This window comes from Carcharodon carcharias, chromosome 13 (assembly GCF_017639515.1).
Source record: "Carcharodon carcharias isolate sCarCar2 chromosome 13, sCarCar2.pri, whole genome shotgun sequence".
In the NCBI taxonomy this organism is placed as follows: domain Eukaryota; kingdom Metazoa; phylum Chordata; class Chondrichthyes; order Lamniformes; family Lamnidae; genus Carcharodon; species Carcharodon carcharias.
Genome location: NC_054479.1, coordinates 134,240,634 through 135,394,066, shown reverse-complemented (window position 1 = coordinate 135,394,066; position 1,153,433 = coordinate 134,240,634). Strand labels below are relative to the sequence as shown.

The window sequence follows — 1,153,433 nt, the reverse complement described above, 5'->3', positions numbered from 1 at the left end:
CACATGGACTGCAGCGGCTCAAGAAGGCAGCTCACCCCCACCTTCTCAAGAGCAACTAGGGATGGGCAATAAATGCTGCCCCAGCCAGTGACACCCACATCCCATGAATGAATAGAAAAATAAAAAAATAAGAGAAGCCACAACACTATTTTGAAGAATAGGAAGGGGGTTCTCCCAGTGACCGGAAAACATTAATCTCATAGCAAACATGTGTTAGGTCACTATTACAGTGCTGCTTTTGGATCTTGCAGTGCAGAAATTGGCTGCCATGTATCCTACATTAATTACAATCCAAAAATACTTCATTGGTTCAAAACGCTTCAGAATATCCTGAGGTATGAAAGGTGCTTTCTGCAACTCTTTCATTTTTGCTTCAGCACTATGAGAAATGTGGTACTCCATTCTGTTCTCTCATCTCATGCAAACGAAATTAGCAACCCCCAGCCCCACCCCAGGGTGAAGCTCTGCAAACACCGAGGAATATACATGTGCCAAGGGCTACGGGCATTGAGATCTGCCACAGAAAAACTCTAGTTTGCCGGCTGAGTGTTACACTGGACAGGTACTGGTTTGAGACCATTAGATGAACCACATACGCAATCTAATTCACCCAAAGCAGCTCTAATCTGGTAGCGGGGGAGAAATATACTCCAGGAGTAAACTGGTTTTAGAAAAGTGGTACAGGTCAGATATTAATGCTAATTTTCTTTTTACAACCCATCCTCTGGATATGGACTTCACCAGCAAGGTTGGTGTTTGTTGTCCATTCTTAGCTGCCCTTGAGAATGATCTTCCTGACTTAAGGACCTTAGAAATAGGAGCAAGAAGAGGCCACTGGTCAAGGACAAGAGACATGAAAGTGGAGTTGAGGTCACTAACAGATCAGCATGATCTTATTGAATGGTGGAGCAGGTTCAAGGCTAAATGGTCCACTCCTGCTCCTAATTCTTATGTTCAGATGGCCCCATGAGCCTCAACTGCTATTTTCCGTGTGGTGAAGGAACTTCCACAATACTGGAAATTAGGAACTTCCAGGATCTCGCCCCAGAGACGGTGAAGGAACAGCGATATGCATTCAAGTCAGAATGGTGTGTGACAGAACTTGGAGTTGATGGTTCTCCCGTGTGAAGTAAGCATGCGTCTCTTTTTCTTTCCGAGCAACATAATGAGCACAACAAGAACTGACGGAATAGTTTGGTTTGAACTGCATCTTTCATTCTTCTTACAGCTGAAATGTGTCAGTGGTGGTTTAAGACATTAAAGAGCTGTGTATTGGAAGAAATTGATTAAATCTATGAGGAATTATTCTGTGTTGGAGAGCAGCTGCCGCACCGCGATTCTTTGTTTTTCTAAGGTAGAACTACATAGCTTTGGATTCTGTAATTGAAAGTTGCGCTGCTGGTGCCTTGATGGTCACAAGCTGATGCAATTAGATGCCCACAGCTTGTCATCTTGATGTTCACAGGCCGTTGGCTATGCCTACACATTCTCTGACTTACATGCACAAGGCTCTAATTCAGTTGACATCTTAAGGTTATTTATAGAATATATTGGCTCTTGGATCCTGCGTTCTGGCCGCTGGAAATTAAACAGCTTTTTTTTTTCTCTTTCTGTCTCTCCCTTCCTGCATTTGTCGTGTGCATTCCTTATACTTCAACCCTTTCCTATCTATCACTGCCTCTCCCTGCCCCCACCATCATCCCTTATCCTATCACTCATGAATTTAGTGAAGCCGTGTTTGACTTGTTTCAATGTTTTCCTCCTTTTTCTCTGCTCAGAGGTAACATTGAATGCCTTGGTGTCTGCTTTGTAAAACCCACACAGATATTAGTGGAGCCTTAACTTTGACACGGTGCATATAAAGTAGAAAATGCTGCAATTGCATGGCAAGTCTGTCAGAGCAGCATGAATGGCTTACCCCTCTTCTGATACTTCAGTATCTACAAAGCCAAAATACAGGTTTTTTGACAAAGGACCCACACCTGAAATGTTAACTTGTCTTATCTCTTTTCAAATACTGACGGCCCTGCAGTGTATTCCCAGCATTTGCATTGGTTTCCATTTTTAAAGCTTCACATTTATGGTTTTAAATTGAAATTCTGATTTCTTTGAGTTGCTTCCAAATGTCACAAGTTTATTGTAAAACGAAGACAACTAAACAGTTGGAAGCTTCTTCAGTGTAAAATGTCTCACCACGACAGCATCTGTAATCAAATTTGACATTTCCATCACTTGTTCCTTTTTAAACCAACTGCTTCTCTTTCAGAAAACCTTCTCCAAAGTGGACACTGCTTTTAATCTTAATTCTTTATTTCCCTCCCATCGAATCATATAGGATAAAGGAATATAGGACAGATGAAGAGAGTCAATACTTAATGTTGTCTTGGACTCAATAGCCTATTCCTTTAAATGTAAATTTATAATTGGCCTAAACTAGAAAATAAAAGTTCATTTCTGCCCTTCCTACCTCTACTTTGGTGACTTATGATGTGGAAGGATTAATTATTAAAATGTATTGATTTTATGTATTTGATTAATGTATTAATTATGTTTTTCAAATTATTTTTTCATTTTTATGGTTTCAGTGAACTTATTAATGATTATGGGTTTTGATTATTTCATTAATTATTATGGTTTTCGATGAATTTCCCTAGCAGGACAATTCTACCCCGTGCTCCCATTGCCTGTTCTTCCCTTATTCCAACCTGCCACCATGCAATTTTGGCAGAAACAGGAGGTTGCCCCCACAATCTGGAACACTCATCCCCCACCAACCACCTCGACCTCTCCTTTAACATCCTGCTTAAAACTTATCTCTTTAATAACGCCATTCTCCCAATCACCGCTGAAGCATCCATGTTTGTTTCCATAAAGCAATCGGCCATGTTGTCACACATGAAGAGCACTCTATAAATGCGAGCTGTTCGAAGACACCTTGCTGAGGGGTAGTAAATTTTCCAAACTTTGCAGCTAAGTGATGCCATGACTTTTAAATTCAATTAAGTGCGTATCGCGGATTGATACCTAGGTTCTGACTCTTTTAGATCTGAATTACCTGTTAGGTGTACCAGAGGCTTTTTTCTGTCTATGCAGATTGACACAAATGGACTTCTATGTGACCTTCAGCTAATGGCAGGAAGCCTTTTATCCCCATTATTTTCAGTATTTTACTTGTGCTGTATATATGTTCAGCAAGTAGACAGGAATTGGAGCCATTTCTTTCAGGTAGGCCAGAATGGTGTACAGAGCAATCCATCTCCACTCATGTGCACAGTCCTTAACGTTCTACTGAGCAGATTACATCCTAATATCATCTTAGGTTGTCAACTAGTTGTCAGCCCAGCCTTTGGTTACTTTTCCATGCTTGCCATCATTTGCCAGTTCTCCTTTATGGAGTGACACTTACCTTGATGCCACATTTCAGCACTGCAATTCTGGCAATGTAAGTGTACCTCTCAACTTCTGTCCCAGTAGAAATGTGGATGAACTTATTAATCCCGACAGTTGAGAAAAAACTGATAAATAGAACATGGCAAAGCATGTGCTTTCAAGGGAAGAAGGAGGCACAGCAGTGTGGATGTTTTCTGTTATAACACAGATGTAGGGTGGATCTTCCCTTATAAACCAGTCCATACAAATCCAAACACAACGGGCAAAAGCAGTACCGAACTTATCCCCATCTTCTATCATCTTCATTCCCCATCCAAATATGCGTATGTGGTGGGCATCTGTGGGAGTGGGGAAGGTCATTTTGAAAATGGTAGAGGTCGGAGGTAGGATTTGTCCCGATCTACATGTGGGAGGCTGAGCTGTGAGCTCCTCCCAGTAGCCAGGCCCTGTTGTGACCACAACCTAGTTTCCACCCTGAGGCCTGACTAGTTAAGAAGGGTGGGATCCCTGTTGCCGAAGGGGGAGTCTGTCATTGCAATGATGAAAATGTCATCACTGCTGGCCAGAAGAGATGGGAGTCAATTGTAAAAAGCTCAGAAGTGCCCCGAAGATTCATTCTGAAAAGAGATGAGAGCTTGAAAGCGGAAGGAGCTTGCTACTAGGCCCTCTCCCTTCAATTCTTTCCTCAGCAGGACTGGCACCACTGCCGCTGGCTCACCACCAGCCTTGCCCGCACCCTCTCCCTCCCAGTGTTCTGGGGTGGACAGTGGGGAACAGCAGGAGTGACAAAAGCAGAAGGTATAGAAATCAGGTGGGCTTCTAGGCACTGCCTCCCTAGTATTTATATATGATGCGGTGGTGAGGGGCTTCCCTGCTTGATTGAAGGGAGGAAGATTTAGAGGTTAGAGGGCTACAGCTCTGGACTACCCCATCCCCGTTAAATTTGCCTGCTGTTTCCACCAGTACACTGTCTCACATGTGGTAGTACAGCAGAGGAAAAGCCAGGGCAAGGGCTTCAAGTTAAAGAAAAAAAAATCTGTCATTTTGAACTTCTGCAGTTTAACAAAAATGATTCTTCCACCTTATAAGCAGATCTCCTGTACCTTTTAAATAACTAAGAAGTATTGTCACATCAGACCCCAAAGTGAAAAATTTGTGTTCTGCCTGAAAAGATTTTCTCATTATCCTTGACAAAAACAGCAAAAGCAATTGTAATTGGATGGGAGAACTACCAATCAACAGGTAGTATCCTTCTTCTAAAAAAAAAGGCAATTTGTCTCTAACTGACCTCAGGATTTACTTCGTACCAGTAGCTGGAGTTTGTAGGCCTCAAAGAAACTGAACACTTAAATGCATCAATGCATTAGAAGCTAAAGAATACATGCTGTGTTGCATGTTTCAACATTCCTATCAAACTGATTGTCCTCCGCATTACAGTGAGCAATGCCAGTGAAGATCTTCAAGTTATTTTTTTTAATTTTCACAACTCAATACAACTACCTGACACCAAGCATAATTCACCTAATCTCTTTTAAAAGACATGGAATCTGCTGTTAGCTCCCAGTCTCCCATCACCTCTTGTTAAAGTTCTCATCCTTGTGTTTAAATATTGCCCTCACCCCTCCATATCTCTGTGGCCTTCCAGCCCAACTCCCGGTTCCTCTGTTTTTTTGCCTCTCATGAGTCCCTCCCACCTTTTGTCCCATCATTGGTGCCCATGCCATCAGCTGCCCATGACCCCACATTCTAGAATCACTTGCCTCGTCTCCGCCTTTCAGACCATCTTCAGATCCACCCTCATTGAGGAAGACTTCAGGCACTCTCTGATATCACCTTTCTTGGCTCAGCATCCATTTTCCGACTGCCCCTCTTGTGATGATCTTTTGGGCGGTTTGCTAAAGGCACTTCATAAACAAAGGCCGTTGTTAACATTAGGAGCCAAGCCTGGATCTTGTGGATGGCCGGATGCTTACCTTAACGTGATTGTTTCAAATATCTTTGCTGAAATCGGAGACAGAAGAATTTAACCCAAGAGGGAAGTCTAGATCATGAGCTGCCATTAAGCTGCTGTTTATTGTAATGTCTTCCCTTGTCTCTTTTATGGAGCCATTGAAATAAATGACACAAAACCTGCAAGTTGTAGAAGGTGCACATTTTACTTTATGTTTTCTGTACTCTGAGCAGGACCATTACCTCCACGTAAAATCCAGCTCAAATCTTCAGGTTAGTTTTATCGGAACTGGAAGGGCTGAAATATTGGACAGAATTTTACGGCCCTGTTTCATCGGGGGGGGGTGGGTCTGTAAAATGTGGTGGGGCCGCTATAAATCCAACTGATGACAGCGGGAGCGTAAAATCCCGCTGTTATAAAACTCTGCCCATTGCTTGCCTCTCCACCAATGCTGTATGACTTGTCAAGTATCTTCAGCACATTTTGTTTATATATCAGATTTCCAGCGTCCGTAACATTTCGCTGTTGTACCAAGCCGGCCCCTTCTGTGTTTTTAACATAACAAGGTGGGGGGCACTCTGCACCTGAAATCTTCTTTCTTGGAGGCGAATTTATATTCTGTATTCAGTTACATGCTCCATGCCAACCATTCATAACTGATTTTCAGAGGGTATCTTATAGTCACAAATTAGTAGAGGAGCCAGTACTAATGTCCCAGCCTGAGAGATGGGCATAGAATCTTTGAACATGCAGCTAAGCCAGAACATTTTGAATGCAGATGGTAATTTAATTAAACTGTATTATCGAGTTTTTCTCAGGGTATTATTGACATTAATTATTAATTGTAATCTGTTGTATTTGATTAAAGAATGCCACATAAATGTGCGTAATTTTTTATAACATTTCATTTTTCATGTGATGCACTTCATTAATTGAGTTCTCAGTTTAATGCGGTCATTCCTACTGTTTCTGACCACCCATCACTTCTGTGTACACTGACCGACAATGACATCCGGCTGAGCAGCATCTCAATTTGAAAATCCTAATCCTCATTTTCAAATCCCTCCATGGCATCGCCCCTCCCTATCTCTAATCTCCTCCAGACCTGCGCTTCTCCAAGGTCACTGTGCTCCTCTACGTATGGCTTCTGGATCATCCCCAATTTTAATCGCTCCACCATTGATGGCTGTATCTTCAGCTATCAAAGCCATAAGCTTTAGAATTCCCTCCCTATATCTCTGCCTCACTTTTTTTCCATAAGGCCCTTATTAAAACCTATTAAATCTTATTTGACCAGGCTTTTGATCATCTGACTGCCTATCCACTTTATGAGGCTCAGTGCCAAATTCATTCCCTCCACCACCGGCGCACATTAACAGCAGTGTGTACCATCTACAAGATGGGTAGTAGCAATTCACCAATCCTCCTTTGATAACACCTTCCAAACCCGCAAGCTCTATCACCTAGAAGGACAAGGGCAGCAGATGCATGGGAACACAGCAACCTGCAAATTCCCTTCCAAGCCTCACACCATCCTGACTTGGAACCATATCATCATTCCTTCACTGTTGCTGGGTCAAAATCCTGGAACTCACTTCCTAACAGCACTGAGGGTGGTACCTACACCACATGGGCTGCAGTGGTTCAAGAAAGCATCTCACCACCACCTTCTCAAGGGCAATTAGGGATGGACAATAAATGCTGGCCCAGCCAGCAATGCTCACAGATGATGAATGAATAAAAAAGGGAGGCTAAATTGTAAATCAGAGTACACTGTTCTAAAGTGGCATTAATAAACTACCTGTCGAATGTTTCTGAATCTCTTCCTGTCAGCTTCATGCCACATTAATTTGTTGCCCGTAAATGGCAGGAGTTGGTGGGGGCTCAGTTGGAAATTACAACAGGTGAGATTGGAAATGGCAGCAGGAGCAGGTTGAGAATTGCAGGGAGAGCAAGATTGGGATTGGGATTGGGATTGGGATTGGGAGGATTCTGGTTCTTGCAAATAATTGGTCATGTTTAGAAAACCCTCCATTTTTGCATTGTCCACAGATGAATTTCCCATCTTAGTTTCTGCAATCATTGGCAAATTTCGGACTTGCCCTCGCTGAGTGCAGGCATTTGGGCTGGAACACTAATTACAGAGCAATACTTGATGTCAGGTCAGTCACGCCTGGTCAGTAATGCCCAGTTCACACTTCCACAGCATCTAATGAGCTGTTAGCAAAATCAACCAGCATCCAAATGTGCAAAGTTCAAAACTGGCAGTTTTCTAATAGACTGGCTGAAATGTTAGCAAATCTCGACTGAGGTCATTCCTTATGCAGAACTGTCCTGACCCTGACCCAACAATTACTGAATCTAAAGTGTACATTACTATGAGTTTTTTTTTTCTGTCCCAAATGAATAGAGGGTTGATGGATTTAAAATATAAATCTGCCATCATCTTTGTGAATGGCAGCGGAACAGGCTGAGGTAGGGGTTTGGTGGTGGTGGCGGAGGGGGGTGGCGGTGGGGGGATTGGTTTTGAACAGTCTGTTCCTATCTTCCTAAAGGAAAGTATATAAAAGCCAGAATTTTACTTTCAGGCATTTCGGACACGCATCCCAACGTCACCCCGCTCTCGCGCGATATTTCGTCCAGCGGGCACACTCCAGAGTCGGCTGTGCGTCCACCAATAATTGCGAGGCCTATTAAGGCCATTAAGGACCTAATCAACTTGAAATTTACGCTGCCTGTCTGATTTTAACGGTTGGCGGGCAGGCAAAAAGGCCTTTACGTGTTTTAGGAAACCTCATCCACAAGCGCGATGGGGATTTCCTAAAGCTACTACTAATTAAACGAAATATTTATTTTGAAAATAAAAACATGTCCCATCTCAGCTGAGCCCGGCCAGTGTGGGAAAAATTCAGGTCAGAGGTATAAAACTATTTTTTTTTTAGTTTATCTTTCATGGGGTGTGGGCTTCTCTGGCTAAACTATATAACAAATCAAACTTTTTCCTTTTGCTGTGTGTACATGTTCTGAAAATAAACTAGTTGAACCCATGTGTTCCATAACAAACAGTAAAAAGCCAATGATGCACAAGAGCATTGTGTCTTTGTGGTGATTCATTTTGTTCAATATTCCATCTTTACACACCTGTGCTCTGGCCTCGTTTTTCTTTCAACTCACAAGAGCCATTTCATCATTTTACCAAATTTTTCCATTTGCCATATTTGTCTTTGCTGAAAAATGATGAGCAGCTGTCCAGAAGGCATAAGTGCCACTTTGTTAAAATTAGGAATGAAATGCTCACAAACCCCACGTTCCTTCATTCTGTGTGTAAAGGCCATGATTTTTCCAGCAGAAGAGTGAGCATTTGGACTGGAGCAAATGCTCAGAATCACATGGGGCTGGGTTACATGCGGAGGGCAGGTTCCTGGCTCCCCAGCTTAAATGTCGGGAGTGTGACTCCTTCCAATTGGCCAGTTCACCCGCTTTAATTTATCGGGTGACGGCCCTTTAATGAGCATGAGGTGGGACTTCCGTCAATCTCCAGGGGGACGCCCTGCCTCATAGAGCTACTGGCCAATCAGAGGTCAGCAGCTTTGCACCACACCAGGATTGGCGGCCACTACCGAGATTGCAGGAGACCCAGGGAGGAAGGGGAACCATGGATGTCCCAAAACCCAGGATCTAAGTCCAGGTTCTCAACAGAGCCAGGTTGGCAGGCCCTGGCGAGGTGGGGGGCAGTGGTTAGGCAGGGAGCTGTGGTGTGGCACCTTACACAGGGCAGGACAGAATGTGGATGCGGGGAGTCAAGGCTGCAGGGAGTGTGTAGGTGGGCATCCGATTAACACAAGGGACTCGGAAAGGAGGCACCCACTACCCCCCCACCTTTTCACTGTCCAGTAGCCAACAGGGTTAAGTCAGCTGGACTACACATTGGGCACAGGCCTCTCCCACAGTGGGACAAGGCCCTTAATTGGGCATTAATTTCCCATTCAAGGGCCTCATGTATCCCACGCCTCCCCAGCCACCTGTAAAATTGTTGGGACAGTGTCATAATTTACAGGGCCGGCCCCTTGTATTCCGCCCACTGTGGCCTGCAAAATTCAGCCTATAGACGGGCAGCTTCATCTTGAGCAGAAGCTGGACAAGGTCAAGATGGGAGCCGCAGTAGGGGAGGGGCGGGGTCAGGCTGGGATCATCCTCTGCATTTCCCGCTCTCCCCCATCCGCATGCATGTCTGCCACCCACTTCTGACATTCTCAATGGTAACTGGAGGCTTTACCTTGTTCACAAGCAGCTTCCAGATCTTCCGCTCTCAAAACACCATTGACTCACTGTCAATGCACCGAAATTGCGGAGGAGATTCGCTCTCGACAAATTTAACAAAAAAACAAAATCAAAAAGTGATTTCAGAATCATTCTGGAGGCTAAGGTTTTGCTCCCCGTTTGAAAGATCCTTCTTCACTCCCAACTCTCAAAACCTACCTCTTTGTTAACTTTAGCGGGTTTACAAACAACGCATTGAGGGGATCTCATGGAGCCCGCAAGGATGAGAAAAGTGGCAGGTGGGCTGAATTAATTAGGCGGGATGTGAAATCTTGATTTCCTGACGGCGGCTTGAGCTGCAGAGGTTAAGTCAGCGGCATGTCGAGCATTACGCTGACCTGTGGCATGTTCGTACTTGGAATGCATTTGCATGCTGTGAATATTCATTAGCGTGAAACAAGTGTTAATAAAATCCTACCCTCAGGTTAAAGTCGGTGGTGCATGAGAATCTCATGGCCAGTTCACCATCAATAAAGGGGGGCGGCACCAGCCAGCTTTGTGCCATTGTGTGTGAGGTCAGCAGTTTTTTCTATTTAACTCTATGGGGAGAATTTTCTCCCCATCGGGGGGGATTGTGCAGGGCCGGGCATGTAGCCCATCGGCTGGGCGCCGCCAATTTACTTGGGGGGGCCAATTAAGTCCCACCCAGCGTGACGTGTGCCCAGAAGCGCTGTGCGCTCCCGGTGCGGGTGGATGCGGGGTTGGGGTTGCCTGAGTCGGGAGTGCGCTGTTTCGCAGATGCACGCGTGCGAAAGAGCGCAGAAATCTCCCTTAGGCACAGAGGTGCCTCACGGAAATTAGTTTTCAGTTTAAACAGTTTCATAAAGCGTTGAAAATTTTTTTTATGACAAGTCCCCTCATGCGAAACTGTCACGTGAACGTGTGCAACAATTTTAATAAAAAAAATTTCTGAAAATTTTAAATCATTCATGAAAGCTCATCCCGCCCATGGAAGAGGTTCCATGAAAAATGTAAAGGCCGCCTGGGCTCTTTGCCTGTCCCACCCCCTCGCCAACCTTAACGCTGGACAGGCAGCTCAGCTGATTGCCTTAATTGCTTTCTAACAGGCCTTAACAGGCCTTTGACAGTTTGGTGGGCGCTCAGCCAACTCAGCTGCGCACCCACCGAACTGAAAATCTAAATGACGCACGTCACCCTGCGTCATTTTACGCCTCGGTGAGCAAGATTTGCCCCCCCACCATGCCGCTCGCCGAACCGAACATCCTGCCCTATAGCATAAAGGGAGGGAATAGGAGAATGGCAGCTTACATGGAGGCTCCGGACCGGCGAGAGTGAGTCAGTGGTGAAGGGGGTGTGGTCAGGGGATTGGAGGAGTGGAAGACGGATCCAGTGGAGGACAGAGGATGGGGTCGGGGTCATGGGTGAGTGGGAAAGGGGTCAAAGGGAGGACAGAGGGTGGATCCTGGGGCATGGACGAGTGAAGTGGGAAGGGCCTGGTGTCCAGGGTGTGGTGGGGGTTATGTGAAGGGAACAGTCAGCCAAGGTGAGAAAATGAGGGGCCTAAAGTTCAGTGTCAGTGCTGTTCAAATGTTAGGACATTGGCTGACAGAGTTCTTACAAAGTTTTGGGTTCACCTACAAATTTTCAATTATCCTTGCTAAGAGTGATCTCAGACAATGTGCCTCACAATACATAGAAGGAAGGGCCAGCTGAGTCTGCAGGTTCAGCTACGTCCCACAGAGTGGTGAGTTCAACACTGGACACTAACATGAACATTCAATAAAGAGTGAACAAAAAAAGCACAATATTGTTTCTTCTACAATAAAGGAAATATCCCTACCTCCTCTCTAACCATCAATACGTGCCAACCATGAGGTGTGCCAGCACATTTACCTCTCTGACCGAGCTAGTCTCAACAATTAATGATGATGCAGACACGAATGAAGTGAAGCCAATGTATGGTGAAATATTTACAAGTGAAATTTAATTTTGAAAAGCAGCTTTGCTATATTTGTGCCCTCAAGTCTTATGTTAAAGGCAATCAAGTCGGGTGTGAAAGCTGTGACCGTGATGCAGAGTCTCCCTGGGTGACAAGGAGGCCCTTTTATAGCCTGCCCATCCCTGCTGAGTTGTCAACTGATGGCAGGTTTCACCAGTGAGAAGTTTTCTCCCGCTGCATGCTGCCAACACTTAGAATTTTAATTGTAATTGCACGGGATATGGGAGAAAGAGAGAGAGAGCGTCAGCGGCGCACAGCTCCAGTTAAAACGTCAGAAGTGGCGCATTGTGGGCAAAATCCCAGCCATTATTTAGCGGCTGTGTTTATTTGTGCTGGAGCGCAAAGGGGGAGCAATTCTGGCACATGCGCAGATGAGGAACTCTTTAATGAATTGCTGGGAATAGGAATTTACCTTCCGTGGAAGAACTTGAATCATTGAATGTGCTTCCTCAGTAACTTTTAATAAAGCAGGAAAGTTGACACTGGATCTGAAGACAGCTCCGCAGTGGCCCCTCTTAAATATTTCAAAATCACTGTAACTCCTGCCATCCACCAACCAGAGAGGTGTCAGGAACAATTATGTATGCACCAGTGGCCGCAGTGCGGGCAGTGAGAGTTGTAATGTTATTTATCAGCACAAGTAATTAAATATCCTGTTAATGCTTCAGCAAATCTTATTTTAATATATTTAAGACAAGAAAAGGTTCAGTAGACCCCTTTTATTCAAGAAACCTTTGCCAATTGATCAGATGTTTCCTGTCTTGTAAACTTGACAAATGGAAATTATTGCTTAATTGTTGTTTGATTTTTAATATTGAGCCTCACCACTGTTTAAAATTTTTCCACAAGATCAATTCTGTCTTTTTTCAAGAAACAATTGAGAAATGTAATGCAAGTGTTATTTGTTTTGAACTTGTCTAACGGCTGGAAGGTTTCATTTAATTTAAAGTAAATTTTACCAGTCCAAATTAACTCCCTCCACCTTGTTAAAATTTCTTTCAGTAACGTTATTTGGAAAGTTGTTTTTTTTTAAACGAAGAAGCATTTGGATAAACATGTACGTACAGAATTACTCCACAAGCATTATTAATGGAACCGGATGCAGAAGGGCAGTGGTTGCCTAGGTTACCTCACCGATTGTGTTGATCCAGGCATCTCAATGCATCAGAAATGTATTTTTGCACTTGCTGATGTCATACCTGTTTGATATATACTGATGTCATGATTTTATACGAACTGCTTCCCCCTTATGAGGTTACATTGTTTAGCTGATCCCCACCCCCGACACCCCAGCCCCCTGCGATCATTGACAAACATAGAAAAATAGCACATACACACCTCAGAACTTGGAAAGGCCATTCTGTTAAACTACCAGTCAGCACCTCAGCCATGTGTCAGCTTGTTACTGTCTCACAGAAAATGTCAACGTTTTTCATTGGAATTGGAGGCTGTGGGCATCAAATTAAATGGACAAATTAGTAGGACTGGAGTCTATCAACAACAACAACTTGCATTTCTGTACACTGCCATTTCCCAAGGTGTTACATAAGAGTGTTAGAACAAAATTTGACACCGAGCCTCTCCAGAAGATGTTAGGACAGGTGACCTATAGTTTGGTCAAAGAGGGAAGTTTTAAGGAATGCTGTAAAGATAGAAAAAGAGGTAGAGAAGTTTAGGGAGGTTTTATGTCTTCGGTAAATGAGTTTGTTGGCCAACCGAACTCTAACTGCATGACTTCCTATGTTCTCCTCAATTGCTGCTTGCAATCAGTAACAGGGAGAGACTGATGTAAGAATAAACAGTGATGGTTTATTGAGACATATTGCAAAGCACCAGATCCTAAGTGCTCACTCAGAAACGCCCAGAACTAGACTTACAGTTCCCAGTTGCCTGGGCTTTACCATGATTCGTCAGTGCTGTCACATGATTAGTACACTTGTATTCTCTTAAAGGGACAGAGTACCTCACTTTACCACACCCCTCCCTCTTTACTTAAAAGTACCGCTAACAAGCTTAAAACACATGAACTACATACACAATAACTATTTACGGGTCAAGTCTCTCAGGGGGCTTTCTTGGACACGTTGAGCTTTGCAGTTCAATAACCTCGGCTGGTTTTTCTGAGGCCTCCTTTTCAGGGACAGTTGTCCACTCGGTCCCTTGGTGGAAATTGGCAGGTTTGTCTCCCCGACCCCCTCGGGTCCCACAGGCCACACCGGAGCTTCCCAATCATGTGACCTGTCCTCTACCTGCAGAACAGACTCAAGCGTAGATGAAGACTGCATCTCTTCTTGTGGGACTGGTGTTCTTTCGCAGAAGATGATCCACGTGTCATCTAATTATTCGGCTGTTTGCCGATACCTTATAGGAGAGGGGTCCAGTTACTGCACTCACCTCGCCGAACAGCTTGGGGTTTCGGCAGCTGTAGGCATGGCACCAATGGTGGAGCAACCATAGGAGTAGGCAAGGGGTATTTGAGCAGCAACAAGGATTGTAAGCTGGAGGTGTTTACAGGGATAGACTGAGGCAGGCCAATGGAAAGAGTTGAAAACCAAAGGTTTAGAGGAGGGAATTAGGGGAGGGAACTTGAATTTGTCAGAACTATTCAATCTAATCTGACTTTCTCCACTCTTGCTTTTGCAGAGTGAAGCAGAAAAATTTTTAAATAAGCTAATGGTCTGTGACCAACTGTAGCTGTTTTGGGACAGTTCCCTCCTCTGAAGGCACTATTATAAATTCAAGTTGTTGTTAGAGGTATGATTTTTAGTGTCCATTTTCTCCAGGACTGGTTGCAACTGTCTTTTGAGTTAAGGAGGATGTCACTCAGCCTGAACACATTAATGAGCTAAAACAGAAAATGCTGGAAAACAGCATTTTCTGTTTTTGGTTCAGATTTCCAGCATCTGCAGTATTTTGCTTTTACATTAATGAGCTAGTCTGAGCATTCCCAATGTAATACTGATCTTTATTTGGGAGCAAAACCTGGTGAGATTGGAGTAGTGATTCGTGTTGCTAGGTTTAAAAATGGCATGGGAATGGCCATATTTAGAAGTGTGCAACCTGCCATGTGTGGTGTGAACCACAGGCCTATTTGTGGGTGTTTTAGAGAATCCAGTTATATTGTGTAACTTTGAAACTTATTTTAAGTTTGTTCATGGCTCCATGTCGGAGATTATAATTTCTGGGCAGTGACTGGCGTGTGAGTCTGGAACATCTGTATTTGGACAATATAATTGTGGAGTTCACATCAGAGTTCAAAGCCCCGGACCAAAAGCTGTCAGTCAGGTTTACTTAGGCAGCAAGAGGATCATCTTCCTTTGACTATCCCAGCAGACCACATTAAGTGCCCTTCTAACCATTCTAATAACGATTTTTATTTCTGCTGCAAGTAAGTAAGTTGCCAAGAATTTAGGCACAGGAACAGGCAATTCAACCCATGGACTGATGCCCGTGTCATGTTCCACAAGAGCTTCCTCCTGCTTCTCTGCATCTCACCCTTTCAGCATAATCTCCAAACCCTTTCTCTTAATGTACTTATGTAGCTCCCCATAAAATGCATCAATGCTATTCGCCTCCATGTGCAAGTGAGTTCCACATCTTAGCTGTCATTAAGCAAAAAGATTCTCCTGAATTCCTTAGAGTTGTGTTCCCTATATTCATGGTCCCATCCCTGCCAGAAGCTGAAACATTTTCCCTACATCTACCCTACCAAATCCCTTCATAATTTTAAAGGCTTTTAAAATATAAATTTTAAACATCAGATAGAAAACAAACATATAATATTTCTTTTGTCACTAGTTAATTGTTTTATTATGGAATGCAGTGCCATTGTTTATTTAGTGAATAGGGGAACATTGTAAGAACATCCAGTACCATCACGATCTGTAACCTTTAGTCTCCTGTGGTTAAAGTTTTAAAAACAGAAGAAGTTTGAATTATATGTTTCGGTTAATGCCTGATAGTGGAAAGCATGTGTTAAAGTTTAATCGTGACTTTTCAACAGTTTGAAGGTTTTCTTCCCACATGGATTGATTCCAGTCCTACTTTAAATATTGTAATTATGTATGTAAATTAGGTGAAACATCCTATCCAAGAAAACCCCTGCGCATTCATGGAATCTGAGACAGTAACAGATGTGATGGTGAGCTTTTGTCTTGTGCATGTGGAACATAGGACCAGTTGGGACCATTGTAGGTGCATGTTCTAAACCATTTCAGTTCACAAATTAACATGAGATACCTGGGGTTAGATTCCCAATAGGAAAAACTGTTGGAAGTGCTGTTCATCAATGTCTCACCTAACTGTTCCGGTGGTTTAATTGAAATTTAATGATCCTATGGCTCTAAGTGAAGCAGAACAGAATTCTCCAAATGCTTTGTCCTTCCCCAACAGAACACCGCTAAAAGCCAACTGGCTTTTCCTCTCAATGATGGTCAATCACATATTCTTAAGCAGAGCCCTAGATATTTGGATCACATAAGGAGGTCATTTGCTCATTGTGTCTGTGATAACTCTGTGCTAGAGCTATCCGAAACCAATACCACTCCCAGTTGGTCTCACCATAACATTGAATATGGCGGTAAAAACAAAAAAACTGCGGATGCTGGAAATCCAAAACAAAAACAAAAACAGAATTACCTGGAAAAACTCAGCAGGTCTGGCAGCATCGGCGGAGAAGAAAAGAGTTGACGTTTCCAGTCCTCATGACCCTTGAATATGGCGGGGCAGCTATATGAGGAGATGAAGCTACCTGAGGCATCCCTGAGACATAATAGAGTGTTGTATAAGAGGGTGACCCTTTTTACACTAAACCATAGTTGAGTAGTCTCACATGGTGCATCTGCAACACAGAACTGTGCCAAAATGGGACCAATTGGCAACTGCATTCCAATTGTCAGGAAAGCTAATGTGCAAAATGCAGTTGTTTCAGCAATTGATAAATTCATCACATTTAATGGGTGTTCAGGCAATCACACGACCTCCATTTTGGATTTTTCTTAAATCAGGAAAGATGACCCACTCATAAAATGTATTATTATGAAAAGGCAAGATACAATCATAAGGAAATAGTTATAATTTGTTGTACATGTTCGCTTAATGAAATAAAACAGTTAATAGGCTGACATTCTAGTCTATGTTATGCTTTCTTGGTCTTCTTTTGGGAAATTGAAGACACACTTTGCAAAATGCATGAGGACCTAGTTCAGAGTATGTGTTATGCTATATAGTTAGATGCTGAGGCCATCCTTCAGTATAAGAAAGTTGGACCACTTACAGGAGTTACTGTCACTATTTCATCTGACAGAACATCTCAGGAAGGATTCCTAAATTTAGAAGAGTTATCATTAGCCATGGAGACCTGACAAGCTATCTTTCAAAAGTTCTTAAGTTAAACCTTTCATTTCTTCAATAGAGCACATTCTGTGCTGAATGTTAGAAGTCAACAAAAAGCCAAAAGCCTTTGATGAAATTTCTCAACTATCTCACCTTCCCTTTAATTATGAGCACAGCCGCAACAAAGATAAAGGCAGCATTATGTTTTTTTGAGCAGTGATAGATGATGCACTGGAGTCCTTGAATCTCCCCTATCAGGATTCAAACATCAGTGATCGCCATGATATTGATCAGTCAGTCATGTTGAGTTAGTATTGTTGATCTGTCTGTAGTCACATTCCACGTGTTGCTGTTGTACCTTTCAGGCTGTCCTGCCGAGTGATACACAACCTTGGTTAATCCTGTTTAACTGGACTTGTCAGTCCTGGTTTATCAGGTAGTGCAGCTTCACAAATCAATATGTAATAGTCAACTCAATCTCTTGGGGAAAGTGGCTGCTTAATTTTTGCATCGTTACAATGTATTTGCTTCTTCCGCGCCATCACAAACACACTCACTTCAATATGAAAAATAAATATTGCCTTCTGTTGCAACACTTAATTCAAACTAAGTTCCGGATTTTCTCCTATTAAAAGATAAACAGCCAAGTTGCAGTTGATATTATGACAGGATTGTTTTAATTTGCATTGTCGTCATGACACTGTTCTCCTCGTTAGCAGCATAATCTGGCTTCTCTTTTGCACTTCCACAGTTGGCTTTCAAATTTCTGATGACAGCACTGGCTGCAAAAGAAAAGCTGCAAGGTTTTTAACACAAAATTTTAATCATGGGTTTTATTTCCATGGATCACAGTAATTGACACAGTCTACTGGTTAGCATAATGAAGAAAGAAAATTTATTAGAGCTATTCACCGGATCTAGAATAAGTTCAGTTAAAGAAGGCATTTTAGCCTATTTGATCTCATGCTTCTAGTATCCTTTCCTACATTTGAACAATGATGCTCTAAGAAAAATCTCATGTAACATTAGGTGACACGGCTTCCAAGTCCTATTATATTTTAAAAGGAGGATGTGTGCTGAGAGAGAGGACTGGAGTATAGCGTGCGTACACAGAAATGAGGTGAGTACTCAGAGTGTACCCAGTGCTTTCTATACTCAGACAGGGAAAAACAGAAAAATGGACTGACTAGGTGATCTTTTCTGCCCCTGTGCATTCCTGTATTTATGTGTAAAGATTGGGTTGTATCTGCACTTAATTCATCGACTCCTAAATCCATTAAATAACTGGATCTGAACGTCCTGCTATACCCAATTTCTTTAACCCAAAATTACAGATTGCAAATTTATGCAACAAAGTTGGGTTGAACACTATTGTCAAATAATCAACTGATCTACTAACTTCATTGCAATCAATAGAAAGCAAATAAGCATTGTAGAAATATACTATAATTACATCCACCAGCCTCTGTTGATGTCAACACATCCCTAATGTCATGCTTTTTTTAAAAGAAAATATAATTCATTGTTGTTAAAAATGATTTTTTTTTCTCATTAACTTGTCAGATTCATCGCTCTCTGTGCAATTACTGTCACAAAAAGTTATATAAGCTTTGGTTCAAATCTTTCAATATGGGGAGAGGCTTCTGACTCGACTTACATCGCTGATGCATCTTGGGACCCTCCCTGATTTATGCACACCCTGTGATACTTACATGGGAAGCTGTTCTAGGGTGGCCGAGATGTGCTATTAATGATTGAGTTGATCTGCAGACACTTCTTGGGTGGAAATATTAACTTCAGCAGCAACTACACATGCGCTTTCAACTCCAACTCTATCTCTACACTGACTCCTAAGGTAGCCCGAGCTACTCTCCTATTGGTTACTAAAGATCATGTGATCTTCCTTAACAATATTATTCTTAAAGGTACATTGCATACGAAATAAAACCATAATTACTACATTCCACCCCCTTTAACTCAGCTATACATATTATATTTACATGTGCATATTTTTCAAGACAACGTAATATTTACACTGGGTAAGGAATTTACAAGTTCAGTTTTTCAGGTGGTTTCCTGGTACGTGTGGAATGTCGCAGCTCCACAACTTCAGATTCTTTGCCAGGAACCTCCTTTTCTGAAGTAGCCTGAACATCGGGTGCTTCGGTGGCCACTTGCAGTTCTGCATCATCAACTCTTACAGGAACATCAGACATGTCAGTCCTGGGTTGAATATCCTCAGTAGGGAACACAGATCCGGTCATGGTCACTGGTGGAACCAAATCTTGGTGATTTGTCTCTCTCTTCCTTAAATGGCCCACATGTTTACGAATGGTCCGGCCTTCCACTCCCATGTGGTAAGATAGAGGCCGAGTCACTGCACTTATTTCACCCGGTAACCACTTTGGTCCTTCCCTGAAATTTTTCACGTATACCGTCTCTCCCATGGTAAATGTCGTCTCACGGCTATGCCAGTCATGTCTGGTTTTCTTGCTTCCATGACTCCTTTCCACCTTCTGCTCTAAATTCGGCATTATTAAGCTCAATCTCGTCCTGAGCTGGCATTTCAACAATAACTCCACAGGTATAACACCTGTTGTTGTGTGAGGGGTAGTCCTGTAATGAATAAGAAAGCGTGCTAGCTTGGTTGCTAAGGAATCACCAGTTGGCTTTTTCATGCCTGCCTTGAATGTCTGAACTGCCCTTTTGGCTTGTGAATTTGAGGAAAGGTGGTACCGTGCAGTTTTCACATAAATGATACATTGGGACTGATAAACCATTGAACCTCAGCACTCATAAATGCTGTGCCGTTATCAGAAACGGCTACTTCTGGTAGACCGTAAGTGGTAAAACTCTGACGTAGTTTCTCAATTGCCAACGTTGGTGACTTCACCTCATAAACGTCCAACCATTTTGAATGGGCATCGACAATGAACAGAAATATTGTTCCCAAGAAAGGTCCGACGTAGTCAATGTGCAACCACACCCAGGGTCTACCTGGCCACTCCCATGGGTGTAATGGAGCTGTCGCTGGCAACTTTTGCAGTTGCTGACATTGCCCACAGTGCTTTATGAAGCTCTCTATTTCGCCATCCATCCTAGGCCACCATTGATAACTGGGTGCTACGGTCTTCATTCGGGAAATTCCTGGATGACACTGTGTGACTCAATTAAAAGTGGCTCCCTTCTCTTTGGAGGAACTATCGCTCGTGCTCCCCGCAATAAGATGCCATCCTGGCTGGTTATTACGTGTTTTCTGTTGAAGTACGGTTTCATTTAGTCAGACACAGGCTCCTGTGATCAACCATGTAGCACTTGTTCTCGTATTTGAGATAGGGTTGGGTCCCGACTTGTCCAGTCTCTGATCCACCGAGCACATACCGGGGAGGAAGCTAAAATTTAACAGCAAAGCAAGTTTCTGTGGAACTGGGACATGCTCATCATTTTCTTGTAAATGCAAACAACTAAGGGCATCGGCATTTGCAATTTGATTGCCAGGCCCATGTACAAAAATATATTTGTATGCTGCCAGAATTAAAGCCCATCATTGTATTCTTGTTGACGCTACAGATTGTATAGCCTTGTCCTCACTGAACAATCCAAGCAATGGTTTGAGGTCTGAAACGATTGTAATATGTTGTCCGTGTATGTGCTGGTGAAATTTCTTGACACCAGAGATGATGGACAGGCCTTCATTTTCCATCTGCGAGTGTCCCTTTTCTGCTGTGGTGCGTGTTCTTGATACGTAACCTATAGGCCGTTCTGTGCCATTGTCCATCTGATGAGAGAGCATTGCTCCCACTCCATAGGGAGGTGCATCACATGTCAGCACCAATTCTGTTGTCTGGTCGTAATGCACTAGATTGGACAAGTGCAACAATTGTTTCACCTTTATGAAAGCTTCTTTCTGGGGCGCCTCCCAAGACCAATGTTGGTTCTTTTTGAGTAGCGAATGCAGGGGGGCCAGCACTGTAGACAAATTAGAACATAAGGACATAAGAAGTAGGAGCAGGAGTAGTCCATTCGGCCCCTCAAGCCTGCCAACCAAGATCATGGTTGATCTGCCCCAGGCCTCAACTTATCTTTCATGCCAGCTCCTCACAGCCCTCAACTCCCTGAAATTTCAAAAATCCATCTACCTCTTTAAATACTTTCAGTGATCTGGCCTCCACAACTCTTTGCGGTAGAGACTCCAGACATTCATAACCCTCTGAGAGAAGAAATTCCTTCGCATCTCAGTTTTAAATGAGTGTCCCCTTATTCTGTAACTATGTCCCCGAGTTCGAGATTCCCCCACTGGTGGAAACATCTCAACAACTATCCTGTCAAGCCCCCTCAGAATCTTGTACATTTCAATAAGATCACCCCTCATTCTTCTAAACTCTAATGAATGAAGGCCAAACCTGTTCAGCCATTCATGATCAGTCAACCCATTCATCCCAGTAATCGGCCTAGTAAATCTCTTTTGAGCTGCCTCCAATGCCAGTATATCCTTTCTTAAATACGGGGACCAAAACTGTACACAGTACTCCAGGTGCAGCCTCACCAACACCCTTCCAGTTGTAACAAGATTTCCCTATGTTTAAACTCCAATCCCCCAGCAATACAGGCCAAAATTCCATTTGCCTTCTTAATTACTTGCTGCACCTTCATGCTAACTTTTTGTGTTTCATGAGCCGTCCATAATAATTGAATATTCCTAGGAATGATTTGACCTCTGAGATGTTCTTTGGTTCAGATGCCTCGCTAATGGCTCTCACTTCCTCCTCAACCAGGTGGAGGCCCTATGAATCTATCCAGTGACCCAAATAGATTACCTCCCTCGCTTGGAATGTGCAATTTTCTTTCTAGTGCAGACTTTAATCCTGGCCTTCTTTTTGACTTCGCTGTTGGCCAGGCTTCTCTCAGACGCAAGCTCAACTTGTCTGAACTCAGGGCTGAGTCTCCAAAAATTTCATTATCTGTCTGCTTCTTGGAAAATTCTGCAACTTTTGCTTCCAAAGCCTCTTTGGCTTCAATTAGCTGATTCTTCAGCTCTTCTGTCTCTTTTTTGTATTTGTTTGCTGCCTTCTGGGAAATGGAACATTGTTGTGTCTTCTCTGCCAACTCATTTTGTTCAGAGAAGTGCTGAATTCTTTCTGTTTCTATTCAGATTTTTCCAGAGGTACAAACTTTGACCTGAGGGAATCTTGTAGTGTGAAGGTCTTTCAACAGGTTTTCTTTTTCCCTGCAAAGGTTGCTCACCTTGTCTCGAACTCTGTCATCAAGCAAAGTCTCTTTGAGTTTCTTCTGCTATTCTTCCAGGCTTTGGTTTAAGACAGCCTACATTTCTTCAGGTTGTTGAGTCCTTACACTCTCCTTTTTCAAAACAGGAATGCTTCCAGCTTCCTTTTGGAATCCCAGTGGCCAATCAATGTTGATTTCCCATAGCCAATTTTGCCCTAGAGGTTTTGGTCCTCTGCCTCTCGATACTAACACTGGTAGCTTTGCGAATTGCTTTCCATAATGGGCAGTTACTCTGCTTATGCCTTTTACTTGAATGTCTTCACTTTTTAGCTTTCCATCTGTTTCTTCTAAACTTAATTGTTGTTCATCATTATTCAAATTTCTGAAGGTATGCTTTTTTTTTGTTCATGGGATGTGGGCATCGCTGGCTCAACCAGTATTGCCATTCCCCAACTGCCCTTGTTCAGAGGGCATTTAAGAGTCAACCACTGGGGGTCTGGTCTGGAGTTGCATGTAGGCCAGGCCAGGTTAGGATAACAGATTTTCTTCCCTAATGGGCATTAGTGAACAAGATGGGTTTTATGACAATCGACAATGGTTTCATAGTCATCATTAGACTTCTTTAATTCCAGATTTTCGTTGGATTCAAATTCCACCATCTGGCATAGGAACTCGGGTCCCCCTCGGTTTCTGGATTACCAGTTCAGCGACAAGTCTACTACACCACTGTCTCCCCCAATTACTGTAGTGGAAGCTCCCATGTCCACTTCCATTCTAACAGGTTTGCCATTTATTTTCACCGTGACAAATATTGGTTCTGTCTCTCCATCTTTCAGAGTAAACAATGGGTAAATATCTGAATTTGTTGTTTCAGGCTCTTCTACATTGTAGATTTCTTTGGGCTTCTGCTTTTGTTTACAAGCCTGCTTGAATCTTTCCTAGCATTGCCTCTTCATTAAGTTTATTTACAATATATTCAGCAGCAACAGCACCTGTGCTTTCAACTCCAGCTCTATCTCTACACGGACTCCTGAGGTAGTCCACGCAACTCTCCTATTGGTTAGTACAGATCATGTGATCTTCCTTAACAAGTATTATTCTTATCTTCAGACAGCGGGAAGAGAAAACCCACCATCCTAAATATTCAGGCCCAATTTTCTGGCTAGTTTACTCTCATATTCTACTTTTTCCCTTCTAAATAAACGTTTTGGTGGTCTTATACTGGTTTCTAAAACACTCCTAATCTCCAAACTTCTTATAATCTAATACTATCCTTACCTTCCTCAGTGAGACACAGATGGGTCTTTCTTGCTGAGTTTTTGTTTTTTAATGAATTTATTTTTATTGATCATTTTGAAGTGCTTCTTTAAATGATTCCCACTGTTCATTTGCTCCATATCTTTTGATCTACTTACCCAATTAACCTTTGCCAGTTCTCCCCCCATGCCTACATAATTAGCTTTGTTTAAGTTTAAGATTTTTGATTGCAATTGGAGTATATCACTTTCAAACTTAACATGGAATTCAATGGTATTATGATCAGTATTTCCCAGTGGATCTTTTGCTATGACATTACTAATTAACCCTGCTTAGTTACAAAATACTAGATCCAAGATGGATTTATCCCACTTGGTTCCACAATGAATTACTCCAAGAAACTGTCACAATAACATTCTACAAATTCATCTTCTCAGAAATAGTGCCATGTAACCTTTTACTCCCACCCAAGCAGACAGATGGGGCCTTAGTTTTAATGAAAGACAGCATCTCCAACAGTGCATCCCTTCCTCAGTACTGTACCGGAGTGTAAGCCTTAATTTTAGTGCTCAAGTCCTGTAGGGGGACTTGAACTTACAACCTTGTGATTTGGAGGTATAAATGCTATCAACTGAGCCACAACTGACACTAAATGTGGGCAATGATTGCTGGCTGTTCAACCTCTCCACCTCATGGTTCGCCACAGCTGCTCAGTGCATCTATGGCCATGGTACTAGGGAGGCAACACACCATGTTCTCACTTCTATATGTCATTGCTATCCTGCATTGATCACCAGAGATGAATCTTGGTATTTACCCATTCCCTTGAAGATTTCGTGATTGTAATGTTGGTTGTAACACAAGATATACAGCAGAACCTATTGCCTTTTGTGCTAGTGCATATGTTCAACTAGGGTAAACCAAGGACATGGATGTGGTAAACATGTATGCATTGTGTTGTGAAGGGTTCTCAAAATTCCCACATTTTTCATATCATCAACAAGGATATGACTTTTGGACTTTTATGGCAGAGGACCCAACTGCTGAGTTAAGATATCAAGAAACGGCTGAAGGCACTGGGTAATGCAAAGGCTATGGGCCCTGACAATATTCTGGCAATAGTACTGAAGACTTGTGCTCCAGAACTTGCAGCGCCCCTAGCCAAGTTATTCCAGTACAGCTACAACACTGGCATCTACCCGGCTATGTTGAAAATTTTCAGGTATGTCCTGTACACAAAAAGCAGGACAAATCGCCTCATCAGTCTATTCTTGATCATCAGTAAATAATGGAAGTGGTCATCAGCAATGCTATCAAGCAGCACTTGCTTAGCAATAACCTGCCCACTGACTCCCAGTTTGGGTTCTACCAGGGCCACTCAGCCCCTGACCTCATTACAGCTTTGGTTTAAATGTGGACAAAAGAGCTGAACTCCTGAGGTCAGGTGAGAGTGACTGCCCTTGACATCAAGGCTGCATTTGACTAAGTGTGGCATCAAGGAATCCTAGCAACTCAAGGGTCAATGGAAATCAGGGGGAAACCCTCCGTTGGTTGGAGTCATACCTAGCACAAAGGAAGGTGGTTGTGGCTGTTTTGAGGTCAATCATCTCAGTTCCGGGATATCACTGCAGGAGTTCCTCAGGGTAAAGTCCTCAGCCCAACCATTTTCAGCTGCTTCATCAATGACCTTCCTCTCATCATAAAGTCAGAAGTCAGGATGTTCACTGATGATTGTATAATGTTCAGCACCATTCTGTCGCCCTTACCTGGTCTGGCCTATACTTGACTGCAGACCTACAATAATGTGCTTGACTCTTACATGGGCTCTGAAATGGTCTAGCAAGCCACTCAGTTGTAACAAACCACTACAAAGTCACAAGAAAAGAATGAAAAAATTCGCAACCCCTCAGATACTGAAGCAGTCCATGTCCTAATGCAGCAAGACCTGGACAATACCCAGGCTTGGGCTGACAAATGGCAAGTAACATTCATGCCACACAAGTGCCAGGCAATGACCATCTCCAACATTAGAGAATCTAACCATCACCTTTGATGTTCAATGGCATTACCATCACTGAATCCCCCACTATCAACATCCTGGTGGTTACCATTGACCAGGAACTGAACTGGACTAGCCATATAAATACTGTGGCTACAAGAGCAGGTCAGAGGCTAGGAATCCTGCATCGAGTAGCTCACTCCCTGACTACCCAAAGCCTGTCCACCATCTACAAGGCACAAGTCACGAATACTCCCCACTTGCCTGGATAAGTGCAGCTCCCACAACACTCAAGAACCTTGACACGATCCAGAACAAAGCTGCCCACTTGATTGGCACCCCATTCACAAACATTCACTCCCTCAACCATCAACTCACAGTGACAGCACTTCTACATGATGCACTGCAGGAATTCACCTTAGGCAGCACTTTCCAAACCCACGACCGCTACCATCTAGAAGGGCAAGGGAAGCAGGTACGTGGGAACACCACCACGCAGAAGTTCCCCTCCAAGTCACTCACCATCTGACTTGGAAATATATCGCAGTTCCTTCATTGTCGCTGGGTCAAAATCCTGGAACTCCCTTCTAAGCAGCACTGTGGATATACCTACACCACATATACTGCAGTGATTCCAGAAGGCAGTTCACCGCCACCTTCTCAAGAGCAATTAGGGATGGGCAATAAATGCTGGCCCAGCTAGCGAAGCCCACATCCCCTGATTGAATGAAAGTTGTGTTGCACCTATTGCGTTTGCATGGGAAGGTGCCATGGGAAGGGGAAGAGGAGTTGGGGGTGATAGAGGAGTGGACCAGGGGTGCCATGGAGGGAGCAGTCCCTACAGAATGCTAACCGGGTGGGGGGGAGGAGAAGATATGTTTGGTGGCGGCCTCACAGTGGAGTTGGTGGAAATGGCAGAGGACGATCATTTGAATGCGGAGATTGGGGGGGGGGTGTGAAAGTGAGGTCTAGGGCGACTTTATCATGGTTTTGGGAGGGAGGGGAAGGCATAAATGCAGAGGTGTGGGAAATGGTCGGACGCAATTGAACACCTTGTCAACCAGAGTTGAGTGAAATCCCTCAGTTAAGAAAAAAGAAAGACATGTCAGAGGCACTATTTTGGAAAGTGAATAGATGTGATGGAGGCGGAGAAACTGAGAGAATGGGATGGAGTCCTTACAGGAAGCGGGGTGTGAGGAGTTATAGTTAAGATAGCTGTGGGAGTCGGTGGGCTTGTAATGAATATTGGTGTAAAGTCTATCACCAGAAATGGAGACAGATAAGTCAAGGAATGGAAAGGAAGTGTTAGAAATGGACCATGTGAAGGTGAGAGAGGGGTGGAAATTGGAAGCAAAATCAATAAACCTTTCCCTGTCCAGACGAGAGCATGAAGCAGCACCGATAGTCATCGATGTAACAAAAGAAGAGTTGTGGGAGGCGGCCTGAGTAGGACTGGAACAAGGAATGTTCCACATACCCCACAAAAAGACAGGTATGACTGGGGGCCCCATGCAGGTACCCGTAGCCACACTTTTTATTTGGAGCAAGTGAGACTAGTTAAAGGAGAAATTGTTCAGTGAGAGAACAAGTTCAGCCAGACAGAGGAGAGTGGTGGTGGATGGAGATTGTTCATACCTCTGTTCAAGGAAGAAGCAGAGAGCCTTCAAACAATCCTGGTGGGAGGTGCAGGTGTAGAGGGATCGGACATCCATGGTGAAGATGAGGCGATTAGGACTCGGGAGCTGGAAATTGTTTATATGATATAAGCCATCTGTTTCTCTGTTTCCTTTCATTCAGCCAATTTCATATCCATGTTGCTACCGTCCCTTTTATTCCATGAGCTATAACTTTGCTTACAACTCTGTTGTGCGGCATGGCATGAAATGCCTTCTGGAAGACCATGTACATCACATCAACAGCATTGCCCTCATCAACCCTCTCTGTTACGTCTTCAAAAAATTCCAATAAGTTAGTTAAACATGATGTTCACTTAGTAAATCTATGCTGGCTTTTTCAGTTTGACCTGCATTTATCTGTGTGACTATCAATTTTGTTCTGGGGTAGAGGATTCCAAAGATTCACAACACTTTGAATGAAGTAATTTTTCTTCATCTCAGTCTTAAATGACTGACCTTTTATCCTGAGACTGTGCCTCTGCATTTTAGACTCCCCGACCAGCGGAAACAATCCCTCAGTATACGCCCTATCAAGCCCCTTCAGAATTTTGTAGGTTTCAATGAGATCACCATTGTAGTATGTGCCTACATACTATTGTAATGTAAAGGTGCTTGGAAGAGCAAAGGTTAATGTGGGACTGGAAAATATCACTGCCCACAATATGATGTATCGAGTCACATGGTAATAGACTGAAAGAATAGTCGAGAGAGAAAACTTTGAAACCAGCCTGCATAGATAAAACAGCTCCATGCATGACCATCTCTTGAATCTGTAGATAATTAAAGACTATCAATAAAAGGTTCATGCTTAAATATGCAAGTCTCAAGACCTCATCATGAATACAGCTAAAGAACCCACATTACAGCATAGCTGGCAGCAGTGGGATCCCCTAAAAGATTTCGCATCAGCGAGGATACGAAAGGTACCTGGAGGAAATTACAATCCTCAATTCCGCAGTTGACAAATCAAAGCAAGAGTTGGGAAAATTCAACCAGATGTATAACCAGGCAAAACAGCAGGCAGAAAAGGCAGGCAAAGAAGTTGTGACTTCGAAAGAGTCCTTGAGGAATCAACATGTAGCCATGGAAAAACATGAGGAGCTAAAAAGGACGTTGAATATTACTTCAGAAAAAGCTGTGTTGGAACTATCAGTGTGAGTTGACAAAAGGTCAACAAAAAAATAAATAGTTGCAAGAACAACTGATTGTCCTTCAAGATCAAATGCAAAAGGAATGGGTAACCATTCAGCAACACAAAGAAATAAAGACTGCCTTAAACACCAGAATGGAAGTACAGCAGAAGACACTTGAGGAGACTCTACTGAATTACAGGAAAGCTCAAGGTGAAGCAAGTAAGCATCATCAAGAAAAGAAAAACCTTATTGAAAGACCTTCACAGGCTACAAGGGCCCCTCAGGCCAAGATTTATTTTTCTGGAACATTCCGAAGAGAAGCAAAATGAATTTAACATCACTTTGAACAAAGCAATGAACCAGTTGGCAGAGATAACTCAGCATTGTTCAATATACCAGGAGGAAGCCAAGGCTACAAGAAACAGACTGAAGAACTGAAAAAGCAGTTGAATGAAAAAGAGGAGACAATGAAAGGAAAAGCCATAGAGGTTTCCAAACTGCAAGCGGACACTGAAGCCATGAGTAGCATAATTACAGAACTGAAAAATGTTAAGACTTCATCATAGACAGACCTGGCCAACAGTGAAACCAAAATGAAGGACAAGGACAATGTTCTGTTGCAGAAAGAACAAGAAAAGACAGAATGAGATCAGAAAATGTAAATCCGACACTGAAGTGCAAGGTGCTAGAAGAAGGAAAAGCTGAGTTGAATGAAAAGATTCATAAGCTTGCAAAAGGATTTGAAAATAAAACAGCAAATAAGTGTTTGGCTGAAATTGCGAAACAAGTGGAAATAAAGGTTCCATTTGTGAAACATACAGATCCAGCAAGATCATGGCGGACGCCACGGAAAAAGAAAATTTAAGTCTACTCTGGGAATGAGCGGAGTGCACATGCCCCTCGGAGGGAATGGGACAAACCCACAGTGTCTGGAAAAAGCGGCAAGTTGTTATTAAAGAGAAATCCAGCTCGGAGAAGCACACGAAAATCATATCAAATGGAGATAGCCAAGTACCAGAAACATTGAGTACTACTATCATTCCTCCACACATGGCAGATCAAGATGTAGAAGAACTCAAGACTGTTTGAATTTATAAATTCAGAGGCTTGAAATGGGGGAACAGGGGTAGCAAGTAAAGGTTGTATTGTAATACTCCATTGGAAGGGAGGAAAGTTTTCTTTGGCGAAGAAAGGGGGATGTTGTAGTATGTGCCTGCATGCCATTGTAATGTAAAGGTGCTTGGTAGGGCAAGGGTTAATGTGGGACTGGAGAATAGTACCACCCATAGTATGATGTATAGAGTCAAATGGTAATAGACTGAAATAACAGTCTGGAGAGAACATTTTGGCACCAGCATACACGAAGACAACAGCTCCATGCATGACCATACCTTGGGCCTATAAATAGTTAAAGACTGCCAATAAAGGGTTCATGCTTAAATATACAAGGCTCAAGATGTCATCACTGAGACATCTAAAGAACGCGTATTACAAAATAGTTGGCAGCGATGAGATATCACCACTTTCAGCATAGTACAACAGTCACCTCTCATTCTTCTAAACTTAAGAGAATATAAGCCCAATTTACTCAGCCCCTCAACATAGGACAACCCCTTCAGCCCAGGGACCAATTTAGTGAACTCTACCTCCTCCAATGCGAGCATATCCTTTCTTAAATCTGGAGACCAAAACTGCCCACAGTATTCCAGATGTGGTGCCACCAAAACCCTGTATGATTGTAGAAATACTTCTCTATTCTAGTACTCCAATCCCCTTGCAATAGAGGCCAACATGCCATTTGCCTTCCTAATTGCTTGCTGTACCTGCATGTTAACTTTCTGTATTACTTGCATGAGCACATTCAAGTCTCCTTAAACATCAACACTTACAAGGTACACGTCTTTTAGAAAATTTTCTGCTTTTCTATTCTTTTGACTAAAGTGAATAACTTCACGCTTCTGTTATATGTTATGCTTCACCTGCTATCTTGTTGCCCACCCAATTAACCAGTCTATCGACGGGATTTTCCACACCCGCTCACTGCCATGATCTTTCCGTCCTGCCACAAGTCAATGGGCTTCTGGCTGGGGCGCCGCCTCAACTGTGGCAGATCCCACCCGCTGGAAAATCCCAGCCGATATCTCTTTATAGCCGCTCTGTGTCCTCCCCACTGCTAACCTTCCCACCAAGCTTGGAATCATCAGCAAACTTTGATATATTACTCTGTCTCTTCTTCTAAGTCATTAATATAGATTGTAAATAGCTGAGGCCCCGACACTGACCCCTGCAGTACTTCGCTATTCACTGCCTGCCAACTTGAAAAAGCCCCATTTATGCTCCCTCTCTGCTTTCTATCATTAACCAATCCTCCATCCATGCTAAAATATTACCACCAGCTCCATGAGCCCTTAATTTGCCTATTAATCTTTTGTGTGGCACCTTATCAAATGCCTTTTGGAAACCCAGGTAGACTACATCTACTGTTTCCCCTTTATCTACCCTCCAAGTTACATCCTCAAAAAACTCTAATCAATTTGTCAAGCAGGATTTCCCTTTAGTAAAACCATGTTGACTTGTTCTAATAGTACTATGCTTTTCTGAATGCATCGTTATGATTTCCTTAGTAATAGATTCCAGTATTTTCCCAACACCTGATGTTAGGCCAACTGGCCTGTAGTTCACTGTTTACTCTCTTCCTTCTTTCTTGAAAAGCGGTGAAACATTTGCCAACTTTCAATCTGAAGGGGCTGTTACCGAATTAAAGGAAGTTTGGAATATCATAGCCAGCACATCCACTACCTCTGCAGCTACTTCTTTTAGAATTCAAGGTTGCAGGCCATCAGATCCTGGGGATTTGTCCAGTTTTAGTCCCTTAAGTTTTTCCAATATCTTCTCTCTGCTGATATTGATTTCCTTAATTCCATCATTGTTTTTAGCCCCAAAGTTACCGTCCATTTCTGATATGAAACTTGTGTCTTCTACTGTGAAGGGAGACACAAAATATTTGTTCAATGCCTTTGCCATTTCTTCATTTCCTATGATAATCTCTCCAGTCTCTGCTTCTAAGGGATGGATATTTACTTTAGCTACTCCTTCCCTTTCTATATACTTATTAAAAATAGCTCTTACAATCTGTTTTTATGGCCTGAATTTCACACTCCCCTCCGCCATGTTTTTAGGCATAGGGGGCACAAAATTGAACAAATGGAATTCCCTCTGGATTCTCGCCCGCCCTATCCTCAAAGCAATTTTACATTGGGGTATGCCAGGCCTCAGGTATGCCCACCCTTGCCCCAATTGAGGCCCTTAAGTGGCCAATTTTTTTTTAATCCATCCATGGGGTGTGAGTGTCATTGGCTAGGCCAGCATTTATTGCCCATCCCTAATTGCCCTTGTTCAGAGGGCATTTTAGGAGCAACCACATTTCTGTGGTTCTGGAGTCACATGTAAGCCAGACCAGTAAAGATGACATATTTCTTTCCTTAAAGGACATTAGTGAACCAGATGGGTTTTTATGACAATCAGCAATGGGTTTGTGGGCATCATTAGACTTTTAATTCCAGATTTGTTATTGAATTCAAATTCTACCATCTGCCTTAACGGGATAAGAACCCAGGTCCCTGGAGCATTACCCTGGATCTCTGGATTTACCAGTCCAGTGACGATACCACTACACCACTTAAGGGCCATTTCCCACCCAGCCTCAATCTTTAGGCTGGCAGCAGGATTTACCTGGTGTGTGGAAGCCCAAAAATGAATGGTCTTAGGCCTTGGGCAGGATAAGGGGGTTACCGCAGCAGAATCTCCTTCTACTTCAGGCACCCTCCCCTTAAACTCTGGTGGCCACTGGACCTCCACACATCCCTCCACCCAAACACCCGGCCACTCCATCAATGCCCCAAACTCACCCACATTCCACCACCTGGAGGGCAGACAGGGTCAGCAGGGATGTGTTCCTATCTTCAGTTGGGGGAAGAGAAAACCCACCATCCCAAATATTCAGGCCCAATGTTCTGGCTAGTTTACTCTCATATTCTACTTTTTTCCCTTTTTAATCACTATTTTGGTGGCCTTATGCTGGTTTCTAAAACACTCCCAATCTCCAAACTTCTTATAATCTAATACTATCCTTACCTCCCTAAGTGAGACACAGATGGGTCTTTCTTGCTGAGTTTTTGTTTTTTAATGAATTTATTTTTATTGATCATTTTGAAGTGCTTCTTTAAATGTTTCCCACTGTTCATTTGCTCCATATCTTTTGATCTACTTACCCAATTAACCTTTGCCAGTTCTCCCCCCATGCCTACATAATTAGCTTTGTTTAAGTTTAAGATTCTTGATTGCAATTGGAGTATATCACTTTCAAACTTAACATGGAATTCAATGGTATTATGATCAGTATTTCCCAGTGGATCTTTTGCTATGACATTACTAATTAACCCTGCTTAGTTACAAAATACTAGATCCAAGATGGATTTATCCCACTTGGTTCCACAATGAATTACTCCAAGAAACTGTCATAATAACATTCTACAAATTCATTTTCTCAGAAATAGTGCCATGTAACCTTTTACTCCCACCCAAGCAGACAGATGGGGCCTTAGTTTTAATGAAAGACAGCATCTCCAACAGTGCATCCCTTCCTCAGTACTGTACTGGAGTGTAAGCCTTAATTTTAGTGCTCAAGTCCTGTAGGGGGACTTGAACTTACAACCTTGTGATTTGGAGGTATAAATGCTATCAACTGAGCCACAACTGACACTAAATGTGGGCAATGATTGCTGGCTGTTCAACCTCTCCACCTCATGGTTCGCCACAGCTGCTCAGTGCATCTATGGCCATGGTACTAGGGAGGCAACACACCATGTTCTCACTTCTATATGTCATTGCTATCCTGCATTGATCACTAGAGATGAATCTTGGTATTTACCCATTCCCTTGAAGATTTCGTGATTGCAATATTGGTTGTAACACAAGATCTACAGCAGGACCTATTGCCTTTTGTGCTAGTGCATATGTTCAACTAGGGTAAACCAAGGACATGGATGTGGTAAACATGTATGCATTGTGTTGTGAAGGGTTTTCAAAATTCCTACATTTTTCATATCATCAACAAGGATATGACTTTTGGACTTTTATGGCAGAGGACGCAACTGCTGAGTTAAGTGTAGAACCCTGCAGACAGGAGGCTAGGCCCATGAAGGCCTGGGACTGGACATGCCCTGGTTTGTTGAGTGCAGTGTGGATTGTTGCCTGTAACCAGACAACGAGAGGAGACAGAATACGCATTCTTCCCTTTGAAACAATCAACTCAGAGAAAGACTTCATCTTACACGAAACTAAAGCCCATCAAAATCTTGCATAAATAACCGTTACTAACTACTAAGGCAGGAAGGCAGCAATCAATGCAATTATGCAAACCTATCAATACTCCACATATACAATGGCTTGCAGTTCAAGACTAGTTACGGGGGCTAGAAGACAAAGATAAACATCATGCGAGCCCGTTAAAAACAACGAGACAGCAATCACCTGAAGAAGCCCACCAAATTCAGACAAAGAACTAACCTTGATTTGGATTCAAATAAGTAATTCGAAAAAACAGTATAACTGGGCCACCAGTGATGAAGGGGAGGAGGGGTGAGCAGTTTTGGAGCAGTTGAAGCAGAGTTTAAGCAGGGAGAGGTAGCTGAGCCAAGCAGAGGGAGGAGATGTGGAGGTTTGCAGGCCTGCAGGCAACATCACGGCGAGGACCATGGGGTGGCAGGCTCAACCGAAGACAACAAGGCTGCAACCGCAGCCTCCACGAAGATCGCCCATCCACAACTGCGTCCTCCACCCAACTGAAGAACCTTCGCAGATTCCACAGACCAGGACCACGTGGGGACAGCAGGTCCCAGAGGATACAAAGAGCGTACCCCAAAACTGCGACCTGCTTACCTGGCTGGATTTCGAACTGTCAAAGAACCCTGGGTTGGTGAGCCTGATCTCTGACCTCTCCTAGTTCAATTTAGTTAGGTTTTGGGGGTGGGACAAGGGTAAGGGGATTAGTAGCGTGATTTTCCCTCGTTAGCCCTGTGTTCCCCATTCTTAACTAAGTATACTTTGTAGGTCTGTATAATCTCAGTGTAATCCTAATGTTATAAATTCATTAGTGACTTCAATAAACCTAGTTTTTTTCTTGCACTAAAACCAGTTGTCTGTTGCACTTTGTCACAACCCCCAATAAGTCCAAGGTCTAGAACCCAGGGAGTGGGAGAGATTCGAACCGCTCAGAAGTCAGAGGTGAAGCTGACACACACCACCACCCGCTACAGTTGTTTGCCATTTCAGTGTTACCTATATTATCTTTTCAACGGTTTACAAAACTTTAGTGAGTGCCCACACTGAATTGCTTTGGCTGCCAGCTTAATGAACCACCTATTCTGTTTGGCGACATAGTTTGGTTTATTGTAAGGCTGTGATTCCTTTTTAAGTGACAGCTCTTCCAGTCTAATGAACGTAAACTTTGACACTCTACTGCACTTGGGGGCTTAATGCAGACCGAAGCTCAGGTCTAGTTCAATCATTCATTTTTTTCCTTGAAGCTATGCTTGCTTGTGGCATTCAGATTAGTAAAATAGGAGCCTTGGCACAGCCCAGGACCTTGGGGAGGATTGTTTAAAACCCAGAAAGTCCTGAATTGGTGTCCCAAAGCTCCTGTTTAGTTGCAGTCAATCATTTGGGTGAACTTTGTCTTCTCCCAGCTCAGCTGCTGGATTGAGTTCAATGTGAATGGAAGAAAATGATGAAGTGCAGCCTGCTGTGGATTGGGTCCAATGATAACCAGTGAAGCAACACTGGCTGCTAAAGATTATTCAAACTAAATAAAGAAACATGTACATTTATAAAGCACCCTTCGCAGCTTCAGGATTTCGAAAAGCCCATCAGAACTGATTAAATACTTCTGAAGCGTAGTCTCTGTTGTAAATGTAGGAAACGTGGTAGTCGATTTGGACCAACAGCAATAAGATAATGGCCAGACAATCTGTTTTTAGTGATGTTGATTGATGGATAAATATTGCCTGGATGACGCAGTTCCAACAACACTCAAGAAGCTTGACACCATCCAGGACAAAGCAGTCCGCTTGATTGGCACCCCTTCCACAAACGTTCACTCCCTCCACCACTGATGCACAGTAGCAGCAGCACGTACCATCTACAAGATGCACTGCAGGAATCCACCAAGGCTCCTTCGACAGCACCTTCCAAACCCATGACCATTACCAGCTAGAAGGACAAGGATAGCAGGTACATGGGAACACCGCCACCTGGAAGTTCCCCTCCAAGTCACTCACCATCCTGACTTGAAAGTATATCGCCGTTCCTTCACTGTCGCTGGGTCAAAATCCTGGAACTACCTCCCTAACAGCACTGTGGGTGTACCTACAACCCATGGGGTTGAATTTTGCCGTCAGTGAGCAGGAACCCCCAGCGTCACTGCGCCCTATTTAAATTTTCAGGAAGGTAGGGGCACAGCAAAGTCAGCTGCAGGCCCGCCAACCTGTCAATGGCCCATTGAGGCCATTGATAGGATCATTAAAACAATTAAAGGACCTGCCCGTCCAACCTTAATGTTGGCAGGCAGGCCAGGAGCCCCAGTGGGTAATAAAAAAAGCATGCAGCCTCATCGACCGGAGGGATGAGGTTTCATGTCAGGATTTAAAGAGTTTAATAAAATTTTAGCGTAAATTATGAACATGTCCCATCTCATGTGACATTATCACATGAGGGGAACATGTTAAGGATTTGTTTTTCTCTATTTTTAATGTTTTCAAAAGTGTCAGCGATCTCCCTGAGGCAGCACTTAGCCTCAGGGAGATGTGCGCACTCTCGCTTTTGGGGAAATCCCCTCCCTGCCTGCACAGGGAGCGCCATAGCGCTTCCCGCCGGACGTCACACTGGGCCGGCCTTAATTGGCCCGCACACTTAAAATGGGGGCGGGGCCCACTTCCCCAGTGGGGATCAGCTCCTCGCCCACCAGAGATTAGGTTGGGCCCGCTCGCCCGACAGGCAGAAAATTCTGCCCATGGACTGCAGCAGTTCAAGAAGGCGGCTCACCACCATCTTCTCAAGGGCAATTAGGGATGGGCAATAAATGCTGGCCTAGCCAGTGATGCCCAATTCACATGAATGAATAAAAAAAAAATTGACCTGATTGCTGGGGAAACTGTTCTTCTTGAAAATAGTGCCATGGGATCTTTTGCAACCATCTGAAAGGTAGACAGGGCCTCAAATTAATGCTTCTTCCAACAAGCTGCTGACAGTGTCTGCCTGGATCTTTGTGCTCAAATCTCTGGACTGGTCTTGAGCCCACAACCTGTTGACTCACAGGTGAAAGTGCTACCCACTGAAAGGAAGGTGTTCAGAGCAGTGGTGTCATTAGGAAAACAGAGAAGTGAGAAAGGTTGTGATAGAGAGAGGTGCTGGAGAAGAGATGGTCTGGGAAGGAGTTGGCAACCCAATTCAATCCATCCTGTCCTCTCAGTACGTAACACCGTCATTAGCTTTCAGTAACACTCTTTCAGCAAATGCAATATTTGCTGACGGTAGATTGAGTTGAGGACTGTTAAAATATTTAAGTTTCAATTTTAAACCTTATGATAACTTCAAGGGATTGGTAAACTGAAAGTTAGAACAGAATCCTTAGGCGTTGTGGCATTCAACATATCATAGCAGACATACCCTCCCCCTCCCCACTCACCCCGCACCCACCCGCCCCCCCCGGACCCCTCCCCCCTCCTCACCACCTTCCCCACTGCACGGCACCTACAGTCCTCTGTAAAACCATTCAACCCCCCCAGCAAGTTGGCCTAAGACGGATCGCATTTTCAGATAAAACAGAGTCAGTGGTGTAGCATTAAAATATTACTAACTAGTCAAAACACTAACTAGTTCCATTGTAGAAAAAGCAACTACTTCGCAACATGAGTCACCCATGGTCAAGAGGGAAAAAAGAGGAGTAACTGCTTTGCTGGAAATTACATGGGAAAAAGTAGTTAATAGAAACACTGACAAGTACTTTCCAGGAGAAAGTTCAGTAGTCCATTAAGGCTTTGGATTAAAAAGAAGGGTGCGTGAAGAAGATTGTGCCTGCGATGCTGTTTTTTGTGAGTACAGACTTCTGACACACTCATTCTTTTTGTTCTGCATTCTAAAGCTGATGCCTATTCATTTGACAGCCCTACCACAGAATTTTTAGAATTTGAAATCGGTTTAAAAAACCAGCGCCAGTGACTATGAAATTCTCAGATCATTGCAATAACCCAACAGATTCAGAAACATACTTTTTGAAAATAAAACCTGCTATCCTTACCAGGTTTGGCCTATATGTGACTCCAGATCACCGCCCCCCCACCCCCCCACCACCACCCCCCAACCTCTCCCCGCACCCCCCCCCACCCCGCCACCACCGCACCAACAAGCTTAGGGGCAAAACCTTAAATTTGGAGATAAGCCATTCTAGGAGTGACATCAGGAAGCATTTATTCACACAGAGTTTATTGGAAATCTGGAGCTCTCTCACTGAAAAAGCTGTAAGGCTGGTGGTCAATGGAAGAGTTCAAAACTGAGGCTGATAGATTTTAGTTCATCCAGGGATAGGTGGAGTTAAGTTATAGAGCAGCCATGACCTAGTGGAATTGCAGAGGGGTCATGGGCCTGAATGGCCTAATCCTGAGTCTATGAGCCTGATTTTAAGTTACTGTAAACCCTTTCGCTTATGCAGATTATGTTCCTATTATGTTCCTAGTACTAATGAATCGCAATCGCCCTCGGAAGTGGTCTATAAGCCACTCAGCTGCATCTATTCACTGCCGGAGTTCAAAAATAACTGCCCACCAGCAGCTAGCTTGTCAGAGCCACTAGGGATGGACAATCAATGCTGCCCTTGCCAAACAACACCCACGTTCCGAGAATGAATTAACAGTTAAAAAGTGAAAATGTGCTTCTGTTTTATGGTGCTTGTCACCAGATACGCAGAATCTGGTTGTCCTGGTAACCATTACACAAGCTGATTTATTTTATGTCTGAATTTTCTTTTAATGCTGTTGCTGAAAAAGCCAAATGTAAATCAAAGTTGCAGCAAACTCCTCCCTGAGATTCTGTTCTTATTCTCCATGAAAATTCAATTCTACCTTCAGTGACTCTTTCGTAATTGTACCAACGCTGATTTCACAGCTTCCTGTTTCACTGATGTAGCAGTTTTCCCGGAAAATGATTACATTTGAGACCAAATATTAAAAGCATCATTGCTGGGAGGTGTGGTATCAAATCCTACCTCCCTGATGCACTCTATATGAAAGCATTTTGTAACTTTATTCTGTGATTGAAGCTGTGGCTGTTCTCCTTACAGCACAGCAGGTTAAGGGCAGGCCTATCTAGAGGGATTTAAACTTCTGGGCCAGGATTTTACAGCACTGCCATTGTGTATCCACCCACCTCCCCCCCCACCCCCACCCCCCACACCACCCCCAGTGGGCGCGGTGAGCCCTTTAAATCTCCACTCAGTTCAGCAGGATTGTAATACCCTGCCGGGTGGGAGGGGTCGTAAAATCCTGGACATAGGAGGCTTTTTGATAAAGTATGTAGGGAGGAACCTTTTCCAGTGGCAGAAGGGTCAGGAATCAGAGGATACCATTTTAAGGTAATTGACAAAAGAACCTGGGCCAAGGCGAGGAGAATATTTTACACAGTGAGATCTGGAATGCACAGGCCAAGGAGGTGGTGAAAGCAGATTCAATAATTACTTTCAAAAGGGAATTGGATATATCGATTTGAAGAGGGAATATATATGCCTTTGGGAAAAGGGCAGGTGAATTGAATTTTCACAGAATAGTCTGGTCAGAAAGGGGTTATCTAGGTTGCTTCTGCTCTCCCTCTTCCTCCACTCCTCTGCTCCTCCACCTCCACCTCATGCTCCTGCTCTTCTGCTGTTTGACATATAGCCGGTAGCAAGGGTTCCTCCCTCGAGATGGTGAGGTTGTGCAGCATGCGGCTGACCACCACGGCTCTTCTTGACATTGCTTCCTGCCGAGTTTTGCCGAGCTCCCCCAAAGTGGCCCAGGGAGCGGAAGTCTTGTTTCACTGCAGCAATGGTCTGCTCCATCACGTTTTGTGTAATAGCACGGCTTCCATTTGGCAGGATATTCCCGGTGGGGCTTTAGGACCCCAGTGGCAGAGCCACCTGGGTGTCAGAGGCTGTGATTTTCCCCGAATTGACCAATTGGTGGCCAGGGGATGGGCTCAATGGCCAGTTAAGCATGGCGAGTGGAGTCTCAAGCAGGCAGGCCAATTAGAGGCCTTCCAGCACAGAAGACACTGCAGACTTCTCAACCCCTCTCAACCGTTTTAAAATGTTAAATAAAAAAGTGCCCTTAACAGCAGGATCACCATTGTGGAGGGGGGAACCTGCCAGAGGGCCACTTCCAGGCAGCTACACTCTTCCCCAACGCCTTCAGGTGCTTCAAGCCTGACTGGAAAATTCTGACTAGAGGCCTTCATAGGCCATTCAACAGGCTTACTTGGCTATCCAACACTTGGAGGCTGGTCGCCCTGCCACACTCTGCCTACCCAATTCCACCCCCCAAGAAGCAGCTCAGTGGCAGAATGGTCCCAGGGAACTGGCACAGTGGTCAGTTGTCAGCGGTGCAAAAGGCCCACCTCCTTGCCCACCCCCATCACCCCATTTCAGTCCATTGTATATGTGCCCCGGGTAAGTGTGAATGGATCACGGACATGAGTCATCAGCCATGTCATCAGCAAATGGCCCTTGTTGCCCGGTAGCCACCCTTTGGTTTATCGCGGTGGCTCAATTGTAGCTGGAACAGCTGGCTGCTGCAGAGTCAAGGTACTTTGACTGCTGCCAGGATACTGAATGTCGACACACGTGATTCACTACTTACGTTCGTGCACCAGGTCTACGCTGAGGAAATGGAATCCCTTTCTTTTCCAGGTTAGAGTTAACATGTGCCATCCAAAACGATCTGCCTGCAGTCAATGGCACCCTGCACTACAGGGAAGCCACATACTCACTCCACTTGTCTCTAGCGACAATGAATTATAGTTAACTGTGTTTGAATAGAGAGCCTCGGTGACCTCTCTACAACAGTGGATGGCAAGCTGAAGGATGCATGAGCCATAAAAGGAGTCAACTGCATAAAAGTTCATGACCATGTTCACTTTCACAGCAGCTGGCAATGACATCCTTGCTCTGCTCTGAGGCTAGAGTTGTGGTTGGAACAAGCACAACCACTTTGCACACTGTTCCTCACTAAGATAAAAACAAAAAAACTGCGGATGCTGGAAATCCAAAACAAAAACAAAAACAGAATTACCTGGAAAAACTCAGCAGGTCTGGCAGCATCGGCGGAGAAGAAAAGAGTTGACGTTTCGAGTCCTCATGACCCTTCGACAGATCTTGAGTTCAAGTCCAAGAAAGAGTTGAAAGAGTTTCAACTCTTTCTTGGACTCGAACTCAAGTTCTGTCGAAGGGTCATGAGGACTCGAAACGTCAACTCTTTTCTTCTCCGCCGATGCTGCCAGACCTGCTGAGTTTTTCCAGGTAATTCTGTTTTTGTTCCTCACTAAGATTCAACTGGAGAACCGTTCCTTAAACACGCTGGGCGGATATGGCTGGCTACTAAGACCCCTTCTCCCCTTCCTCCTCCTCCCTCTTCTAGCTGCTTGTGACCTCTTTTTGTGCTTCAAGCTGTGCTCTATTCCAAGGGGATGCCTATTGGTGCAACCATGTCTGGGAGCAACTAGGTTGTGTGGAAGCTTTGAGTCAGAAAAAGTCCTTCAGCGCCTGCCACACCACTCTCTGTAGACTTTGCAACTTGCAACAACTATAAAAGCACCAAATGCCTTTAGAATCACAACAATCCCCTGAAGAAATCAACCAGGGAGCTGATGATCCCTTTAAATAGCATTGATGTGTGGTCCTTCATGCTACTGATAATGTGTTTAGTTGCACAAGGTTAAGGGAGAGTGTTAGCTGGAGCACCGAGGTCCAAAATTCTGATGCTGGCACCAAATCAGCATTGCACACTGCCTGATGTCATGATCTGTCTACTTTGCTAATGCAGACACTAACATGGTGTCTGATGTGATCCACCCCACCTGTGCCCACTGTGGACACCAGTTTGAAGCTCTACAGGCAACTCATAGCATCCAAAAAAACAAGCACTAAAGAGTCCATTTTCCCGCCCAAAACGTTTTGCCAAATTTATTGTGTTACAAACCTTTAGTATCCAACTGCAGATAGAAATTTCGCATGTTCAGCCATAACTCTTTACTCAGAGGAGAAAGAGCTTAAATTCTGAATGCAGTGGATAATCTTTGCTCCGCTGTAAAAATTCTCAGCTGTCACATTGCATTGCACACCCACAAATCATTTGAGAAATCGCTTGTATCAAGCTTCAAAAGTATAGAAAATGCAGCATTACAGATTCTAGGGCTGTGCAGACAATTGGATAATCTAATTCTTCTCCCTGTGTTTTGTTCCTACCTGCTGACTACACTTTCTGTCCCCCAGTTTAACCCCGTGAGTAGCTGCTCAGCTTTACTAGTTGTGGGAGGTGGGTGAGGGGAACGGAATGATTTAGCCCATGAATAGTTTCACAGATGCTTTCGGTGCTCCTGCTCAGCTATTCTACCAGGAGGCAAGGGTGAGCAGCGCAGGAGTGGGGTCCTCTATCCTATCTGAAACAAATGAGCTCACTCCTGAATGGAGATCACACATGTTAGCAAGGCAGTTTGAACTCAGACCTACCAGTCGAGGGGCTGCATTCAACTGCTGGAGTGGCTGAGGCACTGGACAGCTACCCTATTATTCATTTTGATTTTGTCAACTTCAATTCCTCGAGGAGGTCTCTTGTTGTCAGGCAATGTGGTTCAGCAGCGAGAATTCTCCATGGTTCGAAGGGAGCGAGTTCACTTTTCTCCCTCAGCGTGTGGAATGAAATTGCTCCTCCATTTTAGCACTAAGTCAGAGTCATTACTAAACCAAATGGCATAAACCATCAGCATCATCATTCATTGAAGCAAAGGTATTGTTTAATTAGTAAGGCTGGATTGTCCTCGTTATTAGCCTGGTTCTGATTTCCTACCTTCCTCCCTTTTCCCTCAAGGGGATGGATTGCACCGTTTTAGGGGAGGAATGGAAAAAAAAACTGGGGAAATAAACATTTGCCTGCCTCTCTCTCACCTTTTGGACAGTCAGCAAGACATGACTGGGAGTGCCTTGAGGCCCATGAGGCTGTCTAGGCTACAGAACAAACTGTGCATTTGGAAGAGGAAGGGGAACAGGGAGCTGCTGTTGCTTTAAAATCAAACATTAGTGTCATCAATATGGTCTTGGTATTCTCACATTGTTGCTGTAATTAAGTTTGGAAACAACATTGATGACATCTACACATTGTTTATAGTCTTAACTACAAGAGGATATTGCTGCTACCGATAGTGCTGGCTTTCACCTGTGGCTCAGTTCGTCGACTGTAAGGCCCATGTTGTTAAGGGACATTTTTATGGTGTCATCCCATCCTGGTCCTGCCCCATGACCTCTTCCACAATGGTAGTGGTTTGGTGGTGAATGTTTGTCCAGAGGCAGACTGATGGTGAGGCACAAGGTGTCCGCACGAGAAGAATTAATAATCAACCAACTGTGATGGCGATTATTGACTAATTAGGTTGTAATGAGTCTCATTTAAGATTTTACCTTTAAGCTTTAACCTTTAGTGTCCTGCAAAGCAATCTAGAATCAAGTCCACCAATTTGCCTATTCATTACTCTCCTATCTTTGAACCATCTTTAAATCTAGATGTTATTGGTGCATTGGAGAGTCAGTGGGCCCAATTTTAACTCTGTTTTAGTGAAAGGATTTCGAGTGAGTTAAAATCTAGTCCATAGATTGTGATTACGACTTGAGCTTGATCTCCACATATGAGAGAGGGAGTTGATGTAAAGCTTGCAAGTACAATGCCCCTATGGCAGTCAGAACAGTCCCCATTGGAGGTAATTGTGCTGCCTAAATTAGTGAATGACGTCACAGATTCTGCTGTCTTGAATGAATCATCATCTATTCTGTAGGTAGCTGGAATAATATCATGTCTTAGTTTGTTTCACCTGACCTGAAGATCAAGATTGGATGCCTTCACCAAAGGTTTCGAGGGCTTCAGTGAATGTGCCCACTGTTTCATTAAAGGCCATTATGTTATTGGCACAAATTGAACAACAGAATCAATTAATCACCAATGGCATTGACAATGGTTGCGGACTCTTGTGTGAAGCCTCAATTCTCTTGCCATTCCAGTTAGAGAGAAGACAAGTTAGACAATCAGAGAATCTCCCCTACCCATTCCTTATCAAGATGTACACATGGGAAATGTACACTTTACCATTCCTGGTTATGGTTTTATATATAGGGCAGGATTTTCCCCTTGTCAGGCAGGCGCGGTGGGTGGGCTCGGGTACGGCCATGAAACTGACCGCCGTCCGCAATCGGGCCCCAATCGCGATCTCACACTGGCGGGACAATTAATGCTCGCCCAGCATGAAAGGCAGCGCTGCACTGGCTGGGAAGGTCTGTGAGGCACCAGGTCCAATGGTGACCCGGCAACCGGTTTAAAAGCAGCCCAAGCAGCCCCTGCAAGGCTGCCAAGGAGGACGTTTCCTGAGCCAGCACGATGGACCCGAGTAAAGTTGGACACGGCAGATGGGAGGGCAGGTCAGGTGGGCACCCGGGCCCCTGCTTCTCTGATAAGAGCCTCGCTGTCCTTCTGGAGGAGGTGGCTGTCAGGAGGGAGACCTTTGACCCCAGGGATGGGATGAAGGCAACGCACCTCACCTTGAGGGCATGGGAGGACTGGTCAGCAGCCGTGATGTGATGCAGCTTTCCTAGGTGCAGTACTGGAAGCGCTTCAATGACCTGCTGCGCAGAGGAAGGGTGAGTACCGTGTTGGCGTGGGTCAGGGGTGCTAAAGTCTGAGCGCCAACTGTCAGTCATGCTGGAGCTGGCCAAGGGGCTGAGCCCCGGCTGCTTGGACTGAGTGCCTTGCATGACTCAGAAGTGCCCTGCGAGGTGCTCCTCAGCTGGGGTTGGCCAGGCTACAATGATGCTGCAGGTACAGAGTGGACTCATCAATGCTCCTCTGTTGTTTCAGGAGAAGACATCCCATAACAATATAGAAAGGTCACAGACCAGCAGAGGCCCCGCTAGCCTCCCAATCCTTTCGAGGTATCAGCAAGATGCCCTGGAGCTTGAGAGCCGGCACACCCTACGTGCAACCGGGTGTGGAGAGGCAGAGGGAACCAGGTGAAGGTAAGGGTGCAGTGCACAAATGTGCAACCATTCTAGCCTAGTCTTTTCATTGATGTGGGCCTCGAACCTGGAGTTCCCATTGATCATTGGAAGATGATGGCACCATGATGCAGGTCTCAATTGTCTCACCAGGGTGCCTGGCATGCACAGTGACACTGTGATGACTTTAACTAATGACATGTCCTTGTTCTCCTTTTTAGGTTCGCCAGCAAGCGTACACATTGCAGGACCCCGAAGGGCCACCCTGACACTGGGTGCCATCTGCACCTGCATCACACCTGCTCTCTGAAGCAGGCATCAGCATAGATACCAGCACCTCAGTGGGCATTAGAGCAGTGGCTAAAAATTGGTGCACATTGGTGAGGGCACTACACAAACACTTGAGGTGCAGGCGGAGGCAGAGAGTGCTCAGGGTGCCGGTAGTCGGAGGGCTGTTGAAGACCAGGACGATGCTCAGTCGAAGGCTGATGATGAGCCTCTGGAGTCGTCCATTAGGCGACAGATGCTGGATGTCCAGCAGGATATGCGGGAGGATCTGGCAGAGATACATAATGGTCTGCATGCCAGGGTCTCCATTATGGAGGAGTCCATGCAGAACATGAGCATTGCCTTAGCTGTCATGGCCAATCGCACTGCCTCCTTCATTGAGAGAGTGGCGACTCTCATAGAGAGGCAGCTCCAGGGACAGAATCAGGGGTTCCTGGGGTTGCGTAGGACCTGCAAGACCTCACACAGGCAATGAGCTCAGGTGGTCAGTGTCAGTGTGGGGTATGGATGAGAGACCCAGTATCCCAGCTAGGTGCCCGTCCATCAATGGTGAGCAGGGAGGTTCACAGCGACTTCAACTTCATACACGGGCTGCCTGTCATCTCTGCAGGCTCCTCTCAGGCCGCTCTGGATGACAGCAGTAGCTCCTCCGTCCCTCCGCCAGTTATTGTGGCATCTGGTGAGGCTGCGATGTCTGGGGAGATGCCAGCCGTGGAACTGGCCGCTCCCTCCCAGGCAGGACCAGTACAGGCTCCACTGGCCAGAGGACGGCTACCAAGGTTATCAAGGCCAACAGGACAGCAGAGTCAGCAGCTGTCTCCAATGATGGTGCCAGTGAGGGGCGAGCACCAAAACGGAGCACTCGCAAGCATAAGTTAAAGGTACCATGAGCACAAGGACAAGTCACAAGTGATTCTAGGTTCACTTATGTTAGCTTTATCTATACTGGTTTTGGAATGAAGACCAGAGAAGTTTATGTAAATAGTTTGGAATTGTCAAAATGGGATAAATTTTGTTTTTATTGTTATGGCCTGAGTATGCTTCACCTTTTGTTTTATTGGTGCAGGGTACGCCGATATGTAACGCTGGACGTAAGTGGCTGTGAGATTTATTGTACAGGCGCCAAGTGTTCTTTGTGTTCAAATAAAAGGGTCCTTTCAGACACCTGGGATGGAGGTGGCAGCCCTGGTATGTGGTGAAGTTGATCTTTGGCAGCCTAACTGAAGGAACATAATTGAATCAAGGCATCCCTGGTGTCCCTGCCTCCCTGGAGGTTACCAAGGTCAGCCTCCATGCCTTAGCATTCTCCTCACTACCGGCCCTGCGCCCCTTGTGTCTGCGCCTCTCCTCCCACAGGTCCCTCCCCTGGAAGCTGCATAGGGACACATGGCCTCCTCTCCCTCCTGCCCCTCTCTTCCTCCTCAGAGGAGGTGCCTCCAGCGGAGACCACAATCCCCATTCCCAGGGTAAGGGAAGGCTGTCTGATATCTGGAAGGGTCCACACGGTCTGAATCCTCCAGGGGCCTGGCAGACAGCAATGAGCCTGACATGAAGCCTGGAAATGCTAAGAATGAAGCCCCGAACAGAGATGAAGCTGCCAAGTACCAATAAGCAACCAGCAGCAAACTATCTCTGAAACTCCTCACTACTCGCACTGGCAATGCTGCTGACCCTTTTTATCCCGCCTTGGGTGAGGTTTGTGAAAATGTCAGTTGGCCGCCCGCCCGTTCTGCCTGTGTGACAAGCAGAAAATCGCATGGGCCAAGTAAAAATCACAGTCAACCGGACCGTTAATGGCCTTAAGTGGCCGCTTAGTTAATGGCGGGCACCACTCCAGCACCCGCGGGTGCCCACCAAGCGAAATATCAAGTGCACGATGATGTCGAGACGCTTACCCAACATCATCGCGCACTGCTTTACTCCCATTCAGGTCAGGCAGACGCCTGCTCGTGGGACAAATAATCCTGTGCATGTAAATTAACTCCCTTCACACAATCGCACAGGAGCCAGTTAGAAAGTTATTGATTGTTAAGCAAGTCAAGAGCCCAGTGCAACACTGAGTAAAATGCAACTGCACTTTTACTTGGCCAGGGACATTGAAGACTTAGTCGAGCTCAGCAATGTGCTAGCTAACACTGTTATTTAACTCCAGCTGCATTAAACTCATTAGAACCGTGACAAGGTTGAATGTTGGCAATTACATCAAAACCAAATCATCAGAAGTAAGTGTATAAAGTGTACCACAGCATCTCTACTTTCATAATTGGGTTCATTTAGTAACAGCCAAACAAAGTTACACGGGATAATGTTCAAGATCACAGCACAGAAACAGGAAGGTTTCTTCTGAAGTTTATGGTCAATATAGGACATGCAGATTTCCAGTGTTAATACTATCCCTTAATAAGTGTTAAATCTCTCTCACTGAGTAACAGGCTATTGTGGTATCAGACAATTCTACCTGATATCAAAGTCACAAATGATCCTGTGGGATTGTAACAAAGGTAACCTTTCCGTCCTCTCAACCTGGCTACAGCCTTTGATACAGATGACCACCATCCTCCTTCAACTCCTTTCTACTGTCACCCAGATGGATGGAAGTGCCCTCATCTGGTTCCATGTTCATCTTAACAAGAGAATCACTTGCAATGGCTTCTCTTCCTGCTCCCTCACTATTACCTCCGGCACCCCCCAAGGGTCTATCCTAGGCCACCTCCTATTTCACATCTATATGCAACCACTCAGCAACCTGAAGGCACAGGGTTAGTTTTCACATGTACGCTAATGACACCTCACCACCACCTCTCTCAACATTTCCACTGTTGCCAAATTATCAGATTACTTATCTGACATCCAGTACAGTATGACCAGAAATTTCCTCCAATCTAATATTGGGAAGACTGAAGCCATTGTTTTCCATCCCCTCACTCCATTTTCTAGCTATCAACTCCATCCCTGTCCCTGGCAGCAATCTGAAATGAGGTCATCCAAAACCCTGCTGTCCCCATCTTAACTTGGAACAAGTCCTGTTCCCCTATCATCCCTGTCTTTGCTGACCTCTTCTGGCACCCAGTCAAGCAGCATCTTGATTTTAAAATTCTCATCTTTGTTTTCAAATCCCTCCATGGCCTTGTCCCACCCTATCTCTGTAATCTCCTCCGGCCCCTCAACCCTCTGAGGTATCTGCATTCCTCTAATTCTGGCCCCTTGTGTATCCCCAATTTTAAATGCTCCATCATTGGTGGCGGTGCCTTCAGATGCTTAGGACCCAAGCTCTGGAATACCTTCGATCAACCTCTCCCTCTCTAGCTCACTTTCCTCCTTCAGGACACTACTCCAAACCGTCCTCTTTCACCAAGCTTTTGGTCACCTGACCTAAGAGGCGGGATTTTCCGCACCCGCTTGCCGCCAGAATCTTCCGGTCCCACCGCAAGTCAATGGGGGGGGCGGGGGGGGAGGGGGGGTGGGGGGCAGCCTCACCCGCGCCTGGAAAATCCCGGCCAAGATCTCCAAATGCGGCAGGGCTTCATAACTTGTTTTATAACGTTCCTCTTGGGAAGCATCTTGGGATGTTTCATTGCATTCAAGGTGTTATATAAATGTGTTATTGTGTTTGTAAAACTATTTGACTTCATATCTTGGGATGCCTGAATTGAGTCATCATCAATTGTTGTCGTCCTTATTCAGTTATCTTCATCCCTTTCTAGTGTCAACTAACCGAGCGTGTGCATCTTTTCTATTGACTGTGATGTTGTGTTCTGTCTGTGTCTAAAGCTCGAGCTATCAAATTAACTGTTGTGGTATTTTGTCTCCACTTCTATCTTGATCTACCACCTCATTTAAACCTTCCAATTTAAACTCTTTCAACTTCTGAAGATTGCTTGCAGTCTTTTAAACTCCTTCAAACTCTTTCAAGGCTTTTAGAAAAACTTTTTGGGGTGGAATTTGATGGCCCTGCCTTGGTGGGGGGTGGGGTTGTAAAAATGCAGCGAGCCGTTCAAAAGCCCATTGACTTCGGCAGGATCGTCAAACCCTGCCGGCATGAACATTCCGCCCCTGAGTTTTGTGATTTAAATCTGACTGCAACTATTTTAAAGTCACACAATGGGAACCTTGACCAGGATTTTATAGCTCCTCCCGCCCGACGGGATATTACGGGTCCCGCCAGACTGAATGGAGATTTAATCGGCTCTCCGCAACCTCCGGGGCAAGACATGCCATGGCAGGGCCGTGAAATCCTGGCCCTAATCCTGCCCTTGAGAAGGTGGTGGTGAGCTGCCTTCTTGAACCGTTGCAGTCCATGTGGTGTAGGTACACCCACTGTGCTGCTAGGGAGGGTGCTCCAGGATTTTGACCCAACGACGGTGAAAGAACGGCAACATGTTTCCAAACCAGGATGGTGAGTAACTTGGAGGGGAATTTCCAGGTGGTGGTGTTCCCATCTATCTGCTGCCCTTGTCCTTCTAGATGGTAGCAGCCGTGGATTTGGAAGATGCTGTCTAAGGTGCCTTTGTGAGTTGCTGCAGTGCATCTTGTAGATGGCACACACTGCTGCTACTGTGCCTTGGTGGCAGAGGGAGCGAATGTTTGTGGATGGGGTGCCAAACAAGCGGGATGCTTTGCCCTGGATGGTGTCAATATTCTTAAGTGCTGTTGAAGCTGCTCTCATCCAGGCAAGTGAAGAGCATGCAAGTGGAGACTTTGGGGAGTCAGGAGTTGAGTTACTCGCCACAGAATTCCTAGCCCGTGACCTGCTCTTGTAGCCACAGCATTTATATGGCCGGTCCAGTTCAGCTTCTGGTCAATGGTATCCCCAGAATGTTGATAGTGGAGAGTTCCACGATGGTAATGCCATTGAATATCAAGGGGCGATGGTTAGATTCTCTTTTGTTGGAGATGGTCATTGCCTGGCACTTGTTTGGTGCGAATGTTACTTGCCACTTGTCAGCCCAAGGCCGGATATTGTCTGGGCTTTGTGGCATTTGGACATGGACTGCTTCAGGCCTATGGGCAGGTCTATGGCGTGAGTGCTATTAGACATCTCCTTCAATGCCAGGGATAGAATTATCCATCAAAAACCATAAACACTTGGCTGTAGCAGAATATGTGTATGCCAAGTGCCTGTCGGGGCTTTCATTCACTAAGATTAACTTTGATATCTTGGTACGTGCAGATGTGTTTGAGTGTTTGATTGAAAAATAATATATAGAATATTACTTCTTTCACAAAGAAATGGCTAGATCTTGGTGTTCATAAACGCCACTGTCCCACCGAAGGTTTGGAAAAGTACTTTCTTCTCCCTGAATTCTGAAATGACGAAGGGGAGCATCATAAGACTTAGGATTTTGAAACTAATAGCCCACATAGCTACCTGTGGCCAGGTGTTGAGGCAGAAATATTGAAAATAATAAGAGAGAAGATTACATAAATCAAAAAGTAGTAGTTAGGTCACCCCAAGTTTGGATGTTAATAGTCTGTAATTTGTATAAGAAAGAAAAACCAAGAGTGCTGAGAACTGTGACAGTTTTCAAGTCTTGGGAAAGGATGAGTTAAAGTAGGACTGGTGTAATGACCATAAGCCTCTAGATGTCTCTAGCATGTGTTTCTACGTATAGTATGATATAATTTAAAATGTGCGACTCGCAGAACATCAATACTGAGTGATTTTTTTTATTGTATTAGACAGTTGGGATCCTTTCTCTGATGTCTTATTGGACTGTCAACTGTCTCCTTGGAGAAATGAGCATACAGCCAATTCTTAGGTTGTTAGAACCCAATTTGAATGCAGGCTTCAGTTATGACTGAATTGAAAGCTGTTCTGAATTTTTATCAGTTCTTGGTTGATCGGATAACTGAAGCAGCTCACAGAAGTAGAGCATTATTTCAAGGAATGAAAAAACCTGACAGGTAGCCCTCACATTCACTCCATCCATGCTTTTATTAAGTACATAACAATATTGTAGATTAGCTATAATGTCTCTTTCCGTGAACGGTAAGTGGTGTTGAAATAACACCCACTGAATCAAATTTTAATTTAATTTTGAGCTTCGCATGAATGTCCCAGAATTTACTGAATATGGTCAAATTGGTGCTATTGGTACCAAAGCCTCATGCCTCATTTTCAAAAATCACTCCCAAAACTTCTCTTCAACCAATTCATTCCCAGTTAATGCAAATATAAAAGCAAAATACTGCGGATGCTGGAAACCCGAAACAAAAGCAAAAATTGCTGGAAAAACTCAGCAGGTCTGACAGCATCTGCGGAGAGGAACACAGTTAACGTTTCGTGTCCGTATGACTCTTCATCAGTTCTGATCACCAGTCCTGATGAAGAATCCTACGGACTCGACACATTAACTCTGTTTTCCACTCCACAGATGCTGTCAGATCTGCTGAGTTTTTCCAGCAATTTTTGCTTTTGTCCCAGTTAATGCAAGTTCCTTTCTGATGGCCACCGACATCCAAGCTCCAGAGGTACCTTAGTGGGTGTAGACCCATATAATAAAACTGTCCAGAAATTGGCACTAAGATGCATTGTGGAGGGAGCTTTACTCTACATTTAATCTATCTAGGCGAGGTGTTGAACAGCTACCAGGGTCAATTTAACTGCATGCTGCCGTGAATCAGTACTTTCACAGATGTTTGGGAGGGCAAAGGGGGGTGGTAGAGAATATGAGGAAAAGTAAATTTATTCATAGCCACAGTCCAAAAAGCAAAACTAATATTTTTTTAAAACATATTTTTAAGCTTGCAAATAACTTTGAGTAGCATTTTGTTACAATAATTTTTAAAAAGTCCCAAGTGTTGAATAAACGTTATAAATCTGATGTACTGAATAGCTTTATTAAACTCTTTACACTAAGGCTTCAGTGTTTCAGGATGATGGGCTAGTAACGTGCTTTTATCGGGGTAGAAGTAGATGTTTCTTTTCTTCCTTTGATGAAATTTCAATACAAATATTACCTTTGGAATATTCCAGAATCCCAGTAGGAAACATAAAATTACACATGACTTAAGAGTTCAATCTTTCAAATGAAAATGTGAAGAATCTGTTTATCCTGCCCGTAATTTAGCAAAGGTCTGAGCCTTCAATATAAGATAGCAAATATTGACTCCTCGATCACATAATATGACATTTTCTGTAGACCTTTGAAAATATTACTCGAGTAAAGACTTATTCAAGAGGCTAAATGTCATATTCAAATGTCCTTGTCTCTATTCGCTCTAGTATTATCTTCTTCCGGCAGAACTGTTGAAGGAATGAAAATTGCTGTTAAGTGTTGCGAGTGTTGAATTTCTTAAATTCATTTGAATATTGCCACTCTCCCGTACTAGCTGAGCAGTCTGGCCCACACTCTGTTGCCAATTCCTGCCAATAATTGCTTGGAGGTCCATGATAGATCAGCTAAGAGGAAGCAAAGAAATGAACAGAGCATTGCTACCGATTGTGAGGTGCATTGTGAATTCTGCAATTTGCTAACTTTCTTATATGACTGAGGAAAGCTCACCAGAGCTTGTTAAAGCTACTCAAAGTCCCAGTTAATGGCGTCACTGCAAGGAGAGTCCATCGTATCAGTGCAAATTCTACACGAAATATCTGTTCCTAAGCTGGCTTTAGTAAGTCATTTCAAAGCAGAGAATGGGGGGAAATCAGAGAGTTCATTGACTGTTCAAGTGTTTGCTTTGACAAGAAAGGGCAGGGAAATGATATTTGAGTAGATAGCTCTGCCTCTAGCAGAAATGTGCTGAAAATTTCAATAAATCTATAATGTTTGGGATTATGTGACAGATAAGATAAATACAATTGGTCATAAAAGGAAAACATAATCCCACTATTTCACATGGCTTCTTTTCAGCACCAAGATATCAAGGACAACTGTTTATTTCTCAGAAAAGAATCATTCGTTGCCAAATCTGATACTTAAACTTAACAGTTTCAAGAACAATAATGATAAAATGCTATCGTAAAGCCTTATATATATGGTATATATATTATGGAGTATATATATATATATAGTATATGAACTATGAGCTGAATTTTACAGGCCACCCGTGGGCAGAAAAACATCTGGATGAGCCCATAGGATGCCGTGACATTGGTGGCATGTCCACCACTGGCCTGCCCCAGCCACAATTTTATGGGCAGCGGGGGAGCATTGAGTGGGCCACCCACTCCCTTAAGTGGGCAAGTAAGGGCCTCATTACCGCCAGTCCAACTTATGTGGTGGCAAGAAAGGCCTGTGCCAATGTGTTGGCTGCTTAGTTTAACCCGCAGGCTGCTTGGTCGATGAAAGGGGTAGTGCCTCCTTCCTGCAGATGTGACTCCAGTCTGACTTATGGCAGCACCATTGCCCCCCACCGAGCGAAATATTGCGCAAGCGCTGGATAACATCAAGAAGTAAAATTCATCCCTGGCTGTCTGATCAAATTATGTTTAGCTTTCCATTTGTTAATTTAAACAAAAACTATATTTAGATAGGGTCTCGTATCTCTTACATGTCTTAAAACCCCTTGCATGCAAAGTATTTTTGAATTTCTTTTTAAGATGGTCAGAAATTGGAAAAGGTTGGTAGTGAGTGTCCTTGTGCATGAATCACAGAAAGCTATCGTGCACTCTCCCCCCCCCTCCCCCCCCCCAACCCCGGCCACCACCAAGTGACTAGGCACAGCAAGCAACTAGGAAAGCAAATGGTACGTTAGCCTTTATTTTCAGAGTGAAGAAGTTTTATTGCAATTGTGTAGTGCCTTGTTGAGGGCATATCTGTAGTATTTTGTAAGGAAGGAGATACTAGCCCTGGAGGGAGTGCAGTGAAAGTTCACTAGACTGATTCCTGAGATTAGGGAATTGTTCTATGAGGAGAGATTCAGTAGATTGGAATTGCATTCCCTGAAATTTAGAAGAGTCAGAGGTGATCTAATCGAAACTTCTAAAATTCTTAAAGGGCTTGAAGAATGTTTTCCCTGGCTCTGGAGTCTAGAACCAGGGTTCACAGTTTCAGAATAAGGTATCAGCTGTTTAGATCTGAAATGAGAAATATCTTTACTGAGTAGGTTGCTGTACTTTAAAATTTTCTTTGTGGATGCTCAGTTGTTGAGCATATTCAAGACAGAGATCAATGGAAATTAAGACATGGAGGATAGCACCATTCAATTTTATATTAAAATGACTCCAAAGATTTTGCCTTCACTATTCTTCCTGGAAGTCTATTCCATCAGTTGAATAATTTCTTGATATCAGTCCTAAATTTGAACACTTTGCATTTGGAATTCAAGTCATTTATGTAAAGTAGAAATAACAGTGGTCCCAACATCAAGCTCTGGGGAACTCCACTAAGTACATGCCCCCGACATGCCTCCTCTAGTGAGTATTCCTTGTTTCTTCCTTTCAGCCATATCCAAAATTTATCCTGAATCTTTACAATTTAGGGTTAGCAAGAGCCTTCCATGTGGCATTTTATTCAATGCTTTTTGGATGTGTGCATTTCACTCAACACTCCCACAAAGAAGCCAAAGAGGTTGGAAAAGAGCACAATAAAGCTGCATATCCATTTATGGAAAAATCCATTCATGTAGAAGCTAATCGTTCATGAAAATCCCTGAATGGCTTAATAGGTAAATAAGGATATCCTATGTGTAGGAAAATGGGAAATGCCTTGATGATTTTGCTGCATGGGGCATACGATATGAGACATAAAGAGTAAGAAGATTCAAAAGTTTGATGAGCAAAGATATAACAATTGACCACATTGATCATAAGTTAGTAAAGGCTCACTAGGCTGATTCCTGGGGCATGGGGATTTTCCTATGAGGGGTATTGGGTAGATTATAGGCCTCATTTAGAAGAATGAGGGGTAATCTCATTGAAAAAAATAAAATTCATAAGGGGGTGTAGTGACCTGAGATGTAATATGACTTTAAGATGAGTATTGTAATGTAAGGTCACATGATCTTATTGTCCAATAGCAGAGTAGACCAGACTACCTCTATGTGAGAGAGTCTTGAGTTAGTCACTGACGAGTGAAGACAGAGTTTTATGTTATGAGCACACAAGTATAGTTGAAGAGTTAGTTTGTAAATAAGCAGCATGTGTTTATCCTAACAATCACCTCTGGATGTTCTCTGTCTCTGTATCGACTTGGTCACCCCGAACAATGTGTGCAACCAGGATCCTTTAGCTCCAGCAAACAAAGGGCACTGGATCTGACAAACTAGCGACAAGTGTAAAAGCACGAAAAATCACAGAAAAAGTGAGGTAAAAAGTGAGAGATGGAAACAAAAGAAACCAGAACCACCAAAATCGGGCTGTACCTTGCATGGTACTTCTAAGTTAAAAAAAAATTCCTCCTGTGCATCGAATTAATTCCCCAAGAGATGCCGCAATTTGGAAGACTACAGCCATTCAATCCAACCCCGGGTGACTGGTCTCATTATGTCGAATGTCTCTCATTCTTCTTCCAGTCAAATGACTTTGCCGGGGAGGAGAAAAGGTGCACGGCCCCTCTGTCCACATGTGGGAGTAACACATACAGATTAATTCGAAATCTGTGGGCGCCAGTGCCCCAGGCTCCAAACGTTTTGAAGACTCAGTGAACCTTGTAAGAAATCATTACCAGCCCAGGCCGTCAGTGACCATACAACTCAAGAATCAGAGCTACGGGGGAAACAGTTGCTTCTTACGTAGCACGTCTGAAGCAATTAACTGAATACTGCGAGTTCAGTACTTCAATCGGTGATATGCTTAGAGATCGGTTGCTATCCAGAGGAGATTGTTGGCTGAAACAAATCTAGATTTTCCAAAGGCCTTGGAAATCGCTCCTGCAATGGGAGGTGCAGTGCGAGATTCAGAAGCCATTCGAGGGGCGCAAAATGGCACCGTCCACCATGTGGCGTGGGGAGCTTCAACCAAAAAGAGCGCAAAAGTGCAGAGCTTTGTTCTGAAGTGGGATGCAGCCACCGCGAGCAGACAAATTAAAAAGGAAAACTTAGCAGCAAAAGCATGGCAGCAGACTAACAGAGATGGAAGTAGACAACCCTGTAATGAAACACAATTTAAAAAAATTGAATGTTTCTTCTGCTATCAATATGGACACCTCATGAGAAATTGTAAAGATAGAATCAGGCAGACTGTCAGACAAAGGCAAAAGTCCACTGAGATAAACAGCATTTAAAAGCCTGAAGTAATAAGTGCTGATATCTATTCGCTATATAATTTAAAGGTAGGAAGAACAGAGCCTATCTATGTAACCATGAGAGTGAATGAGAAACCTATCAGACTGGAGGTGGACACTGGTGCAGCCACTACAGTGATTGGTGAGCATAATTTTCAATATTTGAATCATGGAGAATGTAAGCTGAATTTAGAAGATCCTGTTGAAAAATTAAAGACGTACACAGGTGAAAGCATACAAGTCAAGGGCGTATGTAAAGTCTCAGCAAACTATGAAGGTCAAACAGTGAGATTACCCTTGATGGTAGTAGCAGGCATGGGACCTAGTCTCCTCGGATTAAACTGGCTGAAAGAAATTAAATTGGAATGGACAGAAATCTTCCAACTGAGAACTAATGGACTTCCACAGCTACTGCAGAAATATGTCTCAGTTTTCAAGGAAAAACTTGGAAAAATTGAAAGGTTACAAGCAAAAATTCATGCAGATCCCAAAGCACACCAAGATTCAGGAAGACAAGACCAGTACCTGATGCAAAGTGGGATAAGGTAGAAGCAGAACTGGACAGATTAGAAAAACGGGGAGTGATATGAGAGAGATTGTACGGGGAGTACAATTTTCAGAGTGGGCAGCTCCAGTTGCGCCTGTTCTCAGTCCTGACCAAAGTATTAGAATAGGCGGAAACTATAAATTAACAAGTGGCAAAATTGGATAGACCTAAAATTGAAGATTTATACACTAAATTGACATTTGGAAAAGCTTACACAAATTTAGTTATTAGTCATGCCTAAAGCAATTGGAAACAGAGCAGGCATCCTGGAACCTTGTCACCATAAATACAAATAAGGAATTGTGTCAATACATTCATTTACCACTAGGCGTATCTTCTGCTTGTGCAATATTTCAGAGAACCATGGAAAATCTGTTACAGGGATTGCCCCATGTTTTAGTTTATTTTGATGATGTTCTCAGGACTGGACTTACAGAGAAAGAACTTTTGATGAACCTGGAGGAGGTTTTGTAACTTTTTTTTTGCAGGCTGGAGTGAGATTGAGAAAGGCATATTCTTGAGAGCAGCGTATTGACATACTTTCATTCATAGACGTGGAAGTCAAATTGCAAATACAGATGCACGCAGTCATTTACCCTTACAGGTAAAAGGTGAGGATATTCCAATTCCTCAAGAATACGTCTTGTTATTAAACTTCCTGGACTCGTCACCGATATGTGCCAAACAATTTAAAGACTGGACAACTCAAGACCCAGTCTTCTCCAAAGTGAGAGATCAAGCTCTTCCTGGTTGGTCAAAAACACAAGAATCCGATGAAATGAAACCGTATTTCCAGAGAAGATACGAGATAGCCAACCAAGAAGGTATATTATTGTGGGGAGCTTGTGTAAATGTTCCTCTGAAAAGACAAAAACCATTGTTATCTGAACTTCATAGTGTACATCCCAGAATTTCTAAAATGAAGACAATAGCACATAGCTATATGTGGTGGCTGGGAATGGGTGGAGAAATAGAAAACTTGGTGAGAAGCTGTATGCGGTGTCAACAAGTACAAAAGTTACCTGCAACAGCCCCACCACACCCCTGGGAATGGCCAGGAAGACTATGGGTATGTGTACACATCGATTATGTGAGACCTTTTATGAGAACAATGTTTCTCCTTATAATAGATGCGCATTCAAAATGGCTGGGTATGTGTGAAGTAAGATCACCCACATCGTCAGTGACAATAGGCAAGCTACGACAAAGCTTTGCTATAAATGGATTACCTGAAGTGCTAGCATCAGATAATGGAACAGTATTCACAAGTGCTGAATTTGACCGACTTGCAAGCCTCAATGGTATTGTGCATGTGAAAACATCTCCATATTATCCTTCTTCCAATGGACTTGCCAAGAGAACGGTTCAGACGTTCAAATCTGGCATAAAGAAATTGTCTGGAGATTCAGTAGTGACCAAATTAGCACAATTTCTATTCCACCATCGAACCACACCTCATCAGACAACAGGTGTCACGCCTGCTGAATTGTTAATGAAACGCCGTCTCTGACTGAGAGTGAGCTTAATTATGTCAAAGTAGAAAGAAGGCAGGAAAATCAGAAAGTGGGACATGATTGTCACAGTCAGGACAGAACATTTAATATAGGAGAGAAGGTATTTGTGAAAAATTTTAGAGAAGGACCACAGCATGGTTGTTCGATGAAATAAGTGCCGTAACGGGACCTTTTTCCTACCATGTGAAAGTTAAAGATCGCATAATAAGAAGACATGTGGGTCACTTACTAAGTGGAGAAGCCAAATATCCAGAAGTGATTCCACCAGTGCTCAAGACTGAATGAACATTTCCTGTTGAAAGAACTCATCCAAGTACAAATGTATTTGAAGGGCCGGCTGTACCTGAAAGAGTCGAAGAAACAAATTTCCAGGTACCCTGCTGTAGAAACTGAAGCTCAGACAACTTCAGTAAGGGAGGCAAACCTCAGAAGCTGTAGAGTTGAGATGCTCTACATGCATAAGGAAACCCCCAGAGAGACTAACTTTATAAATAATTGAACTGTGTAAATAACTTGATATATTGAAAAATTGTAAATTGTATTTTTCATTAAAGGGGGAGGGATGTAGCAACCTGAGATGTATTATACCTTTAACACAAGTATTGTAATGTAAGGTCTTATTGTCCAATAGCAGGGTATCACGGAGAGCCTCTATGAGTTATTCGCTGATGAGTGAAGACAGAGTTTTGTGTTGTGAGCACACAAGTATAGTTGGAAAGTTAGTTTGTAAATAAACAGCATGTGTTTATTCTAACAACTATCTCCAGATGTTCTCTGTCTCTGTACCGACTCGGTCACCCTAAACAAAGCGAGCAACCCGGGTCCTTTAGCCCCAGTGAACCAAAGTCACTGGATTCAACAGGGGGCCTGACAGGGTAGATGCTGGACGTTTCCCATGGTTTGTGAGCCTAGAACTAGAGGCTCAGACTCAGAATAAGGGGTTGGCCATTTAGGGCTGAGCTAAGGAGAAATTTCTTCACTCAAAAAGCGGTGAACCTTTGGAATTCTCTACCCCAGAGAGCTGGGGGTGCTCAGTCCTTGAGTTTATTCAAGACAGAGATCGACACATACTTTGATGCCAAAGGAACCAGGGGATAATGGGGATAGCTCAAGAAGGTGTAGATGAGGTAGCAGATTAGCCATGATCTTACTGAATGAGTGAGCAAGGTGATGAGCCAAATGGCCTACTCCTGCTGCTACTTCTTATGTTCTTAAGTGACAAAAGCCAGGCAGGGTTCCCACTCCTGATCACTATCCATCGATTCCTTCTGGAAAATACATGCATGTGGACATCAAGTGAGGATAGCAATATGGCACACTGTGCAGTTGAATACTGTACAGACACTCTCTACTGAGGGAAAGGGTGCCACTAAAGTCTGAAAACTTAAAACTACTTCACACTAGAAGGTAACCACCTTGAGAGTCAATCCAAATTGAACTGGCCAACAATAATTACATGCTGCATAAAGGTTTCTTTGTGCACTGCGATTTCAATACAAGTGTAATTATGAGGCAAAGCAGTACCTGCCAAAAACAGGCTTTCATTTCATTCCTACAAGCCAAGAAAAAGTACTCTGAGGTAGTTCAGCTAGATCTGTTCAGTGTATAAGAACATTCTGGAGTGAATGGAAAACGTGATTGATCATTGACACGATAAGATCCAGCATAAAGCCCGAGCAGGTCGACCAAATGGGGAGAGAAAGAATCCAAAATGCATGCTAATGAAAACCATGTGAACAAGGGACTTGAAACATTGCAACTAAACACAAAGACAGTTATTTATGACCAACCAGAACCTGCCTGTTGAAGCAAATGGCTGGGCTTCATTCGATATAACTTGTGAATAGAATTGGTTCCAGCACTGATCCCTGTGGAACACCACTTTCCACCTTCTGCCAATCTGAACAATTCTCCTTTACCCCTCGACAGACAGAAAGACTAATTACCCAGAAGGAAAAAAACAGTAAAAATTGGGAAATACAAATACTGGTCTGAACTGTTTTTTCCTTCTCGGTAGGAAGTCCTGGAAATGGCTGGAGAAAAGAGGAAATTGGTGTGTAACGTCAAAGGGAGGGAGATTCTATATTTTGGGCACATCATTAGAGCAGGCGATAGACAAAGTCAATTAATGGAAGGAAAGATCAACGGAAAATGTAAGAGTGGGAAGCAGAGGAGAAAATGGATGATCGATACAATGGACTGGATGCAGTGACAAGTGTGTAATGTATAAGGGCAGCACAGGACAGACAGAGCTGGAGGTCCATCGTAGTTAACCTTCTGTGAAGAAGATGACACCAATGAACAAACAAACCTCTGTTCTCTGCTTTCTGTCTTGAAGCCAGCTAGCGAACCATTCTGTCACTTGACCCCTCACTCTGCATCCTCTGACCTTACTCATTAGCCCATTATGTGGGGCCTTATCAAAGGAATTTAGACAATTACATCTATTACATTACCCTTTTCTACTCTCCTCTGTTACCTTTTCAAAGAATTCCATGAGGTTTGTGAAGCAAAATTTTCCCTTTTGAAATCCATGCTGATGATTCATTATTATGTTATCGATTTCTAGACTTTTTTTTCTATTTTCTTATGTAGGGATTCCATTATTTTCCTACCATCGATGTTAAGCTGACTGGTATATTGGTCTCTTACCGTTAACAGACTATTGGGATAATTCTATCACTGCCAAAATGTTCATGGCTGTATGAGTAAGATGTGTCCATGCCCATTCGAGGCTTAATTGAGAATTTCTAAATGTATTTAATATGTGACCCTTACAGCTCGCTGATGGGGTGGCTGGATTCAAACTCAGGACACTGTGCTAACAGAATCCTTCATATACGTAAGTATTATTGCTCTTTCACCTTCCATTTAAAGCACTTTGTTACATGCAACAAGATAAATTCTGAGGTACTTTATTATAGATTGGCTACCATCACCGATGTAGCAATCCAATCATGAAATAAAGTGTGTGTGTGCGTCTGAGTGGATTTAGAAGTAGAAGGCAAAAAACATCTCAAGAATAGTAGAAAACCAAGAGGCAAAAGGGAGGGAGAAACTTAAAACAATCACAATCATTACAGAAAATGTAATGGGAAAACTAATGGGACTAAAGGCTGACAAGTTCCTGGACCTGATGGCCTGCACCCTAGTGTCTTAGAAGAAGTGGCTACAGAGATAGTGGATGCTTCAGTTGTAATTTTCCAAAATTCCCTAGATTCTGGAAAGGTCCCAAAAGATTGGATAACTGCAAATGTTTACCTCTGTTCAAGAAAGGATGGAGACAAAAAGCAGGAAACTATAGGCAAGTTAGCCTAATGTATGACCTTTGAAAAATGCTGCAGTCCATTATGAAAGAGGTAGTAGCAAGACATTTAGAAAATCATGATGCCATCAGGCACATATGGTTTTGTGCAAGGGAAATTGTGATGGATAAATTTATTAGAGTTTTTAATTGAGGATATAACAAGCAGGATGGAGATAGGAGAACCAGTAGACACGGTGTATTTGGATTACCGAAAGGCATTCAATAAAGTGCCGCAGGCTACTCAAGATAAGAGCTTATATTGGGGGTGATATATTAGTATGGACAGAGGACCTGCCAACTAATAGGAAACAGACAGTTGGGATAAATGGGTCATTTTCACAATGGAAACCCGTAACTAGTGGAGTGGCGCAGGGGTCAGTGCTGGGGCTTCATTGTTTACAATTTACGTTAATGACTTGGACGAACGGACAGATTGTATTGTAGCCAAATTTGCTGTCAATACAAAAGTAGATAGGAAAACGAGTTGTGAGAAGGATACAAAGAGTTTGCAAAGGAATATAGATAAAGTGAATGGGCAAAAATTCGGCTGATGGGGTATAATGTGGAAAATGTGAGCTTGTCCACTTTAGCAACAATAATTGGAAAGCAGAACATTAATTAAACGGAGAGAGGCTACATAATGCTGCACAGAGGGATCTGGGTATGCTTGTACATGAATCACAAAGAGTCAGTATGCAGGTACAGCAATTAATGAGGAAGGCAAGTGGAATGTTGGCCTTTATTGCAAGGGAGTGGGGTATAAAAGTGGGGAAATTTTGCTACAGCTGCACAGGGCAATGGTGAGGCCACACCTGGAGTACTGTGTACAGTTTTGATCATCTTACTTAAGGAGGACCAAACTTGCATTGGAAACAGTTGAAGGAGGGTCACTCGGCTGATTCCGGTGATGAGGCATTTGTCTTGTAAGGAAAGGTTGAGCGGGTTGAGTCTATATTCAGTGGAGTTTAGAAGAATGAGAAGTAATCTTATTGAGACATACATGATCCTAAGGGGGCTTGACAGGGTAGATGCTGTGTTTCCTCTTGTGGTGAAATCTAGGACCAGGGGCACAGTTTCAAAATAATGGGCAGAATTTTATGGCCCAGTTGCAGGGTGGGGATGGCACCATAAAATGCAGCGAGCCATTCAAACATCCATTGACTTCGGCAGGACTGGAAAATCCCACCAGCGGGAGGAGCCATAAAATTCTGCCCATGAGTCTCCCATTTGAGACAGAGAGGAGAAGGAATTTCTTCTCTCCGTGGGTCATTTCTCTTTGCAATTCTCTTCTACTGAGAGCAGTGGAGGATCAGTCATTGAATTTATTCAAGGCTGAGTTGGCCAGATTTTTGACTGACAAGGGAGTCAAGAGTTACAGAGGACAGGCAGGAAAGTGGAATAGAGGTCACAACTGGATCAGCTGTGATCTTATTGAATGGTGGAGCAGGCTTTTGGGGGGGGCTGAATGGCCTATACCTGCTCCTATTTCTTATGTTCTCATAATTTTAAGATTGACTTTGTTGATGTTAAAATTCTCAATGTTTTTTTCAAATTGTTCATGGCCTTGCTCCTACCATATCTCAATCATCAGCCTCCACCCCCAAAACCCTCCGAGATCTCTATGTCCCTTCAATTCTGGCCTCTTGCACATCCCTGATTTTCATCACTCTACCAATTGCAGCTGCGCCTTCAGTTACCTCAGCCCTAAGCCCTGGAATTCTCTCCCTAATCCTCTCTGCCTCACTATCGATCTCTTCTCTTTTAAGATGCCCCTTTAAGCTATCTTTTTGACCAAGCTTTTGGTCATCTGCCCAAATAATTTCATATGTCAACATTTGTTGGCATATGTCATTTGTCCATTCAAGAGAAAAAAAAATCACATTTTGTTTAGTTATCATCCTGTGAAGCACCTTAGGATGTTAAACTCGATTAAATATGCAAATTGATGATTGTGTTGTCAAAAGAATTTATTTCATTCTATCCATTCTTATTTCAACGAAAATGTTACCTCAGGGTTATTATGGGGCAAATCTGTATGCTTATGAAGAAAGAAAGGTTTGCATTTATATAGTGCCTTTCACAACCTCAGGATGGTCCAAGCGTTACAGCCAATGAAGTACTTTTGAAGTAAAATCACTGCTTTAATCAAATGGGAGAACAGACTCGCAAAGCCAAATGGCATACTCCTGCTCCTAATTCTTGAGTTCTTGTGCATTTTTGTGTTCATTTTTGTAATTGTAGGAATGCTGTTCTCAGTCCCTCAGTGGTTAAGTCAGGCAAGATTCTGGACCAGGCTGCACATGACAAAAGATGTCATTTTCTTTCAAGGTCTAACCATCGGACAATCTAAATCTAAATCGGTGATAATGAATAGATCAACAAGCATCTTCTACAGATCTGTAAGATCAAAACAAACCCATTAGATTGCGCCGCAGGAGGATCAACAAAAGATGTATCTCTCCACTGGAAGAGGGTTTAGGGGGAGAATTCCAGATTGCAGGGCCATTAGCAGCTGAAGGTATGGTTGCTAGAGGTGGGCCGTAAAGAGGAGGGGCGGAATATTCCAGGCCCGGCAGCAGCGGGAAGCTTGTCGGCGGGGGGGGATCTTAATTTGGCCTGAGGCCAAAAACCAGTCTCCCGAGAGTGGGATGAACCTTTGCAATGACGTTTGTGGGACTTCACAAGGTGAGGTGATCTTCCTGATGAACAATGTCGGGGAGCCCTCTTGCAGACCTGAGCACCAGCTCACTAGATTGAAGTTCCCCCTTCAAATTAAGTTCCCTACCAGTCAGTAATTAGAACATTCACATTTACACCTGTACGTAAGTGGCGTGCGCCTGGCGAGCTTGACTTCTTCCACGACTTTGAAGTGAACAGACATTGCTTGGGCCTCCCTGGGCACCGCTCACAAATAGCAGCCTCATGATTGAGATCGGGTGCTGGCAGCACAAGCGGTGTGAAGGCTGGGCACGAGAAGAAAGGCCAGTGGGGACGGATGGAGCAGAGACTGGACACAGGAGCCAGGCTTAGCCGGGGAAGGTAGGAGGCTGTCCGGAGAAGGAAGACAGATTGATTGGGGCAGGGAGGGAGGCAATGAGGAAATGCGAGGTGTCGGGACTTGGGATGGAGGGAAGGCTCTTGCTTATTGGGTCTGGGGGTACTGTGGTTGGGTGGGGGAGGGGGTTTCCGGGCAGGAGTGTTGGGAGAGAGATGGTCCTAGAAGGCAAGGTCAGTTCTGTTCATGGTGGGGCCCTGGGGGTTGAACAGAGGATACTGGTCAGCGGAGGGAACAGTCACAGTGAGACGGGGAAGTCAGATGCAGTAATATGGCAGGTTCCGGTTAATAGTTGGGTAGCTAAAGGTTTCATGTGGGGGGAGTCACAGAAAGGGACAAAACAGGTGGCTCAGGTAATAGGAGGGGTCAGGGTGAGCATGGGGGCGGTAATGGGTGCCAGCTCAGAAGGAGAGAAGGCATGTGGAAGATGACATTTATACATTCAAAGCTAATGGGGGGAAGTTCAAAGATGACAGAGAGGAGAGGGATGGTTATATTGGGTGGGTCAAGGGTGAGTAACAGGGGGAGGGTAGAAGGTGGTGGAACATGTTTGATATGTGACAGGCTCAACTTTTTAAATGTCTCTTTGAAAATACAATCGCTCTGTACATGCAAACCCTCAAAGTGGGAGGAGGGTCTTTCGGGGTGGGTGCAGTTCAAGGTCAGCACAATTGGCCGACCAAAGGGACTCCATAATGATCATGAGGCAACTGGACAATAACCATGGTTTGTTGTGTCCTCCTCTCTATGGTGAAGCCCACACGCAGCAGGTTTGTTCCTGACTCATGGGTCTCCTAACATCGAGATCCCAGCAAGGTGTGGAGCTGCCGTTCATTCTGTGCGATTGGCCACCTGCTGCTGTCAGAGGCAGGGGTGAGGGGAGGGAGGTGGATTCCTCCAAGGGGCACAGTTGGTGGACGGCAGCAAACTCCCCGACTCCAACTTCCATCCCCCCGGGTGAATGGTCATGGCTGACAAGGGCTCATGTGGTTAGTCTTTCTATGCTGCCATGGCAATGGTCTCTCTAGAGTCTCGAGGGTAGTGGAGGCAAGTGGGATAGTGTCTGAGGGCAGCTTCTCACACATGGATGTCACCACCCTGGCCAAAGAGCAATGGCCGGAATTATCTGACCCTGCAGTGGTGGGATCTACCGTGTGGGGATATGGGTGACCAGCCATAAGTCCATTGGCTTTTGGCGGGACCGGAAGGTGGCAGCGGTGGGGGGTCCAGAAAATCCCAGCCAATGTCTCCCTGTTCTCCCAGGGTGTCCTTCACCTGGAAGGGCTGGAATAGGGATACCATTCCTCGACTGGATCCTGAAGGCCAGGTTGCCAGAGCTTTGAGATTTGCAGCAATCACAGGTTCCCTGCGTGCATGTGATGTTGAGAACTGCCTGGCAACAGCGAGTCATATTCATCATTAGGAAAGGTTTCCACTCATTGAACATGCAGCTGATATGTGATCACCCCAGACAAATCCTGCATGTTTGTGCTCAATTCCAAGGGAGATCTCATGACACCTACACTCTGACCCGCTCCCAGGTGCCACAGGCTTTTGAAGGAACTCAGCGATTGCAGGGCTGGCTCCTTGGGGACAAGGGATACTCCTAGAAGACCTGGCTGATGATGCCAGTTTGCCATCCACAGAGTACTGCTGAAGAGAGCTACAGTGTTGCACATGTCTCCACCAGGTCTATGACTGAGCAGACCACAAGCCTCCTAAAGATGAGGATCAGATGTTTGGACCGCTCGGGCTGGTTACATCACAGGAAAGCTGTGACCTGATTGGTTGGTAGGAAATCTGCACCAAATTTGAAAAAAAACTACAAAGTTAATTAATAAATTAATTATCTAAGTTGAGATGGCTGGGCAGGTGATGTGCTGTAGCTGTATGATGTGGGAGCTGGCAGATCCCATTGCAAGCCGCAGTGACCACATCTGCAGCAAGTGTTGGTTGCTGGAGGAACTCCGGCTCAGAATTGATGAGCTGGAGTCCGAGCTCCGGACGCTGCGGCACATCCGGGTGGGGGAGAGTTACCTGGACGCTTTGTTTTGGGAGGCGGTCACACCCGGTAGATTAAGTACCTCAAATTGGGTCAGTGGTCAGGGTCAGCAGGGTGTGACTGCAAGTAAGGCAGGTAGAGGGATCCTGTGTTCAGGAACAGAGGAGCCTCAGCTCTTGACCGTGTCCAACAGGTACGAGATACTTGCTCCCTATGTGGATGAGGCACAGGGCTGTGGGGAGGATGAGCCAGCTGACCACGGCACCATGGCACAGGAGGCCATTCAAAAGGGGGGAAGCAAAAAGACAAGTGGTAGTTGTAGGGGATTCTATAATTAGGGGAATTGATAGCATCCTTTGTAAGCAGGATCGAGAGTCCCGCATGGTATGTTGCCTGCCCGGTGCCAGGGTGAGGGACATCTCTGACCGGCTTGAAAGGATATCAGAGAGGGAGGGGGAGGATCCAGTTGTTGTGGTCCACATCGGGACAAATAACACAGGTAAGACTAGGAAAGAGGACCTGTTTGGGGATTAACAGGAACTAGGAACTAAATTAAAGAACAGGTCCTCAAGGGTTATAATCTCCGGATTACTACCCGAGCCTCGTGCAAATTGGCAAAGGGACGCGAGAATAAGGGAAGTAAACAAGTGGCTAAAGGAGTGGTGCGGGTTCCATTTCGTGGGGCACTGGCATCAGTATTGGAACAGGAGGGATCTGTACAGTTGGGACGGTCTCCACCTGAACCGATCTGGGACCAATGTTCTAGCAAAAAGGGTAAATAGATGTCAACAAGACTTTAAACTAGAAAGTTGGCGGGGGGGGGGGGTGGAGGGAAGGGTAAACTCCAAGAAGTATGACTAATGGGAAACAAAGCAGCAGGTTAGTGTGTGGGGGAATGGATTCAACTTCATGGAAAATTATGAAAAAACTGAAAAGAAAGGAGAGCCCAGGAGAGGCTATTAAAGTCTCCAGAACACAAAATAGGACAGAGTGTTTGGAAAGGGCTAGGAATCTAACTTCAAGCACATCAGATAAAGGGACGGCAATGAGAAAGGGGATGGGAAATACAGGACTGAAGGTGCTGTATCTAAATGCACACAGTATAAGAAATAAGGTAAATGAGCTTGTGGCGCAGATTGAAATTGGCAGGTATGATGTGGTGGGCATCACGGAGACATGGCTGCAAGGGGAACAGGACTGGGAGCTAAATATCCAAGGATATACATCCTATCGAAAAGATAGGCAGGTTGGCAGAGGGGGTGGGGTTGCTTTGTTAGTAAGAAATGAAATTAAATTGATAGCAAGAAACGACATAGGGTCAGATGATGTAGAATCTGTGTGGGTAGAGTTGGGGAATCGCAAAGGTAAAAAAAAACCATAATGGGAGTTATGTACAGGCCTCCGAACAGTAGTCAGCATGTGGGGCACAAGATACAGCAGGAGATAGAAAAGGTGGGTAAGAAAGGAAAGGTTACAGTGATCATGGGGGATTTTAACTTGCAGGTAGACTGGGATAATCAGGTTGGTAGTGGATCCCAAGAAAAGGAATTTGTGGAATGTCTACGAGATAGCTGTTTGGAGCAGCTTGTGGTGGAACCCACTAGGCAACAGGCAATTCTAGATTTAGTGATGTGTAATGAGGCAGATTTGCTAAGGGAGCTTAAGGTGAAGGAACCCTTAGGAGGAAGTGACCATAATATGATAGAATTTACCCTGTAATTTGAGAGGAAAAAGCTGGAATCAGATGTAACGGTATTACAGTTGAATAAAGGCAACTACAGAGGCATGAGGGAGGAGCTGGCCAGAATTGACTGGGAGATGAGCCTTGCAGGAAAGACAGTGGAACAGAAATGGCAGGAGTTTCTGGGAGTAATTTGGGAGACACACAAAAATTCATCCCTAGGAAGAAGAAGCATACTAAAGGGAGGACGAGGCAACCATGGCTGACAAGGGAAGTCAGGGACAGCATAAAAGCTAAAGAGAAAGCATACAATGTGGCGAAGAGCAGTGGGAAACCAGGGGATTGGGAAGCCTACAAAGACCAACAGAGGACAACTAAAAAAGAATTGAGGGAAAAGATTAAACATGAGGGAAAACTAGCCAGTAATATAAAAGAAGATTGCAAGAGATTTTTATATATATAAAGGGTAAGAGAGAGGCAAAAGTGGACATTGGGCCGCTGGAAAATGACGCTGGAGAAGTAGTAGTGGGGAACAAAGAAATGGTGGAGGAACTGAATGGGTACTCTGCATCAGTCTTCATGGTGGAAGAAACGAGTAACATCCCCAAAGTTCAAGAGAGTCGGGGGGCAGAGTTGAGTATGGTGGCCATTACCAAGGAGAAGGTGCTAGGAAAACTGAAAGGTCTGAAGGTGGATAAATCACCTGGACCAGATGGATTACACCCCAGGGTGCTAAAGGAGATAGCTGAAGAGATAGTGGAGGCTTTAGTGGTGATCTTTCAGGAATCACTGGAGTCAGGGAGGGTCCCAGAGGACTGGAAAATCGCTAATGTAACCCCCCTGTTTGAGAAGGGAGTGAGGCAAAAGATGGGAAATTACAGGTTGATTAGCCTGACCTCGGTCGTTGGTAAGATTTTAGAGTCCATTATTAAGGATGAGATTTCAGAATACTTGGAAGTGCATGGTAAAATAGGGCAAAGTCAGCATGGTTTCATCAAGGGAGGGCCATGCCTGACAAATCTGTTAGAATTCTTTGAGGAGGTAACGAGTAGGTTAGACAAAGGAGAGCCAATGGATGTTATCTACTTGGACTTCCAGAAGGCCTTTGACAAGGTGCCGCACAGGAGGCTGCTCAGTAAGATAAGAGCCCATGGTGTTAGAGGCAAGGTACTAGCATGGATAGAAGATTGGCTGTCTGGCAGGAGGCAGAGAGTGAGGATAAGGGGGTCCTTCTCAGGATGGCGGCCGGTGACTAGTGGAGTTCCGCATGGAGTTGGGACCACAACTTTTCACTTTATACATTAGTGATCTAGATGAAGGAACTAAGGGCATCGTGGCTAAGTTTGCAGATGGTACGAAGATAGGTAGAGGGACAGGTAGTATTGAGGAGGCGGGGAGGCTGCAGAAGGATTTGGACAGGTTAGGAGAATTGGCAAAGAAGTGGCAGATGGAATACAATGTGGGGAAGTGTGAGGTCATGCACTTTGGTAGGAAGAATAAAGGCATAGAATATTTTCTAAATGGGGAGAGAATTCAGAAATCTGGAGTGCAAAGGGACTTGGGAGTCCTCATCCAGGATTCTCTTAAGGTTAACTTGCAGGTTGAGTTGGTATTTAGGAAGGCAAATGCAATGTTGGCATTTATTTCGAGAGGAGTAGAATATCTAAGCAGGGGTGTGCTGCTGAGGCTTTATAAGGCTCTGGTCAAACCACATTTAGAACATTGTGAGCAATTTTGGGCCCCGTATCTCAGGAAGGATGTTCTGGCCCTGGAGAGGGTCCAGAGGAGGTTCATGAGAACGATCCCAGGAATGAAAGGCTTAACATATGAGGAACGTTTGAAGACTCTGGGTCTATACTCAATGGAGTTTAGAAGGATGAGGAGGGATCTGATTGAAACTTACAGAATACTGAAAGGCCTGGATAGAGTGGACGTGGGGAAGATGTTTCCATTAGTAGGAGAGACTAGGACCTGAGGGCACAGCCTCAGAGTAAAGGGAAGGCCTTTTAGAACAGAGATGAGAAGTAACTTCTTTAGCCAGAGAGTGGTGAATCTATGGAATTCATTGCCACAGAAGGCTGTGGAGGCCAGGTCATTGAGTATATTTAAGATGGAGATAGATAGGTTCTTGATTGGTAAGGGGATCAAAGGTTACGGGGAGAAGGTGGGAGAATGGGGTTGAGAAACTTATCAGCCATGATTGAATGGCGGAGCAGACTCGATGGGCCGAAGGGCCTAATTTCTGCTCCTATGTCTTACGGTCTTATGGGCTCTCCAAAACTCACCACAGAGAGTTTCCTGGATCATCGTTGTCTGCTGCGCCCTGCACAACCTCGCGCTACAAAGGCGGGGATGTCTTGGCTGAGGGAGACATGGAGAACTGAGATGTCTCCTTTGATGATGAGGATGGTGAAAGGGCTGGTGATGCTGAGGGCCTGGGTGTCACTGAGCTATAGTTGAAGGCCATTGCAAGGGCATGGCGTGGCAGAGAAGCCCGTGAGATTCTGATACCTAACAGATTCCAGGCAGAGTAAGCTGCCGAGTCATTTACTTTACTATTTAAGTTCTCTGTCCTCTGCTGGCTGACAGGCCCCAGCTACTTTTTGGTAACAAATATTACACTTTGCTCTAATGTACCTTGATGTATGATAGCTGAATTAAACTGCCCTACTTAATGTCTGCCCTGCTGATGGTTTGATCCTTTTCAAGTGCCAAACTGTGCTGACACTTTAAGGGTGGAATTTTACAGTCCCGACGAAGTCAATGGACTTTTGAACGGCTAGCCACATTTTATGGCCCCACCTCCGTCCCAGCAGGACAGGAAAATTCCGCCCTAAGACCTCACTTAAAATTGTGGTTACATTCCTGAAAATCGCAACTTTAAGTGAAACAACTTTAAGTGACTCATGGGTTCCCAAGGGAATCAATGTTAAAGCCAGAGTTAAGTTTATTTGGATATTTCTTTCCTGGGAAAACCAATATGCAAGTTGAAATACTGTACATGTGCAGCACTGTGCATTCCCAGCTGGAATAACTTGCAAAACAAAATAAATCACTGAATATGACAGAAATACTACATACATTGAAATTAGATAACACTAAATCGCCCACACAAGCCTTGATTAGCACTGCTTCCGAGTCTCACCCACTGTACTTCTGAAACTCAGCTCAACCTCTTGCTCGCTTTCCTTTCCCACTCTGTCTCTGTCTCTCCTTTCCTAATTTCTCTGTCTGTCTCTCTCCTTCCCCACTCTGTCTCTCTCTCTCTCTCTCCAGAACCTGGACTCCTTCCTGATAGTCTGCAGGAGTTGAGCCCCTGTACCGGGGAGGGGCCGCTGATGGGAGCCGGGAGGTCCCGCTTCCTCCCCACCGAGGGTTGCTTAGTGTGATTGGTGGCCGGCAGTTTCCTGTCCATGCTCTCTGTTCCTGATCCCGAATTTTGGGTCTTGCTCCCTCCCCCACAGCCTGAGCCTCTGGTGACTGCAGTGGTGGCTCTGGCATCAGAACATGGCAGTAGCTGGTTCAGAGTGCAATGCGGGGAGACAGTGCAGATGACATAAAACCAAAAAATGGCATTGCAAATTGAAAAAAAGAGACCATTGAGAATAAACAGCGTTAAAGCAAAATGACGTTAGCAGGGCGACTTAAAACGAGACTTACTCTATACAGAGGACTAGTGCTAAATGCACCCATACGAACCTGCACAGCACTCCATTCTCTCGTGAGCTCCGGTACCAGTAAGTAGAAATTCAATTTTTTTCCCATGTGCTCAGAAAGTCCTTGTGGACGGCAACTTGGAAGCAACATCAAATCTAACCTCAGCTGGGATGCACTTGTGTCACCCTCACACCTGCTCCCAATGGGTGCCAGAAGTATATACAATGGTTGTACGCTTGTGCCACCTGTGTGCCTTCAAACCTTCTCGCAGAGAGCTCCTTCAGGCAGAAGCAGATATATGGGTGCACAGAGAGCTGCAGCATGAGAACACTATTTGGCCCCTCTTGCTGATTGATCAGGGAAGGTCATGCACTGCCTCCTGATCACCACCCACTCATAGTAAAGCCTTGATATCTTTATCGTGCTGAAATGTTTCGAGGTAACTCTGGAGTCCAATCGCTGAGATTGCCTCACCTGCAGTGTGGGTTGTTGAGCGGCAACCACTCGGGAACCTCCAATTGCAGAGACTCCTACGAGTCTCAGTCCTGGGTGGTCTTAGGATTAGTGCGAGACTGTGATCTGTCATTGTGAGCAGCCCAGCCAAGGTAAACATCTTTCCTTCATGGACCCTGCAGAGCCCTGTTAGAGCTGCTGATTCTTCACATGGATACTCTCACAGACCTCGGCACAGTCCAGCACACAGGCTCATTCTACTCTCTCCCACCTCATGGCCTAAGAATCCTGTCCTTTCATGAAGTCCGATGCACTTTGGTTGCAAATCCTTTAATTGAGGTCTACTGCCACGCTTGATGAGGAGATGAGCGGTCTGACAAAGGCTTCAGTCAGCTGCACACACACACACACCTCTTTAATCCTACACTCAGTCCCTCTTGCAGTCAAGGCTAACTTTCTTGTTGCCTCCTTACTTACAGCCTTCGCCTGTATGTTAGCTCAAAATGACAAATCACTAAGGACGGCCAGACATGTAGGGGAGCCTTTGGTTTGCTATTGTTAAGAAGACAGTGTAGGACTTCACTCTTTCAACACTGAAACTGCAGCTACAGTGTCCCTTACCACTCACATAGCATGTTTAACTCCCCTTGTGTACTCATGGCATCCACCCACACTTCACATCAGGGCAACAGCAGCAGGAGATGAACACGCTGAACACTCTGCGCAGGCATCACTTACAGAGGTCAGAGCTTGGTAAACTGTTAGTAATGACTTACATAATGCGTGCCCAGGCCGCACACTCACAAATGATGGCCAGTGCTTAATCATGCACAGGTAGGATTACTGAGCATTCACTATATAGATCATGTGAGAGAAATGAATCTTTAGGAATTCACTATCGGACTCTGATGTGGTTGCAAATTCCGTACCTTAAATACCTGCAAACAGCAACAAGATAGAATCCAGGACTCTTCCAAACTGTGCAAGTGAACAGATATTTACAAATGCCAGAAGCACATACATTGGTTGTTCACCCATGTCACTTGTGGGGCTTCAAAACTTCATTATCTCTCTTTTCCTGTTGCTATGTATAGGTACAGCCCCAACATCCACAGCTGAGGTGGAGGCAGCCTGCTGGCCATTCTGCCCTGTTAACTTTGATGAACTTAGCAGGTTTCCTCTGGTGGCCCGGGACCTAGGGGCCCCAGCCTGCTAAGGGTCCCCTCCTCAGGTGCACCGCCCTCAGCCTGACCTGCTGGAGGCGATGGGGGTCACTGACAGAGAGGAGGTGGAGCAGCAGGAGTATCCTGGGCTGAAGATCCTTGGGTGATTGGCTGGCATGCCTCCTCCCTCTGGGTGTCTGAGGGCACCTCTCTGACTTTTGAGGAGAAGGGACACCTGGAGGGAGGTCAAGGTGCTCTGTCCCCCTCTTTCCTAGCCACTGCTGCACTGCACCCTTGGCTGGAGCAATGGAGTGCAGGTCCAAGCACATATCCAGCAATACCATGTGTTCTGCTGTACCCGGGTCTGCAATGTGGTTGCCACCTATAGGCAGCCAAGTGCTTGCATGCCGGAGCCAAGACAGCGGACAGAATGTGGACAGAGTCCTCCAGCCTTCAGTGCAGTCTGTCCATGGCCTCTGGCACCTCTGCCGGATGTTCCCCTGCCTTTCTCTGCATCTCCAACAGGTCCCCTGTGGCTGTGTCCAGAGGCTCATCATCTAAATGGGGCTGAACCTGGTCTCCAAGTGTCCTCCAGTTGTCAGAGCCCTCGGCTGCCACTTCCTCTATCAGCTGTGGACCCATGTCAGTCATGTGCTCACCAGATTGAGAGCCCGTGCCCCCACTAAAATATGCACCCACCAAGGTGAATGTACCTGTGCTGGGTGAAGGGTGCAGGTGAACGCCATGACGGTGCACCCTCTGAGGGTCCAGAGGCATCATCCTCAGAGGCGGGGGTTGGCGTTGGTTCTGTGGCTGGTCTTCTTTGTGGTCCACCCCTTTATCTTGTTGGTGCCTGGAACACAGAAAAGAAAGATTTAGTGGATGCCTAAGCAGGCTCCCTTATTAAAGCAATGTCTCACTCAGTCATCACTGGTTTGCTGGAGAAGTTCTACCTTATCTTCAATGCAGGCACAGTCCTGTTCCTTTCCAACTAGTTCGGCAGCCCCCTCCTCGAAAGAGGTGAGGACTCTGATGTCGAGCAGGCCACCCCCCTGGTCTTGGCCTGTTCCCTGCTGTTGTCCTGCAGACAGGAGGATTGAGTGTCATCCCAATGGCTGCATGAGCAGTTTACGAGCATGCCTGCCTCTGCCAGCTCCAGAGCCCTCCCCAGTAAATGATTAACAAGCAGAATGCGCTGTAACTGATAGAAGATTGAGAGCACAAAATATTGAGCACAACTTCAGTGCATAAGTCCCATTTGCTGTGGAGTCCTGCAACCCAAACTCCTGTCTGATGTCCCTGTGCACTCGCACAGTTCCACTGCCTGATAGGAAGATAGGAACAGGGGAGCAGGAGTAGGCCACTCGGATGCCCTTACCAGTGTCACATTGCAGCGAGTAGACGATGCCACTTACACTGGCAGAGTACAGCAGATCATTCATCCATTTCCCGCGCTGCTGGAACGTTCTCCTGTGGGCCGTGGGAGTACGAGAGGGTCTCCTGCTGCCATCCCAGGGAAACAGCGCCTCCCGCCTTTCCTGGACAGACTGGAGGAGAATCGGCAGGGAAGGCTTCGCTGAATCATGAGGCCACATGTTGTCTTCTCTGTGATATCCTGGCCTCAGCAGAACCATGAATGACAGCCAGACTGACGCTCCCGGCCTGCAGTGAGCGACTGGCTGACCCGATGCCCTTTAATTGCGGCTCCCAGACCTTCAAACCCATGAGGTAAGGGCGGGAAGGGTGACTTCTTGCCCACCCCCCACCCCCACCCCCATCATAAGAATTGGCGAGCTCCTCGCGGATGCATAGATGTTGCGCTGAACAGCGCAAGATCGCACATGGTCAACCATCCCACACATCCCCCACCACACCCCTCACCACCACCACCCCCCACAACTGAAATCACTCTCACTTCCACACCCACCACCAAACCTGGACTCCAGAATGGAAGATGCTGCCTGACGTGGGGGTGGAATACACAAAAGACTAAGTTAGAGAAACAGCCAGCCCAGGGAGTAGGGGGTTTGTAGGGCTGGAAGATGTTAGAGATAGGGGTTGTGGGGTGGTGAACCCTGCTGAGAGCAGTGATTGTGCTGTGATGGCACCATGGGTAGGACGCCTCATTGGCACTCCAGGTTTAGACTGATCAGTAAAAAAACGCATGGCTACCAGGAGGGAAGAACATTTGCGTGAACCTTCTGGTGTTACTCACCTCTGTTTAGCCCTGTTTTACGGAGGTCAGTTCACCATCATCCTGAAGTCTTATGCAAAACCTGAACAAATATAAGTTGAGCTCCTGTGAAGGGTCACCTGAGGTGGCAGAACCAGACAGCATGGACGTCAACTTAGAAAAGGAGAGAAAACTGGTCAATTGCTTACTCACTGTGCAGCTGGCAGAAGTGAACGCTCTGAAAAGAATTTCTCAGCAGTGCTCAGAACAGGGCATTTAAATCCTGCACTGATTCTTGTCAGTAAATGCTCACAATGACTGAGAAACATGCAAACGTCAGTCTTGGACTGATCTGATGTCAGTCTGGGCTGGCAGACAGTGTGCCACTCAATATCTGCAAGGTTTTCTTCCAAATTAAGTGTTTCTAGTGCTGAGGAGTTCCCAATCAGCAACTTTACATGAACGAGGTGTCAAACAAGGAATAAAGCAAACTTGAGGCAGACTTGGATGGGAATGGTCTACTTCTAAGATCTAATGGTTTGTTTACGATCAGCAGTATATTTTTCCTAGACGTTATTTTGGGGCTAAAATAACAATACCGAAATAATTGTTTTCCATCTGGCTGGTCTTGTTCCTTTGAATCCTTACACGGGATTATATTGGACAGTGAGACATTACCTCAGGGGCTGGTAAAATCTTTGAGATTAATTTGTTGCAGAATAATAAAAAAAAAGGCACTTAAATTGAAGGCTGCCCTGAAAGATACGGAACAGTAAACATGAGATCAATACCTGGGAAATTAACTTGACTCCACCCCCACCCCCACACCCCCCACCACCCCCCAGAGTGAGAGTGTTACATTTTAGATTTACTTTCAATGCTTTCATGAAAGATCACAGCACAGAGCTGATGGGGCAGAGAGGTTGGCCGGCCAGTTCGACAACACTGAAGCGCTGTGGCCTCACCCAAAAAAAATACAAGAGAATTGCATCTTTCAGAACCGCGAGGAAAGCAGGACCTTCAGGGAACAAATATTGCCTTTGACGGGAACCTATTGCATTATAGATACAGTTTTAATAAGGTCACTGGTCTTCATTAGTTCAAATCATTATTGATCCTGTTTTAAATCGCAATCAATGTGAGTGTGCACAGGGAGCAGCTAATCTTCCCAGTTTCCACTCAGACAGAAAGAGCTGTGCATCCATGCGACATCCTTTGTGACAAAGTTGTGACTGGTTTGCTTTCATTTCAGCTTTGGCTGGAGCCGCGAGCTAAAATCCAGGTAAAAATTCTTGTGTCTCCATGAATTACGTGTTGAAATGACGTCCGGATTTATTGCGCTGGGTCCCAACTAGGAGAAAGTGGGCTGGTAACAATAAGCTCGGTCCAGAAATGCAACAACAAAAAAAGAATACATCACAATCAAAATTGTATAATTTCAGAATAGTTGCACTGCTTTGTACATTCAGGGCAGGTATACTCCCTGGCCAGAGGGGACGATGTCACCCACAAGCCTGGCACTATTCAGGATACTTTCGGAGTGGAGAGATTGCAGAGCAGAGGGAGGTCAGTTTGAATGTTGCTGGTGTCCGTCTGGAACCTAAGTGGAGCCAAGAGAAGCATATGGGGGAGAAGGGAAAAGAGGGTGAGGCTGATGGGGTCAGGTGTGGACATATAAGGCTTGATTGAAGTATTAACGCAGGCATGGAGTGGTTGGGCCAAGTGGCCTGTTCCTGTGCCCTCTCTCCTGAGTAATCTGCCCCAATAGCTGATGCCCTTAGAGTGGCCAACTCTGCTTGGATGTATTCCTGGAGGTTTTATCACATGACCTCCCATCCCTGACCTGGTCAAGCAGCCTTATTCTCCCCCATCTCTACTATATTTTTAAATAATACATGAAAGTTCACAAATGAAACAAAAACAAAAAGACAATTTTCTTCAATGCTCCAATAATTTTTTTTTCCCCCTGGGGTGCCTGCAACAGTGATATGGGGATTCATCTTTAACCCTGGTCCCTCCACGTGATCCTGGGAGGTTGGCACCCTCTGTGTGTATTGCAGTAGTGACTTCCATTGAACCACAGCTGGGCCAGTGTTTGACGGGTGTCGTGTTATGAAAGAAAGCAGCTGCCACACTATCCCTCGTTTTATTTATTCATTCATGGTACGTGTGTGTATTGCTGGTAAGACTGGCATTTCATGCCCAATCCTAATTTTCCCTTGAGAAGGTAATGGTGAGCTGCCTTCTTGTACTGTTGCAGTCCATGTGGTGTAGGTACACCCACAGTGCAGTTAGGGAGGGCGTTCCAAGATTTTGACACAGCGTCAGTGAAGGAACGGCGATACATTTCCAAGTCAGCATGTGGCTTGGAAGGGAACTCGCAGATGGTGATGCTGCTCTTGTCCTTCTAGGTGGTAAAGGTTACAGGTTTGGAAGGTGCTGTCTAAGGAGCCTTGATGAGCTGCTGCAGGATGTCTTGTAGATGGTACACACTGCTGCCACTGTGCATCGGTGGTGGAGGAAATGAATGTTTAAGGTGGTGGATGGGGTGTCAATCAAGTGGGCTGTTTTGTCTTGGATGATGTGGAGCTTCTTGACTGTTGTTGGAGCTGCATTCATCCAGGCAAGTGGAGAGTATCCCTTCATACTCCTGACTTGTACTTTGCAGATGGTAGACAGTCTTTGGTGCGTTGTTCTCCATAGATTTCCCAGTCTCTGACCTGCTTTTGCAGCCACAGTATTTTTATGGCTGGTCTAGTTCAGTTTCTTGTCAATGGTAACCCCCCAGGATATTGATAGTGGGGGATACAGCTGTGGTAATGCCATTGAATGTCAAGGGAAGATGGTTATATTCTCTCTTATTGGAGTTGGTCATTGCCTGGCACTTGTGTGGCATGAATATTACTTGCTACTTATCAGCCCAAGCCTGGATATTATCCAGGTCTTAGTGCATGGAGGTACAGATTGCTCCAGTGTCTGAAGAGTTGCGAATGGAACTGAGGATTATACCATCATCAGCGAACATTCCCATTTCTAACCTTGTGAAGGAGGGAAGGTCATTGATGAAGCAGCTGAAGATAGTTGGGCCTGGGGCAGTACCCTGAGGAACGCCTGCATTGAAGTTCGAGGCGGAGATGATTCATCTGGATTGACAAATTGATGATTGGCTACAGTGGAACTTCCCTAGTTGTTGGAATGATGTTTGTAGAGTTCAAAAGGACACACCAGGGCATAATGGTTCCTTATGAAAGGAAAAGGCAGCACAGTGAAGGAAGTGAATACAGAAACCTGACCTCTTGTTTAAGCCTCCAAACAAAACCAGCTCATCTCACATGGTTGATTACAGCCCCTTGAATAATAACATTGACTACTTACCTTGACTCAGCCAGAATTTGTCCAGCGCTTTCTGACTCCCCAGTGGATTGTTGTGTTTGTTGGCGAAGAAACAAAGATTCCCTTTCACATGTCATCATATAAAACAAACGCAAGGAGGCCTTTTATTTGTGATGACGGTTCTTTCTTTGGTCTATTCTTCATTGCCAATTTTACATTGTCGGTATAGGTAAAAGGTCACATGGGCCTACAAAGTACCACAGTGAGTCTGTCAACCAATTCTTCATTGGATTTCTTCATGCACAACTAATTCCATATCGTGGACCGTGTTCTCTTAATTGTGTTGTGAGTGATTTGAATGACTCAATATGCAGGTAATAAAACTGGCAAAGGTTTCATCTATCCTTGAAGCTTGTATGTGACAGGGTATTGTCGCTTTGCTGTACTGTCTTACATTCCCCAAGATAATATCGCCCAGGTGTTGGGACATTATTTCAAGGAATAGTGACATCTGCTGGCACAGTGTTCATAACAAGTGCCCAGGGTTCAAGTTAGGGTTAGTTTGTTACAAAATCATCCTCATAAAACATAATGGAATATTCGCCTTTATAACTACAGGGCTATGGTGTAAAGGGGAGGATTTTTTTTTTACATCTATACAATGGCCTGATTAGGCCACATCTGGAATACTCTGTACAGTTCTGGGCAACCGCATAGAGGATGGATTGGTCTCAGCAGGAGTGCAACACAGATTCACAGGAAAGTTACCTGGCTCTGTGGATTAGATTCTGAGAAGAGATTACTATAAACCACTCTTGTATTCTCCGGAATAGGGAAGGTTAAGGGGTGATTTGGGTGAGGTTTTTTGAACTTTGGAAGGAATTGCTAAGGCTGAGAGAAAGAAATGTTTTCCCCCCTTAGGACAAGGGAACAAATCACAGCCAGGTCATTCAGCGGAGAAGTTCAGAAGCAATTCTTCACACATGTTTTGGTAGAAGTATGGAACTTCCTCCCACGATAAAACATTAGATGCTAGCTAGAACGATCATTTTAAATCTGAGATCAATAGATTTTTTGCTAGCCAAGGGAATTAAAGGATTGTGGTGCCAAGATAGGTGGAAGGGGCTGTGTGACCTACTCCTATTCCTATATTTCTTTTCTATTCACTCATGGGATGTGAGCATTACTGGCCAATCAGCATTTGTTGTTTGTTCTTAATTGGGCTTAAGAAGGTGGTGGTGAGCCACCTTCTTGAACTGCTGTAGTCTGTGGTAGGGGGGAAGTTCCAGTATTTTGCACCCGGTGCCAGTGAAGGAACACCAATATAATTGTAAGTCAGGGTGGTGTGTGAGTTGAGAGGCACAAATGATTAGAAGAGTCATAACTTGTTCAATTCATTTTTTAAAAATCATCGGAGATTTTCATCCATTTGCGGTGCAGTTTATGATTTTTAATAATCTGTGATGTAAAAGGCAACCACAGTGGAATAGCTTGATAATGCTCGGCCTCTAAGTGCACAAGTGAAGATTGAGCATTTGGACCAGATACCGAAGTGTTACCTGCCCCGTAACAGTATCTCAGCACTAATTCCTAACTTCAGAAGAGACAGGAGAGAATTTAAGGGATTTTTTTAGGAAATGTATGCCTCTTTTTAGCTGTCACTTTCCTATTCAGCCATTCAGGGAAGCTGCAGAAGTGAATTCTGCTTAAAACTTTAAATCCAGGGAGCTCATTGTTGCAGACCCTACAATAAGACAATCATTATCTAGTGTGAAGCCATTACATGTTAGCTTTAATTACTAGTATTCATAACCAAGATCCTTCATTTCTCTCTCAGAAAATCCGATTCTGATAAGAGAAGCTGAAAGAATGATCCCATTTAATCTTTTTCATTCATCCAAACATTCTTGGGTGAAGGATAATTCTGCTAAGATTATGTTTAAACAACGTGCAAGACCTGGTTTTTCTTTTAAACCCTGAATGGATTAATTAGGGGTGGGGGTGGGGGTTGGGGGGTGGAAGAGAAAAAAAATCAATTTCTGTATTTTTGCCACATTTCTGTACTTTTGCCACATGGCTTTATTGCAAAATTTCTGCCTTTCTATTCTTCTTTTCTGTTAGTGGTGCATGATCTTGACACTGTATTTTTTTAATATGCAGACCTCCTGACAGATAGTCAGCTCTCCTTGGAAAACAAGCAAAACTGACTGTAAGTATCAGCCCTTTCAACTGCTGTCACATTACTAATTATCTATAATAAGCAGACGAAAAATAAACGTGATAAATAAATATGTTTATTTATTCCCCCGATCCCACTCTGTTGCTAGGGTTTTGGATATTGTAAGCCTGAGAAAATTTGAAGAGACAGGTGTGCTATAAATGTGGAGGAGGGATAGATGGGTTAAGCAATAAACTGAAGCTTTGAACTGGTGAACACTAGAACACTCCCACAGAAATATCAGTGTCTCTCAGCAAAACTGAATTCTCTTTCAGGAGTCGATTCCAGTATTTAGTATAGGTGAATAATTGTATGGAAATTAATCATTAGTTTGAAAATTACGAGTGGCACAGGTAAATAATAAAATGGTCACCTTGCAGCAGAGGAAGGTGAGGAAAAGATTGTGCAGACAACACCAAGCACAGTCTGTCTGAACAGCATAATTAATGTAAAACAAACACTGGATGTGTTTTACCCTGGGTTTCATTAGCAACAAAAACACAAGGTGGAAATCTTCAGGTATTAAAGAAATACTTACATTTATATAGCACCTTTCATGATGTCTCAAAGTGCTCTACAGCCAATGAATTATATATTGAAGTGTAGTCATTCTAGTAATGTAGGAAATCTGACAGCCAATTTGCACACAGCAAGCTCCCATAAGCAACAATGTCTAAATAATCTGTTTTTCTTAGCACCATTAATTGAGGGATAAATATTTGCCAGGACCACAAAGAAAAACACACCTGCTCTTGTTCAAAATAGGGTAATGGGATTTTTTATATCCACCTGAAAGGTCAGATGGGGCCTCAGTTTGACGTCTCATCTGAAAGACAGCACCTCCAACAGTGTAGCACTCCCTCAATGGAATGTCAGCCTAGATTTTTATGCTCAAATTGTGGAGTGGGATTCAAACGCAGAACCTTCTGCTTCAGAGGTGAAAGTGCTACCCACTGAGCCAGGACATACTTAAAATATAATAAGCATGTAAATAATAATAAATTCATTGTGCATAATAAATAAATACAATAAATAGATTAAATATCATATATAACATGTACCATGCCCCTTCACTTCGGATTACAATTTTTTAAAGATTTTTTTGTATTTAAGATATATTTTAGTATACATCCATGCATAATGCTCAACCTGCTGCCCAACCACACACCAACCCTCCCCCCAGTACCCCCTCACCCCGCTTGTAGAATTATAGATGAATTGAATTTATAGTACGCTAAAAGGCTTTGATAAATGGATAGATATATTCCAAACATGTCCGGGTCTGCAACAGTTCTGTGTTTAATCCAGTGACCTGTTGATCTGTGTTAAATGAGCTCTATTTTGCTCTAACTATTCAGTTCATCATCTCCATAATAACATTTTCGGTAGCTAGCACAATCAAGCTCTATTGATAAGATTTAGATTGTATCATGCTGTATATACATCCCAAGGATATTGTGCATCAAGTTTTGGTTCATTATCTGTTGCAAAACACTTCTGATTAGAAATTAGAAATTTTGTGGAGGGCCAGAAATCCGGCCACCAGGGCTGAAAGTGGCAGTGGTGATGGAGGGGCAATCCTGCTTTGGTGGAGGGTGGAACACGGGGCTGCATTTTGGCAGTGGCAGCCAATTGTGTGCATATTACCAGGGCTGCCATCCTATAAGGATGGTGGCCTGCCCCAAAGATCTGCTCACATAGGCCACTGATGGGGCTGAACCTGCAAGATGAGGGTGCACCAGTGGCTGGTGCCCTCAAAGAGAAATAAGTGGGGTCTGGGGACACCGGAGTCAGGCAGGCAGGTAGGCCGCAGGGAGGGCGAGGTCACTGGGGACAGGCAGGGCTGTTATCATGGGGACAGGGAGAGGTGGTCCTCTCCGTGGGCCAAAGAGTGCCCAAACAGGAGGCCTCCCCTGTCCTGAGCCAGCTTACAGACTGCCAGAGTTTACCTGGCAGACTCTCAATGTGGCAGGAGGCACACCCAATGAGGCAAAATGTCCACAGGGGCAAGAAGTTGCCCTTAGTTGGCCACTTAAGTGGCTTAGTTTGGCTCTGGTAGTCAGCTTTCCCACTGCTGACAAAATGGCATGCCAGCCAATGACTACCCGCCTCATAGATGATCCCTGAAGGGCTTTTAAAATACAAGTCAGTAAACCTTTCAAATATGCAAAGCTGTAATAGAATAAGCACTGTTAATGTCTTGCCAAGGTACATTGATAAGGTTTGTTATTTATATTGTTAAGGTTAAGAGAAACTGGTGATCAGTGTTAATTGCCTTTGAGGACATATAAATAGGGGATAGCTGGGACACTGGGTGTGTAGCAGGACAGCTGTGAGACTGAGCAAGTCAATAAACTCTCTCAATAAAGAAAAGCTCTATGTCTTGGTTTCTGCTTCACCAACCGGCTTGGATCCTATTAACAAGCACTTCCGGTGCTTTGCAGCATCTGGTGACATGGAGTAAATCACTTACGATGCTTTTTGCAAGATGGACACTGCAATTAAAGTCCAGCCACACACACACATCTCAGTGCTTCCAGCCCATGACTACTGCAGGGAAGATGTCCACGAAAGACAAAAGGACTGCAGCCCCCAGATTTTATCACACGTCACTTGGGTACCATGTAGGCTCGCCATGATGTCCTCTACCATACTCTGGGTGCAGGATGGGCATTGGCATCACCAATCCAGCATGGCCAGCAGTAGCAGTAGTGGTCAGTGCCAATGCTGCACAGAAGAGGTTGGCCATCCGTGAGTCCCCCTAAAAGTGATGTGTTGCTGTCTGTGAAGCCTGGCGCTGATGACTGCGAGTGCTGCCCGAAGCAAGGTAGGCAAACAAACCTCGAAGTCCCGAGCAAAGTGCAGCCCACCAGGTGCATGTTGCTTATGTGCTGTTGTGAAACACGTTGGCATGGGCGGACAATCCAGCAGGGGGTGATTGTCCAGCGGGCTGGCCTTATAATGATATGCGATATATTACAATGAGATTCCCAACGTGCGATGGTGGGAAATGTGGCCTGCCATTGGCAGGTGGAGAGGACGATTGCAAACAGGTTCCACAACGTCGTGGAACTGATTTTTGGCCTTCTCTCCATATTGTCTGCTTGTGCCACTGGACATGCCCAATGCCAGTGGGCACAGAAAATCCCAGCCACAGTGTATGGGTACTTAGCATAATTGGGACAAACAGGCGACTTTGGATCAAAGCTCTCCAAAGGGACTTCTTTGTGTCATTTCTGGGTTTGTGGTAGACTCATTGGTAAATTGATTTTATAATTAGCTAACAACACTATTATTGTTCTATATGACAACCAGGATGATAATGGATGAACTAAATGGATGTTGTTTCTTTCTCAACTATCAATCCCTATATTCTTACATATAATTTCCCTATGTAGGTTCCACTGTAATCCTACACAGCGTTGGGTCATAATATATTCAATAGGCCTACATTTGGCACCAATGATCCTCCCATGTAAAAAAAAATGATTTGGCCAATTCACTCACCATTATCTAATGGCCCTGACTATAACCCAGATGAAGTTGTGGAAAATGATCTCAAATTACTGCCAAAGATCCCAAAACTTCACATAGTTAAAATCAGAATCCAGTTGCTTTCAGTCCAGCGTTGCCCATGATCAGCCAACAGAAAGCAGGAGTTGTGTGGAGTTTTAGTTGAATTTGTAGCCTTGAGGGACCACTGTTCTATTGTAGCAGGAACTGTCTAAGTCTGAATGAAGGCTGTTGTAAATTGATATGTCAATTTTGTTAAGGTACCAGGACTTCTGGTTTGATATTTTCATGGTTAAGAATCTGAACAAGACTATTGATCATCAACAATATAAGAATTCAACTCCAAAAAAGAAAATGGCATTAACAGTCCTGCAATTATACTTTTAAATTTCTTCTTGGGTGAAGATATTCTTCCTCCTGTGAAGGCCTCAGGTATTTGACACCTTCAGATATTTTGGTTTATTTACAACACACCTTTGCTGCTCAATTGGTAGCCAATAGGCCTGAACCAAAATAACCCCCCGTTCATCTCTTTAACTAATGATGTGGCAGCAGCCTGTTTCCCCAAAGTGGAGACAACACATCTAGTCTCAGCACATCTCAATCCAGGACCGCAATTTGCAGGGAGCTGGCTCTTGAGCTTTGCATTCTATAGCAATGCTCAGTGCTCCAATATGCAGTGCCATGCACTTCACTATGTTATAATTGGAAAGACAAAATGTGAGTTGATGGCTGTGAATATTTTCCTTTAATTAGCAAGTTGAACTAAGTCGACTGGAGAATCTACTTACAGAAACAGTCGAGTTGCAGATCTGAATAACATGTCGCTAAGATTATTTAACAGTGTTCTAATTCCAAGGCAGCCATTGAATGTGTCACCAACTGGGTCAGTTGCTGGTCTGCTTTTTATAGAAATCATTTGAGTCTTCACTGTAACTGGAGTCCAAAGCTGCATATTTTTGTGTGCCTGGGTTTAACGTAGTACAGGAAAAGTGGATGAGAGAAGAAGAGGGGGTTTACTTTACCTGTTTCTGGACAAGGGTTGGTGTGATGGGTGCCACTGACCGAATCAGCTCTGCTTTGTGACATTACCTGAATCGAACAGACTATTGCGGTAACCCTGGTAAAAATGGTCCCAGGGTCACATGCGTTCCCCACTCTCCTTGTCTAATTAGAAGAGTGAGGAATCAACCTGGCCAGCTTCAGATCTTTAAGCTCCTTTGCACTTTAATCTCTGAGAACAATGGGTAGCTTTAAATTGACTACAGGTTCGTGAAGTTCACGGTTTTGCGGAGCAGATGGGCAAGTGATTGGCCTCCCTGTCGATAGCTGTACTCCAGCACTATACAAATCGACACTGCTGTGCACCTAACTGTATCTGTTCCACCTGTCACTGCACCGCACAATGTCTGATGCAAGGAGGTGACAGTTAGAGGAACATCTTGTTTGACCTGCCCACGAAACCAAATTGCTAACAAATCAAAACATTAGGCCTGCTCACTTGCTGGGATTTCTTTTTTAAAAAAAAAAACAAAATTTCTTATCTGCAGATCTTTAAATGGAATCAGCCTCCCTCTGGCAGCCAGGGGTTGGGGGAGGTTCTGCCCTCGGGGCTATAGGGCGCATGGACCAAAAAGGGAGCCACGGGAGAGGGAAGCCCCAGGGGACCATCTGAAGGGACCTGCCTACTTGGCCCCTTGGGATTTAATTTTACCGTTCCCTTACCGCCACAACCTACCCACCGCCCCCCCCCCCCCCACCCTGTCTCCGAGCTGGCTCAGCAATGCTCACCTCTAGAGCTTGTAGAGCCAGCCACCATCTTTACTGGTGAGCCTTGAGGCAGCCAATTAGGAGGCTGCCAGCCTGAAGATGGCTAACACAGTCCTGTTGCTGGAAGTGAGGGCCAGCGACCCCTATTGGTTGGTTGAAATGGTCTGTTCTAACTGTGCAATTATTGCACTGGTTAGAAACATTACAATTAGCATCTGCAGTGCTGAAATGGGTACACAAATGAGACTGGGTTTGGCTGCAATGTTTCTCTCTGGTTTATAGGCTGCTGATTCTTGCTGCCATAGTTCACATTTGCAGAATGGATACTTGAACAAGATAACAGTAGACTCAGTGGCTTCAGGAAAAATGGAGAAGAACAACATTGAAGAAGATCAACACCGTCCAGGGCAAAGCAACCCACTTGATTGATCCCCCATCCACCACCTTAAACAGCCACTCCCTCCACCATCGATGCACAGTAACAGCAGTGTGTACCATCTGCAAGATGCACTGCAGCAACTCATCAAGGATCCTTTGATGTGATCTCTACCATCTAGAAGGACAAGGGCGGCAGATACCTGGGAACATCACCACCTAGAAGTTCCCCTCCAAGCCACTCACCATCCTGACTTGGAAATGTATCGCCGCTCCTTCACTGTCGCTGGGTCAAAATCCTGGAACTCCCTCCCTAATAGCACTGCAGCTGTACCAACACCTCGTGGACTGCAGTGATTCAAGAAGGCAGCTCACCACCACCTTCTCAAGGGCAATTAGGGATGAGCAATAAACGTTGACCCATCCAGCAAAGCCCACACCCTGTGAAACAATTTTTAAAAATTGCACGAGGTCTCCAGTTACAGCACGAGAAAGACTTTAACATTTTCCTGCAGCATTTTTTGTTTCCAGCAAGGTTCACATCTCTCCTTAAACACTGTCTTTCCTTCAGTGAGGACATGTTGCTTTCAAAACATTTTCAGATCAAATTTATGTTAAAAGCAGAGATTGCACAATGGAGTCTTGTCATGCCAGCTCCCACTGCGCCCTAGAGTCTCCTTAGACTGGACGGAGGAGGCCTGCTTTTCTTGTCTGTTGGTTTGAGACTAAACTCTGTGCTAACCCCACTGATAAAATGTTAATCAGCTTGACAGGGGGAGAAAGTAATTACTGCTCTGATTTGTAATCTGCTGAGCGTCTCTGTCTTTGGTTATGCATGATAGATACAACAAAGATGGAAAGAAAGATGTGGTGCTGAGTCCCTGAGGATAAGGCTGAGCATGAAAGCTGAAAGTGTTATTTATTGTGCCTAAAAACTGCAGCCTGAGCACCAATTAGCTGCCTCATTTCTGGTTAGGAATGTGGCCTTAGGGACGGGAAGTGGCATCAACCTGTGGCCTCGTTGTTAAATAGACAGTGGCTGGTAGGGACTAGATTTGACATCATGAAGTTTTAATCCTGTGGCTTGCAGAACTAAACCCCATGTTTCATTACCACAGGAGAGAAGGTAATGAAAGCAATTTAAAGATGGGAGGGTGGGGCTGGTGGAGGCAGGGGACACATCAAGATGTTTAGCCACTGAGAAAACAGAAAAGCAGTCCATTGCAACGAGTAAAACTTTGCTGATTTGAAATAAACGAATGTCTTGCATAATTTGATAAGAGTACAGCTCAGGCTGGTGGCTGCAACTAATGGATCCACCCTTTGTCATTGCCCTGGCTACTGATTCATTCCTAATGTATTTGACTCTGCTCATGGGTTATACTGGCAATCTGACAATTTGCAACAATTTAGATCCCAACACGATGGACAGAATTTAATGTAGGTGATAGGGGTCTCAGCCACCAGCTGGAGAGCCAGCAAGAGCCCCTGCACTGCCTACTTTTGGGAAGACATGCCGAATTAAATGCCAGTCAGGCACTTAACTGGACAGCAGTGGGCCTTCCCTAGGATGAAGGACCATGGGCCCCAACCCCCGAGAGCTGCCAGCCAATCAGAGGTTGCCAGCTGTGCCTTGGTCGGCAGCACTAGTGGGGAGGCAGTGGCTGCTGCCAGTAATGCACCCAACTTGCAGCCCAGGATCACCAAAAGTGATTCAGGCCACAGGTGAATGATGGCAGGTGGGGTTCATAGGGGAGAGGGTTGACAGCAGGGACAATGGGGGTGACCCTGACCCCAAGCTACGTAAGAAGTTATTAGGTCAGATGACCAAAAGCTTGGTCAAAGAGATAGGTTTTAAGGGTGTCTTGAAGGAGAAAAGCAAGGTAGAGGGGCAGAGAGGTGTAGGGAGGGAATTCCAGTGTTTGGGACCTAAGCAACTGAAAGCACTGTCACCAAGGGTGGGGCAAGTGAAATTGGAAATGCTCAAGTGGCCAGAATTAGAGGAGTGCAGATATCTCAGAGGGTTGTTGGGTTGGAGGAGATTACAAAGATAAGGAGGGACAATTAGGCCATGGAGGGATTTGAAAACAAGGATGAGGATTTTAAAATCATGATGTTGCTTGACCAGAAGCCAATGTATGCCAATGAGCACAAGGGTAATGGGGAACCAGACTCACTGCAAAGTAAGAGAGGGGCAGTAGAGATTTGGATGACCTCAAGTTTACGGAGGGTAGAATGTGGGGCACCAGCCAGGAGAGCATTCAAATGGTTGAGCCCAGGGATAACAAAGGCATGACTGAGGGTTTCAGCAATAGATGAGCTGATGCAGGGGTAAAGTCAAGCGATGTTATGGAGGTGGGATTACACAGTGTTAAATTTGGCATGAATATAACATCAGAAGCTGATCTCAGGATCAAATGCAACAACAAGGTTGTGAATAGACTGGCCTGTTCTCAGACTTTTGCCAGGGAAAAGGATGGAGTCAGTAACTAGAGAACAGAGTTTGGAGAAGGGACTGAAAATAATGGCTGCAGTCTTCCCAATATTTAATTCGAAGAAATTTCTGCTCATCCAATACTGAATGTCGAATAAGCAGTCTCATGCATTACAACAGTCGAGGAGTCGAGAGAGGTGGTGGTGAGGTGGAGCTGGGTGTCATTAGCATATTAGTGAAAAGTAATGCTCAGCCTTCAGATGATGTTACCAAGGAGCAGCTTGTAGATGAGAAATAGGAGGGGGCCAAGGATCAATCCTTGGGGGACACTAGAGATAATGGTATGGGAGCAGCAAGAGAAGCCAATGAAAGTAATTCTCTGGCTATAATTAGATAGATAAGAAAGAAGCCAGGTGAGAGCAGTCCCACCGAGCTGGATAACAGTGAAGAGGTGATGGAGGAGGATGGAGTGCTCAACCATGTCAAAGGCTGTAGACAGGTTGAGAAGGATGAGAAGGGAAAGTTTACTTTGGTCACAGTCTTGATGGATGTCATTTGTAACTTTCTCAAGAGTTGTTTCGATACTGTGCAGGGCTAGAAACCTGATTGGAGGGATCAAACATAACAGATATAGAGAAGTAAATTGGCATTTTCCTCATTTTTTTTCTCAAGCAAGTCATGAAGCAGGTACATGAAGGATTGGTTTGTTCATAAGTTGAGAAAGCAAAAAGAAGGGACTAGGCCCATAGTAGTACAGGGTTGAAAGGAACAAAGAGAACATAAGCTTTAATCAGAAAGTAGTTAAGTGGGTAATGCCAGGCTTGGATTTGTGAGAAGAATGTTAAAGGGGGTGAAATTGGTCTTCAGTGGAAAAGAAAATTGGGCTGGGTATAAAAGGAGGCTAACACTCAATTCAAATTAACACCCAAGACCAATTTCACCCTCAAGGAATTCCAGCAGAGAATAGGTTTGTCAGTGCTCAGTGTGAGAATCTTGATTTCAACACAGTGATGGCACACCTCATGGAGCAGCCATGAATCTCCACTCTGCAGTGCAATGGCTGTCTCTGTGTCTCTGGTTTAAAAATAAAATGTTAAACCTTTGTAACATTAATAGGAAAGTACTAGGAATTTGGCATTCTACTTTCATAGAAAAACAGAGCCAAATTAGGTTAAAGGAGCAAAGATGTCATATGCTATACAAGAAGGGCTTTCATTTATATAGCACCTCTAATGTAGTACAACACCCCAAAGTGCTTCACAGGAGCATTATCAGGCAAAAGTTGATCTTGAGCCACATAAAGCGATATTAAGTCAGTTGACTAAAAGCATAGTCAAAGAGGTTTTAAGGAACAACTTAAGGTGGGGCAGAAAGGCAATGAGATTTAAAGAGGGAATTCCAGAGTGCAGACCCTAGGTAACTGAAGACAAGGCCAACAACAGTCATAAATACGGGGTACTTAAGAGACCAGAAGTACGTAGGCCCAGATTTTTGCTAGACAGAGAGCCTCTCCATCATGAGATTTGTCCAAACATCACAAGTTTCAGTGTCATGACCCTGAACTTGGCACTTCACATTTTCGTGGGGGTGGGAATGGAGGCAGAGTGCACTTCGCACATCTGTGTATTAAGGAGGAAGCTGGCCATTTAAGTTATCTGCAGCCTCTGCTGAAGTAGGATTTTGGTAGCCTGGGAATGTGAAACATGAATTGTGCAAATTAAACCTAGTAACAGCAGGTTTGAACTTCGTGGATTTGTTTGGATAGCCAGGATAACCCTTTGGAGAGTAAGGTACACCTTTGGATCTGACTCTGGAACACCTTTGGGGGAGCTAAGTTGTAGAGTAAAGGGTTAAAATTGAAAGCATACATGATGCTGATGTAATACTGTTGTCAGATCTCATGACTGAGAAGTAAGAGAGGTCTGGGAGATGGAGAAGCTTCAACCCCATATAGAGGCCCAAGTACTTGCTGTAAATAAAGAGTAACGGTTCTGAGAAATTACTGACCTGAGCAGCATACTTTGGGAAAATAGACAATCCCCAAAACCCTGTATAAACCCTGACCACACAACGAAACATGGTGGCAGTGGGTAAAATACTCAGCAGACTTTGAAAAGAAGATACAGGCTGGCAAGAAAGGAGATCCTCAAAGAAGTACAACAGGGAAAAAATAACTTAAGACATCACAGGAGCAGCAGATGCAAGCTGAAACAAAGACCGGGAGACCAGACAGAAGTGAACACAGGCCCAAAGCAGCAAGCAGCAGCACAAAAGCAAGAGCAATTCCAGGGCTTAAAGCATGGAATCCACATTACCAAACCCATAGCCATTTCAGAGTGCAGAAGACTCGCAACAAGCCCAAAACTGGGACACCTAGAAAAAAAGCTTCACAAGGTACAGAAATGCTTCAGTATTACACAAAAATGATCAAAAAGATTAGGTCAGTACACCACTTTAGTAGGATCTATTTATGATGACATGATAGCAAGGCAGAGAGTTGATGATGCTTCAACTTCTTATGAAGACCTCCTGCAAGCTTATGACCCTTATTTCAGAATTTAATAGTAGAGAGGGCTAAATTAAATAAAAGAAAGCAAATACCAGGGAAAAGCATGGATTAATTCATCCACAATCTCAGTAGGCTGGCAGGGAACTGCGATTACGGAATCTTAAAGGATGAGCTGATTCACAACAGAATCGTAGTCGGGGTCCTAGGTGAAGCATTATCAGACCTCTCACAGACAAGAGGGAATTTAACATTAATTAAAGCAGTGCAGCTTGTAAGGCAAACAGAACTCAGGAAATGGGAATTGGGCATTTGTTCACAGGGAAGGAGAGGTCCAGTGGAGAAGATCGAGTGAGACGGCTTTAAAAGAGAAAGCGCATTAAAGCCTAAGCCTGGCAAAACAGGGAAAAGCACGTCAACTGCCATTTTGAAACATGTGGCGATAACAAACTGCACAAGCAAGAAAAATGTCCAGCGGGGGTGCAGAAGTGCCACAACCGTTGAAGAGTAGGCCATTTCAAAACTGTTCACTACTCAAAAATGCTGACAATCTGTAAAAAGAGGGAGAAAATTTTAAAACAGAGCCACATACAAGAAATGGAAGAACCACAAGCAAAGCAACTAACCTTCTTCAGGGAGGCAAATGACACTGAAAACAAGTATTGGAGTATTAAACTGGAAGTGGATGGACACCCCGCTGAGTTTAAAACTAGGCACAGGGGCAGGGGTTTCTGTCTTATCATATGAAGTCATATGACTCACACAGATTACATTGCAACCCTCATCTATTAAATTATAAGGTCCTGGTGGGACAACTTCAAAAGCGAAAAGCTAACTTGTGGCAAAGCTGAAACATAAAGACTGAAAATGCCTCAAACCTCTCTAGGTCATTCAAAATCCGTAAGGAGTGCACATGGAAACAGGAGGCTATGCCTGATTGAGATGCAGATGGAGTGTGGAGTTGAGAATTTAGTTCACATGGGAATTTGGTGCACAGGACGAAAGAGGTGCCCCATCTAATATCGTTTTTTATCGGTCTCCAGTAATTGCAACAAGTGAAGGTGCTGATTGGTGAGTAAGTCTACTTTACCTTCTGGTCTTCAGTTTACAGTAAATAGTCATAAAATAAGCTTAAGGTATGGCAGGGCAGTTTGGCAGTGCTACGGCATATGTCATGGACACTATGTGGCCTAGACAAGCACATGCGCAGGAGGCACAGAAACTTGAGTTCCGGATTTCAGAGCCTCAGGTGGTGGCTGGAGTCACTGCAGTGCATTCATGATGCTGAGCTCTACATGGATAACATGTTTAGGGAGGTGTCCACACCACGGGTTAAGAGCGTGCAGACAGAGAGGGAATGGGTGCCCACCAGAAAGTCTAGGAGGACCAGGCAGGTGGTGCAGGAGTCCTCTGAGCCTATCTCACTCACGAACTGGTTTTCCATTTTGGATGCCGGTGAGGGCGATGGTTCCTTGGAGGGATGCAGCAAGAGCCAAATTCGGAGCACCACTGCAGCTCAGCTGCATTGACGAGAATGAAGAAGAGTGGAAGAGGAATAGTTGAAGGGGATTCGATAGTTAAGAGAACAGACAGGTGTTTCTGTGGCTGTAGGCATGACTCCAGGGACGGTATGTTGCCATCCTGGTGCCTGGGTCAAGCATATCACAGAGCAGCTGAAAGACATTCTTAAGTGGGTGGGGAGGTGAACACCCCAAGGTCGTGGTTCACATTGGTACCAACGACATAGGTAGAAAGATGGATAAGGTCCTGAAAGCAGATTTTATGGAGCCAGGTAAGCCATTAAAAAGCAGGACTTCTGGGGTAGTAAGCTCAGGATTACTACCAGTGCCATGTGCTTCTGAGAATAGAAATAGGAAGTTAGAGCTGATGAATGTACGGCTGGAAAGATGGTGTAGGAGGGAGGAATTCAGATCCCTGGGGTATTGGGACCGGTTCTGGGCGAAGTGGAACCTGTACAAGGGTTGCACCTCAATGGGGTGGGGACCAATATCCGTGCCGGGAGGTACGCTAGTGCTGTCGGGGATGGTTTGCAACTAGTCTGGCAGGGTGGGTGGTGGGAACCTGGGGATGGTCAAGGTCAGGAATGATAATGGAAGGCAGAAAATCAGTGAGTGAATCTGGAAGACAGAGGGAACAAAAGATAGAAAATAAAAAATAGATTTTGGCAGTGCTCTCAAGGATATACACTTTAAGGCAGGGAGTGTAGCAAATAAAGCAGACGAGCTGAGAGCACAGATAGGAACATGGCAGCATGATATCATTGCTATTACAGAAACGTGGCTTAAAGAGAGACAGGAATGGCTGCTCAGCATTCCTGGTTACAGGGTTTACAGATGAGACAGAGGGTAGAATTTTGACCTCGGTGTGCGGGGGTGGGCCTGACACACTGACACGTAAAACGACGCTCAATGACATCAGGCCTGTGCAATTTTCAGGGTGTCACACAGGCACAATGGGCAGGCGGGTAGGCCACGTTTTTAAAAACCTCATCCACGGGTGGGATAAGAGGTCTGAGTGGGCTCGCGAAAGCAAGTTGTTGGTTATTTACTGTAGAAACTTACTGCTACTTGCTTGTGTGAACAGGAGAACTTCAAATCTCTTCAGAGCTGCTTTTACAGGAATAGCAGGCTTCAGGTCAGGACTCTGGACGAAACATAGCTCTTGGGGCCTTGCAGGTATCAGACAGCCTTCCCTTGCCCTGGGAATGGAGGTTGTGCTCTCCACAGGAGGCACCTCCTCTGAGGGGGAAGAGAGAGCCAGAAGGGGGAGGAGGCCGGGAGTCCATATTCAGCCTCCAGGGGGGCCACCTTTGGGAGGACAGGCGCAGGCACAAGGGGCGCAGGGCCAACAGGAAGTCCAAGGCAGAAGGGGCTGCAGAAGTTGCCACTCTCCTGCTGCCAGGGTTTACAGGCAGCAATGCAGCTATCTCAATATGACTGAGGTGCAATGCCGAAGGAGGCTCCATCTCTCAAGAGAGACAGTGACCTCCCTCTGTCAGATGATAGGCCCTGAGATCAGCTCCAACTGTGTGGGTGGACACCCTATGCCAGTGGCGTTGAACGTCATGGCTGCCCTCAACTTATATGCCTCCGGCAATTTCCAGGGGTCGGTGGGTGATCTTTGCAGAGTTTCCCAATCAGCTGTACACAGCTATGTCAAGCCGGTGACAGACAATCTGTTCAGGTGTGCATTGGCTTTCATTCACTACCGCTCTGATGAGGCCAGCCAGGCAAAGCGAGCCAGAGGCTTCGCGGCCATTGCTGGCTTCCCCCGTGTCCAGGGTGCTATAGACTGTACACATGTGGTCATCAAGGCGCCAGTGGGTGAGCCCGGTGCCTTCGTCAACAGGAAGGGCTTCCACTCCATGAACGTGCAGATAGTGTGTGATCACAGGATGCAGATTCTGCAAGTCTGTGCAAGGTACCCAGGCAACCCCCATGAAGCCTACATCCTCAGACACTCCCAGGTGCCAAGGTTCCTCAGTGCTCCAGCTCAGATGGATAAATGGCTGCTGGGTGACAAGGGCTATCCCCTCAGAAGGTGACTTATGACGCCTCTCCGCCATCCAAGAACAGAGGTTAAGCAGCGGTACAATAGGAGCCACAGCACCACAAGGGCTGTGGTAGAGAGAACCATCGGTCTTCTCAAGATGTGCTTCTGAAGCCTGGACTATTCGGGGGCACACTCCAATACCCCCCAGATCATGTGTCACTGATAGTGGTTGCATGCTGTGCTCTCCACAATCTGGCGCTGGAAAGGGGGGACGCTGTGAAGGAAGAAGATGTAGACACAGATGCTCTGGCTGCAGAGGATGTCCAGTAGTGAGTCCGAGGAAGAGCACCGTCAGGAGAACACTGAGGGGTTAGACGTTGACCCGGGCAACCCCCAGGGAAGCAGGGGCACCCGGGAGGCTTTGACCCAACGCTTCTTCATCTAGCCCACCAAAGATGAACCACCAACACATGCGAGGGTTGCAGGCTCCATACTCGATACCTGAGAGCAACATTTGCCAGGTCAGCAACATTAACTATTTGCCTTTTCAATAAAGCTCAATGACAAACAAGTCACTCATAACATCGTGAAGCACCCAGAGGCTTGTTGAGAGTTAAAACATTTAAAGACTGCATACTACAAAACAGAACTGGAAGTGCATCAAAAGGTGTTGAGCTGCACACCGAATGAGAAGCAACTAATATGGGGGCAACAGAAAAACACCAGTGATAAGCCCATGTTGTGTCTAAGGTGATTTATGTTTACGTTTGCTGGTACTACATCTAGGTATTCCCCCTCTCGCTGGCGCTGGTATTGGAGCCAGCCTGCTGACTTTGCTGTCCTGTTGGCCTCGATGACCTTGGCAGGCGTCCTCTGGCCCGTGGAGCCTGTGCTGGCCCCACCTGGGAGGGAGCTGCCAGTTCCACAGCTGGCATCTCCCCAGTCATCGCAGCCTCATCAGATACCACGGTCACTGGCAGAGGGGCGGGGGAGCTGCTGCCCTTACCCGGAGCGCCCTGGGAGGAGCCCGTAGAGACAACAAGCAGCTGTGCACCAACATTATGTTGCTTTGGACCTCCCTGCTCACCATTGATAGGCGGACACCTACCTTGGTTACTGGGTGCCCAATCCATCTCCCACACCGATAGCCACCACCTGAGGTCAATGCCGGTGTGAGGGCTTGCAGGTCCGAGTGCATCCCCAGGAGCCCTGATTGTTCCCTTGGAGGATCCTCTCCATGACAGTCACCACTCTCTCCATGGAGGAGGCATTGAACACAGCCATGAGGGTCAATGCATTGCTCATGTTCTGCATGGACTCCTCCATCATGCATTCCCACATGTATCTCCGCCAGATCCTCCCGCACACCCTGCTGGACTTTCAGCATCTGCTGCCTCAGGGACAACTCCAGAGGCACATCATCAGCCAATGACTGAGCGTGTTCTTGGTCCCCAGCATCCACTGACTGCTGGCACCATGGGAACTCTCTGTCTCTGCCTGCACCTCAAGCGACTGTGAAGTGCCCTCACCACTGTGCCCTGGGACACTAGCCGACGATCTTATCCCCACCGAGGTGCTGGTATCTGTGCTGATGCCTGCCAGGCGGAGAGGGTGTGACGCTGGTGCATTTATATCTTCAGGACCCTCAGGAGTCAGTGGCGGTCTCTCTGCCTCCTGAGTCCGGGCGTGCTCCGGCGAGGCTGAAGGGAAGAACCAGAACATAGGATTAGTTGAAGTCATAACAGTGTTAATGTGCATACCTGGCACCCGGATCAGGATGCGCTCCTCTTTCCATTATCAATGTTGGAGGCTGAAATCAATATACAGTCAACAGTGGAATGTTCGCACTGACTGACATTGTGACCTCAGTGCACGATGCTCTTACCCCCCAGTGGCACCCCAACCTCAGACCTGGGTACATGGCGCCTCTCCAGCTCGAGAGCTTCCCGTTCATATCTGCGGAGTATGAGTAGGTGGGCCTGCCCTCCGCCAGCCCACATCCATTCAGCATTATTGTGGGCTGTCTTCTCTTGAAAGGAGAGAGGAGCATTGATTAGTCCACCCTGTACCTGGATTGCCACTGCAGCCTGGCCGCCCCCACCTGAGTGAAACTTTGCAGGGCTCAGCTGATCCGTGACCCTGGAGCCACCGTACACTCACCCCAAGCAGCCTGGGCTGACCCCACTCCCCCCTTACCCAGATGCTACCTCCATCGCATTTGCCACTCAGACTGTAAGACCTTCCAAACCAAGGAGCACTCCCACCCTGAAGGACAAGGGCAGCAGATGGATGGCTACCCCACCAGCTGGAAGTCCCCCTCCAAATCACTCAGCATCCTGACTTTGAAATGTTTCGGCGTTCCAGCACCTAGGTCCAGATCCTGGAGCTTGCCCCCCCAAACAGCACTGTGGGTGTACATGCACCACGTGCAGCGGATATGGAGGGCAGATTGCCACCACCCTCTCAGGGGCAAACAGGCCTAGGCAAAAAAATGCTGGCCCAGCCAGCAAAGGCCACATCCCGTGAATGAATGAACGCAATAACAAAATTCCAAGTTAGGTGGTGGGGGGGGGGGGTGGGGGGGGGAGCAAGGGCGGGGGGTGGTGGGGGGTGTGGGGGGGAGCAAGGGCGGGGGGTGTGGGCGTTGTGGGGACGGGGTGGGGGCCAACCTAACGGCTGTGCTAAGTGACCCACGCCAACAGGGTTCTCACCCATCCCGATCGCAAGAGGTCATTGAACCGCTTGCGGCACTGCGCCCCGGTGCGTCTCACCACATCGTGGTAGCTGACCCGTTCTGCCAGTCCCAACCCAGGCACGTTTCGTCATGTGCTGGTGGTGGGGGGGGGAGGGGGGCGGTGGGGGGGGCCTCCTCCTCCTGTCCCTTGGCACCATGACGTCGCGGTTTGCTGCCAGCTCCTCGAGGATGGCAGCGAGGCACTCAGCTGAAAATCTCAGCGCACACTGCCCCACCGAGCTGCCCTCCTGCCTGGCCTGCTCTCCAAGAGCACTCTGAGACATCCTTCCGTGCGCCATCGTCGGCAACCTTTGGAAGGCCGCCTCCGCCGTTTTTAACCAGGCCGCCGGGTCGCCATTGGACCTGGTGGTCATTGGCCATTAGCAAAAAATGGACTGGAAATCGCGACTTGAAGGTAAAATCGGTGTCGGAGCAATGGGAAGCAATCAGAGGGGAGCTTCAAGGGGCTCACAGTAAACATGTTCCCACAAAGTAAAAGGGTGGGCTAGCCCAATCTAGAGCCCGCTGGTTGTCAAGGAGTTTATAGGGTAAGATAAAGCAGGAAAGGAAAGCTAATGTCAGATGCTGAGAACTCAACACTACAGAAAGTAAGAGGAGTATAGAAAGAGGAGGGGTGAAATCAATAAGGAAATTAGCAAAGCAAAGAGAGGGCATGAAAGGATATTGGCAAGCAAAATCAAGGAGTATCCAAAGGTGTCTTTTCAATACATCAAGAGTAAGAGGATAAAGGGAAGAGCACAGCCCATAAAAGACCAAAAGGTAACCTACGTGTGGGGGTGGAGGGTGTGGGTGTGGTCCTTAATGAATACTTTGCGTCTGACTTCACAAAAGAGGGGGAGAATGCAGACATTGTAGTTAAGGAGGAGGAGTGTGAAGTATTAGATGTGATATATATAGAGAGAGGGAGGAAGTGTTAATCGGATTTACATCCTTGAAAGCGGATAAATCACTCGTTGAAATGTACCCCAAGCTGTTAAAATAAGGCAGGGAGGAAATTGCAAAGCAAAAATAGAAATACCTGGAAAATTGCAGAGGGTCTGACCATCACTTTCCAATCCTCACTGAATACAGGTGAGGTGCTGGAGGACTGGGGGACGGTTAAAGTTGTACCTTTTTTTAAAAGAAGGATACAAAGGGCAGACCGAATAATTACAGACCAGTCAGTCTGACCTCGGTAGTGGGTAAATTATTGGAATCAATTCTGAGGGGCAGGGTCATCTGTCACTTAGAAAACATGGATTAATCAAAGTCTGAGGGAGTGCAGCGAAGATTCACCAGACTGATTTCTGAGATGGCAGGATTGTCATATGAGGAGTTTAGAAGAATGAGAGGAAATCTCATTGAAACGTATAAAATTCTGACATGGATGGACAGACTGGATACAGGGATGGTGTTTCCTCTGGCTGGGGGTAGGGGTCTAGAACAAGGGGTCACAGTCTCAGGATCTGGAGTAGACCATTTAAGACTGAGATGAGGAGAAACTTCTTCATTCAGAGGGTGGTGAACCTGTGGAATTATCTGCCACAGAGGACTGTGGAGGCCAAACTACTGAATATACTTAAGAAGGAAATAGATAGATTTCCGGACTCTAAAGGTGTCAGAATATGGGGAGGGCACAGGGGTGTGGCGTTGAGATAGGGGATCAGCCATGATCATATTGAATGGTGGAGTAGGTTTGAAGGGCCAAATAATCTACTCCTGCTACTATTTTCTATGTTTCTATGTTTAAGAAAGCATGTGGAATCCTTTCATTTATTAGCTGATGCATAGAATATAAGAGCAGGGAGGTTATGCTGGAACTATATAAAACATTAGTTAGGCCACAATTTGAGTACTGTGTGCCTTTCTGGTCACTTCCTTACAGAAAGGATGTAAGTGCATTAGAGAGAGGGTACAGAGGAGATTTAGGAGAATGTTGCCAGGACTGGAAAATTGCAGCTATGAAGAAAGTTTGGATAGGCTGGGGTTGTTCTCCTTGGAACAGAGGAGGCTGAGGGGAGCTTTGACTTGATACGTACAAAATTGTGAGGAAAGATTGGACGAGAAGGGCCTATTTACATCAGCAAAGCAATCAGTGACCAGGGGGCATAGATTTAAAGTGATTGGTAGAAAGATTAGAGGGGAGCTGAGGAAAAGAAAAATTCACCCAGAGGTTGGTGGGGGGTCTGGAACTCACTGACTGAAAGGGTAGGAGAGGCAGAAACCCTCAAATCATTTAAAAGGTGTCTGGATATGCACTTCAAGTGCCATAACCTGCAGAGTTAAGGACCAAATGTTGGAAAGTGGGATTAGGCTGGATGGCTAGTTTTTTGGCCATCGTAGACATGATGGGCCAAGTGGCCTCCTTCTGTGCCATAAACTTACTATGATTCTTTGATTCTAAAATCTAGAGTGCTCTCTGTTAAGCAGAAAGGCATGCCTGAAACTGAAATTAATCAATAAGTGGATGAAGTTGCTGATGAGAACTATGTGAGTACAGTGCTTAGTGAATTTCCAAAATTGTTTGCAGGCCAAGGGGAGTTAAAGACTGAGTACCACATCACCCTGCAAGCTGATCCTAAACCAATTTGCCTCTTTACACCAAGGAGAGTCCCTCACCCACTCTAGGGCAAAGTCAAGAGTGAAATTGAAAAGATTCAGCAGCAAGGAGCTATCTTAATAGTCACCATGCCAACAAAATGGTGTTCAGGAGTGGTTACGGTCTGAAAGCCAAATGGCTCTATAAGAATCTGCATGGATTCAACTCAATTAAATAAATCAGTGGAACGTGAGATCCACCCAATGACCTCAGTGGATGAGAGCCTTGCCAAACTAGCCAAGAGCACTTTATTTTGTAAATTGGAAGCAAACAGTGGATTTTGGCAGTTGCCTCTGGACAAAGAATTCAGATTGCTGACCACATTTATAACACCATTCAGTTGTTATTATTTCAAAAGATTGCCCTCCAGAAATTTTCCAGAGGACAATTTATCAGGCTCTAGAAGGCATGGAAGGAGTAATATTCCATATGGATGACATACTTATACATGGTTCCATGTGAGAAGAGCCTGATCGCAGAGTCAGTGCAGCCCTGAGAGTCTTACAGGATGCAGGCCTAAAGTTGAATGAAAAACGTGAGTTCGCCAAACCTATGATCAAGTTTCTAGGTCACGTGGTACAAGCCTCTGGAATCACAGCTGATCCACAAAAAATGAAGGTAATCAGAGAACTTCCACAACTCAGGAAGGTAACTGAGCTTCAAAGATTCCTCGGGATGATCGACCAAGTAGGCAAGTACCTACCAAATTTAACAGAGGTCGACGAGCCCTTGAGACAGTTATTGCGAGAGGGTCAACAGTGGTGCTGGAATGTGGACCAACAAAATGCTTTCGAAAGAGTTAAACAACTTTTAAACTTCTCTAACATCTTGACACACCACGACCCAGACTTACCAACTATGGTAGCAGCAGATGCCTCATCTGCAGGTCTGGGGGCAGTTTTATTTAAAGTGCAGGGAGACAGCAAGCAAAGACCAGTCTACCATGCCTCTAGGTCTTTAACAGAAACAGGAAAATGATACTCCACAATAGAAGAAGCATAGGCAGCAGCATGGGTCTGCAAAAAAATTTTCCCTCTATGCTATGGGATTGCGTTTCAAAATCGAAACAGGCCATAGGCCTCAAGCCACCCTTCTGAATGTGAAAGAAATAGCGCAAATGCTGCCCAGAATCCAGTGGATCAGACTGGATCCCAGAAGGAATCCGAAAGAACCGACATGGCCACCCAATCTCTGCTTGGCAGATTTTGATTTTTTTTTTCCCTTGCGTTTGTTGAATTATTTATCTTGCCTTCTGCAATCATAGCACAGTTTTGTTTGCACAGCTTTGTACTTAGAGCAGGATTCCATCAATGCTTTCCGTGGGTCCATCGCGCAGAGAAATTCAAAAGGCAAAAGACAATTTGGAGACGCTTTCCCTTGACAGCTGAGGCCAGGAATTTCCTCAAATCTGTCCCACTCGGCCTTCATAACTTGACCAGAATATGCGAACATCCGAAATAGGAGCAGAAGTAGGCCGCTCGACCCCTCGAGCCTGCTCCAGCTTTCAGTAAGATCGTGGCTGATGTGTTTGTGTTTCGAGCTCCACATTCCCATCTACCCCCCCACCCCCCATAACCTAGAAGTGCAGCAGATCCCCTGTTTAGAGTAACGGAGCCTCCATCGTACTTCCAGCAATGTTATGGCAACAGAGCCAGGGGTTGGGTCGGGGGGTGGTGGGGGATGAGGGGAGGTCCAAAGGAATCCTGGTCGGAATGAAAATGGTAGGGAGCGTAGCTGAACTGTGGCAGCTGGCCAGATCCTGACCTCTTAGTTGGAGCGTTATGAAGTTAGATGTTGAATAGAAGAGATTTTTCTTTAAATTGAAAGACCTTGAAAAAGGAATATGGCCCACGTTGAGTGTTGAAGGTTTTTTTTTTAAAAAAACGAAGAGCTAGATGAAGCGACGTTCAGGCACTGGAACGCTGTAGGGCGTAGAAGAATAATATGATTGAGGGGGGTAAGGAGTTTGAAGGTCCCATGGGAAAGTGAGTAAGGAATGGTGAGCCATCATTTCAATGCAGCTGGAGAGCATGTGTGTGGAGTGACATAGTTGGAGCGTAGGAGGCAAAAGGTAGCGAAAATAGAAAAAGATTTAAAACATTTTAACCCACTGCTGTGTTCATTTGTTAATTGAAAGCCTGTAGTTTATATGTAACAAAGTAAAACATGGAGCACGTTAAGCAATGCAAATTCTGAAGAGAAACAGATTATCCAAAAAAAGAGTTCTGCAGTGAAAACTGTATGATGTGGCCTTTAAGCTGCCAACATTTGACCTTATTAACACTGAATTATACTTGCATATCTACTGAAAGATGCCAAGAATTTATACACAATGAAATACCTACAGGGCTCCTCACTCCAACAGCACAACTGTCACCTGCTCGCCTGACAAACGCCACATGAATATCAACAGGTGCACAATTAGGAAGTCAAAAACAGCTTAACTCTATAAGTGACAGTGTCACCCGCATCCAGATGCTTCTATTAAGGAGCCTCAGATTTATATGACTATAGCTTATAACTATGTTATCTGTCTGTCCGCCTGTCTGCCTGTCTATCTGTCCGTCTGTCTATCTATCTACCTATCCATCTATCTAACTGTCTGTCTGTCTATCTGTCTGTCTGTCTGTCTGTCTATCTATCCATCTATCTGTCCGCCTATTTCTCTCCCTTTCTCTCTCGCCTTCTGTCTGTTCTCTTTTCTCCCCCTATCTCCCTTTCTCTCCCTCTCCTTCTCCCCCTCTCTCTCTGTCTTCTTCTCTCTTTCTCTCCCGCTCCTTCTTTCTTTTTGTCTCCCTCTTCTTTTCTCTCTTCCTCTCCCTTTCCTTAACTGCCTCTTCCTCTCTCGTTCTCTCTTTTTCTCTATTTCTCTCTCTTTTTCTCTCCCTCTCTTCCTCTCCCTCTCCCTCTCTTTCTTTCGTGCTCTCTCTATAATAGCTGTAGGTAGATATCAATCTCCATCTCTATTCCTATCTCTTTCTATCTATCTCTACCCGGGTGTGTTGATCTCTTCCTTCATATCTTTCTCATGTTTCCTTAATAAGTCATCAACATATCTCCTAATCATAAGAGACAGGAATATTCAAAAGATACTGTTCTCAGTTTGAGGGAATTTTGACTGCAAGCCAAACTCTTGGGCTTCATGCAGATTCTATTTACACTGAAGGTTATTATGAGCGTCATTTACTCCTACCTCTGTCTGTTGTTTTTAACTGACAATGTCTGAAGAAGCTTTGTTATTAAAATGTTGCACAGATAGGCATTAGCATAGATTTTTTAAAGATATTTCCCATGCTCCCCTGTAGGATATGTTTTCTTTCCTTTGATTTTCTTTGTGTTTTTTTTTCCGTATGTTGTACTTGTTTTGCTGATCAGCGCAATGGGGGATATTATGGTCTAACAATTGAAGGGCAGATGTTGTGCAGCTCCCTCCTACTCTGTCACAAAACGGGGGGAGAAGGCGGGAGGGGAAGATGTTTTCAGTTTGCCGTTTGTAGCAAAACTGTAAACGCATTCAAAAAGGTTCACACTGCCTCCAACGTGTAGTGAAATCATGCTTGTCATTCCATTTACAAATTTGCTACAAATATTTTAAACCGGAAATTCAGCCCACACGCTTACTGTAACCCTCAATATCAGAGTCCCCTTGCTGCAGCTGTGTGACATTCACATACCTTGCCATATTGACCCATTCTCAACCACAGAGGCATCACTGGGGCAGCCTAAAAATTTGCTCCCAAATTTATAAGGACTCAACCTGAAAAATGGAAGGCAATTTTTTTTAGCTCTGCCCTTTTTTTTAATTAATTTACTGGATGTGGGCTTCGCTGGCTGGGGCCAACATTTATTCCCTACCCCTGAGAAGGTGGTGGTGAGCTGTCTCCTTGAACCTCTGCAGTCCCTGTGGTACAGGTACACCCACAGTGCTGTTAGGGAGGGAGTTCTAGGATTTTGTCCCAGTGACAGCGAAGGAACGGTGATATATTTCCAAGTGAGGATGGTGAGAGGTTTTATGAGGAACTTCCAGACGACAGTGTTTCCATATATCTGCTGCCCTTATCCTTGTAGGTGGTAGTGGTTGTGGGCTTGGAAGGTGCTGTCTAAGGAGCCTTGCTGAGTTTCTGCAGTGCATCTTGTAGATGGTACACACTGCTGTCACTCTTTGTCAGTGGGGAGAGAATAAATGTTTCTGGATGGGGCACCAATCAAGCAGACTGCTTTGTTCTGGATGGTGTCAAGTTTCTTGAGTGTTGCTGGAGTTGCACTCATTGAGGCAAGTGGAGAGTATTCCATCACACTCCTGACTTGTGCCTTGTAGATGGCGGACAGGCTTTGGGGAGTCAGGAGGTGAGTTACTTGCCATAGGATTCCTGGTTTCTGACCAGTATTTATATGGCTGGTCCAGTTCAGTTTGCCATTTTAAAGCCTTATTTTCATTCAGTCAAGCTCAGCTGCCACATGTAATGGTACCGGCTGTGGACCCATCGTTGCAGTTTTCTCGCAGCTGTGCTCTGGAATACCAGTGCTGATCCTGATTGCTGCCTATTTTAAAAGGTCTGTCTTTTACTGTATTTTGCTCACCCTTCTTGTGATTTTACTAGGTGTCTTGACTCTGCATTCACTCAGGTCCTCTTTGCATCCACCCAGAGGGTTCTTCTTCTTTTCAGTCATTTTTCCTTTTGAATTTTTTGTGATCTTGCTGGGCCCTATGACTCTTCCCCTGCGTTCGATCAGGTTTGGCTTTTCATCTGCACAGTGGATTCTTCTGCTGTCTCTCAGCAACTTTTTCCTTTTCTTGAATTTTGCTCAGCCTTTTGTAATCCAGCTCGGTCCCTTGACTCTGTGTTCAATCAGGTCTGGCAATGGACCTCCAGGTGTCATGGTGGAATCCTTCAGCCTCCACATCAGAAAAGGCAATCTCCAACTGTGTTTTCTATTTAGGCACATTCCTTGCAGGTCAGACTGCAGTTTCTTTACTTCTTCATGCTTTGAGATTCTGAGTTCCTTCTGCAGATTCTCTGAGATTTCAGGGTCCATCCCACTGCTGCCACCATGTTGTAATGTTGTTTGCTGTCTCACTCACAGATCTGGAAGCTTGCACGGTTAAACATAAACTATTTATTGGTAACCATAAATATATTCATATCTGAGGGACAGTCCTGCATGGGTGCTGTCTCCATGCTGGCTCCTCCCAGACTCCTCTACTCACAGTCTACCATTATGTGACTCTCTACATCATACGGTGGGCAGTATTGTTCTCCAGTCCCACATTAAACCTTGCTACAAGCAGAATAACACCCAGTTGATTGTGGAACATTATGGGCAGGAATTTTATGGTCCTGTTGTAGCAGGGACAGAGCCGTAAAATGCAGCGAGTCATTCTAAGCCCTGTTGTCTTTGGCGGGAATGTAAAATGCTGCCATCATAAAATTCCACCCATGGTTTCCATACTGCTGCGTCAGGGGAAATGGCAGAAGAGGAGTGAGTGAATAGCGGAGATGTGCCCACCAATGAATATTCCAGAGTGTTGCCTGATAACCCTGAACTACACTATAAGAATATTCACCTGTACAAACCAGACAGGCTGCACCCAGGCAGAGCTGGGACCAGTGCCCTTACGGGGGCTTTTGCTAGTTCTGTTGGGGAGTTTTTAAACTAGTGTGGCAGTGGGAATGGGATCCCAGGAGTAGGATCAGATAGGTCAGAAAAATGGAGGTAGAACATTAGCTAGGGATAAAAACAAAAAAAAACTGCGGATGCTGGAAATCCAAAACAAAAACAAAAACAGAATTACCTGGAAAAACTCAGCAGGTCTGGCAGCATCGGCGGAGAAGAAAAGAGTTGACGTTTCGAGTCCTCATGACCCTTCGACAGAACTTGAGTTCGAGTCCAAGAAAGAGTTGAAATATAAGCTGTTTAAGGTGTGTGTGTGGGGGGCGGAGAGAGAGAGAGAGAGAGGTTGGGGGGGGTGGGGTGTTGTTGTAGGGACAAACAAGCAGTGATAGAAGCAGATCATCAAAAGATGTCAACGACAATAGTACAAAAGAACACATAGGTGTTAAAGTTAAAGTTGGTGATATTATCTAAACGAATGTGCTAATTAAGAATTGATGGTAGGGCACTCAAGGTATAGCTCTAGTGGGGGTGTTTTTTTTTATTTTTTTTAATTTTTTTTTTAATAATGGAAATAGGTGGGAAAAGGAAAATCTTTATAATTTATTGGAAAAAAAAGGAAGGGGGAAACAGAAAGGGGGTGGGGATGGGGGAGGGAGCTCACGACCTAAAGTTGTTGAATTCAATATTCAGTCCGGAAGGCTGTAAAGTGCCTAGTCGGAAGATGAGGTGTTGTTCCTCCAGTTTGCGTTCGGCTTCACTGGACCAATGCAGCAAGCCAAGGACAGACATGTGGGCAAGAGAGCAGGGTGGAGTGTTAAAATGGCAAGCGACAGGGAGGTTTGGGTCATTCTTGCGGAGAGACCAAACGTAAACTGGGCGACCGCTTTGCAGAACACCTGCGGTCTGTCCGCAAGAATGACCCAAACCTCCCTGTCGCTTGCCATTTTAACACTCCACCCTGCTCTCTTGTCCACATGTCTGTCCTTGGCTTGCTGCATTGTTCCAGTGAAGCCCAACGCAAACTGGAGGAACAACACCTCATCTTCCGATTAGGCACTTTACAGCCTTCCGGACTGAATATTGAATTCAACAACTTTAGGTCGTGAGCTCCCTCCCCCATCCCCACCCCCTTTCTGTTTCCCCCTTCCTTTTTTTTCTAATAAATTATAAAGATTTTCCTTTTCCCACCTATTTCCATTATTTAAAAAAAAATATAAAAAAACACCCCCACTAGAGCTATACCTTGAGTGCCCTACCATCAATTCTTAATTAGCACATTCGTTTAGATAATATCACCAACTTTAACTTTAACACCTATGTGTTCTTTTGTACTGTTGTTGTTGACATCTTTTGATGATCTGCTTCTATCACTGCTTGTTTGTCCCTACAACCACACCATCCCCCCACCTCTCTCTCTCCCTCTCTCTCCGCCCCCCACACACACACCTTAAACCAGCTTATATTTCAACTCTTTCTTGGACTCGAACTCAAGTTCTGTCGAAGGGTCATGAGGACTCAAAACGTCAACTCTTTTCTTCTCCGCCAATGCTGCCAGACCTGCTGAGTTTTTCCAGGTAATTCTGTATTAGCTAGGGATGTCCTGATAGACATGAAGTTACAGGAGAAGCAAAGTTTAAAAAGTGTCCAGCAAGGGAAATTGATGGGGTTAAACTGTTCGTACTTCAATGCAAGGAGTATTACAAACAAGGTAGGTGAGCTAAAGGAGGGACAAAACTGGCAGCTTGATATCCCTGGTTATAGAGTCTTCAGACATGATAGAGTAGAAGATAAAAAAGGAGGGGGGTGGGGTAGCACTATTGGTTAAAGAATCAATTCCAGTTGTGGGAAGAGATGATATACTAAAGGGGTCAGCAAACGAGGCTTTATGGATTGAGTTTAGAAATAAAAAAGGGGCAGTCACACTACTGGGAGTATACTTCAGACCCCCAAATGGTGAAAGGGAGATAGAAGAACAAATATGTAGGCAAATTTCTGCTTATTAAAACAAGATGGCAATAATAGTAGGAGACTTCAACTATCCTAACATCAACTGGGATTCAAACAATATAAGCGGCACTGAGGGAGAAAAATTCATACAGTGTGTCCAGGAAAATTTTTCAACTAATTAGTGACAAACCCAATGAGAGGAGATGCAATTCTAGACCTAGTCTTGGGGAACGTAGAAGGGCAAGTGGGTGAAGTGACAATTGGCGATCATATTGGGAACAGTGATCACAATTCAGTTAGATTTAGCATTAACATGGAAAAGGACAGAGATAAGGCAGGAGTAAAAGTCTTGAACTGGGGGAAGGCAAATTTTACAGAAGTGAGAAGAGACTTGGCTGACATGGACTGGACAGCACTGCTGGAGGATAAAACAGTGGAAAACCAGTGGGAAGCACTAAAAAGCGAGATCTTAATTGTACAAAGCAGACATGTCCCCAACAAAAATAAGAGTGGTACTGCCAAATCTAGACAACCCTGGTTGTCTAGACGAATACAGGGGAAGATCAAACAGAAAAAGAAAGCATACGATAGGCACAAAGATCTAAGCACTGCAGATGGCCTAGACAAATATAGGAAGTGCAGGGACGAAGTAAAAAAGGAAATAAGGAAATTAAAGAGAGGGCATGAAAAAAGATTAGCAAGTATAGTTAAAGATAACCCAAAGATGTTTTACCAATACATTAATGCTAAAAGGTTAGTTAAGGAAAAAGTGGGACCTATCAGAGATGAAGATGGAAACTTGTGTGTAGATGCAGAGGCTGTGAGAAGGGTTTTGAATGAATATTTTGTCTCCGTGTTTACAAAGAAAAGGGAGGATATGGATATAGTAGTTCAGGAGGAACGCTGCGAGATATGGGACGGGATAGTCATAAAGAGAGAGGAAGTACTGGAAGGGTTGAAATCCCTGAAAGTTGATAAGTCACCAGGGCCAGATGGATTGTTTGCGAGGCTGCTGAAGAAAGTCAGGGAGGAGATAGCAGATGCTCTGAGGATGATTTTCCAATCTTCACTAGATACAGGGGAGGTACCGGAGGACTGGAGAAATGCAAACGTTGTTCCATTGTTTAAAAAGGGATCAAAGGAAATGCCAAACAATTATAGGCCAATTAGTCTTACATCGATGGTGAGCAAATTAGTAGAATCAATCCTGGATGATAGGATTAACTGTCATGTGGAAAGGCATGAACTAGTCAGGGATGGTCAGCATTGATTTGTTAAAGGAAGGTTTTGCCTCACAAATTTGATTGAATTCTTTGAGGAAGTGGCAAGAAGGGTTGATGAAGGTAGTGCAGTGGATGTTGTGTACATGGATTTTAGCAAGGCATTTGACAAGGTCCCACATGGAAGATTGGTCAGGAAAGTAAAAGCCTGTGGGATTCAGGGCAATGTGGCAAACTGGATAAAAGGTTGGATTTGTAACTGGAAACAAAGGATAATGGTCAATGGATGCCCTTGCAAATGGGAAGTTGTCTCAAGTGGTGTTCCACAGGGCTCGGTGCTAGGACCTTTGCTGTTTGTGTTATATATTAATGATTTGGACATGAACATGGGGGGCACGATTGAGAAATTTGCAGATGACACAAAGATTTGGCTGAGTAGTGGATAGTGTAAAGTTTAGCCATAATCTCCAAAACGATATGGATGGGTTGGTGGAGTGGGCGGTAAAGTGGCAGATGGATTTTAACATAGAGAAGTGTGAGGTCATACATTTAGGGAGGTCAAAGAGTTACAGGAATTACACAATAAATGGGAATATACTATGAGGGGTAGATGAAGCGAGAGATCTTGGTATATAAGTACACAGGTCCCTGAAGGCAGCAGTTCAAGTAGACAAGGTTGTAAAGAAGGCATATGGAATGCTCTCCTTCATTGGGAGAGGTATAGAATATAAAAGTAAGGATATAATGTTGGAATTGTATAAAACACTGGTGAGGCCACAACTGGAGTATTGTGTGCAGTTCTGGTCACCACATTACAGGAAGGACGTAATAGCTCTGGAGAGATTGCAGAGGAGGTTTACAAGAATGTTGCCAGGGTTAGAAAAGTGTAGCTACGAGGAGAGATTGGATAGGTTGGGGTTATTTTCCTCAGAACAAAGAAGGCTGAGAGATGACTTGATTGAGGTGTACAAAATTATGAGGGGAATAGATAGAGTGGACAGGATAAAATTGTTTCCCTTGGTGGAGAATTCGAGAACCAGGGGACATAGATTCAAGATAAGTGGCAGAAGGTGTAGGGGGAGACATGAGGAAGAACTTTTTTTACACAGAGGGCAGTGGGTGTCTGGAATTCGCTGCCCAAGTTGGTGGTAGAGGGAGAAACTCTAAACTCTTTTAAAAAGTACCTGGATCTGCATCTAAAGTGCTGTAAGCTGCAGGGCTATGGGCCGGGTGCAGGAAGGTGGGATTAGAAAGGGCACCTGGGTGTCCTCAGGCTGGCATGGACAAGACGGGCTGAATGGCCTCCTTCTGTGCTGTAACTTTTCTATGGTTTTAAGAGTTCTGCAGGTAGATTTGTGTATTAATTCATGGGATGTGGGTGTCTCTGGCAAGGGAGCATTTATTGTCCATCCCTAATTGCGCTTGAGCAAGTCATGCTGAGCCACCTTCTTGACAACTGAGTAGATTAGCTTGCTAGACCATTTCAGAGGGCAGTCAACCACATTGCTGTGGTCCTGGAGCCACATATAGGCCAGAGTGGGGTAAGGACAGCAGACTTCCTTCCCTAAAGGTGCCAGATGGATCGTTACAGCAACCCGATAGTCACAAAGCCACTATTACTGTTCAGCCACTTGCTGTTCATTCCAGGTTTATTTAACTAAATGAATTTAAATTCCATAGCTGCTGTGGTGAGATTTGAACTCACAACTTTACACCATTGGTCCAGACCTCTGTACTACAAGGCCAGTAACATAACCACTATGCTACTGTCTCCAGAAAAACTGACACAGAGAATATAATACTGATGTGCCTTAGGAAATTTTACACAGTGTGCTACACAGGATTTGGCATTCTAGGAGCTATTGTCAACAGGTAACTCCCCATGATTAAACACAGCAATCGCTTCAGGGACGGGGAATATCAACTCAAAGCCAAGGATTTTAGGAGAAATACATGGATATAAATTATATCATGGAAACAGGCTTTTTAATCCAACTAGATAGTGTTAGCCTTCACTCTGTACACAAACAACGAGTTAGCAAAAGTTGTTCCCATATCCTTTCTCCCCTCGTCCTTCATCCACACATCTCATCCAATTTTGAATGTTGGCATAGTTCCTATCCCAATCTTCAGGTCAGGAAGTGAGTTCCCCAGTCTCACACCTCTTTGTGTAAGGAAGCTTCTCCTGCACATCCCCCCACCTTCTAAATCTCTCTTTAGTCTTGAATTTATAGCCCTTGTTCAAGAACTACTAGAAAGAGCCTGCTTCAATCTACCCTTTCCCAAGTGGAGTCTGCAAGCACCAATTTTAATGAAGATACAACGGGAGACACAACAATTTTGGATCGTTAGTAATCTTATTTTAAACTCAGGAGATTTTCATAGAATTGCACAGAATTTCCCCTAAAATGGGCCATTCAGCTCAACTGACCAGAGGGAGAGATGGCATAAGAACATAAGAACATTGGAACATAAGGACTAGGAGCAGGAGTAGTCAATTCAGCCCCTTGAGCCTGCCCCACCATTCATTACAATCATGGCTGATCTCATTTCGGCCTCAACTCCAATTTCCCGCCCTCTCCCCATAACCTTTCAACCCGTTGCTAATTAAAAATCTGTCTATCTCCTCCCTAAATTTATTCAGCGTCCCAGCATCCACTGCACTCTGAGGCAGTGAATTCCACAGATTCACGACCCTTTGAGAAAAGTAATTCCTCCTCATCTCTGATTTAAATCTAATACCCCTTAGCTAAAACTATGGCCTCTCGTTCTAGAATGCCCGACAAGGAGAAACATCTGCTCCACGTCTACTTTGTCTATCCCCTTTAGCATCTTATATACCTCAATTAGATCTCCTCTCATCCTTCTAAACTCTAGTGAGCATAGGCCTAAACTGCTCAATCTCTCCTCGTAAGACAAGCCCCGCATCTCTGGAATCAATCTAGTGATCCTCCTCTGAACCGCCTCCAATGCAACTACATCCTTCCTCAAGTAAGGGGACCAAAACTGTGCACAGTACTCCAGGTGCAGTCTCACCAATGCCTGGTACAGTTGCAACAACACTTCCCTATTTTTATACTCTATTCCTTTACCAATAAATGCCAAAATTCCATTTGCCTTCCTTATTACCTGCTGTACCTGCATACTAGCTTTCAGTGATTCATGCACAAGGACACCCAGATCCCTCTGCACTGAAGCATTCTGAAGTTTCTCTCCATTTAAATAATAAGTCACCTTTTTATTCTTCCAACCAAAATGGATAACCTCACACTTATCCACGTTAAACTCCATCTGCCAAATTTTAGCCCATTCACCTAACCGGTCCATATCCATTTGTAAATACCTTATTTCTTCATTGCAACTTACTTTCCCACCTATTTTGGTGTCATCTGCAAATTTAGCTATAGTACCTTCTATCCCTAAATCTAAGTCGTTAATATAGATTGTAAATAGTTGGGGCCCAAGGACTGAACCCTGTGGCACCCCACTAGTTACAGCTTGCCATCCAGAATAAGACCCATTTATCCCAACTCTCTGCTCTCTGTTGGTTAGCCAATCCTCTAACCAAGCTAACATATTACCCCTAATTCCGTGTGACCTTATCTTGTGTATTAATCTTTTGTGTGGCACCTTATCAAAGGCCTTCTGGAAGTCCAGATATACTACATCTACAGGATCCCCATTATCCACTTTGCTTGTCACATCTTCCAAGAACTCTAGTAAATTAGTCAAACACCATTTACTCTTCATAAGACCATGCTGACTCTGATGGATTGCATTTTGACTTTCCAAATGCCCCATTACTACTTCCTTAATAACGGATTCCAACAATTTCCCAACAACAGACGTTAAACTAACTGGCCTACAGTTTCCTACTTTCTGCCTCTCCCCCCTTTTTTCAATCCACTGGAACTTTTCCAGAATCCAGGGAATTTTGGGATATTATAGCCAATGCATCCACTATCCTTTAAGACCCTGGGATGTAGGCCATCAGGTTCTGGGGACTTGTCACCCTTTAATCCCAATAGTTTGCTCAATACTTTTTCTCTAGTGATGGTAGACAGGTACTGCTGCTGAGGACTCTGATGAAGACCTGGATGGGGTGGCATGAAGAAGAGCGCTGAAGGGACATGTAAACCATTCTGTACACCATGTAAACCATGGCCTGCTGAGTTTTTCCGGCATTTTCTCTTTTTATTTCAGATTTCCAACTCGGGATGGGTTATAAATGCTGGCCCAGCCAGCGAAGCCCACATCCCATGAATGAATTTTTTTTTAAAAAGCATCCGCGATATTTTGCTTTTATCTTATGTAAGCCATAACGCGGTGTGGATTGCCTCACCCATAAGGCAACTTCAGCCACTGACAGGAGCATGGAGGAGTCCAGCTCCAACTAGGCAGAGTGCATAGCAAGGAGCTTGCCCTTTCTGCAGCCTCTATGCCATCTCCATCTTGCTTCAGGCCAATAGGCACAGTCACAGTCACTGCTGTCCCTGTTTCAGTCATAGGGCGGAATTTTCCATGCCCGCTGGCAACGGGCGTGATAGGTGGTGTGCGCGGACAATATGGCGCAACCTGTTTCACAACGCTGGGAAGGCAGGTCGCGATTGTCCGCTCAGCCTGCCGATGTCGGGTCATGTTTCCCCACCCATAGTCATCGGAGAACTCATTGTAATAAACAGAATATCGTTAAAAAGCCATCCCGCCAGGCTCTTGGACCCCCTGCAGGATCACCCACCCACATCGGCGGGAAAGCACATCGACATGTTTCACCACAGCACACAGGCAACGTGCACTTGGTGGTCTCCACTTTGGGGGAACTGGAGGAGAGTGAACAGCATCGTTCTGCAGGGTCGCCTGTTGCTTTGCCAGCTTCAGGGGCGTTGGGGAGCTGGGGTGAAGGGCCGCCCTGTCACAGGGGCAACTCTTGGCGTGGGGGGGTTGGACTGCACACGATGTACAATCTCCTCACTAACACTGGCCATGTAGCTGTTACTGCTGGTGGCGCTCACAGCCCCTTGCAATCTCAGCATCCCGGTTAGGAGCTGGACCCCCATGTTACAGGTTGACAGGGCAGCCATGGGGCGCACTCACCTCTGGCCATCCAAGGGGTGACCAGCACTCTCCAGGAAGCAATAAGGGGCCATCACACAGGGCCAGGAAAGGTGCTAAGTACACCCATGCTAACCATATCTCTCCCTCCTTCATGCTGCAGGAGGACCACATCAATAGCATGGAACCTGGTGAGCTAGCTGTGTGCCTGATGGCCTACAGAGAGCGGGAAGACAGAGGAGAGAGCGACTGAGGCTCGTGGCTGTGAAAAGGCAGAAGCAGCAATCTCAGGAAGAAGGCACTGCTGGGGCTCCTGCACACACTGCCCAGGAGCAACAGGGAGCCTTGGCTGGTTGGCACCTAGTGACACCCAGGGTCTATAGATGCCACCTGTCATTCCTGCAGATGACTGAGAACCAGTGTCGCCAATGAATGCACATGTCTAGGGACCTGGTCCCTCACATCTGCCACTTACTGCAGAACTTGGGGACATGGAGGGCATCCACTGCCAGTGGCAGTAAAAGTGACCATGGTGCTCAATTTCTACGCCGGTGGCTCCTTTCAGGGCTCCACAGGTGACCTCCATGGGATTTCACAAGCCTCCACACACAAATGCATCCATGAGGTCATGGATGTCATCTTCTCGAGGGCACACAACTTTGTGCATTTCGCCCAAGACTGTGACAATCAGGATGCAAGGGCCATTGGATTCTCCTGGATCTCAGGATTCCCACAGGTACAGGGTGCAATTGACCGCACCCATGTGGTGCTCAGGTCTCCATCGCTACACACGGTGGACTACATCAACTGCAAGGGATTCCACTCACTGAAAGTGCAGCTGGTATGCGACCACCAGTAACACATCCTGCAGGTGTGTGCGCACAGTTTCCAGGGAATGTGCACGACACCTGCATCCTCAGTTGGTCATAGATCCCTGGAGTCTTCCAGGATCCACAGAGGCTGCAGGGATGGCTCCTTGGGAACAATGGCTACCTGCAGAGGTCGTGGTTGATGACACCCATGCAGGGGCCTCAGACTGCAGCAGAGAGACAGTATAATGAGGCTCATGCTGCAGCTCACAGCTTGGTGGAGCAGACCATTGGGACGCTGAAGACGCAGTTCTGGTGCCTGGATCAGTCAGATGGAGGCCTGCAATACAGTATGCAGAGGTTGTCATGCATCGTTGTCGTCTGCTGTGCCCTTTACAATCTAGTGCTGCAACGGGGAGATGAACTGCCTGAAGAGGAGGTAGAACAGCTGCATGTCTCCTCCGATGGGGAGGATGCCAATGGGGATGAGGGTGAGGAGGTCCTCGGAGGTCATGATGACAGGGATGCGGCTCTCGCACTGCCCGGACAAGGCAGGCACGCTCAGGAGGCCCCCATAGCTTTAGATTTGTGGAAGATGATGACGACATGCAGTGAGGTGCCCCCATAGATCCTCACCTTGCATTTGTGAACGTTTGACTCCAGTCTGGATTATGGCCCTGAATACCTTCTGAGAGTGCTCCTGTCATGGAGAGGTGGTGGACGCTCTAATAGTCGACTGCAGGAGGATGATGAACATGCAGTGAGGACACTCCATAAGTCTTCACATAACCTCTGAGAATGTCTGACTCCTGTCTGGTCAAGGGCAGATCGCTTGCTCTCTGCGATCAGGGTCATATCATAGAAATGCAGCCATGAGACTTGAGAAGCATCTGATGCTACGTCCGCCTTCGGCAACTGAGCCCTTCAGGAGCTGGAGCACAGCATCATTGGTCACAGATGCTGAAGACATAGGCGTCAGTCCTTTCTTAAAGGTGCTGAGATCACACCAAGAGAATGAGAGAAGTCTGCGGTGCCTGCCCACTACATTCTGGCAGCAATGACAAGCACCTCCGAGGTGCAGGCATCAGGAACGTTTCCAGTGAGTGTGAAGCCAGACCATCACTTTGGTCTGAAGGCTGCATAAAGCACAGGGAAGAGGACCTGGACTGAGACACCTGCCTTTATCTTGTGCAGAAAGGTTTCACATCTGAGTGACAAGAACACTGCTCATCAGAACAAGGAGCCATAGGCAGGGAGACATTGACAATAGTGAACAGTATGTAGAAGTGATTAACACCTATGCCCAGGATGTGCAACTATTTCTCATTAGCTTTCCTAACCCTGCCATTACGTCTTGGTGCTCCCTGGACATCCACAGCGGAGATGGGGGCAGCCTGCTGACTGTGATGCCCAGTCTGTGATGATTTTGTCGGGTGTCCTCTAGAGAGCCGAGACTTGGAGAGCCCCGACCTGCTTTCAGGGTCCTGCTGTGTGGCAGTGGCATCCACCTCGGCCTGTGGAGCTGGAGCTTCTGAGGTCACAGGAAGAGGGGAGTCGGATTGGCCGGACACTCTCAGAGTCATCTGGTTGGGTGGGCTCTGAGAGTGCACCGGTTGATCCTCCTCCCTCTGGGTGCCTGGGGGCCCCAGGCTGACTCCTTGAGAGGCAGAGATAGCTGGAGTGAGATCGAGCTGCCCAGCACCCCTCTCACATGCACACTGTTGGAGGCCAACTATGGCATCAGCAATGGAGTTGAGCCCGCGCAGCAGTGCAGGACTGACATCCTGGACCAAGGTCTCCATGGCGGCCGCCATTCTGCCAGTGTTGACCTCAGTGGTTGCAAAGCCAGCGCTATCACCTCAGCCTGAAGGCAGACAGACTCCTCCATTGTGCCTTGCAATCTGAGGAATGCAGAGACATCCTTTCTTGATGTTCCCAAGCTTGCCTTTGCGGTTCCAGCAACTGTGACATGACCGAGTCCAGAGGCTCATCACCTGACTCGGACTTGGCAATGTTCTGGCCTCCAGCATTTCCTGCTGCCACCTGCTGTGAATCAGACAGTGCGAAATGCCCACCAGATTGTGATCCCGGGGCTATTCTAAAGCTAGGTCCCACCGAAGTGTGTGTCTCTGTGCTGGTGGAGGGTATGGGTGACGCTGTGACGGAACTTCAGGGAGGGTGCCTTCAGATTCCTTTCCAGAGGCTTCTTTGGGGCTTGATTGGAGACACTGGGTCATGGACTCTGTCGGTTGTTTAGCAGATGTGCCTGTAAAAGCGAGGGGAGATCATTAGTGCGTGGCAGTGGCCTGTAAAACAGGACACATCACTCACAGCATGGTTGTCTGATGGATGTTGCACTGCTGGATCCTCACTTGATAGAGCAGCGTTGACCTCACTGTCAGCACAGGATCAGTCCCGGTCATCGCCGGCCAGCTGAATGGCTCCGTTTTCAAAGTCCGTGAGGACCTTGATTTCGGGCGTTCCACCACCGCTCTGCGACCTCTCTCTCCTTTGTGTGCCAACTTGTCCTCCATGAATAGAGACGGAGAAAGAGTGAGCAGGATGCCTGCCAGACCAGATGATAAGTATGCCTGGCCTGTGTGGGTGGTGAGGGTCCCATGGATGGGATGACGACAATGACAGTGAGTGTGTGGGAGAGTGAATGGTGATGTCCCTTGAAATGGCAGTGAGTGAGGGCCCTGTGGATGTATATTGGGTTTGTGAGTGTGTGAGTTGAGAGTGATGAGAAGAGTGACTTACCCTTGCAGAAAGGGGGAGATCATTCATCCTCTTGCAGCACTGGGTGGCTGTCCTCTTCTGGAAGACGTTGGTGCTGACCGCCTCCCCAGCTGGACTGGTCACGTTGCTGCCCATCCTCCGGCCTGAGTTGGGGTACAGGATATCCCAGTGGGTCTCCATGGCATCCAGCAGTCGCTCAAGGGGCCCGCTGTTGAAGCAGAGGGATCTGGTCTTTTTTCCCTTTGCTGGCCATGTCTTCCATGCAGCAGCGGTGAGCTGGAAGCAATGAGCTCTGTGCTTGCAGCTGGACGTTAAACATGGTGCCCGGTGTGATGTGGCAGCGGGGTGATGGCTGGTGGGCAAATGTGAGCCCGCCCACCATGGAAAAGGTTTGTTTCCTGGGAATGCATAAATAATGAGGCAGCTTTGGGACGACACAGCATGAAAACCCACCTTCGCCGCGCTCAGTGCAGATCTGGGAAAATTCTGCCCTCATTGTGGACAGGTCACCTAGTCCCCTGCCATCCCTGTGAATGCATCAGAAGTCTCTAGTAAAAGCGCCAAAGCACCTTCAAAAACACTCCAAAGTACGGTTCAGACACGTTCCAAGACAATAAAAGTGCAAAAAGATTAACTTATCTGCACTCAGGGTTCCTGGCCCTTTAACTAAGGCCTGCCTTGCTGCTTCATTTTCAGGAGCGGACAATGTAAACAATACCAGGCCTTGGGTTGTCCATATTTTGGGATCATCATGTCAGGGGGTTGGGCTATGGGGTGTCAGGATGTCACCGATTCAACGAGTTCAGGCCAGTACAGGGGAGGCAGCTGGGTGTGCCCTTGACATTGAAGAACACCACATGGGTCAGACCCAGTGAACCTGTCCCCCAGGGAAGCAAAGCGTGCCTGCACAACGCAATTCAGTTTCATGCCCTAAGTTCCTTTACTGGATTTTATAACATTATGGATTTTGAAAGATATTAAAGTCAGCAAACATGAGGCAAGCACTGTTAATAGGCACTATTTAGAAAAGATGAGCAACTTATTCTAAGAAAAATAACCCGCAATTTTTGCTTAACATTCAGAGCATGATGGAAAAGGATTATGTGAATGAAGATAAGAGCAGCTATATAGTTATATGCAAGATAGTAAAAATTACTCTCTTGATCTTGCTGCTTCAGTGAGTTGAAGCACTGTCATTTTTTTTCTTTATTGATTTGAAGTTATCTCTGATAGGAATATTAAATAAAGCTATCATAAGTGTCCCCTATGAAGAATAGCGTGGCAGTGTAGGGGAGATCGTTTTCCAAGCTATATGTCTGAGTGCCAAGCCGCATATAACTACTCAGAATTTATTTTTAAATGCTGCTTTGGTTCTTGGCGTGGGGAGGAGTATGGGCTCGGGGCTCACTTCCAAATCTGAGCTCATGATCTAAACTGGAACTCGCTGCCTAGAAGAGGTGGAAGCGGAGATGATCAATGATTTCAAAGGGAACTTGGATAATAAACTTGCAGGGCTTTGGGGATAGAGCGGGATGGGCATGGGGGGGTGGTGTTGGGGATGGGAATGACTGAATTACTCTACAGAGAGCCGGCATGAGCTCGATGGGCCGAATGTGTCATAATGACTCTATCAACCTAAGACTGACACTGCAATTTTTTTTTATTCGTTCATGGGATGTGGGCGTCGCTGGCTAGGCCAGCATTTATTGCCCATCATTACTTGCCTTTGTTCAGAGGGCAGTTAAGAGTCAACCACATTGCCGTGGGTCTGAGATGTCACGTAGGCCAGACCAGGTAAGGATGACAGATTTCCTTCCTGAAAGGACATCAGTGAACCTGATGGGTTCTTGTGACAATCAGCAATGGTTTCATAGTCCTCATCAGGCTTTTAATTCCAGATTTGTATTGAATTCAAATTTCACCATCTGCCGTGGTGGGATTCAAACCCAGATCCGGTGTGTTACTCTTGGGTCTCTGAAATACTAGTCCAGTGACAACACCACAATGCCTGGTCAACTCGCTACCCAATGTTGCCATTCTTGAGCCATCCAGCTAGCAGCATGCAGAGATTGCCAGCTAACTGCTTGTCCTTTCTTTCTGACTTTCTCTCCCTCGCTCTCTGCTCCTGTTGGGCCCTGATTAACCCCTTCCCCGTTCCCTCCCTCTCCTCAGCAGTATGGTTGAAATCAGGAGCAGAGCTTGAATGGAGAAACTTTGTGAAAGTTGTCAGTTGTTCCTTCACTCGCCCTGTCCCTTTGTCAAATTCGTCAACTTTCAGTCGATCACAAACCATTTTATTCTGCAACACGTCAACCAATGAAACAGGAGGTTGCGTTTCGAACATTGAGAAAAATAACAAGAGCAACTTATATTTCTGCGGCACCTTTAATGCATTAAAATGTCTCAAAGTACTTCACAAGTGTGCAATCAGACAGAAATTTGGCACTGAATCCAAGGAGAAGACTTTAGGACAAGTGTCCAAACCACTCAGCAAAGATGCAGGTTTCAAACAGTGTCTTAGAGGAGGAAAGAAAGAGGGTGAGGTGGAGAGGTCTGGAGAGGGAATTCCAGAACTTAAGGCCCAGCTGTAAGCGTTGAATAATCCAATAATAACTCCAAATCTATCACTCTGTAGTGCTGAAGACTCATGACTAAGCTGCTGCTGCCTATGACCTGTATCATTTATTGTTTCACATAGCTTGTCCATTAACAACTGGCTTGAAAGCATCCCTCTGTGCAGGTAATGCAAAAAACAATTTTGGTATTGATTTCAATCATTTTTAACGTGGCTTTAAGTGGAATGGAACATTTGAGGGAATGTAAAACCTGCCTGACTGTCAATTTTAGTTGAGATTTTCTGACAGGTCCTTGTTTGTTTTAAACAAGAGTTGATGCTTTACAATGTAGCTTACAGGCAATAGGCGCACTATCAGGGCTTAGTGTGAAGAGTCAAGTTTAAAATAAATGCAAACTAGCACTATAATTAATTGTGAAAGTGGCAATAGCTGTTACAATATCCAAGTATCATCTGTAGCATGTGTGCATCTGTGCTGATGGACTAATCACAGGCCTGTCAATCACGACAAAAGACAATATACTCCAGCCCCACAACCCTCCATGTTACCTGATCTCCTCCAATTCTGGCCTCTTGTGCATACTCAATTTTAATCACTCAGCCATTGGCGACTATGCCTTCAGCTGCCAAGGCCCTAAGCCCTGCAATTCCATCCCTAAACCTCTCTGCCTCTCTTTCCTCCTTTAAGACAATCCTTAAATCCTATTTCTTTGACCAAGTTTTCATTCGATTTGCCCCGAAATCTCCTTATGTGACTCAGTGTCAAAATTTGGTTTGATAATGCTCCTGTAGAGCACCTTGGGACTTTTTTCTATATTAAGGCCGCCATATAGAAGCAAGCTGTTGTTGTAAGATGGAAACACTGATGATGGGAAGATGAACAAAGAGAGGGAGAATTTAAGAGAAATGATTCTAACCAGGGCAGGAAATGGGGTGCAACAAATTCACCTTGGTACCCGAGGGCTAGAGAGAGTTAAAACATTGCCAAGCGAGCTTCTGGCTGACAGTGACAACTGAAGGAAAGTCCAATGTGTGGATAGGGTTAGGCCCAGCCATTGGGCCTCCATGATCAAATAGCCTGCTAGCATCCCATAGTTCGTTCACTGTCGCTAGGTCAAAATCCTGGAGCTCCCTCCCTAACAGCACTGTGGGTGTATCTACAACAGATGGACTGCAGCAGTTCAAAAAGGCAGCTCACCATCGCCTTCTCAAGAGCAATTAGGAGTGGGCAATAAATGCTCGCCTAGACAGCGATGCCCACATCCCATAAATGATTAATTTTTTAAAAACATTCACTTTGCCAGCATCAACAGAATCAGACTTCAATAAGAGTTAGTGCATTTGTAGAGGTAGCAAATGAGGGAGAATGAGGGACAGGCTGCTGATAAGTAACGAGCCAAAATGAAAGATTCAGAAACTGTCATAACTAGTAGGCAATGGGGGTGAGGGTTACTGATAACACGGAATGGGATGTGGACAAATGAAGATGAGCTATGCAATAGTACAAGCCAGTTAAAAGTGAGTATAGCAAAAGAGGTTACGTACTCTGGAAAAGGAAAAGACATACAAAAGATGAAGTGGTGTTCCTTACAAAAGATAGCCATGATTTGCATACGAACATAAGAAATTGATGGCTAGGAAAAAGACCAGCTGGTCCCACAAACCTGCTCCACATTCATGATGGGTGGAGCATTATGGCCAGACATGTAATCTAGGCTGATATTCCAGTGTAGTACTGAGCCAGCGGGCGAATGTTGGAGGTGCTGCCTTTCAGACGAGATATTACACCATGACCCCATCTACCCTCCTAGGTAGATGTAAAGGAACCATAGTGTTGTAATATGCCTTTAAAGGATAGCAACATGCCATCACTAGAGGGGATGTGTGTCATGTGACCCAACCTCAATTTCACTTTGGCCTGTGAGCAGAGCACAGCATGCACAGCTCCACTGCTGATGTCTTCAAGCTTTCTATCCTATATATGTTCTCATGTACCTAGTTTAAAGCAATCCATATCCAAATGCAGCAAGACCTAGACAATGTCCAGGCTTGGGCTGACAAGTGGCAAGTAACATTTGTGTCACACAAGGGCCAAGCAGTGACCATCTCCAACAAGAGACAATCTAACCATCACCCCTTGACATTCAATGGCATTATCATCACTGAATCCCCCATTATCAACATCCTGTGGGGTTACCATTGACAAGAAGCTGAACTGGACTACTCATATATTTATTGTGGCTACAAGGGCAGGTCAGAGATTAGGAATCCTGCGAAGAGTAACTCACCTCTTGACTCCTCAAATCCTGTCCATCATCTACAAGGCACAAGTCAGGAGTGTGATGGAGTACTCTCCACTTGCCTGGGTGGGTGCAGCTCCAACAACACTCAAGAAGCTTGACACTGTCCAGGACAAAGCAGCCAGCTTGATTGGCACCACATCCGCAAACATTCACTCCCTCCACCACTGACGCACAATAGCAGCAGTGTGTACCATCTACAAGATGCACTGCAGGACTTCACCATGGCTCCTTAAACAGCACTTTCCAAACCCACGACTACTACCATCTAGGAGGACAAGGCAGCAAATAGATGGGAGCACCAACACCTGGAAGCTCCCGTCCAAGTCACTCACCATCCTGACCTGGAAATATAGCACCGTTCCTTCACTGTCACTGAGTCAAAATCCTGGAATTCCCTCTCCAACAGTACTGTGGGTGTACCTACACCAGGTGGACTGCAGCAGTTCAAGAAGACAGCTCACTCCCACCTTCTCAAGGGCAATTAGAGATGGACAATAAATGCTGGCCCAGCCAGCAAAGCCCACATCCCGTGATTGAATTTTAAAAATGAGCCCACAAAGCCCACCTAATTGTTTATGAGTGATCAGTGCCTTTAATTCATTATAAAAACACAACACATGGTACCAAACGAAGAAGAATTCTATCCGTGTCTAACCAATGTTTATCTCTCAACCAGCACCAAAAAAAATAATGATTTAGTTATTTATTTAAGTGCTGTTTGTGGAATCTCACTGTGCAGCTGCATTTCCTACATTACAACAGTACCCACACTTTGAAAAGTGCCCCATTGGCTGTAAAGCACATTGGGATGCCCTGAGATCATGAAAGGTACTGTATAAATGCAAGTTCTTACATTACTGAGAGTAATGAATGTGTTCAGGAGCTAGCACCTCAGAATGAATATATCTGCAGTACGAATAATATGAATTGAATTGGAAAATGCTGGAAATACTCATCAGGTCTGGCAACATCTGTGGAGAGAAATAGAGTTCGCGCTTCAGGTCAATGCTGACCTTTCATCCAATCTTTAACCTGACACATTACATCTACCCCTCACTCCACAGATGCTGCCAGATCTGCTGAGTATTTCCAGCATTTTCTGTCTTTACTTCAGATTTCCTGCATCCACAGTATTTTGCATTTGTGTGCATTGAATTGGATTTTTCTTGGACTGTGGGGTTGATTCAAGTTACCCGACTCCAGTGAGATGATATCTCATGCAATGCATTGTCCTGAAATAATTCTGGTAGTTAGTCAGGGAGGCAGATAATTGGAACATAAATGATAGACGTTTCAGCGTGCTTATTAATTTCAGTGTTGTACTGTACCAAAAAATAGCAGCTCAGCACAGAAACCAATGTCGAGTCCAATTAAATGGTTGTTCAACACTCTGGAGATACAGCCAGTTAAGTTAACCAATTGATTTGAATGAATGATATTTGGATAATTAGCTTCCAATTGTATAAAGAGAAATGATCAAACACTCAATAGTTCCTAAGCTGCTGGGGTCATAAAAATGTCATGATATGGAAAACAACCAATCAGGGCTGAATAATGTACGGTAGATATTCTGGAAATTTTGGTCGAATGTCTTTCCTTCAAGTGATTAGTTATTAAGGGCCATGCTAAAGAAAAATAGTACAATCTGGTAAGGAGATAGGCACGGCCTTTTCTGGATCCCATATTGCAGAGTCCCCAAACAGCTACCTTTTTTCCAGCTATGGTTCAACGTTAGCACTTTTACCTCTGAGTCATAGGTTGTCGGTTCAAGCCCCACTTCTGAAACTTCAGCATAAAATCGAGGCTGACAATCCCAGCGGAGTATTGAGGGAGTCCTGCAGTCAGTAGTGCTGCCTTTCAGATGGGATGCTAAACTGAGATCGTGTGCCCACTCAGATGAACGTAACAGATCCCATGGCACTATTTCAAAGAAGAGCAGAGATGTTCTCGCTGGCCAATATTTATCCCTCAACCATGTCACTAAAATAGATTACCTGGTCATTATCACATTACTGTGTGCAAATTGGTTGCTGCACTTCCTACATTAATTACAACAATGGCTACACTTCAAAAAGGACTTTATTGGCTGTAAAAGTTAGTCCTTATCCTTTTTCACAGAATCACACAGTGCAGAAGAGGCCTTCGGCCCATCGGGTCTGCACCGACACGTGAGAAACACCTGATTTACCTACCTAATCCCACTTACCAGCACTTGGCCCATAGCCTTGAATGTTATGACGTGCCAAGCGCTCATCCAAGTACTTTTTAAAGGATGTGAGGCAACCCACCTCCACCACCCTCCCAGGCAGCGCATTCCAGACCGTCACCACCCTCTGGATAAAAGTTTTTCCTCACGTTCCCCCAAAACCTCCTGCCCCTCACCTTGAACTTATGACCCCTTGTGACTGACCCTTTAATGAAGGGGAACAGCTGCTCTCCATCCACCCTATCCATGCCCCTCATAATCTTGTACACCTCAATCAGGTCGCCCCTCAGTCTTCTCTGCTCCAACGAAAACAACCCAACTCTATCCAACCTCTCTTCATAACTTAAATGTTTCATCCCAGGCAACATCCTGGTGAATCTCCTCTGCACCCCCTCCAGTGCAATCACATCCTTCCTATAATGTGGTGACCAGAACTGCACACAGTACTCCAGCTGTGGCCTCACCAAGGTTTTATACAACTCCAACATGACCTCCCTACTTTTGTTATCTATGCCTCGATTGATAAAGGCAAGTGTCCCATATGCCTTTTTCACCACCCCACTAACATGCCCCTCTGCCTTCAGAGATCTATGGACACACGTGCCAAGGTCCCTTTGTTCCTCAGAACTTCCTAGTGTCATGCCATTCATTGAATACTTCCTTGTCAACTTACTCCTTCCAAAGTGTATCACCTCACACTTTTCAGGGTTAAATTCCATCTGCCACTTATCTGCCCATTTGACCATACCAACTATATCTTCCTGTAGCCCAAGACACTCAACCTCACTGTTAACCACCCGGCCAATCTTTGTGTCATCTGCAAACTTACTAATCCTACCCCCCACATAGTTATCTATGTCGTTGATATAAATGACAAATAATAGGGGACCAACCACAGATCCCTGTGGTACGCCACTGGACACTGGCTTCCAGTCACTAAAGCATTCTCTGTCATCGCCCTCTGCCTCCTACAACTAAGCCAATTTTGAGTCCACCTTATCAAATTACCCTGTATCCTATGTGCCTTTGCCTTCTTTATAAGTCTCCCATGTGGGACCTTGTCAAAGGCTTTGCTGAAATCCATATAAACTACATCAACCACACTACCCTCATCTACACACCTGGTCACCTCCTCAAAACATTCAATCAAATTTGTTAGGCATGACCTCCCTCTGACAAAACCATGCTGACTATCCCTGATCAAACCTTGCCTCTCCAAGTGGAGATAGATACTCTCCTTCAGAAATTTCTTCAGTAGTTTCCCTACCGCTTTTTCTTGATCTTTTCTTGTCCCCTCACTTTCAAGAGACTGATGGATACTCAGGTTCCAAGGCTCTTATGACATTCTCAGTTCCGCGCAACATAGGGGCATGACTCAGTGACACAAACGTCCCTTTCGGCTGGTCTCAAATTGAAAAGCCACCTTTCAATACTCGATGAGGGTCAATTTGTGGAGTTTGGACTATATGAGTGATAGGCAGGATGTCAGCTCTGCACATTTGATGATATTAGTGGGGGAGCTGACCTATTTTGTTGGCTGGGCTTCAATTAAATAGCACAGGTGAGTTGTTAGTGCTACTTACACTGCTTGCAGGCTCCATTGCACCCCTGGCTGACCTCCCCATTTTCCAACCTCCATAAGCTTGAGCTCATCAAAATCTTTGCTGCAGGTACCCTACCTTGTACTAAATGCCATTCACCCATCATCCCAGTGCTCGCTGACCTGCATTGGCTTCCTGTTTGGCAGTGCCCCACTTTTAGAATTCTCATCCTTTGTTTCAAATCCATCCATGGCCTCACCCCTTCCTAAATCAGTAACCTTCTCCAGCCCTGTAATCCTCTGAGACGTCTGCATTACTCCAATTCTGGCCTCCTGAGCATCCCCCGTATTAATCGTGCCATCATTGGCTGCCGTGGCTTCAGATGCCTAGGCCTTAATCTCTGGAAGCCCCTCCCAAAACCTCGTTACCTCTTTCCTCCTTTAAGAATTACATCTACCTCTTCAACTAAGCTTTTGGCCTTTTGTAGTACTATCCCCTTATGTGGCTGAATGCCAAATTTTGTTAGGTAGCGATGCGCCCTGGGCTTTTTGCTACATTGAAGGGGCTATATAAATGTGAGTTGTTGTTGTTGTTGTTGTTGTAAGCGGAACAGCAGATTTCAGGGCCGGAGAAATTTCAGAGGCATGTGCAGCAGAAAGGGACATAGAAAATTCTCTGAGAAGGTAAGAAAAATTGAGTGTCGGACCTGCTTCCAGTTTCCCCTGACTGCAGGGGAAAGGTCCCTTTAATTGGCTGCCTCCCAAACTGCATTTCCCATTGTTAAGAGGCAATTGAGGAAGCGGTGATGTCAGGAGTTAACTGACACAAAAAAAATGCCATTGAGGCTCCTCACAACCTCAGCTCACCTGATTGAACACTTTAATTCTGGCAGAGGCACTGGCCACTTAAATCGGGATCAACCTGAGCAGGCTAATTTCCAGTGCGCAATCGGTCATTTTTCCCTCGATTTTCATCCCCCACCACCTCGTTTAACAGATGTAAACAGGATTCTTGAAAGATCAATCGACACCCCCTCTGTCTGCCACCATACACCACCAACCCCCCCCAGCCAACCACCACCACTCTCTTGAATTCAGCCCCTTAGTTCCCCTTCCCCGCCTGTCTCGACTTCATCGTGAAGTCTGTTTTTTTTAACCAGCCTCTGCATGTAGCGGTTGAATCTAAGCTTGCTACTCATTTCTGGGCTGAAGTTCATGCTCTTTTGTGGTAGAGTTGCGAGTTTATCACAGTGAGAATATGAGGGGAGTTGGGGGTGCAGGAAAATAGAAAGTGAGGGAACAAAATGAGAGAAGATAAGGGAAATAGCAAATTAGAGAGAGAGCCAGGGAAACTGGGTGACCAACACTGTTCATGTACTTGAGCACCTAGATTCCAGTCCAGCACAAGCTAATAACCTGGAGGTTGCTTTCCCAGCAGGCGTGCTAGGGGAAGTAAGTGAATTGGAAAAGAAAGGCTATTTCTACAGACAGGAAGCAAAAAAAAATTGGTAAAATAATAAAGTACGTGGGATGCGGAGGTTGCATTAACATTTTGAAATCATTAAGAAGAGAAAGTAAGACTAAATTGGAATGTGTAGAGGTGTCAGCACAGACTGGCACAAGTCCAGTGTATCTAATTACACTTGAGAACAGGCATCATTTATTTTGATTACTGTATTAATTCACCCAATGTACTCTACTGCTAATTAAAAAATGGGGTAGGAAAAGCTGCTATTGAAATTGGATAGTATATAAAAAAGTTACAGGATTAAAGAGGGCTTTTCATCATTAATATTGCACACCCTAAAGAAGGATTGTGATTAACATCCTTTTGTCTCTCTTCCTGTCTTCCTAATGTTGAAATTGCTGAAGCGGGAGATGTACCTGACTGAATGGATTCCCTCTGCCTGAAGTTGCGAGAGCTGAATGAACAGACAATCACAAACCAAGTTTATCACTTATTAATGCTCGGCATCAATAAGGACACAGTAAAGGCCAAGGATGAGACCTATGCAAGCTCAACCCTCTAGCATTCTAACTGTCCAGCTTAGGATCCCACTGCTGCTTGAAAGTCCTGTCCTGCTACACTAGCTGTCAGATTTATCCCAGACGTTCATCGCCCTTGGCAAAATGTACTGTTTTCCAAGAACCACCCTCATCCCCCCCACCCCCACCAACCCACCCCCACCCCGGCCACCCCCAGCCCCCACCTCACACCCCACCACCCCCACCCCCAAGCCCCCATCACACACCCCACCCCCCCCCCCCCCCCCCCAGCTGAAGATGCAAAAATGAACCTGCTCCACTGCCTTACCCATACTTTGGGCCACTGGCCAGTGCTTTAATCAGGACACTGCATCTGGACTCCTTCATTGGGAATTGAGAGTGATAACGGTATGAAAGAGCTGAAATCGCATAAACAATAATATTCAGAGTGGCAGAATGTGGGAAGTGGTATTCCAAACAGATGACTGCTGGGACCCATTACTGTTCACAATTTACGTTAATGATTTGGACTATGGGACCAAAAGCACACTTTCTAAATTTGCGAATTTTTAGCAGGATCCAAGCTGGTTGGTGAAGCCGACACCAAGAGACAAGAGTTCTTCTTTATTGAGAGAGTTTATTGAGCTGTTGAGGCTCACAGCTCTCCTCCCACATACCCAGCATCCCAGCTAAGCCCTGTTTTAATGTGCTGAAAGACAATTAATACCCATCACCCGGTTCTCTTAAACTTGACAATATAGTTAACATAAACAAACCTTGACAACGTAATTTTCAGGACATTGACAAGGGTTACTTTAAATTCTGGCCTGGGGTGGGGTGGGGGTTGGGCGAATAGTCAGTACTGAGGAAGACTGCGCCAAACTACAGGATGACAATAAACTTGCAGAATGGACAAATCGTTGGCAAATGAAGTTCAACATATATAAATGTGAGGTAGCACATCTTGGTAGGAAGAAGAGAAAGGTCACTTATTATTTCGAAGGTGCGAGTCTCGGCAGGGTAGAGGAACAAAGGAACCTCGGGCACAAATGCATCAGTTATTAAAAGTTGCACCACAGGTTAGCGAGTCGTTAAAACAGCAAACTGAGCATTAGGCTTTATTTCTAGAGGGAAGAGAATTGAAAAGTAGAGAAGTTATGCTAAACCTATATCGAACCTTGGTGCAACCACACTTGGAGTTCTGGTTGCCACATTACAAAAAGGATATAGAGGCAATGGAAAGGGTACACAGGAGATTTACAAGATGACACCAGAAAGGTGTGGGTATACATATCAGGAAAGGATTGACAGCCTGGGTCTCGTTTCTCTTGAAAAAAGATGATCAAGGGGTGATGTAGGGTGGCCGAGTTGAACTACTAATGATAAAGTTGATCTGTAGACACTTCTTGGGTGGAAACATTGGGGAGAATTTTCTCCCCATCGGAGGGGCTGAGTGGGACCAGGCGCGCAGCTGATTGCCGCCCGCGATAGGTTGCTCACCGCCATTTTACGTGGGCCGGCCAATTAAGGCCCACCCAACGTGACACACACCCAGAAGCGCTGAGCATTCCCTGCGCGGGCAGGGGAGGGTAGGCTGAGTCGGGCCCTGCGCTCTTTCACACACGCACGCAAAAGAGCGGGGAAATCTCTCTGAGGCACAGAGCTGCCTCAGGGAGTTTAATCTCATTTTCCAAAAGCTAAATAAAGAAAAAAAGATTCTCAGACATGTCCCCTCATGTGACAGTGTCACTCGAGCTGGGACATGTCAATGAATTTTAATCCTTCCTGAAACCTCATCCGGCCCGTGGATGAGGTTTCATGATAAATGCGAAGGCCGCCTGGGCTCTTCGCCAGCTCAACAACCTTAAGGTTGGACGGGCAGCTCCACTGATTGTTTTAATTAACTTTTAAATGGGCTTAACTGGCCTTTGACAGTTCGACGTGTGCCCAACCAACTCCGGTGCGCGCCCGTCGAACTGAAAATCGGAATGACGCGCGGTGATGTCGGGACACACGCCTCACCGCACATCATTTTATGCATCAGCGAGTGGGGCCCAGCCCTGCATGGCAACCTGAATATTCTGGCCATTAAGTTTATTTACAATATACTCAGCAGCAACTACACGTGTGCTTTCAACTCCAACTCTACCTCTACACTGAGGTAGCCCGTGCTAGTCTCCTATTGGTTACTACAGATCATGTGATCATGCCTAACATGTATTATTCTTAAAGGTACATTACACACTTAATAAAACTATAATTACTCCAGGTGACCTCATATAAGTCTTAAAAATTATGGAAGGTTTTGATAGAGGGGACACAGAGAGTATGTCTCCTCTTGTGGAAAAGAGAATAACTAGAGGCCATCAATATAAGGTAGTCACCAAGAAATCCAATAAGGAATTCAGAAGAAACTTCTTTACTCAGAGAGTAGTGGGAATGTGGAACTCGTTACCACAAGGAATGATTGAAGTGAATAGAGTAGATGCATTTAAGGAGAAGCTATACAAGCATATGAGGAAGAAGGGAATAGATAGTTACGAAAGTAGACTTAGATGAGGAAAGCTGGGGGAGTGGAGCATAAAAACCAGCATGGACTATTTGGGCTGAATGGCCTGTTTCTTTGTCGTATGTCCTATGTAATCCCAAGTACAACTACCCAACACATTAGCATTTGGTGAATCTAGACCACACTTGGCTTCTTGATCTCTTTTATTAACCAAACACCAGCAACAAATTCTTAAAAGAGAGAGTACATTTGATTAGCTCCTATCACCACGGTCCAGTGATTTTATTTGAGTTAACCAAAGTCATGAGCCAGCAGGGGGAAAAGTCAGTCATGTTCCTTTTTCTGCTCACTATCCAACAATTCATGCTAGGACGTTCATGTGCGTGGATGTTGAATGCTGACAGGACCTGGCTTAGTTGTGCAGCCCCTTTTCATTGAGTACCTCACCTACAATCACTGCCAAAACTCACATGTGAATAATGTGCCAAATGGTCAAGGAACTGATTGGTGACCTACTTCTGCTTTAGTTGTGTCAGCATCACAGACTAATATCCATATTCCGCCAACATTTATATGGATAGTGTTAGTTAAATCAGGTATGGCCTGCTGGGACCGGTTTCCATGCAATATGGTCAAATATTAGACCCTTTCCGATTTTTCCTTCCAATAAAGTCAATCAAAAATTAAATCAATAATGGTGCCACCTGCCACCTGTTTTACAACCCCAACCGATTTTCAATTTCACCTATTGTTCTAGAGAAGGTATCGCGGTTGACATTAAATTAAAGCATAGAGATTAAAAACAAAAAAACTACAGATGCTGGAAATCCAAAACAAAAACAGAATTACCTGGAAAAACTCAGCAGGTCTGGCAGCATCGGCGGAGAAGAAAAGAGTTGACGTTTCGAGTCCTCATGAGGACTCGAAACGTCAACTGTTTTCTTCTCCGCCGATGCTGCCAGACCTGCTGAGTTTTTCCAGGTAATTCTGTTTTTATGTCAAATGAAAGCATTCCCGCTATCAGTGACAGCCTCCGCACGGGACAATTGATACAGCTTTCTCATCCTTAGCCTGGCGCAGATCTTCCCCAGGCAGGAGGAAGCATCAATCCACCAGAAATTAAGCTGCAGATCACAATTTTGAAGCAACTGCATGTCCATATCACTTGCTGCCAGCCCAGTGGAGCCTCTCCCACAATGTAAAATTCCCAGGCAATGAAAGGTGATGAGCATAAGACAGCTGCTTCTTCAAGCCTCTAGCCAGCAGCTTCAGCCAGCCTTGCATTTTAGTCTTTAATATTTATTGTTATCTGTTGTTACCTCTTTTCATTCCAACAAAAAATTTTTCACTTGAAGGACTTCAAATATAGAAAAGCATAAAGTGCATCGATGTCTATTACACAAAAGCAAAATGCTGTGGCCGCCGGAAACCTGAAATAAAACCAGGGGTAGAATTTTTACCACGGTGGGCAGGTAGTCGGGCGCCTGCCTGAGCCTCTCTGAGCGTAAAATGACGCACCTTGACATCAGGCGAGGGTCCCGAACATCGATGCGCAGTCGCGCGAGATTTCAGTTGGCGCATGCAGGTGGGAATCGGCAGTGTGCCCACCGACACTTAAAAGGCCTGTTAAGGCCATTAACAAGGTCAGTGAAAGAAATTTTTCACTGCCCCCATCCAACCTTACAGTTGGCGGGGCAGGAAGAAAGGCCAAGCGGCCTTTGCACTTTTTTGGAAACCTCATCCACGGGTGGGATGAGGTTTCCGACATCAAATAAAAATGAAATTTAATTTTTTTAATTTAATTTATAATATGTCCCAACTCATGTGAGGGATATGTTTTGTAACATTTTTAAAAGATTTATTATTTTCTTTGAAAACCCTTCACCTCCCTGAGGCAGCTCTGTGCCTCAGGGAGATTCTCAAGCACGCACTTGCCCCGTTCGCCCTCCTCCTCCCCCCCCCCCTTGCACAGGCAGCCCCGATCGTGGGCGGCAGTCAGCTTCCCGAATGCCCCCACCTGCCCCCGACAAGGGCAAAATTCTGTCCCAGGTGGTGCTGGAAAAAGCCAGCAGGTTAGGTGATGCCGGTGGAGAGGGAGGGAAACAGAGTTAACACTTGAGGCCGATGACCTCCCATCAGAGCTGGCAGATGTTACAGGTTTAACGCAAGTGCAGAGCCAGGATAATGGAGACGCTGGCGGGAGGGTAAGTTAAAGACAGGCTTGAATGAGCTAAGGGATTGATGGTGTGAAGCAAAAGGGGGTGATTACCAGCAGGGATCATACCCCCACCCCCCACCCCCACCAGAAATACCCATGTAAGGATCCCACGGGAATCACAGTCGGATTGTCACTCTGCTCCATTTTACTTCCCACAGTTGGGAACTGCACATTTCCTGCTCGACCTTCCAATCAGGCCCCCTCAGTGCAGCGGGTTCCTGAGGTCTCCAGCGCAGGGCAGCAGCGTTGAAGGAAAGGAAGCCACACCCTCTCTTTACAACACTAGTTGCTGTAAAGCAGCTAAGTTTAAAGGTCCAAGTTACACTGAGAAGCCAGGGAGAAGGTAAGTGTGTAAAAGGTAGGTGAGCGAGGGTTAGGCTGGTCGGGGGTGAGTGGGTAGAATGGTTTGTGGAGGGTCGGGTGGTCAGTCAGGGTGGGATGGGGGTGCTCAGGGCATTTGGGAAGTTTAAACTTCCAATAGGCAATTACCTTGCACTGGGAACCATCCAAGACTCTGATTTAAATTGGATACTTCGGATAGTTCTGGCTCTCTTAGCAGAATAATTACCCAGGAAACGTTAGAAGAATTAAAACCACTTTTACCTCCTGTGTAACTATACTACTAACCCCCTGACTACTCCTCCAATGCCCCACTGCCCCCCACCCCCCCACAGCCGACTACCCTCCCGACACCCCGACTATCCCCCAACTCTCCAATTACCCCCACTACCCCGACTACCCCCCAACCCTCCCGACTACCTTCCTGACCTCCCATCCCCCCAACTACCCTCCCGTCCCATCCTAACGCCCAACTGACCAGCCGATCCCCCCAAATGACCAGCCAACCCCCTCCCCAACCCATGCTACCTCACCTTCAGCCACCTGTTCCTCCCCACTGACTAACCTTCAGTTTCCATCCAACGGTGAGTGCCACTCCTCAGACCTTCTGGCCCATTTTGTTGGGTCAGTTTTTCTATCCCACACCAGCCATTCACAATTTCAAAATTTGCAGACGACACACAGCTTATAGATATTTTGAACTGTGAGGAGGATAGTGTTAAACTTCAAAAGGACACAGGCAGATTGGTTGAATGGATGGGTAGGTGGGGGGGGGGGTGAAATTTAATGCAGAGTAGTGTGCAGTGTTTCATCTTGCCAGGGAGAACAGGGAGGGGCAAGATAAAATAAGGCTACAATTCTAAAGGGGTTGCAGGAGCACAGAGTGTATCTGTGCACAAGTCATTGAAGGTGGCAGGACAGGCTCAGAAAGCAGTTAAAAAAAAGCATACTGGATGCTGGGCTTTACAAAGAGGGGCATAAAGTACAAAGGCAAGGACATTACGATAAGCCTGTATAAAACATTGGTTCAGCCTCAACTGTGTCCAATTCTGGACACAACCTTTTAGAAGGATATGAAGGCATTGGAGAGAGTGCAGAAAAGATTCACAAGAATGATTTCAAGTGTCACGCACTGTAAAGACATGTCATATTCATAACTTTAAAACATAAACTTTTCTCACTGTGGAATCTTCTGGAATGAATTTTCTTTTCTTTTCAAAATGGACACTGAAGGGCTGCACAAGGTGGCCACCAAGGGTCACTTGACTCTTGGTCTGTGGATTCAAAACCTGCCAGACTGTCTCGAAAGGACAAAAGGACACATTCCAGACTGAGAAGCATCAGCACAAATGTCCTGAGACCATCCAAACTACATTCCTGGCTTCTGAAACCAAGACAGTAATTGTCTCAAACCCACAGGATGAACGTCTGTAAACCAAAGCCCAGGTTGTGGCTAACCAACTGAACCCCAGCACCATGTTTGGAAAAGGGGACTGTGAGAATGCACACGGTGAGGCAGCCATGTTGGTGTCCCTTTTTTAATCTTTAAGTGCTGTCTGCACAACAACGCAACGGCTACAGAAACAGCAGCAACAACATCTATGGCTTAATAGCTAGAGACGATAACAACGTAAGGTCTCCATGCCTGCTCCTTTCAAGTCCATCAACACAGCAACTGGCCTCCGGGTAACAAACCTGCAAGTAACTAACTCTGTGACCCGCAGAAAGCCCATCACTTTGAGAGAATCCTGCAACAACTCATGGATTCTACTCCGTCTATCAAATTCACCTAACTACACTTCAGAACTGGAAAACCTATTCTTCATCAAGCCTGCATCATGAGTTTTCCAAGATGAGTCAATCGCATGAATTGAAAACTATTCTTTTGTTTGTTGTAAAAGTGTACTACTCTCTTTAACTGGGTTTTCCTTGAGCGTGTGTATATAAGTGGTGAGCGACTAACATGGGATTAGATTTTTGGGGTGAACACTTGAATAAATAATTCTCTTTATTTAAACCTATGTAAAACATGCTGCTGGTTATTCAAGATGTCCACACACTAACGGGTTAAGAAACACACACCTCTTCCTTGTCAAAGACACACTGATTACAGACAGTAAGGAAAGAGAACAAGGGTTTTGTTTCTCTCTCATCCCTCTCCGTTACACCAGGGATGAGGAACTTCAGTTCTGTACATCGATTGGAGAAGCTGGCATTTTTCTCCTGAGGCTGGGGAATCTAGAACCAGGGTGGGGTTCGGGGGGGGTGTGGGGGTCACAGTCTCAGGATAAGGAACCGAACATTGAGTGTTGAGATGAGGAGAAATCTCTCCACTCAAAAGGCTGTGAATCTTTGGAATGCTCTATCCCAGTGGCTTGTGGATGCTTTATTGTTAAATGCATTTAAGATTGAGATAGACAGACTTTGGTCTCTCAGGGAATCATGGGATATGGGGAGTGGGCAGGAAAGTGGAATTAAAGCCCAAGATCAGGCATGATTGTATTGAATGGTGGAGCAGGCTTGATGGGTGTTATAGTCTACACCTGCTCCTATTTCTTATGTTCTTATTGGGTATGTGAGTCAGCTCCAAAAAAGGATCATGTGTGGGAACCACCTACAAAAGAAAGAACTCCCCTGCCCTTCTTCAAAATTCTGGCATGGTATATTTTATATCCATCTGAGAGGGCAGGTGAGGCCTCAGTTCAACACTTCATCCAACAGATGGTACCTCCAGTGCAGCACCCCCTCAGCACTGCATTGGAATGTCAGCCGAGATATTGTTTTCAAGCCCCTGCGGTGAGATATGAGTCCACAACCTTCTGACTTGAGGGATGAGTGAGCAAAGATGCTACCACTGAACCTGAGAGGAACAGAACAGAAATTTTTGCAATTGGCCAACATTAATCTACCACATAAGCGTTATAACAACTTGGTTCGAATGTGTGATTTCCTATTTTCAGTTAAAAGAAAGGCTTCTGTTATGTAATCACTTTACCAATTATTTCAGAAATCATATTTGGAGTATTTTATATACAATGAATTGCGTGGAAATGTGTGAAGTTATGCAAGCAAATGTACCAGTCATTTTGTGCACAGAAATGTTTTATAAACACTAAAGTGATGAATGACTTTCTAATTTTTATTTTTGACAGTGAGGAAGAGAGTTCGCAGGAAACCAGTAGAGCATCTTGTTCCTTTATGAATAATGTCAGAGCATATTTAATATCCACGGCTTTGGGCTTAGCTCTGCTGTGATTGGGCAGTCTTAAATAGCTGTAGTGTGATTGGGCAGATTTGGGTTCAGCTCCAATATGGTTAGATCGATTTGGGATCAGCTGCAGTGTGATTGTATCAATTTGGGATCCATTGACATGTGATTGGGTGGATCTGGGATCAGTTGTAATGTGATTGGGTGAGTTTTAGTTTGGCTGTTGAGAGATTGGATGTGGCTATGATCAGCTGCCGTGTGATTGGGTGGATTTAGAATCAGCTGAAGCGCAATTTGATTGGTTTGGTATCAGCCATTTTGTGACAGGGCAGATATGTGATCAGCTGTCATGAACTAATACTGATCTGCCTCACTTTATTTCACTGTTATCCCGAATCCTGATTCCCTTAACTCACTCAGCTGCTCCACCATGGTACAAATCCCAAACCAAGTCAACTATTCAGAACAGAGACTAGTTTTCCAATGACCATCCTTTGTATGCCATCAGCTCACTATTGATACCTGCAAGTTTGGTTTGGGATTTGCGGACTTGACCAATGTAAGAAGCTGTCCACTAAATCCAATGTACAGGGGAAAAAAATCAAGGACTTGGAATTAGAGTGGATAGCTCTGATGTGGACTTGGCACCAACACGTACATGATGGGCCAAATGGCCTCCTCTTGGGTTGAAATATGCAGAATTTTATGATAAGTAGATTGTAGTAGGTTTGACTAAATCAGATTTTTATATGACTAAAGATGTATATTGAACATAAAAATTAACTAATGCATTCTCCTACGCAAGATACCTCCACATAAATAATGAAGCATTTCTTCTCAGAAAGCGTAGCAAAAAAAAAAATGTTCATCTGATTACCCAGGCCTTAATCTGGACAGATTTTGTTTCATCAGATTCTTTTCCCTCTAATGGAAAATTTACCAGCTGAATAGCTTTAACATCTTCAACATTTCAAAAGGAATAGAAAGCCAGCACCATATGTGTAATTAGGATTTTGCCTGAGGCGCTTATCAGCAGACTGCCATCTTGATAACAAAAACAGAATTACCTGGAAAAACTCAGCAGGTCTGGCAGCATCGGCGGAGAAGAAAAGAGTTGACGTTTCGAGTCCTCATGACCCAAAGGGTCATGGCAAGTGAATATGTGCAGACTGCTGTCAGCCACACATGTATTTCTCTTAATGAAACCCCATGTACAGCAACTGGTCAAAAGACTGTTCACTTCACATGCATTTCTGCAGTGACCACACTCTTTTATTTTCCATAGCCTGAAGGGATGCTTCATTTACACAACAGGCAGTTGTAAATTATGTTTGATATTTCTTTTATCTCTGTGAGTTTTTCTCAACTGCGTTCACTGAGCAGAAATATTTTGCCATCCTGGATCCAAACGAGCCCCATCTCTTTCTCATTGACTGGCATCGCATCATGACCCTTTATCATTTCACTTCCCAAAAACTCATCCACTTGTCTCTTGAGCCCATTTATGAGCTGATTTACTGTTCTTCGCTGCTAACTTACTTCACGTATGCCTAGCCTCCCTTCCATGTGATACTTCACATATGCCTTCCATGTGAACAACTAGAATCTACATTGTATGCTTAATGATATAGTGTTACAGCACAAAAACAGGCCATTCAGCCCAATTGGTCCGTGCTGGTCTTTATGCCCCACATGTGTTTTCTCCCACTTGATTTCAACGAACCCCATCAACATATCCTTCTATTCCTTTCTCCCTAATGTGCTTATCCAGCTTCCCCTTAAATGCATCTATGTTATTCACCTCAACTACCACATGTGGTAGTGAGTTCCACATTCTGACCACTCTTAATGTAGTCAGTGAACTTAAGTGCTTCAAAGATGGGGAAACAAAATTAATAAACTAGTTATGGGAGCTGTGTGAGGTTGTGGTTTTGAGAAGGTTTTGAAAGATAGAGAGACCGGGTGTTCCTCCTGGGTTCTGTGGCATGCCTCTGCCAACTCATTCCCGGCCTCCCTCTCATTTGCTTCCATACCACCTCCCCCTACCCCCACCAAGGGCTTAACCTGAGCTGCTGCCGGCAAGGCAGACGGCTCTAGATTGAACCTCCAACCTCGGGTGAGCTGCCCGATAGCTGGCTGATATGCAGGCTACCACTCTAGCTTTGGTAGCTGAGACTCTTTTATCATTTTGGTGGAACAGAAAGAGGAGTGACCTTCACTTTGGAGTTAATATAAATGAAGACTTTTAATATATAGCTGCACGGATTCAGTAACATGAGTACAGTATAACAGATTAATTTTCAGCTTGACTGTGTTTACCTTCAATAAATTTATATTTTGGAAACCAATTTTAAATGTGCAGCAGGTTATGTACGATTGTTAAGCGAAATTAATATATAAATTACATTTCTTCATTTGTAGCTGTTCATCAGATGATCCTTGAGTAGCTGTGCTGGCAGTGACCACTTCCTATTGGCCTTGCCGCCCAATTACTGATAGGTTATCTGCCCTGTATAGCCCAGTACGTCCTTGGCAATCACCTTGTTTATGACTGCATATTGTGGTGTTCTATAATTAAGCTGTGAAATGGGGGAAAAAATTCTTATTGAAGAAACACTGTCAGTGTCTGCCCATCACCATGGATCCAAAATATAGGCTTAACAAAATTCCATCTTTCAGATAAGACATTAAACCAAGGCCTCATCTCAATCTGCCTGCTGGGGTGGATGTAAAAGATCCCGTGGCACAATTTCAAAGAAGATCAGGGCACTTCTCCCTAGGGTCTTGACCAATCCCATGATCAACATCACAAAAGCAGTTTATCTGGTCATTATCAGATTGACATTTATGGGATTTTGTTGTTTGCAAATTAGCTGTTGAGTTTCTTACATTACAACAGTGACGACACTTCAAAAAGTACCTCAATGGTTGTAAAGCACTTTGAGACATCTGGTGGTCATGGAAAGTGTGATATAAATGCAAGTCCTCCTTTTTTTAAAAAAAGAATTGTTCTTGGGATAAAGAAACGTATTTTCATGTTGCTATATTATTGTGAATGGTACAAAGGGTTGAGTGCCCATTCCTCAATGTTGTATTTGTTTTCAAACCAATGGTGAAAGCCAGGCTGGAAGCAGCCATTTCATGTGGTGTCTCTTCTTTAATGACATCATCAAACATTACCTACAGCCCATTGTCTCTACTTGTGATGTCAGTGGAGAGCAGGTTTATGATGATGCAAAAGAGGGGATCGTGTGCAAAATGGACAACAGCAATAAAGCAGAGGCCTCACAAAGAGAAAGAGAGAAGCAAGAAAAAGCTTGCATTTATATAGTGCCTTAAATATCCTAAAGTCCTGCTGCCATACAGGCAACTAAATTAACTTTGAATTATATTCAATGTTGTCTTGTGGGAAACTGTGGCAGCCAATTTTCATACTCACTGGAGCAACTAAAGGCAAAATAATTACCCTTTAATCTGTTTTTTTTTCATGTTCTTGGTTGGGGGACAAACATTTGAGTAAGGCATTGGGAGAATGCCTTTGCTCTTCCTCAAATAGTGCTAGAAGATCTTTAATGTCCACCCCAACAGGCAGATGGAACCCCAGGTTAATATCTCACCCAAAGAATGGCAACTCTGGCAATGCATCAACCCATCAATACCAAGTTGACAAACAGGTGTGTTGTGATAATGTGATAGATTAAAAATAGATGTTGTAATGGATTAAAATGGCAAAAGATATTGGTGAAAATACCACATGGTGATATAAGAGAGCACACAGTTACAATGTGAAAAAAATCACGCAGATGTCTGGTGTCTAAAATGGGAAAATTCACACTGATGAACGATGGATGTTAGAGTCAAGGTATATTGTTGGAGCTGTTTCGCTAATGCTATTTTAATGCCAGTTTTATATTAGTCAAGGCATTAGTCCAGCACCAAGTTGCGATTGTGACACTGGGATGTGCCAGTCGCTCTAGACCATCCTTTGGCATGAGCATTGCTGGCATTGCTAGAACAGGATCACCTGGTCCTTCTACTGTTCCAGTCTTATGCAAAAATGCTAATGGCCCTCATCTTGATCAACACAAATATCAAAATCACCAAGGAATCAATTGAAGATTTTACTGCCTCTTCCTACAGTCCATGAAAATATTAATATTGTTTGCCGAAGATTACGAGTGACAGGCTGCAGTTCTGCTTTACTTACTTCTCCGTTTCTTTAGTTTCATTTCTACTCCAGAAAGAAAGAAAGAAGAACTTGCATTTATTTCCCTCAAGTTTCCTTTCGAGATCACTGATTGTCTCTGTTTCCACCATCCTTGTAGGCAGCAAGTTCCAGATCATTACCACTTGCTGCTTATAACGTTGTTCCTCACATTCCCCTCTCCCACCCACGCATCTCCTGCCTAAAACTTCAAAACTGTGTTCCCCCTAGTCCTTGTACCATCAGCTAATGGGAACAGCTTCTCTTTGTCTCCCTCATCCAAACCTGTCATAATCTTGTACACCGCTATCAAATCTCTCCCCACCCCCACCCCCCCGCCCCCAATACCCCCCCAGCAATCTCCTCTGGTCCAAGGAGGACAACCCCAGCTTCTCCAACCTAGCTTGCAGCTAAAATCCCTCATCCCTGGTACCACCTTCTCAAGGACCCTCACATCCTTCACTATGGTGAAAATACCATATAAAAAAATTGAAGCTCAAGGAATAGTGTCAGCTTGGATTTTAAAAAAAAGGCTTTAGGTCAGAAAACAGTAAGTTGAGGTAATGGGTGTTTTTCGGACTGGTGGATGGCAGGCACTGTGGTTTCCCAAGGATCAGTTCCGGGCCCGCTGCTTTTTTTTGTCATATGTAGATTTGGATTTTGCAATACGGAGGAAAATTCCAAAATTTGCCAATGATTTTAAACTTGGAGGCGTGGCTGGCAATGTGGATGATACCAATCGACAGCAGCAGGACATAGGTAGGTACAATGGGCAGACATGAGGTAGAAGGAATCTATTACAGAGAAACGTGAGTGGGTGCATTTTGACAGAAGGGATAAGAAGAGGCAATAAGGGCTTAATGACTTAGTTCTAAAGAGTGTTCAGGGGCAGAGGGACCTGGGGTTCATGTGCATGGGCCTTTGGAGTTGGGCTTCATAAGTAGAGGTATTGAGTACATTTTGAAGTTATTCTGAACCATATTCCGGCCCATCTCCCGCGCATCCGCCCTCACGCCTTCTCCTCCCACCCAGAAACATGATAGGGTCCCCCTTGTCCTCACTTATCACCCCACCAGCCTCTGCATTCAAAGGATCATCCTCCGCCATTTCCGCCAACTCCAGCATGATGCCACCACCAAACACATCTTCCCTTCACCCCCCCTATCGGCATTCCGTAGGGATCACTCCCTCCGGGGACACCCTGGTCCACTCCTCCATCACCCCCTACTCCTCAACCCCCTCCTATGGCACCACCCCATGCCCACGCAAAAGATGCAACACCTGCCCCTTCACTTCCTCTCTCCTCACTGTCCAAGGGCCCAAACACTCCTTTCAAGTGAAGCAGCATTTCACTTGCATTTCCCCCAACTTAGTCCACTGCATTCATTGCTCCCAATGCGGTCTCCTCTACATTGGAGAGACCAAATGTAAACTGGGCGACCGCTTTGCAGAACACCTGCGGTCTGTCCGCAAGAATGACCCAAACCTCCCTGTCGCTTGCCATTTTAACACTCCACCCTGCTCTCTTGCCCACATGTCTGTCCTTAGCTTGCTGCATTGTTCCAGTGAAGCCCAACGCAAACTGGAGGAACAACACCTCATCTTCCAACTAGGCACTTTACAGCCTTCCGGACTGAATATTGAATTCAACAACTTTAGGTCTTGAACTCCCTCCTCCATCCCCACCCCCTTTCTGTTTCCCCCTTCCTTTTGTTTTTTTCCAATGAATTATACAGATTTTTCTTTTCCCATCTATTTCCATTATTTTTAAATATTTTTAAATCTTTTATACTCTCCCCACCCCCACTAGAGCTATACCTTGAGTGCCCTGCCATCCATTCTTAATTAGCACATTCGTTTAGATAATATCACCAACTTTAACACCTATGTGTTCTTTTGTCCTGTTGTTTGTGACATCTTTTGATGATCTGCTTCTATCACTGCTTTTACCTACAACCACACCACCCCCCTCCACTTCTCTCTCTCTCTCTCTCTCTCTCTCCACCCCCCCCCCCCCACCCACCCCCCCCCCCCCCCTCCCCACCCCCACACCTTATTTCAACTTTTTCTTGGACTCGAACTCAAGTTCTGTCGAAGGATCATGAGGATTCAAAACGTCAACTCTTTTCTTCTCCGCCGATGCTGCCAGACCTGCTGAGTTTTTCCAGGTAATTCTGTTTTTGTTTTGCCCTACAGGGAGCTGTCTTGGACTTGATGGACCAAATGGGCTCCTTCTGTGCCATTATGACTCTATATAGCACTTTTCAGGACCTTAGGATGTCTCAAAGCTCTTTAAGCCAACAAAATATTTTCAAAGTGTAATCACTGCTGTAACGTAGGAAATGCAGCAGCCAATTTGCACACGGCAAGCTCCCACAAATAACACTGTGATAATAATTTGGTAATTGTTTTTTAGTGATGTTAGTTGAGGGTTAACTATTGGCCAGGACACCGGGGAGAATTCCTCTGCTCTTTCCTCTTTGCCACAGGGAGTGCAACATCTACCCCCCGTGCTTCCCCCCACCAATGCCCACCACAACCACCCCTGCCCAACCCACTGCCACTGCTCACATTTGAACCCAGCCTCCATGGTAGCTGTGGCCTTGGCATGGTGAACCACCTGCAATCCCATCCAGTGGTCACCACTCCCAGTGGCTCCTGGGTCTACAGAGCTGTTGGCCAGCCAATTGGCTAGCAGCTCTCAGAGGTGGGACACCCCCCCCCCCCCACCTCACAACTTGGGGCCGAAGTCCCACCACAAGTCAATTAATAGCTGTGAAATCAACTCGGGGTGACCTAGCAAAGCCTTCTCTGAACCCACGTCTATTTCTTTACTCTTACTCTTCTCACTCTTCTCCTAAAGTTCACCAAATCTTCTTTTCTTCTCTCTCAGATGCCTTGAAAGTGTCACATGCCTATCAGAGCTGAGAGATTCCACTAATCAAGAAAAAATGAACAGGTTGGAAAAACTCAGCAGCTCTGGCAGCATCCAGCACTTCCTGTTTTTATTTCAGATCCCCAGCATCCTCAGTATTTTGCTTTTATTTTATGAACTGGCTGGGGCTCTTTTCCTTCGAAAAGACAGGGCTGAGGGATGACCTAACATAAGTCTTGAAGATTATGAAGGGATTTGATAGAGTAGAGGGAGAGGGGTCAGCGGCAAAGGCTTCATAGTGGTATTGTCATGAGGTTAGTAATCCAGAGACCAAGGGTAAAGCTCTGGGGACCCGAGTCTGAAATACGGCAGATGGTGAAATGTATTAAACAATAAAAAACCTGGAATTAAAGTCTCATAATGACCATGAAAGCATTGTCCATTGTCATTAAAACCCATCTGGTTCACTAATGCCCTTTAGGGAAGGAAATCTGCCTTCCTTACCTGGTCTGGCCTACATGTGACTCCAGACCCACAGCAATGTGGTTGGCTCTTAAATGCCCTCTGAAATGGCCCAGCAAGCCACTCAGCTGTATCAAATCGCTAGAAAGTCTGAACGGAATGGAACCGGAGGGTCCACCTGGCATCGACCTAGACACCAGAAGCGACAATGGCAAACTCGGCCCAGTTGACCCTGCAAAGTCCTCCATCTGGGGGCCTATGCCAAAATTGGGAAAGTGCCTCACAAACTGATCAAGTCACACTCACAGAACCCTGTCTTACAGACAATGTTCCAGGCATCACCATCACCATCCCTGGGTATGTCCTGTCCCACCTGCAGGACAGAGCCAGCAGAGGTGGGGGCACAGTGGTATACAGTGAAGAGGAAATTTCCCTGGGAGCCCTCAACATTGACGTCAAATCTCTGAAGTATCATGGCATCAAGTCAAACATGGACAAGGAAACCTGCTGATTGCCACATATGCATACCGCCCCCCACCTCACCCCCTCAACTGATGAACCAGTACTCGTCCATGTTGAACACCATTTGGAGGAAGCACTGAGGGTGGCAAGGGCACAGAATATACTCTGGGTGGGGGACTTCAATGTTCATCACCAAGAGCGGTTCAGTGGCCCCACTGCTGACTGAGCTGGCCAAGTCCTAGAGGACATAGTTGCTAGACTGGGATTGCAGCAGGTGGTGAGGGAACCAACAAGAGGGAGAAACATACTTGACCTCATTCTCACCAACCTGCCTGCCACAGATGCATCTGTCCATGACAGTATCAATAGGAGTGACCACCGTACAGTCCTTGTGGAGACAAAGTCCCTTCTTCACATTGAGGATTCCTTTCATCATATTGTGTGGCACTACCACCATGCTAAATGGGACAGGTTTCGAACAGATCTAGCAGCTCAAGACTGGGCAACCCTGAGACGCTGTGGGCCATCAGCAGCAGCAGAATTGTACTCGAACACAATCTGTAATCTCATGGCCCGGCATAGCCCCAACTCCACCATTATCACCATTCCAGGGATCAATCCCAGTTCACTGAAGAGTGCAGAAGAGCATGCTAAGGCATGCCTAAAAATGAGGTGTGAACCTGCAGTGCAGGACTACCTGCATGCCAAAGAGCATTAGCAGTGAGTGATAGATAGAGCTAAGCAATCCCACATCCAACAGACCAGATCTAAGCTCTGCAGTCCTGCTACATCTAGTTGTGAATGGTGGTGGACAATTGAACAACTCACTGGAGGAGAAGGCTCCACAAATATCCTCATCCTCAAAGATTTGGGAGCCCAGTACATCAGTGCAACAGATAAAGCTGAAGCATTTGCAACAATCTTCAGCCAGAAATGCCAAGTGGATGATTCATCTCGGAGCAGTACGTGGTAATCAGCAGGAGGTTTCCTTACCCTTGTTTGACCTGATGCCAGGAGACTTCATGGGGGCCGAAGTCAATGTTGAGGACTCCCTGGGCAACTCCCTCCTGACTGTATACCACTGTGCCGCCACCTCTGCTGGGTCTGTCCTGCTGGTGGGACAGGACATACCCAGGGATGGTGATGGTGGTGTCTGGGACATGATCTGTAAGGTATGATCCCATGAGTAGATTGTTGCCTGATGAGTCTGTGAGACAGCTCTCCCAATTTTGGCACAAGCCCCCATACGTTAGGGCTGGGTTTGCCGTTCTCGTTTCCAGTGCTTAGGTCGGAAACAGTGGTTTCATTCCTTTTTATTGGCTTTTTAGCAGTTTGCTACAACCGAGTGGCCTGCTAGGCCATTTCAGAGGGCGGTTAAAAGCCAACCACATTACTGCAGATCTGTACATGTAGGCCAGGTGAGGACAACAGATTTCCTTCCCTAAAGGGCATCCGTGAACCAGGTGGGTTTTTATGACAATCGACAATGGTCCAATTAGGCTTTTAATTCCAGATGAATATTTATTTAATTCAAATTCCACCGTCTGCCATTCAAACCCGGGAGCCCAGAGCATTATCCCGGATCTCCGGATCACTGGATCACCAATCCAGTGAATATGTCACTACGCCACCACCTCCCCAAATGAAAACTGTTGTTAAAATGATAGGTTTGTGTAAAAGTGCCTGGGGTGTATAATGCAACTCAAAGACAGAATTACCTGGAAAAACTCAGCAGGTCTGGCAGCATCGGCGGAGAAGAAAAGAGTTGACGTTTCGAGTCCTCTTGGCCCTTCGACAGATGCTGCCAGACCTGCTGAGTTTTTCCAGGTAATTCTGTTTTTGGATTTCCAGCATCCGCAGTTTTTTTGTTTTTATCTCTGTGTATAATGCAACTGTTTGTCTGGGACAATGAGAGAATGCCAGCAGTTGACTAAACAATCGAGTTTGATGGTGGACAGCCATTGGGGATAGTAGATGAAGCTCCAGTCATTCATATTAGAACAATTCATCAAGTTATGGCAGAATGGGGAGATGGTGGAATTTGTTTTATAAAATTTATGCACCTCATAGCCAAGAAGTAATCCCCTAAAGCTCCATTATTGTTGAAGATTATCAAATATCTACAAGTTGCAGATCTTGGTACGATTGACACTGAATGGACTGCCTGTGTTTGAGCAGGACAAACACTGTGGGCGCCTTGAATTAGTGCTGTGTTTACCTAACTCAATTACTCCTCTAAGTAATGTAATTACATTTGGAAGATTTGAATACTGTTGGATTATATTCTTTATTAGTGCAGCAATGTTAGGTAGGACTTTCAAATTAGCTAGCAATGAGAGTATTCTTTTATACTTCCATCACTTAAATCCTGCTTCTTCTTGTGCATTTTAATTATGATCCGTTATTAGATTGCAGACTTCATACCTGCTCTGTTCCATTGTGGCTATGTAATTATTTTAAACCATATTACAGATAGGAGACAAAGATGCTTACCTGTTTAAAGGGCCTCTTTCCAACTTCAGCTACTTTGATATTTATTCATGAGTTTTCAAAGTAATTTTTAGTAGCACTGGTTTCTCTCCTCCACCCTTCCCATCACTGATCCAGCAAAGCAAACCCTCACATCCAATGCCACCGAAACCAATCACCACTCTAAAGCTTCTTTATCTAAATTTTTGTTCCTGTCTCTTGAGGAAATTGTCAGTGAATGCTGAGGTAAGGTTCTCCAAGTGCACTTAGGGACTGCTGCACTGTCAGAAATGCTGGGTTTCCAATGAGACATTAAACCGCGGCCCCATCTGCTTCTCAAGTGGATGTAAGGGGTCCCATCAAAGAAGAACAGGGAAGTTCTCCTTGTTGTCCTGACCGATATCTATCCCGCAACTAATATCACTGAAAGAGATTATCTGGTCATTATCACATCACTGCATATGGGTGTTTATAGTGCACATTGGCTGCTATGTTTCCTACATTACAATAATAAATTGTTACATCCAGACTGCAGGCTCAGCTCCCCAGTTTGTTAACTTCCCATAAGGGCCTCCAATTTAGTTACACTCCCTGGTGAGGAGGAATGAGCTGGCTCCACTTCTTTATTCAACCCCTTCGGTTGGCCACAACAAGGCTAATTTAAAGGGGATTCCTTTCCCCATGGGTACCTTTTCCCAGTCCGAATGTATTTATTTATTGGAAGGAACCAATTTAACCAGGCTTTCTTGAGTCAAAGAAAGAGCATGTTTATTAGTTACTCAGAGCTCGAGAAAAATAATAAAAACACAATACACGTGCAGACAGATCAGAAATGAGAAGTTAAGGGTCCAGATAAAAGTTTTTTAAAATATATGAATCAGTCTATGGCTTGTCCATAAGGCGTAGATGGCGAAACGTTGCGGCTGTCAAAGTGGGTGATTCCAGTAAAGCTGACTTTGGAAGTTTCACAGTTGGTTTGAAGACACTTGCTTCTGCAGGTTAGCTGAAGAAGCTGTCCTATTTCCTTTTTGATTGTGACTTCTGCTTTAAGTGCCTGCACCTCCAGCAGCAGAGAGAGAGAGAGACACTTTGCCTGCAACTGCCGGGATGACCAGGTGGTCTGCTTCTTGCTGTCGCACACACAGCACACCAGCACACACTGATCCAATGTCCAATTGGACCCATCCAGAACAGGTTGCCTGTTGCAAATTTGAAGCAGGAGCTTCAGGTGATTTCCCCTCCCTGCTTCAGAGATACTGAAAGATTAGCACGCCCAGGGTGAGGTCAGCTACATGAGTGCACACAGTCTGTGTGATTTACTATCCACATTGTGCAGTGAATTTACCAAAAGAACCATGAGGAAAAGCTTTGAAAAGAGATTTGGAGAATTTTTTTCAAATGCCACAAGCTCTTACCATTTGGAATACAATACCGCAGCAGGTGGTAAAGAAGGCAAATAGTATGCTGGCCTTCATAGTCAGAGGATTCAATTACAGGAACAGGGATGTCTTGCTGCAATTGTACAGGGCCTTGGTGAGACTACACCTGGAATATTGTGTGCAGTTTTGGTCTCCTTATCTGAGGAAGGATGTTCTTGCTATAGAGGGAGTGCAGCGAAGGTTTACCCGACTGATTCCTGGGATGGTGGGACTGACATATGAGGAGAGATTGAGTCAATTAGGATTATATTTGCTGGAGTTCAGAAGAAGGAGGGGAGATCTCATAGAAACCCATAAAATTCTAACAGGACTAGACAGGCTGGATGCAGGAAGGATGTTCCTGATGGTGGGGGGAGTCCAGATCCAGAGGTCACAGTCTGAGGATATGGAGTAGACAATTTAGGCCTGAGATGAGGAGAAATTTCTTCACCCAGAGAGAGGTGAGCCTGTGGAATTTGTTACCACAGAAAGTAGTTGAGACCAAAACATTGTACGTTTTCAAGAAGGAGTTAGATATAGCTCTTGGGGCGAAAGGGATCAAAGGGTATGGGGAGAAAGCGGGAGCAGGCTATTGAGATGGATGATCAGCCATGATCATAATGAATGGCGGAGCAGGCTCGAAGGGCCGAATGGCCTACTCCTGCTCCTTGTTTCTATGTTTCTACCAGGGATACAATACCTGGTGGTGGAAGCAGATTCAACAGTAACTTTCAAAACTTGAACTGGATAAATACTTAAAGGGAAAAAAATGCAGGGCTGTGGGGGAAAAGCAGTAGAAGGGGACTAATTGGATAAGTCTTTAAAGAAGCAGCACAGGCATGATGGGCCAAATGGCCTCCTGCTGTGCTATGACCAAGTGTTGTGTTCTTCTGTGAGGTGACGGTCACTTTCTTCAAGAATGGCACAGGTTTCTCTGATCATTCTGATGTTCACAGTCAGTCTTTTCTTTTGTCTCTGCACCATCCCCAAGGCTTGAGAAGCCTCGATGAATGAAAGCTTTCTCGTTCTTTTCTTTGTGCTTCATTGACCTAAGCTGGACAATGCCTTACTGCAGCATCCCGGCTGTTTAAAAAAAGGACATGTTTCCTGGTTCTCATCATTATAATTAAAATTCCTCCAAAGTACAAGCGTACAAATGTGTGCAACGCCTAATTTCAATGTTACTCTGACATGTACATAATTTTGTGCCACCCGTAATTTTTAATTACCAATCAGCAGTTGACAAGTTTTATTCAGGAATCACGCAGATGAATCTGCCGTTCTTTTAAGATCCATGATGCTAATGACCAGGCTGATGATGTTCTGCTCACACTCTGTGTTTTGGTTTAATTTTAGCTTGTCATCTTTTCTCATTAGTTCTTAAGGTGCTCTTCCTACCCTCTCAGCTGTTTCCCCATAAGTTTGTAATTATTACTTGCAGCGCTTTATTTCTGGAGTGAAATGAGTCCGCCCAGCGTGGAGCAGGTTGTGCAGACAGGGATGGATGTTGCTCCTTGCAGTTTGCCAGTCCTGATCCATATTAATTCTTGTGCTCATTAAGGTGAGGGATGACAGTGCTGCAGAGCACAGGCATCTTTTGCCTTTTCTTCAGTGCCCGCCTTGCAGTGACAGCCTCAAACAGTTTCGGAGCAGGAAAAGTGGGCATCAGTGGAAATGCAGAGTGCTATTTCCAGCAATAATATGTAACCCACATTGTGACAAGCTTCTCTGGCATCCCTGTTTTTAGAAGTCCTGTTTTACTGGTGGAAAGCCCTTGCAGATAAGACTATCAATTCAAGGCTCAGATTTGGGTTAGCTTTTTTCTTTAGTCTATACCTGCTGAAATTTGTGAATGTTAACCTTTCCTGCGCCACTGACGAGTCTATTTGTCCAGACGCCCCTAATTTTCTATTGCGAGGAGACTCATCTAAAGGGTTGAAGCATGACAATGCATCAGTGGTTGACATGGGTGTAAGTGTGATGTGCCTGTGTCGATCTTTACATTGTGGACTTCCCAGGAGCTGCGAGAATGGGGTTTAGAGCTGATTCTTAACCATTGAAAATCCAGTATTTTGAAACTTGCTCCCACTTCCAAAAGGGGACAGAAGACACATAAGAACTTTTAAAGTTAAAAAGGTTTGTATAAATAGATTAGATTAAATAGAAGAAAGTCAAACTAAAGTTTAAAAACAGAAATTAAGCTAGAACAATGGAGAAGAAGTGATTTAGAGGATCAGCTGTACTAATGGTGTAACTCCTCCACTATTGCTAAGTTATCAGACTGCTTATCCGACATCAATACTGGATGAGCAGAAATTTCCTACTAATAAATATTGGGAAGACTAGAGCCATTGTTTTTAGTCTGTGCTCCTGTGGTAATCTGAGGTGTAAATACACCTTTAAAGGAATGTGAGCAGATTGACCATGTGGCTGTAAGACTCAGTAGCAGTGTGTCATGGGCTACCATGTTCATGTTAGTCTAGCGTAGGGTCTGGTAGGAGAAGCACGCGCCATGTTGGTGCTCTGTTGTCCATGTAAATAAATAGCATTTGCTTCATTTCTTATTGGTCTCTGCATCTGAAGTATATTGTAATCGACTCACCCGCCGACAGATAAGCAATCGGTTTGCAAGTGAAGCGACCCCATAGTCGAACATAACAACTGACAATGAGGCAAAACACAACAAGTCAACGACACCAATGAAAGCTGCGAAAGCTCAACTGAAGTGAACCAGCCGGGTCTTGCAGGCCGATTGTAAGTACAGCCCTCACCATAGTCGCCGAAGTTATCTCCCCCGAGTATACCACAATTTGGCCACATCGAACCGTTTAATCAGACCACCGATGACTGGTCACATTATATTTTCTTTTTGGCCAACAACATATCAGGGGAGGAGAAGAGACAGGATGTCCTCTTATTGACATGTGGCAGTAAAACATACGGCCTAATTCGTAGTCTAATGGCACCCAACACCCCAGACTCCAAGAGCTTTGATGGGTTGATGAATCTTGCAAAAAGCCACTTTCAGCCGAAACCCTCGGTAGCAACGCAATGTTTTAAATTCAATTCGGGGTGTCGCACCCCTGGAGAGACAGTCGCTTGCTATGTAGCAGCCTTAAAACAACTGATAGAGCGCTGTGGGTCCGGGATGGCTCAGGATGTCGATTAGCAACATGTTAAGAGACCAATTAGTGTGTGGTATTTATGAAGGTGCCATTCAAGAAAGTTTGCTGTCAGAAATGAATTTAGACTTCAGCAAGGCACTGGAGTTGGCGCTCGCAATGGAAAGCGCAGTCAGGGACTCAGAAGCAATCAAGGGAGCACAAAATGGCGCTGTCGAACATGTCAGGAGAGAAGCACCGGTTAGAAATGGTGCAGAAGTGCAGGGCTCTGTGGAAAGGCGGGAAACAGTCACCATTAACAGACCAGCAAAAACCAATGATTTAACAGATAAAACCCTCATTAGTAATGGCAGAAATGGAACCAGACAGCCTGCACATGAATAACAATTTAAAAGAACCGAGTGTTTCTACTGCCATCGCAATGGGCACATTATGAGATATTGTAAAGACAGATTGAGGCAACATTTCAAACAAAAATGCAGAAGTTGTGAAATTTATATATGGCGGAACCAGAAGATAAAGAGTAAATATTTACTCACTACACAACTTAAAAATGGGTAAAACAGAGCCAATCTATGTGACTGTAGAGGTCAACAGAAAACCCATTTGAATGGAGGTGGATACAGACACATCCACGACAGTCATAGGGGTTCACGCGTGTAAGTATCTGAATAGAGGAGGCCACTCACTAAAGCTGGAAAACTCAGATGCCAGACTAAAGACATATACTAGCAAAGACATACAAGTAAAGGGTATATGCAAGATTCCAGTACAATATGGAAGGCAGTCTGCTAGCCTACCCCTTATAGTGGTAGCAGGGAAGGGTCCAACTCTACTTGGTTGGAATTGGCTTAAGGAAATAAGGTTGGAGTGGACTGAGATTTTTCAACTCAGAATGAAAGATCTGCAACAATTATGAGAGAAATATGCCCTGTGTCCAGGGAAGAGCTCGGGAAGATTCAGGGGCTGCAAGATAAAATCCACGTGGATCCTGTAGCAACCCCCAGATACTTGAAGGCGAGGGCGATCCTCCATGCATCACAAGAAAAAGTGGTTATTGAATTGGACAGGTTGGGAGTCTTACACTCTGTACAATTTTCCGAATGGGCAGCGTCCACTGTTCCCGCACTAAAGCCTGACCAGAATGTGCAAACATGCAGTGACTACAAGTTGACCGTTAACAAAGTGGCCAGACTTGATAGGCATTGATGAATTGTACTCCAAGCTGGCAGGGGGAACCCATATATGAAACTCAACATGAGCCACACTTACCAGCAAGTCGAACTAGAAAAGGCCTCTTGTGATTTTGTGACTAGCAACACACATAGGGGGTTTTTCCAGTATACCAGGTTACCCTTCGGAGTCTTGTCGGCTTGTGCCATTTTCCAATGGACTATGGAAAATTTACTCCAATATCTACCCCTCGATGATGTCCTAGTAACAGGACTAACTGATGAAGAACCACCTGGCTAACCTGGAAGAGGGTATTGGAGCAGTTCTCACAAGCCGGAGTACACTTGAAAAGGGAAAAATATATCTTCCAAGCAAAAGAAGTGATTCACCTGAGTCATAGGGTGGACTCGCAGGGCCTTCAGCCAGTAGAAGGCAAGACAAGAGCTATTCGTGAGGCGCCAGCCCCAAAGAATGCCACAGAACTCAAGTCCTTCTTGGGAATGGTTAACTATTACAGTTGTTTTCTCCCAAATTTGTCAACAGTGCTGGCTCCATTATACAGGTTACTCAAGAGAAACCACAGGTGCTCTCGGCAAGCGCCACAACAACAGGCTTTTATGGCAGTAAAGCAGTTACTACATTCATCGGTCCTGTCGGTACATTTCACAAGAATTGATTTTAACCTGTGAAGTATTCCCTTATGGAGTAGGGGCAGTACTCTCCCATTGGATGGTGGATGGCTCCAGATGGCTCATCTCAAGAACACTCAGTGAGGCAGAACGAAGATAATCACAAATAGAGGAAGAAGGCTTATCCAATGTATTTGGCCGCCACTTCACTATCATATCCTAGCAAAGCCACTACTAGGCTTGTTTGGGGAAGATAAGACAATAGCCACAATTGCCCCAGCATGCTCCCAGGGTGGGCACTGATTCTAGCTGCTTATGAATATACTTTTATCCACCGGCCGGGAAGCCAGATTGCCAATGCCGACACGCTGAGCCGATTACCTCTGAAGGATAGCAATGTGAGCGCTGCCATCCCTCAAGAGCTTGTCTTGTTATTAAACTTTCCGGATTCCTCACCAGTGAATGCCTACCAGATCAGAGAATGGACAGACCACGATCCAGTTTTGTCTCACGTCAGGGAACGAGTCTTGCAGGGATGGTCTAACGAGCCAAAGTCAGACGAAATGAAGCCCTATTTTAACAAGAGATATGAGCTCGCCTGCCAGAATGGCATCTTACTGTGGGGAACGAGAGTCATTGTGCCTCCCAGATTTAGACATCTATCATTGATAGAATTGCATAGCGCTCACCCCAGCATTTCCAGAATGAAAATGTTGGTGCACAGCTACTTATGGTGGCCAAGGAGGGACACTGAAATTGAAAACATGGTCAAGAGCTGCATGCAGTGCCAACAGGTGCAGACATTGCCTCCTTCTGCCCCACTGCATCCTTGGGAATGGCCAGGAAGGCCAAGAGTCCACCTCCACGTTGACTACATGGGCCTTTTTGGACACAATGTTCCTCTTACTTATCGACGCTCACTCCAGATGGATGGGTGTATACAAGGTGAGATCACCCACATCTGCTGCCACCACAGACAGATTGTGTCAGAGTTTCGCAATACACGGTTTACCAGAGATAATGGTGCCTGATAACGGAATGGCATTCACTAGCGAGGAATCCCAAAGATTTACAAGTCTCAGTGGCATAACACATGTCAAGACCTCGCCACACCACCGTAGGGTTGGCTGAGAGGGCAGTCCAGACCTTCAAGGCCAGAATGTAAAAACCAGATGGGGACTCTATAGTGACAAAGTTATCACGTTTCCTACTCAGCTATAGGGCTACACCACATACGACCACCAGTATCGTCCCCGCAGAGTTATTAATGAAGAGAGGCCTCATTTGAGCATTTGAGCCTCACAAGGCCAAATTTAGGGGGAAGGTAGAGAGAGGTCAGGAGGCCCAGAAAATGAACACAATTATCACAGTAGGAGAAGCAGTTTTTGCAAAGAACTTTGGACATGGACCCAAATGGCTATCAAGTGAAGTCAGTGCAGTGACAGGATATGTCCTACCACATATATCAGTTAAAGGTCGGTTGATCAGGAGTGATCCGCGAGAAAAGGTGCGCCAAACATTCCCATTGGAGTCGACACCACGGGTAGAAGGAACTCCTCTTGCTTTGGAAGTACCTGTAGAACCCATTAAGCCTGAGGGAGTTGAAGAAGCAACCCTACAGGTTCCTATTGGGGAGCCTAATGGACAGATAACCCCTGAGAGGGAGGCCTCAGATAAACCACCCAAAGTCGTAGAACTACAATGGTCGACATGTTTGAAAAAGCCTCCAGAGGGACTGAATTTGTAAATAGTTTGTTTATGTGAATAGTTAATATATTGTAAAGATTGTAAAATGTACTTTCAGGTAAAGGGGGTGGGATGTGGTAATCTGAGGTGTAATACACCTTTAAGAGACTGTGAGCAGATTGACCATGTGACTGTGCGACCCAACAGCTGTGTAGCACAGGCTACCATGTTCTGTTGAAGGGTCATTTGGACTCGAAACATTAACTGTGTTCCTCTCTGCAGATGCTGCCAGACCTGCTGTGTTTCTCCAGGTACTTTTGTTTTTGTTTTGGATTTCCAGCATCCGCAGTTTTTTGCTTTTATCTACCATGTTAATGTTGGTCTAGAGTAGGGTTTGGTTGGAGAAGCACATATCATGTCAGTGCTCTGTTGTCTGTGTAAATAAATAGCATGTGCTTCATTTTATATTGGTCTCTGCATCTGCTGTATATTGTAATCGACTCGCCTGCCAACAGATAAACGTGCAATCGGTTCACAAGCAAAATGACCACATAGTAAAACATAACATCCCCAAACTTCGTTCCTTAGCTATCGATTCCATCCCACTCCCTGACAACGGTTTGAGACTAAAGCGATCTGTTTGCACCTTGGGTATATTTGACCCCAAGATGATGAGCTGACCTCATAATCATCACTAGAACTGCCTATTTCCTCCTCTGTAAGGTCACTGAACGTCCCCCCCTCCCCCTTTCTTCTCACTGCTGCTGAAACCCTCTTTCATGCCTTTGTTACCTCTAGACTTGACTATTCCGATGCATCCTGGTCTCCCACATTCTACCCTCTGTAAACTTGAGGTCATCCAAAATTATGTGCCTGTATCTTAACTCGCACCAAGTCCCGACCACCTATCTCTCCTGGGCTCACTGACCTACATTGGCTCCTGGTCAAGCAACATCTTGATTTTAAAATCCCCATTCTTGTTTTCAGATTCCTCCATGACCTCCCCTGTCTCTATCGCTGTCAACTCCTCCAGCCCTGTAACCCTCTGAGATAGTCATAGAGCTGGATTTAATCAGCTGGGACAGGAGTGCGCACCTCCCCCTATTAGAACAGTCGGTCGCTATAAAAAAAGGTTGTCCCACAATGATAACTTGCTGTGGACAACCTAAACAAGCAGAGAGTGAGACTCCTACCCCCTCAATGGGAGGAAGTCCTGCCCTCGAGTGCTGCTGGCCAGTCAGGCTGGCCAACAGAGCTAGCAATCCCAGCGATGCCGGAGGTCAGTCGTGGGCAATGCCAGGACTGCAAGCAGGCCCACGGAGAAGAGAAATGGATACCGGACTCAGCTAAGCCTGGGGTTTTTGGGTGGGGAGGGGTTAGGCAAGCTCGTGAAGCAGGGGGTGAGGGGGTGGGAGGACAGGTTTTGGAGGGCAAGCTGGGATGCACGGGGGTGGGGGGGGGGCTATCATCTTGGAGGGATTGCCCCGAATATGCGCAGGCCACACCCCAAAGGATGCCCCCCGCCCCCCCCTTTCTTTCCCCCTTATTCACATCTGATGGTGAAAAAACAGACTCCCCACTCTCGCCTGCCTGCCCATGCCAACTGCATTATGGCGTGGGCAGTGTAATATTTAGGTCAATTGGCTTGATAACAACAACAATTGCCCCATTAATGATTTTTTTTTTAAATGGTGGACAGGCTACCAATTTCGGTGCCCGCCCACCTACCGTATTATGGGAAACCAGTGTGTTGACGTCAGGCTCGCGATCCAACATCATCACGCCAGATTTCACCCATGTGCCGGACGACCGCAGACCCAACTTGCAAACGTAAAATCCAGGCCATAGAGCCACACACGGCACAAAAGGAGACCAATCGAGTCCATGCCGGCTCCCTGCAGAGCAACCCATTCAGTCCCACTCCCCCTGTTCAATCCCCCCAGCCCTGCAAGTTTATTTCCTTCAAGTGCCCATCCAATTTCCAGATATCAGCATTTATCTAATTCTAGTCCCTTGAGCATCCCTGATTTTAATTGCTCCGCTATCGCTGTTGGGCACCTTCGGTTGCCTAGCAACAACAAGGTTGACCTAGGAGCTAAGCTCTGGAATTTCCTCCCTACACGTCTCTGCCTCTCTACCTCCTCCTGTAAGACACTCCTTAAAATCTAATTCTTTGACCAAGCCTTTGGTCATCTGATCTAATACCTCCTTGTGTGGCACAGTGTCATACTTTGTTTACAATGCTCCTGTCAATGACCTGGGACATGTTATTAAGCTAAAGGCACTACATGAATAGAAGTTGTGGTAGACCATTCAGCTTCCCATGCCTGCTCTGCCATTCAATTAGACCAAGCCTGATCTCCATTTGAACTCCATTTACATTACAACATATCAATACGAATTAAGCATTTATGTTCGGTTAGCATAATATCACAGTTCTAAAGTGACATTTTGTTAGCTTTAAGACTATGTTAGTGTTTGTTTGAGCATCACGGTTTGCGAGCTGACAAATAACAAATCAACTTACCCTCGCCGAACAAAAAATGACCAATCCTGTTTCTGAAATTTTCATTGCACCCGCACCCCTCCCACCTCCCCAGTCTCAACAGCTGTTTGGGGAAGAGAGTTCCTGATTCCCACTATCCTTTGCATGACAGAGTGCTTCCTGATTCGCCCCTGAAGGGCTTAGCTCTAATTTAAAGATTATGCCCCTGCCCAACCCCCTGCCCACCCATCCCCACCTCCCCACCCCCCCACCCCCACCAACTTGTCCTGGGATCTCCTATCCTATTAGGTGCTGAATGACCTGCTGTAAATTTCCAGCTTTTCCTGTTTTTGCTTTGGTGTTCCATTATTTCCCCATGTGTTTTTTATTTCTTTTATTTTTTTTATCTGTAGCACTTGCAAGTATGTTGTTTAGTGATGAGCGATTTGAGCATCGCATAATTCCTAGCTCTACAACCTCTGTAACAAAAGCAGGGAGGAAAGAATGATAGCAGAAGCTAATTTGTTTTGTTGCAGTTCTGTTGTTTTGTTCCAGCAATGTACATGAGGCTGACACTTCTTGAGACACGGTCTGCAGCATTCATGCATACCGCTGTCTACTTGACATGAGTGTGAGCTGATCCAAAAGGCATCTCATCTTGATTCTTTGCAAGCGAGATGCTTAATATGTGTTTTACCTCGTCTGCCAGAGCCACTCTCTTCACATCCCATGATTGCAATGGTGCCAGTAAAAGCTGAGATTTTACTAATAGGTTTGCCATGTAAGAAAAAAATACTTCTCGATTTATTAATCTTCAAGTCTGGTTTAATTAGCAGGGTTTCAGCTTGAGTTTCGCAACTTGATTCTGCCTAGATATGAAAGGTCTTCGATGTAATGCAGCCTCTCTCTGCTACTTTAATAGGAGTCTGTAGCCAGCAGAGTCAAGTGGATAAGTGTAGAGTTACGTTTTCATCCTTCTGAATAAAAAAAAGATCTTGAAAATTTTTCAAATATGATATTACGATACATTGAATGGTTTATTAACTAGATGTCACATCTTATAGTGAAGCCATGTCCATCACACAGTACCTGATAACTGCAATGAATATCAGTTAGTTCTGTGACCCTTTGTAATTACCTCCATGTTGTTACAGCACTCTACCAACCCATAATTATCCAAAGTGATAACAACAATATCAGCTTGTATTTATATAGTGCCTTTAATATATAGAATGTCCCTAGACGCTTCAAATGAGCTTTACCGAACAAAATTTAACTCCAAGCCACAAAAGGAGATATTAGAGTAGGTGACCAAAGCTTGGCCAAAGAGGTAGGTTTTAAGGAGCATCTGAAATGAGGTGAGAGAGGTGGAGAGGCAGAGAGGATTAGGGAAGGAATTCCAGAGTTCAGGGCTCAGGTGGCTATAGGCCTGGCCACCAATGGTGGAATGATTAAAATAAAGAATGCTCTGCAAGAGGCCAGAATTGGAGATGTGCAGATATCTCAGGGTGTTATTAGACTAGTTGAGCTTACAGAAACGGATCAGGGCAAGTTTAAGGAGGAATTTAAAATTTCAGGGTATAAATTTTAAAATCATGACATTGCTTAACCAGGAGTCGCTAAGTTAGCGAGCATAAGGGTGACGGGTGAATGTTACTTAATGAGAGTTAGGACACAGGCAGCAGAAAGTAAGAGTGTGCAGCAGCAGTGAGTAATGGAAATTCCTCTGGAATAGCATGGATGGAATTTTAGACAGACAGCTCAGAGCAAAAAGCAAGAAACCCAGAGAGGAGATGTGCATCTCCATCTGAATATGACTTCAGTAGGTGTTAATGTTTCATATCTGGTTGAATAAGCAGATTAACAATTTGCATTTGGCAATACATCAATTAAGAAACCAGTTTGATCCAGGCCCCACTAGAGTGAACAAGATGGAGTTTAAAAGCTGCTGTATGCACAGTCATTAAAAACCTTCACAAAGTTATTCTCTTCTCATTCAATCCATGATTACAATTAATCCTAAAACAAGCTCTTTTATGAGCTTCACAACTGCTTCTCAGTTTTGTTTTTGTTGATTTAAATCCCCTGTTCTCTCCTAGACTTGATGCCTTTTGTGACATTAAGCAAGTTGAAAAGTTTCTTTAAAACATGTGGCATTTGCCACTTGAGCCTTCTTAAACTAGATAAAATGATTTGGTCGGCCAGGGTGAGAGGCAGAGGGCAGAGAGAAAGTAAAAGAGAGGACAAGTTATCTAGTACAATAGCAACAACTATTGTAAGTCTATAATCTAATATGATGCTATGCCTTTGTTCTTGGATAATTAACATTTTTTTTTGGCTTTAATGTTAGTGAACCATGCTGTGATTGTATCCTGAAGGTTAAGAGATGCCTCACACTGTTCATTTGCAAGGATGAGTCCAAGCACAGCTAATGCACATAGGAAAAGACATCTTAATGAGTAGTGCTGTCACCCCAGCAATTTGAAGGCTTAGTTATCACAGTGTTGTGAGTCAGTGGTTCAAATCTTGGTTACGGTACATGACTAGGCCTACTGTTTGGGGAATGAGGAATAAACGAAAACACAGCCATGCATCATGCTGGTCAAGTGTTGAGTGTGACCTCCAACATGCCACACCTAAATATTAAGAGGTTTCTGGCACGGTTGGGAATGGGGCAAGAAGAAAGTTGCATGGATAAATTTAGGAAGGTGGGATAACCTTTGCAGGTCCGTGGCCAATATTTTTCCCTCAGCCAACACCATCAAATACAAATTATCAAGTCATTGACCTCATTGCTGATTATGGAAGGTTACTGTGCACAAATTGGCCGCTGCACTTTCCTACATTGCAACAGTAACTACTCTTCAAAATGCTTCATTGGTTGCGAAGAACTTGAGGTCATGAAAGATGCGATATAATTGCAAATTTGGCTTTCTTTGCCGCGCCAACTTATAATGTAACTTGCATGGGTTTTTGTGGGCAACCTTTCACTAGGCAATAAAACATACTGCACAACCAAAAATATTACATTCTTCAACCTTTATATTCTTTAATTATTGGGATGTGGCTCAACAAAATGAAGATGTTGCGGTTGGTGCCTTACCATCCTATAATAGAATTGCAGGATTCAGAGCAGCATATAAGTAACATGTAACTCAAACCCCTGCGAGGTAGAGTTTCTATCTTGTTAACCTAACCGTGTCAGGGAATTGGTGAGTCCTGAAGCTGCCTGGATGTACTCCTGTCAAAAGAACAAATCTACCAATTGAGTTACTGCCAACTGAAAGCCCAGCTTATAGAGACGCTCTCAGTTAAGAGAACACAAGGCTCTAGTGAAGACAAAATGAAAAATGAAAGGGAAAGGCTGATGGAATCCTCGAGAAATAGGGTACATTATCAGACAGGAATGTGGGAACATCTATTGTAAAACTAGACCGCCTGCGCATTCACTTATATACAAGCTTGCATTTCTTGCCTCTCATCCTGGGTGGTGTTACCGGCATTTATTGCCTGTCCCTGCTTGCCCTTGAGAAACTGGTGATAAACCATCTTCTGGAACCACAGCAGTTTATGAGTTTTTTTTTGCCCCAGTTTGTTACAACTGAATGGCTTTTTAGGCCATTTCAGAGAGCAGCTAAGAGAGAACTACATTACTGTGGATCCAGAGTCATGTTGGCCAGGCCAGATAAAGATGACAGATTTCTCTCCCTAAAGGACATCGGTGAACCTGATGGGTTTTTACAACAATCCCAGTAGTTTTATGGTAATTTTACTGATACTGGTTTTGTTATTCCAGATTCACTTCAATAACAGAATTTAAATTCCTTAGCTACCATGGTGGGATTTAAGCTCACGTTTTTGGATTGTTAGTCCAGGCTTATGGATTACTAGTCCAGCAACATAACCACGATGTGACTGTAACCCGATTGCTGACTGAATGCTCCAATTTACAGAGATAGTAGAAGTCCAAGCTCCTGAACAATAACTCAACCCAATTGCCATAGTCACATTGCACTAACGAATCAGTAATGCTCTTTTCTCCCTCTGTCACCCCAAAGAAGGTATATTGGAAAAAAGGCTATGTGTTTTTAAAATTTCCAGTAGCAGACATTTTATGGTGCTGAGGAGCAGGCGCTCTGGTTAATTCTCCCCTCCTTGACTCAAGGGCACTGAAGCCGTTTTTAACTCCGTTGTTACTCGCCTCACAATGCCCCCACCTCCCCCAACCCAGCTGAGACCAACTAACTCTTTGCAATGTATATGTGTGCGTGCATGCGTGTGTGCATGTGTGTGTGTGTGTGTGTGTGTAAGTGTGTTTGTGTTTACACGCCAGGTGAGAGCCAGACTGAAATCGGTTGTGGTGGATAGATATGATGCCCCGTCAACACTCTCTGACCAAGTTCCCAGCATGTGAATAATGACCACTTGTGTAAGGTACTCTTGGGTGCCAATGGGAGCAGACTCCAGGAAGGGAGTCAGTGCTGTCAGAAGGGGGGAAAAAATAAATTAGGGGTCGAGATACAGGAAAGTCAGTAAATCAGAGTGAGAACCAATGCCAACAAAGGGGCTTAGTATATTTTTTTCCTTTAGTAGACTTTTAGATCATCTGCACTGTGCTGTAAATTCCTCTATATAAGTCATACTTTATCACACATCCATTTACAGCTGCTGTTTCCTTAAGACTTGATGCATTCAACCAAATGCAACATTTGCTTCTTGCTTTGTTACTTTTAAGGAGCTGGGGGATCTCATATTCAGGGATTTCCTTTTCTCACATCTTGTGCAAAGGTCTCAAATACATGGAAAGTGAGATGCATACAAACCACTGGATGTCACTCAAAATGCAAACCACTTCTTCATGTGCAGCAGGCAAAACGTTCAGGCAAGGCATGCTGGCAACACACAGCAGGTCGATTAACATCTGAAAGAGGATAGACTAACCCATCAAGTGGGAACCCTTTGTCAGTGCCCTCTATAAGTGTCAGCCAAATAGCTCAGCAGGAAGCCTTCTTGCCTTTAAATCAGAAGGTGGCGATTTCAAGCCAGGAATGTTGGGCACAAAATCTATGCTGATACTTCAGTGCATTAGCTGAGGGAGTGCTGTTCTGTTGGAGGTGCAATCTTTTGGATGTGACGTTGAACTGAATCCCCACCTGACCAATGTAAAAGATTTAATTATTTCGAAGAAGAATAGGAGAGCTTGCCCCAGTCCTGGCCAATATTTATCCCTCAGCCAGTATCATGAAAAGAGATGACCCGGTCGCTATCACATTTTTGGGATATTGCTGAGCGCAAATTTGCAGGGCCATGGGGAAAGGGAATAAAAGCAGAAAATGCTGAAAAAACTCAGCCGGTCTGATATTGTCTGTGGAGAGAGAAACAGAGTTAACATTCTGAGTGCGTATGACTCTTCTTCAGAGTTCCAAGGGAAGAGTATGCAAGTGGGACTTGCCATGTTGTTCTTGCCGAGAGCCAGCTTGGACAGGACAAGCTGAATGGCCTCCTTCTGTGCTGTAACCATCCTATGATTCTATACAATTGGCTGCTGCGTTGACTATATTACAACAGTCACTACAATTCAAATATGCTTCATTGCCTGTAAAGTGCCTTGGGATGTCCTAAGGTCATTAAAGGTGCTATATAAATGCATGACTTATTTTTGAGAAAGAAACACCAACAAACAGAAGGCATTGCTTCCATTTGGCTTGCTAGCAAAGTTAAGTGGATCAGTTCCTACTTTTATGTCTCCTGTAGTTCTTGGATGATCCTTTGCATAGCAAAGCTTCCCAAGCATCACCGTAAATAATAGACTTCTTTTTTTCAGTTTCCTCTTCCATAAAGTTTGAGTACCTTTTCCTTGTCTGCTCTACATATTTATGTCTCTTTTTCCTTTAAATGATTTGGTAACTGAATTCCTGTTGTATTTCTTTTTATTTTCTGTTGGTCACAAATGCTTTAGATGCGTAGCTTTCAAAGTTGTCTGTGGAAGGGGCTGATGTCTTTTCCCAATACTAATACACTCCTGAGTATCTCCTTATCCAATAGCTGTCAATTTCCCAAAGGAAAATGTATTTTTGATTATTATGTTAATTTACAATAACTGAAATAACTCCATATATTGTGAGAAATAGATTTATGATTTAATTAAGCTGGGCAAAGATTAATAGGAGACAAGTTGTCTGTGGAGGTTGAAGCATGAAAAGGATAGAGATGTTAGGTTTGGTGTACAAGTAAATAGGTTAAATATAATATTTGCATTTTTTAGATAAGTTGAGAGTTTGTTTGAGTATCAAAGGGGAGTCAGGGGTGGAAAGAAACATGATTGCATCTTGCAGGAGTTCCATAGGTAAATAGAAAGGGGGATCTTATATTTTATTGACCCAAAAGCAAAGACAAAATAAAGACATGAATGATTTTACATTTGGAAAGACTTGCATTTCAAAGAGGTGTGAGAACAATGGAACCTGAGATGAAAGGAGAAAAAAAAGTATTTTAGAGTTGCTGTTTGAGCTGTTGAGGTAGCAGATGGAGCTGCCTGAGCTGTTGAGTTCGGAACAGCTGGGAGGAGGAGCCATTTGAACCAGCCCTTCTGTCAAGCCAGAAAAACCTTGGAATACAAAAATCAGTTTTATTCTGAAGTTGGGTTATCCACAGCAGAGTGGAAGCAAGTTACAGGTCATGTGGTATGCCTTTATTAAAGCTACAGCAGATTGCCTTGGGTAATGTGAACTGGATTTCTTGGAGTTAAACATCAATAAGGGAGTGTTGCCTTAAAATGTTTACTTATGGGTCTGACCGAGTGGAGTCTTTTTGGGGGGAATGTTTGTAAGGCTAACCTTAATTATGCAACTGTAGTCTTGTGTGCTTACGTTTTATTTTATTCTTGTTAATAAAACTTTTACTTTTAATTTTTCAAATCCCAAAAGTGTTATTGGACCTCTTACTGCTGAGATCGGTACATCTTCTTTTCAGAATACAAAGAAAGAGATTATGGCCCAGAAAACAATTTCCCCTCTGGGATTTGGTGTGTGCAGCGATTAACACTGGCTGTGGTCATAACAATATACAGTGAGCTGGGATCAGACGGACAAATATATCAGAGCTCATTTTTCATTTTGTTGACTGGTCAGTGGCCTAAGCATATCTGCCTTTTGTAGAACCTGTCCGATTTCCTGTCCATTGATTTCAATGTGTTGTAAACCAGGCAGGATCTACAATGGGCAGGCAATCCATTCTGTTGGGTATTTCCCAGTGAAGGAGAGGGATGCCAGCTTAGTGGTAGTGTTACTACACGAAAACCTCAAAGTGTGGACCAACATTCTAGAGACATGAGTTCAAATTCCACCATGGCATCTGGATTTAACTTCAGTTAAGGAATAAATCTGGAATAAAATGCCAGTATCATTAACAATGATCATGAAACTATTGCATTGTTGCACAAATCCATCAGGCTCACCAATGTCCTTCAGGGGAGGAAGTCTGCCATCCTTACTGACATGCAACTCCAGACCCACAGCAATGTGGTTGACTCTTAACTGCTCTCTGAAATGGCCTAGCAGGCCACTAAGTTAGATAAAACAGTTACAGGGGGAAAAAAAGGGCCTGTGGGTGTAATTACACCTGCTGGGTTCAAGAAGGTTGCTCACCACCACCTTCTCAAGGGAAATTAGGAATGGGCAATAAATGCTTGTCTTACTATTGATGCTCGCATTCAGAAAAATATTGAAAATGAGTTCACCATTAGAGTTTCAGGGATTCTCTGCTCCCTTCCCCTTCAGCCAGCCTTTTGTAGCCACTGTGGAGGGTGTAGCACATCGCCGCAGTGGTAGTTTTACTTCTGCATGGTTTTCCCCTCCAAGCTCTCATTATTTTTTTCATCTTTCCTTCAGCCTGTGAGTTTGATGAGCAGCAGTGGGCCACCTACTCTAATTAGTGCAATGGTTGGGTACCAATTAGAGACAGGGAGGTACAGAAGAGGCGGCAACTTAACTGACGTCTATAACTAGCGCCTCAGAAAAAATTTCGGTCATGACAAAAGTTCAGAAATGTATTCTCTTAATCTGTAGTGCGTGATGCTTAATTAGGTGCTCAAGTCTGAGCTTCCGCCAAATATTTGAGCGCTTGGGTATTTGTGCAGTGCTGATTCTGTGTTCATTGAAGATTTAAACTGACAATTAAATTACAGTTTTTTTCTCCCCCTTCAAGAAATTGCCAATAATTATAACCTAAAGAATCGGAACTTCACAGAGGATTGTCAGAGCTGAATGATTTCAAAATGTATTTGCGCAAGTAATTTTAAAATTGTAGATGTATGCCCGGGATATAATGAGGTAGCTAATCTTTGCTAACCTTTTAAAAAAAAGGAAATGCATTGTTAGTTTGATGCACTTACTGTGGTTCTCAACATATGCTTTCCTCTTTGTTTTAAAAAATAATCGAGTTTTTTTAAAATTAAGAAGGGGTTTGATAGAGATGACAGCAGGTGGTCTTGTGGAAGTGGGTAGCTTCCCTACCTCTAAGCCTGAAGCCCTAGGCTCAAGACACAGTTGATGACCATGGAAAGTGTGTTTGTGGTGTGGCCAAGCAGGTTGACTATCAACCTGTAAATCCTTCCGATGTATTCGTGGCGGCTGGGAGGAGTGGGAGAGTCTCCTGGTCAGCCTGCACTGTGTGGTAGCTGCAGCACAGCAGCCTCCCTGTGTTCAAGGGTGCTTCATTTGGAGGGACAGAGGGAGACAAGGGAGTCCAAACCTAGGGGTCATAAAATTGAAGATAGTCAGTAATAAATCCAATAGGGAATTCAGGGGAAACTTCCTCACCCAGTTAGAGTGTGGAGCACACTGCCGCAAGGAGGAGGTGAATACTGTAGATGCATTTAAAGGGAACTTAAATAAGCACATGAAGGAGAGAGGAATAGAATGATATGCTGATGGATGGGGTTTAGTGAAATAGATTGGGAGAAGGCTCACATAGACCACAAACACCAGCATAGAACTGTTGAGGTTGGCTAAATCCCCTGATCTTGTGCTGTAAATTCTTTTAATTCTAAGGAGAACTATTAGCCTGTAGCCTCTTCTAACATTTGTAGAATTTTCAAATACTGAAGAACCTGGTAGTGTGGAATCCACCTCATCAATGTGCAAAGCAAAGTTTTGAGCACTGAGAACATTAGTGCCGAAGCACAATTGTTTTAAAGTCATGGTTTGTGCCTTTGTTTTGCATTGGCCAAGGTCATGCCAGCATCAGACAGTGAGAGGAAACCCGTAGTGTAGCTAAGTAAACTGCTCAGCATCTGGCAGTCAGAAAAACAGATGGTGGGATGCTGGTGACTTTATTCCCATTGCCACCTTCAGTGTGCAGCCTTGGGTGTTTCACTTGTGTCATGTTGATGCCAAACTGCAGGCCTGAGGATACCAATATTCTACCAGAATCCTGCCCCATCCCCAAACCATCCAAATAAAAAAAAAATCACCATCTGCTCATGACAAAGCCTTGAATGAGCAAAGGCCATTCAGCCCATCGTACCTGTTCCTTTTGCAGTCCATGTGTACCACCAGATCTTTGTCCTTTTCCTATGTCACAAATGCAAAAGCAGATATATTAATAACTCTGAAGCCCTTACTCTCTTTTTATGTTGGCTGGTAGTGATCCACCTCCCTTTTGAAATATGAAGATCCAAGGTCAGCGAGTTCTTTAATAAATTGGTCCAAGGCCTCAACAGACAACATAAAGTCAATTCAAACTGCTTGTACATTTCTACGAACTGTTTAGTCCTTTTTTTGGTTTGAATCCCCTTTTGTTTGCATTCCTGCATTCTGCAATCTTTCCATTTTCCACTTGGGTCTGTGATCTGGTTTTAACCAGACACACCACGTTCACAGTTCCCATTCTACAAGTTGCATTCTTACACTTAGGGCCATAAAAGAGATAGACCAGTAAAAGGAACTGTGTTAGGCAGTGGATTTGTTAGAAGACGGTGTAGTGGTAATGTCACTAGACTAGGATTCCACAGGCCCAGGCTAATGCCGTCAGGACATGGGTTGTAACGGCTATGACAGCTATTATCAATTGTTATAAAAACCAATCTGGTTCACTAATGTCCTTTAGGGAAGGAAATCTGCTGTCCTTATCCAGTCTGCCCTACATGGGACTCTAGACCTACAGCAATATAGTTGGCTCATAACTGCGCTCTGAAAGGGTCAACCAAGCCATTCAGTTCAAGGGCAATTAGGGATGGGCAACAAGATGTCAGCCTTGCCAGCAAATGCCCACATCCATGAAAGAAATTTTAAAAATGGTCTAGCCTTTATATAATCCCATTCACAAATTTTGGATGTCCCAGAACACTTTTGAAGTGAAAACACTGTTGCAATACAGGAAACACAATTTAAAACATCTCCCCTTTCATCTGAGGCCTTTCATTCCAGCCCATGCTCTCTGCCAGCATCCGTTGATGAGCTAACCTTGGACAGTCTCAGCACAATTTTACAATTGTCAATTGCACAAAAGTCACAGCACTTTTTTTTTTAAAGAAGAGACCTTGGCATGTAATTGGCACCCTCGCATTAAGATATGACAGGAAGAATGGCTATTGTGGAAAATGGAAAAGTTCACACTGGTGGAGAAAGATTTGTAGCAGATGAATGATACTTGACAGTGGGTAGAAAGCAGCGCAGTGGGATAAGTTTTGATTGCTCTAACAAACAGCCGGCACATGGCATTGGGCTAGGTAGCTGCCTTCTGTGCTGCAAATAGGGGGTGCAATCGCAAGGTTGAAGTTCGGGCAAGCTACTGCTATATAGGAAGCTTTCTGCTGTATAGGCTTTGGGAGTTACTCCTACGGACATGGGGCTTAAGAGCAGGAGACAGGAATATGAAACAAACCATGCCCTGTTTCCCAGTGCAGGCAACCCACAGGCTGATCAGCACAAAGATTCCTTCGAAAATGCCAGTTCTAAGGAAATTCTGCAACCTCTGAAACTGATTTTACAATGCACAACGTTAACTGTTGACACCAGGAGTTTAATGGTAATCAAACTTTAATTGATGCTGCATGAACTCTTGAGTGTCATATTTAAGGAGTCTAATCAGATTAATTATGGAATGCATTAGTAAATTGAAATATTTTCGAACAGGTCTGTTGTGGGTTATTGCGGTATGAGTAAGTGTTAAGTTAATTAAATTTAAATAGCTATTCAATTAAAATTAAGTGACATAGTAATCCTTTGCATTGACAAAACAATCAATAATTCTTTCTTTAAAAATAATATTATGCCCAACAAGCATTTAGAATGGGACGTTTTCAATCTTAGGCATCCAGCATCAGCTTCAATCATTCCATTTGGGCCTAGTGTAATTAAAGAGAAATAAAAAGGCGTGATTTCAAACAGTGTCTTATCACATCTAAGAAGTACCTCAAAACACTTCACATGCATTGGGTTACTTTGAAGTGTGGTGACTGTAGTTACAATGGTAGCTTTACTCTGCAGTTGCACGCAGAATAAAGCTCCCTCCACTCTGCCCCGAGCCTAGTATCTTAGCCTTAGCTTCTGAAGAGGACGCCCATTAAGCCGGCAATCCTGTGGCCTCTCAGTGTGAGGTTGCCAATTAGTGCTGCATTTGAGAATCTTTGTGCTGAGGGGATAGCTTCATTAGGAACTACACTAAGATGGCCCAGGCTTATTTCACAGCAGACCCTTGGATACAGATAAGAGTCAATTATTCCCATTTGTCTCTGTGAATTTGAGCCTGTGCCCCATAAAGAAAGAACTTGCCTGCTCCACTGTTCCTGTCCTCCAACTTAATCGATCAACTAGAACTGCTTTGATTTCTGTTGATGCTCCTGGTGGCTGGATTGCATTCGACAAAGTCACTGCCCAGATATTTTAACCAAGATAAATAGATTTTTTGGTATATTTTTCTTTTTATGTTATAATTTTCTTCACGCACTCCTGTGAAATCAGACATTACTTAACACTGGATGTCAATAAACTGAGGTATGATAATCTCTACACGGAAGGAATAAGAATGAAAGATTCTGAGACACATCAGCTGCTAACAGGGTCTAGCTGGAACTGGACGAATCATCAGACAATCTGAGATACTGTACTGCCCATTTCCCAACTATTCCAGGGATTTGAGCACAAAATCTAAGGATCCTCCTGAGCAGAGTTGATGGACTGGTGCACTGTCAGAGGTGCCATCTTTCAACAACAACAACTTATATTTACACAGCACGTCTATCCTAATAAAATGCCCCAAGGCACATCACAGGAGCATTATTAAGCAAATTTTGACACAAGGTGAGATTAGGCCAGATGGCTAAAAACTTGGTCAAAAAGTAGATTTTAAGGATCAGTTTAAAAGGTGAAACAGAGGCAGATAAGTTCAGGGAGGAAATTCTAGACCTTAGAGCCTTGGCAGCTGAAGGCACGGTTGGTAATTGCAGAGAAATTAAACCCTAGAAGCTCAAGAGCCAGAATTAGATGAGCACAGTTATATCACAGGGTGGAGCTAAAGGAGGATACAGAGATAAGGAGGGGGCAAGGAATTCAAAAACTATGGTGAGAATTTTAAAATTGAAATGCTGCTTAACTGGGAGTCACTGTACATCATCGAGCAAAGGGTGATGGGAGAATAGGACTTGGTATGACCAAGGCAGCAGAGTTGTGGGTGAGCTCTAGTTTATGGAGCAAGTAATGTGGAAGGCCTGTCAGAAGTGCATTGGAATATTCACATCTGGAAGTAACAAAGGCATGGATGAGGGTTTCAACAGCAGTTGAGCTGAGGCAGGGGCAGAGTCAAGTAATGTTAGAGAAGCGGAAATAGATGGTCTCAATGATGGTCGTTGGGGTTAAATATGACACCAAGTTTGCAAACAGCCTGGTTCAACCTTAGACAGTTGCCAGGGGGAGAGGTGGACTTGGTGGCTAGGAAAAGGAGTTTGTGGCAAGGGCCTTGGACACTGGTTTTGGTCTTCTAAATATTTAATTGGAGCAAATTTCTGCTCAACCAATACTGGATGTCAAGGTAGCAATCTGATAATTTAGAGATTGTAGAGGGGGGGGGGGGCGAGAGAAATAGGAGGGAGCCAAGGATAGACCCTTGGGGCATCGGAGGTCATGGGCAGTGGGAAGAGAAGCCATTGCAGATGATATTCTGGCTACAATTCAATAGATAAGAATAAAACCAGGTGAGTGCAGCCCCACTCAGCTGGATGATGCTGGAGAGGCATTGGAGGAGGATGGTGCGGTTAACCATGTCAAAAGTTACAGATAGTTCAAGAAGGATAAGGAGAGATATTTTACTTTTGTCACAGTCAGATAGGATGTCACTTGTGACTTTGATAAGTGCAGTTTTGTTACTGTGGTAGGGGCGATTGGAGAAATTCACATATGGAGTTCCAGGAAAAACAAGAACGGATTTAGGAGGTGACAACGCAATGAAGGAATTTGGGGAGGAAAGAGAGGTTAGAGATGGGTTGGTAGCTTGCAAGGATGGTGAGGTCAATGGTTGGTTTTTGAGGATGAGACATTAAACTGACTCCCCATCTGCTTTCTCAGGTGGACATAAAAAATGTGATGATACCACTTCGAAGAGCAAGGGAGCTTTACTTAGTGTCTTTGCTGCTTTGTACAGCCACCATGATCCGTGGGCTCTTAGCATGGTTCTTGGTTACTGGTATGTGTGACCTACCTTTCCTTAGACAGACTGCAGTCTTACTGTGGTATTTGTTTTAAACTGGTTTATTAACACTACATGTAAACAAGTTACAGAGTAGGTTCTATCGAAGGGTCATGAGGACTCGAAACATCAACTCTTTTCTTCTCCGCCGATGCTGCCAGACCTGCTGGTAATTTCCAGGTAATTCTGTTTTTGTTTTGGATTTCCAGCATCCGCAGTTTTTTTGTTTTTATACAGAGTAGGTATGTTGCTCCTGAGTACAGTGTGTTCCATCCTCTCTCTTGCGACACACTTTTCTCTGTGTGAGGCTGCTCCACCGGTAGCAATGGGAAGAATTTTTGAGGATATAAAGATAATACAGCATCGTTTTCTACAATGGGATGAATTTTTAAGATGATAAGAAGACGGATTTCCTGTAGACAAGTGTCTTGTGGACAACTATCCTGGAAACAAGTTTCCTGTGGATGCGTTTGATGTACAGGATTCTGCAACTTTAGAAGCTCTGAAGGTTCTTTCTCAGCTTCTGTAATGAAGAACAGCTCTAGAGAGAAGAAGACTTTTAGCTGGGACTGACTTATGGGCATCAATTGACTTTCACCCTTAGAAATAGAGATGGTGCTATCATCTATTTGGCAATGTGATCCCCTATAGACTCTGACATGGAATAATGGAATGTTGTTCTCCCCAAAAGACACTTCATGGTGAACCAGCGATGCACTAGGCATTGCTTTGGTAGGTTCAGTGGAATAAAAATCTGAAAGCTACTCAGCTGCAAGAAACACAGCTGACTCTTCAAGTAAACCGACAGAGACGTCATACAGTGCACCTGTCGGTTGCAGCGATGGACCAACCTCTAGGACCTCATCCTACAACAGAGCACGCAGTGATGCCATGGCCTCTTCCTCATTACCTTCTTCAGGAAAGAGCCAACTTAGGTCCAAAAGTTCTTCATGCGGATGGTCACTGTCTGCTGCAGTGCTTTCTGTATCTGCCACTTCCAGCTTAGTTTCATAAAGAACTGAGAGGTTCATAGCCTCAGTATCTGCCCAGGGTCTTGCGGATGGCACCTCTGTGATAGAAAGGAGCTCTCTGCTGATTGAGTACACCTCCTCCGCTGCTGCAGGCTGAAGCTCCACTCGTTCTAAATAAAACTTCTAAGAAAATACTCCATGAAAGGCATCAAGTTGTTCAAATGCTGGTCATCCTCTGTTTTTTCCAGAATTCCCGGAAATATGCCAACATCTCTACTCATGGAAAGAATCAATGATCTGTCACCCCCTTGTAATGAAGAGGAGCAATTATCCTGCCCTTGATTGGAAGGTTTGTGCCACCCAGACCTTGCAGTCTGATGGATGAAGGGGTATTGGCTGAAACCAGTCTAGACCATCTGCTAGTATGTTAATGCTCAAGTTTAAATGTGGTATTGGGGCTTCTAACTTGCACTGCAACTGACCAGTGGTCTTGATTAAGACTATTAACTTCCCCATTGAAACTCAAATTTTATCTTTGTCTTGATTTCTAATTTATTTGATGGACTGTGTTTCATAAATATTTTCCTGTCTTCTACCTTGATCAAAGTTTTTGGATTTGCAAAAATGCTTGACATGTCCAGTCTTCCCACAGTGGAAGAATTCTTTGCCCCCTGCTGGGCAGTCTTGGCGTCTGTGTTGTTTCTTTGCACTGCAACGGAAGCATCTCAAAATGGCTGCCGTGGGGTTTCCCGCCATTGCCTGTTTTGGCAGGCTTTTGTGTTGGTGGAGCCGCTGCCCGTGGGCCCACCCAGTTCACAGAGTCATCTGGAGCATCAGAGCCTCAACGAATTATCGCCCAGTTTATTTCTCTGATTTTGACCGGCCGCACGTATTGAACCATTTGATCTAAAGTGAGATTGTCCTTGGTCTGCAGGGAGATTTTCATCTCGGATGCCCACGACCATGCGGTTGTTGAAGAGCTCTTCCTTCAGTGTCCCGTGTCCACGAGAGCTAGCTAGGTGATGTTGGTCAATGAGAAATATTTCAACTGATTCCCCTGGTTGTTGGGACTTTTGGTTAAAACATGCTCGCTCTATCATCAAGTTTCACTTCTGGCTATAATACATGTCAAAAGCCTTGAGAATGTTGTCAAAGTCCACAGTGGACTCCTTCTTTTTCCCCTGCCTCAGGAGATCGTTGTCTGCTCCTGGACCCACAGCGTAAAGAAACAAACTGACTTGGTTCTGCTCTTTTGCGTGAAGCCCGATGCTGCTTGATATTGGAAAAAGTGCCACTTCCATAACTCCAGCCTTTGGCTTTTCTGTGGGCCCTCGAGACATTCAAATGGGCGGGGTCGGGGCAGGTGCTGCTCACTGGGTACAGACATCATTACCTTTCTCCAGTTCACTGCCTCCTTCTGTAGAATTGTAAGTACAAGCTGCTACCAAACATTTCTTCACTCTCTTGGTATGGTACATCGATAGCACCAGTCACTAGCTAGATTGGTGCCACCACTGCTGCTACCATGCTTAGCAGTGCCACCATGATCTGTAGACGCTTGGTCTGGTTCTTGGTTACTGGTATGTGTGACCTATCCTCCCTTGGAGAGATTATAGTCTTACTCTGATACTTGTTTTAAACTGGTTTATAACACTATATGTAAATAGGTTACAGAGCAGGCATGTAGTACGGTGTAGTCATTTGATTGCAGAACTTGAGTATTGCTGAAAAAAGACACCTGTTGTTGAAGCTTTTCATCTTGCATTCATCAAGACAATTCATAAAAGTACCAAATGTAAAGGGAACAACAATTTATGTTTTGCCAACGAATCAGCACTCTCCTCTCATAAAGTATAAATTGTTGTTCTCTTTACATTTGGTATTCTTATGAATTGTCCCGATGAGTGCAAGATGAAAAATTTCGACCTGTCTTTTTTCAGCATTACTTGATTACAATGTGTTCCATCTTCTCGAAAGAGAGAGATTCCAACACTTGACTGCCTGATGTAATTGATACATCATCATCGACATCACTCATTAGTATATCTATTCTATTAACCCATTACACTACACTGGTCAATATCTATCTTATACCCAAAATCACTATAGAAACTGATTTGTCATTACCACATTGTTGTTTGTAGGACGTTGGTGTATTACAGCACTGATTATATTACAAAAAGTACTTCATCGGCTACAAAGCGCATCGGTACATCCTGATGAAAGGCGCTTTTATAAAAACAGATCTTTCTTCCTTCATTTCTTTCTTTGACACCCACAATTTTCCAGTAAGTTACTCCTTATGCACAAGGCTTTCCCATTGTCTCAAAGTTCCACCCTCTGAATCATTAAATGTCTTGTGTGCATGTTAACTTTGTCTCTTTGATAGTCATATTAAAAAAGCTGTCCTGAAAAGAAGAAGGACTGGATTGAGGCGTTGGTCCTGTTTCTGAAGACTCTTATTCCATTCCGGCAGACATTGAGTTTTGAAAAACTGGCTTCTCAAAATCCCAATGTTCTCCTGAGCAGCATTGTAAAAACAGCACACGGGAGTGATTCCAATGCTGCAAGCAATGCACAAATTTAAATCCTGCACATAAATCAGTTGTACTTTCTCATCAAGTCACACAATTAGATTACAACAACAAATTGCATTCATGTAGCACCTTTGGTGAAATGTCCCAAGTTGCTTCACAGAAGCCAAAAATTGAAATTGAGCTAAAGAAGGATGACTGAATGCTTGGTCAAAGATGTTAAGGATTCTAAAGGAAGAGAGGGAGGCAGAGAGGTTTGGAGAGGAGACTCCAAAACTTAGGGCCTAAACATTCGAAGACACAATCACCAAGGATGGGTCAAAGGATGAGGCAGCCATGTTACCACTCCCTGCTAATTATTTTATGTACATTTTGTATGAGGCTTTTACAAAATGGCTTGCTGTTCAGTTTCTGTCATTGAAAGGTCTGCAGTGGGGCAATTCATGGGCTGGAGTGGCATAAAATTTCAGCAGAATAAATGAATTTCAATTCTAATCTTGCCAATGTTGAAAAATCACAGAGAGGGAGCATGAATTAGACTTGCCTAATGTTCCGCTAGCTCCCATTCAAGTTGGTTGATTATTTGATCTGTTATTCAGTCCTCATCACTTACACCGTCCACTTGTATCACGGGCAGCTCCCTATATCAGGTAAACGACACTAACCATTTGCTATTATCATTGAATTCAACTACATAGGCAGTGACATAAAACATTCAGTAGGCTGGCTATTTCCAGCAGTACTGGTCTAACAGTAGTTACCACTGGTACTAGTTGAAGTGAATAACATAGATATATTTAAAGGGAAGCTAGAAAAACATATCATGGAGAAATGAATAGAAAATTAGATTGATAGGATTAAATGAGGAGAGGTGGAACGTTCTTGTGGATGACAACAGCAGCACCAACTATTTATATTTGTATAGCACCATTTATATAATAAACTATTCCGAGGTGCTTCAAATTCACAATTTGACACCAAGCCACATAAAACATATTAGGGCAGATGAGGGCTTCATCAAAGAGGTAGATTTTAAGGACGGTCTTAATGGAAAATAGAGAGTTAGAATGACTGAGGGCTTTAGGGAGGGAATTGCAAAGCATAGGGGCCTCGACAGCTGAAGGCACGGCAACCAATGGTGGAACAATTAAAATCGGAATGCTCTGGAGGTCAGATTTGGAGGAGGCATATATTTCAGGGGGTTATAGGGATGGAAGAGATTACAAAGATAGGGTGGGGTGAGGCAATGGAGGAAGCCACTCAGTTCAAGGGCAATTAGGGAATGGCAACAAATGCCAGCGAGGCCCACATCCCAGGAAAGAATTTTTAAAAATTGAAAACCAGAGCGAGAACTTTAAAACCAAGTCATTGCCTAACTTGGAGTCACTGTAGGTCAGTGACCACAGGGGTGATGGGTGAACAGGACTTTGTGTGAGTTAGGATACAGGCAACAGACCTTTGGATAACCTCAAAGTTTATGGAGGGTAGAACATAGGAGGTTGACAGGATTGCATTGATTTGGTCAAGTCTAGAGGCAACAGAAGCATGGATGACAATTTCAGCAACAAATGAATTGAGGCAGGGACAGAGTCAGACAATGTTACGGAGATGGAAAAGCCAGTTTCAATGATGGCATGAATTTATGGTCGTAAGCTCATTTCTGGGTCAAATGTGACACCAGGGCTCTGAACTGTCTGGTTCAGCCTCAGACAGTTGCCAGGGAGTTTGTTATAGGCACCAAAGACAATGGCTTTGCCTTCTCACAATTTAGTTGTAGGAAATTTCTGCTTATTCAGTTCTGGTGTTGGACAAGCAGTCTGTCCATTTAAAGAGAGTGAAGGGTTTGAAAGAGGTGGTGGTGAGGTAGAGATGGTTATTGAAAGTGTGCATGTGGAAAGTGATGCCATGTTTTCAGATGATTTTGCCAGACTTTCATCAGACTAAAGGATGTCTGGGCACTGAATCAAGAATGCACAATGAGGCTTGGCTGAGACCTCAGACATCCATTAGTCTGTTGAAACAGCTGCGTCCAAAGGAAACATTGCTTGACTGACAGCTCTTTCTCTGTGATCTATTCTGTCAATTGTGCAACGCTTACTTGCACAAGGTAAAGAGGTGTTAAGTGCTTGTAGTTTCTGCTATTGAGGCTTTAAAGACCTGGATCATTGACACTTTTACAGGGCTGTAGTGGAAGCAGTTTTTTTAAAGAAAGTAGAAAGTCGTGAATGAATGATTGCTTACTTAAAACTTTACCACCCATACTATTGTCACTATATGGTTCATTGGTTCTGTACACTGGCTGAATGGGCATGAAAGTGCCGTAGCTTGGCATGGAGGGCATGAAGGGCCATGGGGGTGTGCGGAGGGGCAGAGCTTAGCATGGGAGGTATGGTTAAGACCTTTTGAACTTACTTACAAAAGGTTCCCTCATCCAGACTATAGTTCACCACACACCTCTGAACAGCCATGAACAATGACTCTTTGAAAAGCTGGCCTGACTCCATGAAAATTGTGTGGAACTCGGAGATGCCTGTCTCCAGAATGGAGCAGGCCAGGTCACGGGTGCAAAAATTGGAGCCAGGCCTGTCAGATCTGAAATTAGGAAATATTCATTCTCACAAAGGAATAGAAGTCTCTTCCTCACATGGCAACCAATGTTCGACCAACTGTAAATTTTAAAACTGAGACCGATAGATTCTTGTTTATGGAATTGGGTCACAGGTCAGCCATGACCTCACTGAGTGGCTGAACAGACTCAGGGAGCTAAATGGCCTCCCCCTGGTCCTTTAAAAGCTAGATATTCATTTTTATTTTTAATGATTGTTTCTGTCCCCTTTAGCTGTGCTATTTGCATTGATGTTCTGGGATTCAAAGCAGCCATGAGTAAGGTTTCAATCCCTAATGGATTGGGACATCATTTTTGACATAAAACTCGCCTCACAATCAAAGTAAAATATATGACTCTTCAGTAATCTGCTACCATGAAAGCAAGTTACTCAAAAGAAAGTTCAATGTATTTGTGACAAATGGGAATTGAACTGGTGCTCTGTGTTTTCCTTTCATGAACAGGTGCGGCTTTACGTTTGACAAGATTATTTCATTTCTCCGGAGTATCTGCTGAGATATTGTTATAGAATTGATTTTCCAGGAAACTTTTCTTGGCGGAAACATTGAACTTTATTTACAAGACATCAGCTGCAGCTACATGTGTGCATCTAACTCTATAATTAAAGAAGAAATCTCTCCTAGAGGTTCCCCATGCTGCTAACACATTTGTTTACATGGACCATGTGATCTTAAAGTCCTACGTTTATCAGAACTATAATTATTAGATTCCTTCCCCTTTAACTTTTCTGTACATGTCGTATTTACAAGGATATTTATCTCACGACAATACAATATTTATACAGGTCATGAAATTACAAGTTCAGTCTTTCAGGTGGTTTGGATCCGTGTAGAATGTCGTAGCTCCACGGCCTATGATTCTTTGGCAGGAACCACATTCTCTGGAACCACATTAACATCAGGTACCTCATCAGGCACAGGCAGTTCAGTGTTTTCCACTCCGACAGTTCAGTAGTTGAGCTACCCATGACTTTATTATCTACTCGCATCTTGGAAATTCAGTTTGTTCAGAGAGAGACGTTAAATTCTTCCTGTTTCACTTTGTAATTTTCCAGAGGTACAAACTGTGACCTGAGGAATCCTTGTAGTGTGTGAAGGTCTTTCAATAGCTTTTCCTTTTCTTTGCGAAACTCACTTGCACTTGAGTTCTGTCATTCAGCAGAGTCTCCTTGAGTTTCTTCTGCTGTTCTTCCATGTCATTGTTTAAGACAGTCTTCATTTCTTCAGGTTGCTGAATGTTTACACATTCCTTTATCATCCAGTTGCGATCCTCAGACTCTCCAGGCTCTTTCTGAAGTATTTTGCCTTGTTCCTTATCCAACTTAGGAACCCTTCCAGTTTCCTTTTGAAATCTCACTGACCAATCAAGGTTAATTTCCTTCAACCAATTTCAACCAGGAGGGCTCAGGCGTCTGCCTTCTAATACCATCACTGGTGGCTGTGCTGTTTGGTGTCTATAATGAACGGTTACTCTGGTGATAACTCTTATTTGGATTTCTTCGCCTGTGTATGTTCTCAACTTGGCAGAAGTTGGTTCCAACTTTAATTGTTGAGAACCTTTATTTAAATATCTGAAAGTGTGTTCTCCTATTACAGTGGTAGAAGCACCCGTGTCCACTTCCATTTTTAAGGGTTTACCATTCACTTGCAATGTGACAGTAATTGGTTCTGTCTTCCCAACTTTCATGTTGAATAAGGAATAAATGTCAGAATTGGTTGTTTCAGGTTCTTCCACACTATATATTCCATTGGACTTCATTTGTTGCCTGGAAGCCTGTTTACATCTCACTTTGCAATGTTTCAATATGCGTCCACTTTTGTGACAAAAATAACACTCCACCTTTTTAAATTGACAATCATTAGGAGTATGATTGTTCCCATGTCGATAAAAATTAGTTTTTGGCTTTGCTGCTAAGCTGTTACCTCTAAATTTTCGGTTAGCAGGGTTGTGTCCTGTTTCGTGGCGGAGTCCCAGCTTTTCGCACCACTTTCAGTTGACCATTCCCATCAAACTAGGAAAACGGCACCTTTTCACACACCTTGAATCACTTGTGAATCCCTTACAGCGCTTTCCATCGCAAGCGCTATTTCTAATGCCTTCTTAAAATCAGGATCCAGTTTAGCCAACGATCTTCGCTGAATAGCATCCTCTTGCACACCACAGCCCAAACGATCCCTGAGCATTTCATTCAGGGTTTCACTGAAATCACAATATTCTATTTGTTGTTTTAATTTCACCAGGTAGGTAGCAATGGTCTCCCCTGGGGCTCTATTCCGTGAATTGAACCTGAACCTCTGCACTGTGACTGAGAGCTTGGGTTGGAAATGTCCTTTAACGAGGTCTACTAATTCACTGAAGGTCTTCAAATCAGGGGCACTGAGGGCTGTCAAGCTTCAAATTAAACTGTAGGTTTTGAATCCACAAATACTATGGAGAATCACTCTCCTCTTTTCCTCCCTTGTGATTTTGTTGGCTTGAAAGTAGAACACAAGACATTCTATATATTGAGACCAGTCATTTATGGCTAGTTCAAAGGGATCCATTCTGTCAAACTGTGGCATCTCGCATGAGTATATCCTTCTTTCTTTCTTTTTTGTTTATTTTTAAATACTCACAATTGCTGAGCGAGGTACAGTACGGGATCTGATTTATCCTCATCGCCAGTGTGTTATAGAGTTGATTTTCCAAGCAACTTTTCTTGGTGGAAACATTGAACTTTATTTACAAGAGAGCAGCAGCAACTACATGTGTGCATCTAACTCTATAACTAAAGGAGAACTCTCTCCTAGAGGTTCCCCATGCTGCTAACTCATTGGTTTACACAGATCATGTTATCTTACAACACAGGATTATTCTTAAAGCTATGGTCCTACATTTATCATATAATTACTACAGGTATGGTGGGAGGTCAGGTGATCCCTGTTACATATTTTATATCTCAGAGTTATGCAGAGATGACACTAGTTTCTATGTGTGTAAAGTTTTATTTACAGTGCTTTAAAATGTCAACTCCATATTTCAACTCTAGCTTCCAGCTCTTTCTACAGCTTCTTTACTTTTCCCTGAGTCCACACTCAGGCTTAACTGATCAAGCACATTGAGCATCAATAGTAAATAGACTTACATAATCGAACACAGAACAATTAAACAACTGAACACCACAACCCCTGCAGAAACTTTACCCCATCATACGCTAGGCTGTGTATGTATGAGTAAACTGCTTCCTCATTTGAAATGTAAAGGCTCTGTGCAATAAAAGGAAAGTGATCACAAATCGCCCAAAACAATCTTGTAAAAGGAATAGTTAGTGCATAAAATTTTTCAGCGAGTAATATAACCTCTTCAAAAACATGAATTTCATGTTATCTCCAAGAGACAATGAGATGTTTGTTGCTGACAAGCTGTGTAGAGTTCGGTTTTGGCTCAGTTTGAAGCTCTCAAATTTCTGAGGTTGAAGATATCGGCTCAAGTTGCAGTCAGAGACTTGAACATCTAATGTGGGCTGTCACTTCAGTGCAGTATTGAGGTAGTGTTGCATTGTCAGGTGTGCCATCCTTCAGATCAAACTAAGGAAAAAGCTGCCAGAGGCGTGTAATCAATTGTATCCTTCTTGATACGATGTCCCGTGTGCGGGGGGGCCTGCCTTTGAAAAACGCACAGTTTAAATTTTATCTGAATGGAGATTTTGCAATGTGATCTTGGGCTTGGAAAGAGAACCAAAGACATAAAAAAGAGACATTCCTGCAACTGAACTGACAAAGCTATTGTTATGTCTTGTGAAAGTGTAAATACATTCAAACTGTGGAATCTGCATAGGTCTGAGCAAAAGTAATGGCAAGTGATTTTTATTTCCCAGAAAATATTTTAAATAATGTACTGTTTTCACCTTTGTGTTGACGTTTCGAGTCCTCATGACCCTTCGACAGAACTTGCGTTCGAGTCCAAGGACTCGAACGCAAGTTCTGTCGAAGGGTCATGAGGACTCGAAACGTCAACTCTTCCTCATGACCCTTCGACAGAACTTGCGTTCGAGTCCAAGGACTCGAACGCAAGTTCTGTCGAAGGGTCATGAGGACTCGAAACGTCAACTCTTTTCTTCTCCGCCGATGCTGCCAGACCTGCTGAGTTTTTCCAGGTAATTCTGTTTTTGTTTTTGTTTTGGATTTCCAGCATCCGCAGTTTTTTTGTTTTTATCTCTGTTTTCACCTTTGGTTTATTTGTCCAATGTTCTGACTGGTCATCGAAGACTAATTGTTTGCCAAGTCCTTCATAGTGTCTCATTTGTGGCTTTTTAGCAACATTCTTGGCTTCATAATTGCACATACCCTGGATTTTCAGTCCTAATTTGTTGCAGTTTCATTCTGAATCAATAAACTAAATGTGACATGAAGCAGTAAATGAATCGGAAATGTATTGTCACGTCAATAAGACATGAAAATAAATCAAAATTGTGCATATCAAGCTTTATTCTCTTTTGCTATTTTAAAATTGACTTATGCTGAACCAGAAGATGGCTATTACAGGTCACATGACTCACCAGATTGACCATCTGTTCTGGAAGCTTCCAACAGAGGTTGCAAGAGCAAAAGAGTCTTTTAGCCTTCTGGAATCTCAAACCCCATTGTAAGGTAACATTATAATCACAAAACTAGAAGGTTAACAGATGAGTTGGCTCCCTAGTTGGGGCAATAACAAAGACAGTGACATCGAAACTCGGTTTACCTGAAGAGATGTTAACAGCCACCATTTCTCTCTTACAGGAAACAATGCATTTTGGCCAGAAGCACAGTAACTGCTTGTGGGGCTGCAATTAACTCATTATTGGGCCACATCACATGATCCCCATGCTTCTAACTATTTGGACTGTTTTTGTTCACATTTCTAGCCTCACAGCTCAGTCTGCTGATTATTTCCAACCAGAAAAGAACAACAGCAGGGCTGACGGCCAACAAAGCAACTGGCTACCATCTCTCAAATCCTCAAAGCCTGTTTGATTTTAAAAGTCTCTGATCACCACCAAGTGGTCTAAGTACTGGAACCCCATCGTGCTACAGCATCATACATTTCAAGGACCTCCATGGTGCTGCCTCCAACTGAGGGACTCACCTGAACTGAACTCTGCCATGAAGGAAACTCCCTCTGCACTTTAACTTCCTGGACTCTGGAAATCACGTGACCTAATATTCATTTCTGTGGTTCTTTGCTGTTGTAACCCATAGTTGTAAAAACTCCCTCTTTTCTATCCCTTTTACTTTATATGTGTGTGTAGAATGTGTGTGTATGTGAGGTTGTGAATTTCCTCCCCTCAATCACTGTGTTTGAGTTAACCATAAAGAGACTTTTCTGTGCGTTGCCTATAAAATTGCACCACACAAACTGAGAGTTTGCAAAACACACCACAGACTACTTTAAAAATAATTCAGTAACAGCTCTGCTTACGAACAGAGGGTGAGAGGATAAAGAAGTTCAGTTTGCCTCTGTCCTATATATACTATAAACACACGCACAATTTTCAGAAATACCTTAATTTACCATGGTGATTGCTGAACAGAATAATAATTCGCCACATTAATGATCACTCTGGGTGAAATGACTTGCAAAAGTTTTTACAATGACATGTGCTTAAAATTTTCCTCACTTTCATAACAAAACAAACCTTTGTGTTGTCAGATCTGAGTATGGCACACTGTGTAGGCAGATTATGGTAATGTTATCACAAAACATCCTGAAAGAATTAGGTGTATTGAACCCAATTATGTGTAAGGCTTGGTGCAACATGCAAACTACACTTTAACACTTCGGTCACTAAATTAATTTTGCTATTGCGTTGAAGAATGCAGGCAAGCAGAATCAGAAATTCTGGGAGAATTTCTTTTATTCATTCATGAGATGTGGCCACCGATGGCTAAGCCAGCATTTATCGCCCATCCCTAATTGCCCTTGAGAAGGTGGTGGTGAGAAGGTGCCTTCTTGAGCCACTGCAGTCCATGCGGTGTAGGTACACCCACAGTGCTGTTAAGGAGGGAGTTCCTGGATTTTGACCCAGCAACAGTGAAGGAACAGTGATATATTTCCAAGTCAGGATGGTGAGTGACTTGGAGGGGAATTTCCAGATGGCGGTGTTCCCATGTGTCTGCTGCCCTTGTCCTTCTGGTGGTAGCAGTCATGGGTTTGAAAGGTGTTGTCTAAGAAACCTTGGTGAGTTGCTGCAGTGCATCTTGTAGATCGTACACACTGCTGCCACTGTGTATTGGTGATGGAGGGAGTGAATGTTAATGGATGGGGTGCCCATCAAGTGGGCTGCTTTGTCCTGGATGGTGTCAAGCATCTTGAGTATTGTTGGAGCTGCACTCATCCAGGCAAGTGGGCAGTATTCCATCACACTCCTGACTTGTGCCTTGTAGATGGTGGACAGGATTTGAGGAGTCAAGAGGTGAGTTACTCTTCACAGGATTCCTAGTCTCTGACCTGCTCTTGTAGCCACAATAAATATATGGCTAGTCCATTCAACTTCTGGTCAATTGTAACCCCACAGGATGTTGATAGTGGGGGATTCAGCGATGGCAATTGTAGATGGTAGACAGGCTTTAGGGAGTCAGGAGGTGAATTACTCACCACAGGAGTCCTAGACACTGAGGTGCTCAGTTCAGTTTCTGGTCAATAGATATTGATACTGGGGGATTCAGTGATGATAATGCCATTGAATGTCAAGGGGCAATGGTTAGATTCTCTCCTGTTAGAGCTGGCCATTGCCTAGCACTTGTATGGCATGAATTTATTGGCACTTGTCAGCTCATGCCTGGATATTGCCCAGGTCTTGCTGCATTTGGACATGGACTGTTTCAGTAACTGAGGAGGTACAAATGATGCTGACCATTGTGCAATCATCAGCGAACATCCCCACTTCTGACCTTATGATAGAAGGAAGGTAATTGATGAAGCAGCTGAAGCTGGTTGGGCCTAGGACACTACCCTGAGGAACCTCTGCAGTGATGTCCTGAAACTGAGATGATTGACCTCCAACAACCACAACCTTAGTGCTAGGTCTGACTCCAACCAGTGGATAGTTTTCCCCCTAATTCCCATTGACTCCAGTTTTTCTGGGGTTCCTTGATGGCACACTCAGCCAACTGCTTCCTTGATGTCAAGGGCAGTCACTCTCACCTCACCTCAGGAATCCAGCTCTTTTGTCCATGTTTGAACCAAGGCTGTAATGAGGTCAGGAGCTGAGTTTCTTTTCATTCCTTCACGGGATTTGGGCTTCACTGGCTGGGCCAACATTTATTGCCCATCCCTAGTTGCCCTTGAGAAGGTGGTGGTGAGCTGCCTTCTTGATCTGCTGCAATCCATGTGGTGCATGTACACCCACTGTGCTGTTAGAAAGGGAGTTCCAGGATTTTCACCCAATGACAATGAAGGAACAGTGATATATCACCAAGTCAAGATGGTGAGTGACTTGGAAGGTAACTTCCAGGTGGTGATGTTCCCATTGACTCCAGTTTTGCTAGGGCTCCTTCATGTCACACTAGGTCAAATGCTGCCTTGATGTCAAGGGTAGTCACTATCACCTCACCTCTGCAGTTCAGCTCTTATGTCAATGTTTGAACCAAAGCTGTGAGTGACTCTGGCAGAACCCAAATTGAGCATCAGTGAGCAGGTTGTTGCTAAGCAAGTGCCGCTTGATAGCACTGTTGATGACCCTTTGCATCACTTTATTGATGATCAAGAGTAGACTGATGGGGTGGTAATTGGCCAAGTTGAATTTGTCCCATTGTTTGTGTGCAGGATATAGATGGGCAATTTTCCACATTGCCAGGTAGATGTCAGTGTTGTAGTTGTACTGGAACAGCTTGGCTAGGGGTGCAGCAAGTTCTGGAGCACAGGTCTTCAGTAGTATTGCCAGAATGTTGTCAGGGCCCTAGCCTTTGAAGTATCCAGTGCCTTCAATTATTTCTTGATTTCACATGGACTGAATCAAATTAGCTGAAGATTGGCATCTATGATGCTGGGGACCTCCGCAGGAGGCCGATGTGGATCATCCACTTGGCATTTCTGGCTGAGGATTATAGCAAATGCTTCAGCCTCAATTAGGTCACCCCTTAGCCTCCTCTGATCTAAAGAAAACAACCCTAGCCTATCCAATCTTTCTTCATAGCTGCAATTTTCAAGCCCTGGCAACATTCTTGTTAATCTTCTCTGTACTCTCACTAGAGCAATTATGTGCTTCCTGTGGTGATCAGAACTGAACACAAAATTCCAGCTGTGGCCTAATTGGCGTTTTATACAGTCCCAGCATTACATCCTGCTTTTGTCTTCAAGACCTTGTCCAATAATGGAAAACATTCAATATGCTTTCTTTATCACCTTATCCACCTGTCCTGTCACCTTCAGGGAGCTGTGGACATGCACTCCAAGGTCTCTCACTTTGTCAACCCCTCTCAATATCCCCCCATTTATTGAGTATTCCCCTGCTTTTTTGCCCTCCCCAACTGCAATACTTCACACAGATTGAATTCCATTTGCCACTTCCCCGCCCATTCAATCAAGCCATTGATATCATTCTGGAGACAACAGCTATCCTCTTTACTATCAACCACACAGCCAATTTTTGTATCATCTGCAAATTTTCCAATCATACTTCCCACATTTATGTCCAAATCATTAATGTGTACAACAAACAGCAATGGCCCCAACATTGAGCCCTGTGGAACACCACTGGGAACCACTCTCTATTCGCAAAAACATCCATTGAACATTACCCTTTGTTTCCTGTCACTGAGTCAATTTTTGATCCAACTCACCACCTTCCCCTGTATCCCATGGAATCTCACTTGTTGACCATGTGGGACTTTGTCAAGTGCCTGTTTGAAACATCTGTTCAAAACCTATCCCAGTTAGCACGATGTTAGTGCCACACAACTCGAGGGAGGGTATCCTCACTGTGAAGATGGGTCTTCATCTCCACAAGGATTGTGTGGTGGTCACTCCTACCATTACTGTCATGGACAGATGCATCTACGGCAGGCAGATTGGTGGGGATGAAGTCAAGTATGTTTTTCCCTCTTGTTGGTTCCCTCGCCAGCTACCACAGACCCGGTCTAGCAGCTATGTCCCTTAGGACTCAGCCAATTCAGTCTGTACTGGTGCTACCGATGCACCCTTGGTGATGGACATTGAAGTCCCCCACCCAAGGGCCAAACTGTGTCTTTGCCACCCTCAGCACTTCCTCCAAATGGTGTTCAACCTGGAGGAGCGGGGTGGGGGCCCCCTGCAGGTACATGGTAATCAGCAGGAGATTTCCTTGCCTATGCTCGACCTGTGCCATGGGGTCTGAAATGGGTGTTGAGGACTCCCATGGCAAATCCCTCCTGACTGTATACCATTATCTGTAAGGTATGATATCCTGAGTACGACTGTGTCAGACTAGCCTTTGAGGTCACTCTGACACAAGTCCCCAGATGTCAGTAAGGAGGACTTTGCAGGGCTGAGTTTGCCATTGTCATTTCCAGTGCCTAGGTCGATGCCAGGTGGTCCATCCGGTTTCACTCCTTTTAGGCTTTTTTAGCCGTTTGATGCAACTGAGTGGCTTGCTGGGCCATTTTTACAGAGTCAACCACATTGCTGTGGCCCCAGCCCTAGATTGGGTAAGCAGGTTCCCTTCCCTAAAGGGACACTACTGAGCCAGATGTTTTTTTACAACAATCGACAATGATCATCATAAGCCCATTAATTCAAATTGGTGGGATTCAAACCCGGGTCCCCAGAGCATTACCCTGGGCCTCTGGATACTAGTCCAGTAACAAGACCACTATGCAACCATAATGGCACAGCAAGTTAAAACTCAAGCCATCGACTCTCACACTTTCCCGCCTCCAGAGCTCAGTCTAAAACCTGGTAATTCCTGCTGTTTCCCCTTTTTGCTCTTCCTATCTATTGAGAGCAACCAAAAGTATACCTGGGAAATGAGGCTTTCCTCCTGTGCTTAGAACTACTTCAAGCCTTTTATCGTAATTCTCATGATGATGGGACGCCCTTACCTCCATAAACATCTGCAGTGAGAAAAAAAAAATACAAATTCCACAAGCGCTCCATGTGAAGGGTGAGAGAAAGAAATATTTATTTATGTATCCATTATCATGTTCTCAGAGGGCAGAATTTTTCGTCCAGATGCCTGATCCAATCGGGAGTAAAATAATGCGCGATGATACCGGGCAAGCGACCCAACAACATCGCACACCCACAGGCGACCAACCGACATTTTCACTAACCTCATCCAAGGGCGGGATAAGAAGGGTCGGCAGCATTGCCAGTGTGAGTAGCGAGGAGTTTCGGAGATAGTTTGTTGCTGGTTGCTTATTTGAACTTGGCAGCTAAGTTTCTGTTCGAGGCTTCATTCTTAGCATTTCCAGGCTTCATTTCAGGCTCATTGCTGTCTGCCAGGCCCCTGGAGGATTCAGACCGTGTGGACCCTTCCAGGTATCAGGCAGCCTTCCCTTACCCTGGGAATGGGGATTGTGGTCTCCGCTGGAGGCACCTCCTCTGAGGAGGGAGAGGGGGCAGAAGGGAGGGAAGGCCATGTGTCCCTATGCAGCTTCCAGGGGAGGGACCTGTGGGAGAAGAGGCGCAGGCACAAGGGGCGCAGGTGGAAAGGGACAAACAAGACGCCACTGTCCTGCTGCCAGGGTTTACAGGTGGCGATGCAGCTACTTCAGTATGTCCAAGGTGCAATGCCAAAGGAGGCTCTGCCTTTCAAGGGTGAGCATGGCCTCCATTTGCCAGATGATTGGGCTTAAGATCAGCTCCGACTCTGTGGGTGGACACCCCAAGACAGTGGCTCTGAAGGTTATAGTGGCCCTCAACTTCTATGTCTCCAGTTCTTTCCAGGGGTCAGTGGGGGATCTGTGTGGAGTTTCCAAATCAACTGTCCACAGTTGCATCAAGCTGGTGACAGAAGCTCTGTTCAAGCAAGTACTGACCTTTACTCTTTACCGTACGCATGAGGCCAGCCAGACTGAGTAAGCCAGAAGCTTTGCAGCAATTGCTGGGTTCCCCCCCCGTCCAGGGTGCAATAGGCTGTACACATGTGACCATCAAGGCACCAGCGGGTCAGCTGGGTGTCTTCGTCAACAGGAAGGGCTTCCACTCCATGAACATGCAGATAGTGTGTGATCACAGGATGCAGATTCTACAAGTCTGTGCAAGGTACCCTGGCAGTTCCCATGACGCCTACATCCTGAGACACTCCCAGGTGCCGAGGCTCTTCAGTGCTCCAACCCAACTGGATGGATGGTTGCTGGGTGACAAGGGCTACCCATTGAAAAGGTGGCTCATGACGCCTCTCCACCACCCAAAAACAGAGGCAGAGAAGCATTTCATTACGAGCCTGCCTCCACAAGGGCAGTGGTAGAGAGGATCATAGGTCTTCTCAAAATGCACTTCTGATGCCTGGATCATTCAGGAGGTGCACTACAATACCTGCCAGAGTGTCACTGATAGTGGTTGCATGCTGTGCTCTCCACAATCTGGCACTGGCAAGGGGGGACCCACTGGAGGAAGAGGATCTTGACACAGCTCCACAGGCCACAGATGATGAGTCCAGTAGAGAGTCAGAGGAGGAGCACCGCAAGGAGAATGCTGAGGGCATGGAGGCAGACCTTGGTAACCTTCAGGGAGGCAGAGACACCAGGGTCACCTTGATCCAACGCTCCTTCCGCGAGGCTACCAAAAATCAGTTTCACCTCATGCCAGGGCTGCCGCCTTCATCCTGGATGTCTGAAAGGACCCTTTTATTTGAACACGATGATCACTCAGCGCCTGTAAATTAAGTTCAGAGCCACTTACGTCCAACATTACATACTGGTGTACCCTGCACCGATAAAATAAAAAGGTGAAGCATAGTCAGGCCATGACAACAAAAACAAAATTTGTTTCATTTTGACAATTCCAAACTATTTACGTAAATTTCCCTGGTCTTCATTTCCAGACCAGTATATAAAGTAAACATAAATTAACATAAAATCACCCATGACCAGTCAATCTTGTGCTCAACGTGTCTTTAACTTATTCTTGCGAGTACTACATCTAGGTGTTCCCCTCCTTGGCACCAGCATTGGAGACAGCCCGCTGACTCTGCTGTCTTGTTGGCCTTGATGACCTTGGCAGTTGTCCTCTGGCCAGTGGAGCCTGTGTTGGCCCCGCCTGGGAGGGAGCAGCCAGTGCCACAGCTGGCATCTCCCCAGCCACCGGAGCCTCATCAGATGCGAAGGTCACTGGCAGAGGGGTGGAGGAGCTGCTGCCGTCATCCAGGGTGCCCTGAGAGAAGCCCGCAGAGACGACAAGCAGTTTGTGCGCCAACATGATGTCACCCTGCTCACTATTGACAGACAGGCACGTAACTAGAATACTGGGTGCCTCATCCATCTCCCCACACTGACACCTGAGGTCATTGCCAGTCAGTGCAGGTCCGAGCGCAACCCCAGGAACCCCTCATTCTGTTCCTGCAGCTGCCTCTCCATGTGAGTCACGGCTCTCTAAATGAAGGAGGCAGTGCGCTCAGCCATTAGCGTTAACGCAGTGCTGATGTTCCGCATGGATTCCTCCATAACGGAGACCATGGCACGCATACCCTCATGATTCTCCATCAGATCCTCCCGCACATCTCATCATCAGCCTTCAACTGAGCATCTTCCTAATTCTGAGCAGTTCTCTGACTGCCGGTGCCCTGGGCGCTCTCTGCCTCCATCTGCACCTCAAGTGAGTGTGAAATGCCCTCACCAATCTGCACTGAGATACTAACCGCCGCTCTAATGCCCATTGAGGTGCTGGTATCTGCGCTGGTGCCTGCTTCAGGGAGCGGGTGTGACGCAGATGCAACAGAAGCTCGGTAGTCCTCCTGCATCAGGGGTGGCCCTTCAGGGTCCTGCAATATGCACGCTTGCTGGCGAACTAACAGGGAAAACAAGGACATGTCATTTGTTAAAGTCATCACACTGTCACTGCACATGCCAGGCACCCTGATGAGACATTGGAGACCTGCATCACGGTACCATCATTTTTCAATGAGCAACGGGGACTCCAGGTTCAAGGCTCACACTAGAAAGGTTGCACAAGCTGAAAGTCTCAGCTCTGTGCACCGCACTCTTACCTTCGTCTGACACCCAACCCGCCTCTCTAGGCCCGGTTGCAGAGGGAGCTCTCCAGCTCTCCAGCTCCAGGGCATCTTGCTCGAACCTGCTGAGCAGCAGGAGATTGGGCTGCCCTCCATCTGTTCATGCCCTCTCTGCCTGGTTATGGCTTGTCTTCTCTTGAAACAACGGAGGAGCATTGACTAGTCCACTCTCTACCTGCAGCGCCATTGCAGCCTGGCCAACCCCACCTGAGGTGCACCTTGCAGGACACACGCAAGTCAGGGCCCTCGAGCCGCAAGGCACTCAGTCCAAGCAGTCATCCCCTTGGCCAGCTCCAAGGTGACGGTTGGCACTCAGACTCTAGCATCCCTGACCTCAAAATACTGCCCAGAATGTCTTAACATGATTCATACGGTGCATTTCTTTTGAAATGCAGTGACTGGTATTATGTAACTCTACTGAGTCTAAACCAAATAAACTAAATTAACGAATCAGGGGACAAATTAAAAAGCAGCCCCTTAAAGGGAAAGTGCAAAAACAGAAGACAAAACTTAAAGGAAACTTACAAACATTAAACCAAAATGTGATCAAAGGGGTCAATAAAACACTCCAGTACCCACAGTGCCCACCGAGCACAGAAGGCCTCAATGGTGCCAGTGGGCACCGTGTGCTCCCTCTCCAGGGACACACGGCCACGAATGTAGCCGTGGAAGAGGGGCAGACAGTCGGGTCGGACAACACCCTCAGTCACCTGCTGCCTGGACCTGATAACGGCTGACTTGGCCAGGCCCAGGAGCAGGTTCACGAGGAGGTCCTCCTCCTTCCCGGCCTCCCTCCACACCGGCCGCCCACAAATCAGGAGCGTGGGGCTGAAGTGCAAACAAAACAGAAGCAAAAGGTTTTTCAAGTAACTAAAAAGGGGGTGCAGCCTACAACAACCTATATAAGCATGGTCCATGGATTCCACAAGGCCACAAAAGACACAGGCATCATGGGAGTCTGTGAACCGACACATCCTACGGTTGTATGGGACTGCTGCGTGCAACACCATCTACCCTGAGTCCCCAGTGGAAAGGGTGAGGGATCCCGTGTGAAGAGCCCTCCTTCCCCAACTACCCCCACCCCACCGCCCCCCCCCACCCCCACCCCCCTCCAACCACACAACCTCCCCCGCCGGACAGCAACAAGGCACGCCAGAGCATGCCCGGGCAGTGGGCGAGGGGCAAGGAAGTGAAGGGTGTGCAGCAGCAGCAACCCATACAGGAAATCCCTCCGTGCCATGCTAAAGGGCACAGAGGGCATTTCCACGAGATGACTCAAGTTGCCGGGCTCCAGCTCCCAAGGGAGGGTTCGGGGCTTGGGGCCAATGTGGAATTCCGTTCAAACAGGGATACGCTCAGATGGAAGACCACCGCGCACCTGCGTCACCTCGAGTCCCAGTATGACGTTGGGGCCGAGCACAACCATCCTAAGGTCTTGAATGGCAGCAGACATGTTAACTCATATGTGCCGGTAACATTCCATAAAAATCAGTTAGATAAATATCCATTAAATCTGTCTTTGGTGCTGTTGGCTGAGGGAGAAACATTATCCAGGGCAATCAATTATTCATTTCAACCTGAATGGGAAGCTCAATGTTCCAGCTGATCTGAAGGACAATACCTCCAACAATGGCACGTGCTCTCAGTATTGGGCAGAATCATCCCAAATTTACACTAGGTGCGGTAGTGGGCGGGCGAAAGAACATTTTACCCACTGGCTGTAATGGCAGCTTTTCACGTCGTATCGTCCCAATTCCACCTCTTTAATCGTGCATTCCTGGGAAACATGCCAGGTCGCTGGTAGGGTGGCCTCATCTTCGCTCAGCCCCGACAACACATCAGGCCTTCATTAAACCGGGCGCCATATTTAAAGGCCACCCCTGCAAAGAGCTAACACTCTTAAGGGATAGAAAGCTGCTGCAAACTGATGGCTGCCAAAGAGGGGAGTCATGCTGCTGCTCCTGGATTTAGCAACACTCCGTTGAGCGCCTACTGGACACGCTGGAGACCCACAGTGAATTCTTCCACCCCCGTTCTTGGCGAAGACCAGCAAGCAAAGTCACCAAAGACGATGGCAGCAGTGGTCAGTGCCAACGCCCTGCAAAAGAGGACAGCCACCCAGTGCCGAAAGAGGATGAATGGTCTCATCCATTCCGCCAGGGTAAGTCACCCTTCTCATCACTCTCAACTCACACGCTCACAAACCCATCACACATCCACAGGGATCTCACACCTCAAGGAGCCACACCACTAACTCTCACACACACCCTCACATCTCCATCAAGCTCATATCCTCTGGAGCTCACGTCCTCATCCTGCCCATGTCTCCACTCACAGCACAAACATTCCACACAGTGCTGCGTGTCCTGCTCACACTCTCTCCATCTGTTTTCATGCAGGAGAAGATGGTTCCCAGCAACAGGGTGAGGTCCCACACTGGAGTTGGTGTGGCCCAGATTAGGCCCCTCACCCATGTTGAGGAGCGTGCCATTTCACTGACTGGTGAGGATGTGGAACCTGCCTGCAGCAATGTGAGGTTGGCAGCAAACACCTACCTGAGGATCCTGCAACGCACCTTCCCTCTCTCCTGATTTTGACTGCTGCCATGCATTAATCATCTCTACTTTGGTTCACAGGGAGCTCTGCCAAGTGACCGACACCCTCAGCCAGCTAGTCCCTCAGCTCCATCCACGTCCTCACCTCCAGCCAAGAGGATACCTCCTCTATTGAAGAGCTGGAAATAAGCAGCCTGGAAGACCCATCACAGCGCTTACCCACACCCTCCACTAGCGCAGAGACACTCACCTCAGTGGGACCTAGATCTAGAGCAGGCTCGGGTTCACAATCTGGTCGTCACCGCAAGGACACGTGTCCGCAGCAGGAGGAGGCAGGTTCAGCCGAGCTCCCCGGCACTCAGAGGACTCCTGGGGAAGAGGCATCTGTGAGGTCCGAGTCAGATGATGAGCCTCTGGATTCAGCCTTCCAGCTCATCCTGGAGAGTCAGCAGAAGACAGAGGGAGTATCACACAGAGCTGTTGGAAGCCCTCAACAGAGTTGCATGCGAGTTGGAGGAGTGCACCGCCTGCTCTCTGATGAAGTGGTGCCCACATGTGCATGTTTTGTGGTCTCCATGGGAAGGATCTCCCATCCTTTCCCCTCCACTAGTCACCCATGACCTTTCCCCCTTACTGTCAGCTCCCCAGGATCACCTTCCACCTCCCCATTGTCACCTACCAGGCAGAACATTTTTCTTTCCAGGATGCCCAGGTGAACATGCACATTCCCTACCTCCCTGAGAATCCCACCCCCATCCACATTGACCTCCCCGACCTCCTCTTTCCCACCCTCAGGGTCTGTGTCTGCTTCCGAGTCCCCACCAATCGCCCTCGCCGTCCCTCTACTGCTACTGTCGCACCCTCACCCTCCCATCCTTCCGGCTCACTCTGCCCCCTCTCATCCTCACCATTCCCTCCTATGACACCCACCCTCATTTCACTCCCCAGGAGGCAGTCATCAACTCCACAGACCCTTCCCTTTCATATTCACCTGGACATACCTCCTCCTTACTCCTTCCTCCACCTTTACTTCTTCCTTCTTCCTTACTCCTTCTTCCCCCGGACTCCTTCCCCCCTCCAAACTCCTTCCTCTCCACAAAGTCCTGCCCGCCTGAACTCCTTCCACCACCCCAACTCCTTTCTTTACACCTTCCTCCCTCCTTACACCTACCTCCCCAGTTGCCGCATTCTCTCCCATTACACCCTCCTCACCCGTACTCCCTCCCCACTCCCAACCTCATCCAGCCTCGACACCATAATTCCCCATCTCCCAGCCTCACCCCCTGACACCATTGTTCCCCCCCACTCCAAACATCATCACCACCACTCCAACCCCCCAACCCCGGTACCCCTTCCTCTCCCAGTCAAACCTACACCTTTCTCTCCATCCCCTCGACGATCGTCCATAGCAGACCATGGCCAAGATACTGATGTCCTGTAGCATTCCCTCAATGGTGACCTTCCACCTTCCGTGAGCTGCTTTGCAGTGGAGCCATGTCCATGACAATCCAGCTATAATGTATGTGTTCCTGCAGGATCTGGTTGCTGGGCTCCAGCATCTTCTGCTCCTTGGATGTCTGCGATGTAAGCAAGGCCCTGACGGTAAGTCCCAACTTCTGTACATCACACTAGTCAAGGCGTGTTCTGCACGGGCGTGTTTTCCTGCCAATGTGGGTGGTACGTTTGATGTGGGGGGATGATTCTGGCGAGCAGGGCTTATAATGATACGCAGATGTATGAAAATGAAGCTCCCGAGATGCAGCGGCAGGAAATGCGGCCCACCATTGACGGGTGGAGCGGACGATGGCGTGAAGTCAACTTTTGGCCTTCTCGCCAAATTGTCTGCTCACATCTGCCATGACACCCGACCTTAACGGGCACGGAAAATCCCGCCCAATCCCTGGTGAGGGTTTACATCGTCTACAGGAAATAAAGCTTAAACAAACATAAGATAGTGAAAAAAGAGAAAGGGAGAATGAGAGGGAAGATAACAGCAATCTTAGCTGTCCCTGTGGCCTGTAGTTTGCCAATTTAATAACGTTTTTTTTGTCTTTTGCTCTGAGTAAGGACAATGGCTCTATGGCTGTAACTGAAAATGTCACATTTGTGATTTGTCCAGTGCACTTGAAACTGTGAACTTTGGAAATTTCAGTTACTGAAAAAAGAAATTGCAGTTCATTTTCTTTTCAGGACATATTTCAAATCATGGATTGGTTCATCCTCTTGGTTTCAGTGGCTGCTTCTTCTGACTGATCATCTAATGCAGCTTTGATACAACCAAAAGCCTTTTCTCCTTTTAATAGTCAGATGAACTGAGTTTGGAAAGACTCAACCCAGTTTCTGTGGGCCCACAGCCCAAAATGATCTATTAAGACCATAAGATATAGGAACAGGAACAAGCCATTCAGCCCATCTAGCCTGCTCTGCCATTCGCTAAGATTATAGCTAATCTAATTGTGGCCTTAACTCCATTTTCCTGCCTGTCCTCCATAACTCTTAACTCCCTTGGCAATCAAAAACCTGCCTAACTCAGCTTTGAATATATTCAATGACCCAGCCACCACTGCTGACTCTGGAAGAGAATTTCAAAGTTTAATGACTCTCTGAGATAAAAAAATTCTTCTTTATCCCTGTCTTAAATGGGAGGACCCTTATTTTTAAACTACGCCCTCTGATTCCAGATGCCCCCTTGAGAGGAAACATCTTGTCAGCATCTACCCTGTCAAGTCCTCAGAATCTTATATTTTTCAAAAATATCACCATTTTTTTCTAAACTCCAATGAGTATAGGCCCAACCTGCTCAACCTTTCCTCATAAGACAACACCTTCATCCCAGGAATCAGTCTAGTAACCTTCTCTGAACTGCTTCCAATGCAAGTATATCCTTCCCTAAATGAGGAGACCAAAACTGTACACTGTACTCCAGCTGCAGTCTCACCAATGACCTGTACAGCTGTAGCAAGACTTCCCTACTTTTATATTTTATCCCTCTTGCAATATAAAGTCCAAAATTCCATTTGCCTTCCTAATTACTTGCTGTGCCTGCATTCTAACTTTTTGTGACTCATATTCACGGACACCCAGATCCCTCTGTATCACAGCATTCTGCAGTCTCTCTCCATTTAAATAATATTCTGGTTTTCTCTTCTTCCTGCCAAAGTGGACAACTTTGAATTTTCCCACATTATATTCTATCTGCCAAATGTTTTGCCCACTGATTTAACCTTTCTATATCCCTTTGCAGACTCATTGTATCCGCCTTAGAACTTGCTTCACTACCTATATTTGTATCATCAGCAAATTCGGCTACAATACAGTCTGCCCTTTCATCCAAGTCATTAATGTACATCGTAAATAGTTGAGGCCCTCAGCACTGATCCCTGTGGCCCACCACTAGGAACAGTTTGCCCTGAAATTGACCCATTTATCCTGACTCCAATCCTCTACTTATGCTGATATATCATCCCTAACATCATGAGCTCTTACATTGTGCAGTAACCTTCAATGTGGCATCTTATCAAATGCCTTTTGGAAATCCAAATACACTACATCTACTTGTTTCCCTTTATCCACTATGCTTGATACATCCTCAAAGAACTCCAATAATTTCTTCAAACAGAATTTCCCTTTCACAAAGCCATGTTGACTCTACCTGATTTATTATGATTTTCTGAGTGTCCTGCTATTACTTCCTTAATGATGGATTCTCACTTTCTCTCAATGACTGGCCTATAGTTTCCTGCTTTCTGTCTCTCTTCTCTCTTGAATAAATGTGTTACATTAGCAGTTTTCCAATCCCTGAGACCTTTCAGGAATGTAGGGAATTTGGAAGATTACAACCAATGCATCCACTATCTCTACAGCCACTTCCTTTAAGATCCTAAGATGCAGGCTATCACATCCAGAGGACTTGTCAGCCTTTAGTCCCATTACTGTTCCTAGTACTTTTTCTCTAGTGATCGTGATTGTTTTACGCTCCTCCCTCCCTTTTGCTTCTTGATTTTCTACCATTCTTGAGATTGCATTTTGTGTCTTCTACTGTGAAGACAGGTACAAAATACTTGTTCAAAGCTTCTGCCATTTCTTTGCTTCCCAACATTATTCAACAACAAGTTGGCAATCTGACCTTCAGAGTGGTTGGTTGTGAGAGATGGCAATACTGGCACTATCAAGTGGTCCTTCCTCTGCATTTCAAGTTAAGATGCATTATTGGTGCAGAGTGCAAGGAGCTTTGCCCTACACTAGCCATACCCTATCCTAACAATCACATCACTGGCCCTGAGCACAAAATATCACAAACATATGTTGGATAGAGTCATTCCTACATGTGGGAAAATATTTTCTTTCTATAAGTGTGAAGAGTGACAGCATGTTGCATTTGAAAGGCTTCGGTTTCTTGGCAAAGTCATCCCTCTCTTTTACATGAGGGCTCTTGAAATGTCTCCAAGACCAATATAATCATATAAGCTGTTTCAAGAGCTTCGATCCCATTCTGTCATTTGAGACCACTGGATGTATTCTTCACTTAGACTTCCCACAATAAGAACTGATGAAATTACGCAACAAATGTGATCATATTGGTTAACAGCTGTGTCTGACATCTGTGGCTCTTGGCACAGTGAACGAAAAGGTTTTTTTTCCCCTCCTTGTCTGTGATTAGATTGAAAGGGAGGACATGGTAAATGTAGCAAGGCTGATAACCAGCCTTGCAATTAAGCAAACTATGGGAGAGTAAATGGTGTGCATAACGTTGTGCAGTTTTATAGAAACCCTGCTCGAGTCTTTGCAAGGCAATTATAACAGGCAGTATTAAACACATTCAAAGACCAAATTAGCCAAGTTTTCTTTCTATAATAAAGTTCTGGGGCTCCAATAAAAGAGTAGATTCTAATGTGACCCCCCCCCCCACCCCCCCGCCCCCAACCCCCATATGCTGCAGGGATGAATTTGGAGGCCTAGCACATTGAAACTTTGGGTAGATTATCATCTTGCCACTTGGGTATAAAACTGGCAAGGCAGCTCAGCAACCCATATAGAAACTGCCCAATTTTCATTTTCACTGATTTCAGCAGAAACATGTAATAAGTGACTGATCTGCTGTGCCAGATATACACCAAGGTGACAAGCGACCTTAGTGGATTCATAGCCAAGCAGAAACCCAAAGCGTTCTGCATGATGCAACAAACAGGTCACGCACAACCTAGAGCCCTTTAAAACATCCCTCGTGCACACCCACACAACAGTCTGATTGTAGAGTGCAACAAACAAATAACAATTAGAGGGAACTTTGGCGACAAGCTGGAAATTTACTCCTTTGTTTCTCAGCAATGTTCTTTCTTCCGTGATAAGAACATAAAGATGCATACTTCATGTTACAGTGTGGTGTGGGTGGGAGGTGGAAATCCAAACTAGGACAAGTGTTGAAATGCAGTGCTCTTCAATAGTTGCATTCCCAAATAGCGAGCTGTGCTGCCCTTTATCTCCATGTCGAACCCAGGTAATCTAGTGCTGTTTACCAGAAATACATCCCTTAGCAGAGAATCATGGAGTGCTGTTAGCCCTGCACAAGAGTGAATCTATAACCTGAACTTGAATCATGGAATCATACAGCAAACAAGGAGGCCATTTGAGCCATCATATTTATGCCAGACATTCAGCTATCCAATTCATCCCGCTGCCGTCCCCTTTCCCCATAACCTGTAACTTCCCACCCTTCAAGTATTTATCCAATTCCATTTTGAACGTTGCTATTGAATCTGTTTCCACCACCCTTTCAGGGAGTTCATTCCAGGCCATAACAACCTAGTGCATAAAATAAATTCTCCTGATCTCCCCTCGGGTTATTTTGCCAATTACCTTGAATCTGTGTTCTCTGGTTACTGACCCACTGCCACTACAAAGTGGAAAATTTCTCACTAGCTACTCTATGAAAACCCCTCATGACTTTTAACATCTCTTTCAAATCTCCCCTTAATCCTTTTTCTCATTATTTGTTCAGAGGATGTGGACATCACTGGCAAGGGCAGCATTTATTGTTCAATCCCTAACAGTCCTTGGGAGGATGGTGACTAAGGAGAACAACCCTGTCTTCTCCAGTCCCTCCATGTAACTAAAGTCTTCCATTCTAGTAAATCTCCTCTGCAACATTTCCAAGGTTCTGGCATCCTTTCTGAAGTGATGTGAGCAGAATTGGGCACAATACTCGAGCTGAGGCCCAACCAATGATTTATAAGGATTTAGCAAAGAAGTTACAAAGCACAGCCATTTGGCGCATTAACCCTGTGCTGGAGTTATCTAATCTCACATCATTGAGAAATATACAGTAACATATGTCAACCAGTGAAAGAGCTCAAATGTTCTTGCCTAAGGTAAAACAGTGAAGATATTCTGCTATTGTCAACTGTAGAAAAAGTATCGTCACATAGAATAGCAGTGATTGCCAAGGTGAACGAAATTTTAATGTAAGTAAATAATGAATAGTTTGAAAATCTATGTACATCAAACTTTGTATTAATAAGTCAAGACACCAATGTTGTATCCAGTTTATGTCACTGCAATCAAGTAAATACAGGGATATTGGAAAGCGTTCAGAGAAAAGCAATAAGGATAGTGTTAAAAGTTCAAATCAATCAGCAAAGAGATTAAAGAAATAACATTCATCCTTCTTGGAAAAAACATTTGACAAAGAGAGTGTAAATGTAGTGATGGGAACCACTGTGCTAGATATGGGGAAACTATTTTTGTGAAAGAGCAATCTGGGAATTGTTGAGACCGCACCTCGAATACTGTGTGGAGTTTTGATCTCCTTATTTAAGGAAGGATGTAAATGCGTTGGAGGATTCAACGATTCAAAGGAGGTTTACTGGATTGATACCTGAAATGAATGGGTCATCTTATGAGGAAAGGTTGGACCAGACTGGGCTTGTTTCCACTGGAGTTTAGCAGAGTGAGGGGTAATTTGATTGAAGTATACAAGATCCTGAATGGCCTTGACAAGGTGAACATGGAAAGGATGTTTCCCCTTGTGGGTGCGTCCAGACCCAGGGGGCACTGTTTTAAAATTAGGGGTCGCCCTTTTAGGACAGAGATGAGGAGAATTTTTTTTTCTCTCAGAGGGTTTTGCGACTTTGGAACTCTGCCTCAGAAGGTGGAAGGCAGAGGACATAGATTCTTGTTAGGCAAGGAATAAAAAGTTATCAGGGTTAGATGGGAATGTGGAATTCGAAACACAAGATAATCAGCCATGATCTTATTGAATGGCGGAGCAAACTCAAGGGACCGAATCGTCTACTCCTGCTCCTATTTCTTATGTTCTCATGAAGGTCAAGCAAAGCTTCAGCTAAATGTAATTTTAGTGGTTAGTAACTTTACACTGGGAATTGTTAATTTATAGATTGGATTATTGTTTAAATCAGGAATTGTTGATTCGATTGCGCTATAGAAAAATTGGGAGATCCATTCTTTGTAAAACAAATACTAGAGGGATATGTGCTTGGTACCAACACAAGGAAGAAGATGAAACTGAACTGTAAGGTCCTCATCATAAATTTATATACTGTGTTGGGTTATATGGGATGAATAACCCAACCATGACACTATTAGGAACTTACTGTGTATAAATAATTCCATGCTAAAATGTAGATTTTGAAACCTTTGTGCCCAGGGTGAAAGATTGAAAATTAAGGGCCTGTCAGCACATGCCTGCAATTAATTCCAAGCAAGTGGTTACAGAGACACATAAATGGTGAGGCATTGAGGGAAACATCACCTTGCTTGCCTTCTTGGTTCACAGCCGAGAATGAAGAAACAGTTGAAGAAATCTCGTTTTCACTTATTGTAAACGTTTCTTCCTCCAATGAACAATGAAGAAATTCCTCAGGAACTAGTCATTCAGATTGTAAGGTTATAACACCCAAGCCTTTAATTAATGTATTTCTTCAAAATTATTTTATACCAACTTGATAGTTCCGACCTAAGATTTAAAAGAAAAAGATATTCGTGCTCTAAGTCCATTAACCTAACCTAACCACCCTGATACAGCCTTTGTGCTCAGACCTGAATGGAGGAGAAACCCAACAGAAGAGAGGAAAGCATTCTTAATTCTTCACAACTGCACTTCAACACCTCCTCCTAGACAGAGCAGCATTAATGGTGTCCTTGGTATCTATGGAGACTCCTGCGCTTGGCGACACATCTTTTTCATCTGGAGACCAAGGAGAGAGAACAGAGGAAAAAAAAAAACAGAAAAGAAAGCTATTGAAAATGTGAAACTGGAATCTCTGCACCGGTTGTTGTAAATTCTCCTCTCTCTGCAATACAGGGAATTACATGGTACAGTAAATGCAAATAAGATCAACTGATTAAGGGTACATTTAAAATTTGCTGTTAGGAATGAAAGTGATAATAAAGGGTGCTGACCTTTTAGAGATCTTTAAAATTATGAAAGGTTTTGACAGAGTAAATGTAGAGAAGTTTCCACTTGCGGTGAGTCCAAATCAAGGCAGTCACTATAAAATCCAATAAAGAATTCAGGAGAAACTTATACAGAGACTGGCTAGAATATAGGATTGGTTGCCACATGCAGTAGTTGAGGTGAACAGCGTAGGTGCCTTTCAGGGGATGCTAGATAAATACATGAAGGAAAAAGGAATAGGAGGATATGCTGATAAGTTGAGATGGTGGTAGGATGGAGGAATGACCTGTTTCTGGTACTATGCTGTAAATTCTATGCAGTTGGGTATTGTGCCTTTAAAAAGGCACAACTCCATCCTGGTCGAATAATACATTGTAAATCACATGCACTCTGTTCTTTGAAAACATTGCAGTATCCAACTGAATGAACAATCCTGCAGCAGATTGACCAATAACATATTTAAAAGTTATTGTTTCTGTCGCTGTATTAGGAGTCTAGCATCTGGCACACACGTGCTGCTTGTCACGTTGACCTCCTGGGCCGCTACCTACCATTCAGGAGGATAAGCTCAGGGCCGATAGCGGAAATGAGAGTGAGTTCTGCTCAGGGGAGGGGACAGCTGGCAATGTGTGATCTTGCACTGTTCAACTCATTACATTTGCATGTGCAAATCTGGCAGCAGGGATAGGCAGGAAGTCCCTGCCCTTACCTCATGGGGGCGATGGTCCGGGCTTCATATTTAAAGTGCACCAGGTAAGCCATTCACACCCTGCAAGTCAGAAGCTCTAGGTTATTCATCCAGAATGTCCCAGAGCAGACAACATGTGGCCCCATGGTTCAGCAATGTCTCCATGCAAGTTCTCCACCAGGAGAGGTGGGAGGTCCTGTTTCCCAGAGGGGGTAGTGAGTGGCCCTCCCGTCTACCAGTGCCTGTTTGTACAGATTAACATCCCTCTCTTGGCCGCAGGCAGCCTGCACTATCTCCTCCTGGACACACCGCAACCTCCCTCCCCAGACACCCCACACTCTCCCTCCCCGGGACAGCCCTCACTCTCCCTCCCCAGACACCCTAACCCTCCCTCCCCAGACACCCCGCACCCTCCCTCCCCAGACACCCCACACTCTCCCTCCCCAGACACCCCGCACCCTCCCTCCCCAGACACCCCGCACTCTCCCTCCCCAGACACCCCACACTCTCCCTCCCCAGACACCCCACACTCTCCCTCCCCAGACACCCCGCACCCTCCCTCCCCAGACACCCCGCACTCTCCCTCCCCAGACACCCCACACTCTCCCTCCCCAGACACCCTGCACCCTCCCTCCCCAGACACCCCACACTCTCCCTCCCCCAGACACCCCACACTCTCCCTCCCCAGACACCCTAACCCTCCCTCCCCAGACACCCCGCACCCTCCCTCCCCAGACACCCCACACTCTCCCTCCCCAGACACCCCGCACCCTCCCTCCCCAGACACCCCGCACTCTCCCTCCCCAGACACCCCACACTCTCCCTCCCCAGACACCCCGCACCCTCCCTCCCCAGACACCCCACACTCTCCCTCCCCAGACACCCCGCACCCTCCCTCCCCAGACACCCCGCACTCTCCCTCCCCAGACACCCCACACTCTCCCTCCCCAGACACCCCACACTCTCCCTCCCCAGACACCCCGCACCCTCCCTCCCCAGACACCCCTCACTCTCCCTCCCCAGACACCCCACACTCTCCCTCCCCAGACACCCCGCACCCTCCCTCCCCAGACACCCCGCACTCTCCCTCCCCGGACACCCCGCACCCTCCCTCCCCAGACACCCCGCACTCTCCCTCCCCGGACACCCCGCACTCTCCCTCCCCAGACACCCCACACTCTCCCTCCCCGGACACCCCACACTCTCCCTCCCCAGACACCCCGCACCCTCCCTCCCCAGACACCCCGCACTCTCCCTCCCCAGACACCCCACACTCTCCCTCCCCAGACACCCCACACTCTCCCTCCCCAGACACCCCGCACCCTCCCTCCCCAGACACCCCGCACTCTCCCTCCCCAGACACCCCACACTCTCCCTCCCCAGACACCCTGCACCCTCCCTCCCCAGACACCCCACACTCTCCCTCCCCAGACACCCCACACTCTCCCTCCCCAGACACCCTAACCCTCCCTCCCCAGACACCCCGCACCCTCCCTCCCCAGACACCCCACACTCTCCCTCCCCAGACACCCCGCACCCTCCCTCCCCAGACACCCCGCACTCTCCCTCCCCAGACACCCCACACTCTCCCTCCCCAGACACCCCACACTCTCCCTCCCCAGACACCCCGCACCCTCCCTCCCCAGACACCCCGCACTCTCCCTCCCCAGACACCCCACACTCTCCCTCCCCAGACACCCCGCACCCTCCCTCCCCGGACACCCCGCACCCTCCCTCCCCAGACACCCCGCACTCTCCCTCCCCGGACACCCCGCACTCTCCCTCCCCAGACACCCCACACTCTCCCTCCCCGGACACCCCACACTCTCCCTCCCCGGACACCCCACACTCTCCCTCCCCGGACACCCCACACTCTCCCTCCCCAGACACCCCACACTCTCCCTCCCCGGGACAGCCCTCACTCTCCCTCCCCGGACACCCCACACCCTCCCTCCCCGGACACCCCGCACCCTCCCTCCCCAGACACCCCACATTCTCCCTCCCCAGACACCCCACAGTCCCCCTTCCCCGGACACCCCACAGTCCCCCCTCCCCAAACACCCCACACCCTCCCTCCCCAGACACCCCACAGTCCCCCTTCCCCGGACACCCCACAGTCCCCCTCCCCAAACACCCCACACCCTCCCTCCCCAGACACCCTAACCCTCCCTCCCCAGACACCCCACACTCTCCCTCCCCGGACTCCCCGCACCCTCCCTCCCCAGACACCCCGCACCCTCCCTCCCCAGACACCCCGCACCCTCCCTCCCCAGACACCCCGCACCCTCCCTCCCCGGACACCCCGCACTCTCCCTCCCCAGACACCCCGCACCCTCCCTCCCCAGACACCCCACACCGTCCCTCCCCGGACACCCCACACCCTCCCTCCCCGGACACCCCGCACTCTCCCTCCCCGGACACACCGCACTCTCCCTCCCCAGACACCCCACACCCTCCCTCCCCAGACACCCCACAGTCCCCCCTCCCCGGACACCCCACACCGTCCCTCCCTGGACACCCCACACTCTCCCTCCCCAGACACCCCGCACCCTCCCTCCCCGGGACAGCCCTCACTCTCCCTCCCCGGACACCCTAACCCTCCCTCCCCAGACACCCCACAGTCCCCCCTCCCCGGACACCCCACAGTCCCCCCTCCCCGGACACCCCACACCCTCCCTCCCCGGACACCCTGCACTCTCCCTACCCAGACACCCCGCACCCTCCCTCCCCAGACACCCCACACTCTCCCTCCCCAGACACCCTAACCCTCCCTCCCCAGACACCCCACACCCTCCGTCCCGAGCTTCCTCTCTCCCTCCCGGGACAGCCCACACTGACCCTGCCTCCTTTGCCCATCCACTGCTCCCTCCCTCCCCATTAAACCTGCCTCCTTTTCACCCCTCCTTGGTCATCCTCCACGCAACTTGCTCTGCCACCACCCGGTCTCTAGCACAGGCCGGTATTCACAGACCCTCCCCAAAGAGGACAATGCAGCAGCAACTCACTGTTAACCATGGGAGAAGTCAACCACACCAGGTGCACCCCAGTTATACACAGCCGGATATGCGAATGCAAAAATATCTCGATGGCAGAGAACTTAATTTGGTGGGGGGGCACTTAATTCTGGCGAGTTGGCCTTTCAATGGGCAGGCATAACATGCAACCACAGGCACAAATGGTTTCCCGATGGGTTTGTCAGGAAGCTCGACCCGCCTTTAAAGTTCTGAGAGCTTAGTTGTAAAAGTTCACCCCCCCCCCCATTGGGAAACTGATTTTTACTCTCCTGCCAAATGAAGTTCCCCTGCCCCTCAAGATTCCTGCTCGAGACAGGCCCGGAAGGTTCCGCTCTCTGCTGCCGCACTTTTGCCATCACAGGTTGCTGTTTGGCTCAAAGTGGAAATGGCAGCAAGTCAGAACTGAAGAGCTGGTCTGCAGGAGTGAATAATGAGGAAAGTGGATGGAAAACCACAATCAAGGAACTACAGAGGGCCTACAGGCATAACTAATCTAACATGACCAGTCAGGAAAACTTACAAATTAAATAAAGGAGGTAACAACAGTGACAACGGGGCCTAGTGGCAAAGTGCAGGAGTGTCGAAGTGAAAGTGGCCATGCTCCTTTTTACAGCACTATCTCCTCTGAACCGAGTAAGTTTACAGGTCCATTGAAACTTAAAGGTCCTTGACAGGCCAGCGAGAAGGTAAGTGTCTCAGGTAAGTGGAGAGGATTTGGGGGGGTGGTGGGGGAATTATAGGACAGTGAAAGATTGGAGGTCAGCAGGGGGGTGGTATCAGAGGTTGGGGGTGGTGGGGGGGGGTGGGGATCGGATGTCAGGGGTTTGGTTGTTGGGGGGAGTTGGGTCTTGGTGGCAGAGAGGATGAGGCCACGGGGTGGGGGAGTGATGGAGTGATCAGGCCTCAGAGGGGAGGTCAGGCCCAGGGGGGGGCAGGGTGTCGGGCCTTGGAGAGGTAAGGCCGGCCTCGGTGGACTGGGCCTCGGGAAGGAGGATCGTGCCTAGGGGGGGAGAGGTTGTCGGGCCTCAGCGAGGTGGTGGTTGGGCCTCAGTGGGGGAAGTTGAGTGTCAGGTCTTGGGGATAGCAGGTCGGGTGTCAGGGAGAGGATGGAGGGTCAAGGGTCAGGTCTGGTCAGGCCTGGGGAGTGGGCTCTTGTAGGTGAGAGCTGGGCCCACTGCTGGTGGGGGGAGGAGTCCTGTGCGGGCGAGGGGAATCCCATGGGGTTAGTCAGGGGGTGGGGGTCAGACCTCTGGGGGTTGTGTGAGTCCCATAAGGGGTAGTCGGGGGGTGGGAGTGTCCTGTAGAGGGGAGTTGGGGGGGTTGGTCTGGGTCTGTACAATAATTACCCAGAAGTTAGAAATGGTTTTAATCCTTCTAACCTTTTAGAGTAGGGTAGCTATTGATGTAATCCAGTCTTAACCACCTGAAGTTTACACTTCTGGGAAACTGCCATGCAAATCTTACCTGGGAACTTCCATAGGGGATTCCCCAGCACATCACAACCGCACCCCCCCCCCCTTCCAATCTGACACTGGGGAGCTTGGACGTTAAGGCCCATTAGGTCAAATTACCAAAATCTTGGTCAAAGAGGTGGACTTTAAGGAGTGTCTTAAAGGAGGAAAGTGAAATAGAGAGGCAAAGAGGTTTAGAGACGGAATTTCAGTGGTTGGGATTTAGGCAACTGAAGGCACAGCCATCAATCATGGAGCAATTAAAATCGGGAATACACAAGAGGCCAGGATTAGCAGAGCACAGTATTCTCAAAATATACTTTATGAAAAGAAGATTGCCTGCTATTTTTTCCCTCAGTGATTAGTTCAAAATAGGATTGTAAATAAAACAAAATTGTCAAACATTACAAATGTCCCTGTACTACACACCTCCAAGTGCTACATTCTTCAATTTTGCTTTTGTATTAGTGCTCCAATGTTCTACTGGGGAAATTGGTTCACCTGCTGAGTTAGAATTAATTCACTCGTGGGGAAAGGAAATTTATTCAACGCGGTCTCTTTAGGGCTGCAATTGTTAACAGCCAATACAAAATTCTGCATGTTTACCAGCATTTGATAATTGGCAATACCTTTAATAGGTGAAACTGTTCAATTAAGTACCTTCACACATTGCTGTATGATTACCTGAAATATTGTTAGTATTACAAGTTTTGCTAAATAAATTTAGGAATGCAATTGGAGCAAAATATTGACTGATTTATTTTCTCTGTAACTTACGCATTTCCTTATAAAGTGCCTCTCTCTATCTCTCTCTCTCACACACACACAAACAAACACACACACAAAGTCAAAGTCTACAGTCTACAGTCAGTGTTAATTCACAAAAAAACACATCTTTTCTCACCAGGCGAGTGACAGCTGCCATGTCCTATGGTGTCATTCTTTTTCTAGGCTATCTAAGCTACATTAGCTTCCAGTCAAGTGTTTTGCCTTCCTCTTAACTGTCACATTATGGAACAGTGACCCTGGGTAGCGTGTGGCATAATGTCACTTATCTGTCTCTCCAAACGTCTTGACAAGTGACAACCCACAATTGCACCTTTCGGTGAATCAGATAGCCCTACTGTCAGGACCGTTTGGAGGCTGGAACAATAGGATCTGACCCTGTCTTATTTACGCTACTGCTGCCCACCCACCAACTTATCCAAGAAGCTTTCACCTCTACATCGAATTGATGGAATTTATTCTATATGCATGTTTGCAGCATCTTCCCATGGGCATTGGATCCTTTCTCTAAAAGGAACAAAGGGTTTACAATTTGTGAAGGGGAAAGACATTAGGTAAATAACCAGTGCAGTCTTCTTTTGCAATATTGTTGAATTCAGTAAGAGTACAGTGAACAAGCACAGGTGATTGATTCTTATATCTTGCAGGTTTAGTCATAACTAGGTGCAAATTCCATAATGTGGTAGAGACAGAGTGTGATATCTGCATGTGCACATCACTGCTCCCTTGTTACATCCACAATCAGTTCAGCAACAGTATGAAGAAATCTCTAGCTACGTGTGGGCTGTTGCATAACACATGAGCACAACAATTAATAGCTTGTTAGTAGAGGATGACACTCATGCTGAAACTGAATTTAGGCTGACAGACAAATGGATTGCATATGCACATAGTTATTAAATTACAAAAAAAAACCAAAAAGGTTCCAGTGGAAGTTATGTGGTCAGTCTCCATCCCAGCTTCCATCCCCTCAACTACTTGAATAAAATGCCATTGCATTCTTCTCAAATACTGGAAGTCTTCTTGGTGACTCAAGCTAAACTCCAAAGATGGGTTCACAGTGTTTTGTATCTGGGAGGCAACCTGTGGTTTTAGATGACTGCTCTGTCAGTTGTGGAGCTCTCTACATTAATTTGTTTGCTTCACTGCATAGTTACAATTACTCAGCACTCATTCTGTTAGCCCCAGCTGTTCATTATGATGGCTCTCCTTGTTTTTTTTGTTCGGAAAAAAAAAAGCTCATACACGTAGATGTATTCTAGGTTATTATGTAAATGTCATGATATCCTGAAAAATATACACATCCAAAATTGGAGGCCTTATACTTGCATTAAGCGTGTTCTTTCTAAATCTTCTTTTGTGTCCATTGGCTGCTAAGTCTACCACACAGAGCAGATATGGAGGCTTGTTACTGGTGCTTAGATAAGCAGACCGCATGTATAGGTGTTAATGCCTTATCAATTACATTGTAATCAATTAACCTCAATTACATTGTTACGGTTAAGAGAAACGGGTGATGGGTATACGAGCACATATAAATAGGGGATACCTGGGGCACTGGGGTGTGTGCGAGGAGAGCTGTGAGACTGAACAAGTCAATAAATTCTCTCGGTAAAGAAAAACTCTGTGTCTTGGTTTCGGCTACACCGACCAGCTTAGGCCCTGTTAACAATAGGAACAAATGGATCATTTATGCACACAGTACGTAAGTTATCAGCTTGGCTCAGTTGGGAGCCTTCTTGCCTTTCAATCAGTGGATCGTAGTTTATAGTTCCATTCCAGGACTTAAGGGAACACTGTGGGCTAACACTTTGATGGAGTTACTTTTGGAGGTGTCTGCTTTCGGGTGCAACCAATCCCTGCCTGATCATTCAGATGGACGTGTGTGATCCCTGAATTGAAAGGGTAGCTGTGCCACCATCAAAATATCAAGTGGTCACTTAGCTCATTTCCTATTTGTGGGAGCTTACTGTGCGCAAATTGGCTTTCGCAGTTACTTAACAGCGACTGCAGTTTAGAAGTAATTTATAAGCTGTGTGCCACAAGGTGAATGTAACTATGAGTTATTTCTTCTGCAGCTGTTCCCTTGTAAGAAGCCACATCAGCAAACTAGTGTGGAAAGTTGACTAAAAGAACTGGGAGTGTTTGGGGATTGATGTACCAGTTCTCCTCATAGCTTCTGTTTATGGGTGTATATTTTCGAATGTGATGTGACCATGAGAGTGGGATGGGGTCACATTTCCTCCAGGTACAAGTTTCACTGAAAAAGTCAAAATTCTGTTTCTGTACTTACACTGACTTGTTGGTAACATGAATGGGGAATTCCTTCACTCAGTAGCAGCCACTTTATATTTCAAGGTAGAGCTACCAGTGTGGTTTTAACAACAAGCAGGTAGAGTTAGAAACAACAAGATCAGCAATGAAAACTTTTCATTGGTCATATTAAGTGAGAGGTCATGGTGGTTAGTGTCCCATTTCTCAAGCACGAATGCAGCAAAATCACCTGTTGGTGTTGCTGTTGGCCTTTCTTTCCTCTCTCTCTCTCTCTCTCTTGACTCACAGTTGACCCAGGGAGAATCCTTCCATTTTCTAGCTTGAGCTGTTGACACTGCAAATCACAACTGCTCATCTCAGGAAAATGGGAGGATTGACATTCATAGGAACAGGAGAAGGCCATTCAGCCCATCGAGCCTGCTCTGCCATTCAATACGATTATGGCTGATCAAACACTTCAATGCCTTTTACCCACACTATCCCCATAACCCTTTATGTTATTGTTAATCAGAAATCTGTCAATCTCCACCTTAAAATACTCAATGACTGAGCTTCCACTGCCCTCTGGATAGAGAATTCCGAAGATACCCAACCCTCTGAGTAAAGAAATTTCTCCTCATCTCGGTCCTAAGTGGTTTCCCCCTTATTTTGAAATTGTGTCCCCTGGTTCTAGACTCCCCAACCAAGGGAGACATCTTACCTGCATCTAGCCTGTCTATTTCTTTAAGTGTTTTGTAGGTTTCAATGAGATCACCTCTCATTCTCCAAAACTCTAGAGAATACAGGCCGAGTTTCCCCAATCTCTCTTCATTAGACAGTCCTGCCAACCCCGATGATGGAAAAGAGTGACATGGACATTTAAATACGCGGACTGGATTTTGCTTTCCAGAGTGAGATGCATTTAATTCGTTTATTTTTCATATAAATGAGCAAATCTGACTCCAAAGGGTAGGCATTGGCAGACTTGTGTTCAGCATCGATAGTCAAAAATGGAGCAGCGTTCTCACAAAAACACCCTCTGTGACAAGGGTTCACGTCAATTGACACAGATCTGGGTCATTTGGAACTGGCCACTTGTATCTTTATTTATATTGACACTTCCAAGAGCAAGTTTTAAGACCATATCTGACTTTATTGTTTGTCTAAAATTGTGTTAGTACTTAGATAAAAGCAAAATATTGCAGATGCTGTTAATCTGAAATAAAAACAACAAAAATGCTGTAAAACTCAGCAAAACTCTGAAGATGAGTCATCCAAGATTTGGAACGTTAACTCTGTTTTTCTCTCTCCACAGATACTGCCAGACCTGCTGAATTTTTCCAGCATTTTCTGTTTTTATTTTACATGATAGGTTGTATGTGTTAGTACTTAGCTTGTCAAGAGTGCCCAAAATTTTACCTCCACAATATTTAACTGAGGCAAAACAACAATGTCACAGCATGGATATTTTTCAGCCTTTGGTATATTTCCAGATCAAAGCAAGACACGTCCAGATAATTATCTTTTTATTTTGTAAATTAAACCTGTTATCTTTCTAACTGTGTTAAAAATAGGATTTGTTGCAATCTTTCCTACTCTCACTTATTCATTCCTAAAATTGTGGTACTGCTTTCTTTGTGGCATTCCCAAAACAGTTTTACTCTGTGTTCAAGGCGGAAAGGCTGTTCCTTCAGTGGATCGTGGACATTACGATCCAAAATTTGTGCCCTTGTATGTGGAATAGCATCGCCATGGCCACCAATCACCCCTAATTATGGTGTACCATACATTGGCGAATGCACATCCCAATCATCTTATCCAGTCTTCTTCAAGAAGGTACCAGACCAATGTGTACAGGCTATAACTCAAAAGTATCATTTACAGATTGGATAATACAAAGATACAGTGGAGCACAACAAGATACTGAGAGCGCAAATAAAGATAGCATCAGCCCATAAGAGGTTTAAATATCCTTCTTCGAAAGTACTCCTTACACAGCTTGATGAGCGACAGGATTATTGGATGAAATGTGAGATCTTCGTAATGTAATGTGCGTGGGTGATGCAAATTCTCAGCACACCCACAGAGTTCAGATCTCCAGTCAGAACTAAGAACCTGAGCAATCTGTACAGTGATTGATGTTATGAGGATTATTCAATTCTATAATCAGTCCTTTGAAGTCTGCTGTCACATTTTGCAAGGTGGAGAGTTAACGGCTGTGTATTAGGCTTCCTGCTCATATTTTCCCTTTTAATGGTTCAGCAATCAGAAAAGTTAAATTCATTTATTTTACTGTTTGCATTCTGTATTTTTCTACCTCCCTCCACCACCGACGAACAGTAGCAGCAGTATGTACCATCTACAAGATGCACTGCAGGAACTCACCAAATCTCCTTAGACAGTACCTTTCAAACCCACAACCACTACCATCTAGAAGGATAAGGGTAGCAGATACATGCTGTAACACCACCACCTGGAAGTTCCCCTCCAAGTCACTCAACATCCTGACTTGGAAATATATTGTTGTTCCTTCACTGTCACTGGGTCAAAATCCTGGAACTCCCTCCCTAGCAGCACTGTGGGTGTAGCTACACCACATGGACTCAGCAATTCGAGAAGGCAGCTCAACACCACCTTCTCAAGGGCAGTTAGGAATGGGCAATAAATGATGATCTAGCCAGCAATGCCCACACCCTGTGAATGAATAAATAACAAGTTGTGACTATTCCAATGCTCTCCTGGACTGCTTCCCATCTTTCATCCTCCAAAAATTTCAGCTGATGCAAAATTCTACTGCCTATATCCTAACTTGCACCAAGTCCTGTTCACTCACTTACCCACATCCTCACTGATTTACAATGGCTATTGGTCCAGCAACGCCTAGGTTTTAAACTTCTCGTCCTCATGTTCAAATCCCTACATATGTCTTCACCCTATTTCACTGCTGTAACCTCCTTCAGTGTTACCAGCCTCTGAGAACTCTACATTCCTCCAGCTCTGGCCTTGTGACAATCACCCACTTCCTTCACCCCCTGGCTTGCACCTGAGCTCTGGAATCCCCCACCACCCCACCCCCAAAAACCTCTCCACTGATCTCTCATCTTTTAAACCCCTCCTTGATACCTATACCTTTGACCAAGTTTCTGGTCATGTCTCCCAGCACCACTTCATGTGACATAAAATTTTTGCCTGATTGCGCCCTTGTGAAAGTCCTTGGGATGTTTAAAGCTGCTACATAAACGCAAGTTGTTGTTATTTAGCTTCAAAGCCAATAACGTTTGTTATCTGCAGAGACGTTCTTACTATTCACCCTAATGGTGAAAGATATGACTCAATTGTGCTGGGCCCTCCAACACCCTCAGGAGTTTGGACATGGCTGCTCCCCACATTAACATTCCAGATAAATTGTTTTTGTAACTGAAGCCACAATGTGGCTCAATAGTTCAACTGTAAAATAGCACATGAGCTATCCCTGGTCTTTCAACGGATTTGTCAACAAAACCTGAAAATTCTGGAAACGCTCAGGCTTCTGTTGGCTCAATGCTGTTGTCAACGTAGATGCCAAGGAAATCTTGAATTTTAGGTTTAACCTTTAAAACCTCCATTATACCTATCGTGGGTCTGCTCCTTGGCCTGACTAAAACTGCCATTCACTTTTCAAGGATACAGAGGATCTAAGATAAAAGCCAAATACTCCGGATGCTGGAAATCTGAAATAAAAAGAGAAACTGCTAGAAAAACTCAGCAGGTCTGGCAGCATCCATGGAGAGAGAGAGACAGAGTTAACCTTTTGAGCCTGTATGATTCTGAAGAAGATTCAAAGATTGACGAGGATTATTACAGGCCTCAGAAGACTAAAGTTATGCAGAAGTACTCAAGAGAGCAAAATGATTTTCACTAAAGTAACAAAAACTTGGGGAGGCACGAGACAGGTTTTTAGAAGAATGTATGTTAGAAAGAGGCTTGGCTTGAAAAGTGAGCATTGAACTTAAGGATTCAGCAATGGTCTGTATTGATGTGTTGATTGGACACAGGCCACCCACCACTGAATCTGTCATTGATGGGCTCATTTTTCAGAGGTAGAACAAGCACAATGCATCCTAATTTCTATCCCATGGGGTAAAGTTCCACACATTAACTATTGAGACCTAGATCCACCTCTCTCCTGCCCTCTCCACTGTCTCTGTACTGCCTGGCTGCTTGTCTGGCATCTACTTTTGGATAAGCTGTAATTTCTTCCAGTTAAACAATCTGAAGACCAAAGCCATTGGGTTTGGCATCGCAAAATCCATACCTTTGCCACCAATTCCATCCCCCTCCCCAGCCACTCTTTAAGGGTGAAACCTTGGTGTCTTATTCAATCCTAAGCTAATCTTCCAACCCCATGTTCTCTTCGTCATAAAGACCACCTACTTTCACCTCTGGAACATTACCCACCTCCATCTGCTACTGAAACACAATTATACGCTTTTGTCATCTCCAGCTTGGGCTGTTCCAATGCCTTCCTGACCAGCCTCCAATCCCTCCCTTCTCTGTTCTCCATAAAGTCCATCTGGGCAGAACCTCTGGTGCCTGTTTGCGATCGCACTTGTCAATCACTTTAGGCCTTATTGATCTACATTGGCTCCTTATCCCACAGCCTACAAATTTAAATTCCTTCATTACCTTGCGTGTCCCTATCTCCATAAAATCCTCCAGCCCAACAACCACCGCATACCTCCTCCCCTCACCCTACCCCATTCTGTTCCTCCAACTCTGATCACCTGTGCATCCTCCCCCTTTGTTTTCTCTCCACCATTAAATGTGGTACTTCCAGCTACCTAAGCCGACTAGAATTCCCTCCCTAAACCCGTCTGCCCTGCCACCACCCTATTTCCTTGAAGACCACTTTAAAGTCAACATCTTTCCTTCCTCGACATCCTTTCCTGTCCAATTATGTCTTTGTGAGGCACAATTTTCGGCGTCAAGGCTGAAATACAAATACAAGTTGTTGTTGGTGTGTCCACCTAAACACTTTCTAATCGCCGTGTTTGTCATTCAAGTATCTAATATTAATTCTAAGGCCCGAATTTCCGGTCACGAGTCAGGTGTGCAGAGTTGGGAAATTTCCCCGACTCCCCAAATCCAACTCGGGAGAAACTTCACTCAACGGCCAGGTTTTCGTTTTGGGTGGGCAAGTGCTGACTGAGGTCAGGCCCACCGCCCCCGGGAACAGTGCCGAGGCAGCCAGAGAGGCTGCTGAGTGCTGAGGTGGGCTGGTTAAAAAGCCCACCTTAGTGCTCTGGGACTTGGTCCCTGTTTCAATAAAAACAGTAAGGCCCTCTAGCCCTCACCCCTCATTGCCCCTCAGCCCTCCCTGCCACATTCCGTATGCCAATTCATTGCCAACCTCTGCCCACTCATCTCCATGGTCTTTTATAGCCCTTATGCTAATTTAGTGCCAATTTATGCCAACCCATGAGCTCCAGCCACCATGCTTGCACTTACACCCTCCATGGTAACTCATCCAGTATTCACAATGGACAGACCTCGGGAGCCACGCTGAGACAAATTAAAATAAAGTTCTAAGTATCTATTGCAGACTTCACAATATATTAAAAGAATTCTTATTGATAAAAAGCCCATTAATACATTTAAAGCCCTTCAAGTACTTAATCGCATTAAAAACAAACATTCGAAATCATAGCCCTACATCAAAGACAACTGATCCCTTTATAAACATTGGAGCTGTCAATCAAACTGTGAATTTAAAGGTTTCCCCATTGTGATAAAGACAGATTATAGAAGCAGTCAAGCAGTGATGATACTATGATGATAACCCTTAGGTTTATGTGAACAAACATCTATTAAAATTGCAAGCACCAATTTTTTCTTCAACTGGGTAACGCTGATCTTCTTTTCAAAATTTAAAGAGCAAGGGATTTAAATGACTTGATCACATGACAGTTCCACAGACCTTATTTACCCTTTACACACATGAACATCTACTTTTAACAATCCCAAAAGGGTACCTGGCCACTCCGAAAGAACACCTGTAGCATTAGACATTTTCCTTAAATTAATAAAGTCCATAAGTCACGTTTCAGAAACCTGGGTTATGAAATTTGCTTCTGAGTGAAGTTCAGCTGTAATTTTAATTGTGTCATTGCCTCTTTGAAACATGGATGTGTGAAATACGTCTTGCCCCAGTTCCACCACCAGCACCCCACCCGCCCTTCTTCCTGGCAAAAATGGTGGGTGCTGGATAAGGGGGTGGGACATCCATCTCCACGAGAAATTGGACCTCAAAATATGGTGATTGTTAAAAAGTTAGAAAAGTAGTCTTTGCTTCTGGAAGTCATCTGTACTTTGCACTCATATTCTTTTAAATGTACATACATCATCCTATTCATGTCTTGGGCATTACAATAACAAAGTTGGGTTTGGGTAAGATCAAATTGTGTAGATCTTAAGACCACACCCAACTCTGGAATGTGGAAAATGCCTTTGTGTTAGAACCATTCAGTTCATTTGATTCAACAGATATATCTACAGCCATATAAACATTAAGGCTACAAGAGCAGATCAAAGGCTGTGAATTTTGCAGCAAGTAACTCACCTCCTGACTCCCAAAGTCTATCAACCATCTACAAGGCACAAGGCACACCAAGATAAACATCAACCGTGGCTGGAGGGCCATCAGCTCGGTGAAAGGGGCTCTTTGGTCTGCCCGAAAGCGGTCTATTGGTCTTCCTGTGCAAAGAGTTGTCGCTGACTGAGTGTTGCAGACTGGCACATTCCAAGGTCTATGGCTACGTGTTGAGTGATGCGCTAAACTTGGGGCAGCCACCACAGATGCAGTTGGGAGGGAGTAACCAGGATGGTCACAAGCGGGGAGTAACAAAGCGATGTGGAAGGATGTAAGATGGCAGAGCTGCAAATGTTACCAGAGAAGGAAATCCCTGCCGGCAAGAGGGCCCTGATGGAGAGTTACCAGAGCCTGAGCTGCATGGCTGATTGCCATGAGAACAACTAAGTCAAGGCCCAAGACAAAAGAAATGCCCTTGGGGAAATAAAAGCATGGGGAAAGTGGCTCTTTGAGGTCCCTCAGCCACAGTGCAGCAAGGGGCTAGAAACTGTGTAAAACCCCTTGGGCTGTATGTCTGATGAGGAATGTACAATATATAAATATCAAGAGTATTGAAATTGTATTGAGGCACCGCAGAGTGGAACATGCTGCATGGAGAAAAGTTGAATCCTACTGCACTTTCTATAATATTCAATTTAATGTGTTTCGTTTTCAGGCTGTATTCCTGACATGGAACGTACATTGTAAATATCAAGAGTATTACAATTATATTGAGGCACCTCAGAAGGGAATATGCTGTATGGAGAAAAGGTGATTTTTATTGCATTTTCTGTCATTTTCAAGTCAAAGTGTTTCATAATGTACTTATACAAATTTTTTGAATGAAGTATATTTTTGAAAAAAAGAACAAGGAGTGTGATGGAAAACTCTCTACTTACCTGGATGAGTGCAGCTCCAACAACACTGAAGAAGCTCAACACCATCCAGGACAAAGCAGCCTACCTCATTGTCACCCCATCCTCCACTTTAAACATCCAGTTCCTCCACCACTGGCACACAGTAACAGCAGTTTATCTGTTTTGTATGCATACTTTTCCCAATGGGGATTATTGGGGAAGTGTTGGAAGGATTAGCAAGCTGATTATCACGCTGCTGAACCAGATCATGAATGCTCCTTCCATCACCAAAAAGGCTTGGAATGGGACTGAAACACAGAACTTCCAGCTCAGAGGTCAGGGCATTACCTACAGTGTGCACCATCTGTAAAAGGGAGTGCAGCAACTCACCAAAGCCTCCTTTGACAGCATCTTCCAAACCCACGACCTCTACCACCAAGAAGGACAAGGGCAGCAAATACACGGGAACACCACCACCTGCAAGTTCCCCGCCAAGTTGCACACCATCCTGACTTGAAACTATATCGCCGTCTCTTCATTGTCGCTGGATCGAAAACCTGGAGCTTCCTTCCTAACAGCACTGTGGATGTACTTACACCGGGTGGATTGCAGCGATTTAAGAAGGCAGCTCACCACCATCTTGTCAAGGGCAATTAAAGACGGAAAATAAATGGTGACCTTGCCAGTGAGACCATCCATGAAAGAATAAAAAAAAGTGGTATCAGATCTGAGCATCAGATATGAATCTTGGCGCAGCATTAGAACCCTTAACTGAGTCAGAGGCCAGGATTTTCCCCTCGGCGATATGGGGGGGGGGGCCCGCTCGCTGAGGGGAAATTGACGTGGGATGATGTTGGGAGGAATCCCTGATGTCATCCCGGTCCATTTAAATATTGAGGAAGGCGGGAGGACAGCGAAATCAGCTGTCCGCCCGCCGACCTGTCAATGGCCAATTGAGGCCATTGACAGGCAAGTTAAAGTAATTAAAGGCCCTGCCTGTCCGGCCTTAAGGCTGGTGGCGGGGGGGGGGGTGCAGGACCCCCAGAGGGCTCCAGATTATTGATGAAACTTCATCCACTGGCGGGATGCAGTTTCATGTCCGTTTTGTTAAAATTTAATAAAGTTTATATGGCCTTTATTAACATGTCCCATCTCGTGTGGCATTGTTCCATGAGGGGGACATGTTAATAATTTTTTAATGTTTCTATTTTTAAAGTTTTTTCCACTGTCATTATTCTCCCTGAGACAGGACTTTGCCTCAGGGAGAAGTGCGCTCTTTGACAAATGGGGAATCCCTCTCCCCCCACCCGGCACAGGAAACACATAGCGCTTCCCATCGGGGATGCCGCTGGGCGGGGCCTTAGTTGGCCCGCCCACTTAAAATGGCGGCGGGCCCCGTTTCATTGGCGGGGGTCAGCTGGCCGCCCGCCGCCAAGCCCGTGGGGCCCACACGCCATCCGAGGGCAAGATTCTGCCCAGAATGTCACGGGGCAAGTACCACTCCAGGATAGGAGCACTTAACCTCGGCTGACACTTCAGCGCTGTACTGAGGAAGTACTGCACTGTCAGAGGGGTCTTCGTTTAGACATGTGGTTGAACCGAAAAGCCATCCACTCTCCCATGGCATGATTGAAAAGAAGAGCACAGGTGTCCTCCCAGTGACTTGGCGAACATTTATTCTTTGATCGTTATTCGTCTTGTTGCTGTTTGCGAGTTTTTGCTGTGGGCTAATTGGTTGCCACTTTTCCCTACAGCACAACAGTGACTACACTTCAAGTGTACTTCATTGACTATGAAGCACATTGGGATGTCATAAGTGGCGCTATATAAATGCAATTCTTCCTTTATCAATGTACAGTTGACTTTGCCCTGAAACTATAAGCACTTCTGTTCTTGCCTTGCCCTTAATCTTAGCTTTATTCTGTTCTATTTGTCTGCAATGGTTTCCTTTCAGAAAATCTCTGTACACCAGGTGTTTGCTCGATGGAGTTTGGGGTTTTTTGATGAATTAATAAATCTAGATGAAGAAATTCCTCCTCAGTGCTCGTTTGCCTTGTGGTTTCTTTATTTGCAAAGAACATCCTATTCTGATTAATTTGAGAGCATTAATTCTCTTCTGCTTGATGGCACCACTCATTATTTGAAGCTATATGAATTAATTTCTTGCACTTTCTCAATCTTCATTTTAATTGAAGAGGAAAAGCTCATTATAGGCTGTGTTAAGTTCTTCTCTTCTCCTCTGCATCTTCTCCACCCAACAGGGAACGTGTTCGCTTGTCAAAGTAGTTTCAAATAACTCGGGTTGCAAGTTAAAAATTCGAGACTTAGGAGGACGTAAGGAAGATGGAGACAGTGGCGTAGTGCCAATGTCACTAGACTAGTAATCCAAAGCCCAGGCTAACACACTGGGCACATGGGGTTCAAATCCCACCATGGTAGCTGGTGGAATTTGAATCCAATTAATAAATCTTCAATATAAAGCTAGTCTTAGTGATAGTGACCATGACAACTATCATTGATTGTCATAAAAGCCCATCTGGTTCACTAATCCCCTTTAGGGAAGGAAATCTGCTGGCCTGCATGTCACTCCAGACCCACAGCAATATGGTTGACTCTTAGCTGCCCTCTGAAATGGCCTAACAAGCCATTCAAGTTGAAGGGCAATTAGGGATGGGTGGCAAATGTTGGCCTTGCTAGTGATGCCTACATCCCAGGAAACAATAAAGATAAAAAAAAGTGTAGCCCTTTATTGTTTAAAGATTATTGAAACAAACATGGGTTCAAGAAAGATTAGGCTACATTTCTGAAGAATTAAAAAATCCAAGTGTTTGATTATGAACAAAATAAATAAACATTAACTGCAACTGCGAAATGTGATTAAAAAGGTTAATCAATAAAAACAGAAAATGCTGGAAAAACTCAACTGGCCTGGCAGCATCGGCGGAGAAGAAAAGACTTGACGTTTCGAGTCTTCATGACCCTTCAACAGAACTGATTGAATATTAGAAGAGGGGTGAAATATAAGCTGGTTTAAGGTGGGGGGGTCTCTTTTTGTTTTGTATTCTTTTGCTTCTCTGTAAACAATATTTAGGCAACTGTAAGCACAGAATTTTTACAGGGAATTGTGTAGAATGTATAGCACCGAAACAGCCTTTCAGCCTATGCTGTGCTTATGCTCCACACAAACATCTTTCCACTCTATTTATTTCATCTGGCCTGCTCAACATATCCTTCTGTTCATTTTAACTTCATATACTTTAGGCCTAGATTTTCCCTCCTGGGTCAGGTGTGCAAAGAGAGGGGAATTCCCATCTCTGTGAACCCAACCTTTAGACAAGAACTCCCCACCCCCCCACCACCCCCATTGGGGGGGAAGTTCAAGAACAGGAGTTCCACCCGACATCGTCCCGCATCATTTTACATGTCGGTAAACCCACCCCCACCCCCCCCGCCCCGGCACTGCTCGTCGAACTCAATATCCTGCCCGTGGCTTCCCACAATTCTGATTTTTGTTCTGGGGGTTGGGTGGGCGGGCTGGATTAGAAACCTGGCCCACTACCCCCGGAGCAAGCGCTGAGGCTGCCACATGTGGATTCAGGCTGGACGGAAGGCCTGCCTCTATGCTCCGGCACTTTATTGAATTAAATTAAAAAAAGATTGAAACAAAATAACATCCCTCCAGCCTTCACCTCCCTCACGCTCTCTATGCCCCATCCGTGCCAACCTATGGCACTTCATGCTACTGACCCCCATGGACACTGATATCCCCATGCAACCCATGCCCATTTACCCAACCCCCACAGCCGCTCATACCCCCATGTCCGATTTCCCCATACCCTATACCAATTTAGTGCCAACTCATGCCAGCCCATGCCCTCACCCACCACTCTTCCCCCTTACCCTCTCCATGCCAACTCACCTCGTAACCTTTGACAATCCTTTGACAGCTTTGACAGTTCCTTGACAGTTCCAATGAGTTTATGCACATTTTACACACCATCCTGCTTACTCTTAACAATGCCAAAGGGTGCCTTACCTAGCCCAAAGGTGTCCCAGGACCAGATCCAAAGAGGTACTTTACCTCTTCAAAGGGGCTATCAAAATGAATTCACAAGTTCAGACCAGTTCTTATCTGGTCTGATCTGCACACTTCGAGTTTCAGACTCCTGGCCTATCAGAATCCCACTTCGGTGGAGGCAGCTGGTGACTTCAATGGCCAGCTGTCTCCGTAAACTTTGCATGTGTGAAGCCCAGTCTGAGTCCAGTCCCACCCCCACGAAAATCATGTTCGGGGAGGAAATTAGGATTCCTGGGCTCGTCCCCATTTTCACCACAACTCCCAGCCTTAGTTAGCTTCCAGTGGAATGCCTTCTACCCCAAATCTCCAAAATAATGTCAATGTTCCACAACTCCTTTCCCCTATCAATGTAGGCTCAATCTCTTACTCTTTCTTCATATTAAGATTGTTCTCCTGAAAGCAAGTGTTCTTTGGTAAATTAGCATTAACACACATTCAACTTTTATGATCACATGTACTTAAATATTCCCTCGCCTCCAAGCTGCCGATCATTTACAACATCTTATTCACTGTCTAACCTGCTGCGCTGATTCACATGTTGTGTCAAAATCCTCTATTCCCACTTCGTTCTGAGTTATTGTTGCAACATTTAATCACAAACTCTGCATCAACCTCAGGGATCCAGAGCGGTTACCTGCAAAATATATTTTCCTTTTACCTTTGCCGGTTCAGCCCTGTACAAAATTGATGCTGACCCTCTTCTCTCCCAGCGGTGAGACCCTCACACATTAATTTTTCCTTGATCCGGAAAGGCTTCCCTTTCCATTTTCGTTTCTGCACGTGAACATCTGCTGAATAGCTCCAAGCCCTAATCGAACTGAGAGCGGGGTTTTCCAGCCCCGGCTGACGCTGGAGTCATGCGGTCCCGCCAACAGCCAATGGGCTTTTGGCTGGGGCACCACAACTCCCCCCCACAGCAGGTCCCACCAACCCACGGTCCCGCAAAATCCCAGCCCAAGTCACACTCTGTTCAATAAGCCTCCAGTTCCAGCGCTCGTACGCAGACTCATCCTTCCCAACAGCAACAAAAGTGCTGGAAGCGTTCAACAGATCAGTCAGCGTCCGTAAATAGAGAAACAGAGTTAATACTTCAGCTCAAAAACCTTTTATCGGAAATACTCTTCGACTTTAAAAAGTTAACTTCTGTTTCCTTCTCCACCAACGCTGTTGGGCCTGCCAAGCATTTCCAACATTTTCAGGTTTCCAGTATCCTCGGTAATATGCTGTGTAACAACAACAGCTATTGGTATTTATATAACTCCTTTAACATAGGCAAATGTCCCAAGGTGTTTAGCAGGAGCATTGTCAGGCAGAATTTGATCACAGAGTCATGCAAAGAGATACTGAAGGAAGACTTGCATTTATATAGCGTCTTTCATGACTATCGGACTTCACAAAGCGCTTTACAGCCAATTAAATACTTTTGAAGTGTAGTTACTGCTGTAGGAAATCAGGCAGTTTGCACACAGCAAGCTCCCACAAACAGCAACGTGATAATCACCAGATAACCTGTTTTTCCAATGTTGATTGAGGAATAACCATTGGCCAGGTCACCTCTGTCCATTACATACCTATCCAATCTGCACCCGCACATTACACGCCAGTCTATTCCCCACATGCATATTACATACCTGTCCACTATATACCTGTCCAATCCAGACCTGCATATTACAAACCTGTCCCACTACATATCTGTCAAATCCACACCCGGGCATTACACCCACGTCCATTACATACCTGTACATTTCACACCCACGCATTACCTATCTGCTCATTACATTCCTGTCCATTACATACCTGTCCAAACCACACGTGCACATGACACACCTATACATTACATACTAGTCCATTCCACACCCGCACATTACACACATGTCCATTACACAGGGGCTAACCCCCTGCTCTTCTTCAAAATAGTGCCATGGGACCTTTTACATCCACCTAAGAGGGTAGACAGTGCCTTGATTTAACATCTCTCCTGCAAAGTGGCGTCTCCGATAGTCCAGCACTGCCTCTGTACTGCACTGGAGTGTCAGCCTTGAATTATTACTTGGACAAGTGACTAAAATAATGGAGGAAGAGGTAGGTTTTAAGGGGTGACTTAACGAAGGAGGGTGAGACAGAAGGTGGCAAGGTTTTGGGAGGGTACTTTTTTGTGTGCCTTACCCAAATGATCAGTCCATGCGCGTGCATTGGCAGCAGGAAGACTCGCACTTACACAAAGCTTCTTTGTATCCTATGAAAAATGTTCTTCTTTATCGCTGAATGCTGGCTTTTATCAAAATGTCATCTACTCAAGCCATTATACTGATAACCCTGGGTTTAGACAGCTTTATTTTCTTTCTTTTGACACAGCTCCCAATCAGATAATTGTATCTTTGCAGCGGCATCTGTTCAGCCTGAGCCTGACTCTCTCCAATTTTCAAATCCGCCACCTCCAGATTGGCTCCATTTAGCCGTCTGCTGATGGTGCTACCAGCTGCTTCACTCAGGGTTTTCCAACACTCCAAACTGGTTTTCCATCTCTTTTCCAGGTCCCACTAAATAATTTAATTCAGGATGTAACCAGGCTTTGTAATGCACAGCTGACATGTAATAAATGTACTCGGTTCACTGATTTTCAGGTGATTTAGATGGTGGGGTCTCACAATAGGCAGATACAAGCAGTGAGCAGCAGATGTATGGGAGATTTAAATGAATGAGAGCACACATCTGGCAGAGCACACAGCAGGTTTACCCTGAACACATTGTGAAGGCAATAGGGAAAAACCTGACAGTGGTGACTTGTCCACCTGTTTCGTATACTCACCCAACCATCCATTCCACACCCACACATTACACCCCCACCTATTACACACCTACCCATTCCACACCTGCGTATTACTCCTCTGTCCATTACTCACCTGTCCATTCCACACCCACACATGATATACCTGTCCATTCCACATCCACGCATTTCACACCTGTCCATTACACACCTGTCAATTCCATAACCACACATTGCACACCTGACCATTACACACCTGTCCATTCCACCCCTGCATATTACATACCCATCCATTACACACCTGTCCATTACACACACCTGTCCTTTACACACCTGTCTGTTGCACACCTGTCTGCTACACACCCATCCATTATACGCCTGTCCATTGCACAACCAACTGTCAAATATCTTGCCCGTTACAAACCTCACCTGTTACACATGCATGCTCATTACACCACTGCCCATTACAACCCTCTTGTTATAGACCCCACTCAAATTTCCTTCCAACAGTGCTTAACATTTAAAATTAGCCAGTATATGTTTCTGATCAGGGTTTGGTTGAGACAAGTACTATTAACAACTAGTTTATTTGATTTGATATGTGTGTTTGCTGGAGAAAAATATTTATTTTTAAAATTTGGAGTTATAAAGTGCCAGCTGATTAGAAAGCGTGTTTTCTTTATTTACATAAGCACAACAAAATTTAACGAGACCTTGCGGTACGCTAAATGTTGAAAATGTGCAAATGTAACATTGTGAGCTGCTTGGAATCGCCTTACAGACATTTTTTTTTTTACACAATTTCAGCTTCTTTCCCGCCCTTCACATTTAGAGCCCCACTGACAAAGCAAAAACTAAATAAAAAGCAGCAGCAGTGGGGCGGCCTGGTGTAAGAATGCTGAGAGGCAGGCTTCCAGTGCCCTTTTTTTGGTCAAATTTCCTTCATCTCTTGAAAACCAAGCTCAGTGCCTCATCCAAGTGGCATTTCTTTGTGTGTCAACCAACTACTTAACCACAAAGGCAGCACAGCTAGGCCTCAGGCCTCTATCGCTCCAGCAGGGGTCACTAAATAGCAACGGGGAACAAGAGCACTGACTAATTGGCTTAGATCCAGGCCTGGGAACATAGAACCCAACCAGGTGCTCCAGCTACCAGCCGCAGGAGAGTTCAGCTAATTCAGCCAAGATCAGGAATTGAACCCGAGACATTCCTGATAAGTAGGGCTCAAAAGCTGAACAGCCTTTTACTGCTTGTGAGTTGCTATAGCAACAGAAGAACTGGTATGTTAGACTCTTAGGGCCTAATTTCTACCTCCTTGGATTTAGGTGTGTGGACATAGTGGTGTGGTTGAATGAAGATCTGTGACTGACTGCTGAGACAGGAGGCTGAAAGGGCACAGAATCGCAGAATGGCTACAGCACAGAAGGAAGCTATTTGGCCCTGTCGTGTTTGTGCTGACCCTCTGAAGGATCGAAAAAATTGGGAGCGCTAAGAAGGGTGGTCGGCAGGAAGGTGGCCCTGGCATTGAGTTCAGACTGTGTTTTGCAAGTGTGTTTTAGATCCTTCCTCCACATTGTCTTCCTTCAAACAAAGCTGAACATTATCACGCTTGCCCTAACATAAGAATTTTGGGGGGACGTGAGAAAGCCTTTTCACCCCCCAGGAGTCTGTGCCTTTCAAATAAACCAATCCTACCAACCTTTCTCCTCATCACATCCATCAATGCCATTTCTCTCCGGAATTGAATCCAATTGTCTCTTTATCGGCTGGACGGCACTGGAAAATGAGTTGAAATGCCACCTCTACCACCCCTGGAAGCCATGAATGTATTTTATGTGCAGCTTCCACCTGTTATGATCCCCATAGAGACCGCCAACTTTTAAAAGGTACTTTCCAGTCCAGTGACTGGCTGGAAGGATCACATGACAAGAATTCAAGTTTTAAGACTTTTACTGTAACAAACAAATTAAAAGCAACATTGACTAGCCACTATTTAGTAGGCAACTTATACTTTAAACCACGGGAAATATTCCCCATGTGACTTTCAACGTGACTGACAATCCGAACCACGGTTATGCTTTACTATATCCCTTAGGTGGACACTTTATTCTCCCAGAACCAGTCCATGCTTTTCCCCATCTCTCGAGGGATGGCTTCCTTTTTCCTATCCTAACCAGGAATTTCTAAACTCAGGACTGACTTTCACTGTGAGGGTTACCCTGGAGATTCCTCCCTCTAGCCAGAGCTAGGCGAATCTTCCAGCTTCATTTAAATCCTCGAGAACTTTGTCCCTTCAATGTGAACATGAGCTCCCATCTGCATTCTATGTGGAGGAAACAACAGAGACAGCATTTTCTTTGCTTCAGGTGCAGGATAAGCCTCTATCTCTCTGCTTTCGCTCTCTCTCTGTCTCTCTCTCCCAGATTCTTGCAGCCTTGTGTTTGTGAGGTTCAGGAATACCTTAGGGAAATCTGCCACCTGATATCACAACGGCTTTCAATGGACATTTCCTTCTTAAATTCCATCCCTATGGCAATGTGTATCGCATGGGTCTTGTATCCAGGTAGAAATGCTAATTAAATATCCCCTAGGCCCCCAACACAATTCTATTTTAGGATTAAATGGACAGGTTAAAGTATTACCGTTTATAAAACCTGACATTTCTAACACTTACATGTGACTTGGAGACTAACAGCCTACCAGTACAGATACGCTCTTGCCATTGCCCACATGTGTGAACGTTTTGCAGCTGCTCGGCAAGTCTCTTGATTTGGGCCACTCTTGTCCCCTTAGCAACCATGCTACCCAAACTTGTTGGCAGGCAGAATTCAAAGTGGGTCACATGACCCCATTCATTCCTCCATTTTACCTTAAATTAAAGAGACAGTCCCTAAACATACCAATTTTATAATTTTGTAGTTGTAACATACCCCTCTAAGGCAGGATGTAATGGCAGAGTTCTGGCAACTCTTCAGTCCTAGCAATGCCACCAGGAGTGCTAGTCTCCATTGGGACTGCAGGAGGTCCCAGAGCAATTATTGATGAGGGCTGGGGTGAAGGTAAGTAGGATTAGAGCTTGATGGGGCCCATCAGGCAGGCTCCGTTGGCCGCAAAGGCCGGGTTGGGGCCTTCCCACAGTGGCAGCCCTTTCCGCTGGGGGCCCTCCGTGGGCCACAGCATGGCCAATCAGGAGGGACAACCCCCTGAACCCGCCAGGAGGCTGACAGGTTTTGCTGGGCAGTCTCCCTATACGGCAAGGCGTTTGCCCCCCCCCCACCATCCGACCACCACCACCACCACCACCACCGCCGGTAAAATACTAGCAGCGGTGGAAGGGGCTGGTAAGTGCCCATTAATTACCCACTTAATAGCCTCGATTAGACTAAGGGCAGGAAGGCCACCCACATCCTACCCCCCGCCACTGGTAATATCCCAGCAGTGACAGGAAGGTGGGACCTTGCCCCACCTGGATAGTTTTTGCTGGTAACTTATTCCATTGCCCCTTTAGGTGGGCAGGTTCTGTCAATTTTCCCAGAATGCAGATCCAGTTAAGCCTCAGGAAACCAGATAAAGTTCCAAACTTAATTTACGTCGCTAGAACAGCATCCAGTCAATTGTAATGGTGATACAAGTCGGTGACTGCATGCGGAACAATGTCTTCTTTTTGCCTCTCTTTATTCCCCGAGAACCATCTTGGTTTTGTCTTCCAGGCCCAACTTCTGCCTTCTTTTCCAGTGGTGGGAGAAGCTCTAACTCCGCCTGCCCACATCCCACCTCCTCAGGATCGCTGCGCCCGCTCATTGCTAATGTTGCCATTTTCCAACCGGTGTCCACTGAGAATCGAACTTCGCACCAGGATGGAAGTTTTGAACCAAGTTCAGCCTCTGTGACAGGCCTGTTAGTCCAACACCTCAACGAAGCAGCTCCACAGCTCCCTCAGGGTGCTGACTAGCTTAGCTTACCGGAATTTGAAGAAATAGACCAAGGAGGGTGGCTACTTGTCCATTTTTAACTGGTCTGCCCGCAATCAGGTACCGGATGCCTTTATGTCCAGTGTTGTTTTTGTGGGTTCACTCGCTGCAGGATCATCACTGTCCTTCACACTGACCGCTCTGCCACAATGTAGTACCAGCAAGGGCCTGTGCTCATTCCCTACCTCGCAGTTTTCTTTGGTCGTTATTACTTAGTTCAGCACTACACAAAGACTTGCGAATGGGAGGCCCTTGATGAGACGTCTCCGTACACAGTTGTGCAACAGTGAGGTTTTTCTCCACACGCTGCAGTGCTGCTGGTGTGGTGTCCGATACTCTTAGCCTCGGGCAGTGGCTACCCTTCCCATGACTGGGAACTGGCGTTCTTCACACTCAGCTCCAGCGTTCTCAGTAAACCAAAGCCCTGACAAGGATGGTCATCGCAAGACAAGCAGCTACAAACTCACCGTTGCCTTGAGTTGCTGCCAAAGTCAACCTCAAACTTACCGCCCTGCTTGTACCTTCATTATAGCCGCCATTTTGAAAGCGACGTACCTTTGGGCGCCGTTATTGCCCCCGCCTGGTCCAGGGCCAGTAGGCCCTTAGGTAAATTGGGATCCTATGACATACATAGGCCGAGAGCCATTTTAGGAGGTAACGCATTGGGACGGCGTCATGTCAGCCACGAACAATTCCGCAGGCAATAGTGGAGAAGAGGCCCAGCGAAGTAAGCTGGGGGGGTATTTTCCTGGCCCCACAAAATTAACCTGGGTAGCTGCGACCTGGGGCACCGGCCCCAGGCCCCCCAGGCTCAATCCCAATCACAATCGCACTTACCTTGCTGCCAGTCAGGATAACCTGCTAAGGGACAATTTAAACCTGGTGCACTGATGTCAAGGAGGTCAAGGCTCCAAAATCACAGCCACCTCTACGCTACCAGGATGGGCAGCCACCCATGAATCACAGAAAATTGAGACGCAGGTACGGAAAATAATTGGAAAAGCAAATGGTATGTTACAGAGGCCAGCTGTGCGGAGGAGGGCGCGAACCCGATCAGCGCCCCTCATCGGGGACGCGCCGCCATTTTAGGTGGGCGGGGCCAATTAAGGCCCGCCCGGCGTGACTCTCGCCCGGAAGTGCTCCCTGCGCGGGCAGAGGGCGGGTGGGGTGGGGGGGGGGGGGGGGGGTGGTTTCCCAGAGAGGTTCCTTGCACTCTTTCGCACACGCGCACAGAGCTCAGGGAGATTTGCTCCAGCGCTGAAGTTTTAAATAAAGGTTCTTAACGCTTTTAAAACATGTCCCCTCATGTGACACTATCACATGAGCTGGGACACGTCAAAGAATAAATGTATAAGTTTTTATTAGATTTTAAAACATTTCATGAAACCTCGTCCCGCCCGTGGAAGAGGTTTGATCAAAAATATGAAGGCCGCCTGGGCTCGGCGCCTGCCCATCAACCTTAAGGTTGGACGGGCAGCTCATTAAATTGAATTAATTAGGTTTTAAATGGCCCTAACAGGCCTTTGACAGTTCGGCGGGCGCGCAGCTGAGTCGACTGCACGCCCGCTGAGCTGAAAATCTAAATGACGCGCGGTGATATCGGGATACCGGCCTCGCATCACCGCGCGTCATTTTACGCATCGGCAAGTGGGCCCCGCCCCCACCCACCGACCGGATAATTCTGCCCAAAAGGATCGGAGTATCGGAGTAAGGAGATCTGACGTCACATCTGGAGTACTGTGTGGAGTTTCGGTCTCCTTATCTGAGGAGGGACATACTTGCCCTAGAGGGACTGCAATGAAGGTTCACTAGGCTGGTTCTTAGGATGAGAGGATGAGGCCTATATTCCCTGGAGTTTAGACGAATGAGAGGTTTCCTCATCGAAGCAAATAGTCTTCCTAAAGGGCTGGACGGGCCAGATGTTGAGAAAATGTTTTTTTTTTGCCGAACGGGGAATCTAGAACACATGGTCATGGTCTCAGAATAACAGGTCAGCCGATTAAGCCTGAGATGAGGAGGAATTTCTTCACTCAAAGGGTGGTGAATCTTTGAAATTCTCTACCCAAGAGGGACGTGGATGCTCTGTTGTTGAGTACATTCACGGCACAGTTCGATAGAATTTTGGGTACTAAAAGAATTGAGGGATATGGGGATAGGGCAGGAAAGTGAAGTTGGGGCAGAAGGTCAACAATGATTCTGTGTAGCAGAGCAGGTTCAGAGGGCCGAATGGCCTTCTGCTGTTCCTATTTCATCTGTTCTTAAAATAGATCCCATGCTTTTGAATTTCCTATTTAGCTTCTCAAACCCTTCCCTAACTTCGAATCACACAGCACCAGAAGGAGGCCATTCTGCCCATTTTGCCTGTGCCAACCCTTTGAAAAGGTTATTCAATTAATCCCTTCCCCTAACGCCCTGCAAATTTTCTCCTTTTTAAACATCAGCTCTAATTAGAGAATTGCATTTATTTTCTATTAAAGCATTATTTAAATACACAAAATGCTGGAAATGCTCCGCAGGTCCACTCGTAACTGTGGAGAAAGAAAGAGTTAATGTTTCAGGTCAAGGACTTTTTGTCAGAACCTTACTTGCCTTAAAAAAATATAGCTAAGCACAGTTTTGGCCATTCGGATAAATGATCAATTTTAACCCTTTTAGCGAACAATTGATCCTCTGGCTGCTGACTCCCTGTCTAATTATTTGATGTTCATCCCCATTGTACTTCATTGGCCCACCCAGTGATCTAAACACAGCTAAATTCTCCCGAAATGACTCGGTTTTTCTCTGAACAGATGCTGCCAGACCTGCTGAGTACTTCCAGCATTTCCTGTTTTTATTTCAGATTTCCAGCATCCGCGGTATTTTGTTTTTGCATTTGCGTTAAATTCCCCTGAGATGGTTATGTTATCTTTCACTATTTGCCTCGAGTATCTGATCATTTTATATCAATATCTTTTGTTATCTGCAAGGCGTACTACTCTGCAAATCAACTTAGGCATCTTTCACGAGTAAAGACAGGCTTGAAATCAATATCTAATAACTTTGTATGATTCCAGTTCCCCACCATTGTTTTGAGTGGACCTGTACTATCCTTTATCAGTTTTTATTTACCATGTGTGTATATGTATTAATGATATTGTCAATGGTTGTCAACACTACATGAAATAAACCCAGAGAGGTGTGTGTGCTGTTCTGCCTTCTGTTAGCAAACCCATTAAACCGTGTCACAAAGCAATGGTTCACAGGTCAGTGTGAGGATAGTTTCACAGATAGATCTTAAGCTGTAACAGGAGCGGCAAAGACCTGTAGAATTCATCACACACTGAGGTATAATAGATTACTACCTGAACAAATGCTGGTGCCGTAACAGGAGTTGACAGCAAATTACTTCCAGTGGACTAGATTTGTTATGGTGATCAATGCAGGACTGCAATATTCTATTCCTCACTTCAATTTGTTTTTTTTTTTATTTCTGTCCTGCTTTTGTCTTTCAGCTTTCCACTAAGAGAATTGAGTAGCTGCACCGAAGGAGGGATCACACTAAACACTGAAATTAAAATTAAGGCAGCCTGTTGGTGATGCCTTTCCCCGATTAGGCCCCAGTAATCACTGAAAGCAATGGCTAGGTGAAAGGCTGCTCCAAGTCTCTTTATAAAGGTATTTGCGGCACAGAATTAGGCCATTCGGCCCAAGCAGCCTACGCCGATGTTACTCTCCTTACGAGCCTCCTCCCACCCTTCTTCATCTCGCCCCCCCCCCCCCACCTCCCCACATATCTATTCCTTTCCACCTCATGTGTTCATTCAGCTTCCTCTTAAATGTATCTACACCAATCACCTCAACCATTCCCTGAGAGACCCAGTTCCACATTCTACGCGCTCTCTGGTAAAGAAGCTTCTTCTGAATTTTTTTTTATTCTTAACCTACGAACATACGAACAAGGAGCAGGAATAGGCCAATTAGCCTCTCAAGCCTGCTCCACCGTTTAATAAGATCATGGCTGATCTGATAGTAACCTGAAATCTGCATCCCGCCGACCCCTGATAACCCATCAACCCCTTGCTGACCAAGAATCTATTCACCTCTGCCTTAAAAATATTCAAAGATTCTGCTTCCACCGCCTTTTCAGGAAGAGAGTCCCAAAGACTCACAACCCTCTGCACAAAAAAAATTTCACCTCATCTCTGTTTTAAATGGGTGACCCCTCATTTTTAAACAGTGACCCCCTAGTTCTAGATTCTCCCACAAGAGGAAACATCCACTCCACATTCACCCTGTCAAGACCCCTCAGGATCTTATATGTTTCAGTCAAGATGTGATGGAGTGTGGGCATTGCTGGCAAATTAGTGCTCTAATTGCCCTTGAACTGACCTTGCTAGGCCTTTTCAGAGGGCAGATTGCTGGGGGTCACATGTAGGCCAGACCAGGTAAGGATGGCAGATTCCCTTCCCTAAAGGGGCATTAGTGAACCAGATAGGTTTTTACGACAATCGATGATAGTGTCATGGTCACCGTTACTGAGACTAGCATTTGTTTTAAACATTCTAGGTTTTTTTTTATTAACTGCGTTCAAATTCCACCAGCTGCCATGATGGGATTTAAACCCATGACCTGGATTTTCAGTGCCAACCATCGTCAGGCGTGTTTGGTGGTGTGAGTGGACAATATGGTGTGATTGGTTTCATGACAGGGGAAAACAGTTTACGATTGTCTATTCAGCCCACCAATGGCCGGCCACATTTCCCACCATCAGGCGTACGGAACCTCATTGTAATACCTCAGCGTATCATTATTAGGACAGCCCACCGGAATCGTCCCGTCTCCAACCCCCACCACCCCGCTGCATCGTCCATCCATGTTGACGGGAAAGCATACAGACGCGTTTCACAATGGCACATAAAAGGCGTCCACTTGGCAGGCTTGCACTTTGAGGGGAACTCATAGGTAAGTACACAGTAATATTGTGCTCACCAGGGTCATCGGTTGGACTTCAAGCTTGAGGAGCGTTGGGGAGGTCAAGGGCAGCCCTGCTGTTGTGGTGGGGAGAAAGGGCTGCCTTGCAGTTGAGTTGAATTGGGGGAGGGGAAGGCAAGGACAGCCAGCCATTTAATATGGTGCACAAGCATTTGGGGTGGGGGTGGGGGGGTAGGGTGGATGAGGGAAGCAGCCACGCATGAGGGAAACCTGTATAAAGTGACCACTCCTCTGCAGCTGAGATGGTTCAGGTGCCGCCACATTGATATGATTGGAGTTGGGCCTTTAGCTTATCTGCCCACCCAAGCAATGCAGAGGCATCAAAGTGCCTCTAAGTGCTCCAAAGCCTTTCTCCCCCATGGCACAGACTGCAAACTAATGAACGCTTTTGTGGACTGCAGAACAGTTGGATGACAGGGGCACATTGTACAATCTCCTCGCTAAAGCTAGCCATGGAGCAGTCACTGGTGGAGGTTCTCACAGCCCCTTGCAATGTCATCATCCCAGTTCGGACCAGTCTCCCCCATGGTTCAAGCTAACAGTGCAGCCTTGCAGTGCGGGTTAGGAGAATGCCTGTGCCTGAGCTAAGAGCACAGCATGCAGGCCAATGGGCAAAGCTGTCGCCAATCGGTCAGGTGGAGTACAACGGAGGAGGGTGGGGTTTTGGGCAGCCATGCAGCGCACTAATCTCTGGCCATCCAAGTGGTGGCCCACAGTCTCTGGAAAGCATTTACGGGCCTTCACACTTAACCAGGACAGGTTCTTAGTGCACCCATGCTAATCACATGTCTCTCTCTTTCATCCTACAAGAGAAGTGCATCAGGATCATGGAGATGGTGACCTAGCTGTCCTCCAGAGGCCTACAGAGAGCAAAGACAATGGAGGAGAGAGCGACTGAGGCTCCTGGCTGCATGGAGTCAGGGGCAGCAACCTCAGGAAGAAGGGGCGGCTGGGGCTCCAGCACATGCTGCTGAAGAGGCACAATGAGCTGTCGCTGGTCGGTGCCCAGCTAGACTCAGGGCCTATAGACACTGCCTTTCATTCCTGCAGATGACCAAGAACGAGCGTCGCTGAAGACTGTGCATGTCTCAGGAACTGGTCAGCCACATCTGCCGGCTACTGCAGCATTTGGCGCCACGGAGACATGGAGGACATCCACTGCCAGTGGCCATGAAACTGACCATGACACTCAATTTCTATTCCAGTGGCTCCTTTCAGGGCTCCACAGGTGAGTTCTGTTGGATATCACAAGCCTCCACTCACAAATGCATCCATGAGGTCACGGATGCCATCTTTGCGAGGGCCACACAACTTTATGCATTTCGCCCAGGACCTGGAAAGCCAGGATGCAAAAGTGACTGGATTCACCCAAATCTCAAGTTTTCCACAGATGCAGGGTGCAATCAACTGCGCTCATCTGGCACTCAGATCTCCATCACAACACATAGTGGACTACATCAACCACAAGGGCTTCCACTAGCTCAATGTGCTGTTGGTATGCGACTGCCAGAAACACATCCTGCAGGTGTGTGCACGGTTTCCAGGGAGTGTGCATGACTCCTACGTGCTCAATCGGTCACAGATCCCTGAAGTTTTCCAGGGCCCACAAAACCTACAGGGATGACTCCATGGGGAGGCCGAGGTTGATGACACCTATGCAGGGGCCTCAGACTGCAGCAGAGAGACGGATATAATGAGGCTCATGCTGCAGGTCGCAACTTGGTGGAGCAGACCATTGGGTTCCAGTGCCCGGACCAGTCTGGTGGAGCCTTGCAATACAGTCCACAGAGGGTGTCATGCATCCTCGTCGTCTGCTGCACCCTTTACAACCTGGTGCTGCAATAGGGTGATGGGCTGGCTGAGGAGGGGATGGAAGAGCTGGAGGTCTCCTCCAATGAGGAGGACGCCGACTGGCATGAGGGTGAAGAGGTCCTCAAAGGAGACGATGGGGCAGTTTTGAGGCCCTCATGCTGGCTAAATGAGGCAGGCAACCTCGAGAGGCCCTCAAAGCTGCTAAAACAGCAGGGTCATTTACAGTGAGAGAGTGTGAGAGAAACAGCGGGGTCATTTACAGTGAGAGAGTGTGAGAGAAACAGCGGGGTCATTTACAGTGAGAGAGTGTGAGAGAAACAGCGGGGTCATTTACAGTGAGAGAGTGTGAGAGAAACAGCGGGGTCATTTACAGTGAGAGAGTGTGAGAGAAACAGCGGGGTCATTTACAGTGAGAGAGTGTGAGAGAAACAGCGGGGCCAACTACCATGACAGAATGTGAGAAAAAGAGCGTGGTAATTTACAGGGAGAGAGTGTGAGACAAGTGGGGCCTTTAACAGTGAGCGGGTGAGAGAAGAGTGTGAGACCATTCAAGAGCACTAGAGGGAAAAGTGCACGGAGAGCAGCTGATTGCAGAGTAGGATTGGTGAGTATTCAAGTGTTTTAAGTAAAAGTAAAGTCTTTAGTTTGTGTTTAGATCTCTGGTCTTTTTTTCTCTTTTTCTCAAAAATAGCTTGTTAAGTATAAGATCAATACTGATGTGCGTAAAAAAATTATTACAATAAAGTTTAAAGAGTGAGGATGCTGGAGTAATTAATTAACCAATTGAATAAAATACGATAGCGATGGCAGGATGGGTGATGTGTTGCTGCTGCAGCATGTGGGAGCTGCTGGACACCAAGGTGATCCAAAGCAAACACATCTGTAGTAAATATTTGCAGCTCGAGGAACTTCGGATCCGAATTAAGGAGCTGGAGTCCAAGCTGCAGACATTGCACCACATCAGGGAGAGGGAAAGTTACCTGGACACTTTGCTCCAGGAGGGAGTCACACCCCTCAGATTAGGTCATTCAAATTTGGTCTGTGATCAGGGACAGGAGGGTATGACTGCAGGTGAAGCAGGTTTGGGGACCTAGGGAGTAGCATTCGTGGAGTCTTGGCCCCTGCAACTATCCAGCAGTTACAAGGTTCTTGCAAGCTGTGTGGACGAGAGCAGGGACTGCAGGGAGGATGAGCAAATTGACCATGGCACCGTGGTACAGGGAGCCATTCAAACTGGGGGAGGAAATAGGAACATAATAGTGGTAGGGGACCGTATAATTAGGGGGATAGATACTCTTCTCTGCAACTGTGAGCATTAGACCCAAAGGATGTGTTGCCTGCCCGGTGCCAGGGTTAAGGGCATCTCTGCAGGGCTAGGGAGGAACCTGGAGTGGGAGGGGAGGGATCCAGTTGTCGTCGTCCACATTGGTACCAATGACACTGATAGGACTAGAAAGGAGGTTCTGCTGAAAAAATCTGAACAGTTAGGAGCTAAGTTAAAAAGCAGAATTTCTAAGATAATAATCTCAGGATTGCTACCTGAGTCACGGGCAAACTGGCATCGGGTAAATAAAATCAAGGAGTAGAATGCGTGGTTTAGAGATTGGTGTGGGAGGAATGGGTTTCAGTTCATGGGGCACTGGCACCAGTACTGGGGTAGAAGGGAGCTGTTCCGGTGGGATGGGCTTCACTTGAACCGTGCTGGTACCAGTGTCCTGGTGAATCGAATAACTAGGGCTGTAGGGCTTTAAACTAAATTGAGAGGGGCATGAATTCTGGAAAGGAGATACATGGGTTTACAAAGCAAAAGGATATGACAGCCTTGCAGGGCAGCTATTTGGTAAATGATACCCAGAGTGTGACAGGAAGGGACAAAGTGTACAAACATTTAAAAAAAGCAGCAAAAAGGGTCCAAGGGGGAAAAAATAGTAAAAAGGCAAAAGTTATGGCCCTTTACATAAATGCGTTTAGTATTCAGAACAAAATAAATGAATTAACAGCAAAAATAGAAGTTAATGGGAATGATCATATAGCCATTATGGAGACATGGTTACAAAGAGATCAAAGCTGGGAACTAAATATTCAGGGCTATGTGACTTTTCAAAAGGACAGTCAGGAAGGAAAGGATGGTGGGGTAGCTTTGTTAGTATGTGGTGGAATAAGTATGATTGCAAGAAAGGATCTTGAATCGGAAGATGTAGAATCCATATGAGTGCCGGTAAGAAATAACAAGGGGAAGAAGACACTGGTGGGAGTAGTCTATAGGCCTCCTGAAAGTAGCTAAACTGTAGGACAGAGAATAAATCAGGAGACAGTGAGGGCATGTAAAAAGGAAAGTACATTAATCATGGATGACTTTAATCTTCATGCAGATTGGGAAAATCAAATTGGCAGAGGTAGACATGAACAAGAATTTGGGACAGTTTCCTAGAACCTTATGTTGTGAATCCAACCAGGAATCAGGCTATTTTGGATCTGATAATGTGTAATGAGGCAGGTTTAATAAATGACCTCAGAGTAAAGGATCCCCTAGGAAACAGGGACCATAATATGGTAGAATTTAGCATTCCGTTTGAGAGTCGGAAACAACTGTGTTAAACTTAAATAAGGGGAATTACAAAGGAATGAGGGCAGAGTTAGCTGGTGTGGACTGGGAAAGGAGGTTAGCAAAAAAGACAGTTGATGAACAATGGCAGGCGTTTAAGAAAATAGTTCATGACTCTTAACAAAGATACATCCCAGTGAGGAAGAACGATTCAAGGAAGGGGATAAACCAACCATGGTTAACCAAGGAAGTTAAGGACAGTTTCAAATTGAAAGTAAAAACATACAATGTGGCGAAGAAAAGATGACCAAAAAAATAATGAGAGAGAAAATAAACTTTGAGGGTAAACTAGCAAGTAATATAAAAATGGACAGTAAGAGCTTCTTTAAATATATAAAAAGGAAGAGAGAGGCCACAGTGAACAAAGGCCCCTTACAGAATGAGGCTGGGGAAATAATAATGGGAAACCAGGAAATGGCAGAGGAGTTGAATAAATACTTTGCTTCAGTCTTCATGGTAGAAGATACTAATAGCATTCCAAAAGTACTAAATAATCAAGGGGCAAAAGGGGATAGGAAATAAATACAATAACTTTCAGTAGAGAAAAAGCACTAGGGAAACTAATGGGGCTAAAGGCTGATAAGTCCCCTGGACCTGATGGGCTACATCCTAGAATATTGAAGGAATTAGCTGCAGAGATAGTGGATGCACTGGTAAGATCCTTAGATTCTGTAAAAGTCCCAGAGAATTAGAGAACAGCCAATGTAACAACCTTATTCAAAAAGTGAGGGAGACAAAATAAAGCTAACTATAGGCCAGTTAGCTTAACATCTGTCATTGGGAAAATGTTGGAGTCTATTATAAAGGATGTAATAGCAAAGCATTTAGAAATACATAATCTAATCAAGCAGAGCCAGTGTGACTTCATGAAGGGGAAATCATTCCTGACAAATTTATTAGAATTCTTTGAGGAGGTAACAAACTGGATAGATAAAGGGGAACCAATAGCTGTAATATACTTGGATTTCCAAAAGGTGTTCACTAAGGTACCACACATATGGCTTCTTAATAAGATAAGAGCCCATGGTGCTGGGTGTAGTATATTAGCATGGATAGAGGATTAGCCAGCTAATAGATGACAGAGAGTTGGGACGAGGGGAGCATTTTCAGGATGGCAACCTGTAACTAGTGGAGTGCCACAGGGATCAGTGCTGGGCCACAATCATTTACAATATATATTAATGACTTAGATGTGGGAATTGAATGTACTATTGCCAAGTTTGCTGATGACACAAACATAGGTGGGAAGGGAAGTGGTGAGGGTGACACAAGGAGTCTACAGGGGGTTATAGTCAGGTTAAGTGAGTGGGCAAAAACTTGGCAGATGGAACATAATGTGGGAAAATATGATGTTATACACTTTGGCAGGAAGAATAGAGGAGCTGAATATTATTTAAATGGAGAAGGAATACAGAAGGCTGCAGCACAGAGGGATTTGGGAGTCCTTGTGCATGAATCCCAAAAAGCTAACATACAAGTTCGACAGGTAATACGGAAGCCAAATGGAATGTTGGCCTTTATTTTAAAGGGAATGGAGTGTAAACATAGGGAAGTCTTGCTAAATCTATACAAAGCACTAATTAGACCACACTTAGAATACTGTGAACAATTTTGGTCCCCTTATCTAAGGGGAGATATACCGGCATTGGAAGGAGGTCCAGAGAAGGTTCATTAGGTTGATTCCGGGTATGGAGGGATTTTCTTATGAGGAGAGGTTGAATAGGTTGGGCCTGTACTTATTGGAGTTTAGAAGAAACATATAAGATTCTTTATTGAAACCTGTTGAAACATATAAGATTCTTAGGGGGCTTGACAGGGTAGATGCTGAGAGGTTGTTTCCCTTGTGTGAGAGTCTAGGCCCAGAGGGTATAATCTCAGAGTAAGGGGGCATCCATTTAAAACAGAGATGAAGAGGAATTTCTTCTCTCAGAGGGTAGTCAATCTGTGGAATTCTTTACTGCAGAGGCCTGTAGAAGCTGAGTCATTAAGCATATTCAAGGCTGAGATAAACAGATTTTTAATCCATAAGGGAATCAAGGGTTATGAGGACAAGACAGGAAAGTAGAGTTGGGGATTATCAGATCAGCCGCGATCTCATTGAATGGTGGAGCAGACTCAATGGGCCGAATGGCCTGTGCCTTATGGTCATAAGGTCGTAAATTTATGGAGGATGAAGAAGACATGCAGTGGTGACCCCATAGATCCTCACATCGCATTTGTTAACGCTTGACTCCTGTCTGACTTATGGAAACATGAATACCGTCTGTGAGAATGTTCCTGTCATGGAAACGCAACGGAGGCCCTAATAGTCGCTCAACTGCAGGAGGATGATGACAACATGCAGTGAGGACAATCCGTGGATCTTCACGTGGCCTCTGAGAATGTCTGACTCCTGTCTGGACAAGGGCAGCTCGCCTGCGCTCCTTGATCAGGGTCATATCATAGGGACGCAGCCATGAAACTTTAGAAGCATCTGAACCTTTGTCCACCTTCAGCACCCGACCCCTTCAGGAGCCCAGCATCAATGGTCACAGATGCTGAAGAGATGGGGGGCCAGCCCCACCTTAAAGGAGCTGAGAGCACTCAGTGAGAATGGCAAAGCTCTGTGGCGCCTGCCCACTACATTCTGGCAGCAATGACCAGCCCTGCCGAGGTGCAGACATTAGTAATATGTCCAGGGAGTGTGAGGCCAGACAATCACTTTGGTCTGAAGGCCGCACAGGGTAGGGGCCCTAGACTGAAACGCCTGCCTTTATCTTGTGCAGAAAGGTTTCACATCTGAGTGACAAGAACACTGCTCATCAGAACAAGGAGTCATAGGCAGGGAGACATTCTTGGGAGTTTATTGTCAACAGTGAACATTATGTACACGTGATTAACACCAGTGCTCAGGCTGTGGAACTAATTCTTCTTAACTTTCCTAACCCTGCCGCTCCATCTTGATGCTCCCTGGACATCCACAGCAGAGGGGGAGGCAGACTGCTGACTGTGAAGCCCCCTCTGTGATGATCTTGGCGGGCATCCCCTGGAGGGCCGAGACTTGGAAAGCCCTGGCCTGCTCTCGGGGCACTGCTGTGTGTCAGTAGCACCTTCCTTGGCCTGTGGAGCTGGAGATGCTGAGGCCACAGGAAGAGGGGAGTTGGATGGGCCAGACACTCTCAGAGTCACCCGTGTGGATGGCCCCAGGGTTTGCACCTGCTGATCCTCCTCCCTATGGATGTCCGAGGGCCCCAGGCTGACTCCTTGAGGAGAACAGGTAGCTGGAGTGAGATCGAGCTGCCCAGCACCCCTCTAGCGTATATACTTTTGGAGGCCAACTATGGCATTAGCGATGGAGTTGAGCCCGCACAGCAGTGCAGGAGCGACATCCTGGACCAAGGTCTCCATGGCAGCTGCCATCCTACCACTGTTGACCTTGGTGCATTGGTATGCCAACGCTACCACTCCAGAGGGAAGACAAATGGACTCCTCCATTGTGCTTTGCAATCTAAGGATTGCAGCAGACATCCCTTCCCGATGTTCCGAAGCTTGCCTTTGCAGCTCAAGCAGCTGTGACATGACCAAGTCAAGAGGCTCATCATCTAACTCGGACCCAGCAAATTTCTGGCCTCCAGCAGTCCTCCGAGTGCCAGACACCAGGAAAGTCTCTGCAGCCACCTGCTGTGAATCAGACAGTGTGATGTGCTCACCAGATTGTGACCCCGAGCCTATTCTAAAGCACTGGTAGAGGGTGTGGGTGAGCACAGTGACTGGACTTCAAGGAGGGTGCCTCCAGATTCTCCTTCAGAGGTTTCTTCGGGGCTTAATTGGAGACTCTGCTGGCTGTTTCCCAGATATGCCTGTGGAAGCAAGGAGAGATAATTAGTGAATGGCAGTGGCCTGTGAAACAGGACAGATCAGCACAGCATGGTTGTCTGATGGACGTTGCACTGCTGGGCCCTCACTTGGTAAAGCAGCACCGACCTCACCGTCAGCTCAGGAACGGCCCAGATCCTCATCAGCCAGCTGGATGGCTCTGTTTTCAAAGTCCATGAGGGCTTTGCTTTCAGGCATTCCTCCACCGGTCTCCCTCTTGTTGTGTGCCAGCTTGTCCTGCATGAATAGAGATGGAGAAAGTGTAAATAGGATGTCTGTCAGGCCAGATGATAAGTATGCCTGGCCTGTGTGGGTGGTGAGTGGTCCCATGGACGGGATGAGGACAATGAAGGTGAGTGTGAGAGAGTGAATGGTGATGTCCCTTGAACTGCCAGTGAGTGAGGGCCCTGTGGATGTGTGATGGGTTTGTGAGTGTGTGAGTTGAGAGTGATGAGAAGGATAGACCATTCATCCTCTTGCAGCACTGGGTGGCTGTCCTCTTTTGAAGGGCGTTGGGACTGACCACCACTACCACCACCTCCCAAGCCTGGTTGGTCACACTGTTGCCCATCCTGCGGCCAGAGCTGGGGTAGAGTACATCATGACGAGCTTCCACAGCGTCCAAATGACACTTCAGTGACGTGTCGCTAAACCTGTGGTCTGCAGTCTTTTTGCCTTTTCTGGACATCTTCCCTGCAGCAGTCGTGGGCTGGAAGCACTGAGATGTGTGTGCACGGCTGGAATTTAAATATGGCACCCGGTGTAATGAAGCGACAAGGTAATGGCCGATGGGCGAAAGCCCTCCATAGAAACAGCGTGTTTCCCGAGAATGCATAAATTATGTGGCGGGTTTGGGGCGCTACAGCATGGGAACCCGCCATCATGGCCAACAGGTAAAACATCGTTTTAGTGCGAATCTGGGGCGATTCCGCCCCACGTCCCCAGAGAATTAACCTCGGTCTCTGGATTACTAGTCCAGCGACATTCCCACTACGCCAGCATCTCCCACTATCTCTAATAGATTTATTAGTGACCATCTTATATTTATGGCCCCTAGTTCTGGTCTCCACAATTGGAAATATCTCTCCTACATCTTGCATTTAAATTGTGCCTTTCATGACATCCAAAGAGAACTTCACAGCCACTAAACCATGACCCTCGCTGTAATGCAGGGAAACACAATTGCCAATTTGCGCATAGCAAGCCCCCACACACAGTGATAATAAAAGAACCAGATGACCAGTTTTTGTGATGTTGATTACCGGATGATTATGGGCCAGGAGAACTCCCCTTTTGCTCTCAGGGTAGCACCGTGGGATCTTTTATGTCCACTTGAGAGTGTGGGTGGGGCCTTGTCTAAAATACAGCAACTCCAGCAGCCTCAGCCTAGATTTTTGTGCTGATGTCTCCAGAGCGGGACTTGAACCCCAACTTTCTAACTGAGAGGTGTGACTGCTATTCACTGAGCTCATACTGGTAATCCAAACACTGTGTGCTGTCGTTTTTATTTATAAACGTTTAAGAGTACATCCCACTGTAAGGCTTTCAGACACTTAAATTTTGCCTGCAAAAGCATATAGATCACAACTGGCCTTTTATGAAACACATTTATTTAGGCCTCTCTTCACTGAGCACCTTCGGGGCCAGGAGCTTTCATTTAGTAAGAATCATCCATCTTCAGTCATAGCTTGTTTTGTTTTTTTGTGTGAGCAATTGGAAATAAAACAGCAAGTTGTGCTCCTTGGCCCTTTTAGTTCTGTCCCTGTCATGTGATTTTCACTGAACTTCCCTATAACTCCTGCTAGAGAGGTTTTAAATCGATTTGAAGAAGTCTGTGGACAGAAATAAATGCAAACTGTAGAAATGGGCACTAGCGTCAGGAAGTGGAGGGAAGTACAAATGGGCAGATACAACTCAGGAAATTAGTAGCCTCTCCAAGTCAATCTGGCTGCATGGTGCCCTCGGCGATCTTCACTTTTTTTTTACTCATTCACGGGATGTGGGCTTCGCTGGCTGGGCCAGCATTTATTGCCCATCCCTAATTGCCCTTGAGAAGGTGGTGGTGAGCTGCCTTCTTGAACCGCTGCAGTCCACGTGGTGGAGGTACACCCACAGTGCTATCAGGACAGGAGTTCCAGGATTTTGACCCAGCAACAGTGAAGGAACGGTGATATATTTCCAAGTCAGGATGGTGAGTGACATGGAGGGGAACTTCCAGGTGACGGTGTTCCCATCTATCTGCTGCCCTTGTCCTTCTAGACGTTAGTGGTCGTGGGTTTGGAAGGTGCTGTCAAAGGAGCCTTGGTGAATTCCTGCAATGCACCTTGTAGATGGTACACACTGCTGCTGCTGTACATCGGTGGTGGAGGGAGCTAATGTTTGTGGATGTGGAGCCAATCAAACGGGCTGCATTGTTCTGGATGGTGTCAAGCTTCTTGAGTGTTGTGGGAGCTGCACTCATCCAGGCAAGTGAATGTCATGTATTTTAACATCTCACACACTCACACACACACACACACACACACACACACACACACACATATACACACACACGCACATACACACAGAAATGAAGTCGAAGGCTGCTGAAATTGTTAAATGTCGCTGTATTTTTCTCTCCTCTTTCACAAGAGCCACTGAGGGTGGCAGGAGTTCCTTTAACATTTTTTTTATATACTTTTGACCTTGATCAATGAGACCATTTGCAGAAAGTGTTTCAAACAGAGCTTCCAACCCTGGTTAAAACAGCATCAATAAGCGATGTACTTGTCTGGCACTGTGCTTAATCAATGCTCAGGGGATCCTTTCTTTTTTGGGCTCTGTTGAACTTCTTTGAAAAGCTTAGTGTCACACTGGGCACTAAATGCATTGCCCAGTATGGAACCTGCCTGAAATACACTAGCCATTGTCAAACTGAGCTACCAAAGCAGAAAAGGCACAGGTTCCATTTTGGAGCACAGGGGAGACATTGCTTTTTAGATTTCATTTTACTTCACATCCTGCATAAATCTACAAAGCTGCAACTTCTTTCCTTGTTCAAACTTTCTTTCCATCCTTTTGTTTTTGAACTTCCATTGATGCTTAGCAAGATGCCAAGGAACGGAACTGCTTCCTGCTTTTGGCTCGCTCAGTATCAGCATCAAGCACTCTCAGGGCAAAATAGGGTCCAACCTGCTCTGCCCCAACAATGCACCTCAGCTCCAACAGAAGAATGGCATCCCTCCTGTACTGTTGTGGCACTCCTGGCAGCCTGTCAGAACGAGACTGCTGGTGTCTTGTCATGCTCTATGGGGCTGTTTTCAATGTTGATTCACATGATTCTCATTCTTGTTTCCAAATCTCTCTAGGGCCCCGCCCTTCCCTATATCTAAAACCTCCCCTACCCCGACAAATCTCCGAGATCTCTGTGCTCCTCCAATTCTTGCATCTGCCATGTCTTCAATTTCCATTGCTTCACCATTGGCAGCTGTGCTTTCAGCCATCTGGGCCCTTAACTCTGGAATTCCCTCCCTAAATTTCTCCATATTTCAACTTCTCTTTCCTCCTTTATGACATTCCTTAAATCTACCTCTTTGACCATATTTTTGCTCATGCCTCCTGACATTTTCTGATGTAATTTTTTTTCTTCCACTGACCGTTATCCAGATCTGATTCCAGGGTTTAACCCTTAACTTCATGTCATGAATTGAAGTCACCCACTTGTGTTGTATGCTTTGTCCCTCTCTCAGAGGGATTTTCAGGTATTTTCACTTAGCTTTGAGGCTTGCTAGAAACACTGTAGCCTTATTTTTAACTGTTCCAGATGTTTCACAGTAATTTGTTAATTGGTGTGGGATCAGCTGAGTAACCTCAATGAAAAGCAAAATGTTGTCCACAATCAAAAGGCAACCATTCGCTTAATCTCCATCCTCAAGTCACATTGATGTAGAAATCCCTTGAGGACAGCAATTGCCTGATAAATTCAGGACATAACAATGTAAGAAATAGGAGCTGGAGTAGGCTATTTGCCTCTTCAAGCCTGCTCCGCCACCTCAAATCCACCTTTCCACATTATTCCCATATCTTCTAATTCTCTTAGTATCCTAAAATCTATTGACCTCTTCTTGAATCAACCACTGAGCATTCAAAGCTCTTGGGAGTCGAGAATTCCAAAGATTCACAACCTTTTGAGTGAAGAAGTTTCTCCTTAGCGCAGGCCTAAATGGCCAACACTTCATTCTGTGATTGTTATCCCATGTTCTAGATTCCCAACTAGGACAATGGGATTTACAGAAGCATTTCCATCCTCTTGAAATGTCAGTCCCCCCTGATGCTGGAGCATAAGATGGAGTGTCTGCCATTTTTACTATTCAAATCATATTTTCCAGCACTAGGCCCATTGCCTTGTATGCCATGGCATCGCAGGTGCACATCCAAATACTTCTTAAATGTTATGAGGGTTTCTGCCTCTACCACCCTTTCAGGCAGTACGTTCCAGATTCCCACCACCCTCTGGGTGAAAACTTTCTTCCTTACATCCCCTCTAAACCTCCTGCCCTTGCTTTAAATCAATGCCCCCTGGTTATTGATCCATCCACCAAGGAGAAAAGTTCCTTCCTGTCTACCCTATCTATGCCCCTCATAATTTTATACACTTCAATCATCTCCCCCCTCAATCTCCTCTGCTCCAGGGAAAATATCCCCAGCCCATCCAATCTCTCTTCATAACTAAAACTCGTTATTAGTCTCCCATATGGGACCTTATCAAAAGCATTGTCTCCTCTGATGTAAGGTCAGAGCTGGGCTGAAGCACTTCCAATAATCATTTGTGTGCTAGCCAACTATGATTCTGTCCTAAATAATTTTGTTAGACCACACTTAAGCTACCATGTGCAGTTCTGGTTGCCATATTATGAAAAGGATATAGAGGCACTGGAAAGGGTGCCAAAGATTTACAAGGACAATACCAGAAATGCTAGGGTATACATATCGGGACAGGATGAACAGGTTGAGTCTCTTTTCTCTTGAAAAAAGACTTGAGGGATCTTTAAAATTATGAAAGGTTTTAATGGAGAGGATATGGACAGAATGAACGGAACTTAATGCCTTTCCCCAAGGGGTTTGGTGGTGGGGGGCATTGAATTGGGCAGGAGGGGGCAGCTGGGGACCCCTACCACCTTCCTACCTCTGCCTCAGTTAAGTCTGAGCAGGAAGGCCCATGTCCCACTGCAAATTAAGGCCCTTAAGTGGGCAATTAATGCCAACTTAAGGGACTCACCACGCTACCATTGGCATTCACCCAGCGGTGGGCAGGGCAACTGCCATGTGGGGATCCCAAAGAGCAAACCCTCATTCAAAAGCACTCTGTGCCTGATTGAGGGACCTGGCATCAGGAAAGGTTGGGCAGCCCACTGAGAGCCAATGCCCTGCCCTTATCGGTGAACTCCTCACCCCCTAGCGAACCCTCCCCTGTGACTGTTCCTCCATGCCATCACACACCTGTGGCCTGAGTCCTTCGGCGACCCTGGGCCTTGGGCGCGTGCATTACCAGCAGCAGCCTTTGCGTCCCCAGTGGCGCTGCTGAGCAATGCACACCTGCTGGTCTCTGATTGGCTGGCAGTTCAAACCCTGGAGTCCTTAATCCTGGGGAAGGCCCACCACGGCCCAATTAAAGTGCCTGATTGACACTTAATTCAGCCGGCCTTCCCCAAAGGAGGTGGCACGATGTTCTCGTTGGCTCCCCAGCCGGCAGGCAAGAACCTCTTCACTTCTAATAAATACCGCCAATTGTTTCCACTTGTGGGGAAAAGCAAAACCAGAGGCCATCATTATAAGATAGTCACCGAGAAATGCAAAAGGGAATTCAGGAGAAACTTCTTTACCCAAAGTGAGAACTTGGAACTCACCATTCCAAGGAGTGGTTGAAGCAAGTAGTATAGGTGAGCTTAAGTGGGGAATTGACAAGTATGTGAGGCAGAAGTGAATTGAGGGTTACACTGATAGATTTAGATGGGAAAGGACAGCAGGAGGTTCGAATGGAGCATAAATACCAACAGGGTCTGGTTGGGCCCCTGAGCTGATTTTTGTGCCGTGTTTCACATTCAATCCTGTCTTTCATCATATCACACTCTATAACCTACAAGCAGAATGGGACTGTAAAAAAAAACTGCCAACAAATTACCTCTCTTTTTGTCTTTGCTTAAATTTCAGTTTCTCCCAAGTTACAGTGTAAATTTTGCAAGACCCATTGAATCATTCAATGTTTGGAACTCCCATTCAATCATTTCTCCACACCAACTGATGCCTCTCAAATAAGACCATAAGACACAGGAGCAGAAGTAGGCCATTCGGCCCATCGCGTCTGCTCCGCCATTCACTGAGATCATGGCTGATCTGATAATCCTCAACTCCGCTTTCCTGCCTTTTCCCCAAAACCCTTGATTCCCTTCTTTCCATAACTGTCATAGGCTTATTTTCACAAATTTTGTTGAGGACATGCTCGTGCACAGCTAGGGAAATGACACACATGTCCCAAAATGCCACACATCACAAGTGAAAAACAATGGTATATCAGAAGGCATTGCCATAGTCTCCAGGGCTATGGGCCAAGCAGTGGAAAATAGGATTAGCGTAGTCAGATCTTTGTTGACCGGCGGAGACATGATGGGCCGAATGCCCTCCTTCTGTGCTGTAAGCGTCTATGAGTCTAAATATTTAATGAGTAGCGGATTGGCTAAATCGTCTTAATCCTTTCAGGGCTGCAGAGAAATGTCACTGTCCAGACACTGTCCAAGCCTTTGGGTCATTGACTCCTGAATTGACTTTTCCTGTTTTAAAAAACCCACCAAACATTAACCTGATACCATCTTAATTCTGTTTTGTGACAAAATTTTGTATTTTCTATATTTGAGAAAAAAAAATCACTTAATTTGTATAGACTAATCCGTGTGAGGGACAATGAAGTTACAAGACATACTGTTTGGCAGGGATTTCGATGTTTCCCAGCATGTGTTTCTTAATGTTGATGGGCAGCATATTATTTCATCCCAAATTATATGCTTCCAAGATTGTCAGTCAGTCAGAACAGATGGTATATTGTTGACAGGGCTAAATTATCTTTGTCTTGCCATCCATCGAGCTTGAACAGGAAGAATCAGACATGTAACTTTCAAGCTTTAGAATGCCATTGTCATACTATCCTCAGAGATGAGCAGCCCATAACAGCACTCCTCACACAGTACACAATTATTGTATTGGCTGTTGGGTATTGGATAAAAAGAGTGAGCACTGATCAGAGGGAGAGAAGGGGTTCAGGGAGGGAATGGGAAAGGAGGTTTTGGAGTAAGGGAGTGTGCTTGTAGGGAGGGATTCACTGAGGCAGGATGTGGGAACCTTATGAATTCCTTATGAGGAGTATGCCAATCCAATTAAGGGCGTGGGGGCAATCAAGAGAGGAGGAATGGGCAAGTCATAGGTTTCTCTCAAGCTCATGCCTGTGTCCTGTGTCTCGGTTGGTAGCACTCTCACCTCTGACTCACAAGGTTCCAGCTTCAGTTTCAAGCATCAACTCCAAGTCCCACTCCAAGACTTGAGCACAAAAATCAAGGCTGGCACCCCAGTGCTGTACTGAGGGAGTGCTGCATTGTTGGAGGTGCCGTCTTTCACAGATGAGATGTTAAGCCTCAACTGCCTGCATGGGTGGACATAAAAGATCCCATAATACTATCTCGAGGAAGACCAGGAGAAGTTATCCTCATTGCCCTAACCAATATCAATCAACATCAGACTCATTGCCCTAACCAATATTTATCCCTCAATCAACATCAGAGAAGCAACAGATTACTTGGTCATTATCACATTACTATTTGTAGGAGCTTGCTGTGTGCAAACTGACTGCCATGATTCCTACATTACAACAGTGGCTGCACTTCAAAAGCACTTCATTGGCAGTAAAGCACTTTGAGACATTTGGTGGTAATAAAAAATATTAAATCACTGCAAGTCTTCTCTATCCTGTGCTTTTCAGCATTCTCCACTTCCTCATTCACTGGCCTTTTTTCCCTTGCGCACAGCCCCACAGTGCACTCTTTCAGTGTAACACATTGCAGTCTCTTCCTCTGTTTCAAGGGGTGTCTAGCATCGTAATGTTTGCTCTCTCCTGTTCCTCCAAGTGTCCAAGAGGAAGCCAACTATTCAGCCTCACACTTCACAGCATCCCAGTTCACCCACTCCTACAGAGGGCAACACATGATTGAAGCATGAGTGAGGGAGAGTGAATTGCAAGAGGCACAGTCTTTTGACCAGAGGATCAGCTGGAGGCATCCATCAGCCACAAAGTGCCTGTCAAGAAACATTCTTTGGCAACTGAACTTCATGGAATCATTTCAGAACCTGTCAATGACTTTATACAGTTCCGAGGGGTCACTGCATGGGTCCATGACATGATGTATTTGTGCAGTGGTAGGCAAGTGCCTGACCAACCTGCAGACCATCATGGAGAATATGGGCACACCAAGGCCCTCTGCAGTGAAGCCCCTTCCCCTCCCACTCCTTGTGAAAATCCGAAACTTAGGTCTAGTATCCCTCAAGAAAACTTTGACTGGTGCAAATTCCACTGCAGTCCATCACATTGGTGAATCCAATAGAGACCACAAACCACCTCATAGCTGGCCAGAGGTTCGCCCCCATAAGAATCTCTTGACTATTTTCTCTGGAATGCCTGGCAGCAGGGCAATGGGAGGAGTTGGCATGGATGATGAGTTGACAGGCCCAGGGTATCTACTTCATCAGTGGCTGTGACGCTTTCCCACGTAGGGTTGTCTTCTGTCCCAGCACTTCCACTGAAACCTAGCAACCATCCATCTCACTTCATCCTCACTTCATCCTCTGATTGGGGGAGTACGTAGAGGAATGCAATTAGTTTAGGAACTAGTAGGCACTTTCCTGAGTAGATTATTAGGCTGTCTCTCCTAGACCTGTCAACAACAGCAACAATAACTTGCATTTATATAGCGCCTTTAGCATAGTAAAACTTGCCAAGGCATTTCACCGGAGCATTATCAAACAAAATTCAACACCAAGCCACATAAGGAGGTACATACAAACATACATGGCTGATCTGATTTTAATCTCATATTCCCGTCTACCCGGTAACCTTTCATCCCCTTGCTTATCAAGAATCTATTTACCTCTGCCTTAAAGATATTCAAGGACTCTGCTTCAATCACCTTTTGAGGAAGAGAATACCAAAGTCTCAAAACCCTCTGAGAGAAAAATTTCCTCACCTCTATCCTAAATGGGCCATCCTTTATTTTGAAACAGTGACCCAGAGTTCTATATTCTCCCACAAGAGGGAATATCCTTTCTACTTTCACCCCAAGTCCTCTTAGGATTGTATATGTTTTAATCAAGTAGCCTTTTACTCTTCCAAACTCCAGCAGATACAAGCCTAGCCCATTCCAAGTATTAATCTAGTAAATCTTTTCTGAACTGCTTCTAACGCATTTGTATCTTTTCTTAAATAAGGAGGCTAATACTGTGCACAGTACTCCAGATGTGGTCTAACCAATACCCTGCATAACTGAAGCATAGTCTCCCTACTCTTGTTTTAATTCCCCTTACAATAAATGATAACATTCTATTAGCTTTGCTAATTACTTGTTGCACCTGCATACTAACCTTTTGTGATCCATGCACTAGGACACCCAGATCCCTCTGCAACTCAGAGCTCAGCAACCCCCCCACCATTTGGATAATATGACTCCTTTTTATTCACGCTGCCAAAATGGACAACCTCGCATTATACTCCATTTGCCAGATCTTGGCCCACTCACCTAACCTGTCTATATCCTTTCGTAGCTCCTTAAGTCCTCTTCACAATTTACTTTCCTACTTACCTTTGCATCTTCAGCAAATTTAGCAACCATACCATCGGCTCCTTCATCCAAATCATTTATATAAATTGCAAAGAGTTGAGGCCCCAGCATTGATCCCTGTGGCGCACCTTTCGCCACATCCTGCCAACCAGAAAATGAGCCATTTATAGCACAGGTGCCAAAAAGTTTGATCAAAAAGGTAGGTTTTAGGGGGTTGACCGAAAGGAGGAGAGAGGTAGGGAGGCAGAGGCTTAGGGAGGAAATTCCAGAGCCTCAGGCCCAGCCAGCTGAATACAATAGGGAAACCCCAACGTTACAGCATATGCTGATCTTTTCACTGCCCAATGCAACCTCAGTAAACATCACTGTGAAACAGAAATGAGAAGACACATGTGCAGATTTGGCAGCTGTGTGCACTGTTCTGAAATTAATTTAATTCTTTTGAGAATTGAAAGACACTTTAACTGAAAAAGAAGCAGACCTTTCCTTTTCACAGCTGCAGAAGTGAATTTGCAATGATTATGATAAAGCAGAATTAGCGAAATGTGCAGAGCCATAAAATCTCACTTAATTCTTGGAATGAACTGTAACATTATTATTTATCGGTATTTTAATTTGTTACACCAATGAAGACTTTTTAATCCTGAAGAACTGTTCGGTCCCCTAAGACCTGCTGAGTGACAGAATTCCAGACTCTCTTTATTTGTTCCCTACTTTCTACAGTGCTTGTAGGTTTGTTTCAGCCATTATTTTAAGTTACCCTAACCAAAAGGACAAAGGTATAACCTGTAACAAGCAGATGTGTAATGGGTGAATGCAGAATGGGTGATTGTGTAACAAGTTGGGGGGGTGGGGGGTGCGGTTTGTAAGGACTGAGGGTAAAATATGTGAGTGTATGCAGGCGCGTATATAATGGGCGAATGTGTAACAGTTGTATAACGTGCAAGTGTATAATGGGCAGCATTTATCATTGGCAAGTGCACAGCGGGCAAGGTATGTAATTAGTCGGGGGTAAAACTGGTATAATGAGCAACTGGCAGCTACTACCCATGTGTCACCACTGCCGAAAGTTAAATTCAGTCTCAGTCTCAACCCAATCCTCAATGGAATTGATTCGTCAGCATAAAACTGCATAAACCAAAACTATACTGCCACAATGATTGACCAGGGTCATGAGGCTGAGGCTGATGAGTAGGGTGGGAGACGAGGAGCAACAGAAGAAAGGGAATTGAATTGGCACAGGAGAGGATTCTCTCCTGAGATTGAGACTGGTGCACTCTGTTAGTTGAGAATAAATGAAGTTTTACCGTGCCCACTTCCACGTTCAGCTGATCTAAGAGTGCTTGACATTGGCAAAGGCACTGTGTTACCAATGCTAATCATTCGCTCTATTTGCTGTAGAAAATGAAAACGGAGAAAAGATTGTTAAGGCTTAGGATTGCCCTTGCCTCTTTGAAGTTTGTTTTCTGCATCAGTTTGCCTCTCGTTTGACACTTCTGGCATTGTCTTGTCACCACATTATGGATTGTCTCCTTCAATTTCCCAGTCTGAACCAGTCTTCCAAAAGGAACAGAAGTTGATGAAAGCTTTAAACTGAAACTCTAACTTGTCCGTTCATTCAACGGATACTGACTGACTTCTGCATCCTTCCAGCATTTTTCTATTTTTGGTTTCAGATTCCAGACTTTGTAAGGAATTGCTTTATATCTGTGCGTGTTCAATGTTTTTTTTTTATAAGAGTCATTTATTTACTACTTAATTCTATTCAGGTAGTTTAGAATGGAAATCAGTTCATTAAAAAGGATCAGGAATCAAAGGGCGCCAGTGAGATGACCTTACCAGCTCATGGTTAATTCTGCGTTAACAGCAACAACCAGACTAGACCAATAGTCATGAACTTAGATTGTGTACATACCAGGCACTACTGAAGCAATTAATTAAGTGTCATGTCTCTTATAGTTAAAAGCTGGTAGGTGTGTATTCCATGGTACACCACATCAACAGAATTGAAAACACTCTTAACTAAATTAATGAGATTAGTCCTTCTAACCCTGTCTCTGCCTGGTAGGCTGGCGCCCTCAACTCACCACTACTGCTAAGGACAGGAAGCTAGGAAAAGGTGGAGGGGTAGCTCTGTGAATTAAGGTTGACTTTGGTACAATAGAGAGAGAGAGATGTCCTTAGTTATGGAGATCAAGCTGTAGAATCAGGAGAGATAAGAAATAGTAAAGGTAAGAAGGGAGTGGTTAATGGGTCCCTAACAGTAGCCACATTGTAGCTCAGGATATCCAGGAAGAAATAATGGAGGCTTGTGGGAAAGATACGGCAATAATCATACATGATTTCAGACTACATATAGATTGGCTGAATCAGGTTGGCAAAGGTTGCCTGGATGATGAGTTCATAGAGTGTTTTTGGGACAGTTTCTTAGAGTAGCACATTCTAGAGCCAACCAGAGAGTAGGCTATACTAGACCTCATAATGTAAAATGAGACAGGATTAATTAATGACCACATAGTGAAGGCACCCATTAGGTAGCAGTAATCATAAAATGATTGAATTCCACATTCAGTTTGAGAGAGGGAAGAGTGAATCTAAAGACGGAACTTTTTGTGGCCATTGGTTTCGGGCATGTTCGGTGGCATGGGCAGACAATATGGAGAGAAGGCCAAAAATCGGTTTCATGGCATTGTGAAATCAAAGTTTGCAATCGTCTGCTCTGCCCGTCAATGGCAGGCCGGGTTTCCCACCGTCAGACATCGGGAACCTCATTGTAATACATCTGCATATCGTTATAAGCCCATCCCACTGGAATCATTCCCCCACGCTGGATCATCCGCCCACATCGGCTGGAAAATATGCCAGTGCAGAACACATCTTGACAACTGTGATGTGCTGAAATCGGGACTTTCCATCAAGGCCTTACTCACATCATGGGTATCCAAGGAGCAGAGGATGCTGGACACCGACAGCAACAGGGCCCTGGAGGAACATCCATCGCATGCCAGGTGGATTCTCACAGACGTGGCTCCGCCACAAAGCAGCTCACGGAAGGTGCAAAGTCACCACTGAGGGTCTGCTCACAACGGAGGATGGTCGAGGGGGGTGGAGAGGAAGATCCAACTGTGTTTGGGAGAGGAAGGCCTAGGCTCGACTGGGAGAGGAAGATGTGTCAGAGGGGGTGAGGCTGGGAGAGAAGGAAACAAAGATGTCGGGGGGGGGTGCGCTGAGATTGGGGGGGGCAGTGAAGGTGTGGGGGTGTGAGGTTTGGAGGCAGGGAGGGAGTACGGAGGGAGGAGGGGGTAACGGAGGAGAAGACGGCAACTGAGGAGGTTGTAAGGGGGGTGAGGAAGGTGTAAGGGAAGGAGTTCGGAGTTGGGGGGGGCGGAAGGAGTCCCAAGAAGGCAAGGATACCAGGGGAGGAAGGAGTCTGGAGAGGGAAATGAGTCCACGCGGAGAGAGAGGTCCATGGGGGAGGAAGGAGTCCGGAGAGGGAAAGGAGTAAGGGTGGCGGAAGGAGTAAGGGTGGAGGAAGGAGTCAGGAAGGGGGAAGGACTAAGGGAATGGGCGTGCGTGGAATCCGGGGGCCAGGGGTGTGGGAGTCTGGTGAAGGGGGCAGGAATTCCAAGGGAGCGGGGTGGGGGGGGGTGGTGGGGGGGGGAGTCCGGTGGGCGAGGGATTCCAAGAGGGGAAGGAGTTCCAAGGGGTGAAGGAGTCCGGAGTGGGGGGATGTCCAGTTGTATGTGCAAGGGAGGGTTCTGTTGAGTCCATGACTGCCCCCTGGGGAGTAAACTGAGGGTGGGCGTGGTAGAGAATGGTGAGAATGACCAAGGGCGGAATGAGGCGGTAGGGCGGAAGGGGAAGGTGCAACGGTATTGGTAGACATGGACCTTGGGGGTGGGAAGCAGGAGGCCGGGGAGGTGAATGTGGATGGGGTTTGGATTTTTGGGAAGGAAGGGAATGTGCGTGTTCACCTGGACATCCCCGAAAGAAAAGGGTTGTGGCTGGTAGGTCACACTGTGGAGATGGAAGGTGATGCCGGGGGATCAACAGTGATGGGGGAAAGGAAATGGGTGACTGGGGGAGGGGAAAGAATGGGGGAGCGAAAGATAAACTGTAACACTACCATGCTGGCTAAATCGAAAATGAAACGAGAGTCGTTGTGGACGAGAATAGAGTGCTGCATGGGAGCGTGACCAGTCGGGGAGCGGAGATGCAGGTCAGCTCAGACGGTCAACTGAAAGCAAACCCCAGCAGGCAGCATTGAAAATGCTCAGGACCTTGAGATGAGTGTGATGTGGGAAGGATCCACCTGTGTGAGAGAACGTTTACACGAGGCTCCGAAAGGCCCTGCCACACACACACCTCTCCCTCCAGAATCACTCGTGGGCCGGTTGCTTGGAGCTGAACTGCTGATGGGGTGGAGGGAAGCAGTCAGAGGACTCACAAAGCCTGTCAATGAAGCTGAAAGACACCATCACATATTATTCAGTGAAAGTGAATATATTTCCAGATTATAAAGTGACAAAATGTGCTCACCCGTGCAACCAACTGTGATCAGAATTTCATAACTTTTCAATGCCTTAGCCTTCTAGGTGCTGCCCTGACATCCACAGCAGGGGTGGAGACAGCCTATGCAATGGTTGGCCTTGTTGCTTCTGATGACTTTGGCGTGGGTCCTTTGGAGAACTGACGCCTCAGGGGCCCCAGCTTGCTTTGGCTGTCCTCCTGCAGGCCAGCTGCTCCCTCTGCATTGGCAGAGGACAAGGTTGAGGGGCTCACGGGCACAGGGGATGCCGAGGGAGTGGGAAGCCTCTGAGTGGATGACCCAGGGGTGTCCAGCTGCCGCTCCTCCTCCCTTCAGGTGGCTGAGGGCCCTGGCATGATTCCTTGAGGGGCAGGAGCACCTGAGGGGATGTCGAGGTGCCCCTTTCCCCTCCTCACATTGCCACTGCAGGAACTAACCCTTGGCTACCTCGGAGTGCAGGCCTGAACACACCTCCACATGCTGCTGGACCAGGGTCTCCATGGCATCCATCATCCTCCCCATGGAGATCTCTATACATGCACATGTGAGCACCACTTCATCAGCGAGCTGGTGGACACTCTCCTCCAACTCGCGTGCCACTCTGTTGAGGTCTTCCAACAGCTCTGTGTGATGTTCCCCCACCTTCTGCTGACTCTCCAGGATGAGTGAGAAGGCCAAATCCAGAGGCTCCTCATCTGACTCGGGCCTCTTCCCCAGCAGTCCTCTGAGTGCCGGGGAGCTCGGCTGAACCCGTCTCCTCCTGCTGCGGACACGTGTCCGTGCAGTGACCACCAGATTGTGAACCCAGGCCAGCTCTAGATCTAGGTCCCACCGAGGTGCGTGTCTCTGTGCTGGTGGAGGGTGTGGGTAAGCGCTGTGACGGGTCTCCCAAGCTGCTTATTTCCTGCTCTTCAATGGGGGAGGTGACCTCTTGGCTGGAGGTGAGGGCGTGGATGGAGCTGAGGGACTGATTGGCTGAGGGTGTCAGTTGCTTAGCAGAGCTCCCTGTGAACCGAAGTAAAGATACTTAGTGCGTGGCAGCAGAGTCAAAAGCAGGAGAGAGAACACTCAAAGTTGTGTTGAGAGAGGGACGTGTGGCGCAGGATCCTGACATGAGTGTTCGCCACTGACCTCACCATCGCCGCAGGCATGGTCTACATCCTCACCAGTTAATGCGATGGCACACTCCTCAAAGTGAGTGAGAGGGCTAATGTGGGCCATTCCAACCCCAGTCTGGGACCTCCCCTTGCTGTTGTGAGCCAGCTTCTCCAGTGTGGAAACAGATGGAGAGATTGTGAGCAGGACACATGGCGCTGCGTGGAATGTTTGTGTGCTGAGTGGATCCATGGGCAGGATGAGGATATGAGCTCCAGAGGATATGAGCCTGATGGAGATGTGAGGGTGTGTGCGAGAGTTAGTGGTGTTGCCCCTTGAGGTGTGAGATCCCTAGCGATGTGCGATGGGTTTGTGAATCTGTGAGTCAAGAGTGATGAGAGGAGTAAGTTACCTTGGCGGAACAGATGTGACCATTCATCCTGTTGTGGTGCTGGGCAGCTGTCCGCTTTTGCAGGGCGTTGGCGCTGACCACCGCTGCCACTTGCTTGCTGGTCTTCCCCCAGAGCTGGGGTAGAGGACATCACAACAGGCCTCCACTGTGCCCAAAAGGCACTCGAGGGATGCATCATTAAACCGGGAGGCTTCAGTCTTCTTCCTTTTCGGGGCCATGTCTTCTGTGCAGCAGTCCTGGGCTGGAAGCATTGAGAGGTGTGCACACAATTGCACTATACATATGGTGCCCGGCGTGATGAGGAGGTGATGGTGTGGCGGGCGAATGAGAGCCCGACTGCCATCGAAATGGCGTATTTCCTGGGAATGCATAATTAATAAGGCAGGATTGGGACAATAAGGTGCGAAAAGCCGCCATTGTGGCCGGCAGGTAAAACGTCCTTTCTCCCGCCCACTAGCCAATTTAGTGCAAATCTGGGATGATTTCGCCCTTAAGACTAATGCTATGAACTGAAGTAAGGGCAGTTATCAGGGCACGAGTACAGAGCAGGCTAATGTGAACTGGGAAATTAGGTTAAGGGATAGGTCAGTAGAGATGCAGTGGCAAACATTTAAGGAGATATTTCAGAATACTCAGAAAAGACACATTCCAGTGAGAAAGAAAGACTCTAATGAAAAGATGAACCATCCATGGCTAACTAAGGAAGTTAAAGATAGTATCATATGAAAGAAAAAGCATGTAAGTCCACAAAGGTGAGTGGCAGGTCAGAAGATTGGATAGAACATAAAGAACAGCAAAGAATGACTGCCTTCACTGTAAAGGATACAAATAACATCCCAGAAATGCGTGTGAATCAGGAGGTGAAAGGGAGGGAGGAACTTTAAGCAATTACAATTACCAGGAAAGGGTACTGAGAAAATTATTACAACTAAAAGCTTACAAGTCACCGGGTCCTGATGGACTTCAATCTAGGATCTTAAAAAGTGGCTACTGAAATAGGAGATGCATTGGTTTCAATTTTCCAAAAGTCCCTAGCTTCTGGAAAGGTCCCATCATTTTGTAAAATAGTAAATATGATTCCTCTCCTCAAGAAAGGAGTGAGACAGAAAGCAGGAAACTACAGGCCAGTTAGCTTAACATCTGTCAAAGGGAAAAAGTTAGAATCTATTATTAACAAGATAATAGCAGGGCATTCAGAACATTCCATGACAGAGTCAACATCATTTTATGACAGGGGAATTATGTTGTGACTAATGTATTGGAATTCTTTGAGGAAGTAACAAGCAACATGGATAAAGGGGAATGTGTGGATGTGCTGTACTTAGATTCCCAGAAGGCATTTGACAAGGTTCCACATCAAAGGTCACAATGCAAAACAAGAACTCATGGTATAAGGAGTAACATATCAGCATGGATACAGGATTAGTTAGCTAACAGGAAACAGAGAGTCGGCATAAATGGGTCTTTTTGGGTTGGCAAGATGTGACACGTAGAGTGCCACAAGGATCAGTGCTGGGGCCTCAACTATTTACAATTTATATCAATGACTTGGATAACGGGACCAAACGTATGGTCTTCAAATTTACTGATGACACAAAGATAGGTAGGAAAGTAAGTCCTGAAGAGGACATAAGCAGTCCGTAAAGGGATATGGACACGTAAAGTGAGTGGACAAAAATTTGGCAGATGGAGTATAATGTGGGAAAATGTGAACTTGTCCAGTTCGGCAGGAAGAATAGAAAAGCTGCTTGTTATTTAAATGGAGAGCGACTACAGAATCTGAGGTACAGAGGGATCTGGGTGTCAGGGTACATAAATCACAAAAAGTTAATATGCAGGTACAGCAAGTGATTAGGAAGGCAAATGGAATGTTGTCATTTATTGCAAAGGGAATGGAATTTAAAAGTAGGCATGTTTTGCTATAATTATACAGGGCATTGGTGAGACTTCATATCGAGTACTGTGTACAGTTTTGGTCTCCTTATTTAAGAAAGGATATAAATGCGTGAGGAGCAATTCAGAGAAGGTTCACTCGGCATACCTGGGCTGGGGAGGGGGTTACCTTATGGAGAAATGTTGGACAGACTGGGCCTGCATCCACTGGAGTTCAGAAGAATGAGAGTTGATCTTATTGAAACATGTAAGATCCCGAGGGGGCTTAACAGTTCGGCTGCTGAAAGGATGTTTCCCCTTGTGGGAGGGACTAGAACCAGGGGGTACACTTTAAAAATAAAGTGTCTTCCATTTAAGTTGGAGATGAGGAGAATTTTTTCTCTCTTAGAAGGTCATGAGTCTTTGGAACTCTCTTCCCCAGAGAGCAATGGAGACAGGGTCATTGAATATCTTTTTAAAGCAGAGGTAGATAGGATGTTGACTAACAAGGGAGTCAATGGTTATTGGGGATAGGTGGGAACGTGAAGTTGAAATTGCAATCAGATCGGCCATGATTTTATTGAATGGTGAAGCAGGCACAATGGGCCAAATGGCCTACTCCTGTTCTTAAATCGTATGTTCGTACACTTGCTTTCTTGAGGGAAAAAAAGCCTAATCTGGTTTAAAAAGGTCAGCCATGATTTCTAAGTGGCCTTTAGGTCATCGCACTGCTTTTGGGGAGGGGGCTGAAATACCCCTTCCAGCACCCCCAACCACCGAAACACTGTCAAGTCAGGTGGTCTTCATTGTGTGGGCAGGAGCTGCGAATGAAAATTTGACAGGTTCCATCACGGGCGGACAATCCCTGCTGCCAGGTTACTACCCCATGTGGTGGAGGAAGAAGACGAGGATTTGCTTCTGGGTCTCCAGCTGAGTCTGTAACTGGGGAGCACGTGGCAGTCCACAAAGGAGAAACAGGAACATTGTCTAACGATCCGCTGGTGAGAGAACCAACAATTTGCCATCGGCTGCAATCTTACCAATCATGTGACGAGATGCACTGCAGGTCAGTCAGGCTCTGACAGGACGATGCAAAAGGACTGATGAGTGCTGATGAATCCTTCCACTCAAAACATGAACCTGTCACCGCCTCCCCCACCCCCCTTTCAGATGTGAATTGGTGGCATTCCCAACATTTCTATTTTTTTATATTTCACCGTCATTCTTTTCATTTCGACTCTTCATTAAGTTGTGTAGCACTCAGCAGGCCGCAGAGCTGTGAGACAATACTGCAAGATGTTCAGTCTTGTTGGATTCTGACACCTAAAGGACATTTTCCATGTGCCAGTGCTGTTCTCTGTTAACATCACAGACTGATAAGTGTCAGTGTAATTTTCTTCAGTCACCAGTTGGGACTTCAGCAAATGACTTGTCACCTGAGGGAACAATAACAAAATATTAATTTCAGGATATATAAAAGAGTCTAGTTCCACACTTCCATCATTCCCTCCAGGAGGTTAATTTTATAAAGTGGGTTGGATCTGTTTCTATTGGTCGAATCCTAATGGAATTCATAAGTTGTAGAAAGAATTCATGATAGATCCAACGTCCTTTAGTAAAGTAAGGCAATTTGTTTTTTCCACTTTGAATAGTGAGAACAAGCTGGGCCAATCTCTCAAGCTTGTAGAATAATCATTAGAAATAATATTACATGTCTGGAAATTTATCTTGATGTTATTAGGATGTATCCCATAAAAGATCCAAACGGCATTTCTCTGCACTTTTCATGCATCTGTTAGCCATTTATTTAAAATAGATTATCACCGCCATTAAAATAGCAGATAAAGAGATATCAGAGCAACATTCTATATGTTGGCAATCCCTGGTGTCAAGGATGATTCTTTCTTGTGGATATTTGGGTTTGAGTGAAAGGTCAATGTTGGCTGCAGATGGTTTCTGAGTCCTAGCTTAACCTTACAGGCTCTCCCACAGTGAGGATATCAATTGTCAGCTGGTAGAGGCAGTAACAGATTGTTGGCTCGAGCAACTGCCCTATCTCACCATCTCTCTCGCTGTTCCCTTTCAATTGTTGCTCTTGTTGACTGGAGGGTTTTGACACCATTTTGGATGCTGAATCACTGTTTTGGTCCTGATTGGACATCTGCTTCCCATTTGTTGATCTTAATTGAGCAGAACCTTCATGGAGGCTTTGAGATTGTCATTGAAACATTCCCTTTGGCCCCCTGTGTGAATAGGGTCCCCTGCAAACCTCTGAATAGTGCATCTGTTTGGGCAGGCTGGTTGGTTGGACATTCTGACCACACACCCTGTCCATCTCAACAGTGAGACTATCCTGGTTCTATAACTGGCACATGTACGGCTTGGAGGATGCTCATATTTGTTCTTTTTTCCTCCCACTTGGTTTGCAGGATCCTTCTAAGACAGCATTGATGATGTTGTAGGGTCTTGATACGTGTCTATGAGTTGTCCAAGCATCAGCACCACAGAGAAGTGTGGAGAGAACCACTGATTGACTTTGAGTTTAGTGTTGGGTCTGATATCATGATTCTCGAAAACTCAAGTATATAACTTACCATAGGCTACGCTAACTCATTGGCTTGGGTGATGGCTTGGGTCACCATGAATCTCAATTGAAGGCTTTATATTTGATACACACATTTGGTGTGTGGTTGGGAGTGGTCTTTCTGGTGTGCCATTGAAGCAATGCTATTGTTAAACTTTCATAAAGCAAGACTACAACTTACTACTGACAGGCCTGCACCCCCTGCCACTTCCCCCTCCCCCCATCCGCAAGGTGTGGTAATAGCTTATCACACTGATGGTAGATTCTTTAACTTCAACCGGCTGAAGGCCACAACTAAGGCAACAGCCACTCCTGCATTAAAACTGCTGTATGCAGTCGACGCACAAGTTAGTGCTCAATTGGAAGAGAAACTACAACAGATGTATTCGCCGAATTCTACAAGAGCCTGGGATTGGCCTGAACATTAGGAAGACCAAAGTCCTCTGCCAACCCAAACCAAATGTTAAGCATTCACCCATTACTAGTACTGTATAAACTGGTCTCACACACATATTTCTTATAACAGGCTCACACACTAATGCCTTCATCTCTTATCCCTCCTTGATCATTCCCACTCTTGTGTAACCACCAGTTCCCTTCCTCTGTCTACTGCTCCTTCATCATTCAGGTCACCAATCATCCAGGGTTGCCTCGGAGTCTCCCAGAATAGAAGATTAACCCCCAGGACACTGCTGTGAACAGAACTCAGGAGAAAAATCATAGGGGCATTTTTAAAAATGTTTTTTTTTTTCATTTTCTTTATTAATTACAAAACTCTTGGAGTAGTGCATAAAAAAAGGCTGCATGACAGTCAATTATCATCTCATTGAATCATGAAGAGTCTATTTTCTAATTGGGAGATTAATGGTGGCAGGTGAGTGGGAGGATGGGTGTTATGTAATGAAGCCTCCGGGAATGCATCCAACAGAATTGGCAACATTATCAGTAATATTATCTTGAAACATGAGATCAGCTTCCATATGCATACCTGTAACAAGCAACTATACCTCTCCACATCACCCTTTATTCCACAATTGTCCTTGCACTGTCTGACTGCCCTTATTAATCATCAAATCCTGGACATGGCAGAATTTTCTTCAGCCCAATACTGAAGCCATCTTAGTTACCCTTACCTGGTCTGACCTACATGTGACTCCAGATCCACAGCAATGTGGTTGACTCTTAACTGTCCTCTGGAATGGTGTAACAAGCCATGCAGTTTAAGGGCAATTAGGGATGGGCAACTAATGTGCTGGCCTTGCCAGCGACACCCACACCCCATGAAAGAATAAAGAAAATAAAATATTTTTTGGCTTCCTTCAGGAACATGCCTTGTAGGCACTGATCCCATTGCTATTCCTAGATGTTCTCCAACATAGAACAAGATGTTGCATAACCCTCACCGTGCTACTGTCCTGGGAGTGAGATTCAACCTTTATATGGATTTGGGTTTAATAGAGATTTAACAGTTGTAGCTGGGGTTGAGGATAGTTATGTATGGGCTGATGGGGATGAAGTTAGTATGTATGGGCTGATGGGGGTGAGGGTGGTATGTATGGGCTGATGGGGATGAAGTTAGTATGTATGGGCTGATGGGGGTGAGGGTGGTATGTATGGGCTGATGGGGGTGAGGGTAGTTATGTATGAGCTGATGGGGGTGAGGGTGGTATGTATGGGCTGATGGGGGTGAGGACAGTATGTATTGGCTGATGGGGGGTGAGGATGGTTTGTATGGGCTGATGGGGGGTGAGGGTGGTTTGTATGGGCTGATGGTGGGGGGGCTGAGGTTGGTATGTATGGGCTGATGGGGGGGTGAGGATGGTTTGTATGGGCTGATGGGGGGTGAGGATCATTTGTATGGGCTGATGGGGGTGAGGTTGGTATGTATGGGCTGATGGGGGTGAGTTTGGTGTGTATGGGCTGATGGGGGGTGAGGGTGGTATATATAGGCTGATGGGGGATGAGATTGGTATGTATGGGCTGATGGGGGGTGAGGGTGGTATATATAGGCTGATGGGGGGTAAGGTTGGTATGTATGGGCTGATGGGGGGGTGAGATTGGTATGTATGGGCTGATGGGGGGTGAGGGTGGTATATATAGGCTGATGGGGGGGTGAGATTGGTATGTATGGGCTGATGGGGGGTGAGGTTGGTATGTATGGACTGATGGGGGGGGTGAGATTGGTATGTATGGGCTGATGGGGGGGTGAGATTGGTATGTATGGGCTGATGGGGGGTGAGGGTGGTATATATAGGCTGATGGGGGGGGTGAGGTTGATTTGTATGGGCTGTTGGGGGGATGAGGGTGAGGTTGGTATGTATGGGCTGATAGGGGGGTGAGGTTGGTATGTATGGGCTGATGGGGCTGAGGTTGGTATGTATGGGCTGATGGGGGGTGAGGGTGGTATATATAGGCTGATGGGGGGGTGAGGTTGGTTTGTATGGGCTGTTGGGGGGATGGGGGTGAGGTTGGTATGTATGGACTGATAGGGGAGTGAGGTTGGTATGTATGGGCTGATGGGGGTGAGGTTGGTATGTATGGGCTGATGGGGGTGAGGGTGGTATGTATGGGCTGATGGAGGTGAGGGTGGTATGTATGGGCTGATGGGGGCGTGAGGGTGGTATGTATGGGCTGATGGGGGGGTGAGGTGGTATATATGGGCTGATGGGGGTGTGAGGTTGGAGGTACTTGGATAAAAAGGAAAATAAAGCTTCTTGGAGACATCTCGACCATAGGGGTTTCATCTGAGATCAGAGGATGCCAAGAATCCCAATACTGGAGCTAAGTGTGGAACCATCAAAGGTAAAATGTTAAAACATAAATACACTTGTACAATTAGGCCTTGCAGGAGAATGAAGCCCCTTTAAAAATGATGTTCATCATTCAATTCAGAAATCTTTACATGTATCGCTCCAAATTAGATCCATTTCAAATGTATAGAATAATGTGAAGGAGCAGTAATAGAATGCACCATAAATACAGCATCCCACCAAGCAACCTGTTTCTGTTGAATTGAAAGAACTGAAACCAGTCCTGGGAGTCCTGGGAGTATCCAGATAAAGTCAGCAATATAAAAATTACATGACATATTTTGTCACAGTTTGCTTCTATGTTAATAGAATTAAAATCTTGCCCATTGTGTTATGCAGTCTGCAAGGAGTTCAATTAATTGTCCCCAGAACTCTTGCTAAAGTAATAATATTCATAACAAAAACCTTTCCTTGAGTACTTTGGTATGGGGATATGGTTGGAAGGATGTGTCTTGTTCGTGTAAATGCCCCAGATGATGAGTTTTAGACCTAAACCTTGAAGTTTGAGTGCTTTAATTGGAGCATTACACTTCAATTAAGTTCATCAGGTGGGAGTGATGTACTTCTCAGAGTGAACATCCGTGTTGTTTTTTATTCATTCATGGTATGTGGGCTTTGCTGGCTGGGCCAGCATTTATTACCCATCCCTAGCTGCCCTTGAGAAGGTGGTGGTGGTGAGCTGCCTTTTTGAACAGCTGCAGTCCATGTGGTTTAGGTACACCCACAGCGCTGTTAGGAGTGGAATTCTAGGATTTTGACCCAGCGACAGTGAAGGAATGGCGATATATTTCCAAGTCAGGACGGTGAATGACTTGGAGAGGAACTTGCAGGTGGTGGTGTTCCCATCTATCTGCTGCCCTTGTCCCTCTAGGAGGTAATGGTCGTGGGTTTTGAAGATGTTGTCGAAGGAGCCTTGATGAATTCCTGCAGTGCATCTCGTAAATGGTGCACACTGCTGCTAATGTGCATCGGTGGTGGAGGGAGTGAATGTTTGTGGATGTGGTGCCAATCAAGCAGGCTGATTGTCCTGGATGATGTCAAGCTTCTTGAGTGTTGTGGGAGCTGCACTCATCCAGGCAAGAGGGGAGTATTCCATCACACTCCTGACTTGTGCCTTGTAGATGGTGGACAAGCTTTGGGGAGTCAGGAGGTGATTACTCATCACACAATTCCTAGCCTCTGGCTGCTCTTGTAGCCACAGTATTTATATGGCTGGTCCAGTTCAGTTTCTGTTCAATGGCAAGCCCTGGGATTTTGAGAGTGGGGGATTCAGTGATGGTAAAGCCATTGAACATCAAGGGGCGATGGTTGGATTCTCTCTTGTTGGTCATTGCCTGACACTTGTGTGTCGCAAATGTTACTTACCGTTTGTCAGCCCAAGCCTGGATATTGTCCAGGTCTTGATGTATTTGGACATGGAGTGCGTCAGTATCTGAGGAGTTGCGAGTTGTGCTGAATATTGTGCAATCAGCAGTGAACATTCCCACTTCTGACTTTATGATGGAAGGAAATTCATTGATGAAGCAGCTGAAGATAGTTGGGCCGAGGACACTACCCTGAGGAACTCCTGCAGTGATGTCCTGGAGCTGAGATGGTTGATCTCCAACAACCACAACCATCTTCCTTTGTGCTAGATATTTCTCCAACCAAAGGAGAGTTTCTCCCTGATTCCCATTGACTCCAGTTTTGTCAGTCACTCAGTCAAATGCGGCCATGGTGTCAAGCACAGTCACTCTCAACTCACCTCGGGAGTTCAGCTCTTTTGCCCATGTTTGAACCAAGGCTGTAATGAGGTCAGGAGTTGGGTCGCCCTGGTGCAACCCAAACTGGATGACAGTGAGCAGATTACTGCTAGGCAAGTGCCGCTTGATAGCACTGTTGACCCCTTCCATTACTTTACTGATGATCAAGAGTAGGCTGATGGGGTGGTAATTGGCCGGGTTGGATTTGTTCTGCTTTTTGTGTACAAGACATACCTGGGAAATTTTCCACATAGCCGAATAGATGCCAGTGTTGTAGCTGTACTGGAACAGCTTGGCTAGGGGTGCGGCAAGTTCTGGAGCACAAGTCTTCAGTACTATTGCCGGAATATTGTCAGGGCCCATAGCTTTCCCAGTATCCAGTGCCTTCAGCCATTTCTTGATATCACATGGAGTGAATCAAATAGGCTGAAGACTGGCATCTGAGATGCTGGGGACCTCTGGAGGAGACTGAGTTGGATCATCCACTTGGCACTTCTGGCTGAAGATTGTAACAAATGCTTCAGCCTTCTCTTTTGCTCTAATGTGCTGGGCTCCTCCATCATTGTGGGTGGGGATATTTATGGACCCTCCTCCTCTAGTGAGTTGTTTAAATGTCCACCACCATTCACGACTGGATGTGGCAGGACTGCAGAGCTTAGATCTGATCCGTTGGATCGCTTAGCTCTGTCTATCATTTGCTGCTTATGCTGTTTGGCACGCAAGTAGTCCTGTCTTATAGCTTCAGCTGGTTGACACCTCATTTTTAGGTATGCCTGGTGCTGCTCCTGGCACACCCTCCTGCACTCTTCGTTGAACCAGGGTTGATCCCCTGGCTTGATGGTAATGGTAGAGTGGGGGATATGCGGGGCTATAAGGTTACAGATTGTGTTCAAGTACAAGTCTGCTGCTGCTGATGGCCCACAGTGCCTCATTGATGCCCAGTCTTGTCTTGCTAGATCTGTTCGAAATCTATCCCATTTAGCATGGTGGCAGTGCCACACAACACGATGGAGGGTATCCTCAATTTGAAGGCGGGATTTCGTCTCCACAATAACTGGGTGGTGGTCACTCCTAATGACATTGCCTTGGACAGATGCATCTGCGGCCGGCAGTTTGGTGAGGGTGAGGTCGAGTATGTTTTTCCCTTTTGTAGGTTTCCTCACCACCTGCTGCAAGCCCAGTCTAACAGCTATGCCATTTAGGGCTCGGCCAGCTTGGTCTGTGGTGGTGCTACCGAGCCACTCTTGAAGATGAACATAGAAGTTCCCCACCCAGAGTACATTCTGCGCCCTTGCCACCCCTCAGTGCTTCCTCCAAGTGATGTTCAACATGGACGAGCACTGATTCATCAGCTAAGGGAGGATGGTGCATGGTAATCCGCAGGAGGTTTCCTTGCCCATGTTTGACATGATACCAGGAGACTTCATGGGTTCCAGAGTCGATGTTGAGGACTCCCAGGGCAACTCCCTCCTGACTGTATACCACTGTATCACCACCTCTGCTGCGTTTGTCCTGCCAAAGGGACAGGACACACCCAGGGATGGTGATGGTAGTGGGACATTATTTGTAGGGTATGATTCCGTGAGGATGACTATTTTGGCACTAGCCCCCAGATGGTCATATGGAGGACTTTGCAGGGTTGACAGGGCTGTGATTGCCATTGTCATTTCGGGTGCCTAGGTTGATGCCAGGGGGTCCGCCTGGTTTCATTCCTTTTTTGTGACTTTGTAGCAGTTTGTTACAACTGAGTGGCTTGTTAGGCCATTCCAGGGGGCATTTAAGAGTCAACCACATTGCTGTAGACCAGGTAAGGATGACAGATTTCCTTCCCTAAAGGGAGTGAACCAGATGGGTTTTTACAACATGGTCATCATTAGACTTTCAATTTTATTGAATTCAAATTCCACCATCTGTCATGGCAGGATTTGAACCCAGGTCCGCAATGCATTACCCTGGATGTCTGGATTACTAGCCCAGCAAAATACTGCTACGCCATCACCTCAAATACCCTCATGAACTCACCCCTTCCTATCTCTTCCAGCCCCACAACTCTCCAATATCTGTGCTCCTCCAGTTCTGACCCACTGCACATCCCCAATTTCATCGTTCCACCTTTGGCAGCTGTGCTTTCAGCTGCTTAGGCCCTAAGTTCCAGAATTCTCTCCCTAAACTTGTCTACCTCACTTTTTCTTTCTTTAAGAGAGTTTTGAAAACCTACTTCTTTGAGCACCCGGCCTAATATCTCTTTATGTGGCTCCATGTCGAAGGTTGTCTGAAAACGCGCCTGTGAAGTGCCTCCGGATGCTTTACTATGTAAAAGGTACTATATAAGTGCAAGTTGTTGTTGGACAATCAGAAGGTTTCAATGTCTCTTTGTAGTCTACCTGTCACAGACGGCGTTAAAAAGCAGAAAGTGGGTTATGTCTACTCCACTCATTTAGGGCATTATTCCAGCTTGGAAATTTTAAATTGAGAGAAAGTAATATAATAAATGAAGATAATAAAACAAACCAGGAAACCAGAGATACCTTGATCTACTTCCTCTACTTCATATTCTGCTACTATTGTTTCCTTTTCAATTCCATATTTTATTTCTTAAGATTAAATATTACAAACAAACAGGTTGAAGAAGGAAGAATCAGTAAACTTCTCAGAGGAGGGAGACATGTTGCCAAAGCTTTTAGTTTTGCACTGCTCAGGACAAATGCAAAACTGAACTCAGCCGACCCGTGCTTGCAAAATCCAAAGTGTTAGATGTGATTCTGAAATTGGGCAGCACTTTCTGAACAATCCTGAGTGCGCTAATTGTTACAGTAATAACCAATGTAAGATAATTAATCGAGCTCACAATGTGACTCATTCACACTTGCAAGAATCAACATACATTCAGACGCAGGGACCCATGCCAACACCTCAGCCAATCAGAGTTGACTTGCCAACCAATCAGCACCCCTTTTCTCATGTGGTATGAAGTGTTCTGATCATTTGAAATTTGGCATTCTTGCATTTGTCCTGATGAGTGCAAGGTGAAAAGCTTCAGCAACATGTCTCTCTTTTGAATCATATTCAAGTTCTTTATTACCAAGCAATTATTGGTAAACATCTAACAGTAATGGAGTAAAAACAGAAAATGCTGGAAACACTCAGCAGATCAGGCAATAACTGGAGAATTAACATTTCAGTTCAATGACTTTTCATCAGAACACATTCCTACATTGACTACACTTCAGAAATGCTTAATTGCCTGTAAAGAGCTTTGTGAGATACTAACATCATGAAACACACTATATAAATGCAAGTCTTTCTTCAAGTTATATGTACCAATTTTTTTTAATTTAACATTTTTTTAAACATTCTTCACAAAATTAAAGAACATTGCACAATGGATTTCATATTAATATGGCTATGATGTATATCCTTAAACTGGTATTTGCGGAAAGCAACTGGCATATTTCTGCATATTTGTCCAGTAACTTAACAGGCTTCATTGTGGTGGGGGAACTGCACAGCCAGATACCGGTTATCCCATCCATGGCTTCCAGAGTCACTGTTGGGGGTGAGTCATTGTTGGGGTGAGTCACTTTTTCTGCATAGCTTGGGAGTGGTGATGGTGAAAAATGTACTTCCACTTTGACTGGCAAAGTTGACCCTGGCACCGACTGAGATACGGTTCCCGACTCATGCTTTATGTGAAATTTTGTGTATCTGAAAACTTTTCTATCCATACCTTCCAGAGGACTACACTAGGCTGCAGTGATGGTTCAACAAGGATGCTTACTAACCACCTTTTACAAGATGTGTCCCTTAACTATTAAAAACTCTGATATGTGAATCTTTGCTGTTGTGTTTGATTGGAAGCAGACTAGTGCTTAATCAAGTGTGGACAATAGAAAGGTGAACACATTGTGCTTATCTCTAATGCTGCGAGTTGAACTAGCCACTGCCTTTAACGTTGCACGGTACTATACACTGAACGTAGTAAATGTTAACATGCTGGATGTTTCTTGAACATTTTGTTGTTGAAATCCTGTATAACACATTGTAGGTATGAACTTGCGGCTCGCTATGCCACCCTTACGCTAACACACCAGCTTGAGTGTAAGGCTTTTGGGACATTTTGACACTGGCAAGTGCTCTAATTGATGTTGCAAATCAGCAACTGTTTAGATTCAGACTGGTGGAGTGCAACCGCCTGCGAAATGGATCTGTTGAATGCGAAGTAGTTTGAACAATAAATTTGTTGTTGTTATCCCTGAGCTATTCAACACGCTGGACTCGGAACGCTCCAAGCCATTTAAGGTTAGAGCCACAAAATTATCAGTGACAACTCCTTTGTGAATTACAAGTAAAAACAACGGTTAATCACTGGCATTGTGCTGCCATGCACCCCATTACTGTGTGGGAGGGAGATAAGAAAAAGTATCGACAGACATCGTAACCAAGCAAATGAATGGTAGATCTTAACACAAGTTTGAAACACGGTTCACCACATTTATTTGCATATCTCCATCGAGCAGTTTTTGTTCTGTATCTTGGTGAATCTATTTCCAACAGTCACTCGCACTAATGAGACTGGACCTTAATCACCAGTATATCTATCTACCTGTCCCGTCTTCCTACAGATTTCAGTTTGTTTTTTGCTATCTGGCATTATCCATATATGTGATTTTGTCGGTCTGCCTCAAGCGCTTACCGCGGTGCACATTCGATTACTGTCTGCTTGGTTTTGCTTGTAACACTTTCCTCCTACATCCACACCGCACCCCCCCCCCCCCCCCCCCCCCCCAGGATTATTTACAACAAAGGGAAAACCGCCTGAGCTTCGAGATGGACCAAAGGCCCCTTTGATGAGTCAGTTAAGTTGAACTCGTTTGCATGCTAATCAGTATTCAAAACGCTCCACGTACCTCATGGTGCATGTGTCCCTTTTTTTTAAAAAAACCTCATTCTGAACATGCCCGCTTGCTTCCTGATGTGCACCTGACGTGCGCAAACCGTTTGCAAACCCACATAAACCTTCATTAAAACGGAGCAGTTTGAGGTTGTACTGAATAAAGACTATCACTTGGGTTTGTCACAGTTAGAGAGCACAAGAGTGCAGGGAGTTACGCTTCCAGCTTCTCGCTGCTGTTCGGAAAGTCAACTCCCCAAGAAAGAGGTAGGTTATTGTTGGAATTTTTCTTTTTTTTTATATATATATAATAAATATATATATATATATAAAAAAACTTCATTCTAGTTTTTGACTTGATTCTCCGTCCTTGCAAAAATCAAGTTGTCATCTGCGGATTTAGGCATCAACATATGCTTTGAAATCGTTGTGGAGTTTTAAACTGTCTTTCAACGGGTTTACTTTTTTTTAACTTTTGAATTTGCTTATAAAATGTGTGTTTTTTTGGCTTGTTGGGGAATGAATCAACCTTCCATCTGTGTGATCTCGAGTTTACATTTTTATTGGACACTAATCTCTCCGGCACTTGATGGCTGCCTGGTAGTAGTGTGTGAAAAATATACATATTCTTTAAAGAAAAGCTGAGAGTTTTGGGGGGGTTTTCCTTCCCCCGACCCCATGCGCTGTCCCACATGACTCAGAGTTCCCAGATGTTGTCAGGATGACACTAAGTAGGTAAGCGCCCTGGGTTAATTGCTCGCTGGGAAGGATGCTTCTGCGCGATAGAGCATGAAACTGTTACCTTGTCACCGGAACCAGTGTGTGGCGACTCTCGAACTGTAATTAAAAGCCGCGATACCTGCTGGCAAATTCGGGAAGATTGCAAAGTGTCCCTGACAAGGGGAGAGCATTTTTTGGTTCTTTCCCCTCCTCCCCATGTTTTGCAACTCTCAACCAGCCTGTGCAATTATTTGCATAGAGGTTTCCTGGTTTGAAGTCTGTAGGGACCCTGCTATCCTCAAGTGGTGTTGTGTTAACCTTTTTTCTCTCTCTCTGTTATTATTAGACTTTCCTGGTCAACAGCTTGTTCCCAATTGCTTCACTAACTAGTGGAACGATGGGGCTGGATCCGGTTCAAGAGCTGAAAGGTGGATCGCACAGAATTCTTTAGAATTCAGTGCCCCTGCCCACAGAGAAGGAGGGTACATAGGCTGTGCATTGAAATATCATTGATCCCACTCAATAGCCCACCGTGATTTCTTTTTAGAGAAGTTGCTCTTGTGGGCTCATATCACTCAATGAAAACTTGAAGTTTCACATTTTCGAATCAATTAACCCCCTTTTAAAGCCTTAGTCACAGTGACACGGAAGAGTAATAGCTAATTTGACAGGGTTATAATTTATCAGATTGGCATGTAGTTTCAAGATATGTAGGGCATGAAAAGCTGTATTTAGTCTTTTGAGTAAGTTTTTTACAAATAAAACAAGCTTAATAATTCCACTGACTGAAATTTGAGTCTATAAATTCTAGAATACACTGTGAAGTAGCTGATCTCTTATCATGGCACACAGGGAGTCATCAGCTGGGAAGGGGGAATTAGACAGTGGGGGAGAAGTGGGACATGCAAACATGGTTTCTTTAATAAGATATAGTTGATATACCTGCACTTTGAAATCTTTCTTTCTCAATCTATTTGTTTTTTTTTACTACTGTGCGTTTTGCTATCTGGTTTCTCTCTTTTTAAATCAATTTGGCCAACTGTATTTCATTGCAGTGAGACACAGGATTGTTCCTGCAGATCCCAACATGGTGAGTTCCTGGTCTCAGTCAGACCTTTGTAGGAAGTGCTAAGCAGTGACATAGAGGTTTGGAGGTTTGGAAATTTTGGATGACCAATCAACTTGTGTTGCTCTTTTGCACCTCCTCATGGCTGGTACGGATATAGCTGGTATAGGAAGAAATGATCAAACTCATGTGACCAGTAACCGGTTCTTATGGACGTAGTGCAGATACTATCTTGTTGAAGGGCTGGGTGGGGGGGGGGGGTGGGGGTGGTGGCGAAGGGGCAACATTGCTTGTTAATCAGACTACAAAATGTCATTGTGAAAATCCAGGGAATGTCATTTCCATCTGTTTTCAGTAAACGGCTGATGTGTGAGATCCTAAGAAGAATTCAATATTTTTTTTTAAATGGCAAATAAGAGGAGTTATATTGGTAACCAATCACCTTGAGCAACAATTAAATGAATTCACTTACCCAAACTTGGAGAAAGTGCTGCTATGGCACCTTACAGTATGCAACTGGCACGGTAAAGAGCTTGGCATACAAGCCCGTAGCTACATTGTTTGAGGAGAATTTTAGGTTATTTAAGTTGTAATGTTTGTTTTGCTGTTGAGGTTATTCACTGTACTACGCCTCCTGTTTTGATGTATTTCTGCCTGTTGATGTACTTAAGCCAAATGGTGCTGCTTAGCATATTTATCCCTCATGGTCATGACCCTGTTACTGAGCTCTGCGTCCACTGTGCTGCGACTTGGCACCATGCTGCAATTGGTAGCACTGATGCTAATGGTGTGGAGAGTGAGGGGAAAGTGCCTCAGTGATTTTTTTTTTCAGGCAGAATTCCGCTACTGCCCCCCTCTGTATTATGGACAACAGCATAGCAAGGTACTACTGAATGGGCAGCGTCTACCGGCAATGGAGCACACTCAGGTGTTCAGAATTGCTGAAATGGGGGAGTGATAGACCTCAACGCATCACTGAAGGTCATGGCAGGCCCTTATAGACATGTTCAGGGTGAAGCTGAGTTCTTTGCAAGATGTTGGAGCATCATGAGAGAGGTTTGTTTTGAGGCTATGGGGCAAAGAAAGTTAGGGTGGTAGGGAAAACATTCAGGCAATATTTTGCATACTCTACATTATTTCGTAGAAGTAGGAAAAGCTTGTATTTTATTTTCCCTACACCACCCCACTGATGCCAGTGACACCTTGGGGTATTTTGCCATTTAACAGACTGCCTAATCCTGGAAGCATAATGGGCTGAAGGGTCTTTCTTTGTGCTCATTGATTCTTTGCTCATTATATAATATTGCTCAACTTTCATAATAAATAGTATTAGATATGCTTTCTCAAGACCCAGTAGATATCAGGTCTGCAGAATAAGATTGCTGGGCCTGGAGAACTGAACAGTTAGCTCATTTTACAACAGATTTCTTAAGATCCTTTTAAGAAATATAATTAGGTTATTAGAATGTAAGGCCCTATCTTGGATTATTGGAAATTCACCAGCAAATCTGTGACATTGTCCTTAATAAACTACCCAGCAAAACAGTATTAATAACCCTAAGTCCAACATGAAGGAATCTTAAAACAATCGGTAATGCAAGTTAATTACTTTGTACCTGGATTATAGAATTACAGAAATTTAATCATAGAAGTTACTCCAATTTCATTTCCCTGCTCTTTCCTTATGTCATTAAATCATTTTCAAATGTTTGTACAAATTGACTATTTAATATCATTTCAATTTCAATAGCCATTTGAGGATAATGAAATCTATACCCAGCTGTTTTTTTTAGAAAGTTCTTCTAAAGAATGTAGAAAGAAACTTTTGTTTATTAAAGGCAAAAAACAGCACTCGTGCTTTTTTTTAGTAAATTTTTGTACTTATCAAAGTGAAGAATGTCCCCCATCCATCTCTTTGTTGCTTAAAACCTACTCCTTTGACTAAGTGTCTCCTTTTTTTGGTTTATGTGTGGCAATTTGTGTTTTGTTCCAGTCCTGTGAAGCGCCTTGGGGTATTTGACCAGTGTAAAAGTGCTATATAAATGCAGGTGGTTGTTGTGAAGATGGATATCCATTTGGTGCACCTGGTGTTTGTTAGATTCAGAACAAGACATCTTCTATTCCGCCCCAGCAATGTGCTGTCACATTAGCATCTCCTGCACAATTAAAATGTTTTCTTTCTTGCGCCTTGTCAAATTAGAAAGAACAAAAGAATGAATGCCTTTGGTTTATATCACGCCTTTCACAACCTCTGGTTATCCCAAAGTGCTTTACAGCGAATGAAGTATGTTTGAAGTGTAGCCATTATATTCTGAGGTTCATTGAAGGGTTTTTCCTGAAATGTTAACCATTTCTTTCCTTGGGTGTTTTTTGACCAGCTGAGTATTTGTGGCATTTTCTGTTTATATTGCACTTTGGTTTCCTTATCAATGGGGCACTTTTCTGCTATGAGCAGTTTATCCTTTAAGGATCAAGTTTGAGACAGCTCAAACTGATTCTATGTGGGACCCTTGCATCCAATTGAGAGGAGAGACTTTAATCTCATCAGTCTGGGCTCAGGCCCATAAGTAACACACTGTCCCTGGGTTAGTTGGGAGGTGAGACTATTATCATTTTTGCTCCAGTCCTGAATCTGGGTGTGTGCCCACCCAGTGAGCTGCAGAAGACCAACTTCCAAGGGAATTATACAAAGGCCATTTACATTTCTTAAGCCAGGCCTGGCCAACTAAGAAACTGCCAGTCTGCTGAGACTTAGACCCTGAAACCTTTTTATAATTCTTCAATAGTTAAAACATTAACAATCTCAAGAATCAGAATAAAGGATACACATCCATTGTCAAAGCCCAAAGTTGAGAGGTAGGAGTCAGATGACCCCCCACCCCCAGCAAAAAAAAAAGCCTTGAGGAACTTGTAAATCAGTCTGCCATCTTCCATATAGCAAGCAGCAGCTCAGAACAAGGTCTCATTCCAGGTGAATGCCTGGCCCCATCTATACTTTCTACCAAGTCAATGAATGGAGTGGATGGAGCAAGCCCTTATTCCATCTTCCTACTCCAAAAATTAATTTAATATATGGCCCCCAGATAAGGGACGTATCAGACATTAAACTGATAAAAATAGATACTACACTTGATCTTAGCCAACTAGAACTTCTATACCAGCACTGACAAGAATAATTTGTTCTAATTGCCTATCCCATTATGGAAATTATCTCTACTGAAAAAGTGAATTATCCAGCATCAGTTTTCAGTCTGCCGAAACCTGTGAAAGGATACATCATTGGACTTTGATTCTTGACTCGCACATGAAACAAGTCTTTGCCCTGTGGTCTTTTGCCTTTTACCTTTCTTTCTCTATCCCTCTTTTATTGTATGAAATCACCCCCCACCTCCCAGCCCCGCATTTTGAGTGTGCGCGAATAAACTAACCCCCTATGTCACATTTGCTGTGAGGTTATTAATAGAAATTGGATCACACCTAAATTGAGGGGCTGAGAAATAAGCCGCCGCTTATAACAGAGGAAATCAAGAATCAAAAACGCCTTGCTGTTTAAGGACGGGCGGTGAGAGGAGAAACCAGGGCTGTTTAAATTAAACCCCTCCTGTTTGTAGTGCTATTCTACTATGAAACGCACAATCACCAAGCTGGATCTTGTTCCCACCAATCAACTATTCTTTGCAGCAGAGGTTACCGAATAGTGATCATGGCGTTAACCTTGGATACTTCCCACCTGCCCTAGCTCACCCCAAGCCCATGGAGATTAATTGCAGCAACCTCGCTGTGGCCCAGGTGAAGCTCCATTAACCTGGTGCAGAACAAAGGTGGACCACGCAAGCTTGCAGTACTTGATGGCTGCGTATATTTGTGGGATCTTGCTGTGTATAAATTTGCTGCTCTGCTCCCCCTCAGTTAGCAGTAACTACACTTTAAAAGCATGTCATTGGCTGCGAAACACTTTTGGATGTCTGAATGATGTGATGAGGTGTTATTTTATATCCCGTGGGCTCGATTTAAAATATACCCAGGAAGGATAGTACTCTATTCCAGTCTCTCTCAACCTGCCTTTTCTAATAACTGTGGAATGCAATGCTTGAAAAGGTGGTGGAAGGACTTTGAAAAGTAGAATATACTTTTCAGAATAGGATATATACTTCAAAAGATGGGCGGGGGGGGGCAACCTGCCGGACTATGGTGAAAGGGCAGAGTTGTAGCACTAATTGGATAAGCCTCTCAAAAGAGCTGGCACTGGCACAGTGGGCCGAATAGCCTCCTATGCTGCAAGATTATATACCACACCACATGGTGTATTTAACCTTTTTGAGTCGTTGTCAGGCTTGTGAGCAAAACGGCACTTGCTTCCCACAAATGTTTAATGAATGATGCTGAATGGATTCTCAGGGACCCCAGCGATAAACATGACCCTTTCCTTTCCCTTTGCAGATACTGAAGGACCCTGCACATTTGCACTTCCATCAATTTTTTTTTTTACTATTTTTTTTGTTTCAAATTGCCAGCTTCCTTCCTTGACTGCAAAGCCTTTTCACAAGGATGTTAAATATATTTGAGCATAAATCTCACCATCCGTACTGTCTTCATTTGGTATTATATTTTTTCCAAAATAGTGTGTGGGGGAGCGGGGGCTCAAGAAGATCAAGATTCACACTTCAGTCCCAATGCAGGGTAGCCGGAGCAGATGAAATTTATTTTTCGGTATGGCTCCAGTGAATTGGTTAACTCGCGCTGTTCATTAAGGCCCAACATTTGTTTTTAAATGTGCATTTAAATGGCTTTATTAGTAGCACGGTGCCCATTTATTCCTCCCAGCATTGGCAGTGCACCGGGTTCATAGCAATTACACGACACCCAGTGGTCTGTTGCTTTTTATTAACAGTTCATTCAACAGCAGCTAAAGACAGCCTGCCGACTAATTACATGCTTTCAGATTTGTGCTGCAATTTGGGGGTCAAATGTCAGGAGTGGCTGCAAGCTCTCTCGGAATTGTGTGTCTGTGTGTCTGTGTGTCTGTGTGTCTGTGTGTGTGTGTGTGTGTGTGTGTGTGTGTGTGTTGTTGGTCAGCATTGGCAGTGCCCGCTCAAGGTTTCTTTTTTTAAGCTTAACCCACGGACGTCATTGTTGGAGTGCAAGTCAAATTCAACTGGTATTTTAACCCTGTATACAGCATGGGCCAGAGGGGTGGGGAAGGATCTTTTGCGTCTGCTGTGGGTGCAGTGTGCAGCATTTATATCTAAATTGGTAGATCATTAGGAGTAAAGGCCCACACAATATCCACTTTAGCACATACTCTTGAGAACTGTTCGTTATTGACATGTGAAGTAATTGTGGAGCAAGTGAAATAATGATGAGCAACATCTCATTTGCTGGAGAGTCTTTGACGGTCCCAGTTGAAGGAAAATGAGGTTTCCGACACCTTCCTTGAGGGTGTTTTTAGGAAATGAATAACTTTTTAGACCAAAATTTGATTTTGAATTCCCCAAAGCACTCCCTTGTTAACATGATCATAGATTGTGATTGTTCATGCATCTTCTTGGGCAGTAACACGTTTTTAATTGCTGCTGCATATAATGCATATTAATACTGTTTTCGGGTAGAACGCTTTGCATACTCCAGCAGTGAAGATTTCTAATGGATAACTAGTCATTCAATCAGTCACTGGGGCTGAGTTCAGATTGCACCAGCAGATCTCTTTGGTTAATGGGATGAAGTCCTGCTGTGTGGTAACCGTATGCGAATTTATTCGTATTCTTTGGTCCACTTTTCTTTTGCAGCCTTAAGCCATTTAAAATAAACCAGCTTTCAATGATGCTAAAATCGCAATGGAGTTTTATTTGAACACGTTAATACGGCCATAAGTGAATAGTGCCCCATCGGTGAAGAGGGATTTGGAGCCGGTTGTGGTGCAGTAGGTAGCATTCTTGCCTTCGAGTCGGCAGATTGTAGTTTCTATTACAGCTACAGAGACTTGAGCATAAGTTCCAGGCTGACGCCACAGTGGAGTGCTGCTCATCTTTCAGATGAGACATTAAACTAAGACTCTGCCCCCTCGGATGGGTGTCAAAGATCCCAGGGCACTATTTTGAAGAAGAGCAGAGGGCGTTCTGGCCAATATTTATCCCTCAACCAACACCTTTTTTTAAAAAAAAAACCCAATCATTATTGCATTTCTGTTTGGCTCTTGGCTGTGCACAAATTGCCTTGTCTCCTACACGACAATATTGACTACACTTCAAAATAACCACTTTTTAATGGCTTTGGAATGTCTTGAAGTTATGGAAGATGTGATTATAAATGTAAGCTTGGTCTTCCACTGAATTGAGTTTGTGATAGAATCCACTGCCCACAGGATACTGGAGCATTAAAACCTCCAGGCCTTGATACAAGCCCTCTTTAATTTTGCTGTCTCGCATTTCTCTCTTCGCTAACTGTCACTCTTCAGCCAGCTGTTATAAAGAACCGCCCAGGCTGACTTTCTCCAAATTGTTTTGAGGCATAACTGCAAAATAGATTTTCCTTGATCTTTTTTTTTAAATCTGCATGAGTGGCCCTGGTAATGGTGCCAAAGTAGGGCTGGTAAGCTTTACAGTCCCATTAATGTTGGCGCTCTGTTTGTTGCCACTTGCACAAGGACCTGCCTGCTTTAGGCAGTAGGCCCCTTTTGCAATGCAGACGGAGGTTATCTGATGAATGTTGGACTCCCGTTGCTGTTTAGAACATTCTAGACCTAATTCGAACAGGCTGCAAGCTGGCAGCATCCCCTGTGCCACAGATAACTGTTACTGATGTTGGTTGAGGGGTAAATACTGGCCAGGTCACCAGGGAGACTGCCTCTGCTCTTCTTTGAATATTGCCAATAGGATCTTTTACATCCACCATCTCGTCCAAAAAGCAGCACCTCCAACAGTGCAGCGCTCCCTCGAGACTGCACCGGAGTGTCAACCTCAAGCTCAAGGCTCTGGAGTGGGGCTTGAACCCAGAACCTTTTGTGACCCAAAGGCAGGAGTGCTGTCCTCTAAGGCTTGGCTGATACCTTTTTTGGGTACGCTCTGACAGTGATTTCTCATTTTCTTCCTTGAGGGGTTGATTTCACAATTACTGAGGCAGATTTACCTCTTTAATGAGTGGTCATCAGGTAATCATCCATGTGAATCTCAGAGGGAGGACTGCAGGTTTGTGATAGAAGTCTTCTGGTTTTCCTTTACTGGACATGCTCCCCAGGCTGGAGATGAAGTTCCTGCAGTTGATAAAACTGTCTGCCTTCTGATACTTCTCCCCTCCCACTCCAGCTTTCTACCATGTGTCTAATAGTACTGGAATGAAAGGCCACTTCAAAGGACCTCCAAATATTCGTTCTGTGTCCATTATCCTCCATTTGATGATGCCGTGAATGTTAGCACTCCCGACAGGGTTTAGTGGTTGCACATGTAATAAAAAGGAAGGGATCGTGCCCATTGTCAAGGCAACGCAGAGTGGAGCTCTGTATTATGTCTGACCTGGGGCACACCTGATAGCTTGATCATCTCGGTGGATTCAGAGCGGTAGAGTGCTCCATCACTCCTCCACCTTAAGTGAGCCCAGTCGAAGTTGGAAGTTTACTTTATTTTTTTCTGGCAGGCACCTTTTGGCTCATGGGGTCAAGCCAAGGGCAGGATTTATGGATCTGTGACATGGCTTTTTATTAATCTGTCAAGCACCTGAGTTGGGCATGATTTACTATTTTTTTTTAAAATAGCGGAAGAATATATGATAAAGCTGACACTGCTGAAGTCTGTAGAAGCAATATAAGCAGAGCTGAGAATGTCACAGAATCCTGAATGAGGTTGCCTTCCCAACAAAAATAAACAGAATAAAAATAACCGGAAAGGAGAATCACATAAGTTTTGACATGTTGGTAGCCCAGTGTTGTCTCTGACATTTCTCCATGCAAGGTGTTAGGCAGTGAACTCACGCTGCTTTTGCAAGCAAGGGGGCTTTTATTGATTGATTTTTTTTTTTGGAAAAGGATGTCCGTCATCTTCAGCTAAATTTTAAGTTTTTTAAAAAGAGGTTTAGTCTTTCCAAGTGCCTAATGATCAACGTCATAATGTTGTTTGCACAATAACCTGGATTTGAAGAACGCACAAAACACTTGGATCGAATATGCATGCTTAAGCAGTAGGCTTAGAGTATCTGTAGCCAAGCAGCTAAGAAGAGGAGTATAACTGTCCATCAAACCACTGCAAGAGTATTTGGAATCCGCTTAGTGCTGTTTTATCATTCTTATTACAGGACAGCAGATGTTCTGAAATCCTCATCTGGTGTAAACTTATTGATTATTTCATGACTGACAGATACTATTGGTCAGTTGCACGTTTCACTGATTACATGGTTTCATAAATGACTCCAGGCAGGGATGTTTTCATGATTTAGCTGCTTGGAATTGTCCCTTTCTTTTCTTTTTTCCTTCTGCACTAAACTGATAATTGTTTAGAATGGCATTATACATTCAATTCCCAGTAGAGGTAGGTCCGTGGGACACATTAAAATGGGCTCCAGTTTCACCCAACTTTAACCAACTAACTAAAGCAGGTCAGTCATGGCTTTAGTGAGTAGCATTTTCCTGCCTCTAAGTCAGAAGGTTACGGGTTAGACTGGGACTCACACTCCAGAGACTTGAGCATGGAATCCAGGCTGGCACTCGAATGCTGTACTGAGGTAGTGCCGCACCGTCTTAGGTGAGATCTTTGAGATGAGATATTAAGCAGAGTTCAAGACTCCCCTTTCAGATGGATGTTAAAGATCCCATGACAGTATTTTGAAGAAGAGCAGGAGAGGGCAGTGCCTCTGCCCAGTATTTATCCCTCAACCAAGATCACTAAAAACAGGTTTTCATTGTGGGACCTTGCTGTGAGTGATTCCTACATCACAACACTGAAAACACTTCAAAAGTACTTCACCGGTTGTCAATTGCTTTTGCTGGCCTGAAGTTGTGAATGGTGCTGCATAAACACAAGTTCGTTCTTTGACCAACAGACAAAATGGGTGGGTGTGTGAATCACTTTGTGTGCTGAATGATTTTTATTCTCTCTTTTTTTCTCCCTTCTGGATTGAAATCAATTAAAAAAAAGATAAACAGAAGCAATCACAAATGTTGAAATCCTGCACTAAGATAAAATGGACAAAGCACAATAGACCTATCGGAACCTGAAGGGCGGGAGGTCACTTCATGTGTAGACCCCTCATCAGAATACTGAGGACAAATATTCATCAGGCCTCCAACAGGGATGAGAAGAATTGTGCCAACCACTAAGTATTGATTCACAACAAAAACAGAATTACTTGGAAAAACTCAGCAGGTCTGGCAGCATCGGCGGACATGTCTCTACATTGGAGAGACCAAACGTAAACTGGGCGACCGCTTTGCAGAACACCTGCGGTCTGTTCGCAAGAATGACCCAAACCTCCCTGTCGCTTGCCATTTTAACACTCCACCCTGCTCTCTTGCCCACATGTCTGTCCTTGGCTTGCTGCATTGTTCCAGTGAAGCCCAACGCAGACTGGAGGAACAACACCTCATCTTCCGACTAGGGACTTTACAGCCTTCCGGACTGAATATTGAATTCAACAACTTTAGGTCGTGAGCTCCCTCCCCCATCCCCACCCCCTTTCTGTTTCCCCCTTCCCTTTTTTTTTCCAATAAATTATAAAGATTTTCCTTTTCCCACCTATTTCCATTATAAAAAAAAAACCCCACTAGAGCTATACCTTGAGTGCCCTACCATCCATTCTTAATTAGCACATTCGTTTAGATAATATCACCAACTTTAACTTTAACACCTATGTGTTCTATTGTACTATTGTCGTTGACATCTTTTGATGATCTGCTTCTATCACTGCTTGTTTGTCCCTACAACCACACCCCCCCTCCACCTCTCTGTCTCTCTATCTCTCCGCCCCCCACACACACACCCTAAACCAGCTTATATTTCAGCTCTTTCTTGGACTCGAACTCAAGTTCTGTCGAAGGGTCATGAGGACTCGAAACATCAACTCTTTTCTTCTCCGCCGATGCTGCCAGACCTGCTGAGTTTTTCCAGGTAATTCTGTTTTTGTTTTGGATTTCCAGCATCCGCAGTTTTTTTGTTTTTATATAAGTATTGATTCACCTTGTCTTAAGATAAATCGACTCATGACTTGGTTGGCATATCAATACAATGGGCAGGAAAAGACCTGTCAGCTTGTCTATGATGGCTGGGTATCATAGTTAGACACACACACACACACCTTACCTTCAGGGAGGGGCACAAAAATCCCAAAATCCTGGTCAATAAAGGAAGTAAATATGGTGGGGAATTCCTCTTCATTCTTTCCTCCTCCTCCTCTCCCCAACACCCCACCCAAAGCAATCGAAACCAGTCAACGAGATCACCTTAACTAGAAAAGACACTACTAATTCCATTTGGCTGATTATTAAAAACTGATTTATATAGCACCTTTGACATAATGAGATGCGCCAAGGCACTTCCCGAGAGCATTACAAAGCAAAGTATGACGCCAAGTCACATAAGGAGATATTATTCCCTCCCTAACAGCACTGTGGGTGTACCTACACCATATGGATGCAGCGGTGCAAGAAGGCCATTCACCACCACCTTTTCATGGGCAATTAGGGATGGGCAATAAATGCCGGTCTAGCCAACGGCACCCACATCCCATGAGCCAATAAGAAGGAACGACCAAAAGCTTTGGTCAAGGAGTTAGGTTTCATGAAGTAGGTTTTAAGGGGTATCTTCCCACAAGGAAAAAGAAACAATAAAAATTGGGAAATAAGAATACTGATTCAAACAGGTCTTATATAGCTTAAAATGGAACACCGGTAAAAACTGGGAAATAAGAGTACTAGTTCAAACTGTTCTTTCCATCTGGGTTAAGTGTGGGGTTAAGTGTGGGGAGGGTATCCCAGAGCTTGGGGCCTAGGCAACTAAAGGCACAGCCACCAATGGTGGAGCACTTAAAATTATGGATGCACAAGAGACCATATTGGAGGAGAATGGGCATCTTGGAGGGTTATGAGGCTGGAAGAGATTATGGAAATGGGGAGGGGTGAGACCACTAAGGGCTTCAAAACAGGATGAAAATTTTACAATCGAGACATTGCTCGACCAGGTGCTGACGCAGGTCATCAAGCACAAAGGTGATAGGCGAATGGGACTTGCTGCAAATTAAGACACGGGCAGCAGAGTTTTGGATAACGTCAAGTTTATGGATATTAATGTTTAATAATATTTTATGGCTGAAGCATGCCCATCTTTCACCTTGTGCATTTCTACTCGCTTTGAGTTCTGTGCCTTTCTCCTCTTTCTTAAATGCTTCAGCCATGTTCTGTCGACAGTGATGCTCCCCACCCTTTAGCTACATAAGGTGAGCCTTGTATTCATTCATTACATTGGTAAAATGTTAAATGAGGTCAATGTGGCACCACTATTGTGCGAAATCTCCATAATATATGCAATCAGTCTTAAAAGTGTTGGTCTCTGGAGTAGTTGAAATGAGTCAGGTTACTCAGATCAGGCCCAATTAAGACAGAGCTATTTAGAAGATCAAAAATAGGCTGCGTACTTTTATGTTTCAATGTTGCACTGAGAATGGATTTTCCTTGGACAAGAACATCTCATTGCTTTGAGTTATCTACCAAAGCTTTACTTAAAAGTATCAAACTGAAAATCAGCCTTAATCTACGTGGGCCTATCCAATATTTACATCATGTTAAACTGATATTTCCTTCTGCGCCTCACATAGAATTAGAATTACATAGAATCTAAAGCTATTTGGTCCACCTAGTCGACATGAGCATTCTCCCATCCCTTTTAATCTAACCTATTTTATTATCTAGCTTCTGCTTAAATGTATCTATGCTTTTCACCTCAACTACTCCCTGTGATAGTTAGTTCCACGTTATGATCACTCTCCGGGGTGAAGAAGTTTCTCCTGAGATTCTTGATTCGTGACAGTCTTGTATTTATGATCTCAAGTTTTGGACTCTTCCCACAAGCAGAAACATCTTTTCTAAAGGTTACCGTAATAAAACCCCATCACGATCACAAAGACATTCATCGCTCCACCCCTCAGTCTTTCCTTCCAGAGAAAAGAGCCCCAGATTGTTCAGTCCTTCCAGATAGGATACTTTCGGAAAGCACAAAGTTCCTCCCCATCAGTCAGGGGTAAAAAAACCCAAAGTGTGAAATGGTATTGAGCAAGTCTACTCTTCCACCCAATCCCTGAAGAGATGGTGATTATATATTTCAATTTTAAAATTAACTTAGTTCTCAGGTGTAGTAGGTTTTACCTCAGAACCTGGGGACATATAAAGTTAGGAATGAATGTGAGCAATGATAAGTGATGTAGGTTACAATGTCCATGATGCTTCCCTTTCTCTACTATTCTATTGGGGTGTGAACTCATTTAATTAAGCAATGAATGCCTCTGCTAACACAAGAATGACATAAGAACGTGCAAAATTGATGGGCATTAAATGTGCCCTTTGGCCACAATAGCTGGTGAATCATGACAAGACACTTCTGCCCCCTCACACCCTTCCCCACCTCCCCTTCCACCACCACAGGCCCCCTCTCTTTCTGCCCCCACCCCCAGCAAAAAACAAACTGAATTCATCCTTTCAATTCAAGGTGCAGGGAATGAGAGTATAAACCAAATTTAAAAATCATGGGCCACCTCAATTTCTGCATGTGTACTTGTTCGATGATCTTGAATACCACACTTGTCTATGGAGCTGCTAGGTCAGTCAATGGGGTCCCAGAGTTCTCTGGATTCCTAGAGGCTCAGGGCTCCCTCCTCCAAAAAGCATCAGATACTGGGACAGTTTGACCTTTGGAGACTTGAATAGATTTTTTGTTGGACAAGGGTATCGAAGGATCTGGAGCAAAGACAGGTCAGCCACGATTTAATTGACTGCCAGAGCAGGTTCGAGTGGCTGAATGTCTTATTTCCATTCCTGACCCTATGTCCAGTTGCCCTAGTTTGCACATGCACACACAGGCACACCACCCATACACCCATATACAGGGTGCAGGAATAAATCCACCTTGAGCATTTCTCCATTACTGTATGATTCGATTGTTCACAGGTACTTTATTTCCAAAAACAATGAATTATGTACTGTGCACAAGGTCAGATGCATAATGTCACACAACACATGTACTGAAGGCACTTATTTAATTTAAAACAAAAATCAGGCCTGAAATTTCCACAGGCTTTTCCCAATATCCCACTTTAATTTCAGAATCCCGGAGTGCTGGCATAAACAGCCATTTGTACTATTCCCATTGAGATTCTGCCAAATTCTCTGCAAAAATCCTCCCTCTAAGTTTGGTGCCAGAGTTGAGTTTCCTATCCCCTCCCACTTGAGCTCCTGCCAGACCCAAGGGTGGCAACATTGATTCCTCCCATGTAGGGTAAAGCTTGTGGTAACAAATCAGCAAGTTGTGTTACATCTCTCCTGATTGCCCCCTCGATTCCATTGAAGACAATTAAAGTAAAAACTGGGAGAAATGCAAAATGGTCGGCTGATTCGCTATCACAAGCTCTTATTCGACTGCGCAAATTCTCAATTATTACCCCTTCCCCACCCCCAACCAAGGAGACCACACGTTATAGGTTCAGTTGGCAATATAGGTTTCTAGAATTTAACAACTTTCTTTTATATTCGTTTCAAGGGATATGGGCATCGCTAGCTAGGCCAGCATTTATTGGTGTGGGTACGTCCACAGTGCTGTTAGAGAGGGAGTTCCAGGATTTTGACCCAGCAACAGTGAAGGAACAGCAATATATTTCCAAGTCAGGATGGTGTGTGGCTTGCAGGGGAATTTGCAGGTGGTGGTGTTCCCATGTGTCTGCTGCCCTTGTCCTTTTAGATGGCAGCAGTCGTGGGTTCGGAAGGTGCTGTTTAAGGTGGCTTGGTAAGTTCTTGCAGTACATCTTGCAGATGGTGTACACTGCAGTCACTTTGAGGGAGTGAATGTTTGTGGATGGGGTACCTATCAAGCTGGCTGCTTTCTCCTGAGTGCTGTCGAGCTTCTTGTGTGCTGTGGGAGCTGCGCTCGTATAGGCAAGTGGGGAGTATTCCATCACACTCCTGACCTGTGCCTTGTAGATGGTGGGCGGGCTTTGGGGATTCAGGAGGTAAGTTACTCACCACAGGATTCCTAACCTCTTACCTGCTCTTGTAGCCACAGTATTTATATGGCTGGTCCAGTTCAGTTACTGGTCAATGGTAGCTCTCAGGAAGTTGATGGTGGGGCCTTCAGTGATGGTAATGCATTTGAATGTCGTGGGGCGATGGTTAGATCCTCTCCTGTTGGAGATGGTCATTGCCTGACACATGTGTGGCGCGAATGTTACTTGCCATTTGTCAGCCCAAGCCTGGATATTGTCCAGGTCTTGCTGCATTTGGACATGGACTGCTGCAGTATCTGAGGAGTCGCGAATGGTGCTGATCATTGTGCAATCATCAGCGAACATCCCCACTTCTGACCTTATGATGGAAGGAAGATCGTTGATGAAGCAGCTGGAGATGGTTGGGCTGAGGACACTACCCTGAGGAACTCCTGCAGGGCATCCTGGGACTGAGATGACTGACCTCCAACAACCACAACCACCTTCCTTTCTGCTAGATATGCCTCCAACCAGAAGAGTGGTTTCCCCCTGTATCCCATTGGATCCAGTTTTGCTAGGGCTCCTTGATGCCACACTCGGTCAAATGCTGCCTTGATGTCAAGGGCAGTCACTCTCGCCTCACCTCAAGCTCAGCTCTTTTATCCATGTTTGAACCAAGGCTGTAATGAGGTCAGGAGCTAAGTGTCCCTGGCAGAACCCAAATTGAGCATCAGTGAGCAGGTTAATGCTGAGCAAGTGCCACTTGATAGCACTGTTGATGACCCTTTCTGTCACTTTTCTGATGATCAGGAGTAGATTGATGAGGCAGTAATTGACCTGGTTGGAGTTGTTTTGCTTTTTGTGTACAGGACACACCTGGGCAATTTTCCACATTGTCAGGTAGGTGCCAGTGCTGTAGCTGTACTGGAACAGCTTGGCTAGGGGTCACCTCATCATCCCTTTTTCTATATTAAGTGTTGGCTTGGCTTAGTGGGAGTCTGGAGGCCTGTGTCAAGCAGCCCCTGGGCTTTAAGCACACCAATCCACAACTTTTGTTTCCTGGGGCTTTTACCTGGAGTACTCCAGAAAATGCCCTGGTAGCCCCCTGACCATCGGAAGTCCCCATGCAAGCACTGCACAGCAATTGCCCTGGAAGTTCAAGCTTCTGATGGGCAATTACGCTGCACTGGGAACCACCCGATTATCCAAATTAAATCGGAGACTTTGGATGGTTCCTAGTTCCTCGGGAAAAGTTAGAGTTAACACCCGTCCTAACTCCTGGGTAACTATAGAACTGACCCCCACTGGAGTCCCGACCACCCCTCCCCAACTAAATAAGCCTTTTGGACAAGCCGTTGAGCAGGTCAACGTGAAACTCCATAGTGCTATTTGGAAAAACAGCAAGCGGAGTTCTCCTGGTATCCTGGCTGGCATTCATCTCTCAACCAACACTATCGAAAAATTGCAGAACCTTGCTGTGTATGAATTGGCTACATATGAATGACTGTATTTTGAAAGTAATTGTCTGTGAAACGCATCAGTGCAGGATGAGTACTTGAAAGGCTCAATATAAATGCAAGTTTTTTTTCTTTATACTGGAATCTTACTATGTGCAGACTTCTGGGGCAGGCTGAGATTTCTTTTCTTCTTCACTTGTTTATTGCTCATCATCACTGTGTACTCCTTAGCAGCATTGCCAAACAGTAATTCATCTGCTTAAAAATGTTCAGTGGTTATTACTACCGATGCATCATATTTGCCTGATTTGTTACTTTTTGCTAATGAAATGTTTATTACTAGAGTTGCAAAAATGAGTGTACCCATTTTCTTTAGATTTTTGAGGAGGGAAATTTTATTTAACTTTTGGAGAAAAAGCAAAATATGGTCTAAAATATTTGGCCTTTTGAGGCTTGTGGAATCCTGTTACCGTGAAGTGTTTGAAAGCTAAGCTAACACAGGCAGAGTTTCATCTGTTTAGTTTAGAGGGCAATTTAACAGACCCAGATAACCTAAATCTGTTTGGAGTAGAGACCAGGACTGGCAAGAACCAAGGCTGGAACCCCCGAGTGTGCTGACAGTTAGTTAATTGTTAAAACACAAACCGATAAATGTTCCAGGTCATCCTGTAAGTAGCAAAGAGTATGGAAAGTCCAAATCTGAGTGACACCTCTATATCCTCCAGGTCTCACGGAATCTCTCAGAATTGTTACAGCACAAAAAGAGGCCATTTGGCTGGTCGTGTCTGTGCTGACTCTCCTTAGGAGCAGATTACCTAGTACCCTGCCACCACCATAACACTGCACATTCTTCTGTTTCAGAAAGCAGTCCAATTCCCTTTTTGAATGCCCCAATTGAACCTGCCTCCACCACACACTCGGGCACTGCATTCCAGATCTCAGTCACTCGCTGTGTGAAAAGGTTTCTCCTCATGTCGCCGTTGCTTCCTTTGCCAATTACCTTAAATCTGTGCCCTCTGGTTCTCGATCTTTCCACAAGGGAAAAATGTCCTCATATCTATTCTGCCCAGACTATCATGATTTTGAATACCTCCATCAAATCTCCTTTCAAACTTCTCTTCTCCAAGGAAAGCAGTCCCAACTTCTCCATTCTATGTTCATAACTGGAGTTCCTCATCCCTGGGACCATTCTCAAGAATCTTTCCCTTTTAAGATGGAGGTGAGGAGAATTTATTTTTTTCTCTTGGGGTGGTCAGTCTGTGGAATTGACTTCCCCAGAAAGCACTAGGGGCTGGGTCATTGAATTTATTCAAGGCCGAGTTGGATTACAGGGTAGGCCATTTAGGACTGAGATGGGGAGAAATCTCTTCACTCAGAGGGTGGTGAACCTGTGGAATTCTCTACCACTGAGGGCTGTGGAGGCCAAATCACTGAATATATTTTATAGTTAACAAAATAGATTTCTAGACTCTAAAAGTTGTCAAGCGGTATAGGGAGAAAGCAGGAGTATGGCTTTGAGTCGGAGGATTAACCATGATCATCTTGAATGATGGAGCAGGCTTGAAGGGCTGAATGGCCTACTCCTGCTCCTGAGTCCTATGTTTCTGTATAAGTTCCTAAGCTGGGCTTATCTTTACATCCTTTTTTTAGTAACAAGGGTGTAACATCTGCATTTCTCCAGTCCTCTGGCACCACCCCTGAGTCTAAGGAAGACTGGAAAACTATGATCGGTGCCCCTGCAATTTCCACTCACTCTTCCTCAGTATCCTTAGATGCATCTCATCCAGTCCTGGTGCTTTGCCAACTTTAAATAGCGACAGCCTATTCAATATCACCTCCTTACCAACTTTAAACTGGTCAAGGGTCTGAAGTACCTCCTCTTTCACCATGACCTTCTGGGCATCTTCTTCCTTGGTAAAGATAAATGCCTAGTATTCATTTAATACTTCAATCATACCCTCCGCCTCCATGCGTAAATCCCCATCTTGGTCCTTAATCGACCCCATTCCTCCTTTTACAGTTTTGTGTTTAGAAGATTTTGGGATTCCCTTTTATGTTAGCTGCCAATTTCTTGTCATACTGTTTCTTTGCTTTTTTACTTCCCCTCTGAATCTTCTATGCTCAGCCTGATTCTCCATTGTGCTTATGACAGATGTTAGGTGAATGATACACCTTTTCTTCTTCCTCTTAATCTCTATCTCTTTTTTGCCATCCAGAGTGTTCTGGATTTGTTTGCCCTACCTTTGCCCATACCTTGACTTTGCCCAAACTATCTCTTCTTTACAGGCAGCCCATTGTTCAGTTACAATTTTGCCTGCCAATCTTCTGGTTCCAATTTATCTGGGTCAGATCCATTCTCATCCCATTGAAGTTGGCTTCAATAATATAAATTGGCAACAATGTTATGGTAACATGTGGTGCCCCCGCACTAGGGAGCCTCGAGCAGAAGTAGTTTGGACTGGCAAGAGATCTCAATGGAAAAATGTTGGCCAGAATAAAATTGGGTGGTGAGGAGGGGGGGCACCATTGGTGATGACACCGGGGCCACTAGTGGGAACTGGCATTCACCTGCAATTCGAAAAACCTGGCAGGATCGAGAGGGAATCGGGTGAAACTTAAAAGTCAGCAGGAGGGAGCAAAGTCCGGAACATGGAGCATATGCTCCTGAGGACTGGATTAAAAGAACATGCCAGAGGAGGAGAAGGCTGGTTGATAAGCGGCTTCTGCCAAGGATAAGGCCAAGTTGATGAAAAGAATGAGACAATCTGACTGGAGTTATGAAAACCACATCCAGAAGAAGGAGCAACACAGGATCCAGGAAGAGGATAAACTTTGAGCAAGGCTGCAAGCTGACCTCATACTTAAACTTTGTTGTTTTTGCACTTTTTCATCAAGCAGGACACTGAGGCCATGTGGACCTGAGGAATAAATCCTGCATGTTCAAATTTCAATGTATCCTTGTATCAATTCAGTACTCCAGTCATCAGTCTGCTGTTTCTTTGTCCAACCAGATTCAGAATAATGGGTAATCATAACAAGAAATGAAAAAGTATAACTTTTAGTAAGGGGGGAAACACTTCATGAAATGGTCTCCTTGAACTGATCTGCAACACCGCACAGCATTCCTCTGCGCTCAGCAGATATCATTTCTCCCAGTTGCACACAGCACACAGCAGTTTCCTGTTGCCCACAGGCAGCCATCTTTCTTGGCTTCTCTCTGTCTGCAAACCCTGCCAAACCAATGAGGAATCGCTATTTTGGGGGCTGGGGGGCGTACGTTGAAGGTTGTCTTCACTCATTGCAAAGGACGTTGAAAGAAAAGGCCACTTTGCAATTCATTTAAAGTCGAGACTCAAAAGGTAGAGCAGCAAGAGTTGTGATCTATTTGCAAGAGCTCCATCACGTCTATTGGCAGAATGTGTGTGAACACAGCCTTTGTCAGGAAGTGCTGTGTTACTTGGACTCAAAGGTGCGAAGATCTGATCTGTGAATCTTATTCAAATGTACTTTCTCTTCATCTTGTGCTCCATGCAGTGTGTTCTGAAAGCCATCTGTTCACACCTTTGTTTTCAACCGAGGTTTATGTTTCTCTGGATTTTTTTTTTCTCTCGTTGTATAAGAGAGCTTTGTGCAGAATATAACACCGCAGGTGCTGATGACAGGAGCTCCATGGTTCCAGCCCCATGGAGGTTTGTGTACGTAGGCTGAGCTCCAGCAGCACAGTGAAGCTTCCAGTTGGCTATCCTGACTCTCCCTGAACTCTCAATAAGAATTTCTTCCCTAACCCACCCGAAGCATGTTGGGAAAAGTGAAGAATATAGAGAGAACGCATGAAGAAGAAACAAGGAAGGTAGGGGTTGGTAGAATGTGGGGTAGAAAAGGCGAGGCAAAATGAAACCTTCAGCTCTGTTGCTGGCCCTGTTTTACCAGCTGTGCTACAGCTATCCACTAGAAAGTCCAGCAATAACAGAGTGGGAGGCCCATGGACTACGGACATTGATTGGCACTGCTCTATGGCAGGTTTCTTCCTGGCAGTGGGGATATATGTGCCATGGAATCATTTGCTTTGTACTTGGTATCTCTTTGCAATGGCAGTATAAAATAATCCCAGCAGTATTCTAACTTAATGTGATGGGGCTTGAAACCTCTGTTGTCTCCCACCTCAGTATTGCAAGTGGATATCCAGGAAGTGAAGAGTTGCTTGAAATAATTGTCAGGTTCACCTCGGCAAAGGAAGCAGAGGGTGGTAATTCATCTTGAGTTGCTTGTTTTATGTAGAGAAAAAGGACTATGAAAAGGCTGTTTTGCTGGGAGTCCTTGATACTACAATCGGTCAAATGCTGCCTTGATGTTAAGGGCAGACACTTTCACCTCCCCTCTTAAGTTTAGCTGTTTATTTTTTTTGTCCACATTTGGACCAAGGCTGTAATAAGATCAGGAGCTGAGTGACCCTGGCAGAACCCATACTGAATGTCAGTGAGCAGGTTATTGCTGAGTAATTGTCGCTTTTTAGCACTGTTAAGGACCCATCCCATCCCTTTGCTGATGATGGAGAGTAGACTGATGGGGCAGTAATTGACTGGGTTGGATTTGTCCTGCTTTTTGTGGGCTGGACATGCCTGGGCAATTTTCCAAGTGGCTGTGTGGATGGTAGTATTGTATCTGTACTGAAACAGCTTGGTTAGGGGTGTGTTAAGCTCTGGAGCACAAGTCTCCAATACTATTGCCAGAATGTTGTAATGGCCCAAAGCCTTTGCAGTATCCAGTGTCTTCACCCATTTCTTGATATCATGTGGAGTGAATCAAATTGGCTGGAAAAAGGCATCTGTGATGCTGGGACCTCTGGAGGAGGCTGAGATGGATCATCCATCCAGCACTCCTGGCTGAAGGTGGTTGCAAATACTTCAGCCTTGTCTGTTGCACTGATGTGCTGGGCTCCCCAATCGTTGATGATGGGATATTCATGGATCCTCATCCTCCAGTTAGTTGCTTAATTATCCACCACCATTTGCAACTGAATGTAATGGTACTGCAGAGCTTGGATCAGATCCGTTGGTTGTGGGATCGTTTAGCTCTGTCTATTGCATTTTGCTACCGATGCTTGGCATGCCAGTAGCCCTGTTTTGTAGCTTCAGATTGACACCTTTTTAAGTATGCCTGGTGCTGCTCCTGGCATGCTCTCCCGCACTCTTTTCTTTGAACCAGGTTTGATGGCAATGGTAGAATAGGGGATATACCGGGCCATGACGTTACATATTGTGTTTGTATACAATTCTGCTGCTGGTCCACAGCGCCTCATGGATGCCCAATTTTGAGGTGCTAGATTTTTGGCAATCTATCCCATTAGTGTAGTGGTAGTGGCACACAACACAATGGAGGGTATCCTCAATGTGAAGATGGGACTTTGTCTTCAAAAGGATTGTGCAGTGTGCACTCCTCCTACCAATACTGTCATGGACAGATGCAACTGTGACCGGTAGATTGGTGAGGATGAGGTCATCCTCTTGGTTCTCTCACCAGCTACCGATAAACCAGTCTAGCAGTTGTGTCCTTTAGGACTTGGCCAGCTCGGTCAGTAGTGGTGCTATTGATTCACTCTTAGTGATGAACAAGATTATAAGATTAAATATTAACCTTCAATAATTGTACCCACCTACCTTGTTACAACTACCCCCTGGATGTTAAATTGGAAATTGAGAGGTTGTCTAGAACATTTCCCACCCCTGCACCCCACCCCCCCCACCCCAACCCTCCCCTGGCCAATTTGTGTTCAAAGTGGGGTAAAGTGCTTGTTGTGACTTTGGAGGATACCAGCTTTATGTTGTGTGTATATATCAGTGCTGTACCCAGTATTAACTAGTTGGGGGTATACTTGACATAGGCAGACTGTTTGGCTGCAGTAGGTGATATATGGAGGGAGGAATGCATGGAGCAGCACACAAGTAATTTTGGTTGAAGTCCAATGGAAGTTATGTTGGAATGCAACTATCAGTAAATCCAACACCAAAGATGCTTCCTATTCACACTGATTCAGTCCCTGGGGATTTTGGTTTGAGCTGAATACCGGAGCTCAAATTGGTACAGTGACACTGCTTCACTCTATCTTCTCTCACCAACTTTTATTTAAAAACCTAAAAATACTATATAACTTTTCAACCAAGCACCTAATCTCTCTCTCTCTCTCTCTCTCTCTCAATGGCTGAGCGTCCATTCCTCGATGTCGATTTGAGAAGGGCCTAGGGCCATTTTTACATTAAGGGCACTGTATTATCTGCAAGGTGTTCATTTAACGTGTGAGTGACCTTATTGGCCAAAGGGGTGAGTCTTTTCATTGACATTTGCTTTCAATTCATCATACATCAGAGCATCAAAAGCATCAGCAGTGAGAGTTTAAATGGAAAGAGGGAAAAAATTGCCAGGGTGCTGAAACAAAGGATTGTTTACCATAACTAGAAGATTCTCTCAGTAAAGTGTTCACCTGCCTTGAAGCAAATGGCTTCAAATCAGACTTCAACTGTCCCCCTACAAGCAAACAATACAGATCAGAATCATTTCGGCTACAACTGAGCAAGCTGCAATTGTGAAGAAAAACTTGGATAAGTATCGATTTAAAACAGTTGGAGTTTTGTGGAGTTATTTTCATAGTGTAACACGAGCACTGAGGCCCAATTGGAGGACAGTCAAATAAAAATACATAATAAAATAAGTTACTTGTGAAAGAAATGCTGAGATTGGGGGTCTGAAGAAGAGCCCTAGTTGATTCGAAATGTTAACCTATTTTTTTGTCTCCCCAGATGCTGCCAGACCTGCTGAGTATTTCCAGGGCTTTCTGGGTTTTCTTTTTATTGTTGAGGTTGGGGGTCTGGGTTAGCATCCTGTCCTCTCCCCAGTGACCAGGATTGCCCTGAAGTCTCCATGAATTAAGATTGACCTCCAGGACTCTGCTGCAAGCAACTTGGATGAAAAATCAGTGGGACAATGGGGGGAAAAACACCATTTCTTTCAATCTTCTATGAACACTTTTTTGCTTATTCTTCATAAAGTATTGAAGATGAGTGGGGGGTGGAACGGTTGTTGGATGATTCTTGACCATCAAATCAGTCAATAAAGACTCGTTCGTTTCCCAACGCGTGGTAAGGTAATGTGCTGTGAGGACGGGCATGTCGAGTGACACATAAGCAGAGCAGGGCGATTAAAGGTGGGAGGTCATGAGATGAAACCTGACTAAATTGCGATCCTAAATTAAATTTCCTATGTTGCTTGTGAAGGTGTTCTTTTACATTGTAGTGTGCCATTGACTTCCAAAACATAGGTTGCAAACTACCAAACCTCCCACGCTGCCTTGTTCTACTGCAAACTGTGACCCCATTTTAGCCCGGGTTTCTCGGCCTTCACAGCTTTCAGGTGTGACTCAGTGCGTGCATCACTGAGAGAGTGCGTGCGTCACTGAGAGAGTGCATGGAGAGAGTGCAGCACTTTTTTTGGAGGATTTGACACTTGACAAAGACAATATAAAGTAACTTTTGGGTCCAGTACCTATTTTTTTTTTTTGGTTGCCTCCACAATAGCATACACCTACATAATGCTCTTGTAATTAAAGCATCGACAGTGTTGACAGTTTCCTTTTTTTTTTGGAGGAAAGGAGCAAGACAAAGTTAAGGCCATAAGACATAGCAGCAGAAGTAGGCCCATTGGGTTTGCTCTGCCATTCAATGAGATCACGGCTGATCTGATTGTGGTCTGAACTCCTCTTTCCTGCCTTTTCCCCATAACCCTTGATTCCCTTACTGATTAAAAATCTGTCTATCTCAGCCTTGAATGACCCAGCCTCTGCAGCCCTCTGCAGTAAAGCATTCCACAGATTAACTACCCTTGAGAGAAAAAATTCCTCCTCATCCCTGTCTTAAATGGGTGCCCCCTTACTCTGAGATAATGCCCTCTGGTCCTAGCATCTCCCACAAGGGGAAGCAACCTCTCACCATCTACCCTGTTAAGCCCCCTAAGAAACTTATGTTTCAATAAGGTCGCCCCTCATTCTTCTAAACTCCAATGAGTACAGGCCCAACCAACTCAACCCCTCATAAGAAATTCTCTCCATACCTGGGATCAACCTAGTGAACCTTCTCTGGACTGCCTCCAATGCCAGTATATCTTTCCTTAGATAAGGTGACCAAAATTGTTCACAGTATTCTAGGTGTGGTCTAATTAGTGCCTTGTATTGTTTTAGCGAGACTTCCCTATTTTTATATTCCACTCCCTTTTGAAATGAAGGCCAGCATTCCATTTGCTTTCCCTATTACCTGCTGAACTTATATGTTAGCTTTTTGTGATTCATGCACAAGGACTCCCAAATCCCTCTGTGCTGCAGCCTTCTGCATTCCTTCTCCATTTAAATAATATTCAGCTCCTCTATTCCTGCCAAAGTGCATAACCTCATATTTTCCCACATTATATTCCATCTGCCAAGTTTTTGCCCACTCACCTAGCCTGTCTATATCCCTCTGTACACCCTCTTGTGTCATCCTCACCACTTGCCTTCTATATATATATATTTTTTTTTAATATAAATTGAGGCCCCAGCACTGATCCCTGTGGCACTCCACTAATTACAGGTTGCCATCCTGAAAATGCCTCCTATTCTTCTATTAGTTAGCCAATCCTCTATCCATGCTAATATACTACCCCCAACACCATGGGCTCTTATCTTAAGTTGCCTTACGTGCAGCACCTTACTTGAACGTCTTTTGGAAATCCAAATATATTACATCTACTTGTTCCCCTTTATCCATCCTGCTATTTACCACCTCAAAGAATTCTAGTAAATTTTTCAGGCATGATTTGCCCTTCATGAAGCCATGCTGACTTTGCTTGATTATATTATGTATTTCTAAACACTCTGCTTTTACATCCATTATAATAGGCTCTAACATTTTCCCAATAACAGATGTTAAGCTAACTGGCCTATAGTTACCTGCTTTTTATGTCTCTTTTTGAATCAGTGTGTTACATTGGCCATTCTCCAATCCTCTGGAACTTCTCCAGAACCTAAAGATTCTTGGAAGATTACTACCAGTGCATCCACTATCTTTGTAGCTGCTTCCTTTAATATCCTAGGATGCAACCCATCAGGTCCAGGGGACTTATCGGCCTTTAGCCCCATTAGTTTCCCTAGTACATTTTCTCTAGTGATAGTTATTTCCTCCCCCTCTTTTGTCCCTTGATTATTTACTATTGGAATGCTCTTACTGTTTTCTACAGTGACGACTGAAGCAAAGTATTTATTCAACTCCCCTGCTATTTCCTGGTTCCCCATTCTTATATCCCCAGCCTCATTCTGTAAGGGGCCTATGTTCATTTAGGCCTCTCTCTTCCTTATTATATATTTAAAGAACCTCTTACTGTCTGTTTTTATATTACTTGCTAGCTTACCCTCGAAGTTTATTTTCTCCCTCTTTATTATTATTTTGGGTCATGTTTTGGTTTTTAAAACTTCCCCAAACTCTGGCTTATCACTCATCTTTGCCACATTGTATGTCTTTTCTTTTAATTTGATACTAACCTTAAGTTCCTTGGTTAACCATGGTTGGTTTATCCCCTTCCTTGAATCCTTGTTCCTCACTGGGATATATCTTTGTTGTGAGTCATGAACTATTTCCTTAAACATCTGCCATTGTTCATCAACCACTTTTTCTGCTAAAATCCAATTCCAGCCAACTCTACCCTTATTTAAGTTTAGCACAGTTGTTTCCAACCCAAATTTCTCACACTCAAACTGAATGCTAAATTCTACCATATTATGGTCACTGTTTCCTAGGGTATCTTTTACTCTAAGATCGTTTCTTAAACCTTTTATGTAAACGTTTATTACACACTACCAGATCCAAAATAGCCTGATCCCTGGTCAGATCCACAACATATTGTTCTAGGAAACTGTCTCGAATACACTCTATGAATTTTTGCTCACGTCTACCTCTGCCAGTCTGATTTTCCCAATCTGCATGAAGGTTAAAGTCACCCATGATTAATCTACTGCCTTTTTTACATGCCCTCACTGTCTCCTGATTTCTTCCTTCATACAGTTTAGCTACTGTTCGGGGCCGATAGGCTATTCCCACCAGTGTCGTCGTCTTCCCCTTGTTGTTTCTTACCTCCACCCAAATGGATTCTGCATCTTCCAATCCAAGATCCTTTCTTGCAATCATACTTATTCCACCACGTGCTAACAAAGCTACCCCACCATCCTTTCCTTCCTGACTGTCCTTTTGAAAAGACACACACCCCTGAATATTTAGTTCCCAGCTTTGATCTCCTTGTAACCACACCTCTGTAATGGCTGTGTGATCATACCCATTAACTTCTATTTCTACCTTTAATTCGTTTATTTTGTTCTGAATACGATGTGCATTTAAAGAAAGAGCCATTCATTTAGCCTTTTTACCATTTTTTTCCCGCTTTGACCCTATTTGCTGCTGTTTTTTATGTTTATACACTCTGTCCCATCCTGCCGCATTCTGGGCATCATTATCTAAATAGCTGCCCTGCAAGGCTGCCATATCCTTTTGCCTTGTAAGCCCATGTACCCCCTTTCCAGAACCCATCCCCCCCGGCTCTATTTAGTTTTAACTCCCTCTCTATAGCCCTAGCTATTCGGTTCGGCAGGACACTGCTCCCAGCACGGTTCAAATGAAGCCTGTCCTACCGGACCATCTCTCTTCTACCCCAGGACTGATGACAATGCCCCCTGAATTGAAACCCATTCCTCCCACCCCAATCTTTAAGCTAAGTGCCTGAGGGAATGGCTGTTTTTCAGGAGGCTTTTGAAAGAGAGGGAAGTAGTGAGGGCAAGAGTTTTAGGGGGAAAGTTCCAAAGTGCAATGATTTGATAACTGAAAGCACTGTCCTCAATGGTGAAGGGAAGGAGGTTGGGAGGTGCACAGACTTTGAGAAGGATGCATGCTGAGTCTTTGGGGCTCGAGGAGATTGTAGACATAAGGCAGAACAAAGCCTTGGATATATTTGAAAACGAGTATCAAGATTTTAAAGTTGACAGAAAGCTAGCGGAGGTTGTCAGTAAGAAAGACTGTACATCTATATATTGCCCACATGTCACCATGAAGCATGCTTTTTGAATCCTAGGTAAACACAGAAGTCAATTTCTGCACAACAATTCTCCACCAATAGCAAACTAAATATTTGGCTTATCTGATTTTGATAATTGAAGGAGCTGGGCTATTTGGGACTTCGGGATATCTGTCCCTGCCCTTTTGAAAGTCACCTCAGGCCCAGGTGAGGGTCCCACACTCAGGGTTATGACAGCCATGGCCAGCGGTCAAACCAGTGAATTTTCGTGGTGACAGAATAGCGAAACCTTGAGGGATAACAGCTGCTTCCAGGCCACATGGTTGTTGGGGGGTGGGGGGGGTGGGTGTGTTCCTTCGAAATCCTTCATGTTTCCTTGAAGCACCCCTGAGGAAGGCAGTGGGAAATCACCTTGTTCTTTTTTCCCTAGTCATATTGTCCATTACTCATTGAAATTGGAAATGGGAGACTCTTTGGAGCAACTGAAGAGGAGATTGTAGGGCCATGAGGCATGGAGAAACATGTAGAGGACCTGACCCTTGGCAGGTCACTAGTGCAATTGAAAGAGAAATGTTTACCAGCACATGGGAGAATATCTTGCTCTCCACAAAGGGCCATGGGATCTTTTATGCCCACCTGAGCAAGCAGATGGGGCTTTGCTTTAATATCTCATCCAGAAGACAGTGCAGTTACTCCCTCATTCCAATGTTGAAATGTTGGCTTTGATTTTAAGAATTCAAACCCATAACCTCTGATTTGGCAATGAGAAAGGTACCGACTGAGCCATACCGTTTCTTGGAGACTGATGGCAAGCGGGACTCTCAGAGAAATTTGAATCAGCTGGCATTGAGTGTGGCAAAAATAACTGCAGAGGAATTGAGCTTTTGAGGTCAGCTTATGGCTGAAGATTTTGGCTGTGCTGGCAGTCAGATGTGAAAGCTGTCTTAGCAATGGACTGGAGATGGATTGAAAGCCCAGCTCGAGGTGGAGAATGACACTGAGCTGGTAAGTGGTTTGCTTCAGTCTAAGTGCGCAGCTAATGAGAGAGATTGAATCATCACCTAACATGCAAAGTGCCGGCTAGAACCCAAGAGGATAACCCTGGCTGCGTCAAACGGCCAATGAGATACTGCGGCTGTGGTGCTGGTGAGGTAGCTTGGCATGCCTTCTGCAGTCTGGGGATAGCTGACCTCTGTTTGCAGGTGCTGTTACCAGGACAAAGCATATAGAAAAGGAATATGATGGAACGTTACACCACATCACAGATGGCCATACTTTATGGCAGGAAAAGCCACTGGAGGAGCTGAATTAACTGCAATAGGAGAGGTAGGGCTGGAACCAGTCCACTTTTACCTCTCCTGAGAAGCAGCGCATGCACCAATAGGATTCCTGTTGGTGTGTGGTGTTAAAGGAGTGTACAACAACAACTTAGATTTATATCTCGCCTTTAACCTAGTAAAGTATGTCAGAGTGCTTCATGGGAGCAGCATTGCACTAAATTAGACAACCAGTCACAGACAAAAGCTTGGTCAAAGATAAAGTTTTTAAGGAACTACTTAAGGAACAGCGAGATATAGAGAAGCAAAGGGTGTGGAGAAGGAATTTAGCACCTGGGGCCCAGGCAGCTAAAGGCACGGCCACCAATGGTGGAGTGAAGGAAATTGGGGATGCAGAAGAGAGCAGAATTGGAGGAGGTTAGAGAGATGGGGAGCGGCAAGGCCGTGAAGAGGTTTGTAAACAAGATTGAGAATTTTGAAATCACCGGTGCATTTTTTTTTTTTGCTTTTAAACAAGATACTTTTGTGGAGCCTCTTGTTTAGTATCCCAGTGCCATGGACCATCTGCAGCTAAGAGGGTGAGCAAATAGCCTGTTCCCCTAGCCTTAACCAAAGGCAGAGCAAATAAAGCCTGTTGCTATGGGGTGCACAGAAATTGCCTGAGGGCAAATTCTTCCCCACAGCAGTAGCAAGCCTCAGATTAGTTTGTATGGGTTACCAGAGGAAGGGTGCATCGAGACTGTTTTGGATAGTGCAAGCACGGCTCACAAATACTGAGCTACTGTTCCCAGGGGCGTTAAGACAGCAGCATGTAACATCGGCTGCTGAAATATACCTAACCACAGTATGAAATCCGAATCTCCGCTCACCTCTGTAAATCATAATTATAAATTGTCAATTGGAAAGCAAATGCACCTGATAAAGCCTGTTCCTTATCAGTATTGTTTTTAGATAATTTCAACACAGCTCCTTTAAGTGTATCTCCAGCAGTATCACTGCTGTCTACTGCCAGTGTGTAATATCAAATTTAACAGACAATAGTTCCTTCCTGCATCATACGCGATCGTTTGACCGATTTTTGTGCAAAACCCATCAGTCTTCTGGCTTATCAGCACTTTGCCTTGCTGTCCACAAATCTTCGACAGAATGCCACACACATTCATTTACAGCAAGAGTAACTGATTATCTAAGCCAAGTTTCTAGCAGTATTTTATAAATTCAATACAGCTGTTGAAAGGGAAAACGTCCACAGGTGCTGAAGAAAAGAGATTTACAAAGTATTTTAGTGATTATCTAAGATTGTTGGTTTTAGAAATTTATGTGCCAGCTTTTGAAGCATCCTTTTTGTAGGATGCGATTAAACATTCAACTCTCTCCTTGATGGGTTACTAGTAAATACTCTGCTAGGACCGAGCTTAGGGAGGATGCAGGTTCAATCCCTGATCTGTGCTGAATGTTCTGAGCTCTGCTGGGTAGAAGCTGTTGAGTGGCCCGCACTGCAGTTAACTTCAAGGCCCCGGAGCAGGGAGAGGGGAAAGAACTGGTGTGTATTTGTGCACGTGGGCTTCGAGTATGATCAGGATCAACTTGATGGTGGTGCCTCTGTTGTACAATATTCCTTGGCACCCCAGAGGCAACTTTGTGTCTGAATTCCAGATATGTACTGCAGGTGGGAAAGGCTCCCGACAGAGTGAAAACTTGAATTTTCGAAAGCTGCTGCACGTGTCTTAGATCTCAATAATCCCACACGGACTCGGAAAGGATGGGTAGAGTATCAGGGTTAATGGGACCTGTGAAATCAATAGTCAGTACATGTCAGTGTTTTCAAGGTGGCAATGATGGGAGGGAAAATAATTTAATGGATTTTATTCTAAATTCAAAATCTAGTTTGCCATGCCAATCTTCTTCAATCTACCTGAACTTCCAAGTAGGCAGTGTATAAACTTGCGGATTTCAAAAATCTTTTGATATTTCCCTTGTTATAAAGTCAGTATTGATGTAGTGAAATTCTATAAATACTCCCAGTGCCATCATTCAATATTGACGTCACTCACACAGCAGAACAGGTTTGGCAAGTGATGTCGATACAATTTCTTTTTTCCTCCCTCACCTTCCTGGGTTGGGGCCCATAAATTTCAAAGTACACCCTCCCTGAAACTTGAAGGTTAATGCTGTTGAGGCCATTGCAAATACTTGTGTGAATGAATTATTCTAATTGTTTTATTCTGCTTATGAGTATTAGATTAATAGGAAGTAAACCTTGTGCTTAAAACATAAATGCCGTACTTTTACTAAACTGAGGAGAATAGTAATTGTTAATTCAACCCAAGTTGAATTGTTACTTTAAAGATTGTTGTCCCCATTAACCAAGGGGCAGGTCCACTTTTTTTTATTCATCAACGTTTGTCACCATTTTCACCCCCTCCCATCCTCTCCTTAATTTATTGGCTCTTTACTGGAGTGGGTTTCAATGGTACCCTCTGTTCTCTGGCACCTTGTACTGGTGACAGCTAATGTGTGAGCCTCAGTATTGAGTGATGTCACTGGGATGCACAGTTAGATCACATCTGCATGCAGCAGGATTAGCTGGATAGTAATCAAGACAGTAAGCCTCAGTTCTTTTGTCTCTGTCTAATGCAGGGGTGCTGAGGCTAATTGGTTACCCTGCATATCGCAGCCCATCAATGAACAAACAAAGGATTAAACTGGGCCCCACAGTGGCTTGCGTAACTTGTCTGGCTCAGTGGGCACTGGGAGAAAAGCAAGGGTGGGCTGTATAGAACTCAAAGTATGAGGTGGCACAGCACAGCGTTGTACTGACGGTTTCTGAGTGTTGGGATTCGGGTTTCTGCAAATGGACATCCTCTGAGAGATGTGCAAAAGTGGTGTCATGTCAGTACTTTCTGAAGAAGGGAAGGGGCCTGTGGATCAAGGTAACTGTTAGTGCAACTTGCAAAGGGCCCTGGTGGAAAGTTGAAGGGCAGCATCAGATCTATTTGGCATATCTTCATACACTTTTTTCCCTTGGAGAATGGTGTGGCATGCTAAGGAAGGATTTTGCAGGCTGATTAGCAATTGGCTTTGAGCCCTGCAAATGCTCTCTCAACGGCCAACAAATTCTGGAGCGGAGCTTGAACCTGGGGCCCTCTGGCTCAGAGGTAGGAGTGCGACCAACTGTGCCACTCTGGCTCCATCAGATCTATTGGTCAAGTCACGTTCTTACCATGCTGGGGGAAATGTGAAAAAAAACTAGTGAAGACTTTTTTTTAATATCACAAGAATTATCATCAATTCATTATTTAAGCATATACATTCATTTCAAATAACTTTCAGTTCACCCTGCTTTAATGAAGCTTGGAGATGTATAGGCAAGGCCACCAGTGAACTTGCTTAACAGAACAGATACTTTAATACATTGTGACAAATAGGTTTCCACTCCTGCATAAACTCGAGCTTATTATATGAAATGTGCGTTTTGCACGTCATTCTGTCAAAGAAGAAGCACACTGTTTAAAAGCCTGTTACACAGACAAAGCATCAGTCTTATCAGTGTGTGCTCTTACTGGAGCTATTTAAGTGTTATTATTGTAAGCTTTTTACTGAAGGTTATGGGTGGAAATCTCGTGAAGCAGTTTGCCCATCCATTTTTAAAGCTCACTTAACTTGTACAGTGCTCCATTGCTTTCAACCGCATGTAAATTGGTGCAGCTTCAACTAATGGGCAAAGATCTACTTGACCTGATCTCAGGCACTCCTCCATGTCACTGCCCAGGTGGTAAAGATGGGAACATAAGGACCAGGGGGAGCCCATTTATCCCCTTGAGCCTACTCCATCATCCTCTGAGATCACAGCCAATCTGTGACCTAACTCCATATACCTGCCTTTGCCCCATAATCCTTGATGCCTTTGATTGACAAAAATCTATCAATCTCCAATTTAAAATTTATAGTTGACTAAGTATCAACAGTCATTCATGGAAGATAGTTGCAAACTTCTACCACCCTTTTGTGGTAGAGGTGTTTCCTAACTTCACTCCTGAAATTTTTAGGCTGTGTCCCCTGGCCCTAGACTCATCAGCCAGCGGAAATAGTTTCTCTCACTATCTATTCTATCAATTCCCCTTCGATCAAGTCACCCTTAGCCTTCTAAATTGACTCTGCCGGTTGCTATGGTAAATTAGATCAATTTTCCTTCACGTCAAGAGCCAGTGATGCAAAATAAGGCAGGTAGAAGTTTAAAAATATATATTGGTGTTTGTTAGAGGTTCCCGACAAAATTAACTTTGGAATCTCAGTCCAGTTCCAGGTGGCCTTTGGATTCCGGCAAGGCGTATGCAAAGGCTGTTTAATTCTCCCACTTGCTAACCTGGAACAGACGCTGCTTTAGCCAGGCAATGGGTCTAAAATCCATTGTATGCCAACACTTCCCCTTCAGACCCGACCACCCGATGTCCTGTTCTGCATCACGTTGCCACAATGGTTGAAGCACTTCCAGGTTTGAGGTTCCCCTCTAACTGGATTGGCTGATGAGGGTTGGTCTCCCCATCTAAAATTTGGATTTGCTTTGGCCTAGTTCTGAACCCCCCAACAACAATAAAAGCGCTCTTGTTTGGTGTGTTGATCGGAGCCGGCAAAAATAACCATGGGGTGTTATGAGGCAGCATTTCAGTAAAGCTGAGTTATTTAAAAATCCCAGAGGGAAACTTTTTTTTAAAAAAAAAACTGTCATAACAACCTATATTTTTAAGTGGTATGTTTGAAATGCAACTCTAGATTCAGGAATCAGACCATCAGTTCTTGAGAGGTTTTGTATTAAACTGAATGAAACATTTTATTTAGTTACAACACGTTAAACACAAACACATGGCTACAAATTACTGCTATCATAATTTCTAACAAATTCTTAGACTAATCTCCATTAAGGCAACAGCAACCCACAGACTTAACCAGACAACAGACAAAACATTTTCACCTTATGAATTCAAAATGAGGTTCCTTTCACTTTGGTTCCTGCGGAGATAGTTGTAGGCTTACAGCTACTTTGACCTTACATTGCCTCTGCCCTGAACACATGAAAACTACTCAAGTTTTATACCTAGCACAGCTCATTAAATGTAAATTCTCATTGTATCACCAGCCTCTTTGAACCCACCTCTTCTAACAATAAAACCCCTTTCATAGTACCAGTTTTATTAACAATATAAACATATTGCTTGGTCTCTGCTCGCTAGGTGCCAGATTTCACCCCACTTCTTGAATTCTCTATTCAAAAAATGCAAATGCACTCTACCTCTCCTATATCTCAAAACTAGTACACATCAAAGCACCCAGACTAGCTGGCTTTAATCCAATTAAGACACATCCACAGACTAATCCTCTATTTTAAAAGAATATTTTCCAATAATATTAATTATTAATAGCTCCATGACAGGGGCAAGAACAGCATTTTGGATTGCATGAGTAATCAAACAAAATTGGTCTCCGAATTTGGTTTGGCAGCAGGAAAAAGATAATTGAGCTTCAATCCGGACTGATACTGAGAACAGGCTAACCTACACAGTGCCAAAACCAACCAGAGTGTGACTGGTGCCTTAGTGACTGTTTATAAAGAGGAAGTCCCTTCCATTTCCCAAATGGGCAAACTTTCACCAAATTATCCCTTTTAAAATGGTACAGGGACATAGGATATATTCAGATGCTGAAAGGGTGCTACAAGGCAATTTCAAAATCCTAAACATTCTTCATCTTTACACACTGTTTTGATATGAGTACATTGCCTGTGGCTATCAAACAGCAAGTTTAGGGTTGATTTCAGGAAGTTCATGCAAAGATTGACTAGCATATGGAGTAAGCTTTCAACTTCTTAAATCTTCAGAGCGTGGGTCTTGCCCTGCTGCAGCAGTAGAGACTACAAGGGAAAGGAATCTCTGATAAGTAGTGGGTAAGGTTTTTACTACTTTTAATCGCTTATAGTTTAAGGTCTTTTTGTGGTTTACAGTTTGTATATTCTACAATAATGAGGATCAGGAAAGAAGGGCGCTGGAGTAATTGACTTGAGGTTTAATTTAAAGAGATAAGTCATGGCAGGAGAGCTCAAAGCCGTGGTGTGCTCCTCATGCTCCATGTGGGAAACCAGGGACATTTCCAGTGCCCGGGACCAGCATGTGGGAAGGAAGTGTGTCCAGCTACAGCTCCTGGTAGCTCGGGTTTCAGAGTTGGAACGGCAGCTGGGGACACTGTGGAGCATCCATGAGTCTGAGAGGATCGTGGATAGCACGTTTAGAGAGTTGGTCACACCGAAGATGAAGGGACTTGAGGAAGGAAGGGAATAGGTGACCACCAGGCAGTCCAAGAGAAACAGGCAGGTAGTTCAAGAGCCCCCTGGGGTCCCGCTTACAAATCGGTATTCCATTTTGGAGGCTGATGAGGGCACTGGTTCCTCAAGGGAGTGCAGACAGAGCCAAACTTCTAGCGCCACAAGTACCCTGTCTGTACAGGAGGGGAGGAAGAGAGGAAGAGCAATAGCAATGGAATTCTATAGTCAGGGGAACAGATAGGTGCTACTGTGGCTGTCAACGTGACTCCAGGATGGTGTGTTGCCTCCCTGGTGCCAGGGTCCAGGATGTCACTGAACAGCTGCAGGGCATCCTGAAGGGGGAGGGTGATAAGGCAAAGGTCATGGTACATGTTGGTACCAATGACATAGGTAGAAAGAGGGATGAGGTCTTGCATCAAGAATTCAGGGAGTTAGACAGTAGACTAAAAAGCAGGACCTCTCGGTTTGTAATCTCTGGATTACTCCCAGTGCCACATGCTAGCGAGGTCAGAAATAGGACAATAGCGCAGATGAATACGTGGCTTAAGAGTTGGTACAGGATGGAAGGTTTTAGATTCCTGGATCACTGGGACCGTTTCTGGAGAAGGTGGGACCTGTGCAAGTGGAACGGTCTACATCTGAACCAGAGTAGGACTAATATCCTAGCAGGCCGGTTTGCTAGTGCTTTTGGGAGGAGTTTAAACTAATTTGGCAGGGGGAGGGGACACAGAACGTTAGCAGAATAGGGACACATCATAATACAGTAAAACAATCAAGTCAGAGGGAGTACAGCTGCATTAAGTTTCAAAGGAGTAAGGCAAGGCTGGATGGCCTCTACTTTAATGCCAGGAGTATTACAGGTAAAACGGTTGAGTTAAGGGTGAGGATTGACATGTGGAATTGTGATATAGTAGCCATCACTGAGACGTGGTTGAGGGAAGGGCAGGATTGGCAACTTAACATTCCAGGATATAGAATCGTCAGGCGAGGGGGAAAAAGAGGAGGAGGGGTTGTATTATTAGTTAAGGAGTCAGTTACTGCAGAAAGGAGAGATGATATCTTGGCGGGGGCATCGAATGAAGTTTTGTAGGTAGAGCTTAGGAATAAAAAAGGGGCAGCGACATTGTTAGGTGTTTATTAGAGACCCCCAGATAGTCAGCAGGAAATTACAACTTTCCCAACATTAATTGGGATAGACATAGTGTTAAAGGCTTGGATGGAGTGGATTTCTTGAAATGTGTACAGGAGAACTTTTTAGGTCGATATGTTGAGGGTCCAACAAGGGATGTCACATTGCTGGACCTAATTCTGGGGAATGAAGCCGGACAGGTGGCTGAGGTGATGGTGGGGGAGCATTTTAGTGATAGCGACCACAACATGGTACAGTTTAAGTTTGTTTGGACAAAGAAATAGATAAGTTGCAAAAAAATGCTTTGGATTGGGGGAGAGTGGATTTTAATAAAATAAGGCAGGATCTGGCCAAGGTAGACTGGGAACAGCTACTTGTGGGGAAATCTACAGAGGAACAGTGGGGGGCATTCAAAAAGGAAATGGGGAGGGTACAGGCTCAACACGTTCCCTCTAGGGTGATAGGAAGGAGTAACAAGCCCAAAGAACCATGGATGACCAAAGATATTCAGGTTATGATGAGAAGGAAAAGAGAGGTTTTAAGCAGGTACATGGGAAGCAAATCAGCAGAGGCATTAGTAGAGTACAGAAAATGCAGGGTGGAGCTTAAAAAAGCAATTAGTACAGCGAAGAGGGGATATGAGAAAGCTCTAGCTGGTAAAAGTAGGAAAAATCCCAAGATATTCTATAAGTATATCAATGGGAAGGGGATAACCAGGGATAGAGGAGGGCCCATAAGGGACCAAGGGGGCAATCTATGGGTGGAGCCAAAGGACATTGCTAGAGTGTTGAATGAATATTTCACATCCGTCTTCACCCAAGAGAATGAGGATGAAGGTATCGAACTCGGGGAAAGAGTCTGCGTGGTTCTTAAGCAAATTGATATAGGGAGTGACAAGGTATTTAAGCCTGTTGGCAGGCTTAAAAGTGGACAAATCTTCAGATCCAGATGATTTTTGTCCCAGACTGCTGAGGGAGATAAGGGAGGAGATTGCAGGGGCTCTGACCCAAATTTTTAATTCCTCTCTGGCCACGGGGGAAGTGCCAAAAGACTGGAGAACAGCTAATGTGGTTCCGCTATTTAAGAAGGGTTTTAGAGACAAGCCGGGGAACTACAGGCCAGTGAGTCTCACATCAGTGGTAGGGAAACTATTGGAGAAAATTCTGAAGCAGAGTATTTATCTCCACTTGGAGAGGAAAGTTTGACCAGGGATAGTCAGCATGGCTTTGTCAGAGGGAGGTCATGACTAACAAATTTGATTGAATTTTTTGCGGTGACCAGGTGTGTAGATGAGGGTAGTGCAGTTGTAGTTTATATGGATTGCCTGGGATGAAATATTTAAGTTATGAAGAGAGTTTAGACAGACTTGGGTTGCTTTCGTTGGAGCTGTGAGGACTGGTGCTGTGACCTGATCGAGCTGTACAAGATTATGAGGCACATGGACAGTGTGGATAGGGAGCAGCTGTTCCCCTTAGTTGAAGGGTCAGTCTCAAGGGGGCATAAGTTCAAGGTGAGGGGCAGGAGGTTAAGGGGAGATGTGAGGAAAAACTTTTTTACCCAGAGGGTGGTGAAGGTCTGGAATGCACTGCCTGGGAGGGTGGTGGAGACGGGTTGCCTCACATCCTTTTAAAAAGTACCTGGATGAGCACTTGGCAGGTCATAACATTCAAGGCTATGGGCCAAGTGCTGGTAAATGGGATTAGGTAGGTAGTTAGTTCAGGTGTTTCTCACGTGTTGGTGCAGACTCGATGGACCGAAGGGCCTCTTCTGTTCTGTGATATGCTAGGCATGGACACTGGTATTTTCTTTTGAAAAATCTTTGTTCCATACTGGAAGGATTCTAGGTTCTTTCTGGATGGGCCAAATGGCCACCATCATGTCTGCCTATCTTGTGATTGTGATTAATTGCCATTTTCAGACATAGGCAAGCAAGTCTTTTGCCTCCAGGTTGAAGTCACCCTGCATTCTCTCATTTTTCTCTCTCATTTTCACACGCCCCCTCATCTCCGTGTCTCCTAGTAACTTGGTGTTTGGCATTGTCAGGTGAATGATGTGCGTTGTGGGAGGGATGTTAAAGAGGTCAGAAAATCGTTATTTAAAAGTGTTGGCAAAAAAACTGAAATACATTGAAATGAAATAAAAGCTGAACCAACATCTTCCTTCCTATTATTCATTTTCAGAGTTTTGAAAAAAAAAATCTTTCAAGTTTCCAGGGTTCCATGAAGCTTGTGAGCTGAATCAGGATATTGCATCATTTGAAAATTCAGGGCAGCAGTAGGTCTCATTAGTGTCTTCTCGTTATATTTCTGTCTGTTTTGCTTTGAGCTCTGCACCAATACAAATGCTGCACATTCAAAAGCCGAGGGTGGTTGGCGGGGGGAGTTGGGGGGACGTGACTTGGGAATTTAATCAGGAAGTGCCATAAATACTGTGGATTTCGAATATTATCCGAGATAGAAATTGTAACTTGTTTTACCATTTTCTCTGTGACTTTTGTCTTAAATTTCATATTCATCAACATGCTCATCACCACCACTTTGAGGGAAATTGGGGATGGTGAACAAATGCTGGCCTTGCCAGGGACATTAGCCCTCCTAAAGGTCAGAGGTAAAATCTTTTAATGTCCACACTCCTGAGTCATATAGCCCAGAAGGATCTTGGGTTCAACCCAGCTGAATTAGCTGGACTCAAATGGGGCTGTGGTAGGAATACTACAATTGTCTTCAATGGGTTTGGGAAAGGAAAACTAATTGGTGTTTCTGCAACTATGTTTCTGAGACTGCAACACCCCAGGACACTGCAAATTCGTTCTGGGATTTAGCAATGTCCCTGAGGCCAGCAGTGTTAATACTCCAGATGGTGCAAGACCTCTCGGTCTATTTTTCTAGCAGATCTATCTATCTTCGCCGAACAGAGATGGTCCAAACTGTAAGGTGGCCAAATGAGCGACGCCCAATGCAATGTGGGAATTGCAATGGGGAAGATTTGGCACAGTGCTGATGGTTTAAATAGAGTGAGGGTTGTTCTGATCACCTTTGCTTATTGAGCATCACAACCAATTATCTCTTTGTTCTGCGAGGCCTTATTTCATTGCACGGCACCTTTTGAATTTTTTCAGCTATGCATTCCTGGTTTCTTGAGGGCAACAACTCATGAGTGACCTGTGTGGCTCCTTCATGATTGCTGCAAGGCTGTGCATGTAAGGAGTTTTGAAGGAACATTGGGCTGCTCTGAAAACTGATTTTGTCATGTCTGAGCTAAGAACAAAAGAAATAGGAACAGGAATAGGCCATACATCTCCTTGAGCCTGCTGTACCGTTCAGTAAGAGCATGGCTGATTCTCACCTCAGCTCCACCTTTCCTGTCTATTCTTTTTGATTTCCTTGTACCTCCCTGTCTACCTTGGCCTTGAATATGTTCAATTACTTAGCCTCTGCAGTTCTCTAAGGTCAAGGATTCCAAAGATTCATGACCCTCCAGACACACAATTCCTTCTCAACTCTGTCTTAAATAAGAGTCCCTTATTCTGAAACAATGCCTCCTAGATCTAGATTTCCCCCATGCAGAGAAACCGCACTCTCAAAATTCACCCTTTCAAGGCCCCTCAAATCATTTTTTTTTTTTGTTTCAATAACCTCTCATTCTTCTGAACTCCAATGAGCATTGGCCCAACCTGCTCACCTTCCCTCATATGGTAACCCCTTCATCCCTGGAATCAACCTAGTGAACATTCTCTGCACTGCTTCCGATGTAAGTATATCACTCCTTTTAAATAAGGAGACCAAAACTGCATGCTGTATTCTTGGTGTGGTCTGGTACAGGTCGCTGATTTACTTTTCCTGGATTTCTGGGAATGCTGTCATTTTGAGTAACTGATGAATTTAAAGTAGATTTGACCCTCCTCCTTTGTAGAGATATATACAAAGAGACTCACCACCTCCTCCCTTCCCCCCCCCCCCCGCCCCCCAAAACCCCCACCACTCTCTCAATAAATCACCACAACACAAGGAGGGGCAAGGGAAAACAGAAATACAACTACCTGCTTTCCCCCCCCCCATTCCAAGATCAGCAGCCCAAGCCATTTCCACCCCAAGCCAGGGTACAGCATCTTATCCACTGCCAGAAGGAACCAGTTTTTTTTTTTTTTGCATCAATCAAATTAGTGTGAAGCAGAATGCATAAATGTACCAACGGTAAACAAAGCTAAGAGCGCCTGAGAGAATATGACACATCTCTCGTAAACTCATGCTTATTCATTTCTCCAAGAACGGTGTTGTTTCTCATACGCTGGAATCATCATCCCACCAGTGAACAATCTGACATCATTACAACATCCAGCACTTCAGTATATGATCAGGCCATCAACATCGTGGGGTCCTATGGAAAACTGACTCGGTTAATACAATAGTTTGTCAGAGTAAAGGACGTGTCGCGAGTTCCTTGTACTTTAGTTGTCTTCTAAATTCAACCTAATCTTTTTGTCAGTGTCAAAAATTCAGTATCACCTGTTAAGTTATTTTTTTCTAACAGACCCTTCAACCATATGCTGCCTCACTCCTTGATTTTTAATTATGTTCGAGTAATAACTGTCTTTGTAAAATATGTGCATGTGGTTATATGTTGCTTCATTTAACGCCAACATGAATTTCTGGAGCATTTTAATGCATTTTGTTATGAAATGATATTTGATCAAAAAAGCTATTTTGCTTAAATATCTCCATCCATTAAGATACTCTATCCAATTGTCCAGTACTCCTCCATCTCTATTTCACTGCCACCTACTACAACATCCCACCATCTCTTTGTGACTCCCAAATCTGTCTGAAAATTCTGTCTTGTGATGTACCAGCACCTTTTGTATTGATTTAATTTTTAAAAAAACTTCCATTTCCTCCTAGCTCAGTCAACTATTTCCCGCCCCCTCCCCCAACTCTCTGCTCACCTTTTCAAGGGCAATTGGGGATAGGCAACAAGTACTGGGCCAGCCAGCGACACCCACAACCTGCGAAAGAGTAAAAGAAAAATGATCTGTCCTATCCTCTCAGACAGCAAAGAATGACAACAGAAGACATTGTATTGTGATCTCTCATACTGTGGCGCTCACTGCTGTAAATGGCAGTGTGTAAGTTGTCCTTTTGAAGCCTTCAAAAATTGTTCCGAACATAGGATCAACTTGTACATCGAGTATAAAATGAAAACCACTGGTCTGGGTGGTCGCCATTTTGAAATGTGGAAAATAAACATAAGGCCAGTAATTCACATTAATTGGCACTGTTTATTGAATAAATTAATTATATAGAGGTACCTTTAACTACACAAAGTATTTTAAAAGTCATCAAATTCATCGTCTTTGGCATCTGACGCAAAGACTTCATCAAATTCATTGAGTCACTTTGGCTATGGAACCATCGTAAGGATCCCACGCTGGATTAGATTTGACATTTTCAGTTTGGAATCGTCCCTATACAACAAATCGTCTTCCCCTCCATCCATTGAACTGAATATTCCACGTTTTTTCTGAACAATCTGTTGACACTTTGTGCACTAATAGCATCCTAGGATTTGATGACAACTACACAAAACATCAAGCGTGACAGCACGCATGTATCCACTCTTTGTGAAGATTTTTTTCACTGTCAACCAGACACCTATTCCATTCAGCGCAAACATGTTCCTTGAATGCCTGCCTTGTTGAGGCCCACATCCAAAGGCTGAAATACAGACTTTAGTCCCCTGGTATAACTGCAATTTGGGTGGTATTTCTTCGCAGGCACCTCTGGATCTCATTGGTTATATGGGGTCCGAACACATCCCATATTAATAAGTGACAATTTTTACATAGGCCACAGGAACACCTATTCTGCACATTGTTAATCTATAATTCACTCCATTCTCATCCATCCACTGTTTTCATGGACGTGCACAAAAACTCCCGCAGGCAGTTTCCGGCATGGTTTGACGTTTGAAAGTTGAAGGGGCTTTAATTTTGTTCGATCATCCATGGAAGCTAATACCACAGTAAATTTTGCCTTATGTCCTGTCATTTTCACTACAACTGTTTTCAGACCTTTCCATTCAGCAGTTCGGTTGCTGGGTGTATCAAAACTCACGCATGTTTCATCCATGTTGCCAACGTGGCATGATGGGTATTTGTGTTGCCCACTCCCATGATGAATTGTGGGAAATTGGAAATTTTGGCTTTGAGGTCTCTTGGTTGTCTCTCAACACTAGGTATTTTTGTTCCATAAAGCTGCTACACCAATTAGTTGTTACCCTGAGATCTTTGCTCGACTCGGTTTGATTTGGCCCACTTAAGCGCATATATACATTTTTTGCATTCCTGGTGACAATGAGACTATTCTGACTATTTTTCAGGATCCATTTCGATTACATGCTTCTCAAGATCAGACTGGTCCCTGTTCTCAATGCGCATTTGGTCTTGGGCCTCTTCGGGGCAAATTCCTCCTCTTTCCATTCTCACACCAGTTTTCTCCAACTCCCTCATCTTAGCTACATGACAAGTTAGCAAATATTACAACTTTTAACTTGAAACCATGAAGCTTCATATTTCATTCAGTTTGTTGGAAGGCCCATTTGTCTTTTCATTCACCATGCCGGGTCTGCTCTGTGTGGGCATGTCTTAAACTTCTACTTAATAGAGCCCATGTTGTCTGCACAATTCCTTGCGCCCAGTTATAAGGTAAGTAAGGAAGTAAAGTGTGCATTCCTGGGCCGAAAAATTGAGGCTGATTGAGACTAATGCAAGCATAGCATGTCACGGCTAAACAAAGTGGGGTGTGGTTGACGTACCTGCTAGGTATAAGCAAAAACATGATTTTTGCGGCCAAAAAAATGAACATATGGACAGATAAGATAGAAGCAAAAATAGGCCATTCAGCCCCTCAAGCCTGCTCCTCCATTCAATAAGATCATGGCTGATTTGTTTGTGTTTAGAGTTCCCATCTACCCCCTTAGATTCTTTTAAAGCAAGGGAATCAATGTACCTCTGCCTTTAAAAATATTCAGTGACCCCACTTCCACTGCCTTCTAAGGCAGAGTGTTCCAGAGTCTCTCAACCCTTGGAGAGGAAAAAAATTCTCCACTTCTCTGATCCATAAGGGTGGCCCCTAATTTTGAAACACTGCCCCCTAGTTCTGGACTCACCCACAAGAGGAAACAACCTTTCCACGTCCATTGAGACCATTGAGGATCTTTTAGCCTTCACTTCAATCAGCCACCCCTCAATCTTCTAAATTCCAGTGGAAACAAGCCCAGCCTGTCCATCTATTCTCATAAGACAACCTACTCATTCCAAGTATCAATCTAATAAACCTCCTCTGAACTGCCTCCAACGCATTTACATCCTTCCTTAAATAAGGAGACCAAAACTGCACGCACTATTCGCGATGTGGTCTCACCAATACCCTGTATAACTGAAGCATAACATCCTTACATTTATGTTCAATTTCTCTCATCATAAAGGATAGCGTTCCATTAGCCTCCTTGATTACATACTGTACCTGCTTACTAACGTTTTGTGACTCATGCAAGAGAACACATAGATTCTTCTGCACCTCGGAATTCTGCAGTCATTCTCCATTTAAGTAATACTCTTTTTTTTATTCTTCCTGCCAAAGTGAACAACTTCTCATTTTCCTACATTATACTCCATCGGCCAGATTTTTGCCCACTCACTCAACTTGCCTATATCCATCTGCAAACTCCTTATGTCTTCCTCGCCACATACTTCCCTACCTAAATTAAAGGCAAAATAGTGCGGATGCTGGAAATCTAAAACAAAAACAAAAAAGTGCTCAAAAAACTCAGGTCTGACAGCATCTGTGGAGAGAAAGACAGAGTTAATGTTTCGAGTCCATATGACTCTTCAGAGCTGTATTTCTTACCTTTCCTACCTATCTTTGTGTCATCTGCAAATTTAGCTACCATGCCTTTGCTCCCCTTACCTAAATCATCAATACAAATTTTAAAAGTTGAGGCCCCACCACAGACCCCTGTAGGACCCCACTAGTCACATCCTGCCAATCGGACAAAGACCCATTTATGTATACTGTTTCCTGTCAGCCAGCCAATCCTCTATCCAGGCTAATATGTTACCCCCTACACCATGAGCATTTATTTTCCGCAATAACCTTCCATGTGGCACTTCTGGAAATCCAAGTACAGTACGTCTACAGGCTCCCCTTTATCCACAGCGCATGTTACTTCTTCAAAGAACTCTAATAAATTGATTAAACGTGATTTCCCTTTCACAAAACAATGCTGACTCTTCCTGATTTCCTTGTGTTGCTCCAAGTACCCAGCTATAATCTCTTTAATCATCAATTCTAAAACCTTCCCCATGACAGATGTCAAGCCTATAGTTTCCTGTTTTCTGCCTCCCTCCCATCTTGAATAGAGGGGTTATATTTGCTACTTTCCAGTCTGATGGAACCTTTCCAGAATCTGGGTAATTTTGGAAAATTAACACCATCGCATCTATTACCTCATTAGCCATCTCTTTAAAGATGCCAGGATGAAGTCCATCTGGACCGGGAGACTTATAAACCTGCAGCTCCATCAGTACCATTTCCCTAGAGATTGTAATTTCACCAAGTTCCTCTCTCCCCTCCACCTCCTGATTTATAGCTATTACTGGAATTTTTTAATATCCTCTACAGTGAAGACAGAAGCAAAATATTTGCCCATTTCATCTGCCATTTCCTTATCATCTACTATTAACCCCCTATTCTCTCAGTCCAAAGGACCAACAATCACTTTAGCTACTGTTTTCCTGTTTAAATACCTGTAGACATTACAAGTACCTGAAGGTAGTCATATACGCCAGGTCGATTTAATACACCGATCTTCTTTATTTCAACCACCTTGCCGAGACTTTCTATATGAATCCATGTTATAAGCTACACTGCCCAGACTTTGCTTTAAGGCACTGGTTATCCTTCTGTACGTTGCTCAACTTGCCATTCTTCATGTTTAACCCTCTACAATAGGGTTGCCAGCCCTCCTTGACAGCCCTAGAGTTTCTGGGAATTAAAAGATTGACCCTCTGGACACTGCAGTAAGAACTTGATGGAGGGGAGAGGGGGTGGAAATCATTAGACATTTTACAAACATCAGTAGATGGGAATAAAACCTTTTTTGATTGATGGTCCGAATTATCCAATTGTGTTTCCCAGTCGCTTTCCTTTCCCAATTGGTCTGAGAAGGTGATGTGCTACAAGGATGGACATGTCAAATGACCAGTGACTAGGGTGTGGGACAGGATGTGATGGTTGGAGATGGCAGGGCATGGGACATAAACATCTGGAATACATTGTCAGGGTTAGGACCCCTACTCTCCAGACAGTGTCAGGAATTGCTTAACCACTCAGCACCACAACCACCCCAATCCTGCTCTCAGCTGGCATTCACCTAACAATTTCCAGCAGAGGCAACTGGATGATAATTAGGGACAGTTTCTCCCTCCCTCAAGCCCTGGGATAGCAATGCCAGTTGTAGCCTCCTTACCACTGCCCTGTGGGAAAGCTAACGTGGTACTGAGCTGTGATCAAAATTGAGCCTTTGTTAGTCTGCATGACAAATCCACTCGCTGCCTTCGTCAGCTGAGTCATTGCACAGCCAAGTGTCATTGTTCCACCTTCACGAAAATGTGTTGGCAAGTTTGTTTTTCTTGCCTTGCGTAGAAGGAGGAACCAGGTTTCATAACGACATCACGCTATTAACGTCATCACGCATAAGAGATACACCTTGTTTCAACGTGGCTTTTGTGCCATCCCTTCTGTGTTCGCAAACAAAAGAAAAAAGATTTGCCATGCTTCCTCACGGTGTCCGTGGTTCTTTCAAAAAGAATGACCTCCTTTCAATTAGTTTCTCTAGGCATGCATTGTATTTGTTGTGGAAGGGCAGGCAGCAAAGATACTTCACATTAAAGAAAGAATGTTTCATTGCGGAGAGGGATAATGAACAGGACTCGGCGAACCAGGTGTCACTGTGAAATGCTACCGTATAGTCTCAATCTTTACTGTGGGAGCTGAGGCAAATCTCTCAAAGGATTACACATATGAAATTGTCAAGTCTGTCATTTGAGAACAGAAAGTCCTGCTGCAGTTTGATTATTAAATTTTCTAAGAAATGAAATTATATGTTCAGCCGCAAATTTTGAATAAAGTGTCTGCAGAGTTTGATTGCAGCATTTGAATGTCCTAATAGAAAAGGAAGGGGTATGATTGACATTGACTTTTATTGCTCTACCCCTTTTTATTATGCCTCTGCATTCTTACCTTCTGCTTAAAAGTAACAATGGAACAGGGGAACAGGCTAGTGAGAGCAGTTTTCGTAAATTAATTCTTTTTCTTTTCAGATTTTCTCCCTTCTTTCTTCCCCCCCCCCCCTCCCCCCCCCCCCCCCCCCCCCAACCTTTTGCTGAAGATGCTGAGTCATGCTCGAGTTCTGCCCTATTGATTGATAGTTAGCTGATAGGCCTGGGAACAGATGTCTAAGTGGCCATTCTTCAGGTACAAGTTACAATGGTTAATGGGTTATTCTGTAAATGTGGAATGTGCCTCAGCTGAACTAGATTTTATTTGCACTATTCATCCAATCAAGGGCTCATACCTTATTCAATAAGGAGCAGCAGGATCACAAACCTTCCCACGTCCCCAATTCCACATACAAGCAGGAATAGAGGTCCAGAGCTGTCGCCCTCCATGACCTTGGTTGAGATCAGCTAACACAGGACAAAGCAGGGGCCACGTTAAACTATATGCAATACAAAGCAGTACCACAACAGTGAGATTCCCAAGCAGCTGCTGTCTTTGTCCTCTTCAGTGGCAGATATTGTGGGTTTGCGAGGCACTGTCAAATGTATCAGAACTATGATCAAAACCAAAATACAGCAGAGGCCGGCTCTGGAAATCTGAAACAAGAATTGAAAATACTGGAAAGTGTCAGCAGGTCAGGCAGCGTCTATGGAGAGAGAAGCAAAGTTAACGATTTGGGGACATGCCCTTTGATCAGAACCAGAATTTTGAAGACTGGCATAGTCAAGGCTAAATGCAACCAGGTGATTCTCTTCATCCACATGTTATCTTGTAGTACTGGCACTGCAGCTTTACCTAGGCAAACCACCTCATCCTCATTTTTTATTTTGAAATGTTAATTTTTTTTTTAGTGTTAGCATCATTGTATGTTTTCCTACATCTTTTCCTGCTAAAGGACAATTATCAAGGCAGACCTCCACAGCCATGCACTGGATGCAGGGTGACAGACATCTCCATTCAGAGTTGAAGTCTGTTGGTATAATTGTTGGCCTTGGTCAGCTTGCTTCAGTCGGTTACAAGCATGCTCTCTTTTTGGGTCAAAAGGTTGTAGATTTGAAACCCGCTCTGCATATTAAGCATGTAATTCAGGTTAGCTCTTCCTACCTGCACTCTTGGGGGAGTGCTGCATGACCAGAGATGCCATCCTTCTGATGAGATGTTGAACTGAGGACCCATCTTCCTGCTTCAGTGAGCCGAATGCTCTCCTTGAAGAACAAGGAATTCTCCTCATGCCCTAAACTTGACCATCACCAGTTTTTTTTAAAAATAAAAATAATAGGCATTCATCTCACTTCTTGTTTGCAGGACTTTGCAAAGTGTAAATTTGCTTCTGCATTTTTCTACCAGAGAACAGTAACTGTTAGTCAAGAACCAACTCATTGGGTGTGGGACGTTTTGGGGGATGCGATGGTGTAGTGGTTTTGTCACTGGACTAGTAATCCGGAAACCCAGGGGTGTAATGCTCCAGAGAACTGGGTTTGAATCCCACCACAGCAGACGATGGAATTTGAATCCAATAAAAATCTGGAATTATAAAGTCGAATGGTGCCTGTGAAACCATTGCTGATTGTCATCAAAACCCATCTGGTTCACTAATGTCCATTAGAGAAGGACATTACCTGCTGTCCTTACCTGGTCTGGCCTACATATGACTCCAGACCCACAGCACTATGGTTGATTCTTAAATGCCCTGAACAAGGGCAATTGGGGATGGGCAATAAATGCTGGCCCAGCCAGCGCCGCCCACATCCCATGAATGAATTTTTTTTAAAAATCCTTACAGATTTGACAAGGTGTTGGATAATTGCAGCTTCCTTCTTTTACTACTTCCTTAGGAAATAATCTGGAAAATAACAGCATTGTATATGAATTCTTTCAATGTCGGAAGAAAATTGTAAGTCAGTAATTCAGAGTTAATTTTATATTTTGTTCATTTTTAGATTGGCAGTGCATTACAGACAGCGATTCAATCATCCTGTGTTTCCTTCTCGATGAAATTTTAGCCTCTCCCCTTGGTTCCCCTTACATAGTGATACAGAACCCAAGGGACTTTGCAATGGTGAATGTCACCAGGTGCCTTACTTGGTGCAAGGTTTGAAGTGCGACCACCACCTTCCACCGAACTGTGGTACCGCACCAGGAAGGTGTCATTCAGCACAGACGAGGGCACAAAAGAGGTTGATTTTTGACCCAGCCGAATCACAGCTATTTCTGTTGAGCACAGCAGACGAAAGAGTGCAAGGCCCGTTAACACCAGGTCCTTGATGTGTAAAAACAAAAAAACTGCGGATGCTGGAAATCCAAAACAAAAACAGAATTACCTGGAAAAACTCAGCAGGTCTGGCAGCATCGGCGGAGAAGAAAAGAGTTGACGTTTCGAGTCCTCATGACCCTTCGACAGAACGCAAGTCAACTCTTTTCTTCTCCGCCGATGCTGCCAGACCTGCTGAGGTTTTCCTTGATGTGTAGCCTGGGGCCTGAAGAGGAAGAGTACATTTGACAAAGAAACAAGCAATAGGTTTCAAGTAGTATGCCACTTAAGCGGAAGTCTGATAAGTATAAGGTGGCTCCTTATATCGATTTTTTTTCAACAGTAAATTCCTCTTCAAAACAAGTTGTTTCTCTGAACAACATGTTGTTTAGCCTGTGTGCTCCCTATTGATCTAACATGCTGTTGTCTGTAGTGGTCCTTTATTTCAATGTGTTCCTCAGCTTGTCTAATGAAAACTTGTTTTTATTTTCAAAACATGCTGCAGCTCTGTGCTCCCTAACTTGCTCTTTTTAAAAATCAAATAACTCGAGAGCAACTTACTGCTCTAATGAGTTGGATCATTGGTGTGCTGCATAGATAGAGGTGGGATTAGATGATGCGCTACCTAATGGGATAATATAAAACTAATATCTAGGAGAAAAATATTAAAGGAGTGATGAGATTCAGACAGGTGGTATCTTAAAATGCAGAATCTGACATTTAATTTGATGATCAGCCACTGAATGTTTGACCCCTGGGGCTGATAAAGTAGAGTGCTTTTTTTAATCACAAATTCAATTAAATGTTTCTTATTTGAAGAGCAGTGGTGAAAGGGCAAAGGCTTCATTAGAAAAAGTGACAGTCCTTTATCCATTTGTTTCTGTGATGACCCTGTCTGTGTCGGACAACTGTTAAAGTATCGTCATGTGACTTGGGCCTATTGTAACTGAAGAGCATAATTCAGTGCTCTCCTTTCCCATGGCTGAAGTAGTGTCCCTTTAAGAAAAGAAACTGGCGTTGGTGTGGCACTATCACTGTGCCGAATGTGATTAGATTCAGAACGGGTATCACAGCTCAAACTGGTCATCGGTAACAGGAGGATTCTGTTCCAGCACAAACTATAACCTCGACACCTGGCAAATCCCTCACTCTACCATCACCATCAAACCAAAGGGCCAACCCTAATTCAATGAGGAGTGTAGAAAAGCATGCCAGAAGCAGTGCTTAAAAATGAGATGTTCACCTGTAAGTCAAACACAGGACTACATGGCTGCTCTATTAATAGAGCCAAATGATCCCACAGCCAAACAAATCCAATCAAACCTCTGCAGTCCTGCCACATCCAGTCATGAATAGTGACAGACAATTAAATAACTGATGGGAGGAGACTCCATGGACATCCCCAATCTCCATGATGGCATTGACCAGCACATCAGTGTCAAAGGCAAGGCTGAAGCATTTACATCCATCTTCTGCTCGAAGTGTCAAATGGATGATCAATCTTGACCTCCCACTGAGGTTCCTACCATTGCAGATGCCATGTTCAGTCGAATTCACAATGCTACATCTGTGCCCATGTGCAGCAAGATTTGTATTGATGTGGCAAATAACCCTCATATCCCTCAAGTGTCAGCCAATGACCATCTCCTACTAAACATCTTCCCTTGACATGCAACCTTTACTGAATCCCCCACCATCAACATCCTGGGGTTACCATTGACCAGAAACTACCAGCCAGGTAAATACTGTGGCTATAAGAGCAGCTCAGAGGCTGGTAAGTGACTCACCTCCTGGCTCCCCAAAGCCTGCCCACCATCTACAAGGCACAAGTCAGCAGTGTGATGGAATACTCTCCACTTGCCCGGATGAGTGCAGCTCGACACCTTCCAGGACAAGGCAGTCCATTTAATCGGCAGCCCATCCACCACCTTAAACATTCACACCCTCCACCACCGCATAGTGCATAGTGACAGCAGTGTGTACTATCTACAAGATGAATTGCAGCAACTGGCTTAAGGCTCCTTTGACAACACTTTCCAACCTCTCAAGCTCTACCACTTAGAAGGATGAAGACAGCAGATGCATGTTCAAACACCACCCTGACTTGGAACCATATCACCATTTCTCATTGCCACTGGATCAAAATCCTGGAGCTCCCTCCCTAACAGCAAGATGAATGCACCTACAGCACACAGATTGCAGTGGTTCAAGAAGGTGGCTCACCACCACATTGTCGAAGGCAATTAGGGATGGGTAACAATGCTAGCCTTGCTAGCAAAGCCCATCCCATATGAATGAACACATGAAATAAGCTCTTCCAGTTGGAAAATCCCACAAGAAGGCTAACTAACTATAGCAACCATGGGATTTGAGTAGGCAAACAATGCCATAATATCTAAGTTGTGAAATCAAAAATCAGTCAGAGCTATTTCTTTAAGGAGTGGGGGGTTGGGGAAGAAACTTGAGACTCATTTCTAAGTATTAGTTGATCTGTGGAGTTATTTTCCCTATACTTCAGTCATGTGATTAGCTGGCAATATACAAAAATTAGTGGCTTAAGAGTCCGCAGGAGCCTGTCGCAGGAACCTTCCTGCCTTGCTGTCGTCAAATGCTGCTGGCTTCGAAATATCGGTGAGCCCCAAGTGAGATTGCAGCGGGTGATCCAAAAAGCAGAATGTTATGGCGTGTGCCAGTCTCCATAAGTCAACAGAAGAATTTAATAATCTTCTTAGGAAGAAGCTGTGCTGCGATGAGAAATGGGCTAAAGGCCTTCCAGTTAAGAGAGGCTTCTCTGTGGACTTTATAGGCTGGTGGCTTACTCTTCCTGGTCTGTGTTGCCTTGGTGACTGTCAGTTATCTGCTATATGCTGGGAAATTTGGGGTATTGAGTTTATTTGGCGCTCTCAGCTTGGTGATGCTTAAATGCAATTCATTGGCGGAGTTAACAGGTGCCCTGCTCACTTACTCATCTTGTAGAGACAATTTTTGTAATCGAGTACTTTTTAAAAAATTTTCTGTAGAGATGTTGTGCTGTAATACTCAGGAAAGGTGACTGGCCCACTCTGTGTACGTGATGACTATTTTAATTATTAATTAAGGGAGTCACTTCTCACAGCAGCGACTTGCTTCATTAGGGACCTTTTTCCAGCCCAGTGTTGCCTGAAGGGTTTAGCCTGAGGTGGGGCAGGAGGAGGAGTTTCTATTTAATGGATGCAAAAGGGAAATTATTCAGGCAGGCACTGTCTCGCACCACTGCCTACCCCTGCCAGAGACAGGAATGCACAAACTGGAATGGGCCACTTGGCTCCTCAAAGCTGTTCTGCCATTTTATGGCTGAGCTGTCGCACATGCTGGGTTCACTGCTTGGTTTGCGATTGACTCGCACACGTTAGGAAACTTGCTGTGTGCTACATCAGCTCAGCTAGTCTGGCAAGTGCATGGTGAGCACTTCACCTGAGCAGCATTGTTGTCCTATTTCTTGCCCCTGATCACTCTCTTTGTTGCCTATCTAACAGTTTGCTATATGTGTAATATATCTCAGAGCTACACAGCCAATGAAACTAAAGAGCAACAGGTTTATTTACAAGAGTTTTACAATATCGCTGCCATCACAAAATGTCTGCAATCCTGCTTATACCAGCTTTGCTTCTAGTAACTTCTATAGTGGCTGCTTACTTTGTTCTGAGTCATCAACTAGGCTTGACCCTTCAAGCACAGTGAGCATAGATCAGTTACTAGACTCTCATAATCAAGCATTGAGCAGTTGAACGCTACAATTTTCTGCACCAAAACAGGGCTGTTGAATGAGGACAGATTTGAGCAGGGCTGAGATGCCCTCAGCGATGAACTCAGTTGCTGATCGTCTGTCTTCACGCTGAGAAATGGTCACTTGTGTGAGACATCAGAGTCGACGTAACCAACCCCAGCAAGAGCCAGTGCTACTTGGGGGTGGTGGGGGGAGGGAGCTGAAATTATTAAAACAATCAAAGGGAAAAGGTACAGGAGGTTTATCTGCATCTGGAAAAAAAGGTGCCATGTGAAACGTTAATCTGACTTTCTCATGTGTTGATTGATCTACTAAGCATTTCTGGCATTTTCCATTTTTCATTTGCATTTGTGGGTAGCTGCCAATCCAGAGAGACCTTAATTGAGATGCAATTTCCAGATCATTGAGGAACTTTGTTGCTCCTGGCCTTTCACCTGGCATAACGTCCTAGGCCCAACCACCTTCAGCTATTTCGTCAATGACCTTCCTTCCATTATAAAGTCAGAAGTCACAGGGGTGCTCACTGCACAATGTTCGGTATCATTCGCAAATCCTCAGATACGGAAGCAGTCCATGTCCAAATGCAGCAAGACCTGGACAATATCCAGGCTTGGGCTGATGAGTGGCAAGTAACATTCACGCCACACAAGTGCCAGGCAATGACCATCTCCAACAAGAGAGAATCTGACCTCGCTCCTTGATAGTCAATGGTATCATCATTGCTGAATCCTCCATGTCAATATCCTGGTGGTTACCATTGACCATAAACTGAACTGGACTAGCCATATAAATACTGTGGTTACAAGAGCAGGTCAGAGGCTAGGAATCCTGTGGTGAATAACTCATCACCTGACTCCCCAAAGCCTGCCCACCATCTGCAAGGCCCAAGTCAGGAGTGTGATGGAATACTCTTCACTTGCCTGGATGAGTGCAGCTCCAACAACACTCAAGAAGCTTGACACCATCCAGGACAAAGCAGCCTGCTTGATCAGCACCCCATCAATAAACATTCGCTCCCTCCACCATCGACACACACTAGCAGCAGTGTATACCATCTACAAAATGCACTGCAGGAACTCACCAAGGCTCCGACGAAAGCATCTTCCAAACCCACAGACCCTATCATCTAGAAGGTCAAGAGCAGCAGACACATGGGAACACCATCACTTACAAATTCCCCTCCAAGCCACTCACCATCCTGACCTAGGAAAATCACCTTCACTGTCACTGGGTCAAAATCCTGAAACTCCCTCACATCACTGTGGGTGTACTTGCGGTGGTTCAAGAAGGCAGCTCACTACCACTTTCTCCAGGGCATTTCGGGATGGGTGATAAATGTTGGCCAAGCCAGCAACACCCACATTCCACAATGATTTTTTAAAAATACAGGATTTGGTAGCCGGGTTCCATGTAATTCTCGGGTCCTGACTTATAAGCGTGCCACTAGGTTTGAGGGGTCAATGCTAACCTACCAAATATTGTGCTTTTTGCACCTTGTGGCTCCATGGCCTGATCTTTCTCTGTGGCTCTGTAATCATTAATTGAAGAAATTGGTGGGGAATGTGCCCTTGCACACAGCACCTACAGTAAATACCCCAAGTACAGGCAGCTGAGCAAAAGGTGGGATGAATACTCACGAGAATGCTAATGGATGTGCTATTTCATGGGTGCTTTGACTTGGCCTCTGGGTTTTTTCAATATAGGGGTGAGAGGGCCAGGGATTGCGTTCAGCACAGTCAGTATGGGCTGGCTCTGCCTCAAACTGAGTAGGAAAATGAGGCGGAGGCCTGCTGCCCTTCACACCCTGGCCTAGAGTTACCTCCCCTGCTCCTTATTCTCCTGCTAAGTGTAAATGTCAGCAGGAAGGAGAGACCCAGCATTATGGTCCATTATTTTCCTGTCTCCCTTCTTTGCCAACACACTGGTTGGAACGTGACAGTAAAGGCCTAATAGTTGCCTCCATTCCTTCCATTATGGCTCTAGAGCCTTCCCTTCTTGGGTTTGTGCGAAGGCCTACAAACAATTTGCCTTCTTTGTTTCAGGCTTCTAACCCTTTCTAAGTTCCTGGTTGTCCTCTCTGCTGCTACAATACCAATGCGATTTTGCTGACTGGTAGCGGGCAGCTGCTTGGTGGCAGGTATCCCACGTCATATTATGCAGGAGATTAAGTTTTTTTTTGTGTCATGGTACAAAGATAGGCTGGAAATCTTGCTGCCCCTGTCCCCACAGTGTTTCTTAATTATTTTGCATTTTAGACATAGGGGGCATTGGGGATTCATATTGTTATAATATACCTTTACAGGATAGCAGCATGCCATCATTTTAAGGCAAGTGTGTCATGTAATCCAGCCTCAGTTTCTCTTCATCCTGGAGCAGGACACAGCATACAGCCCTCTTCCTGATGTCCCCAAGCTTTCTGTCCACGTGTATATGTCCACACGTGCCTACAATTAATAAAAGTACCCACAAGGTGTTTGCACAATCCCTGATGAATGGTGTCTTTATATCATTAACACACATGTCACATATCAGTCCCTAGCCCCTATTTTAAGGCTCTTTTCATAACCTCAGAACATCCCAAAGCACTTTACAGTCAGTTAAGTACTAGTTGTGCTATCATGGTAATTGTATGAAACATGGCAGCCAGTTTGTTCACACCAAGGTGGCGCTACCAACGGCGAGATAATGACCAAATAATCTGTCCTCCAGTGATGTCAGCTAGCCAGAGAAACTCCTCTGCTCTTCAAAATAGCGCCATGGGATTTTTTTACACCAGCTTTGGGAGGGCAAAGTGAACCTTGGTTTAATGACTCATCCAAAAAGAAGATATCTCCAACAGTGTAGCACTCCCTCCCCTAGTGCATTGATTGTCAGCCTGGATTATGCACACAAGTGGCTAGAGTGGGACCTGAACCCAGAAGCCTCTAATTCCGAGGTGAGAATGCTACCCACTGAATAAGGACTGACGATACATGTTGCCCTGGAAACGATGAAGCCCATTGTCATTTTCCAGTGAGCAATTATATTGATATAAAATGGCTGCATGCTGGCACCATTCCATGTTTATTTAATTTGTTATTGAACACAAACATAATAATAGCATTTCGTAATTTTTTTTTGTAACATCACTGCGGATTCATTATCGGACTCTGCACGACCCCAATGAGTTCACAGATGCGTGTGACAGAGAATGATTCCAATTCTTGTACCCATTAAGCTGCGATTTTCTCTGGCATACGTACCTCACAAGTGAACTTGATTTTTTTCATACCGATTAAAGTTCAATGGTATTTTTCATGAAGAATAGATGAAAAGAGCCGAAGTGGCAGGACAGCTGTGGAGATAGGACTTTCTGTAGATTGCTGAAGAGCTAATGACCACATCATGGGATCCATACAGGCAACCCCTATAAATATAGGGAGTCGGAAAAATTTGGGGGCAGGTTTTGTATTTATCGAGATTAAAGAGCCTCAGTGCTGGAATCCGTGATTCTTTCATCTCAATAATTCTATTTATTCTTGCTATTCTTGGCAAGGAAAAAAATTAGACACTAGTAGGAAGTGGTGAAATATAGAAAATAAAAACTTGCAATTATATAGTGCCTTTCATGACCTTAGGACATCCCAAAGTGCTTTAGAGCCAATGAAGTACTTTTGCGGGGTCGTCACTATTGTAATGTAGGAAATGGCATAAGTTTAAACACACAACATTGGCTGGTCCATCAAGACCAACCCAATCCATGATGGCTGGATATCATAGCTAAACATTTGCTATCTAACACCACCCCCCACCCATCCCCCACAACCACCCCCCACAACCACCCCCACCCCCACCCCCACCCCACTCCTCCATTTCACCTCTCACCCTCTCCTACAACTGAGTACATTCAAGGAAGAGGCTAAAAACCAGAGGGATCACTCCAGGCTAAGAAGGGGAGAAAGAGTCTGAAAAATTGTTCTCCAACCCATCAGGTATCAGCCCAGGAGGTCACGTGGGCCTAGTGTTATCTATAGAGATACTCCTACATGACGTGATCTCTAACCCAGTCAGGAACTGGTCCAAATCCCTCTTGAAGGCACTGTCAGCACCCACGATGCCCTGGGGTGAAAGAAAAAAAGAACCGGCCAACATTCAGTCGATTCCCACTCTCCCACAGTTTAATGAGGAAAGAATCAAATGTTTAGAGGGTTTCTGCCCCTCCACAAACAGATCCATGAACTTAATTTGTGCATACATGGTTTCAGACTTTTTATCACTATGTAATCAAAATCCTAGAACTGCCTACCGCGTAGCACTATGGAAACACCTTCACTACATGGACTGTGGCTGCTCACACCCAACTTCTCAAGGGCAACGAGGGGATGAGCAATAAATTCCTCCAATGCCCAAGAATGAATAATAAAATAAGATAAAGAGGACTGGATGGTGAATGATGCCGTGTGCTCTGCATATGCTCTTAAAGGTCCTAATGGTTAGGGTATATTTCTGCGTGTTTTACATTTTGCTTTATGCTAAGGAGATCCATAAGATTCCTGCAAGGTAGTGATAGTAAAATCGCTGTAAATTTCATATATTTCAATGCGACATTGGCATGAGTGTCTGTCTGCTGTGGCTTAGTTGGTAGCTCCTCCTGCCTCTGAGTCAGAAAGTTGTGGATTCATGTCTCACTTAAGAACTTAAGCAGAAAGATCTAAGCTGACACTACAGTGTAGTACAGAAAATGTTCCACTGGATAGAGGAGGTGCTAAACCATGGTCCCATTTGCCCCCTCGGTTCGGCATAGAAGACCCCATGGCTCTGTTTGAAGAAGAACTGTGGAGTTATCCCTGGTATAATAATAATGAAAGTGAAATACTGAAGATGCTAGAGACCTGAAATAAAAACAAAGTGATGCAAAAACTCAGTAGGTCTGGCAACATATGTGCAGAGAGAAACAATTAACCCTTTAAGCAAAATTTGACTCCTCTTCGGAATTGAGTTATCCCCAGTGTCCTGATCAATATTTATCCCTTAATCAACATCACAGAAACAAGATGCCTGATCATTACCACTGCTGTTTGTGAGAACTTACTGTGTACACATTAGCGCCCCATTTTTTACATTGCTGGAATAACTACATTTCAATATAATTTCATTCACTGTAAAGCACTTGGAAAGATCCTGTGGTAATGTAAGGTGCAGCATATATAAGCTGGGTTGAAAAAATTCCAGGCCTTTGTTCATATAATAAGATCTTTCAAAAACTGTCTCCGAGTTTCATTTATATGCATTATGCTATGTATAGTTCAGGAAGTGGCGACATAATAACTCATATATCAAGCATAACCTTTCATTACAAAGGAATACTGGAAGCAGCTGTATATATGGGACGCTGGGTGCATGCACCTTATGTACTCATTATGTGTCTTTAATGCTTCAACAATGCTTTCACTTTGCTAATTTCCTTAAATGTAACATTTTCTGAAAGCTCAATTTCCTACCGACACGAAATTATTTTTCCCACTACGGCTGCATTCACACTCTGACGGCAGCCTCAGTGTGAAGTGGTTTTTGTTTTGCCGTAGTTCTGCAGTTATAGTGTAGCAGCCTGAACCCAAAGTCACTCCCCAGCCGGGCAGTGGGACAAATCAGAGTGAGCCTAACCGGACGAGGTATCCTCGCTCAGCTTGGTGACGGAGTCATCTTGGGTCACTACACACAAATTTAGTACAGGTGTGAGATTGAGACTGCTTTGCCTCATCGCTGAAAATGCATATTGAATGCACCAATACATGGATTGGCGTGCAATACTGTTCCAGGTGGTGGCATTTGCAGTCACGTGAAAGGCTGGGTGAGGTCATAGAGTTATACAGCACAGAAACAGATCCTTCAGCCCGTCATGTCTATGCCAGCCATCAAGCGCCCATCTATTCTAATCCCATTTTCCAGCACTTGGCCCATAGCCCTGTGAGCTATGGCAGGGGCAATGTCTTATTGTCTTGTGCGATAACTGTTGACAGGGGTAAACTGGATTGCAAGACCAGTAGAAAACGGTGTTGACCTTTTTGACCATTCCCATGAATCTGGGCTCTGTAACCATCCTGAAATGGGTTCTTAGAGATTAGCATAAAAGAACATCTTTTTGCCTGTTAAGGTTTGTTCACAGCCGATTCATGAGAAACTCCTGGATGGATTTGTTTAAAAAGTGATCCAGCTTGACAGCTGAAGGGACACGAAGACCTCCACAGCTTTCAGAGAATCAGGCTCGGATTTTAGCTCCCCAGGCGGAGTGTACAGAAGCGGGAGAACTTCTGGCTGCGCAAACTTGACCTCTGAAAGAGCTGCCCAGATGTTGGGATTTTCGGTCCAGTGAGGGGCAGGCTGGATTTGAAGGCAAGGTGGGGTAGGCAGTCCCAGAGGAATGCAGGAGGGTGCTGGGCATAGAGGCAGGCGGGGCAGAGGGCCTGCCTTGGGCTCTAGTGCTTTGTCCATAATAATAGGAGCCATCCCTCCAGCCCTCAGCCCCACCACCCTCCCCCCCTCCCACCGCCACACACACACACACACACTCACTCCCCATGCCCCGTCCATGCCAACACATGCCATCTCATGCTCCGCAAAAAAAAACCCCATGGCCCCTTATGCCCCTCCACCCACCCCCATGGCCCTTTATAGTCTTGGTGCCAAATCATGCCAGATCATCCCCACCCACCACCCTTTGCCCTTACACGTACCATGCCAACTCGCTTAGTGTCCACCATGGGCAGGCCTCAGAACCCAGGCAGACATGAGAGAAAATAAAGTTCTATTGAAATTATAACTACCTATTGCAGACTTCACTATTTTGAAAAAAACATTCATTCATAAAAATCATTTGCTACATTCACATTCCTTCAACTAAATAAAACCTTATAACAAAAAACATTTCATTCAAGTGCATAAACCCTTATAACAACAAGTATTGGAATTCATAGTCCCACACCAAAATGCCTATAACCACTTGTAGCTGTCAATCAAACTGTGAAATGGAAAGCACCCTGCTGTGAAATGGATAGTTGTGGAATCAATCATGCAGCACTAGTCCAGTAATGGAATCCCTCATGCTTATGTCAACAGAGAGTGAAACAGCAAGCAATGCTTTAACATTCTGGATGTTTTTTTCCAAAGGTTTAAAGGGCAGAACTTTCAAGTGCTTTGACAGCTTGATAGTTCCCTTTGACAGGTGCTTCTGACAATTCCAATGAGCTTGGCAGTAATGAGTTTATGCACTCTTCCATGACTGTTAATGCCTACTTTTTAACAATTCCATAGGCTACCTCATCTTCCCCAATGGTTTCCTGAGACCATATCAAAAGAGTACCTTTACGTGTCCAAAGGGGTGTCCTGGCTGTCTGAATAAATCCACAAAGTTCAGACCTGCTCTTGCCAGGTCTAATCTGCACACTTCAGGTTGCACACTGCAAGGCAGCTGATGATTTCAATGGCCAGCTGTCTCTGTCAAACGCGCATGTGTGAAATGTGTCCTGGCCCCAATCCCACCCCCATGAAAATGGGAACTGTTGTGTTCAAGGGCGGGACATGTGATTTTTGGGCAGTTCCGCTATTTTTGCCATGACATCTGGAATGTTAAAGCATTGCTTGCTGTTTCACTCTCTGTTGACATAAGCATGAGGGATTCCATTACTGGACTAGTGCTGCATGATTGATTCCACAATTATCCATTTCACAGCAGGGTGCTTTCCATTTCACAATTTGATTGACAGCTACAAGTGGTTATAGGCATTTTGGTGTGGGATTATGAATTCCAATACTTGTTGTTATAAGGGTTTATGCACTTGAATGAAATGTTTTTTGTTATAAGGTTTTATTTAGTTGAAGGAATGTGAATGTAGCAAATGATTTTTATGAATGAATGTTTTTTTCAAAATAGTGAAGTCTGTCCTGTAGGCTCCGATTGTTACTTTGCAGAATTGCACTGTCACCACTAGCTTATGAACAAAATAAAAGGCTTTATACTGTGCACAAGATCTTAAATTTATAATGCACAGCTCATGCTGAAACCAAGTACAGGACTGCAATGTTTAAACTGTGCTCCAGCGTTTACTGGCAATGACTAGCCCTGATACAGTTTTGATGCTATGTGGTTGTGTGTAGAGGGTGATAGCCAATTGATGGCCATTTTACACATCTCATCTGAAGTCGATGGAAATTCAAAAGGGAAAATCAGGAATGATCTAAAACGGGCTAAGGAATGAGTTCTTAATTAAATAATGTAAATAGGGAAGAGAAAACGCAATTGGAGTATCCACACACACACAACAGTATTTAGAATTTTGTAGATTGTGTGATCCATGCTATGGAGCAAAAGGAAGTCCAGCAGCACAGCTTTTGTTCCAGCTCCTGGGTATGGACTCCAATCTGGGCATCTTGAGGGAATAATAAAGATTTGTTTCACAAATGTTATCTTTTGTGAAATTGTTATACTCCAAACTGTTGATTTTAACTTAATTCAATTCCCTGGATGCTGTGTATGGATTAGATCATGTAGCTATTTGTCACAGCATGAGGTGTGAAGGATAAAAGTTCATGTGGCTTTCAATTGCAAAAAAAAATTCCATTATGCATAATGTTGAGCAGCACCTTTTTTAGTAATTTAGTTAATTCTTAGATGAAATTTCTGTAACCAGACATAACTACTCAGTCACTCCGCTTCTGACTCGTGAACAATCTTTCCATCATATTATTGAACAGAGTTAAATATCCCTGAAGGATGGACCGCACCTGCAGTGACAAAGTTATATCGTAATGACCTTTTCCAATGTGCATTGCAGTGTGAAAGGATCTCATGACAGTGCTCCTTCATAGACAAGTGACCCATGCAACACTTCAGGATGTCCAAGAACCTTTGAGATAGATTTTGACCTGACGCAATAGTGTTAGATGAAGTAAGACAGGCAGCCCATTCTGTATCTCCCTCACCTGATCATCTGAAGTCAGTGGGAATAATAAAAAGGTGAGGAGAGATGTAAAATGGGTGGCTGACTTCACAACTGCCTATTTTGTACAAAGGTGAAAATCTACCATGCCTTTTTTTTTGAAGGTTAATGTCCAAAGAACTATGTTTTTTGTTGCAACATTTAGAAATGGTGACACAAATAAAATTTAAAGTGTAGGTCGTGTTGTTAGTTTCCTCCCTTAAATTCAATGTTTTAAATAATTACCCTTCGCTTTAATTAAAACAGAAAATGCTGGAAAAGCTCAGCAGGTCTGGCAACATCTATGGAGAGAGAAACAGAGTTAACGTTTCGAGCCCATATGACAATTCAGAGCTAATGAGAAGTAGAAATGTGATGGAGGGGGTGGAGCAGGTGAAGCGAGACAGAAGCTCAGGGATAGTTGGGAGCTAAGGAAAGATTGACAAAGGTGTCAGGGACACAAGACAAAGGTCCCTTGTTCTGCTATTAATACATTCTGCCACCATCAGCACCTTCTTTAGTCCTTACCACTACCATTAACACTTCCTTTTGTCTTGTGTCCATGACACCTTTTGTCAATCTCTGCTTAGCTCCCCGGGCTTATGCCAAAAGACAAAGTGAAATAGGCAGCATTGACATTTTTTGTTAAACTCCATTTTTTAAAAAAATTTAAATCCCAGCAGAATTAAATCCCTTCACAACTTGACAGCTCTTTGACAGCTTTGACAGTTCCAGTGAGCTTGTACACTCTTTATGCACATTCATGTCTATTTTTAACAATCTTAAAGGGCACCTGATAGCTCCAAAAGGGGTACCTTACCTCTCCAAAAGGCTATCCAAAACAAATCCACAAGGCTCAGACCTGTTCCAACCAGATCTAATCTGCACCCCGTGTTTCAGGCACCTAGCCCTCCAAAATCTCCACGAGTGGAAGCAGCTACTGATTATGGTGGACACCTGCCACCAGTAACCACGGATGTGTAATCTAGAACTCACCTCATTGCCCCCTTGTCCCTGCAAAAATGGCAGAGTTAACCCTACTATCTGCATGAAAATTCCGGCCATAGTGTCACCTGGCAACACCAACCCCAAACAGCCTGTCTAACTGTTCCTCAAAACCACTGTGCAGGGGGAGGCCATAGGCTGAGCTCAATATGACCCTGCTCAGGAGCAGCTGGGGGGACTGAAGTTGTGAACCCATGGCATCACATGATCGTGCTTTGGTATACAGCTCTTCAACATGGTCTTTTCAGCTTGTTTAAAGTCTAAATTGGTATCCATGGCCTTTTTCTTGTGCTAACTATGGCAAGTTGTTCTTTATTAAGATAAGGAGTTGCACTGGGGGAATGATTCAATTTGTCTCCCTTTATTTCCTCTTCCACATTTTTTTTCATACTATCATGGATAACTTTGAGTGTTCAGCTCCAAGTTTTGAACTGAATGTCTCAACCATTGTCCTCCTTGAGTACCTGACTCACCTGACTTATTCCTTTTTTCTTTCCATTAAATGCTATTGATTTTTGAAAATATCACACCCAAGTTAAGATTATTAAGAAGACTGGAGCCTGGGCTGTGATTGATAGCACTGATGTTCAATGATGATGGATGGCTTTACTTACCTTGGCTCAGACATGCCAGCAGATTGAAGAGAGCGGGCAAATCCCATTGCTGAAGGAAGAGTAAAGTTTGCTGAATTTGAGAAAGTGTTTTAAATATTGGATCACGCGCAAATCTGTGCATCTTGCATTTTTTACGCCCCATTACATGGAGTAGATAGATATCTGATTACAGGGCTATTACAATTCAAGCTTAATATTTAGACTAGGCCTTAATGGAGGTTTCCACAAGGCATGGAACAAAGTTTCCTCGACTGTAAGGTAGGACAGCCGGGGTTGCTTCACAAAATGATGACGGGTCAGTTATTTCAACACACAAGGATAGCAGAATCCAATAATTCCAGTAAACAAGTGAGAGAGCTTCTATTCTGGAATGGGAAAGGCTGAGATTTGCGTGCGCGTGCACACACACACACACACACACACACACACACACACACACACACACAGAGCGATGGATCAGGGCTCAGGGTCTTGTGCTCTGCACAGGGAGGGATTTGAGAGTCCCACAATGTCAATGGGAGGGTTCTCTTCTCCCCCAACCCCAGGATTAGAAGACCAGAGGTGGCCCACACTAACTGTACGGGGAGAAAATTGTAATGCTTTTACTCAGCCCTCACTATCTTTCTAGAACTGTAACCATTCACATGCTCTTTAACATGTCACTGACATAAAATGCCTTTTCCCAGTGATTTTGTCCTGAATATGTTTAATGAGATGCTGGAATTACAGTCATGGGACTGGACTGACCGATGTTAATGTTTTTTTAAGCGGCAGAATAAAAATTTGAGTTTATCATTCTCTTATGAACAACCCAGTCCAACATCTCCAATGAGAGGAAATGTCATGCAGATCAGATATCTTTGATAAGAGACAGCACATTAAGTGATGCATTAGAACATAAGAACATTTTTAAAAAATAGGAACACGAGTGGACCATTCGGCCCCTTGAGCCTGCTCTGCCATTCAATAAGATCATGGCTGATCATCCTATGTTTCGATTTCCACGTTCCCATCTAACCCCGATAACCTTTGATTCCCTTGCCTAACAAGAATCGATCTACCTCTGCCTTAAAAATACTCAATGACCCCGCCTCCACCACCTTCTGAGGCAGAGTTCCAAAGGGTCTCAACCCTCTGAGAAAACAATTTCTCCTCATCTCTGTCCTAAAAGGGTGACCCCTAATTTTAAACAGTGCCCCCTAGTTCTGGACTCACCCACAAGAGGAAACATCCTTTCTATGTCCACCTTGTCAAGGCTGTTCAGGATCTTGTATACTTCAATCAAATAACCTCTCACTCTTCTAAACTCCAGTGGAAACAAGCCCAGTCTGTCCAACCTTTCCTTGTAAGACAACCCACTCATTCCAGGTATCAATCTAGTAAACCTCCTCTGAATCCAGGGAATTTGCATCCTTCCTTAAATAAGGAGACCAAAACTGTCGTTAGTGGTGCCTTGAAAAACATTGCAACAAATGAACAGGGTCACACACATCTATTATGTATTTTTCAGAATTTGATTAAAAACTAACCATCCAAAGCTTCTGTTCAATACTTAACTCATGCCTAAAATAATGACTGTTGCTGGGCTATATTTTACATGGGCACAGGCCAAGTCTAAGCTAGGCAATCTGTGTCAGTGGGCTTTTCAACTCCTGTTTGGCCTTGCTTGATCCTGTCCTCACCATAATCCCCACACACTTTCTAGCAAGGGTCACTAATTAGCAATTAGAAGTGAGAATGCTGGATGATCCTTTCTCCTTCAGCTAGGGTACTGAGGCTAATTGCAACGCTCCAAATGCTGCAAGGCTTAGATCAGACTCTTTGAAGAATGGTTCTTGATGATGTTCACTTGAACTTTTCATAACCAAAGTATGAAAATTGTGCAGAAACTTGAGACAAATGGTGAAATGTAACCATGTAAAAGATTACCAGTTCTGAGGCAATCAGTAAGTATTGAAATATTCTAAATGAGAAATGTGGGAATATATATTGATGCTTGACGGTTGGCACGGAGTAATATGACAATAATTCATTCTGGTATCTCTGGAGACCATAACCCATGAGTGATGCTCAGTTATGCTTTATAAAAATCAGCAGATCTGAGATTCAGTTACCGTGCTGAGCTCACTAACTGGTGCTTATATTTCCTGAGGGAAGGCCACTGATACAAGCCAGTATTAATGGGTTCAAGAGACAACTTGGTGTGTTTCTGCTCAGAGAAGGCATTGAGGGATATGTTGAGCAGGGTGGGGTTGATCCACCAAAGAAGATTGGGCTCGTTGGGCCTGACTCTGTTTTCCTGCTCCTCTTTAAATAAATAACCCGATCTGACATATTCTCCAGTTTCTTTTCCTACTACCTGACCATTATCATTCTGAACCAGTTCACGAGGGGTATGCCAAAAATGGTTGGGGATCCACCTCCTTCAGCAGAGCTCCGCACAACAGTTTTGAATCGGAGACTAGAAGTGAAAGGAGAAGATTGTACCTGTGTCTCAACCTTTCTGCCCATGGCTTTTGCAACCTTGCTGTGCCTCTGGTACATTAAATACATTTGTAAAAAGGTCCGTCACAGGATATCTTGCTTTGTCTTTTTGCCACCATGTAGCAGGTGGATATAACCTGATAAAAAAGCTGCTTGGCACAGGATAATAAAGATAATAGTGGCTGACAACTTGGAGGCCAATGGCATCAAGTGTCTGCTGTTGCAATTCCTGCTCTCTTCTCACCAGCGAATGTTAGACAAATATGATATGTAATACCTGAAGAATTTTAAGCTCCAAAGCTAATAAAGGCTTTGTGGTTGCTCTTTCAGGCTGTGTGCTAATGCCACATCATAACAGTTTAAACACTGTGCAACTGGGGAAGTGGATTCCGTTCCCCATATTTGTGAATGTGACGATGGGATCGGGACCAGCTCAGAAGCAGTTGAAGAGCCTGCCAACATCCCATGATGAAGGACAACCACTTAACCGAGATGGTGGAAAGTGACCACCGCTCATGAACTTCAGTCAATGCTGCCCACCACCACCACCACCACCACCACCACCCACTCCACTCCCACCCCACCCAAGCACAAGTCAGCCAGTGCCTTCAAATGAGCAGAGGGTGGGGAAGTTCTTTAAGACCAATGAGCGTTCAGTTACCGTAAATGTTGAAGTATAAGTCGGACCTTTGAAGCGTCAGAATCCCTCCAAAAACAGGAATCGGTTTATACGCTGAGTGTAAAAGTGAACCTCAGATGTGGGTGGGTACCATTTAGAAATGTCAGCAGCATCTGATGCAGAGCGGGTGTGTCTTAAACTCTCTCACATCTTTGCAACGTAGCCTGTATTTCCTGCTTGAATCCTTGCACCCAGTTATAAGGCACCAATAAGTAAAAACGTCCATTTGGTGGGTGAAGGATTGAGGCTGACTACTAATACGAGTGCTGCATGTTGTGGCAGAAAAAGGCAGTCAACTTATACACCGAGTATATGCAAAAAATATGGCATTTGGTGCTGGGAAAATGGGGTTGGCTTACATGGCAGGTCGATTTTATGGTAACTGAAAGAGAGGGGAACAAAACTGAAAATAACCTGAAACATAAAGTAAGCATGAGCACAAACATTGGAGAGCCATGGTGAAAACTGGGAATTCAACAGAAGCTGAGTCAGGATCTGGAGAGAGAAAAGAGACTTCAGTGAACTTGGATGAAAAGTTAACGTGTTTCTCATTTTTAGATGCTGGTAGTTCTGCTCTCAGCTTCTAGCGTTTTTTGCCTTTTTAATAAAAAGCTTGTGGAATCCTTTTGTTAAGGCAAAGCTATCATGTTCTGCTCATTAATGGTCAGTAATTTCCTCATCAAGCGGAGTCCAAGAAATACTATTGCAGCCAAATGTATCCACACATTGACCAAGTTGCTCCACCTGATTGCTCAGGCAAATTGCACCAGAATGAAGGATTAGTACATTTTCATCACTAGAAATGTGAAAGTAGATTTTCCTGATTCTTCCTCATGGGGAACATCCATACCTCTGGCCACAAGGATCCAGGGAAATAAGGACTTTCCCCATGGGGGAAGCTGGATCTGTCCTTGCAGCTGGCACAAGGCCCATTGTGTCATTGCTAATGAGGCACTAAAGTTTGCTTCCTGGCCTTCTGCCTCCATCTTTCTGCAGGGCCTCCTACACCAGGAGCCTGGAGAAACGTAACGCAATGGCGTGCTCCAACTCAGCACCAGCTGGACGGTCAGCAGGGTTCTCGAAGTATCTGCAGCTAAGTTGATCTTTCCAAGTTGACACCCAACTTCCAAGGAGCTTTTCATCTGCCAGCAGCCAGAAGCTCCTGATCTCGGGGGCACTTTCAATTTCTGCCCTTTTCAGAAGCAGATTTGGCCCAGGGGAGAAAATCCCTGTGCCCCTGGCTTTGGACAAGAGCAATGCTCTGAAGGTGTATCTCTCACTTGGACAAGAGTGAGAGGGGTGAAAAACTTTAATTGGCAGAAGGTATGAGGTAGGTAAGTTAAATGAGTATAATGGACAATCGACCATCCTGAGTGAGTTTACAGTGTGGAATATTTTGTATTTCTTACTATTAGAAATAAACATGTGATTTATTTAATCTCTGTGTCTTTCAGGCAATCCCCCCTCCCCCACCCCTCACCCTGCACAATTCAATGCAGCCAACCACGCCAAGGCCCCTCCTGTTGATTTCCAAGAGAAAATGGAATGTAAAAGTAGGGAAGTTTTACTGCAGCTGTTCAGGGCCTTGGCAAGACCACATCTAGAGTACTGTGTACAGTTTTGGTCTCATTTTGAAAAAGGATATAATTGCATTGGGACAAGGGAATTATCTTATGAAGAAAGCTTGAACAGGTTGGGCCTACACCCATTAGAGTTTAGAAGAATGAGAGGCGATCTTATTGAAACATGTAAGATCCTGAGGGGAATTGATAGAGTAGATACTGGGAGGGTATTTCCACATGTTGGGGAGACTAGCTCTAAGGGACGCAGGTTAAGAATAAGAGGTTAAGACTGAGATGAGGAGAACTTTTCTCTGAGGGGTTGTTAATTTGTGGAATTCTCTTCCCCAGAAAATAGTGGAGGCTGGATCAGTGAATTTATTCAAGGCAGAGTTAGATTTTTGATAGATGAGGGAATCGATGGTTATGGAGGGCAGACAGGAAAGTGGAATTGGGACCACAACCAGAGCAGCCATGATCTTATTGGATGGTGAAGAAGGTTCAAGGGGCTGAATGGCCTACTCCTGCCTTTAGGTCCGAGGTTCATTTATTTATTGAGGAACTTAATTTAAGACACAAACAACACATCTAGTTGTCACCAAGGTTGAAGAAAGTAAGAAAGTAGACACAAACTTGAATTTATATATTTCACCTTTCATGACTTGAGGACCTCCCACAGTGCTTAAGAGTCAGATGTAGTCACTGATGCAGTGTAGGTTAATATGCCAATTAATCTTGTGCACAGCAAGGTCCCACAAACCGTATCGAGACAAGTGACCAGTTGAGCTGTTTTTGTTGCTGTTGAATGAAAGTTAAGTGTTGGTTAATCAGGCAGTGCCTTGGATTACCATCCAAAACATAGCTTCTCTGCCATGAGAAATGTCCTCAGTACTGCATCAGTGATTATGTGCTCGAGTGGAATTAGCCTTGAACTTTGACCTTCAGACTTTGGACAAAATTCCTTTTACTGAACCACAGCTGAAAACAATGTAAAAAAGTGCTTTCATGCATAGGTGACTCCAAGCTGGGTGTTAAAAATCAGTAGATTGTAGAAGGAAGGAAAGAATTTGGCAAATGAAAAGCTCCAGGACGCTGAGGAATTTGGCTGAGAAAGAGTTTGAGCAGCAGATGGTGTGACAACTCTTCACTTCAACACAAGTGAAGATGCATGGAGGAGGGAGAAGGTGTAAAATGGCATATTTTGAGCCTGGCTGAGACTCTGTAGAACACCTTGCCTGGTTTCTCTCAGCAACTCCTGTATTGCTCAGCTCAGCTCAGAAAGTTACATGTTACTAACTGAAATTCAGACTACCATTCAGGCAGGCATTTTAGGGATCTGTCATGGAATATACCGATGGTGCAGCAAGACACAGGTGGGGCGCGGGGCAGGGTCGGGGTGGGGGGGTGGAACGTTTCAGGCCCTCAATTTCCAAATTGCAAAGGGCCTAAGGTTTGTTTCGTGCCCTGGATGCCAATTCTCCAACATTTACCGGAATAAGTGGGTGGCGTGCTTTTGACATGGAACATGCGAGCAAACATCACCCACAATATTTGATGCAAGGAGCCCATTTACCACTGTAAAACAGGTGTGGCACCAATGAATTTCTAGGCCACTAACTCAAGAGTTGACTAACTACTATTTGTGGCAATTAAGCTGAAGGTCTAAACAGGCACCTTGACTCCATTTTTAACAACTAATTAGGATCAACAGCAGACACTTGCATGGCAACTATTAATGTTCAAGTCCACCAAAACCCAAGTCTCATTAATCATTAAATAAAATTAAATTTGTCATCCTCATTGAAGAATAATATCAAGAATCCAATACATCTTTATCTCAATATTAAATAAATTAACACCAACGGAATTCAGAAATGTATTTAAGGTGGAATTGTGTGTTTCTGGACAGTGTTCTTAGTGTCACCCTGTGGCTATTAGTTACAACTGAGGCAAGCTCCATTTTTAATGATCGTGACAGAAATCTAGCTTCCAATAGTTTTTGCAAGGAATATTCAGGTGTCAGACTGTTATGTGCATACCCTTATCTTCGAATCTGGAATCTGCTATTCTGTTCAAAGCCATTAATAGATAAGCCCTTGGCCCATTCCCTGGGTGGGTCATACCCAGGAGGTATCCCAGAAGATGTGCTGGGAGAGACTAAGGAAGTCCCCACACAAGGACTGCGCAGGAATTGCCTGGGGAATTTAAACTTCCTAAGGGCAAGTACCCTGCACCAGGAACCATCCGATACTCCAATTTAAATCGGAGACTTTGGTTCCTGTAATAACTCGATGGAGCAGCAGGTTTAGTGAAGAAAAGGCTAAACTTTATTTAGGAGACATGTACAGGTGCTTGCACACTAGACGCGATCTCTCCATCAGAAGCCTCGCCCACAGGATTACCTGCGCAATAAGCTTATTGGTTGAAGCTGTTGTAATTGCATCACATGAGTGATTGACGGGGGGAGGGACAATACATCTAGTTACTACAACTCCGACTCTCTTAGCAGAATCATTACCCAGGAAAAGTTGGAAGGATTAAAAGCAGTTCTAACTCCTGGGTAACTATAGTACCAACTCTCTAACTACTTCCCCCCACCCCTTGACTGACCACCTGACCCATCCTACCCACTTGCCTTACACAGTTACCTTCTCCCTGGCTTTTCAAAGTGGCTGAGACCTTACCTGGTTTATGGCAGCTACTGCTCCCTTTCCCCCAAAACTGCTGACCTGCACTGTTGATGAGCACTGGAAGGTCTCCAAAACTAGGTACACTGCACATTTTTCAAGACACCTGGGTCGGAAGAGTGGATGAGAAATAAGCAGCCCGTGACCTAGGAAAGTAATGAGGGGCAGAGTGGGAATTCAATGGGTGATTGCTGCCCCTCCCCCCCCCCCTGAAATTCTGGCCCCTTGTCGCATTGTGAGTGGAGGGAAATATAGATGGCTGAACTGGTAAGAATGAGGGTATTTGTATCATGCCTTGCACAACCTCCGGACAACTCTTTACAGAGCTGAAGTACTTTGGATGTGCAGAAATGGAGAGGCATTTAGAGAAGGAGAGGGAACGAGAGATGTACAGAGGTGGAGAGAAAACTGGGAGGTCCTGTGTATGGGGCTAACAAGGCCAAGGGAATGACAGACTTGCACAAAGAGGTAGACTAAGAAGGACGAACAGATATAATTTGTTTTTTAAATCCAAAACCAACAACAAAATTGAATGAGGGAGGTGAATGGGGATACGGGTAGACTGAAAGATAAGCAGAGAAGAAAAGAAACGGCATGGAGAATCAGAGGGTGTGGGATGGCGATACAGTGATAGGGACAGAGACACGGTGTGGGGAGGAGCTGGAGAGCATGCCGCTGTATAAGTCCTTTTGCATCCCCATGACAACCCAAAACACACCGCCGTCAATGAATTACTTTTGAAGTATTGGACGCTTCTGTAGGCAAAATGACATGTGTGTGCTGAGCATAGTAAATTAAGAACATGGGAAGAACAAAGGAAGGAAGTTCAGAGCAGCAAAGGCTCTCCTGAACCGCACATGATGTATCTTGTCTCCAGATTTAAGAGGCATTTCTCTTTTGAAAAAAAATGTAAAAAGGAAGCTTTTTTTTCCCCCCAACTTTGTCTGTACTAGAGATCAATTAATTTATCTTTAATTCTAAAATATTTTACTGGGGGGCGGGGGGGGTGGTAGTTAAGGAATTACAGGTTGAATGTGCTTTTGGCTGAGTTTTGTTTTAAGTAGGCTGCGGTTATGAATAATTCGGCAGAGAAGCCCAGGCGAAAAGGAAAAGTGGGCTCGAAAGCTGAATATGCAAAAGCTGGATTAATTTTATCAAAGGTCCAAAGCCTGTTGAGACACTGGCACAATCCTTTTGATTGTATCAGGACGATGGGAGATGGACCCCCAGGGGCGGCTGTGCGCATGAAAAATGTAAAGGACTACGAGCAACACACGGCACAAGTACAAAGATGTGTAGCTGTCAGCCGCTGGGGTACTGGGATTTTTGTCACTCCACGGAAGGAAGAACTGAAGAGAGAAATCAGGTCAGGGACGGTCCAGCGTTCGCTGCAGTTTCTGACTCTGCGACTGTCAGCTTTGCTTTTCTGTTCGAGACACACACACACACACACTCACTCTGTCTCTCTCTCGTGCTGTCCTTCTATGTGCGGTGTTAATTATATCAAGTGTCACTGGTGCAATGTTACCCGGACTCAATGTGTCAGTTGAACCTTTAACGTCGAAGTAGAACGGGTAGACTGAAAGATAAGCAGAGAAAAAAGAAACAGCAGTTCACCCATTCTTTATGGAGAGAATATCAAACTTTGCATGAGCTTTAAAAACAAACAAAAGAAAAACCTCTCTGAATAAAAGGAGAGGAAGCACAAGAATATTTTTTGATATTTTCCTGTGGTGCATAACTAAAGTGAACTGGGCAGTTTTTCTCTTTTTTCTATTTTTAGTTGGACCTCGTTTTCCCTTTATTTTTCCTTCCCATCATATTTGAGGGCTGGAGTCCAAGGAGCCCCTACCCAACAGAGTCCTGATGGGGCTATTAGCCTCATTGACCTTAGCTCCTGCTAAGAGATGTATTTGATACCTGCCCCAGTGCTTAGCAAGCATCAAGTATTTGTTATCCAGGGATTCATGTGTGTCACCATTTCTGTGTGTGTCTCACATGGGACCTGATGAGACCAAATTTTGACATTTTTTGGAACACTGAATCACTGAAGGGATGTTGTGACAGCGTTAATCATCAAAGTTAAAATGACTCATGTTGGCTTTCACCTTGTCTTTTGCCCAATTCCTGAATGAGTGCCTAAATCCATGATTTTCTCTGCTGCATATTATTCCAAGGAGAGTAAGCAATCCTCACTGTGTTCTACGTTCACTCTCCCCCACCTTCACTAAAAATGACCATTGTTATTTGTGGGATCCTACTGTGCGCAAAATTCCTACTACCTGCATAACAACGTGTTGCCTTGTCTTTCATCCGCCCTTGTCCTGAGGGTTGGCCGCACAATGAACAATCTTTCTCCACTGCCCTCACTGTCTATGCCGTAGAGAGACTGGTCACGTTCTGATATTATCCATCCATGCTATCTTGGGTCAGTCTTGTGTGTGTTTTCCAGGTGTTTTGCCTCGTATTACCTGTTTTTCCAAACACTCTGCTCCTGTTTGTATCACAGATCCAAGATATGTGAGCTTACTTGATATCACTGCCCCAAACAAGTTCGTCTTAACACCAGCTTTTTCGAGCACCCACGTGTTTAGCAGCTTGACTGTCCATGGCACATGTCATATCTGTCTGAGTCCTTTCGTTCCAAATGTTCATTGCCACAATTCAAAGTAATTAATTGTATCAGAGGTGCCTTGCAACTTTTATGTAGGCAGAGAAGGAAGCTAGTCAGCCCATCATGTTTATGTTTTGGCTCTTTGAAAGAGCTGTCCAATTATTTCTGCTGCCCTGCCCATTGCATGTAGCCCTCTGGCTTTTTTTCTCCCCTTTTCAAGTATTTATCCGATACCCATTTGAAAGTTACTGTGGTATCTGCTTTCCCCCACCCTTTTCAGGCAACGCATTCCAGATTGTAACTCATTCAGAGACCCATGATAAGATGCCATGAAAATCCAAGTTCTTTTTGTTTGCTTTTAAGAAGATGAACTTCGAGTATATAAAAATCACGTGGCATTAACAGGAATGAAATTTGCCACCTGAAGCAACAATCAGCTGTAACTGGGAGTACTAGACTGTTAACCTCCAAAGATATTTTTTTTTATGGTTAACTTGGGGAAGGTCAATGAGTACAAGCTTGTCATGTTGTAATATAATACTTTTTGTCTTGTACGGTAAATAAGCCCAAGGCACCAATCACTCATAAGGGATTGGATGAACACATTGTGGGTTCATTTATTAAAATGAGAATGGCTATACATGGATATAAGGCTTGAAGGCATCAGAGCTGAGAGTGTGTTCTGCTCAGAGCAAAAGTGAAACTAAGGCTGGATCACATGAGACGTTACACATACCCCTCTTGTGATAACATGCTGCTATCTCTTAAAGGCATATTACGACACCCCCCATTTTAAAGATACTAGCCCCTCCCCCTCCGCCAGCCTCCCGAAGAAGTATAATTATTTGCAATACATGGTCACGTTTAGTTACCATTACATGAGTGTCTGCTCATAATGTCTGCCAAACATGAACACTGCCAGTGATGGAATAGTTGCACTTAAAGGTGTCGCTCTCAGATGTAACATTGCAATGTGTAGATCTTGCTTGGTCTGTCAACATTTGAGAATTAGGGACTTCACCATGTGAATAATTCATTCAGGTAGGCTTTTAGATCTAAGGTAATGAGGAGAAGAAGTAATGCGAGCGATATTCCACTTCTCACACCTATCCTGAAATGGGTCATCAAAAAATTGTGGTCCGTTATCCATAATGATCTTTCTCGGCGCGCCAAATAAACTGGAAAGTGTATGCAATAGGTGTGCTTGACGTATTGTGTAATTGTCGAATAATAGGGTACTTGGTAAAGTAGTCGACGATGAAGTCGAACACGAAAGATGGACACGAAAGAGGTCGGATGCAATTTTGGACCAAGGATGCATCGGGACTTCATGTGGAATCGATGATTCTTTGTGCTGACTTGGCATATGCTCTTAACATGCCTCTCACTTCTGGATGATGGCTTCAATGTCACCATTCATACTTGGCCAATAGACTGGATGAGAAGACTTGCAAGAGAGACAGTCTATGTCCACGTGTGAGTGATGAATTTGCTGAAGAGTATCAGGTCGTAAAGATTCTGCTATGCACAACCTGCCTGCATTTACAAATGACTCCCTAGGAGATGCCTAGCTCATCCTATTAAGGCCAAAAAAGTCTCATGTTCATGGACATGCTGAAATGAATCAGGCCATCCTTTGATGATGATTTTCCACAGTTTCTGTAGTGTGGAATCTTTTGCCATTTCTTCTTACAGCTGCTGACATTTGTGTTTCACAAAATGTAAAAGATCAATTGATGGACTAGCAATGTTGCAGCTCCCTTGAAACTGCCAATTTTGTTGAAACGTCTTGGATATTTCGATGTTGGGTCATGAACTGAGGTGATTGGAGTAGTTTCTGAAGTTGATTTGCCTTGTGATGTTTGACTGATTCCATGGATTGTGACTAGTGAGGTCACAATGTGCCATCAGGTCTTTAGTTTTCAGCTGTAAAACATCTGTGACACTTAAGCAGATTGATTGTACTTGCATTCGAGGACTACGGGTTGTGCACCTGGAATTAGTGAGCCATTGTATGGTTTTGTTTCGTCATGGCCTTCCTTGTCTATGGATACATATCTTTTAGAATTCGCCGAGATAGTATGTTGGCACTTGTCCTGTGTCAATGATGAATATTTACCAACTTTCTTAGGATAGATATTATGAATCTCGGCAAACACCTCAGATGGTGTGAAAGTATTTATGTTTTCCACAAGTTTGATGGTGTGAAACCTGTGTTCATCACTCTTCGTCTTGTGCACATCATTATCATTTTCTGATTTGTCAACAAACTCATGTATATGTGTGTGACTGGATACCAGATGGTTATTCTCATTGCTTGAAGTTATAAGGTCTGTTTGGATCAGTGCATGGCTCTTTATGGCTGCATCAGCCTTTGCTCTAGTGCACTGCCACTGCCAATGACCCTCTTTGCCACACTCCTTGCAGTATTGATGAAAAGCCAGGCACTTCCTTGGTGCATGCAGAAGGTCATACCTTCCACATGTCTTGCTAGGTTTGGGTATGCTAGCGAGTGTGTCAACAATTGTACTTGGGGCCTGCAAGCTTCATCGACCTGCAAGGATTGCTTCATAATTACATCCACCCTTGAGTAGCTCATTGGATTTGTCTAGCAGGTCTTTCTGGGTTGCTTTTATGGGAGTGGATGTGATCACAAATTCTGTCTGCTAGCTCTATTTGAGTAATCACAAGATGTACCTTTTTCTCTGCATCTGGTGACGTGGTGGTCTATGGGCTCTGCAGCCTGTTGTTGAAATGACCTGAAATCCAGTCAATGAATATGGAAGTTTAACCTGATTCTGAACCAGTCTTCCAAGGTTGTTCAAGGGGATCCTTTAGCTCTTCTTCTGATCCTGATGTGTTCAAACTGTGTAGACCATCATTCTCAGTTGCTAAGTGAATTTTTATGGCTTGCTTGTTTGTTTCAGACACACCTGAATCGGGAAGTTTAGTTCTGTACGCCGTTTAAACATTTTGAATTGGGAAAGTAGGTCAGCTGCATCCCAACTCAAAGTGGGAATTTTGTCAACATCCTGTCAATATCCCTTTGACCTTCCTTCTCCTGAAGTATCTGGGATGAGTGTCGCTGTAGCTGCTTTTGCGCGCTTTTCCGAAGCTGCGCCCGTGAAAACTAATTGTGGCAGAATCGCACCACGGAGTAATGACATTTTTGTTTTTTCTTCAATTCATTGATCAGCAACTCCTGAAACCACCCGTTATAATCACAACCTCTGAACTGATTTTAAAAAAAAAAATATATATATATATATATATGACTTTGTTTGTTTGACTCTCTCTTACCCACTATGGATCCTGGCCCACATCCTGGTCACTTGCCTTTCCTGACCGAGCTAACCCAGTGCTGGGGTCTCAACGTGCTGTCCCACTGACAGGCCCTGCAATCTCACCACGTGGGATCTGTCTGCTTACTCTTAACTTGCGCAAGAGCTTAGCGCTGTGTCTTCAAAGCTTTCCTTTGCAGTCACCACGCTGCATGTCCCTTTGCACTCCAGATTTCTGAATTCTCTCCCCATTTAGAAAATATTCTATGCCTCTATTCTTCCTACCAAAGTGCATGACCTCACACTTCCCCACGTTGTATTCCATCTGCCACTTCTTTGCCAATTCTCCTAACCTGTCCAAATCCTTCTGCAGCCTCCCCGCCTCCTCAATATTACCTGTCCCTCCACTTATCTTTGTACCATCTGCAAACTTAGCCACGATGCCCTTAGTTCCTTCATCTAGATCATTAATGTATCAAGTGAAAAGTTGTGGTCCCAACACTGACCCATGCGGAACTCCACTAGTCACCGGCCGCCATCCTGAGAAGACCCCCTTATCCCCATTCTCTGCTTCCTGCCAGACAGCCAGTCTTCTATCCATGCAAGTACCTTGCCTCTAACACCATGGGCTCTTATCTTACTGAGCAGCCTCCTGTGCGGCACCTTGTCAAAGGCCTTCTGGAAATCCACGTAGATAACATCCATTGGCTCTCCTTTGTCTAACCTACTCGTTACCTCCTCAAAGAATTCTAACAGATTTGTCAGGCATGACCTCCCCTTGATGAAACCATGCTGACTTTGCCCGATTTTTACCATGCACTTCCAAGTATTCTGAAATCTCATCCTTAATAATGGACTCTAAAATCTTACCAACGACCGAGGTCAGGCTAATCGGCCTGTAATTTCCTATCTTTTGCCACACTCCCTTAAACTGGGGGTTCATTAGTGATTTTCCAGTCCTCTGGGACCCTCCCTGACTCCAGTGATTCCTGAAAGATCACCACTAACGCCTTCAGCTATCTCCTTCAGAACTCTGGGGTGTAATCCATCTGGCCCAGGTGATTTATCCACCTTCAGACCTTTCAGTTTTCTTAGCACCTTCTCCTTGGTAATGGCCACCATACTCAGCTCTGTCCCCCGACTCTCTTGAACTTTGGGGATGTTACTCGTGTCTTCCACCATGAAGCCTGACGCAAAGTACCTATTCAGTTCCTCTGCCATTTCTTTGTTCCCCACTACTACTTCTCCAGCATCATTTTCCAGCAGCCCAATGTCCACTTTTGCCTCTCTCTTACCCTTTACATATCTAAAAAAAAACTCTTGCAACCTTCTTTTATATTACTGGCTAGTTTACCCTCATATTTAATCTTCTCCCTCCTTATTTCTTATTTAGTTGTCCTCTGTTGGTCTTTGTAGGCTTCCCAATCCCCTGGTTTCCCACTGCTCTTCACCGCATTGTATGCTTTCTCTTTAGCTTTTATGCTGTTCCTGACTTCCCTGGTCAGCTATGGTTGCCTCGTCCTCCCTTTAGTATGATTCTTCTTCCTAGAGATGAATTTTTGCAGTGTCTCCCAAATTACTCCCAGAAACTCCTGCCATTGCTGTTCCACTGTCTTTCCTGCTAGGTTCATCTCTCAGTCAATTCTGGCCAGCTCCTTCCTCATGCCTCTGTAGTTGCCTTTATTCAACTGTGATACCGTTACATCTGATTCCAGCTTTTTCCTCTCAAATTACAGGGTAAATTCTATCATATTATGGTCACTTCCTCTTAAGGGTTCCTTCACCTTAAGCTCCCTTATCAAATCTGCCTCATTACACATCACTAAATCTAGAATTGCCTGTTCCCTAGTGGGCTCCACCACAAGCTGCTCCAAAAAGCCATCTCGTAGACATTCCACAAATTCCTTTTCTTGGGATCCACGACCAACCTGATTTTCCCAGTCTACCTGCATATTGAAATCCCCCATGATCACTGTAATCTTGCCTTTCTTACACACCTTTACTATCTCCTGGTGTATCTTGTGCCCCACATCCTGACTACTGTTCAGAGGCCTGTACATAACTCCCATTATGGTTTTTTCACCTTTGCGGTTCCTCAACTCTACCCACACAGATTCTACATCACCTGACCCTACGTCATTTCTTGCTATCGATTTCATTTCATTTCTTACTAACAACGCATCCCCACCCCCTCTGTCAACCTGCCTATCTTTTCAATAGGATGTATATCCTTGGATATTTAGCTCCCAGTCCTGATCCCCTTGCAGCCATGTCTCCGTGATGCCCACCACATCATACCTGCCAATTTCAATCTGCACCACAAGCTCATTTACCTTATTTCGTATACTGTGTGCATTTAGATACAGCACCTTCAGTCCTGTATTTCCTGTCCCATTTCTCATTGTCGTCCCTTTATCTGATGTGCTTGAAGTTAGATTCCTAGCCCTTTCCAAACACTCTGTCCTATTTTGTGTTCTGGGGACTTTAATAGCCTCTCCTGGGCTCTCCATTCTTTTCAATTTTCTCATAACATTCCATGAAGTTGAATCCACCGCCAAACCACACCACCCCCCCCACCCCCCCCTACATGTTAACCTACTGCTTTGTTTCCCATTAGTCATACTTCTTGGAGTTTACCCTTCCCTCCCCCCCACCCAACTTTCTAGTTTAAAGTCCTGTTGACCACCCTATTTACCCTTTTCACTAGAACATTGGTCCCAGATCGGATCAGGTGGAGACCATCCCAACGGTACAGATCCCTCCTGTTCCAATACTGATGCCAGTGCCCCACGAAATGGAACCCCTCTTTCTTGCACCACTCCTTCAGCCACGTGTTTACTTCCCTTATTCTCCCGTCCCTATGCCAATTTGCACGTGGCTCAGGTAGTAATCCGGAGACTATAACCATTGAGGATCTGTTCTTTAATTTAGTTCCTAGTTCCTGATAATCTCCAAACAGGTCCTCTTTCCTCGTCTTACCTATGTTATTTGTCCCAACGTGGACCACAACAACTGGATCATCCCCCTCCCTCTCCAATATCCTTTCAAGCCGGTCAGAGATGTCCCTCACCCTGGCACTGGGCAGGCAACACACCATGCGGGACTCTCGATCCTGCTTACAAAGGAAGCTATCAATTCCCCTAATTATAGAATCCCCTACAACTACCACTTGTCTTTTTGCTTCCCCCCTTTTGAATGGCCTCCTGTGCCACGGTGCCGTGGTCAGCTGGCTCATCCTCCCCACAGCCCTGTTCCTCATCCACACAGGGAGCAAGTACCTCGTACCTGTTGGACACGGTCAAGAGCTGAGTCTCCTCTGTTCCTGAACACAGGATCCCTCTACCTGCCTCACTTGCAGTCACACCCTGCTGACCCTGACCACTGACCGAACTTGAGGTACTTTATCTACCGGGTGTGACCGCCTCCTGAAACAAAGCGTCCAGGTAACTCTCCCCCACCCGGATGTGCCGCAGTGTCCGAGCTCTGACTCCAGCTCATCAATTCTGAGCCAGAGTTCCTCCAGCAACCAACACTTGCTGCAGATGTGGTCACTGCAGCTTGCAATGGAATCTGCCAGCTCCCACATCATACAGCTACAGCACATCACCTGCCCAGCCATCTCGACTTAGATAATTAATTTATTAATTAGCTTTGCAGTGGTTTTTTTTCCAAATTCGGTGCATATTTCCTACCAACCAATCAGGTCACAGCTTTCCTGTGACGTCACTTATTCAGTTTTGGCTTCAGTTACTCTGTGTCCCGAGGACACCGCTCCGGTGCTCCTCCCTCCGAGTCTGCTCCCTGGAGACAAGGCCGCGAATCCCTGAGGTAAGCTAGATTTATACTCACCGCTCCCGTGCTCCTCCCTCCGAGTCTGCTCCCAGGATTTACTCACCAATCAGCTGCTTTTTCTTTAAAATCCACTTTCAGAAGAGTGTCCCTCACAGGTCTGGTGCACTCCTGAGGGCACTGCCTCTTCCTCTCTTCTTTTTTAGGTTTGAGGAGGAGGGAGGGATAGAAACACTACAGCAATGTAATGTTTGGGGCTATTCCGTTCTTCGACTGAGGGTGGTCCTCAATTTCCTCCTGAGTCGCGGGGGGCTATGGTGACTTCTCCCAGAATGCTTCAGTCATTTCTCACCACCGCCCTCTGTTATATTCCTTAAAGGCAGATTACAGCACAGGTCACTGGTACCAGTTGAATCATGCTGAAGTGTGAATCATGTAGGATTTAGGATCTGATGGATGAAGCAAGAGAAAATCGGAGGGATAAAGAAAATGAAGTTAGCTTTGTGGACAGGATTACTTCAGGTGGAGCTATCCTTTTGGAAAATGAAGATAGAATTGGAGTAACTCCATGAACATATTGGGTGGAGGACCAGTTTAACAGGCAAATGGTCTGTTGGCTTTCATCGCAAGAGGATTTGAGAACAGGAGCAGGGATGTCTTGCTACAATTATACAGGGTCTGGGTGAGACCAAACTTGGAATATTTTGTGCAGTTTTGGTTTCCTTATCTGAGGAAGGATGTTCTTGCTATACAGGGAGTGCAGCAAAGGTTTACCCGACTGATTCCTGGGATGACGGGACTGACATATGAGGAGAGATTGAGTCCGTTAGGATTATATTCGCAGGAGTTCAGAAGAATGAGGGGGGATCTCATAGCCTATAAAATTCTAACAGGACTAGACAGGGTAGATGCAGGAAGGATGTTCCCGATGGTGGGAGAGTCCAGAACCACAGGCAGGCTATGCCCTGCAATCTCACCATGTGGGATCTGTCTGCTTACTCTTAACTTGCGCAAGAGCTTCACGCTGTGTCTTCAAAGCTTTCCTTTGCACCCATCATGCTGCATGTTCAACACTCTCAACGTTCACAGTCTGAGGATATGGGGTAGACCATTTAGGACTGAGATGAGGAGAAATTTCTTCACCCAGAGAGTGGTGAACCTGTGGAATTAGCTACCACAGAAAGTAGTTGAGGCCAAAACATTGTATGTTTTCAAGAAGGAGTTAGATATGGCTCTTGGGTCGACAGGAATCAAAGGATATGGGGAGAAAGCGGGAGCAGGCTATTGAGTTGGATGATCAGCCATGATCATAATGAATGGCGGAGCAGGCTCGAAGGGCCGAAGGGCCGACTCCTGCTCCTAGTTTCTATGTTTCTATATAACAGTAAAAGACAGGCCTATGAGAAAATCAGAACGGTGGCTTCTGAGGAGATCTGGAAGACCTCCAGTGTGAGAACAAGCTTTTGTTCTATTGGGGAACTGTCAGAAATGCAAGGTAAAATGCAGAAATTAGGACAAATGTAAAGATCTCCCTAATGCTCTTAAATCCCATTGACTTTTTATTTTTACATATAGGCTGTAATGGTGAGCTTTTTCGTTTTCAAGTGGTTGAGGTTTCTTGTAGTTGAATAGCTAGGATGTTGGTTCTCATACAAACTTTAAGCTGGAACTAGCTAATGTATCCTGACTGCCTGTTATCTCGCAACTCATTTCTGAATCTGGTTCATAGACTGGCTGAACCAACGCTCCTTAAGGCTTTGGTCGAGCTGCCTCCACACAGCTCCTAGCTGATCTTCTAAACAGACGAAGAAAACATGGCTGACTCCATGCAGCTCTGCACAAGTTCAGGGCCTCTTCCGAGTAAGCTGTGGTGTCCGTGTTGATTCCACATCCTGTATTTTGGGTTAACATCCCTGAGGGTTTGAAACAGCCACTGCTTTAGGGCGATCCATTCAAATCAGATAATGCCCCTTTGATTGTTTTCAGGGAAGGGCATCGACGCATATCAGCCTGGGATGTTGTTTGGCTCCCTCCTTGAGACAGGGGAGTGCTTCTAATTTGCACAAGAAGTCAGGTGACCTTGGGCGGCTATCTTTTCCAGCCTTTTTTGTCCGGTTTTTAAAAAATATGAAATTACTTTGACGTCCAGAATATGACGTGCTGGGCGTGACCATGGCAACATAGGCCCTAAATTCCAATCTTTGGATCCTAAGATCTGCTGATCTAACTTCTGCCACTGTTATTTAGGGGCACAGCCTTTCACAATTGCGGTTCCAAGTAATTCCTGGAATCGTAGAGGTGAATTCCGATGCTTCGTTGCACTTTTAGACTAAAGCACATAACTTAGGGCATGTTAAATTTTTTTTGCTTTGGCGTTCCGACCTTAATATGAGAGTTTCCTATTTGGGGAATTTCCTTCAAATGACTCAACTCATGGGGATTCCTCTCTCTAATGTATTGGTTGAAGGAGGAAGAACATCAGTCAGCCCTAGGTTCACAAGGCAGCATGACAAGACGTCATGCAGATACCCAGTCACCATGGTGTAACGCCCTAGAAGAGTTTTCCTCATGGAGTTATTTGCCGGGAAGCTTCTGTGAGGTGTGCGCAGTATTCCTGGAGCTTCCACTCAGTCCAGAATGTGTTGCATTGTAGGGAAACCTCACATGGCCACAGAGGATGTCATTGGACAATGTCAATGTCCCTACTTTCTGCCTCACAAATATGGCACTGCATGGGAGCCCATTATGACATATTGAGTCTTTAACTTAATGGCGATGATGCTGCCACTAGTTGCTGTTCTTCCAGTCTTTATCTGGCCTTCATATGTTTCAGATGCTGTTCCGGAATTTTCCAGGCCTCCCGGGTGTGGGTAATGCTTGACCCACCCAGCAAATATTGAGATGTGCTGAACCCAGACTTTGAGATGAGAGCAGCATCAGGCCTATTGGTGGGTGGGCATCCCACTCTGCCAGGTTTATGGTGGCTGATAACAGGTCATGGAACTTTGAGGCCACTATCTTGAAAAAGAAGAGACAAAGGGGGAGAAATAACTTGAGCTAGTGTAGCTACTGTGTGTTGACTCATTTCAGACTAGTGTCAATCGTTGTCAATGGGGAAACATCCAACTTGGGCTGCTCCCCCTTCCTAATAAAGTGGTCCTAGTGCAGTAAGACAGTGGAACAGTGGGACTGATACTCTTTGGATCCTGCCCATGTCTGCATTGATACCTGGCACCAGTAGCTCTCAAAGGGTTGTTGGCCATCCTTAAAGGCTTGAAATTCTAAAAATATTCAAAAGTAAAAATTAGATAAATGGGTTTCAGCTTAAGTAAACGCCCAAGAAGCACAGCAGCTGGTGTCAGTGTCACCACCGTTAAGTTGAAGACTCCGTATATCTATGATGACTCTCTGGAGTAGACTGGTTTCATTATGAAACAGTTGAACTTTATTAGTGCGTGCACGCTGGACCTGATCTCTCATCAGAAGAGCCCACTTCCCAAGGGTTGCCCGCCTAAGAGCTCACCAGTCAGAGACCGCACACTACATCATATGACCTGTGATTGGCCAGGAGGGAGTGACTATACATCTAGTTACCACAATATCAGAATGGGTTTCCCATGCAGTGCCACTTCCATACATCCAGTGAGTGTTTGGGGTGCGGATCAGGCTGATTCGGCACTCCAGGTGCATTCCATTTATTTGTATACCTTTTGGACCCTTTATGAGCCCAAGGCATGGTGAGTATAAAGACCGAGTGGCACAGATGCTTCAGGACCGCATTACTCTGTGCGCTGAGTGCTTGGCAAGCCCCCATATCCCACGGTGCCAGAGCTTGATGCCTGATATGTTGCAAAAACTACATGTGCCTACCAGTTGCAGTATCCTTTGTATAGATGTGTGGTGACATTTTATTATGTGACGCTACTCTGGATGTTTCTTTAGTTTTAAGTATTTTACGTCCAAACTATATCTCACAAACTGCATTAAGCACTGTGATATTACAGGCCAGACATAAGTAATTTTGCAGGTTGGTGGGGAGAAGAAGGTTTGTTTTCATTTCTTTGACTTGCAGCTTCTAAAATGCTACAGTCAATAATTTGATGCTTTAATGTGAATCAAGAATGATAAACATCAACTAGATCTTTGTGAAGAATGTACTTGAACTGTTAATTAAGTTATTGTGTTTTGACTGTATAACTGTTGGCAATTACAGTCACTTCAGTCATTTGTTCTTTTCTCTGATTCTCGTTATAAAATGTTCAACTTTAATGTTTAATTATAGACAGTAAGAAACATTTTGCCAGGCCTCCATCATCTTAACAATTGCCACATGTAGGATTTGATGGTATAGTTCATAAGAACATTGGGCCTGGCTTTAAAACCATCCCAGACCACCGAGATCAAGGTTATTTAATTCCTCTCTCAACAAAATTGTTTCTTAAAAATACTGCAAACACTGGGAATCCAAAATAAAAGCAGAAAATGCTGGAAATACTCAGCAAGTCGAGCAGCAACTGTGGAGAGAGAAATGGAGTTAATGTTTTATGTTGATGACCTTGTATCAAAATAAAAATTCATTCATGTTGCCTCAATCTAGTCTTTAATAGAAATCCGATGAACCATTCATCGTCTCCCTTTCCTCCGCCCTTGTAAACAGCAAATTCCAGATCATTACCACTTGCTGCATAAAAGATATGGTGACACTGATCTTGGATTTTAAATAAATGAAATTAACGATGACCTTTACTGATCAATTTATCAGCTTTGTGTCGTCAATGAACTGTAAGTTTGAAGGAATCAAATTGGTACGCTCACCCCTTTGGCTCTAAATTTATGTAATATTATCCTGATATTGTGTTTGCTTTGAAAGGACATTTATAGAGCTTTGTGCACATTTGCAATAGCTCCAGAATGGTGTTTTGAAGTCGAGAGTGAGACCTCTCGGGCGCCATGTTCCTGACTTGGTGGTCCTTGGCTCAGTGGTAACTTACTCAACCAGAAGGTAGAAAACCACAAATACAAAGCTATGAGTTTAAAGTCCCATTCCAGAAATGTCAACACACACAATAAAGGCTGAATTCAGCACAGTGCTGAGGCAATGCTACACTGTCAGAGATGCTGGAAGGGATTTTTAGGTTAGCAGGAGGGACGATTGGCTGGGGAATAGACCCAGATCGGCCCCCGACCACAATTTCACGCTAGCTGGCCAATTAATGGCCGGCCGGTGTGAAGCGTGCGCTGAAAAGCTCAGCGCTGCCAGGGTGGGGGTGGGAGGAGGGTGGGCGCTGACATAAGCACGGGGTGTGCGGAATGAAAGCTCCCTGAAGGCAGAGAGCTGCCTCGTGGAGCTGAAGACTGGAAAACAGTTTGAATAAAGTTTGTAAAATCAGGAAAAAAAAATGTCCAAGCATCGCAATCAGTCACCCGAACATATACATGATAAAAATGCTGTCCATAGATCTTTATTTACTTTTTATTTAATAATGGAAACCTTATCCTGCCCTTGGATGAGGTTTCATGAAAAATGCACAGTCTGCCTGGCCGATTTGCCCATCCACCAACTGTGAGGTTGGACAGAACCACAAAGAATCAGAAGCAATTGCAACTTTAATTACCTTCATAGGCCTCTTAATTGTTGGCAAGCAGGCTTCTGACTCCTGCATGCACCCGCCAACTGAAATGTTGCGCGAGCACGGGATGACATTGGGACGCTTGTCCGACGCCACCCTGTGCGATGTCGCATCCAATTGGGCCAGTCGCACGCCGACCTAAATATTCTGCACGCTGCCTTTTTGGATGATGGGTTAAACCAAGGGCCAATCTGCCCTCTCTAGTGAATGTAAAAGACCCCATGGCATCAATTGCAGAAGCACATTGGGATTCTCCTGGTGTCTTGGCCAATATTCCATCACGAAATCAATTTTACCTGGTCAATTCTGTTTGCGCGACTTTGCTGTGTGCAAAATAGTTGCCATTATTCCGACATTACAATAGTGACTTCACTTCAAAAGTAATTTAATTAGCTGCAAAGAGCTTTGCAACATCCTGAGATCATGAAAGATGTCATATAAATGCAAATTCATTCTTCCTTTATTTAACTTAACTGTGTTAATTTAGAAGTTCTCTCCAAGGAAATATCAAATTCATTCAGCAGATGTTTTCTGGTTTCCTCAAAGGGAAACTTCCTTTTACCCCCTCCCTCTGAAGCAATCTTATTTAGTTGCCTCTTTATAACGAGGTACCCAAGCGTCAAACTCCAAACAGTAGGAGGTGAAGAGACAATTCCATGTATTCACCACCCTCTGTGTAAAGTCTGAAAAGTCTGGAGAGGCACTGGAAGTAAATAATTTCAGCCATTTCAAGAGGGAACTGGATGGATATTTGGCAGAGGGATTGATGGATGGAAGGCAATGAGAGAGGATGGTGTAGGCCCAGGAAGATTGGCCACAATAGACTCCTCTGGTCCTGTCCATTTTCCATTCTCCCATGGGAATATTCAGCTCATTAAAGAGCATACTGAGAATTGCCAGCCTTGCACATTCTGAAGCTGTGTGCATGCAAACAGCCTTGAATTTGCTCCATTGTTACTGAATCAGAATAGGACAGGTTGGTGAGTAGAAAAGTATTAAACTGTCACTCTCCGCTTCATAAATTAAGTCATTGTCTCCGGCACGTTGGCTTGGTCTCGTTTCAGTGTGGAGTGTACAGTGTAACCATTTAGCTGAAGGCCTATAAAATCCAACTGCTCATTTGAGGCTTTCTTGCCTGTAACGACACTGCCATGCTGTAAGACAAGAGCTCTGTGATAAGCTGGGAAAAGCCCAGCTGATCCTTTTCGAGCTAACATCTTCCAAGGTGCATCGTGATGTCACAATTTCATCAGTAGAGGGCAATAACATTCAATCCTCATTCAAGGTAAGAGTATCACCCACTCTACAAAAGAACGAGTATCAGCAACTTTTGTATGGTTGCTGACACATTTGCAATATGTGCTGAGACTGAAACCATTGCCAAATAGTGTGACACCACCCCCCCCCCACCCCCCCGCCAAACATCACCCTCCCCCCCCACCACCCAACCTAGCAAATTCCTTGCTTTTCTGCTCTTGTAATTTGTGTGCTGTGTCTGTTGGCACTCTCACTGTAAGGTTCAGGTTTTTGATAGCTGGATTGTTCTGTTTTGAGCACGGAAAGTTAGAGAAATTCACCCGGGCGTTCAAAATGTTGAAGAATTTTAATAGAGAAAGTAAACAGAAACTGTTTCTGTCGGCAGGAGGGTCAGAAACCGGAGGACACGGATTCGGGACGATTAGCTAAACACCCAAAGGTGAATGAGGCTGTATAAAGCATGTTGCTATGGACTACAGTTAAGCATGGTGACATATTGAATAGTAACCTTGGGAAGAGAATTAGATGTATATTTGAAAGGAGAAGAATTACAGGACTAAGGGAAAAGAGCAGGGGAAGAGTGATTAATTCGATTAGTTCTTTCACAGACCTAATGGACAGATTGGTTCCTTCGGTGCTGCATAGTGGCCCTGCAAAACACCCCTTATGTCCAGGGTGCAGTTAGATTTTTGAAGTTGGTACAAATCCGCACCCACCCACCCACCCCATACCCACTGGCCAAGCTCCTCCGTCTTTACTTCTCTTTAGCCCTGAAGAAGAGTCATACGGACTCGAAACGTTAACTCTTGTCTTTCTCTCCACAGATGCTGTCAGACCTGCTGAGATTATCCAGCAATTTTCTGTTCTTGTTCCCTCCATTCACCAGCCCTGGTATCCCTAGAAATTGAACACAAGCACTCAGTTCACAGAGGTCACTGGGCTTTGCTGACTTAACCACCACCCCCCCCCACCCCAACTCCCCCAACTCTGGACAAGATGGCAGTAAAGAAGGAGCTTTCTGAAAACCGTCCCCCTGCTACAGTACAGCTTGGCATGTTTTGTGGTGGGTGTGCAGGTTCATTCCTTTACCACCATCATTCCCTCCCAGTCATTCTGTGTGGCTTGGGGTACCCTTCACAGAGAGAGGAGACATGGTGGCTCTGTGCAACCTTTCATGTCTGCGGTGGTCAGCATCTGTTGTGGCACCCTCCTCGTTCCAAAACTCCCTCCTTATGATCCTTGCTGTTCCTTTATTTCACAAAGTAATTTGCTTCATTTGTTAAAAATGAATCGCTGGGTTTTCAATTTGAAAGAGAGAATGCCAGTAGAACATCATTCATTCTTCTCAAGACCTTTTAACAGTGCTCTCCTACACGCTGAAACACAGTGTCTGTCAGCGTGTGGTCATCGCTGCTGACTATCCGGTCACATCTGGGTGGAGCGTTACGCAGAATGGCTCATCTGCTGAGTTGATCTTTTGTTCAACTTCATCCTTCGGATATTGGACTGCCTCTGACAGAAGGTGAAGCAGTTTCACAAGCCTCACAGTCATGTGGGCTAGACAGTTCCAAGTTTGACCCCTGGTCTGTGCTGAAACAGCTAAACTCTGCTGCAGCAGCAGAGGTTGGCTTGTGATGATTGACGCCTGGGGTGTATAAGGAGGGAAAAGTTTCAGCTCGGATTCCCACACATAGATATTCCAGATTTCCTTTGGCAGCTGTTCCTTCAGTTGAATAGACTTTAACTCTGCAATTCTTTCCCTAAACCTCCTCACCTTTTCATCCTCCTTTTTAAGGCACTGCTTCAAACCTACCTCACCCATCTGCACGCTCCCTTATGCAGCTCAGTCATATTTTCTCTGCTTGCGTTTCTGTCAGGTAGCTTGGGATGTTTTACTACGTTAAAGGCGCTACGTAAATGCAAGTTGCTATTTTTGTTCCACACCTCTGTGTAAACATGCATGTGTATAGACATCGGGTGCAACGAAGATGATGTTTGGCTGTGTTGTTAAAGAGCCTACTGCCATGCTCTCTGAGCTCAAACTTGTACAAGTTGGTCCAGATATTGCAGGACTACTGACACCTGAGCTCTTATACCCACAACAGAGAGTCAATGCCTTCAGGGCACAGGAAGAGGTGTCTGGGGAGGGTTTGGGGGGTGGGTGGGGGGGGGGGGAACGAAGCAGTTAAAAAAATCTTTTCCTTTTCTTCCTCTTCTCCAGCAATAATTACTGCTCATAACTGTGAAAGAAGCCGGAAAAGTTGAAAATGGCATTTGCAGAAATTGCAGCCTTAAATACCAGCTACCATCTGGTGTCTAATCTCACCCAGTCACAAGCAGATTGTCTTTTTTTCCCTTTGCTCGATGCTGGGAACTTTGTCACACACTCAAATCTGCAAATATCTTGGTTCCCAAAATATTGCGGTTTGACTGTACGGCTTCCAATGTGTGCAAGTGCAAAGGTCACCTGTCAGGGCAAGTTTGCTTTGCAGGTGGGCTGTAAAGCTCATCAGCATAACCCCTCACCAGCCCCACCCCTCACCCCCTATAGCTACAATTGCCGCAGTCAGAGAAAATGAGCACTTTTTCGGCCAGATACTGGAGCACTGTGAGAATGCAGTTATTAGCACCACTGAGCAGACAGCAGCCATAGATGCATATCAATGCCTTCAGCATGCCAGACAATGATGCATATGAACACAGCTTGCAGTAACAGCTAGCCAATTTGATGAACATTTAGACAAACACAATTGAAACTTTCACTGTTAATCAGCACAAAATGGATACAAATGAGGAAGGCTATCTTAACCCATCCATCCGGAGCAAACCTTTTCAAGCGTTTCGTCTATTAAAGATCATTTCTTGGATTATTTTTTTACCTTGTCACAGTAACAAGAGGGTTAAACCTGAAGCAGAAACGTAAAGGGGCCAGAAATACTCAGCTCAGGCATCTGCTGTTGAGAAACCGAGTTAAAGTTTCAGGTTGACAGCGTTTCACCAGAACTGAAAAAAAGTTAGAAATGTAGCAACGGCAAAATGCTGCGAATGCTGGAAATCTGAAATAAAAACAAAACACAAAGTATTTCACACAGCGAGTGGTTGGACTCTGGAATGCACAGCTTGAGTGTGGTGGAGACTGGTTCAATCAAGGCATTTAAGAGGGAATTGGATTATTATTTGGAAAGGAAGAATGTACACGGCTATAGGGAGAAGGCAGGGGCAACACTAGGTAATTGGCTCCTGTGGAGAATCAGCAGACATGATGGGCTGAATGGCCACTTCCTGTGCTGTAACTATTCTGTAAAACACTCAGCTGGTCAGGCAGTGTCGGTGGAGAGAGAAACAGAGCAGACTTTTCATTCGAAGCAGAATATTTAAAAATACTTTCAAGGGATAGTTTGTTAACCAGTAGAGAGCCAGGGAAAAGGTGGGGGTGGGGTGCTGGGTGGGGAGGGAAAGGATGAGAGGAAAGGTCTGTGATTGAATGGGTTAAATAACAAAAGGCATGATGCTGTACGACAAAAGATGGATACTAAAGAGACAATAAAGAAACAAATGATGGGTCCAGAGGAGTTGTAAATAGTTAACGCAGAACCATCTCAGCACCTGCTGGTTAAGACCTGAAGCTGTTGAACTCGATGTTGAGTTTGGAAGGCTAAACAATGCCTCGTTGAAGGGGTTGCTGTTCCCTGAGCTTGCGTGGAGTTCCACTGGAACAGTGTAGGAGGCTGAGGGCAGAAAGGTCCGAGTGGGAGTGGGTTTGAGAATTAAGAGTATTTTCCTGAAAGGTTAACTGTTTTTCTTTCTCTTTTTCCACAGATATTGAGTGTTTCCAGCATTTCCTGTTTTTATTTCAGATTTCCAGCATCAACAGTACTTGCTTTGGTTTGAGGGTTTGATTTGGCTGCTGGGAGCTGTTTTTGCAAGCGGCAGATAATAAACATTATAATCTGATACAGCAAAGTTATTAATATGCATCTGTAACTTATTCCTGTGAGGGACAGTAAGCGCTATTATTTGTTTAGTAGAGTTATTAGTGTCATTCTGTTCAGCAATGCTGCAGATAGTTGACTGGAAAAGTGTTCATTTCCTACAATCCTGGTTAATTAGGGTGGTTTGGAAGGGATCAAGAAATCAAGCCGTTCCATTTAATTACAAGAATATGGCATGCCTGACCCCAACGTGTAGTTAGGGCAAACAAGGTTTAGTATCCTTCAAAGGACACCTGGGCAGCATCCTGCTGGTAGTGCAGTCGTTCTGGAGTCCGAGGACATTTAGTAGAAGTCAGCGAACTCGTGATAACACAGAGCCCCATAAGAAATAAAGAAACCAGGCTTGCAAAAGGGAATGTTCAAGGCTGGGGCAGGAGAAACATCTTGATTGTTTCAACATCTTGAGAAGAAGAAATTTGTAACCACTGTAAATATACTGTGCGTGCTGTGCAATGTTCATTTACCTGTTTAATGTTCAATAAAATTGACTGACCTGAAACATGGCCTGCTATACTCCACTTGTCCACATCATAAAGATGGCAACACATGATCTGTTACAGTAAGCTACAGCACAATAATAAGGGTGCTCTGTTTGACTCTTGTAACTGCAGTTACCTGGATATTGGGCAAGTAAAGGTTTGTACAGAATACAAGGTTGTATTTCAGGACTGATCAATGATAGAGAACCCCAAGGAGACAATCTAGTGTAAAAATGAAATGTAACATTGCCACCTCTCCCCTCCCATGGCCATCACAGTTTCTAGCAGATTTCTAAATGATTTCAAGCGTTTTTTTTCTCCCTCCACTATGCTTCCCAAACACCTCCTCCATGCTTTGGTCACTGTTTCTGTGAAAGATTTCCTGATGCGTGGCCTACATTTGCCTTTCACAGGTTTGAACTATGTGTTATTCTTGAATGGTTGAGGCTGAAATGTGGATTAACCATTTGGGTTTTCTAGAATACAATTACGTAGAATTTACAGCGCAGAAACTGACCGTTCTGAAACAGATATGTGTCGACAATATTTGGGCATGTCCCCATTCAGTCACCTTTTTCACACTTTGATTTCTGTGTTGACTGGATCTGGCACAGGCATCTCAAATCCAACGATAAACCAGAAATGCCAAGGCTGACTGCCAGGAAGAAATGGTTCTTCCCCAACTGGATTAGATCCAGCAATGGGAAACTGGCATTGCCAGCACAGGCAGCAGATTCCCTAAAAGCAGTTCATTATTGTGACTCTACCTCTGGAATGTAATGCATGCTGCCCCATTTATAGCACACATTGCCTGGCTTGACCTTGCATGCGTAATAGTGGTGCAGCACCAGCAAGTGATGTCACACCACACACACTGTGCAGGAATGTCTTTTACATCCCATGTACTATTATGTAACGGCAACAGGACTTGGATATGGGATCATGTGGGATCAATATTAAATCAATCCCAAATCAGCTGAAGTATGAAACTAGACACTAATACTTTTCTTGATGATAGGTTTATTTATAGAATGAAGTATGACACATGTCTGTTTCATACCTACTACTCTTGTGCCTCAGCAATCTCTCTTTATACTCTCTTGAGTGTACCTGTAACTAATTTGGTCAAGTAACAGATCAAATTAAAAGTCTCTCTTTATAAGTGCTTGAGGTACTTAATTAAACAACGTGCATCACCTGTGTATCTTTTCAATATAACTAACATATCATTATCAATCAGCACTGTTACAGTAACAGCAAAGAGCAACAAGAAGGGATATGACCCAGTAAAGAATAAAAGCCTTGGAAATCCTATGCATTTATTTTGAGATTTTATAATTCTGGCAAAAGTCCTTCATTGAACTCGTAGTATCAGAGATTATAGCCCTGCCTTCAGAGACACTGTTTCATCTGATGGGTTATAAATGGGCTTCAAGCAAGAGTCAATGGTACAGCATGGTGGATCACCAAAATATAATTTAAAGTACAAAATCTAGACTGAAACTTCAGTGCAATACTGAGATAATGCTACACTGTTGGATGTGCTGTCTACTGAACCCCATGTGCTCCCCAACATCACAGATGCCAGTCTTCAGCCAATTCAGTTCACTCTATGTGATGTTAAGTGGCTGAAGGCACTGGATACCGCAAAGGCTATGGTCCCTGATGATATTCCAGCAATAGTACTGAGGACGTATGCTCCAGAACTTGCCGCCCCCATAGCCAGGCTGTTCCAGTACAGCTACAACACTGGCATCTACCCGGCAATGTGGAAAATTGCTCAGGTATGTTCTGTACTCAAAAAGCAGGACTGATCCAACCAAGCCAATCACCACACCATCAGTCCTCTCAATCATCAGTAAACTCCTAGAAGGAGCTATCAAGCGGCACTTGCTTTGCAATAACCTGCTTACTGCCCATTTTGGGTTCACCAATGCCACTTGTCTCCTGACCTCATTACAGCCTTGGTTCACACATGGACAGAAGAGCTGAACTCCAGAAGTGAGGTGAGAGTAACTGCCCTTGACATCAAGGCAACATTTAATTGAGTGTGGCATCAAGGACCCCCAGAACAATGAGTCAATGGAAATCAGTGGGGGGGCTGGGGAGTACTTTCCACTGGTTGGTGTCATACCTAGCACAAAGGAAGATGGTTGTGGTTGTTCGGGGTCAAACATCTCAGTTCCAGGGCATCACTGCAGAAGTTCCTCAGGGTAGTGTCCTAGACTCAAACATCTTTATCTGCTTCATCAATGACCTTCCTTCCATCACAAGGTCAGAAGTGGGGATGTTCGCTGATGATTGCACAATGTTCAACACCATTTGCAACTTCTCAGATACTGAAGCAGTCCATGTCCAAATGCAGCAAGACCTGAACAATATCCAGGCTTGGGCTGACAAGTGGCAAGTAACATTCGTGCCACACAAGTGCCAGGAAATGACCATCTCCAACAAGAGAGAATCCAACCATCACCCTTTGACATTCAATGGCATTACCATCACTGAATCCCCCACTATCAACATCCTGAGGCGGGGGGTTACCATTCACCAGAAACTGAACTGGACGAGCCATATAAACACTGTGGCTACAAGAGCAGGTCAGAGGCTAGGAATCTTGCAATGAGAACTCACCTCCTGACTCCCTGTAGCCTGTCCACCATCTACAAGGCACAAGTCAGAAGTGTGATGGAATACTTTCCGCTTGCCTGGATGAGTGCAGCTCCCACAACACTCAAGAAGCTTGAGACCATCCAGAACAAAGCAGCCCGCTTGATTGGAACCCCATCCACAAACATCATTCCCTCCTTAACCGAACAGTGGCAGCAGTGTGTACCATCTACAACATGCACTGCAGTAACTCAACAAGGCTCCTTACACTGCACCTTCCAAACCCATGACTACCACCATTTAGAAGGGCAAGGGCAGCAGACACATGGGAACACCACCACCTGGAAGTTCCCCTCCAAGCCACTCCCATCGTGACTTGAAAATATATTGTCGTTCCTTCACTGTCGCTGGGTCAAAATCCTGGAACTCCCTTACTCACAGCACTGTGGGTGTATCTACACCACAGGGGCTGCAGCAGTTCAAGAAAGCGGTTCACCACCAGCTCAAAGGCAACCGGGGATGGGCAACAAATGCTGGCCCAGCCAGCGAAGCCCACGTGCTGTAAGTGAATAATAAAAAAAGCTGGCACTATTTTGAAGGAGAACCTGGGAATGCTCCCCACAGTCCTAGCCAATATTTTCCCTTCAACCAACATCAGTGAAAAAACACATTATCTGGTCTTCATCTCAACAATCATAACTTGCATTATCTAGTACCTTTTAATGTAGCAAAATATCCCAAGGTGCTTAACTAGAGCATTCTCAGCAAAACATTTGACAATGTGTCCACAGAAATAGATATTAGGACAGAGGATGAAAAGTTTGACCAATGAGATTGGTTTAGAGGAGGAGAGAGGGAGGTAGGGAGGCAGAGGTGTTTGGGGCAAGAATTCTAGAGCGTGTAGGCCAAAACAATGGAAAGCATAACCGCCAATGGTGGAGGGATTAATACCCGGCCTGTGCGAGAGCACTGGAGAAGCACAGTGATCTTGAAGGCTTGTAAAACCGGAGAAGGTTACAGAGGCAATCTCGTCGCTGTTTTTGTGACCTTGCACTTTGCCGTGTTTCCTATATTACAGCCCGGACTGCACCTCAAAAAACGTACTTCACATCTGGGGTGTCCTGAGATCGTGAAAGGTGCTATATAAGTGCAGGTTTGGCCGTTCTTTTGTGTGGTAATTTGGAGGGGTGCTGCGTGCGTTTGTGCACACAATTCCCTGGCTCCATACTCCCAACCTCAGCTGCGTGGTACGAGGAGTTGGAGAGTCATGGGCCTCTTGGGGAGAGTGAGAAAGTGATTTCAGAGGCAGAATGATCAAGCTTTGGGGATTGCTTTGAGAGTAAGTAGTATGGTCAGGCGCACGGCTTGTCCACGTTCTCAGCCACTGTTAATAAATGGCTTCCGAGAAAAGGGTGAAGATTATTCAATACTAATATGAAACAGCATGATGTTAAAGATGCTGCTGCTTTTTAAATGTTTACTTTTAAAGGGGAAATTGCTGCTGACACTGGGCTAAGCTTAAGTTTGTATACTGAAGGTGCCCTTCCACCCCCTCGAAACTTTGACTACTGCCTCGAGAGGTGGATTCCCCTTCACATTGCTGGAGGGGCCGGTTTTGCCATTAACAACCCCAATAGTTTTGTATGTGTTTTTCATTTTTTTAACACTTTTTTTTCTAATACTCTCATGACTGTAAAACAAAAACCGGGGTGAGGGGATGGCTTGTTTGACGGAGCTGGGTATTCGGGGGCAGGGAGCCATGTGATGTAACCTTCAGGAATGCAACCAATCAGAGGTGACGACATCGGTTACGGCACCTATTCCATTGGCAGGCTCGTGTCGTACTCCGGTACTCGGATGGTGGAAGGTCACTCTGGTCGAGTAGATTGTGACCAGGACTTGTAACGAGGTGGCTCTGTTTAAAACAACAACAATTTATACTTTTAAGGTAATAAAGCTTCCCAAGGTGCTTCGCAGGAATATTATAAAACACAATGTGACATCAAGCCACATCTGGAGATATTAGGTCAAATGGTCAAACAGGTGGCTTTTGAGGTGTCCGAAAGGAGGAAAGCCATGAAGAAAGACCAGTTTAGGGAAGGTACTTAAGAACTTAAGGCCCAGACAGCTGGAGGCAGGGCCACCAGTGGTAGAGCGATTTAAAATCAGTGATACTCAAGAGGCCAGAATTAGTGAAACACTAGCTGGCTCAAAGGGTGTCAGGGCTGGAGGAGATTACAGAGATAGGGAGGGGTGAGGCCATGGAGGGAACTGAAAACAAGGATGAGGATTTTTAAATCAATGTGTTGCTTGTCTGGAAGCCAATTCAGGTCAGTGAGCACGAGGGTGAAGGGGAGTGGAACTTGGTGCAAGTTAAGGCAGGGACAGCGGAGATTTGGATGTCCTCTGGTTTACTGAGAGCAGAATATCATTTTGGTGTTTCCATTGGTGAAAACTGGCTGACACGGAACCACCAGCAGCCCTCAATGTACTGGAGTGTTATAGAAATGTGACAACAGTTATAAAAAAAAAATCTCATTACTTTAGCAATCATCCAAATCAAACTTGCAGATCTATCACTTGTAACAATGTTCTCCCACTCTTTATTACATCACATTTGTTAACAGTTGGTGCAGATTAAAAGAGGACATCTTTATGATGCAATTATCTGAGGGGAAAGTGAATGAATGGCCTATTAAGACATCATTGGATTAGCAACAGGGAGTGCATGTCATGACAACTTAGCAACTAACTAGATTGGCAGGGGACCAGCTTGCTGTTCCTTGCTCTATAACTTTATAATGCTAATAAAATGGCACCATATGTGCACAAAACATGGTTACATTAGGGAATTGGGTTAATATACTGGGTTATCACCTCTAACGTTCCAAGTCAGGCTAGTAGGATGAAAGATTCCTGTCTTTGACGAGACCTTTTCTTCCTGTATGGCAAAGCGCTTTCTCCATAAGATGAGCACTCCAGAAATTTAACTTTCTTGTGTGGAGCTTAAACATGAACATTGAACAGTTCGGATGAATGGCCTATTTTTATGGAGACTCCAAGTTGTTGCTGTTGTACGTGAATTGTAAATTTGGGCAGGATTTGGTGCTAAAATGGAAATTGCCTCCCCCTCCGAATGGCTATTGGAACAGCTGATGTCGGGAAAGTGGAAAGATAGATATTGTTGCAACAACAAAAGCAACAGCTGGTCTCTATATAACATCTTTCATGTAGTAGAACAGGGCGGTCTTGTTCCGCATCGGGTAGTGTCCCTGCCTCTGAGCTAGAAGCCCTGGTCCGAGTCCCACTGCAGTTCTCGATGGCCACGAAAGGTGTGTTCATAATGTGGCCAAAAAGGTTGCATATCAACCTGTAAATCCTTCCAATATGCCTATGGTGGGTGGTCAGAGCAGGCAAATCTCCTGGTCAGCCATACTTTGTGCAGGAGCGGTGCCCCCTCAAGCTATAGCCTCTGATGACAGGTTGGCAACCTGTTTCAGGAAAAACTAGTGATGGGAATAGACATAAGCACGTGCTTTCCCTGCCTTGTGTGTAACTAGGTGTGAGAAGAGAGGAGACAAAGAAGAAAAATCTAGTGAAACCTCCGAAGGTGCTTTGTAAGGATGTAATTGGACAAAATTTGACATCACCTGTAAAAGGAGACACTTGGACAAAGTGGTGGGTTTGAGAGAGTAACTTAAAGGAGGAGGTTCAGTTGCATTGTCACAGCAAAGTAGAGGGAGGCATCGAGCCTTGCTGGATCTGGACTGGAAATGTAAGATTCCGATGCTCAGTAGTAAGTTTGCTTTCCCTCACACTAACCTTGAGCACAGAAGCAAAATGGCTTTTGCCAGTTGGCCCAACATCTTGAAACAGCACCCACTAGTTCTGTGTGGCGTGGGGGCACAGTATGCTTCTTTGCAAAGGGGACGAACGTAACACAATCCAGGTGAAGATCTCAAAACAGAGGAGTTGTATGCTTCGAGAGTGCCACTCACTGGTTTTAGGAGCAAGATGCATGCAGATCCATGCTACTGGAGGCTGATAGAGGCATGGTGGAGTAAGAGAGAAAAGAAATGCCCAAAAATAAAGTTGCAATGCAGAACAAAGGAATGAGAAAAGCCACCACAGTCCTTGGAGAAGTTTTTGCAGGCAGTACAGGGCAAGCAGCTATATGTAAGTCCCCTAGCAGTGGAGAATTTTGCCACGTCTTGGAAGGGCCATGTACATTGAAGTGTACATTGCCACGTATATTTTATGAATCAGCTTTGCATTTTGCTTGTGTAGTGGTTGCAGAGGGGAGAGCATCAGCACGTCCAGGTTTCCTGTGAAGACTGTTTGTACTGGGAACAGTGCAGCTCAGCAAGTTGAGATCGCTTGTTCATAGAATCGTAGACATTTATGGCACAGAAGGAAGCCATTCAGCCCATCGTGTCTGTGGCAACCAACGAATAGCTATCCAACTTAATCCCCGTTTCCAGATCTTGGTCCGGAGCCTTAGAGGTTACAGCACTTAATGAGATGAGGGTCTCTGCCCCCTTTGAGACAGTGAGTTCCAAACACCAAGCAGCCACCAAGTGAAAAACTTTCTCCTCTAATCCATTAAATCTGCGCCCCATGATTATTTGGCTGTCTGCAAAGAGAAATAGGTCCTTCCTATACATGTTATCTAGGCCCCTCATAATTTATACACCTGAATGAATCTTCTCTCAGCCTCCTCTGTTCCAAACAATTCCAGTCTATATAACCCTTCCTCCTAGCTAAAATGTTCCTTCTTGGCAATGTCCCATCCAGGAGATGGGAAGAAAAATATACATAATTATATCTCTCTACGTCAACCTGGCTACTTTACAACATTTTTTTTCTCTCTTTTTCAAAATGGGCAATTGCTGGGCTGATAAAATGGCTGCAGCTGACCGACCACATGCTCATAGTTCTGGAAGATTCTAAGCTGTCCCAATGGACAAAGGCTACCTCCTCATCCTCCTGGAATGTGACTTGTATAGTATAAACATTCCAGCCAAGCAAGCACAAAGGAGTGGTGGACGATACCTCTGCACCAGCCAGCTCTGTGCAAAGGCAGAGCTGTTTGGGACTCGTCATCTCCAACACTGTACTCATGATTCTTCAGTTACCTCTCAAAACACACTAGCTCATCCCAAAACCACCCTGTCACATGACCAAGACTTGAGCCGTTTGAATTCCTTTAATTATACAGGCTTTGAATTTTATCTTCAGTTGTGGTTTAACCTCCGAAGAGAGCTGGACTCCGGGCGAGCAGCCTGCCTTTGAACTCCATCTCTCTCCAAGTCTGGTTTCCAGAAGGAACCCTGTATTTTGCTACAGAGTGAACTAATACCCAGGATACGAGAATACTTTGCTGCATCTTCAGTGGACTCAACCTGCAACCGAGTTCCTAGGACCAAGACCAGGAATTCTGCCAGACAAAGCCATCTAAAAGAACCTTCCTTGGATGTTGATTCTGGATTCGCGTGAAACCATAATTCTTATTTTTATCATGGCCTTTGCCCTGAACCTCTTTCTTTCCCTTATCCCTCTTTTATTATAAAATAATGCAAAAGGGGCAGGCATCGTGAAACCCCTTCCCGCATTTTGTGCGTGTGTGTAAAATAAACTACCCTTCTTATTTTACCTTATCTCAAGTTTGCTGTGGGGTTATTAATAGAGGATTGGATCACTCCAGGAATGGAAGTGTTGGGGTAAACAGGCCACCGCTTATAAAGGGGGAAATCAGAAATCAAAAACACCAAATTATTTACGGGCAGGTAATGAGTGGAGTAATCAGAGCTGTATAAATTAATCTCCCTCATGACCCTAACAGCAATATCCTCATGTGTCTCTGCGTCCTCTTTAGTGTGAACACATGCAGTGACCAGGACTTCACGCATTATTCTAGTTGGGGCTCAACTAGTGTTTTATACAGTTCTAGCATATCCTCCCTGCTCTTAAACCTAGGCCTCGGCTAATTAAAACAAAGTTTCCTGTTTGACACATTAACCACCTTTACCTACCTGTCAGGGATGTGTGGGCATGCCCTCCAATGTCCACTGCTTCTCGATGCCCTACCAATTATTGTGTATTCTCTTACATTTGAGGAGCGCAAACAAGGCATTACCTCTCACGTCTCCAGATTGAATTCTATTTGCCACTTTTCTGCCCACCTGACCAATTCGCTGATATCTTCCTGCAGTCTACAGCTTCCTCCTTCATTATCAATCACACAGCCATTTTTTTTAATCATCTGCCAACTGTTTATTTGTTCATGGAATGTGGACGTCTTTGGCTAGACCAGCATTTATTGCCCATCCCTAATTGCCCTTGTTCAGAGGGCATTTTTAAGAGCCAACCACATTGCTGTGGGCCTGGAGTCACAAGTAGGCCAGAGCAGGTAAGGGCAGCAGATTTCCTTCCCTAAAGGGCATTAATGAACCAGGTGGGTTTCTACAACAATCGGCAATGGTTCCATGGTCGTCATTTAATTCCAGATTTTTATTGAATTAAAATTTCACCATCTGCTCCGTCCCAGAGCATTTTCTGAGTCTCTGGAATATTAGTCCAGTGACAATACCACTATGCCACTGCCTCCCCAACTGCTTTATCATGTCCTCTATATTTGAGTCTTCGGTCTTGGCTTCTGAAGGTTAGTTACATTTGGGGATAAGTTGAGGAAGGCTCGGCATGGCGTAAATGCCTTCAACGGAAAATGGGAATATAAACTGAGAGGCCAGGTGCCTTGCATTTCAGTCCATTATATGTCCTAGCCTGTTGGCATTCCTTTGTGTGGTGTAGAACAAGGGTTTTCCATAAGAAGTCCATGGACCCTAGGAGAAGGGAAAATTGTTGGGAAACTATAGATGATCATAAACATCTTGTGCACAACCTGATACTCTTCAACCTGACAACAAATTGGATTTTTGGTTTTAACAATTTGATAGTGACTTCATCTTCAACGATGACTGGAATCTTCACATAAACACTGCCAACTGGAATTACTCCAACTGAAGTACCTTCATCTTCTCGAGAGCAATTCAGAATGACAATAAATGCTGGCTGGCTGCTCCTGTGAATGAACTAACACACCATTGGTGCACGGCACAGGAACAATGTCACTGTTAAACTATTCTCCGGTTTGAAACCCTTGCTGAACATTTCAACCCAGTCTTATAGAACGTTCACACCCAAGAGTTTGGAAACCATTTTACACCAGTGTTAAACTTGGAGTCTGACTCTGGTGTGAAGGCCTGAATTGAGAGAGGGACTCTCTCCTCAAGGGAATCTGGCTCCAAATCCAACCTGTGCTTCCATTGTAGCAACAGCATCAGTGCAAATGAAAACCACTTCACACCCATGCCACAGTTTATGTAAATGCACCCTGAGACTTTAAAGAGAGTGAAAACCCCGTAAGGGGGCCTTAGTAAATAATTCTTTAGGATAGGTTGATTCATTTGCACTTGATGGCTCTGCATAATTATTTCAATTTATGCTTAAAAAAATCTCTCTTGTTAGTCACCTCTGATACACTTCAGTGTAAAGCAATCATAGCAGAGCTTGATAAAGAGAAACTATAGAGATTCTTCCTCTCCAGTAGGACATTTTTAAATAGCCTCTGTAATAATGGATGTGCCTGAGGGACTAGTTCAGTCAGTGAGACAAAAAAATAACTAACATGGAAGAAAAATGAAAAGTTTTATATTTTTTTCAATGGAAAACAAAGGGGCTTCTATAGATTTCGAGGGGATGATGGCAGGTCTGTCCTATTTCCAATGATAATACATCAATCCTGTAAAGCATTTTGAAATCTTCTAACAGAATGAAGCAATTGTACCAAAAACTAATTGAAAGGAGCTTCAGTAATGGATTGGAAAGAGAAGAGAGAGTGTGAAACAGCATGAAGGGAAAAGCATTAGGGATGTTTAAATTCTCTCTGAAGGGGAGACTTAGCCAACTTTGGTGGGGGCTAGAGTGTGAATTTTGATGGGCCAAATGACTTGTATGGCCTTGTTTTTTTTCCTTTCTGGCGTTCTTGTGGCATTTGAAGCCCATTATCCGTTAAATGCTGTCTCTTTACACACATGCTGTACATGTACTGACAGAGCTCTACAAGCTCACCACTGTACTGGCCAATGTCTGACCTGATGACACAGATACCGGAAGTTTGCGGTTTAACAATCCATTCAGTAGCGAAGTTAATTAATGCCTGAAGTGGGCAATTTCCCCTCATTCTCCACTTTCCCCTTTTCATGCAGTCCTTTAGTTTCAAAAGGACTCATTAATATCACCATTATTTGCCCCCTCTAGGACAGGATCTCAGTCAGTTAACAAACATGAAGGTGGCTTGCTGTAAATCTTTTCTTAAAACATACACGTATTGAAATGTGGAACCAGTGAGGAAATAGTTAAAACATGCTTCTGACCCTACACTTCTTGTAAGTTATTTTTCCCTCACTCTATTGAATAGAACATGCAGTGTTGAGTCCCATTCCGATGACATTAACAAAAAGTGATGGTTTATATATATATATATATATATATATATATGTATACACACACACTGCACAGGCTGAATTGACAGCAGGGCTGGTTGCTGGGGGTGGGGTTACAAAAGAAAACAGAAGCTTCAGCAGGACCCAGATACCAGACAGCAATGTTCCAGCATGCTTCCTCCCTTCTCTTTTGCCGTTTCTCACAGAAGCTCTTCAAGGAAAGCCGGCAGGTAGTCAAAAAACCCAGTGGGAAGGGAGGGGCGGGACAGAATGATGCAGCATTGACAGGAAAAGCAAATTACTGAAGAAGCCCTATTTATGTTTTGTGTGTGTCCGTCTGTCTGCATGTGCGTGTGTCTGTGTGTGTATGTGTGTGTGTGTTTGTATGTGTGTGTGTGTGTGTGTGTTTGTGCAGGACAGCTGAAAGATTCCAGAGGGAAAATTTTTAACCGTCTCCATTTATTTTCACTCTCTAGGATATAAACAAAAAAAAAAGGGAAGAGATATCTTTTAGAGTAACATTTATTTGAACCCGAGTCGTCAAGAGCCTGGTAAGACCGATTTTATTTCCTCTTTTTAAAATTTTAATTGCATTTCCATTGTCAAGATATTTTGAATCATATGAGCTTTGTGTTTCTCATAGAAGCTCAATGGTCTTCCTGCTGTGATATTTCTGAGCGCAAGAAGACAATGCGGGTTGTGGGGGGTGTTTATAGTGGGGTGTCATTGCCATTTATCTGACCTTTGCTTCTCACTCATAATAGGTGATAACTGCATTCGTGTCATTACTGATGATGCATCCTTCAGCACTGACTTGTCTGTTGGGTGAAAAACAAGGAGCAGACTTACAATCCCTGTGAATAGGCAAGCATTTGATGCTGTCTAGTCCTAGTTTCGTCCAGCATTTGTTTCATGTTTTTTTTTGACGAGCCTTTACTTCACTTTCCATTAAGCAGTTAGCAAGATTGATCTAATATTAAAGTCACTTTGTTCTCTGCGTCTGGATGTGTGTGCGTTGTGGTTTTAAGTCATTTTGTTGCGTGTGTGTGTGCGTATGTGTGTGTGTGTGTGTGTGTGTGTGTATGTGTGTTATATGTATTATATACATGCTTTTCTCCTCATGTGAGACCAGACGTCAACAGCTGGCAGTGGAGAGACCGGTGAAGAAAAAGTGATCTAATGACTTTGTAAACCAATACACTGCCATTTGCTACATGTCGGCAACTTTGCACATTGTCTTCCTGAAATAGAAAAAGCACTCGGCAGTATTTGTCTCGTTTCAGTTTTCTTGTGACGGTTCATAAAAATGGTTTATACTTTTTAAAGAAAGCTTCAAGACGTTTAGACGTACTCTGGGTGTCCAGCCATAAAAGGCCGGTAGTTAAGTGACAGGTTTCAGAACTGTGCTCTATTTCTTCAGAGTTTCAGTAACCTTAATCCAGGGGGAACCAAAATCATCGCATAAAGCAGCGACCAGATTATCCTCAGTTACCCCAGCTTGCTGAGTCTATAACAGCGGATGAATCTTGGTCTACTGCTCATTCAAGAAGAGCAATTTCTAAAACATTGCACAAGACAACACTGAAAAGACAAAATACCTTCCTGTCGCTGCCTGAAACAGCCCTCCTTCATTTTTTTTTAATGAAAAGCTCTGTGGAGAAATGTTAAGCGGGTTCAAAATAATATCATAAAACAAAAAGAAAAGCAGTCACATTTTCTTACATTATTCACAAAAAATCTAACTAACGTATTTGGCATAAGGTAGTCATCCTGCTGTGGAGCAAGCACAATGTAATGTGTGCTTATTTTAACAAACCACGCTCTGTAAGTAAGGGCTATGCCTTTAAATATCAACAGCAAGGCTAACCCTTAACCCTTAAGCACAATGGCAAAAGCAGGGACAGTGTAAGGTCAACACAAGCTATGTGGTGTCTTAGCACTTTTGACAAGGGCTAAATATTTTGCTTTGCTGCAGATCTGTGGGTGTTTATTTTGTGTTTCAGTGCATGTGGAAGGTGTGTTGTGAATGTGCTGCAGAGCATTGGTGACTCTAAAGCACGCATTGTCCAATTCACTGTATTCAACTATCTGTGTAACTACTGTTAAGGGTATATTGGAATAATTACTTCAGAAATCGGCTGAGATAGTGGCATCAGCGCAGCAGGTTTGCTGGGCAGAGCACTGTACCTTCATCCTTTCCTGTTGTCAGTGTATGTATTAATAGTCACTAATTGCACCTGTGTTTCGTCCAATGACTGTTAACTCATTTCTTTACACCAAAACAAATTGTGGACCTACCTTTAAATTTCTCACACAGATTTAATTATCCTTGTGTACGACAGAAGTGGGATAGATAAAGGCACACTGTATCTTGTCAGTAATTTTTTTTAAAAATCACAAAGCATTATGTCCCCCAAGATGATCCAAATATAGGTCATGCTATCTGAATCCATGTTTCTGGGGACTAAAAAGTGTATTGTGATATAGGATTACGGGCTGCCAGACTCAACATCTCTTCTTGTCTTAGGGCATAAACACAAGTATTAAAAACACACGTTCTCTCAGAATTCAAATCAAAAGGAAGTGATATTGTGGCTGATTCCATCCTCTTCAATATTGCATCCAATATTGGTCATCACATCTATGATGGGATATTATTTCCCGAGAGAGAGAGAGAGAGAAAGAGAGAGAGAGTGCAGTATAAAGCCATTAAAACGATGTCCAATCCTGGAAAAATAAATCATGAGGGAATGTTAAAGAAGTTAGGCTTGTGTTTATTGGAAAAGAGAAGACTTTAATGTGACCTAATAAACATTTTTAAAAAATGAAGGGGATTGATGACATGACCCTGACACATTGTTTGGACTGACGGGAACAATGGGAATGTAATATAAAATTCAGAACTTGGGCGTCAATCGGGGGATTCAGGCAGATGTATTTCACACAAAGGTTATTGGTAATATTGACTAAACAAGCAGCTTAGTTGTTGCAGAAAATAGCACTCGTTTAGGTTTTGGAGACACTGAGGGACCAAAAGTTCCCTGGCAATAATGTCTGCTGAGAGGTTAACGTGAGGGCACAAGCTGATGGTCAGTAAAATTACCAGCAGCAGGAATGTCAGATCTGATGCATGTTCCTGGAGATAAAGGAGACTGGGGGGGCGTGCAAGAAGATTGGCAGGTGGACTTGTTTCCTGGATAAAGAGATCCAGAATTCTGGGTTTAAAGTCTTTTCCAGTAATCACAGTTTCCTATGTTTCTTCTGTGTATGCATTGACACTAACAATCTTCAGCTGTGATATAAGACTGCTATAATATCAGAGCTCAGAATTCAACAGTCCTACACTCTTTCTTACTCACCTAACTGCCCCTGCTCTCCCTCATGTTTGGATTTAAAGCTGACTCACCCCATGAGACAGATTCACAAATTTCAATCGTATTTCAGTTAGTGGTTTCAAGGTCCCGGATTCCTCATTTGCTGAGCAAGAAAGTAATTGGCCTAAGGTTGGCAATAATAACAACCTCAAATCAAGATGTGCAGGAGCTTGTAATTTTGCTGCTGAGGTTTCCGTGCAATCCAGAGGATTAGCATGGATCAGATCACTGTGCACCTCGGATGCTGCCCGTTACACACTTCTCAAGCAGCTAAATAGCCTCGGAACTGATGGCACATTCTCTAATCTAAACTGAGGAGCATGCAATACATGTGTGGTGTAGCTCGAGGCTCCTGGAGACAACATGGTGTTGCCTACAAATCTTAGCCATTGCGAACAGGTAGTCCAGTTCACAAACAGACTAATGTCCTCCCAGTTTAAAGGACAATGTGAAAGTCTTGCTCTCGGTGCAGTTTCGTGAAACTTTACAGTAGAACTTGCGATCTTTCTTGTCGACAAAATCACTTTGCACATTTCCGAAATTTAATTGCATTTTTTTTTATAGAACCACAGCAGTTGAATACTTTATAAGCATACAGGTCTGATAATGTTCCTACAAAGCACCTTGGGATGAAATTACTATAGTAAAGCACAGAATTACATGGAATGTATAGCACAGCAACAGGTCAGTCAGCCCAACTGATTTATGCATGTGTTTATGCTGCACGTAATCTTCTTCCCACCTCAGTTCATCTGATCTTACCAGTATGTCCTGCTATTCCCTTCCCCTTCATGTGTTTTATCCAGCTTTGTTAGTGTATGGGTCTATCACAAAACTCTGATAGCAAAGAAATGGCCATGTTTCTTTTGATTCATTCATGGGATGTGGGCTTCGCTGGCTGGGCCAGAATTTATTGCCCATCCCTAGTTGCCCTTGAGAAGGTGGCGGTGAGCTGCCTTCTTGAACCGCTGCAGTCCTTGTGGTGTAGGTACACCCACAGTGCTGTTAGGGAGGGAGTTCCAGGATTTTAACCCAGCAGACAGTGAATGAATGGTGATGTATTTCCAAGTAAGGACGATGAGTGACTTGGAGAGGAACTTGCAGGTGGTGGTGTTCCCATCTATCTGCTGCCCTTGTCCTTCTAGATGGTAGTGGTCATGGATTTAGAAGGTGTTGTCTAAGGAGCCCTGAGGGTGATTTCCTGCAGTGCATCTTGTAGGTGTTACACGCTGCTGCTAGAGGAGGTGGAGGGAGTGAATGTTTGTGGATGGGTTGCCATTCAAGCAGGCTACTTTGTCCTGGATGGTGTTGAGTTTCTTGAGTATTGTGGGATCTGCACTCATCTAGGCAAGTGGGGAGTATTCCATCACACTCCTGACTTGTGCTTTGTAGATGGTAGACAGGCTTTGAGGAGTCAGGAAATGGGCTACTCATTGCAGGATTCCTAGCTTCTGATGGCTCTTGTAGCCATAGTATTTTTATGGCTAGTCCAGTTCAGTCTCTGGTCAATGGCAACCCCCCAGGATATTGATAGTGGGGGATTCAATGATGGTAATGCTATTGAACATCAAGGGGCGATGGTTGGATTCTCTCTTGTTGAAGGTGGTCATTGCTTGGCACTTGTGTGGCACGAATGTTACTTGCCACTTGTCTGCCCAAGCCTGGATATTGTCCAGGCCTTGCTGCATTTGGACATGGACTGCATCGGTATCTGAGTAGTCACGAATGGTGTTGAACATTGTGCAGTCATCAGTGAACATATCCCCACTGCTGACCTTATGATGGAAGGAAGGTCATTGAAGCAGCTGAAGATGTTTGGGCCAAGGACAATACCCTGAGGAACTCCTGCGGTGATGTCCTGGAGCTGAGATGACTGACCTCCAACAGCCGCAATCATCTTCCTTTGTGCTAGGTATGACTCCAACCACTGGTTAGTTTTCCCCTGGATCCCCATTGACTTCAGTTTTCCTAGGGCTTCTTGTTGCCACACTCGGTCATATGCGGCCTTGACCCCATGGGCAATCACTCTCACCTTACCTCTGGAGTTCAGCTCGTTTATTCATGTGTGAACCAAGGCTGTAAAGATGTCAGGAGCTGAGTGGCCCTGGCGGAACCCAAACTGGGCATCAGTGAGTAGGTTATTGCTAAGCAAGTGGCACTTAATAGCACTGTTGATGACCCCTTCCATTATTTTACTGATGATGGAGAGTAGACTGATGAGGCAGTAATTGGCTGGGTTGAGATTTGTCCTGCTTTTTGTGTACAGGACATATCAGGACAATTTTCCACATAGCCAGGTAGAGGCTAGTGTTGTAGCTGTACTGAAGCAGCTTGGCTAGGGGTGTGGCAAGCTCTGGAGAACAAAGTCTTCAGTACTATTGCCAGAATATTGTCAGGGCCCCTAACCTTTGCAGTAACCAGCAATACTGATATCTTGATATCACGTGGAGTGAATTGAATTGGCTGAAGACTGGCATATGTGATGCTGGGGACCTCCAGAGGAGGCTGAGGTGGATCATCCACTCGGCACTTCTGGCTGAAGATTATTGCAAATGCTTCAGCCTTATCTTTTGCACTGATGTGCTGGGCTCCTCCATCACTGAGGGTGGGGATATTTGTGGAGCCTCCTCCTCCAGTGAGTTGTTTAATCGTCCACCACCATTCACGACTGGATGTGGCAGGACTGCAGAGCTTAGATCTGATCTGTTGGTTGTGGGATCGCTTAGCTCCGTCTATCACTTGCAGCTTATGCTGTTTGGCACGCAAGTAGTCCTGTGTTATAGCTTCACCAGGTTGATACCTCATTTTTAGGTATGCCTGGTGCTGCTCCTGTCATGCCCTCCTGCTCTCTTCATTGAACCAAGGTTGATCCCCTGGCTCAAGGGTAATGGTAGAGTGGGGGATATGCTGGGGCATGAGGTTACAGATTGTGTTCGAGTACAATTCTGCTGCTGCTGATGGCCCACAGCGCCTCATTGATGCTCAGCCTTGAGTTGCTAGATCTGATTAAAATCTATTCCATTTAGCACCGTGGCAGTGCCACACAACACGATGGGGGAGTATCCTCAATGTGAAGGCGGGACTTCGTCTCCACAATGACTGTGCGGCAGTCACTCCAACCGATACCGTCATGGACAGATGCATCTGTGGCAGGCAGGTTGGTGAGGATGAGGTCAAGTATGTTTCTCCCTCTTGTTGGTTCCCTCACCCCCTGACGCAGACCCAGTCAAGCAGTTATGTCCTTTATGACTCGGCCAGCTCGGTCAGTAGTGGTGCTGCCGAGCCACTCTTGGTGATGGACATTGAAATTCCCCACCCAGAGTACATTCTGTGCCTTTGCCACCCTCAATGCTTTCTCCAAGTGGTGTTCGACAAGGAGGTGCACTGATTCATCAGCTGAGGAAGGGCAATACATAGTAATCATCACAAGGTTTCCTTGCCCATATTTGACCTGATGCCTTAAGACTTCTTGGGGGTCTGGAATCGATGTTGAGGACTCCCAGGGCAACTCCCGCCTGACTGTATATCCCTGTGTCGCCACCTCCGCTGGGACTGCCCTGCCAGTGAGACAGAATGTACCCAGGGATGGTGATGGTGGTAGCTGGGACATTATTTGTAAGATATGATTCCGTGAGTATGCCTATGTCAGACTGTTGCTTGACTAGTCTGTGAGGCAGCTCTCCCAATTTTGGCACAAGTACTCAGATGTTAGTAAGGAAGACTTTGCAGGGTCGACAGGGCTGAGTTTGCCATTGTCGCTTCTGGTGCCGGGTGGTCCAACCGGTTTCATTCTTTTTTTGAGACTTTGTAGCGGTTTGATATAACTGAGTGGCTTGTTAAGCCATGTCGGAGGGCATTTAAGAGTTACATATAGGCCAGACAAGGTAGGGATGGCAAATTTCCTAAAGGACATTAATTTTACAACAATCAACAATGGTTCATGGTCATTTTTATTGAATTCAAATTCCACCATCTGATGGTGAGATTTGAACCCGGACCCCCAGAGTATCCCCCTGAGTGGTCTTGCCCTGCGGCAGCAGTAGAGGCTACAAGGGAGAGAAATGATTGGTAAGTAGTGGGTAAGGCCGGGTAAGTATTTACTACTTTTATCGCTTTTGTTTAAGGTCTTTTTGTGGTTTATAGTTTGTATATAAGATCAGGAAAGAAGGGCCCTAGAGTAATTAACTTAAAAGGTTTAATTTAAAGGGATGAGTCATGTCAGGAGAGCTCAAAGCCATGGTGTGCTCCTTGAGCTCCATGTGGGAAACCAGCGACATTTCCAGTGCCCGGGACCAGCATCTATGCAGGAAGTGTGTCCAGCTGCAGCTCCTGGAAGCTTGGGTTTCAGAGCTGGAACAGCGGCTGTGGACACTGTGGAGCGTCCGCGAATCTGAGAGCATCGTGGACAGCACGTTTAGAGAGGTGGTCACATCGAAGATGAAGGGACTTGAGGAAGGAAGGGAATGGGTGACCACCAGGCAGTCCAAGAGAAACAGGCAGGTAGTTCAGGAGTCCCCTGCGGTCCTGTTCGCAAATCGATTTTCCATTTTGGAGGACACTGGTTCCTCCAGGGAGTGCAGATGGAGCCAAGCTTCTGGCATCACAAGCAGCCTGTCTGTACAGGAGGGGAGGAAGAGAGGAAGAGCAATAGTAATAGGGGATTCTATAGTCAGGGGAACAGATGACTCCAGGGTCAACGTGACTCCAGGGTGGTGTGTTGCCTCCCTGGTGCCAGGGTCTGGGATGTCACTGAACAGCTGCAGGGCATCCTGAAGGGGGAGGGTGATAAGGCAGAGGTCATGGTACATGTTGGTACCAATGACATAGGTAGAAAGAGGGATGAGGTCTTGCATTAAGAATTCAGGGAGTTAGGCAGTAGACTAAAAAGCAGGACCTCTCGGGTTGTAATCTTTGGATTACTCCCAGTAACACGTGCTAGCGAGCACAGAAATACGAGAAAATCACAGATGAATGCGTGGCTTAAAAGTTGGTGCAGGAGGGAGGGTTTTAGATTCCTGGGTCACTGGGACCGTTTCTGGGGAAGGTGGGATCTGTACAAACGGGACGGTCTACATCTGAACCTGAGTGGGACTAACATCCTTGCAGGTGGTAAAAACTAAAAAACCGTGGATGCTGGAAATCCAAAACAAAAACAGAATTACCTGGAAAAACTCAGCAGGTCTGGCAGCATCGGCGGAGAAGAAAAGAGTAGACGTTTCGAGCCCTCATGACCCTTCGACAGAACTGTCGAAGGGTCATGAGGACTCGAAACGTCAACTCTTCTTCTCTGCCGATGCTACCAGACCTGCTGAGTTTTTCCAGGTAATTCTGTTTTTGTTTTTTTTATCCTTGCAGGTGGGTTTGCTAGTGCTGTTGGGAGGAGTTTAAACTAATTCAGCAGGGGGAGGGGACACAGGGCGATAGCAGAATAGGGACACATCATAATACCGTAAAACAATCAAGTCAGAGGGAGTACAGCTGCATTAAGCTTCAAGGGAGTAAGGCAAGGCTGGATGGGCTCTACTTTAATGCTAGGAGTATCACTGGTAAAACGGATGAGTTAAGAGTGAGGATTGACACGTAGAATTGTAATATAGTAGCCATCACACAGACATGGTTGAGGGAAGGACAGGATTGGCAGCTCAATATTCCGGGATATAGAATCTTCAGGCGAGATGTCGGGGAGGGGGGGGGGGTGTAAAAGAGGAGGAGGCATTGCATTATCGTTAAGGTGTCAGTTAGTGCAGTAAGGAGAGATGATATCTTGGAGGGGGCTTCGAATGAAGCTTTGTGGTTAGAGTTTAGGAATAAAAAAGGGGCAGCCACATTGTTAGGTGTTTATTATAGACCCCCAGATAGTCAGCGGGAAATTGAGGAGCAAATATGTGCACAATTCTCAGAGGTGTGTAAAGACAATAACAACAGGGTAATTATATTCGGTGATTTCAACTTTCCCACCATTAATTGGGATAGCCATAGCGTAAAGGGCTTGAATGGAGTGAATTTCTTGAAATGTGTGCCAGAGAACTTTTTAGGCCAATATGTAGAGGGTCCAATAAGGGACAGTGCAGTGCTGGACCTAATTCTGGGGAATGAAGCCAGACAGGTGGCTGAGGTGGTGGTGGGGGAGCATTTTAGTGATAGCGACCACAACATGGTACAGTTTAAGTTTGTTATAGACAAAGAAATAGACAAGTTGCAAAAAAATGTTTTGGATTGGGGAGAGCAGATTTTAGTAAAATAAGGCAGGATCTGGCCAACGTAGACTGGGAACAGCTACTTGTGGGGAAATCTACAGAAGAGCAGTGGGGTGCTTTCAAAAAGGAAATGGGGAAGATACAGGCTCAACATGTTCCCTCTAAGGTGATAGGAAGGACTAACAAGCCCAAAGAACCATGGATGACCAGAGATATTTAGGATGCGATGAGAAGGAAAAGAGAGGCTTTTAGCAGGTACAAGGGGAGCAAATCAGCAGAGGCATTAGTGGAGTACAGAAAGTGCAGGGTAGAACTTAAGAAAGCAATTAGGAGAGCAAAGAGGGGATATGAGAAAGTTCTGGCTGGTAAAAGTAAGAAAAATCCCAAGATATTCTATAAGTATATCAATGGAAAAAGGATAACCAGGGAAAGAGTAGGGACCAAGGGGGCAATCTTGGGTGGAGCTAGAGGACATCGGTAGAGTGTTGAGTGAATACTTCACATTCGTCTTCACCCAAGAGAATGAGGATGAAGGTATGCAACTCGGGGAGAGGGACTTCGAGGTTCTTGAGCAAATTGATATAGGGAGTGACATGGTATTGGAGCTGTTGGCAGGCTTAAAAGTGGACAGATCTCCAGGTCCAAATGATTTGTGTCCCAGACTGCTGAGGGAGGCAAGGGAGGAGATTTCAGGGGCTCTGACCCAATTTTTAATTCCTCTCTGGCCATGGGAAAGGTACCAGAGGACTGGAGAACAGCTGATGTGCTTCCACTGATTAAGAAGGGTTGTAGAGATAAGCCAAGGAATCACAGACCAGTGAGTCTCATGTCAGTGGTAGGGAAACTATTGGAGAAAATTCTGAAGGAGAGAACAAGGTTTGATCAGGGATAGTCAGCATGGCTTTGTCAGAGGGGGGTCATGCCTAACAAATTTGATTGAATTTTTTGAGGTGTGTGGATGAGGGTAGTGCAGTGATGTAGTTTAAATGGATTTCAGCAAAGCCTTTGACAAGGTCCCACACGGGAGACTCATGAAGAAGGCAAATGCACACGGGATACAGGGTAATTTGATAAGGTGGATTCAAAATTGGCTTAGTTGTAGGAGACAGAGGGTGATGACAGAAGGATGCTTTAGTGACTGGAAGCCAGTGTCCAGAGGCATACTGCAGGGACCTGTACTGGGTCCCCTATTATTTGTCATTTATATAAATGACATCAGTGACTATGTGGGGGGTACGATTAGTAAGCTTGTGGATGTCACAAAGATTGGCTGGGTGGTTAACAGTGAGGTTAAGTGTCTTGGGCTACAGGAAGAGATAGACAGGATGGTCAAATGGTCACATAAGTGGCAGATGGAATTTAACCCTGAAAGAGTGAGGTGATACACTTTGGAAGGAGTTATTTGACAAGGAAGTACTCAATAAACGGCATGACACTAGGAAGTTCTGACGAACAAAGGGACCTTGGCATGTATGTCCATAGATCTCTGAATCCGGAGGGCCATGTTAGTGGGGTGGTAAAAAAGGCGTATGGGACACTTGCCTTTATCAATCGAGACATAGTTTACAAAAGTAGGGAGGTCATGTTGGAGTTGTATAAAACCTTGGTGAGGCCACAGCTGGAGTACTGTGTGCAGTTCTGGTCGCCACATGATAGGAAGGATGTGATTGCACTGGAGGGGGTGCAGAGGAGATTCGCCAGGATGTTGCCTGGGATGAAACATTTAAGTTATGAGGAGAGGTTGGATAGACTTGGGTTGATTCCACTGGAGCAGAGAAGACTGAGGGACGACCTGATCGAGGTGCACAAGATTATGAGGGGTATGGACAGGGTGGAAAGGGAGCAGCTGTTCCCCTTAGTTGAAGGGTCAGTCACGAGTGGACACAAGTTCAAGATGAGGAGCAGGAGGTTTAGGGGGGATGTGAGAGAAAACTTTTTTACCCAGAGGGTGGTGACGGTCTGGAATGCGCTGCCTGGGAGGGTGGTGGAGGCGGGTTGCCTCACATCCTTCAAAAAGTACCTGGATGAGCACTTGACACGTCATAAAATTCAAGGCTATGGGCCAAGTGCTGGTAGATAGGATTAGGTAGGTTAGGTCAGGTGTTTTTGTCACGTGTCGGTGCAGACTCGATGGGCCGAAGGGCCCCTTCTGCACTGTGTAATTCTGTGATTAACTGTGGATTCTAACTTTAAGCAGGATCCCTTTGGGCATCCTTAAGACCAAATGCAGGTTTGTTGAACACTTGCGAATCTCCGGAAAAGGCATTGACATTTCTTTAAGACAAGTGGATTATGGAAACTGATAAAATAATGTGTCATATTACTTGAAACAAGATGGGGCAGGTGGACCAATAATGTAGACCCATAAAACAGACAGTTTAACTATTAACATTTCCAATGTAAGAGTCTAGATTCATTTCAGTCAGTTTCAGTGATGCAGGTACATCAACAATTAGTCACCTTTCGACAAGATTACAAGCCCCAAACTCTTGCAGTAGGGTTCAATATTGAACAAATTGCTTGTAATGGACATTAATGCTGCTTTAAGCAGACCTTACAAGCTATTGATTTACTGGAGGACTTGGCTTTGGAATTCACAATTTTATCTTGAATACACTTGTGTGTCTTAACTCTTCTAAGAACGTACAAGAAAATCATTTTTGGATGTCATGGTCAGTCAGTTGTAACTGACCAAGCCAAGTTATAGGAATCTTGTACCAGTATCAGGAAGAAGTCCTGGGATATTGTCAGCACGTCTTTAAATTACCATTAACGTGCTGTAGACAGCTAATATATGCACTTGCACTCCTGCGCACACACCAATATATATGCACATATTATATTCCCCTGCCAACTATCTGAAGATGAAGCATACTGTTTGCAACCTTGACCCCACCATGAGCCTCCAACCAAATGCCCACAGCATTACTAAGACTGCCTATCTCCACCTCCTTACCATCACCAAACTCTATCTTTGCCTCAGTTCATCTGCTGTGAAACACCCATCCATGCCTTTATCACTTCTAGGCGGAACTCTCCCTTCCTCAGTACTCCTGTGATCACTGATCTATATTGTATCTCAGTTAAGCAACACCTCAATTTTCCAGTTCTCATGTTTGTTCTCGAATCCATCTGTGGTCTTGTCCCCCCCTATCTCTGTAACCTTCACTCCACAGCCCTCAGACACTTGTACTCCTCCAATTTTTCCACCTTAAGGATCCCTGATTGAAGTCAGTCCACCAATGTTGGCTGTGTCTTCAGCTGCAAAAGTCTTAAGATCTGGAATTCCTTCCCTAACCCTCTCCAAATGTCTGTCCTCCTTTAAACCACTCCGTAGAACCTACCTCTTTAACCAAGCTTTTAGTCACCTGCCGGAATATTAGCTCTTTATGGCTCAATGTCAAATTTTATTTGATAATGCTCCTGTGAAGTGCTTTGGGGCATTTTGTTTCTCATGAAACCTATTTAACAAGTCTTGCCACCACCCTGAAGAAGATTCATACAGACTCGAAACGTTAACTCTGTTTCTACCTCCACAGATTCTGCCAGACCTGCTTTTTCCAGAATTTTCTGCTTTTACTCACCACCACCCTCCCTGATTTCAACAACCTTTGAAGAGTCATGTGCTTTGATGATAATCTATTGAACCACAACACCATCCATCTAGCAATTTTTTTTCTGTTTTACCATCCCAGTCTTTCCCTCTGCTCTGTAAAGTGCTTTCGACAGTTTCCATTTTGCTTTTTAAATGGACTACTTTCAGAAACGTGCGTTTGTGTAGGAGTAAGGTTGGTTGGCTGTTTAAAAAACAGAAGAATTGTTTTCTCACTCTTATGGTTCTTCCTCTGGTGATTACTTGCATCTCTTTTTTTACCAATTGTCATAGAGGAAGGCACGTCTGGTTTGTCAAAATTCACAACTGTTGCTATGATGCTGCCTTTGGAGTCTTTCTAGCATTTTTAATTTTTTGACTAAAACCAGAAATAGGAGTGTAGCAGGCCATTCAGCCCCTTGAGCCTGTTCTCTTTCAATTCACTGATGTGTGCCTCCACTCCATTTACCTGCCTTAGCTCCATATTCTTTGATAGTCTTACCTGACAAGAATCTGTAGGTATCTCTTATTATGATCCCCATAGAGACCAATAACTTTTAAAAAGAGGTATGAATTCCCCAGTGATTGACACAAAGGAATCACATGACAAGATTTTATGTTTCAAGAATTTTACTGTAACTAACAAACCAAAATCAATATTGACTAAAACCAACGTAGGAGGTAACTAATACACTAAACTTAAAAGATATTTCCTGTTACCTACCAAATACAACCGAAAACTCCATGCCACATTACACAGCACTCAGCAGAAATTTGGGGCTGGGTTTGCTGCCCTCCTGCCGGTGGGATCTACCGGTCCCACCAAAGTCAACGGAGATTTGAATGGCTTGCTGCATCCACAGCGTGGGAACCTGTTGTGGCAGGGCAAAAAGATCCTGGCCATCGTCTTGTGTTTAAAGTCCCAAGATCCTCCCAGCTTTAACAGGGTCTCCTCTCCCTACCCCACCATGGTGAATCTTCCACTGTCCCCCGCTCAATCTTCTGAGTGCAACTGAATAGACTTACAATAGCAAAGCAACTAACTGGGTCTTTTACTCTCCTCCAGCTTCATTTCTTTGAACAGGGGTTCCACCCTCACCAGCACTCTGCTTGATGGTTAACCCAAAAACAGTCCTTTTCCTTTGCTGGGCACAACATTACCTGTTGTGGGTCATCTTCCCCAAATCTCTGTGTCTGACAGATCCTGAAAGTTTGGACACAGCAAAACCAGTTGCCTCCTCTTTTGTGGTCCAGCTGTTAAAGCTTGCATCTTACTTCCATAAGCTTTAACCTGGGCCCCTGTCCCCATGGTCACATGGGCTTATCTCCAGGCAGATCTCATAGGAGGTCACTTCCCCGTCTCCAAACTATTACTTTGAATTAAAGAAAACTGTTTAAAACATAAACATCCTATAAAGTGGTCATAACACTGTGGTGTGGGTCCACACAATCTACAGTAATAGATTTGTTTTCAATACCAGTGAGACTGAAAATAGCTGGAATGTGAGGCCTAATTACCAATGTTAGTCTTGTTGGAAGCTACAATTCAGAATCCTCCGGGAGAGGAGATTGTAGATGGGCCCTATGGGGATGGCGGGAGGAGAAAGTTAGTAGAATTTTTATGTCACTGCTTAAATATATTACCAGGGACATCATTCAAGGAATTATGCAACAGCATATAGCGCCTTTAATGTAATAAACAGCCCCAAGGTACTTCACAGGAGCGTTATGAAGCAAAATTGGACACTCAAACCACGTAGGAAGATGCTAGGCTGATGGTCAAAAGCTTGGTAAAAGAAATAGGTTTTAAGGGGCATCTTAAAGGAAGAGAGCTAAAATGATTTGGGGAGGGAATTCCAGAGTTTAGGGTCTAGACAGCTGAAGGCACAGCCGTTAATGATGGTATGATTAAAATTGGGGATGTGCAAGAGAACAGAATTGGATGAGCAGAGTTATCTCAGGAATGTAGGGCTGGAGGAGATTACAGATATGGGGACACACAAAGTCATTGGATGGACTTAAAGGATGAGAAATTTTAAACCAAGGTGTTGCTTGAATGAGAGTCAATTAGATCAGCTTGAGCCTTCATTGATGATACCTTTCTATCTTAACTGAATAAAATATTCTTACCAAGACCCATAGTGCAGTATCCTACCGTAACATTGATAAGAGTATTTTTTGGTTCTCTGCCCAAAGGCAGGTTCAGTCCATAGGCCATGGCCCGAATCCACCCCAGCCAGAACAGATATTGAACCCCATGCTGTTGGTACCAACCATCCTGCCAAATGACCCTACAAGGAACCCAGGTTGCTGTATCAATGTGTACATTGTAGTCCTGGAGCTATGCGAAGTGATGGTCAAGGCTTCAAACACACAGCTGACCAGTAATCTCTTCAGCTTTTACTGCCTGCCATTGGCATGCATTGGGAGGATTTACAAGTTGATACTCAACCTGTTTGGCCACGTTATGAATGCATCTTCCTTGGTCATCAAGTCCTGGAGTGGGATCTGAACCAGGAGCTTCTGGCTCCGAAGCAGGGCTGCTACCCGCTGTGCCACAGGACCTCCTTTGGGGAGAATAAGAAAGAAAGTTAAAGAAATCAAACTATGGTGGTTAGGTGGTTGTCAGCTTGGCTTATTTATTTGCCTTCCAGCTTTCAATTCAGAACATTGTGGGTTCAAGTCTGGGGGTGTTGAGTTCACAATCTAAGTTTGTCCTGTTAGTGCAGCTCTCCGGGAGTGTTACATTATCTGATGTGCCCACTCTTCAGATGAGATGTTAAATGAACCCACGTTCATAATCTGCATTTTCCAGTGGTATTGGTAGTCAACAACATTTAAGTGCCGTGATTTGAAGGAGAGAAGGAAGTACCTCAGGTGTCCTGGCTAGCCAATGTCCCTCAGAATAAAGTAAAGCAGTTCAAGCAGCAACTAATGTTATTGCTGTGCACAAAATGGCTGCTCCTTTTGCCTGCGTAACAACAGTCGCTACCCTGCAAAATAATGCATTACAAGTAAAACATTGCGAGATGCTTCTGAGAGATGTCATAAGGTGCCATATCAATGCAAATCTTTCTCTTTTCTTTCTTAGGTGACACCAAGCTTGGGGTTTATAGATTGTAGGAGGAAGGGAAAATTGAGGGAGGTAAGGATTTTCTTGGTTTAAGGTCCTGGAAAGTGAATGAGTGAAAGTATAGGAGATGGTCCGATGTTGCCTTGATTTTCTTTAAAACTGCAAGTGAAACCACGGGGGGGTGACTTTGTGATGGAAAAAATGGGTAAAAGGCAGTTTAGAATTTTAAAATGAAATACTTTTTAAATGTTAAGAAATATTCACTAATGTATGTAATTTTTTAAACTAGAAAATAAACTCTCTTAATTGTTTGACAAACTCTAACTTATTTTGAATGTATACATGGCTAGAAAGTGCTTCAAGATGTTTGGTGATCAAAAAATAGTGCTATATAAATGCAGATCTTTCCTTAAGCATCCTTCAAATACTCAGTAAGGTGTATCAGCATTAGAGATGAGCTAGCTTCAAACTATTTTCTGCTTCATATGTTCATCCCACTTTTACTGAGCTTTACTCATTATTTTCTGATTGATCTAGAAAATTCTTAACCAAATTTAATCCATTTTATCTCTGAATAAGGCCATTATTTACCCACGTCCTCCTTCAACCATCGTTTTTGAAGCTAGCAATCATTAAATTGATGTAGGATGAATATTAGTACCCCCCTCCCCAACCCCCACCAAAAAAAAACTGGTTTAATTTTGCCATCTGTTGAATACCAAAAATGTAAAGAATTGCCTGAGCCCATTATAGATGTACAAAAACCAGGAAGGGTTGTCACTGAATGAATTATCGCTTCAGCATGCTCCCAGGAGCCCATTTGTGCTTAGATTAGATCAGTTGTCTCTCACAAGGAAAGGGTTGAATGTCTCCAGTTTATTCATAAGTCTGCACGGAACAGATTTCTGGGCTGCGAAAGAATCGTCTTGTTAATCAGTCTGATGAGTCATCCAGATCATCAAACTGAGGAGGGAGGGGACAGCGTTAACTTAACCAGATTATTTGTTTCATTTGAACTGTGAGCCCAGAAGTTAGACAAGCAAGAACAAACTAAGCTCAAATAAGGCTGAAGTTTGGAAGTTCTGCCCTGACACACACACAGAGTGGTGGATATTAAGGATAGGTTCACGACAGAAGTAGTCTAAATGCAGTACTGAGGGAGTGCTGCACTGTCGGTGGTGCCATCTTTTGAATGAGTCATCAAACTGAGGCCCCGTCTGCCCTCTTGAGTGGACATAAGAGATTCCATGGTACTATTTCAAAACAGAGCAGGGGAATTATCCTCAGACAAATGCCATGAAAGGAGGAGGAAGTAACCTGGTTTGTCCCTCAACCAACGTCACTGGAGCAGAATAACTGGTCATTATCACTTTGCTGTTTGCGGGAGCTTGCTGTGTTCAAATTGGCTGCTGCATTTCCCACAATACAACAGTAACTACACTTCAAAAGAATGCCATTGGCTGTGAAAAGTTTTGGGACATTCTGTGTTTGTGAAAGGCACTATATAAGTACAGCTCCTTCTGTGAACTATCTCTGTTAATAAACTCAGCGTTTAAATAGTGGATGGAGAATGGGATTGATAGTTCAAAGAATATGATAGCCAAAAGTGATAACATCACGCTGAGATGATAACTGGAACAATTCCAAGTTGTCCACTGCAGGATCCACAAGACCCTGGCAACACTGTTTCCATTGGTTCCTTCAATTCTAACTGGAAGTGTCAGTTAAGGATACAATAACAATATAATGGAATGAGGAAAGGACGTTCAACCATTCTGGTGTGCCCCTTCCCAATGCACTCAGCCCAGTCAGTGATATCACAAACTCAACCTTTTCTGTATAACCCTTGAAGGGAAAACAGTGAGAGCATTTTTACCAATTTCTGCTAACAACTTTAATGACACAATTTTATTCAGACGATGTAAAAGATTGAGCAAAGTTTACTTATTAACAAAAATTTCCACCAGGTTACTTTTCTTTCAAGTTTTATAACATATCTTTCTTTTCTAAGTAAATGTACAGACACAAATTTTGTGAAGAGATTGGTCAATTTGTCACAGTACTTTGTCACAGTACTTAAAGGTATACATTAGTAAACAAGTGCTTGTTATGCTGTGCACACATTGGGAACAGGCACTTGTTTGGAGGGATGTCAGGGTGCTTTAACAATGGTCCTTTGGCTTTCACTGGTTAAGGATATCAGCAGTCTCGTAAATATTATGTTGAACCTATGCATTGTACCACAGTTGCGTGCATACTGAAACACTGATGTTTCACCCACTTTAATCATGGGAAGGGAGGTGCTGTGTTAACGGAGGCAGAGGCAGCATCTTTCATTCACCTTTGTGCTACAAGGAGGCTGCACTCCTTGGTGGAGATACCTGGTGGACATAGGTTCAAAGCATTGCCATTTACCTCATTGGTGCCATGCTGCAGGACTGAAGACAGTGTTTGAGAAAAGTGATAACAGTAATATATTCTGTCCTATCGAGGGATTTTCTTTGCCAGCGGTGTAGCACACAACTAAACATTGGTAACGTGTTGAAATGCCATGAAAGGAGGAGGAAGTAACCTGGTTGGAATTTAACTGCCATGCCTGGGGAGTACATGCCTGCTGGCTTGCATCAACATGAATAGAGCTTTGTATCTGAGTAATCATGAAGCAAATTAGAGATGGATCAAAGAGAAGGGAGTGCTTGGCCCCTTGGCTCTCTACAAATCACTTAAAAGGTTTGTGCTTTAAGGAACTTGCTCACTTCCTTTTTAACCTACAGAAAAGAAGCTGACTTTGCCTAGTTACATGTGCTCAGAATACTGCAATGGAAAAAGTCCAAAACTCATGCAAAGAATTACTCTAAGCTGTAGCTTGACTTCATGCACTTCAGCACAACTGCTCAAGGGTGACATTGAAGACTAATAGATGCCTGATTTTGATGAAAGACTCTTTTCATATTTGAGTATTCTGGGTAAAACTAAGCAATTAACAAAAAATTTCAAGCATTGCTGGCAATGAAGTTGAATATATTGAAGAGATGCACTTCTGAATCAAGTTTCTTCCAAGTCTTCAGTAAATGCGTGTAAAAGTCATTTGAAAATAACAACTCCACTGGGGAACACATTTGCTTTCTGTCATGAGCAAAATATTTGCATTCCTACTATTCTTACATAAAATGGTGTCATCGTGGTCTATGTTCCACTGTGATGCCGTCGGGTCATGTCAATGATTTAATTTACAATCTCCTCAGAGGAAGACAGCTAACTTAGCTAAGGTGTTTCCCTAGATAAGGTGTGAGGTCATCTGCACTACTCAAATGCCCCTTTCTGGCAGTTGCCCAAGAATAGCAATGGCAGATGGCTGTCCACCAATTCAGCTGGATGGTGAAGTATAATACGGGGAAAATTCTTATACAAGTAATGCTCAACAATTGTGTCAGACAGGGAATTATTCTCCTTATGGTTGTGTTCCATAGCAAATGATCACAACTAGGTGATAATTTTGCTGGGTCACTGCAGAATGTAATAAAAGTGAGCCACCCTTTAGGGTGCTTGAGCTCCTCATAGGCCAGACCATGCAGAGGCACCAGATTCCTTCCCTGGAGGATATTGGTGGACCTGTTGACTTTCTGGGACAATCTGGTAAATTTTCCTCGTGCCAGAACACAAGTTATCAGATTACCGAATCCACTTTCACAATTTACCATATCGGGATTTGAACTCTCAATCCCTGTCCAGTACCATAACCAGCATTAGCACCTACTCTCAGAATTGAGAAAAAAAATGGAATTGTGCACTGCCATCCAATCCACCCATTATAAAGTTTGTCACTACACAGGTGTATCAGACAACCTCAGCACATTATAGCGGAGAGGTTACCTTTAGCCAGAAAAGACCCACTTGGAAACCATACAATATCTATTAAACCAAGGTAGGAATATAGTCTTTAAAACCATAAGGCCTCAGCAACATAGAATGTCAAACCTGGCACAAAGCACAGCTGATAATGGAAGAAGAACCCAAAAAAGCAAATCAAACCATATATCTAGCAGGTATTGGAGTGGGCTGAACAAACATTTTCAAGAGATCAACAAGTAGCCAGAAGGTTTCATTTTGCCAGCATGAAACAGGAAACCTCCTCCAAAAGAGGTTGGGCTAGTGAACCCCCTCCATTCTCAAAGCGAATTTCAATGTTGATAGTTTCACACCATTTCCTTCCTTCACCTTTAAAAATTAATTCCAACCCTGGCGTTTTATACCATCTTTTATACCTTCATGATAACGCCAGCATGGTGTCCCAGATTGCCTTCCCCCCACCTCCTCCCGCCCCTCTTTACTGAACCAAACAACTGAAGTTGGATTAGTTGGGTCCTCAATTATCTAGTTATGGTGGCAATATTTAAATTTTGGTGAGACACTACCAGGAAAATTCCACTTGGCAACTCACCTGGCACCAGTTACTTCCCAGCTTGAAGTTAACCAGAACTACTTGCGAGTTTTCCCAAACTACCACCAATTTGTTGTTCTTCCAGCTGCTTATTCTTTTCCTGCTGCCTGTGGTCACCAGCAGGCTTTTGGATTTGGTCCCTCTTTCTTGCTTACCAATTCCAAATAAAGCTTTGTCCTTTTCAAAGGTTTTCTTTTCTCACTGGTTAAAGTTCAAGGGACCATATATGGCAAGTTTGAAGAGAAAGTCACATTCACTAAGTAATGAGTCACCCTAATTTCCTGCAGCTCTGTTGTTCACCCAGCTAAAAGACTTGCAAATCAGGATGTCTTCTAGCATTTTTATGGTTAACAACGTATTTTTGAAGTGAAGTTACTGTTGTAATGCAGCAACACAGCAGGCAATTTGTGCACAGCAAGCTCCCACAAACAGCAATGTGATGATGACCAGATAACCTGTTTTTCTGATGTTGATTGAGAGATAAATATTGGCCAGGTCATTGGGGATAACTCACATGCTCTTCTTCAAAATAGTGCCATGACTGGGCCTCGGTTAAAGTGGAGCATTGTCAAAGGCAACCCAAATGTTACGGGGTGTGATCTTGACGTTTATGTTTGGATCAAACCCACCAGTGCCCTCCAACACTGTCAGAGTTTGCAAAGCCAGTGCAGAGGCAACTAAATGGTATGGGTTGGCACAGTGGAATTGCTGGCAATTCTCCAGCACCAGCCTGCCACATGCAACTGGCAAATCCTGTCCCTTCTCGTTGTTGGGATCCACTACAATCTATCTGGAGGCCAGAAAACTCATCTCAGTGGGTGTACTACTCAGTACTACTCCAGAGTGAGCTGGGAAAATAAGAACTTCAAGTTCCTTGCCCCAACTCCATCCATCCCTCCTGATGACACTTATTTTATGAAAGTTCCTCCCTTTACATGTCACACTTGAAGATCCCTGAAACAATGGAGACCTGGCATGGCTGGCTCCCTGCCATTTTTCACTGGGTTCAACCTCCCTCACTTTGGAGTTTTGGCAGAAGATGCTGAGCCCAATCATGATCCAGTTTAAGTTTTTCCTTGGTATGACTTCCGCCAAACAAAGTGATAGAATGTATCTAAATCTAGAGATATGGTGCCATTCCTTCATATTTGAAGATGGTGGTCCTTGCTGGAGAGAAACCAAGTCTTGATGACTGCTACCAGCTGTAATAGTCTTCTCCCAACTATCCAGATCACCCTTCTCTTACATGGCTTGAAACAATGTATGGGTTTTCTCAGTTGCCTCAACAATTCTCCTGTAACCCAACTGTAGAAGATTGCAGCCCCTTCTTCCCTATTGCCGCTAGTAATCACCCCGCACTATGCTTTGGCTTTCATTAGTCCAGCACAGTTGAGTAAACACAAATTGCAGTTATCACCTGGGATGGACACATTGTCATTGTCTGAAATTGTTAAACCCAGTTCTGCTGTGGTGAAGCAGGTATCGACAAATCCGCTGACTCACGTTACAACATTAAATAGTTCAAGGGAAAAGCTACCTGCCAGTGCTGGTGCTAGAAACATGTTTTAAAGACTTAATGCATGTTGACGTGCACCCTTTCCAAATTTATAGCTTGTTACTATTGATGCAGAATTGATGATCAAGTTCTAGGGATCACTGGCACATTCTAAAATTGCTACATTACTTTGTCACAGTGACATATTTGCCTCCATTTGGCTAAGCTGAATTAATACTTGGTTTTAAAAAAAAGCTGGACCTCAGAAAAGAAAGCAGCTTCTACTTCCTGGTTCCTTCTCAAACGGCGCTAGACTGGGTTGAAATCATGATGTGCGTTATTAATATCAAAGCCATTGGCACCCATTTTAAAGTCAAATTCTTCATACGTGCGTTGGGGTAACTTTACCAAAAAAAAGACAAATAAATGAAAGTTGAATGTTATGTGAAGAGGAAGAATGTGCAGAATTATGGGGAGAAGGTGGTGGAATAGCACCAGGTGCATTGCTCATTCAGCGAGCCGGTACAGACATGATGGGCCAAATGGCCTCTTTCTATGCTGTAACTATTCTGTGATTCTGTGAACTTATTAAATCAAACGCCACTTTGTGTGGAGAGTAACACGGCCAGAGCTTGAAACACAGAACAGCAAGGTGAGTGAAATTAAGAGGGGAAAGTTCCAGCTTAGGAAAGCAAGCAGCAATAATTTGACAATTCGCAGCATTTTTTGTGCTCTACATTTTCTGGTATTTAAACATTTTCCTACGCTAACTCAAATTAATGGGATAGGATGAGGGGTGGGGGGTTGTTGGTGAATGGAGGGAAATGAAATGCTCTGCTCTCTCGGTACAGTGTCAAAGGTCTGTGTGTGGTAGCCATGGTTACTTTGCTGTGACAACGCACTCCAGTGCTCCGCATGTCATCGCTCCATAATGTTTTCAGCTTTCCATTATTTCATTTACTTTGTCATCGGGAATGTAAAATAATAACAAAATTAGAAGTGGCAACTCCAGTGCTATCACGTTGCAGCATGTAGACACAACACCAGTGTTTAGCTTGGCATATCCTTGCTACACTTGCCCAAGGGGCAGCTATCATTATTATAACCCAGAAGATAATTGAATGAAGAATTGATTTTATTGACTCTAATAAAAAGCCATTCTTATTACTTTTACAAATTACTTGTAATTACGATTGTCTAAAGAGTGGCTTATCAATCCAGCAGGGACGAATTAAACAGGAATACACAAGACCACTTTCCTCCTGTGAATTAATTCCTTTCAGTTCATAGCTCTAGAGGTGTAGTACTAAGATATTAAAACGTATTAGACAGGCAAGCAGGGAGCTTTGCCGTTTGGTCATTGGGGTGCCCTCCTTGAGTGGAAACTTGGCATGCTTTGCTGTCTGCAAGCCAAATCCATACGGCTGAAGTTTTGACTTGCCCAATACCAAATGCCCACCCTTCCCCAGTAGGGTTGCAGTCTGCTTACCCAGTGCCAGAGAACAAAGGCTGCCAAAGCCAAAGTTCAGGTCACTGCTGAGACCCAATCGACTAAAACCATGCATCGTACTAGTACAGGTAAGCTTCCCAATTGGTTGGTCAATCAGGCCTACCCTACCTATTGGGGCAAGTAAAAGCAGAAAATGTTGGAAAAACTCAGCAGGTCTGACGGCATCTGACAGGATAGAGGAAACAGAGTTAATGTTTCGAGTCCATTATGACTCATGCTTATTAAAAGACTCCACCTCGTCGAATTTAAGTTTCCCCCCCCTCCAAATTAAGTTCTCCACCAGCAAGAACTAAGAACATTCACATTTACAACTGCACATAAGTGGCTTGCACCTGGCAGGGTTGACTTTTTGCATGATTAACAGTGAGTTGCCACTGCATTATCCTCCTTGAGGAGTGTCTATAAATGCCAGCCTATGCTTGAGATCAGGTGACGGCAGTGCAAGTTGTGTGGAGGACGTGAGGGGAGGGAGGGAGGAAAGGTTAGCGGAAAAGGGTGGAGCAGTGGCTGGGCGAAGGTGGAAGGGATTACGCAAGCTGCCCTTCTAATAAGGTGACTTGTTGCCTGCCCCTGCCATGTGATTTACCATGCTCTGCATGGGTGCGTAAGTAATGAGCTGACCAGCACAAGGTCGCATGTGGTCAACTGCCCCACCCCCCTATGGAAATCACTCCAAACTTGGCTCCTGCCACTGAACTTAGGCTTCAGAACAGAAGGTTTTGCCGATATATTGCCAGAGAGTGATCTAAATTGAGCTGCAATCTACTCTCAAGAATCTTCTAATGGTTATAAACCACTCAGCCTTCACTCAGCCATTGACAATGTCATCTTCAACCCTTGGTTGGATTATTGCTTTGTAATTGTTCCTAGGAATTCATTACTTTGTCAGATATGCCATCAGTAAGTTGCTTGTTTTAACAATCAAATGCAATGTAAGAAGGAAAGTTTTATAAACAGAACTTTCCATATTTCCATAGACTGGGTTTTGAGAACTCACTAAATAATATAAATCAATGATCTTTTCAAGAACTGATCCAGTGGCTCATTGAGTAAATGCACTGCCAGCTGTCACATGAACTAATTCAGCCACTGTCCCTCACTTGTCATTGGGTGGGCACAATGGGCTGCAATATACTGAGAAAGGTGATGGAAATGAGGCTACACTTAACCTGTCACTTACGTGATCTTGCACAGTTGTTTTGCATACACAAAACGTAAAAGTGTAATTCACTCAAAAAATCAGCCTTTAGAGAGGGCTAAAGCTCTGAATCCGATAAAACCTGCTATAATGTGCGGGTTGCTTGGAATACTGAATGAAGACAGGACTTGAATCCGTTGAGCTGCATCCGTGGCCAAATACTGAAAATCACAGAGGGTGGTTGGTTGGTTTTTTTGCAAACAGATGGAAGGGGCTCCTAATGAATTGGTGGTCTATTAGGTGTCAGTCGTCGTTCAGGGAATAGGACTGTCACCTCTGAGTCAGAAGGTTGTGTGTTCAGGATCAGCTCCAGAGGGCATCTAATCTATTAGGCCAACACTCCAGTGAAGTTCAGGGGTGCATTTAAACCAAGACTCCATCTGACTGCTCAAGTAGCCGTAAAAGATCCCATGAGAGTATTCAAAGAGCAGGGGAGATCTCTACATTGTATTGGCTAATCTTTGTCCTTCAATCACCATTTGTGATCTGCTCAAATTGGCTACTATGTTTCCCACATGAAAAGAGTGACCACACTCGAAAATTGACTGTGAAACACTTTGGGATGCCCTGAGGTTGTGAAATCACTATCTAAATCCAAGTATGTCTTTCTATTTGAAAACAAAATGGGGCACAGTGCAAAACAGGCTGCTGATTCACTATGATCCTGTTTGTGGCCCTGTCACAGACCAATTTCACTCCCACTGTTAAAGCTCAGTCATGAATTATGGTCGCTTCAGCAAGGCAACAGAAGGATGACACTATTTGGAGAACAATGAGGCTCAAGAGATGATGTAATCAGGACTGAGGGGAAGAAAAGCCTTTTCAAATATAAAATTAGGATCTGGCCTTCATTCAACAAGATTGTCTGAATTCAAACTGTAGAATATTCAAAAGGTGACGACAAATACTTTGAAGTGTATCAGGCTTCAATGGAATTTCAAGACAGATTGTAGAAATAAAGGCAGTTGTACAGTTAGATGACAGAGATGTGGGAACCACATTATAAACCTTGTCAATGGTTGTAGCTCGCAATTATCCATATCAGCAGGGAAGCTCCTATTCTGCAACTAGAAGTGCAAATTAAAGATTCTATCCATCCGTCATCTATATTGGGGGATGTGCAGTGACTGGAATAAAATGACTGCTTTACATGTTTCTTTCCCACAGAAATGACATTTTCCATGGCACTAGGACACTGCGAGGTGGCGTGACTGCATAGCTATAGTGTAAGGTTGTGGATGAACCGGAGAGTTCCTTGTGCATTGGGATGACACCAAGCTGCATGCCCAGTTCTGAACTGACACTTGGTCGAACGCATATGCTCAATGGCCTTCCTTTCATTCCTTAAATGTGGGAAAAGACAGGCTGAATGGTCACACCTTATAATCCAGAACACCACATACACATTTCAAACAATGTAATTTGAGGACTAATGTTAGCTGATGCCGAGCTTTTATTGCTTTTTAAAACCCTGTAGATTGTAGGAGGAGAGGAAATCAGAGCGTGACAGAGTTCTACAGCTTGGAGACCATGGAAAAGAATGAGGTAGGGCAGGACAGAGAGCAATGAGTTTTGATTCCAGATGATGATAACCTGCTCTGTATTTCCAGCAATTTCTGAATCCAGACTGCATAAACCAAGGAGTCTGTAAAATGGAGCTTATTAGCATTAGCTAAACTGCTATATATGAACTTGCTTTACAGCTTTATAAAGTTAGATCTTCTTCATTGGATTTCGAATTACGAAGAATTCAAAATGAGTTCAACAAACGACAGGAGTGAAATTCCAACTTCAATTTCACCAATATTCTCAATATAGCTCAGGTAGCAACAATAACCTGCATATTCTACCTACTCATGAAATTTAACATGGATTACTGCTCCCCTGAGTCTCAACCATGTATTGCTTTCTAAATAGGCAGCTTGGGAAAATAAAGAAACATAGCATCTATCTAATAATGAAAGTAGATAGAGGAAATTTTCCTCTTCAGCACTCCTGTGTGCCAAGCTCTACAATGGGAATGCTAAAGACTGAATTTTATCATTGCCCTGTGTGTCCCTCTATCCATTGGCCAAACATTAGATATGTAGACTGAACATTGTCAGGTAGACATAACAACTTATTATGGCTAGAAAAACTCAGCAGGTCCGGCAGCATCTGCGAAGAGGAACGCAGCCAATGCCTCGAGTCCGAATGACTCCCCATCAGAATTCTGGACTTGAGGCGTTGGCTGTGTTCCTCTCCGCAGATGCTGTCAGACCTGCTGAGTTTTTCCAGGTTTTTGTTCTAGATTTCCAGCATCCGCAGTACTTTGCTTTTAACTTATTATGGCTCTTGTGCCGACAGGACAGGAGTGGCCTAACACAGATCTTGTTATTGTTTGTGGTTATAATATTGAATGACATTTGCTACAGACATCAGACATTTGGGTGACTCCTGTCAGTGGGAGCCACATCGTTCTCAATTGGGGAATGCGCAGCTGCCAAAGTGCATCACAGAAACTCAACTCGCTTTAGTTGGTGATACAAAGCATTCAAGATCCTCTTTCCCACAATATGCCTGATTATATTCACTATCTCAGCTGTTGTTAAAATATATGACAGTAAAAACTACAGATGTTTATTGCGCTTGTGCCAAATTCCTCTCTGTGCTGGCTTAACAAAGGAGTTAACCAAGTAAAATAACACAGAGAGGAATCCGGTAGGAGTGTGCTAAGCAATTGTCCAAGAATTGAGCCCCCCCCACATCACAATTTCTGCCCTAATAGAAGAAGCAACTCAGTGAGGAGCAATTTTTAATTGTTTTGTTTAAAGAAAACATCTGGAAAGAAACAAATATGACTCAGCTCTGCCATTCATCTCTGGGAATTGGTTTCACATCCAGCATCAAAGTGACGGGATTAAAGTTCATCCTGTCTTCAGGTTGTCGGAGCACAATGAGAAGTAAACTTGAGCAGCCTGTACCTCTAACTTCTAGACTGCCGAGGCCTACTGTGTAAGACCAGTCCCCACTCAGCATGAAATTGGTAATGCCATTCAGTGAGACTACAGGATAGACACCTTGGGAAGTGGAAAATTGTTGCAATCAGTGATGTTTTTCTCTTTGTGGGATGAAGGCATATACTCTGCTGGGGCAGAGTACAAGGTTCATTTATTTTGCATTTAACTGCACTATGCCTATAAGACCATAAGACATAGGAGCAGAAATTAGGCCATTCGGCCCATCGAGTCTGCTCCGCCATTCAATCATGGCTGATAAGTTTCTCAACCCCATTCTCCCGCCTTCTCCCTGTTAACCTTTGATCCCCTTACCAATCAAGAACCTATCTATCTCGGTCTTAAATACACTCAATGACCTGGCCTCCACAGCCTTCTGTGGCAATGAATTCCATAGATTCACCACTCTCAGGCTAAAGAAGTTTCTCCTCCTCTCTCTTCTAAAAGGTCTTCCCTTTACTCTGAGGCTGGGCCCTCGGGTCCTAGTCTCTCCTACTAATGGAAACATCTTCCCCACATCCACTCTATCCAGGCCTTTCAGTATTCTGTAAGTTTCAATCAGATCCCCCCCTCTCCTTCTAAACTCCATCAAGTATAGACCCAGAGTCCTCAAATGTTCCTCATACGTTAAGCCTTTCATTCCTGGGATCATTCTCATGAACCTCCTCTGGACCCTCTCCAGAGCCAGAACATCCTTCCTGAGATACGGGGCCCAAAATTGCTCACAATATTCTAAATGTGGTCTGACCAGAGCCTTATAAAGCCTCAGCAGTACATCCCTGCTTTTATATTCTAGTCCTCTCGAAATAAATGCCAATATTGCATTTGCCTTCCTAACTACCGACTCAACCTGCAAGTTAACCTTAAGAGAATCCTGGACTAGGACTCCCAAGTCCCTTTGCACTCCAGATTTCTGAATTCTCTCCCCATTTAGAAAATAGTCTATGCCTATATTCTTCCTACCAAAGTGCATGACCTCACACTTTCCCACGTTGTATTCCATCTGCCACTTCTTTGCCCATTCTCCTAACCTGTCCAAATCCTTCTGTACTCTCCCCACCTCCTCAATACTACCTGTCCCTCCACCTATCTTTGTATGATCTGCAAACTTAGCCAAAATGCCCGACATAGAAGTGTTTGACACATACAATGGATGGACAAAGGGAGTATCATTCCACTCGCCATTCCTAACATCATTCATATTGGTATTCAGAATATTGACACCATCATAGAAATATCATGGCAAACAGCACTAAGTATCTGTCCCGTGTACTGTAAGCGAGAGACTGTGAGGCATGCAACCCTCTGAGTGCGACCAAGTTGAAAACAAATTGATCTGTGAAAGATTCCTGTTAAAGGATGCAAATTCTCTCAAAATTGTGTGTTCTCTGCTGTACCAGTAACAAGGTGACAAGATTGGATACAGTTCAAAGGCATCTGTGGTTCAGCTACGCAAAAGTCTTAAATACATTTGTAGTGAAGGGAGGAGCACTTGCTTACAGATTAATTGGAATGGAGCTAGATATGTAACTCAATTACTGTAATTTATGCCCGTGCAATATTGTGCTCAAATTGAGGTGAGGGATAATTGAGTGCTGTGAGGAGAGTATTGTTTATAACATGACATACAGCTACAAAAATCAGAATCTGTTCCGATTTGTAAAGAAACAGAAACAACCTTTTCTCTGGGCACAGTTGGTAAAGAATACGTGAATGTATCAGTTTTATAATGTCATGCTATTTAATAGAGGACCTGAATGCAATTCATGAAAAATCCAATATCAAGCAAACCAATATAGAAAAATGGGTGATTTTTTTCAAGCAACAAAGGCCAGATAAGCACAATTAAGGAAAGATTGGACAAGCTGGCCTCTTTTCTCTAGACAAGAGAAGGCTGAGGGGTACCTTGGTAGAAGCCTTTAAGATTGTGAAAGGATTTGATAAGGTAGCATAGAGATGTCCCCATTTGTGGGGGAACCCAGAATTAGGGGCCATAAATATGAGGTGTCACTAATAAACCCAATAAGGAATACAACAACAACAACTTGTATTTATATGTTGTCCTTGAATTCCTTATCTGATTCAGGCAAAACGTCTTTACCCAGGAAATTATTAGCATGTGGAACTCGCTACCATAAGAAATCGATGAAATAACTAATATTGAAATACAGAAGGAGAAGCGGGATAAGCAATGAGAGAGAAAGCAAAAGGTTACATTGATAGGGTTGGATGAAGAGGCTCGTTTTGGAGCATAAACATCACCATGGGCCGGCCAATGAAAACTGCGAAACTCTGATGATTTCCAAAGAGCACATCAGTGGTGGACCTTCAGTTCAAGAGAAGGTACAATGTATACCTATTTCTGCCTCCTTGGATAGAATAGTCGAAGTGAAAGCCTTTGCATCATTTAAGAAGCAATCAGATTCTATGGCTGATAGAATATATGATTGTTTTCAGATGGCTGAGTTAACACAGGCCAAAAGACCATCGACATATTTATCTTATCTTATGAAGTGTGAATGGATTCTTCATCTTAATCTTGTGTAAATGGTTTCACAATCCAGAATTATGCAGCAAACATTAAATGAAAAGGACCCACAGGAAAGTAATTTCAGAGTATTCTTGTTGGGTTAATCTTCTTTGTCATGTTAGTCATGTGTGCTATAAGACACATCTCAATAATTTTGTGCCTACTTATGATGTTTGGACATTAGGCAACCCACTGGTACGGGCGATGGGGGGGTGGTGGGGGGGGGGGGGTGGTTGCTGTGGGGGTGGGAGCGGGGGGAGGGCAGATTTTGGGCAATCTTCCAGAAAATTGACACCAAAGGATTATTCTGGTACAAACTCTAATATTAATCCATTTGTCACTGGTATCCTGACAGGCATGCTGTGTATACAAACTTGATTGTTCTCTTGCTAACACTTTGTTGGCATATTGATCTTTGTAGAAACAAGTAGGTACACCCAACAATGACAAGATTTTGATATTGCTGAAAAAAAAAGACATCAAGGCTTTTTGTCTTGCACTCATCAGGACACCAAGAATACCAATATAAAGGGGAAAACAACAATTTATAAGAACATGTCCATATTTTGCACCTGTTTCTCCAAATATGGCAGCCGTTCGCTGACTTATTCCTCAGGGCAATGCCTTGACCAATCAGGATCAAGCTTCCGGGTTTAAAATTCAAACAATGCTTGGTAGTTAACTGTCAGTCACCATCAGTGGTGCATTCTCCGTGGTAATGCCACTTACCAGCCAATCAGCACTCTCTTCACATACACTATGAGTTGATGTTGTCCCCCTTATATCGGAAGACCGAGTGTCCTGATGAGTGCAAGACAAAAAGCTTTGACATGTCTCTTTTTCCAGGAACACTCAAGTTCTGTACTACCAGAACAATGAATGACAAGATTCAGGCAAAACTTCTATACTCAAAAAATGATTAGAAAGTGGAACTCGCTACCACAAGGAATAGTTGAAATAAATAACATTGAAATATTTAAGGAGAAGCGAGGTAAACACATGAGGGAGAAAGGAAAAGAAACCTTGTCTCATCACCATTTCCTGCTCATCATCCTCCTATCTTTTGTAACTTCTCCAATCTGGAAATTTGTTGTTCAGAAACACCAGTTGTCTGGAAATCTTTTGAGCAGACCTGAGCAAGTCACAGCATCATTTTATCACAGTGCTTTGGAAGCAAGAAGATGGAAGATACAGTAATTGGATAAGTAAAACAACTGTTTACTACTGCTTTATAATTGATCACGGGTTTTACATTTCAGATAAATATTTAAATCTACAATAGAATAAAAGCAAAATACTGCGGATGCTGGAAATCTAAAACAAAAACAAAAATTGCTGGAAAAAACTCAGCAGGTCTGACAGCATCTGTGGAGAGAAAGACAGAGTTAACGTTTCGAGTCTATATGACTCTTCGGACTCTTCTTCAGAGCTGAAGAAGAGTCTTACGGACTCGAAACATTAACTCTGTCTTTCTCTCCACAGATGCTGTCAGACCTGTTGGGTTTTTCCAGCAATTTTTGCTTTTGATTTAAATCTACAATGTTTTTCGGTTGATGCACTTGTGGTCAGATGTGCTAATGTCATTCTGTAATCCAAAAAATTCCAAACCCCGAAATGATTTGGACCCAGGTGTTCTGGGCTGAAGAGGTTACAGTGTATTCACAGCACAGAAACACAGTATTCAGCCCAACAGGTTCATGTTCGTTGTTATGCTCCACACAAACCTTCTCCCGCCTTTCTTAAACCTCACCCTATTGAGATAAACTTGGCCCAGCACTTCTGTGGACTAGCAATTGCTATCAAATTGTGACTCCGCTCCTTATCTCTTACCCACGTCGGGAGCTGTGTACTCCTCACCCGATTGTCCATTCTGGGTCTGGTGGCAAATGTTCAGCGTTCCTGGTTCCAGACTCCTTTCAGTGCAGAGCAGCAGTGTCTGGGGGAGTGAAGCCCCCCCCCCCCCCCCCCCCCCCCCCCCCCCCCCCTTTTACGGCACTAGCTGCTGTAAACCAGGTAAGCTTAAAGGTCCCAGCCACTTTTGAGAAGCCAGGGAGAAGTGGGTGAGAGGTTACGGTGGTCAGGTTGGGTGGTCAGGGGGACTGGGGGTGGGGGAGTTCAGATGGTGTTGGGTGGTCGGGGGTGGAAGGGTTGTTGGGTAGTCAGGGGGTGGGGTAGTAGTTGTGGTGTCCAGTGGGAGGGTAGGAGGGGTGGGTGGCCGGGGGGAGTGGGTATTTTGTGGGGGGGAGGGTGGTGGGGTGGGGAGTTCAGTACCATAGTTACCCAGGAGTTAGAGATGGTTTTAATCCTTCTAACTTATCCTGCTCAGGGAGTAGGAACCACCTGAAGTCTCTGATTTAAATTGGATTTTCGGATGGCTCCAGGTGCGGGGCATTTGCCCATCGTAAGTTTAAACTTCCCAGGAATTCCCATGCACCCCTTTTGTCTGGGCTTCTGAGGAGTCCCCCAGCACAACTCCTGGTATACCGCCTGTGTATGACCCGCAACCCCCCCCCCCCCACCCCCCCTCCCCCCAAGAAATGACAGTTATAGACTCTTCAATTAGTTTCTCTCTTATGTGTTTATCAGATTTTCCCTGAAACGCATCTGTCATCCACTGTTCCATGTGGCAGTAAATTCCACATTCCACCAAAAAGTTTCTCCTGAATTCCTTATTGACTTTATCAATGTCTATCTTGATGACTTCTGGATTTGGATTCCAATTTGGCGTTCACCTCACTTTTTTCAATAAGGTAAAAGAGCTGACAGGACATCCATGTACGTCGTACTCTGCCAGCTCCTATTCCCTGGTCTGCATGAAATATATTTACCATAAAGAATTGCTCACTTAATAGACTCGGTTAGGAACTATCCACACTTGTACCCAACAATGGAAGCTGGGGTCAGGGAGTGGGGGAGGGGGGACACTGAGAAGTCCTAGAATCTGCAACCAAGCTGTTAGTTGGCAAGCAGTTTAGGCATTTGGTATTGGTTCACCCACTGGACCATAGGAAGAGGGGGAGGTTATTCACCCCTCCAAGCCTGTTCTGTCAATAAATTAGATCATGGCTGATCTGCAGTATAACTCCATCTACCTGCCTTGGTTCTGTGACTTAATAGGATAAGCACTTGAATGGAAAAATAAGCATGACTGCAGGGCAAGGACAGAAGTGGGACTATCTCAGTTGCTCTTGCAGAGAGCTGACAAGGGCTCAATGGGCCCAATCCTCCTCCTGTGTGGTAACCAATCTATGATTTTAATATCCTTGTCTAACGTACCACTCAAACCAAAACAACAAGTGCTGGAAACTCTCAGCTGGAGAGAGCAAATAGAGTTAATATTTCAGGTTGGTGACCTTTCGTCAGAACTGGAAAAAGTTGGAGGTGTACAGGTTTTGAGCAAGTATAGAGGCAGGGAAAGAGGGTGGGGAGGAAAGAGCAAAAGCGACGGTCTGTCAAAAATGTATCAATCACAGTCTTGAAATTGTCCCTACTTCCAGTTTCTTTGTTTAAAAGTCTGGTTTTGACCCAGTTGGGATTAATTTGGAATAATCCGTCCATGAACTGATGCCAACAAGCTGTGGCTGGAGTTTATTTTTGTATTTAATTGGGAATCCCCCTCCAACCCTCGTACTTGCAGATTTTCTAGTTCTTTAGTACCCGAGTTAAATACTGCAATAAAACTCCCATTTGCAGCAAGAGTTTTCCACTTAGCCTTTAACTGTCCTATCCTTCGGGTAACTTTGTAATGAAGGCTCTTGACTTGAAGCTAAAGAACCTTTCATGTGTTACTCTATCGCTCTGCTTCATAACACAAGCATGGCTGGTACCAATTCTCAAATTGTTTTTCACAGAGAAAAAAAAATCATTTGCCATTATTTTCTTATTTGTAATTTATGGACGACACTTAAGAGTCTTGGAGACAAAATAATAGAAGAATGGATTCAGAAGAAGCCACAATTGGTGTTAATGGTTCTGAGTTTGCTTCAGGAGCTTTACTCACCAGTTATAAAGCACCATTTAATGTGTTGAGGCAAAAGACATTTTAAAGGACTCGTATTCCTGTTCAATTTTAACAGCACCCAAGGATATCAATGAGCAGCTAGGGCTCCTGTTTTTGTGTGTTTATATGTTGAACAGTGGGATTGATCAGAAGGCAATGATTTCTGCAAGGGATCAGATGGCATTGTAATGTGAAAGCCCTTTGATGCGACTAGTGTTTGGGATTACTCCCATCAATCCATTAATTGTTTTGAAACAGACTGCGGATTTTTGCAGAAAGCAATTGACTTGATTTACAATTTGCCAGCGACATGGTCCTATACCCAGGTGTTGGACGGCAGTGCAATGTACATGATCATGATGATATCGACAGGGAATAGCAAATGATTCCAATCTGATGGCCACAAGTTTATGGAATGAATGTTAGGCTAATTCCTGAGTGATTTTGGCAATCAATCTCGTTAGAAAAAGGAAGAGAACAATTTATATTTATGTAACACCTCAAGTGTCCAATAGGCAGGAACGTTGGCATAGCGTTAATGTCACTGGAGTAGTAATCCAGAGGCCAGGCTAATTCTCTGGTGGACATCTGTTTGAATCCCACCAAGGCAGCTAATGGAATTTAAATTCAATAAATAAATCTGGAATTGAAAGCTAGTCTCAGTAATGATGACTATGAAACTGTTATCAATTCTTGTTAAAATCCCATCTGGCTCCATCACAGAAGGAATTCTGACAGCCTTACCCAGCCACCACATGATTCCAGGCCCACAGCAATGTGGTTGACTCTGAAATGGCCTAGCCAGCCACTCAGTTCAAAGGCCATTAGGGGTGTGCAGCAGAAGCTGGCCTCAAAGCCCACATCCCACGAAACGATAAAGAAAAAAATATATACAATGAACCGCAATGAAAGACGGAGACTTGTTGTGATATTATACACAGCAAGATCCCTCAGACAGAGAAGGTTAATCTAATTTTTGAAGTGCTGGTCTAGGGAGAGGTGTTGGCCAGGAGGCAAATACGACAACCCATTCTTATAAAAGATGTTGTGGTAAGAAGGCTGTGGCATAGTAGTATTTTCACTGGACTGGTATTCCAGAGATCCAGTGTAACGCTCTGGGGACCTGGGTTCAAATCCCACCACAGCAGTTGCTGAAATTTGAATTCAATAAAAATTTGGAATTAAAAGGCTCGTAATGACCATGAAGCCATTGGTGTGAAAACCCATCTGATTCACTAATGTCCTTTAGGGAAGGAAATCTGGTCTGGCCTATATGTGACTCCAGACCTACAGCAATGTGGTTGATTCTTAAATGCTCTCTTTTTTTTTAAAAAAAAAGGGCAACTTAGGGATGGGCAACAAATGCTGACCTAGCCAGCGATGCCCACTTCCCTGGAATGAATTTTTTTTTTTAAATTTAAACCAGGACCAGCCAAAAGATGGCACCTCAGAAAATGTTCACTAACCCTAGAGGATAAACCTAGACAATGTACTCTTCGCAAGTGGGCTTGAACCCATAATCTTATGCAGGGGCAAATGTTCCATCAACTGAGTCACTGTTGTTGACCATTGTCAGTTGCCTACAGTACTATGAGCCTGCCCAGCTAAAGTGTCAGATTGCTGAACGTGTTGATTTGGGATAGCCTAAGGAAGGAGAACAGGAGAAAACTCCACTCTCAAAGTTGTTAATTTGTCCACATTACAAAGCTTTGCAGTGTAAACAAATTTGGATATTGCATTGTTTGTTGAATTACAAAATTGCAGTATAAATGCTGCACTATTCAACCATTTGCACGTACCACACAGTTATCAGGGGGAGGGGGAAAAGTTGTTGGAACAGAGAGGTAAAATTATAGAGTACAGGGTTAGTATTGCACCTTTAGTACATACACCCTTTTTGGCAGTTGCCACTAAGGCAATGCTGTTATGGAGAGATGGGAACATAGGATAAAGAGGAGGCACTTTAGCCCCTCAAGTCGGTTCCACCCTTAAATGACACAACTCCGTATAGCCATCATTGCCCTATACCTTTAGATAACAAAAATAGATCAATATCAGATTTAAATATTAACAAGTGATCTGTCATAACTGCTCTTTATGGAAGAGAGTTCCAAATAACTGCCACCCTTTGTGTATAGAAGTGTTTCTTAATTTCGCTCCTAAAAGGACTGCTGTAATTTTTGGACTATGCCCCATGTCTTTGACTCCCCAAACAGCAGAAATAGTTTCTCCACATCTATCCTGCCCGTACCCCATGATATCTTGAAAATTTCAATCAAACCTCCCCTTAATCTTCTAAATTTCAGGGAACACAGCCATAGTTTGTGTAATCTCACCTTGTAACTTATCCTTTGGAGTTGAGATATCGCACCGGTAAATCCACATTGCAATCTCTCCAAGGCCAATATATCCTTTCTCGGGTGTGGTGCCCAGAACTGCTCACAGTACTCCAGGTGCAGTCTAACCAGGGCTTTGTATAGCTGAAGCAAAACGTGCAGCCCCCTTGTACTCTAGTTCTCAACCAACATTCCATTCTCACGTTTGGTTATTTTCTGTACGTGTTCATGACATTTTAATGACCTGTGCAGCTGGACCCCCAATACTTATTGGACCTTCACTGTTTCTAGATTTTCATTATTTAGGATGTATTCAGGTTTTATCCTATTTAGGTCAAAAATGGATGACCTTGCAATTGCCAACATTGAAACCCATTCACTTAATACATTAATATTTCTTTGTAATTGCATGCTCTAGGCACACTACTTACAATGCCTCCTATCTTTGCGATGTAATAGCAAGTATTGGAGAAAATTACTGTCATCAGTTGTCTTTGGCACTCAAACAGTGTTTAATTTTCCAATTCACTGTCACATTTCCCTGGAAGATGTGCACAGCTGAGTGAGACATGGTGACTCTCCAATGCCTTGTCCGTTGGACCCATTCTTCATGAGTGAGTGAATGCTGGAAGGTGCTTTGGACTGAACTTAACCAGCCCTCTGGGGGCTGGCTCGGAGGTGGGGAGGCTGGCAAAATAGCGTGGAAGGCAGTGAATGGCGTGCCTATCACCTTGCAACTGCCAGGCCAAATTGCCAGCAGCAAGAAAAGAGATAGACTGCCCTCCCACGTGGACCCCAATTAAGGGCCAGTTCTCGCCTCTGCTGGAATTTTACTGGCACTTGGAGAGGCCCACTCCTCTGTGGGAAGACCTCCAGGCAAACTCTGGCAGCCTCCCAACGGGTTCTGGGGGCTGGGGGGTTGGGGGAGTGGAGGGAACCCTTGTTTTTGAGTGCTTTGACCAGTAGTGGTCATACCCCCCACCCTCATGGCAACAATGCCAGCTGTCCTCAGTGATCACCCCTTCACCACAGCCTGCCTGACTGACCCTGCCACCTCAGACCCCACTTACCTGACTTTGAGGGCATACAGTGTGCCCTCATCCTGCAGATGCAGCCCCATCAGTGGCCACCGCTCTCATTGGCGCTGCTGAGCTGCCAGCCTGCTGATTGGGCCAGCAGGCCTTTTGGGGAGGGCCACTGTACTTAAATCAGGATAGCAGCACTTAATTGGCTGCCACCGACACAATGAGGCCCTTGGGTCCCACCACCCACGAAGCAGGCTTGCCCCTTGCTTTCAGCCATGGCAGTGGGACCCCTGCCACCTACATTAAACCCAGGAGTCTGGTCGTGTTCTCACTTGGTAAGCACGCTTCTCAGCAAGTGTCACTTGATCGTGGCCAAGGTGAAATGTTCTTAAGGCTTCTTGAGGCCAATTAAGATCAAGCTGTGTGAGAAATAAGGTTGCTTTTAATGCTTTATTAGCGATGGAGCCACAAACTGTCTCAAATTTCCACAAGCCAAATCTCTGTCACAGAAGATTGGTGGCAGATGAAGTTCAATGTGGAGAAGTGTGAGGTGATGCATTTTGGTAGAAGGAACATGGACAGACAATATAAAATAAGGAATGAAGGATGTGCAGGAGCAGAAAGACCTGTGCATAGATCATTGCAGGTGGAAAGAGCAGTTAATAAAGCATACCGTATCCTGGGCTTTATTAATAGGGGCATAGAGTACCAGAGCAGGGAGGTTATGCTGAATTTATATAAGCCACTTGTTAGACCTCAGTTGGAGTATTGTGCACAGTTCTGGTTGCCACACTATACAAAGGATGTGAACAGATTGGAGAGAGTGCAGAAGAGGTTTACAAGAATGGTTCCAGTGATGAGAAACTTCAGCTATGAGGATAGATTGGAGAGGTTGGGACTGTTCTCCTTGGAGAGAAGAAGGCTGAGAGGAGATTTGATAGAGATTTTTAAAATCATGAGAAGGCTGGACAGAGTAGATAGGGAGCAGCTGTTCCCACTCGTAAAAGGATCAAGAACGAGAGGGCACAGATTTAAAGTGATTTGCAAAAAATGCAAATGTGATGTGAGAAAAATTTTTTCACACACAACGAGTGGTTCGGGTCTGGAGTGCACTGCCTGGAAGTTTGGTGGAGGCAGGTTCAATAAAGGCATTCAAGAGAACATTAGATGACTATTTGAATAGAAACAAGGTGCAGGGGTACGGGGAAAAGGCAGGGCAATGGCACTAGGTCATAATGCTCATTTGGAGAGCCGGTGCAGACATGATAGGCTGAATGGCCTACTTCTGTGCCGTTAAGATTCTGTGATTCCAAGCATCATATGAGCAATTGAGGCATATGAGAATGTAATAAAGTGAGGAGCTACAGTAAATGAGTCAACTGGGACAGTGGATGTCCATAAAAATGTGAACTGTTCAAGAAGAACTTAAGCGTGAAGAAATTGGTATCGGAGTAAAAGTTTGTTACAAAAAGTGTCTGTGTCATTTTATTACAATTACACAATTAACTCCAGTTTCTGTTTGTGGCAGTGTACTGTAAAGAAATGGAATAGTTTACTGAATATTGCCTCATAAAATATTGCTGTCTCTGGTGAGTTATTGCTTCTTGCTCTGTGAACAAATCAGAGTTATGAGTTAAATAATTGATTTTTAATCCAATACTTAAGTAACTATGCGACAAGACTATGCACACACAATGCTTCAATTTTTAATATATCTGGACTATAAATAGTACATTGCACTTTGCTACCCAGTTTTAAAAAGAAAACAATGTGTAAGAGTCCCATGAATGTGCTAAGTAAAATTTAATTTGTAGGACCTGTTTGCCACCATTTCTTTTTGCCCGAGGGGAGAATTAAATAAAGGGAAAAATATAAATACCATATATATATCACTATTTTAAATTAGTGAAAGCCTGAGTTAAAGGCCAAAGGCTATAGCATTGGATGCCTCAAAGATTGTACAGAGAAGGCAAAATGAATCAAGAGTCTGAAAGACCACATTTGGATTTTAAAAGCCAGTAATTTCCCAGAGAAAGGAATGGGCGAAGGAGGTAAGGAGTTCTGTAAGTTTTAGACCCCAGTAACAAATAAGTTGAAGGGGTTAGAGAAAGAGGGTGAATTGTTTGTTTGGACAGTAGATTTAGAGCTTTTTTGGAGAATGGTTCACAGTAATATTGACCATAGTAACGGGTGTCATTCATTCAGCTCTCCCTTCCCTACTCCTTCCCCTAGCATTCGATTAGACCATGGCTGATCTGTGCCTCCCTCTCCATTTACCTGTCTTTGCTCCCTTGTCCAACAAAAATCTACTGATCTCAGTCATGAAAGCTTCAATTGTACCAGCATCAACAACCTTTAGAGGGAGAGAATCCCTGGCTGCCATTACCCTTTGTGTTAAAAGGTGCTTTTTGATTTCCCTCCTGAATGGCTTGTTAATAGGATCCAAACCAGTTGGTGAAGTCAAAACCAAGACACAGAGCTTTTCTTTATTTGGAAAGTTTATTGACTTGTTCAGTCTCACAGCTCTCCTCCCACATACCCAGTGTCCCAGCTATCCCCTATGTGCTGTTAGAATCACCCCATTAAACTGGATTTTTCTTTTTAAAAATATGGAAGGACATTGCTGTATTTGGACATTGGAAGCTGCCCAAGAGTTTTTTTTAAAGGGTCATAAGTTCACCTTGGAACTGATAACAAGGAGGCCTCTCCCAAGAAATCGCCTGAGCTGTGTGATACTTGAGAAGGAGTTGTTTGTTTGTTTTGAACTGCAAAGAAAATTAATTAATGGAAAGCTGGAAAACAAAAAGACATTCACATGGCAGAGGCAAACCTTAAGCTTAAACTGTGGTTTTGCTTTGTCTTGTTGGAGAAAGGCTGAGAACAGTAGACTCCCCTGACTAGCTTTCTTTCTCGCTCTCTCTCTGCTTTGTGAAACCATGTGTGGTTCAGACCTATAGCCAGATAATCTGCACCTGAGTGTCGTTTATCTGCATAATTTTGGACTTGCTAGCTGAGATAGGAAGAATTGGTCCAGCTATACTCTCCTCCGTGCTGAAGCATCATTGGTGAGCTTCCCGACATCTACTGGGCCCAGCGGCACGTCTTCACCTTAGGGAACTTCAGACCAACAGCAACGAACCACCATGACCTTTCATTTCTTTTCTTTCTAAGAAAGTTTTCTTTTTCCATCCGCCCAACTCTGCAGAGGTTACCTGTATGTCTTTTGTTTGTCTGTGTATGTGTGTCTGTGTGTGTGCTGGGGAGGTTTAAAAGGGTTGGTTAGTTACACTTCTGGATTACAGTCGTGCATCAACCAGTTCCTGAAACTTGTTTAAAAGGAGCTTTGTTTTATAATAATTTAATCATTGAGTTTTTGAAAGAAGCCTGATCAGAGTCTCTTTTCTTCTGAGTGCTAGAAGTATAGGTAAACAATTGGCCATTTTGGTGAGAAAATTAAACATTTAAATTAATGGTATGGCCTGCAGAGTAGTGGGGCTTGATAATTCGCACACTTCTCCCATCTCAGTTGTAACAGTGCTCAAAGACCCATCACCTATTTCTCTTAACCCTAACAATGTAATTGACATGACATTAACATATCCTAGCTCTAATCTTAAGTTTATGTCCCCCCCTATCCTTGATTTCACCCCATTGGAGAAAATAGTTTCTCTCCAATAACTCTATTGCATCGTTTTAATATTTTAAAACCTTGGTCAGATCACTCCTCAATCCTCTGTTCTCCAGGAAGTACAAGCCATGTTTATCCAACCTGCCCTCATGATTTAACCCTCTCAGCCCCATCTAAGTAGCATCAATAAAACAGGGAAAGAGAATTGGAGATGAGGTAATAGGACAGAAGTGAGGAATGATCTATCAGGTGATCTGCCTTTTCTCATCTCTATAGTTCAGTAAAATGGAAAATTAATGAGGTTTTTACTTACAAAAGGATTTCACGAGTTACAGAATTGGTCAAATGCAGAAGGAGGCCATTTGGCCCATCATGTCTGCATTGACTCTCTGAGCATTTCACCTTGTGCCATTCCCCCATCTTCTCCCCATAACCCTGCACATTCTTCCTTTTCAGATAACAGTCTAATTCTCTTTTGAATGCTTCATTTGAACCTGCCAGCCCCAAACTCTCAGACAGTGCATTCCAGACCTTAATCACTCTCTGCATGAAAAGGTTTTTTTCTGATATTGCTGTTGTTTTTTTTTCCCAAGTACTTTAAATCTGTGCCCTTTTGTTCCTTTTTATGAGTGGGAACAGTTGCACCCCATGTACTCTGTCCAGGCCCCTCATGATTTGAATACCTCTAGCAAATCTCACCTGGCCACCTTTTCTCCAGGGTAAACAGACCTAACTCCTCCAATCTATCTTCATAACTGAAGTTCCTCATCGCTGGAACCATTCTTGTGAATCTTTTTCTGCACTCTCTCCAGTGCCTTCACATCCTTAATGACGACTTTATGCTCATCCTATGCTGGTGCAAACAGCTTTCTCCTACACTGATGTTATTCACTATCAGACAGTTTCACTTTTTCTCTGCTGTCTCTGGAGAGCCTGTCATACACCATCAGCTTGACCGGTGATAGAATGTGGAGATAATCAATATGAAAACATTGGAGCTGACAGAATGAGAGCACATTGTATGTAGTAAAGATGTTAATCAGAATAGTTTCCGTCAATATACTGGTGCTGTGTCGTCCACAGTAATGAAGGGTGAGTGGTTGGGAGCTTTTGCCTTTGAGGTTTCCTGGTGAAGAGTTGCCCTTGGGGCATCAGTTCAACCAGTAGCTGTGCTTTGGAGATTGGACAAAGGACGAGGGTGGGCGGAAATCTCATCTCTGCACCATGTATAACACAATTGTAAACCAGTTCTTTATAAACAGGATTAAGATTTCATTACAGATACAGCACCGGAGAAATCTTGTCTAACAATGAGGAATTTCTGACATGCTTGAAAATAGTTCTGGTGAGGAAAACTTTGGAGTAGCAATGTGACAATCAACTATATACAAAATTTGATACATAGGGTGCAAATTTCGTTGACAACTCCTTTGAAACATGTTACTCCTGTAGGTGGCAGTGCTGTGGGTCTATTTAATGTTGAAAGTGTGGCATTGTGTAACAAAGTAAAACAATCTTTCTGCTATGGTTTTGCTTTGTCTTGTTGGGATCTCCCAAAGTTCAGTCCAAAATGCGTTCTGAAAAATTTTTTGAGTTGCCATTTTTACACAGTCACTGACTTTTGCAAGTTATGGTTCCAAAAAGATAAATAGTTGCATATTTCATATTAACATGATACATTTATCCTTTGAACTGTCTTTTATTGCTTATGTCTTCATTAAAGTTTTTACTTGAAAGTTGCCTTCACTCCCAAATGCCTGGGCTCTGAAGTGATATTTTGCCCTGAACTGTAATCGAGTGATCAGAATTTGGTTTGTATCATCAGAGCAGTAACTTCCTATCTAATTTCTTAGGATGCATCAGTATTGCTCAGTCAACTGTGCTAAGGTGGTAGTTTTCTTTACCTCTTTACACTTTCTGTTCAATAACTTACTTTCAACTGAATTTGAAAGATACGAAGACAAATTTAAGAAGCTTTGGTAAAGTAGCATTTACTTTGAATATGCTGTTTTTATTTTAAAGATAAAGTGGCTGTGTGTGCTTGTGAACAAGAAATCAAATGATAATGTTTCAAATAATAACCTGTTGAGACATTTGTTTTTTATTCCATAACTCTTTTTTTAAAAGTGCCTTCAGCTTAGGGAGAGGGGGTGATGAAAGAAAGACTGGGGTCAGTGAGAAAGAAAGTGAGAGAGATGATGTGACTTACTTCATTTAAAAAAACTTCAATTTTCAAACAAAAATACACGCTGAAGTAGAACAGTGAAGTTAAGTGACGATCTCCACATGATAGAAAAGATTAACACCAGTTGCATACATCTGTGAGCTAGAGATTCTAAAATCTAACACCAATGAGATCTAAAGAGAGGGAGAGTGAGAGAGACAGAGAAATACAAAAATAGAGAGCTGGACAAGCCATTTTGTTTCCTCATTCTAATTTGACTTCTCTTTAAAATAAATTGAATTTTCAAAGTAAACAAAGTTTCTTTCAAAGAAACACCTAAGAAGGGAGGGGGAAAACTGAATGCGAGGGACTCTCTGGCCTCTTGCCATTTATTTCTCAATGAGCAAATGGGAGTGAGGGAGAGTAGATGGTGGGTTGAGGAGAGTAATAAGGGAGAATACAGGAGTTGATTGAGATTTTCAAAACGGAAGAGGTACGGGTAGAGATGAGAGAATGGGAATCGTCGGGAGCTTGAAAGTGAGAGTGTTGAGAATGCAATGAAAGTGAGGGTATGGGGGAAGTACAACTAATTGAGATGACGGGGAGGATGACTGAGAGTTACATACATCCTGCACACCACTCCCCCTCCCCCCCACCCCACAACTCTAAACTTCAGCCATCGATAGTTCTTTTCTCCAACACCTCATGTCACATGACCCATTCTGCCCACCCAAAAAGAGGGAAGAAAATGACAATGGGAAAGGCAGAAGAGGGTAGAGAAAGAGGAGTAAAAATTAGGAATCGGAGAGAGGGGCATTGGAGAAAAGAGAGTGAAACACAAGCAAAAGAAAAGACAGAGAGAAGACAAAGACAGGCAAGAGAGTGTCCACATCTCTGACCTGCCAGGTGCAGGGAGATTAACATCAGAAAAATAGCTGAAAAAACTCTTCTATCCTTTGTCACATCTCATAATATTCCATTGCCATTCTTTTCCACTGTTGATGTATTCGTTTATTTATTTGACTGTCTTTCCTTTGGAATGTTTGGAGTTCATCCTTTAGCACATCTGTCATAAGCACTAATTGTTTTCTTGTTCCCCGGCTCCAGCATGTACTAGTTTAAAAACGTGACATAGCTAAAAATCAGACCATTATAAGCTGATATCTCAAGGTTATCTATCCTTTGCTGCTGTAGAGTGTTCATAGTTTATGTATTTATGCAGCCTGTATATTCTGCACCATAGGATGTTCTTGTTTGAGAGCTCAGTAACACACCAATGTTCAGACTTCATTGCAACGTTGATGTAGTCCTGTTGCTCTGTGATCTGATTTATAATGACTTACCGTGGACAGGTTTCCTGTTGACTCGTTGTGACAACTAGTTCACCAGAATAGATGAGGCAGTGCTGGAAATCTGTGGCTTTACTACTTAATTTTTGTTAAAAATGGATATCCTTTGACAAGTGTGCAAACCTACTGATGAACTGGTCATTTATAAAAGCCAGTGGAAAATGGTAATTAAGCTTCGTGTGGAATAACAAATACGGAAACTGGTCCCTGAAGGAGTGTGGAGGTTTTGCTTCGGTCAAACTGGAGCTGCTGGTTGTTGGAGCTTCAAGAATGCACCAGGGCTGTAATGTTTCCACGTTGGTCTGTTGGTGAGGAATTTTAGCCACAATCAGCACACCAGGGTTATGGCATTGGGTTTTACGGCTAGGAGTATAGGATATGAAAGTCAAGATGTAATAGTGGATCTATATAAAATCTTAGTAAAGGCCACAGTTGGAGATTTTACAGTTTTAGGCTCCATACTGTAGAAAGGATGTTGGGACAATACAAAGTGCAAAGCACTAATATGCTTCCTTTTATGAGGAAATGCAAATAGGAAAAAGGACTTTGCATCCTGTATTCTCCCATTGTAATCTTAAACAAGCCATCAAGAAACTCTTGATGTCCTCTGTTCACAAAAAAAACCCTCAACTCCAACATTGCTTCCAACTGCACACATTCCTGTCTTGTGAAAACCATGCTTAATCTCATGGGTTGGCCTCTCAGCCTCAGCCACTTGCTTCTACCTCCCATGGCCCACTTTCTCTGCTCCAACCTTTGTGCCAGGAGCGGATGAGATCAATTTCATGGATCTTGGAGGATTGAAATCCCGAGTCAGGTCTAGGTTGCCGCTGGAAGTGAGAGGAGCAGGAGAGTGAAAGCGAGAAAAGGAGAGATATGACGATGAAGCCGGGCAGTGGCATTCAGAGTGGGAGATATATAGGAGGGTGAGAAAAAGGTTTAGGAAGAGAGTGGCAGATAGAGGGAAGCAGCAGCTTCCAAGAAGAGGACGAAAGGTTAGGGAAAGATATAGAGATGATGAAGGGAGAAAGTCTAAGACAGCCATACAAGAGTAAGGAGGAATTGAAACAATAGAAGATAAACAGCAAGAGAGATGGAGAGAAAAAGTATCAGTGAGAAAACAAGCAAAGTTAGAAATTCAATGACACACATTCTTTTAAAGAAAAAGTCTTTATTTTGCTCAGGATGTGCACCATGAGAACATTCTTTCAGCTTAGACGTGTGTTTTAGTGTGACCTACCCTTTTACACCTGTGTTTTAGTGCGATTTACCCTTTTACATGTGTGATTTAGTGTGACCTACCCTTTTACACATGTGTTTTAGTGTGACCTACCCTTTTACACATGTGTTTTAGTGCGATTTACCCTTTTACATGTGTGTTTTAGTGTGACCTACCCTTTTACACATGTGTTTTAGTGTGAAATACCCTTTTACTCTACGCTTTTCTTCACCTGGTGAGAGGCAGACATTTTGTGTAGAAGTTCTCCCAGACGTCATCACTGAAACTCCAATGACAACTATTGAGCAGAGCAAAGGTTACAAGAGAGAGTCTTCATTCTGTCAGGGGGCTCTAACCAAAATGTATGCTCAGAGGCTGCCTATCAACTACAGTTTGAGTGCATGAATGCCAGGGACCATGGAGAAGCAGGGGACACGCGCAGGTACCTAACAATCTTTGTTCTATTTCAGAATTTTCAAGCAATCCATAAATATTTAGGTATTAATGATATCATCCTGTCTGGAAGAGTATGATTCCTCCATCAATAAAGATGAACTCTCTAACCCCTGCAGGCATGAATGCACATCCAGATCATCCAACAGAACCATATTGGGTTGATGCATGTCAAAAGGCATAACGAGGGTAGGTGAAGTGTAAGTGAATGTTCGGAACACATCCCCCAGCAGTAGTGATATCCTGTAGCAATGATGTATGTGTGCTTGTGCTGCCTTGCTGAAGGAAATAGGGAATGAACCTTAGATTTGTCAGCATTGTGGTCTCGCCCTGCAAACTTTCACTGGCATTGCTGTGTTTCCCAACTATCTCCAGGCGCTTGCCTCCTGCAGCATATCAGTTCATCCAGAGGAGGAGTACGACCACATCTGTGACAGCTGTTTTATAAGAATTGACTCGGTGATTAAATGCTGAAAAGCTGTTTCCAGTGGAATGAGGGCGGTAACCAGAGGGCACAGATTTAAAGGTCCTTGACAAAGAACCAGACGTGACGTGAGGACAGTTTCTTTTTCACACAGGGAATTGCTAATGTCTAGAAGGCACTGCTGAAAGGAGGGTGCAAGCAGTTGCAGTAATAACTTTCAAAAAGTAAATGGAGAAATACTTGAGAGAAGTATCTGCAGGGCTGTGAGGAAAGGACAAGGGGGAGTGGGATTAATTGGATAATCCTATCAAAGAGGCACAATGGGCCGATTGTTCAACTTTGGTGCTGCATCATTGGTTGAATTCATAGAAGTTGACAGCACAGGAGGAGGCTATTCAGCCCATTGTGTCTGCACCAGCTGACAAGTAGCCATTTATGATCCTATGATTAGTGTTATGCAATACTACTTGGGTGTCTGATATCTCTCTTATATTCCAATGCAAATCGGTTCTCCAATGTTTGGGTGCTCCTGGTGTCAGATGACTTATTCTGAAAAAGCGGGTTTCAGAGAAACAACGTATTATGCGCACGTTTATCTCAGGCCAATATTCGTCGTATTAGGGGTGGTAAATATATCACTAATGAATCCAGTATGGAGTTCAAGAGAAACTTATTTACTCAGAAAGAGGTGAGAATGTAGAACTTGCTAGTACAAGGAGTAGTTGGGGTGAACCATGTAGATGCAGTTAGGGGGAAGTTGGGTAAATGTTTAGTAGATTAGGCTGATGGAGTGAGATGGAGAGACGGGGAAGAAGCTTGGGCCGAGGTATGCACTGGCACAGGCCAGATGAGCCAAATGGCCGATACCTTTGCTGTAAAATTGACTATTGACGTCCTGCTGTTGGGAAAGCTCCATACGAGCTGGCAAGGCAAAAAAATGAAAGCTCAGCTTATCATAGCTGGAAAAGATGTCTGCCAGGCCCAGTGCTGGTTGTCACTCACATTTGGAACTGGCACACACAGCTGCCCCTTGAGGTATTTCCCCAGCCTTTTGGGAACGACAGCACAGCCTTGCTTACGCTGCGCTGATATTGAGGTCAGGCTGACTTTGGCAACAGCCCTGGGGTTTGAAGGAGATGGACGACTGACCCGATGTGCATTTCCCTCATCTGTTTCTATTTTAAGTTGGGGCGGGGGGATACTTTGAATACAGTGGACCTTTTGGAATAAATGACCCCTTTCCATGTTGTGAAGGAACTTTGTTATGAAATTCACATTGGTTGCCAACGCTGCACAGTGGGTTTGCAGTGGAGTTGGCTTAGCAACTGCAGGCAGAGAGAAGGCAGACGTCGATACAACATCTGGCTTTTCTCCATAGCCAAAGTCACTTGTTGGGAATATCATGGGTAAGGATGTGGCGGGAATGCCAGCAGCCTGCTCCTGTGATTAATGGCCATCTTTTATTCTCCCGGGCTCCATTTATCGGGCATTTTCTAGAAGTGTGTGACGCTGTTCAGAAGAAGGCCAGATTGTTTTGACAACCTTTTCAAAGGATTCCATTTGGTTTTCTTTAAAACTAAAGCAAAAGGTACAGCAAGCAGTGATTTAACTGCTCTGGCCAATAAATATTTAGTTGTACAAGGTCATTATACTTCGGCGTCCAATGGTAATTTTGGTGCTGTGAATTATTGTTTAGGCTTTAGCTAAGCACTTACCAGTGTTGCTAAAACATAAGCCACTCTGCAAGTTAATGTATGTCAGGTATGCTTTCTATAAAAATAAGTCACCATTCTATTTATTTTAAGCTCTTATCCCCTGTCACCTTCTCGCTGTTTCCATTCTTCTCCCAGTTTCTTGTTTAAAGTTGAGAAGTCTCGCTGAAGGGCCAAGGCTGATGGTGTCGGACACCAACGAAGTTGGAATAAGGACCCCCCTATTTAGGATTGAGATGAGAAATTTGTTCACTCGGAGGGTTGTGAATCTTTTGGAATTCTTTACCCCAGAGAGCTGTGGATGCTCACTCACTGAGCATACTCAAGATGGAACTGCTAGATTTTTGGATACAAATGGAACTGGGGGATATGGGGATAGTGCAGGAGGATGTAGCTAAGGTCATGATCTTGCTGAATGGCTGAACAGACTGGAGGAGCTGAATGGTCTACTCATGTTCCTATTTTTTATGCTGTTATGTAAAAGAGAATGTAATTTAAAAAGTAAACACCGATCCGTTTTAAAATATCCCGCAGATTGTATGAAGGGAAAAAGTCAGAGAGGTTGGGGGCTGAAGTCTTGGGACATAATGAGGTTATAGTGAGGGGCTCTACACTGAGTCCATATTTTAGGATGGGGAAAGAAGAACTGCTTGCATTTATAGCACACCTTTTATTCGTGCTTTACAATAGGAATATGTGGAGGAGACCAAAACTAAGGGGCCATATATATATCAGTTTATCATTAATAAATCCAATTTTAGAGATTTCAGGAGAAACCTTTTCACCCAAAGAGCAGTAAGAATGTGGAGGCCCATACCACAAAGAGTAGTTGAAACAAAATGCATTTACTAGGAAGCTAGATAAACACGAGGGAAAAAGGAATAGAAGTTTATGGCTGATCACGTAAGGTGAACATCGGTGGGAGGGAGATTGCGTCCAGCCAGTTGGGCCACATGGCCTGTTTCTCCCCTGTATGTACAATGTAAAAACAGGCACCAACCTTGGTGGGAGTTAAGCGCGAAGGCTGAAAACTTGATCAGAAAGATAGCTTATAAAGGCAGAGAGAGGTGGAGGGGTTTAAAGGAGGGAGTTTCGGGGAATAGGGCTGAGGAGACAAAGGGCTTTGCCACCAATAGCGAAACAAAAAAAACACCAGAGATGTAAGACCAAAGGGTATGGGGAGACGATGCATCAAATGGTGATTTCAAAAGCAGAGTGTGGTGAAACCATTGGAGAGACTTCAAGATAAGACTGAAGAATATAAATTCCATACATCAGGGACAGGGAACCAGTGTAGATCAATGAGAGAGCATTGAATAGTGGTGTTTAGTGCAAGACAGAATACAAAATAGCTGAATTTTGAATGAGATGAAGTGTATGTAGGGAGGAGGGTGGGAGGCTAAATAGAAGATTGGAGAACTAAAATCTAGAGGAGGAGGGTGCATGGATATGAGTTTTAACAGCAGTGGGGATGAGATAGGGATGGAGATTGCTAATTTGAACTTCACAAGAAACAAGACAAGAGTGTTCCCAACCTCTTGGCAGTTAGTTGTGTGGCGCACAGTGACATCAGCTCACTGTGAACCTGCCTGGCCTCTCGACTAGAAAATCCACCGAACAACAATCTCTTTGCAAAATTTGAGTTCAAAGTGTGACTTGCCTGTAGAAAGGCGACTGGAGGGAGCCAAGATGAGTCTTCTGAGGGGAGGGGGAGAAAAATAATCAGAGAAATTATTGTGCCATTTGAGATTAGTCCCCATCCTTCCCCCAGGCTACTTAACTTGGGGCAAGGGATGACAAACAGAAGGTGGGGTGGGTGGGGAGGGAGATGGGGAGAATATTTCGAAGTGTTCTTGTCATACCTCTGACAAAATGTTGATATAAATGGCCTTTTCCACTTTATTTCAGACCTTTCTGCTGCTCTTCTGCTGATGTTAGCAGAGGAGAAACCTATGTGGAAAGTTCAAATGAAGGACTTCACATTAGGAAGACCACATATAAAAATGAGACAGTCAATGAAAAAGATTACAGCATTAAAATTTAAATTCAGCAACAGAAATACTATTGTAAAAGTAGAATGATTTATTTGTTTATTCAGCAATCAATAAAGGTTTTATTTTGTTAAAGATTTCCTTATAGGCCTATAAAAGCCCAGGAAACTAGATATTGCAATTTTAATGTTACTATTCTCCTTACAAATTGTAATTGCATAGTATTCTGTCATTAGGATGAAAAATTTGAGATAGATTACTATTGATTCACAACTGAACAGCAATAATTTTTGTGACAGCGCAGAAATAATATTACAGTCTTATCACAATGCCCATAAAACAACACACTGTGGAAGGGTTCAATAAATCTCCACATAGACTGGGTCTAAAACCACCTGCATTACTCATCCATATGACTGCTGTTGAAAGGCTGCCAGGCAGAAATCACTTTCAAAGATTTCAGCCACTGAAAAATTAGCGTAGGAAACAATCTTACAAAATATTGAGCAGTTTCTGAGAGGAACGGGGTAGATTTTTGCTGAGAAAAGTAATGTGAATGACACAAGCCTTTATTAACACACAGGTTGACCAGCAACCTGTGGCCAGGCAGAGGGTCAGCACACCTGTAAATCGGGGGTCAGCACACCTGCTGGCCGATTTCCACCACTTGGCTCAAGCGACATGTCACGCTTAACATTGCATCCATTTGATCACTTGTGAGATCATGGACGTTTTTTGTGGCACTGCAAACGAGTGCTCGAGGCAGACTCCTGGATCTGATTCCATGGCTACCTGCTCCAACTCCCTTTACAGATTATGCCTTGAGGACCTCGCGGTCAACTGCAGGAAGATAACCTATTTCGTCCTTTCAGCTCCCTAGAATAAGGGCAGAATCATCCCAGATTTGTACTAAGTGCAGTAGCTGGTGGGAAAAATGACTCCAATTCACCTGCCACACTGTCACCTCACCACTTCATCACGCCAGGCACCACGTTTAAAGTACTGCCGCACTCAGGGCTTCCAACCCAAGACTACTGCAAAGACTATATGGCCCTGAAAGGCAAGAAGACTGCAGCCCTCAAGCGCCTTATGGACGCCATGGAGGCTGTAATGTCCTCCAACCCTGCCCTGGCTGCAGGAGGGGCAGCAACATCACCACTCCAGCTTGGTAGGCGATGGTAGTGGTGACCAGTGCCTAAACTGCACAGAAGAGGTTGGAGCCACCCAATGCAGATAGAGGATGAATGATCTCATCTGTGCAGCCAGGGTATGGCAACCATCTCATCACTCTAAACTCACACACTCAAGCCCATCACACATTCACTGGCCCCTGGCAGCTCAAGGGACATCACCACTCACGCTCTCACACACATACCCTCACATCTCCATCTGGCCTCACCTCCTCTGGAGACTGCCTCCTCAGCCCTCACCACCTTGAGACCTCTTGCGCAGATCAACATGTGCCTCCTCACACACCCTGGGAGGCCCTCCTACCCCAGTACAGCCTTCGCCCTGCAGCCTCTTCTCTTACCTGATGTCACTCCTCCCCCTCCCCCAAGCAAGCCCTGGCCCTGCAGCCATTGAAAAGCCACCCACATATGGCTGATCTGGTAGGTACACGTCTGCTGTGAGCCCCCCGAAAAGTGATGTGTTGCTGTCTGCGAAACCTGGCGCTGATGACTGCGATTGCTGCCCGAAGCAAGGTAGGCAAACAAACCTCGAAGTCCTGAGCAAAATGCAGCCCACCAGGTGCACGTTGCTTATGTGCTGCTGTGAAACACATCGGTGTGTTTTCCCGCTGACATGGGTGGACGATCCAGCGGGGGAGGGAGCGGTTCCAGCAGGCTAGCCTAATAATGGTATGCAGATGTGTTACAACGAGGTTCCCGGCATCCAATGGTGGGAAACGCGGCCTGCCATTGGCTGGCTGAACAGGCGATCGCAAACTGGTCTCACGCCGTCGTGAAACCGTTCGCTCAATATTGTCCACTCATGCCACCAGATGCTCCCAACGTCAGCGGGCACAGAAAATCCCAGCCTAAGGCTCCAACTCGGCATCAGAGATTCTGGGAGGCCTCTCTTTAGGTCTGTTGCTCCATTGATAGTGAAAGGCTTTGAGGGAGGGAATAACACTAACAGTTCCATCAGCTGCTGCAGCCGGAATGCACCTCCCCTTTAAGAGGGCTAGTCTGCCTATAAGTAGTGCAGACGAGCTGTAGGTCCTGCTCGGCTTGCACCTGGACCCCCTGCTGAGCATGCAGCCAGTCACCAGCCTGTGTCATGCTGGGCTGCACACCACAATCATTGAGATGAGGAGGTAGCATAAAGTTTGTGTGACCAGGCACAGAGCAATGGTGATCCCTACACACGTTAACAGGCCTAACAGAACTTTCATCGCTTCTCTCTTGTACAGTGCATTTGCTTTTATGCTGCATCCTGGGTGCTGACGTGAGGTATCATTAAGAGCAAGCTGAAAACAAGAAAAAAATGGCACATTCTGGACATGTCAACACACAGATAATAAGTAGCTAACGCACAGTTTTTCCTGTAGGAATGATGCGCATCAGCTCATGCCAAGCTGACACAAAACCAGGTGGCAATATAAGTTGAGAGGAGGATGGAAGGAGGCTTCAAGCGGACTTGGACGAGCTAAATAAATGAGCAGGAGCTTGGCAGATGGAATATCATGTGAATAAGTGTGAAGTGATCCAATTTGGTAGAAAAAACAGAAAGACAGAATATTTTTTAAACGGTGGGAGGCCTGCAAGTCCTGGTGTCCAAAGGGACCTGTGCATCCTTGTTCATGAGCCACTAAAAGTTAACATTCAGGTGCAGCAAGAAATAAGGAAGGCAAATAGTATGTTGGCCTTCATCATGAGGGGATTTGAGTACAGAAGTAAAAGTGTCTTGCTGCAATTTTATACAGCCTTTGTGAGACTGCATCTGGAATGCTGTGTACGGTTTTGGTCCCCTTATCTAAGGAATGATAAACTTGCCATAGAGGGAGTGCAATGGAGGTTGACCAGACTAATCCCTTGGATTGTCTTGTAAGGAGAGATTGAGGAAACTGGGCCTGTAATCCCTCTAATTCCAAAGAATGAGAGGTGATCTCATTGAGACTTACAAAATTCTAACAGGGTGTGACAGGGCCAATGTGGATAAGATGTTTCCCCAGCTGGTGAGTCCAGAACCAGGCAGAGGCAGTGGTGTAGTGGTTTCGTCACTGGACTAGTAATCCAGGGATGGAAACAGAAAATGATGGAAAATCTCAGCAGGTCTGGCAGCATCTGGGGAGAGAGAAACAGGGTTAACGTTTCCAGTCCATATGACTTCTTCAGAGCTGCATATTGACCTGCTGAGTTTTTACAGCATTTTCAGTCTCTATTTCAGATTTCCAGCATCTGCAGTATTTTGCTTTTATCTTAGTAACCCAGAGACCCAGGGTAATGCTCTGGGAACCTGGTTTCACATCCCACCATGCAGATGGTGGAATTTGAATTAGAAGTCTAATGATTATCTCGAAACCATTGTCGATTGTTGTAAAAACACATCTGGTTCACTAATGTCCTTTAGGGAAAGAAATCTGCTGTCCTTACCTGGTCTGGCCTACATGTGACTCCAGACCCACAGTAACGTGGTTGACTTTTAAATGCCCTCTAAAATTACCTTCTCAAGGGCAATAAGGGATAGGCAAAAAATGCTGGCCTAGTCAGTGATGCCTACATCCCATGAATGAATTTAAAAAAAAGCTCTCCGCATATGTATTTTCCAGTGGTAGGAAGGAGGGTGACAAGATAATGGGTCATTTCCGCTCCCCCATTCCTCATCCCCAATGTCCAAGGCCAGAAAAGCTGATGCTAATTGTGGAGCCATGGTCACTACCTCACTGACGATTTGCGAACTCAGCATGAGATTTTAAAGTTGGAAAGAAACTCTGACAGCTCGTCGAAACACTATTCACAGTTTAATAATTGAAAGGAACAGACTGTCACGTCAGCTTTTATCTTTTCAATCATTTAAACTCTCTCTGGCAGTCGAAACCTCATTGAGCAGTGTTTCAATATGCAGGTATGGAACTCTGCTCTCCCAGCCTTCACCGAGATGTCAGCAAGCAATGAGAACCATGTCTTCTCTGATCATACCAATATGAAAGTAGAACTGATATTGCACCTTCCACTTCGTCTGCTGTATTTCTTTCTCTCTCTCTTTTGTCACATGAGACAAGAAGCAGCAATTTCCCACCCCTCAAACTTGATGGCATGGATGAAGGTGCCGACTGTATTGTAGCCAAATTTGCTGACGATACGAAGATAGGTTGGAAAGCAAGTTGTGAGGAGGATACCAAGGGCTGGATTTTCGCCCTCAAGGCAGGTAGTGAGAGTTGGGAAATTTCCTGCTCGGCTTGCCTTCTCCAGGAGAAAGGGCCTGCAGAGCTGGAATTCTCTCTCCTCCCCATCCTACCCTGCTACCTTCCTCCCCACCCCCCCCTCCGCACTCCAACAAGCAGTGGAGGCTGGGACATTGAATATATTCAAGGCTGATTGGTAAAGGATTCAAGGGATATGGAGGACAGGCAGTAAAATGGAGTTAAGGCCACATTAGATCAGCCACGACCTTACTTACACGTGGAGCAGGCCCAAAGGGGCTGAATGGCCTACACCTACTCCTACTACTTGCATTCTTGTGCGTTCAAACTCCTCCCTCTGACAGACCATGGGAAATCCACTCAACCATGAAACCTCATTTGCCCTCTCCTTCCCATTCCGTTTCCCGAGAGAAGGACATATGACGTTTCCCTTGGGGGCAAATCATGAAAGAACTGGAAATCCAAAATAAAGATAGAAAATTTTGGGACTACGTCCACCAGAACTAAAAAGTCACTGGGAGGAATTTTTATGTCCCGCGGGCGGGCGGGCGCCTGACCCCATTCGCGAGAAGATGTTGGGCAAACACCCTGACGCCATCCCGCGCTCGCACGATATTTCGCTCGGCGGGCGCACGCAAAAGTCAGAAGCCCGCCCGCCGACAATTAAGAGGGAAATTAAACCCATTAACGGCTCAACTGTCTCCGACTTTTCATGGTCCGTCCAACCTTATCGTTGGCGGATGGACGAATCGGCCAGGCGTACTTTGCGTTTTTCATGAAACCTCACCCAAGGGCCGGATGAGGTTTCCATTATTAAATAACATAATGGACAGCACTTCTATCGTGTACATGTCCAGGCGCCTGATTGATGCTTGGACATTTTATGTCTGATTTTCAAAACTTTATTTCATGGTTTTCGGCTCCCCGAGTCGGCTCCCTGCCTTCGGGGAGCTTTCCCTCGGTGCTCGGACCGCTCGCCCGCGCCCACGGAAACATCATCGCCCGAGTCCTCCCCCCCCCCCCCCAACCCGTCAGCGCTGAGCCCTTAAGCGCGCGTTTCACGTCAACGTGAAATCGCGGTCGGCGGTCCGTATCCCAGTCCCTCCCGGGCCCACCTACCCGCTGCGCTGATGGTTCAGCCCCCTGTTTTGGGAGTGGACTCTTCCAATGAAGGGTGCCCACCCATAAAGTGTGGTAATGAATCTGTGGGATCATCACGCAAACGAAAGCAACTGGTCAACAATAAAAGTAAGATGCAAAATTAGGCACGCAGCAGATTTACTTGTTCCGGAACTTGAGGCTTTTGGATTGGGCGCAGTAAACACAGGAAAATCAGAGGTTTGAGGGGTGGGGGAGAGACTTGCCCTTACTGAATCCTCACCAATTCATTAATTTGTATAGTTGAGATCCTTCATGGGCATGCTTCATAACAGCTTCCTTATTATCTGCTCTCATCTTGAAAAGCCTGCTCTTAAATCAGCTCTCTATCCATCTGTTTTTAAAGGTGATAATATGGTGCGGCCTGCTTTATACAGGACTGTTCCACACACTCGGCAATCTCTGGTAAAGGAATCAAAGCCTGTTGCTTGAGGCTTGTTAAGTTAGTACTCATGTTCCCTTCGCTCTGTGATCACTGTCCCACTTACATTATTCATGCCTCTCAGCATTTTAATAACCTTCATCATGCCTCCTCTTAATCTTCTTTTCGCTAATGAAAATCGGTTCAATTCTGTAAGTCTCTGTTTTTACTCTTTATCGCATTGAGTCGCAATACTCAATCATTCTTTACTGAACATTGTTCAACCCACCAACACCAATGGCAGCTTGCTCAGAAAATGCCCCATGGCATTCCAAACGGAGAACAAAAGCAAAATACTGCAGCTGCTAGAAACCTGAGATAAAAACAAAAAATGATGGAAATATTCAGCAGGCCAGGCAGCAGCTGCTGAGCAGAAAATGGAGTTAACATTTCAGGTTAATGGCCCTTCATCAGGATTGCAAGGTGTTGAGAGATTAAGGGCGAGAAATTTGTGTTGTGATCCACGCGGGCTTTGAAGAGTGCCACATGGATCGCTGACAGCAGTGCTGGGAATCAATGTTAGTTTATGCAGGAGAGAAGGTCTGGGATTCTAGGAATGGGGGTGAGAAGGGGGCAGGGAAAGTGGGTAGAATGGGGCAATGCAAACTAAGTGGTAGAGTTTTAAAAGGAGTGCAGAAGCAGAGAGGCTCGCAATTGTTCGTAGCCCAGTCTCTTAAGGTGACCGTTAAAAAATGTTTCCAGGATCCTTGGCTTTATTAGTGGAAGCATTTTCCCCAAAATGCTGCAACTTTCCTAGTGCCATACAGTTCCCCATTGCCCCTATTCCTCAGCTGTGTCAAGAGGCCAGCAACGCTGCAGAAACCACCTCTCACAGGGAGGCCAACAGGACATGTGTGGGTGAATTAATTGGCAGCATCAGGGGCCTCAGTTCTCACGGAGGGGTTGACCCTCCATCCTGAGACCCCTCATCATAGTTTCCCATCTTTTTCAACACTGAAGAGGGAGGCATTTGTGAGCACCTCCATTTTAGCACCTGCATGTGGCCCCAACATTGGGATCCCAACTGTCGGTGGACAGTGGGGGAGGAGGAATGGGAAAATTCAGCCCATTGAGCAGAAAAGCAAGGATGTTATGGTAAACCTTTATTCAGACTGGCCAGGTTTCAGCTGGAGTACTGTGGCCAATTCTGGATGCATGTCAATGCCTTAGCGAGGGTGCAGAGGAAATTTACTGGAATGGTTCCAAGGGTGAAAGACATCAATTGTTTTCAGAAACAAGACAAATCGGGTTGCTCTCCTTAAAAGATGAAGCCACATTCTGTGTTCCTACCAACACACATTTCATTCCATTTATGTGATATTCACCAGACTCAACTATTCTAATATTCTCCTGGTTCCACCTCTTCCACCCTGAATGCACTTGAGCTCATCCAAAACTCTTTTGCATAGTATCCATAGCCGCAACAAATCCCAGTCATCCTGCACCCCTGTGCTCAAATTCCTACATTGGCTCCAAGCCCAGCACTGACTCAATGTTAAAGTCCTCCTCATGTCGAATTCCCTGCATCCCTCATCCCTTCTTACCTGAACCTAGCAGTATGAACACTGCACGCTCTCTGAAATCCTTAGTGTGGGCATTATGCACTTCCTAAAATGAATAGCTTGAGCACCATGCCTCCTCTGACTTAAACTTTGTCCCGCATGGAACTTGAGGAACTACAGGCAGCAAGATCCTGCCACCAGCCCCGCTCCATCACAATTTCTTTCACTGTAGTCCAGGTGATGTCCTGCTCTTCAAGGTCTTCCTTAAATGTACTTTGCCAGGTGTTCTTTTCCCGGCCCCGTCTTCTTTTTGCACCTGGCGGTGTCCATTCTACTGCCATTCTGCCGACGTATGTTCAGGAGGTGAAATTTGTGTCCGGCCAGTCTTTCGCCATCTCAATCATTGTCTCCTGGAGGTGCCTCTGACCAGTTCTCCGCAGCACTTCTTCACTGGTGATACTGTCTCTCCGTGTGATGCCCAGAATCTTAGGTAGGCAGTGCCGCTAAAAGATGTCCGACTTACGTGTCACCTTTACTGTTCTCTCCCATGTAGATTGTGGTTGTTACTACTCTGAACATGTAGCTTCATGGCAATGTTGCCGGTATTGGATGCCCAGACCGTGTGCAGTGGCTGGAATACCGATGCAGCTTTGCCGATTCTTATGTGGACGTCAATCTCTACGTCATCCTCCCTGGAGATGTCGCTTCCTAATTAAGGGAAGTGGTTGATATCCTTGATGTTCTGTTTCACGATGGTGATGGGAGGGCCTCGTTGCTGTCCAGTGGTCACTGCCTCGGTCTTCTCACAACTGATCTATAGATCAACCTTGGCGCTGCTGCTGTAAAGACTGGTGGTCATGTCTTGCAGCACACGCAATTCTTCAGCCAGCAAGCCGATGTCATCTGTGAAGTCTGGGTCTGTCAACTGGTGTTATTGCCCACAGGATGCCAAAGTTTGTACCCACCATTGCTTCCTCATGATGAAATCAATAACCAGGAGGAAAAGGAATAAGGAAAGTATACAGCCTTGCCGTGTATACAGCCATACTCCTGTGATGACGTTGACAGAGTCCATGGTGCCCATGCTGGTCTCAAGTCAACAGCTGGAGTCACAGTAAAAGGCTTTGAAGATATTAACATACTGCGACAGGATGCCATGGTGCTTGCGATGTATCAGAGTGACTGCCAATGGATGCTGTTGAAAACCTTCTTGAAATCAATGTTGATAACAAGTGACTTCTAACATAGGCTCTGCCCTATGATGTTCCTGAGCGTAAATATCTGCTTGTCGTACAATCTGCCATGCTGGAAACCTGCCTGTTCTTCACAAAGCGTACCATCTACTTCTGCTTTCAATCTGTTGAGGGGCACTGTGCTGAAGACATTGCCAGGTACTGACAGTAGTGTTCTGTCCTTCCAGTTGTACAGTCGCTGAGGTTCCTTTTCTTTGGCAGCTTGATGATTACTGCTCGCCTCTAGTCATCTGGGATGTCCTCCGCATTCCCGATCTTGTTGAACAGCTCCATGAGATCAGTTTTGACAGTGTTCCTGACAGGTTTTAATAGCTCTGCTGATAGCTCGTCGATCCCAGGTGCCTTGTTGTTCTTCTGGCTCTTGAAGGCTCTTTGGGCCTCTGATCTGGCAATTTCTGTCAGGTTGACTTGCAGCTGTTGAGGTATGGTGCTGTCGTTGAACCTGGAACTGGGGTTGTGCAGGTTGAGGATCTCCCGAAAGTGGTCATCCACCTTGCCTCCTGCACCTCATTTGTCAATAGTGTCCTACCATCCTTGCCCTTGTTTGGTACAGTGGTGTTGCTGCTTATACTAGTCAGTTTCCATAAGGTCTTGTAGAAGGTCTTGAGTCGTTCTAATTTGCTGCTGCTTGTGCCTCCCTGCCTTTTAATTATATCCATCCTCTATTGTCGCTCCTATAGCTCTTCTTCATGGCTTTATCCAGTCTTCTATACTTCTCATCATCTTATCTTTGTTCAATGTTCTTTCTCTGGCCCTTGTTGCTCTTCGCCAGCTTTCTTTCATCAATCTACTTCCACGTTGGGTCAGTAATCCATTGCTCTTTGTTGGTTTCTCTCCCCCGCCCCATGGTGACTTCTGCACCCTCCTTAGTCCTCTTTCGAAGATTTCCCACTGCACCTCAATGTTGCCCGATTTCATTCGTACTTTGAACCTGTAGGAGAGGACCAGCTGGAAACTGTCCGACATATCCTTGTCCTTCAGCTTCTCCATTTTGCAAATGGCCGTTGTGGCCTCGTGGTTGTTGGCCTTCTTCAGCTTCAGGTGGATCTTGCCTAACATGAGGAGGTGTCAAATCCAAAGCAGCACCTTGACATGCCCAGAAATCTTGAAGGGATGTCCTCTATCTGCTGCTGATAATAGTCAATCTTGTTCAGAATGTTATCATCTGAAGACCTCCAAGTCTTTTTTTTGGATATCCTTGTGTTTGAACTCAGTTTTTAAAAAAAAGACTTACATTTATATAACGCCTTTCATGACCTTAGGCCATCTCATAGTGCTTTACAGCCAGAAACATACTTCTGAAATGTAGTCACTGTTGTAGTGTAGGAGATGCAGCAGATGATTTGCAGACAGCAAGCTCCCACAAACAGCGTTGTGATAATGGCCAGATAATCTGCATTTTTCAAATTAATTGAAGGATAATTATCGGTCAGGACACCCTGAATAACTCCCCTGCTCTTATTTGAAAAAGTACCGTGGGATCTTTTGCATCCACCTGAGAGCCCTGTCTGTTTCAGTTTAACACCCCAACTGAAAGACAGCACCTCTGACAGTGCAGCACCCCCTCATTGAAGGGCTATCTGGGATTTTTATCCTGGAATGAATACATTTGGTTAAATGTGTTAACAGTACCTATTATGCCATGTAGGAATGAGGAAGCCGATGCAGGGCAGACACACTCCAGGTTTAGTCTCTGGCTATGGTCGGGAAATGACAGCTCAGCAGGATGCCAACTGAAGCACCACAGTGGAAGAGCCTGCGAGAGGGACGAGGAATATTAGCCAGGATTGTCACCCCTGGCTCTCCAGCTCAGAGTTGTGGGTGTGGGGGTCAGGTTTAGACCTGATCAGACTCAAATATGGTATCCCCTCCCTCCCGCACAGAGCAAAGCAAGAGCCTCCAATATGAAGCACATCCTTTGAGAGAAAGGAGCAGCAAGTGTTGTTTTTAAAGAAAACCTTAATCTAAAAGAAAAATGTAAAGCAACGAAAAGTTAGGAACATAGGAATAGGAAGCAGTCACTCAGTTCCTTGAGTCTATTTGACCATTCAATTAGGTCACTGCTAATCTCCACGTCAGCTCCATCTACCTACCTTCGTTCCATATCCCTATTGTTAAAAGTTGGTCATTAATGGATAACGATTGCTCCAGCCAATATTTAGCTATTATTGCTAATCGCGGTGTTATATCCATTATTTAAAAAAAAATAGTAGCTTGGTGTACGAAACCAGGGTATCGCTAAAAAAGACATTTTGTCGAAGCTTTTTGCCTTGCACTCATCAGGACAATTCACAAGAATACCAATGTCCGGGGAAGCAACAATTTTATGTTGTATGAGAAGCGAGTGCTGATTGGTTGGCAAGTGGACTCTGTTAGAGGCATTGCCATGGAGAATGCACCAGTTAATGGTGACTGACAGTTAACTGCCAGGCATTGTTTGAAATTTAAACCAGGCAGCTTGACTCTGATTGGTCAAGGCATTACTGCTGTTATCTTTTTTCAGCAAAAAGATAAAACATCAAACCACTTGCACAATCATTATTGTGTACTTTGTCTCCTCTTGCTGAATTTCTAACTAACCGACACGTTCCCTTTCCCCCAACCGCCACCCCCCCTCTCCTTTGCTCATTTTCTTCCCCTATATATAAGCATGAATTGATTAGGTTGCAGTACAGAAAGACAAATAGTGCATCTGGAAACACTTGACAGCCCAGACACAGCCCAGCCTTATCTCAGTGCTGCTGTAATGCCAGCCACTATCTGTGCCAGAGAGATAAGACAAGTTACCTTGGCGTGTAAACTCCTGATTGAGATCTGATAGAGGTTCCTGAATATCAAAAGAGCTTTTGTGTTGGTCGTACTTAATCGCGGACCCTTTGATAGACTGTTGACGATAATATGCTGCTCTCTGACAAAATTTCATGGGATGTTTACGTGTCCTCCAATAATTTTTCATAGTGGGAACAGCATATCATGAGGAGATCATGTAGTGCTTGGTACTGATGTGCACATGCCCAGCTAAGCAGTCTTATTGGATGGTGGGGCCCCTTGCCCACTGTGCCTCATATTGGAGAAATTAGGCTCAATAAAGCCCCCCAAAGAGATATTAATCAGAAAACAGACTCATAGTTCCCTAACAATATTGCAATCCCCCAGTGCCTGTATCAAGGGCAGTCAGGGTGATTTCCTTTTGTTAAAGGGCGAGGTGGAGTTGGGGGTTGGGGACATTGGTGGGGGGGGAGTTGGAGCTGGATGTTTTACCTTTATCTGCTTTATTTTTGCTTTCATGAATGAATCCAGAAGCTGCACCCCTATCTCCTATCAGACAACTGAGGAACGGCAGAGGTGTTCAGCCTACCTGGCATCTATGGGTGTCCCCGCTGGGTAATTCCTTTCTGTTTGGAACCACGGTAGCACATTGGTTATGTTACTGGACTAGTAGTTCAGAGGCCTGGACTAATCTTAGTAGAGAATCTTAGAATCTTTCTCTTTAATTAGCAGAGATGTAAATAACCTGGGGGCAGATTTAAAGTAATTGGCAGAAGGATGAGATGCGAGTTGCGTTTTTACCCAAACAGCGATGAGGACCTGGAACCCACTGCCTTAAGGGATGGTAGAGATATAAACCCTCACTGCATTTAAAAAAGCACTTGGATATGCACTTGTAACCTGCGGGACTATGGCCCATGAACTAGAAAGGGAGGTTAGGCTGTGGATAGCTTTTTCGCGCCAGACACAGACACGATGAGCTGCATGGCCTCCAGTACTGTAAATTTTCTACGTTTATGATCTGGAGACATGAGTTCAATTCCGACTAAGTTATGGCAGCTGGAAAATTTAAATTCAGTTGCATAAATCTGAAATAAAAAGTCAGTCTCTGTAATGGTGACCCATGAAACTACCAGGTAAAAACCCATCTAGTTCACTGCTCTTTAGGGAAAGAAATCTGCCCTTACCTGGTCTGGCCTACATGTGACTCCAGGTCCACAGCAATGTAGTTGGCTCTTCACTGCCCTCTGAAATGGCCTAGCAAGCCGCCCAGTTGTATTCAAGAAGGGCTATTAGGGATGGGTAATAAACCCTGGTCTTGCCAGCAATGCCCACATCTCTTGGGAAAAAAAAGTTCAGCATCTTCTGACGGAAGATGAGAAATTACACAGGTGCTAAGGAGAGAGCCATCAAAATACTACCTTCTTATGGAGGCAGTCCTACCAGGACATATCTAAGTCAGTGATTTACCAGGGACGTCCAGCAGGTTGAGACCCAATGGCCAGTTCACCATACAGAAGGCCTTTGACTAGGCTAAGTTCCTTGGATGGATGGCAGACGTATTGTATACTCAAGGACCTTCTCCGTCTCACTACTGCAATAATATAACCATATTAGAATGAGGAATATGAGGCAGTATGTGTATTACCTAAGTGCCCAGCTTAGCCCATCATGAGTTTGTTAAACATACAGCATGTTATATGATATGAGCAGTATGCTTCCCACAATTTGTGACCTTTAGGCAAATACATGGGTATGGCATTAGTACAGAAATCTCTAATACTTGACTGCACCCTGGAAAGTCAGTGAACAGTTACGAATATGCACTCTCTTAAGTCTGAATTGAAAGGCTGTGGGTTCAAGACCTGCTTGAGCACAAAATCTAAGCCGAAACTCCAGTGCAGTATTGGAGGGAGTGCCGAACGGTCATGTCTTCCAGACACTGTGTTACATAGAGGCCCCATCTGACCTTTCAGGTGGATATAACATAGCCTATGGCACTATTCAAAGAAGAACAGGGGTGTTCTCCCCATTGTCCTGGCCAATATTTATCCCTCTGCAACGGGGCCTCTGCCAGCAGGTGGCGATTGTGGGGGAGACCATAGAGCAGGGGAACTGGTCGGCCCCTGTGGGCCCCTCCTTGCAGGGGGCAGTGTCTTTGGCAGGCTGAGGCATGGAGCCAGATCCCATGAGGAGAGTGTGAGGGCTGGAGCAGGAGCAGAAACCCAGGATGGGAGAGTTGCAGATGATAAGAGCCACGGCCACAAATAGGGCAGCCCAAAGCCTCCGATGTTGACTAGAGAACCAGGAGTGGAAGTGGAGCAGGCATTTAGCTGCTGGAGATCTAGTCGGACTGACTGCTCTGCACCCTTCCGAGTCCAAGAAGCCCAAGGAGAGTAAGGTCCTCCTCATGTCTGGGAGACAAAGTAATCTGGGTCACATGGTCACGAGAAATTACCAACGGGAGCTCCAGTAACTGAATCCTGCCAACCGACTGATTAGAGGTCAAGAGTTGAGCTCTCGACAGTATCCTGGTGGATCTGGAGCATTGACCGTGAATATCCATTGCAAGTAGTTTGTTTCTCGGAATCAAGCATTTCCATTAATGTTTATACAGATTTGATGCCAGTGGAATAAACGATCCCTGATTTGTAACCTTTGTGCAGTCTGTGTGCTGGATTTTCACATTACACCTCGCACAGCATCACTTCAAAAAAGAAACAACCCAATTACCTGGCCGTTATCACATCTCAGTTTGTGAGAGCTTGCTGTGTGCAAATTGACTGCTGCTTTTTCTACTTCAAAAGTGTTTGATATGTTGCAAAGCATTTTTGGGACATCGCGAGCTTGTGAAAGGGGCTATGTGAATGCAAAGTCTTTATTTCGTCTCTAAAATTACACCAAGCCTGCAATGTTAAGGCCCATTGTAAGGCCAGATGGAGGGGTTGGTTAACTCGTCCTTCTACAAGTGCTTAGTAATTGATGCCTGTGCAAATTCATCAGATTCCTTTCCAGAATTCCTTTATGGATCTTACGGACCAACAAAATTATTCCGGTAATATGGTTGATTATTTAATGCTGATTGTAAAATAAAAAGAAAATATGGTATTCACTCTTGAAAGTAAAGCTTGGCCCACACAGCTAAAGAATACAAGGCACATCTATCAGGATAATTACTCAGACCACTAGTCCAGAACAGCCATCTATTATGAAAGGTGTTTAACATTTTGACCCCAGTGGTGATAATTTTCCTCTTGTGCTGTTGTGAGGCAGTTCGATCAGTTTTTTAAAAAATCCAAGTGTATCAAAAACACCCACAGTGATTTTAACTCGAAATTTATTCAGGTTTGGGAAGATTAAATGATCCCATTTAAACAAAATGCTACATAACTAGAATTAATCTACCATTTTCTGCCCCACACACGTGTGCAAACAGAGACACAGAAGACACACGCAATAATGTGCATTTACATAACACCTTTAATGTAGAAAAATAAAATATCACAAGGGTTCTTAATAGACATATCCAGAAATAAATGGGATGCAGGAGGTGGCCCAACATCTTGATTAGAGAGTTGAATTTTAACAAGCATACTATCAGAGGAGAGGGTGCTGGACTGTTGGAAGTTAGACAGGGAATTCCAGAGCACTGGGCTTTGGCAACTGAGGGCAGTGTCACCAATAATGGGATGAAGAGAGGTAGAGGGATGCACAAAAGTCCCGGGTTGGAGGAACATAGGAACCTAGGACCTAGCAGGAGTAGGCCATTCAGCCCTTCGAGCCTGCTCCTCCATTCAGTATGATCATGGCTGACCTGGTTGTGGTCTCAACTCCACCTTCCTGTTGGCCCCCCAACTCTTGGCTCCCTTGTATATCAAAAATCTATCTAACTCGGCCTTGAATAAATTTGAAGACTTGGCCTCCCCTACTTTTTGGGGAAGAGAATTCCACAGACTAACTGCCTCCTGCGAGAGAAAAATCCTCCTCCTCTGTCTAAAAGGGAGACCTCTTATCCTTAAACTATGTCCCTGAGTTTTAGTCTTCCCCATAAGAGGAAACATCCTCTGGCTATTCACCCTATCAAGTCCCTTCAAGATCTTATATGTTTCAATGAAGATTGGCGAGCTCAGAGGGGAATGTACAGCTGGATGAGGTTACAGGTATGGGAATGGAACGAGACCACAGAAGCATTTAAACAGGCGTTATAATCCCAGCTGATATTACTACTGGGAAAGTCAGATCCCAGGGTGGTACCCGGGTTGATAGATCCTAACTTTTATTTTTTGTTCAGATACATGGAGGGCGGCTACTGAACAGAGTCACAGGGGTCAACTGATGAACTTTTAAAAAAAGAATAAAACATTTATTAAACAAGAAAAGATGAACTATATTACAATACTCCTTCACCCACCTTTATACCATTGCAGGTATATTTGGATTCGTAAGGATAACACAAGTTACAAAAGCTATCTTATATTCTCATGATCACAGTAAGTACATAGTCCATGTAAACCAATTGGCAACCTGTGGTCAAGCACACCACACTCTTGAAAAGTGTCAGATGCCATCCCAAATAGATGTTATGGATCTCTCATCAACTCCCCCAAGACATTTATCACACCGTGAGCCAACTAGTCTCACTGAACTCCGTCTTTCACACAAGGGTTTCCAGTCTCCAATCTCAAAGAGTTTGCTTTGGAATCTTCTCCCAGGTGACACTTTCTCTCAGACGCCTTCCACAAGGGTCCACCTCCAGCGTTTCAAGCTCTCCATCTGATGTCCCCCTCCCCTGGATGACATGTGCATTCAAGCTTTCTTCCTCTCACTCTCTCCCATTAACTTAGTTGTACTAACAAAACACCACTGCTTCAACGCCCATAGAAAAGAGTTGCAGACCTTCGGCTGTCTCCTTGGATCTTCTGGCTTCTCACAATCCTATATAGCCTTAAATCTGCATCCTGCAGCTTCTCCCTTTAAGCCTGGAGCATTTCTCTGCTCCTCACTTTTAACTTCACTTAACAGGACTTTTTCCAGATTCCTGTTCATTCCTTTTGACTAGAAGGTCTTCTTGGGACCTTTTCTTCTGTTCTTTGGGGAAACCTGCTTCCTGCAGTTCCCTCCTATCCAACTTCTCCTGACAGCTGGTTTCAGCTTTCATTTGGAACTTGCTATCTGTCCCTCTCCATTACTGCTACTGCTGGCAGCTCCTTTCAACTTTAGAGTACACTGACCAACTGAACTCACACTGCTTTTGGTTTCTCTGTCTGCCTGTGTTTGTGTGGGGCCTCCCTCTCTGGACCCCTGTTGCTAGGCGACAGCACTGTTTCTTCCTACTTTGTTTTAACTTCTGTAAATCACTACCCATCACCCCCCCCCCCACCTACTTTTATGTTTTTGTTTATCAGATTCGCTTTGTCTGGCGAACGCTAGCTCCGCCCTTGAGATTAACACATTAGTTAATGCTTGAAACAATATCGGCAGAGAGACCAATTAACTGAACAGACACTGACGGTTTATTGAAACTAAGAACAGAGCACTAACACCACGTGTGCTTCTTCAATTATCTCCAGCTTTAGACTTACAGTTACTCCAGAAGCTCGCACTGTGTTGTGATTGGTCAGTGCAGTCACATGGTCAACTAACTACATTCTCTTAAAGTACCTAGCACTCCGCTTTACCACAGCAACCCCCCCCCCCCCCTTTACTTGAAAGCCCAATCGACAAGCATCACAACATCCCAATTATTTACATGAATAACTATTTACAAGTCAAGCCTCTCAAGAGGCTTCCTTGGACGTGTTGCGCGTTGTAGCTCAACGGTCTTGGCTGTTTTTTACCGAGACCCCTTTCTCAGAGGTCAACTGTCCACCAGGCTCTTCGCTGGAAGTGGGCAAATTTGTTTCTTCGACCGTCTCAGGTCTAACAGGCCCCACCGGTACTTCCAAATCGTGCGACATTTCTTCCACATGCGATGCAGACTCGAACACAAATGGTACCGGCATTCCTCCTTGTGGAACCATCTGTCTTCTTTGGGGGTGATCCACATGTCATCTAATTATTTGGCCTTTTGCCAACACGTTATAGGAGAGGGGTTCTGTCACGGCACTCACTTCACATAATAGCCAATTGGGCCCCTCTCCAAAGTTCTTCACGAGAACGATGTCCCCCACTGTGAAATTTCTTTGACTATGGCCATCATGTCTAGCCTTCTGGGCCTCTTGGCTTCTCTAAATTCAGCCTGCTAGACGGGTGTGAAGACATCTCTTCATTTGTAATTCAGCGGGGGCAATACCGGTGGTCGTGTGTGGCGTCACACGGTATACAAACAGGAACCATGACAATCTCACGCTGATGGAATCCCGTCCATCTTTTTCACCCCGGGCTTAAAAGTTTGGAGTTCCCGCTCAGCCAAACCATTAGAGCCGGAGTGGGTAAGGCGAGGATTTGATGAGTTATTCCGTTGAGGGTTGTAAACCTGTGGAACTCCCTGGTAATGCTGGGGATGCAGTCCCGTTGTCTGACACGAGCACCTCTGGTAACGTAGTTTTTATTATATGAATGTTTGTGGATGTGGTGCCAATCATGCAGACTGCTTTGTCCTGGATGGTGTTAAGTCTTTGCAGTAACCAGTGCCTTCAGCCATTTCTTGATATCACTTGGAGTGAATCGAATTGGCTGAAGACTGGCATCTGTAGTGGGCCCAACCATCTTCAGCTGCTTCATCAATGACTTTCCAGACAGCTCACCACCACCTTCTCAAGGGTAACTAGGGATGGGCAATAAATGCTGGCCCAGCCAGTGAAGCCCACATCCCATAAATGAATTTTAAAAAAATTAGGGACGGACAATAAATGCTGGCATTGCCAGCAATGCTCGCATCCCATGAATGAATAAAAAAAAACTACAAGCTAAGGCCTTCCCGTTGAGCTGGATAACAGAGAAGAGACATTGTAAGGAGATGGATGATGTAATCAACTATTTCAAAGGCTGGAATTGGTATTGGGTGGGGGAAGTCAGTCAGAATTGCAGCTCTTGATCACTCCGCAGTGGCTACAGTTGAAAAGTATGTGGATGCACAGATATCCAGTGAGAACAGAATCCAGCTTCACTGCTATTGCATCCCACCCACCCACCCCCCCCACCATAGTGTCTAAATTCACACATGAAGAGTGGCCATCTCTATAAGGCACTGAGGAACTGTCAACAATCAAGGAACTGTACTCTGAGAGAAGGTGCACCTTCAGAAGAAGAGCAGTAGAAAAGCCCTAAAAAAAAGTTACTCTCTAGATTTTGAAGAAACTTTACAGCTTATCGCTTGATTTTTTTTTCCCTATAAAATCACACTTGTCATGAAACTGGAGCAAATTTATATCTCAATGGCATGCTGAGGCCAATTTCTTTCTATAGATCAAACTGAAGATAGTCATTTCTACCCTGGGGTCCAATGGAATTTAGTAGTAATACATCGTAAAGATCACAGCTTTACCAAAGGGGTTTATATTGAAATCTTCTGCACCTTGCTATCTCTTTTTATAGATCAGTAGGGATTTTCTGAGACAGATTGACAATGTATTGTGCATGATCCTACAAGATTTGCTCCAGGTTCTGACATTAATGCTCCTGTCTCCACTATTTTGTGTCAAAACTGAATGGCTATTTTTTCCGGTTTGATTACACCCTGCTTTTTCTTATGAAACCTGCCTGCTTGAAAGCAAATGGGTGTTTTTCTTGGGAGTGGCGAAACCAAGTTTGTACATTGTATAACGCCAGGGTAACTAGCAGAAGATAACCTGTATGTGTATTCTAGCAGTGCGGCATTCATCTCCCTTTGGTGCTGGAATCACAGGTAAGGGAAATTCAACTGGTTTGTGCTTGAGACCGTGCCAGGTGTTTCCATGACGTTGCTTCTCTTTGACGGAATTAAGTCGGAGAACCCCACTTGCGTGTTGTAACCAGGATTTCCACTGCACTTCCAGCATCACTACAGCATCACAGCAGGATTTCTTTAAGGAAATTAAGTCCAATTATTGTAACGAGTGAACGATAAGAAAGACTTAGCTTTATATGGCACATTTCACAGCTTCAGGAGCCAATGAAGTACTTTTGAAGTATGGTGACTATTGTAATATAGGGAAGGTGGCAGCTAATTGCCACACTGCAAACTCTCACAAACAGCAATGTGATAATAACCCAGATAACCCCTTTTAAGATGGTGGTTGAGGGATAAGTATTGGCTTCTACTCTGAAGACTCGCACACGATATTTAATGTCCTTGCCATTTCCCTATTCCCCATTATAATTTCTCCTGTCCCAGGCATAAGGGATCCAAATTTACTTTTGCTACTCTCTTCCTTTTTACGCACAGTAGAAGCTCTTACAACCTTTTTTTAAATGTAATTTTGGCTACTTTACTCACATTCTGTTTCTCTGGCTTTATCAATTTTTTTGCTCATCCTTTGATGGTATCTAATACTCTCCCAATTCTCAGGCTTACTTCTACTCTTGGCAATAGTATAAGCCTCTTTTTCTAATCTAATGCTATCCCTAACCTCTAACCACAGTGGATCTCTTTCTAACAGAATTGTTATTTCTCAAAGGAATGTAGATTCATTGAGAATTATGAATTATTTCCTATCAACCAACCTAACTTTTAATCTAATTTCACAAACTACCTCAGCAAACTCACCCTATATAATATGCTTTATTTAAGTTCAGTGCTCTAGTTTCGGACTTAGGCTAATTCATTCTCAAACTCCATGTGGAATTCCATCATACTTTGATCACACTGCCTCATAGGATCCCTTGCTATGAGATTACTAATTAGCCCCATCTCATCCACAAACCAAAATCTAAAGTAGCCCCCTCCCTGATTTGTTCTATGGCATTCTAGGGAACTGTCTCAAATGCATTCCATTAACTCATCCTCCAAACTACTTTTGCTGGTTTGATTTGTCCAGTCTAAATGAAGATTTAAGCCCCCACAATTGTTGTACTGCCTTTGCTATGTGCTCATCTTATTTCTCAATTAATACTTTGTCCATCAGTATAACCACAATTAAGAGGCTTATAAAAATATTCCCACCCTTGTTATTTCTTGACATCACCCATGTTGATTATACTTCCTGCTCTTCTGAGCCAAGATCCTTTCTCACCACTGTCCTTCTGTTATCTTTTATTATCAGGGCTGCCCCACTCCTCCACCCTTTTCAATTTTGTCCATCTCTTTGAAACATCTCAATGGCCCTGAAATTCATGCACAATGTTGCTCAATTGTGTGGTAGTTAGAATGTCTTTCTGGATTGTTGTGGTGCCAATGTGATGCCAGATACATAGGCTGTACTTCCTGGTGATTGGCTGATTGAATCAAACAGCTTGTTCCTTTGGCTGTTCGCAATAGACAGAGTACAGACTGTACTCAACCAGCCCATGCTTGCAAAACCCAGAACAAAACATCTACTGTTAGATGTGATTCTGTGATTGGCAGCACTTGCTGAACAATCCAGAGTGCACACTCCCCCTACCCCCCTCACGTCTTTGCCAGCAACCCCACAGTCCCCCATGTCAAAGTGTCCCTTAATTATTTCCCCAAGATTTGGTGACCCTACCCACAGAAGAGGGGCCAGCATTTAACTTTGCATCTGATAAATGGCACCTCCTACAATGCAGCACACCCTCCGTACTGCGCTGAAGTATCGGCCTAAGTTTTGTGCTCAAGTCTCTGAATTTGAATCCACAGGCCTTGAGTCTCAGAGGGGAGAATGGTACTTACTATGCCAAGGCTGACACATGGTATAATGTGAGGATCTATCTCGTCGTAAGTGAATTGCTAAAATGTTGATTCACTCAAGCAAAATGACACCCAACTGTTATCACTTCCACATAGTGTTTCATCCAAAAATGGGCAATAGTATTGCATAGCTACAGAATAAACAGAGTTTGCAGACAGGAGTCGGGACCCTTTAGGAGGGCATTCCATTCAAAGCGACAGTTCATTGAGTTCCTCTCACAACTTTGACACTTGTGAACCACAGGGACTTTAGCAGTCGTTTTGAAACAATATCGTCGAACCTTCACATCAGCAGCCAGTATTCTACTAATAATTTATTTTAAAATAGTTACAGAAAATGTTTTCACTGGTGTTAGAAAAGAATTTAAAATGAGCTTTCTGAAAGAACTACAAAAGATATCTCCCAATCGAGTGGATTTTGAAGCAAATTCAATTTATTGATGGACATTTCAAGGCATTGCTCACTGAGTGGAGCTGTGAATTATTAATTATCCCTTTTATGATTTCAAATTTGCTTTATCCTTTGTCAAGTTCTAAGGCACAAGATATTTTTAAACTGATGAGCAGACACAAGACAATGAAAAGCATTGCCAAGTCTTCGCAATAATTCCAAATGTAAGGCCTCAGTGCAAGAACATTCATCCCATGTTCTTGCCCCCACCATCTTAACTTACTTGAATTTGGACAGAGGAAGGTTACCTGACCCACCTGGGGACCTAATTTAAATGGCAAAGTCACATCCCAGTGACGCTCTCAAGAAGCATCCATTGTAACTGCAGATCGACTGAGGGCAGCATAGTCTTAGTCCCGCCTGTGAAAGCTGGTAGCCTCATGGACACCAATGGACTCAGTAAGAGTTTTTTTTTAACTATTTAGAAGTTACCTATGGCCCCACCTCCTCCAGACTTCTCTATGTTCCCCATAGAGTCGCCATATTATAAAAAGGATATAGAAGCACTGGAGAAGATGCAGAGAGGGTTTACAAGGATCACACCAGAAATGCATCTGTACACACATCAGAAAAGCATCTACAGGCTGGATCTCTTTTTCCCTTGAAAAAAGAAGGCTGAGGGGTGACCTCGTAGTGGTCTTTAAAATTGTGGAAGGTTTTGATAGAGTGGATACAGAGAGAATGTTTCCTCGTGTGGGGAAGAGCATACCTAGAGACCTTCAATATAAGATGGTCAGCAAGAAATCCAATAGGAAATTCAGAAGGAACTTCTTTACCCAGAGCGCGGTGAGAATGTGAAACTCATGACCACATGGAGTGGTTGAAACAAATAGTATAGGTACATTTAAGGGGAAGCTAGACAAGCATTTGGGGAAGAAGGGAACTGATGGTTATGATGGTAGATTCAGGTGAGGTAAAATGAGAGGAGGCTTGAGTGGAGCGTTAGCACCGACATGGAATTGTTAGGCTGAATGGCCTGTTCCTGTGCCATATATCCTTTGTAATCCTATATTATCCCGAAAATTCACCCCTGCCTTTACAGGATGGCAAACTTGACCAAAATCCTCTGTGCAAATATCACCTGCCCACTGACATTGACGTCATTCCTCGGTATCTCTGAGAGTCAGTGTCAGAGCATTCAAGAGAGGCTGGGAGATTTTAACTTCAGCCCCGCAACCCTTGTTTCCTGCTGGAAGTTAAAATTGGGGCTACAGCCTTTTTGTTCCTGCTCTGTTTCTTCCACATTCGGATTGGTGAGAGACCCACAAGGTGAGCCACTGGCAGCCCACATTTATATAGCTATCATTCTTCATCCTAAAAAAGTCCACCCTCAGCCATTTTATGCTCACAAGCTCTTGCCCTATTTCCAATAACCCATCCTCTTCCTGCTTCATTTTTTTTATTAATGCCAACCAAATCCTCTGGGTGGTTTCCACCTCATTCATACCATTAAAACTATCCTGATTGCAGTCACCAATAAAGTTCAGACTGACTGTGACCATGCCACATTATCCTTCCTCACTCCCCCTGATTTGTCTTTTTGGCTTTCAATTAAACATGCAACTCCAATCTTTCCATTGTCCCTCATGTGTGGTCCACCTCTCTGGCAGCATTCGTTCATGGTTTCAGTCCTACCTAGCCCTGTGCAGACAGCCCAACTCCTGCCCTGCCTTCTCTTTGTGCTCTTTCCTCCTCCCTGTGCAAGAGACCACCAAGCCTGCTTAAGATTTCATTGATGCCCCCCTTCCTGTTCCACCTTGACCATTAGGCTTCTTAGTCAAATTATCAAGAAGCTTTGAGCCAATGGCACCCAGTTTTACTTTTGCACATGTCTGACATCAAGTAATGGGTGAGTTAGAATATTCCCCCCAGTTAAATATTGGCCATATTGACCATCCAGTGCAAAGCCATATTTGATCCCACCCCTCCCCACCCCCTGAGTTATTTGCTCATATATAATCCAACTGTGTTATCAATCTTTCATCCTACCGTTCTATAGAGCCAATCCGTGTTAACTAACATGTGTGCCATCCAGTATCTTTGCCATTAAGTAAACAAACACACTAGAAATGTATCTGCACCAAATAACGTAGGTCAAATTGCAATGCACCAATTGATTCCCAAGAACCAAGTCAATGCAGACATCCAGATTGACTGAATTAGCCTGGCACTAAGTATGTAGATTCACACCAGGATTTGAGTGTTTGATCTAAGCTGGCTTTCCAGTGCAATCCTGAGGAAATGATGCATTCATTGTCAGATGTCCAGATCTTTCAGTGAGAGGTTAATCCACACTCATTCGCCTTTTCTAATCACTCACAATCCAGTGGCAATGTTCCAGGGAGAGTCGGCTCCTTGTTTCAAAACACCTCCCTTCACCAAAACCACCAAAATCAAATTAATTGGTCGCTCATTTTGCTGCTGCTTGTCAGATCTTACTGCATGCAAAACGGTCACCGTATTTGTCTCTGTAGCAGACACTCTGCCACAGGAGTTTGCTGTGTGTAAAGTATTTTAAATATTTCTGAGAGAAATGACAAGGTGATGTTTTGTTTGTGTTTTTAATTTAGAATTGGAGAGCTGTTTTATAGTTTTTTGTGATTGAATATCAGTGCAACCAATTGAATATCAGTACAACCAAATGTACTTATATAGACTAATAGAATGTATCTCTTCGTTCATCAAATGAACAATACAAATGATTCTAGCCCATTTAGGGAAGAGAGTTGGTTGGAAGCCAAGTTAGAGGTAAAATGCTCTTTATTTTGACATTGATTAAATGTTGCTCTTCCAGATGTAGCCTTTAGGACAAGAGATACCTTGCCAGGTGTTACAAACTCTAATTTGTAGAACTACATGAACTGTGATCATTAATGAGAGTCTGGCAAGTATTGACACAGCATACTTCCCTCCACACAGCCACCACTATTTTACCCAAAACAAATGTTTTTTTTTTTTGGTTTGACATAGATCGGAGGAAGAAGCTCACAAATGGACTTCTGCTGGCCACCAGCTCCCATCCCTCAGAGGAAGTACTCAATATTTGATTGAGTAGGTATGTGGTCTGTATGCTTGCCTGCCCTCGTCAGGTCATTGAACTTTTTCTGGCATTGATTCTCAATTCCCCAAGTGAAGAGAGTTGGCACTCCGTGCCACTGCCAGCTTGTACCTTATAGCGAAATATCTCTTCTTGCTGTATGACATCGGCAGGATTTGTGTGTCTGTCTGATGAAAATTTTCTGGGCTTCTTATTCTTCTCCTTGCACTGCCCTGCTCCCTTTTTTTTGGTTGTCTGTGCCAAGTCCTCAATTTCATTGACTAAAAATGTTATTTTTTCTTCTTCAAAGAAATACTTAACTGCAATTGTTTTTCTCCTTCCCCGCTCCATCTACCTGACTGTTTCTGTTAAATCTCAAAGTGCAGAGGGATGGGATGGGAACTGGGTTGGGAGCAGTATCATTACTGCAATTCTGTACATTATTTTGCTGTGGATGTAAAGCTCTGTAATTCTACATCATGAGAGACGGAAGTGCGTAGAAAATTAGCCTTCATAATAAAGCTTTGGTGTGCCTTTTCAGAAACTTTCAGCTGTTTGCCTTGGAAATTTCAAAAAACTTACTCATAATGCAAACCAAAACTGGACAGTCCTACCCCATCCCTTTAAGCCATGGATATATTATAAGACACAATTTTTACTCTTGACAGGTTATTCTATGATTCAATAAGCAGCCATCCTCCCCGCCAATTGTACCCTTCAATAGCTGATCAAGTCACTCCACTTAGGCATCAAATCACTTTATGCAATTATCTATATATCTTTCTTTCTAGGGTGGGCAGGATGTTTCATTTACAAAGTCGTACGGTCCTATCAAAAGTACAATTGTCCTAAGAGGTGTCTTTTTTAAAATGATGACATTAGAGCCTTCATTGACAATGTACATCTGTTTCAACTCCTTCAATAACTTTCCACTCCTCGTGTTAGATATGGCTTCAAGATCTTCAGTGGTCAATATAATAGCAGCTTTCTTTCCTGTTCGCACTTTATAACACATGGCAATTAAATAATCAAAGTCTCTTAAAATTACTGACTTTTTAAAAACTTACTTGGAGAATTAAAGATAGAGCTTAACTGATAAAAGATTTGTTTTAAAAATATGCTTTCAAACTCTCAGCAAACTCTCTTAGGATTAAATGGGAAGTTTATTCACACATTCAAACCTGGGGGAGGATTGCAACTTCACACACGCGTACAGTAAGGGGATAGAAAGTGGAGTGTTACAGATGCGAATAACTTAACAATAAAAAGAACCACAGAAATGGATATGCGTTCACGTGATTTCCAGAGTTCAGAAAGTCCAGATCCAGTGTGGGTGGGGCACACTGGAGATGCTCCAGTTTAGGCAGGTTCCTGGCTTTTTCATGTTTGCTGGTTGGAGTTAAATGAGCAGACTGCCTTATAAGGCTAAACATGTAATACTAAAAGCTGCCCAAAGCTTGGGTCATATGATGTTGGCACTAATAAGTTAATTACAGATTAACAAGCGGTTTCTGTGCTTCTGGCCAAAATCCATTTTTCACCTTAGGGGTGAGATGGTAGCTGTTAGCACCTCTGCAGCTATGATGAGTTTCAATGTTTCTTCCAATAGTCCAGGCTTGGGGAGCCTTGTCATCTGCTAGTCCTCTGGTTTAGTGGATTATAACGTGTTCTTACAATGAGGTGTGAGATTCCACAAGGATGATGGTGGAACTTTTTTGTTCTTGTAACTGCTGTTGGAGATTTCAAGAAACTGTGGCCAATCTGGTGAAGCATGTAGCCTATAGCAGCCACATTTTGGTTCAGCCAAGTCAAGTTTTAAATAAGCAAATGAAACTAAAGTTTGATTTACATAGTGTATGATTCCTTTCATGTCTTAGGGACATGTCACTCTGCATTTCAAAGGAAGGCAAACTCTGATGTCACCCATAAATTTCAGTTTGTGTCACTTTCTCATAGCTTTCAAAATACTTCAGACCATTTAGGCCAACTGAATTAACATTTTAAAACATGTTCAATCATATCGATTACTTATCTTCACTTTCCTAGACATCATGGCTTCATATTTTTGTGTGCATAAAACTTCTCCAAAGTTCTAATATGGCATCAAAGCAAAACATAACTTTGAAGTATGTCTTTTTATTGGTTTTGCCTACTTTAACCTCTTTTGTGCTTTTTGCTAAACACCCTATAGCCTGAAAGTGTTACAGACCAATTCCTCTGTTCTCTGTCATGAAAAAAATGCTGTTACACCTTCACACAGCGTAACTTTCTGTGTTTCATTTAAACTATCGATACCATTGGATGGATAGCCTCATAAGTCTCAACTTCAAATTTCAATTAATGTAATATTACCACCTCTTACAACATATTTCTCCTGTTAAGTCACTCTGTAGCAACATCGCAGGTAGATATTTTCCCATTACACTTTCCAGTGAAATTGTAGTCCTCCAATGTCCTTCGACAGCACCTTCCAAACCTGCAACCTCCACCACCTAGAAGGACAAAGGCAGCGGACACGTGGGAACACCACTACCTGCTAGTTTCCCTCCAAGCCACTCGACATCCTGACTTAGAACTATATCGCCTCTCCCTAAGTGTGGCTGAGTCAAAATCCTGAAGCTCCCTTCCTAACAGCACTGTGGGTGTACCTACATCACGTGGACTGCAACAGTTCAAGAAGGCAGCTCACCACCACCTTCTCAAGGGCAATTAGGGATGGGCAAAAAATGCTGGCTTAGCCAGTGACGCCCATATCCTTTGGGGGTGGGGGGAAAATGTGTGCTTTCAAAATGATAATTTCACCAGAAAAGTGGAACTGGGGAAATCTTCCAACATTGATACACCAGATGTTGCCAACTTTCAAGGATTGTCCTGAAGTCCCCAAGGATTAAAGGTTCACCTCATGGCCACTGCTGCAAGCAACTCAGGAGAAAAATCATTCCGAAATTGTGCGCTGCTTTTTGACATTTTCCTTCAAAAAAACATTGTTGATTAATTGTAAATGTAGTGCATATAGTGGGAGGTGAAGAGAGGCTGACTGGATGGGGAAGTTGAAGGTGAGTGGTCACGTGATTAAAGTTGCAAGAACATATGCCAAGCAGAATTGGTAATATGCGCGTGTGTGCACACACACACATGCACACGCGCACACCAACCGGGATCACGTCAAGGGAAACTCTTTTGTGGCAAAATTTGCCCAGATTTGGCGTGACAGCTTGAATGATCACCAGATGTTGAGCACAAATTTGTTCAAAGCAGCTGGGTCATGAGGACTCGAAACTCTTTTCTTCTCCGCCGATGCTGCCAGACCTGCTGAGTTTTTCCAGGTAATTCTGCTTTTGTTTTGGATTTCCAGCATCCGCAGTTTTTTGTTTTTATAGCAGCTGGGTCTTTCCCCTGGTTAAAAAACATTATGCTAAAAGGGAGCCATGCCACAAAACTAACCATGCTCCCCCACCAGGTGACTTAATCACCATTGGGCATTTGCACTAACTATGTTCCTTTGCATGCCTTTTAAAAGGTTGTAAAGGTTAAACTGATTCTTTTGGGCACAAGGACATGAGTAGCATGTTTTAAAAGCTTTTGAATATTATTTGTTTCAACTTACTACGAAACCGATGAATACACCACAATATAACTTGGAAATTGTTCTGCTGTGTATCTTAAAAGTCATTTTAAGTAGCTTCAAAGGAAGATGGTTTTGGTTGTTGAAGGTCAGTCACTTCAGCTCCAGGTCATCACTACAGGAGCTCCTCAGGATAGTGTGCTAAGCCCAACCATCTTCAGCTGCCTCATCAATAACCTTCCTTCCAACATAAGGTCAGAAGTGGGGATGTTCGCTGATGATTGCATAATGTTCAGCACCATTCACGACTCCTCAGATACTGTCCAAATGCAGCAAGACCTGGACGATATCGAGGCTTGGGCTGACAAGGGGCAAGTAATATTGGCACCACACAAGTGCCAGGCAATGACCATCTCCAACATGAGAGAATCCAACGATCGCCCCTTGATGTTCAATGGCATTACCATCACTGAATTCCCCCACTATCAACATCCTGGGGGTTACCATTGACCAGAAACTGAACTGGACTAGCCATATAAATACTATGGCTACAAGAGCAGATCAGAGGCTACAAATAGTGTGATTAATCCATCTCCTGACTCCCCAAAGCCTGTCCACCATCTACAAAACACAAGTCAGGAGTGTGATGGAATACTCTCCATTTACCTGGATGAGTGCAGCTCCCACAACACTCAAGAATCTTGACAACATCCAGGACAAAGTGGCCCACTTGATTGGCACCACATCCACAAACGTTCACTCCCTCCACGCACAGAAGCAGCAGTGTGTACCATCTACAAGATGCACTGCAGGAATTCACCAAGGCACCTTCAACAGCACCTTCCAAACCCATGAGCACTACCATCTAGAAGGACAAGGGCAGCCGATAGATTGGAACACCACCAACTGGGAGTTCCCCTCCAAGCTACCCACAGTCCTGACTTGGAAATATATCGCCATTCCTTCACTGTCGCTGGGTCAAAATCCTGGAACTCCCTTCCTAACAGCATTGTGCATGTACCCACACCACATGGACTGCAGCGGTTCAAGAAGGCAGCTCACCACCACCTTCTCAAGAGCAACTAGGGATGGGCAATAAATGCTGGCCCAGCCAGCGAAGCCCACATCCCATGAATGATTTTTTTAAAAATCAGGTTACTAACGTTTGGTGTGTTGATAGAATTGTGAAAAATTTTATATTTTACGATAACTCCATTTTCTGCTGTATTAATTAAACTACGCCAGGTTAAATATATCAAGGAATTATTTTAAATCAAAGTTTTTTTAAAAAAGATTGCTTTTTAAAATACTGTCTCGATTGGGCCAGTTCTTGGCTGAATTTTCATTCGTTAACTGGAAACGTACATGAGCCAAAACACGAGAAAGAAGATTACTTTCCAAAGGGTGCAATTTTGGGTGCAATTCACACCCATTTCGTCAATTGCACCCAGAGCTGAAAATCTACCCTGTTGAGTGGATAAGGTGGTGAAGAAAGCACGTGGAATGCTTTCCTTTATTGGACCAGGTTTTGAATACAAAAGCAGAGGTGTAATGCTGTATAAAATGCTGGTTAGGCCACAGCTGGAATTTTGTGTACAGTTCTGGGCGCCACTTTATAGGAAGGACATGATGCCCTGGAGAGAGTATAGAGAAGATTTACAAGAATGCTGACAGGGCTTGAACATTGCAGCTATGAGGAAAGATTCCATAGGCTAGGGTTGTTTTCCTTATAACAGAGGAGGCTGAGGGGTGACTTAATTGAGGTGTACAAAATTGAGGTGCCTAGATAGAATGGACAGGAAAAACCTGTTTCCCCTAGTGGAGAAGTCAAGTACCAGCGGGCACAGATTTAAGGTAGGACGATTAGAGGGGACATGAAGAAAAATTTCTTCACCCTTCAGTTCCTTCACCTTGCTGGGGGTCGGAGCGGAGTGGGCCTGCGGGAGACAGTCGGGAGCTGATTCACTCTTTCAGCTGCTGCGAAGCTGCAGTCGGGAAAAAGAGAAAAAAGCAACTGTGACACAACAGGAAGCTAATAAGTCGATTGGCTTGAGTTAAGTGCTCAGTCTAAGGGGAAGTGTGTGAGAAACCAGCTTAAGACAGGAGACTTTGGGTAGATCTATAAATAAGAAGAACTAAAACTTTAAAATAATAAGCCAAAATTTTAAAACTTTAACATTAAAATAAAACAAAAATAAAAAAGCAATAAAAATAAAGTAATTTAAACAAACATCTAAAAGACTTACCTTTGTAGTTAAGAAGCGTATAACCTTTAGTTGTCAGTGGTACTAGCATTCAATAAACACAGTAAATTGTAGCATACATAGGAAGAAAGTAATTAAAGTAAATTAACTAAATAAAATAATTTAGAAAGGCGGGACTGGTGTTATGTTGCAGCTGTGGGATGTGGGAGCTTTTGGACACCAAGGAGATCCATGACAAACACGTCCGCAGAAAGTGTAAGCAACTTGAGGAACTCTGGATCAGGATTATTGATCTAGAAGCCAAAATGCAGACTCTGTGCAACATAAGGGAGAGGGAGAAATACCAAATACTTTGTTCTGGAAGACAGTCACAGCTCTTAGAAGAGAGTCATCTGTTTTGGTCAGCAGTGAGGGACAGGAGGATGTGACTGTCAGTGAGGCAGGTAAATGGGACCGAGCAGACAGTAGGGGAGGAGCCTCAGGCTTTGCAATTGTCAAACAGGTTTGAGGTGCTCACAACCTGTGTGGATGAAAGCGAGGTCTGCAAGGTGGAGGAGCTGGCCGACCATGGCACTGTGGTACAGGAAGCCGTTCAAGCAGGTGGGGAGAGCAAAAAGGAACAAAGTGGTAGTAGGGGATAGTATCATGAGAGGGATTGACACTGTTCTCAGCAGCAAAGAGCGAGACTCCAGACGGTCATGTTGCCTGCCCGGTGCCAGGCTTCGGGGCACCTGCTCAGGGCTGGAGAGGAACTTGCAGTGGGACTGGGAGGATCCAGTTGTCGTGGTCAATGTAGGTACCAATGACATAGGTAGGAATAGAAAAGAGGTTCTGCAAAGCCAGTATGAGGAGCTGGGTATCAAATTAAGAAGCAGAACCTCAAAGATAATAATCTCTCGATTATTACCTGAGCCATTGGCAAAGGGCAAATAAGATTAGAGAGACGAATGCGTGATTCATAGATTGGTGTGGGAGAAGTGGGTCCTAGTTTGTGGGGCACAGGCATCAGTACTGGGGAAAGTGGGGGCTGTACCTTTGGGACGGTTTATGCCTGAACCATGCTGGGATGAGTATCCTTGCAAATCGCATTACTAGGGAAGTAGAGAGGGCTTAAAACTAACCAAGAGGGGTGTAGGGTCAATTTGGGTAGAGGTAGCAATTCAAGGTGTAGAATCAAGACTGGAGAGCAAAATAGTAATATGAGAAATGAGGGTCAGAGAATAGCAGGAAGGGACAGAGAGAAAAACCTAAGACTACATCAACAGTCAAGACTAGAGGTTACAAAGGCTAAAAATAAGATAAAACTGAAGGCTCGCTATCTGTGCATAGCATTCATAACAAAGTAAATGAATTGATGGCCCACATTGAAGCAAATAAATAATGATCTGATAGCAATTACAGAGTCTTGGCTGCAGGACGACAAAGATTGGGTCCTTAATATTGAGGGATACATGACATTCAAGAAGAATAGGAAGCTAGGTAAAGGTGGAGGGTTAGCACTGTTAATCAAAGAGGGCATTGGTGCAATAGTTAGAGGTGACCTTGGTTCAGGAGATCAGGATGTAAAATCAGTTTGGGTGAAGATGGGGAATGGTAGGGGGGAAAAGTCATTAGTGGAAGTGGTCTGTAGGCCCCCTGACAGTAGCCACAGTGTAGGACAAAGTATGTAAGAGAAAATATTGTGTGCTTGTAATAAAGGGATGGCAATAGTCATGGGCGATTTTAATTTACATATAAACTGGAAAAAACAGATTGGCAGTAGTAGCCTGGATGAGGAGTTCTTAGAATGCTTTTGAGATAGTTTCTTAGAGCAGCATGTTCTGGAACCAACCAGAGAGCAGGTTGTATTAGATTTGGTATTGTGTAATGTGACAAGATTAATTAATGACCTCGGAGTAAAGGCATCCCTAGGTAGCAGCGATCACAATATAATTGAATTTTACATCCAGTTTGAAAGGGAGAAGATTGAGTCTAAGATTAGTCTCTTAAACTTAAAGGCAACTATGTGGGAATGAAAGCTGAGCTAGCTGAAGTGAACTAGGAAACTAGCCTACAGGATAGATCAATAGAGAAGCAGTGGCAGATATTTAAGGGGATATTTCAAAGTATTCAGAATAAGTAGATTTCTATTATAAAGAAAAATTCTAAGGGGAGGACCCACCATCCATGGTTAACTAAAGAAGTTCTAAAAAGCATCAAACTTAAGGAAAAAGCATACAACTCTGCAAAGATGAGTGGCAGGACAGATGATTGGTCAGAATATAAAGAACGGCAGAGAATGACAAAATGTAAAAATGGTTAGCAAGAGTTTCTACAGGTATTTAAAGAGAAAAAGAGCAAGTAAAGTGAGCATTAGTCCTCTAGAGAGTAACAGTGGGGTGTTAATAGTAGAAATGGTGGAACAAATGAACAAATACTTTCCTTCTGTGTTCATTGTAATGGACACAAAAAACATTCCAGTAACAGCTGTAAATCAGGAAGTGAAAGGGAGAGAGGAACGTGATGAAATTGAAATCGCTAGAGAAACGGTACTGAGAAAATTGATTGGGCTGCGGGCTGGCAAGTCTCTGGGTCCCAATGGACTACATCCTCGGGTCTTAAAAGAGGTGGCTAATGAGATAGTCAATGCGCTGGTGTTCATTTTCCAAAATTCACTAGATTCTGGAAAGGTTCCATCCGACTGGAAAGTAGCAAATAAAACCCTTCTGTTCAAGAAGGGAGGGAGGCAGAAATCAGCAAACTGTAGGCCAGTTAGCTTGACACCTGTCGTGGGGAAGTAATTAGAATTGATCATTAAGGAGGTTATAACGGGGCACTTAGAAGAGCTCAAGGCAATCAAAAAGAGTCAGCATGGTTTTGTGAAAGGAAAATTATGTTTAACCAATTTATTGGAGTCTTTTTGAAGGAGTAACATGCGTGGTGGACAAAGAGGAGCCTGTAGACGTGCTATACTTGGATTTCCAGAAGGCATTTGATAAGGTGCCAAATCAAAGGTTATTATGGAAAATAAAAGCACAAGGTGTAGGGGGTAACATATTAGCATGGATAGAAAGTTGGCTGGCTGGCAGGAAGCAGAGAGTATGCATAAATGGGTCTTTTTCAGATTGGCAGGATGTGGTGAGTGGAGTCCCACAGGCGTCTATGCTGGGGCCTCAACTTTTTATGATTTACGTCAATGACGTAGATGAGGGGAACAAAGACGTGGTAGCTAAATTTGCAGCTGACACAAGGATAGGTAGGAAAGTATGTTATGAAGAGGACATAAGGAGGTTGCAGATGAATATAGATAGGTTGTGAGTGGGAAAAGATCTGGCAAATGGAGTTTAATGAGGGAAAATATGGAATTGTTCACTTTGGCAGGAAGAACGAAAAAGCATGGAGAACGGCTCCATACCCCTGAGACACAGAGGGATCTAGATGTTCTAGTACATGAGTCACAAAAAATTAGTATGTGGATACAGAAAGTAATTCAGAAGGCTAATGGAATGCTTTCCTTTATTACAATAGGGATTGAACATAAAAGTAAGGATGTTATACTTCAGTTATACAGGACATTGGTGAGACCGTACCTCGAATACTGTCTGCAGTTTTGGTCTCTTTATTTGAGGAAGAATGTAAATGCTTTGGAGGCAGTTCAAAGGAGGTTCACTAAATCGATACCTGGAACGAATGGGTTGTCTTATGAGAAATGATTGGACAGACTCGGCTTGTTTTCACTGGAGTTTAGAAGAGTGAAGGGTGATTTGACTGAAGTATACAAGATCCTGAACGACCTTGACAAGGTGGATGCTGAAAGGATGTTTCCTGTTGTGGGTGAGTCCAGACTAGGGAGCACTGTTTTAAAATTAGGGGTCGCCCTTTTAGTACAGAGGTGAGGAGAAATTTTTTTCTCTGAGGTTTGTGCAACTTTGGAACTCTCTGCCTTAGAAGGTGGTGGAGATGGGGTTATTGAATATTTTTAAGGCAGAGGTAGATAGATTCTTGTTAGGCAAGAGAATCAAAGGTTATCAGGGGTAGATGGGAATGTGGAAATCGAAACACGAGAAGATCAGCCATGATCTTATTGACTGGCGGAGCAGGCTTATGAAGCCATATGGTCTACTCCTGTTCCTATTTCTTATGTTCAGAGGGTGGTGGGTGTCTGGAATTTGCTGCTTGGTTTGGTGGTGGGGGCAGAAAACCTCAACTCTTTTCAAAGGTACCTGGATCAGCACCTGTAACCTGCAAGGCTGCAGACCAGATGCTAGAAAGTGGGGATAGAATTGGGCGGCTATTTTTCTATTTTGGCTGGCACTGACACGATGGGCTGAATGGCCTCTTTCTGTGCCGTAACTTTTCTATGGTTCTAAAGTGGCGATTTTGTTAATCAGACGTGAATTAAGAGGAGCGGGTTCCTTTTTTTAAACAAATGTTCTTATGCTCAAGATAGGATGGGTCCTGGCAGCACAGTGCTCTGCATCAGAAACTTGTGATTCTAACTGCTTAGTCCAGCAGTCCCTCTGTGTCTTACCTTTCTGGACTTGGTAAGTGATTCTACCCCTGCAGGGCGCAGGGTGTACACTTCCATATCGGGCCAACAGAACCTTGGCTTGGAAACTCTTAAATCTGATAATGTATCCAAAAGAAAACACTCAGCTGCAACTGGGCAGGTTGACTGGATAGTTCTATGTGTCAGAAGTTTGAGAGTTCAAGTACCCCCTCCAGACACTTGAGCGGAAATTCCAGACTGACACTCCAACTAAGGGACTGCTGCACTGTCGGAGGTGCCATCCATTGAACGACACATTGAGCCAGGACCCCTCCTGCCCTTGTGGACTGATGTAAAATGCTCCAGTGGCACTATTCAAAGGGGAGTTCTCTCAGTGTGACGTCCAATGTTTATCCCTCAACCAACACCACTAAAATACAGATTACACAGTCGTTTTGACCATTGCTGTTTCTGGGACTTGTAATGCACAAATTGGCAGCCATCTCCCCACATTACAGTTGTGATTACACTTCAATAAGTACCTTATTGGCTGGAAGCACTTTGGGACATTCTGAGGTTGTGAAAAAAGCACTAGATAAATACAAGTCTTTCTTTTTTCATTCATCCTGTGGTGATTAGGTTTCGTCTGTTGAACAAAGCTGCCAAACTCGATTGACTAAGCACAAATCAGGGTGCCTGAGTGAAAGCTTGCAATCGATTTGTGCAGGTATTGCAGGAAGTCATTTGTTCCAGTGGCGATTTGGGAATCGAAGGGTTAAATGGAAAGAAATCAGTCTCAGGGATTCAACAGACAGCTAGCATTAATGAATTCAAAGGACAGGCTTTCTTTTGCAAAAAAATCTGCTGTTCAACTGACGTGGCTCCACACTCAGAGTTCACCTTTGTGTAATTATGTTGTCGCTTGTTTTTTTTAAAAAAGAAAATCCATTGTACGCTGTTTGCTCTGCACCTTATAGCACCCCCACAGATTAAAAGTGTGTGATAATTAGCGGCCTGATTCCTGTGAAAATCTACATCAATTGGCACCAAAATCCCGGGAGATTCTGGGTCTGTTTCCAAGCTTCTTCTCTGCTCTCGTTAATGCTCCATTTTGTTTCACAGCCACTGGCAGCTCTGACCTGCAGTAACAGCACCTCGAAGTAAACATCTCTGACAGTACAGGGGGAAGTAACACCGAAGGAAGGCAGCAAGGTCCAGTGGTGAATACGAGTGCTCCACCCACAGGATGAGGAGCAGGCTGTTGGACCACTTTTTGGCAGCTGCCAGACTGAAGCCTTTCCCAAGTGTTATATATTATTGCATTATCTATAAATATCTTGAAAGAGCTAGGAACTAATTAGCTAGGAACTCATTGTTATGTGTAAGTGTTCCAGGGGAGCACATTTCATGGCTACACTAGAGACTCATGCGACATGGAACGAAGCCAGTTCAATCCAGTTTTCCTTGTACAAGGCAGCATGGCAATATTAAACACAGAGTTCTGATATTTCCAAATTTAAAGTGATTATTACAAACATCTGGGTACCAAAAGACAACAAGGACATGCAGCACCGTAACAGCCCACAGTACAGGTTCCTGATTGCTGGCCTACGTAGGCACCTCAACGCACCAGCTCTGCTAGTGTTTTCTGGAGTTTAGAAGAGTGAGGGGTGACTTGATTATAGTATATAAGATCCTGAATGGTCTTGACAAAGTGGAGGTGGAAAAGATGTTTCTTCTTGTGGATGAGTCCAGAACTAGAGGGCAGTGTTTCTAAATTAGGGGGTCACCCATCTTAGAGATGAGGAGATTTTTTTTTTTTTTCTCTGAGGGTTGAGCAACTTTGGAGCTGTCTGCCTCAGGAGCCGGGGTCATTGAATATTTTTAAGGCGAGGGTAGATTGATTCTGGTCAGGCAAGGGAATCGAAGGTTGTCGGGTAGAGATGGGAATGTGGAATTCAAAACACAAACAGATCAATCGTGATCTTATTGAATGGCGGAGCAGGCTCGAGGGGCTGAATGGCCTACTTCTGCTCCTATTTCCTGTGTTCATATGCCATCCCATCCCCACAAAAGCCCTGCCATCCATTGGGAAAGAGTCAAAAAAAGATCTTCTTCGTATGGAGAGGGATTAGCGCCAGAAATGGATGCTAGGCCAGAGCGGAGGAAGAAATGGCTGGTGGTGGCGAAAGGGATGGGTGGTGTTTCTGGATAGATCAATTAATAAATAAAGTACTGGCATTTATAAAGCACTTTTCCCAACCTTGTTGAATTGCAGGCACTGTGTTCAGCATTACACTGACAACTGATCCCTACCCTCAACACAATATTTAGTTTAAGGATGGAGAAGTCACTTAAATGCAAGTCCCATTATTGATCGAGAGACATCACAATCCTCTGCTGTTTTAGCAACCAGTCCCTTTGTGCTGATGTAGTGCCTTTGGCTTTCATACAAAACATAATACAATTGTGACAAGGGCCCACTAGGTCTACTTATGACGGAGACACAGGCAATATTAAATTGAAAGCTTAACTGCACATAATCCCTATGAGGCCTACCACCCCTGCACCGTGAATCCAAACTCGTTTGTCCCTGACCCCTGCCAGATCATTTCAACCCTCAATTCTCACTGCAAGCGAATTCCAATCATCTTCTCAGAATATCCCGACTGGTTTGCTTCCTATGCACTGGTGCAGTTACACCTCCTGAACGCAATAGCTCTCAGGCTTGCTAAGCTGAATAACCTCCTTCTGGACTAAAATTTATAGACCACGCTGTCCTGAAAGTGGAAGTATCCAAACGTTTTTAACCCTTTCAATGCTGACAGCTGGGTGCCATTAATAGTAGAATTATTGTTTGTCAGTTTGGCTCATCTTATTGCACCATGTGCCTCTGCGTCAGACGTTTGTGGGTTCAAGCCCCAGTGCAGGACTTGAGCACATAATACAGGGGGACACTCCAATGCTGCCCGAAGGATGCTTTGTATTGTTGGCGTTAGGGATAAGTGAGGGGTAATATCAGAGCTCCGTCCACCTATTCAGGTAGATGTTGATGTTTCTGTAGCTTTTGGAGAGGGAGGAGTTACCCTGGTGATCTGGTCAACTTTCAATGATCGCTCATTTCAATGCTGCTGTGGGGTCACAAGGTTTTACAAAGTTGCTGTCTGCTCAGGTAAAAGTGAACCTTTCTTCCATTCACAAACGTCACATGGCCAGTTTGAGCCTTGGTGAGTGGAGCTGCACACATACGGAGTTAGCGGTATAACTCAGGTCCGCTGGCCCCCCATCGCACCAGTCATGACAGTATAGCTGGGCTCCAAGCAGGTTGATGATGTGCAGGAGCTGACCTGATATTTTTATTTTTGAGTTTGGGGGTGTGGTGGGTGGTGGGGTGGGAAGGGGGGTGGGGTGGTGGTGGGGGTGTGTGTGTGTGTGGGGGGGTGTGGGGGGCAGTACAGTTGTTGGAGAGGGGGAGGTGGTAGAAGGGGAAGCAAAAAGTGAAGGGACTCAGTAAGGTTATTGTCAACAACAAGGTGAACTGCATGCAAAATGGCCACCACATGGCACAGGGCAAAGGATTGCTGGACTTATCCTTCAAAATCCCTTTCCCTGATTATAAAGACCACACAGAAGACAATTGGTTAATGTGACAGCTCAGGCCAACTCGGAGTGGGTGGAACGACTGAGAGAGTAGGCGCAACATTGACTAGAATCCAACCACCGGCGAGGACCAAGGTGGGGATTTTAATAAAACAACCTCCTCCTTTCTACATGTGAACATATTTGGTCCTATTCCGTCTGTGTTATTTTTAACACGCTAGCTAATTTGTTCCCATTAAATGTCAATCTCAGCTATTTTAATGCAACAAATACCCCATTTCACTGAAGCAGGTTAACAATTCTGTGATGTTGGCATGATGTTAGCACAAACAGGAATTTACAGTGAATGGCACCTTTAATGTGGTAAAGCATTCTAATGCGCTTCGTCGGGGTGTGATCAAACAAAATTTGACATTGAGCCACACAAGACAACATTAGGTAGTGACTAAAAGCTTGGGTTTTAAGGTGTGCCTTAAAGGAGGAGAGATAGAGAGGCCGAGAGGCATGGGGAGGGTAGAGTAGAACTTAGGGCAGAGGCAGCAGAAGGCATGGCCACCAAAAAGAGTGATTAAAATCAGGGCTGTGCAAGAGCGCAGAATTGGAGGGGCACAGAGATCTCGGAGGGATGTAGGGTTGCAGGAAGCTACAGAGGTAGGGAGGGGTGAAGGCACAGAGGGATTTGAAACTCCCTGAACTCAAACTGGATAATCAATTCCCAATCACATTGATCCTCCCTGATCGACTGTAATCCATGTCATTTTTCTAAGGCTTTAGCTGCTTTTATATTGCTTAAAACTGTGTTGCAATAGAGCTGGCTGCTAACACAAGGGTGTTGCACAGTTGTCACAACCCGAAAGCAAACATGCAGGTATCTGCTCACGCTTGGTCAAAAGGACCAATTAGGCATTTCTGGAGCTGGTGCTGCCAGCATGGGTCACAGTCTTATATAAATATCATATTCATTAGCACTCCCAACCCAGCATTCGCTTTCTGACCCTTACATAAGATATTTTGATGGACCCTCCTTGTGCATATTTTAGTTCCAGAGATGGGGAGCAATGGGAGGAAATTCTTCTGATGCCCTGGTGAACATTCCTCCCCCCGGTCAACATCACCACAACCAAATTAACATTGTCGTTGTTCTCACACTGATTGATATGGTTGGATCGAAAATGGAGAACATAGGTACACCTAAAAATAATTTACAGAGTGAAGTACTGTGCGTTCACTTGATTGTGATAAGTTGTTTAAATGCATGTTATTTATTTATTTTTATTTCTTCTTAGAATGTGGGAGTCACTGGCTAGGCCAGCATTTATTGCCCATCCTTAACTGCCCTTGTTGAGAGGGTATTTAAGAGTCAACCACATTGCTGTGGGTCTGGAGTCGCATGTAGACTAGACCAGGTAAGGATGACAGATTTCCTGTCCTAAAGGGCATTAGTGAACCAGATGGGTTTTTACAACAATCAACAGTGGTTTCATGGTTATCATTAGACTTATAAATCCAGATTTTTATTGAATTCAAATTCCACCACCTGCCATGGTGGGATTTGAACCCAGGTCCCCAAAACATTATCCTGGGTCTCTGATTACCAGTCTAGTGAAAATACCACCACACTACTACCTCCCTGCAATTATTATTTACCATTTTAGATACTTGACACCAGTTTTGAGTTGATATCACTGGACTAATCCATGAGAAAGCAGTCTGCTCTGTTCGGTCATTTTTTGCCTTGAGCTGCTCTGGGCATTTTTCTAATCGTTCAGCCTCCAGAGTGAGCAAAACTCACACAAGGATCTGTAATGTCCCATCACTGTTCCCCCCTTGCCCTCCCCGGGTGCCTCCACACTCACCACTTCAAGGGCTGAAAGAAGAGACACCTCTCGTCTGAAGGCCCCAGCCCCATTCTCAGGACCCCTGAGTAATTGTGCCCCTGGTGCCAATGGGATCACGGTCGTCTATTCTGCAACAGGCCCATGGTCACTCATGATACAAGCAGATTTCTGACAATAATGCACTTTTTGTATTTTACGGAGCTCTCACTTTAAGATATGAAGATAGACAATGGGGTCCTTGTCTGTCACTCCAGACAGTGAAGAAGTCTGAGCCAAGTCGTCTGAGGGTGGGGAGTGAAAACTACCTTGGATGATCGAGGAAGTCCCTCTGTTGTACAGCTTAAGTGCATGATGTCCAGAAGAGTATAAGACCCCACCACGCTCCATCCCCGCCAAACCCCAACACCCCCCCCATCACCTCTCACTGTTTAGGTACTGCTTTTGGTGCTTGAGAACCAGGGTAGAATGGGGAGTAGGGTCTTTTCATTACTAGCCATTGATGGGTCCTTTTGAAAGTTTGACATCAATGACTTCATTGAAATTGATCCATGAGATCTGGGTGGCAAGGTCAGCATTTATTACCCATCTCTAATTGCCCTTGAGAAGGAGGTGGAGGTGAGCTGCCTTTTTGAAACCACTGTAGTCCATGAGGTGGAGGTACTTCCACAGTGCTGTTAGGCAGGGAATTCCAGGTGACAATGAAGGCTCAGAGCTATGTTTCCAAGTCAGGGTGTTGTGTGGCTGGCAGGGGTGATGTTCCCATGTGCCTCCTGCATTTGTTCATCTGGGTGGTAAGGCGATTAAAGAGAAAAGGTGAAACACATGAAGGAGGGTAAACTATAATAATAATCGACCTACCGCCCAATCAAAACCTCACATGGCGTGAAGACAATTTCAAAAATGATTTCACACCATGTGATATTGAGAGTATCACACAGAAACATGTTTTCAGCAAGGCTGCAGCACTTCACTCAAGAAATTACTTTTAATCTCAGGGGTGTGGGACTAATTGGTTTGCCCTTTCAAACAGCCAGCACAGGAACATTGGGTTGATTGGCCTTCTTCAGTGCCATGTGATTCTATGATTCAAGGGCTGTTATTATATGACCAAGTAAGATTCTGTTTTGGGCACAGTGATGAAAAAGGTGATGTACGTTCTGTGTTCTTTGTAGATGAGATGGTGAAGGATTTTGGCTTCATTTGTGGAGATATTGTTGATTACACAAATGTTCCCCAACATTTAAGTATTTAGATAAGCACTTGAAACACCACAGCACACAGAGCTACAGGCCAAGTGCTGGAAAATGGGATTAGAATAGATGGGTGCTCAGTGGCCGGCACGGACACAATGGGCCGAAGGGCCTGTTTCTGTGCTGTATAACTCAATGGCTGGTGAGGAGAAAGCAGGAGTAATGTTGCTTTTTCATACATTCATGCAAAAAGATTCTGGAATACACTGGATTCTTTGTGGATACTGCCAATATTGGTGCACTCAAAAGCTTCCAGAGACCCAATGCTGCACACTGTTACATATGTTTTTTGTTTCTGTAAGATCCTCTCAATGTCACATGGTATGAAATTATTTTTGATATTGTCTTCACCCCATGTTTTCAGCAAGGCTGCCGATGTTATTGGTGTCAGAGGTGACACATGAGTTCAGCTGTGTCATGCTGGCATTGAAAAGAAATCTATTATCCCAGTTTCCTCCCCTGAGCCTACCCACTGCTAAAAGCTTTTATGGTGTAATGTTTATAGCAACTACATTCCAATGAACCAGTGCATTCAAGAAGCACCTGAACACAAGGCTCTGCAAGGGCTTGCTGCAATGATTCACTCTACTACCGGTTGTCTAACTTGGTACTAGTAATTAGATCTGACAGGGAGCCATCACATCTCAGTTGCTGCGCATGGATCCATTGCTAGGAACGGACAGGTAAATATAAATAAATAGGTGAGCTAAACGTCAGAGGGCTCTTGTCAATTGGGGAACCACTCAGATAAACTTAGAAGATAAATAGGGACCTTTTATGGCCTCACAAGCAGAACACCACCATGAAGACCTGGCGTTCTTATAACTTATATCCTTCTGGTAAGTTCAGATCCAGATATGGTGCAGGTTGCCAACAAGGCTTAGCTGGTAGCGTTCTCACCTCCTGCCATAAAGGTGGGGGCTTGAATGCCACATCCAAGGGTTGAGCACTTAAGCTAAGATGTAATGGTGAAAGAGTCCTGCATTATTAGAGGTGCCATCCTTTCAAGCAGCTGCTGTAGTGGTCATTGCTGAGCATCTTGTTAAAGATCCCACGGCACTGATCAAAGGAGGTGACTGAGAGAGGACTTGCAGAGACCTATAAGGCACTAAGTAGAATGGAAAGAATTGACTCTGAGCACTGCTTCAAGTTAAACTCACACAAGTCTGGGAAGTATAAGGTACCAACTCATAAAAGGCAAGTTGAAGGTTGATCGTAGGGAGTGCTTCGTTAAATAAAGCACCTGAAATTTTGGGGTAGGGCAGATCCTGGGTTGGTGAGACCATTCGGGTCCATGGAAGATGAGCTAACTGGCCTCCCTCATCTGTATTTCATTTTGTGATCGCCAGGGAGTTCGTCCACAATTCAGAGTACAACCAGATAAAAAGATAGGTGAGCTGGTTATTAACCTCAGCACTATTTACAGGATATTTCTGCAGCAAAATGGCAGCTGTTTGTCCACAAGACAACAGCCACTGCCTTCCACTGTGTGAAGCACCTTGAGACATTTGAACAACATGGCAAGCAAGTATTTCTTCTACTTATAGATATTAGGAGTGTTGATTGTTGTATAATTATTATTTATACTTGTGGTGCCAGGAATGATATTTTGACTGGACCTTTTGATGTTATTTGCAAGACAGTTCTGCTGATCAGGGGCTTTGTTAACAGTAAGTGCAGGTCACGCGAGTGGGGCTATGTGGCCTTTTAGCCCCATCTTCTTCCCAGTGCTCACAATTAATGAGCTCTACCATACACAGGCCTCTGAGAATCACAAGGCTATTGTACCCTATTTTGTTTTTGGCTTATTTATTTTGGGAAAGTTACTCAGGTCCCTGTTAGTGTGGAATGTTGTGTGAAGCAGTGTGGAAAGCTTAACAGAATGAGCTAGTTTGGGGTGTTTGACTGACCTGGGTGGGGGCTTGCTAGGCCTTCATTGAACCAGTTTGACTTCCAAGTTTGTGTTTGTGCCTCCACCTCACCAACTCTTGAACCTTCTGTGGGATTGCATGGAGCACTTCTGTACGGTGCTAATGCAGCAAGTGTAACCCCAAATTATCGGACTGCAAATGAGAAAAAAACACTCTGCAAATTGCAGTGAGTTCATGCAATCAGAAACTAAGCTAGGTTCCATCTGTTGCCCTAGTCACTTGGCCTCAAGCAAAGCATTGGTAAGGGTGTGACTTTTGGTTTGAACAGCCTGACCATGTAAAAACTGTGATGACATGAGCAGGTCAGAGGCAGGGAATTCTGCATTGAGTAACTCACCTCCTGACTCCTCAAAGCCTGTCCACCATCTACAAGGCACAAGTCAGGAGTGTGATGGAATACTCTCCATTTGCCTGGATGAGTGCAGCTCCAACAACACTCAGGAAGCTCGACACCACCCAGGGCAGGCATCCCAGTTGATTGACGCCTCATCCACCACCTTAAACATTCACTCCCTGCACAACCAGTGCATAGTGACAGCAGTGTGTGTCATCTACAAGATGCACTGCAGCAACTCACTAAGGCCCCTTTGACAGCAGCTTCCAAGCCCATGACCTCTTTCGCCTAGAAGGGCAAAGGCAGAAGATACATGGAAATGCCACCACCTGCAAGCTCCCCTCCAAGTCACGCACCATTCTGATTGGAACTACATCGCTGTTCCTTCACTGTCGCTGGGTTAAAATCCTGGCACTCCCTTCCTGACAGCACATGGACCACAGCAGTTCAAGAAGGTTGCTCACCACCACCTTCTCAATGGTAGTTAGGGATAGGCAACAAATGTTGGCCTTCCCAGTGATGCCCTCAACCCATGAAATAATAGATATTAAATAAAAATATAAAATAAATATATAAAACCACCCTTAGGTTAGGGAGAAAAAACATTGGAGAGAATTCCTCCTCCATTAACTATCTAAAGGACTCTCTGTGAAAGGTGGGAACAGTTGTCAAGGGCAAAATCTATGTGTGCACTTTTACTCCCTATGATCAATATGTTTTTATGTGAGGGATGTGTGTTTTCTTACTCTCAGGGTTATTGTCCCAGCTAAATAAATCCAGCAGCAAGCTTTCAGTGAGTTTTAAAATAGTCATTTATTATTACGCACTTACTCCGGATGTTTAAAATGTGACATTTCACACACACTATTGCTTACATGAAGGTAAAACAATATGCTTACAACTTGTAATTATTTAAGTCTCTTTCATAGCAGGCCTGTAGTTTCTCAGAGGGGTTGTTGCTTTAGTTGAAGTGAAAGTCTTGTAAAGGAGAGGATTCTCAGTAAGCTTGCAAGGCTTCTTGTAGTCGAATTTCCAGGAAATTGGTTCTCAGGTGAACTTGTAGTTGGAACAGGTTGGAGAGAGTCCCTCTCCCACTTTCAAGATATTCAAGATATTGTTGTTTCTCACTTTGGCTGCTTGGATGACTTGTAGCTTGTGTGATGGCTTTCTAATGGAACACTCTGCAGAAGCGCTTCTTGCTGTTATTTTAAAAGCAGACAACAAAATGGCTTCCTCATCATGCGACTTCCACAAGTTCCAAGTCCTTTTCCAAATAAGGTGGGTAGTTAGGTCAATTATATATCCTGTGTTGTGGATTTCACACCAAGAGAGTTTGAAACAGCCAGTGTCTTTGTATCTGACTAATAACTTCATGAATTAGTTTCAGGAAGGGGCATTGAGTCACCATCATTCTGGAATGTTTCTTTATTCTTTCTTGAGACAGGGGAATGGTTGCAATCGACAAGAGAAATCAGGTGACCCTCAGGCAGCCATCTTTTTGCAGCCTTTTTATGGTAAATTTTTAAATATAAAAATTACCTTGAAGTTCAGAATTGCTGGGAAATGACACAACGTTGGACTTAGCTGTGACCCCCCTATTCAGTTGATTGAACTTTGATCCCAGTTGAACCAGTGTGAATATCTCCAACAACCAGCAGCCCTCTAGCTCAGCATTGGAGGCAATCGTGGCGGGTTCCGGGAAGCCGGGAATCAGCCCAACAGAAGTTTAAACTTCCCGGGGAATTCCCACACAGTTCTGTGTGCCAGGACGTCCACAGGGTCCTGACGTGCATCTTCCGTCGTACGTCCGGCTTTCATCAACCTGTGGACTAGAGGATTTGGACCATTGTCTTTAAGGCCTTTTCGAAGTCAGCTTGACAGCTCAGTGCCAATTAGTGTTGCAGCCCATTCCGTTCAGAAGCGGAGTGTGACAGCTCAACTCATTCCCCGTTGGACCCTTGAAGCCATTAGAAACCCCTCAGGCCAAATTGGTATAAATACATGCCCCAGAAATGAATGTGTACCGACCAATCCAGGGGTACTCATATTTACTCGGTGCAATAAATTCCCAGACTTCATTAAAGCGGAGTCCGCAACTTGAGCTCCTAATTCCTTCTCCAACTGTGCTCGAATCTTTTTAGGGAAAAATCATCTTGGTGCCACTCTGCTCCCAGGTTATTTCAAATGCAAATGTCTGAGAGGAAGTGGGAACAATTAATGTCAGCTCACACCGCTGATTGTGATACAGGGTTGTCATTTTATTTCTTCTCTCCTGCATCCACAAGAAACTTTCACTCCCAGCAAACTTCCTGATGGCTGGATAATTAACACCTGAGAGAGTTTGTAGTCTGTGCGTTTTAGGATTTTTATTTAAATTACCTTGCGCTGCATAGATTAACATTTTCAAACGCTGTTTTTTTTAAAAAAAGCACAAGCATCAAACCTATTAAGGAGGCTAATACACAGTTTGTTATGTTAACAGCCTGGTGCTGTGCTACATCACACCGCTTGCAGATTTCACAAGGGTGTGCAGGATACTACTTTCACAAGTCAGGCCATTGTGTGTCATCAATTTTATTTTCTCTCCTGCTGTTTCTAAAGTTGCTGACTTGGGCAGGGGTGCAATTCCACAGGCACCAGTACCTCGATCAATTGCTTGTGAGTGTCAGCAGAGTGTTGAACCGTGAGCGGTACCAGAGCTCAGCAGACCCTGATATCCACGCACAAACCATTTTTCCAGTGCTGGGGGTTGGGAGCGGGCCAACTGCTTTATTTTGCAGCTATATTTTTTTTCTGTGCGTTTGCAATTTCTTGGGTTATATCATGCTGGCATTGCCGTATTTCTGGCTTCTCGGAGAGAAAGTCTTGCATTTATATAGCACTGCTCGCTACCTCAGGATCTCCCGGAGCATTTTTACAGCCAATAAAATACTTTTAAAACATAAAAACACTGTTGTAATGTGGGAAACGCAGAAGCCAAATTGCACACAGCAAACCTCCACAGATGAGGCAGCTACTTTGCATCAGCCATGGCTCAATTAGTGACCAAATAATCTGTTTTGAGGTGATGTTGGTTGGGAGAGGAATATTGGCCAGGACCCCAGGGAGAATGCCCTTGCTCTTCGAAGTAGAGGCTTGGGATCTTTAACGTCCACCTGAGAGGGAAGACAGGGCCATTGTTTAATGTCTTACCTCCAACAGTGCAGCACTCCCTCAGTCACTGCACTGCAATGTCTGCTTGGATTTTGTGCTCAATTCTCTGGAGTGGTGGACTTCAACCCACAACCTTGTGGCTCAGCAGTGAGAGTGCTCCCCATTAAACCATAGCTGGCACGCTCAGTGATTCAGGGAAAGAGAAAATACGAAAAGAGAAATGATGCAGAGAAAAGCATCTTAAAAATGAAGCACAAAATCGCAGCTCCATAAAGGAGCTTGTGTTGAAAGATAACAGGCCAGCAGACAAGCCTGTCAGGGAGAGACACAGTTGTGCATTTCATGCATCTCGGGCAAAGCTTATAGACAGAGGTTGGCTTTTCATGGATCATTGTCGTTATGAACAGAATGAGCAATCTGACTCCGGATGTGCAGGTGATGACAGGGTCTCAGCATTACACTGGCTGGAGCTGTCAGTGATTGACATGTCTGTTTCTCAGCTTGCACTTAATTAGATCCAGTGCATCAGCTGCTTCTGTGTCTGTTCATCTTTCTTCCTTCAAGAAAAGCCACAGCCTGAGAGCAACACAAAGCAGCTCCGCACTTGTGTCATGCTAACAAGCCATTAAATGCCTACGACAGCAAACTCACTGCCAGGGAGAGTTGTTGGAAAGGACATGAGGGAAGGGGTGAAGTGTAATTTTAACCTAACCCGCCCAGTGGGAAACTGATGGAGAGCGAGAGCAGGTTGGATGTAAAGCGTGTGGTCGATCAAATGCTGTTAGCTTCCTGCCAGCTTGATCAGGTTAGAATGACCCCTGCAGTGAGTGGTCTCCCTCCCCACCTCATTAGAAAGCATCAAAAGAGCAGACTCCCCAGCTGGGGCTCTTGTGACACAGAGTGACAGGGACCGCTGGTCGTGCAGGGAACCGAGAAACCCACAGCCCACCATTTGCCAACCATCTAAGCCAACGGGAGGAAAATCGGGGGGGGGCTACGAGCCCACAATGTGCCAACCAGTGCTCCCCGAGAGTCCAGGAGAGTCAGAACTCAAATCCTAAGTCAACCTGCATAGATCTTGTGCACTCGCTTGCAGCTAATCTGTTGCTTTATTTATATGTCGGTGCTCCTGCCAGTGCTAGTCCCAGGATCGCAGGCAACACAGTATTATAAACAGAATGAAGGTACCATTACTAGCATCCTACCACAGCACCCTCAGTACCAAACTGGCTAAGCTGGTACCCAAATGGTCCAGAGCTGCTGGAATCTTGCATAGCCCAAAACGAAACAGCTGCCCCCCAACCCCCAACCCAACTTTTTCACCCTCAAGAGAGGTTTGAGGCTGCTACTTTGCATCAGCCATGGCTCAATTGGTGGCACTCTCAGCTCTGACTCTCAAGGTTTTGGTTTCAAGTCTCACTCCAGGGCTTGAGTATAAAAATCTGTATTGACATTCCAGTGCAGTGCTGAGGAAGTGCTGCAATGTCAGAGGTGCTGTCTTTTGGATGGGATGTTAAATCAAGGCCCCATCTGTCTGTTGAGTGGATGTTAAAAGAAAACATCCCATGGCAATTTTTTTGAAGAAGACCACAAGAGTTCTCCCCAGTGGCCTGGCCAATATGTATCCCTCAATCAACACCAGATTTTCTGGTCATTATTACATTGCTGCTTGTGGGAGTTTGCTGTGTGCAAATTGGCTGTCACATTTCCTTTGAGACATCCAGCGGTTGTGAAAAACACTCTACAAATGCAGGTCTTTGTTTCTGCTTTACTGCAAGTTAATGTTATCACAATTTCTCTCCCCTCATTGCCCAGTCACTGCCTGGTTAGATCTCTAATTTAATGCTGTCTTGCACAATGAAGGTTTCATATTGCAATATTGCAAACGGTGACCACTGAACTGCTGGTTAATACTGTCCTCCAGCAACTTAAATCAGACACGAAGCGAGCATTTGAGGGAGAATAGATGGTTACAATGGTAGATTTAGATGAGAAAAGATGGGGCAGCAGGGAGGAGGGGGAGGGGGAGAGGAAGGGGGTGGGGGGGGAAAGGCTCGTGTGGAGCATAAGCACTGGCATGGACTAGCTGGGCTGAATGGCCTGTTTGTGTGCTGTATGTGCCATGTAATCACCCTGGTGACCACTGTTAGCCCCACTGTACTGCAAATCACACCTAAATTGTCTCCACTCGACATCCACGTCCAACCACACTCAACAGAGGTTACTCTACAGTGATCAGGAGCGGGAGCCCCTGATTTTCCCCACCACCACCACCACCCTACCCCAATCCATATAGCCCAGGATCAGCCAACTGAATCCTGCCCAATACCAGCACCCAGCATTATTGAACCAGCTGGGGGAGGTTACGTACCTGGACTTTTACGTTTGAATAATGGAGATGAAGTATTTAATTCTTCCTTAATTCAGTTGGTACAGAACCGAACTGCACTCCAGAACAAAGGCTGAAAGGGATAATAAAGAAACAAGTTAACCTGTCCTCTGCCTTTATTCTGCGAAAGGAGTGCTTTTCATCCAGAGTTATTATATGATCAATTCCATGAGGTCTCGCAAATTAGTCTCCACATCAAGATAGAAAAGTGGATGGAAAGATGATGCCACTTTGATTCCGTGAAAATATTGCTTTGTCCTGTACAAGTTGAGTGGCAGCCTCTACACTGAGAGATTGGCTTCTTTTTATATATATACCTCTGTGCTTTCGCTTTTGTGTGACTTAAGGACTTCCAATTATTTTGCTGTCAATTGACTTCTGTTCGGTCAACAGCAGCCCAGTGAGTCAGTGTGCAGATGTTTTAAATACGCCACAGAACAATGAGTGATGAACCAAAAGGAAACCAGCAAACTAAGGCGTTGCATGGTCAAGTCTGTGTTGGATTTGGATATAGGGATGCTGCATGTGCGTCTGTTCCACGCATGGTTTGTGTGTTTATTATTGTCCATGATCAAAAATGTTTTTATGTGTGTGAGGTTAGTGTGTGTTCTTACCCTCAAAGTGGGTTGTCCCAATTAAAATAATTTCCAGCAGCTGGCTCTTGTGAATTTAAAAATAGAGGATTATTTATTATCTCACACTAGCCCCAGAGCATCTCACATATGCTATGACGCACACACACACAGTAGATTCAGAGGAGGAAAAGAACAATACAGTTAAAAGCTGAAATGATTTCCGCCTCTTTCATAACAGGCCTGTGTTTTCTTAGCTGAACTGATGCTGTAGCTGGAGTGGAGGTCATGTAAAAGCAGAGGGTTCTTAGTAAGCTGAGAGATTTCTTGTAGTTGCATTGCCAGGTGGTCGGCTCTCAGGTTAACTTGTAGGTGGAACAGGATGGGGGGGATTCCTTCTCTCGCTTTCAAGGTATAGCTGTTTTACCTTGGCTGCGTTATCTTGCAGCTGGTTTGATGGCTTTTCAGATGGTCTTTTGGATAGAATCTCTCATGCTGTTTTTCTGGTCTGGACAGCTTCTGCTGTAACATTTAAAAGCAGGCCCAAACATGGCTGCCTTAACCATGTGACCTATACAAGTCCAAAGACCTCTTCCCAAATAAGGTAGTGGGTTGGGCCAATATGCATCTTGTGTTATGGCTTTTCACACTTTGTGTGTTTTGAGATGAGGGACCAACCATCGCCATACAATGAAAAGTCAGGGAGACTTATTTCATATTCGTCTAACCCCTCACTGAGTTTCAACTGCTTTTTTTGTCCATGGTGAGGCAGGAAGACGCATTGGCAGGTATAGTCCTGGTTGTTAACATTAAGTTGTTAAGTTCATTGTTAACAAAAGGACTTATGAGTTTCGCAAGTGGCTGGGATTACTCATATTTTAATGAGGTATTTGCTTAAGTTTCAGGTCTAACTGGAGCCAATATTGCCAAAGTCACATGATGTGTTGTCAGCCATCTTAAAACTGCTGTGTCCATTTTAAAAAATACAGCTTTACAATTTGTAACATCTTCATTCCTGTACTGGGCATGATGGTCTGACTGAACTTTGAAACACAAAGGAGCACTCTGATGTAATTAAAGTCATCCAACGACTTGATGCCTAAATTCTGCCAGAGCAATCTGAGAATGTTTTTTAATCCATTTTATCACCTTGATATTACCAAGATTACCATTTGGAGCATTTGTATTCATACAGCACTGGGTTACATAGTTGGAGCAATTCAAGGCCCTTGACAACCTGTATCACATTTTTCTCTTGTAGAACAGTGGATTGTAATGTGGGATCCATTGCACCAAAAGCAATGACCTCTGAAAACAAACAAACAGAGTAACTGGTTCTGGGATCTTGCTGTGTGCAAAATGGCTGTCATATTTGCTTACATAAAAGCAACAGTTTCAGGTTAATTAACAGCGGCCTTGAAGTTCCATGAAGGGTTCCTACACTTCATCTTCTTACCTTCAGTGGAAAACTGGCTGACCTCCCAATAAAACGGCATAAGTAGCTGAAAGCAGTCATTGCCTCTGATTTCCCATCTGAGTTACTGTGAGAGATCAGTGGTTCCCTTCATTTCCCCCAACTCCCCCCCACCCCACCCCCACTCCCCCCACCCCACCCCCAGTGGCATTTCAAGAGCTGTATGTGAAAGATTTTGAGGTAATCATGCAAGATCTGTTAAGGTGCTGCATTTGGTCTTTCTCTTGAATGGTGTTGGTTGAGGGACAAATATTGACCACAACCCTGGGAGTACCCCAAAGCCCCGCTTCCCTGTTCCTCTTCAAATAGCATCAAGAACCTTCAGCATCCACCTCAGCCACTTGGGTAGGAAGGTGTCTCATCCCCAGGATAGCTCTTCCTACACTATCACAGTTAGTAAAGACTATGAACTGAAGTCCAGATGCAGGGCTTGAAGGGACAACAAGCTGCAAGGCTGTTTCAGGAAAGGAGTAACTTGGTTTCACCCTAAAGATTGATTTGTAGGATTGTGTCGTAAATAGACTGACTGGTGCAAAATGTCAAACCCCGTCTCTACTGCGGCACGGCTTTCAAATAATCAAATCTCATTTGCATTTTACTTTATCCTTTCATGGGCCTTGTTGGCAAGGGCAGCATTTGCTGCTCATTGCTGATTGCCCTTGGAACTGAGTGGCTTGCTGGGTCATTTCAGAGGCCAGTTAAGAGTCAACCACATTGCTGTGGGTCTGGATTCGCAGGTTGGCCAGACTGAGTAAGGATGGCAGATTTCCTTCCCTAAAGGACATTAGCCGAGCACATGCAGAATGAGAGAGGAAATTCACACTGCCCACTTGAATTAATAGTTTGTAAAATGGGTTGCCCAGAAGTGTGCTGGAGGGCAGACTGACATTCAAGAAAAGGCGCTTGCAATGGGGAGGGCCAGTATTCCAGACGGAAGAGATCAAGTGGACTGATAGGACTTAGAACATGCATTTATGTAGCGTCTTGGCCCTAAGAATATTCCAAAGCTGCACAAACAATGAATTACTATCGAACTGCAGTCGCTGTTGCTACCATCAGTTCAAACTGAAATTGCTGGTATGGTGCAGTCAATTTGCACTCACAAAGATTCCAGAAATAAGCAATGATGTTAACCAGATGGGCTTATACAAAAATTGATGATAGTTTCATGGTCACCATCACTGAGAGTAGCATTTATATTGCAGATTTATTAATCGAATTTAAATTCCACCAGCTGGGCTGAGCTTCTGAATTACCAGTCCAGTGATATTACCACTGTGCCACCATCTTCCCCAGAGAAGAGATGGTTCGTTTACTTTTTACTGGAAGAGATTGTTCATTTACTTGTCAATCTGGTGGATAGGCCTTTAAGGTACAAGCTCGGAGGGTGATGGAAGACTGTTCTGAGAGTTCTGACGTCAGTGCTGTTCTGGCTATGGTCAACAGGGGGCACACCTGCATGTTGGCAATGTACAGTATCTTTTTATCACCACTGTATTGTGCCACATGACAGCGGAAAAAATTATTGGAGCTTAAAAAATGCCTTGACATCTGTTCCATTGTTACCCATTCCACTGTCCCCTCCCCTCCCCTCCCCAGTGTTCTTCGTGACCTTCATCTTTTGTTCCATTGCACAATTATTCCCTAGAGTTAGGCAAGACCTCGTCCCTCCTGGTGTTTGTCTTCCATTAATGTAGTTCTACCGCTAACATCTGGAGGATATGTGTGAGCAGTCCAGGGTGAGTTGCCCCTTCAATCCATCCATCCTTCCCTCTTGCCGCTCTGTTCACCTGATGCATGAGTTCCCACCTTAAGCCAAAGCACATCATTGCAATTTCTGGGACCTTACTGTGTGCAAGTTAGCTGCACAGTACCAGCAATTGTAATTTGAACTGATAGCAGCAACAGCGACTGCAGTTCAATAGCAATTCATCGTTTGTGCAGCTATGAAGACATTCTTAGGATGTCAAAGGCGTTATATAAATGCATGTTCTGAATCCGATTAGTCCACTTGAACTCTTCCTTCCAGAACATCAGCCCTCCCTTTGCAAGAACCACCTTTTCTTAAGTGTCAGCGTCTGCCCTCAACCATCTTCTGGGCAACCCATTCTACAAACTATTCATTCAAGTGGGCTATGTGACTTTTATCTCTCTTTCTGCATGTACCTGACTGCCTATTGCTTGTTACACAATTAATTAGTAAATGCCAGATAAGAAATTGTGATTATTTCATTTAAACTCACTCAGGCTACAGTGCAGCAGCTGCAGTATCAGAAGGAACAACTGTATTGCATTTTTAATTGTATACTGAATAAGGGTCCGGGAATTACAATTTCAGTGCCATACAATTGATTGTTTCAGTCACTGCAGTTCTAAAAGGTCCAATTAGGCTAATAATTACCTTTTTGTAATGTAATTTAATAGTGTCAACTTGGCTTAGTTGGTGCTCTCACTTCTGCATCAAACAGTTGGCCAAGTCCCTTTCTTTTCGTTCGTTCATGGGAGGCGATCATCACTGGCAAGGCCAGCATTAATTGCCCATCCCTAATTACCCTTGAAAAGGTCATGGCAAGCCACATTTTGAACCACTGTAGCCATTGTGGTTCTCACAGAGCTGTTAGAAAGGGTTTTGACCCAGCAACAGTGAAGGAACGTCAGTATAATTCCAAGTCAGGATGGTGTGGGGCTTCCATAGGTTCACTGCCCTCTGAATGAAGGAATTTCTCCTCATCTCAGGCCTAAATGGTCTATCTTGTATCCTCAGACTGTGACCTCTTGTCCTAGACACCACCCCCGCACCCCCCACCACTCCCCCCAGCCAAAGGAAATGTCATCTGTATCCAGTCTGTCCAGCCCTTTCAGAATTTTATATGTTTCAATGAGATCCCCTCTCATTCTTCTAAGCTTCAGTGAGGACAGGCCTAGTTGGCCCAAAGTCACATTGCGGGCATTACTATAAGACCATAAGACATAGGAGCAGAAATTAGGCCAGTCAGCCCATCGAGTCTGCTCCGCCATTCAATCATGGCTGATAAGTTTCTCAACCCCATTCTCCCGCCTTCTCCCCATAACCTTTGTTACTGTTTCCTAGCCCCACATTAACCCTTGCTATGCCAGATGCTACCCTTACACTACAACTTAACAAATATAATTAATTTAACAGCTTATATTTGGTCTATGGACATAGATACCGAAAGGTATGTTACTAACCCCTTTAAATTAAATTAAATTTAAATTAGTGCTGTAACAAAAGCCTTTGAAAATAAAAAGCTAACGCCTGAATGAACAGCTATGATTACTTTGATTTTCTAATCATTCGTTCAATGGTGTAGTTAGTTAAAGTGCTGACTACTGCTGTACAGAGCCACACAGAGTTGGACTGACCTCAGCCAGTGCAGCAGTTGAGGTGCTACCCTCGAAAAACTGTGATAAGGGAAGTGGTGGCAGGGGCTTGTTGGTTTGGTCACTATCCAGTGAATCCTACTGGAAAGATCATAGGTATGGACATTAGGGTTCTTCTCACCAATGACTTCCACTTCCGAGTAACTCACCAATACTCACCATGCAAGGACACACAAGGGATGGGCAATAAATGCTGGCCCAGCCAGCGAAGCCCACATCCCATGAATTAATTTAAGAAAAAAACACATGAAGAATGACCCCTGGAGTGATATTCCTGAGAGTTGTCAGCTCCAACAGGGGGCAGCACCTTCAGGAGAGGAGGACAAGAAAGAAGAGAGTGGCCCAGTGCTAACCTCACAGTCATCTGATCAGCAAAGTGATTTTGTTCCAACTCTCCTCAAAATGGCTGGCCTGCAAATTAGGACCATCATCCTGTCAGTATATTCCACTGCTTGGGGCTGTGAGAACTTGAGGGCAAATGTTTAAAACTTTCAGAGGAACATAAGAACTTTTTAAGACCGGAAGGTCAGTAATGCTGAGTGAAGCAGGGATCAAGAATACATTGTATATTATGGTACTTAGTCACTTGGATCAAGAAAATCTCAGGTCTGTGTTGAGTTCATTGAGTATAGCCTGGGAGTGAGAGGGAATGCACAGCTGACTTCAGGATCCATGGACTAATGAGAGGGCAGAAGAATCTACTGGGATTACCATTCCTGATTATTCTGACTCCTGCTGGAAATGGACACTGGATGAAAACAGAATCAGGCAGTCAAATAACCCAGAGACCTTCACTGGTTGCCTACAGAGATGGTGGTGTAGTGGTAATGTCCCTGGACTAGTAATCAGTTTAGAGACTCAGACTAATGCTCTGGGGACATGGGTTCAGATCCCATTGGTGGAATTTAAATTCAATTTTAAAAAATAATTCTGGAATTGAAAGTCGGTGATGGTGACCATGAAACTGTCATTGTTTCTTATGATGGTTGTGGTTCATTAATGCCCACCTGGGAAGGAAATCTGCTGTCCTTACCTGGTCTGGCCTACAGGTGACTTCAGATCCACAGAAATTTGGTTGACACCTAACTGCCCTCTGAAATGGCCCAGCAAGCCACTCAGTTCAGAGGCAATTAGGGATGGGCAGCGAATGCTGGTCTGGCTGCTAACGCCCACATCCCATCATAGAATTTTTAAGATGGCCTCCTTGAGGTTGCCTCATAGCCTTGAGAGAGAGGGGAAATGCAGATACAACATCGATGTTGGAGGGATGGATGGAGGCAAAGGACTTTGTGCTGCGCTCACTTGGCCTGAAGGCACTTGACGCTGTTTTCCTCAACTGTCAACATTGCTTGATAACAGAAACTTCTCTATTCGGGTCTGTTAAAGGTTGTTTTTTTCCCATTGGTCGGGATCTAGTTGCAAGCTCTGAGACTGACTTTCAGCTTGTCTTTCTATCTAAGTGTGGGACATCCTGTGGTGCGGGTTTCTGTGCTAAGCTGGCTGCAGAGGACTGCCTTTGGTACGTGGGAATTCCCAGCGTGAACCACATGACCGACCCAGTGAAGCGGACCTCGGATGAGCATGCTCTGCCAGGTGTGCAGCACTTTGCAAGAACCTTGCTGTTGGGGGTCTTGGCCTGCCTCCTGATGTTGCAGATCAATCTCAGACAGTGAAGGTGGAGTGTTTCTAGTTGCTTTATGTGATGCTGGTAGGTTATCCAAGTCATGCACCCATAAAGCAATGGTGTAAGAATCACTGCCTGGTAGCCTTTGAAATACAAGTAAAGACATTCTGCACTTCAGAGCTCCTGAACAAAGAAGTCTTCAAAGGTGAGGTGAATTGTGACAAATAACTGAACTTGATAGCTGCATTAAATTGCTTCCATTTTGCCCCTCTAGCTAATTTATTGTGTAGAGAGGAACGTTGTATAATTTCTGATGATCCAATTCACCGAATTAGAGTTTTATCCTATTGTGTGGAGAGTCGTGTACAATCCACTGCTCAAGGTTTTCTGGTTTCAGGCTTGTTTGTTAGACTCTTGCCAGGAAAAAAAGGAACTGGCAAAAGTTGTTTCACAACACCATGCGAATTGTTACCTATTGTTGATTTTTCAGATGCCACGAAATGCATGTTAGAGAGAAAAAAAAAATCAAAGGAAGTTAGGTGTGAGGAGGGAAGTTGGGTAGAAGCTACAATAGCTCCTAGCTGTCTGGTGAAAGCATCAAGGATATTCAAAACTAAGCCTGTGCAGTATTAAGAGAGTTAGGGAATTCAAGCTCAATGGGCGATGTTTCCTTGAAATCATCTTTTCTTATAGTCTACCCTATTTCTACCAAGTTGGGAAGCAGTTTGTAGTGTCAGGCACTGAATCCTCCATGTTGCCCAGGGCTTGACCTAGAAAAGCTCTCCTTGTTCTATTCAGTTTTAACCCTAAAGTGGGTCGCTCCTTTCCACTCCCCCACCAATACTACTCTCGTTACAGACTCTTGGAGGTTTCCAAAACCAGCCACTATCATGACAGCTTCTTTCAATTTCTCACTCATGTCAAAGCCTCTGCCTTGATGGTTTTGCAGTGTGGTTGAGAGGAGGGATTGGGGTGATCAAACATGATGCCGTTTCCCAGCATGTTATGGCATTGATATTGCATTAGTTTAGCACCCTAACAAATCATGTACTCAGAGGAGCAGCTCATCAAAATCTTCTTTTTGACAGGCCTTAATCCATTACATGAAGTCAAAAAATGTTTCTTGCGCTAGTTCAACTATGTTGATTTTATGCTGCACTTTTGGTGGTGGGGTGGTGCTTTTGTTTGTGGATGTGGCACCAAATGCACAGCAAAACTGGTGGAGCTGCAGCCTCTTTAACAATAGAATTTGGGATAGCCCAAAGGATCTGGGACAACTGTTACAACCATAAGTGTTCCAAAGTGACCACAGGACATCAAACACTGTCATTTCATCATTCCTGCCCTTAGAAGCTTGACAGTTACATGAAGGTACAAGGTGCGCAGAATTGATTTCTATTTGATGTCATTCATACTGGCATGGCAATGTAGACATTAGAGGCTGCTACCTTGTCAGATGGATTAATTGACATTGTGTGGAGCTGTCAGCCTTGACTGGTGAGACCATTACTCGATACAATTTGGTGCATGAAAAATGGTTAAAAGAAGCAGTCTTCAGTGGCCAAAAAAAAAGTTTGTTGCCATGGTTATTCACTGAATGGTTTGAAGAACTGTGTTATACCCCCTCTGTTTATCTATTTATGCTGTACTAACCTGATCTGTAAACCTAGAATCACTTCACAATCACAATCGATAGTACTCTGTGTCCAGCCACGTCGATCATCTCATTGACGGAAAGGCCACAGCTTTATTTGTCATACGCCCCTCAGCACCTCAGAGCTCACCGAGCCTTTTAACTCTTGCCATTCCACAGAGACTCATCAGGTTTGAGGGGAACGTGCCTCAAATGGGCTGACAATGGATTTGAAATGATGTGGAAATGGAACTGCCCTGACAAATTGGCCAAATGAATGGGATTTGTGATATGTCATCAATGTGAATGTTAAAAATTGATTTAAAAAGCTTCGAAACAAGTTTTATATATTTCCAGCCATTTCATGTGGTCAAAATGTTGTTGTACTGCCATGAACATTATTCAGCATATAACCTAATTAGTAATTAAACTGCCCAGATTTGAATTTGAAAAGAAGGCAAAACGCTGTAGATGCTGAAATTCTAAAACAAAAATTGAAAATGCTTGGAAGCTCGCAACAGGTCAGGCAACACCACAACTTGTAATGAGAGGGCGTTGACCTGCAACGTTAACTGTTTCTCTCTCCACAGATGCTGCCCTGACCTGCTGAGAGTTTTGCAGCACTTTTGATTTACTTATTTAGCTAGATTTACACAGCTCCATTTTGCATTTGTCAGAAACTTTTCAACACACTTCACATAAGTCAACTGCTTTGAAATGGAGTGCCAATTGTTCTGCAGGCAAAGGCATTGGCCACTTTGTCTGCATAGTATGATCCAACTTGCAGCCACAAGGTCAACGACCAGCTAATTGGTTTTAGGCAGTGTTGCTTGACTCAGGACCATTATCCAGAAATCCCCTCTCCTTGAATCGTCCCTTAGGATCTCTAATATCCACTTGAACCAGGGAGACTAACCTCAGCTGAACATCTCACTCAGAACCTCTAACTATACAGCGTTCTCTGAATGCAGACAAGCCTTTGCCATTTTCCAGTGGGTTCTACAAGTCTCCCTGGATGCTGGTGGAACCACTGTGAATTTTTGTGGCCATATGCTTAGAATTTGGCTGCTGGAAAGTTAATTATGGAGAAAAACAGACCCTCTCATTAAAAGAAAAATCTCTCTCCCCGCACCCCTCCTCCCAATATCAACAGCGAGCGCTACCAGGTCAGATGTTACTTAGTGAGATCCAAAGTAAGGTTCCTTTTACTCTGTTCAAATAATTTTCCTCAAGCTTTCTCTGGAAATCATTACATATGCTGCATTCATTACAGCCAGCAGTCAAAGTCGCAGTCTTTCTGATGTGGATTCACATTTAATGCAGGTTACAGTAGTGCTTGAGTGCCCAATACAAGCTGCATTGAACCTGCCAAGTCTCATTTCATTGAAGGGGTTAATTTTGACTTTGGTTGATAGTATGAAGCGGCGATATCAATTCAGTCACCCATTATACGTTTCTCCCACTCTTCATTCTCACTGACATCAATGCCATAAAAAATTGGAGAGATGAATAATGAATGGCTGAATTCATATTGGTTATTTTTCACGAGTCAAGATGATCCCCAAGGGTCTTTACAACCAATGGAAAAGATTATCACCCCATCTGTCAGGTCCATATTTGAACCTAGGTCATTTTTTCTCCAGTTTCTGGTCTTGGCCTGTATTTAATTCCTTATGGCTATAAAAGTGGGTGAGGGACCTGCTCCTTGGCTTCCACCACTGGCGCCCTTGAGTTTCCCACTGAATGTTTAACCTGTAATGACTTTAAGACTGACTTTTGCCCCTTTCCCTACTGGAAGGCACCGACCTCAACTCCCCAGACTCCACAGCTAATGTCAGGATTCCCCAAATCTGTTCCATCCAACACCCATACTTATTCCTTTACATAATCATGGACTTTGCTGCTGCCTACCTTGATCAGTGACTTCTGAAGGGTCAGCTTAAATGTTTTGACACACTTAAGGTCACAATCTTGGGAGAAATGTGATCTCCATTGCCACCTTCCTTGACCAGACAAGGCCGACCATGTACACCACTCCCTTCCTTAAATAGGGAGGGCAGTGCGCTGAACTCAGCAATTCAATAATAATTTGGCTTGCTGTTATATTTACTTCCAACACTTAGAAAATCAGGAGCATTGCAGCCCTCAAATATTCTCTCATTTCCTCAACACAAAAGCTAAAATTAAGTGCTTTAAGTCACTGGCAGCTTCTTTGCAACGGACAATGACCCAATCAAAAGCTGTTGATTGTTTCTTCATTGCAGCACGCTGTTGTCATCTTCAAATCCATTAGAATTGAAATTGTGTACCATGAAGCACAATATCTTGCTCTAACTGCATTAGGCTGAGCTGAATTGTTTATAAAAGTACAGTTCATCCATGCTAACAGGACCATTCGAAGGAGAGCCATATTTACTCACATGAGAAAAATGAGCATTTAAGCTTTTTATGAAAGTCACCTGCTGGCAGCTCTCCTGTGCTAATCTGCTCCTGCTCCAAGGTGCTGTACACCTAGGAATGAATTGGACTGCATGGTGACATGAGCATGAATTAGTGAATGCGGTTTCTAAACAGCTTGTAAGCAGAAAAGGAGAATATCTTGAGTCCTGTTCTGTAAGGATGCCAGCTGTGGGTCAATGCCAGGGGTTGTAGGTTTGTGCAGAAACATATGCAAGGAAGTGTGGAGGAGCAGAGAGATTTAGGAGTCCATAGACAGGTACAAAAATAATTAAAATGACTAATGGAATGTCAGCCTTTACCTCAAAGGGACTGAAATAAAAAGGGGTGGAAGTTATGTTCCAATCATGTATAGCTCTGGTTAGACTGCATATGAGTGTTACATTTAGCTCTGAGCACAGCACATCAGGAAGATAATACAGGCCCTTGGAGGATGTGCAATGCAAATTCACCAGAATGATATTGAGACTAAAAGGGTTAAGTTATGAGAACAGGTTGCATAGACTAGACTTGTATTTCTCGGATATAAAAGATCTAATTGAGGTGTTTAAGATAATGAAAGGATTTGATAGGATAGATAATAGAAAAACTATCTTCTCTGATGGGGGAGTCCAGGGTAAGGAAGCATATCCTTAAAATTAGAGCTGGACCATTGAGGGCTGATGTCAGGAAGCACTTCTTCATCTCAAGTGTTGTGAAAATCTGGAACTTACTTCATCAAAATACTGTTGATGCAAGGCCAGTTGAAATATTCAAAACTGGGGTTGATCGATTTTTATTAGATAAGGATGTTAAGGGATATGGAACAAAGGCAGGTAAATGGAGCTGAGATATGCATCAGCCATGATCTTTTTGAAAGGCAGAACAGGCTTGAGGGTCTCAGTGTAATCTGATTACTGTGTTAGTAGAGTATTCAGCTGTGAGTGTGACAGGTGTGGGGTGTGTTACATCCACTCCTGAACCAAATGTACACATGAAGGAGAGGCAAGGTACTAAAGAGAAGCAGAAAATCCAAACCTAAATCTCAAAGATTCTTCAATTGTGATTTGTTAATGCTTTATGAGGATGATATCTGAGTCGTAAGGCAGAGACTGTGACATACATTGAGTGTATGTATGGCTCATTCAAGTGGGATGGACATGCTAGATGCAAGATGTTATGTTTTACCAGGTCTCCTATAACACTATTCACTGCGAGCTGGAGGATACGTTGTTTTACAGCAGTAGGTTTTGCAAAATGTATGTGAGCGTGCTGGAGTTTGAAAACAGAGGTGAGGTAGGTGGTTTGATGGCATTTGTGGGCCCTGTGATCTGGCAGCACTGTAAATAGAGAACTCAAATTAGAATGAGGAAAGACTTTGGGAAAAGTTTTGTCTTTACCAAAAATCTACCCCCATGTCTCTGCCTCCTTGCCTTTCTTTCTCTGTTTATTTGTTTCTCTGTCTCCCTCCATTTAAAAGCCTAGTTGAAAATCTATTCAAGTTCATTATCTAGACAATATTCAAATCATTTTGTAGAGGAGTCCAATACTAGGAGCTATAAATACAATACCGACATTAATAAATCCAATAGGAAATTCAGGAGAAACTTGTTTACCAAGAGAACAGTTCGAATGTGGTAATTGCTGTCATAAGTGGTCATTTGAGGTGAATAGATGCATTTAATAGAAAGTTTGATAAACACATGAGAGAGAAAGGATTAGAAGGTTATTTTGATAGGGTTGGGTGAAGATGGGCAGGAGGAGGTTCATGTGCTGCATAAACACCAGGATAGTCCAGTGGGCTCTATGTTCTGTGTAGCTCTGTGGAAAAGCACATGAACTCAAAAATTATTCTGCATAGAGAGAAGATGTAGGTTTTCCACTGAGAAAAATAAATGATGGTTTATTGACAACTCAAACACAAATAAAAGCTGCAGTAGGTACAGTACAGCCCATCATATTTTAGGTGGATCTCTGTATTTTTTTCTGTCTCTGTCTTTGTCTCTCTCCCCTGTCTCTCTCCCACACACTCTCTGTTTTCAAAGAATTGTTCCAACAATACATATTTGGATAAAGTCTTGAAATTTCACCTTGAGCTTCATATCATTCTGAGAAAGATTCCAAAGAGCTACTATTAGAGGCTGAAGTGTATTTGGGACATTTCTTAGAGCAGTACATTCCAGTGCAAACCAGGGAGCACGCTATTCTAGACCTGGTAATGTGCAAGGAAATAGGATTAATCAATAACCTTATAGTTAAGTAGCAGCAGTGTGTACCATCTCCAAGACGCACTGCAGAATCTCACCAAGGCTCCTTAGACAGCACCTTCCAAACCCATCTAGAAGGACAAGAGCAGCAGATAGATGGGAACACCATCACCGGGAAGTACCCCTCCAAGACACACACCATTTTAAATTGGAAATATATCACCGTTCCTTCACTGTCGCTGGGTCAAAATCCTGGAACTTCCTTCCTAACAGCACTGTGGGTGTACCTACACCGCATGGACTGCAGCAGTTCAAGAAGGCAGCTCACCACCACCTTCTCAAAGGCAATTAGGGATGGGCAATAAATGCTGGACTAGCCACATCCCATGAATGAATTAAATAAAGGTACAGTAAGTGATTAAGAGGGCAAATGTTGGTGATTATTGCAAAGGGAATGGATTATAAAAGTAGGGTAGTTTTGCTGTACTGGGCCTGGGTGAGAACACAGCTGGTGCACTGTGTACAGTTTTGGTCTCCTCATTTGATAAAAGGATATAATTGAACAGGTTGTGCCTATACACATTGGGGTTTAGAAGAGTGAGAGATTATCTTATTGAAACATATAAAATCCTGAGGAGACTTGATAGGGTAGGTACTGGGAGGATGTTTCCTCTTATGGGAGAGAAGAAACAAGAGTCTTCTCTCAGAGGGTCATTTGAATGTGGAATTGTTTTCCCCAAAAAGCAGTGGAGGCTGGGTTATTAAACTTATTCAAGGCAGAGTTAGATTGTTAATGGACAAGGGAGTCAAGGGTTATGATTGGGGCAGGGAGGCAAGTGGAGTTGAGACCATAACTAAATCAACTGTGATCTTGTTGAATGGTGGAGCAGGCTCAAAGGGCAGGCTGGCCTACTCCTGCTCCTAAGTTCTTTGTTCCTATTTCAGCAGCTGGGCTGATGCATCTTGGGGTATTTTGTACAGTGCTCACATTGCTGGGTCAGAGCTCTGGACATAAGTTTTCAAGGCCAGTATTTTTGGGTGTATCTGCAGGACCTGTAGTAAAAAACCTTAATGAAGACATTATAAGATGCAAAAAAAAATGGGGGGCAACTGGGCGAATTTTAAAAATGTAATCACAAAATATGTAATAACAGTCAAGACTCGGAGCGGACTGAAATATCACTTCATAGAGAATCGCAACAAAGCTAGTCAGTTGTGACTTTTGCCAGCTAACATGTAACCTGTATCTCAGGTCTAACCAGTGTTCTTTTAGATATCCTGATTAAACTGTTTCTACTATACCATTGCCATTATTCTTCTACTGAACTTTCCCCTCATTCTTTGTAAACTCTAAATATGCTATTCACCCCTCCCTCCTGAATGCATCCACACACAATATTTGTACTATTTCCTCACGTAGTTCATTCCTATATGTCCTTCAACAGTCTGCAAGCTTTCAAAACCCCAACTCTTTTCCAAACTTGGTGGTTGGCCAGCGCTATGGGACAGTCACCTGGATCTCTCACCTCTCACAGGGAAGGACTGAGAAAGGATGTTAAACGTTGATGATCTTGCACGGTTGTTTTGTACTTGGAAAAGGGGGTCTTGATGGATGCAGGTTTCTCTAAACATTGCGAATTCGTGCATTACCTTTTAAGAGTATGGGGATCTTGGATTTCAAGAATGTGCATCGTGAAGCGGGATCAAAGGAACAGAATGAAAAGAAAAGTGAGCCAACAAAACCAGACAGACAGCCGCAGCATGAAAGAGCTTGAGAAACAGCCTATAGGGAAATGTCATGTACAATATGGTTCTACTCTGCATGCCATGATACTACTAAATTAAGACAAACTGTATTGCAATATGAACAAGTTGCTACACACAGCAATTGTCCCAAAGCCCATTCTATCTACTGAGCCCATTGAGGTGAAAATACTAATCTTATATTAGATAAATCCAATGCAGGCTAGCTACACAGCCTCCTGTTCAATCTGCGCAGTTTCTTGGGGAATTATCTTAAATTAGAGTAGATCGTTCTGGCCGCAATCTTGTTTCCACGTCAAATAGCTTGGAGACAGCAGTGACTATTGGTGCCTGTGTGGAGGTTTTTGAGTAGTTCCTGCTGTTTTCTTAATTTTGAACCTTCCTTAATTGAGCAGGTTGCCTTGGCTAGCAGACTGGACAATATCATGCAGAGTCAGCATGATGGGAGCAGAGCTTGGAGTTTTTAGACTGGGTGACGTCACAGATAACATTGTGACACAGAGTAGCCAGTACAAGGAGTGTCACTGTGATTGACAGCACGGTCATTACTGTGAAAACAAAGTCCAATGACAGGACTTGTGATGGGCTTCCCGAGTGATTACTTTGGTGGGGCTATGACATTACTTGATTGAAACATATAAGATCCTGACGGGTCCTGACAGGGTGGATTTGGAGAGGCTGTTTCCTCCTGTGGGAGAATCTAGAACTAGGGGTCATTGTTTAAAACTAAGGGGTCACCCAGTTAAAACAGAGATTAGGCAAAATTTTTTCAGAGGGTCATGAGTCTTTGGAACTCCCTTCCTGAAAAGGTGGTGGAAGCAGTCTTTGAATATTTTTAAAACAGAGGTGGATGGATTCTTGGTAACCAAGGGGGTGATAGGTCATTGGGGTTAGGTGGGATGCAGATTTCAGGTTACTATCAAATCAGCCATGACCTCATTAAATGGCGGAGCAGGCTCGAGGGGCTGAATGGCCTACTCCTGCTCCTTGTTCGTAGGTTTGCATAACATTGACAGAATGGCTATTACTGCATTCGAAAGGATCTTGGAACATTAATAAAATGGGCTAAAACCTGACAGGTAGATTTTAATTCGGGTAGCTGTTGGGCTATTCAATCTGAAAGTTATGCATGATTTAGGAATGCTGATTAACAAAGACAGAATTAGTAAATAAGATTTGGGTTCAATTATTGGCTATTCACTGGAAGTATTTGATCGATAGGAAGTTGCTACCAAGTACTGAGATGCATTTAAAGTAAATTTATTGAAACAAATTACTTAATCCTGTTAAAGTCTTGGATACTGTAAAACGTTGTATTGACAAAACTACGTTGATGCCTTGGCAGACGTTCAGTGGAAAGCATTAAGGAAAATCCTGGCGCAAACTCTGAGTTATGAGATGCAGAGAACTGAGGTTGTCCCACTTGAGAAAAGTGTTTCTAAACCAAGTCTTCAAAGTGCTGACAGGCATGGATAATTTAGAGGTAACATTATCAAAATCGAGCTACACTTGCAAACTAGAACATGGGTTCAAACCAGCACAGGATTCAAACACATAATCGAGGCTGGCAGTCTAGTGTAGTGCTGAGGAAATGCTGAAGTGGTAATGGTGCCACTGTTTGATTAAATATTGGTTCAGATGGGCATTAAAGGCTCTATGAGAGTATTTGGAGAGGATTAAAGAAGAATTTCAGTATCAGCACTGGCGCCCAACACACACGGCCAAGAGCACACACATTGGTCATTAATTTCATTGTTGCTTGGGTGCAGGATCTTGCTGTGCAATGTTATCATGTTTGCCAATATAACAACAATCACTGCACCTTAAAAAATGTAAAGTGCTTTACCATATTTATCAGTTGATAAAGAAAGAACTTTGATATATGGAAACCCTTTCATGCCCTCAGGATGCCTCAAAGTATTTCATGTTCACTTCGTAAACCAAAGAGGCAGTAGCTAATTTTGTGCAAATCAAGCAGCCGTGGGATAGGTGGCCAGTTAATCAGTTTTAATGAAGCTGATTGATTGAAAAGCTATTGCTAGAAGACTCAGTTTGGGTTCCACCAGGGCCACTCAGCTTCTGACCTCATTACAGTCTTTGTTCAAATATGAATAAATGAGTTGAACTCAAAAGGTGAGGTGAGAGTGACTGACATCAAGGCAGCATTTGTCTGAGTGTGGTATCAAGGAACCCTAACAAAACTGGAGTCAATTGGAATTGGGGGGAAAGCTCTCCATTGATTGGAGTCATATCTAGCACAAAGAAAGATGTTTGTGGTTGTTGGAGGTCAATCATCTCAGTCACACGACATCACTGCAGGAGTTCCTCAGGGTAGTGTCCTTGGCCCAACCATCTTCAGCTGCTTCATCAATGACCTTCCTTCCATCAAAGGTCAGAAGTGGGGATGTTTGCTGATGATTGCATGATGTTCAGCACCATTTGCAACCCCTCAGATACTGACGCAGTCCATGTCCAAATGCAGCAAGACCTGGACAACGTTCGGGCTTGGGCTGATACGTAACATTTGTGCCATACACATGCCAGGTAATGACCATCTCCAACAAGAGAGAATCCAACCATCTCCCCTTGACATTCGATGCCATTACCATCACTGAATTCCCCCACTATCAACATCCTGGGGGTTACCATTGATCAGAAACTGAACTGGACCATACATTATAAATACTGTGAATACAAGAACAGGTCAGAGGCCAGGAATTCTGAAGAGAGTAACTCACCACCTGCCTTTCCAACCCCTCTCCACCATCTACAAGGCACAAGTCAGGAGTGTGATGAAATACTCTCCACTTGTCTGGATGAGTGCTGCTCCCACAATACTCAATAAACTCCACACAATCTAGAACAAAGCGGCCCGCTTGATTGGCACCACACACACAAACATTCACCACCTTCAACATTCACTCCCTCCAACAACAATGCACATTGGCAGCAGTGTGTAACATCAATAAGATGCACTGCAGCAACTGACCAGTCTCCTTCAAACCTAAGACCCCTACCACCTGGAAGGACAAGGGCAGCAATGCATGGGAGCACCATCACATGCAAGTTCCCCTCCAAGCCACTCACCATCCTGACTTGGAAGTATATCGCCGTTTTGTTCACTGTGGCTTGGTCAAAATCCTGAAACTCCCACCCAAACAGCACTGTGGGTGTACCTATACCACAAGAACTGCAGCGGTTCAAGAAGGCAGCACACCACCACCTTCTCAAGGGTAATTAGGGATGGGCTAGCCAGCGATGCCCACATCCTATGAAAGAATTTTTTAAAAACTAGGGTGATGTCTCTGCTCTTTCCGTAGTGCCATGGAATCTTTTGCTTCTGCCTGAGAGGACAGATGAGGCCCTGGTTTATCGTCTCATCCAAAAAGAAAGCATCTCTGACAGTGCAGCACTCCCTCACTATGGTGTCACAGAATCATTGAATGGTTACAGCACAGAAGGAAGCCACTCAGCGCATCTCTGAAGGAGCAATTCACTCCCCTTCTCCCTGTAACATTGCACATTCTTCCATTTTAGATAGTGACCCAATTCCCTTTTGAAAGCCTCAGTTGCTCCTGCCTCCACTACAGGCATTGAACTCCAGATCCTACCCACTCACTGCATGAAAAATTTTTCCCACATGTCACCATTGCTGCTTTTGCCAATTATCTTAAATCTGTGCTCTCTGGTGCTCGATCTTTTCATCATTGGGAACAGTTTCTCTCTATCTACTCCATCCAGACTCCTCATGATTTTGAATAGCTCTATCGAATCCCCTCTCAGCCTTCTCTCCTCCAAGGAAAACAGTCACAACTTCTCCAATCTATCTTCACAACTGATGTTCCCCATCCCTGGAACCATTCTCATGAATCTTTTCTGCACTCTCCAATTTCTTCGCATACTTCCTATGCACCCTGAACTGGACAGAACCAGTGTTTTATAGAAGTTTAACATGACTTTCTTGCTTTTGTACACTATTCCCCTATTAATAAAGCTTAGGATGCTGTAAGCTTTATAACCACTGTCTCAAGCTGTCCAGCCACTTTCAATTACTTTTGCACATATGCACCTCTGTCCCTCTGCTCCTGCACCCTCTATAGAATTGTAGTCTTTATTTTATGTTGTCTCTCCATGTTCTTTCTACTAAAATTAAGCACTTCACACTGCACTGCATTAAATTTCATCTGCCATTGGTCCACCTATTCCACCAACCTATGTCATTTTGAAGTTCGACACTATTCTCATCACAGTTCATGATACTTTCCAAATTCTGTATTGTCCGCAAATTTTGAAATTGTGTCCTGTGCTCCAAGTTTTATGCCATTAATATCAGGAAGACCAGGGTCCTAACATCAATCCCTCTGGAACTCCACCATAAACCTTCCTCCAGAATGAAAACCTGCTCTATTTCCTGTATCTCAGCTAATTTTGTGTTGTGACTACCCCTTTTATTCCATGAGCTCTAACTTTGCTCGCAAGTCTGTTATGTGTCATTTTCTCAAATGCTTTTTGGAAGTCATGTACACCACATCAACAACTTTACCCTCATCTACCCTCTCTGTAACCTCATCAAAAAAAAACTCAAGCTGGTTAGTTAAACACAATTTGCCCTTAACAAATCCATGCTGGCTTCCCTTAATTTACCCACATTTGAGCAAGTAACTTAATTTTGTCCCAAATTATCATTTCTAGAAGCTTCCCACGCCACTGAGGTTAAACTGACAGGCCTGTGACGTGTGACAATAAAACTGAACTCAGCAAGAGTCCTCATCCTCTCAGGAAGAGTAGGTAACATTAACAATGGAAAACATTTAATGAAGTAACTCAACTATTACGGAACTCAATGGCTGAAAGCTTGACAGGCAAGTGACTATAGCAACCATCTCACCCCCTCCAGGCTCACACTTGCGTGTATGACATTTCTGGTGGCAGTGAGCAACCCTTGGCTTGAACCTACCATTTTTGTCCATCCAAACATTCCAGAGAAGAGACAACATGAGCGATGCTATTCATTGTTTTGTAATAAAGAGACAAATGTGCACGATGGTTGGTGGAGTGGGGGGAGGTACGTGTACAGTGATATGATGTATAATCACAGTTCTATGAATTGCAGTTGATGAATCTCAAATCCCTGACTTGAATGTGTACCTTGTGTAGCCGGCATTTCTTGATAATGAACCTAAAAATGTTTCATATTAGGTTTCTTTTTTGAAAAAGAATGCCTTTCTATTTCATGCTTGACCTATTTTGAATTACAATGGCAAACATGCATTGTGTATTAATGACCGATGCAAGGGAACAGGCGGGAATGTGTGGGCAGGGGACACAGTTTCCAGTTGGAGTTGGAAAATAGCTCGACCCCTCAGCTGCTTTGCAGAAATGGCCTTTGATCTCCTTGATCTGTGGGAGTGAACACAAAATGGCTTTCCTCCTCCAAGCTAGCTTTGTCCCCTTCTCTCCTGAAGCTTTTACCTCAAACTGTATTCCATGGGTGATGACTGCCATTTGCTGCCTCAGCCTGGACATTGAATGCTGGTAAACAATTCTCTAGCTTGTGTTGTCGCCCTTATCCTGATTCTGTTGCTCCCTCAAACATGCAGGAATCCTGACTGACCTTTTTTCTTGCAGCCAAAGAGCACAATGTTGTGAAGTGAATTGATTAAGCAAGGCTGTGCTTGTCTCAATGGACCTGCGCCACAATTGGCAAGGTTGGCTCCATGGTGTCAAATGATCAAGATGTAACCTGTGTTCCCATCCAGTGAGCATGCTTGATCAAGCCTGCAGTCTATCATGCTCTTCATTATTATAAAGTGGTCATTTGTAAGTCTGAACCCAGATCCTTCAGCGTTTTTAGACGTTAATGGTTCATTAGAAGATTGAACAACAGGCTTTAGCCAAAGTCAATTGACCAATGTTACTTCAGCAGCACTTCCCTCCCTGCCACGTCCATCACTGAGAAAGACAAGAGCAGCAATATTGTGGGAACACCATCACTGCCAAGTTCCTTCCAAGTCATGCACCATCCTGACTTGGATGTATACAACCCTTCTTCCGTCATTTGGAATTCCCTACCTAACACTTTCCAGGAAACACTGTCAACACATGGACCACAGATGTTAAAGAAAAATCTTTTTACCCAGAGGGTGGTTGGAACCTGGAACGCACTGCCTGATGGGGGTGGTAGAGGTGGGAACACTCACAACATTTAAAAAGTATTTAGATGAGCACTTGAAACACCGTAGCACTCAGGGCTACGGGCCAAGTGCTGGAAAATGGGATTAGAATAGATATGTGCCTGATGGCCGGCAGGGACACGATGGGCCGAGGGGCCTTTTTCTGTGCTGTATAACTCTACGACTCTAAGGCAGCCCACCAGCCTCATAGCCTTGCCAGCATTAGCAACATATTGAGAGCAACTTTTTAAACAGGTGGAGAAATGCCACATGTCTCATATAGTTTATATCAGTAGTGGCTCGGAATAAAGAGGTCTCAGAAGTAGGCATAAAGAAATATTTAAGTTGCATCTACCGGTGGCTTGGTGAATTAATGTGCTGCCCATGTGAGAACATAGGAAGATTCCAACTTCACTTCATTGACTCTGCTGAGTTAGGTGCTCAGTCAGCTCAGGGCAGCACTAGCAGGGCTATAATTGACCTCAGCACCCTAGTCAAGGGAAGAAGAAAAAGAATCAGCTGTGGATGAGACTACCGGTTACCAGCAGATGTTGGGATGTATGAATGATCAACATTGAGTTGTAATATTGAGGCAAATCTGCTAATTTATAAAGCACTGATGCGACTGCACTCAGAACACTGTGTCATGTTCAGGTTGTCACATTGCAAGGAGGATATTGCAGTGCTCGAGAGGATGTAGATGAGGGAAATCCGGAATGATTAAGGGAGTTGAGGAATTGGATTTTGAGGAATGATTGCATGAGTAAGGCATGGTCACACTGAAGAAGAGAAGGTTGAGAGATGATGTGATTGCTGTAAAGGGACCAGATATTGTAGATCATGACAGTAGAGCCGGAGGACATGGCCTTCACAGGGAGAGATTGTGGCATAGTGGTAATGTCCCTGGGCCAGGCTAATGCTCATGGTGTCGTGAGTTCAAATCCTGCCTTGGTAGCTGGTGGAATTTGAATTCAATTCATTAATAAAATCTGGAATATAAAGCTAGCCTCAGTAATGATGACCATAAAACTATCATTGATTATTGTAAAAACCCATCTGGTTCACTAATGTCGCTTAGGGAAGGAAAACTGCTGTCCGTAACTGATCTGGCCTACACGTGACTCTAGATCCACAGCAATGTGGTTGACTCTTAACTGCCCTCTGAAATGGCCTAGCAAGCCACTCAGTTCAAGGGCAACTTGGGCAACAAATGTGGGCCTTGCCAGTGACAGTGACATCAACATCTCATGAAAGAATTTAAAAAAAGACTTGAAGAGAGGTAAACTCAAGACTAATGTGCAGAAATATTATTCCAGTGGGCGAGTGCTTAATCAATGGAACAGACTCCCTGGATAGGTGATGGAAGCAAGAAGTATTGATTCTTTCAAATGCAAAATAGAATTCTTTCAGAAAATAACATTTTGGATACAGTATATGAATAATCTGAGGCATGACACCCAGTCCTCGTTGGCTGCCCCTCACTCAATTTAAGGATGACTCAGAGTCGCGAGTTTCTACCATAGGTCTTCATGTGACTGAACAGACCCGGAGATCTTTGGGCATGTGGGACAGGACATTCCAGGAAGTAGTGGGATCTGGTGTGCAGGATTTGCTTCATTTTCTCTACTTCCCTACCTCATCATTGAGGCGTTGCAACTCAGTGATGTAGCTGATGGACAAGTTGTCGGCATTCTGAACAATTGGTAGCAAGCTCCTCCCAGTCATTCATGTCAGTGATGCTGCACTTCAAGAAGAGATTCAGAGGGTCTTTGAAGAGGTTTCCTTACTCTACCCTGGAGCATTGGCCAATCTAAGAGTTAAGGGAACAGGACCTGGCAAGGGAGACGCTTTTTGCCATCCAGAATCAAGATCCTGTGTTGTTGTTTGACCCAGTAATCCCTGTTGGGAAAGGGTACATGCATTCCCACAACCAGCCTGTGGTGCCTCTTCATGCTCATGCAGTTGGCTGGCACATAATCTCTATGCATGCTTCTGGAGTGCAGCAGCTTAAATTAATTTATGGATTTGTGCCAAAGCGCATACCTCAGCTCTAGTCATTGCCTTCGGGAGAGAATGGGAGGAAATCAGAGGAAGAGGAAAGAACTCTTAAAAGGTCCTCTACCAATAACCATGCTTATGAGGTTTAACTGAATCACTGTCAAAACATATGTTTTTACAAAGCACCGTATAATGGGCATGAGCATCGAACATATGTCTGCATTTTGGGGCCAGGCTTCAATGTTGAACAGTGCATACAAATGTGAAAAATTACACTGCCCCTCTTTACAGCTTTTATATTTCCTTTCATTGAAGGCGGATGGCTGGCATCTCCAGGGAAAGAGGGTTGTGTGCCATTTATTTTTTAAAAAGGGTTTACTTTAATTCAATCCTAGCACTCAATGGACAAAAAAAAAAACCCATGACGCTTGCTTCTCATGAACAATACCAAATGGACATGTAAACTTGTCTGCATTGGATCAGCTCTAGTGCCTTGCATCTTTCAGAAGTGTTGAGGCAAATTTCCCAAAGGGTTCACATTACATTGTAAACCATTAATTCCATTCGTACTGGGCTTTCATGATTGCTTGAAGGGAGATGGGTGGGAGGGATGAAATATTGGATTTCATTGTATGATTTGCTTTCATTGAAGCCAAGTGTTTCAGCACCTGGCCTGGCAACTTGCCAACATTTTCTGCCTGTTCTTAATCACTGTTATCCAGTGCTGCGAGATTATCCCACAGTCACCCCTCCCCCAACCTTGGTGTTCCAAAAGATCACGAGAACAGAAGACATCCTCTATGTACAATGCACGGTGGAACTGCCAGCGCGTTCTTTGTAGATAGGCATGCATAATTACATCAGACATAGCACAGAAACATCTTCCTTTCCTTCTATTCATTCATGGGCTGTGGACGTTGCTGACTGGGCCAGGATTTATTGCCCACCCCTAATAGTCCTTGAGAAGGTGGCAGTGAACTTGAACTGCTGCAGCCCATGTGGTGTAGGTACACCCACAGCGCTGTTAGGGAGGGAGTGGCACGATTTTGACCCAGCGACAGTGAAGGAACGGCAAGAAGCCCAAATGAACAACATAGGAAGAAAGGTAGGAACAGGAGGAGGCCATTCAGCCCATCGAGCCATTCAATAATTGTTCATTGTTGATCTGCATATTCATTTCATCTCCCTGCCTTGATTCTGAAACTGTACCACCCGCCAAATCCTAGAATGATGCTTGATATAAAGGTCAATCATCCAGCATCATGACAACGCTTTGGTAACATGGGAAAAGCCGAAAGAGGAACCAACATTGGGGACAACTGCCCTGTTCGTCTTCAAAATAGTGGAATAGGATTTTTTTTATTCATTTATGGGATGTGGGCGTTGCTGGCTAGGTACATCCACAGTGATGTTAGGGAGGGAGTTCCAGGATTTTGACCCAGTGACAGTGAAGGAATAGCGATATATTTCCAAGTCAGGATGGCGAGTGGCTTGGAGGGGAACTTCCAAGTGGTGGTGTTCCCATGTGTCTGCTGCCCTAGGCCTTCTAGATGTTAGCGGTCGTGGGTTTGGAAGGTGCTGTCTAAGGAGGTTTGGTGAGTTCCTGCAGCGCATCTTGTAAATGGTACACACTGCTGCCACTGTGTGTCATTGGAGGGGGTAAATATTTATGGATGTGCTGCCAGTCGAGAGGGCTGCTTTGTCCTGGATAGTGTCAAGCTTCTTGTGTGTTGTTGGAGCTGCACTCATTCAGGCATGTCTTCCATCATAATTCTGACTTGTGCCATGTAGATGGTGGACTGGCTTTGGGGAGTCAGGAGGTGAGTTACTCTCCACATGATTCCTAGCCTCGGACCTGCTCTTAAAGCCACAGTATTTATATGGCTGGTCCAGTTCAGTTTCTGGTCACTGGTAACCCCCAAGATGTTGATAGTGGTGGATTCAGTGATGGTAATGCCATTGAATGTCAAAGGGTAATGGTTAGATTCTCTCTTGTTGGAGATAGCCATAGCCTGACGCATGTTTGGTGCGAATGTTACTTGCCACTTGTCAGCCCAAGGCTGGATATTGTCCATGTCTTTCTGCATTTGGAGGACTACTTCAGTATCTGAGGATTTGTGAATGGTTCTGAACATTGTGCAATCATCAGTGAACATCCTCAGTTCTGACCTTATGATGGAAGGAAGGTGATTGATGAAGCAGATGGAGATGGTTGGGTCTCGGACACTACCCTGAGGAACTCCTGCAGTGATGTCCTGGAGCTGAGATGACTGATCTCCAACAACCACAACCATCTTCCTTTGTTCTAGTTATGAGTACAACCGATGGAGAGTTTCCCCCCTGATTCCCATTGACTCCAGTTTTGCTCGGGCTCCTTGATGCTACCCTCGGTCAAATGCTGCCTTGATGTCAAGGGCAGTCACTCTCACCTCACCTCAGGAGCTCAGCTCTTTTGTCCATGTTTGAGCCAAGGCTGTAATGAGCTCAGGAGCCAAGTGATCCTGGTGGAACCAAACTGAACATCAGTGAGCAGGCTATTGCTAAATCAGTGCCCTTGATAGCACTGTTGATGACTCTTCTGTCACTTTATTGAGGATGGAGAGCAGATTGATGGGGTGGTAATTGGCTGGATTGGATTTGTCCTGCTTTTTGTGTACAGGGACGTGCTGGGGCAATTATCCACATTGCCAGGTAGATACCAGATTTGTAGATGTACTGGAAAAGCTTGGCTGGACGCAGCAACTTCTAGAGTACAAATCTTCAGTACTATGGCCTGAATATTGTCAGGGTCCATAGCCTATGCAGTAGCCAGTGCTTTCAGCTGTTTGCTGATGGTATGTGGAGTAAATTGCATTGGCTGCAGACTGGTATCTGTAATGCTGAGGACTCCAGAGGAGGAGGAGATGGATCAGCCCACTTGATACTTCTGGTTTAAGATTGTTGCAAATGCATCAGCCTTATCTTTTGCACTGCTGTGCTGGGCTCCCCCCATTATTGGGGATGGGGTTATTTGTGGAGACGACTCCTCCAGTGAGTTGTTTAATGGTCCACCACCATTCACGACTGGATGTGGCAGGACTGCAGAGCTCAGATCTGATCTGTTGGTTGTGAGATCACTTAGCTCTACCGCTTGCTGCTTATGCTGTTTGGCACACAAATAGTCCTGTGTTGCAGCTTCTCCAGGTTGACACCTCATTTTTAAGTATGCCTGGTGCTGTTCCTGGCGTACCTTCCTGCACTCTTCAGTGAACCAGGGTTGATCTACTGGCTTGGTGTTAATGGTAGGGTGAGGGATATGCCGGGCCGTGAGGTTACAGATTGTGATTGAGTATATTTCTGCTGCTGCTGATGGCCCACAGCACCTCATGATCACCAAGTCTTGAGTTACTAGATCTGTTCGAAATCTATCCCATTTAGTACAGTGGTAGTGCCACACCACACGATGGATGGTATCCTCAACGTGTTGACAGGACTGAGTCTCCACAAGGATTATGCGGCAACCACTCCTACCGATGCCATCATGGACAGATGCATCTGCAACAGGCAGGTTGGTGAGGAAGAGGTCAAGTATGTTTTTCCCTCTTGTTGGTTCCCTCACCCTGCCGCAGACCCAGTCTAGCAGCTATGTCCTTCAGGACTCGGCCAGCTCGGTCAGTAGTGGTGCTACCGAGCCACTGTTAGTGATGGACATTCAAGTTCCCCACCCAGAGTACATTCTGTGCCCTTTGCCACCCTCAGTGCTTCCTCCATGTGGTATTCATCGTGGAGTACTGGTTCAACAGCTGAGGGAGGGCGGTACGTGGCGTTCAGCAGGAGGCTTCCTTGTTCATGTATGACCTGATACCACGAGACTTCATGGGGTCCGGAGTCATGTTGAGGACTCCCAGGGGCAGCTCCTTCCCATCCCACTGTGCCACCGGCAGGCCGGTGATGGTGGTGCCCAGGACATTATCTGTAAGGTATGATTCCTTGAGTATGACTATGTCAGGCAGTTGCTGGACTGGTCTGTGAAACAACTCTCCCAATTTTGTCACTAGCCCCAGGAAGACTTTGAGAAACTCAGCCCAGTTCGATCCTGCATTGTTGTTTCTGGTGGCTAGGTTGATGCTGGGTGGTCCGTTCGGTTTCATTCCTTTGAGTCTTTTTAGCCGTTTGAAACAAGTGAGTGGCTTGCTGGGCCATTTCAGAGGGCATTTAACAGTCGGGTGGTAGGCCAGACCAGGTGAGGACGGCAGATTTCCTTCCCTAAAGGGCACTATTGAACTTGATAGGTTTTTGTGACCATGGACATCACCAGACTTCTACTTCCCGATTTTTACTGAATTCAAGTTCCACTATCTGCCATGGCGGGATTCGAACCTGGGTCCCCAGAGCATTACCCCTGGGTCTCTGGATTATTAATCCAGTGATCCCACCTCCCCATAGATCTGTTAGAGCAGGCAGATGAGGCCTCAGTTTAACATCTCATCTGAAGGATTGCACCTCTGACAGTGCAGCACTCACTCGGTACTGCACTTGAATGACAGCCTTGATTTTTGCTTTTGTGCTCAAATCCTGGAGTGGCACATGAACCCAGAACTTGGTGATCCAGAGGCAAGAAAGTAAAAAAGAAAGGGGGGAAATGGGGAGTAAGGGGGGAAAAATTGAAAGGAAAAGTGGGGATATTACGAAAGAAAGAGAGGAATGAACCGGGAATAAGTTTTTAAAAAGTTGTGTTTCAGACCTCATCCCATGATTCTCAACAGGGATGAACCAAACAGAATGTGTGCTATACCCTTTTTGGTAATGACGATCAACAATAATCAGCGTGAAACTGCACGCAGAGCTATAATTGCAGGCAGTTAAGCTCCCAGTGGTACTCTCCAGGAAATCAGTCACCTTGCTGCATGCCCATTTCACATTTTCTCTTCACTCCAGTGAGACAGAACAGCAAATAATTTTAGCAAACTCAAAACAGGCATGGGATAAACAGGTTGAGGAAATCAAAAGCTTTGAAATGACACCAGACGATCTCACAAGAGGCTCCACACGCTTCACGGCTCGGATCAGCTTCATCATCTATTTCAACGGAGGTGGCGGCCCAGTTTTTGGAAACGTTTTAATTCGTGGACACGTTGACTGTTATTGCACAAAATATTCGCACAAAGCAACTTCAAAGCGGGTTTGTCTTTCCCAGGAACTTGTGTGTCTTGGGGAAGCGGTACGGGCGAGAGAAAGCTTTCTCCATGTCCGGGATGGCGCTGGCTTGATGGGCAAGTTGGTCCTCTCCTGTTTTCTCTTCGCATGTTCCTAAAAATTTTAGCTCCATTAATTTTTTTTTTAGATCTGTGCAGCCGAAAGAAAAGAAATGGCAGAGGATCAACATCGTCCTTATTTTTTATCTATCCATTTTCTTTTTTTAAAAAAAACTTTATTTGTGAAAATTTTGAAAGTTTTATCAGCCTGACATTAAAATGAGCTCTTTTTTTTTCTCTCAAACCTCTTCTGTGAAATAAAATTCAAAAAAAATGACAAACCTGGGACTGGGTAACCAAATTGCTCCTGACCCCTATCCAGTGATCCCTAGTAAGCAGAGATGGGAACTAAATGAAGATAGTGCCAGGCCCAGCTGAGATTCTTGCTAAGACAGTAGCAAGGAAATGAAGCTGCCTTTTGAGGCATTTTGCTTGGCTAAGTTAGAGTGGATGAGCTGTTAATGTGCACAATTCTGCTGGGAAATCCTTTTTTTCGTTGTTCCAAAATGGTAGTGCGATCACACACGGTGGAGAATGCTTTGAGTTTTTAATTCCCTCTCCGTACCGTTACAAGAGCTGTCGCCAGCTTCTGCCTATTGCAGATTGTTGCCATGTGCCAACGCATGACACACACAAGTTGCTGTTTATCCGTCATTACTGGCCGTCCATCAAATTTCCTTCTGTGTATCAGCACTGGGGGCTAGTAGTGTAAACAGATTGTCAGAGCAGAAAGCTGCAATTAAGATCAAAGCAAATTAAATTGAGTTTGATGCTCCATGTAAACAGGTTTATTAAATATTGCTACAGACCAGGAAGTGGTGCACTGGGAGAGGGTCCCATTCTCCACAGCTTTTAAGCTGCAATTATCCTGCAGGTGTTCAGTTACTGTATCCAACTTGTGGTTTTTGTTCTCACAATGATAGGTGCAGATGAGGAAGGCCTTTCAGCCCATCTTTCTATAGAAGCCCACGATTTGCACAGTTCTGACTCCTGATTGAACCCGCAGTTTATTTTGCCCTTTTCTATCCAACTTTTAAGTCCATCCCGGGCATTGATCACTCTGCAAGAGTGTACAAATATGTGTGTGAATTATGAGCAGGAGTAGGCCATTCGGCCCTGCAAACCTGCTCCACCATTCAATAAGATCATGGCTAATCTGATTGTTGCCTTGACACCACTATCCTGCCTACCCCCCAATACCCTTAGATTCTTGACTAATAGGGGAAACCCATCTACCTCTGCTTTGAAAATATTCGGGAGTGTGACAACTGATGTGCTTCCCCACATCAGTCCTGAACATAGCTGTTACTTGTTTATGCCCTTTTGTTCATTTGTTCTTGGGATCTGAGCTTCATTGGCAAGGCCAACGTTCAATGCTCATTAATTGCCCATGAGCAGGTAGTGGTGAGCCACCAGCAACTGAGTGCCTTGCTAAGTCATTTCAAACACATCACTGTGGGTCTAGAGTCACATGTAGGCCAGACCAGATAGAGAGAGCAGGTTCGCCCCTGAAGGACATTAGTGAACCAGATGGGTTTTTACCACTATCTGGTAGTTTCATGATCATTATTAATGGGAGTAGCATTTTATTCCAGATATATTAATTAATTGAATTTAATTTCCCCCAACTGCCATAGTGGGTTTTGAACTCATCTCCAGAGCATTAGTTTAGACCTCTGGATTATTAATCCAGTAACATTACTGCTATGGTGCTATCCTTTTCTTTAACCTCTTTCTATTCAAGCAAGGCCACCACTCATTTTTTTTCAAAGTCATGGGGCTGGATTGTCATCAAGCCACAATGACTCGGGAGCCCTTTAAAAATGGCAGGTGGGTCCCGATTCCAGGATTCCCAACACCATTCCTTGGGCTGTGATTTCCTGGGAGTGCCTTTAAAGGGTACAGACTGGTTCCTGTCCAAAGCCCACATCCAGCACTCCCAATCTGGCTGGCTCCATTGTGGGGATAGGCATGTCCTACTCCTCCGCTATTTTCATGGAGTCGGATCAGGATTTTTAAAGAGTCGTGATTCATGGCCCCTCAGAGAAGTTGGGAATCCTAGTCTGCATGCAAGGACCTTTTAAAAGGTGAGTTCACAAGGTCCTCCTCATGCCCCTGCTGCCAAGGTATGCCCCTCCACCCACCCCCCATGGCCCCTCATGCCCCCTATGCCAAGCTATGCTCCTCTACCAATCCCCATAGCCCACCATGTCCTCTATGTCAAGCCAAGCTCCTCCACCTACCCCCCATAGTCCCTCATGCCCCTATGCCAATCTATGGCACTTCTGTGCCCATTGATCCACTATCCTTTACACTATATAGAACTAATGAACCCTACAGTGATAATCGTATGTGCAAAAAAGCTTTTAAAAAGAGTCATTCATCAAGTACTTTCCACTATATTTAAAACAAATGTAATTCCACTACAGCTCAATAAAAGTGTCAATCAACCAGACCCTTTAAAGTATCAGCTCTCAGCGAGCTCAGATATCCATGACTCTGATGAAACACCTGAGCCCCAGAGAAAACATTGCTTGATTGACAGCTCTGGCTCTGTGATTACTGTGATCAATTTCACAATGTTTATTTACACAAGGTTAGAAGTTTCAAGGGCTTGTAGTTTCTGCTATTGATACTTTAAAGGGTCTGGATGATTGACAGTTCTATTGGACAGCAGTGAAATTATGCTTTTTAAACATAGTGGAAAGTAATAAGACTCTTTTAAGTTTATCTTTTTTACAGAGACTACTGACGCAATAGGCTTTTATACTGTGCATAGTGGGGCAGTTGACATGGAAGTGCCATAGCTTGGCATAGGGGGCATCAAAGACCATGGGGGCTGGGTGGAGGGGCAAAGCTTGGCATAGTGGGCATGAGGGGCCATGGTGGGTGGGGGAGCATGAGGTGGCATGAATGGGGCATGAAGAGTGTGAGGGGGTGTGAGGAGTGATGGCTAGGAGACCTTTCTCTTTTTATTTTAACCGGGACGAAGTCCCACAGCATCTAGGCGGGCCTCTTAAACAGCTCGCCAGGGCACCCAGTTACCCCTGTGGTTGCTTCTGACCTCATCCCTGGGTCAGCTGGCCCAACTCTAGCCCGCACCCACCCCCACCCCCACCCCCAGCAATGAAGATCCTGCCTTTCTGGGCACTTTCTCCAGAGGCAGGCTGAGTCAGGAATTTTCCCAACACCCATTACCTGTGTTGGTGATGAAAATCCACAGCAAGGAGTCTGAATTTTGTGATTAAAGTGTTAAAAGAAATCAGTGGGGGTAGATGAGGAGAAAGCATTTGCTCTTGTGGGAGATATCCAGGACAAGGGGATATAACATTGAGTTATGCCTTTCAGAAGCAAAATCAAGAAGCACATTTCTACCCAAAGGGTAGTAAAAATCTGGAACTCTGCCTCAGAAGGCTGTGGGAAATTGAAACTTTCAAGACTGTGAGTGATGGATTTTTGTTTTGTAAGGAAATCAAAGGATATGGCACAAAGGCACCCAAATAGAGTTAAAATGCAGAGCAGCCATGATTTAATAGAATAGCAGGGCAGGCCCAAGGGGCTGAAAGGCCTACTCCTGTTGCAGTGTTTCCAACCGTACCACTATCTCCTCACCACAACCACACAGAAGTAAATGGGCGATGGAATTAAGGAAAAAAGACGCCATTCCACAAATAAGGCATAGAACAAATAGACTATTTTGTAACACTCATAAATAGTATGTAAATGATTGAGAATTTACATGAGCTCAACCTGACAACATATGATCCATGGGCTTTAATACAAACTGCACAGTGCAGTGGACTTTTCATTTTTATTCTGTAAGTTAAGGGGACATGCACTTTGCAATGTACTATAATTATTTGTACACTGAAATGTTATAATTGTGTAATCCTTTTATTAATTTATAGTTTATTTTTAGTTTAATGCTGGTCTATAACTGTTATGAATTATGATTACATATTTTATTTTTATCGCCATCACAATTCGACACGTGCCACCACGATTTTTCAATAAAAGCAATCACATATCTCTCTCTCTCTCTCTACTCTCTCTCTCTACTCTCTCTATCTCTCACTCTCTGCTCTCCTCCTGGGTGTTGCCCCATGTCCTTTCTCTACTGCTTCACTAACATCTCAGTTGCCAGAACTAAATGCAGTTCTCAAGGGCAGTCCTGACCAGAGGTGGCTGCACAGCTCCAGACTCCGATGGCCTCACCTGTATAAACTATCAGCTCTTCCCGGCTACCAGTCTTGCCATGCCCTGATCGCTGTCAAGTCACGTTGTACCCAATTATCTGAAGTCTATGACTCTTGGAACTGGCAGCATTTGAAGGTTGCCAACTCTCCAGTATTGCCCTGGAGTGTCTCAGAATTGTAGACTAATCTTTTAGACATGGCTGTGTGGCGGCCTTCTCATCAAATCCCTGCGACACACCCAGGAGAGAAATCAGAGGGGTGTTTTGAAAAAAAAAAATTGAAGTTTATTCAATTTCTTTGAGCAATTTCATTTACTCGTTATAAAAATATTGGGGATGAGGAAAAAGAATGTTGGCGTTTGGAGAAGATGATCATGTGGTAAAACCAGGATTACATCCAACAGGAGTTGCTAACCTGAATCAGCCTGGATCTTGCACAGTGTAAGAGCAGCTAGATTTGAGGTTGTAGTTCGATGGTCTGGTGCTTTGTTTCAGTGGTGGACTCGGTTGGTAAGCCCTCTGAGGCCGAGGGCTCTGTCTGGGGTTCAAGTCCCACCCTGGACTCGAGCATAAATCTCAAAGCTGATATTCCAGTGCAGCACTGTCCTTAAGATCAGGCCCCGTTTGCTCGCTGAGGTACATGGAAAAGATCCCATGGCCACCATTTTGAAGAAGGACAGGGTTGTTCTTCCCAGTGTTCCGGCCAACATTTGTCCTGGTTATTATCACATTGCTGTTTTGTGGGAGTTAGCTGTGTGTACATTAGCTGCTGCGTTTCCTACATTACAACAGTGACTGCACTGCAAGTAGCTCGTTGGCTGTAGAATGTTTTGAAACTGCCTGAGATCACGAAAGGTGCTATGTAAATGCAAATCTTTCTTTCTTTCATCTTGAGGCAGCATCTCAATATTGTATGAGTGTCCCTCTTGTTAAATCAAAAGCTTAGTTTCAGGGAATGCGCCCCACCGGATACAAAGATAAAAGCGGAAATGCGAAAGTTCACATCCCTGTGTAGCACACAAGCGATCCAAGCGGCAGTGAACTTGACAATGTTCTGTTTTTAACAGGCAAATTGATTCAGAAATCCATTCCTGCACTTGGGCCCACCTCTATCTCCTTGTACTGCATGTCCTTCCCCAGGCAGCTGACCAGATCTTTCACCTCATCTGATCCTGCTCCACAGCCAGAGAGAGGACTCATAATGATCTGTGGTATCTCAGCTGCCAGGTTTATCTCCCTCCCCAGCTCCATTGATCTGGATGAGATTAGGAAATCAAGAGAGCTCTTGGCCACGTTTCAGACTCTGTTAGCGAAACAAACCTGGACAGCTGCCCAGAGTTTACAGCAGAAATACTGCAGGGAGCCTTTGTGGTCATCTTGCATTTTAAATCGGGTTCCAACATTCTCGATCGAGCAGGTTTCTATATCACACAGTAGAGGGATACAATTTAAAATGAGCTGTTACTGTACAGCACTGTCAGAATCTAAACCATGATTAAAGCGTAGGAACTTTCCATCTTAGAAGCACGCACTCCATTTTTGTGCAGCGTGTATCTGTATTGACTTTCATCCACTTGAAGAGATCTTTGCACTGGCAAATTGTGCTTACGTACTTTTTAAATCCTCAGCTATTTCATTATACCGACTCTCCTGAGTGCCCTCAGGTTAATCTGTGAATTTGAACATATATTGTGTGCCTGAATCAAATCATACAGATTTCCTGTGAAAAGTTTCTCGGGTTGTTGGTAACTTCTGACTGCAATAATTGATCACTGCCAGATGGACAAGGGTGATTGTCATCAAGATAAAGACTACTTGTTCAGCTGCTTCTGTTGCTTTGGCGCTTCTCATTGCCCAGGAAATCAAGCCTCCGCCCCCGCAGCAGCATCCCCAGCCAACAAGTCCTGAACCTCTCTTGTCTCTCTATCTCTGTCCCTTTGTCTTTCTCTCTCTCTCTCTTTGGAGCCAAACTTTTGCACAGAGGCGGTGACTGCGCCCACCAGCTGGAAAATCAAAGGTCAGCCTGCCTCAGCCAGCTCAGGAAGCCTGGACTGGATTTTCCGATTGTCAGGCAGTTAATTATCTGAGGTTGTGTCCCCCCCCACCGCCACGTGAGAGGATGTCCTCCCTCAAAGAGCTGCCAACCAATAAATGGCCGGCAGCTTGTCAGCCCCAGCAGTGCCAGTAGAAGCTGTCAATCCCCGGCAGGGAGGCCGAAAGTATAAGCTAACTGGGGCATCTTCCGCCAAGCCTGGTCAGGCCGGCCTTAACATGGCAGCAGGGTGGTGCCCATCAGGAGGCCATTTGGTGGGGGGGTGTACAAGCAAAGGCAGCCTTAGCCTCTCCGGCCCTCCATTGGGTACATTGGCCACTGAAGGACCTCAATTAGCCCAAGGGCTTCAAAGGTCATTGTCCAGGGGACTCGATGGTTAAGTCTGTGTGTGTGAAGGATCAGGCCAGGATGTGGTGGTCCCAAAAGTGCAATTACAATTATATCATAGAACGATGCACCCTGGAAAGAGTCTATTCAGCCCATTATGACTGTGCTGTCTCTTTGATAGTTATCCAATTAATCCCACTCACCCGCTCTTTTTCCAGAGCCCCCTATATTTGTTTCCCTTCAAGCACTTATCCAATTCTCTTTTGAATGTTGCTAGTGAATCTGCTTCAACCATCCTTTCAGGCCATAAAGTGCCTTCAACGCAATAAAACATCCTAAGGTGCTTCACCAGAACATTATTAATCAAAACGTGACACCCTTCTATCAGAACAAATGACCAATAGCTTTGTCAAAATGGTAAGTTTTAAGGAGTGTCCTAAAGGAGGGAAGTGAGTTAGAGAGGTGAATAGGTTTAGGGAGGGAATTCAAGAGTTTACTCAAGGCATGGCTGCCAACGGTGGATCAATTAAAATAGGGGACGCACGAGGACATAATTGGAGGAACGGAGCAATCTCAACAGAGTCATAGGGCTGAAGGAGGGATTTTGAAAACAGGTTGAGAATTGTAAAATGGGTTCCTGGTTCAGCAATGTCTCAGCGAGCGTAAGGGTGATGAGTGGGTCTTTGTACAAGTTAGGATACTGGCATCAGAGGACTGAATGAATGGAAGGGATTTGTGTGGATTGCTGCGTAGTAATTTCCATGAGGTACCAACTTTAGCAGAATTTTTGTTCCCACCTATCGATAATTCATTTTAAAAGACCTGACACTGAAAATGTTATAAATGTAGAACTATGTCAAAAGCCATGCCTTTGACACAAGAGCATTAACTCTGGGATATTTGCCATGAGCGCAATGCAGAACAGCTGACATGCCTACCAGGACACACAAGACCTGTTAATTACCTGGCTCAACAGATAGCCTTGAAACCATATTCTGTAACAGGCCACATCTAATCTCTTTCCAACAGCATAATACATGTATGCATTTTCCATTCACGAGGGTCTGGCCGTTACTCATTTTTCAATTTATGGGGGCTTTAGTTTGACATTTTCCTGAGACAGTCTGTCTACTGCCAGTACGTTCAGACAAATAAATTCCATGTACCCAGGCCTGGTTGAACAGACACAAATGAGCTATGTTTCCATAGAGTATTTTGTCCAGCACTGGTCACCACACTTTAGGAAGGAGGTGAGGATTCTAGAGAGGGCGTAGAGGTTTTACCAGAGTGGTTCCACAGATGAAGAATTTTAGCTATATGGTTAGGTAGATGGAGCTGGGATTGTGCTCCTTGGAGCAAGGAGATTGAGACAAGATTTGGTAGAGGTGTGCAAGTAATATGACAGGTTTGGATAAGGTAGACCAGGAAAAGCTGATCCCATTGGTTGACGGTACAAGGACTAAGAATACAGATTTTGGCTTTTGGACAAGAGTTGCAAGGGGGATGTGAGGAATAAATTGTTTGGCACAGCAAGTGGCAACGACCTGGAACTTGCTGGTCAATGGTGGTTGGAAGCAGAAACAAAGAATGCTTTCAAAAGGAAATTGGGTGGGCATTTGAGTGAAATAAACCTGCAGGGCTATGGGAAGAGTGTGGAGGAATGGAACTGATTGGATTTTGCTCAACAGAGAACCAGCATGAGTCACTGGGCTGAATGGCCTCATGTGCTGTAATGACACTGTGATATAAGTAAGACATGATCCCACACTCTGCATGTCCATTTTTAAAAATTCTTTCACAAGATGTGGGTGTCACTGGCTGGGCCAACATTTATTGCCCATCTCTAACTGCCCTTGAGAAGGTGGTGGTGAGATGCCTTCTTGAACCGCTGCAGTCCATGTGGTGTAGGCACACCCACAGTGCTGTTAGGGAGGGAGTCCCAGGATTTTGACCCAGAAACAATGAAGGAACAGCGATATAGTTCCAATTCATGTTGATGTGTGGCTGGGAGTGGAACTTGCTGCCCTTGTCCTTTAAGTGGTAGAGATCACGTGTTTGGAAGATGCTGTTGGAGGAGGCTTGGTGAGTTGCTGCAGTGTATCTTGTAGTTAATACACCCTTCTGCCACTGTGCATCGGCGGTGGAGGGAATGAATGTTTAAGATCATGGATGGGGTGCCAATAAGTGGATTGCTTTGTCCTGGATGGTGTCAAGCTTGAGTGTTTTTGGAGATCCACTCATCCAGGCAAATGGAGAATACTCTATCACACCCCTGACTTGTGCCTTGTGGATGGTGGACAGGCTTTGGGAGCCAGGAGGTGAGTTACTCTCCACAGAATTCCCAGCCTATGTCTATTTCCATACAAATGCAAGACATGTTCCCAGTACTGGAGCATATTCCCTTGTATATCGAACATGTTCACGGAAACATGTAAGGCATGTTCCCAAGTTTGATTGCTCACAATGTGTCTTAGACACATTGGGTTTGGGATCCCAACATCAGGGTCAAATGGGAGTCAGAGGCTTGCATTGTGGGGGAAACAGTCAGCCGGCAGTGATTTCTCCTAAGTTGGGGGCCAGAGGGTGGGTTCACCATCCAGTTAAAGATAACAAGTGGACCCTGACAGCTGGAGGGTCAATCTGAAGCAGCAGTAAGGAAGATGGAGGCATTTTAAGCTTTAAAGTAAAAACATGTCCTTAAGCAGCCGGGCAACCATGGAGAGGGAGCCCATGTACAGGGTGGCCTGCAGCTGAAGCCAGACAGGCAGGGCCTGATAACCTGCTGCAGTGCTGACCATCCCTCCCCACCCCACCACCCCTCCCCCACCCTGCCCCTGGCCTGGTGTCAGGAGATCACTTCCACGCATCAGGCCTGTTCCCCAACGCCCCTGACAATATGCCTTAATAGGTCATTAACTATTGTTATGTCTACATGTGAGTAGCTCTGCTGTCTCTGATCCTACCTCCCTGAAAATGGTCCAGAGGCAGAATAGAACTGGCAAACCAGCACGCCAATTGGTGGCATGAATTTCTGGCGGCCGCTTACTTCTGTTCTCACCCCTATCTGGGCCCAAGAATCCAGTCCACTGATACTGCAGCCACACTTTTCACCATCAGCTGTTCCTTCACCTCCCTCAAGGTCCATGTTTTCCTTGTGGCAGCCTGTTCCTCAAGTTCCTCAAGGCTTAATTCCCTACATCCAACCCAAAGATCATCCAGCTATGATCTAATCACCCTCAGTTGCCCTTCTCTGCCCAGCGTCCAGTGTTAATGCTGAATGGCCCTTCCTGCTCTCATCCACCCCTCCTTCTCTCATCCCACACAGTTAAGCTCCTGGCCCAACATCAGTTATCAGTGGCTGTGGCACAGGAGTTGTCTGATCTGATTTTAAGACTGCAGACCTTGACTGAAGAGGGTTAGTATGCGATTTAGATTTTCATTTTAAAATGAGGGAATAACGCAACAAGTGAAGCATGATAAATCCATATTCCATTAAAATGTAGATGGTCAAAAAAAGTACACTCAATCTCTTTTAAGCCATCCTATCATTACTGTTTTTCACGCCAAAGTTTATGGATTAACATTGCCCAGAGCCTTGAGCAACTGAATAAACAAGGCTCTTTTGTACTTTGCTAGTAGATCAGTTAAGTTTTCCCACTGAGAACAACATGGCTTTTCTGGGCTCAGTGGGATCTAAATGCGTTCTTTGAATGTGCAGCAAAGGTAATAATAGTTGCATTCATCTTAAAAGATGTTTTGTAGTGTGAAATAACTGGTGCCTCATGAAACAAGATATTTCCAGATATATTGAGGGCACAGCAGGGAGAGTTAGAAAAACAAATGCCTCTTCTCCCCTGACCAGTGTCGGTGTGACCCAATGTTAATAAAAATGTGTGTACAAGTATAATACAGCTTGAGAAGGATTAGCCGTGTCTCTGTCTGTCCCTGTGGTTACTGTAACAGTGACCCGGCTTCTCTCTCCGCTGGATTTGCCGTTCTACAATTCTTCCATGACAAGGATCTTCCATCTTGATTTCCACTTACAAATTGGAAGATTGTGCCATGTTGTAGATGGTTAGGTTGCCAACTCTGGTTGACTGTATTGCTGAAGGGTTTATCACATGACCTCGACTGCATCCTGAACTCTCATCTCAGAGGCAGGCATTAGCCTCATCTGCTCTCCAAGGCTTCGTGGTTTGCTTGGACCATGAGGGTGACTTTTCAATGTCAACTTAAACATAATGCAAGGGGCTAGGAGCACCCACCACCACCACCACCACCACCACCACCAACACCCCCCCCCCCCCGTCAGCATTCAAAGGCCACTTTTACCAAGAGGATCCTCCAGCGTGTCCAGTTGCCCATTGCAACACTATAGCACTCATTCAAGTTTGAAGTGTGCGTCCGAGGGATTAAAAGTGGAGGAGCAATCATCGGCACTGTCAGGACTACATGCTGCTTGAGTGGGCACAATTGCTTGACTACCCAGACTCCAAGCATGTCAATTGAGCTCAAGCTAAACCCTCTCAGCATCTCTGACACATTTTGGCATTTGCCCAGCCGTTTTCTCCTGTCCACCACCGGCATGTGTTTGTGTTCAAACTTTAGTCTGTGTACTGCCATGAACACCACCCCCCCCACCCCGACCACGCCTTGCACTGAAGCCCTTTCCCCGAGATTCCCTTTCCCCCGGCACAGTCACCCCTGCCCTGGGGTTCCCTCCTCCCCCTTCACCCCTTACCCCGAGGTTCCCTTCCCCCTGGCACTGCCGCCCTTGACCTGGCACCACGAGCCAGCCGCAAAGAAGCCGCTGTGGAGGCTTGACCCTCCTGCCCCGAATCCGCGGAGCCGCTTCCTTGCATTGGGATCGTCCTGAGCGCTGTGCAAAGTTATGTGCGCTCACCTCCGAGTTCCCCTCAAAGTTCAGGTCGCGGAGGTGCACGTCTTGTAAAGGCAGTTGTAAATCGCACTGTCATAAAATCACGCCAACGAGGGCTTTAAATTTGACGTGGTGGGGCGATTCTGGCATGTGGCCCCAATAATGAGATGCAAATGCATTCAAGTTAAGTTCCCACATTTAACGGCAGGCAACGCGGCCCAACCATTGACAGGGAGAAGGGACAATCGCTTCCTGGATTCATGTCGCTGGGAAACGGCCAGGGTAATCGTGCAAGATTGGGTCTGGAAAATCCCACTCCTGGTATTTGTAAGCAGCGAGCTATTAGAATTTCAAATGCACTGCCTGAGAGGGCAGTGGAAGCAGATTCAATAATAACTTTCAAAAGAGAATTGGATAAATATTTGAAGGGGGAGAATTTGCAGGGTTCTGAGGAAAATGTAGGGCAGTGGGAATAATTGGATTGTTATTTTAAGAGTCAGCACAGGTCTGATGGACTGATTTCCCCCTTCTGAACTGTAAGATTCTATGACTCCACTTTGTGCACAGTAAGCTTATCTCAGGGGTTTTGCTAAATGGGGTAAAATTGCCCTGTGTCCCCCTGGAGTTGGAGAGGAGAATATAAGTCAGTCAGGTTTTGCATTCCTGTTTATTTATTAGTTTTGCCATGTTGGAAAGTGTGGGTGTGTGAGCAATCAATAAGACTCGGCTTGGTTGTGTTACCCCTGTGGCTGAATAGGTAATGAGCGCTCATTTTCTAGGCTAATATATAACAAATTGCCACAAGCCAGATACCAGAAGCTTGGTACCTTAGATTTTAATATAGGAGGAGTAAATAATTTAAAATAAAAATCTTAAAGTACAACTGCGTAAGTGCATTAGAAATATTGTTGCTGGACTTTATAAATATACCTTCTAGTCAAATTGGCAATATTTCACAGGGTCGGACTAACCTTCAGGTAAATGGGTATAGTTATATTGAGACAGAGCTGATAACTCAGGTAATTGCTCCATTCATCTTTCCTTCCCCCGGCTGTCCATTAATTACAGGTAATAAGGTCAGATTTACAGTGTCAATTAATTCCCATTTCACTCCTTAGATAGTCTAGTTGGGAATGCACCATCAGAGCTGACAACATTGGGGAAATGTTAGCGAGATTTACGATCAAAGGGAGTGAGGCAGATCAAAAATCCATTTAAGCAGGTGGAGCTTGGGTTTATTTTTAAGAGTGAGAAAGTGGGGGGAAAAAAAAAGGTCGCATTTTAAAAGCAAATGGGAGCCTTTCACTCTGACTGAGAAGTCTACAGGTTGGCCCTAGCAAAGGAGATTTTCCACTGCATTTGGAGGAATGTGCAGTTTCCTGGTGCAGCAAATAGGAAAAGGATCGGAGAGCTGTTGTTTCAACCCATGCCGAATTTTCTCAGCTTCCCCAGATGTGCAGAACTGGGCATGATCCTGGAGTGAACACTGGTCCAGCATAAATTTCCACTGAGGCAGGAGAGGGCTCCCATCTCAGTTTGTTGCCTGTCCAACCACTGGCCGCCTCAGCAATGGAAATGCCAAAAAGGAAAGCCAAAATAGAACTTGCATGTGTTTAAAATAAAAACAGAAAATGCTGAAAATACTGTAGTCAGCAGTCAGGCAGGATCTGTGGAGAGAGGTACAGAGTTAACGTTTCAGGTCTGTGACCTTTGTCATTTGTTTAGTGCCTTTCACTCAATATCCCAATGCTTCAAATTGAAGTATCTTGAAGTGTAATGACTGTCATAATGCAGGAAGGGTGGTGGTGTAACACTTGAACCGTTACGAGGGTTCAGACTTGAATAGAATAAATAATGATGCCGGCAAAGGTATAGAAATTTGAAATTATCAAACGAACTTTATTGAAACCGATAACAGGTGAATAGCATCATGTAGCACCCATCAATGAAAAACAAAACCTACAAATTGATTTCTTTCAATTCAGTTGTGTCCGCTTTTTATAAATACCTCACAGAAGCGGAATCTTCCTTCGTGTTTCACCTTATTAAACTACAGGACAACTGACCTCTTTCATCTTGGTCCCCGTCTTTCTTTAAACTATGAGATGTAAGGTGTACACATCCAGTTGTCTGGATGATATTCACCAAGCTGAATCTTCCATACAGTCACCAGTTTTTCCCTCTTCACTTTAACCCCCTGAAATAACCGGCACTTCCCCTCCAGCTCTCGGTTTTAACTCAACCAAGAGCTAAGAGTTTACACATTCCTGGAATGATACTTACAATGCCCTGGTCCCTGTTCACACCTGAAGCACTGATCAGATGCCTAGAGGAAAGAAACATAGCTTCCGACACACTGGCCTGCATCCAGCTGTACAGCATGGAACAAAGGACAGGTACGCCTTTCTTATACCCCTTTGTACATATGTTCAAAGCCTGTAGTGATCAGGAGTTAGTTACCCCCTGCATGTCAGCTCTGCATGTGATCAGAGGCAATGTCTCATGGAGAGAGTCCCTATGAACTGTTTCAAAATGCCCTTTTGACTGTTACAAGACCCCAAACATTCCACATGGCTGATAAGAATCACACGGGTACATCTTCACACTGTTTCAAGTCTTCTCACTGTTGCGACTGTAGTGGATGTTATTCACTGTACAAGCCAAATCCCAGATGGAAACTTGTCTTGCTGATCACAGCTTTTTTTTTGGAAAATGAGGGGAAAGCTACTGATCCCAGAAGCATAGAATCCCAGTAATGCTTTTAGGATTTTAAAATTATAAGATTTATTAACAAGAAGAAAAAAAACTTAAATACGCAAGATTAAAATTACACAGTTAAAACAGCCTTACAAAACATTCCCCCCAAAAAACCCACTCGGTCAGAACACACAAGTAAACTACTTGGCAACAGCTCCCTTATAGATTTTAACCATAAAAATCCAGCAATATTACCCAAGGCTAAAACTGCTAATTTAATAGGACTTTTCACTTTCTTCCATTCCACTGTGGAAATCTGAAGAAAGCTCAGAAACAGACAACTTTCTGAAGACAAAGACTTTTTTTTAGCTTGAAACTGGATGGCTGCTTCAAATTCATAACTTTCCTCAGCACAGAGCTGGTCCCAGGACATCTCCCCACACAGCAAACGCAACTCAACTATACATCTCCCTTAACTATGTTTCTTTCCCATTTCATCATAGACTCCATTGCCTTAAGCACCTCTTTGAACTCAACTTCTCCGACATATGAAAATCTTTCATGTCTTCATATTGCCACCACTTTTGGGTCAAATAAAATGTAATAACCTTCCCTTGTTTACTTATGAAACCTTTGTCGGTTGTAAAAGTCCCTTAAACTGCCATTGAAATTTAGAAGCTGTAAAGTCTAATGCAAATTTTAAAACCCAACTTATTTACTTGTAATGAGAGGCTACGGTGAAGTTGGAATTACAAATGCATGCATCCAGCACCTTTACCTATCATCTCTCAGTTCCCATAGACAAGCTGTGTTTATTAACCTTGCCCCAGTTTAATTGCCCATAGACACACACTACACAGCCTTCTTTACAGAATACCACCGTATTCCCAAAAATATTTTTTAAAACGATCACATCCATCTTCACGTTCACTCCCCTAACTACAATGAGGACCCCATGAAATCCCAAGAAAAAGTTTCAAAATTTCCTTAATGAGTCTCATCCTGTTGGTGCCCTGGTATTCCTAGGTGTGGTACCATTGGACTGTTTCCTGACCCCTTATAATCCTGTTTTATGACGTTCCATATTGAAGAGAATTGATCAGCTTTTCCTTGCTACCTTTCCATTCCATAATCCTTGTGTACCCAAAAAGATCAAGCTAGCAAATGCAATAGTGGCCAATTTGACTTAACCACATCATGTCTTATGTGCAATCTCACAGCATAACAGACATAACTGTAGTCATAATATGCAACCAAAATTAATCAATTACATCATAATTTCAATTTATCAGTCCACATTACAGCAGTCAACTTGTGTGCATCCGGGTCCCACAAAACAGCAATGAGATAAAGACCAGATATTGGAGTGATGTTGAGGGATGAATGTTGGCCTAGACACCAAGAAAGCATTGGCTGTAGAACACTTTGAGACATCCTGAGGTCATGAAAGGTGCCATTTAATGCAAGTCCTTTTTTTCCCCCTTTCCCATCTGTCGATCCTTCCTTCCTTTTCTTCCTCATTTTTGTTTCTTCCCTGATGTCAACATGAACAAAGTTGAGGCTCTCACAGTTGCCTCAGTCACCTTACTGCAATGATCAGTTACAGCAATGGTTGGCGGGATTCTAGTGGGAATGGCTCCATCTTAAAGATCCCTGCTCCATTGCCACCAGGCATGGATGGGTTAAAATTCCTCCTTAATGTTTAAGCATAGTGTGCAAGCAGGCAAGGTTATTTTTAGCTATAATAAATCTGACTCATTTTTCCGTTAGCATTCAGGACTGAACTATTCGGAACACTAACAACATAATATAACATAAGCACAGCATAGAATCCAACTCCACTGATATTACACCCCTAAAATGACAGAAGCTTTCTGTCTACACTGAACTCCTTTCCTTGTATGTCATTATGTAAGGCTTTGTTTGTTGGAATCATATGCACAAAAACTAGGAGAAAAGGCTGTGCTCTTACATTAAATCAGCTCCTGTCTACGTGTTTCCACTAGGTGGGACTCTCTTAATGAAGAATTTCTCTACAAATTACAATTAAATTAACTCAGCACAATTATGATAGGGATTAGAGAGATCATTAAACTGCATGTATTAAATATGAGATTTCTTCAGTCTGTGTGTCGCACATGAAAATCTACATTGACTGCAAGCTAAGATTAAATCTGTAGTAAGTGCAATGTTTTTGTGAATTTCTCCACCTCTTACATTAGTAACCAGCTGAAATTCCTAAAATGCAGGTTGATTTTCAGGTATTATAATGGATTTATAATCGCTCTCTTATATTTTAAGGCTGCTAAACAATAAGTTCAAACTGGGGTTAATGCCAATCCTTATTGATGTCGAACTCCACCATTCCAGTTCTTTTTATCTCATTCTCATTTGTGCAATAGGTGACGATCTATCCACAGTGTTTTTTTTTAAAACAATGTTTCTGTCTCATCTTTGTTTGTCTCCTTTTCTGCCTTCCATTTACTCTGTAGTTTTTTTTTTATGCATTGCCACATGGTCCTTTGCCACCACATAGTCCTGTTCCCTAATTCTTCCAGTACTGGTCTTCTCAGTTTGCCAGCTATTACCCTATTATCCCCTCTCTCCGCCCCCCCCCCACCCCCCCCCCCTCACAAACCAACATCATCCCGCCAACCCCCACTCCCGGCCCACTACCCGCTTCAAACTGGCTGTGCCTGTTGCCTTCTTCAATCTCTCAGCACTATCCCATTGATCCTGAAGCATTATCTTACTCTATCTCCTCAATCTGACTCTTCAATTTCATAGTCTTCTTTGATCCCAAAACTTTGGCCTTCTCAGTCTTTCATCAGTGTCATCTGCCAGCTGTATCTCCTGTCTATGTCCCTTTGAGTTTGCAGCTCTCTGTCCCATCGATCCCCGAGCTCTATCATCCTCTGGCAGCTTTATCTCTTGTCTCGTCTTCTCAATCTCCTGACTGTGCCCTCTTCCATCTCCTTGTGGGATTTGACTTGCATAACAAAATGCACTTTACTGTTGCTATAATGAAAAATTACACTGGCTGTTAACCTTGCCTTGTGTTGCACCAAAAATGGGATCCTTCCTGTATTGTTCCATTTCTTGTGTCCATATCAAAATTGTCACTGCTCTTCTAAGAGTAACTCAGTAATGTGAAGCACTTTGGTGCATCCTGAGGTTGTGATAAAGTCATTGCAAGTTTCTCTTGTTTTGCATTTTTGTTTGTTGTTAAAATCTATAAGTTGGTAGGTTATTTCCAAGGAGTTCAATATTAATGTGTGCTGAGACTAATCATTATAACTGTACAAACCTAGTATGTGCAATGTCTCTGAGTTATGCTTTCAAAAGCCCAATCATTTCATAATTGAAGAGTTAAAGTAAACTTTTATCCTGGCCTTGGGAGTATGAAAGGTTAATTCTGACTGTATGATATGCTACCAAGACACAGTACACATCATCACAGGAAGTGATGCAACGTTTCATGATCCTGCTTTCTCTCGTAGACATCATGGCAAGGAAGCCACAGTAACAGATATTCCAATAAAAGTTAGTATTTTCTTTACCTCAGCAGACTCTGTAAATACTCTGTGCTAGCCCAACAAGACCGAGAATATTATATGGTGGCAGCGAGTGAAAGAAGAAATATGAAAAAGTCTCTGTCATCACCAGAAAGCTTTGAGTAGGTTGCAGGTCTCAACCAAACAGTAACGTGGCTGAACTGGCATTGAAAATTTGCTGGATATGGCATTGCATCAGGCCTCACAGTGAAGCTGAGAGGCCAGCCAGCCAGTACACTATTATATGTGATGAATGGCTGTGCAGACGATATCTTGGTCAGGCAAGGGACCAACAAAGAGAAAGCTATGTATGATGAAGTCAGAAAAGCATTCAATGCCTAGTTCAATCTGCAAAAGAATACCATTTCCAAATTTAACAAGGGTACCCAAAAACATTTATCAACGATCTGTATAGACATGCAGTTAACTGTGAATATGACAGCTTAAAAGATGAACTAATCAGGGACAGGATTGTTGTCGGAGTCTTGGATGAAGCATTGTCTGACTACCAGCAGTCGAGAGATGATTTAACCTGAACAAAGGCGATTCAACTGATCAGACAAGCTGAGATCAGGAAACAAAATCAGATTCGGGGTGACTGGGAGAACCATATCCCAAAAATGACTAATTCCATGGATTTAAAATTTAAAAGCAGAGAGGTGTCCATACAAAGGTAGGGGAGGCAGGAAGAGCTCCATCAACTACCTAAGCTAACTGTAATCGGTGTGGTTGGAAAAAACACAGGCGTGAAAATTATTCCACCAATGAGGATGAATGCTTTTTTTTGCAGAAAGAGGGGACACTTTCAGCCTGTGTGTCACAACAAGAAGCTTGTACAGAATCAGCAAAAAGAGGAGCCTTCAATAGGTGGCAAAGTCCTTGAAGTAGAAGATATCAATGATAATGAGATGCCTTTCCTTAGGGAGATCCAGGAACCAAGCAGAAGCTACTGGAGTTCTGATATCCCAGTAGAGGGACATGGGACACACTTTAAGTTGAACCCAGGTGCAGCAGTTTCGATTCTTCATGATGCTGAACCCTGGTTGGAGAAATGTTCTCTTCAGCCATCATGCAAAAAGCTACGTGGGCCAGGAGGTGTAGAACTCAAGATCATAGGAAAATGGAATGCAACCCTTCAAATTAGAGAGAGAAAAATCACTGAAACCCTATATGTGACCCTGAGCCACAGTTGTTCATCCTTAAGCAGGAAAGCATGTACTGACTTGCTTCTGATTTGCAGAGTAGAGGAACTGGAAAGCTGAGTGGATCAGCCTAAAAACTTCAGAGCTGAATTTCCAAAGCTGCCCACAGGATGAGGAAAGCTGCATTCAGCTTACGACAACACTCTACGTCCCAAAATGAAGCCATTAAGTCTGTTTACACCCATAAACATTCCTCATCCACTCTGAGCAAAGGTAAAGAAGGAAATTGACTCTATGTTGAAGCAAGGGGTTATTTCATCTGTGACAGAATAGACAAGCTGGTGCTTGGGGATGGTCCCAGTGCCAAAACCCAATAGATCTGTCAGAATTTGCACAGATCTTACCCGTTTGAACATAAAGTTCATCCTATGTAATCTGTAGACAAGAGCCTTGCAAAATTGGGAAAGAGTTCAATCTTCATGAAGCAAATAGTAGTTTTTGGCAACTACCTCCCGATGGAGAGTCTAAGTTGTTCACAATCTTCATTATGCTGTTTGGGAGGTTTTGTTACAACAGATTACCCTTCAGCATCACATCAGCAGCAGAAATCTTCCAGAGGACAACGTCAGGAATCCAAGAAGGACTGAATGGAGCCGTATGTCACATGGATGATGTCCTGATCCGTGGATCCATTCAGACAGAACATGACACTAGAGTGTGAGCTGTGCTGCAACGCTTACAGGGAAGCAAGATTTACACTCAACAGTGAATATGAGCTCTTACAGCCGACTGTTAAGTTCCTTGGGCATGTTGTGGATATATCTGGTGTCAGAGTTGATCCACAGAAGACAAGAACAATCGAGGAGCTTCCAGTTCCTCGCAATGCGACTGAGCCCCAGAGATTCATGGGTATGGTAAACCAAGTCAGAAAGGTCCTGCCCAGCCTGGCTGACATCAGTGAGCCACCACGTTGGCTGTTACAAAAGGACAATATATGGTGCTAGGAGGAAGCACAACAGAGGTTTTTTTTTTCAGAAAGTCAGAGGGACACTGATAGCACCTGATATTTTAGCTCACTATTGCCCAGATCTACCCACCATCGTTGCTGCAGGTGCATCTTCTTTAGGATTGGAATCTTTACTCTTTCAGATACAGGCAGATGGCAAGCATAGACCAGTTTACTATAAATCCTGTTCACTGGCAGAAATTGAACAGAGGTATGGGGTGATAGAAAAGGAAGCATTAGCTGGAAGTGTGCCATTGAGAGTTGGGGGCTGTCATCAGTTTGCAGGGTGGGTTTGTATCAATAAGGGCAACAGGATTTCTGATGCCTGCCCAGGGTTTTTTGGGGTCCATTGTCAATGGGAGTGCTTTGTTAGCTGTCAGCCGGTGGTGTTCTTTGTGGAGAACGGTTCCTCAGTGGCTATCTGGAGGTTCAGTATGTGCTAGCACAGGAAGCCACTCGAGCTGTGTCGGGTCTCAAAAGGCCGGAGATAATGCAGATGGATTCCCAATGTGGATGTCCATCATGTTTGTGTGACAGCTCCCAAGGTGTTATATCGTGGGCCCATCTGTCCTCACACGCGGTTGTAAAAGATTGCCCAGTGAAGAAGAGCACAGGGGATTTCCCTGGTGGCCTGGCCAATAGTTATTCCTCAATCAACCTAAAAACCGCCTGGTCAATACCACATTGTTGTTTGTGGGAGCTTGTTGTGCACAAATTTGCTGTTGTGACTCCTGCATTGCAAAAATCACTACACCCACTTCAAAAAGTACCTCATTGGCTGTGAAGTACTTTGACCCATCCTGAATTCATGAAAGGCACCATGGAAATGCAAATTTTTTTTTTAAAAATGTAAATGTTCTGACCTTAACAATCCTTCCTGGCAAACCCTACAAGTTTTTGTAAAGAAACTCTTCCAGCTGCCTATCCTAAGCTTTTCCTTGTTGAGGGCGGCTTTGTGAACGAATGACCAGACCATTTATGACTGTTGAAATGTTCACATTTTATCCCAGGCTTAGTTGTAGGAATCACCAATCCCAATAAAATGAAAATGTTTGAACTGCTGGCAGTTGGACAGCAGCTGAAGTACTTCACAGGAAATGGCAAATTAAATAAAACCAGAAGCAACATTGCTTTGTTGTTCCGTCCTTCCTGTTCTTAAGGATGAGACAGACTGCCCCCTTTTTTTAAAGATTATTTCCTCCTCACCGTTTGGTCTTCATCGCTGAGAAGGAGATGTGGAACCCACAGTTTGATGCTTGAACCTCTCACTCTCACCAGTTCTGCCATTCCTGCATTTTAGGTGCTGATATTGCAGGATATGCCAGTCCTCCTAAGGTAAAAATTGTTTTGAATCCCTCGCTGCCACTGGCAAGAATGTTGTCAACTAAATTTGTGGAATAAGTGACCAGGGAAGGCATGGAACTACAAATGAGTGGAAATGCTATGAGTGCAGTCTCCCCACTGCCCCCCCCCCACCCCCCCAACTCACCCCCCAACTCAAAAAGGGAGCTCATTCAAAATTTTTGCCAATGTTCTTTTAAAAACAACAGCTCGGAAGCATCTGAAGCTTGCCAAGGTTGAAGCAACTTTTTCTCTGTCTCCCTTTGGTAACACAGTTAACTTCAACGAGCTTTCTCCACACAGTGCCAAGGCCAAGATGGCTGCCAGCTGACACGATGGGGATGGGTGCAATTCTAGGTGTTGTCATTTGGTGGACAGGTTTGGATGCTTCCGGCACAGGATCAGTCGGGCACTTCACTTAAGGATCAAGCTTTTTGATCAGGGAAAAGCAATGAAGCTTATTGTTTTTCATGGATCTGAAACCCATCTACCCACATTCTCTCAATTTCATTCTCTCTCCAACTTACAACTCATTGTCACTTGAACTCAGTTACACTATCTGCTTCCAGTTATTCCACAAGGCTGTTACCCTTTAGATGAAAGGCGTACACCTGTTTTATCATCTTACTTCTGATTTCCTAATATTTAATTAATCACCTAACCTGGTGTTTGAAGCCTTCACCAGAGTGAACAGTTTGGCCCAAATTCTGTTCAGTCGTATATATTAACTTCTCAAAGGAGTGACTCAGATACAAGTAACCCTTTGACACTATTAAATTCTGAACACAGGCGACATACACGAGGTGACTCATCTTCCTTAGGCACTCATGGCTATAGTCAACAATGTTTATTGCCCATCACTTGTGACAGAAGCAAAAGCATTATTTTACAGATACAACTGCCTGGAGATACTTTAAAGTTATGTTTACCCTGTCTATCTAAAGTCATGTATCAAAATCTCACATTCTGAAAGCTAGTATGCAGGTACAGTAGGTAATAAGGAAGGCAAATGGAATTTTGGCATTGCTAAAGAGTATAAAAATAGGGAAGTGTTGTTGCAACTGTACAAGACATTGGTGAGACTGCACCTGGAGTACTGTGCACAGTTTTGGTCCCCTTACTTGAGGAAGGATGTAGTTGCATTGGAGGCGGTTCAGAGGAGGTTCACTAGATTGATTCCAGAGATGCCGGGCTTGTCTTATGAGGAGAGATTGAGCAGTTTAGGCCTATACTCGCTAGAGTTTAGAAGGATGAGAGGAGATCTAATTGAGGTATATAAGATGCTAAAGGGGATAGACAAAGTAGACGTGGAGTGGTTGTTTCCCCTTGTGGGGCAGTCTAGAACGAGATGCCATAGTTTTAGGCTAAGGGGTGGTAGATCTAAATCAGAGATGAGGAGGAATTACTTTTCTCAAAGGGTCGTGAATCTGTGGAATTCACTACCTCAGAGTGCAGTGGATGCCGGGACGCTGAATAAATTTAAGGAGAAGATAGACAGACTTTTAATTAGTGATGGGTTGAAAGGTTATGGGGAGAGGGCAGGAAATTGGAGTTGAGGCCAAAATGAGATCAGTCATGATTGTAATGAATGGCGGGGCAGGCTCGAGGGGCTGAATTGTCTACTCCTTCTCCTAGTTCTTATGTTCTTATTTTACTCATTCTGTCTCTTGTCCTTGTCACTAGTTTTTCTCTCCTCTTGCTGGCGAACTCATAACCTCAACCCAGTGACCATAATTCTCATGTCTGAGCTTTGGCAATTAACATGAGCAGAATGCAGTGTTACCACAGCTCTTGTCTCCATGTGCGCTTGCACTAGAATGCAACATCAATCAGGAGTGTGCCGATCTTTTCCACTCCCTACACTAGGGGCTACTATGGAACTCCTGCTGCTGCCACATCCAAGACCGGTTCACTCAGTGCCAATCAGGGATCAGTCTTTGAGGCCTTCTGGTCTTACTGGCTCAGTTCTTCACTAATAAGACTCACCGAAACATTGAGAGAACCCACCTTGACCTTTACGCAAAAAAAACTTATAATTTAATCCCCTAGCCTGTGTTTTAATGTTTTCCTTTATTTTTCTTCACCTTTCTCTTCATTCCTTGCTTTATTCACTTAATTAGTTAGAAAGTCTGTAGAGCAGTAGCTGGAACTGGAATGACTGAGAGAGAAGGTATGGGTTCACTTAGGAGAGGGCAGGATTACACTGAATGCAGTGAGTTTTCATTTTTGTTATCGTATCTGTCACCTGATCAGCAACTCCCAATTTATCTTGTCTTCTCTTCCCCATTTTGTACCCTTGGTGGCATCCTGCACTGTGGGCCTCAGTCCTTTGACTTAGCTTAGCGATCAAAAAGTAAAAGCTGTTGCTTAAAGAAAAACTGCATGTGGCATTTGTCATGATGACAAAGGGCTTCAGGTTAGACATCACAATCAGCTTTGTTCACTGCAATCAGCCTCAGCCTGCCGTCCAGACAAAGAAAGATAAGGGAAGCGTGAAGTGCGGATACGGACTGAGCTAGGATGAGAAAGACCAGCGCCATTGCAGTGGGGATCTGCGGAGCCCTCTTTGTTGGATATTGCATCTACTTCAACAGGAAGCGACGGAACGATCCCAACTTTAAGAAGAGGCTGCAGGAGAGAAGGAGGAAGCAGCAATTGGCCACAAATGGTAATGGGCTCATCCGCGTTCGGAAGCAGAAAGATGCCGAGGCCATGCAGGCAATTTTCCTGGAAGAGATCCAGCTTGGGGAGGAGTTTCTGGCACAAGGAGACTATGAGATTGGCATTGATCACCTGTCGAATGCGTTTGCGATTTGCGGCCAACCTCGGCAACTCCTTCAGGTTCTCCAACAGACCATCCCCCCGCCAATTTTCCATGTGCTCCTGAGGAAACTCTCCGCCATCAGGTTATGAATAGAGAGGCAGCAGATGGTATTGAGTGAGGAGCTTTGTCCATGGACGTCATCTCTTTATATTTCAGATAAAGTGACACCTAACACAGAACTCTTTGCCTAAAATGGGAAGTGTGTTTAATTTAGACTTACCCCATCCGCGAAGAGGTCTCACTCTATTCTGTGTACCAGTTTTCCTACCGCGTGCTCAACCACCCCCACCACCCCTCAACAACTTCACATTGTACATGGCACTGTTGTGGGGGAGGGTGGGGTGGGGTTGATCCGCTTGGAAGGTCAAGAGGAGATTTTCAGATTTTGGTGAGGAGGAGAAGTAGAGATGGTTGTAGGTTTTGTCACCAATGGTGGCACGTAATGAGGGAAGGAAGATCTTGGCCCGTAGACCAGAATGAGATGGAGGGAGAGCTCATGGTGGGACATAGGAATAGAAAAGATTACAGAGACTGGGAGGAAAGAGGTGTGTAAAGATTTAAAGATGAACAGTTCAGAGCTAGTAATAAATATCCTGTGTGGGACATATCCCATGTTCCTGCTAACTGGCTTTTTCTTTCCTGTTTTCCCCCAGGCATGAACTGAAATATAGACAAATTCTACACCCCACCTCCCCTAAATGCGCAGTGAGACTTTTCTTCCACGTATTACTGGGAGCTTGCAGTTTAATCATCTAAAAGGCCAGCACCTTCGTTGAGCTTTCTCATAACTAAAATTTTTTAAATGTGGAAAAAGACAAGCTCTCCGATCCTAAAAAAATAACCAACACCAGGCAGAGGATTTAAGCCTATATTTAGCCTTTAGATTCCACTGATATTGATAAACTGCATGGGCTTCGTGTTTGAAATGTAATGACATTGTCAGAATAACTTCATTAATTACAGATTTTTCCTTACAGAAGGACTTGCAACTTCTGGCTGAATTATAGCTTGACACTTCAGTGACAGTTGTGCAACTCAGTATTAAATTACAAACTTTTAATGCATTACTAGCCATTAAACCACAACTCAGTTACAATCTGGTAACTCACTGCCAGCTATGGTTAAAAAACAGTCTTGTATTTGTATAGCAACTTTAGGATGTCCCAAAGTGCTTTACATCCATTGAAGTTTGCAATGTAGGAAATGCAGCAGTCAGTTGGTGCACAGCAAGCTCCCACAAACAGCAATGTGATAACCTGTTATTTTGATGTCATTGAGAGAGAACTTTTTGCCATTACACTGAGGATAACTTCCCTGCTCTTTTTCAAAATAGTGTCGTGAGATCTTTTACATTCATCTGAAGATGGGGCCTCAATTCAACATCTCATCCACAAGACGGATGTAGCTGATGTTAATTACAACTTGTAAATCAATGCCTGTTTATGTACCTCAATGCTAAATTACAACTTTCGCACTCACTCTCAGAGGTGTGAATCATTGTCACTCTTGAAAATCATTGGCAATCTCGCAGTTTGTTGATGGATTGCAGTTGTATGACTGACTGGCAGCTTTGCACAACTCACTGAGAACCGTGTAGTATTATATGTAGAGTATGCTGCACTTAATGAATGTCATGTTATGGTGGGTTTTATTTGTCTATATGGAACATGATTGGATCTTTCCTTTTATTATCTACGCCAATACGAAGGACCAAGACTCATAGCCCATGACACCACCAAGTTTACAAGGGGAGAGAAGAAGAGAAGCTTGAACAGGAGGCAATGATTGAATGCTGCTGAGCCTGGGTTTTAAAAGCCTGAAGATTATATGAGGAGGAAAAAGACTGAGAGGTCAAGAGATCCTGTTTGGAACTGGATCTAAATGGTCTAAACTACCTTCTCGAGCAATTAGGGATGGACAACAGAGGCCAGCCTTGCTCGCAACAGCCATATCATATGAGTAAGCAAGCAACCATCTCTGGAAAGAAAGACCTGGGAAAAGAGACTGTGCAGTGAATCTTGATATTATGAAGAAGATTTGGAGAGAAGAATGAGTGAGATAGGTAGTGTGTTTGAAGAGATGAAAATTCAGAACATTACCTCAGGAGTATAGATAAAATAGGGAAAGATGAAGGATGGTTGCAATTGTACAAGAGACCGAATATGAGATAGGCTTCCTGCTCTAAGAAATCTTGGCTACAAGTGTGAAACCAAGTACTAGATAAGACTCCCCGTCAGTGGGGCAGTTGGAGTGCATTGGGGTGGTATTTAAGTTATGCGCAAACCTCTGCTTTGTAAGGAAAAGTTCTTGAGGAGGAAAGAAGTGATCGGCACAAAATAGAAAACCAAGCATCTGGGAGGCAGCTTTAGCCCCATTGAGATAGAGGAGTTCCATTTGAGGCCGGAAGTGATAATAAGGCCAATAACATTGGTAACATTTTTTTAATTCATTCACAGGATGTGGGCTTTGCTGTCTGGTTTATTGCCCATCCCTAGTTGCCCTTGAGAAAGTGGTGGTGAGCTGCCTTCTTGAACTGCTGCGGTCCATGTGGTATAGGTACACCCACAGTGCTGTTAGGGAGGGAGCGCCAGGGTTTTGACCCAGTGACAGTGAAGAAACGGCGATATATTTCCAAGTCAGGATGGTGAGTGACTTCAAAGGGAACTTCCAGGTGGTGGTGTTCCCATCTATCTACTGCCCTTGTCCTTCTAGATGGGGTAGCCATGGGTTTGGAAGATGGTGCCAAAGAAGCCTTGGTGAATTCCTGCAGTGCATCTTATAGATGGTACACACTGCTGCTACTGTGCATTGGTGGTGGAGGGAGTCAATATTTGTGGATGCGGTGCCAATCAAGCGGGCTGCTTCGTCCTGGACAATGTCAAGCTTCTTGGGTGTTGGGGGAGCTGCACTCATCCAGGCAAATGGAGAGTGTTCCATCACACTCCTGACTTTGCCTTGTAGATGGTGGACATGCTTTGGGGAGTCAGGAGGTGAGTTACTTGCCACAGGATTCCAAGCTTCTGACCTACTCTTGTAGCCACAGTATTCATATGGCTAGTCCAGTTCAGTTTCTGGTCAATGGTAACCCCCAGGATGTTGATAGTGGTGGATTTAGTGATGGTAATGCCATTGAACATGAGGGGGTGATGGTTGGATTCTCTCTTGTTGGAGATGGTCACCTGTGTGGCGTGGATGTTACTTGTCACTTGTCAGTCCAAGCCTGGATATTGCCCAGGCCTTGCTGCATTAGGACATGGACTACTTCAGTATCTGAGTCATCGCGAATGCTGCTGAACATTGTGCAATCATCAACAAACATCCCCATTTCTGAACTAATAATGGAAGGAAGGTCATTGATGAAGCAGCTGAAGATGGAAAAACCCAGCAGGTCTGGCAGCATCTGTGGCGAGAGAAACAGAGTTTGTGTTTCGAATCCAATATGACTCCTCTTCAGAAATGGGGATTTCTCCATTGCTTTTCCTATAATTTCCAATTACTGCAAACTTATGGGATATTTCCTATAAAAATGACTCCAGCTTGGGGAAGGCATGAGTCATTTGTAGAACTCATAGCAGCACCAGAAGGAGAAGGACAGGTTACAACCGACCAAAATCTTTCTAAAGTTGTACATTTGGAATTGCAAAGGACCAAACTCTCTGGCAGGTCTTACTGCCTAGTTTTTGGGTCCTTCTGGATTTGTAATTAATGAGCAAGTGGGCAAGTGGAGCAAAGTGTAATGAGCTCCCAGATTGAGGGTTTAAGTGAATGTTAGTGTGATTGAACAGATTCTAGCCATTGTGTGTCAAGGTATGTTGATCAGGCAGAATGTGCATGACCTTCTGGCTGGAGTTTTAACCTCTGTAAATCTCTAGCATTGAAAAGATAGTACAAACCTATATTTAGAAACGCACTGACTGCTAGGAGAATATTCATGCCTCACGCTGTCTGTGTTTGCATATAACCATATGCCTTTTGGGAATGTTGGGAAAATCATGTAGTGGAGGGATTTACCTTGTCCATGTGTGTATGTGATGGGTAACAGATTAACCAATGGATTACTAACATTATTTGTTCTCTGTATATCTTTGTTCCCTTAAATGCTCTTTAACGTGAATATTAAACATGCTTTGTGATCTTAAATATATTTGTAACAGCTACCAGTAAAAATGATATTTTGAAAAATAAAACAGGCAATGAATTCAGGTCAGTGATAGTCATTTTATTAGTTTATAATTACAGGACCAAATATATTCACTGTGGTGTATCAAATTAAAGCAAATTGTATAATGGAGGAAATTTTGAGTTTACATGAATAAAACAAAGTGGGTAAATTTTTGCTTTCATGGCCTGCCTGATTATTTGCAAAAGCAAATTTCCCAGTCATTGCAGAAACTACCCAATTTTTCATTCACTTGGTCTCTAGCTAAAGTAAGGACAGCCAAAGCCACACCTTTCTATCTCTCCCCATCTCCTTGCTATATCCTCCCTATCTCCCAAACAGTTTCTGTTATAAATCCACTGTGAATTTGTCTTTAGTGCTCATTGCTGTGGGTCTGGAGTCACATGTAGGCGAGACTGGATGAAGATGGTAGATTTCCTTCCCTAAAGGACAGTAGTGAACCAGATGGGTTTTATGGCAATTCAGTATATCCTTTGTTGCTTTTGTTGATAGTAGCTTTATCATTCCATATTTATTTTATTAATTGAATTTAAATTTCCCAGATGAAATTTAGCACAAGGCAAGGGTTAAACCTGAAAACTTCAAGGTCTGAATGGTTCTGTGTTTTCACACACTGATGGAGCAGAACACATATCACTTAACAGGCAGGTGGCTAGCTCACCAAATTGAAATCCGATCAGTCTTGAGAAGAGGGACTCTGATGTAAATGTGCATAAGTCATTGAAGGTGACAGGACAGATTGAGAGAGCGGTTAATAAAGCATACAGTCTCCTAGGCTTTATTAATAAGGGCACAGAGTACAAGAGCAAGGAGGTTATGCTAAACTTGTATAAAACACTGGTTCAGCCTGAATTGGAGTATTGCACCCAGTTCTGGGCACCACAGCTTAGTAAACATGTGAAGACTTTAAGAGTGCAGAAAAGATTCATGAGAATGGTTCCAGGGATGAGGAGCTTCAGTTTCTCAGAGATAGATTAGATTAGAGAAAGATTAGAGAAGTCGGGACTGTTTTCCTTGAGGAGAAGGAAATTTGAATGAGGCATTCAAAATCACGAGGGGTTTGGACAAAGCAGCTATGGAGAAACTGGTTCGCACTGGTGGAGGGTTCGAGAATGAGGGGGCACAGAATTAAGGTAATTGGCAATAGAAACTTCTCACGCAGCAGGTGGAATAGACTGCCTGAGAACATTTTTTGTTACTGCGCTTGTTGAGAGAGAATTTAAGATTCAACCACATTGCTGGTGGGTCTGAAGTCACACGTAGGCCAGCCCAGGTAAGGACATTGGTGAACCAGGTCTGCAATAGTTTTTTGGTCATCATCAGACTTTAATTCCTCATTTTTCCTTGAATTTAATTTTCATTAACTGCTATGGTGGGATTTGAACCTAGGTCCCCAAAGCATGACCCTTGGTCTTTGGGACATTAGTCCAGTGACATTACCACAATGGCACCACTTCCCCTCAGGTTCAATCAAGGCACTCAAGAGGGAATTGGATTATTATCTGAAAAGGAAGAATGTGCAGGGTTACAGGGAGAAGGCAAGTAATGGCACGAGGTGAATTGCTCATTCAGAGGGCTAGCGCAGATAGGACTGGCCGAATGCCCCCTGTGCTGTAACAATTCTGTTCCTTTGATTCTGTGAAAAGGGATAATTTTGGAGCAGATTTCATAAAAATAAAATAATGGTACGCACCTCCTGTCCCTTCATCGCCTGATCTGTGCACGTCACTGATGTAGAACCTGTGAACTGTTGGGTACAGCACATGCTATTTACCATGCCACCTTTTAAATCAGACAAGCCAGTATTGCAAAGCCTGCCAAGAAATTAGACACACAAAGTACAGCCTGCATGCGCAAGAGGTATAATTTATTCCTCAGAAGGAAATTTTCAAAACTTGGGTTTCAAATGACAGAAGTGCTGTTGCTGTGGGCTTTTGAATTTGGAATATTAATCTTATTCCTTCAGCTTTCTCAGTTCCTCCTCCTCTTCTCAAAGGCACTGACCTTTGCTGGTGCATTGTTCCAGATGTAATGAGTTTCATCTGTAAGCACCAGACTGAATGCATTCTTTACTGTTTTGGCATCTTTTTTATTTCCGATGCTAGCTTTCGATATTCTTCTGCTTATAATATGCAGAGTTCAACATTGTATTTACACTGAAATTGAAAGAGCTTGTCCATGATGCTTGTATCTTGCTGTTATCAATTACTATAAATTGATAATCTGCTTAGGAGAGTTGAGAAAGGACAATATCGGGAATCAGTACATCAGGGGGTCAGTGACGATTTTGGGAGCTACAACGAAAGTAACCGAGAAAAGATTGAAGTGGTATGTTCATCAGTTTTGGAGAGAGAGGTAATGTGGTGAGGCAAGTGATGAAGATGGGACTGCCAGGAAGTAGGAGAGGAGGAAGGCCTAAGATGAGATGGCAGAATGCAGACTTAAACGCAATAGGATTGGAAGAGGTGACTAACAGGAGGAGATGAAGAAAGTGGATCCACCAGCATTGTGACAACCCCAAGCAAAATAGGAAAAGCCGAAAGAAGAATTGGGGGGTTTGGTAAAGTGAGGTACCCTGTCCCTTTAAGAGAATGCAGGCGTACTGGTCATGTGACAGCACTGACGAATCACTGTTCAGCGTGGGCAACTGGGAACTGTAAGTCTAGTTCTGGAGGTTTCTGAGTGAGCACTTATGATCTGGTGCTCTGTCCTGTGTCTCGATAAACCATAACTGTTTATTCTTACATCAGTCTCTCCCCACTAAGCAGCAATTGAGGAGAACACCAGAAGGCATGCAGTTAGAATTCAGTTGGCCAACAAACTCATTTACCCAAGATATAAAAGGCATTCACTCCAGTGTCCTGCCCAACTTTATCTGATCTTCATCACATTGCTGTTGCAGAACCTTGCTGTGCACAAATTGCCTGCCACATTTCCAACATTACAATAGATAATAACTACACTAATAGTGTCTCATTGTCTCAAAGCACTTTGGGACATTCCGAGCTCATGAAAGGCACTATATCAATGCAAATATTTCTGTACAACTGTTTCTCAGGCTCCGTGGGAGTTTTCAGGATAGAAAGGCACAGTGAACAAATAGGCAACATATATAAAACATTTATTTGAAACAACATATGAAATTAGGAGTGACACAGGAAAGAGAGCGGTTTCTTGGTGTCTTATTCTCAGCTCATTAATAGTTTTAGTGATATAAGAATGGATGTGTTGTATAGAAAAGGGCTGCCTCTACTGCCATCTTGTTTGCCTCTGTGAGGAGCCTTAGAACACTTTTCTGCATTAAAGGGTGGTTATAAACTTAAGTTACCCTTGTTAGTGCTTGTTTAAGTGCAGACTCCAGGAGACCACCAGCTTCCAAATGCTCAGCAGTGAGAGCATAAAACCTTCAAAATAAACAACCTCTGAGTGTACCGCCAGAACAATGGAGCTGGATTGAATACGGCGAACTGGAGAGTTGGATAAAAACGTAACCCCCCAGAATCCAAATGAAGTAAACACCTGTATAAAAAAGCAGCTGACGGGGATTTAGCTAGTCACCAGCAGAGCAGCGACACTTCAGTACGAAGGAACCCAATATCTCCAGTCTTCACCCGGCAGAATTGAACTGCTGTAGACCACGGTTTTGGCTGGTGTTTTGGCAGCCTCTGAGCCATTGTTAGCATTTGTGTCAATAAGCCGTTTTCCATAACTCAAAGATAGTGTTTAAAAAAAGAAAGAAAACGTTGCATTTATGTCACGCTTTTCATGACATCATGACATCCCAAAGGGACTCTCGGCCAATGAAGTACTTTTTGAAGTGTAGTGATTGTTGTGATGTAGCTCCCACAAACAACAATGTGATCATGACCTGATGGCCTGTTTTAGTGACATTGGTCAAGGGATAAATATTGGCCAGGACACCGGGGAGAACTCTCCCCTACTCTTGGAAATAGTGTTTAGGGACTTTTTTTCTAAGTCCGCCGGAATGAGGTTGACGAGGCAGTTTGCTGCCTCCTCCGACCATTGGCAGCTCTGACTGTGCAGAACTCCCTCTGCAACGCCAGCCTAGATTGTGTACCCAACTGTAGTTAACTGAAGCAGTTTTTGGTATCTTCCTTCATTATCAGCACAGATCCGGATGGTTTTGCAGTCTTTGATACACTTTCATTTCTGTGTGGAAAAACATACAGGAAAGCCATCAAGAAAATATAGGAAAAAGCTTGACTGTGATCTGGGAACACTGCCATGAACATGTGTGCTTCCAAAGAAAATGGTAAACTCTTCTTTTTTTTGAGCAGTATTGACTGTTGAAGTCACTGCAGTCTGGGGTCAGAAGTTCAACTTGGTCATTGGTAGATTAGAGCAGTAATGGTCCGTGTTTTAAGTAATATCCCCATTTGGAAGAGAGCAGTATTTTTCACTGTGGGAGCCAACTGTTTGTCAGGACTAAATTTGTGGACCAAAAGTAAGTTAGACAAAAAGACCTGAATGAACATCAGCAGTTTTGACAAACAACAGCCTGGTGCTTTTAGCGTAGTAAAATGTAATATGTCAATGAGTGAGAGGGAGTCTACAGGGAAAAAAAAACTGTTTACAATAGAGAAATGAAGAGTGAAAGGAGATTTTATTGTGATAGGATTTTAAAAGACACAGAGTAGCTAAATCCTAAGGATGTTTGATACGATCACAAGGCACCCAACGTGGGCTTGATGGACCAAATGGCCTCCTCCTGTGTTGTAATGACTCTCACTCTTAAAGGACAGAGACTCGAATTCAGAAGAGGGAATATGAAGGGACCTTTTACATTTTACTGCTTTACACTGAAGATGGGCAAGTGAAACCAACTGTCTACAGGAGGCAGATAGTGCCAGCAAATTAAAGAGGGAACAACTAGACATAGGTAACGGCGAAAGACAGCATCTCTGTGCAGAGAGAGATTCAGAGTTAACATTTCAGTTCTGTGACCTTCCACCAGAACTGGGAAAAGTTAGAAATGTAATGGGTTTCGAGCAAAGGGTGGGTGGGATTAGGGCAGCCATGACCAGGCTCCCCTTGTCCTCAACTTTCACCCCCCAGCTTCCCTATTTAATGGATCATTTTCCACCATCTCCACCACGTTCAACATGATGCCACCACCAAACACATCTTCTCTTCCACCTTCAGCATTCTGAAGGGACTGTTCCTTCCGTGATACCCTGGTCCAACTCTCAGTCACCCACAAGACCCCATCCCTTTCCCACAGCAAGTGCAGGGGATGTAACACCTGCCCCTTTTAACTCCCCTCTCCTCACCGTCCAAGGCCCCAAACACTCCTCCTAGTTGAAGCAGTGATTTGCGTGTATTTCTTTCAATCTAATCTACTGTATTCACTGCACACAATCTAGTCTCCTCTACATTGTTGGGGGGGGGGGGGGGTGCAGATACAGATTGGATGACTGCTTTGTGCAACACCTCCTCTCTGACCTCAAGCATGACCCTGAACTTGGTGGCCTGCCATTTTAATCCTGCACTTTGCCATCATATCTGTCTTGGCCCTGCTGCCCTGTTCTAGTGAAACTCAGCGGAGGTTTCGGGAACAGCACCTCATATTTCGGTTAGGCAATTTACAGCCTTCTGGACTCAATACTGAGTTCAACAATTTCAGGTCATAAACTCTGTCCCCCATTTTGTTTTCTTTTTTGCAGATTTTTTTTTCCCATCCAGCAGCACATCTGCTGTAGGCACATCTTTTGTTTATTTGTTCCTTTTCTTGCCGCAACTCCATTCTCTTTGGCCCTGGAGGACTAACTTTCCTGTCAGTCAATCTCTCCTGTCTTCCACCCTGACACAGATTGTCCTTTTGTCCTTGTTTCACCCAAGCCTTGCTCAAAATCTATTACGCCCCTAACATTTTTCCAGTTCTGATAAAAGGTCACAGGCCCGAAACACTAATTCCGATTCTCTCTCTCTCTCTCTCTCTCTCTCTCTACACCCAGTTGCTGCCTAAGCTGCTGAGTTTTTTTTTCCCCCTGTATTTTCTGTTTTTATTTCGGATATCCGGCATCCGCAACATTCTGCTACCGGGGCAAGGCTTTTTCAGACCTCGAACCAGGCTAGAAGGGCAGTGAGGCCTGGAATTTCCACAGGGACTCGCCAGACCTCTCACTGCAAATTCATGCTTGTGGGTTTATCATTCTGGACACTGACTATCGCCGAATGCTAGGGGAGTATTTTATAAAGCAGTCAAGGCCTGCGTGCATGGGCGACCGAGAGCTGAGCTCATCCAAATGTAGACTCGAAAGGGAGGAAATGTCACGCTCGGAGCTGAGGAACCGTGCTGCCAGTGGCCCTTTGTCTTTAGTGGCCCAGGGTTAAATTAAATTATCTCTTGAAGGAAACTCTGCTGCTTCCAATGTCACCTCTGGGCATCACGTGTGGAAGAGTCTGCTACGGTGCATTTGCCTTTAGGAGCAACCCTGCGCGATGAATGAAGCAGCCTGGCTCTTAAGCCTCTGATGCATTCCGCACCGTATCACTCATGCATTTTAAGCCAACTACTTAGGTGATCGTATCTGTTTATTGGGTTATAAACTTCACAGAAACTGAAACATTCAGATCCCTCAGTATCAGATTAAATGCAGTAACATTGGAGAAAGAAGATGCCCTGGCAGTGATTTATCTGAGCTGACATTATCTTAATGGGCACAGCAGTCAGGCCAGAGTCATAGCTTGGGAGTATTTATTTATTTATCCTGGCGCGTGTTCCAGCAGCTCTGATACTTGGGACTTTGTGGTGCCTTGTCTATGTGCTTCTAATCAGTCAAACACACTGAGTCAAATTTACTGTAAACACCCAACAGGATGGATTCGTTTTTTTTAATCGTCAAAACTCAAAGATGCCTGTCATTCCCAAACAATAGATAACTCAGCCATCTCAAGTTCCTTGAAATAACACAGTTGCATAATATGGGCCCCACTGACATGTAACTGTAATTACTTCATCGTAAGGTGAGGAAAGCTATTTGATCCATCCAAGCTGGGAAAAATCTTGCATTCCCTCATTGTGTTTCTGAACTGTAACTCGAATGAGTCCTAACATTCCACCTCTGTGACCCCATCCAGAGGACCATTGCAAGTGTTAATGTGTGAAGGGCTGCTGCATGACATCAGTCCTAAGTAGTCCACTCATCAGTTTTAGCCTATGGAGGCCATTGTTCAGGCAACTTAGGACAGACAGTGCGACATTTAATTAACCATTGTTTGGTTGTTTTTCGGCTTCTTCACTTTAAGGGGTAACTCTCACTAGGGCTGGCTCAGTGGATACCATTAGTGACCATCCTTCACTGAAAGGCTGAACTGAGTATTGATCGGTTATTCTTGGTGTTAGGATGGGAGGGGGTGTCGGGTGCTGATCTCGATCCACTCCTCAACCGATGACCATGGGTCCATTGTCCAACAAGGCACAGCTACCTGCTCGGGAATCCTTGCTGAACCTCATAAGGAATAGCAGCTGGAGCAGACCATTCAGCCTTTCGAGTCTATACTGTTATTCAGTAAGATCATGGCTAATCTTCTGCCTCACCTCCACTTTCCTGCACTATCCCCATATCCTTCACTTTCTTTACTATCCAAAAATCTTTGATCTCAAGCTTGATCAATCACTGAGTATCTATAGCTCTGGGGTAGTGAATTCCAAAGATTCTAGTACATGAGTCACAAAAACTTAGTATGCAGGTACAGAAGGTAATTAACAAGGCTAATGGAATGCTATCTGTTATTACAAGAGGAATTGAACATAAAAGTAAGGATGTTATGCTTCAGTTATACAGGGCATTGGTGAGACCACATCTCAAATATTATGTGCAGTTTTGGTCTCCTTATTTAAGGAAGGATGTAAACACATTGGAGGAGGTTCAAAGGAGGTTTACTAGATTGATACCTGGAATGAGTGGGTTGTCTTATGAGGAAAGGTTGGACAGACTGGGCTTGTTTCTGCTGGAGTTTAGAAGAGTGAGGGGTGATTTGATTGAAGTATACAAGATCCTGAAGGGTCTTGACAAGGTGGACGTGGAAAGGATGTTTCCTCTTGTGGGTGAGTCCAGAACTAGGGGCACTGTTTTAAAATTAGGGGTCGCCCTTTTAGGACAGAGATGAGGAGAAATATTTTCTCTCAGAGGGTTGTGTGACTTTGGAACTCTCTGCCTGAGAAGGTGGTGGAAACAGGGTCATTGAATATTTTTAAGGCAGAGGTGGATAGGTTCTTGTTAGTCAAGGGAATCAAAGGGCTATTGGAGTAGATGAGAATGTGGAATTCGAAACACAGACAGATCAGCCATGATCTTATTGAATGGCAGAGCAGGCTCAAGGGGCCGAATGGTCTACTTCTGCTCCTATGTCATATGTTCCTATTTATGTTCGTATTCATAATACCTTGTGAAGAAATTGCCCCTCATCTGAGGCCTAAATGGCCGAATCCTTGTTCTGAGACTGTGACCCCTTGTTCTAGGCTTTCCAATCAGTGGAACCATCTTCCCAGCATCTACCCTGTCAAGCCCCTTAACAATTTTATATTTTTTCTGCCACCACTGGTGGAATGATTAAAATTCAGGACGTGCGAGGGGCCAGATTGGAGGAACACAGATATCTCAGAAGGTTATAGCTTTCGGGGAGGTTACAGAGAAAGGGAGGATTGAGATCAAGGAGGGATTTGAAAATGAGGATGATGGTGTTAAAATTGAGGTGTTGCCAGACTGGAAGCCAATGTAGATTGGCTAGTACAGGGCGAGGGGTGAATGGGACTTGATGCAAGTTATGACATGAGGAGCATTTTGGATGAGCTCAAATTTATGGAAGGTGGAAGATGGGAGGCCGGTCAGAAGGCTGTTGAAATTGTCAAGCCTCGAGGTAACAATGGTATGGATGAGGAATGCAGCAGCAGATAAGCTGAGACAGGGGCGGAGTGGACGTTGCTATGGAGGTGGAAAGAGGCAGTCATGGTGATGGAGCCAGTGTGCAGTCCGAAGCGCGTCTCGTGGTCAATTCGGATGGCAAGGCTGCCAATGGTCTGCTTCACCCTCAGATAGCTGCCAGGGAGGGGTGTGGATCAGATGACCAGGGGACAGAATTTGCGGCGATCAGGGCCTAATCTTCAACACTCACCTCATCGCAACTCTGTCCGAATTCTGCAGAGTCAGAATTTCTCGGCTTCAACCTTTTGTCACGTTGCCCGGCGATGCATCACTCCTTTAGTAAGGAAGCAGTTAGGTCACTCTGCGGCAAGGGAACACCTTTCATATGCCAACTCTTATCAATATAATGCCCTTGCTCTATTTTATGTATGCTTCAACTGAAATGTAAGAGTAAAATTGGTGTCTGTAGTGACTCCATGCATAGCTGCATCGTCTTTTTGTAGATCTCTTCAGCCCAGGGGTATATTGCAAAGCCTTCTAGAAAACACACGGCTCGATTGTAGCCAGTTATTCTGAATGAACTTTGTCCTCTTTCTCCCTGTGAAGCCCCTTCTCCTCCTATCACCTGATGCTCCATTCTCTGGCAGTATAAGGTCATGCTGAGACATCGATGGCAGACGTACAGCAGCATAACCTCTCCAAATAAAGAAAAGCTGCAGGGCCCTCAGCGGGAGAAAATACAGCGGCTGCCTCTTCATCTATTTTTAAACTTTGGGCCTCTCGTTTGTAATATGAGATTTTTTTTTTTTAATTTTGAGTGTGTGGTGGAGCTGTGATTAATTATTAGCAGCAGCTGTTTGGTTTTCACCTGATGAGACGGGAGTGAAAAAGGTGACAGGAACTGGAAGGCCCAGAGCACGAGGTGTGGAAACAGGGAGCTCCGGCATTGCCAGGTTGTCAGCACTGACCTTCCAGTCTATTGATTCCCATGATGGAGCACTGTGTTGGAGTCCTAATAGGAGACTTCACCCCGCAGAAGGATTTCTTTCAACAGGGGTGCTGTGAAACAGCTTTGGGTTTTGTACCACCTGAAAGAAAGAGTATTTAGAATGGGAAAGATGGAATGACTGTGGCACAGGAAAAGGACAGGGAGGGGAATCAGTGTGGCACATTGTGGGGACAGGAATGATGGTGACACAAGATAAGGGGAGGGATGATTGAAGGACAGGCCGGGGGCAGAGATGTTTGTCATAAGGAATATTAGAGGAGCGAAGTTGGTGAGGGAAATGATTTTACTGAGGGGGAATCGATAGAGAATGGAAATGGAAAAAATGCCTGTTATATGCAAAAACCTCAATACGCAAAACTTTCTACAAAACCATTTGGTCAAAATGGTGATAAATGTCTCTTGGAGCCATTTCCTCCAACACATCAGCAATTGTTTCGTCATTTATCTATATTTATTTTATATTCCATCAAGGGGTCACTGGCCTTATCTTTGTCTACCTTTCTGGGTCTTAATCGTGTAAAGATTTTTTTAACTGGAGACAATGCAGTTGTGCAGCTGAAGTGAGTGCCAAGGTGAAGCTAGGAATGGTTCCCTTACCATTGGCATCAAAGAACAGAAGACTGGATGACAAGCTGTAGCCAAGCTCCTCTTAGCTGTTGCCTAATTGTGTAGGTATGTTTGGTATTAGCAAGTGGTCCTGCCTTTGACACAGAGTTGAGGAAATACATTAAGACCTTGTGTCTCAAGGATACTGGCATATGAATAGTATCTGTGTTGCTGCATATCGATGTCCTGTTGGGAATTGGGTGTATTTGGACTTTGGGTAAGACTTGACTCAGACCCTTCCCATGGCTCGTTATCCTGCGAATACTCAGTATGAAGACAGGCACATCACTTGGGCCATGTATTGAAGGGCCAACAGTGACTTTCAGCTCAGCTATCACAATTTGCCATCAGTTTGGTCATGAGTAATTGAAATAAAGCTGATTTGTGCCAAGACTCTCACCACTGAGAACACTTCATCAAAATATAAACATATAATTGCCTCAAAGTTTCTCCCAGGAGCTGGAATTCACCCACAGAAGGCGAGATTGAGCTCAGTCATATATCGTACAGTTTTATTTTGACATTGCTTGCCTTTATATTCTAGTCATTATCCAATATATTGTTAATTAATGATTTACTACAGAAATTATCTGCAGCAAAAATAGAGGAAAGTGTTAATTTTAATGTAACTGGCTGTTCTTTCCTCTTAGCATTGACTCATACAGGAATCACAGACACTGGCAACCCTCCTGTACCTTACCCAAGTGGCCAGCCTTCATCTGAGAGTCCTGATGGTGATGATTGTTGAGGGGGCTAATCTACCATGAGACCCTGAATGTTCCAATTCTCAGGTTGTGAGCAAGAGCATCAACCCCTGGCTGTTCCTCCCCCTCCCTCTGTACCAGTCCAGAAGTACTGAGGCCAATTGTGACAGCCCAACCATTGCCCCCAGCTGAACTCCACTAACTCAAGCACAGACTCAGAATTGAAGGTGGTGCTTTCCTAGTCTGTGCGGCATTGCCATAGATTCGGATAGCTTATAAAGAGCAATGACATTTACTAAGTAACTACTGACTAACGTCAGTGACTTAACTGAATTTATTTCTTGTCAACTGGACTTTTTACAAAGACTTGGAAAAATAAAAATTGAGTTGCATAATTCATCGCTGAATAGCCCAAACTAAAGGGCTTAAAATTTTCAGAATTCTTCAAATCTATTGTCAGATTGAAATAAAAGAAAAACTGAGAGAACAAAATTAAACAGCAGCTTTAATCATAACTAGACTAATTGGAAAAATCCCATTTAATCTTGCTGTGTTCAGTGACCCTATTTCATATCACTGCACCATGGTTGAAGAACATAAAAGGGGTAAAAAAAAAAAGAACAATTTAGACTCATTTCCTCAGTGTAGGTCATGTATTGTTATGGGATTACTGGTTTTAGATTTTGGGCCTAATGAATCTAAACTGGGGCAGTGCCTGTGCACAGCAAGGTTCAGTAACGGCTATATTAGGAAGGAAGATAGATGGGGGGATTGGCTATTGTCTGTCACAGTGACTACAAGTTCAGGCAAATAGAAAAAACAATTCCACCTGAGAATTCCAACGGCAGCGGAAGTAATATATGATCATGGTGTAGCCCTGTCTACAAGGTCAGTGATGTTATTAATGTACGCAGTGATGGAAAGCTTTGATTGAGATTGAGGGGAGTTTAAAGTGTTTGATTGCAGGAAATACCATGAGAGAAGCATTTTTCTTCTGTAACCCATTTTTAGTTGCAAAGCAGATGCTCTATTTTTATCGGGAGTAGGTTGGTTAGGTCTTATTTTCACACTCTCACTATGGATGGGTCTTTGCAACAAAGTGATTCTGCGTTGCTCTCCTTTTTCCTGAATTTGGAATGATTGAAGATATATTCAGAAGCCCCACAAGCTCCAGCTCATACTTGTCTCTTCTTCCATTGCATCCCCCACCCCCCCAACCCCGCCTGCCCTCCACCCTGCCCCCAGCCCCACAACCACCCTGCAAAGAAGAGGCGACACTTGTCAAAAAAAAAAATAGGCAAGGTGCTGAGCCACATTGACCAGGAAGGCAAAAACCAAAAACTGCGGATGCTGGAAATCCAAAACAAAAACAGAATTACCTGGAAAAACTCAGCAGGTCTGGCAGCATCGGCGGTGAAGAAAAGAGTTGACGTTTCGAGTCCTCATGACCCTTCAACAGAAGGGTCATGAGGACTCGAAACATCAACTCTTTTCTTCACCGCCGATGCTGCCAGACCTGCTGAGTTTTTCCAAGTAATTCGGTTTTTGTTTTTGACCAGGAAGGCCTTGGGTTTGAACCTGACCTGCCCTCTTTTGAGTTAGATGATATCAGCTGAGATGGCAGTGGCCCTGCTGTTTCTAGCCAATGTACCCCAGGCTTGGAAGACAAAAGCAGGCAGTGTTCTTCTTCCTGATTGCTATCCAGTGACTCCTGTTGGTCAGTGCATGTAGTACACACCTGCTAAGAAAAGGATTCGGCATATTTGTGAAGCTTTCCATTATTAAATAGCCAGCCAACACTGTTTGGTTATAATACTAGATAGCCCAGGGAACCAGATTCTACCATGAGTCACTCTTCAGTGGTCGCACTTTCAAGCAAGTGTGAAGTTTATGGGTTCAAGTTGATGACACTCCAGTGCAATATGAGGGAGAACTGCACTGTTAGATGTGCTACTCTTCAGATGAGAATCTGAAGTTTACTCTCTCAAGTCAACATAAAAGATCCCATAGCACTATTTTGAAGAGTCGTGGTGTGCTCCCCAGTGTCCTTCCCAATGTTTACCCCTCAACCAATATCTGAAAACACAGATTACCTGGTCATTATCGCATTTCTGTCTGTTGGGGCTTGCCATGCACCACCATCATGCCATGTTCACCACTGCCTTCCCGAGGGCATTTAAGGACAACAAATGCTGGCCAAGCTAGTGATGCCCACATCCTCTGAAATAATTTTTTAAAAAGCCGCCACGTTCCGCATATTCCAACAGTGACTACATTTCAAAAGTGCTGCGCTGGCTATTATAAAGTGCTCTGGGATGGCAAAACATTGTGAAAGACATTATAAAAATGCAAATACTTCTTCCTCTTTTCAGGAGAGGGGAGTAAAGAGAGTGCAGTTAGGTTTTCAAGCAAGGCTGATATTGCTTTAATTGGGATGTCTTAGTTTACTCATTACGACTGTGGTACTAAAAACGTTGTAACTTCATAATGCTGGTTTCACTGGGATGTAAACATTGATTAAATCATCCCAGAGTGATAAAGATGTCAATAGCATGCTGTCAGTTAAGTGACCATTTCCACTCTTTTGTTTGCAGAATGTTTCCGTTCACCTTCTCCAAATCGCCAAAGACTTCATTACAGTGTTGGGGGGGCAGTGGCAGGTTAACAGAATTAAGTGCTGTTAAGACTTGCTTAAGATATAAGTGTGCACTGAGGAGTTGTAAACTCATTAAGGCAGTATTCTCTCCTGATGTTGTGAAATCGTTAAAGCCTGTGATCAGATTAATCCCATTCGGTTTTCATGCTGTAGTCTCTGCATTATTTGAATCCACAGTTGCTGAAGGTAGCCATAGTCTACAATAAACTTTGTAAAATCCCAGAAACTGTGACCCCTTTTACGTTGTTCCTAAACTCAAAATGGCACTGGCCAGCATGCTACTCAGATCACTAAGCTGCTGGGTTCAATCTCTAACACTATGACAGCACTCAGCATTTCTGGGTTGGGCAGTGTTACAAGTAGGGTGGGAGAGAACTATTGAACTCCCTGTTCCCTTCCCCGCTGTCCATAATCAGTAAGCTTTTGAAAGGAAGATGTGTGTGTCTGTTTTTTTAAACCTCTGAGTCTGTGGACAATTTGAATAACCAACAACAAGCTTTTTGTGGGTTTAAATAAAGAGGATTGTTTATTTACGTTCACCCTGGAAATCTAACGTTACAGCACTTACTCTTGCAGTCACGCATAACAAACACACACAACGGAAGTACAAATAAAGAGAACAGAGCTCTTTTACAATTATAAACAGAAGGAATAGTTCATAATTCGTGTGATTGGCTTGTTCTGGGAATCGCAAGTTTCAGACCTAATGAAGACGTCTTCACACTTGAAGTTAATTTTTCGTGAATTCAACAGTTAAAGTGGTACACCAACGTCGTTGCAGGATTCCCGCAAAGAGATGGACTTTCCGCAGGTCATGAAGTTAGTTACTTGTCTTGTTAACAGGATTCAGTTTATTGTATTGGTGGACTCGAAAAGGAACAGGTTTGGAGACCTTATGATGTTACAGTCTCCAGTTCTTAAGGCTTAGGTGTTACTGCTGCGTCTTTCTGCACACAGCACTGAAACGTTAAGGGAAGACCAACACGGCTGCCCTACCGTGTGGCTTCTCACAGTTCCCTTTTCTAAATATGGTGTTGGTCTTAGGTTGATTAGGCGCAACCTGGGTTATTGTTTGAACACATTCGCCCTGCAGTGGGGGGAGTGCGGGGGAGTGGTGGTGGTGTTGAGACAATCACCATCTTTGGTTCAGAAAGACCCATTTAAGTCAGGAAATGTCTTTTGGATGGTTTCAGGAGATGGGTAGTTGACACCTCTTAGCCTGGAATGTATCCTTTTATCCTTGCGAGACAGGATGGCAGTTTGGAATTCACAGACCAGGTCACATGATCCTCGGCAGCCATCTTTTGCAGCACATTTTGTCCATTTTAAAAGAAAAGTTAATTCCAAAAAAACCCACATGACATGCCTTTACTAGGCATGACAGCAGCTTGAAAAAGCTAGCCAGAGCTCCCATTCTTTTTCCCATGAATGGTGTATGTGATTCCTGTATGTTTTGGGAAGAAAAATTAAGGAATAGTTCACTGGACAATCTATTGATGATTTAACCAAACATATTATAAGACATCTCAAAGTGCTCCACAGCCAATGATGTACCTCTGTAGTAGTTGTTGTAATGTAGGAATAATTATCCTCAAGTTATCCATTTCACATTATCTATTTTTGAGTCCGGTCATAATTCTTTTATTCTTTGACACTTCAATATATATGATATAATTAAAGAAATTAGCATAGAAAGGGAGGAGGGTCTAAGTGGTCTGGCAGGCTTAAAAATAGATAAATCTCGAGGCCCGGATGAAATGCATCCCAGGCTGTTGAGTGAGGCAAGGGAGGAGATAGCATGGGCGCTGGCAATAATTTTCAATATCTCTCCTGCCACAGGAGAGGTGCCAGAGGAGTGGAGAACAGCCAATGTGGTACCGTTATTCAAGAAGGGAGGAAGGGATAAACCAGAACTACAGACCAGTCAGTCTAACCTCAGTGGTGGGGAAACTATTGGAAGCAATTCTGAGAGACAGAATTAATCTACACCTGGAGAGGCAGAGATTAGTCAAGGACAGTCAGCATGGTTTTGTTAAAGGGAGGTCATGACCAATTTGATTGAATTTTTCGAAGAGGTGACCAGATGTGTAGATGAGGGCAATGCATTTGATATAGTCTACTTGGACTTCAGCAAGGCTTTTGATAAGGTCTCACATGGGAGACTGATAATGAAGGTAAGAGCCCATGTGATCCAAGGCAATTTGGCAAATTGGATCCAGAATTGGCTGAGTGGCAGGAAGCAGAGGCTGATGGTCGAGGGGTGTTTTTGTGACTGGATGCCTGTATCCAGTGGGGTTCCACAGGGATCAGTGTTGGGTCCCTTGCTGTTTGTGGTATAAATAAACAATTTAGACTTGAATGTAGGATGGTTGATCAGTAGGCTCGCGGATGATATGAAAATTGGTGGGGTGGTAAATAGTGAGGAGGATAGCCTTAGATTACAGGAGGATATAGACGGGCTAGTCAGATGGGCTGATCAGTGGCAAATGGAATTTAATCCAGATAAGTGTGAGGTGATGCACTTGGGCAGGACAAACAAGGCACGGGAATACACGATGAATGGTAGGTCCCTGGGAAGTACCAAGCATCAGGGGGACCTTGGTGTGCATGTCCACCGGTCCCTTAAGGTAACGGGACAGGTAGATAAGTTGGTTAAGAAGGCATATGGGATCCTTGCCTTTATTAGCTGAGGCATAGAATACAAGAGCAGGGAGGTTATGCTGGAACTGTATAAAATGCTGGTTAGGCCACAGCTAGAGTATTGTATGCAGTTCTGGAATCTGCATTACAGGAAGGATGTGATTGCATTAGAGAGAGTGCAGAGGAGATTTACCAGGATGTTGCCTGGGCTGGAGAGTTTTAGTTATGAGGAGAGATTGGATAGACTGGGGTTATCTTCCCTGGACCAGAGGAGATTGAGGGGGGACATGATTGAGGTGTATAAAATTATGAGGGGCATAGATAGGGTAGACAGGAAGGAACTTTTCCCCTTGGTGGAGGGATCAATAACCGGGGGGCATAGATATAAGGTAAGGGGTAGGAGGTTTAGAGGGGATGTGAGGAAGAATTTTTTCACCGAGAGGGTGGTGGGAATCTGGAACTCACTGCCTGAAAGGGTGGTAGAGGCAGAAACCCTCATAACATTTAAGAAGTGTTTGGTTGTGCACTTGTGATGCCATGGCATACAAGGTTATGGGCCTAGTGCTGGAAAATGGGATTAGAATAGTTAGGTACTTGTTTGACCGGCGCAGACTTGATGGGCCGAAGGGCCTTTTTCTGTGCTGTAGGTCCCTATGACTCTATGACACGTGCTGACGTGTAATTTGTGTAAAGAGACAGTATGATTGAAGTTTTGGAGTAACTTTTGATGATACAATTACTCCCACTTTTCAGACCTTTCCTGTTTGTTTCCTTTTCAGCAGTTCGATCTCTACAATTTTTGCTGTAGAATTTTCCCACACAAGAACCAAGCATCTTCTTTTTGTCTATATCCATGCTAAACTTTGCAGTCGGAATTTTCACATTCTCAATTCCCTTCGGTCGACTGCCTCCAATGTTTTTATCCGATAGAAAACTGTCAGCCAGGTAGATAGAAAGAAAGGAAGACTTCTATTTACCCAGTGCCTTTCACAACCAGTGGGCACCCAAAGTACTTTATAATCGCTAGATAATCTGATTTTTCTGTGATGTTAATGGGGGGATAAATATTGGTCAGGACACCAGGGAAAACTCCTTGCTCTTGCTCTTTTTGAAAGAGTGCCCTGGGATCTCTTACATCCACCTGAAAGGGAAGACAGCCTTGGTTTAATGGCTCATCCATATGGTGATACCACTGACAGCGCAGCACTCCCTCAGTACTGCACTTGAATGTCAGCCTAGATTATTGTGCTCAGGTCCTGGGGTTTGATTTTATGGCACCTTGATGGGCTTATTTTCAGCGGGGTGGGGGGGATGGGGCTGCATGTAAAAGACGAGGGGTACCACCACCAAGCCCACCACTTACCCACCCCCGAGCTGTCCCTCATAATATGTTGGGTGGGTGGGTGTTGAAATTGGTAGTCTACCTGCCATAGTTAAATAAAGAATTAAAGGTCACTGGAGCTTGTTAACAAGCCAATTTACCGAGATATTATACTGCCCGCAGCACAATATGGTTGCCGTGGGCAAACAGGTAGGAGTCGGCAAGTCGCTTTTTTGAGCCCGTTGGGAAAAGGTGGGATGGGAGGGGAGAGGGCACGTCATTCAGGGGGTTCCCCTTAGTGCATCGGGGAGCAGCACCCCAAGGTGTCAACCCCATTTCGTTCCTCACCACCTGCCCTCCAAAACCCGACCCCCGGCCCCCACCTCCCTGGGCCATCTGCTCCCTCCCTGTCATGAAAGTAGGGAAGCCATTGCTCTTTCGCGTGTTCCTCCTTGCTGTCCCGGCAGTGCTGCCGGTACCGCTGGAGCTGCCAGCCACTCTGATTGGCTGGCAGCTCTTGAAGGCGGGGCTTCCTCCCACTGAGGGGCCGATGTCACACTCTCACCTACTTTAGCTCGTGTTATGGCTGCCGGGGGTGGAGTTTCTTCCAGGTGCATCAGCTGCTGGCTGACATTCCTTCCGGGGCGGTGGGAGGGAGCATGAGGATTCTGTGCCCCCTCCCCACCCTGTCCCCAGTAAAAATCTAGCCCTTGGAGTGGCTCTTGAACCCACACCCATCAGGCTCAGAAGTAAGAGCGCTACCAACTGAACCATGGCTGATTCACACAAGAGTCAATTAAGCTTACAAATTTCAAAATTAATGTCTAGCTAGGCCCCAAATGTTGACTATTAATGATCCACTTTAAAAGGCGTAAGTACTTGTATCTTTATGACCTGCCGCTGATATGTCACATGCACAATTATTGCCAACACTGTTATACCCAGTACTGTGTCCTAGACAGAATTTGTGTGTTTTCTTACTGTCCATGATCAGTGTGTTTTGTTTGTGAGAGGTGTATGTCTTCTTACCCTCGGAGTGAATGTTCCAATTTAAGTAATTGCAGCATCAAGCATCTTGTGAATTAATAAATAGCCTTCCTAATTTTTAATGATACACTTGGCCTGGAGGTTTAAAGTGCAATGTCTCACTCACTCAGCTCTCCCCCACTATCATTCACACAAAGATTAAGAGGGCAAAAAAAAAACCAATTACAATTTCGGATTGTTTCGGTCTCATTCATAGCAGGCCTGTAGTTTCTTAGATGAGTTGATGTTTCCATTGAAGTGAAAGTCTTGTAAAGCAGAAGATTTTCAGGAAGCTGTGAAGCCTCTTGCAGTCAACTTTCCAGGAGGTTGGTTCTCAGGTGGACTGGAAGTTGGAGCAGTTGTGGGAATCCTTCTCCTACTTTCAAGGTGTGCTTGTTTGTTACCTTGGCTGCTTAGTTGAGGTGCAGCTGATTCGATGAGCGTCTGATGGATTCCTTGCTGAGCAGCTTCCTGCTGGATTTTTAAAGTAGACCACAAAACGGCTTCCACACTTTTTTTTTGTCATGTGACTTGTACAGGTTCACAGTCCTTTTTCTTCAAAAAGGGGGCAGGGTTTTGATTACACATTTCTGTGTTGTCATTTGACACTGACATTTTGCCCTGTCGAGGTTTGTTTCAGACACCATTATAATACAGTGGAAGCTCGATGGGATCCATCCACATTCATCTGACACACATCGAGTTCCAATGTTTATTTTGTCTGTGACAGAACAGAAAGATAAGCCAGCTGGAACACCATAATCCTGTTTGTTGACAGTCCACCCTTAAAAAAAGGGATGTGTGAATTCTGGCTGTGAATGTCCGTATTTAATTAGGTATTTGCTTGAGCCTAGAGACTGTCCAGAGCTCAGAAGCCAAAAGATCATATGATCTGCAGTGGCCATTTTAATAGACTATTCGAAATTTTGATTGAACCAGTATTGGTTGAAATACTGGATTGAATATAGTGGAGCATGACAGCTGCAATACTAGTGGTGCTAAAGCAGACTGGTCACTTTGATTATTCTTGATTCTTATCTTTCTTGAAATCAGTAGGCTCACCTCATCACCTGAATTGCTAACTATTTCCATTGCCTCCTGATGAGTCCTGTTGCAGAGCTGCCACCCATTGAATGCTAAGATTTGGTCTTGTTCCTTTAAAATTCCATCAAGAGCGGCAGGTCAATTTTGCTTACACGGATTGCAGTCATTGCTGCACAGTGTACCTACCTGGACACTGAGCAAAGACGTAGCTTGGAATGTCTGCCTGTGGTACAGGAGCTGGACCAATGCACACAGCAGAAGTAACTGGCTTTGGGAGTGCAAAATTGAAAATAAAGACATTTTAAGTACAAAGGAAGATGTAAAGCGTTGCAGCTTTGTAGCGCTTGCTTGATTTTCATGAGAGCAGAAGTTTCAGGGATTTAATCAGTGCTAATTAAAGTGATTTATAAGATGAGTCAGGTATGTTCTGTTCTCAGAAGTATGCTTCATTTCTCACTGCTACCTAACGGGTCACTGCCTGCTTATTGTTTATTGTGTGGCACTTGGCGCGTGAATATGGTAGTACCAATGCAATAGACTTTTTTGGGCAAAGCATTTCAGCCCGATTTCCTACCACCCAAGTTGCTCTGAGGAAGGGTTATATGGACTCAACACGTTAACTTTGTTTTTCTCTTTCCACAGAAGCTGTCAGACCTGCTGAGTTTTTCCAGCATTTTCTGTTTTGGTTCAGATTTCCAGCATCCGTAGCATTTTGCTTTTATTTTGCTGAGAGAGGTTGGTTTGAGTCACTTGGCAGAACTTCCTCATCGACGTATCAGAAGGTTCTGTTTTTAAACCTTTTTCAGGCCTGACCTCGTAAACTAGATTGGCAGTCTAGTCCAGCATTGTTGGAGTGCAACTTTGTCAGAGGTGATGTCTTTCAGGTCAGGTGTTAAACCAGGACCATGTCTACCTGCTTGCGTCGATGTGAACGATCTTTCAGCACTATTCGAAGAAGAGCATGAGGACATCCTGGCCAATTAATTACCACAGCCAGAATATTTGGTCATTCGTTTAATTATTGTTTGTGGGAGCTTGCTGGTGCAACTTGGCTGCCATATTTCCCTGCATAACAGCGATGACCGGACCTCAAAAGTAACCTGTATAGTACTGGGAGATGTCCTGATGACCTATCTTTCTGAACTAAATGGAGGTCACTATGAGAAGATGAAGAGTGGACAGAGAATAATCTCCCCACCCTCCAGGTCATACACATAACCAATCTTCAAGTCACAGATAGATGTCTAGCATAACAGGACCAAGAAAGGGACACAAATACCACAAAACGATAGGTATTCTGGGCTCTTCCAATGGCTCAGATGATAAGAGCTTTGAGGAGTCAAGCCAAGTGAAGCAGGAAGGTCCCACTTCGATCCTCATCCGTGCTGATATAGTTGCCCATGAGCTGAGAGTCGAGATGCCATATTGACGTCAAGAGTAGCATAATGGTAATGTTACTAGTAACTAGTTACAGTATATAAGGGTATTTAGCATAGCAAGTGTTAATGTGGGACTGGGAAACAGTACCGCCCACAATGTGATGTAAAGAGACAGATGACCTGAGACTAGAGCCAGTTGTGGACTGGACAGAGACTTGCGTAGAAGCAAGCATGGAGTTAGCTCATAGCTTGGGCTATACCCTGTTATGTGTTAGCAATAAACATTTAAGGTTTAACCATGCAAGACTCAGAATCTTTTTGTGAGACCTACTGAACACGCGCCACAACATGGTGGCAACTAATGGAAAAACCCAGAACCTCAGAGAAGCTGGAGTAGAAATTCGAAAGCTGAAAAATTAAAGGAACAGCATTCTGACCTGACTGAAAGTGCCTGAAGGGAAGACATAGAGGGAGGTCATCTGAAAGAAACGCCTGTGCAGGTTTGGGAATGGAAAGGCAGAAGAAAAGCCTCCACTGTACAGCCGGGGGACTCCACAAGATCTCGTGGAGGTTCGTCGTGAATACCCACAGACCTAGCAGGGGTGAGCAAAAAACTCAGTTCTAAGCCAGGACTAGTTTAAAAGCTATAGCTGTCTAAAAATAAAAGTCACAGCAGCCTGTTTCCAAAAGCATCACGGCCAGGCTGGTTCAGAATCGGCACTATACTACATGGCGGCCAAGTCCTTCATAAAGAAAAAACGGTGGAAGGTTTAAAAACCTCAGCCAAAGCCGGGAATTGATAATAAAACACCCGAAAATCCTCCAATATCACAGGGAAGGCCCCAAATCGTTGATTTAACAAATCACTGCAAAAAAATTCAGCTCCTTCCCGGATGCTTTCCCCCCACTTCGGGAGGTCTTGGGCCAGGGATTCCCAGATGTCGGTGGGGATGTTGCACTTTTTCAAGGAGGCTTTGAGGATGTCCTTGAAGCGTCTCCTCTGCCCTCCTGGGGTTCGCTGGCCGTGTCGAAGCTGTGAGTAGGGCGTTTGTTTCGGGAGTCTCATGTCAGGCATGAGAACAATGTGGCCCACCCAGGGGAGCTGATCGAGCGTGGTCAATATTTCAATGCTGGGGGTTGTTGGCCTGAGTGAGAACACTGATGTTGGTGCACCTGTCCTACCAATGGATTTGCAGGATCTTGCAGAGGCGGCGCTGGTGGTACTTCTCCAGAGTTTTGAGGTGCCTGTTGTACATAGTGCATGTCTCTGAGGCATACAGGAGAGCGGGTATCCCTGCTGCTCTGTGGACCATGATGAGCTTGCTGCCAGGTTTGAGGTCCTGATCTTCAAACACTCTCTTCCTCGGGTGGCTGAAGGCTAATCTGGCACACTGAAGGCAGTGTTGAACCTCGTCGTCAATCTCTGCCCTTGTTGACAGGAGGCTGCCAAGGTGTGGAAAGTGGTCCACCTTGTCCAAGGCCTCGTCATGGATTTTAATAACCTGGGGGCAGTGCGGTGTGGAGGGGGCAGGTTGGTAGAGGACCTTTGTCTTACGGATGTTTAGTGTAAGGCCCGTGCTCTCGTACCCCATCGATGAAGGTGTTGACGATGGCCTGGAACTCTGCCTCCGAGTGTGCACAGACGCAAGCAGTGTCTGCGTACTTTAGTTCAAAGACAGAGATTGGGACGGCCTTGGATCTGGCCTGCAGGCAGATTCCCGTTTGTTCTGTAGTTTAGCTCTACTCCAGCGGGGAGCTTGCTGAGGGTGGGATGGAACATTGTGGCAAGGAAGATTGAGAAGAGTGTCAGTGTGGTGACACAGCCTTGCTTGACCCCGGTCCGAATGTGGATTGAGTCTGTGTGGTGGACCTGTTGGCCAGGATCATGGCTTGCATGTCATCATGAAGCAGGCAGAGGATTATGACATACTTTTAAGGGCAGCTGAAATGGAGGATTCTCCATAATCCTTCATGGTTGGCAATGTCGAAGGCTTTTGTGAGGTCAAAGGAGGCCATGTACAAGGATTGGTGCTGTTTCCTGCATTTCTCTTGCAGTTGCCATGTGGTGAACGTCATGTATGTTGTGCCCCTTAGTGGGCAGAATCTGCATTGTGTCCCTGGGAGGAGCACTTCAGCCACAGGGAGAAGGCAATTGAGGATAATTCTTGCGATGACCTTCCCTGTGGCCGATAGCAGGGATCTTCCTCTGTAGTTACCGCAGTCAGACATGTCACTTTTCTTGAAGATGGTCACGATTACGGCATCTCTGAGATCTCCTGGCATGCCCTCCTCCATCCCGATAGTGAAGATGAGGCCATGTATTTGTGCCAATAGCGCTTTCCTGCCATACTTTGGTGCTTCGGCAGGGAATCCATCTACTCCTGATGCCTTGTTGCTCTTTTGCTGTCGAATGGCCTTTTCTATCTCATGCTGGGTTGAGGTTGTGCTGAGATAGTAGTGGGTAGCGTGCTGCGAGCTAGAGTCAAGGATACTCACGTTGAAGACAGAGTCTATGTTAAGAAGATTTTCGAAGTGCTCCTTCCTGTGGGCGCTGACTGCCTCTCTATCCTTGTGAGCACCTCTCCTTTCTTGGCTAGAAGTGGAGTGGGGCCTTTGGTACTTGGGCTGTAGGTGGTCTTGACTGCGCTAAAGAAACTTCGCAGGTCAAGGGCCCTGATAAAAGAGCCCTATTCAGCCAGTGCCTCATTGCCAACCTGGTGACTCCCAGTGACACAGAGTGTCCACAGCGCCTGGTCTGCCCTCAAGGCCTCCACAATCAGCACCTGTGAACAGACGCTTGGTCATTCGATCAGTAAACACCAAGACCAGTTCGATGAGAACGACCGAGAGATCCAGGAGCTGATAAGCCACAAGCACAAGGCGTTTCCGAACCCGAAACAGCAGCCCAAATACGTGTTGGGTATCGGGCGTGAACAGGATCAGCTGTGATTTCTGTCGTCCCCTCCCCACCGCTGTCCACGGTCAAATATTCATGGCATGGGTTCACAAAGAAAGAAGGGCAACTTAAGCTGGGTGTCAGAAGGCAGCTATCTCCTGTGGAAGTGTACCTCTGGCTCCACCTCAGCACCGGAGAGGATGGGAAATAAAAGATTTATAAAGAAAGAAATTGAACTTTCATCGAAGGTTTCATTCAGTCAGAGCAAGGTTACTAAGGGCACATAAGTATTGCCAAGAATGACCATTGGAGTAAATTAGATTCACAGATTCCTCATCTGTAAGTTATTTCACATATTGCATTTCAGACATGCCTATAGCTGATGATCATGCCCCCTAAATAGGCAGGGAACACGTGCTCATTGAGAGTGTAATAGACAAACCTTCGTGCACAGCTTCTGAGTTAGTTAAGATTCCTTGAGTGGATTTGCAGACCAGCTTCCACTCTGTCTCAAATCTTTTCATACCAATCAGGGTGCAAAAGATAATGCCTCCAACGGTACAGTGCTCCTTCAGTACTGCAACTGAGCCACGGGCCACAGTCCTGACCAGCAGTCCAAAATCAACGAAAGTCATTTGTCTTACTGCTGTTTGTGGTTTCTGGTTGTCTGCAAAATGGCTGTCTCATTTACTTGCACAACAATTTCCAAATAATTCATCAGGCATGGAGTTCTGGTAAGGTACTAAATAAATACAAGTCTTTTCTCTTTCGGGTGTAAAAATTGATCTTTTAAGCCTTCCCTTAAAGCACGAAGAGACTTTACGCAGCGTTGCATTCACCGTGCTTTGGAGCTCAAGTTTGATCAGAATGCACAACAAGGGGAGAAGATTAGAGGAGGGGGTAATTGCAAATTGGAAAAGTCCAGAAAAATGGTAAAACCATTATTTTATTTAAACAGCCATTGATAACTTGTATTTATGTTGCACCTTTAACATAAAGAAATACCTGAGGGTGCTCCTCAAAAGTTGACATAGAGCCAAAGGAGGAGATAATAGATGAGGTAACTAAAAAGGTAGATTTTAAGGAAATTCTTAAGGAGAGACAGTTGGGAGATTTAAGAAGGGAATTCCAGAGTTAGGCCCTGCCTAGATCACTTAAAGCATAGCCATCAATCAACGTCAAAGAGAATGCTAATTAAAAACCTCTATCTCCCAATAGTGTCAAGGACATCTTCAAACTGAATTGGCACAAGAGGCCAGCTGAAGGAACGCAGAATTCTCAAAGGCCTGTAGGAGATGACAACAATAGCAAAACTCCTCCACCCTTCGTTGAGATGGGATCTTTTTATATCCATCTGAGAAAGCGGGCAAGACCTTGGTTTACATCTCAGCTGAAAGTTGAGACCAATGACAGTGTAGCACTCCCCAGTGACAGTGTAGCACTCCCTCAGTGCAGCACTGAAGTCAACCTAGAGTTTTGTGCTCAAGTCTCTGGAGTGGAATTTGAACCCACAACCTTCAGATTTAGCAGTCAGAGTGCTACCAACTGAGCCACTGCAGACAATAACTTGATTGCTAGTTGTTTAAAGAAACATTTTACTCTTCAGGGAAATATTACCTGATGAACAAACACACAAGACATTTGAAATGTGATACAAAGCCTTTTATACGTCAGCAGATAATGGGCCTGAGAGAGTTAGTGCAGATAAAGTGTAATTAAATGCAGATAAAACCCATTACTACTGGAAGTGTTTGTAAAGAATGTAGTGTTTATTTTATCAGAGGATAATAGCAATCTAGATTCTAGATGACTGTGCTGCTATTTTAAAACCCAGTTTCAGGATAAGTGTTCTGCCTGATATGTTGCTGGGCACAAGGATAGTTCTGTGTTATCTTGCTTACTGTGGTATGTGATAAAGTAATGTCCCCTCCATGACTTGAAGTATTTGTGAAATGTAATGGGATTCGCAGTGTGGTGGAACGAGCCCCTTAGAAAATTCAGGGCTGATTTCAAATTGTACTCACAATGGAACTTGTAACGCAAAAGGTTTTCGCCAATGATTGATGAGGTCTGTACAGGCCAGTATTGGAAAAATGGCAAGCTTCACCTGCCCAGCTAAATACAGAGCGAATTCGGAAAAATAACTTGTCTAACAAGATCCCCCATCCCTTATAAATTCCCATGTCCCTCAGAAATACCCTAAGCAATTCAATGGAATCTATTACTTTGATCAGTTATAGTTATGTGGATACATATTGATGAATGACAGATTCTGTCCAATTGCAAACAATTATTTGTGCTGCTGATAATACCATGCCTTTGAAGAAGCCTTCAAAGGCAACCCATAAGATGGTTCTCCACTGCTTGTGTGGGAGCAGTGCTGTTACATTAGGGTATATACAGAGAAACCGGTTCCCTTGTGAAGGGTTTGAGAACAAAGGGACATAGGCCCAAATCTTCCCGCCTCAAGATCATTGGAGGTTAGGCACATGACTGAGATGTGAGTTGGGACCTTGTGGAAGTTCTGGTGTGGCCCTACATGGGAATTGCCTGGGACCCTCCACGCATATCTCCAACTGAGCTAGAGTTGGAGATTTCGGACACTTCTGATGTACTTATCTGACTAGATGCCCAGGAAATGTGAGGCAGATTAAAACCTAGTTTACCTCCTGGGTAACTACACAACAGGCCCCGCCAATCATCCCTCTGAACCCCACCACCCCCCCCAGACTATCTCCCCGATCCGATCCTGCTGACCCGACCAGACTACACCTACCGCTAACCCAATCCTCCTGACCTGACCTGATTACCCCCCTGACATGACCTGACTATCCCTCAGAACCCCGACCCCGCCTACCCTCCCAACCTGACCCGACTACCTCCCCCTGACCACTAACTATCCTTCCGACCACCCAACTAACCCCCGACCTGACTACCCACTCTCCCACCTACACCCTACCCGTCACCCACCTACCCACTTTCCCCCTTATCCACATACCTCACCACCCATCTACCCACATCCACCAACCCCTTACCCGCTTACCAATTTACCCAGCTTCCCCTACCCATTTACCCATCTACCCACTTTGCCCACCTCACCCACCTACTGCCTACCCACATACCCACCTACCCACTTTGCCCACCTCACCCACCTACTGCCTACCCACTTACCCGCCTACTCACTCAGCAACTCACTTATCCATTCACTAACATTTGAAATGGACCTTTAAACTTAGCACATGGCAGCTAGTGCCATAAAAAGGGCATGTGCCCTGTCTTCCCCCGACTCTGCTGAGATCAGATGGAGTTCTCCGAGGGACGCTGCGCCTGCACTGAGCATTTCTGTCAACCTCGGTCTCAGAAGACGCAGCAAGAAATGCACAGTGGCATCCAGTCAGGAGAATTTAGGGATGCAGCAGCAATCCAAGGATCAATGCCCCTGCTCGGAATATCTGGGCTGTAATTTTTGAAAGCAGGACAAGGCCATGAAGGTGGGGCAAAATTAGGAAGCATTCTTTCACACAAAGTGGGTCTGAGAAATTTGGAACTCTCTCCCTCAACAGCTCGTGAATGCTGGAGGAACAGCTGGAGCTTTCAAAACTGAGGGATGGATTTTTGCTCTTCCTCTGTGTCACCTGAAGACCCTGTCGCTTACTGAGGCACAATTCCACCAGCACTCGCGTCTTGCTGAAGTCCTGCATCCCTGAGCCTGAACATGAGCGTCTTCCAGCTAAAGTTATGCGGCAGCAATCAGGACAGACATCCCAGGTTGATTTTCTATCTCCAGCCCAAAAACGCTGAAACTAATTGTAGCCATCAAACCGTGAGATGCTTAAACCCACAGCAGGTCCAGATCGTTGTCCCTGGGGTTCCGCTTTCTCTGCTGTTTTTTCACATTTTTGTTCCTCTATTGTCTGCAGACTGCATGCTCAGTAACAGTGCAAGGCTGCAAGCATTGAAGTCTTTCAGTTGCAACTAATGCTTAATTTAAGAGCGCCCGAAAGATTTGTTCCCAAAGTAAGAGCAAACTTTATTGGCTGCAAAGCACTTTGGGATTCCCTGAGGTTCTGTACGTACGAGCACGCAAATTAGGAGCAGGAGGAGGCCATTCAGCCCCTCGAACCTTCTGCGACATTCAATAAGATCGTGGCTGATCTGATTGTGGCCTCAACTCAACTCCGCAATCCCTATCCCTGATAACCTTTGACTCCCTCGTTAGTCAAGCATCTATACCTCTACTTTAAAATGATTCAATGACCCTGCCTCCACTGCTGTCCGGGGAAGAGAGTTCCAAAGACTTGAGATCATCTGAGAGAAAAAAACTCCTTCTCATCTCTGTCTTAAATGGGAGACCCTTTATTTTTAAACTGTGTTCCCTAGTTCTAGTCTCTCCCACAAAGGGAAACATCCTTTCAGCATCCACCCTGCCAAGAATCCTCAGGAGCTTATATGTTTCAATAAGGTCATGAAAGGCAACTGTATAAATGCAAGGCTTTCTTTAATTACTTTAATATTCCGGCCTCAGATTCAAACAGTTGTCCCACTCCAGAGAATTAAGCACATCATTTTTGCTGGCATTCCAGGTTAGTACTGAGGGAGTGCTGCCCTGTCAGACGTATCCCCTTTCAGAGGAGGTAACCGAAGGTCAGTGTGACTGCTGTTGCGGTTCAAGAGCATGCTGAAGATTTCGTAGCGCTGTTGGGAATGAACAATGGCTTTTTTCCAGTATGGTGATCATTCTCCCCACTCCTCCAACCCCCCCATCCCCAGAAGCAAGATCAACCAATTAATGTTAACTGGTTATTCATTTGTGAGATCGTGCAGAAAATAAGCAGCCACATTGGACCACGAAGCTATCATTACAATCCAAATTTGTTCATCGAATGTGAAACAGCACCTGCTCCCATCTTAAACTACGTGGCTGCAAGTCTTAGAGGCATTTAGTCTTGCATTTTGGGCCTGAGATAGAAGACACTCTAGGGACATGCAGCAGAAACCACAGGCCTGAGGCCCATCTCAAACTTGACCTTGGGCTGTTTATCCATGAAAACATCTGGACTGTCTCCTCCCTGTTCTTCATGCCCATAATCCAACCTCGAATTCAGATTCTGCTTTCAAGCAGTTATCTGTGATTATCATCCCTTTGCCAAATGGTTGCTGAGTAACCCTGGCACCAAGGGGACAGTTTAGGTCCACGGGTAAAATGAAAACTGGGATATTTGAAAAGTAAACAAACCTAGGAGAAGGTACCAAGCTGGTACATATCATTGGATGCAAAGTCAGAGAAAAGAGAAATGATTCAGACATCAAGCAATTTAGAACTATTTATCGCTGTTTGGATCTCCTCAACATGAACATGTTCCGCATCATTACTAACACTTGTCATCAGAATCTCCATGTAATACATCAATGCAGCCGTGATAATGTACTATTTATTATTCTGCACAGTGTGCTTTATATCCTATTCATCCTTCCTTCTCTAAGATCTAATCAAAACTTAAAATAAACATAAAGAATTAACCCTCCCACAACTAAGGAGAGAGTCTTGTATTTTAAACTTTGCACAACTGCAGGGTTGTTTGAGGTATGCTGGGGACCCTTTGGTGCTATTTTCATCCCTGCCTTTCATTTAAAGAATGTCTTTAGCACAATAAAATGGCCCAAGGGGCAGGATGTTCCCCCACCCCGTCCCCCAACCCCGTCAGGGGGGGATGTGCGGGAGTGGGCATGGGTTCCCAATCGGTGCCCCTGGTTGGGGGCGCGCTGCCGTTTTACGTGGGCGGGCCAATTAAGGCCCACCCAGCGTGACGTGCGCCAGGAAGCGCTATACGCTCCCTGAGCGGGCAGGGGGTGGATTCCCTGAGTCGGGAGTGCACTCTTTCACGCATGCGTGCGAACGAGCACATAGATCTCCCTGAGGCAAAGTGCCGCCTCAGGGAGATTGGCTCAAGATTCAAACATTGAATAAAGATGATCTTAAAAAAAATTATTGACATGTCCCCCCTCATGTGACACTGTCACATGAGCTGGGACATGCAAATTTCTTTTATTTAGACATTTCATACAAATTTTAATAACCTCATGGAATCTCATCCCACCCTCGGACGAGGCTTCATGTTTTTTCTGAAGGCCGCCTAGGCTCTTCGCCTGCCCCCCCGCCAACCTTAAGGTTGGACGGGCGGGTCCATCGATCCGTTTAATTACTTTTTAATGGCCTTAATAGGCCTTTGACAGTTTGGTGGGCGTGCAGCCAAATCAGCTGTGCGGCCGCCAAACTGACAATCTGAATGACGTGGGGTGACGCCGGGATGCACGTGTTATTGTCACCCCTGCTTGCCCGACCCACGGAAGATGCAGCCCACGGTGTATCACGGGACCTTTATCAAATAAAACTGGACACTTGAGTCACACGATAGGGCAGGGAGGGCAGGGTGTTAAAGGAGGAAAAAGAGGTGGAGGGATTTAGGGAGGGCATTCCAGAGCTTCGGACCTTGGCAGCTGAGGGCCCAGCCACCAATGATGGAGCGGCTAAAATCTGGGAGGTTCAAGAGGCCAAAAGTGGAGCTTGCAGGTTATCTGGAGGGTTGTAGGGCCGGAGGGGATTACAGCGATAGGGAGGGGCAGTGCCGTGGAGGGATTTGTGAACAAGGACGTGAGACTTTTAAAATTGAAGTGTTTCCTAACCAGGTGACAATGTAGGTCAGCAAGCACAGGGTGATGGGTGTACAGCATTTGATGCCAGTTTGAACATTAGGTGTTGCGGTTCAGAGTTTCGGATTACCTCAAGTTCAGGAAACGCAGGAAATGGGAGGCCAGCCGGGTATACTTCGGAATTATCAAGTCCAGAAACAAAAACTTGGATGAAGGTTTCAGATCAGCCGAAGCGGGGTCAGATGACGTTCCAGAGATGGAAGCAGGCAGTCTTGATGGCAGTGAAATGTGGTCAGAAGTTCATCTCAGAGTCATATATGGTACCAATGTTGCGAAGAGTCTGGCTCAGCCTCAGACAGTTGCCAGGGAGAGGGATGGAGAGATTGGCTAGGCAATGTAGTGGGCACCAAAAATGATGGCTTTGGCCTTCCGATACTGAGTTGGAGGAAATTTCTGCTCATCCAGTACTGGGGATGTTGGACACGTTGAATGACAACTTAGAGACAGTGAGGGGGTTGAGGGACGCGGCAGTAAGGTAATGCTGATTTTTTTTAAAACTATCAATTCCCGGGGTGTGGGCTTCGCTGGCTGGGCCAGCATTTATTGCTCATCCCTAATTGCCCTCGAGAAGGTGGTGGTGAGCTGCCTTCTTGAACTGCTGCAGTCCGTGTGGTGTAGGTACGCCCACAGTGCTGTTAGGAAGGGAATTCCAGGATTTTGACCCAGCAAAGAATGCCGATATATCATCAGTGTACTTGTGGAGTTTATCAGGATTTGCTACCCCTCCCTGCTCTCTCATACATTTTGTCTCTTTCTGAGAGCTCTCTAAGGTTCTTGTTCTGATTCTAATGCCCTGGGGGGCAGACTGACATGAAAGCACCTTCCTTAGTCATCCTCAGAACTCCCATTTCGTTACTTGAGAATTTGAATCTGTCCCGGAAGGTGCTGCATGATTGACAAACTCAATTTACCACCCCCAAAAAAATGGAATATTTTTATCCTGCTTGTCTTACGTGTGACTTTGGAGCAAGCTCTGTTCTCTCTGGGGACTGTCGTTTGCCTTGAGAGGCAGATTTTTCACTTTTGGGCTCCAACTATTTCTTTCCGTTCCACCTCCTCCTCCCATACCCACCCCACCCACCCCCCCTTCCCACAACACCTAAGGCTAAATGGTGATTGAGTTTGTAGCAGACTACGTTACCTGATCTCATTTGGTCAAAGCATCCTGTTGTGGAGACAGGTGAGTTCTGCCGGAAGGTGTGCTTCAAGTGGGAACAGAATGCCCAGCCTTCATTGTTAAGCTGTAGCGCCGTATCCCAGCTACAACAACAAATTACAGTAAAGGCACCATATAAATATAAAAAGTTCCAGGGTGCTTCACAGGAGCATTATCAAAAAAATGATTGACGCCATAAGCAAATGTTAGGTCAAATGGTCAAAACCCTGGTCAAAAAGGTAGGTTTTAAGGAATGTCTTAAAAGAAAAGTGTGAAGCAGAAAGGTGTGGGAAGGGCATTCCAGAGCTTAAGGCCCAGGCAGCAGAAGATAACATCTCCAGCGGTGGAGTGATTAAAATCGGGGATGCTCAGGAGGCTGGAATTAGAGGAGCACAGATGCCTCACAGAGTTGTGGGGGCTGAAGCAGATTATAGAGATAGGGAGGGGGTGGGGGGGTGGTGGTAGGGGGTGCGAGGCGATGGAGGGATTTGAAAACAAGAATTAGAATTTTAAAATCAAGGATTTTAAAATCCCAGCAGGAATTAGCACTTCAGGAGAGGAGCAGAAAGAGGGGAGAGAAAAGGGATCAACTCCCTGTCAGGAATGAGTGGCAGAAAGCCTTAGCAGTCAACCTAAATTCCTTTGCTTGTGAAGCAGACCTGTGATTTAACCTTCAAAGATATTTTGTTAATCCTGGCTTTCCTTCACATTGGTTCCCTCTAGGAGGCTCCTATCCATTGAGAATATTCTTTCATCTGAGACGGCCTGAACTACAAATGTTTCCATGGGCACCATCAGTACTGTCAATAGCTAGGCTTGTGTGGGGCATAAATACCAGCACAATCCCATTGGGCCAAATGACCTGTTGATGTGCTATAAATTCTACATGCGTTGCTATTTGCAAATTTATGTTCCTTTACACTACAGGTAATGAAAAGAGAGAGGACTTGCATTGACACAGCACCTTATCACAACCACCGGGCCTGTCCCGGAGCACTTCAGATACAAGGAATTCATTTGAAGTGCTCTCATTGTCATCAGTATTCACGGCAGCCACTTTGCACACAACCAGGAGACCTGCAGGAGAGGAGTGCACAAATGACAAATTAATCTTGGCTTTAGGACCAGGCATTCTCGACGCTGGAGGCAGTGAAACTCTCCCTGGGCTGTGTTTTAACGGGGCAGAAATGGAAGAAAAGGCCACTGGCAACAGCACTTGCCACATCTTATGTTCAGCCGCAGCATCGGTGCATCCATACGAGCCAGTGCTGTGGGCAGCTCCACAAGATGATGGGTGCCCTGTGCAGGAGACATGGATCATTATAAGTCAGGCAACTCCACACTGGCGGGAGTTGGTTGTAGAACTACTTTGCAATTCCAATGGAGCAGCTCTGAAAGGGCCACAGGATCTCCTCAAACCGGTTTTCCCATTCTCCCCCTACCCACTCCACACTCAGGTTGGAATCTCCTGCTGTGCATGAGAGTCCTGGCAGGGGAACAGATAAAACTGGCAGCAGCTGGGTCGGAGCGACAGGTATTCCTGCGGCTCCAACTCGTTGCCATCTGTTAAGCAAGTAGCTGCAACTGTCCTCGGACCTAACTGCACCAAGCTGTGCACATTGGTCAAAATATGGGCCCCCTGCAGTTCCAGGACCTGTTAATTCGGAGCACTGGAGTTCAGAGATGACCTCCTGGTGTAACTCTGCCAATTTAGATTGGAGCAGCCATTTGAAAGAAAAAAAGAGAGATTACATTTTGAAAGCGCCAGTGATGACCTCAGGACTACCAAAGCACTTCACAGCCAATGAAGTACTTTTGAAGCATAGTCACTGATGTAACATAGGAAACACAGCAGCCAGTTTGTGCACAGCAAGCTCCCACAAACAGAGATGTGATAATGACGAGGTAATCCGGTTTAAGTGATGTTGATTGAGGGGTAAATATTGGCCCAGGGCATCAGGAAGAAGTCCTCTGCTCATCTTTGAGCAGGGCTGTAGTATTCAGGGTGACCAACTCTGGGGGAAGAATATAAGGGACACGTGGCCACAGAGCATTGTGGGTGGTTGCTGATGAGACCGAATGAGCACAGTCTGGGGTGGAGACTAGAGAACCAGGAGCAGGAGCTTCAGGGGAAGATGTACGTGGCATCAACAGGGTCAAGGAGGCTCAAATGAGTTGCTCAAATAAAAGACTTTGCCCATCACAATATAATACCTATAAAATTCTTGAGTTACAGTCTGCCTCCTTGGCCCTGTTGACGCTCTATGTGCTGTTCCCTCAAAGGGCCGTGCTGCTCCTAGACGCTCCATGTTGCTCCTCAACATCACAGATGCCAGTCTTAAGCCAATTCGATTCACTCCATGTGATATCAAGAAATGGCTGAAGGCACTGGATACTGAAAAGGCTATGGGCCCTGACAATGTACCAACAATAGTGCTGAAGACTTCTGTTCCAGAACTCGCTGCACCCCTAGCCAAGCTGTTCCAGTGCAGCTGCAACACTGGCATCTACCCGGCAATGTGGAAAATTGCCCAGGTATATCCTGTACACAAAAAGCAGGACAAATCCAACCCAGCCAATTACTGCCCCATCAGTCTACTCTCCATCATCAGTAAAACGATGGAAGGGGTCATCAACAGTGCTATCAAGGGGCACTTGCTTAACAATAACCTGCTCACTGACGCTCAGTTTAGGTTCTGCCAGGGTCACTCAGCTTTTGACCTCATTACAGCCTTGGTTCACACATGGACAAAAGAACTGAACTCCTGAGGTGAGATGAGAGTGACTGCCTTTGACATCAAGGCAGCAGTTGACCAAGTGTGGCATCAAGGAGCCCTAGCAAAACTGGAGTTAATGGGGATCAGGAGGAAAACTCTCCACTGGTTGGAGCTGTACCTAACACAGGAAAATAGTTGTAGTTGTTGGGGGTCAATCACCTCAGTTTCAGAGTATTACTGCAGGAGTTCCTCAGGGTACTGTCCTAGGCCCAACCATCTTCAGCTGCTTCATCAATGACCTTCCTTCCATCATAAGGTCAGAAGTGGGGATGTTCGTTGATGATTGCACAATGTTCAGCACCATTCGCGGCTCCTCAGATACTGAAGCAGTCCATGTCCAAATGCAGCAAGACCTGGACAATATCCAGGCTTGGGCTGACAAGTGGCAAGTAACATTCATGCCACACAAGTGCCAGGCAATGACCATCTCTAACAAAAGAGAATCTAACCATCATCTCTTGACACTCAATGGCATTATCATCACTGAATCCCCCGCTATCAACATCCTAGGGGGTCACCGTTGACCAGAAGCTAAACTGGACTAGCCATTCAAATACTGTGGCTACAAGAGAAGGTCAGAGGCTAGGAATCTTTCAGTGAGTAACTCACCTCATGACTCACCAAAGTCTGTCCACTATCTACAAGACACAAGTCAGGAGTGTGATGGGATACTCTCCACTTGCCTGGATGAGTGCAGCTCCCACAACACTCAAGAAGCTTGACGACGTCCAGGACAAAGCAGCCCCGCTTGATTTGCACCACACCCACAAACACTCACTCCCTCCACCACTGACACACAGTAGCAGTAGTGTGTAGCATCTACAAGATGCACTGCAGAAACTCACCAAGGTTCCTTAAGCAGCACCTTTCAAGCCCACAACTACTACCATCTAGAACGGCAAGGGGCAGCAGATACATGGGAACACCACCACCTGGAAGTTCCCTCCGAGCCATTCACCATCCTGACTTGGAAATATATCGGCCGTTCCTTCGCTGCCGCTGGGTCAAAATCCTGGCACTTCCCTCCCTAACAGCACCGTGGGTGTATCTACACCACATGGACTGCAGCGGTTCAAGAAGGCAGCTCACCCACCACCTTCTCAAGGGCAATAAATACTGGCCCTAATCAGCAATGCCCACACCCCATGAATGAATTAAAAAACATACACATACACACCTCTGTCCAACTTCCCTCCCTGGACAGACAGATTCAGGATTTCTTCTCCCCAAACTCCCCCTTTCCCCCACTCACTCAGAAGCCCCTCTGCCGAACCCCCCCTTTCTGCACTCACTCAGCAACCTCTCTCCCCAACCTCTCCCTTGAGCCTGCTGCAGCACTCACCTCGAGCCTGCCTGGACCTTCACCCCTCCCACCGCCTCCAACTCAGGCCTGCCCGGATCCCAGTCCCCACTCTGGAGCTTTTATTTCCACCTGAGAGAGCCTTGGTTTAGTGTCTTGTCTTAAAAGACAGGCATTTCCCACAGTGCAGCACTCCCTCAGGACTGCAGTGGAGTGTCAGGCTACCTTTTGTGCTCAAGTCTCTGGAGTGGGACTCTGAACTCATCCAACTCAGAGGTGAGAGTGCTACTCACTGAGGTAAAGCTGACACAATTTACCTGAGTGTCTTTCTGTTCCTGTGCATGTCGGAAACTGGCAGCCCCTTTCACTGCTTATGCATTTAACCAGCACAGTTGATGACACAACACACGGGGCAGATAATTAACAAGCAATTTATGGGGTCCATCAGACCTCCAGCGATCACATTGTTTACATTGAACGTGCCCCCATTGGTGGGAGAGCTTTGTGTCTGAGGTTGCCACTCTTGTTTCTATTTGTGTGAAGTAATGCTTCCTGACATCACCCTTCTACAACTTCGCTCTAATCTTTAATACCACCTTGCTTTGGCATTGCACACACACACACGAGCAGTTTGCACCTGTCTAGCCCAGCTTCTGGCTGGTTCATATAGCCAATGGGTCCATTGTCTTATATTTGGCCAGCAGACTCTATTCTATTATAGATCATAGCTCCCATGTCTGCCAGAGTTAAAAGAAAGAGCTGCTTTCATTTGACTCCAAGTTCCTTTCCTTCGGTTCCAAAAAGGTTGGCAGGTGCTGAGGTTTTGTTTCATGGCCGATCTCCCCATCCTTGCCTGAATGGCTGCTCTCCAATCTTGAATCTATGCAGTGAGGATCAACAGGCTATTCAACCATGGAAGGAATCGCAAGCAAAGAGATCCAATTCTCATACGAACTTACAAATTAGGAGCAGGAGTAGGAGTAGGCCATTCAGCCCTTCGTGCCTGCTCGTGGCTGATCTGATTGTGGCCTCAATTCCTCTTTCCTTCCTACCCCCTATACCCTTTGACCCCCTTGGCAATCAAAAACCTATCTAATTCAGCCTTAAAAGATATTCCATGATCCTGCCTCCATTGCTCTCTGGGGAAGTGTTCCACAAATTCACAAATCAGGGAAAATTTTTCTCCTCATCTCCGTCTAAAATGGGAGACCCCTTATTTTTAAACTGTGTCCCCTAGTTCTGGTCTCTCCTACAGGGGAAACATTCTTTCAGCATCCACTCTGTCCAGGCTCCACAGGATCTTATATGCTTCAATAAAATTACCTCTCGTGCTTCTAAACTCCAATGGATACAGGCCCCAAGCAGATATCCTGAACCCTGGCACCAACACAGCAGTCTGGACCCCTGCTCTCGGCTAAAGAGAATTCTTTCTATTCCCCCTAACTATACTGTCCCCTGCCACCATTACATTCCTATTTAGTTCCCCTGCTTGAATCACCTCCTGTATCATGGTGCCATGGTCAGTTTGCACATCCACCCTGCAGCCCCCACTTTTTTCCCATGCATGTTGCAAGCACCTCGAACCTTTTGGACAAATGTGGGGGCTGAGACTCCTCCACTTCTACCTTATGGGCCCTCATACCTGCCTCACTCCCAGTCGCACACTCCTGCCCCTGACTGCTGATCAAATCAGAAGACCCTACCCTAAGAATGCCTCCTGGTACAAAGTGTCCTGGTATGTGTTGCAGTGTCTGCAACTCAGACTCCAGCTCAGTGACTTTGACTCTGATCTGAAGCTCCTCAAGCCACAGGCACTTACTACAGATGTGCTTTCCCCTGGATCACACTGGTGACCGGGAGCTTCCACATTCTGCAGTCGCAACACATCACTTGCCCTGCCATCTTTATTATGTGTTAATTTTTTCTTGATTAATTTATAATTACTAAACACTGCTACTCCCAGTAAACTTTGCTACTGCTAGTAAGTCTTTCTACAACTAATAAAACCTTACAATTACTAATACAGTAGATGAGTTTTGAAGGTAAACAAACAAAATATTCACCAACCAATCACATCTATTTTCCTGTAATGTCACACTTTGATTTCCCTCAGAACATGCCCTCTCCACTCTGGAGCCAAGATTTGACTGGCTTAGATAATTCTTCAAGGTGCTGCTGACTGTCTCCGAGTCCTCCTCTCGCCTGCTCTTCTAAGTGCTGCTGACTGCCTCTGGGGCCTCTTTTCACCTGCCTGATTTCTGTCTGCTTGCATGCAAATACAACTCTGTCACCTTGAGAGATAAAAAGAGCAAGAGGAAATGGGAAAAAAACCTCACAGCCAAATTGGCAGAGCAAGAGAGAGAGAGCGACAGGGAGAAATCAAGGATGGAAGAATACATTAATGTCACTGGGGCCTCTCCTATGGTGTGTGTGCCAGATGCAGCTTGCTCTGTTACCAGCCATCTCTATGCAAGTGGAGGCCCTCAGATATGCAGCTCACAACTGAAAATCCTGCACCTGGGATTTGTCCAAGGTTGACATCTTTGACAACCAACTTCAGCTCAGCCGTTGTCAGGTCAAGCCACAAACACTGAGATATGATCTGTCATCCATTTTTGTCTGACTAAGTGTTCTGCGACGTGCTGTTGAATGTTTCTCGCCGTTAAAGACCCTCTATAAACATATGCCATTGTCACTTGCTGCCCCGCACACAATTTACTCCTAGACGTAGAATCCTTTCACTTTAGTAATGTCCTGCTGGAAATTAATGAGCATGGCCACATCACCATAATGTTTCTTCTCCATGAAGAACAGGGTAAAGAGTTTTTGTAGCTATTTCCTTTGCTGTTTGATAGCTTTAGCAACTATTTTATCAGAACCTGAATCCAAGGCCTATGAGCAGAGAATTTTAAATGTTTTGCTTTTCCCTTTGAACTAATTGGCCTCAGCCTAGTTCGGAGCAGAGATTGCCCGTGTCTGAATAATTGAATAAATCATTCAGTGAATGATGCCTGGTGACTCTTCTGCTTGAGAAACGGGTTGCCAACCCTCCAGGACTGTCCTGGAGTATTCAGGGGCTAAGCAATGGTTCACTGTGGCTCAGTTAATAGCACTCTTGCAATTGAGTCATAAGGTTCCAGGCTCAAGTCCCCTCCAGGGGCTTGAGCACAAAACTCAATGCTGACACTCCAGTGCAGTACTGAGGGGTGAGATGTTAAATGGAGGCCCCCATCTAACTGCTCGGGGGGTGTAAAAGAACACATGGCACTACTTTAAAGAAGAAAAGGGACATTGTCCCTGGTGTCCTGGGCCAATATCTTTCCCTCAATTAACATCACAGAATTTTCATGCTACACATCATAAGCATTTAATTGGCTATAAGGCATTTTGAGATGCCCGGTAGTCATGAAAAATGCTACGTAAATGCAAGTCTTTTCTTGGACAGTGTGGCGAGTGACACTGAGGCTTGAGAAAAATTGCAGCTTGTTTTCATCCTCTTCGAACACTTTGTGTTTATTAGTTATAAGAAATATCCTGAGATCCGGGGAGGGGAGGGGGAGAAACACAGCGGGAAGGCTGATTGACACGTGAGGATGGGATTGGAGGCGAATGGCCATGCAATGAAACGTCCAGGAATGCATCCAACCACCAGTTGGCCCTCACCATTAGGTGATGATGCATTCAGGGCCTTCCCGTAACTTATTCGGCTACCCCCTCGTGTTAACCTGTGCTCTTCTCAAGCAGTGAACTCAGCACGGATCGATTCTGCTGGTTATAGTTTCCCCCTTCATGTAGAACGAGCTATTTGGCTGCCTTCCCACAATCCCAAGCTTGGCCTTTGCTTTGCCAGTGAGAAAGTTTTCTTGGCTAGGAGCTTTTGAGACAGTGGCAGGAAGCAAAAAAAAAGCTTTATTACTGGCTGGATTCCTCCCTGCTTGATGGACACTGGGTGGTTGGCGGGGGTGAGTGGGTGGGAGAAGGTGGGGGGAGGTAGCAGGTGTGGGATGAGGTGCTAAGAGTCGTTGCGATAGGAAGTTGGGAGCAAGGGAGGGGTTGGCTTTTATTAGCCTCTAACGTTGGAGGCCTGGGGTGAGGGGGCCACCCAGTGAGAGAGAACAGGAGAGGACAATGACTTGCTTGGTCTTATCAGTAATACACGCAGGCTGCTTTCAGATGTGAGAGGAGGATAAAAGAGTTTGTGTGTCTTAAGTTTTGGCACATTTCCTCTGTGTTGTGAAGTGCCTTGGGTCTTGCGGCTGACCTGAGAAGATTCATCACACTACACCGTCTGCCCAGAGCCAGCAGCTGCTTTAACCCATGCGAGGAAAGGACAAAAACGACTTGAATTCCCCACAGGCTTGAAGCTTTTTTTTTCATGAAGGACCCGGGATCTCTAACTGTATTTGTTCCCAGCGCAAGTCAGAACACCACAGGCATGAGCCATTGTGCAGGTGTCTTAAATTCTGCGGACAGGTAAGCAATCTTGAGGAAATTTACCGCCTCAAAATCTCAGGGAGGGGTAAGTTTGCCTATTTCTTGGTGTAGAGGGTGACAGTGTTTGTGGGGTGGGGTGGGGTGGGGGGTCAGTATATTTTCCTGACCTGTAGGCAGCAGCTGTTCATTGCTAACAAACAAAAAAAAAAATCTGCAAAGAGCTGGAGTCACGGATCTAAATTTTATATCAGCAGAAATCAGGGAGAGTGGCATTAATAAAGAGAGACTCCAAGTCAGGTTTCATCGAACATAAAGTGTCTGCTGAACAGGATTGGATCTGATCTTTTGCAGCAGATTACCAGGGGTTTTCAAAAAGAGAATGGGGGGGGGGGGTTGTAAAGGGGAGGGGGGGTAAAAGAGGAGGGGGGGTTAAAGAGGAGGTGGAGGAACGAGGAGGCACGAGGAGGGTGGGGGAATAAAACAATAAAAGTGGCAGGATTGATTTAGGGGCGGAGGGATGGATATGACAAGTGCTTATCAGCCGCGGGAGTGGGACGAGCTTTTTGCTGGGAAAGGCTTGAGGCTTCTAGCAGAGGCAGAAGCAGAAGAGAAGTCACTGCTCCCTCTCCTCCTCTCTCTCTCTCTCTCTGTGCATTTTGCTGTTCCGCCTGGCTTGTTTACAATGGTTTCCGTCATCTCCGAGTTGGATTCGCTGGAGAGCTGGAAAGTTCTGAGGTAAGCTCAGGAGTTTGTGTTTGCAGCCGATGGTTATTGTCCAGAATCTTTCTGCGGTGCCCCCTGTAAAAACTAGTTCAGTTTAGGCCGTTTCAGATCAACCAGAAGCTGCTGCAGCTGAAGACTCTCTCTCTCTCTCTCTCTCCCTCACTTTCTTTTTCTCTCTCTCTATCTCCTTCCCTCCTCTCCCTACCCCCTCTCCCTCCTCTCTCTCTCTTTCCCTCTCCTCTTTTCCCCCCTTTCCCCTCTTTTTACCCCCAACCCCCCCCCCCCCATCTCATGTAGCGACAGGCTTTTTTCTTGTAATAAGATCCTCCTGCAGACTTGGAAAGCTGAGAGCTTGGCTGACGTTCAGAAAAGCTGGAGGGAATGTTGTTAAAAATGAATTGCTCCAGGTTATTATTTTGAGCCCGATTTGAAACCAGCATGTTGTGTTATGTTGTGTTGTGTTGTTTTAAACAAAAAAAAAAATCAGTTTGGCTGGGAGTTGAAAAAAGGGGACAGTTGCAAGTGGACAGGGTGGCGGCGTGTGGGTAACTTTCGTCGGTCTGACTGGCCGATTTGGGTTTGGATTTGGATGAGGATGCATTTTCAGTTTGTTAAATGGTGGGAGGAGGAGGAGGAGGAGGAGGAGGGGGGGGGTGGTGGTGGGTGGAAGCAGGGTCATTCTCTCCGTGATGAATGAGGATATTCAGTCGCATTTCCCCTCCACTGCTCTGAGGCTTTATCTGAACGTTCTTTAGCTGTACAGCAGCTCAGGTCAGAATTAACATGGGGAGGCAGATAGAAATGGTGTTTTTTTGGGGGTGGGGGTGGGGGTGGTGGTGTGTGTGTGTGTGTGTGATCTTGAAACAAAGAGCAGGCTTCTGCCTAAAGTTTAAAAAAAAATGGCCTTTTTTTTTACGTTGAGCACTTGTGTTCCTTTACCACAGGAGGCTTTTCCTGCTGTTGAAAGCAATCCTTGAATGCGCTGGTATGGTTTTAGGATTTTTTTTTTTAAATACAAAGGCAATGGTAATTCTTGCACGCTCCCGTCGTGGGAATATGAGATTTTGGCACAGCTGTTAAGATCAGAGAAATCCAAGGTGTGAGCTTTTCAGGCACATCATGTGCCAGAGACAGGGGATTGAGGCTGTCAGTGAATGTGGGACGATTGGTAGACCAGGCTTTTACCTCTCTCTTATTTCTCCCCCTTCCTCAACTTTCTCTCCTCCCCCACGTCACTCATTTGGGTATGGTTCCATAGCTGACCTTTGATGACTTGTCCGAGCACCATTAATTTGGGGGACCCTGACTCATCTTTCCCGAACCTACATAGGCCAAGGCGACAAGCCGATTGCCGCGCGACAAAGACACATGAACAGCCATTGAAATAAACGGCCAGTTAAACTCTTCTTCCAAGTGACGGTTGAGGGATGTCGACCCTCAAGGGTATGGGGAGAGCGATGCTGCAGAGACGTTACTCATCAGCTGAACACTCCGTTCAGTTTAACAGCTGATCCAAAGGGTGGCACCTCTGGCAATGCCGCACTCCCTCAGTGCTGCATTGAAGCATCAGTCCAGGCTGTGAGCTCCAGTCTTGGAGTGGGATTGAGACAAGGGCACTGCCACATTCCTAATGAATCTGATTCCAAGGAATTCTAATAGATTGCCAGCATAACCCATTGTAATGTCATTCACAACACAAACACGTAGTTTTTGCATCAATTATAAGAAGAATATAGTTGCCCTAAAGCGCTTTACAGCCAATAAAGCATTTTTGAAGTGCAGTCACTGTTGAAGCGTAGGAAACACTGCAACCAATTTGCACATTACAAGATTCCAGAAACAGCAATGAGAAAATCTGGTGTCTGTTAATGCTGAAAGAGGTATAATATTGGCCAGGACACCCAAGGAGAACTCTCCTCTTCAAAATAGTATCTTGGGATCTTTTGCACCTGAGAGGGAGGACAGGTCCACGGTTTAAAGTCTCATCCAAAAGACGGCACCTGCAACAGCCCAGCACACGGTTTCAATAACAACATTGAGAAAATTTCCAAACATTGAGTCAAAGCTGCTTTAATCATTGTGGAACTAAAAATAAACAAGTAGTACTGGTGTTTTTTTAAACCCTCCTTGAATTTTCTCCACTCTTGACATCATTGCTCTAGGTTGTCCGCTCGTGATGCCAGTAGTAATCTACTCACGTTAACTGGAAGCTAGGTTGTTGATTTTTGTGGGGCTTTGGAGTGAATTGACCAATCCCATTCTCCAAGCAGGGAGCCTCGCACACACAATGGGTTGAAGAATCTACACAATGGTTCTTGCAGCCTCTTTATTTGTAGCCCATCGGTGCAGACAGCAGGATTGGTGGATTTGCCCAGTGCTTTCATCTTGATGCTCCCTTCAAATTCAGGAGAATTGGTGGGCCTAGCTTTTGCCCAATGTGTCCCTGCTTTCCCCTCCTCTGTCTTCTCCCATTCCCTCTTCACTTACTGAGATATATACAGTTTCTTGCTGCATTTGCCTTGAGCCTACTGAAGAGTTCCGGGCTCACTTTTAACAATGGAGATGGAAAAAAGCGACAGGATGTTCTAAGCACCCTAAGCAACTAATGATAGTAAGCAGCTATTTTGTTTCATGCTTAAATAATATTTTTCCATTTTTTTTATAACTTATTCATGGGATGTGGGAATAACTGGTAAGACCAGTGAAACTGGTAAGGCCAGCATTTATTGTCCATCCCTAACTGCTCTTGAGAAGGTGAGATCTTCTAGAATCGCTGCAGTCAATGCAGTATAGGTACACCCGCAGTGCTTTTAGGGAGGGAATTCCAGGATTTTTGACCCAGTAATAATAAAGGAAGAATAATATAGTTCGCAGTCAGGATGATGTGTGATTGTAAGGGGAACTTGCTTGTGGTTCTGTATAGGACGTGGTTCCTATGCATCTGCTGCCCTTGTCCTTCTAGGTGATAAAGGTTGTGGGTTTGGACCAAGCTGTCGAAGGAGCCTAGGTTGCTGCAGTGCATCTTATATGGATGTTGCCACTGTGCCGGTGGTGGCAGGAGTAAATGTTTAAGGCAGTGGATGGAATGCTGATCAAGCAAGTTACTTTGTCCTCTATGGTATTGAGCTTCTTGAGTGTTGTAACAGCTGTATTCATCCAGGCTAGTGGAGAGATTCTATCACACTCCTGACTTATGTCATGTCAATAGGGAATGGTTTGGGGAGTCAGGTGGTTCCATTACATTATAATGCAGAGGAACTGAGAAACACACCATGACCAGCAAATCACTCCTATTTTCTTTAGTCTTCATCAGCATTGTGGAATTTCCTCACAGCAACTTGCATTTATATAGTACCTTTAACATAGTAAAATGTCAGTGTTATCAAGCAAAATTTGGCAGTGAACCACTTAAGGAGACCAAAAGCTTGGTCCAGAGGGAGGATGTCTTGAAGGAGGAGAATGATGTAGAGATTCAAAGGGTTTTAGGGAGGGAATACCAGAGCTTAGGGGTTGAACAATTAAAATTAGGGATGCTCAGAGGTTAAAATTGGAAATGTGCAAAATATGGAATTGCAGATATCTTAGAGGGTTTTAGGGCTGGAGATTGCTGCAGTAGGGAGGGGGCACAGTCATGGTTGGATTTGAACCTAAGAATGAAACTTTAAAAATCAATGGCTCTCAGATAAGCAACAAGCTAGGTCAGTAAGCACAGGGGTGATGAGTGAATGGAACTTGGTATGAATTCAGAACTGAGCAGCAGAATTTTGGATGACCTTTAAGTTTTATAGATGATGGAAGATGAGTCAGTGCTTAGTGAAGTCAAAGTTACACCTTGCACATTCTACCCCTCTCTTGTTCTTTCAGACATTTCTTAAGACCTACCCCATTTGCCAAGCTTATGGTCACCTGTTCAAATGTGTTCCATGTGGGTTGGTGTCAAATTTTGTTTGATAAAGTTCCCACTTTTCTCCATCCATGTTCGCTACCCTTGAAGCTATTGGCTGTTTGGGGTTTAGTTCCGCAGACCCTCACCCCCAGTATCTCGCTCAAGTGTCCCTCATTCATGTGCAAGTGTCGGCAGTGGACTGGGGGGTATCATTGTCAAAGCCGATCTTGCCCTCAATGACGCCCTTTATTTTTTGGCAGGAGTCACCAAATAGCAGTGATGAGCAATAAGGAACCCTAGCTGATTTCCACCCACTCAAAACTCAATGGCACAGAGACCAATGGTAGCTCCCCTACAGAGGCTGCTTCATATGGCTCACTCAGCGCATTGACTGAACTGTTCAGACACCCCCTCGGGCACTGTTACAGCTAAAGGAGGCCCAAAGTTCACCAGATTTATCAAACCCGTGACTTGTAACATGGTGTGTGACCAATGGAAGGTGACCTGTGCATTCCCTGCTCACTACACTGCTGCAAAATGAGAAGAACCTTCAAAGTGGCTTTTGTGCCATGCGGCCATCAAAGGAAACATCTTGTTTTCAGCAACTCCAACTTCAGTGTTGTGTTTATTATTAAAATGAAAATTAATTATATTAGCATAACCAATGTTAAGTGTGAATGGCAGCTAGGTTTCAACCCTCGGAGGTTTTTTTTAAAAAAAATCACAATATTAAACCTTCCTCACCCGGTTTCTTAGTCACTGATTAAAATCCCTTGGAGGGAATCACATTACAGGCAGCCGCTGATTTTAAATAGAAGTTGAAATTTAAATTATGTAAATCAAACATATTAACAACCTGAATGTATTCAAAGGAAAACCTGTAATGTGATATCTTAGTTTATGCAGAAGAATATTTTATTCTTCACGGCAACATCATGAATTTCAATTAATCTGCACATGAGTTTGCATGATTCTTTTAAATTAATATAATTCACTTATGGTGATGGTCATTTTGTTCATGGACCCAAGGCTGCCAGTGCTAAACCAGCTATCAGTCCCTTCATTAACTGATGTTACTTCATTTTCTAGGCATTATTGTTGAAGTTGTGTGGCCCCTTCAGTTGCTTTCCCCTTGTTATGCTTCCTATCTCTCACCAGTCTCAGCCACATGCAAGGGGCCCATCAGAAGGTCTGCCCTACTGTGCCCAATGGCAGAGTAGGTAAATACACTGTGTGGTATCTGCGCAGCCACACGATCCAGAAAGATCCCAAACTTGAGATCTGGTGTTTGCCGTGGAACGCAACAATTAGACTTGGTAACATTCAGCAACTCCTACTATAATGTCATGGGTAAGATCCTTGTCGGGCAGCTAACCATATTGCTAACTGAAAGTCCAGTCTAATTTGAGGGCTGGGGCACATTGTCCCATACCCAGCAAAATGCAGAAAGAGGGGGTAATCTGGAGATTCTACGTTCAAAGTACAAGTCAAATTTTTGTTACCTGTCATCCATAATTTAACCCTGTTACCATTCTAGTGAATCTGTGCTAACCCTGCCAAGGTCAGTATAGCTTTCCTGAGGCTCTGTCCAGATGTGAATGGAGTTACTCCAAATGGGGTCTGGTCAAGACTCTGTACAGCAGAAGTATCGGCTTCACTTTTGAATTCCAATCCTTTTGAGATAAAGACCAACGTTCCATTATCATTTCTCGATTCCTTTTTATCTCTACGCTAATTTTAAATTTGTGTACTTGGACACTGTTCCTCCCACAGTTTCTGGTTTCTCAGCATTGTTTTTTTTTTAAAAAAAAAAATCCAATTTGTCTGTCTCAGAACTGACCCACGTGTTTCAGGAAGATCCCAAACCTGAGCTCTGGTGTTTTCAGTGAAATGATTAGTCTCAGTGACCTCAAACTTCCTCCATATTGAGCTCCATCCCCCCCAGTCACTTAATCTGCTTTACAACAACCATTCCCAGCAAACAGTATGTAAAATTTAAGCATTCATGCTCTTCCTGGAATGGAGCCTGCCTCAGAGTCCACAAATCAGTGATGACGCCCTTTCAGTTAGCTTTAGTTCTTGATTTCTTATTTCATGTTCCATTCTACAGCGTGTTTGGCTCAGCAGCAGTACTCTGGTCTCTGAATCATAAGGTTGTGGTTTCAAGAAAATGGAGTTCCATGGTCCAGCCTTGCACAAAAGCAGAGTACTGCAGCTACTGGAAATCTGAGATTAGAACAAAAATTGCTGGAAGCATCTAGCAGGTCTGGCAGCATCTGTGGAGAGAGAAGCAGGGTTAATGTTTTCGGTCCATTCCAATGAAAGGTTACAGACCTAAATCACTTGCTCTGTTTCTCTCTCGGCAGATGCTGCTAGACCTGCAGAGTGTTCCCAGCATTTTCTGTTTTCGATCCAGAGTAACACTCCAGTGCAGTGCTGCACATGTTGGAGGTGTTGTTAATTGGATGAAATGTTGAACTGAGGCCTGACTGCCACCTCAGTTAAGTGTAAAAGATCGCAGGAATTACTTAAAAGAAGCACGAGGTGAGAGGACTCTCCAGTGTCCTTGCCTGTACTTACTCCTCAATCAACAGCACCTTTTTGAACAAAAAAGGCAGATGATCTGGTCGTTATCTCATGCTGTTTATGGGATCTTGCTGTGTGCAATTTTGCTGCTGAATTTCCTGCGTTCCAGCAATGACTATGCTTCAAAAGTAATTGATTGGCTGAATAACATTTTGGAGTGTCTTGCAGGGGTTGTGAAAGGCTCAAGTTCCTTCAATTAACTTGGAATTTTCAAATAGCATCAGGCAAAAACAATTTTAATTTAAAGGTACAAGCCACAACTTTAACTTGGAGTTTGTTGAGACCGGGTGGGTGGAAGGGAACCCCATCCCCCCACTACAAACTCATCGGCATGAGGCCAACGTTAATTTAATTCGGGGGCCTCATTTAATTAATTCAGTTCTGTTTCCGACCCAGAACTGACAGTTGCTGGATAGGAGTATGGCCAATGTTTCCTTTCTAGGCCAGGAACAGCATTCCTGCTCCACCTGAATTACGAGGAGCCCAGCCATGGTCACTTTAAGGGAGATGGTGGCGTAGTTATACTGTCACTGGACTAGTAATCCAGAGATAAAAACAAAAAACTGCGGATGCTGGAAATCCAAAACAAAAACAGAATTACCTGGAAAAACTCAGCAGGTCTGGCAGCATCGGCGGAGAAGAAAAGAGTTGACGTTTCGAGTCCTCATGACCCTTCGACAGAACTCAAGAGTTCTGTCGAAGGGTCATGAGGACTCGAAACGTCAACTCTTTTCTTCTCCGCCGATGCTGCCAGACCTGCTGAGTTTTTCCAGGTAATTCTGTTTTTGTTTAGTAATCCAGAGGCCCAGGCTCATGCTCTGGGGACATGGGTTTGTGTCTGTCCCGTGGCATTATTCAAAGGAAAGATTGGCTAACACTTCCGTTCTCTGTCAGGTACCACCAAAAACAAAGATTTATTCTGTTTTTGAAATCACTGTTTTGTGGGGATTGATAGAAACCTTGTTTGTCTGCATAACAATGTTCATCACACTTCAAAAAGGGGGAAAAGTAAGGTGGAAGTCAACTCATTTTGCCACAGAAAGGCAAGCTGTGAATGTAGCCACCAGTTCACTGCACAAAGAATTCCTGAGCTGACCTCTGCTGTCAGGATGGGGACCATTAGGGAGAGTGTCAGCTGATGTTGGTGAACATTCAGCAAGAATAGCGGAGCCGGCCAACATTTCATTCAAGGAATGGTAACTGGAGAATGCAAGGATGTGGCTTTGGGGTTGGGGATGAGGGATTAAAGAGCGAGAGAAAACAAATTTGAAAATGTAACACTGGGAATGCATATGCAAAGTCCTGCATCATTCAGTTGTGCTTAGAAATCAGAGACTTGACTGCTGTTGCTGTGCAGTCCAGAAACTATCTTTCTAATAACCAACCTTTAGAAGTACATTCTTTGGGGATTAATCATTGCCCTATTTGCTATGATCTGTTTACTGTATGTAATGTAAACTAATGCTGTGCTGCCCAACTTACTAGAGAATGGTGTATATTAAATACAGACCAGTTTTTTTTACAGATTACAGCACTAAATTATTTCCAGTCGGTGATATGAAGCACAACATTTCCATATGTATAAAAGTACAGTACAAAACACACACAGGAGAAAAATCTGTAATGGGTCAATTACTCTTCATAATAACTTCTTTGGCTGGAATATAAAGAGGCTCTTTAGTTTTGAAAGACATAGTGCATTTGGTTCCATCTTAAAATTATAAATTTTCTTGTAACAGCTTATTATAACCTTCAAGTAGGGAATTCAAAGTGAGTGCTCATCTAAATCAATCACCAGAAACTGAGGCTCGGGTTTCAAACTCTATCTTTTAACTTTCAATCCTTCTAAATCATTTTCTGAACACAGAGTTATTATATTCCAACATACAACTGAGCATGTACAAATGCCTGGGTGACTATACAATGCAAGTATGAAACTCAGAGAAGCCAGCGGCATTGTGGATATGATCTACAAGTTAGCAATAGGATGAGCTGCTTTGACTTTTTGAGCAACAGGTAGTTTGCCGTTTAATTAACGATAAAACAAGACACTTGTGACTGTAAATTGCATTCTCACTTCAACAAAGATGTCACAGACAAAAGGACAAAGAGGTGTTGAAGGTGGTGATATTATCTAAGGAATGTGCTAATTAAGGGTAGAAAGCAGGACGAGCAAGTTACAGATAGCCCTAGTGGGGGTGGATTGGGGTGAAGGAATCGAAAAAGGCTAAAAGTTAGAGATAAAACAATGGATGGAAATACATTTAAAAATAATGGAAATAGGTGGGAAAAGAAAAATCTATATAAATTGTTGGAAAAAACAAAAAGGAATGGGAAAATCGGAAAGGGGATGGGGATGGAGGAGAGAGTTCATGATCTAAAATTGTTGAACTCGATATTCAGTCCGGAAGGCTGTAAGGTGCCTAGTCAGAAGATGAGGTGCTGTTCCTCCAGTTTGTGTTGAGCTTCACTGGAACAATGCAGCAGGCCAAGGATGGACATGTGGGCATGAGAGCAGGGTGGAGTGTTGAAATGGCAAGCGACAAGGAGGTCTGGGTAATACTTGCGGACAGACCGAAGATGTTCTGCAAAGCGGTCACCCAGTCTGCGTTTGGTCTCTCCAATGTAGAGGAAACCGCATTGGGAGCAACGAATGCAGTAGACTAAATTGAGGGAAGTACAAGTGAAATGCTGCTTCACTTGAAAGAAGTGTTTGGGCCCTTGGACGGTGAGGAGAGGGGAAGTAAAGGGACAGGTGTTGCATCTTCTGCAGTTGCATGGGAAGGAGTTGAGGTGTAGGGGGTGATGGAGGAGTGGGCCAGGGTGTCACGGAGGGAACGATCCTATGGACCGCCGGGGTGGGGTGGGAGGGGGGTGGGTGGGGGGGGTGAAGGGAAGATGTGTTTGGTGGTGGCATCATGCTGGAGTTGGCGGAAATGGCGGAGGATGATCCTTTGAATGCGGAGGCTGGTGGGGTGATAAGTGAGGACAAGGGAGACCCTATCATGGTTCTGGGAGGGAAAGGAAGATGTGAGGGCAGATGCGTGGGAGATGGGCCGGACACGGTTGAGGGCCCTGTCAACCACCGTGGGTGGAAAACCTCGGTTAAGGAAGAAGGAAGACATGTCAGAGGAGCTGTTTTTGAAAGTCGCATCATCAGAACAGATGCGACGGAGGCGAAGGAACTGAGAGAATGGGATGGAGTCCTTACAGGAAGCGGGGTGTGAGGAGCTGTAGTCGAGGTAGCTGTGGGAGTCGGTAGGCTTGTAATGGATATTGGTGGACAGTCTATCACCAGAAATTGAGACAGAGAGGTCAAGGAAGGGAAGGGAAGTGTCAGAGATGGACCATGTGAAAATGATGGAGGGGTGGAAATTGGAAGCAAAATTAATAAATTTTTCCAGGTCCAGACGAGAGCATGAAGCAGCATCGAAGTAATCATCAATGTACCGTAGAAAGAGTTGTAGGAGGGGGCTGGAGTAGGACTGGAACAAGGAATGTTCCACATTTCCCATAAAGAGACAGGCATAACTGGGCCCATGTGGGTACCCATAGCCACACCTTTTATTTGGAGGAAGTGAGAGGAGTTTAAGGAGAAATTGTTCAGTGTGAGAACAAGTTCAGCCAGACGGAGGAGAGTAGTGGTGGATGGGGATTGTTCGGGCCTCTGTTCGAGGAAGAAGTGGAGAGCCCTCAGACCATCCCGGTGGGGGATGGAGGTGTAGAGGGATTGGACGTCCATGGTGAAGAGGAGGCGGTTGGGGCCAGGGAACTGGAAATTATTGATATGATGTAGGGTGTTAGAGGAATCACGGATATAGGTGGGAAGGGACTGGACAAGGGGAGAGAGCATGGAGTCAAGATAGCAAGAAATGAGTTCCGTGGGGCAGGAATAGGCTGACACGATCGGTCTGCTGAGACAGTCCTGTTTGTGGATTTTGGGTAGGAGGTAGAAGCGGGCCGTCCAAGATTAGGAGGCTATCAGGTTGGAAGCTGTGGAAGGAAGATCTCCAGAGGAGATAAGGTCAGTAACAGTCCTGGAAACAATGAGATAAAAACAAAAAACTGCGGATGCTGGAAATCCAAAACAAAAACAGAATTACCTGGAAAAACTCAGCAGGTCTGGCAGCATCGGCGGAGAAGAAAAGAGTTGACGTTTCGAGTGCTCATACGGCTTTTTCCTTGGGTTAATGTAAATAAATAATAAAGTAACACACATTCAGATGATGTAATTCAGGGTAGGTCTTCGGACCACTAACCATGTGACCGGCTACCTAGTTTCATCATGAGGACTCGAAACGTCGACTCTTTTCTTCTCCGCCGATGCTGCCAGACCTGGAAGCGATGGCTTGATGTTCAGTGGTGGGGTCATGGTCCAGGGAGAGGTAGGAGGAAGTGTCTGTGAGTTGACGCTCAGCCTCTGCGAGGTAGGGGTCAGTGCGCCAGACAACAACAGCACCACCCTTGTCAGCAGGTTTGATGACAATGTCAGGGTTGGACCTGAGAGAACGGAGTGCAGCAAGTTCAGAGAGAGACAGGTTAGAATCGGTGAGAAGAGCAGAGAAATTGAGACGACTAACATCACACCGACAGTTCTCAAAGAAAAGATCAAGAGAAGGTAAGAATCCAGAGGGAGGGGTCCAGGTGGAGGGAGAATATTGGAGATGGGTAAAAGGATCCGTTGAACGGGGAGAGGATTCCTGCCCAAAGAAGTGAGCATGGAGACGATGACGGCTGAAGAAGAGTTCAGCATCATGCCGAGCCCGAAATTCATTGAGATGAGGGCGGAAGGGTATGAAACTAAGTCCTTTGCTGAGCACTGAACGTTCAGCGTCGGAGAGGGGAAGGTCAGGGGATATGATGAATACGCGTCTGGGGCTGGGATTGGAAGATGGGGTGGGGACAGAGGGACAGGCAGGGGTGGAGGGTCCTGGATGGGTGTTGGTGTCGATGAGTTGTTGGATCTTGTGTTCCTTTGCACCTGAAATAGAGACAAAGTTTCTTGTTGCGGCATTGGATGAGACGGAAAATAAAATGAAACTGGGGGCACACGCAGCTTTGAAAAAGGGTGCAGCGGTGCTGCTGGAGGGAGAGGTCGAGTGTGTTCATATAGCGGCACGTGGCACTGAGTGTGGATCTCAGAATGCAACGAGAACAGCAGTCCGAGGAGCGTTCTATGTCCCGGAGATACCTGTAATCCTGGGTGGGTTCGAAACATGAGGGATGGAACTTCAGTTGAAATCCACGTTGGGTAAGTCGGAGACGGAGACAGTCATTGAGGAAGGAAATATGGCTGTGAAAGCGGGTTTTAGTAAACACCTTGTCAAACACCAGGAGAGAAATGGAAAGCAATAAAGGTGAACAAGGCAAAAGAGAGGTACGAAAATCCTGACGGAGAGAAGAGCAAAACTTCTTCAAGGTAGGCATTCCTTGAAGAGAAGTGGCAGTCAATTAAACACAGAGCTATGATATGAGACATGGTACTGCAATGCTTGGGAAGGCAATTGTTCTTGGAGCACATCGGTCTTAATGAAACAATGAAAGGCAACAATAAAAATGGATTTGTTTCATTAAGAAGAATTGCTTTCAGCAGCCATGAAGTACAGAGAGCATTGAAAGCAGCCAGTATTAGGAGGAGGTGCAGCTGAAGGAGGTATCTGGAACGGGTTTGAAGCATGGATAGCCATCAACATCTCAGCATGTAGATAACATTCCATTATGGAAAGGAATGATCTCATCTGTAGCACAGTTTAAGTGCTTTATAATGACATTTCAAAACATCCTACTCATACACTTATACTTTAAGGCAAGAGCACTGGGAACTACTGTGAGGTTTTTGCCACTATAAATTTGTTTTGTGTTTCCTTCTCATTGAAGTAAAACATCCAGAGAATTCCAGCAGAAACTTCTGTTGCCAAAAGTGAAATCTCCTCCATTCCCCCGACACCCCTCTTTCCATGTGTGTTAGTAAAGTCAAGTCTTTGTAGCTCCAGAATCTGGAGCTCTTGTTCCCATTGTAGCTTTCTTTTCACTGCATGTGTGCCACAGACGGGATGTCAACGATCAGGAGCCTGAACTTGCTCGATGGCTCACTAGGCTACTGTACACTCTAGTGATGGGCTGGTCCACATAGAGCAGAGCAAGTGCTATCCTGGCCTGGACCAAGTTGGTTCATCCGAGCTGGGATGATGCTAAGGACACCAGTGGTTAGAAAGTCAACTTGGGCGTGAGCACTAATCGGCCAATATCCCACCGGCTTGGGGACATGGGCTGGTTTGATACTCTGTTCTGTTAAAGGCAATGGAATTAAATTTTTGCCCAAACTGAATTGGTATGCCTTTCACCAGCTTGAGTGGCCCCAGGCTTTGGGTTGGGGGAGAAGCATCTCCAGTTACATGTCAAGTAAACCCAACTGGGAAATGCACCAAAGCTACTTAGAAAAATACGCAACATTGTTACTATTGAGCTCTGGTTGGCAATTTGCCGTAGATAATTCCATGGCAACAGCAGCATGGGATGTATGATTGTTCCATAAGAGTACTTAATCATCTTTGTCCATTTTATCCACAAACTTTTAAAATATATTTTTTGAACAATAACTTTGGAAAAACATTGTGTTCTCAACCACCTCACACTTTGTATTCCTCCCCTGCCACACTCGTTCGGGTGAAGGAGTCCACCCAAGAGACGTTGTCAATGGCTTCGTTGACTTGTCAAGAAGCATCTTTGAAAGGTTCAACCATTGACCCCTAAACCCTTTTTTACCCCCCCCCCCGCCCCCCCCACCTGCCCAGCTTTGTAAATGTAATTGGGGTTCTAGAGGCATTAAACATAAGTTTCTTTTTATTTTTATTCTATCTTTTTCTTTATCATATGAAGACACTATTAGTTATTGCAGTCACTAAAGTTTTGGCTTGCTGATAATGATGTCAGTACTTAGGCCATGATCCCATCTCTGACCTGGGGAAAGATGGCAACTGGTAATGGGTAATGATATGAGATCTAGCAGAAGGAGCTCGCATTGAAGGTGATGCTGCCATTTGTACGTTGAGCACCTGGCTGTGTAGCAAGTTAGAACACACATGCTGCTGAGCGGGCTGAAGACGGTGATCGTATGAAGAGAACTGTCTCTCTCTTTAGTTTTGCTCTGGGCCCTGTTCTACATGTGCAGCAGCTACCCAGCTGAGACCAGGGGGACTTGATTGGGAACCTGTGCAGCTCAGGGGGGAGGGGAGCCATCGCACTCTGGTCCTGCAGCATTCACTCTGTTTAAACTACCAAGCATGCTAATGATAACATTCTTTGCAGTGCCAGTGGGTGAGAAACCAGGGTTAGGATGGGGTTACAGATTTTTGCAAGTGGTTGGCTTTAGGGAACAAATCAGTGTTGAAGAGTGAATGGAAAAGTTGATCCTAGTGGCAAAATAGGAAGAAGACAATCATCGGACTTAGATCACTGTTTTATAAAGCACTGACACTCCCTCTGCATGTACTTTGCCCATACATGTAACATTTCCCTCTATCTCTCTTTGGTCAGGCCACTGGTCTCCTCCTCCTAATCTCCAGCCACAGCTTGATGTCCATTTCTCAGTTTGAATGTCAACCACGGCTCAGTGGATAGCACTCTTGCCTCTGAGTCAGGTGGTTGTAAGTTCAAGACCCGCTTCAGAAACCCAAGCACAAAAACCTGAGCTGGCACTCCAGTGCAGTACTGAGGGAGTGCTGTACTGTTTTTTTTTCAGTTGAGACGTTAAACCGAGGCCCTGCCCACCCCCCTCGGGCAGAAGGAAAAGATCCCGTGGCACTGTTTTGAAGCAGTTTAACCCCTGTGCCCTGGCCAATATTTATCCCTCGATCAAAATCCCAAAAACACCAATTACCTGGTCATTATCACATTGCTGTTTGTGGGAGCTTGCTGTGCACAAATTGGCTGCCATGTTTCACACATTTGAAGTGTAGTCACTGCTATAATGTACTTCATTGGCTGTAAAGTGCTTGGGGACTTTCAAAGGTTGTGAAAGGTGCTAAATCAATGCAAGTCTTTTATCTCCTCTGTGAAGCTCTTTGGGACGTTTATTATGGTAATGACGCTGTACAAATGCAACTTGTTCCTGATGGAGCAGGTGCAAGGCCGATTGCCGACACTCTATACAGCTTACAGAGCATCTGCAGGAATTATCTGCAAGTGTTTTAATTGAGGATGCAATCAGTACAGCTCTGATTTTTTGAAAAAGGAACTATAAACAAATCGATTCCCGGTAGAGCCACATGAAAGGTTCTACATTAAACACTTGTAATTATACTGAAAAACCATAGGAATGCAGAGTAGCAAACGGGCCTGGAAAATAAGGTATTTAAAAATTGGAAATCATGGAAGCATAGAGGAAGGCCATTTGTCCCATTGCTGCAGTGCTAGCTCTTTGCCAGAGCAATCTAAAACTAATCCCACTGCTGACCACCTGTCACCTTTTGCTGTCCTCTGCTTCAAATGTTTCTTTCATCATTTCCTAAAAGATATCATGGTCTTTGAGGAAAAAAAAACATTTCATGTTCTAGATTCCCTGTGGAAAGATAACTTCTGTGAACCCGTCTCATTCTCTAAGCAACAATTTTAAATTGTTTCAGACAAATTAGCTCTTCCTCCTTCATCTCGAACAGAGGAGGAGGGGCAAGGGTTCAGTTGCAGAGAGATTGAGAAATCCAAAATGAGAGGTTGAGGCATTGGAACAGTATAGCGACGTGAGTAAAGACAAGCAGAGCGACGACAGGAATGGAGTTTAACAAACGTTGTGCATCAGCGAGTAACGTCATTGCAGGGAGATAGAAGTTTAAAAAATGAAACTAAAGGTTCTTTATCTGAATGCATGAAACATCTGCAGTAAGATAGAAGAACTAGAGGCACAAATAAAGGTAAATGATTTAGATCTAATCGCCATGCCAGAGACGTGGTGTGGTAATTATGATTTTATGTAAGGTGTAGTATATCTTTAAGAAGGATGTTATAAAGAAAGATCACATGATTTCCTGTAATCAATAAGAGGAGCAGCGCAGGCTACCTCAGTAGCCAGTAGTCCGTTGTTAGAAGGAGAAGTATGGAGATAGGGTTTGATGTAGAAGCATGCACATGTAGCTGCTGAGTACCTTGTAAATAAACAGAATGTGTTCCACCTAAAGTGTCTGCTGAACAACTCTACCAACCTGGTCAGCTCACAACAAGCGTGCAATTAGGAATCACAAGTCCCAACAAACTGACGATAAGGATAAAGCGAAGACCCAACAAACTTGCAATGAGAACGCAACAAACTGGAGACGAGGAAAAAGCGAGGATAGAAGTAAGATGCCATGAACTAGCATCGAGAGTAAAATCACTCAATGGAAGAAATTGAGAGAAACAAAATTGGGCTGTACCTTGCGCAGTAATTGTAAGCAGAATTTCCAAACTGTCAAAGTAATCCCCTCAAAGAACGCTGCAATTCGGAAGAATTGATCCTTTCAATCCAGCAACGGATGATTAGTCTCATTATATCGAGCGCCTCATGTTCTATTTCCAAGCAAACGACATTACCGGGGAAGAGAAGAGGCGGGCAGTCCTCTTATCTACATGTTGGAAAAAGCTTATGGCTTAACTCGAAGTTTGATTGCACTCAGTGCCCCAGATTTGAAAAATTTTGATGAATTGGTGGACCTCATGAAGGATCATTTACCAGCCAAAGCCCTCGGTGACCACGCAACATTTCAAGTTTAATTCGAGGAATAGAGCCCCGGAGGGAGACAGTTGCTTGTTATGTGGTAAGCTTGAAACAGTTAACAGAAGAGTGCGAGTTTGGTACAACTTTAAACATTATGCTCTGAGATCGTTTAATGTGCAGTGTGAGTTAGGACACGATTTAGAAGAGGTTACTGTTGGAAACAAATTTGGGTTTTAAGAAGGGGCTAGAGATAGCACTGGCCATGGAAAGCACAGTAAGGGATTCGTACAGGGAATGCAACATGGCACTGTCTTCCAAATCGGGCAGAAAGACCCATCCAAAAACGGCGCAAAAATGCAAGACTGCCGAGAAATGGGAAACAGCCACCGCTAGCAGGAAAATAAAAATAATGATTAGCATTGAAAACAAGGATTAATTGCAGCAGAGATGAAGACAAGCAGCCTCATAACGACTGGCAGGTTAAAAAAAAATGAGTGTTTTTATTGTCATCGAAGTGGACACATAATGAGACGGTGCAAAGCAAGAATCAGGCAGATTTTCAAACAAAAGAGAAAACCCCGTGAGATCTACAATGTAGAAGAGGCTGAAGCAGCGAATTCAGATATTTATTTGTTATTTAATTTGTAGTTTGGAGAGACGGAACCAATATATGTAACAGCGAAAGTGAATGGCAGACCTATTAGAATGGAAGTGGACACAGGAGCTTCTACTACAGTAATTGATGAACACACCTTCAAATATCTGAATTATGGTGAACATAAATTTAATTTTGAAGGAACTGAAGCCAAATTAAAACATACATCAGTGAAGATATCCAAGTCAAAGGCATAAGCAGAGTTACTGTACATTACGGAAGCCAATTGGTAAAATTATCAGTGCTGGTATTGAGAGGCAGAGGGTCAAGCCTCCTTGAGGGAAATCAGCCTTGATTGGCCACTCAGATTCCTTAAGGAAACTGAAAACATTCCTGTTTCGGAAAAGGGATGTGCAAGGACTCAACAACCTGAAGAGAAGCAGGCTATCTTAAGTCAAAGCATTGTAGAACAGCAAAAAGAATTTGAAGAGACCGTGCTTAAGGACAGAGTTCGAGACGAGGTGAGCAACCTCCAAAAGGAAAAAGAAAACCTGCTGAAAGACCTTCAGAACAAGATTCCCTCGGGTCTAAGTTTGTACCTCTGGAAAGGAAACAGAATTCAGCATTTCTCTGAATAAACTGAAGGATGAGTTGGCAGAGAAGACACAACAATGCTTAATTTTCCAGGAGGCAGCAAGCAAATACAAGAAAGAGACGGAAGAGCTGAAGAATCAGCAACATGAAGTCAAGACTTTGGAAGCAAAAGTTGCAGAATTTTCTAAGAAGCAGATGGATGATGAAATTCAGCAAGACCCAGCCACTGAGTTTCACTCAAGTCGAGCTTGCATCTGAGAGTAGTCTGGCCAATATAGAAGTCGAAATGAAAGCCAAGATTAAAGTCAATGTTAAAAAGAAGAAAGCCCATCGAAAGAAGACACAAATGCAAATAAGGCCCTGATCCTGGCAGCAGGTGGGAGAGTGGGGTTGAGAAACTTATCAGCCACGAGCAGACTCGATGGGTCGAATGGCCTAATTTCTGCTCCTTTGTCTTATGGCCTTATGGTCATACGACTATGCTTTTGTACGTAGGCTTGGAAATCAAATTGCAAACGCCGTTGTTCTTTGTCATTTGCCTTTACAAGAAAATGATGAGCAAGTTCTTGTGGAAGAACTTGTGTTATTGTTAAATTTTTTTTTTAGCTTCATCGCCGGTATGTGCTAGACAGATCAAAGACTGGACAAGTTGGGACCCAGTCCTATTTTCAGAATGCGAACAAGTGCTTCATGGTTGGTCACAAGAGCCCGTTCCTGATGAAATGAAACCGTGCTTTAACAGAAGGAATGAAATAACCAGCTAGGATGGTATCTTATTGTGGGGAGCACGAGTGATAGTTCCTCCAAAGGGAAGAGAGCCATTGTTAATTGAAGTACGCAGTGCACATCCAGGAATTACCCGAATGAAGACCATAGCACACAGCTGTCTATGGTGGCCTGGGATGGATGGAAAAAGAGAGAGTTTGGTGAAGAATTGTGTGCAATGAAAGCAACTACAAAAGTTGCCTTCAACAGCTCCATTACACCCTTGGGAGTGGCCAGGAAGACCATGGGTACGATTACACATTGATGTGGCACTTTTCGTGGGAACAATGTTTCTGCTCATTGTCGATGCCCACTCAAAATGGATGGACATATATGAGGTGAAGTCGCCAACATCTTATGCTACAACTGAGAAACTACATCAAAGTTTTGCAATTAATGGACTACCAGAAGTAGTCATTTCTGATAACAGCATGGCATTGACGAGTGCTGAGTTTCAACGATTTATCAGCCTTAATGATATCACTCATGTAAAAATTTCATGCCTTCCTTAAATGGACTGGCTAACAGGGCGGTTCATACTTTCAAGACAGGCATGGAAAAGTTAACTGGAGATTCCCTAGCAACCAAACTAGCATGCTTTCTTTTTCGTTATAGGATCACCCCTCTCACAACAACAGGTATCACACCTGCGGAGTTAGTGATGAAACGAGGTCTCAGGACAAGATTGAGCTTAATAAAGTCAAATTTAGGGGGAAAGGAGTCAGGGAAGTCAGAAAACTAGGTATGACTGGCATAGCCGTGAGAGGAAATTTACCATGGGAGTGACGGTGCACATGAAGAATTTTGGACAAGGGCCAAAGTGGTTACTGGGTGAAATAAATGCAGTGACTGGACCGCTACCTTAGCATGTGAAGGTGGAAGGCTGTGTCATATGGAGACGTGTGGACCATCTAAGGAGGAGAGAAACAAATCACCAAGAAGTGATTCCAACAGTGTTCACGACTGAGAGAACTCACACCCGACACTTCTGTACTAGGTTATCTACAAGAGTTGAGGAAACAGAGTTGCAGGTGCCTGCCGAAGAACCTGATGTTCAGGCAACTCCAGAAAATGAAGTTCCCAACAAAGCATCTGAAGTGGTAGAGCTGAGATGTTCTACGTGCCAAAAGAAACCTCCAGAAAGACTGAATTTGTAAATTTGTTATTTTGAGAAAATTGAAAATGTAAATGTAAAATGTGTTTCCGAGTAAAGGAGGGGGGTTATGGTGGGGGTGATGGGGGGAGGATGTGGTAATTATGGTTTTATGTAATGTGCAGCATACCTTTAAGAAGGATGTTATAAAGAAAGATCACATGTTCTCCTGCAACCAATGGAGGAGCAGCACAGGCTACCTCCGTGGTCGATAGTCTGCAGTTAGAAGGAGAAGTACGGAGATAGGGTTTGATGTAGAAGCACACGTGTAGCTGCTGAGTACCTTGTAAATGTGTTCCAGCTACGAAGTGCCTGCTGATCTGCTCTATCTAAAGTACCAACTCAGTCACCCCGCAGCAAGCCTGCAATTGGGATTCACAAGTCCCAACACATGGTTAGAAGGTGATCAAGGTTGGGAAGTCAATATTCCAGGCTACACAATATTTTGGAAAGGCAGACAGAACAGCTAAGGAGGAGGGGTAGCCCTGATAGTAAAGGATGACATAAGGACATCAGCGAGACATGATCTGGCCTCAGAAAATCATGAAGTACAATCAGAATTGGGGGAAATTAGGAATAGCAAGAATCAGAAAACACTAGTAGGGATAGTTTATGGGCCTCCTAACAGTGGTTATACAATTGGACAGAGCATTAAACAAGAAATTAGTGGAGTTTGTAACAAAGGCAATGTAATATTTGTGAGGTACTTTAATCTTCATAGAAGCTGGGGTATCAAATTGGCTAGAGTGGTCAAGAAGATGAGTTTGTAGAATGTTTTCATTGTGGCATTTCTTGGAGCAATACAGTGTGGAACTGACCAGGGATAGAGCTATCTTGGATCTAGTATTGTGTAATGAAGCAGGGTTAATTAGAAATGTTGTTTTTTATTCATTCTTGGGATGTGGGTGTCACTGGCTAGGCCAGCAATTATTGCCCATCCCTAATTGCCCTTGAGAAGGTGTTGGTGAGTTGCCTTCTTGAACCACTGCAGCCCATGTGGTGTCGGTACAACCACAGTGCTGTTAGGGAGGGAGTTCAGGATTTTGACCCAGTGACGTTGAAGGAACGATGAAATAGTTCCATGTCAGGATGGTGAGTGGCTTGGAGGAGGACTTCCAAGTGGTGGTATTCCCATATGCCTGCTGCCCTTGTCCTCCTAGATGGTAGCGGTTGTGGGTTTGGAAGGTGCTGTCAAAGAAGCCTTGGTGGGTTCCTGTAGTGCATCTTGTAGATGGTGCACACTGCTGCCTCTGTGTTGGTGGTGGAGGGAGTGGATGTTTGTGAATTGGGTGCCAATCAAACGGGCTGCTTTGCCCTGGATGGTGTCAAGCTTCTTGAGTGTTGCTGGAACTGTACTCATCCAGGCAAGAAGGGAGTATTCCATCACACTCCTGAATTGTGCCTTGCAGATGGTGGACAGGCTTTGGGGAGTCAGGAAGTGAGTTACTCGCTGCAGAATTACTAGACCTTGACGTGCTCTTGTAGCTTAAGTATTTATATTGCTAGGAAGGGAGAGAATTACAATCACCAGGGAAATGGTATTGAGCAAATTGTTGGAGCTGTGGGCTGACAAATCCCCAGGTCAGGATGGACTTCATCCTTGGGTCTTGAAAGAAGTGGCTAGTGAGATAGTTGATGCACTGGTTTTAGTTTTCCAAAATTCCCTAGATTCAGGGAGGTTACCATTAGATTGGAAAATAGTAAATGGCAACCCCTTTATTCAAAAAGGGAGGGAAACAGAAAGCAGGAAACTATAAGCCAGTTAGCCTACATCTGTCATAGGGAAAATGTTAGAAGCTATTATTAAAGATGTTAAAGCAAGGCACTTGGAAAAATTCAAGGCAATCAGGCAGAATCAACATGGTTTTGTACAAAGAAATTGTACTTAACCAATTTATTGGAGATCTTTGAAGAAGTCCCATATGCTGTGGATAAAGGAGAACCAGTGGATGTGCTGTACTTAGATTTCCAGAAGGCATTTGATAAAGTGCCACATCAAAGGTTATTGCAGAAAATAAAAGCTCATAGTGTAGGGGGGTAACATATTGGCATAGATAGAAGATTGACTAGCTAACAGGAAGCAGAGAGTTGGCATAAATGGGCATTTTTCTGGTTGCCAGGATGTGAGAAGTGGTGTGCCACAGATATCAGTGCTGGGGCCCCAACTTTTTACAATTTATAAAAATGAAGGGACTGAAGGAATGGTGGCTAAATTTGCTGATGACACAAAGATAGGTAGAAATGTAAACTGTGAAGAGGACATGAGGAGGCTACAAAGTGCCATGGGTTAAGTGAGTGGGCAAAGACCTGGCAAATGGAGTATAATGTGGGCAAATGTGAAATCATTCATTTCGGCAGGAAGAATAAAAAAGCTTATTATCTAAATAGTGAGAGATTGCAGAGCTCTGAGATTGAAGGATCTGGATATCTTTGTGCACGAATCACAAAAGGTTAGCATGCAGGTACAGCAGGTGATTAGGAAAGCTAATAGAATGTTATTGTTTATTGTGAGGGGAATTGATTACAAAAGTATGGAGGTTCTGCTTCAGTTGGACAGGGCACTGGTGAGACCACATCTGGAGTATTGTGTACAGTACTGGTCTCCTTATTTAAAGAAAGATGTAAATGCATTAGAAGCAGTTCAGAGAAGATTTACTCGACCAATACCAGGTTGTCTTATGAGGAAAGGCTGGACAGGTTAGGCTTGTATCCGCTGGAATTTAGAAGAATAAGAGGCGACTTAATTGAAACTTTTAAGACCTTGAGGGGCCTTGACAGGGTGGATGTGGTGAAGGTGTTTCCTCTTGTGGGAGTATCTAGAACTCAGGGTCACTGTTCAAAAACAAGTGGTTGCTCATTTAAGACAGAGATGAGACATTTTATTGAGGGTCGAGAGTCTTTGCAAATCTCTCCAAAGAGAAGCAGAGTCTTTGAATATTTTTAAGGCAGATCTAGATAGATTCTTGATTAACAAGGGGTTAAAGGTGCTCGGGTTAGGCAGGAATGTGGGATTGAGGTTACATTCTATCAGCCATGATCTTATTGAATAGGCGGAGCAGGCTTGAGGGGCTGTGTGACCTACTCCTCTGAATTTGTATGGTCAATGGTAGTCTCCAGGATATTGATAATGAGGGATTCAGTGATGATAATGCAATTGAATGCCAAGAGGCGATGGTTATTTTTCTCTCTTGTTGGGTATGGTCATTGCCTAGCACTTGTGTGGTGCCAATTTTACTTGCCACTTGCCAGCCCAAGCTGGGATATTGTCCAGGCCTTGCTGCATTTGGACATGGACTGCTTCTGTATCTGAGCAGTCGCAAATGGCGCTGAACGTTGTGCAATCATCAGCGAGCATCCCTACTTCTGACCTCATGTTGGAAGGAAGGTCATTGATGAAGCAGCTGAAGATGGTTGGGCCGAGGACACTACCCTGAGGAACTCCTGCAGTGATGTCCTGGAGCTGAGATGACTGACCTCCAACAACCACAACCATCTTCCTTTTGTGCTAGGTGTGACTCCAACCAGCGGAGCGCTTTTCCCCCAGGTTCCCATTGGCTCCAGTTTTGAGAGTGTGACATGAAAGAGCCCTGTAAAATGCTGCCTTGATGTCAAAGGCAGTCACTCTTGCCTCACCTCGGGAGTTCGGCTCTTTTGTCCAAGTTTGAACCTTGAACCAAGGCTGTAATGAGGTCAGAAGCTGAGTAATCCTGGCGGAACCCAAACTGAGCATCAGTGAGCAGATTATTGCTAAGCAAGTTGATAACTTCCTTCCATCACTTTACTAATGATCAAGAAAAGACTGATGGGGCAGTAATTGGCTGGGTTGGACTCGTTTGCTTTTTGTGTGCGGGGGCATACCAGGACAATTGCTGGTATTGTCACTGGACTGGTATTGCACAGACTCTGGGTAATGCTCTGGGGACCTGGGTTCAAATCCCGCCATGGCAGATGATGAAATTTGATTTGATAAAATCTGGAAGTGAAAGTCTGATGATGACCATGAAACCATTACCAATTATCGTATTTAGTGAGCCATCTGGCTCACTAAAGGGAGGGAAATCTGCCACCCTTACCTGGTCTGGCCTACACATGACTCCAGACCCACAACAATGTGATTGGCTCTTAAATGCTTTCTAAACAAGGGCGATTAGGATAAGGTTTGATGTCATGCCTCCTAATCCGGGAATAAAAGTTCTAAACTGGGAAAGGTTAACTTTACTAAGATGAAATACGATTTGGCCCAAGTGGACTGGGAGCAGCTACTTGCAGATAAAACTGTGTCAGAACAGTGGGAGGCATTCAGGGAGGAAATAGTGAGAGTACAGGGCAAATATGTTCTCATAAAGACAAAGGGGGGAGACCAAGTCTGGAGCACTCTGGATGTCAAGAGATATAAAGATTAGGATTAAGAAAAAAAGAAATGGTAGATTCTGAAGGTTCAATATGGCAGAGTCCCTAGAGGAGTATAAGGAGTGGGGAGGGGGGGACTTAAAAAGGAAATGAGGAAAGCTAAGAGAGTGTATGAGAAAGCATTGGTGGGTAGAATAAAGGGATCCCCAGAGGGGTTTTTTAAGTATATAAAAAGCAAGAGAATAGTCAGGGTAAGAGTAGGGCCAATTAGGGACCATAGAGGTAATGTGTGTGTGGACCCGGAAGACATGGGTCCAGTCCTTAATGAATACTTTGCATCAGTCTTCACAATAGAAAAGGATGACGCAAGTATAGACCTCAGGGTAGAGGAGGAAATTAACATGGGGGGAGAGAAGAGCAGGTACTAGTGAGTTTAGCGGCCTTAAAAGTGGATAAATCTGCAGGTCTGGATGAGAGATATCCCAGGCTGTTGAGGGAAGCAAGGGAAGAGATATCAGGGGCCCTGGCAGTAATTTTCAAATCCTCCCTGTCCACAGGTGAGGTGCCAGAGGACTGGAGGACTGCTAACATTGTCTTATTATTAAAAAAGAGAGAAGGGGATAGACCAGGAAATTACAGGCCAGTCAGTCTAACTCCATTGGTGGGGAAGCTACTAGAAATATTCTGTCCCTCAGAATTCTATCTGCACTTGGAGAGACACTTGGAGAGATTAATCAGGGATAGTCAGCGTGGATTTGTTAAGGGAAGTTCGTCTTTGACAAATTTGATCGAATTTTTTGAGGAGGTGATCAGGAGTGTTGATGAAAGTAATGCATTTGTTGTGGTCTACATGGACTTCGGCAAGGCTTTTGATAAGGTCCATCATGGCAGACTGGTCAAGAAAGTAAGGGCCCATGGGATCCAAGGCAAAGTGGCTCATTGGATCCAAACGGCTTGAGAGACAGGAAGCAGAGGGTGATCGTAGAGGGATGTTTCTGTGACTAGAAGTCTGTTTCCAGTGAAGTAAGGGTATGATCAAGAAGTTCGCGGGCAACACGAAAATTGGTAGGTTGGTAAATAGTGAGGAGGATAACTGTAAACTGCCGGAGGATATCAATGGACCAGTCAGGTGGGCAGAGCAGTGGCAAATGGAATTCAACCTGGAAAAGTGTGAGGTAATGCACTTGGGGAGGGCTAACAAGGCAAGGGATTACACTATGAATGGTAGGACCCTGGACGTTACTGAAGATCAAGGGGACCTTGGTGTGCATATCCACAAATCCCTGAAGGTAGCAGGGCAGGTAGATAAGTGGTTAAGAAGGCATATGGAATACTTACCTTTATTAGCTGAGGCATATAATATAAGAATGAGGAGATTATGCTGGAACTGTCTATAACGCTGGGTAGGCCACAACCAGAGTACTGTGTGCAGCTCTGTTCACCATGTTATAGGAAGGATGTGATTGCATTGGAGAGGGTGTGGTGGAGATTTACCAGGATGCTGCCTGGGCTGGAGGGTTTGAGCTACGAGGAAAGATTGGATAGGCTGGGGTTGTTTTCCTTGGAGCAGCGAAGGTTGAGAGGGGACCTGATAGAGGTGTATAAGATTATGAAGGGCATAGAATGGGTGGATAAGAAGGCATTTTTTCAATTGGTAGAGGGGTCAATAACCAGGGGGCATAGATTTAAGGTAAGAAGTAGAAGGCTAAGAGGGAAGTTGAGGAGAATTATTTTCACCCAGAGGGTGGTGGAAGTCTGGAACTCACTGCCTGAAAGGATGGTTGAGTCAGAAACTCTTTTAACATTAAAGAAATATTTAGATGTTCACTTGCGTTGCCATAGCCTCCAGGACTATGGGCCAAGCGCTGGAAAATGGGACAAGTGTAGTCAGATATTTGACAGTGTGGACACGATGGGCCGAATGGCCTCTTTCTGTGCTGTAAACGTCTGAGTCTATAATTAGGGATGGGCAATAAATGCTGGCTTAGCCAGCGAAGCCCACACCCCATGAACGAATAAAAGAATTTTTTTCCCACATTGCTGGGTAGATGCCAGTGTTGTAGCTGTTCTGGAACAGCTTGGCTAGGGGAATGGCAAGTTCTGGAGCACAAGTCTTCAGTGGTGTTGCCAGAATCTTGTTAGGGCCCATAACTTTTGCAGCACCCAGTGCCTTCACCCGTTTCTTAATATCACATGGAGTGAATCAAATTGGCTGAAGACTGGCATCAGTGATGCTGGGGACCTCTGGAGAAGGCCGAGATTGATCATCCACATGGCACATCTGGATGAAGATTGTTGCAAATGCTTCAGCCTTATCTTTTGCACTGATGTGCTAGGATCTCCCATCATTGATGTTGGGGATATTTGTGGAGCCTTCTCCTGCAGCGAGTTGTTTAACTGTCCTCCACTATTCACGGCTGGATGTGGCAGGACTGCAGAGCTTAGATCTGATCCATTGGTTGTGGGATTGCTTAGCTCTATCTATCACTTGCAGCTTATGCTGTTTAACACACAAGTAGTCCTGTGTTATAGCTTCACCAGGCTGACACCTCATTTTTAGGTATGCCTGGTGCTGCTCCTGGCATACCCTCCTGCACTCTTCATTGAACCAGGGTTGATCCCCTGGCTTTGCGGTAATGGTAGAGTGGGGGATATGCCGGTCCATGACACTACAGATTGTGGTTGAGTACAATTCTGCTATTGCTGACCCGTGCCATCAAAATGTGATCAAATTGGTTGCTCATCTCATTGCTGTTAGGATTCTAGCTGCAAAGCTTCTATTGCATCTATCCACAAGTCTTTCAAGGCAAGAAAAACAGTTGGAACTGAATGAAACCAGCTTCTAAAGTTGTTAGGTAAAAGTATAAAAGGAAATGATGATTGATCAGGGTAAATAATTTACCTGGCAATTATGATATCTGCTGGGATATACAGTAGGTCAAGCATTAAGCTCATAAATCATTGATTTGACTTCATTGTGCTACAAGAACAGATGAGTTAGGAACTGATGAGTAGAGGTCATGTACTCTTTGTGGAGGCACACTGTTCCAGCTGTTATGTTAAAGATTCAGTACCCTACAGAAGCATTAGTTGTAGCCATTTCAGGGCCTATTAATAAAGTTTTTTTGATAACTTTTGTTCTCTTGATTGTAAATAGCAGGACTGCAACATGTTCTGCTTTGACATTAAGTATTCCAGGAATTATTCCCCCCCACCACCTTCCCTCGTCACTTAGTTCATCATTTTCTTTCTCTTTAAATACTTGACACCTTGCTGGGATATAGTTCTGCAGTTACTGTGTAGCCTCTTGGGGCCATTATTCACATAAAGCCTAAGCAGACAGTTTTTAAGTATTGGGTCTGGGGGCATGACTTCAAACCTAATCCAATTCTCAAGTGATATTCATGCATGCGCATTATCCAACCAGAGTCAGTGGTGCATGGGGTTGACCCTTTCACACACAAAGGGTTTAAATCTTTGCCTGTGAAGATTTTTTTCAAGAGACTAGAGGCCTTTTCTGGAGTATTCTGGCATTAAGATTCCAGTAAAATTGCATGTGAGACTAATACTTTATCCACTTGAACTTGAAATATCCAGCATTACAAATGTAAAACCGAATGAAAGACTTCATTTATATAGCACCTTTCATGACCAAAGGAAGTCCCAAAGTGCACTACAGCCAATGAAGCACTTTTGAAATGTTGTCCTGGTGACGTAGGAGGCACATCAGCCAATTAGCATGTAGCAAGCGCCTCCAAACAGTCATGTGATAATCTTCAGTTAATCTCTCTTTTTTCTGATGTTGATTGAGGGCTGTTTGCCAGGACACTGGGGATAACTGCCCTGCTCTTTGAAATGGTGCCATGGGATCATTTACATTCACCAAAGAGAGGTTTAACATCTCATCCAAAAGGTGGCACCTCTGACATTACACTCCCTCAGTACGGCAGTGGAGTGGCTGCCTAGGTTTTTGTGCTCCAGTTTCTGGAGTGGGTCTTGAACCCCCCCCCCCCACCTTGTGACTCAGAGGCAAACGTGCTACTAACTGAACCATAACTAATTTATTGAAATCGAGACATATGGGCCTTGTCCCTTCAAACCTGGGTTCTACCTGGACAGAGCGTGTTGAATGTGTGACACTCGAATGATGGTGGTGGGGGGGCAGCGAATGAAGGGCATCCCAGGAGCAGCACATTGGGCAAGAGTAACAAAAAAAGTTAGGAACCTCTTTCTTTCTCTGCGTATTTCAATGATTGGCAAGGCCCTACCCATTGCTAAGAGTCATCAATATTTGCTCACACCCTTGGCACAATTTAAGCATGTTATTTGAAGATCGAGCTGCTTATGTAAGCATTACCACTCCCACTATTGCCAAGGGTTCAGGACGTGAAGCACAGACTGTCAATAACACCGTGTGAAATAAATGAAGTGCATTCTCTATGTGACTGGCAGCCCTGGAGCAGAGACAGCTGAATGCCAGGAATCTCTCCGAGCTTGTTTGAAATGTAAAATCTTTTTTGTTTTGTTGTGCTAATGTAGGTACAAAGGAAACGGCACATATTGATAGGCCATGTGCCTGACACCTTTTTAAATGATTTAGCGCAATGAAAATGTCAGGCTGAATCAGCCCCTTGGGTAGAAGGCGGTGTGGGTGCCACATAGCACAGGTGGAACAAAGTCCAGAAACCAATCCTTGGCAAACAATGAAAACCCCACAGAAGATTCTTGTTTCCTGTAACCACGGTGTTTCTGAACCATACGTGTGTGTGGAGGAGGAGTTGGGGGGGTTATTTTTCCCATATCCTAAATAGGATGGGCAGAATAAATGGGACAACGGACAACTTGCAAAGTACACTTGGAAGATGGAGGCCTTTCAGACATTATTCAATACCAACTCCATTTACCGGTTCGTTTAGACAATGACATTACAACTTGGATTTTTGTAGCAGCTTCACATAGTGAAATGTCCCAAGGCCCTTCACCAAACAAATTTGACACCAAACCATGAGATATTAGGGCAGATGACTCGAAGCTTGTTCAAAGAGGTCATCTTCTCCTTCGGCAGTCCCTTGGGATCGAGGGTGACTTGCTCCCACTCTGGTTCAATGGGTTCTGAGATAGCTGATAAGTCCAAAGTGTGATCTCTGGATTCGGCCTCGTGGGGCAGGTGGCACTGCAAGGGTGGGGCAGACGACGTCTCTCTGACACCTTGACTTTGCCTTTGCATGTTCCCGACAAAGTCTTCAGATATGTTTGGTGCCTTCGCGAATAGACTTTCTCTATTTTGGTAGGCCACAATTCCAGGACACCCAAGGGTCAGCAGCAGGCATGTTTGACCTCTTCAGGGATGCTTTGAGGACATCTCTGAAGCATTTTAATTGTCCTCCTGAGCGTCTCCTGCCTTGACCAAATTCCAAGTGGAGCAGTTGCTTCAGGAGTCTGCTGTCTGGCATGTGACCGATGTGCTGCCCAGTTGAGCTAGTTTTGAGTGATTAGCACCTCGATGCTGGGCAAGTTGGCTTGGGAGAGGAAGCTGCTGTTGGCCCACATTTCTTGCCGCCAGATTTGGAGGATCTTGCGAAGACAGAACTGGTGGGACTTCTCCACTGCTTTGAGATGCCTGTTGTAGGTTGTCCAGGTTTCCGAAGCATATGCCAGAGTGCAGGACCCAGGGAGCTGCAGGCACAGCCACCAGTGATGAAGCAATTAACTGGGATGTGCAAGATGCCAGAATTGGAGGAGCATATAGATCTCCTAGGTTATGGTGGGATTTGAAAGCAAGGATGAGCATTTTTAAATCACAGTATTGCTTGACCGGGAGCCAATCTAGGCCATTAGCATGGGTGAAGGGTCAATGGGAGTTGGGACAGAAGCAACAGAGTTTTGGATGACCCCAAGTTTGGAGGATAGTTTGGGCAGCAGAGAAGTTGAGCTGAGATGAGGCAGGGCAAAGTCGGGTGATGTTACGGAATAAGTAATCGGTGATCTTAATGATGATATGACGTGGTCAGAAGCTCATTTCAGTGTCCAATATGACATCAAGATTGAGAACAGGCTGGTTCCACTTCAGACAGTTGCCAGGGAGAGGGATGGAGCTAGTAGATGGGAAAGAAATTTGTGACAGTGAGTGAAGACAATGGCTTTGGTTTCCTCAATACTTAGTCAGAGAAGATTTCTGCTCATCCAGTACTGGATGTCAGATCAACAATGTGACAATTTAGGGATTGGGGGAAGGATCGAGAGAGGTGATGGTGAGCAGAACTGTGAAATGATTGTAAAATTATGTATTTTTTGCTGATGTGAGCAAGGGGCAGCAATATAGATAAGGGAATAAAGGGGGGAGGGGGCAAGATCTCAACTCTCCCCTGCTTCGTGACAACGCGATCCAGCCGTTGTGTCACACTCCGTATTCCATTTCAGCTGTTGATGATTCATTTTCCTGACCCCCATTCCCTATTGTGAGAGCAAGTGGGAAAATCATCATCTCACCCACAGCCAGTGTCTTGCTTTTTCTGTGGTGGAGAATCTCAACCTTGCCTGTAGAAAATTGACACTTCACATCAATTCAGTCTGGGGAAACGCTGGCACAGCAGCAATGTCACTGGACCTGTCCTTACCTGGACTGGCCTATATGTGACTCCAGACTGACAGCAATGCAGTTGACTCTTAACTGCCCTCTGTAGTGGCCTGGCAAGCCACTCCATTCAAGGACAGTTAGGGATGGGAACAAATGCTGGACTTTCCAGCGACACCCAGATCCCATGAAAGAATAAAATATAGGAAGGGCTGCATTGTTAGAGTTGACATCTATTAGGGATTATAAATCAAGGCTGTGCCTACTGTTCCATTGAACGATCCCATTCCACTATTTAAAGGGCAGAGAGTTCACCTGACATCCTGGCCAACATTCACTCTTCAACCAACACCACCGGAACACTTAATTGAGTTGCTGTTTGTGGGGCCTTATCCTTACAAATCAGCTGCTGCATTTGCCGGCAAGACAACAGCTCAAAATTATTTGGCTGTTAAGCACTGTGGAGTGTCCCGAGGGCACAAAAGGTACTATATCAATGCAGGTTTGTTCTTTTTGTGTGATGTTTTGAGTAGGGTGGAAACATAGAGGTGAATTTTTCCGGGTGGGGGTGGTGGTGGCGTGGGTGTGTGTTGCTGTTTTGCACCCCTCCACCACCCTGCTCATTGGAAAAGTCAGTTGACAGCAGGGTAACCAACTTTGTGTGGGAGTCGCTGGTGACACTTTTGGAGTGACGGGGGAGCGGGAGTGGGTAGCTGGATAACCCCGAGCACACACCACCAGCCTGCTGAGAGAAAGCATGCAGAAATGGAAGAAAGCCGGGAGACAACTGGGTGGGGTGGGGTGGTGGAGGGGGGCAGTGCAGTGAGAAGGTGAAAGGCTGGCCAGCCATTTTATTTTACGTGCCCTCCGCTTTAACATACACCGGTAGGGGGGGCCATAAAATTCTGCCATAATTTTTTTTTTAGTAACTCCCACCACCCCCCACCCCCTCTCTTTCTCCCACCCCCACCTCTTGGGGTAGATTTTAACTTTGTGCAATATTGACAGACAGGTTGTGGTGAATTGGCTGCCCATTCTACATCTCTCTGATTTCCAATTGCATTGACTTCAATGGAAATGGAAACCTAAGATGGGCTTTTGATTCATCATCAACCATTTTGCGTTACTGCACAGAGTTAAAAGCTCGTATACGTGTCAGGGAAGGATTGACCGGCTGGGTCTCTTTCCTCTTGGAAAAAAGAAGGCTGAGGGGGTGACCTTTATCGGGGTCTTTAAAATTATGAAAGGTTTTGATAGAGTGGACACGGAGAGAATGTTTCCACTTGTCGGGAAGAGCACAACTACAGGCCATCGATACAAGATTGTGACCAAAAAACGCAATAAGGAATTTCTTTACCCAAAGGGTGATGAGAATGTAGAGCTCTATCCCTCTCTCGGGGGGTGGTTGAAGTGAATCGTATAGATGCAGTTAAGGGGAAACTAGACAAACATATGAGGGAGAAGCGGCTAGAGGGTTATGATAGATTTAGATGAGGAGAGATGGGAGGAAGCTTGAGTGGAGCAGAAATGCTGGCTTGGGCTGAATGACCTGTTTGTGCCGTACAAGCATTGTAGCCTGATGGCTTATTGTGAGTTTGTTCAAGAAATTGGGGGGGATCGTACAAAACAGCAAAGGCCCAAGGTTTGATTCCCAGCCCCCGCTTGGTTAATTCTTACCTCGGGCAGCTGAAATGTTGCACCTGAGCTCTGATTCCTAGCTAGGCAGAGGAAAGTCATCCAAGATTTCCACTTTGAAAAACTGCCTCGGGACCTTTACTGGAATTACAAATGCCTGGATGTCAGCTCGGGACAAGATGAAGCTCAGTTAGAATATTCATCATCGAGCTGCCAACGCAGCCAAAAAGGCAGAAAAGTTGTCAATGGTATTGGGGGGAAGGAAAATTTTGGCAGGGTAAAATGATTTTCTTTTTGAAATTTTGCACTATCCCAGGGGGGTTATTGCAGCATATACTTAGAAAAACAAGGAAGAAGTGAGTCATACAGAACGTCTGTATATACAAAGGGTGATGGATTGTAGAAGCAAATGACCAGAAAAAGACACTGAAGCGATGAAATACCACTTGCAATAATGGCGCTTTAAAAATGTAAGGAAAATAGGTACCGAGCTAATTGGGAAGGGTGAAAGAAAGCTGAGTCTAAAAGATGGGAGTCTTGGGGAGCTTTTAAGGGTGAAGAGACATCGAACAGCCTTAGCCAGGTCAGGGATTCCAAAGAGAGGGGACTGAGGTGGCTGAACTGTCTGCCACGAGGTGAGGTTGCTAACCCTCCAGAAGTGCCATGAATTGAAGATCAATCTCCTGGACAGACCTGTGAGAAAACAGAGGAGCAAGGAATCATAGACAGGTTCAAAGTATTTTGTTTCATTTCCTTTTGTACATTGGTTATAAAAACTTTGGAGATGTGTGGGGAGCAGTGGGGGGAAGTGGCTGTTTGTCTGAGTGAAGCAGTTGGAGGTGACAGGTTAGGTATTGAAGCCTCCTGGAATACCTCCAACCAAAGTTGGCAACATTACCCAGCAGCAGTGGGCTGACCAGATGGGGATTACACAGATCGTTGGCACCATAGAAACACGGCATCCGGGAGGGGATATTGGGCTGGAGGGCTGTGTAAGAGGATGTTTTTGGGGGAGAGGGATTAGGTAGACCTGGGGGTGGTGGGTGTGGTTGAGATGATGGTCCACTTGTTGTTTCCAATTCCAAACAACTCGTGTTCCAAGTTACTTTCTTTTATTGTTATTAATGAAAGATAAGATGGTGAACTAGAGGCAGCCTTGGTTGATTAATTCATGGAAAGAACGTCTTTTGAAGTACAGTATTTATTTTTGTTTCTTTTCTATATCGAGCTGAATATAATTACAATAATTTCCAGTTCACCATGATAGCCATGGTTGATTTAACATTTACAGAACACTGATGTGGAAATATATCGATTACACAGCTATTGGAAAATAAACCTGCAAAACATAAATATAGGCTAATGCTATCCTAATGTATCTCATCCAAGCATTTATTAGTGTTGGAATGGGATCACCCAGCTCTCCAGCTGCTCAGTAATTTAGCAAGTAAATGTGTCCCTGTTGTTAATTGTTGAGCCATAGGCAAGGAGCCTCCTGTGTTTGATTTCAACTTGGCTCACTTATCTGCCTACAAAGTAACTGACTGCAACAGTGTCCCAAAGTGCTTTACAACCAATGAAGTACCTTTCAGGTACAGTGATAAAAACAAAAAACTGCGGATGCTGGAAATCCAAAACAAAAACAGAATTACCTGGAAAAACTCAGCAGGTCTGGCAGCATCGGCGGAGAAGAAAAGAGTTGACGTTTTGAGTCCTCATGACCCTTCGACAGAACTGTCGAAGGGTCATGAGGACTCGAAACGTCAACTCTTTTCTTCTCCGCCGATGCTGCCAGACCTGCTGAGTTTTTCCAGGTAATTCTGTTTTTGTTTCAGGTACAGACATTGTTGAAACGTAGGAAACACAGCAGCAAGCCCGTTTGCACTCAGCAAGCTCCCACAAACAGCATTGTGATGATGACCAGATAATGATAATTGAGAGACTAATATTAGCCAGGACACTGTGGAGAGCACCTCTGCTCTTCTTCAAAATGGCGCCCTTGAATCTTTTATGAGCACCTGAGAGGGCAGATAAGGTCTCATTTAATGTCTTGCCCTAAAGTCAGTACCTTTTTGTGTTTTATCATTCCCTCAGTATGATACTGGAGTGAACTTAGATTGTGCACTCAAGTCTCTGGAGTGGGACTTAAACCCACCTTATATCGAGGTGAGAGGGCTACCAACTGAGCCAGACTCTACGCTCACTTCGCTTAGTGTCCACTGTATCCTTTTTCTTGTGAGGAGTATTCTCTAATCGTTTTTTCCCTTTCCCTCCCTAACTCTTACTTATATACGCACACACACACACACACACGCATACACGCATACACGCATACACGCATACACACATGCATACAGACTGAGACTGTTGGAGTCGGTGTGTGTGCCATTCAGGTGGAAAGTTTGGAATGGTAGAAGTGTGGAGTTCTCCTCCACAAAAAGCAGTACATGCTAGCTCAGTTAATTTTAAATTGGTGCTTGATGGATTTTCACTCGACAAGTGTATTAGGGGGGGGCATGGAGCCAAAGTAGATGGCTAGGGTTAGGATATAGATCAGCCATGGTCTCATTGAATGGTGGCACAGGCTCAAGGGATTGAATGGCTTCCTTCTGTTTCTGATTCATCACCAGTTTGTGGCTAGTTCATGGATCTCAGATAATGCAGCATTTGGGATGCTGTTATTTGCTTCAGCTTTTCTGGAGCTTTAAAAAAAAACTCGGGCACCTACCTAATTGGTTAGCCAGTGATCCCAGGACTGGATCAGGCTGCAGTGTGATGTGCTTTGTGGTTGACAGCTGCTGACAGTTAATGTCTGAGCTTAGCCCTTAACAATGGCCGCTAGGCTTAAGTACTGATTTTATAGAATGTGACAGCATCGAAACAGGTCATTTGGCCTATCAAATATAGACTGATGTTTATCTCGATGAGGCGCTCCTTTCACTCCCCACGCTTATTAATATTCGATATTTTAAGCAGCTCGTTTCCTACTAAATAAATTTATTACATTGCTTCAATAAAAGCTTGTGTCACAGAATTCCACATTATAAGCGCCCTTTGTGTAAGACATTTGTTCCACAACAACAACTTACATTTAAACAGCGCCTTTAACATAACAAAATGCCTCAAGATGCTTCACAGGAGCATTATAAAACAAAGGATGACACTGAGTCACATGAGCAACCATCAGGCCAGATGATCAAAAGTTCAAGCAAAGGGGTAGATTTTAGAAAGCGTCTTAAAGAGGAAAGCGAGCTAGAGGATGAGGAGCGATGTAGGGAGAGAATTCCAGACTTTGGGCACAGACAATTGAAGGCATGTACACACTGGTGGAGCAGATATAATTGGGAATGCACAACAATGGGGAATACGACCTTGAATTCCTTTTGTCATTATTTTAAACATGTGTTCTCTTGTTATCATGTCACTAACCAGAGAAAGCAATTGACAGCTAGTTACCTTTATTATAACCTGTCATAGTCATTAAAAGACGTCTATCAGTGCCTTCTGAAGAGAAGGGGGTGGAGTAGAAAAATCATGATGTCCATAGAACAGCCCATTTTAGCAGCGTCTACTGCAATAACTGATCATTTCCACTACATTGAGTCTGCTGTCAACAGTTTCATTTTTTTACAACGAAGCAAGAGATTATTTTCATTCCCTGCCCAATTATGGGATGCTTTAAAAGACAATGCCACACATGAGAACACTGCAAAATATCATCATTGCTGACTGTAGCAAGGAACTTTACAATATGGCCTCTCCCTCACTCTCGGTGGGAAGTGGGCAAATTAACAGTCCCTTCAAGAATGCCCATGACCATCAGAAGTCCTTTCAGCAATGTAGCCTCCATGTCACAGGTTTGAAACCATCTGTCTTTTAACTCCGTTGGTGATCATTCCCACTGACATGTGACCAAGTAAATAGTATTGTAGAATTAAGGTTTTTTTTCTACTCTTCATTCGTATCCTGGGAACCTGGCTTTTATTGGGTCTTTTAGATGCTGTACTCTGAACAATCCAAACAAAATTAGGGGAGCCGGTGGCATAGTGGTATTGTCACCAGACTGGTAATCCAGAAGCCCAGGCTTTTGGGACATGGGTTTGAATCCCACCATAGCAGCTGGTGGAATTTAAATTTGGTTAATTTAATCTGGAAAGATTTCAGATTTCAAAATGCTATTCTCGGTAATAGTGACCATGAAACCATTGGCGATGGTCATAAATACCCTTTGGGGAAGGAAATCTGTTGTCCTTACCTGGTCTGGCCTGTGTGTGTCCCAAGACCCACAGCAATGTGGTTGACTCTTAAATGCTCTCTGAAATGGCCAAGCAAGCCACTGAATTGTATCAAACCACTACAAAGTCTACAGAAAGGAATGAAACCAGATGGACCACCTGGTATTGACCGAGGCACTGGGAACAATAACAGCAGACCCAGCCCTGTCAGCCCTGCAAAATCCTCCTAGGGGCTTGTGCTAAAATTGAGAGAGCTGACTCACAAATAGTCAAGCAACAACCTGACAGTCATTCTTACATTGTCACACCTTACAGACAATGTACCAGACACCTCCATCGCCATCCCTGGGATGTCCTATTCCACTAACAGGGCAAACCCACCAGAGGTGGCAGTCCAGTTGTATGCAGTCAGGAGGGAGGTGCTCTTGGAGTTCTCAACGTCTACTCTGGACCACACGATGCCTCATGACATCAGGTCAAACATGGGCAAGGAAACCTCCTGCTGATTGGCACCTACAGTCCCCCCTCAGCTGATGAATCAGTACTCCTCCATGTTCAACAGCACATGGAGGAAGCACTGAGGGTGGCAAGGGCACAGAATATACTCTGGGTTGGGGACTTCAGTGTCCATCATCAAGAGAGGCTCTGTAGCACCACTGCTCACTGAGTCCTAAATGCCATAGCTGCTAGACTGGATCTGCAGCAGATGGTGAGGGGACCAATGAGGAAAGAACCTATTTGACCTTGTCCTCACCAATCTACCTGTCATAGATGCACCTGTCCATGACAGTATTGTAGGAGTGACCATTGTGTAATGCTTGTGGAGATGAAGTCCTGTCTTCATATTGAGGATACACTCCATCGTGTTGTTTGGCACTCCTACCGTGCTAAATGGGATAGATTTCGAACAGATCTAACAACTCAGCTGGGCATCCATGAGGTGCTGTGGGCCATCAACAGCAGAATTGTCTGCAACCACAATCAATAACTTCATGGCCTGGCATATCCCGCAATTCTACCATTAGCAACAAGCTGGGGTATCAGCCCTGGTTCAATGAAGAGTGCAGGAGGGTGTTCCGGGAGTAGTACCATGCCTAGAAATGAGGTGTCACCTGGTGAAGCTGTAATACAGGACTACATACATGCCAAACAGTGGAAGCAGCAAGTGATAGATAGAGCTAAGTGATCCCACAATCTAAGGATCAGATCTAACCCCTGCAGCCCTGCCACATTTGTCCAGAATGGTAGTAGACAATTCAACAACTCGGTGGAGGTGGAGGATCCACAAATATCCCCATCCTCAATGATGAGGGAGCCCAGCACATAAGTACAAAAGATAAGGCTGAAGCATTTGCTACAACCTTCAGCCAGAAGTGTTTGCCGAGTGCATGATCCATCTCAGCTTCCTCACAGATGTCACTCTTGCCAATTAGATTCACTCCACATGACATCAAGAAACGGCTGAAGGCAACTGGATACTGCAAAGGCTATGGGCACTGACAATATTCCATCAATGGTACTGATGACTTGTGCTTGTGCTGTAGAATTAGCTGTGCCCTTAGCCACGCTGTTCCAGTACAGCTACAACACTGACCTCTACCCAGCAATGTGGAAAACTGCCCGGGTATGTCCTGTCCACATAAAACAGGGCAAATCTAAACTAGCCAATTACCACCCCATCAGTCCACTTGATCATGAGCAAAATGATGGAAGGGGCCATCGACAGTGCTATACTTGCTGACGCTCTGTTTGGGTTCTGCCAGGGCCACCCAGCTCCTAACCTCATTACAGCCTTGGTTCAAACATGGACATAAGAGCTGAACTCCTGAGGTGAGGTGAGAGTGTCTGCCCTTGACATCAAGGCAGCATTTGACCGAGTGTTGCATCAAGGAGCCCTAGCAAAACTAGAGTCAATGGGAATCAATTGGAAAACTGTCCATTGGTTGCAGTCATATCTAGCACAAAGGAAGATGGTTGTGGTTATTGGAGGTCAATCATCTCAGTCCCAGGATATCACTCAGGGTAGTGTCCTAGGCCCAACCATCTTCAACTGCTTAATCAATGACCGTCCCTCCATCATAAGGTCAAAAATGAGTAATGTTCAGCACCATTTGCGGCTCAGATACTGAGGCAGTCCATGTCCAAATGCAGCAAGACCTGGACAACATTCAGCTTGGGCTGATGAGCGGCAAGTAACATTCGTGCCCCACAAGTGCCAGGCAATGACCATTTCTAACAAGAGAGAATCCTACCATCGCCCCTTAACATTCAGTGGCATTACCATAATTGAATCCTCGACTATCAACATCCTGGGGGTTGCCATTGACCTGAAACTGAACTGGACCAGTCATATAAATACTATGGCTACAAGAGCAAGTCAGAGGCTGGTTATTCTGTGGCAAGTATCTCACCTCCTGACTCCCAAAAGCCTGTCCACTATCTCCAAGGCACAAGTCAGGGGTGTGATGCGATAATCTCCAGTTGGTTGAATGAGTGCAGCTCCAACAGCACTCAAGAGACTCGACACCATCCAGGACCAAGCAGCCCATCCAGCACCTTCAACATTTACTTCCTCCACCACATGCAAAACAGTGGCAGCAGTGTGTACCATCTACAAGATGCACTGTGGCAACTCACCAAGGCTCCTTTGGCAGCACCTTCCAAACTGCAACCTAGAAGGACAAGGGCAACAGATGCATGGGACCCGCATCATGACCCGCAAGTTCCCCTCCAAGCCATCCTGACTTAGAAATATATTGCTGTTCCTTCATTGTCACTGGATCAAAATCCTGGAATTCCCTTCCTAACAGCACTGTGGGTGTACCTACACCAAGTAGACGACAGCAGTTCAAGAAGGCAGTTCCCCACCACCTTGAGGGCAATTAGGGATGGGCAATGAGAATGCTGGCCCAGCCAGCGACCTCCACATTGTATCAATAAAAAAAAACAATTTAACAGGTTTGTGGCATCTATAAGCCTTTTCCTGTTCTTGAAAATTTTTATGTTCCAGGATTGAATCCATATAATGTAGGCCAATTTTGTTTGTGTGCCTTTTAATCTGGAATTATTCCATGAGCCCAGAGGGTAAAGGTCACCCTCGTCCCATTCTTAGCCATATAGACCAGATGATTTCATTCCTAGTTAGTACTGGGCTAGATAGGTAAGGGTCACAGGTGGCCTTAGTGCTTAGAGAGGGAAATGAACCACACTGGAGTTTTTAATTATTTCACAGGATGTGGGCATCGCTGGCTAGGTCAGCATTTATTGCCCATCCCTAATTGCCCTTGAGAATGTGGTGGTGAACTACCTTCTTGAACTGCTGCAATTTGCACTCCCTCTACCACCGTGGTAGCAGTGTGTACCATCACTCTGCTCTCAGGAAGGGATTTTGACCCAGCGACAGTGAAGGAATGGCGATATGGTTCCAAGTCAGGATGATGTGTGGCTTGGAGGGAAACTTGCAGGTGGTGATCCCATCTAACAGTTGCCCTTGTCCTTGGTGTAGAAGTCGCAGGTTTGGAAGGTGCTGTCGAAAGAGCCTTGGTGATTTGCTGCAGTGTATCTTGTAGATGGTACACACTGCTGCCATTGTGCATCAATGGTGGAGGGAGTGGATGTTGAAGGTGATGGAGGGAGCGCCAATCAAACAGGCTGCTTTGTCCAGAATGGTGACGAGCTTCTTGAGTGTTTTGGGAGCTGTACTCATCCAGGCAAGTGGGGAGTATTCCATCACACTCCTGACTTGTGCTTTGTAGATGGTGGACAGGCTTTGGGGAGTCAGGAGGTGAGTTACTCACTGCAGGATTCCTAGCCTCTGACCTCCTCTTGTAGCCACTGTATTTATGGCTGGTTCAGTTCAGTTCGGTTTCTGGTCAATAGTAGCCCCCAGGATGTTGATCATGGGAGATTCCATGATGGTAATGCCATTGAATGTCAAGGGGAGATGGTTAGGTTCACTCTTGATGGTCATTGTCCAGAACCTTTGTGATGCTGATGTAACTTACCACTTGTCAGCCCAAGCCTGAGTGTCTTGCTGCAGTCTTGTTCCTCATTGCTACCCAATGCCTTGTTTAAAAATTATGCATGTCAACTCCCAACTAGACAAAACTAGACTCTTCATAGTTAAATAGCTTGTATTCACTTATGGCCATTAGACAATCCTTATCCTTTTAATAACAAAGAATATAGATATGTTCCTACAGTCCTCAGAGAAAGAATGGACGTGATAGGGTTTCACAGGTTTACAATATTTATCTAAATAAGATCCAAGCAAGGAGAGGAAAGGATCAGGCATGGCATCTTAAAAACACAATCTAAACCAATTTCATCACAAATCAGGTTGACCTGCTTGCATCTCAAAGTAGACCAGGTAATGCATTGTGTAATCAATGGAGTGGGAAAATACAATCACCTGATCAACGAGGTAGATAGCAAATAAATAATTATATAACGCTGGTTTAGGAAACGAGGCAGATTAGTTGGCCAATCACATGGGAAATTATCTATTTTTTAAACAAACTAAATAAACTTTACTATACAAAGTCAGAAAAGTAAAACAATTTACAATACCCACCCTGTACACTTAACATCCAGAATAAACTTGAGATAAATTTGAATTAACAGGCAAATTTTGGTCAAACACACCACATGGCTAGGTACAGATCAACGGGTAAGTCGTGGCACTACATGGCAAAGCCACAGGCTTCTGTGTGTTTTTGGGTTTTAGTGAGAAGGAGGATGAAATGCAGAGAAGATTCTGCCTAGTGGAAGAGAGATTTACTGTTCATCTCATGGTTTTTGTTGGCATGTTTGAGATAGGTTCAGTATAATGCGCTCCAGGCTGTAATGACAGGAAGTTTTTTTTAACTGAAGCAATAATGTAGGATATGTTTTATGGTATTAAATGTGTTTTACAATATATCTGTTGTTCTCCAATTCTTGCCTCTTGAGGACCCCTGATTTTGTTCCCTCCACAATTGGCAGCCATGCATTCAGCTGCCTAGGCCCTAAGCTTTAGAATTCTCTCCCTAAACCCCTCTTTCCTCTTTTAAGACTCTCCTTAAAAATCTGCCTCTTTCACCAAGCTTTTGGTTGTCTACCCTGATATTTCCTTATTTGGCTTGGTGTCACATTTCACTTGATAACACTTCTGTGAAGCACCTTAATGCATTGAAAACACTGTACAAATGCAAATAGTTGTTTATCATGTGACTGTTCTGATATCTAAAGGAAATAATGAAACCTGTTTATAGCAAGTAGCTCATTTATGGTATGTTAGCTGCTTACTTTTGTAGTGTATAGTATTTATTTACAGTAATATGCCACTATCCACATATAACAATAAAAGCTGATTATAATTCTCAGCGGCTGGTGGAAGGATAGGGGTCCCCAAGTCAGCAGAGACTTGGACTTCCCTCGAGGCGCCCTGACCTGCCTAGTTCCTCAAATGATGGTAATTTTTTCTTTAAAAGGTGTCTTGGAGGATCTTACTTTCTTTCCCCACAGCTTCACCTAGGGCGAGGGTGCTTGAACTGGGTTCAAATGTCATGAGACCTTGTGTTCATCATGGAGTTTCAATTTGCATTTACTAACAAAGCTCCTGCCAGAATCTGGCAGCACCTGATTCACCGCAAAAAACTGTGACTTTAGCATTGGCTATTGACCCAAATGGAACATAATGGAGCAGTAAATTGAGCGCTCCATTTTAACAGTTCCCATACTCACACACTAGTACATCAGTGCAATAATAATGCCTGTTGGCATGTTGCAGCTAGAACCTTGGTCTATTTGAAGTATTTTATTGGAGTGCACTCGCTTTGATATCAAGGCAGTGATGGAGATGAAGAACAAACTGATCTGTTTCTGGTGATAGTGGTTCAGGGAGGAATGTTGACCAGGTCATGGAGCTGCTTTGAATGGGTTAATAAATACCTGATTTGAAGGTTGGCACCTCCACAGTTGTTGAACTTACAGTTTTCTGACCTGGAGGTAGAATGTGACCAAATAGAGCTCGGGTGACATTGTGTGTATTTGCAATGTGTGTGATTAAAGGTCATTATGTTAATGAGTAGGATTGAGGTAGCCTGTGTTGAAAAACTATATAATCAGCTCGTGTGAATTCTAGTCAAAGAATGGAATCAAAGGAGAAAGTAATTCTCTTTTTGGTCTCAGCAATGGCTAATAATCCATAGTCCTGCCTATGTTCCTTTTAGTTTGAGTTGAAAACATGCTTCTCTCAGGAGCATCGATGGGTTACCTGACCTCTGATTGCAGCCTTGGCCACTACCTGTCAATTACGAACAGAAATTAAAACTTTACCACTCTGGTCAAATATTTAAGATTTTGTACTTAACTGTGTATTTATCTTTTACCTTGAGCTTCTGGTTTAAAGTTGGCCAAATGTATTTAAGCTTCTCTTCAATTAAAATGAAAACTGTTGGCAGATACACCTACACAAGAACAGTTCCAATATGTCAAAGTGATTAATTGTATTTTGAAATGCTTTAAGATGTAACAGTGTACTATGTAAATATGCATTTTCTTTCAAATCGGTCTCAGTAACCCACAAGACTCCTTGTTTGCAATGGAGAGCTTTAACAGGACAGTATCACCATGAAAATTTATCTCTCAGTGCTTTAATTTTTGTTCAGCAACCCCGTCAACAACAGTGTTAACTTGCATTATATGGCACCATTAACATCCCAAGGTGCTTTATTATATCCGATTGGACACCAGTTTTGAAGTGATGTGTTGTGTGTTTCCCATTATGGCACTGAAGGACGATGCCTTTTTAAATCCCTGCTGCAGGTGTTCTCCCTGGGCCCAGACATGATATCTTTGGAAAGTGTTTCCATCTGATCTAGCAACCAGAAAAAAGTGCAAACGCTTTCAAAACCCTGTGAGATAAGGAGAAGGAATAAAGTCGACAAAATGGATCCACCCCATTTTCTGTGATTTTTTTTTTCCCCCCCTTTTACACTTAAGATCTACTTTTATAACTTTAAAAAAGTAAGAGTGTTGTGGCACTTCAATGTGAGAAAATGTAGTCTTAAGAAAAAAATTATAGTGTGTTGTGGTTTCCACGGTTATACAGCAGGGTTTCAGCAATGTAAAGTAAATCAGAACCAGCTGTTGGAAAATAACATTACACTACAGCAGCTGGGTCAGGAATGGTACCACTTGAGCTTTTTAGTTCAATTCAGAATCTCTCGCCAAAATCCACAGAAGAATGTTTCAGATTCATTGCACATCAGAGAAAATTGAGAGAAAATCCAGAGAAGGTGGTTGATTCTTAATCATTTGACACAGTTGCAGGGAAGCTGGGTAGTTCGTTTTTAAGGTGGGTGATCTGGAAACTGTGGTGACGTTGCCTGAATTTCCTGGCTGTGTGTTTGCCAGTCTGCAAATTTTCACCTAGTTAACGAGCAGGAAAATCACAATTTGACAAGCCACAGAAGTGGAATGTTCCCATCTATTAACAGTGCAGAGAGAGGCTTTTTGGGGGTCAGAGGAAGTTGTACAATGCCGTCCTGAGGGAGTGCTGCACTGTCAGTGGTGTCATGTTACAGATGAGACATTAAACTGAGGCCCTACGTGCCCCCTCGGATGGATACAAACTGATTCCATGACACTATTTTGAAGGTGAGCAGGGAAGTTCTCCCCGGTATCCTGGCCAATACTGATTCCTCAGTCAACATCACTAAAACAAATTACCTGTTGTTTATCATGTTGCTGTTTGAGAGCTTGCTGTGCACTAATTGGATGCCAGATCTCCAACATTACAACAGTGACTGCACACCAGAAAGTACTTAATTGGCTGTTAAGTGCTTTGAGATGTCCTGAAATAATGAAAGGTGCTATGTAAATGTCAGTCCCTTTAATAGAAATTCCCATTCAGAATGCTGGCAACTTAATGTGTTTTCATGACTTTTCTCTCACTCTCATTAGAATAGCTACCAAATCAATGTCATGGAAAGCATTAAACCGACACGTGCTAAATTCATAAAAGATTGTTTCTGCGCTCTGAAATAAAATTAAAATGTTGGATAAAATTAAAATTCTCATCCCTGTTTTCAAAGCGCCCTATGTCCTCGTCCCTTCCCTGCTCCAGCCCTACAGTCTTCCCAGATTCTCCGTGTATATTTATTCTGGCCTCTTGAATATCCCCAATTTGAATTGCTCCATCGTTGGTGGTTGTGTCTTCAATTGCCTAGGCCCTAAGCTCTGGAATTTGCTGCTAAACCTCTCCAACTTTCTACCCCCTCCTTTTTTATCCTTTTAAGATGCTTCTCAAACCCTACCCCCTTGATCAAGCTTTTGACCATCTACCCTAATGTTGCCTTATGTGGCTTGGTGTCCAATTTAGCATTGTAATGCTCCTGTGAAGCACCTTGAGGTGTTTATTACATTAAAGGCACTTGCCTAAGTTGATGATCTGTCGAGCAGGCATCAGTCCCCCTGCATAGATCGAGTGATACAGACATCACTTAGATCTTTGACCTGAAAAATGACATTACCTGGGAGATGTCAACACTTTGATCTAGGAAGCCCCCTTGTGGTTTTGTATTTGTCTTTCTGGCAGAAGAGGGTGTTTGTTGTAATGAAGTCATGCCGAGCAGACTTTGTCGGCAGGAGGACACCATTTGCTTTGGCTTTTCACACCCCGTTTTCCCAGTGATTCTGCTCCAGATGTCAGGGCCATGACCAACCCTGCCATTCAAGTCCCCCCAGTGAAGGATGATCTCCTCTTCTTTTGGGATGGCAGTGAGGACTTCATCAAGGTCAGAATATAACTTTTCCTTAACATCCCTCAGCGGAGTCCAGGGTCAGGCCACAACCACCCTTGACAGTGGCTATTGCCGAGCTGCTAGTGAAGTGTCAAGAGTATTTCATTCATACAATCGAGGAGTTCTGGCAGCGCAAGCAAGATCCTGTTCTGGAAAGCAAAACCGATTCCATGGACACGATGATCGCTGTCAGCTTTTCCTTTCCAGTTGGACGTTTATCCCCCCCCCCTGCCTGTTCCTTCAGCTGCCCCTCGCCAGGAAGGGCATTGATGTCAATTTGGAGCCTTGGTAGCTAACATGATAGGATCACAGTTCTTCTTTCTGGACGGTCGCTCTTGAGATTATCCATGAGTGTTCCTAATGTTCCAAGTTGCAAAACCTTTTTCTTTTTTTCTTCTTTCTTTGACCACGAAGATGGTGACCCCTCAGGGCGTGGTTGCCCAGCCAGGAGAAAGTGGGGCAGCCTATTTTTAGGGCACCTTATCTAGGTCCTTCCCCATTTGGGGTGAGCAGAGGGTATCCTGAAGAGGACTGCTCAGTCAGAGATGCTGCTGCCCAAAGACACCTCTGTCCCAACGTAGATGCCCAACAACCTTCATGCATCTCTCGCCTGTGTGCATATCCTTCACTAGGGGCTCCCAGGTTCACAGCCCTGCCCCTGTTGCCAATTCTCTATCGCCACAGGACTTGGCAAGTTCGTGACCGGACGGTGGTCAGATTTCAGTGACGTGCCAAACCACGCTGACTACCTTACCGCTACACCCTTCTTCCACCCTCTCAGCCAGTGAAATGCACAATCTTTCTTCACTACATCTGCCGTTGAAGGTTTTCTCGACCGCACTTATTCTGGCACCTAGCCCTGACCTCACTGCCGTGATTGGCCCTACCAGGAGCAAAGGACTCCCAACGGCATCGCTCAAGGGGATGGTTGAAGTGCGCAAGCCTCTGTACCGTATCAAGGTGGTGATGCACAGAGGTTAATTTAAGGTCACAAATGCTGTATTAAAACAACACTCCCAAAGTACTGCACTGAATGTCAATCTTGACAACTTGGACTGTGTATGTGCGCTACTGGAACTATGTATGTCTAAATCCCTGGAAACCTAGTCTGGAGAAGTTTACAAATCTCTGGGTAAAGATGCCTAGATCTGCTTAAGGACGACAGCGGGCTTTGAAATCCTGACCACCTAACTCCAAGACAAGAGTACTACCTCCGAATCACCACTGACACTTAGCAAAACACTTCAACTGTGCAGGAGTGAACAATGCCATTTTGATTGGTCTTTTACAGGGCTGCTGCGGCTCTCGAAGCTCTTTCTTTGCTCTCAACTCTCCATATGTTGAAATTAATCAGTGGCCCGATACACAAAACTCCATTACAGCTTTTCTCAACAGCTAACTCACATCCATTTTTTGTTCATCGAACCCAGAGAAAAATTTCTTCCCGAGTCCTTGGCCTGATTACACGGCAGAGCTGATTTTTGCTTTTCTAGCAGGGCGTCACTCGTTAAGCAACCAGGAGTGGGAACCCCTGGCTGATTTTTGTTTTCCTTTGAGCTCAGGGGTGCTGATGTCACTTGCTGTGCCGTCAGCACTGCCTCAGCTGACAAGCACAGTTGGCTCTAAAACAAACCGAGAAACCTAGTCTATAGGGTTTTGCTCTTCACAGGATGATCGTGCTGAGTTGCTTTGGGGAGCTGGTTAAGATCTTGCTGAAGAAAGGTGGCCCATAATTGTCTTAATTGATTGGTTCTATCTCATAGAGCAGGAGAGTCCCAACCCCCCATCCCCTTCGGTCCCATGTCCTAGCCAATATTGATCGCTCAGCCAACATCATTAAAACAGATTATCTGGCCATTATCACACTGCTAGCTTCCTGTGCACAATTTGATCGCCACTATTCCGTGCCTTATATCTGCTTTTAAAGAGATGTGAGTCAACAGCTCTGCATGATCCTGCCCCCTTCACACCACTCTGTAGTAAATGGATGATAAGAGTTAGCTGCACGAGTGCTTAAAGGTAGGAGCAATGCTGTGCTCACAGGCTCATGAATGCCAATGACATTTTTAACATTGATAAAGAGCAGCCTTTCCTGTCAGCTCCTTACTAATATTGATCCTTTTCATTTTTATCCTGGCCATTGGAATTTATGGTTTCCATTACCACTGCTGAATTGTTTACATGCATGTAGTGCCAAACAAGATCTAGAATGTCAGCGGACAGGAAGACTGAGTGGGTGCTATTGGATCGGAACTCATTTTTTTAAACCCCCTTCTCTCTGTATTGCCCTTTGTGTCAGAAAGTCATGTGTTCAGTACCACTCCAGCACACGAGTTCAAACTCTAGGGTAAAATTTTAGTGCTGCGTTGAGGGGGTGCTGCACTGTTGGGAGGTGCCATCTTTCATTCTGAGGTAATAAAACAAGGGCTCACCTTGGAGCTTTAGTGCACATTCTTCCATCAGGCAATCTCACCATAAATTGGATGCACTGCAGGAACTCACCAAGGCTCCTTCGACAGCACCTTCCAAATCCACGACCACTACCATCTAGAAGGACAAGGGCAACAGGCACATGGGAACACCAGCACCTGGAAGTTCCCCTCGCCACTCTGTCTTGGAAATATATTGCTGTTCCTTCACAGTTGCTGGGCTAAAATCCTGGAACTCCCTCCCTAACAACACTGTGAGTGTACCTACACCACATGGGCTGCAGCAGTTCAAGAAGCCAGCTCCCCATCCCCTTCTCAAGGGCATCTAGAGATGGACAATAAATGCTGGCCCAGCCAGTGACGTTGACATCCCATGAATGAATTAAAATAAAACAAACACCTCAATTGTCTGTGAAATTTTAATGGCGGCCATGACTGCCTGGTTAGCAAAAGAACTACACTTTGAGCGCAGCTCCAACAATACCCAAAAAACTCATCACCATCCAGGGCAAAGCAGCCACCTTGATTGCCAAGTGGTCTTCAACATTCATTTCCTCCACCAATGTTTCACAGTGGCAGCAATGTGTACCATTTATTAAGATGCACTGCGACAACTCGCCATGGCTCCTTCAATAGCACCTCCCAAACCTGCAACCTCTACCATCTAGAAGGGCCAAGGGCAGCAGATGCATGGGAACACCACCACCTGCAAGTTCCCCTCCAAGCCACACACCATCCTGACATGGAAATATATCGCCGTTCCTTCACTGTCGCTGGGTCAAAATCCTGGAACTACCTCCCTAACAGCACTGTGGGTGTACCTACACCACATGGACAGCAGCGGTTCAAGAAGGCAGCTCAACATAGCCTCCTTAAGGACAATTGGGGATGGGTAATAAATGCTGGCCCAGCTAGTGACACCCACATCCCGTGAAAGAATAGAGACAGGAACTAATTCTATGTGATGCACTTTGAGATGTCACTGAGATAAGGTGCCATGTAAAGGTGGATTTTTTTTTTAAAGATTGAATGAAAGCCTGCAAATTGCTGTTTGTGTTAGGGAACGGAACATAACAGGAATAGGCCATTCAGCCCTTGGGCCTGCTATACCAATAAATTAACGCTCAAAAATAGATCGATGACATTCTGCTACTCTAATGGAGATGCTAACCTGCTTAAAATAAACAGGTTGAAATGGCGCGCACACGCAAAGCCATAAGCACTTGTTCATGTATGCCTGGTAATGTCGCCAACAGGAATTTCTAGGGTAACTGGCTTGAAATGGTCCTGTGGTTTAAGTAGTGAATGTATTATCACACAAATTCAACTGAATTGCACTTTGTGTAATGTCACATTTGACCTGTTGCATAATGCATTTGTGCAAATTTTATACTTGAAGCATATTTGGGAAGAATAGTTAACACATTCGGGCAAAGTTTCTTGTACCTGTGGATTTAACAAGTGTGTTAGCCATTTATTTTAAATGTATTTGCACATTTACTGAAAAGCAGGCACAGGAGCTTCACCAGTTTTCACAAATTGTGGTTTCAGCCCCACATTATGAACTAGCAGATTGCCTGGAAACCTGTTAAAGAAGCTGGGGAGGGATGTCTTGGAACCAGTAGCAAATCCTGACTTTGGGCAACCATATTGCACACTGTCTTGCCACGCTGAAGTTGCTACACAGCGCTGTAAACACAAACAGTGCAGATCTCCCATTGAAACTGGAGGTCCTTATCGCGAGCTTGCACCCGCACTTGAAATGAAAGGACTGTTGAAACTTAATGAATCTGTTTCCATTGATGTAAATTCTACTCCCTACCAATATCGGGCTGTGCCTCCCCTCGGCGAGCTCCGTATTAGCATAAAGCCCTCGCTTCAATTAAAAAAAATAAACTTTCAAACATTCAACAGAGGCAGAGAAACAAAAGGAGGTTTTGAATCAATCGTTTCTCTTTTTGGCGTTTAATCTGTGAGAGCAGTACCGACAGTGGGTCTCATGGAGTTTCAAATACGGCAATGTACTGATATGCTGTCGTGCTTTTACACGGACATGCTTTTTATACAGTCGGTAGTGGAGTTCTAGGACTGCCGTGGTGAAAGCTTGCAGCAGATTTACTTGCTTTGCTATTGCCTCTGGTGGTGAGAGTCCTGCACATTCAACGCTGTAGCTGAAGTACTCCACACTGTGTGAAAGCAGCTTTCGAGTTCCAGAGCCATAGTGTAACAGATGTGTTCTGCGCCATAAACAAGGGTCCTTGAAATCTTCAAATTTGCATTGACTCTAACATTGCAGGTGTTATCGGGTGAATTTGTACGGGTCAGGCACAACCCAAGGAAACGCCTGAATTATTGTGGTTCAGTACTTGACTGACAGCTTGTTCTGTTCAGACAAGTCAATGAACAGAGGGTTCATTACATGTTCCTGGATTGCAAAACAATAAAAGCATCCCATCTGTAAGATCAAATGCTTTACTTATACTCCCTGAATGGCTTAAATGTTCAAAAATTGCTCCTTGTTTCAAGTATTATGACAACAAATGGCAGCATGATTAATAGTGGCATCTGTAGCAGAACAGACTAAATTTATAACTATAGCCATGACTAGAGGAGTCAGGACCCTTTGCAAACTCCAGAATAAACAGGCAAAGTGATTCAGTAAGATGTAATGTTGCCGTTTTTAATGTGAACCTGTTAATCATTGGACGAGGGCACCATAGGTTGGTTAAGATGTAGTCACATGAAACTAAACAATGTCTGCTTCTTCTGGGTGGGGATGAAATAGAACAAGAATCACTGCTCTCTGAGAAATGTGGATAACTGTTGAATTTTAAGCTTAGAGAAGCCTCTTGCCCTGCACTCGGGAGCTGACGATATGCACCTGACAGTGCCACACTAACGGGGATGAATGAATGGTGCCATCCCAGCCAATGTGGGTAAATAATTGATGCCAATTCAGCCAGCGTTGTACTGAGCCACAAGATAAGGAATGCCCCAGGCTTGATCTCTGATACGTGTCAAGTGCTGTATGTTTATCTTGGTAATTGTGAGAAAAAAGCAGTTAAGATTCCTGCTCCCAATTGACTGACACACACAATCAGCTCGTGTGTTCTGAAATGTAGTGGAATGCAAATAGCCTCAATGCCTCCTATCCACAAACCTGACCAATAGAGCAAGCTCACTTTCCTAATGAGCCTTTTGGATTTTTGCGGTTTTATGTTTCATGTCCTTGCTTTAGTTTTCCGAAGGGTAATTCAATGAATATTTCACCATCGCAGCTGCTTCAGGTACGATGCACTGAACTATTTGTATAAGGCCGGGAATAGCCCCTTAATGCTTCAAGATTTCAGCCACACTTGTAAATATAAACAAAATATTTCCAACTTTGCCTTAAGCATTTCTTTCAGAAGTGCAGAGCACCGTGCATGATCTTAAAAAGTAATGCTGTCTACCAGCTGCTTAGAATTAAAGGTGGGATTTTTTTATTGGGGACAACGTTCTAGGTAATTTCTGCCAGACAATTTGGTAAAAATCAATGAATTGCATTAATGATTGTAATTTATATTTTGGAGGAACAGATACTGGGGCGACATAAGGCATTGTGGAAGGAGAGTCTCTCGGGTCTTGCTGCACAACACAGTCGGCTCAGTGGGTACTGGGAGGACTGTTACAGAGCAGCTGTGCTTGCAAGAGATCATCTTGCCCCACGTCACTCCCCAGGCCTCCTGTAACCAGAGATTATTGAACCAACTAATTGATTTTAAAAACAAAACAAATTAGCTGGCAATTAACTGAGGTAAGTGCTTGCTGTATATCACACTTAACCCCTGACTGTACAGCTTTTTAATGGTGTGTTTATTTTAGACTGTTGGTGTGTGCTGCTTAGACTCGCGCACGAAGTAGATTGGTCACTTGCTAGCACAAGAACGATGGGCTAACTGGCTGCCTCCTGTTTTATATGATTCTATGACTTGGGCAGGACCACTGAGTGCTATCTTGCGGGACAGAAAAGAGACAGTATGCAGCACATGGAGTTCAAAGTGCCCAACTAAAAACTAGTTTATTCTGGTTTGATTATATGTACATACGCAAATGGCCTCAAGAGGGTGCTATTACACACTGACTGCAGCTCTCTGAAGAGCTCTGCCCCAATATGTATCACTGCCTCTGAAAGGAGGAGGGGTAAGACCTGAAGCTTTAGTTTGATTTATTTACACCTGGGGGTCACATGTGGGATATTATTCAAAAGAAGCACTTGGACCAAATCCCTTGCTGGAGCTGTTTTAATGGATGGGAATATAGGCTGCATTTATTGCCAATTCATAGTTGCCCTGAGAAGTGGTAACAAGATTGTGGTGTTCTTTATCAACTGGTCATCTGGCTTTTTTTACTTCAGAGGGTGTTAAGAGCCAACCACGTAGCGTGGAATTGCGATCACGTCGAGGCCAGTGGGATATTAGTAAGCTTGTTAGGTTTCTCTGGCATTCTGGAAGCTTTCTCTCTGGCGCTAGCCCACCATTTACCAGATTTATTGACTCTAATTTGCCATAGTTGAATTTGAAATCGGAAACTCTAGGATTACTTAGCCCAGTACCATAACCCAAATGTGACAACCCCATTGTCTCAAACTCTTTAAAACAAGAAATTTGGTTTCAAAATTGAATTGTTTTTTTCAAAGATATAAATATGACAGCTGATTTATAAACCCAGTGACAAAGACATTGTTCATAGCTCATTCTCTACGCTGCTTCAATTTGGTCTCTTGCACACCCCTGAGTTTCATGGTTCCACCATTGGCGGTTGTGTTTTCAGCTACCCAGGCCCCAAGCTCTGAAATTCCCGTCTAAACCTCTCTGCCAACCCCACCCCACCCCACCCAGCCTCCTTTTAAGCCGCACCATAAAACTTGGCTCTTTGACCAAGCTTTCGGTCGTTTGTCTAATTATCCCCATATGTAGCATTTTACCAAACTTTGTTTCAGTGTTGCTATGAAGGCCGGGATATTCCAGATCCACCCCGGGCGAGGCAGTGCCCCAGCCAGAAATCCATTGACTTGCGGTGGAACCGGAAGATCCCGGTGGCGAGCAGGTGGTGAAAACCCCGCCCATCGTGTCTTGGGACATTTTACTGTGTTAAAGGTGCTACGTTGATGCAAACTGTTGGTTTTGGAACCTAACCCTAACCTTTGACCATAACCCCCATCCTAGATCATGCCGTTCCCGATAACTAAAGGAATCTAATTTCTATTGCAAGCCCAAGCTGGATTTTTTTATTTTGTTTAACAGAAATCCATATAATTGTGTTAGCAGCAGTTCAGAGAAGGCTCACTCAACTGATTGCTGGGACGAAGGGATTATCTTATGAGGAAAGGTTGGCCCTGTATTCAGTGGCGTTCAGAAAACGAGAGGTGATCTTATTGAAATATATATGATCCTGAGGGGACTTGATAGGGTGGATGATGAGAGGATATTTTTCCTTATGGGAGAGGCTAGAACTAGGGGACACAGTTTAAAAATAAGGGGTCTCCCATTTAAGACAGAGGTGAGGAGATATTATTTTCTCTGAAGGTTGTTAGCCTGTGGAATTCTGTTCCCCAGAGAGCAGTGGAGTTTGGGTCATTGAACATTGTTAAGAGTGAGTTAGTTAGATACTTGATTGACAAGGGAGCCAAAGGGATATATAAGAGGTAGACAGGAATGTAGAGTTGCGGCTACAATCAGATCAGTCACGATCTTATTAAAACGATGAAGCAGGCTCAAGAGGCCAAATGGCCTACTCCTGCTCCCAATTCATATGTTTGTCACCACCTGAGCAAAAGGCTGATGACCAATGCATAACTGCAATCTATCTCTAATAATAGGAAATTTATTTCCTAGCATCTTAAATCACAACATTAATTGAAAAAGGTCATTATGGCAAAGGTCAAGTTCTACACTGCTGAGTTGATCCAAATTGAGAACCATGGCTCAGTTGGTAGCACTCCCTCCTCTGGTTCAGTTGGTGGTGGGTTCAGGTTCCATTGCAGGTGTTGAGCTCAGGTTTTGAGGCTGTTCTCTCAAGTGGCCGTAGAAAATCCCACAATTATATTTTAAAGAGGAGCAAGGGAGTTCTCCCTGGGGTCCTGGTCAATATCTATCCCTCAATCAACATCACAGAAACAGATGATCTGGTCAATATTAAATTGCGGTTTGTAGGAGTTTGCTGAGCTCCGATTGGCTACCATGTTTTCTATATTGTGACCAATGAATGCGGTTCAAAAATTCTTCATCAACTCGAAAGCACTTTGGGATATCTGAAGGCACTTACTTTCAAAATGACCCAATCTGAGGTGCATTTAAAAGATGCAAACAAAGACCAAGGGTAGTTAGACTATATATTTAAAAATTGTAATTTCCTCTGGGGTATTTTGACTAGTTCAGCATAGATATGAATTAAGAGGATTAAAGGTCATAACCACTACCCTACCCTAGAGAATTATTAAATTATGCGAGGTTAACTGAAACAAAATAAAACTCTTGCTCTTTTTTGTGGGATGTTCCATTAGCTCAGTGTAGGCCCAGTCACTGACTCTATCATTTTTTTGTTTCCTTGCTGCATTTCTCCCTCTGATGCAAGTCAACCATCACCTCAAGCGACGTAGGCCCGGCCTACATGTGCTTTTCAAAGCTTGAAGGGCAGTCCGATCTGAGAGCTTGCCTTAGTTACTGCTACCTCAGCATAGCAACCATGAAGAGAAAGGGAAGGGGAGAAGGGGGATGGAAGGCTGAAAGGGAAAGAAGCCACCTTGTCGAGAGGATGTCACTGATGTGTCAGACCAATGATCAACTGGGTGAGCAGCAGGGCATGGGACCCTACGAAAGTTTTGACTGTCTGAAATTTTACGAGATTACAGAGCTTGATCGTGAGTGAGCTTTAAGATTACTTAAGAATTGCATCCCTCTTGACACCTTTGAGAAGGTTGTGTGGGTATAACCATTACACTTGAGTGCCACACTCCACATTAACAGGCAATGGAATTTGGTGCAGCTCCATTCACTGTTCTTGGACTTAATCTGCACACCACCATTTCCAGCCTCAGCATTCATTAATTTCTAAACCCCGTGAGCTGTTGTGCTTTTTAACAAATAGGAATTGGATTGAGGCTATTTGCAGAATAAGTCCAGCTTGCACTTGTCATTATAAACGTGATATTTCACACCTGCAAGTGACACAACATAAACACTTTCAAAAGCTCTGCTGTGTCGATAAAGGTTTTACTTGTGTCTTATAGTTTTTTGCTTGCTTAGAGATTACTGGAGCAGCCGATTTTGTCAATCAAGCTGTGAACTGACAATATCCACAGGTGGCCATTTGCCAGGCCATCAACTGGGGGGAGGGGGGGGAAATATCAGCTCAACACTGTGCAGCAAGGCCTATCTCCATAGTGAAGTGTGTAATCAGACATTTTAGTGATTTTTTTCAAATAGTGCAATGAGCAAGCGACTGCAGACATTATTAAATAATGCTTGCATGGATTGTCAAACCTGTTTGTGTTAACCCAAAGGCTATAGTCAGTAAATAGTGTGTAATACTGGCAAATAGGCAAAATCACACTATCAGTCCTGATACGTTGAATTTACTGCATTGTACCTTGAGGTAGTGGCAGATTTGCTCATGACTAGTTTGCTTGCATTGACAACTGGCAGACCACCAGGATTTTTCTTTTTGGCTGACACCTGCCCCATATCTTCAGCATAATGAGAATTCTGGCTACACTAATGACATAAGTTGCCAACACTGGTTTGGTGTGTCCAAAACCACAGTATCAGCTTCCACATGTACACTGATGGCCGTAAAACACTGCCAATGCTGGAAGTCTGAAATAAAAACAACAAAAAAATGCTGGAAAATTCAGCAGCACCTGTGGAGAGAGAAACAGAGTTAATGTTTAGAGTCCGTGTGACTCTTCTTCAAAGTTCTCGAGGAGTCATATGGATTTTAAACGTTAGCTTTGTTTCTCTCTCCACAGATGCTGCTAGACCTGCTGAGTTTTTTCAGCATTTTTTGTTTTTTGATTTCATTACACTGACACCCTGCTCTCTGTCACTGCCACTTCTCATGATCTCACCACTGTCTCTAAGTTGTCATGCTGTTTGTCTGACATCTAGTATTGGATGAGCAGAAACTTCCTCCAACTAAATATTGGGACAATTGAAGCCAGTGTCTGCAGTCCTGGCCATAAACTCCATTCTCTGACCACCGACTCCATCCCTCTCCTTGACAAATGCCTGAGGCTGAACCTGGCAACTTTGGTGTCATATTTAACCCCAAGATGAGCTTCCAACCATGTCCATGCAATCACCTAGGACTGCCTATTTCCACATCTGTGCTCTTTCAATTCTGGCCTCTTGAACATCTGCAATTTTAACTGTTCTGCCATTGGCGGCCATGCCTTCAGCAACCAAGGCCCTGTGTTCTGGAATTCCCTCTCCGACTCTCTCTCCAACTATCGCTCAATTTTCCAGAGTCAATATAATTATTTTGGTAAAGCTTCTGGTGGGACTTCTGACTCTTGCATACCCACCTTTTTCAAGTTGTGGGGGAGCAATACACCTGTGAGAGGCTTCAGGTACTTGTTGCCACAATATAGCATGGCCAGGCTTCCCCCAAAATGTTTTATTTCCAATTCTAATTTTGATTGCTACATCTTGTACTTTCTGTTTAATTACCTTGGTGGCAGCACTTTGACTCCTGACTCAGTAGTTCGTCACTTCAAGTCTCATCCCAGGAACTTGAGTATATAAAGCAGTGCTCCAGAGGAGTACTGGAAGAGTCCTGGACTATCAGTTGTGCCATCTTTGAAAGAAGGTGTTAAACGGTGGCCATAGCCTTTTAAAAATATACTTTAAATCCTCACGATGTTTGTATTTTTTTAATGCATTTTGAAAGCGAGTGCCTTTTCTGGCCATCAGATGGGCCAAAATGCTTTCCAGCCAATGACAGACTTTTGAAGCAAAGACATTGTTGCAGTGTAGGAATTGCAGCAGCCAATTTTTAAAAACTTGAGCTCATCCAAAACTCTGCTGTCTGACCCCTTACTTGCACGAAATCGGGTTCACCCATTACCCATGTATTCGTTGACCTGCATTAGCTCCAGGTCAAGCACCATCTTGATGTTCAAAACCTCATCCTCATTTTCATATTTCTTTGTGACCTCACCCCTGCCTATCGCTATAATCTCCTCCAGCCTCATAACTCTCCGAGATATCTGCACTCCTCTAATTCTGGCCTCTTGAGCATCCCTGATTTTGTTGGCTCCATCGTTGATGGCTAAGTGTTCAGTTGCCTCGTTGGTAAGCCCTGGACTTCCCTCACTACACATCTTTGCCTCTCTATCTGACTTTCCTCTTTTTTAACAAACTCCTTAAAATCTACCTTTTTGACCAAGCTTTTGGTTACCTGACCTAATATCTCCATACGTGCCTCAGTGTCATAATTAGCATTATGTTGCCCATGAAGCGATTGGGATGTTTTATTGCATTAAAGGGCTATATAAATCTAAGTTGGTTTTCAATTTGTGCACAGCAGGCTCCCACAAACAGTTATGTGACAATGACAAGGTAATTTTTTTTATATGGTATCGATTGAGGGATAAATATTGGCCAGGTCATTGGCGTTAACACTGCTCTCCCTTTAAAAAAATAATTGCCACAAAATCTTTTATGTCTGCCTGAGAGAACGAGGGGTCACTGTTCAAAAATAAGGAGTTGCTCATTTAAGACTGAGATGAGGAGAAATATTTTCTGAGGGTTGAGAGTCTTTGGAATTCTCTTCCTCAAAAGGCGGTGGAAGCAGAGTCTTTGAATATTTTTAAGGCAGAGCTAGATAGATTCTTGATTAACGAAGGGGTGGACAGGAATGTGGGGTTGAGGTTACGTTCAGGTCAGTCACAATCTTATTGAATGGTGGAGCAGGCTCGAGGAGTTGAATGGCCTGCTCCTAATTCGTATGTTCATATGCGAGAGTAGTTCGGGACCTGAGGTTGACGCCTTATCTGAAAGACACCACCTCCCAAGAGAGTAGCATTCCCTTAGCACTGCACTGGAGCGTCAGTCTAGATTTTTAGGCTTAACTCTCTGGCAAGGGGCTTTCTGAGTTGGAGGCGAGTGTGCTACCAACTGAGTCACAGTGACACTCCTGAATGGCTAGCAAATTAGAGGGAAATAAGATTCTCAGAAGGTTTCATCTCTCCGCTGAAGTCTTTCTTCAGAGTTATTGAAGGGGACAGAACTTTTTATTTCAAAAAATAAAAACTCTGTTAGGTGATGCACTCTAACTTATATAATCTTCTGACTTATTCTTTTACACTTTGTCTTCTGAATAAACCTTTAGTCTATTAGTCTGGTGTTTTCAATCAGTTGCAGGAATCAGGGATATATCTACTATTTACAGTATATACAGCCACGGTAAAAGCATTTTGTTGTTCAACTGGATGTTACCCTGAATCCCCTTACACACAAGGACAGGTTTTAATTCATCAGAAGCATGAGCTTTCCCTTGGAAGCTGACCATTGCATTGAGCATGTGAGCAAAGTTAGGGGAAGAATTGGAGTTGTTACAACTCATGTTATACCTGGGCTGGAAATGCTCGATACTCCCCCTGGTTGGGAAACTGTTGTATTCTTGTAGTAAAGAGCATGCAAGTTACTTAAACAGCAATCTGTCATATAAATGATCATAAACCCCCCTCTCTCTTCCCCACCCCCGCCCCCCCCCGCCACCCAAAGCTAATGCCTCTATGGATTCATAGCTCAACATGTGCCAGAAGCCTTCAACATAAAATAGCAAGGGTGAAGTTATATTCTTGTTTTCTAGTTAATTAGCAACAAGGTGTTGGAGTAATGCTCATTAAGAATTCTTATTGTCAGCTCTTGATCTTATCAGGTAATACTTAATGTGCCTCTTGATGTATTTTGGGAAAGTGGCTGATACGAAGGTGTCCGTGGTAAGTTACAAAAGAGCCAACAGCATGTTGACTGTTGTGAGATTTCACACACCGTGGCTGAGTATCCTTGTTGAAGCCGTTTAGGTTGAAATCCACACTTTAAAAGGTGAACCCTTTCATGTCCCTCCCTTATGGATCTTTCAGCTCCTTTCTCCTTTGATATTGCAAGTGGCTGCTGCCACTGAAACAGCAGCATATCTTTGTCAGATTTCTCTTTCCTTTGTACCAGGGTAAATGGTCCCACAGGTAAATGGCTGGGCATGAACCAAGCACTGAGATTTTTCAAGAATATGTGCTGGGGTTAATACTCTTGTAGTCTGCAGGAGCTTTCAAAGCCTCTGAGGCCTTCTGTTAAGATGATAAAGCAGATATCCTTATCATTGGGTGCTCGCTCACTTGCTCAAGAGGAAGGAGCACAGAGGCTTCGAAAGCTCCAGCCTGCAACATGCAGGAGGAGCCTTTCCTTCAGGCAACAAGGACAGTGTGCAGCACTTCTTTCACACTGAAAGGATTGTGAGTAGAGATTGACAGTGGTAGTACACAGACAGATTGTCTGGCTAGTGATGCTGCTGCTGAGTGATGTATTGTGCAAGTACCAGATTATTCTGAACTTCCTTCACATCCCATTGTGTTACATTCATGTTGTGATTTGTTCTGTCTCACGCCTATCCAAAACTAGATGCTATTCCAATTCTCGCAGAAAATAGTACTGGGGTCTTGGAATTATTTTGACATAAACAGCGATGGATACCAGTCTTTGGCTTCCCCATCCCAATTATATAATATTGGAAAGCATAGACTGAGAGAAGTCCTTTCGAATCATTGAGTTTAGTCGTTCTTCAGACCTAGTCCATTCCATTTGATAGTGGACTGTGCCCAACTCATAGCACCTCCTGACCACTCTACCCTGCCAGCGAGACAAATTTGAGAGATCCATTCACGGGCCCACATCTTAGCTGATCAGCTGGCCTTGCCAAGTTTGTTCTCCTCCAAAGACCTTTTCCAATTGTCCATCACCAACAGAGCCCAACACTGGCGAATGCGTGGACAGCTGGCACACTCGCAGTGTGCAAACTGACCGTGGCCTTTCCCTACCTTACAACAGCGACTGCACCTCAACAAATGCTTCACTGAACACAGATCACTTCTTGAAATGTCCTGAAATTGTGAAAGTTTCTTTCTTTCTTTTCCACCTAGGTGGTGAACTCACGTCTCCCAAACCTATTTTTTTTGGGTTCTTGGGTAAGAGTGCTACCATTCAGCCAGCACAGAAGTACTTTAGCTATTTGGAATTCAGTGCAGCTCTGCCTCCTTAGGTGGATGCCCCAAACTGCAAGCTGCTCTTTCCAAAAGCCCATCTGTCTGCAATAGTTGGGTGAAAGCTGTTGGCACAATGCGTCACCTTCAATTTTGGGACATTACCAAGAATGACAATGGAAATGTTAACATATTCATCCTTCCCTGCTTGCAACTGTCAATGCCCCTGAAACAAGGAGTAAAAAAAAAAAATCTGCTGTCATTGCAATCAATTTGTTTTGCTCCAACACACAGCTGGTTATATGGGGGAAAAGGTCTAAAACATAGAACTCGGCTTGCTGTGTACCATACTGCAGCATCTTCATACAAATAAAATCAGCATGTTGACTATCAAAATAAAATATTCATGTATCTGCTTACTCTGCGAAGCCAGGAGCTGAGTTAAAACCTGAGGGACTTGCAGTCCCAAATTGGACGGTTTTATTTATCTTTCCTTTTGCGCCTTTTCCTTATGGTAGTGTTTGTGGCGCATTTCTTTTGTTGTTGAATGTGTTCATTAGTAAATAGGCACCCATCCACGCACCATTTAGCATGAAACACTGCTTGTTAAATGAAATTGTTGTTTTAAATATGACTGAGATTCACCTTAAATAGAATGAGTGGCTGCAAGGAATCGCTGCAAGTCTGTGAAGATTGTGGCTACAGGAAACATTATCAGGGTCTTTCTGGTTTGGCTTAGCTGGGGCCAAATATATGGGTCATAATGGTCTTTCCTGATCTTATGTTCCTTATGTTCCTGAATGCTCTACTACACTGCTGTAGTATTCGGTACTGAACACAAACAGATTCAAACATATGATTTCTGACGCATGTTGGGGCTCTGATCTTGTTCCAGCTGCTTACTCTATGTTGCCAAGTCAAGGTGTTTTCAGATGGTAAAGACCTCTCTGGTTGCAATGCATAGTGATGATATTAATGCGAGAATCTCACTCTGTTCCTGGAAGGTTCAATTAGAAATAGCAAAATCTTGTTGTCTTTCCAAAGCTGCTTCACTCATTATAACCCAAGGGAAATCTTCATTCAGGGAGGGAGCGAGTGTCAACCTCTACCCTTCTTTCTTTGTAGCTGGTTTAAGAGCAGTAATGAGCAAGAGCCAGCAGAACTGAATCCATCTACTCTCCTATATAATATAAAAGCAAAATACTGCGGATGCTGGAAATCTGAAACAAAAAACAAAACTACCTGGAAAAACTCAGCAGCTCTGACAGCATCTGTGGAGAGGAACACAGTTAACATTTCGATTTTGAATGACTCTTCATCAGAACTAAGGAAATAGAGAAATGAGGTGAAATATAAGCTGGTAGAAGGGGGTGGGACAGGTGGGGCTGGATAGGGGGCCAGTGGTAGGTGGAGACAGAGGTTGCCAAAGATTTTATAGACAAAAGGACAAAGGGTTCTTGACGGTGGTGATATTATCTAAGGAATGTGCTAATGGGGACATTAAGGGTAGCAAGCAGGACAAGCTAGTGGCAGATGACCCTAGTGTGGGTGGGGTGGGGGGAAGGGATCGAAATGGGCTAAAAGGTGGAGATAAAACAATAGATTGAAATAAATTTAAAAATAGGTGGGAAACGAAAGATATATTTTTTAAAATTATAATTATAAATTATAAAAAAATACGAATAATAAAAAATAAATAATAATTAAACATCTCTTCTGTTATGTAAAGGTACATAACATTAGAGGGGCGATTATGGTGGTGGAGGGGGCAGGGTGTAAATACAGATGCATAAATCATTTTTACTAATCTGACCTCGAGCAACAAAATAGAGCATAAAAGTGAGACAATTTCACCAATTTGGCTGGCTGGTTGGTTTTGACAGAAGAGGATGGCATCCAGCACAAATTTGATGTAAAATGGCATGTAAAATTTTAGAGCAAATTCTGAGGCCTCCAGTTTCCTTTAAACTATTGATTTCAAAGGTTCACTCTGTTTCTGAAGAGATTTTTGTGTAAACACAAGACCAATTAAAAGTGTGAAGGAGAGAACATTCAAAATAAGGTCACCATTCATTTGAACACAGTCAAATAAGGTATGAGCCAGAAAAGGCCACTTGGCTCGTCCCATTGACTCTGTAACATCAGTGCAAGATCAGGAAAAAGATGGACTTCATGAAAAAGCATATGAAGCCATGGACTCTAACCAGTCTGCTCCTAAATCTGAGGGAAGATTCCTGATGACCCCGAAGGTAAATCAAACAAAACTCCAGAACAGCTTTATAACCGATGATTATTCGTTCTTGACCTGTTGCATTTGTTGACGTGTCATGTCCAAATACCAAGCAGCTCAAGAACCACCTTGTCCCCCACAACATTTAATCATAACATGTCTGTATTCATACTTCTGATTCTGATCTGAAACACATTGTTCTATTGAAATGCATTACCACTTGAAGTTGCTTCCTACATTGGCTGTTTCCATACCATTTAAAGCATGTTTTTAAACATTTTGCTCCCAGTCGCTTACTTTCAAATTTGCCTTCCAGTTTCCCCTTAACTTATTCCCCTCGCTGGGGATAAACCTTGTGGCTCTTCTCTGTACCAGCTCTGTGTCTTGAATCATTCATTCCTTGTCATCTTGACTACCAAATCTGGATGCAGTATTCTAGATGCTGTTGAATTGCTGCACTGTCATTTCATTTTGACATTCTATCACTTATACTCGTTTTGCAATATAATTCAGTATTCCCACTTCGTTGGTCCACAATCAGTTGACATGTTGAATGCCAAGTCTATAACCAAATAGTAGAAACTGGATTGAACAGAACCTTGGAGGGTTCTGGCTTGGGATTCTCAGATGTTTGTCCCTTTCACCAATATTTTGTTGCATCTGTTTAAATGGATTGATTACATGTTGCTTCCAAGTCAAAGATTTCCTTCTGATGGAGCTTGCAACTGTTTTGATGTTCTGGCCCTTGGCATGAGGACAATCGAAACACTGGTTCATTCCAAAGCAGTGTATTGATATTTATCAGCCCATTGGCGCTCTATAGCGACTGATAGCTGTCAGTTTAATTGCAGTTTTCCCAGACTGGTAATTGTAAAATGCCAGTATTGATTGGCTTGTTTTCTATGGCAATATTGAGTAGTAGCTAGATCTGCCCCAGTTTTATTCTGCCATCATCACAACCTGGTGCTTAATCCATCCCAGGAGACACAACTCACTAATTAATGATGTGTCCCAATGTGGCAGAATACATTTTGTGAGCATTGGTCTACAGAAATGTGTGTTTGGCGGTACGGATCCGGTGATAACAGGGCTAGCATCGGGTCCAAGGGCGATGCCTCTGCTAAACAAGAACAGATCCTGATGGCTTTCAGGGTGAATACACTGGCTGTTGTGACCCAGAGCAGAAATATCCCCACATTCTATCCCAAGCCTCTGCTGTGTTTACTGATCTCAGTCACAGCCCAACCTCCTTCGATAGCTCTTTTCAAACCCAAGACTTCTACATTTAGAAGTACAAGGGCAGCAGATGCATGGGAACACCATGACCTTCAGATAACCCTCCAAGTTGCACACAATCCTGATATAGAATTGTATCGCCATTCCTTTATAGCCGATGGATCAAAATCCTGGAAATCCCTTCCTATTAGCACTGTGGGTGTACCTATGCCGCATGGACTGTGGTAGTTCAAGAAGGCAGCATATCAATGCCACCTCAAGGACAATCGGAGATGGGCAATAAATGCTGGCCCAGCCAGTGACGCCTACATGTTGGGAAACATCCATTCTTCCAGATATCCCTGCACATATTGATACCACTGAACATCAAGATTGAGATTGACTTTACTGCCCCTCATGGTTAAAGAAACCTCCTGCCACTTACTGTCAAGGCTCACGCCTTACGATTTCAGGGACGCTCTACCCCAAAACCAACATAGCAACAGCAAGAGAGGAAAATTAGAGGAAGAAAAGTGTTTAAATCCCAGCCCTAATTAATATTCACTTTGTAGTTTTACAACTCTGAATGGAGAACTATGGGTTGCATTATAAAATCTACTCTTGCAGCAAAAAAGCACTATAATAGCAGTAATTTATCCTAATTATGCACAAGTATAATTACATGCAATTATGGAGCCTATCTGTAATGTTTAACAGGACAGCACAACGTCTCGCATTCTGCTTATTTGTGTGCTGAGGTGTGAGGTGACTGTTCCTTACAGACCTACGTAAACATTATTTTAATGACATTTTCAATTGACAGAACAGTTGTGTTTTCCAATCCTTATTTTTTTAAAGCTGCAATGATACAAGTAGAATAAAAAGCTGTACAACAGAAATAGGAGTTAGGAAGTAATCATTCAAATGGTCAAACTGGGTATGAAGATGGCAAGTTCAGTGTCCCACTAGAGTGCATAGTCGAGGTTGATTTCCCCATTGCGGTACAGAGGGGGTTCTGCATTGTTAGAGGAGCCATCAGTTCAGTTGAGACATGAAATCAAGGATGTCTGCCTGTTCCAGTGGTTCAGATAGTAATTAAAGATTGCAAGGAGCAGAATTTTATGGGATCCCTGGTGGGATTTGCAGGTTGGGTTGGGGGGGTGGGGGGAGGCACTCGTAACTGCCACCGACCTGCTCACAATTTTACAGAGGACAAGCAAGGTCTAGGACTGCTGGCCCACCCTTGCCTTAATTGAGGCCCTTAAGTCTCTTCTCTTTGTTTTTGTTTTCTCTCCTTTTCTGTCTGCCCACGTCATACAGAATAGCTTTGCAGGGTTGCCAACCCTCCAGGCTTGCCCTGAAGTTTCCAGGAATGGAAGGATGACTGCAAGCCAGGAGAAAAAGTCACTTGGGGCTATTTTTAAAAAAGATTTTTTTTTTTTTAAATTTTGCTTTGAACATGTCTGAGAGTTGTTTATAAAACTACTGGAGATGGGATTAAAGGCTGTTTTATTGGGCAGGTTGGAGTGAGGCGGGAGGGAGGTCATGTGGTGAAACCTCCAGGAATATGCCCAGCCACAGTTGGCAACCCTAGAGCATGGGATGGATGACCTGTGACACTGCTGAACCGTGAAGTGGCTGGTGTGCCAGAAAGTACCCCCCAAGTAACACCCCCATTTCCCCCCCCCACCATGATGTAGCAGACTCAGATCCCACCGCTCCCTCAAACAGGTATGGCCAAGGCTGCTCCGTGGTTATCCCTGGGAAAACTGTAAGCAGTCAGTGGTCCTGTCGCAGCACCATCTCTGCATCCAGAAATCCCTCGTTACCGTGGAAATGCAAAGTTAAGACAAATTCAGATTTCGAGCAAGCCATTCTTCGTTGCAGAGACATCTAGGCTCGCAGTGATTTGCTGATTGTTCTACTGAAGAATCTCATTAGTTCATGCATCACGAATGACCCCTTCATGGACCTGTACTTTAAAAGAATTCAATAACAGCGATTGCTAGCTGCAAGCGATGGCTGCTTTGATCGGGAGGGGCTAATTACAGGATGCGAGCAAACATTGAGAGCAAAAATAATATATAAAAAGACTTTGAATCCACATACACAATAAATATATACATACAGAGAGAGTCACTCTTGTAATGTAGGAAATGCAGCAACCAGTTCTGTCTCAGCAATCACCCACAAACAACTGTGTGTTAATGACCAGATCACCTACTATTTGCAATGTTGAATCAAGGGATAAATATTGGCCAGGATAATGGATCTAACTCCCCTACTTTGTCTTCGAAATAATAGAAGGCATAATAGGAGGGAAATGAATGAGGGACAGAGGATAGGAGGAGGTGTGGAAGAGATGAGGCTAGAGGGAAGGGAAATGGTTAACAGATAGCAAAGGTGATGTAAATTTTCTGTTCAAGTATGTCCTTAAACATCAAAGTTTTCTTATGTGTAATTTCATGATTCATAAGCTTTAGGAAAATAACACTTAGTTGAGAATTGAATTTTTAAATAAGTGGGGGAGAGGCTGGTAAACAAAGCTTGAAGTATTTGCAATTCAAAGGTTAGCTTGTGTTTACTTAAGGTCAGAGTTAGAAGAATAAAACACTGAGCAATGGATACCCCCTTTGAGTCTTGATAGAAACAAGATGCCTCCAGTTGATTTCATATGAAATATAAATTATTCATATGGGTCCCAGATCAAAGGTTTAAAAGCAAGGTAGGATATTAAAGTATCCATATACTTCTCAGATCAAAGGGCAGGTTTAAAATAGGAGCTAAGTAGTTTGAATCTCTATCCAGGATACCCTAGGTGTGCTGTTGCTGTTGCTGTGGGGGTAGACCAGGGAGGCAGTATTTTGTTTTGGGTTCATCTGTGTTCCCTCAGAAAAACAGTCAGCTCAGAAGGCTGTGAGAAAGCAGCTGTGTATCTACTGGCAGCTAGAACAAGGAGCATAGAGGCTGTTAGGAATGAGGGGTGTTTTTGATTTGGAGCCACTAAGCAAGAATTGCAAGTGGGGCCCATGCTCCAAATGAAATGTCCAAATTCATAAGGAATTAAAATTGTCAGATTTGCCTGGTAATGCTAATGGAACAGATTGGTAGTAGAATTCTCAGAGAGAGAGAGAGAGAGTTCTATAAGTCTAAGTGCCAGACTGAGAAGTTGAGCAGAGTCAAAGTGAATTCCTAAGATCTGTGGCACACCCTGGTTTGGTCCCAGGAGGAATCCTCAAGATCATGTAACATATAGGGAAACTCTTGGGTGGGATTAAAATCAGAATGGAAAGTAGTCTGTTAAGATTATGCGGGTTCAAATATTAAATGTTTACAAAATGCTGTGTTAAATCAGTAGTACTTTGTTTAATTCTTATACTGTAAAAGCTTTTGTTTAAAGCATGAATGCTTGTAGCGTAGTACTTTAATAACTGCGAGTTTGAATTTATTTTTATAAGTCAGTGGTCTCCCTCTAGATCATAACAGTATAAAGTTAGTGGTATGATTTAAATGCTACATTCATGGGGCCCTGTCAGTGGGGTCAATCCTGAGCTCTGCTTCATGTACACAAACTTGACATATTTGCCTTGATGAGTTTTTACTGTTTTCAGATGTGCAGCAAGGTCAAAGATTTTGCCATCTGAATGGTAAATTTTCCCCAGTAGCTGTTGAAGTCAAAAGAAGGTGACGATTTATCTTTTTTTCCCAGCTATTGGTAGAATTTCTGAATATAGAGCGACAATGGAGGAGATTTATTCTTTGGAAGAAAACAAAAAGCTGAGAAACAAACTAAAAACAATGCAGATTGTCAATTATTTTTCCTTTAGAATTCTGTGCATTGTGTAGCCGTCAAAAAATATAGTTTGATGAATCATCGCCAGAGTCTTAAATGAAAAGATATTTCCATTTAGACAATGGTAGGATTCCTTCGCGATTTCAAAATTTCATGGGTAATGTCATTGACTGCTGCTCCCGTGCAATAACACTCTCACTATTCCCATTTGTAATCTTTTGAGATTTGGACCTTAGTACAAAGAGAGGTGAATGGCCTTGTCTGCATGGTGTCACTGAGGATGTATTGTTCCTGGAATTTGTCACCTTTCCAAATGTACCCTGGATCTGCACAGGCGTTACTGCCTAACTACAGTGATTTATCCCCCTATGAATACAGCTGGATACATTTTCTTTATGTGCCATTCCCAAACAGTAGTTCCCTAGGGGAGGATTTGTTTTTGGAAGCTGGGATAATTGTGTTTTGACAAGTGAGATCTTTTCTGTATCCTTAGGGGAAGTCCTAGGCACTTATTCTTTCATGGGATGTGGGTGTCGCCGACAAGGCCATCGTTTGTTGTCCATCCTAATTGCCTTTGAGTGAAGGTGGTGGTGAGCTGCCACCTTGCACTGTTGCTGTCCATCTGATGCAGGTTACCCCCATAGTGAAGGAACAGCAGTATAATTCCAAGTCAGGGTGGTTTGTGGCTTGGAGGAGAGCTTGCAGGTGGTGGTGCTCCAATGCGTCTGCTGCCGTTGGCCTTCTAGGCAGTAGAGGCTGTGGATTTTGAAGGTGCTGTTTCATGAGCATTGGCGAGTTCTTGCAGTGCATCTTGTAGATGGTATGCATTGCTGCCACTGTGCACCTGAGGTGGAGGGAGTGGATGGTTAAATCGGTGGAAGGGTTACCGATCAAGCAGACTGCTTTGTCTTGTGGGCAGGCTTTGGGGAGTCAAGAGGTGAGTTACTCGCCACAGAATTCCCAGCTTCTGATCTGCTCTTGCAGCCTTATTTATATGGTTGGTCCAGTTCAGTTTCTGGTCAATGGTGATCCCCAAGATGTTGACAGTGGAGGATTCAGTGTTGGCAATGCCGTTGAATCTGAAGGGGAGATGGTTAGATTCTTTCTTGTTGGAGATGGTCATTGCCTTGCCCTTGTGTGGCACGTATGTTACTTGCCACTCATCAGTCTAGGCCTGATGTTGTCATGGTCTTGCTACATTTTGCACATGAGTCATTGTCAATGGTGCTGAACATTGTGCAATCATCAGTGAACATCCCCACTTCTGACCTTATGATGGAAGAAAGGTCATTGATGAAGCATCTGAAGATGGTTGGGCCTAGAGCACTACCCTGAGGAACTCCTGCAGCGATGTCCTGGAAATACCACAACCATCTGCCTTTGTGCTACATATGACACTAACCAGTGGAGAGGTTTCCCCTGATTCCTGTTAATCTAAATGTTGCCAGGGCTCCTTAATGCCAGAGAGAGTCACTGAGTTCAACTCTTTTGTGATAGACTCTGTGCAATATGTGCCCCATTGCCTCCTCAAAGTACTTTTGAGAGAAGCTTTTTACCACCGAGGGGTTTTTTGCTTCTATGCAAGTGAAAGGACATAGAGGTTGGGAAATGGAAATGATTCCAGTATTAAGTGATTAATTAAAATTCTAGCACTGATTGTTGCGTGGTTTCATTGGTCTGTATATATGTATTATAGTAACATTCAGCAGGATAATTTAGTGCATTAAACCTGCTGAGATCTGATGTGTGTAAAGCCATGATTGATATTCTTTCACAAGTGAATATCTCTCCTCACCACACTACAACCCAACCTGGACACCCCTGCCTGTATTGAAGCCTGTTAGGGTGGATATGTGACCACATGTGGCCAGGCAGCCAAAGCCAGGGAAATGGGGGGTGGGGGTAGGAAACGGGGGAGGCAGTGGCGTAGTGGAATTGTCACCAGGCTCCATCACCAGATGATGGAATTTTGAGTTCAATAAAAATCCGGAATTAATGATGACCACGGAACCATTGCCGATTGTTGTTAAATCCCATCTGGTCCACTAATGTCCTTTAGGGAAGGAAATCTGCTGTCCTTACCCGGTCTGGCCTACATGTGACACCAGACCCACAGCAATGTGGGTGACTCTTAAATGCCCACGGTCAATTAGGGATGGGCAATAAATGCTCAGCGATGTCAACATCCCATGAATTAATAATTTTTAAAAAAAGGAGTGAGATTTATGGTTGAGACACAGTGCAAGGGTATTTAAATGTGCACGATGTCATCATGTTTAACAAGGACCTTTTTAAAAAACTAACGTTTTTGGAACACGATGAGTGAGCTCACAACAACAGCTTGCATTTAAGGTAACAAAATGTCTCCAGGTGTTTGACAAGAGGGTTACCAATAAAAGCATAGTATCACAGAATGGTTACAGCTCGAAAGGAGTCCATTCAGCCCATTCTGTCCATGCCAGCTGTCTGCAGTCAAACCACAGATGGGGGGACCAGGACACATGACCAAAAGTTAGGCTAAAGCGGGAGGTTTTAAAGACCACCTTGCATTGAGGAGTGAGAAACGAGAGAGTTTTAAGGTGGGAATTCCAGAGCAGCCATTGGTGGAGCAGTTAAAATCGGGATGTGCAGAAGGTCAGAATAGGAGGACTGTAGAGGTCTTGAAGGCTCGTAGGGCTGGAGGAGATGACATAGACAGGGAAGGGTGGGGCTTTGGAGTGATTTTAAAAACAAGGCTGAAGATTTTAAAATTGAGGCATTGTCATACTGGGAGCCAGCAGTTTTTTACGCACGTGGGTGATGGACAAATTAGACTTGGAATGAGTTAAGATATGGGCGGAAGGGCTTTGGATGACCACAAGTTTATGGCGGGTGGAAGGTGGAAATCGGCCAGGAGTGTATTGGAATAGTTCAATCTAAAGGTAACAAAGGCATGGATCAGGATTTCAGTAGCAGCTGAGCCAAGTCAGAGTCTAGTGTTTTCATGGAGGTGAAAGTGGGTTGTCTTAGTGATGCAGCCTAGTCAGAAGGTCAACTTGGGATCAGACACAACACCAAGGCTCTAAATGGCCTGGCTCAGCTACAGTGACACTTGAACTCAGTGGCATTTTGGTGCAGAGTCAGATGGCTTTCTATTATTAGATGATGGCAATTAAGATCTATGCATAAAATATATTTATATTTATCTAAGCACCTGGCTGCACATCCTGTTCTCTCTGTTTGAAGATGCTCAGAAGGCGCAGTTCCCTGAGTGACTTAAAGTGTTGGAGAGAAATTTCCTGAAATTGTCAATGGGTATCTTTGCCTCTGAAGAGTTGGTGACTGAGGAGCTGCGCCCTCTAATAAGGCCACCAAGGAGCTTGATGGTGTTTCTTCATTCTTTTCATTTTGTAGAGGTGGTTTGAATGTTTTAAAGGAGCGTCATCATCCAGTAAGAAGCAGAATAATTCATAGTGGATAGAACAGGGACACAGTCAGATCAGTCAACCTCATGTCAAGTCTGCTCTGCACTGCTGATTGGTCCACCAGCAGACCTGAAGGTATCTGTGGGACTTGGGAGACATAATCATGTACCTCCCCGATTCCACAGAAATCGCTGGCAAAAAGTTTTTGGGGCTGTCTTCCCTGCAATCCCCAGGGATTCCCTTTAAGGACTACTGTTTAGACCACTCAATGCCTGTGATTCCAATGGGGCAAGCTTACCCAAGTGCCCTTTTAGTATTTGAAAATTGCAGTTTAAGTGTTTTAGTAACTCTTCTGCCTGGCTCCTCGTTTTGAAACCTGTTGCAAAACTGAGTTGGGTCGCCAATGGGTTATTTTTTTTCAACATTTAAACTCCTTCCCTTGCTGCTACCCAGCATGACTGGAGCAAGAATGGATGTTGAAGGTCAGCACAGATGTCACTTTATAGTGTTAACATGTCCTGTGTCTAATTTTAAACTGGCCCTCGTGTCACATGAAAAGACAGCGCTTGCCAAAGGTAGACCATCTCATGTAGCCGAGCTCATCCTGCTCACGTTAACGTTTGTGAGGAGACATGATCCGGGTTATTAGAGTGCTCCTTGGGAATGGAAACAGGACTGTAAGCACAGAGTGAGAGGATGCGAGACTCTGAAGTTAATTCCTTTGTGGAACGGCAATTACTCAGAACTGACTCCCTGTAAAAGCAGTAAACAAAGGAATTGCTCACCAAGAAGAGACCTAGATATCTTCTGAAACAATATCTTTATATAAAATGCAACTGCTTGATTATTTGATTAGAAACAAGGCTGAGTTATAACAAGTCTAGAGAGATGATTGAAGGATGCTTAGAAAATGGTGGTGTTGCATCTGGTGGAACCATAAAAATGAAGACTTATTTGTTTCCTGAAGACATACAAAGCTAAGCAGATATTTGCCTGACCTGCCTCTGGGGCAGACAAGATTGGGGGTTCTACTTGTGGCTAATTCCACCCCCCTTTCCCCAATAGCTCAAAGGAAAACCTTGGAGAACTTGACCCCAGGAGACTCAACGGGTTGGATAGAGTTCAGAACTACAAAATGGCAAATCACACACAGTTGGCTGGGTGTCATGGTCAGACAATGTAGGGGATTCAGGCCCACTTCCTTGGCGTATCACAAATGGCTCAGGTTTTTTCTCCTGAGCTCTGTCAATAGTGACAGGGCTGGAAGAGCACATGGGTGGAATATAAGGCGTGGATAAGATTAGTCTCCGTTGTGATATCTGATAGAGCCTAATACCTTGCTGGTACTTTGCTTCAGAGCTCACTTGAATGAGGCTTCGGGAAGTGATCGCCTCTTGTGGAGCTGTAGCCTTGTGAGTGAGTCAGTGCCTAGGGGAGAACAAAGTAGATCATGAAAAAGACAAACCAATATTCTACTGCTGGGGCTGTCAGAAACTTCAAAACCTTTTAATCTTTCTGACAGACTTTATTAGAAAATGAAACATAAGGAAAGACAGGAAACTGAATGGTGAGCCGACCATACAGTGACTTTGTTACAACCACATATTCATCACTTCCTGTTGCAACAAAACAAGGAGGAGGAATAGATTAGGACTATTGCACCCTTCGAGGATCTTAATGGCAGGAACATTTTCAGTGAGTACTTGGTACATGAAAATTCAGGACATATTGAATTCGCTTCTAAAATTACTCTCAAGGAACCACTTAAGCCTTGATTTGAGTCCTCCAGCATCACTATTTTACTGCACTGGAAATGCAGTTAAATTAATCTTGGCTCCACAGTGAAAGCACTGAAAGGCCAGAACATTATGGTGAGATCCTATTGGCAACTCACATAGTTCTGGAGTTGCAGGGTAGTTAGCAATTTGTGTTCCATTTACTGTGAGTGCTGTATGGAATGTTTTCCTGTGAGCTCTTCGATTACTGTGTTGAAACAAAAAGATGGCACCTTGTCTTTCTCGTGACTCGCACCTTTTGAGATCCTGATAGAAGTGTGGTTTGTATTAGTGACAGGCTGTCGTACCCCCTCCTTTAATTTCAAAGGGGGAAAGATGTGTGGAGCTGAGCAGGGCAAAGCTTCCCCTTTGGTGATTTGTTCCACCTTTAAGCATTTTCCTGCGTTCAGACCCCGCTGTCAGGGTTGATTAACACCTTCAGCCAAAAAAAAAGAGTTGGATGAATAGTCGCTTATTTGAGAGGTTTATTTCTAGCAAATTATGTTTTGTTTTCTTCTCCGGTAATTTCCCCCCACCCTTTTGAAGGGTGTCACCTCTTGTTGAGTGAGAATCTACAAACATTGGTCACCCTCTCCACCTTCAAAGGTCCATTATTTTCGCGTGAGCCGCGTGAGCCAGAAAGTTATTTGGCTGCTTGGGCTATTACAGTCAAGCCTGATGGGGCCCAACAGATGCGCACTTCCAAGAGGATTCACTGGGTATCGATCAAGGGAGGAAGTCCTCACTGATTTTTTTCCCTTCCTAACCAAAGACACATTGAAGCCAACTTGCAGCGTCCCTTCTAATCCCCTCACCTGAGCAGAAACTGGAATCAAACCAGAAACATTTCTGAAGATGTTAAAGTCAACGACAACTGGGCCGTGATGGTTCACGAGATGACACGCGTAGGAAGGTTGAAGATGAATAATGCCAAATTTGTAGTTAGACAAGAATACTGGGGTTTAACTTGTAGTATAAGGGGTTAATTCTAACTGTGTGGAATGCTAATGAGACACAGTTTACATTACAGGAAGTGATGTAATGTCTCATGATCTTGCTTTCTAGGCCTCATAGCAAGTTGAAGCCGCTGCAACATGTTGCTTAGTAAAGTTAATGCTTTCCTTACCTCAGCAGACTCTATAAATATAAAGCACAACGAGACCAAGAATACTGTATGGTGACAGTGAATGAAAGAACATGTGTGGAAAAGTCTCTGCCATTACCAGAAAGCTTTGAGCAGGTTTGTAGGTCTAAGCCAAGTAGAGGTGAGGCTGAGCTAGCACCGAAGATTTTCCAGGTACCATACCACATCAGGCCTTGTGGTGAAGCCAAGCGGCGAGCAGGTCACTGCAATATTGTATGCGATGGGTGGCTGTGAAAACTATATCCCAGAGAGGCAGCAGGTCGACAAAGAAGAAGCCACATATTACTTCATCATAAGTGCTCTTGATGCTTGCCTTCGATCTGTGAAAGAAAACTATTGTCGAGCAGCTAAACTTAAGCGGCATACCCAAAGGCACGGGGACAGGGGAAAGTGTTATACGTTTATCAACGATCTGTATGGACTTGCAGAGAACTGTGAATATGGCAGTTTAAAAGGTGAGCTAATCACAATTGTTGCTGGAGTCTTGGATGAAGCATTATTTGACCACCTGCAGTCAGTGGATGATTTAACCTTAACGAAGGCAGTTCAACTGATCAGGCAAGTTAAGGTCGGAAACAAAACCAATCGGGGCAATTCGAGGTGACGGAGAACCATATCCCAAAAATGACTCGCTCAGTGGAATATGTTAAATTTAAAAGCAAGAGAGGTGGCCTTACAAAAGCAGGTAGAGTGTCCAACACCCATCCCAGCTAACTGCGATCGGTGTGTTGGGAAAAGAAACACAAGTGCGAAAATTATCCCGCCAAAGAGGCTGAATGCTATCAATGCGGAAAGAAGAGCCACTTTCAGGCTGTGTGCTGCAACGAGGAGCCTGTACAGAATCAGTAAAGAGAAGCCTTCGATAGGTGGCGAGGTCCGTGAAGTAGGAGGTATCAGCAATATGGAGACAGACACCTTTCCTTGGAGGGATCCAGGAACCAAGCGGAAACTTCTGGAGCACTGATATCCCAGTAGAAGGAAATGAGACAAGTGCAGCGGTTAGGATTATTTCTGATGTTGAACTGAAGTTGGAAAGCAGTTCTCTTCAGCCATTTGGCAAAAAAACTGTACAGGCCCGGAGGTGGAGGACAACTGAATGCACCCCTTCAATATAGAGTGAAAAATCGTTGAAAACTTATTTAAGTGTACCAGAGTTGTTTGTTCTTAAGCAGGAAATCCTGTACCAGTTCTCTGCAAGTCTGTATAGATCATTGATAAATGTATCCATACTTTCCCTTGTCATTGGGTGCACTTGTTTAACTTAGCCCACTCAACAATGTGTATTCTCACAGATTGAAGTAGGCATAAAGTAATTCATTGTAAGTGGCTTTATCTTCGTCGATCCCTTGCCTAACTAGGATATCTTCTACTCAGCCAAGTGATTTGCAGAGTAGAGGAACTGGAAAGCTGAGAAGATCAGCCGAGAAACTTCAGAGCAGAATTTCTGTAGTCTTTCACAGAACTTGAACAGCTGACGACAGCATAGCGCATCACTCTAGCCTACCTGCTGAAACAAAGCCAGTGTGTCTGTTTACACTTAGAAAAATCCCTCATCCACTCTTACTAAACGTAAAGAAGGAAATTGACTCTATGCTGAAGCAGGAGGTTACTTCACATGGTGATCGGGGATAGTCCCACTGCCAAAACCCAACAGATCTATCATAATTTGCACAGAACTTACACAGCTAAACAAAGCAGTTGAATGCAAAGTTCATCCTATGTTGTCTGTGGACGAGAGCTTAGCAAAATTGGGAAAGAGTTCAATCTTCACAAAGCTAGATACAAATAGTGTTTTTTTGGCAACTACCCCTCGATGAAGTGTCTAAGTTGTTTGCAGCCTTCATTATGCTATTTTGGAGGTTTTGTTACAACAGATTACCCTTTGGCATCACATCAGTGTCAGAAAGCTTCGAGAGGACAACGTCAGGTATCCTAGAAGGACTGGATGAAGCCGTATGACACATGGATGATGCCCTGATCCATGGATCCACTCAGACTGAACATGACACTAGAGTGTGAGCAGCGCTCCAACGCTTACTGGGAAGCAGAATTTACTCTCAACAACAAATTTGAGTTCTTGCAGCCATCTGTCAAGCTCCTCGGGCGTATTGTGGATGCACCTGATGTCAGAGTTCATCGACAGAAGATGAGAACGATTTGAGGAGTCTCCAGTTCCTCGCAATGCGACTGAGCCCCAGAGATTCATGGGTATGGTAAACCAAGTCAGAAAGGTCCTGCCCAGCTTGGCTGACATCAGTGAGCCACCACGTTGGCTGTTACAAAAGGACAATATATGGTGCCAGGAGGAAGCATCTCACAGGCACAGGTCTTCGAGAAAATCAGAGATGCTGATATCACCTGATATTTTAGCTCACTATGGCCTAGATGTATCTATTATCATTGTTGTTGATTCATCTTTTGCAGGATTGGGAGCTGTACTCTTTCAGATATAGACAGATAGAAAGCGTAGACCAGTTTACTATGTATCCCGTTCATAGACAGAAACTGAACAGAGATATGCAGTGATAGAAAAGGAAGCATTAGCTGCTACATGGGCTTGTGAAAAGTTTGCAGATTATGTCTTTGATCTCCACTTCACGATAGAGACAGACTGCAAACCATTAAATTCTAAGGATTTAGCAAAAAATCCCTCCACGAGTCTGATTCAGACGGAGTATAGTTTTGTTAGGGGAAGGTTTTGTCTTCCTCAAAAAATTTGATTAAGTTAGTAACAAGGAGGATGGATGAGGGGAGTGCAGTGGATGTTGTCTACATGGATTTTTAGTAAGGCATTTGACAAGGTCCCTCATGGCAGACTGGTCAGAAAAATCAAATCCCATGGGATAAAAGGGGAATGTGGTGAGTTGGATCCAAGATTGGCTCAGTGATAGGAAACAAAAGGTAATAGTTGGTACATGGTTCTGTGAATGGAAAGCGGTTTCCAGTGGTGTTCCACAGGGCTCAGTGTTGAGGCCCTTGCTGTTTTTTGTATATATTTAAATGTGGGAGGCATAATTGGGAAATTTGCAGATGACACAAAATCTGGCCGTGTAGTTGATTATGAAGAGGATAGCTGTTGACTCCAGAACGATATCTGTGGTTTGGTTGAGTGGGTGGAAAAGTGGAAAATGAAATTGCCAAGGAAGTATGAGGTAATACATTTGAGTAGGGCAAACAAGGCAAGGGAATACACTATGAACGGGAGGGTATTGAGAGGGGTACAGGAAGTGAGAGACCTTGGAGTGCATGTCCACAGGTCCCTGAAGGTGGCAGAACTGGTGGATAAGGTGGTAGAGAAAGCATATGGAATGCTTCCCATTATCGGACGAGGTATAAGATAGAAAAGCAGGGATGAAATGATGGAACTGTAAAATGCTGGTTAGGCAACAGCTGGAATTTTGTGTGCCGTTCTGGTCGCCACATTACGGAAAGGACATAATTGCTCTGGAGAGAGTCCAAAGGAGATCTAGAAGAGTGTTGCCAGGGCTTGAAAAATGCTGCTATGTTGAATGATTGGCTAGGCTAGAGTTCTTTTCCTTAGAACAGAGGAGGCTGAGGGATGACTTAATTGAGGCGTGCAAGATTGTGAAGCCTAGATGGAATAGACTGGAAAAAGCTGTTTCCCTTGGCGGAGAGGACAATTACCAGGAGGCACAGTTTAAGGTGATTGGTAGAAGGATTAGAGGGATTATAACTTCTTCATTCAGAGGGTGGTGGGTGACTGGAATTCACTTCCTGATTTGGTGGTGGAGGCAGAAACCTTCCACTCGATTAAAAGGTACCTGGATCTGCACCTGAAGTGCTGTAACCTGCAAGGCTACGGACCAGGTGCTGGAAGGTGGGATTTGAATGGGTGGCTAATTTTTAATTTTTTTACATTTTCTTTTTCAGTCAGCACAGGCATAATGGGCTGAATGGCCTCTTTGTGCCAAAACCTTTCTATGGTTCTAAGAGTATGTTCCGGGAAAACGGTGGACTTCAGCAGATGCTTTGTCCCACTTCCCAGTGGCAAGGCCTGAACAAGCTGATGTCGTCCTTGTTGAAGAGGTAGAAACCGAAGGCAAGCAAAAATCTACCAGCAACAACTCAGCGACTGAATAAAATCAGAGATGCACAGAAATCGGATGAAGAATGTGCTCTTGGTCAGAGAGTACTGTGTCAAAGGATGGCCAGCATAAATGCCATGCAATACCATTCTCAGGTAGCACTATGAACAGAGAGGACACCTCCGTGTAGTTGATAATTTACTGAGCTATGACAAGAAAGTGGTCATTTTGAGAGTTCTGAGACTCCATATACTGCAATGATTGCACCAAGATCATTTAAGCATCAAAATCTCAAACCTGAGCTAGATATTCTGTATAGCAAAGTCTCTCCAAGTTGCAGGAAGGGATGATATCACACTGTATTACTTGTGCTATTCATCGACAGGAGATAAGAGAACCGTTGATGTCATCTTCCTTTCCATCAAGACTGTGGGAACATCTTGGGATACACCTCTTCGAATGAAGAGGTAAGATGTTCTTGATCATAGTAGACTACTACTCAGGATAGATAGAAGTCAAGCAACTGCAGGGTCACACTTCTGAAGCTGTGATTACATCACTGAAGAAGATATTTGCAGCGCATGGAATCCCCGACCTTGTAATCTCGGACGATGCACCACAGTTTGCCAATGAATACTTTGGAGAGTTCACAGCATCATTTGGATTTGTCCATACTACCAGCTCACCAAGATACCCTCAAGCCTAAGGTGAGGCTGAAAGAGGTGTGCATACTTTGAAAGTATTGCTGAAGAAGAGCAATGACATCCAACTTGCACATTGGAGCTATCGTCCAACTCCACTCCAAAATGGTTTAGCACCATGTGAACTCCTAATGAGAAGACGACTGAAAACTCAACTCCCTATTCTCCCACACACACTCTCATGCTGAAAGTACAAGCTGATGACTTGGACAAAGTGAGGGAGGAAGAGGATGTGTATTGTTCCAGCCAGGTGTGGAACTATGACAAATATCACAAGGCATGCAACCTATCAGACCTCCAACCAGAAGAGCCAGTTTGTATCTGTGATCAAACTCGCTATGGACAAGCGGTTGAACAGCCACAACATCCATGGTCCTACCTCATCCAAACTGAAAATGGCATCGTGAGGTGGAACAGACATCAACTGGTTTCCACACAGAGGCAACCATCTACCCAGTCAAAACAATCATCTACCAAATCAAACAGGGCAGAGATGCTGCATTCATCCACCAATCCAGATGGCTACCAGACCAGTGAACCTGATTCGTTTATTAATTCTTCTGCTCAGCAGTGTGTGAAAGATTACCTGTAGGACTTCAATCCCCAATCTCCAAAGGAGCTGAGGACCTGCTCAGGTAGACTAGTGAAGTTGCTACAGCGATTATCCCTACAAATAGAAATTGATGTCAGAGGCTTGCGGGGAGACGTAGTATAATGGGGAGAATCAAAGAGTTGGTGGGAGATGTGGAAAAAGGGGTAATTCTAACTGTGTGAAATGCTAATAAGACACAGGATACATCATCAGAGGAAGTGATGCAATGTCTCATCATCTTGCTATCTCTTGTCGACCTTATAGTAAGATGAAACCACTAAGATGGTTCTCAATAAAGCCTGAAGTTTTCCTTATCTCAACAGACTCTGTAAATATACAGCACAACGAGACCAAGAATATTATTTAATTTGGAGGGAGCAAGCAGAAATTCAACAGCATCTGTCCCTGTGATGAAATGGATCAGGTAGAGTCCTTGATGGAGTAAGCTGAACATGAGTGGTGTTATGACAGAGTAGGTTAGATGGACCCCATACCCTTTTCCCAGTCCAAGCTTTTAATATAGAAAATATGGATCTGAAATGTCAGGGTCCAAGAAGGGTAGAAATGCAGCATAATCCTGCCAGGAAGAGGGGAGGGGTGCAGGGAAAGTGTAATTTGGTGCTGAACACAGATCCTGCTGGGTTTCCACTCTAAGGAAGAAGCACCACAAATTCCTGTCTAACTAGAGCTTTGTGCTTCATGAACCTCCCCCACCAACTTTCTGGGTTGAGTCTGGGGATTATTCTTGGGGTACCCCAGGAACTCCACTGAGCTCATCCCATTTTGGGCCTTACAATGTTGCCTAGAGTTTGGAAAGAAAGCTATCTCTATTTTGCTTCCTTGGGAGCATTCCAAAACATTCCATGACTTTTTTCCTTCCTTCGAGCCTTTCCTGGGCCTCAGTTGTCACTCAGACTTCTGACAACTCCTTGAGTCAAATTGCACAGCTGAGCTATGTAACTAATCTCATCTGAGAGTCAAAAAGGGAGGCAGAAATCCCGCCTCGCCATGCTTCAGTCTCCATACGAGAGTCTGCGGAATCATTAAGCCTTTTAGCGTTGCATTATCTTGTACTATTACACGTTGTCAAGAACTATGCTGCATCCATTTATTATCCTAACTCAGTTCAGTCAGAAGAACTGCAATTAAAAATTAAACACAAGAAGATACAAAGTAAGTTAAATGGTTCCACGAGGTCTCGGAGGTGCAAACCTTTCTTTTCCTTTGCTGAAATTGACTTTTGTGAGCACCACTTGTACGCTGTGCCCCAATGATTACAGGGCTTTGATATGTCTGGTGCAAATTGCCACCTTCAAAATGGCTGCTGGATGACATCCCAGTGTCTTACAATAGAAAAAAGACAAAAAAAACATCTAGGCCAACGTGACCTACTCATTTCAATAACTCATGAGTGCTGATTATTTAATTTTTAATATCCAGCCTCAAGTACATTCCTTTAACAGTGTATTGAATGTTTTATTTACAAAGCAGTCATCAAAGTTAGTTCAACAGAACATTTAGTGTTGATGCGCCGTCTTTTTCAGTAGCTGGCTGTTAAAATTAAGTGATCATTGGGCTAAGTTAGCAACAGAGTCTGTTGTGAGACAGGAGGTCTATGCTAGCGCTAGCATGAGACAGGATGTCAGTATTATTGTGAGACATGGTCCAAAATGGTACAGCCATTCCCTCTGACTCTCGTGACATCAGACACTAAAGTTGCTAGCCTGCATGAGATGGTAGGTTCCAAAGCTAGCTCCTAGTGCAACAGGCATCCACCATGGCTATTCAAAGTACTTGTAGTAGTACTGTTGCGAGTCAATGTCTGTATTAACACCGCAATGAGTTAGTGTCGCATTACTATCATTGTGATTTGGTGTTTGTACTGTGTGATTGACTTACAAAGCCAGCAAATTGGATGATTCTACAATTAGCCTTCCCAGATGGTTATGGCATATACGGAGTGCCCTGTAAGCTCATAGTCTCTGGTTTATCATCCATAACAAGTACGTGACCAGAAAATTGATTTTTCGAGGCGGGGCTCGTGTGAGTGTTGTTCCCTGCTGGAAGCACCATTCCAATCTGGAACTGCAACTTGCCGCTGGAAGTCCCACTCCCAACAGGAAGAAATGTACTCTTCCCCCCCATAAAGCTATGCTTCCCGCTGAAATCGCTGCTCCCTGGAGGTAGCGCCAATTTTAGAATGATTATTCCAGTTCGTTGAAGAAAAGTAGAATTTCTGCAAGAAACTTCACTCACCATCTGATCAGAGGGAATAGCTTCTCGGCAGCAAGTGCTCAAAAGTCACATAGCAGCTATGGTATTTATAGCTGCTTGCTAGGATCATCAAGCTTGTCACTAATGTGGAGACGCTGGTGCAAAAGGAAGGATTCTGTGGACGGAAGGGAGTGATGTGGTGGCTCTGCCCTGTCTGTTACCACCCCCCCCCCCCCCCCAAAAAAAAAAACAAAACAGCAGGAACAGTTATACGCTGCACAAATTCATCCTGGTCAACGCAGCCCCCACTGAACAGCTTCTGCACACAGCTGTCAAGTAACTTCATAAAAAAAAAATGTAAGCACCTTAACAAAGAGACACACAATTATTCATTTATGATGGCTGTTATCACATTCTGCACTACCCACCTGCTGTTAACAGAAACAATTACCAGCAATTAGCTCTCCGCTTTCACAGTCCCGAGTACAAGGCATTGAGAAGGGAATAATTGGGGGCACAGTTGATAATCAAATGTAGTTAGTTGAAAGGCCTTTGGGTAAGTTGAGTACCCACAATGGTGGAGTTTGCAGATGCCCACGGTGTTGTAGTTCGCCTGAGCGTTCCTGAGCTGGCAATCAGTTGCCGATTGCTATCTGCTGTCTCCTGTCTGGAGGCAGCTGGGGTCAGGCTGCTTTTAATGCCTCTGACAGCTGCATGATGTACCAGTTTTGCTGTCCAGCTGCACACACGTGACAAATGGCTGCCTGACCAACTTTTTTTTTTGGAGGGGCAAGCAGCAAGAAACATTACACCTCATTACTTGTGCCACAGTTTGAATATTGTGTTCCACTTTAGAAAGGATGCCAAGCCCAGGGAGAAGATGATGCCAGAATGGGAGAATATAGTTATGAAGAAAAGCTGAAAACTCGGCCCTTTCCGTTAGAACAAGTAAGGTTAAGGGCAGACTTGGAGGAATTAAGCAAACCGAGTAAAATCAGTTTCCAGTAGTTGGTGAGTCAGTAACCAGAGGACACAAATTTAAGAGTATCATCCCAAAAAAATCAAAGGGAAAGATTTAGGGTAATTTTTCTGTGCGGTTGGGTTATTAATACCGTAATGACCCCCAGCTGAGGTTAGCATTGGGCAGGCATGCCTGATCCCAGAGTGGAACACAGCTTGGGAGATGCTAACTTTTATTTGTTTGTTTAGCTTCATGGAGAGCAGCTACTGAACAGAGTCACAGGAGTCAGCTGATGAACTTTTAACAAAAGAATAAAACATTGATTCAATAAGGAGGTGAACTGTATTATAGTGCCCCTTCACCCACAACTATGCCTTACAGATATATACAGATTTGTAAGGATAACACAAATCACTAGAACTATCTCTACTCTAATGTTCACAGTAAGTACATCATCCACCTAAACCAAGAGGCACCCTATGGTCAGACACACCACACTGTGCAACCAAGTGACAGATGCCACCTCAACCTTTTGCTATGGATCTCTCCCCAACTCCCCCTACCCCCCAGATGCTTGTCACACCATAAACAAACAGTCTCACTGAATTCCGTCTTTCGCACGAGGGTTTCCAATCTGCATTCTCCAAGAACTCGCTTTGGAATCTTCTCCCAAACCAGTGCTTTCTCAGAGACGCCTTCCACAAGGGTTCACCTCCAGGGTTTTGAACTCTCCTTCCGATGTTCCACTCCCCTGGGTCACCACATACAGTCAAGCTTTCTTCCACTCACTCTCTCTTTCTGACTCAGCCATCAACAGTACACCACTGCTTCACAAAGAGTTAAAGACATTTAGCCATCATTTTGGACTTTCTGGCCTCTCGCTTTAAATCTGCTTTCTTTAAACTTGAAGCTTAGAGCCTTCTTCTGCCCCTCACTCTTCACTTCACTTAACAGGACCTTTTCCAGGTTCCTGGCCTTCCCTTTGACTAGAAGGTCTTCTTGGGACTTTTTCCTGTTCCATTCCCCTGGATTTTGGGGTATTTTCTTTAGCTTGGGATTAACTATCTTTCCTCTTTGCTCCACTCTCTCCTGGCAGCTGTCTTCAAAAACAATTAAACTCAAACAGCTTCCAAATCAAACTCAGCAGGTCTGACAGCATCTGTGGAGAGGAAGACAGAGTTAATGTTTCGAGTCCGTATGACTCTTCATCGGAACTGAGTTCAGTTCAGAAGAGTCATACGGACTCGAAATGTTAACTCTCTTCCTCTCCACAGATGCTGTCAGACCTGCTGAGTTTTTCCAGCAATTTTTGTTTTTGTTTCAAATTTCCAGCATCCATAGTATTTTGCTTTTATCCAAATCAAACTGCTGTTTCTAGTTTCTTCTGTGTGTCTGTGGAAAGGACCTGTCTCTCTGGACTCCTGTTGCTAGGCAACTGCCCAGTTTCTCTAATCTTGTTTGTATAACTTAGCTGCAATGCTTTTAAAGCTCTCATTAGAAATGCAGGCACCTTTTAAAGTGAAACTAAAACTCAACTTGACCTCCTCTTAACACACAGATACAGAAACACAAATAAAACTTAAACATTAAGGCTAAAACTCATTTCTAGCACCCACAAATACAAATATAACTTACTTAAACTATCTCTCTTTCCTAACAATACCCCATCATCGAGTAGTGGAAGTAGATTCCATAATAATATTTAAAAGAGAAATGAGAAGCATATGAAAAATAAATAGCTAAAAGAGTATGAGGGAAAGACAGGGGAATCGGACTAGTTAAGTAACTTGTACAGGTATGTTGGGCTCAATAGCCTCTTGTGTGTGGTAAGTGATTGAGAATTTAATGAACTCAACCTGACAACATATCATGGAGTTTAATAAAAAATGTGGTGTGAAGAAGACCTTTCATTTTTATTCTGTAAGTTAAGATGATCTGCATTTTGCAGCATATTGTAATTATTTGTATACCGAAATGTTCATCATGTTGTTAGGTCAAAATCCTGGAACTCCCTCCCTAACAGCACTGTGGGTGTACCTACACCACATGGACCCCAGTGATTTGAGAAGGCAGCTCACCACCACCTCCTCAAGGGCACCTAGGGATGGGCGATAAATTCTGGTCTTGGCAGCAAAGCCCAATCCCTTGAATGAATAAAAAAAAAAAGAAATCCTTTTATTATTTTATACCTTTTTTTAATTGTCTATAACTATGTTTTGAGTTGTGACCATTTGTTTTATTCGTATCTTCATCACAATTCGGCACTATGAGGATTTTTCGAGAAATGAATTTGACTATCTGTTGTTTGTTTTTATTTATTAGTGATCGCAAGGTGTTCAGAACCATTCACAACTCCTCAGTTACTGAAGCAGCCTGTGCCTGCGTTCAGCAAAACCTGGATAACATTCTGGTTTGGCCTGACAAATGGCAAGTAATATTCATGCCACTCAAGTGCCAGGCAATGCTGATCCCCAATTCTGGTGTCTAACCACCTCAACGACATTACCATCATAGAATTTTCTACCATCAACATCCAGGAGCTTACCATTGACCAGGAACTTAACTGGATCAGAAACATAAATACTGTGGCTACAAGAGCGGGTCAGAGGCCAGGACTTTTGGGGCGTGTAACTCGCCTCCTGATTCCCCAAAGCCTGTCCACCTACATGTCAGGAGTGTGATGCAATACTCTCCATTTGCCTGGATGAGTGTGCCTCCAACAACATTCAGGAAGCTCAAACATCATCCTGGACAAAGCAGTCCACTTGATCAGTACCCAATGCACCACCTCAAACATGAATTCCCTCGACCACCAGTGCACAGTGGCAACATTCTATACCTTGAAACAAGATGCACTGCAGCAACTAGCCAGGGTTTCTTCAGCAGCATCTTCCACACTAGCAACCTCTACCACCTAGAAGGACAAGGGCAGCAGGCACATGGGAATATCACTACCGGCAAGTTCCCCTCCACGTCACAACACCATCTTGACATGGAACTATATCACCATTCCTTCACTGCCGCTGGGTCAAATCCTTTCCTAGCAATACTTTGGGTGCCTATACTGCATGTATTGCAGCTGTTCAAGAAGGCAGCTCACCTTCTTGAGGGTAATTAGAGATGGACAATAAATGCTGGCCTTGCCAGCAACACTCACGTCCTATGAACAAAAAGAAATGCTGTGCTAGGTTGAGATAAGATTGGGGGATTGTGCTTGCTGTTTCCCCAGGCCCCTTTTGTGGAAGAAGAAAACTAAAGATCCAAGGGGAGTTTAGCTTTGATCCCCTTTTTTGTTTCCTGGAGACCAGAGGCCACAGAGCAGCTCTCGTGCCTGCCCTCTCAACATGTACATACTATGTGGTGCAAAGGGAGATCATGCTTTATATTAAATAGGATTCAGTGCCTGGGGGTCATATTGTTTGAATCAAGCAGAGTTGTTCTCAACCATCAAATTTGACCTGTTCTGTAAAATCATTGTTCATGTGGCAAACTGGAATAAATATAAAGCTTCACCTTTTATTCAGTTTGAGGAAAGAGTCCTGGAAGCGTTTACCTGTAAGAGAAACTAAGAGAATAGAACACATTGATGACTAGGACCTCCAGTAACCGCAGTATATATAAAATGGAGACACCCACGGCAATATTTGATCATCATTTTATCACAAGAGTAACCTTCGAGGCCACTTGTTCAGGTGTTGAGCTTCTTGCTTCATAGAAAGCACAGTAGCTATCGTCAGAATGTTAGTCATAAATGAAATACAGATGGAACAAAGGATACACAAGCATTCCAAACCTCAAATATCACTGCTTCAGGGCTTGGGAGTCGAAACTTACCGAAGATTAATGGTCGACTTTCTGACCCTAATGGATATCTGTTTTTCCCCTCTGGGAAATCCCTAGTAGCTTTAAGCCTTGGTAAATGCAAGTCTTGAAATTAGGGTCATGCAGTGAACCACATTGGTAACCCTGAAGTGTTGTTATGTTCATCAGTGTCTCAAGGTAAGATCCCAGTTAAAAAAAACAAACTCCCGTGGGGCTGGAATTGCATCAACCATAAAATACAGCTGAGGTTGCTGATTTAGGACATTAATTGGATGTGATGCTGGTTCAGCCACAATTCAATTTGTTCCTGTGTTTTGTGGATCGTTACTGTTGGATACTGAATGTGAAGTGTAATAAGTACTGCAACTGTATCCACAGTGTCACAAGGACACTTAGGTGTGTGAGGGATTGGAAATGTTTCTACAACTCACACAGCCAGGGATCATATTTCCCTCTCCTTGCTAATTTTAAGGAGAAATAAACATGTAAACCATGACACGATGTCAATCAGAACAGCAAATGGCTGCTTCCTCCCTCATATCAAAAATGAGTTGATGCAGATCAATAAAGTGAAAGAAAGAAGAGCATATGTTTACTTATTGGGCCTTTGTTCAAAAGGTCAGTAATGAAATATTTCTGTAGGGTTGTATGTGGCTGGCAGTGGGGAGTGATAATTGAAAAAGCATTTAAATCCAGCTGGGAATCGGTGTGAAAGGAAATAATAAGGCAGTATCATTCAGTTACTTGACAGTATTACTTATCCATGTTCAGGTGTTGTTCTCAACTATCCAATTTGTCCCGTTCTGTTAAATATTTATTCCAATTTGCCACAAGAATTATGAAGCCCTTTCACTTTTTATTCATTTCATTCATATTCATTCATTTAACAAATGAGGCCTGGAAGAGTTTACCTGTAAGAAGCTAAAAGAATGTAACGCATTAGTGACTAGGATCTCAAGTAATTGAAGTATATACAAAATGGTGACACTACAATGTTTGATCATCATTTTATAGTAACCTTCAAGGCTTCTCGTCAGCTGTTGAATTTCTTGTTGCCTGGAAAGCACAGTAGCTGTAATCCAAATTTTTGTCGTAAATAAGATACAGAAGGAACAAAGGATACACAAGCATCCAAACCTCAAATATCACTGCTTCGGGGCTTGGGGGTGATTTTAAACTTAGAAACCTAGATGAGAGAAAGAATAAGGGAAGAAAGAACTTCCATTTATATAGCACTTCTCGCGTCCTCCTGTGAAACTGGAACAGGAGTAGGCCATATGGCCCATCGAGCCTGCTCCACTATTCAATGGAATCATGGCTGATCTTTGACCTCGATGTCACGTTCCCGCCAGATCCCCATATCCCCCGATTCCTCAGTAATCCCAAAGCATTCTACAGCCAATCAAGTACTAGTGACATGTGGTCACTGTTGCAGTGCAGGCAAACACAGCAGCCAATTTGCACACAGTTAAGTTCCCAATTAATGAGACTCTGACATGGATTTTGTGGTCAGTGTTGAATCTTGACACTGCCCTTCCAAGAAAGCTGCCCACTAAGATCTAGTGATCTCTATGGTGATCATTTCCCCTTTCTCGCTGGCAGTTTAAAATCTGGTGTCAAGCCAAGGGGGCATCTTGGCACACAGCAGCAGTGATGTCAGCATGCGTGGAGGCAACCAATCACATTGAAGTATTCGCGCGCCACAAAGAAGAAAGTTAAAAGCACTTAAAATCCTTCACTGGTGAATTAAATTTCCAAACAGCAAAATAAATGCATGACTGCTCTGAAGAATGATCATATGAACTCGAAACATTCGCTCTGTTTCTCTCTCCGCAGATGCTGCCAGACCTGCTGAGTTTTTCCAGCATTTTCTGTTTCTATTTCAGATTTCCAGCATCCGGAGTATTTTATTTTCATCCAAATGTATGACTGTATTAAGATAGAAACTAAGACAAAGATGAGCAGATTTTTTTTTTTAAAAAGAGGGACATATTTAGAAATGTGGATTTTAAAAATTGTGGAGAAATTTGATATTCCACATTTTTAAAATTAGCTTCCTCAGGGCCAGTGAGGATGTTTATTTACGAAGTTACAATGCTATTAAAAAAAAAAATCCCATTTAACATGGTGTAGCCTATTCCCGAGTTTTACAGCGGGATTAACAGTATTAGAATTTCCATCGATCCGTGATTGCAAGAGAGAGAGAGCATACTGTGGGAATCTCAACAGTGCACTCTATGGAACCGTATACTCACTAACGGCAATGTCCAGATTTCTGCATTATTCTGTATGTCTGAAATCCTGAAGTTGCTGTTGGAGTAAGTGGAATAAGAATGGTGAATGCTGACTGTTCTGATGGCATGATCACAGCAACTTCCAGGGCAAATAATCTGCTGTGGTGGTGTTAGCTGAGGGATAAATATTAGCCAGAACTCAGTGTAGGGTGGCGTTGAGGTTGTAAAGACAAGTAAGTAGATTTTACAAGTGTGCAGGTTACCAGAAGGAGAAGATTGAAGGGCATTAGGAGTTTCACAGTTCCGAGTTCCTCAATAAAGACTCATTTGGTGTAGGTGATTTTGCAAAGAATCTGGATTTCAACTTAATGGAGATATGAGTTAAGAGCAAAAGCACATATACTCCAGGTCTCTTCAATTTAAAAGGAACAAGAGAGGAAAGTTCAGAGGGACACTAACCAAGCAGAATTAAAAACAAGGTCATAGTAACAACTAATTCACTTCAACATACATAGATGTGTGTAAAGGGTAAATTCTTGAGGGAAAAATGATATGCTGATATAAGCTTAGATAATGTAGGGTGGGAGGAGGCTCATGTGTAGCAAATACTGGCATGGACAAGTTGGAACAAAATGCCTATTTCTGCGCTATATATTCTATATTATTCTATACTCCCTCATTCTATATTATTCTATAGTGCTTACTCCCTCAACTTGTTTATTAATCTGGTTTACTGTTATTCCCCATCTGCATCAAAAGCATCTGTCTTGCACTAATAGGCCCTAAATGTAAACAATATCATTTACTCTTTACCACTCGTGCAAAGCCATGTCTCTGAGCACTTCACCAAAAGGTGACTCCGAACAGCTGACTAAAAGAGTCTTGAAGGGGAAAAAAAGGCATTTATAGCAGAATACCACCCTGTGATCTTACCCAGAATCGTTTTAGATTGGGATAGAGGCAAGGAAGATGCAGATAGTGAGGCCTATCTCTGCTTCTCTCTCTGCCATGATCAGGAATTCCCTCCTTCCACCTGCGTCACTGGTCATTTTTTTTCCCCACTCACTGCTCACAGAGGACAAAAGAAGAGCAGAGCCCAGGTCCCAGATGGAATTTCCTCCCAACTCTTTCACCACCACCCCCTCCACACCACGATTTGCTGCCTCTTCCAGAAGCCACAATAATGGAAGTCCTGTGAGTAGGCCCCAGGAAGCAGCTGTCAAATGCCTTGAGGAATCCCATGTGAAGGGAGAGGGCCTTATCGTGAACAGTCTGGCTCCAAACAGGCTTCAGTGGGACTGTGACTCTAATCTACAAATGCGTTACCATTTATGTTCCCTTTTCCCTTCAAAAGCATGCGGTGCACAGTGGATGATCCCACCATCCCACCCCCAACAATGAGAATGGGCCAGAGTTTGGGGGCAGATACAACTTCGCATCCTAATAGGCGCCTCCCAGTCACAAACACTTAGCAACAAAAGAGCAGGAGTAAACTATTCAGCCTCCTCGGGCTTCCTCTGTCATTCAATCAGCTCATATAAATTTTACCTATGAGACTACCTGTTTTTGCTCTATATCCCTTGATATTCTTACCTAAGAAAGATGGATCTTTGCCAAGTCTTGAAAGCTCAAGAGGGAAAAGACGGCTCAATAAATGTCAAATTTTGTCCGTCTCTAGTGAAAGAATGCAGTTCAAATGAGTCTGTATGCCAGCCAAAAAATTGCTTTCTTTCTGCTCCTTAAATTTTTTCAGTGCCCTGTGAGCTGAGTAACTAGGTAAGTACCATGACTCTAAGCCTCTCTCGCCCTCTCTCTTGCGTTCTCTCTTGCGCTCTCCCTTTCTCTCTTGTGCGCTCTCTTTCTCTCGCACACGTTCTCTCTCTCTTGTGCACGCCCTCTCTCTCTCGCGCGCTCTCTCAGCTCCAAGATACCTTGCCTGCTGATCTTGCCAGTGGGAAATCACATTTTCATCACGCTATACTGCCTGCCTTTTCTTCCCTATTGGCATTAGTCACAAATTGATAACCTCAAATCCAACTCCAATCACTGAGTGAGTTTGGCCCAGTTGATGGCTCACTTGACTCAGAAGGTTGTGGGTTCAAATCCCACTGCAGGACCGGAGCACATAACTTGGGCAGACACTGATGCTTCATTAGCAGAGGTGCCAGCCTGTGGATAAGATGTTTAACTGGGATCCTGTTTGCAAGCTTCAGTTATAAGCAATGGTCCTCATACTGAACCTTTTAAGAGCACTGCTGTATACGTCCCTCCATTACTGTTTCTGCTGTACATGAATGACTTTGAGTTGAGGATGCAGGGCACGATTTTGAAATATGCCGATGACACAAAGCTTAATTTTAGTGAACAGTGAGGAAAATAGTTAAAAACTTCAACGGGACACAGGCTGGTGGAGTGGGTGGATAAAATGCAAAGCAGAAAGTGTGAGGTGATGCATTTTGGTAGGAAGAGTGAGAGACAATACAACTAAATAGTATAATTTTTAAGTGGGTGTAGGATGAGAGAGACCTGGGAATGTTTGTGTACAAATGTATGAATGTGGCAGGACAGTTAATAAAATGAATGGGATCCTGAGCTTTATAACTTGGAGGCATTGAGTACAAAAGCCAGGAAGTTATTTACCACAACTCTGTTGTCTGTTGTCTATCCCTTAACCAATTTTGTATCCATGCTGCAACTGTGTCTTTTATTCCATTGGCTTTCAATATTGCTAACAAGTCTAAAATGTGGTACTTTATCAAAATGCATTACTGCCTAGACACACTGCTAGAATTACCACTTGGGTAAGGTACCAGGCAATATCAATGCCCGTGGAACTAAATCCTAGCGTGAACCAACAGCTTCAAGAGACGCTTCAACTTTATCTTTACTTAAAACGTTATTTATTGTAAGCGGCCCAAGCCAGAAGATTGGATTCTGTTGCTAGCTTAACAAGATTTCATTGAACTATTTGTTACAGAAGTGGAGAACAGGTATGAGATGCATGTCTCAACACGATGACCCATGTTGAAAGGTCAGAGCAAGAACAGATGATAATTGTAGCACGCAGGTGGTGGGAATAGAGGCTGTATATGACATTGCACTCTAGGTCACCCCATTACTGATGTACGCATTGCTGTACATTAACTTTCATTGTTCCTAAATGGATGGAAAAGCACTCCAGATGATTTCAAAGGCGCCACTCTGTGATACTAAAATATTGATAGAGCAGCCACAGGGCCTAGACCTTTTCCAGTGGTGTGTAGTGTATGAAGGTTGAAGCTGTGATGTCCATTGAGCTCATTGATCAAGGCTGTGGAACCAAAAAAGGCCACAGCAGAGCTGGATTAGAAAGGGAGAGAAAGTTGGGAAGGATTCCAATCCCGGTTAGTGGCTTCTGGCTGAAAAAGGCTTATTTGCATTTGAACATTGGGGAAGAATGGGATTGGGCTCAACAGTTCATGATCAAAAGCCTGCCAACATTCATTGACCTGCAGTCACACATTGAGAATGACATCAATGGGCAAGGCGATGATGGAAGCTGGCACTAATGGAACTAGACACAGCATGAGTCCGCTTCATCGGGAGAGAGAAATGAAAACTACCCTTGAGCCATTTTTCCTTCAATTCGTGTCTTGTTTCTGTTTTGCAGGCAGAGCAGCCCAGAAGTAACTGGATCATTACAAAGGTAGGGCCTTGGTTTCTCTTCAGTGAAAATAAGTCAACTGATTTCTATGTTTCTCAAGTTGATGGACCAATTGTTTTTAGTTTGAACTGGGAATGGGAAACAAGGTTACATTTGAGGCATTTACTCTGAATCTGTATTATATTAAAAGAATGGAATTTTGGTTGATGTGCAGGTGGGGAGGGAGGGCATGCATTTGTAAAATCAGCAAAGCAGTTCATTTTTCCAGCTCAGAGGCCTTGTACACCCCTGCTGATTTCCTCAGTGATGCTTCTGAAGGTCGCAAGATAAATACAGATGAGAAAAGTTATTCACTGCAACTTAGCTCATTCATGTAGAAAACGTGGTCACAGCCAGTCACATCCAACTGTCACTCAAATGATTTCCAATTTTTTTTTTTCATCTGTCACCCTGGCTGTATGTATTAATTACTCATTGTTTGTAGAAGAATTTGCTGAGATTAGTCCTAAATTTGTTTTGTTTTTTTCAATTTGAATCCATACATCTTGTTCTTATTCCTTGGCTTATTTTGAAGTAACACTCCAGTCGGAGCAGCAGTTCGAATTGATATGGTGCCATTAACATGGGAAAGCCATCCCAGGCTACTTAATTGAGCAACAATTAACAGTGAGACAAAGAAGGAGATGCTCAGGGGCATAATTAAAAGTGTATTTGAAAGGTGGATTTTAAGGAGTATCTTAAAGCAGGAGAGAGGGGTAGAGGGGCAGAAAGGATCAAGAAGAATATTCCAGAGTTGGGGGCCTATACAGCTGAAGGCATGGTAATGGAAGAAAATAGAGGAGAGTTCTTGGAGGGTTGTGGGGCTGGAGAAGGTTACAGAGTGTGGATATGTGAGACCATGGAGGGATTTGTACATGATAAGTTTAAGCCAGAAGCTCCAGGGACTGAGAACCAATGTAGGTCCCCAAGGACAGGAGTGATGCATAAGCGGAACTTGGTACAAGATAGGAGATGGGCAACAGTCTCACTTACTCACTTTCAAGGTTTATTATTCACAGGGCGTTCCCTCATCTAATTAAATGTGGGTTTTTTCAGGTACAAATTGTGGAGTTATTACATCTTATCAAATCATATAGAAACCCAATTTGTGTCTTGTGTTATGGACATGGGAGAGAGGCAAAACTGAACTCCTTTATTTCCCTCACCATCTATCCATAAGTAGAGGTGTTTTAATTTTTGAAATAGGCTGTGGCATGTTTCCTCAACCCTCTGTTTGTGAGGTCAAGTTTTAAATTGACTTGCAGCAACTCTCTTTCGGGTTAAAGGAGAAGCATAGTTTATTCACGTGCTCAAACCTGGGAATGGTCACAACGTCATAAACACACACACACACGCACACGCACACGCACACGCACACGCACACACACGCGCGCGCGCGCGCACACAATAAGAAGATAGGAAAGAAGAGATTTGGCAGCCATGAATAACTTAAAAGAAAAAGCACAACAGATATGGATATCAGTTCACATGATTGCCAGAGTCCATAATGTCAGAGTTGAGTGAGCGTTCTTTCCTGGAGAAGCTACAGTTCAGGCAGGTTCAGCTAGATCAAGCAGAATTCCTTTGAAGTTGATGGTGACTCAGCAAGACGAGGTTGGTATACAGAAACTTGGCCTGCTCAGCATGGCAGAAATCTTCCAGAGAAACAGGCTGAGACTTGATGCAGGCTGTTGGTCAGCCTTGAGTCCTGCTTTGATATTTGCAGGCTGGAGTTTAAATAGCAGACTGAGTTATGAGTCTAGAAATGTAAAAAAATTTTCAAAAGGCCAGAAGCTTAGATACTGTGATATTGCCCATTAATGAGTCAGTTGGAGGCTAACCAGCAGTTTCTGTGTCCCTGGTCAAAATCCATTGTTCACCTTAGGAGATGGAATGGTGGCTTTTAGCGCCTCTCCAGGCATAACAAATTTTAGTGGCTCTCCTTTTTTTATAGGACCAGGCTAGAAAGACAAGTTGTCTGCTGGTCCCTGGTTTTGTTGATTGTACTGGGTCCTCGCAATGAGAAGTGAGAGATGCCACAAGGATGTAGGTTGAGCTTTTGTCCTGTAGCTGCTATTGGAAATTTCCAGAAACGGTAGCCAACTTGTATATCATGTGACCTGCAGCAGCCATCCTTTGGATCAGCAAGGTCCACTTTTTTAATAAGCAAAAAAGTAAGGTTTGATTTAAACCTTTTATGATATCTTTCATGTCTTAGGGACATAACATCTGTAATCAGTGTGTTATCAATATTTACCTCATACATTGAAACACCAAAGGAAAAGTGACAGGGACAACTGAGTTATCGACATGATCATTGCTCTTTGCAAAAAATCTTCATGTTTGCTTCCATGTAACAGATGTCACCAAATTGAAAAGCAACTCCCAGAAGCCCAATCCTGCATATAAAAATTATTTTTATAAATCTGTGATTATGTTCAGGAAAAGACTTGACAATAAGGTGTTGTTTATGTGAAAATATGGTGTTTTCTCACTTGGTCCTTTCCTTTTCAATTAGCGTTATGTTCCAATTTGCTCCCATCAAATGAGAAATACTTATGTCAAAGTTGCATTATTTTTAAAAATTCAGTTTCAGGACATGGGCGTCATTGGCAAGGGCGTCATTTACTGTCCAACCCTAGTTTCCCTTGAGAAGGGTCAGTCACCAGGAATGGCCATTTTATGTCCAACTCAGGGTTCAGTGTGACTTGGAGGGGAACATGGAAGTGGTGAATTTTCCACGCGCCTTGCTATGCTTGTCCTCCTAGGTAGTGGAGAGGTTTGAGAGATGTCCTTAAAGAGGAAAAAATGATATCTGAGGGACTGAACTCTAACAAATTCCCCCTCCCAACTCCCTGCTGCTTGACCTTGCAAACCAATGACTCGCACTGCTTCAAGGAAAGGAGTCCTGGTCCCCATGGGTTTGGTTTAACTGATTGCTAGCTGGGAGTTCACAACTTGCATGAAACTGATGGTTTAGCTGCTTTGAGTGTAGAGTGTCATGCAACGTGATGAGGTACCAAGTAGTTGGGCTTGGGGGACAGCCCACACGATCAAAGACAAAATTAACGAATGGAAAATCCTATGGACCTGTAATTGGGCCTGAATTTCCATCAGGCGCAAAGCTCGGTAATGGGAGTGCTGAATCTGAAATGTACACCTTACGTGCAAATCATTCCAAGGGGCTTTGCAGGGGAATTGTCCATCTCACACATGACTGTTGAACTTCCAGCTGAACCGAAAGCCGAGGTGCAGAATTCCTTCTTTTTAGCTGGGGGATTTGTAGATCTTGGACTAGATTTCGAGCAGCAGCAAGAAGGCAAGTCAACCAGGAGGAGGAGTACGGAGATGGCAGGATTCCAGGGGTAGTGCAGTTTATATTAAAGAGTGCCGTTAATGAAGGGAGCTCTGTGCACAGCAGCAGGACCCCATCAGCGAGGAAGCTGTAGCCTCACGCCAGATTCTCATACGCCAGGTATGAGAAAAAGTTTAATAAACAATCCTGTTGGTTACATCTCTTTAACGAAGGATGAGAGCCCTCGTCTGTAAAATCATTTGAAAATTCTTCATGAACATGTTCCCGGGAAAATCCCACTCCATGGTTTGAGGTTTGGCTGGGAGTCCTAGCAGGAGCTCATGAGCTCAGCACCTTCCTGTAAAGCCCCACAGGTAGCTACATTACATGAAGGCACTCTGGGGTACATTTTCTAGTTTAGGCTTTTGATTTTGCAATTGGGACAAATCTTCCCTCATCATGAACTTGCTGCAGGGATGTTATTACCAAGGGTCACAGTTAGAAGAGCAATGGTTTGATGGCACTGACCTAGAATTAGAAAATCCGCACAGGCATGAAAACAGGACAAGGCCATTCAGCCCCCACTGATTTATACCTCAACTCCATTTGCCTGACTTTACTCTCTATCCTTAGATTTTTTTTGTAAATTAAGAGCATCAATTGTGTCACGCAAGCAGCAGTGTCTGTACTGTAAAAGTACATGGAGGAATGCAAACCCAAGGTAATAAAAACAGGAAATTCTGGAAATACTCAGCAGGCCAGGCAATACCTGTGGAGAGGGAAATAGAATTAACATCTTGGGTCAATGACCTTTTCTTCAGAACTGACACTGCCTAACCTGGGTATTTCCAGCAGTTTCTGTTTTTATTTTGGATTTCTGGCATCTGTAGCGCTTTGTTTCTGTATTAATGCAAATTCTAGCTCAGGATCCGCAGCTTTTATTTACTGATGACCAGACGTATAATAGAAATTAAAGATGAAAGATTGCGAAGGCTGGAAATTTGAACTGAGAGCAGGAAATGCTGGAGTTGCGCCACAGGTCAGTTAGTATCCGAAAGTGCAAAGAGAGGTTAATGACTCGTTTGGGATCCTTTCTGCTGACAGATTTATCATTTTCATCTCTCAACCCACCCTGACGTATCTCCTGGCTTTAAAGGAAGGTGTGGAGTACGACCAAACATAATGTACAATTGGTGCTCAGGATTGCTGTTCAAAGACTACTTGTGCCTGTGTGGACATTTGTGTGACTAATGTCAGATAACGCAGATATTCAGAGTGGCAACTAGGATCGTGAGTTCCAAGGATTGCCAAGGGAGCAAAGGACTGTCAAAACCGAGGAATAGAATACAAGCTGGTAGAAGTCATGCTTCAGCTATACAAAGCCCAGGGCCTGATTTTCACACGTGGCGTGTGCGCGATGTCGACAGGCTGGAAGCAGATGTAGAATCCGCTCCTGTTCTCGACGCAATTTCACACTGGGTGCCCAGTTAAGTCCTGGCCAGCCTGAAACACGTCCCTCAATTGGCCTGACGGTGGGGTGGGAACGAGCTGGGCTCTGGGTCCAGTAGTATCTCCCAGGACTTTGGTAACTTTGACTGAACTTACAGTGGAAAAGCAGATAGGTCCTACAATGTGGAAACGAATTTGGCGTTAATGTAGTGGCTTTTCGGCTATGAACTGATCCCAACTAAAACCTTCCCTGGTTCGATGTTTTTGTATATACTAGCTCTGCAATACGCCTTGAAAATCTACAGATCCTGCCCAGCATCCACCACTGATCCAACTACACTTTGTGGCCGCAGTGAGGAAGATGTGGGTGGGGGGGAGGGGGGGAAAGTAGTTGGGGAGGGGGGGGGTTCCCTTCATTTACTCACATCAGTGAAGAAAGAAAGAAAAAATAACGAATAAGCGTTTCTCCAGCACCTTTCATGATTTCAGGACACCCCAGAGTGCCTCACCGCCTTTTGAAGTGCGGTCACTGGTATAATGTGGAGAATGTGCCGGCCAGTCAATTTGCACACAGCAAGCTCCCATAGACAGCAATGTTGGGTCTTTTACATTCATCTGAGAGGGTAGACCATGGTCTCAGATTAACATCTCACCTGAACACTGGCACCACAGACAGTGTAGCACTCTCTCAGGACTGCTCTGGGACTGCAAGCCCACGTGCTCAACTCTCTGGCGTGGGACTTGAATGCATGACCTACTGAACTCCAGGCAGCAGAATGCTCCGACACGATGGACGCTCATGCCATCAAGGGTGCATCTGGTCTACCTGCTATTGCGGCTCTGGACTGCTCGGCTGAGGTGGCGCAGCGAGGGCTAGTGACTGTGGTGGGGGTGGGGGGGCGAAGTGAGGGAGGTGGCACTGGGGGCTGCAAATGAAATGTTGTTCTTCCCTTTTAAAAGGGAATCCTTTTAAAAAAAAACTTTTTAATTATGCAGGGGTCTGGTCATATTCTACATCTGCTGGGTCAGTTGGGACACCTCCGATGACAAATCTGCAGTATCTGTGTGCGGGGTCATAATGAGGACCTGGGTCATGGGGAGTCTGATGTTCAGAGAGCCCCTACCCTATGCTCAGCCACCTCACCCTCCCCATGTAATTATGGTGGCAATATGCCAAATGGCCATGGATTTTCGAGGCCAATATCTTTTGTAAACAACAATGTTCCCCATGGTCTGTACAGACCGATTTGTTAGAACCTTGGCACAGATTCGTAGATGAACCAGCTTAGAAAGCTAGTACAATCAAAAGAAAACCTGGCAAAACTCGGAAATACGACAGCAGCAAAATCACAAATAAAATGAAAGTGTGCTCCAAGGGCCTTTTATCCCAATCCTTGGATGACAAATCGATAGGAACATAATACCCGCCTGCCCTTTTTGCCCATGTGACGGGCGCAAAATCGCACGGTCAACCTAAAACCTGCGATAATAGGCTTTCTAATGGCCTTAATTGGCCCTTTCATTGTCAGTGGGCACAGCTCCAACTCCTGCACCCACCCGCTGACCTCAATATAGCACGAGTGCGCGGTGATGTCAGGACGCACGCCCGGTGTTATCTCGCGCAATTTTACGCGTGTTCGGGTTGGGCGTGCACCCGGCGGAGTGTCGTAAAGTTCCGGCCCTGGTTACACCACAGCTGGAGTGCTTTAGGTTCACCGCATCTTGGGAAGGATAACATTACCCCGTGAGGCAGAACAAGGTAGATTTACTCGAATGATCCTGGACTCCAAGGGTTGAGCTGCGAGGAGGGATTTTTAAAAAAAGACTAGAGTTGTATTCCCTGGAATTTAGAATACTAAAGAGTGATTTGACCAAAGTTTTCAAGATATTCAGTGGAGCTAAGAGAGTAGATTTGGAGAAACTATTTCCATCAGTTGGGGAATCTAAGACCAGAGGGCATAGGTCTGGCTGTAATTTTTAGGCTTTCAAGAGTGAAATTAGGAAACCCTCCGACGCACAGAGGGATTGATTAGGTTTTGTTGGCCATTAAAGGGTATCGGTGAAAGTGGGTATATGAAGTTAGGTCGCAGATCAACCATGAGCTCATTGAATGGCGCAACATGCTCGAGAGGCTGTCCTTCCTGTTACTGTAACCTTATGACCTGGACCTCAGCAGGACCCACCCTCCTGAGCTTGGGAGTAGGGGTGGGGGCAGGTGCGGAGCATGGAATAAACTGCAGCAAATGACATTGTCAATGAGTAAAGGGTACATTCAGTAAGCTCTGCTTGGGAGGTGAGTAAACATCTCACTTCCGTACGGCACTTGCACATTCTGCCCAAATCGTCAGTCGTAAGCAAAGCTAACGAGGATCCTCGTGATGTTTTTTTAACTAGATCAGCAGGTCTCTGAGTAATTCAGGGCTGATTAACAGCTGATGGATTTTAATCTGCAATTTTATTTTTCTTGTTTTTAGTAACGTGGCTTTGGCAGATGTTACAGATCTCACTGCGTGGCTGCTATTTGGAAACCTTAGGAATGATTGCAGAATGCAGCCATTTTGTGAAGCAGTTGTTTTTTTTTTATTTGTTGATGGGATGTGGGCGTCTGTGTCCATTATAACAGTGGTAGCTAGTTAAAGCTTTGGGCAAAGATTTTGGGTTTAACAATATTGTCAGAAGCTCGAGACACAAATGTTCAATGCCCTGACATAAGATCATGCACAATCACCAAAGGTTTTCACTCACCAGTTCCCACTGTGCATCCCTATGAGTCCGAGAATAAAGATAGAAGAGAGCCATGGCATGTTTGTTTGCGTAAGTGCTCCTCATCTGTGGATTTAATTAACTGAAATAAATAAATAGACTCCAGTGCAGTGCTGGGAAAATACATCAGACTATTTTTGGACTCTGGATTTTTTTTTTCCCCCCTTGGCAATTTTTACTTTTACTAAATGGGGAAAGTAAGTGAAGGGTCATTACTGGAAACCAGCAGATGTTTTTATGTGACAGGGAGGAAGTCACCAGGAGCCCTGATGTTGTCAGCAGCACCTTGAGTTTACATAGCATTTTTAATGTCTCAGGAAACTTCACAGTATAAACAAAATTTGACATCAAGCCACATAAGGTGTTGGTAGGACAGGCAGCAGAAAACTTGGTCATTGGACAAAGAAGTAGGCTTAAGGAGCGCATTAAAGGAGGAGAGAAAGCCAGAGACGTTTAGGGAGGGAATTCCAGGACTTAAGTCTTGGATAACTGAAAGCGTAGCCGCCAATGGTGGACGGAAATTGAGGATGTGGAAAAGGTCAGAATTGGAAAGGTGCAGATACCTCAGAGGGCTGCCGGGCTAGAGGAGGTCACAAAGATTGGGAGGGGTGAAGCTACAGCAAATAAGGGTGAGAATTTAAAAATCAAGGCACTGCCAGACTGGGAACCAACATAGGTCAGCGAGCACAGGGGTGGAGTGTTCAGGACGTGATGTGAGTTAGGATATGGGCAGCAGATTTTTGGATGAGCTTCTGCAAGGTGGGAGGCCAGTCAACAGAGATTGGAATAGTCAAGGTGCTATGTAGACTCAAGCCCTTTTTTTTCATGTTTGCTGTCTCTCCTGTTGGCTGCACTCATTAGTGTATGAGAGTGAATAGTCAGAGATCTGGCAATATCATAGGCCCATGGAGGCACTGGGCCTGTGAATTATTCTCATGTTGAAGCTGCCCATTCCTGCAAAGCCAGAAGCAATCGAACCTCTCTCTTGTACAATAGAATCTGCAAGAAGATAAGTAACTTGCATTTATATAGTACCTTCCATGGCCTCAGGACATCCCAAAGCATTTTACAACCAATGAAGTACATTTGATATGCCACTACTATTGCAATGCAGGAAACATGGCTGCCAGTTTGCTTTGAGTGGGATTTTTCTGTGCACAATGAAATCTATAACTGGACGATTTTTAGATACTAGTTGAGTGATGATTTTTGGCCAGAGCACCCCTCTGCATGTCATTGAATAGTGACATGGAATTTTTTTACATCCGCCTGAGAAGATGGTGTCCAGGTTTCATGTCCTGTCCAAAAGATGGCACCTCTGACAGTGTTGGGCTCCCACAGTACTGCACTGGAATGTCAGCCTGCTGGAAAAAATCTGCTGAAATTTTAATTGGCAAATTGAACCCATGATGCTCTAACAGAGGCAAGAGTACTATCAGCTGAACTGCACCTAACAGTGTGTCACAGAAATGTTTGTGAAGGGAGCAACTGTTTATGATGTTTACAAGAGTGTAACAGAAGGAGACCATTTGGCCCATCATTCCTTTGACTCTTTGAGAGAGCTATCTATTAGTTCTGTCCCCTGCTCTTTCCCCCATAGACCTGCAAATGTTTCCCTTTCAAGTATACGTCCACTGCTCGTTCGAAATTTACTATCGAATCTGCTTCATACGAAGGTGGCAGCTGGAGACTGAGTGCAGCGGGGCCGAGTGCTGAAACCTGGGAATTTCCAGATGGATCAGTGCTGGGGCCTCAACTTTTAGGACCTACATTAATGACTTGGAAGAAGGGACCAACCAGATTGTAGCCATGTTTACCGATGGTGCAACGTTAGGTAGGAAAGCAAGTAGTGAGTCTGCAAAGGGATATAGAGAGGTTAAGTGAGTGGGCAAAAATTTGGCAGATGAAATATAATGTGGGGAAATGTGAGGATGCCCATTTTGCTAAGAAGAATAGAAAAGCAGAATATTATTTAAATGCAAAGATGCTTCTGAATGTTGCAGTACAGCAGTCTCCGGGTGTTCCTGTAGACGTATCACAAAAAGTTAGCGTACAAGTACAGCAAGTAATTTGGAAGGGAAATGGAGCGTTGGCCTTTATTGGAAGGGGTATGGGGCACAAAAGTAGGGCAATCTTGCTACAACTATACAAGGCATTGGTAGGACCGCACCTAGAGTACTGTGTACAGTTTTGGTCTCCTTAAGGAGAGATATTCTTGCATTGGAAGCAGATCAGAGAAGGTTCACAAGGCTGATTCCTCGGGTGAAGGGTTTGTCTTGTAAGGAAAGGCTGAGCAGGCTAGGCCTATGTTCATTGACGTTTAGAAGAATACAAGGTGATCTTATTAAAACATATAAGACACTGAGAGGACTTGACAGAATGGGTGCTGAGAAGATGTTTCCTCCTATGGGGGAATCTGGAACCAGGAGGCACAGTTTCAAAATAAGGGGCCTCCTATTTAAGACAGATATGAGGAGCATTTCATTTCTCAGAGGGTCATTCATATGTGGAATACTCTTTCCCAGAGAGCCGCGGAGGATGGGGCATTGAATATACACAAGGCTGTGTTAGACAAGTATTTGATCTACAAGGGAGTCAAAGGTTATGAGAAACGGGATGAAAGTAGAATTATGGCCACAGTCAGATCAGCCATGATGTTATTGAATGTCAGAGCAGGCTCGAGGGGCTGAATGGCCTAACCTGCTCATGTTCCTTATGATCATATTCCACCACTGTTTGAGGCAGCATATTCCAAATTATCCCAGATGTGTGCCAGCTGCTAATTTCTGTTGTATGCCCCTTTAATTTGTTCCTAGGCTGTGGAGCTCTCCATTCAGTTATTGCCAGATAGCGAGTTGGAGTGGGGGGGGTGCGGGTGGTGGGGGTTTGCTGTCTCTTACAGCCTCTCCGCTGTTTGCTGCTGATGGGATTGGGTTTCATAGTGCAGGCTGCAGGCCACCTCAGCTGTGTTTATTTATTCAATTGTGAAGCAGCAAAGAAAGTAAGAAAGTAATTAAAGAGAGATCAGCACATTGATGTAATCTGAAAGCTGGCAAATTTATTCTGTCTAAAACATCAGCCAAAGGGTAGTTTGCCCCAGGCATAAGGTGAGTGACATTTTCCAGCCGTGTTTCTAACATGCAACCTATGAAGCAGAAAGGAATGATGTGTCTATATAGCACCTTTCATGGTTCTTCACATTCTCATTTGACTCCGAGATTGTACAGAGTTTGTAGATTGTCGGAGTTTAAATTTGTCATGTTTGGATACAGGGTCACACAGTTGTTTGAAAAAAAATTCTTAATAATGTTCATGTTAATTCATGGGACTTGGGCATTGCTGGCAAGTATGCTCTAAAGTACTTTATAGCCGCTGAAGCAGTATTTTATATTTTTAAGTGTAGTCACTCCAACAGTGACTACAGGCGCCTCCAATATTGCAGCATTCCCTCAGTACTGCACAGAAGTGTCAACCTGAATTAGGCACTCCCATCCCTGGAGTGAGAATTAGAACCGAGACATTTGGGAAGGAAATCGGTAAGCACTTTTTCCACATGGGTGGTGGAAATGTGGAATTCTCTTTTCCTAAAAGGCTGCAGACAGTTGACACACGAGGAAGAAAGGGATAGAAATGTATATTTTTTTAATATGTATATTCATTCATGGGATGTGGGCCAGCATTTATTGCCCATCCCTAATTGCCCTTTAGAAGATGGTGGTGAGTTGCTTTCTTGAACCGCTGCAGTCCATGTGGTGTAGATACACGCACAGTGCTGTTAGGGAGGGACTTTAAGGATGACCCAGTGATAGTGAAGGAGTGATCTTATTCCTATGTATCTGTGGCCCTTGTCCTTCTAACTGATAGAGGTCACAGGTTTGGAAGGTGCTGTTGAAGAAGCCTTGGTGAGTTGTTGCAGTGCGTCTTGTGGAAGGTACACACTGTTGCCACTGTGCATCAGTGGTGGACGGAATGAATGTTTGTGCATGTGGGCTGCGTTGTCCTGAATGGCATCAAGCTTCTTGAGTGTTGTTGGAGCTGTGCTCATTCAGGGAAATGGGGAGTATTCAGTCACACTCCTGGCCTTTGCCTTGTAGATGGTGGACAGGCTTTAGGGAGTCAGGAGTTGAGTTATTCTCCATGGAATTTCCAGCCTCTGAGCCGCTGTTGTAGCCACAGTATTTATATGGCGAGTCCAGTTCAGTTTCAGGTCAATGGTAACCCTCAGAATGTTGATAGTGGAGGATTGTGATGGTAATGCCATTGAATGTCAAGGGGAGATGGTTAGATTCTCTCGTGGTGAAAATGGTCATTGCCTGGCACTTGTGTGGCAATGTTACTTGCTGCTTATCAGCCCAAGCCTGAATATTGCCCAGGTCTTGCTGCATATGGGTACGGACTGCTTCGATATCTGACGAGTCATGAATGGTGCTAAACATTGTGCAATCACCTATGAGCATCCCAACTTCTGAACTTATGAAGCAGCTAAAAATAGTCAGACCTAGGAACACGGCTCTGAGGAACTCCTGCAGCGACGTCCCAGAGCTGAGATGACTGACTTCCAACAACCACAACCGTCTTTCTTTGTGGTAGGTATAACTCCAACCAATGGAGAGTTTCCCCCATGATTCCCATTGGTTCAGTTTTACTGGGGCTCCTTGATGCCACACTCGGTCAAATCCTGCTTGATGTCAAGGACAATCACTCTCGCCTCACCTCAGGAGTTCAGCTCTTTTGTCCATGTTTGAACCAAGGTTGTAATGAGGTCAGGAGCTGAGTGACCCTGGTGGATATGTATTGGAGTAAGATGAAGAAGGGTGGGAGAAGGCTTGGGTTGAGCATAAACACCGACTTGATATTCTGTGTTTTAAATCTGGTGGAGTACTATGTAACTGGAGGTTCCAAGGCTGAAGTGATGAATTTTTGTTGGATTAGGATAGGAATCTGGTTAAGCTGGCACTCAGTTGAAAAAGGAGGCCAACTAGAAGATCAATGCCCCATTTGTATCATGATGATGATCTTAAATCCCGTTCACCTCACTTCACAGCACGCTAATGTGGAAGGGTTGGCCAAACAGTGGTGAGGCCATTTCTGATGTCAGTGTGGCTGAGCTGATGGGTAGCTGCTGCAGTGAAGGATCTTCAAAGGGGAGTTTCTATGGCAGGGTGAACCTCTTAATCTTGACATCTTAGTACTTTGCATTGAGTTACAAATGACAGCCCCATTTCCCAACTATGGGCAGAAGTGATTCATTTTAAATATAAGCCAGACTACTTTCTATTGAGCAGTGACTAACTCAAGGGTACTTCACAGATCTAGTATTATGCAAAACCAAGTACTTTTTCTAATACTTTATTTTTGCTTATTTTTGTCTCTCCTTTCGCTCTCTCTCTTCCCCTCTGCACCCCCCCTCCCATACACCCAGGCAAACTCCTCTATCTTCCAACTGCAGCAATAGCCCAGAGCTGCCAGCCTATCAACTCAGATCTATAGGTTGTTGGGCTGCATTACAAGTTCCTGGGACAACAGCTCATCGTCCAACTCAGTTACCATACAGGGACTGTCCATTAGGAATTGTCCTACACTCTGCTTGTTTCATGTCTGAGAGTCAGTGATCGATGTGAGAGTTACCCAGGCTCTGACCCTTAAAGAGTTCAGTCGAGATGTAATCAAATCAAGGGATCGGTGTGTTCCATTCTGCGGTTGTGAATAAGTCATAGTCATTTTATTTATTTAAAATATTAATCACTGGTGTTTCGACCTCATGCAGTATTTATGGTGGAGTGCTCTAGAGAGTGAGTGGTTTCACAGACTGATACATGAACACATATCAAGGGGTTTGATTTTTATTGGCTGTGTCTTCCTCTTTGGGAATTTGAGCTCCTTTCAGCTGATCCTTCAGGGAATGATTTCCTTGGGATAATTTTATATTCAAGTTTTTCTTTTCAATCTTAATTAAGCACCAATTAGTTCTTCCTGCAATCGAACCAACGGAAGGCGTATTGATACCTACCAAAGCATCAGCTTCAAGATACGTTGGGTTGTCTATCATCTGCCTTCCTGATTATCAACCTGATTCTATGAATCATATGACACAGAAAAAGGCCCTTCAGCCCATTGCCCCTGTCTCTGCTCCTTGAAAGAGCTATTCAATTCAACCCATTCTCCCGGCTCTTTCTCCAAAGCCCTGCAAACTTTCCCTTTCAAATATTTATCTATTTCCCTTTGAAGGTTACTATCAAATTTTGTTTCCACCACTGTTTCTGACAGTGCTTTCCAGGTCATCACGAAACCACATGTAAAGAATTGTTTCCTTTGCCAATTACTTTAAATTTGTGTTCTCTGGTTGCTGACCTTCCTGTCTGTGGAAACCGTTTCTCCTTATTTTCTCTATCAAAACCCCTCATGATTTTGAATGCCTCTATTAATTCTCATTTCCATCTTCTCTGGCTTAAGAAGAACATTCCTAACTTCTCCAATCTCTCCACATAACTGAGAAGTACCTTACCCCAACACCATTCGAATAACTCTCCTTGATGGGCCCTGTGAGACCTTGACATCTTTCCAAAACTGTGGTGCCCTGAATTGGACACAGTACCCCAGCTGAAGCCTAACCAGCTATTTTTAAAAAAAGATTAGTATAACTTCCTTCTGTGGAACAATGATCTGTTCATGCATCTGACTGATACCACCTACTCCGGGTCTGACATGGATCAAGCACATAGTCCAAGATGGTTATTCACATTGTACCTGCCTTCACTCCTCTATCTAGAGCATTGACACAGCATACACGAAGGAGCAAAATTAAGAAAGTCTATATTTTATATAGCACCTTGTCACATCTCTAAGAAATGTCCCGTAGGGTCTCTCATGCAGTAAATAGTTTTGGCTGCTCACTGTTGTTAATAGCCAATTTGTACACAGCAAGCTTCCATAAACCTACAATTAAACGACTGACTAGTTACTCTGTGCGTGTAATGATCAGAAGCAAAAACTCCAGCTAATTTTTTCACCCCTTCCCTTTCCATTTGTGTGCTGAGACTAATTGTAGCATACCTACTGCAACCCAACTGAGATCAGCTAATGGAAGCAGGGATCAAAGCATTGTGGACTGTATAAACCAGCTGTGTGCCAGACAGCGAACTTATCAACTGACATTGTGGGAGCTCTTAAAAAAAAATCTATTTTTAAAATTGTCTGCAAAAAATTCCACCCATATTATTTAGCAGGTGTTCCTGTGCTGCAAGTGGTAGAGAAATAAAGAAGGCACTGAGAGGTGAGATGTGTTTCAGATTCCCATTACACTGCCATTAAAATGGGATCTTCAAATTGATTTAAGTATTTAGGAGAGTTGAAATTTTTTTACTTCAGATGATGACCCGTTAAGTTCCAACAGTGTGAGCACTAATAAGTAGACTAAAATATATTTACAGACGTGGGGGCAAGAATTCCTTTGTTCAGTATGTGTAGCAACATCATTCCTCTCATTTTGAAAGACATTCTCTGTTCTTTTGGAATGAGTTTACTATTGAGGTTGAAGAGCAAACAGAGGAAATATCATAATTGAATCTCCAATATCCCTACACATTAAGGCTGTTAACTCCAATAATCGAAATATGTATCTTCTTCTCCAGAACCTCAAAACTTTTGGTGGGTTTGGGAATATTGGATAAGCCTGCTAATTATATCCATACTTGTGTATGCACACGTGTAGGGATGTACTGCTGAGAAGCTCCTTTAGCTGAACAACAAACTTTATTTACAGAGCTGATAGATTAGCTACAGGCCTCTAGCATGAATACAATACACACTCTAGACTAGGAACTCTCCGCCCCTTATCAGCTTCCCCATGCCCGGTGCTGATTGGCCGATCTGACCACGTGACCCTTAGTAACGCTGGCTTTAAAGCAACAATCACCACAACATGCATGTTCACTCTCACACAATGCACATGCACATGTACCTCATTATTTAAGAAGGGAGGGAGAGAGAAAACTATCGACTACAGACCTGTTAGTTTGATGTCACTGGTAGACAGATTGTTAGAATCCATTACAAAGGATGTGATAAAGGACTCTTAGAAAATAATGAATGGATTGGCCAGACTTGACGTGGATTTATGAAAGGGAACAAACCTGTTGGAGTTTTTTGAGGATTTTACTTGTAGCCCAGATAAAGGATAACCAGTGGATGCAGTGTATTTGGTTTTTCAGAAGGCTTTTGATAAGGTCCCATACAGGAGGTTAGTAAACAAAATTAGAGTACATGGGATTGGGGTAATATACTGCGTTGGATTGACAAGTGGTTAACAGACAGAAAACAGAGTAAGAATAAATATGTCATTGTCAGGATGTTACTGGTGGGGTATCTCAAGGGTCAGTGCTTGGGCCACAGCCATTCATAACCTTTATCAATGATTTGGATGTGGGAACCAAAATATTTCCAGTTGTCTGATGACACAAAACTAGATAGGAATGTGATTTGTGAGGAGGATGCAAGGAGACTTCAAGGGGATTTGGATAGGCTAAGTGAGTGGGCAAGAACATGGCAGATGGAATACGAACATATGAATTAGGAGCAGGAGTAGGCCACTTGACCCTCACCCCTTCAGACTGCTTCGCCATTAAATAAGATCATAGCTGATCTGATTGTAACCTCGACTCAACATTCCTGCCTACCCACGATAACCTTATTTATCAAGAAACTATCTAGCTCTGCCTTAAAAATATTCAAAGACTCTGCTTCCACTACCTTTTAAGGAAAAGAGTTCCAAAGCTCTCAGCCCTCTGAGAGAAAAAAATTCTCCTCATTTCTATCTTAAATGAGCGACCCCTTATTTTTAAACCATGATCCCTGGTTCTAGATTCTCCCACAAGAGAAAACAGCCTCTCCACATTCACCCTGTCAAGACCCCTCAGGATCTTAAAAGTTTCAATCAAGTCGCTTCTTACTTTTCTAAACTCCAGTAGTTACAAGCCTAATCTGTTCAACCTTTCCTTATAAGCTAACCCACCCATTCTAGGTATTAGTCTGGTAAACCATCTCTGAACTGCTAATGCATTTGCATCCTTCCTTAAATAAGGAAACCAATACTGTGCATAGTACTCCAGATGTGGTCTCACCAGTGTCCTATACTACTCAAATATAACCTCCCTACTTTTGTAATCAATTCCCGTCACAAAAAACGCTAACATTCTATTAGCTTTCTTAATTACTTTCTGTATCTGCATACTTGCCTTTTGTGATTCATGCACTAGGACATCAAGATCCCTGTGAATCAGAGCTCTGCCATCTCTCACCATTTAGATAATAAGCTTCTTTTTAATTTTCCTGCCAAAATGGACCATTTCACTTTGCCCACATTATACTCCATTTGCCAGATTTTTGCCCACTCGTATAACCTGTCTATGTCATTTCATAGCTTCCTGATGTTCTCTTCACAATTTACCTTCCTACCTATCTTTGTCTTGTCAGCAAATTTAGCAACCATATCTTCGGTGCCTTCATCCAAGTCATTTATATAAAGTTGAGGCCCGAGCACTGATCCCTGTGGTGCACCAGTCATGACATCCTCAATATAATGTGAATGTGTAAAGTTACCCACTTTGATGGAAAAAACAGAAAGGCAGAGTATTTCTTAAATGGTGAGTGGTTGGGAAGTGTTGATGGCCAAAGGGACCTGGGTGTCTTGCTCATGAATCATTAAAAGCTTGCAATGCAGGTGCAGCAAACAATAACGAAGGCAAATGGTATGTTGGCCTTCATCACAAGGAGATTTGAATACAGGAGTAAAGATGTCTTGCTGCAATTGTATGGTGCCTTAGTGAGGTTGCAATTGGAGGATTGTGTACAGTTTTGGTCTCTTTATCTAAGGAAGTATTTGCCATAGAGGGAGAGCAACTGAGGTTCACCAGACTAATCCCTGGGACGGCAGGATTGTCTTATGAGGAGAGGCGAAGAAAACGGCCTGCATTCTGTAGAGTTTCGAGGGATAAGAGGTGATCTCATTGAAACTTACAAAATCCTTACAGGACGTGACAGGGTAGATGTGGATTGAATGTTTCTCCTGGCTGGTGACAGAGTCTCAGAATAAGAGGCAGGCTATTTGAGACTGAGATGAAGAGGAATTTCTTCACTCAATCTTTGGAATTCTCTACCACAAAGGGTTGTGGAAGTTCTATCGTTGAGCATGTTCGAGACAGGAATCAATAGATTTCTGGAGACCAAAGACATCAAGATATGAAGATAGTGGGGAAAATGACATGGAGGTAGATGATCAACCATGATCTGTTTGAATGGCGGAGCAGGCTTAATGGGCTGAATGAGCTACTCCTGCTTCTGTTTCCTATGTTCCTAAGTACACCTGCATATTCACACACAACACACACGTGTACACAGACACATTTGTATGCAGATGTACATTCACACACATTCTTTCACACAAACACATCAGCATCAAGCCCTATGCGTGCACATGCACTCTCACGCAGACAATTCCCCCCACACTCCTCCACCACACCCAATTTCATATACACAATCTCAGACACAGCACGTCCTCCTGCACCCTTGCATGCATGTACTGTGTTACAAAACTCTGTTTTGATTCTGCAATTGCAGTGTCCATTATAGATCTGGATTTAGTAATTGTTTTCATGGTTATTTTTAAATACTAGCACCATTTACATTAGACAATCAGAAATGGCAAGCCTGATACTAACCGTTTGCTGATTGCAAATCTTGATTGTCTTCATTCAGTGAGTCAGCTAATTAGGGCTATTTATGGTCATTAGAACCATGCATACAAATAACCCATAATTAGCTGACCTGTCACCATTAAACCCAACAAATACTAGTCATTATCTTTTAAGATTCCTGATTATCTCCATTCAGAAAATTAAATATGTGACTGTGATGAAAATATTGTCTTTGTCGCTTAAAGTGAATTCGTTTCCATTCTGTTTAGACCAGAAATTCAAGTGATAGTTCGAAATTCATTTCTAGAAGGATCCTGTTTAGCCACATGAAAATATCGCGCCAGTGCTTCACTTGTAACGGATTTTATCTTTCCCAATTTTCTGTCCCCTGCTCCTGAAACAGCTGCTTCACGGGGAAATGAGACCCTCCCCCCCGGCCCCCCGAAGCGGGCCTGGTCCATCATTCAATTTGATCTATAATTTAATTCCATCTCTGCAGTTCTGTAACCCTGGACTAACAAAAACCTAATTTTGACTGAGCCTCAACAACTTTTCGGGGATAGGGCATGATTTTTGCCACTCTGTGTGAAGTCGTGTGGTGGCAAGAGAGGCCATGGAGTCCCACTAATTTGTAGGACAGAACTTGTCATGACACACCTTAGTAGTAATAGAGTATTGAAGTATTATGGAATCGACTAGAAATCAAAGTTATACATTTATCACAGGAACTGTCTGTAAACCAAAACATGATAAAGGTATGGTTGAGGAGCTCAACAAAACATTGAAAAGGATCCAAAGTCAGACTCCGTATGCTGACGTAATAGGAGGAGATTTTAATCACCCAATGTTAACTGGAGTGGAGGAGACACTAACCCAGATCACTTACACTTGTGCAAAGACTGCAGAACATCTCTCATGATTGTTGATCGTGGAATAGAACAGCTGTTTGAAAAACCAACTAGAGGGAATACTCTCATGGACCTCGTACTCACCAACAATACAAGTTTGTTCACAAGGATATCTGTAGAACCAGAGGTTAGTAGTCACTCAGTCATCGTATCTGACCTGCATCTCTCAGGTAAATACAAGAAAAAGGCCAAGAGGAATATCTTCATTGGGGGAAAAATGTGGGCAAGGAAAGAATGAGAAAATACCTTCAGAATTTCAGTAATTGTTACTTTATTAATTTAATCTCAACACAAGAAAAATGGGACAAACTGCAAAACACCTTAACAGAAGCATTGGGTAAATATGTACCATCCAAGGTTTCACCCAACAGAGAAACCTCCCATGGTTCCATAGAGATCACCATGGCCAATGGAGAAAGAAATGGCGTCTTTACAACAAGGTTAAGAAGTCCGAGATGAGGAGAACTGAAAGGAATTCAAAACCTGATGGAGGAAAGCAAAAAAAAAACGCTTTCAACAAAGCAAGGGAAGATTATGTTTCTAGGTATCTTAGGATTCTCCTTTAAAAGAGATTGTAAGATCCCCTGGTCCTTCATTTAAAAAATCAGAAAGGAAGAAGTGGGCATTTCAGATACCAAAATGGTCAGTAGAGTTATATGTGATCCTAAAGTTAAGCAGAAATACTAAGAGTGGAATTTTACGCAGCGGCATTTTATGTTCCTGCCGAAGTCAGTGGAGTTTAGAATGGCTTGCAGCATTTTATGACCCTGTCCCTCCTGCAACAGGGCTGTAAAATTCGGCCTGAGTGATCAATTTTCTAGTGTATATACCTTCACCATCATCATCGCCACAATGCTTTTCACATGATAGAGGCCTGCGCGTGGTGTAGTTTAGTGTGGGGACTCCGGTGCGCAGTCGGGTTCCACACAGTCTTGGCAGTTGGTGCTCGGGTTCAGTAGCATGGCAGACCACGACGACTGGGACCACTTCCCCGTTGCAGTCGTCTCCCGCCTTCGGAGCTGTTGGGGCCACAGCACTCCTCCGCCTGCTATGCTGTTGAGGACTCCTTGGATTGTCCTTTGTCTGGAACCTCCCCATTAACCTTACCGCCAAAGGGAGACCCTACCAGGAATGTGAGCCCTGGAGAAAATTTAACACACATACCCAGCCAAGACAGTGACCACTTGCCAGACACACTAAACATCATCATAAGAGAGTGTTTTGACATTATTGCAAGAAATAAATACAAATAAATCTTCGGGTCCAGATGAAACCGTTCCCTGGATTTTAAAACAAAAACAGAATTACCTGGAAAAACTCAGCAGGTCTGGCAGCATTGGTGGAGAAGAAAAGAGTTGACGTTTCGAGTCCTCATGACCCTTCGACAGAACTTGAGTTCGAGTCCAAGAAAGAGTTGAAATATAAGCTTGTTTAAGGTGTGTGTGTGGGGGGCGGATAGATAGAGAGAGAGAGAGGTGGAGGGGGGTGGTGTGGTTGTAGGGACAAACAAGCAGTGATAGAAGCAGATCATCAAAAGTTAGTTTGATGAACTGGCTCCAGTATTGACCAACCTCTTTCGAGAGTCAATAAATATCAGCTACTTACCAGATCAATGAAGACAAACTAGCATCTGTGGCACATTTAAAAGAGAGGTTGAAAATCAGTCAGAAAATTACAGACCGGTATTTTCCACCATCATTTGCAAATTGTTTGAACATATTGCTCCCTCTTGTGTCATGAAGCACCTTGTAGCTCACAGTATCCTGATAGTCAGCATGGTTTTCAGTTGGAAACATCTACCAAAACACAGCTTTCACAGACTGTCGATGACCTAGCTTCAAGTCTCAAAAGAGACAAAACTACCCACGTGGCAATAATAGATTTCTGAAAAGCCTTTGACAAAGCTCCCCATGAAATACTCTTGTCCAAACTTCACTACAATGGAATTGGGGGACTTCATTAAATTGGACCTGGTACTTCCATACCAACAGAAGACAGAGTAGTCTATGAGGAATCATCCTCTCCTGGAGATGTCCTCTCCAGAGTGCCATTGGGAAGAGTGTTGGAACTTTTACTCTTCTTGACATACATAAATGACCTTCCCAACAAGTTTAAAAAAAAACAATTTGCAGATGACTGTGTGGTTTACGCATCAGAGAAAACTCGAGAATCATATTAATTCACTGCAAGATGACCTTCTGGGATTGCAAAAATGGCAGGACCAATGGAAGGTGCAATCAATACCAAAAAATGTTATTTCATGTACATGGCCAACAAAAAGGATCCACCAACAGATGGCTTTACATTCTGTAATCAAATTCTCCAATGCAGCGAATATGCAACCGTACCTGTGGTTCATCTTAAAAAATTATCTTCAATGGGGATTCCACATTCACCGGTAATACCCAAACCAAACAGGGTTCTTGGATTTCTGAGGAGGAGACCTTGGTATTGCAACAAAAATATCAAAGTCATAGCTTGCCAAGCATGTGTTCATCCAAAGCTAGAGCCTACAAGTTGTGTGTGGGATCCTTCTATGGCAAGAGATATAAATAAGATTGAAGCAATCCAAAAACATGCTGCATGAATCAGCATAGGAAAGACACCAGTGTTACATCCTTCATCAAAGATTTGGAATGGGAATCACTACAGCAAGGAGGGAAAAGAATAGACCGACCATGTTCTGTAAAATATGGAATGCACTGGGGAGAATTGACAGAAACAAGTACCCAGTGCCCTCCAGCAATGAGAAAACACGAGGTAACCATCCACACAAACTACAAAGACCATTTGTTTCCAAGACAGTGTATCAACAATATTTCTTCCCAAAGACAATCCCACAATGGAACAAGCTACCAAAGGAAATAATCACAGCCCCATCACTGGAAATCTTCATGACCCATCTTTAAATTATTTCCATTTAAGAGTTTGCATTATCAGGACTATCAACTCAGCGGGTTATACCTGGTTTAGCTAGCACTATCCATATAAATGTTGGCGGAATATGGATATAAGTCTGTGATGCTAAGCTAATTAAAGCAGAAATGGTTTCCTTCCTTAGCTCTCAGAATCATACATGAGTCATATTTGTCCTCTGTAAACTCAAATGGAAACTTCTTCACCCAGAGAGTGGTGAGCCTGTGGAATTTGCTATCACAGAAGGCATTTGAGGCCAAAACATTGTATGTTTTCAAGAAGGTATTAGATATAGCTCTTGGGGAGAAAGCAGGAGCAAGCTATTGAGTTGGATGGTCATAATAAATGGTGGAGCAGGCTCCTCCTATTTTCTATTTTCAGGCAGTTGAGCCTGAAGATGTCCGTACATCAACTTCCTTACACGTGCACCTTTCCAGGAACATACCCTGGATGGTGCGTAAGAGAGAATGCCAGCTGGTTTTATTTTCTGCTCACCCTCCTGGCCCAGGTGCAATGGGACAAACATTAGCACCCCTAGTTCAGCACAGAGTGTCTGACAGCCTGGCACATCTAACAGAGATGGAGCTAGTCCCCTGGCCCCCGGTTATGGCCCTTGCCTTTCAAACCTAACAATGGTTTAACTTTTCCCTCCACTACTGCAAGTTTTTTTTCCTTGGGTTCCTTTAATTCACTCCCCTCCATTCTGCCCACTATCCCACCCCACTGCCACCACAAATTACTCATGATTTCCTAAATGTGAGGAGAAGATGATGATGATCTGATGACCTGTTCCCGGGTGCAATTTTGCACTTCATCCAACCACACGAACAGCCTGAGTGACTTGCCCACCTCCCATCGTCCCTATCAACCAATGGCTTTGTTGAAGTCAGACTCCTATCTTAGACTTAAAAGTCTCCTGCGCCTAGTGACATGAGGTAGCCGAAGCACATGCATATGTCTGTTTTCTATGGCTGGCTGGTTTTTCCTGGGATAGGTTTCTAGCCTGTCACCAGATGCTATGGCTTGAGGGATCTCACTCTGCATCAAACACGGCTAACCAGGAGATTCTCCCACTATTACCGTTTGCCAGAGGCGTATTGAAAGCATTCACAGGTTGATACACAGCTTGCTTGGCCACGTCATGAGCACACCTTTCGTGGCCATCAAGTCCTGTAGTGGGACTCAAACCTGGAGCTTCTGGCTCAGAGACAGGGACACCAACCACTGCGCCACAAGACCTCCCCTCAGACTCCGCTCATTGCGTCAAAAACCAAGACCATGTTACTGCTCTGACAGACAGCATTTACCACAGCACCAAGCTGGAACTCCAGTAATAGCGTTCCATTGATCAGCTGTCTATTGTTTCTTCAGACAATGTAATGAAGACAGGGAAACCCACAAAAGAGTTCCCGCTGTTTGGGACATGACTGCTGTTAATGGGTAAATTTTCCTGCAAGCCAAATTGGGGGGAGATTTTCACCTTCACTGCCAAGGATTGATGAAATGAGAACCAGGCAGTTCCACAAGATTATTGCAGGCATCGAGATGAAACTGGGCCTCCATTAAATATTCCCGTCTCCTTTTCCCCATTCATCTTTATGAGCCAATTAAAGAGCAGAGCATAGCCCTCTTTTGGGACACCTCAATGGCTGCTTTTTATCAAGCTGTGCTCCCAGCGCAGGGCTTTGCTTGACAGGAGCATTCGCTGGGTAGTTGGGAGTGGAGGTCAACAGGTCTGAATCAGCAGTAAATCTACCCAGAACCTTTATCGCCCACTCCCATCAACCAAAGCTCGATGTCAGGAACATGGCTTTGGAGGAATGCTCCCATTGATTGATATCCCAATCTGCTGATGCCAACAGATTTTGGTGTTCTGATTTGGAATTCATTCCCAAATGAAACTTCTTTACACAAAGAATTGTGATAATTCCACCACAGGGAGTGGTGGAAATGAATAATATAGATGCATTTAAGGGGAAACTAGACAAACATTTGAAGGGGAAAAGAATAGATGGTTACAACGGTAAAGAAAAGATGGGAGGAGGCTCAAGTTGAGCATGAACACTGGCATAGTCTGGTTGGACCAAATGGCTTAGTATTGTGCAGTATAGCTTCTGTAACCCTATGTAATGAGGCAACTTAAGCACCAAGAATAGCCCTCTCCAAATCTCCTCGCCCACAATAATCAAATAAGACAAAGCCTCAGTTTAAGAAATATAAGCTGGAGTAGACATGAGCTGCCTCGGCTTTCATGGGTCACATTACCAGGCTGGATCCTACCCACAAGACACAATTTCAACACCCCAGGGTTAAACTGGATGCCTTACGAAACAAACATACAAAGTAATCTGATCTCTCAACAGAGATACACTGAATGGCTCAATCTCAATTCAGACATTGCTTTACAAACTCGTAGCTCAAGTATCCATCTTGTCTTTGTCAGTTCTTTGTCTTGCCTCCAGCTTCTATTAGAAAGTAAAGACTGCTCCATGTATCAGAAACCAGTAACAGTTGTAAAAGGGGAAGGTTTTTTTTAGAACTACGCAGCAAAATCAATCAATGTTCTTAAAAAAAAATGTATGCTAGATCGAGCGATTACCTCAAATCTACTATTAAAACATAGGGTGCGCACTCTGCAGTCAAAGATAATGTGTGTTCTAACCCTCTAATTATTTTAGACTTTCAAACACATTAGGCACAGGCCATTACTTCTAGTGTACCTGCAAACTCACTGACTGGGTCTTAATGCCTGGGAGCATATCCTCTGTCCTCCCAGTTACTAAATTCCTTCTCAAATCTTGCCCCCTTGAGTGTTTGAGGGGCTCCTTCAGTTGCTGCAGACTGTGCATGCTGTGTGTATTATTTTGCTTTCCGGTTGGCATTTAGACCTCAGTTGTTGAGAAGCCTGCTGCATTATTAATACATCAGCTTCACCAAAGCACAAGTCTCACTGTAAAATTCATTTCTCGAGTGCACTACACACTCTCCATAAAAATAATTACAGTGGATGGTTTCCATTTGCTATTTCTATTTCATAATGCCCCTGTGGCCCCAAAACTGAAGAAATAAAAGTGGGTTTTCCAGGCAAGTAATATCACCTTGCCCTTGTTTCCCAGTCAAACGCCGCATTAGAAAATAAAAATGCATTTTTTTTCCACCCTGTTGACCAAACTACATTGCAAACTCGCGCCTGACTTGTTTCCTGGTATCTGTCGGTGTGGACTTTCTTTTGTTTCTTTTTCAGATCTGCTCTATTTTGTTTTCTCAAGAAGATATTAGGAACTAGAGCAGGCCATTCAGCCCCTCAAGCCATTCAAGCAGGTCACGGCTGATCTGTACCCCAACACCGTTTGTGTTGGCTTAAGGTTCCACAGTCGCCGGCAACTTTGTTACCTCACCCGAGTGGCCATTCTTCATTGGAGAGAAGTACTTACGGCCATTAGTGCTTGTCTGTGCAACATGGCCACGTTCTCTGCTCACCCCTGAGCAGCACAAAATGGCCACGTTGAGGACCGAGCTTTTCTCCTTCGAGCAGAGAGGATGAAGAGGAGATTTGATAAAGATGTTTAAGATCAGGAAGGGTTTAGATAGAGTACAAAAAAGACAAACTGTTTCCAAAGTCTGAAACAGAGGGCACAGATATGAGGTGATTGCCAAAAGAACCAGAGACATGAGGAGAAACCTCTTTTTACCTTTTTTGGAATCCCTTGCCTGAAAGGGTGGCTGAAATAGATTCAATGGTGACCTTCAAAAGAGGATTAGATGAGTACTTGAAGGATAAAATATTGCAGGGACTTGGGGGTTAAAAGGACAGGGCCCAACTTGATTGCTCTTCGAAAGAGCTGGTGTAGGCTTGCTGGGGGAAATGGCCGCCTTCTGTACTTTGCAATTCTTGGCTCAATGAAATGTGCAATTAAATGGCAAAGCGTCTCCTGGTCTTGTACTAGCACTGAACAGATAAACCCTTGAATAGAGTTTGAAAGGAATGTCACAGAGGTCCAGTGATTCATAAGTTGACAGCCATAAACCAGATCTAGGGGCAAGCACAGACTGCTCACTCTACACTAAAGATCAAAGGAGAAAAAGAACACTGGGTGTCAACATGGAATTTCTTCATACTCTGCTGAAGGTGAATGCTCTGCTGCTATTTACCTGTCAGAGCTTTCTGACAGACGGAATGGGGGGATTCACAGCCATGTCTGCATAACCCAAGGCACAAATGTTGAAACATAATAACAGGAATGACAGGGGAATTAAGCCGAGAGCTGAATACATCAGGTGCTGAAATATGGACCTGACCAGCGGATGCATGCTCAAAGGGATTAGATGATCACTGCCAAACCTATTTCACAAGTAGCACTGATGGTTCCACCTAAGCAGTCAAGAGGGCAAGCATTGACCTTAAAAGATAGATTTTTCAAGACCCACCTGGGTCCTCTTGTGCATAATGATAATGTTTAAAACAAACTCATCGAAGTGATTTCCTGTCCCGTTCCATGATATACTTATAAATATCATTAATCCTATGAGAGCTACATGGCTTTTACATTGCAGTCATATTTATAACAAGATTCCACTTCAGTTTCCCCTAAAAGCTCTCCCCATCTCTCCTGAAGACACTGAACCCACGCTTGGGTTATTCATTTCACATGTGCTAAGCACTTCACAGGACCCTTCAGGAATGCCCGCTTGTAATGCCTGAGATTAGATAATAGGGCTCGTTCTTTGAGCTCATGCTGTTGGAGAGAAGCCCCACCCATTGGCCACCAAGGAATTGCAAGCGGCTTCCTACAGTTTTCTGCCCTTCAGAATCAATCGGCACTAAGTCCTAGGCGTTGTGCCAGTGATTTCCCTGATGGTTTGCAACAGGTAAGGTGATCTTCCTGTTAGAGGTGCCTGCCATACACCAAAAATGGGGCCCAGTCAGCATCAGTAGCTTAGTGAATGGACCAACACCTTATCCCTCTCCTCACCCAATACCGCATGTGCTATCTTTCTGGAAGGATATCCCTGGATATTAATCTCTGGGCCAGTTCTAACTATCGTGTGTCTGATCTCAGCTCAAAACTGAAAAAATTCTTGTTCTAAGAACAATGTATGGTGGCATTGGAAATGTACGCATGAAGGGTTATTGTGATTGGAAATGGTTTGCCTGAAGTCGGTAGCAGCAGTTTCAATAGTAACTTTGAAAAGGGAATGGGTAAGTCTGCAAGGCTAATGAAAGTGGAGACAATGAATGATTTCAAAAAGAAATTGGACAGACACTTGAAGAAAATGAACTGGCAGGACTGTGGAGACAGCAGGGAAATGGGTCTGACTGGATTGCTCTACAGCAAGCTGACATGGACTCGATGGGCCAAATGACCACCACCTGTGCTGTTATGGTTCTCTGTAAATATTTCCCTTTTTAAGTACAGGGCTATGGGGAAAGAGAAGGTAAATTGGTCTAATTATATAGCTCTTACACAGAGCTCCCAGCTACCAAGTCACCGCACTCGTGTGCTGTATCAATCTAGGGATTCTTCTGATCAGTAAGCATAAACATTATAATTATAAAATAGCACCCAAAATAATTCTTTCAAATTCCATAGTATTAAACATCGTTGAGGTTGGACATGATGTTAATTGTGTGATGGGGACAGACTGTTTTGAAATTGAGATTTAAAGATCAGTAATTCTGTAAACTGGAGCAAGTACCAAAAATGAACTGGTGTTTGCAGTCTTTCTAAATTCTGCAACAACTTCCTGATCCGCCCACCTCCCAATACATAGCCATTTATCTTCAAGTAGCTACTTTCAAGACTTCATGGCAGCCCTTTAAGAGCTTTTCGAGAAAGGTGAATAAGGAGCTGGGAGCTCATCATGAGTAACTCCATCGTTTTTGGAATTTTGCTGAGCGCTTCGTTTACCATATTGTGGAAATTTATCCTCTGAACCTTTGAGTTGGAGCAGAAGCTGATTTCCAATCAGTCAGAGGCTGGGTGCGAGGGACAAGCAGTGCAGCAAACAATAAATGGAGAGGATCGATCAAAAGGGGACAGGTCTGTGAGACCTAAAGGCTCGGTTGGTGTCCTTAAACATAGCCAGTGTTTTTCTGTGATTTCAGTTGCTGAAGGGCAGGCTGTAGTAGCTTGTTGGCCAACAAATGTTACGCTTCAGTGAACAATTCTGTAAACCACAGATAAAAAATTCGAATCTTTATAAATCAATGCAAATCTTTGAATATGAGAAAAGAAAGTGTGCATTTAGCAGTTACTCCACGTAACAACAATCGATCTGCTGCAATGAGAATTTGGCTTCTCACAGAAAAGAAAGAAATACTTGCATTGATATAGTGCCTTTCACAACCTCAGGATGTCCTGAAACACTTCTCAGCCAATTAAGTACTTTTGAAATGTAGTCACTGTTGTAATGTAGGAAACTGGGTAGCCATTGGGTGCACAGCAAGCTCCCACAAACAGCAATGTGATAACAACCGTTTAATCTGTTTTATTGATGTTGGTTGAGGGATAAATATTAACCAGGAGACCGGGAGAACTCCCCTGCTCTTCTTTTGAAATAGAGCCCACCTGAGAGGGCAGATGAGATTCAAGACGACACCTCCAACAGTGCAGCACTCCAGTGGTGTGTATGGAGTGTATGGAGAGGAACTTGAACCCAAACTGTCCTAGTTTAGAGACGAGAATGCTGCATGTTGAGCCATAACTGACAGCATATGACAACATGGAAAGTGAGTATAAACTAACCCCAAGATCATAAGTGAATGCTTAATTATTGATGTTGTGGAGGCACAGCAGTTGCGAAGAAAAGCAGGTGCCTTATCATGTCAACAGCACGTTGCATTTGTATAGCACCTTTAATGTGAAAGAGAACGCCCAAGGTACTTCCTAGAAGCATAATCAGATGAAAAGAAGTGGTTAGAATGTGGTATTTGCTACCACAAAGAGTACTTGAGGCAGATAGCTTGAATACACTGAAGGGAAAACCAGCCAAGTACATGAGGGAGAAAGGGGTGGGATATCTATAGGGCTAGATTGAGAGGTGGAAGGAGGCTCATATGAAGTATAAACATCAGCATACACCTGTTGACCCAAATAGACTGCTTCTCTGCTGTTAATTCAGTATAATTCTATGCCATGTAGTACTTTGCATGAAATTAACTGGGCGTTTTTTTTTTGTGGCTTACTGTTATGTTGAAGAAATAGAGGGAGTTCTAACATTCTGTGCGGCTTAGCTGCTGAATATTGATTGGAGTTTCTGATTTCGCATCCATTATATGAGGAGACTCTTCCCCATATAAACCTTTCTCACTAGGCTCACTAGTATTGTGTCACAGTGCATCTTTGGCAGAGAGCTGGGAACAGGCCACAGCCAAAAGCTTTCAGTTAAATGTCATGTTTGGCCTTGGAGACATTTAGAGGGAAAAAAGAAAGAAAAATAAATAACTTGATGTTAAAAAAATTGGGTTACTGCGATAACATCTGAGAATGTGCAGATCTGATAGGTCAGGTAGGTCCCAGGTTCAGTCTTTGTCCTTTACAGAGCTGCTTAATGTCAGCTGGGGTGTTCTTGGGAATGTTATCAGTTTCCTTACACCGGGCTACCGAGAGGAAATAGCCAATGTTCCTGTTCCTGGTCATTTTCCAGAGACTTTTATTGTAAAGTGCATGTACATGTGACCATGTGGAGAGGGTGGGGCTCAGCTGTGATGCCTCCATGGTCAAGCATAACTCACCCACACTTGGGATTTGTTCAAGCCCAATTGTCTTTTTAATTTACTCATGGAACACGGGCATCCCTGGAAAGGCCAGCATTTGCATTTACTGCCCATCCCTAATTGCCCTTAAGATGGTCATGAGCCATCTTCTTGAACTTCTGGTGTAGGCATATCCACAGGGACGGAGTTCCAGGATTTTGACCCAGCAACAGTGAAGGAACAGTGATATAATTCCAAGTCAGGATGGTGTGTGAGTTGGGGGGCAACTTGCAGGTGGTGATGTTCCCAAGTGCTGGCTACTCTTGTCCTTGTAGTGGTAGAAGTCGTGGGTTTGGAAGGCGCTGTCGAAGGAACCTTGGTGAGTTCCTGCAGTGCATCTTGTAGATGGTACACACTGCTGCCACTGTGCACCAGTGGTGGAGAGAGTGAATGTTTAAGGTGTTGGATGGGGTGCCAATCAAGTGGGCTGCTTTGTCCTGGATGGTGTCAAGCTTCTTGAGTGGTGTTGGAGCTGTGTCATCCAGACAAGTGGGGAGTATTCCATCACACTCCTGACTTATGCCTTGTAGATGGTGGACAGACTCTGGAGAGTCAGGAGGTGAGTGAATTCCCAAACTCTGACCTGTTCTTGTAGCCGGAGCATTTATCTGGCTGGTCCATTAAGTTTCTGTCTAAGTTGTATAACTGATCTAATACTATTAGCTAAGAGCAGGAGTAGGCCATATGATCCCTGAGCCTGCTCCACCATTCTTAAATCGTGACTGATCTTCTACCTCAACTCCATTTGCCTGCCCCAACCCCATATCCCTTGTGCTGAAAAATCTATTCATCTCAGTCTTAAATATACCATGCTCTGGGGTAAAGAATTCCAAAAATCCACAACCCTCTGGGTGAAGAAATTTCTCCCCATCTCAGTTCTAAATCGCTGAACTTTATTCTGAGACCATGACCCAGATTTTCTCTCCCGGGTCAGGTGCGCAGAGATGAGTAAATTCCCAGCTCAGCAAACCTGACTGTTAAAAATGGTTGCCAGGACGTTGCATTTTTGGTGGGGACGGGCTAGAATAAGTGTCGGGGTGGGTGAATAACTGAAGGGAGTGTTGGGTGTGGAGGTGGACTATGTGGATGGCACCCTCCCCATCCCCAACCCATGACAACCCATTCAACCTCATGCCCTATACCAAACCCCCATGGCCCCTTATAGCCCCTATGCCCCTGTACCCACCCCCATGGCACTTTATAGTCCCTATGCCAACTTAGTGACATCTCATGCCAACCCATGTCCCCCACCCACCACCCTTTGTCTTTACACCTATCATGTCACTTCACTGAGAATCCACCATGGGTACACCTCAGGACCCATGCAGTGATGATATAAAATAAAGTTCTATAAAATAAAGGAACAAGTGTCTAAAGCAGACTTCACTACATTGAAGAAAATTATTTACTACATTTTCATTCCTCCAACTAAATAAAGCCTTATAACAACACGCAGTTCATTCAAGAGCACAATCCCTTATACCAACAAGCATTGGAACTCCTAGCCCCACATCAAAGAGTCTATAACTGCTTGTAGCTGTCAATCAAACTATGAAATGGCAGGTACCCTACTGTGATAATGGGTGGTTGTGAAATTAGTCATGCAGCAGTGACCCAGTAATGGAAGCCTTCAGGCCTATGTCAACAGAGTGAAACAGGAAACAATTTTTTATAACACTCCAGGCATTTTGTCAAAAATTTAAAGGGCTGGACTTTTAAATGCCTTGACAGCTTGATAGATCCCTTTGATCAGCTGTCTCTGACAGTCTTGACAGGTCTGTTGACCGTTCTAATGAGCTTGACTGTAATGAGTTGATGCATACTTTTAACACTTGCAAAGGATTTTTGACCGCCACCAAGTGCACCTTACCTCCCCCAAAGGGTGTCCCAGGACTGGATCTAAAGGGGCACCCTAACTATCCAAATGAATCCACCAATTTCAGACCAACTCTTACCTGGCCTAACCTACACATGTTGAGTGTCACACACCTGACTTACCAAAATCCCACTTCAGTAGAGGCAGCTGATGATTTGAATGGCGAGCTGCCTCGTAAAATGCAGATGTGCGACCCCCAGTCCAACACCCGTCCTGCCCCAGTGAAAATGGGAAGCACCATGTTCGGTAATTGTGGCAAAAAATCTGGGCCTATGCCCTCTAGTTCTAAACTCTCCATCCGGAGGGGAAACAGCCTCTCAGCATCTGCTCTGTCAAACCCTCTCAGAATTTTATTTGTTTCAATGAGGTCATCTCTGATTCTTCTGCACCCTTTGTCTTTGCAGATCCCACTATTTCACTTTCACTGGCAACATTGGCCACCTCACTGTTGGTTTCAGTATCTAAATCAGTTATGTAGATTAGAAGCTACCCAAGCACTGACCCATGCAGAGCCCTACTTGTTAGCTATGGCATGGCCCTATCTGTACTGCAAACTGAGGGTGTTTGTGAGTCTGCGAAACTTCGTGTCAAAATTCATCCTGAGGGCTTAGTTTTTGATGCAGTCTATCCTAACTGGAATGGAACAACTGATCTTGGTCACTCCAACCTGTTGCATCTTCCTGAACCTGTAGAATGTTCTCCAGAATTGATCAGCCTTGAGTGAGTAGATTCAATTTTCAAATGGACATTGTGATTAAGAAAACAAACAAACAACTTTTTATGCCTCGCAGGTACATTTACACAGGAAGTGGCTCCGACTCTTTTACATGAGGTCTTTATATTCCTTCCACCTCATCATTTACTCTGAACAAATGAGCTAAATTCTAGAAACTCGTGGGACAATTTATTATTGCATTCATTTAATATTCTGCTGTACTCCACATTCATGGGGCTGTTAACCAGTTTCAAATTGACAGATAATTCCTTTACACTGAAGGACATTAAGGGACAGATGTTACGGAATCATGCTCCTACCCAGAGCTTTCATTCACCATGAGCAATATCTCAGGAATTCAGAAATGGAGGTCAAAGTTAACGGACAGGAAATCCTACAAGGCATGTTGAGTCATGCAACTAAATTCCTGATACACATTCCAGGTGTGTAAAGCTCCATGCCAGCTGCAAAAGGTTGAAATCTGCCTTCGGGTGCTCAGGTGGATAATATATCGGCAATGGTGGTTTCGAGCTCATAATTCTTCAACAGCATCTAATCATCCAGACGTGCCACTCAACAATATGCCAAGAGATTCTACAGCGCAGAGAAGAAAAGACTTGCCTTCACCTGCTGTCTTTCACAACCTCAGGATACCCCAAAGCGCTTTACAGTTGACAGAGGTACTTTTCACCTGTTCTAATGGTCAAATATGGTCTTGCAGGCAACCAATTTACACATAGCAAGGTTCCATAAATAGCGCTGTGATGATAATCTATTTTAGCCTAAGAGACTGTTTGCCAAAATGAGCTCACTCCCTCGATCAGCAAGCTGGGATTTATGAATCCCATCACTTATGAAGGATTTGGCACTGCAGATGGAAAATCATGGAATTTGCAGCCGTTTTCTCCCTATCTAATATTCTCCCTTTGCTTCCCTAGAAGTGGTGGCATAGGCTGCACCATGGTTTCCTGAGCAACAGAGTCATCCAGGAATTCACCACGTGGCTATTAGGCAGGAGTGGACCTAGATAATGAGCAATAGCAATGCATTTGACATTGAAGGGCTTCAAAGGCTTGCAGGATCCAATCCTTACTTGACACCTATGCATAGCCTTTGCATGAATATAGATTGAGAATCCCGGTATATTTTTCTCTCCTTCCTAGTCCTGGTGCATTTACAGTCAACCTGGTTCATACCCATGCTGAGAACATTTAACTCTGCCAAGACCCTAGGAGTCAAAGTTGCTGCCTTGTCTCAGTTTTAGTACTGTTGCCACTGAATCGGAAGATTATTGGTTCATGCCCCACTCTGATGATGAGACACATAAGCTAAGTTGATGCTTCAGTGCTGTACTTGGGGAAAAGCTACATTGTTGAGGTACTGGCTTTCATAGGGAATGTTAATTGAGGCCCATCTGCCCTTTTAGTTGGGTGTAAAAGATTACAAGTTATTTACAAGAAGAGCAGGGGATTTCTCCCCAGTGCCCTGGCCAATACTTACCTCTCAACCATCATCCAAGACAAATTATCTGTTAGATGCTTTGTAGTGCAGAATTTGAGTATTGCTGAAAAAAGAAACATGTTGAAGCTTTTCATCTTGCACTCATCAGGACAGGATCGCAAAAATACCAAATTTCAAAGGGAACAACAATTTATACTGCATGAGAAAAGGGTGCTGATTGGTTAGTAAGTGGACTCTGATTGTAGAGATTGTTGCCATGAAGAATGCATCAGAGAGCAGTTATCCTCCCCAAGCTTTTGCTTAAATTCAAACTGGGCAAATTGACACTGGTTGAGGCATTGCCAGTTATGTTGCTAAGTTAATAGTGTTCATTTTGTTTAAGTCTTTTATATGCAAGAAAGTTTGTTTTCATTTAAAAATGTGAAATCTTGTAGTGTAGTTCTGTTGGTTAAAATGAGGAGCTCAGAAGTCTCTTTAATTGTTAGCGGTCCCTAACAGGATTGTAACAGTTATTCTTCATGCCAGAGGATAGAGGATTTGTGCATCTCATCTTCTAGGTATAATACTGGGTTCCAGATTGTGGGAAGGTGATCAATTAAATGATCATATTACCTTTTATTAAGTGTAGTAAATTGAATGATCTTCTGTTGGCTGAGGTGGTAAGTACTAGTGTGTAACTGAACTGTTCTGACCTGGATGATTTGTGCTGAGTTCGGACATTTTAGAGGTGACAGTTGATAAGGATGCTAATCTGGCCTCGGCATCCTTTGGTTAAAAGACAGGACAAGACAACTAGTGTCTTGTCTCCTGGTTCCTTTTTGCTGGAAAATGTACATGTGGAACTTTCCATTGAGACAGGATCAGAACCTATGACTGGATACCTTACTGACTCTCTCTGTCGCTGCATGGAAGTAGTTGACTTGCGCAGAGTACCAGAAAATGCGTTGGGATACTCGACAAAGGAGTCAGCACATTCAGGAGAAGAGGCATCAAAACTGGAGGGGGTTAGAAAAAAATATAAATGAAACAGTACTATGAAGATTATATCCTGTCACCAAGTGGTTGTGCCTCACTCTCCCCATGTTAAAGATGAATGTCAGGAAGGGAAGCACAATGACTCTTTTCAGTGCAATGAAAACTGATTCACAGTGACATGTGTAGGAGTCTGACGTTCAGTAAAAGCTCCATTAAAGAGGTCTGTGGCAAATTCAACAGACCCTGGGGAGGTTTAGCTTGTACTATTGTGTATGAGGTCACAATGACTTTAAGCTGTACAAAGTGTTACATTCATGGCAATTGCCAATTAAATAGAATGTAAGAATTTCAATTTAAAATTTTGGTACTTGTTGGAACATGGGCATGTATTGAGGTATTTTAATTATTCCATTACTAAAACCCTTCTACCATTTTTGTGTATCTGCTGGCGTGGTAAATTTAAGCTCTAGCATTCAGCTGAAAGATAATCGATTACAAATCAAAATCACTTTTGTCTCACCCTGTATAATTCATTGGTGCCACTACATTGGAGTATTTCTGCCAGCTCTAACAGCCTCATCTCTGGAAGCAGATTGACACATTGGAAAAGCTTTTACAGATTGGGCCAGGGCTCCAGAGCAAATTTGGAGAACAGGGTCACCAGAAAAGCACCTTGTTTTTCTCAAAGGGAAAAGATAGAGAAGGGGGCATGATCCAGGTCTATAAATCATTTGTGGGAAGGTTTTTTTTAAGATGTGAACTTCAATCCGCGATTAACAGATACGAAATTAATCAGGGTTCTGCAAAACTACCGATTCCAATAATTGTTTCTCCTGACCTCAAAGTATTCTGAAACGTTTTAAAGATGTGACTATGGTCTCCTCACAAATACTTGTTTTGAAAAAAAAAGCTCAGGTCCATGACTACCTTCGTCATTTACAGTTAGAGAGCCTTGAACAACGTGAACCAGCCTGCTTCTGCTAGGCGAGGGCTGGTTAACCTGCTCTTAACATTGCCATGTATTTTGAGTGGCCTCCCAGTATCTGCAGGGTGTTTCTGGAAAATTCTGAAAGGTGAAACTAAGCATGAATATCTGGCTCTTAGGATGAAATTCATTTCTCTGCATTATTCTGTAGCTGATGATTAGGAGGCGAAGCTATTGCGGTGTATGCTGAATTTTTCATTGGTAGCAAAGGGAACATCAAAAGTCAAGGTATAATTGCAGCCACTCACTGCTGTCCTCGAATTTTGTCCACGTTTTGTTTTGGACTTACCCCACCTTTGCCCCTGCCATACTCGGTCATCAAACTGTACAATTCTCTGGTCAGGTTGCACTTTGAGCATTGTGTCCAGTCCTGTTCTCCAAGATACAGGGAAGACCGTCCGAGCCCTGGTAACAGTGCAGAGAAGAGATGGATCCTGAGTGCTAGAGGTTTGAGTCATGGTGAAAACTGGACTTTTCAGCTTGATAAGGAGGGACCTGAGAGGTGTATATGAGATAGATATGGGCATGGAAAAGGTCAATGTAAAATAATACTTTAATTTGCGAGAGTATGACAAATGGGCAGACCTTGAGGCTAGTCAAAGTTAAGTTTAGGATTGGCATCAGGAAGTTCTTTAAACAAAGCATGATTAACGAAGAAGCAAATAGCTGGATGGAGTAATGGAGGCAACCACCATGGAATCATTGAAGAGGTAATTGGTTGCATTATGAGGTGGGGTGGGGTAGTGCTGTAAGGTCTCTTTGGATGGCAGAATTTAAAGATGAGCCAAATCCTGTGACTCTGTAAGAGAATGTTTTGACTTCCCCCAATAATTTTCTGTGAAAAGGTATTCTGGGTGGGTTTTTCTTTGCATCGTGCCAGCCAGGAAGATCCCAGGGTCATCTCCAGTCTGATCTCAGACTTTGCTGTATGGGTGCTCAAATCCGCTTCAATGTTGCTAGATTAGGGAGAGAAGAAATCAGAAGAGTGTTGAAAGGTTGACACGTATCAAGGCTGGATATGGACAAGAAGAACATTGAATAGTTATACACTTGAAAAGGAAACATTTGTATGGCTATGGGGAAAGAGCAGGGGGAGTGGATCTAATTGGATTGTCCTTTCAAGGGGCCAGCACAGGCAGGATGGGCTGAATGACCTCCTTCAGTGCTGTAGAATTCTACAATTCTAGGTTTGAGTTGCGACTCATCCTACGTTAAATAGCCTGCTGCCTTTCACTGTCGCTAGGTCAAGACCCTGGAACTCCCTCCCTAACAACACTCTGGGTGTACCTACGCCACGTAGACTGCAGTAGTTCAAGAAGGTGGCTCACCAGGGTAACTAGGGATGGGCAATAAATGCCAGCCTTGCCAGTGACGCTCACATCCCATGAATGGATAAAAAAAGTGGCACTGTACACACGGTGAATGGGTGAAGTGTGGGAAAGCTGCCTGTACCCATACACTGGAATAAATCAGTACTTGCGAGACTGTGGTGGGATTAGGATCATTTGTTAATCATTTGTGTATTCGACACAATGTCTGCAACAAGAAAAAACAGCAAAGATCCACCTCCCATCTGTGGAAAAATATGTAAAACACAGCCTCGGATTTGCCAAAGAATGCCATTGTGGTTTTCATTAGCTGGAACCTCTGAGCTAGTGAATCTCCCAAAGATCACTTTAGAAAGGGCATACTTTGGAGTATTTGCCTGGCTGCCGTTGGATCTATTATTGTATATACTATTGCTTCTCACTCTCCTCGAGGAGAGTATGTTACAGTGAAAATATGCCTCCAATCTCAACCGCATCCCCCCCAACCCTCTGCCATTGATGTTCCCTCTCTTACCTTTCTCTTATATTTACATTCTAAGTTTATCTTTTTTTTAAATTCAGTTTAAACACACTGCAGAAACTGTAATTCTGCAGGATTGCTGAGCAATCCGGGCAAGATCCTCCTCTAGACCCGACAAAAATCACTTAGAATGATTTATGGGATTGTCCGATGGGACTACTAAACTGAGATATTTCTCAAAAAGTACAATCTGTTGGATTTTTTTTTTTTGGGGGGCGGGGTGGGGGTTGGGTTGGAGGCAATGTGTTAGAGCAAGAATGAGAAACATGAAAGTCTGTTTCTGTATAGGGGAGCTGAAGAAACGTTGCTTACTTTCCTCATTCCCATTCAAGTTTTGATTGGAATGTGACTGTGTGGCCAAACATTCGAGCACCTGACCCTGAAGTAAAAGCATCTTGGAAAGAATAAGTCTCAAAGTGGCACATCTGCGGAGGGTCATCCTCAATCTCCAGTCATAGACGGCCACTGGCCGTGTTTCTTAGGAGCTTCCACCAGACTTACGCTGGCAAATCCAGAGCATCCCCATGGAAATTCCAGCCACCTGTGCTTCTAAACGCAATGTATGAATGAGCGAGAGTGTCTCAACACTGCTGGACTGGAACCTGTTGTGTCTCCGTGTTCAGTCAATTAGAAATTATCCCATTTTGTTAGACAGCTTTTGGGAGCATCCTGGCTTTTATCTCCAGTGTCTGAAGTAGTGACTATGTTATTATAGCTTCAGGCTTCCCTGTCTGGTGTGGATCTCCTTTATCATCACTAAGTATAATTGAATGCTATTATCTTATGGCATGTGTATTCCATTTATAATCACATACACATATTTTAAAATTTGCTACCTATGTCACGCACTACTGATTTAGACACCATCATTCTCTTATATGCCTCAGTGGCATTGTGACTGGATTTTCCTTATTATAAAGCTACCTATCTCAATCACGCCTGCAACTATGCATTGCGCCAATAGATAGAGCATCAGACACTCCAGAAGCTGAAGAAGACCCACATAGCTATGCCGACAGCATCACTTATGCTCTGAGCTTTTTCAAGATCGTAGTAGTAGTTCCTGAAGAAGCTGAGGGATGTATCCAGGTAGAGATATGTGGGGAAAGCATTCAAAAATGTGCAGATAAGATAACTTAGAGCACTACCTTTGCAGGCCAAGCAAAGAGGATATGCAAAGGGTGGCAGAGCCAAAATATCAATGGGTGCTGGCACTTAAAGTTGAAGGAGGTGGAAGGGAGAATGGAATAAAAATGTGCAAGAGGCTCACTTGTTCCTTTGGGACCAGAAGATGCCAAGGGAAACACTTCTGTTAGCTGTTTCTGAGGCATCTACCTTACGTTGATTTGTTGGGTCCTTACAAGCATGGGCCACCCACTGTTGAGCATGCAGATTACCCTGCCCCTGCAATTTGGGAGGGGATCTGAACCTCTCTGATTGGAGAGACTTGGTGCCTGTTCCATCACTCTTTCAGTGGCAGAACAGCCCTAACAAAAATATAGATGGCAGCTTGGCACAATGGGTAACAAAGGCAAGCCTGGATCAGGAGGCTGTAGGGTCAAGGTGCAAGTAATCTAGTCTGAGAGTTTATTTAATACTGAGTGTGCTGCATTCTCAAAGTCAGTGTCTTTCAGCTGAGATGTTTAAACCAAGGTCCCATCTGCCTGCACGGGTGGCTGAAACAAAATCTCATGGCACTAATTGAAGAAAAATTAGGCTGTCCTCCTTGGCCAACATTCCCCTCAATCATCATAATCAAAAACACATTAACTGGTCATTCACCTTACTTGCTGTTTGTGAGGTCTTGGCTAATGTATTTGCTACATAGCAACAATGGTTACACTTCATAAGTTATTAATTGAATATGAAGTTCTGCAGGCTGGGACTCTTTTCTCTATAAAAGAGAAGGTTGTGGGGGTGACCTACTGGAGGTCTTTAAAATTATGCAAGGGTTTGATATTGAGAAAATGTTTCCACTAGTGGGGAACTCCAAAACTGGTGACCATAAATATATGATAGTCACTAAAAAATACAATTTAAAAAAAAATCATTAACTTGTTTACCCAGAGAGTGGTGAGAATGTGGAACTTGCTACCACGGGGAATAGTTGAGACAAATAATATATCACAGAATCATAGAATAGTATAGCACAGAAGAAGGCTATTCAGCCCTTTGAGTCTGTGCTATTCCTTTTGAAGAATAATCCAGTTAGTTGTAGCACCCCACTCTTTTCCCATACCCCTACAATTTTTTCTCCATCAAATATTTATACGATTTTGTTTTGAAGGCTACTATTGAATCTCTATCCATCACTGTCGGGCAATGCGTTCCAAATGCTAGCCACATTTCACCTCTGGTTATTTTGCCAATTAACTTAAATCTTTGCCCCATTCACTTCTTTTTGTTTACTCTATCTAAGCCATTCATGATTATAAACATCTCTATGAAATCTCCTCAGAGCTTTCTCTATTCTACTGTGAATAACCCCAGTTTCTCCAGTCTATCCATATAACTCTAATCTGGATCCATTCTGGTAAATCTCTCTCAAGCCTTCATGTCCTTCCTAAAGTGTGCTACCCTGAATACTCAAACTAGAGCTGAGCTAATGTTTTGTGTAGGTTTGGCATAACTGTCTAGCTTTTGTGCTTTAAAACTCTACTTAAAAAGGCCAGCATTCCATATGTTTTATTAATTGCATTGCAAACCAGCTGTACCATCTCCAAACACCTCAAATCTCTGTGTTCCTGCACCCCCTTTAAAATTGTACCATTTAGCTTATTATCTGTCCTCATTCTTCATACTAAAAAAGTATCGCCTCATACTTTTTTCTGTGTCGAATTTCATCTGCCATGTGTCTGCCCACTTCACTAGCCTGTCTATGACATCCTTAATTTATTACTAGTTTCTCCACCGTTGACAGCTCTTCCAAATTTGCAGGTGATATGAAATTTTTGAAATTGTGCCCCGTACACCCAATCCAAGTCATTAATGTATATCAAACCCAGCAGTGATTGTAATACTGAACCTTGGGGAACACCACTGTATGCCATCCCCCAATCTGAAAAACAGTCATTTAGCACAACTCTCTGGTGTCTTTCCATTAGCCACTTTTGTATCCCTACTATCCCTTTATCCCATGGGTTTCAATTTTGCTAACAAGCCTAATATACTGCACTTTATAAAATGGCTTTATACACAACGTAACTGCACTGGTTTCATCCTTTTTGTTAACTTCCTCTAAAAACTCAATCAAGTTGGTAAATGTATGCATTTAAGGGGAAACTAGCAAAACACATCACGGTGAAAGGACATGCTAAAAGGGTAAGATGAAGGAAAGTGGAAGGCACTCCCCTGGAATAGAGACCCTGACACAGGCCAATGGGGCAAAATGAGAAATTGGCCCAGTATTAACAACAGCTGGTATTATTTAGCATCTTCATGGCAGTAAAATGACCCAAGGTGCTTCACAGGAGTGTTATCAAAGCTCAACACTGGTCCACTTAAGCAAATATTAGAGCAGGTGACCAAACTCTTAGTCAAAGAGGTAGGTTCTAAGAAGTATATCAAAGGAGGAAAGTGAGGTACAGTGTCAGAGATTTAGGAAGAGAATTCCAGAGCTTAGGGCCTTGGCAACTGAAGGCACGGTGGCTAGTGGTGGGATGAATACAATTGGAGATGAAGAGGCCAGAATTGGAGGAGCGCAGATATCGCCAGGGTTTTTGTTGTAGGGCTGTAAGAGATTAAAGAGATAGGAAAAGGACCAGGCCATGGAGGGATTTGAAAACAATGAGAATTTTAAAATCAAGGCATTGCTTACCAGTGAGCAATGTAGGTCAGCAAGCACAAGGATGAAGGGGACTTTGTCCAAGTTGAGACATAGGCAGCAGAAATTTGGATAACCTCAGGTTTATGGTGGGTAGAACATAGGAGGCCAGGGGCAATGCATTGGAATAGTCAAATCTAGAGGTAACAAAGGCATGAATGAGGGTTGCAGGAGCTGAGGCAAGGATGTAGTTGAGCGATGATATGGAGGTGGAAATAGGCGATCTTAATAATGCAGATATGTGATAGGAAGCTCATCTCAGGGGTCCAAATATGACACCAAGAAGGTGAACAATTTTGTTCAACCTTAGACAGTTTAGGGAGAGGGATGGAGTTGTTGGCCAAGGATCAGAGTTTGTGGCAGCCACTGAAAACAATGACTTCAGTCTTCCCAATGTATAGCTGGAGGAAATTTCTGCTCATCCAGTATTGGATGGTGGTCAAACAGAGTGACAATTTGGAGGCAAGGGAGGGGTCGAGAGAACTGGTGATGGTGAGATAGAGCTGGTTGACATTCAGTTGCCTCGGTGACCATCCCGGTAATGATGATATTTGTTAACTTAATGCTGCTGCTATTGTTCATGGTTCCATAAAATCATCTGCTTTACATCTGGTGATCTTACCAGGGGCAAGCTTTAAATTCCCCTTCCTGCCCCTTGCTCCATTATCTCCCAAAGGCCCGGCATACTTTTGTCAATATGAATTAAAACTGCCTTGTGCATTGTTACATCAGGACTGTCTTTAGAGTGGATGCCAGAAGTTGTTTGCATTCTCTGCGAAAGTTCTTTTTTAATAAAATGAGAATACGATGGCTCATAGTAGATGGTAATTGGATTGAAGCCCCAGCTGTTCACAGCCTCTTTCAATGGCCTTGGACAATGAAAGCTTGGACAGAGTATGACAGTTAGAATTGATTTCTTTAGGTAAGAGATGTTTGTGGTTTTACTGATGATTACTGAAGATTGACATCATAGTCCCTGACTGCTGTTAAGATGCTATTCATCAGTCGCCAGAATGAATAAATATTGTAAAAAGTGACATTAGGTTTGGTGGTGAACCAGATTAACTCAGAATTTGCGGTGAAGGTGTATCTAATTCTGAGTGACAGAAATAAGATAACTTCTACTAAACTTTTTTTTAATCTATAGTTTTGAAATATATTTGATTGGTTCAGATTGTTACCTGGTTGTGACTTTGAACCAGAAGTTGGAAAACTATCAGACTGTCATATATAATATATACAATATGTGCGTATGAAATAAATGTAGTCATATGAAACAGGATTTAAGCCAATAGTGTGATTAAGAGCTCTTGTTTGTAATCAAATATACTATTGTTATTAAATTTATATTGGCAGTCACATTACCAACTGGCATCTTGCTCCAGGATTGCTTATAGGCAATGCTTCAACATCCTCCACTGGTGGGCCCTGGGCCTAACATTGCAGTCTGCCAACCTGTGTAAATGTGCAATTGTGAGTACAAGTGGAAGCCAGTAGATTCTCACAGAGTGGGCCAAATTACAGAATTGATGCCTTTAATAGAACTATTAGTTATGCTGTTTTAACAGAGCTCTTCTGCTCACACTTCCAGTAAGCAGTGAAAGCCCTACTGAGTTTGCCCTTCTCTAGTCCTAAGATACAGAACATTAATTGTACAGGATTTCTACTTTTACGTGGTTCAGAACTGCTAGCTTTACAGCAACCATAGATTAAAACTTGATTTCCTTACATTGTAACAGTGACTACATTTCAGAATACTTCAATGACAGTGGAGCGCCTTTGGTACATCCTGAGGTCATGAAAGGTGCATCAAAAATACAAGCGGTTTCAATCTTACCTGCTAAGTAGTGGATACACCCACTGTGCCATCTAAATCTCAGGACAGGGCTCAAGGTGCAGATAAATGAGGGAGGAGGGCATCTTTCTCTGAGGTTTGCATTTTGCCAGTAGCATGCTGAACTGCAGTTGATTAAGCTAAAGATTCTTTGAAATAATTCATGCTTTTAGATGTAATGGTTCTTTAGGACCAAGCTAATTTTATTGCCTGCTATAAAATTCACAGCTCATCCAAGGTGATAGAAGTCATTAATATAGTCTGTCAATCACTTGTACTTACAGTCATTTGCAGTTGGAATTGTCCCGAGAGAAGCGCTATCTCTGCTCAGTGACTGCCCATTTGCTTGGAAATGCACAGGTGGATATCTAGCATGGCCGTTTCCACCAGGCAGTTCTGTGACTTGAACAGTTTTGCTTTGCATTGTACTGGAGGCAAATGCCTCCTGTCAGGAATCCTGGAAACTACCCACACTCCCTTCTTGGAGTTTATCTTGATTGACAGTTTTGTAACAAGAGACTGTCTGATAACTGGGTAAATATATAATAAGCTTGTCCCAGCTCTTTACCTCAGCTCACACCTGTACAAGTAGCGGTGGTGGGGGAGAGCTCCATGAGTGCAATTTATTAAAAAGTACCTCAGAAGATCTTTGGTTTGAGAAGAAGTAATGATGATGATTTAAAATGAATTGTGGCTTCTTTTGATCTGTTAATTTATTCTTTTTTTTCTGCATAATTGTGCTTTTCAATAAGAATGAATTCATAGTTTTTTTGCTTGAGCTACCCAGGCTGCCAGTGTGTTGTTCTTACAGGCTTGGAGAGATGTGGAATATAGTTTAGACTGCAGTATTTTTGCTTGGACTCAGACAGTTAAGTGTCCATTATTTGTTCCATGAGAATACTATTCCAGATGTATTGTGTTTAAGATTAAGCTTCAGTTCCTAGTGCTGCTTTGCTTATAGATATTGGCTTTCATGTTGATCACAATGAGAAATTAATACGTACTAGGGAAAATTGTTAAAAAAAAACACTTTGGGATAAAAACTCCTGTTTGCCTAAGTAACCTTCAGTTTCCACCTACATTTCATTTGGTGCCATAATATTTTGATCATATTTGCAGATCTCCATCCAATTGGGTTCCAGGGTTGGGGATAATTTCACGCTCCGTATGATCAGTGATTCAGTTGAAGAAACCCTATAACCCTATGTGTGTTTGTCCACCCTGAATACCTCTACCTCCCCACTGCTGCTTTTCACCAACCAGAGGAGTTGCCATAGGCACAGTCAGCCCCTTGAACCTGTCCTGCCACCCAATTAGATCATGGCTGATTTGTATCTTGGCTTCATCACCTGCCTTGGTTCTATATCCTTTAATACAATTGCCTAACAAAAATCAATTGAAGCTAGTCAAAGAGGATGTGGGTTCAAATCCTCATCTGAAGGCGATCAGTCCCTCACTCCTGCACTGGAGTGTTGGTCTGGAACTATGTGCTCAAATCCACAGCTTTTTGATGAGGGTGAGAATGCTAACAACCAAGATTCTGTTCCTTGTCACATTTTTTTCTACCAATGGTGAATATTTTCCATTGAACTCTTTCTGTTTTCTGTGTTGTGATTTTGGACAATATGGTGAATATTGGAAGGGTGGGTTTTCCTGGGAAAAAACGGCCAAAATCTGCCCCCATGTTATGGACAGTGAGATATGTTGGGACAACTGTTCCCCTTCCTTCTCTTCTGCTTAGAGGCAGTGTTTTACCATTTTGAGTGTTGTGATTACGGGGAGGCAGTGGCATAGTGGTGTTGTAACTGGACTGTTAATCCAGAGACCCAGGGTAATGCTCTGGAGACACCGGTTCAAATATCACTAGGGTAGATGGTAAAATTTGAATTCAGTAAAAATCTGGCATTAAAAGTCTGATGATGAACACAAAACCATTGCCGATTGTTGTACAAAAATCCACCTGGTTCACTAATGCCCTTTAGGGAAGGAAATCTGCCGTCCTTACGTGGTCTGGCCTACATGTGACTCCAGACCCACAGCAATGTGGTTGACTGTAGGCCAACATTTATTGCAATAATAATCATCCCAGGAACGAATTTGTAAAAAAAAAATTAGTAAAAGGGACAAAGCAGGCTTTCAGGAAAGTTTAGATCAAGAAGAAAAGATACATACAACACCCCGAAATGTAAATGCAATCGGAAACGTTCGCTCCCTCGCACACAAATTCATAAGCAAAGCTGGATTCTCGAGAATGAAGCTTGCAGCTAGAATATTAACAGAATACAAGAAGCAAATCACATTCAGATTGAGTCTTTTAAGGTGCACGTGGTACAGGCCTGGATAGGTTCTCTTTTGTGGTTCTTTGAAGATGAATGGACGTAGGAAGTCTCTGGATTTCCAAGCGGGGCTACGGCTGAGTTTCTGTGGAGGTGAATCTTTGCAGGTAAAAATGAATTAGTCTCCTTCATGCTGCCCCATCAGGGTTGACTGGTTGTTAGGCAGGATTCTGGTCCCCTGGCTGGAGGAATGATGGTTCTTCTTTCCCTGATGGTTTCCAGACTGACTGGTTCACTCCCTGGTTCTTTGGGTTGTAATATTCGTTATCTATTGGCAGTTTTGGTCACATGATCAACACTTCTGTTGTCCACCCAGGATGATTTGGAAGTTCAAAGCCATTGCTACACAATGATGAAATTGATGGGTTATTCACCCTTACTTATGATGAACTGGTTTCTGCACAGCTCACTCTGTTAAGCTTCGAACTTGGAGACTGGACTTGAGCTTTGAATAAATACCCAGCCAACAGGAGGGATAAATTCACAAGTAATTGTGCATTGTGAATATCTATTCAGGAGAGAGCATTCCACCCAAGGTCACTTACTTTTTTGGAACTTTCCAGGAGCATGTTCAGACATGAGCTAACCCTTTGCCTAGCTGGGAACCACAAAAGGTCACCTGACCCTCGAATGTTTTGGGCAGCATTTTGACCTCTTTCTAAAGTTGATTTCAAAAAGTCCAAATTGACTGAAGTCCATACCCTGAAAATTAGGAATATGATATCCTTACCGGGAATAGGACTGCAACAGTTTAGCACCCATGATATCTGATAATCTGGTCAAAAAACTGGGAATGGGCTGTGGGATGAATAAAAATAATTCGGTGTGAGACTGAATAACGTTAAACTAATTGCAACACTCACCAGGGAACTAGTGGTTCAGAAATACAAGCCTTACCTCAGCGGGTATTTTTCTGGTGCTCTTGTCCTTTGAATTCTGTTATAATTATGACATTTATAAGATTGATATATTTTGGTACTGTGCCTTAAAATTTAAGGTAAAATGAGGGGGCTCACATGATCTTTTTTGAAGTCTGCCTGACAGTGAGTCTTTGGGGTTTGATTGTTCGAGATCAAAGGAAGGCTTGGATTATTCTACTGGGAAGAAGGTGCCAGGTATTTATGTGTGGAGCCATTGGCAGCAACCTGTGTATTAATAGTGGAAACTAGAGTCTCCAAGATCCCAGAAGAGTGATAAGCATGTTGGTTGTGAACAATTGTGCTTTAAACTGTCCATTTAGTTCTAAGATGAAGGAGAGTTGGGTTCTCAAGGATAGCTAATTGGCATTTCTATCTAGATACAAGGCTCATGTGATTTGTGCTGCTATGGGGAAGGATGCAGAGGAAGCCATTATAAAGAACAGGTTTTCCTCAAATATACTGAATATCACAGACAATGTTTTGAGCTTGCTTAAATCCAGGAGAGAGCTAGCAGCTAGAGGTTAAATAAAGTTTCTATGGCTCGCCGCGCAGGAAGGCAGGTTGATGCTAGAGCTCGGATTGAAGACTAAATTTGTGGGAAGTTAAAATGAAGCTGGAAGCATCACCTAGCTTGGGCTAGAGGGCGAGCCTACAGGAAAAGAAAATCTCACTGTGAAAGACCGTTCTGAGATTGTATGTTAACAGGGAGTTGAAAAGTAAAAAAGAATAAACCCTCAGGAGCTAAGAATCAGTTTGATTCTGGGAAAATTAAATGTTTACATGAAAGACAGTGTAAAGTATGCCTGTTAAGTGTTTTTTTTTCAGTTGGACTAAGAATAAGATATTTGGTCTGATAAACCAGTACAAACACAAGTCACCTACAAAGATGGTGTTTAGATTTGGTGTTTTCAGACATTTGTTACAGTAACGGTCTTTGCATGTAACGTGCCATTCTTTCAGCTATTAACTAGCAGTTCCAATTTCTTTTTAGAAGTTATTGATCTCTGTGGGGGTTGTAACAATTCTCACTATAATAAGACGTAAAATTCAAAAAATTGACTGCTGTGATTTATTAAGTGCCAGGTTTTAAAAGCTGCGGCAGTGTTCAAAGTGCAGCGATGATTATGATTAATGTGATATAATGACTTGCATTCTTTACAGAATAAAGCAAAATTGTGGTGCTGTACATCTTCTGACAGCTACTTCCAGCTGAATCTATTGTACAGGATTTGTGTGAGCAAGATGAAGTTGGGTCTTATCTGAGTCTTTATTTTCACCTTTGTATCTTTCTCCATGCTACATTCAACTGGCAATGTAGTGTTATGCTCACCATTGCTGCTATATGCTTAGGATGATCACGGGTTTCATCACTGTAAAAATGCCACTCTCTTTGCATCCCGCCTGACTGAGATCGGAAACTCATCATGGGGACAGGAATGGAACCGACCATTGTGCACCTTCTGTCATTTTTGTTGTGGCCAGTGGAGCTCTCTTTAAACCCAATTCCCCGCCTTTTCTCCTTTTTGATAGAGGGATATCAGGCATAAACCCTAATGATCCCACTCAGCACATTGCAAATTGTGTGACAAAATGTGAGGGTTATTTATAGTGCACCAAAAGCTCTGTGGCGGATTAAATTGTTCTAATGTACCAGACTGTTTTTGAGAGGAATGCATCTGTGCTGAAAATAGAACCCAACTAGATTGACCATAATATTACTAAGCATTGAAGCGAGGATACAGATAAAATCCCTCCATCTCTGTGAATATTTTTGACCTCTCTTCACTCCTGCCCCATTATTTTTGTTTTCCTAAGTGTTATTTTAACCTTCCTAGTGGAAAGATGTCATTTTCTTATGGGTGGAGTTGGAAGTTGAGCAGTCTGAACAGTGTATTCTACTGTCTAAACTGGGCGTCCATCTCATCTTCTGTCTGTGGGAGCCTGATGTGTGGCAGTTGTCTGCTGGGCTGCAGTCAATGTACTTCACAGCTATGCACTGCGCGTGTTTGAGGCGGTTCTGAGAGATGTCACAAGACTGTTATAAAACTGAAACCAAAACGAAAGCTGCTGGTAAAACTCAGCAGGTCCGACAGCATCTGTGGAGAGGAAGACAGAGTTAACGTTTTGAGTCCACGTGACTCTTCCTCAGTCAGATCAGACCCTTCATCCATTATAAAACTTCCTGTCTTACTCGTTCTGTCACTCTCAGGTGTGTGCCTACCTCCATAACTGCAGCAACTAGTCTCAAATTCTAAGTGTGCATGAGTGAAGGATCACACTGTGAGCTTTACACTCTGCTTCCGTTACTGGCTAAGTGAGCAAAATAAACTGGGGCGGAAAGTATGCAACTCACCTTAGTTTCGAGGCCTTTTGTTTCCCACTCTCCACCCAAAACAATGTTGTTTTAATTTCCCCGGACTACACAGCCTAATGTAGCTAAAGTTATCTTGTCAGTTGGTTACCAGCAACTCCTTCCAGAAGTCTGCAATATGGAAATTGTAAGAGGGAAATCCAAGCCACAATTTTTTAAAAAAATTCATTCGTGGGATGTGGGGGTCGCTAGCTGGGCCAGCATTTTATTGCCCATCCCTAATTACCCCTGAGGAGGTGGTGGTGAGCTGCCTTCCTGAACCGCTGCGGTCCACGTGGTGTAGGTACACCCACAGTGATGTTAAGGAGGGAGTTCCAGGACTTTGAGCAAGAGTGAAGGAACGGCGATATATTTCCAAGCCAGGACGGTGAGTGGCCCTTTACGCTGATTTATTATATCTGTGAGCTGCATAATCAAGCTGCAGGAGCCCCTCTCCCAGTTCTAACTAGTTCTCTGACCTCTGATATTCTGTACTGTGGGAATCGTGGATTATTATAGATTGAAATTGGATGGTGGGTGGTACCTGTGGGATAAATTCCTCCAGATATCTACAGTATGCATAGCATGTCTAGAGCATAGGTTTGCAAAGTGGGGTTCCCAAGGGGTCTCCAGCAGCACCAATTTTCTAGCTGTCTTTCAGACTTTGTATTTTTCACAGTTGGAAACAGCAGAGGCTATGGGCCTTGACAACACCCTGGCAATAGTACTGAAGGTGAAAGCAAAATACTGCAGATGCTGGAAGTCTGAAATAAAAGCATAAAATGCTGGAAAAACTCAGCAGGTCTGGCAACATCTGTTTGGTCAATCATCTGCAAAATGATGGCAAGTGTCGATGACAACGTTAACGTTTCGAGTTTGTATGACTCTTCAGAACTGTGAAGAAGAGTTAAACGGATTTGAAACATTAATTCTGTTACTGTCTCCAATAGTATTGAAGACTTGCGCTCCAGAATTAGCTGCATCCCTAGCCAAACTATTCCAGTATAGCTACAACATTGATATCTACCTGGCAATGAGTATGTCCTGCCCACAAAAATCAGGACAAATTCCAACCTGGCCAATCAGTCTGTTCTCAATCATCAGCAAAATGATGGCAAGTGTGGTTGACAATGTTATCAAGCAGCACTTAGTCAGCAATAACCCGCTCGTGGACACTCAGTTTGCATTTCACCAGGGTTGCTCAGTTCCTGACCTCATTAAAGCCTTGATCCAAACATGGACAAAAGAGCTGAACTCCCAAGGTGAGGTGAGAGTGACTGCCCTTGACATCAAGTCCGCATTTGAACGAGTGTGGCATCAAGGAGCCCTGGCAAAACTGGAGTCAATGGGAGTTGTGGGGAGGCGGGGGGAGAGAATCTCCATTGGTTGCAGTCATACCTAGCACAAAGGAAGATGGTTCTGGTTGTTGGAGGCCAATCATCTCCATTCCAGGATATCACTGCAGGAGTTCCTCAGGATTGAGTCCTCGGCCCAATTATCTTCAGCTGCTTCATCAATGACCTTCCTTCCATCATAAGGTCAAGTTCCCCTCCAAGCCATACACCATCCTACATCCTGACTTAGGATTGTATTGCTGTTCCTTCACTGTCTCTGGATCAAAATTCTGGAACTCCCTTCCTAAAAGCCCTGTGGTTGTACATACACCACATGAACTGCAGCAGTTCAAGAAGGTGGCTCACCATCGCCTTCTCGAAGGCAATATGGGATTGGCAACAAATGCTGGCCTAGTCACTGACACTCACATCCTCACTAGAGCTTTGTCCTGTTGCTGTGCACACAAGAAACAAATATCTTGGCAATAATAGCAGCTTATCTTTTGGGTAGCTGCAGTTACCTTGTTTTGGAAATAATGCCATCCGGAATCTGGCAATATTTGTAGAAGATCCACATGCCAAAAACTTTGCTGGTATAGAGTACAAGGTCACCTGCTCTTCCATGGGCTTGGACCTTAATGGCTGCCTTGTCTTAATTCCTGCCGCTGCGGGTATGGTAGGAGCCATCTCCTTGTCAGAGAACAACTAAGGTTTTGTTTTAAATTGGGAGGCCTAGGTGAAACCCATAGTGCAGGACACCACCAAGGTTCAGGAGAGTGGGAAAGTAGATGTAAGTAAATCAAGAAGCGCAAATACCTAAGACATCCAAACAGGGGAGCAGAGGTGAGGAGAAAAGTGAAATCAACTGGGAAAAATAGTCACCTATCCACTTCAGGACAGGATCTTTATGATTTAGTAGACTTTGTGAGGGATTTTATGAGCTTTCTTTTCGGCAAGCCAGGGTCAGTGTTCTACTTTCTTTTAAAGTTATCGATATCATACCCCTAACAGGTATACCCTGGCAAACTCATGAAAAACATAAACACAGCAGCCCCTCAGAGGCAGAGCTCCCAGGTTTGTTAGCATTCATCAAACAGAGGCAGCTTCATTGGCTCAGGCATGTCCACGGGGTGGAAAACAGTCGCAAACCCAAGAACGTCCTGTATGGAGAGGTAGCTGGAGCTGGTTGACCAGTGGGGCACCCAAAGCTCTACTTTAACGATGCTTGCGAGTGTGACACGAAGGCCCTAAACATTGATTATCACACCTTGGAGACACTAGCTGACAACAGAAGGAAATGATGACACCTCCAGTGGGCTGGCGTGCATCACCATGGTGACCAGTGACTAAAGCAACTTGGCAGCAGAAGCCAACACGGAGGAAAAAAAGCCCCACACCAACACCTGGTAGCTTCATGTGTGGCCCTTGTGGCAGAACCTGCCTCTCGAGGATTGACCTCCTCAGCCATCAGTAAAGGTGTGCCATATGAATACACCCCATCTGAAATGCATTTGTTTGCTGCGTGTCCAACATCTTTTGTAGATGGAAGGATGCCGGCTGACCTCTAACAGGTCAGTGAGTTCAAGCAGTGAGTGGTTGAGTCACGCCGGTCAAGGTCTCCTGTGCACTCGCCTGCCTGTGCTGATTTAACCGATTCCATTTGGTGCCCCCATGCTGGATGTGCTGCATTTATCCTCGGCACCCTCTGAGTGAGTGAGGGCAGAATCTACCGGGATTCCCGTTCTGTTATCAGTCTCCCCACTGAAAGTGGATTTGGGGTGAGAAAACTTGCCTTTTAAGAGCCAACTGTGAATTATGGACTTTTCTGCAAGGTGGGGAGACAGACTAGTCACTGGACTAGTAATCTAGAGGCCCTCTGGGGGGCATGGGTTCAAATCCCACCACTGCAGCTGGTGGAACTTCAATCCAATTAACAAAATGTGGAATTGTAAGCTACATCAGTGATGGACATCGATTGTTTTAAAAACCCGTCTGGCTCACTAATGTCCTTTTAGAGAAGGAAATCTGCTGTCCTTACCTGGCCCAGCGCACATGATTCCAGGCCCTCAGCAATGTGGGTTGACTCTTAAATGCCCTCCGAAGTAGCCAAGCAAGCCACTCAGTTCGAGGGCAATTAGGGATGGGCAACAAATGCTGGCCTTGCCAGCGATGCCCACATCCAATGAAATTTTTTTTTTTTTAAAGTGCCAAAGACTGGAATGTTAACAGTTGTACATTAAATAATGAAAAGGTGGTAAATTCCAGGTGGGCCCAATAGCTGGCATGCAAAGTCTTGCATTCTGAATTAGAGGCATGTCAGCTAAAACCAAATCTCTAATGATTTGTCCTTTTCACACTTTGCTCGTTTCAGCAGGAGGGCCAAGTGTGCAGGACAAAATGGAGTTCAACAACTTACAAAAGGAGTGATTTCGCAAGGGGAGAATAAAACAGGAAAAGTTTCTGCAGAAGACTACATAAATAAATCTTCATTGATAGCCTAACGGTGCTAATACAATTATAACCAGGTTTCCTGTTCATCACAGGAAGTGCTTTCAGCAGAGACTCCCTGTGCTGTTGCTCCGAAGGTACTTGAAAAGAACAGTGCAACAGCAAGCGTCTGTAATTCTGGAGTCTGGCTGAACTGAGTGCTTGTCTCTATCAGCCACAGCTCCCCATGGCTGGGTCAGCAAGAGTGACTCACCACAACAATAACTGTCCTTTCAGCTCACCCACAGTTTTAATTTACATTTAATTGTCCTTTAGAAAGGAATTTGAAATGTACTTCATTGACGTCACATAACCAAAGTTTAGAGAATGCTTAGAAACGTTTTGCAGCTCAGTTAATTGGAGCTTCGATTTATTCAGTTTCGACCATTGCAAATTCACAAATCATGAATTAGTTTACACCTCATTAAGGTTGTAGAATTTAAACTAAAAGAGTGCATTTTCCTTTTGGGTCCTTCACTGTTTTTGATAATTGTCCACATGTGGATTTTATCCTCGTTGCTTTTTCACCCTGGTGCTTGTTTTTTTCTTATCTAAAATTATTTTCTTCCACCACCTTTAGAATGTGTTACGTGTTCATGTGAAGCAGTGATACCACCCAGAGCTTCATTACTCCATTGAAGCTACTGCATTTCACCACTGGAAACAATCCCTATTCCAACAGCACCACTGAAATAACACCATCATCTCCTAACCTCCATCAGATGGTGTTGCTTAAAAGTACTAATAAACATACTGGAATAAGAATTCCTCTTGTGCAGAAGCTATTAACGTGTTCATAAAGAAGGAATTTACCATTTCACTGCACTGAAAGCACAGTCAATGTTGCCCTTATACTCTGTTTTCTGTTATATCAAATGCAGTGTCAGTGTAAATCCCATAATTAAAATGAGGTTGCATACATTTTTTTTCAGTTAGACTAATCTATTTTACATAATAAGTTGGTGTATATTGTTTAAATAAACCAGTTTATTGCCATCCTGTTTGTGTTCCTGACTTGTGACATTTTCAGGTTTAACAGTTCTACATTTACAGGTGGAGGCTCACTTTCACATTCATCACATGGGTGATAAACTGGCCAAATGGATCGTTCACCCAACGTGGGAAAAGGAAGTCACACAGGCTCGATAATGGGCGATGAATGTTTGTTTATTGTCCAAGGTAAAGATTAGGCCCTTTGAGAGAAGTAATTCACAGGACGCGCTGCTCTGGCGTCAGTTTAGAGCTGGTGATGTCGGGGAAGGTCATGGTCAGCAGACTAAGCCCAATTTATCAGCGTGCAGTCTGGTATAAATATTCTGGGCTTGCAGAGTTTTTCTGCAAAACATTGCTCCAGGCATTAAGTGGGTTCGGTAGAATCTGTGGTAAATTGGATTGGACAAGCTGTTTGGAATGAGCAGGTGTGATGGCTTGAATGGCCTTCTTGAGTTCAAGGCTTTCTTATAACTTTAATTGCATAGCTTTTCCCAACGTTTCTCTCATCAGGAGAGAAGATTTTCCTCACAACTGTTCACATTTTGAGTTTTTTAATACCTTTTTGCCCAAATAAAACTAATTGAAATCAGTTTTCATTAGAATGGCATTGAATGTTTTTATTCAGTCACAGGATGTGGGCTTCGCTGGCTGGGCCAGCATTTATTGCCCATCCCTAATTGCCCCTTGAGAAGGTGGTGGTGAGCTGCCTTCTTGAACCGCTGCAGCCCTTGTGGTGTAGGTACAGCCACAGTGCTGTTAGGGAGAGAGTTCTGGGATTTTAACCCAGCGACAGTGAAGGAACGGCGATATATTTCCAAGTCAGGATGGTGAATGACTTGGAGGGGATCATCGAGGTATTCCCATCTATCTGCTGCCTTTGTCCTTCCAGGTGGTACTGGTCGTGGGTTTGGAAGGTGCCATCTAAGGATCTTTGGTGAATTCCTGTAGTGCATCTTGTAGATGGTACACGCTGCTGCTACCAAACGCCGGCAGTGGAGGGAGTGAATGTTTGTGGGTGTGGTGCCAATGAAGCAGGCTGCTTTGTCCTGGATAGTGTCCAACTTCTTGAATGTTGTGGGAGATGCACTCACCCAGGCAAGTGGGTGAATATTCTATCACACTCCTGACTTGTGCCTGTAGATGGTGGACAGGCTTTGGGGAGTCAGGAGGTGAGTTACTCATCGCAGGATTCTGACCTGCTTTTGTTGCTACAGTATTTATATGTCTAGTCCAGTTTCTGGTCAGTGGTAGCCCCCAGGATGTTGATAGTGGGTGATTCAGTGATGGTAATGCAATTGAACATCAAGGGGTGATGGTTAGATTCTCTCTTGTTGGAGATGGTCATTGCCTGGCACTTGTGTGACGCAAATGTTACTTGCCACTTGTCAACCCTAGCCTGGATATTGTCCAGGTCTTGCTGCATTTGGACATGGACTGCTTCAGCATCTGAGGAGTTGCGAATGGTGCGGAACATTGTGCAATCAGCAGTGAACATCCCCACTTCTGACCTTATAATGGAGGGAAGGTCATTGATGAAGCAGCTGAAGATGGTTAGGCTGAGGACAGTACCCTGAGGAACTCCTGCAGTGATGTCCTGGAGCTGAGTTGACTGACCTCCAACAACCACAGCCATCTTCCTTTGTGCTTGGTATGACTCCAGCCAGTGGAGAGTTTTCCCCCTGATTCCCATTGACTCCAGTTTTGCCAGGGCTCCTTGATGCCACACTCGGTCAAATGCTGCCTGGATGTCAAGGGCAGTCACTCTCGTCTCACCTCGGGAGTTCACCTCTTTTGTCCATGTTTGAACCAAGGCTGTAATGAGGTCAGGAGCTGAGTGATCCTGGCAGAACCCAAAGTGAGCAGGTTATTGCTAAGTAAATGCCATTTGATAGCACTATTGATGACCCCTTCTAACACTTTACTGATGATTGAGCAGTAATGGGGCAGTAATTGACTGGGTTGGATTTGCCATGCTTTTTGTGTATAGGACTTACCTGGGCAATTTTCCACATAGCCGGGTAGATGCCAGTGTTGTAGCTGTACTGGAACAGCTTGGCTAGAGGCGTGGCAAGTTCTGGAGCACAAGTCTTCAGTACTATTGCCGGAATGTTGTCAGGGCCCAGTGCCATCAGCCGTTTCTTGATATCACGTGCAGTGAATTGAATTGGATGAAGACTGGCATCTGTGATGCTGGGGACCTCCGGAGGAGGCCAAGCTGGATCCCCTGCTTAGCACTTCTGGCTAAAGATTGCTGCATTCGCAACAATCAGCCTTAACTTTTGCACTGATGTGCTGTGCTCCCCCAATCATTGAGGATAAGGATATTTGTGGAGCCTCCTCCTCCTGCAGTGCATTGTTTAATTGTCCACCATCATTCACGACTGGATGTGGCAGGACTGCAGAGCTTAGATCTGATCCATTGGCTGTGGGATCACTTAGCTCTGTCTATCACTTGCTGCTTATGCTGCTTGACACGCAAGTAATCCTGTGTTATAGCTTCACCAGGTTGACACCTCATTTTTAGGTATGCCTGGTGCTGCTCCTGGCATGCTTTTGCACTCTTCATTGCACCAGGGTTGATCCCCTGGCTTGATGGTAATGGTAGAGTGGAGAATCTGCCGGGTCATGAGGTTACAGATTGTGTTGGAGTATAATTCTGCTGCTGCTGATGGTGCACATGGGTGCCCTGTCTTGAGTTGCTAGATCTGTTTGAAATCTATCCCATTTAGCACGTTTTGAGTGTCATACAAAATGATGGAGGGTATCCTAAAGGTGAAGATGGGGCTTTGTCTCCTACCGATAGTGGGTAGGTGGTGGGGTGGGGGGGGGGGGGGCTTCCTTGCTCATGTTGGAATTCCAGGTTTTTATTGAATCTGCCATGGTGGGATTTGAACCCTGGTCCCCAGAGCAATACCCTGGGTTTCTGGATTATTAGTCCAGTGACAGTACCACTATGCCACTGCCTCCACCTCCCCAAACCTTGGAATTTGGTCATTGCTGGCAAGGCTGGCATTTATTGATGATCCCTTGCCTTTAAAGATGGTGATGGTTGCTGACCACCTTGAACCATTGCATTCTTTCTCAACTGAGTGACTTGTTGGGTCATTTCAGAGTGGCAGTTAAATCAACCACTGGCCCATTAGCTAGTACAAGGACTAGAGGACACATTTTTAAGGTTTTGAACAAGAGATACAGTGGGATTTGAGGAAGAACTTTTATTTACGCAGTGAGTGGTAGTGATCTGGAACTCGCTGCCCACGAGGGTGGTTGAAGCGAAGACTTTGGAATGGAAATTGGCTGGGCATTTGAGACAAATCAACTTGCAGGGCTCTGGGGATAGATTGGTGGGGAGTAGAACTAATTGGATTGCTGTACAGAGAGCCAGCATAGACTCAAAGGGCTGAATGACATCCTCCTGTGTTGTAATGACTCTATTGCCCGATAACACTGATATAGGACTGGACCCAAAGGGGAGTTCTAGTAGAACTGAAATCAGTTCTGAACCCCAGCAGGATGTGACAGGTGAACTGGTGATATGACCAGTTGAGCTGGTGAGAAGCACCTGATGAACCCAGCCTCATGGGATGTGGGCATTGCTGGCGAAGCCAGCATTTATTGCCTATCCCTAATTTCCCTTAAACTGAGTCATTTGCCAGGCCATTTCTGTGAATCTGCAGTCACATATAAGCCAGGCCAGACCAGACAAAGATGGCAAATTTCCAGATGACAATCAACCAATGGTTTCATGGTTGTTATTACTGAGACTAGTTTTTTAATTCCAGATTTCTTAACTGAATTTAATTTCCATCAGTTGTAGCGGTGGGATTCAAACCCACATCCTGAGAGCATTAGCCTGGGTCTCTGGATTACTAGTGACATCGCCATTACATCAGCACCTCCTCCGTTAAAGGCAGATTCATTTGTTTTCCTGGAGCAGTGCAGCATTCCCATAAGAAAACTCACTCTGATTCACTTAGGTGTGCCTTAGCTAAAGCTGCCATTTCATTCTAATTTTCAACTGTTTCTGGGTTTGCAGTCTGTCTCTCTGTATTTTCTGTTAAAAGGTGCCTTCGAAATCAGGCAATTAGCAGAGTTTTTCCTCCCACAGTTGTACATATTTCACTGACTGCTCGGTTAGGTTGTAGCTGAGTCTTGCAGAGGAGGAATGCCCCAGTCTGTGTCACCCTTTTGTATTGTGGCACTCCTAACTGCCCACCTTGCGATTCCTGCTGGTAGGTGTTTGTGCAGTGATATTGGGTGAGTAGAGGATGAGGCTCGGGTGCAATGCCTGTCACGGTGGAACATGTGCAAAATGACTCTGCGTCCAATTTGCTTTGGAGAGCGGTCAACTCAATGGAATTGGACCTAGCACAAGTCAACCCCTTGGGGGGAGGATAGGGGGAAATTGGAGAGGAGAAAATGGCACAAAAAGAATAAGTCCCACCTTCAGTCTGTGGATTCAATGGTGGTTTTGTGCACACAAAAATTTCCAGTCTGACATTTTTTAGGTGTCGACCATGGCTCAGTGGTAGCACTCTCGCCATTGTGTCAGAAGTTTATGGGTGCTGGCTCCACCCCAGACACTTGCGCGCACAATCCTGCCGATGCTCCAGTGCAGTACTGAGGAAGTGCTGTGGTGCCAGTGGTGTCTTTTTCAGGATAAGAAGTTGAACCAGGCCCTGCCTGTTATCCCACGGAGATCTTTCAAAGAAGAGCTCTCCCTGGTGTCATAGCCAATATTTCTCCCTCGCCATCACTTTTTAAAAAAAAACAATGATGATCTGGTCGTTAGCCCATTGCAGTTTGTGGGAGCTTGCTGTGCCAATTTAGCTGCCGCATTTCCTATATTGCAACAAGTGACTACACTTCAAAAAGAAGCTCTTTGGTAGTGAAGTGCAATGTCCTGAGAATGTGGAAGCCACGGTAAAATGACATTTATTATTCTTCCATGCATTGTGAGTGTCACAGACAAGGCCAGCTCCTAATTGCCCTTGAGAAGGTGGTGGTGAGCCACCTTCTTGAATCGCTGCAGTCCATGTGGTGTAGGTACACAGTGCTCTTAGGAAAGAAGTTCCAAGATTTTGATGCAGCAACAGTAAAGGAACGGCGATATAGTTCCAAGTCAGGATGATGTGTTGCATGCAGGGGAACTTCCAGATGGTGGTGTTCCCATGCTCCTGCTGCCCTTGTCCTTCAAGGTGGTAGAGGTTGCTGCTTTTGAAGGTGCTGTCAAAGTAGCTTAGCGAGTTGCTGTAGCGAATCTTGTAGATGGTACACACTGCTGCCACTGCAGTGAGTGGAGAGAGAAGGTGGTGACTAGGATGCCAATCAAGCGGGCTGCTTTGTCCTGATTGATATTGAGCTTCTTGAGTGTTGTGGGAGCTGCACTCATTCAGGCAAGTGGAGGGTAGTCCATCACACTCCTGACTCGTGGCTTGTAATTTCCAGCCTCGGATCTGCTCTTGTAGCCACAGTATTTATGTGGCTGGTTCGGTTAAGTTTCTGGTTAAGTTTCCTTTATTATTTTAAACTTGGGAAATATGAGTAATGCTGAGATATTGGTCTGTAATGGGCCCTGGAACAGATCCTTGGATGAGCTTTTGCTTATAGCGCAGGGAATCGAACTTAATGTATGTCTGGAGGGAAAAGAAAACCCCATGTTGCTATTGACGCTCGTGGTTGCCGTTATGCAATTATTAAACGATGTCGCTGCACACTGATTAAAAGCACATGGAAGGGAACTCGCGTTGAGCATGTGGGCTGCTGCTGCTGAGTGAATCTATCAAGTGACAGGTAACTGGGTCCTGATTCTGTCTGCATTGCTTCAAAACCTTCTGCAAGGCAGACTATTGGGCTCTCATGGGCTGTGCACTGTGTTTCCTGGCCCTCCTCCAGCTGTAATCAATTGTGTGTCATTAGGACCAACAGAAAATCTTTAGTAATTGGCCTGTGTACACATTGCATTGTCACTTTCTAATTGTTCTGTACAGTGTGACAAAAACAAGCATCTGGCGGCGCTGGGAGTGAAAGGCGAGTTCGGGATGGAGTGGAAGAAAAGTCAAATCAATTTAATTAAAAGCACGTTTTAGGTGAAAAATATGACTTGAGTTTTTCTTTAGCTTATGTTATTCCCTTAACCCTTCCCCCATCCAATTTGTAAGTTCTGATCTATCCCTTGTAATTGTACATCAAACTCACAGTGAACGAATGCTTTAGATTAAAATTGATTTCCTAAGCTGTTCCCACCCCATCCAAATTCTCTCTTTTTTTTCTGTGTTGCTTTTTCATCAGCTGCCAAATGGTCACTTCTCACACTTCAGCCTTGCCATGTGGCAATTCAACTGTGCAGGGCATCACAGTCCAACTTGATTCCGGCTTCATTTGTTGCCGATATTCCGCAATCAGCAATCATGGTGTCATAGAATTTACAGTACATGAAGCCATTCGTCCCATCGTTCATGTGCTGACTCTTTGAAAAAGCAGTCCACGTTAGCCCATTTCCCCATCCCTTCTCCATGTCCTTTCAAATGTTTCTTTTCCAAATGCGTATCTAACTCTCTTTTAAAAGCTAGCATAGATTCTGGGATGTTCAATATCCTAACAACCTGTTATGCAGAATTAAATTCCTCTAACCTCGCTCTCTGTTATTTTGGTGATCTTTAAATTTATGCTCTCTATACGCTGACTTGCCCAGTGAAAAGTTTTCCTTTATTCGCCTTATCAAACCCTCTCAGGATTATGAACACCTGTAACAGATTCCCAGACAATCTAAAGGAAGAAGTTGGGGGTTGAGTTGGGCAAAGTTCTGGTGCAGTAGTTCAGTGGCTATGTCACTAAACTCGTAATGCAGAGCTCTGGATTAATGATCAAACACAAAATTAAAACCCCCACCATGGCAGCTGGGAAACTTAAATTCAGCTAATTAAATAAATCTCGAATAAAAGGTCTGTCTCAAATTGGCGGCCATGAAACCGCCGGATTATAATAGAGGCTCATTGGGTTCATTAATGCCCTTCATGGGAGGGAATCTGCTATCCTTGCCTGGTCTGGCCTACATGTGATTCTCGACCCACGACCACGTGATTGACTCTGATTCTCCAACCCCTCCCCCCTCCCACTCTGAAATGACCGAGAGAGCCGCTCGGTTGCATTCAAGAAGGCGTTTCGTCACCAGCTTTTCAAGGTCATTTAGGGATGGGCAATAAACACTGGGGCAGACCTGGCCTGCAGCACATGAATGGGTTTTTAAAAAAGGAGCGTGAGTTCCCACTCCTGACCACTATCCAGTGACTCCTGTTGAATTGTGATTGCATGTGGTCACCGGGGGAGAATGTGATCATGTCTGAGGTTGGCATTCCATTGCCCCCCCCCCCCACGCCCAGCTCAAGTAACCTGCTGAAAGTCTGCGAAGAGCCAGAATGGGCAACCCGTGAAACTGTAGCCCGTTGGAAATTCTTGGACAACATTTTCTTTGGGAAGCTATTTGTAGGGGACCTGTACCAACAGCTCTGATGAATACTTTTGTTTCCTCGGGGAAGGGACCATCCTCTTGTGTGCCACTTTTTAATCTGACAAGGTTGTCTCGTACGGTCCACGTTCTCCTGTTTTTGCCTTTTTTTTTTAAAACCAGAGAACGACTGGAGGTGTGGAGTCCACAGCATGCACCTCACTCCAACTCGATGGTTGTTGTGTATTCCTGGCAGAGGAATACCCACAGAAACAGTGTAGACTAGTGGGGTAAAAGCAAAGTATTGCGGATGCTGGAAATCTGAAGTAAAAACAGAAAGTGCTGGAAAAACTCAGCAGGTTTGGCAGCATCTGTGGGGAGAGAAACAGAGTTAACGTATCGAGTCCATATGACTTCTTCAGAGCTAAGGTGTAGTGGGGTGTTAGGAAGAAATGATGTTTTTACTAGTAGATGATTTACTCTGAAGAGATGAAAGCCTCTGACAGCTGACTCTGCTATTGAAGAAGTGTTGTCAGGTGTAGAAATGGGGCCTAGTCTGCTGTTGCCTGTGCATAATTGAACATAAAGCATTCCTCTGACAGGTCCAATAGGTTAATTCCCTCTACATACTCAGCTTCCATATGTCAGAAGACTGATTGTTGTTCTTTCCTTAAAGATAACAGTTGATCTCAAGTCAACTTGACCAAATAAATAATCGTTCTTGCTGTTTGCTGAAATGCTGATCCCTGAGAATGAGTTTGGAAGGAATTGTCAAACATATTCACACAAATGATAAAATGCTGGTCAAGACATTGCAATCTGACAGATGCTTGAAAGGCCACTCATTTCAAATATTCTTCCTTGAAAGTGGTTGACTCAGATCGGGATCAAGTTTCACAGGAGCTGGTTACGCTCCACTACCTCACTTAAGCTGTCATTGTTTATTTGTGATGCTAGACAGTGTCAGGAGACACAGACGACCTCAGCAGACACAGACGACCTGAGCAGTCTAATCCTGTCTTTGCCAACATCCAGAAACTTTCCAGAAGGATCACTTCATCCTCAGCTCATCTGGTGCTGAAACTCTCATCCATGGCTTTGTCACCTCTAGGCTGACTGTTCCAATACTCTCCTGGCCAGCCTCCCACCTTCTGTAAACATTGGAGCTCATCCAGAGCTCTGCTGCCCGTATCCTAACTTGCGTCAAGGTCCATTCACCCAGCACTCCTGCTGTCGCTGCCTTGCATTAACTCATAATCAAGCAGTGCCTCAATTTTAAAATTCTCATTCTCGTTTTCAAATGCTTCCATGTCTGCACCCCTCTCTACCTCTGTAACCCCCTTCAGCCCCACAGTGGACCTGAGGTCTCTGTGCTCCCAACCTCTCGCTTCCTCGGTTTTCATCACTCAGTTGCCATTGGTTGCTGGGCTGTAAGGTCTGGAAATCCCTCCCTAAGCCCCTCTCTGCTTTTAAGGCACTCATTAAAACCTACCTCTTTGACCAAGCTTTTGGTCATCTATCCTGATCTTTCCTTATGTGACTCGAGGTAAATTTTTTTGTTTGATAATGCTCCTGAGAAGGGTCTTGGAATGTTTCGTGATGTTAAATGCTCCATATAAAGGCAAATTGTTGAGGGAAAAATATTGAGCAGTAAGGCTGCCTGCCTTTTTATAAATAGTGTCATTGATACATTATCTGGGAACAAAACCTGGAACTCCTGTATCATCGCCACATGGACTGTAGCAGTTCAGAAAGCCAGCTCACTTCCATTTTTTCAAGGCCAATTAGAGATGGCCAAGAAATGCTGGTCTTGCCAGTGTTGCCCACATCCTATGAAGGAACAATTACTGACATGCAACTGAACAGTTGGAACAGACCCAGTGGGCACCAATTTATCTCATTAGAAGGTTTGACTCTCTGAAAGGGCTGCATTCCCTCAATGCTACACTGACGTGTTAGCCTAGATGATGTGCTGAAGTCCTAGAATGATGTTTGAACCCACAACATTGCGAGTCAGTTTTTCTATTATTGTTGGATTGTCTCTGAAGACGTTGGGTTCCTACTCTAGTAAGAGATCTGGCTGGAGGCAAAGATTTTTCCTTAAGAGTACTTTTATTCACATAACTAACTATATATGTACACGATTACAGAACATCAGGACAGAGCTACGGCACCCCTCTTAGATAGAGATGAATGAGAAGAACCTGAGTGGCAATGTTATGATGTAGCTCCTTATGTACATGCCCAGTATCTATTATTAGAGTAGTGTTAAAAGTTAACCCTTTACTCTACAGATGTGAGTGGCACCAATGAAGCCAAGTTGACATTTAATTGCTGCATTATGGAAAAGCACTATTGAGTTTTTGTTCTAGTTCTTTATGAAAGCCTAAGAATTGAAAGACTAGATCACATATCAAAGTCAAGCAAATGTGAACAACTAATGCTACAAGTCACAATTAAAGTGCAATAATCTAGGGTGTTTTGTATACTCCCCCACCCCATCTCAATTGATTTTAGAAACTAAAATTTGGACCTTAAGAATGATCAAACAAGTCCTGCTTAGAAGTACAAATTTTTAATTATTTGTATCTTGGCTTGGTAAATGAAAAACTGAGGTAATGTCTGGGTGTTCGAGTTTTCTAATCTACCATCTGGTAGGGATTGAGGCCTAAGATCTCCAAGCACTCAGATAAGCTGTTTCCTTTCTTGTCACATGACTTCCAAAGCGAGTAGGGAAATGTCAAGGATGAGAACAGGCAGCGTGGCTGGGTGAATCTTGTCTTCAGTGCTCCAATTACACCAGCTACATTTTTGGTCGCCTGTTCCAGATTTTTATCATTCTTGAAGTTAAGAACGTAGGAAAAATTGAATATGAACTATTGTAATTAGATCGTGGCTAATCTGTATCCATTTTCATTTGTCTGACTTTGCACCATATCACTTGATATGCTAACAAAAATGCATCATTCTCTGTTTTGAAAGCTCCAATGACTTCTATTTTTCTGCATTGTTTCCACAGACTTCTGGGGAACTGAGTTACACATTTCCATGACCCTTTGTGTGAAAAGTACTTCGTGATTTCACTACTATATCATCTAGCTTTATTTTGAGATTATGTGCCCTTGATTCCCCCCACTACAGGAAATAGTTCCTTTGGTAGCTACCCTGTCAAATATCTTCATCATTTCAAACACATTGATTTGATGTCCCTTCAACCTTTTGAACTCTAGAGAACAAAAAGCATGGTTATCCAACCTGTTGTCATAACTTACCTCTTGATCATTATGGTGAACCTGCACTGTTCCCCTTCCAAGGCCAGGGGAGCTTTCATGAGGTTTTGTGCCTAATACTGAACACAGCAATCCAGATGGGGTCTGACGAAGACTCTGAAGCAACACTTCCTCACTTTTACGTTCCAACCTTGGGTCGATTGAAGTCAGTCAAAAAGAAAATGGGATGACTGTCCAAAACAGATGTGGAGTTACTCTCCTCCATTTTCACAACCACTGAGGACAAATATATAACCCATATTGTCCTCTTCAATGATATTCACTCACATTGTATTCCAGAGATTGGGTGAAAAGATTTCAACTGACCTTCCCCCTCATTCCTTCTGTATAACTTGTGTCCCAAATTTACTATGGATATTAGGAGAATGACGCACACATAATTGGTACTAGCATATTTTGTTCTTCAAACCTTTAAAAACTCCGTTAATACCTTTTCCTAGATTAACTTGTCCAATATTGTGACATGCCGTCCAATAGTTTTTGGGCATGAACCAAAATATGCGGACAAATGGGGATCTCTTTGTGTGGCTGAGTATAGGAGATTCCCATCATTAGCCACTCATTTATTGTGTGTTAACAATGGTTAGTGCATTACTCTCTGCACCTCACAGGCTCTTACTGAGTAATTGATGTGCCAGCTATATTTCATTTGGTACCCTTTAACACTTGGAGCTCCCCTTTCCCCGTGTAGTTAATGAACTCGTCCCTGTCCTTTGCCAGAAGCAGTTTGAAGCGAAAGCGTTGTGTTCACTATTTAGCTTCTTCAGTGATCTGTACGGACTGGCAAACGCTACATTAATGTTTTGTCACATGCCCATTCCCATCATGGCCTGGTAATCACTAACAGCAGAACTGGCTTTTAAACTTCAACTGTCAATCAAAAAATTTCCTCTGTCCAGCTTTCCTTTTTTTAATCACAGTGTACCAGGGATTTCCTTTTTCAGTTATTATGAAGAAAATAAATGGTAAAATAGCAAGCAAGGGCATTTCATTCATTTAAGTCACTGTGTTCCAATAGCAACTTGTTTATAACCTTGTGCATTCATACAAAAGCAGCACCTACCCATGAAATAGCCTTTAGTCACTTCTGCTGCTGGTTCATTGATTCATTTTCTCCAGTGTGGCACTTAATATGTGGGGCTACCATGAGGAGCAGGAAGGTCGGCGTACTGAAACTGAGGGTATTGCGATGCTGATATTTCTTGCCCTCCACTGGAGAGAAAAATATCACCAGGTCTCCCAGTGACCCTGTGGGAAAGTCCCACGTATCTGGTAGAGATGGGTGAAGAAACAGGCTTGGTTGTAACATGAATTCTGCTGAGGCCCACATATTTTTAAAAAGAGGAGTGTTTGGTGAGTACCAGGCGGGTGCCTACAGGTTTACTGTCAGTCAGGAGAGAGGGGAAAGTCATGTGATACCAGTTTCCCTGCTGTAATTCCTTGCAATTACTCTTCATAATGTTGCTACGGAGGCGGCAGTGGTGTAGTGGTATTGTCGCTGGACTAGTAACCCTGAGACCACAGCTGATGCTCTGGGCACATGGGTTCAAAGCCCACCACAGCAATTGGTGGAATTTAAATTCAATTGATAAACCTGGAATTAAAAAGCTAGTCTCACTGTTAGTGATAGTGACCATGAAACCATCGTTGTAAAAACTCATCTGGTTCACTAATGTCTTTTAGGGAAGGAAATCTGCCATCCTTACCTGGTCTGGCCAACATGTAACTCCAGACTCTCAGCAATGTGGTAGACTCTTAACTGCCCTCTGAAATGGTCTAGCATACAATTCAAATCAAGGACAGTGAGGGATGGGCAACAAATGCTGGCCTTGCCAGCGACACCCAGATCCCATGAAATATAAATTTTTTAAAAGTTAATATTTCCATCACTTTGCAGCATGCACTATTCCAAAGCCAGAAGGGCAGGTTGCCTGCTTCCAGACTACCTAACAAGGCTGCTATACAATCAACCATTCTAGAAGGTAGATGAGAATAGCTTAAAATGACACTCATCTAATTTCCCTTCCATGCTCTGTGAAAGCATCAACAGGACTATTTCTGAAGAGCACAGCTCCCACACATACACACCCACTCACGCAAAGGCTCTTTTTCTCTTTCTTGCTCTTCTTTGCACTCTTTTTCTCTCCCTAACACATTGTATCCTTCTTTCCTTGTCTCCCTTGCCCCCTCTTACTCTTGCTTCACGCATCTTCTTCACTCAACTTTGGTGGACGATGTACTCGAGCATTTCCATTCGCTACAGTAATGTTACCCCTGCCTATTCCATCACATCATTTTTGCCTGCCTCTTGATCTGTAATGTTTCCCGACAGCAACAACCCCAAGCACTTACCATGTAATTCCTACTGTACATGGGGACCCCTCCCAATGGCACAGCTCATACTGCAAACGTTAAATGCCATGTGTCCGGCTTCCCACTCATCTGGTTTATGAGTTGCTATCAAAGAATCAGTTATGTTTTGTGATCTGATGGAGCTGCAGGAATGATTGTTGGTTTGTTTGCCAGTTTGGTTTGTTTTATTTCTCAAATAAAGTTGCTTTTATCCACCAGGTTATCTCCCCTCCAGTCCATGAATGTGTTGAATCCTCGATGAGGTCCCTCTCCCTGGCTTGGACCTCAGACCCTTCATCTGTGGCGTTAGAAGTTGAGTGGCAGTCAGTTAGTAACTAGAGGAAGTCAGCAGAGCCAAAGGCTCTGTCCCTTCCAATGACTCACCTATTGTAAGTTCCCACAAGTGGGAACGCTGGCTGATTTTTCCCACCAGCCGAGGGACACTGAAGCCGTTGGCAATAACCTCACTGCCACTGATGCAAGTTAGCTCATCAAGGTCCAGGAATGGAACTAGGGCTCATCCTAGCCTATACAGCAGGGCTACTCTGTTCCCCAACTAGTGAAATATACTTATTTCAAGACAAAAAATATATAGTTGAATTTGTATGTGCTTACAGTTATGGAAGGATGGAAGAGAGTAGATGGAAGCAGATTGGGGAGGTGATGGCGTAAGTGATATTGTCGCTGGAATAATAATCCAGAGACCCAGGATAATGCTGTGAGGACCCGGGTTCAAATCCAGCCACAGCAGATGGTGGAATTTGAATTCAGTAAAAATCTGGAATTTTAAAAGTCTAATGATGACCATGAATGTGGTGTTTACTGATGTGGAGGATAAACGATGACAGACCAGTTGTGCTAAACGTGCCACACTATAACTTCTACACTTTCCATGTATTCCAGTTATTTTTCTGCTAACATATACAGCCCCTTAAATTTGCAACAAACACCTGGTTAGCAACCATCTGTGATTATCATCTTTGGTCATGAGAGTATTATTTTCCTTAGCTTATCCCCCTCAGAAGTGTGCAGTAAAAATGATTGATTATCACTTGCATATAAAACTGTACATGGGGCTGAAGTAAAGGCCCTCAAGCGCTCTGTGTGGGAATGATGTGTTTAACATCCTTAATCATCCTGCAGAAGGAAAATTGCTACTCCAATGCAATATTCATCTAAATAAGGGCAAAATGCACTCAAGAGTGTAGACCTGATTACTGTTGTGACCAGTAATAATGGCTTTGGCCACAGTGAGCATGGTGACCATTCCCATTTGAAATCAGGCCAGCTTCATGCTTTGTTGTTCAACTAGTGGTGCCCCTGTGGGCGAGGTTGGGGAGGAGTGATGAAACCTTTTCAGGATTTATCCAGCACACTTCTTGATCACCAGTCAGTTATCGAATGAGATTGGAATGTTGCTTTGGGGCAGGGGGAGGAGGAGGCAGGAAACAGCAGAAAAGTGTACATTTGTTAACATGGCTTCAGCAACAATCTCTCGAGTGTAAGGTTTTATCAAAGCCCTTTGTATGCTTACACAGCACTCAGTGCAGCCCACAGCCCTGGTTAAAGCTGGTATATATACGTACATATTTAAATAGAATTGTATTGAATGTTTTTGATTTTAGCTGTGGGGTTTTGAGTTGACAGTCAAAGTCCACAGTCTGGTGATTTCTTTGTAGGTGCGTGTGCTTTTCAGTTATGCGCAGCACTAAAGTCTCCCTTTCATTGCCCATCCTCTCACCAATAAGCCTTTTACCTCTCTGAAGTTACACTGCTCAATAAAGCATCGCATTCATGACTGGACAGCTTTATGTTATGGGTTGCTGTTTTGTGCTCCAGGCTAAGCTTAAAGTCGTCTTCTGTAAAATATAATGCAGTATTGTGGAGGAGGCACATCAGAGAGATGCATAGGCCCATGAAGGGTCAGTCAGTCTGTAACTGCTTCCCAGCTTTGCTGATTAACTACAGTTGTCAATTTATTGAGTCTTTGAAGTCTTGTATTTGTCAGCAGCAGCATAACTCCAAATCAATAGTCTCAATACTAAAGTGCAATGAACAAGACAAAATCTCCAAACAAGCTTATGTGTTTTTCTCTTTATTTTTCTCCTTCCCTCCTTTCTCCTCACTTTCCTTTTCCAATCCACTCCCCTCCCCTCTCACCCCCCTCATTTCCCCTCCTTCCCCTGCTCTATCCAGCTCCTCTCCTCCTCTTCCCTTCTCTTCCTCAGCCCACTCCCCCTCCCCACTCCCACTCCCCTACCCCAATCTCCCTTCCCCAGCTATTCCCCCCCATCTCTTCTGCCCCCCCATCTCTTCTGCCCCCCCATCTCTTCTGCCCCCCCATCTCTTCTGCCCCCCCATCTCTTCTGCCCCCCCATCTCTTCTGCCCCCCCATCTCTTCTGCCCCCCCAACTCTTCTGCCCCCCCAACTCTTCTGCCCCCCCAACTCTTCTGCCCCCCCAACTCTTCTGCCCCCCCAACTCTTCTGCCCCCCCAACTCTTCTGCCCCCCCAACTCTTCTGCCCCCCAACTCTTCTGCCCCCCAACTCTTCTGCCCCCCAACTCTTCTGCCCCCCAACTCTTCTGCCCCCCAACTCTTCTGCCCCCCAACTCTTCTGCCCCCCAACTCTTCTGCCCCCCAACTCTTCTGCCCCCCAACTCTTCTGCCCCCCAACTCTTCTGCCCCCCAACTCTTCTGCCCCCCAACTCTTCTGCCCCCCCAACTCTTCTGCCCCCCCAACTCTTCTGCCCCCCCAACTCTTCTGCCCCCCAACTCTTCTGCCCCCCAACTCTTCTGCCCCCCAACTCCTCTGCCCCCCATTTCCTCTGCCCCCATCTCCTCTGCCCCCCATCTCCTCTTCCCCCTTTCTCTCCTCTCCTCTCTCCATCTCTCCCTCTCCTCCTCTTCCCTCCCTCTCCTCCTCTTTCCTTCCTTCCCTTCCTTTCCTCTTCTTTCTTTCCTTCCCTTGCCTCCCTCCCTTCCCCCCATCTTTCCCCCCCTCTTTCCCTCCCTCTCCTTCCCTCCCTCTCCCCCTCTCTTTTCTCTTGTCCCTTCCAGTCTTCTCTCCTCTGATTGGGACCACTCTGTGGGAAGAAACTACACAGTCTCTTTACCGACTGAGTAAAGGAAACGCTTACATTTATATAGTACCTTTCACAACCTGAGCACAGCACAAAGTGCTTTACAGCCAATGAAGAAGTCATTGTCATTATTGCAATGTAGGAAACACAGCAGCCAATGTTTACACAGAGCAAGTCCCACAAACAGCAATGTGATAATGACTAGATAACCTGTTTTAGTGATGTTGATTGAGGGATAAATATTGGCCAGGACACTGGGGAGAACTCCCCCACTCTTTTTCAGAATAGCACCACAGAATCTTATTTGCTCAACAAAGGCCTCGGTTTAACATCTCATCTGAAAACTGGTACCTCCAACAGTGCAGCACTCCTTCAGTACTTGGAGTGTCACCCTTGATTATGTAGTCAAGTGAATGGGTGAACATTGTGGAATGGTGGAACAAGCTCAGCTGTCCATGTGCGTCATGATCGGATAACCTACCAGCATACTCACCACCACCACCTTCTCAAGGGCAACTAGGGAAGGGGCAATAAATGCTGGCCCAGCCAGCAAAGCCCACATCCCATGAATGAATTTAAGAAAATACTCGAATACGAGGGCAAAGTACAGCTTACGAAAATCTGAAATGATAAAAGAAAATGCTGGAAATACTCAGCCAATTTGGCAGCATCGGTGGATGGAGAGAGAAACAGAGTGAATGTTAACATGCACTGTCTCGAACCACACACAAAAAGCTGCCACTTTGGTGTGGAACTGGAGAGTGCTGCTGGTGCCTGTGGATAAGCACCCCAGCACGAGTCAGCACTTTCAGGAAAGGAGGCGGACAGTCAGAGAACAGTTTTCCAAATGTGGGATTAAACGCCAGGAGCCAGCACACAGGTGCCAGTGTCCCAGAGACTGGATTAAAACCAGATCAATATTTTTTTTTAAAAAAGCCCGTGTGAGCACAGAGGCAGAAATTAAAAGGTTTCAGATCACAAAACCCTACCGTCTCCATATCATTTATTTAATGGTTTATTATAAATTGTAGCTCATGAGAAATGTTACGACGGGATCAGAATAAAACAGAACTATCTTGGCAGACATTTGCTGCAGGTGTTTCTTTTTGATGCTTAAACTTACAGCGCACACTTGAGAAACACTTCATCGGCTGTGCTTCACTTTGGGACTTCCTGCAGTGGTGAAAGGCGCTATGCAAATACAAGTAATTCCTTTCTTCTTTACAAGGAAGGTTGTCAAGATTACGTCACAAAGGGCCAAAATTCTGGTTAGATCCTGACTTTTTTTTTAAGTTTAAAGACAATCGATGGGACACTTCACTTGTTTGCAATGCACGAGAGGAGAGTTCCAGGCAGCACGCCTGAAATCAATGACGGGCAACGGAGGCTAGTGAGTGAGCCGCGTGAGTGGCTCTCCTTCGTCTCAGTGGGCCGCAAGATTGAAATCGGGCATCTGCACTAACCACAGCCCCCTGGATAAGATTAAATATGTTTAATACGTGCCGAATGCAATGCCATAGTGATATTGCCGCTGGACTAGTAATCCAGACACCCGGGTAATTCTCCGGGGACTGTGGTTCAAATCCCGCCACAGCAGATGGTGGAATTTGAATTCAGTGGAAGTCTGGAATTAAAAGCCTGGTGGTGACATTGTCGACCGTTGTAAAAACCCATCTGGTTCACTAATGCCCTTTAAGGAAGGAAACCTGCCATCCTCACCTGGTCTGTGGTCGACTCTTAAATGCCCTCTGAACTAGGGAAACGAGGGATGGGTAATAAATGCTGGCCTGGCCAGCGACACCCACATCCCATGGATGAATTTAAAGCAAAATTTCATAACACATGAAAGTACTTCATCGTTCATGTACGAATAGAACTGTCATTGACTTCAAACGGTAAAGACAAAAGAAACATGGTGCTCAGTGAGACCTCTGGTTGGATCGGTTCTCCACAAAGCTGCTGGGATTAGGACTCAGGAATATGCAGGCGCTGAGGTTTCTATCCGTTAGCCTCGTGCACTTCTTCCTGCGTTTGATACGTCCCATAGCAGAAAAAGTCTGTTCGCGTGCAGTTTTTTTGATTGGACACAATAGGGAGCGCTCGGCTCTCTCAGTCACTACTGTGTGCAATCAGCACGCACCTCGCTTCACAGTGCCATTGCTTTGCGTGCGTATCGCTATAGTAATACTGGGAGGGAGAAAACCACGCAGGTTGCCCACCGCTGGTCTAAATGGGACAGTTTGTTACATTTACCTGACAAAGGTTGACCCGTGAGATTGTCCAGAGTTAATTCTGCCACACAAGCGATCGTTATTGATTGGGCGAAAAGAAGATTTTGGTTTGATTCCCTCCCCTTTTAAAGCACAATTCTTGGTTTGATTCCCTCCAATTTTAAAGCTTGCAGGAGTCCAGCTGCCCTGCGATACATGGCCGCCCTTTGTGTGTACCCAGACTGTCGAGTGGCCAGCAAGATGTTCCACCATGAAGAGATCACACCGAGGCGGATCCTGAATTTCCTCAGCATTAGCTTCGGCTCAGTGGGTAGGATTTTGCCTCCGAATCGGAAGGGCATGGGTTCAGAAACACCGGAAACTTGAGTACAAAAATCTAGGCTGACGCTCCAGTGCAGTACCGAGGGGGTGCTGGACTGTCAGTAGGCGCTGTCTTTTGGATGAGATGTTAAACCAGGGCCCCCTCTATCAAATGAAAGATCCCATGAACAAAAAAGAACAGGGAAGTTACCCCCAGCGCTCAACCCAATATTTATTCCTTTATCCACGTCACTAAAACAGATTATCCCGTCGTTATCATACTTCTGTTTGCTATGTGCAGGTTGGCTGCCACATTTCCTACATTCCAACAGTATATACCAACCAATACTTCAGAAAGTGTTTCACTGGCTGTGAAGTGCTTTGAGGGCCACCCTGAGGTTCTGGAAGGTGCTATATAAATGTATGTCTGTCTTTATTTCTTTCCCATGATGTACATGCACATGTGCTTTCCAACAAATGTCACTGGATACTGGTCAGGACTGGGAATTTTTTTAGCCCAAGGAAGTGGACCTCCAAATGTGGTGCTGACATTGCCTGTGCCTGAGGTCAGGAAATCCAACAAGATCTTTATAATTTAGCAGTACGCTAAGCAATGCCTGGCCCACAAGGCCAGGAACTTCAGTCACAATTGTTAATATAATGGGAGTTCCCTGTTAGCTCCAGTGACGATGTAGCCATTAGTCACAACTAATGCTGCAACCTGATGCTGTCCTGAGCGCAAATTTCGAGAACTTATTAATGAGTGTTGGACTCTGCTTGGAATATAATTATTTGAGAGGACTGCAGCGTTCTTTGAATGAGATTAACACAGGGCTGCTTGCTTGTGATTGAAAAGAAGACCCCATGTAATGACTGTTGACAATGTGCTATGTTTGTATGACTGCACCGGTACAATATTGAAAAGATCATCTCCAGCGCAGTGTGTGATTTTTCATTATCTGTTTAGATTAGAGATGAGCCGTAGGTTAGTAAAGCTACTGTCCCTGCAAAGATTAACACAGTGCTATCTGTCTGACGAGTGCTAGATTTAAATTTCAAAAATGCTGTACTTCAGCAAGCATTTCTCTGGTATTTTGTGAGACAAACAAGACTTGGCAAGGTATGTTTAACATGCACTGAGTGAGAAGATCACAGGGGTAGCCTGAGCTCATGAGTTAGGAGGAGATAAAGCCACTCAGGGTTCTTGTTCCTAGTCTGGTTCACCCAATAATTCCAATTGTGTGTGTGTCGATGCGTCTGTGTGTGTGTGTGTGTGTGTGTTGGTGCGTCTGTGTGTGTGTGTGTGTGTGTGTGTGTGTGTGTGTGTGTGTGTTGGTGCGTCTGTGTGTGTGTGTGTGTGTGTGTGTGTTGGTGCGTCTGTGTGTGTGTGTGTGTTGGTGCGTCTGTGTGTGTGTGTGTGTTGGTGCGTCTGGTGTGTGTGTGTGTGTTGGTGCGTCTGTGTGTGTGTGTGTGTCGGTGCGTCTGTGTGTGTGTGTGTGTCAGTGCGTCTGTGTGTGTGTGTGTCGGTGCGTGTGTGTGTGTGTCGGTGCGTCTGTGTCTGTGTGTGTGTGTGTGTGTGTCAGTGCGTCTGTGTGTGTGTGTCGGTGCGTGTGTGTGTGTGTCGGTGCGTGTGTGTGTGTGTCGGTGCGTGTGTGTGTGTGTCAGTGCGTCTGCGTGTGTGTGTGTCAGTGCGTCCGTGTGTGTGTGTCGGTGCGTCTGTGTGTGTGTGTGTTTGTCTGTGTGTGTGTGTGTGTGTTTGTCGGTGCGTGTGTGTGTGTGTGTGTTTGTCGGTGCGTCTGTGTGTGTGTTTGTCGGTGCGTCTGTGTGTGTGTGTGTCGGTGCGTCTGTGTGTGTGTGTGCCGGTGCGTCTGTGTGTGTGTGTGCCGGTGCGTCTGTGTGTGTGTGTGTCGGTGCGTCTGTGTGTGTGTGTGTCGGTGCGTCTGTGTGTGTGTGTGTGTGTGTCGGTGCGTCTGTGTGTGTGTGTGTGTGTCGGTGCGTCTGTGTGTGTGTGTGTGTGTGTCGGTGCGTCTGTGTGTGTGTGTGTGTGTGTGTGTGTCGGTGCGTCTGTGTGTGTGTGTGTGTGTGTGTGTGTGTCGGTGCGTCTGTGTGTGTGTGTGTGTGTGTCGGTGCGTCTGTGTGTGTGTGTGTGTGTGTCGGTGCGTCCGTGTGTGTGTGTGTGTGTGTCGGTGCGTCTGTGTGTGTGTGTGTGTGTGCGTGTCTCGGTGCGTCTGTGAGTGTGTGTGTGTGTGTGTTTGTCGGTGCGTGTGTGTGTGTGTTTGTCGGTGCGTGTGTGTGTGTGTTTGTCGGTGCGTCTGTGTGTGTGTGTGTGTGTCGGTACGTCTGTGTGTGTGTGTGTCGGTGCGTCTGTGTGTGTGTGTCGGTGCGTCTGTGTGTGTGTGTCGGTGCGTCTGTGTGTGTGTGTGTGTGTCGGTGCGTCTGTGTGTGTGTGTGTGTGTGTGTGTGTGTGTGTCGGTGCGTCTGTGTGTGTGTGTGTGTCGGTGCGTCTGTGTGTGTGTGTGTGTGTCGGTGCGTCTGTGTGTGTGTGTGTGTGTCGGTGCGTCTGTGTGTGTGTGTGTGTCGGTGCATCTGTGTGTGTGTGTGTGTGCGTGTCTCGGTGCGTCTGTGAGTGTGTGTGTGTGTGTGTGTGTGTGTCGGTGCGTCTGTGAGTGTGTGTGTGTGTCGGTGCGTCTGTGAGTGTGTGTGTGTCGGTGCGTCTGTGAGTGTGTGTGTGTGTGTGTGTGGGTGTCGGTGCATCTTTGTGTGGGTGTCGGTGCGTCTGTGTGTGGGTGTCGGTGCGTGTCTGTGTGTGGGTGTCGGTGCGTGTCTGTGTGTGTGTGTCGGTGCGTGTCTGTGTGTGTGTGTCGGTGCGTCTGTGTGTGTGTGTGTCGGTGCATCTGTGTGTGTGTGTGTTGGTGCGTCTGTGTGTGTGTGTGTGTTGGTGCGTCTGTGTGTGTGTGTGTGTTGGTGCGTCTGTGTGTGTGTGTGTGTTGGTGCGTCTGTGTGTGTGTGTGTGTTGGTGCGTCTGTGTGTGTGTGTGTGTTGGTGCGTCTGTGTGTGTGTGTGTGTGTGTGTCGGTGCGTCTGTGTGTGTGTGTGTGTCAGTGCGTCTGTGTGTGTGTGTCGGTGCGTGTGTGTGTGTGTCGGTGCGTCTGTGTGTGTGTGTCGGTGCGTGTGTGTGTGTGTCGGTGCGTGTGTGTGTGTGTCGGTGCGTGTGTGTTTGTGTCAGTGCGTCTGCGTGTGTGTGTGTCAGTGCGTCCGTGTGTGTGTGTCGGTGCGTCTGTGTGTGTGTGTGTTTGTCTGTGTGTGTGTGTGTGTTTGTCGGTGCGTGTGTGTGTGTGTGTGTGTTTGTCGGTGCGTCTGTGTGTGTGTGTGTCGGTGCGTCTGTGTGTGTGTGTGTCGGTGCGTCTGTGTGTGTGTGTGCCGGTGCGTCTGTGTGTGTGTGTGTCGGTGCGTCTGTGTGTGTGTGTGTCGGTGCGTCTGTGTGTGTGTGTGTCGGTGCGTCTGTGTGTGTGTGTGTGTCGGTGCGTCTGTGTGTGTGTGTGTCGGTGCGTCTGTGTGTGTGTGTGTGTGTGTGTGTCGGTGCGTCTGTGTGTGAGTGTGTGTGTGTGTGTCGGTGCGTCTGTGTGTGTGTGTGTGTGTGTGTGTCGGTGCGTCTGTGTGTGTGTGTGTGTGTGTGTCGGTGCGTCCGTGTGTGTGTGTGTGTGTGTCGGTGCGTCTGTGTGTGTGTGTGTGTGCGTGTCTCGGTGCGTCTGTGAGTGTGTGTGTGTGTGTGTTTGTCGGTGCGTGTGTGTGTGTGTTTGTCGGTGCGTCTGTGTGTGTGTGTGTGTCGGTACGTCTGTGTGTGTGTGTGTCGGTGCGTCTGTGTGTGTGTCGGTGCGTCTGTGTGTGTGTGTCGGTGCGTCTGTGTGTGTGTGTGTGTGTGTGTCGGTGCGTCTGTGTGTGTGTGTGTGTGTGTGTGTGTCGGTGCGTCTGTGTGTGTGTGTGTGTGTGTGTGTGTGTCGGTGCGTCTGTGTGTGTGTGTGTGTGTGTGTGTCGGTGCGTCTGTGTGTGTGTGTGTGTGTGTGTCGGTGCGTCTGTGTGTGTGTGTGTGTGTCGGTGCATCTGTGTGTGTGTGTGTGTGCGTGTCTCGGTGCGTCTGTGTGTGTGTGTGTGTGTGTCGGTGCGTCTGTGAGTGTGTGTGTGTGTCGGTGTGTCTGTGAGTGTGTGTGTGTCGGTGCGACTGTGAGTGTGTGTGTGTGTGTGTGTGGGTGTCGGTGCGTCTTTGTGTGGGTGTCGGTGCGTCTGTGTGTGGGTGTCGGTGCGTGTCTGTGTGTGGGTGTCGGTGCGTGTCTGTGTGTGTGTGTCGGTGCGTCTGTATGTGTGTGTGTCGGTGCATCTGTGTGTGTGTGTGTGTCGGTGCGTCTGTATGTGTGTGTGTGTCGGTGCGTCTGTATGTGTGTGTGTGTCGGTGCGTCTGTATGTGTGTGTGTGTCGGTGCGTCTGTATGTGTGTGTGTGTGTCGGTGCGTCTGTGTGTGTGTCGGTGCGTCTGTGTGTGTGTGTCGGTGCGTCTGTGTGTGTGTGTCGGTGCGTCTGTGTGTGTGTGTCGGTGCGTCTGTGTGTCGGTGCGTCTGTGTGTCGGTGCGTCTGTGTGTCGGTGCGTCTGTGTGTGTGTGTCGGTGCGTGTGTGTGTGTGTGTGTGTCGGTGCGTCTGTGTGTGTGTCGGTGCGTCTGTGTGTGTGTGTGTCGGTGCGTCTGTGTGTGTGTGTGTCGGTGCGTCTGTGTGTGTGTGTGTCGGTGCGTCTGTGTGTGTGTGTGTCGGTGCGTCTGTGTGTGTGTGTGTGTCGGTGCGTCTGTGTGTGTGTGTGTCGGTGCGTCTGTGTGTGTGTGTGTGTCGGTGCGTCTGTGTGTGTGTGTGTGTCGGTGCACCTGTGTGTCTGAGTGCGTGTGTGTCGGTGCACCTGTGTGTCTGAGTGCGTGTGTGTCGGTGCGTCTGTGTGTGTGCACCGACGCACCGACACACACACAGACGCACCGACACACACACACACACACGCACCGACACACACACACACGCACCGACACACACACACACGCACCGACACACACACACATGCACCGACACACACACACACACAGACGCAACGACACACAGACGCACCGACACACACACACACAGACGCACCGACACATGCACAGACGCACCAACACACACACACACATACTGATGCACCGACACACACACACATACAGACGCACCGACACACACACACATACAGACGCACCGACACACACACACATACAGACGCACCGACACACACACACACGCAGACACACCGACACACACACACACGCAGATGCACCGACACACACACACACACGCAGACGCACCGACACACACACACAGACCGACACACACACACAGACGCACCGACACTCACACACACACATGCACCGACACACACACAGACGCACCGACACACACACACACAGACGCACCGACACACACACACACAGACACGCACCGACACCCACACACAGACGCAGACGCACCGACACACACACACACACACACACCCAGACGCACCGACACACACACAGACTCAAAGACGCACCGACACACACACACACTCAGACGCACCGACACACACACACACTCACAGACGCACCGACACACACACACACAGACGCACCGACACACACACACACACACACACACACACACACACAGACGCACCGACACACACACACACACACACACAGACGCACCGACACACACACACACATTCGCACCGACACACACACACAGACGCACCGACACACACACACACACACACACTCACAGACGTACCCACACACAGACGCACCGACACACACACACACAGACGCACCGACACACACACACACACACAGATGCACCGACACACACACACACACAGACGCACCGACACACACACACACAGACGCACCGACACATTGGTGCGTCGGTTCCATTGGTAGCATTCTCAGCTCTTGAGTCACAAGGTTCCAGGTTCAAATCCTTCTCCAGGGCTTGAACACAAAAATCTGACACTCCAGTGCAGTACTGAGTAAGTGCTGCCTTGTTGGAGGTGCCGTCTTTTGGATGAAATGTTAAAAAGAGACCCCATCTGCCCGCTCAGGTAGATGTAAAAGATTCCATTTTCAAAGAAAAGCAAGAAAGTAATCTCTGGTGCTTTGACCAATATTTATCTCTCAATCAACATTATCTACATCTTATCAATTACATTGTTATGGGAAACAGGTGCCTGGGTATCTGAACACCCATAAATAGGGGCTAGCTGGGACACTGGGGGGATGTGAGGAGTGTTGACACTGAAGAAAGTCAAGAAACACTCCAGCAAGGAAAGGGTCTGTAAAACAAAAACAGAATTACCTGGAAAAACTCAGCAGGTCTGGCAGCATCGGCGGAGAAGAAAAGAGTTGACGTTTCGAGTCCTCATGACCCTTCGACAGAACTTGAGTTCGAGTCCAAGAAAGAGTTGAAATATAAGCTGGTTTAAGGTGTGTGTGTGGGGGGGCGGAGAGATAGAGAGAGAGAGGTGGAGGGGGGGGTGTGGTTGTAGGGACAAACAAGCAGTGATAGAAGCAGATCATCAAAAGATGTCAACAACAACAGTACAAAAGAACACATAGGTGTTAAAGTTAAAGTTGGTGATATTATCTAAACGAATGTGCTAATTAAGAATGGATGGTAGGGCACTCAAGGTATAGCTCTAGTGGGGTTTTTTTTTATAATGGAAATAGGTGGGAAAAGGAAAATCTTTATAATTTATTGGAAAAAAAAGGAAGGGGGAAACAGAAAGGGGTTGGGGATGGGGGAGGGAGCTCACGACCTAAAGTTGTTGAATTCAATATTCAGTCCGGAAGGCTGTAAAGTCCCTAGTTGGAAGATGAGGTGTTGTTCCTCCAGTTTGCGTTGGGCTTCACTGGAACAATGCAGCATATCTCAACTTTTTCTTGGACTCGAACTCAAGTTCTGTCGAAGGGTCATGAGGACTCGAAACGTCAACTCTTTTCTTCTCCGCCGATGCTGCCAGACCTGCTGAGTTTTTCCAGGTAATTCTGTTTTTGTTTTGGATTTCCAGGATCCGCAGTTTTTTTGTTTTTATATAAGGGTCTGTACCTTAGTTTTGACTCCACCAACAGGCATGGATCCTGTTAACAAACATCACAATAAAATGAACCAATTATCCAGTCATTTTCACATCACTGTTTGTGGAAGTTTGCTGTGTGCATATTGGCTGCCATGTTTCCTGCTGATTCCTCAGTACATCAGCAACTGCATATCAAAAGTATGTAATTGGCTGTGAAACGCTTTGAGGTGCCCAGTGGTCATGAAAGCGTTAGATCAATGTAAGTCTGTCTTTCTTTTTATATAGCATCTTTCATGTCCTCAGGATGTCCCAAAGTGCTTCGCTTTTGAAGTGTAGTCACTGTTGTAAAATAGGAAATGTAACTGCCCACTTGGGTACAGTGAGCTGCTACAAACAGCAATGTGATTATGACCAGATCATTTTTTTAATTGATGTCACTTGAGTGAAATATATTGGGAAGGACACTGGGGAGATCTCCCCTCCTCTTGTTCGAAATACTGTCATGGGATCTAGAACTCCATCTGAGAACGGAAACAGGTTTCGGTTGCAGGGCAAGCACCTCCGACACCGCAGCACTCGCTCAGCACGTCGCTGTCAGCTTAAATTTTATGCTCAAGTCTCTAGAGCGAGATTTGAATGCGTAACCTTCTGACTCAGGAGAGTTTTGCATGAATACAGGATTAGGTTCAGATAAGACACACCCGGGGCCAAGAGTCTACCAACCAAGAACAAGTCTGCTACTCAGGGTGCACCCAGTTGTACCCACGCCAGCTTGTGGAGCTGAAACCTGACAGCTGTCCGTGGTTTCAGGAGAAGAGAGTGGAAAAGGAAAAAAGGAGTAAAAAATATAATCTGGAGGGGTAAAAAAAGGCAACACTATTGTCCTTTAATGGAGTCAGGCAGCCAACAGTTCCAATTACTACCAAAGGCTCCCTCAAGCAAGGACTAAATAATTTAACAGCGTAAGTAGTGGCTGCATTTTTCTGCTTCACGTCTTGTTGAGTTATTTCATATAATATGATTTTTCTTTCGCTCTAATTAATGCATTAAATGTTTCCTAGGCAAGGAAAATGCCATATATGGGAAAACACCATTGATCCAACATTGGGAATGATGCTTATTTTTCTTGGCCTACCTTTTGCTTAAGTTAACCAACATCAATAACATGCTCATAAGCTTTGATTTTTTTTTTGTCCAAAAGCTTTGTGTTTCTTTGTGTTAGCTAATCTTAGTTTGATGAACTGCAGGGTTTTTGGAAGGATGAAAGAAAATCAACCATCACCATCCAGTGACTTCCCTTTGGATGTCAAGAGAAGAAAAGGTGAAGCTCTGCTGTGATGCCCCTGTGGTAGAATAGACTGCCACCGTTCAGCCTGAAAGCTGACATGTGATGAGCGGGTGACCAGAGTACCAGCCACTGCACCCCAGGAGAGGGGGCACAACCTTCACAAGAGCAAAATAAAATAGCTCTCGCTTTTACCATTGAGAATAATTGTAGTTCCCGCACTCATTCTGCATTAGGATTGTCAACTCTGGTTGTATGTATTCTTGGAGGTATTATCACATAGCCTCCTGCCTCCAGCTGCCTCTCCATGCCCACTTGCCCCTTGTCGGTTGCCCAACACTTCCATCCTCATGGTGCGATGCCATCTACCACTGATGGGAAAGCAAGCAGGCTCTTAATTACCCAATTGGACGACTCTTAGAAAAACAGCCTTTACTCCCCATCACCAGTAATAATATCTTACCAGTTTATACATATCCCGGTAATTTTTCTTCCGCATTTTGCTTGCAGCAATATCCTGGAGATTAATGCTCAATTCTTGGACACTCCAGGACAATCCTAGAGGGTTGACAACCCTACCCTGCTTTAAATCCAGGAATCCCCTCTATTTTCTCCCATCTGCACCATAGCACTATCCCGGTGTGAGAATCAAGACTGTTTCAATGTCATCTTCCACCGTTAATACCATAGTGTTGGACACAGTGGTGAAAGCATTGGGGTCTCTGTTCCAATATCCTGCTGACCTTCCTCATGGTTCCACCACTATGAAAATTTTATTAATCATCAGTCTACAGCTAATCCCGAATCCATTTCCTGCTAAATCTCTTTTGAGTGTCTGTCACTCATCTTTTAATCAAATGTTATTCATATGTGTTTGTATTTGCATTTATCCACATTAAGTGTTTTATTTGACAGAACTGCTGAGCCTCCCCAGTACCCATTGTAAATTAGCCGCCTCTATTATCCGCCACTGGATTAGATTTTAATTAAAAGTGAGTTAACTTTGGAGGGAGCAGTGCTTTCCGTGTGAAATACCACTTCCCCCATGTAAATGAAGAGGCCTCGGAGAGAATGCTGAGGAGTTTTACCAGAACGATGTCAGGGTTGAGGGACTTCAGTCATGGGGAGAAACGTGAGAAGGTGAGATTGTTCTCACAGAGCAGAGCAGGTTAAGGGGAGATTTGATAAGGGGTTGCCAAATTATTGAGGAGTTTGGATAGAGTAAGTAAGGAGAAACTATTTCCATGGGTTGGTGGGATGGTTACCAGAGGGCACAGGTTTAAGACAGTTGGCAAAAAACCAGAGGAAGCTGAGGAAAGATATTTTTACATAGTTAAGTTGTTGTGATCCAGATTTCGACACCCGAAAGGGATAGTGAAACAGATTTAATAATTTTCAAAAGGGAATTGAATAAATAAAAGGAATTTTTTGCAGGGCTGTGGGGAAAGCTGAGGGGGAAGTGGGACGAATTGGATATCTCTTTTCAAAGAGCTGGCACAGACACGATGGCCCCACAGCCAAATAGCCTTTCTGACGCTAATTATTTAGGCTCATATTGAGGAGTGACCGCTTTTGTGGGATATACGGCATCTGTCAGTGTTAATGGAGCTGTGCCTGATGAGAGATCACTGTTGGAGAAAAGGAGAGGGATTGGATGAGGAACTGGACTGGTCAATGACTAGTTTCTCCTTAATGACAAATCCTCCCTTGAACTCTACTATTTTTTCCACTATTAGAAGTATTTGTTGGCACTTCTGCATTATACAGATATAACTACCTCGTGATCAGATTGCAGGAATGCCCAAATAGCTCATTCAAGTCCTTCAGAGAATGAAACCTGTTGTCTTTACCTGGTCTGGCATGCATGTGACTCCAGTCCTGCACCAATGGGTTGCTCATAACTACCCACTGGACTGGTCTAACAAACACACGCACTTGTATCAAAACTCTACAGCAGTTCAAGAAAATGGCCCACCCTCATCAGGGATGAATAATAAATGCCAGCTTTGCTAAAATCACCCACAATCCCTAGAATATATATATATATTTTTGTAAGCGAGATTCTTGCAGATATGTAACACCTTGCCGTGCCTTTGATGAAGAGTGGAAGGATCTGCTTCCTTGTAAAAGGATGATTGATGCCCTTGACATTAAGTGAGATTGTATTAATTGTTACTCATGCGGTTCGAAAGCTGAGCAGCGATAGTGACTTACCATAATAGCCTGAAAGGCAAAACAGCAGTAATTTTGTGAGGGACCAGAATCCATTGGATTTGAGCATTCAGTGTAACAGTGTTAAACATCATTATCCATAACAACAGCACTATAATGAAATCAGAAACATTTGTAATCTGTTGTTCAGTCCCCAGTTGATTTAATAACTAAAGAATCATTGTAATGCTCTCTGGTGCAGTTTCTGTACAGACAAGTGTGGACACTGTTAGCCACTTAGGAACATGCCATTTGGCCCTGTTCTGGTAGTAATAGTGTAGATCATTCCCAGTTACTGCTTGAAGTAATAGACAGACGGAAATTTACATTTTTTTCTGCAAGATTTAAATCATACATTTGTGATATGATGGCAGCACCGTTACACTGGAGTGATGCCACATGGGATGGGACATTTTGTGTGCTTTTTGATTGGCTGCATTCACTCATGACAAGTCCCTCCCCTTAGCATGGCCATATATTTTTGATTTGTTTCCTCTGGGTGCTGTGCCATTTCAAACCTTGCACAGTGCAGCCTGTGTGGCATTCCTGCTCCATATTCTGCTGCCAGGATTCCAGTTGTTTCCTGTCTCTCCGCAACCTGCTTTAATGACCTTGTCCACTCCTTCCCATTCTCCAGCCTGCTTTAGTAGCCGCTCCCTTTCTCGTCTGCCGTTTGAACTCACTCTGGGCAAATGCTTTGTTTCTTTACAGTTCCCTTTGCCTTTTTTCCATGACATTATTGTCATTTAATCTCCCCATACCCAACCTTCCCTTTTGTTCTCCCCACCCCCTTTCAACGGCATATAACCCATCACATTTTTTACAACCCTTCAGTTCTGAAAAAGAGTTAACATTAACTGTTTCCTCTCCATAAATACGGCCAGATCTGCTGAGTATTTCCAGAACTTTCTGGGTTTTTTTTGCTGTTATGGTACCTAGCTCAGACCAAAGCAACTGGCAGACTTGCCTATATAACAATTATTAACTACAATTCAAATTAATTCATTACGATGCCCTTTAGTATGTCTTGATGCTATAGAAATAGCTTTTAGTCAGAAAGGCATGGGGAAACTGCAAGTTGTTTTCATGCTGCGGAACCAGTTTTTGTAATGTTTAGGGGCGTGGAGAACTAGATTTTTAAAAATTTATGGTTAAGATCTAGGATGACATGTTACATGAATGAGACAAAATAAAATAAGGGAAATAAAAATTTTAAAAGGCGAAATATCATTTTGCTCCAGAGCTTCAGGATTTCTGCTCCAAGAAGCTAGTATGTCCATATCTGTGACAGGACTGTCTGCCAGAGTCAAAATAATCTATTCCCTCTAATTTTCTGTTAACTTTGAGTGTTAAATTGATCCATGGCAGAAGTGTGAAATAGGCTGATAGCAAATCAACAACCCAGTGTGTATATTATGTCTGATTTTCTGTTTCACTGACTTCAGTAGGAATTGTCCGTGGTATAAAATGAGTGGCCAGTTCATTATCAGCCATTTTGTGTTACAAAGCATAGACTAATTTCACTCATCGGTATCATTAGTGTCTTTATCATGGCAAAAGATTGACATCAATGATCCTCTTTTTTCACTTTTCTGTAAGAATAAGAGCAATGGAAATAATACTTAATTTGGCACCTCCTTTTGCATCAAAATGTCTCAGAGCGCTTTCCATAGTGTGTTGTTTTTGAAGTACAGTGACTGGTATGGAGGCAAACACACCAGCCATTCTGTGTCGACAGCACCGATTGGTCGAATGATTGGTTTTCCGTGGTCTTCTTAAGCAGTCCCTCGGGATCGAGGATGACTTGATTCCATTCTGGTTCGATGCAACCCAATGTGTGATCTGCAGACTCTGCTATGTGGAGCAGGCGGTGTAGGTGGAGAAGATTGGTTGTTTGGAGGTTTGTGCCTTCAATGCCTCGACTTCACCTCTGCACATTCCCAATGAAGCCCTTTAATGCGTTTTGTGCCTTCCTAAATGAGGCTTCTCCGTTTTGGTTCGTCACAAGCCAAGGTCTCCCATGAGTCAACCGGTAAGTTTGACTTCTTCAGGATGCTTTGAGGAGACCCCTAAAGCGTTTCCACTCTCCTGATGGGATTCGTTAACCATTCATTGGTGGCTTTAATTTTGAGGGAGGATTGTTGGCCGTGAAGAAATTGGCCAGCAGATCTTCCTGTTCTTTCATCGTGCCACGTGACCTGCACAAGTGCAGTTGGAGAATATAAAGCTAAGCTTGTTTCTTCCAATAAATGATATACAGTTTGCACTTGTCAGCACGAATTTGGAATAAGATGAAACCCTGTGCAGTTCCTCCTAAACCTTGAGGTAATTACCATTTATTCTTTGTTTCACTTTCCTTTCCCTTTCTCCTTGCATGTCTTTTGTCTCTTAAAATTCTTTCAGCACTGATATGTAAAGATGCTTCTCAACTGGAAGCAAGATAGCTGTGGAGCAGAATGCAATGTACCTTTTATCGAACAATTGTCAAATTCATTACTATGCCAACCCATTGTTTTCTTTCATTGTTATTCTTTACTATTCATCCAAATTCTAAAGACCTTGAAGTAGGCGAATTAACATCCAGTTACTGTACCCAGTAAGGATAAGGAAATTTTCTTTCTTTTTGAAGCAAGTCTTACAAGCATATCTTACAAGCATATCCATTAAGAGCAATAGTGAATACTGCACAAAACCCAATTTAAATACTGCTCACAAGCAACGATTTCAAGAAGGTTTATTGTTTCATGAAATTAGTCGGAAATTTCTTTTCAAACGATGATTTAAAAAGGCGCCTTCTCGTTCAAAACATTCACTTCCTGTCATTGTGTCTTTTTAAGAAAAGAGAATTGTCGTCTGTCCCACAAAATTGTGATTGGATATCAGAGTCGAGTTCATCTGTTGCTCCTTTGAGCGGCCCAGTTAGAAAGAGTCAACTGGTGTCAAGTCTGGAGAGAAAAGTCAGACTGGCTGCTTCTTATCAAATGGTGAAGCAAGCTCGAGGGGCTGAATGGTCTACTCCTGCCCCTAACTCGTACGTTCGTACTCGAAAATCTAGGTAAAGCTGAGCACTGGTTATATTTTGGATAAAAGCAAAATACTGTGGATGCTGGAAATCTAGAAAAAAAAAAGCAAAAATACCTGGAAAAACTCAGCAGGCTGACATCTGCGGAGAGGGATACCGTTGATGTTTCGAGTCCGTATGACCCTTCATATTTTGGAGTTTGCTTGATCATCTTTGGAGGGCAAGGGGAGTAAGAAAAATTTTTGTTGGTTCCTCAGGAGAAGCATAAATTGAGGTAAAGTCTCTGATGTATGTGGTCCGTAGCAGGAATGGGTTTGATCTTTTTTTGGTTCCGTGTTTTCTGATCCATTTTTTTTAAATCAACAACCTCTTTGTCATCACCACCTTCAGTTATTCAGATTAGTTGTCTAATCATAGAGCCTTAGAATTGTACAGCACAGATGAAGGCCATTTGGCTCACTGAGTCTGTGCTGGGTCTTTGGAAGCGCTATCCAATTGGTCCCACTGCTTAGCTTTCTCCCCACATCCCTGCTACGTTTTCTCCTTAAAATACTTACCCAATTCCCTTTTGAAAACTAAGACTGAATCTGTTTCAACCATCACATCAGGCAGGGGATTCATGTTTTGAAGAAAATTTCAGGTTCTGGTGAGATTTAGGATAAAAACTGCTTGCTCACCTGAAACAAAGCCGCTTACTTGGATGAATTCACTCAAGTCTTGGGTGACAAGATCGCCACAATGGGTAGGTCACAACTTATAATAAACGGCTGAGAATTCAAACTACTTCCAGCTGATCAAGAGGTCAAACTGGAATCCAAGATTCAGGCCACTTAGTCCCTCAGTCAATCAATTTAAGCAGTGGATGCTACAGTTGGGTCCAATCACAATACAAAGTGATCTAAGAAAATGGGCTCTTCCCTGAACACTGGTGTCAAACCCTGTCCCAAGTCTGTTGACTTTGCCAAACCCATCTGTGATGCCTTCCTGTGTTAAATATCCTGCCAGCGCTTAATGCCAAAGCTTATTGAAGAAAGGATATGTGGCTGAGCTACTGGAGGGCAGCTGCACCTGGATTCTGCTATGCAGCAGACGATCAATACCTGCATAAGAAGGAAAAGAGAGAAAATGCAAAGAGAAATCATTGTTTCATTATTTTGATATTTCGTTGAATTATTTTTGACACTTCAGGTTTTTACTTTTTAGTTCCATTTTAATTCCGTTAATCGGATCCCCTTTCTTCAATCCCTCCTTTCTTCTTCCTGATTATTTTCCTTTGACAAACCTTTTTAGTTTAACTGAAGGAAAATCAGAAAACGCTGGAAACACTCAGCCGATCCGGCAGTGTCTGTGGCGAGAAGCACAGAGCTAATGTTACAAGGTCGATGGCCTTTTATCGGAACCGGAAAAGGTTAGGGATGTAATAAGTTTTAAGCAAGTACAGAGACAGGGCAAGAGGGAGAGAGAGAGAGGGGAGGAGAAAAGAAGGAAGAGGAAAGGTATGTAGTAGGGTGGAAGGCAGGAGAGATTAAATGACAAAAGGGATGTTAGTTCAAGGCAAAAGGGAGACGGTAATGAGCCAAGTAATGAAACAAAGCTCGATCCAAAGAGCAGCAACTGGCAGCAGCAACACCATTATCTGCATCAGTTGCCGCCTGAAACAAACGGGAGCAGTGGTTATCATCTGAAATTGTTGAACTCGATGTTGAGTCCGGAAGGCTGTAAGGCGAACCCTTGATTATCTTTGTGTTCAAATCTGTTCGACAGCACAGCTTCTGGAGAGTTATCAAATTGCAGTGGTGATTTTTGAAACTTTATTTTTCCCCTACTGAAATTCCCTGAGTCCCCACCAGTAGCAGTGCAGAGCAGATTTAATCCCAAAATAGACAGTATCTAACCACTCTCACATGGAGCAATCTCGTGGAAGAAAAGTTGATGTCGCTGGTCCAGTGGCCGCCATCCCGTAGGTGGTCATGATCTCTGTTTGTGTATCTGAATATTTTCAAAGCGCTCTAAAAGCTCCCACCTTGGCTGTGTGTGTCCCGTGGCAGTTAAGTCAAAGCTACCAGAGTCTCCGGGGTTCAGTTCTTGGACAGTACTGAGTTAGTTAGTCTCGGGAGTGTTCCAATTGCGCTCCTCCAGTCCAGGAAAAGGAAACATCCAGCTTTCCTGCTCCTGATTATTACCCAGCTACCCCCTGCTGCAAAGTGCATGCAGCTGAAAGCTGGTTAATGAGAAAACTGAATTTGGCTGTAAAGTTGAGAAAAAGCTTGAATTTCTGAAGCATTTTTTGTGTCCTCATGACATCTCATAAAGTGCTTTACAGCCAATGAATTGCTCGTTTTTATTGGTGTACTTACTTTCTTGTTTTATAGGCAAATGTAGCAGGAAATTTGCACACAGCAAGATCCCACAAACCCCAATAAGATAAATGACCAGATCATCAAATTTGATGTGTTCTTTCTTTGAAGAGTGTCTGGGTACTTTTGCACCTCCTCAACAAGCAGGTGGGATGTCGGTTTAATGTACGTCTGAAAGACAAGGGACTTGAAATCCTTGCAGTTGAATAGCCCATCAAAACGTGACTGTGCAGGCTCACACGCAACCAATGCCCACGGGAAGAGTGAGCACCTGAGGAGAAAACTGGAGTTTAGTCATCAAAACAATTGTCAAGTGGTGCGATCAACTGGTCCAGGTTTCTGGCTCCCTCTGGTTTAAGCCAGGAGCAAAGGAGCTACTGCATTACCATTCCAAAATTCTCTGCTCTTCAGCGAATACTTACAGGTGAGGGAAGTCTAGAGTTTATAGAACGTAGAAGTTCAATTTTCTTGGAACAAGTGAGATATGAAGACTTCCTACTGGAACTCATTGATGAAGCTTCTCCTGATTTTGAACTCTCAGACTCAATTGCTGCTTCAAATTTCATCCTTTGCGTTCAAAATTCAGAGTGTCTGTTGACACCCGTGTTAGCAGATGAGCTGGAGGTGGGGCAAGATTTACTGCAGAGCTCGGAGGAAGCTTTGCATTTCAGAGCAAATAAAGTATATTTACAGAGTTCCTTTAAAAAGAGTCAGCAGCAAATTGAACTCGGGAGCGAAACTTATAACCTCCCCTTGATAAAAGCAAGGAGGTGTTCCAGCAAAATGCAGTAAATGGAGGATAGTTTACATAATACAGATTGATTAAGTCTCCAGAGCAATATCCTGAATTTAGGATAGTTACACGGTACAAATGACGTGCGTAAAATCAATCCCAGTCACCCATAGCAGCTTGGCCTCCCCAGAAATGACTGATGGGAAAATTACCCAATCACCTCCGCCCTGGCCCCGGAAATAGCTACGTCACTTATGCAGCCTGTGAAAGGTGACTCTTGCATCTTGGACTCGTTATTACAGCAGGTCTTAGGTGATGGTAAAACAGTGTGTCTGCCTGTCCTGAGTACAAACTCTGCTAGTCCTTTTGCTCCCTGGAGCTGCCTAAGCCCATGAATAATAAACATACCTCACGGTTATGGTCCCCCATTCAATTTTACAACAGCTCCATTGGAACTAAAAGCAGTAAAGAGATTGAACACTTGGCCCACAGTTGCATATACTGTTAGGTAGCTTTGTAGGGAAAAAAAATAAAAGCACCAAAAAAATGATGGATTCAACTGGCCAACATTTTCTCTCCAATGAATGTGAAACGTGCAAGAACTAACTCCAAACGCTACACACACATAACTAGCACATCACCTAACTAGCATTGCAGTATTGTCACTAATATGCTGGGGCTCAGTGAACTAATGATGTAAAGTACAGGTGCTGAAAGGCAGATTAACTCATGCAATATTAAATAAGCATCTATTGTCGAGATGATAGATGGTATGAAATATTGAAAAGTAAATGGTCAAACAAAGTGCACTCTAATTTAATTGTTAATCCAATAATTACTCTTTATTTGTTATATAGTATCTCCCTGTGTTATTTTAGTTCAATGACAGCATTGAAGATTGGGCGAAGGTAGCAAGTCGATCATTTCATGACCTTGATGGTTGCTAGGAGCACAGAGAGTCTGAGCTTCTCACTTGGAGTACCAGCTTCACACTGTTTCCCACCAGATGGCAGGATAGATATGGGATGGAAGAAGCAATTCAGTCAATCTGATCTCATCCATCCAGAAAGAACGTGCAGTGGCCCCATCGCAGTGTCCAGCTGTTCCTTCTCCTGCCTGTGGAGCTCTCTTCTAGACACTAGCGCTGCTTGGAACACTGCCCCTTCATACAGAGGAGTTGTCAGTGATTATTCTTGAGTTCCTTTGATTCTAAGTGCTTTCCTGGAATAATAGCACATCTGACTTGTATTACACACAGTACAATTGTCCATTCCAGACCAAGCCTCAGAAAGATGCACGCAGCATAGACTGAAGGTTGAGCAACGAGTTGCTAGCTCTGGTGTCAATAGCACATGGAGGGTAAGTGCATTTATAATGGGCAAGGAGCGGATGGGGGATGGTGAGGAGGGGGTATTCCTTTTTCCCTGTAGTACAATGCCTCGCATGCTCTGCCTAGTGAATCAGGCATTGCAGAAATCTGCTCCAGTGGTTTTGGACATCATTTGAAGGAAGTTATGGCTTGAATATGAGGTCTGCAACCAGGATTGTACTGAGAATCCATAAGGCTGCTGATCTAATTGGGTATAACAATTTTGTTATTCTTTTCATCGTCTTTATTCAGCTTACTTTAATTATATCATAGTCTTGGAGAGGCTGCAGAGGGGCTTTATTAGATGGGATGAGAGTATGTGGAGAAGCTGGGACTGTTCTCATTCAAGCCGGTAAGGTTAAGGGGAGATTTAATAGAGGTGTTTAAAATTCTTAGGATTTGATAGAGAAGAAGAACCAGAGACATGGTTTTATGATGGTTGGCTGAAGAACTGGGGAGAGATAAGAATTTTTTTGTTCTACTAGTTCTTATGATCTGGAATGTCTTGCCCAAAAGGATACAGGAAGCAATTATAACAGTAACTTTGCAAAATGAATTGGAAATACATCTTTTAAAAAAAAACTGTACGGAGAAAGAGCAGGGAGGGGATAGCTCTCAATGAGCCAGTGCAGGCATAATGGGCTGAATGTCCTCTTTCTGTTGTGTCATATTCTATGGGCAGAATCTTTTGCCCTCTTTAGGGCCTGGATGCTGGAGGGGGGCATTTAATTAGGCAGTAGGGTGCCAGATGAGCGTCCTCCACCTCCTTCCTGTCTCCACACCGACTCAGTCCATGGCGGGAAGGCCCATGGTCAGACTTCCAGCCGAGGCCCATAAGTGGACAATTAATGATCGCTTGAGGGCCTCATCATGCTGCCACTGGCATTAACCCAGATGTGGGTAGCCTTGTCACTAACCAGGGAGCATGGGAAGTGGTGGTGTTTGGGGGTGGGGCTTCTTCAAAGGCATTCAGTGCCTGACTGAGGGACTTGGCATGGGGAAGGGCCCCCAAGATCCAGCTCTCCCTGCAATTAGCCCTTGACCTCCCTACACAACCCTTCCCGCAACCCCCACCCCTCCCACGAAATCCCTGCAACCATTACTTGCCTCTGGCATGGGTCGCTCGCAATTCTGGGCCTTCGGTGCATGTCTCTCCAGCAGCAGCCCCTGCCTCCCCACTGATGCTGCTGAGCAAAGGAGCTGCTGGCCTCTGATTGACCGATGGCTCTTGGCTGGTGGGACTTCCAGCCCTGCCTGATTGGCTCGCGATTTGGCAGGCCTTCACCAAAGGAGGTGACGGCTCTCTCACTGCCTCTCCAGCTGGCAGGCAAGACCCCTGATGCCTCTGCAAGATTCTGCCCTATGATTCAATCGGATCTAAAATTACAGTCATGCACTAGTGTCTGGTTAGATTAGTAGTTTTGGTCATTGTCTCAGATCCACTGACACCAGCAATTTCTCATTTCTTTTTATAAAGCAGACAAAGCATCTAACAGCTGTTTTCAAGCAATACAGGGGCCAAAAGATTCTGTGGTTTTTCTCTCAAAGATAGTTCCCCTCTTGAGCATGCAGGAGTGTATCACTTCTTCACTGAACTGCTCTACAATTTCAAGTTGATCTTGCACCCTGATCTCTTAATCTTGGGGCGATTGAAAAGTCAGATAGTCAGGAAAAAAATGAATTGCCTATTTTCACAAGAGTTTAGCCTCACAGGATGGATAAGGAAACCAACCGAGTGTTCAGCAACTGATTCAGTGATCCTGTCTGAAAAGGTTTGGGTACTGATTTCTCGTTTCCCCTTGCTCCCATCCCCTCTCAGTGGCGCTAATGCATGTTGCTGGGCCAATGTGACACAAAATAGATTGTGTGTTTGTATAGTTAACAAAATTAAAAGTCACATTTTCCACGGGCCCTCCTATGCAAAGCAAGCTGGGCCAGAGCACAAACCGAGCGTGTGCAATCGCAACACCTGTCATTGCACAGTTTACACAAGGGGATGATTGAATACAGGGTTCATGCTTCAGGCAACAAAAACCCAGTGCTCTCAAAAGTTTTTTTTTCACTCTGTCTTACCAATGGCTCCTTTTCATTCTTTGGATGTTGCAAACCTTCCCTGACCCTGTCACAGTAGGAGAGATGGTGCAGCTGTATTTGGCAGCCTCGCTAGTGTGTCAAAAGAGAAATTGAGGCCCTCCTAGCCTGTAATAACTGCGTATGGTCAGGGTTTAGTGCACTTATTATACAGACTGTACAGAAACACATTCTTTGCATTAAGTTAGATCCCAAGTTTTCCTCCAGTTTTTATTTAATCTTCCCATGAAGGCTCTTATTAGAGTAAAGGTTACTGAGCGCTGGTTAACACACCAGTACCTCGATTAAGATGCTGCTCTTCTGACTGGTTCAATATGTCCCTCCCTCCACTCTAGAGGCAGAGGCTTCAGCCATTTTGATCCGAGGCTCTGAAATTTTCCTCCCAAAAGGGCTTCAGTTTAATATCGTAACCTTCAAACGCCGTCTTAAATCTAAACTACAGTTCACCCCTGCGGGGCATTCAGCTTTCTTAAAAGATGCTATTTTGATGTTATTGTAAGAGCCTGGTCATTGGAGTGTTGGTAGAGGACAACAAAACTGAGCCATATCCTGCTCATAACTAACACCTAAAAATACATGTTTGGCGATGAGGTTCACTTGAAGGAGACGAGAAGCAGAATCAGCAACTGAATTTGTTCCACTCTCGAGCACGTGAAGTCACTTCACTCCCCTTCTCCACCTCCCCACCCCCCCCCCCGACAACTGTGACCATCTAACCAACAGACACCTGAGACACTCTCATACTTTGAAACCTGGCATAATCCCCGTCTGTAAGACTCGATTCCCTCCTCCTGCCCCGCAGTGGTGCATTTATTTACTATGATTCTAATGGAGCACAATCTCAAATTTTTAGCTGCTGCTGCTTGTAGCTACTCTTACCAGGAGATCTACTGTCATGGTATGTCACACTTGTCTGTCTTGCACCATCCTCATACATTCACTGTAGCTTGTCTGCAACTGCTCTGTGACGTCCATCATCCAACTATACCTAGGTCTTTCTGCATCCCACCACCTTTCCCTCTCGAAGAGATCTCTGATCAAATAGGCATAATGCTGACATTTTCTATTATGGATATCACTCTTTAGAGTTCTTTTTGTCCCTGCGGTTTCAAGCACCTCTTCATTGCTCTTATCGTCTTGTATATGGAATTTTTAGCTTACATCGTAGCATCCACATTTCGAAGGCCTCAATTTTCTTCCATTGATCTTCATTTATCGTCCAGGTTTTTGAGAAGTGGATCGAATGCAGCATCCTATGGAGTTTTCTTCCTTGCTGCCAGATTTTTCTTCTTGTTGTTAACACCTCACTTCGGCCAGGATTTTCCAGCCCCGCCCTCCACTGGGATCATCCGGTCCCACTGGAGGTCAGTGGACTTTTGGCTGGGCTGCCGAATCTCCCACGGCAACCCCCCCAGCCCCATTGGGGCTGGAAAAATCCCGGCTACCTTCTCATTCTTCTAATTTTGGCATTACAGCCATCATCTTCTGTTATTGTTTGTCCTATATAGACAAACTCATCCACTTGTTCCAGTATGACACCATCCACTTCAGATTTCACTCCCGTTTCTTCTAATGTATTCCTTCTAACGACCATTGTTTTTGTCTTTTTGGTATTCGTGCTCAATCCACATTCTAAACTCATTGATTTTACTTGATCTGTGATCTATTTTGTATGGCCTTCTCAGTATCGTAGAGATTTTTAGAAACTCGGACATTCCTTCTCTCAGTGAGCCCTGGACATCTCTTTGGCATTTCCCGTTATCTGACACTGAAGTGTAATAGTTTAGGGCACAACTGGCTCCAAACTACTAAAATATTTTAGCTGGAGTTTCAGGTCTAAGATCCTTGTAGGTTCTTTGATCTGAAGCATCAGCTGATTGACTCCTATTTCTTCCCAGGCATTGCCCAACCGGCTGAACATTTCTCAAGAATGCCATGGGTGGGGCACCATTGCTTCCCTATCACTACTTGGGCTTGTACCCTACTTGGTTACCACGTTTTGTCGGGCCTAACAACTACCATTTCTGGAATGCTTTTGGAATCAAGAACCATCCTAAGATATTTCACAAAAAAGGTGTAAGGAAAACTGATGCTGGACCTGAGCGGCAGATATTAAACGAGGTGACCAAAAGCCAGATGGAGAGGTAGGGAAGGTTTTTGTAAAGCGAAGACAGCTGGAGAAGTTCAGGGAGGGAATTCCAGATGATAGAGCCAAGGCGGATATTGGAATATTAAGAGTAGGATCATAACTTGAGTTTGCCTTGTTGCTGATCAATTGAAACCTGCAACATCATCTATGGATGGCTCCATAACATAAATAAATTGAAAAAAAAGTTTGGTTCTAAAAACCAGAAGTTTCATTTTGGTTTACATTTTAGACTTTTCTGGGCAGTCTACCCCTGAAACTAACTGCCCAGTCTGAAATCCAGCCTCGGAATTACTCACACGTCTTCAAACGCCATTTCCAATTGTCCACTCTTAACATAGCTTTAAATTGTAGGTCAACCATCACACCCAGAACTATTTATATTTTATTTTATTGAACAATAAACCTTTTGCATTGTCTCTGATTTTAGCATTGATATCTGTTATGTTCCATTGTTCAGTGTTCAATATAAGGCCAAATGATGCAAAGCTATCTGAACCTTAATAGCAGATAAAGTCAGACATACTTGCATTTCTGTTGGGCCTTTCATTACTTCAGCACACTCCCAAGCACTCTACAGCCAATCAGTACTTTCTGAAGTGTAGTTACTATTGCAATGTAGAAAAAAAGGGAAAAAGCGCAGCAGCCAAACACCGCACAGCAAGCACCCACAAACAGCAATGAGATAATGACCATGATGCAGTCCACATCTTCTGTGCATCTGAAAATTAAGCCAAAACAAAGTTCCCAAGTCCTTGAGGTGAGCAACAGTTGCAGTGGCATCACATGACAAGAGGAGGTGGTTTCACAGGGTTATGATGCTGCAACACGGTTGTAATTCTACAATGGGTGAAGCCATTTTCTTGCCTTCTCTCCAAGGGATGTTGATTTGTTGAGGGTGGAATATTCTGCTCTGGAGGAGCCTCACCAACATTGACAAGATGAAGCTTCCATCCCACCACACAGTAACCCGCTCAGGCCAACCAATTCCTCAACTCCATTCCTGGGGCTCAGCCTAACGTTAACAATTGATTCAACCCCTGGCACAATTCCCATTTGCAGGGAAGGTGGAGAATCCCAGTGGCATATCTTCTGTGGCAACAGCTTGTTCACCTGTTGGGTGACATCGTATCCTCAACTATCCTCACTTGGCAACCAGCAAGGGTCCCAATCAGGAACAAAAACCCAAGCTGTTTTCTGCACTTGCTCCTGTTGATGCTCTGGCCTGAGATTGAATAACTCAGCACGAACCAGGATCCATCCCCGCACTTTTGTGTTCTGTATGGCTCACTATGTTGATTGGATGAACATACTAAGTCATTCAGGGAACTGTTTTGCTGTTCTATAAACTCACATGTCTTTGTAAGACCTAGGCTCCCCCACCATAGCTCATTTGGTACAGTAGTAACCAGTGTAGCAGCGAACTACACCGACAGCAAAAGGCCTCAAGTTGGATCAATAGTCTCTCCTATGTTATCCTGGCTGGAATGATGGTAGGATCAGTGCTGTTGGCTTGAGTTAAGGGGGATGTGGGGTGAACATGATTGAACACTAAACTCCTCCTCTTGACTGTTACTCATTGATCCTAACTGAATAGCATATCCAAGTGGCCTCTGATTGAAGACAAGATTGAGTTTGGCTGTGATGCTCTCCTTGGCCAAATAGCATGCTGACACATGATAAATGTCCACTTGAATAAGTTACCATCCCCAATTTTAATCCTTCCACCACTGGCAACCGTGCCTTCAGCTGACGAAGCCCTAAGTTCTAGAATTCCCTCCCTAAACCTCTCTGTCTCTTGACCTCTCTCTGCTTCTTTAAGATGCTCATTAAAACCTGCATTTTTTTGATCAAGCTTTCAGTCACCTGTCCTAATATTTCCTTGCATGTCTTACTGTCAAATTTTGTTTGATAAAACTCCTGTGAAGTGGCTTGGGAAGTTTTACTACATTAAAGATGCTATATAAATGCAAACTGATATTTTTGATAGGTTGTTTTTGAAGTGCCAGCGATTAGGGAAAGGCGTCCCAGCTGGGAATCAAGGCCTTCTTAAAGAGGGGGAGAGAAAGACGCAATGGCTTGTTAGCAAAGAGCATCACTTCAAACAGTGCTGTGTTAATCTGACACAGCAGTCACTTAACAATGACCAGTGAGTGCACCCTAGTGCAATGCTTTAAGCGTCACCATGGCAATAACTGGAGAGCTGACATTCCCTTTCTGTGTGCACCCATTGGTCCTCGACCTTTTCCTATGTTAAAAGACAATTGAGGCTGGATTGAGTGTTTTAGGAATGAGCCAATCAATCCAAGCTATTTCATTAAACAGGAGAAAAGTGATAATTGCAAACTTGCTGTGTGTTTTAGAAAGGTCAGCTGGTCCAGGGTAGTGTTTTTAAGTGTAAGAATGTTCAGTGTAATGGTGAAATGCACGACTTCAGGAACGCAGATTTTCTTCAGAGATTTGAAGAGTTGTTGCTTTGTCTTTCACGAACTACCGCTTCAGATTGTGCGTTGAACAAAAACAAAGGGGCCAGAAAGGGTTGACTGCTTTTATCTAACTATCTTTTCTGCCATTCTAATTGCTGTTTTATCAGTCTCTTTTTTCTTTGTTTCTTCGCTTTCGCTTGTCTTTCTCCATTTTCTCTCTTCTGTTCACCACCCCACCCCCCTACCAATCCGCGCAACCCTCCCCCCGCCCCGACCGCCTTTCTGCTCCCAGTTTTGTAGGGACTGCCACACTTTTGTTTGACCATCTCTACAGATTTCACAAACGCTGCTTCTTGGCAACGGGTTTGTAGGTTAGGGAGCAACCTTCCCCCATCACGTCCCAATCTGCTGCAGCAGCTCCTCCCAGTGATGGAAGCAGCAGTTTTTGTTTAAGCGACTACATTTCCTTCTCATTCCCAACATTACGACACAATTAGGCAGCAAAAGCGCTGTCAGGGCTTGATGGGTAAAAACAGTGACCCTTAAAAGCTACCTCTTTGACCAAGCATTTGACCACCTGCCCCAGTATCTCCTTATGTGGCTCGGTGTCTGTTGTGTTTGCTACCACTCCGGTGAAATGCCTCAGGACGTTTTGCCACTTTAAAGGCACTATGTAAGTAGTTGTTGTTGACAGGACTCAAGTTTACACACTGTGGACTTCAGTATAGTTCAGGATGAGGTTCAACTAAGGTGACCTCCACGCTATCAAACGACTTGTGGAAAATTGCTGTCTGGATTTGCAGCAGAAGGACAGTCCATGCGAATGAAGTGCCAGCACCAGATCTGCTGGTGCATATGGAATTGTTATTCCCCTCCATCCCAATGTGGCTTGAGGAGATGGGGGCGAGGGGGTAGAATGTTGTCTGGTCAGGAAAAAAAAAGCAAGACAAAAGCACTTGAAGGGAGCCCTAAAGCCATAATTCTGTGTAACTGCTTGACACTAAAAGTGGATTGTGAGGTGGTGGGGGGGGGTGGGGGGGGGTGGGGGAGACCTCCCATTTTCACCCAGCCCTCTTGAAATTAACATTACAACGGAAATCAATAAGGCATAATGTTCTGTATTTAAGAAACATCACCTTGTTCTAACCCAGGCATTCTGAAGTAAGTCGGCCTATTATTTAAATACTTCATGTAGATAAAAATTATGCAAAAAATGAGTAAGGGGTCACTGAGGTCCCATTAACTTGATAACATCACATAAACTAATCTCTAATCGTCAAGAGTACTTTATTGTGTAACCATGGCAACCGCTCTTGCTTTCATTATTATGCCTCTTGCTTTATTTTTAGATGGGGAGCACTTCTCTTTCCTCCTATTGCTTTGATTGGACATGGTCGTTCTGAATGATAAATATTTCAAAGAAATTATTTTACAAACCCCATCACCTTCTGTGATTCAGGTCTTTTTTTTTAAAAACGATATTAACTTTACTGGAAAATAAGAGGTTAAACAAATTTGGATGCGATGCCATCTCTATGACCTATAATTATGGAATAACGCTGGGTATAAACTTTAGAATGTACCATAAAGTGAGGCTATTCTTTGGACTATTTGTTTTTTTCTCCCTTGTTTTTTTCCCTGAAAGCCATTGGCTCAGGCTGAAGTGTGTTTCTATGAGCATCAGGAGCTCTGACCCAAGTGGCAAATTTTCATGTACAGTTCTAACCAAGTGTATGTCATTACACTGTTCTATCATGGAGCATATCACAGCTGAGCCTGTCTTCATGTTCCCAATGCCCACCACCAATTTGAGCACATAATCCAGGCTGATGCTTCATTGCAGTACTGAGGGAGGGCTGCACTGTTGGAGGTGTTGTCTTTTCGATGAGACGTTAAACCAAGGCCCTGACTGCTCTCTCAGTTGGGCATAAGCTAGCATGGCACTATGGGGAAGGAGAGTCTTCCAGATAATATTTACCCAGGAGAACATTGGGACGGTCGAGCCTAGAAATAACAAAGACCTGGCTAAGGCCTTCAGCCCAAGATGAGCGGAGACAGAGAAATGGTCCTCCTGGTGCTTTGTCTCAAGTTACAGAAAGGTCACAGGGTGCAGCCCTTATCATCTGCACTCACTTTATTTTACACTCAAAGAATTGAATTTTTTTTTTTACTCTCCCCACCCCACTCTTTAACATTAATCACCAACAATTATAAGTTTTTCCCAGTTTTCTGTCTGTTTCCCCAAGGTGCATTGCAGCCTGACTCCAAGGTTTACGGGGTAATGTCATGAGAAAAGAGAGATGCTTCCATTTCCATAGCGCTCTTCACAACCTCAGGACATTCCAACTGGCTTTACAGCCAGTGAAGCGCTTGAAGTGTAGTGACATATATCTGTGATGATGGAGAAAACGCAGCAGCCAATTTGTACACAGCAAGCTCCCACAAATAGCAATATGATAACCAGATGGTCTCTCTGATTGAGGGATAGTATGGTCAGGGCATGAGGAAGAACTCCCCCGCTCCTCTTGAACTTTGAGACCTGAGACAGCAGACAGGACCCTCTATTTAATGTTTCATCGAAAGGCAACATCTCCAACAGTGCAGCACTCCCTCAGTACTGTGCTGTACAGAAGTGTTATCCTAGATTTTTGTGCTGAACTCTCTGAAGTGAGACTTGAATCTACAAACTTCTAATTCATAGGCAACAGAGCTACCAACTGAGCCACAGCTGGCGCGTGAATACAAGATTGGCTTCTATTCCCTTGAGTATGGGAGTTTGAGGGATGTTCTGATCGAGTGGTTAAAAATGTTAAGAGGATTTGGTGGGGTAAATATGTGAGAAGCTTTTTCCACAGTTGGGGGAATAAAGGGAATACGAATAAGTCTTAAAATTAGAGACGGGTCATTCAAGATTGAAACGCGGAAGGTTTTTTTTTGCATAAAGGGTGTAGAAATTTGGATCTCTCCCCCCCACCCCCTAAAACTGGGGGACAATTGGAGCATTCAAGACTGAGATAGATGGATCCATCGAGAGGAATGGAGCAAAGGCGATAAAATGGAGTTGAGCTATGATCTAATTGAATGGCAGAACAGGCTCAAGAGGCAAAATGGCTGTCTCCTGTTCCAGAGATGGTGATGGTGGTGTCTAGGACGTAGTCATACTCTCAGTATCATACCTTACAAACAATATCAAACTGTTTTTTGACTAGTCTGTGGGAAAACTGTCCCAATTTTGGCACAAGCCCCCAGATATTAATGAGGAGGACTTTGAAGGGTCGACAGGACTGGGTTTGCTATTGTTGCTTCTGGAGCCTAGGTCGATTCCAGGTGGTCTGTTGAGTTTCCTCCCTTATCGACCTTTCTGTTTAATACAACTGAGTGACTTGCTAGGCCATTTCAGGGGACATTTAAGAGTCACTCACATGGCTGTGGATCTGGAGTCACATGTAGGCCAGAACTGGTAAGAACAGCAGATTTCCTCCCTTAAAGGACATGAGTGAATCGATGGGCTTTTACGACAATCAACAATGGTTTCATGGTCACCATTACTGAGTTTTTAACTCCAATTTAAATTCTACTAGCTGCCATGGTTTGACTTGAACCTGTGTCTGCAGAATAGTAGCCTGAATTTGTAGCCCTGTGACATTGCCACTACGCTACTGCCCCCTCTTTCTCCCCACCACCCTGCAATAAATGCAGCTGTACGGAGCCTTGTTGAGACCACATCTGGAACACTGTGTACAGTTTTGGTTTCCTTATTTGAGAAAGGACGGAATTGTATTAGAAGCTTTTCAGAGAAAGTTCACTCAACTCATTCCTGGGATGCAGGGCTTATCTTATGAAGAAAGGTTGAACAGTTTGGGACTGTACTCACTGGAGTTTAGAAGAATGAGAGGTGATTTTATTGAAACTTATAAGATCCTGAAGGGACCTTGACAGGGTGGATACCAGGAGGATATTTCCTCTTGTAGGGGACACAGTTTAAGCATAAGAGGTCTCCCTTTTCAGACAGAGTGGAGGAGAATTTTTTTCTCTGAAGGAGTAGAATTGTGTGGAATTCTCTTCCCCAGAGAGCAGTGAAGGCTGGGTCTTTGAATTTATTCAAGGCAGAGTAAAGACAGATTTTTGACAGACAAGTGAGTCGAGGTTTATGGGGGCAGGCAGGTAAGTGAAGTTGAGATCACAACCAGATCAGCCTATGATCTCTTTGAATAGCAGAGCAGGCTCGAAGGGTCAAATGGCCAATTCCTACTCCTAAGTCCTATGTTCTTTTGTTTCTCTGAACTGCTGGTGTGGGTGGTTGCTATTCTTGTTCTGCAAGGGGGTCTGCTCCATATGGACATGTCTTAAACACCTGTGTATCTTTGCAACACAGCCCGACCTGTCAAATTGATCCCTTGCGTCAGTTACAGGTGCCAATAAGTAATACATTCATTTGTGGTGAAAAGTTAAGACTAATAAATCCATAGACAGCACGTCGCAGCTGAAGAGGGGGTTGACTTATACACCGAGCATATGCGAAAACATGATCTTTGGGGATGAAAATATTGGGTCAGCCTTTAGGCTGCAATCTACAGCATCGATAGAATTGTGCATCAGAGACTGTAAGGTGCTAATAGTTATTTTACATGCTTTACCTTGCTTGTAGACAATACTCTGCTCTTTCCTCCTTGATGCTCTTAAGGTATAATTTCTCATCTTAACCATGGCAGGTCATTAATGTACAGCAGGCCCATTCAGCTGCTGTAGAACAATTATGCCTCTTTAATGCCAACAGGAGCAAATATTTATCTTAAAAGTGGGATAAACGGGCAAAGCTGAAACAAAATCCTGCACGGCAACAGGAATGGCTGAGGCTCATACAGCTTACGAGAAAGGGGAATGCGTTTGAGGCTGCAGATCTGCTGCATTCTATATCTAAATATGTGTGTGTGTGTGTGTGTGTGTGTGTGTGTGTGTGTGTGTGTGTTGTGGGCTTGAAGATGTCAGTGGAGGACATTATGTTTTGTTTCCTCTGGGTCAAAAAGTTTCAAAGGCCCCACTCCAGGATTTGAACACAGTCTAGACTGGCACTTCAGTACTTCAAGTGAAACAGGCAGGATTATGGGAATGGAGACATTTGTCCTGACATAAGGTCTGGGGGCTTCAGAGTAACTAGGAGGAAGAGATGTTAATGGGAGTAATTTTCCAGGCATTAGTTTTAAGGGATGGAAAATTGCAGCCCCCATGATTTCATAATGTGGACTGCCCTGCCCCCACCCTCGGTGAATTCTGCTCCTGGAATCACCCCTGTTGTCCTTAATTCTCCTACACTACAAAAGGGAACGCACTTCAAAAAGTGCTTCGTTGGGTGTAAAGCGCTTTGGCATGTTCCAAGGATGTGAAAGGAGCTGTATAAATGCAAATCTATCTATCTTTTAAAATCTGATTTGAGCTTGGTTAGAGGAGTGATGGAGGTCAGCAAAGGAAAGGTCAGAGCAGGAAATCTTCCCAATGCAGCTCCCATTGAGTGTGTGTGACACAAATAGTGTTTCTGTTAATGAGATGAAGCCCTTTACTGCTGTCGCATTAATAACATTTGAAATGTAAGAGTAGCTTCATTAAAATTAATGGAGCACCAACTCGGAGCTAATAAAGGCAATGTTAACGAACTAAGGCCTTGTTTTGTGGTTATCTGAATATTTATTTTACACAATGAAGCAGTAATCGATGTGGATTCTGTTTCTCTCTGTCCAGGCAACCTAAGCAATAGGTCAATCCCATTCATAGCTAATGTTCCCTTGTTCTGAATTTCCCCCATTTGGCACCATGGATGTTGGGCCTGCTTTTTATCCCACCCTTCCCCCAATTGTCTCCCATTTACTCCTTTACCGGAGTTAGTGGTTTCCAGTGGTGTATGAGTGCAGGGCAGTTTGACTGCGATGGTAATTTAAATTAAATAGGTCAGCCATGGCTCAGTGGTGGCACTCTTGTCTCTGCAGTACTGAAGGAGTGCTGCACTGGTGGAGGGGGAGGAGGAGGGGGTGTACCGTCCTTTGGAAGCAAGTTTAAGCCGAGGCTCCGCTTGACCCCTCAGGTAGGTGTGAAAGGATCGACAGCACTTTTTGAAGAAGAGCAGGGGAATTCTGCCCAGTGTCCCGGTCAGTACTTATCCTTCAATCAGCGGCATCATCTGACATCTATAATCTAATGTTCGTAGTTTCAGTATCCAGCAAGGCTCTCTGGATAGCAACTGAGACCAGGAACTCTGGCTGATTTCTCCACCTCCATTCCAACCCCTCCTTAGCCTATGAAATACACTGTGAGCTCAGCCACCCCATCACCATTTGTTCAGTCAGTGCTGCACATGATGTGAACACCCCAAATAGCACCAGACAGCTGTGTCAAACCTATCAAAATAAAATGCTTCAAAAGAAAATATATTCACCAGGATTAGGAGAAAATATCATTCCATCTAGATTACAAGATAAATAAAAGCAGAGGAAAAGTTTTTGTTAAATAAACAGTAAGGTTTTGCTTAATAACATTAATCTCTAACCCATTCTCCCATCCCCCGCCCTTACCAAATTGGGCCATAAATCTTCTCCAACGTTCAGTTATCATTTAAGGAAAACCAAATTCCTTTGAACACTGAGGAACTTGATTTATAAGGAAAAGCAGAATTTTTTTTTATATTTCTCCCCGACACATTGTCGAGAATTGCTGAGAAATGTAGTTTAATGGGCCCCTGTGGAATATCCAAGTGCGGTGGTTTAAAAATAGGTACTTGCAAGTAGAGAAAGACTGAAAGGTTCTGCATGCCAGGAGTCGATACCTTTTGTAGTTTGTGTTATCAGAGGCAAGTATTTAATGTGATTCTGCTCTAGCACGACAATGTATGAATGAACTCTCTTCTGATGTTTCCTTGTGGAGCATTCGACAGTTTGTGGCAAGAGGGTTTTTATTTTTCCTCAGTTAAAACCTGTGTGTGTCCTCTAATGTTTTATTAAAACATATTCCACATTCAGAAATTATTTATTTATTGGCTCTTCCCCCTTCTGCTAATGGCACTGTCTCTCACTCAGGTAGAATTCCTCTGATGCCAGATGCTCAACATGATGTGACAATTCTGAAGCAAAAACTGAAGAAGCTGGAAGCACGCTTCAGATCTGTCGGTGTCGGTGGAGAGAACCCGTAGCCTGTATTCCGGGTGTCAGAAGCCGAGGCACTGAGGGTTGGTGCAAGGTGGCTGTTGGGTTAACGAAGCCCAGCTTGTTTAGGAACATGAGGAGGAGGGAGGAAAAACATGCAAACACATAGAAAGGCACGCATATGCGGAGACAAATGTACACGCTCACACCTACACACAAAAACACACACAAGAAGTCGAAAATATGTAAATGGAAATACGGAGATGGCTTAAAAAGCTGGTGACATGGACAGGAGACACGCTGGCCTGGATTTTCACTCGAGACGGATATCGTGAGTCAGGAACATTCCCGGCTCCACCCGCCCGCCTTAGCAGAAAGTGCCCGCAAAGGTGGGATCTTCGTTGGGTTGGGGGTGGGGGGGGAAGCGGGCTGTTCAAAAGGCCTGCTTCAGTGCTGTGAGACTTCACTCCAGTTACAAACTAAAAGTCCCTCCAGCCCTCACCCCACACCACCAAACCCCCCCGCCCCCCAATGCCACCTCATGTCCCATGGTTGCACATGCTTTCGGAGATAAAGGACGATGGAGATTTGAGGACCAAGATAGCAATGATATAGAGTAAGCAAATGCTGCTTAACCCAACATTGGTACTTTTGCAGTTCAGGAGTCTGCTATTCACTCTCCTACAATACAGCATTTAGAATCTTTTAGCCCAGTTCATGATTGCCAACAAGTCATTGTTCACACCATAGTCATTGCATTTTGCATTTGCCAACTTGTTGCCAATGTTATATGACAATAGAACCTGCCTTTCACCATATTAGTCAGTGAGTCGTCTACATCTCCCAAAAAGTATTTTGATAAAGTCTTCCACTGTGCTCTTGCTAAACAAGTTACCACTAGTTAACCTTCCCAACAAACCTATCTCTAATGCTATCTGATTTTCGAGAGTGCCGTTAGAGGGTGCGGGCTGGTTCCTGTCAAAAGCTGGCATCCAGCGCTCCTGACCTGGCCAGCTGCATCGCAGAGAGAAGCGTGTCCTTCTCCTTTGCAATTTTCATGGAGTCGGGCCAGGTTTTTAAAGAGTCCCTAAAGAGGAGTCGTGAGCTCTAGTCTGCATGAGGAGGACCTTTTAAAAGGTAAATTCAAAAGGTCCTCCTCATGCCCCCCCACCAGTGCCAAGCTATGCCCCCCCCCACCCACCCCTCAGGCCCCCATATCAAGCTCTGCCCTTCCACCCAGACCCTATGACACCTCATGCCGCGCCCGCCCCCCTACCATGCCAAGCTCTGTTGTCACTATTGAATCCATAGCAGCCTTTTCTTTGCTTTTGCTGAACAAAAAAGCAATAGGATGGTGATTTAGATTGTAAGAGGGATTGACTCCCTTAGAGTGACCGCAAACAAATTTCCAAGAAGGAAATGGGAATGCAGAGTTCCTCCAGCTGGTTAAAGAACAGCGAGAAGTTGCGCTACTGGGATCATTGAGGTTAGAGTTGGGGGACTTCAGTCTTCCTTGTCTTCCTCTTGCATGGTGCTGGTAGAAAAGGAATAGAAAGAAGGATTCACTGATGGTTACACAAAAGAAGCAGATGGGCCGGGTGCTAGAGGGACTGGAGAGCAGCTGTTGATGTTTCACTTACAATAAAGCAGCTTGAATAATGTACTTACAGAGGTTACAAATGAAGATAAAATTATTGCTATTGGATTTTACGAAATAAGCATTTTGGTGAGGATTGAAGGGGGTGGGGGAAAATCGAAACCAGAGTTAGTTCTGTAAAAGTGTCCTGCTTAACTAGTAGCTAAGAGTAGCTGTTCCTTTGGTCCTTATTGGACTGTTCATCTCACCTCACCCCCATACCTCAAGCCCTCAACGTTTTTTTTTGTATAACGACATACTTATTGATTATTTCTGATACAGATTCAGCTTTGCAAAAGACAAAGACTTGCATTTATATAGTGCCTTTCACAACCTCAGGACATCCCAAACCACTTTACAGCCAATCAAGTATAACCACTGTTGTAATATAGGAAACGAGCCAGTTTGCACACAGCAAGCTCCCACAAACAGCGAAGTGATAATGACCAGATAATCTGATGTCAACGTGAGAGGGGGTCCCCATTTAATGCCTTATCTGAAAGAATGATGTGTTTTCAGAGGTGCTGAAAGACAGCACCTCCAACAGTGGCGCACTCCCTCAGAAGTACACTTTAGTGTCGGCCTGGATTTTGTGCTCAAGTCTTGGTGGGGTGGGGAGGGGGAGAGGGGACCGTAATCCATGACTTTCTGACCCAGAGGCAAGAGTGTTACCCACTGAGTCACAGTTGACTCACAGTTTCATTCAGCTATTAGCTCTGTTAAGAACTCTGGCTCTTTGTTTGGTATAATTACTTAGCATTCAGCTTGTAGAACATTGCCTACACGCTTTTTTCTTTAACGGTTGTTTACTTGAGTTAAAATAAAGACTCGAAAATAGTCTCTATCTGACCTGGGTCAGTTTTCAAATGGTTTCTTGGCTTTTTCATGTTCTTGCAAGTCCAGGATGAAACATTGAATTCATTTGAAGTATCCCAGACAGAAACAGTGGGAAAAATTGAGTCAGAAGTATTGAACGAGAGTGACAAAGTTATTTGATTTTTTTTTTACGCCTGGTAGATTCTGAATGCAACTCTTGGTTTGGCACTTGCATGTCGAAACTGGAACAGTAACCATGAGAGTGGGCTTTTATTTGGTCCTGTCACCTATTGGTACTTATAATTAACAGAAACTGGAGCTAGCTATACAACGGCTGAATGCAAACAAGGCCCTCGAGCCTGCATGCTGCATTAATGTAAGATATGCTCAGACAACATAACTTGTCAGGGAGGATTATTTCTGTTCAGTGATTCTGCAAGGGCCCCTTTTCTCCTCTGCGGTATTGATGAGAGAGTGGCCACTGAGAGTGGAGATACTGTGCCATTGATGTTTTGCACGCTTGTGGGCTGCCTTTTGTCGAGAATATCTGTGCACAAAGCATGCGCTGTCCCAAATCTGCTGCTACTGTGAGAAACGATGAGCTGCCTTTGAGGTACGGTAGCGTGTGTGTGTGTGTGTCTGTGCACAATGTTGCGTTCCAACCCGGTTTAAATGCTGTGCTACGAGGCTTGTTTCTGTATATGCTGTGTGCTTTATGTTTCTGGCTTGTGCCTGGGAAGAATAGTCGGAAATAATTGTGTGTTTTGCTGTCCGCTCCTCTGAAGTGGAAATTGCTGAGCACCGTGTGGACTGAAAGAGTGCCTGTGGGCTGAGTTGGGCTTTTGAGTTTTCCCCAACCGTCAAGGTTCGATTGGAACCCGCCACTTCACTATCTGCGCTGGACTGTATGGCCGAGGACACTGGATACGGGAAGTGGAGGAAGTGTTAGGGGAACTGGTGGAGCCGGGTTTGAAAAAAAAATGCGGCCCTTTTGTTTAATGTCCTGACAGGCAGTGGAAAGCCCGAATACATCTTCCTCTCTCTGCCGACGGGACATCAGAACAATGGAGCTGTTGGTACACTTTGTGTCTAACGCTGCCTCTTCCACCCACTTTTTCTGCCCATTTCCACCCCTCCCCCAACCCACCCCAACCCTGATCCCCTTCCCAATCCCTCTATTTTCTTTGAAATACCTTTGTTAAAAAGAAACTCGCGTAGCATTCACTAAAGAGACTCTTCATTATGTCAGTTTGTGTCCTGCCTTCCCCTGCTTGATATTGTGTTGATAATTGCTGAAGTATTCCTGAGAACAAAATGTGCTGGTGGCATTAGGTGGGAGATTTATTTGCGCTTTCCCCATTAAGCACAGAACGTCAGGTTAAAGAATCAATTTAGGTTGACAATAATGTCCCTATCAATCTGCTCTATTGCTTGTTACCAGATGGCTGCCGTTATCATTTTACCCAGCACTGTGGTGTCAAGTTTGGCTGCTGTTTAGCTCTGTTGCATCTCTCTCTCTTATTTTTGCCTGGCTTATAGCAAATATATTGCAGATAAAAGTGATAAAAGTCAAAAGACATTGCACATTTGAGCTTGCTTCACTTTCAGCAGATAACATGAAATATCTTGTTCCCTTGTGCTTTATTTTTGAGATGTTATTCGAAATGCCCTACATCTAGCTTCCTCCACCGCCCCCCCACCCCCCCCACCACCTTGTTCTTTCCCATCCTCCACACAGCAACCCCCCCCCCCCCCCCCCCCCCCCCCCCCCAAATGATTTTCACCATTGCGCTGCATGGTCTGCGGCTGCGAGACACCCCTCCCACTCTGGTGCTGTTCTTCCCTGAAACAGCAGGAGGCGTTGTTTGGGGAGGGATGGAGAGGGGGGGGGGGGTGAAGGGATGGCTGAGGTGGCTCAGACATTGTCATTTCACCCGTCTCTCTGCCGAGATTAAATAAACCTCGCTTCCGCCCAGTGCTCCATCTGCCAGTCTGGCTGAGCTCACCCAACTGAAGCGAGTCATCGTGAGTGACAGGCGGCCTAGGGACTCAGGCTCACAGCTTGCTAGCTGGAGATCCAACACTCTTTTATCTTCCTCTTAAAACATTCAGCGCTAAATAATCTTATCATTTTCACAAAGCTCTCCCGGAGAGCATGGATCGGATTGTTAAAGATAAGTCAGACCTGTCTCATCACAGTTCATAAATCCCTCCTCCTAACTATGCAATTCTTGTCCAATAAACTTGAATACAAGTAACTATCGCTGTGCTTTCCAAATTAAAAACAAAATTGTTTTGTATTTTAATTTTATCATAAGTGCACGACGAAGCTGTGAAATAATTCATTGATTATTTCTTTAACCTCCCCACTGTTATATCACCAACTTGGGGTCAATTTTCAACTTGCCCACTGGGTATAAACCTGTGAGCAGCTCATTATAGAATCAGCCCAATTTTCATTATTGTTTTTTAGATCCATTCTCAGTGCAATGGCAAACCTGGCTGACTTTTCTTGACCGTCTTTATGATCCAACTGAGTGGCTTGTAAGTCAACCATCTTAGTGTCGCAATAAAGCCAAACTGGGCAATGACAGCAAGCTTCCTTCCCCAGAGTGAACCAGCCGGATTTATACCTTTTTGTTGATTCCAGTTTTTTTTATCTGCAGATTTTTTTTTAAATGTAATTCAGATTGGGAAACTGCCTTGGTGAGAGATCAACTCAGGATTGTCAGGAGGCAGATGACAACCTTACCCATTGTTGGCACGTATCCATTTTCCAGCAGATGTCATTGGGTAGCAATGATTAGCAGGAACACTGGTTTCATCCTCCTTTCCCAGCCTCCGGGGACACTGAATCCCCACTCCCAACCCCCTGTCTGCTCTATTTCCCTTCTCCTCTCCATCTCTCTGGTCACTTTCCCTGCCCATTCTCCCATCCTCCTCGCTTGCTCCTCTCCTCTCTCCTTAACCTTCCTCCTGCTCTAACCCACTTCTCATCCCTACATTCTCACCCCCTCCCCCTCCCTGCTTGCATCTCTCCCTGCTGCCCCTCCCCACTCCTGCTCCCTTCCACCACCCCCACACCCAGCTGAGATCAACTAGTTTAGCACAAACCAGGTGAAATTAATCTTTGAAAGCTGATTTGAAATAGAGTCCCCATCGCCTACACCATTCACGCTTATCACAGGCACTCACCTATATCGGACAAATGCTGCTGAATTTTTCCCATCACCATTAGAATCAATTATGGGGGCGCCACTTATAATGTATTAAATGTGCCAGCCATTTCTGGCAGAGACTGTACTTCAAAGTGTTCCTTTTTGGAAAGGATTGGCGCTGTCAACATCTGTCCACTTGTAAAGGAGCTGCTAGCTCCAAAGTACAGTTTCAAGCACATATATTTTTAAAAGCTCTCTCAGTCACAAGGTCTGAGTGAAGCAGAAGGGAAGTATTGTTATTAGACATGAAGGAATTGTTCAGTTTTAAAACACATGATTTTCTCCAGACTCTACTGGAAAACTAATATTTGTGCCGCAATATGTGTGGTTTGCTCACAGTCTACTTGTTGTGTTGTGTTGTGCCACATGTTCGTACATGAGTCCCCAATATAACTAAGAAAAGAGGCACTGTGCTGCCATAATACTCAATAAATTGCGTATTAGGAAATGTATGCAAAGTCGGGATGGTGAGAGAACAGGGCAAGAGTCTGAACCATCATATTGTTAGAGTTATGATCATTATCAGACAGTTGAATTTAGCAATGCATTACGGTGCTACAGAGGATAAGATACAGAGATGCCTGGCGTGTGATCATTAATATTTATACCTAGAACTTTAGAGGAGAGCATGGTGCATGTTGCTGAGGTAGTCATTCGTGAGCAAGCCAGCGCTAATTACTTTAATCAGGAAGGTTAATTAGGAGCTGAAACAGCCTGGGATAGGAAGTTCATTGCATTCAGAAGCCAGTGCCTCTGGGGCCGTGGAAGATGACAGACACAAACTTTACTCCATGCCCTCCTGAGGGACGGATGACGGAAAGGTTTCAGCAGGCCAAGGGGTTGGAAATAATTGAAGGCCCCTTCCAGTATTGCCCAAAGGAAGAACTCCTTGTCCTGACAATATCTGACACACCACAGCTTCCAATTTAAGTCATTTTTTTGCGTTTCTCCATGTAAGATTTTCAAATTTGTTGTTAATTGTTATGCCCAGACTCTGTAAGCTTAAAAAAAAAAGCTGGAAGTGCGCAAAGTGCTTCATGTTTGTCCTTCCCCATTGCTAATGTTTTTATTCATATGCAAATTAATCATGCCATCTGCCCTTGTCCAGCAAGCTGTAGCAAATCCAAGAACCATTGTGGGAGTCAGAAGGATGATACCCCAGAAATAGGAATCACATCCCTGTTGAAGATATTTACTCTCCAAAATGCCTCAAATGAGGGAATATTGAGTTGGTTGAAACATAGTTCTTTGGGTATCGCTTGACTTACGTGATTCAATGACTACGTGCAGAAGCAAGGCAGTTACTGAACAAGAGGTATTGGTGGAGAAGGAGAATTGCAATCTTAACAGAAGCCATTCTCTGAGAATGTAATACAATGTACTTCCAGTAGAAGAAGACTTTTTACCTTTCCGAATAGAATTGTGGCGGCTTTGTATTTTCTTATTTTACTTGTAATAAGCTGCTTGCTCAGACCAGATGACATGACTGATAGACACTTGAATAAAAAATTGCAACAACAGCACATAATACCCTGGTGAAGCAAAATAATGTCATTGCAGTATGTATTTTTAGGGTAATCTTATTTTAGCGAGTGTGATAAGCGCTAAATCCCAAACTATAAACGCAAGCTTTTGAATGAAAAATATTATGAGACACTATTCCAGACACATCACTCTAACCATAACATATATTCTGTTATCACAAATTTTCTAGGTTATTAACTGTTTGTTAATAGAATAATTAGTGCAGCACATAAACTTTACAAGTGTGTGACCTCTCGAGCATCCCTGATTTTAATCATTTTACCATTGGTGGCTGTGCCTTCTGTTCTCAAGGCACTGAACCCTGGGATACCCTCCTTAAACCTCTGCTTCTCTACCTCCTCTTTCTCTTTTAAAGTGCTCCTTAAGATTTATCTCTTTGGCCAAATGTTTTTCCATCTAATTACACTCAGTGCATTATGGGCTATGGGGCAATGTCAGAAATACGCACATACGAACATACAAGTTTGGAGCAGGAGTAGGCTACTCAGCCCCTCGAGCCTGCTCTGCCATTCAATTAGGTCATAGCTGATCTGAATGTAACCTCAACTCCACATTCCCACCTACCCGCCCCCCCAAAAAAACCTTTCACCCCCTTGCTTATCAAGAATTTATCTACCTCTGCCTTAAAAATATTCAGAGGCTAAGAAGATGGAGTTGAAGTAGAAAATCAGCCACGATCTTATTGAATGGTGGAGTTGGGGGCCAAATGGACACAATTCTAATTTCTTATGTTCCAATATCTCCTTATGTGGCTGGATGTCAAATTCTGCTTTCTAACACCACTGAAGAAGCCTTGAGGCATTTTATTGCATTTAAGGCACTTTATAACTACAAGTTGTTGTTGTGTGCTTTCCCAAGCTGTAATCTCTGTGACTGCTGATTCTAGGATGGGGAGACAGCTCACTGGAGTGCATATCTCCCTGAAATATACCAAAACAAAATTGACATTTGCAGACTGGTCCTTTTTTGTACAGCTATGAGCCTAACATTCCTAAAACTTGGAAGGACCCATACATTCACTTATCAATCCCTGTCATACCAAACAGTTTGAGGAAGATTCTAGTCAACTGGCAGACGTTGCATGGCCTCATTTCATTGCCATTCAGACACGGACTGTATATCTAAATATGGTCAAATAGCCAAAGTGGCTTGGCCTGGATTTACAGAAGCAAAATACTGCAGATGCTGGAAATCTAAAATAAAAAGAGAAAATGCTGAAAAACCCTCAACATCTGTGGAGAGAGAAACTGTGTTAACATTTCAGGTCGATAACCTTTTTATCACATTTATATTGGCATCCGGACATAAATGTACTATAGATATCAGCAAGCAAACCCAGGTGCTTTGCTCTAAGTGGTCTTTTATAATACAGGTTGATATTTGCTGGTGGGGGTTTGGGGGTACAATTAGTACATTACTATTCATGTTTTGCATTGGCCAGAGTGTCCCTATTTCTTAAGCAATGCCTTAAGACCATATCTGACACCTGTCAGTCAGGCTGGAGAAGGCAGTCATTCCACAGGAAGGGGTTTGCTATATATTTCTAATTAGGCATTTGAATTCAATGTCCTTCATTTTTCTCACATTTCTCTGCTCCAAGTGCATATATATTAATAAAAAGGTTATAACTCGGGAGAAAAAAAGTGATTCCTTTACCGTTGAACACTGGATTACAAATAAGCTTAATGCAAAAGCCTAGGCACTTGGAGGCCTTGTTTATTTCTAGATCTCAAATTGAGTTTATTAAAAGGGAGTTGCTCTCATAGTTATGGCCTTATCTATGCCAGAGAGCCAACACATAATTAGACTTTATTACCACATAATTGTGACTTGAGCACTGCGCTTAGGTTGCTTTTGGATATGAGTGTGTTCTCCTTTGATTTAATTTTTAATTGTTATTTTGTGGTGTCTTAAATTTTCCTCCCGAACAACAGCCACTGCAATTCAAAAGTGATGTATTGGTTGTGAAGCGTTTTATGATGCCCTGAGGATGTGATATCTTACTGTGTGAGCATTGAATGTTCACGTCCCTTTCACTTGTTTTTCCAATCAGAAGTTCTTAATTTCACAAAATCACAGAATTGTTACGGAACAGGAGGCCATTCAGCCCATTGTGTCTGGACTGGCTCTCTGAATGACCAATTCACCTAGTGCCATTCCCCCGTCTTCTCTCCGTAACCTTGCATATTCTTCCATTTCAAATAATAATCCAATTCTCTCTTGAGTGCCTTAATTGAATCTGCCCCCGCTCCACTCTTAGGCAGCGCATTCCAGAACTTAACCATTCGATGCATGAAGCGGTTTCTCCGTATGTTCCCATTGCTTCTTTTGTCGATTACTTTTAAATCTGTGCCCTCTTGGCCCTTCCTCCAGTGGGAGCAGTTTCTCCCCATCTACTCTGTCCAGACCTCTCATGATTTTGAACACCTTTTGACCTTTTTCCAAAGAAGTATAACTGCTTACCAGGTGAGGCTTGTGTCTTGACAGCAGTGTCTGTATTTTGCTTTCCTGCTTTTCTTTTGCCTGTCAGCCATGGTTCAGTTGGTAGCACACTCTATTCTGTCACATGGTTCTGGGTTCAAGTCCCACTCCAGGGCTTGAACACAGAAATCAAGACTGATGCTCCAGTGCAGTACTGAGGGAGTCCTGCATTGTTGGAGGTGCCATCTTTTGGATAAGACATTAAAAGGATGCCCCACTTACGCCTTGGTTGATAAAAGATGCCATGGCACGATTTCAAAGAAGAATTTGGGGGGGGCGGGGGGTGGTGCAGTGGGGAGGTGGTGGTGGCAGGAGGGTATCCCTGGTCCCTTGTCCAATAAATCCCTCAATCAACATCCCAAAAAAACATTATCTGGTCAAGTATCGCATTGTTGTTTGTGGGAGTTTGCTGTGCACAAATTGGCTGCTGCATTTCCTACATTACAATAGTGACTACCCTTTAAAAGCACTTTATTGACTCAAAAGTGCTTTGAGACTTCTGGTTAAGAAAAGCACAATAGAAATGCAAGTTTCTCTTTCATGGCTAAAAATTTCTGGTAATATGTTAACTGTGAAAGTTGTGCTGTGTCACCTAGGCATATCAGTCCTAAAATGTTTCGGATTGTGATCTAGTCACCCATTGGAATTACAGTTTTCAAGCTATAGAGTAAAAATATAACTGTATTGTCGGAGTACACGCACCAGCTTTTACATTTTCTTAAAAGAAATGCCGTAGATGTCAAGCCATGTGAAAATTATTGATGGAATTCAGTTTAATTACAGTCTCTGATTTTTAGCAGAGTTTTTAGAGTCGGTTTGCACTGTACTAATGCCAAGTGGGTAAGTTTCTGAGAGGGGAATTTTAAAACAGTGCCCCCTAGTTCTGGACTCACCCAGAAGAGGAAACATCCTTTCCACGTCCACCTTGTCAAGGCCAATCAGGACCTTGTATACTTCAATCAAATCACCCCTCACTCTTATAACCTCCAGCGGAAACAAGCCCAGTCTGTCCAACCTTTCCTTATAAGACAACCCACTCATTCCAGGTATCAATCTAGTAAACCTCTGAACCGTCTCCAATGCTTCCTTCCTTAAATAAAGAGACCAAAACTATACACAGTATTCAAGGTGCGGTCTCACCAATGCCCTGTATAACTGAAGCATAACATTACTTTTATACAAAAACAAAAATACCTGGAAAAACTCAGCAGGTCTGGCAGCATCGGTGGAGAGGAATACAGTTGACGTTTCGAGTCCTCATGACTCTTCAACAGAACTAGTTAAAAATAGAGAAGGGGTGAAATATAAGCTGGCCAGCTTATATTTCACCCCTTCTCTATTTTTAACTAGTTCTGTTGAAGGGTCATGAGGACTCGAAACGTTAACTGTATTCCTCTCCACCGATGCTGCCAGACCTGCTGAGTTTTTCCAGGTATTTTTGTTTCTGTTTTTGTTTTGGATTTCCAGCATCCGCAGTTCTTTGCTTTTATCCTTACTTTTATGTTCGGTCCCTCTCATAATAAAGGATAGCATTCCATTAGCCGCCTTAATTACTTGCTGTACCTGCATACTAACTTTTTGTGACTCATGTACTAGAACACCTAGATCCCTCTGCAGCTCAGAATTGTGCAGCCATTCTCCGTTTAAGTAATGCTCTGCTTTTTTGTTCTTCCTGCCAAAGTGAATTTCACATTTTCCCACATTAAACTCCATTTGCCAGGTCTTTTCCCACTCACTCAACCTATCTATAACCATCTGCAACCTCCTCATGTCCTCTTCACAACATCCTTTCCTACCTTTCTTTGTGTTACCTGCAAATTTATCTACCATGTCTTCACTCCCCTCATTTAAGTCATTGATGTAAATCATAAAAAATTAAGGCCCCAGCACAAACCCTTGTGGGACATTTCTGTTAAGGCAACAATAAAACACACAGATTTTGAAAACCCAGGTAAAGTAGCCTGGTTCCCTGACAGTTGAATTCAAAGTGAGTTTTCTTAACTTCAGTTTCTTTATACAGCAGCTTGAGTCTTAGATGCTGGAGGCTTTTCACACTTGTTAGATCTTAGGATGCCTTCTTTCCTACACACAGCCTCATTTCCTTTATACAGATTTCCTCTTTGAAAGCAAATTCCCATTGTTTCACTATATCTTTGGACTTTACCTCTCTAATAATAAAAATCTATCATAGGACCAATTTTACCAGTAACCTTTGGGAAAAATAAACACTGTTTCTTAACTTCTCCTGGCTAGGTGGAACATTTCACCCCCTCCTTTGAATTCAAGCTGGTCTGGTTTATTTAAAAATGCAAACATTCCCTTTACACCTCACATTCTAAAACTTGCCCCATGTTTACCTATTTAGCATTTCAAATCTAGCTTATCTTTTGATACATCAATTAAGTCTCACAGACACACACACACCATGCGCACATGCGCACACACACACACACACACACACACACACACACACCGCTATTACTCTACAATAAATTCCAATAACATTATGAAAATTATTATATATTTCTGACAAGCTGATACATATTGGCATCTTTAGGAGAGGAGAGCTGGAGAATTAGGCAAAGCACTCAGCTGGCAATGACATTTTATGAATGGCTAAAGTGACGGTAATGCAGATAGAAGGCAGAGAGTTTTGTTACTTGTTTTCGAAGACTAATGTTACAGTGACCATCCTGCTTGGATATACTTAGCAGTTTAAAGCTCCACTGTCCTCTTTTGTGAGCCTCAGCTGAATTTAAGAGCTATCATCCATCTGATATACAATAACCCTTGGCCTGAAGCTCCCAGTACAGTCAAATCCATTGGCACCACATGCAGATCTGATGCAGCACTTCACTGCTGAGAAAATTCCCTGATAGTTCAATGGCTAAGTGAGTCCCTGACGTGATTGATGATCCACTCTCACCAAAGGACCACAAGGCTGGCCTTCTGATTTGTTAAGTATCAGCTGATCTCAGTTGGAGCAGCATTTGGAATGCAACAGTACTCTACAATATCCTTGTTACCTGGTCAAGGGATGTTCCTGCTTTTAATAAATGGCATCCAAGCCTTGTAGTAAGTTAGGAAAGAAAGAACTTGCATTTACATGACACCTTTCACAACCTTAGGATGTCCTAGAGCACCTGGCAGCCAATAAAATACTTAAGTGTAGTCACTGTTGTAATGTAGGAAATGTCACAGGTGGTACAGAGGGAAGGAAGAGTGTGGCTGTGAAGTGTGAGCAAGATGACCTGTGAGGCATTGCTGGATTAACTTGGATCCTTCAACCTCCAAGGACAGAGAGCAGGGAGCACCTTATTGAGATGGGCATTTAATGGGACAGAGACTGTAATTCCTGAGCGTTGCATAGTCATCAATTTCCAGTGCATGAGCGTCATCCAGCACTGTTTAACATGGAACTATTTTTGCTGGCATCCATTAAGACCAGTGAGCAGTAAGATCTTTGAACTAGTTCTTCCAAGCATCCAAAACACACAACATTTAAGAAATAGGACCGTGATGGGAAATTAATATTTGAAAGGTAGAGGCATTTAAGGGTGGGAGAAGAGGAAGTAAGCAGGTGCTGAAGCAAGGCAGGGTAAAGAATATTAGCTTGACCTCCCTTGTCTGACCACTTATTACCTCTGCTGCATTTTGGCATCAGGTGAGAACAAGATGAATCTCAGCTATTATGACCCCCAATCCGCCACAGTTAAAAATATTGACCTATTATTCTGCAATGCAACATAACCATGGCACAGCAGGCTTTCCACCCCCCCAACTTCACACCCCACTCCCACACTGGGCCTGATCCTGCCAGAAATTCCAGGGGTTAGGCAATTAAAATAAGTGGGTAGGTGCTTAAGTTAATACTGATGTAGCTGCACGCTGCATGTGGAAAGGTGGGTGGGCTAGGAAATTGCTGCATTCAAATCCCCATGTGCCATTAGTCTGGTTGAAGAACTCCAGAGCAGAGAAGAGGTGGGCCCATCCTCGGAGGAACATTCTCCTTAGGGCCAACATGATCAGCCCCCATTAGGATTTTAGTCTTTTCGAAGTTGGTGGGCTCTGTTGCTGCCACCCGACACTCTAATGTACATCTTCATGCAGATGTTTAATATGCTGGAGATTTTAAGATATTAGAAGCAGAACTTTTTAGGAGTTCCAGTAGGTGTTGGCGTCCTACCAGGCCCCTCTCTTTTCTTGATGTCAGAGTTAAAGAGGGCGAAATCCCAATCCCCCACGCCCCCACCTCCCACCGACAAACCTAGCACAGTCCAAACTGGGTGGGAGACCTAGCATAACCATAATCCACCCTCCCACACCACCAGTTGTGCTCCAAACCTGCCTTAAACTTGGCGACTTTCCTGCAGCTCACCGTGTAGGCTCATCCGTGACGCTACACTTTCAAATGCAGCCATGAGGGTAGACGGCAGTACGTACAACTCCAGCAAGAGTTAATCCAAAATGTCTGCCGTCTAAGTGATTGCAGTCACCAGAGCAGAAATGAGTTGCGTTTCAAGAGGTGGCAGGAGCTGTCAGTGCTGTGACCCACTTCTATCTGAGCTATCGAGTCGTTGACTGCCTCAAGTCATGAGGAATTGCCAATTCCTCGGAGAAGAGGCTTTTGAATTCAGCTGGAAGCAAAGACTGCAATTTGTCTCCTGGCTATTCCCTTTCCTGACAGGGAGAGAGGAGTTTATTTGTGAGATGAAGCAACATCCACTACAGTCATTGATCCTTTAAATCAGCATCACGAAGTAGGGCCCAGTGATTCATTCCTCTAGTAACTGCATTGCCTGCAGAGTCTGTGGTCATACACTGATTGAAGGTGCACTCTCCTGTTTAGTTATAGACTAATTGCACTGCAATGCTTAGTTCCCTTGCTGAGCATCCAGAAAAGAGCACACCGCTGTTTGGCTTACCAGAGTGCCAGACAAGACATGATGATGATTGCTTTACTGCTTCGGCCCAGAGGAGGTTGGAGTTATCTATAGAATGAGGGGGACTTGGGGAAGGGAGGGTAGATAAATATTCTGAAGTCTTTGTTTGATAATCTTTGGGGATTAGGAAATATTAAAAACAGAGAACTTTCATTTATATTGCACCTTTGACTGCACTTCAAAAGCTCTGAGGTAATCACTGTTGTAATGTAGAAAACGTGACAGCCAATTTGCGCACAGCAAACTCCCACAGACAATAATGGGATAATGGCCAGACAATCCATTTTGGTGAAGTTGGTTGAAGGATTAAATATTGGCCAAGATAACAGGAGAGCTCCCCTACTCTCATCCAAAATTGTACAGTAGGACCTTTCATGTCCATTTATGCAGAACTTACCCGAAGAAGATTCAAAGTGTGGGAATGTAAAGATTTACAGTTCTCTGAACGTTATAGTACATTGTCTGTGTAAGGAGTAAGGGCTGAATAGTTATTCCCCACTCCATGCATCTTTGTCGTCTTACTGTATCACCTTTTTCTTCAGCCTTTGTGGCTCATGTTTAAATATCTGGTAATTAACAGTGCATTGTCCTCCAGGTTTCTCTTTTGTTTGATGATGATTGTTGGTTATTTAGCAAGGGAGTCTTTAGGCAGCAGAGGGGAAGTCTCAGCTTATATTGCAGTGATAGTTTTCTTACTAATTGACCACAGAGGATGTTTCTCCTCTGTTTGTAGCACATTGTGTTCTCTTACATCGGACACCTTCTAAATATTCTATACAAATAATGTAATCCTTTGCCCAAACATTGACAACAGTTTAATTTGTAAATAGTGCCACATGGAGAGCTTTTAACTAACTATACAGCAACACCAAACATCCATAATGGAGGACATTTCCGTGGTGACACCTTACTTGGGGGTGTTAATGATTTTGTTCTAGGTGCTTAAAAGAGGAGATTGTGGCCCTTGTATTCTCTATCAGATGCACTTTTCCTAGCACAACTTGACTAAAGTAACTAGCTGGCTGATTCTGAAGCACCAAAACTGGACTCAAATGTACATGCATTGGAAGTGGATTGCCACTGCTGTTTGAAGCAGCAGCACAGTGATGTGTCTGGGCTTCATTGGGAGTACACATTGTGAAGGATTAATCGTCACAAGCTTTCATTCCCAACACACACTCGCACAAGGATTAGCATTTTGTCACATTGATGTGAATATCATTTATTTTGAAGAACAATCACTGTTTGATCTTGTAAATGCAGCAGCCAACCCACACAGAGTAAAGTCCCACAAACAGCTGAACAGTAAATGACCAGCTAATCTGCTTCGTAGTGATAAAAACAAAAAACTGCGAATGCTGGAAATCCAAAACAAAAACAGAATTACCTGGAAAAACTCAGCAGGTCTGGCAGCATCGGCAGAGAAGAAAAGAGTTGACGTTTCGAGTCCTCATGACCCTTCGACAGAACTGTGTTGGTTGAAGGAGGAATATTAGCCAGGAAGCTGGGGGACAATTCCCCTGCTCCTCTTTCACTCATGCCATAGGATATTTCACATCTGCCCAAAATGACAGATGGGGCCTCGGTTTATTGTCATGTCCAAGAGACAGTGCCTCTGACAGTGCAGCATTCCCTCAGTACTGCATTGGAGTGTCAGGCTGGATTTTGCATTTGGGTATCTGGAGTGTGATTTGAACCCATAATCTTCAGACTCAGAGGCAAGAGTGCTACTCACTGAGCCAAAGCTGACACCTTGAAATAAATCAACTTAGGCCAATTTAGGAGATGGAACCTTTATAATTGATGTGGCTCAGTTACACAGTGGATTCAGTGCTGGGGGGGTGGGGGTACTTAGTGCGAGCGTTGATAAAGCCCTCCTGAATCCTGAGAACATATTACATCCTGGAACACAAACAAACATTGACACTCCCACCTCTGCTGCAGCTGAGGTCAGCTGACTCAGCACAGGCCAGGGATCGGTTTGAAAAGGGTTTTCATACAGCTTAATTGTGTTCTGGCGAAAGGCACCAAGTAATTGGGGGAGTTTTTGACTCACGCTAGAATGACTGGCGTCTTTACGATGATTATAAGTTGCAGCGCTTCACTCTGAATTTGTCAGTGAGGTGAATAACTTTTAAGCCCCCTTCCCCGCCCCTCCCCCCAGCGCCACATCTCTGCCACAGTGAGATGTAAGGAGTAGCTTAGGTTCTGCTCAAGGCACAGGGCCTCTGGATATGAGAATCGGGGAACCAATTCTCTGATCCTCGCTTCTGCCTAGCGTGACTATGCCAAAAGCGAAGAGCTTTGCAAAATTATCTGAACAGAATAAGCGCACAATGATTAAAAATGACATGTTCATTTGGAGATCAGTGAAGTGCAGAATTCATGGTGCAAGTTTAATATCACTGCTATTCTGGTAACATCCTGTTATGTTGTTATATTATTCATAAACAGTTAGGAACTAATTGTTATGAGAGTGTACCATTCGGTGTCACATTTATGGCTGCACTGCAGTCAGGTGCCCAACAACGATGTTTCAGTCCACCAGCCACATGGAGGGCTGAAAGAAATGCACTCGATAAACCTCCGATATTTTGAGTCTAAAAGTGTGATTAGTTCAAGCTTCTGGGAGCTAGAAGACATAACACAACCTGAGTGCTTTATAGCCTCCCTACTCTATTTAATACAGATGGAAGGATGGTTTCAACAAGACACCCCCACATGTTGCCAATATTGTGGCGCCTTATGTCTAAAAGCAATGATGTTTCATTTAGAATTTAAGATTTTACTTCCTGAATTATTGCTTTAATTAAACTCAGGATCATTTTTACATCGGGTGTGGGATGTGAGATTTTCCTGAGCTGCTTTTATGTCTGCACTGTTTTAATTCAGAGGACTGGAGATGGGTGATACTTGCACCCTAAGTCCATATCATTTATTCAGAAGCAGATCCGACAGTGTTTTTCTGGGGTCTGTAAAGCACTTTGGGGTATCCTGAGGTTAAGTAAGGAACTATATTAACGCAACTTTTTTCTTTCAACTCAAAATCGTGAAGGTTTTGATAGGATAAAAAAGGAGAAACTGTTTCCAGTAACAAAAATGTCAGTAACAAGAGGACAAAGATGTTAAATAATTGGCAAAAGAATCAAAGGCAAGATGAAATTTTTGTTATGCAGTGCGTTGTAATCTGGAATGTGATGCCTGAAAGGGTGTTGGGAGCAAATTCAACAGTCACTTTCAAAAGAGAATTGGGTAAGTGCTTGCAAGAGGAAGATTTAAAGGGCTGTAGGAAAAAAGCCGAGAAATGAGATTAATTGAATCACGCTCTCGAAGCACAATGAGCTAAATGGCCTCCTCTGCTTTAACATTAGATAGCACCTTCCAAACCCACAATTCCTACCATCTGGAAGGACAAGGGCAGCAGACACATGGGAATACCACCACATGGAAACCACCACCACTCCCCTCGAAGCCAATCACCGTCCTGACTTGGAAATATATGGCCGTTCCGTCACTGTTGCTGGGTCAAAATCCTGCAGCTCCCTCCTTAACAGCACTGTGGTTGCACCTACACCACATGGGCTGCAGCGGTTCAAGAAAGCAGCTCACCACCACCTTCCCAAGAGCAATTAGGGATGGGCAATAAATACTGGCATAGCCAGCGAAGCCCACATCACGTGAATTAATTTTAAAAAAGGAAAAAAATCATTCTCTGATGTTTTGGCTTATGATTCTGTCACTCTGCTATGTGAGTCAGACTCTGTAAATATGAAAATTTGGCTGGAGACTGAAACTCAGAAGTAGCTTCAAATCTGTTTCCAGGCTCCTTCAAAGGCAGATTCAGCAAAGTGCACAGTGATTATTGACATCGTAGACTGTTTGCAGAGTCCTGGTATATGTCACAGGGCGTAACGTATGCCAGGACTTGCCACAAACAAGTCTATTTTACAAAAAAACAAACATTTTTATTCAGCAAATTGCAAAGCAAATAAAGTCTATTTACTCAGCATGGTGAGTCCAAACAATGCACCACAACAGTCTACAGAGTCTATTTAAAGATTCTCTTTGATTGAGAGGAAACAGAACTCATGACCTAAACTGCAACGACTTCTCCCAATAAAAATATGGTGAATTGCAGCGAGTGAGGATAGTTGCATAATACAAATTGATTTTTTTTCTCCAGAAAAAAAGAGATTGGAGGATAGTCACACAACACAAATTATGGGCGTAAAAATCATTGCCAGTCACTTAGAGATGTGCTGTCTCCGGGCAGGGGAATTACCATTATTAATGTTGTCACTCTATGCAGTCTCTAATGCACCCAGTGCAGTTCTGAACTATACAAACCAGGGCAGTCGCAGCTTTGACCACTGGTCTGTTCAGGGTCTAGTTATTTCAACTAGGCCAATGAGGAGGATCACGACAATGGCCTCAGTGTCTCTAGGCTGGGAAGGAGAAATTCCTACGAGCCAGTGACTCCAGCTTCTGTGAGCACAGCGTAATGACAGGGTTGGAATGTCACTCTTGTGATAGTCACACATATATCAGGAGAATGTATGATGAATGGCCACTCAAGTGATCTACTTGAAGATTTAACAATGTCAGTGGAACTGTCCCCGAGGTTCTTCAGGAAGAAAATTAGCAAGATGTGAGCCATCTTTTTTTGGTTTTGCAGGTGCATTTATGACTGGTCTTTGCTGGAAAAAGTTGGGGCATTGGTTGCACTGTGGCTATTGTTTTGTTTCACTTTTGTCTCTTGAGTTTCTCGGGTGCCAATTCAGCGGTGATTTAGAGGGACAGCTTTTTCTTGGGTTTGGCATTTCCAAATTCTGTACCTGTGGACTCCAAAGTCTGGCTGCTACTTTTGAAGTTTGCAGGTCCATTTTTGCACTAGACAATAGCCAAGAAATTAGATTAAGCAAAATAAATGCAAAGTAATGTGTGGAAGCTCATGGGAAATGGAAAGATGAGTCTACAGGACTTTGGAATGAATCATTTCCGTGCCAATTGATAGTGTGTGTTAGGGAACGGTACTCTGTAAGATCATAGCCAGAGAATCACATGCAGTGGTTCCTCTTCCCACTCTCGCACCATTACCTCAGATATGCTCCAAGGGTCTACCCTTGGCCACCTCCATTTTCTCATCACGTGCTGTCTTTTGGCGACTTCATCTGGAGACATAGGGCAGAATTTCGCCAATCAGGTGGGTGGTCCGACAATGGCCAGAAAAGCAGGTTGACGGTGCACAAGGGCCGGGCTGTCCCCCCTCAATTTTATTTATGGGTAGCAACCAATTAAGTGGCCGCTCCTCCCTGATTGCCCTTGAGAAGGTGGTGGTGGTGAGCTGCCTTCCTAACTCGCTGCAGTCCATGTGGCGTGGGTACACCCGCAGTGCTGTTTTGGGGGTGGGGGGGGGGTGGATTTCCAGGATTTTGACCCTGCTAGGGCAGTCTGGAAACCTGTTGCATTCCACAGGTAGGCTGAAGAAAAATAAAGTTTGTGGATGATGGGGTGGGAGTGTGTGTGGGGGGGTGGGGGGGGGGGGGGTGGTGGGACACGACCCCTGTGAGGAAATCGTTAGTCATGGGGTTGTCTTCCCTGCCCAGGCTCCTTCCTTCCCCCCACCCCAGGCTGTTGCTGGGGTGCTGCCTTCATTTAGCTGGCAGCCTCCTCATGTGCTGGGGTTGCTTCGCCATCGGCAAAATGCTGACAGCCTTGTAAAATGGCCCTTAACGGGGCCTTTGCCTACTTAAATTGTCTGCCTGCTGTCTTTCTTCAGTTGGCAGCTCAGGTTAGTGAGACCTATTTCATATTGTTACAGTGAAATAGCATATAGTGCCAATATAATGGAACAATAAAGAAAGATGTATGAAATGATAAAGATGCACGTCAATAGGAAACAGTAGACATAAAAGTCTGCCTAAATAATAAATCAAGTGAATTGCAAGTTGTTGGCATGGCTACACAGTTAAAATCATTGGATTGTCTAATAGAAAATCAGTCAGAGATAAATTTTAATTGAGCAAGCATTTAACTTTAAACTGTTAGAGACTATAATGTTTATTCATTGTTTATGGAGCAAAATTATATAAAAGGGCTTGGAAACAGACTGCACACATCAGAAGACAGCCAGGAATCTGCTACTATTGGGAGTGCGTATTCACTGTACACGTGGATCGACAGTCAGTGCAGGAAGGGGGGTCACTGAATGACAATGCATTGGATCAGACTTATGTCTGTGTCTAATTTTGCTATGGGTTAACAGGCAATGATGGAAGCTTTCAGACCAGTCTTCTGCTGCTTTCTTGTTTTGAACAGGGATCTATCCTGTTGCCAAGGCCACACAATGTGGCCATTCCAGGAGGCTATGAGAGGAAGACTGTGAAAGTCTGACTCACTTTTCTTTTTGGAATAACGGGCCAGTTTCTGCTCAGTTTGTGGGAATTGAGAGCTGGTATTAGCACAGCAAGGGCAGTGGACATCTGGGATCTCGGTGAATGCTGGGACCAAAAGTGTACCACCTTAACCAATGAGATCTAGGGATTAAGAAAGAAACCAACAACCGGTGAAAGAGAAAAGTAGATTAGAGTCAAATCAGCATACAGAAAGAGAGGGAATAAAGTGTGAGAGAGAGTGTGTGAAAGACAAAAGGAAAATGAAAGAAAAAAAGCTTAATTTTGTTTTTAATTTCTAAATATTGAATAGATGCAAGAATGAGATTGAACACTTAGAATCTTGAAAGAAGTGGCTGCAGAACTAGTAGAGGCATTTATAATCTTTCAAAATTCCTTAAATTCTGGAAAGGCCCCAGTAGATTGGAAAATAGCGAATGTAACACCATCTGTCATGGGAAAATAGCTGGAATCCATTATTAAGGAGGGTAAAACAAGGTACATAGAAAATCATAATGGATCAGGCAAAGTCAACATGGTTTTGTGAAAGGGAAATAGCGTTTCACTAATTTATTAGAGTTTTATGAGAAGTAACAAGCAAGGTGGATAAAGTGGAACCGGTAAATGTGGTGTACTTGGACTTCCCAAAGATGTGATAAGGTGCTACATCGAAGGTTACTACACAGGTTAAGAGCTCGTGATGTAAGGGGTAACATATCAGCACGGATAAAGGATTGTTTAGCTAACGGGAAGCAGAAAGTAGGGATAAACGAGTCTTTTTCATGTTGGCCTGCTGCGGAGTACCACAGGGATCAGTGCTGGGGGCCTCAATTATTTACCACAATGTATATCAATGACTTGGATGAAAGGACCAAATATATGACAGCTAAATTTGATGACAACACCAAGGTAGGTAGGAAAGTTGTCAAAAGGAACTAAAGAGTCAACAAAGGGATATAAATAGGTTAAGTGAGTGGGGGAAAAAATTGGCAAATGGAGTATAATGTGGGAAAATGTTCACTTTGGCAGGAAGAATAGAAAAGCAGTATACTGTTTAAATGGAGAGAGATTGAAGACCCGGTGGTACAGAGGGATCTGGGTGTCCTGATTCATGAATCACAACAAGTTAGTATGCAGGACAGTAAATGATTAGGAAGGCAAATGGAATGTTTGCATTTATTGCAAATGGAATGGGACATAAAAGTAGGAAAAGTTTTACCTCAGCTGTACAGGGCCTTTATGAGACCACTTTGGAGTATAGTGTACAGTTTTGGCCTCTTTATTTGAAAAAGGATATAATTGAAAGCAGTCCGGAGAAGGTTTATGTGATTTGTTCCTGCGATGAAGGGCTTATCCTATGAGGAAAGGTTGAACCCGTTAGTTTAAAAAAATGAGAGGTGATCTCATTGAAACATATAAGATTCTGAGGGGACTTGATTAGGTGAATAACGGGAGGACGTTTCCTCTTGTGGGGAAGATGGGAACTGGGGGGACACATCTTAAGAATAAGATGGAGATGAGGAGAAATTTTTTTCTGAGCGTCGTAAAGTCTGTAGAATTCTCTTTCCCAGAAAGCAGCAGAAGCTGGGTCATTAAATTTATTTAAGGTTGAGTTAGATAGATTTTTGATAGACAAGGAAGTCAAGTGTTATTGGGGGGGGCGGGGGGTGGGGGAGTGCAGACAGGAAAGTGGAATTGTGACCACAACCAGATCAGCCATGACCTCACTGAACGGCAGAGCAGGCTCAAAGGCCCGAATGATCTACTCCTGTTCCTAAATCCTATGTTGCTATGTTCCTATGTAACATATAAAATTGTTCACATTCTGGGCAAAAAAGTTTAATTGGTGTTTTATGTTACAACTATCATGCTGATTTAACACTGTCTGTGCTCTTAATTTTGAGTTTAATGGGTAATCCATGTGCAAATCTAGCGAGTTCTTAAAGATTAATGGGGAAGCTAAGGGCAAGATGTCATTTGTGAAAAGCCAATTGCGGGGCAGTGTAAATCGACCATGACATTATGGAGATTCACAACCTATGTAAAGGGGGAAACTAGCCATTGGGGTGGGGGGTGGGAGATTAAATAGCCATTGGCAGAAGTGTGGATTGGGCTCGAAGCAAATTGCCACTCATTTTATTCACCGTACCTGATTTCCTTTTCCAATAACTTCAATAGAAAATAAAACCGGGCGCACTATAAAATAAGGTGCTGATCTGCTGCAAGTCCTTTCCTGCTCTCAGGCATAGGCCAATTGCACTCCTAATTTGTATGTTCATATAGGGTAATCAGGGGTAGACAGGAAAGTAGAGGTCACAATCAGGACAATCATGATCTTGTCAAATGACGGAGCAGGCTTGAGGGACTGAATGGCTAGGCCAGCATTTATTGCCCATCCCTAATTACCCTTGAGAAGGTGGTGGTGAGCTGCCTTCTTGAACCTCTGTAGTCTGCACTGTTGTTAAGGAGGGAGCTCTGGAATTTTGACCTAGGGACAGTGAAGGAATGGCAATATATTTTCAAATTAGGATGGTGTTTGATTTGGAGGAGAACTTGCAGATAGTGGTGTTTTCTTGCACCAGCTGCTCTTGTCCTTCTAGGTGGTAGAGGCCATGGGTTTGGAAGGTGCTGTGGAAGAAGCTTTGGTGAGTTGCCATGATGCATTTTGTAGATGGTACACACTTCTGCCATTGTGTGCTACACTATTCTTTCACTGATTAGCTCTGCAAGTCTTTCTCATTACTCTATCCCTGCTCCCATTAAGTGTAAAACGTCATTAAGTGTTTATTATTATTTTGTTATTCTGAATCTAATCCATCGTATTTTGTTGCTCTCTTATACAGTGAAGATATTAGGTATAAGTTGACATCAAGACGGAGAAGGTAAACCAATCCCTGATGTATTATTGCCCATCCCTAATTACCCTTGAGAAGGTGGTGGTGAGCTGCCTTCTTGAACCTCTGTAGTCTGCACTGTTGTTAAGGAGGGAGCTCTGGAATTTTGACCTAGGGACAGTGAAGGAATGGCAATATATTTTCAAATTAGGATGGTGTTTGATTTGGAGGAGAACTTGCAGATAGTGGTGTTTTCTGCACCTAATGAGTCCTTTATTGTGGTCAGGATCCTTGACCCATGCTCCTTCCTGGCAGCATTATCCAGGCTTGATGTCCTGAACCAATTGGTTTCCATCCACAGCTGGCTTTGATTCCTCTGATAAAAGAGGTCTTCAGTCTCTGCCGAGGACTATTGGATCCAATGACTATAGCCACTTAAACGTTATTAAGTGAAGCAATGATGAATTGAGTTTGTCTTGAGGAACTTTCTTTGAAGTGGGGGATGGAACATATAGTTCTGCCTTTGAAAAGGAGGCAAATCAGAACCAAAGAAGGCTACGTAACTCCTCCTCTGACTTTCAGCAGAGCCATTGCTTGTCTTAATGACATCTTTCCATTGAGCTGTTGAAAACCAAGTAAGATCCTTCTGTTGGCCTCCCTTAATTCCAACAAAGCAAGCACTGATTTGTGTGGCACATGGCAAGCCAAAGTTCACTTTGTAATAAACATAATAATATACGTTTGTTTAAGTGCTCTCTTTATGTAAAAGGAACAAAGGACTAGATTTTCAGCTTGTCTCTTAGGCCTAAAACTGGCAGTGTTGATTAGTTGCTCAATATAGAAATTGTTGGATTTTCATGACCACAGCGGAAGCAGTGGTTTTATAATCAGTTGAAAATCTATTCCAGAGTGTTTAGTACATCTGAAAAGTACGAGCATTGAACAAAAAGATAGGAAGGAAAATTTGAGGAGCTGGATGATTTTTAGAAAAGAAAGATCTGCGTTTATATAGCACCTTTCATGTCCATCAGACGCTTCAAAGCACTTCACAGCCAGTGAAGTACTTTTTGAAGTGTAGTCACTGTTGTAATGTAAATAATGCAGCAGCCAATTTGTGCACATCAAACTCTCTCAAATAGCAATATAAGAATAACCAGGATCGTCAGTTTGTATGACATTGAATGAGCGATAAACATTGGCCAGGCCACTGGGGAGAACGTCCATGCCCCTTTTCGGTAGCTTTTACATTCACCTATGCAAGCAGATGGGGCCTTACTTGTCTTAGGTGTCTTACCTGAAAGACAGCACCCCCTCAGTACTGTACTGGAGTGTCAGCATCGAGTCTTGTGCTCAGGTCCTGGAGTGAGACATGAACTCAGAACCTTGTGACTCAGAGGCAAGAATGCTAACTGAACCATAGCTGACACGGCAAAGATAATTTCTGGGAGGCAATTGAAGGCTCAGTGGTTTAGGGAGAGTACTTTAGGGCATAGAGACTGAAAGAATGGACGGTGATAATGCATCAGAGAGGGGCATGGAACAAGCAATAATCTAGGCAAAGGTGTAGTGTGGCCTGGTAGGGACCACTGAAAATAATCATTGAGATCATTGGAGGGATTTAAAACGAGGCCAAGGATCTTGAAATAAACGTTTAGAGGACTATTGCGGACCTAATGTTATTTATTATTTAGCAAAATAAAAAGATCCAAGTCTATAACTCCCCATTGCTTTCTCCACGGCAATGCCTTGCCTGATCATAACTGATTTTCCAACCAATCCTTCTTTTCCTTGCTCAGATTATTTGAAATTTGGCATTCTTGCATTTGTTCTGATGAGGGCAAGACAAAAAGCTTCAGCAACATGTCTCCTTTTTTTGCAATAATAGAAAGATAAGCTAACTGAGCGCAAATCAGGAATCGAGCTTCTTTCTGTGATTTAGACCTACACCACTTGGAGCTTTTACACACTGAGTCACTGAAGGTGACCTGACCTGTTTTATCGACACTCTCAGGCTATTGTCAGGACTGCAAATTCAAACTTGAATCTCACCTCTCTTGCTCATTTGTTTATTTGTATTAAATGCACTTATTTTCTTATCCTTTTTTGCAACTTGCCTTTGGCAAACTCGTAAGTTCAGTTCAGATGAAAGAAGGTGTTTGTCTCACTTGATGTCGTCCCTGTAGAATATCAACTCTACTCTCATCTGATCACAGCATCTAGTTGATTCTTTAAAAAGTCTGATACCCTGGCCTTAACTACCCTGTCCTTCAACCTGTTAATCCCCTTCATTCTAAAAGGAATACTGCAAGATGCTTGTCCTGAATCTGCCATTTAGAGTCTCTTGTGCTGCTGCTCTGGCACAGGTACTGTTTCATGTTGACTTTGGTTACCCTATTGAGTAGTTCCATAAATCTCTCTCTATATATAGCTGAAGTGTCCTATCTTATAAGGTCATCCCCATTGGCCTCCACTGCACTCCCTGAAGGGTTTGGATTCTCTTCTGAACGCTGATGATGACCAGCACAGCGCTGCTGTGCTCCATGTGCTGTCTAGTTTGGGCACTCTACAGCTTCTACTTCAGCTTGATCTCTGCGCATTTGAACTGCACGTAATGTAGCATGGGTGTTTGTTGCCCCACATAACATAACATATAAAATGGGAGCAGGAGCAGACCACACGGCCGTCCAAACCTGCTCGGCCATTCAATACGATCATGGCTGATCTTGGGCTTCAAGTCCATTTTCCTGCCTGCTCCCCATATCCCTTAATTTCCTGAGAGACCAAAATTCTGTCTATCTCAGCCTTAACTGTATTCAACGATGGAACATCTACAATCCTTTGGGGCAGAGAACTCCAAAGATTCCCAACCCTTTGAGTGAAGTAATTTCTCCTCATTTCGGTCCTAAATGATCGGCCCCTTATCCTGAGGCTGTGCCCCCGTGTTTTTGATTCCCCAACCAATGAAAACAATATCTTAGCATCAACCCTATCAAGCCCCTTCGGAAGTTTGTAAGTTTTAATGAGATCGCCTCTCATTCTTCCAAACACCAGAGAATATAAGCCCAATTTACTCAGCCTCTCATCACAGGACAACCCCCTTATCTCAGGGACCAATTTAGTGAACCGTCTCTGTACCACCTTCAATGCAAGTATATCCTTTCTTAAATGTGGAGACCAAAACCACACACAGTACTCCAGATGCAATCTCACCAAAACTCTCTACAAACTGTAGCAAGACTTCTCTATTCTTGTACTCCAAACCCCTTGCAATAAAGAGCAACATGCCATTTGCCTTCCAATTTGCTTGTTGCACCTGCATGTTAACTTTGTGTTCTGTGTGCAAGCATATCCAAGTCTCTTTGAACATCAACACTCACAAGTTTTTCACCTTTTGAAAAATATTCAGCTTTTTTCATTCTTGCGACCAAAGTGAAAAAGTTAACAGTTCCCTACATTATACTCCACCTGTCATCTTGTTGCCCACTCGCCTAACTGTGTGTATCTTTTTGCAACCTCACTGTGGCCTCCCCACAGCTTACCTTTCCACTTAGTTTGATATCATCAGCAAACTTAGATGAAGAAACAGAGTAATATATCTAAGTCATTAATATAGATTATAAATAGCTCAGGTCCCAGCACTGGACCTAGCAGCACCCAACCATTCACTGCCTGCCAACTTGGAATAAAAACTTGTTTATGCCCACTCTGTTTTCTATCCATTAACCAATCCTCTCTCCCTGCTAATATATTACCCCCAACTCCATGAGCCTTTATTGTGCTTAGTAACATTTTGTGTGGTACCGTATCGAATGCCTTTTGGAAATCAAGGCAAAACTACATCTACTGGTTCCCCTTTATCTACTCAACTAGTTACATCCTCAAAACTCTCCAATAAATTTGTCAAACAGGATTCCCCTTTAGTAAAACCATGTTGACTTGTTCTAATCATACAATGATTTTCTAAGTGCATTGCTAAGACTTCCTTAATAACAGATTTCAGCGTTTTCCCAACAACTGACATTAGGCTAACTGGACTGTAACTCACTGCTTTCTCCCTTGCTCCTTTCTTGAAAATTGGTGTAGCATTTGCCAACTTCCAATCTAGTGGGACCATTCCTGAATCTAAAGAATTTTGGAAATCACAGCTAGCACATCCACTATCTCTGCAGCTATCTCTTTTAGAACCCGAGGGTTGCCCCCTGACCCACCCATGCATAATATTCTGGTCTTGAAGACTTCTTGTTCTTTGCCTCTCTTGTCCACTTCCTCTCAAGCTACCAGCCCTACTACAAATTATGTGACCTAAGTAACTTCTACTTGGAGAAGAAAACAGAAATGTTTTCATTTATATAGCACATCGCCCCATCATTGAAACATCTGGGTGATCCTGGTGGACCAGTTTCGTCTTTCTCTCCCCCTCAGTTTCCAATACATTTCGAAAGATGCCGCCCAGTCAATTGCTTTTTAGTGCAGTGACTGTTAAGTAGGCAAATACAGTCTGTACCTGCAATATCTCAAACAAAAGGCCAATTCACCTGTGTTGGGGATGTTAGGAGAGGGTCAAATGATGGCCTGGACAATTGCTTTCTCTTCAAGGCAGCTGGGCAGGACCTCACTTGACTATCTCTCAAAACACAAGAAATAGGAGCAGTAGAAGACCATACAGTCTGTCGAGCCTGCTCCACCATTCAGTATGATCATGGCTGATCTTGGATTTCAGCTCCACTTTTTTGCCTGCTTCCCACATCCTTTTATCCCCTGAGAGATGAAAAAGCTGCTTATCTCAACCTTAAACATTTTCACAACCCTGTGAGTGACGAAATTTCTCCTAATCTCAGCCCTGTATGATCAGCCTCTTATCCTGAAACTGTGCCCCCTTCTTCAAGACTCCCCAGCCAGGGGAAGCAAACTGTCAGTATCTACTCTGTCAAGCCCCTTCAGAATATTGGATGTGTCAGTAAGACCAGCTCTCATTCATCTAAACTGCAGAGAATATAGACCCAATTTACTCAGCCTCTCATAAGACAACCTTCTTATCGCAGGGACCAGCCTAGTGAATCTTCACTGTACTACATCCAATGCAAGTATATCCTTCCATAAAATGGAGAACAAAACTGCACACAGTATTCTTGGTGTGGTCTCACCAAAGCCCTGAACAATTGTAGCAAGAGTCCCCTTACAATAAAGGTGAACGTCCTATTTGCTTTCCTAATTGTTTGCTGTACCTGCATGCTAACTTTTTTGTGTTTCCTGTATGAGTGCCCCCAAGTCTTTCTGGACATCAGCATTTACAAGTTTCATGTGTTTAAAAAAAAACCTGCTTTTTTATTGCAACCAAAGTGAATAACCTCACACTTTCCCACTTTATATTCCATCTGCCATCTTGTTGCCCGCTCACTTAACCTGTCTATAACTCTTTGCAGCCTCTTTCTGTCCTCCTCACAGCTTTCATTCCCACCTATCTTTTTACTGTCGGTAAGCTTAGATACATGGCTCTCGTCTCTTCGTCTGAGTCATTAATATAGATTGTAAATAGTTGAGGTCCCAAAGCTGATCCTTGTGGTACTCCACTAGTCACAGCTTGCCAATTTAAAATGCCCCATTTATGTCAGTTCTCTGCTTCCTGTCCATTAATCAATTTATCATGTAACACTCCCAATCCTCAGACTTACTATTCTTTGCAACATTAAAAGTTTCTCCTTTTAATCTAATACCACCTTTAACCTTCTTAGTAAGCCACCCCGCTGAGTTTTTGTCTTTCAGTGGAATGTATTTTTGTTGCACATTTTGAATTGTTTCTTTAAATGTTTCCCATTGTTTATTTATGCCCACATATTTTAGTCTATTAACCCAATCAACTTTAGTCAGCTTTCCCCTCAAACCTATGTAATTGGCTTTGTTTAAGTTTGAGATTCTTGTTTGTGATTGGAGTATATCATTTTCAAACTTAACATGGAATTCAATTGCATTATGATCACTATTTCCCAGTAGATCTTTTACTGTGACATTACTAATTAACCCTGCCTCATGGCACAATACTATATCTAAAATAGCATCACCCTTAGTTGATTCCACAACATTTTGCTCCAGGAAACTCAAGCCTTCTAGAAACTCATCCTCTCTGCCACCTTTGCCAGTTTGCTTGGTCCAGCCTTTTTGAAGGTTAAGGTCCCCACAACTATTACATTGCCTTTGTTACAAACTCCAATAATTTCATGTTTAATGCTCTCATATGAAAGATGCTTAGCAAAAGAAAATTAATCTAACGATATTATATACAAAAATAAAGGATGTTCGGAGATGAAATATTAAACTCTGTCCGATCCCTGAATCTTGAGGGTTTCTTTAGCAGCACATAAGCCCCAAACCAGCCAGCAGCTGTCCCATCATTCACTGTATAAACAATTTACTGCCACTGCCTTGTGGCTGTGTTCAAGTACTCTCATGTTTCTTTCAAAATAAATCTTGTGCAAATCCAATTTAATAACCACACATTCTCCAGGTGTGTTTGGTTAAGAGGTGCCTTGGAGAAAATCGCCAAATGTTGGGCCGGACTGTCTGAGCAAGATTCATTTTTAGAGAAATGAGAACTTGTTTTAAAGTGTGGCCCAGTTTATTCACTGGAGAGGTCTCCTGTTGCATACAATGATATGATGTAAGCCAATCAATGTAGAGACAGGACTGTGCAAATGGAACAAAGTGATTCATGTGCGTCGAGAGTTTTATGTGGATTGGACCATTAACAGGAAATTAATTTATAATTTGCTTGCCTTAGGCCAAGAGTGTACAGTACAAGCATATGGGATTCCTACATGGGTACAATGGAACCTTTTTGGTCACATATTAAGTTTAAATTAGCATTCTCATTAATTTGAGGATCTTGGTGTTCTAATTCAGGGTTGATCCACCAATAAGACAATAGAATTTAGAGCATCAATTTCCAAGTCTTCAGGTTTGTAACATTTAAACAGGACAAGGCCATTGAGAAATACCAAATAGGACATAATTAAGGAATCAAGGGGACAATATCAATAGTGCTATCAGCAAATTAAATTTGACTATGGCAAATTGTGAAAGACTGTGGGAGGATGTAGAATGAGCAGATAATTGGCGGATGCAATTCATAAGAACATAATCGGGAGCAGGGATAGGCCATACAGCCCCTTGAAACTGCCCTGCCATTCAATACGATCATGCTGGATTATCTAACTCAACTCCACTTTCCTGCCTGATGCCTATATCCCTTGATACCCTTAAGAGTTTAAAAGTCTATTGACCTCTTTCTTGAATAGACTCAGTGACTGAGCATCCACAGCTCTCTGGGGTAGAGAATTTCAAAGGTGCACAACCCTATGAGTGAATAAATTTCTCCTCATCTGAGTCTGAAATGGGTCAACCTGTTATGAGACTGTGCCCCTATTCCTATACTCTCCAGCTAGTGGAAACAGCTCTTCACTATCTATGGAGTATATCTATGTGATAATACATTTTGAAAATACAAACAGGGAAAATAAATATTAAGTGGGCCAATGGGGTAAGGGAGGAGAGGGATCTTGGCTTGCAGATAATTGAAGTCATTACAGGTCATTGAAGTTGACCATGCAAGTAGGTAAGGTTAAAAAAAAATTGTAATAAAAGACAAAATGATCCTTTCTTTTCTATCTGGAGGCATGGAATAGAAAATCAAAGAATTATTGTTGAACTTTTCCAGTTCTTAGTTAGGCCGTAGCTGGGTACTGACTTCATTTATCTGCCACCTAATCAGGGAAGGGTATATAAGCAATTGAAAAGATGCAGTTTACATTCATTAAGATATTAGGGCTGAGGAGTAAAAGAGATTTGAGTATTCAGGCTTTTCCCCAAGAAATGAGGTTAGGAGTAACATTAGAGTTGGCGTCAAGCTTATGATGAGGTAACTAGTGATGAATTATCGCCACTGGTTGAGAAAAAAAATGGACAATTTGAGGTAGTCAAAAAATAATTAAAGGAGTGATTAGAAAAGCATTATCTGGAAAGTGGTTCGCATGTGAAATTCTCTCCACAAACCAATTCATAAATGTTATAAGGAAATCAGAAAGTTGCTTGAAAAGATGACTAGTAATAGGGAATAATCAGGAGAATGGGAATTGATTGGGTGATTCTGCACAGACTTAATGGGCTGAATTGCCTGTTTCTGTGCTGTTAACATGTTTCAATGATCTCAGTTGTCCAGGCTTTAAGGGATATATTGCTAAGGCCCATGAGCTAGAGTTAGACACCTTCCCCTGCTCCATGCTTTCACATTAAAAACAAGGCTATTATATTTCATAAATTAAAATCCTACTAAGGGTGTGAGTTTTTTAAATCACGTGGAGACTGCTGCTTTTTTATAACATGCATTTGAATGGATTTTCCACCTAACATGAAACTGGTGTTGCAGTTATGACAAGAGAAATGATTACCAGGTAGTTCCTATGGAGGCCAACTGACCCACAACAATATTCAAGCTTAAAACTTTATGCCATTCTCTCTGGGTTTGCTTGTGAGATGGGTTTTATCTTGCGGTGGCCTTGAGCTATCACAAGAAACATGATCTTACAATCTTGCAAACAGGGCTACAATTGATTTATATAGGGCCCACAAAATTTGAGTTAAAATCTCACTGTGCAAGGTTAGCATCAAGCGTAGCAACACAACTGAGCTCCCTATGTTCTTCTCGCTGTTTGACCTTGTTAAAATTGTGCACATGGGGATTTTGCTCAGCACAATTTCAACCCAGTGATGCGGGTATAGTCCTGGAGTGTGAACTTCTGCCAGCATCCTCCTACTCATTTGTCATAACTTTGGTGGTTGAACCAGGGAAAGCTTAGAATTGTGCAATAAAGCAGCGTTTCATTTTTCCGGGGTTTCTGGGACTATTCCATCAACGGTATGGAGGATGAGTAGGAGAATCCCCCTCGAACATTTCTACACCCTGGTACTCACTACATGACACCCATATCAGAATCGTTGTAAAAAGCATTGCTGATGCCACACGGGGTGACTACACCATTGGATGTGGTCCTGAACCGTACAGATCAGGTTCTTTCTCTTGCTCGTTTACCTGATCTCAGCCATGGAGTTACATGATGGCACTGCAGTGTGACTTCAGTAGGTCAGACTACAGGAAGAATTTGCCCAAGGTTGTGCCTAATGACATTAGCTGGAACTTGTGGATGTACATGGAGATTGCTTAGGTTTGGCTTTGGCTGTGATGCAACATTTCAATAAATGGACCATAACCACTCTGTAGATCCTTACATGGAGTGTCCAATTAGGTGAGAAATTAGACTGACTGCAGTCACTGTAGGACCTCACACCTGTGAGAGTCAGTGTGCAATGGAAGAAGGGCCAAAGCCGGGGCAAAATACAACTATCATGTTTGGTTTATTGCGAACTGGGCGACTTCCATAGTCCATTGACTCTGTGGTCACCACAAGAGCTTTCATTCATTCCTCCGGACAGTATCTGTTCTCCCACTTACTAAAGGTTTGATATTGTTATGATACAGCAGTTTTTAAGGGCTGAGTTATTTAAAATCCCCGAGGGAAACTTTAAACAACTGTCATAACCTGTATTTTCAATTGAGTTGAATGTTTTGAGTTGCAGCTCTAAATTCAGGAATAAGGCCACCAGTTCTCAAGAGTTTTTTTATATCAAACTGCATGAGACATTTATTAATTTACAACAAATTAAACACATACACATAGCTACAAATAATTATCATAACTTTTAACAAATTCCCAAATTAATCTCCACCAAGGCAACAATAATCAGACACCAGACAAAGCATTTTCACCTTACAAATTCAAAATGAGGTTCCTTTCAATTTGGTTCCTTTGCAGACAGTTGTAGTCTTACAGGCTTTGATCTTACATGCCTCTGCCTTTCGCACACACACTCCTCTCAGGTTATACCCAGCACTGCCCTTTGAATGTAAATTCTCATTGTGTCTCCAGGCCCTTTGAACTGCTTTCAGAGTACCAATTTTATTAGTAATATAAACTTTGCTTCACTCCCACTCTTGAATGCTCTATTCAACAAAATGCAAATGAACCTCCGCCTCTGTTTGCATCTCAAAACTACTATACATCAAAGCACCCAGACGAGCTGGCTTTAATCCAATTAACACACATTCAGACACGCCCACAGACTAAACCTCTATTTAAGAAAACAATAATTTCCAATAACATTATATACATTGATAGCCTCATGACAGATATCCAGTAATCTCACTTTAGAAATGTAGCGACAAGCAGAGGACAAACCCTGAAATACAAGGAGGCCATTTTAGTTTTGTTTTGGAGAGTTGCATGCTCTTGACTCTCTCACCCTCCCCCGCCCGCTCCTGTCATTCAGTCAGCAGACGGGAGATATTTATAATCTGTTCACTCTCAGAATCTGAAGTTTATCACTAACACATGTAACCTGAATTGCTTTACCCTTTTATATACAGCTGTGCTAATGGTGAATGTGGCCAGAAACTCATTAATATTGTACATTATAGACCATCCAGGTTATTAACCAACCATTTAAAACTGTTGCTGAGACTCACTAACTCATATGAGAACGATTAATAAATTATTGCATTGTGACCAAGAGGCCACCCAGATCAAATATGTGCTATTAAATCAGCATGTATGACTTCAGGTTTGAATATTGGAGATGTGAAGAAGGGAAAATATTCTTTATTCTGAGGTTTTGCTCGGTCATCAGTGGTAATCGGGGATTATTTCAACACAACTTTTTGTCTAGAAATATTTGATCTATGGGAGAAAACTTCTACTTGACTGCTTCTGATTTCTAGAGGCGATTATCACTACACAACAGAATAGATCTGCCCTGTTACTCTGCACCAGAATAGATTACATGATCTATTGTCATTCTGCGATAAGAGTAACCTGTACATGGTCTACTCTGACACTGCACAGTAGAGCAGGCTTGCACATCGCTCACACCATGATGCAGGAGACTGTCGATGGCTTGTGGAAGGAACAGGTTTTAAACGGCATAATGTGTTGCACTTCCACAGTAAATGCCATCACTTAGCCATAATTATAAGTCACTAAAACGTCTCTGTTGCTGGATGGCCTTGGACTGAAAATGAAACCAGGTCATTTTTTTTGGATAATGAACTCTGCCCTAGGTGCATTGACGTAGCAAGCAATTAGCACTGGGAACAACAAACTAAATCTAGATGTAATACTACACAGGAACTGATGAATACATCCTCCTTTACAATTTATTGTCCAGTTCCTGTTGATTTCCCCTCCCAGTAGATCTTTCACTCATGTTATCATCCACAAAGAGGTCCGTGAAGAATTTCAATTCAAACACATGGCATCATTAAGTGAAACATTTCATTTCACAGAAGAGGGGCGAGTGGGGGAAAGTTTGGAGTGTGGACAGGGAAAACAGAATATGTGAACCTTAGAAATCATTGAAGACTTGGCTTAAAAGAGTGAGGCCCCCAGATTCCTTGAAGGTTTAACTCTCGGTAAGTTTCAGGATGGGTGCAAGTGGAAAATATGCCATGAAGCTGACTCTTGGTCACATGGCCTCTGTCGCCATTTCCACAATTTCTTACTGGGAATTTCTTACCTAGAAACGACATCAAGGAAACACACAGCCCAACTAGCATGTTCATCCTCCACATGAGCAGTGTCCCTAATTCCATGTACCTTGTCCGGTTTCCAAATTTCTTCGATTCCCCTTTTCCTTCAGCCGCTGTCTAGCCTATTCTTGAATGTTGACGTGACCTCTCCTTGAAATGCTAGCTCCTGTAGCACGTTCTACAGCTGTACAGCCTTTACATAAAAGTCAAAGTTTCTCACGCTCTCAGTCCAAAAATCTCTCGGGGAGGCGGTAGCATAGTAGTATTGTCACTGGACTAGTATTCCAGAGACCCAGGGTAAAGCTCTGGGGACCCCAGTTCAAACCCCACCATGGCAGATGGTGAAATTTGAATTCAGTAAAAATCTGGAATTAAAAGTCTGATGATGACCACGAAACCATTGCTGATTGTTGTAAAAACCCATCTGGTTCGCTCATGTCCTTTAGGGAAGGAAATCTGCTGTCCTCACCTGGTCTGGCCTACAGGTGACTCCAGACCCACAGCAATGTGGTTGACTCTTAAATCTCCTCTGAACAAGGGCAATTAGGGATGGGCAATTAATGCTGGCCTAGCCAGTGAAGTTCACAACCCATGAACGAATAAAAAAACGTAACCTTATATATTTAATCTAATATATTTAATCTTATATATACTTTATTATAGACCATTCAAACACTGGAAATGTCTTGTTTCTATTTATTACATCCCTTCATAATTTTAGACACTTAACAAATGTTCTAACAAATGCAGCTCAATTTTTTGAGTTTTTGTTTTGTATTTGCATTTTCTCAGACCAGGCAGCATCCCAGTGAATCTGCACTGTATGCTCTCCTCTGCTTCAACAACTTTCCTATAGCATGCATACCATATTCCAATTGTGTGTAGATTCACCATTACACTGGGACTTCTATATACCATTCCTCTTGCTGTAGAACCCAGTTTACCATTAGTTTGTTTGTCCACCTGATAAGCTGCTTTTAATGTCTTGTGAATCTGAACCCCCAAATACATCAGCCCATCTGACAGATCTCCCATCATTTACAGACATATGGAGAGGCAAGTCCATGAAAACATTTGAACACAAGCATAAGAATTTTAAAATCGGGGTGTTGGTGAACCAGAAGCCAACGTAGGTCCTTCAGCACAGGGGTCTCCTTTACTTTTTTTACTTTTCACTTACATTTTTGTGTATTTCAGCTTTTTTTCATTCATTCAAGGGACTGGAACATTTCTGGTAAGATCAGCATTTATTGCCCATCCCTCATTGCCCTCGAGATGGTTGTGTTGAGTCGCCTTCTTGACTACAACAACAGATTGTATCATCAGAGGAAATGGGAAGTACAGACTTTGGTAGCATCACTGGGCCTGGCAGTATGAAGAAGTTGATCAGCAGGTATTTTTACAATGGACCAGATTATTGTTCCTGTTTGGGGTCAGCAACTTAGGTGCAGCAGTCACCCTGTCCTTTATATTCAGCATTGAAAGCTGCTTCCCATAGCTGCGTCAAACGAGCACCCCTCACCCTGTACAATACAAAAAAGGTCCAGATGCATACGAATTTACATATTTGTTCCCTTCAAACAAGTTGCCTCAACCCAGCAGCAGAGCCATAGGCTATGAATTCTCTCAGAGTTATTCCTGATCCAGCACTATCACCTCGCCGGATGAGTGGTGAAATCCCCCATTTGGCAGGATTTCCGCCACACTTCTGGCAAAGTTACAGCGATGGAGAAGGAGCAGCTCCAAGGGAATTCCCAGCTTTGGATTAGCATCTGCAACATCCTTAACGATTAGATCTTTTAATGGATGGAATTCCACCAGCAGAGAGAGGCAACAGCATTCCTGCCATTTACTACACTTCCGTATATCTGTGTATAGTGTAGAATAGCACCTGAATCATCCTTACGTTTAAAAACTATGTCACAACTGCTATTTCTACCTCTTTCTTTTTCACACTTGTCGAGATCCTATCTTCTAGTTCTTATGTCCACTCGTTTAAACAGGTTAATGTTTGTGAAAATGGACAGTGAACAGAAGGAAAGTAAAGAGAGTCTGTATTCAGTCTCAGCAGTATTGCTACACTAAAGGAGGCCATTCAGCAAACCCTGCCTTTGCCAACTGTCTGGAAGAGCTATACACCTCAGAGCCAAAATTCTGATGGGACTGCTCCTGGCACGTTTTAGTGAGTGCACATCCCAAAATTGTGCACTGTCGGCCTGTGATGTTCTGTTGATGGACAGTTGAGTGCAGACCAGGAGAGCATGTCCAAAAGGAAAAAAAGATCAAACTAGCATTTATACAGAGCTGTTCGCAGCTTTAAGATGTCCCAAACTGCTTTACAGCCAACATTGTTGTATAGTCACTGTTGAAATGTAAGAAGCGCTGCGGCCAATTTGTGCACAGCAAGCTCCGACAGAGTGCCGTGATATGTTGAGGAAGGGCAGAGGATGTCTCCCCAGTGCCTTAGACAGTATTTATCCCACAAATCAGCATCACTGAAAAACGGATTATCTGGGCTTTTTATTTAATTATTGTTTGTGGGATCTTGCTGTGTATGAATTACCTGCCATGTTTCCTACTTCATTGGCTGTAAAACACTTGGGATGCCCTGAGGTAGTGAAAGACACTAAATAAGTGCAAGTTCCTGCATTGTAATTTATTCAGATGTCCATGTTGTACAAGAGGGCAAGAGGAAATTAAAAAGGTCTAACATAGCTTTTTTTTCTCTCTCTGTCTGGAAGTAATGAGAGCTGATTATGGCCAAAGCAGGCTGGCCTGATTATTATTTTACAGTTTTATTTTCCATTGCATTTTTAAAACACAAGTCTACCAGTAAATGAGTTGGGATAAACTTTAATTGTGCACTGCTGACTCTGAAATCCTGTGAAGGTTTTAGCAGGACACTGGTCTCTCTTGGCATGTTATTAATAGTCACAGCGGGAACACTTAATTTCAATTCACTTCCAGTTATTCATTTTGATTGTAGATAAGAAAAAAAACATATACTAATTGGAGTAGGTCCTGAATAATTTTTAAATTACTAATATGCACACAGTACCTCAGCCATTTGACAAGGCTGCCTTGTGCCTTAAAACCATCAACCGAACTACAGAGCAGCAGCTACAAATTATGGGCTGTGCAGCAGGGCCAGACTCAACACGATAATGTCCCTTCCCCCACCCCCCACCCCCCACGAAGCTTTGCTTTGTCTTTAAAATGACATTTTTGACTTTGTAACCAGCGGTGTCAGAATGTGTTTTTTCATTTGTTCACAGGATGTGGGCATCACTGGCTAGACCAGCATTTATTGCCCACCCCCTAATTGTCCTTGTTTAGAGGGCATTTTAAGAGTTAGCCACATTGCTGTGGGTCTGGAGTCACGTGTAGGCCAGACCAGGTAAGGACAGCAGATTTCCTTCCCTAAAGGACATTAGTGAACCAGATGAGTTTTTATGACAATCGGCAATGGTCATCATTAGACTTAATTAATTCCAGATTTTTTTTTATTGAATTCAAATTCTACCATGGTGGGATTTGAACCGGGGTCCCCAGAGCATTACCCTGGGTCTCCGGATTACCATTCCAGTGACGATACCTCTGTGCCACTGCCATTGCTTCCCCCTGCCGTGTTGTCATGGGTAGAATTCTTGTGACTGGGTTGGGGATTCCATGATTTCCTGGCACGAGTTTAACAGAAAACCTCAAAAGCATGAGGTAAGAAAGAACTTGCATTTCCATAGCACCTTTCATGACCTCAGGATGTTTCAAAATAATTGACAGTCAGTTATGTACTTTTATAATGTCACAACCTGTTATTATGTAACGCAGGAAATGCAGCAGCAAACTGACGCACAGCGCGGTGCCACAAAGAGCAATGTGATGATGACCAGATAATCTCTCCTCTTCTTGTTGGTTGAGGGATAACTGTTGGCCAGGACATCAGGGAGAACTCCCTGCTCATCTTCAAATAGTGCCACGGGATCTTCTCCATCCATCTAAGTACTTTGATGTCGCTTCTGAAATGCAGCACCTCCAATAGTATCGAACTGCCCCAGTGTTACACCAGAGCCCTGCTATAATGCGGATCTTAGTATACTGGGGGTCCAAGACCCCAAAATTTTTATTTAGATTTATCCTTGCATTCATCATTGCCACATATCATTTATTTAAGTACTTTTGTAGTAGATACATTAAATGTTTTGCAATACGTTTAAGAGTCCCCTGGTTCGAAGAGTATATAAGTCAATCCTAAAATAATTGCCATTTTGCAGGTTTCTGCAGCATTTTTATTTAGGAATTGTCACAAATACTCACAGCTGCATCAGCTTTGAAGACAAAAGTTAGTTCTTTTTGAAAATTCTGTCTCCTTTTGGTGTTTGTCAGATGGTCTCTTTCCCTGTGTCCTTTCTGTAAAGACTGAGTTAAAATGATTGCAAGGGTAAAAGGCAGTACAATGATGGCAACCTGTTCAATACACTCATATATCTACAGAGATGTTTGCATCTTATAGGGGGAAAACACCAACTGGGCAAAGAAACAAGCATTACAAAGCTGCTGAATCCAGAGTTTGGGATTCCAATGCTCCCTCCATCTTGGCCCAAAGTAACTAGCTGTGTCTTCAAAATGTTGCATAGGATAAACGCAACTATATAACGTTATAACACAGTCTTGAGATCTGGTCCCTGTGGACGAGTTACAGCAGAACCTCTGTTTCAGCCTGCATTATGTGCGCAAGGCTTTGGAGAGGGCCATGAACCCACAGCCTTCAGACTCAAAGGTGAGAGTGCTACCACTGAGCCACCGTTGTTATATTTACCCTGGTACACCCACCTCTCCTTCACCAAAGCAAGTTTGAAGGAACTCCCACAGAGATTCCACTCACTGATCTCTTCATTGCCACCTTATCTTGTTGTTTTTTTCAGCGGCCTGTACAATGGACACCATATGTACAAGTGATGATGGCAGAGCCAAGGAGTCTGGGGATTGGAGATCGACAAAGTACAAGTATGGGGAATTGGTCTAATTAGCACTTAGGTTTTTGAAACATAGGAGCAGGAGTAGATCATTCAGCTCTTTGAGCCTGGTCTGCCATTTAATCAGATCATGGCTCATCTGTACCTCAACTTCAATGACTTGCCTCAGATTGTCTGATGACATCATTGTGTGAGCCAATAGATTGGAGGCAGGACTGAACTTATGATCAATAGGACCTACAGCAATGCAGTGCATTTTATAGCAAGCAAAACAAACAGCAAAGCAAAACTTAAGAGTTTATTTACAAAGAATCTCTAGGAACTATAACGAAGACAGCTCATGCATTAAATCAATCTCAGTCGCTTGCAGCAGTTCAAACTCCGAGTGTGATTGATGGGGGAATTAACCAATCATCTCCATTCTGGCCCAGAATTGTGATGTCACTTTTACCCAGTAAACGTCTTATCAATCTTGGCCTTGAGAATTTCAGTTGTGGACTAGAGTTCCAGATTTCCACTGTCCTTTGTGTGAAGAAATGTTTTCTCAATTCATTCTTGAACGGCCTGACTTTAATTATAGATTATGCCCTCTCAGTCAAGGCCTCAATCATTTTGTTTTATTCATTCACAGAGCGCAGGCATCACTGGCAAAGCCAGCATTTGTTGCCCATCCTTATTTAACTGAGTGGCTTGCTAGGCCATTTCAGAGAGGGCAGTTGTGTCAACCACATTGCTGTGGGTCTGGAGCCACGTATAGTCCAGACTGGGCAAGGACAGCAGATTTCCTTCATGGAAGGACATTAGTGGGTTTTTATGACAGACCAGTAGTTTCATGCACCACCCTTGGCCTGGTGGAATGGGGAGATGGGTGGCAGACGAGGTGCAATGTAGAGAAATATGAAGTGATTTGTTTTGGTAGGAAGAACATGGAGAGACAATACAAAATAAAGGACACAATTTTAAAGGGGATGCAGGAGCAGTGGAACCTGGGTGTGTAGGTGAATAGCCATTGAGACAGATTGAGAGAGAAGTTAATAAAGCATACAGTATCCTAGGCTTTTTTAATAGCACAAGAGTAGCAGAGCAAGGAGATTGTGTTGAATGAGGGCACTAGTTCAGCCTCAGTTGGAGAATTATGTACAGTTCTGCAAACTGCACTTTATGAAAAATGTGAAGGCATCGGAGAGAGTGCAGGAAAGATTCACGAGAATGGTCCAAGGATGAGGGACTTCAGTTATGAAGATAGATTGCAGGTTAAGCCTGTTTTCCTTGGAGAACAGAAGGCTGAGGGGAGATTTGATAGAGGTATTCAAAATCATGAGGGATCTGGACAGAGTAGATAGGAAGGAACTGTTCCCACCCGTGAAAGAATCGAGAACGAAAGGGCAAAGATTTAAAATAATTGGTAAAAGAAGCAAGAGTGACATGAGGAAAAACTTTTTTTCACGCAGAGAGTGGTTAAGGAGCGGAATGCACTGCCTGAGCGTGTGCTGGGAGACAGGTTCAATTGGAGCATTCTAAAGGGGATTAGACTGGTATCTAAAAGGAAAAATGTGCAGGGTTACAGGGTAAAGGTGGAAGGATGGCGCAAAGTAAGTTGTTCATTCAGTGAGCCAGACGACCTCCTAAATTGTTAACATTTCTGTGTTCGGTATGTTCACACTGGGACTGGCCTGCAGGGCCTGTTGGCTGGGTTCAAGCAAGCATATCACACACTTCCCCGCTTAAATATAACAAATGATAGCAAAGTAAGGCACATGGAACTCTGTGCAGATCTGCGAGGGAAGGAAACACAGCATTGTACATTGAAGCGATTTTTTGGAATCAGTGGCAGTGTCTCAGAGTAAAATCACCAGGATCTGAGCTGAGTTCTCTTTTTAATTTTTGCCAAACAATCACAGAATTGGAACACCTCTGGTCCAACACTTCAGTAACTATCAGCCTTTGTTGTAAGAGAACCAAACTACAGCACGGTGCTTTCAGCCGAGGGATGCACATTGCAAACCACACAACAGATTCGCTGGCTTTAGAGCACAGCTCGGTTCCAATCATCTATTCGCTGGGACGGAAACCAAATTTCTCGGAGGCTCTTGGGAATTTGGTAACCAAATAAACGTACCATTCTTAGCCCATTTTGCACTAATCAGAGGCTGCGGTAGATGCTGAGCAAATGGTTTTGTGTCAAGGTGGTGGTGTTGGTCCTGCAACAGATCCTCAGGTCTGTGCTGTTAATTGAAGGCCCATTGTCACAATAGTTTAGGGTTGAAGGTTTTCACAATTTTAGAAGATTTGGAACTGCATGACCTGATTTGATATTTGGCAATCTTTCCACCCTTCCTCCACAGTGGGTTGGCATTATTTGTATGTAGCAGATGCTGCGGGTGTGCATGCCAAGTTGTCAGCACTATTTGACGGGAGATATAAATCATTCCCACCTTAGTTTGGGTCACAATGCAGGCAAGGCCTGCAAGTTTGGAAGCCGGGAATGAATTCTTGGATCACTAACTGGAAAAGTATTTGTTTTTGGTCGGTGTCTCTTTTTAAAGGCACAGTACAGTCCACCTTGCCTGTGCGAAATAAGTCAAATTCATCAACCTAGGCCCCCTCCAAATGTCCACCTGCCATGGTGAATTAGGGCCTGGTGTTGTGAAGTGGGCATATTGCCCTAAAACTAGGAAATGCAGCTTCCTGACAAAGCTTTCCAAGTTTACAAGGCCTCAGTGAGGCCACACTTGGAGCCAGGACTCCTTTAAGGGTCATTTGCCATTCTGTGAGCTGAACTGTGTTTTTCCAACCAGACTAAATTGTTGGTTTCTTTCACGCTCTTAAATAACTTGTTATTTGGAATTTAACAAGAGGAAGCAAATCAAAGGAATAAAGCATGCATTTATTGCAGATAAAGAGCCAGTCATGTAGAGTAAAGAAAAGCCACAGCAGGCCAAAAAAGAATCAGCTGCAAGGAAATAAAAGCAAATAATGGTGGAAGATGGAAGGATAAGCAAACTCAGTGTTGTTCAAAAATTAGCATGTGTTACGATTTCAGTAGAGACCAGTCACTTCAAAAAAGAAATTTGAACTCCCAGTTATTAACAAAGAATTACAGCACAAGGTTTCACATTTTGAACAAAAAAAATTACTGTACAAGAGTTAAACAAACCAAGCAGTACTAACTTAACACCTATATTTTGTAAACACTTATACTTTAACCACAAAAATCTTAGCAGAACACTTTCTGTTCTACTTTTATTTCCATCCATTCCCTTATACTTTACAGGGTCTTGAGCATTCTTTCACTTCACCTGGGACCAAACCAAGGTGTTCCAGAGCTCTCAGAAATTCACTTTGATTCTCCTCAGTGTTCCCAGTGTTCTTCGAGATATGAGATTTATTGGAGTCCTTCCACTAGAACCTGGCTAGACAATCCTCCAGCTCTCTCTCTCCTTCAACGTCTCATCTGTGCCTTTCTCAAAGCTGCTCCCAGACTGATTTTAACTGAGAAGTAACACAGATAAAACCCAGAATCAAAATAAAACTCCCTGAAATCCATCCCCATGGCAACCTGGCACGCCTGGGATGTCCCAGGTAGAGATTTTCAGAACTTTACCTTCAAAATATCCTATTGATTCTGGGACAGATGAATAATTTATATCTCTAATGGGAACGACTGTAATCTTACCAGATTCACTGGCTCCATGTCAAAGCTAAGAGAAGATCACCTGTTGTTTATTGTTTCACACCTTTTAATTCCGACCCCTTTAAGTAAACCATGAACCATCCTTTGAATTGTAAATGTCTTAGGGGTGTTTACCAGATTCTCAAACCCACGTTTTTCCATTCACCTTGCATTCAAAAATTTAAATCCCCAAAGCCATGGGCGGAACCTTCCAGTCTCATTGATGGCGGGCGGACAGAGGGGCATTTCGGTGTGAGGGGCAGCAATTGATTTCACGTCGGTGTAAAATCACAGCGGGATCATCCTGGCGCAACACGAATCCCGCTGGAGGCCAGTGTGAGCCCAATTTGCATCCTGCTAATGGGAAGCAAAATAAGGCCCAACCGGAATCATCCCCATCCCCCCCCCCAATGCCTGATTTAATGTTACGCCGGAGACAAAACCTGCTGGCCCAGACACGTCTGGACAAGTGTGACCTGCAGACATTGGGACTTACCAGTCGGGCCTTGCTCAGAGTTCCAATCAGAGGAAGATGCTGAAGCCCTACAGCCGCTGGACCCTGGAGGAACACGTGCATTGCATACCGGGTGGATCCTCATGCACGTGGCTCCACCATGAAGCAGCTCTCGGAAGGTGGGGAGGTCTCTGCTGATGCTTCAGAATATCACAGTCTTGGCCACGGGCTGCAGAAGATTGCCGAGGCATTGGGGAGGAAGGTCAAGCTGTGAGTGGGAGGGGGCGGAACGAAGGTGTGGGTCGGTGGGGGGGGGGGGGGGTGATGGTGAGGTTGGTACAGGGAACGAAGGTGTCAGAGGTGTGAGGTTGGTGGGGTTGGGGAGAAGGTGTCCGGGGGGAAAGAAGGGGGGCGGGGGAGCGGGGTAGGTTCGGAAGGGGGGGGTGGTGAAGGTATTGGGGGGGTGAGGTTGGGAAGGGAGAACAAAGATATCGGGGCAGGGGGATGCTTGGGAGGGGGAACGAAGGTGTCAGTGGGGGAGAGGTTGAGAAGGGGGGAAACGAAGGTGTCGGGGGAAAGGGATTGGGAGGGGGGAAACAAAGGTGTCGGGGGAAAGAGATTGGGAGGGGGGAAACGAATGTGTTGGAGGGGGGGTTGGGAGGTGGGAACGAAGGTGTCGGGGGAGGAGGGTGCAACGGGGGAGAATGCTGTGCAATGGGGAACCGAAGGTGTCGAGGGGGGGGGGAAGAGATTGGGAGGGGGGAATTATGGTGTCACTAGGGGAGAGGTTGAGAAAGGGGGTTGAAGATGTCGGGGGAGAGATTGGGAGCGGGAAACGAAGGTGTCTGGTGTGGGGTCGGGAGGGGGGAACGAAGGCGTCGGGGATGAGGTTGGGGGGGGGAACGAAGGTGTCGGGGGGGAGGAGGGTGCAACAGGGGAAAATGCTGCAATGGGGAGGTAGGTCTAAGGTGGGGGAAGGCATAGGGAGGGAGTTCAGAGAGTGCAGGGTATCTGGGAAGAAGACAGTGGGGAGGGATGCAAGTTGTCCAGGGGTAGGAGGGATGCAGGTGACAGGAGAAGGAACGGAGAGGGTGGTTGGTGTGGACTGAGAGGCAGAAATTGACCCGGGGGGTGGGATGCAGGAGTTCAAGAAGGTCAATATGCATGGGAATGGGATTCTCAGGAAGGTGGGGAATGTACACTTTCACCTGGACACCCTGGAATGACAAGGGTTTGGGTTGGAAGGTGCTGGTGGGGAGGTGGAAGGTGATGCCAGGGGGGTCCACAGCAAGCAGAGCCTCGTGTTAGACGGGCACAGGAGCTGTATGGGAGGGCAGTCAGTGGCTGGGCGGAGATGCAGGTAAGCTCAGATAGACAACTGAAAGGGAACTCCAGCAGGCAGCATTGAAAATGTCCGGGACAGTGAGATGAGCGTGATTGAGAGAATGTGTGGGAGAATGTTTACATGAGTCTCCGAAAGGCCCTGCCACACACACGCTTCTCTCTCCAGAATCACTCGTCGTCCGGCTCCATGCAGCTGAACCGCTCGTGGGGGTGGGGGAAGCAGGGGGAGGACTCACGAAGCCTGTCAATGAAGCTGAAAGACACCATTACACATTATTCAGTGAAAGTGAATAATATATTTTCAGGTTATAAAGTGACAAGATGCATTCACCCGTGCAATCACTTGTGATCAGAATTTCTTAACTTTTCTAGGCCTACCACTTCTTCTAGGTGCTGCCCTGACATCCGCAGCAGGGGTGGAGACAGCCTATGCAATGGTTGGCCCTGTTGCCCTTGATGACTTTGGCGTACATCCTCTGTAGAGTAGAAGCTTTGAGGGTCCCAGCTGGCTTTGGCTGTCCTCCTGTGGGCCAGCTGCTCCCTCTGCGGGTGACAGAGGACGAGATTGAGGGCGTCACAGGCAAAGGGGGGAGAGGGCAGCCTCTGAGATTCCTGAGTGAATGACCCAAGGGTGTCCAGCTGCCACTCCTCCTCCCTTTGGGTGCCTGAGGGCCCCAGCCTGACTCCTTGAGGGGAAGGAGCACCTGGAGGGACTTCGAGGTGCCCCATTTTCTTCTTGTGTTGCCACTGCAGGAACTCGCCCACGGCTACCGCGATGGAGTGCAAATCTGTGCATATCTCTGCGTTCTACTGGACCAGGGTCTCCATGGCATCCACCATCCTTCCCATGGAGACCTCCATGCACGCACGTGGACACCACTTCATCAGGGAGCAGGCAGATGCACTCCTCCGACTCACGTGCCACTCTGCTGAGTGCTCTGCGTGATGTTTCCCCACCTTCTGCTGACACTCTAGGATGATTTGGGATGCTGAATCCAGAAGGTCACCGTGACTCGGATGTCACGGATGCCTCTTCCCCAGCAGTTCTCAGAGTGCCAGGGAGATCAGCTGAACCTGCCTCCTCCTGCTGCAGACGTGTGTCTGTGCAGTGACCAACCCATTATGAACCCAAGCCTGCTTTAGATCTAGGTCCCACCAAGGCGTAGGTAAGCGCTGCAACAGGTCATACAGGCTAATTATTTCCAGCTCTTCAATGGAGGAGGTGTCCTCTTGGCTGGAGGTGAGGACCTGGATGGAGCTGAGGGACTGGCTGGCTGAGGGTGTCGGTTGCTTAGCAGAGCTCCCTGTGAACCAAAGTAGAGATGATTAGTGCGTAGTAGCAGAGTCAAAAGCAGGAGAGAGACCACTCACAGTTGTGTTGCAAGAGGGATGATGTGGTGCAGGATCCTCATGAGGGTGTTCACCGCCGACCTCACTGTCACCGCAGGCAGGATCCACGTCTTCATCAGTCAGTGCAATGGCACACGCTGCAAAGTGAGTGAGGGCCCTAATGTGGGCCACTTCACCCCTTGATCTGGGACCTCTCTTTGCTGTTGTCAGTCAGCATCTCCTGCATGAGAACAGATGGAGCGTGTGAGCAGGACACGTGGCGCTGTGTGGAATGATGTGTGGTGAGCGGAGCCAAGGACATGACGAGGACACGAGCTTCAGGGGATATGAGTCTGATGCAGATGTGAGGGTGTGCGTGAGAGTTAGTGCTGCCGTCTCTTGAGATCTGAGATCCCTGTTGACGTGCGAAGGGTTTGCGTGGGTGATGAGGTGGTTGATTTGCCCTGGCAGAACAGACGAGAGCATTCATCCTCCTCCTGCACCGGATGGCTGACCATCTCTGTGCTCCAGTGGCACTGACCGCCGCTGCCACTGCCTCCCAGGCCAGATTGGTGACTCTGGTGGACCTCCTGCGGCCAGAGCGTGGGTAGAGGACATCGCGGCGGCCTTCCACTGTGTCCAGCAGGCGCCCCAGAGGGGGTGTCACTAAGTTTGGGGGCTGCCATCTTCTTGGATTTCGGGGCCATCTGTTGCCTGGAGCAGTCCTGGTTCATAGACATGAGGTAGAGGCTACACTCTGGTGTGCTTTAAATATGATACCCAGAGCAAGGAAACATTGAAGCCACGGCGTGGCTGGCAAATCCGAGCCGGGATGTTTCCCGTGAATGCGTTAGTCATGAGGCGGGACACGCTGGAAAGGGGACAATTCAACCTGTAAACCCGTCATTGTGACTGACGGGGTGAACCGTCCTTTCTCACGCCCACCACACTTAGGGCGGAATTGTCCTAGATTTGTGCTAAAAGTTATATTCCAAAAACACACAAAATCATAAAATTAAATACCCGTAACGCACGTCTCTTTCGGTTTTCTTCTGACCAAGACTGGGAGGTAACTGGACCGGAGAAGCTGACAAACTGGGATTCCCTAGCCCTGAGAAGAATGATCAGAGGAGGGTGGACATTAGGGTGGCGACAGTTGATGCCAGTACAGGACACTGCTTTCCGTTCCTTGTGATGGGAAATTTGGAAGAGGATCTTTGCGGCATGTTTGATTTCCTTTGAGTTCAACAGGGCGAAGCTGAAAATGCACTGGTGGCTTATATTGGCACGCGCTGGTTTAATTTGATAGGCAGTGGCTTGGTTTTCACTTTCTCCTGGCACGAGCAGGAAGTGTAACTTCTATATCGCAAGTACCGGTGAGTTGATGACGTCAACCGTAGGACTTTGCAGCTGTGTGGCCGAGAGCTGAGGAACAGACTACTCTTCAGTTTCCGAAGGCTGCGAACACCCGAAACTCGAGCGTGTCCCTAACCTGCCGGTGGCCAGGGAACTCGATCGAATTGCTAGTTGCAGCAAAAGAGCAGGCAGCCCGTCTGAAGTCACAACGTGCATTATAGGTAAATGTGTCTTCTACTTTATCTGCCGCTGTGTCAGTCAGGGAGTTGCTGAACGGCAGCCTGTGTGTAGTTAGTGCAGGAAACCATTCTTCGTGGTTTGAAAGATCAGTGTGGTTTTATCCTGGATTCCTGTACTTTTGGAATTGCTCACCACTTGCCTTTCTCTTGAAATGTATTTCCTGTGCTCTGAGTTACATTTGGTTCCTGCATCAACTGCCCTTCCAGGGCTGCGAGGCCTAACTTCTAGGCCTCTTCATCCTGTCTGTACCACAACACGGGCTTGTGTAGAATTGATATGAGTTGACTTCCTTTTAACTTAGTGCTGTCAGATGCAACTGCTTGTTGGCTGTTATTTCCTGAATACCAAAAAAAAAAATTGCTTTTTCTGTTAGTTCGCTGGGCAAATCACCACGTGCTATGGTGGTGGGGCTCTGCAGGCCCGAAAGTTTCCGGATTAGGGTTTCTGGCCTGTGCTAAATTAGCTTATCTCAGTTGCTGTGATGATACAATTTGATGTGGGGGTTTGTAGAATTTTAAGTGAACGGGCAGGTCAACTCAGGCAATCATTCTAGAGCAAGTGTGACACCCCCGCCCGTGAGGAAGTGCACGGCTATAGATGTCGCATGACGGGAGAATCAGCCAATGGATGGGTTACACCACCACCTTTCCGATCATGCATGTGAAGGGGCTGCTTGGGTGAGATTCTGGAGGACAGCTGCCCCGGTGGCAATCTGCACAGGCAATAAACCGTCCCCAGTGTTCAGGAAGGGAGTTGGGCGAGGAGCGCTGATGAATCAACCTCTTCCAGCAATCGAGTTGACCGAGATTATTGTGTGCGCGAAAAGGGAAAACAATGCGGCGATACTTACCTTGGTTATTCGGCAGGAAGAACAGGAAATACAGCTGAGAAAAATTCTGTCAGAGCCCCAAGTGATATTTGAGCGTTGTTAAAACAAATCATGTAGAATCACAGAGGGCAAATGGTCAGGTTTTACCTTGCTCCATCGGGAGTCATTCAAACCACCCGATGAATCAAACCGTTGTTGAGTCAGAACAAATGTTGGAGAGTTCAGTCTGAGTGCTTGTTTTTCTAAGAGGCTGCAGAAGGACAGGTGTTGGATCATTAATTCCCTTCCTGTCTGCTCTCCCCACCCCCCCCCCCACCCCCCCCCACCCCCCACCCCCCACCCCCACCCCCACCCCCACCCCCCAACCAGAAGTCCCAGGATCATCTTGTTATGTAGTTCTCTCCATATTTCTATTCATTACCTTTCCTTGTTTGATTGTTGGTTGACTGACAACATGTAAGCGAGGCCCAGTGCAGATGGAAGGAGCAGAAATTGATTTTGTCTTTCCCAGGTGTGGCAGCCTGGGCTGGGAGGGCAATGGCTAGGGTTATAATTAGTGCTTGTGGAGAAACCTGGAGCCTGCACTTCCCTCGTGCACTAATCTACCTGCCTCTTAAATGCATCCATATCCAGGGGCTGGCACTAGGAATCATAGATTGTGAAAGCCACAGGTATGAGCCCACGCTCTGCTGAGTTCCTCAGCTGATGTGGAAAGGTGTCAGGCAGAGAGTCTACCATCTCCATTTGGGAAGGGGGAGAACCAGGGAACAGTCCTGCTGTATTGAATAGCTCTTGCCCACCTCCCTGGGGGGGACATTGGCAGAAGCCTGGAAATCAGGCTGCCCCATCCTGCTGTGCCACCAATGAATCCAGCGTGATCTAAGGTTTAAAAAAAGACACCAGGAAACCGAACAAGAAAATAGGTGTTTCAACCAATCCGGGTGGTGGAGGGGCAGAATGACCACTTGTAATACAAACAGAAGGCCTAGGTTTGATTCTAGGCCTGTACTACGTTAGCTAACCTCAGCCTGAGTAGCACCAGGGGATCCACAATTAGTTTTGGTGCCTCTTGGTTAAAAGGGGATGAAGATAACGGCTAACGTTCTCAATCTGGATCACTGTCCTATGATCCTGCCTTGAAAGGGGAAAAGTTAACAGGGTCGTGGGGAATGGGATCGGACTCTTTTAAAAAGCCCGTGTAGGCATAGTGGGCTGAATGGCCTCCTCCTATGCTGTACCACTCTCTGATTATAAGCAAAGTATATGTGTAGGTTTTGTGACTACATTCACCATCACAAGTTTTAATTACGCACAGGTAGGCCAGCAAAGAAGTGAGTCAGTAATGGCGCACTGCAGCATCATATGTCTTGGCATCAATTTAAGCCCTTCTCTTCCATTGAAATTTCCAGTGATTTCTTTCTGTTTATTTAACTGACCTTTTGCTCCTGCCTTCAAATGATGGTGAAGGGGAAAGTATTTAAATTTGTGGTGTGGTGCAGATGTTAACTATAACAGTATCCTGTGCAGCTTCATGTAGCCTGTGACCTACTTACATACTGCTTTACCCCTGATGCCATGATTAAAAGCTGCTTTGAAACCAGTTTTCCCTCCAGGGACTTTGGTCTGTAAGAATTTTACACAGTGCACAGAAGGCTTTGGTAAAGGGTGAGACAGACACATGTGTGCACACGCATATACGTAGACACACACGTGCATGGACACACAAGCCCAAATGCTTGTGCATACATGCATTTATTCACAAATGGGCAGGCATACGCACAGATATGCACAGTACCATACATTGACATTTTCACCGAGGCAAATGGACATATGGACACACACATACACACATACACACACACACACACACACACACACACACACACACACAAGAACATGTACATACACGCAGAGTGCAACGTCACAAATATCTCAATGGGAATGTAAGTGTTAATGGAATCAACCCCTTAACGTGGAAATAATTACAATTATAAACTGAATTAGAAAAACAGATTAGATTTCTAGTAGTTTCTCCATATTCCAGTGTGGAATTTACATAAATTTAATAAGGTTTTCTTTTAAAATAATCTCCATGTCTCTTCCACTCATCTCAGATTGAACTTCTCAATCTCGGCTTCGATAGCTTTCAGTAATGTTTTAATGATTGGCTCCAAAGAATGTTCTGGTAAATTTGTTAGAAGCTCCTTAATAAAACAGAAATGGAGAAGCAGAGTTTTAATTTGTTTATATCAGTACTTTCAGATTAAATGCTCATTTCTTTTAGTGGGGACTTGCTGTGCACAAAATGTCTGCCGCATTTCTCCATGCAGCACTGCGTAATTTAATTTGAAGTACACTGAGGGACTTTGGAGAGACATGGCAACTATATGTAAATCTATTTGCCTTTTTATCTATCTATCAGGGACAGTTGTCTTCTACCTATCATGGTGCAGGTTTATGAATATAACTCTTTGGAGCAGTCAGATGTATTTATGCTGTACTATGCCATGATTTGCAATGTCTAATATGAGTAACATTGCTGGGTGAAGTCAGGTCACAGAAGCTGTGAACTCCAGGAACCACTGTCAGGAGTTTCCTTGCCTTGGCTGGTACTGTGTCTTTCTTTTTATCCTTTCATGGGATGTTGGCATTGCTGGCCAGACTAGCATTTATTGCCCATCCCCAATTGCCCTTCCAAGTGGCTTGCTAGGCCAGTTATGAGCCTACCATATTATTGTGGATCTGGGGTCACATGTAGACCAGATGGCAGATTTCCTTCCCGAAAGGGATTAGAGAACCAGATGGGTTTTTATAACAATCGAGAAAAGTTTCGTGGCCCATCGTTATTGAGAATAGCTTTCAATTCCAGATTTAAATGCTGCCATGGTGGGATTTGAACCCATGTTCCCAGAGCATTAGCCTGGGCCTCTGGATTACTAATCCAGTAGACATTACCACCATGCCACCGTCCACTGTGATATTGCCATGCAATCTCTTTGGCATCTTCAGTGGTGCTTTCCTTTTAGCACTGCAGAGGGAGTTCAGTTGATTAATGTGACTATCCAGACCCACTTAGCACGAAATACAATTATGAATGGCGTTCTAGAACATTCCATCATTTGCAGTATTCTTCAAAAGATGTGGATAATGTTGTGGAATAGACACAGACCTTTCGGCCCATCGAATCTGCACCAGTATTTTTCTTTTGTCCAGTCCGACTCTCAGGCCCCTTCAATATTCTTCTTGTAAGTCCCTCTTAAAACTATTCATGAACTCTGCTTCAACAGTAGATTGTGGGAGAGAATTCCACATTCTGTTGAAGGAATGTTTTCTAACTACCCCTTCAATTCTTTTCTTTTGCAGTTATCTTGCATTTGTCCCTCCTTGGTAACATACTCCTGACCGGTGGATATGATCTGTCACCTTCCTAACCTTGAAGGTCTAATCCTGCACCAACAGGAACATTTCCCTTCTAGGTGTTGTCCAATACGAGACAGAGCAGGCTCAGCTGCTGAAAGTCAACACCGCCAGTGGCAACACAAATGCAAAATTGCTGGAATTCACTCAGGCTGGTGGATCAGAAGATCCCAAACAAGAGGAGAGAGGGGGAGGGGGGGGGGTGGTGGTGAAACCTAGTTGTCCTTGGCAACTGGTCTTGCCTCGCATGACCCAGCGAGCTTAACCACCGCCATTCGGCCAACTGCACTTCAGACACCAGGTGGCACTGGCAATAAGAGCAACCAGGTTTATAAAATGCCTTCAAATTTGTGAAACATCCCAATGCCCTTCAAGAGCATTTTTAACTGTCTTGAAGCCGCTTGTGGCTTTGTGAGGAAAAACACATCCTGCCGTGTCTTCCTGACCTATAGGCGACTAATGGCTGGGGGGGGGGGGGGGGGGGAATGGGTAGTGATTGGGTGCTACATAAATGTAAGTCTTGTGACCTTTCCCTGCAGTGCCATCTCGGTGCTCAAAGTGTTAATAAATGTTCTGCAGTGGGCTGCATCGGAAAAGATGCCACATAGGTTCATTCAGTGGAAGGTTCTCTCCCACCACCAACCCCCCCCCCCAAAAAAAAAATCCACTTAATAATAAAAAAAGGCTTCTGCATTTTCGCTGTTAATCCAGGCTCCAGTTTTGATCAGAATCGTACCTCCCACTTTCAGCACCTGGTGCTGTGTAGACAGTTGCCTCTGTGAGAGCCCCTATTTTTTATACATATATATATTTATATATATATATATATATAATATTTTTCTTTGCTGCTGCTGAAGATTGGAGGAAAGGAGAAAGAGAGAGAGAGAGGGAAATGTGACAACTGTAAGACAGGCTGCCCCAAAGAGGCCTCTCACACCTGCCCCTGTCTGTCTGTGGGCAACAGTTGTTGAATCAGACACGCGTCGAGCGAATTATTTGCTACAGCGAACGGCGTGTGGAGTTGTGTGTGTGTGTGTGTGTTGGGGAGGGGAGGGGAGGGGAGGGTGGGTGTGGGGGTTGGTTGGGGGTGGGGAACATGACTTCTTTCCAACTGGACTTTCTGCCGAAGATAATGGTTGACAGTTGCGGGCTGGTGTCGGACAGAATGTAAGTGGACCCGAATGCAGCCAGCGAGCGAGCGATCGTGTTTGTACCGATCCAGGAAGGTGTAGTAATTGTGAACGTGCGGCCGCCTTAGCAGGAGCTGAGTTTATGTCAGGGTCTGAAATTACGAAGCACAGCATCTGGGAGGAGAGGTGGGGCGGGTGGGGTACTGAATGGGCAGCGTTTTTGTTTTGAGATTAAGCTCCGGCGATGGGGTTTTTTTTTTTCATTTGAAACTGACCTGCTTTGCCACATTGTCTTGTGTTAAAAGGGCATCTTCTATCTATCTCGGCACTTTGATGGACGATTAATTGTGTGTAAATGCAAGATGGAGATTATATATTCTGCTTGTTTTTATTTGTTAAAAGGGGACAATGCATCTTTTTTTTTGAACGGGGGTGGGGGGGAAGCAGATAAGATAGACTTTCATTGTCTAATTTGTCGGAGGCTTCCAACTGTCTAGTGAAAAGATGCAATTCACCGTCTCAGTGGCATGTTTGTAACACGGAGTGAAATTGCTTTGCTCCTCGCTCTGCCTGTGTGGAGAGGGGGAAATGAAAGTGTGTGTGGGTGTAGGAGCTTCTTTTTTATTAATGGGCGAGATATGAGGGAAATAATCCCCCCCACCCCCATAGAAATACAAATGTGGAGTGAAGCGACAGCTACTGCATTCGCCAGCAACCCAGCTCACTGCCACAGTGAGCACTGGTCATTATAATAACTCGAGATGTGTCCACTGCAAGGACAGCTGCTTGATTTAACCTTTGGGGTTAAGGGATTAGGTCATTTGCTGAAGGGGAGAAGGTTGTTCATTTAATACTTTACAGCTGCTCTGCAATGTCCCTAAAGTTATCTCTAAAAGCAGTTCCTCTTTCCTGCTCTGTACCATCTCAGTTCTGGTCTGTGTTAAGCACCCTGTCTCATCTCTCTTTCTCTCTCTCTCTCTCTCTCTGACACACACACACACACACAGACCTACCTGAATAATCTTCCCATTCCCCTCCCCCACCTTCCTCCTGCTCACTGAGATAACAAGACATCTTTGCTGATCAGGTGAATATTTCTGGGAAGGAGATGAGATTTATGAGTGCGAAAAAGAAAATTTAACTGCAGCATTTTGCTTGCCATGTGACAGAAGCATAGCTGGGAGAGAGGGGGGAAGGATATGGGGGTAGGAGGGACGGAGCAGGGAAAGGAGGGGGTAGGAGAGGAGGTTAAGATGGGGTGGGGTGGGGAGGGGAGGTGCTAGGAATGGGGGGTGGTAGGGAGGAGGGAGAAGTGGCGTGGTGGGGTGTGCACAAGTTCAGGTTGGGGAGGGTAGGGATGGGGAAGGGCAGCCAAATGCTGTCACTCCACCTGATTTAAAGTTGGACTCGCAAGAAAAATAAATTATCCCATACGTTAATTGTAAAATCTCACAGCAGACAGTCTCTCAGAGGTAGTTTCCACGCATCAAATTAAATTTTTTGCAAGCAAAAGGGTTTTTTTTTTACATGCAAGCAAGAAATTGGAGAGCAGCATTGGAATGCCAGTTGAAGAGGTGTGTAAGACAGCAGCTGCGTGAAGAAACAACAGGGCCAGAAATTTACACATCTGTGCATTGTAACAAAGCCCATACTGTCAGAGACAGAGGTGCAATGTCCTTTCCTTTGCACCAACCCCATCGCAGCGGCAGAATGTAACCTGTGTTGTGTTTGACTCAGTGGGAACAGTTAGTCTCAGCTCTTATTTTTAACCACAATTTCTGAAGTAAAGCTGGCGGTCAACTGTAAGCACTAAATTTCGACACATTTTGCCTTTTTTTTGGTTGAGGGCTGTAGGTATTTCTTTGAACAAATTGGCATTTAACCCTCTCCTAGGCTGTTGGAGATGTTAGTTGGTAATTAAAATGGAAAGCTTGAGGGACCGGGCTGAGAGTGAGTTTAATTTTGGTTGTTTGTAACATCTAGAAGAAGGACAAATAGTTTTTTAGTTAGTTTACACAGTTGGCTGATTTTACCAGGAATGGTTAGGCTGCTCCAACTGCCTTCAGCTTCCCCAGATGTGGGGCTGCTAACTCTCCAGGAATGTTTTGGAGTTTCCAGGAGTTACAGACTAATTCCAAGACACTGCTGTGAGCAGTATCCAGGAGAAAAATTATGCTACTTTTCTTGCCTGTTCTATCAACACTTTTGCCATATTAGATATAAAAAATTTGGGAATGGGTTAAAGAAAAAGGCTAAAAGCAAAAAACTGTGGATACTGGAAATCGAAAACAAAAACAAAAATACCTGGAAAAACTCAGCAGGTCTGGCAGCATCTGTGGAAGGGAGCACAGTTAACGTTTTGAGTCCACTTGACTCTTCAACAGAAAAAGGCTGTTTGACCTTTAAGAATCGAGCATTAATGTTAGCTCGTTTTCCAGCTGGTGCAGAGATTTAGTGCCCTGTTGAGGATGAATAAGTGGAAGGAACATGGCAGGGGTACCTGTCAGAGCAATTGGAAGTGGGAGGTTATGCAGTCTCCAGGAATTGGCAGCTCTACCTAGGCAAAGTTGGGGGACATCTGTTGGGTGTTCCGACCCCTGTTTACAAACCTGAGACCTTGCCTGGCAAGTGCCATGTGTGTGAATGACAGATGAGAGCAGGCTGGGGCCCTTGGCTGCGATGAAGCTCAGTTGCCTGCCAACATTCACTGTCAAAGTAGACACCAAGAATAGTCACATAGGTGACATTCCAGCAGAGTAGCTGACCATTAAATTGTACTCCAGCTTGATTTAGCACCTTCAGAAGAGGGAGGGAGGGAGAATATGGTGGGGGAGAGAGGGTGGTAATCCAGTGCTGTTTAAACAACCACGAAATAGATTTTGAAATTGCAAGTAACCACAAAATGGCCCTTTGTTTACTGGCTCTGACAAGCTTATTGAGGTCACTCTGTACAAAAAAAAATCTTAACTAAGCTCCGTGGTAAGATAATTAGGAAAGATAGTAGTGGAATGGAAAGGGAGAACTGTTGTCATTTGAGATTTTAAATCCTTGAGACCAAATGAAAGAGAGTGATTTCTTCAGCTCTGTACTTCATACAGGAGGCAGTATTCCAAACCACACCAACTAACATTGTCCCAATGCGGCCTTTTGGAAAGCTAGAGGAATGTTATTGCATATTATCCAGTTATGTTTCCAATCTTTTGATTTTAATTCCATTACGGAAGCAGTGACTTCCCCCATAGATAATGATCTTCTTGCAATCAGACATAGGGGAGGAGAGGAGAGACAACAAACAAATCAATTGGTGTCTCAGCCTATGTGTCCCTGAGGCATCCTTCCAGTGACTGAATATTGGAAGCTCTTTGTCTTTTCTAGTCATTGTGGTGAGTTGCAGGGAGGCAGTGACCCAGGAGAGGGTCCTTGGCATTAGGAAAGGGGGGTGCAGAGTGGGTGTAAATAGATTTTTTTCTGTTTTTCAAATGATTGAGACACCTCATTTCTTTAAGATTGCTTTCACCCTCGCATCTTGATAGGGTGATGTGCCTGTATCTCTGTACAAGATGGTAGGGTAAAATTCAACAGCTGTTCCAGGGCTGGGGGGGAGGCATCATGGATCGACTTGCCTTTATTCACCCCAACTAATTTTCCTATCCGTTCAAGTCGATGTATAACAGAGGGCAATCTGCCACCACCCATTTTTCTCTTACTCATCGCAGCAAATGGTTTAATTAGCCTTTTGTCAATTTGCCCTAGGAAGTGTTTAACTTACAGCACAGGAGAGGTCTGTTTTGGCTCCTCTTTTATTCTCTTCCTGGTGTTGTCGTGTCAGGTACTTTTCAGTCCTGTGGCTACTAACTGGAAGTGAAAAGTTCAGCAGATAGAAGGAGTCAGGTGCATTGGAGTAAATTGCACCCCTTGCTCCCTACATTTTCTGTTTGAAAACAAATCCTGAGTTCGGCAGTGGCCTCGACAAGCTGAGCACAAATCCTACCCAGACTGAAGAGGTGAAAGTGCCCTCTGGCTCCTGACCACTGAGAATACAATGCCAAATGAGTCACAGGCTACTTCCAGCACAAAACTGCCTATAATTTGCCACTAAGTGGCACTAAATTGACAGTCTTGCTCAGAGAGGCCACAGACAGTTAAAGGAAATAGGAAATGTCACACTGATGCAGTAGCTCTTCTGAGGTCAGGGCTTGAAGAATATTGCAGAAGAGTAGGAGAAGCTCAATTCTGCATTTAAGTGTGCTGCAAATGACCCTGGAGTGCTTGATGTTTGCAATGGACAATGCTCTATTCATCACTGCAAGCATCAATAAACTTAATGAGCAAGAAAGTTCACCAAAAGACGTTTAAAACCTTGTCTGTTTACAGGACACTGTTCTTTGTTTAACAGTAAGTATGTTTCTGTTGTCCTTTATCAAATGAATATTGGATTATGGCTATTAACAAGCTGGATAGACTAATGCAGGCTGTTCTAGGAAAGAACACTGCAAGGAATAGACACTTCCTCCTCTCTGCTACTACTTTTGAACCCATTATTGGTGTATTTTTCGATCTACTTTCGAATTCCTTATTGAGGTGAAGTCTCCCAGGAGCTGTCACCAATCCATCTGCGAGTGTAGCTTTCCCCGTCGGCACTCAGTGCAGAGAAAGGTAATAATGGATAACTTTAAGTGGAATTCATGCATGGATTGACATAGCGCGGCAGTGCTTTTTAGAATGAATATTTAGCTTGCTGAAATGACTTCTTGCCTGGCAAGATGCGGGCTCAGTACCTCAAGCAAATGTGATTGTTGGGGAATATTTTATGCCCCGTGCACACATCATCTGCCGGTCACTGGTGCAGACATAAACTCTAATTACACCTTTGAGTGACTGCGGATTTCATTAACTGTTGTTGCAAACAAAAGTATTTCTTGAAGAGGATATTTGAACACACCGACTAAAGATTAAAAAGCGTGATTGAGCTCTCCGCTCACTAGAGATGATCCTTTGACTGTAAGGATTAGTTAGTGAAGACTGAGTGTTTTGCCTAATAATTTATCTTCATTCTCTATGTTGTCTTACCTTTGGCATCCTTACCGATAGTGATGGTATTGCTCCATCGCTTTAAAAGAATGCAAACAACCTTTAAGAAAAGGCTGTGGTTTGCCTTGTTCCATGGCCCAGTCAGTGTTAGAAACTGGCTACCCCTCTTTGGAACACAGGTTTGCCTTAATAGCCAGCTCATATTCCATCCTGGACAATGGCCACTTGGCTGGGCTACCAAAGGGGAGATAGTGTCCATGGGACTCCATCCTGGCACACTAATAAGAGGCAAGAAAATTAGAGCATGGTTCAGAGGGGGCAGGGAAAGAGACAGAAACAAAGGAACAAGTTGAACTACTTTTGAGTGAGTGTTGCAGGTTAATATTGTTGCACTGCCTTCCTAAGTACTGGGTGCTTGTAATTATATAAAGCAGTCTTCACGTAGGAGGTAATGTGCTCATATTTTGACTTCAGAGAGAGGTTGCTGTTATACAGCACAGTCGAAGCGGCTGTTATGAATTATACCGAGGGAAAGTGGTTGTTTGAAATTAAACTCCATTAAATGTAAGCACCAGCCATTACATGCTAACAATTCACAAAGTGGTCATGCCCATCGCCCTTTTTGCAAACATTATGTTTTGCTTAATTAGTTGATGAGGAATTTTACAGTCAGCAAATGCCAGGCTTGCTGTTTTAGTATAGATGAATTTGATACTGTTTCCTCTAACCTTCTCACTAACGTGCCTTGCAAGTGGTTTAAGCCTGGCTAAGAGAGTGAGCTTAATTACAATAATTTTTCAAGAGTACAAAGTGCAATTTTTACTCCCTCCTTAATAAAAGCTTACAGTTATGAGAATTGGACCTCTGCAATTCTAATTTTAATATGCCGTGTATGTTTGTATATATAAATGTACAAAAATTACATGCAAACTATTAATCTATCCCCCTACCCGACCCTGGCCCATTGCTCTTTTTGCATACTTATAAAGATGCGGCTAATTATGAATCAACCCTAAGGAATCATTGACTTTATATTTATACTGGAACTGCAGATAAATGAGCCGTATGTTAATGAGATTGGGAACTCATTCACCCCCCCATGCAATCTGCAGTGTTTACCTAATGGAAGTTTTAATGGGAACAATTGGATAAGACGAATTATGTCCCTGTCTGGAGGAATGCGGTTCCCATTAAGTGACTTCTGCGGAATGACTTGATTGGAGAATTATTACTGCGGTTAGCTCTCCTCTGGTGTCTGTAGGTACATTTTTAATTTGGTAATGTTGTCCCAGCTACTGGGAAACATGGGGTTTGGGACATTTTCAGCTTGCTGCCCGGGCATAAAACACAACGTTGTGGACTACCTGGTCATTTTAGAGAGTGCTTGAATGAAATTGGGATGGTTTCTGAAGCAAGTGGTTAATCTGCCAGGGAGACAAGTTGAAAATGGACTCTTGTTTCCATCACCAGCTAGAAAAGGTACAGTTTTCTTCTCAGTTGCCACATGGATCCATTTGGCCTAAACAAGTCATCCATCTTGTAGGCAACATCTGTCACCACTGTTAGAATCATGAATATTACACGAACATCAGTACCAATGACACCTAACCCCTTAATTGTGGTCTGAAGCTGCTATGGGTTCTTTGTTGCACAGTCTCTCCTTGTCTTCAACCCTCCTTTTTTATCCTTAAAGGTAGTGACTGATGCTGGGGCAACATGTCTCTCTTTTCAGCAATATTCAAGTTCTATACTCCCAAGCGATTTTGAATTGTAATTTAGAATAGAATAGTACATATGTGCAAAAGAGAGAGCTAGCAGGCTTCCACTGCCTTTTGCAAGAGTCACCCTTCCTGTGTGAGGCTAGACAAATCTTGGCATGTTATTTGAACATAGGTGCAGCTAGGAGCTCTACTATCCTCACTCCACATCTACATTCCTAAGCCCAAACACTTTACAACAATGTTCACTGGGTCATAATCAGGTGCTGGAACACATCCTGATTTCTCACACCAATCTCGTCCCTAAACAAGGACAGAGACCAATTGAATGCCCTCTGTTTAACTAATGGCCTTTTTATTCCCATACGTTCTTTGCTACTGTCATATTTTAGGTATCGTGCTGTGTTCTCTGAATGAGAATCCTGTATGTTTTCAGTGCTTTGACTGTGCCACTGCTGAATCCACCCACTAAGAGTGAGAAAGAGGACTTCTTTCACCCCATCCCTTTTGAATGATCCACCCTTGTAAAGGGTGCCTCTCAGTGCGGGGAGAACTAAATGTATGACAAAAATCTATCGCCATGCTTTAGAGTTTCCAAATAAAGCTACTGAGAAATCGAAACCCACCTGGAGGGTTTCTGTTTCTTCAATATGGAGTTTACTCCATTTGTTAGACATTCTGCTCTCTTTAGTGCAGAAAGATAAGGCATGTTGGCAGAGCTAAGGCCCCATACCACCCACCCAATTACCCCCTCCCCAACACCACCCCAGCTCTTCTAGGTTTAACCAATTAAAACCACACAGCCTTATCAGTGAGGTCACTGGTAAGTTTCCCACTGCTTCCCCAGATAAGCCCTCCCTCCTAACTGAGGTCAAGTGAGTGCTTTACACATCCAGATTCCATTCGTGAGACAAGTTGACTGGACAATCATTAACAATACGCTGGTATCTGCAGACATGTTTGGCTCAGGTGTCGCACTTCTGAGGTCACCAGGGGCCATTGACCAAGTTCCAAGCTCCTAACCACAGGCTGGTTGTCTTGAAACCATCAATATCCCAAAGGGAATTGAAGGGAAGTTCCACATTCCACCTACACCATGATGCAAAAAGTCAGTGTGCCCATGTATTGTGGCAATGGGTCAGACTTTGCCTCATTCTACAGGTTTTCCAAAAATGTTTCCCAAGAGAATAGACTATTTCTGCTCTGTTTGTTATCCTGAGCTTGTTTGAATCTTTTGTTCTATGTGGGTCTCCTTTGGGGGCGGTGTGGGGTGAAGGGGTGGTGTGCTGGAGTGGGGGGTGGTATTGGGAGGGGGGGGTGTGATTCTAATGTTGAGCATTGGGAAAAGCCTCATTGTTTAGCTATTCAGTTATTTATGGCCAGTTTAGCAAGGTTCAAATGGACATGTCAATTGGCTTAATGTGCCTGGGTTGAACAGTTCAGCAAATACCTAGACAAATACCCCTGGCTCTCTGCTTCCATTTATTATTGCAGCGATATCAGCCAGACTGCAAGTTGCTCATCAATGGTCATAAATTCTTTGCTTTTACACCAAGTCAGAGTCGCACTGGTGGTTCCCAATAATTGTCTCTGCAAGTAAAACTGCTGGGATGGACTCAGGCTGACTACCGAGAAGGAAAAACAAAATTTAGCGAATCCTAACTGATTTACCTTTTGGGCTGTGGCCAGCTACAGGCGACCATGCATTGGGAATCAGTTCTCATATAGTATAAAACCAGATCATAAATAACCCAAGTAGATTGGGATGCTTTATGCCAGTTAATTTAACAATGGAAGATCACACCGAATAATATATCTGTCCTCGCATAGAACACCAACAGCAATTTTCAAAGCAGTAGCACGGAGTCACAATGGGGTATGTTTCTGGGATAGCCATCCAGGAAACAAGAGTACAAATCCCATTGCGGCAGTTTGAGAGTTTTAATATAGTTTAATAAAAGCCTGGAAAAAACAAGCTTAGTCAGAGAGCCATAATGTCACAGAGGGAGGCCTTTCAGCCCATTGTGTCCATACCAGCTGTCTGTAGCGTAATTTATCAGCTCTGTTCCCCTGTTTTAACCCTGTAGTCCTGCAAGTTTATTCCCTCAAGTGCCCATCAGTTTCCTTTCAAAATCATTGATTGTCTTCACTTCAAGCACCCTCGTAGGCAGTGTGTCCCAGGTCATTACAACTCACTGTGTAAGGAAGAGTTCTTCCTCACATTCCCCTGTGTCGTGGGGCCACAAGTTTAAACCTGTGTCCTCTAGTCTTCGTGTCATCAGCTAATGGGAACAGCTTTTGTTTTGTCTCCCTTATCTAGACCTGTCATAATCTTGTACACCTCTATCAAATCTCTCCTCAACTTCCTTTGCTCTGAAGAACAACTCCAGCTTCTCCAGCCTAACCTTGTAGCTCAAATCCCTCATCCCTGGGGCCATTCCAGTACATCTCCTCTCAAGGACCGTCACGCCCTTCCGAAAATGTGGTGACCAGCGCTGGATGCTTGTATCAGTAAATGTAACAATGAAGTTGTGGGATTGTTACTAAAACCCAACTGCTTTGCGAATGCCCTTCTCCAGGAAGGAAACATGTTGTCCTTCCAATCCTATATGTGACTCCAGTCCCACATCAACATGGTTGACCCTTGACTGCCCTCTGAAGTGGCCTATCCAGCCACTCAGTTGAGGATAACCGGGGGGGGGGGGGAGGGGCAACAAATGCCAGTTTTGCCAGCAGTGCAGTGCCCGTATCCTAAGGCACTTTTAAAAGTTGTGGAATTGGACTTTTATTTGACATTTAAACAAAGACTTTATCTTTACGCCACAGGCAAGGGGAACCATGCAGTTCCCTTGTACTGTCGATGGTCTCAGCTTTTGATGTAGCACTGGCACATCGACAGAATGTGATTTGCAAATGGTGGCCCACTGTGCAATTTTTTTTGTCAGACTTCACAGCCTTTTTTTGTTGGGAGGGAGTGGATGAGGAACAGCAGCTGGGAGATGATATCACCATCCGGTTTGATGATGCATTTTGAACTGATTTGATTTCATCTTCGCCTGTCTCTTTATTGCCATTTTCTCCATCCTTCCCCATCCCTCCCTTCCCTGAGGGCACTGACCTTTGCTGGAAAGCAGTTTCAAGGGGGCCAGCAACCATCTTGCCCACTAGCTCATGTGTGGCTGTTCAACCATAATGGGCGTCACAGTCGATCCAGTTCTCTTCTCAACCATTGCTTGGATACACTTGCTCAACCCGTCCCTGAAGAATAGTTAAGAGCTCTCTCCACCCCAACTAATCAGTGCTCTGCCAACCTAACTGAGAGCAGCAAACCCAGCACAGAGGTGATCTGTGTGGTTCAGTGACACTTGCCTCACTGGGACAAATCGCTTTTAATTGGTACTTAAAAAATGTCAGATTGGCCTGTTCCTGATGAGGGGGGAAAGCGCCCAGCCTTTGTGCTTGTGCCATTGGTAGTATCTGCAGTAAACCTAAGGCACTATCATGTCTGAGGGGGCCCGGGAACAGAATGAGCCTCAAGGTATGATTATCAGAGTGTGCTAAACACAATGGAGCAAATATTTGCAACAATTTGACAGTCCGCTTAGACTGAAGAACTGAGAAGAATCTGAAGCACACTCTTTGCTACAATTGTTTAAAACTGTGTTGCAGTGCGAGGAATTCTGTTTCACAAATTGCTGACTGATCACCGATCCCTGTTTTCCCTGAAATTTATCTTTTGAAAGAGAAGATCCTGTTTTCTTAAAAAAAAAGTTCTTTTGTTTCGTGGGATATTAACCTGAACGAACCCCGTGTGATAGAGCCAGCAGTGTGAGAACATACAATCGTGACTTGTCTGCACCTCCCAAACAGGAAGTGCCTCCAGTTTAAAGATCTGCCCATATCTTAGACATCCACGGGTGCATTTTCTGATTAGGTCCCTGTCCTACATAAGTACCATCTCCATGCAGGGGGTGAGGGGGTGGGTGGAATGGAGCAGAGGGGAGTTGCTTCGCTGTGATGTGCAACAATGTGGAACAATATCTGGCCTAAAAGGATTAAATTGAGGTCAGGCTGCATAAACTGGGCTTGTATTCACTCGATTGCAGAAGTTTAGGGGTGACCCAATTGAGGTGTTAAAAGCGACTAAGAGAGTTGGCTGGGTAGATGCAGAGAGCGACTATTTCCTCTGGCGGGTCAGTTCAGTAAAGGGGGCATAACCTTAAAAATAGAGAATGTTTTTGTTCCTTAAAATTGAGTTTAGCTGTTCACTGGTGATGTCAGGAGGTACTTCTTCACACATTGAAATCTGGAACTCCCTCCTTCGAAAAGTTGTTGAGGCTGGCGGGATGTCACTTGAATTGTTTAGACAACGTTATTAATGATTGTAGAACCAAGTGGATGGAGTTCAAATACAGAAAAACTGTGGCCTCTTTGAATGGTGCAACAGGCTGAAGGGGCAGAATGGCATATTCTTGTGTCTATATTCCTAATTATGTATGAAGGGATATGTTCAAGGATCCTCACAAAGTCTTACCATCTGGAGTGATCACCCAAGTAATGATTCAAACTGGAAGAGGGAAGTTGACAAGTCAAAGCACAGTGAAAAACTAATCTATAGCACCAAAGGTGGTTGGATAGCTTCAGTCTTTTGAGCCTGTGCTGTGCAAACTCAGCAAGGCATTTGCTACCATGTTGATGATGGTCGACTCTTGGCATGACTTAGCATGGTGTAGTACTGTGGCCCACAAATCAGGAAGGGTCTCAGCTGAGTTAGCTTATAATAAGTGGCATTGAGGTGGGATTGCTGGTCTCGATGTCCCCGTGTTAGGGAGGGTACAATTGGACAAGATTTCCATTCTTACTTCGCAGAAAGTTTCCTTGTCACATTAGGTGAGGGACACACAGAATGGTGCTTCTGATGTTCCACGAAGGCTACATTGTCCATGGCTGTAAACAGCAGAGAGTGGCTAGTGTTTTCTTTCCTGACCCCTGCAAAGGTTATATACCTTGGGTGGACATTAGGCAAGGACAGGATGCTGCAAATAGGCCACTGCTATTCAGGTGCCCTCATGAAGAGTGGCCAGTTGATTGGCTTCACTGCAGTCTGCCACCATAACCTGGGCAACTGGTCTCCCAATGCCATTTTGGAGAGATGGGGAGAAAATTGGAGGAGGAAAAGAAAGATGAGGCATCTTGGCTTTTCACCAGAGTGTGATGGAATCGTCACTTGGGCTCCATTTGGGTCTGTTTATATTGGGTGGCAGTAATGTAAGCTTTAAACCTGGGCCAAGAATGTGGAGTGGGTTGTAATTGCAGCAATATGCTAAAAGATCCTTTATTTCTTTTTCCTCTTTATTGTGTCACCAAGAGCTGTCTCTGTGGAATGAAACATGATGTGAAGTCTGTCAGACTCCTAGCAGATTGCCATCATTTAGCTGCCATAGACATTGTAGAGTGAATTCGGGCTAGTTTTAGTTTCAGTGCCTCAGACTGCAAAAAAAAATACACATAGATATGTTTGAATCACACTTTGTCACATAATGGATCACTTTTTCTTTTAGACGCAGTTTTGGCATTGTTGAAGGAACCTGTGACCAGTGTGCATTGTACCATTGTTACTGAGCTATCATTAGTCGTATGCAACATCAAAGGAAAAATTGACCAGTTTTTTAAAATGGAAGGTTATTTAGCTGCTGTGGTGTAGGTTTGTACTAAAGGGATATTGGGATAGAAATTTGATTTGCAATTTTTTTAAATCCCAAAATGGGCACTGCAAAGTGGGACTTTACAGCATGACACTACTCATCAGAACTATGCCTGACGCCATATTGCCCTATTGATTTGAGTGCTCAGTATGTGTCCCTGATGGTTGCCTGAAACAAGCGCAGGCATCATTTAAATATGTTAATAAGTGTCCTGTGCTCATGTGGTGCGACTGTTGTCCATGCACACCTAAACCATCACAACTCACCCTTGTGCAAATATCTAGTGTCTTTCACCTGTTCAACTGCTCTCACCCAATGGTTACAGCTCACAAGGTGGAGGGCTGCTGAACTTACACTGAGGGTTTTCATGATGGCCATAGCAGGTGACCTCTCTCCCACCTCCTCTGGCTGTCTGCTCTTTACTGAAGGTTGTATTTCAGTGAGCACATGCATGCCAGGGTAGGTTGTGTTGCTGATATGTGCAAGATTGGTAGAAGGTATGGGGGGGGGTGCGGAGGGGGTGGGGACGAAGGAAGTAATAATGAGGAGAGTAGCAGGTATAGCAGGAGCAGAAGGAGGCAGAGTGAAGTGTGGTGCAGCAATTTTAAAAGAATGTTTGTGACCAAGGGAAGGATTGTGAATGCTGGGGCTACAGATAGTACATGACTAAGATGAGGTGAGTTAGGAGGCTTACCTTACCTAGCCTTGTGAGGTCACTAAACATATTCCTGCTAGGCACCCATGTCCTGGTGGCGAGGGTGGGGGACAATGCTTCTGGCACCTCTGCTACCTCTGCCCACTAGTGCAGAATAGCTTGCCTTAATATCATCCTAATGGATATAAGATGTCCAGTCTCCTGCTGACCTCCTCTACAAAACCTCCGGCCCCTTGCAGGCGCTACAGTTCTTGCCACTTGACAATCTTCAGTAACAATTGCCTGAATGCAAAATGCACCTCACCTTTAAGAGCGCAGGCTGATATTAAATGGGGTCAGCAATGCACGACATTGAACAGCACAGGTTGTGCTGGCAGCCCACTTATTTAACTGAACTAAGAGCATCAGTTTGAGGCCTCATTCGCGTCCATGCAATCTGAAGCACACATCAAGCTCGACTTCCATCCTGTCCCCGAGCACAGGCTTAAACTAATTTCTCCCTCACTGCAAGGTGAAAATTGGGCTGGAGTATAAAATGAACTGCCTTTGTGCTACCGGCTGAGACAAATTACACTGCCACTGCCTTCTTAAAATAATGCAATAATGATCAGCTTAATTTCCAGTCATCTCTGGGACACGGTTGTATAACTATATGTTAAATAATGATCCCAGTCACCAGACAGAGTTTCTAGTGTGAAAGTGGAGGCAGTCAACGTGAGGATCCAAACACTCAGGACAATCTGCGATGCTATCTGTGGTATTTTAATGAGGTCTGTAAAAACTCTGTGCAGTGGATCTGTCTGCCTGTAGCTGCTGGATTATCACCGCTGTGTCAGTGACATTTATGGTTCAGTGTCGCATTTGGGGGTCATGTGGTCATTGACTCACCCTCCAGCTCTGTGAATCGATCTGCTCCAAAGCTACTCGAAGACACAGCAACTTTTGCATGCCCTAAAGTGTCCTTTTTATTTGGCCCTTTTTTATGACGAGATTGGGCAGAGGCTCTTGAGTTCTCCATCCATTCTAAGTTCTTGTTGGACTGAAAATAAAGATCGTCCAATTGGTCGGCTTTTTGAGCGTGGCTCCCCAATTTTCTACCCTGCAATGCAGAATAGACTGCCATTGCCTGGGATGTAGATCCCAGCAGACCTCACTGACCGTGCCCCCAGGCTATTTGGCCGTGAAAGAGGAAGGGTTGGCAATCACAGCTGAACTCACTCACACATCTATTCTCTTGTAATGGTCGGGTTTTTAGGAGAATGGAAATCAGCCAACACCCCTGCCTTCCCATTCTCTAACCCAGGGAATCGATTTGGTTATAACACCTCCACGGCTTTCATACCCGAGACCAGTTAATCCGAGCAGACACTGGAACAGAACCCTTCTTGGGTTTGTGTGAGTCAGTTCCACACTGGACAGCCCTCACCACAGCTGAGCCAACTAGGAGTTCTCAAGTTCTGTCGAAGGGTCATGAGGACTCGAAACGTCAACTCTTTTCTTCTCCGCCGATGCTGCCAGACCTGCTGAGTTTTTCCAGGTAATTCTGTTTTTGTTTAGGAGTTCTCGTGTTGTGTTTTCTAACGAGCTCTCTGTCTTCCCATGTCAGCCATGAGCATTAAACCTGCTGGACCATTCACTTCCAACCTTATTACCCTTGTGTGTAATACAATCAGCACAACAATTATTATCATAAAAGTAATAATCTGTACAGCACTCATATCGGGATCATAAAAGCCAATCTCTGTCGTGGCTACGAAAGATTCCCTGCATTTTTCATTTCAACGCAGAACTCAAGGGGGAGAAATAAATAGTAAGTTGAATCAATGGAGTGATTCTTGATTGTTTCACTCACTGGTAATTTTGGTGAAATGATATTAGCCACATTTATACAGCCCCTTTATGAAGTTCAAACATCAGAGTGCTTCATCCACAGTGAATACATTTTTTTTAAAGTGAATGAACTGTTGTTAAGGAAGTCGGCACAGTGCCCATTTTGTACACAGTGACGTTCCACGAATGGCAGGGTTGTTTGTTGGTGTTGGTTGCGAAAGGAGCAGGCAGGACATGGGAAAATTCCCTCCTCCTCTTCAAATAGCACCACGAGGTTTTCTTCCATCCACCTGAAGCACCGGGATTGACGGACAGCACTGCGATTTAAAAGCTTACCTGAAGTGAAAATCGCTTGGGTGGGCAGGGATAAATAGTTGAACCCCGTGAAAGGTTCATTATTATCTGGAAATAAATATTGGGCGTCCGAAAGAGGAGAATATGCGATAGACAGAGCAAAGCGATCCCACAGCCAATGGATCACATCTAAGCTCTGCAGTCCTGCCACATCTAGTTGTGAATGGTTGTGGGCAATTACACAACTAACTGGAGGAGGTGGCTCCATAAATATCCCTATCCTAAATGATGAGGGAGCTAAGCACATCTGTGCAACCATCTTCAGCCAGAAGACCCATCTCAGCCTCCTAACCAGCATCACAGATCCCAGTCTTCAGCCAATTTGATTCACTCTACTGTTCATGGAATGTGAGAAAGGCCATTTGTTGCCCATTCCTCATTACCCTTGAACTGAGTGGCTTTGTTAGCCATTTCAGAGGTCAGTTAATGATGTGGATCTGTAGTCACATGTAGGCCTGACCAGGTAAGGATGGCAGATTTCCTTCCCTAAAGGACATTAGTGAACCATTTGTGTTGTTAGGGCGATCGATGATAATTGTCATGGTCACGATTGCTGGTTCCTGTGGTGGGATTTGAACCCATGTCCCCAGAGCACTGGCCTGGACTTCTGGATTAGCCAGTGTCATTACCATTATACCACCATCTCCCCATGTCAAGAAACAGTGGTAGGCACTGGACACTGCAAAGGCTCTGGGCCCTGACAACATCCAGCAATAGTACTGAAGACTTGTGCTGCAGAACTAGCTGCGCCCCTAGCCAAGCTGTTCCACTGATATCTACTTGGCTATGGGGAAAATTGCCCAGGAATGTCCAGTCCACAAAAAACAGGGCAAATCTAACTCAGCCAATTATTGCCCCATCAGTCTATTCTTATTCTTCAGTAAACTGATGGAAGGTGTCTGCTATCAAGCAGCAGTTACTTAGTAATAACCTGCTCAATGACACTCAGTTTGGATTCCGCCAACTCCTGACCTCATTACAGCCTTGGTTCAAACATGGACAAAACAGCTGAACTCCAGAAGTGAGGAGAGAGTAATTGCCCTTGAATTCAAGGCAGCGTTTGACTGAGTGTGGCATCAAGGAGCCCTAGCAAAACTGGAGTCATTGGGAATCGGGGAAAACTCTGCGTTGGTTGGAGTCATACCCAGCACAAAGGAAGATGGTTGTGGTTGTTGGAGGCCTATCGTCTCGGTCCTGGAACATCACTGCAGGAGTTCCTCAGGCCCTAGGCCCAACCATCTTCAGCTACTTCATCAATGACCATCCCTCCATCAAAGGTCAGAGGTGGTGATGTTTGCTGCTGCTTGATTGCACAATGTTCAGCACCATTCACGACTCCTCAGATACTAAAGTAGCCCATGTCCATAGTCAACAAGACCTGGACAACATTCAGGCTTGGGCTGATAAGTGGCAAGTAACACTTGCACTGCACAAGTGTCAGGCAATGACCATCCCCAACAAGACCTAAACTAACCATCGCCCCTTGACGTTCAATGGCATTACCACCACTGAATCCTCCACTATCTACATCCGGGGGGTTACCATTGACCAGAAACTGAACTGGACCAGCCTTATAAATACTGTGGCTACAAGAGCAGGTCAGAGGCTAGGAATCCTTCAGTGAGTAACTCATCTCCTGGCTCCCCAAAGCTTGTCAGCCATCTATAAGATACAAGTCAGGAGTGTGATGGAATACTCTCCGCTTGCCTGGATGAGTGCAGCTCCCACAACAGTCAAGAAGTTTGACATCATCCAGGACAAAGCAGCCCCACTTGGTTGGCACCCCATCCACAGACATTCACTCCCTCCAACCTCCAGCACAGTGGCAGCAGTGTGTACCATCTACAAGATGCACTGCAGCAACTCACCAAGGCTCCTTAGACAGCACCTTCCAAACCCATGACCGCTACCATCTAGAAGAACAAGGGTAGCAGACACATGGGAACACCATCACCTGGAATTTCCCCTCCAAGCCACACACCATCGTATCAATGTAACTTGGTCAGAATCCAGAAACTCCCATCCTAACAGCACTGTGGGTGTACCTACACCACATGGACTGCAGTGGTTCAAGAAGGCAGCTCACCACCACCTTCTCCATGGCAATTAGCGATGGGCAATAAATGCTGGCCCAGCCAGCGACGCCCACATCCACTGAAAGAACAAATAAAAATAAATGCTGAAACCACACAATGAGTCAGTCATGAGAGATGTTTATTATGTGATCATTTATTTTATTGCTGCTTGTTAGACCTTATAGTTTGCAAATTGGCTACTGCATTTTCTGCTTGGCCTAAATAGCCAAGTGGTTATGGTACTGGGCTTGTAACCCCAAGATCAAGAGTTCAAATCTCACAATGACAAACTATGAAACAATGTAACTTCATCTGAAACAGATGGAAACAGGTTTACTTAAAAGAGTATCAAGAGTTCAAATCTCACAATGGCAAACTATGAAACAATGTAACTTTATCTGAAACAGATGGAAACAGGTTTACTCAAAAGAGTATCAAGAGTTCAAATCTCACAATGGCAAACTATGAAACAATGTAACTTCATCTGAAACAGATGGAAACAGGTTTACTCAAAAGAGTATCAAGAGTTCAAATCTCACAATGGCAAACTATGTAACTTCATCTGAAACAGATGGAAACGGGTTTGTACTCGAAAGAGTTACTGCATTTTCTGCCATAAAGAGGGACCACACAAAGTACTTCATTGTCTGTAAGGTGCATTTTATGTCCTGAAATAGTTAAAGGCGCTATAGGAATGCAAGTTCTTTATTTGATAGTTTCTGGTAATTTCTGGGAAATCACATTTAACAGAAATGAATATATCCATCACTCCAGTTTCTGTGCCTGTACTTTGAGTAGTTTGGTATCTGTGTATGCCAGTTATATGCTGCTCACTACAGTCACGTTGCATTTATTAAACTCTGCCTCTTCCTTCCTGCCAACACACTTCATCTACTCAGGCCTGACAATTCCATTCCATGCCATCTGGGGGTTTGTTTTTATTAACCGAGTCAATCTCCTACAACTTCTGCCTCAAGCACCACCCTATGTGGATGACGAACAGACACAGAGGTTTTGAATCAGTTACAGACACACCATCACTAATACCGCCTATTCCCATCTCGGTACCACTGCCTGGCTTTGCACCTGTCTCAGTTCATCTGCTGAAACCCTCATTCATTCCTTTGTTACCTCTAGACTTGACGATCCCAGCACATTCCTGGCTGGTCTCCCACATTCTACCCTCCATAAACCTGAGGCCATCCAAAGCTTTGCTGCCCATGTCATAACTCACAGCAAGTCCTGTTCCCTTTTCATCCCTGTGTTCACTGACTTATATTGGCTCCCAGACAGGCGACATCTTCATTTTAAAATTCTCATCCTTGTTTTTAATCCCCTCCATGGTCTCATCCCTCCCTATCTCTGTAATCTCCTCCAGCCCCACAGCCCTCTGAGATATCTGTGCTCATCTACTTCTGGCTTCTTGAGCACGCCTGATTTTAATCACTCCAGCATTCATGATCGCACCTTCAGTTGCCTAAATCCCAAGCTCTGGAATTCCCTCTCTACAAGCCTTTATGATCTTATATGGTTCGCTGTCCTACTTTGTTTTATTACATTCCTATGAAGCACCTTGGGACAGTTTATTACATTAATGGTGTTATACAAATATAAGTTGTTGTTGTAAATAGAGTTTGGCTCTCTCTTCATTAGCCATTCTTTTGCTGTGTAGCCGTGGTAAAGCTGGTCAATTATCTTTAGATCAGCACTCGTTTTAATGAATCATTTCCTTCAAGTAATGTATTTTTTTGCCTTATTTCAAAGTGTAGCATAAATATGACACTATTTTAAGGTTGGTTTTATTCTGTCAACAGACAAGTTTCTTCCAGCACCAACACCCCACCCTGACATCCACTCCCTGTGCCCCCCACCCCACCCACCTCACCCTGACACCCTGGCAATTTACCCTGGTTGCAGGGGGGCAATGATGATGTGTAAAGTTTCAGGAGAACTTTGGGGTGAAGCATACAAGCCCAGTTGGAGTGGAATTGAGCAAGGGAGGTTGTACATAGGAAGACACCACAGAGAAGATAATGCAGGAGGATGAAATAGCTTTTGTCAAATACCCCTTGAGAGGGCATGGAGCTGGAAGGATCTGAGAGAGGAAATAAAATCAGAAAGTACTGGAAAAGCTCGGCAGGTCTGGTAGCATCAGTGGAGAGACAAACAGTTGACGTTTTGAGCCCAATATGACTCTTCTGCTCTGAAGAAGAGTCAATTTGGACTCAAAACGAAAACTTTGTTTCTCTCTCCACTGATGCTGCCAGACCTGCTGAGTTTTTCCAGAATCCTGTGTTTTTATTTCAGATCTCCAGCATCCACAGTATTTTCCTTTTGCTTCTGTGAGAGGAAAGCTACCTTAGGGTGAGAGTTGGAAGAGGACAAAAGGGTTGAGTGTGGGCTTTTTGAAGAAGACTAATTAAGACAATTTTGAAACATGGATAATGAAGTTTGAGGAAAGGGGAGGCTTAACAATATCAAGTGCTGGACCAGGAGCAAGTAGCAGCAAGGAGTTAGTCAGGAGGAATTTGAGGGTACAGGAAGTGAATCTCATGGTAACCATAAACTTGATGAAGGGGGAATGGAGGAGCAGCTAGTGCATTTGGCACTGCATAAGTTGAGATATTGTCCATTGCAGCTCTCCTTTGGGAGGCATTAAAGTGGTGATGAGAACTCTGCCTCATCCAGTCCTCGTACATCTGATGTCAGAATGTGGTGCAAGCAGGGGCAACTCTACCAAATACAAATATCCTTAGACCACAAGCATTGCTGAGGGTGGATTATGGAACTTGGTGAAATTGCACTGGGGCAGGAGTAGCCATGTTGTGGATTTCCTGTAGCCTACTCCATGCTCTTGTTAAGTAGTTGTACTTGCACACAGGTGACAACACTGAAGAGTTCCACAGTAAAGTGACATGGTGGTGAAGCTGACTTTTGTCATTGTTGAGACTCAGCTGCAGAAGCTCTTGCACTGCTCGATGAAATCAGAGAAATCTGACTTAAGCACTAAGAACTCCTTTAGTGCTGATCTGGTCACAGGCTTGTCACAACCCTCCAGTACTCTGTGGATCTTGGCTTAGGTGGATTGCTCTCCTTCATTCTGAATGGACTCCAGGAGCTGGAGTACTGCCTGCCAAAACCACACCACAAAATTCCACCACAGGCCTCATAAAATGTTGAAGTGCCTATCATTGACAAGTGTGGTGAACTTTACTGCAACTTGGCTTTTGTCTGCATGCCCACAATGATGATGGAAGGTTGTTTTAGCCACATTAGAGAGCTGTTAATTGTTAAAGAGGATTTCCAGGTTAGGCTATTTCCCAACTGGAATTGGCAGGTTTCAGCCTCAGCCTTGTCTGGCATTCCCAGTTTTTGTCCTCTGTTGAATGTTTAAGCAGAGGACTGGGATTTAGGCAGCAGCTTATCATATCTCTCCGGATGTTTCAGAGCACTCGCATTCGATGCATTACGTCCTGAAGTGTAGCCATTGTTACGTGGGTAAATGTGGCAGCCAATTTGTGCACAATGCATTCTGCAAGCAGCAAATGAGTTGGATAACTAATTAAACTAAGACAAAATACTGCGGATGCTGCAAATCTGAAATAAAAACAGAAACATTGGAGGTACTTTGCAGGTCTGGCAGCATCTGGTGGAGAGAGAAACTGAGTTAAGGTTTCAAGTCAATGACCTTTCACCAGAACTGGTAGATGTTCGAGGTGAACCACTTTTTAAACAACTGCAGAGGCAGGAAAAAAGGGGCAGGGAAGCAACAACTTACAATGATATAGTGACTTTAATGTAGTAAAACATCCCAAAGTGCTTCACAGGAGCATTGGCAAACAAACATTTGATGCTGAACCACATCAAATGATATTAGGACAGACGATCAAAAGCTCGTTCAAAGAGTTAGGTTCTCGGGAGCCCCTGAAAGGTGGACAGGCTTAAAGAGGAATTTCCAGAGCTTGGGGCCTAGGTAGCTAAAGGCATGGTGGAGCCATTGAAATTGGAGATGCACAAAAGGTCAGAATTGAAGGAGTGCCGAGATCTCGGAGGGTTGTAGGGCTGGAGGAAGGTTACTAGAGGTGGGGAAGGATAAGGCCTTAGAGGAATTGGAACCAAGGATGAGAATTTTAAAATTAGCTCCTTGTCCAGTAATGCTTCAATGTAGGTCAGTGAGCACAGGAGTGATGGGTGATTAGGACTCGGTGTGAGTTAGGATATGGGCAGCAGAGCTTTAGTGAAGCTCCAGTTAATGAAGCCAGCTAAGAGAACATGGAACAGTCAACTTTAGGAAAGAGCAAAAGGCGTCTGTGATGGGGTAAATGCCAGGAATGATTAAATGGCTAAAGGGATGATGACATAAGCCACAAGACAAGTGGAGCAACAAAATATGAGTTCAGAGGAGATATAAATGGTTTAGCCTTACAGCCTTCTGGACTCGGTGTTGAGTTCAACAATTTCATCACAGCTGCTCCCATGGTTTACAGACAGCCGTTGCTGATAATGATTCTGCTTTTGTCATCAGCTCCTCTTGACTCATCTTTTGTTTGTTTTATTGTCCCATTATCATCCCCTTTTACCTTACACCAACATTCCTTTTGTTGTTTAATCTCTCCTGTCTTCTTGCCACTGACCTTCCCCATTTATGCTTCCCCTCCCCATCCCCCCCATGTTCTTGCCTCTGGTACTTGCTTAAAAATCTCTCTCAACTCGTTCTAATTCGGATGAAAGGTCATTGACCTGAAACATTTACTCTATTTCTGTCTCCACAGATGCTGCCAGACCTGCTGAGTATTGCCAGCTTTTCTGTTTTTATTTCAGATTTCCAGCATCTGCAGTATTTTACTTTTCTTGATCTGTTAGGCAAGGCCATTAGAGGAAGATCTGTTGGCCTCTAGGGCAAAATAAATCTTCCTGCTTCTGTCTAAATAATTTTTTTTACATCTCCCTGAACCACCTGAACAAGCAGATAGGGCCCCTGCAACATTTAAACTGGCTGATAACGCCATAGACAATGCAGCACTCTCGCAGTATTGCATTGAAGCGTGAGCCTGGATCATAGGCATTTATTTTTGTACACCGTCCTGACAGGGTGTCTAACCCAACATGAAATCTTATCCAACAAGTCCGAATGTTCAGATAAAAGCAAAATACTGCGGATGCTGGAAATATGAAATAAAAGCAGAAAATGCTGGAAAAACTCAGCAGGTCTGGCAGCGCCTGTCCAGAGAGAAACAGAGTTAAGGGCTCGGAAGAAGTCAAACGACCTTGAAAAGTTAACTCTGTTTCTCTCTCCGCAGGTGCTGCCAGACCTGCTGAGTTTTTTTCAGCATTTTCCGTTCTTAAATCTGAATGTTCATGTTGCTCCAACCCTAATACCAGGATCGTTGTAGAGGGCAGAAAGGCCCCCAGGCTTTGTCAGCATCACTGTCTAATCTGCCGCTGGAAGATACACAGCAGTGATCTTGGGTGTCCAAATTCCAAGCTTGGCCAAGAATAGTACCTTCAAGTGTGGACCTTACTGATTGCCTTAGTGTGCTGGTTGGAAGTCTCTGTGCATCCGTATAGTTAATAGAGGTTAGTGTTATGCATTTACAGTGTTACAGGCAGTAATCTATAAACAGTTGGAGTGAGTAGAGCTGAGATATGCACCAGTAACTTATCACCAATGCTGAGTGAGATATTGTTATTTCTTCAGGACATTCTGTACTGATTACTTTTGTCAATTCATGGCACTCACAGCGATTAACTTTTGTCCCTAGTATTCTCACTTTCAACTTCCCTTCTGAAGTCACTCACTGGAATAAAGTCCCATGGTTAACAGCCGTCTCCTGGAGCTTCACCAAACTGGCCGTTCTTCACTGACTAGCGAGGGCTGTTGAGATATTGCACTGTGAATAGCATCACAAACTAACCCCTTCCTCCCCTCACCTAGTGTACCCGTGCGTGCACACGCACTGTAGAATAGTGGATGATGATCAGGAGCTGTAACTTAAGCCTCCTTTCTCATTCCTAGGCCAGGGATGCTCTGGTCCATTCTCATGCTCCTACTTCTGATCAAATCAACTGATTCAACACCTCCAAGATTGAATTTGGGGTATTACTGATACATGAATGTAAGTGTAAAATGCAAGTTGCTGTTGTATGACTTAAGGTTTCCTGAAGAACAGAGAAGGGAAGATGAAATCTAATCTAATGAGACAGGAGATAGATTGAGAGAGAGAGAGAGAGACGAAGACAATAAGCTCTGAACACAGGACATCCTTTGGGCAAAAGTGCTTTTTACAAGTTCCAAATTTCGCCATGAATTTTTGTTTTATGAATAATTAGCAGTACAAATTCTGCTAAGCAGAATGGTTATGGCCTCAGTGCTGCCACAGCCATTAAAATCAATTGTCTTGTTCTAATGAAACAGTCATTAACAACAGCTAATAACTTCAAGAAAGTATGTTGATGATTTAAAACAAAGTACATTGCAGGTCACGATCTGGTAATGTGGCTGCTTAAGTGCTTTCTTTTTAAATATATCCCAGCCAAGCCAGGAATAATATAATTCTTACTGTTGAGTACAAGAACGTTTTTAAATTCATCAAGTTGCACTGTTGGCTCAAAATGACCTTTTGAAGGTTTCATGGACTCTAAACGGAGAAAATTAAATTGGAAAAGCAGACAGAGATAACAAACTCTTGCCACAAAACCCTCTCATCTTCTTCACTTCAGCTTTGATGTCATTTTTCAATGTTACTACTTTCGACCAGTCTGGGCTAGGTTATAGTGAGCTGCTGGGACCTGGGATGTATCGCACAATGTACACAAAGTGTTCTCCGACTGTAAGTATGTCGGAGCTGCCTGTGATACACCAACACTCACCCGCCCCCAGCCGAAGTTTGTGTAACTTGCATAAGTCGAATGTCAAGGTTCACACATAAGTAGCAACCACTTCGGACTAGTTACAGGAGGACAACTGGGCCTTGTGGAACTCTACCTAGCCAAATTGATGGCCACAATCTTCAGCAGTGGAGCTGACCTGGGGAAGATCTGTGGGCAGTTAGGAACTCAATTTGTTTCCATTTCCTTTTTGTTGAAAACCTGAGCTGTGTAAACAGGAACACCCTGGTAGTGAATGATGAACAAGCCACGGTGGCATGAATAGGTTTATGCAATGAGTCATTGAGCCATACTGAGCGGGTTTTGTTTGTTCATTTGAGTTCTCTGCCTGTTGGCGTATTATAATTGGTTTATTAGTAACTTGGCCCAGATGAGGAAAAATTGGCCCAGGCTGTTTCTCGGGAACCAAGTGAGGACGGGATCAAACTGTATTACCAAAAGCCCCATGGGGTAACACTAAACTGGATAAGATACATGCACATGTGGAAAAGCCCAGCAGTAGAGAGGACTGCCAGCACCTGTGGAGCCAAACTCAGCAATAGTCGACAGGGGTCAGTTTGATTTTGGATGGTTTTGTAAAATGTGCAATATCAGTAACCTGGTGAAACACCTCTCCTGATGGAAATGAAAATTAGAAGAGGAATATAACAAGTTGCCAAGCCGATGTTGCATGATTTACACTATCCTCAAGTCAAAATGAAGAGTGGAAAGCTGGTTGGGAGGGAGAATGTTGCGGAGCGAATGTAATCTTTGCCGCTTTGCTTTGCTTTCTTATTAATGCCACTATCAGCACCTTTTTTTAGCCCTTACCACCACCCCTAACATTCCCCTTGTCCTTTTGTTCATGACGTTTTTGTCAATCTCTCCTTTGCCCCCACCTATCGCTGGCCTTCTATCCAGCTTCACCTGCTCCAACCACCCCCCCTTAAACAGTATAAATTTCATCACATTTCTACTTCTCTTTAGCTCTGAAGAAGAGTCATACGGACTCAAAACGTTAACTCTGTTTCTCTCTCCACAGATGCGGTATTTTCTGGTTTTTTTGTGTAACCTTTGTCTCACTTGACACACATCCTGGCTCTACTTATTCCACAGAACTTGAAACCTGTCTAACCAAGTTGCTCAGAAGATTTGTAATTTATTTTTTTCCTGTCCCTTGTAACTATCGCTTACTGTTGACATTACTCATGTCAATTAAAGTCCATTCTTCATACAATTTGTAAAGGCAGGACAGAAAACTAAAGGTGATTCTAAACCAGTATTAATTTTTTTTTTTTCAAAAAAGAAAACCTGGCCTATTAATTCAGGCTTCCACAACTGAGAATTTCTACAGTTGAATCTTGATTCTATTGACTGGCAGCAGAGCTATGAGTCCAGACATCTCAAAGTCTGCTGCTAGTCTAAGGAAACCCAAATGAACACCGTGCACAATTGAATCCAATTTAAAAGACCAATGTATCTTTTGGACACTGCAAAACGAGTAAAAGGTTGTGGGACAATTTTTAGGACCAACGTCGTGGCTGATTCTCACCTCTCACTAGTCCAGGGATATGAAGGCAAACTGTAGCAGCCAGCTTAGTTCATCATAGACCATGGAGAAGTTTTGGTCTGTGGCATTTCATCTGACCATTGGCTAAGACCAGGGATCCTTGGGGTTTTTTTTTTAGATCTGTCAGGGTAGAGATGTGATGCTTAAAAAAAAACATTTTGGTAAAATTTTGCCATTTGAGCAAATTGAAATGGAGCTTGGTAGCCTAGTCATATGAATACTGTGGCTACAAGAGGAGATCAGAGGCTGGGAATTCTGCAGAGAATAATTCACCTCCTGACTCCCCAAACCCTCGTCCACCATCTACAAGGCACAAGTCAGGAACGTAATGAAATACTCTCCACTTGTCTGTATGAGTGCAGTTCCAATAACACTCAAGAAGCTTGACACTATCAAGGATAAAGCAGCCCGCTTGACTGCCACCACATCCACAAACACTTACTCCCTCCACCACCGACACACAGTAGCAGCAGTGTGTACCATCTATATGATGCACTGCAGGAACTCACCAAGGCTCCTCAGCACCTTCCAAACCCACGACCGCTACCATCTAGAAGGACTAGTGCAGCAGACATGTGGGAGCACCACCACCTGGAAGTTCCCCTCCAAGTCACTCACCGTCCTGACTTGGAAATATATCGCCATTCCTTCACTGTCGCTATGTCAAAATCCCTCCATAATGGCACTGTGGGTGTACCTACACCACAGAGACTGCAGCGGTTCAAGAAGGCAGCTCACCGCCACCTTCCCATGGGCAATTAGGGATGGGCAATAAATGCTGGCCTAGCCAGCGATGCCCATATCCCGTGAATGAATGAAAAAAAGTATAGTGATGTCCTGGATGTCATCACAGGTTGTCATGGGAACATTTGCATCTCATTCTGTTTTGCAGTGTATGATGTGCTCTTGTGATTTAAAGTTGCCAATACATTTTAGTATGCCCACATAAGGAAGGAAAATTGTGCCCTTGAAATGGTGTATCATTAGTGCTCCTAAAACAGCTGCATCTAAATAATTTTTAATGAGAATCTTGGAGAGAGGACCAGGCTCCATATGTAGAGAAAGATCATCACAGAGGGTAGAATGAGTAGAGAGCAGAGAGGATCACAGAAAATCATGGTGAAATAACATCAAGCTTATGCTTTCAGAAGCTTGCAGATTGTAGGAAGAATACAAACCTCTGCTTGGGTAATGCAAATTGGCAAATAATTGATATCCCCTAAATGTGCAGCAAAACCCTAGAACCCTGGGAATAAAGACAAGTACAATACAAATATCAGAAGTATTATGTGGTTACAATGTCCCATGCACAACCAGGTATTGTGAAATTTCTGGCAGATAATTGGAAGGTCAGATAACTGAATTGCAGATGATCAGCGTTCCACTGTCTTCCACTTAGCCTGATTTTTATAAAAATCAGCTATTACAGGCAAACAGTCCTCACTCCGATTGACTAACATGCAAATATTTAGATCCAGTAATTTTAAAAACCAAGGCCTGCCCCTATCATGTTTAGAAGGAATAGTCTCTGCGCCTATTCTGTATAATTGGAAAAGGCTTTTCGTAAATTAAGCAGTCCAAAGGAATCTAACTTGCCCTTAAATAATTAATAAGTCAGTTAAGTGTCTGATTTTCATCAGTCCCCATCCAGTGACCTTTAAGCCCAATTGGCTGTGGGCTGGGCTGAGTTGTTTATACCATCCGAAGAATTGTTTACAGTATCGAAGCCTTCCTGACACTGATCCAGTTTGCCTTACCCCGGGCCTGATGTTGTGTGAATAAAACAGCTCTCCTGTCACGCACAGTATATAGACCGATACACTTGCTTAGTTTGACTCTCAGCTCTAAGCGCTTTGCACAATTTGTCGTGTGCATGCTCATTTTCCACTTAGACCATTTCACAGGTTATTCTTTTGATTCATAAATTATTCGTACTTGTAAATGTAAAATTCAGCATTTTCAATCCAGGTTATCGTCTACAGCAAGGCACTTAAACACAGGAGTGTGTATGTGCGTATGCGTGTCCCTTATTCTTGGTCCAATTCATGTCTGGAGCCCATATGTGATATTACAGTTGGGGGGAAGGAGGAAAGGAAACTTCTCCAATTGACTCAAACAAGCCAAATTGGCCGAATAAGATGCCAAGATTTTGTAAATGGCAAAGGTATGATTGAAACACAGCCAACTTAAAACTGAAGTGAAACCTCATGCTTCTTAACGTGTGGTAATATGATGAACCATGTCTTATAAACCCAGCTGGATGAAGAAACGACTGTCGGTTGTGAGGATCGAGTCTCGGTCTCAGCGACCAACAGGTTTGCATTTATAACTTGTAGTGGGAGATGAATGCCAGTGCAAGTTAGTCCATCAGCTGTGTGATGTGATTGCACCAGGTTCAAGGATGTTGTCTGCTCGGTGACCTTGCTAAGACTATACAAGTGTGGGAATGGCCGATGAGGCAAGAATTTATTGCCCACCCTAAGTTGCCCTTGAGAATGTGGTAGGGGAGTGTCAGTATTCAGAGCGAAACCGCCAACCCTGTCTTGTTCCATTTGTCCATTTATCTGAGAATTGCTTGAGACAGTTCCCCCAATAACTGGGATGACCCAGTGTCAACAAGACAGACGAGTGCTTCACATGCTGCTGCACCCATAGACAGGTCTGTGATTCTGCTGGGTGGGATATTGGAATTTGATTCAGTGGCGTAAATAGCTGGACCTGGCTCTCAGACGCTGGTCACTGGAGTTTGATCTAAACAAGTTGTGAAAGTTGTCAATAAAGCAGAGCCCAGGTTCAGTACCAGGCTTGTGCTCAGTGAGCTGATTCTCTGACGAAGCAGCAGTTGGCTCACCAAGACTGGGCTTGGTACAGCATGGACTGGAGAAGGAGAGTGAGGATCCCTGTTCCTGATGGTCTGTGATTTTGGGAAGTGTACACATGTGGACATTAACTAATAAAATCAGATTGTAAGATAATCATCCATTAAAGCTAATTTTTTTGTTGGCTATTGGGATGTGGGCATGGCTGGCGATGCCAAAATTTATTGCCCATCCGAAGTGGCCCTTGAGAAGGTGGTAGTGGACTGCTGTCTTCATCTGTTGTAGTCGGTATGGTTATGGTACACCCACAGTGCTATTGAGTAGGGGGTTTCAGGATTTTGGCCCAGCGATGACGAAGGAACAATGATCTCTTACCAAGACAGGATTTCATGCAAATTGGAGGTGCTAATGTTCCCATACACCTGCTCTTGTCCTTCTAGGTGGTGTAAGTGGCGGGTTTGGAAGTGCTTTGTCACATTGCTGCCGCTAGCTGTCTAGGCACCTGCGCCAATAATAGTCAATTGGGTGAGGTTCAGGAGGACTGAAAATGCCTGTCAAAATATACCCCGGGAGAGGAGAAATTCAGGCGGGAGAGAGACTGAGTCCTAAATCATTGTTACAACATGCCCCTGGAAGCAGTGACCAAAACATACTCATTCTTTTGTTTATGTTTCACTTACAAGTGGCCCTGCAGAATTACAAATCATCCTCCTTATTACCAATAAAGTAGAGAGACTATTATCCACGATTCAGAGTATCTAGAGCATGAAAGCCAAAGGGGAGAAACAACACTCATTAAGAGATGTGTCTGACCTAGATACCATGTTATTCAGGAGCTAATGTGGCCTGCAGATGGGATGAAAGTATAATTTCATTGACTGCACTGCACATTTGACAATGTTAATGGACCTATACAAGCTGATGTTAGATTGCTGAAATTTTGAGTCAAGTTTTATTTGAGAATTATGGTCTTTCCTGAAAATCCTACAGGATTTTCAATTGCCCCTCTGGGACAGTTTTCAAAGAACATTATCGCTGTGCAATTTTTGCAGATGAATTTGGATATACTATCAATGTTCAGAACGGAAATTCCTGTCTTAAGAGACACAGTTTTTGCTGTGTTAATTTATTACTTGTTACAATGCCCATAGAGATCACTAACTTTTTTTAAAAGAGAGATGAACTTCCCAGCAACCAACAGAAATTACCAAAGGACAAGATTTCACATTTTAAGACATTTACTGTGGCAAATAAATTAAAATCAATATAGATCAACCTTCCTTAACAGCAACTAATACACCAAACTAAAGGAAAGATACACTCACAGCAACTAATTAGTACAATCGAATTACGACAAATGAAAGTTTTTATTTATGCCACACTTCTGGCAGATGTGTAGGAAGACAGGATTAAGTCACAAATTAATCCCAGTTTTCCAGCAAGCCCACATCTTTCTGCCTCGCCAGGTAGAATCTTCCAGTGTCTTTCGAAAATTGTTCTATTCAGTCTGACTATTCCAGAACTGACTACTACCAGCAAGGCTCACCTTGGAGACTCCTTGTTCCTTAAATCTCAAAAGGTTCGGTCAGTCCTGTCATGTTCCTTTCAAACAGGAAACCAACTTTTATAAGCATTTTGCTCAATTGTTAATACAAAAACAATTCACCATGCTTGCCACAGCAGCAGCTGTCGCTTCTCAATACAGCAGTAATTCCTTTGTCTCTCTCTGTCTCTCTGTGTCTCTCTCTCTGTCTGTTTCTTTCCCTGTGTCTCTGTGTGTGTGTGTGTCTCTCTCTCTCTGCATCTCTCTCTCTCTGCATCTGTCTCTTTCTGCGTCTCTCTCTCTGTTTCATTCTCCGTCTGTGTCTCTGCCTCAGTTGTCTGTCTCTCTCTGTATCTATCTCTGTCTCACTCTATGTTTCTCTGCCTCAGTTGTCTCTCTCTCTCTGTTGTCTGTTTCTCTGTTGTCTCTCTCTCTCGCTGTCTGTCTCTCTCTCTCTCTCGCTGTCTGTCTATCTGTCTCTCTCTCTCTATACCCCTCACTCTGGGAGTCTCTCTCTCTCTCGCTCTCTACTCGGGTCCCTTTCTCTCTCTCTCTCTGCAGGTCCCTTTATCTGTGTGGGTCTCTGTCTCTCCCTCGGTCTCGCGCTCACTTCCTTTTGAATGCAGGCAACTTCCTGTTGTCTGCTAAGGCACTTTCATTTGTAGTAACCAGTGAGAAAGCTCTTGGACTATGAGAAGGAGGGGCTCCAACCACCAAGCTATTTAGACACAAAGCTTTGAGGTAATGCCTACACATTGATGTGTGAATAGGAAGCTTCCATCCATCTACCTTAACTAACTAAGCTCCTGGCTGTGTGAATGGAACAGAACAATGCCCAGCCCCTGAAATATTACAAGAATGTGGCATTAAATATAAGCTGAAGGTTTGGAAGTTATGCCTAAGAATTACCCTTTTGAATAGCTGATTAATGCTTCTAATTGCCATAGTAACCTGTCTGGTTTCAGACTTATTGAGAAAATATTACGGAAAAATTATAATTTAGAAAACTGAGCTCGAGTAACACAGGCAAATTCCAAATCACTGCACTATCCCATCTAAATGTGCTTGTGTTCCAGATAAAGCACACGTGTGTGTGTTTGAAAGCACACGTGTGTGTGTGTGTTTGAAAGCACACGTGTGTGTGTGTTTGAAAGCACACGTGTGTGTGTGTGTTTGAAAGCACACGTGTGTGTGTGTGTTTGAAAGCACACGTGTGTGTGTGTGTTTGAAAGCACACGTGTGTGTGTGTGTTTGAAAGCACACGTGTGTGTGTGTTTGAAAGCACATGTGTGTGTGTTTGAAAACACACGTGTGTGGACTCGGGATGAGAGCAGAGTGGGTTCCTCAGTTGCAGTACGAAGGCTGATATATGAAGAGAGGCAGTTGGTGAGGTGATGAAGGGAAATAGAATTCAACCCCAGAAAAGAATTTGGGAGGAAAAAAGCTTCGAAATTGTGGAGTCAACAAACAGGAGCAGTAAAAGCTCCTCTTTGCAACCATGGGCAGAACTTTGAGGTTGTCGGGCAGGCCTGGGTGCAGCTGGGATACAGGCCGCCGCCCACGATCAATCGGCCCCCTCCCCCGACCGCAATTTCACACTGGCTGGCCAGTTAACGGCTAGGCCAGCACAAAAGGCTCAGCGCCTGCCAGGGTAACGACAGGAGGAGGGCGAGTCCTGAAATCAGGGCGGGGGGAAGCTCGGAACGAAAGCTCCCTGAAGGCTGAAAGCTGCCTCAGGGAGCTGAGGCACTTAAAACCCGTCAAATAAAGATTCTAAAATGCAGAAAAAAGTGTCCACACGTTGGGCTCGCTCACCTAAACATATCGACTATAAAAATTCTGCCCAGGCGTTTTTATATATTTTATTTAAAATTAATGTCACCTCGTCGTTGCATGAGGTTTCCGAAATAAAAGTCCAAAAGCCGCCTGGCCGATTTGTCTGCCCGCCCCACCAGCTGTAACGTTGGGAGGGGGCAGCGAAAAATCCAGGATAATTCATTAATGGCCTTAATAGGTTTTCTAATTGTCGGCGGGCGCGCTGCCAACTCTCGCGTGTCGGTGAGCCGACCGAGACATCACGCGAGTCAGGACGCTCGCCCAACATCGTCACGCGCTATTTCACTCGTGTTCCCCCCCCCCCCCCCACCCCAACCACATGCCAAGCGAAAAATCCTGCCCCATATTTTTCTAATTTCCTCCAAGCTTTACTTCTCTTATTTTTAATCTGTGGAGAATGCAGGGTGCCTGGTTTGACCTGTGTGAAATGACTTTAATTCAGTGCAGAAAATGGGCTGTAATTTGCCTGTTTTAAAAAAAAAAATCACTTGAACATTTTAATTAGAGGTACTGAAGGTTTTTCTATCGACCCTGTTGTAAAGCACCCAATTTTTAAAGGTTGTTTTTGATTTGTTATTTGCAAAAATCCCTTCAAGTTTTTTTTTAATGCAGTGCATTAGCCTTTCAGGCTTTTGTGCTTCATGCAATCCTTTTAACTACTTGATTGAGAACGCCACAAAAGGATAAATAAAGGAAGCTGCATCAGCTTCAGAAGTCACTTTCGTACACATGGTTTAGACATCGTTTCAACACTGATAATTTGCTGAGAGAGATGTAATTGCCTGTTTGGCGATGCCTACTCAAAGGTTTGAGTACACTGGATGAGCGAGAGCAGAAACTGGTCACTGACAGTCCACGGAACCAGCATCTACCATCACTCGACTGCTCGGTGAGGTTGAAAGTAGTCGATGACGTTAGCTCGGAAGAGGCCCTCAGTTGTTATTTCATACTCCGTCCAATTTTATTTTCCATTCAACTTCCTGCTGTTGTTTGGAATAATGCAGGGGATTCTTGACGTCCATCCACTCAGGCCAACAAAACCCTTAGTTTAGCATCTGGTCCTGAAAAAGTGTTAGGAACTGTCACACCAACTGGAAGGGATCACAGCCAGGGCCCACCCTGTCCTTCAGGAGGGTGGCATTAACCCGTGCTGTCTAGCTGGAGTAGTTGGAGAGGGATCGGGAGTTTAGGACACTTGCTGCTTTGTCCTTTCCTAGCTCGAGGCTAACTTGGGCCAATTGTTGTATCCCAATTATTCCTCAGGCTGAGATTAGCCAAACAAGCACTGATCGGGGGTAGTCAAATCTAAACAGCTCGCAATCATGCTGGGCAGTGCGTTTACCCATAGGGCTACTGGAGGGGCCAACACTTACACGTTCATTCCACATTCAGAGATGGATTCAGAGCCGATTTCAAATGTCCTGACTGATGACTTGTCTGAATGTTACTCAAGTCTTTGATCATGGTTCGGAAATACCAACAGAAGTGGGTGACGTTAAAGCCCCCCCAAAACCCTCCACCTCTTGCCATTTTGAAATAGTTATTTGATTATTTAGTTTCTTCTTCAGCCAACCAAACATCTGTCATTCTTTACTGCCCTGTTTAGAACCCACATACGATGTTTTGGTAATGATACTTAACTAACAAGAGTTGACAGATGCTGCAAATAGGCTTTCATCTGCTGTTTGAGTACCTGGTTCACTCAGCATACATTACTGTGTAGTTATGTAGATGTAACTCTCGTATATTTGTTTGAATAAAATCCCTGATGGATCCGCTGTAGCAGTTTTAAGGTTTATCTGTCTCTGTAAAGCAAGATAATGTCAGCAATATTCTCCAGTGTACTCCTGTAGTCTGGCCTTTACTCGATATCTATGAGGGAAAATTCATCCTGCCTGCAGATAAATCCTTTCAAGGATCTCTGCCTCAGTCTGCTGGCCTGATGACCTGCTTGGGAGGAAGGGAAGCTGGGGTTTTGAAGCACATGTTGCATGTCCCTTCATGGAGCAGAGCATGGCTCCCGGCTTGAGGGGTAGGCGATGTGTCTCCTCACTGTGAACTGCTCTGATTCACCCACCATTTTGCTGCGGACATGCCTTCATCTGGAGCTTCCTTGGGAAGTGGGAACTGGGAACAGCCAAGCTTAAAAAAAAATTTACTGTCCTCCAATTACTGCACCTCGCCTGAAGAACCAGGTGCCATTTCTCTTAAAATGGATCCTATGTTCCACCTCCATTCCCTGTGCTGTCCTCTCAAGTCACTTAGAACCACAAACCTCCTTCTCTTCTCCACCAAGCGCTGCCTTGCATGGGTCTCCTGTTCACCATCCCAATTACACCACGTTAGACTGGGGCTCAACGACACAGTTGTTGAGGCAGGTTGGGGGCTGTGTCCGATTCACAGCCGACACACACAAGCATTTTTCAGTGAGAGCCACTGATCAGGCATGGAAATCCTGGCTAATTTTCTTTTCCTCTCTGACTAAGGCCAAGTATATTGTCTCTACTGCCGTTCCAGTTGAACTCAGTGAACCCAGTACAGATTAGGAATTGAATGAAGGTGGGGCTTTCTACTCTTCATAGTTGGTTTCCACATTTGAGTGAGGCGTTTGCTGACCAAGCTACCAGGGGGTGATGACCTGCTTGGGAGGAAGGGAAGCTGGGGTTTTGAAGCACATGTTGCCAGCCAGGTCAGATTAAGAGAGTAAAAACCAAAAATGTTGAAAATACTCAGCAGGTCAGACAGTATCTGTGGAGAGAGAAGCAGAGTTAACGTTTCAGCCCCGTGATCTATAATCAGAACAGAGTTCTGAAATGTCATCAGCGTGAAAGGTTAACCCTGTTTCTCTTTCCACAGATGCTACCCAACCTGCTATTTCCAGCATTTCCTGTTTCTGTTTCAGATTCCTAGAACCCACAGTATTCTGCTTTTATATTAAGATTAGGGAAGCTCTGTTAGAGCACTGGATTCTCTGGTAGCAAAACTCAGCTTGAATCCCACTGTGGCTTTGGAGATGTTTTTGACTACCTTGGCTGGCTGTCTGAAAGATTGGGGAGATAAATGATCTAGGGACAGCAAAATCCTTTGGCACTTTGACTGCAGCTTGTTGGGCTAAGTGAGGAGCAGGATAGTTGGCATCAGTGGGGGCAGTATATGGGATAAACTGTGTTGATCACCTACCAATGTGATGGCACAGTGATTATGATTAGAGCTGCCTTTTACTTTTCCCGCCATGGCTTGATTTCAGGGTGAGCTGTTTTTAGCCATGTTTATGATCAAGCAGAGATCAGCATTTCTTAGGAAGGAATGAAAAGTTAGGGATAAGTTACCCACTGCAGTAACCAGCAGAGACACTGCATCATTTCAAGAGCTGGAAGTTGATAGCTTGATTGCTGCACAGACAATGGTGCAGAGTTGGGAAGATGTAAGAAAAGGGAGTAAATAAAAAGCCTCACGAATAAGTTTGTTTCGGGTTCGTCAACTCCACTCCCCAGTCTATGTTAAGGAAAGAATAGTGAAGAATAGGAGTGGCGTGAACACGAGAGAAGGGTAGTGTGAAGGGAGTTTGAGGATGTAAGTCTGCCTTGATCATCTGGTAGCAGTGCTGCCTCTGAGTCAGAGACTCCTAGGTCTAAACGTTACTGTCGGACCTGAGTACACAGTCTAGGCTGATATTCCAGGACAGCACTGAGGGAATGCTGCACTGATCATGATCCTGTCCCTCACAGGAGGATTTAGATGCACTTAAAAGATCACTATGAATAAATCACTCTTGGTGCCCTCCATGACTACTTTAACCGTTTTCTTTGATACTGTTAGTTAACTGTGGGACCTTGCTTCATACAAAATGGAAGCCTACATAACAGCAGGTTACTTCAAGGTAACTCATAATATGTGATGCATTTTGAGAAGCTCCACAGTCCTTTCTAAATTTGAAGAAATGGTATGGTGATAAATCATTTGATCACTCCCAACCATCAACCTGAATTACTAGAAATGTGTCGAATGGCCCCCTCCTGTGCTGTAAAGTTCTGCGGGAGTCATCTTAACATCCATGATGGTCTCTTACAGATACCTATTATAAAACCCATCCGATTTTACTTTCCAGAACAATGTAGAGTGGGTCATTCACCGATTATTACAAGTCTGACACAATCAGCGAGAATTAAAATGAACTCTGGTTCTGTGTGACACTTCATTGTTGACGCACCACATTGAGGGCTCTGTCTTGCCCAAACGGCTGTTCACACAGGGCTTTTGAATCTGAGCCAGGAATTGTTGAGATTCTTCAGTAGGTGCAATGAGTAATTTGATTACACGGCATCATTCAGGCCTCCATTTAGATAACCAACAGAAATGAGTTTGATTCACAGGGCCACACTTATCCCAGGCACCTGTGAGTTCATTTCATTTCATCATCTCTTTTTTGCTCCTTCCTATCTCTGTAACTTCTTCCAGCCCTACAAACCCCCTCCTGACCTCTTGTACAATTCCAATTTCCTTCACTCCATCATTGGCAGCTGTGCCATCAGCTGTCTCGGCCCTGAGCTCTAGAATCCCCGCCATAGGCCTCACCACTTCTCTCTCGTCCTTTTAAAATGCTCTTTAAAGCCTACCTGTTTGACCAAGCTTTTGGCCACCTGCCCTCATCTCGCCTTCTGTGGCTCGGTGTCAAATGCTGTCTGGTAGCGCACCTGTAAACAAACACCTTGGGACGTTTTGGTGCATTTAAAGGCACCATATAAATGCAAGTTGTTCTTGTTGTCTGCAAGCGCTGCTGAAAGCTAGGATCTGGATGATGTGCTTGTGTGAAAAAACAGAGCCATTATTGTATCTCGTAAAGTTTTACTCTTGTGTAAATATTTCCTGTGTTAAGAACTTAAAGACTCATTTAAGAGCCAGGACATTTTTGAAACTGTTCTGCAGCTTTAAAATAGGCCAATTGTGCAACAATATAAAGAAACAATAAAAATCTAACTGAGTTTTAGTAGGAGGCAGATGAATGTTTAATTTCAGAGGTGACTGACTGCCCCCCTATGCAGGCCCCAAATAAGTCAGTGCCATTGATGTTAAACAACAGAGCCTCATGTTTTGGAAGTGTTTTTAAGTACACTGTTACATGCAAAATTTCCACCCTTCTTCGAACATGTTCTTGCCATAATGTCAGCAAGAGTTCACCAAAAGGGCTGGAATCTAGCCTGGAGCTTGGATACAGTGGATGCCAGGTCTTTTGTGTGAAGTTCCACTTAGACCTGCAAGGGGCAGAGCCTCCATCCACCCTGTCCCTCACCAGGCCAGCGGAGGGTGGAGGCAGGAGGTAGGGGCCGGGACCGGGGACTTCCGACATTGGCGTGTTCTCATCCCCAGCCTCTCCCGTGAGACCAATCCCAAGTGGTGGATGTACGACCCAGGCAGTTGGCCGGGCTGGGATTGTGGCCTGGGGCCATGAGGAGTACTTGCAATAATTTTGAAACGTTTTGACCTTGTGGCTTCCGTACAAAGGTTACCTCCACAGGTAGCGTACAGATGTGTCTAGGGAGGGGCCTCGCATGGTCCTCTCTGCCCTGCCCAACATTCCACGTCCGCTGGGTGTTCCTGGCCTGCTGAGTGGACCCTGGGTGCTCCCTCCCCTATTGACATGGGTGTCCATCATTGTCATGCAAAATAGGGGACCTGACCCCACGACCTTTGGCTAATCAGCATCATAGATCCCAAGCAGGTGCGGCACTGCATTTCGGCTCAGGTGGGCCCCCCATTAGGTTTGCAAAGTCAGTGTTGCCAGGACCCAATCCCAAGGGTCTCCGCAGATCCCTGGTATCTCCTCAGAATGGCCACTCTTCGTTCACGGACACCAATGGCAAATGTCATTGAATTATTTCACGGTGAAACTGATTCTCTCCTCAGGCAAAGTCCACACGTTCCAGCGGGGGCCATTGTATAACGTTCAGGAGCAGGACTCCGTGGGAGGGACTAGGGAAGTTTAACCCTCCCTGCTTGGAGGCAACCGTGCAGAGTGGGAGTTGAAAACGCATTTTTGGGCAGATAGTTGGCCAGCAGGTTGCTGTAGGAGGTCCCCATGTTAAAATCACTGAGGTGGGATGTCTGGGACCTGCTCTGGGTGTAACGTCCCCACCTCTGTTTTATTTCCCCTCGGATCTGATCCAGGAATGCTGCCACTGTACCAAGCTGCGAATAAAAGGAAAAGCTCTACTTCAGTTTTCAATTAAGAACAACAGCTTTCATTTGTTATGGTGCCTTTAATGCATTAAATCATCCCCAAGATTTCACAGGAGTATTATCAAACAACATGACACCAGCATTAGGAGCAATTGGCACAGGTGACAAAAAATTAGGTTTTAAGATGTTGCCTTAAAGGAGGAGCGAGAGGCAGAGAGGTTTGAGGGGGAATTCCAGAGCTTGGGGCCTAGACAGCTGAAGACGTGGCCACTGATGGTGGAACAAGGAAATTGGAGAGGTACAAGAAGTCAGAATAGAGAGAAAGAATTGCGTTTATATAGCGTCTTTCGTGACCATCGGAGGTCTCCAAGTGCTTTGCAGCCAATGGAGTACTTTGTCCTGTAGCCATTTATCATGTGAGGAGTGTTGGAGGCCTTGCTGTGCCGTTGAACTGTAGGAAATTACAGAGATGGGAGCGAGTGGGCCATGAAGGGATCGAAACACAAGGATGAGAATCTTAAAATTTAAGGTGTTGCTGAAGTGACATCTTTTGTTTGGTGTAAAGTGCTGCTAGTTTACCTTCTGATTGTTGCTGTTCTTTGAACAGCCTGATTTGTTAAATCACTGAAGGTGGAAACTAGAGAATTTCCTCTCAATGTTCCAGTGAAGTGGAGAGGATAAAGACAGATTTGTCGTTTGATAGCTTTCTATTATGTGCAGTCTTTACTGAAGATGCTAGTTTCTTTTCTGCAGTGTTATCTTTAAACTTAAATGGGGATTTTTTTTTAAATTCATTTATGGGAGGTGGGCATCACTGGCTAGGCCAGCATTTATTGCCCATCCCTAACTGCCCTTGAGAAGGTGGTGGTGAGCCACCTTCTAGCACAGCTGTAGTCCATGTGGTGTAGGTACACCTATAGTGCTGTGAGGGAGGGAGTTCCAGGATTTTGACCCAACAACAGTGAAGGAACAATGATATGTTTCCAAGTCAGGATGGTACACGGCTTGGAGGGGAACTTCCAGGCTGTGGTGTTCCCATGTGCCTGCTGTCCTTGTCCTTCAGAGAGCCAGCAAGGAAGAAATGGGCTGAATGGCCTCCTGTGACTATTATAAGTTTGGAGACTGGAAGCAATGGTCAGACAACTGCCAGCTCACTGGCTTTTCACAGCCGCCATTACTCTATCTCAACCTCTGGCTGCACAATTGCTCCCACAGTCAGAGAGTCCATAAGGCTGGCAATGTCAAAGACCCATCACAGGCCTGTCCAACCTGACTGGAAACACAGACAAGTACATATGGGCTCTGAGCTCTGTACTGGTGAGCTGCTATCTTTGCTTGTACTTTTACACTCGGGACTCTGCCTGTACTGGTGGGCTCAGGGCTGTATCTGTATTTTTGAGCTGAGAACTATGCTTGTACAGGTTGACAGATTGTGATGACCGCCCTGATTTCAATCATCACATTTGTAATAGAGGGCGGGGGTCCAAGTGCATAGGGCTGCCGTGAAATTGGAATCTAAAAGTCGTAGGGGAGCCATAGTTATAAACACAGTGAACATCAATTCCTACTCTTCCCCATTTGTAGTGAAATGTGATCAGCAGTTCACCTCGAATTGCAAACGAAGGAAATTCTCGTTCCTCTTGCCATCCTGTGATAAAGCAGAACTTCACATCACAATGGCGATAAGCCCAACTCCAACCAACAGTTAACTTGCCCAATTTGGCAAAGGAAGATGTAAGAGAGAAAAAAAAAACTTGCATTTATATAGCGCCTTTCACGATCTCCGGACGTCTCAAAGATCTTCACAGCCAATGAAGTGCTTTTGAAGGGTAGTCACTGTTGTCGTGTAGGAAACACGGCAACCAATTTGCGCACAGCAAGCTCCCACAGACAGCAAAGTGATAATGACTAAAAAAATGTGCATTTGTGCTGTTGATTGAGGGATACATATTGCTTAGGACACCAGGGATAACCCTGCTCTCCTTCAAATAGAGCCAGGCAATCGTCTATATCCACCCGAGATGGATTACAAGCCTCGTCTTCATGTCTCGTCTGACTTTGCTACGCATGCTGCACTGAAATGTCAGCCTACTTTTCTGTGCTCAAGTCTCTTGAGTTGGGGTTTGAACCCGCAACCTTCTGATTCAGGAAGAGTACTACCCACTGAATCATAGCTAGTGCGACACAGACAGAATCTGAGGCGATAAATTTCCAGTTCTTCACAATGCATCTTCCAGCAGTTAAGTGAATAATGAAGTTACAGCTGAGAAATCACCCAGCGTAATTTTGAATTGGAGTTAAATATACAAAAGCCCAAACCTAAGCTGTGTTGAACGTAATCAATAATACATTGTTTTAGAAGTCTTCAAGGCTAGCCACTACTGATTTAAGTACTACATATATATATTGTGTTGTTATGGTTTTCAGAACCATGATAATAAATAACAGGGATCTTTAATGCCAAGGAAGCAAGTGAACTGGAAAGCCCTGTAGCTACTGAAATGGGTAGCTGGGCCGTGGAAGACGAATACCTTGAATCAGCAGAGAAATACATTGAGTTGAAGGATTTGAAATGTGAAGCAGCAGGGCCACAAGCACTAAAGTGATATCTTAATAACAGTTGGTGAATCTTTAAACTCCTGAAAGCCCCCGGGATTGACATTAGCACAGGGCATGAATCATCACGATGGGATGTGGGTGCCCCTCCTTGGGAAGGGTTGTCGCTGCTTATTTCTAATCTGAGGAAATGGATGTCTTGTTTTCAATGGGTTTGCCCCCCTGGGTTCCAAGAACAGGCAGAGCTGGCAATCGGCCCAGAAAGTAAAGGTCCCCCCCGCCCCCTCCGCCACTGCTTTGATCACAACTATGCACTATACCCTAACAGTAGAGGATGTACACACAACCCCATGTGTGTAACCCTTCAGTTATACACCAGCCTGAGTGTTCCTCAGACATCAATTGGAGCTATGTTTTCCCCCTCTGATCTCCCACCACCTCTCATGCAGTCCCTGCTCAGAGAGAAAGAATGGCTTGCATTTCTGCAGCACCTTTGACAATCTTGGGACTCCATAAAAAGCTTTACAAATGCTTTGAAATGTAGTGACTGTCATAATGTAGGGTACTTGTAGCCAATTTGCGCACAGCAAGCTCCCACAACAAATGATAACACCCAGATAACCTGTTTTGGTGCTGGTGATTGAGGGATAAATAGTGACCTCGACAGCGGGGAAAAGCTTCTGCTCTTGTTTGAAGAGAGGTAAAGTGTTCCCACCCTGATCATTATCCAAATAACCCTGGTGGCTTGGAGCCAAAATGGATAGATGGAGTTGAGATACAGATCAACCTCGATCTAGTTGAATAGTGGAGCAAGTTCAAGGGATTGAATAGCTCACTCCTGTATATGCGCATTGATTGTCAGATGAAGTTATGATTTGTCTTGGGATTTTATGGCCTCCTGTGTGACCTAGTAATGTGACTGTTTTTCAACTGGTGGATAAAATGACCTCTGCTCTTATCCTTTTATACACAACGGATGACATCAAAGGTCACATGACTATGGCAAGCCACATTCACAAAGACACTTCTCCAAATATCCCCTTCTCATAAAAAGTAGAAGCTACCTGTGTGCACTATCATTTACAGTTGCCCGTCAGGCACATTCATGGTCTATAATGAAAATTGTCCTGCATGCATAGAACACCGTTTGTTTTAGTCTGTCCCACTTTCATCTGTCCCTGCATGTGCATTACACACAAAATGTTCAAGTCTTCTAATGGTACGTGTGCGGGCTGTTATTGGCTGTGTGTCTGGTGTCGATAGGTGATGTTACCTCTCCGGGGAATGTCGCTCTGGTGGTGAGTGTTGCTGCTGTTGTAATTGTTGCTGCTGATCCATTGCCTTTGTTGGGGAACAAAAACAGAATAACCTGGAAAAACTCAGCAGGTCCGGCAGCATCGGCAGAGAAGAAAAAAGTTGACGTTTCGAGTCCTCATGACCCTTCAACAGAACTAGATGAATCCAAGGAGAGGGGTGAAATATAAGCTGGTTTAAGGTGGGGGGGGCAGTGTTCTGTGGGGGGAGAGAAGTGGAGGGGGGGGTGTGGTTGTAGGGACAAGCAAGCAGTGATAGGAGCAGATAATCAAGAGATGTCACAGACAAAAGAACAAAAGAACACTGAGGTGTTGAAGTTGGTGATATTATCTAAACGAATGTGCTAATTAAGAATGGATGGTAGGGCACTCAAGGTATAGCTCTAGTGGGGGTGGGGGGCATAAAAGATTTAAAAATAATGGAAATAGGTGGGAAAAAAAATCTATATAAATTATTGGAAAAAAACAAAAGGAAGGGGGAAGAAACAGAAAGGGGGTGGGGATGGAGGAGGGAGATCAAGACCTAAAGTTGTTGCATTCAATATTCAGTCCGGAAGGCTGTAAAGTGCCTAGTCGGAAGATGAGGTGCTGTTCCTCCAGTTTGCATTGGGCTTCACTGGAACAATGCAGCAAGCCAAGGACAGACATGTGGGCAAGAGAGCAGGGTGGAGTGTTAAAATGGCAAGCGACAGGGAGAATGGTTGACCCCTGGGACTGATGGTTGGTCAATTGCCCGTGTGGTTGGTGAAATCACATCAGCCCCCATCAGTGCTCTGCTGTGAAGGAGCAGCTCCTCCAGTTGCGCAGTCTGTCGTTGTGACAACGTATTTACTCATTCATTTTAACCATGTACGAACTAGGTGACGACTTCGCCACACAGATCCCAAGTTTCCAAGTGGGCTGACTTTTGGAGAGAGCGTTGAATGTTTGCACTCTGACTAGCTCTCCAATTCTCAGCTCTGGCAATGATTTAGCTACTTTATCAAAGTTAAATTCAACTTTCAGTTTCACTTAGATTTTGTCACTTATTCCTGTTACTAGTTCTGGCTTCAGTAGTTTTTTTAGCTATTGGAAGAGTGTTTTGGGTGCGGTATGACATTAGCTGCTGAACTAGACTACTGTCCATGCATTCAGTCAATGTGTTTCAACAATCTAGAATTGCTTTGTACACATCTGTGCTGGATCTATTTGATTTTTTTTGATGATCCCTTTAACAATTTTCATTGCTGCTTCAGCCTTTCCATTTGACTGGGGATACTGTGGAGATGATGTGTAGCGCTGAATTTCCCAATCATTTACAAAGCGCATGAATTTTTCACTCGTGAATTGAAGGCCATTGTAGCTCATCACAATGTCAGGAATGCCATAACAGCTGAAGTTTGTGATCTCATTGGTGGTCATTGATGTCAGCTTGTCTAACTCCCACTAGTCTGAATAGTAATCAATGGTGACAAGATAATCTGTTCCAAAGAGAGTGAAGGAATTTACCCCAAGCTTCATTCATGGTCTGCGAGGGATGCCATGAGCCATGAGTGGCTCTTTAGCTTGCCTAGCTTGATGGTCATCACAAGCACTGCACTGGCTGATGTGGTCCTTAATCTCTTTGCTCATGTTTGGCCAGTAGAACGTTCCTCTTGCCTTTCTCAGACTAGACTCTTCCTCTGGCTTGCATAGATGCGCTTCAGCATCTCTTTTCATGTCACCTTTGGGTTATTTCATTTGTACAAGATGCCGTCTTGGGCAATCATTTCATCTCTGTGTGCCCAATACTTTCATAAAGCAATAGGTGTGTCCTTGATGGGTTTCAGGCCAGCCTTTCATCATTACTCCCTGTAGCACTTGGACAGTTGCTTCCCATTGTGTAGTTTGCCTGATCTGAGTAAGATGCTTGTCTGTCAGATTCGGTGTCTCTGCTGGTTGATGACTTCCAGAGCATGTCGTTCCAATGCTTCTCATTGAATCTGGAAGACTTTCCACTCTGTACTAACATCATCAACTTCTTTCAAAGGGAGTGTGGCTCTCGACTGCACGTCGATGACGTACGCCCACTTCCCTTGCTGTACTTCACTTCCAAATGATATCCCTGCAAATGAAGTAACATCCTTTGCAGACACTTTGGAGCAGATAGAAGTGGTTTGAGAGAGGTGCTTTGAAGTGGCTTGTGGTCAGGCTTTACCATCACTTTGTCTCTCCCAAACAGGTAACGATTAAAATGCTCACAAGCAAAGTCAATAGCCAGGCACACACTCAATCTGTGCTTAGCGTCATTCACTGTGCATTAATGCGCTGAATGAAAATGCAACTGGTTGTCCTTGCTGTATGAGTGTAGCTGCAAGTCCCATTTCGCTGGCATCTCACTGCAGGGTGACTCCGTCATGGACATTACAGTACCTCAGCACTGGCGTTGCCGTCACTAGTTGTTTGATGTGAGTGAAAGCTACTTCTTGTTCTGTGCCCCAGTACCACTGAACATCCTTTGCAGTGACCTTATGTAGAGATTGACATTTTGATGACAAATTGGGTAAGAACTTTGCTAGGCAGTTCACAGATCCAAAACATTACTGCACCGTCATCATATCTGTTGGTTGCTGCATCTCTGCTACAGATCTCACCTTATCAGGATCAGGGTGAAGACCTTTTGCTGTCAACCCATGACCTATATACTTGACTTCAGTCATCTTCAGTTGCAGTTTCTTATACAGCCTCAGGTTCATCAGACAACCTCTCTCTAGCAGTCTCACTAGATTCTGATCATGTTTTGTGATGCCTTCTTCCATCGTATCTCCATATCCACTGACTAGCAGATCTTTCCAGCAAAACATTTGTATGCAAAATTATTTGGCTTCTTGCAATCAGAGTCCTGCTTTCCCCATGCTGGACGTGTTTCCTTTTCTTTTGTGTGATATCCTCAACAATATTTACATCCTGTACCTTGGCCTTGATCTTTCTGCTGGCCCTGCTCTAAATATTTCTTCCTTTTCTCCACTGTCTTGTGAATGGAAGGCTTAGATGCCTCTTAGCATAGTGCAAAGCCTCATCAGTTCCCCCATCAGCTGGAGATTAGTAACCTCGGAGCTTCTGTACATGTCAATAGCCTTCCTTAGAGGCTTTCTTCTGTCAGCAGACATGCTCTCACAGTGGGATCTCTTGTTTCTAAGACAATCCTATCTCTGATCAGATCATCCTACAGTTATTCAAACTCAAGATTCAGCAAGACGTCTCAGTGTAGTCACACACAGACCAATATTCACCCCTCCAACCGAGCTCTAGTGTTGAACATGAAGCGTTCATAAATAACATTAGTTGAGTGTTCCAAGTGAGTCTTCAAGGCCGTCAAACTTTCACAAGACAGGCTTTTCAACTCTTCAGTGGGGTGTAGGGTGGAATAAAGGGTGTAGCATTCTTTCTGCGGTTCTGATTACTGAGTTGCTACTCTTACTTGTTCAGGTTTCTTGTTTAACTCTGTGACAATTTCAAAGTTCTGCCATTGAGACTGGAAGAATTTCCAATTCATTCTCAAATCTCCCTTTATCTCTATAGGAGCAGATACTGGAATATTCAAAGCCATACTTACTCACCCAGCAGTCCAAGTTCTGTACAAAGTTGCAGACTGAAGTTTTATTATTCTCTGCAGTTTCTCACAGTGGCTGGCTCTCTTCCAGCTATCAAAAATCCACTCGATCTCAGCTGCACACCTAACCATGCTGGTGGGTGTAGTTGTGGGTTTGGGTTGGAAGCTTGTTCTATGTAATGGCTGAAGCGCTTGGAGAGTTACAAGGTGTAAAATGGGCATCCGATACCAACATACACCTGTAGCTGCCAGGGAAAATATGGTAAGATGGAAGTTTTGGTCAGGTATGAAAGAGGACTTCTGAATAGCAACTCAGTAATCAGAACTGGAGAAAGAGTGCTACACCCTTTATTCCACCCTACGCCCCAATGAAGAGCTGAGAAGCCTGTCTTGTGAAATTTTGACAGCCTTGAAGACCCACTTGGAACACTCAACTAATGTTATTTATGAACACTTCATGTTCAACACCAGAGCTCAGTTGGAGGGGTGAGTATTGGTCTGTATGTGACTGCTCTGAGACGTTTTGCTGAATCTTGAGTTTGAATAACTGTAGGCTGACGTACTGGAGGGATCCTAGAGAGAGAGCCCCCCCCCCACCCCACCACACAGCATGGTTAAGAATCTTCAGGATTTGGAGGGGCGAGGATGGGGAAGAAGAGTGCACAATAAAGCCAGAGCAGATGTTTCGAACAAAATTCCAGGTGCGGGGATTCAAATATAAAATGTGTTCTTCAATAAAAACAGAAAGAGAATCATGTGCTAATGATGAATATAAAACAGAACACTGGAGTATGTTGGGAAGCTGGCAAAGAAATCAATTGCAACTTGCTCCAAAAACAATGTGATTTAGTGTCTGTTCCTGGAGGCTTCACTCCGAGCTCCAGAAATGAGCTGTGCGCTGAATGTTTTTACGACATGTTTATACAGAAAGAGCCCAGATACTCAGCCAATGTTATTCCAGCAGTAAAACAGGCTCAAAACAAGAGCACGTGTTCACCCAGTCCCTTCAGTGGAGTCTGTGTGTCAACAAAGATTCTTCTCATGGTGCCGAGCCTTGCAAGTGCAGCCATTTGTTCCTACCAGGGAACAATGGAAAAGGGACAGAGAGCGCGGGAGAATGCTACACTTCCCTAAAAGGCCTTCTGTATTAACTTACTACTGGGAACCCATCTCTCAGAACTACTTCTGTTTGATCCACTTCCCTGCAGGCTCTTAGACCTTGTTCACATCAGTATCCTATCCCAAGCAGCACATGCAGAATTGGAGGAGAACAGCTTTCAATATCTGACCAATTTAAAAGCAGCTTATTATCGTCTCAGCCTTAATTCAGCCCACACCGTCCTGAAATCTCTCTGATTCCTCATCCATGCTCTTTTAACTGCTTCCTAGGGTGGCTGGCTTTCTGTGTTCTCATACCCCACCCGAGTAAGCCTTTATTGTTTTTTTTATATTCATTCACATAGGATGTGGGCTTCGCTGGCTGGGCCAGCATTTATTGCCCATCCCTAGTTGCCTTTGAGAAGGTGGTGGTGAGATAGATGCCTTCTTGAACCACTGCAGTCCATGTGGTGTATGAACACCCACAGTGCTGTTAGGGAGGGGGGTGGGGTTCTGGGATTTTGACCCAACCACACTGAAGGAACAGTGATGTAGTTCCAAGTCAGGATAGTGTGTGGCTTGGAGAGGAATTTTCGGGGGTGGTGTTCCCATGTGTCTGCTGCCCTTGTCCTTCTTCTAGGTGGTAGAGGACATGGGTTTGGAAGTTACACGTTGTCCTCCTCCCTCCCTATTTTTGTAGCCACCTTAAAGCCACATGAGCCCCTGAAGAGAAACATAAGGTTAAATATTACAGACGATAGACAGCACTGAAACAGGCCATTCGGTCCCAACCAGTCTGTGCCAGTGTTAAGCTCCACTCAAGCCTCCTCTCATCTTTCCTCATCTAAATCTATCGTTATTATCCTCTATTTCCTTCTGCCTCATATGCTTGGCTAATCGCCCCTATACTCCTTGCTTCAAACATTCCTTGTTGTAACAAATTCCACATTCTCAACTCTGAGCGTAAAGAGGCTTTTTTCTGAATTCCTTATTGGATTTCTTGGTGATTATCTTATGTTGAAAGCCTCTAGTTTACGCTGTTCCCCACAAGAGGAAACATTCTGTTTGTATCAAACCCTTTGATAATTTTAAAGGCCTCTATTAGGTCATCCTTCAGTCTTTTTTCAAGAGAAAAGAGACCCAGCCTGATATGTACACCCACACATTTCTGGTGTCATCTTCATAAATCTTCTCTGCACCTGCTCCAGTATCTCTATCTCCATTTTATGATATGACGATCAGAAAACTGCATGCAGTACGCTAAGTATGCTCTAACCAAGTTTTGATGCAGATTTAGGATAACTTCCCTACTTTTCATTTCTGTCACTTTAGAAATAAACTCTAGTACTTGGTTTGCTTTTTTTTATGGCCTTGTTAACCTGCATTAAATATTGGCAGAGGTTTTTCTGTTCCTGTATCCAGATGGCCTGAATGTGGTGCCAAGAGGAGAAACAGGTGGTCTCTCTCCAAGGTGTGAACTGGGCTTTGTCACAGCTATGCAATGCCCCCTCCTGTTTTCCCCTCTGCACTGCACCCCGTGGGCCCAGACACTGGAACAGGAGAATCTGGCCCAAGTCGTCTTACTCCTGTGGTTGCATGGTTCAGTTGTGGATCCAAGTACTTTTTGTTAAATAAACATCCAAGTCAGGAATCGCAGCTAATTGGAGAGATTGTGGGTAAGAAATTAAATGGGATTAACTGTAAATTGAGAACTGGAAATAAGATAGCGTTAGCTAATTTTCACCTCCTGGCTGGCAGAACCTGTGAAGCCAGTGGTGTCAATGCTGTGATGACACCACTAGCTAATGGCCACCCACTTAACATAGACTACAAGTTTCGCAAACACAGCCGGCTGGATACAGCTGTGCGTTCTGGAGACTGCACTCCCACTACAAGGTTCATTCTCCAGAATGGATTGTTGTTTCAGGATCGTAAGTTGCTTTTGATTTTTGATTCTGATCTTGCTCTCAAGGGATCACTTTACTCCCAGTTTACATTGGAGAGCTAGTTTCTCACGCCTGCAGGACCAAAGGAAAACAGGATAAGAAGAGATCTAGTTGAGGTTTAAAAATGATGTCGAGTGTTGATAGCGAATAGGAAAGGATCATTGCTCTTGTTGAGGGACTGGCAGTGAGTAACGAGCAGCCAATAAATTAAAATAGTCACAGAGTGAGGAGAGTTGTTAAAAATCATAGAATAATACAGCACAGAAGGAGGCCATTCAGCCCATCAGCTGTCCAATTCTTTGTCCATTCCCTTCTGCGATCTCCTGCAGTTGAATCCAAATCCTCTCCTCTGCAGGCAACTGTAGCATTATGTTTACTGCTGGGCCCAATTCTCTATATAGGATATTAACTGCGTGATTAGACTGCTTCCAAACAAAGCCTCGCTCTGTCTGAATTCACAATAAGGTGAGTCAGCCAGCAACTTCATGTGCAAAACTCTCAGACTTCAGATAATTGAGGCTTTATTTTTCTTGGAACCACAGGGAGCTAGTTCTCGAAGCAAAGGCCAAAGCCTTTCAAAGGGCCACATCCAGTTGATAGGATTTGTGACTTGATTTGATCAAGAAAGATTACCTCAAAGCGAAATAAAAACGGGAGAGTTGTCTGCTGTGGGTCCAAGCCTCAGTAGCATTGAATGCCTGCCGAGTTCCCAAGCAAGTGCTAGAGCTTAGTCTATTATCCATTTGATGGTGTCTCTTGGCCTCCACTCTGTTCCTCCATTCTTACTCTTACTCTGTAAACTGTCAAGTGCATTACCTAATGTCAGAAATGCTTTTACAAAGCACTTATCTTGAGTCCATGAAGCATGATTGTGAAACACAGATGCATTTTCTCTTCTGAAGAACTATAAGTGGCCTTGGATGCATTTTTGAAAAATGTGCTCCTCCCTCGCCACAGTGAATAAATAATACATCACCCACCAAGGTACTGAGCTATATACATCAGCAAGATCCCAGGATGAGGCTGGTCTCTTAGGTTAGCTAAAGTGTAGTTGGGGTGGTGGTGCAGATACTAAAATTGACCTGGACATTCTTTCTTTGACTTGAGCTCCTGATAGCTTTCCATTGATCCGTGATAGAAAGTGGCTGTGGGTGAGGGCAGTGGGATCATAATTCCCACCATAATTTACCATCAACACTCACCGTCTGAATTTATATAGAATGCAAAGCACAGAACCAGCCATTCACTCCAATGTTTATGCTCCACATGCGCCTTCTTTTCATCTATCAGCATGACCTTCTATTCCTCTCTCCCTCATGTTTATCTAGCTTCCTTTTAGAGGTATGCTCTTCACCTCGACTACACCCAAGCCAGTGAGTTCCACTTTCTAATAACCACTAGGGTGAGGACCTGTAGGATAGGGAGTATTTATAATGAAAGCAACAGCAACTTGCATTTCTGTGACTCCTCTAACATGTGAAATGTTGCCAGGTGCTTCGCAGAGACCCAAATTGACAAAAATGCATATTGAGCCAGAGAAGGAGATAACTAAGTAAGTATGGGAGCAAAAGCTTGGTCGGAGAGGTGGGTTAAGAACGTCTCATAGTGGGAACGAGTTGGAGAGGTGCAAGGATTTGGGCAGGAACTTCCAGTGCCTCGGAGGCTGAATTCCCAGCCACAAGTGGCGGGTTGAAGGGGCAGAGGGGTATACACAGAGTCTGAGGAGTGGACAATTTTGGTTGAGGGTATTATGAAGCTAAAGGAGGTTAAGTGTCTTCAGGAAATGGGAAAAATTGCAAAGTTTATCCATACCCTTTTGTATGATAGACACTCAGCACCAGGCCAAGAGATGGTGAAGCGAGTTAGCAAGCTTCTTGCATTTTGTCTCCTAGTGTGTTTCTAACTTTCAACCTGCACTGCTGGCTAGCGGCAATGCTGTGTAGAGTGCCAAATGCATACATCTCTCCCTGTCAATGCACAACCTCCCCATTGGCAAGCCCTCAGCTGCACCTTCTTATGACAACACTTGCAAACCGGGTCCCTCACAGCCCCCAGGTTAAAGCTTCAGCACAACTCGGAGGGGGTTTGGCCCTCCCCTTTGGACCGTGTGTTTAAATGCTTCAGAAGCCACTTAATGTAAATCTTAACTGCTCCTTCTGCTTCACTCGTAGTTCGTTTAAAGAGAAAACCTGCTGCAAACCGTCAAAGCTGATGATCGTTCCTCCGACCCCCCCCCCCCCCCACCTTGCTAAAACAAAACCAAGCCATACAGTCTTTCTTTATGTAGGAGGAACAAACGGTATAGAGTTTCACTTCAGAATGCAGCATGTGGATGAAGATTCCAAAAGCTCTTATTCAGGAAAAGAAAATAAATCTGTGAGCGTTGTGTCATTAAAAAGCCCCATTTAGAAATAATGAAAGCCAGGTGAAATGCATAAAAGTCACGCTGAATGTGTATGTAGCTGTTAAGCATACAGTTGCTTTTAGGGAAGTAGGCTTAAGCAGTATGTACACCGTATACGATCATGGAGCAATGGTTAGATTAATGTAGAATGTAAATTTCGTTGGCACACAGATTTAGAAATCCACATTTTGTATATTACTTGGATATTGTCCTTTTGAACAGCACAATGTCTGCTGCTGCACCACATTCTGCCATTTATTACAAGATGTTTAGAGTGGGTACAGTCCATTCCTGCAATAATGTCACAACCTTGGCAGCCATGTTGTTAATAAATTTGGACAAGGTCATTGGATAAGAATAACCCTTTTAAAAGCCAATAAACTGTAAGTGAAATGGCTCATGAGGTGCTTTGGATTGGAATTGGATCTCTCCTTGGCCCATTGTTATGGAATTCAAATTCATAAATCCTCAAGATCGTCGTTAATCTGCGAATGACTCTTTGTGAGTCTTCATTGGGCTTCTTGATGGGGCAGCAGAGGTGGAAGGAACCAATTTCTCTTCACTAACCCTCGCCCTCTCAATTAAACAGCATTAGTGATTGTCCTGAAGCCATCTAAAAGTCAAACTAATGTGTGCTCCTAGGTGAAAGTAACACAGACTTGCATTTCTATAGCAACTTTCACCACCGCACAGCACTTAACAGCCAATGAAATATTTTGAAGTGTAGTCACTGTTCTAATGTAGGAGGCATGACAACCAATTTGCGTGCACAACACTGCCGCATTAGTAATCTAATAATCTATTTTATGCATTGGACAAGAGGTAGATATTGGCCAGGACGTGAGAAGGACCTGCCTGCTCGTCTTCATGCCATGGCATCTTTTACATCCAAGTGAGCGGGCAGGGGTTCAAAGTCTGATCTGAAAGTCGGCACCTCTGACAGTGTAGCACTCCCTCAGTGCTACACCAAGTGGGGCTTGAGCACACTTCTGACTAACAGGTAACAGTGTTATCCATTGAATCAAAGCTGATAGAACTGTGAGGCTAGATTACATTAACAGAAAGTAATAAAAGAAAAATAATGGAATTCCCCAGCAAATATGGTAAACAACATGCAATTAAAATCTTGCCTAGGAAATAAAAAAAAAGGTTATTCATGAAAATTTTCAAACTTTCCTGGAAAAACTAATGTTACCACTCCACCACCCAAAATGTCATTGTTTCTGTGAAAGGTTATCTTAAATCTGTAAAGAATTGACAGTTGAATGTCAGAAGGATGTCATTCGGGGATCTTGATGCCAACTGCAGCACCACATTAACTGAGATAACAGCCCAAATTGGGGGTGAAAGCGGGAGGGAAGGGGGAGGTGGGGAGGCCTAGGCTGGCCATATGAACGTAAGAAGTAGGAGCAGGCGCAGGCTGTAAGTCCGCTTAAAGCTGGCACAAAGGCAGACTGACCTTCCCAGGTTACTCTTGAACTCCACAATAACTCCTATGGTGCAACAGAGCACTCCTTCTGACCTCAGTGTCCTTAAGCAAGTACTTGAAGGGTGACTGGTGATAAAAGACACGGAGATCCAAGTTCATGTCAGTAAATGTGTTTACACATGCTACAGAAAGAATGTTTCATGGGGAGCTGTGAGAAAACAATGTTTATCTTTTCACTTTAAGTATGACCTTCGAGCGTGCTGCCTACTTCTAAGCCGTTGTGTCGTCAAGCTTCAGAGGACAAAAATACTATTTCGTATTTCTCTGCAGAGGATCCACTTTTTAGGTCACAAGTCCATGGAAAATGACCTTTCTTTGTGTGAACAGAAAAGTAATTTGACAGATTTGAACTCCATACAGGCTGGGACAGAATACCTAACAGGATGGTTGGGCCATTAGTATTTCTCCCAACATTTTCTCAGTCTTCTGAAGAGGGAAAGTTTATGCTTGATGGCACTGTCTAGTGGGAGTCACTGGATACCGATTGGAAGAGGGAGATCTGGGCTGATATTTTTTTTGCCCTTTCCTCACCCATAGACACATCAGTCAATTGAACCACATCAAACCTTTGCCTCAGCTAAGATCCAGGGACTCTGCCGGTATGTATGCTCTGTACCTCTACGTGGCTTCAGCCCTCCCACCTCTGTAACTTCCTCCAGACCTACAGCCCTCTGAAAACTCCCCGTTCCTCTACCTCTGGCCTCTTGTGCAACCCCCAGTTCCTTGGCTCCAGCACTGACAGCTGTGCTTTCAGCTGCCTAGACCCTTAACTCCAGAATTCCCACCCTAAACCTCTTCACCTCTCTCTTCCCTCCTCAAAGATGCCCCTTAAAACCTACCTGCTTAATCAAGCTTTCAGTTAGCTGTCGCAATATCCCTTTATGTGGCTCGATGTCACACTGCCTGATAATGTTCTGGGAAGGGACCTTGGGGTATTTTGCTATGTTAAAAGCATTATATAAATGCAAGTTGTAATATGACTCCTGGCACTTGTGTTTTCACATTAGACCATGAGGACAGTGAGCAGGCTGTATAATTACGAAATGTGCAAAGGAGAACTGAGGACCTCATGAAAAGTTTGCATATATCAGGCAGTGATCATAACTGTTCTTGCACGGCATGGTTACACGTAATTGGGTTATAGGCTGAATTCCACTGTTCCGTAAAACTGGTCAAGTACCAAGGTTTTAAATTTAATTTCAAGGTATCATTGTGTTTTCAAACCTTTGGACGCTTGTCAAGGTGGTCACATCTGTGCTGACTCTCCACAGGCAATGCCAAGCTCAGCATTTTCTCCACACTCTGAGGCATATTAATGCTTTATTCCAGTGGTGAACTGCACTCCCAACAGAGTGCAGCTCTCTGCTTATGAACAGTTCAAAACAGCCACCCACAGATAAGGCAGTGCCCCCGGTGTGATGAAAGTTTGAAGTCACTCGGAGCTCTGCACAGCACCAAAAATTGGCCTACCTGACTCACTGACCAGAAATGAATGCAGCAAACCTGTTGGGAGTCACCAATCTCCATTGCAAGTCACCCATCACCATAGAGTTGCCAGCCCGCCAGAATTGTCCTGGAATCTGCAGGAATTGAATATTAACCTCCAGGCCACTGCTGCAAATGAACATGGGAGAAAAATCAGATGAGCATTTGAGAAAAATGTTTCTCTTTCATTTTCTTTGAACACTTCTATTTATTAATTGTGAAAATATTGTAGATGGCAGGGAGGCAGCTTGATTTGTGTGGTGGGTTATAAGGTGGCTAAGAGCAGGAGGCCTTGAGATAACATCTTCAGGAGCACATCCAATTACAGTTGGCAACCCTACTATTATATGTTTTATAAACTAAAATAACATAAAATGGATTTCAGGTGCCATCTTGGGATCTTTATTCAGTAATATAGGCTCATTAAATACAATTCTTTAAGCTTGACCTTCAGTAAGTCACTTGCATATCAACGAGTGGCTGCACTTCAGAATCATTCATTGTCATAGTCAATACAGCACAGGAGGAGGCCATTAGGTTTGTCAAGTCCATGCTAGTTTATGTGGAGTTATTGTCATTGCTGAGATGTGATTAGATACTATATAAATGCACCAGTATTATCTGTCTTGATCCTTTTGAAAGTTAGATGTTTGGGTAAAATCTTAGGGGGAGATTTTCAAATTGCTTTGTGACTCCACTAAACCATACAACAGTAATATATGTGTATGTTTCGGATGAGACACAAGGGATATGCTATAAATTTTCCTTTGTCACTTCCCACCACCCAGCCCAAACCCTCCTCTCTGCCTCAGGCTGGAGCATGGGCCTATTGATATCAGTAGTGCTCTGATTGCTTTTCACAGGTGAACTTTATGTAAAAAGTGGCAGCAAACTATTTGAACACAGTGGGCATCACAGGATTGGATTGGTTATCTCCTGCTAGCCTTCATATAAACTCCCTGAAGATGTTGGATGTGGATCAAGGATGGGAATTCCTGTTGATTAGTTTCTCCTTACTTGTTGAAGGTGCTTAGACTGATTGTAGTGACCCTTGCACTCCCCTGGCTGAATTATTCTTTAAAAGGAGACATTTCAGGAAACCAATTTTGCTGAACAGAGTAAGGTGCAAAGTAGGGGTATAGCTCGGACCTGACAACCATGGTAAACAGTCATTGCGAAAGGTTGATGTCCCCAGAGGTGAAAGCACCATGTGGCAGGGAGGTCGACCAGCATTTCATCTACCAAAAAAAAATGAAAGAAACAAACTCAGAAGCTGTCATCTCTGTAGAACAACACTCGCCAAACTCTAGCTCTAAACAGTAGCACCAACTGCCTGAGAATGTCTATGGGTCAAAGTGGGGAAATTGTAACGGATAAAGAAGAGGATAAAATTAAACCCTAGACATAATTAACCTTCCCAATTGCCCAACAGAGTCACAGGAAGTAAACTCAACGTTGCCACAGCGGATACCAAGCCAGCTTGACCATGGTGCTCTTGATAATCTGCTCCATGGTGACCTTTCCAGATCTGAACTGTGCCTTCATGGGTAGATCTATCATGACAAGTGGAATGCTCCATTCCCCCTCATGTTGGCCTTGCTTTAGTTTGGAATCTGTGGGCTGCTTCTGCTGTTTGCACTGCTAAATCTGGCTCCCTTGAACCAGAAAACTCTTGAATAAGCGGGTCAAGAACTCAACGCCATGGTCAACGGAACCAGATTTAACAGCACAACCGATGATGAATGCAGGCCTCCAAATTAAAACCAGCCCAAGTGCGTTAAGAATGGTTTTCCCAAGCTTTGCTCACATTAGCGCTTCATAAATGGAGCCGGTCACATTAATGACCGAATAGCAGAGAAATAAATGTGATTTGTCTCGGCTGTTGTCAGGCTATCGTATCCTTGGAATCTGGTCATTCCCTATTCCTCCTGCAGTGAATGCTGTAATTTCGAGTCAAGTGCTTTTTAGGTTTTCCATTTCAGTTCACTCAATAGAAAAGGAAATATGTTACTTGTTTAAGAACAATGCTCTCAATCGTTCTTCTATTATAAACTAAATATTGTGAGATTATTTCTCATCCTGACAAGATATGCCCATGTCTTCCAATCATCTTGTGATTGTTGTTTACACCACAATGGAACAGAGGTAATAAAGTCTTGTAATGGAAGGTCTGCTGAAGTATGCTATCTCGTTAAAATTTGCTTACAAGATCCTTCTGGAAGTACCCATGATTTGAAATATTTGTCCAATTACACCGGTGTAGTCTTTAGGAATTGTAATGGTTTCTGTGTGCTGGATCCTTTCAACAGTAGCCTGCATTTTTGTCTTTTTCCAAGTAATGGTATAGGAATTACTTAAATTAAAACAAGATTACTACCTCCCTTTAAAATCTGAGGAATATAACAGCAAATATGAGCTCTGTGTGTTTACCAAAGTTTCTTGGTTGATGTGCCTTGTTGGCGATGATTTGTGGTTTGCTGATCAAGTTGTGGACACTGTTAACCCCTCGAACTTCAAAGGTTGATGTTTTGTGCAGCAGGTGAAAAGGTGTCTGACTCTTCAACTTGCCTCTGGAACCTGGTATGTATCCAGTCTATGTTGATAGGTTGCAAGGCTTCTCTCTGCCAGCTGTAAGGTTCCTTTGTGAACTGACTTTAGGCACCTAACAACCAAATCCCAGCTTACAAGTACAGCTGCATGTTACTGGTCCCAGCTGGAATGGAGATGATTGGAGCGGTGTTACTCTCTGTGCTACAACGCGGTCACTGCGGTTGAAGACAAACTCAATGCCCTGATCAAGGCAGCTGGTGTAACTATTGAGCCTTCCTGGTCCAGCCTGTTTGCCAAGGCTTTGGCCAATATTGACATCAATAGTCTGATCTGCAACATTGGTGCTGGGGGTAGTGCCCCAGCTGCTGCAGCAGCTGTTTCCACTGCTGCCCCTGTTGCTGCTGAAGAGAAGAAACAGGAAGAATCTGAAGAGTCTGATGATGACCATGGGCTTTGGCCTCTTTGATTAAATGTGCCATGCAACATGATTGTTACAATTAAAAATATAAAAATTGAAGATTTAAAAAAAAGCAAAATCACACCCCTCGATTTATTTTACGGAAAGCAGAGATTGAGAAAATAGGATTGAGATCTATCAAAAGGGGAGACATCACTTATTGTTCCTAAGACAACACCTGGATAGAAATTCCTTTCAGTTTAGCATGTTTGTATTTCATTCCTGCGTGGGCGCTGTTTCAACACAGGCATGTTTTAAACAGGTTTTGAAGAAAAAGCTGTTTTCGCCACGAACCACATGATTGGACCTCTCCCTTGTGTTTCTAACCATATCACGTAGTCATTAATCCACATTTTCTTGTATCCTCTCTGATCCAGAATCATCTTTGACCTTGATTCCATTTAACAGTTGATAAAAATGGAATCAGTGAGATGAACTGAAAATCCCATAAGGCTCTTACTTCAAGTTATTGACGGATTGAATCCTTGTACCAACCGGCCATTTCGACAGTGGATACAGGGATAAGAAATGTGCTTTGTCCAATAGCATAAAACAGGCTGAATCAAATGGGCTGCCTCTAATCGGCCCCACCCAGTATTGGAACTGAATGAGCAATGTGCCACTGCCCACATTGTTCTACCTCCCAGGATGATTTTCTGTCCCATAATATCCACTTTGGAGTGGGATAGGTAAAGGAAAGATTAGCTGGATAGTTAAGCAGCTGATTGTTAGCCCCCTGCAACCCCCTCACAAGCATCATCTTCCTGATTTACAGTAAGAACAAATAAAGCACAGGTTGATATATTTTACTGGAAGCCCATTTGGTTTGTTTTTCATTGACTTCTCCTTTCCCCCACCCCCACCTCCGCTGAAGGTGCCAGCTCTTGTGAGGGTTCAGTTCAGTTGACTTAATACCCGCGTGGGCATTTTCCAGGTGTCCGACACACTGAACGTTAACAGGCGGTCTGACACGGGAGTCATCAGAGCCATTCCTGATTTATGCCTTCACTTGCCATCCACACATGCACGTTTTCCATCGAGGCAGTGATTAGGAATAGGAAACTGATGTTTGCCCCGAAGCAAAATAACGTGGATGCTGGAAATCTGTATTAAAGGCAGAAAATGCTGGAAGTACTCAGCAGGTCTGGCAGTATCTCTGGCGAGAGAAACAGTGTTCATAGAGAAAGGTCGTGACCTTTAAGTTAGAAATGTGAGGTGAAATGGGGGAGCGGCTTGAGAAGTAAAAGGACAAAAGGGATAGGGCGTCTTGTGATAGGGTGGATGAAAAAGGAAATGGTGGGGCAGAGCCCAAAGAGAGTAGTAACGGGACAAGTAAAGAAACAAAAGTGGGGTCCAGAGGAGGTGTGAATGGCAAAATGATGAACGGCTGCCATCCGAAAGTTCAACATTTTTATTTGTTCGTGGGGATGTTGGCATCACTGGCTGGGCCAGCATTTATTGCCCATCCCTAATTGCCCTTGTTCAGAGGGCATTTTTAAGAGTCAACCACATTGCTGTGGGTCTGGAGTCACATGTAGGCCAGACCAGGTAAAGGCGGTAGATTTCCTTCCCTAAAGGGCATGAGTGAACCGGATGGGTTTTTACAACAATCGACAATGGTTTCGTGGTCATCAGACTATGGTCTGAAATTGTTGAACTGAGTGTTGAGTCCGGAAGGCTGCGCCTCAAGCTTGCGTTGAACTTCTCTGAAATGCCGCAGCAGGCCAAGGACAGCGAGGTGAGTGTGAGGCCGAGGTAGAGAATTAAAATGGCAGCCTACCGGAAGATCTGATCATGCTTGCAGACTGAACAGAGGTGTCCTACCTCTTAGTCCAGGGGTGCTGTGGCCAAGTGTCCCTAGGACTGGGACTCAGCGCAACAAATTTATCAACTGAGTTATCGGGCAGGGGAGCTGATCACAAACAGATAAAGCAAAATAACAAACATAATTAAAGCACGAAGTAAAGGGTGGGGAGGGGAATGTGTGGAAGTTATGAATCGGCTGCTGTGGACTGTTGATGTTGTTTCGGTTTTAATATATTATAATTGCACCTTGAAGTGCAATTTTTATCCTGACATGAGCACTTGTGTGTCCATGCCTCCAGAGATAGTTACTTCCTCTGCTGTCCAGAATGTAACAATGCCCAAATCCCGTCAGTCCCATCAGCTGGTGTGAGTGACAGCACGTCGCTCCGCCCCTCTGCCATACACTTTTGCTGCAATTAATCATTCTTATGTTGTCAATTTTGTAAACACCAAACTTGCAGAACAGGTGAACGGGTGTCTGTGGGGAAAGAGCATTGGTGGGTCAGGGGAAGGGGAAGGGGGAAGTCTTCCTCATATTCCAGCCCGTGTCAAGTGTACATCATCGGTTTTCCAACTGGCGGTGTTCATTGTCATCCCGCCGTTGATTCATTTGTTTGCTTTTTGTTTTTCTTTGTATCGTAATGATGAAGACGTTTTCAGGTCCATGGTGAAACAGTAAGGCAGGGGACTAATTAGATATCCCTTTCCAAAACCTAGCACATGCATAATGGGCAAAATAACCACCACCTTGCTATATCATTCTTTGATAACCTGATTGTAAAATAATTGCAAAATTAAAATAGTGCCACGGGACCTTTTACCACCTGAGAGTGAAGACAGGTTTAACGTCTCATTTGAAAGAGAGCACTTCTAACAGTGAAGCCCTTCCTCGTTACTGTGCTGGAGTTCTAGCCTAGATTTTGTGCTCCATTCTCTGGAGGGAGACTTCAACCTTGTAACCCATAATTCAGAGGCAAGAGTGCTACCCACTGAATGTCTACATAGATGCACTTTCCAGCAAGGTTCAATGGGCACTGATGAGGTGAGGGAAATCCGCACTGAACTTTCCTCTCCCTAACTAAGGCAAGTGAGCATCCCAGCTGAGCTGCTGATCTGTGCTGAATTCAGCTGAGACAGTTGATACACTTGTCTTCAAATTCTCCGTCTAGGGTTGGATAAAATCAGACAGAGTTCCTGCTCCCAATCAACGACCAGTGATTCCCTGGAGAGGGCAAGACGGGGTCCACCTGTGATGCCTTCCACAGTCGGACAAGCCGCGGATTCTCGGGGTGCGATTTTAACTTAACCTGCTTGCCACAAAACAGTTTTACGCTCCTCCTGATTTTACTCCCCATTGAAGTCACATTGGGGGGGGGGGGGGGGGGGGGGGGGGGGGGGGTAAAACTGGCATTCCGTCCGAACCCAGGTTAAAATTACCCCCTCGCAGTCTAGTGTCAGTCATGGAGAATGACTGTTTGAGCAAATTTGTGCAGTGCTGCCAGTGCCCAAGGAGCCAACCCTCCAGAAAGAACGCCTCCAACAAAGGAAAAGCAAGCCGAAGAGGTGGGGGGTGGGCGGTTGGGGGGGTGGGGTGGAATAACCGTTTCTCTGCACACGAAAGATATTTATCATCAAAACATTCCTTTTGGCTCGTTGTAGAAAAGCTATTTGAAGTTCAGAGGCTTTAAATGGTTGACAATAAGATAAATGCTTGCATTTTCAGTCAATGAAGCATGCAGACGCTCAGATAAGGGCAGTTTGTCAGTCAAATGTTGACTGACGCTGGCCTTTCCACTCAAATTCCAGCTGGCATTTAGTGGCAGTATTGATCTCGTAAGTCAACGCTGACAAAATACTGTTCACACAACTTGTCACGGCGAGGATCAGGCTGTGTTTGTTACTCTCTAAAATAAAATCGTAGACGATGAGATGCATCAGCCGGTATCCAGTGGATCTCGAGACAGGATTTTTTTTTTTTTCCTTCGGCCAACTTTTGCTTCATGGTGTTGGCTCATACTGAGTGGCATTTCTCTTGGTCACAGCAGATTTCTGGCAACTCATCCAACTGCACCGACTGGCACTTGCACGGTGCCTGTAACAGTGTGAAATTCCTTAAAGGAATTCACAGAGGGGAAGCAATTAGGTATGGGTATGAAGGAGAGGACAAGACCAGCTGGCCCATTGAGCATGTCGTAGAGTTGTGGATACCAAGCAGGAAGTGGGAGATGGGGAGGCAACGGAAGGTCCGGTCCAACGAAGGTTATATATAGATGGGTTAGAAACGCATAACAAAGTTGCATTGATATACCACCTTTCATAATCTCAGGACTCTTATATATTATAGGAAACGTGGAAGCTTATTTCTGCACAAGGTCCCACAAACAACAAGAAGATAGATACGTGACCAGTTTTTAGGTGTTGGTCGGGGGATAAATATTGGCCGTGACACTGGGGATAGATCCCCCCTGCTCTTCGGCATACCGCTATGGGATCTTTTACATCCACCTGAGAGGGCCGATGGGCCTCGGTTTAACATTTCATCCGAAAGACACCACCTCCAACAGTGCTGCACTCCGTCGCTGAGCTGTCAGCCTATAGTACAGCCCTGAACCGAGTGCAACCTGAACCAACAACTTTCTGACCCACTGAGCTACAGCTGCCATTTTGAAAAATGGGAAAGTGCAGGGGTGTGGCTGCTGAAGATTCTGCTACCAGTGTGGTGTGGAGGGAGCTCTGTGGACTTTGCACCCATTGCTTAAAAGCAGAAATGACCTAGAAGCAGGAAAATGGATCATTCCAAGTATCGGATTGAGGTTGCCCAAATGAAGTTATCAAGTTTAATGAAGGGGGTAAACAAAACTGGTCAGGACAGCTTGTTCAACAAGATTAAAGGGTTCAAACGCCAGAGATTGTAGTATGCTGGTACGTATAGGCAACAAGGGACTGAGTACAGTACCACCCACGCCGTGATTGAAGAGAACACATGACCCACACCTAGGGGCCAGTCTAGTGTTGGGGTGAGCTAAAACTTTTAAATCCCAGGACACAGCAAGTCCTGAGAAACGTAAATAGTACAATGGTCAGAACTTCTCATTGCAAAAGTCCTTCGGGAAACAAACAGATTCCCGATTCGGTGCCTGAACACGGGGCATATGATCTCACTCTGAAAAGAGAGAAAATGAATTAGTTAATTAACTCTGAAGAATTGCAACTAAAGAATCAGCTTTAAAGACCAGCAAAGGCCAGAATTTGACGCTTTCGCGACCCTAAAGCATGGGGCTGAAAGGGAGAAGTTTGCAGCCAGTAAATCCAAGCAGCCCTTGTTTAAATTCTTTTCAAGGCTGAGTGCGAGTGCCACCACAGTGGGTCAACCATTTGTACTGAAACAAATGGCTATGCCCTCTTGGATTTCAGCAACTCCTTAAAGCTGAACCCGCACCTGAAAATCTTCTCACCACGAATTAGAAATCCACTCTTCCAGATCAATTTGAACTTATCCTAGGCCCAGATCAGTCACATAAATTGGGGACTTTGGAGGAGAAGATTCCTTAGCTACATGATCGCTTCAGGTCTGGATAAGAAGACCGAAGCTACACAGGTTAACACCCGGCTTTACTCAGTCGGCCCGATTGCAGGCGACATTATTGCTAGACAATGAATCATCTGCTAAATTTGAAGAAGTACTATGTTTATTTAAACCTAAGAAGTAACAAAACCCTCAAGGGCTAAATGTAATAAACGTGTCCAGCAGTCGGGAGAACCTGTCGACTCATTCAGTAATGACCTGTACAGGGTGGCTGAAGGCTGGAAATCTGGACAACTAAAATCTGAACTTATCAGGGTTGGAATAGTTGTAGGAGTAGTGGATGACGAGCACTCAGACATGCTGCAAGGGAAGGAAGATCTAACATTTGAGAAAGCTATCCAGATTGTTAAGCAACCTGAACTCTGTGTGAACCATGGTACAAAGGAAACCCACAGTCAAGTTAGTTAAACAGCACGGAAACAGGGACACTCCAGGCCAAGAGAAGCAATGCCCTAACCACCCAGTAGAGAGACCATGCCAGTGCTGTGGAGCAAAGCGCCCCCACAGGCGAGATCAGTGTCCTGCAATCTTAGCCCCAATGCTTTCAATGTATCAGAATTGGACACCGCTAAAATGTGCAAGGCCAAAACATCTAAACGCACAGAAGACCCAAAGATGATTCATGAGGTCAAGGCTGCACACCAAGAGGACACACAGCCACCATGCTTCTTGGGTGAGGTCAAAGATCTTGGATCTTCATATGGGAATGTGGACATTTCAGTAAACGGTCATCTCACAAACTTTAAGTTGGACACGGAAGCCAACGTTACGACCTTATCGGACAAAGAACCGTGGCTGAGATGCCTCTGGCTTCAAACAATAGACACACCGCTCTATGGGCCCGGAGGAATCCAACTTCTGGATTCAAATCTCGTAGTTAATAAATATGTACAGTAAATCTACTTAAGACTATGAAGACTTCACCAAGACCTACCAAACGGTATCCAATACCCTGCAATAGAGATCAGAATTAAAAGCTCACCCTCCCAAGTGGCCTGAGGTTGGTGAGCAGGAAGTGAAGCTTGGAGATTAGGGCCTGGAGTGAAATTTCAGTTGGAGTGCCGGGCTAGAGTGATCTAAGGAATGGAGCAGAGCAGGAGCTGGAGCAGCTCAGAACCGAGAAGGAGGGAGTGGTGGACAAACATCAGACATATCTGGCTGGATTTAATGCAGCCTATGGTGGCAGGGCCTACTTAATTGCCAGAGAGGCCCCACGTGAGTCTCGCAGCGGTGGGAGAACGATTCCCCGATTAAATTGGAGGGCAGAAAGAGCTGACCTGGAAATCCTAGCTGCTGCCAGCAAGATGTCAATTAGGCACATTAATGAGCCAATTGATAACCATTAACTTGGAGCCCACCGCAATTTTGTGGTGGCTCGGGGATTTAATGGGGGCCACATGGCTTTCTCACACTTCCCAAAGGCCACCCAGCAAACCCCTACGCTGCACAGGTTTGCTCATGTTATCAGATTAGATACTTGTAGAAATGATGGGAGTCAGGAGAGAATTTCAGAAAGCAAACACGTTGTCTCAATGGATTCAGTTTCCTCTGGTTGTGCAATGTTAACCATTGGCTTCTGATCTATTATAACAAAGCTGGCAACCTTTACTTTTAACATGTAAAGGAGTTTTAACCAAAATTGTTAATGTGCGCTAGCAGAGGAAATTAGAGCCTGCAGATTTCTGTTCAAGAAGTAGGCCATTCTGACATGTTACTTTTAACCCATAATTAGCTGATTCCTTGGAGCACCATTCATGGTGAATGAGATATTTGTTTGCAGAGTTCAGCCATGGGCTCCAGACATTGTAACTTGTGTGTTTTCAATTGGCTGCGTGATTTTCTTTTCCATATGTTGCAAATTACTGACTTTGCTTCTCTTTCTAATATTAAGTGTGACATAAAAGCTTGCAGATAGGCAGCTGCAAATGGCAATAGATGTACAGCTTTTATCAGCAGATCATCTGTACCATTGCTTGTAATGAGGGGAGATGAGGTGCTGTTTTATCAAGGCAGTAGTGTTACACCACATAACATATTCTTCAAGGCCATAATGTTGAATTGTTAAGTGTGTACATGCTCAAGTCAACCACAGCTTAATTGTTAAAAACAAAAAACTGCGGATGCTGGAAATCCAAAACAAAAACAGAATTACCTGGAAAAACTCAGCAGGTCTGGCAGCATCGGCGGAGAAGAAAAGAGTTGACATTTCGAGTCCTCATGACCCTTCAACAGAACAAGGGTCATGAGGACTCGAAACGTCAACTCTTTTCTTCTCCGCCGATGCTGCCAGACCTGCTGAGTTTTTCCAGGTAATTCTGTTTTTGTTACAGCTTAATTGTTGTAGAGTCCATGTCTGTAACATTGTCTGTCTCCATCCCTGCCTCAGCTCTTCCGCTGCTGAAACCCTCATCCATATCTTTGTTAGCTCCAGACCTGACTATCCTAATGCACTTTTCACCGGCCTCCCAACGGTCATCCAAAACTTTGCTGCCCATGTTCTAACTTGCATCAAATTTTGTTCACCCGTCATCTCTGTGCTTGCTGACTTACATTGGTGCCTGGTTAAGCAATGCCTTGCTTGTAACATTCTCGTCCTTGTTTTCAAATCCCCAGTGACTCTATAACCTCCTCCAGCTACAACCTCCAAGTTATCTGCGCGACTCAAAAGTTTGGCCTTTGAACGTCTCCGACTTTCTTGGCTCCACGGATGGTCGTGCCTGGGCCTCGAGCTCTGGAAAACCTGCTGTCCACCCCTCTGCCTCTCTACCTCAGTTTAAGACACTCCTAAAAACCAATCCCTGACCAAAATTTTGCCCTAAAATCTCCTTATGTGGCTGGGTGTCATATTTTGTTTTATAATGCTTCCGAAGCAGCTTGGGATGTTTTGTCATATCAAAGGAACTATATTGTTACAGTCAGATTGGATTGTCGTAGTTCAAGAAGGCGGCTCACCACCAGCTTCTCAAGAGCAATAGGGGGAGGCAATGGCCTAGTGGTATTGTCTCTGGACAATGGCGTAGTGGTATTGTCTCTGGACAATGGCATAGTGGTATTGTCTCTGGACTAGTAATCCAGAAACCCAGGGTAATGCTCTGGGGACCCGAACTCAAAAGTCTAATGAAGACCATGAAACCATGGCCGATTGTTGTAAAAACCTAATTGAGGAAATCTGCCATCCTTACCTGGTCTGGCTTACGTGTGACTCCAGACCCACAGCAAGGCGGTTGACTCTTAAATGCCCCCTGAACAAGGGCAGTTAAGGGTGGGCAATAAATGCTGGCCCAGTCAGCGATGCCCTCATTCCACGAATGAGTAAAAAAAATTTTTTTGAAATAAATGCTGGTCTTGCCAGCCAAGCTCAAATCCCACAGTGGATAAAAAACAGAATTTGCTGATTGCAGTCTACTTGTAAGTTGCAGGCGACAGTTCAGAAGCACCAGGATTTATGATTCTTTTATATCTGCAACAATGTGTAACGCCTGGAGTTTGGTGTGTATATCGTAACATCTGGACGTAGCAGGCATCCTGCCTTTAATAGATTACCCTGAAAAAAAACGATCCTAAGAATCTGTGTAAAGTGTAGTCATTTTCTGTTAAAAGATGCAAACAGAATTTTGTTTTGTCAAATTGATTGAATTTTCTTTGGTCAAAAAATTTCAAAAACACTTGGATGAGCGATCAGGTAAGCAAACATTGACTGTGCTGGGAGCTGAGTGATTCCAGTAACCTGCAGTTAGGAGGACCCGCTTTTTCCTTGCTGTCTGACACTGGAGCCACATAGTTTCCAGTTCCAGCCATGCTGGATTGTGTTTTTTGGGTTAATTCACTAGGGTCATTGAACAAGTTATACAAACAGCAGTATGTGTTTATCATCAAGTGTTTCCATGTAGGCTCCCTTAAGGATCAGATAGTAAAGGCATTGCTTAATGTGAAACCAGACTGCATGGACCAAGAAGGTCCCTGCTTTGACCGTCAGCTTAGGGTAAGTCAGCTGACCTGACCTGGGGCATTTGCAAGGGGTGCCTCACTTCACTGGGCTTGAGAGGTGAAAAGAATGAGCCCAGGTTCCCACCCCAAGGGCGGAATTTTAAGGCCCCATCATGGCAGGGCAGGGCCTTCAAATGCAGTGAGCTGTTCAAAAGTCCATTGACTTCGGCAGGACCGTAAAATCCAGCCGTCGTAAAATTCCGCCCCAAGTACCTCCATTTGGGAAGAGCCTGTGTGCACAGAATATGGGAATTGGATCAAGCTGGTCAAGGAAGCTGCAGACACTCACAGAGGCAGCATCATCTGTCTTTAGAAACATCTTCCTGTGCAAACAAAACATTTCCATTTCTCACACTTAACATGCTTATGGCTTCTCTGAGTATATTTGTTTAACCTGTGCAAAGGACTGGGACAGTTTTGTGTCTGGACTCATGGTCAGATGCAAAATGTCATATATTTTATATCTCTCATCTCTGCGGAGGTGATATGCTCAGTGGAAAATAAACAGGCTGTGGAAAGGGCTGGATGCCAGAGCTGGAGCGCGTGGAGTGGCCATTATAAAGCACTGTAAATAAAACCTGCTACACACTTAGAAACTAGCGTAATCTCTGCATAGTTCTCTTATATAAAATATACAACGCAAAATGCTTTGTTTATGGCCTTTATCAGATGTTGGAGGGAGGAAGATACCTAGGAAAGTACATGAGGAAGAAAGGAACAGAGGAATATGTTGACAGGGTGAGATGAAGTAGGCTGGGCTGAGCAGCTCTTTTTTGTGCTGTAACTTCTATATTATCACATCTGTCTTGGCTAAACCTGAACTGAACTTCCCAAGGGATATATAGCTAAACAACGAAGAACTCCATTTGGCATCAACATGGCTGGGATGTGAGTTGACTAAATAACTAAAGTATTAAACATCTAAAAGAAAAATCAAGACATACATTTATAAAGCATCTTTCACAACCTTCAAGATCCCCCCAAGTACTTTACAGCTACTTTTTGAAGTGTAATTACTTTTGTAATGTAAGAAAAGTGACAGTCAATTTACACACAGCAAGCTCCCACAAACAGCAATGACCAGACAATCTGCTTTTTCATACTATTGGTTGGGGGATAAGTGTACTAAAACGACATGCTTCTGATTTAAGCAATTGTAACGCATTATCATGCGATTTGTAGATGTTCCCAAAGTGAATGTGCAGTGATCACTTTAAAAAACAAACCTCAGCACCTGAATGATTGTCCATTTTGGCAGGGAGAATAAAAAAATAAGCATATTATCTAAATGGTGAGAGATTGCAGAGCTCTGAGATTCAGAGGGATCTAGGTGTCCTGGTGCATGAATCACAAAAGGCCCGTATGCAGGTATTACATAACTAGGAAAGTTAATAGAATGTTATTGTTTATTGCAAGGGGAATCGAATACAAAAGTAGAGATGTTATGCTTCAGTTATATAGGCCATTGGTGAGACCACATCTGGATTACTGTGTACAGTATCGGTCTCCTTTTTTAAGGAAGGATATAAATGCATTGGAAGCAGTTCAGAGAAGGTTTACTAAACTAATACCAGGAATAGTGGGTTGTCTTATGAGGAAAGGTCGGACAGGCTAGGCTTGTATCCGCTGGAGTTTAGAAGAGTAAGAGATGACTTGATTGAAACCTTTAAGATCTTGAGGGGTCTTGACAGGGTGGATATGGAGAGGCTGTTTCCTCTTGTGGGAGAATCTAGAACTAGGGGTCACTGTTTAAAAATAAGGGGTCACTCACTTAAGACAGAGATGAGGAAACATTTTTTTTGAGGGTTGTGAGTCTTTGGAACTCCGAACTTCAAAAGGCGCTGGAAGCAGAGTCTTTGAATACTTTAAAGGCAGAGGTTGCTAGGTTCTTGATAAGCAAGGAGGTGGAATGTTATGGGGGTAGGTGGAAATTTGGAGTTGAGGTCACAATCAAATCAGCCACTATCTTATTAAATGGGCTGAGTGGCCTTTCCATAATATTGGTTGGGGGATAAGTATACTAAAACTGCATGCTTCTGATTTAAACAATTGTCACGTTTTGGAGTTCTTTAAAAAGGGCCGTGTAGTCTACTCCTCCTAATTTGTATGCCCATATGTTAAATTTAGAAAGCTTATAATACCTTTGAGGCTAGTGTATTTCTGATGAACTAGAATCAGCGGAAGAACCCCTGCCCAGTGTATGTATAAACACTGTGAAAGGCACAATTCCCACCAATCATTAAAATAACTGTCAGTAAAATGTACAACAACACTTCTAACTTCCATCACCATTCAGCACTTTACTCTCACATCTGTCGGCCCTTAACTGAATTATATCCTCAGAGTAAATTTCCAACCTGCTAAATGGTGCTTCTGGAAATTTGTCCACCGATTTTCCTTAACGACTGATCATGCAATGTGCCCCTTTTAATTTAATTACAAAGATAACCTTTGGGTATGATTTAAGCACCATTTTTCTCCCTTTCCCCCCCCCCCCCCCCACTGATGACAATATTTACCTTGGCGCTGGGCACAAGCATGGCCAGGGCTTGGGAGGTTAGCTTTAGATTTAATCAGCACCCGAACTGCCCTTATGTCAGCTCGTTTGTCCCTCAGACGCTCTGCTTGAAAGTGTTCCTGATCTGCTGTTTTAAAGGAAGCACTGAGCCATTTAGATTAGTTGGATGAGCGCTTCCATTTAAATGGCTGTCTAGAAGACATGTCACATGAATGGGTTAAGTACTCAAATGCTGAACCCAGTAGCAAAGCAGGGAGTCCGAATGCCGCAGCCCCCCTGTACCAGGTGTCATTTGTACCATTCCTTTGCCCCCACCCCAACCCCAACCCCAACCCTCCCTCTCCGAGTTGAAACTCTTCATTCTCTCTATAAACATTGTCACGGAATAGTCTTCATAATAGTCTCCCAGCCCTGATCTTGTGAGCAACAAACTCATGCATAACACGAGAGGACATGCCATACCTCGGAGCCTTTCTCAAGCCAGCGGTCTGCATTTTTTATAAACCTGAGTGTATTCATAGAATTGACTCTCTTGCAGACATTTCCCTTGAGCGCTTGCAATTTTTCGAAGGCAATAGTCCAACCCAAAGCAGATGTTGACCAAATGTGGAAGGCAGCAAGATGGGAAACCGGACAAATTCACACCTATCAGAGCACCCTTGCCCTTATTATAGATATCTGCAGCTGCAGTGATAATTACGGCACTCTCACGTGCATTTTCTAATGGATCCTGACATGAAAAGGCATTCCGTTTCTTATCCAGTCAAAACAACAGGATTCCCCACGGGGCTAGTAGCTCTGTCTGATCATTCATCTCGTTGCGATTTGTGGGATCTTGCTTTGTACAGGTGCCTGCCGCATTTTCCGACAACACCAATAATCCTTCCGCTCCGAACGTTTACCGTTGTAGCTTGAGCGTTTCGAGATGTTCCAGGGAGCAGTAGCAGGTGGCTATTTAAAAACATATCTTGGCTTCCTTTGCTGTGGTATGTTGTTGCAGACATGTGGGAAATATTTTAGTGATTTCCAGTGTGAGAACAAAGACTGATGATTTAATGAAATCACTGAAATGAATATAGACCAGGTCAGTTAATCAACTTCCCATTAATTTAGTACTCATGAGAGTATTCACTGACCAAGATTTCACACCCCCCCCCCACCACCTTCCCCCGCCTGGCAGGATATCACTGTCCTGCTGAATCGAATGGAGATTTAAATGGCTCGGTACATCTGCTGGTGGGGAGAGACATGCCTTGGTGGGGCTGTAAAATCCTGGCCACCGTTCTTGGATAACCTCGGGATATCAGCCTGCAACCCCACCCCCACCCCACCCCACCCCAGAGTATCATTCTCCACCTGCCCTGAGACGCATCGGGAATATCAGTCTTCCCCACTCCCACCCCAAGACCCCTCGGGACTATCAGCCCATGACATTTCTCAGGGATATCAGACCACACTCTTCTCCCCCCACCACCACCACTCCCCCCCCCAAACAAAGAGTCCCCTCAGAATATAAGTCCCTGTGCCCATCCTCCACCCCCAAGTCCCCTCAGGAGTGGTCCCCAGATTCCCTCAGCGAGTCTTCACTGACCCATATTATTTTCGAGGGTATTGACGGCCTTTGATTACTTTCTGCTGCATTCACCTACCCGTGATTAACCAAAAGGGCTGTCAGCAATCCCAAATACTGGTAGGGAGTATTTGCTCTTATCAGTTTATTCTCAAGAGTATTGACTTGTGTGGAATTCATCAGCATGACCATGATGTTGCACTTTTCCCCTTCTATCTATAGTAGATGACTGTTACACTTGAACACTTGCTTTCTGTTATTTGATACGATGTAGAATCAATGGAGGTCATGTCATAGGGAGGTGACTGTTTGTTATTGGACTGTAAACAAGTGCAGTGTGTGTCCTGGGGAAATAAATATTCTTATAGTCACGGAACAGGATTTAATGATTCAAATAATCCATAGTGAAGGATGGGGACAGTGGAGGTACTGGGAAGTGTTTGTATTTCTTTGTGACTCTGTACGATGTAATTATATCTGTTTGTCAGCTTATCTGCAGAATCATTCAGAAAGTACACATGATGCTTTTTCTGAGCGAGGGACATCTTTATTTGTCTATGTTATCTTCCTGCATTGTATTTTCCTCCTCCTGCCTGTACAGTACCACAATCTCTAATACAGAGCATCAATGGGTCACTGAGCTGATTATCAGGGGATAACAGGGGCCTCCATGAGAACATAAGTAGGAACAGGAGTAGGCCATTCGGCCCCTCAAGCCTGTCCCACAATTCAGTAAGATTGTGGCTGATCTGCCCCAGACCTCAACTCCTCTTTTGTGCCAGCTCCTCATAGCCCTCAACTCCCCGATATTTCAAAATCTATCTACCTCCTCTTTAAATACTTTCAGTGATTTGGCCTCTGCAACTCTCTGGGGTAGAAGATTCCAGACATTCACTCCCCTCAGAGAGAAGAAATTCCTTCGCATCTCAGTTTTAAATGAGTGTCCCCTTATTCTGTAACTATGTCCCCGAGTTCGAGATTCCTCCATTAGTGGAAACATCTTCTCAACATCTACCCTGTCAAGCCCCCTCAGAATCTTGTACTTTTCAATAAGATCAGCCCTCATTCTTTAAACCTTAATGAATAAAGGTCTTACCTGTTTAGCTGTTCTGGATAAGTCAACCCCTTCATCCCAGGAACCAGCCTAGTGAATCTCTTTTGAACTGCCTCCAGTGCCAGTATATCCTATCTTAAATACGAGGATCAAAACTGTACACATTACTCCAGGTGTGGCCTCACCAACACCCTTACAGTTGTGACAAGATTTCCTTATTTTTAAACTCCATTACCCTAACAATGCAGGCCAAAATTCCATTTGCCTTCTTAATTACTTGCTGCACCTGCATGCTAACTTTTAGTGTTTCATGCACAAGAACACCCAGATCCCTCTGTGCGACATTTTTCTTGAGTGTCTCTCCATTTAAATAATAGTCTGCCTTTTGATTCTTCCTACCAAAGTGCATGACCTCACACTTTCCTACATTAAACTCCATCTGCCAAGTTTTTGCCCACTCACTCAACCTGTCTATATCCCCTTGCAGATTCCTTATGTCCTCATCACAACATGCCTTCCCACTTATTTTTGTATCATCGGCAACTTTGGATACATTACACTCTGCCCCCTCCTCCAAGTCATTAATATAGATAGTAAATAATTGAGGCCCTAGGACTGGTCCTTGTGGCACTCCACTAGTTACATCTTTCCAACCTGAAAAAGACCCATTAATCCTGACTCTCTGTCTTCTGTGTGTTAACCAATCCTCAATCCATGCTAATACATTACCCCCCAATACCGTGAGCTTCTAATTTGTGCAATAACCTTTTATGTGGCATCTTAATAAATGCCTTCTGGAAACCCAAATATACTGCATCTACCGGTTCCCCTTTATCAACTCTGCTTGTTATATCCTCAAAGAACTCTAGCAAATTTATCAAACCTGATTTCCATTTCACAAAACCATGTTGACTCTGTTTGATTGTGTTAAGCTTTTCTAAATGTCCTGCTTTTTCTTCCTTAATAATGGACTCTAGCATTTTCCCAACTGAAAGTCTATAGTTTCCTGCTTTTCGTCTCCCTCCCTTGAACAGGGGCATCACATTAGCGGTTTTCCAATCCGCTGGGATCCTCCTGGAATCCAATGAGTTCTGGAATATTTCGACCAGTGCCTCCACTATCCCTACGGCCACTTCCTTTAAAACCCTTGGATGCAGACCATCAGGTCCTGGCGACTTGTCTGCCCTTAGTCCCATTAGTTTGTCAAATACTTCGTCCCTTGTGATAGAGATTGTTATAAGATCTTGCCTCCCATTAGATCCTTGCTTATCTGATACCTTTGGGATGTTTATAATATTCGCCACCCTGAAGACCGATGCAAAATATTGGTTTAAGTTATCTGCCATTACCCTGTTCCTCATTATCAATTTTCCAGTCGCATCCGCCAAGGGTCCCATGCTCACTTCAGCCATTCTTTCTTTTTATATACCCATAGAAGCTCTTGCTGTTTGTTTTTATATTTCTTGCCTATTTACTTTCATAATCAATTTTCTCCCTCTTCATTAGCTTTTTAGTCATCCGCTGCTGGTTCCTAAAATCCCCAATCCTCTGGCCTAAAGTTTCGCCACGTTGTATGCCCTACATTTTGACGTGATATTCTCCTTGATCACGGGTGGTTCATCCTTCCCACTGAGTCCTTCTTTTTGATGTGAGTGGTTGAGCAAGGGACCTAATTTTTTCTCCCGCAGTTGGAGGTGACAACCATGACAACACAGCTGAGTTTGAGGGGATTGCAGGCATGAGACCACATCGCGTTAGTCCGTGGTATCTTGTGCCGTTGCACTAAACACAGGTTCAATTTTTATTTGGCCACAGTACCAGAATGTGCCCAAAAAGAGTATTTTAGCTCCCAAAACCCTTTTGAGGGAAAAAAGAAATGGGTGCACACGCATGCATATGCACACACACACGCTTCCTCACTCATTGAGTCACTTTCACACTTGCACATATACATTCACACATACTTACTGTCACACTCAAACACTCACACACACCCACACGCACACACTCTATCTCTTACACACATGTCACTCATTCACAGTCACTCACTCAAATGCACACACACTGTCATTCATTTCCACACACACTCAGTCACTCGCTCGCACATGCTAACACTCACTCATACACACTCAGTCTCACTCACACAAAACCACACTCACTCTCACACTCACACTTGCACATTTACACTCTCACACACTTACACACACACACTCACACACATTCATGCTGTCTTGCTCACTCACACACACATGCGCGCGCACACACACCCACGATCATGCCCTCTCGCTCGCTCATTCACTCACTCTCTCGCACATACATGCACACACACAATAGTCGTTTCACAGATGAAAGGACATTGGTAAATTGCAGAGATGTTGACAGTTTGAGCTTTTTATACTGAGCATGTTGAGTACTGCGACTTGGGTTCATAAAGAGAAAACACGTGTAAAAAGGTCCCAGGGAATAAGCACAGGGTCTTGGAATAACGATCGCAGAAAGGAGGTGCACACTTACAAAGTGAACAAGCACCTGTCATCAGAATAATTAGATGGAAAAGGGGTGAGAATAAGCTGGCTTCCTTGTTAACAGTTCATCCAGGTGACTGGGGAAAGCTGAGCGTGGATTGGGAATGATTTCCAAGCAGACCCTGCAGCTGAGATGATGCCAAGCCACCAAACTCCCCCTGTGGATCTAATGATAATAAAAGTGATACATGACTGGAAAAAGCACCAAGACAATTAGTGTCTACCTCTTCCTCTTAGCCCATCACCAGGCTGGCGTTTGTGTTGTTGCAAAGATTAAAAACCCCCTGCTGCTCGAGGGAAGGAGTAAAAAAAATGGGTGTGAATAGAAAGAGGAATGTTGATAATTTCAGTGAATTATTTTTATTTTGCTAAACCATCTGCTTTTCTAATTTGCATACAGACTAGACTCGCACCAATCAGCACAGTAATGCAATGTTAATTGTCTGTCCCATCTTTAACTAACATGGATTATTCCCTAATGTGCGGCTTGATGAATTTATGATTCTTGATGCCTATTTTCATTTTAAGAAGGCATTTAAATTGATATCACACTTTTCACAACCTCAGGACGTCCCCCAACATGTCGGAACCAACGAAGCACTTTTGTTGTGTGGCTATTGTTGAAATGTAGGAAAGTGCAGCAGCCAATTTGCACACAGCAAGATCCCATGAACAGTAATGAGATTGGTGACGGAATAATTTGTGTCTGGCGGTTTTGGTCAGAGGCCCAGGAGTATTCCCCAGCTTTTCAAGTAGTGTCACAGAATCCTTTTACCTCTCAGTGAGTGGGATGAAGGGTCCTCCGTGGTTTAGTGTCCGTTCTGAAAGGCAACAGTCACAACAACAATGCCTCGGTGCTCGATTACATTCTTGATACTCTGAATTGGGGCTTAAACCCGGAACCTTATGCTCCTACTCTCCAAGAATGATACTTGGGGTCAGCTTGCAACACCCACCCTCCCACTCCCACCCCCACCAACACTGTTAGCCTAACTGAGATGATGCACCTGAGTATAAATGCAGCGCCAATGGACGGAATGTTATTATCTCTCTCCTTGTGTGTTCATACGGCTTCCCAAATGAAATAGGTGATTTCACACAGTTTCTAGTCGGCCAGGAGTTCAGGCACAAAAGTCATCACTGTTTTGGCATCAGTCAGTCCGAGGGGTCAGATGGGCGGCTGTCACAGTGCTGCACCAGGTGGGGGGAAAGGGTTGCTTCTCATTTAGTGATCGCATTGCCTGTGCGGTAGCTGACCATGCGGGGTAGGATAGGTATCCTGTCGGAACTTAATGAACCTGTAACATCCAAACCTAACCTGTGATCTGGTTACACTGGGTAAGCCAAAAAATATAACTGAAAGCATTATAATGGATTGCTTGGAAATTGTCATAATCCAGTTGCAGAAGTTTAAATGAGCGTTTTGAGCTTCGAGTGGACTCCTGTTGCTGGAGTGCTGTCACAACCCATCAATTGTAGTGCTGCCTATCAGTAACTTTTTCCAAGCCGTTCATTTCTCTCTTTGTAAATGTATCGCTGTATTTTCCTTGATTTAACATTCAATTTACGCAGCACATTTTAACCGTGCATCAGTTCATTCTTCCTGTGGGAGCAATTGGGATCTTTATTCTTGCCTACCCTCTTGTTTTCCTCACCCCCCGCCCCCCCCCCACCCAGTCCTTCAGAACATGTATCACCAGGACTCTCAATATGTGCAGCAAGTGAAGCTTAAGCAGTGCAGATAAGCAGCTGTTACAGTATCTGTCCTGGATCATGTGTAGAAATTTACACGGTAAACTAAGCACTAGTCTGCTTTCTTCTTTCAGTCGAGGGGCAGACACACACAACCGTGATTTTTGGGTCTTTTTTCACTTTATTCTGCTGCCATCCGAAATTTGATGCTTGTAACCGATCATCACTAGCCATTAGTCAAAAGGATTTTCTTAGACTCCTTCAGCCAGGCTGATATGTTCAATTTATCCATTCATGTTTCTTTTGAGCTGACCCATATTTACTCTCCGGTCTGTTATCTTAAGGTCACCCCCCCTTCCCCCCGGTGACATGCGACAACCCTGGTTGAGAGGCAACTGGCAGACCAGGCGCTCTGAGCCCTCTTTGCCTGGTTGCTAAGCGATACAGAAGAGATGGCCCCGGGTGACGGATTGTCTCCCAGCTGCTGTGGCTCTACTACTTTGTAACATGGTGTGCTGCTTGGTTATACTTCAAGGCTCAAGCCCCCACCCTCCTTTCCAATTTTTGCTCACTTTGTAAACACCACCCCCCCAACATTTCTGTCCTCAAGACCGCAACTCGTATAAAAGCCTTGCCCAAAATGATAGATTTTAATTCCTTGTGGCATGCACCAATAGGGCATTTGGTCATAGCATGAGGCAGGGGATAACACTGGGTTGACCTTATTTTCCAAAGGAGGGAGCTACAGCTTGACAAATAGTACACGTGCCAGTTAAGGATGAGGCCAGATTAACATGTGAATGAAATCCAGTAAATCCAGCCCAAGAGGCACAAAATCTTTGTCTTAGCGCAATTGTTGCTACAGCCGTCATCTCAAGAATAGGAGGATTGCCGTACACGTTCAAAATTAAACCTTTTCTGGCAGTTGTGTATGTTACTAATAATGTTTAACATTTGTGGCTTGCTTCATGAGGCTGTAAAACTCAACAGCGTTGGATGCTGATGCTGTCCTTGTGATAAGGCGGTCATACATCAGGAGCTGTGGCCCTGTTGTGTGCAAGTTTCACTGTTGCACTGAGCTTATTGAACAGTGACACAGACTGAAGCCGCATTGATGAGCGATCAATCCCACCGAATGTAGTGATGCCCAGTGATGGTGGTGGCTGAGGGCTCCATTTGTCAATGTTCTCATATGGACTGAACTTTTTTTTCTGCCCAAGTTCCTCTGATGCATGCTAAGGAATGTCGGTGTTGACTCTGAAACAATTTTATACTCCCAGCTGAACTGGAGCTTATCGGCCACAATATCTTTCACTCGCAGCTGAACGGCTTGGCCATGTACCCCACAATATCCCACGCTCCCAGCTGAATGGTAGGGCCGTGTGCCCCACAATATCCCACACTCCCAGCTGAATGGTAGGGCCGTGTACCCCACAATATCCCACACTCCCAGCTGAATGGTAGGGCCGTGTACCCCACAATATCCCACACTCCCAGCTGAATGGTAGGGCCGTGTACCCCACAATATCCCACACTCCCAGCTGAATGGTAGGGCCGTGTACCCCACAATATCCCACACTCCCAGCTGAATGGTAGGGCTGTGCACCCCACAATATCCCACACTCCCAGCTGAATGGTAGGGCCATGTACCCCACAAGGTCCCACACTCCCAGCTGAAGAGCAATGGGACAAATCCACGGGAGGAAGTTGGTGGGCTGGAATATATAAACAGTTTAGTTCAGCTGGGTTCTCAAGGAGGGGATTCAAACAGGATCAGATCAGTGATCAAAACCACCTCAGCAAGCATTTCAGCTTATTCTAATTTATAGACACACTGCTGAGTTTCTTTTCTCTCTTCCCACCACCCCACCCCCCACAACCCCAGCACTTCAGATGTGCTACTTTAGCATGGTGCGTGCCATAAGTGAGCCTGTTTGTGACACACGCTATTCCCAGTGTGATGCTGTGTGAATGTAGAGAGACAGGCTGAAAAGGCCAGCAATTATCCCAGTTGCAGCCCACAGTCACTGAGCAAGGCTGAAAAGTATAGGCTGCAGAAAGAAAATGCAGGCAGCTAATTACTGTAACTTTCTGAAGGCATTTTTGTGGTGAGGAGCACACTGACATGTCTTTCCCCCATTGCATGATAATTACTGAAATGCCTATGTGTTATGGGTTGATCGTGCTTTCAACTGGAACTTGCTTTACACAAGATCTCTCTTCCTCAGCATACCTAATAATCGTTTTGTACTTTTTCTAGCATTAGATTGGTAATTATTTTTTATCCTTGTCCAACTGTTTTCTCCTTTTCTCACCCTTAACGCGGTGCTTTCTGGGTAGATTACAGTTTCGTTAATAAGCTAAGGTCCCTGGCACGAAATTTCATTCACACATCATCCCTTATGTGCTCACTGACCCACATTGACTTCCCCTCCACCAGCACCTCAATCTTAAAATTATCGCCCTCATCTTCAAAGCTGCCCGGGGTTTCGCTCCTGCCTGTCTCTTTAACCTCCTGCAGCCCTACAACCCTGTGAGAAGTCTTGCATTCCTCCGACACTGACCTCCAGTGGCCCTGTCTTAATTTTGCCCTCTCGGCCCTCAGTTTTGGAATTACTTCCCCAAGCATCTTCACCGCTCTCCTCCTTTAAAACTCGCCTCAAATTCTACCCTTTTACCAGTTGTTTTGTTACATGACTCCTCCTGTTGCACTGTGTCAATTTTTGTCTGATGACACTCTTGTGAAGCTCCTTGGGAGGTATGGCAGCATTAAAGGCAATATTTAATACAAGGTCATTGTTATGAGCCAAAAGGTGTCACTAGGCTCTTTCACCCTGGAGTCATCAGAGACCAGGCTGATCTGGCCCTCATCTGATGTCCATGAACATGTACTTTTCAAAAGGGGGTGGTGAATAATGACTAGAGGAAGAATTTAATGCCCCCCAAGAGGTGACTTCCAAGGCGGGGTGGGACAGTGTTTGATCGGGTGAGAGGGGACCCCACCAATCCCCCCACCCCCCAATTAAGTCTGGGGCGGGAAGGCTTGCAGGCAACCTTCTGACCCCCCCAGACACTAATCAAGGCCCTTGTTAGCAATTATTGCCCACTTAAGGGCCTCATACCACCATTGCTGGCGTTCGACCATTGACGGAAGGAGTTGCCATCTGGGGACACCAATAAACAAACTCTAGATAAAAACAAAAAAACTGCGGATGCTGGAAATCCAAAACAAAAACAGAATTACCTGGAAAAACTCAGCAGGTCTGGCAGCATCGGCGGAGAAGAAAAGAGTTGACGTTTCGAGTCCTCATGACCCTTCGACAGAACTGTTTTGACAGTTCTGTCGAAGGGTCATGAGGACTTGAAACGTCAACTCTTTTCTTCTCCAATAAACAAACTCTGTTGGGTTTGCTTGCAGCCTTCGGGGTGGTGACCCTCGTGCAAAGTCATTCAGCGCCCGATCAAGGGACCCGGCATTGGGAAGTCAGAGGCCTACAGAGAGCCTCCTCCTCCCTTGCTGCTGACTTCCCCTTCCCTCCTTGCTGGTGACCTCCTCCTCGTGACCCCCACCCACCACCTCTTCTCTTTTTTCAGGGATTTAATGATGAGCCTTGGTGAAGACCCCGGTGGAACACCGACAGCGGCCACCGCTCCCGGTGTGCTTCCGGTAATAGAGCGCTGTTGGCCTCTGATTGACTGGTAGCTCTCGGGGGGCAGGTTTTCCACCCTACTGGAGAAAGTGAAGCAATTAAACGTTCCCCTTGACGTCAGAAGCCCTAATAGCAGGGTTCCCACCGCCAGTTAGGGATTTAATAGGCTCCTGGAGGTCGGGTCGGTGGGTGTGTCACCATTTTTGGTGGCGGATGTCTGGCCTCCCGCTATCCTGGTTAAATTCCACCCTAGCAGCGGGAACACTGACTGATTTTCTATTCCCCACCCCCCCCTCCTTAGTTCTGGAAGTGTGAGGAAAAGAACCTTTGCTGCCAGCCCAGCTGTGTGCCAGGACTTCCCTAGGGTGTTTCTCTCAGTACTTCACCAACCGATTCATGAAGAAGCTTACTTCAACTCGTTTTACACTTTCCCCGCTCTGCCTGATAAACTGTTGGTTTAGCTCTTCTGCTGCTGAAACCTTCATTTATGCCTTCATTACCTCTAGATGCGAATATTCCAACGCACTCCTGGCTGGTCTCCCACATTCATCCAAAACCCAGCTGCCTGTGTCTTAGTTCACACAAAGTCTTGCTCCCCATTACCCCTGTGCTCGCTGACCTGACTCCTGGTCAAGCAAGGTCTGGATTTTAAAATTCTCTTCCTTGCTTTCCAATCCTTCCATGGCCTCGCCCCCCCTGACTCTGTAACCTCTTTCAGCCATAACCCCCTCCCAGGATCCCTAATTCTGGTGCCTTGTGGATCCCCAGTTTTAATTGATCCACCATTGGTGGACACACCCTTGAGCTGCTAAGGCCCTAAGCTCTGGAATTCCCTCCCTATACCTCTCCAAATCACTGAAGTGCTGATTATCAGATAAGTTGCATCCAGGAGAACTTTTTTAGCCAGTATGTAGAAAGCCCAACAAGGGAGGAGGCAGTTCTGGACCTAATATTTGGAAATGAGCCCAGGCAGGTGGAAGGCATATCAGTAGGGGAGCATTTTGGAGATAGTGACCATAACTCAGTTAGATTTAGGATAGTTATGGAAAAGGATAAGGTTGGGCCTGGAATAAAAATTCTAAACTGGGGAAAGGCTAATTTTACTAAGATGAGATATGATTTGGCCCAAGTGGACTGGGAGCAGCTACTTGCAGATAAAACTGTGTCAGAGCAGTGGGAGGCATTCAAGGAGGAAATAGAGAGAGTACAGGGCAAATATGTTCCCATAAAGACAAAGGGGGGGAGACCAAGTCCGGAGCACTCTGGACGTCAAGTGACATAAACGTTAGGATCAAGAAAGAAAGAGAAGCTTATGGCAGATATCGAGGGCTCAATATGGCAGAGTCCTCAGAAGAGTGCAAAGGGGAACTTAAAAAGGAAATTAGGAAAGCTAAGAGAGTGCATGAGAAAGCATTGGTGGGTAGAATAAAGGAAAACACAAAGGGTTTTTAAAAAATATTTAAAGAGCAAGAGAATAAATAGGGAAAGAGTAGGGCCAATTAGGGATCATAGAGGTAATCTGTGTGTGAAGCCGGAAGACGTGGGTACAGTCCTCAATGAATACTTTGCGTCGGTCTTCACAATGGAAAAGGATGACGCAGGTATAGACATCAGGGTGGAGCACTGAAATATTAGAGGAAATTAACATAGAGAGAGAGGAGGTACTTGTGGGTTTAGCGGCCTTAAAAGTGGATAAATCTGCAGGCCTGGGTGAGATGTATCCCAGGGTGTTGAGGGAGGCAAGGGAAGAGATATCAGGGGCCCTGGCAGTAATTTTCAACTCCTCTCTGGCCACACGTGAGGTGCCAGAGGACTGCTAATGTTGCTCCATTATTAAAAAGGGAGGAAGGGATAGACCAGGAACTTACAGGCCAGTCAGTCTAACCTCGGTGGTGGGGAAGTTACTAGAAAGAATTCTGAGGACAGAATATATCTGCACTTGGAGAGACACGGATTAATCAGGGATAGTCAGCATGGATTTGTTAAGGGAAGGTCGTGTTTGACAAATTTGATTGAATTTTTTTGAGAAGGTAACCAGGAATGTTGATCGGGGTAATGCATTCGATGTGGTCTACATGGACTTTAGCAAGGCTTTTGCTAAGGTCCCTCATGGCAGACTGATCAAGAAAGTAAGAGCCCATGGGGTCCAAGGCAAAGCGGCATGTTGGATCCAAAATTGGCTGAGAGGCAAGAAGCAGAGAGCAATAGAAGAGGGATATTTCTGTGACTGGAAGTCTGTTTCCAATGGGGTTCTGCAGGGTTCGGTTCTGGGGCCCTTACTGTTTGTGGCATACATAAATGATTTGGACTTAAGTGTAGGGGGTATGATCAAGAAGTTCGAGGTTGACATAAAAATTGGTAGGATGTTTAATAGTGAGGAGAATAGCCGTAAACTGCAGGAGGATATCAATGGACTGGTCAGGTGGGCAGAACAGTGGCAAATGGAATTCAACCCAGAAAAGTGTGAGGTAATGCACTTGGGGAGGGCTAACAAGGCAAGGGATTACACTATGAATGGTAGGACCCTGGAAAGTACTGAAGATCTGAGGGACCTTGGTGTACATATCCAAGAGATCCCTGAGGGTAGCAGAGCAGGTAGATAAGGTGCTTAAGAAGGCATATGAGATACTTGCTTTTATTAGCCAAGACATAGAATACAAGAGCAGGGAGGTTATGCTGGAACTATATAAAACTCGAGTTAGGGAACAACTGGAGTACTGCGTGCAGTTCTGGTCACTACATGATAGGAAGGATGTGATTGCACTGGAGAGGGTGCAGAGGAGATTTACCAGGATGCTGCCTGGGCTGGAGGGTTTGAGGTACGAAGAAAGATTGGATAGACTGGGGCTGTGTTCCTTGGAGCAGCGAAGGTTGAGAGGGGACCTGATAGAGGTGTATAAGATTATGAAGGGCATAGAATGGGTGGATGGGAAGGCATTTTTTCAATTGGTAGAAGGGTCAATAACTAAGGGGCATAGATTTAAGGTAAGAGATAGAAGGCTAAGAGGGAAGTTGAGGAGAATTATTTTCACCCAGAGAGTGGTGGGAGTCTGGAACTCACTTCCTGAAAGGGCAGTTGAGTCATAAACTCTTGTAACATTTAAGAAGTATTTAGATATTTACTTGCGTTACCATAGACTCCAGGGCTATTGGCCAAGCACTGGAAAATGGGATTAGTGTAGTCAGATCTTTGACTGGCACGGACACGGTGGGCTGAATGGCCACCTTCTGTGGTGTAGACGTTTATGAGGCAGTACATCTGGCATGCTACTGAGGGAATGCTGCACTGTTGATCTGTCAGCGTAAGTTATGCATTTAAATTCTGAAGTGGGACTTGAACTTTCAGCATTCTAACTTGGGCAAAGTTCTATTAAGCAAGGTTGACATAGTTCACCCTATTGAAAAAGGAAATCATTTTTTTCAGTCACAGCACTAAACATGTGCTTTTTTAAGATCATAAGAAACAGGATTAGGAGTAGGCCTCTTTTATTCTTTAACAAAAAAGGGGTCATTTGATACATGTGATGTCACATTAAATAAAAGCACAGAAACTGACCATTCAGCCCAGCCGGTCCATAGCAATGTTTATGTCCCTCACAAGCCTCTTCCCACCCCTTTCCCTCTAACCCAATTGGTCTAACTTTTTATTCCTTTATTAATTTGTTTATTATAACGAATAATTAGATTATTTTTCTTGATTGAGTGGTCATGGGGAGGAGCTGAGGCACTGTGCGCAAGCACAAAACGTGAGATGTGAAGATGTGATAATTCAAGGAATAAAGAGTAGCCGACACCAAGCCTGGGTTTGACAGGGCTGCAACTTGTAGAAGCAAGGGAAATTTCGTAGTTCACCTGTGCTGAGGGCCTGGGAAAGAATGTGCAATGAGTAGGATATTGGGTTTACAATGAGCGAATAGGGCAAATTTCATTTTTATTGTATAGTGTTAATGAGATTTGCTGGGATTTTTATTAGTGCTTATAATATCACATACCGCAAGGCCGTCTGTTTGTAATTGGGGCCACTGGTTTGTTGCGACTGTATGGGTCTGATCTTGCCCTCCCGCCTCACCCCTTCCATGTAATGGCCACCCGCTCCATGTCAGAACCTACCTGGCAGCTGTCTAACATTAGCAGCCAGATGTTCCCCCTTGCAACTGAGACCTCGAAAGGAAATAACATACCTGTTTGAAGGATAGAAGGGGTCGCCGGTCGCCCGTTATCAGATCCTTTTTTCTGAAGGGTTTGGGGTCTAACCTCGTTGTCCCACTTGAAACAAGTGGCGCTGCACTTGGAGCTTGGAAGACGAGGGTCCCTTGTAAAATAAGGTAGGAGGCGTGTTGATGTCACTCAGGCATGATTTCGATGCCAGTTGATTCCTTCTGCCAGTTCTAGGCAAAAACAATCCACCCTGGCCCCCCCTGGGAAACCCACTGGATTCCTGGTGCGACGGGCGCCTGTCGTTTTGTGTGTGAGACGATGGAGTTTCCAGGGCGCAGAAAAGAGCAAAGTCAAACCCAGTAAGCCACATTCAATTTTGATTCCATGGAATCACGGGTTTTTTGCCAGTAAAGTGGGGACCCCATTGCACAATTCCATCCGTTTTAAAATGAAAACTACGAACCCGTTCCCTTGGCCAAGAGTCTTTCCTTCAGTGCAGCACCTTGGTGCCTGACACTTTTGGCTTTTGGAACCAGTTGATGGGGCAGTGCGTCTCAGCGCACTTAGCCTGTTAAACGTTGTGAACGATGAATGTCGTTCTGTTAACTTAACACACTTTCATGGGTGATTAACTTTCGTTTGAAGTAGAGCAGGTTTTTTTATGCCAATGGCACATTACACGATAACTTATTACCAAAGTTAATGGTACAGAACACAATGGCTCCTGTTCGATTACCATTTACGTTGGTGTTTTAATAAATGACACGCCTCCCCTCGATGGCTCAATGTGGTACTGAGCCACACAAAGCAGAAAAAGCTGAAGGTTTTTCACTGGCTCTTTGCTGAGCTGATTGATCTAAGCTGGAGCAGTATTAGGAGTACTAGGTGGCTCAGTGGGTATACTCATGCGTCTGAGTCAGAAGGTTGGGAATTCAAGTTGGGAGAGGAAGGGGCAGTAGTTTTCAAGGACAGATGGGGTCAAGGGTGGGTTTTCATTTTTTTAAGCAGGCAGTGAAGTACCTTTGAAGTTTAGTCGCTGTTGCAATGTAGGAAAAACCAGCAGCCAAGCTGCGCACAGCAAACTACCACAAAAATCAATGTGGTAATGATCAGATAGTCATTGTTTTAGCAACATTGCTAAAGGAATATTGGCCAGGACGCCAGTGAGAATTGGTAGAACCATCAGGGGCCTGCTCATGGCTGAGGGCAGGCGCAGCGAAAACAACATATGGGGTTCTGGAATGCTGGGTGGCAAGAAGGAATTATGTCCTTGAGGATTCCTCTGACTAGGAAGTGGTGAAATAAAGTTGAGCTTGTTTCCTTGGAGAAAGAAGACACTTTACCATGACTTGACAGAAGTTCTTAAGGGTATAAATCGTGTAAACATAGATGATTGACAATATAAATACAATAGATAACAATTTCCACTATGGAAAAGGATTCACGTTGGAAGGAGCATGAATTAGAAGTTCAGAAAGTAAGAAGGATAATTAGGCAGCGTCTTACTGCAGAAAGAGGAACCAAGCTTTGGAATAACTTATTATCAGGGAAAACCACTTCAATTAGACTGTATAAACGGGCTCAAAATGCAATTTGGAAGCTTTTCTGGAGAGAAGGGATTAAGGGTTGGGTGGGGTTGAGATTCATCGCATAAGGATAGGTTTCGCGGATGTTATGGCCTTGTGTTTCTTTAGGCTCTTTCCTACATGGTAGAATTTAATGTCACTATGAAAGATGAAACAAGAAACGTAGGACTGAAATGGGCTAATTATTGGAATCACATCACGCTTAATGTCGCAGCATCTGGCTCTTGGTGTGTACATGCATTTCATCTTTTGGCTGTTAGGTTTAATGACTATCTCCACGATGAAAGCAAATGACATTACCAGGATTGGCGTCATCAGGAATATCAGTTCATTAGCAATCAGTGCCAGTAATCATAAGTCGTAATTTGATGTTAATGATCCCTCGAAGGAGGGTGGGGGAAGGGGAGGAGCATCCAAGGCTTTGATTTAACTGTGAGTTTAGCCCCTGTGATCAGGTAGCTACCGACACGATAAAGGAATGGGGTTTCCCTCAATGTGCTCAGCTAAGTAGAAATCGGATTGCTGCAGTTTTTAAATGGAATTAACCCCTGACCTTTTGAGCCGGTGAGACTTCTTGCTTGCCAAGGCAGTTAAGGTTGTCTCTCCACAAACATATTACAGTGCCCACTTCACTGTGAGCAGTAGCTAGTAGCTAGCAATAATTTACACAGTAATATGGTTTGGTTAATTGTCACTGTGAAGCAATATCTCATGAAGTCAAAAAATAAACAAATAATACGGTTTGTTATATAAGTGTGATGAATTATGCTAGGCTTTAAGGCATCAGAGTCCTTGGAACTAAACTGTAATTTTGTATAATATGTCTATTTTAGTGAGTCAAATTTATTTTCCAATAAAATGTAAATTGTCATGCTACAGTTGAACATTGTTTTTAATCTGCACTTGGATGCAAAGGATTCCTGCTGTACTTTTCTTCACATGGGATTGACATTTACACCTGCTTGTCACCCTGTGAAAACAGATGGTAACATGGAGGACAACACCAGAATGGACCTCCACCTATTTATTCTGCCCCAGATATTGGCTGTGATTAGTCCAACATTTCTACTTGGGGTTACTTGGCTACTTGGTAGTACCCAGGCCTCTGTGGCAAGGTGGGTTCCACACCCCACATCCACACCCCATTCCAGTGGTTGAGTGTATAATCTACACTTGGGCCTTAATACAATAATGAGGCACTATGGCATTGCAGTCCTTCAGATGAGGCAGCAGTGTATTGGTTATATGGAGATGGTAATGCAGTGGTTATGTTACTGAGCTAATAATGCAGAGGACGTGAATTCAAACCCCACCATCGTTTGAGAATTCAATTTCAGCTTTTACAATTTTAAAGGGGGTACAAAAAATGAGTGAACTGGGGCCTTCAGTGTACTAATCCTTGAAGTTGGCAGGACAGGTTAACAAAGTAGCTAATGAAGCAGGGAGGAAATTGGGATTTATAGATATAGACACACTGACCTGGGTTTTCACAGAGATTCCATACCATGTCCAGCTGCAACCCGGGTGCAGAAGTCCTGCCCACATCCTGACAGCTCCTATTTTCAGCATTGTAAAGGGGGTAGGATGTGATTCATACATGGGGAAACCTGAACCCAGCAGAGCCATTTGAACTCAGTGCTGAATTCAAATAGACCCCGCTTCTGCTGGAGCAAGATCCATTTTCCGCAGTGTGTGACTTACAATGTTTAATAGTAGACATGAATGCTTCTAAAAGGTGAATATGGTCTGTGGAGCTGTCAAGTTATTTAAATCTCCTGGCCTTTAAATTTTGAAAAAAGCAGCCAGCTCTGAGTTGAAATTCTTTTCTGAAGTTGAAAAAATTAGATGCTTGCAGTTACAACAGGTATTGACATCACCCTAAGGGTTATCATTATAGGTTTAGTGCTGCTTGACTGCTTCCACAAACTATCATTATTAGAATTGGAGGCTGTAAATTCACAGTTTGACAGCTCCAAAAGATTATTAAGGGATTAGCTGTGTTTGATGTGGGGTTATGAATACAAATGTTTGTTTTTTTTAAAATAAGGGATTAAGTACTTGAAGGATTTAAATGTATTGAATGGGCTTTTATCAATGAGAGTTTTTTATATAGTCTGTAATAGAAACATAGAACTTTATTTTATTTCAATCCAGCATGGTTGGCATGGAAAATATGAAGGGCCATGGGAGTGGGTAGATGGACATTGGTTCGCATAGAGAGGATGAAGGGCCACGGGGATGAATGGAGGGGCATAGTTGGCATGGTGGGTATGAGGCGCAGTGGAGGTGGGTTGAGGAGCAGCTCCTGCATGGAAAGTATGAGGGACCTTGGGAGGTGGGTAGAAGGGCATGAGTTGGCGTGGTTGGGGTATGGGGAGTGCATGGGAGAGTGAGGAGGTGTGAGGGTTAGAGAGCATAATATTAAACAAGACAACTGGGACCAAGTCCCGGAGAGCTGAGACGGGCTGTTCAACCAATTCGATATGGCACGAGTCCAGCACGCACTCGCCCTCTCCCGGAATAAAGATCCCGTTATTGGAGATTTGATGGAGGTGTTTAAAATCATGAAGACTTTAGAGAAATGAATGAGGAGCTATTCCTAGTGGCTGAAGAGTTGATAACCAGACATCACAAATATAAGGTGATTGGCCAAAGAAGCAGAAATGACTTGTAAACCTTTTTACGCAACGAGCGGTTAGGAATTAGATGGCCTGTCTGATAGGGCAGTGAATGCAGATTCAATAGTAACCTTCAAAGAGGAAATAGTTGAAGAAGAATGACATTGCCAGGATATGGGGAAAGAGTAGGGCAGTGGGACTAACTAGATTGCTCTTTAAAAGAGCTGAAGCAGACTCAATGGGCCAAATGGCCTCCTTTGCTGTTCTATTCAATGAGCCCGTAATCAAAAACACTTACTGCCCTTGGATGGAAGTTAAGGATCTGAGGCATGATTTTAAAGAACCAAAGAGCTTACTAGAGTCTTGTCCACCATCCCCCTCTCAACCAGATGCTACCAAAAAAAAAAGTGCAGCTCAACTGGCTGTTCATTTCACTCTTGGTGGTGGGATCTTGCTGTGCAGAGAATGGCTACTGGGTTTGTCTAATGAACAACGGTGACAACACATCAAAATAATCTATTATGGGTGAAGCATATTGAGACATATCCGAGAGATGCGGTGTGGCGCTAATATGTACGCAAGCCTTTGTTTATGCCAACTTTTTTGGAAATGTCATTTGTGCTGTAGTGGTAGATGTTCAGCCAATTTGCAAATTGATTTCTAACCATAAACAGAGCTGAGTTATTTTCCTGACCTTTATTTTGAGCACTGATGATGAATTATAAAACCCCTCCTCCTTCTTGGCATCACTACACATCAGAAGACTTAATAGTAGTGTCATGTAAGAGGCCTGGTGCAGATCCCTGTTTTGTTGTATCTACATCATTGATAATTTAACACCTCCAAATACATGGATTGAATGAGACAACTAGTGAGTTTTAATTGCCAGAGAGCCTAACCCCCTCAAATCATACCAATCCAAAGAATCCATTCATTTTATGCTTATGTCAGTCCAGCATTATGAGCAGTACATATTCTCAGGATCCTTGGTGTGAATGTTAGGACATAACGTTCAATGGGACTGGCTTCCCTCTCCTTAATGAGTACAAAATTGAAGAGAAAAATAATTTGGAAATGGTGCAGATCTAGAAAAATAGAAATATAAAATAATGTAGGGGTAGGTTCAAGAAGATCTAACCATGTTCATCCCAGTGCTACTATTGGGATTAAATTCTAGCTAAAATCAGTTTTAAAATCTGTACAAAAAAGACCAGGGTTATCAGTTCTTTCTTGATGTGTGTTGGTGTCATTGTTAATTCGAGAGGAAATGTCACTGTGCCCCATGGCTTGTTCTCTGCCCCCTTCCATTTCCCTGTCCTGAGCTCTTGCTGTCTCCAGAGGCAAAACACCACAATCTCCACAGGAAATTATGAAGCAATTTTTATTTGCAATGGAAGCAACACCGACAGTAACCATCCAAGACGATAAGTTTTCTCCAAGTATATAAGGAAGTGACCTCGTCCATCAAAATCTTTGTTACAACGTACTGTTCCCTTGTCCAAAATTTTTACAACCAGATTTCCTTTTTTAAAATATTGCTTGGCAATAAGTTCCAAACAGAACATTGCCTTAGTGTGAAAATATTATCAGCAATGTTGTATTTTTCCAAACTTCCATGGCAACCCAAAACATGATATAGATGTCGTCTTTCATGCAAGAGTACTTTCCAAAATTGTTGCCATATGATGCGATCTCTTGAATACGCAAAATGTTTTAAGATGTGTTTTTAATTTCAAGTTGGTCAAGCCTAAAGTTTCCATTTCAAATCCACTGCTGTTTTTCATTAACAGATATTCAAGAAATGATTGCGGTCCGGAGTGGTTTTAGGGGATTTATTTGTAACGTTAATAAACAAGAAGATGTCTCCCTTCCTAAACAAAGCTCCTCACGAAGATCAACTCTTTTTAAAGAGATTGGTGAAAATGGCAGTTAATTGGTGTCTGTTTCTGGCAGCAGTGCTCTTAACCTAGAAGATCGTAGATTCAATCCCAACCCATGACCTGGGCACATGACCTAAGATGACACTTGAGTGAGGGGCCTTTGCATTGTTGGCAATGCTGGCCTGGAAATTCATTGGGCTGCTACAGGAGCCTAAGTGACCAATATGGCGGATGGCGAGTGTGTGCATGTTCTATGCTGGAAACACTGTGCTCGCCATATTGGGAAAGACCCCTGTTTAGGCATCCTAGTCATGTGCCTGAAATTGCCATCATGGCCCTTTTGTATATTCAAAAAGACAGCCTGGTGTCTAGTTCAGAATCTCTTCACAATGTTCATTGGTGGCAAGTAGCAGCAGGCGGCATGCATGGTCAGTTTTCTCAGGTGCTTGGCAGCGAAACCAGTGGGCGCTTAAGGAAACCGCTGAAGGCTGGCTGCTGCCTTATTGTGGAGCCGGGAGTAGTGGGCTTGCTTGTTGCATACACCAGTTGTTGCCGGTTACCATGGCTGATTTGCTCCATGGCCGATCTTGGTTCTCCCCGCACAGCAAGCTGCCTCCTGGTCCACAACTCTGAAGAAGGATAATCCAGACTCGAAATGTTAACTCTGTTTCTCTCTCCACAGATTCTGTCAGACCTGCTGAGTTTTTCCAGCATTTTCTGTTTTTATTTCAGATTTCCAGCAACTGCAGTACTTTGCTTTTATTTTAATGCTCAGAGGACATAGGTTCAAATCCCACCACGGCAGCTGGTAGAATTTAAATTCAATTAATAAAACCAGAAATTCAAAGCGAGCCAAAGTAATGGTGGCCATCAAACAATCATTGATTGTTGTAAAAGCCCTTCTGCTTTACTAATGTCCTTTAGGGAAGGAAATCTGCCATTTTTACCTGGTCTGGCCTACATGTGACTCCAGACCCAGAACAATGTGGTTGACTTCTAAATGCATGCTGAAATGGCCTAGCAAGCCACTCAGTTCAAGGGCAGTTAGGAATGGGCAACAAATTCTGGCCCTGCCGACCATGCCCACATCCCATGACAGAATATATTTTTTAAAATGAAAATTTATGAGCTTGGTTGTTGAGGGTAGGGGAAAGGGTACAAGCAATGGACCTACCTTTAAGGGAAACATGAATGATTTTCAGGCACGCCCCCTCAATCTAGGTATTTTTTTCCAAACCAATTTTCTCTTCCCTGATGCTACCTACCCCTGCCCCCAATGATGCTGCTTTCTTTTGGGATCCCCAGATACTCATTACCATGAAGTATATTTCCCATGAGAGTTGCAGCATTGAGGTAGTGAGTATTTTAATCCTACCTGCCTGCTAGAAACCTAATTCCAGTTCCCTGTTTAATGTCGCGTTGACTCCGAATTAAGATGTCATTAACATACAGGGCATCAAGTTCCCCTTCTATAACCCCAATCATGTTGCTTTGCAGTTGTGCACTAGACTGCTTTAGATTTCAAACAGTAAATCTATCGATCCTACAACTAGCTTGAGCCAAACAGAGATTGGTGTTGATTGATTTGGGAATTATTTGAAGGTCGTCTGAATTGAATGTTGTGGTAGATCATCGAGAAAGCAATTTTGTGGCTTAAACAAAATATGTCTAGGGGAAAAAGCACATTGAGCAAATATAAAACCTCCACAATAGTTTGTCAAATCCATGTTTTGCTATCACTGTGTGGCTGTGCGTGGGAATCTGATCATTTTTGTTTTGTGTTGCAACTTCTTTTTAATAGGACTTAGGATTTGTATTGTTTAGAATGGTCAAATTCTGACGCTCATTTATCACTCACACTGATGTATGTTGGATGGGGAAGGGTTATGTTAATGAGTGAGCTCATTATTTAAACAGCTCGTCAATGAAGGATCATTAACAGTGCTTTCTGGGCTGATGCGTATCTTATAATTCTTTCCCCCTTCACAGTTGACAGTGATGTTTCCTTGGAAACTCCAATCGCACAAGTCGGATACTAGTTAGTGGTTTCCTGAAAGCACAGGGCTTTAAATGGCTGCATTTATCCTGGGCGTAGTCAGTTGGTTTACCTTTGTTGGCACAGTTCTCCTGCCAGCTCTGGTGGGCATCAGTTCTACATCTTGTCTAGCTCCCTAGACCTACAGGTTTTTGTATGACCTAATGTGCCGGTGCAACATACAGGTCATCATCTGAAGCCTCCTTCGACCCACAAGTGGTGGCACAATGTGAAGAGAAATAGAGAGTGTGGCACCCATGGATAGTTGAGCATTTGGGCATTACAGCATCCCAAAGTGCCAAGGTGCCTCACAGGAGCATTATCAAACAAAATTCGACACAATGCCACTAAAGGAGATATTAGGACAGATGACCAAAAGCTTCTCCTAGGAGCTAGGTTTTAGGGAGAGCTGAAAGGAGGAAAGAGAGGTTTAGAGAGAGAATTCAAGAGTTTGGAGCCTATATAGGCAACTGAAGGCAGGGCTGTCAATGGCGGGATGTTTAAAATTGGGTATGTTCAAGAGCCCTGAATTGGAAGAGAGAAGTGCAGTTACCTGTGAGGCTAGAGGAGATTGCAAGGATAGGGAGTGGGGAGGTCATGAAGAGATTTGAAAACAAATATGGGAATTTAAAAATCGAGGCATTGCTTGACTGGGAGCCAATGTGAGTCAGCGAGCAGAGAGGTGATGGCTAAATGGGACTTGGTGGGAATCAGGACATGGGCAGGAGAGCTTTGGATGACCTCAAGTTTACAGAGGGTAGAATGTTGGAAGCCACCCAGGAGAGCATAGCAATATTCAAGTCCTGAGGTAACAAAGATGTGGATGAGGGTTTCAGCAGCAGATGATGTCATGGAGGTGGTCTTTATAACGTTGCGAATATGTGGCTGGAAGTTCATCTTGGGGTCAAATATGATGCCAAGGTTGCAAATAAACCACTTCAGCTTCAGACAGTTGCCAGAGAGAGTTAGGGAACAGACTTTGTGGCAGGGACCAAACACGATGGTTTCGGTCTTCCTGATCTCTAGTTGGAGGAAATTTCTCCTCGTCCAGCACTGGATGTCAGATAAGCAGTCTGACAATTTAGCAACAGTGGAGGAGTCGAGAGGTGATGGTGTGGTTGAGCTGGGTGCTGTCAGCATACATGTGGAAACAGATTTCAAATGATGCTGCAGAAGGACAGCATGTGGAAAAGAAATAGAAGGGAGGCCAAGAATAGATCCTTCGGAGACATCAGAGGTGATAGTGAGGGAGCAGGAAGACAAACCATTGCAGATGGCTCCCTGGTTACAGCTGGCTAACCATGTGCAGACAAGAGTCTTGAAGGCTGGTTTAAGACGCTTAGGCTGACCACAAGTGGATCAGAACAGTTCAATGTGGCCCATTTTTATTGGCAGGAAAGAAATGATCAGTTCTTTGATAAGTTGGCTATTTTTAAATAGGAGTAAGTTGAGTAGTTTGGTTATTAAAAGGTGAGAGTCAAGAAGGAAGTAACTTCAGTGTATTTAAAGTTGGCACAAGCAATCTGAGAGTTTGCTTGATAGAATGGAATATCTGATTAACTCTTTATATACACTTAAAAGTTCTGTTAATACTTCATTTGCATAATGGTCTGGAACCTGTCTCATAGCACTTAGTTCAGATCAATAAAAGTACCCCTTAGTTAATCCACAGCTGCTAATTAGAGTCTATAAAACAGACTCTTCATTGGCCAATGTCTTTAGGATGGTCGTTTAGTTAATTCAGACCTATGGGATAGCAACCTGGTTGATCCAGGTTACCAGGATAGTTCATTGGTCAGCCCAGGTCTGCAGGACAACTCTTTGATCAATTGAGTCTTTAGGGCAATGCAGGTCAGTATGACAGCTTGTTGACACCACAAGACCACAGGGATAGCCTTTGGTTAATGCATGTCTATAGCATAACCCCACATCTATGATTGAAGATAGCACTGTCCCTGATTAACCAGCTTTGAGTATCGAAGGTTGAGGGCTGATCTGGTTGAGGTGTTTCAAACGTTAACAGGATTTGACAGGATAAATTTACTGGAACTGTACCCTTTTGTCAAAGGAATCAAGATGTAATCTTGAAATTAGAGCTCAACTGTTCAAGAGTGAAATCTGAAAGCACTTTATCACATAAAGAGTAGTAGAAATCTTGGAACTTTCACTACTCTCCACCCCAAAATGGTGTGGATGCTGTTGGAGCTTTCAAGACTGAGATGGGTAGATTTTTATTGTGTATGGGGATCAAAGGAAATGGAGCTAAGGCAGGAAAATGGAGTTAAAATCTACTTGGGGAGTCTGAGGTTGCCGTCCTCCCAAGACTAGTGAGAACCAAATTTTCTGAATCATGAAATGAATGCACCCAGTTTGTTGATGGCTTTCCAGTGTATCCCCAGTAATTGCACATAGTCCAAAAATAGTCCACTTTTAAAACCTGGTGAAATCAGGAGGTGAGAAAGAAATCCGCGCTTAATCAGCCACAGAAGTTATTTTTTTTTAAAAAAACAGAGTGATAGACAGCTGGGCAGGATTCCACTGCCTGGTTTTCTTTGAAAACACTTCTTGTTGAAACATTTTCATAAGAATGGAAAATGAGACCATGCAAAAAGCCGTGTAATAAAAGGGGAGTTCATAATATGTCAACAATTCACACATGGTTACAGTTGCGATTACAGAACATCCCCAGGCACCAACCACACAGGAAGGGAAGTATTCCCAAGTAAATTGGGCTGGGCCAAGATATGTCAGTCTGCTGCTGGCGCCACAACATGAAAGTTGACAAATACCAGAACTGCCCCTTCAGCATCTCTACTAAATTGTAAACAATTAAGCACAGGTCACAGAGAAGGCCATTTTGGAAGAATACCTCCAGTGTCTACATTCAAGAAAATCCAGAGGCCCATTTTCCTCACACTCCACTCAAACACAGCCACTGAAGATGGTTTGTCTCAAGGTAACCATGGAAAGACACTGCCAATTGAATTTTTTTTTTCCATTTTTGTTACTCTTATAGCCTGCAATTACTGCACGTGATAGACATTCCCTTGAATTCAACTGCTAAAGATGCTCAAGATTCAGGTCACCTGTTTACCATGATGGCTAAGTAGCAGTAAGTTTGCAATCTATACCAGTGATTGGATAGGATTAAGAGAGAGGTTTTTGTTTCACATTGCAGTCTTTATAGAGCAGTGTATGTTGTGGTACACCTTTAAGTGGGTGTGGCTATGTTTCTTGTATACATCACTAGAGGGGAAATTATGCAATGTATCATGTGATCCAGACTTAGTCAACGTTTGTTCTGAAGAAGTTACCAACTCAGACCTCCGTACAAGTTCTCCAATTGTGCAATACTGCTACCAACTTCTCAAAGCTTTAATAAATGAATGTACCTGTTTTTGTGTTAACCAACCCATTATGCATAGTTGGTGCCTTGGTATTTATCCACTAAGTGAGCACAAGGAGAAGACAAACACAACAGTGTGTAATTCTGAGCCAAGATTAAAGCAAAACACTGCAGATGCTGGAAAACTGGAACAAAAACAGAAAATGCTGGAAAAGCTCAGCAGCTGTGGCAGCACCTGTGAAGAGAGAAACAGAGTTAACGTTTCAAGTCCGTATGATTCTTCTTCAGAGCTGTTGTTGTATGCTTGAACAATTGGAATGGCTGGCATTGAATTCAGGGGGTCTTTGAGTTTGGTTGTACGTTGCCAGCGCTGATGTCCCAGTGGTTTTACTTGACAGGAGAATTTCCGATACATACATCACTTCCCCCCCTTCTCTCATTTGACAGGTTGATCTTAATCCCAGTTCTTGAGGTCACTGTGGAGATAGAGAATAAGGGATAAATTCAGCCCATTGTAGCTACACCAGCCTAAAAGATGTCTCCCATCCACCCTTTAAACAATTCCACTTTTTTTGCCTCAACTATGAAATCCATTTCCATGTGTAATTCACTCTGTATGTCAGCTTCACAACGAGTCCTGAATTTGCCTTTTGCCAAGCCCCTTTGTCTTGTTGTTGAGATTTATTTTGAAAGAGTGTTCCAGATTTTCCTTTTTGGAAAAAAAATTACACGATATATGATCGTGTGTATTTCAGTCAATTCTCCTCAAGGCTGAAAAGTCCAAGTTTCTCCACTATTCATTCTTGGTTCAGCCCTCTGACCTCTTGCTGGGGCATGTTCTGATCCTGCTGTGATACCCCCAACACATTGTTTGGCATGAGCCTTCCACTTCCCATGTATGTTGTACAGTTAGGATTTTTTATTTGCATTTATTTGCATTTCGACGAAGCATTTACCAACATGATTGGTGATCGTGTCTGTTTTGTAAAACTGTGGTTGACAGATTAGCGTATGCATCCAGCCATACACAGTGACCTCTGGCGCACGCATGTTTTTCTGGAGGGTTTAGCGAGCCAAACAGAACTGAGGGGATTGCTTTTCTCAGCACATGTTGCAGGTGTTGGGGATACGATGCACAAACCATTGCAGTGCCCACACATGCTAAAGAGTAGAAAATGCTCAGTTCCAACTGGGGGCCTGAGGCTCTAGTGCATTGTGCGACTGGAGTGAATCCAGACTGCATTAATCTGAAATTAATTTGGTTCTGAATGGCTCCATCTGTGTGTGTTAAAGGAGGCTCAAGACTTTATGATGAAGTGTGATTGACTCATGATGCAAACTCCCCAAGCCAGATGGAGCATCAACACTGAAAGAAATAACCAGGGAGGGGAAGAAAACCAAAAAAAAAAGACTTTAATGCCAGGGATTAGGGAAAGGTCGTTTTAATATTGTGAAGCATCTTGCACCTTTAGATGAATGTGCACCCGCTTTTGGGCCACACTCTGCACTTAGCACCTTCTTTCCTGACACGTTGGAACCAATGGAGAAACATTTTGTTTCAGCTGTTATCTATGGGTCAAACCTTTCACTTTGATAACATTGTATTTCATCAGTAAGATTGTAAAATGAGCAGCCAAGTGGTGAGATGACAGACTGACAGTGACGGTGAAGTACAGTCTCAGTCAGACGTGTTGTGGAACACTGCAGAACAGTCCTATAGTGAGCCAGGAAAACTCCCCTCGGCAATTAGCCAGAGACAATTACTTTAGGGGATAAAATAAACTTTCCAGCCTGTGAGTGGAACAGCATCATTGTTTATCCCGCTTCTTTCTCTGCTTTCTTCCTGCATCTAATAGCCGGTTGCACCTCTACCTAGCCCCACTGATTAGGTAGATTCATTGCTGTTGCAGAGTTCATTTTCTCTGTTTAACACTGAGGTACTTCTTTAGCAAGTAAGCTTTGTCAAAGATCTCACCAGTCAAATGATGAGGTACTTTGAATGTATTTACTTCTGTATCAGTTTTCCCACCACTTTTTAGATGACAAGTATCTGACGCTTGATAGTAAACAAGAGCATTGCTAATACATGGAACAGCTCTGGCTGAAAACATGGAGCTGTCAAGGCAACTAGCCAGGCTTAAATAGCTGAGCATTGAAACGATTGTTTTGCTTGGTGTGTGGGGAGTGGTTGAGGAGACCAACAGAAATGTGGCAGAATTTCTCTCCAGATTGTATCGCCGTGTCAAATCTGCACTGGAGTAGTTTGTAAACAGCCTATGGGAGCAATGTTCTCATTGGCAGAATGGCCTTTCTCATTCCCTGCTTGTTTAATGCTATTAACTTTTTCACATATCTTTCTACTGTGTCCAAGTTTGTGCACCAGTCAGATGAGGAGCCAGCTATCACGGTGGAGTCTTCTGGTAAGTTGCTGGAAGCTTTAAGCCCTCATCAGTTTGAGAGTTACCAACGATTTATCCTTCTTAACCTCTCATCACAGCTCATGGCTCAGTTTGTAAATGCACGGTACTGTATGGAATGGAACCATTCTTGTGCTTAATACCTGACCTTTGCTAAACTTGCTGATCTCGGTGCCTGGTGAACAGGGTGGGCGGTAGGGGGAGCTGCTCCCTGATTGCCCTGGAGGGACTCCTGTTTTACACAAATATCAGCAGAATGGAGCTCAGACAGTGGTCAAATATTTTGCACAGCTTCCAATGGAAGATTGACTCCAATGGAACTCAGTATTGGGCTGGGCACGTTAATGGGTGGTCATCGTGACACCGCTGGTTTAGTGGTGCCACCCCAGATGCATTCTACCCTGCTGTCGGAGCTGATGGCGGAGGATTGATCATTTGTTGGGGGGAACCCAGCGTTCCTGGAAACACAGCCCAGCAAAAGTCAACACCTTCAGCAAAATAAGAGGAGGCGATGATGTGGGATGGGCCTAACAATGTTGCAATTAAAACTTCCTATTTTACCGAAACCCTGCCCGTTTAAATGAATGGTCCCTCAGCTCCTTTTAGACCATACTGAGTAACCAGTTGCCCAGGTATGGGTCTTGCTGGAATTCAGTGAACTTTGGGAAGGATGACCCATTATTATTTGAGCAGTAGCTATCAACTTAGAGTAGGCTGCACCAGGAACACGTGTCAAGAAGTGCTGGTGCCAACAGGAGATAAACACAGATCCATTTAGTTTCCTTTTGAAGCTAAACAATTTTTTGAGCTGTGATCCTTGCTTTTGTTGAGACCTTTTAATTATCATCGTCACATCTCACATAATTAATGTGCTGGTGACTGGGGCAGTTTGCTTCAATGTAGGAAAGCTACAAATGTGCGAGACAGCTCTGCCTCAGAGCTCGTTGCCAAGTCTGTGTATTTTATTGAGGTGAAAGCCCACCTGAAAATGTTGTTAAACTGTTATCCTGGTGACGAATTAGCTGTGCTGATGGATTGATGTAAAGAATTATTGCCGACTTTTAACACAGTAAGAATGAATTTAATGGGCTTTTAACTGCAGTGTGAAAGGGTTTTACTCTGCAGTTGTTTTCAGGACTACTTTCCACCATTAAGATCCATCTCCACCTCACTCCAGCTGCTGTTTCCAACAGAACTGCCAATTGCTGTGTCTTAGGATCAGCTGTTGCTTTGTCTCCTGGAGGCACTAACTCTTACTTTCATCCAGCGCCTTGCTGAACTCCACCTGACATAAACTCCAGGCCGTCAATCTCCATATCCTACGCTGTACCGTCTTGCTCACCCCAGCTCTTGCTAACCTCCCCATTCCCTTTTGCACATTGATTTCAGAACTCTCAACCCATTCACAAGTGACCTCATGGCTTGGTTCCATCTTGCCTCCACAGCCTCCTTCAGCTCTATGCCTAAGCTCACTCTGTGTCCCTTTCTTGTGCCCCACATTTAGAAATGCCTGGGTTAATCAAGGCAAGTCATTGCTTTGGAAAAGCCTTTTTTCAGTTGAAGGAGTGACTGATTGGACTGTTAAAGGGAAATCAGTAACTTGCATTGATTTTCTAAATGTATCCAATAAGTGCCTCACAATTGATAGGAAAATTCTGGCACCTTTTGTATCAGAGGAAAAGTAGCTCCATGGATAGAAAGCTGGTTAACTAACAGGATATAAAGAAGGTTACTCAGATCGGAAAAAGGTAAGTAGCTTAGCACTCAATCCATTTTTATTCTCAATATTTATGGGTGATTTGGGCTTGGGCACAGGAAGCACAACCTTGAAATTTGCTGATGACACAAACATAGGGGGTTTTGAAATGATGAGGAAGACTTCAGGAAGACAGAACTAGTCAATGGGCAGGTAAATGGCAAACGCAATTTAATGGTGTTAAGCGTCAGGTAATACACTTTGGGGAGATAAACAAAGAATGGGGTTATATATTCTATGAAAGGGCACTGACGAGTGTGGATGAACAAGAGAAGTCAGGCTGAGGAATTCAATTACATAGCAAGTAGAAAATCAACTTGAAGCTGTCTGCATAGCACCTGAATTTGCTGATCTCCATGGGAATAGGAGCAGGGGATACAATGGCAGTTTTGGTTAGACAGAAGAAAATTTACCTAGCATGCCAGTTAATAATCACTACCCAGTGATTGTGTGCTGGAAAATACTTTGGTGTTCCTTCCACAGTGAAAGAGCCCCCTTCCCTCTCCCTCACTGTGCAAGCTCACATCTGAAGCACAGCAATTTAGCACCTGGATCCAAGTGCTAGGAAAGAGGAGATCATTTGCAAAGAATCAGAATTTAAAAAGATGAACACACAGTTTTCTTATCATTGAGGAAACTGCAAGGTGAGGGAGTTGCTGCTCAGGATGTGAATGTTTGACAGTGTTGTGCAGTGTTTCAATTTTGCTGATTTGTGTGAGTGTAGTCACCGTCTACCATCACTGGTCTAACTCACGGGAAAAGCTCTGCTTTTGAACATTGCCTTATAGTTGACTAAAAATAATTTTCTACAAGTATTCACTGCATTGCAGGAGAGTGTGTCTAAACCAGTATTGCGAAGATTAGATTCAATATATTATAACATAGCAGTGGAAAATGAAGTACCCATCCCAACCTTCATCTGCATAAAAATGTGTACGTGAGTAAGAAATGTTTGTGATTTTAGCAGGGGACACCTGTGCTTTGCTTTATCTGCTATTTCAACTCCGAGGTACTCACTTATTTTTAAATGGGGAAATGATTGAATAGCAGACAAAAGGTCACTCAGATGTGTTTGGTGTCCACATGTTGATATCACCGACAGCTATTTTTTCCGTTTTATTTGTGAGCATTGCTGGCGTGACCACATTTATTGGCCATAGTAGGTGAGGCTAGTGGTGGGCCTAATTCTTGAGTTATACGTGAAAGTTTAGGTGGGATACCTCTGAGCACATTAAAGGAGCAATTTTAACCCAACCGAACTAATGGGGTTAGACTGTCTACTCGATTTTACAGTGAGGCTCGGTACAAAGTAAAACGGGGCAGGTGTTGAAAGCAGGAGGGCTGCAGAATCGGGTGACTGATCCGATCCCATCAGCTTAGGTTAAAATAGCTCTGTCGACCATGTTGGTCAAGCCAGAACAGGGAATGGTGGCAGCTTTCTCTCCCACAAAAGGCATCAAGTGAGCCATTCAGCATTTTACAACCATCCAGCAAACTTGCAAACTCATTTGCTGCGGTGGTGATTCTCACACTTTCTATTTTGCCAGAGGGGAGGATTTAAACTCATGACTACTGGGTTATTGTGTATGACAATAACCACTGTACCATTGGGCTTATATCATTAGACCGAGTTATGCTGTGGTGCAGTATGATTAGCTGCACATGTTAGCTAGGCCAGACTATTTCTACATTTGGCATCAGAACTAAAGGATATTAAAACGAACATGAAATATGAGTTTGAAAAGGTAGGTTACGGAAATATAATATTTATGGTCAGTGATAGAAATGATTAATTGCACCTCATACATGCAGGTTTTTTCTGATTAATATCATTTATGTATTTTTCTATGTGTTTCTTGCATATATTTTTTGTGTAAAATTCAAATTAAAATCAACATTGAAACAATCTATCTTTAAAAACAGGGATTATTCACTTTGAAGACCTACTTAAACACTGGGGAAAAGTCCTTTCTCCGGCATGTGCATCAAAGAGCCTTAACTCTGCATTCAATGAGCATCAGAGCATGAGGAGATTGATGATTTTTTTTCCAAACAACATGATCATCCTCTTCCCATTTTTTACCCAGAGTAAAATCCATCATTTGGAGCTGTTTCAAGTGCTAGAACATTATCCCACCAGGCAGTCAGGAATTGGAACCCTGTTGCTAAGGTTGAGATTTTGTAGCTCTGCAAATGCCAGGTAGAATGCTCCCTGCATTAAACTCCAGCACTCTGAAGCTCTGGATTCATCATCTGAAGCCTGGATTTCAGCATAGTAAGGCAGAGATGTAGTCCCTAGGGATGATGTCTTCCAAATATTTTTGATTCCAGAATCACAGAATATTTACAGTGCAGGAGGAGGCCATTCAGCCCATTATGTCTGCCTCACCGAATGAGCAGTTCATCTAGTGCCCTCCTCCCGCCCTCTCCCACATAATGTTGCACATTGCTTCTTTTCGAAGAACAATCTAATTCCCTTTTGAATGCCTCATTGAACTTGCCTCCACCATACACTCAGGCAGTGTATTCCAGATCTTAACCACTCGTTGCAGGAGAATGTTATTTCTGATATAGCTTTTGCCAGTTACTTTAAATCTGTGCCCTCTCATTCTCAATCCTTTCACGAGTGGGAACAGGTTCTCCCTATCTGATCTGTTCAGACCACTCATGATTTTGAATACCTCTATCCAAGTGTCCTCTCAGCCTTCCCTTCTCCAAGGAAAACAATCTTTCTACGTATCGGAAGTTCCTCATCCTGGAACCATTCTTGTGAATCTTTTCTACACACTCTCCAATGCCCTGGTGTTCTCCCTAAAGTGCAGCACCCAGAGCTAGACTCAATACTCAGGCTGAGGTTGAACTAGTGTCTTATACAGTTCAAATAACCTCCTTGCTCTTGTACTCTATGCCCCCTGTTAATAAAGCCTAGGATACTGTATGCTTTATTAACTGCGCTGTCAACCTGTACTGCCACCTTCAATGACATCGGCACATATGCATCCAGGTCCCTCTGCTCCTGCATCCCCTTTAGAATTGTACCCTTCCTTTTATATTGTGTCTCCATGTTCTTCCTACCACAAAATGAATCATTTCACACTTCTCCACATTGAACTCATCTGCCATCTGCCTGCCCACTCCACCAACCTGTCCATGTCCTTTTGAAGTTCTACACTATCCTCCTCACAGTTTACAATGCTTCCGAGGTTTGTATCATCCGCAAATTTCGAAATTGTGCCCTGTGTGCCGAGATCTAGGTCGTTAATATATATCAGGAAAAACAAGGGTCCCAACACTGACCCTTAGGGAACTCCACTACAAACCTTCCTCCAGCCCGAAACACATGCATTAACCAACACTCGCTGTTTTCTGTCACGCAGCCAATTTTGTATCTATGCTGCTACCTTACCTTTTATTCCATGAGCTATAACTTTACTCAAGTCTGCTGTGTAGCACTATATCAAATGCCTTTTAAAAGTCCAAAAGATCCACAATACATCAACAGCATTTTCCCTATCAACCCTCTCTGTTGAAGAGTCACATGGACTCGAAACGTTAACTGTGTTCCTCTCCACAGATGCCGTCAGACCTGCTGAGTTTTTCCAGGTGTTTTTGTTTTTGTTTTGGATTTCCAGCATCCCCAGTTTTTTGCTTTAACCCTCTCTGTTACCTCATCAAAAAGCTCTAGCAAGTTAGTTAAACATGATTTTCCCTTAAGAAATCCATGCTGGCTTTCCTTAATTAACCGTATTTGTCCATGTGACTGCAAATTTTGTCCCTAATTATTGTTTCTCGAAGTTTCACCACCAACGAAGTTAAACTGATTGATCTGTACTTGCTGGGCTTATCTTTACACCCTTTTTTGAACAACGCTGTAACATATGGAATTTTCTAGTCCTCTGGCATCAGCCCTGAGTCTAAAGAAGATTGAAAAATTATGGCTATTGCCCCCGCAACTTCCATTTTCACTTTCCTCAGTTTCCTTGGATGTATCTCATCCAGTCCTGGTGCCTTATCAACTTTAAATATGGATAGTCTATCTGGTACCACTGCCTTATCAATTTTAAATCCTTCAAGTGTCTGAATTACCTCCTCTTTCACCATGGCCTGGGTAGCATCTTCTTCCTTGGTAAAAACAGATGCAAAGTATTCACTTAATAGCTCAACTATGCCTTCTGCCCCCAGGTGTAAATCCCCTTTTTGGCCCTACTCATCCTCTTACCACCTTTTTACTATTTATATGCCTATAGAAGACTTTGGGATTTCCTTTTATGTTAGCTGCCAGTCTCATTTCATGCTTCCTCTTTGTCCCTCTGAACCATTTATATTCAGCTTGGTTCTCAATTGTGTTTTCAACCTGACATCTGTCACGAGCATACTTTTTCATCCTTTTCTTTGTTATCAGGGGGCCCTAGGTTTGTTTGCCCTACCTTCCGCTTCCAATGGAATATACCATGACTGTGCTGAACTATCTCTTCTTTGAAGGTAGCCCACTGTTCAGGTATCGTTTTACCTGCCAACCTTTGACTCCAGTTTATTCGGCCCAGATCCGTTCTTGCCCCATTGAAGTTGACTTTCCCCCATTAAATAATCTTGCTCTGGATTGTTCTTTGTCCTTTTCCATAGTCAGCCTAAACCTTATGATACAATGATCACTGTCCCCTAAATGTTCTCCTGCTGACACTTGGTCCACCTCAGCCTCAAGAACTGGGTCGAGCAGTGCCTCCTTTCTTGTTGGACTGGAAAAATAGTGCTAAAGAAAATTCCCATGAACACACTCTAGGAACACTTGCCCCCACTCTGCCCTTTACACTACTACTATCTCAGTCTGCATTCAGGAAATTAAAGTCCCTATTATAACTACTGTAAAATTTTTGCACCACCCTGTAACTTCCTTGCAAATTTGTTCCTCTGCACCCTTCTCATTAGTTGGTGGCCTATAGACTACAACAAGCTAGGTGATTGCACCCTTTTTGTTCCTTAGCTCTAGCCAAATAGATTCTGTCTTTGCCCCCACCCCCCAACCTAGGACATCCTCTTTCTCCAGCACTGCAATGCTCTCCTTAATCAATACTACCACCCCTTCCCCTTCTGTTCCTTTCCTATCTTTCCAGAACATCTTGTATCCAGGAATATTTAACACCCAGTCCTGCCCTTCCTTGAGCCAGGTCTCTGTTATAGCCACAATATCATATTTCTACATGGCAATCTATGCTGTGTTTCTGTTTTTCCTATATTTTTTTTATTCATTCATGGGATTTGGGCTTCGCTGGTCCAGCATTTACTGCCCATCCCCACTTGCCCTTGAGAAGGTGGTGGTGAGCTGCCTTCTTGAACTGCTGCAATCCATGTGGTGTAGGTACACCCACAGTGCTGTTAGGAAGGGAGTTTCAGGATTTTGACCCAGCGACATTGAAGGGACAGCGATATATTTCCAAGTCAGGGTGATGAGTGGCTTGGAGGGGAACTTCCAGATGATGGTGTTTCCATCTGCCTGCTGCCCTTGTCCTTCTAGATGGTAGTGGTTGTGGGTTTGGAAGATGCTGTCGAAGGAGCCTTGGTGAATTCCCACAGTGCATCTTGTAGATGGTACACACTGCTGCTACTGTGCGTCGATAGTGAAGGGAGTGAATGTTTGTGGATGTGATGCTTTCTCCTGGACGGTGTCAAGTTTCTTGAGTGTTGTGGGAGCTGCACTCATCCAGGCAAGTGGGGAGTATTCCATCACACTCCTGACTTGTGCCTTGTAGATGGTGGACAGGCTTTAGGGAGTCAGGAGATGAGTTACTCGTCGCATGATTCCTAGCCTCTGACCTGCTCTTGTAGTCACAGTATTTACATGGCTGGTCCAGTTCAGTTTCTGATCAACGGTAACCCCTAGGATGTTGATAGCAGGGAATTCAGTGATGGTAATGCTCTTGAACATCAAGGGGCATCAAGGTTTTTGCCCCCTTTACTGCCCTCTGCACTTCAAAGCTCAGCATTTCCAGTAATATCCACCCATCCTATCATTCCCAACTTTTCATGTCACAGTTGTGCCGCTGCGTTGATTTCTTACTAAATAAGGAATTCAGGGCTGGAACAGGCATACTGGGAGGTGGCATTGAAAAGATGATAGCCGGAGCTCCAGACTCCAGACCAGCTGGTGGGGGCACGTTGCACCTTTGTTTAAACTTCAGCTCGTGTGAATAGGGAGCATGGGGAGAGGCTTGCCTGACATGCCAGTGAGTGAACAGCTGACAGACGTGCCTGGAATTGTGAATGAACGGTGGCGTTTTCACACAGCTGTCACCCCAGCACAATGCAGGACGGGTGTTGGGTGTAGTCAAATTAATCATGGTGCAGTTAAATCCAAATGAATATCTGCTAAAGGCTTTCAAGAAGTGTGTTTTATTGCAGAGCTAGATGATTAAATGTACACAAGCGCAATAGTTCCACAGAAATGGTAAACAGGATGTAAAAAAAAAAAACACTGCAGGTTAGTGAACTGAACGATGATTTAAGCTATTAAACTGACAAGTGGGATATACCGCAAATCTTCATGTAATGTGATAGATGTGGACGAACCCAGGGCTGTGAGCGATGGTCCTGTAGTTAGGTGATTACCTGAGAAAATTGGCACCAGTTGCGTTTGGCTGCATTCCTTTTGGTGCTTTTGATCATATACCGCTCACTAGATCCCTGTGATGTTCCGAGTGTACCTTATCAAACACAACAAGTAGCTTTCCTTGTAATGGAGAGAGATGCTACCTTATCACTGACTGCATTCACATGTCAGATGTTTACTGATGGTGGGGGCTTTGGGAGGTTAAAGAGGTGGGAACATAAGTGTAGGGGTTGTCTTGTCAACTAGCTGTACAATGATGGTCGTGACGTTTATGGTGAAAGCAATGGGTTCCTTCTGCTCATCCCACACACTATCAGTTGCTATCGCTGCCTCTTTTTTGGGGGGGCAAAAGTTGTAATTCAGGGCTTTCGAGCAATCTGGTGTGTTTGCAGCCTGCATCATCCACCGCAGACCAATTGGCTTTCTCGACCAAAACATGATGAATTGTGAGATCAATGTAGACAAAAAAAACCTTTCTCCTCGTATATCCGCCTCTGAGCTGTTGTGATGACTTGCGCATTGTCTTGTGTTTGTTTTTGACTTTTTAATCTTTCAGCAGAGTAAGGGTTAAGAGTTGAAAGAGGATTAAGATTCCTCGCATTCTTCTAGAGCTGTTTCCTTTGTGCTTGCAGCAGAAATTAATGTCACTTGATTCATTTTGTTTCTCTCACATGTCCTTTAGACAGCGTTGCCTTTTGCATCATATTTCTGGACATTTAGCACTTCAGTTTTCCACCAATTATTTCCTTTGAAGGCAGGGTCAGTCTCAATTTCTCTCTCCATTAGAAGTAAAGCTACTTGTTGTTTTTGAATCTTCACAGTCCTCTCTTGGAGAATAAAAAGAAAAGAGCTTATTTATTTATTCAGTGACTTTCACTACCAGGGGAGTATCCCAAAAGGCTATACCACTGATGGAGTGTAGACACCGTTATAACCATAGGGAACGCAGCAGCCAGTTTTGCGCACAGTGAGATCCCACAAATCGGTCAGATAATGACCAGATAATCTGTTGAGGGTTAAGTCTTGGTCAAGAGATGGGGGCAGAACTGCCCTGCTCTTCCTTGAAATAATCTTCCTTGGAAGAGTCTCTCCACCAAGCCTGATATTTAGGGATTTTGAGACACTATTTTGAGCGACTGGATGATGATGGGTAATGACACCTCCCGTTTTTGCAGGAGACCATACAGAATAAAAGGTTCCTGATTCCAGGCCCTGGTTGTGCTGGTTTGGCTGCTCCCAGTCAGGATAGCAGTTGGGAGTTCTGTCATTGGTTTCAGCATTCCTGGACTGAAGAAAGGGAAGAGAATTAGCCAGAGTTTCCTGTTCCTAATGGCCAGCCTGTGGTTCAACATGGCACACGTTTAGACATCCAGAAAAGATGGAATCTAGCTCTGCTGTGATGCAGTCATGGTTGAATAGGTTGTTACTGTTTAGGCTTGCACTGCAGAAGAACCATTTGGTTGAGAGATCCAGCATGTTGTCGAACCACAGCTGAAGACTGGTCAGCACATTGAGGAGAGAGGGCAAGGCAGAAAGGATTGGGGGAGATTCTACTTTCTGGCACAGCCACACTCCCCGCTTGTAATATTTAATTCTCTTTTCACCATGGGACAGGGCCAAATGTTGCTGGTCAAAGTGACAGCCACAGTATCCCAGGCCTTTCCAACAAGATTGTTTTGTTGAATTCACTATTGTCATCCAGTCATTTTTGGTTAATAAAAACAGAAAATGCTGGAAAAACTCAGCCGGTCTGGCAGCACCTTTGGAGAGAGAAACAGAGTTAACGTTTTGAGTCCAGTAAGACTCTTCTTTAGAACCGGCTGAGTTTTTCCAGCATTTTCTGCTTTTATTTCAGATTTCCAGCATCCGCTGTATTTTGCTTTTATTCCAGTCACTTTTTTAAGTTGGTCATCCTCTGAAATTCTCAAGAATGTTGGTTTCACAAGGAATATGGAGATGTCAGCCAGCATTTCAATGATTTGTCCGAACTGGTTAACAAAGTGCAAGCAGCATTGCTTTTGTCAACACAACAAGGGCAAGATTGTTGATCAGCCATCAATCACTGGCTTTTGTCAGTGGGCTTGAAGCATCTGAGAATGTTGCACAATTCACTCGTTCATGACTGGATTTCAGAGCAGCATTGTTATTGAAAGAAACGTAGTGGTTTAGTCACAAGACCTTGTGGTCGAACAGGGTACAAGACACAGGAAGACCCAGTTGAGGAACGGAAGAAAATAACTTGTGGAAAAAAAAAAGCAAACTGAACCCTCATCAAAAAAAAGGGGAGACATTTTAAGAGTCCTTAAGTCTACCAGCCATCTTATGTAGCATTTTAAAGACACATAAGGAAAGACAGAGGGACTGCTTTTGCTGATCATATCGATGTGTAAATGAACTCTGAAAAAGTAATTTGCATATTTAACTTGTTGAAGTCATTTGATGGGGTTCTGAGCACTTCCTGTCATGTGATCTTTCTTCCCTTAAAGCTTTGCCTTATTTTTAACTCCAGCCACAGTGACCCTCACTTTATAGCTGACGAAAACACAGTTATTTCTTTGTAATTTGTATGGCCCTTTTCCTCGTTAAGCTGCCTAATGTAAGTAGTAACCGCATTTACATTGTCTCTTTCACACCAAAATGTCACGTCGTGAGTTACTTTTGGAAGGCTGTGCTGTGTGAGCAAAGAGCTGTGAAACCGCCTCAGTTAGTGCTCTTGTTTGTTTTGCCTCTCACAAGATACCAATCTGCTCCACTTCCTCAGTGCAAATTCTCTCTGGTGCCTTGTGCAAGTAAGTGGCCGCTGTCCCATGGATGAGCCCCGACAGTTGGTGCATCTGTTCTGGAGAAGTCACCCAGTATATTAAAGAGGTGGTGTCACTGTGATGAGGAGTTATTAAGACCAGTAACCATGTCCTGAGGTGTTGATTTGCTCAGAAAAGCAGCACCTTGCGATTGATTATGTTCATTACACGATGATTGGGGTTGGCATCTCAATACATGTCTTAACCTGACGTATTTGTTTGTGTTCTTTTTTTAAACAGTAACGGTACAAATAGCAAGATGAATGGTGCAATAGATCACTCAGACCAGCCAGACCCAGATGCCATTAAGATGTTTGTTGGCCAGATCCCACGATCCTGGTCGGAAAAAGAGCTAAAGGAACTGTTTGAGCCGTACGGAACAGTCTACCAGATCAATGTCCTCCGAGATCGCAGCCAGAATCCTCCACAGAGCAAAGGTACAGAGTTTGGTCTGTTTTAATTGTACAGTCACTCTCTCTACTGGGAGAAACCGTGTCGACACACACCCAATGGGACAATTTTATTTTTCTAAATTCTTGACCTTTCAGATCTTTGGCTGCTCTGCAGATACCTGTTAGGTGACTTGCACAGCAGAGAATGGCTCAAGTTGTGAGATCAGTGCACTTGATGTGAAATGCATGATCCTCAAAGCATCTGAGAATGAAATGCAACTTTAGCACATGAGGTTCAAGGAAACTTCAGAATCTGCTATTCCTTGAACGATGTCAAACGGTGCTAGGTCATGTGAAAGATCTAGTTTCAGTACAGGGAAGTCAATGCACTACATTGAAGGCGATGCTGCTGCACTGGGAGGAGGGTGTGGGGTGGTGCTGGTCAGTATATTATATTGAAAAGGTGCTGAGGCCAGGCAGCTCCTTTTATGACCTCAGGACACCCCAAAGCACGTTACAACCAATGAAACGCTCTTGAAGTGCAGTCACTGGGTGATGTAGGAAACATGGCCAGCCAGTTTACACAGAGCAAGCTCTCACAAACAGCAAGTTAGTAAATGACCATGTTATCTGCTTTAGGTGCTGGCTATGGAACAAATGATGGCCAGCACTCTGCTGCTGCTCTTTGAATAGTGCTGTAGGCTCATTAATATCTTCCTGAGAGGACAGGAGGGGCGTTCAATTTAACATCTCTTCCAAAGGAAGCACCACCAACAGTGCAGAATTCGTTTGATACTGCATTGAAGTGTCGGTCTAGATCGGGAACTCAAGTCCCTGGAGTGAAGGATGACCCCACAGCCTTTTGACTCCAGCAGAAGTGCTAACAATTGTAGGGTCATTAAAATTGAATAGTGTGTCAGCTGTGCTTTAGTTGGTAGCATACTCGCCTTTGAGTCACAAGGTTCCGGGTTCAAGTCCCACTCCAGCTCTTAAAGGCAAAAGTCAAAGGTGACACTCCAGTGGTGTACTGAGGGTGTGCTGCACTGTCGGAGGTGTGCTGTCTTTTGGATGAGTAGCTAAGTTAAGGCTGCTTCTGCTTGCTGTAGTGGATGTAAAAGATTCCATTGCGATATTTTGAAGACGAGTAGAGAGTTATCCCTTGTGCTGTGGTCACCTTTACGCCTCGACCCATAGTTACAAAAACAGATTATCTGGTCATTATCACATTGCTGTTTGTGGGAGCTTGCTTTGTGCAAATTGGCTGCTGTATTCCCTACATTAGAACAGTGACTACTCTTCAAAAAGTACTTAATTGGCTATAAAACACTTTGACATGCCCTCTGGTCATGAAAAGCGTGATATAAGTGCGAGTCTTTCTTGTTTTTCGAAACCTGTATCATGTAAGTTAAAGCAAATAATTACATCTTAATTTGTTTTGATGTTAATCTCCTCCCCATCCCTTCACCCTTTACACGGACGCTATTTCCTATGCCTTGGAGGCAAAGCTCATTTTCCCTTGGAAACATTTCCAAGCCGTCCCACCTTCCTGAATCACCCAGTAAGGGCACCTTAGGGAATGAACTTAGCTTTCCTGGGAATGTAAACTGCTTTGGAAAGGGAACAAACATGAGCTTCCACACAATAGACAGATCTAGTTGAGAGTGCTGATAATCTATAGCTTTCCTGCCATCCTTGTGTCGCTTCATTTAAGCCCCCTTCAGAGCAAGTTTAATGCTGAAATGTTGACAGCATATCCCATTAGAGCATTAGAGCTTAAAGTAAAAGTTGAATTGCTGGCTCTCCTCCAAAAGCAAGATTCCAGTTCTTTTGCTGTCGTAGCAGGTGACCCAGTGTATATTTACGCTCTTTCATGATCTTGTTTTGTTACTCGAGATGTCGTTTTGCAGTATTATTGGCTGACAGCATGTGCTGGCTCCAGTCTTCCCTGTGGATGCAGTGGCTCAGTGCAAGAGCCCAGACAGCTTCCACGTCTGCCAGTGGGATTGTAGGTTCCAGGAACGTTTCCCTGGAAGGCTTTGCATGACTATGTGCCTCCTCCGCACATCTCACACACCCTGCATGAACCACTTTGGGTAATGCATTCCTCTATTAATTACATGTCATTGCAGGACAACTTTATCAAATGGTAGTTAGGAAAGAAGTTGAGGATGTTCCAAAGCAATTTGCAGCCACATTACTTTTTTTTCCCTAATAAAAATGGAAGTCACTGTTAGGCAGGCAGCCAGTTCGCAGATAGCAAGGTCAAACCAACAGTAAGATGATGAGTGATTTGATCATCTGTTTTCTGACAGTGTTGGTTGAGGGTTGAATGTTAAGAACATATGAAATAGGAACAGGAGACGACTGTACAGCCTGTCAAGCCTCCTCCGCCATTTCATATGATCATGGCTGATCTTGGGCTTCAACTCAATTTTCCCGCTCATTCCCCATATCCCTTGATTCCTAAGAGACCAAAAATCTGTCTATCTCAACCTTGAACAAATTCAGTGATGGAGTATCCGCAACCCTCTGGGGTAGAGAATGCCAAAGAATCACAACCCTTCGAGTGAAGAAATTTCTCCTCACCTCAGTCCTAAATCATCAACCTGTTATCCTGAAACTGTGCCCCCTTGTTCTATATTTCCCATTCAGGGGAAACAAACTCTCAGTATCTACCCTAACCAGCCCCTTCATAATATTTCAGTGAGATCAGCTCTCATTCTTCTACACTCCAGAGAATATAAGCCCAATTTCTCAGCCGCTCATCATAGGACAATCATCTCATCTCAGAGACCATTCTAGTGAACCTTCACTGTACTACCTCCAATACAAGAATATCCTTCCTTAAATAGGGAAACCAAAACTGTGCGCAGTATTCTAGGCGTGGTCTCACCAAAACCCTGTGCAATTGTAGCAAGACTTGTACTCCAATCCCCTAGCAATAAAGGCCAACATGCCATTTGCTTTCCTAATTGCTTGCTGTACCTGCATGCTAACATTTTGTGTCCCTTGTCCGAGAGTCTCTCTGAACATCAACGTTTACAAGTTTCATGCCTATTCGAGAAATATTCTGCTTTTCTATCCTTACGACCAAAGTGAATAACCTCACACTTTCCCACATTATACTCCATCTGCCACCTTGTTGCTCGTTCACTTAGCCTGTCTATATATATTTGCAGCCTCTTTGTGTCCTCCTTACAGCTTGCATTTCCACCTAGCTTTTCATCATCAGGAAACTGAGATAAAAGTCATTAATATATATTGTAAATGGCCGAGGTCCCAATACTAATCCTTGCAGCACTCCACTAGTCACTGTCTGCCAACTTGAAAATGCCCCATTTATGCCTACTCTCTGCTTCTTGTCCATTAACCAACCCTTCCAGCTAATATATCACCCCCCCCCCCCCCCCCACCTCCATGAGCCCTTATCTTTTACATTAACCCTTTGTGTGGCATCTTATTGAATGGCTTTTAGAAATCCAAGTACACGTTGGTATACCACATCTAGTGGTTCCCCTTTATCTACCCTACTAATTATATCCTCAAAAATCTCTAATCAACTTGTCAAACAGGATTTCCCCTTCATAAGCCATGTTGACTTTGTCTGATCATACTATGCTTTTCGAAATGCATTTTTAAGATTTCCTTAATAATAGATTCCAGCGCTTTCCTGATGACTGATGTCAGGCTAACTGGCCTGTAGTTCCCTATTTTCACTCTCCCTCCTTTCTTGAATAGTGGTGTTATATTTGTTAACTTCTACTCTGCTAGGACTGTTCAAGAATCTAGAGAATTTTGGATGATCATAACCAGCGCATCCACTATAACTGCAGCTATCTCTTAGAGCCCTAGGATGTAGGCCCTCAGATCCTGGGATTTTGGTGGATTTTAGCACCTTGAATTCCTCGAGTACTTTTTCTCTGCTGATATTAATTACCTTAATTTCCTCATTCCTATTAACCCCTATGTTACCCTCTGTTGTTGGTATGTAAATTTTGACTTCTGTTGTGAAGATATTTGTTCAATGTTTCTGCCATTTCTTTATTCCTCACGATAATTTCTCCTGTCTCTGCTTCTAAGGGGCCAACGTTTGCTTTAGCTACTCCCTTCCTATTTGTGTACTTGTTTTACAATCTATTTTTACACTCCTGGCTAGTTTACTGCTAGGCCATTTCCCTTGCTTCTCTTCAGAATGAGCCGTGGGATCTTTTATGTTCACATAGAAAGACCTGCAGCTTAGTGCCATCATCTCCGGTAATGCTTCTGAATACTGCACTAAAGTGGAAGGCTAGATAATGTGCTCAGATCTGCACTGTGGTTTCAATCCACTCAATGACCTTCTCTGCTCAGAGGCGAGAGTGGTGTCAACTGATCTAAACTGACACCAGATAGATAAGGCGTTTGGTAATACTCTTTAAACTAACAACAACAGCTTCGTTTATATGGTATCTTTTAATCTAGTGAAAAATCCCAAAGTGCTTCACTAGAGCATTATCAAACAGAATGCTTTACCAAGCCATGTGCGATATTAGGACAGCTCACCAAAATCTTAGTCAAAGAGATAGACCTTAAAGGAGAAAACGGGGATACAGAGGCAGAGAGGATCAGGGAGAGGATTCCAGAGATTAGGATCTAGGCAGCTGACAGCATGGCCACCAAAGGTGGAGCACTTAAAATCGGGGATGTGCAAGAGGCCAGAATTGGACAAATGCAGAGAACTGAAATCCTAACTCTTAGGAGCTGGAGTGAGCAGCTGATAGCCACATTGTACCATTAAAGGATTGTCGCACGTCATTTAATAGACACTGTTGAAGCCCTGAATTTAGCACCAAAGAGGCGTTGAACGCTTCCAGTCAAGGGACTGGAACTCTTCTGGAGAGTTGGGTCTGCCCTGCTGCTTCAGGGGCTGCAATTTTTCTGGCAGCAGGTGGCTGCTCATGTAGGCCAGAAATAACAGTTTGTACCTCACTTGGCCGAGAGTGGTGTGTATGCGGAACTCACTACCACAAGGAGTAATTGAGGCAAATGGCATTTAAAGGGGAAGCCAGTTAAGTATATAAGGGAGACAGGACAGAAGGATACGCTAATAAACCCAATCAAGAGGAAGCGGGAGGAGTCCTGTGTTGAACATAAAGGTTGGCATGAACAAGTTGGGTTGAATGGCCTGTTTCAGTGCTGTACCTTCTATGTAATTCAAATGCAGCAGTGAGGATACAAGGGAAAGCAAGAGAAGTTTTTATGGTCTGTGATGCACCCTGGGACACTGGACCACATATCTGAGAGATGGTGTTGGTAATACCTTGGGTGACACAAGACCTATCACATATTCATTTGAACCAGAGAGAAACTAAATCAGGGCAAAAATTCAAAAATTGTTATAAAGACCAGGATGGATCTCCAGAGGGTAAGAGCCTATCAGGAGTGGCACTTACCCTCAAGATGCTTTCCCTTTAATGCATATCCAAGGATGACATTGTACTTATTACATTTTACATCCAGCTAGTCTGTAATTTTGTAATAAAAAATCTGTCTTTGTACTTTGCATTGAAGTAAATCGACTGAATTAGATTACATTTCCATCTCATTACACTTGTTCAATCAAGAAAATTTCACATGACAGCCTAAATATAGGTTTTGTGATAGTGTAAAATTGACAATCGTCCTTTTGTTTTTTTTAAACCGTGTGGCATGCAGGCAGCTGACAGACTGTCCCGTGGAGTGGGAACTCGTGGCTGATTTTGTTTTTCCCACTTGTGGGTCCCTATTCTCAGCCAAGTTGTGAGTGGGTATATAGATAGATTTTATTATAAATGTAGACAAAAGATAAGTGATGTAAGATAATTTATTATCTTGGTACATTAAATTTTATACATTATGTGTGCGCAATAGAATATATTCTGTAGTGTTTTATTTAATGCATTATGCAGTGTACAGTGTATACCATGTTAAATATATTGTGTAATGTATAATATGTGGGTGGGATGTGTAGTGTTATATTATAGCAGGCTGCTCTAATAACCAGTTTAATTAGCGATCCTGCCTTCTGCTACTCAGTCCGAAACTCTGAAATTCCCTACCTAAATTTTTCCATCTTACTAGCTCTCTCCAGCTACCTCCCCACTTCAAGACTCTCATTAAAACCTATCACTTCAGCCAAGCATTTGGCTACCTGTTTTACTATCTCCTTAATTATCTTGATATCAAACTTCAGCTGATTATCCTCCAGTGCAGAACCTTGGGGCGTTCTACTATGTTACAGATGCTAGTTGGTGTTATGTATACTCTCATCATATTTTCTACTGCTGAAAGATTGGAAACGTTGTCTGCTGTGATGGGGATAGTCTGGAACTTCAAAAGGACATAGACATGTTGGTGGATTGGACAGACAAATGGCGGATGAAGTTCAATACAGAGAAGTGTAAGGTGATTCATTTTGGCAGGAAAGATATGATGAGATAGTACAAAATAAAGGGAGAGCCTCTACAGGAGGTACAGGAACAGAGGGACTTCGGTGTATACGTACATATGTCATTGAAGATGGCAAGTGAGCAATTAAAAAAGCATATAGTGTCTCAGGCTTTATTAATAGGGGCACTGAGTACAAGAATAAGGAGGTCATGCTGAACTTGTATAAGACGCTTGTTAACTTCATCTGGAATACTGCGTCCATACTTGAGGAAGGATGTGTAGACATTGGAGATAGTACAGAGGAGATTCACAAGTATGATTCCCGGGATGAAGAACTGTAGCAATGAGGATAGTTTGGGGAGATTGGTACTGTTTTCATTGGAGAAAAGAAGGCTGAGTGGAGACTTGATAGAGGCATTCAAGATTCTGAGGGGTATGGACAGGGTAAGTACTGAGAAACTGTTCCCACTCAAGAGAACATCAAGAACTAGAGGAACAGATTCAAAATAATTGGCAAGAGGAATAAATGTGATGTGAGGAAAAGTTTTTTCACCCAGAGGGTGAAAGTGTGGTGGAGGCAGGTTCAATCGAGGTATTCAAACATTCAAACGGGAGTTGGATTGCTACCTGAAAAGTGAGAATGTGCAAGGTTACGGGGATAAGGCAGGGGAGTGGGACTAGGTGAAATGCTCTTTCGGAGTACCAGTGCAGACTCGATGGGTGGAATGGCCTCCTTCTGCACTGTAAAGATGCTGTGGAATCAAACTGGCGTTCACAGCAAGGTCCGCATATCTTCAATCCATGCAGCGTCGTTTCAGGACCATTCCAGCTACAATATTAAAAAGTCCTCAGTAGCCCAGTCCATTGCAGGAAAATGAAATGGCCAGTAGTGTGCGTAAGGCAGTCTTATAGTGCTAAAGCAAAAACAAAATATGCTGGAAAAGCTCCGCAGGCCTGACAGCATCCATGGAGAGAAAGACAGAGTTAACGTTTCAAGTCCGTATGACTCTTCTTCAAATCATATGGACTCGAAACATTAACTCTGTCTTTCTCAACACGGATGCTGTCAGACCTGCTGAGTTTTTCCAGCATTTTTTGCTTTTAGTTTCAGATTTCCAGCATCCGCAGTATTTTGCCCTTATTACACTGCTAAAGCTTCACTCTCATGGTTTCAAAGGGAGATCACAATGCTCCATTGAATTAATAAATACTTTGTGCACAATTTCAGGACCTTCCATAAACGTGCAGTAATATCAGCTGCTAAATGTATCAGCTGGTGTGGCAGAAATCCACAAAAACCAAAAAAGGTGCCAATTTTGATTGCGAGTCTGTGCTAAATTAGCTGATCTTAGCTGGCATCATGTTCGGCGAGGTACTCTGGAGCTAGGGGTGGCAGTTGGGGGGAGGGGGGGGTTGGTGAGCTAAGGAAATCAAATCATCCTGGATTCCCACTCCTGATTGGAAATGAGTGATACCTGCTGGAGAGAAAAAATTCCATGGGCATCCACTAAAAACGGGACAAGGATTGGCTTTGATGCCCTTTTCAGATTGGATTTGCCCCACTGACACTCACCCTCTTGACCCCGTGTGAATGATGACCAACTGGCTGAGGTACTAGAGGCGGCCTGATACCAGTGGGACCGTGAACTAATTTGGTTCATAACTCTCAGGACAGGAGAGAAGACAAGCGACAATTGCTTACAGTTGGTTTTTTTTTTTGTTTTTATTTTTTTTATAAAAAGTAATAAATTCCAGCAGGTGTGTAATCAGATATACTCTGAAACCTTAATCACAGCCAGAGTCTACAGGGAGTCATAACTCCTCGTTTATTACTGTGAAATAAACAGTATGACATCTGTCTAAACAAAAGAAAATCGGGCTCAAATCTGTGTCTTCCATGTGTTCAACAGACTCTCTTTGAGCACCTCCAGTTAAATCCTGATGAAAGTCAGTCAAATAGCTGGAGGGGTTGAATAAGTTATTTTCCACCATCCCCCGACAAAGCTGTGCTGTGCATTAACCCTCTGAGCAAGCCCCTCGTACGGTTTGATTTGCATTCACCTGGTACATACTGTTCTGTTACAGCGAGCCTGACTTGTGCCATCTGCACAGCACTGCTTCAGACTCAGAAGCATCCAGGCAAAACGGCACTAGCAGGACAGCCGTTGTAGCTGCGCTTGTAGCAGGGACTTGGCAGTCAATACCTAATTTGGACTGAGAGCCTTAACATTGTCATTTTGTTTCTTTGTCAGCAGCGTTTACATTAAAAAAAACATGTGGCCTGGTGGGTGTGACTGGGAAGTGGTAAGCAGCAGGGAAACTAGCTCCTGTTGCCCGAGTGAATGCAGTTAACTATATCAGCCCCAGCCAGCATTCTAAGCTTCTTGTTGTGACTTAGCTCTGCAGAACCATCTAACTGGGGAGCTTCCAGATTTTAATTTGAGTCCTGCGTCATGCTGTTGGCAGTGCTCCCCGCCCCCCCCCCCGCCCTGGTTGAGGTGCAAATCTGTAATACCACAATCACTGGATTTATTGTCTAGCCTTGAGCACTGTCCTTGGACTTCCCTTCAAAAAGTTGATTCTTCCTTCAAATGTTCCCGTCTCCCAAAGGAGTCTATATCGCCATTATAAAGAATGATTCCTAATGCTTTGAAGGAAAATAGTGGTGAGCTAAGAATGAGTACGTCACGGATTTTCGGATGGAAGGGCCTCATTTCCTCTAGGTCTAAGAGTTCTTCATTTCCAAGAGTTTGAAGCTCTTCTGTTGTGGTCGACATCGCGTTGGCTTCATTCTGGGTCAGTGGAACCGAATGTGCTTCCTTTGGTTTGGTGTCGTACTGCCCTGTTTCAATGTGTGGATTCCAACATGGCGGCTTACACATCAGACAATGCCTATTAGCTCAAGAAGCTCAGTCATGGTTTCCCTCCACACTCTCCTTATTGGTTGCGCATGCTACAGATGGTTCACTTTGTGTAGTGTTCAAAACTGCAGACTGAAGATGCAGTTGTCATCATTAAAGAAATTATGCTTAGCTTTGCTATTTGACCATCGGGTACATGCACCAACCACACTGACCAGGTACATGCCTGCATTCCATCCTTGGTCTGCACTGTCTTTGCTGATTTCAGTTTGGTTGGTTATAATTGACCTCATTGTCCCTGGGCCTGAGACATTAGAAGAAAAATCAGCCGTTGCTCCTGTTTGTGGTCATTGTCCAGTGATCTGAATGATAGAGAGAAAACCTGTGTGTATAGTCGTGTCATGTGAGAACCAAGATCTGGTTTAGCTGTGCTTCTTTCCTCTTCCCCCTAACCCCCAGGCATGCAATAACAATCTACCATTGAGACCCTACTGCTTGTGGAACTGTACTCTCAAATAAATTGGCAATTTTAGGAAGAGGTGGATGAGAACTGGTAAAGAAAGAAGTTCTGGGCTTAAATGTACCACTCCCTCTACCGTCGGCGCATACCGGCAGCAGTGGGCACCATCTACAAGGTGCACTACAGCAACTTACCAAGGTTCCTTCGACAACAGCTTCCAAAACTGTGACCTCCACCACCTAGCAGAATAAATAAGGGCAGCAGATGCATGGAAACACCACCACCTTCAGGTTGCCCTCTGAGTCACACACTATCCTGACTTGAAACTATATTGTTTTTCTTTCACTGTCACTGGGTCAAAATCCTGGAACTCTTCTCGCACCCCCCCAAAAGCATTGTGGATATACTTATACCACATGGACTGCAAAGGTTCAAGAAAGCAGCTGCCCACCACCTTCTCAAGGGCAATTCAGGGTGGGCAATAAATGCTGGCCTAGCCAGCGACACCCACATCCCATGAATGAATTGAAGAAAAAATGCTGAAGGGTAAATCTGAACACTGTTGACAGGAAATCCCAGGCTCAGGCAAAAAATATCTTCAAAAGTACTCTTTTGGACAGCTTTATAGTATCAACACTGAATGCTTTGGAATGTTTGGTTGCAAATTCATGGGCATGCATTGGAAAGGATAAACACAGAACAAAAGAATATATTAACATAGAAAGAAGGGGACAATCAAAGGAATGAACCAATGTGAAACCCTTTCACACATCTCCTTTTGACAATTTTCAATCACCATGGCCGCAACTCTCAACTGGACACTGTAGTGAGGGAAATAAAACGTACTCTTAAACCTCTTCATGTTAATGAAGCAACATTTGGACTTAGCTCGATGAGAGCAGACCTTGTTAATACACTGGTACATACTCTGTAAATGGAGTTTATCTGTGGCCTAACCATAGGGTTGTCACCATATTTTGGAGGCTCTTGGAATTAAGGGTCAAACTGCTTCCATTAAACCCAGGAGAAAATCATAAGGGGCATTGACAAAACTGTGGGCTCTTTTTAAACACACAGTTATTAGTTTAGCAACGGTTTTTGGAGACGAGGGGTAAATTGCTGTTTTAAGGGAGATTGGAGACAGCAGGCTGAGTGACAAAACTTCCAGGAAACACACCCAATTCTAACTTGCTGCTGTACCCGGCCACGAGTCTTCAGGAAAGGAATGAGGAAGGCGAGTCAGTGGGGAGGGGGAATTGTGTTCATGGGGACAAGTGACCCAGTTGGCCATTGGAGTAAACCTTAATGTGCGTTAAAAGCTTGCATTCCTGAAACAAGTGCAGTGAATTAAAACAGTCCGTGAGAGAATTCTCAAGGAATTCATGGGCTGCTGCTTCCTTAAATGGGTTTGAAAATGATTCAATTTGTTAACAGTTACAATAACAGGTTTCTGCACTTGAGTAGGAGACATCCAGAGCTTTGAGCTCTAATCAGGCCTTGTGTTCTCTGGTCAGTCAAAGGACATCCATTCTAGCTGTAGCCATAATTGGGATTGTGATGAATCATAGTTTTTTTCTAAAGCGGTAACAGCAAAGAAACTTGGGAGAAGCAGATGGAAAATTTCTGTGCGGGACAATACTCAATTGTTATTAACTTGTAAGCATGTTTGAAAGCCAATTTATTATTGCTGTCAGTGCCTTGCACTATGAGAGTCACAAAAAGAAGAAAAAAGTAGTGTACAGTCTGGGAGAAGCACAAGGTTACATCTGAAAGGGTTGCAATTTCCAACGATAAGCAGAATACGTGCGACAAAATGTGTCTGTTAATCAAGGTCCATAACAAGGTCGTCTGATTGGAACATGAAGAGAAGTTGCACAAGACCTTTCGTCTTTTCAGACGGGATGATTTTTTTTGAGAAAAAGGAACTTGTCACAAAACTAAGGTTGATTCCACCTGAACAGACACACACACACAAAAAAAAATGGAATAATTAAGCTCGAAGCTGAATGGGTTGTCACAGAATTGTAAAATTACTCATCAGGCATTTTGCATAATCATTTGCCACTGGAGCCCCCTCTGAATTTAAAGCTTCTAGATATCACTTTCGAACAGAAATCCTGTCTCAGACTCCCCAAAACCTGATGACAAAAGCGTTCAACTGGCCCCTATTGTGATCCCCATAATTCCCAATCTTCAGATGACATTGCACACTGCCCTAGTCTCCACCACTCCCAGGACAGGTTCCAGATTCTAGCATTAAGCACAGAGTAGTATTGGGAGGTCAGAGCTAGGATTGATGTGACTGAAAGCAGGCAGCCTTTGCAGTCAACTCTCTTGAGGATAATTGAGATCTTGTTTAATTTTTAATGGACTGGCCTCAGACTGGATTTATGGGATATTTTGGGATAGATTTAACAAATTATAAGTTCCCGCTCCCCTGTGCCCATTAGATTTGGGGGAAATCCAGAACAAGGGAGTGAAACCTTTAATTAGAGGAAGGCCATTCAGGGGTTATGTCGGATACTGGGAATATAGGACTCTGAAAGAGCTGCCGAGGCTCGGGGCCAGTTGAAAATTTCAGAACTGAGATCGACAGATGTTTTGCTAGATAAGAGCATTAAGGGATATGGAACAGAAGCAGGTAAATGGAATTAAAATGCAGATCAGCCACCATTTAATGGAATGACAGAACAGGCTGGAGGGATTGAATGGCCTCCGGTTCCTCGTTTGAACCCAGATGTGAAACAGCCACTCTATTAGTAAAGCAAACGCCTTGCTTGCTACCCGATGACTCTTCAGCTGGTGGAGTGCTCGTTTTGTTTGCTAATCAACCCAAACTGAGAGATTTCAGTAACTGAGCATAGTTGGGTACAGCCTTCGCTAACATGCTGACCAGCGCACATAAGACCATAAGGCATAGGAGCAGAAATTAGGCCATTCAGCCCATCGAGTCTGCTCCACCATTCAATCATGGCTGATAAGTTTCTCAACCCCATTCTCCCGCCTTCGCCCCATAACCTTTGATCCCCTTACCAATCAAGAACCACATGCACTGCAAAGGGAATTTTTCTGTGATCCATCTCAGTGCAAACCAAGAGGCAAGGGGTAAAAAAAAAAAATCAAGACAGGAATGGATAGCTCAGATGTTCTGTGGTGATTTACCTGCTACCCACTCTTGGCAGTTATCAGCCATGGCTCAGCTGGTAGTTCTCTCACCTCCTAATCAGAAGGTCATAGCTTCAAGCCCCACTCCAGAGACTTGAGCACAAAATCTAGGCAGGTACTTTGTTGCAGTACTGAAGGAGTGCTGCACTGTTGGATGGAGGTGTTGTCCCTTGGATGCAACATTAAACCGAGGCCTGTCTGCCCCATATGACACTATCCATATATGAGCAGAGGACCCGGTGTCCTGGCCAATATTTACCCCTTAGCGAGCACCAGTAAAACAGATCATCTGATCATGATCATATTGCTGTTGTGGGAGCTTCCTGTGTACAAATTGGCTGCTGCATCTCCTACATTACAACAGTGACTACACTTCAAAAATACTTCATTGGCTGTGAAGCACTTTGGGATGTTCTGAGCTTGTGAAAGGTGATATATAAATGTCAGACTTTCTTTTCACATGTCCGTGAGCAAACATTCACCAGTGTCCTACCCTGACATCGCATATTTTACAGATATTGGCTGGAGTTTTCTGATCGGGGCAATGGCTTTTGGTTTTCAAGTTAATTCTCTCCAAGTGTACAAAACACAACTTGTGAAGGATGAACAAGTTAAAACTTAAGGGAGATTTGGATAAATACTTAAGAATTATTAGTCTTTTGAACCAGTCAGGTAAACTGCAGTCTTTTCTGGTCTTGTGATAAGAAGCTGAATGAGCTTCTCAATCTATCCATTTATAATAAAAATGATAGATCAAGAATGCTTTTTCATTATCCCCCTTGTGTCATGAAGCTGCCGTCCCAGTAGCACATTAGACACATTTATTCTAAGCAAAGAAAATTTCTTGCAGTTAATGTCCCATCCCACCACAACTCCACTTTGGAGAGGAGAGAGCAACTAGGGATGGGTAATAAATGCTGGCCCAGCCAGCGAAGCCTACATCCCATCAATGAATAAAAGAAAAAGCACCCATCAGTAAGTTTGGAAGCAATTCTACTGATTCATACAACCATCTCCTCGACGAGTACCATACCCCAAATATCTACCTCCAAGCAGACACATCTTCCTGACATTTGACTTCCTATTCTGGTTTTGTGCAGATCATTGGCTTTCAGACTTACCAAATGGATGAAATCGTGCTAATATTGGTGCAGCCCTAGAGACCCCTGCAAATATTGGCGCAGTCCTGGCAACCCCTGCAAATATTGGTGCAGTCCTGGCGACCCCTGCAAATATTGGCGCAGTCCTGGCGACCCCTGCAAATATTGGCACAGTCCTGGTGACCCCCTGCAAATATTGGCACGGTCCTGGAGACCCCTGCAAAGTCAAAGGAGAAAGGGTCAAAGTCTAGACTAGGCTGACAATGTGATACAATGACAATGGCATCGTTCAAAGCTGAGTTGCCTTTTGTGTCAGATTCGAAGCTAGAATCTGGTCAGCAACTTCGATGTTAAGTGAGTAAATTATTTTACGTCAATTTTGGACAAGCTTCAAAATACGAAATTGGTTGACTTTAAAGTGATGGGGGGGAGGGTTGTGAATTCCCCAGCCACCCAACCACCACCTCAGCCCCAGAGCCTCTTCCAAACGTTGGGACACACTAAGGATTCTCTGTTCTAACTTACCAAAGATGATGTCAGCTAACGGAACAGAAACAATGCAGCCACAGACAGGATATGCTAATAAGTACAGAAATGCAGCAACAAATCTAGATTGTGCAGTTCTAAGGAAGGCTATCCATGTCAGACAGACAGAAATTGGATGACCCCACAGACCCTCCAGTATCTGGGAACACGAGTCAGACAACTAAGCTCAGATGCTGGCTTGAAGTGGAAGGATAGGAAATAGCAAATATATTATAAGAGGGAAAAAGAAGTGGAGGAGATTCAAGGCCAATTTTGTGAACCCACACTCCGAGTGGAGGAGAGGTTGCTCACAAGTAGCAAGCTTGCATGACTTGACATTTGCCGTGCAATAATTTTAATAGAGACACAGGCTGTATGCATACAAGGGGGTACAATGGGGAGTAGGGGATTGTTGAATCAGCCCACGTGTGTCCCCATATGTCTCACATGCATTCGTTTAGTGTTGAATTGAGTCCTATTTGGTCCTGAATGGAGACCGGGGATTTTTGCTATTTTGCACCAGCCTAGAATTATCTCTGCTACACAAAAGCAAACATTGTAATTGGAAGATTAAACGCTTTTGTTTCTTTCCTGCTCTGATTCTGGCCAGTTGCCAACTGCTGGTCAATTGGTCCAATGTGTTGTGTGACGAGACAAATTAAAACAACATTTCAAATGTTCTGGATGGCAGCAATGAGCATGCCCATGTGGTAGCTTCAACACTTGCACACAGATACAGTTCCTCCTTTCATCCCACATATAAACCTTACCCCTAAACAACTTTTAAAATTCCCCACAAAGTCCAATATTGCTCACACATGCACACAGGCTGAAAGCAGTGCTAGCCGGGGCCACTAAGATCTGGGGTATTTGCTGCAGGACATGCAACATTTTCATACAAATAAAGATTGAGTCAGTAGGAAGCCAGAGTTGTGAGATGCAGGAACTCACTATCTCAAGTCAAACCCTTGACAGTGAAATGGTTGCAAACTGGAGAAAGGCAAGTTTCGGACTGATGATCTACAAGTTTGCTTTCATACAAGTTAAGGCCAACATTTTGAAGAAGGTTTCATATTGAGTATGAGGTGAAAAGCCCTGCAAATAGTCTGAAACTATGGTGGGGAACTGTCTTTTTGGGATGGGTGACCTTCCCATATCCGTCTTGGCATTGCACAAGCAACAACTGCTAATAACACTTGGGGTTTTCATGTTTTCAGGCCATTGTATGTGACGCTTTAAATTTTATGTTTGTCTTGGTCCTATTTCTGAAACAACATTATTGTATATTTATAATTGTAAAAATGATTCATCGATGGTACATGCTGTTTGTGCACAAGTTTTCAAAGGCACATGTCTGTACTCTGACTCAAGCGTTTGACATTCAGCACCAGAATATTTCTCCATCTCTAAAGATTGAGTTGTGTTTGAGCCATTCCAATGTGGACATTGACTATCAAATTGGAACTTTAATAATCATTTTGTTAAAACCTTAAGTGAAGAGCCAAGGCATGAAATGTTAAACCTTACTGCCAAGGTTAAAGAGAAAGCAAGAACAAAGATGAGATTGATCAGGATGTTTTGGTTAAGTGACAATAAACTTGGTTTTGAAGGTCTGTATGTAGAAGGTGGAATTGGTTATGAAAGGAGGTAGGGGTTCTTCTGTTTTGGAATCCTGGGAAAGAATTTGTCAAGAGGCACTCATGAGGCTCAATCTCAACACATTGGAGGTACAAGGAGGGAGAGCTGCAAGGACAATGGCGTCTGCAGCTTTGAGGGAGCAAGAGCGGAAAGCTTGGAGAAGTAAGGGCCACAGTAGTGATCATCACAATCAAGAAAAGTTAGAGAGAGAGAGGAAGGTTGCAGGCCAGAGGTAAGAGAAGAATCACTGATCTGGTGATCAGAGCAGAATCTCCGTAGTCAGGGGTGGGGGTGATCTGCTGTCCAGCTGTAATATTACTGCAGGGTTCCACCAATCTCTTTCAGGAAATCCACAGCAGAGATTCCAAATGACAGCCTTTTCCAGTATCCCTCAGATATGTGAGTAATACTGGACTTTGTGGGAAATTTTAATGGTTGCTTAGGGGAAAGGTTTTTATTTGGGTTGAAAGAAGGGACAGTACCTGTTGGAGATGGAGGAGATGGATTTGAGTCAAACAGCATTGTGTAACAGCCTAGCAGGGCATTGCAGCCAAAATGGCAAGCGGCCTGTACTCCTCAGTGAATAGGTGTGAGCACCTCCATGGTTCATGATGTGTATTGATTGCATGCCGTGTGGCCCATAGTCTCCCAGCTTTAAATTCCTTCACTGTCTTGAGACAATTACACAGGCTTTCAGCAAAACTTTACACTGAGCTAGTTTATCGCACGCTGGTGGCATTATGGATACTATGTTGGTTGAAGAGCCCTTGCATTAGGAGAGAAGCCAGATAGGGTTTTCCACCATTGCTCTGCAGCTCCACACACACACACACACACATACATATACACACACACACACACATATACCCTGGTCCACTCCTCCATCACCCCCTACTCCTCAACCCCCTCCTATGGCACAACCCCTTGCCCACGCAAAAGATGCAACACCTGCCCCTTCACTTCCTCTCTCCTCACCGTCCAAGGACCCAAACACTCCTTTCAAGTGAAGCAGCATTTCACTTGCATTTCCCCCAACTTAGTCTACTGCATTCGTTGCTCCCAATGTGGTCTCCTCTACATTGGAGAGACCAAACGTAAACTGGGCGACCGCTTTGCAGAACACCTGCGGTCTGTCCGCAAGAATGACCCAAACCTCCCTGTCGCTTGCCATTTTAACACTCCACCCTGCTCTCTTGCCCACATGTCTGTCCTTGGCTTGCTGCATTGTTCCAGTGAAGCCCAACGCAAACTGGAGGAACAACACCTCATCTTCCGACTAGGGACTTTACAGCCTTCCGGACTGAATATTGAATTCAACAACTTTAGGTCGTGAGTCCCCTCCCCCATCCTCACCCCCTTTCTGTTTCCCCCTTCTCTTTTTTTTTTTTTTTTCCCAATAAATTATAAAGATTTTCCTTTTCCCACCTATTTCCATTATATAAAATAAAAAAAAAAAAAAAAAACCCACTAGAGCTATACCTTGAGTGCCCTACCATCCATTCTTAATTAGCACATTCGTTTAGATAATATCACCAACTTTATCTTTAACACCTATGTGTTCTATTGTACTATTGTTGTTGACATCTTTTGATATTCTGCTTCTATCACTGCTTGTTTGTCGCTACAACCACACCAACCCCCTCCACCTCTCTGTCTCTCTATCTCTCCGCCCCCCACACACACACCTTAAACCAGCTTATATTTCAGCTCTTTCCTGGACTCGAACTCAAGTTCTGTCGAAGGGTCATGAGGACTCGAAACGTCAACTCTTTTCTTCTCCGCCGATGCTGCCAGACCTGCTGAGTTTTTCCAGGTAATTCTGTTTTTGTTTCACACATATACAATCGCTATCCCCAACACCAGTTGGATTGCACTTGTGTGGATGTCAAAATCAAGCGATGGGGCTTGATTGGCTGGGCCACTCTCAATATTCTTAAAAGAAAATCCATGCAATCTTCACTGCCAAAGCTTAATCATGAAAATTAACCTGTGTGCCCAAACAGATGGACAAAAAAATCAGCTGAGGAGAGGTAGAGGGGGAGGGAGGAAGAAAATTAGTGGAACTGCAATCTAAAACTGTTTTTAATGTAGTCGATCTAAGTTGTGGCTGTACTTCAGCTTTATATCAACGCTCACATCTTCCCACGTTGTTACACACAACAAATAACAACACAGTTCTGATGTATTCTTCACAGTGACAAATAAATTTATTTCTGATTTTGACTCAATGTGGCATGATGCCATTTGCTTCAACGCAAGGAATTTGGAGTGAAAAGCGTTTAGAATTTGAATAGCTGGGTGCTTGAAATTTGCAAATCTTTTCTTTAACAAATGGTTGTTGTTGGATCCACTCCAGAAAGCAAACACTATTCATATTTTCCATTCATCTTACATCTTATGTGAATTGGTTTCTACACTCTGTACAAAACATTTATCTCTCACATCCTTAGCACACATTGCCTCCAAGCAGCCACTAGAGACCGTGGGTATTGTCCTTCTGCCAAGGAGTGTGGCGAGAAAAACTAGGCTCATTATTAACCCAAAATTGGTAACATAATAGCATTTTGAATGTCTTCATTGTGAAATGTAGCCAGTCTCCCTCTAAAAAGCTCTTCTGGAAGTACAGTGAAATTGAGTCCCTCATTTAGTAATCTCCCAGCCCTTGACGTAGGATGAAGCAGTGTCTAGAAATCAGTCATTTTGAATGGCTTTATCTTGTGTAGCTCTGCCTCGTCAAGATAATAAACACTCCCAAGAGTAAATTACAATGGTCTGTTCAATGCAGATTGGCCTTTGATTCATTGCATTTTAACAGTAATACTTTTCTTCTTTGTAAGGGCACATCCAAGGCAGGTTTGACAAGCAGTGGGATCTTCTGGTACAGTCGACATTCACCAGCCCTATTAAGGCTAGAGCACGAAGGTGTCTGCTGCTGTGAATCATAACAATGGTGCACTAATCCATTAGATCCTCTTTAACAAAGAGGTCGCAGCAGCTGGGGGTGTTTGGGAGACGGAGGGAATATTTGACACAGCAAATGAGTCTGGTGTCAGCACCTGAGCAGATTTTTCTCGCGATGGTGCGCTGTTCACTGGGCTGATTGATCGAAGTGCTGCAGTATTGCTAACGGATCCTAGGTGTCACTTGGTTTGGAGGGTGCTCCTTATTTATATTCTGTGGTGCACTCAAAAACACCAGGCAACCTGCATTTTTTACAACAGATTTTTTTGAAGCCCCCTTCGATTCTGGTCCACACCCCCAACCCCCACAGTCTTCTCCTAAAGGCCTAGGCGAGGTTCACTTCTGCAGGTGTAGAGCACTCTCAGGCACTTTCCCCAAGTCCCCGTTCTCTATGTATAAACCCAGACCCTGTTAGCAGGCTGTCCATGCGTGAGCTCAGTTCTCTTCACCCGAAGCTGAGCACCTTGCAATATTTACCTAATTAGAGACCAGAGGGGTCAACTTTGTCTTTGGAATGAACGACCATCCAAGTTAGACCAGCCGAGTTGGCTCTGAGGAAGGGTCATACGGACTCAAAATGTTAACTCTGTCTTTCTCCCCACAGATGCTGTCAGACCTGCTGAGTTTTATCAGCATTTTTTGTTTTTGATCCAAGTTAGACACTATTAAGGTGGCAGAGTAAGCTGTGCAGGTGGGAGTATAAAATTACGAAGGAATATTGGTAGATTCATTGAGTGGGCAAAATTGTGGCAGGCACGTTTCAACGCAGCTGAGTGTGAAGATATCCATTTTTTTTTAGCAAAAGCGAGAAGGTCCAAGCACTTTCTAGATGGCGAAAACCTAGCAATAGTGGAGGTCCAAGGAGAATTAGCGGTTCGTCAACACATATCATTAAAATGTAGTACAGGTACAAAAAGTAATCAAAAAGCCTAATGATATTAAAAACAAAGAATGCTGGGAATAATTAGCAGGTCAGGCAGCATCTGTGAAGGAAGAAACATAAAAATGATTAAATTACCACTCCTTTTGGCTTTTGTACCATGAAACCTGTTGTTGTTCATTCTGTCTTGCCCACCACCCTATTTCGCAACACCCACCCCAACCCCAAACCCCACCTTCACAGGCTCAAAACCTGCCACATTTCTAAATTTTCTCAGTTATGATGAAAGACCCGTAGACCTGAAACATTAACTCTGTTTTTCTCATCGCCAAATGCTGCCTGACCTGCTGAGTATTTTCAGCATTTTCTGTTTTGTTTTTTTAAATTTCAGATTTTCAACGTCTGCAGTATTTTGCTTCTCTATTAGAGGCTAATGGAATGTTAGCCTTTTTAACTGGAGAGCTGGAGTAGAAAGGGAGGAAAGTCATGCTGCAGCCACACAAAGTCCTGGTTAGGCCAGACCTCGCGTGCTGTGAGCAGTTCTGGGCATCACACCTCAGGAAGACTACATTGGCTTTGATGAGAGTACAACATAGGTTTAGCAGAATGACACCTGGACTCCAAGAGTTGAGTTACAAGAGATTAAACAAACTAGGGTTGTATTCCCTGGGATTTAGAAATTTAAGGGATGATTTTATTGAGGTTGTAAGGATCTTGAAAGGAACTGATCGGGGAGGCAGGGAAATACATTTCCGGCTAGTGGGAGAGTCTAGGGGACATAACCTTAAAATCAGGCCATTCAGGTAAGAAGTTAAGAAAAACCTCATTCAGAGGGTAGGAGAAGCCTGAATCTCTCCCACAAAGCAACAAATGCTAGCTCAATGAACAATTTTAAATCTGAGATTGATAGATATTTGCTATATTTGATGTGTGAGGGAATTGGAACCAAGGTAGGTAAATGGGGCTAAATATATATCAGCCGTGTTCTCATTGATTTATAGCACAGCAGGTTCAAGGAGCTGAATGGCCTACTTCCGTTCCTTTGTTCCTGTGACCCATTGAACACTTTGGTTGGCTGCCTATTTCGGTGCCTGAAGAGGCCTTGGCAATTTTGAGGTCCCGGCCTCATGCAAATTTGGCAGACGAGCCTTGATACAAAGCGGCCTCGAGATCAGGTCAGGACAGCTGTCAGCAGGGTAGGTTGCAGAGGTTTGGCGGTCCCAAGGTGCCAGCAGCCTCGGAGTAATCCATGTAATTTGACACTTACCTTTAGCTGGCCTGTTTGGTTTAATTGCACTGGAGTGAATTTTCCAAACCTTATTCTCCCCCTTTCTCTTGGCTTTTGTCAGGATATGGATCCACGAATGCCAGACTCACCTGGGACCTTCCTGAATGTCTGCTCACTGTGTCAGTGGGCTACCAATTATGAGGAACAGCAGCATAGTGCAGCCCAATCCTGATTTCTGACCCCCCCCCCAGTGGATTTCCCAGTGAGAGATGCAGGAGAATGATGATTCCCTCCTCACCACCTTCTCAAGGACAATCACAGTGGGCAATAAGAACTGGTCTTGCCAACGACACCCATATCGCAAGAACAAATTGACACAAAAATTGGTGGTGTCATATAATAGTGAGGAGGAAAATCTTAGATTACAGGATGATATAGATGGGCAGAGCAGTGGCAAATGGAATTTAATCCTGAGAAGTGTGAGGTGATGCATTTTGGGAGAACTAACATGGCAAGGGAACACACAATGAATGATAGGACCCTAGGAAGTACAGAGGATCAGAGGAACTTTGGTGTACATGTCCATAGATGCCTGAAGGCAGCAGCACAGGTAGATAAGGTGGTTGAGAAAGCATAAGGGATACTTACCTTTATTAGCCGATGCATAGAGTATAAGAGCAGGGAGGTTATGTTGGAGCTATATATAACTCTAGTTAGGCCACAGATGGAGTACATTGTGCAATTCTGGTCGCCACAGTATAGGAAGGATGTGATTGCACTGGAGAGGGTGCAGAGGAGATTCACCAGGATGTTGCCTGGGCTGGAGCATTTCAGCTATGAACAGACTGGATAGGCTAGGGTTGTTTTCCTTAGAGCAGAGAAGGCTGAGGGGGGACCTGATAGAGGTAGACAAAATTATGAGGGGCATAGATAGGAATAAACCTTTCCCCTTAACCAAAGAGCATAGATTTAAGGTAAGGGGCGGGAGGTTTAGAGGGGATTTGAGGAAACATTTTTCCACCCAGAGGGTGGTTGGAGTCTGGAACACACTGCCTGAGGGGGTGATAGAGGCAGGAGCCTTCACAACATTTAAGAAGTATTTAGTTAAGCACTTGAAACACCATAGCACACAGGGCTATGGGCCAAGTGCTGGAAAATGTGATTAGAACAGATGGGTGCTTGATGGCCAGCACAGACACGAGGGGCCGAAGGGCCTGTTTCTGTGCTGTATAACTCTATGACTCTTAAGTATAAACATTTCTCCTCCTCGGAATCACTGAGACCAATTGCACACCCCAGCTGACATCAGCTAGTGGCAACATTTCTATACGTTGTAGAAAATAATACAATATATTTTTTTCATTTTCCTCAGGGTGTTAAAAACAGAAACATATGTGGCATTTAGCATTTCATTTCCAAAGGTTAATTATGAGGGACAACTTCTCCTTTGTCACATGTTCACGGTGCTTTATCAATCTTCTGGATTTTAGCTGTGACTAGAGAACCCATTTAATCCTTGGCTCAGTTTAGTGTGATTAGATTATCTGCATTTTCTGTCGGGGGATTAAAAAAAAAACCTTTTGTTGAAACTGCTTGGTTGGTTATTGTGTTTGGGACGAACTCTACTCTCTAGTGACGCTTTTGGACAACCTAAGAGCTGCATGCTCCACCTCTGCTGCAGTTCTCTGGCTGAGCAGAGATGTCACTGTAGGACATAGTACGTGTGATCCTCTGAAACCAAACAATAATTACTGAGCTGATTTGTCCAGTTTAATCTGTGCCTGTTACATCCAGCGAATTGTCAAGGATTGCCGGAGGACAAGTGTTCAGAATCTCCCCCAAAATGTCTCTCGAATGCATTCAAGGTAGCTACTTATTCTTGAGTTAAACAACTGACAGAATCAATGTCAAACATTAAGTTCATAAACCTTGCTGGCTACAGATTGGCATCTTGAGTTGAAATGAGCACAACACACATCATTTCATTTTACCAGGATAGCATAGTGATTTGAGACTAATGTTGCCAACTGTGGTTGCATGTATTCCTGAATATTTCATCACATCAGCTCCATTCCTCCAACTGCCCTCATCTGGGCCAACAATGGTTTTTTCCCCACCTCCAATATTTTTATAATTAATAAGCCAAAGTGTTCAAAGGAAATGGAATAAAAAACGCTCAGCGGCCCGAAAGTTTTTCTCCTCGGTTGGTTGCAGCAGTGTCCTGAAGATCAGTTTTCAATTCCTGGAGACTCCAGGATAATCCTGGAGGGTTGGCAACAGTATTGCAGACACAGTGACAATATGGTCGCTTTCATTTATATTCCCCGCAATTACTGTCCTTTTAAGAGAAAGGTCAGGTCAAGCCTCAGCTGTAACAAACAAACAAGACTTTTAATACATTTAGTTGATGTTTGTCTAATTTAGCCAATTAGTCAAGGCTTAGCCAATTGGATGGCCAATGCTGAGGTCAATAATACTGGACATCACCCTGCTGATGTCATCACATATGAAGGTGATGTCATCACGTATAGAGATCCAGCAGGGTTTGAGGTGGAAAAGGCCCAATTGCAATTAAGTGAGGGGCAACGACAGGGTTGAGAGAGGGGTTTGGGGGTGTAGGGGCAATGTGAAAGCAAACCTCTGTTTTCTGTGTCCTGGTCACTTTGAGGCTGCTGCAGGTAGTAAAAGGAATGAGCACAGGCCCTTGTTGGTGCTTCACTGAGGTAAATGTTGCTAAGGCACAAAGTAGCAGGAATAAAGCCACCCTGTACCAGACAATGGCCAGACTAGCTAAAAACTGGATTGTCCAGTATGAAACTGAACAAATGGCCACCCCATTGGCCACGGAAATAGAGAGACTTTTGAAACAAAACCAGTGGTGCAGGAATGGACAGAAGTAAGGATTTGAGGAAAGGCTCTTTAAAAGTCTACAGATTGTAGGGGACAAAAGGAGGAAATGAAAGGAATCTAATTGCGTTCATGGTCCTGAGGACGAAGAAGGGTTAGTAATTCTATGCAAGAATTCAAAGAACGCAAAACCCTTTTATGAGGGAATCACACAGTCATTTGAAAAAGGAGCACTGCAGGCTACAGGGGATAAGGAGGAGACTGAGTTCATAGGATGAAAATAGACCTAATGGGTCAAGTGGCCAGTTTTTGTGCTGTAACATCCTGGGGAGAAACTAAGCAGCACTACGCAGGCCTATGTCGATTCCCTGGAGGCTCGTGGCACTGTGGGTCATGATTCTCGTAGCTTTCTTCAGTGATAATGCAGGTCATGCAGGTAATGGCCTGCAGCAGTGCTGCCCCCCTGTGAATTGATATAAATCTGTGTAATGCGCTAATAGCAAACAAAATTCTCCCCAGCCCTCCCCATCACCACCACCCCCACCACCATGGAATGTTACAACATGTTCAAACGTCAACACTTGAGTCCAGGAAGAGAGGGTGCACATAGGATTTGCAACTAAAGATGCTGCAGTGTGTTACAAGGCACTGTGAGTGGTTGAGATAACATCATAAACCATGCAATAAAAACTGGAGTGATTTATAAGTATCACCTGAACCATGAGGATCTTCTGTTTAACATTCACATTCAGTTGCATGATTTAAACTCAAGGCTCTATTGATCGGAGAATATAAATTGGAGCAATGTTCGGGTTATAAGTCCCGGAATTCTGAAAGAGAAACAGAAAATGCCAACAAGCCTATCAGCACCAAGAAAGAGAAAAGATGGGTTAACATTTTGGATGTAAATCCTTCATCAGGCCCTTTAACCAGGGTTTGTGTAAAGGTTTAGTTTGGACCACCTAAATGACTCACTTGGGCTAGTCAGTTAGGGTTGGGGTCATCTTCATAGCCAACTTTACCAAATCTACCAACATTGCTCCAGGATAAGACCCATCTTTCAGGAGGTGGTGGCATTAGTTGCTAATTGTATACTGTGTATAATCAAACGTAGATGGATTCACTTATGCCCCTACAGATAGACCCGGATTGAAACTGTGGTTGTTAGATTAGGAATCACATGCTTGTAATGTGTAAGTCTGTAAATAAATGCTTGTAAAAGTGCGTAAAGATTGGCTCCAGTTCTATCTTCCACCAGCTGGCTTTCTGAAATATATCTTGCCTCAGGGCCTCAGGTTAGACAGAATGTACAATATAATGAATGCGAAAGTGTCATATTGGACACCCATCCAAGCCCTTTGCTTTCTCAGAAGATTTTAACTGGCACAGTATTGGTCAGACAGTGTCTTTTGCTGGCTCTCACGACATTTTTGTTGAAAAAATTAAGTTGTCCGCTTGTCTAATGAGATCCCAGAAAGGCAACTGTAGTTTGATATCAGGTGCTGAAAAATGTGCAGCCAAATATAGAGCTGAGCCAAGGAGCTGACACTTCACGTTTTGAAGTATCAACAAGGCTTACCTTGCAGATTGTGTCTCTCTCTCTCTCCCATTGTAGTACCCTACTGATCTTAGTTTTATACCGGCTTATCTTATAGGACTCTTTCCTCAAGCAGAAAGCGGTCTTGAGTCTGCAGGTAATGGGAAATCCACCCTATTTGTAGTGTCTGGTGCATTCCCCAGCACTCAGAGGAACGCACAAGGCTACGTACAAATTGCAGTGTGGGACTTTATTTCCTGCTTACTCGGGGAGGGCCTGCAGATGCTGTATTCAAACTGCCTGGATGGACAAAGGTGCGAGTGGGCAGCAAGTAACAAACTCCAGCCCTAAGAGGCAATACTTGCAATTCACTACTGTATTTCAACACGGGTGGGAAAAATGTTGTCCCTTGGCACCTCAGCAAGCATAACGCCTCCTTATTTAGCTTCCAGTGATGCCGCAGAGCTGTAACATTGAAGCATTTTGAAAGAAAAAGTGTGCATGGCCCATGGCTAGATGCAGCTTGTTCCAAGCAAGTCACTGAACTGCAGTTGTAAATGAATCAGAGAAAGGGAAGGGTTATAAATAATGTATGGTGCAGCACAAGTTTAAGAGCTGTTGAAAGTATGTGAGATTGACATTCAGTACTTAGCATTTTCCATGTTCAAAATTTATCTTAATGCATTTCAAGAAGTTAGGATAGGCATGAATTTTTCAGATGCTTTAATGGAAGCGTGTTTTTATATTAAAAAGAACACATGACACAACCTCCTATCTTTTGTCACCTCTTGTATCAGGGCCTCAGTTTAGACAGAATGTACAATATAATGGATGCAAAAGTGTCATATTGGACACCCATCCAAGCCCTTTGCTTTCTCAGAAGAGTTTAACTGGCACAGTATTGGTCAGACAGTGTCTTCTGCTGGCTCTCACGGCATTTTTGAATGAATTAAGTTGTCCGCTTGTCTAATGAGATCCCAGAAAGGCAACTGTAGCTCAGTATCAGGTGCTGAAAAATGTGCAGCCAAATGTAGAGCTGAGCCAAGGAGCTGATACTTCATGTTTTGAAGCCTACATTGGAGGCCCAACAAGGAGTGCACCCTGGTTATGGTGAGGCTTACCTTGCAGATTGTGTGTCTCTCTCTTTCTCCCATCGTGTCTCCTTCATATTTTCCTGCACTTTTTATTTCCACTGTGTAAATGGAAGAGCGGAATATCACAGGGTAAAGTCAGGGATGAATGAGATTGACTTTCCGGTGGCAGTGTCACCCATAGCTCAACAGGTAGTACTCCTGTCTCAGAGTCAGAAGGTTGAGGGTTCAAGACCAACTCCCTCGGCTTGAGCAGAAAGCCTGGGCTGACACTCTAGTGCGGTGCCAAGAGGGAGTGCTGCACTGTCAGACAAAATGTTAAACCAATGCCATGTCTGTCCTCTTGGGTGGATGTAAATGCTCCCATGGCACTATTTCAAAGGGGAGCAAGGGTGCTATCCCCAATGCCCTGGATAGTATTTGCCCCTCAGTCAACATCGCAAGAACAGATGATCTCATCTCATTATCATCTTGCTGTTTGTTGGAGCTTGCTGTTCCCAAATTGGCTGCTTTGTTTTCTACTTTACAACAGTAACTACACTGGAAAACACTTCATTGTCTGTAAGCTTCTTGGGGTCATGAAAGATGCTGGAGAAACGTTAAGTCTTTTTAATATCTTTCAAATAAGGTATTACAACAGTTGCATGTGATGGAGGCAGTTTCTATCTCTTTAATCTACAGAAGGTTACATGCGATCTTAGTTGGTGAAGGCTGGTTAAATCCCCCCGTGAAGGACACACACATCCTGCTTGTGCTGTGTCATATGCACTGCAATGTCCCAGTTTTGAAATTACCATGGCCTGTAAGTGGGTTATTAATAGTAAATATCTCTTGCCTTCTCTTTTATTTCCCCACGGAGGGCTGTCTTTCCTTACCTCCCTTGCTGTATCTGAAAACAGGTCATTTTCCCTGTAATGTGCAAGAATTCCATAAGTAGTACCCAACCACTTCCCATGAAAATGAACGTACGTACACGCAGGAGATTGACCTTTTAGCCTCGTTTTCTCTCCTGAAAGGAAGGGCACGGTTCCATAGGTGATTGCAACTTCATAAGAATTCATTTTTGGAATGTGGGCATCAGTGGCAAGGCTAGCATTTATTCTCTCCAGTGCCAGTTGCCCTTGGGAAGATAATGGTGCGCTGCCTACTTGAACTGCTGCGGTCTGTCAGGTGAAAGTTCTCCCATACAATTTTCCAGAAAGGAATCTTCAGCAGAGGGAACTATTAAATAAAATCGGTGGGGACAAAAGAAACATGAGTTCTGCTCGACATCTAGCCATTACTTTCTAAATGATCTCCTAATCATTTCAGCCTTGATGATGTCCGACCTCAACCCTTCATCTTAGTTTCTCAGTTGCTGGTATCTATTTGCAGACCTGCAGAGGTGAAGGAGTTAAGAGTAAAATCTCCGCGTCTGCGCATAATAACTACAACCAGTAATTGTCTAGCCATTATTAGAATTTGCTGTTTTTACAAAGCTGGCAAATGCCCAGGTGACACAATAATTCAGTTACAATGATTTATGACGCTGTATTAAGTTATATATCATAAAGGGCTGGTGGCACTAAATATTTATGGCTTTCTGTAAGTTTTAAGGAATCTTTAAGCATGACTGCAGTGGAGCATGTGAATTCGAAGGGGGGGGGTTGGTGGGGTTAGGCTTCTTCCAATTGAATGAACATGTGTGGTGTTTAAATGCTCTGGGGAGAATTACTGTAATATCAGGAGGTTAGGAACCAATTGATTTTTACACTTAGAAGCCTTTCAAATTCACCATGGCGAGGTAATAAGCTATAAAGTTACAGAAGGCACATCAATAATGGGCTGCAATGTTCTTTTATGAGTCTTAGCATGGTGCTAACATTAAAGCCAGTTAATGTACAACAGCTGCTCAATCAGCATTCCAGAGCTGCCCAGCATTTGTTTATTATTCATTGTCCTACAGGTTATAAATTACTAGAGACAAAGTTATTTGCAATGTTTATGTTTTTCACTGACAATGATGTGCTGAATGCACATGATAGCCCGTATTCTATTATTTCCATACCGATTGACAATGCTGTGAGCATTATACTTTTATTGTGACTGGTAACAGCTTCAGAAATACTTCTCTTCGTAGTCAAGGTGGAAGTTGCTACACGTGTAGCCGTGGAACATTCTGGAGAGTAAGGATGATAGCTGACATGAAAGGGTTGGCATCCTCAGCAAAATTGTTTTTGGGGAAAAAAAAAAACACGTTGCATTTATATGTAACACACCAGATGTCGATGAATGTCTCCAAGCAGGGCGAGAGATTGACACTGAGTGAGTTTACAGAGGGAGACTTGAGGTGTGGTTGAGGAGCAAAATTAGTACGTGGTTTTTGACAGCAGAGAGACACTATTTTTTGTCGTAGCCCCCATGGCTGGTGTCCTTCATTTATTTTTCTTCCTGATTCTTTTTGTCAGTTTCCATTTTGTTCCCCACCTTACCTTCATCCCCATCACAAGCCCCAACCTCAGCCAAAAAGGCAGGTGAGAAAGCGCTTCCACAGCTGTGCCAATGCCAATCTTTAGTTAGCTGTTCAAAATTACAACCCGTCCCTGATTTTCTTTGCTCTACCATTGGCAGCCATGCCTTCAGCTGCCTAGGCCTTCAGTTGTGGAATTCCCTCCTTAAATCTATCTGCTTCCCTGCCTCTCCCTCCTCTAAGATGCTCCTTAAAACTTGTCTCTTTGACCAAGCTTTTGATCACCTGTTCCAAGTCTCCCTTACGTGGCTCCCTCTATCAGCTTTGCTTTGGTAACGCTCCTGTGAAATCCCTTGGAATGTTCACAATGTTAAAAGTGTTATATAAATGCAAGTTGTTGCAGTGCCTGTTGCTAAAACATGAAGTAAGTCCAAATCATTATTACCGATTGTACTGGAGGCAGGCCTCTCTCTTGTGTAAGACTATGGTTTGCGCCATCTTGGTGTGTCTCAGAAACCCAACTCTGGCATAGCAGTCTCTGCTGCATTAGCTGCAGAGGAAGAGCCTGGGCTGAGAAGATGCATGATTCGCTGCCCTCTGCTTTCTCTGGGTCCTCTGCTCGGCCAGCTGAGCCTCTAGTTTCTGTTCGCCTCTCCCAACACTCTTCCAAACAGTCAGCCTCCAGAGGTTACAGCCTGCAACTGTCTCCCAGTTGCCAGTGTCACTATCCACCATCTTCATATCATGCTGGTAGGTGTCCTTGTAGCAGAGGTAGGAGGCCGTGACCCAGTGGCCATTTCACCACACGGTGGCATACGGCCATCATCCATCTGATGAACATGGCCGAGCCAATGCAGGTGTCATTGCCTCCGCAATGAGTGTATGCTGATGGAGTTAGCACGCTCCGGGATCTTCGACTTGGTGACTTTGTCCTGCCAAGAGTTGCCGAGGGCATGTCTGAGACAGTGAAGCTGGCAATTGTTCAGTCTTTTCTCCTGCCTAGCATATGTTGTCTAGCTCTCACTACTGTAGAGGAATGCACTGTGGACACAGACTTGGTAGATTCAGTCTGGTGTTCTCAGTTAGATTGCTGTTGTTCCACACTCTTTTACTCAGCTTGAACATAACAGTTGCAGCTTTTGTGATGCGTGTTGATTTCGTAATTCGTATGTTCGTATTTCAACATCGTGATAGATTGCTGGTGATTGTGGAGTTTAGATATGTGAAGCTATCAACAACCTCCAGCATCACATTGTCAGTGCTGATAGATGATGGTAAGGCAATATCCTGGCATGACATTTGTCTTCCTGATGGTCAAACCAAACTCTTTACAGGCATGAGAAGGTCTGTCCATTTGCAACTGCAGGTGTTCCTCAGTATAAAATGTTAATGTGGCATTGTCGGTGTAGGGCAATGATCTGATGAGGACTTGGCATACCTTTGTCTTGGATCTCAGGTGGGCAAGACTGAACAGCTTTCCGTCAGTTCTGGTATGTAAGTGGACACCTTCTGTAGCTGACCTGAAGGTGTATGAAAACAACAAAGGAAAGAATATGCCAAAGAGTGTCAGTGTCAGAACACAACCCTGTTTGACCCCACTGCAATCTCTGTGTGTTCCGATGTTGCCCCCATTGTAGTTGACTTTACCCATCATGTTGTCATGGAAAGAGATCACGTTGAGCAGCTTTGGTGGCAGCCAATTTTCTCCAGCAGCTTAAATAGATCGCCTCTGCTCACATGGTCAAATGCCTTAGTGAGGTCGATGAAGGCAGTACATAGTGGTCTCCTTTGTTCAAGCTTTGTTTGCAGCCGCTAGACTGAGGAGACCATGTCAGTTGTAGATCTTCCAGCTCTGAAACCGAACTGGGATTCGGGTAGATGAGCTCAGCCAGGATCTGCAGCCTGACAAGGGCAACACTGCTCAGCAGGCCGATACCTTGATAATTGTCGCAATCGCTATGGCCGCCCTTCTTCTTATGCAGGTTCACGGTCTCTGCGTCACGTATGTCCTGGGACGCTGCCCTCCAAAGACAGTGACATTTGTGCAGATGCTGCAGGAGTGCCGATTTCCCATGCTTGATGAGTTCAATTATAGCATCAGCACCTGGAGCTTTGCCCATGACAAGCGAGTCAATAACTTTGCTAAGCTCCTCCATTGTGGGTTTGATATCCGATTCTGCCGTGACAGTCAGCCCTTTTGTGGTGTTAGAGCTTCCTCGGTGACGGTGCTATCCCTGATGGACCTGTTGCCTTTTTGATCCCTTCATAGATGCCCCTGTCATTCCTATGTCAAAGGACATCTGGATATTCTGGCAAAGTCGTAAGCACTATTCTTTGGCACACCGACTAATGGTCTGTTGGACTTTACTTCAAGCGGCTTTTAGTGCATTCAGAGTCTTCTCACTCGGATCTCTCTTGTAATCATTGAGGGCGGGTCACTTGGTTTCAATGACAGGTTCCCTCCAGTGATGTTAGCCTCAGACCAGTCAGCATTTTACTGCTCTTGCTTTCCATATGTTGACAGTGCGATATTGTAGATGGTGTCTCAAAGTTTCTGCACTCTGTGTGGGAAAGTTGGAGAGTGCCTGTTCAACTGAGTCAAGGAACTATTGATTTTTATCTGTGTGGGCAGTATGGCTGACGTTGGTACAAGGAGGGTATTTCTGCTCAAGGGTTGAATCCTAACCCTGGTGCACAGCAGGGAGTGATCTGTATCACAGTCAACATTGGTAGCTGTGTGCATTGAGAATGCTGCTCAGAGAGTCACTTCTGGTGATGAGCAGATCCACCTGGTGTCAATGCCCTGATCTTGGATGTCTCCAGGACATTTTGCGGTTTGTTCTAAAAGAAGATGTTAGTTACACAAAGCTTGTGGCAGCAGCAAAGCTCAAGCAAGCAGTCTCTGTCTGTTCTTGCTCATCTTTCCCAGACCATGATTTCCAAAGCAAGAGGGTCATGTCTCGTGGTCCACACCCACTCTAGTGTTGAACTCTCCTAGTGGGTCAAGGTGCTCTGAGTTAAGGACTGTGCTGAGAGCAGTGTCAAGCTCCTCATATATCTGCTCTTTCGCCTCTGTAGAGGAGCACCGTGTTGGAGCATAGCTACTCATCAGGTTAATTGGCCCTGTTTAAGATGAGGGACAGATGGAGGGAACAACTTCTGAACCATTTGTTGTGGGGGGTGGGGGGGGGGGTTTCCATAATTGAAAGTAGCGAGTTCCTTACAGCGAAGCCTATACTTTGCTCATGCATTTCCTCTGAACTGCTCCTCACTAGGTGATCATGTAATGTTTTTCTTTCAGTAATATGCTCTCAGTGAACCTGGTCTCTTGTTATGTCAATATGCTATGTCAGTGTTCAGCCTGTCAAATTCTATGTCACTCACAACTGTCTTGCCCGCATTATCGACTATCTGTAAGTTGGCTGTCGGTCCCATGCGCATGGTCCTGACATTCCAGCTTGTCATGCGAAGAGTTGGCATCTTGAGTATTGTGGGGAAGAGATACATGCTGTCGAAGCTTTTCATCTTGCACTCTCAGGACAGGGGTAAGAATGCCAAATTTCAAAGAGAGCAACAATTTGTACTGCCTGAGGAAAGGATGCTGATTGGTTGGCAAGTCAACTCTAATTGGTCGAGGTGTTGCCATGGAGAATGCCCCAGAGAAGTGTTACCCCCCCATGCTTTTATTTAATTCCGAGACGGTGCAATGCCTGGACATGTTCTTTCTACTTGTGGAGGACCAGGCCTTGTGTTTGAGTGTTTGTAGTTTCTAGCAAGAGTAATTGAGTCACATTGCGAGACCAACTGAAAATCTTAAATTGGTTGTTAGTATAATTCTTAGCACATGGGATTGTTCAGCATGGGCTGGTTGAGTGCGGTCAGTATTCTGCCTGTTGTGAACAGCAATAATTTGAGGTTATCAGTCGGGCCCACAATGTGACTCACTTACAAATGCTGGAAGCTACATACAATCATACATATGGCCCTGTCCTCTGCAAGCAGAAAGAACATGTCCAGGCATTGAGCCCTTTCTGATTTAAACAAAAGCATGGGGAAGCAATAGCTGCCGTGTGCATTATCCATGGCAACACCTCAACCAATCAGAGTCAACTTGCCAACCAATCAGCACCCTTATCTCAAGCAGTATAAATATTGTTGCTCCTTTTGAAATTTGGTATCCTTGCAAGAGTTTTAATATGTGGGACGAAAAGCTTTGACAACGTGTTTGCTTTTTCAGCAATACTCAAGTCCTGTACTACCAAGCTTCTTCTTTCTTTTTTGCTTGTTTACCTGGTGCGATGGATTCCATACACTTGTTGAGCAGAAACTCCCAAGCTCCAAGCACCCACTGAAGCAGATGGACTGTGGTGGGTCAGCACCCTTATAGCTGGGGGCTGCCCAACTTGAGGTGGGCGGTAGTTGACCAGTGGCCCCTCCTACCATCAGAAACAACTGTTAGCTGATCAAGTTGAGCTCAGCACTCATAACTGCTGTCTCCCGTGTCGTGTTGACACTCAGCAACAAAACTGTTCCAGGATGCAGGCAAACATGGCCAAAATTTACGGAGAACAAGGCTGCCTAAATGTTAGAGTGCCCCTCTCAACCTCCACAGTTGAGTCAAAAGGGAATGCGAAGCACTATGTTTGGTATCGGCTTGGTTGCAGGAGTTGCCGGAAAGATGGCATATTTAGACTTCAATCTGCCTTTGGACTCCACTCCAGTTTTTTTTATCAGGGTTTATTCCCTTAGCCTTCAATTCTCTCTCAGTATCCAAAAGGCAGTGGAGCTATTTGCCCGGAGCTGGGAATTAGGTTCAGGAGTCCTAGGGTGTGTCCACACGCCAGTGGGCCTGCACACTGCGTGTCTGGGGGCCAAACCTCCTCCAAGTTCCTCTGAGGCTTTGGCCTGGGGCCACAAGGGACCCAGTTTCCATGTGTCGCCACGAGGGGGCGCAGCTGAGGACCTGCCAATGGAGAGGTTGTGTACTCACCTGGGAGAGACTAACACATTTGGCTCTCTTTCTCACGTTGCTGCCAGTCAGCACCGTGAGATGAAAATGAGAAGCAAGCCAGCACACAAAAGCGGAAAGCATGCTACCTCTTCAACCCGACACACTAGGCTCATCAAATCTACCTGTTGGAAACACTACCTGATAATAAGGAACTTTTTTTTTTGGAGCACTGTTGGCTTTGACAATGGCAAATATTTTGAAGTGGCACATGGACAGACGTCAGTAACTCTCAGCAGGAGCGGAAGCTCGGTTCGAATCAGCGTCCAACTGACCCACCAATCTGTCAACTTTAAGGCAGTTAAGTGCTGCGAGGAGCCGATTGGAACAAAGCCCCCAGAGGGTTTCTTCGATGCTGCTTCAATAACGTTCGCAGTGTGATGCAGAAATCTAACACGGCCTCCTCTACTTCTTCCAAGGTGATACTAAAGCCTCCTTGCAACCTGTGCTTGGGTTTTCAATGGTGTGATTAAAGTACTAATGGCAGATTTGAGATTTTTCCTCTTCCCTGACTCCCCTATCCCCCTTGCGCTGGTGAATTGATGTGCACTAGATAAAGAATTAGCGCTGTCAGGGAATCTAGCTCAAAGAGTTGAAGAGCATTGCAGCTTCACAGTGCGAACTCCGATGTGTTGGAAAGGCCAAAATTAAACCATCGGAGTCAATTTAACAATCAATATTCTGAGAACAGTTACATCCCCCACTTAGAAAAATATGAAGCAACAATGGATGAGAGAGATCTCTTCAGTAAGAAAGAACAAGGTCAGGTCTGTGCATGATGCCGAATTCAGGCGAGCCTCCGATGACCCATTGGGCCTTGGATTTCCAAAGCAGGCTTTGAGCAGAATTTATAATGTATGATTAGAAGAAATCCGGTGGCTTTTTTGAGCCCAAAATGGCCATAAGCTAAAAGGAAAAGCACGCAGAGAAAATCTGAAAATTGCTTTCCATTTAGTCACTGGGTATTAATGAAAAATAATGACAGTAGTTACATGTTTTTTTTCTATGCTGTCCTTGGTATCTTGCTGCTGGGTCAAGCTAGTGCTGTTGTATTTTGTCCTTCACCTGGGTGATCTAAAGTTAACATTGGCTTTCTTTGTGCTTTTGTCAGCAACATTAATTGCCAATTAGTGAGGTGTGGAAACACAATGAGAGCCTCCAGAAATGCCAACTGCCTGCTTGTAACGGATATGCTAACATCTCATTTACCTTGCGCACGGCCACAATGTTTTTTCTGTTTCCATCGCCCTGAGATTCACCTCGGATCGTCGAGTGGAAATCAAGAACGTTGGTGGTCACGGGCAACAGCTGCATGTGTGTTGGACTGTGGAGGAGTTGGTGCTCCGAAGTCACAATTACAGCTTTTAGTTGCTGGCTGCAGATTTTTCTTCCCAGGTTGGGGTAGAGGAGAGAGGGAGGGTTGGGGAATGTGCGCGTAAACCAGTAACGGAGAAACAACTAGCAGGTGATCAGCATCTGTGGAAAGAATAGACTGTCAGTAATTTGGATGTGTATACTTTATAGAATCATACAGCGCTTGAGGAGGCCATTCAGCCCATTGTGCCCATGCTGGCTCTTTCAATAGAGCTAACCAGTTAGTTACATTCTCCTGCCCCCCCTCCCCCCCCCCAATATTACCTTTACCAATTCCCTTTTAAAAGTTACCACCAAGTGCAATCCAGATCATAACTCTGCGAAAAAGGAAGTTCCTCATCATATACCCCGCGGTTCCTTTGCTAAGTATTTTAAATCTGTGGACAGAACTTAATGCCCCTCCCCTCCCCTCCCTGTGGTGACTTTGGAGACGATGGGGGTCCTTTAATCGGGCAGGTTGGTGTCAGGTGTGATCCTTCCACCTTCCCACCTCCACCAGATTAAGTCCAGGGCGGGAAGGTTTGTGGACGACCTTCTCATCCAGATGCTAGTTGAGGCCCTTAAGTGGGCAGCTAATGCTTGCTTAAAGCCCTTATCCTGCTGTCACTGTTTTGAACCATTGACGGGCGGGGGAGTCATCATGTGGAAAGCTTGTCGGGTTTGCTTGCTGACTTCTGGAGGGGTCCCTCGTTCAAAGACATTTGCTTTCAGTGCCCGATAAAGGACCCAGCCTCAGGAGGGGAGAGGGCCTGCTGAAAGCCACTTCCATCAGTCCTGCCCCACCATTCCCCATCCCACCCTCACTCACCTTTGACCTCTTGGTCCCTTGTTGACCCTGGGGCTGCTGGTTTACATTGCTGGCAACACTCCCAGTGGTGCTGAATGCAGTGGAGAGCTGCCAGCCTCTGATTGGCGAACAGCTCTTGGGGGTGATATTTCCATCACGAGGCTCCTTAAATCCCAGGAAGACAAGCCACCAGCTAGTTAAGTGCCTCATAGGGGCATAGAGTACAAGAGCAGGGAGGCTATGATGAACTTATATCAGACACTATTTAGACCTCAGCTGGAGTATTGTGTACAGTTCTGAGCGCCACACTGCAGGAAGAATGTGAACGCATTGGAGAGTGTGCAGAAGAGGTTTACGAGAATGGTTCCAGGGATGAGACACTTCATTTATGAGGAAAAATTGGAGAAGTTGGGACTGTTCTCCTTGGAGAGGAGAAGACTAAGAGGAGACTTGATAGAAGTTTTCAAAATCATGAGGGGTCTGGACAGCGTATACAGGGAGAAACTGTTCCCGCTCGTAAACAGATCGAGAACCAGAGGGCACAGTTTTGAAGTGTCTTGCTAAAGAAGCAAATACGAGGTGAGAAAAAAACTTTTTCACACAGCGAATAGGCAGGGTTTGGAATGCACTGCCTGGAAGTGTGGTGGAGGCAGGTTCAATTGAGGCATTCAAAGGGACATTGGATGATTATTTAAATGGAAACAATGTGCAGGGTTACGGGGAAAAGGCAGGAGATTGGCACTAAGTTAAAATGCTCAGACAGTCGGTGCAGACACAATGGGCTGAATGGCCGCCTCCTCCATTGTAACAATTCTGTGATTCATGTAGGAAACACAGCAGCCAACATGCATACAGTAAACAATGGAATGATGATGACCTGATCATCTGTTTTAGTGATGCTGGTTGAGAGATAAATATTGACCAGAACTCCTCTGCTCTTCTTAAGGATAATTCCATGGGATTTTCTACACCCACTTAAGAATGCAAACGGGACAGGTGTTTAAGCATCTCATCTGAAGGATGGCACCTCTGACAGTGCAGCACGCCCTCAGTGCTGCACTGGAGTATCAGTTTAGGTTATGTGCTTATGTCCCTGATGCGGGGCTTGAACCCACAACTTTCTGTCTCAAAAGCCAGAGTGCAGCCCACTGAGCCATGGCTGGCATCAACTGACTCAACAAATTGTAAAGTTTACCTCATCCTAATTAAGATGAAGTAACAGACAAGAAATGGTTTATTTTCATTGTTTTTAGTATCTGAATAAATTGCACAGAATACATATTATTGACTATTCCTTTAAGTCTGTATGTGAAACGTATGCCAAATAAAATCTGACTAAGAGTGAAATTGAATAAATTAGAAGCTCATTGATGGAGATGAAATATTGAAACGCTACATTGTGCAGATCATGCTTCTTTACATTGTGACTTATTGCCTGTTGGTACTATGGTCTCACCCATGCTTAGCCTCAAGTGTACAGTAGAGATGTCTGTCCCATAAGCAGCGACAAATTTGCCAGCTACGATCAAGATAGTGATCGAAATTCCTGTTAGATTTCACCCCCCAACCCCAACCATGCTTCCTAGAAAAATGAAACATTGCTGATGACCTTGTGCTACAATATAATCAACACACTTTCTTAAGAAATATATTTTCAGGAATTGTTAATGTTGATGTGCAGATGCCTGGGTAAAATAATCTGGAGGAGCTTCTTGGAAATGGTCAGCAGCATTTTCTTTGATTTACATTACAATTCTTTTTTTAAAAAAGGCATCAAACACTCATTAGAGTGACTTTGATACCCTCGGTGTTATTAAGGTTGACTCTTGGTAGTTGCTGTGTATTACACTAAAGGGCAGTTGTGAGCTCCAGGAGTGTGGCTGACTGCAGATGTGTAGGTTTCCCAACATTTGTGGCACTGTTAAACATAGCCCAACCAAACACCACCAGAAATGGAGTTAACTTGCCGTTCATCTCACTGCTGTTTGTGCTACGGGCAGAAAAAGCTGCTGTGGTTTGCCTGCACCACCTCAGTGAGTGTAGTTGGGAATAATTCATAGTTTGCGATTTCTGAGCGACGCAGTGAGGCGCTAAATAAATGCAAGTATCTCCTAAACAGCAGGAGCTGTCAGCAACAGTCGTTGGTGAAGAAATGAGGTCCATTAATCTGCCATCGGGTTAAGACCACCTGCTCCTGCAGAGTACACGTGGGCAGCCAGCCTCCCTGCGTTTGCCCTTGCGAATGATCAGACTGTGATAATACCAAAACACCTGCTTTGCTGAGCTGTTAATCATGTCGAGATTCAACAGCCAATTCTCTGCTTGTCACTTTTGCCGCCTCTTTGTCTACTAAGAGAGTACATAATTTTTAGAATGCTCAATGCAGAAAATAGTTTCTCGGGCTTCTCCATTGAAGGATGTTCCAGAAATCCAAAGTCACACTTGGAGAAGGACAAAGCGTCGAGTTTCTTCTGGATATGCAGAATAACCCAGCACATCAGCTGGGACAACAGTTTACCGCCAAGTGTTGAAGGTCCAGACTAGAACATAGAGGTCACTCTCCCCAACCAGGAACAAAAATCCCCAGAACATAAATGTGTCCAGTGATGATAGATGTTGTACAGAGAATAGTAGCAAGAATGTTACATAGAAAATAATTGGCAAGCAAGTAGGTTGTATAATAGCTAGCAAGAGTGTGTTACAAACATAATAGTAACAGCAGTAACTAGTAGCAGCTAGCACTAGTTATATCTGACAGGGAAATGTCTTGCCTCGGTAGTAATAACTAGCAAAGAACTATTGCGTATTAGTTACAAGAAAATGTGTTGCATAGATTTATGATAATGTAGGCAGAATAATAATTGGCACAAGAGTATACATTAGATAATGAACAAAGCAATGTTACCTAGTGGGTAACAAGCAGCTGACAATCACTGTCCTGCCTTTCACATCAATGATCGCTTGGGTACGATACCAGACAGTCAGTGGTGCTTAAAGAACTGCCTCCTGATGGGAACTGGTACTTTTGAGAGAGAAGGGGAGAAATCTGGTAAAACACAAATATATCACCAAGAATGATTCCCTGAGGCAGTACACAAGTAGCAGTTGTAAAGTCATCCATTTTCTACAAGAATCTTAGAGCATTTTAAAATAATATTGGCTGGTGACTGGAAGTGAAGGGAAAACATCAGTGTGTTTAACGGGGTTGTCAGTTCTCCTCCCTCTAAATCTATAGGAACACGATTTTCCCACTGATGCATGGATTCTTGCAGAAATCAGACTTCCATAATAACTAACACTTTACTTTCAAAAGCTTCTCATTTCCCTTCCAAAAGCAGTTCTGGCAATGAGCCCACCTTATCCCAGGATAAACCTGGCTGTCAATAATCTTCCGTAGCTGCCAGAACATGGGGTGGATTTCCTCCCACTATCTTTCTATACCCTTCTCTGGAATGTGCTCAGGTTTGGAAGTTTGTGAATTCAAGCTTCCAGGCCAGAATGTGGCTGCATAATCTGCACTGACCTTCCAGTTCTGAAGGAGTGCTCCAAATATTTCAGTTTTCAGTTGGGGCATTGAACCAAGTGCCTCCTGTCTGCCTGTTCTGGTATTGCAGTTGGCCATTGTGGAACCCGTAGAGAAATCAACATATTGGATTTACATAGCAATGGTTTAATTTCATGACCTCAGGTACCCCCAAGAGGCTTTTAGCCAATTAAAGTATTTCTGAAGTATAGTCAGGGTTGTAATCTAGGAACTGTGATACTTTTTGATTAATGTAAACTGATTAACTAGCCATTCCTCTTACTCTCTTGTATAGTGTCAACATTGAGCATTATCATGTATTTCTAACATGAGAAAAAAAGTCTATCTCCATCACTCAACTGCTTTGCATTGAGTAATGGATTGACCATGAGAAGTAGAGACCTTAGATGATTTCTTTTCTCTGCCTTGCTCAGCAGACCTAAAATCAATTGTAGTACCTTTACTGCCATCCCAAATCAAATGATCTTACACAGCAAAGGCCAAGGACCAAGCCCAGGATCCTCTCATCTTTGATCAACACCAGATCACCCACAGGGAGGCATCAAGGAAGCCCATTGTTCAGATCTGAAGACCTTTGCAGCTCATCATTATAAGGAGTACCTAACCTGTTGTCGTTGATGCAGCATGGAGCATAAGGCAGTCCACATCACAGCCATCTTTATAATGAACCGAAAAATGGACAATGCCAACGGTATTTTCCCCCGTTACCTACCCCCCCCACCCCTCATAAATATTCACTTCCAATGATATGCCCTTTAGTCCCCACCTAGAATTGACAAAACTCATCCCCAAAAGAGTCAGTGGATTCAGTTAACCAGATAATGCATGACCATAAGGTGAGGATATGAATGCTCCGTCACTCAGGAATCAACAATCTCTTCCACTATAAAATGTTAACTAAGAACTGACAGCCTCGATGGAGGTAAATGGAGCAAGTGTTTAACTCCTACACTAAGTGCTATTGCTGAGATGAAATATGCATTAGAAACCTTCGACTGAGTAGTACCTAGTGAATTGTCACTTTTGGGACACATCATTTTATTTCAACAGGAGTGCAGAATTTCTGTGCTTAATGTACAATGATGCACATAAAGACTCAATTATATTAACTTCAACATTAAGTATTGGTCTGTGATACTACGGAAATCAAGGTAACTTTAGACATTTCCACAGTAAGTGGTGACAATTTTAGTTTTGCTGTCCCAACTGGATGGCACCAGCAATCTGATGATACTGTATTATTGCCGAGAATACTCTATATCGCATGGGCACCGACATCCATTCTGTCTCCTCTTGTTTTCTGAAAGGTATTGACTAACAATGTCCAGTTGCCCCCACACATCATTCCCTCATCCAAATGGCCATTTTTCATGTTTAAATCTGAAAGACTATTCGATCACAGAAGCCATGACCGACAAGCTTGCATGCTTGTGCTTACTCAAATGTCCAGAGGATAACACACTGTATCAATCAGGTATTGGAAACCTGTCCTCTCAGCCCAGGATCATTGAAGCCAGTTGTATCAACATCAGCTTCCACTGACACACATTAATGCTTTGAACATAGGGAAAAAGCAACCTAACAACTGCCGTAGACGCAGTCAGCTAACTCAGCATAAAACAGGGAGCAGACCTGATCTATATAACTCATGTACTCACTACATTAACCACTGTGCACATGAATCTTTAAGGGAGCAAGGGACTGTAGCATTGATTAAAACTGCCAGCATTGGTATAGTGCATTGAAGTGCCAATGTGTTCGGCTATGCAGTGACAGAAGGTGAGTTTGATGCCTTGCTCCACTGAGTTCCTGATTTCAGCCACAAAGCAGTGAGAAGTGACACCTGGAGACATTGGCATAGGAATTTGGGGTAAAGGATTTTTTTAAAACAAGTATTTACACTTGCTGCACACGCACATTTAGCCAATCTGTATCAGTGAGAAGTTAATTAAAGCTCCGCACCCCCTCCCCCCACCCCCATTGAAATCAATGGTGATCCCTATTTTCCCGCATGAACCAATTTTCATGCTGCTGCCACTTAGACTTAAAACTAATTGTGTTGAAGACCTGGGAGCAGCGTGATTTATTGCTGCAGGATCAGAATGGAAAACAGGGAGCCAAAATCAATTGTATTCTATTGTATCATTTAGACTCGGAGGTTTGTTGCTATAATTCTGTGGTTGTGACTATCCCGAGAACATTGCACCTGCCTTAAATCACAAAGGGACCAAGGTAGTTTTTACTCATTGGTTTATTTAGCCAAGTCACTTATCTTTCTTAATCTTTCCAACATTTGAGCACATGAGCACTTTAGTAGGACTTGAGTGTTTAATTGTAGGTTAATATCTATTTAAGAAGTTACACTTCCATTCACTTGATCCCTCTTGTGGTTTTGCATGGCAAATGTGCAGTTACTTCAGCTCATAGATTGGCACTGAGTGGCTTATTTCACTGCTACACTTGCTGCAAGGTATTCTATTTTAAAAAAAACAGCATGCTAGATGACAAAATTTACCATCTAAGTCACTGATTTCACCGTTACAGGAAAATCTGGGCCAGTGCAATCTGATCAAACAACCAACCTGCACATTTTTAGGATTCTAATTGAAAATGTACAAACACTTTCTAGGATTAGTCAAAAGTTATAAAAGGACATAATATTCTTCACATTGGCTGATGTACTTAGGTATTTACTCCTCATTAATGAGGGCATCAACGGAAGATCATTTATCTAAGTGTATGATAAGGGAATTGGATATATACTTAAAATAGAAACGTTTGCAGAACTATGGGGAAAGAGCTGGGAATGGGACTAATTGGGTAATTTTTGCAAGGAGCCTGCATTAGCACAATGGGCTGATTGGCCTCCTTCTGTGCTGTATGATTCAGTATTTCAGTCTCTTGCTGCATCAGCGGGTCATTGGTAAATTTCGAATTAAAATAGTTGTCCAACTAGTCTCTGTGGGTATTTCACATCTACAGTTAATTAAAATTAGCAAGGTGTGTGTTATTGCAGATAGAAGTATTCCATGTTTCATAATTCCTGACAATGAGAGAGAAAATTCTCCTTTTGTCTGAACTGTGGCACATCAATCACCAGAGGTCCAAATCCAGTTCCCGAACCAGCATACCTCGTGTGCGGAAACTCATGTATAAAATGTAACCCTTTGGCGTTAGCAGCTGCCATGACCTCTCCCTTATGGAGAACACAACGGTGCCCTCTGCAGCGGAGTCCCTTCACAATAGGGATATGGCAACACTAAACTGGGCATCAGCATTTCATCAGTACAAAGTTTTCCAAGTGTTCCATTTGTGCCTGAGTTCCTGTAAATTTGTGAGCCAATAAAATAACAAAATTATGAAAAGAACAAAAAATAAAAGTAAATGAAAAAGTTTAAGAAGCCCACGTTGTTTTTCGTCATACTGCGGCTCCAATGCAACCCAGACTGAGATTCAATTGCATTACTGAGGGAGTACTACATTGTCAGAGGTGCCAATCTTGAGATCAGTTGTTAAACCCATTATCCCCACCTGACTGTACTGTTGGTTCTGGTGAACATTAAAAATCCCACGGCATGACTCAAAGAGCAGGCAGGTCTACTGTGGCCCTCACCAACGATCCTCCCTCAACAAATGGCCATATGTCTTGTTGCTATTTATGGGGCCTTGCCGGCACTGAGCAGCTGCTGCCTTTACTGACATTACAACAATCAGTGCACTTCAAAAAATAATTCATTGTGTGAAGTGCTTTGAGACAAATCAACATAATAAGCCACTAAATGAATGCATGTGTTAGTAATCTCCTGTACTGTATGAATCCTGGCCTGGTTTGCTTTGGTGAGGTGAAATCAATTAAATTTCTATCATTGAAAGTGCCTCATACTGTGAGGGGTGTAGAGAGTAGCCCCAATTGTAATCAGTGCTTGGAGAGATCTGAAATAGTGTGGTTCTGATTGCTAGTATAAATGGGACTCGACTGATTGAACCCAGAGGGTATAATATGCAGAACTGAGAGTTTAAGAGCAGCTTTTAGTTTTTCTTGCCATCAGGACTTGCTTTTAATAAAGCTTGGAATGGCTTGTTGCTGCGTACACCCACCCATTGACACATCGTTTTGTGTCAAGGACCCCAGAGCGCAGCTAACACTCATGAACCCGTAACATCGGATGAGCTTAGCATCTTGGTCGGGGGCGGCAAGGGGAAGAGGAGAAGAAATGGAAACAAAACACAATTTGTGGCAGCAATCAGCGGAACTGCCATTTCATGCTGGTTTTCCAGAGATCCCATGGCACCTCATAGAGGCAGCTAGGCTAGATCAGGATGCAGAGGAAGCAGCCATGAGCTCGCTTATATCATTTAAGTTTTCATTTGCTGTTGTTGACTTAAAGTTTTTCAGTATAAAGTAAATCTAGTATTTCCAACATTCCTTCTGAAAATTGTGATCTTTTGCTGTAATTTATTAGGCTCACCGGGGACAGATTGAAAATAAAATAACAGTACAGAAGGGGCAACAATTCAACCTCCATTGATTTTACCTGAGCTACAGATTAAGGAAGATTTATATAAACCCTTTTTTTAAAAATTCTATTTGGAAGTAGCTATAAATAGAATTTTTCATAGCTCCATGTGAATCTCATCGGTTGCAAAGAGACCAGAGAGTTGGAATCTGTCTGGTGCAATCCTGATATCTCTAAAACGATTCAGATTTTTTTTTTCAAATATAAGAAATTCTTGGTTGTGGGGTTCGAGACCTATTCCAGAAAATTGTGCACTAAATCTAGGCTGACGCGCCAGGGAGTGAGGGAGTGGTATTGAGGTGGGGCTGTCCGTCAGATAAGATGTCTGCTTCCTCAGGTGGACGTAAGAGAGCCCGTGGCCACTATTGGAAAAATAGCAGGGGAGCTCTCCCCCCATATCTAGGCCAAAATCTCTCCCTTAATTGGAATTGGCTAAAACAGATTACCTGGTCATTATCACATTGTTGTCTGCGGGCTCTTGCTGTGTGCAAATTGGCTACCATGTTTCCTTATGTTACACCAGTGACTGCACTTCAAGAAGTGCTTCAGTGGCTGTAAAGCATTTGGGGCCTCCTGGGGGAATGAAAGGTGTGATATAAATGCAAGTTATTTCTTTCTCTCTTTATTTCTGATCTAGCCTAGCTGCCTTTATGAGGTGGCCTTGGGATCTCTGGAAAACCAGCGTGAAATGGCAGTTCCGCTGTATTGTGGGTCAGTCAGGATCCCGATTAATTCTTTATTTGTTAGACTGAGATCCGTGATCCCCTCTCAACCGTGAGCGAGACAACACATTGCAGCAGGCTGTCTCACTGTGGAGTCTTCCCTTCACCCACTGTCTACACGTGTGCACATCCTGACAGACTCCTGGCTGAGAGTGATTCATTTTCACGCCTCACCCACCCTTACGTATGCCCCCTCCAATCGCCCCCCACCCCCCACCCCACCCCCAATCCTTTCCCTCCCCACCTGCCTCATCAGAGATACTGAGTCCCACACGATATCACTGCCAATCAGTTGAAAGCGGCCAAATCAACACCGGCCCAGGAATCAACGCTGAGAACTTCCTGTCATGTGTGATGTGGCTCATCCCAAGCACCGCCCAGCCACCAACTCATGCAACTGGAGGACTGCATCCACTAGTCACTTATCAGGAGCTGGAAGACCTACAGTGGTGGTGCAAGTAGGCAAGAGGCACTGAGTTCTATTTAATAATATCATTAACAAGGCTTTGTTGGAGTAAAATTGACAGGAGAATACTTTCTGTCCCCCACTTTCCCTCCCCTAGATGTTCCCTCCTTAACAGCTGCTGAAATCCCTATGTAAATAGTCTCCCTCTCAAAAAACATACTAATTGGAATATCATATAATACTCGGCTGTGATTCTTTTATTGGTAAAAATGTTGTCAGTATTCTTAACAGCTGTGGTTCGTGGCAGTTGCTCTGTATCCAGATGGTATTCATTGCTGCTGAACAACGAATAGCAGATTAAAATAGCATCACATTGAATATAAAACCGGATAGAGACCTGAAATGTAATAAAAATCATGCTGCATGCTTTCATCTGAATCCATAATTTTTGCTTGGCAGAGTCTATTTTCTCCCTGGTTCAATCTTTTTGGACAAGCAGTTTGACTTACTCCTGGGGAGATCTGCTTGAGCCACTCTCACATTAGTGCAAGGATGCCTGCTACTGGGTTCAGTGGACTTGCAGATACAAAAAAGACACCATCTTTCCGTGTGTTGTTGCGCATCAGTGCTGCCTCAAAATAATCTTCATCCCTATTGTCAGTAGAAACTGCAAGCTGTGTCATTCCAGTAAAGTAATGCTGGCGAACCAACAACTACCTACCTTTATATGTAGGAGCTCGCCCCATCCCTCCCAGAAAAAGGGGGCAGATCAGCGAGGACTGGCAATATTGTTTACCGGGGATCAGGCACTTCCATTTTCAGAGGCTGAATGTCTCATATATTGGGAAATCTTTTAATGACGCCTAAGGTGTAAGGACACTTCAGTTTCAGGACTGGAGGGCTGAAGTGCCAGCAGCTCAGTGGCTGTCTGTTTATTTCTCTATTAAATCACGGTCCTATTGATTGTTCAGTGTTTCACATGACCAGTGAAGATACACTCAAGAGAGGAGAGTTAAGTGTTTTATGAAAAAAAAAACAACATCAATGGGAGTATAATACCCAGATACACAGCAGTAATTTTGTCTGGTCTTATTATTATTGTTCTTTGTTTTTTTTAATTTGTTCTGCAAAAAGTCCTAATTCTCCAGTGGCCCCAGCACATTATTACAAATCTGTTATCAAATGACTGTGGCCTATTCTCAATTCTGCTCAGGAGAGGTGCTATTCCTGTTGTACATGTTTACATTTTCCTGCTTATTGTCTATATATTATTATGGCCTGTGCTGAGTTCCATCAGGATGATGGTAGGAATGGCACAATTGGCCTCTGTTTTAGGCCAAGGAGCGCAAAGTTCAGCCAGCTGTTTGGATGTCCATACGTATATACACATTGTGAGGGCAAGAGCGAGTCCAGCTACAATAGTTCCCTCGTTGCCCTCCTGTGTCACGTGCTCTGCCGGCACTCATTGCCTGAGCTAATGTAGGAGTGATGGCCACCGGGTTGAGGTGCCTCAGGGCAAGAGGTGGCCATGGAGTTGTTGCCATCAGGACAATGTGGAGAGGGGAAAACTGGAGATTAAAAGAAAACCCACTTAATGTCAGAAACCTGAAAAGAAATTACAGAAAAGATTGGGAACATGCAGTGCTTATATGAGAACACTAAGAGGCATGCTGTGTCTTTCTAGCAAGGTCTGCTTTTACATTATTTTTTATGCTACTTATATTGCCTGTTTTTAGCTTGTAATATTTTCATTTGGAGCCTTGCTTCAGAGAATATAATAATGCAGAATGGTTATTGCTTGGGAACTTGGATATGCTTGTTGTAGCAAGCACCTAGGACATTCAGAGCTGCCGGATATTAAATCCACCTAATCACACTCTGTCTTTAATCATTTAAATAAGACATAATGGATGAATCATCGAAACTTAATGGCTCCCTGCATACATTGGTATTACTTTAAATGGACTCTGGGCTTTGAAAGGTTGGTGGGTTGGTGATGGTGTGGGGAAATAATGTGGCAGGATGATGTCTGCTAATCTAATGAGCTTTGTGTATTAATGTCTATTAAAAAAAATTGAGTTTCCTATCTTTTAAATTATAGCATTTTTCTTTTACAGGGTGTTGTTTTGTTACATTTTACACAAGAAAAGCAGCACTTGAGGCACAGAATGCTCTGCACAATATTAAAACTTTACCTGCGGTGAGTACCACTGATTTTATTTCAAATGTTGACGGAAGCTTATGGCTTGCCTTCCATTTTGGGCCAGTCATCTTTGGAGGAGAGGGAGATCCCAAGCTGAGCTAATCAAAGTTTTCAAGGTCATTACAGTGAAGATAGACAAAAAGGTTGCCAGAGGGATAGAAATTAAAAATGAAGAGCTGGGGATGGAGGCAGGCAGAGGTTTTTCTACCCAAAGAGGAATGGGCTTGTGGAATAAGCAACAGGGAAAGGGCAGTGGAGTATAAATTAGGTGAAAAGCAATTTAGAAGTATTAGAAATTAGAAGCATTTCTGCAGGCTGAGGGATAGATGAAGTTCCTTGTCAATAATTCTACCAACAGCTCGAATGCTTTCGGAAGGGAACTGGACAAGTTCATGAGAGAAAAGGAAAAGGGAAGATATGCTGAAAGATTGAGTTGAGGTACTGTAGATGGAACAGAAGGAGACTCATGTGGAGTGTAAACAGCAGAGACTTTTTGGACTGAATGGTCTGCAACTATGCTGTATATTCTATGTAATTTTATGTAAAAGAGTTATGCGTGTATGTTGGGAAATCCTGTTTTTATTTAAAACTATGCCTTTGATACAGGAAAAAAGGAAATTCATTTGGATGTTGAGAAAAATGACACAAACGGATGGTCAGTCAAAAAGTTCTGAGTTTATGGGACATAATGGCTTCTTCCTGCCTCTAATAGTCCTATGATTGTTCTCTCAATGAGCGAACATAAGTATTTTCCTCAATCTAGTCTTTAAATCATGATTGTTTTATTCACATAGACATGGGGTCTGCAAGCAGTCGATGCTGAGCACTGGTCTAATCAGGAACCCTGCTCCTCCCACTGTTTAGGGAGCTGAGTGGAAGTGGAAAGTGCTTTTTTAAAAAAAAAACACAGATTTGATCCAGAGATAAAGTATTTCAAACTTCAATAAAACAGATTGCATTGCCCTTTTGCTGTGATTGTTCTAAAAGTTAAAATTGAAATGCTTTAATTTAATGGGAATTTAATGCTTTAATTAAACTGGGAAAAAAGGCTCAATAGAAACAAGTGAAATGAGAATCTGTTTAGTGGGCATCGGTGAACCTGCAACAGTTGACGCAGGAGTAGATTACAATTCTGTGCAAACCTGCCTGGCAGAATTAGATTTTTATTAAGGATACGTTTTGAAGCTGAAACCTCTACTTTGATTACCACTGTTTAAATGGACTTGTTTATGGATGTATATTATAACATAGATGTATTCAAGAAAGGCAGTAAAGAACAGCAATTTGTGCTTAGAAAGGATTAGTTAATCTCCCGTGGCGTTGCTCCTATGTACCTGGAATCTGAAGATGACTGAAGAGAATAGCTGCCAACTTCATAGGCCTCTAGAAGCTCTGTCACTCCAGGCGGGGGCCCAGAAAATTGCAGCTGCTCACAGATTGGAGGTTTGTAAATTGCTTGTAAATTTCAGGCTGGAGGTCAGAAAAACCCAGAGTGAAACGATTGGATTTTATTGGCGACAATACCTGGAATGTGATGTGGGCCTCGACTAGGAAGTGTACTTGCTTGTTTCCACACTGAGGTTTGCCATGGGTCCAAAAGAAAATGAAATTGCATTAAATCCACCTATTCCAAGCTCCTCAGGGTATTTTACAATAAACAGGCTAATCCAGGGGATTGATTTCAGGGCTGTAGGCAGGATTGCACCTTGTATCACTAAAATGCAATGGCAAAAATCACAGGTTTGATATATACAGACCTTACTTTCCTTTTCATTTATTCATTTATTATGTTGTTATTCCTTATTTTACTTGTTTTTAATCTATTGTTCTCTTGTAGAAGCTATAGTTTTGAGATTCAGCTTTTGGTTAATAGTGTTCAGCCTTGTCCATACTGCTCATCAAGGCAGAAACTAACTAACTAACTAATATAGCTAATTTACCTAAACACAATAAGACCTTGCATTTATGCTATGCCTTTTAAACACATGAGGGAGAAAGGAATAGAAGGATACACTGATAGTGTTAGATAACAGGGGTGGGAGGAGGTTTATGTGATGAATAAACACTAGCATTAACCAGTTGGGCCAATTGGCCTGTTTGCATGCTATAAATTCGATGCCTTATCACATCCACAGGATATCTCAAAATTTATTACAGCAAAAGTGTTACTTTTTGAAGTGCAGTTACTGTTCATGCAGTATAATGCTGCCACCAGTTTGCATGTAGCAAGGTACCATAAATAGCAAAAGGCTGAATTACCAGATAATCTGTTTTGGTGGTATTGGATGAGGGAGGGATGTTGTTCAGGACACGAGGAGAGTTAACCTTCTCTGTGGAGTCTCTTGTATTCACTTTTAGCAAGCAGATGACTCCTCAGCTCAACACCCGGATGTTCTTATCCAGCTTTCCCTTAAAGGCCTCTTTTCTATTCTCCTCAACTATTCCTTGTGGTTACAAGTTGTGCATCCCACCACTCCCTGGGCAAAGTAATTTCTCCCAAAACCTTTGTTGGATTTTTTTAGTAAGGACCTCTAATTTTGGAGAAGTTCACCATAACTTTTTTCTACATCTATCCTGTCAAACGCTTCATAATTTTCAAGGCCTCTGTTTGGTCCCCTCACAGCTTTTTACTTTCTAGAGAAAAGAGCCCAAGCCTATTCAGTCATTCCTGATGGTTATAATTTATAACTTAGGCTAATGACAAGAGTTGGAATCTCATTAGATTTAGAATGAATGAAGATGATGAATTCATCAAGCTTCACTCCTGACTGAAAGTTATACCTGAACCGCTCAATGAAATCACTGCCTAATAATCAGTGGTAATGCTCTGTCTCTTTATTTACACTTCCCCCCTCTGCTGTGCGACTACACCCCAGTTGACAGGGCAAGCTAGTCAGCTGATACCCCAGACCTCATTGTCGCTCTGGAATGATCTCTTCAAAGATGTGCAGCAATTGCCTGGGTGACTCACCTGCCAGTTTCAGCCTCCCCCTCAGTGGGTTTGTGTCCATTCTATTGCACCCACCCACCATGAGAAGGCTGAAACTACGTAGCCATGTGAGTGTTGACCTGCATCCAATGCTTCTGGGGCACAGTGCATTTAGTGATTCATTTAGGCCTGATACTACTGAACATGAAATTCTGAGCAGGATGCATCCCCACACCTTATTTACATCCATGTGCCCTGAATTTACTTGTTTCCTTTCAATTCTAGCACAACAGTCTGGAGCTTAATGCTAGTGAGATGTCCCAGGATCCTTGTAAACTCTTTATTCTGTTTATATTGCATGAAGTTTCTTGTCAATTGAGAGCTGCCTAAAGAAATCATTGAGCTGACTGATTGAAGCCAACAGTGTGTTAATGCAGTAAGTTCTGTGCTGTGGTCCCTCAGCCACTGGGATTTGGGTTGAGTCTAAATCAAGTTATTCCATTTAAATGAGGGGGTGTTAAAAGATCAATTGTGTTAAACTATTGCAGTTGTTTAGAATATGGCAGTTATGTTAAGTCGTGTCTTCATGGCAGTTTTCACGGAAGACTCCAGACAAACTCAACTAATAGTAAATATTGTGCATGGAAAATGAAAGTGATCTGAAGGTCCTGATTGGCAATAAATTGAAGCTATCATGACAATACTCAGTGGTGAGTAAAGCAAATCAGATGTTGGGATTTATTAAAAGGTCGATGTTGAACTGAAATACTGCAGTAATCCAGCCACTTTATAAATCATTGGTGTTCCTGCACCTAGAAAACTGTACAGTTCTGGTCATTGCAATAATGAAAGGACACAGACAAGAGTATCCAGAACGATTGAAAAATTGGAGCAATTATATAAGTTGGGCATGCGATCACTGGAAAAGAGAAGGTTGGGAGATGGTCGAATTGCTATTTTTTGGATTCTAAAGGTGATTGTAAATATAGGCCAAGATGAATTATTGCACCTTGTCTGGAGCAGTAGAACCAGAGGATGTGACCTGTACCTGAGGTGGGGATAAACTCAGCACTAATGTATAGAAACACTGGGGGTGAACTCATTGCCAATGTATGGAAACATTGGGGGTGAACTCAGCACTAATGTATGGGAATTTTGCGAGTGAACTCAACACTAATGTATAGAAACATTGGGGGTGAACTCAACACTAATGTATGGAAACATTGGGAGTGAACTCAACACTGATATATGGTAATACTCAAAGTGCTTGTATTCATTGTTTTCTTCTCTCCATTTTTAATGGAAAGATCTGAGGTGAAGTGATCCAAACCCCTGATCGCATTCTGACAAATGCCCACTGCTCATGCCAGAACCCTTAAGGAAATTCAAACCCTACCAATCGCATCGCAACCTGCCAAAATCCAAGCCATTTGGAATCCTCTCGGCCTTTTTTTTCCGGCTTAAGGATTTAATTTTAATGGGCAGTGCTGCGCTGGATGTGGTGTTGTCACGTGACAATAGCTCATGGTGGGAGTTCCAGTTTCTTCCCCTTCTTGGTGGTTGTTGCTGATGACTGGTTGAATCCAGCTGTGACACAGAAGCACAAATTATGTGACTTATTTGCTTAAAATATTGTCTTAAAATCTCCTGAATTGCTTCCCTTGGCCACCAAGGGATTGACGCCAGTTCTGGCAAGACACCCGGCCATTATGAGGGGGTTGGCAACCCTACTTCCATTATGTTGCCCTGCCTTGTGTTCCCCACTCTTCAGCAGCACTCTCACAGCCTCCACAGTGAAGGTTATTGGCCACCTTCACAGGTGCTGATTGGCCCTCCCACCTCCTCAGCCCACCCTCCATCCCTAATTGGACAGCACTCCCAGAGGCGGGTTCTTTATTGGTCGGCTACTATGAGCTTGTGCCTGAAGTCCCTGTTGCTGTGAATGGGGTCGGGACCCAAAAGTGGTCTTGATCCTTGAAAATTTTCAAAGTTTGGAAGAGTAATCCCAGTCATCTCAGTCTATGGTAGACTAATTGATTGAGATTGATTGCCACGATTAGCCAACACCTCCACTGTGACTACCAGGATAGTAGAAGGCAAATTAAATGTATCTTGCTTCTCCTTATCCAACCATTTTTCTACGCTCCTATGATTTATGGTTCTTCTAGGGACTAGTAACTATAGTGGAGGTTGGGTCATTGAATATATAGCTGAGCTAGCTTTTTGATCCAGAAGGGAATCAAGAGTTATGGAGGACAGGGAGGAAAGTGGAGTTAAGGCCACAATCAGATCAGCCATGATCGTATTGAATGGCAGAGCAGGTTTGAAGGGCCAAATGGCCTACTCTTTCCTACTCCTTACATTCTTAAGTTTTATGTGGAAATTAGAAGGATCAAATATCAACAAGGGTCCAAGGCCAGATTGGATCCATCTTAAAATGCTTAGGAAATGAAAGGAGGCGATGAATATGCTCTGGTTAATATTTTTCAGTGCTCCATAAATACTGGAGAATTATCCGAGAACTGGAAGACACAGATTTGATGTGGGGACCAATTGCATTAAAATTAGTGAGGGAGCAGCCACGCCAATGCTGGCAGTTTTACCTGCACACCCTGCGACTTGCAAATCTTTGGAATTCATGCACCTCAACTGAGAAATTTCCACACTTAAGTTTGGAAGAGCAAATCCTAACCCCACCCCCCCCCCAAGGCTTGCAAATGAATCAGAAAGGCTGGCAACATAGGGGCAATAAGAAATAGACAAAAGTGCAAAAGGAGCAAAGGTTGGCAGTTTTATTGGACAAGGTCCGACGGTTGTAAAATTTGCTTTAATCGGAGCCCTATTTGGCGTGATGAGGTAGTGGGGCATTCCAAAGTCCTGCCCTCCTCTCCTGATAGTGCTCAGCATTGCTCGGACTTTGGTTCCTTGGATGCCTGCTGCCCTGTGTATACTAAGCAAAGTGACCATTTTCACCTGGGTTTGTGTTTGGGGGGGGCGAGGGGAGGGGAGGGTTCAGTAAAATTCTTGGCAGAACAACTCGCAAACACTCTGCTTCTTTACAGAGTCCATTTATTGTCTTGCGTGGAATCCTTCGTTACTGATTTGTGCAAAATTGATCTTAATCGAGGGAAAGCACAGCTTTCCTGAGAGAAAACGGGTCTTAGTTTCTAGACTTCATTTTAATTTGAAGGTGTACCATTTTGAGAATTGATCCTGATGATTGTTTAAACACAAGGATTGCAATTTTATGCAACAGCGACAAAGCTATTTGTGTGCCATTGCTGCATGCTCTTAGCTTGAAATTGCGATTATAAATTCAATACGGATTTCCAAACAACTGGCAATTTAATGGGTCTTTATCTTTATTTTTTGAGGAAATAATTGTGTGCCTCACTGCAGAGCTTACTGCATTTGCAGAAAGAAATGGAAAGTAGTGCACATTGTTCCCTCTGTTGTAAAACATTATCTTAATTGGATACTTGACTGAAAGCCTTTATGCAGGGAGACAAGAGCAAATGCACAGGCCTTGGAATACAAGCACTGTGGTTAATGGTTTGGTGTCGTTAAGCTTACTTCTGATAAGATAAAATGCAGGGCACAGAATAAAATGGTATTTTAATTTGCCAAAATGTCGTCTGCTGATTGCTAATCAAAAAGCACTAACAATGCCTGCAGATTGTCCTGAATGGGATCTCTGGCTAAACCCACCCACTGTCAAAGGCAGATGCACAGAAGGCCCATTTCTCCCTGTCACAGCAACCAACTATGTTTTCAGTGATTTCAGGGCCCTGTAGCCCATTGGAAGTCCATTCCAAGTGCACATAAAATCATAGAGTTGGACAGCGCAGGAGGAAACCATTCGGCTCATCCTGCTTATGCTAGCTGTTTGGAAGAGTTATCTCCTTAGTCCTATTCCTTCGGCTCTTCCACCAGAACCCTGCAGATTTTTCCTTTACAAGTTTTTCTCCAATTCCTTTTTAAAAGTTAGTTACTATTGAAGCTACTTACACCACCCTTTCAGGCAGACCATTCCAGGTCATGCCAGTTCGCTGTGCTTATGTAAAAGAAAAACTCACCTCCCTTTAGCTCTTCAATCTGTGTCCTCTGATTACCAACCATGTTGCCGATGGAAACTATTTCTCCTTGCCTAGTTTATCAAAACTCTTCATAATATTGTAGGCAATCAAATCTCTCCTTAATGCATCCTTCTGTAAGGATGAGCTTCTCCAGTCTCAAGTCCCTTGTCCCTGGTACCATTATGCTAAATCTCCTCTGCACCCTCTCCAAGATGTGTGTGTGCGTATAGAGCTTTCTTGCTTCAACCCTGTAATTATCTTTGCTCGGCTGAACCTGTTTCTCTTGCCCCGCTGTTGGTGGTTTAATTTGAACTGACATTCCCCTGGCAGTAGAAGGTAAAAACATCAGGCATATACTTTTTAAGTTAACATCTCTGTGTGTGCCCGAATTTTAGCTGAGTTACCACATAACTCTATTACAACACTGATCCACTGGCATGCTCTGTAGCCTAGTTAAAACACAAACTGATATTCTTCCTACCTTAACTGGATGAACAACTCTGTCAATAGGAAAACAGAAAAATTCCATGTGAACACAGTAATTAATTAATCACAAATAATAGTTGAGCAAGTTGTGTTCATTTTGGTATATCCTGAAGGATAACCACTGGAATCTCAAGTAAAATTTTAGGAAGCAAAACTAGGGCAAGGACATGCAAGTTTAATAGTAAAACCCTTGAGTGGAATAGAGGAATAGTCTGACCTTTTGAGTACAGTTATGTCATTATTAAAGGTGGCATTGTTAGGCCCACGTGGGTGCAATTATTTTAGTGGAATTGGTTGGTTCAGTTGGCTGGATGGATAGAGCATGATGCAGAATGATAGCAGTGCAGGTTCAATCCCCATACCAGTTATGGTAGTTAATGAAGGCTGCCTCTTCACCTTACCCCACAGTTGTGGAGTGGTACCCCTCAAGCTATATATAACCAATTTTCCCTTTCTCTAATGAAGAGAGATTCCTATGGTCCTATATGGACTATGGCTAATCATCTAAAAAAAAATCTACCATTAAACCATAAAGAAGACAAAATGGATTAGTTGTTTTTGTATCCAGAGACACTTAACACAGGAGCAAGAAGTTAGTGCTAAGCTTCAATTTAGATGTGTTTGAAGCATCATATGCAGTTTAGGGTACCTATTCCAGGAAGGATATAAAGGCAGTTGGAAAATGCAGCCTATATTCAATTGCCAAGAATGAGGAATACAATGATGGAAGAAGACTTGAGAAATTAGGACACTCTTCCCGAGTGCTGCCAAAGACTGATTTGAGAGAGGCCTTTAAGCTTATCAGTGAAGTACGCTCAGGTAATAATGACACACGGTCCCCAGTGGTTGGTGAGATGGTAGCAAGAAAGTATAAAATTACGATGATCAGAAAAGGAATTAAAAGATGTGAGAAAAATAATCGTTACACAAGGGCTGGACAGTATGTGAAATTCTATAGCGCAAATGGTTATGAGGATTGGACTGGAGGGTGGGAATCGATTTGTGGCTCATGGTTGAAAACACCAGCACACATTTGATGGGCCATTCGAGCTTTTCCTATACTATAATGTTCAATGTTATTAACACATTATGTTGGGTGAAACCAACATATAAAGTGGTTATTTTAATTATTCCCCATTTTTATTTTTCCTGTTGTTTGTTTATCTCACCTGTCTCCTGCTCACACTCCAGGTTAAGAAAGATTTGATTCTGTACCAATGGGGGTGGTGTTTACCCATAATGCTCAGCAACAATTAAACTGCTCCATAAGGTATGGTGGAAAGGGCAGGTTCATGTTTATCTACGAGTGTGGATTGGTTCTGTCTTCATTAACTTGGATTGTGAAAGCAGGAGTACAGTACCAGCATTGAATCATATTGCGGCCTTGTTTAATCAGAACAGCTACCATATACCCAGTTCAGAACTGAAGCGGGTGCTAGGCTTGGTGTAGAACTGTTTGTACCTGCAGCAGTGGAGCTACAGCCTGACTTACTCATGACTGCATTGAACAGTATCTAAGATAAGAACATCAAAGTAAGGAAGGCTACCCTGAGCATTTTCAAAATGGCTCTGTCTAACTTAAACTGCAATAGTTGGTCAAACGTGTAATGTTCAACTTGCTTCAGTGCATAATTTAAAAAACAAACCTCAAGCATCCATTAGGCACCCACCGTTACATTATATAAATATTAAAAAAAACAGAAAAACTCTTTGAACACACCCCAAGGTTCTGGATTTAACTGAGTCCCTATTGATGATGAGACCATCTCTGGCTTACAGGTGCTGACATGATTTTGACAGATTTATGGACAAACCTGAGAAAGGAGCTGAGTGAGTAATGGAGACAAGAGTGTCGGAAAAGCAGTTTAAAAAACACAATTAAGCAACTAGTTGCACAGAGAATAAACAGGATTTTAATTGTATTAATCCCCAACCTTTTCTGAGATTTGTTCCTGATTCTTGTAATAAGATCATAAGGAGTAGGCTATTTATCCCATTAGGTCTGCTTCGCCATTCAATAAGATCATGGTTGATCCAATTCTGGCCTTAACTCCATTTTCCTGCCTGTCCCCAATAACCCTTGATTCCCTTCTTGATCAAAAATCTGTCTAAGTCAGCCTTCAGTATATTCAATGACCCAGCCTCCACAGCTCTCTGTGGAAGAGAATACCAGTGACTAACTACACTCTTAGAGAAGAAATTCCTCCTTATCTCCATCTTAAATGGGAGACCCCTTAATTTTAAACCGTGTCCGCTAGTTCTAGACTCCCTCATGAGAAGGAACTTGCTCCCAGCCTCTACCTTGTCAAAGCCCCTCAGAATCTTATGTTACAATAATATCAGTTCTCGTTCTTCCAAACTCTAATGATTATAGGCCCAACATGTTAGATCTTTCCCCATAAGACAAACCCTTCATCCCAGGAATCAACCCTATTGAATCTTCTCTGAACTGCTTCCAATGCAAGTATATCCCTCCTTAAGTAAAGAGACCAAATTTTTTCTTCTTCATTCATAGGATGTGGGCATTGCTGGCTGGGCCAGCATTTATTGCCTTGAGAAGGTGGTGGTGAGCTACCTTCTTGAACCGCTTCCGCATATGTGGTGTAGGTACACCACAGTACTGTTAGGCAGGGAGCTCCAGGTTTTGACCCAGCAGCAGTCAAGGAGCAATGATTTACTTCCAAGTCAGGATGGCGAGTGACTTGGAGAGGATTTCCAGGTAGTGGTTTTACCATATATCTGCTGCCCTTGTCCTTTTAGATGATAGTAGTCGTGGGTTTCGAAGGTGCTGTCGAAGGAGCCTCGGTGAATTCCTGTAGTGCATCTTGTAGGTGGTACGCACTGCTGCTGCTACTGTGCGTCGGTGGTGGAGGGAGTGAGTGTTTGTGGATGGGGTGCCAATGAAGCGGGGCTGCTTTGTCCTGGATGGTGTCAAGCTTCTTGAGTGTTGTGGGAGCTGCACTCATCCAAGCAAGTGGAGAGTATTCCATCACACTCCTGACTTGTGCCATGTAGATGGTGGACAGGCTTTGCGGTGTCAGGAGGTGAGTTACTCACTGCAGGATTCCTAGCCTCGGACCTGCTCTTGTAGCTACAGTATTAAAATGACTGCTGCAGTTAATTTTATGGTTAATGGTAACCCCCCAGGATGTTGATAGTGGGGAATTCAGTGACGGTAGTGCCATTGAATGTCATGGGGAGAAGGTTGAATTCTCTCTTGTTGGAGATGGGCACTGTCTGGTACTTGTATGGCGCGAAGTTTACTTTCCACATCTCAGCCGAAGCCTGGATATTGTCCAGGTCTTGCTGCATTTGAATATGGACTGCTTCAGTATCTGAGGAGTCACGAATGGTTCTGAACATTGTGCAATCATCAGCGAACATCTCCACTTCTGACCTTCTGATGGAAGGAAGGTCATTGATGAAGCAACTGAAGATGGTTGGGCCTAGGACACTACCCTGAGGAACTTCTACAGTGATGTCCTGGAACTGACATGATTGACCTTCCACAACCACAGCCATCTTCCTTTGTGCTAGCTATGACTCCAACCAGTGGAGAGTTATCCCCCTGATCCCCATTGAGTCTAGTTTTGCTTGATGCCATATTTGGTCAAATGCTGCCTTGATGTCAAGGGCAGTCACTTTTACCTCACCTCAGGAGTTCAGCTCTTTTGTCTATGTTTGAATCAAGGCTGTAATGAGGTCAGGAGCTGAGTGGCCCTGGCAGAACCCAAACTGAGCGTTCGTGAGCAGGTTATTGCTAAGCAAGTGCTGCTTGATAGCACTGTTGATGACACCTTCCGTCACTTACTGATGATCGAGAGTAGACTGATGGGGCACTAATTGGCCGGTTTGGATTTGTCCTGCATTTTGTGTATAGGACATACCTGGGCAATTTTCCACATAGCCGGGTAGTTGCCAGTGTCGTAGCTGTACTGGAACAGCTTGGCTAGGGGTGCGGCAATTCTGGAGCACAAGTCTTTAGTACTATTGCCAGAATATTGTCAGGGCCCATAGCCTTTGCACTGCCTTCAGCAATTTCTTGATATCACATGGAGTGAATCAAATTGGCTGGAGACTGGCATCTGTGATGCTGGTTTCACCTGGCAGAGGATGAAATGGGTCATCCACTTGGCACTTCTGACTGAAGATTGTTGCAAATGCTTCTGTCTTATCTGTACCAACTCCTCTAGGTGTAGTCTTACCAATGCCCTGCATAACTGTAGCAAGACTGCCCAACTTTTATACTTCATCCCTCTTGCAATATAGGGCAAAATTCCATTTGCCTTTCTAATTACTTATGGTATCTGCACGCTAACTTTTTGTGATTCATATACAAGGACACGCAGATCCCACTGTACTGCAGCATTCTGCAGTCTCTCTCATTTCAATAATATGCTGCTTTTCTGTTCTTCTGTCAATTTGGGCAACCTCACATTTTCCCACATTAAACTTCATCTGCCAATTTTTTCCCCAATCACTTAAACCTGTCTACATCCTTTTACAGACACTTTGTATCCTCCTCACTACTTGCTTTCCTACCTATTTTCATATCATCGGCAAACTTAGCCACAATATAGTCTGTCCCTTCATCCGAGTCATTAACGTAGGATCGTAAATAGTTGAGACCCCAGCACTTACCTCTATGTCACTCCACTAGTTACAGTTTGCCAAACTGAAAATGACCCATTTGTCCTGACCCTCTGATAGTTAGCCAATTGCCTCTCCATGCTGATATAACAACCCCAACACCATGAAATTTTATCTTCTGCCATTGTCTTTTGTGTGACATCTAATTGAATGCCTTTATGGAAATCCAAATACATTACATCTACCGGTTCCCCTCTATCCACCCTACTTGTTATATCCTCAAAGAACTCCAATAAATTTATCAAACACTATTTCCCTTTAGTGAAACCATGTTGACTCTGCCTGTTTTATGATTTTCTAAGTGTTCAGCTACTACCTCCATCATAATGGATTCCAGCATTTTTCCAATGATAAGTTACATTAACTGACCTATAGCTTCTGTCTCACTCATTTTTTTTGAATAGTGGTGTTGCATTTATGGTTTTCCAATCCACTGTGACCTTTCCAGAACCTATGGAATTTCGGAAGATTACAACCAATGCATCCTTCATCTCTGCAGTTTTAAGAACCAAGGATGCAGGCCCAGGGGACTTGTCAACCTTTAGCTCCATTAGTTTTCCCAATTCTTTTTCTATAGTGATCATGATTGTTTTAAGTTCCTCCCTCCCTTTTGCCTCTTGATTTTCTACTGTTCTTGGGATCTTTCTGTATCTTCCACAGTGAAGACCGATACAAGACACTTGTTAAAAGTCTCTGCCATTTTCTTGTTTCCCGTAAATTTGCCAATCTCACCCTATAAGAGACAAATGCTTACTTTAGCCACTTTCTTCCTTTTTATATATTTGTAAAAGCTTATACTGTCTGTTTTTATATTTCTTGCTAGTTTTCTCTCATACTCCAGTTTCTCCCCCTTATTATTATAATTTCAATCATTCTTTACTGGTTACTAAAATTTTCCTGACCTTTTTGGTCTACCGCTAACCTTTGCAGCATTGTACATCTTTTCTTTCAATTTCACCCTTAACTTCCAGAGTTAGCCACAGATGGTGCATCTTTCTATTGGAATCTTTCTTTCTCAATGGAATATATCTTTCTTGAGAGTTATGAAATATCTCATTAAATGTATACCACTGCTTCTCTACCACCTTAGCTTTTAATCTTTTTTCCTATTCCCCTCTGTCTTCATGCCCTTGTAATTGCCTTTATTTAAGTATAAGACACTACCTTCTCAGAAGACCCACACTTCTCACCCTCAAACTGAATGTGAAATTCTGTTGTGTTATGATCACTCTTACCTAGAAGATCCTTTACTATGAAGTCATCAGTTAATCCTGTCACATTTCACATTACCAATTCTAAAACAGCCTGGTGCTAGGTGGATTCCTGTACATATTGTTCCAAGAATCTGTCCTGAATATACCCTATGAAGTCATCCTCCAGACTACTTTTGGCAATTTAATTCATCCAGTCTATATGAAGATTAAAATCTTCCACAATTATTGAAATACCATTCTTACAGGCCCCCATTATTTCTTGATTTATGCTGTGGTCTACAGTGTAGCTATTGTCAGGGAGACTATAAACCACTCCAACCAGTGACTTCTTTCCTTTGATATTTCTTATCTCCACCCAAACTGATTATACATTTTATTCCTCTGATGAAGCAAGATCATTTCTCATTACAGCACTGATCTCATCCTTTATTAACAGAGTTACCCTACCACCTTTTTCCTTTCTTCCTGTGCTTCTGAAAAGCCAAATATCCTTGAATATTCAAGTCGTAGCCATGGTCACTTTGCAACCATGTCTATATAATGGCTATCGTATCAGCTCATAAAGCCCTCTCTACAGCTCTAGTTATGTTATTTGCTATTACACTGGTCCCATCATGGTTCTTGTGAGGGCCGTCCCAATAGTGCAGCTTCCTCTTTCCCCAGTACTGCTGTCAGTGCCTGATGATTTGAAACCCATTTCTCCCACACCAAGCTTTGAGCCACACATTCAGTTCTCTGATCTGGTTTACCGTGTGTCAATATGCTCATGACTCAGGTAGTAATGCAGGCATTGTTGCCTTTGTGGTTCTGTTTATTAATTTAGTCCCCAGCTGCTCATACACCCTCGGCAGAACCTCTTTCTTGGTCCTGCCTTTATCATTGGTACCTACGTGGACCACAACAACTGGATCCGCTCCAAGTTCCTCTCCAGCATTGAGGAGATGCCCTTAACCCTGGCATCAGGCAGGCAGCACAGCCTTTGGGGCACACACACCTAGCCTCAGAGAATAGTATCCATCCCCCACTAAATATACCCTCCCCTACCACAACTATATTACTTTTTACACCCTCCGCTTGAATGGCTCCCTGCAGCATGGTGCCGTGGTCAGTTTGCTGATCCTCTCTCCAATCCCTGCTCTTATTCATGTCAGAGCCTCGAGCTCGTTGGACAATTGCAAGGGCTGAGGCTCCTCCACTTCTACCTTCTGGATCCCCATTCCTGCCCCACTTGGAGTCAGACCCTCCTGTCCCTGACCACGGGCCAAATCTGAAGTGCTTAACCTTAGGGGTGTGACTGCCCCCCCGGACCAAAGTGTCCAGGAAACTTCCCCCCTCCCTGATGCATCGCAGTGTCCAAAACTCGGATTCCAGCTCATCAACTTTGAGCTGAAATTTCTCCAGCTGCAGACACTTGGTGTGGTTCCTGTGGATCACACTAGTATCCACCAGCTCCCACACGCTACATGTGGGCTATAGCACATCACCTGCAGTGCCATCTTTATTGTGTTTAATTTAACTAAGCGATAAAAAACGTCAACTCTTTTCTTCTCCACCGATGCTGCCAGACCTGCTGAGTTTTTCCAGGTAATTCTGTTTTTGTTTTTAATTTAACTAATTAGGATTCACGTTGAGAAATATCACTCTCAACTGTTAGCTGCTGTTATACCAAGTAGCTTAACTAGGTAAGCTATAAATTTAACGCAATACTTATAATTCCCCAGTACAGGTTTAAAGTGCTGCCAATTTTAGAAGGATAAAATCTTAAAAACTCACCAAGCCACTGCCAACCTGCTCAACTAATTGAAGCCTTGAACATTCACCAGCTTCTGGAGGGTGAAAAAGAGGAAATTAAAAGCCCCACCTCCCTCCTCACCCCCACCCCCCCACCGAATTCACACCTACACCAAATGCCCATTTTAGCACTCGTACCTCAACGCACTCAGGTCTTGTCACACTCTTGTGCTCTCACGCTTGTAGGTTCAGTGTTATATAAGTCTGGAACAGTTGAGTGTTTTTAGTTGACGCTGAGTTGAATCCGGAATCTTGGAGAGTGTTCAAAGAGTTTTCTGTGTTTTCTAAATTGTAGATAATTGAATCAAAATGCCCCAGTGGGTACATAATGCATGCTTTAGGTTTATTTTCTAAATTATGTATTGAAACAAGTTAAACATTACAGCTAATCATGTGGAGCTGATTAAATCATTGCGGTGACAGAATTTTCCAACTTAGTGTTTTGTGGTCGTGGGTTTTTAATTGTTTTTCCTTTCCCTCCCCCTAGTTTTCTATTCTTCCACCCCCCCCACACAGCCACTTACATTGGTGGTGGCTCCCGTCTGGTATCCATTTAGGGGACTCATCCTCACGGGGTATTTTAATGGTGAGCGTCAGCAGAATAATCCCTCATGGAATGGTGCCAGCAGCCTTTGCCTGGTCCGGTCCTCAACTGCCTCACATGCATCCTCCAGTAGGGGTCACTGGATAACAAACAGCAGTGGGAAAACTGGCTGATTTCTCCCCTCTCTAGGAGCTGAGATCATTTAGCATAGCGCAGGCTGGGCTTTGAGCCTTGGGACGACTTGGTGTCCGTGACATGCAGTCCCTCTGAGTCGTGGAAGATTGATATTTATATGTAAGTAAAATATGAATGAGCTCCTGCAAAGTGTAGCTCAGCCACATGGAAGAAGGTGTTCAACTTCAGTCTTGTCAATTTGCTGATCTCAGCCAGCAAGGACCTTTTCAAATGGTTCCAACACCCCTGGGTTGGGGTTAGTAAGTAGTCGATGCTGATTGTGATACAGTCATGTCCCCCTGGAAAACACAATCACATGGGCATAAGGAGCCCAAACAGATGATAGCGGAGTGGTCGCATATTATCCACTGATTTCAATGGAAAAGATTTCACCTTGCCGTGATGCCACCTGCAGTCCATCAACCTGCCGATTCTCATCACCAAGAGCATATGAATGAGGTGCCAGGCAGAGAACAGCACCTTAGCGGGTGTTGGGGGTGCTGTCATTATCTCATTGCTGTTTGTGGGAGCTTGCTGCACATAAAAGTGACAGCCACATTTCTTACACTGATGGAGGAGGGGGATCATTCAGTCAGTCAGCTGGAGGGTTCAGAAGCCCACAAGCCCCCTATGCCTGTCTGTTTCTGTTACTTTCTCTTGTCTGCTATCAATTTCTTGTTTCTCATCTGCAATTCTGAGTCTGCCTCTTTTTCTTGTTGGTCTATTCTTCTCTTTTTGCACCCTTTTCCTTTCTGTTATTAGTCTACCAAATACCACCTCCTCCCCTTGCTCTCCCTCTCGCTCTCCCTCTTTCTCATATTCCTGGTCTGTTTCAGTTGGCAGAGAGCTCACCATGTTCTGCCAAAAGTCAAACCAAACAGAAGAGCTTACCAGTGACTCCAGGTTTCAGGCATTCATTTACTCATATCAAAGACTAGTAGCATTTTAAAAAAAAAACTTGAGACTTGGCTTTAAAGTAAGTTCTGCCTTTGAACTGGTGTGCTGAGAACTCTCTCACTGATAGCTCCTGCCTCATGTCCAAAATTTAATTTGCTTAAAATTACCAAGTAAAACGACTTAATGAAAATGCAGTGCACTTCAACAAGAGTGCTGGGAAGATTTGTTTAGTCATTTGAAATCCAGTCCACGAAAAGCAGCCACCAAAAAGAAACGAGTTTTAAACGAGGAATGAAGCTTTGTGTTTGCAGTTCAAATTAACACAACATGGCTCCGGCTAAATGAAGCACTATCTTGGTATCACAGTGTGAGTCAGGTGTATATTAGCTTGGAATTCAAGGAGCTTTGAATAATGCCAGTGCTAATCAAACAGCAGGATTCACTCCTATGATGCTTCTGAAAGAATTGCATTAGTTGTCTGGATGTGATAGATGGATTATCTCTGACCAGTGTATATGTTATCCACTGATGAAAAATTTGTGGCTAAAACTGTTTTTAATTGCTTGTGGGAGTGCATTCTTTATCACTTGCAGCTACACACAAGCCTTAGCTGGAGTGTTGCAAAAGCCCTGCTCAAAACAGGGACTGTTTTTCATTGGTGGGAACAGAGAAGATCTACAAGGTGCTTCTCCATCTCCATATGACAGCACAATCCACAAGGGATGCTTCCGCAACAGAATTACATTCCTCTTTCTTGGTGAATTTTGTGCTCATCAACATGAGGCGTGTTAGGGGAATGGAACACCTTCCAATTTAGGCGACCTATTCCTAAATTACCTGGTCAGTGTTATCTCATTACTCACCCCCAGCGTCAAAAAATAACACCAATGTAGGCTCTCGACCTTGCATTATGCACTCTCAGGCCAAATATATCATGGTTTGATGCAAAGTGCAGTGAACTGCTCAGCCCCAAGTTCAATCACAGAAGGATGTTACTTGTGTAAGAGGCCTAAAGCCCATTTTAGGCAGCCACCCAAATTGCTCAACCCACTGTTGAGCTGGATGCCTTTTGGGTATCTCGGGAGTGGACTGTTGGCCTGCAATTCAGATGAATGCACTTCAAAAATAGATTTAAACATCCGTCACCGTTCAATAACAGAGGATGTAAAGCTCTTATTTGGTTTAAAAAACACACACACACACTTGCCCCCATTTTACCAATAACCTCACAGAAAGGTTAAAGGGCATATGCACAGGCCACATAAATATAAGAATGGAGATCGCAGCCCTACCGACTGTATCTCATGTTTTTTCCCCTAATCGGAAAGGCAATCATCTGCATCTGGATTCCCAATTTGCAGCATGTGATCAGTACTCAGTGACACTGGAGAAGATGACAATGTTAATTGATTCTTCAGTTGTGTGACCATGAGGATGAGATGAGTATGAGCTGTGGGGATCTATGGTAACTTGTGTCTACACTTTTGAGAAAGGAAAGCTGGGGTGCGGGGTTGGGGGGGTATGAGGAGGGGAAGATGAGGAAGAAAAAGTTATGAATTGGCCCAGATTTGATGGCATAAAAGTAAGTTTCATGGAGACTCCTGAACTAAACATCTTAATGACTCCCTGGCTCGAATATGAAAGAAGTAATATTTGGGTCTGTGATGTTCAAATGATTTCAGTACCACTTAACAGTAAGCCCTTCTTATCAAGATTTCACATCGGTCACAGCATTTTTTTCTCTCCCAAAATAGACTTCAGATAACATTTGTAAAAGTGTTACATGACTGTTCAAATTTGACATTACATAGAGTGCAATACAAACCTGTTTCTTTCAATACAGTACAAGTTGCATCACTACACTTGCCATTACAGCTATGTTTAAAGTGTACATTTACATTTCATGTCAAACATTTTCTGGGGCGCACAGTGGAAGGGGTCTTATACAGTTTCCAGACCCTCAGTTGGTAGGAGGGGCTTAGACAGAGGCCTTTCTCCACTGAGCCTTTGCGGCGACTGTCCCAAGCTTAAGTGCGTCCCTCAGCACGTAGTCCTGGACCTCGGAATGTGCCAGTCCGCAACACTCATTTGTCGACTGCTCTAGATCAAGTTTTGGACAGACTGAAGAGCATCTTCCAACGAGTTGATGGTCCTCCAACAGCAGTTGATTCTTATCTGTGTATGCGTCCCTGGGAATAGCCATAGAGCACTGAGCCCTGCTTCATGAACCTTCTCCGGATCAAACTGTACATAAACCACTGCATCACTTTCCCAGACCTCCTTTGCAAAGGCACATTCCAGAAGGAAGTGGGCGACAGCCAGAAGGCTCCCAGGTACAATGTGAATGTCTTTTGAAGGAGAGGAAGCTACCAATCCTGCCTTGATGGTTGTGACTACTTTTGCGGTCAATGGGCTGCACAAGGTGCCTTCTTTCAGCATACTTGTCCTTATAGTTCACGCCCACTGCAAAGGGCAGTTACCTGTCCCTCCTATGGGCCAAAGCTTGACCTGTGTGAGGTGACTGGGATAGTGTGTCTCCAGGTTCGTAGTCTACTGCTGACCTGAAGGGTGTAGACCAGACATAGTTCGGAATACTCACTTTATATTCCAGACACCCCATTGAGTGAAATAAACATCACGCCACCATGCCATATATTTCAGCCTAAAATTCAGATGATATTTATTCTAAGACATAAATTTATCCACAGGTGAACTGTATTTTACTTATACCAATACTTTAAGCGGTTTTCTGAAATTAAATAACAAAGCGAATGGAAGTATTTTAGAAATTTTCCAGCATCCGTTAACTGAATCTTGGTTGTACATGATTTCTTCAATTCCATCTCATCACTAACCATTGCATTAACTTGCTGTAACAAGTAAACTAAAGATATGGCAAAAATAGCCAGATTGAGAGGCCTCTGAGCATATAGCTGTCAATCACACCAAATCAAAGCAGACTTATTTTTATTATAGGAAGTCCCAAATACTTTCTTAACAGATTGGTAATCAATAACAATTATTTCTATCATCCCAGGGAAAAGGGCAGTGAGAAAAGTAATTCCCCCTTGTCATCTGGGGAAATGTTTAATACATCAGGTTTCAGATAGAACTAATTGGAATTTAACACCTGGCATGCCATTCTTTATGAAGCATGTGCCAGCATCCACTAAATATCATTTACCCAGCAGCCAATTTCTGAGCCCTTAATGTGTAGCATCTCCAGGCAGAATTGTGTATTGGCTCCAGCCACAAAGTCCAGAGATTTAAAAATCTGAGTATCCTGACTCAGATGATAAACACAAACTAAAAGATACATAATATAGAAACATGTTTAAACATGCAGGCAAAGCTGGTAGTCTGACTTGTGAGCAGTAACTGGATATGAAACAAAAAATATCCCAATCGTTATTCAGCACATTTGCAGCTCTGTTATCACGCAGTTGGATTTTTTTTTATTTGCAACAGAAGTGTCAACCAGGGCTTCATTGGTAGCGCTGTCACCTCTTAAAGTCAGAACGTGGTGGGTTCAAGACCCCACTCCAGAGTTATGAGCACTCAAGCTAAACTTATACTACAGTGCACTACTGAGGGAGTGCTTTACATAAATAAAACCTTTCAGGTGAGACATTAAACCAAGGTTCTGTCTGCCCCCTCATTTGGAGTAGAAGAACCCATAGCATTGTTTGAAGAAGAGCAGAGGAGTTCTCCCCGGTGTGCAGGTCAACTTTTATCACTCAAGCCAACATGACTCAAACAAATGATCTGGCCCCGATCACCTTACTGTTTGTTGAACCTTGCTGTGTGCAGTTGCTGGTCACGTTTCCTCCATTACAATAGTGGCTGCACATCAGAAGCATTTCATCCATTGTAAAGTGCTTCCATTTGGTAAATGGCAGTTCTTGCTGTTGCTCCTGTGTTCTTTTGAGCTAGTTAACTTATGGGCAGTGCTCAGGGAGGTGTTTAAAGCAACTTGCGAGCGTTTTGGCAGAAGGCCACTCAGTAGTCCTGGCTGTCACAATATCGTTGGGGGTGGGGGGGTGGTTGAGAGTTGTCTCCTGTGACTGCATGCAAATTCCCTTTAAAAACCACATCAAAATACAGTGTAAACAAAGTGCTGTTAATTCTGTGTAGATGTGAATCTGATAATCTGCAGTGAGGCCTCAAACCCTTGTCAGGTGACAATCCATTCTGACATGGATAAATCAACACGTCAATGATTTTACCTCACTTCCTACCTCTGAAAGACTGCCCCATCCTGTCTGCTTTGAAACTGTACTTCAAAATGTAATTGAATTTCCCCCCCCACCCCCAAGTCTCTGTTATCCTGCATTTTCTTTTATGTATTTACTTACAAGCTGGAAGACTTTCTGAAATTCATCATCATAATAATACTTGTATTTATGTGACGCCTTATTGCGTTTCTCATTAACCTCTTTAAAGTCCTTGAAATGCAATGAAGTATATTGAACTGTTGGTTTGACTGTTGTGATGTGGGCACCAGATTATCCTTGGAATGCCCCATAAACAACAGTGGGATGAATGACAAATTAATCTGTCTTTAGTTATATTGGTTGAGGGATGAAAATTAGGGAGGGCACTGAGTCAAAACTCTGCTCTTCTTTGACTATGCATTCTGAGGCCTTTGACATCCCAGTGCCTATGTAATGAAAGACCGCAGCACGATCTTAGTCATGAGATTAAATTGCCTTTGCCTCACATTAGCCCAAGTAAACATCCCTTGTGGTACCGACTCTTAATGGGCTGAAATGCTGCAACAGGGAAAAAGTAGGTTGTGGTTTGTGCCCCTTCATACCCCCACATATTGGGCCAGAATTTGCTACTGAAATAACAGCGAGTTAAATGCACTCGCAGTTATTGATGTGTAAATTGTACAGCTACTTGTGGTTAGGAGGAGATATCCCATGAATTGTGAAGCGCCACAAGTTGCTGGATGACTTTGGTCATCCTGCCATGAGCCTCACAAAAACAGCAGTGTGCCTTTAGTCTCCCCTTACACATTAATTGGCAATTAACCTCACCACAGAAAGTCAGGACTTGTACTTAGCGGCATAGGTATCATTTTAACAAGAATATTTGTGTTTCTGCGATATCACTCAACCTCTCTGAGCCAGAAAGGGAACAATTTAAACCACGGCATCTCACTCCGAGAGGTAGTAAATTGTCATTCGATACAACTTGAAGGTTTATACATTTCCATTTTTCCTTTCTAGCTTTTTTCTCTCTCATTCCAATCATTCTTTCCCAACTTTATTTCTCTTTCTGTATCTGATTTGTTTCTAATTTACCCTCTTCCTTTCTCCATTGTACTCCTGAGCCTTTCTCAATCTTCAAATATCATGGTTGAAGAGATTGACTGTTAGTGCCATTGTTCACTGAGGTCCCAGATATACTCTTGCCCTCATCGTCAGCTCGTAATCCCAGCACAGATTGATTGCTTTTTGATCTGTAGGTTGAGGGAGCAAGTAGGGTATGCCACAAGGTGACCTGCTCCAGCATATTCTGGGCCATTGCATTCCAAATCTGTACCAGCCCTGCCTGGGGAAAGTTGGGTTATATCCTTGAAATGATTGTGTTCAGGTGCAATTCTTTTCGCCCTCTGTTTTATTGAGGTGCTAACCCAGGTTGCCACCACTTGAAACAGGCGGAGAAAAGAATTACATTTCGAGCAGGGTCAATCGTTCGTGTGATAATATTCTTGCAGCATATTTTGAAGGTCGACATAGTTTTTGCAATGGGGGCTGACTCTAAATGGTTAAATAATCAAGCCCAGCAGGCATTGTAATTAAAGGTTGTTAGTTTATCAGAAGTTGGGAACTTGGGCAGTAATTTCCTTAACACTGAAATTAAGAAAACCTTCAAAATCTGGTACTGGAGCGGAAAGTGGTAGCCCATGCTGGGCAATGAACAGACTGCAGTCTAAAGCCCATAATTGCCATTCTTCATACAAAATGAAATGGATTTTTTTGCAGCAAGGCTTGTCTGGGTGAATACCTCAGGGCTTTGAAGGAAGAGCACAGTGAGAAATGTGACTTCTAATTTTTGCCAGCAGTAAATATTGTCAAGATAAGAGTTATCTTATTGAATCTTTACTCAGCAAATGCTATTGCAGTGTCATTAGCCCAGTTGTTAGCAGAATCAATTTAATTAACTATGTAATTACAAAAATGAGCCACAGCTACGGCTGTAGATTCTCCTTTAAAAATTTAACTCTGTTCTTTCAACAAAAAAGTAGATTTATAGGTTTAAAGCCTATTTATTAGGCCATATTAAATATTAAATATTAATTGCGTGTTCCCACATGGTCCTTTATTGTCAGTCGTGCCTTTTGCAGCTTTGCAAACCTTCATTAATGCCTACAGTCTCTCTCTCTCTCTCTCTCCCTCCTTGGGCTGATGCTTGTTTGAACTTTGAGATATGCTGAGTTAATAGTCTAATTAAAATGAGGTAAATCATTTCTCTCTCTCTCTCCCTCTCTCTATCTCTATTTGAATTCATGATTTATGTGGACCTCAATCAGCCTTGTTTAAAAGGTGAACATAGTCTTTTGTAGACAGTGCCAGTCCATGGAAATTTATATATATTTTTAATGGAGATGAAAAGTGATTTGCATGCTGGTAGACACTGGCTTGAAATTTTAAGACCAGTACGTGAGCAGCCAGTGCTCTGTGTGGATGCTGACTGAGAATAGGATCAAACTTGACTGGGATGCCCCCTGCAGTTGAATTGCCTCAACTGACTGCTTTGGTTTGCACATGACAAAATGGGCATTTGAGCAAGGTTATTAGAAGAGAGGGGGCGGTAATTGTATCCCCGCATGATAGACTGCCAAGAGACAAGAGAAAGTGCAGAAAAAACATATCTTAGGGTGTTACAAAGGAGCATAGGAAAGTACAGGGAAATTCATTTAAGGCATCAGATGGCATTCAGTTGCAAGAACTGCCTCATTTCTCATTCTGACATCTTTAGTCTTTAACTGAGTGAAAGGAGACATTTAAGGCGGTGTATATGTACCTCGGCGATAATGTGCTTTGCAAATACAAGGCTTTCTATTTTGTGAAATCTTTAATTGCAAACTCCCTCCCTCGCAGGACTGTGGATGTACCTACACCACAAGGGCTGCAGCGGTTCAAGGAGGCAGCTCCCCACCACTTTCACGAGGGCCACTAGGGATGGGCAATAAATGCTGGCCCCAGCCAGCAAAGCCCACATCCCGTGAATGAATTTTAAAAAAACTTGGCCCGCCAGAAACGTTTCACGAGATGGAAGCCTCTGGTCTCCACTATTACACCAGGAATACAGCCCTGCCTCTCGAGGCGCCAGTGTCAGCTGTTTCTAATACAGTGCTGACTATTACAATGTAATGACAGGGCTGAGGTTAAAAAAAAGATACACTAAGGTAAAGTATTTTCCACTGTGGTTGATTTTGAAACCCTTTTTTAAAAGTAGTCACTGAATTGAATGGTGTCTATAATATTGTTCTGTTCCCATCAGAACATTCTGAACCGTCCATTAAAACAGCACTAAATAATTCAGTCGCTTCTATCGATACTGGCAGTCTTGGTCCCCACTATTACAGTGGAGACATAATGCAGCTTTTCAGTTCCTTTACTTTTGAGCCCTTGTTACAATAGTGATTGTGCCTCCTAGCATTAGGATGAAGGTTTGCGTCTCTCACTGAGCTAAGAAAATGGTTACCTCCACTATAGGCAAGGTTGCTCCTGTCAGCGCTCAAGGTCCTCCAGGTGGTCTGTTACTTCAGCTGGGGAAAGTGTGAGTGATATATGCAGATAATTGGGAAGGGAGAGAAGGAGGAAGGAAGGGAGGGTGGGGGAGGGGAGGAGAAAGGAAGGTAGGGGAGAGGGAGGGAGGATGGGGCAGGTAGAGCAAGAGGAGACGGTGGGGTGGGGGGGTGGAGGTGGGATGGTGGAATGGCAAAATGAATGATTTAAAATATAGGTGGGATTTTTATTTCACTGTGTAAAATTGGAAAGGGATATAGAGATAGAAACTTAACTAGCAACAACTGTTTTCAATCCACTGTGCTTTCATGGGTCTGGGGATAAATGGTTTGCTAACAGTCGCTTCCTATTGATTTACTGCAAACCATCAGACATCCACAAGAGCCCCAGGGACTAGTGTCAATAGTTGGCCTGTCTACAGTAATTGTGAACTCCACTACAACTAATGAAGCCGTGAATGAAAAATGTAATTTACATACTAGTTCTATTGCGGTTACACTTGATTAACACTATGATTTAAATCAAGTTTCGAAAGCTTACGCACATAATCACATCATTCAACATGCAGTTATGGTGCTGGCCTCAAACACAGCCCTTCCAATGGAGAACCACTATCTGTAGAATCACTGCCATTGGGTTGCCAACTCAGCTTGCATCCTTATAAGATGCCCCTTAAAAACTCTTCACCTGCCCTAATGTCTCCTTATGTGGGCCAGTGTCAGATTTTGTATGATGATGTTCCTGTGAAGGTTTCGGCTGATAAGTAGCCACACAAGTGCCAGGCAATGACCATCTCCATCACAAGAGAACCTAACCATCTCCCCATGACGTTCAGTGGCAGTACCATCGCTGAATCCATCAGCATCCTGGGGGTTACCATTGACCATAAATTGAACTGGATCAGCTATATAAATACTGCGGCTATGAGCAGGTCAGATGCTGGGAACCCTCTGGTGAATAACTCACTGGACTCTCAAAAGCCTGTCCACTATCCATAAGGCACAGTCAGGAGTGTGATGGAATACTCTCCACTGTCCAAGAAACTCGACACAATTCAAGACAAAGCAGCCCGCCTAATTGGCACCCCTTGCACTACCTTCGACATTCACTCCCTTCACCACCGACGCACAGTGACAGCAGTGTGTACAATCCACAAGCTGCAGTGCAGCAACTCACCAAGGCTCCTTCAACAGCACCTCCCAAATCCTAAATGGACAAGGGCAGCAGATGCATGGGAAAACCACCACCTGCAAGTTTCCCTCCAAACCACACACCATCCTGATTGGAACTAGATCGCCATTCTTCCTTTGTTGCTGGGTCAAAATCCTGGCACTCCCTTCCTAACAGCACTGTGGGTGTACCTACACCACATGGACGGCAGAGCACTGCACAACTTCTCAAGGGCAATTAGGGGAGAGCAATAAATGCTGGCCCAGCCAGCAAAGCCCACATCCCATGCAAGAATACATTTTTAAAAAGCACCCTGGGACACTTTACTCCCTTAAAGGCACTATATAAATGCAGGTTGTTGTTGCTGTTTCTCCATTTCACTTAGATCAGGGCTGATCTACACATCAACTCCAATTTTTTGCTTTTGACCCATTATCCCTTGATACTCTCACTGAACAAAAATCTATCAAGCTTAGTCTCTCAAATTTCAATTGACAGAGCACTCAGGGCCTTTTGGGTGAGAGAGGATTCCAAACTTCCACTGCCCTTTGTATTAAGAGTTTATTCCTGACTTCACTCTTGAATAATGAGGGCAGCGATGGCGTAGTGATATTGTCGCTGGACTAATAATCCAGAGATCCAGGGTAATGCTCTGGGGACCCAGGTTCAAATCCCGCCAAGGCAGATGGTAGAATTTGAATTCAATAAAAATCTGGAATTAAAAGTTTGGTGATGACTATGAAATCATTGTCGATTGTTGTAAAACTCATCTGGTTCACTAATGTCCTTTAAGGAAGGAAATCTGCTGTCCTTACCTGATCTAGCCTACGTGTGACTCCAGACCCACAGTGGTTGACTATTAAATGCCCTCTGAACAAGGGCAATTAGGGGTGGACAATAAATGCTGACCTAGCCAGCGATGCCCACATCCCATGAACGAGTAAAAAAAAACATCGGTCTCGTTTTAAGATTAACCCTTGTTCTGGATTCTTCCTCAGTATCTACCCTATCAAATCCTTTTGTTATTTCAAACACCGAGAACACTTTAAAACCTCTGAACTCAAGGGAACACGAGCCAAGATCGCGTAACCAGTCTTCATAATATATCTTTCTGGTGACCCTTCAATATACCCCTTCTAGCACGTATATGTCCTCCCTGAGATGTAGTCCGGGAGTGGAGACTGGCCAACAGTCAGCACAATTGAACCGTAATTTCCGGCACTTCATATTTTGGCTCCCTGGAAATAGAAACCAATATTCCATCAGCCTCTTTGAGTACTTTTTAGACCTGTCCATGAGCTTTTAGCGATTTGTGTACGTGGACATCCAAATCTTTTTGCTCCTCCTCCATTCCTGGTTTCTCACCATGAGGAAACCATCCTGTTTTGTCTCTGATCCAGAGTGGGTGGCCTCTCACTTTCCCACATTGAGCCCATTTGCTGGCTCAGTTTAAGTCCTATTATAAATTCCTGCTCCCATTTGCGCAACTCACTGTGCCTCCTAACTTGGTGTCATCTACAAACTTGGATGTTCTTCATCCAAAGCATTGAAATATCTGGTTTAAAAAAAGCTGAGGGTGCAGTCGGATCCCTGAATTTACAAATACATGCTGACTTTCTCTGATCAGCTGATACTTATCCCAAGTGCTCAGGCATTCTGTCCCTGATGACAATGACTTGCCCACAACTGATGTTAAACTAGCCAATATGTAGTTTCCTGGTTTTTCCCTCCCACCTTAAATGCATATTATGGAGTAACATTTGCAATTTTCCAGTACATAAAGCATAGTACCTAACCCAGGCCAATTACATTTTGCAGATAACTTTCGACAGTCCCCATAAAACTTATGCCAGTGTGTTCTACAAAGCTTTTACACATTGATCTCTATCAATGTCCATAAGGCCATAAGACATAGGAGCAGAAATTAGGCCAATCAGCCCAATGAGTCTGCTCCACCATTCAATCATGGCTGATAAGTTTCTCAACCCCATTCTCCCGCCTTCTCCCCGTAACCTTTGATCCCCTTACCAATCAAGAACCAATGTCAGTCCCCCTCGCATTGCAAATACCTATTGAACCATTTTTAAGAAATTAATGGGCCTAGTTCTTTTGATGGGAATCTTTGTGCAAATGGATTTAACTCTTAATGCAATGGAATGAAGCATTCGTGGAGCTCAGGTTATGTACCATAATCACTCAGATCAGTAAAAACCCTATTTTCCTCAAGAATAATTCTTTGGTGAAATATGTCATTGAATGTCAAGGGGCAATGGTTAGATTCTCTCTTGTCCAAGATGTCATTGCCTGGCACTTGTGTGGCACGAATGTTACTTGCCACTTCTCAGCCCAAGCCTGGATATTGTCCAGGTCTTGCTGATTTGGACATGGACTTGAGGAACTGTGGAGTCAAGAATGGTGCTGAACATTGTGCAATCATCAGCAAACATCCCCACTTCTGAGTTTATGATGGAAGGAAAGTCATAGAATGAAGTAGCTGAAGATGGTTGGGCCTAGGGCACTATCCTGAGGAACTCCTGCATTGATGTCCTGGAACTGAGATGATTGAACTCCAAAACCACAACCGTCTTCCTTTGTGCTAGGTATGACTCCAGCTAGCAGAGAGTTTCCCCCCTGATTCCCATTGATTCTAGTTTTGTGAAGGCTGCCGGATGCTACACTCGGTCAAATGCTACCTTGATGTTAAGGGCAGTCACTCTCACTTCTGGAGTTTCAGCTGTTTTGTCCACGTTTCAACCAAGGCTGTAATGAGGTCAGAAGCTGTGTCGCCACCTCTGCTGATGTGTTGCCACTGATGGTGGTGCCTAGGACATGATATGTAAGGTGTGATTCCGTGAGTATGATTATGTCAGGCTGTTGCTTGACTAGTCTGTGAGACAGCTCTCCCAATTTTGGCACAAGCCCCCAGATGATACCGTGGAGGACTTTGCAAGATTGACAGGGCTGGTATTTCCGGTGCCTAGGTCGATGCCGTGTGATTTGTCCTGTTTCATTCCTTTTTATTAACTTTTTAGTGGTTTGATACAACCGAGTGGCCTGCCAGGCCATTTCAGAGGACATTTAAAAGTCAACCATGTTACTGTGGGTCTGGAGTCACATGTAGGCCAGACCAGGTGAGGAAGGCAGATTTCATTCCTTAAAGGACATTAGTGAGCCAGATGGGATTTTATGACAATCAACAGTGGTTTCATGGTCATCACTAGACTTTTAATTCCAGATTTTTATTGAATTCAAACTCCACCCTCTGCCATGATGAATTCGAACCCAGGTCCCCAGAGCTTTACCCCCGGGTCTCTTTGGTTACCAGTCCAGTGACAATGCCACTATGCCACCGAATGAAGTCAAAACCTACCCCTGTGTGTTTAATGTTAAATATCGGCTGGAGTACGACAGCACCCTGTAACCCCCACCCCCAGGAGCAGGTTGGCAGGTGTAATAAAATCGGCTGGGATGGCGAGTGGCATGGTATTTAACCAGCAGTCAGATGGGTATTGGGCAGCCTGCTTAAAGGCCGCCACCTACCGCTACTGATATTTTACTGGTGACCGAGTGGCATGCCTACGCCTATGAAATGTTTCATGGAGATTGATGGCCCTCCACAATTGCTTGAAGTCATGGCTTCAGATCCCATGGTGAGGCTGCCAGGTAAATCCCCCCCACCCCTCCCCCGCCCTGCCACCCTCAGTAGTGATCCCCACCCCCACTTGTTCCTTGCAGAATTGAAATGAATGGAGTTACAGATCCAATAAGCCTATTCTGGAGAAGAAAAGGTAGCTTTCATTTTGCTAATTAACAGAAATATCTTTAAGATCACATTCAAAAGTGGCATTACTGGAAGCTGTGGTCATTGGATTCTATCATACACTGTACCTTGCAAAATACTTTGCAAGATACTGGACTTGACATGTTCACCGAGAAATTAACAATGATCAGAATTAAATGGTAACTTGATTTGGCAAAGCCAATAAATCAATTAAACCAATTAAGACTTAGTGACTGTGGTTCTGACAAAGCATCGACTGAATCATAAATTGAGGAAAATTTCACTTTTGAACTAGAACAGATCTTTTTTTTAAAGAAGTCAAACTCTTCAGGGACTTCAGAAAGATCTAATAGGATTTGACAGGAAAAAAACGACTTCTGTCCTCTTAAGCCATCAAGGTTATAAATCGCTCAGCCAAAAGCTTCCCTGGTGGCTTGGTTGATAAAGGACACTGTCCAGTATGGGACTAACCTGATTAGACCCAGAAGATCCAAGATTCAACTCCTGATGCATGTGCTGACTTAGCTGATCTCAATGTGCAGCATTTGGAGCAATTGGCCTCAGAGGCCCGGGGTTAGAGAACCAAAATACCCGCCAATGTCCCCGCTCTTGATTTCAATCCAGTAATCCCTCCTGTACAGCTGGCATTGCTTAAGTGGCAGGGTAGGGCTGATGCACCCGTCACCTTCTGCTTGCCTCTCTCCCACAGGCAAATAATGTATCTGAACCCACACTTAGAAATCACTGCTTGGGCAAAGTGACGCAGACCATTCAATAGAATGATAGCCTAGCATGGATAGATGGGAAACAATTTAATCCATCCTTTAACTTAAAAAAAAACTTACTAAAATAGAATAAATATACAGAACCTATCAGGGATACCATACTTGACAGTCTGTGTCAGAGGGAAAACACAATCTATAAAGTGATGAGGAAGAATTAGGGACATTTTAACCTTTATTGAAGGTTATCAGTGAAAGCTACTTGCCTAAAAGAAAGTTAGAATTTCTATTTGTTCCTGAATAGTTGGCACTTTTTCCCTGATGACCACCCTCACGGGCACTGACATTACACAATGATGCAAAACATGGAAGCTGGTTAGGGCCTCGCTACAGAGACGATGTCTGTGTTGCTGTCTATGCATCATTTGGCAACAAGACATTACAAACATCACCACAGATCTATAATGCTGATCCACTACCTCCGACGTTAACCAGATCATTATTGCTCCCCCTGGCTTGCACTCCACCAGCCCTGGTTAACTCTATCAGTTTTGCCAATTTGGCACCGCCGGGGTGGATGTGCCGCCTGTTTGCTCAGCGGATCAACAATTCATGTTTGTCAGCTGCACCAACGAGGCCCATTCTTGACCAGCATTCCACAGGCCGGGGTCATGTTGACTCTGACTGTCATGATTACAATTCATGTGGAATTGTTAGACTGGCTAGTAGCATTCCCAAGTCTCCTAACAAAACGTGTTTCAAACTGAATTTATATGTTTAGACATGTTCAGCTCTTTGACTGTAATGATGAGCCTTATGGCGGTTTGCACTGTTCCCAACGCTTGTATGTCCGCTGACATTTGGCTAGTAAAAGAAAGAATTTGCATTTATATAGCATTTTACACAACCTCTGGACATTCTAAAGTGCTTTACGGTCTATTAAGTACGCATGACGTGCAGCCAATGTTGTAATGTAAGGTAAGAAACATGGAACGCACTTTGCATACAGCCCACAAAAGTGATAATGACCATATAATCTGTTTTAGTGAAATTGGTAATTAGGAGCAAGAACCTTGGCTGCTAATGTTTTCCTACCCTTAGAATGGGTACATTAAGGCCACAGACTCGGCACAAAACCTAAGACCTTCCCAGCTTTATGGTTGAGTACCACACTAGGCACTTCATTTAGCCACTGAGTCTCCTTGATAAATGAAAACTGACAGACTTCTAAACATATGCAGAGTGCCATGCTCCTTCCTTACAATATCAGTTTGTCTAGTCACATTCTGCTCAAATACCCTGAGACATCTGGACAAAACAAAACACAATGCAGAACAATCTAGTTCTGGCACAAGTATTCCAACTAAATTAGGTTAACCCAAGTAGAATTCTACCTGGGAATTTATAACAGCCTTGCAGATTAAATCATCATTTCCATCACATTATACTAAATGTCTGTCAGATACCATTTGGCAACTCCCCCTGTAACCCCACATTTGAGCCACTGGGCAAGAAGCACCCTCTGTGAAACACTAGCACTGAAGTAGCTGACAGTCCTGTACAGTGTGTCTATTAACCTTGTTAAAAAAAGTGTGAAGAATTGCCTGAAGGTTGCCAGTGTTTAAGGGATTTGTCTCTGAAAAGGACAGATCAGACTTCAGTACTTGCATATTAACTGAAGAACATAAATTTCTCAGACTAAAAAGAGGCATCAATTCACGCTTTGGGAATTCATTTTAACTTTACCAAAGATGTGTCTATTGGGTGAGGGGTGTAAAACAGAGCGGTGAGGGCAGGGTAGGTTGTGAAATAGGCAAGATGTAAAACAGGCGAACAATTTGATGAAGCTCAATGCAGACAAGTGTGAGGTGATTCGTTTTGGCAGGAAGAGTATGGAGAGACAGTATAAAATAAATTGAGAAACTCTTTTAAAAAAAAAAGATGCAGAAACAGAGGGACCTCTATGTATAGGTATATAAGTCATTGAAGATGGCAGGGCATGCTGAGAGAGCAGTTAATAAAGCATATAGTATCTTAGCCTTCTTAATAGGGGCATTGAGTACAAGAGTAAGGAGGTCATGTTGAACTTGTAGAAGGCATTAGTTAGGCCTCATTTGGAGTACTGCACCCAGTTCTGGGTTCCATGCTTGAGGAAGGACGTGAAAACGTTGGAGAGAGTACAGAGGAGATTCACAACAATGATTCCAGGGATAAAGAACTGTAGCTATAAGGATAGATTGGAAAGGCTGGGGCTGTTTTCCTTGGAGAAAAGAAGGCTGAGGGAGACTTGATAGAGGTAATTAAGTTCCCGAGGGGTATGGATAGGGTAAAAAAAGTGAAGAATTGAAACTGTTCCCACTAGAGGGCACAGATTCAAAATAATTTGCTAAAGGAGTAAATGTGATGTGAGGAAAACTAAATTCACCCAGAGGGCGGTTGGAATCTGGAATTAACTTCCTGAGAGGGTGGTGGAGGCAGGATTGACCAAGGTATTCAAAAGGGAATTGGATTGCTACCTGAAAAGAGAGAATGTGCAAGATTACAGGGATAAGGCAGGGGAGTGGGACTAGGTGGAATGGTCTTTCAGAGAGCCAGTGCAGACTTGATGGGCTGAATGGCCTCCTCCTGTACTGTAAAGATTCTGTGATTTACTTTCACCCCTTTCTCGCCTGGTGATGACAATTCAGATGAACCCCAATATATTGATCAGAGGGGAAAAAAGTTTAGGTTCCACCCACCCCAGTGGTAAACTCAGCAAATGATGTGACACACTGGGATGCAGAGCAGGGCGGTTTGGCTTCCATTGTGGCCTGAATGAGCTGGCCTCAGTCAGGGTAAAGGTTGTACAAGGGGGTTGCTACATCTTGCAATAGCAGCCCCCCTCCCCAGTCCTGAGAGTCAACAAAGGTCCCAGCAACTGATTGGTTTCTAGTGCATCAAGCTGGAAATTGAATGCATATGGCATCAGGTAAAGACAAGGTTGACCGGCCAGAGTGCCTACTCTCGCACACAAAATTTAGGATTACTTGTAAAAGATAAATGAGACTGACCAGCACTTGTAGGACTGACTCTGGTTAAGTCACCACCTGCAAATGAGGAGAAGACCAAGGAACACTCACCATCAACTCTTATGTGCACACATTTTGTATGGCCTTCAATGAATATCTTAAAATAAATCACACCAGTCTTTTTCAAAGTAGGGTGTATTCATTCTTTTATTGGGCCATTGTTTATGTTTTACCTTCATGCTACCAGTCAAGGTTCATTGATATCAGTGAAGATGGGCATCAGAAAAAAAATAACTGAAATTCAATATGTATTAACTGATACTGACTTCACTGAAACATGAATCAAAGCTACTGGTGGCTCTTATAAATGACATTGTGCCTGCAAATCTCTCTTATCTTATTGATTATTTCTGTTTTTTATTTGGTAGAATTTACAGAATGACAAGTATTGTATTCTTGTTATGCTCTGTATATTTATACTGCTTAGATAACCTGTCTCATTGTGAAGTGCCTGAAGAGTCACTAATTTTTTAACTCTCTTCTGAAAAACCCATGATGGTCTCTTAGACTTGACCAATTCATTATTCTAGCATGTAAGGCTGGTCAGGCAACACTGTAATACCCATTGGATCAATGACATGAAATTTGCAGCACAAACAGGCCACTCAGCCCAATTAGTCTTTGCCAGTGTTTATTCTCCTCATAGGTTCTTCCCACCTGACTTCATCCAATCCTATGTAGAATTACATATAATGTATAGAAACAGGCCATTCAGCCCAACCCATCCATGCCAGTGTTTACACTCCACTCGCACCTCCTCCCATCCTTCCTCACCTAACAGTGTCGGCACAATCCTCTGATTCCTTCCCCCTCGTGTACTTATCTAACTTCTCCTTAAATGCTTATATACTACTTGCCTTCTACTCCCTGTAGTTGCAAGCTACACATTCTCACTATTCACTAGTTAAGGAAATATCTTCTGAATTATCCATTTGATTTTTTGGTGACTGATGGCCTTGAGTTTATTGTGAGGGGAATTGATTACAAAAGTAGGGAGGTTCTGCTTCAGTTGTACAGGGCATTGGTACAGCACATCTGGAGTATTGTGTATAGCACTGGTCTCCTTATTTAAAGAAAGATGTAAATGCATTAGAAGCAGTTCAAAGAAGGTTTACTAGACCAATACCAGCAATGGGAGGCTGTCCTATGAGGAAAGGTTGGACAGGTTAGGCTTGTATCCACTGGAATTTAGAAGAGTAAGAGGCAAGTTAATTGAAACCTTTAAGATCCTGAGGGGCCTTGACATGGTAGATGTGGAGAGGAAGTTTCCTCGTGGGAGAATCTAGAACTAGGGATCACTGTTTAAAAATAAGGGGCCGCTCAAATAAGATAGATGAGGAATTTTTTTTTCTCTCAGAGGGTTGAGTGTCTTTGGCACTATCTTCCTCAAAATGTGGTGGAAGCAGAATCTTTGAATATATTTAAGGCAGAGCTAGATAGACTCTCGATTAACAAGGGACTGATAGGTTATCGGCGGTAGGCAGGGATTTGCGGTTGGGGTTACAATCAGATCAGCCGTGATCTTATTGAATGGGGGAGCAGGCTCAAGGGGATGAGTGGCCTACTCCTCCTAATTCATATGTTCATGTGAGTTTTGCTCTTCCTCACAAGTGGAAACACTCTGTGTATCTACTCTATTAAAACCTTTCATAATTTTAAAGACCTCTATTAGGTCAACCCACAGTCTTCTCTTCACAACAGAAAAGAGATCTAGCCTGTTCATCCTTTCCTGATAGGTATAACCTCATAGTTCCCCTATCATCCTTGTAAAGCTTTTTGCGACCTTTCCAGTGCCTCTATATCCTTTTATAAGATGATGACCAGATTGTACTCAGTACCCCATGTGGTTTAACCAAAGTTCAAAATGAATACAGCATAATTTCTCTACTTTTCAATTTTATCCCTCTAGAAATAAATCCTAGTGTTTGGTTTGCTTTTTTCTAGCCTTGTTAACCAGCGACACTATTTGTAGTGACTTTTGCATTTGCACTCCTAGATCTTTTTGTTTCTCTATTCTGTTTAGATTCTTATTTTCCAGGTAATATGTGGCCTCCTTATTGTTTCTTACCGCAATGCAATACCTCCTACCTATCGAAGTTGAAATTCATTCAACCCTATCTGTGCTTCATCCAATCCAGCCCTTAACTGATAGGGACCTCAATTGTCAAAATGAAGAAGGGTATAACAGTTAAAACTCAACTTGCAAATTGCTCAATGAGAAATTGCCCCACGTGGCGCAGTATTGAACACTGATTCCTGTCGGCCTGTAGAGGTTGGATGTCCAAAATCCAACACCCTCGGGACCGAGACTGTGCTGGATTTCGGATTTCCCCAGAAATTGGGCACCCCGGTCAGGTGGGGTTGAGGGTCATTCGGGTCAACTCCAAGCATGGGAACTAGACCAGCACACCCCTGTAAGCAAAGTGGTGAAGCCAGTAACTAGCCTGGTATGCCACAGTGAACCAGTGCTTAACCAAATGTCCCAGCATTTGGACAATGGCTTGGACAATTCCAGTCTTTAGACAGCCGGATTTTGGAAGCCCAACCTGTAGGTTCATCCTCGTTCCAAATTTCAACTTGCTAATAAGGGAGCAGTGTTGAGAACATACCCACTGGAACCATCAGATTTCAACAGTTAAGTCCAGTGCCAGTATCTGAGCAATAAATGTACACCTATAGCCTGTAAGAGGATGAGTTATTAGACTCAGAGCTACAAAATTTCCAACTTACAACTGAGCCCAATTTATGCCATTTTTCCAATGTTTCCGTGCCACCTCCTTTAAAGTTACAGTTGATAAGTGGATCAATCTCGACGGAAGTTCCTCCCCCCATCCCTACATCACCAGCGTGAGATGAGCTCCAAGAGGCAGCCTTGTGTTTTTCACTTTTCATGCAGCTGCCATAGAATTGCAGAAGCTGAGCAGAAAACTGCTAATGTTACGATATGAGCAGGGCTCAGGTGACGATGAGCAAGGCTGTCAGGAACACTGAGAGGTGACTAGAGAGCCCAAATGCGAAGGCCCAACATCACTGATGTGAGGTTCCAATCTCTCACCACACCTACAGTGCAATCTGTGTAATATTTAATTGCATGTTGAAGCCTCAGGAACATAAAACTATAAGAACAGAAGAAATAGGAGCAGAGGTAGACCATTTGGCTCCTCAAGCCTCATGGCTGACCTGATTGTGACCTTAATTCCACTTTCCTGCCTGTTCCCAATAAGTCTTGACTCCCTTGTCAATCAAAAGTCTAACTCAGCCTTGAATATATTCAATGACCCAGCCTCCACTGCTCGCAGGGGAGGAGAGTTTAACAGAGATGACAGACTTTTAGCTATTAAAGACACCAAAGAGATATGGGGATAGTGTGGGAATTTGGCATTGAGATATAAAATCAGCCATAATCTAATTAATAACAGAGCAGGCTTGAGGGGCCAAATGGCCTACTCCTGCTCCCATTTCCTATGTTTCTAAACAGTAACAGCAAAAATCACTCCTGCAGTGAAAAGCAACATCAGAATAATGTGTGGCTGTGTTAGTAATTGTCCTGAACTCAATTGAGGATAAACAGAGTGGTTTCATCTCAGTGGAAACATCCCACTGTAGCGACTTCATTGGTTCATAAAGTATGTTTTGCAGATCAGATATCTAAATTATACGTGAGTGGAGGAATGTAGGCATCTATCAGGGTACAATAATGGTCTGAAGTTCCATTCCGCCCCACCGATCCCGGTTGGGATTCTGATGACGGGACCAAATGTAGGTCTGAAGCCTCTACACAGCCTCAGCGACCCCACCAATTTCATCGCGCAGGGTTGAGACAGCCTGGATCACTGGACGGCTGGCTGCAAGGGTGCCTCAAAGTGAGGGTGCTCTTAGCTGTCTGCTGAACATCTATTTTTTTTTAAAGCAGGCCCAGAGGTGTAAAAGCCATTAGTGTGCAAGCACCCCCCCCCCCCAACCCTCCATTGGGATGATTGTGGCTGTGGTCATTTCAGCCTTGCTGAAACACTCATCAAGTGTTTGAGAGGAGCCTCTGATGGGCTGCTAATCTACCCCAGGAGGTGGCCGCCTAGCATCCGTCAAGCTCCCTTCCAAGGCCAGGAAGTGATGATGGGGTTTGATCCCATGTCCCCAAAGCATTAGCCTGAGTCTCTGAATTACTAGCCCAGCGAGATTACCACGACACCACAGTTTCCCTGATGCTTTGTTGTTGTTGTGCTCTGAGTTTCAATGTTACAGTCTCTGTTTCTGCCTCCCCCACCCCCAATCCAATTCAGATCTCTCTACTAACCTTACACCATCCCAGCCTCAATACCAGTGCCTCTGTCTGGCCCTTTCCTACACCCTAATGCTTGCCTATTTCCCCACTTGCCTGCCTAAGTCTTTTTGACACTGGCATTCCACCCAATTGGCAAAACAAGCAGGAGAAGTAATTAATAAGAAAGGAATGTAAAAATTGAGAAAAAAGTGCAGGTGAAAGAGAAGACTATAAATATAGCAATGGAGAAATAGAGAAGGAGGGAGAGAGATAACAGTAGTTAGACGACTAGCAAAGGAGATGAACTTTCATTCCATACTCATTTTTGAACGCTTCCACTGAATCATCATTTCAGATTTATTTGATAACATGTACCTGAAACCTTTCTTAGTTTCTAATCAGTCCTCTCTCAACAAAAGTGGGGAATGAGTTTCCTTTGTGCATTTTAGTTTCGTATTCAGCTCGCACTCCCATTAGATGTTCATTTGTAGATGTTAAATGTTTTATGGGGCATCAGCTTCATTAAAATGGATCATCATGAATTTTTGTCTCAAGAGGTCACCACTGGGTGCTGTTAATGAGATGCACGAGAGGGACTCTGTACGACTCTTAAAGGCTACAGCCAAGATGATTTATTGAATCAAATGTAGGTTATTGACTGACCTGTGTTGAGCAGTGTAATTGCAGCATGATTTTTTTTTAATTAAATTTTGGATAGCTCAGTAAAATGGTGAAACATGAAATGTTTTCTGCTTTGATTCCAATTCTTAGACTTGGCCTTGACTGACAATCCACAAAGATTTACGTGACCAAATATTTCTTCTTAAGCTAGTCCCATTTTTAAGAAAATTTTTTTTTTTTTGTGTATGTTTTTATTGAATAAAATAGATTTCAGGAAAAATTATTACTTCAAGGACAAGTCACACAAAGGCTGGACAAAATAGTTGTACTTTATGCTAAAAAAAATAGACTGTTTCTGGAGAACTCCACCACCCGAATGCTATCCTGTATGACCTAATACTTCATGTCTTTCATCTTCCTTCACTGGCCCTCCATCTCCAATGCATTAACTCCAAAATGTTCACCTTTGTTTGCAAAGCCTGCCTTGTGGCCAGATTGGCCCATAGCAACTGCCTCTCTTTGAACTAAGCATCTCCCCTTCCACAACTGTTGCCAAAGCCTTCAGCCAGGATATCATTACCCTGTGGGATTTTTGCCCTTGGCTCCTTCACCTTGCCGTGGCTAAGTTGGTAATACTGAGTTTCTCAGTCGCAGGCTCCGAGTTCAAGTCCCACTCCAGGTCTCAAGCATAACACCAAGGCTGTCACTCCAGTGCCTGGGAGTACTGCACTGTCAGAGGTGCTGTCTTTAGGGTGAGACATTAAACTGAGGCCCAATCAGCCTGCTTGGGTGGCTGTAAAAGATCCCATGGAACTGTTTCAAAGAAGAGCAGGGGAGTTATCCCTGGGGTCCTGGCCAATATTTATCCCTGAATCAACATCATCATAATTCAATTTTCTGGTCATTGTCACATTGCTGTTTGTAGGAGTTTGTTGTTTGCTGTGTTTCCTACATGACTACAGCGGCTATGCTTCAGAGGTACTTCATTGACTGTAAAGTCATCGACTGGGACATCCTGCAGCCAAGCAAAGTGCAATATAAATGCAGGCCTTTCTGTTTTATTTTATCCTGTTGCATTAATTCCCACCAGCAAAGGTTTCCTGAAAGCATACCCACTTTGACCGTGCTTTCTGCTTTGTTGAAAGAGCTGTATAAATGCAAAACATGCTGTTGACACCAAGAGAAAACTGAGTGGTCTCGATGAAGTTTCTGATGCTGCACAGTGATACTGTGCTATTATAAACTCAACACCTAAATAAGGAAGGATATACTTGTCTTAGAGGGAGTGCAACACATGAGATGTGTGGATAGTGCAGGAAGGTGGAATAAGGTAGATGATCATCCCTAACCTTATTAAAGATGGAGTAGCCTTGAAGGGCTGAATGGCCAACCCCTGCTCCTATTTCTTATACTCATAATCCACATGCAGAATTATGTTAAATCTTTTCCTCATGTTTTGTATTATAAATTCTTCTTTCCAATTGTCTTTTCTCCTGAAGCTTTTGCTAAAGTAAGATGCCATGGAATAGTACACTTACACATGTTTAAAAACACCAGGGAATTTAAATTACAGTATTACACAAAGTCTCTACAACCTTGCTGCCTTTTCAAAAAATATTAAGCCTAGAAGTTACTTATCAAATGGTATGAGCTGACTAACATTTCATGCATTTGTACTGCATTCCTCTATTTTCACAGAACCTTTAATCCAATTAAAATTACAACAATTAAATTCATCCATGAAATCACATTGAAAACAGAATTTAAAAGCTATTGTGGCATCAGCAGTGTAGAATGGCACTTTCGAGTGATTCACAGGAGAGTGAAATAAAGACAGTTTAAGAACAATTATAAGGGAATTAGTCTGGTGTTACTTGGGACCCTTAGTAACCCAGGTCAAGTGTTTTAATCAGCACCACTTTCTATCATGAAGCAAGTTACCCAGGATTGTCTGGAGAACCTCACGTGGGATACCAAAGTATGCCTTTCTTATCAACTTTATGTGCCCTCTCCCATCGCATGAAGGCAGCATTTCTTTGCAATACCATGGAAGCAGCAAAAGAACACGCTCCTGTGAGAGATGAGCTGTTATAGGAGGAAGTGTCTTCCATGCTTGTTTTAAAGATGAAATGGTTTGCAAACCTGGGCAATGCATGGCTGATCACCATCAAATATTAATGTCCTATTAATAAGATTTTACTTTCTACTTCTGGCTCCTGTATGGACTGCTTGCCATTAACTTTATTCACTTGTGACAAAGTGACTAGTGTCTGCTGTCTGTGCTGTAATATTGATTTTGTGTTGTTTTTTTAAACCATAGTTTATAGAGGTTGAGGGTTCAAACAGTTTCCTGCTCAGATTTATTGCCCATTATTTGTTGCAATGAAGGAAATGGGTAAGAGCCGTGGAATAGTTATAGGTCAGTATTGAATCTAATAGAAGTGTTATGTTTTGCAAAAAAAAAGCAGTACTCAAGTGTTTAATATTCTTTATGAGTGTAATCTTGTTCTGATTCAGACACCCTGGGTGCAGCAGAGTTCATTGTATTAACAATAGAGCTGAAAAAATACATAAATTCAGATGCTGGAAATCTGAAACCAGAGCAGAGAATGCTCAAGTCTGCCAGTGTCAGCACAAAAGAGAGAGAGGGCAGGCCAAATTTTCAATTTGCCACCCTGCTGTAAAGTTGGCATTGAAGACTGGCCATGTACTCTTAAGAAGCCAACCAATTATCATTTCCATTCAAGGCAGTGCAGAGGCAGAGAGGTTGAGGGAGGAAATCCCAAGGAGTGGGACAGAGGCAGCTGAAGACTTCTTTTTCCCATCGGTGGTTGGGTGAAGAGAAAGGGAACAGACGGAAGGATCAAGTCAGAGGAACAAGAGTGTATTTAAGGTTGATGTAAAAGACAAAGAGAGCACAGGGCAAGGCCATAGAGAAATTGGCCGGGGAAAGGATTTTGAATTGATGGTGCTGGGGGCTGGGAGTTGAGGCCAATGGGTTTAAAAAACCAAGAAAGATGGAAAACGGGTTTCCAATTCACTGTTGCCTGTTTTCAAACTATCGCACAAAGTAAGGTGTCATCTAGACTGGAGGCAACCGATGAATAGGACAAACCAAGGAGCAAAGCTGGTGCCTGGGAGTAATTCTACACAAACTCTGATAGATAATTGAGGATATGTGCAGATAAGCTGCTTATGATGATGGAGAATTGCATGTAAAGTGGAGAAGGCATTCATTTTAATTTGAACCAGTGACATTTCATGGTATTGTGATTTTAAATAATGGAGAGAGAGTTGATGCTATTCTGTAGCAGTGCTTAGCTGGGAATGTTCACAGTTGTGTCCATGTGGAACAGTTATTTTGCTTTTTGTGTTTCAGAGAATAATTCGAGTTCTCTCTTTCATTTCAGATGCATCATCCTATTCAGATGAAACCTGCTGATAGTGAAAAATCAAATGGTAAGCAAGGTATTGGCACTGACTAATGGGAGGTGGGATTTTTTGTATGTTTTGTTTTGGGTTTTTTGTTGTGTTTTGCTGCCTTCTGAAAATGTTTTCCCTTTCCTCCTGCGGGCGCTAACTGTAGCTGGGTACAGTTCCATGGGTTTTACATAAGAACAGAAGAAGTAGGAGCAGGAGTAGGCCATAGGGCACCTTGAGCTTGCTCCATTTTCCCCACCCACACCCCCATATCAATTGATACTTGTGAGAGATCAAAGATCTTGTCTATCCCAGCCTTGAATATATTCAATAATGGAGCGTCCACAAACCCTTGTGTAGAGGATTCCAAAGACACTCAACCCTTTAAGTGAAGAAATTTCTCCCCTTATTCTGAGACCATGCTCCTGTGTTCTAATTTTCCCCCCTCTGATAACACGCTACCCATGCCATAATACTGTTGGCATGGGCAGCCTGGTGGGAGTGGGCAGGCCATTTTTTGAGAAAACTTCTAAAAGAGTGGAAAGGGAGGGGAGGGTACTATTTTTTTTGGAGGGGGTGGTGGTGCCATTTGCACATCGAGGGCAGCCTCCCCCAAGATAATAGCCCCCTTTCTTCCTACCAGTCTACTCTGTAGAACAAACCACCGCCACCTCCTGCCCACCCCCCTCTCTAAACTGCTCAAACCCTCCCTGACCAATACCCTGGACTTACCTTGCTCTGGGATCGATGGGCCTTATTTTTGGGCTTGCTTACCCACTAAGGCGCCCTTGTTACTGTTGGGTGAGATGGAGCTGGCAGCTCCCCAGGGCGGGACTTCCTCCCTGGTGAGGGGCGTATGTCCCACTGACAGCCTACTTAGCCCACCCGCAGCATGTTACAGCTGCGAGGTGGGCTGGCGTGGGGTGAGTTTGGCTGCATGCGAACTTGTCTTCCAGGTGTAGGGAGAATGGGTGGACAAATCATTCACGTCCCTACCCCCCTAATATGCTGCCCTATATTCCCATGTGGCTGTTGGCACCTGCAGCTCGTCAACCATATTTACCACTCTTCTTACATTTACATATGTCTGAACCCTTGCTCAGTACTTTTTCCTCTTTAACCTAGGCCACAGGTGCCGAGACTAACTGTAGTGTTGTGCTTCCCACCCAGTAATTCAGAAGCACGATGCAGGCTTAGCACAAGTGCAGAACATAGAAAAAAAATGTGACCCTTGTGCATCCTGAACATGGGATGAGTTGGGAGGGACTGGTCGAACCTCCTTCATTCTCATTCCAGGGAATGCTAATTTAAAATAGACTGGGAGATGGCCCTTGAAGCAAAGAATATAACCCAAGGCTCGAGACAATTAAATGAGTTTTTAGAGAGAGTAGGCAATGAAGGATACGATAGAGTTGGTTTATGATTCTGGGAGATGATGGTGTAGTGATAATGTCGCTGGACTAGTAATTCAGAAGCCCTGGCTAATGCTGTGGGGATATAGGTTCAAATCCCACCATGGCAGTCGGTGGAATTTAAACTCAATTAATAAATCTGGAATTAAACCTAGTCTCAGTAATAGTGGCCATGAAAGCGCTGCTGATGGTTGTTAAAAACCCGTCTAGTTCGCTGATGTCTTTTAGGGAAGGAAATCTGCCATCCTTCCCTGGTCTGGCCTACATGTGGCTCTAGACCCTCAGCAATGTGAAATTTAAAGAAAAAATGCTGGAAAAACGCAGCAGGCCTGACATCATCCGCGGAGAGAGAAAACAGAGTTAATGTTTCGAGTCCGTATGTCAAATGGACTCGAAGCGTTAACCCTGTTTCTCTCTCCACAGATGCTGCCAGACCTGCTGAGTCTTTCCAGCATTTTTTGTTTTTATTTCAGATTTCCAGCATCTGCAGTATTATTTTGCTTTCCCCTCAGCAATGTGTTTGACTCCTAACTTGCCCCCCGAAATGGCCTCACAAGCCACTCGGCTCAAAGGCAGTTAGAGATGGGCAACAAATGTTGGTCTTGCCAGCAATGCCCACGTCCCATGAAAGAATCAATTTTTAAAAATGAAAAATAGATGGTTTTAGCATTGCCCGGTTCCTAAAAATGCATATACACTTATTTCCACATCTGTTGAGATGACCTCTTGGCGTTGACATGCAGGTGGAAGCACTGCACATTTTTTTTTTAAAAAAAAAAGCTCTTAACATTACTGTTGTGTCTCCTTCATTAGTTCAGAAATGGCACCATTCATAAAATGTCCAAGATGGCACTCAGCCCCAACCCATAATTGCATATATGGATGCACTTGGATCCACATTTGGTCTTCTAGCACTTTGAATGTATCTGATTAAGTGTTTTGGTCCTGCACGTAGCACGCGTGCTCAGTCACAGCCCAGGCTCTAGCTGCATGGACCCAGTGCACAAAACTGACCCTAATGTGGTCTCAGTGGGCAAGCTCACTCAGAAATGTATACAATGCATACAAAACCTCCTATCACCCTTATTTCACACTCAGCAGTTCCTTGCGCATTTGGTCAAGTTTTCATGCTTCAGGCAACCATATGAAATTTATCTTCAAATAGGTTTCCTTCACTAGACGAGCCTTGCGATGTATTTGTGAAACTCTTCATCAAATGCCACCATGTGATAATGAAGAAGGGCAGTAGAGTCTTAACTGAGACTAATTGATTGCTCTGGAATATAATTATGTTGTCTTGACCTGGTGCCCTTTGCATGGAGCTGATGAATCTTTTTATTTCACATTTGACTACTGGATTCAAAAGTTGTCTGTCACTGAGACCCAGTGTTGCATGTGGCGCCTTGTGAGAGCAATAACCTTGACTTTTGTGATTCAGGGACGCTCTCATTTATCTTGAATCCATTTCAAAATGAACATTGTGGTCTTCAAGACAATACATTTTAAAATGTTTGATAATATTGCTGTTTCAAAAACAAATGATGCTAAAAAAAACAGTTTTCGAGTAATAGTAATTATAGATTAAGTTGTCATAAATTCATAATGAGTATGCTTATGAATTTTCAGACTGTAATTAAATACCATATGTTGACATTAACAAACAGAAAGCTGGTTAATTAAATGAGACACTTTGGAGGCTGTTTCTACAATGACTGATTACTCATTGGAGTCGCACCAGTCTTTGTATTGAAGGGTTTTGGGGGAAGGAAACAGTATGGAAGAGGTGAATGCCATTTTCATCAAGCCACTGATTGCAAGCAATGCAGACAGCATCCATTATTCCATGTGTCAACACAGAGGTTAAAAACTTTGCCAATAACTTTGTAGTTGGCATGAGTCATTCCCATGACTCAATTAGCATGTCCACTTCCCAATATGCAACTGAGCTATGTAGATCAGGCGTGCCACAAGTTCAATCCCCGCTCTATGCTAAGCTGGCTGATATAACCAAAGTGATGAAATGTGGTATTACATTTATCAGAAGCACTGGAATAAGGAGATATAAAAGTTCAGCCAGAAACCCTGCATCTGACTTGGCAATAACATGCTTGGATTTTGAAAGCCTGAAGATTCTAAGAGAAAGTGAAGAGTAAAAGAGATACATAAATCCACAGACTTGAGGCCTTGAGAAACACTGAATGAAAGTTGGCGACTGTACATGAGTGTTGATTCAATGCAGTGAGTTGAGTGGCAGAACATCAATTCCCCACTAACCGTTTTTCTTACACTGCAGGACTATCAGACACTTCTAATCCTGTTGATGGGATGGAGTTGGATTGTCAGCAGTCAATTGGACAAATCATTACATTTAGCACTGCACATTGCCTTTAAGATAATATATGTGTTCCAGTAATATAATTTTGTGATTCTCTGGTATTCGATGTTTGCCTAGGATTCATTTCAAACAGTAATTCATTGCATGGAGTGCCTGAAGTCCTTTTGAGATATTTCAATTTCAAAGGTACTATATAAATGCAATATTATTACTGTACATAAGTATAGTTTAGAAGCCTCTGGGACCAGGTTTAGGATAGTTTTAGAGCAGTGTTTCATGTTGGGGAATGAGTTCTTGCTCCCTGATCACTTTGCCTTATCACAAAAGTATTGATCTGTAACTGAGAACAATTTAACTCAGTTCTAGATTGGAAGGCATGGCAATGCCCTTCGATCTGCATAGAGACCCAAAATCTGTAAGCAATGTTTTTGTATTCAGTCCCTAATTATGGAATAGCAATCTTCCTGGAATGTTCTTCAGTTCCATTAGTCAAGTCCAGTTGTCCTAGTGACACTCTTTCGTAGCCTCTATGATGTAGAGAATGGGTTGATAGCCATGAAAGTCAGGATAAAGCAATATTAACAGGCTTTGCATTGTCTAACCACCACTACCTGGCTTACATTATCTTTTCTTCTGCCCATTTCAACTCTTTTCCCCTTGGTTTCTCAATATTTAAGCAGACTCCATTCTCAACTTGTGCTATGATGGTCTTGTGTGTAACATTTGCACTTGGGAAGCTTGCTGTAACCAGCAAGCAAGGGATCAATATCACAAGTTGGAGAAGATGGCTGTTTTCCTTTGGATATGAAAATAACGCTTTATATGTAAATGCAAGGAGCTGTGAAAACAGAACTGGATTTCAGCAAATTTAAATGCGAGGGCGAACATTTTGAGTTAATATCCAGTCCAAAAATTAATGGTGGCCGTTGGCAATTTATGAAAGGTAGCCTTAAAATACAGGCAAAATGGCAGAAGATTTTACCCCAGAACTTGACTGGATTTATGTCATGTCACGTTGGCCCTTGGTAGCACCTTTCCCCTAGTCAGATTATCATGTCCAGTGTCAGCACTGGAACGGCGAATCTCAGGTAAAGCTATGGTGTGAAGTTCTGTGGCAGCTGGATATGTCACATTTGCTGCTGAGTTTTGCTGGTTTACCCTGACGTGGATGACCTTTACTCAGTTCTTGAGTTAACATTATCATTCGGGTAACTGGTCCAATATCACAAAATTGGTTTGATTGAAGGGCTATTCAGTCAACTTGATTAACACCCTTCCGACTGGACATAAAATCCACCCCTTCTACTCGGTGTGAGGTTTCATTTGATAATCACTTCTGTGAAGCACCTTCGGTCATCGTACTAATTGATAGGCGCTAGGTAAATGCAAGTTGTTGTATCAGCACATAGTGGCCACAGTATGAACGATGTACAGGGTACACTTTAGCACATCAAGCTTACCTCATCTCAGCTCTCTGCTGCTCCAAAACCTCCATCACAAGAGCAGCAACGTAATGGTCCAAGTCATATGCCATGCTGACCTGGGCATGTATCACCATTCCATCATCATCTTTGGATCAAAATCCTAGAATTAGCTTCCAAATACCATCCACCCAAGCACTGCAGTGGCTCATGGTGAAAATCCATCAGCACCGTCTCACTAGTGAATCGGCCATAAATCTGACCATGCCTATGTCTCAAGAACAAATATCTTTAAAATGACATATTTGTAGAATACTAGTAAAGAATGACACCTCCAATAATTCAGCAATTCCTCAACACACCTATGGAAATTGTTATTAGCAGTAGACATGAATCACTGGCAGAATTCTGGTGCATGTAAACTAATTGTAGCCATCAGCAACATCCCTCATGAATCCTACAAGGTGCATGTCAGGAAATTACAAAAGAGGGCTAAAGGCGAGGAGGGTTCTCAGACTCTTTTCATTTGTGTGCCTAGATTACTGATGTCTCCCGCAAGGCCTCTCAGCTCACTGCCTAGCTTGTGATCAAAATTTATCAGCATGCAACAATCTAAAAACATTCTGGTTTGTGACGTAGTGTCCAAGCTGGTTTTCTCCTTCTTTAAGATGTTTCTTAAAACCCACCTATTTGACCAAACTTTTGGTCAGCTAGCCCAGTATCTGCTTATGTGGCTCAGTGACAAATTTTGCTTGATAATTTCCATCCACCCCCCCCAAAAGTGAAGTGCCTTTGGGTTATTTTACTATGTTAAATGTGCTGTATAAATTCAAGTTGTTACTGTCGTTCAGTTCCTCTCCTTGTACCCACCTCTCCTGTAGACACTGACTCATACTGGTGTTTTGGACAAGTGCCAGCAACTCTCTGGTGTCCCATTCCAGTAGCCTTTCCTCCAGCTGAAGTTTTTAATCCTCTTTTAGCACTTTGCTCCCCTCATGAAGTATAGACTTTGACATTAGGACTAATCGCAGGCTAGCTTCAGTGGAGTTGGCAGGCGAATGTGTGGAGGCAAATCCAAACATATGCCTGTGTTTTTTCCACCCATTAAAACTGATATTGTAGAGTTAGATACATTTTTTGCTAGACAGGGGTATTAAGGGTTACAGAGTCAAGGTGGGTGGATGAAGTTGAGGTACAGATCAACCATGATCTAGTTGAATAGCGAGAGAGGCTCAAGGGGCTTGAATGGCTTCCTCTTGTTCCTGTTTCCCTATGGATTGGGAGCCTGGAATCAGTCCTATTTAAGGAGTTGCACAACAGAAAGTGTTCACATTCAGAATCTGCAGACAAGTTCAACAATCAGAGGGTCAAAAAGCTCATTCATCACCAAGTCCTCAAAACTCCAATACACAGGGCAAGTTGATGCTCAAAACAATCACAGGTAACAGAGCCATTTCAAGCTGTTCTGGGATGGAGAGTTAAGAGTGGAGCAGTGCCTCAGTGTATACATAGACATATAGAACAGTCAAAACCTGATAACTAATGACTGCATTTACTATATCTATCGGAGAAGATTATTTTTAAGTAAATTAATATTATCTTTGGGTTACAAAAACAGTAGGTAAATTTCAGGGGTTTTTGTGTTCCCAAAGTTCACAAAAACGCAATTCTCACTGTTAAAAAAATGTTGATTAGCCGATAACTCCACCTGTCCTGGAAATAGAATACCGAGCTTGAGGCTGGCGAGCAGTTTTGTCACCCATGTTCTGTCTTCGACTGCACTGGATCTGACCGGAAATCTATTCTTCTTTTAAATATGGATTTTTTTTTTTGTCCACATAGGGTTAAGCCAGCTAGCTGCAGTCAGTTGAACCCTGTGGTGATGCCAGTTTAGCTTGTCTGTTTGAAACGGTGACGCAGATCCATGTCGATGATGGCTTGATCCTAAATTTCCAAGGAGGGCCTATGACTGCCTGCTGTTTATTAAAACTCTAGGGAACCTCCTTTTGATGTTGTGCAGCAACACGATTGAACAGTTCAAGTGCACAGACCCTGCTGATCGGATCTCCTTAAGAGAATCTCTCTCTCGCCCAGCCCACAACATATGCCTTCAAATTGTCTAATTTACAGTAAATTTGATTTCCTCTTTATTGGGTGTTTGAGGTTGTAAAATGCAGCAGACCAGATGCACGTTATTAACCGCTTAAGCTTTTGGAACATGATGTGGTGTAAATCAGCCTGGATGCTTGTAAATATATTAATTCATAAATTCGTTCTTTTATTGTAAAGCTGATGGCAGCCTGTCGAACGGAAGGGCAATATTAATATCCCTTCAAATTGCCTTTTGTTAGGGTTGGGGCTGGTGCCGAGGACTGAAATCCATGGCTGGGGTGGAGGGGGGGGTGTGGAAATGATGGCAACACACATTTTTCACGATTGGATTTGTTATTCAAGCTAACACTCAGCTGCAAGCTGACTCGGAGGGGAATTTAAAAAAAGAAAGACTTGCTCCAGGGGCTGTGACTGATATCAGTGTTACCTCGTGCTGTCTCACCTCGTTGCTGGTTGCGTCAGTGAAATGTCGCCGTCCGAAGAAGGTGATCAAACGTTCCCATTAATGCCCGCCTGCCTTTTTCTTTTCCTTTCTTCTTCTTTCCAGCTGTGGAAGACCGAAAGTTGTTCATAGGGATGGTTTCGAAAAAGTGCAATGAGAACGACATCAGAGTGATGTTCTCGACGTTCGGGCAGATAGAGGAATGCAGAATTCTACGGGGACCTGATGGGTTGAGTCGAGGCAAGTGTACAATCCATCCTATCTGTTGTTTCCCCGTGCTAATTGGAACTATGTGTCACAGTCAGTGAAGTAGAATGGTGCATCTTCCATTCAAGACGTTACATATCAATATTCCTCCTCCAGCATGGTGTTAACTCTCTAGGTTCTTCCAGTGAGGCATTTTAAGTCCGTGATGCTAGTACATTAATCACTGGATTCTGTCTCATGGCGTTCTCTTCAGTCATATTATCATTAAACCTTGACTCCTTTTATAGCAGCTTCAGAGAAGTCATTTCAAAAGGCAACCAGAAAATAGTGATTAATTTTTTTACTCATATTGCCAAGTGGTTTTAATCCTATTAAAGTTCCCCAATTGTGACAAGGTTGATAACATTCAAACTTGTCACCAGTAGTTACTTAATTTTTTTTAAAACATTTTAAAACCTCCTCTTTAGGTTGCACACAGGGGGCAGGTTTAACCATCTGAGATTTACAGTAGCAGTTATGAGAGCTTTAAAGGGTGTGTAAATCTTACATTGAGGAGGAGATCAGTTTGCAAGTACTTCTATGAATTTAAGGAAAACCTGTAGTGCTTTGACTTTCAGAGATTATGGCTCCAATTTTAACTCCCCACCAACACCGCACCCCCCCCCCAACTCCTTCTCCCATCCCCAAACCCCCAACCGAGTGAAAACTGGCCTAATTATAGAGAAATTTGTTACTGCTATTGAAAAGGCACAGGGAGAAAGTAACATTTTTGAAGTGGCACTGACTTCACAAAAGGCTCTTAGCAAGACACTTTATAATTTGCCGAGGGGATTCAGCCAAAGGTTCTGCCATGAAAGAATTGTGCCCAAATGATGGGTTTGAATGAAATTTACACCCCCTTCCCCCGCCCCCACACTGTATCATGCTTATATCTGAGAGAAAGAAACAATTTGCCAAACCATTTTCTGCAAAAAGTCACCACCCTTATAATCACCGGCTCGTCCCCTTGCTGCCCCAATTAACTGGCATTCGAGAATTAAATTTTAGCTGCTTTCTCATGTGATGAAGTGAGACTCCACGGAGAGCTGCAGCATGGGCTTGAAAAGATTTCCCTGCCCTCGGTTGATAGCTGATGAAAGCAGCCCAGTTAGAGCAAGCAGGGATTGAGAGAGAGTTACTGTATGAAAATTAAACAGGTGTTTTAAGAAATGTCTGTCATTATCATATAAAAATACACATAGGAACATCCCCCCCACCCCCCCCAACCAGCGTCCCATGAAAGTGGAAGTTGTATTTGGGAAGGCAGAATGAAACCTTAAAACCTAGGAGTGTAGCGCACGTTTTATTGGGACCCTCTTTGCGTCTAATCCCACACCATTCACCTCCACCGTCCACCCACCCCTCCCCTCCCCGCCCGACCCACCATTCAAAAATTACCATCAATGGGTACAAATTGTGCCCACCCATGCACCCTCACCCCATTCACCTCTGCAGCGTTAACAAAGAAGTTCTTCGGATGTCAGACATTGTAACAGTAGGAATAACAATCTCGGTTTAACACAGTGCACAACATTAGGTTTACGATGCAGTTAAGTTGCAGAAGATGGAAAGCTATGAGGTGGATGGTTTTGAGCTGGCGGTGGGGTGGGGGTGGGTAGGTGGAAAAGAGGTGGTGAAGTTGGGCCTGGGAAGTTATTGATGATGAATGTTATACTGGGTTCTGGGCTCAGCTGGTAAATTTGTCCCTGTTTGCTCATTGAAGTTTATCAGCAAACCTGCGACTCCTGTCAGTATAGGCAAAAAGGAATCAGAGCCCGAGAGATGACTCTCAGTCCATCACAGTTGCTGCAGCAACCCTGCTGTCTGAAACGTTTCAGCCCACCTCCTTTTTCCAAATGCTGCTATGTGTTTGCAGCATTTTCTGCTTTTGTCTCCTTTTATCTTCATCTCATTTACTCAAACTCTGAGTCTGTCATCGCAGCCTGCTCTTGGCTTCTGAGGGGCCGAAGGTAGGAGTGAAATAATTAAGCATAAAATTAAACAAAAAGTAGTAGCGCGGACTGTGGTTTGGAATAAGCATTGTTCAGACAGCGGCACTGTGTCGTTACCTTGAGCCCATTTAATCACTAATCTATCCCAGATTAAAAACGACAGATCAGTTACCTTTGCTGGTTAAATGGAGTTTAGCAGGATTGCATTAGCAAGCAACTGCAACCCCATAAGGCAAAAACTGATTCCGTATGGATTCTTTCCTTTTCCCTGTAACTTTTATAGGGCTAAGCAGCGCAATGTTATCTCTCTCTTTTTATTTCCCTCTCTCAAAACATGGAGGTAGTTTAACATTCCCATGAAAGATAGACTTCTTCTGATCTAGATGACAGAGGTAATAGATGTGTTAGAAAGTGTGCTCTTTGACAGCGAGGAAAGCGGTTTGCCTCTGATCGTGTCAGACAGATGGAAATTACTTTCTGAAATCTTACCGCAGGCACAGATAGTATTTATCAGGTTGGAAGAAATGCAGAAACTAATGCAAGATTGCAAATTAAAAAAAATTTAAGTGAAGACTGCTCTTTCCATTAGCCTTCTCTTGCCAGCCAGAAGATAACTAACACTGCATATTTAACAAGGCAGACTCGATGTTAGCCCCATCCGTGTACACTTCCATTCTCAGCAAGGCTGCTTTATCAGTTGTCAAGGGCAACATAGCTCAAGAAAAAGATAAAACTGACAATTGTAACTTTATTGTCAATTCCTCACAGGTACGGTGAAGCTTATCAAAATGTATTTTTTTCCCCCCACGCGTACACACGTGAAAAATAGTCCCACGGTATTTTTTATTTCACAAAAAGTGAGGTTAATTTTCAGGAGAATTTGAACCTGGTTGGGTGAAGTGGGGGAGAAAAAGGTTAAGATATGATTTGAGCCCAGTGATAACTTTTACAGGCAGCCTGGATAGTATGAACTTTGAAGCGTTGAAGGAAGCTGCCTCCAACGCCCCACTACTCCTTGTCCAAAACTGTGCATTGAGAAACAGGGGATTCGTGTTAACAGTGTTGTCAGTCTCTCCTCTCATGCATGAACATTAACTTGGCGTTTCTCCAAAGATGGAGATTGTTTTTAGCACTGCAATCAAAGCAAATTGAATAAAGATTTCAATTTCTTTTCCCCGTTAAAATTTGAAGGCTGGTGTTGGCCTGAGGCCTACCTCTGTGGATCGCCCATGGCGGGGCGGGGGCCTTCCTGTACAGGCGTGAGAAACACCTTCTCGTCCCTTCGAAGCTGCACCTGCAAACAGGCTTCCTCATAAAGAATTGTTTGGTCTAGTCTCCCTGCTCCCCCATCTTCCAAATGAAAGAAAGACATTGCCCAGGGCTTTCTGTGTAATCAGCAGCCCGTCTGTCACCCCTAACCAGCCGTGCCCAAGGCTTGAGCGTTTCATTTGGGTCATCACCAAATTTCATATTTGGTCCTCTGGATTGCTTCCGAAAAGAAGCCAGCTGGGAACTGCATTTGTCTCCAAGTCTACATAGACACTGACTATCTCATTGCTATCATTTAAGCCCTCCATCTATCTCACACTTCTTTCCCCCTTCCTCCCCCTCTCTCTTTCCCCCTCTCTCTTTCCCCCTCTCTCTTTCCCCCTCTCTCTTTCCCCCTCTCTCTTTCCCTCTCTCTCTTTCTCCCCCCCCTCTCTTTCTCCCCCCCCTCTCTTTCTCCCCCCTCTCTCTCTCTTTCCCTCTCTCTCTTTCTCCCCCCCCTCTCTTTCTCCCCCCTCTCTCTCTCTCCCCCATCTCTCTCTCTCTCTCTTTCCCTCTCTCACTCTCTCTCTCTCTATGTCTCCCAATCCCTGACTTCCCAGAGTTCTTAAATGGCAACTGTGGCTACAATCACCAAAGATGAAGGTGGGAATGGTTTCACCACATGGTCTGCAGTTACATTTTGTAAAGTCTCGTGGCTTTGAAATTATGCAATGCAATATTACTAGACAGGCACTTTACGTGTGTGAAATATCTTTTTGTGTGTCTCAACAGAGATGATAACCCATTAAAAACATAGGCCAAATGAACTTTTGTTTTGTGTCTCGGAATTGTTTAAATTGAATAAAGAATAAATTTATTCTTCACCACATGCCATAGATAGGTTTAGTTAGATAGGTTTAAATAGGATATACGACACCAAGACAGGCCATTCAGCCCAACAAATCCATGTTGGTGTTTATGCTCCATTAGAGCCTCCTCCCAGCTTTTCTCATCTAAATCTACCATTGTAACCCTCGACACTGTTCTCCCTCAAATAGTTGCCCCTTATATGCATCTATGCCATTTGCTTCAACCGCTCCCTGCGGTAGCGCGTTCCACATTCTTACTGTTCTTTGGGTAAAGAGGTTTCTTCTGAATTCCCAATTGGATTTCTTGGTGGCTATCTTATATTAATGGCCTCTGTGAAAATCTTACACTTCCCAATTCCAGAAGCAGTGAACCATCAGAGAAACCGGGTTGTTCAGAACTTCATTCTCCAGCTCTCCCACCACCTCCAATTCTAATTACAACCCAGCACCGACAATAAGCTCCTGATGAACCAAACAGATGAGAAGCTCCTGTCTAAAGTGCCTCTCTTTACCAAGCCAGCAAGATGAAGATAGATAAAAGCACGAATGTTGGCAGATCTGAAATAAAAACAGGAAATGCGCCACAGGGCGGTTAACAACTGAAAGATGAAAAGTTATTTTCCCAGTTCTAAGAGTCCTATCTGAGATATTAACCTGTCCTTTCTCTTTCAGCTGCTGACTGGCCTGCAGTTATCCAGAAAAGAGAGTTTTCTGGCCTAAATATGTAGAATTAAAAGAAAACTCAAGCCCACACGAGTTATTGTAGTCCCCCCACTCGCACGGAAATCTAGCTCACTCCAATCAGTCAAAGGAAAGTCACTGGGCAGCAATATTACAACAACATCTTGTATTTACATAGAGCCTTCATCCCAAGGCACTTCACAGGAACAAAATGTGACACCGGGGCACCTAAGGAGAGATCAGGAAAGGTGACCAAAAGCTTAGTCAAAGTGGTAGGTTTAAGGAACGTCATAAAGGAGGGGGTTATAGCGATGGAGCGGTGGAGAGGTTTAGCAAGGGAAGTCCGCAGTTGAGGGCACAGTTGCGATGGTAGAACGATGGAAATCAGGGAATGCGCAAAAGGTGGGAAGTGGAGGAGCAGAACTATCATGGCGGGTGGTAGAACAAGAGGAATTTCGAGATAAGGAGCAGCAAGGCCATTTGAAGGAATTTGATAATAAGGATTAGAATTTTAAAATCAACGCAGTGTGGAACCAGGAGTCACTGTAGGTCAGCGATCACACAGGTGCTTACAAAGTGTTTAAATTATTTATTTGATGGTTAAAGCTAGATTGGATTGACTATATGACATCTGTCGAATTTAAGAAGATGAAAAGATGAAACAAAGGGAAATATAAAACTAGTTACATAAAACCAAGCAATAAAATAAATCTGCCACAGGGTGTCTTTAAACAGGTCATTGATTGAGATGATGATTTATAACCACGTACGGTACACACTTGAAAAGACGATGATAATGCAAAGGAGAATATATTACACAGTTAAATGGGATCGCTAGTTTCCCTGAAGCTTTTGCTGAACTCTGTTATGATGTCAAAGGAAACCTCAGAGCCTCCTGTAATCTAAGGGACCTGCCATTCCCCTATGTCACAGAACCCTCCAGTGAGACAAAGTCAGATGTATATTTTTAGAAAGAGAACATCACTTCAGCTCAGTTCTATTACCAGCCTGACTCTAGGCAGCTCAGCAGTAGTCAAAACCCGGCAGTCACTTACCTCGCACCCCTGAGACAGCGCACCATCAGAAACATTACACTGTACAGGCATGCTAATTAAAGTGAAGGAAGCAGGAGCTGATTTTATTAACGTAACATATAATGGATTTTAGTTTTGCCCACGAAACAAAATAAAGAACTAGCCTATTCCTCCTCAACTTAGTCCCCTCAGCCCCACTCCGCACAGAAGTGTGGTTTGAGAATCTCAATGGAAGGAATGTGTGTTGTTTAAACTATGGTACACAGCACAGTAGCTAACTGCATAACTGGGATCCATGTGCACTGAGATTGTACAGCACAGTGAGTTTTATGTCGTCTTTCCAGTGCGGCAGCTGTGTATGTAAAATGGCGTGTTGACCTACTTTCCTTTCTCTCGTGAGTGCATTAACCAAGGTGCTTTAGGGGCCAGCAGCAAGTGGGGGTGGGGGCGGTGAAGGCATGGCTTGCTCTGACTGTTCTTGGCTATATAAAAAAAAAATGCCATGTGAAAATGAAATGTTAAAAAGCTGTTGTATTTTCATGTACTACTGAGAACAGTGTCGTCTTGTGGCCGTTCTCGTAGAGTTGTGTTGGTTTAACAAGCGTCCAATCCTCTTGTCTTGTTGTTTTTTTTTGTCTCTCCTGCTCCCCTGTCCCCCTTGTCCCCACAGGCTGTGCATTTGTCACGTTTTCCACAAGGGCAATGGCACAGAATGCAATCAAAGCCATGCACCAGTCTCAGACCATGGAGGTACTGTATCGTCTGCCCTTTTCTTGTTTCTTTGTGAATATTGTGGAATGTGGGAAAGCTGCAGTATATATCACCGTGAAAGACCATCATCTCTCACTCACAACCATGTGGCTTTTTCAGGGTTTCGATGTGCCTACATCTACCGTCTGAAAATGCTACACTATTGCAAAGGAGTCACTTGCTGCATTCTCTGAGCTCTTCCGAATTTTCTCAAGGCATCTCCCAAATTCCCACCTGCAATCAAGGGTGATCTCGGGTCTTTTTTTTTTAAACACCAGGTATGCCCAAACCTCTTCATGATAACAGTGGTCCCTCCAGAAAATACAGCTGAATGAGGATTGGGGAGTACAGGATGGAGCTTGACTATTGTGCCCACCTTTGGCGCTCACCATTAAGGAGCCCACTGGCACTTACCACCAAAACCATTTGGGTATCATAGGCAGTCAGCAACCCTACGTATCCAGGCACGTCAAATGCCTTCAAAGAGGTGGTTTCTGTGAGCATAGCAGAGCATCGATGCCATCTGAAAAGACCACTTACTAATTTTTTTCTGCATAATTACTATTAATTTGCCAGAAATTGTGTGTATGCCGATGCCAGATGAGGATGTGATCAACCTCTACTACGATGCCCTCGCAGTCAAATAGCCTGCCAGCACTTGCCTTTGTTGCTCCCATTAGTTGAATGGCAGCTTGGGCTGCCAGTGCCCATTGTCACCTTTAGGGATCGGCACCTCGGGAGGGGACAGGGAAATGACTTGGAGGAACTTGGAAATGATTAGTGCAATGCAGAACCCCAACATAATGAATGAATTTGTTTGCTGTTTCGAAAGCCAAACATATTGCCCACGATACAATGGAGCTCTCAAAAAAATATACTGCAGCTTTCAACAGGGTGGAATGTGTTGGGAGAAGGTAACTTCCTGGAAATTACAGCTTTATAACAATCTGCATATGTCTTCAAACACTGTTTAACCACAGGTCTTAAAGAATTTAACGCATTAATGTGATCAACTAACAACTTTTTGTTGCACTCATTAAGAATAAGATTGACCTCTCTAATTGCTCAGTGGTGGCTGTGGTACTTAACTTAATCGCAAAGCAGATGTTGAAGTCAGCAATGTCCTACTAAGAGACCAAAGGTTAAACGTGTTTTAATTTGTTTTTGCTGTGTGTGTGTTTTTTTTTGACCAAACCTCCTTAAAATAGGGAATTGGCATCAAAAAATAATGTAATTTCTTTCCCATTCATCTGTTGTTTAGAGCTGTTTAATCTTTGTGGTGGTTATGTTTTTCTGTCCTTGTTTTTTTCTCCCCCATTTCCCTTCTCCTTCCCTTCTCCCTGTATATTCTGACATTAACTATAAAGACTGTTCTTTTTCTCTGCTTTCTGATGGTTGTTGAGGCATCTGGTTCAAGCTGTTAATATCAACACACGGAGTTATCACGTTGCACAAGGGCTGAGTTAATCACTGTAACAACCATCTTTATTTAATTTAAAAAGTCACGAGCATCAAGTTGCTTGTCCCGTCACTTTTTTTTCAGAAAAGAACTCTATTCATAAAATTTGTAAATTGACGGTACATAACATGCATTAACGATCAATTGCTTTCGCTGCATTAACAGAACTCTGAGGTGCCTCAGTACGTTTACAATTCCAGGTTATATTTGTATATTTCATGTTAAGAATTCACTGGCGCATACTCGTGCTTTCCACGCATTCCAGCTCCTCCGAGGATGTTAGTTCAGTCGGTGCTTGTCCTGCCAGCGTTCTACCCACCTTAGCCTCGCATCCTGCGCTGTTGTCAACGTCCCTAAATGATGAGACGCTGATTTTTAAAGGCGAGGTGACAGGGCAGGGTGGGGGCAGGGCATTGTTAGGGGCTCCTCCTGGCCCAAAATAAAAAAAACTTTTGAAAGAAACCATTCGGGTTGCCTGCCTTGGGACATTTCTGAGCCTTCCCTGACTCGGGCTGCCTGACAGGTTGAGGCATCATTGGCTCCCCTCCCCCCAGCTCAGGCCTCAGACTAAAATAGAAAGTCAACAGCACCAAGCACAACTTGCACTTATGCAGCACCCTTAATGTAGCAAAACGCCCCAAGGTGCTTTACAAGCCTTATCAAGCAAAATTTGACACCGAGCCGTGCAGGAGAATGATAGGCCACATGCCCCTATCTGCACATTTACAGAGGATGCTGCCAGGCTGGGACAGCTGTCCGCTGTGTTAATATTCGGACCTGTCGCAAAGGTAGTGAGATCAAAGTGGGTAAGTCTTTCCCCTAAGTTTTTACTTGACCTCCCACCTGTTCCAAAGGCCATTACCCCCCACGGCCCCTCCCCCACCAACACACAAAGCCGGTTTCCACCAGGGGGGTGGGAGGAGGGATTAAAATTGAGGCCTGAACCATGGTCTCCTGCCTGGTAGATTATCCCAGACATTTATCTTCTAATGTGTGCACATATTTCTTCTGGTATCTGATCAGAGATTGTTTTTTTTTTAACAAGTGGGCACTTGGTCCTGTTACAAAAACAGAATTACCTGGTAAAACTCAGCAGGTCTGGCAGCATCGGCGGAGAAGAAAAGAGTTGACGTTTCCGGTCCTCATGACCCTGCAACAGAACTTGGTCCTGTTACCCGGCTTCATGCTAAAGCAGTCCGTTCGGCATTTACCTTATCTAAGCCGCTTAAATAATGAGTTAGCTGCACTGAGGCCCAGTGTTCTGTCACTGCTCTGTGGAGTGCAACAGCTAAAATTGGTGTTAGTGCCCTTGGATTAGACAAAGATGGGTGGTACAATCCTAATTGCTTCCCAGTGACCCCCACCTTGCCCCCATTGTAAAGCATGTATCTGGTGTTTCCTCAATCACAATTCCTCAATCCCAAAATTGGATAACTTGCTGCTCTCACTGTCTGGCCCACACATACAGGGTAAACACTTGCTTTGAGATATTGGAGAGTACACCCATGGAACGGCAGCCTAGACTGAGTCGGCATCTTCAGGAGAGTAAGGGTGGAAAATTGTAAAATAGCAGAAGTTTTTATTTTATGCAAACCCCTTGAACCGGCATTGACGCTGAATGATAGTATGTAAGTACACGTCTCTGATTCCTCATGCAGTAAGGTCAGACCTTCTGCAGTTCAGAAGTACTCAGTAGAGTCCAGGAGCCTTTACAAGAGGGAAAAAAAAAGGCAAATTAGTAAGCCAGGCTCTCTTGCACTTTGAACCATGGAATGGTTACAGCACAGAAGGAGGCCATTCAGCCCATTGAGTCCATGCCAGCTTCCTGCAAGAGCTGTTTAGCTAGCCTCACTCCCCTGTCATGTTCCCATTGTCCTGCAATTACTTTTCCTTCAGGTACTTATCCTATTCCCTTTTGAAAGCCATGATTGAACCTGCCTGAACATTCTCAGACCGTGCTTTCCAGATCCTACTGTGTAAAATAAGTTTTCCTCATGCGGCCTTGGGTTCTTTTGCCAATCGTTTTAAATCTATGTCTTCTGCTTCTCGATCCTATCGCCAATAGGAACAGTTTCGCCCCCTCTACTCTGACGAGACCCCTCTTGATTTTGAGCCTCTGTCAAATCTCCTGTCAGCCTTCTCTCCTCCAAGGTGAATAATCCCAGCTCCTCCAATCAGTCCACATAAATGAAGCCCCTGACCCCTGGAACCATTCTTGTAAAGCTAGCTTCACTCAGTAACCAGCACTGGCCTAGCACTGAGAAAGCTTGGGATCAGAAGCTTGGCTGAGACATTTCCCAGAAATCAGAAGCTTAGGGGAGAGAGTGGCTCACAGCAACTGAACATCTTTGATCAGACACTCCCTCTGCCTGCTTCCCAGCAACCTGAGCCCTGGGATCAAGGGCCTTTCCTCACACTCCATCGAAGACCAAAGGCACAGAGCATCTTTTGATGGTCAGCTACAGGATGGCATTGAGAGGCTTGGCACTAGGTTCCTTCCCCTCCACCCCTTACCTCCTAGACTGAGTGGATAGAGAGAAACTGTTCCCATTGGTGGAAGAATCAAGAACCAGAGGACACTGGCTTAAGGTGATGGGCAAAGAAGCAATGGCGACGTGAGGAAAAGCTTATTTACCCAGCAAGCAGTTAGGATCTGGAATGCACTGCCTGAGAGCGTGGTGGAGGCCGATTCCATCGGGACTGTTAAAAGAGAACTGGATAATTATCTGAAGAGACAAAGTTTGCAGGACTACGGGTTAAATGCTGGGGAGTGGGACTAGGCGACTTAGTCTCGCAGAAAGCCAACACAGATACGATGGACCGAATGGCCGTCCCCTGCACTATAACCATTCTATGATTCCTCCTACGGGGGGAGACATGTGAAACAGGAACATTTCAGCCTAGCAAGTGGATAAATAAGTAAAAAGTCTCACATCTTAAATCATGTTGTTTGACACTGCCTCCGTTAAAATGGGAGACGGGGCTTTCCAGTATAAACCCATTAACTCATTTGCTAAACTAATAACGCACGATGTCAGATCAACCTGATGCTGTTACATAAACAGTTGTTCCTGTTACATTAATTTCAGAAGAGGTTTAATGCAAGCAGTGCCCCTGAATTAATTGCTTTATTTCCAAATGTAAGTAAAAGATTCAGGAGTGAATGTTCTTCACTGAGATGCCGGCAGTGCTAAAGGATGCCTCGACAAGCAGTAGCCTGTATTTCTGTCTGGATTTGCATAGTCTTTCATTAATATATAATGTGTGTTTGTGTTTTTTTACCTTTGGAGAAAATGTCAATTATTTGTGTCCCAAAATATAACAAATTGAAATCCTCTGTCAGTACTTTCCCACAGCCATGTTTCTTGATAAGAGAAATGAAGTAATCACTTTGCCAAGTGTCCTCCACTGGAAATATTTCTCACCAAAATTCCCTTGACATAAATGTCACCCCATCAACCTGGAAATACTTTTATGCACTGTAAAGAGCAGAAGACCAAAAAAACATTGTGGGAAATAGCTGCTGCGGTGGAATGTTCAAAGTTGACCTAGCGGAACCTCCGATCAAATTCCATTCAGTGTGATATTTAACTGAGCCATGCAGGTCAGGGGGTGCTCTTGGTTGATCGTGGTCTGTGCCATGTTGCCTTATCTCGCCCCTGGGCTGGGGGAAAATTGTCCATCACTCCCATTCTTGACAAGTCCAGTCATGTCTGCCAGACAGTACACGGGTCAGACAAGAAGAATCAGTTTCAGATGTGCAGCTTGAATAGATAATTGGCTCTCGCTACCTGGCCTGTTACAGAAAGGACGACCGTTTGGGTTGAGGTGTTGAAAATCTGCAAGTACCCCTGGAATCAGTGCCTCAGGACAGCAGGAAAAACATTGAGGGGATCAGAATGAAGGCAGGAGCCCAATATGTTTGCCATTCCTGTGTTTGTTCTTGGTGATGTTTCTATATGAAAGGGGGTGGGGGGGGCGGTGGTGCAGGAGTTGCTGGCAGGGTGTAGAGAAGCAACACTGAGGGGAACATGTATCCCTGTTCTTGCTGTTGTCCTTTAGTAGTATTGAGAAATGGAAGGGCAAAGAGAGGGGGGGGCGGAAAGGTGGAGAAAAAGATGCACAGGAAGGAAAATGACTCCCTTTTGCTTGACCAAACTTCCCAGCAGGCTGGGACTGAAAATATCTGTGGATTGGAATTCCCAACTATTGCAAATAATCAGCCTGTGGGTGAGGAGCATGCTATCCACAAAACAATAGTATCCTTCAATATTATTTATGTGGTAAAAATTTCATAGATAAGTATCAAAAGTATCTGGGGGAGGCAATGGCGTTGTGGCATTGTCACTGGACTGGTAATCCAGAGACCCAGGGTAATGCTCCAGGGACCCTGGTGCGAGTCCCACCACAGCAGATGGTGGAATTTGAATTCAATAAAAATATCTGGAATTAAAAGTCCGATGATGACCATGAAACCATTGTCGATTGTCATAAAAACCCATCTGGTTCACTAATGTCCTTTTTAGGGAAGGAAATCTGCTGTCCTTACCTGGTCTGGCCTACATGTGACTCCAGACCCACAGCATTGTGGTCTGAACAAGGGCAATTGGGGACGGGCAATAAATGCAGTGACCTTCGTTCCTCTGGGACTGTAAAAACCGAACACTCCCATTCGCACACATAACGGGTAAGAGGGACTCGTCTGCTTGTCTACCAAGAGTTGTCCTGAAGAATTTTGGTTCAAGGAGAAACACTGGGTGTCGAGATTCAAGCGGTGGAAGTGAAAGACTTGCAACCAGTATAAAAGTGCTCGCCCCTAGGACAAACAGAAAGGGCCCCTGGGCCACAGAAAGACTGTCCAAAGACTGAGAGGCAGCTGGGAGAGTGGAAGTTCTTGGTGGATTTATCTAATATGCCAAAAAGACCCTCTTAGAGTTGACCACACAACAGTGGCAGGCACAAGTAGCTCTGAGACTAGCAAGCAGAAATTGGAGCCTAGAAGGTTTGGAATAACCGGGAAGTTCCCAAAAAGATAAGTGTGGGAAGAAATTGTCCAGATAGCCGGATTGGCTTCTCCAGGATAACTTCCAGCTGGTAAGAGTTCTGGCAGCACAAAGATCAGGATTGTCATTTCAGTTTGTAATAGTTGGGGCAATGTGCTTACAGTATTTCTGATCCCCACGCACCTCCCAACATCAGGCGAAGTCCTCAGCTAGACTGACAAAATTATGTTCATGCGAAGAAATTGTGCATTTACACTGTCCCTCTCTGCTGCCTGATCCACCTTGTAGTGTAAACTGGGCAAATTTGGTGCATCAGAAACTGGCACAATTACTGAGGGAGGTGGCTCTGCTTTGGCTTCATATAAAAGCCATGTGGATCCAACACACTAAATGTCACAGTTTGTTACAAATGCAAACCAGACTCAAATAAAGAGAAAATCTGTTATTGACCTGGCACTTAAAATTTACAAACTGCCCTCTAATTGACCTCAACAGTTTATAAGTTACCAGGGTTTGGTCTATTAACTGCAGTTCTCCAGAACTCAGGCTATAAGCGAGCAATACCATGGGAGATCTGCTAACAGGAGGTTAAAATAGGAAATCAACGAGGAAGAAAAATGTAACATCATGGAGAGAAAGGCCTGTCAAAGGACAAAGGAAACAGTCATGATGGGCTGAATGACCACCCCTATGCTATCTCATTCTATGAAACATAATGAATGGAATGAGAGCAGAATGCAAGGTGGTGCCTTGAATCTGACCAGTAACAATGAAATAAATAGCTGCCACCTCTCTGCACCCTTCGGAAACCCGACAGCGGCTCCCGAAATCCATGAATATGGAGGAAGAGTTGGCATCATTTAAATAGATCTGCCTGAAAGAGCTGAGCCTGCAGACACCAAATATCAGCAGAGGCTTGAGGATTTGTTCCCTGCCCTGGACAACAGGAGGAATACCCTGGAGGAAACAAAAAACAAGAAAGAAGGTAGAGAATGGATCACTCGATGGGAACAAGAGACAGAGGCAGATTGATGAAGCTCCATTTTCCACTTTCGGCAACCTTCATGGAAAGCTTGTGCAAAGATCATGATCATCAGTCATTTCCTTAGAGTATCTGGGGCACTATCATGGTAGCCAAAGGCACAAATTAGACAGAACCTGATTATGCTGAGAGTCACCTACCCCCACTAATCCAAAACTGGGGGTTCCCTGACCCACTAATCTCGAGCTGTTGGGGGGGATGTCCCCTCAGCTAAAAGCCACTGCATCTCACATCTGCTCCCTCTCCAACTGATGCAAACAGAGACAGGCCTGACAAGTTGATGATACCCACCAGACTTCCCAACAGGCGGCAACTCCCACCCCACCCCCCCCTCCTCAGGCCCCCTTCCAATATGCTGTACAGTTAGCTCCAAGTGTAGGGTACTGAGCCTGTGAATGTGGGGCCCGACAATTGGAAATGGCCCTGGTTTGCTGGTAAGGAACCTACTGGGAAGGGGGCCCCAGTCAGGCTGCACTCTTCCACCTTACACCTTCTGTCAATTGTTTCAGCAGCTGGCTGGCTGATGCTGCTGTTTGCAGCCCTTGCCCTTAGTAGGCACCCAACCTGCCCTGATACTAAAGCAGCGGCGTGCCCACTTCATGTATGTAACCAGGAACTCTTGACAGGGTCAGGCCAGGGGCTGTGCTCCACATGCACAAATCCCCATTCCATCTTGTTAGGCAGCAGAGTTGGGTTTTTGGGGTGCAAGGGTCAACTTAATAGTTAACACCTTGGTGCCGAATTACTGTCTGCGATATTTAAATTCCGCCCATTAACCTATTTGTTAAAATAAACATAGTGCACAGAGGGAATTAAGTCCCAACTCTGCATCGAACTAAATCACCAACAACCACTTACCCACCATCTAGATGTGTCGGTAATGAAGAAGAGTAATTTCTTAAACATGGAATTTGTTGGTCACTGATCTATTTTATTATGCAGGTACTGAAATTCAGTTTAATTCGCTACCCTTACGCTTATAAAGAAGCATGAGTTCCCATTTTCTCCTGTTTGTATTTAATACACTTGTGAACATTTTAATGCATTTTATGCAAATGGTTCTCAACTACCTTTTAAGATAAAACCTGTTTTGATGTAGGCTCACATCTTTAATGCAACCTCTTAGAGCATCACTTTGTATTTAATTAGCTTGATAAAATGTTTGCAACAGCCCAGAGGTGTCAGAGGGAATGTCACGTTGTACCTTCTCTCACTGACACAACGGCCACCAGAGTTCCCACCAGGTGGTACCTTCCCCCCCTCCCCTCCTCACCTCCCTTCAACACTACTTGCATCTCATGGGGCAGTTTCTCACTGGATCCCACCAATACCCAAATAATATTTTAAAAAAAACATTTGTTTTGAGGGAATTTTTGAAAGTTCTCAGTTTGGAAAGCCTGAGCTGTCTGTTTCCGTAGCGATAATGATGGTCTAGACGCTGATGTGCTGAAGGCTTCTTGTTTTTTTTCTTCTGTTCAGACGGCTGCCTCTCGGTGCTTTTGTTGCCCTTGTTTATTTGAAAAGAAAAGGGAGAGAAAAAAAAAACCTGCCATTTTAAGTAACTAGAAAAAGATAATGCCAAGAGAAGCCCTGAGCTGCTTGACATGCCTTTCAGGAATTAACTCAAAAGGTGGAAATTTTTCTGGCCTGCCTGCATGAATTAGCGCCGGTCCCAACCGAGATACTGGAGCTTGGCCTAAAAACTGGGCCCGATTAATATTCTGCGCACAGGCTGCTGGTCTCTGACGTGCCAGCACAAGCTGCTGGCTTACTGCCAATTCTGAATGTTGGGTCACTGCCTTTACTTGAGGGGTCCTTCGACAGACTTCAGGCCCCTAATTAATATTTCAGGAAAGGGCTGACACCTGATTTAGTTGGCTAAAAGCCGCCTGTGGGCAGTACGAGAGACACAGGTGATGATTGGGTGAGGGAGGATGGGCCTGGAAATTGTGTTCGACAAGGACCAATTTCAAGCACATGCTCCCTTGTTAAGGATCTCTCAGGAAAAAATGGTTCCTGTTTTTTTGGAAAAGCAATCCCTCGGTCTAGTCAACGCTCTTTTACAATTTTTGCACCTTGTCAGGTGCCGGTTGCTTCTGGGTCCTAGCGAGGAGTAGAGAGGTTTGTTGCAGGAGATTGCAAACATTTGGGGCAGGCCCGAGACATTTAGTTTACAGCAAGAGACATCCTCGGTCCCTAGTGGGACGACGGTTTTATCCATTCCCTGAATGTCGAACATTTTACATTTAGGAGGGCAACCAATGTGTAGATTTCACAGGTCCGGGGTCAGCTGCAGTCCTCCGTTGTAAAAGTACTCTTTCAGCAAGCAGGCAGCAAGGTCCAGTTTTTGTTGTGGGGTCTTTTGGTGAATGTGCTGTTACAATCAGTCTTTGTGGGTACGAACTGATGGGTTATCGTGCAACCCCGCCGGGAAACTTGCACCTCTGTACGTTGGGCTGAGGTTGAGTTTGGGATCTTCCCCAGCGTTAATCAAATTCGATGCCACCCCCTCACCGGGACCCAGGGTGACCAACTGTGCTGGATATTCTGGGACTGTCCCATAATTGGGTCTTCTGTCCCACATCACGGGTCAGGCCTTCCCAGGGCGCGTTTTGTCCTGAATATATTCTTTCGCTGCAGACTCTGTGTCTGCGCGTGTTTCAACCCCGGAATTGCCGTGGATTTTATTTGGGGCTACCCAGCGGCTGTCTGCGGAGATTTTTTTACCGAGCCAGCATTATCAGACTCCAGGCAGGTCGTGTGGCTGCGGAAGCAGTCCCTCTCTCAAGGTGTCACCGGCACCTACCATGGCAAAGAGCCCCTTATTTTTCTCGGCTGGAGTCAGTCACCATGCTGAATCATATGTGAAACAATGACCACGTAAGCATAGGAAAGGAAGCCGAATTAGGGAAGTCATAACTTAGTACAGTTCAACGCTATCAGGCCACCAGAAAATGTAGGGAATAAATTATGTTGTAAACATTGCGTGATGGCATAGATTTACCAGGATTAAGAGCCTTTGCTTTCAAAACAGTGAGAGGAAAAGGATTCGACTAAGAGTTCTTCCACTGGTGAATGGGCTGAATGTGTGACTCGCCTCAAACCCTCCCAGTCACTTTTCAGGGGTGGGAATTCTGTGATTGTCTGTATCAGGTAAATAATTGCAGGAAAACCCTGCTTAAAGGCGAAGCCGCAAAGGTTTTGAGCAGGGCTGCATTGAGTGAAAATAAGCAAACCTTTAACCGATATTTAATTTGACATCCTTCATCTCTCTTGGAGGGTATGTATAAGAATTCTTGCTCATTACCTTTCTAATCTGATCTGTGAGGCAAATATGTCTTAATAAGAAGTTTCATGCAAGAGAGCCTGAGGGAGACAAAATTAAGCTGCGTAATTTTTAGTAAACTTTTGATGTTGAAACGGTTTTTAAAAATGTATTGAATAGTGGGGGTGATGAGGGGCTTGGGGGTTGGGGAGGTGGGGGATGAGGAGGAGGAGGACCAGGGTTCCTGCTCCTGATTACTATCCGTTGACTTTTGTTGGAAAGTGCTGACTCTTCGTGCATGAAAATTACAAAAACTTGGGGGCAAGGTAGCAAACCATTGCCAATAGCATAGAAACTATACCCCAGCGAAGAGTCATAGAGGCATTATGGTACCAATCAGGGAACAGGTTAATCTAGACCTGGCAACGTATGTTGAGGCAGGATTAATTCATGATCTCATAGCAAAGGATCGTCTAGGGAAGGATGATCATAACACGATAGAATTTCACATTGAGTTTGAGGGTGAGAAATGTGGGCTTGAAACTGGTGTCTTAAACTTAGAGGCAATTACAAAGTTAATAGGACAGAGTTGGCTAAAGTACACTGAGTAAATAGGTTCCTTCAAGTGAAGAGCTGGTGGAGAGAAAATCAGAGGGGTAAAACGTTTTGTTTAAAAAAAAACAGAGGGAAATGAGTGATACGGTAAAACTTGGCCTGTTGCTTCATAACTCACTCCTAACTGTGCCTCTGTCTGCAACAGGGTTGCTCATCGCCAATTGTGGTGAAGTTTGCTGACACTCAGAAGGACAAGGAACAAAGGCGCCTGCAGCAGCAGTTGGCCCAGCAGATGCAACAGCTTAACACAGCGACCTGGGGAAACCTCACTGGCCTGGGTGCCCTGGGACCACAGTACCTGGCTGTAAGTGGTCATTGGGGATCCAAGAACAGTGGCGAAATTGGAACAAAAGAAGTTTTCGTACCCCAAAACATGCATACAGTCAGTCTTTTTTTTATTTCTTTCTCTCTTGATGCAGCATAAGTGGGGGATGTGAATTGGATGTCATTAATTTAATTTCCTTCAGGGAAGGGCCAAGGGAGCTTAATACCCTCTGTACAGTTGGGAAAATGTTGAATATTATCAGCAAGTCTCTCATTTTTCCATTGTGGTTTACGTTGAGCACTCTCTTAACTTAACAAGCCTCCTCCCTTTAGCCACTGTTTGGTTTCTACCTCCAAGCTTGTATTCCAAGTAATCGCTGTTATTCTGGACCCAAGCAGCAGATACGAGACACAGTCGAATTTGCGCGCATCAGGCACTAGGGAGTTCCAAACCATGCATCCCACTTCCAAAAGGGCAAATAAAGGCAGACTTGCATTTTTACAGCACCTTTCGTGACCTCAGGAGATTCCGAAGTGCTTTACAGCCAATGAAGTAATTTTTTTGTATGGTGTTCACTTTTGTGATCTGCGCACAGCAAGCTCCCAAAACTAGCAGTGTGATCGTGACCATGTAGTCAGCTTTTAAGTGTTGATTGAGCCAAAATTATTTGACAGGCACTGGGGAGAACTCCGCAGCTCTTATTCAAAATAGTGCCAAGGGGTCTTCCAAATGGGGGGGCAGACCACATCTCACTTAAGCAGCTATCCTGAAAGATAGCATCTCTGACAGTGCAGAATTCCCTCAGTATTGCACTGAAGTGCCAGCCTGGGTTATGCGCCTGAGTCACGAGTGGGGCTTGAACCCACAACCTTCTGACTCCATGATGAGAGTCTACCACTGAGCCACAACTGACATGCAAACTGATGAGCCTTACCTGGTTAACTCTGCTCTGTGGTGAATAGTTAGTGTTTCATTGATTCTAACCTGTAACAGGGCTGCTTGTCACCAATAATGGCTTATTCTAGGTCCTGCAAACGACGGAATTGAACCAAACCCCCCTCGTTTACTTAAGAGTTCCGGCTGTGGTAGTGGAGATAATTACCCCAAAAAATGTAATTGATTTTTGTAAGGTGATACCACAGAGGCAGCACCTCTGCTCTGAGACTGAAGGCTGTGGGTTCAAGCCTTGCTGTAGGGTTTTAGCATTTAATATAGGATAACATTTCAGCACAAGACTGAGGGACTGCTACACTGTCACAGGTATGGTCACTTAATCTGAGTCTGTCTGCTTCATTAGATATAAAAATAGTTCCGTGGTACTCTTTGGAAAAAGAGCAGAAGAGTTGTATTGGTTAAGGTTTATCCCAAAACTACCAAAACAAGAATAACCAGTCGCTGTGTTTGTGGCACTTTGCTGTGCAGAAGGTAACTGCTTCTTGCCTGTGTAACAGTAGTGACTGCCCTGTAAAAGTAGTTCATTGGCTGCAGAGCACTTTGGGTCATGCTGAGAATGTGAAAGAGGTTTGATGAATGCAAGTTTTTATTTTATATAATGTCCATTGACAATACTGCATCAGCCAAGGAGTCGGGGATGCTTAGAGGGAAACGGACCCACATCAGGACTCTCAGCAAGAAGTCAATATTACAGCAAAGCTTATTTACTCAGAAAACAGCATGATTAAGTAGCGCACTACAGCAAACAGTCTACAGAATCTATTTAGAAAGAGCCTTTACAAACTACAGCAAACGGAACTCATGACTGAAATTCTCCCTACCAAAGCAGAGTGATTTCTGCAGCCAAGTGCAATAAGTGGAGGGTAATTACATAATACAGATTGTATGTGTGTGTTAACTCAATCCCAGTCATTTAACAGCAGCGCCGTCTCCAGTCATGATTAACAGGGGGAATTACCTTATTCTCCATTCTGGCCTGGGATAATGGTGTTACTTTTTGCAGCCTCGCAGCAGCGCTGCTCGAATGTAAATGAGGTGGGAAGGCTGCCTCCTGAGGAACTACAGCTGCTTCCACACTGGAGTCCGTGGGACACTTGCCCAAGTGGCTACAGCTGCTGCTTGGATTTCAGGCAGAGAAGAGCACTTTCAATGTAAATCACAGAATCATTACAGCACAGAAGGAGGCCAATTGACTATTGTGCCTGTGCAGGCTCTTTGGAAGAGCTATCCAATTAGTCCCAATCTCCCCGCCTTTTCCTCGTAGCCCTGTAAATGTTTTCCTTTGGGTTTGTTAAAGCTTTCCCGGATGCTCGCTGCTCCTGGAGAACCAGATTCCTTTAACCCATTTATTTTCCACTAATGTCAGCAATAATAATTTCCTGTTCCAGATATTGTTTGGTAGAAAGCAGCAAATTATTATTCAGAAATGGCTTCTCTCAGCACCGAAACAGTTCAAGATCTGAATCAAAAACTGCCTGTAAACTGAATACTTTGTTTGTTAAAGGACAAACACCTTGCAATTTCAAGGCAGTAATCTAATCTCAGTGTTGAAGTGTGATGATTAGACACTGCTCAGAGTCCACTATTGGATTCCTACTAGAGCTCAGATTAGACTGTAATCCTTGTATTCACATCCAGCCATTTACATAGTGTGTGTGCAGTGTATATACAGACCATTTGGCTCAACTAGCCCATGCCAATGTTTATGCTTCGCACAAATCTCCTCTCAACCCTTTTTATCTAACTATCAGCATATATTTACATTCTTTTCACCCTCATGTATTTAACTAGCAGCACCTTAAATGTGTTTATGCTATTCCCCTCAATTACTGAACGTGGTCACAAGTTCCGCATTGTAACCACTCTTTGGGTGAAGGAATTTCTCCTGAATTCCTTATTGGATGAATTAGCGCCTATATTATATTTATGGCACCTAGTTTTGGTCTCTCCCTGACCCCCTCTCACCCCCATCAAGTGGATACATTACCCCATCAAACACGTTTGTGTTCTTAAATACTTTGATTGGGTTACCCCCCATCCTTCACCTTTGTAGAGAAAAGAGCCCCAGCTATAGTTATTCCCTAATTGTTCCGCCTTATATAGCACTCAGCACCTCTTGACTCGCAAGCAGTGCGATTGTTGGAGCTGCCAGTTTGTGTGCTACATTGGAACCTGGTGTGCCCCATTGGTTGCTGACATTAATCTATATATTAGGCTTGGATGTAAGTGGATCGGACTGTAACAGTGTTAGGGAAAAATTACCTGTCATTTATGTTTATTTTTTTGAATGCAAATAACATTTCCAGTGTATAAAGCCAGAATTCTACATTATTAATGTTTGAGAAGGCTGGAGGAAGGGTTTTGTTTTCTTTGGCATGGAGCAGCCATTAAAAATGCACTTTGAGGGCAGTAAACACTGAACCTGTGGTAAGGTGCCTGCCAAGAACGCATCAGAGTAAAAACATCCCCATAGCCGCACGTTTGTCTCAGCGGGTCAAGTACTAGCTCGCTACTGAGCAGCAGAGTCAAAAAAGTTTCCAGCCTTCATCGGGGTAAGTGCAGAGTTGGCTGAATCTGAAAGAGGTGATTAACTGTACTTGAGGGTAAAGGGAGAGAGAGATTATTTCCTTTGGCAGATGAACCTGTAACAAGGTTGGGGTTGAGTATTGCTGAAAAGAGGAGAGACATGTTGCCCAAGCTTTCCGTCTTGAACTCATCAGGACAAATGCAAGAATGCCAAATTTCAAAGGCTAACATAAGACAGCTTGCAGCTCTGGAACTGATCTCAGCAGGAGTCAGGGCCTTCGGCAGGTGACATAGAAAGAGGGTTGGAAATTGGAAAAAAAAACAACATAGGACTTTGGAGCAGGAGTAGGCCATTCGGCTCTTCGAGCCTGCTCTGCCATTCAATAAAATCATGGCTGATCTGGTTGTGACCTCAATTCCACTTTCCTGTCTGCCCCCCATAACCCTTGGCTCCCTTGTCTTAACAAAAATCTGTCTACCTTAGCCTTGAATAAATTAAATGACTCAGCCTCCACTGCTCTCTGAGGAAGAAAATTCCACATTGTAACAGCCCTCTGAGAGAAAAAAATTCTCCTCATTTCCGTCTTAAAAGGGAGACCTCTTATTCTTAAACTGTGTCCCCTAGTTCTCATCTCCCCCACAAGTGGAAACATCCTCTGGGTATCTACCCTATCAAGTTTCCTCAAGATCTTATATATTTCAATAAGATCAATAAGATTCATGCTTCTAAACTCCGATGGATATAGGCCCAACATGTTGGACCTTTCTTCATGGGCTGAGCTCTTCATCCCAGGAATGAGTCAAGTGAACCTTTTCTGAACTCCTCCTAATGCAATTATATCTTTTTTCAAATAAGGAGCCCAAAACTGTACACAGTATTCCAGATGTGGCCTCACCAATGCCCTGTACAGCTGCAGTAAAACTCCCTACTTTTATATTCCACTCCCCTTTCAATAAACACCAATATTCCACTTGCCTTCCTAATCAGTTACTGTACCTGCAAGCTAACTTTTTGTGATTCATGTACCAGAACACCCTCTGTACCACTGAGTTTTACAATCTCTCTCCATTTAAATAGTATAACACTTTTCTATTCTTCCTGCCAAAGAGGACAAATTCACATTTTCCCACATTATACTCCATCTTCCAAATTTTTGCCCACTCATTTAACTTGTCTATATCCCTTTGCAGACTCTACCTCTTCCTGACAACTCACTTTCCTACCTATCTTTGTGCCATGGGCAAATTTAGCTACCTGCATCCAAATCATTGATGTAGATTGTAAATAGTTGAGGACCCAGCACTGATCCCAGTGGCACTCCACTAATTACAGTTCACCAGCCTGAAAAAGATCAGCTTATCCCTACTCTGTTTCCTGTTAGCTGACCAATCCTTTATTCATGCCAATTTGTTACCCCCTACACCATGAGCTCCTGTCTAGTAACTTGATGTAACCAGAATTACAGAAACAGGCCTTTCGGCCCAACTGGTCTATGCCAGTATTTATACTCCACATGAACCTACTTCATTTACACCTATCAGCATATATTTCTATGCCTTTTTCCCTCATGTATTTGTCTAGCTTTCCCTCAAATGCATCTATGCTAACTGCCTCAGCTACGCCAGCTGGTAGGAAGTTCCACACACTAACCACTTTCTTTGTAAGGAGGTCGAAGGCCGCCTTAGTTCTGTAAGTGCTGCTGGTAATATTAATGGACTCCGTCCCGACTAATATTTATCCCTCAAGAAACATCATTAAAAACTGACTATCTAATCATTTATCCTAATATCAGGTGGGATCTTGCTGTGCACTGATTGGCTGCCCTATTTCTCTACATTACAACATGTGATTATACTTCAAAAGAACCTTATTGGCTGTAAAGCATGGTGGGGCATCTTAAGACCACGAAAGGCACTAGATAAATGCAAGTTCTTTTTCTCTTTGAATATGGCAAAAAATCTTTCCATTCTGCCACTGAGTTGTGAAAGTAATATGTGTTCATAGTGTTCAGTGTTTCACAACTGTACAGAGAATATATGGGACAAATTGCCCTTTGAGAAGATTGAGACCTGAACGCAGTGGGAACTTATATGCTTTAGAAGGCACTTGTGTTTTATTAAGGGCACATTATTGGGAGTGGGGTTGGGGGGGTGGTCAGAGAGGGTCAATTAAAGAAAAAGTATTTGAAATAACAAAAGACACCTGAACCTATTTCTTCAAATGATGTTCGGTGTACCCTCTTACTCAAATTTAAGCTTTGCTATAATTGTTTAAAAACTGATTCAAAATAATAAGAGTTTTCCATTTCGCTTGATCCAGGGACAAGAACCCTTTTGTTAATTGGTTTAGCCTTGCCTGTAACTCTTTCACATTTCAGGTAGACATGCTGATATATTTTCCACTGTCTGCTAACGTGAATGAATATGGGTAAAGCCAATGCCCCCACCCCAGTGTACACTGGGAAATGTTTGTTGTAGCTCACGTTAAGCAGCTGGTTGAAAATATCCCCATTCCACTGTGAGTCCTGTCAATTTGTGCTATTAGCGATGCTGATTTTTAAAAACCTGCCTTTGGGAGGTGTGGTGCACACAGATGTTGGCTGCAGACAGGCGACTGGAGAAAATCAAACTGTCGTGCTCTGCTGTTGTCACTGGTATCAGGTACATCCTGGGTTTAGATATTAATTTTAAGATTGATTTTTTTTTTTGCCCTCTCAGATTAAACAACATATCCACTCTCACCCTCGGTTAGTGTGGTATCTTGGTTATCCCTGATCACGCTCCTCAGACGAGGTTGAGCAGTGACTGAAAGGATCCATTACCCTTGGTCCCGCCTCACGCCACCCCCATATTTTGTCTCCCTCTTTCTCCAACCCGTCCTTCCCTCCTCTCCTGATGACCCAGAAGAGACTGGATCGTGAGTTCCGCCTGTGCAAACGAGAATCTAACAGCCTCGATGGCAGGTGGCTGATCTGAAGCTGGAACCTGAGCAGCTACTGACATTAATCGTTCCAGTGACGATCCTGTCTGCTTGGTAGAAATCTGTGGTGATGTATGCCTACTCCTCCCTGCCGACAGTCCTGCAGCAACATCTGCCTCGCAGTATCCCCCCCAACATCATGGCAACACGCTGGAGATGTCCTGACACCACTAGCACCCTGCAGCTTAGTCCAATAACAAAATGGAGTCACTCCACATGATGCAATTTTGCTTCATTTCATGTCAAGTTGTTCATTGTGCTGTGTTTACACAGCTGCAAGGCTCACTGTGGGATTTAAATGAGGACTCGGTGTCGAGTGCATTTTTCCAAGATGGGTTTCATTTTGAATAAAACCCATGCTATCGACCCCAGCATTTGTTTTTGTGTGTCTGTGAGTGAGTGTGTGTCTGTGGCTCTGTGGCTGTGTGTCTGTGTCTGTGAGTGAGTGTGTGTCTGTGAGTGAGTGTGTGTCTGTGTGTGTGTGTGTCTGTGAGTGAGTGTGTGTCTATGGCTATGTGTCTGTGGCTGTGTGTGTGTCTGTGAGTGAGTGTGTGTCTGTGAGTGAGTGTGTGTCTGTGAGTGTGTGTGTGTGTCTGTGAGTGTGTGTGTGTGTCTGTGAGTGTGTGTGTGTCTGTGAGTGAGTGAGTGTGTGTCTGTGGCTGTGGCTGTGTGTGTGTGGCTGTGTGTGTGGGGCTGTGTGTGTGGGGCTGTGTGTGTGGGGCTGTGTGTGTGGGGCTGTGTGTGTGGGGCTGTGTGTGTGGGGCTGTGTGTGTGTGTGGCTGTGTGTGTGGGGCTGTGTGTGTGTGGGGCTGTGTGTGTGTGGGGCTGTGTGTGTGTGGGGCTGTGTGTGTGTGGGGCTGTGTGTGTGTGGGGCTGTGTGTGTGTGGGGCTGTGAGTGAATGTGTGGCTGTGTGTCTGTGGCTGTGTGTGTGTGTGTGGCTGTGAGTGAATGTGTGTCTGTGTGTCTGTGGCTGTGTGTGTGAGTGTGTCTGTGTGTGAGTGTGTGGCTGTGAGTGAGTGTGTGGCTGTGTGTGTGTGTGTGTGTGTGTGTGTGTGTGTGTCTGTCTGTCTGTCTGTCTGTCTGTCTGTCTGTCTGTCTGTCTGTCTGTCTGTCTGTCTGTGAGTGTGTGTGTGTGTGTGGCTGTGAGTGAATGTGTGGCTGTGTGTCTGTGGCTGTGTGTGTGAGTGTGTGTCTGTGTGTGAGTGTGTGAGTGTGTGTCTGTGAGTGAGTGTGTGTCTGTGAGTGAGTGTGTGTCTGTGAGTGAGTGTGTGGCTGTGTGTGTGTCTGTGGCTGTGTGTGTGTGTGTGTGTGTGGCTGTCTGTGAGTGAGTGTGTGTCTGTCTGAGTGTTTGTGTAACATTTTCCCCATACATGTTAAATGTCTGTAAATATATGCATACAATATGTCTAAGTACTCACAATGCTCATTTTAAAAGGAGTTCTCTATGCAATCTCTTCCCAAGTCCAAAATGAGAAGAAACCAGTGATGTCCCCATGTGAACTTGTTCTATGCAATTCAGAGTTTAATAACAAGGGAATAACTTAATTAAGATTTAAAATAACATGTTCAGCTGTTCAGTCTCGAGTAATGTTAACCTAACCCACTCAAGCAAGCAAGTAGGAAAGTGACTGGATCACACCTTATACCTTTCCCTGCCTCGCCCGACCCAGTTTGGTTCCTGAAGTGAAGTGAGAGTGATCACCCCGCGAGGATCTGCCTCGTCACGATAGTTGGCATCTTATTTTCTGTCATGCGTCCCTGTATCCCAGTGCTGTGTGGACCAGTGCACTCTCATACAGAACACCCTGGATCTTCAGAATCACATTCTTTTTTGACATAGCAGCTGCTGTCAGAAGGAGTACAGCACTCTTGACCCTGAATCTGCCTTATCTCCAAGTTAAGTGCATTGAAAAACCATAGCCCTTTATAATTGGCTTAAAATCCACTTCGCATTACTGAAAAAACCAGAAGCAGGGTGATAAAGGTTTAACAGCCGATGTACGAGCCAGCTTTGATTGACACAGCCTGGTTGAACATAGCCACTTGATTATGGAGACTTATAATTAGTCATGGTATGTTGCTTTAAGTGGATGATGGTTTTTGAGGTGTTAAATGATTAATTGTTTTTAGCACAACAACATTCTCGAATTTTTATCTTACCTGGCCTTGATAAGGATTAGACATTAATATGGATTTATGCACAACGCTAGTGGGAATGCTCAGTATATCAGCGAGAGACTGGAGAATAAGCTTCTGAACAGAATTTTTAAAAATCGAGGGCTTAAATTTTCATATTACAATGGGATTATTTTATTTATTCACAGCTCTTGCAGCAAGCGACCTCTACAAGTAACCTGGGCGCATTCAGTGGCATTCAACAGATGGCGGGTAAGTCGAAGCAACCCCACTTTGTTTTTGTTCTGTAAGTCAACCGTTCGCCCAATTTCTCATTTTAATGTTTATGCCTTTGAAACACGCCACCTAGACACATTTTCACAGTACACAAGACCGCTGCTATTGTAGTAACTTGGCCGTCCTTCATTGTGGTGGCAACTGTACACATGGCCAAAGCAGAATGGCAGCATACTACATCCACTGGTTTAAAAAGCAGTTACATTCCCAATGCCAGAATACCAAGGCAACATTAGTGTCTTTTGAGAACAAGATACATATCCATCTCTGGTTGGTTTGTTACCTGCCTCCAAAACCATTACCAACCAAGAGGTAAGCAAGGGATGGGGTAATGGGGTTTGAGTTCTAAAGTTAGCTTTGTTACTGTCAAGGATTTGCTGAATACCTCAGTATCATTAGTAACTACCACCTCCAAAACATGAAACACAAAAGCAAAGCAGAAGCGTAATGGGTTTTTCGTTTTAAAAAAAAAAAGCACTCACCTGGTCCAGAAACACACAGATGCTGACCCTAGTTCTGGAATAGTGAGTGAACTTCACTGCTTGTGATTTTATTAATGATTACTGTCTTGTGTCACAGAGAAATCAGTTTAAAACAAATCGGTCTGGGTTAAATATGTTAGAATAATTTAAGAGATTTGATTACCAAGAGGGGTCAACGTCGTGTTTTTATATTGATAGAAAGGCACCAATCACTCAAGGGATTGGGTAAACACGTTGTGGGCTCATTTATTTAGACTTGGCACATCAGAACTGATAAACATGGATAGAAAGCTTGAACACACCGGAGCTATGCTGTGTTCTGCTCACAGGCAAAAGTTATACTCAAGATAGATCACATGACACACTTCTTATCGAGTGATGGCATGTTGCTATCCCTTAAAGACATATTTTAACATCCCACTTGCTTTTTCAGATACTTTTCCCCTTTCCTTCCAAAGTGGTAAAACTACTTACAACACATGTTCATGTTTAGTTACCATTATATGAGTGTATATAACTGAGGAATCTATGAGTCTTAAAAGTGTAGAGGTAATCTGCTAGTACACCCAGATCTTATAATGGTAACTTTGTCTGGAGGTGGCTTTAATTGCTCTCAGTGACCTGTGGGATTGTCATTCTTGGGTGTTGTTCTGGTTGCTTTTGGGATCTTGTCCTCGATGCAATAGGACTGCACGATGATTGAGGATCAGGAATGGATCTGATTTGTCCTTGATTACGCCTCACCGTTGCAGCTTTGTGTGTAATGACTTCACAGGACCTTGGCTCTGAACAAATACTTGTCCCCTCCGCTGGCTGCCACGTACCTTCTGTGGGATCCTGGATGCGAGCTTGTCCTTCCAACTGTAAACTTGGCAAATCAGTACGTGCATTTTTATCATGCACCTTGGTCACCCTCCCGTCCAGTTTTAAAAGTTGCTCTCTAGTTTCTGAGAGAGTAGAGTGGGCAAATGTAGGTAAATTGTTATGCACTGCTCTGCCAGACATGGACTCCGCCATTGATGGAATAGTTGAATTTAAAGGTATTGCGATCAGATGTAACATTGCAATGTGTAGCTCTTGCTTGGCCTGTCTACGTTTGAGAATTAGAGATTTCACCTCGTGAATTATTCATTCAACTAAGCCGTTGGATCTAGGGTAATGAGGAGAAGAAGTAGTGCGATCGATATTTCACTTCTCTCACATATCTTGAAATGGCTTATCAATAAGTTGCAGACCATTATCCCTCTGGACACACCAAATAAATTGAGAACAGCACTTAGAGTATGCGCAACAGTTGTGCTTGACGTATTCTGCGATTGACGAATATTGGGGTACTTTGTAAAGTAGTTGACAATGACAATGAAGTCAGTGCCATGGACATGAAAGAGGTCGGATATGATTTTGGACCAAGGATGGGTAGGAACTTCACGTGGAAACAGTGGTTCTTTGTGCTTATTTGGCATATGTTCTTGACGATGACTTCAATGTCATTGTTCATACCCGGCCAATAGGCTGTCTCTCTTGTGAGCCTTCTCATCCAACCTATGCCCATGTGTGAGTGATGAAGTTGTTGAAGAATATCAAACCACAAAGCTTCCGGTATGATGACCTGCATACCTTTAAAAATGACTCCCCATGAGATGCGCAGCTCGTCCCAGCAAAGCCAAAATGGCCTCACGTGTTCATGGACGTCCTTGAATGATGGTTTTACACAGTTTCTGTAGTTCAGAATCTTTCATTGTTTCTTCTTGCAGCTGCTGACATTTACGTTGTGCAAAAGGTACCAGATGAATTGATGGACTAGCATTCTCCTGCAAGCGTGACATTGCAGCTCCCTTGGGACTGCCAATTCTGTTAAAACATTCTGGATATTTTGATGTTAGGTCATGTACTGAGGTGATGGGGTAATTTTTGACATTGATCTGTCTTGTTATGTCCGACTATTTCCATGCATCGTCACTAGTGCACGATCACCATGCCAGAGGGCCTTTAGTCTCCACGATGTAGAACGTATGATACCCAGATGGATTGATTGTACTTGCGTTCCAGGACAATGGATCCTGGACATGGACTAAGTGAGCCGTTGTACACCGAATGCTGTGCTGTAGTAGGTTTCACCATGACCTTCCATGTCTGTGGTTACTTGTCTTTTAGAATCCGCAGAGGTTGGGTATTGACACTTGCCCCTGTGTCAATCTTGGCCAATAATTAATAGTTACAAACTTTCTTTGGGTAGATAACTCGGATCCTGGTAAACACTTCGGATGGTGTGATGGTATTTATGTTTTCCATGCGATTGACGGTGTGAAACCTGTGTTCACTGTTACTCACCTCATCGTGCACATCATCGTCATTTTCTGGTTTGTCAGTCACCTCATGGATATGTTTCTTACAGGGTACCGGATAGGCATTCTTATTGCTTGAAGGTACCCATTATGTATGGTCTGTTTGGATCAGTGCACGGCTCTTTGTAGCTGCACCAGCCTTTGCTCTAGTGCACTGCCACTGCCAATGGCCCTTTCTGCCACATGCCTAGCAGTATTGATGGAAAGCTGGGCATTTCCCTGGTGTATGATGTGGGTGTTCTGGTGAGTTTGTCAACATTTGGGGTTGTAGTTAGGTTGTGAGCTTCATCGACCTGCGAGGATCACTTCATACTTACGTCCGTCCTTGAATAGTTCTTCAATGCTATACATTTTGGGTTTGTCTAGCAGGTCTTTCTGGAACGCTTCCATGGGATTGGATGCAATCATCAACTCAACAATTGCTAGCTCTGCATTTGAAAAATCACAGTACGTACCCTTTTCTCTGCATCTGCTGATGAAGTGGTCTATGGATTCTGTAGGCTGTTGCCGAAATGACATGAATGCTAGGCGATGAATATGGCATTTTAACCTGATTCTGAACCGGTCTTCTAGTATAGCCCATAGCTTTTGTGGATCCTTTAGCTTTCCTGTTGTTAACCCTGTGTAGGCCTTCATTCTCTATCGCTAGGCAATTTTTTTTGGCTTGTTTGTTTGGTTCAGACACACTTGAATCAAGAAATCATAGCTCTGTACATAGTTTAAAGATTTTTGAATTCAGTTAGCAGGTCAGCTGCATCCCAATTTTCAAACCAGGGGATTTAATGGACATTCTGGCAAGACCCCTTTGACCTTCCTTGTTTTATTCAGTTTATAGTTCAGCAACTCCCGAAGCCACCCGTTATAAACACAACGTTCTCTGGCCCAATTTTTATGATGGTTTTGTTTTATTTTTTCCTTTTGTTTGACTCTCCTGTGCTCGCTATAGATCCGGCCCACACCCTGGTCACTCGCCTTTCCTGACTGAGCTAACCCGGTACTGGTCCTCTCGGCACTGTCCAACTCCCCACGAGGGATCCATCTGCTTACTGGTCTTTACTTGAGCACCATCCTGGCCTGTGTCTTCAAAACTTTACTGTGTAGTCACCATGCTGCGATTTCAACACTCTCCGATGCTGCAAACTTATTGCAGTCTGACCAAAACGTCAAGGGTTGTCTGGTGCCATGTAGCACAATCTAAGGTTGTTCACCATATCGCACCTCTGCTTAGTCTTGCTACCCGGCTGTTTGACCACTGCTGAACACATGTCGTACTTTTATAATGATATAAAGGCACCCAATCACTCAGAGGGGATTGGATAAACACATTGTGGGTTTGTTTATTTAGACTAGGCACGTGAGAATGTGTATACAGGGATAGAAAACTTAAAGACACCAGAGAGAGTGCAGAGGAGATTTACCAGGATGTTGCCTGGGTTGGAGAGTTTTAGTTATGAGGAGAGATTGGATAGACTGGGGTTATTTTCCCTGGAGCACAGGAGATTGAGAGGGGACATGATTGAGGTGTATAAAATGATGAGGGGCATAGATACGGTAGACAGGAAAGAACTTTTCCCCTTGGTGGAGGGATCAATAACCAGGGGCATAGATTTAAGGTAAGGGGCAGGAGGTTTAGAGGGGATGTAATGAAGAATTTTTTCACCCAGAGGGTGGTGGGAATTTGGAACTCACTGCCTGAAAGAGTGGGTAGAGGCAGAAACCCTCATAACATTTAAGAAGCATTTGGAAGCGCATTTGCGATGCCATGGCATACAAGGCTAGTGCTGGAAAATGGGATTAGAATAGTTAAGTATTTGTTTGACCAGCTCAGACTCAATGGGCCGAAGGGCCTTTTTCTGTGCTGTAGACCTCTATGACTCTATAGCAATGCTGTGTTCAGCTCATATGCAAAAATTGAAACAGACTGGATCTCATGACAAACCTCTTCTAGTGATGGCATGCTGCTATCCCTTAAAGGCATACTATGGCGGTCAACACTGGAGCATGTCACAGAAATAAACTTGGTTAGAATGCAGGCTGATAGACCCGATGATCCCTCTGGACACTCCATTTAATATGTGAACGGAGCGATAAACTGTTCTCCCTAAGACAAAGGGGTCCTCTTCTTCACAAAAGCAAGGATCCCTCTTTCAGGATGAAGTACCTGGAAGTGCTGGTTGATAAAAAATACATGGCTCCCATTAGGGAATGTTAAGTGGATTGTTTGCTACCTGATATCATTTTAATAATTTTATGGTCTCACAGCTGCTGCAAATACTGATACTGCAAACACAATGCCCATTTAATCTGTGATCACCCAGAGGGCAAGTAACACCGACACCATTAAATCCTGCGTATGCATGCATACACACTAGCAATTGTTTCCCTTGGCTATCTGTGATTATATCACCATTTAGTGCAGTTCAACAACAGAAATAGGAGCAGAAGTGGGCCATATAGCCCCTCAAGCCTGCACCTTTGTTCAATAAAACCATGGCTGATCTCTCTCTCTCTCTGCTGCTTTCCCTCCTTATCCACATCTCCTTTTATTCAAGTGATGCCCAAAAATCTATCCGTCCCACAACCTGAATATATTCAGTGATAGAGCACCCACAGCGCTCTGGGATAGAGAATTCCAGAGACTCATGACCCTCTGAAATTTCTCCTCACCTCTGTCCTTAAAGGTTATTCTGAGATAACGATTCCCAGTTCTGGGTTCTCAGCAATTACTCCATCGAGCGATCTGAAAGTTTTATGTATTTCAATGAGATCACTTCTCATTCTTCTAAGCTCCATGGAGTATAGGAAACTCCATCTCTTCTTGTAGGAAAATCTCCTTATCTCAAGACTCAGTCTAGCAAACCTTTATGCAAATCCTCTTAGGGACAAGGTTACCCTCCCTTGGATGTGGAGACCAAAAATGTACACAGTACCAATGTTCCGTCTAATTTTTGTTTGCTGTGTGTAGCCTGCAGCACAGTGCATTCCCTTTAAGATTGCTACGCGGCTACACATGTGAGCATCTTAAAGGGATTGTTGCTTGTGCCCATTCTTATTGCTCCCTACAAAGCACATTCCAAATGCTGCACAGCTTAGAGGGAACAATGCACAATACTCCAGGTGTGGCCTCACCAAAGCTTTCTACAGTTGCAGCAAGACGTCCTTACCCTTGTACTGCAAACCCCTTGCAATAAAGGCTAATCTCCATGTTATCTCTGGTTTTCCCAGTGGAGTTTCATGCACAATGTGCTTATTAATAGTGACCTGGTGGCAGTGGGGGAGGGGAGGGCAGTGGTGGGAGGGGTGTTCAGATTTTAGCTGTCGGCCAGCCAATCACAACCTCTCAGTGCCCCAGGAGCCCTGGTTGAGTTTGAGGGATGATCCTCATTGTTATGTGTCTCAATATCTTGGTTTCTCCTGCACTGCTTTGCTGCTCCTCTGAAGACATTATCAGTTTAGTTATTAATGAACCAGTGTAGCTGGAAGGGTGAGCGACTGAAGCCTGATACTTTTCAGGCGCAATGCTGCATACTGATAATTACCATGATGATGCTTCATGGTGCTTGTCGGGTATGTCTACTCACAGCACCTCTAGTCAGTGGCATTCCCAAATTAGCAGGCGTATCAGAACATATTACTGAGTCAAACTCCAATTTAAACCATCGAATTTCAAACATAGAAACAAAAGCCTGAGAAATGTGGCGTGACCCACGTGGACATTAAACCATTTCAGCAGACTTTGCCATGTAAATTAAAGCTATTGAGGGAACTTAATTGCCTTAGATCTGTATTAACTGAGTCTGTTAGATAGTATTTCACCTAAGACCATTTATGAATTAAAGGACCGTTTTAAACTCTAGGCTGATGCTCCTGTGCAGCACTGAGGGAATGCTGCACTATCAGAGGTGCCATCTTTCAGATGAGACATTAAACCAAGACCCCGTGTGCCCCCTCAGGTGGACGTAAAAGATCCCACGGCACTATTTTTAAGGAGAGTTGGGGAGTTATCCTCGTTATCCTAGCCAATATTTATCCCTTGATCAACATCTCACTTGCAGATTACCTGGTCGTTATTACATTGCTGTTTGTAGGAGCTTGCTGTGTGCAAAGTGGCTGCTGTGTTTCCTAAATCACAACAGTGGCTACATTTAAGAGTACTTAATTAGCTGCAAAGCATTTTGGGGTGTCCTGTGATTATGCAAGGTGCTATACAAATGCAAGGTATTTTCCCCACAGCATAAGGAGATTTAGGATGGTATTAGGGCTTTTTAAAAGATTGTTGGTGCCTCCGCCCTTTTTTTAATGTGGAGTTTCTGTAGTGGGCTTTTTAAAAGGTTTGAAATGATTATTGCCCCTTTGTTGCCCCCTGCTTAGAAACACAGAAACAGAAGCAGACCATTCAGCCCCTCAAGCCTCTTCTGCCATTTAGTAGGGTCATGATCGATCTGCATCTTTACTTCACCTGTCCACATTGGTCCGTAATCCTTACTATCCTGGCTGGACAAAGGTCTATTAATCTCAGTTTTGAATTTTTCAATTGAAACCACCCCCCCCCCACCACAAACCTCAACAACATTTTTAGGGGAGAGATTTCCAATAGCCTTTGTGTGAAGAAATGCTTCCCGAACGGCCAAGCTCAGATTTCAAGGCCATGCTCCCTTGTTCTGGGCCGTCAGGTTTTGAGTGAGGTGGTGTGGGGGCTTTTAACAAGTTGAGTGACAGAAATCAGAAATCCTGCTTTTGCCAAGTCAGTCAGGTATATGATTGTGAGACGCGCATCCCCCCTCCTGGCACAGCTGAGGCCTGAGCCATATCATGAATCTCTGGCGTGGGCACCATAATAGACCCTGTGAGAGTCGTCCATCTGTCACTTTTTAACTGTTGGTGATTGGCAGCCACTTCTAACATCTGACATCTGTTCCCACTTATTGATATGCAGATTTATGCTAATCATTGTGCACAGTAAGAGGAGAAATTATCTAAGGTGAACATTAAATTAAATTTACATGGCCTTATCATTGTAAATAAAATCAAAAGTTTCAGGTAAGAATGAATAGTTGGCTGTGTGGGATTTCGATGCTGAGTTTAAGAGGAGAAACAGAGCAGAATTTTATATATGGCAGAAACGAACCTGTGTTAAATATTAATTGGGAGCAGTAAGGTTTAAATCAAATTCCCTGCAGTTTTGCTGTCCTCCTCCTCCTCTGAGTGCGAGTCATCAGCAGCTCACTTGTGTGGCCATTTCCCAGATGTGAGTGTAGTGAGTGGGTCTGTTAAATCATGAAAGGAAGCTCTGGGTCATACATGCATCTTCCAACAGGGTGAGGGAGAAGCCTTGGCTGATTTTTGTTTTGCACTCCCAACCTTGGGAGCAACAGAGCCAATTGTTATAGTCTAGCTAACTCAGCCTTGAACTTGGGAGCTTCCTGCACTTTAAAGCTCAGTATCACTCCTGCGAATGCAGCCATCCCACACGCCTTCAGCTGGAGCTAATGAAATCTTGGTGTTTCATGCACAGAGCTCTTGTATTATTGCACAGCACTCCCTCCATGGCCTGGCATTCAATCCGCCCTCAGCTTCACCCCACCCTATCTCCAAAGCTCCCCCTAACCTTATATTCCCACCGAACTCTCTGCTCATTCAGGCTGCAGCCTATTTTGTATCCGCCTCCTTTAGCCCCACCAATGGTGGGTGTGCTTTCAGTCTCCTAATTTCAGCAAAATAATCTTGACCAATCTTTCTGTCCTTTCCTTGTTGTCTATCTTCTACATGCCTATATGCAAAATGCTTTGGGGCTTTTTTTTTTAACATTAACAGTACAATATAAATGCAAGTTGCTACCCTCATAGCCAATCAGTGGGTTGTGAAACCTGATTCCTATATGTTGTTGGGCCTCTCACAACTGAGCCGTGGCAGAGAGGTGGGGTAGAGACGGTGTCGTAGCGGCTATGTCACTGGACTAGTAATCCAGAGGCCCAGGCTAATGCCCTGGGACGTGGGTTCAAATCGCTGGCATGTACGGAGCACCTTATCGCATTTAAATTCAGCTAATAAATTTGGAATATAAAGCTAGTCTCACTAATGGTGACCAAGACAGCTATCATCAGTTGTTGTAAAATTCCCATCCTTGGTTCACAAATATAAGGAAAGTTCCTTGCCTGGTCAGGCCGACATGTGACTCCAGATTCACAGCCGTGTGGGTTGACTCTTAATAGCCCTTTGAAATGGTCTAGCAAGCCGCCACTCGGGTAAAGGGCAGTTAGGGATGGGAAATAAGTGTTGACCTTGCCAGTGATGCCCACATCCCAAGAAAGAATGGAAAAAAGACTGACTTCTTGACAAGGGAAACAGACTCTGTAGTCATTCTAAATTTGCCATATTGGAACAAAGTAAAATTCTGGGCAAATATTTGGATAAAGTGGCAATAACTATTTACTATTATTTACCAAATTCATAATGAAAATAGAAAGTATATTTAGAAATTACCATAGTTAATATAATTTTGGATTATGTACTCAAAAGGAGGTGATAAGCTGGTGGGACAGAGATATGCTTCTGACTACAGGGATGGTAGGCCAGTGAGGACTATTATGAAAGTTTAGGAACAAGAAATGGCTAATAGGCCCAATAATTCCACTCCTTCACAGATCAACCCCGCCGCCTCATTGCATCCCTCTAGAAACATATCCATTTGGCCCTTGAACCCGCTGCTCCAATGTTCTCTGGTAGCTTATTCAACAACTCTATTACCCTGCTGACTCTTAACTTCCTAAATATAAATCTCCATACCTTTCATTATAGCAAACAATTTGGTTCAAGCACTTTTGTCAGTTCGCTCCATAATGTTGCAAACTTGTACCAAGTTTCTTGGAAGCCTCCTTCCCATTGCCTAGGCTAATTGGTGGAAACATGAGAATGAAAATGGGTTTGCCTAACCTGTCACCATTACTCCTCTCCTGCACTACTTAAGCTTCGGTGCATTGTACCATGCATTAGAAATGCATGGGGCTGATAACATTGATTTACAATGCATCATCTCTTGCCCTGCGGCCAGGAAACCTGGAACACCTTTCCTCCTTTACTCTTCCTTTCTTGCTTCGAGCCCTGTAAAACTCAAGCTTTATCACCACCCACCCACTATTCCTTGGTTTGTTTTGTTCTCTCTCTTGCTTTTCACAACCCTTGTATTGCTCTCCATGTGGACTCTGGTCCTTCACATTGGTTTCAAAAAGAAAAATGGGGAGAGTTTATTTAAGGATGTGGAGTTTGTGCAGGAACTTGGTTCAGCCGTAATTGGAGCATTGATTGCAGTCTGGGTATCGCAAAATAGGAAGGATATTGGAGCCTTGAAAAGTAGGTGATGAACATTCACTTAAAGTGATACTAGGAATGAGAAGTTAGAAGCATGAAGAAAGAATTGGAAACTTGGGCCGTTTTTCACCAGAAAATAAATGATTAAGCAGGGTCTGAAAGGAGATTTTTTAAATTTCTGGAATATTTTAAAAGGGCAAACAGTAAAAATGTGTTTCTACTGGTGAAAAATAAACACTGTTAGTACTAGAATGATGAAAGGTGAAGTTGGAAGAATCTTTTCACACAAGAGTTATTAGAACAGGAGTACATTATCACAGTCAGCTCATTTAAAATGAAGTTGGTAAGTTTTTAAAAAGAAAACTTGTAAAAGGATATGGGGAAAGGACAGAAGAAAGGAATTAGAGTACATATTCTTGGGTGAAGAGCTAGCATTGGCTAGAGATGCCCTGGATCAAATGGCCCTCCTTTGTGTTATAATCTCTTATAATCTGTATTAAATGGGTGGGTTGGAGTTCAATGTCCATCAGAATGGACAGCTGTGGGAAGCAAGAACTCTGCTGCCTGTATGTGAGTTTCCAGTATGCCAAATTCAGTCATTGCCCCTGTGCTCACAGACCTACATTGGCTCCATTGGTCGGATAATGCCTCAACTTTAAAATCCTCGTTCTTGTTTTCAAACCCTTTCCTCCCCTCACCCCTCCCTATCTCAATAACCCCCTCCAGCCTTTCAGCCCTCTGAGATATCTGCGCTCCTCCAATTCTGGCTACTTGCGCTTTCCCTGATTTTTATTCGCTTTACCATCAGGAGCCGTGCCTTCAGCTGCCTGAGCCTTAAGCTCTGGAATTCTCTTCCCAAACCTCTCCACCTCTCTCTCCTCCTTTAAGATGCTTCTTAAAACCTACCTCTTTGACTAAGCTTTTGGTCACCTTTCCTAATGCCCCCTTATGTGGTTCAATGGGAAGTTTTTTTTTTAATAATGATCCTGTAAAGTGCCTTGGGATGTTTTGCTACCTCAAGGGTCCTATATAATTACACGTTATTGCTGTTGTTGATGGACTAAATGGGACTTTTCTTGTACCTGTTTCCTTATATTCGAATGCTTTGAATGTTTCCGTCCTTGTTACTAAAACTATCTTGTGCTAGCAGAATTAGGCAAACACCTGTTCCCTGAATGTGGTACCACATCACCAATCCAGGGCTGTTGAGTGATCAGCCTAAGTTATTTGAGCCTGGGTTACAGGCATTGAAGAGCAGGCTAATGAAGGCTGCCCTGTTCCCTCTCAGCCAACACTTAATACGATGACTCCAGAAGAGGAAGAAAATAAGAATAGATCACTGGCACATATGAAGAACCTTATCGCATTGCCAAAACATTTCAAAGCACTTCATGAGCAGCAGATTACTTTTTGGAGTGCTGTGGTTGTTGTTAGCAGGCAGAGTTGCCAGCTGTTCTGCACCAAGAACATCACAGACGGGAACAAAATGTGTTACAATCCCTTTAAAAAAGATATTTGAGTTTCCAGTGACTGGAAGGATCACACAACAAGATTTCAGTTTGAAGACTTTTGCTATACCAAACAAGCTAAAAGCAACCTTGTCCAAGTGGTATTCAGTAGGCAACTTATACTCGAAACTACAGAAAGATTTCCTGATTTAACTTTTAAAATGACTGATTTTCCACCCCCGACCTCTTGCCCCATGGTTACATCCTGTCCCTTAAGTAGACACTTAATTCTCCTGGAACCAGTCTGAAGCTATTCTCCAATCCTGATGGCCTGCTTCCTTTTTCCTTTCCCAGCAGGGTAATTTCTAATCCCAGAACTGACTTTAAGTGTGAGGTTTTTGCTGGAGATTCCACCCCTTTAGCCCAAGCTAGGTGAATCTTCCAGCCACCTTTAAATCCATACAAACTCGGTCTCTTCAATCTGGACATGAACTCCCAATTGCGTACTGCGTGGCGAACAAAAGGGTCAGAATTTTCTCTGCTCCACATGCAGAACTAGCTGCCTCTTATCTTCTGCTTTCTCTCTCTCTCAAATTCTTGCAGACTGACCTGTTTCTGTGAGGTTCAATGATATCGTAGACCTTGTAACCTGATAACTACAGTGGCTTGCTATAGACTCTTCCTTTTCCAAAGCACATGTCCATGGCATCATGAATCATGTGGGCCTTGTATGCAGGTAGAAATTCTAATTAGCTATCCTCTAGACCCCCAACTCCATTCTATCTTGGAATTTGACAGAAAGTTCAAAGTACAACTGTTTATAAAACCTGACATTCCAACACCTCCCTGTGAAACTTGGAGATTAACAGTTTACCCACAGTCAACACAACTGCTCTTCCTATTGCCTACAGGTGTGAACATCTAGCACCTTCTTCCCTTTTAGTCTTTAACAGCCAAGCCAGTCAGGCCTGCCGTCGGTCAGATTTCAGAGCAGATCACATGACCTCATTCATTCCTTCATTTTATGTTAAATTAAAGAGATGGTCCCAAAACATGACCATTTTAGAAACTTTGTAACAAATTGTTTAATTTTGATTGAAGGAGGAATGTTGGCCCAGGTCATCGGTAGAACCTTTTCAGGTAGTGCAATGGGATCTTTAACACCCACCTGATCCAGTGAAACAGACAATATGGCTTGGCTAATGTCTCTCCATATTATCCATGCAAAAAGAACATTTATAAGTGAACAAGGCTTAGAAAGAAAGCAACATGAATTTCATGAGCTACTACACATTGGTCAGAATAAGGAGCAGGCAGATGCTTATGTTAACTGCATTATTTGCCTGCAGACAGTCAGGTTGGAGGACATAAGAAATTGCTGGCAGAGTCTGTCAGGATAACAGTCACATTCCTGACTGAGAACAGATTACATCCACCGGATCACCTGTAAAACGAGTTAGACATTTTATTGGAGCGCAGGACATTGGTCCCCAAAATTGGGCAATGTTGCATGTTTTATATCCTTAAAACACAGTAAGGACCTGTGTTCCTATTTATTACATTATTGAAGGGAAGGCTTTGGTCATGATGTTCCAGCCATTGGTGAGTCTGGTGCTGGCTTGACATACCATATTATAGCATGTATGAATAAACAGTCATTTCCTACCCATATATTCACACTGCACAATGAAGTCAGCAAGCCCTTAGGAATGAACATTGAGGATAGAATCCATTTTTAACTCTCAAACAGACAAATTCTGCCCCTTTTTATTTTTAGTTACCCCCCCCTCCTGTCCTGAATGTGTTGATTAATGCTGGTGTACAGTTTCACAAGTCTGCCAGCCATACTGCAGTATCTCAGTCAACTTGCATGTACAATGGAGTGATCCTGTTACTTCCACAGGCTGGCAACAAGTTAGTTTCATCCCAATACAGATCAGGAGTACCCTCAGCAAGTGGGAAAACCCCTCTGCAATTGCTGCAGGGTTTTTTTAATTCATTCACAGGATGTGGGCTTCGTTGGCTGGGCCAGCGTTTATTGCCCATCCCTAGTTACCCTTAAGAAGGCGGTGGTGGGTTGCCTTCTTGAACCGCTGCAGTGCATATGGTGTACGTGCACCCACAGTGCTGTTAGGAAGGGAGTCCCAGGATTTTGACCTAGCAACAGTGAAGGTCATGATGCACCTACAACCTGCAAACGAAGTATGGGTGCATTCTCCCTCCATTAGATCAGTATTGGGTCCATCAATCTGTACTGATGGTGGGAAACGAGAGAAAAAGTTAATAAAAAGGGATAAAATGAGAAACATAATTTTAAAAATTGCTATAAGGGAACAAGCCCAGTGTATTGCACATGGTCAGCTGTGCCCATCGGAGTTTTGTCACTGAGGCTCCATATGTATTTGTTAGTGAAACCAAGCAGCTGTGCAGAATCTGCTCTTTTCAGACTCAGGACTTGCAAAAGGACCAGGGGAGTCCAGGGCAATGGCAGTTGTGTGGAGAAAGTGCTAGAATTAAACAGCAGGCCAGTTGGCGTTGGAAGGAGAAAAATTGATTAGTAGTCAAATAGGACGCTTCATGAGAAGAACTCTGGAGCCCTGTGCTCTGCGGAGCCCTGTGTTGCCTGGAATGCAGCTGTTTTTAAGGCTGTGATGTCTGTGGACAGCTTCAAATGTCTGATGTAGATTGCACGTGTTTTTTTAAACTTACCCACATCCCAGTGATATGTTTGTGACCCTCTAGTTTCCCTGATTTATACAAGTAAAACCCTTTAGAATGAAGGAAAAAAATCTTCCCCTGGTCTGCTATAGAGGCTTATTTTTCTCTCAGCTTTTACATTGGTCAATGTTCAGAAATATTCATTAGAGATATATATATATATAAAAAAAATCTTCAGCTGCTGGAACATAAACAGAAAATGCTGAACAGGCCGCAGGTTGAACCATCAGCATCTGGAAAAAAATGAGTTAACCTTTTGATTGTAGACCTGGATCAGAAGTTCTGATGAAGGGTCTATACGTGAAACAGTAACAACCTTCTTTCAGGGACTAACCATCCTGCTCTTGTATTTCCAGCATTTTGTGTTTTCATTACAGCCTGCCAGTGCTTCCCGTTTTTAATTGCGGGGCTATCATTCAGTTGCTGACGATTGTTTTCCTCCTCCAAAACGTTGCTCATGCTGTGCTTCAGTTTGTTGAAAGGCGATTGCTTCCAGCACTGGCTGATTTATGGCAGAGCAGAGGTTAGGATAATGTTGTTCTGTTATCCCAGTGAAAGGAGATCCACCAGCTGCAAAAACAGGAGTGTGTTCTCCAGTGGTGTTTGGATCCCGTCAAACATGGCCTGAGGTTGTCTGTGTTCTTCTTAGGTATGAACGCTTTGCAGCTACAAAACCTGGCAACCCTGGCAGCAGCTGCGGCAGCAGCTCAGAACACAGCAACAACGAATGCCAACCCGCTCACCGCGGCCACAGGGGCACTCGGCGCGCTGACAAGTCCAGGTAACCCAGTTTTAATTCACTCGCTTTAAAACAAAATAAGCTGATCCCCTGTGATGTTACTCATTAGCTGTTATACATACAAACGACAACGTATGGAGCCTAGCAAGCCAAACTGGGACTTAGCAAGAGTTCTGCCACAGTTTTTAAAGCGTTTTGCAAACGAAGCAAATGCGAGGTGAGAAAAAGTTTTTCACACAGCGAGTAGTCAGGGTTTGGAGTGCACTGCCTGGAAGTGTGGCAGAGGCAGGTTCAATTGAGGCATCCAAGAGGGCATTGGGTGATTACCTAAATAGAAATAACACACAGGGTTGCGGGCATAAGGCAGGAGATTGGCACTAAGGTAAAATGTTCAGGGAGCCAGTGCAGACGCGATGGGCCGAATGGCCTTCTACACCGTAAGGATTCTGTGATACTGAGAGAGATGTAGTGTTGACAGTGTTTGGTTTAGGGGCAATTTGAGCCTAGTCAGGAAATTGTGGCAGGCTTCTTAGGGGGTAGTGTAAAAATGGACAATTTTGTAAAAACGGGAGATATTAGATCAGCCCCCATTATACAATAGTAACGAAGATCAGGAGAGATGTTTCTGGTGGGGTGGGTGCAGAGTGTGAGTTTGATCTAATAACACCTAAACTCAAAATTTGATTGTGCCCTTTGTGCTGCAGACACATTCAACATGTGACAGCAGACCTCTGTTGTTATGTTATTATCTCTCAGTTTGAGTCATTATTTTAAGGGCGATTCAAATTTTTTTTTTCAAAAACAAACGCTTTGTAATGTTGGCACATGAGCCTGGATGGTTTAATTGATTCAAGTTGTGATAAATCCACTGGAAGTGTTTAACAGGTCCATAGCGCAATCTGATCATATTTTATGTTAGAGCAGCTTAATTTAGGTGGGCAAGTATCCACTGGGCAGAGTGACAACACTCGAAACACTTTGGCAGCGGGCACCTGTTTCCTGATAGTTCAGGGTGGAAACACAACTGACGGTGGCCCCTTTATTTTGGCGGGAGTATTTTCCCAGGTGTCCTGCTATTTCTGTTGGATCTGGGTCAGAGCTGAACGGCAAAGCCCAAACTTGTATCTCCAGGCTACAAACTCAGATAGCTTGTGTTGTGGGCCTGGATTGTTAAGTTGTTGGGTTGACAGATGAGAAAGCGCCTCTTTGAGCCAGAGGGGAATTCAGTTCACCACAAATCCAGGCCGAGATCCACCAAAACCGCCCTTTTCACCTCGTCAAAGCGGTTTTTACCTTCCATGACTATGCCTCACTAGGCTTCATTCCTCAAACCTCCTGAGGCCCAGCCAAGGAAGGTCCCTGCACGATTAACTGTGCTGGACGTGAGTGGACTTCTAAGTGAGGTTTTGATCACACTTTTTAAGGTCCACATTGTTATTGTTTTAACGTGATGCTTTCAACATGGCAGGAAAGTTCTTCCAGGGAATTGCTTAAGGGTCTCAGCATATATTTCTTCGTCTTCTAACATTCAAATGACTGTGATAGGCCATTTCTCATTGTCAGGGAAGGGATGAATTAAATGTGGAGTGTCACATTGGTGAGCATGTGTTTCCAATATGTTACCATAAATGTGAAAAATCCATAGCTCACTCATGTTGCACATGAGTGACTGTCTTCTGCAAGAGTGCAAATGGGGTCAGGAACATATGACAATGGGTAGGCTGTTTATTTCGGGAGTGTTTGACTTCTCCACTCTAAATCAGGTATCAAAAATGGTGCTCTGTGAAGTCTGAGATGAAGTCATTTTAAGTGGGCCCAGGACATAGTGGATGGGTCCCCATTGTGGAGTTAAGCTGTAGGAAAAAAAAATGAGCTTGTTCAGAACATTTTTAATGATTTTTTTTTTAATTATAATTTTTTCTATTATTTAATGAATTTCTGGCTAAGATTAGCAAGTATTCTGCAAAGTGATGACTGCTTGTGCTGAATTACTATTTTAAAACTCCCTGCGCAAGTGATCAAATCATTTACCGGTAGCATAATGTGATGGCTCTTTGGGTGCAACTTGATAAATTGCTGCTTCATACATGCAAAATAACAGTGCAGGGCACTCACAGATTTCATTTCATCCTGGGGAAAACCCTCTGAATTTTCCAATTCAGAATATGGCAGGGACATTTTTTAATGACCCCAGTAGCCAAATGAGCTAGATCAGTGGAAAATGCCATTGCAGACAAGTGAAAAAGTTCCAGTCACAAGTGGATTTGGCGTTTGTGTTCACTCTTGTTGAGTCTGCCTGCTCTGTAGCATCATTTCTTGTTGTAGTCTGTCCTAGAACCATAGGTATGCTTTGATTTGCTCTTCTACATCACTTTGTACGTCACCACAGAGGAGGGCCAGAAGAAAGTTAGTCACCTGTTTCTTCTCATAGATACCTCAGTACTGAAGAAGGCCATGGATCAGTATTAGCACTCTCACCTCTGAGTCAGAAAGCCAAGGCTCAAGTCTCGCTGTAGAGAATTGAGCATAATAATGTAGGCTTGATACTCCAGTGCAGTACAGAGGGAATGCCATACTATCTTTCAGATGAGGCATTAAACCAAGGGCCTGTCTGCTGTCTTGGTGGATATAAAAGATCCCATTGCATTATTTTGAAGAACAGCAGAGTAGTTATCTCTGGTATACTGACTAATATTTATTCCTCAGTCAATGTCACTTAAAGAATGTTACCTGTACATGATCACGTTACTATTTGTTGTGACCTCGATGTTCACAAATTGGCTATAACCATTACAACTGTGTCTCCGCCTAAAATGTAATTCATTGACCATAAAGCACTTTGGGATGTCCTGAGGCTGTGAAGGGTACTATATAAATGAAAGCATTATTCAACATCTGAGCTATCCACTCAATCCCATTTCCCTGCTCCATCCCTGAACTTTCATCAATTCCTTGAACCCTGTACTTCCAATTTACCTTTTGTGTTGGTGGCATTTCCACCTCGGACTGGTCAACTTAAATCTTCATTATCGGCAGATGGACTTGTTAAGGGTTAAAAGGTCTTGTCAATCGCAAAAAGCCATGCATAAACAAAATCCCCCTGGCTTTTCGATTGTATGGGGAGGCCCGTGCAGGTGAATCTGGCTGGGTTTTCTTTTTGCATTTGCGATTCTGAGGCCAGCATGTGCCCCTACAACATACCATCCAAGTTGGGAGGGATTAGCTCATCATCGAGCCTGCGGCTGTCCTGTGCTGTATAGTTCAACTCTGCGCAGAGTAGTGACAGTGCCATCAGGGAGCCAATGAGTTGTTAATACTTGTTAAAGTAGAGTCATAATCCACGAGCTATTCAATGCACAATCAAAGCTTAAACTCTCTAGCACATGGGGAGCTTCCAGAGCAGGTCTAGTACTGAAGTCTTGCGATGATTGAATCCTGCACTATCAGTTCTCAAGGCTACTTAAACCAAAGAGATCTGCACTGCAGGCTGGTGATAATACTTTTTGTGTTTATCAGTGTTGTGATCCCAAGCTAATCTAAAGAAGCCAATTGTAGATAAGTCGGTGTAACACCAGGTCTGTTTTTAAGAAGATCGTTTCAGATAAGGGATTTGAATGAGGCTTTAACAAAGGATACAGGGAATGTACTATGCATTTAAAGTGGGATAACTGTGGGCCCCATTTTACATAAGCCCCTCTGCTACTACCACTCAAGCTTTTGAACTCAAGGATTTGATGTTAATTCATGCATTTTAATTTAATGGTAAATTCCAGAATGTTTCTCCTGTCATTTTTCACTGTGGGTATAATGAGATTGGGTGATTTAGTCCCATCCCTCTCAGTGCTTCTAAACATTGATGGTAATTTCAGAGGAACCTCTGCCCTCCCCAGGTCACCCAGTTTTATTTTTAGTTCATATACTGCAGCTCACCGATAGACCCTAACATCCTAACATCACAGTAATGGATAAAAGCAAAAAACTGCGGATGCTGGAAATCCAAAACAAAAATAAAAATACCTGGAAAAACTCAGCAGGTCTGACAACATCAGTAATAGAGCTACTTAAACAATCAAGAATAGCTTATTACTTTAAGAACAAAAACAGAATTACCTGGAAAAACTCAGCAGGTCTGGCAGCATCGGCGGAGAAGAAAAGAGTTGACGTTTCGAGTCCTCATGACCCTTCGACAGAAGGGTTCTGTCGAAGGGTCATGAGGACTCGAAACGTCAACTCTTTTCTTCTCCGCCGATGCTGCCAGACCTGCTGAGTTTTTCCAGGTAATTCTGTTTTTGTTTTGGATTTCCAGCATCCGCAGTTTTTTTGTTTTTATTACTTTAAGATTTGGCCTTAAAAATGCAACTGTTACATTGTTGAAATAACAGCCATTTTGTTGTGGTCACCTCTGTTGTCCCCTAGACAATGATGGAAGGGTGTCGACAATGTGCTTTCAAGCAACACTTGATCCCTAATAATTCACTAATGCTCAGTTTGAATTTTGCCAGGACCACTTGGCTCCTGACCTCATTACATCCTTGGTCCAAACATGATGCATTGTAGCAACTCACCAAGGCTTCTTCAACCACACCTCTCAAACCCAAGCTCTCTACCACCCAAAGAACAAGGAAAGTAGGCGACTGGGAACACCACCACCTGGAAGTTCCCTTGCGAGTCACTCACCATCCTGACTTGGAAATATATCGCTGTTCTTTCACTGTCGCTGGGTCAAAAATCCTGGAACTCGTTACCTAACAGCATTGTGGGTGTACTGACACCAATAGCATGGACTACAGCCACCACATCGTAAGGGCAGTTATGGTGGGACAATAAACGCTGGCCTTGTCACATCCCACGAATATATGAAAAAATGGCATGTCAGCTTGTCGTCTTGCCTTCCTCAGCTTGTGAGCACACTCTCACTTGTGTCAGAAGGTAATAAGCTTGTGCCTCTCTCTCACAGTAGAGCACATAATCTAAGTTGACACTTAAGTTCAGTGCTGAGCGAGTGCTACATGGTTGGAGTTACCATCCTTCAGATGAATCATTAAACTGAGAGATCGAATGACAAATGATTTGTCAGTGCTATTTGAAGGAAGGATATCATAAGCAACATTTCTCTTTCAAGCAACACTACTAAAACATATTAGCTGCCTGTTCAGCTCGTTGCTGTTCTTGTGATGTCTTAACGTTTATAAATTGGTTGCCATATTTGCCTACATAACGACCAACTCTGCACTTCAAAATAATTCATTGCAAGTGAAGCACTTTGGGAGGTTTCTGAGATATGTTCTAAAGGGCAATAAAAATTTAGGTCTTGCAGTTAAAAAATCTTTAATTTAGCAGTTTGCCATCAATATGTGCCCTTGTGCCACCCAACATCTGTTTTTGATGGAGATGGGGCACCAGTCCTCATTTAGTTATAGAATCATAGAATCTGACAGCACAGGAGGAGGCCATTCAACCTGTCTTGCCTGTGCCGACTCTTTGAGAGAGCAGTTCAATTAAACCCATAACCACAACCCTCCACACCCTCACCCCAATACCTCCAATCCCTCACAGCCCTGATACATTTCCTTTTTGAAAAGGATTATTGAATTTGCTTCCTTCACTCTTACAGACAGCATGCTGTTCCAGATCATAATTCGTTGGGAACTGATTTTAAGTGGTGTTTTTCTAACCAATGAAATGGAGGACGGCCTGATAGTCAAGAGGGTCATGCTATTGATTGCATCGAAGAAGCAACTTAGAGAAGAAAAAAGTTTTGCCAGACATCTGCTGACACCCTCTTCTTTCCTAGTGTAGCACTATGTCGAAGAGTTCCCTTTTCTCTTAAACTATAGAGTATTGGTTTAAACTTCTCCCAGTGACACTCGACAGCCCCTGACAACTTGGCCGTTACACTTCTCCCCCTCCCTCACACCCCTCAACACCATGCCCAAAACCAGCAACCCCTGGAGGCTGTGTTCGACAAGAAAACCCTTGCCCACCTCCCAACCAGTGTCAATATCAAAAGTTAATATTTACAAATGACAGTATTTCATCCAGAGGCACTGTACCAACTTAGTGGCAGCTTAGCAGACGTTACAGTGACACAGAGTCTGTCCTCAGTGCCAGCAGTTGCACAGTTATTATTTTGTTTAAAAGTTACAGCACAGAAGGAGGCCATTCGGCCCATCTTTGTCATTGCTTCTAAGGTTTTGTTAGCCAGGGAGCAATAACAGTCTGTCAGACAGCGTAATCCTCGGTGGACCTGTGCCTGCTTTTCAACTCAGTGGCAAATTCAGTGTAAGACATGGTCCTGAGGAGGCTTGTTCTGGATGTTAATGGGTTAGTCATCCAGCGTAGATCTGAATTAAACAGGAGGCCTTAAAAGTTGTTAAGAAGAATCACAGGTAACATTTGATTCTTTTGATTTAATTTCGCCCATACCCTCAGTTTCTCGTTCTCATTTTTGCCCCTGCAAAAGCACCCAATCGGGCTGCAGTGCTGTTTCCTGAGTGCCTCTTTGTTTCCTCATACCTCGCCCTAGACAGCCTGGAATGCAGACTGGTTTGATCATGAAGGTCATGACAGTTGAACCACCTCGCTCTGCTCTGACCCGGTGCTCACACATGAAGATTTCCCTCCTGGAAAGCAATCAGGAGCAGACGCCACAGCTGATTTTCTTTTCTCCTTGGAAAAACTCAGCAGGTCTGGCAGCATCGGCGGAGAAGAAAAGAGTTGACGCTTCAAGTCCTCATGACCCTTCGACAGAACTGTCGAAGGGTCATGAGGACTCGAAACGTCAACTCTTTTCTTCTCCGCCGATGCTGCCAGACCTGCTGAGTTTTTCCAGGTAATTCTGTTTTTGTTTTGGATTTCCAGCATCCACAGTTTTTTTGTTTTTATTTCTTTTTTTCCTTCCCTGGTCCAGGAATTCTGAGATCGACTGGTTTTGTCACTGACAAGGAACAGATTACTCGCCCGTTCTGGAACTTGCCGAATTTGCTTTTTTTTTTATTATTGATTTCAGTGCATCCCCTTCCAGCTGGTGAGAGACTTGAACTCTTGGCCCCATCGCACACAGATTGTCAATAACCACCCTATTGTTATAAAATATCCCCACATGCTGACTCACCCTAAGCAGTATCATAGGAAATCTACATATATATAGATTTTTCTTATCACATGATTATAAATGAGTTCATTATGCTGAGTAAAACTATGTGCAGAATCTGATAATTGCATTAATCCTTTGCTCCCAAAGGGTTTGCTTAAAATGAAGAGGGTATTACAAATTTAAGAAGTTTTGATTGAAAGTTGCCTGTGGTTCTTGTTAAGAAATTGGATATTGTCTCCTGGGTCATTCCCTTTATGGCATTATAAAGTCGTAACAGTTTCTCCTGTCCGTTCCACATTTCATTTTACCATCTTGATCTGGGTATCATGCCCACCACCACCACAACTGTTCTCCCTCCTGCGTGATGCACATGACTCTCCATTTGAGAGGAGGTGAGTGGATGACCCCTTGCTTTTTATTCCTTCCAAAACCGGTCTGGAATCAGCAGCCAGGGTGGCTTAGCCTTCTATTAGTGCTCCCTCTCTTGTAGATGTCTTCCTGCTCAGTGTGCCAGCGGGGTAATAGACAGGAAGCATTCCCTACCTCTGAATTGAGATGTAACAGGAGGTTTGCAAATGGATCAATATTGGTAGTTTACCTCAATACCTCAGAAATACCAGCACACAGCAGGTAGGGATGGAGACACGAGGAGACAGCAACAACACCACTTCACTTTATTAGGTGGTGTTGCTTAGTATCTGAGATGAACAAGGAGTGGTCTGAAGGAACTCTCAGATAGACTGGTCAGATACTGGATGCCGCAGGTTTCATGAGCTGAGCTCCAGACTTTATGATAATCTTTATGGGTTCAGATCATTAGAGATACCAAAATAAGTCATTTATAACTCAATAAACTTTTCTGCAAAAGGCATCACACAACTTAATCAGGCAAGTTTAGGGGAAAATGAGAAACTCTTGAAAACCTGAAATAAGAACAAAAATGATAGAAATACACAAGATGTGTCAGACCTGAAAGAGAGAGACACCAGCGCACTATCCCTATCATCTACAACATGCACTGCAGCAACTCGCAAAGGCTCCTTTGACAGCACCTCCCAAACCTGCGACCTCTGCCACCTAGAAGACAAGGGCAACAGGTGCATGGGAATCCCACCATCTGCAAGCTCCCCTCCAAGCCACACACCATCCTGACTTGGAACTATTTTTAGCCATTCCTTCACTGTAACTCAGTCACAATCATGGAAGTCCTTCCCTAACAGTACTGTGGGTGTACCTACACCACATGGAGTGCAGCTGTTCAAGAAGGAGGCTCATCCCAGCCTTCTCAAGGGCAGTTAAGGTAGGCAATAAACTCTGGCCTTGCAGTTGCCAGTGGTGTCTACATCCCTTGGAATAAATAAAAAACAAACTGACAGGTCAGAATAATATAGTCATAATGAATGCACAGGTGTTGGGAAAGGCGTAACCTGCAATATCATTTGGGTAGTGATCATTCTGGGAACATAAACCCAGACCATGTTGATTGGTAATCTCTAACTGGGGACCTTCTTTTTAAAAAAACAAATCTTGGAAACATAGGACACTGATTCTGATCTGACATCTCCGGAATTAGGTTTATTGTCTGATGACTGTGCCCTTCAGCAAAACATCCTTTCATTGTCTCACTGTCAATAGATTTTAACATGTTGCACAGTTAATGACTCTGGCTCCATTCGGTATTATTGATTGGTAAGAGGTCTAGTGTCATCATATAACAGAAGGTAGAGCTCACCATGCTGGGTGTGACAAAGGTTTACCTTAGGCTGCCGGACAGATCAGCTAGCTGTCTGTCGCTTCACCTCTTCCGAGCCCAATGAGGTTTTGCTGTTAGTGCCTCCTGTTCTCCATAACCCTCACCAGCCTTACCATTCCCCAAGAACTTTGCCTTCTTCAGAGTCTGACCTGTTTTACATCACTGATTCGCCCTATCGTTAGGTACGATGCCTTCAGCTGCCTGGGTCTTAAGCTCTTGGAATTCCTTCCCGAAACCCCTCCAGCCACTCTCTGCTCCTTTTAATCCAATTTTTAGTCTGTGGTCACCTGTCCAAATCTCTCCTTTGTTTGATAACCCTCCTGTTAAGCACATTGAGACATTGTGCTATGTTGAAAACACTAATACAAGGGGTTGTAGTGGGACATTTTGCTGTTTGACAGTCTGAACACTGAACAGATCAGCATGACCAAAGGTCTAATGGCTTCAACCGTGATTCCATTGATTGAAAAGCTTTTCCACTTTCCCCCACCTTCCTTTCTTAAACTCACTCACCTATGATGGAGCTTCAGATGATCAGGTAAAAGCTACCCACTTGCTAATTGTTTCAACTGTAGAGCAACAGCATACTTGGAACCATTCCTGCCTACATCAAATATCGCTGTGCACGTGCTCATTTTCCAGTGATGGTAACTTGATAACAGATGAGCCTTGGCTGATTTCTCCCCTGTTGGCCTGTGGACTGAGGCTTGAGACCAACTAATGCCATTATTGCTGGGCTGACAGAGATCAGTTAATGGATTGATTGTGGCACTCTTTCTGGTTGAGTAGTGCGCCAACGGTCAAGGTGGAGTCGCACCAATGATCAAAGTGAAATTGCTCGGTGATCAAAGTGAAATTGCTCGGTGATCAAAGTGAAATTGCACCATGTGGTACTAAGCAATACAGGTCAAGAAGGCGAGATCTGCAGTTTTGTACTGAAGTGATCTCAACTGGGCTGAGTGCCCATTGGCTATGGAATAGAAAATTACGGAGCAAGGAAAGAGCTTTATTTAGAGTATTATCGAGCCTCAATGATGCCCTAAAGTGCAGTCATTCTTGTTATGTAAACACACATGGCAGCCAATTTGCATAAAAAATGTTCCTGCAAACAGCAAGAAATGGATTATGTATTTTTGAAAGTTGACAGGACACCGGGATAATATCTACTCTTCATCAGGAAGCACCCATTGGATTTTTAACATGCATGAGATCCTGGTTCAACAACTACCCAAAGGCCACCCAGGTCTCGGGTGTGGCTGGGACTCTCAGCTGTGTGGCTGAGACGCGAGAATGCTACCAACAAAGCAAAGCTGTAGAGTCAGGTAGCACAATTGCTCCCGATCGCTCTCCTGTCACCTGTCTTTGAGACCACGCATATTGACAATGAGTGCTTGCAGGCTCTTGGAATGTTGTGTGGAGTACAGGAAGGCAGCACCTCAGACGCAAGCAATATGGTTTTTGTTGTCCAGGAGGTGCATTTGTTCCAAAAAAAAGGGGACAGTTAAACCAAGTAACACGAGCAGCAGACGATTTATTGGGGAAGTAGAGCAACGTGGCTGGAAATCACCAGATGCATTTCCTAAGACTGTTCAGCAGTGATGATTTGTAAACTGATAACCTGATAATAGTGCACAGGGTCGGTAATCTGACAAACAAGCTATTCTATTATTTAAAAAGAAGTATGAATTAGTAGAGAAGATAGGGTAGTCTGCGCATGTGTGTGAGTGTTTTTACATTTGTTCCCGCAGTGCAATGGGGAACCAGCAATCAGCAGTCGATGCCTGGTATGTATTTTATAAATTACTTTTTGACTTCTGTGACTGTATATATCTATTAAATGTTAAATATCCTGAGTACGTGCGTACTTTTTCCATTATGAGTTCCAAGGTCAGCATTCATAATGGGAGCTGCCGGTGCAAGCATGTCACACCACTGCTGACAGGACAGTGTAACCACAGCGTGACATGTTTACATAGGCCATTTCCATTTTAAGTGTGAACTTTGGAATTTACAATAAAAATAAGGACAGGTTGTAAGACTTTTAAAACCGTTCTCCACACCTGGCCCTCACGCTATAAGTCACTTCACCCATGATCTTTCCCATGTGCAATGCCACAGGAGATTAACCAAAATGTATCTACAGTCTTACCAGTGTGCATGTTTGTTGCCTGAATTTTTCCCACCATAAAGTCCTGCCTCCATATTTATAATGGAAACTGCCCATTTAAACTTGTCACAGTGTAACTGCACCCTCCTGCCAAGCAAGGTGAGTAGGCGCCACCACTGGTAAAGTGCTCTAATTGCAACACAAGAAGTATAAACCTCCTGTTTCCATTATAAACGGTAAGGTAAGAAATTATACTGACGTATAAGGAACAGCAGAGTGTAGGAGTTGCATTCGGATTACCTGACCTAATTGATCATAGTCCTCTAAAACCTGTTTCAGCAATGCCACGGGAGATTTACTAATTAGTTTTAATCTTAAATCAATTTTCAGAAATTTTAGTGCTGTAAGGTGGTATTGTGAAGCAAGCTGGGTATAAGGAGAGAAGTGAGGGGAGAGAGAATACTCTCTGGGGTAGAGGAAGGGGTATTAGTCTGGCTTTGTTAGAACTAACCAACTGATTGCATATCCCCAATTTCCAATGGCCTACTAGTGGTGGCCAAGCCTTCAGCTGCCTGGGCCCTAAGCTCTGGAATTACTTCCAAAAACTGCTCCACCTCTCTACCTCTCTCTCTCCTCCTTCTAAGAAGCTCTTTAAAACCCACCTCTTTGACCAAGCCTTTTGGTCATCTGTCTTAATATGTGGCTTAGGATCCTACCTTGTTTGATTAAAAAGGTCCCAAGAAGCACCTTGGGGCATTCTACCAGGCCAGAGGTGCTACGTAAATACAAATTGTTGTTGTGATGAAGGCGCAGTTTCCATGAAGGTTTAATGTTTTTAGGGTGAAACCTTAACTCAGGAAGCAGGAGGGAGAGATTTTTCTCTGTTTCTCATGCGAAATCGTAAACAACAGCACAACAGAGGAAATTTTCCCCTTTCCCATTCTTGGGGTAAAAATTTCCTAGTTTGTTTAGAGGATTGTGGAGCTGGCATCTGAAACGTACTTGCCAATGACCGAATGCCCTCTGCCTTACCACTCACACTGTGCCAGCTCATGTTACAGCCTGGCCTGCCTAAGGCCAGCTCGGGAATGGGCGGAGTTCTGACTGTTTAGTTATTTTTCTCTCTCTAAGTGCAGTCATAATGTTTTCTTTTCTTCTTTCTCATGTACGCCTTCTACACCTCCAGTAGCAGGAACAACAAATTCCGGCACTGGTGCTGCCATGAATTCCTTGACCTCCCTGGGAACGCTCCAGGGGCTAGCTGGAGCCACTGTTGGGTTAAATAACATTAATGCACTGGCAGGTACAGTACTACATTGGGTGGTGGCGATTGGGGGTAGGTGGGGGGCAGTGTGCATGGGGAGGTGGGTTCACAAGGGAAAAGGAGTCTCTGGTTTTTATATGGTGCACCACGCCATCTGCTGATCACAGAGATCCATTTCAGAAAGTCACCTCTTATGTTTTCAAGTGTTCTCATCTTTAGATGGCCACCTGGATGATGTATCATGTGCAGGACTGTTACTTTTTAAATCTAAAAGCCTGTTAAATGGTGTCTTGTTGTCATTCATTCCATAGATGACATCCACTTCTCTGTTTTTATCCACTTCTCTGTCACTGGGAAACTGCTGCCAGTTCACATAACATAAGAAATAGGAGCAGGAGTAGAGGCCATACCATCCCTGGAGCCTGCACCACCATTCAATAAAAACATGGCTGATCTGATTGTGGCCTTGTCCCCACTTTCCTGCCAATTTCCCACATACTTTGACTTCTCTATAGTTCCAAAATCTGTCTATCTCAGCCTTGAATATGCTCAATGACTCAGCCTCCACTGCTCAAAGGGATGAGAATTCCAAAGTTTCACTGCCACGTGAGAGAAGAAATTCTTTCATCTCCATATTCTGAAGCTATGCCATCTAGTTCTAGATTCCCCATGAGGGGAAAGGCTGAGTTAGGCATATTTTTGATTTAGAAGGGAATCAAGTGTTATGGGGGACAGACAGAAAAGTGGAGTTGAGGCCACAATCAGATCAGCCATGTTTTTATTGAATGGAGCAGGCTCGAGGGGTCAAATGGTCTCTTCCTGCTCCGATCTCTATTGATATTATGAAACATCATAAAGCAGATACATAAACACGCAAACACAAATTCCTATTCCCAATTCCCTTAAGCATCAAATTGGCAGCAAATTAAAGAGCAGGCTGTCTTGATCAGGATAAGAAGGGTCGTGCATGGTGGGGGAAGAAAGGCTACAAGATAGAATGGAAACCAAATGAGTGTTGTCTCCTATTCCTTTGTCAGATGACCAAGTCTCCTCTAACCCCATATTGGGCAATACTGCCCTACTTGGCTCTTTCCCTTTAGAGTGGAACCTTCATTTAATGTGAAAACATTACAGTTTAAGAATTTCCTGTTTGCCTGGAAGAGGCATTGGTCTGTGATCTGAATCCACTCCAGGTCCACAAAATAAGTTCAGATTGTCAGTTGATACACCCCAGAGCTCCAGACTGGAGGGAATGGAAATTGGCTGACAGCTCATCTCTGTTAAAATAGTGTTGCTTTGGATTTACGCATCCATTTGACCGATGATTTTTCTTTCAATAAATCCAGTACAAATATATTTCGTTTGCTACTGTCCAAGCTCAGCCTGTCTTTTAAATTGCACTTCTGGTGAACGTCGGCAAATACAACAATTGAATAACTACAGAACGCAGTTGGCGACGAATGCATTGTGAATGTCATCCGTCCCCACAACCACTCAATGAGAATCCCAGCTCAGTTGCATGTTGCCTGCATGTTGCATGACAATGAAGTTGAACAGCGAAAGTCTTATTTGGGAATATGAGAGGATAGTTCTCTTTGTAAGGAACTATTGAATGAGTGCAATTTTTTCTCTCTATTGTTGGTTTGATGTAAAGTTGCTCAAATGCTCTCAGGTATGGCGGCGCTTAATGGTGGACTCGGAGCGACCGGCTTGACGAATGGATCGGGTGGCACCATGGACGCACTGACCCAGGCCTACTCAGGAATCCAGCAGTACGCAGCGGCTGCACTGCCCACACTGTACAGTCAGAGCCTGCTTCAGCAGCAGAGTGCTGCAGGCAGCCAGAAGGAGGGTGAGTGCTTGTCCCCCCACCCCCAGCCCTTCTGATTCTTTATCTACTTTGCTGATTAGCACTCAGATTGCAGGGCTTTCACCTCACTGATACAAAACTTCCAGTAAAACCAAGAGTTCATTCCTAGACATTGAAGAGTTTAAGAGAATAAATTAATTAGGCCAGTGCATGAAAGGGAATAATTTGCTGTGCTAAGTGAAAAAGGCAGGGAAGTGGGACTAAAATTGGATAACTCTTTCAAAAAGCCGGCACAGCCAAGATGGGCTGAATGGCCTCCTCCTGTGCTGTATCAGACCATGATTCTATAAACTACTGGATTGAAGCGTCATTGTCTGCCAGATACAATTGAATCCCAATGGCGTCCATTCATGGAATGCTAATAAGGCAGGGCAAGTTGTCCATTCACCCAATGAGGTTGCCTTGGCAGCAGCCTATGTGTTAATACACTCTCTGGTAACGATCTCAACCTCTTTGGTGATGTATCCATATTCTTTTTTCTTGGTCAAATGTACAATGAAATCTGCTGCCACTGATAATAAAACCACCATTAAAATTACTAGCAAAGCACATAGGTGTTAATTTGATAAAGCATATTGGGGGCACAATTCAACATGAGGGAGGCAAAAGAGACTCAGAGGGTTTGACAATTATCCTATGTCCTACCAGGCTTCCCATCTCATTCAGTTCCATGGAAAAGAAAACCCCATGGGATGTATATACAGACAGCTGATCAATCTGTCTGTTGCCCCCTCTGATGTTTAATTCCCCTCCCCCCCCCCCAACCCCACCACCCTTGTGTGAAACTGGTAATGAAATTTATCAGTGTTAAACTGGGAATGAAATCTATCCATGATAAACTGATAGTTAAAAGTTTGGGTGTTGAATTGCAGATGAATTATAACAAACAGGTTGCCGATAACACTTCACAGTTGTAACTTGATAATGAAAGGTACTGGTGTTAGGTTGGTAATGAATATATTCACACAAGCTAGATTCACTAAATAGTGCGATCCCAGGTGAATCACCAAGCAAAGTCGCCACTTGTACAAGCCGTTGGTGGGATTGCTGATCTGCCAATGGTCATGCTTACGTTGCCCAGCTGCCAGATTAGCTGCTTTATCCACTCCTTTCATGAATGGTGTTTATTCCCTTGATAACATTAAGGTTCAGAATACCAACCCTACCCTATTGGAATTGAGCAATGAACAGGATAATCTCAATTCACCTAGATAGCTCACTAATTATTTTTCTCATAAATGTAAGCTGTTTTACAGTACATGCTGCTAATGGCTGAGCACAGCTTGCAATGGAATACGTTGCTGCTAGTATCAATACATTGGCCTTGAATGCTATTGATAAATTAACATTGAAAGATATTGGTCATGAACATTAAATTAGTAATAAAATTGGAACAGAAGTTATTTCTATTAAATAGCATCTGAACAATATTAATGAGTACCATAGGTGATTAATTGTAAACAATGCAAGTGTTAAATTGCCAATTAAAGCCACTGGCATTACTTAAGGGTATTTGTATTGCATTAATAATAAATGTTACTGATGTTAAGTTGGTAATGAACAATTTTTAGTAGTAAATTGGTGCATAAAGCTGTTGGTGTCAAGTTACCAGTGAACAGATATGTTAGTGTTAATGGTCAAAGGCTGCATAGATTTCTATTGTGCTCCTCTCACGTACAGAAAGATGGCTCACAGCACTTTGCAGAGCAGAACCCAACACTGGGCAGCAAGCTGGAGGCACAGGTAGGGAGTAACGGCACAGTGGCAGAGAATGGTTTGTCAGAGGCCTTTATAAACAGGAAAGGGGCAGGGTAGTAAAGGTGGGGAGGTTTGAGGAGAGAGTTCCAGAGAACAGGGTCACATAAACACTGATTATCATTCGGGGGAGGAGGGGGGAGGGGTGGGGGGTGTGGGGGTTGGTTGGGGTTGGGGGGGTGGTTGCTGGAAGGGAGGTCGGGGGAGACTGCAAGCAAGTGGAGAGACCCCTGACTAAGTGAATGGGCAAAACCATGGGTAAATATATTTCAATGTAGAGAAATGTGAGGTCATCCACTTTGGACCTCAAAATGTTAGAACAGGGTATTTTCTAAATGGTAAAAACCTTGAAACAGTGGAGATCCAAGAACTTTGGGAGTCCATGGACATAGATCATTAAAATGTCATAAACGGATACAGAAAATAATCAAAAAAGTTAATGAAATGCTGGCCCTTTATATCCAGAAGGTTAGAAGTCATGCTTCAGCTATCCGAAGCCCTGCTTAGACCACAACTGGAGTTACTTTGAGTAGTTCTGGGCATCACACCTCAGGTGGGATATGTTGGCCTCGGAAGGAGTCCAGTGTAGGTTTACTAGAATGATGCCTGGACTCCAAGGGTTAATTTGTGAAGGTAGATCACACAAACTAGGGTTGGATTCACTGGAATTTAGAAAGTTCATGGGTGATTTGAGAAAAGTCTTCAAGATATTAGAGGAAACAGATTGGATAGATTGAAAGAAACTATTTCTGCTGGTTGAGGAGTCTAGGACTGGGGGGCATAGTCTAAAAATTAAAGTCAGACCTTTCGTGAATGAAACTAGGAAAGACTTCTTTACACAAAGGGTGATAGATGTTTGGAACTCTCTTCCGCAAATGACATTTGATACGAGATAAATTGTGAAGTTTAAATCTGTGATTGATCTATTTTTTTGATAATTAAAGGCAGGTATATGAAGCTAGGTCACAGATCAACCAAGATTAACTGAATGACAAAACAGGCTCAATGGGCTAAATGTCGTCCTCCTGTTCCTGTGTTCCCACCAAAGGATGTATGGGTGTGGTGGGGGTTGGGAGGGATGGTTACTTCTCCAGCAAGACTATGGAACGCGAGGATTTCAAAACAGGCTTACTGGGCATGGGGCACATGGTGTTAAAAGAGTAGGACTTTGTGCCACTAAGAACCTGGATGCAGCATTCTGAATGAGTTGTAGCTTGTCTGGAATGGAAATGGGACATTTGTCAGTATCAGCACTGGACACAACGAGCCCCAAGATGATAATGACATGAATCAGAGTTTCTACACCAGTCGGGAAATCATGCAACCATAGGAGGATAAACTATCAAATAGCACGTCATAGAAGAAAGACCTTTGGCACACAGAGTCCATAATTTTACGAGTGAGCACCCGGCAAGGAGAATTTGCTAAGGGATCTTAGACGTATGGTCCGCAATTCCACCCCACTGTTGAAAAATGATGGAGGAAGGATCATGGGGTAATGCAACTAGGTGGTCTAATGTGCACTCTGGTAGGTGAGTACTCGGAACAAACATTTGTATACCTAGCCTTGCAGTATCAACTTGTGAAAGTATAACTACAGCCATGAGGGGTGGACTGCAGGGCAGCAAAGAGGATAGTCCGTAGCATTAAAGAGAGTGGACTGGTGGACTCAATGAGATGAGATACTGGGAATCAGTCTCAGAATATGTCATTTTGGCACTTGCCCAGCTCAGTGTTAATGTGTTGGATAGAAATTGGATTGTAGCATATCAAACAGGCAGGGATGGAAGGCTAGTTGCAAGGCAATGATACATTCCAGAGGGAAAGGCATGATTGAAGATGGGTCAGGAATTGAAAAGAATGGAACAAGTAGAGTGGATTTGTTGAGAAGGAGATGGCAGTATTAAAATTTGGAAGGAGTCTGGCGCATTGCCATACGGTAGAGAGAAGTGTAATGATATCAGTAAGCATGGCTGGGGAGGGGGTGGTTTGATGATCAGGATGTGGGATCAGGGGAGATTTAGGCCGTCATTAGTCAGCCGAGTTTAACAAGAGTTAGGGAAAAGATGGGAGAGAAACCAAAGAGTTTGAGAAGATGGCCTGAGGTGGGTGGACCTTTGGCAAGAGGAGTGCTAAGAAACCAAAGAAGATGGGGAGAAGTTGGAGAAGGCAGAGATGGATGATTGGGTGAGTTTGATTTTGATTCTTGTGCATTAGGTATCTGAAGTGAGGGTGAAAGGTGTGCAGTGGACAAAAATCAACAGAGGTGAATATTTTTGTCGGAGAAGAGGGTTTCAGAATTGTTACCCGATTGGTGCTGGTCATTTTGGCTCTTTGCATCCCATCAGATACTACAGAATAACCTCAAGGTGATAAGAGGGGAAATTACTGAAGGCATTGCCCTTGTAAAGTCTTTTGATGATGTTGGGAATGTTTCCCGTCCAATGTCTTCACCATACATAATGGAACTTGTATGGACATTTTCTCGCAATTGGAAACAGAACACAAGAGGAATGAGGTGCACATTCTCAGAGAGGGACTGAATGGCTGCCTTGTTGAGAACTTGAAACAAATGATGCCCCTTTTTGAAGAACGAAGTAAACCCAACAAGATAGACGATCGAAGTTATTTTCTTCACTGCAGGATCTTCCACATTCTGCTGGGGCTAGCTGCATAGTCACCAAGAAAAGAGGGTCTTGCAGCTTATACAGATATCAGCCAAATAAATTTGCCAAAATGCAAGGCACTCTTACTGGAAATGTCTTGCCAATTTCGATGAGAATCCCTATTCCAAAGGCACCAATGATAACAAATCCTTCTCAGTTTCCCTGGATTCATTCTCTAACAGGCCAGCACCATGGGGATGCAGGCGGATACACCTGCAGCTCACGATTTTTACCATCCTCCAAGGAAAGACTTGATGCAGTGCTGAAATTCAAGGATCTTTTAGAAGCCATTGAATGTAAAGGCATTGCAACAGAATCTCACAACAAGTAGTGGAATGAATACTTCAGCAGAAGGAAGCATGCTTTTTTAGGGGGTGAATTTGGTGCTTTTCAGTATGAGGGATGTAGAACCCCTTCTGCCTTTGGCACCCCATCCCAACATTCGAAGTTTCAAGGTCAATTATAGCACAGCCTGTTGCAGATTGCAGCTTCCTCTAATCTTCCCTATCAAAATGCCTCAGCCTCAAGAGAACCATCTGTGCTGGGACAACATTATTTCCAATTTCCAAGCAGCCTTCCTGTGGCTCTGTCCGATCAATATGCCAATTTAGTGTCCATGGGCAGCTTTGTATTCTGGGCTTCTGCCCGTGATAAAGTGAAGTGCTACTGCACAGCAAGCTGTGTTTATTCAGTGCAACCAAGGGACGACCACCTGGATGGCAGTCCTGAGTCTCAGTGTCGTTGAAGTCAAAAGACATCTTATCGACCCCGCATAATAAGGAGGCAGCTGGAATAAAGAAGGATACAACTACTTGGGTTAAAGAAGTGGAGAGTGCTATTGATGATTTGATAATGAGTGATAATCATAGTGATATCCAATACATGACATAATTGGTATCCAATTAATGCCATTAGATTATTGATGAAAGAAATTAGTGTGAATTTAAGAATAGCTATTGTTAGTGAATGTTATTGGGGTTAAATCAGCAATGACTACTCTTGATATTTGATAATGAAGATTATCAATATTATACAATGCCAATTTAGCTGGGTCTGTTAGTTTTTCCTAACCATGTCTTGTGTTTTGTCATTTTTGTTGCCACTTTAAAACTAAGCAAAGCCTCATTACCCCTTTAATAAACTTCTAACTCACAGTGCACACTTTATTAACCTCAAGCATCCTCGGAATAAATGGGTTGTGTGTGCTGGCTAAATGCTGAGTCGCTTTAATCAGTGTGTGGGAGATGTTATTGCCTTGTGCACTTGGGTCAGCCAAATTCGTCACCTAATTAAAACCAATAATTCACTTGCATGAATTATTACCTGACAGTCTTAACGTTCCTGCCACTGCTTGGAGTGTTTGTGCTTAATGTAAAATGATTCTCCTGCCCCCTGGCCTGTAAAGATGATAGCTCATTAACAATGGAAAGAATCTTGTCACGCGTTTGGTGGCAGAGGGTGCCTTTAATCAGTCCGAATGGAGGCAGGTTGAGACCCTGCCACTTTCCCGCCTCTACACCAAATGTGTCCCTGGCAGGGAGGCCCATGGACAGCCTTCCTGCCCCACTGCCAGTTGAGGCTCTTAAGTGGGCATAAGGATCTCATCCCACCACAGCTGGTCTTCACCCAGCGGAGGGCAGGGTCTTGCCATGCAGAGAGCATAACATGCGGGGTGAGGGAGGTCAGGGGGTGGGGGGCTGGCAGCTCTCGCCAGACTGGACTATCGCCCCAGGGTCCTTGATTCCAGGAGATGGCCTGACAATGGCCCCTCAAGTGCCTGAGTGGAACAGGATGTGCCAAGCCTTCCCCAAAAAAGGCAATGCAGGGATCCCACCAACCAGCGGCCAATACCCCCCGTCACCTCTGCAGGACTTTGGCCAGTGTCTCACTCACGTGGTCCTACACGTATTAGTGCTGCTTATGAGAATATATCCTCTCGGGCCTGTCACCTATATTCCATCTGGCCTGTCATAATGGGGCCTGTAATAGGGTATTTGGCACAGGTACCCATTGCTCATAATTCCTTCTGAATGGGAATGGGGGCAACTTGGAAATCCTTCCAAGGTCGCCTAGTATCAGAGGGTTCAAGATCAAACAGATGCACCAGCGGCCCCGCACGAGACTCCTGCTGTGTTCTTGCATTTAGTCTTACAGATGAGAAGTGGCAAAACGTTCCCCGGTTTTGAAGATGGGACTGGGAGCCGAGCCTATATCTTCTCATCGGAAGGACAATGTTGCTTGCATTTTCAGCTCCTTGTTTAGCATATCTTTAAGGATGCTGACCAAACTAAAGATAATTCTAACTTCAGAAACAAAATAAAGCATGGATGTCAATTTAAATATGTAGAACTTCTTTCTTGTGTGTTTGATTTATGTTGTGTTAAATCTCATCTTCAGGGCCAGAAGGTGCGAATCTGTTTATTTACCACCTTCCCCAAGAGTTTGGAGATCAGGACATCCTGCAGATGTTTATGCCGTTTGGAAACGTTGTGTCTGCTAAAGTCTTCATTGATAAACAGACCAATCTTAGCAAGTGTTTTGGTAAGAATGTGTGAATGGGTTTCACATAATCCCAAAAGCATGGTCTGGGTCGGTGTCTGATGTTCTGATCCTGTGCACACAGATTACGTTAGCCCATCAAATGGTTCTTAATGATTCTGTTGATAATCGTAGATGACAGTGTTAAACTCGTTGTTACACACCAGGATGCCACATCTTTGATTCCTGTAGTGTTCTGAGTTACAGCCTCAGCTGGACAATGATAGACTGCTACCACTGGCATGAGCTCCCCTTTGGGGAAAATCAGATCATACTCCCCATCATGAGCCAGCAACCGGCCACTCTCAGTGACAGAACCAAGCTCAACTGTTATGCCACCCACATGCAAATAACCTTGCAACTTACCATTCTCCATGGCCACTTGTGTACAACAGCCACTTGGGAAGGGCTAACAGAAGATCGAAATTGCCCTCTCTGTGTCAGCTATGGTCCAGTGTCGCACTCTAATCCCTGAGTCAGAAGTTCATAGGTATAAAGCCCAGTCCAAAGATTTCAGGGCCTGATACTCCAGTGCGGTATCATGAGAATGCTGCACTGTTGAAGGTGCCATCTTTCGGGTGAGACATTAAACCAAGGCTCCATCTGGCCCCTCGTGAACATAAATGACCCCCCCAGCACTATTTTGAACAAGAGCAGGGGAATTATCCTTGTTCTCCTGACCAATTTTTATCCTTCAATCAACACCTAAAACAGATTATTTGCTAATTATCATATTGCTGCTTTGTGGGAGCTTGCTGTGCACAAATTGGCTGCTTCATTTCCTACATTGCAACAGTGACGACACTTCAAAAAGTACTTCATCAGTTGTAAAATACTTTGGAAATCCTGAGGTCATAAAAGGAGCTCAATAAATGTAAGTCTTTCTTTCTTTATCCAAATGAGGCCTTTTAAATAATTACAATTTAAAATACCCAGGATTATGGTGAAGTGAAATATTTGTCACCAGATTCTAACATGGCAATGCCACTTGAGCAGTTGAAGTTTCTTAGCCAAGTAGTTTTATAATGGCTGGTTGGAGTCTGGCCTAATTCCTAACCCTTAAAAAGATATAGCACAATGAAAAATGAATGTTCATTGAAACTTGGACTATTCAATAATGAACATGTCATTAAGGAAAAGCTGTGGGTGGTTTTTCACTGATAACAAGTTAAACCTTGAGCTAAAACATCAAGATTTCCAGATTTCAGCCTTTTTGTAGGGTTGCCAACCGTCCAGGATTAGTCCGGAGTCACCAGGGATTGAAGATTGTTTTTGGGACACTGCTTTAATCAATCCTGGAGAAAAACCATGGAGGCATTAAAATATTTTTTTCATTTTCTTTGAGCACCTGTTTATGGTTACGAAAGGCGGGGAAATTAGGCTGTTTGCCTAACGGTTGAGAATTATTCAGTCGGCCAGTGAAGAGTGTGTTCACCTTCCAGATGGCATGGTGTCATCGGATACGATGGACATGTCAGGCAGCCAATGGCAAACATGCAGGGGGGAGGGGGTGGGTACCAGGAAGTTGAACACAGGAGATCATGTGATGAAACTGCCAGGAATATACTTGACCAGAGTTGGCAACCTAACATGTATGCCAGCAGCCAAAGTGCCTTCAAAATAACAGGCTGCACTTGAACGGTTTGGTCGCCATTCTGAGATGTGACATGTAACTTCATAATCAAAGGTCTTTCTTTCACTGGCCTGTCACAAGATCGTTAAATGTTTTTCCTTTTCTTTCCCCCCCCCACCCCCGCAATTCCCCTCCTTCCAGGTTTTGTAAGCTACGACAATCCAGTCTCTGCACAGGCCGCCATCCAGGCTATGAATGGTTTTCAGATCGGAATGAAGCGCTTAAAGGTTCAGCTGAAACGATCCAAGAACGACAGCAAACCGTACTGAGTCTAGTGTGGGAGGTTAATGCTGTTACTTTAGCTTTGTTAGGGTAAGTCCCATGAACCAGCCGTGGCTGAGGAGGATCATTGCCAATATTCATCAAGAGACAATTTTTTAACATTACACTTCCATTTCCCTCCCAGCCCTCCCCCACCTGTTTTCCTCCCATTCCCGTTACGTTTAGTATCTTAACTCTTATTGTATTTACAGTATTTAATTTTTTGCTTTGTTCCGTAAGAGAAAAATCGAATTTTGCAAAAAAAAACGTCTTAAAAAGATTTTAAAAAATAACCGAAATGTGCAATTTAACTCAGCCACTGGTGCCAAATGGGCCCATGTGATTATGGGGCACCAGGTGCTTTATTAAGCTTAACGGACCCAGTTAACATAGATTAGAAAGGCACCAGCAGTTTACAGGTTAATGACATGGTGGTCTAGTTTGAAAGTGATGCCAAGTGAAGCACTAACATTTTCCTTTATTTTAATTTTATTTCTCACTCTCTCTCTCTTTCTTTCTCTCCCTCGCTCGCTGTCTCTCTCTCTCTCTCTCTTCCTCTCTTTCTCACTTCAATGAGAATTTGTCTATCAGGACATGATCACAAGTTAGATAATCAGTTTTCTGCGATCAGATCGCATTGGTCTTTTTTTTTGGTAAACGAAAGCCTTTGAGATCTGTTTCTACCACCATATGGGGCTCCTTTTTTTTCGGGGGGGGGGGACAAAGGGGTAAAATAAAAGAGAAGGTTAAATGGCAACATTTACTAAAGGTTAAATCAAATATGAAAAGAAGGAAAGCCACAGGCCTGTACATTTTATTTGTAAAAAAAGCAGCTCTATTTTTATACAAATTTTTACTGCCTCAGAAAGATGGAAGTTATTTATTAAGTACCTATAGTTAATTTATTGGATAGCTGAGATAACTCATCCTCTATAATAGTTAGAGCCTGCTTCGTGAAGTAGTCTTAAAATGTGCTAAGTGGGAACGAGTTTATCCTTGCAGTTAAACACACACAAAATCACAATCTTGCAACATTCATGCTTCTCCTGTTTTTTGTACCCTTTATTTGTGTGGTATCTCATTACTCATAGCTTCCATTATCTAGTCGAATTCAAGTTTTTTTTTAATCTTGTGACTTTATTTTCTTCGTTTGTATACCTGTTTAATTAAAAATCTGTATTTCTGTCCCAAAACCAATCCATCTCTCTTATCTCTTTTAAAGTACCGATGGATTCTTTTGGGTGTTTATTTGTTGCTGTTGCTTTTTTTTTGTTAACAGTGTTATTAAAAAAAATGCAAATTTATGTGAATGGCTCATAGATTCTAATGACTGAGATTTGCATTGTTTCTGCAACCATGAGAATGATTTTGTTCCTGCTGCGTAGACTCTGTGTAACTTTTGACTCTTCCTTGTTTTTTTTCCCCTAGACATCTTCATGCTCGTTAGTTCATCGTTTGCCTAGCATGTCCCTGTGGCGTCAAAAAAAAATTTCAAAAAAAAAAGCTCATCGTCCCGTCATTGTTTCTGATGTCTTTCTGACCTCACATCACACTTGGTCCTCCTACTTGACCCCTTGACCTAGTTTGACTTTTCGAGATTTTTTTGCATGTGACCTCACGTAGCTCTGAATTCTAAAGAGATCAATGTGAAAAGCGTAGCTGCATTCGTGTTAAAGACTGAAAAAGAAAAATAATTATTTTAAGAAAGTAAAGCAAGAAAAAAAAATATGAGAGAGAGAAGGGAAAAAAAAAACCTGTGGCGAAAAAGTTTCTTTTTTTCATGAAACAAACTTGAAAGTATTATACAGGGATTGGCGTTCTGTCTGGTCACTTGGAAAAGCAATAGCAATATGTGGCCAGAGTGCAGAATGTTGGTTTCTCAATGAAGCAGACTACTTCTGATCAGTTGATGAAACTGGTCAGATATTATCAAGAGCTCTGTAATAGTTTTTACATTTTTCAGGCAGTGTAAAGTTTTGATAAGGCCATTTAAGTGGCTCACTTTCTCATCGATATATATAGAAAAGATAAAAACCACTTTTTTTGTAGACTAGTTTAAGATAATTAAAAAAAAGATGACCCATGTTTGGGGAAAGACTACCTATTTGTGTCACCTTTTGCTGAACTGATTCACACCTAGACAATCTGTGGTAAATGCACATTAAATGACCTATATTTTATACTGTTTAAATGTATTGGAGAAGATAAAACAAAGCAGTAAGTGTAAACTTCGTCACGTTGGTAACTATGTGGGTTAAGTTTTGGTGTCATCGCGATTTTTAAGGTTATATACTTAAGTGTTTCGTAAAGACGGCAGACTTTCTTTGTTCACTCAGCAGTAGATTTTTTTTGGTGGCCAAAAAAATCTTAATTCATCGAGTGAAAAGGGATAAAAAAAAAGAAATATACAATTCCAGGACAAAAAAATCTTGTGCTTTCCGTGTGAAACGTTTTGATGTCCGATTTTGTTCCTTTCTTTTCATTGTGAGATTAACAGTTTGATGTATTCTTTGTTCAGCAAAATGTGAGATTGGCTTTTTTTTTCTTTTGGAAGAGAAGAAAACAGCAATTTAAATCAGTGGAATTAGTGCCAAATTCCAAAAGCAAAATAAAGGTACTTCCTGCCTAGCGCTTAATTGTGTTATTTGTGAGAAGTAATTTGATAACATGGGTATTTTGTTACTTGAGTGTTTTGTAATAATTCTCTCATGTTTGAAAAAAATTAAAGGAAAAAAAATAATAGATTAAAACCAGAGAGAAAAAAAGTTTGTTAAATTGCTAAAGCTGTGGTCTTGTTGCCTGAGATTGTTCATTGTTATTTCTCTTTGTAAAAGCGCTCCATGTTTCCCAACCTCGCCTTTCATAGAGATGCTGTGCAAGCAAACCTCACAGAGCATTTTTTTCCTTAATAGTTGTGAAATTTAAAAAGAATAAAACGCAAAAAAAAACTCAAAAATAAAAAAAAAAGCACCCCAAGGCAGGAATGTTTAGAACTGTTTTTTTTAATAAAATATAATTAATTAATTAATAATTAAGCAGCCTTAGCTGCGTCGTAAGACTTTCTAACCATAGCAAAAAACATTTGTCATTCCTCTGTGCATGCACTCAGTATGTATTAAAGCACTAACTGTTAACAGGCCAATATTTCTCTGCGTTGAGGGCTGGGAGCAGTTTGAATCAGTTCGGCTTCCATTGCCTTGGGGATTTCTTTCTGACCTACTCTGTTATGAATTAATTTCCCTCACTGCTATACCCCACCCTATCCCCCAACCACTCCCCAACTTTCCCTCCCCTCCCCCCCCACCCCCCACCCACCCAACCCACCACACTCAATACATTGTTTCTGGGTTTTTTTAACTCTTATTAAGTAAAAAAAAAAGATTTTAAAAAAGTTGTAGCTTCATTGCATTTTTTGGAAAATGTCACACAAGACGTGTTTCGTGCTCCTGTGATGTGAGATCTGGTGTTTGTAGACTATTATTATCATTTAGGATTAAGGTTTAAAGAAAACAAAATATATAGTTTTAAGTATTTGTTTGAGAAAAGCCAAAGTTAATGCAAAATGAGTGGGGGAGCGAGCCGCAAGCCCATGTGAGTGCTGTAATTCTTTTTTTGGTATGTTTTGCCTCTGTACGTGATGGAAGTTTTTTTTGAGGGAAAAGAAGTCAACACAACACACACACACTCGAAAAAAAAATAATGTGGGCTTTCGTATTTCTACAACTTGATTGTAATTATGCATTTTGTACCAGTGGAATTTTTTTATACTGGAAATTAAAAAATGGATATTTCTGCGCCTCACCTGTGTGTGGGCCCAGTGACAACTGATTTTGAGTTTAATTTCTAGTTGGTGCAGAGAAAGTGGCGATTATTTCATTTTAAGAATTTACAAAAAAAAAACTTTAAAAAAAAAACAACAACTTTGGCTTGCTTTCCTCATTTCTTTGCATATGCTTAAATGTCAAGAATTTTTGTCAAAAAAAAATGGGTAAGTTTCTCTTCAATTATGTATTGTGCAGTTACATAAGGTATTAGGACTAGCAGTATTCATCCACCTACAGTGGGATAACTGTATTAGTTTAAAAAAATAGGGGTTTGCTTTTTGCTGTTGAAATCCAAGTTTTTTCCTGATTCTCTGTCTTCATTGTGAACATAACTGTGGAACAGTTGGGACTTATTTTTGTAATGTATGTTATTGTGTGATGCAGTTTTTGCTTCTGTCTCAAATATTAAACCATTTTTCCTAATACTCGTCTCTCTTTGTGTACTGTTGGTGATGTTCACTGTTGTTTGGCGTTCAGCAAACCTCACTGTTCCACGTCCTTTTTTGTTTCTTCTCTCTGTTGTGTAGACGAGACACTGCCAACCTTACCAGCTACTTCTGTTTCCTCATTCCTGTTTTGGTTCAGTATTTGTTTTTTCTTCCGTTTCTCTCTTTTTTTTGGACAAATACAGCTATTTTATACTGTTACCCGATGCCTTTTTTTCCATGTCCCAGTGACAAATAAAACCTACACCCTGAAAGGCACAGCATTGTCAGTATTAGATACAAAGGTGAAATAATAAATAAACAAGAATTAGGCTCTTAAAGTGCTATGATATGCATGTTGCTGTATTAATCTTTTTTTATTCTGCTGCCTGAAGGGTTAAGTCAAATCAATGCCTGACGGATAAAATGAGCCTTTTAGGTAAGAGACCACTTTGGATCAGTGCTGAGTACAGGCTCCCCCCAGTGGCTATATTGATCAGCAGTGCAGCCGAGCTATTTGGGACAGGAATTGGTAGTTGCGCTCCTGCTCTGCGCTGAGCTAGCTACCCTCAACTCGGATGGCCTCAGCAATGCTCATTAATCTCAACAACCCTTGGGCTAGGGAAGAGGTGAGGTGGGGTAGAGGAAAGCAATCCGTTAGGCTGCTGCTGGTCCTCAAAAAGTGACTGAGCCCTGTTGGAAAGCACGCGTTGACAGTTTTGAGGGTGATTATATTGGCTGCAGCATCACTTCCTCTCACCTCCCACCACCCAGATTCAAAAGCCCTTGGTAATTTAGGCTGAAATATGAAGAATGGCTACCCGACCAAGATAACCTAGGGTAGGCATTACCCATGGGCAACTTCAGGAGATGGGAAGAAGGCAGGAAACTCTAAATGTAAATGGATGCAAGTGCCATTATACGAACATTGGAAAATGATGAGTTGCTCCGTGTACTCTGTCACACAATTATAATGGCTGAAGCATCAAAACTTAAACAGTCTTCTCCCTACAGCCATGTCCCGGGAAAGGTAAAATGCCAGGGTCAATGAAACAGTGATTCCAGTGACTATGGAAGGGTATTAACACAAGGGGTCGCTGCACTAACCTATTTCCTTCAGACCCCTCTGTTTACCCAGCTCTGTGATGGATTTTATGACTCAAGAAGGTGCAGAATGGATCCCGAGCTCTTCCTTTGCGGGTGTGGTTTCTGCTGCTGCTCCATGTTGTCAAACCAATCGTGTTTCAGTTCTTTCTTTCCTCTCTAGAGTAGGAGACGCTGCTCCCGAGAGGCGGCTCGCCCAGCGTGAGAGTAACTCACCACACATGAAGCGGAGCTTAGCACGTGTCATGAACCCGGTGCCGCAAGTGGGGCTCAAAGCAAGTATCTTAACCTGTGCTCAAAATCTTCTGCGCTGTCAGCTGCAGTCACCATTCCTGATATGTGCAGACCTCACCTTGGTGGGTCAGTTGCCATGGGTGTTTAAATTCGGGGCCCTTTGCTTCTCCAAAACATGGTTGCACCAGGAAGCTACCCAATTAAACACTTTTACCCTTTCTCTGATATTAAAGTGGACTGTCAGGCAAATGTTGGATAAAGCCAGTGAAACACTGCAGTAGCTGCTGATAAGGTTCCATTCTGGGCCCTGGCCGTTATGCCTGAAATCCCTTCTGTGGGGGCAACCCAAAGTTAGGCCCAAGAACACCCCCCAGTCTGTTTTGTTGATGTCAGATTATGCCCCAATTTCATGCTGATCTCGTTAGAATGTTCCTGAATGTAAAGTTGGTATGAATTAGCAGAGATTAGTGTAAATAATCAGCACCCGCAGAAAGCGCCAAACTCAACACCATTTATTTCTTTGAATGTGAAAATTAAAATTGCAGCTCTCATTTAATCATGGTTCACGTTTAAGAATCCACAATCGGGGGAGATTTTCCATTTTTAACTGGACTTGTATTATGCCAGAATAATCTACTTAAAGGCATCAGCAAGGAGACTCTTTTTTTTAAATGTTGTCAAATTTGCACTCAGAACATTTGTAAAACAACTTTTTTTGGCACCATCCCTGACCCAGCATGATTACAGGACACTGGCATAAAGAAACTAGGAGTCATGGCCAGTTTTGTGGGCGGAGTTACATTTGAGTGAGATTCAAGATCTTAATCTCTAAAGTGGTAATAATACCAGCTTGATGCAGCAGGGGCTGTTCTAAAGACAACTTGCATTTACATGGTGCCCCTTCCTATTCCTCCAGCCCTCCCGGAACTCTGCAACCCCCCCCTAATCCTGACCTCTTGCACATCCCTGATTTTAATCACTCCATTATTGCCATGCCTTCAGTGACCTGGGCCCTAAACTCTGGAATGTTCTCTCTAAAACTCTCAGCCTCCCTACCTCTCGCTCCTCCTTTAAAGTTACCTCTCCGATCAAGCTTTGGGTTGTCTGCTCTAATATCTCCCGACGTGGCTCGTTGTCAAATTTAGTTTGATCACGCTCATGTGAAGCGCCTTGAGATGTTTTACTGCATTGAAGGCACTATATGAATGCAAGTTGTTGTTGCATCAGAATTGAAGAAGCACCAGTGTAAAGGGTTAAAATGTGGTAATTCATCAATCAATTCCCCCAGAACTGGTGAAAAGTACTGGATTTAGCAGATAGAGAGATTCATGGTAGTGAATACAAAATTTCCATGATGTGCATTATGAACAGAATGTGCAGTAATGATAACTGTGAAAGTGTGAATAAAACTGTTCAAAAGACAACTTTAAAATTTATAAAATTGCTTTGAAAACACTAGTTTCTCAGTCTGAAATGTAAAATCTGTGCTGAGTTCAGTTCTAAGTGGCTTGTGGTCCTGATAAGTCAGTCAGTCAGTGCAAGGCTGGGACTCGATTAAGAGACATTTCAATATCTATTCAAAGGGCACAAGTTTCATGTGGAAGAGATTGAGACAGGCTAACAGTGTGGGCTAGGATCCAGACTTTCAGGAAAGAGGGAACTCTGAATACCTGACATCAATTTTTGGCAATTGGGAAAATGTTGAGTAAAGGTTTCACTGTGTGAGGTGTGGGATGGGGAATTAAAAAGATTGTTTCACTTGGTGCCCTTGGGTGTGACTTGTTATCAGTTACCAAAGCAGCAGTAACTCATAGTGTGTTTAAGTTAGGTCCCGTTATTATGGTACGCTCTGTATCTATGAATCTTAAAGATCTAAAAGCTGGTATGGAAGAAATGTTTAAGGGAGAACAGCAATGTGACGTATAAGGGAGATAACTAGCATTTATTTGGTACCTTTCACAACCGCAGGACATTCCAAAGCATTTTACAGCCAATGAAGTATTTCTAGAATTGCAGTTACTGGTACATAGCCTATTTCTGTGCTGTAATTTCTATCAGGTCCAACTGGTCTATTCTCATGTTCCACACAAACCTCCTCCCACCCTATCCCATCTAACCCTTCTACCCTTTTATTGGTGATGCACTTATCTCGGTGCTCCTTAAATGCAACTGTGCTATTTTCCTCACTGACTCCTTGTGATAGCGAGATTCGCATTCCAACCAGCTTCTGGGTGAAGAGGTTTCTCCTGAACTCCTTATTGTTTATTAGTAATGTTATAACGTAGAGAATAAAGTATTAAATAGTTATAGAAGCAGAAGCCCAGAACAGGACTACAAGGCAGGTCAGGCCAAGAAGGACAACGTGACGAGGTTTCATCAGTGAGAAGTCAATTTACAACAGATCTTATCCAAAGCTTCTCGATGTGGCCACAGTGCTGAACAATGACAAGGTTGAAAAGGATAGGAGAGAAAATGAATAAAAACTTGTAGGTTGTTGCTGAGAGTTATCTTTAACCAGGCTCTCAAACAACTCCCAACATCCAGTCTCAAAATATCATTAGTGAGGGCCCAGGTGCACTTGCCTAGCCGCCTTTCTTGGTACAGATTGTGTGGCACATGGAGGGCCAAGAAAGGGAGTGGGGGAAAAAGCCCCTTTGTCTAAGAGTGATGCTCATTCTTTATTTTATCAAAAAGACAAGTACTAAAAGGCATTTCTACAGCCCTTTTCACTGCCTCAGGATGTCCCGGATGGACTTTACAGCCAGCTATGTACTATTGCAGTAGAGTCACTGTGACTCAATTTGATTCACACAGTTTCACTCGTAGGATCTTAGGGCTGATTTTCCAAATGTGCATCTGGGATGCTCTGCTAGGACAAAATTATTTATTGTACTCGATTTGACTGATGTAACACACCCAAAAGGTTTATGTGCGGGTCCCTATGGAGCATGGCTATCGACAATGCTAGTTCATTGAAAATAGAAAATGCTAGAATGCTCAGCAAGTCGGGCAGTATGCACGGAGAGACAGAGTTAATGTTTCAGGTCAATGATCATCAGAAGCCAGGCTAGATTGTAAATTGTGCCATTATGGACAGCAGATGGGAGTGGAGGCTACTGGGGGAAGTGATCCCGATGATATTTCCCTTCAGGAACCTGCCACTGGGATATGAGCACAGTAGTTGAGCATTGTTCATTCATTCATATGTAGAGGAGGGGAGAGTGACCTTGTTAACCTTTTATTCTATAAAAGCCTTGATTAGATGGTAATAGCTCCCTGCCATGTCCTGGTAGTTTGGATTTCAGCAGTTTGTTAATGACTGATCTCAGCTTTACTAAACCATGTGTTATGGGCCACAGTCCTAGGTTAACAGTTCCATCTCTAGTTTCCCATAAAAACAATTGCTTGGTTATACTACAGGAGAAAAGAGTGCTGATTGGCTGGCAAGTCCAGGGGGAGATGGTGGCTAGTGGCAATGTCATTGGTCCAGTAATCCAGACACCCAGGCTAATGCCCAATAGGACACATGTTCAAAGCCCACCATGGCAGCTGGTTAATAAATTAATAAATCTGCAATTGAAAGATTGTCTCAGTAATAGTGACCATGAAACTATTGTCGAGTGACCTCTAATGCCCTTTAGGGAAGGAAATCTGCGGCCTGGCCTACATGTGAGTCAATGCAGTTGACTCTTAATTGCTCTCTGAAATGGCTGCAGTTCAACTCAGTTGTATCAAGCTGCTACAAAAATTTCAACTACTGGACCACCTGGCATAGACCTAGATACCAGAACCATTAATAACAAACTCAGCCCGGTTGCCCATGCAAAATCCTCCAAACTGGGGGCTTGTGCCAAAATTGGGAGAGCTGTCCCAAAGACTGATCAAGCCTGACATTGCCTGTATGGTATAATTCCATGAGTATGACTTTGTCCCAGATGCCACCATCCCAGAGATGGCAGCACAGTGGTATACAGTCAGGGGGAAGTTGCCCTGGGAGGTCCTCACAAAGTCTCATGGCATCAGGTCAAACATGGGCAGGGAAACCTCTTGCTGGTTTCCACCCACCTCTCAGCTGATGAATCAGTACTCCTCCATCTTGAACAGAAGCACTGAGGGTGGCAAGGGCACAGAATGTACTCTGGGTGGGGCACTTCAATGTCTATCACCAAGGGTGGCTCGGTAGCACCACTACTGGCTGAATCCTAAATGATATAGCTGTTAGACTGGGTCTGGTGAGGGAACCAACAAGAGGGAAAAAACCAACTTGACCTCATCATCACCAATCTACCTGTCACAGAGGCATCTGTCCATGACAGTATCAGTAGGAATGATCGCCACACTGTTCTTGTGGAGATAAAGTTTTGTCTTCACATTGAGGATACTCTCCATCGTGTTGTGTGGCACTATCACTGTGACCAAATGGGACAGATTTTGAATAGATCTAGTAACACAAAACTGGGCATCCATGAGGTGCTGTGGGCCATCAGCAGCAGCAGAATTGTACTCAACCACAATCTGTAACCTCATGGCCCTGCCTATCGCCCACTCTGCTATTACCATCAACCCTGCTTCAATGAAGAATCAGGAAGGCATGCCAGGAGCAGCACCTAAAAATGAGGCGACAACCTGGTGAAGGTACAACACAGGATGAATTGAATGCCAAGCAGTGGTAGCAACACGCAATGGACAGAGCCAAGCGATCCCACAACCAAGGCATCATATCTAAGCTTTGCACTCCTGTCACATCCAGTCAAGAATGGTGGTGACAATTAAACAACTCAATGGAGAAGGAGGAGGCTCCACAAATATCCCCATCGTCAATAAAAGCAAAATGCTGCAGATGCTGGAGATCTGAAATAAAAACAGAAATTGCTGGAAAAACTCAGCAGGTCTGGCAGCAACTGTGGAGAGAGGAACAGACTCTTCTTTGGAACACAAGAAGAAGTAGCCTATAGTCCCTCTGTTGCTTTCTCCATGGCAATGCCTCTGCTAATCAGACAACCAGTCAGCATCCTTTTCTCCCGTAGTATAAATGGCTGCGATCATTTGAAATTTGGCATTCTTGGGTTTGTCCTAATGAGTGCAAGATGAAAAACTTCAGCAACATGTCTCTCTTTTCAGCAATATTCAATTTCTCACTTGCACAGCTTCATGCTGCTCACCATGGGTTCAGTCAGTTTGTACCGAGGTTCCCAGCCTCACCTTCTCTGAGCAAGTGGTTTTATTTGTTGCAGTTAGGACAGGTGAAGAACATGCAACTAGTAACAGACAGGAAAAGACACATTAGTCCATTCCAACTTGATCCACATACTATGATAGCTTCAATTCACCCTCCACTCCACATAATCTCCTGGGAGAGCCAAAATGCCATATTAAAAATCCAGGACAATTAAGGGAAAAGAAATCTCTAGAAGACTCCTGTCCATGTAAGCACTCAGGCCCTGACTAATGGTAATCAGGACTCTGGGATGACTTCCAGCCCAGCTAGAAGAGAGGAAGGAGATAGAAGCAGCTATCAACTGCTTCTGGTCCACAAGTGACACTAGTGCAGTCGTGAAGCGATGAATAAAACTTTGCAACTGTTGATCATCACAATCTTAATTTGGACAACACAATGTCACTGAGAAAGTAAAATGGTGTTGTCAAAACCTCTGAAAAGTGAGTGTGCTTGACTCCAGCTGGGGTTGCAAGATTGGTCCTTGACTTTTGCTGGGGGGAGGCATGGTGGTATTGTCACTGGACTGGTATTTCAGAGACCCAGGGTAATGCCACAGGGACTTGGGTTTGAAGCCCACCATGGCAGATGGTGAAATTTGAGTTCAATAAAAATCTGGAATGAGAAGCCTGATGATGACCACGAATGCCAATTGTCATAAAAGCCCATCTGGTTCACTTAATGCCCTTTAGGGAAGGAAATCTGCCCTCCTTACCTGGTCTGGCCTACATGTGACTCCGGACCCACAGCAATGTGGCTGACTCTTAAATGTCTTCTGAACAAGGGCAATTAGGGATGGGCAATAAATGCTGACCTAGCCAATGAATAAAAAAAAATTGTACTTGGGATAGAGAAAAATACATCATATATATTGCACGCCCACCCTCCCTGCTGGACAGTGTGCCAAAGTGGAGATTGGGGTGGACTGTGATGCCTCCCACAATCAAATGGCCCATCCCAGTCACCATCAGAGTTTAGCAATTTAGATGAGGTAAGAGGGGCTGCCAGTCAGTGTAGAACAATTCCTCCTGCACGAGTAACCACCTTCATGGAAGAAAAGCTGATCTCCAATTACCACTGTGAAATGCCTCTGTAGTTTTCTAATTGTTAATTAAGTTGTAAGTTGGATGTTCAAGTTCATCAGTTTGCCTAAAAATCTAAATATATTGTGGATATGGGTAGATGGAGCATTGGATAGGGGAGTAATGATTGGTTAGTTCACAGCACAAGATTGAAAATCAACACCGCTCAGGCTTTTTAATGCAATAACCGACTGGAAAGCCGACCGACTCTGAACTCCAACCAGGTGCAGTTAGTCAAGGGGCCACGAGAAATTAGCTGCACAAAGTAATTAATATGGAATTATTTCAGAATAATTCTCTTTTTTATTGGATATTCTAGTGCGGGGTGAAGTAGTTCTCTGGAGTTTGGGTATAAACTTAGGGCTTTGCTCACTTGTGACACAGAAAGCGGCTCTCTACGGTCATCCATTTTATAAACCAACATGAGGCTCTTCAGAAAGAAGCCATGTTTGTCCCTTTCTCTAAATTGGAGGTATTTTCAGGAGACAGGATCTCTAATGGACTATTGTTAAGGGTATAAGGTTATTGTAATAATCTGAGGGAGTTCAGAATAAAAAGGGGACTTATGATCAGTTTGAATTGATAGGCCCAGAGTCCTTGTATGATTATTTCATTAACAGGTCAGGCAACATCTCTGGACAAGCAGACAGAGACAGACATTAAACTCCATTTTTCTCTCTCTCCACAGATACTATTTTCTGATTTTATTTCAGATTGCCAGTATCCACAGTGTTTTGTTTTGATGATTATTTCTTATCGTGGACTCTGCCACTGAATTTCTGATACCCTGCTTGAGGGAGTATACTTCCTCCCTCCTAAACCTAACCCTCCCACCTCAAAGATGTCCTTCCTTATTCCCCTGTGTCCTCCCATTACCTCTGTTTAACTTAAATCATTGACGAGTGAAGCATGTGAGGGGCTCCCTTGAGAAATGCATATGGCGCTGTATAAATGCACTGTGTCTCCTGCCGAGCAAGATGGCCGCCGAGGCCCATCTGTGCGTGTGCCCTTGTCTGCGCATGCACAAGAAACCAATGGCGTCAATTGCAGGAGACAAAGTACCAGCAAAAACCTGACTGCGTTATGAGCTTCCTCGCAGTGGTCCCACCAGCTACAAGAACATAACGCCCTGTGGCATTTCACAACAGAAACATTTTTGCAGATTTATTTTAAGAGTCTGCATCAGCTCCCCAGTTGCCTGATGTAATTTTCCACAATTAGTGTGACATCTGGGCTGATTTCTCAGATTTACTTCCTTTGAAATTTAGCAAAACACGAAATTAAAAAACAAACTCAGCGCGACTCTGTAAAGCTTAACCACGAAACAGGGAAAAGGGTAAAATGCAGGAAGGATGACCTATAAACGGCGGGTGCCGGACAGAATGAGCAGGTCCTGCAGCACTTTGTGTAGAAGCTTGGGGTTAACACGTCAGAGCACCGAACTTTGCCTAGAACTGAAAGCTAAGTCCCTCACCGCAGATTTAATTGCAGTTTGTTTTCCTGGCCGCTACCTGCTCCATCACTCACAATGACGTCATTGGAGTAAACGGTACAACTGCACGTGCACAGTGTTGGCAGCAGACGGAGCCGTGTCAATGCAGGGGTGCTGAGTGGATGCGGGGTGGGGAAAGTGGAAACTGTGCTTTGGATCACATGATCCAGATGGCTTTATTTTTCTTGATTCTGTCATGGGATGTGGGCATCGCTGACAAGGCCAGGCGTTCGTTGCCCGTCCCTCATTGCCTTGCTAGGCTGTTTCAGAGGGCAGTTAAGAGTCATGCACATTGCTGTGGATCTGGAGTCGCACGTAGGCCAGATAAGGACAGCAGATTTCCCTCTCTAAGTGAGCCAGTGACCCAGAGGGGTTGATAGTTTCATGGGGCAGAATATTACGCTTGGCGTTCAGGCACGCGCCCATCATGCCAAGTGTAAAACGACGCGCGATGATAGTCGGGCGTGAGTCCCGACTTCATTGCGCGATGTTTCGTTCGGCGGGTGCATGCAGGAGTTGGCTACATGCCTGCTCTTCATTAAAAGGCCTAGTAAGGCCATTAACAATCCAATTAAATTCAAATCTACTTGACCCACCCAGCCTTACGGTTGGCAGGAAGGCAAAAAGGCCAAGCGGCCTTTACATTTTTTAGGAAACCTCATCCATGAGCGGGATGAGATGTCCTAAAGCAAATAAACATTAAATAAAAACTTTATTTTGGAATTAAAAACATGCCCCATCGCATGTAGCAGAGTCACATGAGGGGGGCACGTTTTATTAAATTTTTACTGTCTTCATTAATTTTTTAAGCAGCGCTTCAATCTCCCCGAGGCAGATCCGTGCCTCAGGAAGGTTGAAGTTGCTCTTTCTCGCGCATGCGTGAGCTGCTCAGGAGGCCGCTTGCCCCTTCCCTGGCCCTCCCCTCCGCTCGTACAGGCAGCACTCGCGATCCACGCAGGGCGGGCCTCAGTTGGCCCACCCGCGTGAAATCGCGCTGCGGAGCCGATTGCGGGTGGCTGTCAGCTTCCCACCCACCCCCGCTGAGCCAAGGGCAAAATCCTGCCCATGGTCACCATTACTGAGAGTTCCATAACTATTAATTTGAACCCATGTCCCCAGAGCATTAGCTTGGCCCTCTGGATTACTAGTCCAGTGACACTACCACTACCCCACCGTCTCCCCTTATGGTCTACTTCCATCAGTTTTAAAGCTGAACCCAAGGGTGCAGTTGTCAATTTTTGGAATAACTCTGCAAATTCAGTCAGTGTGTTTTCCTCTTTGAAACAACCTGCACCGTTTCCTTAACAAAATACTGGATGGAAATATGAAATAAAAATTGGAAATGCTGGAAATATTCAGCAGCATCTGTGGAGAGAGAAACAAAGTTAACATGTCGGGTCCGTGACTTTCCATCAGATGTATAATCGTGAAATTTTTTGAAACTTCATCCCGCTGGTGGATAAGGTTTGATGTTTTTTCTAATGCCCACCAGGGCTCCCAGCCTCCCCGCTAACCTTAAGGTTGGACGGGCAGGTCCATTAATTAGCTAAATGACTCTGTCAACGGCCTCAATTGGCCACTGACTGGTCGGCGGGCCCGCAGCTGATTTTGCTGCACCCTTGCCTACTGGGAAAAATTTAAATGGGGCGCGGTGACATCGGGAGTTCGGCCTGATGTCACTACGCGTCGGTGAGCAGGCCCCACCCCCACCCCACTCGCCGATGGGGAAATCCCACCCATAGGCTTGAACTTGACCCCAATTTGCACCTGAATTTTGATAGAGGCTTAGCAAAGATTTTCCTTAGATTATAACCGCTCACAGCGCGCACACACTTCAATACCACACACAAAAAACACTTCAATTTTCCAAGGACAGCTCTGGAGGGACAATGGCATGTTCCAAGAAAAATGGATTGCAGAGTGCAGCAATGAGATGTAATTCTGGCCCTGTTTTTGAGCAGCTTTTAATTCATTAACAGCAAAACATAGAACAGACATTGAAGACAGGAATGTAAAGGTAAAAGCGATCTTTGAAAATAATTACTTGTAGTGTGGGCGGGCAAGATGTTTGAAGAACAGCACATTTAAGTGGAGACACTTTAAAGAAGATTTAATGCAATTGGAATGAGTTGAAAGTGGCTCGGGCCCCTGTAATCATGGAATTTGACACTAATTAGTGGGCCAGTTTAGCATAATTGACTGTTCATTTCACAAGTGAAATTTTTAACTGACCTGGGCTGTGATTAAGTTTGGTCTTTCCTGTGTGGAAATACTATACAAAGTGCAGTGCAATCTAATGCCAAGTTGCCTTTGAGAAGGTGGTGGTGAGCTGCCTTCTTGAACCGCTGCAGTCCATGTGGTGTAGGTACACCCACAGTGCTGTTAGGGAGGGAGTTCCAGGATTTTGACCCAGCGACAGTGAAGGAACGACGATATATTTCCAAGTCAGGATGGTTAGCGACTTGGAGGGGAACTTCCAGTTGTTGGTGTTCCCATCTATCTGTTGCCCTTGTCCTTCAAGATAGTGGTGGCTATGGGTTTGGAAGATGCTGTCTGTGGAGGCTTGGTGATTCCTGCAGTGCACCTTGTTGATGGTGCACACTGCTGCTACTGTGTGTCGGAGGTAGAAGGAGTAAATGTTTGTTGGTGGGGTGCCAATCAAGTGGGCTGCTTTGTCCTGGATGGTGTCAAGTTGGAGCTGCACTCATCCAGGGAAGCAGAGAGTATTCCATTGCACTCCTGACTCTGCCTTGTAGATGGTGGACAGGCTTTAGGGAGTCAGGAGGTGAGTTACATGCTGCAGGATTCCTAGCCTCTGACCTGCTCTTATAGCCACAGTATTTATATGGATAGTCCAGTTCAGTTTCTGGCCATTGGTAGTGCCCAGAATATTAATAGTGGGCGATTCAAAGATGGTAATCCATTGAATGTCAAAGGGAGATGATTAGATTCTCGCTTGTTGGTGATGGCCATTACTGGCTCTTGTGTGGCATGAATGTTACTTGCCAATTGTCAGTCCAAGCCTGAATATTGTCCAGGTCTTGCTGCATTTGGACATGGACTGCTTCAGTATCTGAGGAGCCGTGAATGATGCTAAACATGGTGCAATCATCAGCAAACATCCCCACCTCTGAGCTTGTGATGGAGGGAAGGTCACTGATGAAGCAGTCGATGATGGTTGGGCCTAAGACATTACCCTGGGGAACTCCTGCAGTGATGTCTTGGAACTGAGATGATTCATCTCCAACAACCACAACCACCTTCCTTTGTGCTAGGTATGACACCAACCAGCAGAGAGTTTCCCCCCTGATTCCCATTGACCCCAGTTTTGCTAGGGCTCCTTGATGCCAAACTCTGTCAAATGCTGCCTTGATGTCACCCTCTAAAGGTCAGCTTTTTTGTCCATGTTTGGGCCAAGGCTGTAATGAGGTCAGGAGCTGAGTGGCCCTAGTGAAGCCCAAACTGAGCGTCAGTGAGCAGGTGCCACTTGATAGCACTGTTGATGACCCCTTCCATCTTTTTACAGATGATTGAGAGTAGACTAATGGGGCGGTAATTGGCTGGGTTGGATTTGTCCTGCTTTTTGTGTACAGGACATACCTGGACAATTTTCCACATAGCCGGGTAGATGCCATGTTGTAGCTGTACTGGAACAGCTTGGCTAGGGGTGCGGCAAGTTCTGGAGCACAAGTCTTCAGTACTATTGCCGGAATATTGTCAGGGCCCACAGCCTTTGCAGTATCCAGTACCGTCAGCCTTTTCATGATAACATGTGGAGTGAATCAAATTGACTGAATTCTGGCATCTGTGATGCTGGGGACCTTCGGAGGGGGCTGAGATGGATCATCCACTCGGCATTTCCAGCTGAAGATTGTTGCAAATGCTTCAGCCACATCTTTTGCAGTGAGGCACTGGGCTCCCCCATCATTGAGGATAAGGATATTTGTGGAGCCTCCTCCTCCAGTGAGTTGTTTAATTGTCCACCACCATTCACAAGTGGATGTGACAGGACTGCAGAGCTTAGATCTGATATTTTGGTTGTAGAATCACTTAGCTCTATTTCTCTTTCCACAGATGATGCCAGACCTGCTGAGTATTTCCAGCATTTTCAGTTTTGATTTCTGGTTTCCAGCCATCCACAGTATTTTGCTTTTAGACATCACAAATTATGAAAAGACATGGAAGTTTGGATAGAAACATCGGCTGGAATTTTCCAGCCCCTCATGCCAACGGGATCTTCTGTTCCCACCGATGTGAAAGGGGGTTTCAATGGCTCACTGGCTGCATCGCAGGTCAGGGGGGGGGGTGCTGGAAAATTCCGTCTTTTGCTTCCAATAGTTGAGAAGTCTAGAACAAGGGTCATAGACACAGTGAAACTTAGAATGGAGGGCAAGATAAACTTGATGCCCACGATATTGTGAGGTTGAGCATTCATTTTGAGGGTTAGGAATGGCGCAGAAATTGCAAGCTTTCAAGATTCGATTGGAGACGTGGATTTAAGAATGTGGGAATGGGGTGGGGTAAACCTGATTCAAAATGTTTGCTTGTGCAGCGGCTAAAAGCCGAGATAGACTGGTTGGGCCAAGTGGCCTCATTTCATATTGTAACTTTGGCGTATTTCTAAGAAAAATCAGAAATTTTTTCTGAAAAACTTAACATTAGTTAGCATTAAATAATGAATAATATTCCAACACCAGTTCCCCAAAGGTCTTTCTTGTCCCGCCAAGCAGTGGTACAGCATCACGGCATCTAAAACAACAAACAGAAATCCTCATTTATAATTTTCTCAGTGCTGGAGAAAAAGAAACCGAGGATAAATATTCAAGAGAGGCCATTAACGAGTCTTATTAAAGTGTACGCAGACACAAAAAAGGTGCACGTGGGTTTTTGATATTGTTATAAAAGCTGGCCCAGATTTCCCTGCCCCTTGAGGACTGGGCTGAAGAGGAAGAGAGAATGATTGCCAGATGAAAAGGGTTTGATCCAATTAAACATTATATAAGGCATTGTAGAGATCAGGAAGGTTTGGATCTTATGCTTGATCTCAGCTGAGGTGCTATAATTGGCTTCAGCAAAACTGGGATAAGTTTCAGTCCTGATAGCTTCTCAATGCTGCCGCTCTCCTCCATATATTACCAAAGGCATGGCCTTTAGGGAGAGTACAGACAGGGTGATTCTCAGCTGCCGCTCTCCCGTTTGGGGGTATAATGTAGCTACCTCACAGGTAAGGAATAGAGAGTTGTTCAAGGTACTAAGCTGATCTTCGGTCCCTTCAGGACTAGAGGAGACAATATTTTAGGGAAAATATCAATCCGTTCTTCACAGGTATATAATTCACAATATAACTATATTGCTGTACCTTCACTGTTGCTGGGTCAAAATCCTGGAACTCCCTTCCTAACAGCACCGTGGGTGTACCGACACCACATGGACTACAATGGTTCAAGAAGGTGGCTCACCAGCACCACCTCATGGGTAATTAGGGATGTGCACCAAATGCTGCCCTTGCCAGTGATATCCACATCCTGTGAAAGAATAAAAAATAGTGTTCTTTATCCAAGCGTTCTGGATTTATTTACAATATCATAAAAATGTTAGTCTGCATGAAATTCCATATAAATCCTCTTTGGAATTCGGTTTTGAAATAAATTAATGCAAACACTAACTGGTCTGCCATCTTTTGGCCCATCATTCAAACACACAAGAGTCTGAGCTATTCATTCTGGCCAAATTACATTTTACCAACTGCACCGAGCCTGTTAATGGAAGAAAACTCAAGCGGCTTCTGCAGCAGGTCCATTCACTTCCACCGTTACAAAATCACGGTTTTCAGGCTGTATTCGGACTGCTGCAAATTGTCCCATTGGGAAATCTTGCCCAAATCTGACAGCTGCTATGAACAAACATGGGCTGATCCCACTGTTGGTGTCCCTCACAGACACTTGGTTCCTATGTTCTCATAGTTTATGGACTATAAACAGACATATGCATAAAATGACTTTCCTCCCCACTACTTGAAACAAACACTTATCTGAGTGTATATTTTTAACAATATTTAACTCCAGAATAACCATCTCTTGATACCAGATTGCTCTTTGTGGGATCTTGTTACTGGCGTTTGTAAATTGGCTGCTACCTTTCCCTATGTTACAACAACCCGGGGAAAAAAGGTGACTTGAGTCACGGTAAAGCGGTTTGGGAAGTCCTGAGATTATGAAAGACGCTATGTAAAATGCAGATCAACCTTTATGAGGCTGTTCTTGTGGGTGGACACTTCTGCCATGCAATGGAGCTGGAACCTTACACTCTGTTGCAGCATATGTGACTGGAGGCATGTTAAATATGTGTCCATGTCAAGAGTTTCTGCCAGAGATGAGGCCCCTCACCAGGTTGGTGGGCCATGTCCCAGTGGGCCCCAGTCTTCATGGGTGCTCATAGTTCCAAGCATCCTTAAATAGGCTCAGCTCATAATCACTCATGGGGTGAGGCCCCAGTCAGACCAGATAATTCCTGGAACAAAAACAAAAAACTGCTGGAAAAACTCAGCAGCTCTGACAGCATGTGCGGAGAGGAAGACAGTTAACGTTTCGAGTCCGTATGACTAGTCATCAAAACTAAAGAGAAATAGAAATGTGGTGAAATATAAGCTGGTTGAGGGGGGTGGGACAGGTAGAGCTGGATAGAGGGCCAATGACAGGTGGAGGCAAAGGAGAGATTGCCAAAGATGTCATAGACAAAAGGACAAAGGGGTGTTGACAGTGGTGATATTAGCTAAGGGATGTGCTAATGGTGACACTAAGGGTAGAGAGCAGAATGAGCAAGTGATAGATGGCCCTGTGGGGGTGGGGTGGGGGGGAAAGGATCAAAATAGGCTAAAAGATGGGGATAGAACAATAGATGGGAATAAATTTTTAAAATAATAAAAAGTAGGTGGGAAAAATATATTTTAAAAATATAGAAAAAAGGGGGTCAGGATGGAGGAGAGAGTTCATGATCTGAAGTTGTTGAACTCAATGTTAAATCCAGAAGGCTGTAAAATGCCTAGTCCGGAAGATGAGGTGCTGTTCCTCCAGTTTGCGTTGAGCTTCACTGGAACAATGCAGCAGGCCAAGGATGGACATGTGGGCATGAGAGCAGGGTGGAGTGTTGAAATGGCAAGCGACAGGGAGGTCTGGGTCACGCTTGCTGACAGACCGAAGGTGTTCTGCAAAGCGGTCACCCAGTCTGCGTTTGGTCTCTCCAATGTAGAGGAGACTGCATTGGGAGCAGCGAATGCAGTAGACAACTAATCGTAGACAGACAATTACTAGCAATGGTTCACCAAGCAGGTTAAGACTGCAGGTCCTAATCACAGTCTGGGTAGGTGTGCAGTGCCAAGATAAGGCAGCGTACATCATACACACACACACAACCTGCTAGTCTGATAAGCAGGGGTTGAACTGGATCAGGGTCACTCCCTGTAATTTTCTGGAAAGAGGTTCAAGCTACAGATAAGATTAAGAGGACAAAAACATGAGGAAGAAAAGGAAGAATGGACCCCAAAGTATAAACATTGTTGAACCACATAGACAAGAACTGGACTAGCCATATAAATACTGTGGCTTCAAGAGCAGGTTAGAGGCTGGGAATTGTGCAGTGAGTAACTCACCTCCTGACTCCCCAAAGACTCCACCATCTACAAAGCACAAGTCAGGAGTGTGATGGAATACTCCCCACTTGCCTGGATGAGTGCAGCTCCCATAACTTTCAAGAAGCTTGACACCGTCCAGGTCAAAGCAGCCCACTCGATTGGCACCCCATCCGCAAACATTCACTCCTTCCACCACCGACGCACAGTAGCAACAGTGTGTACCATCTACAAGATGCACTGCAGGAATTCACCAAGGCTCCTTAGGCAGCACCTTCCAAACCCACGACCATTACCATCTAGAAGGACAAGGGCAGCAGGCACATGGGAACATCATCACCTGGAAGTTTCCCTCCAAGTCACTCACCATCCTGACTTGGAAATATATCACTGTTCCTACATTGTCGCTGGGTCAAAATCGTGGAACTCCCTTCTTAACAGCACTCTGGGTGTACCTACACTACATGGACTGCAGAGGTTCAAGAATGCAGCTCACCACCATCTTCTCAAGGACAACTAGGGATGGGTGATAAGTACTAGCCCAGCCAGGGAAGTGCACATCCTGTGAATGAAAAGAAAAGATACTTGGTCTGTGCTAAACTAGCTCATCACAACTTGGGAGATTGCAGTAGAGTTTTGGCAATTGACCTGTGTGACTCTGGATTGAAGGAAAAGGGATATTGCCCAGATTTCTACTTTTGGCTATCCAGTGTCTCCAGCTAGGTGATGTTGGAGAAGGACAGGATCATGCTCAGTTATGATTCCCCCTGTGACAGGATTCATTAATTGACCCCTCTGACAGGTCAATTACCAGGGGGCATAGATTTAAGGTGATTGGTAGAAGGATTAGAGGGGACATGAGGAAAGATTTTTGACCCAGAGGGTGGTTGGTGTCTGGAATTCACTACCTAAATTGGTGATTGAGGCTGAAAAGCTCAACTCATTTAAAAGATACCTGGATCTGCATCTGAAGTGCTGTAACCTGCAAGGCTACGGACCGGTGCTGGAAAGTGGGATTAAAACTGAGTGGTTAGCCTCGATTTCCTCTCTTTATGGCCGGCACAGACACGATGAGTTGAAAGGCCTCATGTGTGCCATAACCTTTCTATGGGATATCCTGTTGACACGTTAAGCTCACACATAAAGAACAGCCACTCAGATGAGCTGTTACAAGATGACTGATGTCCTTGGAACCAAACCTCAAGAAGGGCCCTTCTCCAAGGGAGAAAAATAGATCATAAAATGTTTCTGTATATAATACATTAAAAAATGATTTAAAACAATCATGATGTATTTCAAGAAAAGAATCACACACTTTGGACCCATCCCTCCCCCCAACCTCCGCCCCAACTTTCTCACCTACCAGGAAAGAAGCTGTGACGGGTTTTAAGGATCTAATATAACCTGAGTTCAGCATTAGTGGTCATTCCTGAAAGCATAACTCGATCTTTTTGGAACTATTGTGTGTCCTTCCTGCACAATAACTTGGTGTATGTAACTATCAAGGGACAGCCAACACATTCATTCCCTTGTTATCATTGCAGCTCAATATAATTAATGCAAGGTAAAAATGAGCATGATGCCAATTAATCACTGCTTAAAAGGAAAATCACAATTAAAATCAGAATTATTAAATGGGCCAACTATGACATATTAAATTCCCTGAGTTTGTTGCAATTGTGACACATGGTGTACAGGAACTATAGCAACTATTCTTCTCACTCCCTTCAGCGCAGTGCTATGACCTTGCTCAGCCTGTCAACACAATCATGGCTAAAGGATATGTCACTTCTGACCAAACATGAGCAACAATATGGTAAATGTACTACATAAAGAAAGAAACAAAATGTGTCAGAAATGTCGAAATAAAGAAATGTCAGAAAAAACATGAGCAGAACATTTCACATCTGAAAATGATAAGTTCAAGTTTCAGGTACAGAACAAATGCCATTGAGTTGAATGTAGGATAATATGCAAATTGAACTGACTTTCCTCTTACAGACACTGATGGACTGACATGTTGCACATCACTAGCACTTCTCATTTTTTATATTGTGGTATTTGTATCATTTATTAATTACACGGTTAGGTGCACAATGCTGAATGGTTCACTCTAGATGATATTATTATCGTGTCTCCACCACATTTGATGGTATTTATGTATTCCCAGCTCAAGATGGCGGGCAGCGAGCTTGCTGTGAAGCATTTGGCATAAGCAAGCAAACTAGGTGCCACAGAGAGATTTTTCTTGATTCCTGACCAATATTCCCCTCTCAACAAAATACAACAAAATCCACCTCCCGGATCCAGTGATTGCTGTCTGTGGAGCCATGGCACAACATGACCACATTTGTCCACATACCCAACATCACTGCAGACTAAGAATAATTCATTGTGTGAATACTTGGAGATGTTTCAACACAATATGATGCTATGTAAAGGCATGCACCATGATGAATTTAAAATGGAATGAGAACTGGTTCCCGGATCAAGAATTCATCAATTGTTAATCCACAAGCCAACGGTTCACTGTGTCACCAAAATTGGCGCTCCATATCCCTGGGTATTTACAAAGTGTATCTGTCAAGGGGAAACATTCACGAGCGTTCAGGTGTTTCTGCACATGCTATAGGACATGACTGGGGTTTGATTCCTTCAATTCAATATTCAAACATACTGTAACTGCCTCTCCAATGTCACTGTGAAAGCAGAAGCCCAATGGTTTTTGTTGCATAACATTGCAGTAAATTTGCTGAAGATACAGCCATCAAAAAGAGGTTCTAGAGGTCGTGGCAGCATGGAACGAGCCAGGGTAAAACTTCCCTTTTTATTTCCTCTTTTACAGGCTGTGGGCATCAGTGGCAAGACTAGTATTTATTGTCCACTCTAGTTGCTCCTGGGAAGGGTGATGTTGGGTTACTGTGCTACCATGTCTACTGTGTCGAATCACTCAGTGGAGATTCAAATAGAATATGTGTGGGCCTGCTAAAACTTATTAAAGAAACTCTTAAAATTATATTAAGTAGCTAACTTTTTCAGTATTTTAAAAGAACAGACAGTATCTGTGGCAAGAGGTGGCAGGTATCTCGAGAAGTGAGCCATTAAAAAGGGTTAATTCTTGGACATTCTCTGCTTCTCTTTCAAACTGCAGTTTAATCTTATTAGGATGCAAGCCTTTGATATTAGATCAGTTTTTAGAAATTTTGGGTTGATTCAGTGTTAAAAACCTGAGGAGTAGAGATGTCTAGTAAAAGAATAAGACGCAAAAGTCTTTATTTACAAGGACAGATGAGGGAAGCTGTGGCTCTTTCATTTGGACACAGAGACCTAATTCAGCTGACAATACTTGAAGAGGTTTTGTCCAAGTAAATTGTGAAATGTTATTTCCACTGGTCAGAGAGTCAGTAACTAGAGGGCAGATGGTTAGGATCACTGATAAAAGAGCAAAGGATTGAGGTTAGGAGATTAAGAGAGGGTTGTTTCTCATCATTGAAACAACGATGAAAGTAAAATCCATCGTCAGTCTCAAAAGAGAAGTGGATAAATATTTGAAAAATAAAAAAATTGAAGAATACGGACAGAAGAATGACACAAAGTTAATCAGAGAGCACAGGCATGATGGACTGAATGATGGACATGATGGACTGAATGATGGACATGATGGACTGAATGACACCCATCTGTACTGTAAATATTCAATGGCCTAGAAATTTGGCCACACAGCCAACAAACCTCCAGAATGGCGGACAGGAAGTGTGCCCGAATTTCCGGCTAGAGGTGTAGTCTTCTGCCATATTAGATAAACTGGATGCATTGAGGCAGGAGCATACATCAGGAACATTTAAGGTGTCGAATAATTTATTTAAATTAGGGTCCTAGGTGTCTGCATGACATAACACTAACCAGAAGGAAGGTTCCACGGACATGAGGCCTGAGGCCCATTATCAGACCTGTTATATTCCAGGACCCTGCCCCATCCCACCCCCACCATCACACCATAGGCCCAAACTCAAAGCGCCTCAATTTCTGGATCTGAGACTCTAAAATCTACTTTACTTCAAAGGTGTTCATTGCTTTTCCATCCTCCTCCTAAATTTCCTCCTGCTTTATGCAGGAGTACAATTCCATGGGCGCTCACACCCAAAGCCCCCCGCTGTTTGTTGTACTGTGCTATCCCATAAGGATGACCACACATCCACACATGCCTCAGGTTTTAAAGGGATGACTTCTTGTGCAAGGCTGTTTGACCCCTGCACGGCAAGTTCTGGATTGCTGCGTGTCCGTACACCTGCACAGCTCAGAAAGAGCATTGCATGCACCCTACCCATGACTCTCCCCGCTTCCCCATATAATTCTCCACATCTGTGCCTAGACAGTTGGGGTACTTGAGCCTATGAGAAAAACATGGGAGGTTAAGCATTTTCCAGCAGGATATCTATATCTTTACGAAGGCCAGGGATCCTGGTTATAGAATCTTGCAGCACAGAAGGAGGCCATTCAGCCCTGGTTGATTTTCTTCTCCCTATTTCATGAGGTTAAGTGTTAACAGCCTGGCTGCTGCCCCTGGCTAGAATCGGTTAATTTAACACAGACCGGAAGTTGATCCTTTTCATCGCCCCCGCTCGGTGCAACAACAGGAAAATAATGATTCTGTAACAATAAACGTGAATATATATTTATTCAAAATGTTTAAACCTTGCCATGTTAAATACGACTACGCAGCTCAACAGATTGCAATGAAACACTGAGTTTCCAAGACACCCTCGAAAGAGAAGTAGAATGAGTCTCAAAGATGACTCGCAATAATTGCTACAATCCCCTGCTTAAAGATGCACACGGTGTAAAGAGTTTCTTGCGTGAAATGCTGGAACTTTCACCTAGAAAGCACAATATTTAAGGGACGACTTTGTGGCTGTGACTGTGTCTGTCAACTTACTTTCCTGATCTACATTGTTATCAACATGCTTTCCTTCCATATAACTGCTCTGAACAAGGGCGGTGTACACTAAACTTGGCACAAGCCATTTAAAATAAAGTTCTAACACCCAGCAGGAATGAGGCTGATATACTTGCAACCGTCTCAGCACCAGATCTGATAGATCAATGATCTCAATATCCTTTCCTTGATGTGGTAACCGTCCTCTCTGAGAATAAAAGAGACTAGTTGGAAGATTTCAGAGAAAGTAACAGTGATGGAGATCAAGCAGGCAGTGAGATCAGTTGTCGGTGCCATGAAGCACAAGTACCTTCATCTAATTCACAGCCTCAATACTTTTATGATATGGCTATGCATGGAACAAAAATTATAGCATCTCACCCAGTGCCTAATCAATAATCAGTTCAGAATTCACAGTGAGCTAATGCCAGCGTTATTTCAGGTACTCCATGTTCTGAAATTAATGCTGTGGGGTGAGGGGCACCCTGCCCGAGGGTAAAAGTCAGGAGGGACCCCACCTCCACTTGGCTAGCTCGCCCTGCAGCTATCTAATGGCCGTCACGCCGTTGATTGGCTTCAGGCAGGCCTTGCGTCCCCATTGGAGAGGTAGTACGGCCTCTGGGAGCTGCTGGCCAATCAAATGGCCATCAGTTCTCTTGTCACAGCAGTGCCAGCTGGAGTACTGGTCACTCCTGGGACTGCAGGCAGGTGCTGCGATGGAGCTGGACTATGAGTTAAGTCTGGAGTCCCTCCGGGACCAGGCTCGCAGACCATGACAAAGGGGTTGGAGGTTCAGGGCAGGCAGGGGGGAAGGGGAAATGGGGAGGCAATACTTGGTTGGGAGGGGTGGTGCAATGGCCTCCAATGGGTACAAGGGTCCAGAAAGGAGGTACTCCTTCGCCATGCTCAGCCAGTGGTGGCCGGGACACACTCGCTATGGGCAAAATGAGAGCAGCGGTGGGAGGAGACCCTTAAGCGTCCATTAATTGGCCAATCACGGGCCTCAACTGGCTCATGCGAAAGTAGGCCACTCGAAGCCTCCCTCATCGCTGGTAAAATCACTGCAGGCGAGTGGGGGCGAGACACCGGAAACATTGCCATGGGCATGGCATCCAACTTTATGCCCCTTCTGCCTTCCATCCCACCCTGGTGGGCCTTACAAGTCCAGTGCGGGTATGTGGCCCTGTAGTATCCTGTGAAACTTCATCAGAGAAATTACGAAGTCACAGTCACAATCCACTGATCAGACCCTGATAGCGAGCTTCCTGTGAAGTGCATGTGTTGCCATCAAGTGTGGCCCAAAATGATCCACTCCAAAGTTGTATGAAGTTGTCCAACGCTCACCATTTAGGTTCCCACATGAAAAATGTTCACTTGTCGAGATACCAGCATCAGTCAACAACTTAAGGAAAGAAGGGGAGAAACATCCACATGAAAGCAACAGATCACACCTATTTGAATGGACTGTGGTGCCTTCCAGTGATAAGATTTCATGCACTGAGCACCTTTAAAAGCCCCAGTGACCAGTATCGCAGCAACAACACAATGTAGGTTTAATCCGCGATGCAATCTATGAAAATAAAGGCAGAAAGCAATTATGCTCGGACCTATCATTTACATCCTATTTTACTGATCTTTTCCCAGAGACATGCTGCTGAAGCCTTTCACCTTGCACTTATCAGGACAGATGCAAGAGTGCCAAATTTCAAAGGGAGCAATAATTGATACTGCATAAGAAAAGGGTGTCGACTGGTTGGCAAGTTGACTCTGATTGGTTGAGGTGTTGCCTTGGAGAATGTACCAGGGAACTACTGTCCTCTACGCATTTTTTTAACTCAAAAAAAGGCAAGATGCCTGGATATGTTCCTCTTGTCACCAAGGGCAGGTTCCTGTGTATGAATACAAGGAGCTTCAAGCAAGCTTCTCCATGGCAATGCTTGACCAATCAGAGTCGACACACCAACCAATCAGCACCCTCTTCTCATGCAGTATAAATTGTTGCTTCCTTTGAAATTTGGCATTCTTGCATCTGTTCTGGTGAGTGCAAGACATAAAGCTGCGACAGCATGTCCCTTTTTTCAGCAACACTCAAGTTCTATAACTACCAAAAGAAAGTTTCTTTCTAACTTCCCCTATTTTTGCACTTAATCCTGACTTGCTACGAGAATTCCAGATTGTAGGCACATCACTTTAGGGAAGTGATGAGAGGAGATAATGGTTCCTCTGCAGACAAAAGCTGAAGATGGAGCTGATCTTGAGCTGTTTTTTTCATGTCATTCCACAGTAGGAATGGGCAGCACAAACACAGACTGCTCCCTTCCACATAACCTCATCAGCAGGGGTTTGAAACATTATTCATTTGGTGCCAAGTTGTCCAAAAGACAGCTGAGGCAGCATGTCCAAGAGACACCTGGTCTGCCCTGGTCAAACGGGGTGGAGGTGAATATAGTTGAAAAGTGGTCACATTGGCCAGAGCGTTTGGATCAAAGTAGCATTGACAGAGGAATGGCTTGGGAGTGGCTAATTCCAAATTTGGGTTGTGTAGAGACCAATCAAGGAGCAAAGCTACAGATCAAAGCTAAAAGGGCACAGCTTTGTAAACTTCCATTACATCAAGTGTATAGCACAGAAACAGGCCATTCAGCCCAACTAGATTATGCTCCACAGGAACCTCTTTCTACCCTACTTCATTCAACCTCATCAACACATCCTTCTAGTCCTTTGTCCCTCATGTACTGACTTAGCTTCCCCTCAAATGCATTTAGACTAATTGCCTCAACTATTCCATGTAGTAGTGAGTTCCACATTTTTTTCCGCTCTTTGGGTCATTGATCATCCAAATGGAGCAAGATGAAGGAAGGGTAACACAAGGGTAATTTTTCTGTGCTGGTTTAATTTTTCTGTTCTCTATTACTGAAATGAGCACAAGAACATGTGAGGGGAGATTCCATTGGGAGGAACTTGAGTTCATTCATTGCCAGTGTCCCTCTCATCATTGAGAACATTTACCAACGGCATGTTTGGATTAGTGACTCCCTGCTTGGGATGGAATGTTGCTAATACTTAATATCTGATATTTCTTCTCTTTTTCAACTCTTCCCACTTCCAATAGAATGAGTGTCCAATTGATGTCTCACCACATGAGCCTGATAAACTAAAACCAGTGCAGTGGCCCTATGTACAGCAAGATTTCAGGGCATTCCCAAATGGAAGCAAGGATCCCACCTCTAACTGGATGACTCCCCATCCCTCACTAAATACCTGCAACACTTACAACAAAAACTGAAAATGCTGCAAAAGCTCAGCAGATCTGGCAACATCTCTGGAGAGAGAAACAGTGTTAACGTTATGACTCTTCTTTGAAAGGATTTCTGTCCTGAAGACGGGTCTTCCGGCTAGAAACGTTAACTCTGCTTCCCTCTCCACGGATGCTGCTGGACCTGCTGAGTTTTTCCAGCAGCTTCTGTTTATATTTCAGATTTCCAGCATCTGCAGTATTTTGCTTTTATTTTCCCGTCAGAATGAAGCTTATTTTCATAAGCCAGAAAGCTGACCCAATCTCTACAAAGGGATGTTACAGTCTTTTCCCCTACACAGATCAACTGAAATCTGCTGCTAGAGAAGCTTATTAAAAGGTAATAAAAAAAAAGGATTGAGGCATTGTAAGTCATTGTTTTTTTTATTCAGTTTATGCAAAAATATGAGATATACTTGTTGACCTTTAGAGTTTACCTTGTGCACATTTTAGTTTCATATAAATCATCTTGACCAGTTAGGAATTACTTTTCCCAGTCATTCAGTTTTACTGTTCATTATGGTTTTGCTGCAGTCCATATTTCATAAATCATTTCAAATAGTTTCCACAAGATATTCTTACATCCCATTGAAGGTTCTGCTCTCCAACCTGATGTTGCCTCCGCTCCCCCTCCCTGGCCAGTGTGCACTTTAGAACGTATGGTGGGTGACACTCTCGTGCCAAAGACAGGCACTTCCAATGGGACAGCGAAAACTTGAATATGATACATGGCAGTTAATGGAAAGAAGCATTTAAATGAACAGTTGCTTGGGTGTTTATGTATTCTGCATGTATTTTAATGGAAAGAACTGCTGGCTTAAAGGAACATTTTGGACTCTTTCTATGCATGACTTTAAGCCGGTGCTGTATCAGCACATGTAAGGAAATTGAAGGCAGTAGCAACAATCAGAGCTTCAATTGCATCTTGTTTCCCAACAATAAGGGAGCTTTTGTTATAAATTCTGATTAAAATTTGGTTTGAAATTTAATAAAAACCCATCTCTACCCATTATCTAGCAAGTTTCACAACCACCAGTCTTGCTTCATCACAGCACCTAAGTGGTATTTCTTTGTGAGACTAAGTGAATATCGGTGTCAGCCTTGACTCAGTTGGTAGCACACTCACCTGAGTCGGAAAGTTGTGGGTTCAAGCAGCACTCCAGAGACTTGGAGCCCATAATGCAGGCTAAAGCTCCCAGTGCGCCACTAAAGGAGCTCTGCTTTGTCGGGTGGGCGGGTGATGGGCCATCTCTTTCTCTAGATGTGCTGTTAAAACAAAGTCTGGCCTGTCCTCCCAGGTGGACATAAAAGAGCACATGGAACTAACGGAAGAGCTGGGGAGCTACCCCTGATGCCCTGACCAATATTTATCCCTCAACCAATATCATTAAAACAGTTGGCATGAGCATTATTGCACATTGCTTTTTGTGGGATTTGCCATGTGCAAAGTAGCTGTTGTGTTTCCCACATTACCACATAACTATTTTTCGGAAGTATTTAATTGGCAGTAAAACACGTTGGGTGGTCCTGAAGTGGTGAAAGGTTCTTTATTATTATGGAGAGTCACAATCATGCCTTGTCCAGTTCTCAATTGACATCTACATGCATACAGTCAAGTCACTAGATACAATCTAGAATGAAACAAGAGCTGATTTGCTCCAGATCACAGTCAGCAAGGATAATGTAGTGTTGCTAACTGAGCACAAACAGGGGTTGATTTGGTTTTTCAGGACTGCATAAATCACAGGTTTGTTCAACCATATTTTATTCATAATCTTCCCAATTCCACACAACAAACATGATACTTACCAGTGACCTTGAGGGTTAGCTCTACAGCCTTATTATCTCAAACAAATCTTGCACTAGTGACTTCAATTCACTGAGATACACAATTCATGTTACTGCCAATTACCAAGTGTACACATTTTACAAATAATATTTGCTTAATGGGAAAAAAGCTGAGAAGCTGAATGTCTTTGTGAGCTGCACGAGTGCCATTTCTCAACAGACTCAGCACATTGGAACTTGGTGAAATTTAATCCCACCCATTGTTTTCTTTATTCTTTCATGGGATGTGGGCATCGCTGACGAGGGCAGCATTTGTTGCCCATCCCTAATTGCCCTTGAACTGAGTAGCTTGGTAGACCATTTTAGAGGGTAGTTAAGAGTCAACCGCATTGCCTTGGGTCTGGAGTCATAGGTAGACCAGACCAGGTAAGTTTGGCAGATTTGCAGGAAGTGTAAGCAGCTGGAGAAATTCCGGATCAGGGTTTTTGATCTGGAAGCCAAACTGCAGACACTGCACAACATCAGGGAGGGGGAGAAATACCTAGACATTTTGTTCCAGGAGACAGTCACACCTCTGAAAATAGGGTTGTCTGTTTTGGTCAGCGGTGAGGGACAGGAGGATGTGACTGTGAGTGAGGCAGGTAAATGGACTGAGCAGACAGGAGTGGAGGAGCCTCAAACTTTGCAGGTGTCAAATAGGTTTGAGGTGCTTGCAACCTTGCAGATGAAAGCGAGGTCTGTAAGGTGGATGAGCAGACTGACCATGGTATCATGGTACAGGAAGCCGCTCAAGTGGGGGGAGCATAAAGGAATGTAGCGGTAGTAGGAGACAGAATAGTGAGGGGGATTAACACTGTTCTATGCAGCAAAGATCGAGAGTCCAGAAGCCTGTGTTGTCTGCCCGGTGCTAAGGTTTGGGATACCTGCTCAGGGCTGCAAAGGAACTTACAGTGGGATGGGGAGGATCCATAGTCTTGGTCCATGGAGCTACCAATGACATAGGCAGGAAAAGGAATGAGGTTCTGCATAGTCAGTATGAGGAGCTAGGCACCAAATTAAGAAGCAGAACTTCAAAGGTAATAATCTCTGGATTATTACCTGACCCATGGGAAAATTGGCAAAGGGCAAATAAGATTAGAGAGATGAATGTGGGGCTCAAAGACTGGTGTGGGAGAAATGGGTTCTGGTTCGTTGGGTGCTGGCATGAGTATTGGGGAAGTTGGTGGCTGTACTGTTGGGGTGGTCTACACTTGAATCATGTTCTAGTGAGCTGCATATCTAGGGAAGTAGAGTGGGTTTTAAACTAAATAGAGGTGGGCAAGTTTGGGAAGTTGTGGTATGTCAAAGAATAGAGACAAGGCAAGAGAGGCAGGTATTAATATGAGAAATAATAAATAGACTGTGACAGGAAGGGACAGAGAGCATAAATCTAATGGCAAATCAGCAGATAAGGCTAGAGGTTACAAAAATAAAGGACAAAACTTAAGGGTTTGTATCTGAATGCATATAGCATTCGAAATAAAACAGATAAACCTGATTGTACAAATAGAGATAAATAAGTACGATCTGATAGCCATTACAGAGACATGGCTACGGGATGACATAGATTGGGACCTGAATATTCAAGGGTGTGTGACATTTAGGAAGGACAAGAAGCTAAGAAAAGGTGGAGGTTTGGCTCTATTAATTAAACACAATAGAGAGGGATGACCTTCGTTCAAAAAATCGGGATATAGAAGCAGTTTGGGTAGAAATGAGGAATGGCAAAGTCAAGAAGTCACTTGTGGAAGTGATGTACAGTCCCTCTAACAGTAATCACATAGAAGGAAAGGGCAGAGTGTACAAATCTATTGTGTTTATTTTTCCCAAAGATTACTGGTAAAACTTTGTTCAATGAGACATTTTTATAATCAGAAATGTAAAATCCAAAGACATAGTGAAACAATGGGAATTTGCATTCAAAGGGGAAAATATGTATAAAGGAGCAACGGTTGTGTGTGTGGGTAGGCATTTCAAGGTCTAACAAGTGTGAGAAGTCTTCAGCATCTATGCCTCAAGCTGCTGTCTACAAAGAACTGAAGTTAAGGAAGCTCACTTTGAGTTGGATTGTCAGGGTATCATGTTTCTTTGCCTGGGTATTTTAAAATCTACGTACATAAGAACATAAGAAATAGGGACAGGAGTAGGCCATTCGGCCCCTCAAGCCTGCTCTGCCATTCAATAAGATTGTGGCTGATCTGCCCCAGGCCTCAACTCCTCTTTCGTGCCAGCTCCTCATAGCCCTCAACTCCCTGATATTTCAAAATCTATCTACCTCTTCTTTAAATACTTCCAGTGCTCTAGCCTCCACAACTCTCTGGGGTAGAGAATTCCATACATTCACTACCCTCTGAGAGATGAAATTCCTTTGCATCTCAGTTTTAAATGAGTGTCCCCTTATTCTGCAACTATGTCCCCTAGTTTGAGAATCCCCCACTAGTGGAAACATCTTCTCAACATTTGCCCTGTCAACCCTACCCCCCCTCAGAATCTTGTATGTTTCAATAAGATCACCCCTCATTCTTCTAAACTCTAATGAATAAAGGCCTAACCTGTTTAGCCGTTCTTGATAAGGAAGCCCCTTCATCCCAGGAATCAGCCGAGTGAATCTCTTCTGAACTGCTTCCAATGCCAGAATATCCTTTCTTAACTATGGGGACCAAAAAACTGTACACAGTACTTCAGGTGCGGCCTCACCAACACCCTGTCCAGTTGTAACATGACTTCCTTATTTTTAAACTCCAATTCCCTAACAATACAGGTCAAAATTCCATTTGCCTTCTTAATTACTTGCTGCATGCTAACTTTTTGTGTTTCATGTACAAGAACACCCAGATCTCTCTGTGCTGCACTTTTTTGGGGTCTCTCTCCATTTAAATAATAGTCTGCCTTTTGATTTTTCCTACCAAAGTGCATGACTTCACACTTTCCTACATTAAACTCTTACCTGCCAAGTTTTTGTGCATTCACTCAACCTATTTATATCCCCTTGCAGATTCCTAATGTTCTCACCATAACATGCCCTCCCACCTATTTTTGTATCGTCAGCAAATTTGGATACACTACACTTTGTGTCCTCCTCCAAGTCATTAATAGATAGTAAATAATTGAGGCTCTAGGACTGATCCTTGTAACTCCACTAGTTACGTCTTTCCAATCTGAAAAAGACCAATTAATCACGACTCTCCGCCTTCAGTGCGTAAACCAATCCTCAGTCCATGCTGATACATAACCCCCAAAACCGTGAGCTCCTATCTTGTGCAATAACCTTTTACGTGGCGCCTTATCAAATGCCTTTTGAAAATCCAAATACACTACATCTACTGGTTCCTCTTTATCAATTCTGCTTGTTAAATTCTCAAAGAACTCTAGCAAATTTGTCAAACATCATTTCCCTTTCACAAAACCATGTTGACTCTGTTTGATTGTGTAAAGCTTTTCTAAATGTCCTGCTTTTTCTTTCTTAATAATGGACTTAGGCATTTTCCTAACTACAGATGTTGGGCTGACTGGCCTATAGTCTCCCTCCCTTCTTGAACAGGGGCATCACATTAGCGGTTTCCCAATCTGCTGGATCTCTCCTGGAATCCAGTGAGTTCTGGAATATATCAGCCAATGCCTCCATTATCCCTGCAGCCATTTCCTTTAAAGCCTTGGATTCAGGCCATCAGGTCCTGGCAACCTGTCTGCCTTTAGCCCCATTAGTTTGTCAAATACTTTTGTCCCTTGTGATAGAGACTGTTACAAGGTCCTTCCTCCCATTAGCTCCTTGCTTATCTGATATCTTTGGGATATTTATAGGGCAGGGTTATCTGCACCCGCCAACTGCCAAGATCTTCCAGTCCCCCTGCAAGTCAATGGCCTTCTGGCTGGGGTGCTGCCTCGCCTGCGGCGAGTTCCTTCTGCAACGGGGCCGGAAAATCCCAGTTATTGTGTCCTCCATCGTGAAGACCGATGCAAAATATTGGTTTAAATTAGGTGCCATTTCTCCGTTCCCCGTTATCAACTTTCCAGTCGCATCCTCCAAGGGTCCCATGCTCACTTTAGCCATTCTCTTTCTTTTTATGTACCCATAGAAGCTCTCGCTGTTTGTCTTTATATTTCTTGCCAATTTACTTTCATGATCAATTTTCTCCCTCGTCATTAGTTTTTTAGTCATCTGCTGCTGGTTCCTAAAAAAATCCCCAATCCTCTGGCCTACCACTAGTTTTTGCCACGTTTTATGCCTTAGTTTTTGATTGGATACTTTCCTTGACCACCTTTGTAAATCATAGGTGGTTCATCCTGCTCATTGAGCCCATCTTTTTGACTGGGATAACTTATTGCTGAGCATTATGAAATATCTGCTTAAATGTCTATCTTTGTTCATCCACTGATCTTCCCCTTAGTCTATTTTCCCAGCCCGCTTTAGACAACTTTTTCTTCATACCTCTGTAATTGCCCTTATTTAAGTTCAGGACTCTGGTTTGAGACCCAAGTTGCTCACCCTCAAACTGAATTTGAAATTCTACTATATTGTGTTTGCTATCCCCCAGAGGATACCACTATATCTCTTCTTAATCCCACCTCATTACACATTACTGGATCTAAAATAGCCTGTTCCTAGGTAGGTTCTGCAACATATTACTCTAAGAAACAATCCCTGATACACTCTACAAATTTGTCTTCTATGTTATCACTGCCAAGCTGATTTGTCCAGTCAATATGCGGATTAAAATCACCCATGACAATTGTAGCACCCTGCCTCCATTATTTCCCTATTTATACTTTGTCCTACAGTGAGGCAACTCTTTGGGGGCCTATAGACGACTCCCATCCATGACTCTTTACTCTTGCTATTCCTTATTTCCACCCAAACTGATTCCACATCTCCATCTATTGCACCTATATCACTACTCACCACTGCACTGATACCCTCCTTTGTTAACAAAGCTACCCCACCTCCTTTTCCTTTTTGCCTATTTTTCAGGAATGTTGAATACCATTGAACATTGAGTTCCCAGTCTTGGTCACCATGCAACCATGTCTCGGTAATAGCTATCAAGCCATATTCATTTATTTCCTTTTGTGCTGTCATCTATCTTGTTAAAAATGGAGACTTAAGCTTTGACTTTTTACCATTATTACTCATTCTGGTTCTAATCTCTGCTGCACTCTTCTACTTATATTTTCTACCCCTTTCTGTCACACTTTTGGTTATCGTTCACCTCTTCACTATCCTGCACCTCTGCTCTGCTGTTTCTTTTTTGATTTTTTTAAACATCCCTTCAATTGAAACCTACACCCCACAAATTAGTTTTAAGTCCTATCTACAACCCAAGTTATATGATTCACTAGGACACCGGTCCCAGCATGGTTCAAATGAAGCCTGCCCCAACAGAACAGCTCTCTCCTTCCCCAGTACTGGTGCCAGTGCCCGTGAATCAGAATCCATTTCTCTGACACCAATCTTTGAGCCATGCATTTACCTCTCTAATCTTATTTCCATATGCCAATTTGCATGTGGGTCAGGTAGTAATCTGGAGATTATTACCTTTGTGGTTCTTCTTTTTAATTTAGCCCTGGGCTGTTCGTAGTCCCTCAGTAGAACCTCTTCCCTAGTCCTAACTATGTTGTTGGTACCTGCATGGACCACGACACCTGGATCCTTCCCCTCCTACTTCAAATTCCTCTCCAGCGCAGAAGAGAATAGGAAACGAGGAGATTTAAGTGCCCTTGCTAGGAAACTGATATAAGTTCAATTATTTTTAGATGCTGGTATAGTTCTTGCCCTGTTACACGGTTCTTACACAACCACATGCAGTACATTTATAGCTAAGGATGTACAGTTTGGGGGTGGGGGAGCCTTTTCTCTTAATATTAAAGCAAATTTAGCATTCATAGTTTATTGTTGTCCAACCACGCCAGTTCTGATTAACCTTGGCACCAGGTAGGCAACACAGCCTTCAGGATTCTCTGTCTTTGCTGCAGAGAACAGTATCTATTCCCCTAATTATGCTATCCCGTTATTGCTACATTTCTCTTTTCTCCCCCCACCTGAATGGTGGTCTGTACCACGGTGCTGTGGTCAGTTCACTCATCCTTCCTGCAGTCTGTGCCCTCATCCACACCGGGACCAAGAACCTCGTACCTATTGGACAAAGGCACTGGCTGAGGCTTCTCCAAAGCTAAATTCTGGATCCCCATACCTGCCTCACTTGCAGTCACACCCTGCTGCCCCTGGCCACAGTCCAAATTTTATGTAATTCATCTAAGGTGTGTGACAGTCTCCTAAAACAGTGTCCAGGTAACTCTCCCCCTCTCTGATGTGTCGCAGTGTCTGCAGTTCGGACTCCAGCTCATCAAATCTGAGCCAAAGTTTCTCGGGCAACCAACACTTGCTGCAGAAGTGGTCACCGTGGATCGTACCAACGTCCACCAAGACCCATAAACTACAGCTGCAACACATCACCTGCCCAGCCATCTCTATTCTAATTAATTAATTAATTTGGATGTTAAATATTGTAAAAGTGAATTTCTTAACTATACTCTTCAGCTGTAATAACATCTCCTGACTTAAACCACTTGGCCAATCAAAAAAACACAGAAGACATACCCACCAATCACCTAACTGTTTTCCTTTGACATCACACTTCAGCTCTGACCAGTAAAACAGGTTGAAGGGACTCCCTGTCGCTGATTTTTATCTCCTGCTGCCGCTGCCCATCACACATAGGTCTGCTCTCCGTGTGCTGAACTCTAGGTTCTCCTCGTTGTTATAAGCTGAAGTCCCAGCTCTCCTCTCTGTATTAAACTGAACTCCCGGCTCTCTCCTCGCTGTATTAAACTGAACTCCCGGCTCTCTCCTCGCTGTTTTAAACTGAACTCCCGGCTCTCTCCTCGCTGTTTTAAACTGAACTCCCGACTCTGTCCTCACTGTGTTAAACTGAACTCCCGGCTCTCCTCGCTGTTTTCAGTTGAACTCCCGCTCTCCTCACTATTTTAAACTGAACTCCCGGCTCTCTCCTCGTTGTTTTAAATTGAACTCCCGCTCTCCTCACTGTGTTAAACTGAACTCCCGGCTCTCCTCACTGTTTTAAGCTGAACGCCTGGTTCTCCTTGCTGTATTAAACTGAACTCCGGGCTCTCCTCACTTTTCTAAAGTGATCTCCTGGCTCTCCTCACTATGTCTTACTGTTGCCTTAATGAAAGTGTAACTAGGAGTCAGATTAAGTAGGGGATTTTGAAGTTATTATAGTGGTAATTTGTAGACATATGTATGTGCTTAAAAATCATTTTTCTTGTCAATAAATGTTTAATCCAGTTTTGTAAAAACTTCTAAGTGTTGTTGGTCTTATTCCTACTGAATTCAAGGCACTCATCTCAAAATGTATACAAATTGCAAAGTAAGAGTTGGCAGTTGTTTCAAGTTTCCCTTTGGGATTTGAACAACTCGGCATTTACCATCGGCTGCGCCATAACAATATCCACCGTGATAATCACTGGGGTATCAAAGTAGAAATAATGGGAGCTTGTCAGAAAGGTACAGTGATTATCATGGTGAGTTTCAATCTACATGTAGACTGGAAAAATCAGATGGGCAAAGTAGCCTAGATGAGGAATTCATAGAATGTTTTCGGAATAGGTTCTAACAACATATTCTGAAGCCAACCAGAGAGCAGGCTATACTAGACCTGGTATTGTGCAACGAGATAGGATTAATTAATGGCCTCATATTGAAGGTGCCCCTAGGTAGCAGTGATCAAAGTATGATTGAATTTTACATTCAGTTTGAGGGAAAGAAGAATGGGTCTAAGGCCAGTATTTTAAGCTTGAATAAAGGCAATTATGAGGGCAGGAAAGCAGGGTTAGCTAAAGTGAACTGGCAATTTAGGTTAAGGGATAAGTCAATAGAGATACAGTGGCAGATATTTAAAAAGATATTTCAGAATACACAGAATATATACATTCCAATGAGACAGAAAAATTCCAAGGGGAGGACCCACCATTTGTGCTTAACTAAAAAATTTAAAGGTAGTGTCAGATGTTAAGAAAAAGTATATAATAGCGCAAAAATTGGTGGCAGGTCATAAGATTGTATAGAATATAAAAAACAGCAAAGAATGACTAAAAGATTAATAAGGAGGGGGAAATTAGAGCACAAGAGAAAGCTAGCTAGAAATATAAAGACAAATAATAAGAGTTTCAATAGATATTTTAAAAAGAAGAATTAACAAAGTGAGCATTGGTCCTACAGAAAGTGAGTTTAGGGATTTTGCATTGGTCTTCACAATAGATGTTACAAGTAACAATTCAGAAATAGCTGTGAATCAGGAATTGGAAGGAAGGGAGGAACACAAGAAAATTACCAGGGCAATGGTACTTAGCAAATTGTTGGAACTGTGGGTTGACAGGTCACAAGGTTCTGGTGGACTTCATCTTAGGGTCTTAAAAGAAGTGGCTAGTGAGATAGTTGATGAATTGGTATTAATTTTCCAAAATTCCCTAGATTCGGGGAAGGTTCATTACATAGGAAAATAACTAATGTAACTCCTTTATTCAAAAAGGGAGCGAGATAGAAAGCAGGAAACTACAGGCCAGTTAGTTGAACATCTGCAATAGGGAAAATGTTAGAAGCTATCATTAAATATGTTAGCTGGGCAGGGTACTTAGATAAATTCAAGGTAATCAGGCAGAGTCAACATTGTTTTGTCAAAGGGAAATCATGTTTAGCCAATTTATTGGAGTTCTTCAAGGAAGTAACATGTGCTGTGGCTAAAGGATTACTAGTGGATGTGCTGTGCTTGGATTCAAGAAGCCATTTGATAAAGTGCCATGTCAAATGTTTTTGCGGAAAACAAAAGTTCATAATATAGGGGGTAACATATTGGCATGGATAGAAGATTGGTTAGCTAACAGGAAGCAGAGAATATGCCTAAATGGGTCATTTTCTGATTGGCATGATTTAATGAATGGTGTGACACAGGGATCAGTGCTGGGGCCTCAACATTTTACATTTTATATAAATGAAGGGACAGAAGGTATGGTTGCTAAATTTGCTGATGATAGAAAAATAGGTAGGAAAGTAAGCTGTGAAGAGGACATACGGAGGCTACTAAGGGATATAGTTAGGTTAAGTGAGTGGGCAAAGATCTGGCAAATGAAGTATAATGTGGGAAAAATGTGAAATTGCCCATTTTGACAGGAAGAATGGAAAAAGCATATTACCTCAACGGTGAGAGATTGCAGAGCTCTGAGACAAGGAGGTGTCTGGGTGTCATGGCACATGAATCACAAAAGGTTAGTATGCAGGTACAGCAAGTAATTAGGAAAGATCCTAGAATATTATTGATTGTTACGAAGGGAATTGAGTACAAAAATGGAGAGGTTATGCTTCTGTTATACAGGGCATTGATGAGACCACATCTGGAGTATTGTGCACAGTATTGATTTCCTTATTTAAGGAAGGATGTAAATGCATTGGAAGCAATTCAGAGAAGGTTTGCCAGACTAAGACCTGGAATGGGTGGATTGTCTTCTGAGGGAACGTTGGACAAGCTAGGTTTGTATCTGCTGGAGTTTAGAAAGAGTAAGAGGCAACTTGATTGAAGCATGTCACATCCTGGGGGGTCTTGACAGGGTGGATGTGGAGAGGATGTTTCCTCTTGTGGGAGAATCTAAAACTAGGGGTCACTGTTTAAAAATAAGGGGTCGCCCATTTAGGACAGAGATGAGGAGAATATTTTTTCTGTCAGAAGGTGGAGAGTCTTTGGAACTCTCTTCCTCAAAATGTGGTGGAAGCAGAGTTTTTGAACATTTTTAAGGCAGAGCTAGATAGATCCTTGATAAGCAAAGGGGTGAAAGGTTATCAGGGGTAGGTGGAAATGTGGAGTTGACGCCTCAATCAGAGCAGTTATGATCTTATTGAATGGCGGAGCAGGCTCGAGGGGTCCAGTGGTCTACTCCTGCTCCTAATTCATATGTTCGTGTGTATTTCTTTCCCTCGAGGACATTAGTGAACCGGATGGATTTTTACAACAGTTTTACAATAATAGTTGTCATGGTCACCATTAGTGAGATTGACATTCCACCAGCTGCCGTGGTGGGATTTAAGCTCCTGTCACCCAGAGCATTTGCCCGGGCTTCTGGATTACCAGTCCAGTGACATTACCACTGTGCCACCATCTTCCAATTTATATCATATTCACCACCAGCTGTCAAATGCTTACCAAACAACAGATCCAAACACAAATATTTAGATCGAGGGGAATTGTTCCTCCCCACCATGAACTTCACAGGAAATAAATGTATTAAAATAAAAAAGTGTAACGTGAGGATTATTATATCACCTGAATCCCTGAAGGGGAAGACTGCCATTTTATTTGGGTACATTGTTTTGTAGTGCACCAGACAAAAGAACTCATTGGATCCGAGTCAGTGTTCTGTGAGATCCCGCAATCTCCTTATAAGATGCGATGAACAGATTCTTATAATATCAGACAGGATGGAATTTGTAACTATTCCAAGATTTCCCAGCAGTCTCCAAGCCTGATTGTATAGCCAGTTACCTGTAATTCTCACCATTGCTGTAGAAACATTGGCTTGTCCAGCGATACAAGCCACTAAAACCAATTCTTAAAGTTTTATTTGCCTCACCTTTGTAAGGATACATGAAAATACAATACAGAAATATCTGGCCACACGCTATTTATCATGACTTTCAATCTTACTTCTATAATTTACTACAATCAATTTTTTCATTTCCTACTTGAGCCAGTAAAGGTGCAGCAATGTCAATGGAGGTTTCACCCCGCTGCACTTCAACTTCAGAGCCCCAGTGGTCACAAGAGTAACAACTTGCATGAATATAGCATCTTCCACTAGGTGCTTCCATTAGGTGCTTCATAGGAACATTCTGAAACAAAATTAGACGCCAAGCCACATAAGGCGCAATCAGTGGGGCAGTGGGAGTAGCCAAAGCTTTGTCAAAGGAACAGGTTTTAAGGAACATCTTCGAGGCAGGAAGAGATTTAGGGAGAGAATTCCAGAATATAGGGCCCAGACAGCTGAAGACAGTCTGCTGATGGGGTGGGGTGGGGGTCGGGTGGAGGGGGGTGGTGGGGGGGGGGGGGGGGGGGGGGGGGGTTCAATTAAAATTGGTGAATCTCAAGAGTGACATGATAGATTGCAAGAGTATTTGAAACAAATGAAGCTGTGTTCTGTGTGCCATAAGTCCAAATAGGGCATTTTAAAAACAATATTTGGAATCTTTATGATACCTCCTGCCACCCACACCAACAGAGGGATGGAATAATTTATAGCTGTCTACCCCATTAACTGAAGCATGAAGCCCATTGAGAAAACAGCAAATAATCAAATGAAAGCAATTAATGAGGAGGTCCAGACTGATAGTGAAAGACCTGGAGATCAACTTCTAAAGCTTTACGTAACTGTTAGTAATGATACAATATTTCTTGCTGCGTCAGTTTGGTTCAGTTGATAGTATTTAAACTTCTGCATCAGGCCATTGAGGATACAAGCCCCTCGCTAAGATTTAAGTGCATAGAATAAGCTGATGATCCTAATGCCATGCCAAAGGAATGCTGCATTGTCAGAGTTACTGCAATGATGGCAGTTCTGCAAGAGAGAAGATAGTGCCTGAGGAGAGTATATCAGAATTTTTTAAAAAAATCATTCATGGGATGTGGGCGTCGCTGGCTGGGCCAGCATTTATTGCCCATCTCTAGTTGCCCTCGAGAAGGTGGTGGTGAGTTGCTTTCTTAAACCGCTGCAGTCCATGTGGTGTAGGTACACCCACAGTGCTGTTAGGGAGAGAGTTCCAGGAAATATTGGAGATTTCTGAGAGACATTGATAAGGTATGCTATAAGCACACAGCTTTCTTTTAATGAATGCCAAACTCTAATAGGCCAGATGGGAATGAACAGTAAATAACTCAAGTAGTTAGTTGGATTGCTATATCGGTGAGACAGACCGTTCTGAAATAACAGCAAAATAATTGAAATTAATGGAGAATAAAACCTGAAGCAAGGAAGACACAAACAACAGGCTCACAAACCTGATTAAAATAAAAAGGTAGTTTGTCTGCAAGAAAGAAATAAGGAACAAAACAAAGAGTTTGGAATGTGTGTCAGGGATCTTAAGTGTACTGGTCCAAACCCAAACATAAATGCAGATAAAAGAAAACATCTAGATACACCAGGGAAAGATTAATGATATCTTGTTGAGCCAAATTCACCTCTGCATATTTGAAGTTTAGTGTTCTTGTAGCTTTATTTCCAATCAATGAGAAGCACTACATTTTAATGGTGGATAATAGCTGCTGTCACCATGGGCAAATTGATTGCAAGGCCAACACAGTTATGCTTCCAGAACCTCACAAAGTGGTCCTTTATATTATCTTTCAACATCAGCGTTTCATTCTAAGGGTTTTCCTCCTATCTACACCACAAAGGTTTGTACAGGCCAGCAGTGGCAAAGGCAAAGGCAATATCTCGAGAATGAGGCTTATCAGTTCTTCTCCTAACAAACAGTGAATGGGTCTCTTCACACCTCATGTTCCCTTACACAACATTGAGAAATCAACTGTGGTGACCTGGCACAAGTGTCATCAGTGAGAGCCATTTAACCTAACCTTTGGAGGTATCTGAAGAAATTGTCTGCTCAGTTGTCTCGACTGGCTCTCTTGCTTTCAGTGGCAATCCAATAATAGAGTAAGATGTCAAAAGATCCACTGCTGCAGTGCAGCACCAAAGCACTGCTGCAATATAGGAGATGCCCTTTCAGGTAAGGTGTTAAACCAAGGTTCCCTCTGCCCTTTGAGGTGGGCATACATGATCTCATGGTGGTATTTCTAAAAAGAAAGAGATACTCTCCCGATGTCCTTGCCAACACTTATCCCTAAACTAACACATAAAATAGATGATTTGGTCAATTATTTAATTGGTGGTTGTGGGAGGTTGCTGTGCACAAATTGACTACCTCATTTCCTACATTTCAAGTGACCACACTTCAAAAGTACTTGATTGGGTGTAAAGATCTTTGGGATGTCCTGAAGTTGTGACTGGCATTAGATAAGGACATTATTTTCTTTCTGAATCTAGTAATCTTGCAATGTTTTCAATTATATTAACTAAATTTGGAATTTGAGCAATTTTATATTTTTTTCTGCAACAATTCTCTCCCTGGATAAAGGTTGTAACAGCTTGTTAAATTGAAACTGGAAAAAAGTTTCAAAAGCTTTTACAAGTTTCTCCATTTTCAAATTATTCCAAAGGTAAATCAACAGCACCATCTAGTAGCTGCTAAGGGAAGTGACAGAACATCTTGTACTGAAGTGAACAGCTCATTTCCCATTTAGCTCTGGTCTTACCCTTTGCGAGTGAGGATATAAAGGAAGAGGTCCTCAGAATTACAATGCAATCGGACAACTGCCTCATATCTTGCATTAATTTCCCTTTGTGTCTCAAATGTGGCAATGCTTCCAGAATATTTTACATAACGTACTGTGAAGTGGATTATTGATTGCTGCACATGCAACTGGAGTTGCATAACACTGATTACGGTAGTTGGCAGTGTTTGTATCTGATGGGAACTGTCACCTAGCGACACTTAGTTAGTTTATAGGATTATTCTCAATGATGTAAGAGCTGCTGTCAGTGACTGGGGAATGGAGAACAATGCCAGGGAACAATGGTTTGCTTTGGCATTTTCGGAGTGGCAGGCAGTGACTAGTGGGGTGCCTCAGGGATCAGTGCTTGGGCCCCAGCTATTCACAATATGTATCAACGATTTGGATGAGGAAACCAAATGTAATATTTCCAAGTTTACTGACGACATGAAACTTGGTGGGAACATGAGTGGTGAGGAGGATGTTAAGAGGCTTCAAAGCGATTTAGACAGGTTTGAGTGAGTGGGCAAATACATGGCAGATGCAGTATGACACGGCTAAGCGTGGGTAACAGAATGACAGGGTATTATTTAAATGGTGATAGATTGGGAAACGTTGATGTACAAAGGGACCCGGGGGTCCTTGTGCACCAATCGCTGAAAGCAAGCCTGCAGGTGCAGCAAGCGGTTAAGAAGGGAAATGGTTTGTTGGCCTTCATTGCGAGAGAACAGAAGCAACAATGTCTTTCTGCAGCTTTACAGGACCTTGGTGATGCCACACCTGGAGTATTGTGTGCAGTTTTAGTCTCCTTACCCAAGAAAGGATATACTTGCCATAGAGGCAGTGCAGCGAAGATTCACCAGGCAGATTCCTGGGATGGCAGGATTGTCATGTGAGGAGAGGTTGGGCCTGTGCTTACTGGAGTTTAGAAGAATGAAAGGAGTTCTCATTGAAATGTATAACATTCTGACAGAGGGGGGTGGGGGGGGGGTGCGCAGACTCGATGCAGGGATGATGTTTCCTCTGGCTGGGGGGTCTAGAACAAGGGGTCACATTCTCAGGATATTTCGGGCTGAGATGAGGAGGAACTTCTTCACTCAGAGAATTCTCTGCTGTAGAGGGCTGTGGAGGCCGGGTCACTGAATATATTTAAGAAGGAAAGATTTCTAAAGGCATCAAGGGGTTTGGGGAGAGAGCGGGAGTATGGTGTTGAGATAGAGGATCAGCCATGATCTTTTGAATGGCAGAGCAGGCTTGAAGGGCCAAAAGTAGGGTCCTGCTTCAATTTGCTATGTTTTGGAGACTGATGAATAGGATTCTGAGGTAAACAACCTGTAGGTGCTCCAAAAGGCTGTTGTAGCTTCTATCATTAAGAAGAAGGATAGTAGTGAGCCTAGGGACTACTAAGATATTGTACTGATATCAGGGCACTTCACAAGGTTCCTTGAGTTCTCATGGTATTTATAGCATGTTCTGGAGAATGGAGAACAATCAGAATGGTATGTCAGATTTTGCTCTTACAAGGAATGAGTAGCATATACTGCAGATTCAAAAGATATCAGAGGATATTCAGGAATTCCATTTCATTGGTAGGTTCATCTAAGGATCTGGTGTTCTCAATGCTCCATCTTGAACAATGGTCTAGCCTGTGAGATACAGTGGTGGGTGTATGCACCATCTATAACAATGGTCTAGCCAGTGGAATATTGTGGTGGGTGTACTCAAACAAGGGCTTCAGAGGTATTGATGGAAAGTTACAAGGAGGTTCCAGTCCCAATTGTTGAACCATATTTCCTTGGATACCAGCTTCAGCCTAGAGATAAAGGCAAAATACTGTGGGTGCTGTAGATCTGAAATAAAAGCAGAAAATGCTGGAAAAACTCAGCAGGTCTGGCACCATCTGTGGAGCGAGAAACAGAGTTAACATTTTGAGTCCATATGATTACTCTCCTGAAGAAGTCATACAGACTTGAAACATTAACTCTGTTCCTCTCTCCAGAGATACTGCCAGACTTGCTGAGTATTTCCAACATTTTCTGTTTTTAATTTCAGCCTAGAGGTAGGGCCCTGGGACTGTGCTGAAAAGAGGTGAAGAGCATTTTTGTCTTTCACAAATTTCTTCAATAACAGCAAAATTCAAATGGGGGTGGGGTGTTTAGAGCTTAAGGTGTGTTAAATGTCTTCATAATTCAGAACAGCTAGGCATGCTATGGAACTTGTGTAGCTGTAAGGTGGTTTTATGGCAAAGTGGGGAAGCAGTTGCAAGAATGGAATGCCCCAGCCTATAGTGACCAGTCTCTGAGTACCTCATCAGGGAACCAGGATTAAGATAGACATGCTTCCTTGCTGAAGCCCCTCACAAGAATTTCAATGAAGCAGTTTAATATTTAAGATTCTACCTGTCCCACCTCCCCTTAAACCAGCTTATGTTTCACCTCTTTTCTATTTTTCCTTAGTTCTGATGAAGAGTCACACAGACTCGAAACGTTTACTGTGTTCCTCTCCGCAGATGTTGCCAGACCTGCTGAGTTTTTCTGGGTATTTTTATTTCAGTTTAAGATAGATTTGCCTTTATACAGTACCTTGCATGACTTCAGGGTGTTCCAAAGCAGTTTAAAGCCAATGAATTATATATGAAGTGTAATGTAGGGGACACAGCAGTCAAGTTACATACAGTAAGCTCCATAAACAGCAATGAACTAATGAGCAGATAATCTGTTTTAGTGATGTTGATTGAAGCTATGGATTGCCTCACACACCAGGAAAAAATCCTTAGCTCTTCTGTGAGGTCAGGCTCATGTGTTATCTGTAGCTCAGTGGGTAGCACTATCACCTCTGAGTCAGAAGTTTGTGGGTTCAAGTCCCACTCCAGGATTTTAGCCCCAAAATTAAGGTTGCTCTTCCAGTTCTGTACTGAGGGAATGCTGTTGTGTTGGAGGTGATATTAAACTGAATCCCTGTCTGCCCTCTCAGTTGGATGTAAAAGGTTCCATGGTAGTACATTTAAGAAGAGGAGGGGAGTTATCCTTATTGACCTGGCCAATATTTATCCCTCAGTCAACATCACTAAAACAACAGATTATTTGGCATTTGTCATATTGTTGTTTGTGGGAGTTTGCTGTGCACAAATTAGTTGCTGCATTTCCCATATTACAACAGTGACTACACTTCGATGGTTGTTAAGTGGAAGAAGGATATGAAGAAAGATATTTTTTCTGGAGTGAGTTGGAACTCACTGTCTACGAGGTTGATGGAAGCAGAGAAAATGAATGATTTGGAAAGGAAATTGAAAGGCCATTTGAGGGAAATAAACTCGCATGGCAACAAGGATAGAGCAGGGGAATGGGACTTGCTCCCCAGAGAGCCCGTGTGGGCTCGATGGGCCAAATGGCCTTCTGCTGTACCATAATTACTCTATGACTTCTGATAGCGCAGTACTGAGGGAGTGCTGCACTGGAGTGTCAGTCAAGATTTTCTGCTCAAGTGGGGTTTGAATCTTCAACTTTTTGCTACCACTGAGCCATGGCTGAGTCAACCCATGTGGATGATGAGTGACCCCGGTACTGTAACAGCTCATTTCTCACCTCCTTTTGGTCTTACTCTTTGCAAGTGGGAGCAAAAGAAAAATCCCCCTGGAATCAGATTGCAGCTCATGTCCAACACATCTCTTGTGATCTAAACCCGATATATTGGCATGAAGCTGCGTACACGCTTTGGTCTGGGATCCGGCGCACATCAGATATACCTGGAGTAAATGAATTACACCCATCTCCTCCAGCCCGACAACTCTCCAAAATATCTGCACTCCTCCAAATTTGGCTTCTTCAGCACCCTGATTATAATCACTCCAACATTCGCTGCTGTGCCTTCATTTGCCTGACTAAGTCCTGGAATTCTTGCCCTAAACCTCTCCAGCTCTCCTTTCCTCCCTTAAGACTTCTTAAAATCTACTTCTTTGACCAAGCTTTTGACCATGTGCCCTCATACCTTATGTGGCTCAGTGTCAAAATTTGTTTGGTAACATGTCTGGGAAGCACCTTGGTAAGTTTTACCATGTTACACGGTGCTCTTATATGCAAGTAGCTATTGTTGTTCCAAACACCTGTGCTCAATTCCACACACTGAAAAACAAAATGGTAAATGGAAAATAACTGTTTTTGCCTTTTCCTGTTCTTTTTAAAGTAGCCTATGAATAACATGCATCAACATCATTTACAAACTATAATAAAGATACATCCACTTGTCTCAGCTTCTGTGTTTGAGCATATGCTCTTCAGTTGAACATTTTGAAAGGATTGCTTCTCTGTTGGCTCCATATTGCTCTTACCATGATTATGAAGTATCAGTTAATTGATTTTTTTAAAGAATATTTCCCCATGTAGTATTTCACCCCACTTGGTCCCTGGCTTTGATGCGGAGAGTATGGGAAGTTTTGGATTTGTACAAATGTCCTTTAGTCAGTCACCCCAAAGTATAACTTACAATGTGACTAGGATTCCCTGCTTTTATCTGACCTTCTCCAGAGGGAAATGCAGCAGCAGCATCTGTATGGGGCTTTGCTGCTTACTGCGATTGGCAACTGAGTAATGACTAAATCTATATCTTCCCGTCCTGTGGCAGCAAGCAGGAATACTTCTATGTTCAGCGTCATGCTATTAATCAGCCAATATTGAAATACAAGAGGTGCATATGCAAAGGAGGAAACTGCTGCATTCATGACTGCCCCACCTTTTGAGTTAAAGCTTTTTGAACAAACATTCAACCAAACCGTTGATGTTTTGTTTGCCATTTGGTGGTCAGGTGGGAGGGAAAGAACTGAAATGTAACTCGTTTAATATTCTGGCGCAAATCAAATTTACTAAGTGTTTTGGGGCGCAGTGAAGTATATCTACTGAATAGAAGCTTCAAAATCTGACTTTTTTAGCTGCAGAGCTAAAGGTCCAATCTTATCCTTCACCGCTTCACTGCAGTCCGTGTATTATCCCCACTATTATGACTGAATTAACAGGTTAGTTTCTATCACCTTTACCTGGCAGCAATCAAGCCTTTGTCTCAACTTTACAAAAGTGTCACTATCTATCCAAAAATGGACCTGTTAACTCCATAAATTCATATTAATGGTCTCTGTGTATGTGGTAAAACATTGTATGGAGGGGAAGAATTCTCCAAAATCTATTTAGTTGAGCATTATAACTATGTGACTTGGGAAGAGCACATTCATTTTTATTTATTGCTGAAATACATACCAGCTTCATGCACTTGCTCTCACTGCTGTGGGATGAGAGACCACATGCTGACTGGCATCAATTATCCAACGCAGGTGTTTTCAATTAGAATTTTATTAAATAATTTACCTAAAATTAAGCACCACAGGGAAAGATTTCTGATTGCAATTAAAAAAAATCTAAAAATGGGAAATAGTTTGACTTCCAATGAACTGTGTGCATAGCAAAGTACTGAGAAGATAACTGATGTTCCTTTTTTTTTAAATGGACAATATAATTATCCATTTCACTGAGAATCATTGGCAACTTCTTCAAAACAATCCTAATGTTAGTATTTTCTGTTTCAGAGAAATGTACTTTTCTCCCGAGAATGAAGGATGTTGTACAAAATGAGTCGAAGATTTGTTGATAGAACCATAAAAAAGTTACAGCACAGAAGAAGGCCATTCGGCCCATCTTGCCCATGCCAGCACGAGGACACCCAGGTGCCCCTTCTAATCCCACCTTCCAGCACCTGGCCCATAGCCCTGCAGCTTACAGCACTTAAGGTGCAGATCCAGGTACTTTTGCAAAGAGTTTAGAGTTTCTGCCTCTACCACCAACTTGGGCAGCAAATTCCAGACACCCACTACCCTCTGCGTAAAAAAGTTCTTCCTCATGTCCCCCTGACACCTTCTGCCACTTATCTTGAATCTATGTCCCCTGGTTCTCGAATTCTCCACCAAGGGAAACAATTTTATCCTGTCCACTCTATCTATTCCCCTCATAATTTTGTACGCCTTAATCAAGTCACCTCTCAGCCTTCTTTGTTCTAAAGAAAATAAACCCAACCTATCCAATCTCTCCTCGTAGCTACACTTTTCTAACCCTGGCAACATTCTTGTAAACCTCCTCTGCACTCTCTCCAGAGCTATTACGTCCTTCCTGTAATGTGGTGACCAGAACTGCACACAATACTCCAGTTGTGGCCTCACCAGTGTTTTATACAATTCCAACATTATATCCTTACTGTTATGTTCTATACCTCTGCCAATGAAGGAGAGCGTTCCATATGCCTTCTTTACAACCTTGTCTACTTGAACTGCTGCCTTCAGGGACCTGTGTACTTGTACACCAAGATCTCTCACTTCATCTACCCCTCTTAGGATATTCCCATTTATTGTGTAATCCCTGTAACTGTTTGACCTCCCTAAATGTATGACCTCACATTTCTCCATGTTAAAATCTATCAGCCACTTTACCGCCCACTCCACCAACCCATGTATATTGTTTTGGAGATTATAGCTATCCTCTACACTATCCATTACTCGGCCAATCTTTGTGTCATCTGCAAATTTCCCAATCGTGTCCCCCGCATTCACATCCAAATCATTAATATATAACACAAACAGCAAGGGTCCCAACACGGAGTCCTGTGGAACACCACTTGAGACAACTTCCCATTCGCAAGGGCATCCATCGACCATTACCCTTGTTTCCTGTTACAAAGCCAACCTTTTATCCAGTTTGCCACACTACCCTGATTCCCATGGGCTTTTACTTTCCTGACCAATCTGCCATGTGGGACCTTGTCAAATGCCTTGCTAAAATCCATGTACACAACATCCACTGCACTACCTTCATCAACCCTTCTTGCCACTTCCTCAAAGAATTCAATCAAATTTGTGAGGCAGGACCTTCCTTTAACAAATCCATGCTGACCATCCCTGACTAGTTCATGTCTTTCCACATGACAGTTAATCCTATCTCTCAGGATTTATTCTACTAATTTGCTCACCACCGATGTAAGACTAACTGGCCTATAATTGTTTGGCATTTCTTTTGATCCCTTTTTAAACAATGGAACAACGTTTGCATTTCTCCTGTCCTCCGGTACCTCCCCTGTATCTAGTGAAGATTGGAAAATCATCCTCAGAGCATCTGCTATCTCTTCCCTGACTTTCTTCAGCAGCCTCGCAAACAATCCATCTGGCCCTGGTGACTTATCAACTTTCAAGGATTTCAACCCTTCGAGTACTTCCTCTCTCTTTATGACTATCCCGTCCCATATCTCGCAGCGTTCCTTCTGAACTACTATATCCATATCCTCCCTTTCCTTTGTAAACATGGAGACAAAATATTCATTCAAAACTCTTCCCACAGTCTCTGCATCTACACACAAGTTTCCATCTTCCTCTCTGATAGGTCCCACTTTTTCCTTAACTAACCTTTTAGCATTAATGTATTGGTAAAACATCTTTGGGTTATCTTTAACTTTACTTGCTAATCTTTTTTCATGCCCTCTCTTTGATTTCTTTATTTCCTTTTTTACTTCATCCCTGCACTTCCTATATTCGTCTAGGCTATCTGCAGTGCTTAGTTCTTTGTGCCTGTCGTACACTTTCTTTATCTGTTTGATCTTCCCCTGTGTTCCTCTAGATGTCTAAATACATTTTATTTTATGGAAATCGGATGTTTAGAAATTCCACTCCCAATTTGAGGGGGGAATGGCCTTATAATGAACCAAACATTGAAGTATACGCTGTCAAACAATGAGTAAAATAAATGGGAAACGAAGAGCAAAAATATATAGCTGATAGAAGATGGGATTGAGATAACCACATTTATACAATAAAAGTATATTGTTCTCATTATTCTTGTGGCAAACTTACTAACATCTGACACTATTCAAGAGCTTTATATTCAAGAAATACAAATTATTTAAACTGACAGCACAACTTAACACATTTATTGAGAACTGTACAATTCCCGCACTGCCTGTCTACCAAACACCACAGGAACAGTTGGGACCATTAACACAGAAGTAAGCCATTCAGCCCCTCAAACCTGTTCTGACAATCTGATTGCCCTAAATCAACGCATCCAGCTTGACTCCATAGCGCTTTATGGCCTTGGCTCACAAAAACTATCAGTCTCAGATTTTAAATTATTAATCGAGCTTGCAACTACAGTTTTGTTGTGAGAGAGGGTTCCACACTTCTACCACCTTGCTACAAACCTTCATCTTTAACTGGTTCTTTTTCTATACGTACGTATGTTTATAAAGACATGCAGAAGGCCTCTTGCTCTCTGCCCTTGTGTTATACCTGTGTTTACGATGCTGTACCTGCAGTAGTCCTCGGTTGACTAGGATTTTTAATTATCCTAACTTCCAAGATAAGCATTGGAAATATTAATAAGACCATAAGACATAGGAGCAGAATATTTCAAAAAAAATTCAAACCAGCTTTGATAAGTAACCTTTCTTCCTTTACCCCACTTTTACAACAGTAACCATTAAAACACAATAGCATCAATATTTCGATTCCACCCTAGTGCAATAGTTTTAACGTAATGGATAGTTTTTTGGTCTGAGCTACAAGGACTAGTATTGAATAGCAGAATTGTGTAGCCAATATCTAAAGTACAGATACCAAGAAATCTATAGAGTATTGGTTTACAAGTAATATTTTTTCAGGTCTTTCCTACCCTTATTATTTGAGATTTCTGGCCTCTGTATTTTAGATTAAACTCATAGGTGAGGCTCAATCCCCTTATGATTCCTCACCAGCCTAGTTACTGAAAGCTTATCCCGAGATCATGCCCAGGATGACAAATGGAAAAATCTTTCTAAATTATCTTTCCAGCTGAAATTAACCTTTGCCTCCACAGGATTCTTCTATCTTCGAGAAGTGGTAGAGTATCACATCAGACCTTATTTTAGGTTTCAAATATCAAGCGGATTTATTGAATGAAAGACAAACAAGTGGAAAAAAATAATACACCTGTCTACAGCAGGAGTTACATTATCCAGCTCCTCAAAATGAAAATAATAAAAGGTCACAATCACTATGAAATTCCTACTGCTTTGAAGTAACAATTTATCTGGAGATTGATGGTTACATTTCTCACCACAGTGAAAGCTGAATTAGCATGATTTAACTTGCGTAAGTTCCAAACAGATTCTCTCCAATCTATCCCTTTCAGTTTGGGAATGTACATGTTCTTCCCGAATAATTGTCATTCAAGATAATTAGCTGCAGTACACATAACAGAATAAATCACAGTGTGTATTGTAAACGCCTTGCTTTCTCCCTGGAAGCTGACAGTTTGAACACCAGTTCAAATGTTTTCACGTTTGCACTGATCACGTTTGCTTGATCAGGGAATTTAACCACAGCTGGTATTTAAGCTTATATATTTTAAAAAATTTATTAATTCATGGGATGTGGGCTTCACTGGCTGGGCCAGCATTTATTGCCCACCCCTAATTGCCCTTGTTCAGAGGGCATTTAAGAGCCAACCACATTGTTGTGGGTCTGGAGCCACATGTAGGCCAGACCAGGTAAGGACAGCAGATTTCCTTCCCGAAAGGACATTAGTGAACCAGGTGGGTTTTTACAACAATCGACAATGGTTTCATGGTCAGTATTAGACTTTTTATTGAATTCAAACTCCAACATTCAAACCCGGGTCCCCAGAGCATTACCCTCGGTCTCTGGATTACTAGTCCAGAGATGATACCACTGCACCATTGTCTCCCCTGCGATTGGATTTAAAGGCACAACCACCAAATAACAATATTTCATTTTTCTTACATTACTATTGCTGCCGAATGGCCTATTTCTGTGTCATATGCCCTACACAATATTATTTTGAACTCAAATAATTGTGGATCCTGCCATCCATACCATAAACTAAGCTCAACACTGGTTCCTGGTCTCACATTCTTTCACCTTGACTGTCAACCTTGCTTGGCTTAACCAGCAAACCATAGCAGTGATATGGATGATACATTACATATCAAACAATCATCAGTCTAATTCTTAGCCCTTGCCATTACTGAATCCTCCAGTTGCTGGAACATGAAAACAACATTCTTAAGTCCAAAAGGCATGTCTGTAAACCACGCATCCTTGATTAGTAATAAACGGGGAACACAAAAGGTCGTTAAGTGGCATCTGCCAATAAAGGTTGCATTCAAGTCATCTTTTGGATTCTTCAGGGTTTCCTGTGTGTGGTGTATTGAAGCCCAGAGATTTTACAGCATAAAGGAGACCATTCGGCCCATCATGTCTGCATTAGCTCTCCGAATGGGCAATTTATTTAGTGCCAATCTCCTGCCTTCTCCCCATAACCATGCACATTGTTCCTTTTCTAGTAACTGTCTGGTTCCCTTCTGAATTTTAAAAAAATCATTCATGGGATGTGTGCATCAGTGTCTAGTCCAGCACTTATTGCCTATCCCTAATTGCCCTTGAGAAGGTGGAGGTGAGCTGCCTTCTAAAACTGCTGCATCCATGTGGTGTAGGTACACCCACAGTGCTGTTAGTGGGGGGGGGGGTGGAGTTCCAGGAGACCCAGCGACAGTGAAGGAACAGCAATATATTTCCAAGCGTGGTTTGGAGGGGCACTTATAGGTGGTAGTATTCCCATGAATCTGCTGCCCTTGTCCTTCTGGATTGTAGCAGTCATAGGTTTGGAAGGTGGTGTCTAAGGACCTTTGGTGAATTCCTGCAGTGCATCTTGTAGGGGGTACACACTGCTGCTGTTGTATGTCAGTGGTAGAGAGAGTGAATGTTTGTGCGTGGGGTGTCAATCAAGCAGGCTGCTTTGCCCTGGATGGTGTTGAGCTTCTTGAGTGTTGTTGGAGCTGTTCTCATGAAGGCAAGTGGACAGTGTTCCATTACACTCCTGGCTTGTGCCTTGTTGATGGTGGACGGGCTTTGGAAGATCAGGAAGTGAGTTACTCAACACAGAATTCCTAGCCTCTGACCTGTCCTTTTAGCCTCAGTATTTATATGGCTGGTCTAGTTCAGTTTCTGGTCAATGGTAACCCCCAGGATGTTGATAGTGGGTGATTCAGTGGTGCTAAGCCATTGAATGTCGAGGGGTCATGGTTAGATTATCTCTTGTTGGAGATGGTCTGGCACTTGTGTGGCACAAATGTTACTTGGCTCTGGTCAGCTCAAGCCTGGATAATGTCCAGGTCCTGCTGCATTTGGGCATGGACTGCTTCAGTATCTGAGGATTCGCAATGGTGCTGAACATTGTGCGATTATCAGTGAACATCCCCACTTCTGGCCTTAAGGTGAAAGGAAGGTCATTGATGAAGCAGCTGAAGATGGTTGGGCCTAGGACACTACCCTGGGGAACTCCTGCAGTGATGTCCTGGAACTGAAATGATTGACTTTCAACAACCACAACCATCTTCCTTTGTGCTAGATATGACTCCAATCAGCAGAGAGGTTCCCCGCAACCCCCCACCCCCGCACCATTCCCATTGGCTCCTTGATGCCATATTCAGTCAAATGTTGTTTTGATGTCAAGGGCAGTCACTCTCACCACACCTCTGGATTTCATGTTTGAACCAAGGCTGTAATGAGGTCAGGAGCTGAGTGGCACTGGCGGAACCCAAACTGAGCGTCAGTAAGCAGGTTATTGCTAAGCAAGTGCCACTTGATAGCACTGTTGATGACCCCCTCCATCACTTTACTGATGATTGAGTGTAGGCTGATGGGGCAATAATTGACTGTGTTGAATTTGTCCTGTTTTGTGTGTACAGGACAGATCTGGGCAATTTTCCACATTGCCAGGTAGATGCCAATGTTGTAGCTGTACTGGAACAGCTTGGCTTGGGGCACGGCAAGTTCTGGAGAACAGATCTTCAGTACTATTACTGGAATATTGTCAGGGCCCACAGAATTTGCAGTATCTGATGCTTTCAGCCATTTCTTGATATCACATGGAGTGAATTGAATTGGCTGAAGACTGGCATCTACGAGGCTGGGGTCCTCCAGAGGAGGACCTCTGGCTGAAGATTGTTGCAAATGCTTCAGCCTTATCTTTTGCACTAAAATGCTGGGCTTCCCCATCATTGAGGTTAGGGGATATTTCTGGAGTCGCCTCCTCCTCCAGTGAGTTGTTTAATTGACCACCACAAATCATGACTGGATATGGAAGGATTGCAGAGCTTAGATCTGATCTGTTGGTTGTGGAATCACTTCGCACTATCACTTGCTGCTTATGCTGTTTGGCACCCAAGTAATCCTGTATTATAGCTTCACCAGGTTGACACCTTGTTTTTAGCTATGCCTGGTGCTGCTCCTGGCATACCCTCTGACATTCTTCATTGAACCAGGGTTGATCCCCTAGCTTGGTGGTAATGGTAGAGTGGGGAATAAGCCGGGCCATAAGGTTACAGGTCAAGGTTGAATACAATTCTGCTGCTACTGATAGGCCAGACTTGAGTTGTTAGATCTGTTCCAAATCTATCCCACACAGCGCGATGGAGGCCATCCTCAATGTGAAGACAGGTCTTTGTCTCCACAAGGATGCGGTCTTGGGCAGATGCATCTGCGGCAGGCAGATTGGTGAGGATGAGGTTATGTTTTCCCCTCTTGTTGGTTCTGTCACCACCTGCTACAAACCCAGTCTGGTAGCTATATCATTTTGGATTCAGACAGCTTGGTCAGTAGTGGTGCTACTGAGCCACTGTTAGTGATGGACATTGAAGTCCCCCAACCAGAGTACATTCTGTGCCCTTGCCACCTTCAGTGTTTCCCCCAAGTGGTGCTCAACATGGAGGAGTACTGATTCATCAGCTGAGGGGGGTTGGGTAGCACCTGATGCCTCTAGATTCCATGGGGTCTGGAATTGATGTTGAGGACTCCCAAAGCAACTCCCACCCGCCTGTATACCACTATGCCACCACCTCTGCTGGGTCTGTCCTGCTGGTAGGTGTTGATGGTGTCTGGAAGATTATCTGTAAGGTATGATTCCGTGAGAATGACTACGTCAGGCTGCTGCTGGACTATGCCTCGGGACAGCTCTCTCAAATTTGGCACAAGCACGCAGATGTTAGCAAGAAATACTTTGCAGAGTCGTTTCTGGTGTTTAAGTCAATGCTGGGTGGTCCATCCAGTTTCAATCCTTATTGACTTTCTAGCGGTTTGATACAACTGATTGACTTGCTAGGCTATTTCAGAGGGCAGTTAAGAATCAACCACATTGCTGTGGTGTGGAGGCTGACGTGCCTGTGCATTACTGAGGGAGCACTACACTCTCAGATGTGCCATCTATAGCAGATGTTAAACTGAGACCGCACCTGCCTCTTGGATCTGGAGTCACATGTAGTTCAGACTAGCTAAGGACAGCAAATTTCCTTCCCTAAAGGGCATTCCTGAACCAGATAGCTTTTTACGCCAATCGCTAATGGTTCCACGGTCATCATTAGACTTTTAATTCTAGATTTTTATTGATTGAATGCAAGTTCTTCTGCCATAGCAGGATTTAAACCCAGGTGTTGGAGCATTACCCTCGGTCTCTGGATTACTAGTCCACTGACAATACCACTATGCCACCACCTCCCACATTGAATGCTGTGGTTGAACCTGCCCTCACCGCACTCTCAGGCAGTACATTCCAGACCTTAACCCCTTGCTGCATGAAAAAATTCTCATATTGCTTTTGCTTCTTTTGCAAATTATTTTAAATCTGTGCCCTCTTGTTCGCAGTCCTTTCACAAGTGGGAACAGTTTCTTCCTACCTCCTCTGTCCCGACCCAGAATTTTGAATACCTCTATCAAATCTCCTCTTAGCCCTTTTTTTCCCCAAGGATAACAGCCCCAACTTCTCTAATCTATCATAAATAACAGAAGTTTCTCATCCCTGGAACCATGCTCATGAATTTTTTCTGCACTTACTTCAATGTCTTCACATCCTTCTTGAAATGCAACATCAGGCTATCACTGAATTTATAATGAGAAAAAAAGATTCGCTTCTATATAGCATCTTTCATGACCAGTTCAAAGCTTTTTACAGCCAATGCAGTACATTTAAAGTACTTGTTGCAATGTAGGAAACAGAAGAGCCAACTACCACCAACAGCAATGTGATAATGACCAGTTAATCTGCTTTTTTTTGTTGATGTTGATTGACATTGACCAGGACAACAGAGATACCTCCTCTGCTTGTCTTTGAAATAGTGCCACAAAATCTTGTGCATTCACCCAAGCAGGCAGTTGAGGTCACAATTTAACATCTCACCCTATAGATGGCACCTCCGAGAGTGTAGCACTCCCTCAATATTGCTTTGGAGTGCCAGACTTATTTTTTTTTCTGGTACCTGGAGTGGGACTTGAACTTCCAACCTTGTGACTCAAAGGTGAGCATGTTACCCACTGAGCCACAGCTTCCTCTCCCTCCCAGAATCATGAAAGGATCCCCCTTGTCCTCACTTTTCATTCCCTCCCTCACCAACCGCCCCCCCCCCCGAGTCAGCATTTTGTAGCAACCATTCTCTCCAGGGCACCCTAGTCCACTCCTCCATCACTCACAACACTTCAATCCCTTCCCATGGCACCTTCCAATGCAATCGCAGAAGGTGCAATGCCTGCCTCTATCTCCTCCCTGCTCAAACACTCCTTTCAGGTGAAGCA

The 1,153,433-nt window shown here is 44.0% G+C and overlaps 2 protein-coding genes and 1 pseudogene across 17 annotated transcripts; 2 read left to right on the top strand and 1 right to left on the bottom strand.

Annotated features, from left to right (window-relative positions):
- Positions 1-276,042: 276,042 nt before the first annotated feature.
- LOC121286603 lies at positions 276,043-276,247 on the bottom strand (annotated as a pseudogene).
- Positions 276,248-527,400: 251,153 nt separating this feature from the next.
- Positions 527,401-527,793, top strand: LOC121286158 (mitochondrial import receptor subunit TOM20 homolog). The gene has a single exon (XM_041203139.1). It carries the CDS (start codon positions 527,401-527,403, stop codon positions 527,791-527,793), a length of 393 nt encoding a protein of 130 aa, XP_041059073.1.
- Positions 527,794-572,970: 45,177 nt separating this feature from the next.
- On the top strand, positions 572,971-1,095,832 carry celf2 (cugbp, Elav-like family member 2). 16 transcript variants are annotated; one of them, XM_041203230.1, is made up of 17 exons: positions 572,971-573,166; positions 664,452-664,487; positions 931,904-932,100; positions 979,681-979,763; positions 1,021,324-1,021,372; positions 1,029,161-1,029,295; positions 1,035,756-1,035,835; positions 1,047,365-1,047,601; positions 1,056,270-1,056,333; positions 1,071,308-1,071,439; positions 1,081,995-1,082,030; positions 1,083,540-1,083,656; positions 1,085,290-1,085,469; positions 1,087,168-1,087,230; positions 1,092,306-1,092,449; positions 1,094,221-1,094,391; positions 1,095,769-1,095,832. In XM_041203230.1, exons 1-16 carry the CDS (start codon positions 573,114-573,116, stop codon positions 1,094,346-1,094,348), a joined length of 1,734 nt encoding a protein of 577 aa, XP_041059164.1. In that variant the 5' UTR covers positions 572,971-573,113; the 3' UTR covers positions 1,094,349-1,094,391; positions 1,095,769-1,095,832. The 16 variants fall into 16 exon arrangements, with proteins under 16 accessions (XP_041059164.1, XP_041059166.1, XP_041059163.1 ...); XM_041203232.1 differs by lacking the exon at positions 572,971-573,166 and having other exon boundaries at positions 1,047,365-1,047,523; XM_041203229.1 differs by lacking the exon at positions 572,971-573,166 and having other exon boundaries at positions 1,083,543-1,083,656.
- Positions 1,095,833-1,153,433: the final 57,601 nt, after the last annotated feature.

Excerpts from the sequence above, each read along its gene's own strand:
- LOC121286158 (XM_041203139.1), top strand. The coding sequence starts at position 527,401 with ATGAGAAAGACCAGCGCCATTGCAGTGGGGATCTGCGGAGCCCTCTTT.
- celf2 (XM_041203230.1), top strand. The coding sequence starts at position 573,114 with ATGGTTTCCGTCATCTCCGAGTTGGATTCGCTGGAGAGCTGGAAAGTT. Across the intron at positions 1,021,373-1,029,160 it reads TGATAGTGAAAAATCAAATG|CTGTGGAAGACCGAAAGTTG; the intron begins GTAAGCAAGGTA and ends TCTTCTTTCCAG. Across the intron at positions 1,085,470-1,087,167 it reads TGCAGGCAGCCAGAAGGAGG|AAAGATGGCTCACAGCACTT; the intron begins GTGAGTGCTTGT and ends TCTCACGTACAG.